The 1102446-nt window shown below is 35.0% G+C and overlaps 1 protein-coding gene, 3 non-coding genes and 1 pseudogene across 5 annotated transcripts; 3 read left to right on the top strand and 2 right to left on the bottom strand.

Moving 5' to 3' along the window:
* The first annotated feature begins 134354 nt into the window (after nucleotides 1-134354).
* On the top strand, nucleotides 134355-1096433 carry NAALADL2 (N-acetylated alpha-linked acidic dipeptidase like 2). Of its 2 annotated transcripts, none has more exons than XM_073023452.1 (14): nucleotides 134355-135487; nucleotides 384172-384673; nucleotides 516536-516809; nucleotides 541047-541166; nucleotides 603968-604118; nucleotides 723260-723403; nucleotides 738670-738762; nucleotides 742081-742286; nucleotides 746754-746873; nucleotides 861618-861764; nucleotides 917160-917255; nucleotides 1029646-1029739; nucleotides 1047105-1047303; nucleotides 1088890-1096433. In XM_073023452.1, the coding sequence occupies exons 1-14, from the start codon at nucleotides 135445-135447 to the stop codon at nucleotides 1089086-1089088; spliced, it is 2388 nt and encodes a 795-aa protein (XP_072879553.1). In that variant the 5' UTR covers nucleotides 134355-135444; the 3' UTR covers nucleotides 1089089-1096433. The 2 variants fall into 2 exon arrangements, with proteins under 2 accessions (XP_072879553.1, XP_072879554.1); XM_073023453.1 differs by lacking the exon at nucleotides 1088890-1096433 and adding an exon at nucleotides 1083330-1084084.
* LOC103221228 (elongation factor 1-beta pseudogene) lies at nucleotides 344629-345699 on the bottom strand (annotated as a pseudogene).
* Nucleotides 678922-679028, bottom strand: LOC119620750 (U6 spliceosomal RNA). The gene has a single exon (XR_005237302.2). It is a non-coding gene; the product is annotated as a U6 spliceosomal RNA (small nuclear RNA).
* Nucleotides 1031628-1031733, top strand: LOC119620786 (small nucleolar RNA U13). The gene has a single exon (XR_005237335.2). It is a non-coding gene; the product is annotated as a small nucleolar RNA U13 (small nucleolar RNA).
* Nucleotides 1059278-1059381, top strand: LOC119620755 (U6 spliceosomal RNA). Its single transcript, XR_005237307.1, has one exon. It is a non-coding gene; the product is annotated as a U6 spliceosomal RNA (small nuclear RNA).
* Nucleotides 1096434-1102446: the final 6013 nt, after the last annotated feature.

Genomic DNA, 1102446 nt, shown 5'->3' with positions numbered 1-1102446 from the left:
TTGACCTTTTGGAACGCTTCTCAGTACGTGACCATACATAGACTGTGAACTTCTGTTCATACATTATGGCTTAATATGTATAAAACTTTAGATGATGTGGATAATGGAAAGGCACAAAATAATAGCACAGAACCAAGAGCTGGAACATTTGAGGAGAGCCAGTATAACCACCAACACACTTCAGGAATATAGAAGAATCTTTTAACTTTTCTTAGTCATCCCTTGCTTTCAAATGTAAGAAGTTAGATTAAGTAAGGGAAAGTTGACCAATTCCTGTGCCTTGGAGTGTCGGGCAAGTAATGCAGATTTATGAAGTGGCTGGGTGTGAGACAGTAAAAACTGGTAGGCCTATGGGGAAAGAGACTGTACCTCTTAAAAAAGCCATTAAGATTCAAGTGTTTTAAAATGGTCAAAGAATTAAATTGGGGAGGAGCCCTGGAAAAGGGTGGAGGGAGGGGAAGGGTTGAATTTGGCCTTAAGATTGAATTAATTTTTAAGGTTATTTTCCACTCAAAATATGACTATAGAATTATGTTACTATGTAAACAGTTATAATATTGCCTAGCATTTGTTCAGCTCCATTTCTGTTACTTTCTAAGTAATTAAAACTAAATAAGTAAAAATTAAACAGTTTTTGGCTTGCATTTCTCTGAATTTTACAGTACATTGGGGAAAAATGATTTTTTGTCCATAAAATCCAATACTTACATGATGCATCGGTTTAATCTTTTTCTGAGGCTTAAAAAATTATTTATCTAGAATAAGAACTTCAAATCTAGGACTGCCATCCAAGAATAAAACTAGCCTGTAAATTATTGGTTAGCAGCTTATTTCTTAATTTGTATTTTCTTTTTATCAACATTCTAATGAAAATATTTCTTCATATGGGAAAAAATTAAATTGGTAGCTTAAAGAGATATATTTTCTAACATAATATTCTAACTTCATCAACTCTTATACTTTTATTTTCCTTTATTTTCTTTTTTACAACAGTGGAATATATTCATTTTTTTTCACATTTTACTGCCTCTCAAACCTATATTTTACTATAAAATAAGTACATTTTATCAGATGGTAATGGCAATTAGGCAACAGGCTTAGTAGAAGATGGGAAGTTGGCCAAGACAGTATACTCTTAGACTCTTGTCTAATGTTTTGGCTCAGTTTTAATCAGAATTTATGTCTACAAGAAAATTGAACGAAGATTTTAGGGAGTCACATCGGTTATTATAATGATAAAAAGATAATTATAAAGAGCTAGGATCTCTGTGGTTTCATTTGGGCCCTTCCATGTCTTCTTTTTTCTTACCTTTATTACTCATAGAGCTTTTCAGTTCATGATCATATGTAGACAGATTTGAGTTACTTCAAGTATGATCATTTTGAGAATTGAGTATATTATAAAAAGCATGCAATGTCTTTTAGGTGGGTTTTTCTATGTGTTAGTAGAAGCTGTTACTGACTTATATATTCCCAAAATAATATTTTAAGAGGCTTTTGCTTTGGATGTTATAGTCTAGCCATGTTGTAATGATTTTGAATAGTTGCTATCCAGTTCTTTGATAGCCAAGCCAACCAGAAGAACTTCAATATTAATGCCAAATTGATCAGAAGTGGTTACATCTATTTCTTGATTGACTTACATCATGTATTAGCTAAAAGTATTAGCTCTTTTTAAATAAACATTCATTCTGTCTTCCAAAGACTCCACACACTGTGAAACATAAGAATAAACATATAAATGAAATGTTAGAAGTTAAAGTAAAGCTATTTAAGGAGGCTTTCTAGTGATGCCAACTTGTATCTTATTACCTTGTTTTATAAAAGCATTTTTTAAAAACAAAACAAAACGACTCAAAAAATACCAGTGTGATTTAAGAATTTTCTTTAAGAAATACATTCATATGTTGATTTTCAATATTTTGTTAAAACATAATGCCTGTGGGCAAGGTGGACATGTACGCAGCAAACCTAATTTTTTTTTTTTTTAAATTGCCTTCTGAGGCTTAGAGAATTAAGGAATGCCTAACTCATTGAACCCATTGTTGAGCTCACTGATTCCCAACATGAAAATAAAGTAACATAAGCATCTAGATAGAGTTAGTTAATTTTACCTTTCTTGTCTGTACTCCTTATTGGTGATTGTAAAACTAAAAACCCTCAGACCTGAATTCCTTTCATGCTATGAAAAATCTTCTGATATCCACTTAACATAAGTTCACCTTTAGCATTTGACATTTATTAGTCATGACTTTCAAATGAAGTGTTTAATTAAAATCAGAGTGCCATTGTTTTTAATAATCTATAAAGAATGAGTATGAATTAAATTTAGAAAAAATATGACAGTGGCTTTAAGAGTACTGTAGCTCCTGTGTGAATATTGCAGTTGTCTGAAAAATTTCATAAAATACTCTTATTATCAAAATCTAATTTAAAGTTTAATGAGGCAGTAAAGTTGAGATATTCACAAAGAAACCAGAATAATAATGGTAAAAATTTAGCCATAACTAAGTATAATGTAAGCAAACATTTCTGGTCAATTAGCTTTCATTGTGCTAAACAGTGACAAACTACAAAAGTAATTAGAAATCACATATTAGTTAGTGTCTAGATGCTGGGGCTACTTGGAGCCATTTTATGCTGCCAGAGATTTTCTACCACTTCTTGAATCTCTTTAAACTAGGGTAGATGAAATTATAGGAATTTTTATTTTTCATGAAAAAGTTATCACTAAACTATCCAATAAATTTGATTTATGTCAGAATTTACTGTTTGCTGTTTTATTTTCCTTAAGAAGTAGACTTTCCTTTGGGTTCAAAACCAGTAAATAAATTAGAACAGTGAAATGGTCTAACAGTGATAATTCAATAGGAAAATAAAATCTGGTTTCATATGCAATCTTATAGCACCCATGATCTGTACATTTCTGAGCCAATGGATTTTAAAAAAACAGTCTTGCTGATATTCTAAGTCCTATCCAAAGGAGAAATACAGAAGAAAACTGATGGAAAATGTCTTGAGGTACTTTTCATATTGTCCTTAAGTTCATCCCTCCCTCAATGTAATTTTACCTAAATAATGTTTTCTGAAGTGAATTCACTCATCATGAGATTGACTTTATTCAGAAGACTTAGTCTATTTGTTTAAAATGCATTTTGATAAAATCGTTGAAATATTTTTGGCTTCAGTTACATAATGCACTTAAAATAAAAAACATACAACTTAATTAGCTAAAATAAATATTTAAATGTAATATACTATTTCAGGTAGAAATGGTAATTGTTGTATTATTATAACCTATCCTGAAACTGAAATTATATTGTTCCTTTTTATATTTTTTAAGAATCTTGTGTCCCTCTCAGAGGGCAAGCTTGTAGCAGTTTTCTTTCTAAAGATATAAAAGAAAGAAACAACATTCATATAGTGAATAAAAAGCCATGAAGAGCTAAATAACATTTTAAAGGGGAAAAACTCCAACTCATTAACTTTTTAGCTTTATATAAATTGTTAGCTGTCTTTTGCCTAATTTTGTAAGTTTTTGAAGATCTTTGCGTGTAGCTCTTGCAATAAATTTCAAAGATACCAACTTTTAATCATATTAATCAGTTTGACAGCAATTTATTTAGTACTTGATGCTGAAAACTATCTTTACACAAGTGGTTTCCATTTCCTTATATAACTAGAATAAATCTGTAATATTTCATTTGCAAATATGACATATGGTCTCTTGTTAACTTACATGGAATGAATTTTATCCTTTTTGTGTATGAACTTTCTTCTTGTCCTTGGAACATGTTTTTATATTATTCTTTCCAAAAGAACTGTTTGTAAAATTGATTTTTTTCTAACTGAATGTTCACCTTTTAATTCAAAGTGGTACTGCTGTAAAACTCACTCTTATTTCTCTCTTTCATAATAAAATATTTCTACTATGGGTAACATACTAACATTTTAAACAAAACTCTTTAAAATTTCTCAAGGACCATTTAATAAAAATATTTAGTGTGAGTCTGTTATATGTTAAGATAGTATTTTAGGTAGTGGGAGAATGAAGATAAATATACTACCATACTTTTCCTCAGCATGTTCACTGTCTAGTGGGAGATACAAAAACATTACAATACAGAGTCATATTGTAATGGTAAATAACTGGGAATAAGAAAATTCTTAGGTAAGATGATTGTTTTCTACATCAGTTTATTTCCAGCCCAGATGAGTCATGGGCTTCAAGTCAAATACTAGGGTGATCAGTTTTTTAGAGCCAACCTAGTACCTATCCATATCATGCCAGACCAAAAAAGTCAAAATATTAAAAAAAAATAATAAATAATCATATGCATATGTGATACTTTAACATTTAAAACACAAAAAAGAGTATTTAGTGAAAGAATGTGTTATTTCATATTATTTACTTTTCTGTTACATAATTGCTACTATTTAAACAAAATTACAGTAGGATATTTAAAAGTGGCACCTATTAGTAATTAACAGGAGTACTAAACAAATGATATGTGTGAGAAAAATATAACAATATTTTAATGATGTATCTGTTCTTTAATATATTTAAATATTTAAAACTTTTATTAGATACTTAAATTTTGTAGGGCATATTATGAATTTGTAAGATAGACAAATATGAGAATATAAAGCAAGAATGTAGATACAAAAGGACTAATATTTAATACAAAGTAACAATGATGTGTTTTTTTTTTTTCTATCTCATCATACATAGGATATTTTTACTCTTTGTGTTGCTCTGAACTGCCTGTAGCTTCTGGGTCATGCTTTTTTTCTTCTATGTAATAGTAAAGGTGAATATAGTCAAATATGTAATTCACTTTTATTTGTAGCTCTGTTCTTATCAAGCCCACATTCACTAATTCCTGGTATCAATCTGATATGATAACATCAAAGTAAATATCCTATCAGTGAAATAAGTTGACTACTTGGGATTTTGCTTCCTAGAAGTGGCAAATGTTTAGACTTGTTGGAATTAGAATCCAGATCTGTCTATCTACTTTGTATCTACAGTCTTCTTTCAGTAGACCAGCTGTTTCTCAACCAGGTCTTTTGTTTCTGTAAATTTATCATATGGACAATCCCTGTCTAAAATATTCATCATTTAAACCTCTCCAGAGCACGTTTTATACCATTGTAAGTTAAACCTCTCTGTTTCTGAGAAAATAGTCTTAAAGCACACAAGTAATTTGAACTTGTAAAATCGAATTGGATTCTAAATAAAATTATAGTTTTAGTAAATAAATAATGAGAAAGTGTTCTAACTTGGCTATACTTTTCTGGTAACAATTTTGCAGTTTTGAATCAGAATATGTGCTTTTGCCACAATTTAACCTCAAACAACTCAGATGTCATTAGTTCTTTTTTTTCTAGATTCCATTATTAAATATTTATTAAACTGTTTTAGAGAAACAGCATATAATGTCTATTTTATTTTAATATTTTTCTTCATTATTATCCTCAATGTATTTCCAAATTAGAATAGAATATTATTTTTACTTTCATACTCTGAAGGTGAATTATGACTGGCCAACGTTTTAACACCTTTTCTACCGCCAGTAATAATAATAACAATCTTACAGGTACATGTCTAAGGAACATATATTTTTTCATTTATATAAATTTAGAATCGAATCATGTGCTTCTGCACATTTTGAGGAAATTGAAAAATGTATAAAAGCTTTCATTATGTAATTCTCAATATCACAGGTAGACAAATCACTCCAGTTTTAGCCGTGTTGTATACAAGAAGTGCAGGGTATTTAGCAGGAGATATTTTTTGCATTTTCTTTGGTCAGAAGTTTATATATTGATTAGGTTTGTCAAAATTTATACTCACACTGTCTGCCAAACATGCAAATACATGAGTGTAGTAGGCAGAATAGTGGCCTCATAATGACGTTCAAGTCCTAATCCTTGGAACCTGTGAATATATTATGTTACATGACAAATGGAGATTAAGGTAGCAGATGGAATTAAAGTTGCTAATCAGATGACTATAAAATAGGAGATAATAGCCTGGATGATCCAGGTGGGCCCAATGTAATTATAGTGTCCCTTAAAGAGGGAAAGAGAAGACTTATGTCAGGGTGATGTGATATCTGAGACTCAAGCAGCCATTGATTGCTCTGAAGATTAAGAAGGCCACTAGCATTACATAATGGTAAAGGGATCAATTCAACAAGAAGGGCTAACAATCCTAAATATATATACACCCAACACAGGAGCACCCGGATTCATAAAACAAGTTCTTAGAAACCTACAAAGAGACTTAGACTCCCACACAAAATAGTGGGAGATTTTAACAGCTCACTGTCAATATTAGGCAGATCATTGAGACAGAAAATTAACAAGGATATTCAGAACTTGAACTCAGCTCTGGATCAAGTGGACCTGATAGATATCTACAGAACTCTCCACCGCAAAAAACAACAGAATATACATTTTTCTCAGTGCCACATGGCACTTTCTCTAAAATTGGTCACATAATTGGAAGTAAAACACTCCTCAGCAAATGCAAAAGAACTGAAATCTGACAAATAATCTATCCGACCACAGTGCAATCAATTTAGAAGTCAAGATTAAGAAACTCACTCAAAACCACACAACTACATGGAAACTGAACAGCTTGTCCCTGAATGACTCCTAGGTAAATAATGAAATTAAGGCAGACATAAATAAATTCTTTGAAACCAGTGAGAACAAAGATACAATGTACCAGAATATCTGGGACACAGCTAAAGCAGTGTTAACAGGGAAATTTATAGCACTTAATACCCACATCAGAAAGCTAGAAAGATCTCAAATCACCACCCTAACATCACAACTAAAAGAACTAGAGAATAAAGAGCAAACAAATCCAAATGCTAGCAGAAGACAAGAAATTACTAAGATCAGAGTGGAACTGAAGGAGATAGAGACATGAAAAACCCTTCAAAAAATCAATGAATTCAGGAGCTGGTTTTTTGAAAAAATTAATAAAATAGATCACAAGCTAGACTAATAAAGAAGAGAGAAGAATCAAATAGACACAATAAAAAGTGATAAAGGGCATATCACCACTGACCACACAGAAATACAAACAACCATCACAGAATACTATAAACACCTCTACACAAATAAACTAAAAGATCTAGATAAAACTGATAAATTCCTGGACACATACACCCTACCAAGAGTAAACCAGGAGGGAGTCGAATCCCTGAATAGATCAATAAGTACTGAAACTGAGGCAGTAATAAAGAGCTTACCAACCAAAAAATCCCAGGACCAGATGGATTTACAGCAGAATTCTACCAGAGGTACAAAGAGAAGCTGGTACCATTCCTTCTGAAACTATTACAAACAACTGAATATGAGAAACTTCTTTTTAGCTTATCTTATGATGGCAGCAGCATCCTGACACCCAAACCTGGTAGAGATACAACAACAACAAAAAGAAAATCTCAGGCCAATATCCCTGATGAACATTGATGTGAAAATACTCAGTAAAATACAGGCAAACCAAATTCAGCAGTGCATCAAAAAGCTTATCCAATAGGATCAAGTCAACTTCACCCCTGGGATGCAAGGCTGGTTCAACATACGCAAATTAATAAACATAAGTCATAACAGAAACAGAACTAAAGACAAAAACCACATAATTATCTCAAAGGCCTTTGATAAAATTCAACCTCCTTTCATGTTAAAAACTCTCAATAAACTAGATATTGATGGAACATATCTCAAAATAATAAGAGTAATTTATGACTAACCCACAATGAATATCATACTGAATGGGCAAAAGCTGGAAGCATTCCCCTTAAAAACCAGCACCAGACAAGGATGCCCTCTCTTACCACTCCTATTCAACATAGTATTGGAAGTACTGGTCAGCACAATCAGGTAAGAGAAGGAAATAAAGGGTATTCAAATAGAAAGAAAGGAAGTTGAATTGTCTCTGTTTGCAGATGACCTTATCTTATATCTAGAAAATCCCATTGTTTCAGCACAGAAAACTGATCTTAAGCTGATAAGTAACTTCAACAAAGTCTCAGGATACAAAATCAATGTACCCAAATCACAAGCATTCTTATACACCAACAATAAACAAGCAAAGAACCAAATCATGAATGAGTTCCCATTCACAATTGCTACAAAGAGAATAAAATTCCTAGGAATATGGCTAACAATGGATGTCAAGGATGTCTTCAAGGAGTACTACAAACCACTGCTCAAGTAATTAAAGGAGAACACAAACAAATGGAAAAACATTCCATGCTCATGGATAAGAAGAATCAATATTGTGAAAATGGACATACTGTGCAAAGTAATTTATAGATTCAATGCTATTCCCATTAAACTACTATTGACTTTCTTCATAGAATTAGAAAAAAAAAAGTTTTAAAATTTATATAAAACCAAGAAAGAGTTGGTATAGCTAAGACAATCGTAAGCGAAAAGAACAGAACTGGAGATAGCACAGTACCTGACTTCAAACTATACTACAAGGCTACAATAACCAAAGCAGCATGGAACTGGTATAAAAGCCACATAGACCAATGGAACAAAATACAGATCTCAGAAATAAGACCACCCATCTGCAACCCTTTGATCTTTGACAAATCTGACAAAAACAAGCAACGGGGAAGGATTCCCCATTTAATAAATGGTGCTGGGAAAACTGTCTGGCCCTATGCAGAAAACAGAAATTGGACCCTTACAGCTTACACAAAAATTAACTCAAGATGGGTTAAAGACTTAAATGTAAAACCTAAAACTATAAAAACCCTACAAGAAATCTAGGCAGTACCATTTAGGACACAGCATGGGCAAAGATTTCATGAGAAAAACAACAGAAGCAATTGCAACAAAAGCGAAAATTGACAAATAGGATCTAATTAAACTAAAACACTTCTGCATTGCAAACAAAACTATCATCAGAGTGAAAAGGAAACCTACAGAATGAGAGAAAAGTTTTGCGATCTATCCATCTAACAAAAGCCTAATATCCAGAATCTACAAGGAACTTAAACAAATTTACAAGAAAAGACCAAACAACCCCAATTGAGTGTGGGCAAAGGACGTGAACACACACTTCTCAAGGAATACATTTATGTGGCCAAAAAACATATGAAGAAAAGCTCTACATCACTGTTCATTAGAGAAATGCAAATCAATACCACAGTGAGATAACGTCTCATGCCAGTCAGAATGGTGATTATAAAAAGTCAAAACCAGCCTTATCAACATGGTGAAACCCTGTCTCTACTAAAAGTATAAAAATTATCTAGATGTGGTGGTGTGTGCCTGTAATCCCAGCTACTCAGGAGGCTGAGGCAGGAGAATCGCTTGAACCTGAATGTGGGAGGTGGAGGTTGCAATGAGCCGAGACTGGGCCAATGCACTCCAGCCTGGGCGACAGACTGGGACTCCATCTTAAAAAAAAAAAAAAAAAAAAAAAAAAAGAAAAGAAAAAAGTCAAGAAACAACAGATGCTGGTGAGGCTGTGGAGAAATAGGAACACATTTACACTGTTGGTGGGAATGTAAATTAGTTCAACCATTGTGGAAGACAGTGTGGTGATTCCTCAAAGATTTAGAACTAGAAATACCATTTAACCTAGCAATTCCATTATAGGGTATGTAATATTCCAAAAATATATTAAATCATTCTATTATAAAGATACATGCATGTGCATGTTCATTTTCATTGCAGAACTATTCACAACAGCAAAGACATAGACTCAACCCAAATGCCCATCAATGATGCATTGGATGAAGAAAATGTGGCACATGTACACTATTGAATACTATGTAGCCTTGAAAGGGAACAAGATCATGTCCTTTGCAAGGACATGGATGGAGCTGGAAGCCATTATTCTCAGCAGACTAACGCAGGAACAGAAAACCAAACACCACATGTTCTCACTTATAGGTGGGAACCCTACAATGAAAACAAGTGGACACAGTGAGGGGAACAACACACACTTGGGCCTGTCATGGGGGTTGGGGGAGGGAGAGCATCAGGATAAATGACTAATGCATGCAGGGCATAATACCTAGGTGATGGGTTGGTAGGTGCAGCAAACCGTTATAGCACATGGTTACCTATGTAAAGAACCTGTACATCCTGCACATGTATCCTAGAACTTAAAAATAAATTACATTTTTTTTTTTTTAAAGGAGGCCACTAGAAGGTGGCCTCTACAAGCTAGAAAGTAAAAAAAAAAAAAAAAAAAAAAAAAAAACAATTCTCACCCTGGATGCTCTAGAAAGGAACTTAACTCTTCTGGTACCTTTCTTTTTAGCCTTGACACCTTGGTTTTAACCAAGTGAGATTCATTTCAAACCTCTGAACCCCAGGAATGTAAGAGAATAAATTCATGTTGTTTTAAGCCACTACATTTGTGGTGATTTGTTACAATAGCACCAGGAAACTAATACAATGAGCAAGTCTAGTTATTATTTGGAAAAGATGCCAGCATTGTTTTGTCTTTTCTGTAGTTTCATAAAATGTTGCAAAAAATGTAGAAGATGATACAAAACTCAATCTTGATATCAGAGCCCCTAAGAACAAGGGGGAGCATTTTTTCATTATTGTGATATCTCTTGATATAGTGTAAAAAGCATGATTGTTAACAAGGTTTGACTAAATCAGGTCTACATTGCAATAAGCCAACACATCTATTACCCAAATTTTCTTATTTACTTTCCTACATGGTTGTAACCTCTGAATTAGTAAATGCAACTTTATTCATTTTTATTAAAAATAAGTGGAGTGTAGCATGCGTATTTGTTCTTAAGGTATGCCCATAAACTACTTCATTGGCTGTTTTCAAAAATATTGGTGTCTTCGATGGAAATAATAATAATAAACAACCTTTGGCTAATTTGGAAAACTTGCCTGTTTCATCCAGGACTTGTAACATTTAGTCTCCCTGTATGCTTTCACATCCCCTGTAACATTTAGTCTCCCTGTATGCTTTCACATCCCCTCTTCCACCATGCCTAATCCCAATTTCCTCTCTGCCTATTGTGTAGGATGCTTTGTTGTGGTTATTTGCCTCTCTAAACCAGTTACATGTATCTTTCCATATGTCATTAAAATAATATGGTTGCTTAGGTGATGCTAGCATCTGTTTTGTAATCATTTTCATTTTCATTATTTGAACTCTTAAAAAACATAGCCACAATATTCACAATGTTAAATTAGCATTACCTCAAGACAAAGCACATAGTAAATCCACAGGCAATGTCTAAAACGATTGTTAATGCTTATGATTAGAATGCACTTAGTTGAATACATAAATCACATCATTCACAATGATGCAACAATGGATTTTCCATTTCCAAGAACTGCAGATTATGGTTGCCAATGATAGTAGTTAGGGGAAAAAACAGCAAAAAAGTGGATAATCTATGACATATTCATTTGAAGCTAAGTAAAATAGAATGTTGCTTTTAGCCTCCACACTTGGGCTGTCATATCGGTTTTGCAGTTTTCCCTTAAGGTTCTGCATCCATTGCTGAAAATTGTAATATTTTGCATTTTGAGGCTGGGTTTCCCAGGATGTAGGAATGTTAGTGCTAAGATCTGGACAATGCCATATAATCCTCATCCTTAGACAGGTAGATAGCTTTAGATATAATTGGCACTCAACATACCTAAGACATAATTTTCTTTCCCATATCTCTGCTTAAAATATATTTTCTGTCTTACCATAGTGCACTAAGTTGATCAAACCAGAAACATAGCAATCATTATATTAATGTCTCTTTCTCTAAACCTCTTTTCCAGAAATTCATGAAGTCCTATGAAATTTTTTAAATTATTTTTTAGTTTTCATTTTATTTTCTGAACATGGACTGCCTTCCCTTCTTTCCACCATGTCTCCAGTCTTTCCAGTTTTTGCCCAAGCTAAAGCAGTAATTACTATTGTTAGTTTTATATGCATCTTTATGGACATACATGCAAATACAGACTTTTAAAATTTTGTCCCACTTGACAATAATCACTGCTATTTATAAAAGACAAGAATGGGCACTATATAGTAGTAAGAGATCTTTAGCAACTCTAAATTTTATCTGAGCAAATATTGCCAGCCTGTTGTCCTAAAGTTAGGAAAATTACCTTGGATTAGGTCCTGGTTCTGCTCTTTGGATGTAGCTTCCCAGTTGTTGTGCACCTTCGATCTTGGCTTTATTCTCGTGAAGGATATTTCATTTCTCTTCTCCTTCTCCCTTTTTTTTTTTTTTTTTTTTGGGAGACGGTCTCCTGCTCTGTTGCCCGGGCTGGTGTGCAGTGGTGCAATCTCCGCTTACTGCAACTTCCATCTCCTGGGGGGTTCAAGTGATTCTCCTGCTTCAGTCTCCTGAGTAGCTGGGATTCAAGGCGTGCACCACCATACCTGGCTAATTTTTGTATTTTTAGTAGAGACAGGGTTTCACCATGTTGGCCAGGCTGGTCTCGAACTCCTGACCTCTGGTGATCCACCTCAGCCTCTCAAAATGCTGGGATTACAAGTGTGAGCCACCTCGCCTGGCCTATTATTCTTCTTAATTACTTAAAGAAAGCATTGAAAAGTATCCACTTGTTGCTGTCTTAGCAGCTTTGTCAATCTACTTCCTGCCAATAGCAAGTTAGGAGCTTAGAGATTGTTCCTATATCTCATACAGCTTCAGTCACTTTGCAAATACAGCTCTCTCAAAACCTTTGTTTTTTCCTCAGTATGTTTGATTCCAGTCAGCCCCATATGCCAATTGTATGCATATATTCACATATATATTCTATGAGTACAATTATATTTTTGTCTTCAATTAGTAATAATTGTGCTTCTTCCTTTCTATAATTTTTAAATCTTATTTATTTGTTTTTGGCTGGTATCTCCAGTAGAGTATCAACTAATAGTGACAATAGTGTGCTTTTGCCTTAATTCTGGTTTTGTTGGCAATGCTTCTAGTGTTGCCCCATTAAGCACAATAGCAAATTTTGGGCTAATCCAGATATGTTATCATGCTGCTATAAAGACACATGCACACGTATGTTCATTGCGGCACTATTCACAATAGTAAAGACTTGGAATCAACCCAAGTGTCTATCAGTGACAGACTGGATTAAGAAAATGTGGCATATATACACCACGGAATACTATGCAGCCATAGAAAAGGATGAGTTTGTGTCCTTTGTAGGGACACAGATGCAGCTGGAAACCATCATTCTCAGCAAACTATCGCAAGAACAGAAAACCAAACACCTTATGTTCTCACTCATAGGTGGGAACTGAACAATGAGATCACTTGGACTCGGGAAGGGGAACATCACACACCGGGGCCTATTATGGGGAGGGGGGATTGCATTGGGAGTTATACCTGATGTAAATGACGAGTTGATGGGTGCTGACGAGTTGATGGGTGCAGCACACCAACATGGCACAAGTGTGCATATGTAACAAACCTGCACGTTATGCACATGTACCCTAGAACTTAAAGTATAATTAAAAAAAAAAAAAAAGAAAGAAAGAAACAGTAGATGCTGGCGAGGCTGTGGAGAAATAAGAGTGCTTTTACACCGTTGATGGGAATGTAAATTAGTTCAACCATTGTGTAAGATGGTATGGCAATTCCACACGGATGTAGAACCTGAAATACCATTTGACCCAGCAATCCCATTACTGGGTATACACCCAAAGGAATAGAAATCATTCTAATATAAAGACACATGCACATTTAGTTTATTGCAGTACTATTTACAATAGCAAAGACATGGAATCAACCCAAATGCCCGTTGATGATAGACTGGGTAAAGCATATGTGGTACATATACACCATGGAATACTACACAACCATTAAAAAGGAATGAGCTCATATCTTTCGCAAGGACGTGGATGAAGCCGAAAGCCATTACCCTCAGCAAACAGAACATCATCCTCAGCAAACAGGAACAGAAAACCAAACACCACATGTTCTCACTCGTAAGTGGGGGTTGATCAATGAGAACACATGGACATAGGGAGGGGAACAACCCCCACCAGGGCCTGTGTGGGGTGGGGGGCGAAGGGATGGACCTAAGAGGACGGATCAATAGATGCAGCAAACCACCATGGCACACGTATACCTATGTAACAAACCTGTACATTCTGCACATGTATCCTGGAACTTAAAGTAAAATTTAAAAAAAATATAAATAAATAAAAAAAAAAAGAGAGATTCTGTATCTTAAACCGCCTTAGATATGGAAAGTGAGTTAGAAATCATGACCAAGTATTATGGTGACTCAAGTCAGGATTTGGCCATCAGACTTCGATTTTTCTTTTCTGGTACATTTAAATAATGTCCTTGCAGTTTTCCCATCTGTTTCAATCTTAGGGACATTGTAATCAATTAGTCACTCTCAGAGATCCCTGAAGGTCAGAACTCTGCTGCCCTGTGTGACAAATGTGTTTATTTTGTCTTTGACAATTAAGTGATGTCACTTGGTCTGTGCTTCTCTAGGAATCCTATTATTCTCTTTGAAATCAGGAGCCTATCTCAATTCCTATATTTCCTATTGTTATATCTGGCTGACTAAGATGTAGAACCATGGAGATTTTCAAGGATGAAAGTGCTGCCCTTAGAAATGTATTTGGCAATGAATAGTGGAGAAATTATCTCCTGGGTCTTCTTGGTGGATGGCTAGGTATATCATAGGTTAATCCACACCAACATTCCCATCTTCATAAACTTTGAATTCATTCCTGCTCATCATTGCAGTGAAGCACTAACAGCTCCTCCTCATTAAACATATCCCACCATGAAGTCCTCATTTCAGTCCACCAATCAAGTAGGACATCAGAACCACTTCCAGTGCAGAAGCCAATTCATTAAATTCAGATTACTGAGTAACTGCACTCATATAAATGCATTTTGCTTTATCTAGTGTTATATTCCACCTTCCTTGGTTTAATAGCTATAGAATTAACTACAAAACACTTATCCCAGGGTGTTGCTGACAGGTACAACACAACGTTGCAATTCTTTGGAGTATAATCTCTTTCCTCTTGGGCCAAGCTGTATAACTGAAACGTGGAGAATACCCTTACAAGAAATCGGCCCCGGGTGAAGTTATCACAGAGTTTTCAAGCAAAGGAAGACTGGCCTTTTCAGACACAGGAGTGAAAGCTACTTCCGTTGGTCAGGGAGGTTCAACCTGCCTCAGGGATTTGAGATGCTCTGTTTCATTTGAGTCCAACAAGATGTCCTCATTCAGAATTGTAGTGGCATTTTGTTTTTAAATCAATGTCCTAATGCTCACATGTGAAACTTGAGGAGGATATAAATTTAACTGATATTTGATTCTGTAACCTGCATAACTAAATTTAGCATTTGATTTTGTGGCAATGTAATCAATAAGATATCTCTATTAAAAAAATATAAAGGAAATTCCCATCTAATCCTATTTTATTGTGTATTTTAGTCCAAAATGGTTATTAAATTTTGACAGATTTTCAGCATATATGAGAAGAAATATTTTTGCTGAAGTCTATTAATATTAAAAAAGTATTAATGTGGCCAGGCGCAGTGGCTCACGCTTGTAATTCCAGCACTTTGGAAGGCCGAGGCGGGTGGATCACGAGGTCAGGAGATCGAGACCATCCTGACTAATACAGTGAAATCCTGCCTCTACTAAAAATACAAAAAATTAGCCAGGAGTGGTGGCGGGCGCCTGTAGTCCCAGCTACTGGGGAGGCTAAGGCAGGAGAATGGCCTGAACCCAGGCGGCAGAGCTTGCAGTGAGCCCATATGGCGCCACTGCACTCCAGCCTGGATGATAGGGCGAGACTCCATCTCAAAAAAAAAGAAAAAAAAGTCTTAATGTAAATTAATATCATAAAAGTTTATGGCCAGGCGTGGTGGCTCATGCCTGTAATCCCAGCACTTTGGGAGGCCGTGGTGGGTGGATTACCTGACGTCAGGAGTAATGGCCAACATGGTGAAACCCTGTCTCTGCTAAAAATACAAAAATTAGCCAGGCGTGGTGGCACACGCCTGTAATCCCAGCATCTCAGGAGGCTGATTCAGAAGAATTGCTTGAGCCGAAGAGATGGAGGTTGCAGTGAACTGAGATCGTGCCACTGCACTCCAGCCTGGCTGACAGAGCGAGACTCTGTCTCAAATAAATAAATAAATAAATAAATAAATAAATAAATAAATAAAAATTAAAAAAATATATAAAAAAGTTTATCAGTGGATTTCCTAGTATTGGAAATTCATTAATTCTTGGAGTAAAGCTCACTTGATCATGACGCATATAAAATTCCTTTCATGCACGCTTACATTGTGTTTGCTAATAATATTTGACTTAGGATATTTCCTTTGCTATTCATAAGTGATATTGACTTTAGAGATTACATATGTATGTGTGTGTATGTGCAATTTTATTGTACGAGGAGGTTTTCTTCTTTAATTCATATTCTGGGAAAGATTTTAGAAGCGCACTGAAACTGCTAGATCTTTAAAGGGTTTTTTTTTCTTTTTTTTTTGAGACGGAGTCTCACTCTGTCGCCCAGGCTGGGGTGCAGCAGCGCGATCTCCACTCACTGCAAGCTCCGCCTCCCGGGTTCACGCCATTCTCCTGCCTCAGCCTCCTGAGTAGCTGGGACTACAGGCGCCCGCCACCATGCCTGGCTAATTCTTTTTGTATTTTTAGTAGAGACGGGGTTTCACCATGTTAGCCAGGATGGTCTCAAATCTCCTGACCTCATGATCCACCTATTTCGGTCTCCCAAAGTGCTGGGATCACAGGCGTGAGCCACTGCACCCGGCTCAGATCTTTAAAGGTTTAAAAAAATTTTCCAATGAGACCATCTTGGACAGCTGCTACTGCATTTATTGATTGATGAATCTCTCCATTTCTTCTATGTAAATACGTTTTTAGGTTTTTATCTCTTTTGAGTTCAGTTTTGGTAAAGCACATTTTCTTAGAAAATTATCTTCAGTTTGGGTTTTCAAATTTACTTATATATTGTTTAGCAAAAGAGTTGATTATTACCCTTAAATTAACTGTGTGAGTTTCTTTAATCGTTTATAATTTATTTTTGTGTATTTCTATTTTATTAAAAAAAATAGGCCAGTGATTTTTTTTTTTTCTTTCAAATGACCGGCTTTCAGTTTCATTCTTATCTCCTTTTCTTCTTTATCACTGTATTCTGGTTTTGTTTAGTGTCATATCCTATTCCTTTTCTCTCTTGAAGTTAGCTGTATAATTTATTTTTGTTAACTTTTTATGGATGAAATACTTAAGAATAGTAATTTCCTGAGCAATGCGTTTAACTTTTAAGAATTGCATTTTGCAGAAGTCGGAGTCACATATTTCATGCAAAAATAGCATGGCATCTTTTGCTAGAGCTGAACATTTGAATGGGATACTAATGGTAGTTTAAACTGAGCCAGATAATGGAAGGCCTCTACACATTTAATAATATCTATTCTGATATTAACTTTTTCCATGCATATAAGACTTGTGATAGATGTATGATTAACATTTTTGTATTTGTGCATGTGTGTTTTGTGTATGTATCTCTAATAATTTGCTAACAAATTTACTTTCTTGTTGATCCCCTTTTTTCTTTCTTTCTTTCTTTTTTTTTTTTTTTGTTTGTTTTTTGAGACAGAATTTCAGTCCGATGCCCAGACTGAAGTGCAGTGGCGTCATCTTGGCTCACTGTAACCTCTGCTTCTTGGGTTCAAGTGATTCTCCTGCATCAGCCTCCTAAGTAGCTGGGATTACAGGCACACGCCACCATGTCTGGCTATTTTTGTGTGTGTGTGTGTTTATTGGAGTCGGGGTTTCACCCCATTGACCAGGCTGGTCTCGATCTCCTGACCTCAGTGAATGCACCCACCTTGGCCTCCCAAAGTGCTGGAATTACAGGCATGAGCCCACTGCTCCTGGTGATCCCCTTTTTCTTAAGGATTTTATTCTAAAATTAGACAGGAAGACTAAATACCATGGTAGTTTTGAAAGTCCTTAGTCTTTATAATCTTTAACTTTGTTTCCAAGTTTTACATTGGTGGCTTTAATTATTTCAGTTTAGTGGGATATGGGCCAGTATTGCATGTCGAGATCATACTTTTTATAAGTAGGAGTGATCTGAGAGGCCAGACAACTATGCAACTTCTGTTCACAGTGGGGAGGAGGTGGGGGGTAAGAAGGAATTAATGGCAGTATTGAATGGTATATGTGAGAGAAAGCTTAGAGCTCACTACACCCCCTCTCTACTCAGCCAGTGGTCACTCTTTGTTCCAGCAGAGTGGCCAGTATGCACTGAATTGTGTCCCCTCCAAATTCATATGTTGAAGCCCTAAGCCTCAATGTGATTGCACTTGGAACTGACACTTTTGGGAAGTAATTAGGTTCAGATGAAGTCATGAGGGTGGGGCCCTCATAATGGGATTAGTGTCCTTTTCCGAAGAGACATCAGAGCTCTCTTTCTCTTTTTGAGATGAGGGGCTGAGACAAGAAAGTGGCAGTCTATAAACTAGGAAGAAAGCCCTCCCAGGAACCCAATCATGCTGACACTTGATCTCAATTTTTATCCTCCCAAACTGTGGAAAACAAATTCCTACTTTTAAACCCACCCAGTCTATGGTATTTTGTTATGACAGCTTGAGCTAAGACTTTCAATTTCATGTATGGAAGCCTCTGCTAACTGTTATATCTTTTTTAAGATAGTAAAAAGATTGTAGTTACTACTATAGTGGGGATTCTAATGAGAAATTGGAAGTACTCAGAAAATATTTTTTCTGTATTTTCTTTAAATATGTGTATTTATTTTAAAAATGCATATCAGGAAGGTTATACAGAAGTATAATAAAATATGAATTGGTAAAATCTAATGATCTAATGAAAATATTTTATGGTTTCAATGCAGATATTATTTCACATTTAAGTAAATTCTTAGAAATTCATTATTTTTTGTGAATGAAGAATAACAAAGTATAAAATAAGGAAAGCAAATTTTTCTACATATGCAAAATTACAGAGCTATCTTTTTTTTTTTTTTTTGATAGAAACAAGGTCTTACTCTCTTGTCCAGGCTGGCCATTGTAGTTCATTGTAACTTCAGACTCCTGGGTTCAAGTGATCCTCCTGCACTGGCCTTTCAAAGCAGACTATATGATACCTGGGATCAAAGGAATGAGCCACTGGACCCAGACTACGAGCTATTTTTTTAAGATTGAGAATTTTGATTTGCTTGCTTAACATTAAGATGTGTTGTAGAATGGATTGAGTTGGAATATGAATATTATTAGAAGAGCTTACTTTGGGTTAACACCTATAATTGTCATTTTTAATCTTTCAGTCTCATCCCACTCAAGAGAGATGATACTCTCATTAATAATGGCAGCTAAAGATGCTTTTTATGCTTTATGTCACTTAGTCCTTGTTACCATTCTTTGTGATAGGTTTTATTGTTTTTATTTTGCAATGAGAAAACACAGTTAGAAAAGGTAAATACCTCTTTCAAGTTTATATAACTAGATTGTGGCAAAACTAAATGTATTCATACTTCATATGGTTAGGCTTTGTGTCCCCACCCAAATCTCGTCTTGAATTATAATCCCCATAATCCCTACGTGTCAAGGGAGAGACCAGGTGGAGGTAATTGGATCACAGAGGCGGTTTACCTCATGCTGTTCTCGTGATAATGAGTGAATTCTCATGAGATCTGATGGATTTATAAGTGTTTGGTACTTCCTCCTGCATTCATTCTCCTTCCTCTGCCTTGTGAAGAAAGTTCCTTGCTTTCCCTTCATCTTCTGCCATGATAGTAAGTTTCTCGAGGCCTCGTCAGCCATGGTGAACTGAGTCAATTAAACCTCTTTTTTAAATAAATTATCCAGTCTCAATGATATTTCTTTATAGCAATGTGAGAATGGACTAATATAATACTCTTAAGCATTGAATTAAGATTTTATAAGTATGTGGCTAATAAATGTCCCCATTTGGTCAGAAATCTGGTCAAATTAATATACAACAAAGTTTTGTTTTTCCTTGATATTAACCTTGATACATTTCTGTGAAATAACAAATATACTCTTTAATAAACAATTTCGAGCCACCTCTGCTTTGTCCCTAACACATATGTAGCTTACCTTTTGAATAATCCAGTTCTGCATATTGCCAAAGAACTTCATAGAGCAAGCCACACTGTAGTTTCTTGAGAGAAGAGGAACACATTTCCTTTTTCCCAAAACTATTAGAAATTATTTCCTTATAACACTCATTGCATAAAACCATAAATCATAAGAGCTCATCCTTGACTTCAATAAATGTCTAAGAGATTTAATCAAATTTAAGATGCTTACCTGATACATAATAGTTAGAACTTCTATTCAAAATATCTACTTCTCCATAGTTATCTTTTAATGTCTATAATTTCACTTGCTAATAGGTTCCCAATATGAATCTGCAAGGCTAGCTCTTTGCTTTTGCAATTTCTTTGTGCATAGGTCCATTGTGTAGGCAGAGGTTTTAAGCCCATAGCCTGCTGTGTTTATTGATCTATTTCTTAATAATTCCATATCAGGCAATCACACAATTCATGAACGGTCTGGGAGGGAAGAAACACACACATTACTATCAGCGGGAGACTGAAGTAGCCATGCATTTAGAGGCTCCACTAAGAATTTTAGCCTTGTCTATATTACCTAGAATGGTTGTGAAGCACTGCGGCGAGACTTTTAAACAAATCAAAATTATAGCTTTCTTGTTCTAAAATATAAATATTTCTTTAAGGAATCATTTTGGTATTTGCCTCAGCTTGTTTTCTTCTTCACTTTGAATAAGATGTGAAATTTTCTAAGTTTAAATTAGCCAACCAATATTCAGTAATGTTCCATCTTTGTTCTCGAATATGCTTTTTCTATTTTGTGGCTTTGCTGAGTGTCTGGACTTCTGCTATATATTCTAGGCCAGACATTATTCAGCTATTCCAGTGTCACCTCTGCTCCATCTACTGGAATAATTATATTTACTATGTACACTCTTTAGCAAAATCATTATTTTTATAATGGCTTTTAAAAAATTTCTACAAAGCATGCTGCCAAATAGTATTAAGTTATTTAGTTAAAATGAGAAGTCTCAGAGCAGAATTAAGATGAAACTATTAAATTAATCTTATCCAGTTTTGCCTAAATATATGCAGCCTGCACAGACTTCTGTCGTGGACAGATAGAGATCTGCTTTGCACTGAGGGAGAAGTGGCACATGAGGTCAGAGAAGCAGGTGAATTTTGAAATAAAGCTGGTGTACAGTAAAGATCTGCAGCATTTGATTTGCTCTGATTCCTTATCTCACAGCCACAGTGAGCTATTTGTTCTCACACATGCTCTGGCATCTCATGTCTTCTTGCCTTTGCACATGGTCTTCTTTCTTCTTATATCCGCCTTCTCAACCATCCATACTTGAAAAACTTACTTCTCCATTTTATAAGATTTTAAATGGTTTCTTTTACATACTTCCTGACACCTATAGACAAAAAAAAAAAAAAAAAAAAAAAAAAAGCTCACATTTTGGTGTCTCTATAATGCCTCCAGTTTATTTCCATTTTAGCATTAATCACAAAATAATTGTCAGTATGCAGTATACATATCTGCCTTTTCTTCTAGACTCTAAACTCCTTGAATGCTACAAAATTTTGTGGTTGATGTTATTATTGTTGTTAGTTACCATCAACTGCCTTTGCTAAGCAGAAGTCCCAATATTTGAAGATCATTTTGCTTATAAAGTTCTTGTACTCATGTCCAGAGTAGGTAAGACAAAGCACTTTTGTTCTGCATAAAAATATGTGAAAGATTTTGGGTAGGTGGTAGCAGTGAGACCAAGTACAGGGATATCATGGCTGATATAGCCAATGAGCAAGGTTGGGGCATAACTGAGGTGAGGAGGTGTTAAAGTGAAGGAGTACTCTGGTTTGATGCTCATCCAGAGACTTGAACAACCAAATATGACTTAGAAGCATTGGAAAACAAAAAGAGATGCTTTGGTTTTCCTCAAGGTTGGCCTGAGATGAAAACAGAGATAACATTCTTTTTTTTTTTTTTTTTTTTTTTTTTTGAGATGGAATCTCGCTCTGTTGCCAAGGCTGGAGTGCAGTGGCATGATCTTGGCTTACTGCAAAGTCCACCTCCTGGGTTCCAGCGATTCTCCTGCCTCAGCCTCCCAAGCAGCGGGGGCTACAGGTGTGCGCCACCATATCCAACTAATTTTTTTTTTTTTTTTTTTTTTTTTTTTAGTAAACATGGGGTTTCAGTGTATTGGCCAGGCTGGCCTCAAACTCCTGACTTCGTGATCCACCCACCTCAGCCTCCCAAAGTGCTAGGATTACAGGTGTAAGCCACTGCACCCAGCCTAGAGATAGCATTTCTAGTGATAGCCAGACATCTAATTTACAGCAAAAACTTTAGGACTTGTAAAATACCTGGGACATAATGATACTTAGTGAATGAATGAATAAAGATATGAATGATGGCTTCTTAGGAAAGTACAGGAATAGTCAGTAAAACAGTTGATTTTACCTTTTGTTTTCCAGAAATTGAAATGCCTTTACAATTAGTAAGGGAGTGAAAAGGCTCTTACGAGCCTGGAGAGTTACCAACATTATTCTTTGCAGCTGCAGGAAGCAGAGAACTGCAGGTCATGAGCGCCAATCATTTGCCTTAAGACCCTGAACAAAACCAGAACCAGCAAAGACCCCTGTCCTGACTCATTTCAGTACTCCAAAAGAGAAAATGATAGCATCACCCTTCCACATTTTAGAATATTTTCTTTCTTTCTAGGTAAAACACAAATTATGGCAAGCTGTCATATATTTTGCTTTTTCAAGAAGGCAGCAGGATTTAGTGAAAGGTCAGATGTTTGGAACCCTATGCCAGCATTTTCTCACCTTCATTGATTACCTTCAGAGTAATTAATGAAATAACATATAAAACTAGCAGAGAGTCAAATAAATAGTAAATGCTCATTGATCATTCTCTTTCCTCCCCGAAATGTCATTGTGCCCTTGGAATATGAAGTCATAAGCAATATTCCCAAGGGTAAATGCTGATAAAATAGGTGACGTACATGGAGAAGTGTTTGAGGGGAGCATCCTGAACAGAGGATGAGTGCTTGTGAAAGGGAAGCCTCAGACTTAGAAGACATTTTCCTCCTTCCTAGTTTTGCCTTAGGCTTGCCTTTGGAGTAGCCTTTTGCCTTGCAATCAACTTTGGGGTCGCAGAAGGAAACCTGTCCAGGAATAGAGCTCTGTGCTTTTCCAGTCCCCCATTAAACTATGGAGATGTTTCCAGTTTGTTGAGCTTAACAGTCTTGTAATGTGGATGCATGTTTTCTGTCGAGGATGGGATAACAACTTCTTTTCATTGGATCATGAGAAAGTGCATACTTTTTTATACTGCTGCATCCCCAGTTTAAAAAAACAAATTTTGAACATTTTACAATGGGATTAATTACTTCTTTCCTAGTGGGCCTTATCCAGACTGTTTTATAAATCTCTAAAATGGTTATGCCCATAATATTTAATGGATTTAAGAAAAATATGTGTATGCAAATAATTATGCCAGCAAACATTCTATCTAGTTAAGATTGAAGTAGTTTCATCTACATGTTTTTTTTTTTTCTTTTGTCGATAGAAAGCATAAGATTTGCTTCTCCAGAAATTTAGAATTAACTAGAAGAAATCTGTTTTGCATTTATACTACCAAAATTATTTGTATATTTTGGCAGCTGGAATTAGTCTACTACTTGCCTTATTTTTTAATGGCTACACTGAATGCTGTGTTGTTAATTTTCATTCAGATACTTTATCTGGAGTGATTCAGATGTTTTAAATGGATTTGTTTTTAGATAGGAATAAAAAATAATGTATCCTTTTCACAATTTACCTGAAAGACCCAGATACAAATTTGTTTGCCTGTGCAAACTCTTCCCTTGCTTTTTGAAAGACAAAATTCTCATTTCCCACCTAGATTGATTTGAACATGCTGCGTTGCCTTATTAATTGGTAAAAATGCAGATCTAACGATGCTTGTGTTTCCTGCCTAAAGCATTTTTGTTAGCTCTTGCAAAAGAGGAGTATACAAAATGTAGATGCAGGAATTATTTGTTTATATACTTTGATGGATTAGAGGTTCATTGAAGATTAGTTTTCAATTAAAGTAAGTATTTATCTTCAATGAATAGATTTGTTAGTAGAAGCTTATTAAATAGTACCAAACCAAATCTAGTAACATGTTTCTTCTCTGATACTATGAAATACAATACATATCACTTTTTTTTTTTTTTTTTTTGAGATGGAGACTTGCTTTTATTGCCCAGGCTGGAGTGCAACGGCATGATCTTGGCTCCCTGCAACCTCCACCTTCTGGGTACAAGTGGTTCTCCTGCCTCAGCCTCCCGAGTTGCTGGGATTACAGGCACCTGCCACCCTGCCTAGCTAATTTTTGTATTTTCAGTAGAGACGGGGTTTCACCATTTGGCCAGGCTGGTCTCAACCTCCCGACCTTGTGATCCGCCAGTCTTGGCCTCCCAAAGTGCTGGGATTACAGGCGTGAGCCACCGCGCTCAGCCCACAAATCACTTTTATTTGGCTAATGTTTCACAGTACACAGAACATTTACATGGATTTTATTTAAACTTTCCAGTCTCCTGTAAAGTAGATAGAGCAGGTAATAATTTTCTTCCCATTTTATATATGCAAGGAAACTGATTGTCTGAAGTGTGAAGCAGCAAAAAAGCAGTGGAAGAGCCGCGATGGATATCCATGGGTCTCAGATGTCTCCTCCATATCTCCATGCTGGTGAAGGCCGTTCATCGCACCACACTGCCATTATTCCTCTACTTGTTTGCAAAGAAACCTTCCCACCAAGGAGGAGTGATAGTAATTTTGCAGTGAAATATGAAAAGCCATTTGAACTTCTTAATCTAGTGGCAAATTTTCCAGGTCAGCCAAAACATAACAGAATACATTGACTGGATTCACTCATAAAAATGAGCCATTCATTCATTCATTCATTCATTCATTCATTCATTCAGTGGAATACTGCAATAGGGACTACGGACAGTCCAGACAAGTTAGCCCTAGATTTAGTGGGATTCTTTGATTTGTTTTTAGATTTATTCATGGCAGATAATTTAATTACTGATGCGTGATAGCATCACTGAGAGCAGGCAGCAGGATTTGTCAGAAAGGCAGGTCTACTGAATGGCTTCTGAATGGCCTCTGCTAGGCTCTTGCTGTCCTTCTTGCTGCTTTCTTTGTGCATAGGTTAAGTTTATGATTTGGCCATTTCGAATGTGTTTGGCTGTGACTCACAGTTGGTAATGTAATGAACATTAGCATTCATTTCTGTCTGAGAAGAAATTTGTCTTTGTCACCGCTAGTTAAACCAAATACTTGTTTTGAATTCAGTTCAATTAGTTATTTTTTTCAATTTACTTCCAACTTTTATTCTTTGTGATTGTCCAAGTCTAGTAAATGGGGGACAAAGAGAAAATAAATTGTCTTTTTTGGGCAAACCTACTATGTGATCTTTTAATTCCTAATGATTCCCACACAGCTGATGCAGTACACAAGGATTATTCATGGGACCATTAAACCTGACTTTCTCTTTGCAGCCTTGGATCTGAAATAATTTCCACAGTAGTTTACCCTGTAGTCTATTCCCTGGTCTCACATGTCATATTGACCTTAAATCCTTCTACTTCTAAAGAAAATAATTGTTCCAAGTGAATGGTGCTACATCAAAATCTTTTTCCGAGTGCTTAGCAGTTTCTCTCTTATAATGACAATTAAATTTAATTATTCTGATTTGGCAATTTTCATGGAACCCCTAATTATGGATTATCTTTTTAAAGGTTTTTAATATTTTCTTCACATAGAAGATAATTTTAAAAACTAACAAAAGTTTGAATAGTAACTAGAAAACAGAAAGCTCCTATTTTAAAAGAAAGTCTTAAATGTAAAATAAAATATAATTTAATGTCTTACAGTAGAAAAATAGAATATTAACACGATATTACATGATACATAAAAATGGATCACTTACAATATTCTAGAAGCAAATTTCAGGAGCATAGATGACTTAAATTATCTGTGTAAATGGTCATATGTACTATGCTTAGCTAACCAAGAGAGTATAAAGGATCCTGTTAAGTTGATGCAACAGTTTTTGCAATTAATTTTAATGGCAAAACCTGCAATCGCTTTTGCACCAACCTAATGTTATATTTGAATTCTCTCATTTGTGCTGCTCTTTACAAGCAAATAATGTTTAATATCTTAGAGTTTTACATCTCTGGGCTTATATGTTCAATATCATGCCTTCCAAATCCGTAGTTACGTATATCATGTATTTTTTAAAGCTATATTGATTTTTTTCTATTTTTTAATGAAATGAAACAATGTATCTGTGGAAGTGATTTTTTCTGTACATTTTCTTTTAATTTATTTGGGGGGCCACTTCATATACACAAGTGGAAACATTTTAAATGACTCCAAGGTCACTTACTGCACAAAAAGCGTTTATCATTAAAAATTTAAAAAACCTGACATTTAACCTATAGTAATTAGGAAATAAATCATCTGTAATGATATTTTGAAAGAAAAACTACTGGGACTGGGACATATTTTTGAAAGAAAATAATTTGTTGTTATTATTATTATTATTTTATTTTATTTTTTTGAAAAAATAATATCGCCCAGACTGGAGTGCAGTGGCGCGATCTCGGCTCACTGCAAACTCCGCCTCCTGGGTTCACGCCATTCTGCTGCCTCAGCTTCCCAAGTACCTGGGACTACAGGCGCCCGCCACCACGTCTGGCTAATTTTTTTCGTATTTTTAGTAGAGACGGGGTTGCACCATATTAGCCAGGATGGTCTCGATCGCCTGACCTCCTCCTGCCTCGGCCTCCCAAAGTGTTGGGATTACAGGCGTGAGCCACCGCGCCTGGCCAATAATTTTTAATTCTTAATGTTGTCAAAAAAAATCCTCATGCTTTCTTTTTTCTTTTTGTTCTATTTTATGGGAAGTGGTAAATGAAGGAGAGAATGGCAAATTGGGAAGAAAATGGGGGAAGAGTCACATAGTTGAAAAATTCTTAAATTCAATCTGTTTGAAATAGAAAGCTCTGCTAAAAATGGTTAGGAGTTAAGTCTAATAGCTCTTTTCATATTTGCTTAGTATTTAAATGCCGAGGGATATTATTGTTATGCAATTGTAGTAATATAATCAGGTTACAGGGTCATTTTTCTTTCATTCAAATCTTGAAATGATTATTTGGGCTTCTGTAATTTCATGGATAGATAGTTACCACTTTTCTTTGTTGGCTAGATGATCTGACAAAGTTCAGCTTAAACTTTTGATATTTGCAAAAATATGACATTTGGCTTTTGTATTTATTTTTTGTAAAACCTGGAATGTGCTAGGCAGAAAGTAGACAGTTTGAAGATATTTTGAAATCTTTACATTACTGCAGATAGTATATCACAACAATAATTTATTTATGCTTTATTCATTTATTATTGTTAAACAAGGCATGATATGACCTTAGTTTGTTTTCCTGAACTTTTGAGCCAAATTTCTAAAGCTTGGCATGACAAGTATACTTGAAATAAACATCACTTACATGTGCAAATCAAGTTAATTGCCTACACAGCTACCTACCAATTAGTCATTTATTGATGCAATTAGCTAGATGTACAGCTAATTTGGGGTAAAGAAAAAAATGTCTCAGTTCAGAATGACAGTCTAAAATCCAGCTTAGTGGTTAGATTGAGTTAGGTTAAAAAATTCTCATGCTCAGGCAAATGTAGTTGGCCCTTCTCATCAGTGGGTTCCATGGACATCCATGGTTTCAACCAACTTCAGGTTGAAAATATTTTTAAAAAATTGTCCTCTCCACTGATTATGTGCAGACTTATTTTTCTTGTTATACTCTCGACAGTACGGTATAAGAACTATTTACATAACATTTACATTGTATTCTGTATTATAAGTAACCCAGAGACAATTTAAAATATATGGGAGGATGTGTGTAGGTTATATGCAAATACTACAACATTTTATACAGAAACTTGAGCATCCTCAGATTTGGCTATCCTCAGGAGGTCCTGGAACCAATCCCACGTAGATGCCAAAGGACGCCTGTACACAAGTTTAGGCATGATTTTAGGAACTGAGGGTAGTATATAAGCATATGGTCATTTGTTCTTGTGCGATCATCATTGATCTTCTTGATTCCCACCTTGGAAAGGTATTATTGCCTTGAGGAAATCTGGATAATTTTTATGCTGCCTTTACGTCTTAAAAATCATGTAAATATTTCAATATTAAATTTCCTTTTTTGTAGAACAAAGGCTTACGAAGTAATTGTAAGAATTAAATGACAAATCAAATAAAGCATAAACAATCATATTAATTGCTAGCATCTACTGACCTGTTTACTGAGTACTAGGTACTCCACTAAATAATTCAGATACATTACATCATTTTCATCTTCTCCACAACCCTTTTAAAAGATAATCTTTTGTTCCCATTTTTCAGATTAGGAGACTGAAGTTTATGGTTTACCTGATTTGCCTATGATCACGTAATGGTAGAAGTTGCATTCTAACTTAAGTTTCACCAATTCCAGAGTTTGGCATTCTTTTTTTTTTTTTTTTTTAAACAAAGTCTCGCTCTGTCGCCCAGACTGGAGCACGGTGGTGCAATCTCAGCTCACTGCAAGCTCGCCTCCCGGGTTCACGCCATTCTCCTGCCTCAGCCTCCCAAGTAGCTGGGACTACAGGTGCCCACCACCACACCGGACTAATTTTTTGTATTTTTAGTTGAGACGAGGTTTCACCATGTTGACCAGGATGGTCTCGATCTCCTGACCTCATGATCTGCCTGCCTCGGCCTCCCAAAGTGCTGGGATTACAGGTGTGAGCCACTGCGCCTGGCAGCATTCTTAAAATATGCCTGTTAACTATGTTCCATATAAAGCAAAATTTGACATTAAACATTTTATTCCATTAAATTAGCTCCTTTCCTTTCTTCCTGGGCTAGGATTAGGTCATTCCCAGCTATTTATGGAAAGAAAGGAGTGGAAAAAATTTTGAAATACTTGGAATTTCGGAGTGTTCTAAGTCAGACTTGGGGCCCCATGGTGAGTGACGTACTTCAAACTGTACAACATTGCCCCAGAGTCATCCTGACACAATTCTGCAGCATCAGCTCCTAGCATATTAAAACTTGCTATTAGGAAATCAGCATGATGGGTACTACTCATGAAATACCAAATAATAACTTTAATATTTGCAACTACAGTGCCAATAATAAGAAAAAATCTTAATTACATAGAGCTTGAAAAACTAAAATAATCAAGAGCTTTTTAAAAAGGGTATCTTCTTAATAATTGAATGTATCATTATAATATATAATTCACCACATACTATGTGTTATTAACAATGTAACATTTGAAGCTTCTTGATGTAAGTGGGAAGTTACAATGACTGTAAATAAAGGAGACAGTGATAATTTCAGCACAAATTAATCAATGTACAGTTACTTTGTTCCTAGTTGTATTTCTGGTGTTTGAGTTACCACATTGAGTCCTATTATGAACTTACTAAAATATTAGGTTAACCTTATTTTACTAAAAAAAAAAAGTTCAATATTAACCTGTAAATTTGACTATATCCTGAAAATAATTATGAATTGAAATTGCCAATCCTGTTCAGAGTGATGTATGAATATAATAATTAGTGTGATGAAATCTCACAATTTTTTGTACTGAAGAAGATTATTAAGATATTAAAATGTTGTCCGGGCACGGTGGCTCACACCTATAATCCCAGCACTTTGGGAGGCTGAGGCAGGTGGGTAACATGGACAGGAGTTCGAGACCAGTCTGACCAACATGGTGAAACCCTGTCTCAAAAATACAAAAATTAACTGGATATGGTGGCACACACCTGTAATCCCAGCTACTTGGGAGGCTAAGGCAGGAGAATTGCTTGAACCCAGGAGGTAGAGGTTGCAGTGAGCTGAGATTGTGCCACTGCACTCCATCCTGGGCTACAGAGCAAGACTCCATCCATCTCAAAAAAAAAAAAAAAAAAAAAAAAAGACAAAAATGTTGAAGTATCATTTATCACCAACTCATTTTTTGATTGCAGCAGAGAAAGTTCAGTAAATTTGCAATGTATCTAGTGTTAATGGGGTAGAAAATGAAAAACAACCATAAAAATGGTCAAGCTGATGAGAGTTGTAGAGTGAAATGATTTGAAACTGGATTTATAAAGGTCTATACATCAGTTTTCTTGTTTTCTCTTCTGGTTAGAAAACTAAAAACAAACAAACAAAATTTAAAAAACATTAAAGTCCCAAGCAGTTTTAAAGCCATAAAATTTTAGAAATGGTGTATAACCAAAGTTAACCAATCCGCCTCCTTCCTCTTCCTATTTTAAATGAGGAAACTGAGGCTGAGAATGAGGAAATCAATCATAGAGTTTTTAAAGAAAAGACTGTGAAATCATATAGTTCACTCTGCTCTTTGTGATTCAGAGAGATTGAAAGTTTTCAAACGAACACAAAGGTATTTACTGCCAGAGCCACGTCTATCCACTGGCTACTTTCTTTCTACTATCAACTATTTTTTAAATCAAAATTTGGATTAAATATGATTATTCACTCACATGCTGGGTCCTGAGTAGAATGACCAAATGATAATTATTGTACCGCAGTGTGCACCGCAGTTCATGATCTTTTGCTTCAATTCATAGTTTTAAGCTAGGAAACTTTTGTGTACCAAATGTACAATTCCGTTTTGTGGGATTTAGAAATAAAAAGCAAAAGGGACTGGGCGTTGTGGCACACGTCTGTAATCCCAGAACTTTGGGAGGCCGAGGCAGGTGGATTACGAAGTCAAGAGATCGAGACCATCCTGGCCAACATGGTGAAACCCTATCTCTACTAAAAATACTAAAATTAGCCAGGCATGGTAGTGCGCACCTGTAGTCCCAGCTACTTGGTAGACTGAGGCAGGAGAATTGCTTGAACCCGGGAGGTATAGGTTGCAGTCAGCCAAGATCATGCCATTGCACTTCAGCCTGGCTACAGAGCGAGACTGTGTCTCAAAACGAAAACAAACAAAAAGAAATAAAAAGCAAATGAAACAAATATCACACTGCTATTTGAAAATCAAGATTGAAAGTTAGCTCTTAAAGATGAATTTACAAAAACCTTCATTATTAATAAAATTGACTACCAGGTAATTTTTGGGTTAGATGAGAATAAGGGCCTATACTCTGGCAGTAGTTGTGGGAGAGAAGGTGAGAGAAATAAGACAAATCATTAAACAGAAGTAGAAGAGAGATGGACTTTTTATCATATAAGTCTAACTAGAAACAACCAGGGAAAATTTATTTGTATACTGAAAAATAATCTGAAGCAATTAGAGACATACATTGTGACAGAGAAATGGAAGTTATACATGTACATGTTACTTTCTGCCTGTCTTTGTTTTTTTCTATTTCTGTGACAGCATGGAAATAATACAAAGAGACACTAAATAACCAAGAAAATAAAAGTCAACCAAGTGATTTCATTTAGAATGGATAAAATACGCACAGAAATACACACACACGAGAGAAAGAGAGAGAGTGAGAGAGAGAGAGAGAGAGAGACAGACAGACAGACAGTTGGTTATTATAAAAACTCAGTACTAGAACCCACTTAAAGATATTAGCTACTGCACCAAATTGGGAAGGTTATTTCAATAGTTGCAATGAGGAATACACATTTTTTTGTGAAATATTAGAGCTTTTGGTGTCATCTAAAGCCTAGTAAGAACAAGTTTCATTACCAGCATAGAGAGAAAATGTTTAGTTTTATATTTATTACTAAATAAGTAATAGCATTCTTGTCTTTGTATCATATTTATCTCCTCTACTACCCTTGTCTTCTTGCACTTGGTTTTATGTTAGGTGGGAAGTTTCCTGTAGTTTTCAAGTTTTTTCAAAAACTTGCCATCTTTACTATGGGCCCTGAAGGGGTAGGGTATGGATGAATACCAGTCATATCTGTTTCTTTTCTAGGTTAATTGACAGCAATGTTGCTTATCTTCAAGATCCTTAAGAGTGAATCCTTGTTATTTATTTTTTGAATACCAGATTTATTTTCTGAATCCAGGACTTAGGGCAGCTTTGCAGATAATACAGGTTTTTATATGATTCAGTAGAATGCCATTTGTTGACAAAATGATAACATGAGAAATCGTTTGCATTATTTTTCATCACTTGAATTTTCACACCATACAACACCTGCCTGTTAAAATGAATGTGATATCCTCACCTAACACTGTGCCAGTAAAAGAAATAATAGAGGAGCAAGAAAGTCCCCCTAGAACTGTGCACCAAACTCTATGATTAAATGACTGACACAAATCCCTTGGAAACAGCACCCTTACTTTCACTGCTGGGTCTAACTCAGGACCATTTCAGATAAACAACCCTCAATAGTTTTAAAGATTTGGGCATTTTGTTCACAAATTTCTAGATGATTAATGTATTTCATTGGGAGCTCTAAAGGAAAGAGACTTCTGCTTTCTCTGGGGGAATGCCTCTTTATACCACCTTTCTCTTTCTTATCCTACTTGTATGTCATTATTCAATGTTTGCATTCACTTCTGATATCATATTCCCTTATTGGACTGATTTTGTCTTCCAGAAATCAGTCACTGTACTTCCTTTGATGTGGCTCTTGACCTCTGAGGCATGGAATTTTGAAGTGACCATTTTCAAGTAGTCATTTTAATGTGTCCTGACAGCTGCTAGCATTTTTGATCTTCACCTTATCTCTCACTAGATCCTTGAGGGTCAGTGCTTTCTTCAGTTTATCGCTCAGGCTCTTGCGAGGTGTGAGTCAGAAATGAAATACAGGTATGGGATGGGTGAAGGTGTCTGCTGTGCACATTATGTGTCAAGAAGCAAAGCTATAAACTTAATGGTTTCTTTTTCAGGCAACATCAAAGGACACGTTCTTCAAAAGAGCCTTAACAAGTGCCTGTACCATGTAGGCTACTACTATGACATCTGTTTTTGTTATTATTTCTTTCTACTATTATCTTCATTTAAACACTAACTGCTTCTCTGTTACAGAATTAAAATCTTTTTATCTTTTCTAGATTTAGAGTCCTACCTTTGCCTTATTTATTTAACAAATATTGATTGAGTAACTGCCTTGGAGCAGGCATCATTCTAGGTAGTTGGCACATATCAGGGAATGTAACCAACAAAATTTCTTGCCCTTTGAGAACTTACATTCTAGTAGGGGTTAGATATACAATAATGTATTGAGGACTAAGGAGGCTGAAATTTCTTTACTGTCTGTGGATCTTGGGGAGAGCCTGCATGGACAGCTGAGCATTTTGTGCACTACACAATTCCTGGGTGTGCCAATCACCTATTGTCCATGTGAATGGTACTGCCTAGAATTGTGTCATGGACAACCTGTGCAGCCCTGGGTGGTAGTCCTGGTGTTGCACCAGGTTTACGCAGAGGTAACAGGTTTTGGTTCAGTCTAATATAACCTGCTGAGAGTGAACAGGCCTGAGTTTTCTTAGGGATTTGGTTTAAAGATTGGTGAAAATTAGCACAAATGAGTACTTCAGTGGTTACAACTAATGTAATTAACAGTTGACTACAATGAAGCACAGAGTCAATTTGATAATAAATGATATCAGAGAAGATTAGACCTTTCAAATCTCCCTATATCCTGTTAGGAAATATAATCAAGTTGGTTGCGTGGTTAAGTTTTCTGTCTAGTGTGAGATTCTTTTATTAATAGTTACCCTTACCAAACTTTTACCACGAAACACATCGCTCTAAACTAAATTATAAAACTGCCTTTATCAGGCAATATCAACTGGATCTAACATTCATGTTCCGAGGAGAATTTCTTATTGCCCATTAAATGTCATCATGCTGTAGCACTCAAACATTACATGGTGTCTGCTAGATAGGCTCCTGCCAGTCACTGTCCCCTGATGTTATGATGCTCATGAGAACCTATTCTCTGGCTTACCCACGCCAGAAGGATTGACCTAAGTAGTGTGGTCATGGCTTACCACATTTACCTACAAGAGACGGGGGCTGATACTGGGACGTGTTCATGTAAATGAATGTTCTCTTGGGGCTTTTATTTTCTGATTCTGTTTTCTCAATTCTCCCAAGATAGATTATCAGGAATATCTACACTCAGAACAACTCATTATCCTTTCTTACATGTTTATATGTTTGTTTTCCTGTGAAGTTCCTCATAGAGAGTTGAGTGAATGAGCAAAAAATGCAGATAGTTGTTCCATTGAATGTGAAGTACAGAGGTTTTGTCACTGTTCAAAACTGAGAGGTTTGTAGTTACAATCTAAGCCAGCAAATAAAGTAGCTGGCAATTTAACAGAAATATGTAAGTGAGGAGGCCTATCAGAAACTGTTACCTCAATTCTAGTGTGGGACATTTTGATGTAGGTTAAGTAACTGTGCTAGGAGAAGCAAGTCACCCAAACAAGTTGGTGGAGGTGAGGAAAAGAGGTTTAAGAGTACACAGAAACCCTTTCTGGCAAGTTCTCATGTGTTTACTTTAGTGTTAGTCATTTCATTTTGCTTTCTTTGAGTTGGAGGATGATAAATTGTTTTGGAGAGGAAGTGTTTTTCCTAGCAGTAAATTCAGTGAGTAAATCATATCATGAATTATTTTATACTTAAGTATAATTGAATAATATATAATAATATCTTTAGCTGGGAGGCAGTACAACTTAGTGGTTAAGAACATAACCTTTTGAGTGACATAGAACTGGGTTTGTGCTTTAACTCTGCTAGTTATTTTTGATTACCTTGGGCACAAAACATTACTTCTGAGCCTAGTCTTTTCATTTGTAATGTAGAAATTTTAGTAACTAATGTAGATATTTTGTGTGGATTAAGTCAAGTAATGTAAGGCACCAACTCCAGTGCTTGACTCAAATGGCATGCTAAGTTGTTGCAATTACAATTATTTACTTACTTGGAGATATATTTAGTAGTTTTAAAAATAATCCCTTTTTATCAAAGAACAAATTAGGCAGATTATCCCTTTTTGTCTATGACATGAGCAGATTATAAAATATGGTTAAAAGTTTGAACAAGTTTGCTGATCAAACAAAAAGGACTGGTTTTTGTTGGTGAAAAAAGTTATTTCATAGTTCTCTTAATTACTGAATTATGGCAATATCAGAAAATCATACATTTGATTGAGGTTTAGTACTTTATTGTCATATAATTGAACTTTTAGAAGTGTCTTTATTATATCTTCCTTTTGAGTTTTAATTTTGCCACTGAATTTTTAATTACTTTGTATTCACAATTTAATGCTATTATACATTTAATAAGTTAATATAGTATGCCTATAATTTCATTAACTTCTCCCTATGGGTTGCACTTTTTTTTTTTCTTTTTAAAATTTCAGGTTGAATGGTTAAAATTGATTTATTCTTACATTTATTTTAAAAATAGAAGCAATTAAATATATAAAATAACATCTAACTGGTTCCTTGTATAAGCAATGGAAGATAATTTTTTAACTGTTCCCTTTTTCACTAGTCTGTATTTTACCTTTGCTGCCTTATTTTGTGGTTTCTATGGTTTTATTGTTATTGTCTCTGATCATTGTTATTCAATATTCAAATGCATTTTAAACTTATATTATGCTGCTTACAGAAAATGCAGTGTAAAACCTCTTGTTGTTCAGGTAGTTTTTTTTTTTTTCTGTTTTTCTTTTTTAACCTACGTAGTATGATAAAGGCTAAATCTTAGACATGTTTTACCATATTTGTGAAAGAATTTCCTGCTTCTATTGTTTGAGTGAGGTGAGGGATTCAATTACACATGTAAACTACTTTTTATAAAATATGTATTTAAGTAATTATTAGCATACATGGTAATCTTTTTTCCTTACTATTCCAAATATTTTAAAGGGAGAAAGCATCTGGGTTTATTAAGGACAATAGCTGGAGTATTAGAACATTCTAAATTATTCTTATTTTTATTTTATTATACCTTTCATTTTTATATTTTATATTATTTGCCCTCCATCATAAAAATACCATGAAAAAGTCACAGAAAATACAATTTGGAAATTTCTATATTTTCAATTTTCTCCAGTAATGTATTTTTTTCTTCTAAAGGGCTTTTGTGTCACACTTTTGAAAACAATTTTTTTCTGTTTTCTTATATATTCTTTAATTTAATTTATTTATTTGAAAACATTATTTTAAAAATAGCTATAATGTTTATACCAGATCTAAACCCTGTTGTCTATTCTCCTGCTATAGATGTTAAAAATATTTTGGGTTTTCAATAACCAAATTTTTGGTCATAGAGGCCTCCGTATTTTTGGCAGAAGATAGTTACAGATGCTTTTTCACAAATATTACAATATATAATATTAGATGGTCATCTTTAGAAATTACATATCAATAATGAAATGTTCTATGAATTAATATTTAAAATAAGAAGTAATCTGTTATGTCATATCCATCCACTCTTTTAGCAAAATTATAACTTTTGCAGACACACATGTACACAAACACACATGCATGTATGTGAAGAGAACTATACAAATAATACACAAGCTTGTCTCGGAAATATTATGACTGTGAGTTAAAACAAAGGGAATAAAAACTTGATATTAAACTTTATCTGCACTCATGATATCTGTCAATTTAGAATAGGATCTAATAGGTGACCAAAGTGATATGTAATCAATTTTTATCAGAGTAAACAGGTATTAAGATGTTAAATTGGTGAGAACAGTACTGCCTTGGAGTTCTTTCTGAAGCCCTGAAATCTAATTTTCTTGTGAATTGGGGTGATTTTGTTACTTCTATTTTGTGAATAGGTATGATTGGTAATATTTTATAGATTAATTGATTGTATTAGTGAGAAAGCAATTCAAAATGCAAGCTAACATAATTCAGTAGGTTTTGTCTTAAGGAATACCTAAGTTCTATTAATAAATACATATTTTTCGGTGGTTCATGCCTGTAATCCCAGCACTTTGGGAGGCCGAGGTGGGTGGATCACGAGGTCAGGACATCGAGACCATCCTGGCTAACATGGTGAAGCCCGGCTCTAGTAAAAGTACAAAAACTTAGCCGGGAGGCGGGGTGGCGGGTGCCTGTAGGCCCAGCTACTCAGGTGGCTGAGGCAGGAGAATGGCGTGAACCTGGAAGGTGGAGCTTGCAGTGAGCCGAGATCATGCCACTGCACTCCAGCCTGGGTGACAGCAAGACTGTCTCAAAAAAAAAAAAAAAAAAAAAAAAAAAAAAAAAGAAAGAAAGAAAGAAATATTTTTTTATTTCAATTGTTTATGCATACTTAAAATTGTTAACTCATAGTTTTACTATTCCTTTTGTCACAATTTTCCAAGTTATATGTAGGAATCAAGCTTTTTTTGTTAAAAGATAATAAATGATAAATTTCAGTCTGAGCTTTATCCAAACTAGAATTAATATACAAATTATGAAGTCTGAATTATTGAATTCCTTTGATGTTCAAATATGTGTCTATTTCTATTAATTTGATCATTCATTAATTGTGTTTTCTAAATTAAATATATTCTGCAAGCTCAACACACTTTTGGGTATTAAGGATATAGATTAGAGGCAAAGCATCTGATCTCTAGTGGAAGAGATATAAACATTTACATTTAATTGAAATACACAAAAATCAGAGTAAAATCAAAGTATAATAAGAGCACCTCCACTGGATCTGAGGAGTTAGGTAAGGCTTTAAGCTAGAGGTAATCACAGAAGTATATATTGATAGGAAATAACTAGCTTCTACTGAGGGCAATATGAGGTTTTACACAACACAAGTGCAGTTCTAGGGACATGGTTGTTACTGAATGAGGAAAACATAGGGAGGGTACCATGTTGAGGTACAAAGGCGTACAAGAGCATGGCTTGGTTAGGGTGTAGAGAGACACTGGATATTGCTAATGTGTTGGGTGCATGAGCTTTGGTAAAGGAATGGCGAGACATGCACATCACGTAAAGAAGTAAATTGGAGCCTGATCATAGGGATTTCTATGTTTTGCTAAAATGTTTAGATTGCGTTCTACACCCAAACTAGACCCAGAAGATGCCTGGAAGTAGGAGAGTGAAAGCTCTGACTTACTGTTTAGAAAGGTATCCATGACTATGGTACAGGGGAAGAAACTACTGGAGTGATTAATGTAAGAATACAAGGTAATTAAGCTCTGATGGAAATTTGTGGGGAGACTTAAGTGAAAATTTCAGAGACATTTTTAGGGTAAAACTGACAATGACTAACTGGCTTTGAAAAGTGATGGAGAAATAAGGAAAAGGTTATTCACTTCATGCACATACCCAACTGTTCATTCTTACTCTTATCAGACGTATGTGATCAGGCATTGCTCTAGGTGTGGGAGAAACAGAGACAAATCAGACACATTTTTGTGTGTGTGTGTGTCCCTAAAAAGCTTATTGTTTGGTGCTTTTCCCAGGGACATTTTAGTGTTGATGATCATAATAGTAATTGTTGAATAGTTTTCTGATACAAAGGATATGACTAAGCTTTCCCAAAATATGGAAATAAATCAGTGGGTTAATTCTAATTATTTTCTGGAAATCTTCAGTCCTTTGTAATTAATATATTCAATGTCATTGGGCTAGGATGCGACTCTCTGTTTCTACCTAAATGACTTAGAAAATAAAAATATGTGTGTAGGGGTTTTCCAGTATAATTTCTTACTACATTGGAGAAAAATAGAAATGTATTAACCTCCCAGATTTTCATTGTGGTTTTATTTTAAAAATTTGTAGATTTAAATTGAGCAGAGAGGATGTTAATTGGTGTGCAGATTTCAAAACATTGTCTATAATAGGATGCTAATTGGTGTTTTCCTTAAAGAATGAATTTAAGGAATTGTGATTTGAAAAGTGTAGTGTTCTTAATCTCACTGATCCAAATAGCAGAGACTATTGATTGAATAAAATAAGCAGTTTTGATTGTTTAACTGCAGGCCTCATTCTGAGAAACCAGAATTAAATGGTGGTAATAATTTCATGACTCAAAATATCATAGTAACTCTGACCTAACTGTGAGTATACTCTTATAAAGATTAACTCATTAATTTATGTGAATAGTCTGCATTCTGGTATTGATAGGTATAGACAGACACAAAATGATACAGTAGGTGAAAGATAAGGTGGAAACACAAGAAAGGAACACATGAAACAATTATGAAATGACCTTGTTCATGTCAGTACCATCTTCTGATATAAAGTTCTAAAGTGTAATCTGAGAGAGAATGGGGCAAAAATCAAACATTAGGATGTCATGTACTCTAGACAGTAATTCTAAAATGTGTTAAAGGAATTAAAAAATACAAGGATGCCATCAGTCCCGTTCTGAATGGCAGCTAATATGTGAACTTATAGAGGAATATGTAAGATGGAATAGCCATATAGTCTGGGAATAGTGAGCACAAAAATAATGCTGAGACATGGGAGAGTATGAAAGCTGCGTGTGCGGACCTAAAGTGACAGCAGTCATGCAGATAATTACAAAAGAGAAGGACAGGTGACAGAGAGTATGTGGAAAGAAGGGTGGGTCTTCAGAAGTCTATTGAGTAACAGAGGCCCTTGGAGAGACCAAAGTGGCTCTTAGGTCAGTTAAAGTATAGAAGTAGAGAGGAAGAAGGTATCCTTGGAATAAAGACAATATCCTGCAAACTAAAAAACTTTTTCTCTTTATTGTTGTTAGATAATTGAGAGGTGTGAACCCAATTCAACATCACAGTAGAAGTCTAGTCTATAATCAAAGACAGAAAATGGAGTGATCTACCCGTGAATTCTGCAAAGACTGGGCTTGAGTTTGCCATCTGAGGTCCCGGGGAAGAGCCCTTAGATGATAGACTCTCCATTCCTTTAACTGAGGATAAGGTACACTCCATGCTAGTGATGAGACTTTCATAGAACTGGTAGCTTGGGCAGAACTATGAACATATCTAGTTAAAGTTTGTGGTGTGTGCATTTAAGATATACTTAAATTTTTATGTTTAGAATTCTAGAGCATAAATGTCTCTTATCAAATACTTCCAGGAGTTGTAAGGGGAGAAACTAGGAGTAAGTGGGCAAGAGAAAGCTTTCCATCAACACTTATTTTGCGTTTTAGAATACCCAACATTTAAAGTGATGCACAGTATTTTTAAAGTTCTTTCCTTTGAGAGCCTCACATTAGGTAGGTGCACTTACTTTAAATAGTCCAACAATGATTGCCCCTTTATTTCTTCTCTCCTCTCAGTTGTAGCTGCTGGAGTGATGGAGAGAGAGAGAGTGGATGAGAGTAGTAATGAGTAAATGTCTCTTAACTGTGTAAATTTGAAATTCTTTCTTTCTCGGTTTGTATTTCTCTATCACTGAATTTTCATGATTGCCTTATGAAGCAAGTGTCTTAAGACCTCTTTCATTGAATAAAATTATGAGTTATTCACAAGCCTTTCCAACATCTCTCTACTGTACTCTTTTCACTATCCCACTTTCCTTGCTTCCAGTTCTATTCTTCTAACCCACAGCTCCTTGTTGTTGGAATCCCTTTGCCCTGCATATGGCCGCCTTATATGGGGTTATAACCAATAGATACTACCTTAGCTACCCTCTGTGGCATTCATGTGGTCCATCAGAAGCTCATAAATTCTCACCGTGTCAAATGGTGGAAATGTGCCCTATCATAGTTCTACCATCTTTCTGCAGTCCTCTTTCTCTACTTCTTAGGTAGACTCATGTGCAGATCTGCTGGCTAACTGCCCAAATAGACATCTAACTAGGGAATGAAATACCTGAATCCCTTTCCCAAAGGGACCCCATAGAGTCGCTCAGCAATACCTTCACATCTTGACTTCAAGGAGAAACAACAGTCGTTAGTAATGAACCAGTACATTCCAGAAGACAGAAGACTTGAGGACAACCCTGTTCCTTCACAGATTCTACAGAGGAAGCGTCATGATGGTTGGTAGTTGCAGTGACAGTTTTGCCTCCTCTTATTAAGTACATGTCTTTTTCCTGCTTTAGCAGACTCATAGGCAGTTTTCTTTAAATGGAAAATACTTAGCATCTTTGGCAATTCTGCACCAAGACGAAAAGTCACATGACATGCTGTTGCAGGTACATACTTACATACACACCTACAAATACAATAGATTCTGAACATCCTTAGCTATTTTAATCACAAAAGTAACAGAAATCTAAACTTCTAAGTAATGAGAGATCATGCTCTCAGAGAGACTTGGCCTTTCACTTTGCCCAACCTCAGGTTAAAACCTTATAATTACAATTTATGTGGATTTAATTTAATGATTTTACACACTTGGCTGATGGTTTTTACTTCAATTCTCATGAATGGAAAAGTTAGGCTGTTCTGCTTATGCACTCGGAAATGACAGCTGTCAGTAAAAGATGGACACATGTCTTCCCACAGCTCATGAGTGCCACTGTTATGAGTATAATCTGTTTAGAAAAATAAGAAAGTATATAGAAAAATGCTTTAATAATATATATAAATGCTTTAATGACCTTATTGAGATAATTTATATAATACGATATTCATGTATTTAAAGTATACAGTTGTGGTTTTTGTTATATTCACAGAGTAGTGCAACCATTATAACGATTTAATTTTAGAACATCTTCCTCACCTCCCCTAAGAAAAACCCACATCCATTAGCAGTCGCTCCCCATCTCCTCATAACTCTAGCCTCTGCAAACCACTGATCTACTTTCTGTCTCTATAGTTTTGCCTGTTCTGGATATTCATAAAAGTGGAATAGTAATACAATACGCGGTCTTTGTAGGCTGGCTTGTTTCAGTTGGCATGTGTTTTCAAGTTTCATCCATGATATAGCGTGTATCAGTATTTTATTAATTTCACTGCTGAAAAATATTGCAAATAACTTGTAAATCTATTGTAAGTTGAGTTCTCCCGGAAAAATTGTAGAAATGCAGTTAAGCATGCAAAGGTTTTATTAGTAAACCAATGGTAAACACTTGTTAAAGGAAAAGAGTGGAAGCAGGATTGAATAGGAGTCCCTTAGGCCACAGTGCAGATCTCCCTACAGGGTCCTCCGGAACAAAAGTTGTCCACTGGAGTAAATCCTCCACTGGGAGGAAATGACCAGGCTTTTGTAGTCCTCCCTTGCTCAGTTATTGTTCAGGCCTTGTCCTGAGAATAAGGTCACCTCAGGTAGAATTTAGGCAGAACCAGATTAAGTTATCATCTGTTACCTAACCACATTCCTTGCAGCTGGGCGTGAAGTCTTTCCTTAAAGGGCAATCTGAGTGTCGTACGTCTGTAGCAAATATGGCTAAAACAAGCACCTTTGAAAAACAGCGTTAGTTATCTGGATATACACACTGAGGATGCGGACTTTAAAATGTCCTGCTGTTGCATATTTATTTGTTGTCTTCTTTTCTACGGCAGTTTTTTGAAGGCAGAAGCTGTTACCTTCTTCCTTTTATGTCAACTTTTTTCAAATAAGAATCTTTATACACAATGGGGACTAAATAAATGTTGGTTGACAAGCCTAGCCAAGCAAGACAAATATTTCTTATTTGAACCTGAAGTTTTTCTCTTTTGGCATGCAGTAAAACAGCCCCATACCTCCCTAACATCTACACTACTCTAAGAAGTTCCGTAGGATTACAAAGTGCATATGAAAATTGGCCTGAGGCTGTTGAGTGACTTCCCAAAGGGTATACGATTTGGGTAATGATATCAGAAATAGAAACCATGACCACTCACAGCACACTCATCCAGCAGTGAATGGCCCTGTTTAGGTAATAGACTTTACAGACTCACAATTCTGTTAATGCAACACTTCCACAGTTCCAGAGACACTTCTTATTGAAATCTTATGAATACATTGAGCCATATACTCCATCCAGTCCCTGGGTGGTGCCTGAAACCTTCCCAAATTCTTCATACCTCGTCGTGAATGAGGAAACTAATCTGTACGCTCTCAGCCATGAAATTTGCTGCTCAGAAAACTACGTATTCATAATTTGGGAACCTGTAATGATACAGTATAACTGATGGATGATCAGTTATATTGCTCAAACACATATTGCTTTTGGTTTTACTTATTGAAGATAGAAGATATTTCACTTATTTTCATGAAGAATTCTTATATACTTTTTATGAATCATGGTGACAGTATAAGAAATTCCATTGATTCTGTTATGAATGACTTCATTGCTCACCATGCATGATAAAGCCGTATTGTTTGCACATAATATACGTATTTAAAGACATAATTCATTTCAGAGTGCACAGAACATTGTGTGATCATAGAGAAAGCGTTTTAAAAATTCTTCCCTTAAATTGTTTTGGGGTAAAATCAATGGAAACAACATTGGGAAATAGTGGAAAGCTATATATAATGAGTAATTAATTAAGTTTATTGCTTTATAGACTTTAATTTTAATCACGTTAATAATAAATAAAGTGTCTATGTGCATTTGTCAACTAGCATAATCTTTTCAAGGGACAGAATACAACAATTTCCTTCTTAATATTTTGGACACAAGCCCAGAAACCACTGTCCTAATCACCTTGTATGGAATTCCTTTTTCTAAAATATATATTAAATCAGCAGAATATTTTGAGTGATATGTGCATGTATTTTATAGTTTAACTAAAATGTAGATAATGTGTAAAAATCATACCACCTTTTGCCACCAAGTGTCCTTCTTCCTCTGCTCTAACACAAATAAAGTCATGAAAATTATAAGTAAAACTGAATTTCAAGACCCTAAAATGAGTTAAAAGTTTGAAAATATTTAAAAAATGTACTTCTAGTTGGAACCTAATGATAATTGGTTTTAGGAGACTTCTGAACTGGTTATATATCATCGAAATTTCTGGTCTTTAGAGGAGGCCTTGCTACAATTTTTGCTTAAAAAGATCATCAGCTGTTAGAGGGACGTAAACAAAAGTACATGTCTTGAAGATGATGAAAGTCACTTTCTTAATCATTTAGTGTAGACATGAATAATGCTACAGATCTGCAGTGGGAACACACTAACATGGCTGTTAAATTGCAATATTCTTTCTGTCTTGGTGAGAAGATTTCCTTAATGAATTAAAAGAAGTGAAAAATATAGCCAACAGCTGTCTCAATTCTGAACTGGCTCTGTTCAATAAGGAGCTTAGTTCATCTACTGTTTCTACTGAGCCGCTCCTTTCCACATGTACATGCATAAGCAAACCATCCTCTATCTTCATAGTTTAATTCTTCATTATCAATTTTCTTGTGAACAGTTGGCTGACAACTATAAGGAACATCAAGCTAGTCTTTAGAATATCAGAAGGTCATCTAAAAAATGAACATAGAGTGCACTCTGTATTATTAGGAATAAATATATGTATCTTTTAGGGATGATATAGTACTAGCATTCCAAAGCTGTGATAATTACACAGGTTTTTAACTTCTATTTCATGAATACTTACTATACATACTGGTATTATGCTAGATATTATGCTATGTCCCAAGTAGAGAGACATTCCAGACTTTCTAGGATCTCAGAATAATGTTGAACTCTGTTCTCAGTGCCAAAGTTTAGGATGTACTCTAAGTTTTAAGTGTCCATGATAAGGGAGGGCTTGGAACTTATCTTGATTAATGGGTATATTCAGCTTGGTCAAGATAAAACTCCTTATCATATAATATGTAACAAGACGTGATATCTATTGTACAGAAGCAGGCAGAACCTTAGAGTAATTATCAAGAGTTTGCATGATGAAGAGCCTCATTTCAGGAACTAGTACCAAATTGTTCAACTTTGGAACAGGGATTTTTATTCATTCCACAGACATTTACTAGGGCTACTCTACACCAGGTTTGGGTTAGGATGTTTGTGATTTATTTATTTATTTTTGTTTATTTTAATTTAAGTTCTGGGATACATTGTGCAGAACGTGCAGATTTGTTACCTAGGTATACATGTGCCATGGTGGTTTGCTGCACTCATCAACCTGTCATCTACATTAGGTATTTTTCCTAATGCTATCCCTCCCCTAGCCCCGCACCCCCCGATAGGACCCCATGTGTGATGTTCCCCTCCCTGTGTCCATGTGTTTTCATTATTCAACTCCTACTTCTGAGTGAGAATATGTGTGTTTGGTTTTCTGTTCCTCTGTCCATTTGCTGAAAATGATGGTTTCCAGCTTCACCTATGTCTCTGCAAAGGATGTGAACTCATCCTTTTCTATGGCTGCATAGTATTCCATGTTGTATATGTGCCACATCTTCTTTATTCAGTCTATCATTGATGGGCATTTGGGTTGGTTCCAAGTCTTTGCTATTGTGAACAGTGCTGCAGTAAACATATGTGTGCATGTGTCTTTATAGTAGAATGATTTATAATCCTTTTGTTTATATACCCAGTTATGAGATTGCTGGGTCATATGGTATTTCTAGTTCTAGATTCTTGAGGAATTGCCACACTTTCTTACACAATGGTTGAACTAATTTACACTCCCATCAACAGTGTAAAAGTGTTCCTATTTCTCCACATCCTTGCCAACATCTGTTGTTTCTTGACTTTTTAATGACAGCCATTCTAACTGGTGAGAGATGGTATCTCATTGTGGTTTTGATTTGCATTTCTCTAATGATCAGTGATGATGAGCTTTTTCTCATATGTTTGTTGGCCACATAAATGTCTTCTTTTAGGAAATGTCTATTCATATCCTTTGTCCACTTTTGATTTTTTTTTCCTTGTAAATTTGTTTAAGTTCTTTGTAGATTCTGGATATTAGCCCTTTGTCAGATGGATAGATTGCAAAAATTTTCTCCCATTCTATGGGTTGCCTGTTCACTCTGATGATAATTTCTTTTACTGTGCAGAAGCTCTTTAGTTTAATTAGATCCCATTTGTCAATTTTAGCATTTGTTGCCATTGCTTTTGGTGTTTTAGTCATGAAGTCTTTGCCTATGTCTATGTCCTGAATGGTATTGCCTAGGTTTTCTTCTAGGATCTTATGGTTTTAGGTCTTATGTTTAAGTCTTTAATACATCTTGAGTTAATTTTTGTATAGGTGTTAAAAGGGGTCCAGTTTCAGTTTTCTGCATATGGCTAACCATTTTTTCCAACACCATTTATTAAATAGGAGATTCTTTCCCCATTGCTTGTTTTTGTCAGGTGTGTCAAAGATCAGATGGTTGTAGATGTGTGGCATTATTTCTGAGGTTTCTATTCTGTTCCATTGGTCTACATATGTGTTTTGGTACCAGTAACATGTTTTGATTATTGTAGCCTTGTAGTATAGTTTGAAGTCAGGTAGTGTAATGCCTTCAGCTTTGTCCTTTTTGCTTAGGGTTTTCTTGGCTGTACAGGTTCTTTTCTGGCTCCATATAAATTTAAAATAGATGTTTCCAATTCTGTGAAGAAAGTCAATGGTAGCTTGATGGGGATGGCATTGAATCTATAAATTACTTTGGGCAGTATGGCCATTTTCATGATATTGCTTTGTCCATGAGCATGGAATATTTTTCCATTTGTTTGTGTCCTTTCTTATTTCATTGATCAGTGGTGTGTAGTTCTCCTTGAAGAAGTCCTTCAAATCCCTACTAAGTTGTATTCCTAGATATTTTATTCTCTTTGTAGCAATTGTGAATGGGAATTCACTCATGATTTGGCTCTCTGTTTGTCTGTTATTGGTTTATAGTAATGCTTGTGATTTTTGCACATTGATTTTGAATCCTGAAACTTTGTTGAAGTCGCTTATCAGCTTAAGGAGATTTTGGACTGAGATGATGGCATTTTCTAAATATACAATCATGTCATCTGCAAACAGGGACAATTTGACTTCCTCTCTTCTTATATTAATACCCTTTATTTCTTTCTATTGCCTGATTGCCCTGGTCGGAACTTCCAATATTATGTTGAATAGGAGTGGTGAGAGAGGGCATCCTTGCCTTGTGCCTGTTTTCAAAGGGAATGCTTCCAGCTTTTACCCATTCAGTATGATATTGGCTGTGGGTTTGTCATGAATAGCTCTTATTATTTTGAAATATGTTCCATCAATACCTAGTTTATTGAGAATTTTTAGCATGAAGTGGTGTTGAATTTTATTAAAGGCCTTTTCTGCATCTATTGAGATAATCATGTGGCTTTTGTTATTGGTTCTATTTATGTGACGAATTTCATTTATTCATTTGCATATGTCGAGCCAGCCTTACATCCCAGGTATGAAGCTGACTTGATCGTTGTGGATAAGCTTTTAGATGTGCTGCTGGATTCAGTTTGCCAGTATTTTCTTGAGGATTTTCACACTGATGTTCATCAGGAATATTGGTCTGAAATTTTCTTTTTTATTGTGTCTCTGCCAGTTTTGGTATCAGGATGATGCTGGCTTAATAAAATGAGTTATGGATGAGTCCCTCTTTTTCTATCATTTGGAATAGTTTCAGAAGGAATGATACCAGCTCCTCTTTGTACTTCTTGTAGAATTTGGCTGTGAATCCATCTGGTCCTGGGCTTTTTTTGTTTGTTTGTTTGTAGGCTATTATTCAACTTCTTCCTGGTTTAGTCTTGGGACGGTGTATGTGTCCAAGAATTTATCCATTTCTTCTACATTTTCTAGTTTATTTGCTTAGAAGTGTTTATAGTCTTCTCTGATGGTAGTTTGTATTTCAGTGTGATCTGTGGTGATATGCCCTTTATCATTTTTTGTTGTGTCTATTTGATTCTTGTCTCTTTTCTTCTTTATTAGTCTGCCTAGCGATCTATCAGTTTTGTTGATCTTTTCAAAACACCAGCTCCTGGATTCATTGATTTTTTTAATGGTTTTTCGTCTCTCTCTCTTTCCTTCAGTTCTGCTCTGATCTTAGTTATTTATTCTCTTCTGCTAGCTTTTGAATTTGTTTGCTCTTGCTTCTCTAGTTCTTTTCATTGTGATGCTAGGGTCTCGATGTTAGATCTTTCCCACTTTCTTTTATGGGCATTTAATGCTATAAATTTTCCTCTAAACACTGCTTTAGCTGAGTCGCAGAGATTCTGGTATGTTGCATGTTTGTTCTTATTGGTTTCAAAGAACTTATTTATTTCTGCCTTAATTTAATTATTTACCAAGTAGTCATTCAGGAGCATGTTGTTGAGTTTCCATGTAGTTGTGCAGTCTTGTGTGAGTTTCTTAATCCTGATTTCTAATTTGATTGCACTGTCATCTGAGAGACTTTTTCTTATGATTTCTGTTCTTTTGCATTTGCAGAGGAGTGTTTTTCTTCCAATTATATGGTCAATTTAAGAATAAATATGATGTGGTGGTGAGAAGAATGTATATTCTGTTGATTTGGGGTGGAGAGCTCTGTAGATGTCTATGAGGTCCACTTGGCCCAGAGCTGAATTCAAGTCCTGAATATCCTTGTTAATTTTCTGTCTCGATGATCTGTCTATAATATTGACTGTGTGGTGTTAAATTTCTCCCACTATTATTGTTTGTGAGTCTAAGCCTCTTTGTAGGTCTCTAAGAACTTGCTTTATAAATTTGGGTGCTTCTGTATTGGGTGCATATATATTTAGGATAGTTAGTTCTTCATGTTTAATTGATCCCTTTACCAATATGTAATGCCCTTCTCTGTATTTTTTTTTTTATCTTTGCTGGCTTAAAGTCTGTTTTATCAGAGACTGGAATTGCAACCCCTCCTTTTTTTTGCTTCCCATTTGCTTGGTAAATATTCTTCCATCCCTTATTTTGAGCCTATATGTGTCTTTGCATGTGAGATGGGTCTCCTGAATACAGCACACTGATGGGTCTTGACTCTTTATCCAATTTACCAGTCTGTGTCTTTTAATTGGGGCATTTAGCCCATTTACATTTAAGGTTAATATTATTTTTTTTATTTTATTAATTTCTTTCATTTATTGTAAAATATTTTTGAATATATAAATATATCTGAATAACAATATACCAAATACATTTGGGTCATGGCCTAGTTTAGAAAATTAAACATTACAAGCATAGTTGTGTATTCCTTCCAAGTGCATCTCCCTCCAACCCTCCGACCAAAGGAAACCCGGATTCTGAATGTGGAGGATATTAATCTGAAGCATATTTTTATAACTTTACATATATGTAACTATCCCTAGACAACATACAGAATCATTTTGCATATTTTTAAATTTTGCATGAATGGCATCATATTGTACATATGTAATTTAGTTTTTGCTTTACTCTATACTTTTTAAAATTTTTTTGTTGGTTTTTAAAATTTAGTTATTTTTTATTTATTTATTTTTCTTTTCTGCCTCTGAGATAATCATGTGGTTTTTATATTTGGTTCTGTTTATATGATGGATTATGTTTATTGATTTGCATATGTTGAACCCACGTTATATCCCAGGGATGAAGCCCACTTGATCATGGTGGATAAGCTTTTTGATGTGCTGCTGGAGTCTATTTGCCAGTATTTTATTGAAGATTTTTGCGTCAATGTTCATCAGGGATATTGGTCTAAAATTCTCTTTTTGGGTTGTGTCTCTGTCAGGCTTTGGTATCAGGATGATGCTGACCTCATAAAATGAGTTAGGCAGGATTCCTTCTTTTTTTATTGATTGGAATAATTTCAGAAGGAATGGTACCAGCTCCTCTTTGTACCTCTGGTAGAATTTGGCTGTAAATCCATCTGGTCCTGGAGTTTTTTTTGGTTGGTAGACTCTTAATTATTGCCTCAATTTCAGAGCCTGTTTTTGGTCTATTCAAGGATTCAGCTTCTTCCTGCTTTATTCTTGGGAGGGTATATGTGTCCAGGAATTTATCCATTTCTTCTAGATTTTCCAGTTTATTTGCATAGAGGTGTTTATAGTATTCTCTAATGGTAGTTTTTATCTCTGTGGGATCGATATCCCCTTTGCCATTTTTTATTGTATCTATTTGATTCTTCCCTCTTTTCTTCTTTATTAGTCTTGCTAGCCGTCTATTAATAAAGATGTTCTTTGAAACCAATGAGAACAAAGATACAACATACCAGAATCTCTGGGACACATTTAAAGGAGTTTGCAGAGGGGAATTTATAACACTAAATGCTCAGAAGATAAAGCAGGAAAGAGCTAAAATGGACACTCTAACATCACAATTAAAAGAATTAGAGAAGCAAGAGGAAATACATTCAAAAGCTAGCAGAAGGCAAGAAATAACTAAGATCAAAGCAGAACTGAAAGAGATAGAGACACAAAAAACTCTTCAAAAAATCAATGAATCCAGGAGCTGGCTTTTTTGAAAAGATCAGGGTTAATATTGTTATGTGTGAATTTGATCCTGCCATTATGATGCTAGCTGGTTATTTTTCCCATTAGTTGATGCAGTTTCTTCATACTGTTGATGGTCTTTACAATTTGGTATGTTTTTTCAGTGGCTGGTACCAGGTTTTCCTTTCCATGTTCAGTGCTTCCCTTAGGAGCTCATGTAAGGCAGGCCTCAGGGTGACAAAATCTCTCAGCATTTGCTTGTCTGTAAAATGTTTTATTTCTCCTTCACTTATGAAGCTTAGTTTGGCTGGATATGAAATTCTGGGTTGAAAATTCTTTTCTTTAAGAATGTTGAATATTGGCTCCCACTCTCTTCTGGCTTACAGGGTTTCTACAGAGAGATCCACTGTTAATCTTACAGGTTTTCCTTTGTGGGTAACCCGACCTTTCTCTCTGATTGCCATTAACATTTTTTCCTTCATTTCAACCTTGGTGAATCTGATGATTATGTGTTTGGGGTTGCTCTTCTTGAGGAGTATCTTTGTGGTGGTCTCTGTATTTTCTGAATTTGAATGTTGGCCTTTCTTACTAGATGGGGGAAGTTCTCCTGGATAATATCCTGAAAAGTGTTTTCCAACTTGGTTCCATTCTCCCCGTCACTTTCAGGTAGACCAATCAAACATAGGTTTGGTCTTTTACACAGTCCCATATTTCTTGGAAGTTTTGTTTGTTTCTTTTCATTATTTTTTCTCTAATCTTCTCTTCATGCTTTATTTTATTAACTTGATCTTCAGTCTCTGATATCCTTACTTCTGCTTGATCAACTCAGCTATTAATACTTGTGTATGCTTCACGAAGTTCTTGTGCTGTGTTTTTGCACTTTATCAGGTCACTTATGTTCTTCTCTAAACTGGTTATTCTAGTTAGCAATTCCTCCCTTTTTTCAAGGTTCTTAGCTTCCTTACATTGGGTTAGAACATGCTCCTTTAGTTCAGAGGAGTTTGTTATTACCAACCTTCTGAAGCCTACTTCAGTCAATTCGTCAAATGAATTCTCCATCTAGTTTTTTTCTCTTGCTGGTGAGGAGTTGTGATCCTTTGGAGGAGAAGAGGCATTCTGGTTTGTGGAATTTTCAGTCCTTTTGTGCTGGTTTTTCCTCATCTTCATGGATTTATCTACCTTTGGTCTTTGATGTTGGTGACCTTAGGATGAGGTTTCTGTGTGGCATCCTTTTTGTTGATGTTGATGCTATTATTTTCTGTTTGTTTGTTTTCCTTCTAACAGGCCCCTCTGCTGCAAGTCTGCTGGAGTTTGCTGGAGGTCCACTCCAGACCCTGTTTGTCTGGGTATCACCAGCAGAGGCTACAGACCAGCAAAATTACTGCCTGTTCCTTCCTCTGGAAGCTTTGTCCCAGAGGGGCACCTACTGGGTGCTAGCTGGAACTCTCCTATATGAGGTGTCTGTCGACCCCTGCTGGGAGGTGTCTCCCAGTCAGTAGGCATGGGGTTCAGGGATCCACTTGAGGAGGCAGTCTGTCCCTTAGCAGAGCTCAAGTGTTGTGCTGGGAGATCCGTTGCTGTCTTCAGAACTGGCAGGCAGGAACATTTAAGTCTGCAGAAGCTGCGCCCACAGCCGCCCCTTCTCCCAGGTGCTCTGTCCCAGGGAGATGGGAGTTTTATCTATAAGCCTCTGACTGGGGCTGCTGCCTTTCTTTCAGAGATGCCCTGCCCAGCGAGGAGGAATCTAGAGAGGCAGTCTGGCTTCAGCAGCTTTCCCAAGCTGTCGTGGGCTCTGCCCAGTTTGAACTTACTGGAGGCTTTGTTTACACTGTGAAGAGAAAACCACCTACTCAAGCCTCGGTAATGGTGGATGCCCCTCCGCCCACCAAGCTCATGTGTCCCAGGTCAACTTCAGACTGCTGTGCTGGCAGTGAAAATTTCAAGCCAATGGATCTTAGCTTGCTTGGCTCTGTGGGTGTGGGATGTACTGACCTAGACCACTTGGCTCCCTGGCTTCAGCCTCTTTTCCGGGGGAGTGAATGGTTCAGTCTCCTTGGCGTTTCAAGTGCCACTGTGGTATGAAAAAACACCCCTGCAGCTAGCTCAGTGTCTGCCCAAACGGTTGTCCAGTTTTGTGCTTGAAACCCAGGGCCCTGATGGCGTAGGCACCAGAGGGAATCTCCGGGTCTGCAGGTTGCGAAGACCATGGGAAAAGCATAATATCTGGGCTGGAACGCACCATTCCTCATGGCAGTCACTCACGGCTTCCCTTGACTGAAGAGAGAGTTCCCCGACCCCTTGCACTTCCTGGGTCAGGTGACACCCCACCCTGCTTCGGTTCACCCTCCTTGGGCTTCCACCCACTGTCTAACCAGTCCCAATGAGTTGAGCTGGGTACCTCAGTTGGAATGCAGAAATCACCTGCCTTCTGCATTGATCTCGCTGGGAGCTGCAGACTGGAGCTGTTCCTATTCCATCATCTTGCCAGCCACATCTCTTTTTCCTTTTTTTTTTTTTTTTTTTTTTTTTTGAGATGGAGTCTTGCTGTGTTGCCAGACTGAAGTGCAGTGGTGTGATCTTGGCTCACTGCAACCTCTGCCTCCTGGGTTCAAGCAATTCTCTTGCCTCAGCCTCCCGAGTAGCTGGGACTACAGGTGTGTGCCACCACACCCAGCTAATTTTGTATTTTGATAGAGACAGGTTTCACCATGTTGGCCCAGATGGTCTCAATCTCTTAACCTTGTGATCTGCCCACCTCGGCCTCCCAGAGTGTGTTAATTTAATAATGAAAGTTTGTAGTTCCCATTCTTGGAAGCAGGAGGGAAGTGGAGAGCTAAGCAAATCAAGATGACTGTCGGCCAGTGGTGTGAAAAACGGCTTTCTGCATTAAATAGGCATCTGAAGCAGGTGTCCCAAGCAGTCCCTAAAAATTTTGAATTTTAATGACCCCATATTATGTAGACACTGATTAGCAAGACAGTATGTTAAATCTACAGGTGATTATAAAAATAAGTTCTGTAGGAATTATAGGAGAGGAAAATACTTTACTTTTAGGGTGATTTTAGAAGGATGGATAGTGGTAAGGGGGGAAATTGAAGTTAGAATTAAAAAGTGGAAAGGACTTAACGTAAAGGGAAATAAATCAGGTAGGAAAGGAGAAGTAAAAGAGTTGATGATACAAATGTTTGATGTGTTCAGGAAAGGTAATACTGAGCACCTGGTGACAGTCATGATTTTGTAGAGGAATAATGGGAACTTACACTGGAGAAATAGGCAGGCCTTGTGCAATGGAGGGTGGTTTATGCCAGGCTGTAGCAGGCAGAAAATTTTCAGGCCTTTGCAAGATGAAGCGGGAATGCTTCTTTCCTTTATTGATGGAAATATAAAGGAATACCCCACGTGTTCATGTATTACTTAATACAAGGTTTTTATACCCCAGGAGATGGAACAAGATCATATTTCTTTTTCTAGCATCATTAAAACTTTAAATGTGCTTGAGCCTTTTCTCCTTGTAGGGAAGTGTGAAAGTACATACGCATTGTTTTTGACTGTGGCTGCTGTTTTTGGTTCACCGCTGAGAACAGTTTGCCCTTATTCAAGCTGTTAAAGTACTACATCAAAAACAGGGTTTAAATGGTGACTAGATGATCCTGAGAATAACATTGCCCCTCACTGAGTACAAGGTTACATTTCAATCAAAGGTGTTCTCCCAGTGAAACATAATTCAAATAGAAGATAGAGAAGGAACTAGTGTAAAAGTAGTATATGTGTGTTTTAATAGAGTAATTCTGTTGATTTTCAGTGGTACTTTAACTACCATGCTTGCTTTTATACAGTTGTCTAATGTGAATTATTAACATTATTAATAATAATCTAATTATTCTAATGTTTGCCTTAATACAAATGACACAACAAGATGAAATATTTGATTGAAATCTGAGTGTATCTATTTATTTTTATACTTACATAAATATATTAAATGCACATGTTACAATTTTGGTGAACTCACCAAATTGAGCAATAATGAAATTGTATTAGTCCTTTCTCATGCTGCCGTGAAGAAATACCCAAGACTGGGTAATTTATAAAGAAAAAAGGTTTAATTGACTCACAGCTCTGCATAGCTAGGAAGGCCTCAGGAAACTTACAATCATGGCAGGAGGGGAAGAAAACAGGTCCTTCTTCACATGGTAGCAGGAGAGAAATGTGCCACGCAAACAGAGAAAAGCCCCTTATGAAAGCATCAGGTCTTGTGAGAAGTCACTGACTATCACAAGAACAGCATGGAAGTAATCGCCCCCATGATTCAATTACCTCTTACTGGGTCCCTCCAATGACAGGTGGGGATTATGGAAACTACAATTGAAGATGAGATTTAGATGGGGACATAGCCAAACCGTATCATAAGCTAAATTAAGCAATTTGGTGAATGCATTCTCTCATATTTAAGGTGAAGGTACTTGGCATCTCTTGACTATCTTTCTTCTATTTTCTAGATTGCATCCATATTACATTTACATGTAAAGATGCACTGAGCATACAGGTGGTAAAAAACTTTTGTCATGCTGTCTAATGGAGATGCCATTTCATTTTCCATCCATATTTAAAAAATACTTTGCATCATCTTAAACATTTACAGCCTTTGAAACTCCCATATAAGTATAGAACGGAAAAATATTGTTTGTGTCACCTCTAACTTGAGGGCCTTAGTGGGGTAGAGGTATTTAATAGAGTTGATGAAATGACTATAGTCTTTGCTTTCTTTCCTGGCTTGTTCCCTTTAGTCTTTTCTGAATTTCTGTTACAAGCATATACCGATGAAGATGGGGATTACTTGGCATGAACAGTCTCATGAATGCTGTTTCAGAATTGAGGGGGTATTGCACTTTGCACGGAATATTTATAGTGAAATTCTAGCCACTTTGAACCCTTTGCAGAGCTTCATTACTATAATTAGAGTCCTTTGTACTTGCAACAATTAAATAGTGTGCATTTTGCAGCTGTGGCAAATTACCAATCTGTAGGCCAAATTTAGCCCATCGACCTGTTCTTTAATTCTCCGTAAGGCTTTAATATATATATATATATATATATTATTTTGAGTACCTGAGTGAGTGCCTCAACTTTCCTGTTTATTTCTTAAGCGGCCGTATTTGGAGGTATCAACATTATCTGTCTGACTCTGAAGTCATTGTTGCTTGAGTCTTGTGCTGTGGCTAGAGGGGTCAGGTGGAGAGGGCTGCAGAAGTGACAACTGATTCTCAATCCTAGCTATGGAATTTTAATATCAGAAGGTTTGGAGGACTTCCAGGGCATCAGTTTTTTCAAAAAATGCTCCCAGGTGATACTGATGTACAGGTAGAGTTGAGAACCATTGTGATAGAGCTTGTTCCTCCTGTGAGAAGAACAGTTTGTCTCACTGGATATATTAACTAAAGAATATATACTAGTTTAAAGCTTATCGTGTTCCAATAGTTCTCAAAGAAAGAAAAACTCAAACAAGCAAAACCACAAAACCTCTATTGAATGCTTGCTATATGCTAAGAACCTCATATATGTTATATTATTTAGTCTTCACATGAATGGAACATTTTCTTGTTCTCATCTTCTTGTGTTGTTTACTTCGATCCCTGTGTTATATCCTCCTCTCACCTGTTGCACATGCCAGGGTCATCATCCTATGCTTCCTTACTGTACTGTATTTGCTTCATAGAAATGTATTTTTGAACTGAAATTATTTTGTTTACTTTTTAGTTACCCTTATCCTCCTCTAGAAGGTAGCCTCGATGAAGATAGACCTTGCATTGTTAATTTCTATATTCCATAGACCTATAATGACTGCTCCAAGAACAAAACTCAGTTGTTGAATGAATTAATGAATGTCTGCTCATGTGTCATTATTCTTAACAGATAATGAAGTTGCCTCTTCTCTGTTTCCGTTTGTTTTGATTTTAAAAGTCTAGGACTTAACTGAGGCCAATTTTTTAGTGCCTTTAAAGAAAAAGGCCTGTACCACATTGTCATATTTTTGAAATAGTATCTCAGGATTACTCTAGTATTGTCATCCAACCTGAATGATTCTGGTATCTAGGGTGATTTTAGAAGAATAAAATGCATGATAAAATTCCTTCCTTATTTTTCATGCTTATAATGGTAGTTTTATATACTTATCAGAACTATCATTAATGATTAATATGTTTAGTAATTTTGAAATAGTAAAGCACCCTGAACCTCGAAGGGAAAAAGATTGCCGTAAGTGTGCATGATTAGTATTATAGTGTTTCTTTTTGTAGAACAGAGAGGAAATACCTGTTCACATTCACAAGGATATTTTTGGAATTAATTAATTAATGTTTACCGAACAGCCAGAATGAGAGGGAAACACGTTTTCTTTGCTATTTAAAGTACATGTTAAAGGTGAAAAGGAAAATTGTGTTTCTTGTTTATAGTTATTTACTTATTTATCCTAAATGGGCAGATAAATCACTATTTTTGTACTTTTTCTTCTCAACCACATACTGGATCCTACTACCCTTTTGCCTTGTATACATAGGCAGACACTATAACCCTTTGCTTTTTGTTTCTACAAAATATAAGTAACTGGTCATTGCATAAATATTATTTTTTTCTTTCCAAATGTTGTTCATTCTAAAAAATATACAAGTCATTTTTAGTTCTGTATTTGTTTTATATTTCCTTTGTCAAATTGATAGTGTTTATTTTTTTCTTTTAAAATGATTTTATGTAAAGCTTCTGAGTTTGACATTTTCTATCAGACAGACATTGATTTGATGCTAGTGTTTTGGTCCTGTGACTATTAAACATGCCTTTGTGTTGCTACACTTCAATTGAGTGGACATTAAGATGTAGGCTCTAGGAAAAGACACAGAATACAGCATAGTGCTTCCCTGCTATATTTATTTATTTTGTCTTACACTGTTTGAAGTACTGAAATTGAAACTAAGTGTTTATGATTTTTTAATAGGTTTCACAGTGAATTTTGGCTCCAAAACTTGTCAGAGAACTCTATTTTCTTATTCAAGTGTGTCTCTTCATTACCTCTTTACCACTGTGTTTTCAGTAGATTAGAGCAGGCTATTCTCAGTTGATATTGATTCCTTTTTCCTAAGTTAATGCACATTACACAGCCAGTGATTGTATAAAGGCACAGGAATTACATGATTAGCTGTGGCATCTTTATACCAACTTCTAGTTAGTTAACTGGTACCAAAAGTCTAGGGCACAGCCAGGAACTCTATTTAAATTAGCATCACGCTGCCATCTGATTATTTTTGCATGATCCCTTGCTCAGCAAAAAGCTTTCCTGAAAAAGTAAAATAGGCCAGGCACAGTGACTCACGCCTGTAATCCCAGCACTTTGGGAGGCCAAAGCAGGCAGATCACGAGGTCAGGAGATCGAGACCATCCTGGCTAACACAGTGAAACCCCATCTCTACTAAAAATACAAAAAAATTAGCTGGATGTGGTGGCAAGCACCTGTAGTCCCAGCTACTTGGGAGGCTGAGGCAGGAGAATCACTTGAACCCAGGAGGTGGAGGTTGCAGTGAGCCGAGATCGCATCACTGCACTCCAGCCTGGGTGACAGAGCAAGACTCTGTCTCAAAAAAAAAAAAAAAAAAAAAAAAAAAAAGTAAAATTATGCTTGTTATTCTTGGGTAGAGAGGATGATAGATCTGTTCTGTATTTCTTTTCCAGACCCTCCACTTTTTACAGGTAACTCTGAGATTTTTTTTATCTTTTTTGTCTAAGAAACCATTCTGCTAAGTGGATAAGGAATTTAGAGAAGGACAAGATACATTGACTAGGTAAGATCAGATAAAACCGAAATGTAAAGTTATATAAATGTGATAGGTCTTTGGTGAGTTGTAGAAGAAACACAAGGTTTGTTAGATAAGGGTTATGCCCTGCTATAGTAATAAAGACCAAGAGAACATTGCTCAGCTTCCCTTCTTCTACCTCTAAGATGTAAAAATTAAATTGTCTTCTTCTCCTGTATCTTATAAAATAAATGTAGATATTCTGATATGAAGTTAGAACATCTGGCTAGCCATGTCGTGGTGATTGTTACGTGATGTACAAAAATAATTATACAAATCAGATAAAAATAAATCAGTTAATATTACTGGTTAATATAGTTGATTTTATTATACTGCAATATAATAAATTATTGTATTATTATATTTATTGCAATATAATAAAACCAAAGCAATATAACAAGACATATGAAGTAAAATGACCCATTTTATGAATACACGAAATGACAACATCTTTGGGGGTTAGAGTTAGATTTAAATTCTTCAGACATGATAAAATTTTTAGTTTTGTTATTCCTCTCTTCAAACTGACAAAATATTTCACAAGTTAAGGAAAACACTGAAAGTGTAATGAAAACACAATGCCCAAGACTGCATAAATGCATCTCATTTTGTTTACATTTCTGGACTTTGCAAAGCTAAATTATTGGATTTCTTCATTGTTTTGACAGATTCAGGCTGAAAAGTAATACTTCTTTTAAACTGCTTTTAAATAGAGTTGGAACTATTAAGACTACAGGGATAGAATAGTATCTCAGTTAACAGGATTTGCCAGGAATATGCCTTGTTTTCTTGACCTCAAGATTTGTTAAAGATAATTTAATTTGTTACTTTTGAATTATTTTAATAGAAGAAGGAAATATATCATCCCATACATATATATAGATATTTACATCTTTACAAATAGATAAATCACTGTGCATCTAATCATTTTCTTCTTCTGCAACACGTTTTCTACTTAGCTAGTTTATTATTAATTAATGTATATTAATGTAAAATAATATCACATACTTCTATAATAAAAAGTTATCTGTCTTGAATCCAGATATTGGCTTTTTTGAAAGTTAGGAGAGGGAAAATTATACATATGCATATGCAGCTTTGATGGTGCTATCAGAGGTGTATTTGTCTAAAAATCTCCAACTACATTATGTGGTGAGTCTGCAGTACAGCTCAGCTATTTGTTGAAGAGCCTAAATCTGCTTTAACTGTCTTACTTTATGAGTCAAAATACATATTTACTTAAACAGAATCATTCATGATCTGATTACTATATACCATGTGCCTCAGTAGCTAGCACAGTACTGGATGAAATAAAACAATAAAAACCTTTTCTTGAATAAGTGTATTAAAGATGTGATAGTAAACATAGAAGTATATAAGTAATATTGAAAGTTAGTTATGAGGGGAAGAAAGCATAAAAATTGAAGTCATTGAGTAATTTTAGTAACTACTGGAGGGTTCAATGTATTGAAGGTTTAATAGTAGAGAATCACAGATGTGAATGAATACTCCTTATCATTTGGACCAAATGTGATCAGTTCCTTATGCCCGAGCAGAAGTTTCCCTATTCAACTAGGGAATAATCCTTTAACTCAGAATTTTTGAATGTTTAGTCTCTTGTTTGTCGTGAACCTTACTGTCTAGGCAGTTGTTCAATTGTTTAAGTGATTAATCATGCACCTCCTTGAAGTGTTTCCTTTTCTTTCTTTCTAGGGTATATCATTTAATATTTTCAGACTGTAGTAAACCACAGGTAACTGAAACTAAAAAAATGAATAGGAGGGGGACTATGATAATAAAAATCTTTTGTCCTCTTTAATTTTTATTTTTTTTAATTTTTAATTTTGTTATTATTTTAACTTTTATTTTAGATTCATGGGGTACATGCGCATGTTTGTTACATGGGTATGTTGTGTGATGGTGAGGTTTGCGGTATGAATGACACTGTCACCTATGTAGTCAGCATGGTTTATAGCAGTTAGCTTTTCAGCCCTTCCCCTCCTTCTACTGTTTCCCTCTATTAGTCTTCAGTGTTTATTGTTGCCATCCCTTTGTCCATGAGTACCTAATTTTTATTTAAGTTGGTACAAAAGTAATTGTGGTTTTTGCCATTAAAAGTAATGCCAAAATAGCTAATAGCTCCCACTTATACATGAGAGCATGGTATTTTATTTTCATTATGCATGTACCTAGTCAGTTATCTCAGCATCATTTATTAAATAAGGAGCTCTTTCACCATTGCTTATTTTTGTGAAATTTGTTGAAGATCAAATGACTGTAGATTTGCGACTTCATTTCTGGGTTCTCTATTCTGTTCCATTGGTCTATGTGTCTGTTTTTGTACCATTACCATGCTGTTTTGCTTACTGTAGCCTTATAATAGTTCGAAATTAGGTAATGCAATGCCTCTGCAAATAGGTATTGCTTTGTCTATTTGGGCTCTTTTTTGTTTCCATATGAATTTTATTTTTTTTTCTCATTCTGAGAAAAATGGCATCAGTAGTTTGATAGGAATAGCATTGAAAACTTCGGGAGGCCAAGGCGGATGGGTTGTATGAGGTAGGAGTTCAAGACCAACCTGGGCAACATGATGAAACCCTGTCTCTACTAAAATACAAAAAATTAGCTGGGCATGGTGGCATGCACCTGTAATCCTAGCTACTTGGGAGGTTGAGACAGGAGAATTGCTTTGACCCGGAAGGCAAATGTTACAGTGAGCCGAGATCACACCACTGCACTCCCGCTTGGGTGGCAGAGCAACACTCTGTCTCAAAAAAAAAAAAAAAAAAAAAAAAGATTTCTTTTCTTTAAGAACGCTGAAAATTAGTCCCCAGTCTCTTGTTGCTGGCAAGGTTTCTGCTAAGAAGTCTGCTGTTCACCTGATATGGTTCACTTTGAACATGATCTGGCCTTTATCTGCCTTTAAAATTTTTTCTTTAGGGTTGATCCTAGACACTTTGGTGACTACATGCCTTGGTGATGTTTGTTTTATATAGTATCTCACAGGTTTTCTCTGGATATCTTGTATATGAATGTGTACCTCTCTAGCAAGATTGGGAAATTTTTTTGAATTATTCCCTCAAATATATTTTGCAGATTGTTTGCTTTCTCTCTTTCTCTCTCAGAAATGCCAATAATTCATAAGTTTGGTTGCTTTATATAGCACCATATTTCTTAAGGACTTTGTTCACTTTATAAAATCTTTTTTGTTTATTTTTGTCTTACCGGGTTAGTTCAAAAGACTACACTTCAAGCTCTGAAATTCTTTCTTTTGCTTGGCCTAGTCTCTTGATAAAGGACTCCATTGTAGTTTAAAATTTCTTAAATGAGTTTTTCAATTCCAGAAGCTGTTTCATTTCTTTTTAAGATGTTTATATCTTCTTCCATTTCCTGGATTGCTTTAGAAGTTTCTATGTGTGATTTTTAACCTTGCTTTCTTGCAATTCATGATATGAATTCTTTATCTGTCATTTCTGAGTTTCCATTTTTGTTAGAGAGCATTACAGTGTGATCCTTTAGTGGTATCACTACATTCATATTTTCTCATGGTGGCAGAATTCTTGCTATGCTTTTTTCTCATTTGGAGATACTGATACTTCTAATTTTTGTAATTATTTTTGTGTGAGTAGAAATGTGTCTTTTTCTTTCTTCCCCTATAACATTATGATTTCTTTTTTCTTTTTCCCCTTCCCTAGGGAGTGTGACTGTAGAGAATTCTGGGTAGGCCTTTTGGCTTTGCTTCTGTATCCCTATGCACTTCTTTCAGCAAGTTTTATATTACACTGTGCAGTTTATCCTGCAAGTCCATAGATGACACTTACAGGTAAGACTGGCTGCAGCCAACATGACTAGGTGTATACATGATCCTTGTTTACTGGCAGAAGCTCTTGTTGCATCAGGCAATGGGCTGATTCATAGACTGCATATTGGGCGGAGCTCCCTTCTCGGCTAGCCCCTCAGGATAGGGTGGGCAGGAACCAAGTGAGCAAGTCCACCTACATGTCCCCTGATGGCAAGCACAAGCATCAGTGCCAAGTGAGAATCCAGTGGATAGCCACCAGGTGCCCAGAGGTGTGCCTAGGCATGGAGCTCTAAAATTTGCTCAGACCCAAGTTATCTGCATGGGGAAGGGGACGGAGAACCCTATCTCCTAATCCAGAAGAGTGGGTTCTCCTGGTGCCTACAGATCTGCCTGGGCATGGAGTGCAAAGGGCCCCTCTGCATCACAATCTCTGCATAGGAAAGGTGGGGTGACTCAGGCTGCTGATCCAGGTGACTGTGTTCTCTAACTGTGTGAAAAGCTGCCTGAGCATTGAGTGGATAAGGCCCCATTGCATCATGATCTCTGTACAGTAAATGTTGGCTAGCACAGGCTGCTGAGTCAGGAAAGTGATTGCTTTGAATTCCTGGAGTTCTTCCTGGTCGTGAAGCAGAGAGGGTATCCCTGGATCAGGATCTTTTTACAGGAAGGGTAAGGTCCCCCAGGTTGCTAGTCTATGTGAGCAAGTACTCCAAATGCCCAAAGATCTTCCTGGGTGTGGAGCAGAGAGGGTCCTACTACACCACAATCTGTTCACTGGAAGGGTACAGTGACTCAGGCTACTGATCCAATTGAGGGGGTATTCTGAAAACCTGAAAATCTGGCTGAGAGTGAAGCAGAGACGGTATAGCTGCACTGTGATCTATGCTAGCTTCATTTTCCAGATTTTCTCACAAATTGCCCTAGCCTCATCATTGCTTTAGCTGAGCATTCCCAACCACCCACATAAAGAGTCCACAGGTACAGGGAGGAGTATAGTAGTGTATAATTCCAGGACATTTCAGCTCAGGTCCCTGCTAATAGCCAGCTGGGATGCAGCCGGAAGTGTTTCTTGAGGTGTTGCTTTGTGTCGCTATTTAACCTTTCTCTTGTTTGTGACCCCATGTAGATCACATCTAGAAGCAAATTATTATGGGAGGGAATAAGGCATTCATATATATATATATATATGCAAACATACATATATGTGAATGAATATATTCATGTATATATGTATTCACATATGAAAGCATTCATTTTATGTATATATTTATATATATACACACATGTGTGTGTAATGTATATAGTGTATAAAGCATATATATGTATATATGTGTGTGTATTTGTGATAGTGTACTCTGAACTCAGTAAACATTCAAAAATATATTGCAGTTTTGATAGTATTTTGAGCAATGCTAGAACACTCATTATTGTAAAATATGGTAGGAAAGTGTAATATCCACTAAAGGAGTTACTGTTTTATAATTATTAGAAGGGACATTGCAGATAGATTGAAAATAGGAAGAGAACCTATGGACTTGGAAAGAATAATAAATTAATTAATACTGGGTGTGCCATTGAATGGCAAAATAATCATTGTATCCCAGATTTTTCTAGACTGTAATACAAAAAATACCCTAAGAGGCAGCTGGTCTATTCTCTGGTCCATGAAGCTAACCCAGTAATTTGCAGGATCCTATCACAGCACATTATATTCTACAGTTTTTAAAGCCTTGACATTTATTAGTATATTAAAGAATCTACTTATTTATGATTATCTGTTGTGAATTTGATTTTCTTCAACTGCTAAATTGACTTGGAGAAATGTGTATTATTTTGCAGAAAAATGAAGAATAGACAAACTAATAGTACTACCAAGGAATATTAAATTTCCAGATTTAAGAATCATTAAACATTAAGGTTTAATAACACTACAGGGAAAGATGACTACAGATTTCCATGAACAAAAGTGTCTTGCATAGGTTGCCTGAAAAAGACAGAAAATAAGTCAAGGTACACATTAATGGGGAGGAACAAATTATTAGGGCAACAAGTGTGTGCTGTTAGAAGCAAACGAGTACTGTGAATAAAAAGGTAATCACTATGAATGAACAGATAAGCTATTTTACAAAATCAGCAAAAACTAAATAATTTAAAATAAGTTTGTGCTTTCTCAGCTCAGATGATTCAGAAGTAACTCACTGAGCAAAATTTTAGACTAAGAATTATTGGACAGCAATAGTAGTGAATCTCCCATCCATATTTCAAATAGGGCTCAACTATATTTCAAAACTGGATTTTTTGAAATAAAGAAGAGAGAAGTTGTATTAAATATGGAATAAATCTTTCTGGGCTTTTATAAAGTTGCATCTCAACCTGAATGTCAATATGTTGTATATAAGCTGAAACTTCAAGTGTTTTCTAGTAACTTTTATACCTTTTACCTAAGTATTTGTCACCACCAGATTTGAAAAAGAAGTAGATTAAGTTGGTTAATAACAAAGTTAGCACTCCTACTCTGAGTGACAGAGCAAGACCCTGTCAACAAAACAAAACAAAACAAAACCAAGTTAACAGTTCAGCATCACCTTTAGAGTGTTTGTGATATGGACATTAGACAATAGATAGATGAATAGTTAGATAGTTGAAAGGCACATATGGTTAAATATCCTTGATGTTCTCTAGAGAAGACTCAAAAAGAGATATCAGGGTCTTTTGCTAAGTTACTTGAATATGAATTCAAGACCTAACATGAGAGGCTATAGGCTCTTCCTTTAACATCCTGTTGGGGGACAATTAGAGATTCCAAAAGTTTGCTCATTCCAGAAGAATTGTAATAGAAATTGGAATCCCTTAGGTCCAGCAAAATATAGCAATGAGGCATTTTCAGTAGTGACATTATTGGTAGTACTGATATGAGGAGGAGTCTATTTGAAAAAAGACAAAAGCACACATATTAGTTTGCTACGGCTACCAGAATAAAAGCACTACAGACAGGGTAGCTTAAGTAACAGAAATTTATTTTCTCACCATTGTGGAGGCTAGAAGTACAAAATCCAGGTGTCAACCAGTATGGTTTCCTCTTAAATATCTTTCCTTGGCTTGCAGATGGCTGCCTTCTTGCTGTGTCCTCCTGTGGTCTTCCCTCTGTTTGTGTCCTAATCTCTTCTTGTAAGAACACCAGGAACTAATCACACACCCTAACCACCCCATTTAACATTATTTATCTTTTAAAGGCTGTATCTCCAAATACAGTAACATTCTGAGGTACTAGGGGGCAGGGCTTCAAAATATAAATTTTGGGGCAATACAAATCAGCCTATAACAGGATGGGAATAAGGAAAAAGAGGTTATAGAGTGCTTACATTTTCAGGTTCACCAAATTGAGGTGAAGCAAATATGGAGATCTACTGAGCAGAACAAAGGACCTAACTGAGACCAACCTATAGAGGCATTAATCTTGGCTGCCTAAATTGCAGGGCCCTCTCCTCATTATATTCTAATGTGAAAGGCCAAAAGCAAATACAATAATCACTAAGGAAAAAGTAACCATGCTCTTGTTCAGCCCACCTTGGGGAAGAGTTTGAGAGAATTTTATGTGATAGGAAACAGAGGTCACTAATGGAGGAACTAGATCTTCGATAGAGGGATTTTAATAAGCCTATGTGATTAGGATCTGTCTGGGACCTATTACGTCTTCTTTTGCTGAGGTCGTTATCACTGAAAGAAAGCAAAATGTTTTTTCATTAATCCATGTTGCTTCATTTGTAACTGTCTGCTGACCATGGAAACAAACTCCAGGACTGGGAGAGAGCAGAGCTTGTAATATTGCTGGGGTTGATTCTGGGAATGGCTGGAGTTGCCACCTATTGTGGTAATTTGTATTGTTTCATTTACTTTCTCTGCATTTTGCCACCACCAAAAGAAGTGGAGACACCAGAAGGGAGTGAGGTAGGGTAGGTAGAGGAGGGGGAGTCAACAGATCCTTCAAAATATTAATGAGTCTTGCTGCCTTATTGTGACTTGAAAAAGACTTTAAAAAAATTATTTTAGAAACCAATTATTTGAGAAAGCTGTGAAAGCTTTTAACTACATCTGTGGCTCTCATCAAGAGCCCTGTTGTGAAATGACTTCTAGAAATGGTGCTGAGGAATAATGGTGCTTTCTAGAAATGATGCTGAGGATCAATTGATTTTAAAACAAAAACAAGAAAACAAAACTAGAACATGTTTTTAAAACAGCACACAAGCAGGAAAGCAGAACCTAAAATGCAAATGGTAAATAAGAGGAATGGAGATGGCTTTAACTGTATACCATCAGCAGCTAATACCATAGCAACAGCTAACATAGTTCCAACTATAAGGAACTCCCACCTTAGCAACCAAAAGTGGTTAAGTGAAGTAAACCATGGAAGCTGTCACTAAAGAGAGTGTGTATGTTGAAGAAAGATAGAAGAACAACCTTTGAGTTCAACTGTCACAAAGACCCTGCTGAGGAGTACTGGCTACCAAGTCTGACTCTGGAAGCATTAGATGGACTACCTGGGCCATCAGGGCGTTATCATGCTGAGTTAGATCTTTGACATATCTCTATAGCATAAGTAAGCCTGGAAGAAAAAGGGACTACTTGACATCTCTGAAAACTAGATACTACTCTTGGCTCTCTTTCACCACACTCAAGGGACAGGGTATAAGACAATTTTATGCATTCCTGCAGTGAATCAACCACGAAGTGGTGTTTCTTGGCAGCCATAGACACTTGGTCTCTCATTTCCTGGTGGAAGGTGTAGCCTTGGAAAGAATCGAGATCAGGGAATCCCCCTGTTTTTTTGGTTCCTAGTATTGATATTATAGCTTACTGTAAAATTGATTATTCAGGAGATGCCTATGTAGTATGCTGCATCTGATTTGCTTTCTTTCCCTCCTTTCCATTACATGGCATTTTAAAAACAATAATCTGTGAAATATTGCATAAGTTTGGGCATGGTGGCTCATGCCTATAATCCTAGCATTTTGGGAGACTGAGGCAGGTGGACCATTTGAGGTCAGGAGTTCAAGACCAGTCTGGCCAACATGGTGAAACCCTGTCTCTACTAAAAATGCAAAATTAGCTGGGCATGGTGGTGCATCCCTGTAATCCCAGCTACTCAGGAGGCTGAGGCAGGAGAATTGCCTGAACCCAGGAGGCAGAGGTTGCAATGTACCAAGACTGTGCCACCGCACTCCAGACTAGGTGACAAAAGCAAAACTCCATCTCAAAAAAACATAAATGTGTGTAAGTAAGAAAAAATCATTTTATGTCCTGTAGAAATTACTTTTCTATAATTATGTCAGTGTGTAGAAAAATAATAAGTTGTAAATCATTAACACACCAATACAATAATATATACCCAACTGATAATCTAAAGAATGTCAGTGATTTATTTTAAAACCAAGATTATGTTGTCTATCTTATTATTATTTACTATAGTTTTATAGTTATTTATATATGTTCTTGTGGATATTGGTGAGATACAATTTACATAGAAACAAAAATACAATCGGAAGATATAAAGTATACTTTAGTCTACGTTTTGAGTTTTGGAGTTTGCTTTTATTAGCTTTGAAGTAGTTACTACAGGACAGAGCAGTTTCAAAAGGAAAGCGTGGTGAAACAAGAGTTATTACTCCACTGCATCTCAGAAAACTTCCCTGCACAAAGTAAAATACTTAACAAGTTTCTGAAGTATTATGTGGTATTTTGAATTATTTTTATTAAAACTTCTCATGAAATTAAGTCAGTACCCCTCTTATATGTGGGCAAACAGGACCATGCTGTAGGCCACATTCTTTCCAGACCCCTCTCTGGGCCTTCTCCTGTGTAACTGCTATGGTCTGAAGGTTCATCTTCTCCTAAAATTCATATGTTGAAATCCTAACACCCAGGACAATTGTATTTGAGAGCCTTCATGAATGGGATTAGTGCTCTTGTAAAAGAGGCCCCAGAGAGACCATCCATCCTTCCACCACGTGAGGACACAGCCAGAAGGCATGTATGAACACATACACAGGCCCTCACCAGATGCAGAATCTACATGGGCTTTGATTCTTGCTTTTCTAGCCTCTAGAACTGTGAGAAATACATTTCTGTTGTTTAAGAACTACCCAGTTTATAGTATTTTGTTACAGCTGTAGTCCAAATGGACAAAGACAGTACCAGGTAAGAACATTCTCCCCAGAATTAGTTTGCATTAATACCACATTCTCTGGACCAAATACTATATTAGAGTTTAGGGCTAAGAATTGTTTCTTCAGATTTTTCTGTTGCTTAGATTTTTTAAAATTGTGAATATTGTATATCCTCTTATGTATATAATACACATTCTTCAGGACTTTAAAAAATTATTAAACAGTAGGCTTGATTCATGTAAAGCTCCACAGAGGGCAAGAATCATCATTCTGTTCTTTGAGGTACTTTATGCATAGCTTAGTACGTGGCACAGAGGAAGTGTCCAATAAATATTTGTTGAATTAAATACATGTAGTGACTGGCCAGGTATGGTGGCTCACACCTGTAATCCCAGCACTTTGGGAGGCCAAGGTGGGTGGATCACTTGAGGCCAGGAGTTCGAGACCGGCCTGGCCAACATGATGAAACTCCATCTCTACTAAAAAAAAAAAAAAAAAAAAAAAAAAAATTCCAGGCATGGTGGCACATGCCTATAGTCCCATATAGTCCCAGCTACTCAGGAAGCTGAGGTGGGAGAATGGCTTGAACCCTGGAGGCAGAGGTTGCAGTGAACTGAGATCGTGCCACTCTATTCCAGCCTGGACAGGAGAGTGAGATCCTGTCTCAACAGAAAGAGAGAGAGAAAGAGAGAAAAGAGAGAAAGAGAAAGAAAGACAGAAAGAAGATGAAGACAAGGGAGGGAGGGAGGGAGGGAGGGAGGAAGGAAGGAAGGAAGGAAGGAAGGAAGGAAGGAAGGAAGGAAGGAAGGAAGGAAGGAAGGAAGGAAGGACATTTTTGTGGTAGGCCGTACTAATTTTGTTATTTTCAATTTAGATACTGCTTTAAAAATAGATAAATCCTCATGATTTGCTGCCTGCTACCCAGTTTTCTTTTCAGTCTCTGTGCCACTGTCTAATTTCAACACCAATTGCAATGTAGGAGCTCTCTACCCACGTTTGTCTCCTGCATATAATAAATGACTATGGCATCAATTCCTCTTCCATCACATGATTCTTACAGGTTCTGCCTAGATTGATGATAAATGACCCTTCTGGTATGGCAATTCTCTTGCCATGTTTAAAACTCTTCTTATCCAGTGTGGTGAAGACAGTATAACCCCTGCTCAACAGCTTTATTTGATACCTAAAATCAGTTATATTTGTTTGAGATACATTCTTCTTGGAAAATATAACAGCGGAAATTTCAAAGTTGTGAACAAAATCTGACAGTATTAAGAATACGATTCTATTGGAGTCTGGATTCATAACTTCTGAGCAGTAGTAGCAAGCATAGATGGAATATTCATTTTGAGATACCTTTCTTAAAATAAGTCCACTCTGTCTATCATGTAAATATGTTTCATTGCCAGTTTTAAAGGGTTTAGCAGTGTACTTTTTTCTTTTTTTTTTAACTTAGAGTTTTGGATTGGCTTATGTAAGATAAAAATAGTCACTTTATCTTCCTACAAAATGTATCATAAGCATTGAAATATGACGATTCACTTTGAGTCCGTGGAACCACTGCACTTAAAAGGTGTTGGCAAAGATAACAATGTCCTTAAGTACATAAATACTTAATACATTGTGATAAGATGTTTTTAAAGAAACAATATTTCAACTTGGTTTGTCGTGTTTTGTTCCATTCTTTATTAGACAAACTTATTTGTATGATATGAGATGATTTATCATAATAATTATGTGTATTATATTGTTAAATACCCTCTACTTGGGTTCATATGTGTTAAAACTGAATTGAAATGGATTTTATTGTTTAACAATACAAGTCAGCTAGCAATTAGTCGTGGTGGATATTCTCTAACCTTAAAATTCTCTGATTTTAAGTAACTAAAATTCAGTTACTTCTGGTTACCAATTTGTATTAAGGTATATTATACTGATTACTTTATTCACTTTCATTCAGAGAATAGTTATTTACTTGGCAATACTATATGGTATACACCAGAATAGGAGTTTGGGAAACTTTGTAAATAAGACAAAAATCACCACCAAAGCTGTGGTCAAATCAGGTGTCCATTGGTAGTTCTGAGTATAGTAAGTTGTATGATATTTCTGAATGAATCTATCCCCAAATCCTTGGCTGCATCATCAAAAGTATAGATAGTCCTTCCCTCAATAACAAAACAAAATAAGACAAAAGTCTAAGTTTCATTAAAAATCCATGGTCTTTTAATTTATTTTTTCCTATGGCTATCTCTCTCATAGAGTGTCCTTTAAATAATTCTATCAACCAAGTACTGTTTATGCTTTTTGAAAAAGGATTTATGTTAGTCCTCATTTCGTTTTTTTGTTTTTTCAGATCTCCTCACATAAAACACAAAAACACACAAGCTAACTGCATGCTTTTATATCTGCTTAAAAGTGATTTGAATTAGGCAGGTTAGAAGATACAGTTGCAACCATTCAGATTCTTTTATCCTCAAAGAAATCATTTGGTTTAACAATAGCTTTCCTTTTGTAAGAAAGAAAAATAAAGCTTGGAAATATCTAATATCTACTAAAAATTGTTGCATTACAAGTACAGTTGCTGAGCAACTAGAGAGAATATGAGAAGTCCAAGTTCTAAAGTAGCAAGAAACCCAGTTTTTAGTAAATATATGGAAAATTTTGATTTTATGAGACTTTTAAATATATTTAGTGTTTAATAACAGGTTTGATTCAGAATGATAGTCTTCTGCCCAATGTGATTGCTCTAGTATTTACTCAATAAATCAAGAAAATAGCTGCAAGTATTTTACTTTATTGTTTCCTGGTTTTAGAGGTACCAGATGAAAGTATGCCTTTACTAAATAAAATTATTGGTTATATAAATCCAAACTAATATATAATTATAATCTTCTCTCGTATGTATCCTTTATATTCTAGGCCTATTAATGAAGGATGGGGAATGAAAGAGGACAGAAAAGAAATTAAGAATAAGAAAAAAAAACATGTAATTTTTTACATCCATTGTTATTAAATTGCTGGAGGTTGATTACAGTTCTTTTCCAGAGTCATTGGATATTTGCTAATGTAGGATATCTTTTTCTTATTTAAATTTTGCCATCAAAGGAAAACATTCTCTGCACAGAGGTTATTAAATGTTATACACTATGGTTCTTCCTATGTGGAGCATACTATCTAATTTAAACGTTTTATTTTAAAAACATTTTTCATGGTTTTTATTAACACAGGAATTTAATGTATATTGAGTTGTTGAGAAATAAGATACTCTGAATATCTGACTCTTAGCACTATAAGTAAGATATTGCTGATCTTTTAGTATTTTATTGTCCCCATTTGGTGATTTATTACTTACTAAAAAAATTATCTATATAAAATAATGGAAATTTGCATCATGGAAAAGTTAAACAATGTACTTACAAAAGACAAATCAAGTTTTTATGACACTAAAGGATGTATTTAATTTAAAAGTTGAAATTTCTAGTCCAGCGTTTTGTTTGTTTGTTTGTGTTTTTTGAGATGGAGTTTCGCTTTTGTTGACCAGGCTGGAGGGTAATGGTGTGACCTTGGCTCACCGCAACCTCCGCATCCGAGTTCAAACAATTCTCCTGCCTCAGCCTCCTGAGTAGCTGGGATTACAGGCATGCACCACCATGCCTGGCTAGTATGTTTTTGTATTTTTAGTACAGACAGGGTTTCTCCATGTTGATTAGGCTGGTCTCAAACTCCTGACCTCAGGTGATTCACCAGCCTCAGCCTCCGAAAGTGCTGGGATTACAGGCATCAGCCACCGCGCCCAGACTTCTAGTCCAGCATTTTTAATATGATTATTTAAATGTACTATAATGAGGTAGCTAATTTAGTATATGTATGTAATTTCCTAAAATATTTTTATGTGCTACAAATAGTCAAATGCCTCAAATATTGTATTTATCCATTCCATGGCAGACAGATACTAGAAATGTTTCTACTGTTTGACTATTATAAATAATGTTCATATGAACATCTACATACACATTTTTGTATGGACATATGTTTTCATTTTTCTTAAGTATATATTTCGGAGTAGTATTTTTGGGTCAATAGTAATTCTATGTTTAATATTTAAGAAGCTGCCAAACAGTTGTCAAAAGTGGTTGTACTATTTTACATCTTTGCTAACAGTGTATGAAAGCTCCAATCTCTCCACATCGTCACCAACACTTGCTATTGTATGACTTGTATAGCTACCCTAGTGAATATGAAGTGATATAATGATTTTGACCTGCATTTCCCTTATGACTTGATATTTGAACATTTTATGTGCTTATTGATCATTTGCACATATTCTGTAGAGAAATTCCTTTTCAGATCCTTTGCCTATTGTAAAAATTGGGTTGTGTTTTTATTGTTGATTTGTAAGATTTCTAATTATATCTGCATATATATATTTTTTGTTATGAAATGCATTGTTTACCCAAATTTCTATGTTGAAGTCCTAATCCTAAGCACATCTCTGAATGTGAATTATTTAGAAATGGAGACAGGGCCTTTAAAAAGATACTTAAGATCAATCAGATCAACTAGATAGACCCTAGTCCTATATGACTGTTGTTCATAGTAGAAGAGAGACAGTTCTGAGAGATGCTTTGCACAGAAGAAAGGCCATGTGAGGACACAAGAGAGAAGCAGATATCTGCAAGCCAAGGAGAGAGGGCTCAGGAAAAAGACAACAACCTTATAGGAATCTTTAAAAAAATAACTTTAAGGGGTACAAGTACAATTTTGATATATGAGTATATTGTATACTGGTGGTCTGAGCTTTTAATGCATTCATCATCTGAATTATGTACATTATACCCATTAAATAATTTCTCATCAAAACACCCCTCCCAAATGTTTTCCACCCTTCTGAGTCTCCAGTGTCTATTGTACTACAAGCTATGCCCATATGTATACATTATTTAGCTCCCACGTATAAGTGAGAATATGAGGTATTGGACTTTGTTTCTGAGTTGTTTCACCTAAGATGATGGCCTCCACTTTCATCCATGTTGTGCTAAAGGCGTGATATAATTGTTTTTTAATGACCGAATAGTATTCTATTGTATATGTATATCACATTTTAAATCTAATCATGTGTGGTTGGACACTTAGGTTGATTCTATGTCTTTGCTATTGTGAACAGTGCTGCAATATATGAGTACATGTCTCTTTTTGATGTAATGAATTATTTTCCTTTGAGTAGATACCCAGTAGTGGGATTGCTGGATCAAATGATAGTTGTATTTCTAGTTGAGAAATCTCCATACTATTTTCCATAGAGGTTGCCCTAATTTACATTCCCACCAATAGTGTAAAAGTAAAAGTAAAAGCAAAAGTGTTCCCTTTTATCCGCATCCTCACCAACTTTTGTTGGTTTTGTATTAACAGTAGCCATTCTGAGTGGTGTAAGAAGATATCTTATTGTGGTTTTAATTAGCATTTCTCTGATAATTATTGTTGTTTGAGCATTTTTGTATATGTTTACTGGCCATTTGTATGTCTTCTTTTAAAAAATATCTATTTATGTCCTATGTCTATTTTTTAATATTATTTGCCTTTTTTTGTTGTTGTTATTGTTTGTGTTCCTTGTAAATTCTGTATTTTCTTCTATTCTGCAGGTTCTCTTTTCACTCTGTTGATTATTTTTTGCTGTGCAGATCTTGTTAGTTTAATTAAGTCACATTTGTCTGTTTTGGGTGTTGTTGCTTATGGTTTTAAGGTCTTAGTCATAAATTATTTGCCTAGACCAATCTCAAGAAGAGTTCTTTGTAGATTTTCTTCCAGTATTTTTATAGTTTCAGGTCTTACATTTAAGCCTTCAAACCGTCTGTGTTAATTTTTGTATATGGTGAGAGAGAAGGGTTCTGTTTCATTCTTCTGCATTTGACAATCGAATTTTCCATCACCATCTATTGAAGAGTGTCATTTCCCCAGTCGACTTTGTCAAAGACCAGTAAGTATGTGACTTTCTTTCTGCGACCGACTTTCCTTCCTTCCTTCCTTCCTTCCTTCCTTCCTTCCTTCCTTCCTTCCTTCCTTCCTTCCTTCCTTCCTTCCTTCCTTCCTTCTTCCCTCCCTCCCTCCCTCCCTTCCTCCCTTCCTTTTTCTTTCTTTCTTTCTTTCTTTCTTTTTTTTTTTCTGTTTTTCCTAGACGGAGTCTCTCTTTGTCACCCAGGCTGGAGTGCGGTGGCGCGATCTCAGCTCACTGCAACTTCCGCCTCCCAGGTTCAAGCGATTCTTCTGTCTCAGCCTCCAGAGTAGCTGGGATTACAGGCGCCTGCCACCACGCCCGGCTAATTTTTGTATTTTTCTTTTTAGTAGAGAGGGGATTTCACCACGCCGGGATCTTTTTTCTATTTCACTGATCTATGTCTATTTTTATACCTGTTCCATGCTATCTCTGCTGTTATAACCTGGTAGTATAATTTGAAGTCAGGTAATGTGATGCCTGTCGCTTTTTTCGTTTTGCTTAAGATTACTTAGGCTATTTGGTTGTTTTTGGTTCCATATGGATTTTAGAATTGTCTTGATCTTGGGCTTCCAGCCTCCAGAAATGAAAGAATTAAACTGCTGTTAGTAAAGCCCAATTATATCTGATAATGTATATATTAGTCTGCCATATATTGAGTTGCAATTTTTTTTCTTATTTTATGGCTTATCTTTTCATTTTTTTCATGCATTATTTGAAGCACAAATTTTGTAAGTTTTGAAATAGTCCATTTTTTTGGTGACTTGTACTTGTATTGGCATATCTTCAGGCACTACTTTCCTGAAGGTTTTGAAGATTTACTTCTATGTATGTATCTAAGAGTTTTATAGTTTTAACTCTTACAGTTATGTCCATAATCTATAATCAATTAATTTTTATATATTACGTGAAATGGAAGACCAACTTTGTTCTCTTACATGTGGATATTTACTTGTTCCAGCGCACATAGTTGATAAGATTATTTTCCCTCATTTAATTATGTTGACTCTTATCAAAATTAATTGACCATAAATATATGGGGTTATTTCTGTACTCTCAATTCCATTCTATTGATCTATATATCTATCTTTATGCCAGTATTACATAGTCGTGCATATTGTAGCTTTGTGGTTTTGTTGCTGTTGTTATTGTTTTCATTCTTAATTATTTAAAAAAAATATATGGCTTTAGAGTGGGCATATATATTTATAGGGTTTGAAATTTGTAACTGAATCTTACAACCTTGTTCTTTCTTGTTAAGATTATTTGAGCTCTTCTATATCTATTGATGTTCCGTATGAATTTCAGTATCAGCTTGCCAACTTCTGCAAAAAACAGGCAGCTTGGATAGTGATAGGAATTACTTTGAATCTGTTTATTAATTTGAAAGGTATGGCCATTCTGTCAATATGGAGACTTGTGATCAATAAACGTAAGATGTTTTTCCTTTCATTTTTACATTTTAAAATTTCTTTCAATGATGTTTTTTAGTTTTCAGTATACTAATCTTCCATTAAAAATGTATTTCCATGTATTTTATTTTTTGATGCTATGTTAAATGATTTTTTTTAAAATTTCATATTAAGAAAGTTGATTTTTCAATGATATTAGAAATATAATCAATTCTTTATATATTTGATCTTGTATTCTGCCACCTTGCTTAATTCATTTATTTATTAGTTCTAATAGTTCTTAAATGGATTTCTAAGGGTTTTTTTTTTTTATATGTAAGATGGTGTCATATTCAAATAAGTATTATTAGGCCAGGCATGGTAGCTCACGCCTGTAATCCTAGCACTTTGGGAGGATAAGGTGAGGTGAATTACCTGAGGTCAGGGGTTCAAGACCAGCCTGGTCAACATGGTGAAACCCCATCTCTACTAAAAATACAAAAATGAGTTGGGCATGGTGGCACATGCCTGTAATCTCAGTTACTTGGGAGGCTGAGGCAGGAGAATTGCTTGAACTTGGGAGGCGGAGGTTGCAGTGAGCCAAGATTGTGCCACTGCACTCCAGCCTGGGTGACAGAGCAAGACTCTGTCTCCAAAAAAAAAAAAAAAAAAAAAAAAAAAAAAAAAAAAAAAAAAAATATATATATATATATATATATATATATATATATATATAAATTTATTGTTTTCCTTTGTGGATGCATTCTTTTTTCTTGCCTAGTTGTTCTGGCTAGAACCTCTAGTACAATGTTGAATAGAAGTGAAAAGAGTGGACATCTGATATGGTTTGGCTGTGTCCCTACCCAAATCTCTTCTTGAATTCCCACATGTTACGGGAGGGACCCGGTGGGAGGTAATTGAATCACAGGAGCAGGTCTTTCTCGTGCTGTTCTCATGATAATGAATACGTCTCATGGGATCTGATGGTTTGATAAAGAGGAATTCCCCTGCACAAGCTCTCTCTTTGCCTGCTGCCATCCATGTAAGATGTGACTTGCTCTTCCTTGCCTTCCATGATGACTGTGAAGCTTAAATAGCCACGTGGAACTGTAAGTCCATTAAACCTCTTTCTTTTGTAAATTGCCCAGTCTTCAATATGTCTATATCAGCAGTGCGAAAATGGACTAATACAGTAAATTCTACCAGAATTGGGGTACTTGGAAAAGATACCCAAAAATGTGGAAGTGACTTTGGAACTAGGTAACAGGCAGAGGTTGGAACAGTTTGGAGGGTTCAGAAGAAGTAACGAAAATGTGGGAAAATTTGGAACTTCCTAGAGACTTGTTTAATGGCTTTGAGCAAAAGCCCAATAGTGATGTCAAATATAAGATCCAGGGTGAGGTGGTCTCAGGTAGAGATGAGAAATATGTTGGGAGCTGGAGCAAAGGTGACTCTTATGTTTTAGCAAAGAGACTGGTGTCATTTTGCCCGTGCCCTAGAGATTTGTGTAACTTTGAACTTGAGAGAGATGATGTAGGGTATCTGGCAGAAGAGGTTTCTAAGTAGCAAAGCATTTAAGATGTGAGTTGGGTGCTATTAAAGGTATTCCGTTTTAAAAGGGAAACAGAGCATAAAAGTTTGGAAAGTTTACAGCTTGACAATGTGATAGAAAAGAAAATCTAATTTTCTGATGAGAAATTCAAACTGGCTGCAGAAATTTGCATAAGAGGAACTGAATGTTAATCACCAAGACAATGGAGAAAATATTGCCAGATCTTCACAGGTCCTGAGATCTAGAAGAAAAAAATGGCTTCATGGACTGGACCCAGGTTCCTGTGCTGTATGCAGTTTAGGGACTTGGTGCCCTGCATCCCAGCCACTCCACCCATCACTAAAAGGGGCCAAGGTACAGCTCAAGGTACAGTTGCTTTACAGGGTGGAAGCACCAAGCCTTGGCAGCTTCCATGTGGTGTTGAGCCTGCGGGTGCACAGAATTCAAGAATTAAGGTTTGGGAACCTCCACCTAGATTTCAGAGCACGTATGGAAATGTGTGGATGCTCAGGCAGAAGTTTGGTACAGAGGTGGGGCCCTCATGGAGAATCTCTGCTAGGGCAGTGCAGAAGGGAGATGTGGGTTTGGCAGCCCCCACACAGAGTCTGTACTGGGGCACTGCCTAGTAGAGCTGTGAGAAGAGGGCCACTGTCTTCCAGACACCAGAATGCTAGATCCACCAACATCTTGCACTGTGCACCTGGAAGAGCTGCAGATGCTCAACACAAGCCCATGAAAGTAGCCAGGAGGGGAACTATACCCTGCAAAGCCACAGGAGCAGAGCTACCCAAGACCATGGGAACCCACCTCTTGCATCAGCATGACCTGGATGTGAAACATAGAGTCAAAGGAGATCATTTTGGAGCTTGAAGAGTTGACTAACCTGCTGGATTTTAGACTTGCATGGGGTCTGTAGCCCCTTGGTTTTGGCCAGTTTCTCCCATTTGGAACAACTGTATTTACCCAATTCCTGTACCCCCATTGGATCTAGAAGGTAACTAACTTTTTTTTTTATTTTACAGGCTCATAGGTGGAAGGGCCTTGCCTTGTCTCAGATGAGACTTGGGACTGTAGATTTTTGAGTTAATGCTGAAATGATTTGAGACTTGGAGGGACTATAGGAAAGGCATGATTGGTTTTGAATTATGAGAACATGATATTTGGGAGGTGCCAGGGGCAGAATTATATAGTTTGACTGTGTCCCCACCCAAATCTCTTCTGGAATTCCCACGTGTTGTAGGAGGGACCCAGTGGGAGATAATTGAATCATAGGGGCAGGTCTTTCTCATGCTGTTCATGTGATAATGAATAAGTCTCATGAGAGCTTATGGTTTGATAAGGAGGAGTTCCCCTGCACAAGCTCTCTCTTTTCCTGCTGCCTTCCATGTAAGATGTGACTTGCTTCTTTTTGCCTTTGTCCAAGATTGTGAGGCTCCTCCAGCCACATGGGACTGTAAATCCATTAAATTTCTTTCTTTTGTAAATTGCCCAGTCTCGGGTGTATCTTTATCAGCAGTGTGAAAACAGACTAATAGAACATCCTTGTCTTGCTCCTGATCTTGGGGAAAAGCATGCAGTTTTGTTATCATTATGTATGATATTAGCTTTGTTTTATTCATAGGTGGTATTAGCTGTTTTATTCATAGATGCCCTTTATCAATTTGAGGAAGTTTCCTTCTATTCCTGGTATTTTGAGCATTTTTATCATGACAAGATACTGGATTTTGTCAAATGCATTTTCCATATCTATTAATATGATCATATAATTTTGCTTTATGAAATATTTTAATATGATATATTACATTTATTCATTTTTGGAATTGATTTAATGTTTAAAGCATGTATTTAATGAGTTCCTTATCAAGATGGCTTAAGAGGTCATCAAAAAGATGTACTTCTACTGTGACATCTCTGATTTGGCTAATGAATTGTGATTGTAGTTTCCAAAATTAATTCTAAAATTAGTTCTGTAAACTCATAACTTTGATACAAATGAATAATTTAATCTGTGAATATTTTTACCTACTTTAAAAAATATCTCAATTGGCATTTTCAAAGATAGATGAGATATTTTTTAAAAAATCAAGTTTTCAATATCAGTCTATGTCCACACTTCTTAGATTAATATATTTTCTAAAATACCTCATAATATATATTGAGCTTTATCATGTGCAAAATGAATTTTCAGTTATTCAGGAATCGATTTTACTGGAAGGTGTAATGTTAATGCCCTCTTCCTCTCTGGCATTTACCTTTACATTAAACAATAATTATTGTTTCTCTATTTCATACAAACCCATCCCAAGTGTTAAGGATACAATGTAAATAAAACCAGCATGATTTCTGCTTTCATGAAGTTTATTTACAGAATAGCATGTTAACAAACATTAAACAAATGGCACAAAATAAATCTCTACTGATTGTGATAAGTGCTGTAAATTAAAAATAAGACAGGAAACAGAATTAAATCTTATGAAATATAAGAGAGGAAGTGAAAATTGCATATCATTTAAAATGACCCTACAAAATCTCTTAAGTGGCTTGTAAAGCATGATATACGTGATTTCTGTATATAATGCTTTGCATAAATCTTTTATTATTATTATTATACTTTAAATTCTAGGGTACATGTGTACAACGTGCAGGTTACATAGATATACATGTGCCTTGTTTGTTTGCCACAACCATCAACTCATCATTGACATTAGGTATTTCTCCTAATGCTATCCCTTCTCCAGCTCCCCACCTCCCAATAGGCCCCGGTGTGTGATATTCCCTGCCCTGTGTTCATGTGTTCCTGTTGTTCAGCTCCCACTTATGTGTAAGAACATGCAATGTTTAGTTTTCTGTCCCTGTGACAGTTTGCACAGAATGATGGTTTCCAGCTTCATCTATGTCCCAGCAAAGGACATGAATTCACCCTTTTTTATGAGTGCATAGTATTCCATGGTGTATATATGCCACATTTTCTTAATCCCGTCCATCTTTGATGGACATTTGGGTTGGTTGAAAGTCTTTGCTATTGTGAATAGTGCTGCAATAAACTTAGATATTTATTTTTGTGCCATTTGTTTAACATTTGTTGACACGCTATAGTGTAAATTTAATGAAATCAGAAATCATGCTGGTTTTGTTTACACTGTATCCTCGACACTTGGCATGGATTTATACAAAGTAGAGAAACAATAATGATTGTTTAATGTAAGTGTGTATGTGTCTTTATAGTAGAATGTTTTATAATCCTTTGGGTATATACCCAGTAATGAGATCGCTGGGTCAAATGGTATTTCTAGTTCTAGATCCTTGAAGAATCACCACACTGTATTCCACAATGGTTGGACTACTTTACATTCCCATCAACAGTGTAAAAGCATTCATGTTTCTCCACATCCTCTCCAGCATCTGTTGTTTCCTGAGTTTTTAATCATTGCCATTCTAAATGGCATGAGATTGTATCTCATTGTGGTTTTGATTTGCATTTCTCTGGTGATCAGTGATGATGAGCATTTTATTCATGTGTCTGTTGGCTGCATAAATGTCTTCTTTTGAGAAGTGTCTGTTCATATTCTTTCCCCACTTTTTGATGGGATTCTTTGTTTTTTTCTTGTAAATTTGTTTACATTCTTTGTAGCTTCTAGATATTAGCCCTTTGTCAGATGGGTAGATTGCAAAAATTTTCTCCCATTCTGTAGGCTGCCTGTTCACTCTGATGATAGTTTCTTTTGCTGTGCAGAAACTCTTTAGTTTAGTTAGATCCCATTTGTCAATTTTGGCTTTTATTGTCATTGCTTTTGGTGTTTTAGTCATGAAGTGTTTGCTCATGTCTGTGTCCTGAATGGTATTGCCTAGGTTTTCTTTTTTTTTTTTTTTTTTTTTTTTTGAGACGGAGTCTTGCTTTGTCGCCCAGGCTGGAGTGCAGTGGCCAGATCTCAGCTCACTGCAAGCTCCGCCTCCCAGGTTTACGCCATTCTCCTGCCTCAGCCTCCCGAGTAGCTGGGACTACAGGCGCCTGCCACCTCGCCCGGCTAGTTTTTTGTATTTTTTGGTAGAGACGGGGTTTCACCGAGTTAGCCAGGATGGTCTCGATCTCCTGACCTCGTGATCCGCCCGTCTCGGCCTCCCAAAGTGCTGCGATTACAGGCTTGAGCCACCACGCCCGGCACGCCTAGGTTTTCTTCTAGGATTTTTATGGTATTAGGTCTTACATTTAAGTCTTTTTTTTTTTTTAATTTATTTATTATTATTATTATACTTTAAGTTGTAGGGTACATGTGCATAACGTGCACGTTTGTTACATATGTATACTTGTGCCATCTTGCTGTGCTGCACCCATCAACTCGTCATTTACATCAGGTATAACTCCCAATGCAATCCCTCCCCCCTCCCCCCTCCCCATGATAGGCCCCGGTGTGTGATGTTCCCCTTCCCGAGTCCAAGTGATCTCATTGTTCAGTTCCCACCTATGAGTGAGAACATGCGGTGTTTGGTTTTCTGTTCTTGTGATAGTTTGCTAAGAATGATGGTTTCCAGCTGCATCCATGTCCCTACAAAGGACACAAACTCATCCTTTTTTATGGCTGCATAGTATTCCATGGTGTATATGTGCCACATTTTCTTAATCCAATCGGTCACTGATGGACATTTGGGTTGATTCCAAGTCCTTGTTATTGTGAATAGTGCTGCCATAAACATACGTGTGCATGTGTCTTTATAGCAGCATAATTTATAATCCTTTGGGTATATACCCAGTAATGGGATGGCTGGGTCGTATGGTACATCTAGTTGTAGATCCTTGAGGAATCGCCATACTGTTTTCCATAATGGTTGAACTAGTTTACAATCCCACCAACAGTGTAAAAGTGTTCCTATTTCTCCACATCCTCTCCAGCACCTGTTGTTTCCTGACTTTTGAATGATCGCCATTCTAACTGGTGTGAGATGGTATCTCATTGTGGTTTTGATTTGCATTTCTCTGATGGCCAGTGATGATGAGCATTTTTTCATGTGTCTGTTGGCTGTATGAATGTCTTCTTTTGAGAACTGTCTGTTCATATCCTTTGCCCACTTTTTGATGGGGTTGTTTGTTTTTTTCTTGTAAATTTGTTTGAGTTCTTTGTAGGTTCTGAATAGAGCAATAGCAGGCTCTGAAATTGAGGCAATAATTAATAGCCTACCAACCAAAAAAAGTCCAGGACCAGATGGATTCACAGCTGAATTCTACCAGAGGTACAAGGAAGAGTTGATACCATTCCTTCTGAAACTATTCCAATCAATAGAAAAAAAGGGAATCCTCCCTAACTCATTTTATGAGGCCAACATCATCCTGATACCAAAGCCTGGCAGAGACACAACAAAAAAAGAGAATTTTAGACCAATATCCCTGATGAACATCGATGCAAAAATCCTCAATAAAATACTGGCAAACCAGATTCAGCAACACATCAAAAAGCTTATCCACCATGATCAAGTGGGCTTCATCCCTGGGATGCAAGGCTGGTTCAACATTCGCAAATCAATAAACATAATCCAGCATATAAACAGAACCAAAGACAAGAACCACATCATTATCTCAATAGATGCAGAAAAGGCTTTTGACAAAATTCAACAGCCCTTCATGCTAAAAACGCTCAATAAATTCGGTATTGATGGAACGTACCTCAAAATAATAAGAGCTATTTATGACAAACCCACTGCCAATATCATACTGAATGGGCAAAAACTGGAAAAATTCCCTTTGAAAACTGGCACAAGACAGGGATGCCCTCTCTCACATTTAAGTCTTTAATCCATCTCGTGTTAATTTTTGTATATGGTATAAGGAAGGGATCCAGTTTCATCTTTCTACATATGGCTAGCCAGTTTTCCCAGCACCATTTATTAAATTGGGATTCCTTTCCCCATTTCTTAATTGTGTCAAGTTTGACAAAGATCAGATGGTTGCAGACGTGTGGTGTTATTTCTGAGGTCTCTGATCTGTTCTGTTGGTCTTTATCTCTGTTTTGGTACCAGTGCCATGCTGTTTTGGTTAATGTAGCTTTGCAGTATAGTTTGAAGTCAGGTAGCATGATGTCTCCAGCTTTGTTCTTTTTGCTTAGGATTGTCTTGGCAATGTGGGATCTTTTTTTGGTTCCATATGAACTTTAAAGTAGTTTTTTTCTAATTCTGTGAAGAAAGTCATTGGTAGCTTGATGGGGATAACATTGCATCTATAAATTACTTTGAGCAGTATGGCCATTTTCACGATATTGATTCTTCCTATCCATGAGCATGGAATGTTCTTCCATTTGTTTGTGTCCTCTTTTATTTCGTTGATCAGTATTATTTTCTTGTTTCAGTAGTAAGATATCATGTTAATATTTCAGGAATTAATATGGATTAGCTTCAGTCTATTTTGTGAAGTCTGTATTGTGCTAGAAAATCTTTGCTCACTAATTTTCCTTAGGCATTTTGTTACAAAAGCATAATCAACTTGCAATAAAATAGAGACTACTGCTTAGAGGAGACTATTGGAGAACCCAATGAAGTGGTTTGTAGTTCTCCTTGAAGAGGTCCTTAACTTCCCTTGTAAGTTGGATTCCTAGGTATTTTATTATCTTTTTAGTCATTGTGAATGGGAGTTCTCTCATGATTTGGCTCTCTGTTTGTCTATTATTGTTGTATAGTAATGCTTGTGATTTTTGTACATTGATTTTTTATCCTGAGACTTTGCTGAAGTTGCTTATCAGCTCAAGGAGATTTTAGGCTGAGACATTGGGGTTTTCTAAATATACAATTATGTCATTGACAAACAGTGATAATTTGACTTCCTCTTTTCCTAATTGAATACCTATTACTTTCTCTTGATTTATTGCACTAGCCAGAACTTCCAACACTATGTTGAATAGCAGTGGTGAGAGAAGGCATCTTTGTCTTGTGCCAGTTTTCAAAGGGAATGATTTTGGTTTTTGCCCATTCAGTTTGATATTGGCTGTGGGTTTGTCATAAGTAGTTCTTATTATTTTGAGTTACATTCCATCCATACCTTCAGAAATCTTGTGACATGGACATTAACTTAGACTAAAGAAAGGAATTGATGGAAATTTATATGTGACTGTCAGAACATTTTGAATAAATAATTATATAATCCATACAGTAAGAAGAGTAGGGTTGAAGAATTCTAAAATATTCCTGCTTCCCTGAAGGACTTACTTTTTGAAAATTTAATACTAAAACTAATTTGTATTAATATATTTAATAGATTTATATATTATTAAAATTAAACAAGATATTATACTCATCTAATTTTCCTTAGATTTTAAATTGTCTAATTATAAATAAGAGAATTTCAAATTCTTGCTGTGCCATTTTGGGCATTAGTTCAGCAAGTAGTTAATCCTTCTGTTTTTCCTTTTTTTTGCTTGTAAAATGGAAATAATCAGAATTTTTGTGTCACAGTTTGTTTGCTATGGTTAAAATGAGATGAACCAAGTAACTATTTAGCATAGCACTGGCTCATATTAGGACTCAAACCATGTTTGCTGCTTCTACTACTAATTACTCTGGGGATCCTTTATGCTGTCAAAATTGGAAAATTTAGAAAAGGTAAAATCCAGAGGTTGCTTCCTACTAATTAACAAATCTAAGATTGGCCAAAATGAGATTAAAAGAATGATATGTATTTAGTAGATCTGCATCCTTTTTGTCTCTCCTCTACTCTTAGATGTGGTGATAAAATGAAGGACGTGTCTCCTAGGATTACTTAGTTGTTCTAAGGAAGCAACTGCTTTTCTCTGGCTTTTGTTTGTTTGTTTGTTTAATGTAGCACATCCAAATACGCATTTCGGATTGATGCCCAGTATTTCCTGGAACAGCTTGGCATAAAACAGAAACCTTTAGCACTATTTCTGCTATCTTATTAACTGCTAATACTTACCAAGTCTTTTCTTGTTTCAGTAGTAAGATGTCATGTTAACATTTCAGGAATTAATATGGATTAGCTTGAGTCTATTTTGTGAAGTCTCTATTGTGCTATTTAAGAAAATCTTTGCTCACTAATTTTCCTTAGGCATTTTGTTACAAAAGCATAATCAACTTGCAATAAAATAGAGACTACTGCCTAGAGGAGACTATTGGAGAACCCAATGAATTATTTCATCACAATTTGCCATCTTAGATTACACTCAATTTGAAAACTGATGAAAATGTGAGTTAAATCATAAATATAGAAGAAAAATACTGCTTCATATCATTTTATCTATAAGTACATTTTAGCCTAAATTATCTACAACACTTCCCTATTTCTCTATAAATCTGTATTTGGCTTGAATCATTCTGTAATTTTTAAAGAGTTTAAGCTAACTTTGTTCTTGACTATGTGCTAGTGTCTTTTCTGCCTCTATTCAGCAGCTACTATTAACTGTCATGGAAATTTGTAGTATTAAATAATTGTTTGATGATGACTATACAAGTGTTCACTTTCTTCTTGAATGATGAATTAGTAATTAGGCCCTTTCTATATTATCACCAATCTTTTGTCCCTGGTTGGGCTTCTCTGAAAGCCCATTTTAACATGGAGTTTAGCATATAGGATGTTTACTAAGAACTGCCTTTAGGACCCAATACCTAAGAAAGGGAGGAAAAGAAGAAGTGAGCCAAGGGAAAAATCAGACTCCTCCACAGTCCCAATTATTGTGTCAGCCAATACCATAGGGACATCTGGAGCTAGAATGGCGCTTGAGAGTTGTCCTGAGTTGGGCCGAGAAGGGCAGGTCTTTTTATTTCTGTGTAAGTCAGTCAATGGATGTGAGACACCCAATGCATCACCTCAGGCTAGGAGGTTCTCTGCTCTTGAACCTAATCACTGAAGAGACTGACAGCTGAAGGATGTCTGATGACAGGACACCCAGAAGTTGGGGAGCAAGTCTTTCCTGAAGAGAAATCTAGAAGTGTAGAGATTTAAACAATCCTGCAGATTCTATGTGGAAAATACAATTATCTTTGTTTTACAGAGAGCAAAACAGAGATTTGTCCAGATGCACAGATAATAATTACCTGAAATGGAATTCAAAACTAGGATTGTCTGAATCCAAAGCTCTGTTCTTTCCTCTGTACTTCTACACTTTCTCAGGTTGTTGTGTATTGACAGAATTTTCAGAAAGACATTAGTCTTTTTCAAGCTATGTATGTCCAAATATCTTCTCTCTGATTTGACTATGACTAATTTATGTAGTCCTTTTGTTCTATATTATACTTTATAGTGCATTTTCTCAGATACAATATAATCAGATAAGATTATTAGATCCTTATAGCCCTCTGGTAAACAAGGCAGGATAAGCATCATTGTCCTTAGTTATAGATTGGGGAACCAGCAAAAAGTGATTAGGTGTCTTGATACAGTCACAAGATAATAAGTGAAAAACCTTGAAATTGAGATTGAGTGTTTTAAATCTAGAGTATAAATAAATAAAAGTACTTACTAAAAATGTGCTTGTGTATTGCAGTGTTTCGGGTTTTAAAGGATTTGAAATTTTATTAGCTTACATCTTAGCACTTTAGATGTGCTACTTTAATTGAATAACAATCTATCTCTTATATCAGCATTTTTACCACCCGATTTTTTTTCTTCATGAATACCATAATAGCCAGCCTTTGATATTTTCAGCTTCTGCTTCTAGTTAACAAAAATGTATACAGAACTTGCACAGTGAAGTGAAAAAAAAAAAAAAAAAAAAAACACTGATAACTCTACTGGATAGGACTTATATTTGTTAGTAAAATGTTCTGGTTCTTGCTCATACAATGCACTCAGCCTTGTCCAAGTTGAAACATAAGAACGATAGCTGCCCCATATTATCAGATATCGCATAAAGTGGATGCAAATCTTAATTTCTATTAAATTATTCTTTTTCTGTTTTGCTTTTTCCTTGTACACATTTTTCTTTTGTAATTTGCTTGTTTGACATGTTGCCATGCCAATAGCTTCAGCACATCTTCTATGAATTTGTAGTTTGCAAGTTTATATAAATTGTGGAAATACTAGAACTAGAAATGAGCAGAACAGTCTTGAATGATAAATACATTTATTTCTTTCCCTTGTTTTCTTTGGAATGTAATTTTAAAATATTGGCCTTACATTTTATTTTCTTTTAAGTTGGAATAGAGGTGATTACTGAAATTTGAAACATCCACATAAAGATACCTTGTATTTAAAATAATTCTAAAAAGGAAGGTGAGTTACATTCCTTTATCATCTTAAAGTTAAACATAGTAGTTTGCTTATCACTATTATTTTCATTGTGTGTGTGTGTGTGTGTGTATGAGAGATATGCAGTGGCAGTAGTAGAATGCGTCTCTAATACAAAGCCCAAATTAAGTTACTATGTGGTATCCTTTCATGTATAAAATGTTATATTTTGTTTGCTAAAGATATTTGGGTTTTGAGTTTTTATATTGGTGCATTATCCTTAAAAATATTGTTTACTTGAAATTCTGCACTGTTTTCAGAATTGTGGAAATTTATCAATGGCAAATGAATAATTTGGTATTTCAAGTCTCTTAACTATTAAACCACACACAAATTAAAATTTCCACATACAGGTATCATTTGTCATGAACAAATTCACGATGAAGAGTTGACACTTAGGAAATAATAAATGAAATATGAATTAATTTTTCACAATGTAAAAATTGAAGTGTAAAAACATATTTAAACAAGGCCTCCTTATATCCAATTAAACACTTCTGTACTTCATGTCATGTGGGCATTCAGTTCCACTAGTGGGTTATGCCCAGATGCAAATGGTCAAATGAAGCAAAGAGGAAAAGAAGGCAAAACTGTAGACTCCATTTTCTCATGAACTTTGAAGAACAATTTAAAGAATTTTAGAATATTTCTCTTTATGAAAATATGTGAACTAGATATTACATTGAATATATATTGCATCATGGACATGATAAAATGCTGCCAAAAAGTCAATAGAGCAACTAATATTTTTAAATAAGCATAATAAACTGTTTGAACATGCTGAAATTCCTATCTTTCCAGTAACCTTGCCATTAATTTTAATACCTTTACCTTTATACATTTTGACTTGGTGGGTTGTTTTCCCCTAGAAAGTGTCTTGGATTGTTTAATGGAAAATGATGAAAAAACTAAGATTTGCTTTATATAAACCTTTCACAAGCAACTTTCCAAAATTTTATTTATCAATATTTTGAATGTTTTTTTTTTTTTTTTTAAATGGGGTGTGTGTGTGTGTGTGTGTGTGTGTGTGCTGGTGTGTGTATATGGGTGTATCTATATTTATCTGTGTTTATGAAATCTATCCAGACTTTGAAATCTTCAGCTTGAGTGATAGGAAATCATTTTTTTAAATCACACTTAAAAGTATAATTTATAGAACCACAGCATTCTGTAAATCTTTTCTCATGTGTATATTCAATTTTGGAACCTATTTGTTTTGTTTTAATTACACATTTACCCAATTAGTACCAGTAATTCTCAAAAGCCAAATTAGTAATATAAATTTTGTATAGAAATCAATTGAAAAAGAAAACTGCAGAAACCTTTATTATAAACCTGAAGCAGGAAGAAAACCAAAATAGGCAACATAATATGCAGCCAGATATAGAAACAGTACTGGGGATGTATATGCAAGCTCCACATGCTTTGGAGGTATACTGAATCTATTTTTTTTTTGGTTGTTAGAACATGGCAGCTTTTACTAAAAGGAACCATGCTATGTAAAACTAACAGAAAAAATAGACAGTAAAACTTTTGTATAGAACACTAAGATGTAACCTAAGATAATATAAGCAAGAATCTAGGGCACTATATTCCATATCAGTGTGTTTGGATTTTACCAATTTCACTTTGTAATAGCATTGTAAAAGGCTTTGTTGAGTATTGACTTTTCTTTTTCTTTTTTTTTTTTTTAATTTATTTATTATTATTGTACTTTAAGTTGTAGGGTACATGTGCATAACGTGCAGGTTTGTTACATATGTATACTTGTGCCATGTTGGTGTGCTGCACCCATCAACTCGTCATTTACATCTGGTATAACTCCCAATGCAATCCCTCCCCCCTCCCCCCTCCCCATGATAGGCCCCAGTGTGTGATGTTCCCCTTCCCGAGTCCAAGTGACCTCATTGTTCAGTTCCCACCTATGAGTGAGAACATGCGGTGCTTGGTTTTCTGTTCTTGTGATAGTTTGCTAAGAATGATGTTTCCAGCTGCATCCATGTCCCTACAAAGGACACAAACTCATCCTTTTTTATGGCTGCATAGTATTCCATGGTGTATATGTGCCACATTTTCTTAATCCAGTCTGTCACTGATGGACATTTGGGTTGATTCCAAGTCTTTGCTATTGTGAATAGTGCCGCAATAAACATACGTGTGCATGTGTCTTTATAGCAGCATAATTTATAATCCTTTGGGTATATACCCAGTAATGGGATGGCTGGGTCGTATGGTACATCTAGTTGTAGATCCTTGAGGAATCGCCATACTGTTTTCCATAATGGTTGAACTAGTTTACAATCCCACCAACAGTGTAAAAGTGTTCCTATTTCTCCACATCCTCTCCAGCACCTGTTGTTTCCTGACTTTTGAATGATCGCCATTCTAACTGGTGTGAGATGGTATCTCATTGTGGTTTTGATTTGCATTTCTCTGATGGCCAGTGATGATGAGCATTTTTTCATGTGTCTGTTGGCTGTATGAATGTCTTCTTTTGAGAACTGTCTGTTCATATCCTTTGCCCACTTTTTGATGGGATTGTTTGTTTTTTTCTTGTAAATTTGTTTGAGTTCTTTGTAGGTTCTAGATATTAGCCCTTTGTCAGATGAGTAGATTGCAAAAATTTTCTCCCATTCTGTAGGAGTATTGACTTTTCTATAGTGACCAAATGCTTATAAAGTTGGTAAGAATTTGGGGGCAAGCCTTTCTAATGAGTTGGTTTATACAAATTTTTTTCATGGCATCATATTTAAGAAAGTGGCCTGATATATAACTTCAAAAAACACACTGAGAAATGGATTGACTTTTTTTTTTTTAACCTCATAGTAATTATTTGATGATAAATAGATGATATTTAAGTAACATTAATATAGTTGACATTTCTTGAATTTCTCTACTAACTGTAAATTTGTGATATTATTTGTATCTGTATTTCTACCCAAATTTCATGTTCAATTGCAATCCCAATGTTGGAGGTGGGGCCTCATGGGAGGTGATCAGATTATGGGGATGGATCCTGCACGAATGATTTAGCATCATCCCTTTGGTGCTGTTCTCATGATTATGATAGAGTTCTCCTGAGATCTGGTTGTTTAAAAGTGTGTGGCACCTCCCCGCTCTCTCGTCCTGCCCCTGCTGTTGAAGATACCTACTCCTGCTTTGCCTTCCACCATTAGTAAAAGTTCCTTGAGGCCTCCCCAGAAGCAGATGCTGCCATCCTTCCTGTACAGTCTACAGAACTGTGAGTCAGTTAAACCTCTTTTCCTTATAAATGATCCATTCTCAGATATTTCGTTATAGCAGTGCAGAATACAGTAACACAGAAAAATTGGTACTGAAGAGTGGGGAATTGCTGTAAAAATACCTGAAAATGTGGAAGCGACTTTTGAGCTGAGTAATGGACAAAGGTTGAAACAGTTTGGAGGTCTCAGAAGACAGGAAGATGAGGGAAAACTTTGAAACTCCCTAGAGACTTGTTGAATGATTATGACCCAAATGCTGATAATGATATGGACAGAGATGTCCAGGCTGAGGAGTTCTCAGATGGAAATATGGAACTTACTAGAAACTGGAGCACAGGTCACCTTGGTTACACATTAACAAAGAGCTTGGTTGGATAGTGCCTCTGCCCTAGAGATCTGTGCAACTTTGAACTTCAGAACAATGATTTAGGGTATTTGGTGGAAGAAATTTCTGCCAGCAAAGCACTTAAGATGTAGCTTGGCTGCTTCTAACAGCGTATATATATATATGAACAACAACAACAAAAATCATCCAAAACTAGAACTTATATTTAAAAGGGAAGCAGAACATAAACGTTTAGAAAACCTACAACCTGGCCATGTGATAAAAAAGTAAAACTCATTTGAAGGGTAGAGGTTGGGAGGCAACTCAAATAGGCTGCAGAAATTTGTATAACTAAAAGGAAGGCCAGGGCTGATATTCAAGAAAATGGGGAGAAGACCTCGATGGTATTTCACAGAACTTCATGGCTACTCCCCTCATCAGGGGCCTGGAGGCCTAGGAGGAAAGAATGATATCATGGACCAGACCTAGGGCCCTGCCACCCTGTGCAGCCTTAGGCCACTGCTCTCTGCATCCTGGCTGCTTCAGCTCCAGCCCAGATACAGCTTGGACTGTTTCGGAGGGTGTAAACTGTAAGCCTTCTGGCTCCCACATGGTGTTAAGCCTGCGGTGCACAGAGTGCAAGGCTTGAAAATTAGGAGCCTCCACCTAGATTGCAGAGGACTTATGGAAAAGCCTGGATGTCCAGGCAGAAACTGGCTTCAGGGGCAGAGCCCTTATGGAGACCCTCTGCTAGGACAGTACAGAAGGGAAATATGGCACTGGAACCCCAACACAGAGTTCCCACTGAGGCACAGCCTAATGGGACTGTAAGAAGAGGGACACTGTCCTCCAGACCCCAGAATGGTAGATCCACCAGTGGCTTGCACCTTGCTTCTGGAAAAGCCACAGGTATTCAACATCAGCCTGTAGAAGCAACGGTGGTGGCTGCACCCTGCAAAGCCACAGTAGTAGAACCAAGGCCTTGGGAGTCCACCCCTTGCATCAGTATGCCCTGGATGTGAAACATAGAGTCCAAGTAGATTATTTTGGAACTTTAAGACTTAATGATTGCCCTGCTCGGTTTTGAACTTGCTTGGGGCATGTAACCCTTATCTTGTGGCTGATTTTTCCCTTCTGGGAAAAGATTATTTACCCAATGCCTACACCCGCATTGTATCTTAGGAGTAACTAAATCGTTTTTATTTTATGAGCTCATAGGTAGAAGGGACTAGGCTTGTCTCAGTTGAGACTTTGGACTTTTGAATTAATGCTGGAATGAGTTAAGACTTTGGGGACTGTTAAAAAGGGATGATTGTATTTTGCAACGTGAGAAGACATGAGATTTAGGAGGGGCAAAGGGCAGAATGGTATGGTTTGGAATTGTGTCCCCACCCAAACTTCATGTTGAATTGTAATCTCCAATGTTAGAGGTGGGGCCTGGTAGGAGGTTACTGGATCATAGTGGGTGGATCCTTCATGAATGGTTTAGCACCGTCCATTTGTTGCCGTTCTTGCAATAGAGTTCTTATAAAATCTGCTTTTTTTTAAGTGTGTGGCACCTCCCCATCTTTCTCTCTTGGTCTTGCTCCTGCCATATGAGATACCTGCTCCTGTTTTGCCTTCCACCATGAGTAAAAGCTCGCTAAGGCCTCCCCAGAAGCAGATGCTGCCCTACTTCTTGTACAGCCTGCAGAACCATGAGCCAATTAAACATCTTTTCTTTATTAATTACACAGTCTCAGGTGTCTTTTTATAGCAGAGCGAGAATGGACAAATATGAATTGCTTCTTGTTCTGAACCATATTTCATGATTCTGTTTATATAGATCTTGCTCCTAGATATACAATCTGACATTTTGGTCAATGAGGGACCACATATATGAGAATAGTCCCATAAGATTATAATGGAGCTGAAAATGTCCTGTAAGTGAGTAACACCTAGCTGTCATAACATCACAGTGCAACAAGTTCTAGTAGTGACGCTGGTGTAAAAAAACTTACTGCATTATTAGTCATACAAAAGTATATTACATACAGTTATTTATAGTACATAATACTTGATAATGATAATAAACGACTATGTTCCTGGTTTATGTATTTAATATACTATACTTTTAATTTTTATTTTAGAGTGTACTTCTTCTACTTATAATAAACAAAATTAATTGTAAAACATCCTCAGGCAGGTTCTTCAAGAGGTATTCCAAAAGAAGGCATTGTTATCTTAGGAGATAACAGGTCCATGCATGTTATTGCCCCTGAAGACATTCCAGTGAGACAAGGTACGTGGGTGGAAGACAGTAATACTGTTGATGCTGATCTCGTACAGGCCTAGGCTAATGTATATATTTGTGTCTTCAGTTTTGACAAAAAGTTTGAACAGTAAATAAAGAAAATTAAAAATTTTAAAAATAGAAATAGGCTTACAGAATAAAGATACAAAGAACAAAATTTTCACATGGCTCTACAATATATTTATGTTTTAAGCTAAGTATTTTTACAAAAGAATCAAAAAAGTAAAGAAATTAAAATTTATAAACTAAAAATGTTATAACCCCAATTTATTATTGAATAAAGAAAAACATTTTAAATATATTTAGTGTAGCCTAAATGTAGAGTGTTTGTATTATAAAGTCTACAGGAGTATGCAGTAATGTCCTAGGCCTTTTTCTCCACTCACCACTCACTGACTCAACAGAACAACTTCCAGTCCAGCAAGATTCATTCATGGTATGTGTCCTATACAGGTGTACCATTCTCTTCTTTTCCAGTGGTGTCCAACCTTTTGGCTTCCCTGGCCCACATTGGAAGATGAAGAATTGTCTTGGGTCACACACAAAATACAGTAACATTAATGATAGCTGATGAGCTGAAAAAAAGTCACAAAAAAATCTCATAACGTTTTAATAAAGTTTATGAATTTGTGTTGGGCCACATTTAAAGCCGACCTGGGTTGCGTGTGGTCCATAGGCCATGGGTTGGACAAGCTTGTTTAATACTCTATTTTTACCCTGCCTTTTCTATGTTTAGATACACAAGTACTTGCCATTGTGTTACAATTGCCTGTGGTATTCAGTATAGTATTAATAAAAGGCTGTACAGGTTTGTAGCCTAGGAACAGTAGGTTATACCATGTAGTTTAAGTAGATAGTAGGTTATACAAACTAGAAAAGTACATTCTGTGATGTTCACATAAAGAAATTGCCTAATGAAGCATTTCTCAGAATGTATCCTTGTTGATATTTCCATAGTTACTACTCTTTGTTCTTTTGTTTTATTTTTTTCATAGACAAAGTTTTGCTATGTTGCCTAGGCTGAAGTACAGTAACTATTTACAGGTATAATCATAGTGCACTACAACCTTGAACTCCTGGGCTCAAGCAATCCTCCTGAATCGGCCTGTTAAGTAGAGACAGACATTAGTGTGCCTGGCTCCCCTTACGGTTTTGAAATGTAAACTTAAATAAGAAATAATAAGTATTTAAGATCTCAAACGTTTATGCATGTATAGTATAGCTCTTTATCAGATAAGTAGTGTTTAATATATGTAAAGCATTACATATGCACTCTGCCCCACAGACACACGTATCCTCATTCCATTATACTTCATTGTAACGATAGGTATTTCATATAGAAGTTTAATAGAAATATAAATGGTGTTGGCACAGAGAAGGTTTGACAGTCTGTTTAGGTAAATATTTTAAGACTGGGAAGAATTTAATTATGTATCTTGTGTGTGATTTTTATATATGAAATAATATAATTTTGTGCACTTTAGGCATTGAATAATTAATAATATCCAATTTAAGTACTACTATGTGTGTACCTTCTGTGTGATTTTTTTAACGTATGGAATAATGTAATTTTGTGCTCTTTAGGGCATGGAATAATTAATAATATCAAATTTAAGTAATACTACTAATGGAATAATTAATAATATCAAATTTAAGTACTACTATCATAATTAATTATTTAAGATCAACTGCCATGAAACAAAAATTATTATTTTTGGCAGATATCTTCCAAAAGGTAATTCATTTACATATAAACCACATGGCCTTCCATATAGCAGCCCAACTCTTTACTTAGAGGTATATTTCACGAGTCATTTATCCTGACCCTTTGGTTGCAAGCTATATTACTCACACAGAAATAGCCTATGGGTCCATTATTTCAAAATTTGTATGCCTTGGGTAAATGAATGTTCCCATTTCAATACTTACCCAGGCCAAAACAATGTCAGACCTGTTCTGTGACATTTTATAACATGCATTTCTTGATCACATGTTGAATGTTTTATATAACTAATGCAAAACTGAGTTTTCTTTAGCTCATGTGCTGGTGGGGAAACAAACTATTTTAAAGGTTCTGGTTCTAGTTTTACAGCATCCTTGGGCTCACTTCTTTTTTTTTTTTTTTTTTTTGAGACGGAGTCTTGCTCTGTCACCCGGGCTGGAGTGCGGTGGCCGGATCTCAGCTCACTGCAAGCTCCGCCTCCCGGGTTTACGCCATTCTCCTGCCTCAGCCTCCCGAGTAGCTGGGACTACAGGCGCCCGCCACCTCTCCCGGCTAATTTTTTGTATTGTTTTAGTAGAGACGGGGTTTCACCTTGTTAGCCAGGATGGTCTCGATCTCCTGACCTCGGGGCTCACTTCTTTATAGAAGTAGGTGGTCATTTGTTTAGCAAGGATGAAGTTTTGATGATGTATTAGTTTGCCAGAGCGGTTGTAACAAAGTATACCACAGACTGAGTGGCTTAAACAACAGAAATATATTTTCTCGGAGTTCTGGAGTTAGATTTCTAAGATTGGGTTTTGGCAAGGCTGGTTCCTTCTGAGGATTGTGAGAGAGGAATGTACTCTAGGCCTCCCTCCTTGACTTGTAGATGGTTATCTTCTCCCTGTGTCTTCACATCATCTTCCTTCTCTACATGTATGTGTCCAAATTTATTATTATTTTCATTTCTTAAGAGATAGGGTCTTGTTCTGTCACCCAGGTTGGAGTGCAGTGGCACAATCTTAGCTCACTCACTGAAGCCTCAAACTCCTGTGTCTAAGTGATCCTGCTGCCTCAGCCTCTTGAGTAGCTAGGACTACAGAAGCCTGCCATCATGCCCGACTCATCCCTAAATTTATTCTTCTTATAAGGATAACAATTATATTGGCTTATGTAAATATCTATCTAAGCCACGGGACTTGTAGTATTAACTGATCTGATAAATCATGTATTGAAATATTCCAAGAGAAAAGCATTATAAAAATACAAAATGTGATGGTATTATTTTATTTTGCACCCTTTTGTCACTGGGAATTTTAATAGAGGCAGAAACTGAAAGCAGCTAAATTTGACTTAGTTTTGTTTTCTAAATTTCTTTTGGTGGAAGTGTCAGAGGGTTTGGATATGACAAACACCTTCGTGACCTCGTTTTAATTTGTTTGCTGTCTCCAAACACAGTCATATTTGGAGGTACTTGGAGTTAGGAATTCAAGATGAATTTTGAAGGATGCACAATTCAGCACTAAGCCCATAATAGACATTTGGATCCCTAAATTACATAAAACAACATTGGTCCTATTAACTATTTCATTCATTGACAAAATATATATCCATAGATTATGATTATATATTCCTTTAAATTGTATAGCATGTATATACCTCAATGATATAAATACGTTCTCTTTCAATTCTACTCCTATCCTCTTCTTCCTCATATCCTTTTTTACCCTTCTACTCCTCCTCTCCCTTCTCCCTCTTTTATTTGTTCTCTCTATATATACAGAGAGAGAGAAAAGATAGGCTATTTAGTCTCTTTTTCTATATATAATGCTCTCTCAAAGAATTTTATGTGGATTTGTGCTGTCTTGGGAGCCCTGGAATTGAGATGTGTGTGTCGTGTGTGTGTGTATGTATCTCAATATGAGAGACAGAGAGAGAGAGGTAGAGACTATATAATCTCTGAATAAATATACACACACACATATATAAAATTTATTATTTATATATTGTATATATTTAAATATTATATATAAATTATTACTTCAATAATCTGAAATATGAATTACCAATGAGGTCACTAAGATGGACTAAGTGATTCACCCAAGGTCACTGCCATGGTAAACCAAGCAGCAGATTGTGAATTCTAATCCAGGTATGTTGGATTACCAAACTCATGTTCTTAACTACTGTTTATTAGGTCCTTCTTGCTTTTGTCTTATTCAAGTTTCTTGAGTCCCTAGCCCTGACAGTTCATTGCTTACATTTTATAGTATTGATCATTGCAAGGCAACACTGAGATTTCTAAAACTAGCTCAATGATTAGGAGTGCATTAGTGTGCCTGAGCCACAGGCCTTGTAGTATTAACTGATCTAGTAGCAAATCATATATTGGACTATTCCAAGGGAGAAAACCATCATTAATAATACAAAATTTGGTGGTATTACTTTATTCTATGTTTTTAGTCACTGGGCGTTTTATAACAGGCAGGAACTTAAAGCAGCTAAATTTGACTTTAGTTCTTTTTTATTTCCTTTGGTGGAAGTGTGTGAGTGTTTGGATAAGGCAAACAGATATTCAAAAGAAAAATCAACAAATTGAGTGACTAAATAATCCACAGGGATCAAATAAAATGACAAAATAACCCGCAATCCTAATATTGTCTTTGAAATACTGAGTTGGTTATTTTGTTAAAGGGTACTTGGCAAAATATCCCTGGAGACAACTTATATGAAAGTATGATAATTTGATTCTTATCAAAAACTCTTTAGGCTGGGCACAGTGGCTCATGTCTGTAATCAAAGCACTTTGGAAGACTCATGTGGGAGGATTGCTTGAAGTCAGGAGTTTAAGACCACCCTGGGCAACAGAGTAACACCATGTCTCTACAAAAAATTTACCAATTAGGCAGGCACAGTGCCACATATTATAGTTCTAGCTACTTAAAAGGCTGAGGTGGGAGGATCACTTGAGCACAGGAGTTCCAGGTGGCAGTGAGCTATGATTGTGCCACTGCACCTCAGCCTAGTTGTCAGAGGGAGACACTGTCCCTTAAAAATAAATAATTAAAAAAATTAAAAGCTCTTTAAAATAAAAATTAGGGGGAGTGCATGGTAATAACATTAAAAACAAATGCTTTCCAAAAGAGGATTAAAGATATTTTTATCACTCTCCTTAGAGTAATGCATTTAAGCTTTTAATCATAAGCATACTTTGTAGCTTCTTATAAACCCTCAGTTTACCAGTTTATGTCCATTGTCAATCAGCATTTCAGTATCATTTTCTAGCTCACACATTTATCTTTAAAAGATAGTTTTATCAGAAGGCTTGTTCGTTTTCAGATTGTGATTAGCTACATGCCCACTGTCAGTAATAAACACAGCCCATATATTTCTATAGTAACTTTATGAACTTTCCACAGAAAATTCATATTGCATTTTGTTCTTCAAAATGCAACCCCCTGGGCTTTCTTCATCTGATAACTCATTTTGGATTAGTCATTGATTTGTGTCTGTTGTTAGTACCGGGTTGCATGCTGTTAAAGGACACAGACCGGGCACTCTGTCATGCATCTTTACCCCATTGTGTCCTTTGAAATGCCAAGAACTCTGAAGTTGTTTAATAAAAATCGCTTTGATTGATTTTCATCTTTGCAGCCAAGTCGGGGGGACAGGTGCCATTTCCTCTGACTTTAAGATGGTCAGACATTCCTGGAGCAGAGATTAGGTGCCATATCTCTAACTTCCAAGGCAAATTCTAAACCTATTAACTTAATGCAGAGCTTCTTCTTGAAATGCCCCTAACTGCAGAGATGACTGAAACATACCTCTGTTTGGGGCCTGGGTTCCTAAGATAAACTGTCTTAGGGCCAGCTGGAATCTTTTTGAAATCATATATTTTATCTTAAAAAAAAAAAAAAAAATCTATGGAATAGACCAAGTCCATGTGGTTAGCAATAAGTTTAATGGCATTCCAAATTCCTGACGTCTGTGAGACTTACTACAGGGGGAAAGGGAAGGAGTGGGGGCTTAGGCAGGTTCTTAGCCCTTGCTTCACACTGAGCAGCTTCACTGCTTCTGATTTTCTTTTAACATATTACTTTTAAAAGATTCTTTTCTATTTTTGTTTGTTTCTTTCTTTAAAAAGTGCCACTTAGTTAAAAAGAAGAAATAATTCACTTTGATATAAAATTTTGAATTTGTTTATTCTATTATACATTTTTTATTTTATTTTATTTTATTTATTTTATTATTTTATTTTATTGGAGACAGGGTTTCCTTCTGTCAGTGGCACAATCTTGGCTCACTGCAACCTCCACCTCTGAGGCTCAGGGTTCAAGTGATCTTCTTGCCTTAGTCTCCCAAGTAGCTAGGACCAAAGGCACATGCCACCATACCTGGCTAATTTTTGTATTTTTTGTAGACACAGGGTTTAACCATGTTGCCCAGGGTAATTTTGAACTCCTGAGGTCAAGCAATCTGCCTTCCTGGGCCTCCCAAAGTGCTGGGATTACAAGCATGAGCCACCATGCCTGGCTAATATATTTATTCTTCATATTTACTTTCTTTTATTCATTTAAAATTTTTATAAACAATCAGCAAAAAAGCAATAAATGTATTAAAAGTAAATACATTGTAACATAGAGGTATAAAAGAGTCATATATGAACTCGAGGTCTGACTTCTCGTTCACAATCACATCCTTACCAGATGTCATAGGGCTTTTCTGTCCAACTACTTTTAGTAATGGCAGTTCACAACTTTTTGATGCAGCCCATTATATTGTTGGACACCTGTTCTTGATTGCAAGTTCTTTAGAAAACTGAACCAGAAAACTCTCTCCTATAATTTTTGCATCAAGATATATAGCCCCATGTTATACAGAACAGCACAGAAAATAGTTATCCCTCATCTACAAAATAATCATCCACCAGAGGTGAACTTACTGAGAAATTAATAAAGCTCACACTTCAAGACTGTCATGTTCACGAACCATTTTCAAAGCTCCATATAATATTAATAGTTCTGAAATTATTTCAAGTTTGCAAAAATAAGATATTTTGATCATGATCAATTAGGACAACTCTCCCTTCCCAATCCAATTTCTCCATTACATTTCCCTTCATATTAGTTGACTTTGGAGAGGGTGGGGGTAACTCTAGTTATAGACTGCTTCAGTTTGGAACGCACTTAGTTTGGGTTTAGTTGGGTTTGTTAGGTGGCTCTCAGTCATTTTCATGTATTTTACAGTTATTGCTACTCAGTTTGATACATAGGAATCGCTTCTAGAAAATTACTACTGCTCACTCTGCCAATACATAGATGTGTAGCTATAGGTCATACCAAAATATGAATACATCCTAAGATGTCTCACAGCAAAAATTTGTGGTTAACAGATGTTTTAGTATATGGAAATAGAAGTTAGTTGATCAAAATTTATCTAGTCATTAGATGTATAAAATTATTAAGTTGAAGTGTCTCTAACCAATGTTTTCTATTCTCAGGAATATACGGAGTAATGGAGCATATACAATTATAAACACACCACATATACTTTTTCATTTTTGATGACAATTGCACAAAATATAAGTCATCAGAATTTCTATGTTTATAATGTATAAAATTGTAATGGTCCTATAAACACTGAGTATATCTATAAAAGCTCATAAACAAAAGAAACTTGATAGGGTGTTTTACTAATTTGTTAACAATCCTAAAAATGTATATGACATTTGCAACAATGAGTTGTGAAACTGAAAGAAACTTTTGTGATATATAATTAACGAAAAGCAAATTTTAGACAACCACGATAAAATTCTCTCTATAGAAAATATTGCAAAATAATTGTCACAAGATAATTAAAGAAGAAATCTAAAAATATGCAGCCAAAATGTAGGGAAAAAGGTGCTATAAGGGTGTGCCAGGCAGTTAATTAATGAAAAGTAGTATTATATTATTTTCTGTTATTTGAAATATATGGTATATTTTTTAAAAAAAAATATTTATTCTTATTCATTTTCATAACTAATTTTGCATTTGAAATTTTGTGTTACTTTTCATGGAAAGTCTTGTTCACAGAAATCGCATAAAGTTTGGGTATCCAAACAACTGGATTTACCCTCCAATATTCAGAAACAGAGATTAGGTCTTTTGTCTTATATTCCCCAGATCAACATTCTCAACTGCTTTCCAGTATGACTGTGCTTTCCAAATTTATCAACCACGGATTTGTGACCCTTTTGCTGACTAGTTAGGGCTCCACTACCCATGGGGATTGGGAATGAGCCGACTTAAATACTTTGGAGAAGAAACAGCATGGCTTAGTAAAATCAGTATATGCTTGACTTCAGACCTATATAGGTTTGTTTTCTGGAATTTTAGGTATTAACCCTATTACATTAGCAAATATATTTCACCTTTAGTTGAATATTTAACTCCCTCATTTATATTAATATGGATGACAATACCAGGCTTGAGTTCGAGTGATATAATGAAAAAAAAAGTATAAGTCACCTAGCTCTATACTTGGCATATAGTAGATGATCTGGTAACATTTGCTATTGTATTTATTAGTGTTTAAACAGAAACATTGCTCCCTTCTTTACCATTGAAAGAGACTGAAGAAGTTTGATTATATATATTGTTTTAAAATGTGATTCATTTTACAAGTGATGAAAAGCCTGTTTTCCCTTGGTGAGCTATCAGACAGATTGAGCAAATGAACCACTAGTCACTGAAATCAAGTCTAGCTTGGCCTGGAGGAGATTCGTGCAATTACACAGAGTTCTGATTTCCCAGAGGACTCAGTGGTTGTCAGCTGACTTCAGAAGCTTATGGTGGAACTTCTGTTGCTTCTCAGAGCCTTCTGTGTTCAATCCTGGGCAGGGAGCCAATTATCGGGAAGGAAGATAAGAATATCAGACATTGTTTAAACTAATTTATTTATTTATGGGTTAACTATCCAGATTGAGAATTATCACTAGCTTTATTTCTGGAAGTCTCTTTTTGGTCATTACATGTTTAACACATTAAATAGAAGAAGGACAGCTAGGGAGGGGTTGGGTAAGGATAAATAGGTATTTTTAGAAGCACTGAAAATGAGTTTGAATTGAGGAAATGAAGTTGTGGTTACAATTCACTGTAATAAGAAAGATAATGGTAGTAATAAATGATGTATGTATTTAAATTATCTGCAATATTCATGTTCCTGAATCATAGGGATATCAAAGTCAAATAATGTACAGACTAGGTTGACAAAAATAAGTGAGGTGAGTTAAACTAGGTACACAGAAATAGTTCCCAGTGACACACACACACACACGGGGCGGAGGAGTGGGGGGGAGAGAGAGCGCGCATGAGCGAATATAACACTATGTGAGAGCAGATAGACCCAGAATGGGAAGATAAGAAGGAAGGTGATAAACCCAACAGCCCCTGCTTATTGCATGTAAAAATGACAGATTTTTTTTTTTTTTCTCTAGAAAAGCTAGAAGTCTAGAATTTTATGGGAAATCATATAAAAATATTGGACCAGTTTAAAAAGAAAACAATACTTTTGGGCCAAATATAAAAATCAACAGGGTTGATCTGACCTTTGCACAGACATTTGTAATTTCTGCCCACAAATGAGCTGCATAAGTGTTAGAGGAACACGTAGCCAGAGATGGGCAACTGGACTTAGGAACAAGGGAGAAGGCTAGAGAAAATCAGCTCAGAAAAGTGATCCAAGAGCTGAGCTGGGTCTAGATTTATATGTAATATAGTATGTATATATAGATATATCACCTATGCTATATGTAGGTGCATTTTGGGTATAGGGAAATTTGTCCAAAGGCAGAATGGTGTGAAAGATATGATTTGTACTGAGATAGATATTCAACCCAGAATGCAAGTATGGGAACACTGAGGATCTGGGGAGAGAACTGGTGGCCTGAATGGTTGGAAAATATATAATATAGACTCTTATTTTGTGTAGCTTTTTGCTTGCAATTCAATTTTGGTTTCTCCTTGTCAAAAGTACTTCGTATTTTTTATCTATTTGCGATAGAAAGAGACATTCTCACAAACAAACAAATGGGATAATAAAGAGTGAAGAACACCACACAGAATTCCTCTATCTATATCTTTTCATTTAAATATAATATTTAGGTATACCTTATAAATGTAATCTCTGTCAAAGCTGTTAAATGCATATAAAAGATTAAAGCACTTTCTGTATTTGTAGATACATGCTTTTGGAAGAATTTACTGTCATCAAAGTAGGTATGATTTAAAACCAGATTTGTTCTTTCTCCCAAGTGTTTGGAGTTTTCCTTTTTTTTTTTTTTTTTTTTTTAATTTTTCGATTTGTTTGCTTGCTTGTTTCCTCCTCCTCCTCCTCCTCCTCCTCCTCCTCCTTCCTTCTTCTTCCGTCTTCTTTCTTCTTCTTTTGTAAAGATAGAAAAAATACAGCTCCTTCTTTTTCTTAAAAAATGCCATGTAGTTTTCTCATTGCAAGATCCTAATTAAAATGTTCCATTTGGAAGGTTTTTGCAAATCCACATTCTCGTTAAGCAAATACTTTATATTTCTTGCTGGAGTGTAAGACTGCAGTATTCCTAGGGGGGCAAATTTACAAAAGACCACTGGACACAAATATACAGCAACATTAATTACAATATAGATTGTTACAGAAACTTTAAATAACTGGGAATGCATTAGTCAACAGATTTTATATGTATCATTTTGGAAGAATGAAATTATACTTCAACATCCTCTTTAACCAAGAGTACACTCTTTAGTAGATACAAGAACAATTTCATTCTTTTCTGCCCTTGCTCTTCTTTATTATAAGGAAAGAAAAATTGATATTCTCTGTAAAATAAGTTATTATTTTTGTAATATTACTTTAGAATCTACATTTTGGGTTTTATTCTAATCTCAGAGGAAGCCAGACTGGAGTGCAGTGGCACAATCTCGGCTCACCACAACCTCCGCCTCCCGGGTTCAAGCGATTCTCCTGCCTCAGCCTCCTGAGTAGCTGGGACTATAGGCACACACCACCATACCCAGCTAATTTTTGTATTTTTAGTAGATACAGGTTTCACTATGTTGGCCAGGCAGGTATAAAATAAAATTGAAATCTAGATATTTTATTTTAAAATCTTTCAATTCTTAGTATCTTCTATGAGCCAAATATATTAGTTCTTTCATTTTTAACACCTCTTGTTATTCTTGGGAATCAAGGTTAAAAAGCAGTAATCACCATACTAACTTAAAGGTGTACTATCTAAGGGAAATTGAGTTTCATAAACGAATTTATTGCTTACACTTTATTAGGATCATAATTGAGTGCAATTTTTAATTATATGTCATTTTTAATGTCTGTTACATTAAAATTATAACTGGAAAAGGGTGCATATATAAAATTTCACATTTTAATTTATTAAATATTAGTAGATACAAGGAATTATTTTATTTGTCATAATTTATTGAAAGAAGATATTCGAAGTGTATGTTTACATGATTGCCCTTGCTAACAATAGAATGCAACTGATAATTATTTTCTTTCCCAAAATTTCTGATGAATATTCTGATTTTGATTATGAATTTAAGCACTACATTGGCATATAATCAAATAAAGCACGTTCTAAACTGTGCAAAATATATCACATTCCAAATATACGAGAGGATATGACTGTTTACTTTGTGAATTTTTGAGTTATACACATCCGCCTATAGGTGTTTACAAGATTTTATATCATGCATCAACATAAGTGATTTGAGTTGTAACCAACAATGAATATAATAAAGTTAGTTTAGTTTATTAACCTGCAGCTAAAACTGACTAGATAAGTCAGTAAATTAGGAGATAATTCATTAAGTGAACCACCTAGTGATTACTTGTGCTGTGTGGCCTTTGGTTCTGCAACTGGAAGAACTGACATTCATTATGCCTGTGCTTTGGTCACTTATGGGACAAAATGGCCATACTGTTCCTACAAACACATAAATAGAGGATACTAGAAATGATTTATTTTATGACATATGTAACTCATCATGAAAATAAGACTTTTAATTAATAATATGTATACATTTTTGAATAAATTTTATTTCAAGCAATAATTAAAGAAATAGAGACCAAATTTTAAATCTGTTCACTGCAATTCTGAATGTTTAATTCTACTTTACAGCTTTGATTTAAACACACTCGCCTTTTTTCAATTTCAAGAAAGGACCAAGTTCTTTTTTATCTCTAGGCTTTCTCTCATGTTGCCCAGTGTATTATTTTCCAGAAAAACAGAACCAGTAGTATATGTACAGATATTTATAAAAGGAGAATAATTCTAGGAATTGGCACACATGATGGAGGCTGAGAAGTCTCTTGATATACTACCTGCAAGCTGGAGACTCAAGAAGGCTGGCAGTGTAATTCAGTTTGCATCTTAAGCCCTGAGGGTCGGAGGAGGCATAGAGTAATTCCCAGTGCAAGGTCTAAGGCCTGATAACTTGGGCTAAGTCAGGGTGCTGGTGTAAGTCCTAGAGTGCAAAGACCCAAGAAGTAGGAGCTCCCATGTCCAAGTTAAGAAGATGGACCTCTCAGCCTAAGGAGAGAGAGAGAATTTGCCCTTTCTCTGCCTCTTTGTCCTATCTAGGCCCTGGATGGAATGTATGATTCCTACCCACATTGGTGAGGGTGGATCTTCTTTACTCAGTGTACTGATACAAATGCCAGTCTGTTCCAGAAATATCCACACACATATACCTAGAAATAATGTTTTGCCAGCTATCTGGGCATCCGTTAATCCAGTCAAGTTGTCACACAGAATTACATTAATCATCACACCCAGTATGCTTTCTTCGCTATTCCTCAAACATTCCTGTGTCTGACCCCTCAAATTTTATCTCTCTGTTTAATTGTTACTTCCTTAAACATCTTTTGAAGGTCTGGGTGCGGTGGCTCACACCTTTAATCCCAGCACTTTGGGAGGCCAAAGTGGGCGGATCACAAGGACAGGAGATCGAGACGATCCTGGCTAACACAGTGAAACCCTGTCTCTACTAAAAATACAAAAATTAGCCGGGTGGGGTGTGCCTGTAGTTCCAGCTACTTAGGAGGCTGAGACAGGAGAATGGCATGAACCTGGGAGGCAGAGCTTGCAGTGAGCCAAGATGGCACCACTGCACTCCAGCCTGGGCGATAGAGCGAGACTCCATCTCAAAAACAACAACAAGCAAAAAACAAAATCAAACAAAAAACAAAATGAAACATCTTTTGACATCTCTTTAGTCTTTCATGTCACATCCTGCTCTTTCCTTACAAAACCCTATTGCAATGAGTACTTACTTATTTGATTGTTTACTTTGTTCTAATCTGTCTTTCCAACTAGAAAGTAACCTTGTAAGAATGTGGGCTATGTCTGTATATTCAGCATCTAGGACAGGTGGCAGTAGAGATAAATGGTTAAACATCACTAAGAGCTAGAATGTTTGTTTTGAATTTTGGCTCTGTTATTTGCAAGACCTCAGACAAGTTTCTTTTTACCTTTTTGTGTGTGTGTATCATCTGTAAAATGGGCATAATAATAGAACAGGGATTATATGGATTAATATACTCAAATTACTTGACACATAGTGAGGCCTCGTTAAATGTTGGCAAGCTAGTTACTCCGCTGTCTGGTACATAATAAGTAATCAGTAAACATTTCCTGAATGAATGAATAGCACATAGATCTTTAGTGCCAGAAATACTTGGATTTGAATGCCAATTCCATCTCTTAGGACCTTGGCAAAATTACTTAACTTTATTGAATATCAGTTTTCTCGGTGTATAAAATAGTTCTGACTTCCTTAGGGTTTTTGTAAGAATAAAATCAGATAGTCCTTATAGCATGTTTTATGGTTTATTTTGTTTAAAAAAGAAAAATAAATCATTTTGTTTTGCACTTAGATTCAGAAGTCCTAGATAGCATTTCCATTCTAGGAGTATGGTGTTCAGATATCACTGCCTGAGGCCACTTTTACCTATTGTTAGAATAATTATCCTTAATAAATCTAGTTACTAAAATTCTTTGGTTATAAATAACAAAACCAGTTCCAACTAACTTTAGCCCAAATTAATTAAGAAATTAATAAAATCAGTCTTACTATAACTAGTAGATTGAATAAGAATCATTCATGATATGTTCATAGCCTAAAATGTATTTATTTATTTTTTATTGCCTGTTTTAAACTTCATAAGTTCAATCTTCCTCTTCCTTGGATAAAAATCCTGGAGGATGTCATGACTTTGCTTCTCACTCACTTTTTTTTCTCACCTAATAGAATAGTCTTGCAGTAACTTTAAGTCATAAACATAATTTCAGTTCCGTAATTAGAATGTACTGGTATATTAGTTTTGTATTTGTACTGTAAAAAATTACCACAAACTTGGTGGCTTAAAGCAAAACAAACATTGTCTTACAGTTCTATAGGTCAGAATTCCCACATGCGTCTCAGTGGGTTAAGGTCTAGGTGTTGTTGGCAGGACTGTGTTCCTTCCTGAAAGCGTGGAGGGGAGAGTATTTTCTTGACTTTTTGCCACATTTATTGACTTGTGGCCTCTCTTTCCATCTTCAAAACAAACAACATCAAAGCAAGTCTGTTTCACATCACTTCTCTCTGACCCTTTTTGGTGTCTGTTCATCTTGTACTGTTAGATTCAGGTCATTAGATTGGGCCCAGTAGGATAATCCCAGGTAATTTCCCCATTTCAGTGTCACCTGATTAATAATTTTAATTTCATATGCAACTTTATTTCTCTCCTGCCATATAACATAATAAGTATACAGGTTCAATGGATTAGGATGAGGACATTTTAGGAGTCATTATACAGCCTACAATAAATACTTTAAAATCCAGCCTTATAGATTTACTGGAGATTAAGCTTTACTGGACATGAACCAAGAGCCTACCTTTTTACCTTCCAATTGTAGCAAACATATTTTATATTCCAAAGCTTTTCATATGGTCCCCTTGAAGTCCATCTTCCCAGGCATGGGACTCAGAGTTATTACCTGGCTGGGTGCTATGCTCATGCCTGTAATCTCAGTGCTTTGGGAGACTGAATGAAGCAAGAGGATCACTTGAGGCCAGGAGTTTGAGATAAGCCTGGCTATCATAGTGAGAGCCTGTCTCTACAAAAAATTAAAAATTAGCTAGGCATGGTGGCTCACACCTGTAGTCCCAGCTACTTGGGAGGTTGAGGCCAAAGGATCGCTTGAGCCCAGGAGTGGAATGCTTTCCAGCCTGGGTGACTAACCACACACAACACAACACAATATAACAAAATAAAACAAAGATTCTCTCAATCTTCTCCCCAAAAGATAGATTGGTCTTATAGCAGAACAGTGGCTCTCTACAAAGAAAGCTGTTCTTCAGTTCCTTCCCCAAATGTTTTCTTATACTCGCCCTGATTAATATCAATATCATTGGGCATATGAAGGTGTCTGAGAGTTAGAAAACAGGCTTTGAAATTATTTTCTTATAAATTTAATTACTTAGCATCATAGAGGTGTTGTTCTCACATTAATTGAGGCAGGAAGAGTCTATATATTCTGATACATAAGATTAAGTTGCTGTATCATGGAATAAAGGCTAGGCCTTCAGAAAGACTGAAACAAACAAACACAAAAAAAGAAAAAACCATGAGTAAGCCAAACTAAGTTCATTTTTCTTTTCTTATCTCTGTATATTCCTACAAATCAGCTTCATTAGTCTCTCTTCTTTGAATAGCTGTTTTCTGGTTCCTGAACTCTTGGATAAACATGGTTATGCACATAGCTCCTGAATTTACATGCTATAAACCTATGCTTGTCTCAGTCCCAAATCAAAATTCCAGGGTGCAAAACTCTGACTTCCCTAGCTGCAGCTACATGTGTATATGGGTCCAATCAATTAAACTGTGGGATGAGCTGTATGATGTAGAACAAAATGCTCTACATCGATAGATAAGGGAGGATCACTGTGATTTGGGAAAACACTCCAAAAACTGTGTATTATAATATTTTGTGAACCTTGTAGTAATAATAAAAGAAAAATACTAATTATTATACTCAAATTTTATTGATTTCCTATTATCATCAGGCCCTGAGTTACATATTGAACTATTATCTCAACCATACAAAGAGGTTCAGGTATTACCTTTGTTTTTGTTTTTGTTTTTGTTTTTGTTTTGAGACAGTCTCGCTCTGTCACCCAGGCTGGAGTGCAGTGGCTCGATTTCGGCTCACTGCAAACCCCGCCTCCCAGGTTCATGCCATTCTCCTGCCTCAGTTTCCTGAGTAGCTGGGACTACAGGTACCCGCCACCATATCCGGCTAATTTTGTTTTTGTATTTTTTAGTAGAGAAAGGGTTTCACCGTGTTAGCCAGGATGGTCTCGATCTCCTGACCTTGGAATCCGCCCTCCTTGGGCTCCCAAAGTGCTGGGATTACAGATGTGAGCCACTGCGCTTAGCCAATATTACCTGTTTTAAAGGAAGAATTGAAACTTAGAGAAGTGAGCCAATTTGTTCAAGGTCACAATGAAAGCAAGTAGTGACTGGGACCTAAATCCACATTTCCCTGCTTCTAAAGCCCAACAAAAAAGTTGTCACTGTGTAATTTAACATGTTTCAAAATCTAATGTATATTAGCATTTATATTTCTATTCATGCCTACACCTATGACTATGTTTCTACATCTACATCTCTCTACGTCTGTATTATATCTATATCTACCCATTCTACCCCTCTTCCTTCACTTTCTTCCATTCTCAGAAACAGTATTAACTTTTAAAGATTGTCTATTTAATTTTAAAAGTTAATACTGTTTCTGAGAATAAAATCATTTGTGATATAAGTTCTACTCCTTTCTGTATGTATTTTAAAATGATCATGTCTGTATAAGAAGAAGATAACTTTGGTTATTTAATAAAGAATGAGAAATGTCAGGTTCATTTTCTTAGTCTGCTAGGTCTCTGAAGAGTAACAGCTTTTTTATGTCAATTCATTGAAAATCTCAGATGAAATGGACAAATTTCTGAAGGACGCATACTATCAATACTGATTCATAAAGAGAAAGAAAAACTTAATAACCCTATTATAGTTAAGCAAAGCAAATTTGTAGTTAAAAACCATTCCATGTACGAAATGCCAGTCTTAGATGACTTCACTAGCAAATTGTATCATACATTTAAGAATGAAATATCAGTTCTGCACAAATCTTCTTGGAAAATAAAGGAAGAGGAAAAACTTGCCCACATATATTATGAAGCCAGTATTGCTTTGATTAAAAATAAAACTAGACAAATAAAAAGAACTACTAGAAAAAAATAAAACAAAACTATACCTTTGTATGTATCATAAATCTGGACATAAATATCATTAAGAAAATACTGTCAAATTCAATCCAGCTATATATAGAAAAGGTGTGACATGATAAAGGCAGGATTTATTCCCAAATGCAAGTTTCATTTAACACCTGAAAATCAATTTAATTTACAATGTATATTGAGAGAGTAAATGAGGACAACTATATAATCATCTAAACAGAAGAGCAAAAGAGATTTGCCAAAATGTAATGCCCATTTATCATACTGCATATCACACCAAAATTGAAAAAGATTATTTCCTCACTTTGAATATGGGCATCTACATAAACCTAGAGTAAACATCTTATGTAAGGGTAAAAACTAAATGCTTTCTCCCCAAGATTTGGAATAGGACAAAATGTCTACTCTCTCTATTTCTGTTCAACATTGTAATGGACATTCTAGCATTGTAGTAAAGTGAGAAAACACGAATTAAAGGAATAGAGTTTGAAAAGAAGCATGTAAACTTGTAATTTTCAAGTGTCATGTTCCAATATGTAGAAAATCCAAATAAATATACTAAAAGCTACTAGAACTAATAAGCAAATTTAGCAGTCACAAGATCTAAGTTTAATATACAAAAAGTCAATTGTATCTTATATACTAGTAAAATACTATTAAAAACAAGTTCTAAAAATAACATCATTTACAAAATCAGTCATATAGTGCTTTGAGATAAATTTAAGAAAAAATATATGACTCATATATAGAAATTTATAAAATATTTCAGAGAGAAATTGAAGAGGATATAAATAAATGAAGAGATATGCCATGTTTATTGATTAGAAGACAATATTTTGAAGTTATTAATTTTTCTTAAATCGATCTTTAGATTTCATTTAATCACTGTAAAATCTATGAAAGAATTCTTTTAATAAAAAATGGCAAACTGATTCTAAAATTTGTATGTAAATGTGAAATTTCTAGAATGGTCCAAAAAATGAAATTTTAAAAAATTTAAAAATGCAAAGAAATTTGGAAACTTACACTGTCTAATTTTAGTACATACTATAGGACTAGAATAATCAAAATAGCATGGTATTTGTAAACATATAGACCCATGGAACAAATTAGAAAGTGCATAAATAAATGTACACATATATAGTGAATTGTTTTTCTCAAAACTTTAAAAATAACAGGGAAAAACAATAGTGCTGGAACTATTGGATATCCACATGGAAAGAAATAAAATTCAGTTCTTACTATTTAATGGGGAAAAGACAGTCTTTTCAACAAATGCTGCTAGGAAAACTAGATATCCACATGCAAAAGACGTTGTACCCTTACCTTATACCATATTAAAAAAAAAAAAAAAAAAAAAAAAAAAAACTTGAAATGGATCAAAGGCTTAAATATAACCACCTAAAACTATAAATCTCTTAGAAGAAAACATAGGGAAATCTTTCTGACATTTGATTTAGCTATGAATTTTTGCATATGACACCAAGAATACAAGCAATACAAGTAAAAATAAATTGTACTATATCAAAAATATAATGTTCTGTGTATCAAGGGATACAAGTAGCAGGGTGAAAAGGCTACCTACAGAATAGGAGGAGATATTTGTAAATCATATATCTGATCAGAGGTTAATATCTAGAATATATAAACAACTTCTCCAACTCAAAAACAGAAAACCACCAAACAATCTGATTTTTAAAATGTGCAAATGAGTTGAATAGATACTTCCTAAAGAAGATATACAAATGACCAACAAGATGTGAAAAGATACTCAGCATCCCTAATAATCAGGGAAATCCAGATCAAAACAACCATGAGGTATTATTCATACCCATTCAGATGGCTGATATCAGAAAAATAGCAAATAACAAGTTTTGGTTAAAATGTAGAATAATTGGAACTCTTGTGTACTAACGGTGGAAATGTAAAACGATGCTGTCATTACAGAAAATGATATGGTGGTTACTAAATAAAATTTAAACAGACTTACCGTATGATTCAAAGATTTTACTTCTGGTTATATACTTAAAATAAGTGAAAGTGAGGCCTTGAGATCTTTGTACACTCATGTTCATAGCAGCGTTATTCACAATAGCAAAATGTGGAAGCAACTCAAAAGTCTACTGATAGATGAATAGATAAGCATTGTATACAGTGGAAAACCATTCAGGCTTAAAAAGGAAGAAAAATTCTGAAACATACTGCAACAGGGATGAACCTTGTGGTCATTATGCGAAGTGAAATAAGCTAGTGACAAAAAATAGACACTGTATGATTCCACTTACATAGGTACCTAGATTAGTCAAATTTATAGAGATAGAAAGCAGAGGGTGTTACTGTAGGGTGAGGGAAGGGAAAAATGGTGAGTTGTTTAATGGGTATAGAGTTTCAGTTTCACAAGATGAAAATGTTCTGGAGATTGTTTGCACAACAATGTGAATGTGCTTAATACTATTGAACTATGCAGTTAATGCTTGAGAGGGTAAATTTTATGTTATGTATATTTTATCCCAATTAAAAATTATTTAAAGGGCAAAATAAATAAACAAATAGATTTTTAGTAATTCAATCCTTACCATTTCTGACACGCAAAATTTCGCTTTGGTAAAGTTTAAAGTATAAAACATCTAGAAGAAAATAGGGAAATATTTTTTGTGACCTTGAGTTTAGCAAATCTATATTACATAAACCACAGAGAAAAAAAATAAAACAATTGATAGGTGACACAGCCTATCTCTGGCATACAGCAAAGGTGGTGCTAAGAGGAGCATTCATGGCCCTAAATGCCTACATTAAGAAATCTGGAAGAACACAGACAATCCGAGGTCAAACTTCAAAGAACTAGAGAAACAAGAACAAACCAAACTCAAACCCGGCAGAAGAAAGGAAAGAGCCACTATCAGAGCAGAACTAAATGAAACTGAAACAAAGAAACAAATACAAAAGAGAAATGAAACAAAAAGCTGATTCTTTGAAAAGATAAATACAATTGAAAGACATTAGCAAGATTAACTAAGAAAAGCCAAGAGAAAATTCAAATAAGCTGAGTTAGAAATGAAACGGTAGAGATTACAACTGACATCACAGAAACACAAAAGATCATTCAAGGCTCCTATGAGCACCTCTATGCATATAAACTAGAATACCTAGAGGAGGTGGATAAATTTCTGGAAAGATACAACCTTTCTAGCTTAAATCAAGAAGAATCAGATACCCTGAACAGACCAATAACAAGCAGTGAGATTGAAATGGTAATAAAAAAAACTACCAGTCGGACATGGTAGCTCATGCCTTTAATCCCAGCACTTTGGGAGTCCAAGGTGGGCAGATCACCTGAGGACAGGAGTTCGAGACCAGTCTGGCCAACATGGTGAAACACCATCTCTACTAAACACACAGAAATTAGCCGGGTGTGGTGGTGGGCACGTGTAATCCCAGCTACTCGGGAGGCTGAGACAGGAGAATTGCTTGAACATGGGAGGCAGAGGTTGCAGTGGGCCAATATCACACCACTGCACTCCAGCCTAGGTGATAGAGCGAGACTCTGTCTCAAAACAAAAGCAAAAACAAAACACCACCAAAATATTACCAACATGAAGAAGTCCAGGACCAGATAGATTCACAGCAGAATTCTACCAGACAGTCAAAGAAGAATTGGTGCCAATCCTATTGACACTATTCCACAAGACAAAGAAAGAGGGAAACTTCCCTAAATCATTCTATGAAGCCCGTATCACCCTAATATCAAAACCAGGAAAGGACATAAACAATAATAATAATAATAATAATAATAATAATACAGACCAATATCTCTGATGAATACAGCCGCTGAAATCCTTAACAAAATACTAGCTAACAGAATCCAACAACGTGTCAAAAAGATAATCCACCATGATCCAGTGGGTTTCATAGCAGGGATGCAGGGATGGTTTAACATATGCAAATCAATAAATGTGATACACCACATAAACAGCATTAAAAACAAAAATCACATCATCATCTCAATAGATTCAGACAAATCCTTTGACAAAATCCAGCATCCCTTTATGATTAAAACTTTCAGCAAAATCGGCATACAACGGATATACCTCAAAGTAATAGAAGCCATCTATGACAGACCCATGGCCAACATAATACTGAATGGGGAAAAGTTGTAATCATTCCCTGTGAGAAATGGAACAAGACAAGGATGCCCTTTCTCCCCACTCCTCTCCAGCATAGTACTGGAAGTAGGACTTCCAGCCAGAGCAATCAGACAAGAGAAAGAAATAGAGGGCATGCAAATCAGTAAAGAGGAAGTCAAACTGTTGCTATCTGCTGATGGTATGATTGTTTACCTAGAAAACTCTAAAGACTACTCCAGAAAGCTCCAGGAACTGATAAAAATAATTCATCAAAGTTTTCAGATACAAAATTAATGTACATAACTCAGTGACTCTTCTATACACCAAAGTGACCAATTGGAGAATCAAATCAAGAACTCAACCCCTTTTACAATAGCTGCAAAAAATAAAATACTTAGGACTATACCTAACCAAGGAGGTGAAAAACCTCTACAAAGGATACTACAAAACACTGCTGAAAGAAATCATAGACACAAACAAATGGAAACACATCCCAAGCTCACGGATGGGTAGAATCATTATAGTGAAAATGACCATACTGCAAAATACAGTCTACAAATTCAATGCTATACCCATCAACACCACCACCATTCTTCACAGAATTAGAAAAAGCAGTCCCAAAATTCATATGGAACCAAAAGAGAGCCCACATAGCCAAAGCAAGAACAAAGCAAAAAGAACAAATCTAAAGGCATCACATTACCTGATTTCCAACTACTGTAAGGTCATTGTCACCAAAACGGAATGATACTGTTACAAAAATAGGCATGTACAACAATAGAACAGAATAGATAACCTAGAAATAAACCCAAATACTTATAGCCAACCGATCTTTGACAAAGCAAACAAAAACAAAGTGAGCGAAAGACACCCTATTCAACAAATTGTGCTGGGATAATTGGCTAGCCATATGTAGGAAAATGAAACTGGATTCTGTTCTCTCACCTTATACAAAAATCAGCTCAAGATTGATCAAGGACTTAAATCTAAGACTTGAAACTATAAAAACTCTAGAAGAAATCATTGGGGAAACACTTCTAGAGATTGGCTTAGGGAAAGATTTCATGAACAAGAACCCAAAAGCAAATGCAATAAAAACAAAGATAAACAGCTGGGACTTAATTAAAGAGCTTTTGCATGGCAAAAAGAACAGTCAGCAGAGTAAACAGACAACCTACAGAGTGAGAGAAAATCTTCACAATCTATACGTCTGACAAAGGACTAATATCAGGAATCTACAACTAACTCAAAAAAAATCAGCAAGAAAAAAACAAATAATCCCATCAAAAAGTGGGCTAAGGACATGAATAGACAATTCTCCAAAGAAGATATAGAAATGGTCATCAAACATGAAAGAAATGCTTAACATACACTAATTATCAAGGAAATGCAAATCTAAACCACAATGTGATACCACCTTACTCCTGCAAGAATGGCCATTAAAAAAAAAAAAAAAAATAGATTTTCGTGTGGATGCGGTGAACAGGGAACACTTCTACACTGCTGGTGGGAATGTAAACTAGTGCAACCATTATGGAAAACAGTGTGAAGTTTCCTTACAGAAGTAAAAGTAGAACTACCATTTGATCCAGCAATCCCACTACTTGGTATCTACCCAGAGGAAAAGAAGTCATTATATGAAAAAGATACTTGCACATGCATTTTTATAGCAGCACAATTCGTAATTGCAAAAATATGGAACCAACCCAAATGCCCGTCTATCAATGAGTGGATAAAGAAACTGTGATACATATATATGTATATATGTGTGTTATATATGTGTTTGTGTGTATATATATGTGTATATATATACATATATGCATGTATACACATATATGTGTGTGTATATATACATATATGCATGTATACATATATATGTGTGTGTGTGTGTATATATGATTGAATACTCCTCAGCCATAAAACAGAAAGAACTAATGCATTAATGGAAACTTGGATGAGATTGGAGACTATTATTCTAAGTAAAGTAACTCAGGAATGGAAAACCCAACATCGTATGTTCTCACTTATAAGTAGGAGCTAAGCTCTAAAGATGCAAAGGCATAAGAATGACATAATGGACTTTGGGGACTCAGGGGAGGAGGATGGGAAGGGGGTGAGGGATAAAATACTACAAAGCGTGTACTGCTCAGGTGATGGGTGCACCGCAATCTCACAAATCACCACTAAAGAACTTACTCATGTAACCAAACACCAATTGTCTGCCAATAATCTATGGGAAAAAAAGATCAAGAACTTCTGCTCTGTAAAATATGCCATTAAAAACTGAGTAGGCAATCTGTAGACTAGGAGAAAATATACACAGTATTTGTATTTGACAAAGGATTTGTATTTTACTATATGAAGAACTCTTATGAGATACACTAACGCACCTATTAGAATGAATGAAATTGAAAAGATTGACAATACCAACTGTTAGTAAGGATGTCAAACAATAGGAATTCTCATCAATTACTGGTGGAATTCTAAAATGGTACAACCACCTTGGTCGTGAGTTTGACAGTTTATTATAATTAGAAACATACTTTCATCATATGATCCCACAATTCCACTCTTATGTATCTACCCAAAGTAAATATAAATATATATTTGGAAAATAAAACAAAAAACAAACACCAAAACCCTTTTGCATGAGTGTTCATAGGAGCTTTATTCATAGTAGCCCAACACTTATGTGGTTGTTTAAAAATATTTTCACGATTTATAAAAATACTCCTTAATTCAATAAATGAAGCTTAATCCATCCTTACTCTTCTTGAGTGTAAGCTGGACTTGGCTCATTCTAATGAATATATTAATGCAGTAACATGAATATGTGATTTGAAGATCAGGTCATAAAAGGCATTGTGGACTCCTCCTGCATCTTCTCTTTGATAGTGCACTCTGGAGGAAGGTATTTGCCTGTCTTAAAGGGCACTGAAGCAGCTCATTGGAGAGGTCCATGTGACTAAGAATAGAAGTCTCCAATCAACAGCCGACCAAGGACTGAAGCTCTCAGCTAATGTTGGAAGCGTATCCTTCAGCCCTTGTCAAGCCTTCATATAACTGCAATCCTGGCAATATCTTAACTGTAACCTCATGACAGACTCCTAGCCAGAGTTACCCAGCTAAGTCATTCTCAGATTGCTGACAAACTGTGGGATAAAAGAGCACATATGGTATGATTCCACTCATATAAAATTCCAGAAAAGAGAAAACTAATACAGAATGTGGCAGAAGGGATATCAGTGTTGACTTGGGGCTAGAGTTGGGGTGGGGGAAAGAATTAAGTGCAGAAGGGCACAAGATAGTTTTCTAGGGTGATGAAAATGTTCTATATCTTGAATGTTGTAGTAGTTACAAGGGTGGATACATGTATCAAAACTCATCTAACAAAGCACTGAAAATTATTATTATTTTTTCTATTGAAATAAGGGTTACCTCAATAAAGAATAAGATTGCATGCCTTTTTATTCCCATTACCTGTGAAAGAGAGTATGGTAAACATTTTTAAAAATTGTTTTCTTACATTGCTACATATAAGTTTCTTTATATAACATAGGATTTTCAAACTTAATTTGGAAATTAACTGCTCAATAAAGTTCATTAACAATTTGAAATTCAAGTGATCAGTTCTAATATGCTAAATTTGATGGTAAGGATTTACTATTTATAAAATGTGTATATTTTCATTAGAAGACTTGTGTGTAGAAATTAGTAGAAAAGCCCTACTGACTTGATTTTTAAAAAGACAAAAGTAGTATGTTGAAATGTTTCAGAGGCTAGATGAGCCACCTGAAGTTAGCAGGATGTAACAATGGATTAGACCCAGTAATGAACTAGGAAATGAATATCTCATCACTTTATATTTTATAAAAATTGTCCAGAAAAACAAAAGTGGCTGAGAGCAAATAAGTCCAGAATTTGTGATGTTATAAAATGACCATTGAACGAGAAAGTAGAAAATGCTCTTAAAATTTTTCAATTTAATTTGCCTTCCAAGGGTCTTGATTTCATCTTTGATGAAATTTTAACTTTTTAATTTCATTAGAGGCCAGTAGTAGTAATTCAATCTCAGTTGATTTCTTTTAACTACTGTGAACTTTAAATATTATAATTTTAGATTGACTACCAATTCAGGGGTAAATCATGAGTTTTCTTAGTTTTTAGGAAAACAAAAGAAATTAGCAGCTCTCTCAAACTGGAAAACTGGTAATATATAAGACTGTGGAAGAAGGAAGAAAGAATACTAGAAATACTTCAGATTAATAATCTCACTTATGCCCTTTCTTAATTTTATTGCAAATGCTTTGGGAGAAATAGGAAATATAATTGTGATATTTTTCATTATTCTGTTATCAAATATTTATTGAACACTTGTGAATCTGGCATATCTAACACCAACAACTAGGAAGTACTTTAAATGTGCGCCCTAAGAGTCAGGAGATAGGATCATGTTTGCCCGCTATAGTTTTTAAAATGTTAAGGAAATAAAAATTAATTGATTCCTTAAAATGTAGGGAGACTAAAATATTTTAGAAAAAGATTTGAAGGATATATGGGATAAATATTTAAAGTCAGCTTTAGCACAGGCATTTTTGTCTGTATTTTCAGATGTGCTTTTTCTTAAAGTTGTTCACATGTTGTGAGCTCCTCATTGCCCAAGGGAATCAGACACCATATTTTTCAGTGTCATCCTGGGATTTTTTAAAATGTCATAGGTATCTCCCCATTCAGCCTATTATCTTGAAAAATCCATCCAGAGAAGCTATGTTTATCACTCTTTCTTCATTTGTTCTCTGTCTTTATTTTCTCATTTTGTAAATCTGGCCAAGATAGGAAAGACAGCAGCCACTGACTTTACAGAAAAGTCTATTTTAAGAACTAGCTGCTTGGGGGAAGGCTGGATACTTTAATCCTTCATCTTTTCTTTAACAATACTAGCTGGCAGGTAGTCAGCAGGAAAATAGAAGGGGAGCTTTCAGAAAGAAAACATTCACAGTAGAAAGTAGTGGCCCATTATGAGGTTGAACAAAAGTAATTCTCCTGGACTCATTTTTTAGGAAAGCATGTTATGCCACTTTGACTTTATTTAAAAAAAAAAAAAAAAGAAGAAGAAGAAGAAGTAGAAAAGAAGAAAGAAAGAGAAAAAAGAAAAAGAAAAAGAAAAAGTAATAAAATATCGAAGAAAACCTAATGAGACAAAATGATAGACTATCCTTTTCTCAGATTCCCTACAGTTAATTTGTTATTGTTGGAACCTACTTTTCTTCATACTTCATGAATTGAAACCAAACCACGTAGTGTTAATTATAAGTGACTCTGAGAGTTACTGTGTTTCCTCTGGACATGTTCATGTCTTGTTAATATTTTAAGATATTAAGTGAAAAGAATAGAATGTTTCTGAAGATAACAAGAAACCTCACCTTTTACCTCAGCTTCACCTTAGTACATTTGGCTCCCAATAGGAGTTAGAGAAAGCTGTTATCCCATGAACAGCTGTTAAATGTTTTCATTTAGTTAGTATTTGCCATCTTCTTGCATCACAGTTGGCATTAATTTTTTTTCTTTTTCGAAGCTATCATGAAGAAGCTGAAACTGGGAAAAGATTTTACCTCTCAGCATGAGTGACTCGGTTCTACTTGCAAACATTATTAGAGCTATATTAGATCACTCTGTGGCTGGAAAGGACACTTCTCTTTCAGGGTTGATCATTTTATTTCAAGATGTTTTGAGGAAATAACTTTTTCTGTATGCCAGTTATACCATTTGAACATTTTCATTGCATTTTAAAAAATGATGAAGAGAAATCATCCTATTGTCTTAGTGTTCTTCTTAAACTTTCGTGTTCTAGGGTTTTATCTGTAGATTTTTAAGGTTTCGTTAAATTCCGAAAATGGTAAATTCATCAATCTATGCTTGCATCAGGCCATTAGCATGCATATTTCTCTCCTTTCATGTCTTCCTTAGCATTCTTCTTGAGGGGTTTTTGCCAGAATTTGTTAAACAATTAATCGTTTTATGTTATTAGTCATATATCTGTGTATGTGTGTGAATGTGTGGGAAGCTTTTAATTGCTCTTCATTTTATATTTCTGTGATCGTGTTAAATGTACATTCAAACTTTTTTTTTTTGAGATGGAGTTTCACTTTTGTTGCCCAGGCTGGAGTGTAATGGTGCGATCTCAGCTCACCACAAACTCTGCCTGTTGGGTTCAAAGCAATTCTCCTGCCTCAGCTTCCCGAGTAGCTGGGATTACAGGCATGCACCACCACGCCCGGCTAATTTTGTAGTTTTAGTAGAGACAGGGTTTCTTCGTGTTGGTCAGGCTGGTCTCGAGCTCCTGACCTCAGGTGATCCACTCACCTCAGCCTCCCAAGGTGCTGAGATTTTAGGTGTGAGCCACTGCACCTGGCCACATTTAAACTTTTTGAGGTTTTGCTTCAGATGATGCTTACATGGCTATCACGTCCCACTCTTTTTGGGAGACTGTATGAGAATATGACTTTTCGAGTCTGAAAAGTACTTTTGTGCTACTGGAACTTACAGTGGACTTACATGAAAGGAACTGAGATATTACGTTAAAATATTATGGCATTTAAGATTTCATGGGATCCTCATAAAAACATACGTCAATGTACACTCCAATTACAAGCTTGTCATAATGATCTTGTTACATACTTCTTTCAGAATTTGGAATAGTGTTATTCACAGCAGATAATTACAATGCTTTGTAGTTTCACTAGTTTCACTTCTACTTGACTTCCAACTTGGCACCTCTATATGTCTGTTATTATTATATGAATCATTTATACCTTAATTATGTAAACTTAACTACACACCTGTTTCTGTGTTGTGTGTGTGTGTGTGTGTGTGTGTGTGTCTTAACAAATAATTCATATAGCTCCTTGGCTTATTTACTTAATAAAACTGCAGTGGAAAGATCATTGAAATTACAATATTTTCCTTGCCATCAATTATGGCTTATCTTGTTTCCTTGTTAATGGATACTCTTTACTACTGAGTTACTTTCTTTTTAATTTTTTTAATTTTAATTGATAAATCGTAATTTATCATATTTATGAGGTTCAATTTGATTTATTGATACATATGATAATCTAATCAGGGTATTTAGCATATCTATCACTTCATGAATTTATCATTTCTGTATAATAAGAGCATTCAAAAGCCTCTCTTTGAGCTATTTTGTAATACATTATACCTTATTGTTAATCATCATCACCCTACTTACAATAGAGCATCAGAACTTATTTCTCCTAATAGTAATCTTGTACCATTTGACCAATCTCTTCCCATCTTCCCCTCCCTTCCCTAGTCTCTGTTAACCAGTGTTCTACTCCCTGCTTCCATTATAGCAACTTTTTTTTAAGATTCCACGTAATAGTGAAATCATGGAGTATTTGTCTTTTTGTGTCTCATCTTTTTTATGGCTAACTAGTATTCTGCTGATTATATATACCATATTTTCTTTAAATATTCATCCTTTGTTTGACATGTGAGTTGATTCCATGTCTTGGCTATTGTGAATAGAGCTGCAATAAACATGGGAGTTAAGATATATTTTCAACATACTAATTTCACTCTCTTTGTATATATACCCAGTAATGAGGTTGCAAGAACATATGGTAGTTCTATTGTTAATTTAATGAGGAACCTCTATAATGTTTTTCATAGTGCTCTATTAAACTATAATCCCCCAAAAAATATGTAAGCATTCCCTTTTCTCCATATCCTGTCCAACACTTTTGTTTGTCTTTTGGTAATAGCCATTCTAGCTAGAGTCAGGTGGTATCTTGTTGAGATTCTGATTAACATTTCTCTGATGAATAGTGATGTTGAGCTTCTTATTCATTTACCTTTGGACATTTGTATGTCTTCTTTTGAAAAGCGATAAGGTCTTTTGCTGATTTTAAAAACTGGGTTATTTTCTTGTTGTTGAGTTTTTTAAAGTCTTTATATGTTATGGATATTAACAATATGTCAGATGTAAAGTTTGCTAATATTTTCTCAAATTCTGCAGGTTGTCTCTTCACTCTTGTTTCTTTTGCTATGCAAAAGCTTTTCAGCTTGATGTAATTCAGTTTGTCTATTTTTGCATTTGTTGCAGAGCTTTTGAGGTCTTATTTTAAAAACGTTTGCCGTTCTCAATGTTGTAAAGCATTCACCTATGTTTTCTTCTAGTAGTTTCATAGTTTCAGATCTTACATGTATGTATTTAAACTATTTTTAGGGCCGGGCGCGGTGGCTCAAGCCTGTAATCCCAGCACTTTGGGAGGCCGAGATGGGTGGATCACGAGGTCAGGAGATCGAGACCATCCTGGCTAACACGGTGAAACCCCGTCTCTATTAAAAATACAAAAAAATTAGCCGGGCGTGGTGGCAGGCGCCTGTAGTCCCAGCTACTCTGGAGGCTGAGGCAGGAGAATGGCGTGAACCCGGGAGGCGGAGCTTGCAGTGAGCCGAGATAGTGCCACTGCACTCCAGCCTGGGCGACAGAGCAAGACTCCGCCTCAAAAAAAAAAAAAAAAAACTATTTTTAGTTGATTTTTGTATATGGTGGGAAGAAGGGTTTTAGTCATATTCTCAGCACAATTTATTGAAGAGACTGGGTTTTCCTCAATTTGCACTATTGGTACCTGTGTTGAAAATCAGTTGGCTATAGGTAGGTGAATTTATTTCAGGGACTTCCATTCATTTCATTGGTTTATGTATTTCATTTTTATGCTAGTGTCATTATGTTTAGGTTACTATAGCCTTGTAGTATATTTTGAAGTGAGGTCATGAGTGTGATACCTCCAGCTTTGTTCTTTATTTGTTCAGCATTTCTTTGGCTATTTGAGGTCTTTGTGGTTCCATATTTTTTTTTAATGTATTTTTCTATCTCTGTGAAATGTCATTGGTATTTTGATGGGAATTGCATTAATTCTGTGATCTCTTTGGCTACAATTGGCATTATAACAATATTAATTCTTCCAATCCATAAACATTGAATATGTCTTCACTCATTTGTGTTTTCTTCAATTTATTTAATAAATGTTTTATAATTTTCAGTGGAGAGATCTTTTACTTCCTTAAGTTTATTTTCTTGATTTCTTTTTTAGATAGTTTGTTATTGGCATACAGAAATGCTACTGATTTTTCTGTGTTGATTTTGTATCCTGCAATTTTAATGAACTTGTTTATTAGTTCCAACAGGTTTTTTGTTGTTGTTGTTGTTGTTGTTGTTTTTTTTTTGGTGCAGTCTTCAGGGTTTTTTGTATGTCAGGCTCTCCAGGGTATGAAGCCTCCCCTATACTGGCTGTCAGGCAGAAAGCTCTTTCTGTAGGTGGGGAAGTGGGGCTGCCTCCAGGCCAGGGGGAGTGGGGCTGCCTCCAGGCTAGTGACTCTTTGGAAAATGTGATGGTGTAAACAAAGATGAGTTCTAAGTTACTGTTTACAGCAACTGGGTTAATGGTATCACTGAGATCCAGAAGACAGAAGATACAATATGTTGGGTCAATATACCTAAGCACTGGGTTAATATACCTAAGCACTGGGCCAAGGACTGACTGAATGGCTGTGCAGGACTCTCTTCAGTGAGATGGACCACATCCAAGCTGGCTTTTTTGTCATTGGCAGGCACATGAGAGTCTGGCAGTTGTGCAGGATTTTCTGTGTTCAGGTGGGCCATCTCTGGGCTGGCTCTCCTGCCAGGATGGGCTGAATGGCTGCCCTAGCTATCTCCAGTAGAGTGGGGCCACCTTCAGTCCTGCTATCAGGACAAGGATGGGCACATGAGACTTAGGCAGCTGAGGGGCGCTTTTTCCTAGGGAAGGCAAGGCACCTCCTGGCTGGCTATCTGGGGTTCTCTCTGGTGGGGCAAGGCCACTTCCCCTGGTGACTGTCATGCTGAGGACAGGTGCATGTGAAGCTTGACAACTTTACATTCTCTCCAGTGAAGCAAGACCACCTCCATGCAGGTTTGCAGGCCAGGGCTGGGTGTGTTCAGGTCAAGCAGTTAAGTGGGAGCTCATTTTGATGGGGCAAGGCCACCTCTAAGCAGGTTGTTGGGCCAGGGGTGGGCACATGTGGGCTAGTTTTCTGGGTGAGACTTCCCTGTTGTGTAGATCCACCTGCCTTTCTGGGGGATAGGGTGCCGCATGGTTCCAGCCATCAGGGTCTTGGTCATTCCTTCCTAGGTTGCAGGAGGTAGGGGAATTGCTACTGCAGGCATGCATGTTAACCTAGTGGAACTAAGTAGTAGGATCTTAGGAATGCACGAGGTTGGTGGACATTGGCCCCCAGGGCAGGGTACATTGCACTTGTGAATCTAGTTTCAAGATGGCACCATGATGTATCAGCTTAGGTTGCCAGGGTAGAGCATACCATGGGGGTTTCTGTTCTGGAGCAATGTAGCCATATGGACTCCCAACAAATGTCCACAGTGGACTTGGGGCCTGTGAGGACTGGAGGACCCTCCTGTAACAATAAAACATGCCACTCACATCTGCAGCACTGGTGGGGACCACCAAGGATCTCTAGCTTACCTTTTTGCTACAAGAATAAGCCCCCTTGACTCTAATCTGATCCCGCAGGAGAGATAGTGTGGTCAAGGCAGAATGCTTTGCTCTCCTCTCTATGTTGCTATACTAGGTTTCTGTGGTCCAGAGGGATTTTGTCATTTCCATGGTGCTTTGTAACATACTTCCTCAGTCACTGCAGTCAAACAATAGTTGTAGTTATTTATTGTATTGTTTCCTTTTTGTCAGAGGATGAGAGCCAAATAAGTCTAGTTAGCCTCTTGCTGACATCACTCTAGGTCTCTAAAAGAGTTATTTTCCTTGTTCTCCAACAATGTCAACTTTCTTAAAGTTTTGTATGCAGCATCATAAAAAAACGAATAGAGAATTAAAAGTTTAGTTAGTAGTATCTAAAGGATACTTTTATCCACAAGTCAATCCCAATGTAAAGCTCTGAGTAGGCCTTAATGTTTTTTGACTTTTGAAAACAATCACATGTATAGAAAAGTAAATATAATTATGTATATATGATGTATTCTTAGATTTCTAATATTAAGTATGCTTGGGGACATCAGAGAAGCCTTTACAGAGGAGTTAAATGAGCTAAATGTTAATGAAGGGTTAGGAGTTAGCAGGATAAAAAATTTTGCTGATAACATGTTGACATTATTGGGTAGGCTGTGGGGCCAATGAACATATGTGAGCGTGGAACTGGCATGATTGCTGTTTTAGGAAGATCACTATAGCAGATATAGAGAGCATCGATTAGAGAGAAGAAAGATTGTATTTAGGGAATTGTTTTCCAGGCAAGAGATGACAATGACCTTACCTAGAGGAAATGGAAAGTTTAGGCAGTAGAGTTCAATGATAGTTAGGACACAGAATTTATCAAACCTAGTGACTCTGTGGAAAATGTGATGGTAGAAACAAAGATAAATTCTAAGTTTCTGTCTACAGCAGCTGGGTTAATGGTGTCACTGAGATCCAGAAGAGAGAAGATACAATATGTTGGGTCAATATACCTAAGCACAAAATAATCTTGTTTAATTTGTCTCTATCCATTTTTCTTATATTGTATATGCCTTCCCCTACTTTCCTAGTTTACCTGTATATCTTATTTCTTGGAGAATTCACAAATATTAAACATGCATGATCAAAAATCCCCAACCTGGTACTTCTTGGCTACAAACAACCAACAAAAGTTCCAAATTTAAAGAAGAATATTTGCTCTATAAAATGATATTATAAAATGCCTGGTTCTAGTGCCGTATAACTCATAATATCATGTTGCAAACTTTATCACTCTTATCCTATTGACGACTTTACTTTAATCAAGAAATAAACTTTTAAAAAATAGGCTAAACTCAGAAAATTTTGTGTGCCATTAGTTCCCAACAGTTGAACATGTTTGTCTGATTTTAGATGGCTGGCCAGGATTGGGAAATTTTGTTGGAGTGATAGTGAGATAGTGAGAGACTAAACCATCTTATTACTTGCCTGACACTATGTTGAACTTTAAATATTATCTCATTTGATTCTTTCAAAAACTGTTAGTTAGCACCATTTTTTAGATGATGAAACAGACTGAAACAGTTTAAACAACTGGAGTAGAACTAGATGGGAACTAGGTTAGCTTTACTCTAAAATGCATGCAATAAATGCCAATCAGCGTATGTATTTGAAAAAAAAAAAAAAAAAGCACATCTATCTATTTCTTGGAACTGTAATTTCAAAGACCCACTCACGTAGCTGAGCATAGAATTTCTCTTCAACTCTTTGGATTTTTGACATACTAGATCCATACTAGATCTCTGTGGAGCACATATTTTTGATCTTTGCTCTAATAATGTCTTGAATGATTATGTATCTAAGTATTCTAACTCTCTTACTTTTTTTTTTTTTTTTAACTTCTTTGCTCTCCTTTTATTTTCTCTACATGATATCCATGGTTAAAATCTATCGTCTCAATCAAGTTATTTTGCTCTCCCTGTGATATGCTATTTGTTAAAAACAATTAAGTACCAAGGTTGTGTAATTCAATGCATTTGTAATATTTTATATACCAAAGTTTCCATGTTTTACGACATGTAATGCCAACATTCATGCTTTGAAAACCACTTTATAATTTTCTTCAAATTTTCACAAATGTCTTCCTTTGCAAATCAGAACTAAATAATAATAATAATTACTTCAGTAACTGACCTTATAAGTTGAACCTGCAAAATTAGTTTCTTTCCTTTGAGTAGTTTATAAGTGATATTCTCCAACTGAATGATAAATGATAGTATTTGAAATATTCTCTTTTGCCCACTTTCTTTTTGAAATCACTTAGGAGTGGGATTTTTGGAAACATGAATAGGTGATGTAGTTGAATATAATGTTTACTATTGTGTCATATAAGTTTCTTAAAAATGCACTCAGTAATTTTTACAGAAATGGTTCAAAATGCATATAGAGGACTCATTCACTGTGAGCCTTTCAAGTTTCTGAAAATCTCCGTGATAATTTTTATAATTATGTCAGTTTCATTTTCACAGCTTTTCAGTGAAGTTCACCAATGCTTTATGTTTTTGTTGTGTGTGTGTGTGTGTGTGTGTTTTAAACTACAGTCATGCGTCACTTAACAATGGGGATACATTCTGAGAAACATATCTTACGTGATTTTGTTGTGTGAACAACATAGAGTGTACTTCATAGAGCAAACATTATAGAGTATAAAAATCTAGAGGTTATAGCTTACTACAATCCTAAGTTGTACAGTATAGCTTATTGAACATGTAGTCTATATGGTATAGCCTGTTGCTCCTAGGCTATAAACCCATAGAGCATGTTACTATACTGAATACTGCAAGCAATTGGAACACAATGGTAAGTATTTGTATATTTCAACACATCTAAACATGGAAAAGGTACGGAAAAATATGACATAAAAGATTAGAAATGGTACATTTGTATAGGACCTTACCATGAATGGATCTTGCAGAGTTGGAAGTTGCTCCGAGTGAGTCAGTAAGTGTGTGGTGAGTGAATACAAAGAACTAGGATGTTACTGTACACTACTGTGGACTTTATAAACACTGTAAACTTAAGCCTACATTTATAAAACATATTTTTCTTTCATCGATAATAAGTTAATCTTAATTGACTCTTTTACACTTTACAAACTTTTTATTATTTTCTTATTATTTTGTAATAACATTCAGCTTAAAACACATTGTACAACTGTACAAAAACATTTTCTCTGTGTATATTCCTATTCTATATGCTTTTTTCTATTTTTAATACTTTCTTAAAATTTTCAATTTTTTTGTTAAAAATGAAAATGTGTCGGGGGTGGTGGCTCACACCTGTAGGCCCAGCACTTTGGAAGGCCGAGGTGGGCAGATCACAAGATCAGGAGTTTGAGACCAGTCCTGCCAACATGGTGAAACCCTGTCTCTACTAAAAGTACAAAAATTAGCTAGACATGGTGGCGGGTGTCTGTAATCCCAGCCACTCGGGAGGCTAAGCAGAGAATTGCTTGAATCTGGGAGGCGGAGGTTGCAATGAGCCGAGATCGCGCCACTGCGCTCCAGCCTGGGTGACAGAGTGAGACTCTGACTCAAATAAATAAATAAGTAAGTAAATAAATAAATAAATAAATGAAAAAAAAAAAAAAAAAGATGCAAACACACACATTAGCCTAGGCCTACACAAGGTTAGGATCATCATTATCATTGCCTCCTACCTCCACATCTTGTCCTGCTGTATTGTCTATTTCTTAAAAATTGTTGTACCTATTATTTTTGATTGGTTTGTCTTTTAATCTTCCTACTAAAGACAGAAATATTTTACACACAACATTTAAAGTGTTACAGTATTTTGTATTTCTCTGTCACTTACCTTTACCGGTGAGTTTTTATACCTTCAGATAATTTATTGTTGATTGCTAACATACATTTATTTCAGAGTGAAGAATTTCCTTAGCATTTTCTGTAACACAGGCCTGGTGTTTACAAAATATCTCAGCTTTTGTTTGCTGGGAAAGTATTTCTCCCTCATGTTTGAAGGGTAATTGTGCTGGATATAATATTCTAGGTTGGAAGTATTTTTTTTCCTTCAGCACTTGGAATATTTCATCCTACTCTAGCCTATCCTGTAAGATTTCCACTGGGATGTCTGCTGCCAGACATATCAGAGCTTCTTTATATGTTACTTGCCTTTTTTTCTGCTTTTAGATTAAATATCCTTTCAGATTAAAAACAAAAACGAGATCCAGTTAAATGCTACCAACAAGAAACTCACCTCACATATAAAGACACAGATAAATTAAACTATACTTATCTCTCATCATGTTCAAAAATCAAATCAAAATTGATTAAAGACTTACATCTGGCAGGGCCCAGTGGCTCATGCCTGTAATCCCAGCACTTTGGGAGGCCAAGGTGGGTAGATCACGAAGTCAGGAAATCAAGACCACCCTGGCCAACATGGTGAAACCAGTCTCTACCAAAAAAAAAAAAAAAAAAATAGCTGGGCATGGTGGCGGGTGCCTGTAGTCCCAGCTACTCGGGAGGCTGAGGCAGGAAAATCCTTTGAACTTGGGAGGCAGATGCTGCAGTGAGCCGAGATCACGCCACTGTGCTCCAGCCTGGCCACAGAGTGAGACTCTGTTCCCCGCCCCCGCCCAAAAGAAAGAGAGGGAGACTTACACCTAAGATCTTAAACCATGAAATTGCAAAAAGAAAATTTTGGAAAATACTCTAGGAAATGGGTCTGGGCAAGGTTTCTTGAGTAAAACCTCAAAAGCAGAGGCAACCAAAGCAAAAATAGACAAATGGGATCACATCAAATTAAAAACCTTCTGCAGAGCAAAGGAAACAATCTACAAAATGAAGACACAACCTACAGAATGAGAGAAAATATTTGGAAGCTATTCATGTGAAGATTAATAATCAAAATATATAAAGAGCCATAAAAACTGAATAGCAATACAAAATAATCTGTTTTAAAAATGGGCCAAAAATCTGAATAGACATTTTGCAAAAGAAGATATAAAAATAGCCAACAGGTGTATGAAAACATGCTCATCATCACTAATCATCAGAGAAATGCAAATCAAACCTACAATGATGTAACCTCTCAACCCAGTTAAAATGGCTATTATCAAAGAGATTGGCAATAATGGATGCTAGTGTGGATGTGGAGAATGGGTAACCCCCATAAACTATTATTGAGAATGTAAATTATTATAGACACTGTGGAAAACAGCATGGAAGTTCCTCAAAAAAAGCAAAAATAGAACTACCATATGGTCCAGCTATCTCACTGCGGGGTGTATATCCAAAAGAAAGGAAATCAATATCAAAGATTTATTTGAACTTTTGTGTTCATTGCTGCACTATTCACAATAGCCAAGATATGGAATCAATCTAAGTGTCCATCAACAGATGAATGAATAAATGAAATATAGTACTTATACATAATAGAGTATTATTCAACCATAAAAGCGAATGAAATCGTATCTTTTGCAGCTACATGGATGGAACTGGAGGCCATGATGTTAAATGAAATGAACCAGGCACAGAAAGATAAATATTGCATGTTCTCACTCATGTGAGACATACAAAAAATAATTTGAACTTGTGGAGATAGAGAATAGAATGAAGATTACTAGAGGATGTGAAAGGTAGTAGAGAGAAAGGGATAAACGGGATGGTTAATGAGTACAAAACTACAGTTAGATAGAAGGAATAAGATCTAGTGTTTGGTAGCACAATAGGGTGACTGTAGTTAATACTTTATTGTAGATTTCAAAATCATTAAGAGTGAAATTGTAATGATTTTAACACAAAAATTATAAATACTAGATGTGAATGATACCCCAATTATGCTAATATCATTACACATTATTTTCTTGTACCAAAATATCACTTTTACCATGTATATAGGTACAACCATTGTGTATCCATAATAATTAAGAATAACATGTTTTAAAAATAAAAAAGACAAAAAACTTTAAAAGAATAAAATAACAATAAAAGTATAGTATACTAAATACATAACACAGTATCATTGTTTTTATTATCAAATATTGTGTACTGTACATAATTGTATTTGCTATGCTTTTTTTTTTTTTTTTTTTTTTGAGATGGAGTTTCTCCTTGTTGCCCAGGCTGAAGTGTAGTGGCATGATCTCAGCTCACTTGCTGCAACCTCTGCCTCCCAGGTTCAAGTGATTCTCCTGCCTCAGCCTCCCAAGTAGCTGGGACTACAGGCTCCCGCCACCACACCTAGCTAATTTTTGTAGTTTTTAGTAGTTTTAGTAGAGATGGCATTTCACCAGGTTGCCCAGGCTGATCTTGAACCTCAGGTGATCCACCTGCCATGACCTCCCAAAGTGCTAGGATTACAGGCATGAGTCACTGTGCCGGGCTTGTACTATACTTTTACATGAGTGGCAGCTTAGTAGCTATTTTTATATCAGTATCAACACAAAACATGTGAGGAATGTCTTATGCAAGACATTTTGACAGCTATGATGTTATGACAGCTATGACATTATGACAGCCACGACATTATGACAGCCACAGCATCCCTAGGTGATAGGAAATTTTTGACTTCATTATAATCTTTTGGGACCACCTTTGTTTATGCAGTCCACCATTGATTGAAACATCATTATTCAGTGCATGACGATTGTGTATTAACTTTGTATTCGCTTTCATTTCTTGTCCTGGTTTTGACTTTTATTTTGGAAATTCTCATAATTACCATCATTTCTTATATCCTTCTAACTCTTAATGTTTTGCTCTTGCAGGTAAAACTCCCTACTTTCCCTCATCACTTTTCACTTTTAAGCTTTAATTTGTTACTTTTCCCTCCTGAAAATTTTCTATCATCTTCTTTGCTACTCTGTGTCTTTCTTTTCTTTGAGACTCTTTTATTTACCCTTTCTGATGATGGTAATTTTATTCATTTTCATAAAATTCATTGAAGGCTCAGTGTGTGCTAGGAACTGGGCTAGGTGCCATGAACATGATGAATACTTAAAGTGTCTTTGGCATAACAGATTGCAAGGAGAGAAATACACACACACACACACGCGTATAATATATCTCTCACATATATGAAAGATATGTGTATATATGTATATAGTCATGTATGTGTATATATACATATATATACACATATGAGAGAGAGAAGTAAGAGAGAGAGTGACAGGTTCTCAGTCTGTCACTCAGGCTAGTATGCAGTGGTATGATCATAGCTCATTGCAGCCTGAAACTTCTGGACTTCAGCAATCCTTTCACCTCAGTCTCTTGAGTAGCTGTACTACAGGCACAGCTAATTTTTGAGTAGCTGTACATCATGCCCAGCTAATTTTTGTATTGTTTGTTCAGACAGGATTTTGCTATGTTGACCAGGGTGGTCTTGAACTCTTGGGCTTAAGCGTCCACTCACCTCAGCCTCCCAAAGTGCTGGGATTACAGGCGTGAGCTCCTGTGCCCAGTCTGAGAAATAATTAAGAAATACAGTAGTTTTCCGTAATCTATACTTTGGCTTTCCACAATTTGTTCTCAATGATTATCGTGGTCCAAGAATATTGAATGGAAAATTTTAGAAACAATAAATAAGTGTAAAATTGTGCATCATTATGAGTGGCATGATGAGATCTCATTCTGTCCTGCCCAGGATGTGAATCATCCGTCTATCCAGTTTATTCACACTGTAGATGCCTATTAGTCACTTAGGATCCATCTCAGTTAACAGAGGGACTTTCATGGTATTTTGGTGCGTGTTTTCATCTCTAATGTTACTTAATAATGGTCCCAAAATGCAAGAGTCATGATGCCAGCAATTCAGATATGCCAGAGAGAAGCTGTAAAGTGCTTTCTTTAAGTGAAAAGATGAAAGTTTTGAGTTAATAAGGAAAGAAAAGAAAATTATGTTGAGGTTTCCAAGATGTACTGTAAGAACATATCTTCTATTTGTAAAATTGTGAAGAAGGAAAGAGAAATCTCTGCTAGTGTAGCTGTCACACCTCAGACTGCAAAAGTTACATCCATGGTGTGTGATAATTGCTTAGTTAAGATGTAAAAGGCATTCAATTTGTGGGTGGAAGACATGAACACAAATGTGTTCTGATTGATATCATTTGGGTTTGGTACTGTATGTGGTTCAAGCATCCACTAAGGATCTTGGAATGTATTCCCCTGAGGTTAAGGGGGCCTACTCTACGTATAGTATAATGTGATAAGAGCCATGGTGAAAGGAAAAGTTTAGAACTGTTAACGGGCATCTGGGAGCACAACAAAAGGACCTCAACTCAGACTGAATTCAAGAAGAATTTCTGCATATGAATTCAGCAAAAGGGAGGTGAAGAAGTTTTCTAGGCATGTACAAAACTCACCAGGTATGTTAAAAAAAAATGTCCTGGAGTACATTTTCCCGGCATGCACAAAGACCCAGAAAGGAGAAAGAAAATATGTGTGTGCATGGCACTTCATTAGTATTGCAACTAGTTCAGTTCTACTGAATCAGTATATATGTTACTTTCTATGAAGTTACAACCTTTTGACCTTTCTGGTGTTCATATTTTTATGGATTTTATTATTGTTTAAGAATAGGACTTCTCTATTCTACTTTATTGTAATTTACCACATGCTATAATTCAGCTCATAGATAATGGGTGCTTTATAAATGTTATTGACTAATTTCAGTGCCTGGGGCAGGTCTGTAAATACATTTCCAGGTTTGTCATAATGAGTGAGGATTGATATACATGTTGGTCCTTTTAAGGGGAAGTAAGAATATGATGATTACAGTGTTTTATTGGCAAACATTGAAGTTACTCTTGGTAAAGTATGTAGCATTTTATATATCTATCTCTCTATATATATGAAAAGGGATATTCTATTCTGGAACAAACTACGACCTGGATTTTAAATCAGAGGCTCCTGACATTATAAAGATAGAATGGGTTTTCAATGGTGCAGCCCCTCATATTACAGATGAAGAAACCAAGACTTAGAGAGGTAATAAATGAAAGAGACAACTCTCAGTTGTGATCAGAACTTTTTAATGTCATGTTTGCCTTTATTTCTAATACTTTTGAGAAAAACTTCTGTTGTTTGCCATTTCTGTTCTTTACACAACTTATATAATCAACTTTTACATTAGTAAATTTTTACATTAGTAAACTAGCATGCATAGTATTAATATATAGATTTTTTTTCAAATTAAAAAGCAAAGGACTATAAAGAAAGGAGTTTGAGCTTCATATACATATATATACATATATGTATAACTATAGCCAATACATATATTAGCTGTAGTTAGATTAATAAAAAATATGTTTTGTGTATTATAAATTTGAATATAATATATAATTGTTACTATATATATTAAACATATATAATGTGTAAAGTATTAATATATATGAATATAAATATTTATATTTATTCATTTATTTACTAGTCTAACTACAGCCAAAGTTAAGGATTTCTAGAGGGAAGAAAGTGGAGATTGTTTTTTATTCTAGGTGTCTTATGGGGGACAAAGCTTAAATAAATTGCCTTAATTCTGTGATATCTTTCCTTTCTCATGTGCAAATGAATATTTAAAGATACATCTCCAATTTGTTGCTCTTGTTTGCTGGAAATTATTTTTGTTGAGTCACAACAGTTAATCTAAGTTAATATTCACCATGTTTCTATTAAAAAGGCAAAGCAAATAACACTAGTCTCCTTTTACAAATGAGGACATTGAGGCATTTCAAGATTAGGTTGAACTGTTTCTTTAAGGTCTCTCAGTTAATAAGTAGCATAACTGATGTCAGTACATGGTCTGGGATATCAGTGCTACAGTTCAACATTCATTCCGCTTATCAGAACAATAAGAGGGAGAGAAGGAAGAAGAAGAAGGGAGAGGAAGAGGAAAATTAGAAATTGCTTTTGTTTATTCTCCATTAATCACAGTGTTTAGCACAGCCATACATTATTGTTTTCAATCTTCATACTAATCATACATACTTAATACATACTAGATATTATTCTATTTTACAGTTTAGGAAACTAAATTTCAAAGATGTTATATTCTTTGCTTACAGTCACACAGCAAGTATTAGAAATACTCCAAAACTTGTCTTTACACTGCTGCACAAAACTGACTCTGAGCTGTTCCTTATTTCCCTATGGTTTAAAAAAAATAAATGTTGTATAATATACTTTAAATTTGATTTCTGTAGGAACAGTAGATTAGAAACACTCAAAAACAAAGAAACCAAAGTCTGACTGTGAAGCATGGTGTACTGGTAATATCAATGCTCTTTTAGGGGAAAATATAAATATGTTTCTGGACTAAAGTGAAAGTGGAGAATTAAAAGTTGATATCAAAACAGAAACAAAGCAATGTTTTGTGAAGTACACTTTAATAGCCATACAGTGGATCAAAAGATATGATCTCACTTCATAGTAAAACAGGTCCTGCAAGCCCAGGTAACTCAGGAAGCAGAATGGTAATTATTCACAGAGAAAGCAGGTAGTATACTGTTACAATACTACAGTAGAAAATCAGAAGGTCACAGAGCTTGCAGGGTAGGTGACAGGACTTGAAACTGCTTGGCCCTCTTTAAAAAGAAATAATAAAATGGGAGAGACTGAAGCAACTTTACCTAACATGTCTTTGCAAGGTAAGTACCAACAGCCTATGAAATGTTCACAATCAGAAACTTAAGCCGTGTTGATTACAAAGTCTGTGTGTTTGTGTGTGTGCACACACGCATCCCTGCATGCGTGTTCAGGTGCACTGACCCTGTTTTTAAGGTGTTTTTTGCGAGTGAGAAAAGAGGTGATTGTTGATTCAGAGGAAGCACGTTTTCTTAATTGTTTACAAAGACTCAGGCAACACAGATTCACAAATTTGTTGGAGGATATGGAATGCTTTAGCCTTAATCCCCGGTATAATGTTGAAGAAATGGTATAACCAACTTTCAGTGCATTTTCATGTTGGACCTTTTCCGACATTAACAGAAACTTGATTTTTGTCTCTACCTGTGGAATGTTTATTGGTAATTAAGTTTTGCCGTCTCTGGGGTTTACCAGCTAAATTTCCTTGTAATTAATATAACCATTTTTTTTTTAAGGTAGAAAACGGGGTCAGGGGAGAGCCTATCAGTTTGGAGACTGTGATTTATTTCACAGGTGTTACTTAATCGGATACCTTTGTCCTTTGAAAGGATTGGCTTTGTTGACATTGGCTTGACTAGGCGTCTCTGGTTAGAGGCTTGTTAACAGAAACAAATTTAAGGTTACTCACATTTCACATTTTTGAGTAAGAAAAATTATTTCTTAAAGAATAAAAAGAAATTAGATATTGGGCCTAATCCATATTTTTTATAGACTTCTAGAATACCATGAGGTCACATAGATCTGCATGATCCTAAAAATATTCACCTATTTTATAGTTAAATTATTGTATTTTTCTTTCATTTCTTTAATCTTTATGTAGCCTGCTTAAGAATCCCAGAATCTTTTTTTATCTCTGCGTATTTCCTAAAAATCTTTCTTGAAATACTGTGTAAAATGCTACTCTAAAGCATTTTTAATTTAAAAGATTAATTTTAAAAGTCATGTAATAAATTCTATTCAAGAAAAACAATAAGGTAAAAGGATCATTTCACATAATGAAAATAATTTATTTCTATGTGTCTTATGGTCAAATGGTATTATGTACAAGATTATAACATATTCCTTATTTATCTCTAATATTTTTCTTTGTATATAGGAAGCATCTAGGCTGTTACAGTTGTTCATATGATAATGATTTTACATAAAATGTTTATTACGGTTTGGCAACCACCTAAATAGCCTATCCTAGGCTGTGTGGGTGCATCACCTGTCTATTCAGGGATGAAAATAAACTAAGGAGTAACCAGACCTCTCTCCACTTCCCTCATGATCCCACTTTGTGTTAGGATCATGGGTAATATTTTTTAATTGAATCCCAGATTGTGTATACATTTTGTTTTTGTTTCTTTTTCTCTGGTGCTTTGTATGTTTATTATGTTTCTGGTAATACATATGTTTCACTGTGTAGGGATAGTCTTCCCTTTCCCCTATCCATATATATGCATAAAAATACAATTATTTTCAGAATTATTAATCAGAAAACCATGCATAAAATTTAACATAAGTGCTATAGTAAATAATTGGAATGGTGTGCTTTAAGTTCAAGAACAACGTGCCTAATCTGTAAACCTTTTGCAGTTGGGGAAAACTTGTGAAATCAGTTGTATACTAGGATGTTTTTGTTTGTATACTCTGAAAACTTTTCAACAAAATTTATATTATCTTCTGATCTTACTGGTGTTTAAATGTATCCTTGGTAGGTCTGTAAATATTTCAGATCTATCTTCTTGGAGTATTGAAATCCTTCCCTACCAGTTATATTTGCATTAAGATTCTTAAGAGCACCTATTAATCAGGTGAGAGTTAAAAAGAACCGAAGGTAGTTCAGTTGTTGGTTTCATTTCTGGATTTCTCTCCATTATAAAGGCAATGGAATGCCTTAACATTTTCCTGTTGTCTGGGTGACACCCTGTCCAAAATCTGAAATTGAGTTTCAAAATGACCGAAGTGAATGAAAAGTTATTTTCTAATGTTCCAATTTCACCTTTGACTTAATGGCATTTATAAAAAGTTCTGAGATTCTTTCAAATAATACTGATTCTCAGCTCCACTTACAAACAGATGTTCTTCAGTGGAAATAACTATGTTAAAATAATATGTTTTGTATATTAAACATGTTGATGACTTACGTGTTTTGACTATGAGGATAATATATTATGTAGATTATCATTGGAACTCCATCAGGTGCTTTGAATAATGATTTTCTAAGGCTATGCATCTAGATTTTCTAGATTCACGGAATGATCTCTAATTATAATTTGAAAGGCTAACCACAGATATTGTCAATGATTATTCATTATAGTGCTTTTTCTGTACATCTCTGACCCAATTATACTCCCAGGGAGCTAATTGCATGTGCCCTGGTTAGTGGAGCCCATATGCCATTAACATTTAATGTTTCTGGTAGTATTGAGAACCCATTTTTTTCTTGAATAAAAGTGAAGTTATTCCAAAGTTATCTTGAGCTATGTGAACAGATTTTAATTAGCTTTTCAAACATAAAAAAGAATCTCCTCCTTTCAGTCCCAATGACAAGGTAACCCCAGCAGAGAACTGTGTAAAACTGTCATACATGAAGGTTCATAATGTTCTCAGGATTCATAAAATAAATTATCTAGGTTAGGAGAGAATGCTAGAATTTTTTTCTAAACTTTACAAATATGAGTAAAGTACAAATAATATGGCATAAGGAATAGGGGTGAGTGCTTTCTAAGCATTGTTATTTGCAAAGGAAAGGATCATTTTTCTTGCATAATGTCTGGAAACTCACATACACCACTGAGTGGCACTCTATCACTCCATGGGCCTGTAACAGGAGTAGAAGGACATGGCTGAGAGGTGAGACGGAGACAGCTCCCTTCCTGGAAGGGAACTACCTGGAATATGCCTTAGGCTAAAGTTTCTTCAGAGGCCATCCTTGAACTTATAAGGGCTACTTACCTCTTCTCTGCCTGGAAGGATGTCCATTTCCTATTTCTCCCAGTATTCTTATTAATAGGCAGGGTAAGTCCTAGTCAGAATTGTAAAATGGGGAAAGAATCTATCAGCATGCAGCTCTGTGCTTCACCTGCTGAGCTCCTCCTACCTCAGGAATCCAGTTCCCATGAGCTTTTAACATGTTCTTTCTCTCCTTTTCATATTTAGTCGAAATATATTCAAGGCCACTTTCCTCTTTGGAAAGAATATGATATACTAATTGGCCCTTGAGATTAATTAAAAAAAAAAAAAAAGTATTTCTGAGTTTAATGCTGGGACAATCTTGTGAGAGGAGGCATCTTTGAGTTAGGCCTCCCCTGGGCTGTTGAATACACTTGGCACTCGTGCTGCCTACCAGCTGCTTGGATGTTTTGAGCGTTTCTAATAATACCTCTCCTTCCTACTTCAGTTCTTCTTAATTCTTTAGCTCTAGGATACCCCTACTCTAAAGGCTACAAAACAGTAGAACTCTGGGGGAAGATGTTCCAAGTACGGAAGAGTTGGCTGGACCCTGAGGAATGCAGAGCTAACTCTAGCTAGCCATCAGCAGGAGGAGAGAACTCTTCAACCCACTGAAGGAGAATTTGGTCATCAGAGTTAGGAAAAAATAATGTTCAGAAAATTAACATTTTTGAGCTAGAACATAGAGAGTCTCAGTCCAGTGTTTTTACATTGTAGAATAACAGAGATCCTATGAAGCTAGGAAAATTGTTTTCGGTTTCACAGAAGCCATTGCCAGAGGCCACGTCTGTAGCCTGGTGCTCAAAACTGCTTTTGCTGCAGTTTTACAGAAGAATTTAGTGCATTATTTTTTAGAGCAATTTGCTTTCCTATTTCTAATGGAGAAAGCAGTCTTATTAATATTTTCCATACTGATGTCTTTTAGTTTATATGTTTATGGTCTTGAAAGCATTGTTGAGTATTCAGTGAGCTTATTATGGAACCTGTCCATCCAGGCTTGGGTTTTCTCTTTACTAAACAAAAGTTACATTAGCTTGTAAGACATTTAGTTAATTTCCATTACACTAGGAGAAGTTGCCTTGTAAGTTCATAGGCACATGTATGGAATGTTTCTTCATAATAGAGTCATTGTTTAGAAATGATACTAATTCTATTTAAAATAAGTAAAAGAAAAAAAAAATTCTAGGCAGGAGGAGACTTAGTGTCTGTACTTCCAAGTTGGAGCCTGAGGGTAATAGTACTTTGTCCTCCAACCTGTTATACTGGTTTGGTGTGCATGCTTACTTTCTGTGGTGGGAAAAATATCTCTGTATTCATCATTGTAAACCATGACTGTCAGTGCCTTGAAATCTTTCTGATGCCACAAAGAGGACTAACCAGTGTGTGACTCTTCCTTCCAAGCCTACAGAACTTTAATAGCATTATCAATGAACAGAAGTGCAAGGAGCTCTTGTTGGACCTGTGTTCCATGAGGAAGGCTTTCACTAGCCCTTCATGATAGGTTCAAACACTTGAAGACCTGAGGAATTTCAGAGTTGACTCTTAGATATTGAGGTAACAGGGGGTCTTGGAGTTGAAATTTCCAGAATCTTTGCTGGGAAAGTCTCATAGTCTCAAAACAAAATCAAGCAAATTTGGAGCAAAGAAAGTTGCTGAAAATGTCAAGGCATGAAATCCAAGGTGAGTCTGACCCAAAAGAGTGAGTTAGGCAAAGGTGCATGTGAAAAGGGCTGAGTACTTTTTCCAGGTACAAGAGAGTGTCTTTGCAGCAGGCAAGAGAGATTAGGAAAACAAAATCCGAAGTAAAGCATAAGAAATAGTTAATGAAAGCAACCTAACTGAGCTTAGGAGCTAATATTTTCTTTGTCTTTCTAAGTGGAAGTTGAATCTTTACCTTATTAGAAATAAGATGGCAAGCAGCGTACTTGAATAGAACATGAGATAAAGGTGGTTAATGACATGGTACTTAGTTAAAACCTGCTGTTGGAGGAAAAGCCAATTCTTAAACACTTTGAAATATAGAGCTTGTTCCTGGAGTTTGTTTAATCCCCTTTGATTTAAATAATATTTTATGGTACTGAAATTGTTTCAAAGGGAAACATTTTACATTTCAATTAAAGTCACTGTGGAATCTTCTTGAAGAAAAGGTGATACATACCTACAGGATGACTTGATTGTCTATACATCATTATTAATCATGCAATAAAAACTTTTCCATCTATTTAAAAGTTTGAATCTGTCTTTGAAGTTTTCTTTGAACAAAAGATGCAGTAATAATCTGAAGATTATAAGTATATAAATGTAATTATTACTTTGTATGCTATTCTCTGGATTTTGGAAGGAGTTTAAATAAATTTAGCTAATTGAGTAGGACAGTAAGCCAACTTTCTTTGTATCACAGTTTTTTGGGGGAGGACTATGAACAAAACATGTATTTGATTTATTATTGGAAAGTATTAGACTTGATATATCAGTGAAGGAATAACAGGTGACTGCAAAGATTGCAAAGAAAATGTTGTTAGGATGACAATACACAAAAGGACATTGAGCTTCAGTTGATCCCTTGAGCTTCTAATTACTCTTCAGGAAAAGTATGTGTAAATAGTTTTATTTGACAATGCTATTTTGTTGCTCTGGTGATAGATATGTTTAACCAGCTTCATGGCTGAACACTTTGGGAGGCTCTTTCATAAATGCTTTCTGTAATTTATATTGAAATGTAATTTACCTGTCTCTTTAAACCCTTGATGTGTGTAATGCAGGTTGTATATTATGTCCCAAAAAATAAAAAATAAAGTTATAAAATCCTACCGACTAAAAAAGTCAAAAGAGAAATACTTTGAAAAGCCACCTGCTAAATTTAACGTAGTTTATAATGAACATGCAAAAGGTATGCACGTACGCTTGTTAAACCATACAATCAACTTTGCCGTATGACTTGAAACTTCAGTGAAAGATTCATTTTGAGATCTGATTCAACTGCTGAAATCCATTCTATCTCTTGATTCCTTTCTTCTCTCAAAAGTAAGCCCCTTTGAAAACAGTTCATGAGAAGAGAGGAATGAAAGATTACTGTACTTTATCTTTCTCTTTATAACCTTTAATGCAATCATAGACCAGCATATCTTCCATTAAACTACTGATAAATCTTGAAAATTTATCCATCACATCCACATTTCTTGGAGGGAACTTTCAGAGATGGAGAAATACACTGCCTCAAAAGGTAGACATTGCTTCCACTCTTGCTGATTCTTGGTATTGTTATAACACAGGGATGTAAATAAGAAATTATAGAAGAATCTAGGAATTTACAGAGGGTTTCACAGAGGAGAGATGATTTGAACTTTCCCTGGTAGTTTTGATAAACTAGAATAAGTGGCCAGAAGGAAAAAAGCCTTCACTGGTCAAAAGAACAGGCAAGACAAAACATGGAAATTGTATCTATTTATGTATTTACTTGCGTTATTTTCTCCTCTCCTTGGAAACAGGATTTTTCAAAATTCTCTACTTTGCAATAGGCTATAAATAAATAAACATAATAGAAATAAGGTTAAGACAATACAACAGTTAAAATTTGTACACAAAATATATGCCAGAACGTGCTGAAAAACTGTCAAACAGGTCACAAATTTGCTTTCAAGCTTCCTAGCAGCCAAAAGAAAATAATAAATTGTTTTTCACATTTATGTTGTTCAAATTATATAGAAACGTACCAGTTATTCAACAGATACACAGATTTCTTGATAGAGATGATGATAGTGACTGAAATCATTTCTATAGATGGTAAGAGACGGGCCTAACTAGAAGAGAACATTTTTATTAGAAAACAGTAAGCGTTAAATTTAAAATTGTTATAGAGAGAAGGAAAATAGTATTATATAACTCATGTAAGAATATTGACATAGATGATTTTCTTTTGAGTTCCTAAAACTGTTGCACTATGCTGCCATATATTTGTCACAAAAACATTTCTGTAGAAAAAATTTCAAACCTCTAGTAAATCTGAAAATAGGAAAATAATGGAAGAATAATTTAAAAATATAGATTGTATAAGATCAATGTATTTATGTGATTTAAATATTTACACTGCTTAAACTTCAGAATAAAAATAGATTCTTTTAAAATTTAGGCTTCTATATATATGCTCAAGTGTCTGTTCCAGAGTTCCTAATAAATTTTATGTAGGTGTTTTGCATTCATTTTGGTTAATGAAGGGTTCAGTGCAGTCACTATGGCAGATTTGGGGAAGAGAAGAATAGAGATAAGAATAAGGAAGAGCATATGGGCATTGATAATAATGACTTTATAACCTTCAGATGCAATGAAGTAATTACGTTGCCTAGAAATTATTTTATATGTAAGTAAATAGGAATTTGGAGAAAAAAAAATAAGAAAATATTAATGTGTTTATTCTTGACTCTGATTTCTGAGCAGTTTTAGGATCATATTTTATATTTTTTTCCAGTTTACAATTTGACCTATACAAATTTATTTGGGGCATCATTTTTCTTTTCTAGAGTAGAAAACCCATAATATTGTCTATATTTCTATAAAATACTTAGTAATTACCAAATCGTATTTATCAACATATCTTATGTTGCTTAGTAACATAATCTACAATAACGTTGGTATGTAGGTAATAGAATATTCTGGAAAAGGGGTCTATGCAAAATGCATTTAACTAAATTGAGTAGTTAATAGTTCATCTTCATAATCACAAAAATAAAAAAGGGGAAAGAACTAGTAAATTGGGTACTCATTTAAGGCAGAAACTTACTAAGCTTATTTAAATCTCACAACGTTGGCCTTCTCCTTTCTTCCAACAAACACACCAAGCTGATCCCCTATTAATACTTACATGTTTTGGTTGTTTCTGCTGAACTTCCTATATTATGTTCCTTCTTGTCATTCAGTTATCAGATTAAATATCTCCAGCCTCCCAGACTAAACTAGCCAGCCTCTGTCTTAATGTGTGATTCTTAATTCTTTTAATACATCACCATAAACCATATTCCTTTTTGATATATTTGTTTATTGCCTATTTCACTGCAATAAAATGTTCTCTTCCTGAGATGAAAGGCCATGGCTGACTTATTTATTGCTGTATTTCTAGTGTGTAGATACATAACTAACATATACTGTGTTTTCTCAAGTTTAATATGCTCAGAAAAAACAAGCATAAAATGCACAATCTTATTCCTATTTGTCTATGCAATTTCCATTTATTCTAACATGAAAATTAGTTGAGCATAAAGTAGCAGCATTTAACATGATCAGTACAAAACAAAATAAAACAAGAAGCTTTAACTAAAAGAACCATTGGCAAATAAAAATTTTCTCAAATTGAAACAGACCTTTTTTTGAAGAAGAATACTGGTTGGCATAGAGTCTATTCTGAGATTGGAAGCAGTGTGCTGTTATTCAAAATTAGATAATTTGTTTCTCTTCATTTTCTCTAGTTCTGTGTTACAGTGACTCTGGTTGGATTACCTAGATGAGCACTCAGATAATCTAAGAATGCAATGGCAAGTAACAAATTAAACTTAGAGCAGCAGAATTTAAGGAGACAAGCTCATGAAGGAGTAAAAGGGTTGGTTCTTGTTGGTAACTAGAGTCTAATTTGAAAGGATTCAGACATAATGCTAAGGTACTAGGTTTGATGGATGGCTGTGCATCTAATATAATTACATCTAGATAAGTTGTGAGGGGTAAAAGAGGATATTTTGGAAGAAGGAGAAATGTAATGCTTTTACCTTTGAATAAATTGCATTTGTGATAACAGTGAGGTATCTAAATACTAATGTATTCATTTAGTATGGTTTATTTTTCATGATTGTTTTAGATATGGAGGATATGGCTCCTGCCTTTGATGAATTCTCAGTTCTTTGGGAAATATAGTGATGTGCTTATTTATATTTGTATATAGTAGGCATATGCCCCTTATTGGATAATTGTGAAAATTAAAAACATAAATTTGCCAAACACTTGGAGCAGTCCATGGCACATAGTTTACATTTCATAAATGTTTTTCTGTTGCCACAATCCTCACCACCATCATTTTAATTTTAAACCTCATCCATATTGTTATCCATCATCATAGTGATGATGAGCTGAATTTTTGTGATTATGGTGGGATTTGAAGAAATAATTTGGGAGACATTTAAGGTTAAATTGATGTTTGCTTGTACGAAATGAGGAAGAATGAAGAGACTGTGAAAACTTGATTTCTTGCTTAGATGACAGCAAGAATGGTATCCTTAACTGATTTAGAGAATGTACGATAGGGAACCGTTTAGGGAATAGAAATAGAGTGAGACTGCTTTAAAACAATTATTCTAAACTATAATTGCATATTTTGGTGAAAATATCTAGGACTTAAATTGTAAAATTGAGACTAGACTTTGGGAGAGAGAGAGAACTAGGATGGAAATAAAGCTTTAGAAATTATTAAGGCAGAAATGCTGTATGACATTGTGAATAGGTGAGATTATACAAAAATGGATGGTAGAAGAAGAAGACAAGAAGAATGATAATGGAATATAAAGTCTGAGCAGAAATAAAAGAAAATGAAATGAGTCCATGGGAGAGAGAGAAGACAAAGATGACAGAGTTTTCAGAGGAATTCATGCTGGGAATTTCTATGTAAAATGAGAAGTCTTAAAGGACAGAATACTCAAACAGCAAGGATTTGGTAAATCAAGCCTGGAACTAAGGTAAGAAATTCGAAAGAATACAACTGGAGAATCACTGGGAATGAGGTGAAAGGAGAAGACGAAATTACAGAGTATAATTTTAAGAAGCTTAAAACAGTAGAAATCGTATCATAAAGTCCAGGAAATCATCATGCTTTGGAAGTGGGAGAAAGAAGAGTCGAAAAAAGAGGTAGTTACACCACAACAGTTCTATGAGATAAATATAATTTTCCCTTTTCACAAATGGAAACTGAATTTCAGTGAAGGAAAGAATGAAAGTGGTCAAATGGAAGGAGTGTGCCTGAAGAAGCTGAGGACTGGATTCCTAGGGTAACTTTAAAGAGCATAAATGCAGATTTATCTTTCTGGAAGGAAAAATATGGGTGAGTGTAATGAGAAATTGGCTGGATTACAGAGAGTGGGTAATGGAGCTCTTGCCAGATGGATCTTTGAAGCAAAGGATGAGTTTATTTGGCTAAGAGAGTTAAGGTGAAGCTGTGTGTGGAGTGATGAATCCATGAAAGATAAATAAAAAGATTGGCTAGCCACAGCTGCAGTGACGTTATGCAAGATATAGTATCAGTGAATGTGGAGCACTAGGAAAAAAGTAAAATGCACTTTGGGAGGCCAAGGCGGGTGGATCACCTGAGGTCAGGAATTTGAGACCAGCCTAGGTCAACATGATGAAACCGATTCTACTAAAAATACAAAATTAGCTGGGTGTGGTGGCTCATGCCTGTAATTCCAACTACTTGGTAGGCTGAGGCAGGATAATCACTTGAACCTGGGAGGCGGAGGTTCCAGTGAGCCGAAATTACGCCATTGCACGGCAGCCTGGGCAACAAGAGCGACAAAACTCCGTCTGAAGAAAAAAAAAAAAAAAAGCAGCCTGATTATACAGTCAGTTTTCACAGAGATGTGAGTGACTTTGTGGAAGTGTGTGTGTATAAGTGTGTGCATGTGTATGTGTTATCGGCATGTTTGCATTTTAGGTAAACATTGTTATTCTGGAATATTCAGTCTTCATTGTGTGATACCACCCCCAAAATCCTACTTCAGCCAGTTATCTTCAGATTGTATGCCACTGGACTATAACAGAACTAGAAGAGAAAGTACATGTCATCACCCACCCATCCAGCCTTTGAAAAACAGTGGAACACTCATGCTACACTGCCCATACATTTTGATAGTGGTATATTCTATGTAACATTAGGAAAGCATCCATATATACCACTGGCCATATAGTATGAATGTGATATACCTATGAGACTGAAATGATGAAGACTTACTTTCATTTGACTCTATTTGAAGAAGGCAAAATAAAGTTGGTATCAGTGTTTACCCACTGAAATATGTCAAGACATTCTGATAATCTATGATTGACATTAGAGTTTGTGTCATTATGTTATTATTAAGATCATCAATAATAATGAAAAAATAAAAATAAATGCAATTAGGCATTTACTAAACGCCACTGAGGGGGAGAGCTAGGATTTAAATCAAGGAGAATCTGAATCAATTGTTTCTTGACCACTATATTTTACAGGTGTCCACTTTAAAAGAGCTACTTTAAAAAAGTAGAATTTTCCAGGAGAGTACTTTAAATATTTACCATTTGTATCCATATGCAAAAATTACTGACTTAAATTTTATTACTGAAAAAAATAATATTTTATTCACAGTCCTTTTTATAGCTGATGTATCTGCTTTTCTATAGATACTGCATTTTATAAAAATTCATATAACTTCATGTACAACATAGTGCTTTCTATTTTGGTGCATCATGATTCTTCTTATCCTACCTGCCCTCACACTCTTGTGATATTTCCATCATACCTACATTCCTGGCACTTTTATTGAAGGTGATAAAGCTCTGAACAAGTAGTTGAAAGTAAATGGGTTCTACTAAATTCAAGAATGTTTTGACTATTAACCTTCAGTTTGAAGTTTTAGATGACCAAAAACTAGTGTAAAGAAATATAGATTTACCTCTATAAAATACCTGTTAAAGATGTTTTTAAACAATTGATGCTTTGCTGATGCAAAGGATATTTCCTCTTCAGTGTTTCTAACTTAACAAAGTACATGTGAAAGCCATAAACTCCTTTATATCATCCATAAACATAATAAAAAATGTTACACCACATAACTTTGACTTAGTCAATAATTCTAGGCTTAGCCTTAGGGTTTGAAGAGAAAATTATTCTTGTTACACATTTTAATTATGCTGTAAACTTTGGGAAATAGCTATTGATCTTCAACATCTGGCGTCAGAAAGTTGTTTCTTTCTCGTTCTGTAGCCAGTGAAAGTTTGCCACATAGGCTAAACATGAAGGATTATTATTTTTTAAAATATGAGTAACTTAAGTGTTAAGAGACAAAAGATTATCTTCTCTATACATCTTTCTGCTGCAAGCTAGAAACATACATCTGAGCTAAGAAATATACTAACTTGGCGGGACACAGTGGCTCACGGCTGTAATCCCAGCACTTTGGGAGGCTGAGGTGGGTGGATCACCAGGGGTCAGAAGTTCAAGGCCAGCCTGGCCAACATGGCGAAACCCTGTCTCTACTAAAAATACAAAAGTTAGCTGGGCATGGTGGTGCATGCCTGTAGTCCCAGCTACTCGGAAGGCTGAGGCAGGAGAATCACCTGAACCTGGGAGGTGGAGGTTGCATTGAGTCGAGATTGTACCTCTGCACTCCAGCCTGGGCGACAGAGCCAGACTCTGTCTCAAAATAAATAAATAAATAAATAAATAAATAATAAATATATAACTTGTTTTAAGAAAAATGAGAATATTATCCAGTGCTACTCTTGATGATCTTTAATATTTTAATATAGAAATAAGGGGGCCTAAGCAGGAAATCTTTTTTGAAATTACAGGCTTTAAGGTTCTTCAAAGCTTATATGAAATGATGAACATTGTGATTATCATTTTGGAGCCATTATTTCACAAATTTTCATATTTGAAGTAGTAATGTGGGCAAAAACTTCATGCTGTTAAGATTAAGCAGATATTCTAACATCTGTGATGCTGATTATGATAAGAATAGCTACTAACTGGTGAACTATTTTTAGAGGATGGGTATTACTATAGACATTTTACAGATATGGCCATATTTAAGAGTCACATCCACACATGAAAATGGCCCTTCATTTCTCCATTTTACAGAAGGCTCCATGAGGTTAAGTAACTTACTCAGGATTATGCAGAAACTAGGTGGCAGAGCCGGGATTCAAACTGTCTGACTCATATAATGACGGTTTACTTGAATAGAGATAGGCTCCTTCAGTTGCCATTTTTGGCAAGTTGAAAACTGAAAAGCGTTTCACTGAAGTAGATTCATATTTAAATTTAAACATGCTAAATTTTGTATTATGCCTTTGTTCATCCAACAAATATTTATTGAAATATGATTATGTAGCAGGCATAGTGTTAGTAAGTGCTAAAGCTAAGCTACATTCAAGGAGACAGGGATCCTAGCCACTCATAGTTTACCAAGGGAAACATTACACTGTAATGTGAAAAAGGAAAAACAAATGTATTCATCTATACTCACACACACACACATACATTTCATGTAGCTTCAGGGTTCTCTGATAAACATTCTGAAATTGCTCCTTGAATTTTCAGTACCTAATTAAAGGTATGGTAGTTTCCGTTTGATACTGCAATGCCTTGTTTGTGAGTATGGATAACAGTGGCCTTTGTAACTCCAGTCATTCATTAAAGATGCTATTTTGAAAGCATGGTCTGGGAGTTTATATTGACGTTTCTTGCTACTGGACATCCCCAACCTCCTCACAGTGAGAACTAATGAATATAATTTTCACCCATTTCTTCTCCACCCATTTCTTCTTAACCTACAATGCAATTAAACCCAGTGGTTAAAGAATCTATTGAGCATTTCATATATGCAATATGCTAATAGTAGCTCTGGATGTAATGGCTTGCATTAATCTATTTAACTTAGTTTTATGTAATGAATTAAAGTACAACGCTCTCTCTCTCTCTCTCTCTCTCTCTCTCTGTGTGTGTGTGTGTGTGTGTACATGTCTATCTATGTATGTATTTATTTATTTATTTATTTATTTATTTATTTATTTTATTTATTTATTTTTTGAGACGGAGTCTCGCTCTGTCGCCTAGGCTGGCCGGATCTCAGCTCACTGCAAGCTCCGCCTCCTGGGTTTACGCCATTATCCTGCCTAAGCCTCCCGAATAGCTGGGACTACAGGTGCCCGCCACCACGCCCGGCTAGTTTTTTTGTATTTTTTAGTAGAGACGGGGTTTCACCGTGTTAGCCAGGATGGTCTTGATCTCCTGACCTCATGATCTGCCCGTCTCGGCCTCCCAAAGTGCTGGGATTACAGGCTTGAGCCACCACGCCCAGCCCAAAATAAACTTTATTTATTTATTTATTTATTTATTTATTTATTTATTTATTTATTTATTTTAGATAGAGTCTCACTCTGTTGCCCAGGCTGGAGGGCAGTGGTGCAATCTTAGCTCACTGCAACCTCCGCCTCCCGGGTTCAAGCAATTCTCCTGCCTCAGCCTCCTGAGTAGCTGGGATTATAGGTGCACATCAGCATGCCCAGCTAGGTTTTGTATTCTTAATAGAGATGAGGTTTCACTGTTCTGGCCGGGCTGGTCTTGAGCTCCTGACCTTGTGATCCTCCCACCTTGGCCTCCCAAAGTCCTGGGATTACAAACACGAGCCTCCATGCCTGGCTATTTTTGGTAAAAAAGTACAAGCCTATATATTTAGAGTTATGTAGAATAATGTGCCTTTGCCAGTTTAGTGCTTTTGAACATACATCAGTCATGGAATTTAGGTATAATTTAAAGTTTACATTTTGAATAAATGAAATCTGGGAAGCCTATTATATGCCAGGTCCTTATCCTGGGAATTCTATTTAAGTCACCTCATTTCACTCTCACAACAGCATCTAAAGAAACTACTAGCTTTTCATTATAATATTCGTGCATGCCATTCTGTTTGGAAGGAAACATGGAAAAAGGGAAGTTTAAGCAGAGTAGGTGATACTTGCTTCCTCCACAATGAATAAAGAATTCTGCGGTCAAATAAATTAAAAGGTATTTCAAGAATAAGAAAACAGTTGTACAAAGGCATGCTGGCATGACTAGTGTGTTTGGAGAATTTTGAACATTAGTTAATGATACATGCCTAATAAACGTTAAGTTACTGGAGTGCTGTTTTTCCTGAGCTGGCATAATACAAGCCTCCAGCCCATTGATTACAATGGGGTTATAAGGCTAACAAAATTTTAAACAGAGTGGATGGTAGTATGCTGTTTTTACTTCATCTTGGTACATGAGTACTATATAGTTAAGGCTTTGTGCCTGTTCACCAGATGGCACGTGAGTACATGTGCACATGTTGTAGATGTTATCCACATTTTCAGGGAACTGCTTTTGTGGAATGCTCCAAATTCTCATCATGAATTTACTCCTATATGAGAACAGAATATCAATGCTTCTTGACTACAGTCTCCCCTACTGATACTTAATGTGCCAAGTTAAAATATTTGCATAGTGGACAATAAGGCAGCATGGGGATTTCCTATCCCTGTTTCCTGCCAAATTGACAGGTGGCATTGCAGCAGGTGCACAACAATGTGATTAACAATGTAAGGGCTGACAAAACATGTGTGATGTGACTGCAGGCATTTTATGTGAGTGACATGTCATGGCAAGTATTGGCCTCAAGAGAGTATACTTGGGACTCGAGGGTGTGAGGGCAATCTATACATGTGTAAAAGCAACATTGAGAAGGTGAGTACTAAGAAAAAATAACCTTGACTGGGAGTCTTTACATAAATGAAGTACATTGCAATTCAAGGTATATTTTTTGCTACTTAAATATTTTACAAATGTCCTATTTTTATGAGCAGATGAAATTCACATATGTCTTGAACGGTGTGATTATTTGACTGCTGAACAACTCATGAAGCTGCCAGGACAGTGAGACTCTGCTTTGTTAAAATTCCTGGTAGATGCTCACACCGCTAATCCTAGCACTTTGGGAGGGGTGAGGAGGAAGGATCCTTTGAGCCCAGGAGTTTGAGACCAGCCTGGCAACATAGTGAGACCCTATCTTTACAAAAACAAAAAAAATTAGCTGGACGTGGTGGCATGCACCCATAGTCCCAGCTGTTTGGGGGCTGAGGTGGGAGGATTGCTTGAGCCCAGAAGGTCAAGGCTGCAGTGAGCTGTGATTGCACCACTGCACTCCAGCCTGAGTGACAAAGTAAGACCCTGTATCCAAAAAAAAAAAATCATGATTGACGAAAAAAATGCAATATCATTCTGTCATCCAATTTATTTAATGAGCACATTTAGTCCATGTTATCAACCTCTCCAATTCTAGGATTTCTGACTTATTTTACATGTAAGAAAATAAACAATATTAATGTCATTGCATTTATTAATTTTCAGAAATGATAAAAAAGCAGGAGTGAAAAGAGTAGACTTTGGAGGGTAGATAAAATAGTTGTTCACAATGTACACGCACACACACACGTTTGCACAGAAATACAGGAGAAATACGGACTTCTAGTAACCATTCCGTGAACCACTAGTTGACAGACCCCAGATTAAGAATTTTTGTGTTTATGTACCTTTTTTAAGAGACAGAGTTCATAGATTTTATCAGATTTTCATACTAATCAATAATCTCAACGGCATTAAAATGTTTTCTAAAGTTCTTTCTATATCTAAAATTGTGCAATTAACTTTATATCCTAATACAGTCCTGTGGAAACAGATTTGCTTTTCTCCAGAGAAACAGAAATGTATCTTATTTTCTAAGAAAGAAAAAAAAAGTGTGCCTCTTAATTTATCACTAAAATAACTAAAATTTGTGATTATAACATTGTAACAAAAAATAATTTTTGGCATTTTTTGATCAGCATTTAAAAGCAATCTTAAAGTAATATCTTTCTGGTAATGGTTAAGGTGGAATGTTATTTGCCTATTTTTCATTTTACATGGACCATTAAAGCCAAATGTGAGAGTGATAAATGATTAGGAGAAATGAAAAATAACTCGATCATGCTTATAGTAATAATTTAACTTTTAAAAATTTGCTATTATGAGTAATCAACTTAAAAGATAGATAAAAGTGAAACCTTTTTTTTTTTTAGGGAAAATTAAATTGTGTATTTCAAGAATTATACAAAAACAATATTTCAACCAGGTTTATTTCCATCATATCTATTATAATATACAATATATATTCATTTTATGTGATCAGATGTTAATAACAAATAATCTTGGACTGTAGAAGCATAATATATTTTGCACAAAATACAATAAAAATCTTGTCTCTTTGTTATTATATGTACAAAGCTACGAAAGGATAGTGAATAGGATCTGAACTCTTATTCTAAGACTCCATAAGAGCAAAACAGAGAGACAGGACCCATTGAAAAAATGGTGAAGTTGTTGATATTTTCTTTGTTTGTTTTTTCCTCTTCAACTTGTTAGCTACATTTCCTTTCTTCCCTGGCTAACCATCCTCTAGCTCTTTTCCCTTCTGTCCCTCCCACCACATAACCTTCTTATAATACTTTGGCCTAAAATGAAGCAACAAAATTGTTCACAGTAAATGTTTATAAAATATTTGTAATGGTAGAATTATAAGCATAGGTAGGAGATACAGTTTTGTGTGATATCATCTGCTCTGTGTCCTTCAAAAATATTACTAGATGACAACTGTCAATATTTAGAGTTCATACTATTCCACCCTCCTCTTTAATTTTTCCTCATTTACTAGGTAACACCAGAAATTCCACAGACTGATAATCTTTGTAGCTAAATGGATTCTTTTGACTTTGTTAATGATTTATTATCCTTGTCTGTTATATTGAATTTCAACAGCCATCTTTTGCGAGATAGCACATAGAGGAGGAATTTGTGACAGGGACATTTCTTGTGTTCTGTCTTAGTTGACTTGGGATGCTATAACAAAATACCATAGATTAGATGGTTTAAACAATAGATATTTACTTTCCACCATTCTGGAAGCTGGGAAATTCAAGATTAAGGCATTAGCAAATGCAGATTTGGTGAGGGCTTTCTTCCTGGCTTGCAGATGGCTACCTTCTTGCATTTTTCTCACATGGCCAGGAGAGAAAGCACTGGGCTTTCTTCTTCTTTTTATAAAACATGAATCTCATTATGAGAGCCACAACTGCAAGGCCTTATCTCAACCTAATTATCACCAAAAGGTCTCAGGCTTAAATACTATCACATTTAGCTTAGCCAGCTGAAACTGCTTAAAATTGCAAAATATGCATTTTGAGGGGAGACAGATATTCATTCCATAAGATGTGCTATTCTAAGAAGCTACTTAGACGCTTACCTTTTAGGTCTATTTTCATATATTTTACATCTATGTAGATATCTATGCACAAAACTTTAGATGTCAGTAATTCAGTACTGATGGTTAACAAACTTATGAAGTTGGTTTGTGTATCCTTAAGGATTAATTAAAGTGATCCTTCAGTTATCTTTAATTGAGGCCTTCTTTTATAAATCAGCATGTGAAATAGATAGACATTACTTCAGTCTCCGTTGAATTCTCAATTATCCCTATTTCAGGCATTCAGAAAAGGCTCTCACATCTCTCCCATACCCCCAAATCCAACAACAAAGAAAACCATCATTTCAAATATAACCACTTAGTTCCAGGAATTTTATTAACTTTTAACTTTGATTTTTAGGATTCATTTGAGTTTTATCTACTCAGTATTAAAAATACAGCTTCCTTAGGTTAAAGAGTCATAACTATTAGTGTCTATAGCTCTTTTAAAGTATTTGAAGACAGGTGATGTAGAATATGGATTAGAATTTTTAAGTAGCATTGCAAGGGAGAAGCAGTAAGAACAATGGATAGCAGCTAGAAATCAAAAGACTTTAGCTGAATGTAAGGAAGGATTTTTGCATAGGTTAAAGTTGGTATGATTTTTCCTCATAAGAAAAATAGAAACTGACTATCATAAGACAGCGAATTCCTTACAAACAATTATAGTCCAGCATAAGTGGAGTAACTGGTTAGGGGTGATATAGTGGAGACTCATGTAGTTAGAGATGGTGGCTTTTTAGGATACTTCCAAAACCAGGGTGTACTTAAATATTAGCTTTCTATGTATATATTTGGCAGAAAATGAACTTAACAAAGAAAACAAAGTGATATTCATGGACCTCTAAAATTTGGTTACATCGTGTCTGATTTTGAAATAGCTTTTCAATTAACTCTAAATATATAATATGGTAAATATATAGGCACAATCAATCAAGACCTTTGAAAACAAGCGAATTTCATAAAGTATTTTGAGAAAAAAACACATATATATGATTAGACACAACGTTTAAACTGAACGTGTAGTAAATGATTGATTGCCAAATTGAGAACTCAGATGAAAGATTCCTATATATTAGTTAATGCATTTTTTTCCGGAATAATTTTTTTCTCCACCTCAATGAGTCTACTCAATGGGATTTGGCCAACCTGTTGAATCATTATCCTATGACAAAACGTATGGCCTAGCCAACTAGAACTACTTAAAATGATGTGAGAGAATGTTGTTATGAAGAATCCAAACCATTGCAAACTCCTACATGTTTTGGATTTGGCTTTCAAAACTACCTTAATTTATAGGTTTTGCTTCCTGGGATTACATTTTCTTATGTTGCTCTGCACCTAATGTCTATGATTGTTTCCATTTATGAAGATGAAATGATTCTCAATCCCTTTTGAAATTTTTCTTGTTGGCAGTGAGCTCAATGTCTGTTCTGCCACTCTTTTCTATTTGCCCCTGTACACTACATCAAGGATAGGTTAATTCTGGTTTCCTATAGCCCCCACCCCTTCTGCTGTTCATTAAAGACATCATATTTGATATCTGACTTTTTTTCATACCTCAGAAGACATTTGAGATAAAAAAAATTCAGTTAAATTGAAAAGGGGCCGTGTGATTTGTTGTCTTTTAAAACAATAATAATAAAAAGAATATGTACAGTGAAGAAGAGGATGCAATATGCCCACACCATGCATTCTTATAGGACTTTATTGGCCTTGAATACTTGTATAAAATTCTATATTACTGTCTTTCTTCAATCTCAGAAAGCATATTTAGCTAAAGTTATTTTAGGTAGCCCTACATAAGAAAAAATTTATAGCTTTCCCAGTATAGGACAAGCCAAAACAGCATTGTATTTTTCAATGTTATACAAGCTTAACTAGCCTTCCAGTGCAGAAGTTGAGCTTTCAAGGTATTTTTTTCTTACCCAGATATCTACCTTTATATATTTAGTTTATTAATCTTAGTTAATGTGGCATGGAGAATAAGATAAATCTGCTTTACTAAGAAACAGCTTGACTACAGACTACAGACAGTTTTAATTGCAAAGATGAAGAAGAAACCTAATTTTGCTCCTTCTTAATTTTGCCAAAGCCAAATTTCCTAGTTTATCCGCTTCATTGTAGATTGGCACAATGCTATCTCCAATTTAAAAGCAGAAAGAATTAGGTTCCTTATGTTCAATGACTTTGTCTTTAATACACATATTCTTAAGTGTCTCTGGTTATGGCCTCAAAACATACATTTTAAAAAAAAACTTTTATTGTTATTTTTTCTATAGAGGTAAATGCTTCATTCATAATTTTGAAAGGTAAATTATTTTTCCTTTCATATGATGTTTGGATTTCAATGTATTAGATTTTAATACATAGAACAATCTATTTTGTGTAAGTACTTGGTTCAAAAGAATTAAAAATCAACATTTATAACTTCAGGTGTATGAGATATTCATAATTTTTTTCGGCCTCACTGCTCATCTCCTAAACTACAGTCCCATTTTTCTTACTCCTCTTTGTAGCAAAACTCCTTTAAATAATTGTCCTTATTTCTTCCCTCATATTTTATCTGAAGCCCATTTTCTTCAGGCATTTGCTCCAACTATACCCAGTGCTTCTCTTATTAGCATTACTAATTGCCTTCGTTTTCTCAAATTTATTAGTAAATTCTCAAACCTCATCCTGCTTGATCTATGAGCAACATTTGACAGTATTGGTCACTTCATTCTCCCTGTATCCCTGGCCTTAGGGTACCGTGCTGTCTTGCTTTGCCCCTAATTTACTAGTCACTCCTTGTCAATGTCCTTTGCTGTTTTACCCACTTATACCTGCTCTCTTAATATTGGAGTGCCCCTGGGCTCAACCCATGATCCTCTCTGGCTTCCACTCCTCCCTTGTGACATATCAGCTCTATGTCAATGATTCTCAACTCTCCATTTCAGTCCTGGCCATTCTTGGAACCTTAGAGTCCTATGGCCAATTATATACTCATCATATCTACCTGGATATGATTAAACATCTCAAACTATGCTATACTTCTGATAGTCTCTCCCAAACCTATTCTGGCATTGCACATCAAAGTTGGAAGTAACTCGTTTCCAGTTGCTCAGCCTAAAAACAAAACAAAAAACTCAAGTACAAACAAGCAAAAACAAAAACCATAAAATTCTACCCTTCTTTACAGCCTATATTTAGTCCATTTGGAAATGCAATATCTCTGTCTTCAGATACATCCAGATTTTGATTTATTTTCTTCACTTTCACTAATACCATCTGGTCTTGATTGCCATCATCTCTGGTTTGAAATATCTGACTAGTCTTCTCATGGGTTACCTTACTTCTACCTTTGCATCTCTCAACACAGATATGATGACCATCTTAGAAAATGACTGAAGTGCTTCTACTTTAGAGCTTTAAACTAGCTCTTCTCTCCAACTAACTCTAATCTCTGCCACTGTCTTCACATGACCTTCCTGTCTTTTTATCTGTGTCTTAACTCTCCCTCTGTTCTTCTCTTATAAGAACACCTATCACTAGATCAGAACCCACACTATATCCAAGATGATCTCATCTCAAAATCCTTCATTACTTCTGAAAAGACTGTTTCCAAATAAGGTCAAAAATCAGAGGTTCCAGCTGGACATATCCTTTGAGGAGCTGACATTCAAACCATATCATTAAGCTTAGCACAGAACATGTGATATTCCACTTATATTAACAGATTGTCTCTGTAGGATTGCAATCTCCCATCTCCACTCTCCTTTTTACATTAAGTCTACAATACATTATTCAACATTTTGTGGTTTATAATTTTTTAGGTTTTAGGAAGGTTATATGGTACACAAAACATATTACACAATAGCCTCAATAGGGCTTGGGGCATCATACCCTAGTCAAACTTACTCATGTTTCAGTGGTGAAACATACAGATATTTGCATTTGGGATAAATAAAATATGCAAGTAGGTTTATATTAGTTCAGGCCATTGTTTGTTCCCCAATTGGTTGGTACAAAACTTAGAGGAAAATTTTGAAGACTTTATGTGTGTTGGTTTATTATTTACTTGTTTATTATGCTTGTTTTTATTGTTTGTCTTTGTCTATCTAACTTGTACTCCATGTGGGCAGCATCTTTGAGTATTTACCTGTTTTATTACTGGATGTATCCCAAGCTCCTAGAATAGTCACTGGTATATAGTAAGTACTCAATAAATATTTGAGCATCTTTTTATGCTGCTCACCTCAGGAATGTCCTCTAGAAATCTGAATCAGATAAGTATGTGCAGAGAACAAGAGAGAAATGCAATTTCAAAGAGAGATAGATGAAGAAATGAAGTTTTACATATCTTGTACATCTGCTGTTATATTTTATTTCAGATGTTGCAGATTTTGGGGAAGGCCTTTGGTGAATGAGCATTTGTGAATTGAATAATTGAATTATTTAGTGATATTTATCTAAAATGCTTTTACAGTGATAGATTTTAGGCATAAGAACAAGATTTGGTCCCTGTTTTGTATAACTTTAATAGTTTTTGAGAATAAGTCAGAAAAGAAACTGTTTCTTCCTGTATTTAAGGTGATACAGAACATGCGATATTCTACTTATATTAAGTAAGATATTTGAATTTTCCAAACTTCTAATTTACCACTGGTTTTCCTAATCGACCCACTTCTTTTCTTTCAGTGTTTGTGGCAGTGCCTTTATAAAAATGCAAAACTATGTGAAGAACTTTAAAAATAGGTTTTAGTCACTAATTATAGGGAGGTAAGAGGTTTTTTTAATGTTGTTTTGTTTTGTTTTTGTTTTTGTTTTAATATGGCCTTGAAACAATTAGAAAAGGACACAAAATAGTTAACTCACTATATTAGTCAGGGTTCTCTAGAGGAACAGAACAAATATAATGTATAAGGGGTGTGTGTGTGTGTGTACGTGTGTATATATGGTAGACTATTAAGTATTAACTCACACGATCACAATGTTTCACAATAGGCCGTCTGTGGACTGAGGAGCAAGGAAAGCCAGTCTGAGATCCAAAACTGAACAACTTGGAGTCCAGTGTTTGAGAGTAGGAAGCATCCAACATGGGAGAAGGATGTAGGCTGGGGGGCTAGGCTAGTGTCTCTTTTCACATTTTTCTGCCTGCTTATATTCTAGCCGTGCTAGCAGCTGATTAGATTGTACCCATCCAGATTAAGAGGGGGTCTGCCTTTCCAAGGCCATTGACTCAAATGTTAATCTCCTTTGGCAACACTCTCACAGACACACACCAGGAGCAATACTTTGTATCCTTCAATCCAATCAAGTTGACACTCAGTATTAACCATCACAAGTCCACCCCTTGTCAACCTGAACCCCTACACATCTCCTGAGATCATTCATAATCTTCAAATAAAGACAATAAGAAGGTCATAATTCACCTAACATGACAACTGTCCTTCATACAACCGGAAATGCACTGATCTCCAACCCAAATACTATTACATAAAGTTAGCAATACTTAAATGTTGATGTGAAGTCAATAAATCTTATGTCACATGATAATGGAGAAAGGAAACAAAATGAATATATTTTCTTAGTACAAGTGTATACATGCACAAACATGTTTTTTAAAAAAGAGGGAGTGAATACTCATGACAATTACAGTCCTCCTTTCTGCAGCTGGTCATGTGGTCATAGCTGGTATTGATGACTACCTTCTTCTACTACCCTCTTCTACTACCCATTCTGTATTCCTTTTGCCTTCAGCAAGCACCTCAGCCGGTCGTGCTTTTTCTCCTGGAAGGGTGATCCAAACCTTCATTCCTGAAGGGTCTGGGTCTTTTGTATTTCTGTCTGGATTGGGCAGTTGTAGTTTCCCATTGACCTTAAACATAGGGCATGGTAATACTAAGAGACCCCCTAATGAACCTCCTGTATTCCATGCATACTCTTCCTTACCTCCATTGCGGAGTAGTAGGCTGATTGCATCTTGATAGTCTGGGCTAGTCACCCCAGCCGATACTGTAACTCCTTTCTTAGCCTGTTGACTTAAGAGTAGGAGGAGCCCAAAGTGTCCAGGTGGTAATCTTAACTTCCAATTCAGCGGAATCATCTTTGTGTCTCCTGGTGATGGCATTCCTCCTTCTGGAACTAAGACCTCTAGGACAGCAGAATGCAATGTGATGGGAATAGGAAGCAGAAATTTTGCTAGTGGATCACTAGGGTGATGATGAGTGGTGCCACTTCCACTTCCACCCCTTGATTCCTGAACCCGTGAACGCTGGCTATGAAAGAAACAGTACCATATATTGGATGCTGATTCAGCGCATATGTGACCTTCTGGAGAACTTTGTGTCCCAGCCCTGAAAAGTATTGTCACCTAGTTGGGATTGTAATTGTGACTTCAAAAGGCCATTCCACCGTTCTATCAATCCAGCTGCTTCAGGATGATGGGCAGCGTGGTAGGACCAGTGAATTCCATGAGCATGAGCCCACTGCCACACTTCTTTAGCTGTAAAGTGGGTGCCTTGGTCAGAGGCAATGCTGTGTGGAATACCATGATGGTGGATAAGGCATTCTGTATGTCCACCGATGGTAGTCTTGGCAGAAGCATTGTGTGCAGGATAGGCACATCCATATCCAAAGTGTCTAGGAGCTGCAACATTAAATGCAGAATCCCTACTTAGTGGGCCTGAATCCATAAATTCAGCCTAATCCAACTGTATGTTTCTTCGACCATTATCCCACATCCTTAATATGCACTCCCATGCCTGTTCTCCAGATTTCTGTTTATATAAATTGGAAAACTCAATCTATTCTTTTTGAGTATAGCACACCTCCTCATAGGTCACACTCTCAACCTCATCTTTACAGGCCTGCCAGGACTTTAGTGTACATCTAGAGGCAAACAGGGCTGTTGGTGATGTCTCCTGAGGAGAATCAACATTATCTTGCCTGACAACTGTCTCAGGGGAGGCCATCACTGTTGCCTCAGGCAGCACAGGGTTTATCTCCTCAGACAAAGGTGGAAAGGCTGATGGCAGCATGGGTTGGGGAGGGGATTTTGCCACTACTGGGGATGGGGAAGCTGTTTCTTCTGGCAAAAATGATTCATCACAGTTTACAACCTCAATGTCCCCAGCTTCATCAGGGTCCTCTCAAGTGTCTCCATTCCAAGTTGCAGGGTCCCATTCTTTTCCAGTCAATACCCTCAGTATACAGTTCCTGAGGCTGGGCATGCACCTTTCATTGCAGGTCAGCCACTCGCATGATAAGATCTTGTGTCTGTTTTTCCACAATTTCAGCTCTTTCTCTGTAGGAGATAAGACTCTTATTCAGGGCAATCTTATCAGATTTAAGCCTCAGTATCTGCTTCTGAAGCCAGGAGACAGAATCCCTGAGTTCATCATTTTCTTTCATCACTTTGTCCACTGAACTGAGGGGCAACCAACCAGCTTCATTATGTTTCTTGGTTCTTCACATATGGTCAAAGGTATTATATATAGAATCACTAAACTCCTTGCCTCTCACGAATGGATGAATCAGGAGTGTCAAATGCAATTATTTTCTGTAACTCTCTAAACAGTTTATGCCAAGGAGTATCAGTGTATTCCATACCATTAGAAGTAGAATTCTTTGCATTTTGGGGTCCAAGCATATTAAGCAACCAATTCCAGAAACCCCAAAACTTACAAAAGAACTCCATCCTTAATATGCTGTTCCTCTAGAAGCACTCCTGGTACCAAAATCTGTATTAGGGTTCTCTAGAGGTACAGAACTAATGGAATATATATATATATAAAAATAAATAAAATATATATATAATATATATTATATATTATATGTATTATATATTGTATATTACATATTATATATTATATAGTATTATATAATATATTATATATATATATAGTCTAGCAGTAACTAGCATAAAAATTAAAAATTAAGTATTAACTCACACAATCACAGGTTCCCACAATAGGCCATCTGCAGGCTGAGGAGAAAAGAGAGCCAGTCCGAGTTTTCTTTTTTTTTAACGGAGTCTTGCATTATTTTATTTTAACGGAGTCCAGTGGCTTGATCTCAGCTCATGCAAGCTCCACCTCCTGGGTTCACACCATTCTCCTGCCTCAGCCTCCCGAGTAGCTGGGACTACAGGCACCTGCCACCACGCCTGGCTAATTTTTTGTATTTTTAGTAGAGACGGGGTTTCACTGTGTTATCCATGATGGTCTTGATCTCCTGACCTCGTGATCCACCCACCTCGGCCTCCCAAAGTCCTGGGATTACAGGTGTGAGCCACTGTGCCCAGCCTGTTCGAGTCCTAAAACTGAAGAACTTGGAGTCCAATATTTGAGGACAGGAAGCATCCAGCACAGGAGAAAGATGAAGGCTGGGAGGCTAGGGCAGTCTCTTTTTTGCATTTTTTCTGCCTGCTTATATTCTAGCCGTGCCAGCAGCTGATTAGGTTGTGCCCACCCAGATTAAGGCTGGGTCTGCCTTTCCCAGCCCACTGACTCATATGTTAATCTCCTCTGGAAACACCCTTACAGACACACCCAGGAACAATTCTTTGTATCCTTCAATCCAATCAAGTTGATACTCAGTATTAACCATCACACTTGCCATGAGGTGTCCTTATCTATTTTGAACACTTGATAATGATCAAGGAGAGAAGAGTTAAGAATGATCAATTGTATCACCATTTTTACTGGAATAGCTATATTCTCCTGGTGCCAGACTCTGTTTTAATAATTTTAAATACAAATACACTTTTCAAAACGATATTCATTTTCTCACATTACATCCGGAAGACTCTTTAAAAAGGATGAATGCTATTAGGTGAAGTTGATAATAGCAAAACTGAGTGATAAATGAGCACCATTTTCAAATGAGCACCATTTTTGTTTACATGTGGATACAGTGGTGAAAAATACATATAAAATTTCTCTTGTCATGGAGCTTGAATTTAACAAAAGTAAGACAGACAATAAATAAAAATACAGAAATGAGGTTATATCAGCTAATGATCAAATTATAAATAATAATGAGGTCATGGGATAGAGAGGGAGCATATAAGGAAAACTGATCTCTTTGGATAGGATTGCCAGGGTGGATGTCTTAGAGGATATAATATTTGACCTGATTTCTAAATGATGAAATAAACCAGCAATGTGAGGATCATGGGAAAAAGTATCCCTAGCAGAGAAAATTGCAGCAAGAAACAAGACCTTGAAACTTTTTGACAAAGAAAAATTCAGAGTCTAGAATGTTACCAACAAAAACAAGAGAGCTATGTGATGATGTCATGGAAGAATAGGCAGTGGCCACATAACAGAGGGTTTTGCAGCCTTAGAAATTTGAATTACATTCTAAATATAAAGAGAAGTAATTAGGTCTACAAAGTGAAATAGTGACATGAGTTGATTCCCATTTTGATAAATGTAAGAAAGGAAATGCTCACTTACTACTGTAAAAATAGGTTACTGTTGTTGGTGAATGTAGTAGTCTTCAGCTGATATAATAGGCTCACTTCACTCAAAGTTGATCAAATACTTTCCATCTACTGCTTCTAAAGTTGCTCTTCAATAGTTTTTATTCCATCCCATATTTCTAATTTCCACATACAAAATGATGGCTTTGCTTATGTTAGAATGTGCTCCTAAGAGAGAACTTGGTATCCGAGGAATGTGAAGTAGTGACTCCTATCATTCAGGGCATTTATTTTATCAAGCTTATCAACCTTGCTCTCTGAGCATTTGTATTCTGTGCTTCCGTTCTATTGTCTAGCAGTAACTAGCATAAATATGTAATTATATGTTTTGTTTTGTTGGTAGCAGATTTCAAAATACTCTATTATTATGGTGCTGTTTGAATTGTGTTTACTATATCAGCATAAACATATAAATTGAGTCAAATTATTTGCTTGGTTAACTGCAAACCACAAGTTATTACAATGTCAGTTTAAAAATGTTGCATGACAATAAAACCATTTGATTCTCTTTGTTCAGATTTGAATCTCAAAACTTTGTAATTGTTTCCTAAAATATATTAGGCACAATTTTTGCAGAAGGCAGTTGATATATTCTGTAGCACCTTGCAAGGACCCTACATAACTATTTAAACATGTTTTATAATTTCTATAGTGATTTGTGCCTTATTTTAGTGGATAACTTCTATTTAATTTCAAAATATATTTTCCTTTTGCCTAAGCCCCTCAGTCTTCTAACATATACAAACCAAAAATGCCATTAGAAAATTCAAGGTATTTATATAAAAATGTTAACATTCTTTATGATGTTTCCTTTACTTTGAGTTTTCATTAGGTGATCCAACCATATTTTAAACTGCTGTTAGTCTATTATTAGACAATAAAATTGTTTATAATCCTTGCTATTTTATAATCTCCTTTAACTGCTTCTCTTTTCTTCTTCTTCGGGGTTTTAAATAAAGACAAACAAAAGGATGTGGGATTTACAACTGGCTTCCTCTAGCCATGTAACTCTACCACCTGCCTTTAGTTCCCTCCTTTCTCTCCTGCTGGATGCCATTGCTATTATTTTCCTGCTGCATTATCTGCACTGTGTGTGCCCTTATATCTCTCATTCTCCATCCTTACTTTTCTGCTTCCAGTGAATGAAAAGGGAAAATCTAAAATCAGATTCAACATTGAGAGCCAGAGGACAGAGTATTTTATCTTATAATCCAAGCACTAAAAAAAATACCATTAATAATTGACAAGATATGACTAAATTGCCTTGCCTTTCCGTGAAAGAAGAAACGAGACCTCCTAGAAATTCAATTGATTATTTTAATTGTTTTTCTGATCTTATGATTCTCTTCCTCCTCAATATCTGTATTTAGCTAAGATCAACATTCGTGTGATTATATGAGAATTCTGTCAAATGGGTAAACAGACAGTCTTCTTAATGCTAAAGCAACTGTGAAATAAGTTTATTTTCAGTTCATGGTAAATAAAAAAGCAAGTTTCCCTGAGGACTGGCAGCTCAGATGTGAGTGCGTGAATTTTTCCCCTCTAATGTTTCTTAAAAGATATGAGTAGAGAAGTTGACAGTAATACTCTACGTATGAGTTCAGGCCATGATTCCATATTGTGCAGGAGCTAGAGATCATGAATGTCCTTGAGATATTATCAGTACCATCACTCTAGAACATTGTTTATAACCATCATGATGATGTTTCTAGTAATCTCTCATAATATCTTAATGAAATAGATTACGTATATTAATAAAGAAAAAGAATTTTCTGTATTTCACATTATTTAGTTGAAGTTAAAAATATTTAGAAGTATAAGGAACAGGGTAAATTTCAAATGGGGACTCTCATACCATTCATTCATTGAGTGGTAGGAGTTAATGAGTTCTTATTATATACAGAAAACAGTTGTCTGAGAGACAGCAAAATAAATAAAACACTGTTCTTATCATGGATGAGTTCAAAATCCAGTATCAAGTACATGTAAATAATAGCAAAAAAAGGACTGTATAAAAGAAATATTTTGATTGAGGAAACTAAAGAATTAACTATTGAGGTTGATTTTTAGAGGCAAAAAGAAGTATTTTTCCACATAAATATAGAAAGAACATTTGATAATGAAGATGTAGAATGAATAAGCACAGAGAAATAATGAAAGGTGAAGTGGTTAAGGGAATGACAAATTGCCTAGGTGGCTAAAACTAATTTGCCCGAGAAGGAATAGCTAAGAAAAGGCCAAAAACAAGTTGTGAGAACCTTTATATTCCATCAAATCATTAACATATGCGTAATACCAGATGACATTTGTTTATATATCATTTGACAGGGTATATGTGGTCATACTTCTGCTTTTCTTGATTCTGTGAACAATAATCATTAAATAAATATAAGATAGGAAAATCATAAAAATATTTATTTCTTTATTTGTGAAAATCAACCGCTTATGGAATTCAGATATTCAATAAGTTTTTTCTGGCCATTACTTAATTGATACTGTCTCTTGGAAATAATAATATATAAATAAGAAAATTATTTTTTGAATATGATAGGAAACTCTCTCTTCTAAATATAGATTCTTAACTGCTTAAGAAAAATACTAGTAAATAGAAACTAGAAATATTGTAAATGAATTCCATATCACAAACTATACTTATATCCAGGAATGCAAGGAGAGCTTCAATAATAATAATTTCTATTGAGTAATAGATAAGTAATGCAACGTTCCACTAGTTGGGAAACACTTGCTAATGTTACTAACCATTCTCTCTCTCTCTCTCTCTCTCTTTTTTTTTTTTTTTTCCATATTAGCCAAACGTGGCTTCACATTTTCATTTATTTATTTATTTATTTTTATGCTTTAAGTTCTAGGATACATGTGCACAATGTGCAGGTGTGTTACATATGTATACTTGTGCCACATTGGTGTGCTGCACCGATTAACTCGTCATTTACATTAGATATGTCTCCTAATGCTATCCCTCTGCCCTACCCCCTCCCCACAATAGGACACGGTGTGTGATGCTCCCCTTCCCAAGTCCAAGTGATCTCATTGTTCAATTCCCACCTATGAGTGAGAACATGTGGTATTTGGTTTTCTGTTCTTGCGATAGTTTGCTGAGAATCATGGTTTCCAGCTGCATCCATGTCCCTACAAAGGACATGAACTCATCCTTTTTTACGGCTGCATAGTATTCCATGGTGTATATGTGCCACATTTTCTTATTCCAGTCTGTCACTGATGGACATTTGGGTTGATTCCAAGTCTATGCTATTGTGAATAGTGCTGCAATAAACATACGTGTGCATGTGTCTTTATAGCAGCATGACTTATAATCCTTTGGGTATATCCCGAGTAATGGGATGGCTGGGTCAAATGGTATTTCCAGTTCTACATCCTTGAGGAATCGCCACGCTGTTTTCCACAATGGTTGAACTAGTTTACAGTTCCACCAACAGTGTAAAAGTGTTCCTATTTCTCCACATCCTCTCCAACAATTGCTGTTACTGGATTTTTTAATGATTGCCATTCTAACTGGTGTGAGATGGTATCTTGTTGTGGTTTTGATTTGCATTTCTCTGATGGCCAGTGATGATGAGCATTTTTTCATGTGTCTATTGGCTGTATGAATGTATTCTTTTGAGAAGTGTCTGTTCATACCCTTTGCCCACTTTTTAATGGGGTTGTGTTTTTTCTTGTAAATTTGATTGAGTTCTTTATAGGTTCTGGATATTAGCCCTTTGTCAGATGAGTAGATTGCAAAAATTTTCTCCCATTCTGTAGGTTGCCTGTTTACTCTGATGGTACTTTCTTTTGCTGTGCAGAAGCTGTTTAGTTTAATGAGATCCCATTTGTCAATTTTGGCTTTTGTTACCGTTGCTTTTGGTGTTTTAGACATGAAGTCCTTGCCCACGCCTATATCCTGAATGGTATTGCCTAGGTTTTCTTCTAGGGATTTTATGGTTTTAGGTCTAACATTTAAGTCTCTAATCCATCTTGAATTAATTTTCATATAAGGAGTAAGGAAAGGATCCAGTTTCAGCTTTCTACTTATGGCTAGCCAATTTTCCCAGCACCATTTATTAAATAGGGAATCCTTTCCCCATATCTTGTTTTTTGTCAGGTTTGTCAAATATCAGATGGCTGTAGATGTGTGGTATTATTTCTGAGGGCTCTGATCTGTTCCATTGGCCTATATCTCTGTTTTGGTACCAGTACCATGCTGTTTTGGTTACTGTCGTCTTGTAGTATAGTTTGAAGTCAGGTAATGTGATGCCTCCAGCTTTGTTCTTTTGGCTTAGAATTGTCTTGGCAATGTGGGGTCTTTTTTGGTTCCATATGCACTTTAAAGCAGTTTTTTTTTTTTTTTTTTCTATTCTGTGAAGAAAGTCATTGGTAGCTTAATGGGGATGGCATTGAATCTATAAATTACCTTAGGCAGTATGGCCATTTTCACAATATTCATTCTTCCTATCCATGAGCATGGTATATTCTTCCATTTGTTTGTGTCCTCTTTTATTTCACTGAGCAGTGGTTTATAGTTCTCCTTGAAGAGGTCCTTTACATCCCTTGTAAGTTGGATTCCTAGGAATTTTATTCTCTTTGAAGCTATTGTGAATGGGAGTTCATTCATGATTTGGCTCTCTGTTTGTCTGTTACTGGTGTATAAGAATGCTTGTGATTTTTACACATTGATTTTCTATCCTGAGACTTTGCTGAAGCTGCTTATCAGCTTAAGGAGATTTTGGGCTGAGACAATGGGGTTTTCAGTATGGTATTGGCTGTGGGTTTGTCATAAAAAGCTCTTATTATTTTGAGATATGTTCCATCAATACCGAATTTATTGAGAGTTTTTAGCTTGAAGGGCTGTTGAATTTTGTCGAAGGACTTTTCTGCATCTATTGAGATACTCGTGTTGTTTTTGTCTTTGTTTCTATTTATATGCTGGATTACGTTTATTGATTTGCATATGTTGAACCAGCCTTGCATCCCAGGGATGAAGCCCACTTGATCATGGTGGATAAGCTTTTTGATGTGCTGCTGGATCCGGTTTGCCAGTATTTTCTTGAGGGTTTTTGCATCGATGTTCATCAGGGATATTGGTCTAAAATTCTCTTTTTTGTTTTGTCTCTGTCAAGCTTTGGTATCAGGATGATGTTGGCCTCATAAAATGAGTTAGGGAGGATTCCCTCTTTTTCTATTGATTGGAATAGTTTCAGAAGGAATGGTGCCAACTCCTCCTTGTACCTCTGGTAGAATTCAGCTGTGACTCTGTCTTGTCCTGTACTTTTTTTGATTGATAGGCTATTAATTATTACCTCAATTTCAGAGCCTGCTATTGGTCTATTCAGGGATTCAACTTGAGTGCCAGACAATCCGTGCTGGTCAGCTGGTGAAGCCCAACCAGCGAGAGCTGAAGCAAGATGAGGCATTGCCTCACCTGGGAAGTGCAAGGGGGAAGGGAATCCCTTTTCCTAGCCAAGGGAACCTGAGACACACAAGACCTGGAAAATCGGGTAACTCCCACCCTAATACTGCACTTTACCAAGGGTCTTAGCAAAAGGCACACCAGGAGATTATATCCCACACCTGGCCCAGAGGGTCCCATGCCCACAGAGCCTCCCTCATTGCTAGCACAGCAGTCTGAGATCTAACTGTAAGGTGGCAGCAAGACTGGGGGAGGGGCACCCGCCATTGCTGAGGCTTAAGTAGGTAAACAAAGCTGCCGGGAAGTTCGAATTGGGTGGAGCCCACCGCAGCTCAACGAGGCCGGCCTGCTTCTGTAGGTTCCTCCTCTGGGAACAGGACATAGCTAAACAAAAAGCAGCAGAAACCTCGGCAGAGGTAAATGACCCTGTCTGATGGCTTTGAAGACAGCAGTGGATTTCCCAGCATGGAGGTTGAGATCTGAGAACGGACAGACTGCCTGCTCAAGTGGGTCCCTGACCCCTGAGTAGCCTAACTGGGAGACATGCCCCACTAGGTGCAGAGAGACACCTCACACCTCACATGGTGGGGTACACCCCTGAGATGACACTTCCAGAGCAAGAATCAGAAAGCAACACTCGCTATTCAGCAATATTCTATCATCTGCAGCCTCCACTACTGATACCCAGCGTCTGGAGTGGACCTCAGGCAAACTCCAAGAAACCTACAGCTGAGGGTCCTGACTGTGAGAAGGAAAACTAACAAACAGAAAGGACACCCACACCAAAACCCCATCAGTACATCACCATCGTCAAAGACCAAAGGTAGATAAAACCACAAAGATGGGGAAAAAGCAGTGCAGACAAGCTGGAAATTCAAAAAATCAGAGTGCATCTCTTGCTCCAAAGGAATGCCGCTCATTACCAGCAACTGAACAAAGCTGGATGGAGAATGACCCTGACGAGTTGAGAGAAGAAGGCTTCAGTCAATCAAACTTCTCAGAGCTAAAGGAGGAACTACGTAACCAGCACAAAGAAACTAAAAACCTTGAAAAAAGAATGGATGAATGGATAACTAGAATAATCAATGCAGAGAAGACCTTAAAAGAACTGATAGAGATGAAAACCATAACACAAGAACTACGTGACAAATGCACAAGCTTCAGTAACTGACTCGATCAACTGGAAGACAGAGTGTCAGCGATTGAAGATCAAATGAATGAAATGAAGCAAGAAGAGAAGCATGGAGAAAAAAGAGTAAAAAGAAATAAACAAAGCCTCCAAGAAGTATGAGATTATGTGAAAAGACCAAATCTATGTCTGATTGGTGTTCCTGAAAGTGATGAGAAAATGGAACCAAGTTGGAAAACACTCTGCAGGATATCATCCAGGAGAATATCCCCAACCTAGTAAGGCAGGCCAACATTCAAATTCAGGAAATATAGAGAATGCCACAAAGATACTGCTTGAGAAGAGCAACTCCAAGACACATATTTGTCATATTCACCAAAGTTGAAATGAAGGAAAAAATGTTAAGGGCAGCCAGAGAGAAAGGTCAGGTTACACACAAAGCCCATTAGACTAACAGCAGATCTCTCGGCAGAAACTCTCCAAGCCAGAATACAGTGGGGGTCAATATTCAACATTCTTAAAGAAAGGAATTTTCAACGCAGAATTTCATATCCAGGCAAACTAAGTTTCATAAGTGAAGGAGAAATAAAATCCTTTACAGCAGTCACCACCAGGCCTGCCCTACAAGAGATCCTGAAGGAAGCACTAAACATGGAAAGGAACAACCGGTACCAGCCATTGCAAAAACATGTCAAAATGTAAAGTCCATTGATGCTAGGAAGAAACTGCATCAACTAGCGAGCAAAATAACCAGCTAATATCATAATGACAGGATCAAGTTCACACATAACAATATTAACCTTAAATGTAAATGGACTAAATGGTCCAATTAAAAGACACAGACTGGCAAATTGGATAAAGAGTCAAGACCCATCAGTTTGCTGTAGTCAGGAGATCCATCTCACATGCAGAGACACACATAGGCCCAAAATAAAGGGATGGAGGAAGATCTACCAAGCAAATAACAAACCAAAAAAAGCAGGGTTTGCAATCCTAGTCTCTGATAAAACAGACTTTAAGCCATCAAAGATCAAAAGAGACAAAGAAGGCCATTACATAATGGTAAAGGGATCAATTCATCAGGAAGTGCTAACTATCCTAAATATATATGTGCCCAATACAGGAGCACCCAGATTCATAAAGCAAGTCCTTAGAGACTTACAAAGAGACTTAGACTCCCATACAATAATAATGGGAGACTTCAACACCCCACTGTCAACATTAGACAGATCAACAAGACAGAAAGTTAACAAGGATATCCAGGAATTGAACTTAACTCTGCACCAAGAGAACCTAAATCAACAGAATATACATTCTTCTCAGCACCACATTGCACTTATTCCAAAATTGACCACATAGTTGGAAGTAAAGCACTCTTCAGCAAATGTAAAAGAACAGAAATTATAACAAACTGTCTCTGAGACCACAGTGCAATTAAAGTAGAACTCAGGACTAAGATACTCAATCAAAACCGCTCAACTACATGGAAACTGAAACCTGCTTTTGAATGACTACTGGGTACATAACAAAATGAAGGCAGAAATAAAGATGTTCTTTGAAACCAATGAGAACAAAGATACAACATACCAGAATCTCTAGGACACATTTAAAGCAGTGTGTAGAGGGAAATTTATAGCACTAAATGCCCACAAAAGAAAGCAGCAAAGATCTAAAATTGACACCCTAACATCACAATTAAAAGAATAAGAGAAGCAAGAGCAAACACATTCGAAAGCTAGCAGAAGGCAAGAAATAACTAAGATCAGAGCAGAACTGAAGGAGATAGAGACACAGAAAACCCTCCAAAAAAATCAATGAATCCAGGAGCTGGTTTTTTGAAAAGATCAACAAAATTGATAGACCGCTAGCAAGACTAATAAAGAAGAAAAGAGAGAAGAATGAAATAGATGCAATAAAGAATGATAAAGGGGATATCACCACTGACCCCACAGAAATACAAAGTGTCGTCAGAGACTACTATAAACACCTCTACACAAATAAACTAGAAAACCAATCTTAATAAAATTGAGAATAGTAAAACATTTTTGGCATATTAGAATATACTCTAAGGTGGCAAAACAGAAAGTTCCACCTATCATCATCCCTCACCCACAAGGATATCAAGTTAACAACTACCTACACAGAAAAACACCTTCATACGAACCCTGAATCAGGTGAGCACTCACCGTACCTGGTTTTAACTTTGTATCCCTGCAAGAGGAACTCAAGATAGTTAAAAATCAGTCCAGAGTCTCTGATGCCATCCCTCCCTCATCCCTCAGCAGCAGCATGGTGCAGAGAGCCTCTCTGGGTGCTGGAGGAGAGAGAACACAACATTTGTCAGGCATCGAACTCAGTGTTGTTCTGTTGGAACAGAAAGCAAACTCGGACCAAACTCCACTTATAGCTGACACCACTTACAGAGGGAACATTAAAATCGGCCTTAGCCAGAGGGGAATCACTGATCACAGCGGTCTGAATTTGAGTGCTGGCAATCCTCGCCACCTAGGGCCAAAGTGCTCTTGGTCTCTAAGTGAACTTGAAAGGCAGTCTCTGCCATAAGAACTATAATTCTTAGGCAAATCCCAGGGCTGAACTTGACCCAGAAGCAGTGGACCGGGGTAATAGGTGATATCCTGAGACACTAGCTATGGCAGCCAAGAGAGTGCTGGCATCAACCCTTCCCTAACCCCAGACAGCACAGTTCACAGCTCCAAAAGAGACTTCTTCCTTCTGCTTGAGGAGAAGAGAGGGAAGAGTAGGGAGGACTTTGTCCTGCATCTTGGTTACTGGCTCAGCCACAGCAACGTATCTCTACAACTCTGCATGAATCATAGCATTCCTGGGCTTGGGGTGCCCCCTAAAGCAGAAACTGCTTAGTTCACAACTCACGTTCTTTCAAATATCTAGAAAGCTTTCCCAAGAAGGACAGGACAGCTACAAATAATATGAGGTGGTAAAGACTACAATAAATAACTAACTCTGCAATATCCAGACACTGAAGGACATCTACTAGAATTAACATCATCCACAAAACATGACTTCACAAAATCTACTAAATAAGGCACCAAGGACCAATCCTGGAGAAACAGAGATATGTGAACTTTCAGACAGAGAATTCAAAATAGCTGTGTTGAGGAAACTCAAAGACTTGAATTCAAGACAACTCAGAGAAGGAATTCAGAATTCTATCAGATAAATTAAACAAAGATATTGAAATAATTAAAAAGAATGAAGCAGCAATTCTGGACCAGTGTATTTGAAAATACACTGTCAGAGGAGACCAAAAAAAAAAAAAAAAAAAAAAAAAGCACATCTATAGGATCTAGAAAATAGCTTCAAAAGGTAAAAATCTATGAGTTATTGAAGACCTTTAATAGTAGATATAGAAAGATAGAGGAATAGAAAATTTATTCAGATGAATAATATCAGAGAACTTCTGAAACTTAGAGAAAAATATCAATATTCAATTACAAGAAAGTTATATTCCCAGTGCAGTGGCTCGTGCCTGTAATCCCAGCACTTTGGGAGATCGAAGTGGGTGGATCACCTGAGCTTAGGAGTTCAAGACCACTCTGGGCATCATGGTGAAACCTCATCTGTACTAAAATACAAAAAATTAGCCAGGCATGGTGACATATGCCTGTAGTCCTAGCTACTCAGGAGGCTGAGGTGTGACACTCACTTGAACTGGGAGGTAGAGGTTTCAGTGAGCCAAGATCACACCACTGCATTCCAGCTTGGGCTACAGAGTGAGACTCCAACTCAAAAAAAAAAAAAAGAAATTTGTAGAAAACCAAGCCGATTTAACCCAGATATGAGTAACTCAACACATTTAATAATCAAACTCTCAAAGGTCAAGGACAAAGAAAGGATTCTAAAAGCAGCAAGAGAAGAGAAATAATAGCTTAAAGTGGACCTCCAATATGTCTGGCAGCAGGCTCTTCAGTGGAAACCTTACAGGCCAGAAGAGTAGCATGACATATCTAAAGAGGTGAAGGACAAAAACTTTTAGCCTAGAGCAGTATATCTGGCAATAATATCCTTTAAACATGAAGGAGAAATGAAGACTTTTCCAAACCAAAACAGAAGGATTTCATCAATATCAGACCCATCCTACAAGAAATATTAAAGGGAGTACTTCAACTCGCAAAAAAAAGGCTATTACTGAGCAATAAATAATCACCTGAAGGTACAAAACTTACTGGTAATAGTAAGTACACAGAAAAACATGGAATATGATAATGCTGTTACTGTGGTGTGTAAACTATTATAATTCTAAGTAGAAAGACTAAAGGATGAACCAATCAAAAATAATAGCTACAACAATTTTTCAAGACATAATCAGTATAATAAGATGCAAATAGAAGAAACAAAAAGTCAAAAAGAGTGTTGAATGAAATTAACATGAGTTTTCTTAGTTTGTGCTTATTTCATTGATTATTGATGCAAATAGTGTTAGATTGTTATCAGGTTAAAATAATGGGTTATAAAATGTATTTGCAAGCCTCATGGTAACCTGAACCAATAAATAAAAAAGATACGATGAATACACAAGAAAATACAAAGCAGGAAACTAAATTATATAACCAGGGAAAATCATCTTTACTAGAAGAAAACAGAAATGAAAGAAAGAGGAAAGAGAAGACCACAAAACAGCCAGAAAACAAATCACAAAATGGCAGGACTAAGTCCTAACTTATCAATAATAATATTGAATGAAAATGAACTAAATCTCCAATCAAAAAATGTAGGCTGCCCGAATGGATTTAGAACAAAAAGACCCATTGATTGGTTGCTTACAAGAAACACACTTTACCTATGAAGACATATATAGACTGAAAATAAAGTTATTTCTTTTCCATAGAAACCCAAAAAGACCAGGAGTCACTGTACTTATATCAGACAAATTAGATTTTAAGACAAAAACTGTAAGAAGAGGGAAAACAACTGACTATATCATGATAAAGGGGTTAATTCAGCAAGATGATATAATAATTTTAAATATATATATATGCACCCAATATGAGAGCACCCAGATATATAAAGTAAATATTAATAGAGCTGTACAGAGAAATAGGCCTTGATACAATAAGAGCAACTGATACAATAAGAGCAATTCAACACCCCACTTCTGGCACTGGACAGATCTTCCAGATAGAAAATCTGTGTAGGCACAGTGGCTCACGCCTGTAATCCCAACATTTTGGGAGGCCAAGATGGGTGATCACCTGATGTCAGGAGTTTGAGACCAGCCTGGCCAACATGGAGAAACCCTGTCTCCACTAAAAATACAAAAAATTAACTGGGGGTGGTGGTACACACCTGTGATCCCAGCTACTTGAGAGGGTGAAGCATGATGATCACTTGGGCCCAGGAGGCGGAGGTTGCAATGAACCGAGATCCTGCCTGGTCAAAAAGAGTGAAACTCCATCTTATTAAAAAAAAAAAAAAAAAAAAAAAATCAATGAAGAAACATCAGATCTAATCTGCAGTATAGACAACATGGATCTAATAGATATTTACAGAAAATTTCATCCAAGAACTGCAGAATACACATTCTTTTTCTCAGCACATGGATTATTCTCAAAAATAGAGCATATTTTTGATCACAAACAAATCTTAAAACATTCAAGAAATTGAAATAATATCAAGCATCTTCTCTGAAAAAAATAGAGTGAAACTAGATATTAATAACAACAGAAGTTTCAGAATCTATACAAATACAGGAAAATTAAACCATATGCTCCTGAAGCAGTGGGTCAATAAAGAAATCAAGAAGGAAATTGATAAATGTCTTGAAACAAATGATAATGAAAATACAATATACCAAAACCTATGATATACAGCAAAGGCAGTACACAGAGATAAGTTTATAGTTTTAAGTGCCTACATCCAAAAAGAGGAAAAACTTTAAATAAACAATGTATTGATGCATCTTATTGAACTAGAAAAGGAAGAGCAAACCAAACCAAAATTAGCATAAAAAAGAAATAATGAAGATCAGAGCAGATACAAGTGCCATTAAAATGAAATAAACAATACAAAAGACTCAATGAAACGAAGAGGTTTTTTCCAAAGTTAAAAAAATTGACAAAACTTTAGCCAGATTAAGAAAAACAGAGAGAAGATCTTAAAAAAGTAAAATCAGAAATGAAAAAGGAGACATTACAACTGATACTGTGGAAATTTAAAGGATCATTAGTGGCTACTGTGAGCAACTATATGCCAATAAATTGGAAAATCTAGGAGAAATTGACAAATTACTAGATACATGCAATCTAACAAGATTGAACTGGGAAGAAATCCAAAACCTGAACAGACTCATAACAAGTAATGAGATAGAAGCCATAATAAAAGTTCTTCCAGTAAAGAAGAGCCTGGGACCTGATGACTTTACTGCTGAATTTTACCAAATATTTGAAGAATAACTAATACCAATCCTACTCAAACCACTCTCAAAAAGAGAGGAGGAGGAACTACTTCCAAACTTGTTGTATGAAGCCACTATTGCCCTGATATCAAAACCAGACAAACACATCAAAACAACAACAACAAAAATGAATGCAAACAAACAAACAAAAAACTGCAGGCCAATAACTCTGATAAATATTGAATAAAAAATCCTCAACAAAATACTAACTAACTGAATTCAGCAACACGTTAAAAAGATCATCACGATCAAGTGGGATTTATCCTCGAGATGCAAGGATGGTTCAACAAATGCAAATTAATCATTGTGATACATCATATCAACAGAATGAAGAACAAAAACCATACGATTTTTCCAACTGATGCTGAAAAAGCATGTGATAAATTTAACATCCTTTCATGACAAAAAATCTAAAAAACCTGGGCATAGATGAAACATACCTCAACATGATAAAAGCCGTATATGACAGACCCACAGCTAGTATTATATTGAATGGAGGGGGAAAAAACTGAAAACTTTTCCACTAAGAACTAGAACAAGCCAAGAATACCAGCTGTCACCACTGTGGTTCAACACAGTACTGGAAGTCCTAGCTAGCACAATCAGACAAGAGAAAAATATAAAGGGCATCCAAATTGAAAAAGAAGAGGTCAAATTATCCTTCTTTTCTGATGATATGATCTTATATTTGAAAAAACCTAATGACTCCACAAGAAAATTATTAGAACTGATAAAAAATCATTCAAGTTGCAGGATAAGAAATCAATATACATTTTGATTTTGTTCACAATGATGAAAAATGTAAAAAAGCAATAAAAAAGTAATACCATTTACAATAGCCACACAAAAATGTAAATACCTAGGAATTAACCAAAGAAGTAAAGGATCTCTATAATTAAAATTATAAGACACTGATGAAGGAAATAGAAGAGCACACCACAAAATGGAAAAGTATTCCTTGTTCATGGATTGGAAGAATCGATATTGTTAAAGTGTCCATACTACCAAAGCACTTTACAGATTCAATGTGATACCTATCAAAATACCAATGACATTCTTCACAGAAATAGGCAAAACAATCCTAAAATTTATATGGTTTATATGAAACTACAAAAGACTCAGAATAGCCAAAGCTGTCTTAAGCAAAACTAACAGAACTGGAGGAATCACATTACCTGACGTCATATTACAACACAGAACTGTAGTAACCAAAGCAGCATGGAACTGGCATAAAAACAGACATATAGACCAATGTAACAGAATAGAGAACCCAGAAACAAATCCATACAACCACAATGAATTCATGTTTGATAAATTTCCAAAAGTATACGCTGGGGTAAAGACAGTCTCTTCAATAAATGGTGCTGAGAAACTGGGATATCTATATGCAAACAAATGAAACTGTCTCTCACTATATACAAAAATAAAATTGAAATGGATTAAAGACTTAAATCTAAGACGTTAAACTATGAAAACTACAAGAAAACATTGGGATATTGGTCTGGGGAAAGACTTCTTGAGCAATACCCCACAAGCACAGGCAACCAAGCAAACATGGACAAATGGAATCATGTCAAGTTAAAAAGCTTCTACACAGCAAATGATACAGCCAACTAAGTGAAGAGACAACCCATAGAATGGGAGAATGTATTTACAAATTATCCCTCTGACAAGGGATTAATAGCCAGATTATATAAGGAACTCAACTCTAAGGAAAAAAAAAATCTTATCAAAAAGTGGGCAAAATATTTGAATAAATATATTTCAAAAGACAACATACAAATGGCAAACAGGTATAAGAAAAATTGCTAACATCATTGATCATTAGAGAAGTGAAAATCAAAACTAGACATATAATTTCACCTCAGTTAAAATGGATTATATTCAAAAGACAGGCAATAACAAATGCTGGCAAGGATGTGGATAAACAGGAACCCTTGTACATTGTTGGTGGGAATATAAATTAGTACAAGCACCATGGAGAACAGTTTGGAGATTCCTCAGAAAACTAGAAATATAGTTACCGTATGATCCGGCAATCTCACTGCTGGGAATATACCCAAAATAAAGGAAATCAGTATATGAAAGATATATCTGCACTCCCATAATTTTTGCAGCATTATGTACAATAGCTAAGACTGGGAGCGACCTAAGTGTCCATCAACAGATGAATGGATAAAGAAAATGTAGAGTCCTATTCAGCCATAATAAAGGATGACATCTTGTCATTTGCAACAACATGGGCAGAACTGGAGATTATTATGGTAAGTGAAATAATCCAGGTACAGAAAGACAAATATCACATGTTCTCACTTCTTTGTGTGACCTAAGAATCATAATAATTGTACTCATGGTATAGAGAGTAGAAGGATGGTTACCAGAGATTGGGAAGGGTAGAAGGCAGTTAGGAGGAGGGTAGATAGATAATGCGATAATAGATAAATAATAATAAATACATAAATTTAATAGATAATAATTAAAATAGAATGAATAAGACTGACTGATAGCACAATAGGGTGACTATAGTCAATAATGACTTAATGACATATTTTAAAATAATGTAAAGGCTGTAATTCGATTGTTTGTAACTCAAAAGATAAGAGACGGACATGCTATTCTCCATGATGTACTTATTTCCAAATGCATGCTTGTATTAAGTACATCTCAGGTACTGCATAAATTTATACATCTACTATGTACTCACAATAATTAAAGAAATAAATAAAAAATAAAAAATTACATAACGTTGTATGAAAAAAGACAGTCACTAAAGTATTCATGGAGCCATAGATTATATAATTTCATTTATGTGACATTCGATAATTAGATAATACTAAACTGTATCTTTTGGAAATAAACCGTGAATGGTAAAATTCTAAAAGAAAAGCAAGGAAAGTATCTTTGTGGAGGAGAAAGTAGTAATTAAGAGAACACAGAGGATGGGTTTCCAGGGTACTGACAATGTTGTACTTCTTGACTTGAGTAGTAGTTACATGGATGTTCACGTGTCACAAATCATTCAGTTAAACATGTTTATTTTGTGCACTTTTCTGTATGGATGTTATATTTTACAATTAAGGAGTTTTTAAAATGAGACTATTTACTGGCAAGGAAACATATTCCTGAAGTATCCTGAAGTGAAAAAAGTTTACAAAAAAGATACACACTAGAACCTCAGCCAACATTAAAACTACAAAGACGTTACATACAAAGTGCAAGAACTAAACTAGGATGCTTATTATCACTATTAAAAACCTTTTTAAATTTTTATTAGAGAAGTAAGACATGAAAGAGAAATGGGTAATATATATTGGAAGAGAAAGGATAAGAGATAATTATTTGAATATATGATACAGTTTGAGTGTATGGTTCCACCCAAATCTCATGTTGAAATATAAGCTCCAGTGTTGTAGGTGGGGCCTGGTGAGGGGTGATTGGATCATAGGGGCCAATGTCTCATGAATGGTTTAAAGTCCTCCCCTTGGTGGTGTCCTCCCGGTAGTAAGTTCTCTTGAAATCTGTTTGCTTAAAAGTGTGTGGCACCTCCACTGTCTCTCTCTTGCTTCTGCTCTGGCAAGGTGATGTGTCTGCTTCTCCTTTGCCTTCTGCCATAATGTAAGTTTCCTGAGGCCCCCCTCCAGAAGCTGAGCAGATGCTAGCATCATGATTCCTGTACAGCCTGCAAAACCGTGAGCCAAGTAAACCTCTTTGCTTTATAAATTACCCAGCCATGGATATTTCTTTATAGCAATGCAAGAATGGCCTAACACAATATAATACAGTTTTTCCTGGGGAAAAAATTTTCAGTGATCTTTTTCTACGAATTCCAAGGGCATATGCTTACACGGCCAGAAAAGAACAACAATATCAGCAAAATGCAAAATTTAAAACCATTTCTACATTCCTGAAAGTCCTGACATTAAAAAACGTTCTATTGCAAAAAGCAACAAAAAAGCTTAACAATTTCAAAATAACTGTTAGCAAGATAAGTGTAGGTTCTTTAAACAAAAAATTGAAAACTCATATTTTATATATTAATTTCAACCAAATTTCAGTCAATAGTTGTTTAGAAGTTTGGCAAGACAAAAACAAAACAAAACACAAATTTAAAGAAGATACTAAGGGAAAAGATATTGAGGAGAGAACCAGTTCTACCAGATATTACACCATTTACAAAACACTAACAATTAAATATTAGGTAATTGGCACAAGAATAGTGAAAACACTAGAATTTTATAAACTATCACAATTAGCTTTTATTATAGGTCAAATGGACAAATTAGAATCATAAAATTGGGTAGATATACTAGAAATGCTATCTCAATTCATGTTTTTACCAAAATAAAATCAGATTTATTAAGGAGTTAAGTATACTTTTAATCAATAACAAATAAAATCTTAAATAAAAATAAAACAGCATGTTTGCCTGCCAAATTAGCAAGTAAAAACAATAGAGTATACTGGTGGTAGTTAGGATAAATGAAATAGGTACATGTTTCTATGTGAGTGTAAAGTCATACAATTATTTTGAAAGAAAGTTTTGCAGTATAGATAAAAGTCTTTAAAATTCGGTGTCAATATTGATCAGGAACTTCTGATAACCTAACAAAAGATTCAAATCATAAACTTTTATATGAAAGATAGCATTATTTACATACCATAAAATTATCTGTAATATAATCTAAGTATTTTATACCATATGTTCTCATATGAGTTAAATCTCAGGAAAAAAACCTGAAATAAAAATAACTAAATTTTAACAGAGAGTACATCTGTGATAGAATAACTGGCTATTTAAAAAAATTATCTAACATTTTTGTATGCATGTAATTTTTTAGTGACAAAAGTATCCTATTTTTAAAATCAGAAAAATGTTTACTAAAACCATTATAAAAGTAAAATACATATCAATGAGCTTCTTTAGAGTTCCTTCCCCTATACTTAGTCATGAGTCTTTAACCTAAATTTATGACTTAATTACTCATTTAAAATATAATTTTGTAAAAATTGATCTATAATTATTTTGGGGACAGAGGGTTGAACACAAAATATAATTTTCACAAAGACACTTGAATATTTGAATGTTTTCAGTTGGAATTAGTGTGTCCAATTGTATTATAAAATTAAACCAATTTGATCATTTTATTTATTTAAATCTATGATTCCATGCTTGTCACATGGCTAGGGGTTAAAAGTGTCGGTTGTAAAAATGTGATTCATTAACCTATGTTTGAGAGAGTATTGATGGTGTTTGGACTTACCAATCATGTGGCAAGGAATTATTTTAACATGTATCAAGGAATATAATTTTAGCTTATATAATTCTATGGTAAATTTTTCAATCATTTCCAAAATATTTGTGTGATTGATTATCTGAGATATAGATGGAGCTTCTGAGAATTACATGAGCCCTGTCTCTATGGGCAATGGAAGAATGTGGGTAGGAGGCCTAATACTCACCCTCCTAACCAAAAGACACAAAGGTAATTAACATCAAGTAGGCTTTAGAATGTTGTAAGCTTCATTAGGGGCTGATCATCGAGTAATATTTCCTCAAATATGGGGCTTCAGGTAAATGTCTTTGAAAACATAGCTTTAATGTGAAGCCAAATGGGATCATCTGTGCTCAGTCCAATTTTAGGCCTCAAGATCCTCTGATGAGGAGAAGTTGAGTTTTCTAAATTTTTTTTGGTAAACCCTGAATGGTCAGCCTTTTATCTAGCTAACTGCAAAGTCCAAGGCCTTGCTGCCATATGCCAGTTCCAGTCAGGTCAGAAAGAAAGAATGCTGGAGGTTATGGATGGTGAGTGAGTGATTTGGTGTACTTAGATCTGTAACTATACTTAATGGAATGGGCCAATGATCATGAACACTGGTTTGAATGAAGGCAAGCCTAAGAGAAAAAATACAGTTTTGCACATATATGAATGGGCTTTATCTTGTGGTTTATGTATGGCACCAGGATTAGCTTCCCTACAGAAGAACAAGAGACTGTAAATGTTCTTTCAAATGATCCTCTATTATGGAAAAGGTGTGGCTATCTGAGAAGAGAATGATGCAATTTGTCTCTAAAACAGTGCCCCTTAAACTGTAATATATACGTGACACACATGGAAATCTAGTTTAAATGCAGATCCTGATTGAGGTGGTCTGATGCAGGGCACGATCTACTGCCCAGGTGTTGCTGATGCTGCTAGTTTGTTGACCACTCTTTGTGTAGCATAGATCTAAGAGAAATAGCTAAATCCTTTTGTCCCATCTTTATCATATCTTTTGATATTATATAGCAAAACAGATACAGCCAATAACCTTATGTCTGTCTTTTTGACCATATACTTAAACTCATTGACCCTCTATTTATAAATTTCTAAACCAGGTGATAACTCTTCCCTTGTGTTGTAGAACAGGTTAGAAATAATGTATGTAAAGTATCTACTATAGAACAGATTCTGGCTCATTGTAAATCTCTTCTCCATCTGGTAGTGACTATTAATGTAATTATTACATAAAAGAAATGGGGAATTTAACTAAAATAAGTTGCAACTAATCGTTTGAATTCAGACTCTAAAATAACTCAAAAAGAGAATCTCGTGATCAAAGATGTACATGAAAGAATATTAGAACAAAAAAGGAAATATAATCTAGGTTATATTAATAGAAGTTAAATATTTATATTAAGGGAGATACTGCAGAGATGTCTGGAATTTTCAAGGAGATATTATGAGCTCAAAAGTTACTTATCTATTGAAACTTGTTATTGAATTATAACAAGTTGGACTTGGAAATACTGTGGTCAACTCCAAGGTTATTATTTTTATTCTGGTATGCTGATGGATAAAGTGTACCTGAGGAGGGCGGCGCTCGTGGTAATTTATCCAAAGGCATTATCTGAGATATAGATGGAGCTTCTGATAAATACATGATTGGGAAATGTTTGAAAGAGATTAGCACATATTCTCCCAGAAACAAGAAGATTGGAGAGGAATTGAGTAGGTTATGATGAGGAACCATGTCCAAGGAATAAAGAAATAGTCTTACCTCTATCATACTCCTGGGGTAAAACTGATACTTGCAAAAATTATATGTTGACAGTTGTGTTCTTAATGTAAAGAAGCTATTTCCAATTTCTCAAGTTCCCCCTTCAAATAGCCACTATATTCATAAGGTAACTGTTGTATTAATAGAATGTAAAAACAATGCCTTATATGCCATCCCTGCAGGAATTTAGACCAGACTTAATGTTAAAATTGAAGAGTTGAGCTAAGACCTTCATCTCTAAATTCCAGGGTTTGAATACATTAGATATTAGCCAAGAAATACTACTTAATTGATTTTATAGGCACCAACAGAAATGATTTTATAGTAGTAAGAAGACCCAATAATCTGTAGTGTTTTAAAGTTTTCAAAATGCTTGTATGCACATTACCTCACTTAACATTTTAGAAACATTAATGTGCTAGTGTTTTAGCTTACTCCACCCTTATAATGAAGGCTTGGAATGGAGAAGGGCCTGGAAATGGGTGATAGGTTAGTGAACCAACGGTGTCTGTCAGTCCCACCTTTTACTCACTAGTCTTTACTGAGTCATTCTAAAGGTTTTGACTTAATAGATACAACTCCTTTTTCTTTTTACCTTTTAGTAGTATTTGTAAAAATTAAGTTACATAATTACAATAGTAATTTAACTGGCATATGAATGTTTTGAGAATAAACACAATTGATTTTGACAAGCACACAATTCACTGGTAAAAACAAAAATCATGGGTATTATTCCAGAATCACTACTAGCTGGAAGGATGCAGTGTTCCCTGGATATTGTTGAATATATTTGCAAGGGAAATTTTCAGGTAATGTGATTTAAGTAGTGACTGATTAGGAAAATTAAAACTTTTTCACAGTCATTTTTGTCATCATCATCATCACCTATAAATATACTTTTCTTTTTTTTTTTTTTTTGAGGTGGAGTCTTCACTCTGTCACCCAGGCTGGAGTGCAGTGGCTCGATCTCGGCTCACTGCAAGCTCCGCCTCCCGGGTTAGCGCCATTCCCCTGCCTCAGCCTCCCGAGTAGCTGAGACTACAGGCACCCGCCACTGCGCCCGGCTAATTTTTTTGTATTTTAGTAGAGACGGGGTTTCACCGTGTTAGCCAGGATGGTCTCGATCTCCTGACCTCGTGATCCGCCCGCCTTGGCCTCCCAAAGTGCAGGGATTACAGGCGTGAGCCACCGCGCCCGGCCACTATTTTATAAATGTTTTGATGTGTGTCCTGAAATCCTTTCTGGCCCTGCGAAGGGCCAGAAAGGAATATATCTGTAATCTATATCTATTTGAGTTTATAGATATATATCTATAAACTATATCTCAAAGAGTTTATAGATATATATAGATATATAGTTGTATAGATGTAGATATATGTAGTTAAATATCCCTAATTTAAACCGGTCTCCTAGAGTAATGCAACATAGACAATCCACCTTATTCGGGATGAATAAGGGGCCAATCTATGCCTTCCTCATCTTAGTGTTGCCAAGAGCCAAAATCTGGTCTCAGGAAAGGTTTGCATTGAATAATTATGATAATGTTTCAATGTTAGAGTGCTATATTGTGTGATATGGTACCAACTTATTAAGAATCTGAGTTTATTCTGATCAATTATATGTTTATAAATTCTCTATGTCTGCCAATGAAGTAGTTAAATCACCTTCATTTATCAGATGGAAAGTGTGCCTTGAAAGTTTGGCGTTCTGTGATTTGGCATTGTCTATGAAGCAAGTAAACAGCAAAATCGACACATTTCCTGTATAATCAAAAGTTCCTACACATTACTAGCAATTCTAAATTGTTTTGCTAGTTGCACAGAAAGTCTACTAATGCCCAAAACATCAAGAACATACTAATAATCTAATATATAATAGTAAAAGTAATACATTGTAAATTCTTAAGTGGGAGAAAATTTTGCATGCTTTCCCAGCTAGAGACCAGAAAACATAAGTTTAATATCCTTTTACAAATGAAAGAGCATCCTACATCTCTTTATGTTAACAGCTGGAGCTACCATTACTTTTATTTTGTTGTTCTCATACTCTTTATAGCTTGAGGCAATAATTCACTCAACTTGTGAAATAGTTACATCACCAATTTTGATGCTCTGTGTATTTTCATTTGTATTTGGTGAATTGCTTTTAAATTATTAAGCATTTTGTTCTGCGTTTTGTGGGATATGGGTAGTTTCAGTGTTAAATAATCTAAATTCAGTGTAAGTCATAAACATAGCATTAAAACTTTTTTGATCTTTCTTATGGGATTGCTGTATTGTAATTTTTAAAGCTGTCACATACTTAGTAATTCTATAGCAGTTTTCTTATTTTAGAATGACAGAGTTTAAAATTAGTCCAGTTGTAAAATTTTTATATATTTTAAAAATATAAATCATAATTATCAATATTTCAAATTTACTATATTGTCTTTAATTCTAGCTTTTCCATAAAGCTATCTAATTTTTTCACATTCCAATGATTTATTAATATATAGCTGACAAGATCAAAACCTATTCAATGATTATGCATGTGCTGTATCATTTAACTTAGTATTTAAATGCTGATTGTTCTAGACTGCAGCACAACCAATCAATCATGTATTGCTTAACTTGGAATAGAATTTGTTAAAGGATGTCACTTTTCTGGATACCCCTGCCTCTAAAATAGTTAAAATTAAATAAGAATTTTGATAAAGTTGATCATAAGTTTCAAAATTCATGTATTTTCAGTAGCATATTCCTAAAGTTAATTGGCATCAGTCCAGTGAAATGGCAGCATGCATTAAACTGTATTTGTAGATAAGTCTTTTTCATAAGACACAGAAAACTATAAGCATTAGGGCAAGTAAAACTTTAAAAATAAAAACATGAAACTGAAATATGTAATTCTGTAATTCCTGCTTCATTCTTTTATTTATGCCATTTAATAAAGCAAAACATTGTGTCTCAGGCTATTACATTATAATCTTTTGTTTTACTGACACTGTTTTGTGGGAGAGTATAAGAAGTTGATTAATATGCCTGAGACAGACATGATAAGTCTCTGTTGTAGTATCTGATGTACAAGGGGCAACTGACTTCTGAGAGAGACCATCTAAGGAAATGTGTTTTCTGGATCCGAGACATCAAAATTATCTGGGGTTTTATTATAAGGTAAAAAATCTATGCCCATCACCCAAAATTTGATTTAGTACAACTGAGGTATACCTGGATATTAATCTTTGTTTACACACAAGTAATCTTAAGCATGCTAAAGTTTTCAAAAACACTAATATATTAATTCTTCATTTTTTCTTGATTCTTTATCATATTAAATACCTAGAAATTAGCATTACCCTCATTCACAGTTCAATACTACAATATAACCATGAAGTGCATTTCTGCATATTGTACAAAACAAACTGTTCAGGACATTGTACATTGTATTTCTCAATGATCTTTACATACAAATGCATATAGAGAATTCTTTTAGAACTATAATAGAAGCAAGAAGGATTTCTTGAAAGAGTGATTTTTTTTTTTTTTTTTTTTTTTTAGTGTAATAAGAAATATGCAATCAGTGTCTTCATCTCTTTTTGCTTTGACAGTATGGAACTGGGGTAGCAACCTCTAAGATCCCTGCTTCTTGGTATACATACCCTTTTGGAATACCCCTCCCTTGAGTGTGGGTTGGATTACTACTTGCCTCTAATGGAATACAAAATGATTGATGGAATGTGACTCCTGAGACTAGATTTTGAAAAGACCATGACTTTCATCATGGGTGATCTCTCTCACTTGTTCCAAGGGAAGTCAAATGTGTGTTGTAAAGTACCTTCTTGATAGACCTACATGGCAAGGATTTGAGGAAAGCCTCTGATTAGCAGCTAGTGAAGAATTGAGATGCTATTTCCAACAGCCTGCAAAGAACTGAATCTTGCCAACAAGCATGTGAGTGGGCTTAGAAGCAGAATCAAACGCAGCCATGTTTCATATAAGACCACAGCTTCCAACAATTCCCTAACTGCAACTTCATGAGAAACCTTGATCCAGAAGCTTCCAGCTATACCAGCCCCCAATTTCTAACCAACAGAAAATGTGAAATAGCGTATTTAATTTTTAAGTGGTAAAGTTTTAGAATAATTTGTTATGTAGCAATAGATAACAATACAGAAACCAAGAACTTCATTAATTACCTCACCCCAGATTCTAGTATCAAAATTTTTCTTATGTGGGAGGGCAGAGCAAGATGGCTGAATAGGAACAGCTCCAGTCTCCAGCTCCCAGCGCTAGCGACACAGAAGACAGGTGATTTCTGCATTTTCAACTGAGGTACTGGGTTCATTTCACTAGCGAGTGCCAGATAATCGGTGCTGGTCAGCTGGTGCAGCCCGACCAGGGAGAGCTGAAGCAGGGTGAGGCATCGCCTCACCTAGAAAGCGCAAGGGGGAAGGGAATCCCTTTTCCTAGCCAGGGGAACTGAGACACACAACACCTGGAAAATCGGGTAACTCCCACCCCAATACTGCACTTTACCAAGGGTCTTAGCAAACGGGCACACCAGGAGATTATATCCCACACCTGGCCAAGAGGGTCCCATGCCCATGGAGCCTCCCTCATTGCTAGCACAGCAGTCTGCAATCTAACCGCAAGGCAGCAACGAGGCTGGGGAAGGGGCACCCACCATTGCTGAGGCTTAAGGAGGTAAACAAAGCCACTGGAAGCTCGGACTCGGTGGAGCTCACAGCAGCGAAAGGAGGCCTGCCTATCTCTGTAGACTTCACCTCTGGGGACAGGGCACAGGTAAACAACAACAACAACAACAAAGCAGCAGAAACCTCTGCAGATGCAAATGACTCTGTCTGACAGCTTTGAAGAGAGTTGTGGATCTCCCAACATGGAGTTAGAGATCTGAGAACAGACGGATTGCCTGCTCAAGTGGGTCTCTGACCGCTGAGTAGCCTAACTGGGAGACATCCCCCACTAGGGGCAGACCGACACCCCACACCTCACACAGTGGAGTACACCCCTGAGAGGAAGCTTCCAAAGCAAAAATTAGGCAGGTACACTCGCTGTTCAGCAATATTCTATCTTCTGCAGCCTCTGCTGCTGATACCCAGGCAAACAGGGTCTGGAGTGCAACAACAAAGCAGCAGAAACCTCTGCAGATGCAAACGACTCTGTCTGACAGCTTTGAAGAGAGTTGTGGATCTCCCAACATGGAGTTAGAGATCTGAGAATGGACGGACTGCCTGCTCAAGTGGGTCCCTGACTGCTGAGTAGCCTAACTGGGAGACATCCCCCACTAGGGGCAGACCGACACCCCACACCTCACACGGTGGAGTACACCCCTGAGAGGAAGCTTCCAAAGCAAAAATTAGACAGGTACACTCGCTGTTCAGCAATATTCTATCTTCTGCAGCCTCTGCTGCTGATACCCAGGCAAACAGGGTCTGGAGTGGACCTCAAGCAATCTCCAACAGACCTACAGCTGAGGGTCTTGACTGTTAGAAGGAAAACTAACAAACAGGAAAGAAACCCACACCAAAACCCCATCAGTACGTCACCATCATCAAAGACCAGAGGCAGATAAAACCACAAAGATGAAGAAAAAGCAGGGCAGAAAAGCTGGAAATTCAAAAAATAAAAGCGCATCTCCCCCTCCAAAAGAACACAGCTCATCGCCAGCAACGGATCAAAGCTGGACAGAGAATGTCTTTGAAGAGATGAGAGAAGAAGGCTTCAGTCCATCAAACTTCTCAGAGCTAAAGGAGGAATTACGTACCCAGTGCAAAGAAACAAAAATCTTGAAAAAAGAGTGGAAGAATTGATAACTAGAATAATTAATGCAGAGAAGGCCATAAACGAACTGACAGAGATGAAAACCATGACACGAGAAATACGTGACAAATGCACAAGTTTCAGTAACCAACTCGATCAACTGGAAGAAAGAGTATCAGCGATTGAGGATCAAATGAATGAAATGAAGCGAGAAGAGAAATCTAAAGAAAAAAGAAGAAAAAGAAATGAACAAAGCCTGCAAGAAGTATGGGATTATGTAAAAAGACCAAATCTACGTCTGATTGGGGTGCCTGAAAGTGAGGGGGACAATGGAACCAAATTGGAAAACACTCTGCAGGATATCATCCAGGAGAACTTCCCCAACCTAGTAGGGCAGGCCAACATTCAAATTCAGTATATACAGAGAACACCACAAAGATACTACTCGAGAAGAGCAACTCCAAGACACATAATTGCCAGATTCACCAAAGTTGAAATGAAGGAAAAAATGTTAAGGGCAGCCAGAGAGAAAGGTCGGGTTACCCCAAAAGGGAAGCCCATCAGACTAACAGCAGATCTCTCAGCAGAAACTCTACAAGCCAGAAGAGAGTGGAGGCCAATATTCAACATTCTTAAAGAAAACAATTTTGAACCCAGAATTTCATATTCAGCCAAACTAAGTTTCATAAGTGAAGGAGAAATAAAATCCTTTACAGATAAGCAAATGCTTAGAGATTTTGTCACCACCAGGCCTGCCTTACAAGAGACCCTGAAGGAAGCACTAAACATGGAAAGGAACAACCGGTACCAGCCATTGCAAAAACATGCCAAAATGTAAAGACCGTCAATTCTAGGAAGACACTGCATCAACTAACGAGCAAAATAACCAGTTAATGTCATAATGGCAGGATCAAGTTCACACATAACAATATTAACCTTAAATGTAAATGGACTATATGGTCCTATTAAAAGACACAGACTGGAAAACTGGATAAAGAGTCAAGACCCATCAGTTTGCTGCATTCAGGAGACCCATCTCACATGCAGAGACATACATAGGCTCAAAATAAAGGGATAGAGGAAGATCTACCAAGCAAATGGAGAACAAAAAAAATCAGCGGTTGCAATCCTAGTCTCTGATAAAACAGACTTTAAATCATCAAAGATCAAAAGAGACAAAGAAGGCCATTACATAATGGTAAAGGGATCAATTCATCAGGAAGTGCTAACTATCCTAAATATATATGCGCCCAATACAGAAGCACCCAGATTCATAAAGCAAGTCATTAGAGACTTACAAAGAGACTTAGACTCCCATACAATAATAATGGGAGACTTCAACACCCCACTGTCAACATTAGACAGATCAACGAGACAGAAAGTTAACAATGATATCCAGGAATTGAACTCATCTCTGCAGCAAGCAGACCTAATAGACATCTACAGAACTCTCCACCCCAAATCAACAGAATATACATTCTTCTCAGCAGCACATCACACTTATTCCAAAATTAACCACATAATTGGAAGTAAAGCACTTCTCAGCAAATGTGCAAGAACAGAAATTATAACAAACTGTGTCTCAGACCACAGTGCAATCAAACTAGAACTCAGGACTAAGAAACTCGATCAAAACGGCTCAACTACATGGAAACTGAATATCCTGCTCCTGAAATATAGAAATAAAGATGTTCTTTCAAACCAATGAGAACAAAGATACAACATATCAGAATCTCTGGGACACATTTAAAGCAGTGTTTAGAGGGAAATTTATAGCACTAAATGCCCACAAGAGAAAGCTGGAAAGATCTAAAATTGACACTCTAACATCACAATTAATAGAACTAGAGAAGAAAGAGCAAAAACATTCAAAAGCTAGCAGAAGGCAAGAAATAACTAGGATCAGAGCAGAACTGAAGGAGATAGAGACACAAAAACCCTCCAAAAAATCAATGAATCCGGGAGTTGGTTTTTTGAAAAGATCAACAAAATTGATAGACCGCTAGCAAGACTAATAAAGAAGAAAAGAGAGAAGAATGAAATAGATGCAATAAAAAATGATAAAGGGGATATCACCACCAACCCCACAGAAATACAAACTACCATCAGAGAATACTATAAACACCTCTATGCAAATAAACTAGAAAACCTAGAAGAAATGGATAATTTCCTGGACACTTACACTCTCCCAAGACTAAACCAGGAAGAAGCTCAATCCCTGAGTAGACCAATAGCAGGCTCTGAAATTGAGGCAATAATTAATAGCCTCCCAACCAAAAAAAGTCCAGGACCAGATGGATTCACAGCTGAATTCTACCAGAGGTACAAGGAGGAGCTGGTACCATTCCTTCTGAAACTATTCCAATCAATAGAAAAAGAGGGAATCCTCCCTAACTCATTTTATAAGATCAACATCATCCTGATACCAAAGCCTGGCAGAGACACAACAAAAAAAGAGAATTGTAGATCAATATCCCTGATGAACATTGATGCAAAAATCCTCAATAAAATACTGGCAAACCAGATCCAGCAGCACATCAAAAAGCTTATCCACCATGATCAAGTGGGCTTCATCCCTGGGATGCAAGGCTGGTTCAACATACGCAAACCAATAAACGTAATCCAGCATATAAACAGAACCAAAGACAAAAACCACATTATTATCTCAATAGATGCAGAAAAGGCCTTTGACAAAATTCAACAGCCCTTCATGCTAAAAACGCTCAATAAATTCGGTATTGATGGAGCATATCTCAAAATAATAAGAGCTATTTATGACAGACCCACAGCCAATATCATACTGAATGGGCAAAAACTGGAAAAAATCCCTTTGAAAACTGGCACAAGATAGGGATGCCCTCTCTCACCACTCCTATTCAACATAGTGTTGGAAGTTCTGGCTAGGGCAATCAGGCAAGAGAAAGAAATCAAGGGTATTCAGTTAGGAAAAGAAGAAGTCAAATTGTCCCTGTTTGCAGATGACATGATTGTATATTTAGAAAACCCCATTGTCTCAGCCCAAAATCTCCTTAAGCTGATAAGCAACTTCAGCAAAGTCTCAGGATACAAAATTAATGTGCAAAAATCACAAGCATTCTTATACACCAGTAACAGACAAACAAAGAGCCAAATCAGGAATGAACTTCCATTCACAATTGCTTCAAAGAGAATAAGATACCTAGGAATCCAACTTACAAGGGATGTAAAGGACCTCTTCAAGGAGAACTACAAACCGCTGCTCAGTGAAATAAAAGAGGACACAAACAAATGGAAGACTATACCATGCTCATGGATAGGAAGAATCAATATGGTGAAAACGGCCATACTGCCCAAGGTAATTTATAGATTCAATGCCATCCCCATCAAGCTACCAATGACTTTCTTCACAGAATTGGAAAAAACTGCTTTAAAGTTCATGTGGAACCAAAAAAGAGCCCACATTGCCAAAACAATCCTAAGTCAAAAGAACAAAGCTGGAGGCATCACGCTACCTGACTTCAAACTATACTACAAGGCTACAGTAACCAAAACAGCATGGTACTGGTACCAAAACAGAGATATAGACCAATGGAACAGAACAGAGTCCTCAGAAATATTACCAAACTTCTACAGCCATCTGGTCTTTGACAAACCTGACAAAAACAAGAAATGGGAAAAGGATTCTCTATTTAATAAATGGTGCTGGGATCATTGGCTAGCCATAAATAGAAAGCTGAAACTGGATCCTTTCCTTACTCCTTATACAAAAATTAATTCAAGATGGATTAGAGATTTAAATGTTAGACTTAATACCATAAAAACCCTAGAAGAAAACCTAGGTAATACCATTCAGGACATAGGCATGGACAAGGACTTCATGTCTAAAACACCAAAAGCAACAGCAACAAAAACCAAAATTGACAAATGGGATCTCATTAAACTAAAGAGCTTCTGCACAGCAAAAGAAACTACCATCAGAGTGAACAGACAACCTACAGAATGGGAGAAAATTTTTGCAATCTACTCATCTGACAAAGGGCCAATATCCAGAACCTGCAAATAACTCAAACAAATTTACAAGAAAAAAACAAACAACCCCATCAAAAAGTGGGCAAAGGATATGAACAGACATTTCCCAAAAGAAGACATTCATACGGCCAACAGATGCATGAAAAAATGCTCATCATCACTGGCCATCAGAGAAATGCAAATCAAAACCACAATGAGATACCATCTCACACCAGTTAGAATGGCAATCATTAAAAAGTCAGGAAACAACAGGTGCTGGAGAGGATGTGGAGAAATAGGAAAACTTTTACACTGTTGGTGGGATTGTAAACTAGTTCAACCATTATGGAAAACAGTATGGCGATTCCTCAAGGATCTAGAACTAGAAGTACCATGTGACCCAGCCATCCCATTACTGGGTATATACCCAAAGGATTATAAATCATGTTGTTATAAAGACACATGCACACATATGTTTATTGCGGCAGTATTCACAATAGCAAAGACTTGGAATCAACCCAAATGTCCATCAGTGACAGATTAGATTAAGAAAATGTGGCACATATACACCATGGAATACTATGCAGCCAAAAAAAGGATGAGTTCATGTCCTTTGTAGGGACATGGATGAAGCTGGAAACCATCATTCTCAGCAAACTATCACAAGAACAGAAAACCAAACACCGCATGTTCTCACTCATAGGTGGGAACTGAACAATGAGATCACTTGGACTCGGGAAGGGGAACATCACACACCGGGGCCTATCGTGGGGAGTGAGGAGGGGGGAGGGATTGCATTGGGAGTTATACCTGATGTAAATGACGAGTTGATGGGTGCTGACGAATTGATGGGTGCAGCACAGCAACATGGCACAAGTATACATATGTAAGAAACCTGCACGCTATGTACATGTACCCTAGAACTTAAAGTATAATCATAATAAAAAAAATTTCATATGTGATCACTAATCTTTCTTCTTACATAATTTTATTTATCATAGGTGAGTTTTATATTTACTTCAAATCCTTTTTAAAATCAGATTGTTTTTAATAGTAAAAAATGTCACAGATAACTCATAACTCTTTGTGCCTAGTAAGTCAGCCCTCACCTAGACCATCTCTGTCATTTAATCTGAATTGAAATTGCAAACTCATTTATATTTGATCTAATAATTAATCAGACTCTTTCTCAGTAGAATTACCTTTCTAGTACTTAGATCAAAATCATTGCATCACAGAATGCTAGCACTTGAATGTATCTTAAATATTCTGGAGATCAGCCCTTTCGTTTTATGGCTGAGTAATCTTAGGTCTAAAAAGAGAAAAAAAAAGAAAGAGACACAACAAATTACCCAAGATGAAGCTGCTGCTTGAACTGAGATATGATGACTCTTTCCAGTGCTCATTTGATTCCTTGATCATAAATTTACTGAGTGGTAGAAGATGTTAAGACGTGTTTTGAGAGATGGGTGATATGTAGCCCAGGTCTTGAACATTTTCATGTATAAATTCCAAAATGCGATAGCTCATTTGTACTAATATTTCAAAACTGCTATCAAATTTCTTGTGTCTCTATATACTATAGAAGAATGTTACAAAAAACATTGAGATTAGAGAAAAACCACTTCCCTAAAAGGTAAACTTATCTGTGTCTATTTCTTACTACTAAATAACATTTTATCGGGTCCCTAGTGTCTTCCTTTTCTATGATGACATCACAAAGTTGTTGTACTGCCAATCTTCAAAAGCAAAACATTGATGGTGTTCATTAGTAACATAATTAGGATTGCATTGTGGATCTGTTGTATAGACAGTAGTTTGGCTTATTTCTAAGTGAATAAACAGAATGAAGATTAAGACAGAGGCACTAAAGTTCCCTGCGTAAAGAGTCAGGTCTTTAATAGTTGACTAGGTGCAACACTCCGAAAACTATTTCATGTCAGTGTTATTATGAATGAAGAGATAACAGCATAATGTGTAAGGAAATGTTTTAGACAGTGTAAGTTGCTTTCCAGCATTAAGTAACATATTTTCTGTTTATATCAATTATCTCTTTCCAAAAGAGAGAGTTGGGTGTTTTTTTGTTTGTTTGTTTGTTTTTTCTTTTTGGCCTGAGATGAAATAATTTCCTTTATCTCCCACTTCATTTTGCAAGTGCTGACTAGCTCTTGCAAGTTTTATGTAAGTGCATGGAACGTTCTGGAATACCTCTCTGCTTGCACTTGGTGGTGAAATTATTACACAAATAAATGCCAGGAAGTCAGGGATTTGCTTTCCTATTACCATGCACTATCGGAGGCATTGCTATCATCTCTTGTTTAAATAAATTTCGTGTCTTCACACCCTCAGGCCTAAATTAAATCTAAGTAGTTTTAGAGCCCAAGGACAGAATAAGTCACTATGGGAAAGTGGGACAAAGGAAATCAAGCACTCCAGATGGAAAGTTCAGACTGGCCAGTATCTTTAAAATGTCAGTGCTGTATAAAAAGGCTTTATAAGCCATCAATCAACGATGGCTCTAGAAACAGGCCAATGGCTACAGAAATTAGACTTTTTTCACTAAGCCTTGGAAATTTATTTTCAAAGTGGATTGAATTTTAGGTGATTTGTGCAGGTATGTCTCACGAAGAAAACAAAGTGATGGAGAATGAATTTCTAATAAGGTCTTAGTCACTAGAAATATAACCTATTGCTTTCATAATTAATAGGATCTGAAGTTAATTTAATAAATATTTGACTTATTTACTAAAAGAGGCAAGATTTGAACCTGGCTTTATTATGTTTTCATTTTTAGTTTACATGTTTGTTTCAAAAGATTAAAAATTCAGAATTAAAAATTGATGTTTGTCTGGATTTTTACAACCATTTATTAGATCTATGGCAGTATCCAGTCAGTTAAAAATAACAATGTAAAAGCAAAACCTCTAATTTTAAAGAAAAAATGGAATCTCAGTGAGGGATGGCTATAGCAATCTTGATGATATAGGAAAATTTGTGCAGAAAAGCCTACAGTAAACAGATTTTCTTGGACTTAAGGTATGTCCTTAGTTTATCCTACTCAAAAATAAAAAATAAAATAAAATAAAATAAAATAAAATAAAGGTCTGCTTAGCTGTGTAGCTATTTCATCTTAACTGAATTCACAGTAGCAAAAATATGCATGTAACAGTATTAGCATTAGTTAAAATTTATAGGCCAGGCATGGTGGCTCACACCTCTAATCCCAGCAATTTGGGAGACTGAGGCAGGTGGATCACCTGAGGTCAAGATTTCAAGACCAGCCTGGCCAACATGGTGATACCCTGTCTCTACTGAAAATAAAAACAAATATCCTGGCATGGTGGTGGGTGCCTGTAATCCCAGCTACTTGGGAGGCTGAGACAGGAGAATCACTTGAACCCAGGAGGCAGAGGTCACCATGAGCCAAGACCACGCCATTGCACTCCAGCCTGGGTAACAAGAGCAAAATTCCATCTCAAAAAAAAAAAAAAAAAAAAAATATATATATATATATATATATATAGCACACTCTATACACACCAGACACTTGTGCAAACTCATGATCATATATTTAACTGTTAGAACAGTCCTTTGAGGTAGGTACTGGTAATAAGGAAATCATGGTAAATAATCTGTATTAATAAATCTCTCCTTTATATCACTATCCCTACTCCAAGATTTCTAATATTGTTGAAACATTCAAACTATTGATTGTGTGGTGGGTTAGTGCACAGACTGTGGGGTTACCTGCTTGGTTTCAAATACTGGCTCTATCACTTTCTAGCTATGGCACTAGCTATTTGATCGCTTCCTACTTTTGAGTTTCTTCATGTATAAAGTGAACTCTAAAAGGATTATTCTTAGGATTAAAATGATATAGAACATATAAAGCTATCTATACTAGAACCTAGCACATAGTATGAATATAATAATTGTCAGCTGTTTTTATTATTTCAGTCTCCTTCAGGATTAACAGGCAAGAAATGTACAACTATAGAAGTCATTTGGTTAATGTATATAACTAAGCAAGTTAATTAGTTAAGTATTTTTAAAATATACATTTTCTGCCTTTAATTTTCATATAATTCAAATAGAGATTATAAAGAATCACATATGCAATGTATAATATTTGCAAAGCTTTATGAAATACTGTAGCACAAATAAAATAGCATTTTATCTAAATTGTGTTAGAGATTTTAATCAGAATATAGATGATTTTTTAGAGATTGCTTTTAAGAATAACTTTGTTTTAATAGTTTATATGCATATATATTTAACATACAGATGGTCAGAAGTTTAGAAAACAAAAAAGTGTGAAGACTAAAGTAAACATTACCCATAAATTAGCAACCCACATTTTTCAGAAATTGATTAATATTTTGGTATTCTACCTGAAAGTCTTTGAGTGTGTGTATAACTATGTAGTTTAAAATAACTGCATCACTTTTTACATAGACATTTGTTATCCTTTTTTCCACTCAACATTATTTAATGCAATTTTCCAGTTTATTAAATATGGGTCTTATGAGTTAGCTAAGGAAAAGAGAATAGTACTCCTTGACTTTGGGGGTGGTGGGAACTGAGGAATAAGCAATAAACATAAGAAAACAGTGAGTTTTATTTAGTGAATGGTGAAGTAATTTATTTGGTTTTAAAATAGCAGGAAAGGTAGGAGTTAATTTCACATATGAAGGTAGGAGTTAATATCCAGTCCTGCAGTCCAGGGAGGGTGACGCTCTGTGGAATAGTGCGAAGAGCAGTGGGGAGTGAGGAGCCTCAATACACACCATATTAGTCATATTCAACACTTCAACAACATCAAGTTTGTTACTTAATGGCCACTTCACCTGTGACACGTGACTTGACCCCCTCCTCTTCCCTTGTTTCTTCATCTTTAAAATGTGACATCTGAAATATGGGCCCCAAATTAATAATGTACCATTTCAGGACAAAGCTATCCCATGACTATTGCCTAGAACAGAAGAGGTGAACAGAAGAGATAGGGGCTGTGAATGCTTTCACAAAACTGACAAGCAGTGTGAAAGGGAAACTCTGAAATACCAGCTGTCCAGGCTGCACTTGCATCTTGTTTATCTCATGGTTCTCAGGGGCCCGCACCTTACCTGGCACACTGAATATGCCTGAGGAATGCTTGATGCAATAAACCACAAATAAGTGCAATGGAATTGGCATCCCCCATAAGTCATTTTTTAAGATAAGAACATCTTTTCTGAAGTAGATTCTGATAGCTGTTAGTTTTGGTGGTCTGGAGTATGCTTTTACTCTTTCTCCCTCATACTGGCAATAGAACACATAGGTCCACAGGTTTGGATATGAGACTTGGTTCCTGCTAGTTGTGTAGCCCCCTTCATTTTGACGCAGTGACTGGTTCATGAGGGAAGGACAGCCAATCACACATATTTGTGAAATTAAATGTGGAAGAAAAATATTGTGCATTTGGTTAAAATATCAAGGACTGGATTTACCCTCTTTCCAGAAACAAGTAAAAACTGTATACAACATTTGAAGCAACGACACTTGACACTGGCATGAGGCAGTGGATGGAAGTGGTTGCTAAAAGATGGAAAATGAAAGACGTGACTGGTAAGAGTGCCCCAGTGCACTGCCTGCAGAAAAATCGCAAGCTGGGTTTAGGGAGGGGGAATATAGGCAGAGCACGGCCTTCTCCCAGCATTGAGAAGTGGGAGCTGGGAGTCTGGGAAAGCCCAAAGGTCACAAGAGTTTACATTCATTTTTATTACTAAGCTACTTCAATTTAGATTTCAGTCATTTTTAAAGAAATGAGTCCTAGTACACCTTATATTCCCGGTCCATTTCCCTTGTTCCTGAGTTCCTTTTTTAAGCTGGTAACACCTCGGACATTGCTGAAGTCACGTGCCAGCATCTGACAAAGGCCCTTTACTACGTAGCCTCAAGTATGTAAGTGGCAACAACCACAGCCTTTAGAGCGATTTTGGATTTAAGTTGTTAAAATGTGTTTTTAACTTAGTACTTTCTGAAAAATCTATTCTCCTGCAGACAGGCTTACAGCTGTCTTCCATTAGGGCTGGAAATTGACTTTTTAACCGCTGACACTTGACAGGATGTTTATTTTCCCGTTATAACAACTGCCAATTGTCCACCAATTTCTCTTCTCACAAAAATAAATAAGGTCAGCTGTGATTAACTATACTCTCTATAGCCTCTCTCTGACAATTTCTTTATACCCATATTTGATATTGGTAGTTCTCTCATTTTCCATAAAAGAAAAAAGAAATGAAGACAATCAGTGCAGAATGCTGTTACTGGGGGTGGGGCAGCAGCAAGATGTAAGTGTTTGCATGCTATTCTCAACCTGACTACTAAAGCCATCACCTAAGGAAGATGGAATGTCAACATGGATCCACATTAAAATTTTTTTTTGAAAAAGTTCTGCAACTTCAAGATAAAGTGTAACCTTGCAATTGCTAAGGTAACTGTTTTTTTTTTGCCCCTCCTTAGGAATAGCAGAACAAATTAGGTGAAGAAAACTTTTGTAAATTGTCAATACATGGATGCCCTAAGGCTGCAATAGCTAAATGTTTCATTGGAATCCTAGGTAACCAAAATGTGGTCACCTAAAAGGTGTTTCTGTTACCAATCTGATCTGTTTCTTGAGCAATTTAATATACATGGATAAAGTCAAATTTACCCCTCCTTTTCTAGCTTTCGCAGCCTTTTTCCCCTTATTAATTTATGCAACTTAATGGCTTTAAATGTTCCTAGGAATGAAGCACAGGATGGAAAACTTCTAGATAGAGTAAAATAAGACAAGGTTAATTGTTGGCAATGGTCTGTTTCATGATCAGCACAAATTTAGAATTGTATATTCATATTTTCCTGTTGCGATAATTCCCTAGGGCTTCCCTGTATTGTGGCATCATTAATCTCTCATCATTTTGTTGGCAGGTTTATTTATGAAAAAATTGGAATTAGATACTAATGATTTGAACACGATAAAGCAGTCATTTTGTTTGCTTTCAAAGTACCCTAATGTATTTTTACATTAAAAGACATTGATAATACCTATTTTTCATGGTTTCTAAAATACACACATTTCCACATTTTAATATCCCTGAAATAAAGATGTATCTTCCAAGTGACGGTACCTCACAATTGCCATTGGGCATATTTTCACATTTTAAAGTATCCTGAAATACATATTATAATTAATGACATAATAGACTGGGTGAAATATAGTATTATGACTTATTGGTATGAAAAAAGTTTTGGTAGAACTTTCCCTATAAATTATTTTCAACTTGTCTTACCAACCAGTAAGACAAGTTGAAAGGTTTACGTAAATTGCTAAACCGTTATTTAATGAAACCATGTCTCAGCTGTCATGGCAGTGCTGTCACCTGCAAGTATTCCAGTGACTTATTTAGGTGTCACAGGATCATCCCTCACTATTTTCCTTTGCAAACAGGGCTTCAAGACAAATGGTTCACTCTGATTACACTGTGAAGGGAAAACCATGTTTACTATTAATTTGTCTTTTGTTGCTGCTCCCTCAGTCTTGTGCTTGAGTATCTGATTAATGAGTAGCATGCATTCACAAGATACCTGGAATACTATAGAGGCTCTAGGTTGTGGCGGTGGTTTTTGCGGGCAGTTGCCTCCACCTCAGGCTATTCATTAGCTGTGTCACCAGGCAAATCAGTTTACTTTTCTCAAACTTGAAATCTCCTCTGGACAAAAAGGGATAAATAATTATTTTACTGATGTGGTTATTGCTGGAAAATTAAACCAAATGAAATACTATATTGCACAGTAATGGGCACTCAATATTTTATCATTTCTGTTCTTTCTCTATATCTACCAAATTAATTTTTTGTACCAAATTAATGAAAAATAGTTTTATGTATTGAAAGTTTTAAATTATCATTACTATTCTTAATATGTCCATAATACCATAATGGGTCCTTAATAACATAAAAATAGAATTAGAAAAATAGAATTAGAAAATGTTAATCTTATCTAATGGGGTGGTTTGAAGAACTGAAGGAGTTGATTCATGAATCCCAGACTAAGTAAAGCAAAATACTAGAATTAGTTTTAAATATAGTTTTATAGTCTCTATAAGCATGAGATTACATATTTCATTTCCAGGGTACACCTTTTTGGATATATATATACACACACACACACATATACACACACACACACATACCCCACACACACACACACACACACACACACACACTTTTCTTTTTCTTTTTTAATTAGAGATGAAGTCTCATTCTGTCACCCAGGCTAGAGTGTGGTGGTATGATCTCGGCTCACTGAAACCTCCACTTCCAGAGTTCAAGTGATTCTCCTGTCTCAGCCTCCTGAGTAGTTGGGATTACAGGTGCCCACCACCACACCTGTCTAATTTTTGTATTTTTAGTAGAGACAGGGTTTCACCATGTTGGCCAGGCTAGTCTCAAACTTTTGACCTCAGGTGATCCACCGGCCTCTGCGACCCAAAGTGCTGGAATTACAGGTGTGAGCCACCAAGCCTGGCCTGGCTTTATATTTTAATACAATTAAAAACCACATTAGATAATGAATATTTAGTATCATATGGGGTGCAGAGGGTATGGACTTGGGAAGGTGATAGATCTGAATCTGTAAATTTGAATTTCTCTAATTTTAGACTTTCAGTAAGTTACTTATTTGAGCCCCATTTTCCTACAAGTAAAGTTAGACTAATGCTACTGTCATGGTAAGAATAAAAGGCAATAATGCATATAAAATGTCAAAAAGTATAATCTATGGGTTAGAACAGGTATAAATAAATGTACATTTTCTCGATAATCATAGACATTTCTTTAGAAAGGAAAATTTTCAAATATAGGTATAATTCAATTATAATGAACCTCAAAATACATTTTAATGCAATTTTATTAAAGATTAATTTATTAGAAGATCAATATCTGCAGTCAGAAGGAGTTTGGAGACAAAACAATTTTGATGACCAGAGTCTTTGCAGCTGAGTGTCATGGGTTTCAAACTCAACAAGGGAGGAAAAGTAAAATATCAGATACATCTAATGCAATCTTATAATTATCTTTTCATTTTTTGATTTTTTTTTTTTTTTTTTTTTTTGAGATGGAGTCTCGCTCTGTTGCCCAGGCTGGAGGGCAGCCGCTGGATCTCAGCTCACTGCAAGCTCTGCCTCCCAGATTTACGCCATTCTCCTGCCTCAGCCTCCAGAGTAGCTGGGACTACAGGCGCCCGCCACCTCGCCCGGCTAGTTTTTTGTATTTTTTAGTAGAGACGGGGTTTCACCGGGTTAGCCAGTATGGTCTCTATCTCCTGACCTCGTGATCCGCCCATCTCAGCCTCCCAAAGTGCTGGGATTACAGGCTTGAGCCACTGCGCCCGGCCCATGTTTGGATGTTTTTAGTGTATGAGTTTTGATGAAAACTCTAGGATTTCACAGATTTTTATTTTACTTGATGGACTTAAGTTTTAAAAATTATACTATAGTTTAATTCTACAAATTCTGTATTCTGTACAAGTTCTAAGAGTTCTAGAGAATAATACAATGTTGGAAAACTAGTATCTAATTGCCTACTAATTATTACAACAGGAAGATTTGTAAACACAAATGGTTTAATTGTAAAGCTTAGAAAACATTTTTCATGGTCAATTGGATAGATTATTTCATATAAGCGTCAGTGGGGAGGTATATTTTGAGGGATGGTGGCAGAAGAGGTGTCATATTGTCTTCTGTGTTATCACAGTGATAAAGCTCATTTTGATAATGTTTGAGATTACGCATGTCAAATCATCATGGCTTTGTAATTAGGCTTTGTAATTAGACATACTGAAGTTGCTGTCTCCTCCCTGTCAATGAACAGAGTTTGACAATGGAACTTTGGATATCTTTCTAGATCCAGCTTTCCCAACTTTAGGGTAAGGACAACTTCATAGAACTATTATGAGTGTTAGAGACAGGTTTTGAGCCCATGCTGCCTGGTTCTATGATTCATTCTATTGATGGATGTGTTAGATGTTCAAGGTGTATTTTGTTTAAAAAATGTTATATTTGGATTTATTCATTCTATTTATTAGAGAAATTGAGAGGAAAACAAGATAAGTCAATTATTTACATTGTTTACAAATTGAATTATATCATATAATACTTTAATAATTTTAGGAAAAAAGTGTAAGCTAATTTTGACCCAATAAATCTTACAACCTTGTGGTTAAATTTTATATTAAATACTATTCATTATATTTCATCTGAAAAAGAGCAGCAAAACTCTTCTGGACATTGGGTTAGGTAAATAATTCATGACTAAGACTCCAAAATCAAATGCAACAAAAATAGATAAATGGGACCTAATCAAACCAAAAAGCTTCTGCAAAGCAAAAGAAATAATCAGCAGAGTAAACAGGCAACCCACGTATTGGGAGGAAATTTTCCTGAACTATGCATCTGATAAAGGACTAGTATCCAGAATCTAAAAGGGACTCAAACAAATCAGCAAGAAAGTAATCCCATGAAAAATATGAGCAAAGGGCATGAATAGACCTTTCTTAAAAGAAGATATACAAACAACCAACAAACATTAAAAATGCACAACAGGCCGGGCGCGGTGGCTCAAACCTGTAATCCCAGCACTTTGGGAGGCCGAGACGGGCGGATCACGAGGTCAGGAGATCGAGACCATCCTGGCTAACCCGGTGAAACCCCGTCTCTACTAAAAAAAAAACATACAAAAAACTAGCCGGGCGAGGTGGCGGGCGCCTGTAGTCCCAGCTACTTAGGAGGCTGAGGCAGGAGAATGGCGTGAACCCGGGAGGCGGAGCTTGCAGTGAGCCGAGATCCGGCCACTGCACTCCAGCCTGGGCGACAGAGCGAGACTCCGTCTCAAAAAAAAAAAAAAAAAAAAAAAAAAAAAATGCACAACATTGCTAATCATGGAAATACAAATTAAAACCACAGTGAGATACCACCTTACTCCTTCAAGGATGGCCATAATTAAAAAGTCAAAAAAAAAAAAAAAAAAAAAAAAAACCCAGAGATATAGACCAATGGAACAGAACAGAGTCCTCAGAAATATTACCACACATCTACAGCCATCTGATCTTTGACAAACCTGACAAAAACAAGAAATGGGGAAAGGATTCCCTATTCAATAAATGGTGCTGGGAAAATTGGCTAGCCATAAGTAGAAAGCTGAAACTGGACCCTTTCCTTAATCTTTATATGAAAATTAATTCAAGATGGATTAGAGACTTAAATGTTAGACCTACAGCCATAAAAACCCTAGAAGAAAACCTAGGTAATACCATTCAGGATATAGGCATGGGCAAGGACTTCATGTCTAAAACACCAAAAGCAACGGCAACAGAAGCCAAAATTGACAAATGGGATCTAATTAAACTAAACAGCTTCTGCACAGCAAAAGAAACTACCATCAGAGTGAGCAGGCAATCTAGAGAATGGGAGAAAATGTTTGCAATATATTCATCTGACAAAGGGCTAATATCCAGAACCTACAAAGAACTCAAACAAATTTACAAGAAAAAAACAACCTCATCAAAAAGTGGGCAAATGATATGAACAGACACTTCTCAAAAGAAGACATTCATACAACCAACAGACACATGAAAAAATGCTCATCATCACTGGCCATCAGAGAAATGCAAATCAAAACCACAACGAGATACTGTCTCACATCGGTTAGAATGGCAATCATTAAAAAGTCAGGAAACAACAGGTGCTGGAGAGGATGTGGAGAAATAGGAACACTTTTTACACTGTTGGTGGGATTGTAAACTAGTTCAACCATTGTGGAAAACAGTATGGCGATTCCTCAAGGATCTAGAACTAGAAATACCATTTGACCCAGCCATCCCATTACTGGGTATATACCCAAAGGATTATAAATCATGCTGCTATAAAGACACATGCACATGTATGTTTATTGCGGCACTATTCACAATAGCAAAGACTTGGAATCAATCCATCAGTGACAGACTGGATTAAGAAAATGTGGCATTGGCCGGGCGCGGTGGCTCAAGCCTGTAATCCCAGCACTTTGGGAGGCCGAGACGGGCGGATCACGAGGTCAGGAGATGGAGACCATCCTGGCTAACACGGTGAAACCCCGTCTCTACTAAAAATACAAAAAACTAGCCGGGCGAGGTGGCGGCGCCTGTAGTCCCAGCTACTCGGGAGGCTGAGCCAGGAGAATGGCGTGAACCCGGGAGGCGGAGCTTGCAGTGAGCTGAGATCCGGCCACTGCCCTCCAGCCTGGGCGACAGAGCAAGACTCCGTCTCAAAAAAAAAAAAAAAAAAAAGAAAATGTGGCACATATACACCATGGAATACTACGCAGCCGTAAAAAAGGGTGAGTTTGTGTCCTTTGTAGGGATATGGATGAAGCTGGAAACCATCATTCTCAGCAAACTATTGCAAGAACAGAAAACCAAACACCGCATGTTCTCACTCTTAGGTGGGAACTGAACAATGAGATCACTTGGACTCAGGAAGGGGAACATCACACACTGGGGCCTATTATGGGGAGGGGAGAGTGGGGAGGGATTGCATTGGGAGTTATACCTGATGTAAATGACGAGTTGATGGGTGCTGACGAGTTGATGGGTGCAGCACAGCAACATGGCACAAGTATACATATGTAACAAACCTGCACGTTATGCACATGTACCCTAGAACTTAAAGTATAAAAAAAAAAAAAAGTAGATGTTGGTGTGGATGTGGTGAAAAGGGAACACATTAATACTGTGGTGGGAATGTAAATTAGTACAACCACTGTGGAAAACAGTATGGAAATTCCTTAACAAGAACTAAAAGTAGAACTACCATTCAGTTCAACATTGTCACTACTGGGTATCTACCCAAAGGAAAAGAAGTCACTATATGAAAAAGACGCATGCACACACATTTATAGCAGTACAGTTCACAATTGCAAAGATATGGAACCAACTTAAAATGCTCATTTTCCAACGAGTGGATATAGAAAAATGTACCATATATACACCATGGAATACTACTCAACCATTAAATGAAATGAATAATGTCCTTTTCAGCAACTTGGATAGAGCTGGAGGCCATTATTCTAAGTGAAGTTACCCAGGAATGGAAAACCAAATATTGTATGTCTTCACATATAAGTGGGAACTAAGCTATGAGGACACAGAGGCATAAGAGAGACATAATGGACTTTGGGGACTTGTGGGGGAGAATGGGAAAAGGGTGAGGGATAAAAGACTACACAGTATGTATAGTATACACTGCTCAAGTGATGGCTGCACTAAAATCTCCGAAATCACCATTAAAAAACTTATCCATGTAACTGGAAACTAACTGTACCCCAAAAACTATTGAAATAAAAAATTAAATTACTTAAAAAAGAGTTTGAAAATGCAAAATTTTTTTTAGAGTGATTAATACATAGCACTGGTGTCATTATCTCTATTATATTTCATGCATGATGTTTTTAGCACTATTTCTGCCTGTTCATCATCCCTGGTACACCTGGTGGTAAAGTGTTTCAAATTCTCATTTGAAACTTTATTAGTTACATGCTGAGAGCTCTTTTAAAAGTAAGAATTTGATTTAACTTTGTTTCAGCAATTCCAATTTTTAAAGTGTAAATTAATAACAGTCTATAATAGGATCAAAGAAGGTTGAATTTTTCCATAATCAATTGAAAACACATTACTACAATGATCCTTCTTTTCCAGTTCTTAACTGATCATGACTTTGTTCAGTAACCTGTTGATGAAACAATTCAAAGACAGCACGCTTGCATTGTGATTACTGTGCTTAAAATACGTTATACATTTTATGGCAGAAATGTACATTCAAAATGCTTGGTCATGACTTTAATTGAATGACATTGAACAAAGACCTGAAACTGAGTATAAATGTAGTGTAACTTTAGCTTTGATATTATGATGTTCCATAATTGTAGTAACATGTGATCCAGAAAATCCCTCTGGATTTCATTTCAGAATCTGCTGAATACTATTATTTATTTGAATACCTGTAGCACAAAAGAACCTTGGTTAGAGACACATTATTATCTTGCCCATTTCAAGTTGTTTATTAATTACTTCAAGTTGTTTATTATTTGGAAAGTCTTTTCTAGGTCAAATGGGATGAATTATTTGAAACCTTTATGGTTTAGTTAAAATTGAACTTTAGTCTCACTTTCATTTGTTTTAGATCTGTTTGTTACTTTTTGGTTTTTTTTGTTTTTGTTTTTGTTTTTTTGAGCCATCAATATTAGGGAATTAAAAAGAGAGAAAATCATTAACTTCAACCTGGCCCCACAGATATTTGTGCATAACAGACTGTTGAAATAAAGATCATTTTCATCACAGTTTTCTAATTTTCATCATAATTTTCTAAGCTTGACTGATAATTTACTTTGCGTATTTTAAAACTGAAAATAATATTAAAGATTTTCAAAAATGTTTGTAGAAATGTATTATAGTATACAATTCATATTAAATATTTATAATGAAAGTAAAATGTTTTCTTTAAAAATATAAGACATGTTTAGAAACTTCCACTGCAATACTTAATAATTTTTACTATGTAGCATATTTGATTCCATATTAGAAAAGTAGTATATGATTAGGATGCTTTTGGGCTGATTATGAAAACATATCTGTACTTATTCAGAATATTCACTTGTAATTGCATGTAATAATTTTATAAGTTGAGTTTAGGGAGGGTATTTAGTATGCCTGCAGAAAGAAAATAACAAATTAGATTTTGGAAAACAGTACTGCATACTATAAAAAGATATATATTTTGGAGTCAGTGTATCAGTGGGATATTAACCCCTCTGCTTACTCTTGGTGCGAACTTGAGGACTCTAACTTTTCTGTAAAAAATGGAAAAAGAAATTAATCCCTATATTAGCTATTGTATGAGAAACTACCTCAAAACTGACTGACTTAAAATGGTAAGGATTTGTTACTGCTCACTAGCTTACAGCTCAGTTGGCTCACTTGTGAATCTGTACACAATTTTGTGGATCATCTAGGTGATTGTGGTGATCAAGGATCTGGTGTTTGATTGGCTGAGGTTTACTTTAAGATGGCCTCAGCTGGGACAACTGAGCTCTCTTCCATTGAACAGGTTACCTCAGGGTTGCTCCCATGGCCAAGAAGGGGGGTCCATAAGAGTGAAAGGAAGCACAAAAGACATTTTAGAACTAGCACACTAATGATTCTATTTGTGTCCTTCTGGTCACAGAAGTCACAAAACCAGTCCAGATGCAAGGAGTATGAAATACACTCTACCACTTGATGAGAATAACCATGAATTGCATTGCAAAGTGTTTGGATCAAAGAAAGAATAAAGAATTGTGGCCACTTTTATAATACACCACAGACTCTATCTAGCAATTTAATATTACAGGCATAATGAGAGATAATGTGGGTTCAGATCGAGACCACTAGAATAAAACAAATGTTACAATAAAGCAAGTCATGAAATTTTTGGCTTCTCAGTGCATATAGGAGTTATGTTTACAATCTACTACAGTTTATTAGGTGTCCAATACCATTATGTCAAAAATGTACATATTTGAATTTAAAAATATTTTATTGCTAAAATGTCCTAGCAGTATTACTCCATGTCAGCAGTAAGGTGGTTTTGCTTTACTATCATTCATATATACAATGGAGTGGCACTTTTAATTTCCTCTATGAACTTTGTCTTTGCATTCCCATCTTAGCTAACAGGTGCAAGAGGCCTGGCTTTTGGCTTACCTTTACTTTCAACATGCTTTCTTCACTAAGTTTAATCATCTCTAGTCTTTGATTTAAAGTAAGACATATACTACACTTCTTTTTACTTGAACATGTAGAAGCCACTATAGGGTAATTAATTGTCCTAATTTCAGTATAGTTGTGTGTCTGTGAAGAGAGAGGCCTGAGGAGAGGGAGGGAAACAGAAGAGCGGCTGGTTGGTGGAGCTCTTAGAACACAGTCAGCATTTGTATATTAAGTTTGCCATCTTATATGGTCGTGGTCCATGGTGCCCCAAATAATTACAATAGGAACATCAAAGAACACTGATTACAGATCACCATACTAGCAGTATTACAACTTCAGCAGGTTGCAATATTTTTGCAGATGGAGGTTCTGGCCTTGGTGTTGATGACTTCTGACTCATCATGGTGGTAATTGCTGAAGGTTGGGGTGCTTGTGGCAATTTCTTAAAATAATAAATTTTGCCACATTGATCGATTTCCTTTTACAAAAGATTTCTCTGTAAAATGCAATGATATTGAATAGCATTTTACCCACAGTAGAACTTCTTTCATAATTGGAATTAATCTTCTGAAATCTTGTCACTACTTTATAAGTTAAGTTTATGTAATATTCTAACCCTTTTGTTGTCATTTCAGCAATGTTCACTCACCAGGAGCACATGCTGTCTCAAAAAACCACTTTCTTTGCTCATCCGTAAATAATAACGTGTCATTCATTCAAGTATATTCATAAGATTTGAGCAATTCAGTCATCTCTTCAGTCCCCATTTCTAATTCTAGTTTTCTTGCTGCTTCCACCACATCTGAAATTATCTCGTCCACTGAAGTCTTCAACCTCTCAAAGTCATCCATGAGGGCTGGAATCAACTTCTTTCAAACTTCAATTGATATTGATATTTTAACCTCCTCTCATAAGTCATGAATATTATTAATGGCATCTAGAATGATAAATTATTTCCAGAAGCTTTTCAATTTACTTTGCCCAGATCTATCAGAGGAATCACTTTCTGGCAGCTATAGCTTTATGAAATGTGTTCCTTAAATAATAAAACTTGGAAGTCAAAATTACTCCTTGATCCATGTGCTGCAGGACTTATGTGCTAGCAGCCATAGAAACAATATTAATCTCCTTGTACACCTCCATCCCACCTCTTGGGGTGACCAGATGCATTGTCAATGAGCAGTGATACTTTGAAATAAATATTTTTTTTTCTGAGCAATAGGTCTCAACAGTGGGCTTTAAATACTCAGGAGGCCATGCTATAAACATGTATGCCATCATTCAGGCCTTGATGTTCCATTTATAGAGCGCAGGTAGAGTCAATTTAGCATAATTCATAAAGGCCCTAGAATTTTTTGAATAGCAAATGAGCTTAAGCTTCAACTTAAAGTAACAAGCTGTGTTAGCTTCTAACAGAAGAGTCAGACTGTTTCTTGAAGCCTTGAAGCCAGGCATTGACTTCTTCTCTCTAGCTGTGAAAGTCCTAGATGTCATCTTCTTCCAACATAAGACTGTTTTGTCTCCACTGACAGTCTGTTGCTTAGAGTGGCCACCTTCCTCAATTATTGTAGGTAGATATTCTGGATAACTTGCTGCAGCTTCTACATCAGCATTTGCTGCTTCATCTTGTACTTTTATGTTATAGAGATGGCTTCTTTTGTTAAATCTCATGAGCTAACCTCTACTAGCTTCCAACTTTTCTTCTTTATCTTCCTTACCTATCTCAGCCTTCATGGAACTGAAGAGAGTTGAGACCTTGCTCTTAATTAGGATTTGGACTAAGGAAAAGTTGTGGCTGCTTTATTCTTCCATTCATACCACTAAAACTTTTGCCATGTCAGCAATAAGGTGGTTTTGCTTCGCTATCATTCATATATTCGATGGAGTGGCACTTTTAATTTCCTTTATGAACTTTGTCTTTGCATTCCCATCTTAGCTAACAGGTGCAAGAGGCCTAGCTTTTGGTTTACCTTGACTTTCAACATGCTTTCCTCACTAAGTTTAATCATCTCTAGTTTTTTATTTAAAGTAAGACATATACTACTCTTCCTTTTACTTGAACATGTAGAAGCCACTATAGGGTAATTAATTGTCCTAATTTCCATATGGTTGTGTATCTTTGAAGAGGGAGGCCTGAGGAGAGGGAGGGAAACAGAAGAGCAGCTGTTTGGTAGAGCTCTTAGAACACAGTCAGCATCTGTATATTGTTTGCCATCTTATATGGTCACGGTCCATGGTGCCCCAAATAATTACAGTAGGCACATCAAAGAACACTGATTACAGATCACCATAACAGATATAATAATAATCAAGAAACTACAAATATTGTGATAATTACCAAAATATGAGACAGAGTCATAAAATGCGCACGTGCTGTTGGAAAAAATGGCACTGATGGAATTGCTTGATGCGAGGTTTCTACAAAACTTCAATTTCTAAAAAACACGATATATTATGCCAAATGAAAAAAGTGAAGTTCAATAAAATGAAGTATGCTTGTATATCTAGATGATATTTTGCTGAAAATATTTGCTCAATAAAGTTAATTTAATAGAGATTTACAACTAAACCGCTTATATTTTTTATTTTACATGGCATTTATATGATTATTTAATCTTTTGCAAATTCTACTTCTAAAACTGCTTAAAGTAACCAGACTTAAATATAAAAATATTCAAATATGGCAAAAATTATAAGATTAATGTAGAATATTACTTTTAGAAAATATCTTCTCAGAATTTTAAAGGTGAAAAATCCATTTGGCAGGAAAATACTTTTACCCAGAATGTTTGCACATGGATTGAAGCTCTTGGTTGTGCCATTTATTTATTAGTATCTGTTCTTTTGTTTTGTTTGTCATGGAAAAACATATGTATGAGACAAAATATAAGATTTTACTTTATTAATAATATAAACTATTTTGGCTTATGCCTGTAATCCCAGCAGTTTGAAGGCCGAGGCAGGAGGATTGCTTGAGGCCAAGTGTTTGAGACCAGCTTGGCCAAAAGAATGAAACCCTGTCTCTACAAAAAAGAAAATAAAAAATTAGTCAGGCATGATGATGGACACCTGTAGTCCTACCTTCTTGGGAGTCTGAGGTGAGAAGATTACTTGAATACAGAAGTTCAAGGCTTAAATACAGAAGTATTGAGCTATGATCATGCCACTACTTTCTAGCTTGGGTGACAGCGCAAGACTTTATCTTAAAAAAAAGAAAGATAAATTATGGTTATTTTAAACTTTTTATTTCAAAGTAATTTTAGACTTGCTGAAAAGTTGCAAAAATAAGACACAAGTTTCATATATTGCTCAGTCTGCTTCCTGTAATATTAACAACATAAATAGCCACAGGGCAATCTTTAAGACCTGGAAATTAACTGTAGTACAGCACTATTAACTAAACCACAGCTCTTGTTTGAATTTCATCAGTTTTTCTCCTAATGCTGTTTTTCTGTTCCAGGATCCTATCCAGAAGCCCACATTGCCTATAGATTCTATTTCTCTTTCGTCTCTCCAGTTTGTAAAACTTGCTCAGTCTTTCCTTGTCTGTAATGAATTTGACACTTTTGAAGAGTACAGATGAGTAATTTTGTAGAAAACCCCTCAATTTGGGTTTGTTGAATTTTTCTCACTATTGAAATGAAATGGTGTATTTTTCCACAACAACACTACTAAAATGATACTTTGTGGTCAGTCCATTATATCGATATGATATCAAGATGTATTAGTATTTCTTATTGCTAGTGTTATTATCAAGACTTATCAGTATGTCTTTTTGCTGGTGATATTAGCCTGATCACTGGTGAAGCAGATGTCTTTAAGGATTCTCCATTATAAAGTTGTTATCTTTCCCTTGTTCGTTAGTAAATATCTCTGGGAAGATACTTTGAGATTATGCAAACTTGAAGTTGTATTTTGTAAACATCATTCTACAGTAAAAGGAACAAGGCAAGGACTCCTTGGAAAAGTGGTTGATTCCAGAAGGGACAGGGTAAATACAAGATGAGCCTGAAATGTCTTGTGGTAATAGAATTTAAGGAAGTATCAGAAAAAGATGGGGGATTATGGAAAAAGACACAGAAGCCAATAGCCAATTTTTCATGTTAAGCTCATGAAATTATAAAGCGTAGTTAGCAGCTCCTGAGGGCTGAAGTTGAAATAACTAGAACAACAAAATAAATTATCATTTCAGATTTTAACCCATAGAATTAAGTACATATCCATGAGTACGTAGTGAAATAAATAAGAAATCAATAATGTTATTTAATCAATAACTAAATATTATTCAAGATGGAGAAGGGACAGATATTCTTACAAAGTAGAATTCCAGTTAATAAAACTAGAAGAAAAGAGAGAAATAGAAAAATTACTGTTAGGCAAACAACATAGTAATGAATTTTATCCACTGATGGATTTTTAAATTAGTGAGCAAAAGTTTGAGGGGAAGCAGGATTTGCCTAGTATCTTTGATTTTTTAGAACAAGTAAAATAATTTTCTAAAACATTTCACTGTTTTATTCATCATGTAGTTTTCTTACCACACATCTAGATGCCACCATTTTTCAATATCCTATTCTCAAGTAAAGATAGAACATTATTTAAAGTGGTGGGTTTTTTTTTTCCTTTATTATAGTCTGGATAGGTATAGAGGAATAGAAAAAAAATCAGATTCCCTGGTACTTTTGACAGTATCTTATGTGGTTTTGTTAGCATGGCACTGTAGAGGTAGAATACAAAACCTCAATTTGTGATTATTTTTGGGTAGTTCATCAGTTCAAAAAAACCATGTCTTGTCCCCTGGCAGAGTCATTATTAAAAGAACACATCCTGTAATGGCATTCATAAATCTCAGCAGCTGTTCATGAAATTGAGGCATAGGACTAGGTTTATAAAAGAAGGAGAAAAACACATAATGGTACCTTACTTGTTCAGGAATATTATATGCTCTGTTACATGCTTTTCATAGTGAGCACAGAGGTAGAAATAGTCTAAAAATTAAAGACAGATTACTATAGCCACCATGTTATTTTTATGTATTTTTCTTTATGTGTATTTATAACAAAAAGTGAATATAAATGCAAATAAAGAGAAAACAATCAGGAAATATAAATTTAAAAGCTGAATGACAAAATGTAAGGAACTGATTGATGCTAGAAGTCATTCAGTTCACTATGTACATTTAACAATGTGAAAACTATAGCACAGACGTTAGAGATATTGCAAAATTTTGATGTCATCCTTATGTGACATTTGTTATTTATTTATTTATGGAGACAGAGTTTTGCTCTTCTCACCCAGGCTGGAGTGCAATGCGATCTCGGCTCACTGCAACCTCTGCCTCTGGAGTTCAAGCGATTCTTCTGCCTCAGCCTCCCAAGTAGCTGGGATTACAGGCACCCACTACTACGCCCAGCTAATTTTTTGTATTTTTAGTAGAGATGGGATTTCACCATGTTGGCCAGGCTGGTCTCTAACTCCCGACCTCCTGATTCACCCCCCTCAGCCTCCCAAAGTGCTTGGATTACAGGTGTGAGCCACAGCGCCTGGCCCTTATGTGATATTTGTAACAATGTAATAATAATTAAAGAAATTTGACTTCTTTAGAAGTGATATATACAACTTTATTTTCAGAATCAGTTATTCACAACAGAAATTGCCCAGCAAACTGATGATAATTATCTCACAGCCAATTTTAATATTTAGCTCATCACATTATAAAGCCTAGTTACAGTATTCATAACTTACTACAAAATTGTAATTATAATAAAAAGGAGTTAGGAATAGGTAGTTGTAGGAAGACTGTATGTTTCATTGGCGAATGCAATACTTTGGAATAATGCTTAAATCCAAATATCATTGTCTTTGGGTGGTCTTTTATTCATGTTTGACTCATTGATTACTTCACATGTACAGCGGAAGATGAAACTCATAGAGGCACTTGCCCATATAGAACTTATAATTAAACTCTCTGTGGCCAGGTGGAAAGGAAGAAAACTAATAAGAAATAGATAATTAAGTATTAAATTTTAATTTTATAAGCTGTTATATGGGAGATATGCATCTCTTAGGAGATGACATTTAAGCTGAAATTGACTGAAAAAATAAAGGAGCCAGTGATGAGAAGTCAGTCACAGCATTCCAAGGAGGGGCACAGTTTACGCCAAAGCACTAAGGCTGGAAAGAGGGCAGTGTATAGGAATACATGGAACAGAGGAGAGTGGGGCTCTGTGTTTGCGGTAGGCCACATTAAGGAGTTTAGATTTTATTCTAAGTATAATGGGAAGTCACTGAAGGATTTCAGTGAGGAAAGTGAAATGTCTGATTTTTTAAAAGAATGATTCTCACTGCTGTATCTGAGGAAATAATGATGAATGACACAGCCAGTGAAAGTGCTCTGATGTTTTCTTCGTCTTTTTCCTCATTCTACCTTCCTTATTCCCCTCCTCTAAAAATAGTAGAATTATGCTTATAGAATTATGATGAAAGAATTGTATGGCCTTAGAATCATCTTTTAGAGCATTATATATATATTAATGTATGCAAGTATATATGTGTACATATGCAATACTATAATTATATGGTGATACATATTATTCTGAAAATGTCTTCCATTTTTGCTGTCTTTTTGAGAAAATAATTTTGTGCACATAGACTAATGGTCCCTTTCAAAAATTGCATCAGTTTATACCATTGGACTATGTATAGGAGTGGAATTACTGACCTTGATCTTATTTATTTTCTTGCTTTACAAAATATTTTTATATATGAAAATGAGCAGGCCAATCAAAGTTGGACTCTTCTCCCAGTTTGCTTCCTCATTCTGTAACTTTAGCCAACTTAATTAATATTTTGATAAGACTTCTTAGCCTTTCCTGTAAAATAGTACCTACCTCATAAGATTTTTGTAAAGAATAAATGACATAATATATGTAAGGAAGTAAGGATTAACTCTAGCATATAGTATGTACTCAATAATAATGAAATATTTTAACTTTTATCTCCTCTGCTCTATCTTTACTCCAATAAAAGCTACCTTAATTTCTCTCTTAGTGTACTTTGTGTAGACCATATACTTCTGAGAAAAGTATGTGTATAGTATCCAGCAAGGACATAATTGAGGGAAGGCTCATTTAAATTTAGAAAGTAAAACGAAACTAACATTATCTGTAGTGCTCAATTTAAAAATTATTAGAATTTGGAAGTTCATTGGAAAGGTCAGTCTGGGAAGTTTTTAAAACCATAGGAAGAATATATTTAGTGGGTTTATTTTTTGTGTATTATTCCCTGTGACTTTTTAAAAAATATATTTTTATTTCTATAATATACACTTAGTTTAGCTTTACTTATGCTACATGTATGGACTTTAAGTAACTTACAGTTATTTTGAGGAATTCTTTCCAGTGAAGGCAGGGGTTGTTATTGTCATTTTTAGTGTTTATATTACTTGGATATTCATCAAAACTCATTGTTGTGTATCTTAAAGATAGCCTTAAACAAAGCCCTTTAACCCAGGTGGAAAAATCAAAATATAGTATGAATGAATAGCTTTGGAAAAGTATAAAGTTATATTATATACCAAAAATAACAATTATTAATAACATCTCTAAATAAGATGAACATTTAAAATGCTATTTGCATATATCCCATATTATGATTGAATTAAGTAGAACCACTTTTTACCTAACTGAATACCAGACATACTATCGGGTTCTTGATGAGAGGTAGTTCTTTCCTCACACTTTGAAGAGGACATAGGTTTTACACTAATGAAATATATTTCTTCCACTAAACAAGTATTTGGGGGCTGAATCAATCAAAATACATTTGTTGACTCTGAAGCCATGCCTGTGTACTACCTAAAACCATGTAATGACCAAACCAGTAATATCAGTTCAGGGAATAATATCAATTTGGTGAAATTATATATTCATGTAAAATAATATAAAGTACAATAAATAATAGGGGTTAAGATCATGGGTTGTGGAGCCGGGCACCTGGTTTCGATTTCAATTTCTGCTTTCTCGGGAGCTATGTGACCCAGAGGAAGTCGCGTAACTGCTCTGCCTCACTTTTTCAAACATAAGTGGGAACGATACTAAAAGTACCTGTATCATAGAATTATTATAAAGATTAAAGGAGTTTAATTATGTAAAACGCTTCAAATAGTTATTAGTACTGTGGTAATGGTCCTTTAGTGTTTCCTGTCATTAAACATATTCATTTGGTTTAGTCAAGCAGAAAATATAAAGAATGAACGGCTTATTCTCAGAATTCAGAAGGAAGAAACAAATTACGAGACATCCCTATGGCAGTACTAGAACGTTAACTACCTCTTCAAGGGTAGATAAGATCCAAGTTTGCTGGGTTATAAGAACAAAGATGTGGACGTGGAAATTTAGAAAGTGTCTGGGATGACGTGAGATTGTTGATTAAAAGATCGTTGCAAGCATTTGATGAAAAAAGAGGTATGAAAACCAGGTTGATTAGATCCTATGTTGTGAGGAATTGAGACCTAAACAAATTGGGAGCTTCTGAGATCACATAACTTCTATTGCATGATGGCTTGTTATCTGTTTTCACCTTGAAATTTATAATTCATGAGTTTTAGACATCTTTTCTCATGTGGAAATGGTTGAGTAGATTCAAATAACTTCAACAATTTTTATGTGTTTTTAATATACGAAATCAATCCAGTGATGGCAGAATTTTGTGTTGAGATGAGTTTTTCTTGTGGCAGTATTTTTAAAATGTTCACCAATGTCAAGTTTCAAGATTTATTGGACACTCTAAAGACATGAAATTATTGTCGTAATGTTGACCCCGATGGAGGCATGTGGTGCAGCTTGCAGCGTTTCTTTCACCATAACTGCAGAGTATAACATTTCATTGCCTTCTCCCCAGGAGTTGCTGCATTACCAGTTAGGATATATGTAACAGCATATCATTAAACAGGCACCATCAGATCATCAAAACAAAGAAACTGCTCAAGCTGAATTATATGTTCTCACTCTGATAATAAGCATAGTGACATTATATAAAATCAAGACAGCAACAACAGCAAAGAAAGCCTGGACTAATTTTCCATACTTCCAAATACTAGCTTGTTAACTTTGTTTCTTCATCTGTTTTAATTTCTCTATATCTTTACAGGTATAGGAACCATTGGCTCCATAAAGATATGTTCACAGGTAAATGCAACAGAAATTAGATCTCCTGCAATTTAATGATATTAAAATGAAGAATCATTGGGCATATCAGTTCAATTTTGATGGGTGAATTGCTGGGCTTTCCTTAGCTTCCCTCTTACTAATAAGCCCTGCTGGACACTGGAGTGTCTTAGATGCTCCATTGCAATGGTCTATAAGCAAAAAAATACCATATAGAGTTCTTCATTAATGGTGAACTTTGTATAAACCTTAACACTGCTTAAAATTTCCAAGATTTAGTTTTATGACTATGATTTATAGTAATATATCAAGATTACCTTTAGTGTAATACGTTATTTAGAAAGCATCACTTAAAAATTTGTAATAGAGTCCGGGTGCAGTGGCTCATGCCTGTAATCCCAGCACTTTGGTAGGCCAAGGCGGACGGGTCACCTGAGGTTGGAAGTTCAAGACCAGCCTGACCAACATGGAGAAACCCCATCTCTACTAAAAATACAAAATTAGCTGGGTGTGGTGGCACATGCCTGTAATCCCAGCTACTTGGGAGGCTGAGGCAGGAGAGTCACTTGAACCTGGGAGGTGGAGGTTGCAGTGAGCCGAGATTACACCATTGCACTCCAGCCTGGGCAACAAGAGTGAAACTCCATCTCAAAAGAAAACAAAAAAAAATTGTAATAGAAAAGACTATCTGCCTGTTGACTCTGCTGAACCTTGCTGCCGTTTTACCCTTCTAATTGAGGATGTTTCTACTGAATAATAAAGTAACTGCTCCTTGAAGAGGGAATTTCTTGGAACTTTTTTGTCTTAATGTCAGCCTTTTCCTACCATAGTGTAGACACATTTTCCCATTCAGATTCTTGACTATTGAGATGTTTTTCTTCTACTTCAAGCTACTCTGTGTTTTATGAGCTAGGTCTTCCAGTTTATTCTGGGAATCTTTATATGAACTTGGGAATCTTTGTATGACCTTGGGAACATTCAATTATTAAACCATATCAGTTTTTTAAAGGATGAATTATGTTGCCTCATTATAGGTTCTGACACTTAATTTTCGTAGGTTTTAAACCAACTATGTTGTTCTTTTTCAAAGTTTCATCACAAATAGTTTCTTTCTTCAGGTAAAATCATCCATATAATTAAGATTTAGCAGTAAATAAATAACGAATAAAATAGTTTGGTTAAAATTCTAAGCCTATTGTGTTACCAACTAAGTAACCATTTTGCTGTATGAGCTATAATAACTGATGTTATTCAAAGATATTTTTTTCACTCTAGGGTATCTTTTATTTTTAAAGAAAAGTGAACTCCTGGATTCTATAAATATGTTTGCTCTCAGTTATAAAGAAAACTAAATTGAGAGATATGGTCCTATTGTGAACTATAGTGAACAACATTGGGCTTTGGAACTAGACATTACTGGGTACTAGCTTTTAAAAGGTTTTATAACCTTGGCCGTATGCTTAACCTCATTACACTTCTATGGTTTGTGACTTTAGGCAAGTTTCTTAACTATTCTGAATCTCAGTTTCCTAATTCTAAAAATTATGATAAATGTACATATTAAGGATGAAATAGGAATTCAAATATTATCTTTAAATAATAACTATAAATGACTTGCTGTGTCCAACACACAAGCTTGGAACAATCAAGGATTCATCCACCCCAATTATTCAACAGTTATTTATTTGGTTCTTCTACTACTACTGCTGACAACAACAACAATAATCTCTCTCCTATTTCTAGCACCTAAAGTAGGATTTCTCATACTTTACTGTCCAACAGAATTTCTTGGGAATTTGTTTTTTAAAAATATGTATAGATTTCTTAACCAAGAGACTCAGACTGATTACATATGAAATGAGCAAAGAAGTATCCATTTTTAACTATTATCCCAGATGACTTTGTACTGGTAACCCTCAGATCTCACTTTTGGGAAATTCAATCTAAAGTAAATGACCATTTGAAAGCTGTTTTCAGTTTCTGATTGAATTACAATAACAACACAGCTTTAGATATTATTTTTTGTTTCATGACACATTAAGTTTAGTCATTCAAAAATATTTATAAAATATCAACCATGTGCCCAAGCGCAGTGGGTCATGTCTGTAATCTCAGCACTTTGGGAGGCAGAGGCAGGAGGATAGCTTTAGCCAGGGAGTCCGAGATCAGCCTGGGCAACATACTGAGACCTCCTCTCTATAAAAACAAAACAACAAAAAATAAACAAAACAAAACTATGTGATAGGCATTGTGTTAGGCACAAGAAAATAGTGCTCAAACAAACAAACCAAAAAACACGATTCTTGTCTCAAAGAATGTACAATGCTGGGGAAAGACAACTAAAAAGTAATAAAAAATGAAGTTTGAAGGATATTATGATTGAGGAATTATAGGATATTTTTAATGATTTGAAGTTTTTAATTGCCATCCTTTTGGGTGGAGCACTGAGAGGGTTTGTGAAAAAGCTTCCCCACATGAAGTCATAGAATCTATGCATTTTGTAAAACTACTACTATATTTTTTAAAATGAGTATGGCAAATGAACTGTCTTCCCTAGCATAAGATTAAGGTCCCACTTTTCCATTTCTAGGATATTAGCTTATGCAACTTCAGACATTTCAAAAGTTGAAAAGACCCACAAATTCAAAGAACATTCTGTAAGGTTAATTGGATATGATTGTTCATATAGATGTTGGAAAATCAACTGAAAAAAAAAATTCACTTTCATGTGTAATGTTCTTACTCAGCAAGTGCTCTTCCAATGTGTGACTCTAAAACAATATTAGTGAGGAACTATCTTGCATTTTCCTGGGTGTTCTTCACAGATGTTAAGAGCCATTAGCAGACACATGAAATTTTCTACAGTTCGTAATTTTAAAATCCTGGTTCATGTATCTTTAACAAAAGCTGTGACCAATTAAAAAGAAAAAAAACAGACCTTAGAGATATACTGGCTACTTACATTATTTATAGAACAATTTGATATGTCTTTTGCCTTATCAGTCTCATATTTCAAAATTTTCAATTGAATTGGCAGTGGTGGAAGTGATGGAGGGGCAACAGCACTGGAAAGAATGTAACTTTTGTGGTTTATACACGTACAGACTCACACACACTAAGCTTGTGACTTAAAAAGTTTTGAGTAAAGAGTAAATATAAGATTTACAATTGTAAACCTTTAGTATGTTATGTTCTTTTAAGTTTCTCTAATGAATGCCTTGTATAATAAATGTCTTCTGAGCTAGAGATTAGCTAATAGTAAATAATATTGCAATAAAAGTTAGGAGATGACATTCTGTTTGCCTCTCGTGTTTTATAATTATTTCTTCTAACATATATTTTTTGCTAGACTATAAGATTAATAGGGATACAGAAAGTGTGATAAGTCTAGCAAACTTTAAAAAATAAAGATAGAATATTTTGGATAATTGCCATATTATTGCTGCTATGCATTTGCTAGATTTCTTTTCCCATAATGATGTCAGGACAATGATTATTCATTTTGCAAAAATGATATATGGAGAAGCTGATGTTGCATAACATAATGTTATTGTAATTAACGAATTATGTTGTGGAGAAAACAGTGCTCTGGTGGTTGAAAAGGGAATTAATAACTTAATAACTGAAATTTCTATTAAACCTAAGGGTACACTGTTCACAATTTTAGAATATTTGGTAGGGAACTGGGAGAGACAAGACATTGTTATATATATATGCTTTCCATTTCCAAGGAGACCGTAATTAGAAACTGACTTTAGTTTTAAAATAGGTGTTTTCTATATTTCAGGGAAATTTAAAGTATTACTTACTTTGTACTCTATATGTACCTTGAAGAAGTATTATTTCTTATATAATAATATTAATCTGTTTAGATGTATTCCAAGATGCCTACTCCTAGACATGGAATATTTTCTTATAAAATGTCCATGACTTGTTTTCTGTACATAATATAGTTAAGTTTGAAGTAGATAAAAAGAATCTGAGAATCAAGTAGCCATAATAAAAGCTACTTACATGTTATATTACTAAAGGTTGCTTGATAAAATTAAACCCAGAAGTTCTATAGTGAAGGCCTATCTCAAAATGGAAGATAAGCCATTGTTAGGATTGTTCTGATAATACTTTAGTCTGGTCCCACAAGATCATAGCACAAAAAATCTAGTAGTTTTTTGCTTCCCTTTTTGTTTGTAATTCACCCAAATGTGCTTTCCAAAGTCTGACTCTCTAGAGCAAGTGTAAGCAAACCGACAGCACTGACAGGCCATGTCAGTACTGATGCCTGTTTTTGTAAATAAATTTTATTGGAATACAGTCACACTTATTTATTGTCTTTGGAACTGGAGAGAAAGAGAGTTTGCAGAGGGACATAAGGAAACTTGCGAGGGTAATGGAAAGATTTGTTGTCTTGATTATGGGGACGATTTCATGGGAGCACACATAAGCCAAAATGGAACAAATTGTTCATTTTAAATAGGTGCAGTATAGTGTCCTTCACCTATAACTCCAAAAGTTGAAATATTTAAAAAACCAGAGAAATAAGATTCAGATTTATTTATTTATTTATTTGTTTATTTATTTATTTATTTTTGAGATGGAGTCTCCCTCTGTCGCCCAGGCTGGAGTGCAGTGGCCCGATCTTGGCTCACTGCAAGCTCCGCCTCTGGGGTTCACGCCATTCTCCTGCCTCAGCCTCCCAAGTAACTGGGACTACAGGCGCCGCCACCACGCCCGGCTCATTTTTTTCTATTTTTAGTAGAGATGGGGTTTCAATGTGTTAACCAGATGGTCTCGATCTCCTGACCTCGTGATCCGCCCACCTCGGCCTCCCAAAGAAGATTCCGATTTTTAAAATAAAGCATATAAACTACCTACCCAAACATTTTATCAATTAAGTCTAACAGTGATAAAATGATCCTGTCAAATTGCCCTAATAATTTTAACACTTTTAATGTCTGTACCAATATCACCAGGGATTAGTAACGAACCTTTCACTGGTAATTAGCATCCCACAAAACACTAGTTGAGTAGCACGGCTCTAGGAAATACAGAAGAAAGCTAAGCTATGGTCCCTATTCCTCTTAGATACTTACAATTAGGATAACAATGAAACAATAACATAACAGGGTAAGACAGATAAAGTGTGGTTCCGAAGTTAGTGATTTAGGGCTTTTCAGTAGACAGTAGAATGAAAACCAGAAAGGTCTTTGGAAGCTATCAGGCTAGGATTCAATCTCAATTTCTTTCATTTCCGTACTCTTAGACTGTAGAAAAGTTATGAAACTGCTTAGAACCAATTTTGTTATAGAAGGAAATGATAAAAATAATATTCTCTTCATGGAGCTATTTGTATCTTTCAGAAACATGCATGTACTAGGCATTCAATAAATATTTGTTAGCTGAAATAAACAGCCTAAAAAATTGCATTTCCAGGGTTGCTAAGCAACTTGTCAGAAGATAGTAGTTAGTGACTGTTGCTGATCTCATCTGGTTTATGATTTCTGTCTGAAGGCTGGATTTAAAACATTTGCTTATGTGAGTCATTTACTTTAACAAAGCTAACCTAATATTATAGGCAATATTTGTAAAATTCAAAACTAGTTTCTTTTTATATGAGTATTGTAATTTTCAGGTTATATGTGTGCCATAGACAAATATTTATTTTATATAGATATACCCTACTCTTTGCAAAATAGAAAAATATTTCTAGAAAGTCTGTGTGTGTGTGTTTTTGTGTGTGTGTGTGTGTGTATATATATTTCTTTAGCACTTAATTGCCACATTAAGTTCACTGAGTATTTGTTAAAGGTAATCTTTATGGTAATATATTGTGAAAAGTGTAAACATATCCCCTAGTTTTTTGTTTGTTTTTTTTTTTTTGCTTTGCATTTTTATTTTAGGTTGCAGGGTACATGTGAAGGTTTGTTACATAGGTAAACCCCCATCACAGGGCTTTGTTGTACTGATTATTTCATCACCCAGGTATTAAACCCAGTTTGCAATAGTTACCTTTTCTGCTCCTCTCCCTCCTCCCACCCTCCACTCTCAACTAGGCCCCAGTGTCTGTTGATTTCTTTTTCATATTCATGAGTTCTCATCATTTAGCTCCCATGTATAAGTGAGAGTATGTGTTACTTGGTTTTCTTTTTCTGCATTATTTTGCTAAACGTAACAGCCTCCAGCTCTATCCATGTTTCTGCAAAAGACATGATCTCCTTACTTTTATGGCTGCATAGTATTCCATGGTATAAATGTACCACATTTTCTTTATTCAATTTGTCATTTATAGGCATTTAAGCAGATTCCACATCTTTACTATTGTGAATAGTGCTGCAATGAACATACGTGTGCATGTGTCTTTATGATAGAATGATTTATATTCCTCTGGGTATACACCCAATAATGAGATTGCTGGGTCGATTGGTAGTTCTGCTTTTAGCTCTTTGAGGAATCACCATACTGTTTTCCACAATGGTTGAACTAATTTACACTCCTTCCAACAGTGTATGTGTTCTGTTTTCTCCAAAAACTTGCCAGCTTATTTGTTGTCTTTGTAATAATAGCCATTCTGACTGTTTTGAGATGGTATCTCTTTGTGGTTTTGATTTTCATTTCTCTAATGACCGGTGAGATTGGACATTTTTTTTCACATGCTTGTTGACTACATATATGTCTTCTTTTACAAAGTATCTGTTCATATCCTTTGTCCACTTTTTAATGAGTTTTTTTTTTCTCTTGTAAATTTGTTTAAGTTCCTTATAGAAGCTGGATATTAGACCTTTGTCAGGTGCAGAGTGAGCAGATATTTTCTCGCATTCTGTAGGTTGTCTGTGTACTCTTTTGCTGTGCAGAAGCTCTTAAGTTTAATTAGACCCTACTTGTTAAGTTTTGCTTTTGTTGTCATTGCTTTTGGTGTCTTTGTCATGAAATCTATGTCCATTCCTATGTCCAAGATGGTATTGCCTAGGTTGTCTTCCTAGGTTTATAGTTTTGGATTTTACATTTAAGTCTTAAATCCATCTTGAGTTGATTTTTATATATGGTGTAAGGAAGATGTCCAGATTCATCTTCTGCATATGGCTAGCCAGTTATTCCAGCACTATTTATTGAATAAGGAGTCTTTTTTCCATGGCTCGGTTTTATCAGCTTTGCCAGAGATCAGATGGTCACAGGTGTGTGGCCTTATTGCTTGACTCCCTATTTTGCTCCATTGGTTTATGTGCCTGGTTTTATACCAGTACCATGCTACTTTGGTGACTGTAGTCCTGTAGTATAGTTTGAAGTAGGGTAATATGCCTTCAGCTTTTTCTTTTTACATAAGATTACCTTGGCATTTTGACTATGTTTTGGTTCCATATGAATTTTAAAATAGCTTTTTTTTTCTAGTTCTGTGAAAAATGTCATTGGTAGTTTGATAGAAATAGCATTGAATCTGTAAATTGCTTTGGGCCTTATAGCCATTTTAATAATAGTCATTCTTCCTATACATGAGCATGGGATCTCTTTTATTTGTTTTTCTTCTCTAATTTCTTTGAGCAATGTTTTATAATTCTCATTGTACAGATCTTTTACTTCCTTGGTTAGCTGTATTTCTAGACATTTTACTCTCTTTGTGGCAATTGTGAATGAGATTAACTTTCTGATTTGACTCTTGGTTTGGCTGTTGCGGTGTATAGCAATGCTAGTGATTTTTGTACATTGATTTTGTATCCTAAAACTTTGCTGAAGTTGTTTATCAGATGAAGAAACTTTTGACCCAAGACTATGGGGGTTTCTGGATGTAGAATCATGTAATCTGTAAACAGAGAGAGCTTAACTTCTTCTCTTCCTATTTGGGTGTTCTTTATTTTTTACTCTTGCCTGATTGCTCAGGTTAGGACTCCCAATGCTGTGTTGAATAGGAGTGGTGAGAGAGGACATACTGTCTTGTACCATTTTCAAGAAGAATGGGGAATGCTTCCAGCTTTTGCCCATTTAATATAATATTGGCCATGCATTTGTGTAGATGGCTCCTATTACTTTGAGGCATGTTCCTTCAATATAGTTTATTGAGAGTTTATAATATGAAAGAGTGTTGAGTTTTGTCAAAAGCCTTTTATGCATCCATTGAGATAATCATGTGTTTTTTGTCTTTAGTTCTGTTTATGTGATGAATTACATTTATTGATGTACATATGTTGAACCAACCTTGCATCCCAGGGATGAAGCCCATTTAATTGTGGTGGATTAGCTTTTTTATGTGCTGTTAGATTTGGTTTGCAAGTATCTTGTCAAGAATTTTTGCATCTACGTTCATCAAGAATATTGGCCTGAATTTTTTTTTCCTTGTGTCTCTGCCAGTATTTGGTATCAGGATGATACTGGTCTCATAAAATGAGTCAGAGAGGAGTCCCTCCTCCTCAGTTTTTTTGGAAATAGTTTCAATAGGAATGGTACCAGCTCTTCTTTGTACCGGTAGTAGAATTCAGCTATGAATTCATCAGATTCTGAGCATTTTTTTGGTTGGTAGGCTATTTATTACTGACTCAATTTTGGAGCACATTATTGGTCTGTTCAGGAAATTAATTTCTTCCTGGTTCAGTCTTGAGAGGGTAGTTATGTCCAGGAATTTATCCGTATCTTCTAGGTTGACTAGTTTGTGTGAATAGAGGTGGTTGTAGTAGTTTCTAATGGTTGTATTTCTGTGGAGTCAGTGGTAGCATTCCCTTTCTCATTTCTAATTGTGTTTGTTTGGATCTTCTCTCTTTTCTTCTTTATTGGTCTAGCTACCAGCCTGTCTTATTAATATTTTCAAAAACCAACTCCTGGATTCATTCATCTATTGGAGTTTTTTTGTGTCTCAATTTCCTTCAGTTCAGCTCTGATTTTGGTCATTTCTTGTCTTCTGCTACCTTTGGGTTTGGTTTGTTTTGCTTCTCTGATTCTTCCAGTTGTGATGTTAGGTTGTTAATTTGAGATCGTTCTAACTTTTTGATGTGGGCATTTAATGCTATGAATTTCCCTCTTTACACTGCCTTAGCTGGATCCCAGAGATTCTGGTGCATTGTATCTTTGTTCTCATTAGCATCAAAGAACTTCTTGATTTCTGCCTTAACATTATTTATGCAAAACTCATTCAGGAACATGCTGTTTGATTTTCATGTAATTGCATTATTTTAAGCAATGTGTTTTGCAGTTTTCTATTTTTCTTGCACTATGGTCTAAGACTGTATTTCATACGATTTCAGTTCTTTTACATTTGCTGAGGATTGTTTTATATCCAGTTATGTGGTTGATTTTAGAGTATGTGCCATATGGTGATGAGAAGAGTACATATTCTGTTGTTTTGGGGTGGAGAGTCCTGTAGAGGTCTATCAGATCTATTTGGTCCAATGGTGAGTTCAGGTCCTGAATATCTTTGTTAATTTTCTGCCTTGACAATCTCTCTAATACTGTCATTGGACTGTTAAAGTCTGTCATCATTATTGTGTGCAAGTCTATTTCTCTTTTTATGTCTCTAAGAACTTGTTTTATGAATCTGGGTTCTCCTCTCTTGGGTGCATATATATTTAGGATAGGTAGGTCTTCCTGTTGAATTGGAGCCTTTACCGTTATATAATGTATTTCTTTATCTTTTTTGATTTTTGTTGGTTTGAAGTCTATTTTGTCTGAAATTAGGATTTCAACCCTCTGCTTTTTTCTGTTTTCCATTTGCATGGTGGATTTTCCTCCATTCCTTTATTTTGAGCCTATGGGTGTCATTATGTGTGAGATGACTCTCTTGAAGATAACATACCATTGGAGCTTGCTTTCTTATGCAGTTACCACTCTTTGTCTTTTAAGTGGGAGCATTTAGCTTATTTACATTCAGGGTTAGTATTGTTATATGTGGATTTGATTCTATCATGGTGTTATTAGCTGGTTATTATGTTGGCTTGTCTGTGTGGTTGCTTTATACTGACAGTGATCTGTGTGTTTATGCATGTTTTTGTATAAGCATGCTGATAGTAGTCTTATTTTCTATATTTACTGATGATATTAGTCTTCCTTTCTATGTTTACTGCTTTTTTACAGATCTCTTATAAGGCAAGTCTAGTATTACTGTACTCCCTCAATATTTGCTTACCTGAAAAGGATCTTATTTTCCTTTTGTTTAGGAAGCTTAGTTTGGCTGGATATGAAAATGTTGGTTGAAGATTTTTTTTCTTTAAGAATGTTGAATAGAGGCCCCCAATATCTTTTTGCTTGTAGAGTCTCAGCTGAGAGGTCCACTGTTAGCCTTATAGGCTTCCCTTTGCAGCTAAACTGCCCTTTCTCTCTAGTTGCCTTTAACGTTCTTTCTTTCATTTCAACCTTGGAAAATCTGACAGTTATGTGTTTTGGGGATGATCTTCTTGTGTAGACTCTTGCAGGAGTTTTCTGTATTTCCTGAATCTGACTGTTGGGCTCTATAGCAAGGCTGGAGATGTTTTCATGGATGATATCCTGAAATACGTTTTCCAAGTTGTTTGCTTTCTCCCCCTCCTTTTCAGGGATGCCAATGATTCATGTATTTAGCCTCTTTACATAATCTCATATTTCTTGGAGGTTTTGTTTTTTCCTTTTTATTATTTTTTTCCTTAAATTTTTGTCTAACTGTCTTATTTCAGAGAGCCAGCCCTCAAATTCTGAGATTCTTTCCTCAGCTTGGTTTATTCTGCTAATACTTGTGATTGCATTGTGAAATTCTTGTATTTTATTATTAAACTTTGTCAGATCCATTAGCTTCTTTTTTATATCAGCTATTTCATCCTTCAGTTCCTGTATAACTTTATTGTGATTCTGAGTTTCTTTGGATTGGGTTTTGCTGTACTCCCAAGTCTCAATGACCTTTGTTTCTATACATATTCCAAATTATATTTCTGTCATTTCAGGCAGCTAGTCTGCTTATGAACTCTTGTTACAAAATTGGTGTGGTCAATCGGAAGACATATGACACTCGGGTTATTTGAGTTACAGGAGTTCTTGCATTGGTTCTTTCTCATCTCTGCATGTGAGTCTTCCCTTAATTGCATTGTAGATTGAGTACAGTCAGTAGACTTATTTGTTTGATGTTTTCTCTGGGCTGAGACTTTGTGCAGGGTCTTTATTTGAAGCTACTTTCTTGTCTCTGGTTTCCGAGTGTGGTATGTTAATGAAGTATTTTTGATGTTGAAGCTTTGGGGTATGACCCAGTAAGTGGCACTTAGGTGTATTGGTCAGTGGGTAGACTCTTGCTCAGTTGTGTGGCTCCCCTATGTTTCCTCACAGTTGCAGCCCTGTTCCCTCTCAATACTTTGAAAGTGTGAGTCCCTCTCCCTCTTGAATGCTGGCTGTGAATCATGGCTTGGCACTTCTGGGATGTCCACTGCAGCTGTGGGGCAATCTCAGTGTTTATGTTCCTTCCCCAACTTTGTGGCAGCAGAGGAAGGGACTCTATTAGTAGTTGTGGCCAAGAGGTTTTGCTTGTCTCCTGGGGGCTCCACCCCAAAGAGATGCAGGTCAGCAGTCATCCAGTGCAATCAACCCAAGATGGAAGGTCCGTGCTATTGGCCCAGCCAGGGGTTCTCTACTTGGTGATGAGCAGTAGCGGGGACCCATGGGAGATTGACTGGCCTCTTCTACTTGGGTTGACTGAAGCTTGTTGGAGGTGTGGATAAGGTTCTTAGGGTCTTTGCCGCTTCAGTGGTCCAAGAATAGCAAGTTCGGTTCCACTGCAGAGGCAGTGGCAGAGAGACTTTCAGTTGTCCCTGGAGGCTCTGCCCGGGGAGTTGCTGAGTTGCTAATGGCCCGATAGCTCGGGCAGGGGTAACTGGAGGCCCAGGTCTGGGGGATCTGTCCAGTGAGGAGATGTGGGAACAGGCACCCACCTAACAGTCTGGCCACTTTTCCATAGGGTTGTTGCGGTATGCTGGGCACTCACTCCAGTCCCTAGTCAACTTGGATTTTCTAGTACCTGGAGGTATCACCAGTGAAGGCTGTGAAACAGCAAAGATGGGGGCCTGTTCCTCCCTCTAGGAGCTTCATCCCAGGAAGACATGGACATGTTGTCAGCCTGAACTCACCTGTAAGAGGTGGCTAGAGATCCCAATTAGGAGGTCCCACCCAGTGACAGGGAACAGGATCAGGTACCTACTTAAAAAAGCAGCCTGGATGTGTTTTCATAGAGCAGCTGTAATGTGCTGGGGAATTCCTTCTGCCGCTGGTCAACCTGAACTTTCCAAAACCCAAGGGCTGTAATAGCTAAGTGTCCTAAACAGCAAAGATGGCAGCCCACCCCTCCCCTAGGAGCTCTGTCTCAGAGAGGTGCAATGCTGCTACCAGTGGCTAGCTGGAATTCCAAGCCAGTCTTATCCTGTGAGGTGCCATGGAAGTATGGCCTGAAGACTGTTACTGCTTAGCATCCTGGATTCAGCTTCTTTCCTAGGAGTATGCATGAGGATCTAAACCCCTGTTTTGTCATGGTTGCAGATTCTTTTGTCAGGAAGCCTGGAAAGCCCAGGTATCTAAGGCTCCCAGGTCTTAGCTTGTGCCTGAGTGGCTGCTCTGCTAAGACTCCACATAGCTCTGTGTGTCAGACTGAAGACCCTGGTGGAGTGGACTCATGAGGGGATCTCCTCACCTGGGTGTGGCAACTATCCCTGGAAGAAGCATGGGTTCCCAGGGGTCACACATTCTGTCACCACTTCCCTGGGCAGGAAGGTTCCACTGGCTCCATGTCGCTCCCCAGTGGGCCATCATCCTGCCTTGAGTTTCTTTGTTCTCCATGGGGTGAGTTGTTTCCTTGATTAGTCCCCATATGAGTACCTGGATGTTTCAGTTGAAGGTGCGGTATTTACTTGCCCCTTCAGTTCCTCTATGTGAGAGGCAGCACACTAGCTGCTTCTAGTCAGCCATCTTGGCTAACCCCTCCCCATCTCGGCTTTAGATTTCTACAAAACAATAATCTGAAAGATCATGCAGTGCTTACAAACAATAGGTATAAATGGGTATCTGTATTTCTCCATTTGTGGAAAAAGAGGTATACCAGAATTAATGAGAAACCATGTACCAGGCCCTGAGCCAAGCACTTTTTCAAACATAATCTAATTTAATCCTTATAACTACTGTAAAAAGTTAGTACTGGTATCACTACTTGACAGATAAAGAAACTGAGGTTAATGAAGCCCCTTTTGCACGAGGGATGGTAACTGGAGAAACAAATATTTTCACTCAGGCCTGGTTGATGAATATTTTCTGCTCTTCTGTGATATTGCATGACCTATTATTTGAGGTTTGGCCTACATTTAAAATTCTAATCTTGAATCCCTGGGACAAAAATTTGACAGCAAAATGAGTTATAGCACCTTTGGAAAGCAAAAGCTTGAACTACCCACATTTCCTGGATTCACTGAGGTTTTCCAAAGATATTCTTTCATAGAATTCTCAAATGTTGTGAGCACTTATATCCCTAGACTTCAAGATTGAATAAATGAGATTTAAACCTGGCTTGGTTCTATAAGTAATTGGGAAACCTATCTTAAAATTTCTAGAATTTGTGGCCTAGAAATTAGTTAGAAGAATGGAATTGGAGAGGTCCCTTGAAGACTTCCTTTTACTCTCAAAATATTTTTCAGAAGGGCTGGGCGCGGTTGCTCACGCCTGTAATCCCAGCACTTTGGGAGGCCGAGGTGGGCGGATCACGAAGTCAGGAGATCTAGACCATCCTAGTTAACACGGTGAAACCCATCTCTACTAAAAATAGAAAAGATTAGCTGGGTGTGGTGGTGTGCGCCTGTGGTCCTAGCTACTTGGGAGGCTGAGGCAGGAGAATTGCTTGAACCCAGGAAGTGGAGGTTGCAGTTCGCTGAGATCGTGCCATGGCACTCCAGCCTGGGCAACAGTGAGACTCCGCCTCAAAAAAAACAAAAGCCAAAAAACTTCAGAATGAGATAGAAAAAATGTGACCCAATTCTATGAATACTCCTTTTGTTTATTTCTCCATGTATTTCTCCAATTCTTGTCCAAGTTTCCTAAGTCTATCAAGGATTTGAGCTCCTAGGTACTTCTTCTTTTACTTAATATTTCTCAATGGAATGCCTTTTTATAAAAAGTAGTTAAATATAATATACATTAGGTCTTTATTTACATTAGGCCAATGTATGTTTGGTCTAGTGTAATGAAGAATATGACAAAAATTCAGTAATAGAATCTATGGTAAAGATGGCAGATTTCGGGGTCACGCTGCCTAGACTTGAATCCTGTTTTCCTAGTTACATAACTTTGGACAGAGTGTGATGTTTGTGTGACTGTGTTTTCTTTTAGTTAAACAGGGAATAGGATGGCACCTATCTCACATAGGATTTTTTTTGGGAATTATATGAGGCTTTATACTTTTAAAATCACTTAGGACAGTGCATGGTATAGTATAAAGTAAGTTCTGAATGTATTTGCTTTTATTAATCATTTTTATTTATACACAGTTAAAACATGTTTGTGATTCTGTTTTCACAAAATAATAAAGAGCGAAGGAAGATGGAAGTGTATTATGAAGAAAGGAGAGAGAAAAAGAGAAAGAGAGGGAAGAAGAGAGAAAGAAAGAATGTGGAAAGGTAGATGTGAATAGGAAGATCAATTAGGAGTATACTTAGGTGTCTGACAGTTCTAACATGTTTAAATACACAATGAAAAGTCTGCATACTTTCTTGCAAGCTTATATTCATTTATACTGAACATATAAATATTTCTATCTTATATTCATTTATATTGAACATATGAATATTTCTTAGGCAGTTGCTTTGCTACTATAGCTCACAGACTTAATAAAGGAATCTGCTACTTGCTAACAAAAATAAACATTCAAAAATTGTGAAGCTAGAACTTTCACTTAGTAACCCTTCACCTCAGCTCAAAGCCATATAAAATCCTTGATATGTAACTGTGCTTAAACAGGGTAATTGCCTTGTGCTCAGTTAGAGCATCATAACTTATCTATAGTGCATTTGTCTCCAGAAGGGTCAAATGTGTAATTTCTCTGCAACATGATACTGATTTTTCTATATTATAGTTATTTTGGCCACGTTGTAGGTTAAAAGCACCTCTCAGCATTGTTTTTTTTTCCAAGTGCAACGTGAGTGTTTTTTTTTTTTTCTTTTCTTTTTTGCACAAGATTACATGTTCAGTTATCCCAACCCTTGCAAAGAAAAATTTATAAGCCTTCCTGGAAAAGCAGAGCTGAAGATTGCGGTTTTATGGTTTCACTTTGATCAAATTTATAGGCATAATCTGAATATGACCTTTTTCTAAGATTAACAGTTCCTTCCTTAAGTGCTGACCACGGTTAGGAATGGTAGTATTGTAATTTGAATTTTTAAAAATTCCCTGGAAAGTATTATTCTTTTCAAGACATAACAAGAATGTGGGACTCCCAGTGAAAATGGAATTTAGGAATGATGCTAATAGTTCTTCTGTATAAATTTATTATTCTTGGAAGAAATCATTGAGAACTTTTAAGAAACCTTTTATTTTTTTTCTTTGGTCTTCTAGTGTACAGGTTTATTAAAAAATTAATCCACATGAATAGCGATGTATATACAGACACACATACACACACATATACTCACACATATACACACACATACACATATATGTACACATTCCTCTGTATGCACATATTCTGTTGTCAGTGGTGTCTAAATTATTATAATTATTATTTCAAAGACTTGCACTGAACTTTATTTTCTAATAACAAATATATTATATTTTGGTAAACTCACTACCATTTTAGTAACTAATATTTAATTTTGCTATATACCTACATAGATGTAAATATAGTTATGAACTGCTATTTTTAACATTTTATATAATTATATTTAATTAGACATGTAACACCTTTGACATGAAACTTGACACATTGTTAATTTTTGCCAGTTAAACCCATAACTAAATTTAATTCTTTAAAATACAAAATGTTTCCTGAAATGTCATTAGGGCATGCTTACACATAAATATATTCATGGATGCCCATATAGAACTTATTTATTTATTTATTTATTTTTGAGATGGAGTCTCACTCTGTTGCCCATACGAATGCATTGGCATGATCTCCACTCACTGCAACCTCCACCTCCAGGGTTCAAGCAATTCTCCTGCCCCAGCCTCCTGAGTAGCTGGGACTACAGGCCTGTGCCACCACGCCCGGCTAATTTTTGTATTTTTAGTAGAGACGGGGTTTCACCATGTTGGCCAGGCTGGTCTTGAACTCCTGACCTCAGGTGATCTGCCCACCTTGGCCTCTCAAAGTGCTGGGATTACAGGTGTGAGCCACTACACCTGGCCAGAATTTATTTTTTTATGAATGTTAAATTTATCAAATGTCACTAAGGATAACTTTTGTCTGGTACTTTATTGTTACTATTACTACTTAACCAATCTTCCTAAAACTAAGTGACATAACGCAGTAATTTTATTATCTTTCATGGCTTCTATGGGACAGGAATTTGGACACGGAACAATGAAGATGGCTTTTCTTTCTTCCATGATGTCAGGGGTCTCTTCTGGGAAGATTTGATGGTCATGGTGACTCAAAAACTGGGGGCTGGAATCATCTAGGGCCATCTGCACTGATGTATTTGTCCATTGATACTGGTTTTAGACTGAGTCCTCATCTGGACTGTCAGTTGAAACACTTAGTGTCTTAGTTCTTTCAGGCTGCTGTAAGAAGACACAATAGACTGGGTGACTTATAAGCGACAGAAATTTTATTTCTCACAATTCTGGAGGCAGGGAAGTCCAAGATCGAGGTGCCAGTGAATTTGGTGTTTGGTGAAGGCGCACTTCCTCATAAACAGCTGTCTTCTCACTCTAACCTCACATGGCAGAGGAGAAAGGGGTCTCTCTGGCGCTTCTTTTATAAAGGCACTAATTCCTTTTATGAGTTCTCTGCCCTCTTGACCTAATCATCTCCCAAAGATCCCACCCTCTTGACCTAATCATTCCCCAAAGTTCTCACCTCCTACTACCATCACCCTGGGGGTGATTATTTCAACATAGGAATTTGGGGGAAACATAAACATTCAGACCATAGCACTTAACCATAGCCTTTTCATATGGCCTTTCTCAAACTCCACAGTAGGGTTTCAGATGCAAGTGTCCCCAGAAAACCAGTGGGAATCTATTTTACCTGTTATGACCCAGCCTCAAAAGTCACATAATTATCACTTCTGCCATGGTTACAAGTTTCAAGGGGTGGGGAGGGTTGTCACTGATACCATCTCTTAGTAGGTAGAGTGTCAAAGTCACACAGTGTGATGGGGGATATTGTTGCAGCCATCATTGAAAAATATAATTTTTTATATTGGTGTTAAAAAAATACAGTAATCAGCCATTATTGGCTTTTAATATATTTTACACTACATTGACTTTAGTTCCATCTACAACCTCAGAATTTGGACCAGGACCAACACCACAAATGAGCCATAATATAAACACAGAACACCATTGCACTGTGCCCTTTACAAAGGAATGTTAGTATCATCTTACAATTCAATGTAGACAAATGATCAGTGTTCTGTCCTTTTAGGACATGGCCAAAGAAAACAAACAAAGTTACTCTTAGCTACAGTAGCTAAACATTCAACAATAGAATATGTCTTCATTGCTCTTCAGAAGAAGTGTGGAGCAAGAGTAATACTAATACGTGCCAAATAATAGCACATGGAGATAACTATCCCATTCCCAGATTTTCTGTGCTCCTTTTCATGCACTGGTCTTGAGCAGCAGTTCTCAGATTATTATCCATTGTCTTTTTGCATTGGAACTACAGCCAGTAGGTCAAATCTGGCCTGATCTATAGTAGCAAACTACAGCCAGTAGGTCAAATCTAGCCTGGTGTCAGTTTTTTATGGCCCAGTTTGCTAAGTATTGGTTTCATATTTTTAAAGGAGTACAAAAAACAATCAATGACAACAAAAGTAAGAGACAGAGAATACCAAAGTTTAAAATATCTACTATCTATCCCTTTACAGAGAAAGTTTTGTGGCCCCCAGATCTTATATACTTGATGAAAATGTAGATTCCTTGGTTTTACCCACAAACCTACTGAATATGAATTGAGAGTGGGGAGTAGATTTTGGGAATCTGTGTCTCTGAAGAGTTCCCAAAAGTTTTATAATGCCTGGTATATCTTGAGAATCACAAATTTTGGTTGTCCACAAATCCTTGGAAATATGCTTGGTTTGACTAATTTGACCAATGAACTGATTTTTATTATTATACTCTGCTGTGTAAAACATACATATACATGATTCTATTCATCACAGTAGATTTTGTGTTATAGTTGAAAAACACTGAGTTGATAATTAAGTGAGCAGTAGTTTTCCAAAAAAGCTAGGATCCTTTTTAAATTTGGGCTTTGATACTTTTAACATGTTTTTGAGCTACATACGGTGTTCTTGAAGACTTCAAAGCCTTTTTTGAAGAAGTCATCCTCGAAAATTATTCCCCCAAATAGTAAGGTTGTGCACAACTTTGTTTTAATTGTCAATAATTTGAAACAATTTTAGCATGCAACTATAAAAGACTAGTCAAACAAATTATATTCATGATATGACATACTTAACATCATAAAGGTAGCATTTTACAAAACTAACAAAATAGAAATATGGTCAAACTGAAAATTAAGGAACTTACAAAATAATTTGTAATTGAATTTCATTTGAATCAAATAGCTATTTGCATATGTATGTTTATATCTATCTCTTTATTCATCTATACATCTAGCTATTTCTCTCCTTTCCTCTCTACTTTTCTCTTTAGTTAAAGGATGGAAGGATAGAGAAAAAGATAAAGGAGAGAAGGATGTTCCAGTGTTGTTAGCAAACATGCCAATCTGTATTTTTCACATTTCTATTTCTGTAATAAAGAAAAATAATTTTACATATAAAGAGAATAATGCTTAAAATTTCAAATTACATCATTTCTTGCACTGAAGACCTATACAACCCTATTTTAGTTAGAAAGTATTCCAAACTTCATATTTGGAATAATACCTTCTTGAGTCATGTTAAGTTGAGATGTAAATGTAGTAAAAATACCTTCATGAGTCATGTTAACTTGAGATGTGAATGTAATTCTCAGGAGGCAAGACTAAATCATTAGCTTTTTCAATTAGAACAGCAAACTAGGGACAGCCTTCTAAATGATATGGTAAGAAAGAACTTGCAAGCTCACATTATGAACCAATATGCTGACAGATATGACTCAACTACAATGATCAAAAAAAGAGAAAATAGAATGAATTTATTATTTCCAAAGTATAGAGAGAGGTTATGCTTGAAAGGGTATTTTATGCTGATACTAATCTGTGTTCTTCCCTTCTTTCTCTAAACCTTTTTTAATTTTAATTGATAGTAGATGATGAGGCAATATATGTTTAGATAAAGTTAATATAAAGCGGTCAGGTAATGAAACAAAAGTTGTGCTTAAGTAGCTTTTATATTCTTTTTGCTTGTTGATAGAGAGATGCCTTCAACTTTAAATGTCGTAATCAATATAACTTTGTGTTACATCATCCTTACTGCAATATGTCTAGCAAAATACTTCAAAATATTTTACAAATACCTGCTGGTTAACTGTTATTTTTCTATTATTACCCCCACTCTGTTCTTACTGCCATAATTTCTCTTTCCTTAAAACCACTAGTGATGTCCTGTATTATTCAACATTGATTTATAGCCTTGGTCTGTTATTATTCCCCTATATCAAACCCTTTACTCCAAGCATACCAAACTCTTTTCAGTTTTCTAAACCTAAGATAATTTTGTGTTACTCTATGCCTTTGAACATGCTTTTTCTCTTACCTCTGTTGCCTTCCCCTGTCTAATTCATTAGACAAACTCTTATTCATTTCCAAGGCCAAAGATCAAACACTTCTTCTGTAAACTTTTATTTGCTGCATACTACATCTTTGGTACAACTAAATCTCCATACCCATCAGATCCTAATTTGTGATACAACCATGGAAATCTGTTCATCTTTGTAACATAGTTCTTACCACATTACATTGCACTGATTTTCTCTACGACACTTAAAGTAGGCTCTTGTCTTACTTATATTTTAATCTTCAGCACTCAGCACTTAGTAAGTATCCAATACATATTTGTCTTACAAATGAATCTCTATTCCCCTTCATGACTCTTTTAACATTAAGCATTCTGGCCTAATTATACAATTCTCAGACTGCAGCTCAAATCAATTGCTGATTTTCCCCACTTTAGACAGGAATTGCATGTGATAGCAATTTTCCTATTACCTCAGAGATAATTGAATAAAGAAGAAAGTCAGGGGTGTGTGGCCCTAAATATTGAGTTCAGTATGCCCATCTATTGTGATTGCTTTTACCCTGAGCCACACACTACTGGAAAATGGACCATGACCTCAGTTTATTGAAGAAGGCAGGCAGAAACAGATAATAGAAGGGAATATTGGACTGAAACATGGTAATGGGAAGACATTTAAGGAGGTTGCTGAGGTGGTTGTGTTTGTAACCTATGGAAATTAATGCACTAAATTGAAATCTATGGTGTTGCTTTTAAAAGTGATAACAGTCTGTACTAAAGATGGATTTCTATCTGAGTATAAGGAAGCCTTCCTGATATTAGGTTTGGATGATGAGTAGTGGAACCAGATGTCACTGATTGCTTGGTACTGTCTCTGCATTTACACTTGTAGGTCAATTGAATATTTTTGATATTTTAGTGCCCTCCTCTTTCACTCTCAGTTATGTCCCAGTGATGGTGGTAGAGTATACATCATATTAGAAATGAACCATCTCCTTAGGGGAAATTAGTGATAGGATAATCGTAGGGGGAAATATTCTTTGGGGGCTGCTAAATATATTTTCACATTTAATCCTTACAACAACTCTGTGGGAAGTTACTAGTATTATGATAATCACAGGTTTACAGAAACAGAAATTGAGGCACAGAAAGGTCTAGAAATGTGCCCAAGTGATATGGTTAATAAACATAAAAGGCAAGTTTAAAATGAGGTCTTGTTTCAGAACTTATAACCTCAACTGGTTTGCTACATGGGCTTCTGGATAAAACCATTTTATTCAGGAAGCAAAAACCAGGTCATTTAGGACCCAATCTTTCTTGCTTCTCCTCTCCTCCCCTCCTCTCCTCTCTCCTCCTTTTTCCTCCCCTCCCCTCCCATCCTTTTTCCTCCCCTGCCCTCCCCTCTTTCCCTGTCCTTCTAATAAATGGTTATTAAATACCTACTACATGTCAGGCGTAGTCCTTGGACCTAGACTACACCAGTAAGCAAAACAAAATCCATGCTCTTATGGAGTTCAAATAAACCTCAGGAGGTGGATATTTAAGATGTGTTTTCATGTATCCCCTTACAGATATTTTGATGGAAGTCAGTGTTGCCTCCTTTGTATAATATGAAATAATAAAAATAAATTTGGCTGCGTAGGTAGAGTGGGAGGATGCAGCCATGAATATACACACAGATAGTTGATGAACAGTGTCTATTCCCTTGGGCCATGGCTGACTAGACATTCATATAATTCAGGAAACATTTATCGAGTGTCTACTGTGTGCCATGCTCTGTTGCAAGCTTTTCCCCAGAACAGGTTACCACATTACTCTCAGAACAGCAAGAAAAGAGGTGCATGACTACTCCATGTTTCTATTATTTCTAATGGAATTAATCACTTTATTTTTTTTTTTCTCATCTAAAACCAAACACACACAGAAACACACATGACACACACTCTGTTCTCTGTCCCAGTGGCTAGATTTCATGGAAATTAAGGCATTTAAAGTTAAATAAGTAAGCCTTTTACTCTCTAATATAATGTGTTTACAGAAAAATTTTCAGGTACATTCTAATGCCACTGTTCCTTGGAGTCTACTTAGATATGACTTTGGCATATTCTACCTGGAGATTTGACCCCATTAGTCATGACCCTATTTGCAATATTCCTTCTGGCACATCCACTGAAGGGGATCAAGCCCACTGCCCTAATCAGGCAACTTGAATACTGACAAAACAAATCAATAAGCTCACTGGAGAATTTTACTAAGCCTGGCATCAAATACTTGGGGTATTTAAATTTCTAAAATATTTCCACCCCTTTTACATTTAAACCATCTGAGAAATGTTATGCAGATGTAACTTGAATGCAACTGTTTGTAGCTCCATTAAAGGTTAAATTTGCATAAAAAATAAGTTATGAAATGAAAACTGTACTGCATTGAGGGTGCATTATATTGTGATTGACAAAACTCCATTTTGCAGATTGACAGTGAGACTTAGATACATTTAGATAATACAGGGAAATAAACATCAGGATATCCTATGAAAAACAATAAAATAGTTGAGGAGGTAGAGCCATTTGGATGCTAACACTGGCTAAATTTAGATAAAAGTGTATATTGTATGTGTTTATAGTGAGATGTATTTGCTGATATTTTTGTTCTTTTGGTCCAATGGGATATGATTTGGTATACTCAGTAAATAATCTTCTGAATGGAGTTTAAGGACCATTAAAATGCAGATCCAAGAACACAATAGAGAACGTTAAATAATGTGAACATGGAGAGTAGCCTAGTAAAATGGTAATGGGAAAATTCCATGATCTGAGAGGTTTGCTGTTATTCTTCTGTCAGGGGAACCTATGCTAGCTAAAAGACCCTGTAAGAGAAGTTCATAAAACATTTATGCATGTAATTAAAGGTTCTGTAACTTAAGACCTAGGGCATGCATCTTCTGGATAATTCATTGAATTTGCAGTTTTAATTGTGGTTAGTGTAGATTTCTGACATTTCTACATCTGTTAACCACAATGTATTATTTTTTAAAGTCTCCTTATAAAAATGCTTCATGAATCTAAATGTAACTCAAAGAGTAAAATTCATTACCTTTAGGAAATGTAATTGAAAACATTTTTTCTTTTACTCCAAGAAAGATTGAAATGGCTATCCAAGTAATGAAAGTGGTACAATGAAAAATTACGGCCTCCACAGGCCATCAGTTATGGCACCATCTTCTATTTATACGTAACCTTTTCTTGAAATACAACTACAAATATAATTCACGACACATTTTCAAAGTTGGCAAGTGTACCATATCAGGAGATCCTACCAATTTCCATAGTTATTTTAAAAACAATTTCTTTCACGTTCAGTGCCAAATAAAATAAGTTCAGAGAAGTTTCACAGACTGATTTTCTGGAGTTCCTTAGGGCATCTCACTGTTTTAAAACAACAGATGCCTGTTTGGATATTCTCTTCAAGTTTGTCCTTAAATTTTGGAAAGCAGTGAAAGGTTTTAGGATCTAAGAAGACTTTACTTAATAATCAGCTAATAAGATTCGGGAATTTACTTAAAGATTGTCACAAATGATACCTCTCAAATAGAGATACTGGCAGAACAATGCTTGTCTGGTGACTCATACATACCTTTGCTGAAGAGGGTGGTGTATAGACAAAGGATTAAATAGTATTAAAGTTAAATAAAGACAAATAGAGGTAGCAGAGCCTGAGGCTCCTGGCTTCTGAGGCAGGTTGCCACCATAGGTAATAGTTCGTTTGTCTTGTACAGTGTTTTTGTAACTTTAGTGAAGATGAGAATCACCTAGGGGACTTTTTAAAAAAGAGATGATCAGGCTCTACCAACAGAGTGTCCGATTTATTAGGCCTCCATGGGGTGGGACCCCTGAATTAGGATTGCTCAGAAATTTTCCCAGATGATGCTAGTGATACTGTTTCAAAAACTACACTGAAAACTTGTGATTTGTTCCAGTTATTCCGAGTTTTCGTGCAAATCTTACTGGATTGGTTTAAATACTCTCTTTTTAAATTTCACTAAAGTCAATCAATTTCTGGAGATTATTGCCCAGTGATGATATTCACAAAATCTGATATGGAAAAGAAAAACACTAGGTTGTTAATAAGCTATATGATATCTAGGATATAGCTGTCTGAGGGTATTAGCTTTCTTTTGGGGTCAGTGGGCACTCACCTCTGAAGAATTATTATTTCTAAACCCTGCTGGGCCCACTTTCTTCAAAACTCTTGGCAGTTTAAAGGGAGTCACATGAAGTCAGTTGCAGAAGATCAGCCTGGATAGACAAGCACTCAATAGCCAAGAAATAACTAGGATACATTTGCAGATCTCATTTTCTTTCCATGATTAGAAGTAATCTTGTCATGGTAATCTTGTAGTCCTTTATGGACTCACTAAAGTAAGCATAATAGGTGATGATGACAATTTGGTTTTTATTTGGCAGAATTATGTCTAAAAAATATAAAGGAATTTTGTCATTGGATGAAACAAATATTTATCTATGAGAGGCAGAGTTCTATAGACTTTCTGGGTTCGGCTTCTTTCCTAGTTGGACATGGGCAATTTATTTAGCCCCTATAGGCCTCATTTTTATCTCTTATAAAATAAAAATAAAAGTACATATATTATATAGGGTTTAGTGAGATAAAGTTAAAACCTCTATAAATCACAGGACAAATGACTGCCACATATAAGTATTCAATTAATATTAGCCATTAGGCTTTATGTATAATCCATAGATAAATGTACCAGCTGACTCTATCTCTTGGAGGATCTAAAAACATTTCTTTGGGCCTGCCAGTTCTCGAGAAGGTGGAATGGGGAGACACAGTGAGGTTAGATCAAGGTGATGGAACGGAGGTCCTTTTCCACTGCAGATTGTAACAAGAATGTGGGATGAGAGGAGCATCAGCAGGCATAGGTGCATAACAGAAGAAATTTCTAATGAGGATTACAAAGGAGAAGCAGAATAGTATTTTGCAACAATTCTCATGACTGAAGGAAATGATGAAAGAGAGTTTAAACCTTTTTTGCCTTGACACAAGCCATTCTCCTCCTGTTCAGGGATGTAGCATTCTCTATCAGTACTCACCACTTTTACTTTCCTTCTGTCTGTAGCTTTAGTCACTCTCTGCTGTAGTTCTCCCTGCTCTGTTACTGTACATACAAGCTACAAGGGATGCTTATATTTTTGTTCCCTGATAGTCAATTTAGGCCACAGGACTGGTAAAAAAAAAAAAAAAAAAAAAGACGACAAGCATCCTTTCCTCATTCTAAGCATCTAAGCATCTGGGCCTGCTAAACGGGCTTTGAAGCAATGCTGAGACTTCCTTGACAGCCAGGGGAGAAGTGCATCTGCCTTTTCTCATTCTTTTTCTCACCTCCCTGCTGCAAGAATGGGAGACAGCACAATGAGTCAGAAGGAAGAAAGGAGGACAGGAGTAACAGATCAAGCCCCTCTTCCTCACTGCAGGCTAGTGAGCCTAGGCCAGGCCTGAACTACAGAAAGGTGACAAGCTTGTTATCATTTGTGAGATACGAGATACCTGTTTTGACTTTTATTATTATATTGGATTTTGATTAGTATTTTTGTTATTAATACTTAAAAAGAGCTAGTTATACAATTCCAAAGCAACCTAAACTATGGGGTATGCCCCAGATAGCTTCTAGAGGCTGAGAAGGAAGACCCAATAGAAAAAGTTTTAAACTGTGGTGGGAGATTTTTTTTTTTTTTTTTTTTTTTTTTTTTTTGTAGCTGTTGAGTTCATTCCAAGAAACATTCCATTGACCAGTGTAATATTTGCCTCTTTGATTTATTTTTAGGCTTGGAATAGAATCTTTAAATGAGTAGCATATTAACTTTCAGAGGTGACAGATTCATAGTTTATTCTACTGCTGTTTTCAAGAGAATAAGATAGTTCAATGAATTGAATAAAAGAAGCTTTGAGGCTCAGTGTGTCTAAATTAGATCAGAGGGGAAGGATGAGCAAAACAGGAAGACCAGGATTCCATTTTTGTCTAATTAATTCTTGTCTCAACTTGTAAACTCTGCATCATCCTTGGCAAACTCATTTTTCCCCATTGCCAGGATAGTTTGGTAATGTAGTTTCCTTTCTCTGGGACATCTTTTCTTTCTCTGACAGATGAAAAACACCTACTCATCTTGTGCATCACCTCTTCCATGTAACCTTACACCATAACCTAGTCCATCCTCTCCTCCAAAAGGAACTGACAGCTTGCTTTCTGTTTAAGCATTGAATAATATCCAGACCTTTTTTTTTCTGTTTCTTTATTCCTTTATTATAATTATTTATTTACAAGTCTATCTTTGTCTAATCAATTTGGACCTTATCATATTTCTATTTGCGTTCCTAAAATGTAATAGCGTGCTTAGACTGTATTAGGATGCCCAATGCCTATTTACTGAATAAGTAAATGAAGATATTGAAAGAGTAGCTTTATCTCCAAATGGAAAAGAGATCAGGTAGGTGGTCCAAACTGTCAGGAATGGGAAGCACAGATAATAAGATCAAATGTGTTTCCCATAGAGTCCAGTGTTTGTTACATGACTACCTTTATCAATCCCCAAGGGTTTATACTCTATTACTTCAATAGTCATTGAAATTGAAATTTAAGTGGAGTGATTCAGTAGCTGATTACATGTGCAGTTCAGATCTGTTTTAGATTGTTTTTCTTTGTGAATCTTCTATGTGAAACAAGTGCCAGCACAAGGAGAGTTATGTAGTTGAAATAACAAAACTGCTACATTTGCATATCATTGTTTTCATTTTTTATTCTTACATTACAAATAGGTTAATACATTTGTTGAATTTGGGATAAATTTTAATTCTTGATGAATTCTTTCTATATTTAGACTGCTTATATTCAATCAGTGTGAAGTTGGAAAGGACTATCTTGTACAGTCATAATAAATTTAATTATATCCGTTGTTGCTTGTAGATAATATGATTGCTTATATTAGGTTTGTTTTATGAGGCATTTATACTCACTTAGCTGTGCAATCAATTGTTTATGTAATAATTATCTTTCAAAAAGTAATTATTTCCAAAGTGTTGGCATGTTCTCTTGAAGTTTAAAACACAACAGTTTTCTATTGGTGTTTTGATGCTGGAGAAGTAGTCTAATTCAGGAAATTGTGAAATGAATTTGGTGGACATCTGCTTTGAGAGTAACTGTGACAACAGTTCCTTAAAAATTGTTTTATGGTAGTGTACTTAGAGACATTAGAATGCTCCAAGTTTTAGTTTGTAAAAACCAGGCCAATTTTCAACTGCTTTTGCAGGAGCATATGTGTTTGTTTGGCACTCTTAGGAACTCAGCTGGTACAATGTTACTGGTAAACTGTTGGATAACTATTCACAGGACTATGTCAGAGTATAGGCCGCTTGAAAATAGGAATTGTTCATACCTTAGAATCAAGTAAAAATAGACCCTAATCTTGGAGATTATTATTTTGTTGGCAAAACAGGTACTTTGTGCCATTGTGCTGCCTGCTGCCCACAGGCTCTAGAAACATACAGTTGGTGATTGTTCTGAGGAATTATATCACAGAGGGGCACTACTGCGGTGAGTTCACAAAATTTAACAAGATTGCTGAACACAATACATAGAGGAATCATTGAGGTCCCTGGGAAAGATTCTAAAGTATGTACTGTGAATATGTTCATTAAATGATGATCTGGGAGAAATCATTGCAAAGATTAACATGTTTTTCTGGAAGCGTATCTATTGCATGGGAAGCAGTAATTTCTTATCTCTAGGCAAGGCAAAGTTGCATAAGCATTGAGAATGAAGAGTCTAAATTGCAGTGATCACATGCCCAAAGTAATGCCTTTAGTCCAAGTGACTTAACTGAATACAGGGCTTAAGTACTCATCTTCTAGCTAGATTGTGTCATTTTAATAGGCAAGACAATCACTTAGATTGGTTAGCAGTATCTTGTGTTATTTTATTTATGAGTTGACATCCATTGATTTTGACAACATTTGTCCTTATCTTATATGAAAGTATCAAATTCTTAAAGTTAATTGTCCCTTAAAGGTCCTGCTCATTCTAAGTGAGTTTCCTGGCCAGTTGGCAATAGACTTTAGGTCTGCTGATATGATGATGGGAGTCTTGCGGGGGCAAAGTTGGCTGCAGACTCTGCAGTTAATGCTTTGGAGTAGCAAAAGCTGTTTTCACAAGATCTGTTAGAAATGGCATGAACTGACCTTCCTATCAGGCAATAAGTGGTAAAGTCTAGATTCTACTTTAACCTTATTGTTGATTTTACTAAATTATTCCAGTACTAAACTATTCCAGTCATCATTATCCTCATCTATAAAATTAGGTGGTTAGAAGATTGTTAAAGTTCTTTTTAGCTCTATTATGGGTTACATCAGAATTAGTATACAAAATATCATAGTTGATAAACAACTCTGTCCTTTTTCTGGAAACACTTTCTAGAATATAGTTTCCAGTTTTCCTGTATTAAGTGTGATCGTATAACTGAGTTCTGGCAATGGAATGTCAATCACCATTTGGAGAAAAAGTTGCTCTTTACTCAAGGACACTCATCTTGGAGTTACTAGGAATAAGAAGCAATTGAGATTTGAGTGTTTATCTAGAAGTAATACCCTACTAATAATCTGGGGCTATCTGATTATAAGAAAATCTGCCAATAGAATGTGTTCTCTGTTTTACCCCTTCATCTAGATATCTATAGCATTTGTGGTATAATATTATAGCTAGTGTATAGGCAGAGGTTTAGAAACAAAATCTTTGATGATATTTAAAAATAAAACATTATTTTTATTCCAAAAGCTACTTTTTCTAAAATATGTAATGAATTTTCTGAAAACCAGTGCAGGGTATTATAAGTACTTCCAACTAACCTAGATAGAAGGACTTGCCTTTTAAAAGAATAAAATCAAATGCTCTAGGTTACTATGTGTTTCAGTTTCATAAGTATGCATTTTAGTATACAAACAACAAAAAAATTAGCTGTGTGTCACTGTGCATGCATATATAGTCCAAGCTACTCAAGAGGCTGAGGCAGGAGGGCTGCTTGAGCCCAGGAGATTGAAACTGCAGTGAGCCATGATTGTGCCACTCCACTCCAGACTGGGCTACAGAGCAAGACCTTGTTTCTAAAATATAGAAACAATATATAATATTTAACATAATGACATAATATTAATATAATATGTAATATAATGACATAATATTAGTAAAATATATATATTACAATAATCTTTTTATTGTTTGTAGAGATAAGGTCTCACTATGTTGCCCAGACTGGTCTCAAACTTCTGTCCTCAAGTGATCCTCCCACCTTGACCTCCCAAAGCACTGGTCTTACAGATGTGAGCCACCACACCTGGTTGAGAAAATCATTTTAACTTAGATTTATATGTAAGATATATATATATATATATATATATATGCATATACATATGCATTTATCCATACAAAATTTAGAATACAATATTGATTCTTTATAATATTGCTTAAAAAGCAATCTTAAAAGCAAGAATTTCAAGGGAGTTCTGAAAATTGTAAGTTAATAATTTGATTCAAAGTTTTGAGTAAGATGGGGAACATATATTTTTCTGTTTAATTTGTGAAACACTGAACAGGGGAAGGAAAAAATGATTGAATAATTGGATACTTGAATTAGAGGGGACAGTGTAGATTTTGTTTTAATTCAAGTACCTTATCTTCAAGATGAAGAAACTGAGGGGAAATAGATTAAATAGTATGCTCAGGTCTCATAAGTAATGTCACTACTAGGATTATAGTTCTGTGTATTATTAGCCATTTGAGTGGAGTAGAAGATGTCTGGCAGGCTCATCATCCCCCATCTCACAGTTATATAATTACATCCTGACTCTGTAGCTGATGATAATGAGAAAGATACATAGGTTAAACTTATATAACATTTGTTATGAGACACACATGGTTCTACATGTTTTACAGATAGTATCTCATTCTCACAGCAACTCTGATGTAACCATATTCCAATTTTGTCTCAGTAATCTTGCCTTCAGGTATTTAAACATTTGTCTACTCCCCTGCAACACTGTAGCAGGGTTGGTCTGTGTAATGTGTGATGGCATTTCACTTGTGATATTAGGTTACAAAAGACCATGAAGATTTTGTCTTGGGTTTCTACTCTCACTCTCTACCTCTCCCCATGTCTCTCTTGGATAATTCACTCTGTGGGAAGCCAATAGCCATGTCATGAGTAGCCCTATGGAGAGAGCCATGTAGTGAGATCTCTTGCCTGCTGTGCAGATCCTAGGGCCACAGTCAAGCCTTCAGATGACTGCAGCCTCAGCCAATAGGCTGCCTGAAACATCACGGGCTATCCTGAAGCAGAACCACTCAGCTAAGTTGTTTGCAGATTCCTACATTGTATTTAAGTCACTCTTTTCAGCTGTCTTAACACCAAAGTATTGTTGTTTAATGGCATTCATTGTCATAGTGACTATGACACGTTTTGTTTTTTGTTTTTTGTTTTTTTTTTAAGCCTGCAGTTTACACTTAACTGTGAAAAGTTTGTTCTTGTGTATGATTTCAAATTAGTGAAGTGGATCAGACATAATAAAAGGCAGAATAAAGTTGTGATATAAGTCACTGGTTCACAAAAGTTAAAGAAAGGTGAAGGAGTGGGACACATTAACTGAGAAGAAGGGTACTGAGGACGAACTCTTACCTCAGAGAGATAATTGCCTTCTGTCTGTTAAACTGGGAGCTGAAACTTGTCACCTTGGTTACGAGAGACTTGATGCTCAATAGTCAAAAGTGAAATGACTTGAAGAGTGTTAGTTTCATTGCTAAGTGGACTAAGAGAAAAGTTTTCCTTGGACAAATATAGTTGTCCCTCAGTATCTGTGGGAGATTGGTTTCGGGATCTCTTGCTGATACCAAAATCTACTAATGCTCTATTCCCTTATATACAATGGCATTATATTTGCATATAACCTACACATATCTTCCTGTATACTTTAAATTACCTCTAGAATACATATAATACCTAATACAGTGTAAATGCTATGTAAATAGTTGGCACACTGTATGTTTGATTTGTATTATTTTTCATTGTTATTTGTATTGTTACTTTTTATTTTATGTGTCTAATTATTTTTTACCTGCTGTCATTTGAACCCATAAATACAGGGTCTGCAGATATGGGAGGTCAACTATACATTCTGTTTAGATGGCTCTGGTGATACCAAGCTTAACATATGTGGCTTGAATCACTGATACCGAGCAAAACAACTGAAGATACTAGAAAACTTTGTGTGTTTCATGTAGCTTAGATATTTTTAAAAAGGCAAAATGGATGACTGTGAAGAATAATTTTATAGGATTCGTGTAAATACTTTAGTAACATTATACCTGTGATTATTTTTAAAAAATAAGAAATTGTATCAAGGATATTGGCATGAAAAAATATGAATGTTATAGACTGTCTGAATGTTTTATCAAGATAAGAAAAGGGGGAAAAGTAGAAAAACATTGAAAAATTATGACTGATTGGATGCATGTTTCACTCTTTTGCGGAAAATCTTATTGTAACTAGACTGTTTCTAGAAATGCTGTGACTCTGCAGAATATCCCCAGACTTCCTTTGCAAAGTTAGTTGACCTATCATCTTCATCCCCGTGGACATGACTTCAAGTTTCACACGGCATTGGAGTGATTGGTTTCATGTCTGTGTCCGCCATGGTCTTGTGCACTGGTGAGAATTAAGTATTATTTATTTTGATATCACAGTGTATATGTAGTACTTGGCACACATTACAAGCTCAACAAAATGTTAGACAAGTGAAAAATGCATCTTAAAATAGTGTTTAGAAAATGCAGTGGTTTGTACATTTTTCTTTCAAATATAGATACTGTTAGAGACTGCTAAGTTTAGTAGAAATCTTAACAATGGCAGGGAAATATTTGATCATAATTTTCCAATTATTTACATAAAGAAAGAAGATAATCATTTGTTGCATTTTCTGACAATACAAATAATTTTGAAGGTCAAAATTATCATAAGGAATCTAAGCATGGAATGTACCATAATAATTTATTTCTCCATGCTTTTTGGCATGTTATTAAATCTTTTGAGAAAAAAATACCTTTATGAGCCTTTAAAATGATATTTTAAAAATATTTATATTTTTCAAGATGTTTTAAACGATTCAACCTTTCTTTCTTCACATATAGTGAAATATTTATTCATTTATAAAAATTTCTAATGTACTTATTTGCCTGCTACTATTTAAAGCACCTAATCCCTTTTACCTAGTGCTGGTATGAAAAACTGTCTTTATTAATCGAGCTTACATTTTAGTGGCAGGAGTAGTAAAATTAAAGTATACAGGCAATCAAGAGTTCTTTGGACATGCTAAATTTAAGAAGCCTAACAGATATCTACATGGGAATGTTGAGAAGGAAATGCATATGCCTAGAGCCTATAGGAGAGATAAGGACAGAAGATAAAGATTTAGAATATAAAATAATAATGATATACAGAGCCCTGATATTGGATAAAATCACCTATGGAGTTTGTATAAATAAAAAAGAGAGGAGACCAGAGGACAGATTCATGGACACTTCAATATTTAGAGGTCTTGCAGAGCAGAATAATCCATGAAAAAGACTATAGTGGAGGATGATATCAAGAAGCCTAAAGGAAAAATGTCTTTCAATAAGAAATGAATAGCTACTTATATCTGGTACCATCAGAGGTAAAGAAAACAAGAACTGAGAATTAACTACTGGGTTTTACAAGATGGCCGTCCTCAATGGCTCATATATTCCTACTGCTGCTTATAATAATAGTGGTAATAGTAATTTTAATAACATAGCACCTCTCAGGGCCAGATACTGTTCTATGTGCTTAACAGGTATTAAACAATTTATATATATACATATATATAATTTATATATATATATATTTAATTTTATTGACGTGATAATTGAAAATATCTAATTGGATTGAGGTGAAATGAAAATGGGAGGAGGTGGTTGTATTGGTTACGTATTGCTACATCAAAAAAAAAAAAGTAATGGCTTAAAATGAGCAAACTTTTATTTTTCTCATTATTCCTACACATTAGAAATTCTAATTTAGTTGGTTGGTTCTAGCTCAGGGTCTCTCATGAGGTAGCAGTTAGGACAGTGGGTGGGTCTGCAGTCACCTGAAGGTTGCATGGGCCTGAATGATTCTCTTGTGAGATGGCTTAGTCACAAGGCTATTGGCTGGAGATCTCAGTTCCTCACTGGCCATTGGCAGGAGGCCACAATTCCTTGCACCCAAGCCTTTCCATAGTGCTGGTACCAACAGGGCTGCAGCCTTTCCTACAAAGCAAGAAATCAAGGGCAAATGAGGAGAGACTGTGATGATGTTTTTGATGACTTATTCTCAGAAGTTACATACTGTCACTTCTGTCCTATTCTATTCATTAAAATTATGTCACAAAGGATATTTCTATGGAAAATTAGTTCCCACCTTTTGAAGTGAGTGTCAAATAATCTATTAACATAATTCAAGCCACTACTTCAGTGGTGAAGTGTAAAGATTCCAAATATATGCAAGTATTGTGAAATTTTTTTTGATAAGGGTAGCAGAGAGTTGAGAGGTTAATTGAAATTAGAGATACAATGAAATATTTTTAAAGACAATATTTAGGCATATGTTGTGCTTATATGAAGGAAAGAAGAGAAAGAGGACATGGAGGTCCTCAAGGAGGTTTGGTATGGGAAAGGATCTATATAAAAAGAAAGAAGCAGTGGATGCATCTTTCAGAGAAATCAGAGGAAGTTAGAGAATGGTGGGTACACAGTCAGGTAGAGTGGGAAATTATTTTACAGAGGGAAGTTGGGGTAATTTTTAAAGTATGGTCTATTTTCCCTGGAAAATATTAGGTGAGAATAGCAGCAGAGAAGGAGAGGCAAGGAGAGGGGTGCTGGGGATTTGAGGACAGAGGAAATAAGAACTGTGGGTTAGCTTGGAGAGTTGGACAATGAATTTGCTATGGAAGTTAAGTAGGATTGTCTGACTTTTCTGAGTGCCTATTTGAGATTCATGATCATAAATATAAGTGAATCCAGCCAGCACATTTATAAGATTATGACTATCTTAGACCAGATCATTATTACCATGTGCCTGAATTATTATAATAGTTACCCAATGGTCTTCCTTTCCTCAGGTTTCCCTACTACTGCCACATCAATCTTCTTAAAACCCTTTTCTGCATAAATTAAGCTCTAGGTCAAAAACTTTGTTTCTCCTTGATCTTGAAGGCCAAGCACTTAGATTTTTTCCCTCAGCCTGTCATAATATGGCCATAGACTACATCCCCTATGATGGAAAACCACAAAATATTTTCCATGGTGCATTCACATGATCTGTTTTGTATTTTGGATGGGTTTTTCTGGTGGTTGTATGAAAATATATTGAATTAAGGCATTACCAGATTCACAGAGACCAGCAAGGAGGCTGTATCTGTAGCAAAATATGATAGTTGTACCAAAGCATTAGTAGTCAGAAGAGAAGTGAGCTGATGGGGATGAGAGCTATTAGGAAGGTAAATCTCTTGACTTCGATGTAAGGATAAAGTGATAGGGAGATATCTAGAGTGACAAACAGATTTTTCACTTATATGATTGTTAGATGGCGGTAACAGAGAATGGAAAAGGAAGAAACAAGATGAAGAGAAAGAGAAGTCCAGCTTAATACATATGAAATTTGACATACCCAAGTAACACACATTTGTAGATGTTCAGTAGGAAACTGGAATGTTTAAGTTTGAGGTCTGAGTTCTAGACTGGGGATCAAAATTTGGTAATCATTAGCAATGAAATAATAGATTGGTTTGTTATCAAATATTGATTATATATATAGGATTAGAGAAATTGAGACTATCTGAATCCCTGGAAAAAACTTTAAGGATAGAGGAAGAGATTCCCTCAGGAAAGAAAATAAATGACGTAAGGGTACCAAAATATAAAATAGTAAGTGTTATTACAGAAAGTATAGGAAAGAGTTTCTTAAGTCCACTAATGTTTATATTTAAAAAGAACTAGGATAAGATATACAATAGTGCTATTTGAACAGTAGTTCTCAACTGTATCTGTTAGCATCATCTGGAGGCCTTCTTTAAAAATCAAATTATAACTGGATTATATGTCTAATAAATTAAATTGGAATACCTGAGTAGCAGGTAGTAGTGGTCCCCTTTTTAAAGCTCTCTGATGATTCAGATGCAGATTAAAGGTAAAGATCTACTGAGATAGAGTAATTTGACTGTTTGTTTCATATATTATATGCATTAGGATAAGTGTAAATGAAGTTAGATTAAGTTGCCTGTGGCAATAAAATTTAGATAGTGCTATTACTATGAAAGTGTAGGGAATATGAGCCAGCTATATGTGGTGGATTGCCAAAAAAAAAAAAAAGGAATTTATTTTAGAAATCCCACTTAACTCTGTATGTACTCTCATTTGCAATTTGACTTTGTTGCTCCTCTCTGAAGAGGTACAGTCTGTTTCTCTACCTCCATAATTTGGGCTGGCCCTGTGACTTGCTTTGACCAATGGAATGTGGCAGTAATGCTATTTCAGAAGTTCTGGGCCTAGGCCTAAAGAGAGCTTGCAGATTTTGTTATCATTTTCTTGCCTCCCTGAGACCACAAACTAAAGAAGCTCACGTCACTTTCCTTAAGGGTGAGAGGCCATGTAAAGAGAGAAAGGGAGCTTGCTGACTGCCAGTGCCATCCTCCAGACATGTGACTGAGGCAACCTTGGACAGTCTAGCGCTAGCTGAACAATCAGATGACTGCGAACACATCAGTGACTCCAAGAAAAATAACCAGAGAAGCCTCCTTTCTTAGCACAGCCCATCGAAACCCACAGAACTGTGAACAAATAAAATGGTTGTTGTTTAAACCACCAAGTCTTGGGGTGGTTTTTATGCAGCAATACACAGCTGACATACTAACATTAGAAACAATTACCCATCTTTAGATGTAACTGATGAAGCAGTCAGTTATAAATTCTTTTGTCTATAGATAATTTTGATATTTCCCAAGAAATCTATTTAAAGTCTCCCCTGACCACATAAACCTTTTATAAGCAGTGTATCTGAAACATAGGAGTATTGCAGACTACTGTTTAGAAATATTTAATTATTCAGTTTGGTGCATTATCTAATAATTTGCCCTCCCAACTTCATTTCCTGCCTCTTACTTTGGGTATGTTATTCAAAGAAAATAGCCATGGTCTGTTACTCTTGCTGCTGCTATTGTTACCATTCCTACTGCTACCACTATAGTAATAGAAACAACTAACTTTTGTTAAACATTACTATTTGCCAGAAGCCCTCCCATGAACTTGGCTTTCTGTGTCTCATTTTCTGCTAACACTATGTTACCTAGAGACTGTTATAACCTCGGTTTACAGAGGAAATCAAGGCTCAAATACAACAAAATAAGGAAACACAACTAGTAAGTAACTGGAAAGTGACTTGATACAGGTTTGAATGAATCCACAGCCTGTTTTTCTAACTAGTTTTTTTTTTTGTTTTTTTTTTTCTTCTTTTTGCCCAGGCTAGAGCACAGTGACGCAATCTCAGCTCACTGCAACCTCTGCTTCCCAGGGTTAAGCAATTCTCCTGCCTCAGCCTCCCGAGTAGCTGGGATTACATTTTCACGCCACCATGCCCAGCTAATTTTTGTATTTTTAGTAGAGACAGGGTTACACCATGTTGGCCAGGCTGGTTTTGAATTCCTGACCTCGTGATTTGCCTGCCTCGGCCTCCGTGGTTTTAGGTCCCTTTAAAACCACGCCCAACCTTAACTAGTTTTAAAAGTCCTTAGGTCTATATCAAAAGCATTTTCATAATATGCTCCCAAATTTTTCATTTGTGAATTTTCTGAAAGAAAGAGACTTTGGGGCCACTGTTTTTAAATAAGGAAAGAAAATTACTATTCTTTGGGGACCTGCTAATGTGCTAAGCAATGCATCCATATTATCTAAAATAATCCTCACAGCCATCCGACATGACACATATCATCTCCACTTTTATGCTACATAAAATAGGGAGATTAAATAATTTCCCGAAGGTTATATGACCTGGAACTGGTATAGCTCAGACTCTAACACAGGTCTACAGGGCCCTAAGCCTCAAATTGTTTTTATTATGTTACTTTGGCTTTATCTTTGAATTTATATCCAGTGATGAACTTCATTTTATTTCCCAGAGACCTAGTTCTCCCATCCAGGATAAACAGCTAGCAGATACTCCATCCTTCATGTTATCTTAAATGTAATTGTCTCAGGTAAGTCTTTTCTGATCTCCTAGATTAGCATACTTTCCTGTTATATAGATCTAGGGAACCTTTTTTTCCCTTCTTACTTTTAACTGTTTCTATTTGTCTTTCCTCAACTAAGTGTGAATCCCCATAAAGATGAGGATATTTTGTCGTCTGCATCATTAAAATTTCAACCCTAGTACAGAGGCTGACACAGAGCAATCTCTCAATAAATCATTTTGTGAATTAATTCATCAACTTTTTGGCTATGGATAGGCCTGGAGAAATGACATTTGTGTATTTAAATGTATTGTAACTAAAATCCCATAATATAGTAAGAAAATCTTGATAATAAGAGCAGAATAAATACAGCTTTGAGATAGGACAACACTTTCAGGATACAGAGGCCATGATAATGTAAAATTCTCCCTGCTTCAGTAAAAGTCTGTCATGCAGCCCATTGAAATCTTACCCTCGATGGCTTTTTCCTCATTGTGTTCTCAAAGTGGAGTCTTAGGCCATTGCACTCAAGGAGTCTAGCATTGATTACAGGTTTGTTTCCATGGATACCAATCAGTAGCAGAAGACAGAAAATAAACAAGACCTAAACATAAAGCTTTGATATCATATTGTACTCTTCATAAAATAGAATCAAGGAAAAGTACATAATTGAAATCAAGGTAAGAAAAATATGTGTCTTGGATCAAAATAGCAAGTCAGATGTTGAGCTGAGTAAAATAAATGTGAGTTCTTTTGCCATTTCTTTCTTTTCAAGCTTTTTGGAAAGTTCTAATATTTAAATAAATAGGTGAGATTTCTGTCTCATAATGGTTAATTCTGGTGATCACCTAGATGAATAATTTTTTTTGGAAGAGATAACACTTAAAAGATGACTTAGAACCAGGTAGATAAAAAATGAGATTGATTATATTATTCAGTTTCATACTGGAGCATTAACACAGCAGAAACCCAATCCAAAGACTATATTTTAAGGCACTTGAAAATAATTATTTCAAATAAATACATAAATGTGAAAATATAATCTATGTAAATCTATGTAAATGGATGGTTATAGTGAATTAGTATATAACATTACTGAGTAGATTGCTCAGGGTTTCATTAAATAAAAAGGACTAAAGACCTGGGTTAGCAAGAAAAAGCTCTTTTGCTCTATTTCAGTTGCTTTAGATTGTTAATCTGGTCCAAGATGATCAACTTCTCATTAATTATAATAATTAGAACTAGATTTACTGAGCATTAGTGTAATTTTCAATCATGCTAATAGTTGTGCTATCCTCTATTCATTAATATAAATGAGGTAAATTAGAACCATGACATTATAAAGAAGAGGCAGAAGCTGTGGGAACTTTGGTGGATCCTCCCTAAACCCCATTAATTTAATTGTAATGTGTTGTTCTTCAATATTTCTTTTCACCCTTTTTATTTTCCATTGCTCATGGTTCTTCAGATTAGTTAATGAGCATAGTAGGCTCTTAATTTAAGTGACTGCTATGGTGTGGTCTAAATCATACATACTTATATTGTCTCATTAACCCTTTCTCACATGTTCAATCAATGAGCATTTATGGAGTAGCCACTGATGCAATTTGGAATTATACATATCAGCATAACACAAAAGAAAGGAGTGGCATTGTATTAGTCTGTATTCACGCTGCTGATAAGGCATACCTAAGACTGGAAAGAAAAAGATGTTTAATTGGACTTACAGTTCCACATGGCTGGGAAGGGCTTAGAAACTGGTGGGAGGTGAAAAGCATTTCTTACATGATGGTGGGAAGAGAAAAATGAAGAAACAAAAGCAGAAAGCCCTGATAAACCCATCAGATCTTGTGAGACTTAATCACTATCACGAGAAAAGCACAGGAAAGACTGGCCCCCTTAATTCAATTACCTCCTCCTGGGTTCCTCCCAAAACTTGTGGGAATTCTGGGAGATACAATTCAAGTTGAGATTTGGATGGAGACACAGCCAAACCATATCAGGCATCCCCTGTTTTCCAGGAGATCCTAGTCCAGAAGACATTGTGGATTGGATTGATATTGTTAAAAATATGAAAGCAATTTCAAAGTAAAAATTGTTTTCTTCGTGGTGTCCTTAAATATTTGCTTTCTGTCTTAAAGACGCCAAAATAAATTCCCTTCTTCACCTTTTATATTCGTTTAGACATTCCCAGAAAGGCCTTTCTTGAAAACATTACCTAAATTAGGTACCCATTTTATGGTCTTTACAGATTTCCTTCACTCTCAACTTCCTGTCCTTCTGGTATTGGCCAGAAATCTTTCTCAAATGGAATATTATCTCTTGCTTTTAAGAAACTGCACATGTGTCTGTTGGCTGTATGAATGTCTTCTTTTGAGAAATGTCTGTTCATATCCTTTGCCCACTTTTTGATGGGGTTGTTTGTTTTTTTCTGGTAAATTTGTTTGAGTTCTTTGTAGGTTCTGGATATTAGCCCTTTGTCAGATGAGTAGATTGCAAAAATTTTCTCCCATTCTGTAGGTTGCCTGTTCACTCTGATGGTAGTTTCTTTTGCTGTGCAGAAGCTCTTTAGTTTAATGAGATCCCATTTGTCAATTTTTGCTTTTGCTGCTGTTGCTTTTGGTGTTTTAGACATGAAGTCTTTGCCCATGCCTATGTCCTGAATGGTACTACCTAGGTTTTCCTCTAGGATTTTTATGGTATTAGGTCTAACATTTAAGCCTCTAATCCATCTTGAATTAATTTTCGTATAAGGAGTAAGGAAAGGATCCAGTTTCAGCTTTCTACTTATGGCTAGCCAATTATCCCAGCACCATTTATTAAATAGGGAATCCTTTCCCCATTTCTTGTTTCTCTCAGGTTTGTCAAAGATCAGATGGCTGTAGATGTGTGGTATTATTTCTGAGGACTCTGTTCTGTTCCATTGGTCTATATCTCTGTTTTGGTACCAGTACCGTGCTGTTTTGGTTACTGTAGCCTTGTAGTATAGTTTGAAGTCAGGTACCATGATGCCTCCAGCTTTGTTCTTTTGACTTAGGATTGTCTTGGAGATGCGGGCTCTTTTTTGGTTCCATATGAACTTTAAAGCAGTTTTTTCCAATTCTGTGAAGAAGCTCATTGGTAGCTTGATGGGAATGGCATTGAATCTATAAATTACCTTGGGCAGTATGGCCATTTTCACGATATTGATTCTTCCTATCCATGAGCATGGTATGTTCTTCCATTTGTTTGTGTCCTCTTTGATTTCACTGAGCAGTGGTTTGTAGTTCTCCTTGAAGAGGTCCTTTACATCCCTTGTAAGTTGGATTCCTAGGTATTTTATTCTCTTTGAAGCAATTGTGAATGGAAGCATACAGCCAACAGACACATGAAAAAATGCTCATCATCACTGGCCATCAGAGAAATGCAAATCAAAACCACAATGAGATACCATCTCACACCAGTTAGAATGGCAATCATTAAAAAGTCAGGAAACAACAGGTGCTGGAGAGGATGTGGAGAAATAGGAACACTTTTACACTGCTGGTGGGATTGTAAACTAGTTCAACCATTTTGGAAAACAGTATGGCGATTCCTCAAGGACCTAGAACTAGATGTACCATATGACCCAGCCATCCCATTACTGGGTATATACCCAAAGGATTATAAATTGTGCTGCTATAAAGACACATGCACACGTATGTTTATCGCAGCACTATTCACAATAGCAAAGACTTGGAATCAACCCAAATGTCCATCAGTGACAGATTGGATTAAGAAAATGTGGCACATATACACCATGGAATACGATGCAGCCATAAAAAAGGATGAGTTTGTGTCCTTTGTAGGGACATGGATGCAGCTGGAAACCATCATTCTTAGCAAACTATCACAAGAACAGAAAACCAAACACCGCATGTTCTCACTCATAGGTGGGAACTGAACAATGAGATCACTTGGACTCGGGAAGGGGAACATCACACACCGGGGCCTATCATGGGGAGGGGGGAGGGGGGAGGGATTGCATTGGGAGTTATGCCTAATGTAAATGACGAGTTGATGGGTGCAGCACACCAACATGGCACAAGTATACATATGTAGCAAACCTGCACGTTATGCACATGTACCCTACAACTTAAAGTATAATAATAATAAATAAATTTAAAGAAAAAAAAAAAAGAATTGGGAATAAGTGGTTTCCCTCTACTCCATTCTGGCTGGTGATGCTACTTTGGTTTCTTACTGCATGTGGATTTCCTAATAAATAGCAATAGTCTTACTCCAGAAAAAAAAAAAAAAAAAAAAAAAAGAAACTGCACAAAGAACAGGGTCTTATTGCACCTGCTCTTTTTTCAGTGCCTTCAACTCAAAATAGTTAATATACTCGAGAGTCATATTTAGGGGTAGCATATTCTTAGCTCCTTCACATTCATTGAGCAATCTTGTACTGCCTTTGTACTAGACACTGAGAATGACTCTGGGGATGTCGGACATGGCAAGTTTCCTTTCTAAAAAGAACATAGTCTAGTTGGAGAAACAGTAATGAGAGATGCTCATGCCACATTCAGTGCCAGAACTTGGATTTGAATGTTTTCCAGAGGACAAAAGTCTGTGTTTATTCCCACTAAAACACACTGCCATTTCAAAGAGATTTGGGCTTTATTAAAAACAATAACAACATTATGATTCTAGCAGAGATTAAATATGGGAGTCATATAATCAGCATTTTCTATTTGTTTATTGTGACCAGAAAACTGGGAATAAATTGGGGGAAGGAAGGCATGAAGGGAGGAGGGAATGAGATAGAGATGCAGAGAGAAAGTATCAGGAGGGCCATTGCTTATCCTGACAAAAGGTAATAAGCCAGTAGCAGTAAGAGGAAGAGGAAGGGATAGATTCCAAAGATGTTGAAAGAGTGAAACACAATAGGTCTTAGCGGCAGATTAATGTGGAAGTGAGGACAGACATGGATGAGGCAGAGAGTGGAGTTAAAGAAGCTCTCCTATTTGTGGCTTGATCATCTTGGTGCATGAGCACCTTGGCATATCACCAACTTCTGTGCTGTTGCAATTCACAGAAGTAAGGAATATGGGCTAAGAAGCATGTTGGTAAAATAGAAAAAAATTCAAGTTTTCATTTATTTTTGATAGAGTAGGGACAGGTTGAAAGGGGCCCTGAGTATTTCCTGAGATGTGGCAGGCATGTTTCTGCTGTTACAGTAGTTGTTATTGTTTGCTACCACTATCACTACTACTGCTGTCGTAGCTACTACTTATCCTCCCACTTTTGAACATTTATTTATAGCTGTGAATTGAGATAGGCTGCTCTATGTATATTTTCTTTGCAGTTTTCACAACAAACCTATGAGATAAATGTTCATCTTTATTTTATGCTGAGTAAACTGAGGCCTAGTGAGATTTAAGTGTTGCTAAATAACATTGCTGATTGTTAAGAAGTTAGTGAGTGTCAGAATGGAGATTCAACCCGATTTCAATGCTTATGCTCTTTACAGTGCCTCCTGTCTATTCAATTTCAAATCATTTGAATATTAAGTACCTGTGAGACATCCAGATTTGCTTATTTGTAAATTGTGCATAATTATAACTGCCTAAATGCATAGGAAAGTGTGAAACTGAGATATGCTACCAAGTATGGAATATTGACAAGCTTTTGTTGAAAACCCTTTTTTTATCATTTGGTATTAATTAATTTCTAGAGAAGAATTTGACCAAACTGTGAATTACTAAGTGGTTTTTAATACTAATAAGATCAAGGCTAAAATTTTCTTGGGAATGCTTGGTTTGTCTTCTATTTAATACCTCCAATAATGAACAAAAATTATAGACTGGAAAAGTTGAAGCTAAAAAGAACTTTAGAGATTATTTAGTAAAAGGGTTTATATAAAGAAACTAAGTTCTAGGCAAAATTTGCTACTGCCAGTCCTTAAATCATATCCAGACATGTGTGTGTTTGTGTGTGTGTATGTGTGTGTGTTTGTGTGTGTGTGTGTTTTGTTTGTTTTTTCAGACAGAGTCTCGCTCTTTTACCCAGGCTAGAGTGTAGTGGTGGGATCTTGGCTTACTGCAACCTCTGCCTCCCCGTTTCAAGCAATTCTCCTGTCTCAGCTTCCCGAGTAGCTGCAATTACAGGTGCATGCCACGATGCCCAGCTAGTTTTTGTATTTTTGGTAGAGATGGGTTTTCACCATATTGGTCAGGCTGGTCTCAAACTCCTGACCTCAGGTGATCCACCCTCCTTGGCCTCCCAAAGTGCTGGGATTACAGGCATGAGCCACCACGTCCAGCCGTGTTTTCTTTCACCTACATAACATAATAAAGTTGAGTGGTATCATCCTCTTTATCTTGCCCTTGAACACACCACCTCATTGGACGCAGTCTCCGCCCCTCCATATTTTCTTACAGAAACTTTTCTTTCATTGATCAGTCTAGCCCCATAGGCTTTCTGTTGGTGATGCCTAATCTAGAGACCAGTTCAGTATTATAAGTTATTCAGTTTTACAGAGGGAAATAGAATCTAAGGTTCAGGATGTATTGTCTTTCAGTCTGTTAAATCTACCCTTATTTTTTCTTGTGACAAAGAATGTATTAGTTTGCTAATGCTGCCATAACAAAAGCTACTGACTGGGTGGCTTAAGCAACATAAATTTATTTTCTCACAGTTCTGGAGGCTAATAGTCCAAAATCAAAGTAGCAGTAAGTTTTGTTTCTCCTGAGGCCCTTCCTCGACTTGCAGATAATCACCTCTCTGTGCTCCCTAGTCTTTTCTCTACACCTGCATCCTTGATGTTTCTTTCTTTTAATTATAGAGACATTAGTCAACTGTGTTAGGACTCATCCTTATGACCTTATTTATCTTTAATTACCTCTTTAAAAGCTGTATCTCCAAATACAATGCTTTTTTAAAGTACTGAGGGTTAGGATTTCAATATATAAATTTCGACAGGGACACAATTCAATCTATAACAAAGGGTTTTGGTTGATTACATAATCCCACTTAATTTAAACTGGTTGTGACTGCTCCTTTCCTAGAGGGCCTATAGCACTGTTTTTAACCTCCATTATTGCACTGTTTTGTAGTTTGGTAATTTACACACTGGCTTTATCCTCATTAAAAGGTATAAGTATCTTTAGGGCAAAAATTTATAGCTCAGTGTCCTTTATGGCATACATTTTTTAAGAAGTTATTATTTGATAACACAAAACCAAAACATTTTCAATTTTAAAACACTCACTGGTTCATTTTGCTTGTATTTCAACATGAAAGAAGAATGAGTGAAACAATTATTTTTGTTTTAGAAGAAAGAATTTTGGTTAAATTAAGATGTTGTGATAAAAACTATATGGTTTAGTCAGTCTTATTAAAATTGAGGTTGATCTCAAATTCCAATGAGTTGCATGTGTTTATATCAATTTTATTTTTATGCGGTTATTTTATGTAAGATAATATTATAGCTCTAATTGATATTTGTTATTAAGATAACTAGATTTTGAAAGTTTATTTCATTGTATTCATAGGAACAAATGTTATTAAGTTAACACAAAGTCATGCCTTGTTTAACAACAGAGGTATTTTCTGAGAAATGCATTGTTAGGCAATTCTGTCATTGTGTAACCATCATAGAGCATACTTTCCCAAACCTAGAGGGTGTAGCCTACTACATAGCTAAGGTATGCAGTATAGCCTGTTCCTCCTGTGGTACAAACCTGTACAGCATGTTATGACATTGAATACTGTAGACAATTTTAATGTAATGGTAACTATTTATGTATCTAGACATAGAAAAGGTTCATTAAAAATAGGATATTACAATTTTATGGGACCACCATCAAATATGTGGTCCATTGAAACATCATCATGTGGCACATGATTGTATATCTCTTTTGCCAAGTTGGAAAACTTGTTTCAGGTTTAATTTTGCACTCCAGGAACCAAAATAGACATGATATAACCTGCATCTATGTAAATTGGACCACCCAGTGGATTTTTCTACAGTGACACATTAAAAATTGTATTGAAACTTTGTAAGTATTAACATACATTTATTTTTCGTCACTGACCTAACTTTGCTGAAGCATTACTTTAAGAGCATAACAATAACTATTGAATTTCATGTCAATCAAATGCATCCATTTTCCTTACTGGTATTTTGCAGGGTTATTTATAAAATAACTTTACCATAGCTGAAGGGATCAGTGTTTTGAAACTGTCCAGCTAAACTTGCAGCACTTGAAGGATAAACGCCCTTTGGCGGTTTGCTATAAGGAAAACTCTATGACCTTTAGAGTGAGACTTATATGATTTTCTTTTAATTGTTTTAATTTAGTCATTTGTCCAATAAAATTTTTGAAATTTATCTAAGCATCTCAGGTACAAGCAATGCTTCTTATTTGCTGTGGAACTTGGGTAAGTCACTGAATATTTAATGGGCCTTGGTTTTACCTATTAAGTATTACCTATACTTTTCATGGCAACAAAGGATATTAAATGAGAAACTGTTGTGAAAGCTCTTCAAACAGGGATAGGCACATAGTAGGAATTCCACCAATTATTATTTTCCTTCCAGTCTGGCTCCCAGAATGTAGGCTACTACATGGTGATTGTCTGGAATTTAAATTATAGTAACAGAAAAGTTGGAAGATGCTTGAAAATAGAGCTGATACAATCAGGAGATACAATTGTTCAATTGGATAACATTTATTTAATTTTACTCATAGGCTTTCCTCGGTCATTGCAGCCATTGATAGGGTGGTTGGTAGGAGACAGAGAGAAGGGGAAAGAAGGAGAGAGGGGCAAAATATTTGAAGCGTATTGGCATTATTTTTCTTGTGATTTTCATGATGTGGTTAGATGTCTAATCAGGTTTCAGGGTTAGTTTTTCTCTTTTTCTTAAAGACAATTCAATTTTCAAAAAATACTTTAGTTTTGTAATTTTCCTTATTTGGGGAAATATAGAAACTGTTCTTTACAGTCAATTTGTTTTTAATGAGTTAATTGCCCTTTAAAGTAAAATTATTTGCCAGTTTCTTTCAGAGCTGATGCACTACCATCAGGTTGCCATCTGTCTTTATTTAATATAAGAATCATGCCCTGGCCAGGCGCGGTGACTCAAGCCTGTAATCCCAGCACTTTGGGAGGCCAAGACGGGCGGATCACGAGGTCAGGAGATCGAGACCATCCTGGCCAACACGGTGAAACCCCGTCTCTACTAAAAATACAAAAAACTAGCCGGGCGAGGTGGCAGGCGCCTGTAGTCCGAGCCACTTAGGAGGCTGAGGCAGGAGAATGGCATAAACCCGGGAGGTGGAGCTAGCAGTGAGCTGAGATCTGGCCACTGCACTCCAGCCTGGGCGACAGAGCGAGACTCTGTCTCAAAAAAAAAAAAAAAAAAAAAAAAAAAGAATCATGCCATAGTACAGAGCTAGGGAAACAGACTGCGCAACAGCATATTGGATCCTGTTCCCACTGTCTTCTCTGAGTGACTTAACAACTCTAAAGCTGACTTGACATCTTTCTGCTTCTGTCATTCCCTTGGCTATATTAGATTAATAATGATTCTTGACTATGACAGTAATTATGTTATTAGGAGAACTAATAACTTCTATTAAGTGTTCATGGGAAGAAGTCCTAAAGGACATCCATAATAGCTACACTACTTCCAGTCATATTACAAATAAGACAGAATTGTCATGGCAGGCAGAATTCTAAAGTGGTTCCCAAGACTCCCATCCCCTGGTGTGCATACCTTATATAGGTTGATGCAAAAATAATTGTGTTTTTTCCCATTACGTTTAATGACAAAAACCACAATTACTTTTGCACCAACCTAATATAATACCGCCACCCCCCACACCGTGAGTGTGGGCAGAACTTGTGAATTTAGTTGGACAGTCATTCCTTTCATTAAATTGTTGTATATAACAAATGGTGATGGGCTGGTCGCTGTGATTGTGTTATATTACCTGGACAGAGTGTTTTCTTCAGTCCTGGAAGAAAGCATTCAACCATGTTATGAGTTGACTCTTGGAGCCATGTGGTAAGAAACCGTGGGCAACTTCTACTTGCTGAGCAATCACTGGCTGACAGCTAGCAAAACATTGAAGACCTCAGTTCTAAAACCATCCATAAGCCTATTACCTGTTTTAATCAGTATTAACCTTTATGTATTTTTAGGTATTTCATCTTAATCTTCCTTGGTATTACTGTCCAACTTTCTACGTTATTTATATTCATTTATTTTTATATTCATGTGTACCACTTATCAAACTATTCATATATTGTATTAATGTGTGTCTGTGCAAACTTTTGACTATGCTTTATCTGAAGGCAGGAGTGGGTAGCCAAGAGAAGTAAGAAAAATAATTGGCCAGTAAGAGCTCAAATAGGGATTGGATCCAGATGAACCCTTACTAGATGTGTAATCTATTTTTGTTTTTTTGTTTTTTGTTTTTTTTTGTTGTTGTTTTTTTTTGAGACGGAGTTTTGCTCTTGTTGCCCAGGCTGGAGTGCAATGGCATGATCATGGCTCACTGCAACCTACACCTCCCAGATTCAAGGGATTCTCCTGCCTCAGCCTCTCAAGTAGCAGGGATTATAGGAACCCCACACCACTGCGAGCTAATTTTTGTATTTTTAGTAGAGACAGGGTTGCACCATATTGGCCAGCCTGGTCTCAAACTCTTGACCTCAGTTTATCCACCCACCTTGGCCTCCCAAAGTGCTGCGATTACAGGCATGAGTCACTGCAGCCGGCCTAGATGTGTAACCTTTTTAAAGTGACTTCACCTTTTTCTGCTTCAATTTCTTCATCAATAAATTAGTGTGGTTGAAAAGATTTGTACAAATTTTGTACAAAATGCTTTTCCAAAGTAACCTCCGGTGCAGAGAATTTCTGCCTGATTTAAGGCTATTAGGTCCTCTTTTAAGATGATGTCTTTTAGTTAACTCCAATATATTCACATAAAAGGCCTGTTACCTGCCCCAGCTTTCTTCCCTCCCTACCAGGATGGAACCCCAGGGGAATCTAAGGAAGGTAGTCGAAAAATACTGGCCCTGGATAATCCAGTTTTACAAAGTAATACTTATCACCTATAAACAGGGATGATATTTAAAAATGTTTAACCACAAACTGAGCATAAACACTGACTACACAGAATATGTCCAGCTCTAAAGATCCCAGAAGACTCTATTGGGGACAGTGGCCAAAATTCAATGCTGCCTATAATCAAGGATTTTACTTTTGGAATATTATAATCGTTTTATTATATATGGTCAAAATGTTAGATTTCTAAAAATATTGAGGTTCCAAGACAGTTTATTTGACAGTTATACAGTCTAAGTGTGTGCTAAACCCTGTTTTAAATGCTTTATGTGCACCTCACAACCACGAGGAAGCAAACATAGAAAAACCTGAAGCACAGAGAGGTGAATAAACTCAGATAAGGGCACACTGGCAGGTGGGGAGTCAAGATTCTAACCAGGAAGTTTGCTCTTAAGTCTGGACTCGTATCTCTATGCCATCCTATGCCTTAGCATCAAGCGTGACAATGTGTTTAGAAAATATGGTGGAGCTGAAACATTTTAAGTTGAGAATTTCTCTCCTCTGTCTTCAGTGTACATATGATTTTAAGTTATTTAGTCATTTTTAATGTCAGTTTTTAATTTATGTATTCATAGTTGAAAGACTTAAAGAAAGGCCTAGATGCTAGTTGGTGAATCTCACCAGAAGCATAATAATTTTCTCAGTCCTCACTCTTTTTTATAATATAATTTATTGAAAGAGATGTTTGCTGTTAGAGATTCACAGCTAACAGAATGCCTATCACAAAGTATGGAATGCAATTTACTAATTGCCACTCTATAGATATACTTGGTACTTGGCAATGGACAGGAGAAATCTGACAATTTTGATTAACCATGCACTTTTAATACTTACTTTATGTTTTCCCAATAATAGCAAAATATTTATTATCATGAAAAACTTTGGAAGGTGAATTTATTTTCCAAATGTGGCTGAGGTAAAACTCTGAGCAATTATTAGTAATACTCAAATGTGATTAAACACTAAATTATAAATTGTCCTAGAATATTGTTTAAACATATTACATCAACTAATTCAAATTACATTTTAGAGCCCAAGAGAATTAAGAAGAGCCCAAGAAATGATATAGTAGTTTCCCTGGAGGTACTTGTGTTTACTATATTTTATGTAGGCAAATATCTAATTTATTTTAAAAAGCAATATTAACCAGAAAATATCTGGTGATAAATAATTTCACAGGAAATAATTCATAGGGATGACTGAAATATTTTTCTTTTTTTATTTATTTATTTTTGGGTGAAAAGAGACAGAAAAGTGTGATTATTGTCTCTCAGAAAAGATGTTGCCTATTTAATCCATAAAAAGAAAAGGAATGCTTTAAGACAGTTTCTAAAATATTCTTCAGAATTTCTTAGTAAATTGGTGTTGACTCTCTTAACCTTTTCTTGTAGTTCTTATTTTCTTCAGAGTTTTCATGCTGTCTTCTGGAGTCCTCCAAATTTTTCTTATTTGTTCAAATCTATATATTCTTCAACTGATCACAGTATTGTAATAAAAGACTTACCAATATCCAGTATAATTTTGTTTCTTTCTTATATAAGCATGTTTTTTCTAATTATCGAAAATACAGAATTATATAGTAATCAATTTTAGTCAACTTAAATATATTTTTGTTACCTAAAAAACAGAGAAAAATACTGCAAATTAACTGAATAGGAATAATATTATAGAATATTATCTATATAATGTTGTCAGAAATGCTTCTCTTACTATTCAATAGAAATATTTCTGGCATTTGGGATTCTATAAATCTTAAGCAATGTTCTGCCTTTGATATTCAACCGTATCCATCACTTTACATCCTTCATGAAAATCTTTCAATGACTTCCCGTTACCACCAGGATAATGTCTAAACTCTTCACATCCCCAAAAGCCCTTTATGATTTGACTGCTTATGACCACTTTGACCTTCTGTATTGTCACTGTCTCATGTTGCTTGGGCCAGGCCTACTCTCTCTTACCTGAGCCCACAGCCTACAATGCCTCTCTCACCTTTTCAACTCTTTCTCCGTTTACATGCTGCCTCCTTCTAGAGGCCACCTCTGATCTCCCTGGCTATCCTAGAATGTCATTTGCATAGCACATATTACTTCATGTTATAATTCCTATTTCATTATCTGCCTCTTCAGCAGATCTGTATAATTTTTGAAGGCAGATATTATTTTATTCATCATTATATTCCCATAACCTGCTATAATACATGCCTCCCATATTGGAGGCATTTGATAAGTATTTGTTGATTGGATGCATGAATATTAAAGTGGTAATTATAGAGGAAGGTAGAGTGGTATTCCGCTATAGTCCCAGCTGCTGCAGAGGCTGAGGCAGGAAGATCACTTGAACCCAGGAGTTTGAGGCTGTGGTCTGCTATGATCAAGCCTGTGAATACCCATTGCACTGCATCCTGGGAAACATAGTGATAGATGGCCTCTATAAAAATAATTTTAATAGTAACCCAAAGCATTCAGGAATCATGAAATATTTTCCAAATCAAAAAGAAAGATCGAAGTATTATAAGTATAATTTTAATATGTGTATCATTATTTAGTCTATTCATAAATATACTAATTAATATTTAGGAAAAATGTAATGACTTTTTAAATTAGAATGTTTGTTTAATGCAATAAGAGATTTTTAATTATGATATATAGGGCTAACAAATGTATTATATTGAGAGGAACATATTTTTCTGTATATTTTACTTGTTTGATATGCTATAAATAACTGTTCCTCACTTGATCATTGATTTAATATGATATATGTCCCATATTGTCAAATTATTTATTTGAACAGTTCTAATTACATCTATTGTATCTTCAAAATTGCATTTTTAAAAAGCTGCAGTTCTGACAGCTTAGTGGAAAATGTACGGATATGAAAATATATTCAAAACTGAAGATTTGTTTGAACATTGTATTTATTAGCTCATAAAAGATAAAAATAAAACCCTAGGGTGAATTCTAGATTCTGTAAACAAACCTTAAATTATGACAATAAAGCCTTACTTTTCACTTAACATATTCAACATATTCAAAACATTAAAATAGTAACAGAAAGTTAAGTTTGTTTTCCCCCTACTCATTGAGATGACACAATTCACTTGTTTTTCCTCTAAATTAATACATTATTATTTTAAAATACTGCTACATTTAAGTATACTCATGAATCATATTATTTTTCAAGTGATTCAGGAGTCAGAAGAGAACTCTAAGCTTAGTCACTGAGCATTATAAATACAGACATACTCCATAATTAAGGATGTGAGTGTAATCTTTATAAACCCCAACATTTTTTAAAGTATTTTAAGTGGCTTCAGCACAGTTAAAAAGTTAGCATGTGGCCATGTGATTCATAGTAACAAATCAAACATGCATGGGCCAAAGATTTTGTGTTATGTTTTCTGGTAGTGTACATGGGAAAATTTCTATAATTTCCTCGAAGACAAACCGCCAAAATTTGGTACTTGGTTCTGAAAGAGTATTTTGCAGAAGTGTTCATATAGAGTTTAATAAATAATGTTCTCTACATATATAAAATGTAAATATACTACCAGTTTTTAGGCTTTTAATAATGAAAGCTGAGAGTCTGCATCACTTAGGATCATGATCAGAAAACCCCACAATGAACATGACTTAAAATATTTTTTTTCTTATCTGTAAAAGGTGCTGAAGTTAAGCAGTAGTGTTGGTTGGTGACTCCATAAATATTTCCAGTACTCACATGCCTTTTATTTCTTTCCATACCATGACTAAGATATGGCCCTCATCCTCATAGCCCAATATGACTACTAGAGCACCAGCCATCAGATCTAATTTCCAGGCAAAATGACGAAAGAAAGGCCAAAAAGAGGGGCTCCTCCCTGCTTCCTTTACGGACACTTTCTGGAGTCACAAAAGCATTTTTATTTAACATTATTTGCTGAAACTTAAGAACAAGGTCACAACTCACTTCAAGGAAAGCTAGCAAATCTAGATTTTTAGTTGAACATTTATCAATAGAAAAGAAAGGGGGAATGTGCTCCGGTAGTGACTGGCAGTGTCTACAACATAAAACCAGAATCCACTTCAACAACATCAGTTCCATGGGAGACAAATGTGTTTGAAGGAGGCAGTTTTTAGGTAGTCTGGTTGAATCCAGAGATAAAAGCTATGTCTAGATCAGCAGTTTTCAGGTCAACAACAATTTATTGAGTACCTACCTTGTGCTAGATAGTTGGTAACACAACAGGGAACTGAGGTCATAATTTCTGACCTTCTAGAATTTATAATCAATTTTTAGCAGTATAACTTAAAAAAAAAAAAAAGGCTAATCAAGAAACTCAGTACTCAATATGTAGACTGTAGACTTTAGAGAGAGGCTTCTGATAATTTGAGGATTCATTATTGAAGATTTTGCCACTAGTTATATATGGAAACAACTATTATTCCATAAAAATACTCATCAATGAACTGATTATATATTTAATCCCTACACAAACATTTCTCCAAGTTTAACATTAATATCTGTATCTCCGTTTAACAAAGTAATGCCTTTATCAATTTCCCTTGCCTAGTATTATTTACATGTTACTATATAATATAAGTAAATTGAAAAGTATAACATCTAAGCCTTGCAATAAATGCAAGATTTCATGAATTTGGCATAACTGCTGTTGGAGAAATGATCAAATTATATGCAAAACCATTGGAAAGGGAAAGTGATGACATGTTAGAGAATGCTTCTGCTGTTTCATAGTAACAGGGTTTAATTAACAGAAGTGAGTGAGTGATGACATGGCAAGGTCAATGCTGTTGAAAGAACTTTTATTACTCCTAGTTTCCAAGAGGAGGCCCACCATCCTTCACAGGGTCACATATGAAATTACCAGGTTTGGTCAGGAAGTAAAAGGAACAAGGGGACAGTATGGCTCAGAGATTCTGTATTGCAGTTTCTGAGAAAAATACAAGATACCATAGGGTAAAAAGCTTAGGATGAGTTATTTTGAATAATTTTGGCGAGCTCTTGGCTATAGAGGTTGTCTCTGATACCTGGCCCTGGTGATTTAAGGCAGGGGAAATATTGGCTTGGCATGTGAAAGTTACATAAAGAAGGTAGTTGAGGATATGAGCGTTGGCTTAGTTGTATCTGAGTCCCACTGGGCTGCTACAACAAAATACCATCAAGTGAGTACCTTATAAATAATGGAAATGCTTTTCTCATAGTTCTGGAGGCTGAGAAGTTCAAGATCAAGGAGCCAGCTGATTAGGAGTCTAGTAAATATTTGCTCTCTGCTTCATAGATGGGGCCCTCTGGCTGTATCCTCACACAGTTGAAGGGGCAGGCCAGCTCTCTGAGGACCTCTTTTTAAGGGCACTAATCACACTCAAGATGATTCTGCCCTCATGATATAATCATCTCCCAAAGGCCCCAACTCCTAATACCATTACTTTGGTAATCAGGCTTCCATATATGAATTTTAAGAGAACATAAATATTTAGACCATAGCAGCTGATTTGCATATGTAAGTGGTACTGGCTGACAAGTTGTTCACTATCTCCATGAATTAGCTAGCCATGAGAAGGGTAGTTTCTCCAAGATGAGCAAGGCCTGAAGATGTCAAAATATCAAAACGTATACAAAATAAAAACTTGATGAATACATACTACCACATCACACAGTCTTCATAGTTTTCTTTTCCACTTCACCCCAACAGTTAGTCTCAATTCTCATCCATATCTGCATCTTCAGACCCTTATTTGTAAATAAGATGCCCCATAATGATTATGATTAGTAAAACAAATTATAAAAAGAACTTGAGATTCAAAAAAAAATACACACACAATAACAATGTATTTCAAATGCACCTCTGTAAACAAACAAATTACAAAATATGAAAATGTAATATGTTGGTCTAAAACCATATGTATTAAATCACTGTCATATAAAACTATATTTTAGATTTAATTATAGCAATTTACATTGAAAAATTGTAGCACAGTTTTTGCTCAGAGATCAGATGGTAGCAAAAGTCTGCCTGAATGTATATATTTGTAGGTAGTCTTCTAGTTGCACCAAAACTGGGTTGCTAGTCTACCAAATTTGGACTGATTCATGAACGTAGCTCGTTTAAATTTTTTTTTTTTTTTTTTTTTTTTCCTGACACTACACAATAGAGTAGTGTTTCTGAAAGCATGGTTCTAAGAACAGCAGCATTGGCATCACTTGGGATCTTATTGTCAGTGCAAATTTTCAGGCCTCACCCCAAAACCCAATGGATCAGAAACTCAAGGATAGGGTCTATGAATCTGTTTTTAAAAATCTTTAGCTGATTCTAATACATGCCAAAATTTGAACACATCTGAAACGGGGAAAGAGAAATATAGATCGATATCAATTTTTTATATAATAAGCAATCACAAATGAACTTTAAGCTCCTGAAAATATGTTATATAAGGGATTTGAGAAATTTGAAGTAAACTTGAAGAAGTTGAATGAACTCATCATAGGTAAAGCACTTGCAATTGAAGGGAGAAGATAGTTTGTTCAAGAACCAAGTGAAGGCTAGTGTTACCAGATTCCATACATTATTCCTCTGTAGAGTTACAAGCTACACTGTAATGGAAGAAGAAATCTTTTTGCCTGTACCTCTGTAACCGTCAACAGCTTGTGAATATTCAGAAAATATTTAGATATGTGATTTAACTTAGCATTTTGGTAAGATGTTAGAAACTTGCATAAGGTATAACTGAGGTGCTTCCTAAGGTCATGATGAAAGTGTTTTCAGAAATCTAGCTCACCTAACACCAATGGTTCAGATCATATTTCCATACAGATGTGTCCTGGCATCTGAGCACATTGAACTTGGAATGTAAGGTAAAAGCAAAACAAACCAAAAACAGTGTTTGATATTCATACTCAAACTAAAATGCTCAATAATGTTATGAGAATTAGATGATGTGTTCATTGTTGATCAGATCTGAATCTAGTAGAATCTTAGATTCTGAAGAAGTGTAGAGACATTTAGCAGAAATGATGTGAAAATGTGATGATTTTAGAAGTGATTCACAGATGTTGGTGAATAGGAATCATACTTTAACTATCTCTGGCCATCTTTGAGTGACAATATAAGAATATGTCAGAATTATTCTTTACTCTATCAATGTATCTCTGTTTCAAGAAAAATCTTTTGTGGTAGATGTGAACTGTGACTATCAAATGGGCACAATCTCCCTGGACTCTTGGACACAAAATATGACCTTAGCATTTCTACCTGTTTATCTAAGTTCTGGGTAATGTGTCTGTATGAAAGTAGGCTGTTTTTTTAGTGCTGCCGTAATAAAAGCAGAAGACCATCATTAGTGGTATTTTATAGGATGAGATTTGAAACAAGGTATATTTTCTGAGTTCTTAAAAAGGGTAGGCCGGGCACAATGGCTCACGCCTGTAACCCCAACACTTTGGGAGGCGGAGGTGGGTGGATCACCTGCGGTCAGGAGTTCGAGACCAGCCTGATCAACATGGAGAAACCTCGTCTCCACTAAAAATACAAAGTTAGCTGGGTATGGTGGTGAATGCCTGTAATCCCAGCTACTCGGGAGGCTGAGGCAGGAGAATTGCTTGAACCCGGGAGGCGGAGGTTGCAGTAAGCTGAGATACCGCCATTGCACTCCAGCCTGGGCAACAAGAGCGAAACTCCATCTCAAAAAAAAGAAAAGAAAAAGAAAAAGTAGCGTGCTAAACAAGAGTATTTGTACTGAATTGCTGATAATTGGTGATGATGACATCTATAAGTTTGTCACTGTCTATATTAGATTAATTTAAGTCCTTTTTAGGCAATAAAAATTATATGTTTGAAATCTTAGCAGGTCAACATTTGCTATCAACATTAGCAATCAAGATTGCACCTCTCTGCATTATATATACAAATTTCTGATTATATGTGATTACTATTAGAAAATACCTAACATCCACTGCTCAACATGTAGATGTGTGTATATGTATTCAGTAAGGATTATTGTTATACTTTGTTTTGTTTAGTTGCTAATAAAGTTTGCAAAGCTACATTGTTTCATTTATTTCTCATAGTATTATTTCTCATTAGCATATTAGCTCTTCCGTTAAATGGTGGAAACTAGACCACAGTTAAAAAGTAACTAATTCTGTACTCAAATTTAAGTTGGAGTTATTTGTTAATGTTAGGTAGCATATCTTAATTAATATGGACAGTCAAAGTTTGGGTATTATAAGGTGACTCTCTAAAGTTTTCTGAGCTAGATGTATTCTAATTGCTGATTAATTCCTGAAACTGTGCTTCTCTTACAGTGTTTCAAGATGGTTTAGAATGATAACTTCATAAATATTGAGTAGTAAATTACTTCCTAATGAAATGGAGTGATAATTACTTTTGAATAGTGGTAGACAAGGGTCAGTAGGAGGGTATATATTTCTTCATGGACAAATTTTGCCACTCTAGGCAGACATCAAACTAAAGTTTCTGCAGAGAGTGATGACTCATACATTTTGTGTTTTCTGATGACAGGAGTTGGCAGTTTTTTAACACTTAAAGAGGAATTACAGAGTTTACGCTTTCAGACCAAACACTTGATAATCTGGTTAAAAATTTACAATGCACTGCCCATTGACCATTTTGGCTGAGTGGGATAAATTTGTTAAGAGTATTTTGACCAATACAAATGCATTCATTAATGGTTCTTTATTTCAGCAATGTAAATGCTGAAATGTAGAGTTTAAAGGATATCTGTTGATTATGATAAAATAGGTAACCAAAAATATGTACATGCTTAATAAAATACGAGTGGTAAGTCTGCACTTTTAGAATTCTTGTAAAATATCTATATTTTTCCTATCATCAAAACCAATACTAATCAGACAGCATTATTAGAATTTATTTTTTTTTTAAGTTAGAGACAGAGTCTCACTCTGTCACCAAGTCTGGAGTGTAGTGACAATCATAGCTCACTGTAATCTGGAACTCCTGGGCTCAAGTGATTCTCCTCCCACAGCCTTCTGAGTAGCTAGGAGCCCAGGCATGCACTACCATACCTGGTTAATTTTATATGTATATATATTTTGTAGAGAAAAATCTCTTTAGATGGCCCAGACTTGTCTTGAACTCTTGGCCTTAAAGGGTTCTCCCACCTTCGCCTCCCAAAGTGCTGGAGTTACATGAACCACTGTGTCTGGCCCTATTAGAATTTTTTTAGACCATAACAATGTATTTGATAAACTGTAAAATAGGTTAAGAGTTAACGTGTGATGAACAGAATATGGTAGTATCAGTCATGGTTCAAGTTATGTGATCTCTGAGGATCTGAAAAATAAACTATCAGTGGAGATCAGCAGTTAAGACAAGATCAAGGATTTGAGTTCTGCTCATGAATCATGGAACTCTGAGCTAGAAGGAGCCACAAGAAACTCTCTGCTATAGGTCACTGTCAGGAGAAGCATTTATTTTTACTATTTTACAGCTGAAGTAACTAACATCCTGTTAAGCTTTAATTTGCCCAGGTACCTGTAGTTCATCTACAGTAGAAGCAGTGAAAAATGAAGAGGAAGGAAAATACCTTATAGTCAGGACCTATATTACTTAACAAATAGTGTTTCAGAATCCTGATGGTAACCATGTGATACAGATGTCATAATCCCTATTTTTTGAAATGAACAAAAAATGAACTAAAAGTTTAAAATAATCATTCAGCCAGTGTATTCATTTTCTGGTCTGCCACAACCACATGCCACAAACTGAGTGCCTTAAACAACATAAATTTATTTTCTCACTGTTCTTGAGGGTAGAAGCCCATGATCAAGGTGTTGGCAGAGCCATATTCCCTCTGAAGGCACTAGGAAAGATTTATTTTAAGCCTCCCTCCTAGCTTCTGGTAGTTTCTTGGCTTATGACAGCATAACTCTGATCTCCACATAGTGATCTCCTGTGTGCATGTTTGTGTCCAAATGTCCCCTCCTTATAAGAAAATCAGTCATATTGCATTAGGAGCTCACCTTTTTGCAGTATGACCTCATCTTAACTAATTATATCTGTAATGACCCTATTTCCAATAAAATAGGGTCTGGCTTAGTCTATTTTGCTGTAAAAACTATGTGAGGCTGGGTAATTTATAAAGAAAAGAGATTTATTTGGCTCATGATTCTGCAGACTGTGCAAAAAGCATGGCACTTGCATCTGCATGTAGTGAGAACCTCAAGCTCTTTTCACTCACAGTGGAAGGTGAAGAGGAACTGATGTGTACAGACATCACATGACCAAAGAAGTAGGGGAGAGAGGGAAGGGAGATGCCATGTTCTTTTTAAAGAACCAGCTCTCATAGGAACTAATACAGTGAGAACTCACTCATGACCTTGAGGGTAGCACCAAGCCATTCATGAAAGACCTGTTCCCATGACTCAAACACCTCCCATCAGGTCCCACTTCCAACACTGGATACCAAATTTCACAATGAGATTTGGGAGACAAACATCCGAACAATAGCAGTCACATTCTGAGGTACTGGCAGTTAGGATTTCAACATAGGAGTTTTTGGGGAACATAGTGCAATTAGCATTTAATTGTAAATTTTTATGGCTCCACATTTTACATTTAGTGGTAGAAAGAAACATTTTGTTTTGTAAAAGGCCATTGAATGTGGTGTTTCAATTTTTCATAAATTAGAAAAGGGAGGGAAGAAAATATTGTAATGAACAATTTGTTGGAAAAAAATTATGTAAGTTTTATAATGTCAAATGAGGGATTTTGCTTTTTATGTTGTTGGTAGGTAGGGATAAGCTTTAGTAGGACAAGGTGATAGAGTGAGCTCTATCACACTATCATTAACTGCTAGTAATATGCAATATGGACTAAAGGAAAGAAAAAATGATTGCCGGGTGCGGTGGCTCAAGCCTGTAATCCCAGCACTTTGGGAGGCCGAGACGGGCGGATCACGAGGTCAGGAGATCAAGACCATCCTGGCTAACACGGTGAAACCCCGTCTCTACTAAAAAAAAAATACAAAAAAACTAGCCGGGCGAGGTGGCGGGCGCCTGTAGTCCCAGCTACTTGGGAGGCTGAGGCAGGAGAATGGCGTAAACCTGGGAGGCGGAGCTTGCAGTGAGCTGAGATCCGGCCACTGTACTCCAGCCTGGGCGACAGAGCGAGACTCCGTCTCAAAAAAAAAAAAAAAAAAGAAAAAATGATTGTAAAGAAGATGTGTTTAGAGGCTATAAATAAAATATAAGCCTGAGTCTATAGGCCCCAAAAGAGGCAATATAGTAAGGATGTGAACCTAAGTCAGGCAAGACCACTTTGGAAAAATGTATTTTATAAGATTTGGTCTTTAATTGCATATGGATATAGAAGAACCAGGAATGATAGAGTTTCATGCATGGACAACTAAGCAAAATGGTAATCTGCATATACAGTAAGGAGATAGTACTTTTTGTTTTAATTTTTGACTTTATTTCTGGATCTCCCCTCATTGTTTTAATATAATAAATTTATTTGCTACTTCACTTGGTCTTCATAAATAGCATTGGTTATAAATTCCTTATGAAAACCGTAAAAAGAGATTTCCTGTTGAAAAAAATATGGTGTTTTGTGTAAGTAAATCAATATGCATGAGGATAGACAAAGCTTTATCCATATGATGTATCTTGGAATAGTGTTAGAGAATTAGATTTCCACAAATGCCACACTACATTCCTGTGATAAACACCTCCATTAGGTCCTCATACTCACTTTGGTTCTAAGTTGAAACTATTGATTTAATGTTTCTTAAGTTACTGGAAACCTAGGATATTTTTACTGTCTTATCTGATCATGTTGGCATTACTGTGAGCTAGTCAGCTGTCACATCATCACATCTGAAACATATTTTATCAGTCTGTTATACAGTATACAATTTACATGGTATCCATTACCAATCCTGAGCCTAGAAAATGAAGCCAAGCCTTGCATCTCATAGGAAATAATATTTTCTAAATCAATTCAGAAGATTTCAGTTCCAAAAATATTAGATATAGTTGGAGGGTTTTTATAGAAGTGAGGGATTGAAGTGAGGGATTGAGTTTTTGAAGGTGGTTCTAAATAAGCATAGCTTTTTAAAAAGTGTATATATGGAAAGCTGGGAGGAATTTTTCAAAAGTCGGTAAAACCAAAAAAAGCTGGGTCGTACATAGGAAAAATGTCTAAAGCTCGAGACAGATAATAGGTATCATATTCTGCGTATACAAATATATTTTCATTGCTGTTCTAGATTAGTGGCTCTCAACACTGTCTACACATTTGAATCAGTTGGGGAGCTTTTAAAAACAATACTGATGGCTGGCTCTGTTTCCAGTAAATTTGATTGGATTGGTCTGGGGTACATGGGACCGAGATATCGGTATTGTTGACCTCTCTGGAAGTGAATCGATTTGCAGTCAGAGGTGAAAGGCACTCCCCTAGAGCTTTGTCAACTTTGAAATTGCTTTGTTAGAGCCATTACAGAATCCTGTTCACTGTCAGAAATTCATATATTACAGTGAATAAAAATATGATCATTTACATATGCATTATACATAAATACCACTTTCTATAATATTTTACACAACATTTCTTTTCCTTGTAATGAACAGAAACTAATTGAAAAAAAAAAAAAAACCTTGATATTTAGCTTTGTGGCACAAAGAAGCACAAAAATGATGAATATTTTCAATTTACATTCCTGTATATTTAGTCTTCATTCATTCGGTAAATTATTATTGAGTACAGCTGTATGCCAGGCACTAGTGTTATTGCTGTTGTAGAGCAGTAAATAAAAGAGACAATTTTCCTTGCTTTCATGGAGCTTACATTCTAGTAGTAGAGATTTAAAATTCATTTGTCTTTTAATATTCTTTAGAGGCATTTTCTTTGTTTTCTTGGGGGTTACCTACTGATTTTTCATTTTCTGTAATGATAGAAAATTCCTTTTAAAATAAATGTTTAAATATTACTATAGATTTTTTAAAAATATGTAAAATAATTAATAATCCAGGTAATATCTTGATATGTCAAAATTATGGAAATGTTACATAAATGATTTATAAAAACATATTCCTTAGAGGGATTTAAATTTTTTTCATTTGACTTATGTTTTGTTTACATTTTATATAACAACATTAGCTACCATTCAAGTACAATCAGATGTGTCCTACATCTTATTCTGAAATTCATCACCCTATGTACAGAACAACAAAAAACTGGAAGCTGTCTTCCAGATAAAGGAGAAAGAAGCCAGAAGAGAATAAGCAATTAAAATATGCTTCTGCATGGAGATGGAAGTGATAAAAGCTGTCCTCGAGGATATGGAACAGAATATGGAACAAAAACCTTACTGTTTGCTTGAGAGAACGTGCATATAATGATCTTTACTATTAGTTAGTATTATATTTGGAAACATTAATATTCATCTTAAGTTGCATGTGTTAACATTATTATATGTGTTAGCACACGACTGAATAAAACTTTTAGGAAAGGTAATGTTTGTATGAATACAATCTTCTGATCTTGATTGTTTGAAAATTCATAGGAGTTTTCAGAGGAGATCTGGATCATTCAAAAGCAATTAATATTAAAATTGACATTAATAAATACAAATTATAAAATAAATCATAGTTTACTGTTTTATTCTGCTAAGCAACAGCTCCACGATTTAAATGACATAGCTTCCTAGTAGTGAGCCATTAGAGCAATTACTTTTGATATCTAGTGACCCATTAAAACATAGCTGAAGGTTTAATAAAATACACAGGTGACTCTGAGATATTGCAATGAATATGGTCCAAATTAAGAACAATCAGGATTTAGGATTTTATTGTTTCTATATTTAGTACTCTGAGAACCACCTTTAAATTCATTGAGTTTTACCTACACACAGTTGAAGACTGAATTTTCTGTTGTTGTAGAGTAAGTTCTGGGAGAAAAGTGAGGATCAGTTGTGATAAGATCATTGTTGATTTGAAGCAATGTAATTTCTTGAGTTTACTAACAATGAATCTCTCAGGAACATTTTCTTCTCTGTTTCCAAGTCCAGTAAATATTTTAAACTCACAAGGTAATATTCTTTTGTGAGGGTATAGATAATATCTATTATTAGGTAAGATGCTGTTTTTCTGCATTTTTATTTACCACATTTCCATTCATGCTAACGCAACATATTTTTACAGTTATTTTAGCAGAAATAGAATTTATTTCAGAGACCTGATTTTATCATTTTTATTTCATTTCTTTTGGATTATTCCTTGACTGTATAAATACCTTCATCAATTTTATAATGACTCTAAAATAATAATCAATTTTTTCAAAATTCTCTTTTCTTAGAAAAAATGATATTAAAATATGGAATTTTGTGATAATTTGCTGTTTAAAAACTGAATAAAATGTACAGATTGCATAAACTATTAGTCAATTTTGGAATGACAGTTAAACATATCAAATCTAGTCATCCATGCATCTAAGTATCACATTACAGAGAAGTATATTTTTAAGCACAGAACTGTGTGAATAACAGTGTTTTTTTTTAGATGGAAATGTAGAGAAGAAATAAGTGAACCATTCCATCTTATTCTGTTGACTATAAAGTGTTGGAGCTCTGGGGCTTGATACCTTGTCTTCTGCTTTCTTTTAGTCCTCTCTACCAGAGAGGGAGATAAGAATAGAGCATATCAAGAATCTGGAGGAGCTTCACAAAATAAAAACGTCTGTGTTCCCTACCTACAGAAAAATCAATATCTGGGGTCATTGAGGGTGTAGTTTAAACAAACTTATTTTGGAAAAGATAAATGCTCCCTCACCTTTCTCAGTAAGAATTCCTGTGAAATGGAATAGTAAGAGCTGCAGAAAAGAAACAATAAGTAAATTAAGAGAAGTTCAGAGAAAGAGTTATAAGGATTCAAAGGGGGAAAATGAGGATTTATAACTGGAAACATAGAAACATAATATTCATTCATTCCTTCACCATGTTCCCCCTCATTATGAGTCAGAAAGAGTGTTTGATGCTGGGAACACAGGGGTGAGCAAAACCAGATTGAATACCTGGTACTCATGGAGTCTCTCTTCAAGTGAGTGAGACATTCTTTACCCAAATAAATAACAAGTATAAAATTGTAATTAAAATAAACATTATCAAAGGAAGGTTTACATGGTATGACAAACTAAGACAGTGGAATTGCCCAAGTCATGGAGATGCCAGGAAGCTTCTTAGGGGAAGTGGCTCAAGTGGCCTATGTGGAAAAAACATTTCTGCTAAAAATGTTTGTCTCTATAAGTAATTATTAGGATATAGAAAACATGTAAGCCATTGCTATTAAAAGTTAGAAAGATGAGAAATTAAAAAAATAATAAGTAAAACAGCTTTCCAGGATTATGAAAACACAGTACCACAAACTAAGTGGCTTAAGACACAGGAATTGATTCTATCACACTCCTTCAGGATAGAAGTCTGAAATCAAGGTGTTCACGAGTCCAGGCTCTTTGAAGACTCTAGGGAAGACTTCCATGCCTTTCTCTTAACTTCCAGCATTACAAGTACAATCTGTGGCATTCCTTGGAACACTTCAGTCTCTGGGATGCATCATCACATTTCTATTCTCTCTGTGTGCCTATGTCTCAGTTTCTCTCTTCTTATAGGGCATCAGTCATTTTAGATCAAGGGCCCAACCACAATACGATCTCATCTTCACTTGCTTACATCTGCAAAGACCCTATTTCCAAATCAAGTCATATTCACAGCTTCTGGATAGACATGAATTTCCAGGTGTGCTGGGGGAAGGTGACACTGTTCAACTCAATACAATGTGAAACAGAAAGTGGCTAAAACAGCAGGTCAGTATCCAGTCTGTTATCTGGGTGTCATTATAACTGAAAACAGTATTGGCTTGATGTTTGTGAAGACTTGATTCCAATCATGTATGGATTAATAAAGGGTGGTAGAGGAGTGTGAGGATTTTCCGAGAAAGTGGGAAAAAATGTCCTGGGCATGAAACCAGAAGCCACAGTTCACTTACTATTCACGTCTCCATGGCATTTCAAATCTTTAAAGATTCTTAACACTTTAAATATAGCAACCAGAAATCCAAATGTATAACTGATTTTTAGTCAGCAGTAATGATTATTTTTTTGAATAATTACCTCATACACATTTATCGTATTTTCCTACCACTTAAATTTCTGAATTTTATTAGCATTGTATGTCTTGTCCCTTCTACAAATTAAACTCTTTTATTCTTTTAGGGGTCAATAAAACAGTATAATAAAATTCAAATGACCACTGAGCAATATGTAAGAGTATAGTAAAAATGAGTGGTAATAGAGACCAGTTAACTAGAATTTCTTCTATAAAGAAGAAAATCTGTGATTTCACTAATCTTAGTCTATTTCAGTTTGGAAATTCTCAAATTTTTAACTTAGAGGTATATATTATTTTTAATATATTTTTCAAAGAATTAGATTTGCAATTTATCTTGTTAACGGCATATTTGTTTTATTATCTGCTTAAGTTGGTCAATTGCTCTTTTCATAGTTTCTTTGTAACAGTCATCCCTTGTCAATGGTAAGCACTATGTAAAAGTTGTTTTTGTAGTAATCCCATGGAAACAGAAAGATCATTGTGAATGGTGATTCTTTGCCTATTAGTGCTTCAGGGTTTAGAAGGCCATGTTTCCCCTGTGTTATCTCATTTATTTATTCTGGCCATTTAGAGACAGTAAAAAGGCAGAAGATATAAAATAAAAACAACTAGAAAAATAATGGCAAAAAAAGATGAGAAAACATGATACCTGAGACTATAAAATTTGGTTTTTAATTGCTACTTCCCAGAAACTTTCAAGTAATTTACACAATGTAGACTAATCTACACAGCTATACCAATTGGTCAAAAACTAAACGCATCAGGTAGATTATTATTTCTTTCTCCAATGCTGTAATGGAAATAATTTCCTTAATATCATAAACCCATTTATTTGTTTTATTAGTTTAAAAAATTAAAACTTATAGCACAAAAATCAAGCTGATCACTTTAAATAATTCAGCCTTTTTCTCTATAAACAGGAAAACTTCTGCCAACCATTTCTCCTATTGAACAAGCACATCATTCACTTAGGGAAAGTTGTTTGGATTTGCTTTTCTGTTCTTTTGTGTTGATGAATTACAGGTTTTTCAGACCCCATATTTTCATCACATAATTTTCTGACCTCAATTATACTTCTCAGAATACTACAGGTAATGAGTAATGGAATTGTTCATAGTGCTTTTAAAGTTACTTGTAAATAATGAGATAAAAATATATTATAGAATTTTCTACCAGAACATCTTGCATTTATCAAGGTTAGATATCAATTGGAATTTCTTAAATCTATGCCTTAAACCTTAACCTTTGAATTACTTTTATGCTATTACCAAAAAAAAAGACAATGAAATTATAGAAATTCAGTGATTTGTTTCAAGAACAAATAACACACTCCCTCTGGATTGGGTAAGCAATCCAGACAAGAGACAGTAATATATGATTATTAGTAATGTATAAAAAATACTGAACTGGAGACAGTTTCACTTACTCTATGTCTAAGGATAAGGAGAGTCAGAAAAATTGGTAAGGAAGAGGAACACAGATAATGGAGTTGTTTCTCACACCAGGGTACATAGCAAGTAATTTTCTTCAAGTTAAGATCTACTGAATTTTAAGAAAGCTAGATGTTATATTATAGATTAAAGTAAGATTTGTCAACAGACTTAAGTTGTATACAAATACAACATGGCAAATCTTTCTTTAATCTACTAATTCAATTTACCTATAGTTCCACTGTTTTTCTAAAAATGTACTGAATTGACCCGGCGCGGTGGCTCACGCCTGTAATCCCAGCACTTTGGGAGGCTGAGGCGAGCAGATCAGGAGGTCAGGAGATTGAGACCATCCTGGCTAACACGGTGGAAACCCGTCTCTACTAAAAATAGAAAAATTCGCTGGGTGCGGTGGCGGGCGCATGTAGTTCCAGTTACTCGGGAGGCTGAGGTGGGAGAATGGCATGAACCCTGGAGGCCGAGCTTGCAGTGAGCCGAGATCGCGCCACTGCACTCCAGCCTGGGCGACAGAGCGAGACTCCGTCTCAAAAAAAAAAAAAAAAAAAAAAAAAAAAGACTGAATTAAGGTCAGGTCACATTGAATGCTTTCAGAGTTGCCTACTTGAGCACTGCTGCTCCTACTTCTTGAGTTGTATTCCTACCAAATACCCACCTTATTGAAAACCAGCAGAGCCTTGATAATTTTCTTTTATTTCAACCGTTTTGGGGGTTCAAGTGGTTTTTGGTTACATGGTTAAGTTCTTTTGTGGTGACTTCTGAGATTTTAGTGCACCAGTCACCCAGTAAGTGCACACTGTAACCAATATGTAGTCTTTATCCCTCAACACCCTCCCAACTTTTCCCCCAAGTCCCCAAATTTTATTATGTTATTCTTATGCCTTTGTGTCCTCATAGCTTAGCTTCCACTTATAAGTGAGAACATACAATATTTGGCTTTCCATTCCTAAGTTGCTTAGAATAATGGCCTCCAGCTCCATCCAAGTTGCTGAAAAAGGCAGTTTGCTCCTTTTTATGGCTGAGTAGTATTCCAAAGTGTGTCTCATATATATTATATGACATTTAATATTTGGATAATATTATATATTATCCAAAGATAATATATATACACACATATGTATATTATCTACTCGGTCCATGGACACTTAGATTGGTTTCATAGCTTTGCAATTGAGAATTGTGCAGCTATAAACATGTGTGTGCATGTGTCTTTTTCATATAATGACTTCTTTTCGTTTGCATAGATATCTAGTAGTGGGATTGCTGGATTGGTAGTTCTACTTTTAGTTCTTTAAGAAATCTCCATACTGTTTCCCATCGGTGGTGCTAATTTACATTCCCACCAGCAGTGTAAAAGTGTTCCCTTTCATTACATCCATGCCAACATCTATTGTTTTTTTGACTTTTTAATTATGAGCCTTCATTATTAAAAGAGTTCATTCCAAAGTGTTTTTTATTTATTGTTTTGATTTGTGCCCTCAAGCATTAATGGCAGACAGATAAAGATTGCAAATCCTTAAAGAAAAAGACAAATGGATATTAAAATAGCAAAAAGAGAAAATGCTAAATTGTGAAGAAGGTTAAAAGACAAGAGAGGGGGCAGGCACGGTGGCTCATGCCTGTAATCCTAGCATTTTGGGAGGCCAAGGCGGGTGGATCACCTGAGATCAGGAGTTCTAGACCAGCCTGGCCAACATGGTGAAACTCTGTCTCTACTAGAAATACAAAAATTAGCCAGGTGTGGTGGTGGTCACCTATAATCCCAGTTACTCAGGAGGCTGAGGCAGGAGAATCGCTTGAACCTGGGGAAGCAGAGGTTGTAGTGAGCTGAGATTGCTCCACTTTACTCCAGCCTGGGTGAAAGAGCGAAACTCTGTCTCAAAAAAACAAAAACCAGCAAACAGCAGCAGCAACAACAACAACATGAGGGTGATATAAATATAAACCAAAGAAGAAATAAAAGAGTAAACAAAAAAGATGGTGAAGTTTGGTGACAACAGGGACAGTTTATTTAATCATGTTTCCTTAGATTAAGATTTCCTTCATGTTTTTTACTGTTGCATCATTAAAGTTCTAGTCAATGAGAATGACATTATCCTGACACTTCTTTTATTGTTATTTCTAATCGTCTACAAAAGTGAATGGGTATCTGGATATTGCAAATTACTTAATTTATTTTCTATAATAATAATAGCTAACATTTATTTAGCACTACCTCTATGTTAGGCATCACGCTTTGTGCATTATATGAGTTCATTTGATCCTCACAACATTCTACAAGGATGTCCTATTATAATCTCATTTTACCATTGGGGAATCTGAGGCAGCCAAACATTGTGACCTATTCACTGGAAACTCATATTCCCATCACACCAAACACATACAGATACTGGTTTTATTGTAAACCTCAAATTTCAGAGAACACATTATTTTCGATTTTATTTGTCTTCTGGGCCAAACACTTCTTAAACTCAAGTTCAAGAAGAGAAAAGACTCCCTCAAGGGTCTGCAGTAGATAGACTGACGGAAAATAAATCCTGAAGTTTAATTTAAGTTTTCTGATCTGCAGTTCATTGCCCTCCATCACTAAATTTTGGGGCAGGTCAATGGAATCTTAATCAACCCTTGATACATTTTAAATTAATGTTCAAATCCATACAACCATTGCATATTTTCAGCTTTCAAATTTTCACGTGAATCCTGGAAGTAATCTGCATGTTGAGTCAGATTCTTTTACAGTACCTTAAAGTGAGTCATTGTTTCAGCACATAGGAAACTCATCTTAGGCCAAAATTTTTCCCATTTCTGACAGCACAAATCTATGTTTTTAAGAGTGATTTGCTCCATTCCAAGCAAAACCTATATTTTAATCTATTTGCATATGTAGGTCATGGCTAAGGCCCAGTTTATAGTAGTATCATTAAATTGTATCTGCTTCTGTTAACAGTAGTGAAGAATAATCATCTATTAGGAGAATTAAAACTATTTATCAACCTTAAAAATATTGAAATTTTATCAGAAAATCTCATATCTGTAGCATTATCCTGGCTGAGAAATATAAAGATGTTATGATGACTGCGAAAGACTAAAACATGCAATTAAAATTTTAAAAATAAAAATGTAAACACAATTGTTATTGATACATTTATTACTGGTTTTCCAGTATTTAGGGGGCACTGTTAATATTTCTTTATTTAGAAGTGGAACAAAATAACATTGTTAATAATGCATCTTCTCTATTTTGTATCTAGGAATTTAACATAAATGTAAAATATTTTTCCCCAGTCCATTAGTCTCGCATTATAAAAGTTTTCCAAAATTAAGTTTACTTTTTTAACATTTAAAAGCAGGCTAATGACAGCAGCTAGTAGGGGGAAAATTTTATGTTTAAAAGGTGAATATTTTTTAGTTTCGTCTATAAATATTTATTTTTAGAATTGTCTTTCTATAATGTGCATGCTTTTCTTAAGAAATCTTGGCATTGGCCTTGACATTTATTAGATTTATTTGAATCGTATTAGATTTTGTGTACTCCAATTTACTGAAGAAAGCGTATCTCTTACAGTGCTTTTCATAAATGCATCAGTTATTCATAGGTTAAATCCTTAATTAGTGCCAGTGTCCACATTATTCTCCGATATTAAAACAGTATGATACCTTTATCAAAATAGCAAAGAATTTAATTGAGGGTAAGATTTGTTTGTGGAATGCTAAATACAGTTGGAAGTCCTGAATTGTACCTGATAAGTAGTTGCAGTAGCATTGACTAATTAACTACTGAAAGTGCGTATGTAATGTTAACTGAGACTGTTCAACCTTTGGACACAGACATTTTTCAATATTAAAATTATTAGACTTTATATATATTTGTAAACATACAGATGAACATATATATATAAAAGTTTTGCTTTGTCGGTTTTATTAGACTTTGCAGGCAGATACAAAAATACTTTCTCACTCCAAATGGAGAACTTCTAGTTTTAGACTTAATTACCTTTTCTTGGTGTGGCAAATAGGTATATTTGAAAAAAAGTAATAATAGTAAATTAGCTTTTAACTAAGAAATCAGAAGGATCTAGTGTCTATTAAAAGAAATGTAAATTACTTCTCCAGTTCACTGATCTGCCTTAAATCTAAAATGTAAACAAACTTCAGCTTGTAGCTCAGTTCAATTTAGCATTCATTTATTGACCACCTCTTATGAACCAGGTTCTTTGTTAGGCTCTGGAGACAAAAAGATAAATAAGATGTGATTCTTGTCCTTGAGGAGCATTCAGTTCATCAAAGAAAGACCGATCAATAATTGCATAATGTCAATACAGTGTGGAACTGCAATAGAAGTATATGCAAGTCTGTGCTCAGCCTGAATATACCATATGATTCTTTTTGAAGCTTTGCTAATATTCCATAGAGCAGGGGTTGGCAACCTTTTCTGTAAAGGGCCAGATAGTAAATGTTTTCAACTTTTTTGGCCATACAATTTCTGTCACGAGTACTCACCTCTTTCGTTGTGGTTCAAGAGTAGCCATGCATGATAAATAAAAGAATTAACATGGTGAATCCATACTAACCTACAGTGTATGGCAACCAAATAATTGGTGCCTGCTACTAGGACTGGACCTTTATCCTATTTACCCTTTCTATCACACATACTTTATTCTTTCTTCCCTACTCTCTGTTTTCATCTCATTCTTTTTTTCTTTCCTATGCTGATTTGAAGCTGGAATCCATAATCTTAATTAGTCATGTTTAAAGTGCTAAAATCAGATTTCAGTCACTTACTTTATAAGAACTGTGCATCAATAATAATAGCTACCATTTAAAAATGTTTTTGTATGCAGAGCATGCTCAAGTATATTATAACTCACTTAATCCTTAAAACTACCATGAGAGGTAAATATTATTTTCATTTTACATGTATAGAAAGTTGACCTTAGAGAGGGCAAGTGGTTTGTTGAAGACTGCACAGGTGGCAGAAGACAAGAAGCAATATATTAATTGTACTATATCACAGTAATGACCTTTAAAACACTGCAACATGCGCAGAAAACTCCAGTCTCATTCATGGGATCAATAGCTAGGGTGGCCAATTAACCTGTCCTGGTTTGTTTGGAAGTGAGGGGTTTCCCAGACAGGAGACTTTCAGTGCTAAAATGAGGAAGGTTCCAGGCCAACCAGGACAATTTGGTCACTATGTCAGTAGCCCCCCAGCTCCTTGATTCCAGTGTTTTTCACATTTGAATGTTCATAAGAATTACTTGTAGATCTTGTGAGCAAAATCCTGATTCAGACTCTGATTCTATATGGAGCCTGAGAATCAGTCTTTCTGACAAACTCTTAGGTAATGCTAATGCTGCTCATCTGTTTACATTTTAAGTAGCAAAGTATCCTTGCCCAATCTTGGGGCTCACTCCAGATCGCATGAATCAGAATCTGCATTTTAATATAATTTCCCAGGTGATTCACACATTCATGTTTAAAGAGCTCTATTCTGTTCCACTACTGATTGGTGTACAGTAAGCTTCATTTGGGCGTGTTTTTCTTGGTTTAAATGGGCTTTCCTAATATGGAGATAAAGCTGAATAACTCCTTTTGCCAATCTGAGTTGTTTTATTCTTCTGGGAGTCCAGATAACTCTTTTCTTGAACATTTACTTATCTGTTCATTCCTTATTTTTCCTAATCCCCTAGAATTTTCTTGAACTCCATTATGTAAGCTCAGTCTCAGGTGTTCATTTCTGTGCCTATTTCTCTGCAAAAGAAAATTATTCCACGTGAAAAAAAATCAGATGCTCAGTAATTTATTTTCAACTGTAAATTTGTTCATCAGAGTATAGTACAGGTTGAGCATCCTAAGCTGAAAACCCAAAATCCAAAACTTTTTGAGTGCCAAGGTGATTCTACAAGTGGAAAATTACACACCTGCCCTCATGTATTATGTTACAGTCAAAACACATGCCTACAACACAGTTTCTTCAGTGGGTCGCTAAGAAAAAAATAGACTCTTCCAGTCTCCTTCAGCTACAAAGTATCTTTTCTGTGCACACTTAAATTTCCTTATGCAATCATTCCCAAAATAGGTAATAAAATGGCATGTGTGCAGGCCAGATGCACTAAGGGCAGGTTTCCTATGATGCCCCATGTGGAACCAAGACCTATGTGCATTGCCCATTACCCACTGTTTAGGTAATTTTTTGTTGTTGTTGTCGTTTTTGCTTATTCCCTGCTCTGTGTGTAAAGATATTGTTCAAAATGTCACAAAGACCTGCAGATACCCCTATGGGCAACAGTGACAAGGAAAAGAAGAAGCATTTATTTCATATATAGCACAGAAAGTCAGAAACTGGACAGTGGTGGCGCAAGCAAGAACATCTTATGGAAGATTATATTGTTTGAATGACCACTATATATATCCTAAAAAGCAGAAGGATGAGCTGTTGAAGTTCCATAATACAAGGGATGAAGATAAGTTAATGAAAAATAGAAAAACACTCCTTAAAGCTAAAAATAAAGATCTCTATTGTGTATTGAAAGAGCAAATCCATCACCGTTGCAGTGAACACATGCCACTTAATGGTATGCTGGTCATGAAACAAGCAAATATCTCTCACAATGAGCTGAAAATTGAAGGGAACTGTGAATATTCAACAGGCTGGTTGCAGAAATTTAAGAAAAGACACAGCATTAAATATTTAAAGATTTGTTTTAATAAAGAATATGCTGATCATAAAGCAGCAGAGAAATTCATTGACAAGTTTGCCAGGGTCATGACTGATGAAAATGTGATGCAAGAACTTGTCTATAATGCTAAATAAACATCGCTGTTTTAGTATTATTGCCGTGGAAAGACACACACTACAGCTGATGAAACAGTTCCCTACAGAAATTAAGGATGCCAAGGACAGAATAACTGTGCTGGGATGTGCTAATGCAGCAGGCATGCATAAGTATAAACTTGCATGATAGGCAAAACCTTGCATCCTCACTCTTTTCATGGAGTGAATGTTTTATGAGTCTACTGCTATGCTCACAAAAAGGCAAAGATCACAAGGGACATCTTTTCTGATTAGTTTCACAAATATCTGTATTAGTGACCAGTGCTCACTGTAGAGAAGCTGTACTGGATGATATCTGCAAGACTTTTTTTTATCTCTTGACACTTTTCTGCTCAGTCTCCAGCTGAAATTCTCATTAAAAATTGTTTATGCCATGTACTTTCCTCCAAATGTGACTTCATTAATTCAACCATGTGTCCAGGGTATATTTAGAGCAGTAAGAGTAGACATAGGCTGCGCACTGTGGTTCACACATGTAATCCCTGTGCTTCAGGAGGCTGAGACAAGAGAATCACTGGAGGCCTGGAGTTTGAGACCTGCCTGAGCTGTGTGGTGAGACCATGTCTCTACAAAAAAAAAACAACAAAAAAGTAAATATTTAATATAAAAGCACTTTCTTAAGCAGCATGCTAGCAGCAATAAACAGAGGCATAGGCGTGAGAGGTTTTCAAAAGGCATTTAGCATGAAGAATGTTATGTATGAAATTGCCAACAGTGACTAAAGATGCAGTTGTATAATACATGCCACGTACAACCTCTGGCCTACGACTATGCTCAGCGGTAATGATGAACAAGGTGGTGACTCTGAGGCATTCCATAAGTTAAATAAGAAGAAAAGTGGTATCTGATCTCATTACATATGAAAAAATATACCTTCAGAGTCCTTTAGTAAGCTGGAAGAAATAGATATGGAAGAAGCAATTAGGCTGCAGTTGTTCATTCACCAATCAGTAGTGAAATGGTTCTGAATCAAAGTTACCATGATAATAGTGACTATGAAAATGACATTGTTAACACTGCAGAAGAAGTGCCTATAGACAACATGGTGAAAATGTGTAATGGGCTTGCTGAAGGACTACAGCAGTGTGCATTCACAACAGAACAAACCATCTGTCACCTTATAAAGTCCGAAACAGACTTTGAAGACAAAAAACATCAATGAGGCAGATGACTCTGGAGGAAACATTTGAAAAAGCCATCCAGCAGGATATTTACTCCTCCCTAGAAGACCCACTTCCAGGACCCTCACCTGCTTCTCATGTTTCTTCTCACCTAAAAAACATATAGAGTGTACAGTAACCTTTTAATCAAAACATAGCATTGACCAGGAATGGCAACTAATGGCTGTAATCCCAGCACTGGGAGGCTAAGGCAGGAGGATCACTTGAGCCCAGGAGTTTGAGACCAGCCTGGGAAGCAAAGTGAGATGCTATCCCTATTAAAAATAAGTAAGTATATAAATAAATAAATAAATAAATAAATAAATAAATAAATAAATAGCTGAGTGTGGTGATATATGCGTGCAGTCCCAGCCACATAGGAGCTTGAGCTCAGGAGGTCGAGGTCTCAGTGAGCCATGTTCATGCCTCTACACTCCAGCCTGGGTGACAGAGTGAGGCTATTATCATAGGTGGAGACTGAAAAGCTACTATATTTTTTCTTTTATGGTGTTTGTTTAACAGTTAATTCAGGTATTGTGGGGATGCTACTGAGCTAGTTACCTCAAACACATTATTTTTCTTAGTATTAATGGTATGTCATATTTTTTTGTGTGAGGGAGTATAAGAAAATAATTGTTTATCTGTAGCATATGAATTCAGAATCATGAATGATGGTAATGCCAAACAACCACAAGTTGTCCACATGAGTGGTTCAGATAGTGATACTTTTGATTTCTGATGGTTCAATGTATAATAATTTTGTTTCATGCATAAAATTATTTAAAATATTGCATATCATTACCTTCAGGTTATGTTTATAAGATATATGTGAAACATAGATGCAGTTCTTGTTTAGACTTGAATCTCATCTGTCTCTATTGTATATATGCAAATATTCCAAAATCAAAAAAAAAATCCAAAATCCAAAACCTTTTTGGCCCCAAGCACTTCAGATAAGAGATACTCAATCTGTATATACAATTGTGACAATTGTAAATTACTGTTTCAAAATTCCTCCTCTGTGACACCAGAAAAAAAAGAAAATGAGTAAAATGAAATGTATTTGGAATAGGTGCTTCCTCTCACTAAAGTATTGCTTGAGTGTAATGAAAAGGTTATAGAAATTATACTGTCAGTTGTTATTTGTATGTTTTCACTATATGCCCAGCATTGTTCTAAGTAATTTACATTTTAAATCATTTAATATTCAGAAAAATCCTATGGGGTAGATACTATTATTATCCCCAATTTTCAAGTGAAGCAGCTGAGCAGATAAAGGTTAATAACTTATTCAAGGTCAAATAAGCTGGAAAGTGGTCAAGCCAGGAATATAAATGACAACAATTCAGGTCTAGTGCAAACAGCACCTCACTAAGTGTTGACTGTATTTCACCCCTATGCTGGTTTCTTTCATACCGTTGACCACACCTTATAATAACCTATCTTTATTTTTACTTTCAATCTGTCTTCCTCTCAATATTGAACTTCCTTGTGCAAAGGGATCACATTTGTCTGGTTCCCTGTTGTGTTTTAAGTCCCCGAAATGTACTATGTGCTTAGTAAATATTTGTTAAAGGAATAAATAAACAACAAAATATTGTAAGGTCTGTAGTCTGTACAAATGCAAAGTATAAGGGGCATAGAAGAGAGGAAGAGAAACCCTTTCTCTTCCAAAACACTCCTATATTATGAAATGTGACTCTGAAGGTTGAGTTGATACTTTCATAGCATCTATTGATTAAACATCCATCTGAGACAATTGTAGCAATTTGGAAAAGATTTTTAAAGAAGTTATAAATAAATTATTTGCGGTGTACATACTTTGTTTGATTTTAGATTTAAGAGATCAAAAAGTCACTTTTTTGCTTTGGCTTTAATGCAGACTTTGGGCTTATTTGGAAATAATATTGCCTCTATCAGCCATCTTCAGAATGTTTAAAAATCATGCCTCCCAAATTAATTTGTAAGATGTTGCCACAGCATTTGGCTAAAAGCAGTAAGCTACGTTTCCAATATACTTTGAAATATTTACTGTGGTTAAGATGTGCAGGGTAACAGCCTTAAATACCTCCTATTGCACTGAAATGAAATCTGTACTTCAAACTTGCCAGGCTCCTAATCATTATCACCTCTTCCTTATGGTTCCCACCTGGAATGCCTTTTCCTTTGACTAGGCTTGCTGGAGGCCTTGAAGCTTTCAAAGGCCCATCTAAAATCCCCCCATCACCATGAAGCTTTCCGAGAGGACTCCAGTCATTCTGATAATTTTCTCCTCTGTCGCCTGGCACTTTCACCATTCTCACAACCTCAGATGCCTTATTGTGGAGATGGAGTGTTCTTTTGTCATTCCCTTTGTTCTTTGTAAGTAATTCTTGTTTCTATATACTTTAGTTTCCTTAATGCAGCGATTGTATTTTATATGTCTTACCAAACCCAGAACTGTACAAATAACAGATGTGCAGTAAATACTCTTTGAATGATTCATTTGATTGGAACATTATCTAAAGGTACCTATGTGTCTTTTGTCAAAGTTATGCAGAGCATTGTTTACCCCAGAACATTTTCAAGCTCTTTAAACCTACTTCTAAATGCAGTTATAGCTGGTGCAAGGATTTTTTTTCTTTCTTTTTTTTTTTTTCTTTTTCTTTTTCTTCTTATACAACATAGTTTCTTGTGATTGGGGGAGTTCAAGGTAGAAGGAAAGCCAAAAAAAAACAAATTTGTCTTTCTGCTAAGTGTATAGGACCCTTGAGGTTTTTAACAGTCACCTCTAAATCAATTGAACAGATATTTTCACTGAAAGATGGAATGTAGTTTCTGAAATATTGAAAAGTTCCTTTGTCAAAGTATTATTATATTTTACATTCAGTAAAACCCAAAACATATTTGGACATACTTTCATTAAGCCTTTTCTTTTTGGATGTTGTGAGCGTAAGACTTATGCATTCTTATATGTATATAGCTCTGTAAGGAGGAGTATACAAGTTCCTTTATAAGTCTTTGATTTTTGACACTGTTAATTTTGTCATTGTAAAATTCCTGTTTCAATTTAATCTCAATAATTGCAAAATTTACCTTATACGTAGCTTATTATCTTAATAGAAAACTAGATTCTAAAGGTAAGTAAATAATCTATGAATGCAAATTAAACATTCTGTGATGCCTCTTCCTTTTCCTAAGCATTACACATGCCTAATTAATTTCTTTTATAGGATTAAAAAAATGCTACTGTAAAGGCCCGAAAAAGAAGTGATGTGTATGTAACCTATTATAGTGCTAGTAAATTTGGGGTTAACTTACAAGTTAACAAGTATCAGATGGAGACTTTAGAAGTAAATAGGCTTTTACAAGCCAGAATAGCTGGGAGAAATGGTAGAAGTTGTGTTGAAAACAGATTTACCAATAGTCTGTAGGAGAATATGTGAGGCTGACTTAAGTAGAAAAATCTGAAGGAAGAACAACCACACGGGTTATCTTCAGTCACGGGAGTGGAGTTGGGAAGATAAAGAGTTCTCTGGTGAATATCCTAGTTCATTTTTTGTGGTGTCTAAAAATGATTTCCGGCTAACCATCAGAAAGAAGGCCCCTGGGGCTATAGATTTAGTATGTCTGGGATGAAATTTGAGAAACTTCATTTTAGAAAACATTTCCCAAAGAGTTTCAGATTATTGGCTAAACTTGAGAAGTAGCGTATGTCCTCCTTATCCTTGTGGGATATATTCCAAGACCCCAGTGGATGCCTGAAACCTTGGCTAGGATGGAACCCAAATATATACTGTTTTTTCTTACAGGTGCATACCTACGAAAAGATTTAATTTGTACTATGAAAAGGCTTTTAATTTATAAATTAGACACAGTAAGAGATTAACAACAGTACTATAATAAAATAGAATAATTATAACAATATGCCATCATCAGTACTCTTATGCTTTGGGTCCATTGTTAAATTAAAAAGATTACGTGAACACAAGCACTGCACCATAGCCACCATCAATCCAATAACTGAGAGCGCTTCTAAGTGACTAGCGAGGGGGTAGCATATACAATGTAGATACACTGGGCAAAGGGATGATTCATCTCCCGTGTAGGATGGGGCAGGATGACTTGAGATTTCATTACACTATTCAGAACAACACACAATTTAAAATTTACAAACGGTTGCCCTGGGTGCAGTCTCTCATGATTATAATCCCAGCATTTTGGGAAGCTGATGTGAGAGGATCAATTAAGGCCAGGAGTTTGAGACCAGCCTAGCCAACATAGTGAGAACACTTCTCTACAAAAAATTTGAAAAATAAATAAGCCTGCCATAGTCGTGCACATCTTTCATCCTGGCTACTCAGGAGGCTAAGGCAGGATTTCTTGAGCACAGGAGTTTGAGACTGCAGTGAGCTATGATCAGGCCACTGCACCTCAGCCTGTCGCAGAGTGAGACCCTGTTTCTAAAAATCAAAATAAATTTTACAAATTAATTTCTAGAGTTTTCCATTTAATATTTCTGGACTGTGTTCTACCACCCTTAACTAAAACTGTGGGAAACAAAACGGAGGATAAGGAGGGATTACTGTAATGAGTCCTCAGATTTCAAGAGGCCGGGCCCCAGGCCAACTTTGGGACCAGTAATTCAGGCAGAAGTTTCTTACACTAAGTAAAGAGAATCACATAAGCTCCCAATTTACCACTGGCCCAGGCAAAACCAGATCTTATCATGGTGGTAGCTTTGTGTTCCATTTTGAGGAACTTGAGCTTTATGTTCTAGGGTATACGGTAATATACCCTATAAGGTTATAGGGTAAGGCAGGTCCCAATCTAGGCTAGGGTTTGGAGCTAATCAATCTTCCAGGATTCCTTGCAGTTCCATGTTTGGTCCAGCCATCATTTTTTATAAAGAGATGCCAGAAAATTTTATTCCATACAGTGAGCAAAATGAGTACTCTAAGTTCAGTAAGATGCAAAGGAAAGGTGGTTGTTGTTGTTGTTGTTGTTTTAAATAAATGCTATATGTTTATTTTATTCCTTAAAAATAAGTCTTTTGTGAAAAAAGACAAATCTAAATGTAACATTTCAATCATATTAATCTAATATGTAACATCAATCTGATGATGACCAGTTGCTAATGATAAATTTTATCTTTCTAGAGCAGTAGTTTTAAACTGTGGCTGTTTCAGAACCACGTGGAGAGCTTATTAAAATATGGCTTGTTGGGCCTCATTCCCAAATTTCTGTTTCAGATTGGGATAGGGTGTAAGAATTTACATTTCTAACATATTCTCTGGTGATGCTAATGCTGCTGGTCCATGTTAATCTGAGAACCACTGTCCTACAGGGTAGAGTAAGGACAGAGAAGGAAACAATTTTCATTAGTGTTTATCAGTATATAGTAAATTTAATACTTAATTTTTGTGAGACTATTTCCCAAAGGATGAAATGCCACATACAATCATTATATACATATTAAAATGTTAATATGGTTAACACACCACTGTAAATGAAAGCCATGTTTTCTAATCCAAAGAAGTAAAAACAGGGCCAGGTGATATAATCATTGAGCAGTAAGAGTATATGCTGATTTGACAAATTATGTATTATTACCCACGTAACTATTTTGATCTTCCTATAGAAGGTCTGCTGTCTTTGGAAGAAGTTAAAATGATACCTTCAGACTATATATGAAAATATCAATTAACTCTTATTTACCTCTAGACTGTTGCTTAGTAACATGGGTCTATGTTATTTTGATTAAGTTTCCTTGCTTCTGAAAGATGAAGACATTTGGACTCTCACTGGATAGTCACAAAACACTTTCTTAGTTATTTAATCATGGATGCCAAAAATTCAATAGCAATATATATTAGCTAATCTTTTAAATGCAAAATCTAGGTCTGTTTACAACATAAGCAGCATTTCTTGATTTTTACATTTATGCCAAGTTTACTTATTGGTTTTTATCAAAATAATATATTTATGTAATATTATGTAATAGGAAGAAATGAAACAAATAAATGTTGACAAAATGATGCCTAAGTAATTGACTTGCTTGCTATGATGTTTCTTGACATTGTTTGAGTTTAATCACACAAGGATGAACATGTTTAATTGACTGGAATTTAATATCACTCCCAATGGCAAAGAGCAGTGATTCGAACTGGTGTGTTTATAATTGTGGGGTGGATCTTGATTAATTCCATACAAAATACTATTATAATCTAATATTATATAACAAACAGTTTTAACCTGGCCAATAACGTTGCTTTTAATCTTCATTCCCTTAGATAAACTAAGGGAGTGAAGGAATGATCTTTTTGACTATCTATAGTCCAAATCAAGTAAAAATTAATTAACAGCCATATGGACTAAAAGTATTTAGCTTTATTTTTATTTACTCAAAGCCAATTATACCACATCTTCCAAAGGGCTAAGTGTACACTGGGGAATATTTTGCTGAAAGAACATCACTTTCTAAGAGCCTTAAAGCACTTGACCTTCATTTGGCATCTCTAGTCTGTTCTCATAACAGGTTCTGGCATCACCATCTTGCTTCTATGTTACTGTTTCCAAATGTTTGTTTTGGCAGCAAAATTATCTTAATATAGCTTTGTTAAGTGGTTCTATTTTCTCTCTGAACTTAAGGTAAGTTTATCTCACAGGATAAAAATGGAGAAACACAATGGTTTTTTGTTTGTTTGTTTGAAGTCATGGATTCACCATCAGTTTTCAACCAGTTTTGGGCCAACTGAAAGAGAAACGTGAAATAATTTTGCTAATGAGATCCTCTTGCCTTTGTCTTTTAGTGAAATGATTTTGCACTTCCATTGGCATCCTTTATCTGAACTGTCTATTCTAGCCTTAGCAGGACCTTGTCTACTTGTATAGTATAGTGTCACAAAGCAAGAGTATAGTCTGTACAGGATAGTTCATAGTTCTCAGACAATTCATAGCTATAAGATTCTACTAGATTCTGCATTTTTTACTTGTTTCTCACATGTAATCGACATGATCAACACTTAAAAAATTATGGACAATTAGATTACACAATGTTTGGTATAAAGTAATAAAGAGATTACCATCTTTAAAAAATAAATATAGGCACTCCTATCAGAATTACCAGATTTTGACTTCTACCAAAATGTCTTGGACCTTGGGATTTGCGCTGTTTTATGATTTACTGCATAACTCACCTCTCATTCTTCCAGAAACTGACTTTTTTCCTCCTTGATCCATAATTTGGGGCAGCCATATTTGTACATAGCCCTATTCTCTTGGCCATGGTTGAGGGGCCCACAGAAGGGCTTCTAATGTGATCTTACAGATTCAGCCACAGAGAAGGAGGGAGAGAGGGAGGGAGGGAGGGAGAGAAGGAGGGAGGGAGGGAGGGAGGGAGGGAGAGAGAGAGAGAGAGAGAGAGAGAGAGAGAGAGAGAGAGAGAGACTAAATCTGATTATTCCAAGTTTTGAAGCTTGAAATTCTAATCTAATGTGTAATCATTGACCCAGCTTGTTGGTCACTGGACCACTTTCCATGTAAAACTTCAGTCTCAGCAAATTTCTTTTCTATTGTCTACAGACAAATGTGATATAAGCAAAAGAGAATAGTAAAGCCAATATTAGGTAAGCAGAGAAGAGAGTTGGAGAAACGATGGTGTTTAAGTTTGTAGCTCCACTTGAATCTGAAGTCTTATTCCATTCTGGCCTATAGCTCAGCTTGATTGTTCATTGAAACACCTCAGTATCCTTCTAAAAGTTTTCCCTTTTGCTTTATGACGTCTGAGTTGGCTTGATGGTAGTTGTAGACAAGAAAGTCCCAACTAATACATGAGGACAGCAGAGGCCCCAACGTGTGATATGTGCCAAGAAACCTTAATCTCAAGCCATTTCAAGTGTATTACTAAGTTATGTTCCCTCCAGTTTTCTCCCAGCACACTATCTGGATATCCTAAGACTCTTTTATGAATCAGGGTGGGATTATTAAGGATTGTTATTTTAGTAAAATTAGTCTTGTAATTGGAAAACATGTTAAAGCATGGAAAAACTGTAAAAAGCTATCACCATTATAGTCAATAAGAAGGTTTTCAGTTTCATGGTAAAAACCTAATCTTTAGAAAAAGCACAGAAAAAAAGAATGGATGGCAATGTCAGCAAAATTAATGAATGTGTTAAGTTTGGGTATGCTGAGTTTGTCCAAGCAAAATTCCCTATGCAGGAGACAATTGAGAGAATGTGGACAGTATTGTAAGCTAAGATTCTTTGAGTCAGTGTGAGTTATTTTATTTATTTACTTATTTATTTATTTGAGATGGAGATTCGCTCTTGTTGCCCAAGTTGGAGTGCAATGGCCCAATCTCGGCTCACTACAACCTCCACCTCCTGGGTTCAAGGGATTCTCCTGCCTCAGCCTCCCAAGAAGCTGGGATTACAGGCACATGCCACCACGCATGGCTAATTTTTTTATTTTTTATTTTTAATGGAGACAGGGTTTCACCATGTTAGCCAGTCTGGTCTCGAACTCCTAAACTCAGGTGATCCGCCTACCTCGGCCTCCCAAAGTGCTGGGATTACAGGCGTGAGCCGCCGTGCCTGGCCCATGAGTTAATTGAGAAATGAAAATGTTTACTCCTGAATTGTCATTTTATATAGTTACTATCTTTGGTAAAATAACTTTTTTATTTTTCATATTAATGTGTTATGGACATTATCTTTTTATCCTTCTAGAATAATGTTGAAAAATTACAGCCCTCAGGCCAAATCTGGTCCACCACCTGTTTTTGTAAGTAAAGTTTGTTGGAACACAGCCATGCCTATGCGTTTAGTATTGTCCATGGCTGCTTTCACACTACAACGGAAACTGAGTGGTTGTGACGGGAAACAGTTGCCTTGCAAAGCCTCAAAGCATAAGTACCCAGCCCTTTACAGAAAAGTTTGCCAACCTCTATTCTAAAAATGTTCTTTCTGTTAAATATAAGAAAATAGATTTTCATTTAAACATATTTGTATAATCTCCAACATTTCAGAAACAAAACCACTTTGTAAATGTAGAAACAGATGTATACATTTTATATTACTTTTGTCCAATATAGCCTAGTTGTGTGTGTATATATATATACACACATATATATATTTTATACATTTTATATATATATATATATTTTGAGACAAGATCTTGCTCTGTTGTCCAGGCTGGAGTGCAATGGTGTGATCTCGGCTCATTGCAACCTCCACCTCCTAGGTTCAAGTGATTCTTGTGCCTCAGACTCTCAAGTAGCTGGGATTGTAGGGATGCGCCACCATGCCCAGCTAATTTTTGTATTTTTAGTAGAGACAAGGTTTTGCCATGTTGTCCAGGCTGATCTCGGAGTCCTGGCCTCATGTGATTGTCCTCCTCAGCCTCCCAAAGGGCTGGGATTATAGGCATGAACCACTGCACCAGCCCACAAATTTGTTTGATAAATGAATTAATAAATTGCCTAATTCTGATGATAGCTCTCTTGATTAAATGTTCCATTTGAGAAAAGTCTTCAAGAATTTGAACCACACCCCTGAATGTTTTCTGACTTTCTAGTCCATCCAGAAGTGGCCCATCTTTATATACAACTCTCCTGGTCTCGTAAGACCCTAGCTCTTTGGGACCAGGGGAGGTTTTCTTCAATTCCTTCCTCTCACATGTGCTGATTTTCACTCCTTAAGTTTTGATTGGTTCTCAGAACCAATCTTACAGTAATAATTTGTCACAACCTGAGGCATAGCAGCATTTAAACCTTGATCTTATGATATTTAAGGTGCGTGTATTACATCAGCCACAGGGTCACACTCTAAAAAAACTGGATCAGAAACTGACATCCAGGTCGAAATCCGACCTCTGTCATTTGCCAAGGGTGCTATTAAGCAAGTCATTTAACTTTTACAGTAGCCACCAGGGCTGTACATGATTACAAACATACACACAGACGTGTAATGGCAGGTGTCCATATTATCTTCCCAACCTTATCTTCTGTGATTCTTCTTCCTACTGCTCCTCACACAGGACAGGTATGCCGTCACCTCTAGGTCTTTGCCCATGATGTCACTTCTGCCAGTTATGCATTCTGTTAGGTATCTGTATGGTTTACTCTCTCATATCCTTGCTTCCTTCCTTGGCAACTATATTGAAAGCTACAACATCCACCTCCACCCCCATCCCTAAACACAATCCTTACTGCCTAATCTTACTCATTTTTAACATAATTTGATGTTAAATAAAATACATTTTACTGCTTCATATTGTCTGACTGCTAGAAATTAGCCTCTTTTAGCTCAAAAATTTTTTGACTATTTTGTTCCATAATGTATCCCCAGTACCCAGAACAAAAGTTCATCATAAAATATAGGTTAAACAAATGAATAATTGATACAAACCATTTGGACATGAGTGAATGACACATACTGTTTTAAAAGGATTTGGATGCTATAATTAAATGTGTGTAAGTTATAATATACCAGAATGTAATATTCACCTAAAACTCTTTCTATTCCATTTATTGCTAATGTTACAAAATTACTTGTATTTTACAGGACTACAAAATTATTTCTGCATCCCAAACACTATCTAATTAGATTTTAAATCCATAACACTTACAATACTAGAAGTGTAAAATTCATATTGCACCTTCTGTTTCTCTCTTTCTTTTCCTTCTCCCTTCCTCCCTTCATCCATCTTCCATTCCTTTTTTTATTCCCTCTTTCTCTCTTTTCTTTCATAAGGGTACTGGATCTCTTGCTTTTCACATATAGCTTAGGAATGCTACTTTCACATTTTAAAGACTAATTTTTAGGTCTTTATTCATTTAACATTAGTTACGTGTGTATTAGATTTTTTCAATTAAAAACATGTCAACTCAGCTAACATTTGTCAGATTACAAACAAATCAGTTGTGCGTCCTTTCATGGAAGCGTAGACATATAAAGGTCATAACATGGCAAAAAGAAAACTGAATTTAAAAATTGTAATATTATAATTTGAGACTAGGCTTAAAAACACACCATTTGGTGAACTTAACACTTCAGTATCACGTTTAGCTCTACTGTTTACTATGTGAAAGGAAACCATGACAACAACATGTGGAGGCATTTTTCCATATTTTTCAATTAATCAATGTATATGTGTGCATGCATTTTTGAAAAGCTCTTGAAAGAACAGGAGAAGCCCGTTCAAGATAAAAGTACTTGAACATTAGGGAAAAGGCTGTTCTGCCATTAGAGAAGTGCATTAAGCAGTCGCTGTTTGATCACTCTCATGTCACACTTTAGGACTGACTTTTTTCATCTTCTTGCCTGAGACCTGATAAAGCATAAAGATACTTAATTTTAGGAAACACTTGTGCTGGTGTCCGTTCATCACAGTTCAAGCACTAAGGAATGCCTTGGCCTTTTCCTGTCTGATTGAAATCATATTAAATATAATGTGTTTCAGAAAACAGAAGAAGAAAATTGAAAATATGTCATTTAGTTTCACAGCAGCAGTTAAAAGTCAACTTAGATCTAAATTTTCTAACTTTTGGTAACATACTAAAATAGTTTTACTATTAAATAGTATAGTAATTTAATAGTAAATAGTATAGTATTTAATATACTAGTAAATAGTATAGTAAATTAAATAGAATAACTTATTTTGAAGAAAAGCTTGTTCATGTTATTGCAATAAAATTATTTTGTAAAATATTTTGGTGTCAAAATTTATAAAAATAAGTAATTTATGAGGGTCAAAGTGTTTTAAAACATCATATAAAAATATCATTGTAATATTAAACATATGAAAAATCATGTATTTAACTTAGTTGTTAATTTGTTGACATAAATACTTGATAATCAGTCCTCTAATTATTTTTCTATTGTTTTTGGGGGAGGGACTTTTTATTTGCCTTATAAATCCCTCATTTCCAGGAACTCATCTACATTTTACAGAGGGGAAACATTGATATTCTGAATAGTATAATATTCACCTGAAACTCCATTAGTATGTCTCAATTAAGTTGAAGCAAACTATTATATCATGAATTATATATTTTAATAAATAAAAAGACCAAATTTTACTATTTTCCACTCGTTATTTCATTTACTAAATATATAGAGTTCTTACTATATGTAAGTTTGATTTAGTACTATCTCACAAATTATATATCTAACAATAGCAATTTTTGTAATGAAATGTAGTATATCCATATAATAGAATACTATATGACTCATTACAATAGTGCAGCAGTAGCATATCTATTGACAAGAAAAGATGCTTAGGATACGCTGCTCACTGAAAAAATATTGATTATAAAACAATACACACCAGAAGATTCCAGTTTTTTGTATGAGTATGTATGGTAAGATTAACCCCTGCTAAAGGGGTTATCACTGAGGTGTCGATAAAAGTGCTTATCTCTGAGGTTTCTTCTGAAATGTGCTTTATTAAAATATATATATATTTAATTTGTATATATACATATGTGCAAATTAAAGAAATCTTATTAGAGAAGTAGAATTTTTAGTATTATTAAATCATGCATTTTTAATAATTAGATGCCACATTTGATCTCCCAGAAAAGGAAAACAACTACTTTTGTATGAATGGTCACAGGAATCATAATGGAATTATGTTTCTTCCTTAGAATATTTTCTTTTCTTTTTATCTTTTATTGATACATAATAAATACACCTACTTTCAGGATACATGGTGATGTTTTGATAAATTCATATAATGTGTAATAATCAATTCAGGGTGATCAGGATATGTATGACTATAAACATTTTCTTTATGTTGGGAACATTCAAATTATTCTCTACTAGCTATTTTGAAATATACAATAGATTATTGTTTACTATAGTCACACTAATGCTTTATCAAACACGACATCTCATTTCTTCTATCTACTTGCATTTTCATACCAGTTAATCAGCTACTTGCTTAGAGTATTTCAGTTGACAATGCAACACAACTACTTACCCATAGAATGGGTTTGGTAGAAGTAATAACTCAATTGGAAGACTTAAAATAATTTTCTCCAGTTGCTTTTCTTTTTTTTTTTCTCACATTGCTTTTCATAGATACATAACTTATACCATATATCTTATATACAGATTTGTGCCCTAGTGAGATTAAACTAAATAAAATATCCAGACACTGTTTTCTAAGTTCCTGTTATGTTGTAAGCGTCAAACTAAATACTTTATATATTGTATTGCTAATCTTCATAACCATCCTTCAAGGTGGGTGGAGGTTATTTGCACAAGGTTGCTCACTAAGTGGCAGACCAGGGATTTGAATCTGTCCAGCCAATTCTGGCACTGCTTAGATGTCAGTATAAACAGGGAGAAGGTCGTGCAATTCTGTACATACAAGGAATCCTTCCTCCTCGACCCTTATTATATTGTCAATGTGTCCTAGTTGATCCTCCAAAGTTCTCAGGAGTCAGCAGGCCTATTTTTATGTGATTGGTAATCTGATTTCCCAAAAACATGAAATGATTTCAAAGCCCTGCATGAAGACTCAGACTAAAAATAGAAATATGCCAGTCTCTTCCCAGAATAATTTTCTCTTTTCATGATTTTTGTTTCCCCACCTTGGGTAATTGTCCAATTATCATTAAATAATATTTCTGAATATTATTTTGGGGGGGCACTGAAGCAGTTTTCTACAGTATTCCCTTCTTCAGAGTAAAGGAAAAATCAGATTAGGTCATTGGCCAGTCCCTTCTGTCTTCTGTGGGCAACTTTTGAGACGCATGTGCATTTTTTAAGTATCATGGCTTTTGCTACTAAGCGGAGCCCCTGAAGTTCATTACTTCAGGAAATCAGAGTGGTGAGCACACGAAAGGTGGCCCTGCAACACTATCCTTCACTGGTTTAGGGTCACATAAAACCTGTCAAAAATGATATCAGCATCCTGCACAGTCATGCCACATTTTGGATAAGAGGTCTCCATGTTTATATTCAAAATATCAATCATTCTAAAGAGTGACTAAAGCTTGTCTTTTAGTAGCAGTATTTTCATTTGCAGTAAAGATGTACGGGGATGGCTCTTCCATGTTCACGGCTCTTATACCAATGTCAAAATTAATATGTAAAACATCCATCAAATACGTACACAAGGTGAATTGGTCATGTCTTTCATAAAGTCCTGTATATTTGAGATTTTAGTCGGCTCTTGCAGACATCTCTGGAAGCAGGCAAATTAACAGGTGCCAGGCCATTTTTTCATTCAGCAAAATAGAGAAAGCAACAAGAGATGGCCTAAAAATTATGTTATTATATATGTCCATAAATTTGAGTTATTAATTTTTTATTTATACTGGAAATGTTTACAAATGTCAGAATAATGTTCATTTGGTTTTCAGACATAGTAAATATAACAGGCTGGTTGTAAACAGATGTGAAATACTTATTGGTTGATGACCAACTGAAAACGAGGAGTTAAGCAAGCTTCATTCTAGTTTCCCCCAGCTCATCATGTACACATCTACCGCAATGATTACAAAAATAATTTATCAGCTGGGGTATATTTACACTACCACAGTTAAAATGGCATTCAACTTATTAAAAGTGACAAGTATCACATTGCCGTGTGGTCTTCCATGTAAATAAAAAACGGATTCTTCACACTGAAGAGCCACAACACTGGCAAAAGAGCATGCTAAGTTTACATAGTGCCTCCATTCCAAATAACATAACCAGTGTTTTATATCTATTGGTAAAGGTAGCTTTACTGTGACATAAAAAAAAAAAAAAAAAAAAAAAAAAAACCAGCATAAAGGCTGACCACTAAAACTTTAGAATCTTCATGGAAGCTTACTTTCTTTTGGTAAGTGTTTATGCTGAAGCATTTAACTTTTTTTGCCATTTTGTCTTCTTGAAAGAGACCACCTCCTACTTTCCTCATTTTGTGAAATATCATACTTTAATTATCTTTAATTATTATACCACCATGCCCTTAATCATTACTGATGATTACTGTAGGCATAATATTATACTACTCCTGCTGAGCTGACTGGCATTTATTTTGTGATTCATACTTCTAAAACAAGTTTTACATAAGTTAGGTGGACTATGCTGCTGTTTCTGGGTCACATTTCTTCTGGAAGGTGTTCATGTAAAAGCCCCAAAGTTCATACTTGTTTCATCTACCGTGCTCAGCACAGTGTCTGCCTATACTTGGTAAGCCCTTCAATGCCTTGAATAAATTACTATGAAAATTATAATCAACTAAGAAATTAATCTTTAAGAAAATAACTCTACATACTAATTTTGTTTTAATTATTTATTTTTATTGTCAACAGCTGTATATTCATCTGTCTATTCATAGCAGAACTCTAACATATATAAAGTAATTTTGTTTTCATTGCTCATAAGCTTCAGCTAGACATGGCTTTGGCAGATTCTAATCAGTAATATGATACAGAACATTGAACATGTACTTATCCTTGCTCCCAGGAAACTAATTGAATCATTAAGTTATGGCCATTAGAAAACTGACCAAATGGTACAAGCCTAAGTTATGAGTTTACCAGTGATCTAACTTCACTTCATTGACCATTTTCAGCTTCTTTCCTCCTTCCTTTTCCCCTGTGAAATGCCGTTAAGCAGTTGTGAGCATAACTACAACCTACTTAAGAATGACATTAGTCTGCTCTCCCTAATACTAAGCTTACAGTATATTATGCAGTATCAAATATCACTCAATATATTTGTAAATGTATTTTTCTTATACAAATTATTTAGTTGCATCCAAAATTTACATACCTAATAAAATTCTTCAGCGTCAGCCTGAGATATCCGTAGGTAGAAGCTTCAAGCATATGCTATTAGGAAGAAGGAGTTTGTTCTTCATTCCAGAAATAATGTATGATCTTTATGACAACAGAGACTAGATCTCTCCCATTTTTGACCATAACCCATCACAATATGTTACACATAATAAGCACACAACTAACAAAGATGAGAGAATGAATGAATGAATGTTGGAAATCTACAGATTCTGTTGGGGGCATGCACAGCATTTAGTATTCAGAGACCTCTTTCTGCCATTGAGCCAGACATTAATCCTACCAGATTCCCAAAGTTCTGAAAATAATACTGGAAAGATTGGTAGGGCTTGGTTCTTGATGATTTCAAGGGAAACCAGAAGTTGCTTCTCAATTGTTCACCAGTTAGCAAAGGGCACTGAAGTTACTATCAATGATGTGATTTGTCAGGATTTTCTTAAGATGAAAAGAACACTTACAGTTCACATCTGTGTTTCAAACTGATGTTTCTTCAAACTTTAATCATGAATCTCCACCTCACTGCAGTGAATTGCATTTGAAAATATATCATTGTCTAGATTCTCTTATTCTCTCTTAATTCTAAATGTGTTCCTTTTCGTTATGAACCTGATCCTGTTCGTGGCACCACCATTTTCCCCTTCATCAGGCTGGAAGCTTCAGTTATATTTCTGGCATCACTGGCACCATCACTGTTTGGGAACTTAATAATTTATGACTGATCTATTGTAGTATCATCCTAACTGGCCTTACTTGTTTTCAGCTTTTTTTCAATAACAATATAGACTATGTCTAACTACTGGACTATGATCTCAAAATATGACTTTGATTCTGCCACATACCAGTTCAGAAGTCAGCAAAGGTTCTTCAATACCTTTGGTGTGAATAGCCAAACTACTTGCGACTAGAATTTATTATACTGGGCCCTGGTTTCTCTTCCTTGTCTGTCTCTCACATTCTCTTTCCAGAATTCCTCTGCCTTTGGACTCCCTGCCAGGGCTGCCTGTCTCCAGCAAAGATATTAGCACCTCTGGGAAGCTTGGTTTGCCATAGCGTATTCAATATTATAATTCATGTTGTCTTCTGAGGAGGAAAGACTGTCATTTTCAGAATGCTGACTACAGAACACAAAACATGACAAAATCTTCTTGGCTATAGGAATAAACAGGATAGCAGAAGACAAACTTTTCTGCATTTTTGTGATTATTGGTGGGAGGATGGTATATCAGAATTCCCTGAAATTGAAAGAAAGTTACTATCAAAAGGGGATAAAGTTGTGAAGGTCTCCTGTCCTTAGTCGAAGGTCTAATTGCTCTTCACTGAATATGCTCAATTTGTCCATTTATTTCTTTGTCCATTTGTTCCTTCATAAACAGGACTTTAAATTCAGTAAGAGCTGGGACCATGCCTTTTCTGTTAGGCACTGTGTTTCTAGTACCTGTATAATACTATACAAAGTATACATGGTCAATAAATATTTGAGTAAAAAAATATTTTATAAACCAGTGCAGTGCCTAGTTGTATGCTCCCTCTGGGATACGAAGGCAAAAAAGATACAACTCAGGTCTTCAGATAGCTTACAAGGTATTAAGGGCAACACACCCATGGTATGAAAACTCACAAATCAATTTGAGTGCACTAATAGAGGTGTGTACAAAATGCAATGGCCTCACCCTCTTGCTCCTCAAGTGTTTCATATTGAGCTTGTGCACAAGTCAAACTGCCAAGTCTTTTCCACACAATCTTACCCTTATTTGCAATCTTCATAGCCCAGCTCTTCTTATCTGCAAACCTGTCTTTTATACATTTTTGCTTGTTGTATTGCTCTTTAATAGGGGTGAGATGAGGGGAGTGTTTTTATATTTTTGCATGTACAGATACTTAAGCATTGTTTTCTAATTGATAGATTAAATGCAGTAAAGTCCATAAGTGCAAAGTTGTTAAGTACTGTATTTGGAGAACTTGGATATTATAGGGTGATGTAGTTTAGATATTTGTCCCCTTCAAATCTCATGTTGCAATGTGATCTTCTGTGTTGGAAGTAGGACCTGGTGGGAGGTGTTTAGGTCATGGGATTGGGAGTTACTCATGAATGGCTTATTGTCTTCCTCATGGTAATGAGTGACGTTTTACTCTATTAGTACGGATGAGATCTGATTGTTAAATAGAGCTTGGTACCTCCTCCTTCTCTCTTGTTCCTTCTCCTGCCACGTGACACACCTACTCTCCTTCACCTTGCACTGTAACTGAAAGCTTCCTGAAGCCCTCACCAGAGGCAGATACTGGTGTCATGCTTCTTGTATAGCCTAAAGAATGGTGACCCAAATAAACCCCTTTTCTTTATAAATTATGCAGCCCCAGGTATTTACAGTAGTGCATGATGGACTAATACAAAATGGACTAATACACAGGGTACAAATAAATAGTTTGTAACTATTATGGGATATTACTGGATTGGGGGCTATATGTTCTAATAGAGAAATTTCAAGGACTCCAATTGTCTGCTTGATTTCTGTGAATAAAACATTGGACAATTACCTGACAAATGGATTTTGATTTTGGCTCATATTAAAAACCTACAATGTAGCATATGTCATGCCATTTATGTCTTCTCAAGTTGGCCTTTCTTCCAAGTCCATAATATTTAGACAGTTAGAGAGAATGGTGCAATTAAAGATTATGAACCTTGCTGCTCCCTATGGCCATGGCTGGTTAAACCCAGTTAAAGCTTAGTTAATAAGGCCAGGGTCAATCATTTAATCCCGTTTGTGGTCCAGTTACCTTTCTTTCTAATCCTGGCCAAATCCTTGCCTGCCAACTCTGAAAGGCATGGTTTGGCTGAGAGAAATTGACTGGGAATATATGGATGGATCAACAGAAATAATTCTTACTCGAGAAAGACTGCTCAAAGCACATATTCCACCTGCACCATCTTAAATGATTAATTCATCCATCCACTTGAAATTTGTGAAGCGTCTACCTAAAGTCTAACACGGTACCAGACACTGGGGATACCAAAGATAAGTGTGATACTCTCCCTGCTCTGGAAGAGCCCTGCAGTTTGTTTGTTTTAATAACCTCCAGTTTCCCAGAGTTGGTTGCTTTGACTGTTAGGAATATTATGGAATTTTCTTTCTCTGATTGGTTGATTAGAAGATAGTTGTACTGAAGTAATTATTTGCATCTGAAAGTCTTCCAATAGGATCTTTTGCATGTCAAAATATTTTCAAGGTCTAAATAAATAAATAACAAAATACCACTCTGGGCACTAGGGAGATGTAGAATACAAATACACTCTCTCAACTCTAAGAAGTATCCAAATCAGCACTCAAGTCATAAAGATGTAATGATTGGGGATAAATAGTATGTAAGAGATTTTTAAAATGTTAAACATATTGGACTTCTCTTGATTTTAAGTGTAATTTATTCATATTTAAATTTATGTCTCATTGTTTTTTATCACATAAATAGCATTTATTCAATGAGACAGATAATAGTCTAGTAGGAAAAGGGAGAACGAAAATGTGTGTGTCATAAAGTTGATATTATTTTTTCAATTGAGAAACTAATCTGAGTTGGACATTCCTGTTTTCCAGAAGAAAATAAGAAACACCATTGGCTATAGATTTTTTATTGTCAAAAAGGGGAAAGCTTATCAACTTCTCATGTTTTTGAGGGGCTATGAAAAAAATTCTAGAAATACTTTAAACCTTACCATACAGAGATACTGAATGACATACTACTCATTGTCTGCTAAAATAATTTTATAACAAATATATTTCTTGATAGCAGTAATAAAAATGAAACACTTCATACTAGAATGCAAAATAATGAATGTGATTCAACAAGAGACCAATCTCCTATAGACAGAGTACAGAGTATGGCACTTCCAGGCATTACAACTTTACTGAGGAACATAACTCAGATTTCTGAGATGTCTGTTTGGGCTCCATATCCCTTTCTGTTTCTTTTAAATATAACTTAGCTAATTCACTGACAGGACTTGGTAATAAAATGTTAGATATATAATGGTTACTTTGTGAAGGTAACAGAGTTTTGAGACTGTACAATTCTGTGGGACTATAGGATAGCAGTGGAAAAGTTCTTTAATATCAGAAATCACTTGCTTCCACCATTTTTGATCATATTTATTTTAATTAGTACATCCTTCTATCCTTCAGTTTTTTCTCCTTAAAAAAAGGATAATAACATCAGTTTTCCTTTTTATATAATTTTATGAAGTTAAAGATAAATAATGGAAATATGCGATTTTTATAAATCACATGACCCTTTATTTTATATATTATATTTATGTAATTATGTAAACTAATATCATTAAAGTGGAGCAATCTATATTAAAATTTGAACTGCCCAAGTACCCTATGATTAATATTCATATAATTATAAATGTCTGTTTGTGCTTTGTATGAAGCCAATGGAAGCTCAGGTACTGAAAAGTAGCAACAACAACAGCAAGAAAAAATGGAGACAATAACTAAGCAGCAGCTGTGAGTGGACTACTGAAATGCAAAAAGGGCAAAGCGGATGCTTTGTGTATCTTAACCTGAAATAGGAGATACCTGCTAGGTGGATGACATCTTAAAGAAAAAATACAAAACCATTATCCTTATTTAAAGTGAGTAAACATTATTAGAAATCATAGGTAAGAGGAAATGAGAAAAACTAAATGGCGCATGCGTAAAAATGTTCACTATTCTCAGAATATTATTGTATGCATTATAGTGAAACAGAAATTTTTAAAATAAATCTAAGACATTATCTTCAATAGTATAGGAGAACAGGATATTAGAGTGAAAAGGGCAGTAATTATCTTATTTTCTTTCAGTTTTACTTTTTAATAAGCGGAAGAGAAATTGACAAAATTGAGTGCACTGTAGCAGAGGGTAGCAGCTTTCATTTGTCAGAGTAACATGTACATTTTAGAGAATCTATTGATCTGATCGAGTTGCTGAATTTCTAAGTGATACACAACAATAAGGGAGATGAGTCTGAGACTGATATCGCCACCCACGCCAGGCATACAAATAGCGTTTCATGTATAAAATGTTTATTAGATATAAAGGCGAGAGAAAATGAGGATGTCTAAAAGCATCTGTTACCTTTTGAGATGATTTAAGTAAGATAACTAAAATTCTGCATATCAGAAATGGAATCTGAATCTCGAATTCTACTTTTTCACTTTGGTAGTAATGATTGCTTTTGATCTTAGTCAAGGTATAATCTGTTGATTATTTTTAAAAATTGGGTTAGAGGAACATTAGTGGAGAATAATAGAATGTGTGAACTAAAATCTAGGTGTGATGAGGGTTTTAATGTTTACAGTTGAGCAGCAGGCATCTGAAAAAAAGTTTTCATGTGTATGTATTTTATATTTTATCAGAGATGGGTGAAACTGCTCAGCACTGCCTTCTAAAAAGCTATTAAATAATGACACAGAATAGTGGGTGGTTGACAGAATCACCTTTAAAATCAATCATGTACAATTCCTTGATCTGCCAGTTTTTAACCATGTAATTTTCATCAAGTTAGATGAACCATCTGATTCTATTTCCTTATCAAGGAAAGTTATATAATAGCATGTACTATATAGTGTGACTGTGTGTAGTAAATAAAATAAGTATTTCAAGTGCAAAATTGTGGCAACTGCTGTTGTTATCAAAGAAAGTACCTTCAAACTGCTAATGATTTATTTCCAGACTTTGTCATGAAACACCTTCAAATTTATAAGTGAAAGTGTCAAGAACATAGAGGACATAAGTTTCCAAAAATATTTTAATAAAACACTAGAAGTATTTTAATGGGGAAAATACAGAATCCGAAAAGACTGGATAACAATACAAATCTGTATTCACCATCCCTCCATCTTGGTTTCATCTCTGTTTAGCCATATTTGTTTTTCAGGTTTTGTTTATTTGTTTGTTTGTTTGTTTGAGACAGGGTCTCACTTTGTCGCTCAGGCTGGAGTGCAGTGGCGTGATCTTAGCTCACTGCAACCTCCACCTCTCAGGCTCAAGTGATTCTCCCACCTCAGCCTCCCTAGTAGCTGGGACTGTAGGTGCACACCACCATGCCCAGACAATTTTTGTAATTTTTGTAAATACGGGGTCTCCCTATGTTGCCTAGGCTAGTATCAAACTCCTGGGCTCAAACCATCCACCTGCCCTGGCCTCCCAAAATGCTGGAATTACAGGCATAAGCCACTGCACCTGGCTGTTAAGTCATTCTAACAAATGAATTATTAAGTTAACAATAGAAGAAAATTCTTCTGTACTAAAGAAGTGCTCGATTCTATAGATTTAATGGGTTTATAAAGTTCCAGGCAATATTAATGAGAAAATACACACCTCTAGGCATATTTTAGTTAACTCTCATGCACTTTGAAGACTAGTGAAATGTTTGAGGATGGAAAAAACAAATATTTTGCCACAAGTGAGCAGGAGGCCAGAGAATATATCTAAAAAGTTCAGACTAGGCACGGTGGCTTACACCTGTAATCCCAGCACTTTGGGAGGCCGAGGCAGGCGGATCACCTGAGGTCAGGAGTTCGAGACCAGACTGACCAACATGGTGAAACCCGTCTCTACTAAAAATACAAAAATTTACCGGGCATGGTGGCAGGTGCCTGTAATCCCAGCTATTTGGGATGCTGAGGCAGGAGAATCACTTGAACCTGGAGGCAAAGGTTGCAGTGAGCCAAGATCACGCCACTGCGCTCCAGCCTGGGCAACAAGAGTAAAACTCCATCTCAAAAAGAAAAATAAAAATAAATAAAATAAAATAAATTAGCCATGCGTGGTGGCGCATGCCTGTAATCCCAGCTACTCAGGTGGCTGAGGCAGGAGAACTGCTTGAACCCGGGAGGCCGAGGTCGCAGTGAGCCAAGATCAGGCCATTGCACTTCAGTCCGGGCCACAAGAGCAAAACTCCGTCTGAAAAAAAAAAAAAAAAAAAAAAAAAAAAATCAAATTGGTGAGCTAATGGGAAGCAATATCTTTCTGATACAGATGAAAAAATACCTCTGGTTTAAAGTAAAGGGAGAAGACTGTGCGGCAGAGATCCTAAACTGCAATGCCTTCAGATGCAGGGAAGCCCAGGTAAGGAATATGGCATTAAAGATTGAAGGCAACTGTGCTGTACTGGGGAGCACATCTAAAGAGATTCAAATGGGTTATTTTGAAAACTCAGGAGCATATCTAAGAAACGTTTCTGCAGGCTGAATTTGGCCTGCAGTCTTCCCTCTGTCCCTAACTTATTGGGATACTCTGTATGTGGCAACAATACAACAATAGCAATAACAGTTTCTATGCTTTGGCATTATCTCTGTCACCTGTTTCAGTTAAGGTTGAATGGAATGATTCAGAGGGGTTGTATTTGTATAGTCTTTATTTGCTCAGGTGTTATCCTTGGAAAGCATATTAACATTTTACCCTACACACGTATACACCCACACACACACCACTCCTCTAAGAAACATAACCTTCATTTGTTCATTGAATGTATATTGTCTCAGATCATAGAAGGTGCAGATATATTTAGTAAAAAGAATTAATGCCAATGAATGAAAAATGAAGTTGCACACCAGTAACTTCTTAAATTCTCCCAGATCTGAAGCAGCATAAGTGAAGAAATACTGCATAAAATACAACACTGAATCCCGGTTTCACCTGCAAACACATCTTCTCACAAATGTTATGTAAATTAGAACATTATAGAAAAAACAATGATTTTATTATCATTTATGTACCATAGTACATAACGGTATGGTTTTATTATGTAATACAATAAATTCAATTAAAAAGACCTATGTGACCAGATTATTTAAGTGACAAAATTAGCTCTAACAGCCATGGTGATATCATTTAGGTCCAAATTAGAATGACTTAAGCATTCAATAAGCTCTTCCTCAAATTCTTTTATTTCACAGTTTCTCTATCTCATCAGAAGAAGATATATGCTCTTTAAAGTTGTCATAGCCTTAATGTGGTATATTTTCTAGGTCAAAAAATAGAAGAATGTGACACAGATGAAAACACTGGTAGAGGGCAACTTGCTTACCCTTACCTAGAATTTTTATATTTCTGGCAGTGACCTAGGCCCATATTCAATACCTTGAAATGGCAAATGGTTGCTTTGTAAGTTTTCAGGTCAGATCAGGCATTTATTCTGAACATCTAGGTAAAGAAAAGTGGCTTCTATTTGTTTGTTTTTAAACCCTTTATCTTGTATCTCGATGGAACTGACCTAAAGCTATCTCTGGAATTATTCACGTGTGAAAAGGCAATGCAAGTCAATACAGGTAAGGGCATTTTATCTTGAAGCTGAAATTAACCTTCAGAAATTTTGCAATCCAGATGTGAGCTGCTCCACGTCAGCAAGTAGAGCAGCTATCACTTAACAGGAGTAAAAGGTTTCCTGTGCCAGTCAAAAGTAAACAAGGCTAGTTGATCCTAATATGTTTTTTTTGATGTGTTTGAGTCACTGATTCTTTCTGCTTCAACAAACTAAAATTCTTTTAAAAGCATCTTTGAGGAGTAAGTTTCTCTGAAACGTGCACCCCATAGCAGAAACAGTTAAAACAAAAATAACAGATACACAGTTACAATTTAACAATTTCTCATTTTGTTGTATTTTCACTCACTTTAAAATATGTAAACCTCTAAATATATGGGTAAGGACAATTGTTATACATTTGTCATGGGATCAAAATAAAGATTAAGATTCCTAATATGTCCTTAGCAGAACTGAATTTAGAAGTTATTTTTACATAATTTTTCACATGGCCAGAAGTAATTTTATGATGTGTATCAATTCAAATCAAAGTTCCAGACATTTAAAATGAATTAATAAGATAATAATATTTAAGACTTTCATGATTATTTTTACCTCAGAAGTTCAGTGTTTTCCCTATGATCTAAAACTTTTTATACATTTAAATGTTAGAGTGTCTCTTAAATTTACCAAATCAATGTTGATAATATTTTCTAAATAGTGTGAAATGCATAAGCTAAATTATCAAAAAAAAATACATATATTTCAGGATCTAAAAGAATATAATACTATTCCACCTCTCAATACTTTTTGTCAGAAGCTAAAATTTGGAAAATAAAAATCAATTTTGTTATTTGCAAATTAAACAAAAATCTTAGTTGAGTATTAAATGAGTCTCACTTCGTAGTGTTTCTTTGTACTTTGCTTCAAATGAACTTTGTTTTGGAATAAAAAGTCCCATAAGTTGTATATTTTAGTGGTGTAAACTGTAGTGTTATAGATTTCTTTAATAATTAGATGAATATTGTGCAGTCTCTCCCTAAAAAATTATACATCTATTTTTAATATATATGTATAATTAATATATATGTATATATGTATGTATTATGCATATATGTATAATATATAAAAATTATGTATGTGTATTTATATATATTATACATATATAATATATAGAAATTATGCATATATATATAATCAAAACGTGCATCCAATTTCAAGTTGTCCCAAATTTGTGAAACCAACCAATAGTCCACAAATCCATGATAAGGATTTTACATGAAGAACAAAAGATGTATGGTGGAAAAACTACTAATTCAAACTGAAAAACTTGTTTTTATACTTCAGCCTTTCTGAGCTAGACCATGGCTCTATCTCATTCTTTCACATCTCTTTTGTGCCCAACTGCTTCCCTTACGTTCATTCAGGTAGAGCTGAAATTTCCATTTGAATGTAATCCTCTAGATGTGTGATTTTAATTTGCAAATGGGGGACCCTACTGAACCTGCGTGACTGCTTTCTTGCCAAAAGTTGCACCATGCAAGGTTTACTAAAAACACACATTGCTATCTGCATAACTCTCTGTGATCCATCAGAGGGCTTACAAGTAAAAGAAAAAGGAAGATAAGTGTTGGCAAAGCCAGCGTACCAGTTTGCATATATATATACAAAAACTGAAAGATGGAAAATGGCATCCCAGTTAAAAGGGGAAAAAACAAAATTTGACCACATAACACTACACCTATGCAAGTGTATTAAATTTGTACTTTAGTATGATTGTGTTGAAAAATGAAGTAAGTCTAAATGAAAATGCCTTGTGGTATAATGTCACTATAGGCAAGGAGAATAATACTCAGACACACTAAACCCCTCTGAGGTTTCCTTATGCCATAAATGCCACAAAAATGATCCTCAAAGAAAGTGTATGTTTTGTTCCCCAAGAGGTAATGGCTCAAAGGACATTATCCGTGTGTGTTCCAAAGACTTATTTAGCATCATCCAATAGGTGCTTTAAATACTTGTTTTTTATAAAGTACTTTTTGTCAGGCAATATATATGTTAGAAATTAGCAGATCCTCCAGTTGTAAAACCTTGACATTGACTATGATTGAGGAGGTGAGCGTCGGTGTGTTCATAAGTATTACCTGTCATTTGAAATATGACAGTGCTGTAACTGCAAGGCCTTGGGGATGCTTGCGTGTTGCCACTGCCATCTGACTGCCTTAGCAACTGCCAGACAGTATTCTTAATGCCTCTGACCCTGAGATAATTAACATGGCCCTAAAGGCCTCTGCCGTTTCCATTTGCACACTTGTTGTTAAACAAGATGTTTGCTGCTATTTATGCTTTCCTCTGATATAACAATGTGCCTTTAAAGAGAAAGGTACTTCAGTCCCATTAAGTTTTCTGTTATAGACATTACTTCTGTGTACAAGTTGCTTATATACGAGTTTTGTTACTTTTCTGAAAATTAAAATATATTTCTAATATTGTGCTTTTAAGCTTGAATTTTGATTGCTGTAAATGCATTTTACAATGAGACAAACAGCTTATCTGAAATACAGGCACTTACTGTGATAGTTGCATTATGTATCATGTAGACTAGAAATGGCAAAATGGGGGCCAAAAATAAAAGCAAATTTAAATGTCTTTAGGGAAGATTTGGTAGGATTTTAGTTTCTACATTCCCAAGAGCACAGCCAAGAGTTAAAACAACCTGCTTTTACTTCCTTTAAGATAAGAGGATTGATTTACAATTAAGACTGCATAGAATTTGCAAAATTAGTTTGTAAATTGGCAATAATTTTTTGTAAGTCAGATTTAAGAAAATTAAAGAGAAAATAAGTGTAGCAGTACAAATCTTTAATGTAAGGAATAAAATTGCAGAGTTTACTATTAGCAAGCTCTTGTATTTGTTGAATGTACTTAGTTTTATCAAAGAATTACATAATTGTTTATGAATGATTAGTGGAATTGGGAATGTATCTATTTATTTGTACACAGGCATGCCTGATTTTATTGCACTTTGCAGGTATTCCATTTTTTAAAAAATAGAAGGTTTGTGACAACCCTACATCCTGCAAGCCATATCAGTATTCTTCCAAAGTGTGATATTAGTGACTTCTCAATATTTCATGAAATTGATATTATAATTTTAAATAGTTAAAAATAATCCATGATATTATAAAGCTGTTAAATACGTTAAGAACGAAATGTTAACCAACTATAACTTTGTTTTTTAATTTTTTTCATATTTCTACTTTAATTTTAGATTGAGGGGGTACATGTGCAGGTTTGTTACACGGTTACATTGTGTGATGCTTCGGTTTGGGGTGTGATTGGTTTCATCACCCAGGTAGCCTGGTACCCAATAGGTAGTTTTTCAACCCTTGCCTCCCTCCTTCCATACTCTAGGAGTCTCCAGTATCTATCGTTCCCATCTTTATATTCATGTGTCCTCAATGTTTAACCCCTACTTATAAGTGAGAGCATGTGGTACCTGTTTCTGCATTAATTCACTTAGGATAATGGCTTTCACTTGCATCCATGCTGCTGCAGAGGATATGATTTCACTCTTTTTTATTGCTGTGTAGTATTCCATGGTGTATATGTACCACATTTTCTTTATACAGTCGACCACAGATGGGCAATTGGGTTGATTCCATGTCTTTGCTACTGTGAATAGTGCTGAGACAAACATACAAGTGCATGTTTCTTTTTGGCAGAACAATCTATTTTCTTTTGAGTATATACCCAGTAGTGAGATTGCTGGATCAAATGGTAGTTCTGTATTTAGTCCTTTGAAAAGTCTCCAACTGCTTTCTACAGTTACTGAACAAATGTATGTTCCCACCAACAGTGTATAAGCATTCCTTTTTCTCTCCAGCCTCACCAATATCTGTTATTTTTTTACTTTTTAATAATAACCATTCTGACTGGTGTGAGATGGTATCTCATTGTGGTTTTGATTTGCATTTATCTGATGTTAGTGATGTTGGGCATTTTTTTTCATGTTTGTTGGCTGCTTATATGTCTTCTTTTGAGAAGTGTCTATTCATATCCTCTGCCCACTTTTTAATGGGGTTATTTGTTTTTTCTTATTGATGTATTTAAGCTTCTTATGTATTCTGAATATTAGACGTTTGACAGATGCATACTTTGCAAACATTTCTCCCATTCTGTATGTTGTCTGTTTATTTTGTTGATAATTTCTTTTGGTGTGCAGAAGCTCTTTAGTTAAATTAAATCATACTTGTCAACTTTTATTTTTATTGCAATTGCTTTTGAATACTTAGTTATAAATCATTTTCCAGGGCTGATGTCCAGATAGATATTTCTAGTTTTCTGGCCGGATTTTTATAGTTTTTCTAGCATAATTTTAAACAAAATTGTTAATATCCAGTATTATTCATATATCTGTGTAATTGCTTATTATTCTCCGAAAATTAGCATTTTTTTTTTACAAATGCTAGTGCTAGTGATACCAATGTGGTAAGCTCTATTAGGCTTTGAGTAAATTCAGTGATTTTTAAATTTTTATATCAAGAATTATATTGATCATTGTTTATTAATATCTACAACATGCCAGGTGTTCACCAAAGAATCCTCATTTCCACATTAAAGTGTCAATACACAGGCATTACCTATATAGAATTTGTACCACAAGAACAAATAATATATAATTTAATTTTTTAGCCATCCAACAGCCAGCCTTTTTTTATGCTGTGCCTTTGCCTTTTACCTGGCAGGCTCTTTTCCAGATGTTTGCATGTTCAAATGTCTTTCCTCAAAGTTCTTCTCCCCGGAGGTTTTCCTGACTACAAAATTTAAATATATATATATATATATATATATATATATATATATATATATATATATATATATATAAAATTTCCTTCAACTCAACTATTCTCTAATTCCATATTTTTCACCATAGCACTTTCACTACCAGGAATCTTATTACAAATTTAATTGTGTCATCAAATTACTTAGGAGTCTCAACACATTTGGGCATAAAGTGGATAGAATTTTTTTTTTTTTCCAATCACTGCTTTCAACTGTAGCTTTTTCTCTAATCCTCCCTTAAAAGGGATGCCATAGCTTCCCAATCAGCACAGGTGAAGACTGTGGCCCACAGTTTATTTAAAAGGAAAATTGTTGAATGTGATCATGCTATATGACACATTTTTTGTTCATCAAAGCTTAATTGGGGGATGGAAGAGTAAATGAGATAGCAAGTTTGGGGGTGGGGAGGGGTCCGTGGGTCTGGTTCCATTAGATGGTAATGGTTCTTATGATATTTGATGGTTTCCATAAATGTGTTGTTAGTGGTTTCACTCCAGCTCCCTCATTTTCTGAGGAACCAAAAAAGTTTAGAAAGCACTTTTTTGCCCACCCACATAAACTTCTCTGACCATGCTACCTTGTCCCATCTCCTGTTAATCTGCTGAGAACCACTCTATTTACTGTTCCTTCCTCATCAACAGACTTGTCTTCATATTTACTATTCTCTTTTTTTGTTCATCAACCATCACTCACCTGGAAAGTCACACCTTCTCGGCATATGTCTAAATTTTATCATGTCACAGCAACTTAGAAGAATTCATTCCTAGTATGTGTCAGTGAAATTCCTTTTGTCAAGGTTATCAGTCATCTCCAGGTGCCAGATCCCATAGTTGTATCTCAGTCTTCATGTAATTCAATCTATTAGCAAGAGTTGACACAAGTGGTCTCTCCTTTTTGCTTGAAACACTTTATTTGCCTAATATCCTGGATACCATATTTTCACTGGCTGCTCATTTCTTATTTCTAACCCTTAAACACTAGAATATTACAAGCTCAATGCTTGAAACTCTTCTCCCTTTACACTCACTCCTTATATGGTTTAATCCAGTTCATGGCGTGAAGCACCATCTTGAATTTCACAACATCTGAATTTATAGTCTGAGAATTTTCATTCCAAACCTCTTTGCTGAACTTGAGACTCATATATAGTGCTGCCTAGATGACATTATCACTTGAATGTATAATAATATCTCAGATAAAACATTTCTAAAACAAAACATATGAAGGCTCACCACTGCGTACAGCCAAACCTGTTTTTCTTGTGGTCTTCTCCATTTCAGAGTATCCATGCTTCTTGATTCTCAAGTTAAAACTGTGGCATCTCCTTAATCTTCTTTTACCCATACCACATATAATCCATGAGAAAATCTTGTTGGTTTTCCTTTTCAAGTATATTTAGGATCTGATTCCATCTTGCTACCTCCACCTTTGACACTGCATTTAATAAGCCCTCCTTGCTATTGAAAGGATGACCTCATTTATCTCCTGCTTTTTTTTTTAAAAAGGTTGGTGTACTCTAACCACACCGGCCTTTTATTGTACAGCACATGTGCATAGTCACCTTTAAAGCCAGATACAAGTTCTGATTGTCCTTCAGTTAAGCTGGATGTAGCTTGTTTGAGATCAAGTTGAAATAAATCATATTATGGTAAATGGTCATGATGCCAAACACAATCTGTCACTAGAAATTTTGCACTTGTTATCTTCTCAAATTATAATTGTTTCATTCTATATCTCCATGGCCAGGACCTTTATTTTATTTCAAGTCTCTACTCAAATAGCATCTTTCAAAGATACGATGGTCACACTTTCTCTATTACTATCTATCCCACTTGACTATGTTTTATTTTTCTTCATGGCATATTTTTTTAATTATTATTGATAGTAAGGCATGCTGATGACTTAAGAGGGTGAATGCTAGATCCAAATTGCTGAGAATTAAGTTTTTGTCTCCCACTGCTTGCTTAATGACTCTGGGCAAGTTTTTGAAACTTTCTGTGCCTGAGTTCCTCGTCTATAAAACAGGAATTATTATAGTACTTCCCTCATAAATTGTTGTGAGTTAGCACAAAGCACTCAGAACAGCACCTGGCATCAGTAAGCATTCAATAAGTATTAGTTATAATAATATGAATTATTATTACTATCTTTTATATATTTCTTTAATGTGTGTCTTCTATCATTAAAATATAACCTCATTCAGTGTTTTGTTCACTGCTGTATTCTCGGTGTCCAGAAATATTCCTGGCATATTGTAGGTATTCAAGAGATATTTGTTGAATAGTTGAAAGAAGAAATAATAAAGATGGCCATAATAAATGAATGAAGGTTATGAGGGATATATAATTTACCCCATGAACAACTCCTCTTTATAACCTGCCATACTCAACTGGATCCGTGGGTATCTAGTTGAGCAGGTAAATTCTGCATGACCTATGCCTATGTTGAAAATTGGGATTCAACACAATACAGTTCAGATATAAAAGAGGTTTGAATTGGTTCACAGGTATGTTTTAAGAATAAAATAGACTTAAAATAGCTTCCAATGAGGATAAACATTGATGTGTGTCTGAGCGACAGAAGGATGAAGATAATTAAAAATGAAAAACAATGTGGTCCTATGCAAGGCCAATCTACATCAGTCAGCAGGTCAGGGTGCCATCAGTAGGGGAGCAATATAAGTTAAGACCAAATGTGGAGGGTCTGTGACAAGGGACAGGGTGTCCGACTTTATGCTATGGGCCTTTTTCCCTGACTCTGTGCTCCTGAGGGGCACAATACTCTCATGGTTGTCAAAGTGGCTTAGTAGACATGAAGACTAGAGTAAGAGGAGGGGCATATGTGGTTGACGCTGTGTTTGAATATTGATATAGTAATGAATATATAATATGTGAAAAAACTGGAAAAGACTGGTTAAAATCATAAGGCCTTTAAAAATTCAGACATCAGATATTTGGTTAAACAAAACACATAGAATTGGTATATTTATGTTTAATTAGGACATTCCTGTTAATTCAAAATCATTTTAGATATGTCCTCCAGACCTGCGATATCAGACTAATTTGGGAAGTTTATTGAAAATGCAGATTCCTAAGTCCAACCCTGGACTAACCAAATCTGAATATCTAAGTTACACCTGATATGCCTAAATTTTAAGAAACTGTCTGTCTTCTTCTGGCATATGATTTCCTTACTAAAATTCAGAATGAATGCTTTTAGCTTGTTTAGATGAGGCAAGTAAAGCCAGTGGACCTACATAAAAGTTAAGATATTTAAAGATGAAAGGATACTCAACAATTTTACTAGGTTAGTAATTTGGAAAGCATAATTTATTTTTTTTAACTTCATTTATGATAAGATAGACTAATTGAAGTAAATGTTAAAATTCTTAATTAGAATCAACATGTCACTAAAATTATCTTTCAACATTTTGCTGGTATAACTATTAACTTGGTTTATCTTTTTCTTTCTCTGGTGTGTCTTCTGAACCATTTTTCTGTATATTTATCTCTTTTCTAATTATAAAGGTAATTATTGTCATTTTAGACCATCAATAATATTTTTAAAAAGAACAAAATAATACTGACTTTTAATTTCTGCTCGTTTTTGCATGTTTTATTTTACAAAATCAGGATAGAACACACTTTTTTTACTCTTTCTTTCTTTTTTTTTTATTATTATACTCTAAGTTCTAGGGTACGTGTGCATAAACGTGCAGGTTTGTTACCTATGTATACATGTGCCGTGTTGGTGTGCTGCACCCATTAACTTGTCATTTACATTAGGTATATCTCCTAATGGTATCCCTCTCCCCTCCCCCCTCCCCACAATAGGAGCCAGTGTGTGATGTTCCTCTTCTGGTGTCCAAGTGATCTCATTGTTCAATCCTCACCAAGAGTGAGAACATGCAGTATTTGGTTTTCTGTTCTTGCAATAGTTGTGCTGAGAATGATGGTTTCCAGCTGCATCCATGTCCCTGCAAAGGACACGAACTCATCTTTTTTTATGGCTGCATAGTATTCCATGGTGTATATGTGCCACATTTTCATAATCCAGTCTGTCACTGATGGACATTTGGGTTGATTCCAAGTCTTTGCTATTGTGAATAGTGCCGCAATAAACATACATGTGCATGTGTCTTTTTTTTTTTTTTTTTTTTTTTTTTTTTTTTTTTTTTTTTTGAGACGGAGTCTCGCTCTGTGGCCCAGGCTGGAGTGCAGTGGCCGGATCTCAGCTCACTGCTAGCTCCGCCTCCCGGGTTCACGCTGTTCTCCTGCCTCAGCCTCCTGAGTAGCTAGGACTACAGGCGCCCGCCACCTCGCCCGCCTAGTTTTTTGTATTTTTTAGTAGAGACGGGGTTTCAGCATGTTAGCCTGGATGGTCTCGATCTCCTGACCTCATGATCCACCCGTTTCGGCCTCCCAAAGTGCTGGGATTACAGGCTTGAGCCACCGCGCCTGGCCCCGTGCATGTGTCTTTATAGCAACATGACTTATAATCATTTGGGTATATCCCCAGTAATGGGATGGCTGGGTCAAATAGTATTTCTAGTTCTAGATCCTTGAGGAATCGCCACACCGTTTTCCACAATGGTTGAACTAGTTTACAGTCCCACCAACAGTGTAAAAGTGTTCCTATTTCTCCACATCCTCTCCAGCACCTGTTGTTTCCTGATTTTTTAATGATTGCCATTCTAACTGGTGTGAGATGGTATCTCATTGTGGTTTTGCTTTGCATTTCTCTGATGGCTAGTGATGATGAGCATTTTTTCATGTATCTGTTAGCTGTATGAATGTCTTCTTTTGAGAAGTGTCTGTTCATATCCTTTGCCCACTTTTTGATGGGGTTGTTTGTTTTTTTCTTGTAAATTTGATTGAGTTCTTTATAGGTTCCGGATATTAGCCCTTTGTCAGATGAGTAGTTTGCAAAAATTTTCTCCCATTCTGTAGGTTGCCTGTTTACTCTGATAGTAGTTTCTTTTGCTGGGCAGAAGCTCTTTAGTTTAATTAGATCCCATTTGTCAATTTTGGCTTCTGTTGCCATTGCTTTTGGTGTTTTAGACATGAAGTCCTTGCCCATGCCTATGTCCTGAATGGTATTACCTAGGTTTTCTTCTAGGGTGTTTATGGTATTAGGTCTAACATTTAAGTCTCTAATCCATCTTGAATTAATTTTCGTATAAGAAGTAAGGAAAGGATCCAGTTTCAGCTTTCTACTTATGGCTAGCCAATTTTCCCAGCACTGTTTATTAAATAGAAAATCCTTTCCCCATTTCTTGTTTTTGTCAGGTTTGTCAAATATCAGATGGCTGTAGATGTGTGATATTATTTCTGAGGGCTCTGTTCTGTTGCACTCGTCTATATCTCTGTTTTGGTACCAGTACCATGCTGTTTTGGTTACTGTAGCCTTGTAGTATAGTTTGAAGTCAGGTAGCCTGATGCCTCCAGCTTTGTTCTTTTGGCTTAGGATTGTCTTGGCAATGTGGAGTCTTTTTTGGTTCCATATGAACTTTAAAGCAGTTTTTTTTCCAATTCTGTGAAGAAAGTCATTGGTAGCTTAATGGGGATGGCATTGAATCTGTAAATTACCTTGGGCAGTATGGCCATTTTCACAATATTGATTCTTCCTATCCATGAGCATGGTATGTTCTTCCATTTGTTTGTGTCCTCTTTTATTTCACTGAGCAGTGGTTTATAGTTCTCCTTGAAGAGGTCCTTTCATCCCTTGTAAGTTGGATTCCTAGGTATTTTATTCTCTTGGAAGCAATTGTGAATGGGAGTTCATTCATGATTTGGCTCTCTGTTTGTCTGTTACTGGTGTATAAGAATGCTTGTGATTTTTGCGCATTGATTTTGTATCCTGAGTCTTTACTGAAGTTGCTTATCAGCTTAAGGAGATTTTGGGCTGAGACAATGGGATTTTCTAAATATACAATCATGTCATCTGCAAAGAAGGACAATTTGACTTCTTCTTTTCCTAACTGAATACCCTTGATTTCTTTCTCTTGCCTGATTGCCCTAGCCAGAACTTCCAACACCATGTTGATTTCTTTCTTTCTTTCTTTCTTTCTTTCTTTTTTTTTTTTTTTTTTTTTTTTTGAGACTGAGTCTCTTTCTGTCGCCCAGGCTGGAGTGCAGTGGCACGATCTCAGCTCACTGCAAGTTCCATCTCCCAGGTTCACACCATTCTTCTGCCTCAGCCTCCTGAGTAGCTGGGACTACAGGCACCTGCCACCACACCTGGCTAATTTTTTGTATTTTGAGTAGAGACAGGGTTTCACCATGTTTAGCCAGGATGGTCTCGATCTCCTGACCTCGTGATCCGCCCTCCTTGGCCTCCCAAAGTGCTGGGATTACAGGTGTGAGCCACTGCGCCCAGCCCATAGGACACGATTTTTTGACTTGATGTTTTACTGTTTTTTAGCTTGATGTTTTACTACTTTTAAAAATATTTTCTTGTATCATAGTAAATGTTTTCCTAATGCTCCTGCTGGTGGCCAGTATCATATTTTTCCATCTGTTCTTTTTCTTTATTATTTATTTATGTTTTTTTAGCCTTCCAATATTTGCTACCCAACAATAACAACATAATAACTTCTGTTTTCTCCTCACCAAAAGCAGAGGTATTCCTTTACTTCTTGGTCTGAATATGGTACAGTCAATCCCCTTATATGCAACTCTTCCACATTCACTCAGAGCTACTGTCTCATACACAGGTAGGTCGTGTCTTCTGAGACCTGGACAGTAGGGGTTCTGACCGAGTACCCTGCTTGGGCCTCCTTTAACTACGTTTCTCACCCATGGAGTCAAACAAGGCTAAAAGATTCTGCCAGTAACGAAACAAGCTACTTTTAGATTCAGATAATTTATTACAAACATAGAGAGTGAAAACAAGATGATCAAAGGTACCAGCTTCCCACTTGTCTTCCAGGACAATATTGACATGAAAGGGACTGGTGATATGACTCAGTCACATGAGTATTAGAACACCCTTTGCTGACGTGCTGCTTCCAGGCTGCAACCAAGCATTTTGCTAGCCTACAGCTGTACCCTAAAAGAAGGGTAGGGGAAAGAGGGCTTCATACCTCAGGAGAACCAAAGAGATGAGAAATTGCCTCATGACAACACCCCTGAAAGATAAAGAGATGGGAGATAAATTGCTTTGTAGCATCTCCTCACAATCCTCCTCATGGTTTGGGGGAATCACAGGGTGTTCTAACAGAACTTAGACTAGCTAGGGTTAATCCTTGCCTACATGGCCTCTGTGAAGATGTACAAGGTTACCAGAGTTCCATGGCAGAGTGATTTCCCTATAATGGAGTGGAGCCTATCTGGATTCCACATTCCCCCTATGTCAAGATCAAGCTCTCTGGGTACCTGGACCGGGTGTTCTCTGTCTAAATGGCCTCATGCCTGCTTCTACCTCCTGCGTGAGCCTTTTTCCTAGGTAGATCATTCCCACTTAGACTGCATGCTGGCATACACATCCTAATTCTAAGGGGGTGGCTGGAGTGTTATGTTTGTGTAGTTCTACAAAGAGCTTGGATAAGCAGGCCAGGGTATCCCCATTCGTACTTGCAATGCCCCTTAGGTGCTAGACAGAGCTACTACATCAGAATCAAATTGTACTAATGAATGAAGCCTCTGCTTCCAGAAGGGAAAACTAAAGGAAGGGAGTGTGGATTAAAAAAACAAAATAAGACTTTCTTGGCCTCCCTCCTAATTGTTACCTAGTGATTTACTGAAACTGTAGATTCTTACAACAGAGGAAGAGAAATATGACAACTTTTTTTACTGTCATAACAGTCCAAAAACCTTGAGCCTAGATGTTTTTTCTTGGAGTAAAAGGCAATAAATATTATGAAAAAATCTTTAAATAAAAACATGAAATGGAAAGCTTATATTTTTTAAGGATTCATGAGAAGAATGCTAAATGAAATGTGTGTATTTGCTAAGAAATCTTATTATAAAACACAAAATTTTAGAGATTTTGATCAATAATGTTGCCTACATATAATTGTTTTAATAAAGCTATACATTGAGTAAATAAATAAAATAAGAAAAAAAAGAATTTACTGACATTTTAAATTAGACTCACCTAAGGCATACACTTTTTGTTTTGAAGCACAAGATTATGACTAATATACTACTTATTTGCTCACCCCTGGAGCAGTATACATAATTTCAGGTTGTAGACCTTTGATAAGGTAACATTGCTTATGCTTAAAATTAAATTCATAAAGACACCACAAAAATTTTACTTTTAGACCAGCCACCTACTTGTCCTTTTGACTGTTGTTTCAGAATGTAGCCATTTGCCATGAAGCATTTTCTTTTAGTTCCAATAATTCTTAACGAAGCTTTACATCAATAATGCGTAACTCAAAGTATACGTCAGAGGCTCTTTTAAAATAAAGTCGTTGGTCCCAAACTGAATGGCCTACTGATTCAGAATATCTGGGTTTAGCATGTAATATCCAAATTTTACATGCTGATGTGGAAGTGGAACTTTCTTTTCTTTTTATGCTTTGCCTATATAGTGACCAAATAATTTATCATGCAAACGTATACGCTTTTGAAAGTGAAAGAGGATGCTGTTAATATTGTGTTGGGACCAGAGGTATAAATTGGTACTGTCCAAAAAAGAACAAATGCCCGTCCTATCTAAAGGTGACTGAAATATGCTATCTAGTCAAACCAAATAAACAAACTCTCCGATAGTGGAATTAATCACATGGTGAGATCACATGCAGTTGTGGGCAAGGAATAGCCTCCTTTTATTTTTGGACCAAATATAACAATGAACATTCATTTTAAAGAAAGGAAAATATGTTTTCTTTCCTTGTCTCCTTGTTTTTTGTTTGTTTTTGTTTTTGTTTTTTAAAATAAATTTTCAGCTCTAAGGTTTTGTTTTTTGTTTTTTGTTTGTGAGATGGAGTTTTGCTCTTGTATCCCATGCTGGAGTGCATTGGCACAAACTCAGCTCACTGCAACCTCTGCCTCCCGGGTTCAAGCAATTCTCCTGCTTCAGCCTCCCAAATAGCTGGAACTACAGGCATGTGCCACCATGCCTGGCTAATATTTTGTATTCTTAGTAGAGACAGGTTTTTACCGTATCAGCCAGGCTGGTCTCCAACTCCTGACCTCAGAGCTGTTAGGTCTTTAACTGACTAGGATACATACACAATCCCTCCCCCTTTATGCAGCTCTTCCACATTTACTCAAAGCTATTCTCTCGTACACAGGCAGATAGTGTCTTCTGAGACCTGGACAATAGGGGTATGTAGTGTAATTTTATGTAGGCTCTTTCATAGTTGATCATCATGAATCATAAAAAGTAGATAATATGCTGTCCTACTTCGTATTCTTTGTGCTGCAGTGCTTTGACTCTTTACCATTATTCTGCTAGTTTTAAACTTACTAGAGAGATAAAACAGTAGAAATAGTTTGTGTTACTCTAAATATAGGAAGTTCTATCTGTGAAGGGTTTACTGAGTACCACGAGTTTAGTATAGAGCAGGAAAGCCATATTCCATTTTTCCAAAGCAATTTCATTTTTAAAAATACTTGGCTTTGATACTTATGTAGCTTCTTGTTCTTTTTAATTCATGTATTCACACATCTTTCATTCCTTTAGTTTTGAAATTGAATATACAAATTTGTACAAGATTATACCTAACACTCTGTACTGACACTACTCAGTTTTTAGCTTTTCTTCACAAAAATGTACAGATCTTACACTTAATAAAAAAGGTATACACATGCGCACATGCATATGGGCACACACACGCACTCAACCCCAGCCAAGATCTCTCTTATAAGCTCCAGTCTTGTGTCAATCTGTCTACTTAGCATCTTGATTTGGATGTTTCAAACTCCTGAATAAACATGTCCACGCCCGAAATTGTAATCATTCTTTTCAAACTCTTTTTCTTCCAGTGTACCACTTTTTAATAAACTGGTATCACTGGGCATCAAAACACCCAACCTCAGAAATCCATTAATTAAAGGAATAATTTCAGTACTGTTTCTCTCCTAACTAGTCTATAATCTCCATTAAAACAGAATCTGTTTTTTTTCCCCTTCATCATTGTATGTGCACCATTCACAGAGCCTGACACAAAATAAGCAGTCAATATTTGTGTAAAAGAGGACTAGACATGCAACTTAACGTATTCTGAAGTATTTCTAGCCTTGTGGTAGAAAACTTACAGGGGTCATTTCCATAAAGTGTCAATGCGATGTAAGGGACAAATGCACCAGATTAGTAGCCAAGAGACTTGCTTTGATCTTTACCGCATCTTGACCTCCACTTCCCATCTGAATGTGAATTTTTCTGAGTATCATTTTATACCTCTATAACACTAATAATCTTTTTTCCATCTACCATAGTATACTACTTCAAGGCTCAATTGAGATAATAAATATGAAAGTGTTTTGTAAACTATGAAGTGCTATATAAAAAGTAAAGTCGTTTATTTATAAAATCCTCTATCCTACTTTTATAGGCAAGGCCATCACAAATTCAGTCTCTGTGAAGGGTGTTCATGCTTCTGTTTCTTCCAAGATATATAATATTTATTCTGCACTAAGATATACAGAACCCGTATTTTAAAAAATGCATCAACTCAGGATCCAGAAAATGTTCATGCCTGAGCACACAACAAGTAACTGTAGACACGGTGCTTGCATGCCACTGCATATTTACAATACATTTTCATTCATCCTGTCTTACTGCCTTAATTTTTCTGTCAGCTTAAAAAGTTGCTTTTTATTCATGCCATAGCCTTATTTTCTGCAACTGCCTCTTGAAATTCATTATTATCGATATTTTGCATAACATGGATATAGCACTTTTCAGTCTAAAAGTCACTTTTCATGCTGATGCTATGTTTTATAGGTCTAGTGTCTGGAATACATTATTAACCAAATTTGGAGTACAGTGTTCTTCATTTGGCACTTCTTATTTTCAAGGTTCTTAAAAATATATTTTGTATAATTAGGACTTTTTCACTCTGAAGATGTTAATATATAAGAAAATCTATATTTTACAAGCTGAGATGGAGGAAACCATGTTTAAAGTTTGCTGTTTCTGAGAATACCTATTTGCAGAATGACTTGAAGTTTTGCTCATAGCACCCTCTCTTTTCTTCTTTAAACAGTTTCTAGGTAGTTATAAACTACAAAACTATGAGGTCTTTGGGATTTTCTTAAGATATTGAAAGGCAGTGTCAGGATTAGAGTTATATTTCATTTGTTTAATAGATCTTAGTAATTTTTTGCTCATGGGTGACACTCAGACAAACATCCTGCAAAAATAAAGAGAGCATCTTTAAAAGTGTGGTTTCCATGCATTTCCTTAAAGATGCTCCCTTCATTCCTTCTACGTTTTATATGCAGTTGAAGGCTTTAGAGGAACAATGAATTTATAATTATGGATGCACTGTGTATGTCTATACCTGCATATCTGTATCTTTACTTTTATATCTCAGTTTTATTGAGGTCTAATTGACAAGCAAAAATTATACATATTCAAAAGGTGCAATATATATTTTAATATATGTATATATTGTGAAATGATTGCCAAGATCAAGCAAATTAATACATCTATCACCTTATAGGCTTACCTTTTCTGTGTTTATGATGGGAACACTAAATACCTGCTCTTATATTTCAAGTGTACAAAACATTATTGTTAACTATAGTCACCATGCTGTACATTAGGTCCTCAGAATTTATTTATAACTGTAAGTTTGTTCACTTTAACCAACATTTCTTCATTTCTCCCAACTCCTAACCCAGGGAAACCAGCATTTTATTCTTTGCTTCTGATTTAGATATTTTTTAGATTCCACATATGTGCGATCATATGGTAGTTGCCTTTCTTTGTATTTCACTTAATATGATGTCCTCCAGGTTCATTTATGTATCATAAATGGCAGAATTTCCTTCTTTTTTGAAGCCAAATAATATGTTACTATATATATACACACACACATACATACTGTGTGTATGCATGTGTGTGTGTATGTGTGTGTATATATATCTCCTGTTTATGGAATACTGTATATACACCCCATTTTCTTTATCCAGTTGCTCATCAATGAACATTTAGGTTGTTTCCATGTTTCGGCTACTGTGAATAATGGTACAATAAATGTGAAAGTGAAGAGCAGATGTCTCTTTGAGAGACTGATTTTATTTCACTTTAATATATAACACAGAATTGGGTTTGTTGGATCACATGATACTTCTATTTTTAACTTTTAATGTACTCTTTTCCATAGTGCCTGTACCAATTTATATTCCCCTCAACAATGAATAAGGGTTTCCTTTCCTCCACATCCTCATCATCACTTCTTATCTTCCGACTTTTTGATAATTGCCATTCTAACAGATGTGAGGTGATATCTTGCTTAGATTTTGATATGCATTTCTCTGATTATTAGTGGTATTGACCATATTTTCCTATATCTATTGATCACTTGTATGTCTTCTTTTGAAAAACGTCTATTCAGTTCTGCTATAGTTTGGATATTTGCCCCTCCAAACCTCATGTTGAAATGTGATACCCAATGTTGGAGATGGGACCTAAAGGGAGTTATTTTAGTCATGGGGGTGAATACCTCATAAATTAATGCCCTGCCTAGGGAGTTAGTGAATGTTCACTTTATTAATTCTGACCCATGAGAGCTGATTATTAAAAAGAGCCTGGCACCTCCCCACCTCTTGCTTGCTCTCTCTCCATGTGATCTCTGCACACACTGGCTATCCCTTTGCTTTGTGCCATGAGTGGAAGCAGCCTGAGGCTCTCATCAGTTGCAGATCCTCAATCATGAACTTTCCAACCATCAGAATCAGGAGCTCAATAAAACTTCTTTATTCTTTGTAAATTACCCAGCCTCAGATATTCCTCCATAGCAATCCAAACCAGACTAACACAAAGTCCTTTGCCAATTTTTAAAATATGATGATTTGATTTTTTTGCTATTGAGCTATATGATTTCTTTGCATGTTTTGGATACCAAGTCTTGCTCTGTCACCCAGGTTGGAGTTCAGTGGCAAAGTTTGGGCTCACTGCAACCTCTGCGACCTGGGTTTAAGTGATTCTCCTGCCTCAGCCTTGTGAGTAGCTGGGTTTACAGGCATATGACACGATGCCTGGCCAAATTCTGTATTTTTAGCAGAGATGGGGTTTTACCATGTTTGTCAGGCTTATCTTGAACTCCTGATCTTGTGATCTGCCCTCCTCAGTCTCCCAAAGTTCTGGGGTTACAGGCGTGAGCCACAGCACCTGGCCCGGTTTAGGTCTTTAATCTATTTTAAGTAGATTAAGGATCCAATTTTATTTTTTTGCACGTGGATATCTGTTTTCCCAACACCATTTATTGAGGAGGCTATCATTTCCACATTGTGTTTTTTTGATGCTCTTGTCACATTAGTTGGCCATAAATGCATGGGTTTATTTCTGGGCTTTCATTTCTCTTCTGTTAGTCTATGTGTCTGAATTAATGTCAGTAACATGCTGTTTCAATTAATAGAGCTGTGTAATTAAATTTGAAATCAGGAAGTGTTACTGCCTCTAGATTTGCTCTACTTGCTCAAGATTGCTTTAACTATTGAGTTTTTAGTAATTCTATATGAATATTAGCATTGTTTCTTCTGTTTTATCATAAATGCCATTGTAGTTTTGATAGTGATTACTTTGAATCTATAAATTGCTTTACTTAATACAAATATTTGAAAATGTTAATTCTTCCAATCCATGAGCATAGGATATCTTTTCATTTATTTATGTCTTCTTCAATTTCTTTCATCAATGTTTTATAGTTTTCATCACACCTGTTTGGTTAAAATTATTCCTAAATATCTTATTCTTTTTGATGCTATTGTAAATGGCATTATTCTCTTAATTTCTGTTTTGTATAGTTTGTTGTTAGTGTGTGGAAACAGTGGATTTTTTATGTTAATTTTGAAAAAAAAAATATACTATATTTTTGTAGCTGCTCCAGAAAGGGATTTTTCTATTTTTGGACTAGTATCAGATCTTGAACTGGATTCAAATGTTAGAAATGAGAAGAATGATTGGGATCATTTCTCTCTCTCATCTCCAGTCTGAGATCATCTTGCTATTTTGATATTTGTGTTGCTTCTGTTGTTGCATTATATTTGTTGAAATATTTAGACCATAAATACATTTATTATCTGTCCATCTCATTATCTGTCTCGTGTATTGCAAGGAGACTCTGTAACTGTTATCTTCCTGGTAAACTATTAATCATAAAAGTTTTGAGCTGCCACATAAAACAATTAAAACATTTATGGTCATCCATATAATCTCCTGTCAGTTCAGATATATTTTATAGGTGAGAGTGATAAGCCTAGTGTTCAACCATTGAAAAATAATGATCAAACTGTAATACTACATTTATATAATTATTTGTTGTGGGGCCACATAGGTTGTTTGGATCCATAGAAAATGTGCTAGCAAGAGACTCTTAAAAGTATCCAGGTCTTATAGATTGGTTTTAATTTCTTTCTAGTATCTTTCACTTCTGAGTCTTACTCAGCTGTTACTGCTTCTTAACCATATTAATCTCTTAATTATATTTTTATTTTGGTGGAGTCTCTCCTTGATTAATTCTAGTCACAGAGAGTGAAGGGGTACAATGTCTGATTCTTTTCATGCCTGAAAATTATTTGATTATCCCTTTACACATAATAGGATGATATTTTAGATGTTTATATATATTTATCAGTTTATATTTTATTTCCACCATCCCATTCCAGCCCTGAAGATATTGTTTTCTAACATAAAATTTTGCCTGTGTTGATAAGAAATCTAATGGTTGTTGGACTATTGGTATTTTGTGGAAAATCTGTTTTTTCATAAAGGCCTTTGGGATTTTCTCTTTCTCCTTGAACTTCTGAAACTTCACAGTGGTATAACTAAGTTTAAGTCTAACTTTCTTACTGCATCACACTCTCCGTGAACACACCATCTGAAGACATGAATGTCCCTTTCAAGAAAATTTCTATTAGTTCATTTTCTCTTCTCCTCCATTATCTTTGTTATTTCCTTGTACAGTGTTTCTGTTCTATCTCTGGGATCGCCAGGTCATTTAAATTGTGTTTATAATTTTTCTTTTATTTTTTCTCAAAATACAGGCAGATTTCCTTGATTATTTATCCTCTAAGTTACAAGTTTGGTATTTACTACTGTCTATTTTATTATTTTCAAAATCTGTGAAAGGTTTGAGATTTTAGTTTACTTTCAGGGTAACAAGTTAGCCTCCCATAGTTTCATGAATACTGGAAGAAGACACGAGACTCTTGCATCAGAGAAAAATGATTTATTACTCACAGTATAGCAGGCGATATGATAATCAAATTATTAGGTCAATTCTGTTGCCACTGAGTCACACAGGGTGGCAAGGATGAGCCCAGATACTTGCTCAAGAATTACAACCAAGAAATCCCAAGCTTAGAGAACTAAAATATTTTAAGATGGATAGGAAGCATGCCTTCCTTCTACTCCAGAGATAAACACTATGTCTATCTTCTAAGGCTTTAAGCAAACCTTCCCTTCATTGTGGAGGGACATTATCACTATTTTCCAAGGCTTTTTACTATTCAAATATTCTTAAAGAGAGTCTGAAACAAAAGGTAATAAGTGACTTGCTTCATAAGATATTCAGAGATATGAGACACTCAAGAAGAACCTCCAACTATTAATATGTCTAGACTTTATGTTTTTTTTTCAATTATGGAAATAATATTTTTTAGTTTTCAGGATTCAATACTTTCTTTCTGCTTGATTCATTTTTACAAGTCTACATTTTGGGGAAGTAGAAAATTACAATATAATTTCTAAGGTAATTATTCCTAAGTTGATTTTTAAAAGTTATCTTCTATTTTCTAGGTCAGTGCTTCATCAAATGTTCTGTGCATGTGTCTTCTTGGATATTTGTTTAAATGCAGATTCTGAATTAGTGGACTTTGGATGGAGCTTGAGATTCTAAACTTTTAATAAGATCCTAGTGATGCAATGCTATTGGTCTTTGGGCAGCCATTTGACTATCAGGGATTTATTACCTTTGTTGCCTCAGGAACCAGTTCTATTTGTTTACTTTAGTTTAGCTTTTCATACTTTTTTTTCATTTTTATGAAAATATTGTTGCCCATATTTCCGAGTGGAGGTCTCAGACAAATAATATGAATGTCTGGTTTATCAAAGCACAAGTGGCAGTCATTTCATCAAAGCCCTCTCCATGAGAGAACTGGTTTTGGATTCCTTCTCAGAAAAGAGAAGTTTCTCAGAGGATAATGAAATAAGGACTTCCAACAATCTGTTTCTCTGCAACAGCAGTAAGCGTACTGGCAAAAACTGTCAAATTCATCTTTTTAGGAATTCAGCATATACAAAGGCTAGCAACAATCCAAGGAGCCTATATTCAAGAAAAACAGCTGCATTTCAAGAAAAACAGCCGGCTTTATAGCATTTTAATGTGCTGTTTCCATCATCTTCTTCCCAGCTCTGTGATATCTCTGAAAACCATCATCCCCACAAACATAGTGAAAGCCACCAGCCTAGAAGTCCGCCATAGTCTATTCAGGCTACTATGACACAATACCACAGAGTGGGTATCACATAAACAACAGAAATTTATGTTTTGCAGTTCTGAAGGCTGAGAAATCCACTATCAAAGTGCCGGAAAATTCGGTGTCTGGCGAGGGCCTGATTCCTGTTTCAGAGATGGCCATCTTCTTACTGTGTCCTCGTGTGGTAGAAGGGGTGAGGGAATGCTACGGAGTCTCTTTTATAAGAGCACTAATCCCATTCGCAAGGGCTCCACTCTCATGATCCAATCATGTCCCATAGGCCCCCGCGTTCTAATACCATCATCACATTGGGGGTTTGAATTTCCACATTTGAATTTTAGAGAGATACAAACATTCTGTCCTTGTCATATAACTGGAGGGATAACAATTTTTTTGGAGTCCCCCTAAAGTTAACATTCGCATTGAATTGTTATTATTTGATCTTTCTGGCTAAATGAACTTTGTGAAAAATGACAAAATACATGTATTTCCCATAGCAGAGTGACAATGTGTTTTTTTAATCATGGACTTTGATATGTACAAATTTTTAAATTTCTTCTCTGGTTGACAGGTCTGTAATAATTTTATTCTTCAAGCATTTATCTATAGTACACGTAAATGACAGATATTATACTAGGGGATTTTCTGATATTGAGAAATCACTTTCCAATAATACTATGTATTTTAAAAGTTAGTTGTAACATACATAGAAACATTACAACTTACCCAATAAAATGCTAAAATAAGACAAGTGTAGCACAAGCTTTGTAAATGTACCCAAACTCACTCTCAAGTTTTAGTGAGTCAGATGGTTTTAGATGAAATTTTACTAGACTCATCAGATTAATTTTTCCTTTAGTATTTTGATAAACTGATACAGATCAAAGAATAAAATTAGCTGACACAATTTTATATTATTAAAACATATGTGAAAAACTCTGGCATTTTATTTAAAAAAAACTATCTGAATTCCTGCATCTGATATTCACCTTTCATATATTCACAACTGGCAAATGCCTAGTTTTAAATAACACATTTGTGTGTAACCTTTTAAGAAAATTACCAATGTCTTTGTTTAGAGTGCAGAGGGCATGGATTTCACAGAGCATTTCCCACTAAATGGAGTATATTACTCCAATGTCATAGCCATGTTGTCAGGAAGTGGCACTTCATTAAGATAATGTGACCTTTAGAATATTCTTTCAACCTTTTACTATGTCTTTGGTAGTGGGATTTGTACTTTAATTTCTGTAGCTTTTTGATAAGTTGGAAATAAAAAAATAATTGAAAGCTACATTTTTTATTTCATTTCATCTATACACTGTGTGTGGGTTTTTTCCCCTAAAATGACAAACAATGTCAGGTAAACGATTTTTGTTCAAACTAGGGATTATCTGCCAGGAAAATGTCTTTTAGGGTTAAAATCAAATTGGCAAGTTTATACCAATTGTGGAAAGGAAGAAAGGGAGAAAATGGCTATGTACAAAAAAGCAAAAATTGTTCTTTTTTTCTACTGCATTCTCAAAAAAGTTGAGAAAGGCCCCCAAAGCCTTTTTTTCTTGTTTTGTGATGACAGTGAGATAATATGTTTTCAGTGTGCTTGCTGTGGCAACTTGAAATTGTTTGTTCATTTGTAGCCATCATTGAAAGTAGAGATTTAATTCCTAAAACCATTTTTTTTTTTTTTTATGGTGAAGTCAAAGTAAGCAATTTAATGGAAAGAGGAAAGGAGATGATTATTTTGGTTAGACTTGAAGTAGCATTTCTCAGGAACCATTTATGTATCATTTGGTTTATTTATAGGATTGAATTTTATGATCAGAATTGAGTTTTTCAATGAATATCTTAAAATATATTTACAGCTAAGTATTGTTTTACTTTAATATGTGGACACTTTTAGGTTTCAGAGCATGGATTTCTTAATCAGTTCTTTGGCAACTGCAACATTAAGGTTCTCTTTTTAATATATTTGAAATGGAGCATTCATGATACACCCTGGGAGTGGCTGCATTAGGTGAAATCACACAACCATATGGTGGCCTGAAAGCTGCATAGGGAGTTTTTTATTCTTTTACTAGATATGTTGCTTTAGACAAATCACTTAGTTTCTTAAGCTTTATTTTCTCTATTAGAAAAATAACAGTATAAGTTAGGGTTGTATTCAGCTGCAAATATAGTAGTCTCCCTTTATCCATGGGGATACATCCCTAGGGCCCTCCCCCAGTGGATGCCTTAAACCTTGAATAGTTCTCAACCCTACAGATACTGTTTTTATCCTAGGATCAGCCAGGATCACCTGATTATCTGCTTCAGGTAATCCTGGCTCATCAAGCCATGAAGATCTTGATGTTTTAGTATAGGAACAGATGATATTGATGACTAAGAGGTGGGTAGCATATACAGCATGGATACACTAGACTAAGGGATTATTCACACCCTGGGTAAGATGGAGTGGGACACATAAAAATTTCGTCGTGCTTTTCAGAATGGTGTGCTATTTGAAATGTATATGTTTAGATAACATTTGACCTGACTGTAGATAACTGAAACTATAGAAAGTAAAATTGGAAATAAGGGAGGGTTTTTGTAACAGAAAACCTGGGTATAGAGGCCTAAAAAGTAGAGGCAACTTTTCTAAGCCAGGATGTCCATAGTGTAAAGTAGTCTGACTAGCCAATGCTATTGTCAGGACTCCATCCTTTGTATGCTCTCTGTTTGAGACTGTAGCACCATGGCCACAAGAGAGCTGTTAAACCTCCAAGGGTTTTGTCCACATTCCAGAGGGAAAGAAATACCAGAATTTTCTTCCTGATGAGATTTTATCCTTTAATGAAAAAGAGGGATTGATCCCTAGCTGACTTCTCTCTATACCTCATTAACCAGAATTCTGTCACATAACCTCCCATAGCTGCAAGAGAGCCAGAAAAATCAAGCATTAAGCTTTCTGGATTCTATAATAGAGGAAGACAAGAGAGAAAGTGGTTGAGAAAGGGTGTTGATTAATCTGTAATATGGCCCGCAATTAAATACAAGTCCTCAAATGTTGTTTTGTTCAATATTATTTTGTTATAATGCTGATGACAAAAATAAATAAATAATTCCTAGCTGGGGCCACTCTCTGTGTGGAGTTTGCATATTTTTTTTTTTTCCATGTCTGCATGGGTTTTCTCCAGGGACTCTGATTACCTCCCAAATTCCAAAGATGTGCATGTTAGGATAGTTGGTGTGTATAAATGGTCCCAGTCTAAGTGAGCATGGGTGTGTGTGTGAATGCGCCCTGGAATGAAGTGGCATCCTGTCCAGTGGTGGTTTCCACCTTGTGACCCAACTGCCAGGATAGGCTCTGGCAACCCGTGATACTGAGCTGGACTAATTGGGTAAATAATTGTCTTACTTGATTTAATAATCTTTATTTATTTTATTTTATTTATTTATTAATATTTTTGAGATGGAGTTTCACTCTTGTTGCCTAGGCTGGAGTGCAATGGCGCGATCTCGGCTCACTGCAACGTCCATCTCCTGGGTTCAAACAATTCTCCTGCTCAGCCTCCTGAGTAGCTGGGATACTGACATAATCAATGGGTATTGTTTTTTTCCTAGGATCAGCCAGGATCACCTGATTATCTGCTTCAGGTAATCCTGGCTCATCAAGCCATGAAGCTCTTGATGTTTTAGTATCAGAACAGATGATATTGATGACTAAGAGGTGGGTAGCATATACAGCACAGATACACACTGTGCGCACCGCCATGCCTAGCTAATTTTTGTATTTTTAGTAGAAACGATGTTTCGCCATGTTTAAAAATACATTTAATGTTCACATTTATTTTAATGTTTAATATTAGAAGTGTTTCGGGTCTTCATTTCGAAGTTCGATGATGTTTTCTGACCAGAAATATACTGTGGGGCTATTGTTTTTATCAATTCATTCATGGGAAAACTAGTTTCATTAAACATTTTGCTTAAAGTCACAGTTTCTGAAACCCTATTGATGATGTTAAGTGAGGAATTACCATACTATAAAGGTAAAGTTTTTTTTTTTTTTTTTTTTTTTTTTTTTTAGATGTAACAGACTAAGGTTATAGAAATAATATCAACTTAGGTGAAATGAATTAATATTGCCTTTATATTTTATTATGACCACATCTAATTGAGAGTGTTATCTTCAGTTCTGAGTGAACTAAGAGTTAATGTAGCTTCAAAATCATGTCAGCAGAATGTGAGTTGTGTTGAGAATATGTCATGTATTGAAGAGCTAAAAAAACCAGGGTTGTTTTACTTGGAGAAGAAGAAAGTTTAGTAGAGGCACAAGAGCTGCACACATATTTGAAGAAGAAAATATACTTAGTATGGGTTAATAAAGCTAGCATTAGTGAGGAAGACAGATATTGCGTCAGTATAAAAGTATTTCTTAAGAACTAGTGATGTAAACTCCTCTTTCTGCTCAATAAGAAATGGCATAACAATTTACTGGGTCCTGTAGATTGAGGATGGGAAATTTGCATAGATGATGCATATGGTCCCATCCAACCTTAAGATTTGAAGATTCTTTTCATTTACACTTACAGCCAAATATGGGTAATTCTTCCATGACGTATTAGTTTTCTATTGCTGCATAACAAATGAACATAAACTTAGTGGGTTAAACAATACCCATTTATTATGTCAGTTTCCGTGGGTCAGGAGTCAAGGCATAGCTTTGAGAGATCTCCTGTCCTGAAACCCAGGGTTTCACAAGACAGCATTCAAGTTTGGCCAGGTCGCATTTCTCTCTAGAGCTCACAGACCTGTTGGAGGTGGTTGTTGGCAGAATTCAGTTTCTTTTGGTCATAGAACTGAGCCTCTCAGCTCCTAGAGGTCACAGGTAGTCCCCTGTTCCATAACCTCTCCCCTGGCAGTCAGTATCATAGCAACTTTCTTCTTCAAGGTCAGCAGAAGAGTCTCTCAATCCAGTCAGCTAAGACAGACGTTCGCATAACATCATCTCACCACGGGAGCAACATCCTTTGTCATATTCTGCTATTTGGAAGCTAATTACACTCATGGAGAAGGGATATACAAAGGTGTGGACTTTAGGAGGTGAACATTCTTGGGAGTCACTCTAGGGTCTGGTTGCCACAAATGGTACTTGGGATTGAGTTCTGAAGTACAGTGAAGGTAAAACGTGACTGTGGCTTTCTCATATCCATTTGGCTCCAAAGCTTAATTAAGAACCAACTGAACATTTAAGGAGGAAGCCTAATGAAAGCAAAAGAGGCATTTTCATTTCTAATTGTAGATAATGTAAGTTGTTTCACACTGACTACTTTGTATAGGGAGCACACGACTTGAAGGTCACAGGAGACTGTTTCTTGTCAAGATGTTACTCATTCGATAATAACTGAATTAGCAGAGAGCTCTCATACTCTAGATTCTATTTATAAGGGAAAAATAGACAGAAAAATAATAAATACCAACTACAAACATGGTAGGGCTTTAATCATGTTACCATTCTTTTCAGTCACTATCAACCTGACAAACGTGCCTGAAATAACCATTCAGTTTACCCAGACACCACAGGGTGGTGTCCATTTGAAAAGCCAAAGCAATTCTTGATGTATTCTTAGAGTTCAAGATAAATAGATGTGCTGCTACTTTTCTACCCTCACCCCGGTTGCCATATCTCCAAATATCTTCATCATGGACCTAGCATCTTAGAAAGTTACAGTGATGTAGGAGTCTTTCTGTATTTTCCTCAACTTCCTTCACTACTCTTACCCTATTGACAATTTATAACCCCTGCACCATCTGGGGAACAGACTGCTGGCTGCCAAGTAGACTCATTAACATTCCCCTCCAGGAACTCTTGCTGTTTAATTAGGCTGTCAGCTGGATTCAGGCAGTGAGAGCCTTAGGTGGCTGTGTAACAAATCCATGACTCCATGCATTCAGATGTCAAGGTCACTAAGATTCCCGCTTATACTCAATATGAGAAAAGGAATCCAGATCGTTGGCTGTTAAAATCCAAGTGATCAATGACTTCACCTTAAAGGAGACTTTCCGTAGTTAATTGAGATACTGAGTTATCCCACACTGAATTCGCAGCTGTGGCTACTACATTGTTTGAGAATCCTCTAACCCCTGGGCCATCGTGTCTGGCATTCAGGCTTTCTTGTCAGAGATAGTCAATAGTGTTTGTAGACTACATTCCAAACCCATACTGAAATTACTCTATGTGCCATGATTAAATGCATCCAATTAATGAAGTTCTCTGAGAACAGATTACTAATAAGTGTTAGCACTCTAGACATATTCGATTTAAATAAAACAATGGTTTCTTTTTCAATGGCAATTTGGTAAAATTCTACTATGAGAAAAATGCTTCTCAGTTGAATGGTTTGGTTACTGTTGAGTAAACATTATCTAACCATCGTTAGTTTGAAGGAAAAGGAAAAACTGCATTAGGCAAAATGTGGAAACCTGGAGTTTTCTAAATCCAGAGACGAACCATCACCCATAGGTGTCAATCAATTCTAGTACCTTTTGGTTGATTAAGTATTCATCTATCTACTGATTAAGTTATTTAATTTATTCATGTGTCAAATATTTATTGATTATTCACCCTCAGCTAGGCCCTGGGCTCAGTTCTATGAATATATTAGTAACTCAGTACAGGCAATGAGTAAGTCTCCATTCTACTGAGGGAGGCAGTTATTCATCTAAGAATCATGAAAACAAAGTATAATGAAACAATAAGTAAACATACCTACATCCATGAGATGTCATAATTGAGGGGCCAAATCTGCTGAATATGGAGGAATGATAAGTTGGGGGATGCCTAATCAACACTTGGTAGAGGGAGGCAGACAGAACCGTCTGAAAAGAGAAAAAGCACATGCAGACGCTCTGTGTCTGTGGGAGCAAGACATCTGTATGAAAGCTGGTAAGCTCATTTTTAGAAAAGAGGTGGAATTACGGTAAGTGAGGTCTAAGGAAAGGCTTTCTGAGTCTACCCAGATTGTTAAACTATTTTCTCTATGGCAGCTAGAGTGTCACCTTTCAGCAGTATCCTTAACATTAGGACCTGTGCTGTTTCTTCGGGCTGTCTAAACCTAATCCTGGCGTTGGTGAAAAGAAAGGAGTGAATAGTAGATCACTCAGTTTTGCTTTTTCCTCCTACATGCTAGTCTTAACTGAAAAAGAATATGATGAATCTTCGTATAATCCTCATAGTGAATTTAGAAGGAGTTGTCAGGGACATTGCTTTATAATGGGTTTCTTCCGGTGGTGTATTGGAAATGCTTGGCCCAAGAAATATTGTTATTAACCTTTAAATAAAATAATGACACTTTGTGTGAAGTCAGTTCTTTTTAAAGCATTTTACCTGTTTCTGTATGTACATATTTCTTTATTTTTTCTTTAAACATATTTTATTCATCTCTTTTTCCTACAAATTTTTCAAAGGAAGTGAAATATTGTGTTATCTCTAAATAATTGTTTTCTTGCTATTTACAGATGTCAATAGGAGACTTTGAGCTGTGTTTATTTATTATTTTCTTTCAAGTTTTTATTTCAAGTGCAATGATCTGGGGTGAATTTTAGGTCTTATGGAAAGCAGCCATATCCATGGACTACACAGAATCCTCAAAAGCAGTGACCTGCTCCTCCAGTGTATCTGTTCCAACTTTATCATCTTCACTGGATTTGAAGTATTTAAATTCCATTTGCCATCAGAACTAGTTTAGAGGAGCCCTAGACTAAGCCGTTTGCTTGAATGCTTCTAACACATTCCTCTAGCTTTGCCATATCTGCCACATCATCCCACTGTTTCACATCTAGCACAATTGAAAATGGCAACAAGTGGACATTTTTGGGCTTTCTTTGATTCGTTCTGGGCAAGCCATTCTTCCATTAGCCTCTTTGCTGCTTCACTTTCATCCTCCTTATCAGAGCCAAGGAGATCAATATCATCATCGTCTTTACTACTTGTAGCTCTGCTTCCTGTAGTGTCTTCAACATTAGCAGGAGCATATTTGCCCAAAGGTTTCTTCACTCCTGGCAGGCTGGCCTTTTCTTTTCATGAGACTTGATGTGACTATACCAACACAGGGCAAGACACAAGTTCACAGGCAACGGGCCGGTGACTGCTTCCAATACTGCCACATCTGCTTATGGTGGCACATAACCCTCGATGTAGCTCTTGTCTGCCAGGTAATTATTGAGCACGTGGAGGCCAGCAGGGCTTTTCAGGTCTCTGAAACCCATGATGTCAGCTATATCTGAGAGTTGGGTAGCAGCAAAATGAAAGAGCACAAATTATGGGCGCCCCTGCTAAGAGAGGGAAAAAAAGCTAGTTTCGGTTTGTTAAAACCCAAAGACACGCAGAAAGAAAACAAACCCCAACTGTATTTAGCAAGCTCTCACAGACTCTCTTTTCAAGAGAAAGATGAAAGTGCTCATAGGCTGCCAGGGAAATCATACTTGGATTTCAATATATAAAACTCCCCTTCCTATTTCACTTATAAACATATCTGTGGAGAAAGAAAGGAAGAAAAGTTCGTAAATACAAATAGAATTTCATCCACATGTTCCCAAAGTGCTGTGATGTGATTTCTGTTTTATAGACTTCACTTATAAAAAAGGTTACAGAGTATGAGCAATCTGTCAAATATTCCACAAATGGTAAGTGCTACATTTGATGGATAGGCATTGTTTTAAATATTTTCAATTAATGCCTTTGGTCTGGATAGTTCTTTAAAATTAATCTTAATTGTATGAATAGTATGTTGTGTTTAATTATTAATATTGAACATTGTTAACATTTATACAAGTAACTTTACAAATATAACTCAAAATGATCTTTAATATCTGGGCATTGAAGCTAATAGCCATACTATATTAGCTATTTCACTGTGTTAGCTACAGGTTATACATAGTAGGACAAGATCTGGGACTCAGGGTGGACCACAAGCTGATTGTGAGTTTATAAAGAAATTCTTCAGACTGGGCACAGTGGCTCACACCTGTAATCCCAGCACTTTGGGAGGCCAAGGAGGGCAGATCACCTGAGGTCAGGAGTTCGAGACCAGCCTGACCAACATGGAGAAACCCTGTCTCTACTAAAAATACAAGATTAGCCAGGCATGATGGCACATGCCTGTAATCCCAGCTACTCAGGGGGCTGAGGCAGGAGAATGGCTTGAACCCGGGAGGTGTAGGTTGCAGTGAGTCGAGATCGCGCCATTACGCTCCAGCCTGGGTAACAAGAGCGAAACTCCATATCAAAAAAAAAAAAAAAAAAAAAAAAATTCTTCAAAAAGGCACAATATTTTTGAAATTATTTAAAGACATAGTAATGTAGTCATGCATTTTTCTTTCTTTTCTTAAAATATTGGAATAGGAGGTATTTAAGAGTAGAGCAGGGCAACAACCTCATTAAAATGCCAGAAAATATTACCAGTGAGAAAAGCCTAAATAAATTGGAATTAGTTCATGTGCAGATGAAAAAGCTAATGGTCTTTCACAAGTCAATAATAATTTTAAGCAGCAAGGAAAGCATGTTATAAGCAGAATTCTGATCAGCCGGTTTTATTATTCAGTGAAAATAAAGTAAGAGAAAATAAATCTACACTGGAATTTTAAACGGAAATATTATGTATATTACATCTGTTGCTGTTACATGTGCTGTATGTTTTCCTGTTTACAGTCTTCATTCACAGACACTTCCAATATACAACTTCATAGCCTTCTGCTAGGGCTGGCTAAAGCGATGGCAAAAGAAAACAAGTACTCTAGACTGTTCCATGGATGGGGAGGGAGAATGTAAGTGGAAAAAAGGATATAGCAGTGCCCAAATTTGAATAAAAAATATCTAAACTTTAGATATTCCTTTCCTCAGTCTTAGGAAACTTAGATTATTTCTCTTGTCTTCCATTCATTTTCCAAATATAAGGAATAAAATCAGTTATTTAGTTTCGCCTGCTCACTTGCACAAATATATATAGTTTTATACACCACAAAATTGTATATTGTAGTAAACCCATGAGCTTGTGCCCATGTAATTTTGCCTGTATTAGCCATTCCTAAGTTGTACCAATGAAAGCCTTGCATTAAAGGAGATATAAAGATGCACTTGGGTAAATATAGAAGTCTCCAACTGGATTAAAACAGATGGTATTTAACCACAACTGGAACTCATACATTATGGTAGCAGGAAAACTGGATCACAGGTGCAAGGGAAACCCAGAAGTTTCTTGGTAAGTTTAAGAAAGAAAAGGGGGAAAGGAGTCTTTATTTTCTTCTATTTAACATGAACAAAACCCATTTAATTACTGTTAGAACAGTGGAAGGAGATGATGTGTTAACGTTGAATGAAGAGAGAATAAAAGTCTAGTGCTTTGAATCTTTTCTAATTTAGCATTATTATTTGGGTGAGGTAATAGAGACAGCAACTTAATCTTGAAGGAAATCTGCAGGAGCTTGTTTTGGTTAAACAATGTACTTTTGCCATCCTGACAGGATTATTGATAGAGAAAGAAACTCAAGGTCACAGGCCTTGATATTTTCCTCATTCTACGGTAAACTTATTTTTGGAGATTGTTGGCTCAGCTAGTTCTTTGCTAGATGCTGGGAAGATAAATTTGAACTTGGGCTTGTGACACCACTTAACTTGTAATAATGATTGTTATCAGTGCCTCTCCGTCCTGTTTGTAGGGCAGGAAGTTTGGCTATATGTGTGGTTGTTTTTCCAACTGTGAATGACATTGGAAATCCCCAGCTATTTCTTCCAAAGTGGTGGTTAGGAATTACTACTATCATTGAACTATAAATGCACTTATATTATTTAGGGCAAGAAAATGCTATTGATCCATTTGTCTCTAACTATAACGGGGCTAATTTTTTCATTTGATTTTATAAACTTAATCTTAACCAATCATTTAGCAAGAACTATTTAACTATCATATATATGTTTTAATCTGTTTTGGTTTGTGAAAATCCAAAGACACACAGAAAGAAAACAAACCCTCACTGTATTTAGCAAGCTCTCACAGACTCTCTTTTCAAGAGAGAGATGAAAGTGCTCATAGGCTGCCAGGGAAACCATGCTTGAATTTCAATATATTAAACTCCCCTTCCTATTTCACTTGTAAGTATATCTGTGGAGAAAGAACTGAAGAAACTTTGGTTTATTTAATAAAGAAATTTTTTACTTGGAAACTTTGTGATAAAAATGTATTTCATACTTAACATATTTTTTCTACGCATATTTTTGTAAAATGGAGCTGCCTATGTTTTTTGTTTGTGAAAACAATATAAGTATACAGTTTTGAGAAAGTCAACTAGTAGGTAAAAGTTCAGGAAAAGGAGATAAAATAATTATAATGCAAAGGTAAACAGTCTGTTCACCTTTAAGTGACAGCTGAATTATTGCAATGTCACAGAGTAACTCAGCAGGATTTAGGATTATGAAAACATTTGTATCACTTATTAATTAAAAAGCATTTTAAAATTAAACAACTGATTTGATAAATATGAATGTAGCTGCCTAATATAGATAATTTTTAAGCGTTATTGTTAACTACTAAAAAGCTTGAGGAACAAATACTTCAAAAAATAGACTGGGCCGGGTGCAATGGTTCATGCCTATAATCTCAACACTTTAGGAGGCAGAGTAAAATAAAAATAAACAGCCTGTTTTTGAGACACAGTCTTGTTCTGTCACTCAGACTGGAATGCAGTATTGTGATCACAGCTCACTGTAGCCTCCACCTTCTGGGCCCAAGCAATCCTCTTGCCTTAGCCTCTCCAGTGGTTGAGGCCACAGGAATGTACCACTATGCCCCCATTATTTTTTTTTTCACTTTTATTTTTTATAGAGATGGATCTCCCTACATTCCCCAGGCTAGTCTCAAACTCTTGGGCTAAACCAGTGCTCTTACCTTTGCCTCCTAAAGTTCTGAGATGACAGGCATGAACCATTGAACCCGGCCCAGTCTGTTTTTTGAAGGATTTGTTTATCAAGCATTTTAGCAGTTTAAAATAGCACTTTAAGATTATCTATATTAGGCAACTACATTCATATTTATCAAATCAGAAGTTTAATTTTTAAATACTGTTTAACTAATAAGTGATACAAATATTTTCATAATCCTAAATCCTGCTGAGTTATTCTGTGACATTGCAATAATTCAGCTGTCACTTAATAGTCAAAATTCCATGATGGGTAAAGCAATGTGAAGTTCAGAAGTCCTGTATACCGGGAACCAGGTCCATCCCAGGAATTTATTCCAGGTCTCTTCAACCTGTCGTCTAGATCTTACATAGGCTCTCTTTAGAGGCAGGAATCAAAAGCAAATCAGTTTATGAAGTTGCATTGTGAAGATAGTGTTATTGTTTGGGTTAGGATAGAGATTCGCCATGAAGAAAATAGTTTAATCTTGGGGAAAAGAAGAAAAAAACAACAACAAAACCACCAAGACAACAGGTTCCAACAATGTAGTTTCTTAAGAAATCAAGTGATGATGCTCATTTCTCTAAGGTCCAAGTCCAGGATATGTTACTTATTTGGGATTGTATCAGTCAGGAAACAGATCATGTACTCAAGTGGAGTAAAGATGTAGGCAAGTTTAGGCAAAGCGCCTCAGGGCTAGCAACCAGGGAGCCTTGACTGCCTTCTCCCTAAAGGGGAAGTGGCAGATGCAACAGTCTGAAAGGAGAGAGGTAGAAGACATTGCTGGAGTAGCTGGCCTTGAGTAAGGGACAGGGTCAACTTGCTATGACTTATCAAGGAGGAAGCTTGGGGAACACACACTCTGACCTCACTCTCCTCCTGACCAGTTATCTCCAACTCTTGCCCCCCTTCATTGGCCAAATCCAACTAGCAGCCAGAGAGAAAGTGATCTTATTAGCTCAAGTGATCTAATTAGCTCATACTTATTAGCTTCTCTGGGAACAAAGCAGCCTGAAGAAGGGTGGAGCTGATCTGGAGAGGCCAATGAAAACTCTCTGCATAGAAATCCTTCCTGGTGGAGCTGTTTGTAAAACTCCAACAAAATTGGCTTGGTTTTAATCAAAACTCCAACTAAATCGGCTTGGCTTTAAGTAGAAGGAAGCTTTTTTTTGTTACCTTAAGATATGATTTAATAATACTTAGTTTGAAAAGTACTTCATCTAATCACTTATTGATTTAAAAATTCATTTTCAACAATTAAATATATTAATAATATATCAGAGTAAAATATGAGAAGAAAATTGTAAATCTTCTAACCAACATTTTAAAAGAAGGAAGAGTCACTATGAAGGCAGCTAGGAGACCTGGAAATTCAATTGCCTTTGATGTCAGAGCTGAGTTTGAATCCTGGATGGGACATTACTATTGAGACTTTATGTAATTTACTTACCTGGGCACTGTGCTGCGTGATGGACCCACAGGTAGGAGATGCTTAACAACCTAGTGTTTCTATTGTTATCAAGACTCCCTTGCTGAAGTCTTACTATAAATCACTGGGAAAACAAATGATACTTATTTTAGTATGCTGCAGAGCTTTGTAACCTTGCTCTAAAACTGTTAATGCCTGTTATTAGATTCTTTCAGAGTAAAAAACAAAGTGAGCTGATTCTACATAGAGTTTGCAAGGGGATAGTCTTTATTAGATAGTTATAACCAGAATTAATGATCTTGTTAAACCATGTCAAAAGACATACAAGGTACAGTAATCCCAGTTTAAATGGATGATTTCCTACCAGTCCCATCCCTGTCACCAGTGAAGAGAACCAAGCCTGTGTAATTCAAGTCATTTTAGACACATGTTTATGTTTGAAACAAGGAATGTTAGAGCAGATGTCAGAATACCATTTTCAACATATGGTAAGCTCTTCCATTGCAGCTGGCTGCAATCCTTGTCAAAGGTCATCGAGAAAAAAAAAAAAGACAGAGAGTCAGAAGTCACTATGAGCTTTAAAAGCACATTCAGAAAACTGCACTGTTATAAACCGCGTTCACTGAACTAGAGAAAAACCTAGCCCTTTTATCAATAATGTAGAGTGAATTGAAAGCTGATTTTGAATTTAGGTATGTAAGTTTCCACGTAGCTGTGAGCAAGAGAGAAATAGAGAATTGAATTAAGAAGGTCAGAGACCCTCTCACATAATGGTATTTGCTCTATTCTTATTGCTATCAAGCTCCAGGTACAAGTGAAAGGATATATAACAGGGACCAGTGTAACAGAATGCACGTTGAGATTCAACCAGTTAGCCCCTTCAGTGTCTGTATTCACAGCACTTCAGAGAACAAGTGGAAATCCTGAAATGGAGCCACCCTGCAATCACTGAAACAGGATGACTATTCCACCACTGTCCAGGACTAGGTGTGTGAAAGGAGAGGTTGATGAGAGGATATCCACATTTCAGGGAAAGACACAAATTATAGTAACCACAAACAGAAAATGACATTGCACTCACTATGAGGACAGAAATAGTTGGATTACCTGTCACCTTCTCTGAGGAGCCTTTCCTAACCCTCCAAGCCTGGGTTGGGCAGCTTTCTCAAGTGCTGCTGGACCTCCATAACACTATCATGTAATGCTGTATGTAGTTGCTTAAATAAATTGTATACCAGACTGGAAGTTCCATGAGGGCAGGGACTGTCTCTTCAGTGCTCTATCCAGCACCTTGCACTGAGACTGCAACAAAGTAGATGCTCAGTACCTGCTTTTTCAGCAGCAGAAACAACCAAAAGTGCTTATAACTGTAAAAGAGGGAAAACCCTTGTGTCTGTTATATGACTGCCCTTTTACCCTGAATGACTTATGGTGAGATGGGATTGTTTCTTGGTTAGTTTGGGTGCTTTTCCTGAAGATATTGTTAATAAATTCTTGTTCAAAAAACGAACTCTTGCATTTAGAGTTTAATCTGACAGGAAGGAAGAATATTCACTCTGGATTATCCTTAATGCTTGCCCCTATCCAAGACCTTGTCAGGCTTTTCAGTATCTGGCTGCAATCATCCAAAAACAAGTGAGATGTCTCTTGTGAACACACATGTAGGCAATCTAGTATTTGCCCACAACAGAGACACCAGCTTTCCTGGTACCCATGTTGTCATTTAACCAAGAATCAATAAATTAAAAGGAAATTTGGAGGGATCCTGTAAATCTTTGTAAATGTCAAGGCCTATCTAATTATTTCTCTTTTAATTTTTAAAGTTAATTGCCTAAGCACTCAATACTAAATCCTCAGTTTGCTAAAAGAAGGTTGTGGATTCCTATTTTTGATCAAGATAGAGATATGCTGAGTTTTCTTACCTTGTAAAATGGATCGCTTAAAGAGTTAAATATAAGACTTCAAACTATAAAAATCCTAGAAGAAAACATAGGAAACACCATTCTGGACATGGGCCTTGGAAAAGAATTTATGACTAGGTTCTCGAAAGCAATTTCAACAAAAACAAAAATTGACTAGTGGGACCTAATTAAACTGAAGAGCTTTGGCACAGCAAAAGAAGCTATTAGCAGAGTAATCAGACAGCCTACAGAATGGGAGAATATATTTGCAAACTATGCGTCCAACACAGGACTAATATCTAGATTTCATAAGAAACTTAACAAGCAAACTTAACAAAAAATAGACATTAAAAGGTTGGCAAAGGACACAGACACTCCTCAAAACAAAACATACCAGAGGCCTACAAACATATGAAAAAAATGCTCAACATCACTGATTATCAGAGAAATGTAAAATAAAACCACAATAAGATACCATCTCACATTAGTCAGAATGGTTATTATTAAAAAGACAAAAAATAACAGATGCTGCAGGAGTGCAGAGAAAAAGGAATGCTTATGCACTGTTGGTGGGAATGTAAATTAGTTTAGTTACAGTGGAAAGCATTCTGGAGATGTCTCATAGAACTAAAAACAGAACTACCATTTGACCCAGCAATCCCTACTAGATATATATCCAAAGGAAAGTACATTATTATACCAGAAAGACACAGCAACTCATATGTTCATCACAGCACCATTCAAAATAGCAAGGACATGGAATCCACCCATGTGTCTATCAATGGTAGATAGGATAAAGAAAATGTGGTATATATACACCATGAAATACAATGCAGCTAAAAAAATAATGAAAAGAAGTATTTGAAACAACATGAATGAAGCTGGAGGTCATAATCCTAAGTGAATTAACATAGGAATAGAAAACCATATACCACATGTCCTCATTTATAAGTGGGAGCTAAACATTGGGTACTCCTGAACATAAAGATGGAAATGATGGACACTAGGAACTACTACAGCGGGGGGAAAGGGAGGTGGGGCAAAGGCTGAAAAACTACCTTTTGGGTACCGTGTTCACTCCCTGGGTGATGGGGTCTTTCCAACCTGAAAACCTTAGCATCATGCAATGTACCTGTGTAACAAACCATGTACCCCTGAATGTAAAATGAAAGCTGAGCTTGTAAAACAATAGAATAAAAATGTGTTTTTACACTTCTTACTCCTCACAGAATGAATGATTTTTAAAAGTTATATTTGGACATCATTTGAAATAATTTAAAAATTATAGACATAAAGGGTAATATGAGAGAAGAAATTTCAGAACTTTCTAAAGTATATGAATAATATTCAAAGACTCAAGAGAAATGAAAACAAAACCAAACATTGAATGTAGTGATGGACCACATCAAAAGAAAGGCATTTGTGAACGTTTTGAGAGACAAGGAGATTCTTCCATTCAGTGTTCTCTCCCCCAAACTTGAGACGATGTCTCTTGGGGCTCTCTGTGACTGAAGATGAGCTCAAAGTTTAACTTAGTTCTTGCTGTCAAGTTCACTTGGTAACAAAGTGAAAAATTTAGCATCAAAGACAGCAAACTCTGGTAGTGAAAATGAAAATGAAAACTTATGAAGAAAATAGTCCTGGAGATAATATTTATAATTTCTTCATTTGTAAACATTGGTCTAGTTATATTTTAACTCAATGAATAACCATCTGGGACGCAGAAAATTTACAATCAGAATACCTTTGAAAAAGTATGCGCTTGGTATCTTCCATGGAAAATTCAATTGGGAGCTTGGGCTCCTCTAAAATGGATCAAACATTAAGAAAATTGCCAGCAATTATATGTTGGTTAAATTCCCTATATACCACTTATGTTTTAATTGTTTGGGGGAGGAGAGATTTCCAAAAACTGTATTTTAAAAAATCTTAAATCTATCACTTTTCAAAATACTATCTTAGACATTTTATGTAATTCTCTGCAAAAGTATAAATTTGTATTATTAGGATTCAAACACAGAATTATTAGACCTTGTGGTGATTCAGTGAAATAAGGAATTTTAAGACACTATTAGGTTAGCTTTTATTGCATATAATGAGAATCTCCTAGATGATGTAGAAATCATTAAAAATTAATTGTATAACTTCTGGACTTGTCTCAAAGTGTCTTGAACTGATAAGCCTTCCTAATCTTCTAGTATTGCTTCAGCTCATTGATGAAGTAAAGTGGCTGGCTTTTAAAAATTGATAACCTTATTATAATTGCTAAAGTGCAGCACATTCTGTTTGCCTAAGGTGTTTGAATGAGTCACTGCCCATCAAAGGAAAATTATGCTATGGTGCAGTGAATCCCAACATGTCAAATATGCAGATACTTTTTAGTAGACATATTATTTTAGTTGACCTTTTACTGTTTGTTGATTGAGAAAGCATGGTGAATTACTTTGAACAAATTGCTTTGGTATGAATTCAGTACCAGTTTAAAGTAAATACATATGTATTAATATATCACTAATATTTATCTGAAAAATAAAAGCACATAGTATATGTATTAATCGTATAACATATATTATGTATGTGAGTGAATAATTTCTGCAGTAACTGTGCTTTCCTATGTTTGTGAATTTGTCGACCTATTGCTCTAGACCCTTTTGAAGATATACAATCTCAGTATTATAAAATAGATGTCATCCAAGAAGATGTTCTATTAGTAGGTTGAAGATGTGTCTAAAAACGGTGAGCTTCCTGTACTGTGGACTTAGCTAGCTTCTCTTGATGTTACAACAGTACCAGAAAGAAGCCCCTTAGGTCACTTGTGTGCCAGTTAGTGCACTGCAGGGGCAAGCACAAACACACACAAACACCGACTCACTTTCTAGGTAAGTGCGAGTGTCTCCTAAAGTTCTCAGTCAATAAATAACACATACCAATTAATGCCACAAAGCGAGTCTGACTTGTTTTAGTGTAAACAATATTTTTCAGCTCTGTTTTTATTTCTGACTATGCTAAGGTATTTTAAATATGTGCTATTATAGGTCATGTATTCCTTTACACAAATTTTTGGAAACATAACCTTATCATTGGATTTTCAAAGGCTACTTTACTAAGTTGTCTCCATTTGCTTCTATTAAATTATAAGTTAATATGGAAGTCATTCTTTTTTTGTTATGTCAGTTGTGTGCAGTTGTGTTCATATATTTATATATTTACAGGTATTACCCTTACATACCTCTGGGAGAGAGTAGCACATTTGTAACACTCCTGTATAAAATGTTATATTAAAACATGTTATCTCATGCTGAACATGCTTGAAAGGTTTGGTGTGTGAGATTGTGTACCTTCTCTAATTAATTGGTTGTATCAGTTGACTGTGGAATGTTATCAGGTCAAATGCACCCAGCCACCAATGCCTTGTAGCAAAACAGGTTAGGGTATTTGTTTGAAGGAAATGATATTGTAAAACATTTGAAAGAAAAATTAGAGAAGCAGAAACAAAAGGATGATAAAGAAAAATCATGGGCAAATTTGAGCAATGAAACACATGAAAAGAGATGAAATAACTAGTTATTTAATTCCCTAGTGACTTCTTAAGTCTGGTCCTCACCAGAGTTTCAGTATTAACTTTCTGGTATTTTTTTCATATCAACTGCTATGTTTTCAACTATATGGTGTGGCAGTCATATAGTCTGTCTTTTCTAGGATTGTTTCCAATTCACATATTCTTTTTTTCCCTATAAGCATATTTGACCTTATCAGAATATGTGTACATTTTGTAGTTCAGAAAATATGGTCACAGAGTAAAACCCAGAATATCAAAATAAGCTCTAGAGTTTGCCATGGAGTCTTTACATTAGTTGCTTTCAGGACTGTGGAAAGAGTTCTGCAATCTTTACACAGAAAAGGACAGGCTGGTGTTGTGATTAGGAACTGGGGAGCCATGTATCCTGAATTCGCATATTTATCCTGCCGTAGGCAAGTGACATAACCTTTCAAAATCTTAGTTTCTTTATCTGAAAATGGGTTTCATTAAATAACCACTTTCAAAAGTTGTATTTAGATTTAAAGTCATGATGTAAATTCTCAATAAATGTTGGTTGTATAACAACATTTTATAGTTATCATCTTTTTTTAAAATTAGACACCAAATATTTGAATATGAACATTTGAGGACATGTGAAATTATCTAAGCAAGTCTAAAATGAAAAGAGTCATACTTTAAATATGTTTGGCAAGAATTTTATACCTTCTCTTTATTCTATATCATTATATGAGTTACCTTTGCAATTTAAAATGGATTGTGGCTTATCCATCTCAAGCAAACATTGCTACTAGACTTCTCATTGTTACATGTATTGTTAAGAGGCCTCCAATTACTTTTGTTTCTGCTGATTATAACTATATCCTAGGTTAATTACTGAAAATTGGAAAAGTTAATAAATATTTAAAGAGGCAAAAAAAGTCACTCTGCTTTTTTATGAATAATTGCAATGAAAATTTGTATGCATGCAATTTTGTTCTATTTTCTTTTAATTTCTTAGGCTAGATTATAGAAATGAACTATAAATATAGACATTTTAAGAACTTTGGTGTGTGTTCCTAAAGTGTTGTGCCCATTCATACTCAGTGTTTAGAGAGTGCCAGCCTTGTCACAAATTTGTTGGCAGTCAGTGATGTTTTAAAATATCATAAAGGAATTTTTAGGTCAAATGTATAAATTGAATACCACAATTGCCTTCTGTCCTCAGTTATTAATGAGATATTATTTGATAGTGATTCTTTTTCCAATGCTAATATCAGATTTGTTTGTTTTATATCTGAAAGGGTTAAACAGGATCAAAGTTTATATTGTTTGTTATTAGAGTTGCCTCGAAAAATTTTTATTTGGTCCTGTAACAAAGAAGTGATTGCAAAAGTGGTGATCTTACAACTTTGAGATCAGTTGTGGGAATACAGAGCAGCTCTACATTTCTCTTCTAAATCATCATCCTAAGTTATGTAGAAAGTAGTCATGTAGACAGTGTAATTCAATAGCTCCAAAGAGAGGTTACCACGGTTACCCGGAACATCAGACAGGAGGTTTGTTCCTAGGCTCATTGTACTAATACAATTACTTGTCTGAATTGAAGTGAAAATGTTCGAGTGTTATTTTTTTAACCTTGTTACTGGCATGAATTATATTTTCATTTTTTCTGAAGTATTGTGAAGAATGTATTTCAAGTCAGTTCTACAGTTTTATGTCAGCTAAATCCTTTGTAACATGCATGACCTACAGCTAAATTTTGGTGTTTGTGTTCAGTGTTACTCAAGAGAGGAATGGAATAGAAACTAATGGTTATTGTGGTGCTAAATACTCATTATTTTATTATTAGTTTGATATATTCCTTATAAAAGACAGTAATTCGAATGGAATGACAGTCATAAAAAGAAAACCTCAGTTAGGACTTCTTTCACTACTTATTTAAAACTGCAAGCCCCCTCCCCTACCATTTGCACCCCACTTCCTATCCAGACTTTTTCTTTCCATGCACCATCTCACACACTGTACATATTAAATGTTCCTGTTTGTTTGTTTTTTGTTTCTCTCATTCTACTAGAAGTGAGTTCCATAAGGGTGGGGATTTTAGCTTTTTTTCACTGCTCTACTCCCCATGTCTAGAAGTGACTGGCAGCACATAGTAGGTTCTCAGAAGCTGTTAAATTAATGAATGAATGTACCAAAAATTATGTTTCTAGAAAATGCATCGAAGGACAAGATGAAGCAGATATGATTAGATTTTTTAGAATAATTATTAACCTGTGTTTAACTTTTGACTCACATATCTCAGATATAGCAATCTAACATAATGGTAATCAAAAGCTATTCACATGTGAGGATATATGTAAGGTATTTTAGTTCAGATTTACTTTATTTATCAAAAATATTCTCAAAGCCAAATTTTTAATAGCTGGTAAATATAAGACATTGAAGTTAAGAAAATATAGCATTCTGGGTACTACTGTTTTGTATTTCCTCCTTTTATTCAATAATTTAAATTGTTGCTACTGAATTTTTTGAAATAAATACATTAACTTTCCAGTCTTTGCAACTGGAGTACATCAAGTATTATTTATTCAAAAAAATTGTGGTTTGAACCTTCCCTAGATATTTGACTATATTAGGGAGTTACTGTTAATTATTTTAGGTGGATAATAACATTATAGGTATATTAAAAATAGTCTTTATCTTTTAAAATTACATACTGAAATAACTATACATAAAATGATATGTCTGAGGGATTTTTTTTTTTTTTCAGTCTGAGGGGAGAGTGGATGGGAATGTGCATGGGAGTAGACTGATGATCAGTGGTGCTAGGGATGAGTACTGGGGTGACTTGTTTGTTTATATATTATTCTTTCTACTATTACGTTAATTAAGTATTCTTCATAATAAGAGAAAAAGGAGGAGTAAGAAGAGGAAGAGCAGAGAAGGAGAAGGAGGAGGAGGAGGAGAGTAGAAAAGTAGAAGAAGACAAAAATATTTATGAAAAAATAAAGTAGGTATTAGAGAGATATGTAAGCAATTCCATATAAAACAATGGATGAGACAGGGACAGTTAACATCATTGAATACTAATATATGCCAAGCACTGTTCTACCTCCTGTAATCTTAGCAATAAACCTATGAGCTGGATTTTATTATTACCACCATTTTTCAGATGAGAAAATTGAATTTCAGAGTGGCTAAGCAACTTGTCCAAAATATAAGTGGTGAAGCTGTCAAACTGTCACTGAACCTAAGACACCACTGTAAGGTATGCTATTATTTTGTTTCCAAGAGAGAGAAACTTAGAATTTTTATTTTATGCTTATTATAAGATCTCTTTTAGTCTGCTTTATTGTTATATATCACTCTTGTTTATATACAAAAAGGAAAATACAAAGTAAATTAAGCTCTTTCTAAAACATTTTTCATCCAGAGGCTGACTCATTCAAATCTTTTTGACTCAGAGTTATTAATGCCTGCATTTCTCCATGTAATGTCACCCTCTGTGCTATTAATGAAATAGTGATACAATGTTCATTAAAACAATGCTTCATTTTAGTCTCTGGGACTTTCTTCCAAGCCAGTGATGCCGATTCTGCAAGTTTTGATGCTAACCATTTTCTGAACTTACCAAAAGATATCAATGGAACGTTTTCAACAACAAACAGGACTGCTCATTCTTCCTAAAATGATCCTAAAATGGTTCAATAACTCGAAACCTGAGGGACGAGAGTTGTCTAGTCAGTCCCAGAATAAAAACCAAGTTAACACATGCACAAACAAGTAAAATTGTGTCACAATTGACACCTGAATTGTGATAACTGTTAAAAACTCACTATGAACACACAGATATTAAAATAGAAAAAAAGTCTAAAAATAGATAAGGTAGATTGATTAGCTGGGTAGTAGGTACACAGGTGCTAACTAATGTGTATAAAATATGTCATAACGGGCCAGACATAGTGAGTGGTTCACACCTCTAATCCCAGTACTTTGGGAGGCTGAGGTAGGGGGAATCACTTGAGGCCAGGACTTCAAGACCAGCCTGGGCAACATGGTGAAATTCTGTCTCTACTAAAGATACAAAAATTAACCAGGTGTGATGCTGCATGCCTGTAGTCTCAGCTACTTGGGAAGCTGAGGCACAAGAATAGATTGAGCCTTAGAGTTGGAAGTTGCAATGAGCTGAGATTGCACCACTGTACTCCATCCCAGGTGACAGGTGACAGGGACTCTGTCTCAAAACAATGAAAATGAAAAATGTCATAACAAAAGATTATATGAGATGTGAAAGATATGTCGGGTCTTGCTTCTGCCAAACCCTGTATTTCATGCTATTTTTTTTTTCTTTATTCTAGAGAAGAATGGGTATCTAAAGACAGTTCTTAAAAGGGGCAGAGACAAAACCAAATATGCTCAATTTTAAAATATAACTCTGATAGCACTGTGTAATATGGACTATTTCTGGCTGCACACAACATTAAGAACTAAGAAAACCACAGAAGGAACAAAAGAAAAGGGGAAGTTGGTTGGCTATCAACAGTGGGACTGGGAAAATGACAACCTCCGCTAATATTTCATGAATAAATATGGACATATCTTGACTTGTTACTTACTTCAACTTTCTAGAAGTCAAATGTATAAAACATTGTTAGATCTCAATGTGTTTTGATATCTAAATATAATGATAATTCTGTTTATTTTAGAGTTTCTGGTTATATGTTGGAATGTAGTCCAATATCTAGATATAATTAGGAAACGACACAACTATACTAATTAAAATACTTAGTTTTGAAATCTATAAAGCATATACACTCAAATGCAAATACTTTAAAGGTACTGTTTATGTGCAAAGATATTGTTCAAATGTAGTTCTATAGTACAAGTGATATGTTTGTGCAGTTTTGTAGTTTTTCAGTATCTATTAAAGTCCCATGATAATTGGCATATGGTATTCTATAATAATACATAATAACATATAATGCCTATAATTAAGTGCAGTGACTTAGACTTTGTCTTTTAACGACCCTCAGTGGATACTGAATGAAAGGTAAATTAAAGATTCATTAAGCTGTGTTCAGAAGAAAAAAAATGTTTTCAAATGGCAGATGTACTGTGAAGTTAAATGAGTTTTATTCAGATCTACTCTTCAGTATTTTTTCAAATGACAAGCCTAGTCTGAAGTACTTGAAGTGTTTTAGGAAATTTAAAAAATGAGCATTTATTTCAGCTTATTTAATAGTTCAAACTTTAAATGTGTAAAACGATTGGAGAGAGCCTAGAGATTTGGCTGTTTTTACATCAAAGTGACCTTTAGCGTGACTTTGTTTGACGTTCTAGTCTGTCGAAGGGAAAAGAAAACAATAACATACATAGTGAAGTTAAACAAAACATCTGGAGCACCCAGCATTTTTTCCGTGTATGCTAGCCCACCATTTAAACTTAAAGTCTTGTGTTTGAAAATATGTACGGGAAATCAGAAAAAAATCACAGACAGAAAGATTTCTAACTTTGATTCTTATTCATAAAGCTGTCAAAAAAGCATTTAAAATATTTAAAATGTAATGACTTTGAGCTTTTTTATATATTTACCATTCCATTAGCATTATTAAACAGAAGCATAAGGACAATGCTATTTATATAGTAATATTATAAATATACTATAAGTGGCATGTGACTATTTACTAATAGAGGCAACTACACTTTTTAAAAAAAGTTGCCACCAGACTCAGTGGCTCAGGCCTGTAATCCCAGCACTTTGGGAGGCCAAGGCGGGCAGATCACGAGGTCAGGAGATGGAGACCATCCTGGCTAACACGGTGAAACCCCGTCTCTACTAAAAATACAAAAAATTAGCCGGGTGTAGTGGCGGGCGCCTGTAGTCCCAACTACTCAGAGGCTGAGGCAGGAGAATGGCGTGAACCCAGGAGGCGGAGCTTGCAGTGCGCCAAGATCATGCCACTGCACTCCAGCCTGGGCAACAAAGCGAGACTCCATCTCAAATAAATAAATAAATAAATAAATAAATAAATAAATAAATAAAATTTTTTAAAAAGTTGCTTGTGATTCTGATATCCTATATATAATACTTTACTTTTTAAAAAATATATTCATTATGGGTGTGTATGGTTCTTCTATTAGGAAATGCATGTATACAGAAAAGGAAGGGAGGAATCCTTACCAATGCACTACAGAAAGTGAAAGCAAAACGTTTCCTTACCTCAAAGTTTCCTTGTGTAAGACTGGAATACACAGTTTTACCTCTGTACACCGTTTTTGCTTTAGCCTATATAGACTACCTACACTCTTAATGAGAATAATGATTAAATGAAGGAGTTTATTTATTTATTTATTTATTTATTTTTATTTATTTATTTTTGAGACAGCCTCAGTCCGTCACCCAGGCTGATGTGTACTGGCACAATCTCTGATCACTGCAACCTCTGCCTCCCAGGTTCAAGCAATTCTCCTGCCTCAGCCTCCTGAGTAGGTGGAATTACAGGCGTGCGCCACCATGCTTGGTTAATTTTTTTATTTTTATTACAGACGAGGTTTTGCCATGTTGCCTAGGCTGTTTTCAAACTCCTAACCTCAAGTGATCCACCCTCATTGTCCTTCCAAGTATTGCTGGAATTACAGGCTTGAGCCACTGCACCCAGCCAAATGAAGAAGCTACAAAGAAAGGTGTAGCAAAATGCAGCGCAACAATAGTAAGATTATGTAATAATTAAAAAAAAATTATTTAGATATAAATTACAAACCATAAAATTCACTCATATGAAACGTGCAATTTGATGATTTTTAAGTTATTCAGTTATAAAACCATCACCGTGATCCAATCAGTTGTAGAACATTTCATCACACCAAAAATAAAGTCCCCATTCATTAGCAGTTATACCGTCACTCCCCATTTTCTCCAGTTTTCCTGCCCCAGCCCCATGCAACCAGTAATCTTTCTGTCTCTATATATCTGCCTATTCTGGACTTAAATGTAAATAGAAGTATCCAATACATGGTCTTTTTGACTGACTTCTTTCACTTAGGAAGATGTTTTTGAGATTCATCCATTTTTTACTATGTATCAGTACTTAATTCATTTTTATTGCTGAATATCTCCTTATATGGATATATCACATTTTACTTATCCTTCCATCAGTTTATGGATATTTCAGTTGTTTCAACTATTTGGCTACTATGAATAATGTTGCTCTAAAACATTTGTGTACAAGTGTTTGTGTTATATTTTCATTTCTCTTGGGTATATACCTAGAAGTAGAATATTGGATCACATAGTAACATAATGTTTAACTTTTTGAGGAAACCTGAGACTATTTTCCAAAGCAGCTGCACCATTATACATTTCCAACAGCAATGTATGGGGTTCTAATTTCTCTAATATCCTTTCCAACACTTATCATCTGTCTTTTTGGTTATTACTACCTTAGTGAGTGTGAATTGATCTTTTATTGTGGTTTTTACTTGTGTTTTCCTAATGATTAGTGCTATTTAGTGTCTTTTCATGTGCTCATTAGTCACTTGTATATCTTCTTTTGAGAAATTTATTTTCAGATCATTTGTCATTTTTTAAATTGTCTTTGTATTATCAAGTTGCAAGGGTTCTTTAGATAATTTGGACTCAAATATTTTATTAGACATATGTTTTGAAACTGTGTTCTCACATTGGTGGGTTGCCTTTTCACTTTCTTGATTATGTTCTCTGAAGCACAAATGTGTTTTTGTTGAAATCCAGTTTATTCATCTTTTCTTGTTGTTGTTGCTTGTGCTTTCTGCAATGAAGTTTTAAGAGACAGAAATGTTGAATAAGTATGCTAGATCTTAAGTACATATTTTGAAAAAGTTTTCTAACATGTTTTTTGGATAGAGGCATCCAAATTACTAACTATCTGGGTCTAAAGCAAGAGATTTGAGATATTGACATAAACAACTCCATATCAAAGAATGCTTTTTAATTTTTGGACTAAGATATAGACTAGGGAAAATGACTCTTTATGTGCATATCTTCTGGTTCAAGGTAAAATGAATATGCAAGCTTTTTTTTTAAACTCAATAGGAAGGATCCCTGAAGGAGCAAAGAGAGAGCTAAGAGAGAGCAAAGAGAGAGCTAACTGCACGTGCACACATGTATGTAAACACACACTCAAACTATTATTCATCTAAATCATTCAGGATGCCCTTGATATGCCCTCAGTTTAGCTTTCTGTCTTTCATTTTTGATTCCTAGCAAATATAGGAATTGCCATATTCTAAGGGTGGTATTTCATGTATTCCAGAAATATACACTATTTTTAGAATAACTATTAAGAGATTATTTCTGTGGATATCACAGTCAACATAACTTATTTCTACTTTCAGTTCTGAAATTCTTAAACTGCCCAATTATACAATCAAAGTAGTTTTCAGGTTTCCAACTTTACCTTAATTCTAAACCGAATTTTCCAAGTTGGTGAGAGTCTACTGTGTCAATCAGACAACTAAAATATGTGTCTTTATAAAGTATCTACTCTCCCAGAGTTAGCAAGATTTGCTCATATATCATAATATAAGCCTATCCAAGCAGAATTGCAGCTGCTTGGTAGTATGAGTTTTATATACAAAGCATTGGAATCTTACACATGACTGGTTCCAGGAAATGAGAGTATTAGTTTTCCTAAACATTTTGCACACTGAAACATTTGTATCATTACTTATCTGGGTGGAAAGAACAAATCAAAATGGGATTCGATACCTTGGACATCCTATATTTAGTGTTTTTTAACCAGGACCTAATTTGGCCCAATGCCTAGTAAATATCTTCTATGCAATAAATCTGCTAACTCCTATCATTAGAATTTAAAACAATTTAGATTCATAAAACCACTTAACTATGTTGTGTAATTTTAAAGAGAAAAATATAAGATTGAATTTTGCCTTTAGAAAGATGTCTTTGGAGTTACTGTCAGTAGTGTTGAATCATTCAGGACCCGATATTAGGTATGTAAGGGCAACAGAAGAGCCTGGAGCATATTTCATATCCCTTTATCCCTCAGCTCTTCCCCAAGGGCCCACTGCTATAGGTTGTAAATGAGACACTGGCCATCAGCAAATGGTTTCCACAGCTGTCAGAGCAAGACCAATAACTAGTCACCTTTCTTTCAAACCAATTTTCCAGTAAACCTTCGGAAACATATGATTGAGGATATGAATGTAGAAAATGTATTGCTGTCATCATTATCTGAAGCAAAACAAGATAAAATTTATATAAGTATAATTATGTTATCAAATATAACATGATAAATATAACACAGTATAATTATAAATGATCATAAAATGATTAAGTCAAGTGTATCCACTTTGAGTACTAATTCCTCAGCGTTTAGTGTAAATGATTTTGGTGTTCACTGGTATCTATCTGTATATCTTTCTGGGGTAATCCAGTTATCCTGCCTCACTGTAATAATGTCTTTAATACCAGCTTCTCCTTGATCTATATTATTTTGTGAAACTCAGCTCTCATGGTGTCTTTATCCTGGAAGAATCTGGAATGACATATGAAGACTCCCTTCTTATCCCACAAATCTAAATTTCTTTCCTACTGGCTTCTAATATGTACCTTTTTCTACATTAAGGGAGATCCCCTCACTGACTCCTACATACCGATGCATATTCCCACCAGCTCATCTTTATTATCTCTTTGTTTAAAGCTTATCCATTTTAAAAAAGAACAGCTTTGGTTCTTGTTGAAGCCCTCTTTAACCTAACCGTTTCTGATTTCTTAACAATAGACCCCACAATTTACTTCCTAATTGGATTTTAAAGTGTTTATATAAGTTAGTTTTTTCTTTATTGATAGATTGTAATTTACTTGGAACCATTTATTGTACCTTTTTGGTTTATATTTCCATGGCTCTAATATTGTACACATATTGTTATTGCTTAATAATCTTAAAGGCAATAATGATTTGGAGTCATTTGTAGAACACATACTCTGTCTTAAGAGCTGTGCTAAGTAATTGAAATTTTTCCACTGAAGTCTCACAATGCCCTGTAACCACTGTCATTCTCTCTCTCTCTCTCCCCCTCCATGTGTGTGTGTGTGTGTGTGTCTGTGTGTGTATGTGTGTTTATGAAAACACAATAAGTGACGGAATCTTCAAGGCATCAATTTCTGGCCTAAGGCCACACAATCAGTGGTAATTTGGGGATTCATACCCATTTCTGTCTTACACCCAGTACACAATCTTTACTAAGTTACAATGCAAAACTGTTATAGTTTTCTACTAATAATGACATCTTTAATCCATGTATAACAGGGGCTTTAAAAGGGCCTTGTGGATTTAACTGGAATGGAAGACTGGTTTTGGTTATTAGAGTCTGAAGTTTATTATAAATATGTAGTTTATTATTTCTATCCTGTTTTATTCATAAAGTGCATTATGCAGCTAATTTGGATATCATAAAATGCATTCTTTTCTAAGAATATATGAATTCAACCTTATCAAAATATGTTTAACTTGAAATTAATTCTTAGAGGTGATAAAGTATGCTGGATGAACAATATCAGTTTTATTTATGGCAATTTTGATTTCAATATAGGAGGAGGGCAGACAGGGAGAAGCACTTTATTTTTTAAGAAGAGGAGATTCAGTGAAACCTTACTTTACTGCATTAACAAAAGTCAAACGGGATTTACTTTTTTCTTTCCCTCTCTATTTTTATTTTTTTATTATTTTTTTATTTTTTTTAGAAACTTATAATTAATATATTATGTTTATTCTCAAATTCCTGCTTTCTCCTTAAAATATTTACATCATTAAAATTCAATATTCAAACATGTATGTAGATTTTAGCTAAAGTAAATTAAATTTAGATGAGTTTGCATTTATGTTTCTTTTTTATTATTATTATACTTTAAGTTCTAGGGTACATGTGCATAACGTGCAGGTTTGTTACATATGTATACTTGTGCCATGTTGGTGTGCTGCACCCATCAACTCGTCAGCACCCATCATCTCGTCATTTACATCAGGTATAACTACCAATGCAATCCCTCCCCACTCCCCCCTACCCATGATAGGCCCCGGTGTGTGATGTTCCTCTTCCTGAGTCCAAGTGATCTCATTGTTCAGTTCCCACCTATGAGTGAGAACATGCGGTGTTTGGTTTTGTGTTCTTGTGATAGTTTGCTAAGAATGATGGCTTCCAGCTGCATCCATGTCCCTACAAAGGACACAAACTCATCCTTTTTTATGGCTGCATAGTATTCCATGGTGTATATGTGCCACATTTTCTTAATCCAGTCTGTCACTGATGGACATTTGGGTTGATTCCAAGTCTTTGCTATTGTGAATAGTGCCGCAATCAACATACGTGTGCATGTGTCTTTATAGCAGCATGATTTATAATCCTTTGGGTATATACCCAGTAATGGAATGGCTGGGTCATATGGTACATCTAGTTCTAGATCTTTGAGGAATCGCCATACTGTTTTCCTTAATGGTTGAACTAGTTTACAATCCCACCAACAGTGTAAAAGTGTTCCTATTTCTCCACATCCGCTCCAGCACCTGTTGTTTCCTGACTTTTTAATGATCGCCATTCTAACTGGTGTGAGATGGTATCTCATTGTGGTTTTGATCTGCATTTCTATGATGGCCAGTGATGATGAGCATTTTTTCATGTGTCTGTTGGCTGTATGAATGTCTTCTTTTGAGAAATGTCTGTTCATATCCTTTGCCCACTTTTTGATGGGGTTGTTTGTTTTTTTCTGGTAAATTTGTTTGAGTTCTTTGTAGGTTCTGGATATTAGCCCTTTGTCAGATGAGTAGATTGCAAAAATTTTCTCCCATTCTGTAGGTTGCCTGTTCACTCTGATGGTAGTTTCTTTTGCTGTGCAGAAGCTCTTTAGTTTAATTAGATCCCATTTGTCAATTTTGGCTTTTGCTGCCGTTGCTTTTGGTGTTTTAGACATGAAGTCTTTGCCCATGCCTATGTCCTGAATGGTACTACCTAGGTTTTCTTCTAGGGTGTTTATGGTATTAGGTCTAACATTTAAGTCTCTAATCCATCTTGAATTAATTTTCGTATAAGGAGTAAGGAAAGGATCCAGTTTCAGCTTTCTACTTATGGCTAGCCAATTTTCCCAGCACCATTTTTAATAGGGAATCCTTTCCTTCCCCCTTTCTTGTTTTTGTCAGGTTTGTCAAAGATCAGATGGCTGTAGATGTGTGTTATTATTTCTGAGGACTCTGTTCTGTTCCATTGGTCTATATCTCTGTTTTGGTACCAGTACCATGCTGTTTTGGTTACTGTAGCCTTGTAGTATAGTTTGAAGTCAGGTAGCATGATGCCTCCAGCTTTGTTCTTTTGACTTAGGATTGTCTTGGAGATGCGGGCTCTTTTTTGGTTCCATGTGAACTTTAAAGCAGTTTTTTCCAATTCTGTGAAGAAAGTCATTGGTAGCTTGATGGGGATGGCATTGAATCTATAAATTACCTTGGGCAGTATGGCCATTTTCACGATATTGATTCTTCCTATCCATGAGCACAGTATGTTCTTCCATTTGTTTGTGTCCTCTTTTATTTCACTGAGCAGTGGTTTGTAGTTCTCCTTGAAGAGGTCCTTTACATCCCTTGTAAGTTGGATTCCTAGATATTTTATTCTCTTTGAAGCGATTGTGAATAGAAGTTCATTCATGATTTGGCTCTTTGTCTGTTACTGGTGTATAAGAATGCTTGTTATTTTTGCACATTAATTTTGTATCCTGACACTTTGCTGAAGTTGCTTATCAGCTTAAGGAGATTTTGGGCTGAGACAATGGGGTTTTCTAAATATACAATCATGTCATCTGCAAACAGGGACAATTTGACTGCTTCTTTTCCCAACTGAATACCCTTGATTTCTTTCTCTTGCCTGATTGCCCTAGCCAGAACTTCCAACACTATGTTGAATAGGAGTGGTGAGAGAGGGCATTCCTGTCTTGTGCCAGTTTTCAAAGGGAATTTTTCCAGTTTTTGCCCATTCAGTATGATATTGGCTGTGGGTTTGTCATAAATAGCTCTTATTATTTTGAGGTACGTTCCATCAATACCGAATTTATTGAGCGTTTTTAGCATGAAGGGCTGTTGAATTTTGTCAAAAGCCTTTTCTGCATCTATTGAGATAATGATGTGGTTCTTGTCTTTGGTTCTGTTTATATGCTGGATTATGTTTATTGATTTGCGAATGTTGAACCAGCCTTGCATCCCAGGGATGAAGCCCACTTGATCATGGTGGATAAGCTTTTTGATGTGCTGCTGAATCTGGTTTGCCAGTATTTTATTGAGGATTTTTGCATCGATGTTCATCAGGGATATTGGTCTAAAATTCTCTTTTTTTGTTGTGTCTCTGCCAGGCTTTGGTATCAGGATGATGTTGGCCTCATAAAATGAGTTAGGGAGCATTCCCTCTTTTTCTTTTGATTGGAATAGTTTCAGAAGGAATGGTACCAGCTCCTCCTTGTACCTCTGGTAGAATTCAGCTGTGAATCCATCTGGTCCTGGACTTTTTTTGGTTGGTAGGCTATTAATTATTGCCTCAATTTCAGAGCCTGCTATTGGTCTGTAAAGCAAGTCCTTAGAGACTTACAAAGAGACTTATGCTCCCATACAATAATAATGGGAGACTTCAACACTCCACTGTCAACATTAGACAGATCAACGAGACAGAAAGTTAACAAGGATATCCAGGAATTGAACTCATCTCTGCAGCAAGCAGACCTAATAGACATCTATAGAACTCTCCACCCCAAATCAACAGAATATACATTCTTCTCAGCACCACATTCCACTTATTCCAAAATTGACCACATAATTGGAAGTAAAGCACTCCTCAGCAAATGTACAAGAACAGAAATTATCACAAACTGTCTCTCAAACCACAGTGCAATCAAACTAGAACTCAGGACTAAGAAACTCAATCAAAACCACTCAACTACATGGAAACTGAACAACCTGCTCCTGAATGACTACTGGGTACATAACGAAATGAAGGCAGAAATAAAGATGTTCTTTGAAACCAATGAGAACAAAGATACAACATACCAGAATCTCTGGGACACATTTAAAGCAGTGTGTAGAGGGAAATTTATAGCACTAAATGCCCACAAGAGAAAGCAGGAAAGATCTAAAATTGACACTCTAACATCACAATTAAAAGAACTAGAGAAGCAAGAGCAAACACATTTGAAAGCTAGCAGAAGGCAAGAAATAGTTAACTAAGATCAGAGCAGAACTGAAGGAGATAGAGACACAAAAAGCCCTCCAAAAAATCAATGAATCCAGGAGTTGGTTTTTTGAAAAGATCAACAAAATTGACAGACAGCTAGCAAGACTAATAAAGAAGAAAAGAGAGAAGAATCAAATAGATGCAATAAAGAATGATAAAGGGGATATCACCACTGACCCCACAGAAATGCAAACTACCATCAGAGAATACTATAAACACCTCTACGCAAATAAACTAGAAAATCTAGAAGAAATGGATAATTTCCTGGACACTTACACTCTTCCAAGACTAAACCAGGAAGAAGTTGAATCCCTCTCTATTTTTAAAGAATAAATTTTAAAAAAATTTCTTTTTTTGAACAATTTGTTCATGCTTTAGGAGCTATTTAATTAAATTATTACCTGCTGGAACACCATCTGTTTTTGTCCTAGAAATAGGCATAGCTTTCTTTTACATAGGCTTGGTAAATATGTAGAAGGTGCCAAAAAGCAATAAATATTATCAGCAGATGGACTGAGGCTCTTCAATCTCTACACAGTCAGTCTTGATTGTTTTGGGCATAGCTAAATGGATTTTTCTGGATAAATTCCTTTCAAAATGTATTATGTACAGGAGGGGAGTTGGATTAATCTTTTCCCATAGATCTCTTCACATTATCCCCCTTGAGATGTAAGATACAGGACCTGGTTTAGTTTTTAACTCTGCATTGTCCACATAACAAACACCAGTTCTGAAAGACATATGCAAATAAAAACTTTATAATGTGTTTAAGGAACTGGACGTTGGTAAACTCTAGGATGGATTTTCCAGGAACCACCCTCCAGAAGCCGCTTCCTTCTTTCTTCCTTCTCATCTTCTGACCCCTGTTCCCCCAGCAACAACCTTCACATCTGACACACAGCCTGGAAGTTCATCCTTTCCTTCCAGGCTTTGTTTTCTTTTTCAGGGATTGGAGAAATTCAAGCACTCATGGTGCATGTTTATCTCCCTACATCTGCAGTGTTCAGAATTTGGGGTGTCTGGGTGTGTGCATACATGTGAAATAATGATTCATTTAATTAATGTTAACCAATGTTTATTAGTTGTGACCTTTCAGTAATAAAATATTAATAAATAGTACTTAAAACATACATTTATAAAATGATTTCATTTAGTTTTCACCAAAAAAATCTAGTTTTACCTATGAAGAACAGTGACTTTTTCTGGAGTTCATACCTAGTAATTGTGGATGCAGATTTCAAACCTAGCTGTCTTGATTCCTGATAGTTTATAATTATTTTGTAATTAAAACAATAATAGTTACACAGAGTTTTGCAGTTTATCAAGTGCCTTTATAACATTTAACTTTATTCATCAATTAATTTTCAAAAGTATATAGAGGAGGTATTACTATCCTATTCTGAAGACTGAATGAAGTAATATACCTACCACCAAACGTGTTGCTGGTAAAATGACAATTATCTAATCCTAAATTCTATACTTTCTTTAAGATGCTATACCTATTTGGAAACTATTATTTTTGAGCAACTACCAGGTTCAAGAAACAGCACTAAGCTTCAAAGATAAAAGATAACTCAATAAATTAACTATAATTAAGAACTGAAGCTGAGGGCAAATCAGGCTGAGGAATAACATGCACTGTGTATGCCTAGAAGAGACTTGAAAGCAGGGAGTAGTGGGAAGGTTCAAAACGGAAGTGTAGACCAGGAAATGAAGGTCTTATATGCTTTGGAAAGGAATCTGCAATTTTATGTTGGTGGAGAATAGGATTTTAAGCAGCCAAGTGATGTGATCAGGTTTGTGTTTTGATAAAAATAGCTTGAGTGGTGTTCTGGTCATTTATTGCTGAGTAAAAAAAACTATCCCCCAAATTTTGTGGCTTTGACCAGCAGTCATTTAATTATGTCTCATTTGATAAGGAATACAGGCAGGTCTCAGCTGGCCTGTTTTTCTGCTCCACATGGCATTGACTGCTTGTCACTTGGTAGCACTCACCTGCTGGCAAGTCAGGTCTAAAGGGCCGAGATAGCTTCATTCGTATGCCTGGAACGTTGGTTTGGGTGTCTAGCTCTGCTTCTCCTCGTGGTCTCAGGGCCTCTCCATATGGTCTCTCCAACAAGGTAGTTTAATTTCTTGGTACTCAGGGCTATAAGAATTCCTTCTTTGTAAGTTATCCATGCCTTAATTACAGTGTTCATAAGACACCTCAGCAAATATATGTCTCACTGTCCATCTGCTTAAGAACTGTCACATTTAAATTAAACGATTTCTCTTAAGGTATATATCTGTTCTTAAAAGAGCATAGATAAAAATGGGAGGAAATTATTGAATTATTTGGGGTTTTTTCAAAGTTATGGATTTAGTCAAACATTTCTATTGTCAAAGAATTATGAAACTACAGACAATACAAATATGAATAAGATATAATTCTTGGAGGTGGAACCGAAATGAAAAAGTCAATTGTGAAAAAAATGAAAGGTAATTAAAATAAAAATCACAAACATAGGCAGCTGGTAGCCATGTGGTCGGATGCAAAATGTGTTTGGGGGAGCCACTAGCAGTACGCGAGGACAGAGTATAGACACTCTATGTTTGTGTGAATGTGTGAGTTCCTATCTTCTCCCTACTTTTTCCCCAAAAGACTCTAAGGGGGCTACATACTGATGGAGCCTATGGGAAAATGTCATACTACACAATTTTGTTAGGGCTTGATTTTGGGGAAGTTGAGTTATGTTCTTCTGTGTATTTTATTTTTGGTGCAATTCCCAATATGCCTTCATGGGATTCCTTTCTGTAATCATGGAAGAGTGGTTAAGAACACGGATTCTGGAACCAGGCTGCCTTGTGTTCAAAACTTGCATGATTGAGGGCAAGTTACTTCAACTCTCTCTCTTAATAGTAACTTCATGGTGTTGTTCTGATGTTAAATTACTTACTATAAGTGGAGGGCATATAGTGCTAAATAATTGTGTGCTGTTTTTCCTGTTAATACTACACTCTTTACCATAGTGAAACTAGTTAAGGTCATTACTGCTTATAACTCGTGTTGCAATGCATGCTCCTATTTTTATTGTTATCATAATTTTTGTTTTCTTCATCCTTAAATATTATGCTCCTATTTTCTGCAGAAACCGAGATATTTCCATTGTGGGGGCTCTCAAGTGTTATAAATTACTCAGGAAACAAAGAGACCTGAGTAATTTTAATTTTAAACCCTTTACAGGATTATGAAAATAAAAATAAGGAAAGAGAGAAAAGACAATGGATATATTTTGGTTCCTAAGACATGTGGTTAAGATATAGATATTTTTGCCAGGCGCGGTGGCTCACGCCTGTAATCCCAGCAGTTTGGGAGGCTGAGCAGATCACAAGGTCAAGAGATCTAGACCATCCTGGACAACATGGTGAAACTCAGTCTCTACTAAACATACAAAAATTAACTGGGCGTGGTGGCACGTGCCTGTAGTCCCAGTTACTCGGGAGGCTGAGGCAGGAGAATCACCTGAACCCAGGAGGCGGAGGTTGCAATGAGCGGAGATCGTGCCACTACACTCCAGCCTGGTGACAGAGTGAGACTCTGTCTCAAAAGATATAGATATTTTATTTGGGGATAACAGGTTATAATTATAAAGGATGATTGAAATCAGAAGTCTCACCAGTTGCAATAGCTGAAGGGAGTATTTGTGAAAGCATTAGGGAAGAGAGTCTTTTGTTTCGTTTTTCATACGGCGGGTCAGAGACTATGACTCCAAACAGCAGGTTATGGATAAGTCAAACTTTACTATCATTTTGAAAAATAAAGATCTGATGTATTTGGAATGATAGAGGAAAACATAGTCTTTGTTTTGACAGTCATTTCTAAGAAAACATCCACTGGTTCTTTATAGTTTAAAATATATCATTCTCAATACATAGGAAAAAATGAAATGAACTTTTTATGGTCAGTTATTTTATTATTTTAAAATAGATGCCTTAGATATCAACAGTGAAATTATTAAGAATAGAAAGGTAAAAATGAAATAATGAGAAAGACTGAAGGGATGAAAACATATATAAATTTAAAAATAGAGAGTGCATTACAGAAATAAAAAAATGAAGTGGAAAAAGAAGCTAAAATTCATGTTGATAAAGTAATAATATTTGACATTTTAAATTAAAGATTAGGTGAATTCTAAAAATTTTGCATACAATATTATAACAAATGACTTTTCAATGGTGTCAGTTATATAAAAGTTCTGTTAAATGTTTTATATTTAATGTCTTTGTGGCTCTTACATTTTCATGCCTTTTGCCTGACATTTAGTTTCGTACCAGCATTACTTTTATGTGCCATTGGAGGTCTTTCATTTTTTATATTCCTGTTCATAAATAAAATATAAGTGACATAATAATTGCTCAATATGGTCTTTAGTAAATTGTTTAGTAGCTTGAATTTACCCAAAACTATTAGTAGACATGTCTATAAATTTGTAATAAAAATTAACCTCTCAATGTCCAGCTGTCATGAAGATAAAACATATTTCTAGAGTATTACTCATCCTTTCTTTTTAACTAAACATCCATTTTTATTAAAAATGCTAACGATAATTAGTACTATCATATATAAAGTTTACTTATAGAAAAAACTTGAATTTTTTATTATTAAAAGAATAATTTTGTTACTTTTTTAAGATAAAATTCTATGTTTTATATCAATGGGAGGCCTAGAAAAAAATATTGATGTGAAATATTAAAGGAAAAACATATCCTTGTTTAGCTTGAGACATAGGTATATTTATGGATGTGACTTGTTAGAAGTAAGAAAGAATAGCAAAATCTTGGACAATTTGTTTCTCCCTTTTCATATGCTGCTTAGATAATTATTGAAAAGTAGTTTAATCTTCACTTTGTCATCAGTTAATTGCAAGTTAAGTTTTATATTTTCTTAGTAATGAGTGAACTTCACAATTCTTGGTTTTCTTTCCATTAATATATTGCTACTACATAGGAAAATATAATAATTCACTTAAACTATTTTTTAGATATAAGATTAATATACATGATTTTTAGTTTATAAGGAACACACTATGCAGTTAACCTAGAACTAAATCGTATAATGGTAGTATTTTGAGTTAAATTACCAATTCTAATTTTCTTTAGATTGTAGCCTAACAGTGTGTAAGCTGAATACTAAAATTTTAGATTTGGATCTTACTCTTGGATCCTTAAAGAATAGATTTTCAGAATTTACCCAATATAGATGTGGGAAGTCAACATAATTTTGTTACTAACAAAATTTTAAATGAACATAGACATACTATACTAATGTGTTTCTCCGAGCTGCCTCCTTCTTTCCCACCACTTAACCACAGTATCATGATATATTACCATTGCTTTCTAAAAGAACAAGTATGAGAAAAGCTATTTCAGAAAATAAAAAGTACAGATGCTAGGTGTACTGAATTACCACTGTGGGCCTTAAATAGTCTTTGTGTGTTATGATTGTAGGAAACAGAGGAATATACATAATTTTAGAATAAAGCACTTCTAGTTTGTAGAAACCTGTTACTTTTTGAAAGTAAAGATATTTAAGAATTATATCAATAAAGTACCTTTGAAACATCTGGAAAATAGAGTGCTTTAGTAGCCTTGTGTAGATACAAGCTTCAACTCTCTGTTCTTGGAAATCCAAAAGTCATAGTCAAAAAGCAGCAATTTAAGATCATTCACACTGGCTGAAAAGATAAAAAATTGCAGTGTATCTATCAAGCTATGAGGCTCCTCCTGGCAGATAGCTCTCAAAGAGCCAAGTGGTGATTGTCTTGAGGTGTTAACTCTTGACACACTTGAAGCCTTCTTTTTCCAGTGTAAACTACACATAGTAGGGAGTGGACAGGATGAGCCAAAGGGTTTTAATGTCGGAAAGCAGGTCAGCAGCAGGTTGAATGTGAACTGTAACTGTCAAATTCTTAGCAGAGTTACTTTTCTCTTTGTCCCTTGGCAGCAGGAGAAAAAAAAAAAAAAATTATAAGTGTTGTTAAGAAGAGACAATAAAGTAGAGGTTGTGGTCTTTTCTCAGAGTGCTGTGCTTGGAAGCAATTCTTTCTTATTCGAAACCCCAGTGCTGTGGAGGGAAAACAAAAAGATCTGTTAGGTCCTGAATGTAGTCAGAGCAGATCCAAGGATCTGGGGATCCAGATAGGACTATTAAGATTGAAGGGTCATGGAGACTCCTGGTGCTTATTGTCACTTTGGTGCCATAATCAGTGATTAATAAGCCAATAAGATCTCTGCATTTGTTAACATTATGCTAACTCCAGGAACTCTTAGAAAGCCTGGATGTTGTAACGTTTAAAAGAGTAGGTTTTGAAATTTAACATGCCAACTTACTAGCTGTGAGAACTTGGGAAAATAATTGCTAAGTCTCAGATAACCTCATCTATAAAATGGGCATAATAATAGCACTTAACATATAGGATTGTTTCATTAAATGACATAATAGAGGTAAAGATCTAACTTTATAGTAACTCTTGACTTAAGAGTTCAGTGAATTGTGTATTAGCATATTATTTTGGATGATATATCATGGGGATATTGTTATTCTGTACATCAAAATCTAAGTGCAAAAGATAAAAGGACATTCATAGATTTATCTGACTAGATACAGAAAAGTATATTCTCAATACAGAAATCTGCAACTGCAGAAAAAGATAACAGAAAAAAGTAAGATTAAAAACAAACCCTTCAGCTAAGACTGACAGCCTCGTGCATTAACAACTGAGATCAGGAAAATGCTGATGGAACTCGAGAAGACCCTGTAGACAACCCTCTTTGCTATGCCTGTAGGGAAGCTCAGAACTACATTAAAACTCAATTACAGTGGCTTTCTTTTAGCCAGAATATGAACATTTTTTCTCCTCCACTCTTTTTTATTTTGTAAGTTTGTGGATGTATTTATCTCACGTTTGTGTGTTTCTAATGTAAGCCACTTCATACACTCTGAAGGTAGAAAGCATGTAAATTTGATAGAAGTAAGAAGTAAATATTTCTGGAAACAAGCAGGAAAAGATACTCTGGAATCTAGGGGGAGGTGGAATTGGACATCAAAAAGGACCAAGAAAGAAGGAGCCCATGGCAGAACAGGATTTACACTCCCTTGAGAAAAAGAGTTTTGTGATATTAGTGATACTTAAAGTTATGTGGTAGATATCCTAAATAATACTAAGTGTTCACACTACCAGTTCAGGACACCCATAAAATTTATTGTTTTGGTTGATACTAATCAGCTCTTCTATTTGCCAAATCCTGAATTGAATTATATAATTCCGATATTTAAAAAGTTTACCATAAATATAGGAACTCAGGTGGGCCTAACTAAGCACCCATTTAGGGTATGTTACACAAATTGCAGTTGCACACAGGGCTCCAAAGGCTGGCCTACTCAGGGAACTAGCAGGTGCTCATGCATATGCAAGTGTCTAAAACAAATTTGCATGAACCGACTGGGTTTCACCAACTAATTTTTTTTTTTTCAAATGGTTTTGACTGCATTTTACAATTTATAGCTCATTAATTTGACATTCTATAAGCATACCTTTTACATGTCATTTAGTGATCAACGTAACTCAGGCTTCAGGGTGAAATTTTAGTTTATGTTATCCAACTTGATTATCCACTGTGTCTAAATTCAGTGTACTACTCATTTTAGAGTAGGCTTTGACTAATGTATATTTATTTATTTATTTATTTATTTATTTATTTATTCATTTATTTTTGAGACGGAGTCTCACTCTGTCGCCCAGGCTGGAGTGCAGTGGCGCAGTCTCAGCTCACTGCAAGCTCCGCTTCCCGGGTTCAGGCCATTCTCCTGCCTCAGCCTCCAGAGTAGCTGGGACTACAGGTGCCCCCAACCACGCCCGGTTATTTATTTATTTATTTATTTTAAATAGAAATGGGGTTTCACTGTGTTAGCCAGGATGGTCTCAATCTTCTGACCTCATGATCCACCCACCTCAGCCTCCCAAAGTGCTGGGATTACAGGCGTAAACCACCAAGCCCGGCCTTGACTGATTTATTTTTTCTAAAATAAAGCACAAATAATAATTTCCTTTACTTTATATGTCCTATTTAATCTATTAGTGAAGCATGAGCAACAAATAATTATTGTCATTTCTTTTATGTGGTTGATATACAAAACTGCAATTAAATAAAGAGTTCTTGATGCATTTACATACACTATAGCAGTTGCCAAGGCCATTTCAATAAAACCACAAATGGAAAAAAAAAAAAAAAATCTCATTATACTGAAGAATTAAGTCAGGGAACAGAGTCTTCTGAATTACTATTTTTATAATTTTATCTTTTGCCTTGCTTTCAAGTTGACACCATTAAAGCTTTCAACAACAAAAATTTATTCCACAAACATGGACTTTATTTGTATAAAGTAGGTTTATACTGAAAAATTTATGTCAAATGTTTTTTGCCTATAAAGAATATTCTTAAACTTAGATTTAAAAATTCCTGTGAGTACTATGTAGTTCACTGTTAAAGTACCTAAAGTAATGCTCCACAAAGATGCATAATGAATGTCTTTTGATGATGTGCTGATATTTCTAAGAAATGCCTTTGCCTCAAACCAATCCACTCAAACCAGTAAATGATTTGACATTGAAAGCTTCAGGAAACACTATATGAATATTTTTTCTCATTGTACAATAAAGATTCAATCGTGGATTATCATAGGAAACTGAGATCCTGCCTTATGTTTTAAAGCTAATGTGCTAGAGTCATTCATCTATTTTACTTGTAAAATAACTTTTACAAGTAGGAAAGCCTTTATATGTGTTCTTAATTCTAATAAGATCTGTACAGTCTTTTATACTGTTGGATTTAAAATTATTATCAGTAACATCATAGTCAATGAATCAACTCAAACTTCTATGATAAACATGGTGTTCTACAACAACATTTGTAACTCAGAATTACAATTACACATCACCAATTCCTGGAACTATCAAACAGAATTCTTTAACATGGAAAAGCTCTGTTGTTCTTTGAGTAAATAGACCAAAAATAAATGCTGTAATAAGATATAGTAAAATGTAATAATGACTTTTATATAAATATTAGCCAAACTTCTCTTTTATATATCTGAACAGTAGCTAATGATTAACAGGATGCTTCCAGTTTTCAAAGGCATTTGGATACACAGCTTTATTTCTCCACATCTCCAGGTCCTTGTTATTAAAGTCTAAGGTCTCAGGTCATAGTTTGATTTAATTTACCCTGCATTTTAAAGTTGTAAACTCCAAATATTTCTATTTTCTTAGCTCTATAGAATTTATGGAAAAAAAGAGTGAATCACTATAATTATTAGTGTATCACTTACAGTGTGTTAGACTATGTTTTGAGCACATTAAATAATTTATCTCATTTACTCCTTATAATAACTTCAAAAATGTGGTAGTTATTATTTCTGTTTGACAAATGTGAAATTTAAGCACAAATATATTATCTGGCTTAAATTACATAGCAAAGCTGGGATTTGAACCAGATAGTCTCACTGTGAAGTCCACTCATTTAGAGATTTACAAGGTCAGAGCATTCATGTGATAAATTCTCTCATTATGACTGCTGAACAAGAAAGAAATACTGCTGTGATCATATTCCTAAGTGGCATAAGTAACATGTAACATTTAAAAAAACCTTTTGTCTAATCTGTATTTATTATCTAAAATATTTGCCAGACACTGTGTTAGACTAGTTCGGCAGCAACCAGAGATTATATTTTACATATTAAATTTTCATTTTATTTCCATGCTTACCTTTATTTTCATATAATTTACATTGTTTAAGCCAGTATTTGTGAAAGAAATAGCATTCAGAATAATCAGTTTATTTTAAACTATCACATTTTGAATATAGATGGATAGTCATTATTATGAATCTAAGTCTGTCACAGTCCAGAAAAATACCGTTCAGTTCAACTTGTATCTGCTTCATTTTTATAATAGAGGGATAAGTGTATGTAAAAGATAAATGTCTCAGTATGTTGAATTTTAAAAACTAGTCTTTGGTTGTAGGCCTGGGTGGAAAGAGATGTCACCTAAGTGAATAAGATCTGTTGAAAATACGGAAAATATATTATACTTTTCATAAAATTGCATTTTATAAAACAGACCATGTAGTGCAATATAACATGTAAGGGTGTTACAGATATTTCCATTCATAGAAATGTCACAAGTTTCTATAACCTCCTCTATACTAAAGTATATCTCTTTTAGGTAATTATTCATGCAGATTATAAAATCTACTACATGTACTTTTTAAAAATCACTCACATGGGGTAATCTTAAAGTATCATGACAATACAAACTAACCAAATCATGTGCATCAGTAATAAAAAATTGAATGCCATTATTATGTGATTATGTCTAAGACATGCTGATTTTGTTGAGTATTTGTCTTTAAATATAAAATTTTCATATTACTAGAGAATGTGAAGCTTTGATAAAAAGAAATGTGATATGTTTTTGTCTCAGAGGGTAGAGGTGTTTTTAAGATAGATACATTCTCGGTAGGAACCATAGAATAATTTATGCTATCTCCAAGCTGAATATGTTACTAAAGTTTTATTTATTTGATAGTTTCTTTTTTGTTGAGAGAGAGAGATATATATATATCTCAACATATATATATAACAAATATATATATAAAACATATATATGTTTTAAGGGAAGCAAACAAAACTATCAGGGCAGAGATTTATGTTTATTTTTGCAACATGTCTATACTATTTTTAAGGCAAAATAATTTTATAGAAATAGTTACTAATTTTATAAATGTATATAATACATTTATATATACTACATATACATATATTTGATATATAAAATATATAAGACATATATAATTGATTTTACCAAGTTAGTGATTAAAATGCTTTATCATGAATGTCATTGCATGCTCATTTCCATAGTAATTTTCCTGAAATACTTTGGAGTTTGTTACATCAAGTGACTTCATCTACCTTTATCCCAGATGTGACTCTGCTGGAAGGTAGAATTTAGTGAAAATTTAATAATGTGTAATGAATCTAAAAGTGGTAGTAAGGGTGTCAGACAGATATCCATCATGGTGAGGAGTTAATATCTCTATCTGCATTACATTCTAATTGATGGTTCTGTCTGATGTTTGAAGAGCGTTAAATTGCTGATGTACATGTGATGGAATGCCTATTGTCAGGCTAGAGATGAAAACTCTGCCTCACCATTGCAGTTGGCTTTTAAATGATTTATAGAGAGGTGACTTTGAATGTTTGTATTAGAGGTCAGAATTAGAGATCTCACATTTCTGTAGTAACTCTCATGTGCCAAGTCTTTTATGAGCATAAACCAAGCTCTATGATTCAACTTGAGAGAGAGAGAGAGAGAGAGAGAGAGAGAGAGAGAGAGAGAGAGAGAGAGAGAGAGACTGATTGATTAAAAAGGGAGAAAAAAATCTAGAGAACTGCATGGAGAAATATCTGTGTAAGTTAATCTATAATGCATAAGCTGAACAGTTAAAGAAGTAAATATGATATCATATCAAGATACCAGCAATTTACTGATGTTTAGGCCAAAGGGGAAATAATTGACTAGTGGTAGGAAATTGCAGTTTATAAAGCACATTAAAATAAATTGGTTTCTAAAGTGTTTAGAGAGTCTTTATTCTACTTTCTTCAGATTTTTTTCTATCCTCTGGTATTTTATTTTGACATTTTCTTTAAACCCAGTAAGATTCAGTTTCTTCCTCTATAAGTTAATCAGCCATCACCTAACCTATCTGAATAGTCATTATTAACTTCAAACATTACTTCCTTCCTCTGCTTGTCTTGATTTTACCAAAGACAGAATTCAAATGCTACACTTCCTTGAATCATTTTGGAAATAAGGCCAAACGAGAAGGGATGGAGGGAGGGAGGGAAAAAGAAAATCAGTGTAGATCCATGAGAACATTTAGTATATTATGTGGTGATATTTGTATTTTAATCTCTACATACAGACTAAATGTTAAAAAAAAAAAAACCAAACACTATTGTGTGTGTGTGTGTGTGTGTGAATATTATACATCCTCCTCTCCATCTCCACAATGTCTTGCAGAATTATATAATTATTAACTCCCTACCAATCCTTGACAGTTCTATCTCCTCTAAGACTAGAAATGTTCCTTCTAACTCATATAACCTATCCACTACTCAATAGATGCTTTGGGTTCACTATGTGAATGAATCCTGATGACAACACTACAAAGTTTATATTAATATTATACCCATTTCATATACGACGACCCTGTGTTGTAGGAAAGTTAAGTTTTTTGTCCAGTGCCACCTTCTCCTAGTTTTTTCCTCAGTATCTTTGGCCCTTGTGCACTATGCTCAGTCATAGCATACCACTCTAGGGTTTTCAAGTGGGGCATTCTTATTCTCCCTTTGTGTTTGTAAATTTTCCCCTTTCTGGGTATTCTCCTCTCACACCCTCCTCTCTTGCAAAAGCAACTTAGAGGTCACTTTTTAAAAATAATTATTTCTTGTATTTTCTGATAGAATCAATCACCCCTGAGTTTCACTGACACTTTGCATATTTTATCTCACTTTTTTGTTTGTTTGTGCATTGTCTCTCTGATTTGATGGTTCCCTATTTGTGGAATACGGTCCTATTTATTTCTCTCTTCATTACTTATCTCTGCCTGGCATGCATTAGATAATCATCTTTACTGAGTCAATGCTGGGTAAGAATGATTCCTAGATTTTAGGGTAGCATATGAAAATTCTAGTCAGAATTACAGTTTTTATTTTATAAAATGTAATATTTGGTTATATTTGAACTTTCTTAAAAATTTAGGAAATTTTAATTATATGGGCCTCAGCTAGCCAAGATTGGAGGTATGTATGGCCATAACTCTGTGCATAAGTGCCACTCCCTTCGTGAAATCCTTGTTTTATCTTTTTCATAGGAATTTACTTGTCCACCACGATTCCTAAGGCAATTAGCTAATCAATTATCAGTTGAGCTGTGTTCTTTGCCCACCACAGTAGGACACACAGAAAAATCATAAAACATTGTGAGGGACCTAAGATCCAGCTGGGGTGACAAATCTAATACGCAGAATATTTAAGTATAAATACTCTTAATCTGAAGCCATAATACACCAGTGGGTTACTGAATACAGGCTTAAGATCACTTGCAGTTAATTCGCCCAGTTTTCCTAATACATCTCAGCAGGATACAACAAGCTGTCATCCAAAGCTGTGCAGGGGAGAAGAACCTCCATCTGCCACTCCTGTAGCAAGGTTATGAAACCACACTCTCCTAGGCTGGCAAAAGGCTTTCCTCTTTGGATTGATGCCATCCCAGATTTTTATTTAAAGTTCACTGAGCCAGGCCAATTCATGTCACTAATTTCTTGGGACATCTCAGTCCTCTCTCATAGTCTTAAAGTTTTGTAATCTTTTTGGTAAGTTATGAATCTGTAACATAACAGATTTTGCTTCTTGTAGAATTCATACTTCATTTAGTTGTTCTGCCTATTCTTATAATGAATTTGTGTTTTTAAGACTAGCTCTGGCAATGTAATCATTCCAGGGCTTTTATTATTTTTTCCCTTTAACTTACCAAATAACAGCTTTATTACTTCTGTCTTCGATTTTTAAAAGTTATTTTGTAACCATGAAGGTTTAATTTTGCCTTCTACATTGCGTCATTCTTCAATATAATTGCGTATTCATGACTGTTGTTATTCTCCTGAGCTTCAAAGATTAATGGGGGGTGTGTGTGTTTGTGTGTGTGTGTGTGTGTAATTTTGTTTCCTCATAGCTTTTCCACTAAATACCTTCTACTTTCGTTTTTCTTTTGTCTTCCTTTCCTATAATGACATCAACAGAAAATTATAAGATTAATTAAATAAAATACGAGTTTCTATAGGGAGAATTTAATTCCCTGTATTATAATCATTAAAATTTTATGGATGCCCAATATGGCTTACTGTTTTGTTTTCACCTTGTTAGTTTTTTTAATTGTGTGTTTATTTTGTTAAAATATATTTTTCTTATTTTCACAGGTAAAAAGATGGCCTATCAAAAGGTCAATGCAGATCAAAGACCTTCAGGACACTCAGAGTACTTAGACAATGATGATCTTCAAGCCACTGCCCTTGACTTAGAGTGGGACATGGAGAAGGAACTAGAGGAGTCTGGTTTTGACCAATTCCAGCTAGACAGTGCTGAGAATCAGAACCTAGGGCATTCAGAGACTATAGATCTCAATCTTGATTCCATGCAACCAGCAACTTCACCCAAAGGAAGGTTCCAGAGACTTCAAGAAGAATCTGACTACATTACCCATTATACACGATCTGCACCAAAGAGCAATCGCTGCAACTTTTGTCACCTCTTAAAAATACTTTGCATAGCCACCATTTTATTTATTTTTGGGATTTTGATAGGTTATTATGTACATACAAATTGCCCTTCAGATACTCCATCTTCAGGAACAGTCGATCCTCAGTTATACCAAGAGATTCTCAAGACAATCCAGGCAGAAGATATTAAGAAGTCTTTCAGGTAGGTAAGAAGAAACAGATGTTTGAATGCATTTCTTGGGAAAAATGTCTCACGGGGGGTATTGAACTAATGATTTTTCCGTGGTTCAAGTCAGTTTTGCAAGCTGAGAAACATAACTTACCACCACAACAAGAATAGAAACTGCAAAGCGGGGGCACAGATTTTCAGATTTATGGTACTGCAATATAAATTTGTGATGCAGTTTTATTAATTACTAGTAAGAATCATAACTACTATGGAGACTAAAAGTCTCCAGCCACTGTATTTTCTCCCTCTTGGGGAGCCTCATTAGACCAAATTGGGATGCAAAGATTGCCAGATATACAGGTAATAAAAACTAGGATGTTAGCCATATGATTAAAGACTTTAATGACATCAGAGTAAAATAAACCTGCTTTATGGGCTGAAGTAACTGTCTTCAAAAACTTCAGTGATGTCATATAACTAGTGGATAACTTGGAAAAGCTGTTTGTTATTTTATTAGCAAACATGTTGAGTTGTAAAAGGTTTTCTAGTTTACATATTTAGTGAAGTGAAGAACTGGATATGCAAGATGAGGTATTACCTTCCACATATATCTTCTATATTTGCAGAAAAAGAATAGTCCTAGGTGAATCATGTATGTTGTTTGTAGGTAGATAGAGTAGTGAGGTACTACTTCTCCGGGATATTCTTTCTGGGTTATGCTGATTTGTTACAGCTAAGATGTTGGCAGGTGTGCATTTCCAGGAATTTTCTCAGAGAAGCATGGCCACTGAAGATGTGTCACTTAATTCATGTGCTGAAATACCAGGTGTATTGGTGTTGGTGGATTCTAATCCTCTTCCTGAAGATTGAGCCTCAGTGACTGACAGGGATGTGTTCCCTATATCCTTCTGTGTCTACTATTCCCTTTTGTATAAGCATCCCTGGATATTTAATATGTGGATAATAACACTTTTCATGAGACTTCCCAATGTAAAATTGTTTACATTGAGCTGAAAGATACGCTGTTATCTTATAATGAATGATTGTATTTATCAGGACCCAATGAAGACATCGGAAAATTTCCTGAATATTTAAAGTAAAAGGCATTTAAAGTAGAGAAATGCTTCCATCAGTGATCAGGAACTTATGAGCCAATCAGGGGATACTCAGGTAGCCCAGAGATTCACAAAATGGAGCCATTACTAAACCTAGACTAGAGGGAGAAAGCAATGGGACTGGAATGTCTGTGCATTCTGTGCATACAAGTGCAGATGAGGGACATAACCTCAGCTGGAGACACCACTGAAGATAGAGAGAGGGAAATACCCCAGCTTCTCTTTTCCTCCTGCCACTAAGTGTCCTAGCAATTGTCCTATTGGCTGAAACCAGCAAGAGACTGCTGACTTACAACTTGAGAAAACTCATTCTGAAGGGATCCACTGCCTGCAACATAGGATGGAGCAGAAAAAGGGAAAGTTGCAGATAAATCTAACTGGCTCAGGGTGTTATTAGAAAACAAACCAAGAAAATAGAAAGACTCTATAAAACTGTTTTTACTTTAACTTCGTTATGGACATCTGTTCTATTACAAAATATCTTCTGGAAAAAGATCCATAGCATTAATTTCTTTTTAATGTTAAGGACAATTATGTGTATGTTTTCTGTTGGTTTGTTTTTCCTGAGCAGCTGGTTAGTTTTTAATTTATTGATGAAATGAATACCATAACCTAGTCTGCTTCCTTTACTTTGACTCTTAGTAAATTTGGAGTCAAATTTGTATTTGTAGGTTTATAAGGAACTTTATGACATGCAATTTTGTTTACAAACTAAGCTACATATTTATTTTCCCTCCTTATATAACTTTGGCTTTCCTTGTCTTGTTTTAATTCATTTTTCAGCACTGTAGTCATCTTTAAAAGCTGACTTATGTCCTCTTTGCAAATAGGCAACTGATTATAAAATTTAAAATATATAATAATTACATTAAAATATTCATTATTTCTCTCAGAACGGAAGCTGCAAGATGGTAAGGATTATATTCCAATCTTAGACTACAAAATCAACAAAATAACATATGTGTCAAAGCTAGCTATGAAAGCATAACCACTAGCAATTACACTCCCAGGTAGTACTCTGTGATTAGACACAGATTCACAATTATGGGCCCATCAAGTAGCCATATTTTTTTTTCTTTATTGCAATAACGTACTTTCTTCTTCAAAACAATTGTATTTTTGTACAAATATCTTTACAAACATAACAGCTCCTCATCCAAAAATAACTTCTCCCTCAGTAGTCGTCCTAACCACATGTCATTATGAATCTCTGTTTACTAAGCAATCTTAGCCTTAATTCTGTGCCTCCTAGTAGTAGTAGATTCCTGCTATTACTTTTCATGAATTCATTACCAATTTTGTGCTCTTACTGGTCCACTATTTTGTTCAATTGCTATATCTCTTTTCTATTGGTTCTCTTTTCCTGGACATGCTCTAAACCTGTGTCAGTTCTGATCAAATAGCCTAAAAGTTGTACAATACAAAATATGTTCTTTTTATAATAGACTGCAGACTCAATGAGAGAATGGACTACACTTGTTTGTGCACCATTAAAATGCCATCATCTAATAGACATTGAGAAATTATTTTTTAAAGAATGAAATGAATGCAGGAATAAATGAGAAACATCTGTTTATCAATTATATTATATATTTTTAAATTATTTTATCATTTAGATTTTTCATTATATTATAAATATATATACAAAATATTATGAACATAGTATTTATATTATATGATATAATTATTTTAAGTTATATAATTATATTATGATTACTCAGAGGATAGCCTATGTTCTAATTTTAAAGAAGTGGCAATTTATATCAAAATCACATACTGTAAAAATATTGAAGTATCACTACTGATGCTTCAGTTCCAGCTGAGGCATAAAGACAGTTGATGCTACATTTCTAAGACTAGCATGTAGCATGTAGAGCTTTGAAAAAATGATAGTATGGGCCCAGAGATGATTATCCATTTTTGACTTATGAGAGTTTGGAGAAACAAAGGTTAGGTAGAATGGAGAAAGTGAAGCAGTTTTTAAAAAGCTGCTGATGTGCTTTAAGTCTCTGTCTCTTCTCAAGAAACGAGTCTCAAATCCAGTGGAAAAAGTTTAACAGAACTATTTGGAAGATGTAGAGGTGGCAAAACTACTTAGAATAACTTGATGTCTTTCTTATTCAGAGAATTCAGCCTCTTACCTCCCATATCTAAGTGGTAAGAGATTCACTGGCTAGTTGCTGATAAAAGTGCAAAAGAAGGCCAGGCATGGTGGGTCACGCCTATAATCCCAGCACTTTGGGAGGCCAAGGAGGATGGATTGCCTGAGGTCAGGAGTTCGAGACCAGCCTGGCCAAGATAGGGAAACTCCGTCTCTACTAAAAATACAAAAAAAAAAAAAAAAGAAAAAGAAAAATTAGCTAGGCATAGTGGCAGGCGCCTATAATCCCAGCTACTTGGGAGGCTGAGGCAAGGAGAATCACTTGAACCTGGGAGAAGGAGGTTTCAGTGAGCTAAGATTGCACCATTGCACTCCAGCCTAGGCAACAGAGTGAGACTCTGTCCCAAAATAAAATAAAGTAAAATAAAATAAAATAAAATAAAATAAAATAAAATAAAATAAAATAAAAATTGCAGAAGAGGTAGTTGTTTTAGGTGGAGTATGGCAAATGTTATTTCTGTCTGGGCTGAGAGGGAGATAGCAGGAAGCTTGGAGAGGGAAGAAGCTTGAGGTGTGTTCAGATCCCTGGGGGCTGTAAGCCAGGAGCTGCAGGAGGGTACATTATTACTCATGTCAAAGGAAAATGAGAAGTCTCCAGTGTAAAATAAAGAGTCTCCAAAAAACACACAAAGCGTACACCAGAAAAGTTTCAGCTGAGAACTCTTCCTGAGTAAACACGTTCTCTGAGTCTCACTGAAGTGTTGATCACCAAAGTGATTTAATTCTTTTGCAATTTATACTAGTTTTTGTTTTTATTTTTGCATCTTTTCCCAATGCTAATTGCTATATTCTCCAATACATTATTCTTTTATTCCTATTCTCCAGAATGAAATGTCATTGTTATCCTTTTGTGGACCAGAGATATTTGTGACTCTGTGTCAAGTGCTTGTCCCTAATCTAATCAGCTTAAGTCAGTTGAGATGCTGGTTATCTTGTATAAACCATGTTTACCTATGACTGTTGAGAAAGCTCTTTAACTTAGAAGAAGCTTGAATGTCACAGGTGCAATAGTTCATTTCCATTATATAATAAAGCCACCAAGCCTTTAATAATGTATTTTTTATTTAAAGAAATGACATATACAGACATACATATATAATTGTTGTTTTGCCATTGAAAGTAATGGCAAAAGCAGCAATTACTTTTGCACCAACCTAATAAATTCTGAAGATCATAAGCATATTTCTGAGCAGAGTAAGTATGTTGAAAACTTCAAAACATAGTTTGAAAATATAATATTGTAATAATAAGATATTTGAATAAATTAATGAGGTTTAGTTTATTTTTGAATGCAGGAAGGTGTTTACCTTTGACAGCTGTAGATGCTGTGAAATGTTGAGACAAAAAGGAGAAAAATGTGTTGTATTCTAATTATGGCTAATATAGTTTCTTTTTCTTAATGGAAAGGGCATTATGGTTCTAAGTGCAACATGTACGGAAAATTATAAAGAAAAAAGTAAACACCATCCATAATCCTACGTCTTTAAAAAAATCATTGTTATTTCCTTCTATCATTCCCTATGAATCAGAAAAAATTGTATTAAGCCATGTATTCCTTTGACACCTGCTGTAGAATTTTTTTAATTAAAATATTAGAATCACTTTTCAAGCCAATAAATATGGATTTAAATCACTACATAAAATACTACCTGGTATTCCATTATATGGATGCCATGTAATTTAACCTATTTCTTATAAAGGGACCTTTCGGTTTCCTCTGCAAACATTCTTGTACACAAATCCAAGTGTGCCAATTTAATTATTCCCTTCCGATAAATTCCTGGAAACAAATCACAGCTTCATGGAGTCCACATTTGTGTAGTTGTTTGCTTTGTGTCACCAAATTGTCTTCCAGAGCCACTAGCCGTCCAGGTTCTTATTTTTTATTTGCTTTTGATAGGCCAAAAATAATGTTGATAAAGGTTTTCTATGTGAATTGACCTTGTGCATTTCATTTTTCATATATGAGTTACTTTTTAAAGGAGTTTCCCCTTGGCTTTTATTGGTTCTTTCCCATGGTGTTTATAGGTTCAGAAACTAAAATGTCATAATAGTAAAATAGTCAGTCACAGTATGTATGGTACCCCATCTCTTTGGATTTATTTTGCTAAACACATTTGACTTTCTAACTTCACAAATAAGATGAATAAATAATAAAATACAATCTCTAGAGATGTATCTATTTTTAAATGTTTGCATTATTTGGACAGGGCAATGTTTTTCATCATTGATACAAGTAAGCAAGCATGAATTAATTTATACTGTGAAATGATCTTTATAAGCAAAATAAAACACCATATTTTCTTAGCTGAGGGTTAACTCTTAAAAACGTTTGAAAATGTTATAAATTGGCTGGGCGCGGTGGCTCATGCCTGTAATCCCAGCACTTTGGGAGGCCGAGGCAGGCAGATTATGAGGTCAAGAGATTGAGACTATCCTGGCCAACATGGTAAAACCCTGTCTCTGCTAAAAAATACAAACATTAGCCAGGCGTGGTGGCATGGGCCTGTAGTCCCATCTACTTGGGAGGCTGAGGCAGGAGAATTGCTTGAACCTAGGAGGCAGAGGTTGCAATGAGCTGAGATTGCGCCACTGCACTCCAGCCTAGTGAAAGAGCGAAACTCTGTATCAAAAAAAAAAAAAAGAGAGAGAGAGAGAGAGAAAGAAAGAGAGAGAGAGAGAGAGAGAGAGAGAGAGAGAGAGAGAGAGAGAGAGAGAAAGAAAAGAAAGAAAGAAAGAAAGGAAGGAAGGAAGGAAGGAAGGAAGGAAGGAAGGAAGGAAGGAAGGAAGGAAAGAAAATGTTATAAATTATCTTCAACAATACCATAATGAATAGCATCTTGTCTGGAAACCTAGTTTAAATGCTGCTTCAGATATAGGCATATTTTAGTAATTACTTAATATAATAAATTGAAGTGGATTCCTAAGTCTCACTTGTTTTCTGTTCTTCTGAATGTACTTTTACAGATAATCTTCTACTCCCTTTTCTCTTTCTTCTTTCTCCTCTTCCTCTTCCATTATTCCCTTTCAGCAACTAATTAGTATATTTAGTTATATGTAATATGGGTGGTGCATTTTGTAGTACTAATTGAACTTTACCATTGACACTATTTGGTTAGGTTACCTGGCTTTAATGTCATTGAACCAAAGGAATGACAGATTCACTGCATATACACTGCCACTTCCTGTATCATGCTCTGTGTCCATGAATCACAGCACTCTTTATCACTGCACTCAGACCTTGCCTCAGAATTCTTCTCCATCCAACATTCTTGAAAGCCCTTATTATTTGATCAGAAGTACACAAGAGGGAATTTTCCATTCTTATCCTATGATCTAGCTATGCTGGATCAAAAGATATAAATAAGTTCATTTAACTTACAAGGATGAATTTTTCTCTTCTGAAAAGATAAATTCCATAATTTTACCGGGTCAACTATCTACAGTCAAGAAACACAACTTATGACCACTCCACAGTGCCTAAGAGTTCAAAATCTTAGAACCCTGCATTTTAACATTCAATATATTTTTATGGTCTTTCCAGACAAAGTTGATCTCCTGAAAGGAGAAAATCTCTGTCCAAGCTATCTAGAAACAAAATACATATAATTTACTTTTTCACCCATATCTTTCTCACCAGCACTAATTTATCATCCTGTGACATAAGAAAATAAGCACCTGGGCCGTTTTCCTGTCCCCTTGTTTTAACCCAGGCATTAAGTTTGTTTACTTGTTACAATATTGGTGTCTTTCCTGTGCAAACAGTTTTCTCATTTTTTTATCTCTCCCTTTCCACACCTGCCACCCATGTTAACTTCCTTCCATTCGAGAACCACTGTACTTCATTTACCAAAGAATGTATAATTGAGCAAGTTTCCTGTTCAAGAAAGCTGACCAGTTATACATTACCTCCGGTCTTAAATGAGGGAGGCAAAGTAGTCCTTACCTAAAGATAAACTGGCTGTGGAATCCATGAAGACCCATAGAGTGTTTTTATGGTTTTCAGGCCACTAGAAAGGCTAATATAAAATAGTGATCTGTCTCTTCTCTGTCCCCACAGGAATATATTTTTCACTGACATGCTTTTGTACAAACACAAGATTTTACTGTTGTTTGATGATGGTGATGTCATCAGCAACTGTTCTCTTCTACTCTCCAGCCTTACTTTCCAATCATTTTTTGGCCCCTCTTCACATTATTATTGTTATTATTATTATCGTTATTTTGTACTTTGTCTTCTCTGTTCTTCGTTTTTTTAATCTCTCTCTAATTTCAGTATTAAAATGAATGAGAGTAGGAAGATTGGGAGAAATGAAGAAAGCAATAAAGCAACTGCTATTTTAATTGGAGAAAAACATGTAAATGTATGCACATAATTCAGTGTATGCAAACAATAACAGAGTGAATTTAACAGTAATAGAGTGATGGCTCCTAAAGGAAGTAATTAACTATCCTATTATTGATCTCTCCAGATAACAAATGTACATTGTCTTAAGTTTAATCAGAAAAGGAATACATAGGATAAGACTGATTTAATTATCCATAGAGTTTCATTGCTCTGAACCTTAAATAAGGCAACTTCTTAATTCAGAGTTTCTCAGTGTTATGCAGAATGGCATTAATTGTCTTCACTGGATTCAACTCACAGATACAAGCTTATGACCCTCACAATCCTTAGGTATTTGGCTAGAGCAGCACCCACCAATGGGAAGAATAAAGATTGTTGACAGTAGAGCCTTTGACTGCATAAGCTTCTCCATCTTAGCCTATTAAAATATGGTAAAATACTGTTTGAGATCTGGCTTAAGTGCCCACTCCTTCATGGAAATTTCACTGATATCCCATCAGCTGAATTTTCTATTTCCCTTTGCAGCCCACAGTACTTCATTTCCTTTCATTTTGTTGGCATGAATCACTTTGTTTCATGGTGGAGAAAGAACTATGGGTCTGGCAGAGTTTAAATAGCATGTAGGCACTCAGTAAATCTTTACTGCATGAGAAAATGAACCAGAATGCAGATCTTCTTGATAAACCTTCATTTCCATGTGGATTATCACTTTTTTTGAAGATGAAAATAATGTATACTTCTGGTTATTTGTACCTCTTATTGAAATTTTAATCATACATATATATGATTCATATATATAAAAATGGCTGTGTGTGTGTGTTTTTATATATGTATGGGATATGTGTGTGTATATATATATTTATTGATTTATATATACACACACACACACATCCTAATCCATGCTTTAGAAGTTAAGCAAGATATTTGAGAATACACACACACATACCCCTTTGATTTTTAAACAAATTTTATGTATGTACTCATAGCATGTACTAAAAAAGTTGATTTTGAAGAGAGAAGATTTTTATTTTTCTTACATAAACATGAGCTGGGTGTCTACTATATTCCAAGCACTTGGCTATTCACTCTATAGTTTTTAATGACATTCTGTTCAATATTGAGAGCATTCTTTTTCTATAAAGAAGAAATTAAAATAAAGATTTCACAAAAGACATTTCCCTGATCACAGGTTTTCAGGAGGTACAAAGTGGATCCCCTCACAGGTCTTTTTATATTCTGCTAATTTCAACTTCAGGAAGAGGTTGTCTCAGTCTGGGCCATTTCTGCCTAAAGGTTTGCTTTTTTACTCTCAATGGTCAGGTTCAAGGATTCTGTCTCTCTCTCTTCCTCAGCCCCCATGCACTCACACATGCACAAAATTATTTTATCCATTTGGTTACAGACTGAAATTAGGCTAGTTACTTTCCTGGTAAGCAATTGTCCTTTTCTTAATCTTTTTTATTGAGTCTGTCTGATGTAAAGCATCAGGACCAAGTTAGAGTGTTAAGGATCAAAATGTTGGAACCATTAATGTTTCTAATTTATGTTGTATTATTAATTAGCAGGATCTATTTTACATAATTGCAGGGATTATCTTGTACTGTCAATGAACTATTTCCATCAGATGTATCAGGATCATCTGTGATACTGGCTGCCTGTTCTGAAAATTGATCAGCCTTAGGACTAGTCACATTTTTCTTGTATCTTTTTCCTGCATTGACTATAATATGCTTTTCCATCCATCCACTTCTTGATCTTATTGGTTTCAAAAAGGAACAAGATCAGTCAATTGTAGTACAGGGGAATAACAAACCTTTTACTTTGAGGATCAGATATGTCAATTTCCTCTGGATTCATTTGATTTCCCCACCCTCATGCTATAGAAAAGTTGGTAATGATCACATTTAGTAGAGTGTGGTGTAAGTGAAACATGGAAAGGTTGCGAACTGTTTGCATGCTTCTCTCTTTCACGTTCCTGTTTAATGTCAATGAAATCAAGATTCAAGTGGCAGACATGGTCCTTTGAGATTTGCAATTTGAAAATCCTAATCCATGCTTTAGAAATTAAGCAAGATATTTGAGAATTTCAGCTGAAACCATTAATTCCATAATCTCATAGGAGTAATTTACAGGGGAACATTTAAATTAAAATATATTTTAAAATAGATTATTTATGCCAAATGTATTGAATCAATTCAATACTTTATTGCAGTCACTTAATTTTTTTTTCCAGTGGATATTTCTAGCTAATGAGAGAGAAAGTAAAGTTGCTGAGTAATTCAGATACCAAAAACAGATGATGAACAACCCCACTCTACTGTCCCCTTCCTGGGAAACCATCACTGAATGGATAGGTAATTTTATTTTTGCAAATTGTAGATGCTTATATAACCAGTGTAATGTTTAATTTTATGTAGCAACTAGGCTAATACATGGTACCCAGATGTTTGGTCAAATATTATTTTAGATGTTTCTGTGGAGGCATTTTTAAGATGAGATTAAGATATAAATTAGTAGGCTTTGAATAAAGCTGATTATCATCCATAATGTGGGTAAGGCTCATCTAACCCATTGCAAGCTTTAACAGGTAAAGACTGACCTTCCCAGAAAAGAGGTAATTCAACCAGCAGACTGCCTTTTGACTGAAACTGTGTTCTTGCCTGGGTCTTTAGCCTGCTACCCATCCTGCAAATTTTTGACTTGCCAAGCATTCACAATTGTGTGAGTCAACTCTTTAAAATAAACCAATCTGGCTCTCTTCATACACAAGCGCGCACACACACACACACACCCCTACATCCTATATGTTCTGTTTCTCAGGAGAACCCTGTTTTATACATACAGATTTAGATAACTGAAATAAACCAATGTCATATGGTTGCAGTTTTAAAATTCTAGAATGATTTAATCAGTCCTTAAGATTTAACTAATAATATGAAAAATTGATATTGAAATTTTTAGAAATTACCAATGTTCATTATCTCTTTTTCATTAAAACATTTCATATTATTTTTAATGTGGTAATATTAAGTCTACGAAAGCACAGAATTTGAAATTATATTCTATGTATCTAACAAATACTTCAAATATATTACTAAAAATGCTTAACCATTTTCTTCAGCTTATTCGGTTTGTGGCATCAAGATGTAGTCAACTCCCTAAGCAAAAATTCACTTTCCAAATTTCACAAAATGTCATTCTTATCTATAAAAAAAATGGTATTGAAGTTCTCTTTCCTTTCATTATAACTGAAGAAAATATATTAAATTTTATATGCCTGATTTGGGAAATCAGTTTCTGTCTTCAATAACTGATTGTGTGTTATATCTGGGTCTTTTACAAATGAAGTGCACTTCTATTGCTTAAAAATTGCTTTCCTGTGCAACATGATGTAGTAATGAATTAAATCCAAATGAGCCTTATATTCACAATGTCATAATATGTAACTCATCCCCTGTGGAACTTTTTTATTATCTAATACAAGGCAAGCTAATGTCTTCCTCTCATGGCTCACTTCTCAGAAGGGTATGCAGCTTTCAGTATTAGAAATAAAGAAAGAAAACTATGATTTGAAATCAAATTATCTTTTTATAAACTCTCTAAATCACAGAGAGTACCTTAACATGTCCTGAAATATGCAAATCTAATTCTGATAGAACAAGAAACAAAAGAAGCAGTTCCAATTCTATGGAGTACATTTGTATCTGTGAGAATAAAATGAAGCTGAACATTTTTCTTTGAACAGAAATGTGTGCAGGTGATTTTACCTTCAATAAAAATAAGACAAGTGTGGGCGTTTTCTCTCTATTTCTTCGCTTGGTTTCATCATATTAACTCTATTCTGTAGGGAACAACTTGTAAGATCAGCTTGTACCAATATTGTAGTTCAAGCTGCTACATAGATTTAAAATCTCTAATTTATTAGCCTGATAATTTTTGTAATTTGATGAAACACATCAGATGTTCCCTTGTTGTAACTTCCTTAGGCTTATCTGGAAGGTATATTTTAATTTAACTGGATATTTCAAAATGTGTGTTGCTATTTCATATGGGTAAAGAGCAAAGATAGACAAATATTTATTTTAGTCCATTGGGGCAGCCAAGAAATATTGTGTCAGGTTTTTATAAGCGGTTATTTCTTGTGATTCCTGAAGGTTTTTCTCTTGGGGTGGCCTGGGCAGATTTTTTTTTTCTTCATCCTGTTCGTGTTCACGGTAGCTAGATCTGAGTCACTTGCTGCTGGGTATAACATGTGGTCCAGATCTAAGCCTTCCCTCCACTTTCTTATTTTACGTAGAGAACAAATTCCTATAAGATCTGTTTTTGATGGTTTAATTTTTAAATTATATTTCAATCAAATAATTAAAATCACATACAACCATAAGCAAATTATCTGTCTATGTAGAACAGTGCAAGGGAGTTAGAGGCAAGGTCAAAGCTATAAACTGTTATGGGGGAAAGTAGACACCTCAGCTTTCTAATTTAATGATTTATGCTGTTCTTAATCAAATTTACATTCCAGTTTAAAAATAACACCTAATATCCTATCATCACAAGACACATGAAAGGCCCCATTTAATGCCAATATATTTATTCATGTTAACAAATATTTACTGAGGGCCTACTGAGTGATGGGTACTGAGCTAGGTACTACAGACAAAGCACTGAATAAAATACACGAGATACCTGCATTTATGGTATTTATGTTCCCATTGGTCAAACCTAGACAATAGGAACATACTTGTTTATATAAACAAAACACAATGACACAAAATTACTCATTGTTATAGGAATAAAGGAAGGAAAGAAAGGAGGGAGGGAAAGAAAGAGGGAAGAAATATAGTTTGCAAAGGTATCTAGGTGATTATTTGGGATGAAGTGGTCAGTTCAACTTCAAATGAACACCGTGCTCTATGATGGTGGATCAGCCCCTCTTCGCCTCTTCAGAGATTCTAGGATTACCTGGCAACTCACTGGCTGGCAGAGCCTGCCCCACCTCTTAACTTCGCTGAATGCTATAGAGCTGTTTCTTTACTAATTTATTTGGTTTTGGCCATCACATTTACAAACAATAACAAAACAAACAAAACAAACCCACTTGTAAAGAGCAAGTTCAACAGAAAGGGCAGAGGAGGCTATGTTCTCCCCTCTTGCTGAATTTCTATTCATTTGTAACATTCCACGCGGAATTTTACTCTTCCAAACAAGCGTCGCTGCTCCATTCCTACCTCTCTCTTTAAAAATATTAAAAGTACAGTAATTGGTTTAAAGTTCTACTTTTCTTCTTAAAATAGCCTCACTTCTACGGATTGCCTCATCACTTTCAGTTATTGTGTTTTGGGGGGTTTTCCCCATAAATTTCACATTACATACAGAACTCATATGGTATGAGTAATAAGAGAAATATATTTCTGATTCTTCAGTCCTTTTCTAAAAGAACCAAGTTAAGGATGATATGTTAATCCTGGATTCTTGATTTCTTCATTTCATTTTAATCAGTTGCAATCATTTAAATTAGTTGAACTTTGCTAATTATATACAATTATGATATGATGACCAGTGGTGTATGTTAACTTTTTAAAAATGCAGGCCATATTAGTGAGGAAAATTCATTTAGAGACATGGAAATTAAACAAAGATGTTAATATCAATTTTCCTAATATGAATTTATACTGCAATTTCAGCTCTTCATATGTATAGGGACAGGGTTTGGGGAAGGCATTCTGCTGTAGCCTTTTCAGTTGCCCTTTTGACAACTTATGGCCAAAGTAGGAAGAAGTTGGGGCCACAGGATTTAACAACATTCGGTGTGTTCTCAGAATTGAAAGAATGGTACTTCTGTGGTAATCATGAAAGCAGAAAAGATAGTGATTGCTGATAGCAATTTGCATTTCAGAAATAAAATTATTTTTCTATTTGGGAATCAGAGCAAACTAAATAACCAATAGTACTGATATTACTACAATAACTTATAACCAGAAAGAGAAATTTGGGGATTGTGGAAAATGTTGCTTAGAAAATAATTTGCTGATTGGTTTGAGAAAAAAGATGTGAAAATAACACAGGATGACCAAAAACGTTTAGTAAATCCAGGTAACAATTTGGGGTCAAAGAAACAAGATAATGACAAGAGAAACAAAATGAATTAAAGTTTTTATTTTTTCTACCTGATAGTTCCAGAGGGTTCCTGGAATAAGTGCACCTGGGTAAGAAAGTAATCTAGGACCACAACATTACTCTAGTGTCTAGTTTAGAAAATTCTTAGAAGAAGGGAAGAAAAAAAGCTACACTGTAAGCTAATGGAAGAAAGAGTTAACAGCAGTGCAGTTGAGAAATTACCATTCAGCTATTCAAATCTGAGAGGCCACCTCCCATATCCTGTGTGGGGCTATGTCCAGGTGCGGGGAAGAAGGTGATTCTTTGCTCTAGGGAATATTTATCCAACCTAAGTCTGGGTCCGGAAAATGAATAATAATGTGGATTGGAATCCAAAAAAAGCTACAAAACTTAGCAGAAAATCAAACACATTTCTAGATCTCTCTTGACCTTGGAAAGTTGACCAGGATTTTCCAGAATCTGTACGGAAGCTGTACACTTACTGTTTAATAGAATTAAACACAGAATTTTTTGTGTGTATTAACATAACTGTGTCATAGGAGTATTTATGTTTTGTGTTTCTGAAATTCTCCAGAGTTCTGGGAAATAGGAACATGCATCTAGAACTATTGTTGAAATACCAACTCAGGAGCTACAGTGGTAACCTAGATATCAACTTATGATCTTTTTCATATAGCTACTAACAGAATTTTTAGGAAAATAAAATAAATAAAATTTAAAAACTGGTTTTCATTTGCTCCTGAGTTAGTTTTACCCTGAAGCAATGGCTCAGACTTCAGCGATGGTCTACGCATTAGCACAGATCACTTCCTAGGATGTTTAGATGTAGTTTTTTCTTGATCCGATGCTGCTGCCTTCTCTAGTCAGTCAGTCAGGAAAGGGAAAATTAGGGTCATTCTACATATATTCATATTCCCTGTAGTGCCAGTACTATATTTCGGTATGGGCATTTCATGTTCTTGTGAAGATTTTAAATCAGGGGAATTTATATCACAGCAACACAACCAATTTAGAAATAGACTTGAAATTGGTCTGCCTGGGATCAAACTGCAACTCCATTACATCCAGCTAATGTAGTGGATGATCTTGAACACTATTTTAAATTTACAGTGACACAGTTTCCTCGTTTTTAATATGCAGCTAATAATGGTCCCACCTTCAGATAAATGCATACACATATAAGCAAGATTTAGATGAGAACCTGACCCATAGTAAACAGTGTTACCTGCTATTTATTATTACATTATTTTTGTTAATAAAAGATCTTCAGCCATTCTCCACTGGTAATTCGTCAGTGAACACCATCCTTAGTAGGTGGGCTTCTTGGAATGTTGCCCAGCCCATGTAATATATTTTTTCCTGTCCTTCGAAGTCATACTATTAGGGTCTCATGTTCCATATTCCAAGTATTTTCCTGAATAAAGTTCTCTCTCTAAAAGTTTTGATGACAACTAAAATAATACTTTTTAACCAAGTACATAATTGTATTTGTAAAGTAAATTTTTATTCCGCTTTATAAGTAAGTCCAAATACTTTAAGTCCTAACACATATTTAGGGGCAATTCAGCCAGCCTACTGAGTTATTCTCCTCTGTCATGACATTAGCTAGATAATTCCTATCTGGCATTAGGCAGGTAAGAAGCAGAGGCCCATTCTTCTCGATTCATACTTTAAAGACACATAAACATCCAGATGTTACATAGAGATGGCAATTTCCAGTTATAGAATTATTAATAATTTAGTTTAATTAAAACATATTGAATGTCTACTCTGTACTTGTACTTGGCATTCTATTAAATGTAAAATTTAGTTAATACAAAGATGGATAAATCCTTTAGGAACATACACTCTTAGGAGAGTTACATAGATTTCTAAATAACTGTAGTATAGGCATAATGACATCAGTGCAAAGATTGTAGGAGAGAAGGATAGACATTCTGGTGGGGTAGAGTCTGTAGGTGCTTTCCAGAAGAGATGGGCTTTGAAGGTTATAAAGGGTTTGGACAAATTAATATATAGATATGAGACATGACTTCCAGAAAGTTTGAACAAAGACATGGAAGTAAGAAAGCACAGAAAAGTAAATGAGGGTTGTTGTGACTGTGCGTTTTTTGACGAGATTCGTTTGTAAAATATCAGCTTTCAGAAGTAGATTAGGATAATTTCATGGAAAGTTTTGGAGAAAAGTTGACGGTTAGAATTTGATTGTGAATACAATGAGAAATCAGCAAAAGATTCTGAGTAGGAAAATTATCAGATCAGACAGGGTAACTCTCAAATGATGTATTAGAGACTGAAAACAAGAAGGACATTGCAGAGCTGGTTACAGGTGTCCCTTTCATAGTAGCCACTTCATAAATATTCATCAAATGTATGTGAGGTATGTGCTGGTAGAGTATCCGTGCAGAGGTATAGACAGAAAGACGCCAAAATGAGAGGCACAGTACACAAAATTACTTTTAGATTTTAATGAAAATCTCCCGCCCAATTTTGATTAAAGCTAAAATCCTTGGGTTTTAGAATAACAGCATCTAGGTTGGTTTTTCTTGCTAAGATTCTATCAACGTCTTTGAAAGGTCCCTTATTTTGCCGAGCTACCCAGCTAACAAGTTAGTTGGCTGTAGTTTCTTGGTTAGGTACAGAAGACATGAGATCCGTGGGTCAAAGACGAGAGAGAGTTTATCACAGAAGAGCAAGCAGCGTAAGAATCATGTTTGCAATACTGTTTTGATCCCCATTTCCCACAAGTGATGAAAAGAGGCTAGTTGGGCCCTGAACATGCAGTGGTTGTTTAAGAGGAGAGGAAATTTGTGCTTAAGGATCCTGCTGGACAATCAGCATACCTGCCTTTTGCTCTTGAGGGAGATACTATATTCATCTTTTCAAAATTGTGTACAAACCCAGCCTTTTCTCTGGAGAAAGCACTGTCTCTGTTTTTTGAGACTGTTTGTTACATACACATTCTTAGAAAGATAGTCTTGAAGAAAGGTAGTTTGTGCCTCGGCTCACAGGACGTGTAAAAAAGTGAAAGAGAGTCTCACATAGAATCAAGTGTTATTTTGTCTCAAATTTGTCAGGTCTTAGGAATTTAATGTATTTAATACCTGCTTCATGCAAGTACTGTTTGTTAGGAAGTAAGAGTGGAGGTCTCAGACGAATATAGTACAGTCTCTGGTTTCCAAGAGCTGAAAGCCTTAGTGAAGGATAGAGAGGAAAATATACCCCCATAGTGGAAGCTGACAGTCATAATTGTACTAATGCAGATATAGATAAAATGCCCTCTGGAGAAAGAGTATTCTCATTGGAGGACTATTAAATCACATGGATGTGGCAGTATTGATTGTTAACACTTGGATTTAGCATTACAGCAAAAATAACTTTAATAAATCAAACCCAACCTGAGAAAAAACCTGGGACCATCTGGGAGGGATAGAGAATACTAATATTTGGAAATAGGATTTCTGCTATAAGGTAGCCACTTTAGGCTATGCAGAATGTGCATTATTAGGCTAAAGTAAATCTATTATATCTTTTATTGTCCTAAATATATAATTATTTTCTAAATGTACACTAAACATGTAAGTGTTTTACTTAGAGTTACTTAGAACATTGCAAAACTAACTAGCTATTCCTTATGATACTCTGATGAGGCATTACTAACCACCAGGTGGCAATTAAAAATAGTGAGGCAGACTATGAAAACTAAATGGATATTCGAGGATATGCTCTAGAACCTAAACCTTTTAGCCATGGTTCAAATGTCACAGTAATACAATGGGACTTAGAAAATCTTAGAGTGAAAATTATGCCTACAATATGAAAATTAAGACATTATTTATTACATAGTGCTTGTTTGTGGGACGGGAGGCTTAGACTCATTACAGTATATAAGCAAGGAAAAAAGTTTCTAAGGTGGCATTTAGTGGCTACAGTAATTCATTTTGGCCAATGCAAATCACAAAAGAAAATTTTATAGTTTTGTTTTCTCTTTACAAATTACATTAGTGGTTTAACTAATCTGGGTCCTTTCCTAGATATGTATGGTAAACTAAAATAAATATCTGAAACTGAAGCACTTCTAAACTTAGTTTTAAATGAAAAACAAAGATGATAAACTGTCATAGACTAAATGATAAAATACGTCTATCAACCTACTTAACCTGTCATCATATTTTTTACACATTAGACTTATGTTTTCAGAAATAAATACATATTTCTTCATAGTTCTTAAAATTACCTCTGACTCCTAGACATAGAATTTTTGCTTCTGAGAGTGGAGCTTGCCTTGTCTGTCATAGGCCTAGCAAGCAGACAAACATTATTTATTTATTTATTGTGGGCATTGATTTGTTATGCTTGTGATGTTTTTTCAGTCAAACTCCATTATTGATGTCACAAAGGTTAGGTACAGTTTCTTGACATGTTGGTACCAGAATCTCTCTGAGGAACATGACGATTAGCATATATATATAAACTTGATTTTATTTTTTTAATAAAAGACACTAATGAAACACTTTTACAAGTCACATGTAAAACTCTGAACATTTGCAAATAGCAGATAACATGTATATCCTAATAATACTTTCTTACCCAATTTACAAGTATAATATTTGTGTAAAAGAGAATGCTATTAAGCAGCAAATGTAAATTTCTTCTATATTTTGATGGGTTAAGAATCCACTTAGAAAGTATTTGCTAGGCGTATGGGTTGTGAAACTCTCAAGGTCATTAGATGAGGAGGAGGTAATGAATGGTATTTCTGCTTGGATGGGATATTTCCTTATTTTGCTTCTTTCAAGTCAGATTTAAGAATTTCATCATTCTGAATAGCTCAAAATGTCCCTCTAAGTCTCGATAGTAGCAATAGACAGATCACAGAACTAGAATAAGTTGCGTGATTGTTGTGTATCAATAATGAGTATGCTAGTGGGGCTTTGGATCATTAAAAAAATAATTAAAGCATAAAAATAAATAAAATAAAACTAGCCTTGGGAAAAACAATAAATTATCACTTTGTAATCACCAAATGATGTGCTTTAATGAGAACAGCAGGCAGGAGGTGGTAAACAAACCATTAAATTGTGAAAAGACCAGTCAGCACATGGTACAGTGGTGCCACACACAAGAGAACAATAACTTACTCAGTTGTCTCTTTTATTCAATACTCTATAATGTCTAAATCAAAGTTTCTAATGCATTTTAAAAAATGCAAGTTATAAAAATCGGCAATAGAGTTCTGGATCAGTAAGCACTGTCAGGATAGATTATAGTTCTGCACAATCTCTGCTGTAACAATATCATGATGAATGGAGAATGACACCAGCTGCCCATTTATCTCCTAAGATTGCTGCTTTGATGATATTGATTATTTCTGGGGCTTCTTAGACTCAAAATTATGGCTCTGGTACTCAGATATCTGTATTGCAAAGTATGTTCTTAATATGGTCCATTTTTTCCCCTTTGGCTAAGATGTGCTAGTCATCAGGTAGCAAAAAATTAAATCATTGCTTATTAGAACATGTGAGGATTTTCACAATTAAAATATATTAACTTTGTTTCATTTACAGAATAAACCCAAATAAATAAATTGTATTTATACATTTTTTTCCAGTGGACATTATTGACCATATGCTTACAGTGCAATAAATATTGAGGCACAGGACATTTTAAAATACCTAAATTAGATTTACTCATTTCAAAAAGCTCAGAAACTATTAGGAAGTATGGGATGAGAAATAATAAATAATAATATTCAATGAAATGATAAAGTTTGAATAAAGTGTCATAAAACCAAACAGTATAAAAACATCTAACTAGAAACTAATAAAAAAGCTTTGATGAACAGGAGTGAATTTACAGAAGGATAACAAAAATTTGAATTAGTTTTGAAGAAGTTTTCCAGCCAGAGACAGGTACAAATAATATTCCAGGTATATGGTCTAAAGGTACAGAATGATTTGTAATATTTGGCCTTTAGTTCTACATGGCAGGACTATAGGATGTAAAGGCAAGGTTATTTGAGAAAGACAAGGGAGGTGGGAAGAGAGGCAGAGACAGAGAGAGAGAGGGGAAGGGAGTGAGAAGAGGAGGTAAGGAAAGGAGAAGAGGAAGAGAGAGAAATAGAATTATAAGTCAAAGTCAGATTATGAAAAGTCTTATATGACATCTAAAGATGTTTTTGGTTTGTTTAACTTGAAGGTTGAGGAGTAACTTAGTAAAGCTAATATATATATATGCCTTACTAAGATATTATATATATTATGCCTTACTAATATATATACCTTACTAATATATAATATATATATATGCCTTACTAATATATTATATATATATAAAATATATATATTATAAGAAAAATAGGAAACAGCATTGAGGATGAATTATATGAGGAAAAAGTTAAACAAGGGTGAGGGGAGTAAGACCAGTGTTGTAACGATTCTAATTATTGCTTGCACTGCTATTGAAGGTTGAATCAATGTAAAACCCATGGGAATTAAAGGAAGGGAATGGATTTTGATGGTATTTTAGATGTACCATCAACAGTATTTGCTGCTTTAGCACTGGGTGAAGAAGTAAGGAGCCCACTTTTTCCTGATTGTACTTTCCTAAGACTGAGAAAAAGATGATTTTTAGATCACATAATACTTGTGTTCCATCTTTTCCATGTAGCCATTTAACAACCATGCTCTGGGTTCCTACTTTCAGAAACGCCCAGTGCTATGGAGTATAATGTAATTAAAACCCCTATTTAATGTGCTATGTTTTTCTGGCACTAAAAACATAGAAATCTATTAAAACAAATCCTCTAAAAGGTATGGATTTCTAAATAGTGTTTGTAGAGGCATCTGGTCTTCTGTACCTAGCAGTTTACTCCTTTGGGACATGTTCTTAAAGCCAAGAACTTAATCTCATAAAAAAGGACTGTGTGTCGCTCCACTAAACTAGTGTTCATGCAGTTCTAACTGAAATGACAAGAGTGAAGGCCATTAAAAAGTAATGCTTGAAATCGATCAGAGATAATGAAATTGCATTGGCCCAAGTATTAATCAATTTTAATAATTGTGTGTTACAATGGTCTTGCAATAAAAAGGCTGTTATCTTCAATTCAGCTCATTTATGCTATGTCTAGATGATTGTAACACAACTGGTTGAAAGGTGTAGCTATTTTCAACACCTGTGCTGTATTCAGTTTTATTACTCACCCTTTTTGTTCTTTGAAAACCCCAGACAAAACTTGAGTTGTTTAATTGGTTGATAAGGCTGTTCAAACCAATTTTTATTTTGTTGTTATATAGATATAATCTTAAAAAGTTAGTTTTCAAATAGAACAAGACTAATTTGGGCTAATAAATCAATCATTCAACAAATGATGTCTTGATTCAAAAGCCTTTCATAAAGCTATATATGAATTCGTTGAAAGAATTATTGATAAAGTCATGGACATCTCTTCTTCTTTATCTGATGAGTCCCCCTTTTTGCATCTACCTTTTAAGTGGTATCCTACATTCTTGTGAAATGTTATTAAAAATTAACATCTTCTAGTTTAGGTTAATATTTTCTTCTAGTTTAGGTTAATATTTTCTCTGATCCTGACTGAAGACAAATAATAAGGTTGAATCTGTTTACATAACAAGGAACAGAAATTTACTTTATGCTTGCTTGTGGGTCTGGCCAAATGGTTGGGTCATCACTCATTACATACTAGTTACCTGACCTGTCTTAGGTTCTTTTTCTTTGGCTTCAACAAACAATAGCCATATATGCAACTGATTAAACATTCAAGCTTACTTTGCTGTTGTCCTTGGCTACCTCTTGGCCTGCAAAGTGGAGGATAAGATGTTTCACAACCAGAGCGTGGGGCAAACGAATACGTAGGGAGAAAAGCAGAAACTCATTTTGGCGCCCTCCTCTGGACAGGGAAGAGACAACACTTTCATTACTGGCCGTGGTTGCAGCTGTTCCTGCAGAATGTCCGTCCTGATTCAAGCTGCCTCAGGTAAGAGAGCTGAGGAGCACCCCCTTTTATGAAGCTAACTGGAAATAATTGTTGCTTTTATGGGAAAAGTCCAGGAAGTTCCAGCATCCAGTTAAAATGGAAACCTACATGTTCATCCACATCACACTTTTGTTTATAAATTTGGGCCAACAGGCTTCCACTATTTTAGTTAGTACCCTGGGCATCCTCCCCAGGCAGGTCCTCATTCCACAGAGTACAGAGCCAAGACAGCCCCAGATTCAAGATGGGTTTCTCCATATGTTTCCTCTGGCCACAGTTTGGTTGACGTTTTAATGTAACTAAAATGCATTTTTTTTTTTTTTTCCTTTTCTTTCTCAGAATAGAAGCCAGTATTTGGGGGAGATTTTGTATAAAAGACAGGACAAGCTTCTACCACTTTTTACTGGTTTCATTCTTGTATCTGTGATCTCTGCATTTCTTTTTCTTTCGCATTCTGTCCTTACTGCCACAATGGTGACACATTGTAATAGTTGAAAGGAAATAATGAAAATAATTATGCTGTCCTGAATTGGTAGTTGATTAAACTCAGCTTTGTATTGTTAAGGGAGCTCTAGACAGTGAATAGGTGGAAGACACCTGGTGAATCCCACTCTTACAAAGGATTTTATTTTTCTGGTCATAAATAAGCCCCTGCCTATACTGATGTAAACTTTTGTTCATGATTGCCTCAGAATGGAAATAGAGGGCCTTTCTGCCTACTGGTTGATTGCCACTGGGCCACTGCAATCAACAGTGATAAGGATATGTGTTGGGTTTATTTATGCACTGGAGAAGTTTTATTGTATGAATATCCAGTGCAACTCCCCAATTTCACGTGACTGTGAACGAAGCATTCGTTTTGGCCTTGGACTTGTTTTTCTTTTAAATGCTCCTTAAAGGTGAATTGAGACAAAATATTAAGTATATTCGTGTTTATGAGTAGGTATAATGAGACATTAAATATTAACAGCCGAAGAAAGTTGACCAGAGGACTTCCAAGAAGATAGCTGATTGGCATATCATTAGTCAAGAAAGGGAGCTATGAGCAGCATTACCTGATAATTGTTAGAATTTATCAGCTAGTATTAATTTAGTTTATAAATTGGGGGTTTCCTGTTTAATGTGGCTTGCTTCCATCCAGGGTTTTGCTTGAAGCAACTTTATCTTTATTATCTGCTTCCACGCCCTCTCTCCCCACTGGCCTCACCACACTCACTTTTTGTGTTTTCCAATTAGAAGAAAAATTGATATGAACATTATCTCAATTGGTTTTGTGCAGCCATAACAGAATGTCGCAGACTGAGTAATTTATAAACAATACAAATTTATTTATCATGGTTCTGAAGGCTAAGAAGTCCAAGATCAAGGAGCTGGCATCTGGTAAGGACTTTCTTGCTTAATTATTTTACATCAGAAGGTGGACAGGCAGGATAATATCAGCAAGAGAAAGGCAAAAGGAAGCCAAACTCATCTTTTTATAATGAACCCACTCCTATGATAATGAACCCATTTTCATGATAATGACATTAATCCATTATGAGGTCAAAACCCTATGGCCTAATTACCTCTTAAAAGTTCTACAGTTAATACAGTTAAAATGACGAAGTTCAACATGAGTTTTGGAGAGGACATTCAAGCCATAGCAGACATCTTTAAAAAATTACCTTTAAAAATTTTAAGATAGGAAGGACAAAATCACTTGGAAGAGTTCTTAAACCAAGAGAAGACATTAGAATATAGAGATTATTGTTGATTATAAAGTGCTCAGATTTTTGAACTAAGCAATGACTGATGCAGTTCAGAACATGTATGGATGGTGGTACTAATGGATAGTAGGGCAGTGGTCCCAAGTCATGATTTCTGTCATGAAACCTTTTTAACTTCCCAGTACTTGACGTAGTGCCTACTCACACTAGTGCTTGGGTACTATGCCCCAATACACATTTGACAATATTCTCAATATACTCATTGTCCCACATTAATTACAGAAAAATGTTCAAATTCCTAATTATGGCTTCAGGTCATGACCTGGCTCCTCTATTTCAGATTTTCTCTTTCTACTGTGCCTCCAGTTGGGCTACCTGCAGTTGTCCAGATGTACCCTACTGTTTACTTTCCATGTGCTCTTGGCTTAACCTGCTGCCTCTGCCTTACATGCCCTCGTCTGTATCTTTAGTGAATACATATTAATCTTTCAAGAGGCAACTTAGGTATTTCCTCCACTGTGAAACACTTTCAAAGTCCTTACTAATCTTCTATAAAACACAATTGACCATGTTAAATTTTGTGCTCTGTCAGTATACTAGCATTAAGCACTTAAGCATTCTTGATTACCAGTTTTATTTTCTTCAACCATATCATGTTTCTTAAGAAGAAAGCTATATGTTACTCAATTTTTGTGTTTTTTCTTTTTGTCTAAAAATGTAATAATTTTACTCATGAAGGGATAGTTTTTTTCTCTTAAGGAAAGAGAAAATAACATCAGGGTAGCCATCTAAGATACTTTCTAAATCAGATTGCAAACCTCTGTTGTTTTTGCCCATCTCTTGTGTTTGTGTCTGTGTGGTTAAGTGGATTATCTAACTTGCTTCCACTTCATTTAAGTATTTGACTTCTTCCGTTTTATGGGTCTCTGCCACCTTTCATGAGAATACTGAAGCTATTTGGGCATTATCAAATTCTACAATCTAACATGTAACTAAGCAAGGTAATAATAGCAGTTTTAAGTTTCAAGTAACAGAAAATTCAGTTCACATTGGCTTAGACAAATAAAACAAGATGTTTGGAGTTAGGTGGTCACTGCTGTTGGTTCAGTTAATCATTGATGATATCACAAACCCATGCACATTGTGACATTGCCAGTCTCAACATCTTGGTTTTCATCCTTACACTTTTTACCTCAGGGTCATTAGAAAGCCCACTACAGATCTAGGCATCTAAGCAGGAATAAGAGAGGAAAGGCAACTCTAGCCATGTTAATCACTTTTATCAGTAAGATAAATGCTTTTCCCAAATCTTTCAACAGGATTTCATTTTACATTTGGCATATTTTTGTCATATGGCCTTCCCTAGCTGCAAGGGAGGCTTTTCAAACTTCTTTATGGAATTCAGCAAGAAAGAAAAGAGGTAAGAAAGAATGATGTGTTAAATAAGATTGCATGCCACACATTAGCAGGGGATTAAGAAAAGTGCTTAAATTATTATCATACATGATAGAATAAGAATATATCATATGACACATTCTAACACAGCAATATGGGTGTTTCAAGAAAGAGATATCACTATTTGGAGAGAGTTGTGTCCAAAGAAACTTTATGAGATAATGTCCTCTCATATGGAACTTAAAGGTTAATAGAATTTCAACAAGCAGACATAGAAATAGAATTTAAACAGAAATAGACAATATATTGGAGTGGAGAGATGAGCACTAAAGTTTTCTATTTAGGGAAGATCAATCTAGTGAGCCGTTTTCAAATATGGGTGAAGTGAGTTAGAGAAATAATAGGGAGAAGTTGATCGTATAGAGTAACACTTTCTAATGGAACACTCTATGGTAATGAAAGTGTTCTATATCTGCATTGTTCAATATGGCAGCCACTAGCCACATGTGGCTACTGAACACTTGAAATATGGCTATTGTGAGGTAAAAAATGAATTTTAAATTTTACTTATTTTCAATTTAATTGAAATTAAATTGATGGTTAAATTTCAATTAAACTACCTGGTGACTGGTAGTTAACATACTGGATAGTACAGGATGAAACACTGTGGGTCATTGTAAGTTGAGTTTGGTTTTTACTCTGAGAAGGTTCCAGAAGCTACTGGAGAGTGTTAAGCAAAGGAGTGACATGATCCAAATTAGGTTTTTACAAGATCGCTCTACTACTTTGTTGAAAATAGCACTAAGTGGGAGACAGCAGGGAGCCCTATTGCACTAATCCAGATGGTAGATAGTGGTGGCTTGTACTAGGATGGTATAAATAGCAGTGGTGAAAAGAGATTGGATATTTTATGTGTTTTGAAGGTCAAATGAACAGGATCCTTTGATTGATTAGATATGGAATGTGAGAGAAAATAAGTGATATAAGAATACTTCTACATGTTTTGGCCTAAGTGGCTGAAAGAATATATAGTTTACTAAATTAGATGAGAAAGATTTAAGGAGGCACCTATTTTGTACAAGAACAGAAGCTGATATTTGGAACCTAACAGGTTTGAGATGCCTACTAGACATCTAGTAACATATGTTAAGTGCATAGTTCAGCAGAGTCTGTTTTGGAGATAAAAGCTTTAGAATTGTCAGCATATTAGTGGCGTTTAAAGTCATGAGACTAGTGGAGATTATCAAAAGAGTAAGTGTAGAGAGAAGAGAGATGAGACATAAGGACTGATTGAGACTTGAGGCATTCCAACAATTTAATGAGGCAGAACCAGCAAAGGAGACTTGAAATTGGAAGAAAATACTACTGAATTTAGAGGAAATCCAAAATAGCCAAAATTTGGAAATCTAAGAGTATGCAGTGTTCAACTTTGTCAAAATGCCTTTGCTATACATATAACAATGAGATCTGGCAATTGACTATTGGATTTAGCAAAGTGAGTGTATGTGTATGGGAGAAGGAGTAATTGGTGATTGCAACAAGAATAGTTTCTGGGGAGTAGGGAGGGCAAAAGCCTCATTGGAGTGAATTCAAGTGAGACCAGAAAAGAGGAATTGGAGATAGGAAGAACAGATAAAAGAGGTGATTGACTTAGGAAAAAAAAGCATTAGATCTAATAAATTCTGATTGTGTAGAATATGGGCTTTAATTTGATAGAGGTATAAGGGAAAAGGTACATTTTAAAGCAGACATAATTTCTTTTATTGGTTCTGGGATCAGCTGAGCTGTCTCACTCACTGCACACAGTATTGGCAATTTCACTGATTTAGAGCTATCTTGTTAACTTTATCAGCCTATCAAACTGGCATTTCAAAAGTAACCGAACAATTCCATTTTTAAAATTCAATCTTAGTTCCAAGATATGTTAAAGGAAAATATGTATATTTCAAATGAACACATGTAGCTTATTTTCTGAGAAAAGGTGTAAGAATTGTATATCATAATGGAGAGTTTTATTGTCACATACACACAAAAAAATCCAAAACATTTTTTCCAATGTTAGGCTGAGCAATTCATCAAAGAAAATGTATTTAATACATAAATTAATGATTAATGAAGTTTCCTGAAGTTGAGAGAGAAATAGATGAATATTTGCAACAGAAATCTTAAAGATAGTCCAGATTTATCAAAACCAAAAGGGATTAAGTTTTTTTCCCCAGGGCATTCATCTTGTTCAAAGTACCTTTTTTTTTTTAAGAATGTTTACTAACATTCTAAAAATTAAATGTGAGTTATTGGTCTTGTTAAAGTATCATGGTAAATGTTATGAGTATCTACTGTAGAATATGTTAATATTCAGTTAATAGGGGTCTGAGGGGTAAAGAAAGAATATACTTAGGTGAATCTGCTGAAATCACCCTGAGAAACCAGGGCCATTGCTTTGAGCTTGGCCTCTCTTGAAGTAAATCTCAAGAAATGTCAGTCTGTTTGCCACTGCTCTGGGACACCATTCACAGGTGTGCTCATGTAATGAACAGATCCCCAGACATCATGACATGTCATTCAGAAAAAGGTAAATACAATAAATATCCTTTCACTTCATTATCTCCTACCACCCTGCAAAGTGAAGCATTTTAGTTTAGGTCATATATTACATCCCAGCCTGTGGTACCTTGGATGAGTTAGAACTACTTTGGGAATCTGTACTTCTCCTATAAGGTATCCCTGTGGTAATTTCCAAAGACTCATGAAGTTTACATAGCAAGTCTATGAATAGCAGAAATATTTACTTTCAGGACTGACATAGGACACCTTTGGGCATTATAAACTATGTTTACCTGGTTCATAGGAGGGCTTCTGCAGATATGCCAAGGGCAGACTTTTTTCAGTTATGATGTTGACCATAGTATTAACAGAATCTGAAGAGGAAGAAATGTCCCTTGCTTTTCTTTCAGTTAAACTATCATCTTAATTGTGTATTTTCTGACCCTTATCTGGAAATATTACTGTTAAGTACCCTTTACATTATTATATTTATACTGACTATACTTAAATTTAATAATTTCAGTTAGCATTATTTACTGTTTGTACCATTTTCAATATATAAAATAAATATTATTAATAGCTGGGCATGGGAGTGAATGTCTATATTCCCAACTACTCAGGATACTGAGGCAGGAGGATTGCTTGAGTTCAGGAGTTTAAGGCCAGCCTGGGCAACATAGCAAGGCCCTGTCTCAACATAAATACATGAATAAATATTATATAAGACATTTGATATAAAAATGATGTAAATAAAAACACAAAATATTAATAATAGATGTGGTATAGTGTAGTTATAGTTCATTGGTTTCAATTCTGTATACTTTTATGAGTTTTTCTTTACTGCTCAGTGTAGTTGCATTTATAATTACAAAACACATGAATAGAAATATATTTTGTGTGAAGTGTACACATCTGTGAATGTTATCATCCCTTGGCTAAGTAATATAGAAGGTTGTCAGGATTTCTCTCCTGGAAGAATTACAGTGTTATTGGAAGGCAAAATATAAATACAGGAGCATCTTAGATAATAGTTTAGAAAATTAATGCTATTAACTATATTTTATTTAAAAGTGATTTTAATTGTGAAGAAAGTGCTCATGATTAAAGTTAATTTCAATCGTTCTTTAGAAAGAAAAATGTAAGGTAAAGATAATGGTTTTTAATTTCTTACATATTTGAAGAACATGGTTGTCTAATTTTTCAACATTTGGAATAAATGATTTAATTTTCAATAATTAAAGATTAGCTACTTCAAAGAACCATAGGACCATTTGATTAGTATCATTTCTTCAATTTACCCTGTTTTTTCTCTTTTGTGTTTTTAGTAGGCAATCCTATCACCTGCTGAGATTTCATTTATTTGATTTTGTTCTGTATTCTCATCATTGCACAGAAGATTGGAAATGTCCTGCTGTATTGTTTCAGTTCATTTGAAAATTGAGCAGTAGGTGCAAGGGAATACAAGGAGAAATGTATTTTCAATATCAGGATTTAGATATGAGTGAATTTCACAAAAGGAAGTGTTACAAAGATCCAGTGCATTCTTTCATTTCAGATTCTTTATGATATATATAGATTCACAGGATCAGAGGATGTTAGAAGTAGAAGAGCCTGTAAATGCCATCAAATCCAATATGTTTACTTTGATTTTTAAATTTATTAAATTTTATTTTTATTTAAAATATTTAGCTCACAAAAAATGTATATATTCAAGATGTACTGCATGATGAATCAAGCTATGTATAGATTATGTACTAATTACCAATTTTTTTTTTTTTTTTTTTTTTTTTTTTTTTTTTTTTTTTTTTTTTTTTTTGAGACAGTTTCATTCTGTCACCCAGGCTGGAGTATAGTGGAAGGATGTTGTCTCATTGCAACTCCTGCCTCCCAGATTCAAGTGATTCTCATGTCTCAGCACCTGGATTAGCTGGGACTACAGGTGTGGGCCCCCATGTCCGGCTAATTGTTTTTTTGTATTTTTAGTAGAGACAGGGTTTTGCCATGTTGGCCAGACTGGTTGAATTCCTGACTTCAAGTGATCTGCCTGTCTCAGCTTCCCAAATTGCTGAGATTACAGGCATGAGCCACCACGTCCTGCCACCAAAGTCAAATTAATTAACACATCCATTACTACCCACAGTTACCATTGTTTGTGTGTATGTGATGAGAACACTTAAAATCTGCTTTCTTATAAAATTTCAAGTAAACAGTACATTATTAACTATAGTCACTATGGTGTACATTAGTCACCATGGTGTACAATAGATCCCTGGAGCTCATTAATCTTATAATTAAAAACTTTGTAGTCTTTGACCAACATCTTCCCATTCCCAACCCCCATCCAGTCCTTGGCAATGACCATTCTATGCTCTGCTTTTATGAATTTGACTTGGTAGAGTCTACATAAAAGTATAAACTGTCTGTGTTTCGGTTATTTCACTTAGCATAGTTTTCCAGATTAATATATGTTATTACAAATGGCAGGATTTCCTTATTTTTAATGCTGAATAATATTTGATTGTTTATCTATACACATGTATATGTATATATCTTACATTTCCTTTATCCATTTATCTGTTGACAGACATTTAGGTTGTTCCCATATCTTGGCTACTGTGAGTAATGCTGCACTGAATATGAAAGTACGGATATCCCTTTGAGATACTAGTTTTATTTTCTTTGAATGTATCCCCAGCATGAGAATTGTTAAATCATATGGTAGTTATTTTTTAACTTTTTTAGGAACTTCTGTACTGTTTTCCATAATGATTGTACCAATTTACATTCCCAAAAATAGTGTACTTTTCTCCACATCCTTGCCAACACTTGTCTCTTGTCTTTATGATAATAGCGATTCTATCAGCTGTGAGGTAATTTCATATTGTAGGTAGGATTTGCATTTTTTTAGTGAATAGCGATCTTGTGTACCTTTTCATATACTTATTGGCCATTTTTATGTCTTTTTTTGGAGAAATGCCTATTAAGGTCTTTTCCCCATTTTTAAAATCACTTTGTTTGTTGTCATATTGGCTTGTATAAGTCCTTTATAACTTTTGTATATTATAACTTCTAATAAATTGTGGATATTAACTTCTTATCAGATATCAGATATAAGATTTAGAAATACATTTTTTTTCCATTCTGTGGGTTGCCTTTCCATTTTGTTGATTGATTCCTTGCTATGAAGAAACATTTTTAGTTTCATATAGTCCCGCTTGTTTATTTTTGCTTTGTTGTCTATGCTTTTGGTGTCATATCCAAAAAGTCTTTGTCAAGACCAATGCCACAGAACCTTTTCCCTATGTTTTCTTCAGGTCTTACCTTGAAGTTTTTAATCCATTTTGAATTGACCTTGGTAAGTAGTGTAAGACAAGGGTCCAATGTCAATTCTTCTGTCTGGAGATAGTCAACATTCCCAATACCATATATTGAAGGAACTATCCTTTCTCTATTGTGTATTCTTGGCACCTTTATCAAATTAGTTGAACACCAGGAGGCCAATGAGAGGGTCAGATAGAATTATGTATTTGATTCTCTTTAAACCATCGAATTTGACAAATGTATGTGTCTATTTGTGGGTTCTATTCTGTTTCACCTGTATATATATATGTCTGTTTTTATTCTAGCACCACACTATTTTGATTACTGTAGCTTTGTAATATAGTTTGAAATCAGGACATGTAAAACCTCCAGGACTGTTCTGTTTTCTCAGGATAACTTTGGCTGTTCACTGTCTTTTATGGTTCCATACAAATTTAGGATTGTTTTTTCTATTTCTATGACAGATGCCATTGGAATTTTGATAGGGATTGCAATGAATCTGTCAATCACTTTGGGTAGTATGAATATTTCAACAATATTAATTCTTCTAATTCATGTACATGGTATATCTTTCCATTTATTTGTGTCTTTTCAATTTCTTTTATCAGTGTTTTACAGTTTTCCTTAAACAGCTATTCATCTCTTTGGTTAAGTTTATTTCTAAGTATTTTATTCTAATTAATGCTACAGTCAGTGGATTATTTTCTTAATTTTTTAATAGCTTATGGTTAGTGTATAGAAATGCCATCTGATTTTGTATGTTGATTCTGAATGTTTTTACTTTGAGATGATGTAACTGAACATAGGAAAGATTAAAACATTTCCTCCAAATCAAACAACTAGTGTGCATCATCTTTAAGCACACAATGCAAATTGCTAATTCCTCTGATAATCATCTATCTGGTCTCTGACTAGTGGTTTTCTGGGTGTTTCTATAGTTATATACACAATTAAGTTTGGATCTACCTGTTCACGCACACACATTTGCAGTGACTATATCTTCCATGTGTGCATGGCTTGTCTACAGTCACAGTTTATTTGCTTCTTTTATTCTGATTTGGTTTCTTCCCATCGTATCTTGTAATATGTGCTCAAGTGCCATGTGAGGTATCAGTAAAGAAAATGAGCTCCCTTGGAGAATGATTTTAGACAAATAGCTTCCAGGTAACTTGCAGCCAAAGCTGAACCTGTATCTGCAACTTTTGTTTTCCAACTGCATATTTATTTGTGCACATTTTTATTGTATATCCTGAAAGTGTGATGATACTAGTCGACATAATCCATACATTTACTTCATGATGAGTGCCATCAGCTACTCAGCTTTTTTGGGGGGTCCTTTTTCATGACTGTTTTGTAGCTTAGAAATGGAAAACAACTGCAATGTATTGATCCTACGTACTTTGAATTTTATGTGCATAATCTCTAATTCTCAGATAACCCTTACACCTAAATATTATTTTTTTCCTCAATATATAGCATTAAAAGACAGGTTGAGTAAAAAATACAGCAGAGTAAAGATGCTGTCTCCATTTTCAATAGTTAATAAAGCTCTTTTGAAGACTAGGGGTGAAGGTGAAGCATTAAATAAGGGAGATAAAGTATGATGATACTGAGCAGGGAATAACTTCAAATTCAAGACTATCATCACTTTTCTTAAACATTCTCCCACCACCGCCACTCTAAATGAGACCATGAATACCTGTCTACCTTCTTTGTCTTGGCTCCAAGATAATTGATTTTTTAAAATGCCTTTAAATTTTATCAGAATAATAAATCATAAATCGAATTAACTAAAGTAATAATCATGCAAACATGTTATAGTTCAAATTATAAGATATAAAATATGTCCACATAGAGTGAAAACATAACATCTTACATTAATTGATGAGTAAGTTTTGACCTTTTTTACTTATATTATCAGAGTAATAGTTTCCTTATGTTGTCTATAGCTCTTTATTAACAAATAGATGGCTCCTGTCCTACTACTAATGCAAATAATGTTTTGTTCAAAAATAATATCCCTCAACAGTGTAAACATTTATGCTTTAAATCCCTGTAAGTGTTCTAGAGTACAGATTTCTTCACTGGGAGGAATGAGTTAATTCTTGGTTAATGTGAAAAATTCTAATAGAGCATCATCATTACCTGGGAGGGGTTTATTTCAAAATCATTTAATATACTTGACAAGAAAATTGATAATTCATTGTATCGGGAAGATGAATGAGGGCATATATTTCATCATACAGTGATTAAAAAAAATCCTTGTATTTCCTTTGCTAATATCCCTAGGCTCCTCTCAAAAAATGATATGCACACAAAAACATATAAACACAGATTTGTAGAGTAAGCATGTGTAAATAACCAACACTATAAAGCTTACAGTAGGATTTCTTGCTGGCATATGAAAATTTTTAATAAACACCACCAAGTTAATAAAATAAAGTGATTAAAAATTACTGAGGAAAAAAAATCAGTCAAAAAGAAAGATGTTGATTTCAAAACCTAAATTCAAATTGTAACAAGAGACCCATAGAAATAAAGTGCAGATCCTGGAGATAATACTACCTTTCAGAGCAGAGCAGGTGATCCTGGAAGATCCTATGAATAGTAACTGGAGGATAGATAAAACTGATGTCAGAGATAGCTAGGTGTCTTGATAAGAAATCTGAGGTCAAGAAAATAAGTACGTATTTAAGCAAAAAATACCAGAAAATGTGGACGTTGGTCTGAGAGCAGAATTTTAGGAGCTAGACAGAATATCAGTTCTAGAGAAAAATGTTAAGAATAAGTCTGGAGAAGCTCATTATAGCAGCATATTAAATATGAGAATCAGAACCCTGACACAGAAGACTAATATAAATTTTATGCACACCCAAAGTTCAAGTATTATGGGGTGAAGGAATGAGAATATGGGCAAAAGTTTAGGTGACTAAAAAAGCACATCTTTCAGTTTGGTAACCATTGTGAACCTACTCCTTAGGGTGTAGAGAGGGAAGATAAGGTGAGATAGCAAGGCAAAATATCTGAGGGGCCAGTGCTTCTGGTTTCTGAAGGAGCCAAAGTTACATCGTTGTAGTTTAAGAGGACAAAGAAGACTGGGAAATCATGTACACTAAAGCTGAGACAGGACATAAGGGGCCAAGGGAGGCAGGAAGCTCTAAAGAAGTTTATCACTGTCTCATGGATATTTGGTGTCACTGTGTCTAGCTTAAATTGTCATTGGACATCTCTCAATAAAATGGATAAAGCTCAACTATTCTAGTGCTTTCGACTTTCTCCAAGAAGGACGGGTTAAAGTGGCACTGAGACTGTAGGTAGCAGGTAAGTTGTCCCAGGTATAGTTTGAAGAAATGATTAGGGGACCAGGAGGCCAATGAGAGAAAATTTTGTATTTGTTCCTCTTTAAGCCATTTAATATTGCAGACATTGTCATGCAAATTTTTATAAGTATGCTTGAAGAGAAAAATCAAACTCCAGCTGTTTTTTTTTTTTTTTCTTTCTGAAGATGCTAAATGGGATTTTCACAGTAATGAGGGTGTTCTTCAAAAATGACCTCATACTTTAAAATCTGCTACCAATTGAAGGCTTGATTGATGTAGGGCAACACTATTTAGCAGATTTCTACTTTCTGAAGAGTCTAGTGTGATTACCATCTTTGGCAGTTAAGAGGTCACAGTGACCTTGTGTTTGCATAAGTCAACAAAAATTATGATATTTATTTGAAATGATTCATCAAATAAGGCTTTGGTTTTAAAAATAACTCTTGGCAAGCTAATATTCTTTTGGGAAAAAAGAGGTACATACATCATTGGTGGGCAAAAATAAATGTCTGTGTTAAAGAATTCCCTTCATAAACCCCTAAACTTTTGTTCTGGGAACTTAATGATGGAATTTATTGAAGTTGACCTCTAATAAGATGACAAGTAGTACTAAATATCTGTATTATAAAATTTAGTAGTCTTACGCTTGTCTCTTTCTTTTATACTAAAGAAAAATATTTCTCATTACACAATAATAATCTCTCATTATGGAAAAATTGAAAAATACATAAATACAGAATATAAAAGATATCTTCATTGGTTCTACCATAATTAGCACATTGATTGACATTTCCTTTGCACAAGTATGTATTTTTTTAAATGTTTCACCCACGTATATTATTTTAACCAGTTTATTTAACCTAACTTTACATCATTAGAATTTCATAACGTATTATTTCTAATTATATGTTTACTTATTCTTAGTAATTATTTATAATGACTGCATGCTACACTATAAAGTGACATGCCGTAATTTATTTAACCCATCCTTATTTTTGTGCATGCAAATTATCACCACTTTTTTAACCTTATAAAAAATATTTCTATAAATAATCTTGTACATTAAATGTATTTCATATTCAGACATTTTTTAGATTATATTTCCATAAGTGGAATTAATATGACAAGAGATCGACCCAATTTTATTTATTTATTTATTTATTCATTTATTGAGACAGAGTCTCGCCCTGTTGCCCAGGCTGGAGTGCAATGGTGCAATCCCGGCTCACTGAAACCTCTGCCTCCTGGGTTCCAGTGATTCTTCTGCCTCAGCCTCCCGAGTAGCTGGGATTACAGGAACCTGCTACCACGCCCAGCTAAGGTGGTTTTGTTGTTGTTGTTGTTGTTGTTTTGTATTTTTAATAGAGACGGGGTTTCACCATGTTGGCCAGGCTGGTCTTAAACTCCTGACCTCAGATGATCCACCCACCTCGGCCTCACAAAGTGTTGGGATTACAGGCCTGAGCCCCCATGCCCGATCGAGATGGACCCAATTTTTAAATCACCTGATAATAATAATGTCAAACACTGTCTTCCAGAAGAACGTTTTACCACTTTATTAATTTCCCTCCATTAGAAAATAATTTTTCTCTCTCTTCAAAGTCTGGCCATGGGGTGGGGGTGAGGGACCAGACGTATAGGAGTTCAAATTGGATGGAGATAGGGAAAGGAGTTTCAAAGCAGAGGATGGTGTGAGAAAAAAATGCAAGAAAGGAAAGTAAATCCAAGAGAAGACAGAGGTTCAAAAAGTCAAAAAGAGAATTCAGCAGATTATCATTGTGACTGTTCTAGAAGACTGAATACGGAGATACGTAGACTGAGAAAACTTACTAAGCAGTGAATCAATGCTGAGGAGAATTAATATAAGTCATAGGCAATCTCCTAGAGGTAAAGATCCACAACTTCTTATCCAAAACTCCTGGGGGCAGGTAAGCTGACGTTCATGTTTTGGATTTTTTTTTAATTAACATTTTCTAGTAATATAATTTGTAACACCCCAACAGGGTTTGGGGTAGTACAAGCAATAAACTATTAACATTTGTTTACCTAATTATTTGACCCTTGATGGAACACCTTAAGATTAACGTCAGTAACGATGAGATTTTTGACACCATATGAGTTTACTGCAAACTTACGAAAAATGGCTTTGTTTTACAGAGTATTTGTTATTATTCTTATTATTTTTAAGAGATGGTATCTCTCTATATTGTTCAGCCTGAACTCAAGCTTCTAGGCTCAACTGATCCTCCCGAATAGCTGAGACTACAGGCACACATCACCATGCCCAACTACAAAATATTTTTGAATATAGGAAATACAGATAAGATATTGTGAATATACACTGCCATTGGCAGTTTGCTTTTAGATCTGTGGTACATGGGCAGGTAAATTGCACCAAAGAGCTAGAAAAAATATTCAGACTTTTAAAAAAAATAAAGAATAATGAAGGTTTTATGTCTATTTTCCTTTGTTTATTTTATAAATATATTTTCAAGAATTGCAAAAATTATGTATTTTTAATGTATTTTGTTGAAAGAAGTGAAACATTTTTCTTTCTTTGAATTTTTCTATCCAACGATATATTAAACACAAATACAAATTTTACCCTCTGACACTCAGGAATATTCTGTTTGAAAAATCTCTGGGTGGAAATTAGATTTTTTTAAGCAAATATTTTGATTAAATATTTGGAAGATATAAACTATGATGTTACCCTCAGATTTATTCATTTTCTTGAGAATTACTGCTTCTCTTTCCCTTTTAAATTCATCTTTGTTCTGGAAATCATAAAAAAAAATGCGGCATTGGATATTTATACCTGAAAAAGTGATTCATTGAAAAAAAGAAGTTTGGTTTCCTTTCTACTTGGTAATTTGTATTGTGGAAATTTATTTTCTCTTTGTACATACAATTTTATCTTTCTTACAAATGCAAAAGTCATTATCATCATATAAGAATGATGGGAACATACCTTTCTAAGCTTAGAAGAGGTAATTTATTTCCTGTGTCTCTGCTGTTCAAATAGATAGTTCTCTATCAACATTATTCTCAAATGCTACATAGATGATGATTTATATATCTTCCCTTAGTATCATTTTCTTATATTTTATTATTCATATTCAGAGAATTTTGTTCACTTCTAACCTAGCTCATTCTTTCTGTAATTTAAATTCATTATTCTAACCCTATCTTCAGTTGAAACAAAGAGTAGGTGCTTATCATCAAATTATTTTTCTTCTATATTTGAAGATTGCATTAGTCTTCAACTTTTATTTCTCTACAGTAAAAGGCATTTCTTAAAAAATTATGCATTGCAAATTAGTTTCATGTCCTTTGTATTTGGGTCAAAAGCAAAACGCAAAACTCTAACAAAGGGATAACAACTGATAAAAATTTTGACAATTTATCATTCAGTCAACTAATATTTATATAGGGCTAATTGAGTGGTAAGTCAGAAGGGTAATGGATAAAAAATGATTGAATTAAATGACATGAGTAGATTGGACAGGATTCTGTCTCTGAGGGGCTTATAGTCTACAGAGGAGATAATATGGATAAACAAAGGGATTTAAATTCAGACAGCAAACATAGCTGTCTGTAATCTGTATTAGGATTTTAGGCACTTGACTAAAGCCCTCCGTGCCTAGTTTCTGAGGGGTAATTGTGGCCATCTGGTAGGATGTTTGTGAAGATTAAATTACATGCTGCATTCCATGTACCTAACTCAGTTCTGGACCTCAGTAATAGGTATAAGTTATAGTGGAAACCATCCATTTAAATAAATACTGAGTACCCATTCGATGTCAGGTATTCAGGAGGGACTAGAATATGTACTATATGCATGAGGTCATATCCCTGTCCTCAGAAAGCTTATACTCTTCTGGGAATGACAATCATGCAATACACCATAGTATGCTAAGTACATGATAAAGGCAAGACAGTGTGCAATAGATGCAGATAAAAGGGACATATAACACCACCTTGAGGGGTCAAGGTTAGTTGTCTCAATAGACTGAGATCCAAAAAATAATAATTTGGGATTGACTAAGCAAAGAAGGCAGGTAAAGAGTGTTCAACACAGAGTGAAAAATACGTACCATGGCGGGAAGGTGCAAGAGCAAGTGATTGCTGTGAAGTAAAACATTACATTTGGCTGGAGCATGAGTTTAATAAAGGGAGTGACATAAGGGAGAACGGTGAGACAGACAGGGCCCTGGCTACAAAAGGGAATGCCAGCCATGTAAAGTGGTTTGGACTTCATGGAAAAGTCAATGGACAGTTATTGGTGTATTTTTGTGGAAGAAAACAGAGGGAAGATGTGGAGTAAATACATATATATGTGTGGTGACACAAGTTGAGCATGTTCCTGTCTGATATCTTACCCTTCTTCTTGGCAGTAAATCACTTAAGATGGGGCAGAAAGAGGGCAAGGAGTTACGGGGCAGTTAGGTTTCCACAGAGTCGAGAATTTTTAAAAATAACTTCAGTGGGGTTTTAATTGCCTATGGGATTGTAGAAGGATTTCAAAATATCATGGAGGATAAAGGAGTCCGTAAACATATAGTATGGTAGATATGGATGTACACCAGATTCCTTTTCAAGGAGGGAATCACTGCTAAGCTAGGGGGAGTGTGTTCAGCACATAGCTTCCTGTTGTTAGCTCAAAGTCTGCTTTAGGTACAGAAAGTCACCTCCCTAATAACTATCTTTCTTCTCCTTGCTTCTGGAAGAGCCATGCTGCAAAATGTGTTATCAACCTGAGAATGTTGATAGCTCCTTTTTTTTCCAGCAGTTCTCAATAAGTCAAGTTTAGATGCCAGTTATGGGGACCACTGTTGCAGTCTAGGGTGGAGGTCTGTCAGCCAGGTGAAGTAGGAATACGACTGAAGCAAGAGATAAATTCAAGTCACGGATATGCAGTCTAAATAGTCATAGAGGAGAAGGTGAAGACACGAGTTTTCAAATAGAGAGACTAAAGGGCCAGATGATTCCTGAACTGGAAGTGAAAGCATCAGTAGCAAAGCTTGACTGGGATATCCAAAATGAATTTTGCTAAAGAATTTTAAATGTGTATTACAATGTAGAAATCTATACATTTCATAAGAAAGTACAGCAAAGCTGCCATAGTGTTTAGAGGGTATCAGTTTAGATTGGGTAGAAGGCATACTTATACAGATTGATCTGAGACTACAATGTTGAGGATATGTATGCTAGTTTCCTCTCTGGATTCTCAGAGTCTTACCAAACAATTAAATAAACTAATATTGAGCTAAATGTTTAATGGCTTAATGTGTTCTGCTTTCAGATAATGTTTATTATGTAACAGGGGACTTCACCTTTTTATTCAAATGATCAAGGTATTTTAAGCACTGGCAGAGTGGTTGAAGATGTAATTTAGAAGGCCAGGAGAATCTTCAACATCCCTCACAGAACATTTATATGTCACAGTTTTCTCTGAAGATGTAAAAATATAGCATCAATGAAAATACCATAGGTGTTTGCATTTTGTCCTCAGGATTAGTTTAGGAGCTCCAGAAGTCTTATGCATTCTTAAACTACTCTCAACCTCATGCCCAGCACAATGGATGACACATTTTAAACTCTCAGTACATGTTTGAAAAATAATATTTTGTAGCTGTGGCAATGTATTTAGTCTAGTATGATTCTTTTCCTCATTGAATAAATTTAACCATTTTTCATTTGTGCATCTAAGTACGAGAACTTTTCTAAAGTGAATTAAACAAGAGGACAAATGCCATTGTTAAATTTAAGATGCTTTGGATTAATGTCATTTATAATTATGTGGAACCTTTGAAACGATTGTTTTATTTTCAAATATGTTTTTGCTCATATATAGATTTACTACCCTGACTTTTAACATTTACTGCGATCTTACTATGTATGTTGCTATATATTTTATCTTAATCCTCTCAACAACCTTATGAAGTGGTAACATCATCTTCATTTTACAAATGAGAAAACCTAGGTACAAGTCTGTGAAGTAATTTGCCTGAAGCTCCTAAAGATCTGGACTCAGATTTAAACCCATGAATCAGCATCTGCAGCCCATCCTATTCCCAACCATCCTCTGTTGCCGCACTTCTTTTCTTAAAACATAGTTTAGATGGCTTCTCCTAGATTTACTGAACTGCACCCTACGTCAGGTAATATTTGCAGTTCTATCTCATTCAGTATTTTATAGAGACAAGTTGGTTCTATGACTGAGTCTTCATTTCATTCTATAAGGATGATAAATCTTCCATTAATATTTGATTCCTACATGATTTTGGCTATTTGACATGTATTTTAACTTGTCAAACTCTATTTGAAGAGGGATATGAATACCTGTCATTAGTATATCTTTTCATTTGTGCTGTAGGATATTTTTGTACTTTCTGTCACATTGTAGCTTTTTAAATAATGCATGATCATGTATATATTGAACAGTGGTTGTTTTAAAATATATATTTAAATTTGATAATTTTATTCTTCCTTCTAGGGGAAATAATATTGGCCTTGGAGCATGTGGTTTGACTACAAAATTCTGATGCTTGACATCACCACAGTATATAATTTGACTTTGGGCAAGGCATTTGCTTCAACCTCTTCATTCGCAAGTGATAATACTTGCCATGAAGGATTATGACAAGAACTGAATAATTATGCACATGTTCATACATACATATACACACACACCACACACACACACACACACATATGCATAGTACCTAATAGTAATAGTGTCCATCTTGCAGTTCATTCACAATATATGTCTCCACATTTTAGTGTACCTAAATATTCAGCAGTGTTAATTCATGCAATTGCAATGATATATGCTAGCCACAGTAATGACTATTCCCTTTGATTCTGAAAACCAATTCTGTCCTCTGAAAAAATTTAAATTGGGATGCTTTGTGTTACTTCTGAAAAGAGGCTAGTGCAAAACTGCTAACCTTCCTCTATACCAGCTATCAGCAGTTGACAAAAACAGAACAACTTGTTTGGCATCTCAATATAATTTAAATATTGAAAGTGCCAGTAATCTAATTGTCAATGTCAGAAAAAAAAAAAAAGACAAACTAGCATCACATTTAAAAGTCACCTTTTAGAGAAGCTAGCATAGACTAAGACAGGCACTTTTAAAATGGGTAAATACACTTTATGAAAAATAATTCATTAAATCCTAAAATCACTGTTAACAAAACATTGTCTGGCACATGGAAGGCACTCCACAAGGATTTGGGGAATAAATGTATTCTCAGGTTTCTCTTTCTTTAGTGATGTGGAAGCTGCAGAAATGGTTACCTCCTTCCCCAATGACATATAATCAGTAAATAATGGGCCTAGGATTTGACTACAGTATATTTAACCTCAAAGCTAGTGTTCTCTCCACTTCACCATGCTAGCTTGCTGTATGCAATACATTATTGTAGAAACAATATTGATGTTTTTCTATCTTCATGAACAATTGAATGAAAGGAAGTTATTTTAAATTTCCATTAGGAGAAATTGAGCAAAATAATAAATGAGGACTTTTTAAAAGAACTTAAAATAATTTAAACAAATAATAATAATATTCTACCTTACGGCTTTTTTTTTTTTTTTTTTTTTTTTTTTTTTTTTTTTTTTAGATTATTCCGTTTCATTTCCTCTTGAGTTACTAGGCTATAAAACACTATCCTTGAATGGTGTAAACCAAGAATCAGCCTGCCATAATACTATAAGCTAGAATCAATTCTAAATTTCAGCTTCATGGAATTTTAAAGTGTGCGGAGTTGAAATGGAGAAATAGAAAAAGCCGTTGGGAGTGCTTAGGTTAATTATTTCATTCTCATAATTTAAATATATCAGCTTTACAAAGTCTCCAATTTAAGATTGATTGGAGAATAGGAATTATTATAGAAAAAGCTCATTCATCAGTGGTTATTCCTAAATGTATATGAATCAGGTTGAATTTTGTGTTTATTTTTTCTTCTAATTACAAAAGTAATGCAGTCTAAAGTGTAAAACACTTTATAATGAGAAAATATAAAGAAAAAGAGTGAAACTTTCTCATGATTGCACAATCCAGAGATAGCCACTTTTAGCACTTTTCAATATTTCCTGTGTTTATTATCACTAAATATATTCCCCACATGCAGGATCATGCTATATATAGATTTTGTGTGTTACTTATCTCAGTCATTTTTTCCTTCATATTTTTGGACAGCTCTTCAAATTTATTCTGTAAATCCCTGATTTCATTTTCCTCCTGTGCCAGTTCTTGTGCTTAATGCCTCCAATGCTGATTTTGATTTTGCCATTGTGTTTTCAGATTTCTTGTGATTTTTACTCACTTAGACAAGCATTCTTTGAATCTCAGCCTGTTGCTTCCTTCATCTCATACAAGATTACAGCATTTCAAAGAGACTTTGGAATCCCATATGTTTTCAATACAAGTTTCAAAACTTTCCTTTACCTCCTAGTAACAAGTCTTTTTTCTTTCCTTAATCAAAAACATTGCATTTCTGTATTCACCACCATGTTCCTCTTTCCTTGATTTGACGTATTACTTTTTCACACGTATCAAATTTTAAATATTTAATTTCATCCTTGGATAGAGAAGGATTTGTGGGGAGGCGGGCGGGGGGGCCGTGTCCTAGCACTTACCAATAGGCAGGATGATTTTCCTTAGTCCCCTTATTCTTCATTTAGGTGGTGGCAAAATTTCCCTAGTGAATACCATGTTTTGATGGCTCACATGGATCAATGTTCAGTCACCTCCTCTAGACCTTTTATCTGCAGTGCCCATTGGCTTGGTATCACTTCCTTTAGCTCTCTGAAGTTTTACCTTTGTAAGTTGCTCTTACTCTTCCAATTAGATTTAAACAAATTTCTATTTTCCAGTGGCCTACATAGCAGTAGCACTCAATAAACATAAACCCACAAACGCATATCTGTGTTAAGGACATTGAACAGGTTGCTTTCAGAATTAACAGAATTGGTTTTCTATAATTCTATTGACTTGATGAGCAATGGATGAAACTTATTTGAAAGAAAATGTAGTTTTTTCTTCTTTCATTTGAACTTTCTTAAGCCTAGATTTATGAATTTGTACTTAAAGATAAAGCTGTTTAGAAATAGTGCTGAACCAAGGGACTTACTTTGTTTTTGGCTGATTTGGTGATTACTCAAGCATTAAATTTTGTATTACTGTCTTGATAATTCTGTTTTTTTTTTTTACTTGAATTATTACTATTGCAAAAATAAATGCTTTCTACTAATTTTACACAAAATTATTATTTTGGAAATAAGTATATACTGTTCCTGATAATAATTGAACTATTTAAAGTTTTTAATAAAAGATATTCTAAAACAATTCTTCCTACCACTTCAAATAATTCTGAAGTGTTTGAAATGTACTCTCTCTTTTGACAAATATTAATAAACCCCTTCTTTATCATTTAAGACATATAGCTAGAATCAGCCTAGGTACTGACTGACTCCTGTGGATGTGGAAATTGTTTTCCATGTTTTTGTAGCACACAAATTAGATTAATGTAATTCTCAGTTTCCACCTTTGTCAGAATTCTCATTGTAGAAAATGTGACACATACTGTATTTGGTAATAATATGATTCGTGATTCTTACAGAATAGTAAAAAATCTCATTAGCTGAAGTCTGCCTATGGCCTGTTACTGTAAATTTTCTTGAATTTTAAATTTGACTCATGTGTGTCTGTTGACTCTTAAATAATCTTCTTCATACAAAATAAATTCAATTCCACCAAAATTTATTTTAGGTAACTATTAGATCGCAAAGTGAATCTCTGGTCTACTAAGAGAAAAGAGAAGGACTGTGGAAAACAATGGAAAACGATTTGAAATAAGCATCAAATATGCACAATGCCCCCATTTTCACAGCTTTTATAGAAAAATGAATACATATCAGTGTATGCTTATTTGAGTTTTATAGTCTGAGTTTTCCCCTGTCTGCCTTCTGGTGGGACTACTAATATCTAACTGGCAAACTAAAATAATTCTAGTAGAGAATGCTTTAAAAAATTGTAGATAAATTAGAGATAATGAAATTCACAGAATATTACTTTTATCTTGCTTCACAAAGTAGGGCATATAACATATTACTAACAGTATGCTAGACTAACTAGATTGTGAAAAATGAATGGCTTCAATCACATGAACTAAGAAGAAAAATAATGAAAGAGGCTAAAAGTTACTATTTTACTTCATGATGTGTATGTGTATGTTTTCCCCTGTCATTACTTGACAAAATAATGATAGGAAAACCAATTACTTGACTATTTTGCCTTCCATGTGTGAAGTTGTTGGTTTGACTTTTCCCTTTTGTAAAAAAGGAAGGTAGCCTTTTTTTTTTTTTTTTTTTTTTTTTTACTAAATTTAATTAAATTATGATTTACTAACATCATGCAGATATATACTCTTCTCCCAAAATCTGAAATGGACCAGTTATTTTAATGAAAAAAATGCATATGATGTAAATGGCTTAATTTTAATATAGTCCCCAAATTATTTGCATTTGTGCAAATCTTTCTGGGTAAAAGCACCGATTTTGTCTGTCTCTTCTTTTAGGAAAACTCAACTATGATCTTTGGAAGTAATTCTATAGTTAAGACAAGCAAATATGATTTTTAAAAAATAATTTCAAATTTATTTTAGATTCAAATGATACACATGCAGGTTTGTTACAGAGGTATATTGCATGAGGCTGAAATTTGGAGTACCCATCACCCAGGTCGTGTGCACAGTGCCCAATAGGTAGTTTTTCAAATCTTGCCATCCTCCTTTGCTCCCCTTTCTAGTAATCCCCAGTGTTCTATTGTTGCCATCTTTACATACATCCATACCCAATATTTATAAGTGAGAACATGCAGTAGTTGTGTTTCTATTCCTGGATTAATTCACTTATGATAATGGCCTCTGACTGCATCCAAGTTTCTACACAGAGCATGGTTTTGTTCTTTTTTATGGCTGTGTAGTATTCCATGACATATTATGTACCACATTTTCTTCATCCACTTTACCACGGATGGGCACCTAGGTTGATTACAAGCCTTTGCTATTGTGAATAATGCTGTAGTGAACATGTGAGTGCATATGTCTTTTTGGTATAAAAGTTTATTTTCTGGGGCGTATATACCCAGTAATGGGATTACTGGATTGAATGATAGTTCTGTTTTATGTTCTTTGAGAAATCTTCAAACTCCTTTCCACAGTGGCTGAACTAATTTATATTCCCACCAAGTATATAAACATTTCCTTTTCTCTGCAGCCTCGTCAGCATCTGTTGTTTCTTGACTTTTTAATAACAGTCATTCTGGACCAGGCGAGATGGCTCGTGCCTGTAATCCCAGCAGTTTGGGAGGTCAAGGTGGGCGAATTACCTGAGGTCAGGAGTTTGAGACAAGCCTGACCAACATGGTGAAACCTCGTCTCTACTAAAAATACAAAAATTAGCTTGGCATAGTGGCGGGCGCCTGTAATCCCAGCTTCTTGGGAGGCCGAGACAGGAGAATCGCTTGAACCCAGGAGGCGGAGGTTGCAGTGAGCCGAGACCGGGCCATTGCACTCCAGCCTGGGCAACAAGAGCAAAACTCCATCTCAAAATAATGATGATGATAATAATAATAATAATAAAATAATAGCCATTCTGACTGGTATGAAATGATATCTCATTGTGGTTTTGATTTGCATTTCTCTGGTGATTAGTAGTTTGATTTTTTTAACACTTTTTTTGGCTGCTTGTATGTCTTATTTTGAGAAGTATCTCCTCATTTATTGCCTACTTTGTAATGGGGTTATTTGTTTTCTACTGTTGAAATGTTTAGGATCCTTATAGACTCTGGATATTAGATCTTTGTGGGATGCATAATTTGTGATTATTTTCTCCAATTAGGCAGGTTGTCTGTTTAGTCTGTTGATAGTTTCTTTTGCTGTGCAAAAGCTCTTTAGTTTAATTAGGTCAATTTTCTCAATTTTTGTTTTTGACGCAGTTACTTTGGAAGACTTGGTCATAAATTTTTTCCAAGGCCCATGTTCAGAGTGGTGTTTCCTGGGTTTTCTGCTAGGATTCCTTTTTTTTTTTTTTTTGAGACAGAGTCTCACTCTGTTGCCCAGGCTGGAGTGTGGTGGTGAGGTCTCGGCTCACTGCAACCTCCGCCTCCTAGGTTCAAGCAATTCTCCTGCCTCAACCTCCTGAATAGCTGGGATTACAGGCATCCGCCACCACGCCCAGCTAATTTTTGTATTTTTAGTAGGGACGGGGTTTCACCATTTTGGTCAGGCTCGTCTCGAACCCCTGACCTCCTGATCCACCTGCCTCGGCCTCCCAAAGTCCTAAGATTACAGACGTGAGCCACCACGCCCAGCCTCTGCTAGGAGTCTTATAGTTTGGGGTCTTACACTTAAGTTAGTTTTTGGATATGGTGAAAGGTAGGAGTCCACTTTCATTCTTCTGCATAAGGCTAGACAGCTATACCAGCACCATTTATTAAATAGGGAGTCCTTTCCCCATTACTTGTTTTATTGCCTCTGTTAAAGATCAGATGGCCCTAAGTGTACAGTTTTATTTCTGGGTTTTCTATTTCGTTCCATTGGTCCATGTGTCTCTTTTTGTACCAGTACCATTCTGTTTTGTTTGCTGTAGCCTTAGAGAATAGTTTGAAGTCAGGTAATGCAATACATCTGGCTTTTATTTTGTTTGTTTTTACTTAGGATTGCTTTGACTATTCAGGCTCTTTTTTGGTTCCATATGAATTTTAGCATATGTTTTCTAATTCCATGAAAAATGATGTTTCTAGTTTGATAGGAATCACATTGAATCTACAGATTGCTTTGGGCGGTATGAGCATTTTAATGATATTGATTTTTTCTATCCATGAGCACACAATGTTTTTCCTTTTTTTATGTGTCGTCTTTGATTTCTTTCAGCAGTGTTTTGTAGTTCTCATTGCAGACATCTTTCACCTCCTTGGATAGATGTATTTTATTTTATCATTGTGACTGTTATAAATGGAATAAACAAACTTGTTTTAAAATGTTTAGTGAAGCATAGATATTTTACACTTAAATTGTCAAAATATGTTTGCGATTGTCAACTTTTAATTTGCTAAAATAAGAAAAATGAAACTGTGATCAATTCATTATGACATAAACTGAGGCCTATTTTAACATCAAAAAGGAAAGAGTCTCAAATTTTAGGAATTGCACCTAATTGTATTAAACACTTTATTAAAACTCACATCTCCTAATCAAGATTTTTATGTAAAGACATCAAATGCCACATTGTGTAACTAACCTACCACAGTCAAGCTAAAACATTAGCTACATCTTCTTTTAAGTAATAGTATTTTTTTCTCATTTATACAAAATTCTGGTTAGTTGTCATGACAACAAGATGTCATATATTTGAGGAAAATTCATGACACACTTTTGGTTTATAATTATTGTCCTTCTTTTAGTACTGATATTAAATGTTAGAGTTTTTGTTCCTTCCACTTAAAACATAGTTATAAAAATGTCTATCAATAGCACGAAAGTAGTGGCTTGAACCTGAACAGATTCAATTCATCATTAGAGAAAACCATTTCCTCTTTATGGAACTGGATTCGTAAAGTATGGTATTTAAAATCTTGGACTCTAGAAAGCCACCTGCTTCAGCTGAGGTATTCAGACAAAGACTCTTGGAAGCGGGCCAGGTTTGTGCAATGCTCAAACCCATTGCTTACGTGTTTGACAGTAACATCTGGTAGCAACAGATGCTGAATTCTAGAGAGCCATAATTATTTTGAGAGAAGGAGAAGTTGTCTTACACAGTTATTATCATGCTACTACCTCAGGTATTAGAAAGAGGCAATCATTTTGTACTTCCCTGGCAGCATATGTTTTTTCAATTTTGCAGATGAAATTTCTAGATCATATACAACATGAGATTAAGAATCATTCTATGTTTTTAAGCAATAGGTTTCAAAAGATCATAAAGGATCAGATGCAAATGTTTTGTTGCCTCTGTATGCCTGTCTAAAAGCCATTGAGGTAGGTGACAAAAAATTCATGGCTAGCCTATTACAAATAAAAGTTGATAGCAATACCTCTCTTGGTTTCACACTCTATCCTGGAGCCAGTCATAAATAAGACTGTCAACTTTTGTACCAATGTAAAGAGTTTTTTCTTAGCTTTGTTTATCTCAGCTGTTAAGAATTCCCTTTTTCCATTTTTTCTCTCTCAGACAGATTATTATTAAAAACGATATGACAGGTGCCAGTGCATCTATATGTTGTCTTTTGGAGCAATATCTTATATGGTAAGTGCACCCACAAAAAATAGTTTTTTGATCACATTTACTTCCAGAAATAAGAAACTGACATTTATACTTTGGTAGCATAGCCAGTTCAGATAGCCCACCTTAATTTGCATTCATTTGTCATAGCTAATGGGAACAAATAATGGTCATTTTTAAGGGATATAAAGATTATAAGGGTAGGCATTTTCAAATACAAATTTTACTTGTCTTCTGCTGCTCCCTCTGAAATTCTGAATACAAGGCTACTATTCATTGATTTATACGTTCTTTGTTTCATCAAACATTAATGATAGCCTACAATACATAAGGCATTCTGGGAGGTGTCAAATACACAGTAGTGAATGCAATAGGCATAATCCCTGCCCTCCTGCAGTTTATAGATTAGTCATAGGACTTACAAATTCCAATTCCTTCAGGGCCAAGCAGGTAAAGACGATGAGTAAGGCTGTGAATATAAGCCTATAATTAGTGCTGGGGGTTGTAGCTGAAGGAGAGTGATTGTGCTACTGGATGGAATTGAAATTCAAAATTTGTTTAAACAATGAATCATACTTACAAAAATAAAAAGACACACCTGCAGTCTGAGCACTGTATTTAACTGGCTCTCCACCCCTGAGACTGAGCTTCTGGTCGTGAATCAGAGAAGGGATGTCCCAGAGAGTGTGAGATCTGTGTCTGCATTTACAAGCCTGTTTTCTCACTTAGCGCATCTCATGTGATCAACAATTGGGCAGGTAGGCACCTTGGAGAAGTCAGCTATGGAAGCCAGGATGAGTTGTCCAGTTCTTATTCACAGAGCAACCACACGTAACTGGCTGAATAGATGGCCTACCTTAGGCACTCATGGTCTACCATTGACTGGTGTTCATGTTGGTTACACTGTAGTGCTGTCTGCTCAGATCACGTTCAGCAGTTCTGGCTGATACACTGGTTTGCTTTATTGGTAGTGACTTTTATCCAATTAACATCTGATTTATTATCCTACAAACTGGGAATTGTCTTTTAATTCATAGCAAATAGTTTAATTGTTTTCTAAAGGGTGAACTCTCATGACCTTATTTTAATGTGAACGTAGGTCAGACTATCTGTGGGCCAGGGGTCTCCAAACTGTTGAGCTGAGCATCATAGCAAAATAAAACAAACAAAAAACAACAACCAGAAAAACTCAATAATGATTTTACTATCCATCATACATACATACATGCACATATATACATACTACTCGACTTTATGGAAATTTAAAAACCTATGTAAAAAGTTGAAATTTTTAAATGAATGAAATATCATCAAAGGCTATGGATTAAAATAATAGTAGCAATAAAAATAATAAATCATGGCAACAACAAAAAATTGTAAATGCTAACGTTTATTCGAGTGCCTATTACCGTCTAGATACATCATCAGTTAAGGGAACATAAGTAATAACCAAATGTATTTTCTAACTTAGTCTATCATAAAACTGTTAATGTCTACTATAGTAATGCCATTCTTTTTTGCGGTTTAACAGATTAAAAGTAATGTCTTCCTTGTAGTTTGTATTTATTTTTAACAGCTGTTATCAATTGGGTAATGCCTAATTAAGTTGGATCATATCTGATTAATGGTTTATAAAGCAGGGTTATATTGTAGGATGTTATCAACAGTAATTCCAAAACTTTGAAAAGAAAATTTGGCACAATAATGTAATAAAGAGATCTAGTTTTCTTTAAGAAAAATAGCAACATTTGGTTGTGTTTCTAAGATCATAGATCTAGTTATTTGCCCTTGCCCCTAATAGGCCATCCCATGGTAAATTAACCTAATACAAACTTGTTTTATAGTATGAACATCAAAATAATTGTGAATAAAAAGACAACTTTTGACTGTTTCCTTCTGCAATGATCCATGAAAAATTAGGACTATGATAATTATACTAATGATACTTATACTATTATTTATACTTTTTAATGTATGTGGGTACATAATTCTTAGGGAATATTAAAGAGAACTGACACATCAAAAATATTATATAGAAGTGAAACAAGGATCTGGTAGTGGTGGGGAAATATAATATGGATATTTAACAATTGCTACATTATGTAAAATTCTAATGTATTGGCCATGAGCAGTGGCTCATGCCTGTAATCCCAGCACTTTGGGAGGCCAAGGCAAGTGGCTCACCTGAGGGCAGGAGTTCGAGACCAGCCTGGCCAACATGGCGAAATCCTGTCTCTATTAAAAATATAAAAAATTAGCTGGGCGTGGTGACAGGCGCCTGTAACCCCAGCTACTCAGGAGGCTGAGGCAGGAGAATTGCTTGAACCCGGGAGGCGGAGGATGCAGTGAGCTGAGATCATGCCACTGCACTCCAGCCTGGGCAATAGAGTGAGACTCTGTCTCAGAAAAAAATTTAAAAAAAATTCTGATGTGTCTAAATAGGTTCCCAATAGAAGGTACCCAGAGAAGCCATAAGACTTTATTATAAAATAGAAAAATTACATATTCATAAGTAGCAAATAGTTTCTAAGGTTGAGATGCATACTTATCTCTTGTATTTTCGTATTTCTTATTTTCTCTTATATTTTTATTCTTTGAGAACCTGTATGTCTTACTAACAGGAAGTATACAACTTACATCTTAAAGATCTACCTCTGAAATTTCTCCCGCTGAATTGCTCAAAACCTTAAAGGCTTACATGTTTCAAATGGTGTCTAGCTTTTCCAGCCAAATGGAGGGAGAGATAAGAGCCTGCTCTTCCCAGTCTCCAGCTGCTGTTGCTTTTCTGTACTGTCATGTCAGTGTTGAAGACGGGACTCCCCATATAACAAATGATGTTCTGTGATGCAATGAGGCCTACCTTACCTACAACCAGTTAAGGTCAGCTTGATTCCATGAAAGAGCACTTGCACTGTCTCATGTTGCCCTGTGCGTGGGTCTTAAAGGATGCAGCTCTTCATATACAGTTTGTTAGTTCACATATGGAACCTTGTCCATGGGTCCCGTTCTACTGTAGGGACACTGGGTCAACACTGATCTAAGTTTTCCCACATTTTAAACTCCAAATTACTATTATGAATACATTTTAGGGTTCAAGTAAATTTAAGTTTTAAACAGTTTAAACAGAAATAATTTTATGCTGTATTGAAAGAAGAGGTCACCACTCATTATGTGATATCAAAAAAGTAAAGTAAGGATGAGCTATGTTAGTCTGACTGACCAAGGCGAACTCCCAGTGTCATTTAGTTTGTTGGCATGCAGATTTCTGAAATGGGGGTGGGTTGACTTACGCCTTGGAAGCTTTTTCACTAGAGTGAGTATACTGCTGATCGCCATCTTTCAAAGAGTGAGGCTGTCATTGATTGATTGGCTTTCAGAGGCTGTTCACTGAAGGCAGCTGTCATTAACTGATTAAAATTTTAAAACCAGTTCTGAAATTGTAAAACAATTAGACTTTTTCTCTACATATGGGGATTTAAACAAGTCTCAACTTTTTCCCTAACTAATGAAACTACCCACTTGATTTATAGGAACTCTTTGGAGGGGATTTACCCAGAGTTTACGCAAAGTGACTCCTTCTTTGAAGTGGTGGTCAGTGTAACTTAATTTTCTAAATGATAGTTTCTAGGTGATTTCAACATGCATACCTATTTTTAATACCTGAGGCTGCCTTTAATGATTTCAAGGACATTTTCTGGTACCTTTATCACTAGAAAAAATTCTATGAAAACCATATATCATTTCTGTTGCATTATCCTACTAGACTATGAAGATTGAACCCATTAATTATAAGCATAATAATATGGTAAATCATCTGTCTACTCAATAAAGGCAAATCTTAATTCTTATAGAGGCAACATACCATTGAAGTTAAGAGCATAGATTTTAAAGGACAGATTATCTGTCACCTACTTAATAGGTAACCTTGAGAAATTTATTTAATCTCTCTTTCCTTATCTATAAAATGGAAGTAAAATATTACCTTTGTTATTGGGTCGTTAGTAGGATTAAATAAATTATTATCTGCAAAACGTTTAGGACAATCCTAGCACATAGTGCTATGTAAGAACAGCATGTGTATACTTGCTTGCTTTTATTAATAATATCATAGATTTTTTAAGCCATTTTACTTCTGGATAGTTGAGAAGATAGGAAAAAAGCTTTTCAACTTGTCATCATGTTTGCTTTATTTTTCTTACTTCTGAGGAATAATGATGGGTGTCTTTAGCACTTAAACTGTGAAAAATTAAGGATATAGATAAGTTAAACAAAATATAGCAGAGAGATCAAAATCTCAAATGTCTGTTTACTTCTGATAAAAGCCACTGTTTGAGAGGATTTGTAGCAAATCATAGTAACGTCATTACTCCATATCCCTGTTATTTTAAAAAATAAAAGAATTTCAAAATGAACAAGAGCAAGCTTTAGTTAAATACAAAGGGAGAAAATGTCAGAAAGAAGAGTTGACGGTGTGTAAAAAAGTGAAAAGGATTCACTCAGATTTTGTTCTCATGAGGATATTACAAATTGACTACATTCGTATGACCTTGAGGATTTTAAAAAACCATCTCAGTCAGTGGTCCTCCACTCTAGCTGGGTGTAACAAACCCCTGGAGAGGTGGCAAAACATAGGATGCCTGAGTCCCATCTCAGGTCTCTGGGACTGTGGGGCCTGGGTATCAGCAGTTACTGGGAGAGTTTCAGAGTTCTCCAGAAGAATATGAAGTGCAGCTGGGGCTGAGAATCGCTGGAATATTCCAGGTATCCCTTGGCTAGTGAGTAGCTGTTTTGTGTAACCACTGTAGCAGTTGCCTCTTTGACACGTTCTTCTTTACCAGTTGTAACTTGTTTGCCTAAACGTTGGCACTGGTGCTGTCAGAATCAAAGTGACAAAAACCAACCTGCCTAGCAAACCAAAGCTACAGAGCCTTCGCCACAGCAAAACTAGTTCAGGAGGCTTCTGGTAATATAGGAATGGGAGAATAGGATTCATGACAGTCTTTATATTGGGAATTAATTCATGGTACTTTAAGTGCATAGTGGGGTTTTCTTGTCCTTTATCTTATTAATGATCTTTTCTATTTGCTTTATGCTATGTCTTGAATACAGCTATGTATGTGTGATTATTAGTCATCCTGTTTTAATAAATAGTTTATATTTCTCTAGATATTTATGACTATTACATTTAGAATATTAGCCAGTGTTCCCCAATAACTGGGCATTGGAATCGTCTCAGAGGCTTTTAAAAGAAATAGATCTTTGGGCCTCATCCAAACCGACTAAATCAGAACTTTGGAGGTGTAAGACAAGCATTGTGATGTTTTTAAAAAAAAAAAAAAAAAAAAAAAAAAAAAACTCCCCACGGGCTGGGCGTGGTGGCTCAAGCCTGTAATCCCAGCACTTTGGGAGGCTGAGGCGGGTGGATCACGAGGTCAGGAGATGGAGACCATCCTGGTTAACACGGTGAAACCCCATCTCTACTAAAAATACAAAAAATTAGCCGGCGATGGTGGCGGCGCCTGTGGTCCCAGCTACTGCAGAAGCTGAGGCAGGAGAATGGTGTGAACCCGGGAGGCGGAGCTTGCAGTGAGCCGAGATCTCACCACTGCACTCCAGCCTGGGCAACAGAGCGAGACTCCATCTAAAAAAAAAAAAAAAAAAAAAAAAAAAAAAAGCTCCCCACGTAATGGTAATGTCCATCTAAGTTTGAGAACCACTTGTATAAGAGATGCAGATAAAGCACTGAGGGAAAAAAAAATGAGATGCTAAGAGAGAAAGAAACAAATGCATTTTAAAATTTAGCAAACATTTTGAGGAAAGAGTAGAATATATTCTTACAGAAGAAGTGGAATGTCTCTTTGAAGGTGTTTATTTACAAAGTGGTAGGTAAAATTCAGATCTGTCAAAATTTAAGGAGGTGGAGTAAATGACCCTTTGAGTTAGTGTTAGGCTAGGGGTTCTTGTTTTCAAATTTAAATGGTCGTGAGGGAGGAGCGAATACTTATTCTTCCACATTTGAAACTATCCCAGAACCTGAGTAAAATACTGAAGAGAATCATGGATTTAAAATGAGACCAGAATGCTTTTGATGCACGTTAGATTTCGTGTTCTTTATTCTCAGACAAATCTTTAGATAAATACCTCGACTCAGTGAATTAGTATTATTAATGTTTTGCATGAGTGAAGTTCATTATTCAAAGATGAAATATATAATTAGTGTATATTGAAATACTTATAATGTGATCAATGATTGATTATGCTTATTATTTCCTACATTACTTTTTTATTTGAACACTGTGTTGAAATGTACTCCTCACAGCTCTGAGAGGTATAAACGAGATATTCTGTAATTTGGTGTAGTAAACTAATGTATCCTGTATTTCTGTGTTATTTTAAAATGACATTTAATGATGAAATATTGATTAGTTAAATATTATTCTTTATTAAATTACTAAATTTGTGGTAGAAAAAGTAGTAGATCGTCTATCCTTCAAAAATGCTGACCAGAGGACTTCTAGAACTAGCTCATCTAGCAGTAACAACTTAGAACTTCTCATGGGTTGTAGTTGATACAGCTAACCTACAGAAAAGTGGGGAGGAGGTACCTCTAGACCTATTGTGTTCAAGTTAAAAAATAGATGTTTAAAATGAGTTAACTTGTTGTATCCCACCTACCTGGGTTGAGTATAAAAGAGCTAATCAAGTCAGGTCCAACACATTGTCTTAACTCCATGATGAAGTTTCTTTACATAACAAAGCCACTGCCACCAAGTGTCACATTCAGCCTCTGTCTCTATTTCTTTCTGTTTTAAAAATAGAAAATAGAAGGTTTGGAAAATTTTTAGTATGTACTTAATAAAAAGTCTAAAATAATATTTTAAGCTAAAGTTATGAAATTGAACAGACTTATATTAACCTTGGAACTATCTACCTCCAGTTGCACCTGTGAATTCTATCACCAGGACAGTAAAAGATTTTCTAAATCTAAATAAAATGCATCATGATCTGCAGACAGCAGCGTTGTGTATTTATAAAAGCTGGAATTTTAAATTAGAGTTCAAATCTTGCTTAAGTGTTTTTCTATTTTGCATCTTTCAATTCTCAAAACATCAGTTTTATCATTTGTAAAATGTAAAGAATAATAGCAGTCAGAGTTGCTATGATTAACAGATATAGTATTTGTAAATACCCTGACACACAGTAAGCATTAGGTAATAAATGGGCATTATTCATGTTTTAATTGTGTATATCTGTAAAATTTACAACTAAACAACTCTGAATTAGCCTACTTATTAGGAAAAGCTCTAAGCTTGAACTGGACATCTCTTCTTCCATCCACATTTGAATAGTAATGTCATAGGATCAGCTTGCAGTCACTTACCACATATATAGCCGGAAAAGCTAGTTGAAAATGAAGAAGAACAAGAAATCATGCCACTAACTGGGATTTCCCAGTTGATTGTCATCTCCCCATGTTGAACTAGGAAGTTATCTCATAGAACAGTTTCTATCCTTTGGGATAGATGTAATTCAGTGCAATTCCAGATGGTGATTAACAGTTTCCTAAATAACTCATGGGACTGAAGTTGATCAACAGACAGAATGCCTTTCTTACCTGGTTGTGAATGGGCTATGCATTTAATTTATCAAAATCTAATTTTCCTGAAAAATTAAAATTAAAAGTTCGTTCTAATAGTCCATTCACCAAAACCAAAAGAATTCTAGAAAAGGCTTATGTAACTTTTTAAGATTTTTATTGGAGAACTTTGTAGAAGAAACATATTCTTCCTTTACCTAAATCTGTTAGTTTTTGAGGTGTTTTCTTTAGACATAGAACCAGAATCTAGGTGCAATCATGTATTTCCTCAGTCACCAAACATTTGTTTTGTGCTTATTATGTGTAAGGTACACTCAGAGTCTAGCTAAATCATATTCAATATTCCTTATAACAGTGCTTCAGGCACAGGTCAGTAGGGTTACTGATTTTTTGACCTCATTTGGTGAGCAGAGAGACCATTTCTATTTCAAAGTAAGGGCAATTTTCACCCCAAGTAGAAAAAGCAAGAACACTGTGGTTTATAATATTCCATTTAGTACAAATGTTACACTGTTTTGAATTGGTAGCTCAACAAGTAAAGCCATCCTCAGGAGCCCAAAACTCAATGGTTCAGTGCATTTTTCTGTGAAAGAGATGCATTGGACCTGTTTGAAAATTGGAGAATAGAACTTTTGGATTCCCGCTTTACTTCAAAATATTTACTCTGAAAATAGTTTTATAATCAGCACATATCAGAAGAAAAATAAGTGAAGTAAAAATGGGGATGATATATTTGGCTTTATAAAGTATTTTGATAATTTTAAGAAAGCAAATCACACTATTTTAAATAATTTTTGTCTTCTGAGCTCCAATGTTTAAAATATAAATATAAATAGCAATTTTTTTTTGCGGTGAAGATTTTTCTGCCAAGAAAAAGGAGCAAAGTGAATTTCTAATTGAAAATTAGAAAAAATAGGAAAAATAGAGTTCTTGAAATTGTCAGAAAATATGAATAAAGTTAAATATTTGAAAGTACCCTAATTTGATAATGAATAGATATATTGGAATGATCCAACTCTGAAAAATTATATGCTCATTGAAAACAGATTTAAAAAGAAAATTTACTGAACTTTCACTGTTAGCCATTTTCTATTTTTGAATGTATGTTAATCAGAATGAACATGTGATAAAGTTAAGTCATTAGTGAATTTTTACTTGATTTTTTAAGTTTTAGAAATCAAATTAAGAGGTAAAGGAAAAAGCATATTAATTTAATAATTCAGTTTGGATTCCAACAAAAGCATATAAATTCAGATTGATTTTTTTAGCTTAATAAAGATGGATGACTAAATTATTTTAGATTAATGTGTTCTCGATTTTATTTTCAGATATGCAATTAGCTACAAATGCAATGGAAAAAATCAGCTAATCATATCTGCAAGATTCTCACAAAAGTGTAAACAAGAAATTTTAAAGGAAAGTCTGGGGTTTGATTGATATCAAAACTTCAAGGACTAACTTAACCAAAATTAAAGAAGTATATTTGCAGCAAAAAGCAGCTGATTTGAGTAGTGTGTGTGTCTGAGCCTATAAAGATGCTCCAAACAGGAATTGAAACTTTATTAGAATTGTAGTCAAGTTTGAGAAAGAAGGGTTGGTTTTTGTTTTGCATACACACGCATCATAATATATATCTTTGAATTTAGCCTTCATGAGATTTTTGACAGGAAGTGAAATGATTTTGTAATCTCTCTAATGTTTTCATTATTTTCAGTGCCTAATTTATGCAGTGCGTCTGGGATAACACCAACAATTTTTCAAAATCTTTTGTAGGTAGTTCAAAACTGTTTTACAGGCATGAGCCACTGTGCCCAGTGTGTCTTTTCTTGTAAAAGTATAAGCAATACTTAATTGCTTCTCTGTAAGAAATAATGATTAATTCAAAATATTTGTAACAAAGACAAATAATTATAATCTTGAATAGTCTACAAGAGTTTCAAAGTTAAAACACTTTCGCCATTTTGGGAGATATCAAATTTTTTGAAAAAGAATTTATGCCAATTTGGAAGTTATCTTTTTTCCTATGTTTTGCCAGGAGTAATTCGTGAAGTTAATTTTTATTTCCAAGGATTAGCTATGTATCAGTAAAATTGTATTTATATTTTTAAGAAAATGATTATAATGAAACAAAATGTATCTTGGAATTGCTATTTCAGTGGGATAGTCATTAAGTGAATTTAGTCAAATATGTGCAAAAATTTTACAAAAAAGTACATATAGAAGCATAGAACTTCAATTACACCACAACCACAAAAGGATAACCATAAATGATTATCTGTAATCATTTCATTTTAATGAGTTTGCTTGTGTCTGTTCTCCATGGCTTTTACAGTAATGATTTAGGCATCACAGATCTGATGAGAGTCCAGGTTTTTGTCTGCAAGCAACAGAAGCCAACTTTTGCTAACTTAAGCAAAACAACAACAACAAACATTTACTGAACAGATAATAAGTAGCTCACAAAATCAATGTGAAGACAGCAAAACAGGAAAAAAAAAAAGATTGAAAGATGGGTGTGGAGGCAATAAAAACTAGAATAAGGGTTAAGAAATGGCCACACAGACTATTTTATTAGGATATCACTACTGACTGTGCCAGGAATGCTGTAAAACCCTAAAGGCAATGCCATAGATAATTATCTAAATAGCTCCATGTTGTTGCACCATTGTCTCAAGACTAAAATTCCCAAGATGGATCAGGGTAGGAGTCAGGGCAGAGGGTCCAGGTACTTATCATACCTCTTCAGCTTCAGTAGTAGATATAGAATCTGTTTTCCACCAAGAGTAAATCAGAAACCAACCCCTGCCCCCGTCCCACCCTAAGAATGATGCTAAGATGTTAGACAATAGCACATGTACATCATATATCAATTAATTTTTTTTGGTTTGCCCAAACTTCTATAGCAAGTAAAGTGCACTGGTTTTATATTCTTCTTATAGTCTAATCATACTTTACATTGCCCTATCATAAGGAAAGAGACAATGACGTGGCAGTCTGTATCTGTCAATCAATTATTATAATCATTCTGATGGTATCTGGTATACGGGCTGGTAATAACTGTCTAACAACTGAAGCAGTTTATAACATCCTTCTCATAACCTGAACTTCTAATAACATTTTAACAATTTTTTACACAGTCATATCTGGGTGTGACTTTCTTTTGGAAACCTTTCTGTTGTCTATTTTATCACAGCTAAAGCAATTGGAATTTTACCTTGTAATCTTCTAAGCTTTTACTATCCATGACGGTTAGATAGTTTTTGCTGCTGTTGAAGGCCTTATATTAATTACAAGGTCATAATCTTCAAACAGGTTTGGTGTAAAATATAAACTGAGTTTTGGGTAAAAGGCTATTAAATTTCTCCTTTTCTCTCTTTCTTAACCAAGAATTAGTATCATATTACCTATCCCTGTCAATTAAATGCCTTGACTTTCCCTTTTCCCATGAGAGTCCACATTTTATTTATCCGCAATGTTGTGTATACCTTCCCCCGTCCTCCAGAATATTTAAAATTTACACTGCACTAGATTGTGTTGTCTACATAGATATCCACAATAATGCAAACTATAGGTTGAAATCGTATCAATATGTTTAATGTTTAATAAATAAAATAATGTTTAAGAGGCAGTGTTGTGGTGTAGAGGTGGAGGTATCGTTTGCCATGTTTATGAAAAAATACCAGAGGTTCTTATTTTCTTCAGCTTTGATTGATTGCGTCTCCTTCTAGCACATAGCTAATATAAATTATTTGTGCCTCTTGAGTATGTAATATGAGTCTACAGTTGCACTACATCCTCATACTGTTTGCAAACTCTGTAAGTGCATCTTGCCAGGAACCAGCACTCAAGGAGAAAGTTAATATTCCAGGATATTGATTTGATTTCATTTTCAAAGGAAATTTTCTCAAAGTAAAGCTGTAAGACAGGCGTATCTGGAAATTTGTTTGTTCATATTAATTTGTATGCTTGATCCTTTGTTGTCTTTTCTCTCTTTAGGCAAATTGAGATACCTGTATATTATTTAAATATTTTGAATCAAATATTTGTGTTTTAAGTTTTAGAACATTTTCTGACCATACAAATATATAATCTCCAACTCTTTAAGCATGCAAATGATGTTGACATATGAAGAAAGCCTAGATGAAGTTACATAGCCTGGAACTAATCATTTCTTTCTTTTTTCAGGGCTTGAAAAAGTAGATCTTTGACAAATAATTTCTCTGATTTGACCATCATGATATATATTGTTTCTGAAAAGTGTCTTAGTGAGTTAGTCTGTGCTTATTTCAAAGAGGCAAGCAAAATTTTTGTGTTACACTTAAGGTTTATATGAAATGAAGTTGATGTTGTAAGACTAGAAGTTATAGCAGAATAGGTTTGAATGACTGAAAAAAAATTACCAGTTTTCCACTTTAAAAAGTTTACCCCTGACACAAAGGAAAAGTTCAGAATAATTATGTGTGCTCTTTCTACATCCAGATTGTATAAACTTACTGGAAAACATCCATACTCTTTTTAAATGATGAATGGACCATGATTATGAGATATTTAGAAGAGTTATGAAGTAGTTGTTTGCAAATGTAGGTGCTGATTTTGCCCCCAGAGGCTCAATTTTGTATGGTATTCTCTCTTTTAAATGAAAAAGAGGTACATGTATTAAGGTTTTTAGGTAGTTTACATAGATAGAAAAAAAACATGGAAATTTAATGTGAACTGAAGTTAGTATAGCCAGACAGAAGTAAATTAATATGAAGATGTAGGGGAAACAGGACTAAGGATAAGAGTGAAAACCATAATATTCTACCTATGGAAAGTGTTGAGAGTAGAGGAGATGCCAATTTGTGTTTCATTGTTTGTCTATTACTATAACAACTATTCATACATGACTAGTATAAAAAGACCTATAGGTCTATAGTCCTAATATTTTTTCACTTCCTATTCTATTGTAAATGGATTTATTTTTCAATTCATCTGTTTGGCCTCATGTGGTAGAGCTACATAGTTCTCTTTCTGTGCTTCATTGCACCTTTTGGTTTGTACAAGCCTTGGGTGAGTACCAGAGGGGCAGCTGATCACACACTGGGGAAGAGAATTCAATGATTCATGAGCATACACAGGAAAGAGCAAAGACTGTTAGTTCTTGAGGATAGTCTGCAAGATTCCATTCTCAATGATGCAGAAATTTGAATGTGAAACAGGTTCTGATCGTGGCATTTTGCCAGGAATATCTAGTTGTATTGAAGTTCATAAAGCAAACACTACACAGGTTTACATGCTTATGTAGGAAGTTTAAAATGTGATTGCATGTCCTAACATGCATAGTAGTATTTTCTTTTTCAATTAATTTTAAGAACTAATAAGTACAATTCCAAGGCATTTTAAAAATGGCTGTTTTTTGTTTTTTTATTGACAAAATAAATGCATTCACATTAAAGAAAACTTAATATAGCCATAAAAGAATAACAAGGAAAAAATATGAGTAACCCATTTTTTTCTGCATTAAAAGTATATGTAAATATGTATATATGTGTGTGTGTGTGTATATATATACATATGGCACATAATAAATGCATAATATATTACATATATAAACTTTTATTTTGCAGTCTAGTGTGAGCATCTTCTTATAACATATTATTCTACTTTCGTCAGTACTATCTTCCCATTCTTTCCCTCAACTAATAGAAAAAAAATGTTAAAGGAAAGATGCTGGGAAACTGAATTGATAATTATTTAACTTCTTTTAAAGGATAAAAATATCAATTTTACTATTTATAACATTTTTAAGTTATTTAAGAAGTTCAAAAAAATGGTGCCTATTAGTTAACCAAGTACATATTGCAAATTGGCTTGTATAAAATAAACAGTAAAGTTGAATAATATTGGTTACTCTGGATAGAAAAATTTTAATAATAAAAATACACATGATGTGGAAGTTAGGTTATATTGTAAGTTCCTAAACTGTGCTAATGAAATGAAAAAAATCATGTCAACCTATTTTCAATGGTAATAACTATAAGAGCTAACAGATTTGGGGACGCCCCTCAGGAAAGACATTGAGAACTGCAACAATCATTCTCTAATATGTATTCTGAGTCTCTGCACCAACTTCTGGAGGACTTACTCCCTGAACTACAATCAAATGTAACAGAAAACAAAACATTAGAAGCAGACAAGTTGTAGAGAAAGGCAAATGGATGCCCCATATCTTTGAATAGAACTATTTTCTGCCACACCTCTTACCATGTATGCCTTCAACACGTATTTACTGCACACCACTCTGGGCCATGCAGTCCTGGAGACACGGGGATGAAGTGGTGAAGGTGCTAATCTGTCCACATGACACTTACATTTGACTTCTAATCTATTATTACTCAATTCATATATTCTTCTTTCTATGAAGACTTTCTCAACACCCAAGCCGAAACAGATAATCTCTCCCCATGCTTCCATAGTACTTCAAAGAATTACCAATTGTCATCCTCATAACGTGCAATGTTTTAAAGTTAGTCTTGCTTACTAGACCATGAACATCTTGAGAGCGGATTTTTTTGGATTAGTCTTTCAATCTCCAGTGCCTCACAGGATTCCTGACCCCAGATGAATTCTTGATAATTGCTTATATAGTGAATGGGTAAGTCAATCAATCAATAAGCAATAAGTGAATTGATAGAGTATCTTCAACAGAACAAACTAAAAAATTAAAAATTCATATTCTAAAATTTAAGGCTCAAAAAAGTTATAATTAAAAGTTAATAAAATCATGGAGTTGCACTTACATTTGTGTATCAAATCTTGGAATCTGGAAGAAAATATAATGGTGGTTAAGACCATAACAGACATTCATGTGCAATTCCTAAGAAATGGTTTAGCTTTGCCTCTTCAAAAGGGTTCCTGTAAATTAATGAGCTTAGTGCGTGGTGTTAAGTATATTGTGTAATCTTTTTCAGATGTTGAAATGTTTATCATGGAAGTCCCTGCACATCCCCAGCCATGGGATGTACATCTCTTGCTGACTGACTTTCCTGGATCCCTCTCTCTGCCTGATACTCTTCCAAACACAGAGACACCGCAGATTCCAGAGGTGTGCTTAGCATCTTTACTGCCTCCCAGTGCCCTTCACTCTGATTGACCCACCCTCTTCCTCTTATCATTGTTTGCTTATGTCTTTCTGTTTACTCTCCTTTCAGGAATAAATCTGTGTACTTCAGCACCAGCCTCACATTAGTTCTTCTGCTACCATTTGCTGGCTTCTTCAATATCACCGTCTCTTGCATATAATGGACTCCACATTTTTTTTTTTTTTTTTACTCTTCTAAAGTTTAATTTTAAAAAATCTTACAAGAAAATTTACCTAATATATATATACACACTTGAATTGTTATATGCTGATATGCTTTACCATCATTACCTTCAGAATCATGACTTAGAAAATCTTACCCCTTGAACATAACTTTCTCAGAGTTATTCCCCATCTTTTCCCAATTCAATTGCATATAATCTTATTATACAAGCACACAAACAAAACATGACAAAACTACTTTTATTCTGACTTGTGCTTCTGATTCTCACCCCATTTCCCTGGCATCCTCAAATTTCTCACTCTCTCTCCATTTCTTCCCATTCATTCTTTGCTCTCCTCAAACTGTCTTCTATCTCTATTCCAGAGATAAAACAATTACAAAACCACTAGCTGCCTTTCTATTAGAATATCTAATGGAAATCTTTCTGTCTTGATCCTACTGTCACTCAGCAGCAGTTAGAACTCTTGGCAACTATTTCCTTGTGAAGAAACCATGTTCTTTTTGACTTGCAAAACACCACACATTTTCAGTTTTTTTATTGTGGTTGGCCATTTCTTCTTACACTTTGCTGACGTCATATCCTCTCCTTTAATACTGGAACTTAAAAGACCCTCTATCCCTAGATGATTGCATGTATTTCCATGGATTTAGCTACATCTTTCTGCTGGTTACACCAATATTTATATACCTGCCCTTGTTCTCCTCAAATTTCAGGTTCTGTTGTTATAAACACAAACTACCTCTTGACCTCTCTAACCTCATAGCTTCTCAAACTTTGCATATCTGAAATAGAACTCTTGAATTTCCCCTCACAATATCATAATCCTCACCCAATCTTACTTGCTTTAATATATGAGATCACCTTACACCCAGCTGTTCAACCCCTAACTCACATCTAATCAATCATTTAATTCTTTGGTTAATTCTCCTAAATGTGGCCTGAATATGCTGCCTTACATCCATATTTTCTTTCACTTCCTAATCCAGGACACTTAAGTTCTTTCTAGTGCTAATCTTCCCATCAGACCTTCCTGCCTCCATTCTTGTATCTTTCTAATCCAGGGGTCTGCAGATTTTTTCTAGAAACAGATGGTAAACATTTTAGACTATGCGAACCATACAGTCTATTGCAACCACTCAATTCAGTCATTCACTGTAGTGGGAAAGCAGTCATAGACAATACATAAAATAATAGGCATGATGGTGTTCCAATAAAATTTTATTTACAAAAAAAGAGGGTAAGCTCCTGCCATGCTGTAGCTAGAGTGGGCTTTCTCAATGCAAATATGATGTCACTCCTCTGCTTAACACCCACCCTGAATGACTTCTGACTACGTATAAAAGAAAATCCAAATGGATGGCTTTCAAAGCAATTCTTGACTTGGCTCTTTCTTTCCTTTCTCATTTTATCTGAGGTCCCATCATCTTCAATCTCCATTCTCCTTTAAGTTTCTTAAGCGTGGGCAGGACTCAGGACCTGCTACATAATTTGCAAAGCCCCGTAAAAAATAAAAATGTGAGGCTCCTTGTGTCAAAATTATTAAGAATCGCAAAATGGCAATAGATCATAAACTAAGCACGGGACTCCTCTGTGTATCAGAAGTGACACACCTATGAATCCTGAATATCCACCCTATAATCTTTGAATATACGTTCTTAAACCCTGAACAATATCCTCCATCCCCACTTATCATGCTGCTCTTCCTCATCTTTTAAGCTTCAGTTAAAAAACAGCATTTTCTCAGGCAAGACTTTCCAACTACCTTGCCCAAAGTAGAGCCTCCCTCTATACCCATGTGTTATTCCTTTATATTTTATTACAGCATGCTTTTCATTTTTTTTTTTTTTTTTTTTGCAGCAGTTGTCATTACTGGAAATTAGATATATGTTTTATTTGAACTATAAATTTTGATAGCATTATAATAATCACTGACTCATGTATTAATGACCCAAAACAAATAAGCATGGGTTTATAATGAAAACTGGTTATTGTGGTAGAGAAAATAATTCTGAGCAACTACTACAATTTTTTTTCCTGAACCACATTTCTATTTTATTATTATTTTTGGTATATGTGGGGGAAACAAGTTTTTGGAGACTAAATAAGTCAGTTGTGATGAGAAACCATAGATATGTAAGTTAAATTAAAAAAATATTTTTATGTTATTCCTGGAAGAATCTGTGGCAGCATAAAAATGAAAACAAATATATGTAAGGATAACCAAAAACAAAGTCCACCTTAAGGAGTCAAGTCTGCACTTTTAGGAACTAAAACTAGGCTACTTATAATAAATGCAAAATTTTACATATAGATAACCTAGTTTATAGAAATGTTTCTTTGACAAGAGGAAGCATATGCATTCTTCCATAGAAGACTTTTCTGGCATGTTAGCATGAGAAATGTTCAAAAGAGTCCTTTTATAAGATATAATGTGACTCCCTGGAAAATAAGGATAATATAGCAAGCAGTATCTTCAAGTTTAAACTGTAAATACTTTAAAAATAATTGTTCCTATGTACTCTTTTGATTTTAATAATCAAAACTATGAAAATACTATATAAAATTATACACTTTTTCATATTCAATTTTAAATTATTCATGTGATGTCATGAATGTAAAGATATCAATATCAGGCTGAGATATTGATATCATTTTTGTTTTTATTTTTCTCTTTGTTCTAATGGTTCAACTTATTAGAAGACAGAAAAAGGGACATCTACAAAATCAATTCAGGCCAATTTGTTTTCTTAACTCCAACATGAACATACATTATGGACAGGTTGCATTATTTATTGAATTATTAAAAATATGTGGTAGGATATCAAACCCACACAAAATCTTTGTTATTTTGCTATCAATATTTAAGGGCTGGAATTTTATTGTTGTCCTCAAATAAGATCAAACATTTTAGTATATTCACGAGAAACAAAAGTTATTAGAGGAAGAGCAAAACAGGATAGCTGTATAGATTTTTTTAATGTGGATCATCCAGATTAATTTCACTGTTCAAATATATTACCACCAAAACTCAAGTCAATTGAATGTACAGGAGTCAAGCCGACATTTTAGCTGATCTTCATGATTGAAGTGAATCAGCTACTGAAGATTTTTAGAATAATAAAGTTCTAAATAGATTTATTTGTAATAATATTGGAGATACATGCTTTCCACAAATGCTTACTTCAAACATAAATCTTTTTGTTATCAGTTTACTAAATACTTTTGGAGTAGTTATACCAATATTTTTCTCTCTTTTGGATATTTACATATGAGAGAAATATATATTTCTGAAATTTGGACAGCTAGGTTTAAGTACTGGTTCTGCTACTTACTAGCTGTCACTACAGGCAGATAATTTAGCTTCGGTGAATCTCAGTTTTATATGTGGAACAGTCCATGACATATTAACTAAGAGGTAGTTGTAAGAACTTGGAAGATTATACACACACACACACACACACACACACACACGTATAAAGTCTGTTGATATATACAAATGATAATGCTATTTTTGATGATAGTATTGACGTCATTATTTTGTAAGACTGCAGGAACTGGCTGAAAGATTTTATTGCTTTCGGTTCAATGTGATATTCTCATTTCATAGTTCTTTTTTCCAATTCTGAGTTTTTATCCCTTTTTATTTTTTCTTTATTGCCTTTTGCATCCTGTCCGTGATGCATCCCTTGTCATTTCCTGTACTGCCAGTTTGGAAATATCCCAGAATATATCATTATATAGGTTCAACCAGACTTTGATGATAGCTGTTTTGTTGGATGAGGGCTATTCTATTGATTTGTTACATGTTGCATAGGAATAGATACCCGGAGACACATATTTGTTAACTTTCTGATATAGTTTGCCGTTGCAGGTGGTGGTTTACAAAATTTAACATCATTTTAAACTTTCTGGTCGAGAATATTTCAAAGCATTTCTTTGATATGAGTGAGTTCTACACATTTTATTCCCTTATGTTTAACTTTTTACAACCTGTTTGGGTTTCACTTTAATAGAAGTGTTTGAATAAGCCTACTATGTTGACAACTTTTAACTCCGTTTAGATTTCATATGATATTGCTCTGTTTTTTATTAAGTAACTGACATGCAATTTCTGTTATATAAAGTGCTTGAAATGAATTCCTAATTCCCAAACTGTATTTCTCTTTTCCTCTTGAACCAGAAAAAATAAAAGTTTATAATAACAATTGCAAAATCATACCATTTATTCTGTTAACTTTCTTTATTTCTGCTTCATTACATGAAACTAAATTGATGATTTGCAGAAGGATTTTCTGTTGAAATTTTTTAAATAAAATAAATTATGTCTATATATATATATATGAATTTACTTCAGGCACTTTCTATAACAAAACTTGTCACTGGATACTTAACAAAAATGGAGCAATAGGGTATGCCATCTAAATGGAGTTAAAATTTATATATATATATACACACACATACATACATATATAAACACATATATAGTACTTGACTAGAAGGGAGATAAAAGATGTGTTTAATATCTGTTTGCCACTTCAATAGTATATCCTCTATATTCCTTGACTCTAAATATTATTCTATAACTGTATTCCAAAACACAAAGGATTTACATAGACATTCATATAGAAGAATAATCATTGGGACATTGTTTATAATAGAGAAAAACTGAAAACTAAAACAAACATCCCATATTAGGAAATAATTAAATTATGGAAATTCACAACTCTTAATGTGATGTTGCCATTAAAGCATGTTTGTATTCATTGGTACATGTGTATAATGTCCTGTAAAGAATATAAGGATATAAAGGCTAAAAGGATGCAAAATTGTATATTGAGTAGGACACAAGTTTGAAAATATATATATAAGAGAGTAAAAGGAAATATACTAAAATGCTAGTATTGGCTTCCATCAGAGAGTTATAATACAGATGAATTTAGACATTTTTCTCATTCACATTTTTTTTTCCAAATTCCCCAGTTTCCACAAGGAATATGAGAGTTTAAATAGTTTCCTTTTTTATTTCTTATATGGTGTCATACCTTTAAAATTTTCAAACCCTTAAGAATTCATACATCTCAGGCTTACAAATTAGGTCAGGTGCTATTATTCTGCATTTCTATTATACTGCCTTATCGTGTCACAAACTTATATTACAGAGAAGCAGTGTATACTGGAGACAGAAAGACCAGGCAATTTTGAGACTGCAGTGGAGACAGGAAAGTAAGCAATTTGCCAAGTAACTCCATATAAAGTCACGTTTTGCCATCCAAACGATGGAGATGGACCATGACACATAACAATCAAATAGCAGATTTAAGTCTCCTGTCATTTTATACTACTGCCTTTTAAATGGAGTTATGTATATAATATATTAATTGTACTTCATTCATCTTGTGAGACAATGTGTGTAAATAGAAACATTGTAATACCAATAGGTATATGAGTCATTGGTAGTATGGAAAGTTAGATATTTGTTCATTATTTATTCATTCTTCTAAGAAACAGGTATTGAAATTCCTGTCTAGCTACTGTGTTACAGGCTAAAAAGCAGAGTTGTTATTTCTTCTGACTACATTATTATGTCTACATAATCTATTATAACAGAAGAACACATGCAATGCAGTACATGCACACAATGGAAAACTAGTTGACCATTAAAAAAATAGTGAAATCATGTCATATGTAGCAACATAGATGAACTTTAGGTCATTTTATGTGAAATAAGCCAGACCCAGAAAGACAAATTTCCTATGTTCTTACTCATATGTGGAGAGTTTAAAATATTAATCTCTTTTAGGTTGAGAGTAGAATAATAGTTACCAAAAGCTGGGAAGGTTGTTTGTGTGGAAGTTGGGGGGATAAAGAGAGGTTGGTCAAAGGGTACAAACATACAGTTAGACAGAAAATCTAAGCTGTAATGTTGGATATAGGGTAGGTTAAGTGTAGTTAGAAACAAAGTCTTTTACATTTTAAAGTAGCTAGAAGAGAGAACTTGAAATGTTCTGAACACACAGAAACGTTGAATACTCAAGGTGATACCCCAAATACCCTGATTTGATCATTACACATTCTATGCATGCAACAGAATATCACATGTACCCCACAAATATGTGTAATGTTATGTATCCATAAAAAGATACATTGATAATGTAATCATATCCCACAGTATAATTATTTTTAGAAGATATATATATATAAATATATGTGTGTGTGTGTATATATATCTAAATATATGTGTATATGTGTGTGTGTGTATATATATATAGTCATTTGCAACCATGACTTGAATACTAAACCAGTGTAAATTTTGACCAGATCCAACAACTGCTTTGACTATTATCTTCTTAGTCAATAATAGTAAAAGGTAATTTCTTGCATAAACAAAACATACACGCATTCCTGGTTAAGTAACAAGTTTGCTAACTCTCAGTCATTATCCAAGTGATAACCCTGTAGTTCTTCAGTGCTTAATGTCTTATACCAGTGTTCAAAAGCACTATAAATTCCTGAATATCATATGTCACACATTTGCTAAATACCCAGCATTTTGTGAAGAAATTTTGAAATCTGAGGAATTGAAATTATCCTCACTCTTGTAAGAAAAGTAAGAGAAACATACATGAGTAAGACACAAAGTTGCTTATGACTGATATGAATACTAATTATTATAGTGTTATATACTATACTAAAGTGTAATTAAAGTATACTATAGTATAATTAGTATCTTACTAGATGGTAAGATACTAATTAAAGCAGTGAACACAGGAAATGGAAGATTTGGAATAGTAAAGGAATTTCATTGAAGAAATGAGGCAGTGAGTTCTAAATGGCATTTAGTACTTGGATTATTGAAAAGGAGGGAAAAATATCTCCTGAATACTCAGTGAATTTAAAACTGTTTGTTTTCACTTAAGGACCTTGTTGTTTAAGACTCAGACTTATTTTTTGATGTTTAATGTGCTATCCATTAGGACTGTTCAAGCAAAGGAACAAAAGTACAGCTTTTCGGTACTCTGTCAAATATAGGTATTCCATACTGGTGTCTTCAAAAATACTGCAATGAAGTCGAGTGCGGTGGCTCACCCCTGTAATCCCGGCACTTTGGGAGGCCAGGGTGAGTGGATCTCCTGAGCTCAGGAGTTCAGGACAAGCCAGGGCGACATGACGAAACCCAGTCTCTACAAAAAACCCCCAAAATTTGCTGGGAATGGTGGTGGGCGCCTGTAGTCCCAGCTACTCGGGAGGCTGAGGCAGGAGAATGGCGTGAACCCGGGAGGCGGAGCTTGCAGTGAGCAGAGATCGTGCCACTGCACTCCAGCCTGGGCAACAGAGCGAGACTCCATCTCAAAAAAGAAAAAAAAAAAAAAATTAGCCAGGCATGTTGGTGTGTTCCTATAGTCCCAGATACTCGGGAGGCTATCATGGGAGAATTGCTTGAGTCTGGGAGGTGGGGGTTGCAGTGAGCCAAAGTCAGGACACTGCACTCCAACCCGAGTGACAGGGTGAGAACCCATCTCAAAATAATTCAAATGACATTTTTCCAATAGTTGATTTGAGTGAAGCTAGAGTGATTTAATCTTAAATAGGACCTTTATTTATTCACCATATTACATTTGGTATATGTTTTCCAACTTACTGGGCCGTCTACTGGTGTCCTACATTAGTTGAAAAAGAAAATTAGTAATTCTGCCTCATTTTCATGTTCCTCATTGGTCTGTTTAGCTTTCCCTTTATTAATTGCATTCAAACTTCAACGTTTCAAGCACGTTTATTAGTGAAAGTTACATCCATCTTTCTGTCTTCCATGCTCTCAGCATAGTTTGTTGCATTCAGTTAAGTGTGTTGAAGTGGACTTCTGCAATTTTCGTCTGTGGAATTTAAAAGTTTTCTTTGATTTTGACCAATATCAGAATAATTGTCAATATTTTAATAACAGACTTGAGAATTATATTGTACTTTTAAGGATGATTCCTCATTTTGATTTTTTTTTTAAATGTTGGTCCTCCAGTTGTATGTAATTGTAATTTTCTATGGGATATTATTTTATTATTGTGTCCTCAGTGATCCTTAAACTTTAGAGCATACATTTTAGAAAGATTTATGAATGGCAATAACACACTCCTAAATCTCACAAACATATATAACACATCAAAATGTACTATAAAATATGGACTCATTTGCACGCACTAATTATTGAATAGTCTGTATAAAAAATATTTTAAAACTCTTTTTTAGTATTACAAGTTACCCCGTGTTTAATAGCCTTCCCTCTTCATTCAACCAGCTCTTGTTCTCATGACCATATACATTGCCAACTAAGTAGCTTTTTATATGCCAAACTTGTTGTTTCAAACACTTATTTTTAGCTATTTTCATCTATTTGAAAAGCAGTATTTGTGCAATTATCTGAATATCTAATTGCATCTTTCATATTGCCCTCGGTATTTTCTACAAGAACATGAAAATGAAAAAATTATATTCTGACACAAGAAATAAAGAGCAATTTTCTTGTATGTACTAAAACAGAACAAAGAGAAAAATAAGTATGGCAAATATTATATATTTTTAAGTTTAATTGGATACTTATTGGACATATGAGTGTTATTAACTATGAAGGAAAATTAGAAAAAATAAAAGTTCCTAAGTATGATTCTGATAATAGATTAATAGAGATTATGTTTAAATACTATGATATAACCCAAGAGTTTATATAAACATATATACTATTCATATGTGTGTGTACATATATATGTGTGTGTGTATATATATATACACATACACATATCTCTGTTAATAGAACTCCAAAGAGAGAACTACATTTAATGTTTAAATTTTGCCCATTAGTCTTCTTGTACACTATTAGGAAGATAATAGAGTTAAAAGCATGAAAATTTAATGAAGATAATTTTTTAAATGATATTGAATTTTTTGAATGTACAATTTTTTTTTCCTCTTCGGTTTTTCATTGTATCATTAAAAATTTCATGACCAGAGATTATAGAAATTAGTTTTATGAAATTTATACAAATTCTATCCTGTAAAGACTTGGTTTGGGGTAGGATGCAATGTAATACAAATGTGCAGAGCTAAAATAATCAATTACCCTTTTTCCCAGAAAGGGAGAACTGATCATGATTTGTAAATACTTTGACAGGATTTATTGTGTGGAAACTAAACATCATTTTGCCTTTTATTTTATTAGCCATAGTTTTAAAACAGAGTTTTTAAAAAATTTCAACGTAGCATTAAAGTCATTGTCAATTAAATACATATTTTCAGTATTAAACAACTTTTTTATTATCCCATGTAGTCTATGTTGGTTTGTAATTTTAAAATAATGTCCTTTGTTATGTTACATTTTAACTGCTTTGCTCTTTAAATTGTTTTCACAATATCTTGGTGGTTGTATTTTAAAATTTCCTGTTGTCTTTGTGAATTTCATATAATTTTATATTCTTCACATCACACTCTACTGTAAATACCTGTATGTAGTTTTTAGAAAATTATTTAGTTTTCATCTGACGTACACACTGACCTTCTTGCTGTATCAACGTTAATTAAGTGGTGTAGAATAATTGAGATGGCATTTGTCTTTCAACTTCAGTTTCAATAGTTCAATTATCTTTTCTGATTTTTGGCCAATAATATATTTCTTTCATATCTTCACTGAGTCTGTACTAGTGAATCTAACATTATGTTCTGAACATACAGGAATTATCTTCTTAATATTCAGATGTCACATTGGGAAGAGATGCATATAGGCACAAAATTAGATGTAGCAGTGAATCATACAATATCTGCTTTATTTGTAATACATATCTTCAAATTTTATCTTCAGTTGCCATCTTTTTGTATTCAGGCAGTTATTTATTTGCTAGAAAATATACATTATGATATGCTATTCATCTGGAAATTGTTTTGAAAAGACTAACATTCTATTTTGATAGTATAAGAGACAATTTTTGTAAAGCCTATTTTCATCAGGAACTGGTTTATTTGAATGTGTGCATTTCATACTGAATGATTTTTATGTTTGCATGGGTAACATAATTGTAAGTGTATCTTTTGTGGCCAGAGAGCTGTAACTCTATCTCCTGCTGCCTTGGAAAATGACGTGTTTTTTTTTTTTCTTTTTTTCAGAATTTAGATTTCCTTTCATTTTAATGAATTGTCGCTCATCAGACAGATACATGGTCATCAATTATTATGTGATAATAGGAACACTTGGTTTACTAAATAGAATCAAAATATTTTACATAACCTTGACTGATAGTTCTATGAATCTTGGAGCAGTCTTTCAAGATGATCTATTTTAGGCCCTAGCCCTTTAGTAGGTTTGCTTTTAAATCAGTCATTGTCAGAGAAGATATCAGAATACAATTCTGGTAGACAGAATAATAGTTCCCCAATGATGGCCACATTCTAATCCCTGTAACCTGTGAATATATTACCTTACATGGCAAATGAGATGTTGTACATGTGATTAAGTTAAGGATTTTGAAAAGGGGAGATTATTTTGGATTAGTGGAGTGGTCCCCTCTCTGACTCTTTGCCTATTTCTTTCCCTTGAGAAAATAAAGTCAGAGAGCAGAGGTCAGAGAGGGAGGGAGAATTTAAAGATGCTACACTGCTGACTTTGAGGATAGAGTAAGGGGTCAAGAGCCAAGGAATGCAGATGGACCCTAGAAGTGGGAAAGTCAAGGAAATGAATTTTCCCGCAGAGCTTCCTGAAGAGACAGTACTGCTGAAACCTTGATTTTAGTGCCACAGAATCAGTGTTGGATTTCTGACCTCCAGACTGTATGATAATACATTTGTCTTGTTTTAAACCACTAGATCTGTGGTAAATTGATACGGGAACATTAAGAAACTACTACAACAATGGTTCGTATGTAGAAGAATAAGCCGTAGACTGTGTGAAAGAAGGCAAGGCAAAGTTTAATTATAAAGTAGATGGAGTTTGTCTCTGGAGTTCCTACTTCTTTTGGATATTTTCTAGTCAGAAAGAACCATTTCCTCCCTCATGCCTTAGCACAAGCATCTTGTCCAAATCTTTCTCCCCATATGCTCCAGCTTCTTGTGTCTAATTTTCCCTAATACCTTACTACTTCCCTGCTATCTCCATTATACCTGTCCCCTACCCCATCATCATACACTCCATTTATCTGTGAACTCTGTGCTTGTAATTTATAAAGCTATTATTTTAAAATAAATTATTTTAAAAATACACTAAAAAAAAATTTATAAAGCTGCTATCTGACCTCTATTTCTCCATGAGAACATCTCTATTGCTAGCAGGCTTTTCACACCTATTCTCTATCCTACTATTAAAGTCATTCAAAATTACTTGTAGAGAAGATTTTAATTCACATCTACATATAGAAAAGAAGCTTAGAATAAACAGGGCTTTTCTGACCCTATTCTGATCACTCATCTTACCACTAGTATAAAATTATCGGAATGAATTATCGAAATGAAAAAATTATCGGAATAGCTAACGGTAGTTAGCTATTTGAAGCAGCTGATTAAAATTTGTAAGGAAACAATGGAAATAAATATGCAAATTATTGTTACAAACCATAAAAATGCAAAATATAAAAGGAGCATCTATTGTATAACATACTCTGACTTTTTATTTCAGATAACAACAAAAACAATAATAGGTCCTAGGATATCCCAACCACTCCTCTAAATATTTTCATACATGCACATATTTAATCCTTGCAACTACTCTGTCCTCATTTAATACCAGAGGAACCTGAAGCACAAATAAGTGAGGTGATTTGCCCAGTGAGGTAGGATAGAGTGTGTGTGTATGTGTGTGTGTGTGCATGCTGTAAGCACCTACAAAATGATCTAAAAGCAACAGCATTATTTTCTAGTGTCATGGGTATTGTCTATTAATAGGCTGTGAATAAGTTAAAAACTATATTGAAATATATCCTGTGCTAGCTATAGTATAAGAGCTGTTTTGGAGCATGGATTCAGGAGCCAGATTGCCTATATTCAACTAGTGTTCTCACTCCTCAAGTTCATAGCATTTCTTCCATAGACAAGTCATTTAACCATTCTGCTCCTCAGTTGTTTAAGATAATACAGTTTTGTGTCACAATGGGTTATTAGGAAGATTAGGGGAGTTAATATAGGTAAATTACTTTGGAACATTATTTAATACAAGGTAAGGGCTTTGTTGTTAGTTATTATGATTATTATTTTAATAGAAGAAAAGTCATCTAATATTATGTGCATTTAATAAGAAAAAAAGTATACACATAATTTTGAATCATCATTTCTTTCATTTATCCCAAGTGTACATTTTTATCCTCATTTTCTTTGATAAATGTCAGATGAAATAATCTTGAGTAAACTAGTCTGGTCAATTGTGTATTTGTGTGTAGCAAAATTGAGATTGCTTCCAAGTTGAATTAGTAGTCAAGGGTAGAATTCCTTGGAATGATCACGTGAGTTTATTATAGATAGCGTCCAGTTTTCTTTTCCTCTGAAGACAGCCAGGAGACTCATAAGAAATGTTAATGCTGGAAAAATAGTGTCTTAAATCAGTGATCTTTAATATACATATGAATAATCTAGAGGGCTGGTAAAAACACACGTCACTAGTCTGCATCCCCACAGTACCTGATTCAGTAGGACTAGGCAGAAGCCTGAGAATCTACATTTCTCTGTTTCAACTAATGATGCTGCTGGTCCAGGGGTTATACTTTGAGGACCAGTGCTTTAAATCTTTAAGCTGTAGAATAAGTAATTTGGAAGAGATAGAAATATTTTAGAATTTTTTTTTTGTCTTCAAATAACATTGAATTAGGCTAGTTCTATAAAAATATCAGGACTGTAGATTCAATAGCAAGTTGGCTATTGTGATAGAAGGGCTGATTTTAAATGTCACTTGATTAAGGGATTGAAAAGAATTGTGGATTTTTACAGACACTCTTCACCAATGTTTACCAAACTATTCTTTTGCCTAGAAATGTCTACCCTCCATGGTTTTCTAACCAAGCTCCCTCTCTAAGAATTATTTTTAATATTACAATTTTATTAAGAGCTTTCTATGATCCACGAGAAGTTATTTTACTTTCACGGCTGCTCCTAACACAAAATATACTTCCATTGATAAATCTTCCAAGTTGTAGTTTAAGTTGTTAATTTGCACATGGAGTTCATGCTATAGAGTGTGATCTCTTATTTGTCTTTGTAATTCCAACAGCTAGCTCAGTGCCAGGAACATAAAAGTCACTAAATAAATAGTAGGTGAATGAATATCTAAGTAAATAAATGATTCCTAGTGAGTTATGATAAAAGTGACCTTTGTTAGAGACAGGAGAGAGAGGGAGAAAAAATAATGGCTATCAGAGTGCTCTTTATTAAGACCACTTTGGACTATAATTTACTCAAGAAATGTCATTTCACATCAATGAGATTCTGAAAAAGGAACAAGTAGGCTGTGGAATTTCACTGGTGTTTCTTAGAAATTCAAGATACTGCCAGGTGTGGTGGCTCACGCCTGTAATCCCAGCACTTTGGGAGGCCGAGGCGGGCAGATCATGAGGTCAGGAGATGGAGACCATCCTGGCTAACACGGTGAAACCCCATCTCTACTAAAAATACAAAAAATTAGCCGGGCGTGCTGGTGGGCACCTGTAGTCCCAGCTACTCGGGAGGCTGAGGCAGGAGAGTGTCATGAACCCAGGAGGCAGAGCTTGCAGTGAGCGGAGATCATGCCACTGCACTCCAGCCTGGGGGACAGAGTGAGACTCCGTCTCAAAAAAATAAAATAAAATAAAATAAATAAAAAGGAATTCAAGATATTTGCTTATTTTCTTTCTTCATAATATGAGTATTTTTTCTAGTGTTCCCAGTTGCCTGGAAACTTTTAGTTTAAAAGTTGGACTTATAAAACTTTATAGTTATTTGTAGGTTCCATAGACATGGATTACTTCTAGAGAGACTTGATCTTAGCTACTGTCACTATTATAAGGATTTTGAGAGGATTGCTGGCATTTTAAACTATATCAATTAAATTTTTATTTTTATATTTATCATGGTTTATTTTGTTGCATTTCAATTACTTTATCAGCTACTTTAGCTTGATTTATACTGTTTCGGAATCTCAAGCAACGCATTTCAGATGAAGCTGAGATTTGAAAAAATATTTCTGACAATCATTATGTCACATAGTATCAGTATGCATAGATTTTTGTTTGCCTTTAAGCACATTCACTGACAGCACTAACTCAGATTTTAAGCATGTTTCAATTTCTGTAATTGTGTTGATGCTTCAGAACAGCTTTTTGAGGCTTATTTAGCAGGCCATAAGGTGTTCGTTTATAGGTGCTGATGGGGAACTAGAAAAAGGTAGTTGTAACCAAAAAATGAGAATATTTAGCCTGTGCTTTAACATGCACTGAATGTATTAGAGTATATTGATTTAGATAACTAAATTTGGTTGAATTATGATTATGTTCTGAGTACGTATTTGTCCATTGGAGATTTAAATTTATTTAAGTAAAAAAGTCGGAACAAAATAATATCAATTGTCCCTTCTCTTAACATGTAAAAAAGTCTAATACAATTACATATTTTTTAATACAATGTAACATAGTTGAAGGGAGATAATACTATTCATGTTATAACTGTAAACCCAATACCACCTTTATATTGTTCTGTGTATTATCTGTTACTATCACAGAATTCCAGTAAAAATGGGCACACAATTTGTAAGAGAATTTTCAGGGCTTAATCATTGCTAGTAAAGTCAAGACTGAAATCAAGATAATGAAATCAAGAATGAAGTAATCCTTCTGGGAAAGTTCACAGTTCAGCTCCCACACACTGTATCACTCTATTAGTAAATGATGGATTGTAAGTGGGAAGGAGATGGAAATTTTAAATGTACACAATTCATGAAATGAGAAAGAGGACTTACAACATTTATTCCAACCACCATTAATTATTACTATAATCATCATAAATATCATTATTTTAATTATAATGTATAATATAATAATAATCAATATTATTATTATTATTCCTAAAGTGTATTACTTGTTATGTTACTGGCACTTCTCTGAATGCTTTAGTCCTTACAATGGATCTATCAGAAACATGCAATTATTATCTTCATTTTATTTACAGATAGACTGAATTGTAATGAGGTTTAAATAATTTGCCCAAAGTCACACAGGTAATAGATTGAGTTGAATTTCATTTCAGGCCATTGAGCTCTAAAGTTTTATTAATACCTATGCTATATAGCTGTGTGTGTGGTTGAGGCAGCTCCATCTTCATGCGTGTCCAAGCTAACGCATCTACTGTGTTTCACACCTATGACATTTGAAAGTACCCATGTATTTTTAAGATCTTTGTTAGCATTTTGGTGAGGGACAGGGGAAGGCATTAGAACAAAATTTTAAATATATCTCCCTGTAATCTAGATCTATTTATCCTAGTTTTCCCACACGGTATAGTACCAAAATCCCCCAAAATCATATATTTGAAAATAGCAAACTTCAAATCCCTTGATTCTTTTATAATTTTTAGTTTTTTATATTGAAAAATTATAGTCATATATATTTATGTGGTACAAAGTGATGTTATGATATATGTAGATAGTGTGTAATGACTGAATCAAGCTAATTAATATATCCATCAGCTCAAATGCTTATCATTTATTCCTCCTGTGTAACTAAAACTTTGTACCCTTTGATCAACAGCTTCCAATTCTTCCCTGCCCCTAAATTCTGGTAACCACCATTGTGTGCTTTGCTTCTATGAGTGTAATAGCCTTACATTTCACATGTAAAGTGAGAACATGTGGTATTTGTCTTTCTGTACCTGGCTTATTTCAGTTAGCATAATATCCTCCAGGTTCATCCATGTTATTGCAAATGACAACGTATCTTTCTTATTTATGGCTGAATAGTATTCCATTGGCATATATACATGTATGTGTGTGTGTGTGTGTGGGTATATATATATATTCACTATTATGAATAATGCTACAATGACATGAACATGAAAATGCTGATATCTCTTTGAGACACTGCTTTTGTTTCATTTGGATATATACCTAGAATTGGGTTTGTTGGACCATATGATCATTGCATTTTTAACTTTTTGAGGGATCTCCACACTCTTTTCCATAATAGCTGTACCAATTTACATTCCCACCAAAATATACAAGGATTCCTTTTCTCCACATTCTCATGAACATTTATCTTTTGTCTTTCTGATAATAACCATTCTGACAGTCATGAGGGGATTATCTCATTGTAGTTTTAATTTGTGTTTCCCTGATGATTAGTGGTATTGAGCATTTTTTCACGTATCTGTTGGCCATCAGTATGTCTTCTTTGGAAAAATATCTATCCAAGTCCCTTGCTCATTTTTAAGTTGTGCTATTTGTTTTCCTGCTATAGAATTGCTTAAATGTCTTATATATTTTGGATACTAGCTCTTTACCAAATGTGTGGCTTGAAAATATTTTCTCCTAATTCATATATCTCTTTTCTCTATTAATTGTTTCTTTTTTTGTGCAAAACTGTTTTTTTGTTTATTGTTTTTTGACACAGGGTCTCTGTCACCCAGGCTGGAGTACAGTGGCATGATCAAGCTCACTGCAACCTTGTTCTCTTGGGCTCAAGCAGCCCTTCCAACTCAGCTTCCTGAGTAGCTGAGACTATAAGTGCAGGACACCACAGCCAGTTAATTTTTTTTTTTTTTTTTTTTTTTTTGGTAGAGATGAGGTCTTGCTATGTTGCCCTGGCAGCTCTCAAACTTTTGACCTCAGCAGACCCTCCTTCTTCAGCCTCCCAAAGTGCTAGGATTACAGGGATGAGCCAATGCACCTGGCCAAAAGTGTTTTTTGTTTTTGTTTTTTGATTTGGTTTCAGTTTGATGTAATACCTTTTGTCTATTTTTGCTTTTGTTACCTGAACTTTTGGGGTCAAATACAAGAAAATCATTGCCTAGACCAATGTCATATAGCTTTTCCTCTCTATATTCTTCTAGTATTTTTACAGTTGCAGAGTTCATATCAATATATTTTATCAATTTTTAGTTGATTTTTTAATATGATATGAGATAGGAGTACAACTTCATTTTTCTGCATGTGGATATCCAGTTTTCCTAACACTACTTATTGAAGAAACTTTTGTATATTCTTGGCATCTTTGTCAAAAATCAGTTTGCCTTAATGCCTGGGTTCTATGTCATTGGTCAATGTGCCTATTTTTATTCTCTTTTATTCTGTTTTAATTACTATAGATTTGTAATATAGTTTGAAGTGAGATACTGTAATGCCTCCAACTTTGTACCCTCTGTACAAGATTGGACTATTTGGAAGTCTTTTTGTGTTTCTATCTGAATTTTAAGATTTTTTTTTCTATTTCTGTGAAATATGTCATTGGAATTTTGTTAGAGATTATATTAAATCTGTGGATTACTTTGGGTATTATGAACATTTTAACAATATCAATTCTTTCAATTTATAACCATGGAATATTATTTCATTTTTCATGTTTTCTTCAATTTCCTTTATCAATGTTCTATAGTTTTCAGTATACAGATCTTTTACCTCCTGGTTACATTTATTCCTAAGTGTTTTTTTTTTTAAATTATTGTAAATGGATATGTTTTCTTGATTTCTTTTTCAGATAGTTCATTGTTAGTTATCAGGAGAACCAGCCCCCAATATTTCATTGTAAGTCCTTTCTATTTTCCCTAAGTGTTGGCTGGTCTGAGAAATAAAGAGAAAGAGTACAAAGAGAGGAACTTTACAGCTGGCCTCCAGGGGTGACATAATATATCGGTAGGTCCGTGATGTCCCCTGAGCCTCAAAATCAGCAGGTTTTTATTAAGGACTTTAAAAGGGCAGGGGGTGTACGAACAGGGAGTAGGTCACAAAGATCACATGCTTTAAAGGGCAATAAAGATCACAAGACAAAGGGCAAAGCAAACATCACAAGGCAAAGGGCAAAATTAGAATTACTGATGAGGGTCTATGTTCAACTGTGCACATATTGTCTTGATAAACATCTTAAACAACAGAAAACAGGGTCAAAAAGCAGAGAACCCATCTGACCTCAAATTTACCTCAGTGGGATCTTTTCCCCACCCTAATATGCCCGAGAGTACTGCAGGAGACCAGGGCATATTTCAGTCCTTATCTCAACCACATAAGACAGGCACTCCCAGAGCAGCCATTTATAGACCTCCCCCCAGGAATGTATTCCTTCCCCAGGGTATTAATTATTAATATTCCTTGCTGAGAAAAGAATTCAGCAATATCTCTCCTACTTGCATGTCTGTTTGCAGGCTATCTGCAAGAAGAAAAATATGGCTCTACTCTGCCCAACCCCACAGGCAGACAGACCTTTGATTGTCTTCCCTTGTTCCCTAAAATCACTGTTATTCTGTTCGTTTTCAAGGTGCACTGATTTCATACTGTTCAAACACACGTTTTACAATCAATTTGTACAATAGTGGTCCTGAGGTGACATACATTTTCACCTTAGGAAGATAACAGGATTAAGAGATCAAAGACAAGCCTAAGAAATTATTAACACTTAAATTATTAAGAGATTAAAGATAAGCATAAGAAAGTATTAATTTTGGGAACTGATAAATGTCCATGAAATCTTCACAATTTATGTTTAGAGATTGCAGTAAAGACAAGTGTAAGAAATTATAAAAGTATTAATTTTGGGAACTGACAAATGTCTATGAAATCTTCACAATTTATATTCCTCTGCCACGACCCTAGCTGGTCCCTCTGTTCAGGGTCCCTGGCTTCCCACAATAGTTAGTGACTTTTATTTCTTTCTCTTGCCTAATTGTTCTGACAAGGACTTCCAGTATTCTAGTGAATAGATGTGGTGAGAGTGGGCATCCTTGTCTTTCTGGATCTGGGAAAAAAGCTTTTTAACTTTTCTCTGGTGAGTATGTTAGTTGTGGGCTTGTCATATATGGCCTTTATTGTGTTAGGGTAGATTCCTTCTATATCTGATTTGTTGAGAGTGTTTATTGTAAAAGGATATTGAATTTTGTTAAATTATTTTTCTGCATTTAATGAGATCATGTTTTTTTGTCCTGCATTCTGTTAACATGGTGTATCACATTAATAGGTTTATGTATGTTAAACCACCCTAGGATCCCGGTGGTAAATTCCACTTGACTATAGCGAATGATCCTTTTAGTGTGCTGTAGAATTCAGTTTGTTAGGATTTTGTTGAGGAGATTTGCATCTATGTTGATCAATCATATCCCTTGATTTTTGTATTTTCCAAGCTAAGAAGCTTTCTATTTTGATAGAGTTTGAGTCCTATTATTTCTTACTTTGTTGACAGATCATGAGGCCCAATATATGTAAAACAATTATACTCTATTCATTATATTTAAAAATAAACTTTATTTGAAAGTGCTTTGATCACTGTGTGGCCACCCTCAAAGTGAGAATGTTCCCCATTATTTTTCAAGCCCTCCAGCTGTCTGCCTTCACACTATGTTGCCATTATACCTATTATTGTTCAATTTTCTACCATGTTACTCTTCAAAAATCAATGTTTCCTGTACTATGATTTATGATGTCTCGACATGCTCTTAGGAAGTTCCTTTGACCTTCTTTGTCTATAGTTGCCTGTGTGCCCCATTTCCTAAAATTTTCATTGTAGGATAGATGCCATCTGGAAGAATGGAGTTTGCATGAGAATGAGTTTAATTCTGTTTGATTAATTCTTCTTTAGAGCTTCAGAATTTTTTCCCTTTCATATCAAGCAAGGCTTGAGTTGCTGAATGAGCATTGAGTTATCTAAGTAAATATAAGGCAGGGATATTTGTTAAATATACAGATAATGAACTAAATTAATTTTACCTGTTTACCCTCTACTGCACCTTTTAGCAGTGTTGTGACTATTTAGTACATTAATTAATTAAGTTTTAATTTTAACTAAATTACTTTTTATGATGATCTCTTTCCTTTTCTGGAAGTACTGAGGGGTGCTGAAATTTTGCCACCAAGATAAAGCCATAATACGAAGTTGGAAAGTCCCATATATGTACAACTGTCCCTAAATAAGTGAAGATAATTAAAGTTACTTGTTCTTTGTAGTGCTTTATAGATTTTTGTAGTTAATGCTTTGGAATTTTAACCTGCAGTTTACTGCTAGTGTATAATAGAGAAAGTTTTAGCTTTGGAGCATTACTAATTTAGTTTGTCATTTACTAGCTTTGTTGCCTTAGGCAAGTTGCTGAACCTCTGATTCAACTTTTCAATTTGTTCTTGAACAACACAAGGATAACACCTTCATTGCCAAACTTATTCCAGAAACTAAATGAGATAAGGCACATTAAGCACCGTGTTTATCAAATAATTGCCCCACCATAAAGAAAAATTTATTGTCATTTAAATTACTATTTGATAGGTTGTGTATTTTGGTTGTTGTTTAGGACTCTTGTTTCTTTTGCCTGTGAGCATTGTACAGATGAGAGATAGGAAAAGTATTTGCTGCTTCTTGACTCTGGGGAGTGATGTTTACTTTCTGAAACATAGCCATTGCCTGTGACATGCTATGCTGGGAAGATGCTCTGATAAAAGGCAGAATGAAAACCTATAAAACAATTCAAAGCCCTATTAAATGTTGTACTTGGGGTACCACATACAATTTTTTTTTTCATTCTGATAAATTGGGGTGACTCCTTGATCTTATCTAAACAGCTGAAGATGCATATATTCTATAACCTAGTGATTCTACTCCTAATGGTATGCCCCAAAGAGACTTCTCTACATATGCTCAAGATATATGCAAGTGTTCTTAACAGTGTAGTTTATAAAAGAAAAATGTAAATCATCCTAAATAGGTAACTGGTAGTATATCCATACAGTGATGATGAAAATGTATGAAGTAGATTGGATAAATATAAATTGAATTTTAAAAAAACCTATGCAGAGGAAAGCATGCATCATGATGTATTTATATAAAGTTTTAAATTATGCAAAGCAGTATTTTATAGATATTTGGTATAGATATGTACATATGCATAAAACATAAATCCATGCATGGAGATAATATTAAATCCAGAATAGCGGTTATCTTTGATGTGGAAGGAAGATTATGGTCATGGTACTGGGAATGGCTTACTTCTTAAGCTAGAATTTTTTATATAATTATTTTTATGTAATTCTATAAGCTGTTTAATATAATTATTTTTATATAATTATATAAGCCTTTTTATCTCTAAAATATTTAATAAAATAATGTAGTTCAATATATCAACTATAAATAGCCAAAAAACAAGCCCTCAAAACTGGAAATTTTTTCTGTTCTTATCTCTATTTTACTTTCATCATTCTCTTAAAACTTGTACTTTCACATACATGTTGCTTTTAATTTGAAAATGTTAACATTCTGTATTATATATATTGGGTAAAATTTCAGTATCAAATTTTGGAAAAGTCATCCAGTATTCACTCCTAGTAACCTAACTTTGTATTTCTTCCAACCTAATTGCTTAACAGCTGGAGATGTCAGTCTGCCATATTGAATGGCATAACTTTGTAAGGCATCAGTTTAAATATTTGACCACTTGAGTGATGTATGACATATTGTACATGTTGAAGAGATGAACTCAGGGAACTAAAATGAAGAAAATTACCTTATTTGTAGTGTCAGTCTTCATTATACAGTAATCTTACATATTACCATTTTAGATTCTGAGAGAATTCTCTTCCTCATGTGGCATATCAGCTGCAACTTTGACCTTTACTTTGTCACACAGGAATCCCAGGAACCAGTCAAGAACTGACTGCAAAACCTTCATCAGATGTTCTTACTCCGTCCTTACAATCATTTCTTATATTTCCCGTGACTTAAAAACAATGGTAGTTTGGCTAATTTAAAAATATAAAACATCTAATTTTAAACCAGATGCCCTCTTTTGTTTAAATCATTTTGAAAACAGCCAAGATTATAAAGTAGCGACTATCCATTGTTTTAAAATTTTACTTTATAGAAAGAGATAAAGAGATTTACACCTAAAGAGTTAAACTGTTCCTTTGTTAAATATAACTTGCTTTTACTTTATTACCTTTGAATTTTAACATCAAGTGCAGAAAATTGTCTGGCAAAATGTTTTAATACTTGCTTGATTTGTCACATTGTGGTGGTCATGTGACCTGTTTGTCACATTGTGAAATTCTTTGAACTGTTTATCTCTGAAGATCTGGTTTTCTTTACCATCTCTCTTCCATCTCAGTAGGTGATGTACATTACCAATTCTGTTCAAACTAATTAATATCTCGAATTTGCCTTTCTCTAGTGCTCAGGTCCCTGGTAGTTTTATTTCATGCAATAGGGGAAAAAATAGAATAATTTTCCTCAACTTGAGAAAGCAAATAATATAATGAAAAAAGATTATCTTAACAATCCTTTAGTTCACTATTTCATTTTCTTTTCTTTTATAATAAATAAAATCAAATTCACAAAGCTAAGTGATTTCAGAGAGCCCGTATTTCTGGTAGATGCTGCAGTTGTCAAGGCCCTGATGACTGGATTGCCCCTCATCTAGGGGAGGGCTTCCTACATTTTACTGACAGCTGTTCATTCACTTATTCATTAGTTCATATATTTATTTGGTCATTCATTAAGTTCATAAACACTTTATAAACATCTACCATACTTGTTATAATTGTTGCCTTGCAGGAAGTAGCAGAAAGGGAATAATCATAGATATGAGTAAGTTCATGACTATAGGAAGTGCTGTAACAGAAGCATTGATAAAATAGTTTAGTGACTCAAGGGTGTTCATTGCCTATCTTTGTGGATTCCAGCACTTACATTAATTTTATATTGCTTTTAGTTTTATGATGTTTTCCAACTTTTCATTTGTTCAACCCCCAATATTGTAGGCTTTAGGTTTGAATCTCTGTTTTCCTCAAGTTTTTATTTTTTGTTCCCACAAGTCTTTGATTATAGCCAACACACTGTAGATTGTAGAACAAAGTGCTTCCAAATGATTATTTTATTATGTATGTATATATCACCCGAAATATATAAAGACTAAACATGTTTATTCTTTATTTGAAGACAAATCTATTTTTTAAATTCTCTGTAAATATGTAGGCAACTATAAGTAATTAATCCTGGTGTGACTATCCCATGAAGATATGTGAGAATAATCTCACCAGCAGAATATGGAACCACTCAGAAAGCATTGGCTGCCTCCCATATTATGTGCCAAGCACCATTCTGGGCTCTAAGTGCAATGAAGTGACTATAAAAATGAGTGAACATGAGCCTTGCCTACAAGGAGCAAATAAACACATTATTAATGTGAACTATAAGTGTTTTAATTGCACATACCCTCTTGTAATGCCAGCTCATTTCTTCTCCATTTTTCCTGTACATGTTTTCTCTGGTTAATATGTATTTTTTCAGTGATTTGAGTTCATGAATATGCTCTTAGCTGTTGTGGATTATTGCAACAAACTGATTCTAGGCGAGCAAGACTTAATGCTCCACACATCCAAAGCTCTTTTTGTTCTGCAATACATGTTGTTGATTATATTATTAACTGTTTTTCTGTTATTAATTTTGACAGAATGAGTATTCTGGTAGGCAGTTTTGACCCATAATACCTGGCAGCAGTGATAAAGTGATGATGCTTGATCTATTACAAATAAAAGAAAAATACTATATAGATCTTAAAATGCAAATTGTATTGTACCTGACATGATGTAGCACCTGCTCCTCCACGGACCCAGACTCTAGGCTAAGTGGAGCAATCATCCCCTAATATTGCTCCCTACACCTGAGCTAGTATGATACCCCACCCCTATGGGGGCCCAGATTCTTGGCCAAGCAGGGAAGTCATGACATCCAGTGCCTGAGTTGATGTGATGCACTTCCCCTTGAGGAACTGGAACCTTGGACAACTCATGTAGCTGCACCTTCTGGGGCCAAGCTAATGTAGTTCCCTATATTCCAAAGAATCAGAGACATGACTGAACTGTTCCATCTCATCCTCCAAGCCAAATAGCTGCAAAAACTCAGCTTCCTGGAACTGGACTAGACCCCTGAAGTCCAAGCTGCTGAGGTTCCCTGACTCCCCAGAAAGTGAGGTTAACACTGTACTGCTCCCTACCAACTGGTGCCCAAGCCACAAATGTGTACCATTCCTTGGTACTTACTCCTGTTGCACTTGGATTCACAGCCTAAACTCTTGCTGTGTCCTACCATCTCAAGGTCCAAAGTCACCATTGTGTGGTACCCCAATCCCCTGGGGCTTGAGTTGCTGCTGTGCCATGTTAGCTCTGGGACCAGAACTGTAGCTATGCCCTGATCTCCAGAACCCAAGCTTTGAGACCACACTTTTCTCCCAAAGCCATGTCAATGCTGCACCCTTCCTCCCAAAGTCAAACTCATAGCTATATCTCTGCTCCCAAGGCCTGAGATGTGGGGATGAGCCTCAGAGTCACACATCCTGGTTTTGTTGGTGATAGATATCCACCCATGCCTTGGAGAGTGAATCTTCATCTCATGGTTTCAACATAATAAGGGCTATTTGTGAAAATCCTACAGCTAACATCATAATTAATGGGGATAAACTGAAAGCCCTTCTATTAAGATTAAGTACCAAGCAAGGATGACCACTCTCACCACTTCTGTTCACAACAGTACTAGAAGTACTAGCAAGAACAATCAGACAAGAAGAGAAAATCTTCAAATAGGAAAGAAATGTGTAAAATTATCTGTATTTGCACATGACACAATCCCCTATGTAGAAAGCCCCAAAGATTGCACAAAGAAACTTTTAGAACCAATAAATAAATTCGGTAAAGTTTCAGGATACAAAATCAATGTACACAAATCAGTAACATTCTCTACACAAATATTGACATAGTTGAAAAAGAAATCAAGGAAAAAAATCTATGTACAATCATCAAAAAATAAAATAATTAAGAATAAGCCTAAGGAGGTAAAAGTTTCTTACACTGTAAACTACATAACATTAATGAAAGAAATTTATGACAAGTAAATTGAGAGATATTCCATGCTTTTGGATCAGAAAAATCAAAATTGTTAAAGTGTGCTTACTATCTAAGACAATATACCGATTCAGTGCAATTCCTATCAAGATACCAAAAACATTCTTCACAGAAGTAGAAAACACATCCTCGAATTCACATGGAATAATAAAAGACCTTGAATAACTAAAGTAATTCTGATCAGGATATTACAATTTTTGATTTAAAATTATATTACAAAACTATAGTAATCAAAATGGTATGAAACTAGAATAGAAACAGACACAGGGAACAGAAAAAGACACAGTGAAACAAAACAGACAGTCCATAAATGAACCCAATCATATGTAGTGAAATTGTCTGCCAAGTTTGACAAGGATGCCAAGAATGCACAGTGGAGAAAGGACAGTCTTTTCAATAAATGGTGCTGGAGAAATTGGATCCTTATCTTACATCATACACAAAAATCAACTTAAAATGAATATAAGACTTAAACATAAGATCTGAAACCATCAAACTCCGGGAAGAGTATGTAGGGGGAAAGCTCATTGACGTTGGCCTTGGCAATAATTTTTTTTTATATTACATGAAAACTTCAGACTACAGAAACAAAAATAATTAAATAGTACTACATCGAAGTAAACATCATCTGTATATAGCAAAGGAAACATCAGCAGAATGAAGCAACAACCTACAGATTTGGTTAAGATATTTGGAAACCATATCTCTGTTAAGGGGTTAATATCAACATTTATAAAGAACTTACACAACTGAATATCAGGAAAAAATAACAAGCATTAAAAATGGGCAAAGAAAATGAAGGACAAGGAAAACATAAAATGGTCAGCAGGTAAATGAAAAGGTGCTTAGCATCATTAATTATCAGGGATATGCAAGTCAAAACCACTATGATATATCAACTCACACCTGTTAGGATGCCTGTTATCCAAAAGTCAAGAGATAATAAATGTTGGCAAGGGTGTGAAGAAAAGAGGACTGTTGATGGCAGTGTAGATTGGTGCAGTCATTATGGAAAACAATATGGTACCAGAAGTGTGGCAGTTACCAGGAGAAAATCAAAAGATGTAGGTCAGAGAATGAAAATTAACCAATATGTAGAATGAACAAGTCTAGAAATCAGATGTATAACACAAGAGCTATGGTTAAGAATATTGTGCTGTATTTGGAATTTTTGCTATATGAGAAGATTTTAGCTGCTCTTGCCACAAAAAAGGAGGGAGGGCTAACTATGTGAGATGATGAATATGTTAATTTGTTTCACTGCAGTAACCATTTTACTCTTTATATGTGTCCCCTAATATCATGTTGCATACCTTAAATATAGAAATTTTTTTAATAAAGTCCCAAATATTATAGCCAATTCAGGCACATTCAAATAGTTGAGGTAATAAAAACTGAATATAGTCAAGTAATCAGGAATTGGTAGAAGTGTTGAGGCTTTATGGAGGGCATCACAAATTCATTGTAGAGCAGAGTTGGATCAATCTTTTTATAAGGGGTAACATAGGATGTACTGGTCATGGAAATGTTCTAATTTTGGAAGGAGGAGATTGGAGAGAGCAGAGGGGCAGTTGTCAAAAATGATGTCAGGGATTTGTCTCCATGTGGTATCCACAATACTAACCCCAGAAAGCACACCCTGAATGATATTTTTGTGTATGGGAGAAATATTTGATGGAAGCCGAGAGGAGAGAAGCTTAACTCTGTCAAGGATATTAGGAAAGGCTTTGCTGAGCAATAAAGTTTATTTGATCCCCAAAAGATATAAGGTATGCATTTTGGTTCTGTTTTATAGCAACCATTGTTTTGGAGAGAGTGTGTAAGGCTAAACCTTTTGTGTAACAAAGATTCTCATTGATTTTTTTAAGAAGTTTGTGGAAAACACAAGACTAATTAGATCACACTTGAAATCTTGAAGTAAGACAGTTCTTATCTATTTCTAAGAAAATAATGGGTTTAAGAGTATCCCATGGAAAGCTTCTCCAACAGTAATTTACTTTACATTACTGTGTAATCAGTAATCTTCCAAATAAACACATTTGTTCTCCCCAAAATGAAATAATTTTAAAGTCCTTTCTAAAAATAAAGACTGAAAATGTCAGTTAGCTATATAAATGATTAATTTATTTGGGAATGAAACTTATTTGGGTTGTGCATGTTTTAATTTTCTCTTCTAAATATTCCTAAAATAAGTAAAACAAATATTGCAAACACTTTGGGCTTTACTGGAGTGTTCCTAGAAATTGTTGCAAAGGATATACTTCATCTTGTGGCAAGACAAATTTCAGAGGAAAAAATCTCAGAACTCACATATATTTATCTATAAATAAAGTAAAGCTAGTTTTCAAAGTAGTGTTTTACTATTGAACGAAACTACACCTTCACCGTCAGAAAATTAAACTTGCTGTCTTAGATTTTTAAGATTCAGTGCAGTGATTTCTAAAATAAATTAAAATTCTTATGCTATGATAGTATTATATGCTCTACCATTTCACTCATAAATCCATTTTGTCATATTAGTTTCATAGAAGGTCAGTTTTTACCTTCTCACATTTTAATAAATTACTACAAGTCTGTGTAATGTATTTGTGTCATCATTTTCTAGAAGATTAGCAGCTAAAATTTGGTTCACAATGTGTAGAGCATTCATTAATTTGCCTCCTGAGTTTCAAATGGATTGGCTACCAAAGGTAGAAAATTGTTAATTAATTTTCTCAGTGGGAAAAATTCATTGCATGGATTTTAATTATAACAACAGTCACTACTTTTGAATTGTTTCTGAATGATGGCTAACAACGATGTTAGCTAACTATATCTAGAAACCATTTCTGATGACTCCTATCCAATGTATACTCACCAAATCAGTAGTTGTTTTGTTTATTGAAATAATGCTTTATGAATGTATTGATAATTTTTAAAATTATCCAAGACAATTTTGAAATCTAAGGATTTTGATCAGTTTAAAATTTTTGGTATAGCCAAAATATAATTTAAAAAACTGCACATTTTAGAGTTGAAATAGACCTTGGAGATTAACTGATTTACATATTTTTTTTTCAGGTACAAAATGAGACTAAAATAGACCATGAGACTTTTTCAAATTCACACACTTATCACTGGATTTGAAATAATAAAAGACTAATACTCTACTTAGATTGTTGGTGTTTTGAAAGTCACCTGACTTTTGTAGTCTTTATATTTTTAATCTACAAAATGTCAGGGATACTTATTTAAGCAAATGTGGTGGAACAGCAACAAAATCAAATGTCAGAAACCCTACGTAGATTCCAGATCTACCACTTGTTAGTTGTGTGTGGGTTTTTTTTCAAATTATTTACACTCTCTGAGCCTTGGTTGTCTTATTGTAAAATGGGGACTCATGAGCTCACAGAACTACTTTAGGTAGAAGATATAATGATAGATATGAAAGTACTAATTTTAGAGGGTTTATCTCAAGAAGAACTTAACTAATCCTCTACACGGGCCCTTATGCATGTGTATTGGTCAGAAAGATGAAAAAACAACCATTCCAAAATTAGCCTACTTTCAGGCCAAAAAAATGGTCTCTGTGAATATCCTACATAGACATTGACTCATTACGTACTGCTATGGCCCCCTTTTTGATGAAATGGAGGGGAGATAAGAAATAATTTCACCTTTTTCTCTCTTCTCTCTCACAATATAGCCTTCCCTATCCTTACCCCATTCCATACCCCTCTACCCGTTTCAAGTATTAGAGACAGTCTCCAAAATTACTTAATTAAAAAAACAAACAAACAAACAAAAAAAACAAACTCCACTAGGGACTGCTTTGTTTTAGAGGAGTTTTAGTTCTTTTGCTATTTTATTAATACACTACTTTGAATTTCAAAATAGAACAGGTGTTTTTTGGCTCTATTTTTAGCAGATAGAAAAGCACTGGATATTAAGCAAAAGTTTATTTAGAATACGAAAGATAGAAAAGATATACAAAAACATTAGTTGCTATTTAATGAAACAATGTGACTAAACATAATACCATTAGGACTTTTAACAGATAAAAATAGATAATTTGTGTGCAAAGTGCTAGCAGCCCTTTCTTGGAGCATAGAAATTACATGTATATCTTCAAGTGACTGAAAACTATGTCCTATATGTACATGTGTTGGTGTGTGAAAACTGAAGTGCAGAATGTCATTGTGAAGAATTTTGTTAAAATATTTTGCCTAAAATTTAATACCTCATGTTATAGAAGCAGATTATATATATATATATATATAGAGAGAGAGAGAGAGAGAGAGAGCGCTATCATTTTCAAACTAAGACTTTTAATTAAATGATTTTTTACATTGGAACCAAAGCTAACAGGTTGAATGAAATTTTGCTTATGGCATCTGTTGCCATTTTTAGTAGGTGATTAGTCATTTTCTTTTTCTTGCAAGTATTTGACAGAAACTAAAACAGAGATGAATCATAGTTTCAAGCTGTTGCTCACCTCATCCCTACCAAAAAGGAGAGACTGGAAATCATCCCAACAAATCTAAGAACTAAATTCTGAAAATGCCTTAAGGGGTTTGACAGAAGTATTTAACAATATGAAAATTACAGCAATCTGTCACATCAACTTTTAATGAAAGGTAGGCTATATGGGAACATAGATATAATGTAGTAAGAAAAACCCCAGTGAAAATCTTTCTGAACATATGAAAACATATTTGTCTCTATAAATACTGAGTTGTTATTGGGTCAAGTTTTATAGAGGAGGAGTCCTTAATGATCAGGAGTTTATTATGCAGCTAAGATGATATATTTTTTAAATTCATAGCATTAATGATTATGGCTCAATTAATGTGTATTTGCAATATAATTATTGTATTAATATACACATTTAAGAATCTTGTTTTGTTCAGGTTGTTAAGATTTTTTTTCTATTTAAGGAATCACATCCTTGTAATTCTGAATTAGTTATATTAAGAGTATCAAATCATTTAATAATGAAGTTTTTCCCCAACAAATTTAAAATTTCTTGGGAAATTTAAAATCATACAAGAATCATGCCATTTTGTAAGAGTTAAATTTGGCTGGAGTCACCATTTAATCAATGTAGTATTATTCCCTTAATTCTTGAGCTAAGTGGGACTTTAACTTAATTTTTAATTCTCTCTCTCTGTCTTTCCTCTAAGACTATATAATTCTTATAAATATGCACATGACCAGGTTAATTCCACATGGAACTGTCATTTATGCCAGTAATGATAATTTATTTGGATATTTGAAAGTGCAAGAGACTCTAATAATGTCTACTTTCCAATCACTTTTTAAATTCATTTAAATATATTTTGGAGAACCTACTGTGTACCAAGTGTTGCTCAGGGTGCTAGGGGGAGGGGCAGTGAATAAAACAATCCCCTGATTTTACAACACTTACACTCTAGTGGAAAAAGGGAGACAGTAAGCAAATAAATGAGTTAATATATCATATGTTAGATGATGAAACATTATGAAAAAATAAGTTATGGAAAAACAACCATTTTGAGATGGATCAGGTGGTGAAGAGGGGTTGCTGGATAATTGTTTATATAGGATGATATGTAAAGGTAGATATATAGACACAAAAGAATAAATGGAAGGGAGGGCACAAGCCATGGGAATAACTATTTGAAAAGTGTTTCAGTCAATACCCTGACATGGGAACATATGTGACTTATTAAAGATTAGCAAGGGATTCTGAAGGTGATGAATGCAAAGAGGTAAAAAAGAAGCAGATCGTATATGCGTTTTGAATTAGGTCTATAGATCTATGCTCAAAGATCATCTATCAGAAGGACATTTATATATCATCCTATAGTGGCATAAATTATTGTTCCATGTTGAATTTATTGTTATGAGCCTGAAGGCTTTCATGGGTTTTTAAAGTAACAGTGATGGTATCTTCAATGGTATAATCCTTCCAGACATTCATGATGTCTCTATCCTTCCAGACATTCATGATGTTCTCTTCTATAGCATTGGCAGTTCTTTCCATAAAGTACCATATGTAATGAGTTTTAAAGATCCTTATGACCCCCTGATCTAGAGACTGAATTAAGAGCTTATGTTTGGAGGCAATTAGATTATTTTAATGCCTTTGATGTTAAGCCCATGGGGTTTGGGTGGCCAAGGGTATTGTTCAATATTAAATAAACTTTAAAAGATTGTCCCTTACTGGCAAGGTACTTCCTGACTTCACAGTCAATAAGTTGATGGAAACAATCCAGAAAAAGGGGTTCTCATCATCCAGGCCGTCTTTTGTATAATCAAAACTGTTGTTTATCTTTTCCTTCAAGGTTTGGGAGTTAGAAACTTAATAGAGAAGGGAAGTCCTGATCATAAACCTGATTGTATTTCCACAAAACCATACAGTTAGCTTGTTTCTTTCTGCCTTAAATCCTGGTGCACACTTCTGTTCCTTAGTAGTAAATGTCCTTTGTAGCATTGTTTTCCATATGGGGCACTTTCATCAGCATTAAAAACCTCTTTAGGAAGATATCCTTTCTCCAGGCATCTTGCTAGTGATATCTGGAAGCTCTTCCATTGTCTCTTGACAATGAGACAGGAGAAAGTGCTTCTCCTGTTGTCTTGGTATTTTTAAAGTCAATTCTCTTTCTAAAATTATTAAACCATCCTTAGCTGGCATTAACTTCTTCAGCTTTAGACAATTCACCTTCCTTTTGCTTGAAGTTTTTATACACTGACTTTGTATTTTCTCAAACTGTATTATTCTATAGATATGCCTTTCTTACTGTAATCTTGCACCCACATAAAAGTTGCATTTTTAATATGAGGTAAAAATTTAAAGCATTAAATTCTTCAGCTTTAGACTATTCACCTTCCTTTTGCTTTAAATTTTTATACAGTGACTTTGCCTTTTCTCAAACTGTATTATTCTATAGATATGCCTTTCTTACTGTAATCTTGCACCCACATAAAAGTTGCATTTTTAATATGAGGTAAAAAGGTATTTCACAAAAAGTACAAGATTTTTGCACCTGCTGATGTAGCTGCAGTAACGGTTTCATGAATTTCCTTTTCCTTTTTAACAATAGTTCTTACACTGGATTCATTTGTCTTGAAATGGAGAGTAATCACAGCTGCAGCCCTCGATCTAGGGTACATATCAAGTAATTCAGCTTTTTTTGTGTAATGTCATGTATTTTCCCTGCTTCTTGGGAGCAATTTTGGCATCATTAGTGGCACTTTTTATGGGTCATGGTATCATTCCAGGTTTATGGTATTGTACTAAAAAATAAGAAAAAAATAGGTGAGAACCATAAGGGGTCATTTTTTACTGCAATATGCAATTTACTGGAGAGAGAAAGTGCTCACACAGAGATGAGTAGCATTACATTACATTTTAAATGGATACTTGCAACACTTAAGGCCCTGTGCAATAGCAACAGGAGGTGTCCACAAAATTATTTCAGTAATAGAATATGTACTACAATTAATTTTACGCAGTTATGTTTTAAGTCTGTATATGTCTGTATTTGTTTACATCTCTGTTAACTGTGAATGAGCCCATGTAGAGTCCGTAAGTTTTTGTGTGCATATGTTTTAATAAATTAAAACTTTTTATAATAATTTTGTGTATGTTTTATGGTAGTAAATGATAAAATAGACTGTATCTACATATATTTTATGCATTCATGACATAGCTTTTTTTCTATATTTCTAGACTATGCAATTAGTCTGTGAAGTTTTTCAGAATGTCACAAATCTCCAAAAATTTTTCCAATATATTTATTGAAAAAAAAATCTGTATTTAAGGGGACACACCCATTTCAAATCTGTGTTGTTCAGGGGCCAACTGTGTACATGGTTGAGAACTTTGAGGCACAAGAAAAAGAACTGATTTTTTGTAAGATTGTCCAACCTTTAATTAGTAATAAACATTAATTAATTATTAAGATTTGTCAACTCCTATACACCAAGCATTCTTATCAACATCAGAAACATAGATACAGACCAAACTATCTGACATCAGGAACAGACTGTGTGACAAATATGAATTCAGGTGATGTACATGGGAGGTATCAGGAAGCTCTTGTAGAGAAATATGGAATTGAGAATAAAGGTAGGAAGCCAACAAGAATGCAATATTGAGAAAATTACCACTGAGGGCAGGTGAGGGTCACTCTAGCTGGTGAACCCTGAAACGCAGTGTGGAACAGTGCTTCTTGAATTTTCCATGAGACATTTGTGGGAAAGTACAGTACTTTCTTTTATTAAAATATAAATATCTAATCTGTTATAGAAGATTTTTTGATGCTTTAAAAATTAGATTTAACATAAACGAAATTACCCTGTAAAATTAATATAAAAGTTTTGAATCCCTTGCTTTTAATATCTGTATTTACTTAATCATAGCTCAATAACAAACCATTATCAGAACATATTTGGAATAACACATATAACACATATTTGGAATAACAACATTGAATATGCCTTAAAGTTGTTCCTCGGTGCTCACTCCTAGCAAGGACGACGTAAAAACTTATATTCGAGATAAATATGAAATTCTAAGAATCTAGTACCTTTCCTAGTTATAGAATTTTAATTTTATATTCATGTAAACGGTGAAGGAGATTGTTTTTAATGTTTAAAAGTACATTTTTTCTATTCCTAAATATTACTTCATACCTCTAACCTTTACCTGGATTAATGTCTATTGTACACATGTACAGTATTCTATGTAATCATTGGTTCCCAAAATTTACAACTGAAGCGTACAATTAGATACCTTGTTACATATGTATAAATAAATATACAAATATATGAAATCTACCTGCAGGCTTCTAGGATTTATACACTCACATAAATCCAATATAAGTCAGCACCTTCTCCACAGTGCTGAAGCTTCTTACTCACTTTGCCTTGAAATGATAATGTTGAAGGAGGGTTGCAGTGACAAACTACAAACATGCTGTGGGGGAATAAAGTTAAAGAAAAGGACTTTCCACAACTTTCTAGGCTGAAACTTTTGGTTATACTGACAAGAAACCTGGCAAGTACTTTCAAGCTAAAATACTTAGCAGATTATTTTTTCATTTTAAGGGCAGATTTTTTCCCCCAAAAAACTCTGAGGATTTTCATAAGATCGCCATTATTTTTTATGTAAAATAAATACAGTGAGCTTTGCTAATTAAGTAGTATCCAGGTGATTCATGCACCTCAAAAATAGGACCTATTTGCTGTTTTCATCAGAAGCTCAGAACTCAGATTAGTTGTTACTCAGTGTATATTTGCATCTGGACATCGTAGACTTTAAGGAATGTTTCAATAAATAGTTTTAAGTAAAGCATCATGTTAGATGCTATACAATTATTTTGCCTTTGAAAAGGGATTGTATTCACCAGCAGGGTATGTGGTTTTATGTCTGGAGATAAAAGTGAAGGTGGCTGCTGCCAAAAGAGCACAGCGCTTTCTCCAAGGCCTCTTTTGAATGACACTGAAGGTGGAATGGTTCTCAGCTCAAGTGTGGCTGTTCTCTCTGGATTTATGCTTCATCTAGCAGGAGACAAGTTGAACTGTAGTTAGACATGTCTGAAGGTAGAAAAAACAGGTTATATTGTCAGTATCTTTTTTCCTCTGCTGTCTTTAGAAGTCACATATAACTCTTGAGAGAGTATGTTGCTGCTACTTCTTGATACCATGCTTTACTTCTATCTAAAATTTTCAGACTGTGCTAGGTTATAATGCTTTCTTTACATATGATATGTTGATAATGTTTGAAAATATCCAAGGGATGAGACTGTGTGTATGCCTAGGTACTATTGTAGAACTATCTGCTTACACATTTGCAAGCAAATTGTAAGTATCAAATTAGTATTTGTTATGTGAATGACTAGATGAATGAATAAATGTTCACTAAGGACAACGGTGCATACACTGCGTGGAGGGAGAGATCAGAATTCACAGTTGTCCCTGGCCTCCCTGTTCGGCTTTAGCTTTACTCTTAGTTTTCTCTGTATCTCACATGCGTTGCTCCTTGTACGTCCAGGAAAACTGATTGATTTGCTGCATTTAGACAGTATCTTCTTAATCTTTTTCTTTGTGTGGGGGGAAAGAAATCTTTTTTTTTTTTTTTTTTTTTTTTTCCTTAGTCCATCTGAAGCAAAGTTGGTATTCCCAGGAGACTGTGGGAAAAAATAATACAGGTTAACCCAAAAGCAAATGCATAGGCTTGGAAATAAATACTCTTTCAGACTGCTACTTCCAAAAGTCCAACTTAACATTAGTTCAGCTGGCATGGTTCTGTCCTTTTCAAAGGCTCTTGATACCCTGCTCAACCCTTCCCAAATCCTGTCACCATCAATCTGTTTGAAACTAGCTACATGAAGCTGTTTTTACTTTTGTTTAAGCTTTGCTTCTTCATTTATTATTTTACATGACTCAGTGGGCTATGACTGTTTGAAAATGTTATGCCTCTAGTGGGCCACAACTGTGTTCTCGATTTTAGCCTGAGGAATGTTGCTAGTTCCTAACTCAATTTAGAACCATGATGATTGACATTTCATAAAACAAATAGGATAAAATCCTTTCTCACCAGGTTAACTAATTTCTCTTTTTTTTTTTCTTTAAGTAATCCTGTTTTTTTTTCAAGAAAAAAAAAAATGAAGAGCATAGTATAATTGTTACAGCAATAATAAAATAAAAAGCAACAGGAGGGTTATTTTCCTACAATTCATAAAAGGATAAAAAGCAACAGGAGGGTTATTTTCCTACAATTTATAAAAGGATAAAATTATTTCCGTAATTGTAGGAGGAGAATAAAAGGAAACTCACTGCCTAATATTGTGTCCATTCCAAACATGTTTATCAATACATCGTCTTAGATGTTTCCTGATTATCTCCAGAATCAGTTTCTAAAATGCTCAACGTAATCCCGTTCTCCTTTTCTACTTCCTGTAGCAGTTACTAGAACAACCGTCCTCCCAGTAATGGGGGCCAGAATGCTAGGTGTTAAACCTGACTCATATCCAGTGAGACATGAAAGCTAATAGCTTCGATTGCCTTAATGTTTTCCCCTATATTTTCTCTGACCATTTTTCTTTCTCATTGTCATGAATTCGGCTTTAATATTTCTTACCCAAGTTACTAAAGAGAGACTCTTCCCTGCAAACTTTTCTTGATATAGTTTCTTTCTAAAACGCAAAACAGGTCATGACTCTCAAATGTTCCCATTGCCTATAAAAGGCCAAATTTAAATTCCAGACTATACTGTACTTAACATTACCTCTTCAACTTGATTTCTTACCATATCCCTTCAATCCCATCCAACTCACATTATCCTAGTATTTTTCCCTTGACTCTTCTACGTGTTCTTTCCCAGGCTAACTTTTACAAATGCCTTAAAACAGCACAGATAGCACCTCTTCCGTGAAAATCCTTCTCAAAACTCTCATATACTTTCGGAATTAGGTCAAATTGTTCTGTGCTCCCATAATACTTCATTTCTTTCTCTCTCTAATAATACAATGTTTTTGCTTTTTAAATGTCTGTGTACCTGTGGAATATAAAATCCCTGAAGGTTGGGACCACATCTTAACTTTATGTATCTCTAGTGCCTAACCCTTTCCCCAGGCAGATCAGATATGCTCCCTAATGTTTGTGGAAAACCACCACCACAAGAAGAGTAGATATATGGTTGATGAAAACATGTTGTAGTTGATAAACATTAAATACTAATTTTATGTATGCTTACACTTTTAGTTATATAAGTCTTCCCGCCCCTATCAGTAGCTAAAATATGTTCCAACTATTTAGTGATCTTCTACAAGTTTATTAAATAATTTTTCCCCTATGGTAAACCATGTTATGATTATTTTCTATTCCATTATTTCATGATTCACATATTCACATATCATGATTCTCATGGAATAATTACACTTTTAAACTTCAGATTATACATATGAAAAACAATAAGACATTTTAACTAGGTTTGACAGTAAAAACAAATCATTTCAGACATTTCTTCTTTGTCGTGTTACACTGTTGCTCCAAGAACAGAACTTTATTTAGATTTTTTTCAATTCTTCTTTAAATAACCATATTCTTTTAACTTTGTACACTAATTTCCTTTTGTATGCTTTCTACCATCTGCTGTGTGTCTCTTTCTCACTTAAGTATCATTGCTTTGCCTAAGTAGCTAGTTATTCAGTTGAGGGTACTTATTTGGAAAACAACAACAACAACAAACCAAATTTACAAAATTATTTCTATGTTGCTAAAGGGAATGGCAGAGAGGAAGACTTGGAGGAGGTAGTGAGATTAATAGAAATACCTATTAATCTGTTCTTTCTAAGAAAGAATACACTTGATTTTATCAATGTATTTCTTAACTTTATATATCATGTACAAGGTACTATCATGTTTTAAGCACTTTACGAACATTTACTTATTCAGTTCACGTCACAGCTCTAACAGGGTCATTACTACTTATTTTTTTGCATACAAAAACTGAGGCAGAGACACTTACAGTAGCTTGCCCAATGTGTCAAAGTTGAGGATTTGAAGACTGCCAGTCTGGCCCAAAATCCATATTCCTAATCACTCTGCTTTGATGCCTTCCTTAGGAAGCTGAATTCTGACCAGCTTCCTTTGTCCACTGAGTATTGGACTTCATTTCCAAGTGGTAATGGTGGTCTCCAGACAAAGCAGTTCTGTTGGCCTTGTTGCAGCCTCCTTCTTCCATTTCCCATCTCTCTGATCTATACATCTCTTTCCTTAGTTTAAGAACAGGTCTGATGGTTTGGTGGGTATGCTCTGGCTGTTTAATGCTGGATAAAGGAGTGGGTTCAAGAATGCTTAACATGCTGCATTGTAATGAGAAAGAAATGTCCCACAAAATATGCCAATAGCTTTCCCACTGATCCAAAGAAAAGTGATTTTAGCATGCTTGGCTAACTAGACTCAAAGAGCATAGAGATTTAATGATTTATTTTTGTGCTGGTTGGCTTCCTGCCTGGAGGTGGTGCTTTCCAGAGAGCATCAGATGTGGTAGCATGGAGAGTAACTGGTGGTGGGCGGGGCCCTAGAAGTCCTAAAAGTATACGTCCTTTGTCTGCAGCTACCAGGTTGGGTAGGGAAGGACCATCAGGTGGGGCTGGCCTAGGCATGTCTGAGCTCAGACTCTCCTTGGGTGGGTCTTGCTGTGGCAGCTGCAGCGGATGGGGGTGAGGTTCCCAGGTCAATGAAATTGTGTACCTAGGAGGATTATAGCTGCCTCTGCTGAGTCATGCAGGCTGTCAGGGAAGTGGGGGAAGGCTGCCAGTTACGGCCTCATTCACCTCCCATATAAACAAAAGGACCAGTGTCACACCCAACTTCCCCCGTCCCAATCCCCCCAAAACAGCACCAAGTCTGTTTCCAGTTGATGGGTAAGATGGACTTTAGAACTTGCCCCAGGCTACTCACCTCCCAGCTGCAAAAGGAAAGGGCTTAGTTCTTCCCACAACTGTAGAGTCTGCTCACTGGATTTGCACCCTCCCCTGAAGTCTGGTCAGGAGGCTTCTTGACCCTTTCAAATAATTGTTACAGAGTTCAGCTCGAGATTTACTTCTCCCTGTGGTGTTTCCTGCCCACTTCACCCTGCTCTTCTGGCCACCGTCCTGATGGATCCCTGTGATGCCAGGCAGGAATTGCCATCTGTGGGACCCAGCGAGTTCCCAGGGTCTTTTTCCTACTTCCTCTACCCCCGTATTTCACTCAGTTTTCTTAATTGACTCAGCTCCAGGTAAGGTCGTAACCTTCTCCCACAAACAGACCTTCAGTTACTCCAGTAGGGATATGTATTTGGGAGAGGAAGCTCTCCCTTTCCCACTTCCACAATAGGAGCACTCATAGTATTGGGGGTGTCTCCAGGGTCCTACAGGAGCAGTCTGCTTCCTTCAGAGGTTCTGGGAGTCTTCCTGGGATTGCTGGTTGGTTCTTAAGGTTGATCTGGAGCTAAAATTCACAATGCAAGTCTCCTCCCTCTGCTCTGTCCTGAACTGCAACCTAGTCCTGCCTCCTGTCCGCCATGATACTTTCTCATAAATAATATTGATAGACCATTAGCAAGATTAATCAAGAAAAGAAGAGAGAAAATCCAAATAACCTCATTAATAAACAGGAGATATTACAACAGATACCACTGAAATACAAAAGTTCATTCAAGGCTACTATGAATAACTTTATGCACATAAACTAGAAAACCTAGAAAAAGGTGGATACATTCCTGGAAAAATACAACCCTCCTAACTTAAATCAGGAATAATTCAATACCCTGAACATACCGATAACAAGCAGTGAGATCGAAATGGTAATTTAAAAATTACCAACAGAAAAAAGACCAGGGCACGACGGATTGACAGCAGAATTCTACCAGACATTCAAAGAATTGGTACCAATACTTTTGACACTATTCCACAAGATAGAGAAAGAAGGAACCCTCCCTAATTCATTCTATGAAGCCAGCATCACCCTAATACCAAAACCAGGAAGGGACATAACCAAAAAAGAAAACTACAGACCAATATCCTTGATGGACATAGATACTAAAATCCTTAACAAAATGCTAGCTAACAGAATCCAACAACATATGAAAAAGATAATCTGCCATGATCAAGTGGGTTTCACACCAGGGATGTGGGGGTGGTTTAGCATACACAAGTCAATAAATGTGATACACCACATAAACAAAATTAAAAACAAAAATTACATGATCATCTCAATAGATTCAGAAAAAAACATTTGACAATATCCAGCATCCCTTTATGATTAAAACTGTCTGCAAAATCGGCATACAAGGGTCATACCTTAATGTAATAAATTCCATCTATGACAAACCCACAGCCAACAAAATACTGAATGGGGAAAAGCTGAAAGCTGAAAGCATTCTCTCTGAGGACTGAAACAAGACAAAGATGCCCACCTTTACCGCTCCTCTTCAACATAGTACAGGAAGACCTAGCAAGAGCAATTAGACAAGAGGAAAAAAGATAAAAATAAAGGGCATCAAAATCAGTAAAGAGGAAGTCAAACTGTCACTGTTTGCTGATGATATGATTATTTACCCTGAAATTCCCCAGAAAGCTCCTAGAACCAATACAAGAATTCAGCAAAGTTTTTGGATACAAGATTAATGTACACAAATCAGTCCCTCTTCTATACACCAATAGCAGCCAAGCAGAGAATCAAATCAAGAATTCAACCCATTTTACAATAACTGCAAAAAAAAAAAAAAAAAAAAAAAAACCACTTAGGAATATACCTAACCAAGGAGTCAAAAGACCTCTACAAGGAAAACTACAAAACATTGCTGAAAGAAATCATGGATGACGCAAACAAATGGAAACACATCCCATGCTCATGGATGGGTAGAATCAATATTGTAAAAATGATCCTACTGCCAAAAGCAATTTACAAATTCAATGCAATTCCCATCAAAATACCACCATCATTCTTCAAAGAATTAGAAAAAAACAATTCTAAAATTCATATGGAACCAAAAAAGTCCCTACATAGCCAAATCAAGACTAAGCAAAAGGAACAAATCTAGAGGCATCACACTACCTGATTTCAAACTATACTATAAAGCCATAGTCACCAAAACAGCATGGTACTGATATAAAAATAGGCACATAAACCAATGGAACAGAATAGGGAACTCAAACTCAAATACTTACAGCCAACTGATCTTTGATGAAGCAAACAAAAACATGAAGTGGGGAAAGGACACCCTTTTCAACAAATGGTGCTGGGATAACTGGCAAGCCACAGGTAGGAGAATGAAACTGGATCCTCATTTCTCACATTATACAAAAATCAACTCAAGATGGATTAAGGACTTAAACCTAAGACGTGAAACTATAAAAATTCTAGAAGATAACATTGGAAAAACCTTTCTAGACATTGACTTAGGCAAGGATATCATGAACAAGAACCTAAAAGCATAAAAACAAAGATTAATAGTTAGGACTTAATTAAACTAAAGAGCTTTTGCATGACAAAAGGAACCATCAGAAGGTTAAACAGACAACCCACAGAGTGGGAGAAAATCTTCACAATCTGTATATCTGACAAAAGACTAATATCCAGAATCTACAACAAACTGAAACAAATCAGTAAGAAAACAACAAACAATCCTATCAAAAAGTTGGCTAAGGACATGAATAGACAATTTGCAAAAGAAGATATACAAATGGCCAACAAATATGTAAAAAAAGTCTAACATCACTAATGAATGATCAGAGAAATGCAAGTCAAAACCACTATGCAATACCACCTTACCCCTGCAACAATGGTCATAAGAAAAGAATAAAAACAAACAACAGTAAATGTTGGTGAGGATGCGGTGATCAGGGAACACTTCCACATTGCTGGTGGGAATGTAATCTAGTACACCCACTATGGAAAACAGTGTAGAGATCCCTTATAGAACGAACAGTGGAACTACCATTTGATACAGCAATCCCACTACTAAGTATCTACCCAGAGGAAAATAAGTCATTATATGAAAAAGATACTTGCACATGCATGCTTATAGCAGCACAATTAGCAATTGAAAAATTGTGGAACCAACCCAAATGCCCATCAATCAATGAGTGGATAAAGACACTGTGATACACACACACACACACACACACACACATATGCATATGTATGTGTATATATACATATGTATGTATATACATACATACATATGCATATATATAGTGTGTATATATAGTGTATATATTATATATACACAATACATATATATCGTGTACATATAATATATACATATTATATATATATAGTGTATCTATTATATATACATGATGGAATACTATTTAACCCTAAAAATAGATGAATTAACAGCATTTGCAACTACCTGGATGAGATTGCACACTATCGTTCTAAGTGAAGTAACTCAGGAAAAGAAAATCAAACATCATATGTTCTCGCTGATATGTGGGAGCTAAGCCATGAGGATGCATAAGAGTGAGACAATGGACTGTGGGGACTTGGCGGGGAAGAGTGGGAGGGGGTCGAAGGATAAAGAGTACAAATATGGTTCAGTGTATACTGCTCAGGTAAAGGGTACACCAAAATCTCACAAATCACCAGTAAAGAACTTATGTAACCAAATACCATCTGTCTTCCAATAACTTCTGGAAAAATAAAATAAAAGAGTATAGAGAAAACCAACACTTGGGAATGATGCTAGAAGTCATTGGCAGCATAGTAGAGGGATAGAGCCACTGACATTCTTGGCTTAGGTCTGCTAATCCTTCCAATCTGTTTAGAAATGGAGTGACCTAGCTCAGTCGCCTTCTTTTTAACACTCAGTAAACCTACTCAGGTCTTTAAAGATTCAACTCATGAAATGAGAGGACAAAGTGGTAAAATGAGGAGAAAGCAGTGCATGCGAATATGTCACACTGGATGCTTACACATACACTGGAGATACACACAGAAACACAAGTACACACACATATATGATTATATATATGCATATTTATATATGCAAACATATATATTGTAACATATAAAGACAGGTTGAATGATAGTTGTTATAAATGCGTTAGAGTATATACAGTGTGTAGAACTAAAGGACTCAATGTTTGTTTAATTAATGGATGAATAACTAAATTAGCTGACCAAGTCAATTGTTGCAAGTATTTAAAGCAGGCTAGGTCTTAATATCAGCCATGTTTTCAGAAATGATTGGAGACTTTGGAAGGTTTGGAATTGAGGGGAGGTAAACCACAGGTGTGTAAAGCAATAAAACAGTCTGAATTTTTATCTTGAGAATTTTTTTAAAAAAAATATTAAAACCATGATGGAAGTTAATACCAAATATCATATTAAAAGTTGGCTTTAGTTTCCAAATGTTTAAGTCATACTGGATTTTTGGGTGACTTACTTTCTCCCATACAACAATGACTTCCTACATCTATTTTTCAGGATTAGCCATTCATAAAGCAAAATGACCCAATTGTATATTTTGGTCAACAGTTCAGGTCATTACACATTAGAACACACTGCTACTAAAAGTCATCTTTTGTTTTATTTTAATTCCTCAACATCTGCATCCTTTAGTTGCTTATCCACGCATTTCCTCTCTGTTTTCCCTTCTTTGATTATTCCTTCATTTAGCGTTCCAGTGATGAGTGTTGAAGACACATTAAGCCGAGTAAAGCTTATTAAATCTTCCTTTTATCTGATGTTTAAAGTGTTTAAAAGAGAGCTGCTCTAAAAGAATCCAGAATTAAATGCACTGACAGAGCAGTGATGTCTTGTCTTTCATTTGATAAATAAAAGGAATGGACTTTGCTCTAGAGGAAAAGGAAACTGATTAGGCCACTGATTTTGAAACCATACAATCAATGACTTGAGGAGAAGATTTACTTACAGGAATATAAACTGAACGAGGACATAAAAGCTCCTATTGGAAAGAAATATAAAGTGCTCCAAAAGCTAAACAAATATAAAGGGAGCAAAAATAGACAACATATCTTTTGAGAACAAAATGCTCACTGTTTCTTTTGTTTGTTCACGTTCCTCCATCTGACTGTTCTTTAGGGAACTGCACTTACTCAACCCATCCTCAGCTCTAGTAAATTTAATATTTTGATCCCACTGATACTTATTTATTTCTATACCAACCTTCCTATATTTTTGCTTTTCACCTGTTGGCATTTTCACACCCACGTTCCACCAATTTGTGTATGTTAATTCTTTAAAAGCTATTCTGAATACTCGTCTCTTCTGTCTAAACCTATCTCTCTTTGCCACTAGATCTGCCACGAGATCTGCCAGACGTCTTAAAGTGTATAGCATAACAGCATGCACGCGCTTCTCTCTTGACTTTATCTGTGCTTTGTTTTGTACTCCATTCAGAACACGAACAGCCTCTAACAAAGGCTTTTAGTTGTCTCTGCCTTTAGTGGCCATCATTGCTCCTGTTCACTTGGCACTAGCTGGTCAGTCAGCATGTGCTCGATGAGTCAACTCTGTTGTGAAGTGGACTGCTGACAGCCAGTCCCAGGAACTTGGCTGAAACGTTGAATATAATGTTTCTGTTTCACTCCCTAGAGAGACAACATTATATTACATTCTTCCAATAATGCATTTTTCCACTAAGCATACACAAATCTCCATATGGTTGAACTATAAAACTCAATTTAGATAGAAAGGAAATAAATAATATGGAACACGGAGAAATGCAGTAAGGCCAAAACAAGTTTAATAGATAATATTATTTGAAGAATAACCATGAATCATTTTTTGCATTTGGAATAAATTTTTATTCTTTGAGGATTATACGGGTCAGTACAGGTGCAGATTGAACTGTCCAGGTTGCATTTTAGAATGTTTTGCCTTCTCAGTTATAGATAACTTGCAATGTTGTTTTATTTTGTTTCTAAATCTATTGCCTTTGCAGTGATTACAAAATTATGCTGTTTACAAAGGAACTTCTATTCTGATATTAAAAAGCAAAAGCTTTGTTTAATTGAAAGGGAGGCTTTATTTCTGTGAATGTTTGATCTCCTTTCTCTACTTTTAGTGGGTCTTAAATAGAAGGTGTACTAGGGAAAAGAACATAAAATAAAACATGTTGTCTGTTGCTAAATCAACTTAAAATGGCAAAAAATTGGTTTTCTGACTTCTCAAGATTACGTGCATAGATGTACTGCATTTATTCAGTAGCTATAAAAGATATTGCTGAAGATAAAAGCAGGAAAAAAAGCATTTTGTTCAGTGCAGAGTCTGGAAGTGATGCTATATTCAGTCTATCCAATTACTGCCAAACTAGTCAGGGAGAAGTACATTTCTTTAAAGAGCAGAAGCATAACTAGTACATGGTTATATTACGGTTTAAACAAACATTCTTGAGAAAGACAAAATTTTGTTCTTTAAAATGGCCACTTTTCTTTTAAAATGTCTGTGGTAATTGTGTCATTTAGGTAATGAGGAATAACAGTGCCTTAGTTGAACTTCTCTAACTTTAGAACATTAATCATAGGAAAATTAGATGATGTCTTGTACATGTCATTACATCACATGATCAACAAAAGATTAAGTACACATGAATAGATATTAAGAAATAATACATGCTGCCAACTTACAGTGATATGTTACTGACACATGTAATAGTTATTCTGGATGTACATATATATATACACACACACACACACACACACTTGGATATTTATGAAGAGCAGAAGGTCCTCATAAATGATGGTAATGAATATTTATGTCATTTAAAGACCTTGAGAACCTATAAATATCATCAGTGTGAGGAGCTTTCTCACTGCTTATGTTCCAAAAAGATTACACTTACATGCAGCATTTGTAAAAAATTTAAATAAATAAAGTCTACAAGTCTTCATTTTCAATAGAGTGGTAAATATTCTTAGCCTATGATGGAAAACCCTGAAAATAGCCAATGAATAGTAACATACTTAATTCCATGAATGTATTAATATTATACATACAATAGAATGAAAGATATTAAAAATTGCCATACAAATAACAGAAATATGATGGATATATGTAATGTAAAGACAGCCCTTTCAAACTGCCAAGAAAAAGCCAAACAAGCAAACTGATTAGCCAAGGGTTGAATAGGGCATTCACAGAAGATTAAATCCGAATGGCTAAACAAAATATGAAAAGAGACTACTCAAACTAGTCATCACGAAAATGAAAGGATATATATAGAATGTTATGGTATATTATAAAGCATAAAATATTATTTTTGCAATTAATTAAAATAATATGATGATAAGAATAAAAAAAGAAACATTCCATGTAATGTGGAGGGATATTCAAGAGGTAAGATTAAGTATAATAAGCAGGATATAGAAAAGGACATACATTTTGATCTTTTTTGTTATAAAATAATTTCTACATAGGTTTGTGTATGTACATGTTTATGTGTTGTATGTGTGTTCTAGGTGAAAATATTGAAGAATACATAATATAAATGAATATGTAATTATATATTAAATCTTACTCAGATTGTATGTGAAAGTTACATATATTGTTAATGTGGAATATGACAAAGGGTGATGTGGTGGGCAGGAGGAAGGTAAAGCAAGCAAAAGAGAAAAGAAGAAGAAAATAAAAGGGAAAAAGGTTTAAAAACTTCCCTCAAAATAATATGAGATGACCAATTTTACATGACTATATAACTATACAAAATTGAGTAATAAAGGTAAAAAATTCATGGTTCCTAATCCAGCACTCTATTTACCATACTGCCTATGTCATTTTAAACATGTCTTAAATTTCAACATTTGAAATGTTAAAACATTTATTTTAAAACTTATATGCCCTTACAATTACTATGATTATAGAGGCTGAGCAGGATTTATTTATTTATTTATTGGCATTTTTCATAATTACTCCGTTTGACTGGTGTTTCAGTAAGACCTAATGTTTTCCATGTTGTAAAATTTTATTCACAGGAAATTAAATCTAACATTTGAAACAAAAAGGCCCATTAGCTCAGAGCATTTTTAATATTCTAACCAGGATAGAAATCCCTTCATTAGGCCAAAGGATTAGAATTTTGAAACAGAAAAATTTATTTCAGTAAAACTTTGGGGATGGGAGAAGGTGGGGGCATAGCTTCAATCTAAAGTGATACGCATTTTAATTTAATCTATTGAAACTGCCTTGGAAAAACACTAAATAAATATAGATACTTCAGAATCTTTATTACGTTTTGTGCACATGCTCAAAAATTCTCTTGGGGAACAGGAACTTGAATAATGGGCAGAATTTAAATAGTGTGGGTTTACGGGGAAGGCATTCCAGATGGAAATGAATAATAAAAAGAATCTAAGAAGTAGCTCAATGATTATGTTTGATCAAAGGCTGACACTTCCTATTGAAACTCGTATATTCTATTTAGAGAAAATATATTTGTCTTTATTTTAGAAACATGCCTCTATTTTATACTAAAGTACCTCTGTATTTAAAACACTTGCATATTTTACTTATAACAAAATGATATGTTGGCCATTCCTACAGATTCCTAACTTATATTGTCATTTGTATTTATATAGTATCATTTTTCTCTGAAATGTTGCCATCATTAAAGTAGATCTTGGATGTATTCCCTCATGCTTTCTGGTGCCAGTTAAACCCAGTGTGTTTAAATATATGGGACTTGCTTGATTGACAAACAAGAATTAATCTAAAGATAACACATTGTGATGTGCAACTATATTTCTTAATGGAAATAATATGTACAAGGAACTGCTCTTAAATTTCCATGTTTTATTCATTAAATAATGTATTCATTACAAAAAATATTTGCCCAATTCAAAAACAATTAGTCTACCCATTTTGTAATACCAGATATACTGATTGATGCTAAGGAAAAAATTCAGTCACTCACTAAAAATTTCTGCTTAACACAGTAAAACAACCACATATTAAAAATATCGTATTTTTTTGTCAGCATAGTTGACATCACTCAGACGCAACTGTGGGATAACTGTTGTAATATTTAGTTTTTGTTTTTTTCTTTCAAGAGATAATTTAAAGAACACTTTATTACTCTCCCCTGAAAAATAATAGCAGTAAAAGTAGAACAGATGAAACACGTTAATCTAGAATTGTTCTTATTAACTTTAGTAATAAGATTCCTATATGGTGCCCATGCCCATTAAGAAAGCCCATTAAGGCTAGTTTATTTCAAATATACTTTGTAGAACATCTATACACTAGAGAACTATCAACTCACAATTACATTACTGTATGAGTTAATTAATCAAGTCATAGTAAGATTAAAAAACTGAGTTACATCCCATTAACTAGTCACCCAGAAAACAAAGCTAAAAGAGTCTGTTACATTTGTGTTAAAGTTTGATTATAGGATAAAATCAAATTTACTGAAGATATACGAAAAGAAATCATATGGTAAAACAGTACATCTTTCCAGATATAAATAATGACACGCATCAGGAATCAGGAAAGACCATGAATCATAAACTAATTTTCTTCATTTTTTTCTTTTTTTTCTTCTTCCCTCACCTCGTCCCCTCTTTCCTCCTTCTCCTTTTTTTCTTCCTTTCTTCCTCCTTTCCTCACTCCATCTATTCCTCTCTTTCCTCCCTTGGTCTCTGTTTTCCTTTTCCCTTAACTCAGCATTGATTTGTTGGCTGCCCAATAAAAGCATAACTTTAAGTCAGCTTTCCCAGAAATGAGCTGCTCTAAAATAAATTTAAAAGCCTATTTTTACCTAGAAATAACAAAAGAGTTGCTGATTCAAAAACTTCATGTGAAATACTTACATAACTTAGAAAATTGGTTAAAGCTTTATGAGCCCGATGCCAAGCTATTTGGAGGGCACAGTTTAGAGTTGGCTGATCTGTGCCAAAATGGCTTTCCGGAGGTGATGAGGGAAACAAGTAGTAGTAGTGGCAGTGCATATGGCAGCCTCAGGTTGATACACTGGACTGGCTGAAATCAGTGTAAGCCTAAAATAGAAACTACTAATTGAGTGCTTATGCTTATTGCTTATTAAGCAATTTACAAATATTAATGTTTTTTATTGTAACAGCAACTCAGTGAAGTATGAATCATTATAAGACATTTGTGCTTCCAAGAGGCTAAATATCTTGTCCAAGGTCTCACATCTAGGTAGTGGAAGAATCAATGCCAGACTGACTCCCAGTCCCTATTCTTAAATACAGCGGTAGACTGTCTTTGAATCATCCAATAGGTGGGAGTAGATCAGATTAGCAATGAAAATGGAGACAAGCTGTGACAAAACTAAATACTGAAAAATAAGGTTTGCTCTTTGTCCTATTAGATATTAAGGGAGGTTGTAGGTAGTTGTAGGGAAGTTATGTAATCAAAACAAAATTTCTATTTCCTGTATCTGGAGCTTTTTCTCAGACCACAGGGTCACCCGTGTCATGTCATGTAAGAACTAGTGTTATCTTCTAGTGCTATGGAGATATCCATGGGAAATTAGGCATTTGATATATCAAAATCAAATGAAGACCCACAGCTGTTGAAAGCGTGGAGACATACACATGACATATGTCTGCTTTTGACCCGAGAAAGAACAATCTAGATAGATAACTATGCGTTTACATAGTGTAGTAGATACGGAAGACAGATTATGGTGAATTGAGCAGTGGATGAGAACTGAGTAGTCACTGTGCTAAGTCCTTTATAAGAATCATTATATATATATATATATATATATACCAAAAAGATTAACACACACATGCGCACGTGCGTGCGCACGCACACACACACACACACACACACATATATATATATATATTTTTTTTTTTTTTGAGACAGAGTCTCGCTCTGTCACCCAGGCTGGAGTGCAGTGGCGCGATCTCAGCTCACTGCAAGCTCCGCCTCCCGGGTTCCCGCCATTCTCCTGCCTCAGCCTCCGGAGTAGCTGGGACTACAGGCGCCCGCCACCATGCCCGGCTAATTTTTTGTATTTTTTTTTTTTTCATTATATTTAACCACAGCAACCAGATAATGTATGTACTGTTGTGATCTCCATTTTCCAATAAGCAACTGAGTCTTAAGGATCTTTAATAACTTGCCCGCGGTCATTTAGTTAGTAAGAAGCAGAGTAGATATTTGAACACAATTTGTCTCCAGAACCACACTTTTGATCCCAACATTAACAGTCCCCCTTCTCATATGATATGGGATATCCCATTTATTTACGACTCTACACCTATGGACTGTAAGAGGGAACTCTTATGGTTAAATCAAAATGCAATACTCCGTAATTGTTTTGTTAAAGTAATGGGAAGAAATTTTTTGTAAAAATGTGTTCATTGGAATACCAGTATTGTATTTTATGAGAAATACATTCTCAGTATGAGACAACATGCCCATTTTATGTAAATGACTTTTTGAAACAAACGAAGATATCTGTAGAAGAAATACTGACCTTGCTTTTATGTTGATAGGTTGTGTTTATTATTGTAATTTATCTGGCAGCATTTTTACCTAATAAATCAATGTGTTCAATTTATAGTTTACATGAAAATAATAAAAAATTTGACACACTTCTTGGAAATCAGTCACTGATACTGTGTTAGCATTTACAACAAAGCTGAAAATTCTGCTGTATTTTCTGCTGAATTTTCAGCAATGCTGTAAAAGCCTCTGAGTCTTTCAGATGAAACACTCCTTCAGTAAAGGATGGCTTCCTGACAGTTATTTATCTTTGAAAGGCTATAAACCTTTGGATTAATTGCATGTTTTGTACAAATGTCAGTTACTGATTTCGTTTTGATAGATCTATTCATGGCTTGTCTGAGCTTTAGGTGAATTAAGGTATTGCTTATCATCAGTCTTCTTTGTCTGACCCCTGAAAAATAAAAAATCAGATGTCATCAGAAAACCATTTTTTTCTTATAGAGTCTGGTACAGACAAGAAACATATTATTGTGCTGTTAGAACAATGAAGGTAGTAAAGATATTATGAATGAAATTTGAGCTAATTTTATTCATTTCTACTAAACTGGATAACTTTAATTGTGTCAATATTATAACAAAATGTAATTAATAAGGATGTGATTTCATGTTCACATATTCCTTGTTGATTAAAGCCCTAACCATTAGGATCTGCAATTCAGCAGTACAGACATTCTTGTACACTAGTTCGGATCCTTATACGTAAATGCTTGATGTTGTTGTAGAGTTTACTTTATAATCAAAAAAATGCAAGGTATTTTTGTCTATTAATGGGGTTTACTAATTCACTACATGTTTATGGTACTTTAAACTATACGGACTAACTTTTATGAGCTCATTTAGTGGTTCTCAGCCACCACAGAACTCTTTTTTTACCAAATGAAGTTACTTGATATCTACACGTAGTAAAATCACCATTACAGCTTCTGAAATCAATCACTATTAAGGGGTGATATGAGAGTTTCTAGTTAACTCAATCTTCCTGAACCTCAGTTTTCTCATCTTTACTGTTTTGATACTACTGCTTTTCAGAGTTGATGTGAACATTTAGAAGTCATGATCATTGTTACTGCTAATTCATTAAAAATCAGAGAAATATCACCAGCAAAACCTTACTTTTCTTCCAGGTCACTATTGTGTCTTTTTTCTTTAACAAGATCCCTACACTTGAATCATACCCTTGTCTCCTCCCACAGTGGCACTTTTCCATACATACATTCTTGTACATACATTCCATACATACATTCTTGCTCTTCTATGTCCAGGAACTGAAGACCTGACCAAGGATTAAAAACCTGTGTTGGAGCTGTGCTGCTTGTTCTCTGATTACCTAATAATTGACTGCTTACCTGGATTTTTCTCATTGTGCAGTGTTACGTGTCTCATCAGCAGACTTTGCACACTTTTCAGGCCACTCCTATGGTTTCCTTAATGTCTCTTTGAGGATCCTGGCCTCCGAAATTCTGCAAATAATGCTTCCTAACCACTGGTTAGAAAGTCATTTTAAGATTACCCACTCACTCCTGGAGTAAATTTAAGAACTGAATTCATTAATTAGGTATATAGAGACAACCACACCCCCTCCAGGAGTGAGTGGCACTCATTCCAATGAAAAATTTAAAACGGTCTATCAATTCAGGGCCTGCTTTTTAAAATACAAGTGAAATAATTCTTCTGGATAGTGCAGAATGTAAGACTAAACAGATGGGTCTAGTCAGACAGACAGGCTAGGTTCTAATAAACATATTTCTGAAGAAAAATGTAGGACTAGGTGGAATTACCTCTGAATAGAATGATTTATTTTCTATTAATTTCTATGACATGATGACATGTCAGTAGATCCTTAATGGATGAATAATTTTAGTGCCAATTTGTAATCATCCTTTCCAAAGATAACTTAAATGCATTTTCTAGCATGCCAATAATCTGTCACAAATGCACTGCCTGGATTCTTATTTGATTTGTAAATTTATTTTTTGATTTTAGAATGACAAGAAATAATATAAATGCAGACATAAGAAAAAAGATGACCAATTTTGAATATTACATACCATGATTCCCCCTTCCCCTTATCTCATCTTTTCAAATATATCAGTGTTATTAATATTAAAACAAAATTAAATTTTGCTGTGGACATCTCTTTATGGACTAATTTTTGGTTCTGTTCATTTTTAGGAAATCAGTTCAATTACCTCAGACTTAATGAGGCTTTAAGAGAGTATTCAAATACTCTTCATTTAAAGATAGATGCAGATAGATGCAACAAATTTATGGAAAAGTAAATCGTTCTTTCCAAGACTACTTTTCTAAGGTCAGAGATGACATAACTTAAAAGTCTACTCAGGCAGAACAAGTAGATAATATAAATAAATGAATGGTAAGTAGATTATTGGGGATGGAGATCTTTAGTGAAGTACAGAGCTCTTGCCCTGTCTAAAATAGACATTCTCCCATTCCAGCAGACTGTTGACAAGCAATTTTTTTTTTTTTTTTTTTTTTTTTGAGAAGGCGTCTCACCCTATTGCCCAGGCTGGAGTGCAATGGTACGATCTTGGCTCTCTGCAACTTCCACCTCCCGGGTCCACACAATTCTCCTGCCTCAGCCTCCTGAGTACCTGGGATTATAGGCACCTGCCACCATGCCCAGCTAATTTTTGTATTTTTAGTAGAGATGGGGTTTCACCATGTTGACCAGGCTGGTCTCAAACTCCTGACCTCGTGATCTCCCCACTTCAGCCTCCCAAAGTGCTGGGATTATAGGCGTGAGCCACTGCACTGAGATAAGAATATTTACGTGTTGGTAAAACACAGGATATGGGAATACCCAATGTAATTTGAAGGAAACAAATTTTCAACCTCTGGAATGTATCTAAAACATTGATTCTCAAGTGCTTTAGGTGTTTTGCATACTCTTGTTTTCAGATCATGACTGGCAACGTAATTGAATTAATGAAAACAAATCAGAAAAATTTTACTTCCTTCATTTGTTTTTGGTTATGTATGCGATGAGTATACCCCAGCTAGGCACATATGCCCAAAACTTACACAGGGAGATATAAATACGTATAAAAATCGGGACATTTCAGTTGTTGAGAGAAACATGGAGGAAAGCTTGCCCAGCAACACCATGTGCTCATTTCCAGTTTGCAGTCCTCGCAGAAGCTTTGTTTTTCCAAAAATATCAGGCAAAAGAAGCAACTCCGCTTTGTACCACTTCCTTGCTTAGTAATCAAATGTTTTTATTCTGTTCATTTCACATGTACCAAAAATTAGTTCAAGCATTCCCAAACAGCATGATTTAGTTTGGAAATAGATGCATATATTTTGAAAGACTCTAAAAATAGTCTGCCGGCCATCCATGAGAAGTAATGCTAAAGGTGGCAACTACCAGAAGTTGCTTGGTTGGTACTTATTTCTCAAGTTAGCTTAACAGTGTTCAATATAATTAAGTAACAATATTGTCACTGTGAAAAGAGCAATGACTGACTCTAAGAACTATCAAAACTCTAGTTTTAACCACATACCAACCCATGCATTATGTGGTCTTTAGCTAACCATTGAACCAAACATTGAAAATAAGCTTGCAACCATATTTCCAAGAAGCAAAACAAGGATTTGGAGTAACAGGCTCTAAAGAGTTAAATCATTTTCCTTGGAAATTGGCTTGAGTTTTTGTCTTCATTGGGGTTTGTATTTGTTAGGAACATCCAGATGCATTGACTGATGAGAGAAATTAAATCAGTTTGTACATATAGAAGCCATAGAAATGGCAGTGACTATCAAATAAAGGGCAGTGGGACATGAATAGATAGTGTCTGTGCTAATTTAGCTGTCATTAATGTATAGCCTGACCACATTTCTAGAAAGTATTATGGCAAATTTCAGTGTTTTTTTGTTTTTTGGTTTTTGTTTTTTGTTTTTGGCTAAATTTTGAGGCTAAAATGAAGCACACTGGATGAATGGTGTGGCTTGATGAAATTAAGGTAATTGGCTTATTATTTATAAACCAATACATCTAAGAAACCCAATAACCTTATTAAGGTTTTAGTTAGTTTATATATTATGTAAATTCCAAAGAGGAGATAATTAGTCAAGGGATACTTATTAAAAACCCATGGGCTATATACAAAAGAAATATGCACAATGCATATCAGAGAGTCTAAAATGCTTTACAACATTTTAAATTTATTCTAACTGGCATGTCTGTCACATTATGAGAAATCTTAACATCCACTAATCAAAGGTAGTCATTGAGAGTCATGATAAGGCAATCTGAGTTGTCTTACAGGTGATATTGTTCCAAGGGAGGTTTATTTGTTTTTGCTTTGGTTTAAAACTCTTTTTTTATCCAAATATAATATATATGCAGCAAAGCATACAAACCTTAAGTGAATTTCTTTTTGCCTATCTTTCAACAGGTGTATTTGATATATTAATGCTATCATCCATAGTATTTTTTTTTAATTTTAATTTTCTAATTGTCTGTTACTTTTACTGCTCTTTTCCAAACGTAGGGAAATAATATTTCTTTTTTAAAGTGGTAAGCCAGAATGTTTGATTTTTGAATGTTAAATCAACCTTGCATTACTAAAACAAATACTACTAGGTCATAATGCACTTGTCTTTTTATATAAATACAATTTATAAATTTTTTTTCTGTTAAAGTATATGTATAAAGGATATTTGATGATAATTTTTCTTATAATATTTTTGATATGTTTTGATGTCAAAATTTTGTTGGCCTCATAGAAAGTTTTGGACAATTCCGTTTTATTGATTCTTACATGTGTCTATTATAACTGATTTCTTTTTTAAATATGTAAAAAAATTGATCTAGAGGACAACTGAATTTGGAAGGATTTTTTTTTTCTGGGAAGGATATATTTGTATTATTAACTATATTTTTAAGTAGATGTTGAATATTTAGATTTTCTTCTCTTTTGTGACAGTTTTGGTGGCTTGGATTTTTAAGAACATTTTGCTGCTTTACAAAATTTTTCAATGTATTGCCATAATTCCTGTCAAAACATATTCTTATCTGTTTAATATCTGTAAGATCTATTATGATGCCTCACCTTTTTCATCTTAAGATGGATAATTTGTGCCTTCTCCCTCCTTCTTTTTCTTTTCATGAATAGCATTATTGGAGCTGATCAAATATATAGCCAGTATTTCCCTTTGTTGAGTTTTTCTTCTGTACACTTGTCTTCATTTTTATTCATTTTTGCTATTATTTTTATTTGCTTCTTAAAATTTTCATTTGAGTTTTTATATCATTGCCCTTTTCTAATTTATTTAAATTGAATCCAGATCATTGATCTTTTTCTTTCATTAAAAAAAAAATACATTTACTTAAGGCAATACATTTCTCTAAGCACTGCTTTGGCTGATTTCCACAAGTACTGTTATGTATGTTTCCATTTTGTTAATTGCAAGATATTTTAGCCTGGGCATGGTGGCTCAAGTCTGTAATGCCAGCACTTTGGGAGGCTGAGGTGGGCAGATCACCTGAGGTCAGGAGTTCAAGACCAGCCTGGCCAACATGGTAAAACTCCATCTCTACAAAAATACAGAAAAAATTAGCCAGCCATGATGGCAGGTGCCTGTAATCTCAGCTACTTGGGAGGCTAAGGTGAGAGAATCACTTGAACTCAGGAGGTGGAGGTTGCAGTGAGCTGAGATTGTGCCAATGCACTCTAGCCTGGGTGACAGAGCAAGACTCCATTTCAAAAAAAAAAAAAAAAAAAAGATTTTTTTATTATTCTATTTTAATTTCACCATTAACTTCTTGGTTATTTAGAAGGCATTGTTCAATTTCCAAGAAGCTAAGAGGTTCTACTCTTTTGTTATTTATTTCTAATTTAATTCCATTGAGTTTACAGCGTATATACTGTGCGATTTTGGTTTCTTTAAGTGTATCGAGACTTGCTTTATGGCATAGCATATAGGCAATTTTTGTAAACATTTCATGTGCACTTATAAAGTTATTGGATATACTTTTCTGTATATGTCAAATTGGTCAACTCATCTATTTTCTTGTTTTTCTTTTTCTGCTTATTCTATTCTTTGCAGAGGGGTTTGGTAAAATTTCTAACTTTGCTGATTTGCATTTTTTGTACCTTCTATTTTGCTTTATAAGTTGTGAAACCTGTCTTACTTAACCAGATATCATGACAATATATGTGTTTCTATTTAATAACTCAACCACTGCAGCTACACAATGGCTTCCAATAGTAGATAGTCAGTGGTTATTTATTTATTTATTTATTTATTTATTTATTTATTTTTGGAGAGTAGATATTCAGTGGTTATTTATTTATTTATATTTTTGGAGATGGAGTCTCACTCTGTCGCCCAGGCTGGAGTGCAGTGGCTCGATATAGGCTCACTGCAATTTTCTTCCTGGCTTCAAGCAATTCTCTTTTGTCAGTCTCCCAAGTACGTGGGACTACCGGCGCCCACCACCATGCCTGGCTAATTTTTTTGTGTGTGTATTTTAGTAGAGATAGGGTTTCACCATGTTGCCCAGGCTGGTCTTGAACTCCTGAGCTCAGGCAGTCCACCTGCCTCGGCCTCCCAAAGTGTCAGTGGTTATTTTTTGTGAAAAAATATAGCTGAATATGAACGTGAGAATAAGTATCCCATGGCAAAGTCCAGAAAAATGTAGTTGGCACAGTATAGGTAAGAGTTGACCATTGCCAAAGAAGTTAAGATGGTTTTGCCAGATTCTCCCATATGGAAAATTTTATATTTCCTTAGACATAGTAGATATCCAATAGGCACTTGTTGCAATGGTGAGAGTTCTAATATATTTGTTTCTTTATAAATCTGGGAATATATTAGCTATCTAGTTGTGCTTTCATGAACTAGATTAGCATCACTTATCCATATTAAGTAGTATGAATCTAGGCACTCACATTCACGCAATGACATCTTATGATCTAGACTAAAAAAAGATCCAACGTCTCTACTATTACTGGAAAACTTGAAATTCTCTAAGATGTTTCCTACTTATCTGCTTTTCAGACTTGATGCTGACAACTTACTCTGCCAACCTTCATTAATTGGCACGTCCATAAGCAGAACAGGAAAACGCATTTCATTCAGTGTGTTCTTGGAAAACTCCCATTATTTTCTACAAGAAACATGAACTGGAGCCGTAGTTCTCAATGTTTTGGCCTCAGGAGTCCTTTACATTTTTATACACTATTGAGATCTTCAAACTGCTTATGTTTTTGGAAGTTATATATGTCCATGTTTAATTTATATGGGATTAAAACTGATACATTTTAAAAAGATATTAATTTATTAAAAAATAAAAATCCCATTACATGTTAAGAATACAGCATTTTATGAAAAAACTGTTTTTCAAAGAAAAATCATTTAGAGAGAAAAGTGGCATTGTTTTATGTTTTTCAAATCTCTTTAATGTCTGGCTTAATAAAACACTGCTAGATTCTCATATCTGTTTCTGCATTCAACCTGTTGTGGTATTTTTCCTCTAGCTTTATTGAAATATGATTGACAAAATTGAATATATTTAGGGTATGCAACATAATGATTTCATATGTGTAGACCTTATATAATTACCACAATCAATTTAATTAACACATCCATCACTACTCATAGTGTGTGTGTGTGTGTGTGTGTATGTGTGTATGTGGTAAGGACACTGTTCTCTTACCAAATTGCAAGTAAATAATACAATATTATTAACCATAGTCACAACTCTGTACATTATATTCCTGGTATTTATTCATCTTCTTACTGAAAGTTTGTACCTTTTCATCATACCTCTCCATTTCTTCCACCACCATATACCTCTACCTCCTGGCAACCACCTTGCTACATTCTGATTCTATTAGTTTGATTTTTTTTTTTTTTTTTTTTTAGATTTCACATAATTGAGATGATGCGGTACTTGTCTTTCTGTTTGTGGCTAATTAGATATTAGTATAGTATCCTCCAGGTTCATCCATATTGCTATGAATGGCAAGATTCCTGTATTTTGATGGCTGAATGAGAGTTTATTTCATAGATACCACATATTCTTTACCCATTCATTCACTGATGGGCACTTGGGTTGCTTTCATATCTTGACTATCATGAAAAACTATGCAATGAAGATAGGCATGTGAATATTTCTTTGAGATAAAGATATAATTTTCTTTGGATATATACCCACAAGAAAATATGTAAAAATTTAAATCCAGTGTCTAGAATTGTACATTAAAATATCATGAACTGTTTTGGATTAAAAAGATGTCAAATAGGAGCTTTATAATTCCAACCATAAAATGAAGCTAAGTTCATATATATTTTCTGATGCAGGTTTTACAGTATTCTCAGTACTTGGGACAAATCATTTAGGAAAGAAAGAGAAGAAGAGAAGTTACATTTGTAAGTGTCTGGAGGTACTAGAGACTATGCTAAGGACTTCACATATGTTCTAAAAAACTCTAAATGCTGGAAGAAACTCTATAAAATGTTACTGTTCAACATATTACCATGTTGAAACTGAGGGTGGACAATTACAATGTTGAACCGGAGGGTTGTTAAGTTTTGAAGGGAAGGTGAAGGTTAAAGAAAGAGAGTTGGTAGCTCTACAGCAACACAGGTTTATGGCAAGCACAAGCTACGGAGGTGGGGACCAGGTAAATGTCAGAGCCCACTGTGTCCTACAGGCTGGGATAATTATAGGTCTGGGTGGGAGTAGTCTGGGTGGTTTGGCTTGCTGCCTGGAGGATATTGATAAGATTTTCTTATGATCACGCAGTTTGGCCCTTTTCCCAGCGGACTGTGATAGGATGTTCCTTGGATGTCTGCCCAGCAGGATATGATAAGGAAGTCAGGTGGCTGAGCAGGATGTGCCTCACACCCCTAACCCCGGTGGAAGGTTTCACTCTGACCAGGGCCTGCAAAATGGCTGAGGACTTACAAAATGGCGCAACTTGGACTAACAAGGGTCAGAATGTATTAATATATATAAGATCATCTAGCTTGTATGCTTAAACCAGAGGTTAAGCTCTCCTTTGCTGAATCCAAAAATCTAGAATCATTTTACTCTCGATCCTCCTCTTCCCAAAACTCCCATCTCCACCCACTCACTACCCACTGCCAAACTTTTGCTGAAAGTCCGCTCTCCTGGTATCATGGATAATTCATTAGGTTCTGTAGACTAGGTCCTGGCCCGTTAAGAATAATATATGTTAGAAATATACCATTGTCAATGCTGTTCATTTCTGGTCTGACAAGAAACCTCTTTTTTCTTTCTTCATGTATACAATAGAGATGAAGCATGTAAATGATAGCTTATTCAAATACCAAAATGTGTAGCATGCTTCAAAACACTTTTTATCTCTATTGTTTTAGAATTTATGTTTTTCATTTTTGTTTTCATATTATCATTACTTCCAAAGGCCAGCCATCTCTACAGATTTATTTCAATGTATTTCATAAGTTTGGATGGGTTAACAGTTGTCTCATGATTTTTGTAACTTGCCATGTAAAGACAAGTTGATTTAATTAAGATGATTTCACTGCTTTGGTGCTGAAATGAGTCTGCCCAGGAAGGAAGGTAGCGTGGGTTAACAACTGAAAAATAACATATAAGTTCTTACAAGTTTTAAATTTTGTTCTGACGTAATCATTATAATTCATTGTTCTGGCGTAATCTTCACCTGTTTGCATTGTCACAGAGAGATGACATCTAAAAATTATGTTTAAAATATATCTTCCCCATTATATAAAATTACCATTACTATTTCAGTCAATCTTGCCAGGCTACTCAAGATTTTGTTTGCTGTATTAGAAAATGAACTAAAATAAGTGTATAACATCTTAAAATTATATTTTCAATATAGTCTTAAAGGTATATTTACTTAGTAAAAAATATTTCCTGAACATTGGTTGTGGTTACTATTTACTAAGTGTTAGACTTCTGTAGTTGAATTTTTAGGATGTGTTAAAAAGGGTAAGACTACTACTTGTCTTTTAAAAAGCTGAATTTTTAAGATTTCTGAAAGAGATTAATAATTTTGTATTAATGACAAGAAAAAGGAATCATTATTAGTGTTTAAGTAGTTTAATTCTCAGTAAATATGCCAATTTTGATGTGTGATAAAGGCTAGTCATTTCTATTACAATCTTATCAAAATGGAAAAAGTTTCTCCCAATTATTTATTCAGTAATCTATTCACTTACTTGAAAAAAAATAGAAATAATGACTCTTTTTTATCAAAAGTACCTGTGTATTGACCACCCAAGTTTATGTCATTGCACTAGAGAACCAAGCAGATGAAATTGAAGACTTGTATTGTCTTACTGATTGGATTAATTTGTCCATTCTGTGACTCTGCTTTCAGATACCCTATTGTGTTCTTCTCTCTTGAAATCCAAATATACACTCACTGTTAACCAGAGATGAAATTTTCTCCTGCACAAATGTGTACAAGAGTGAAAGATGTAGAGTTATAGTAATGAATTTTTTTTTGTGGCACAGATAATAATAGATGTGTTGACTGTTATATTTCTGTGTGCTCTGGCTTTTAAATCAAGCTTATCTTACTTATCTTACTGTCATGTGGAACATAAATTGATATAAATATCCAATCAATTAAAGTATTTGTTGAGTATCAGCTTTTTGCCTGGGACTTAAGCAGAAAGCACTGAGCTCACCAGCATGCCTTCTATTACTTGTAGAGCAGACAGATATGTACCATGTTTTCCTTGATCAGAAGAGGAGAGACTATTACGTTCTCTGGCAGATAAGCCATTTCTGAACCGATTTTTAAATAGAATATATAAAAAATCAGTTTTCTTCTTCTTTGTTCAGATGGTTCCCAAACTGTGAAATTCAGTCTATTGTAATTTTGACATTGCTACATTAATTTCCCTGAGCATCATTTTGTCATGAGCATAAAGATTTATTTCCACCTACCTCTTACTATGTAACTATTATTTTACCCAGATACGGTGCTTTCTAACACTCATCATTTTTATTGCTTTTGGGAAGCATCTCAGATTGAGAAACTAGCTGTTTTTTTCTAAATAGTAGCACAGTATAGTGGAATTCTGAGATTCAGTGTAGAATAGTGGAAAACTGACTTATTTAATCTGGGATGTTTAACATCTTGATTGCATTATCTAGCCTTCAATTTCCTTATCTGTAAAGTGGCAACCGTAGTAGTTATATCTAGAGTTTTTTTGTGATGATTAAGCATAATAGTAGACATTTAATATACAATTTGTAGTTAGTATGTTATTTTAGAAGGTAAGAAGTAGTCGAGCAAGAACCGTGGCTTCATTGGCATGCCATTAGTGGCTGTGTTGCAAGGGAAGGTTATGGGATGCTGCCTTTTCCTCTCAACCATTTAATTCCTTGCTGCTATGTTTGTTACAGTTTGTCATGTGTTTTAATATTTCCAAAGCAAAACTATGAGATTAAAAGGTAATTTCATCCTGTATAGTCTTTAAATTCATCACACACATATAGTACATGATTCACAGAATTTTACTACATTGGATACCAGTTCAAATAACAACCTAATGAAATGTTTGCCTTTTTAATACTATATTAGAAATATCACCCGATATAGTATGAGTATCTGCATATGTTATTGTAAATACACATAAGAAAATGTTAGTGGCGATTAATAAATGTGCTGATTTTTTCCATGTGTACTGCTAGTTAATCTTTCTTTAGATGTTTTCTTTCCCCATTCATTTACAGTATACTCTTGGCATTCAACCTGGTGTCAGCAATAGTACATGCATGGCTTCCTCCAATTCTGACATCACTGTTGCTCTGTGACTCATACAGTAGCAGGTGTTGAACATTGATATAAACAGAATTTTGTCTACGAAAGCCAAAATTCTCCCATTTCTAATCTCCATTGGCCAATGGAACATTAATGCCAAAGTTACTTCCAAATTCAAGTCTCAGGCCTGACAGTTCATTATGCTGCCTGCCAAAACTACTGGCCCATGGAAACCCTTATTTTAAAAATTAAAGCACAGTAAAACTCTCTGTCAAATAAAGACCTTGTGATTTTAGATTATACACTTCTATTTTTGCAACTTTCTCTGAAATTAGTAAACTTAGATTATATTGCAGTTAATTCTTTAATAGAATTTCTCATTTAATACAGAAAACTACTTAATTATAGCAGAGTGATTCACCATAAATCCTGAAACATTTATTGTGGGGAAAAAAGGTATAATAAACTGTTGACATTCTCAATAAAATCTATTTATTTTAACATTCTAAATGATTTCATATTGTTAATAAATATAATCCTTTGTCTCGACCATTTGCATCCATAAGACTGTGTTGATGAAGGCTGATTTAAAACAATTTAAAGATTACATAATTGTAGAACTATGAACTCATATGATCTCTTGAAATCATTTTCTTAAACAAGAGAAGCATATACAATAAACTTGATAAATTTAAAATAAAATTTTAAAAGACATCAGAACTTAAAAGTAATTTAGGAAAACTACAATTTAAAAGTTATTTTTTAACTTATGATTAAGTATTTGAAATGTTGCCACTGTTGAGAAAGAAATCATATTTTCTAGACACCAGTATTTCTACAATCATGTGTGTCCAAAAACTTTGCTATCATCTTTTAGTATGCATTTTTGTATTGATATACTTGTATTTTTTAGGTTTCTATAAAGATAAGCTCATATTCCTTTGAATCCAGTCAACAACTAGAGTGTAGGAGAGTTGAATAATCTAATCTCTATTTGGTGAGATAATGTGCCAAATGGTATCACCTCAATCAGTTTTGAACAAGTATCTATTCTATTATGAAAGTCTGTGGAAGAAACAGCTTAGGTCGTAATTCTTAACTACTTTTCCACCTTGGATATTGTGGGAGTAGCAATCAATACCTACAAAGAAATCATGTCTTAGGTGTTAGGTGCTCAAGTTAGTGCATTTCCGTTTTGAGTACTTTTTAATAGATATTCTGAAAAATGCATATACGCTGAATACATTATTATGTAACTACTTTGAAGGACTACTATCCTGAGGTGACAGAATTATAAGAGAAATTTCCAAGGGAAAAAAAAAAAAACTCAAGAAAGAGTAGTGTGGCAGATGATGAAACCAGAAACCTAGAAATTAGAAAATTAATGTAAGGTAGCATGGAGTCCAATGAAAGAGCTGTGATTCAAAGAATACATTTTTTAAAATTCTTATATTAAAATCATTAAATCAGCAGTTCATAGTTCTTCCATAATAGGAATATCAAGTACAGACAATTTTTAGTTTAAGAAAAGTTTCTCTTTTAAAAATTCTAATAATATCCAACCTCTCCTAGAGAGCAGATCAAGAAGGAACGCTTGCTGTCTCATTTTGTGTGATTTGTATATTACAAGTCAAAATCAGAAGTGATAGCTGAAAGGAACATTACATACCAAATTTACTTTTAAAAATGGATGTGAAAATAATAAATAAAATATTTGTAAAATACTTTACATGATAGCTAAAATTACAATTCATTGTATTAGTCCAGCTTATTTTAGGAATGCAAGTTTAATATTTTAAAAATCTAATGTAATCCACCAAATTAAAGAAATAAAACATACAATTGTCTTAATAAATGTATCGGAATTTCTGACAAAATTGAATATCCATTTATAAAACATCTATTAACAACATGAGAATGGAAGGAATATCTTTAACCCGATATACACATTACAACATGGATGCCTACTATCACACATTATTAATACTTCTTTAAATATTTTCTGGAGGTCATAGCCTGTGCAGTAAAACAAAAAAAAGTTAAATCTCTAAATAATTAGAAAGGATATAATAAAATCTTAATTATTTTGCATGTGATATAATTTTTTTAAATAGAAAAAAGGAAGAAAATTATTATAATTAAAAAGAGAGTTTAGCAGGATTACTTTATAGGACAACTGAATAGCATTCCTCTACACCAGCAATGGGAAATATTTTAATTTTAAAACATACCTTTATGTTAACATTGACCAGACACTTAACCATTATCTTAATTTGTTCAGGCTGCTATAACAAAATGCCTTAGATTAGATAACTAGTAAACAACAGACATTTACTTCCTATAATTCTGGAGGCTGGGAAGTTCAAGATCAAAGTGCCTGTGGTATCTGGTAAGGGCCTGCTCCCTCACAGATGGTGCTTTTTAGCTGTGTCTTCACATGATGGAAAGATAATATAATATAATCACCCCCCAAAGACCCTAATCTCTTAATACTATCACCTTAGGGGTTAGGATTTCAATATATGAATAAACATTCAGACTATAGCAATAATATTAAGGATTTATTTTTATATTATTTTAAGGATGGCATTTCTTCCCAAAGTGATCTTTAATCTCAATGTGATTTCAGTCACAATGTTGGCGTGGAAGTTAGTGAGCTCATTCTAATATTCATATGGAAGAGAAAAGAAAAATAATTTAAGATTTTCTGATGAACTAGTAGTGTGACTTGCCCATTCTGGATATTAAGACGTATAATAAAGTTGTAATAATGAAAACAGCACATTATTATGGAGATGGAAGAAAAAGACAAATTTAATTGATTTGGGAATGCAGACACACCCAAACACATAGGGTAACTCATATCCGACAGAGTTGTCATTGCACATTAACGGGGCATATTTGACAAGGGGTACTAGGACTCATGTTGGAAAAAGTGAAACTGGATTCCTGCCTCCTACCACATACCTGCACAGATATACACACATGTTCTCCAAGTAAACACTGAAATGTGAAAAACAACTTCTTAAAACTTTTAGGAAAAAGAAAGAGAATAACTTTATGACCACAGCATTGAGGATTTCTTAAGCACATCAGAAAATGTGAAAGCAATCATATTAAAAGCTCTATGCATTAAAATTATAAACTTTTGTTTGTCATAAGACAATACATTGCAAATAAAAAGAGAAGACAAAAACTAGGATAAAATGTGTGCCATACATATGACCTAAAAAAGATTATTCAGGCCGGGGGCGGTGGCTCAAGCCTGTAATCCTAGCACTTTGGGAGGCCGAGACGGGCGGATCACGAGGTCAGGAGATCGAGACCATCCTGGCTAACACGGTGAAACCCCGTCTCTACTAAAAAATACAAAAAACTAGCCGGGCGCGGTGGCGGGCGCCTGTAGTCCCAGCTACTCGGGAGGCTGAGGCAGGAGAATGGCGTAAACCCGGGAGGCGGAGCTTGCAGTGAGCTGAGATCGGCCACTGCACTCCAGCCTGGGCGACAGAGCGAGACTCCGTCTCAAAAAAAAAAAAAAAAAAAAAAAAAAAAAAGATTATTCAGAACATACAAAAACTTCTATAAATATAGGCAAAAATAAGAGCACTTATTATATATAAAAGGAAATGTGAATAGCTAAATAATACATGAAAAGATCCTCACTGGTAATCATGAAGAAGCACATTAAAACCCCAATAGGATATAATCTTACCTTCATTGGGGGGCGGAAATTGGATACAGGAGCAGAGGGTGGTAAAGGAAGCCTTGGAAAACTATCTAGTATATCCTGCATTCCAGCAGTTGTACTTCTGAGTTAAACACATAATGAAATATTACTTTATACTCACTACACTGACAAAAGTATAATATAAAATAAAATTTTAAAGTAAAATAAAATAATGGACAATACCAAGTACTGCTGAGGAATGGAGGAAGTAGAGCTGTCATGAAAAGATGACAAGAGTATAATTAAAATTCTTTTAAAAGCATTTTGACATTTTGGAATAAAGTTACACAGGTGCATACCTTATGGACCAATAATCCCTTGCCTAAAGAAACTTTTGCATATGTCTATCAGGAAACATGAAAAAGAATATCCAGTGCAGCATTGTTTACAGTAGTGAAAAACTGAAAACAACTTTAAAATATTTACCTTAGGAAAATTGATTAAAAACCTGGAGGAATCTCAGACGCCCAATATTGAGTAAAAAACGCAAGTATGAAAGCCATATACAATATACCAATTTTGTAAAAGTGAGAACACCTATAATTAAAGAAATTGTTAAAGAGATATACATATATGTATATAAACCTATTTTAAAAAGACAATGGGAAACAACAAAATCAGATTGATGCTTACCCTGGGGATCGAGGCAAGTGATTGAATAGAGAAAAACTATTCTTGGGGCTTTGATAATATTAGCGATCTTCTACTTCGTAACCTGGGTGGTTCCTTTCACTATTCTTTATAATTGTATACGCTCTATATTCCTTATATGTTTAAATTATTTCATATTATTAAAAATGATATTATAAAGTACATATCCCATAAATTAAAAGTGAAGTAAAGACTGTATACATTTTTTCACTCATTAATTTTAGCTTAGTACTGAAAAATATTTAGAAATCCTCCACAATTAGGACAAATTACTAATTCTTCAGTTGAGCCCCAAAAGAAGTATTTCATTTGTCTTTGGTGGCCTTATAGTATAACACACAATATTTTCAGTTGCTTGCACCATAAAGCAACTGAGACCAACAAAAGGAATGGCAGATTAAACGTCTTGCGCATTCCCTGGTGGATTTATGTTCATCAATTAACTGTGTAGAGGAGCAAACAAAATATAAAGCAGTCTTCACATTTTTTTTCTCTTTGTCTGTCAATGTTAATGATATATTGCTATGTTTGTATAAATAAAATATGTATTTTGAAACCTCATTTTATATGATTTTAACAGAACATATTGATGCACCTTTGTAAATGACTTTCCCATCAAATCGTGTTGTTTTAACTCAGTTTGCCTGCCCCATCCCAAAAATACAGAGAGAATGCAATAGCAATGGAGAAAGGGTAGGAAATGGTAGAGAACAGATAAAGTAACAACAATAAAACAAGGTGGAAGGCAGATCCCTCTTACTGGTAATGAAAAACAATATAATTCTTCTCGCCAGCTCTTCCATAAAATTTAGGTGGCACTGTTGACTGATCCAAGTAGATATTAAAAAAAAAAAAGAAAAGAAAAGAGGGAAGAAAGCATGAATAAGAGTAGCTTCACAAAGATAGATAACTGAGAAACTGTTTTTATTGCATCTTCCTGTGTAGGCCAGCTTCTAAGCTGTGGTCTCAGACTTACCTTTTATCTCTTGTAATGCTTTCTTACCACTATTGTGCCTGCTTCTTATTTCTTTCCTAGGCATGTACTGTTGCAGGGGTGTCCAATCTGTTGGGTTTCATGGGCCACATTGGAAGAGCACTAATTGTGCTGGGCCACACAATAAAATACATTAACACTAACAATAGCTGATAAGCTAAAAATAAATAAATAAATAAAAATTCTTTTAAAAAAGTCTCATAATGTTTTAAGAAAGCTTACGAGTTTGTGTTGGGCCACTTTCAGCCCTGTCCTGGGGCCACATGCAGCCCATGGGCCATAGGTTGAACAACACAGTTTAGGAGTTGTTAAATAAACAGGGTCCTGGAGGAAATAAGTGAGAAAAATAATGTGATGGGCAAAAATAACAATAATATCAAAATAAATACTTAGATAATAGCTTGGATAGCAATAAGATTCTTTTAAGAAGGTATATTTTTGCCCCAAAAGGAAATTATTCCTTTTTGGTCCTTTTTTATTAATATTTCAGCCACGAAACTGAAAAAAAAAATTATCTGGATTAAATTATTTTTATTAAGTTCTCATGTCTGATTCTGTTCTAGGTACTATATACAAATTTTTAACACATTTTTTTCTGGTTTCTAGTATGTCATAAGCAAAAATAGTGTCACTGGATTATGAGATAGGTATAGGAATAAATATACAAAGTACAGAAAGTACGACACAAACAATTTCATATTGGTTTGGCAATCTGTGTTTTTGTTTTGATTTTATTGAAAACCGTGCTCATAGCATCATGTAGTTCGGCATAAAATTTGTATCTAAAGAGCTCTCTCTGTATTATTTTAAATAGCAATAACTATATGTCAATCATATCATTTTACATGAAATCACCTTAACTATAACAAAGAAATGTCTCAACTGGAATGACACCTAGATTTTGGAAATGACTTTTAAGTGGATTACGTTGATGTTGATAGAAGGATCAGAACTAATAGAAGATCTAGTAGGCATTAATATAACTCTTCTCTGCAATGCCATAGAGCTGTGTTAGTGGGTTTTTTGTTTGTTTGTTTGTTTGTTTTTCTTTGGAAAGAGTCTCACTCTGTTGACAAAGCAGGAGTGCAATCGTTCCATCCTAGCTCACTGCAGCCTCCAACTTCCAGGCTCCAGTGATTATTCCACCTCAGCCTCCCAAGTAGGTGGGACCACAGATGCATACCAGGACATCCAGCTAATTTATTTTTTAATGTTTTGTAGACAGAGAGTGTTGCTATGTTGCCCTGGCTAGTCCTGTGCTTAAGCGATCCTCCCTCCTTAGCATCCTAAAGTGCTGGGATCACAGGCATGGGCTACCATAATGGCCATTAGTTCTTAATTTAAGAAATTAATTCATTCTGCTTTGATTTGTGTTTATGTTTCATGTGGTAGGGTCCTGTCTCATTTATCTTTCAGTATCCCACAACATGTATTAATATTGTTCATATATTGAGCAGTCATATCTCAAAAGAATAAAGAATTACTCTTTTAAAAAAAGTTTTCTTTAAAAATTTATTTCAGAAATTTGGTACAACTGTATAAAAGTGAAGATGACATGGAAATTTCAAAGAAGATTAAGACTCAGTGGACCTCTTTGGGCCTAGAAGATGTACAGTTTGTAAATTACTCTGTGCTGCTTAATCTGCCAGACCCTTCTCCCAGCACTGTGACTCTGAGCAGCAGTGGTCAATGCTTTCATCCTAATGGCCAGCCTTGCAGTGAAGAAGTCAGAAAAGATAGCAGCCAAGACCTGCTCTATTCATATGCAGCCTATTCTGCCAAAGGAATTCTCAAGGTAATATGACCATTTGTCTCTGTCATTTACAGTGGGATGGAATTAGAAAACAACAGCTTTCATCTAAATTGAACTAACTGGCAAGATGCAACATACGAAAGTAACCATTAAATCTTCTCAATGTGGAGGTGCCAGGAAAGAGAAGGACAATGTGGCCTTCCCGACCCTTTTCTTGTCATATTTTTAAAGTGAAGACATGTTAGAAAAATTTAATTCAAAGGTGTCGAATGTGTGACTGAGTCATTCACATTTTGCTCTGTCGATACAGTGCAAGTCTATTTCATTCTATGGCTTTGAAGAGGCAAAATTTAATACATTGATATAGAGAAAGGGAAAGAAATGGAGAGGGTTGTGTTTTGAGATTCTGTACACACAAAAGAAATTAAGTGGAAAATTGATATGATTATTAACACATTTAAGATTTGAAACACAACGCCCCTGCTTTCATGATGAAAAACACATGCGATAAGAAGCCAGGTGTGCATTATTTCTTCACCTTTTCTGGGTCAGCAGATTTATGATGCAGTTTTTTTTTTTTTTTTTTTTGCATAGTGGTTAAGTGCAAGGCTTGTAGAGCCACATGGACTAGTTTTAAATCTCAGCTCTCCAATTAACCACCGTTACTTAACTGTGGGGAGGAAACTGGGGCTGATTTCCTCATCTCTGTATTGGAGTCAATAATAATTCCAACTCATAAGGTTGTGAGAAAATATTAATATATGTAAATCTAGGAGGACAGAGCATAGCCTATAGTAAGAACAATATACAAGTTAGATACAACGTGTAATTTGGTCAACAGTTTCTTTTATATGGGCAAGTTTTCTAACTCTATGTAAAAGTGTAATTTGAAAAAATACACTTAGGTTTTTTTTTTTAAATCAAAATGTATATTGCTTCATTTAATAACAATGAAATAATGTTATTTTTCTGACTGTTGTTAATAGCACAAATGTTTCAGAATCTAATTAATTTTTTTTTTTTTTTTTTTTTTTTTTTTTTTTTTTGAGACGGAGTCTGGCTCAGTCGCCCAGGCTGGAGTGCAGTGGCCGGATCTCAGCTCACTGCAAGCTCCGCCTCCCGGGTTTATGCCATTCTCCTGCCTCAGCCCCCCGAGTAGCTGGGACTACAGGGGCCCGCCACCTCTTCCGGCTAGATTTTTGTATTTTTTACTAGAGACGGGGTTTCACCGTGTTAGCCAGGATGGTCTTGATTTCCTGACCTCGTGATCCGCCCATCTCGGCCTCCCAAAGTGCTGGGATTACAGGCTTGAGCCACCGCGTCCGGCTACAATCTAACTTCTTATTAAATTTGATTAATATATGGGATGTTTAAATCATTTTAAATTACTTTGCATAAATACTTGAAATAATAACAGTAAATACTCCTTCCTAATAGATTTTGGGGGAGTGGGAGGGAGAGGCAGATTTTCTGGCAGTCCAGCATCGTTTCTGTTCTGTATATATCATACTTTGACTTTTAGCCAAAGAGCTACATATAACTATTACCACCTTGAAAAGTCTTACCATTAATTAAATTTTAATATAATAGTAAATGTCTGCAATATTTCTACTGTAGGACTCATGTAATTTGATTTGATTAATATTTTGCTCTTTCTGGTAGGTAATAATGGCAACACACCTATATATTAATAAAAATAGAGGAAGGCAACTGTCACTCTTTCCTTGATTCAGAAGCTTCGGCCTTAAGCCAAGACTCTAAAAGTTACCCTGGTATTTTCTCTAAAACTCCTAACTCTGCCCAAGCCATAGGCATTTTCAACCTCTTCTTTATCCCAGTTTGTTCAGGTCGTGCCTTCCCCTAAACAAAAGCATGTCTAAAACACAGAACATTCACAAAAACACCAGGAACTGGAGTGGGTCCTTGGAATCGTCCCCATCTCCTTGCTTTTCAATTTCCGCTGGTGAACATTGATTATTCCTTGAAGAAGGAGATATGCAAAACTCATGAAACATACAACTTGCATCCTTATTTCCTTAGCATGGCTCTCTGTAATAACCCGCTGGGCCCAGTGGATTGAAGGTAGAATAACATTAAATAAATTCCTTAGATATGGGTTCACCACAAAAACCCTCCCTCAACGCTCCTGCGCTTTCGTATTATTATGCAGTTTCCACCCAGACCAAGGAAAGAGATATCCTATCACTGTGTAGCTTCCCAGAGCCCCTTATGGGAGCATGTATATGTTGATCTTACTGTATAATGGGGAGATTCACTGGAGCTGGAAAATTAAATTTCTATGACTCCTTTATACTCGGGCCTTACTGCATAATAAGGGAGAGATGGGAGAGGAACCCTTCAATAACAATTTGTTTACCTTGGTTTAAAAGGGATATTGGCTGGGCGCGGTGGTTCACGCCTGTAATCCCAGCACTTTGGGGAGGCCGTAATCCCAGCAGTTTCGGAGGCCGAGGCGGGTGGATCACCTAAGATTAGGAGTTTGAGAAGATCCTGACCAACATGGTGAAACCCCGTCTGTACTAAAAAAAATACAAAAAATTAGCCGGCCCGGTGGCGGGCCCCTGTAATCCCAGCTACTCCTGAGGCTGAGGCAGGAGAATCGCTTGAGCACTGGAGGCGGAGGTTGCAGTGAGCCAAGATCGCGCCATTGCACTGCAACCTGGGCAACAAGAGCGAAAATCCTTCTCAAAAAAAAAAAAGGGGGGGGGGGGGCAGGGAGGGTGGATATTAACAGATATTGTATACTTCTAATTTCTGGTTCATACTCACCACCAGCAAACCCTCATAATAATGGAGGTGGTGGTGGAGGGAAGAAAGTCAGGGAGAAGATCACTTGGAAGAATCTGTTTGGCCCTAGAGTTCCAATATTGAGCAAATCCACTTTCCTATGCTATTTGTGCAGATATTGGACACAGAGTATTAGACGTAATTATATTTTTGCTTTTTATATTTTATAAAAGACTAGGCTGAATCGCAAAAATGTTAATCACCCCCTTCATTCTAACCGATGATGCTGTAGGATGGATATGTAAATATTCTTCTCCCGTTATTTTCTTTATTCTTTCACACTTCTGCAATTAAATAGCCTCACCTTCAAGTGTCCTGCGTTCAAGTAGTGTGTAAGAGTAACAAATTTTTGGCTATTTAGTGTCCATTGTTAGACTCCTTCACACAACTGAATGTCATCTCATTTTTAATATAAAATAAATTTTTAGTTTAAAATATATGTAATATTACTAATATGTAAAGAGGTTTAATATTTTAAGAAATAAGTTAAAAATGTGAATTTGCAAAATTCCATAGCTTCAACCTTCTTACTTTAGAAAACTGAGCCTATTCCCTTTCTTCTAGATATTTTTAGACCACACCAAATTCCAAGCAGTCACTGGTTGATTAGTTTATAAGGGCCCTATAATTACGATTTTATTAAAATTAAAATGTATTCATACCTGAAGTATTTTAATATCTTTTTCAAATTTAGCAGTCATTGTTTGTGAAGGTTAAGTTAGCCTCCATAAATTTTACTTGAGCACCATTTTTATTTCCTTGACAATTTCAAATCATCAGACCTTAGAAACTAGAAATGTGAATTCTAAGGATACTGATGGTGTTCTCCACCCCCAGCCCCTCCCTCTCCCATTTAGAATTATAAGTTATAAGGGAAGATTAGTTGTATCCTCAGCATTTTGGTTATACGTTCGATATCTTCGGTAGCTGTCTTTTTAGATCCCTTTAAATGAAACAGTTGTTTTTCTTATCCAAATGTATGTGGTTCTTTCCTCTTCTTTATTTTTTCTTTTTCACTTATGTTTTCTTGTCAAGATAGGACACAAAAGAAGAAGCCAGTTTACTTAAAAACAATATATTTTAACTTTCAAAATAATGCATGTGTGTATGTGTCTATAACAATGGCCTTTTGTGTTGTTTTCTGGGCATGTTGTATGACAATTTCAATTACAGCATTCGGGACAATTGGGAGAAGATAGGATTCAGTAACACTTTCTTGCATGTCTCTGTCTTTCACAGTTAAGGCAATGCACACCTATTTCTAAGGATTCGACGTTGTATTGAAAAAGACAATTTAAAAATGAAAAACTTAAGATAACCAACCAGTGGTTTTATCTGTTCCCTGTCAAAGAGTACTCATTTATTTTTTACAAAGTTAATTATCTTTTCATTTTGCTAGTGGAACTGGATTTTTTTTTTTTTTTTTGTTATGTCCCTGTGTAACCATATCTCTGAGAGTTTTCTACATGTTTATCTTAACAGTTATGAGTTTTTACATTTCCTTTTATTTCACATAAAAGAAAATCAACTTCTACTGCAGATTGATGAAGTCATCCAAATATCCATAGTTCTAAGTCCTTATGTAGTATCCTCCCACCATTTGTAAGTGTATTAAAACTGCCTTTTTTAAAGAAGAGTTAAAAAAAAAAAAGCTTTTAAAATGCAGCCATTAAAAGGGAGAAAATAAAGTTAACGGTAGATGTAGAAATACACGCCATGTTTGAAATGTTTGGCCTAAACAAAAGGGATTGTTAGAGGAAACAAAATGCAATATGGATAAAACTAACACCTTGTATTTGAAGAACATAATTTGAGAAATTAATTATGCAAATTAGATAAAGCCACTGTTTTTAAGATTGTATTAATAATGCAAATCTATTATACTAAATACATATTGATTTAAATATCTATATCAAGAAAGCATGTGCTATTGATGCTCTTTTTTAAAACTCAAATTATATCAGTATTGTTATAATTTTCAAAAGCAACTTCTAGGTGGATATTATATATGCATATAGAATACCTGCACGTATTTTATATTCCTGTTTTAGGTATATTACTGAAACTCACATATTCTAATAGCTAAGTCGCTGGTGATTTCTCTATATCACTTTAAATCATTCCCTAATTCAAATCAAGCTTGAGTGGTGGCTGCTGAGGATTCAAGCATGCCTCCTTTTTGATTTTGAGTACATTGTGTTTGCATGAATTTCTATCTGGGAGAGCCATTAACAAGTTCTTAAATTATTCTAGTCTGACTGCCAGCAAAGCTTGCCACAACTTTTTGCTTTTGACAAGGTTATTTGTAGAAGAGGACTGCCCCTTTTCTTTGAAGAGCTGTCATGTCCATTCATCATAGGACCGTTTTGTATAAGCTTCCAATTTGTGCTTTCTGGTAACCGTCTAAACAGCATTTCTGATATCTGAGATCTACTTCAAAAACCTACTTAGTGCCAGCATGATGGATGGTGTACTTTACAACTTCTTTGTAATTCATCGTGCACTAGAAAGGTGACATTGTTTACGCCATCATAATGACAGGTGGGTCAGTAAAAGGGTCCTAAGGAGAGTTGTCCTGTCAGATGCAAAATACATAATAAAATGGAGACATAAATAATTTAGCAGGTGTAAGGTTAGCTTCAGGGAATAAACAGTGATTTATATTTTTATTAAAGGGTAAATATCAACTATAATATTATCATGGAGTTAAAGATATTGGTAGTGAGTGCTGAAAATGTCTAGTCAATTTTGTAAATAGAACATACGACTTTTATGCAATTTCTATGCAATTATTTCTTTTGTCCTTTGTGAAACCCCGGCAGATGCAGAAAACTAAATCACATGTTAATATTTGCTATATGTTGGTCAGATTGGTTCTGCAGTGTTGTTGCTGAGCAGGGGATTTTTCTCATTTACATATATTTTATGGATTTTGTATCTTTTCCTTCTGTAAAGCTTTATTTTTTTGTCTGAAAGATAAGCCAAATAATGCAGTTTTATAGAGAAATTTATTTTTAAAAACTAATTAACTGTACAGAAGCTCTATTATTATGAAGATATGTGTACCTACCCTATTCCGCAGGGAGCAGAGTTCAACAGCCCAGACTAGCATCCCTTCTTAATAGGTGTGCAAATGTGGGGTGGTCAGGTCAATTCTCTAGGACTTAGTGTTCTCATTCATATAAGGGGAATAGTAATAGTAACTTTAATGGTTTTTGTGGGGAATAAATGATATAAGCCATGTAAAGAGCCTGACAGTTAGTACTCTATCAATGTTAGCTATTATTATCCTGTAGAAAGTCAACACATTTAAATGGGAGAAATTAAGAAACTACCAGAACACCAGAACAATATATCAAGATTTGAAAGAACAAACTTTTATTGTATTTATCACATTATCTAAATATAATCTTCCTGTCTTCTGTTTAACATGACAAATACGAATTATTAGGGAAGAAAATGCCTATGCCAGTATGAATAAAAATAAACTATACATAATGCCTTGATCATATGTTTAATTAAAACTGAAATCTCAAAAAAATCACAAATGAAATGTTTTATTCCTGAATGCAGAATGATAAATCATGTTGAGTTGGACCTGAAAAGCATTGCGTGTCTTTATGTGTAAAATATCAATTTGTAGTGCCTTAACATATGAAATCTGAACACTGTATCAAATATTTTCTCAGAAAGTCTTAAAGAGAAAAAAATATAAACACTGCATGGAATCCTTGCAGTCAGATGCCTATTTTCTCATAGCTAGAAAAACTTGGTCTTTCTCTTGTATTTTGAATATTTTCAAAGAAAAGCAAAATTATCAGCATTATGGCAAAAGGCAGAGCTATATGTATTTGGCTCTGAATGATTGCTGTTATAGAGAACAATATCAGTGAGCTAGGGAAGTGAAATGGAACAGTAGTACTTAAACTTTTGTTTTCTGGATGGTAAGATGAAGCAACTATCTCACCAACAAAGAAATGTGAGCTTCCAAGTTTTTTGTTTTGTTTTGTTTTGTTTTTTTTTAAGATAGAGTTTCTCTCTATTGCCCAGGTTGGAGTGTAATGGCGCGATCTCAGCTCACTGCAAACTGCCTCCCGGGTTCAAGCGATTCTCCTGGCTCAGCCTCCCGAGTAGCTGGGATTACAGGCATTTGCCACCACGCCCTACTAATTTTGTATTTTTAATAGAGATGGGATTTCTCCATGTTGGTCAGGCTGTTCTTGAACTCGAACTCCCAACCTCAGGTGATCCACCTGCCTTGACCTCACAAACTGCTGGGATTACAGGTATGAGCCACTATGCCCAGCCCAGCTTTGAAGTTTTCAAATGGTGACAGTGGCTTTGTATATTATCAGTCTCCCTTATTTTTCTTTTGTAAAATCCATCTATTGGCAACAGTGCACAAGTGTGAGATAAATGACTGTGAAAGCAACTGTTATTGTTATTTTTTTTAATCTGCAGAAAGTCCCTTGGCCCAGTGTGACCTTCTATTTCTCATTTTATGAGCTCTGTTCACTAACCAACTAAGTTAGCATAACAATTCCATAATTGCTTCTTTCATTTTTTAAAAAAATTCATTTTATTTTATTTTATTTTTTCTTTTTTTGAGACAGAGTTTTGCCCAGGCTGGAGTGCAGTGGTACAACCTTGGCTCACTGTAACCTCTGCCTCCCTGCTTCAAGCAATTCTCCTGCCAGAGCCTCCCCAGTAGCTGGGACTACAGGCATGTGCCACCGTGTCCAGCTAATTTTTGTATTTTTAGTAGGGATGGGGTTTCAACATGTTCACCAGGCTGGTCTGGAACTCCTGACCTTAGGGGATCCACCCATCTCAGCCTCCCAAAGTGCTGGATTACAGGCATGAGCCACCGTACTCAGCCCATAATTGCTTCTCTCATATTTGAGAATAATAACCATGGGGTTAGTTTCTACATATTTAAGAAGATATATATTTTCACTGTATTTAAAATTTAGACAGGAACATTTTTTAAAAACTTGATCTAACACAACATATTGTACATAGTTAAATATTTGTTACGGAGAGTACATTTTCTACCCGTGAAAGAGAACAAAAGCCTATTTTACGAAATAATAGCTTTAAAGCAAAGGTAGCTAAATTCAACTAAGTGGTTAAAGCGCAGTGGACTATTTTCCCCACTTCATTACAACACATGTGACATTTTTAGTGAGAAACTATTTGGATGAAGATTTTTAATTTGACTAAAAGTTATTTCTAAGGATTTTTAATCACCATAATTACTATTTGACAGAAAAGTCCAGTGTTTTCATTTTTATTTCCGATTTGATTTAGGCACACTATTTGCAAAGTTAAGTGATAATGTAATTTTCTTATCAGATGTATGTTTTAATTTATATAAAATGCCTGTATTTAAGTATTTTGTTTCAAATAAGACTTACCTCATTTCAGCAGATGCTGCAAATTCAGTCTTTTCAGGACTAGAGAGATCTGTGGAAAAGTTGGTTCTTAGGTTGATGCAGTGTTTCAACACATTAATCCAGAAAAATGCTGTCATATTAGTTTCATAGTCTCCAGGAAGAATTTTCTTGAAAGAATTTGCAACTCCTTCAATACACTTACCTTAATAAGTTGAGTATCATCTATTAAATAAAGTGCCCCGTGATTATTAATTTGTTATTCCTTATATTTTAATCTGATACTAAAAGATTAACTGCCTAATGTAGAATATAGCCAGCTGAGTCTCACTAATATAACAAGAAACATTCAACTTTCAGCAAATACATCCTGAGTACCTTTTATACATTAATCTCAGGGGACCCAGTGGTAAATAAGAAAACTTTGGACACTGCTGCCTGCAGCTGGCAATATAATAAGAGAAACTGGCATTTCAAATTGCTTGGCTTGATGCTGCTCTAAAAACTAGCAAATTATTTAAATATCTAATCTCCAGTTTCCTCATCTATAAAAATATCTACCGAATATTAATGTTCTGTAGATAGACTGGAACAATTGATTCAATCTGCTTAGTAAAATGTCTAGCACGGGGACATGAATGGTTAAGTATTTCTTTTCTTTTCTTTTTATATCATGCCATAACAGTTCTTGATATGGTTTAATCCTTTCCACAACACACACACACACACACACACACACACACACACACACATATTCTATACTCAATTTTCTAATAGCTGGAGTTTCCTATGAACCACTTTTTGCCCTTATCTCGTTCTTGCTATTATCTGCTTTTATGGAGACTTCTCGTTGGACCAAGGCCTAACTAAGCACAAGCTTTAACCCCTATCTCTAATGCATAACTGTTTTTTGTTTTCAACCACCTGCCAAAATGTCTACTAGTGTTTTGTTCTACTGCTTTAGAAGGACACACACACACACACACACACACACACACACACCCCGTGCGCACCAGCACAAACCAGATTATTTCAGCTGGTTAGTTGACTTTTTGCATCTTTCCCAATTCTCATGATCTCCCCGCACAGTTCCTCAGGAAACAATGCCCTGTTGGTCATTTGAAATAAATTATGGTGAAAATCTTTAAACCGTAGAAATTTGCAAATGCTACACATCAGGACTTTTTTTTTTTAACCCCAAGAACCAGCTGCCCAGCATTCAACCAGAAGCAATGGACTGGATTGCCAATTACAGCATGGTCATAATATTAGGGTGGAATGGACAGAGCCAAGAACACTGCCATGGGGTAGAAAGTGAGAATGTGCTCAGTGCTCACTTCAGGTCCCCTACCTCTTTCATCTAGGGCCACAGAAGCTACTCAAAATGTGATCATAATATTTAAAGGGGCAGGGAATTTCTTTCAGATTTCTCAAGGTCTGAAATGGGAAGATAAAGTTACTTTCTCGACAGAACTAATGGAAAATCAAGAGGGAAGTTATCTTTAAAAGTTATCTCAAGTTATTTTGAAATACAAACCTTCCTGGGATACTTCTGGCTCCTGGAACATTTTGCAAAATAGCTATTGACCTTCCATCCTGCTCCTCAAGCCATTGGGACTGACTGGCTCACAAGCCCTCTGCCTGAACTTTCAACACAGCAACGATGTCTCTCCCTTGCCCTCCACCCATACCATAGGAGAGATGATTGACTTTCACAGTTTCATTCTAGGACCCTTATCTCTGGAGCAATCAGCTAGCATGATTGTTGATTATTTATTTTGTGTCTTATAGTAGTTTTATTCCTAGTTTGCTTCAGGAAAACACAATAAATATGTTAACCATGGGAAAACTGATAAAGTTGCAGAAGCTCCCATGATCATTTATTAGGGACTTTCATGGTAATATACATGGAGTAAAGCTAACCTCTTTTACACTCATTTATTTTATTCATTCTCATGTTGAGAAAGACTAGTCTAGATTTACTTTCTCTATACCTCTTTTTTCATTTCTAGGATTTGTCAACCAAATGGGATCAGTTTTAGTCTATGAACACTAAGTCTTCTTTTTGGTAAATGTTGAGCAACCAACCAAGATACTGTCACCTTGTTGAGTTGCACGTTAGCTCAGATTTACCACCCAACTGTTGTTCTTTCGTTCTTTGACAGATTTTCTGAAATTTTATCCTTATCCAATCCCATCCCTGTAAAAATGCATAACTTTTTATTTCAACATTTGCTAGTCATGTAAATGTGTGATGCCTCTGTTTCATTTGGTACAGTTCCTCATTCCTTCAAGGACTATGTACTTACCGCTGTCTAAAAAGTTATTCCCCAGGTCTGTGTATGGCTTCTCATCATTTGGATGTGAACTCCTTAGCAATGTCTTCCCTGACTTCCCCTAATTACTCATCACCCTCTATTACAATACCTCTATTTTACTGTCTTTGGGGCATGTCACCATTGAAAGTTTTCTGAACTGTTGATGTGTTTGTTTACTTTTTGTTGTTGTTGACCTCTCAGCATGAGAAAGTAATCAATAGGAAAGGGACCTTTTGTAACTCATTGCCTCCCTCTCTTCAGAAAGCGGAATACAGTGTATCACATATTACCAGAAAATGAAATAATTATCTCTTTAAAACCCTCTTTCTTGGACTTCCCTAATTGTTTTCTCCTGTTTTTTCTTCTGCTTCTCTACATATTTTTTCATAATCTCTTTTTTAAAAGATATATTTTTGCTTTTAAAATAACTCTGTGTAATATAAATAGCTAAAGGAAAGATGCTATGGCCAATTATGTTGTATTTTTAAATGTTGACCAAATAATACAAGAGAAGAGCTATATAATCTCTAAGGTACTATTTATTAAATTCTGGAAAATGTTTAAAGTTTTGCCTTTCTTTCTGACAATCTACAATTTTTTACTCTAGCCCAAAATATTAGATTAAATTTGCATTATTTTTTCTATTGACTTTGGAGATTATACATGTAAAATATGAAAATGAAATCCTGACAAAACTGTTTCACTTTAGCCAAATTTCTATTACAATAATTTTAACTTTTTTTGTCCTTTGGATGTGCATTATATGTTAGATTGTAAAACTGAAGACATTTTGCAAATGTATTAAACAACTACTGTATGCCAAGGCAAGTAGCAACTCTGGCTTATCTTTGTTATTTGTGCTATTGAAACATAGCCACTGTGCCCCAAGCACTGCATTTAGTGTATCACTGTAGCAAGTATATTTTTCAGCAAGTGTACATATTGCAGTAAAGAGAAGTGATAAAATTGTGAAGTCACCCTTTTATCTGGTTCTTTACAACAAACACAGCAAAATTGATTGTGTGTGTTATGCTTAATTCTGAATTCAGCAGGAATGCACCAGTCTAGTCCACTAGCTAGTGTCCCTTCTAATTGATTGGAGGTCCATTTTAACTGACTAGAACTTGTGCTGTACTAGTTACTAAATATTTTAAATATCTCTCCTCTTGTGCCATCCCTTGTCTAATTGGTCTTGATTAACTGGAACACTATTTTGAGAAGGAGCTTAAAAAGATGCTGATTGCTTAGTTATGTCTGCCACAGGAGTGGGGGAAGGCAGTGTTGGTTTTCATGCTTCAATACATTGTGGTCTTCATGATAATGACCATGATGGAAAGCCACTGAGTGAACTCGAAACAGAAGTACTAACATAATTCTAATAATCTTTGAATTTTGAAATCTTTATCAATACTAAGTTTCTAATGATTTTTAGAAAGAAAGAAGTAAACATGGATGATCATGGTGATGTTACAAGTTTTTAATAAACATAAGCACTTTAATTGAAGTAAATTCAAAGCTAGATTACATATGATAGTAGGCAATTTCTAAAGCAGAAACTTGTTTTTAGGTGAGCAATACTTGTGATAGTATTGTACTTTGTCATTATCAGAAATGCTTGGGTTTATCATTTCTGAACTTGAGTAGAAAATTACTGTTTTAGTCAAAGCAGGCTTTTCAAACATTTTGTACATTCTGAGTCTATCTTAGAGAACTAGAAAGGCTCAGAATGATTGATTTGGTTGAAAATGTCAAGTCTGAAAGACTTCAATGCATTAATCATTTCATACGCATGAATAATTTTTGCTGCCTCAAGGTGGAGAAGAAACATGGCACTGGAATGTTCTCCAGTGTGGAACCCCAGCCACCCACAGATGTACTGCACCGGGGACATTTTCCTGACTTAGTTAATTTTAATTACTGTTTTATTTATTGTGTTTAGCTGATTGTAGGAAATGATAATTCTACTTTTCTTTTAGTTACTCTTCTGTTGCTTCTGCTCAGAGTGGTTTTTCCATTCCTATATAGATAGGAATGGAATTTTCCAAAATCTTGTACTCCTGAAGCAAACATCTAGCCTACTTTGTGATGTGTTTAAAAATCTTTACTATTGATAATATTAGGAGAAAGCAAGAGAAAAGATATGACTATCCTGAGAGTCTCACATTTTTAATTCTATTGGAATGAATGTAAAAGTGATTGTTTTGCCTTTGCCAGAAGTCTTGTGGTCTCAAGAGTCACAGGGGATACGGAGTATGAACTTTGGGGCGTGGAATTCCCTACCTGGTAATTACATAAATAATTTTGCTTTGCTTTGACCATGTAATGTGTTAGACATTAGGTTTCTTTTGGACACAATGTTTTGTCCTTATGTAAACTGTTAAAGCTATTAATCATTTAACTGGTGTTTATTTACTATTGACTTCACGCTGTTTTAAGTGCTTGGGATAAATCAGTGAGGAGAAGAAAGATCATAGCCCTAGTGAAATGTAAACTTTGTATAAGGAAGAGACAATCAACATAATAAAGAAGCAAATTATGTGTGTGTACACACACACACACACATATATAAAACACATAAATAAATGTATTTAGCTAATTATTTAGTTATAGTTAGACATTGAAGCATGCTAGCTAAAAATAAAAGTAGAGTAAAGCAAATTGATAGTGCTGTTTTGGAGTGGGGTGATTGTAGTATTGAACAGGGGTGGTTATAGTTGCCATAATAGCTGAAATTTGAAAGAAGACCTGAAAATAGCAAAATAATGAGTCAAATGAATCCAGAAAAGGGTGTATTTCTAACAAAAAGAAACAGCTAAAGCCAAGACCCTATGGGACATATAGAACTCCAGTTAGTTGTTGTAGTTGTGCCAGGGAGAAAGTGGAGAGTAATAGGCAGGACCAGCTACATAATTTGTAGACTCAATGTAGGATAAAAATGCAGAATGCCTTGTTCAGAAATTATTAAGAATTTCAAGATAATGACAGCAGAGCATTAAACCAAGCAGGGAGCCTTTTAAAGCACAACCCTTGTGCAACTGCACAGGTCACAAACCTCTAAGGCCAGCCCTGGTAGAAGAGATGAAGTCATAGAGCAGTATGAAGAGAGGATTATTTAGGGCATAATAGGCCATGCAAGAATTTTGACTTTCATTATCATCCATATTGGGTCCCAATGACCTAATTCACTGTTGTATCTCAAAACCTTCATTTCACTAATGAGGACACTGAGATCCAGAAAAGTTCATTTACTAACCCAAGGTTAGAATGCTAAGTTTTTATTGAATCAGCTCTGCACCATCTGCTTAATCCTCAAAAGGGCCCCTGCCTTTCCATTTACCTTCTACTGCCTTCTCTAGTATACCTGCTTTCTCTTTGGCAAAGAATCGATAACGATGTGATGACAAATTATATGGGGACGAGTCTGGATTATAGAGTCAGGCTGTCTATCTTTGAATTACTGTTGTACTATTTAGTAGCTCTGTGACTGTGAAAATGTTACTTACCATCTCCTTGCCTTGATTTCTTCATTTGTAAAAAGGGGGGATGATTCCAGTAACTTATCTCTTCTCTTTGAATTGTTGTCATGATTAAAGATGATAATGAATACGTAATACCTATAACAGTGCTGGGTATATAGAATGTACTCATTAAAAATATTTGTTTTTGGTGGTGGTAGTTCTGGATCGCTCAATAACTGAAAAAATGTTTATGTATTGATTTATTATTTTTTGTCTTGCACCATCTTCTAGGGAGTCCCTAGCTAATTTCAACACATCTTGTCTCACTCTAAGCTCCAAATACAAATCTCTCTCTCTCTCCTTCTCTCTCTCTCTCTCTCCATTAAGTGATTTATGGTTCTTTTTTTTCGGCATTAACTTCTCTGTTTGGATATATGCACATATTCATTCATTCATTCATTCATTCATTCACTTATTTTATTTAGTTCCTACTATGTGCCAATAACTGTTCTTGGCGCTCAGAACAGAAAGATTGCTGTGGCCACTGTGTGAATATATGAAGGTGTCCCTATGTGTCTTTATCTGCATATCCCACATCTGTACATAAATATGTATTCAAATATATATCCATACAGTATTATTATATGATATTTTTCTAATCAACTACAATCATTGTCCACCAGAAGCCTAGTTGTTTTGTTATTACCAAACAGTATAGATATCTCATTTTCAATGAATAATATAGCTATCTGACATAAGGTGTGTAGAGCCATTGTATCAAACAGATTTATATAGTTCTATCCGAATTACCTCTGTGATATCACTAATTTTGGTCTAGATTCAATGTTTATTTCTATCTAGTGTGATTATTGACATTTAGGGAGTACAACTGAATAGGAATTAGTTAATTATTTATTGAGTTGGGAAATAGCTATTCCTGTTTATTTTTTGTGTGCCTAAATGAGCAAGTTAAGCTTGATCAGTTTGTAAAGTTTTCATTTGTTTATTGTTTTTCTTTATTGATAAGGGAGACATTTTTTGTTTCTTGGCATTATACTCTATTTTCTCCCAAATTTTATTCATTACCTGAAAAAAGTATTTTTTTAAATTAAAATTCTAATTGAAGATTAAATCTTTCATTTGTGAAAGGTTTGATACTTAAAATAATACAAGATTATCCACATTAGAAGAAATTAATGTGAAATAGAAATGCATGATTTTATTCCCTTTGCCATATTAAACAATTTGACACAAAATATCTTTGAATCATTTTGCTCTACCTGTTTTTTAAAAACGGTATAAACTTAATATTTGCATTTATTCTCTATCATTGATGATAGATACTTTTATTTTTCATTTAAATTACTTTATTGATCATAATATTTCTCTCCCACATAGGTCACATATATCTCAATGTATATAGAATACTCTCTGGAAACAAAAATCATTGTATTGGAAGTTATTTTTTATTAGCTTCTAAGTAGCTTTGTTCCTCCCAGTATAAAGTCTGATTTTGAGCTGAGTGAGAACTTTAGGGTACCTAAGTAATATATATTCTAGGGCCCCTCTATGGACTGACTTGTGTCTTCTTTCCCAAAATTCATCCATTGATCCCAGACCCTCCAGTGTGACTATATTTGAGGACAGCCCCTACAAGAAGGTATTTAACGTTAAATGAGGTCACAAGGGTTGAGTCCTGATCTGATAAGATTAGTATTATTGCGGGGCGCGGTGGCTCACGCCTGTAATCCCAGCACTTTGGGAGGCCGAGGTGGGCAGATCATCTGAGGTCAGAAGTTTGAGACCAGCCTGACCAACATGGAGAAATCCGTCTCTACTAAAAATACAAAATTAACCGGGTGTGGTGGCGCATGCCTGTAATTCCAGCTACTCAGGAAGACTGAGGCAGGAGAATCGCTGGAGCCCAGGAGGCGGAGGTTGCGGTGAGTCGAGATCGCGCCTCTGCACTCCGGCCTGGGCAACAAGAGCAAAACTCGGTCTAAAAAAAAAAGGTTAGTATTCTTATGAGAATAGATACCAGAGAGTTTGCTCTCTCTCTCTTTCCTCACTTTTTCTGTGTGTGTGTGTGTGTGTGTAGTGTGTTTGCCATGTGGGGACATTGTGAGAAGCTGATTGTTCACAAACCAGTAAGACAGCCATTGCCAGAAACCTAATTGGCTAGCACCTTGATCTTGAATTCGTAGCCTCCATAACTCAGAAAATAAATTTGTGTTGTTTAAGCCATACAGTCTATGGTATTTTGTTATGACAGCCAATTCTCAGAGATTTGGGTTTGATAGTTCTTAAATGGGACATGGAATCTGAAATTTTAACAATAGTCATTGCTCAACTAGTTGATTTGCTGTGTTTAACTCAGTGGTGCCCTCAACAGTGTCTTTCTCTAGTGGCCACCAAATGCCCATTGTCCTTTCCAATGAAAAGACCTTCTGGAAGGTGACTCGAAACAATCTTGTGCCATCCTTGAATTCTAGTCATATAAGTTGGACAGCTTCTTTCACCTCTCTGAGCATCATTTTCCTTATCTATAAAATGGTGACAACACAAGATTGCTATCTGAAGAAAATAGGATATTATATGCAATGTTCCTAGCACATAATAGGAGCTCACTAAATGTTTTCTTTTTCTTAGTTACAACATCTTTTTTACAAGTCTGAAGCTTGATCTGTGTAATAGTGTAATAGTACATTTCTTCATTAAGACATAGGATCCCTGTTAGCATGCCGTTGATAAACAACATCGCTGTCTAAATGATGTATTTAACACTTTATGGCACCCATAAAAAGAAGAGGGCAACCTACCTGATTTGGTTTCCAGAGGAGCCAGATGAGGGAAATGAGATTTCTATGGTTTTTATTTTAAAATGTTTGTGATCTATGGCACTCAAAACCCGTAGAAGCACTGATATATAGAATGCAACTTTTAAAAATTAACTTTTTAAAGTGTGGAAATCTTTGTCACAGCTCTGTGTATGTGGCCCACCACTCTTTGTTGTCATCCCAAAACTTTGATTCCTTTTTTAACATAGAATAAGATATTTTATTTCCTTTTCAATTTTTGCTGTTGTGTTTAGTTCCTTGTTCTTGGTTAAAAAATGAGTGTAGAATCAGAATTAAAAATTAACATGTAGACTTCTAAATATTACTTTCTGGTAAAAAATAAAATTGTAAAACAAGAACTAAGTTGCACCTCTCAATTATTCTCTCTTATGTGCCAAGGAAGTCCTCATTAGAAAAACTATGGTACACGCAGAATGGATAACTTAAGTAACTAGATTTCTGCTCATTTGACATTTCCCACAGAGACCAGTAAGATGTGTCTTAATCATTGGTGTTTGGTCATAAGTTAACATAGTACCCCCAATTACTTGAGTGAGCAGTTTTCTAGTGTGACGGAATAAATGAAGAAAGAAGAGATTCATTGTAGCATCAAGAATATGGGGAAAAAATGACTTGGCATTTTATCATATCTTTGTATATTGATTTGTGGCTCAGAAAATTCAATGTGTTTTCTTACAGCTGTGATGTTCAATTTGCTTGAAAGTAAATAGAAAAGACTTTCAAAAAGGATCTAGTTTTAAGACTTGCTTTGAAGGCAATGTATAATTTTTTTATTATTGCCTGCAAATCCATCAAAACATTGAGACTTCTGTAATTATTGATTTTTAATGCATAAGCCAATATAAATTGATATAATGTTATCTGTATTGAGAAATATTTTTTTGTGAGAAAACCTAAAATCCTCTTACGTGCTAAAACACTTTGATTTATTAACATGTACTATTTAGAGAAGATGAGTTGAAGAGCTATTTAATTAAAATTGTTGACTCAGCCTATTGATGTGTTCCAATAATGTTAATGTCTTTTGAAGAATTGGTATTTTCGTAACTGTCATACCTTTCTGTTATACAGGCATATCTGGATTTATTGTGCTTCACTTTAGGGTGCTTCACAGATACTGTGTTTTCAACAAATTGAAGGTCATGGCAACCCTGCATTTAGCAAGTCTACTGGTGCCATTTTTTCAGCACCTGTGCTCAGCTCACATCTCTATTTCACTTTTTGCTAATCCCTGCAATATTCCAATCTTTTTCATTATGGTTATATGTGCTAGGGTTATCTGTGATCAGTGATCTGTGATGTTACCATTGTCCATTGTTATTATTTTGAGACACCAAGAAATGTACCCATATAAGCAAACTGATTCAATCAATATTATTTATGTGTGTTCTGACTGCTGTATCCACCAGCCATTTGCCATCTCCCTCCCTCTCCTGGGCCTCACTATTCCCTGAAATAAAACGATATTGAAATGCAACCAGTTAAGAATCCTACAATGACCTCTAAGTGGAAGGAAGAGTTACATGTCTCTCACTTGCAATAAAAAGAAATGATTAAGCTTAATAAGCAAGGCAGGTCAAAAGCCAAGATAGGTCACAAGCTGGGTCCCTTGTGTCAAACAGCTAGGTTGTGAATGCTAAGGAAAAGTTCTTGGAGGCAATTAAAAATGCTACTCCAGTTAACACATAAATAATTAGAGAGCAAAACAGTCCTATTGCTGATATGGAGAAAGTCTGAGTGATCGGAATAGAAGATCAAAGAAACCACAACACTTTCTTTATCCAAAGCCTAAGCCAGAGCAAGCCCTAACTCTTTTCAGTTGTGTGAAAGCTGCAAGGGATGAGGAAGCTGCAGAAGAAAAGTTTGAAGCTAACAGAGGTTGATTCATGAGGTTTAAGAAAAGAAGTCTGGTGCTGGGATAATTGGCTAGCCATAAGTAGAAAGCTGAAACTGGATCCTTTCCTTACTCCTTATATGAAAATTAATTCAAGATGGATTAGAGACTTAAATGTTAGACCTAATACCATAAAAATCCTAGAGGAAAACCTAGGTAGTACCATTCAGGACATAGGCATGGGCAAAGACTTCATGTCTAAAACACCAAAAGCAACAGCAGCAAAAGCCAAAATTGACAAATGGGATCTCATTAAACTAAAGAGCTTCTGCACAGCAAAAGAAACTACCATCAGAGTGAACAGGCAACCTACAGAATGGGAGAAAATTTTTGCAATCTACTCATCTGACAAAGGGCTAATATCCAGAACCTACAAAGAACTCAAACAAATTTACAAGAAAAAAACAAACAACCCATCAAAAAGTGGGCAAAGGATATGAACAGACAATTCTCAAAAGAAGACATTCATACAGCCAACAGACACATGAAAAAATGCTCATCATCACTGGCCATCAGAGAAATGCAAATCAAAACCACAATGAGATACCATCTCACACCAGTTAGAATGGCGATCATTCAAAAGTCAGGAAACAACAGGTGCTGGAGAGGATGTGGAGAAATAGGAACACTTTTACACTGTTGGTGGGATTGTAAACTAGTTCAACCATTATGGAAAACAGTATGGCGATTCCTCAAGGACCTAGAACTAGATGTACCATATGACCCAGCCATCCCATTACTGGGTATATACCCAAAGGATTATAAATTATGCTGCTATAAAGACACATGCACATGTATGTTTATCGCAGCACTATTCACAATAGCAAAGACTTGGAATCAACCCAAATGTCCATCAGTGACAGATTGGATTAAGAAAATGTGGCACATATACACCATGGAATACTATGCAGCCATAAAAAAGGATGAGATTGTGTCCTTTGTAGGGACATGGATGCAGCTGGAAACCATCATTCTTAGCAAACTATCACAAGAACAGAAAACCAAACACCGCATGTTCTCACTCATAGGTGGGAACTGAACAATGAGATCACTTGGACTCGGGAAGGGGAACATCACACACCGGGGCCTATCATGGGGAGGGGGGAGGGAGGAGGGATTGCATTGGGAGTTATACCTGATGTAAATGACGAGTTGATGGGTGCAGCACACCAACATGGCACAAGTATACATATGTAACAAACCTGCACGTTGTGCACATGTACCCTACAACTTAAAGTATAATAATAATAAATAAATTAAAAAAAAAAAAGGAAATGTGGCAGAAATGTGGCTAAAAGGGGGCAAATAATTCACATCCTTTCTGGTACACGATAGCCTCATGGCAGCATCATTAAGTCACTGATCTGCTCCTTTCTTAGGGAGCCGGCACAACGTGGGCATTTTTAAGATCTTCATCCTAAATTCCAATGCAGAACACATAAAAGGGGTAAGAAGGCCGGGCAGAGTGGCTCACGCCTGTAATCCCAGCACTTTGGGAGGCCGAGGCAGGCGGATCACGAGGTCAGGAGTTTAAGACCAACCTGATCAACATGGTGAAATTCTGTCTCTACTAAAAACACAAAACTTAGCTGGGCGTGGTGGCGCATGTCTGTAATCCCAGCTACTCAGGAGGCTGAGGCAGGAGAATCGCTTGAACCCGGGAGGGGGAGGTTACAGTGAGCCAAGATCGCACCATTGCACTCCAGCCTGGGCGACAAAGTGAGACTCCATCTGAAAAAAAAAAAAAAAAAAGGAGCGGGTTAAGAAGCCAGACTATAACTTTCTACATATAAACCTGCATTATCCCTTTTCCCTTTCCCATAAGCCCTCCATATTCTCCTCAGTATTATTTAAAAGTCTGTGGACAAAAGGAAGCCAGAACATCATATAGGTCATTTTTGCCTCCTGTTTAGCCAAACCTTCCCTATGGAAATCAAATGCAGAACTGAGACCTACTTAAATTGTGAGTAGGGGTAGAAGAAAGATAAAGGAACAAAAACAGAACATACATAAATTATAATCTCAAAACATTATCTAGGCTTACCGATATTTAAGAAAGCTCATGATTTTTGAATGATTAAATTTTATTCTGCCAAAAAAAAAAAAAGAAAAGAAGTCATCTGCATGACATAAAAGTGCAGGGTGAATCAGCAAGTTCTAATATAGAAGCCGCAGCAAGTTATCTGTAAGACCTAGTTAAGGTACTAATGAAAGTAGCTACACTAAACAACAGATCTCCATGTAGACAAAACAGCCTTAGGTTGGAAGAAGATGTCATCTAATACATTCGTAGCTAGAGAGAAGATGTCTAGGCCAGGCTTCCAAGCTCCAAAGGTGAGGCTGACCCTTGTTAGGATCTAATGCTGCTGGTGACTTGAAGTTGAAACCAGTGCTCATTTACCATTCTAAAAATGCTCGGGCCCTTAAAAATTACGCTAAGTCTACCGTGCTGTGCTTTAGAAATGGAATAACGAAGACCGGATAACAGCAAATATGTTTATACATGGAATACTGAATAATAATATTCAAACTCACTGTGGAGACCTACTGCTCAGAAAAAAAGATTCTTTTCAAAATATTATTGCTCTTTGACAATGTACCTGGTCACCAAGAGCTCTGATGGTGATGTACAGGAGGTTAATGTTGTTTTCAAAGCCACTAACACAACATCCATTCTGCAGCCCTTAGATTATGGAGTAATTTCAACGTTCAAGTCTTATTATTTAAGAAGTATATTTGGAAGATTGTAGCTTCCCCAGATAGTGATTCCACTGATAAATCTGAGAAAGTATATGGAAAACGTTTTGGAAAGGATACACCATTCTAAATGCCATTAGCCACATTTGTGATTCATGAGAGCAGGTCAAAGTATCAGCATTAACGGGAGTTTGAAAGAAATTGGTTTCATCCCTTATGGATGAGTCTGAGGGGTTCGAAATTTTAAGGAGGTAACTACAGAGGTGGTGGAAGTAGCAAGAAAACTAGAATTTGAAGTTGAACCTGAAGATGTGACTAAATTGTTGCAATGTCATGATGAAACTTGAACGGATGAAGAGTTATTTCTTATGGATGAACAAAGGAAGTGGTTTCTTGAGGTGGAATCTACTTCTAGACCCTATCTTTCCAATTCCCAGGAACATTGTTGAAATGACCACAAAGGCTTTAGAATACTACATAAACTGAGTTCATTAACACAGCAGTAGGGCTTTTGAGATAATTGACTCCAATTTTAAAGAAGTTCTACTTTGGGTAAAATGCTATCAAACACCATGTCATGAGAGATACGGAGAAATATTTTATGAAAGGAAGAGTCAGTCGATGTGGCAAACTTCACTGTTGTCTTCTTTTAAGAAATTACCAAAGCCACCCTAACCTTCAGCAACTGTGACCCTGATCAGTTAGCAGCCACCAACATTGAGGCAAGACATTTCACTAGCAAAAATATAAAAATGTACTGAAAGCTCAGATCAATAAAGTATTTTTAAATTAAGGTATGATATTTTGTTTTAGACATAATGCTATTGCACACTTAATAGATTACAATATAGTGTGAACATAACTATTATATGTATTGGAAAACCGCAAAATTTGTGTGATTCACTTTATTGCAATATTTGCTTTATTGTGGTAGTATGGAACTGAACTTGCAATATCTCTGATGTATACCTATATACACAATCTGATCTATATCTTCCAAAACAAGTAAGGTTTTCCATAAACTCTACTACATATAAAAAAAAGTTCATTTACATAATCAATTGTGTAATAGCCTTATTATAAGACGCTGTCAGTGAATCACAAATAATTAGTAGGTAGCTTAGAAATGAAATGAAAAATAGAAATTTTTCTCACTTTTGCAATGTAATCATTAATATTTTGTGATCATTTACTTAATCAGACTATTAAAATCATATATCAACAGTTATTTATATGGTAATGGTATCAGCAAACTAAAAAATGTATTAAAGGCACTGATTTAATCATTTTTAATAGGAATACAATTATAATGAAAAATCATTCTGACAGAAGTGTTTTTAACAATTACATTTCCCTGACAAATACATTTGAAAGTGCTGCTTAACTTTTTAGAGATATTTTATGAGCTGTAATCATTTTGATTCAACACCTACTGAGTCCATAGCATATGCTGGACACCTGGATGAGCATGGGTATGTAATGGGCTCTTCACCAAGGAATTTCCCTGTATTGGGAACTGAAACTGGCAGACATGTCTAGTGAGGGCCTTAAGAGAGGCAAAAACAGATAACTCTGGGAGCCAAAGTAGAGAGAGGTCATATTTGGGCAACAGATAAATACAATTCATCAGGTAGGTGACATTTGAAACGGACGTTAATGTATTCATAGAGTTTTTACAGATACAGATGAGTGTGATGACTAAATAAATATTTCATGCCAGAAATATTTTCTCTAGCAGATTTACCAATCTCTTGGAGGTATTCAAATGTTCCTAGAGAAACAATGCTCTTTCTTCAGATGAATCTTTTATGGAAGTATTACATATAAAACTTGTTGAAGTGCATTACTTTCAATCAAGAAGGATGGAAAGCGGGAGATCTGGATTCTCCATCTTTATTTTTTTCATGATTTGCCACGACTAACTGTTTTTTTTAATCAGCCTCTCTGTGAATATATGCTATAATTTGAAATAGTAGATTTATGTTATAATACAATCCTTGGAAAGCATGACGACTATTGTTTTAATAATGAATAGATATTACAGAAAGTAAAGCTAAAATCAATCATATTGGCTCATAGGAATATATGAATTTGCAGTTCAGTGCTTTTTAAGGAGAAGGGAAAGGTTCACTACATGAGGAAGTTTTTATTGGAATCTCCAGAAAGGTATGAGATTCTTTCTTTTTGGCATTAATACAAGAGGACTTATAAAAATGAGTAACATTGAGGTCAAATGTAACTCCAGGTGAGTAGTGCAAAATGTGACAGAAATGATAATCTGGGGCCTGGGTTGCTAGACTGGCACATGTGGTTGAACAGGTTGTATTCTGCATGACTCAAGAATTTGTCATTCACAGCTGGCTATGGCACAGTCTTGAACAGAGCATCATGAGTAGCTGTTCAGGATGACCATGCAAGTGAGGATGCTGCATTTAATTTGGATAACAATAGAAAACATTTGAATTTTCTTTCAGGCCTGAGAATTATATAGTTGTTGTTGGACCTTAAGGAAATTAATCTTTCAGTGTTTTGTAAAATGGCTCATATTCCAGAAACATGAATGTAGAATAGTCCAAATGTCTGTTAGAAGAATGAACTGTGTTTGTCATTTTATAGAAGAGAGAGAACAAAGCAAAAATGACTCACATTTTCTCAGGTGCCCAGAAGAATTGTTGTACCTTGACGGAAATAGAAAGGTCATGTTTATAGTAATTGGGACAGGGTAAGAGACAGAATTAATTCTATATTGAACATTTCAAATTATTATGAATAATTTTGTTATACTAAATGGAAAATTGGCTATACATCTTCCTCTGAGGCTTTATTTTTCTTTGTTTTTTTCTCCTCTTTTAGGCTGAAGTCATCGATGTGAGTTATGGAATGGCAGATGATTTAAAAAGGATTAGGAAAATAAAAAATGTAACAAATCAGATCGCACTCCTGAAATTAGGAAAATTGCCACTGCTTTATAAGGTTGGTCCAATGGCTGTTATTCAGTGGTTGGGTGAATATTTTACCTTGTTTTGTTGGAATTATATGCCTTTGTGAATGTGGAGTGTGTGTGTGCATATAGGTATGTGAGAGAGAGAGAGAGGAGGGGAGAGAAAGAGAGAGAGGTAGAGAGTATCACAGAAAGATGGCTTTTCAACATTAGAACATTTTAAATTAAGATACTTAAGAAAAATATATTTATGCCCTTATTTCTTTAGCGAGAAAATACCTTAAGTCAGGTAACATTGAGTTTGTGGGACCTTAATAAAATTGGCATACTCTTCATAATGGTACCTATCTGGAAGAGTGAAAAATGAGAAACACGTTATCTTCATCTTATGACATATGTGAAACTTCTATTATCAGACGGACTAATGATCATGTCCTCTATGTTAGACAAGTATCTAGATGATTTACACCCTTTAGTGATTATTTTGTCAACTATATAACTACGGTTACTAACTGTGATCAGGATTTTAATGAAAATAGAATATGCTAAGAGAAGCAGAATTTTGATTTATTTTATTTGGATGGAAGTTTATTAACACTTATCCGCAGATACATTTACATAATTAAAGCAGCTCAATCTAAGTTTCTGATGATGAACCACCACAGTAGATAGCCACTACTGCTAATTCTCACTTCATTTCCTTTTTCTATTAAAAAAAAAAAAGAAGGTTAGTGTAGTTATGTCAGCAGAACTCTCTGGTTCTGAAGATATATTGGATTTCTCCTCATTCAACCTTAAATGAGCTTTGCTAATTCCCAGGTCCAAAAGCATTTGCAGGAATCTCTTGGCACACTCTATTAGGAAACTAGAGAACATCCTACGTCTGTTTTTTTTAAAATTATCTTCCAATAATACTCTTATCCTTAAGTCAGTGTTTAATAGTAGATTAGACAGGCCAGAATTTTAAGATACTCTTGAAAACAGAATATACAGTGATATTAAATTTTTAATTTTTGCTGGATAAATTTTAATATGTATTAAATGCCTTAAAATAATCATATTTTGACCCAGAAATTCCTGTTCAATCAATGAATTCTAAGGTTGGGGTTGGGGTGGAGGGCAGGAACACAGAGGTGATAAACATAGTGATAACCAATGATGTGACAAAATATTAGAAATGATATATACATCCAGTTTAGTATTTGAAAATCATGCTGCCGTTATACAGCTGAATATGGTAAAAGAATTTGATGTAAAGGAGAATATTTAATGACGTGTAAAAATCCTCATAAATCAAACAAGAGATCAAGAGAACATTTATAATAATTATAATACTAATGATTTTATTATTGCCTATGAAGGTAACATTATTAATGACATGTGCTAGAAATTTTCTAAGTATTTAAAAAATGTATTATCATATTAATCTTCAAAATAATCATATTGTTGAGATAAGGACTATTATTATCTTCAGATTATAAATGAAGTAAGACACAAAAAGAAAAAGTGACTGGCTCAAAGACAAAGAGCTAGTTAAGTGAAACAGTCAGGCTTTCAACCCAGGCAGTCTCATTTCAGATGCCAAGTCTTGAATGTGTATGTATACTTGTGTGTGTGGGAGGGGAGCTGGAGTGGGGGGAGCTAGAATATATCAATAGATAGAGAATTAAGAGGTTAAATTAGGATTTTTAGTTAGGATTCTATGATAAAGAAAATGAACATTTCAAAGTTAGCTACCAAACATCAATATTTTAAAGGAAATAATTAAAAATAGGTTAGACTATTAAACCTATCACTCATATCTGAGGTAGAAAAGGTTTGGAGACTGTGGGGAGAGGATTTTACAAAGAGGAATTTTGGAGAGATTTATGGTAAGTTCCACTGCATGCCTGGTGACTGGGGCTTCAGTGGAACCACATGGAGGGCTTAATGTATGTCCCCTGCAATGTGGGGGACATGGTAGAATGGTGTCTGATTTTATTTGAGAAGCCTAAAGGAAAGGGATGGGTTTGCTAAGCATTTAATAAATAAATACAAAAAAAATTATGTGTGTTGAGATTGGCCTGTATCCCGTGAATTGGGAGCAGAAAAGTATACGTGCGTTTCCCATGGGTCAGTCATAAGCACATGTGACACAGAGCCAGTGTGGTCTGCCTTCACGCCTGTACTAAAATTGCCACTTGTAATGGTGACTCATTAGACAGTGACCAGCCAGATTAAAGTGCCATTTGTCTACATCAAGTAAATTGCAGTAGGTACTGCTTCAGTTAATTCACAAATGCCCAGGAGATCCAAAGGTAGCTTTAAACATCTGTGAGCCCCAGAACATGTGAAGCTCTTGTAGGACAAGCACAGTAACGTAAGAAAAATCCTACCCACTGAGCCTCTAATTTCTAACCCTTGTCCAACAACAGATAGGTAAGAGTATAGTTAATATATGGGGAAGGAAATAACAGACCACATCCCTTTCCCCAAAAGGAGACCTGAGCTGCTGGAGGGGTAAGAATATACAATTTTAAATCAAGAGTAAGAGTAGAATTTTGATCATGATGAGGCTAGGAAACCGAATTACTTATTTAAGGCTACTAACTCAAATCGATTATAGGACTTTTATTGTTAACAATAGTCAGAGTAATAGTAGGACAGTCCAACTTTTATGTAGATGTTTCAGGAAAAATGAACCTCTATGGATATTTTTAAAAGGGTAATGGGAAACAACGTTCTATTGCTTTTGGTACATTACATGAATCTTGCTTGTTCAACCTTCCAGTGACAAAAATGTGCGTGGTAGGGGCCAATTATATTACTGGTTAGACAGAATTATGGATAGTTTCTGCTTTTCCTTGGTTTTGCATTTCTAAATGTTCTATAATTGTTGTGTATTTATTTTGCATACAGAAATAAGCTTTTGAAGATTCAGGTTAAAATATAACCATTATAATTTTTTCTAACCTGGCCGGTCATGGTGGCTCACACCTGTAATGCCAGCACTTTTGGATCACGTAAGCCCAGGAGTTCAAGACCAGCCTGGCCAACATGGCAAAACCTTGTCTCTACCAAAAATACACAAATTAGCTTGGTGTGGTGGCATGCGCCTATAATGTCAGCTACTCAGGTGACTGAGGCATGAGCATCGCTTGAACCCAGGAGACGGAGGTTGTAGTGAGCCAAGATTTCGCCACTGAACTCCAGCCTGGGTGACAGACTGAAACTCCATAAAAAAAAAAAAAATTCTAACTGTGCTACAGGTCAAATACTCCAAACCTTCACCTGTGTATAATGGATTAAAATAAAGCAAGTTTCTTTCTATTTGCTACAGATATTTACATTACAAAACCCTTTGACTGTATCTACAAAATAGTGGGTTAGTGGTTTATCTGGAATAGAGCACAGTTATAAAGATCCTGATATCATTTTCCCTGATAATTTCCCTTCTAGGCCTATTAAATAAATTTAACAAAAATTTCTGTGTAGAATGCCCCTTGAGACAGAGCCTTGCCACAAACTTGGCATTGTCTTCTAGAAAGAGGAGACAGGATATCCTTTCTTCAACCTTTTAATTTCCATTCTAGCCATCTCTTCTGTTTTCTGTAGATTGTCGCAGAGATTTGGGGGAACTCATTGCTGCTGTATCTGTTAATATACATTCCATTGGTAAGAAAAAGGAAGCATGTATTAAACATAGTTATACAGCATGACTGCAGCCAAATTTGCTTCAACTATCCATCAAATATATTCTGGAGCTAAAATTCAGAAATGAGGTAAAATGTAATTCAGTTGGGTTGAAAAAGGCAGAAGACCAACAGATTTCTTTATGAATCATAACAACTAGTCATGATTCTAAATGAGCATTTGGTCTGGGAACATGCAGCTGAATGAGTAAAGAGAAGTTCATTTTATTTTGGCTGTGCAGTAGTTACTAAATCAGAGTTTAAAAATGAATTTGGGAGGGAATCTCTACATCTGAGCTAGGAAGGCAAAGGGGGAAGCATAATTATGATATTAAATTATTAGATTATCTCTTGAAATGAGGAGAAAAATAATCTGCAGTCCTGAAGGAGGAGATCTCATTAGTTTGATCGTAAATACTAAGAATGTATGTAATTTAATCTCTAGGAAGAGATTGATAAGAAAATCCCAACATTACAGGGTAGGAACTATGAACTGCAAATAGCTTTCAGATATGTGCTATGAAATCCATATCTTGCTGCAGAAAAAGAGTCAACCAAGTTCCCCAGGTATAGTTGTGTGCTAGTTTCCTTAGGCTGAAGCCTTGGAGGAAAGGCTTTAGGTTCATTTTAGCTATGTATTTATAACAGTTTATTTTATGGGAGAGCGCTTTAAACATGTAAACTTTCAGACAAAACATTAATTTGTCACAATGTACTCAGGTTTCTCTCTAACAACCTGACACATAGTAAAACAGATACGGAGACCCTCACAAATTCCCAAACTGCAGAATAGCACTCTAGTATGGAAATTAATTTTGTGAAACGAAATAAAAGCATCTGACTTTCTACTTAGGATCATTTCTACCAGAAGCCATAATAACAAAAACTTACTGTGTACTAGAAGCCAACTAGAAATCAAGTAAATCCCTCTGAAACATGGAGGTTGGGCTATTGTGTAAATCCACAGTACGTATCAGCTCCCTTTCCTGTGGAAGTCAATTTTGTGTGCAGTAAAATTACAGATGAATATATATCTTGATTAATTATGCCATTTGTGCATAAATTACACAAAAAATCCAAAAACTCTATTTTTTTTGTAAATGCAGTAATATACATCACTACCTAGCACTTTGGGTATTATACTAAGATATTAGTCAATATTAGCTAGCTTTTTCATTATTCTTATATATTTTTTATCCTTATAATGACAATTTTAAAGTTCCAGAAATCCAAATGATTTCGTAGTTTCCTACAAATGAAACATTTTCTATGTATTCATCAGATAAGATTTATATTTTAATATAAATAGAAAGTAGTATAAGCAAATGGCTTTTAGATATGTGACTTGACATCTACATATTGTTGTCCCTTACTGGGCCAGTATATAACTTCAGCACTGCTGAAGTCCATAAAGTATGCTTAGACAGACAAGCCTTTGGAAAGAGCCTGGAGGAAAACGAGAGATAGGAAATGAGAGATGTTATTTTTTGTACTTCCAAGTAAATTGCTTCTTGCAAATTAGGGAGGAGTAGCATTATTTAAACAAAAGCAGACGATATGCTGAATTTCAAACACAACTTAATCCAGAAAATAATTAAATTTAAAATATTGAGTTAGAGGGTTAGTGAGAAAATATTTATATATATAGGTGATTTACAGTCAATAGTCAATGAATGGACAATGGGAAGATCAATAAGAAATCCTCTAGTTTAGGCAGCTAAAGTTATTGCTGAGATATACTACATTTTGATAGCTTATCTTACATGAAGCATTTGCATACTTGTGATATTTGCTGAACTAAAAGTTTCATTTATTCTGGTCTCCTTTTTGTTTCCCTTAAAAACATTTGTTCAATCCAAATGATAATTGCAGTCAAAAGAATATTGTTTTATTTATTCTGATTATTAGAAACCAACATTTACTCTACTTTTCTTGTGGTAGAAGTTGGTGAAACTCTATTTTTTTCTTTCCCAAAAATAAAATCTATAGAGGCATTTAATTAATCAGTATTAAAGATATATGGTGCCTAATACAATAGGTACAAAAAAGAAAATCAATATTCTTACAGATAAAACACTCACATTGTGTGAGTGTCTGTGTGTGTGTGTGTGTATGAGCAGTATGTATGAGCACTGATATGGCCTAACATAATGTGGCAGTGGGGCCAAAAATATAGGAAAGTAGAGAAAGACAACTTTCCAATTAAAGCTTTTGATACATCATAATATTCCCTGATATGAATGAACTGAAGAAATCTCTTTAAGTGACATTCTATGAATATTTTAGATGAAAGCAAATCTCTAATTCAGTGTCATGAATGATGTTTTTACATATGATCTGTATAGGAAGGCACACTTGCCTCTTTTTTATTAAGACAATTTTTGAAGATATTTTCTGAAAAATTTAAAAGAAAACACTATCTCGGTACTTTAAAAGAATATGCTTGTTCACTGAATAATTTAATGGGGCACTTCTTACCTAATTCTCAGAAGTAATTATAAAAAAAAACCCAATGCCTCCATCTTTTATGATTCTAAGACTCCAGATCTGCTCCATTTGTCATGGAAAACATGGTCAGTGCTAGAATACAAAATTGGAAAATAGTATTTTAATGTATTTGAAAGCTAAATCTGCTGTTGTTTTCTAATCAGACTAGTTTCTATTTTCCAATGGCTGAAGTAAATTATTTTTTAAATGATTTAAACCAAATATTACTATACCTACAAAAGGTATTTTTTGTTGAGATACAGGTTCAAACATGAGTTATAATATAAAGACTTTAGACTATGTCATTATTCTGCAATTCAGCAATCAAACTTTTAAAAAGCAAATTTAGCACAAGAATCATTGAATGTTTCAACTTCTTTTCCTGTTTTTAAAGTGTTTTTCATGGCTTAAAACCAAATAAAAGGATGTCTACAAATCTTCAAAGTCTGTCAAGAATTGACTGCATAATTTAGAAGTCGTGCATGTGTTTTGCCTACATGAAAATATAATTTAATTATACTTTTGGACCATTTGAAAACTGTGACATCATAGCAAATGACATCATGTATCAGAAGGGTTGATTTTTGCATATTTCTTATTGTAATATAGTTGGCATTCATAATCCCCATGTTTTTATACAAAGTTAACAATATTAAATAAAGGTGCTGAGCATCCTGTTTTTCCTAATTAAATGTTATAACATAAATTAAGCAAAGTTAGATAGCAAGGAAGAGCGAGAGAAAACAGTGATGGAGAGATGAAGAAAGGAAGGGAGGAAGGGAAAGAAACAGCAGCTAATTCCTACTATATAGTTTGCCCCCTAAAACTATCCATGTTTCAGAAATATTTTATATGTATTATATAGCACTCTAAAATTTGAAACAGTAAGCTTTAGATATATTTTGATCTAAACTTTTTGGCAATTACTTGAACTTATCAATATAAATGCCTGCTATGGTTTTTTGTGCTAATACTGACCTCTCCTTTCACATTTTAGCTTTCCCCCCTTCCTCTGTGTCTGGTTAAAAATGTCCATTTTTCCTCCTGTTGATGGCTTCACAGCCCTTCCAATCTTCTGTATTGCTATCTGCTCAACTTGTAACTCATTTTAAATAGTGAAACACAGCATTGCAGGATGCAAGAATGGGAGAAACGAACTCAAGTTCAAGCTCTTCTACTTCATAGTTATGTGAACATAGAATATTACTGAACCCCACTGAAGTCACACAAGTTTTTTCTTATTTTTTATTTTTTGGTTTTCAAAATCTCTGCATTGATGATAAAAATACTGTCAATCCATAAGGTTTTGTGAAGATTAAATATGAAAATCCATTCATGATAAATTATTAGTAAATATTAAATATTATAATTTGTATGAAGCCCTTAATATCTGTATGAGGTTCTAAAGAGAAAGGGCATGAATTTAATGATGAAGAAATGTGACAGCTCACTCAAACATGCAAAACTAAACTGAGGATAATAATATACTTATTTAATAAATCCATTACAGAAAAGTATTAGTCTCTCAAGATGGCACCTTTGTGTTATTCAGCACTAAGAATTATGTTGGTGCCATGTAGCATAATTTGATCTTTGAGTTAAACAAAAAAATTGAAGTCTTCAAATTGTTTTTGTGGAATAAGACAGATATAAATAAATGAAGAAATTAATGTTAAAAACAAATATAACTTGACTTTAAATTAAGGAGAAATATAAATAATGTCATAACAAGATAGTACGTGCTTTAGATTTTTACATCCTTCAGTGTTTACTTTTATGCATATACTTTTTATTAAGGTGATGGAATTATGTAATATTAGGAAAACAATATTTTTTAAAAATTAGAACTATATGACATTTATAGAATAGTTGTATTCTAATATAAATTTTAATTTCTTTTCCAAAGTTGAGATGTCTTGTATGGTTCCCAAAAACCATATCACAAAATTGTGTATATCATGTAATTGCCCTATATCATAAAGTTGTAAAAAATAATTGAAATAATATAATACATGTAAGTACTCAACACAATGCCTGGCACATACTAAACACTCCCCAAAAGTCAGCTGACTTTTAATTTAATCATATGGAAAGGTTTTTATCAAGAACTATATTTCCTCCTTGGAATATATTTTCTGAGTGGTTACTATTCTATGGACTCAAAATTTAAGTTTTGTCATTTGCTAAATGGTAGAACCCCTGGTCTGTTTTAAGTTAAAACTCAGAACTTCAGGGTTTACATTTATTTCAGGAATGATTATGATGTTGAAATTTTAGTTCATTATTTTCTTATGTATTTCAGTTTAGAATATCCTAAAACTGACTTTGTGATTTAGCATAGTTACTTTCATTTCTGTATTGATATTTCATAGGTAAGATGGGTGCTTAAGAAACAAACAAATAAATAAACCCTTAGTTCTATGCCAATAGAGTTTTAAAAGAATTAACTTGAAGTTCAATTACTAGTTACTCTATATATGGCCCTAAGTTCTCGCTCATTTTCTCTCTTTTTGTCTGACTGTCTCTTGATAAATATAACTTAATTATTACTATCTTGCTTAAGAACACATTGGTAAGGAGTATTAGGTAGCAGTTTGAAGTTTACTGATCTGTCACTATAAAATATGTGGAAGCAGAATTAAATTACTTTTGGAAGGAAACATTACTGAGAATTTAATATCTGTTTGGGAAAAAAGTATTTCTCCCTAAAACTTAAGTAATTAAGATTGTATCTGCACAATGTATGTGGTTTTGAAATCAATCAATGTCTTATTTTTATAACAATTTAAGCTTTAATAAGCTATAAAAACTTAAATCTATACAAACAGAAATATTTTCAATTGAACTTTGAAGACAATATACACTCAATAAAATATTTTAATAAGCAACTGCTAATATATGTTAATTTATCCTCATAAATATTCATTAAATTGCTTTTTAACTGAAAATATATATTTGCTGTATTTATGCAAACACTATTGGGACAGGTTTATAGCTCATATATTATAGTTAAGAATAAAGCTTTTGTAGTTTTAATATTGAGCAGTTGAAAAAAAAAGCCTTTATATTGCAGGTTAAAAAGTTAATTCTTATTTACTAGAGTTGCATTTCAAAATTTCATTAAGTCTATGTAATTTTATTTTGTATATTTTCTCTCATATTGCATTTTAGAATACACCCAGTAATCTCATTTATTTTAAATTTTTTATGAATTTTCTTAATAAATACATAATTACTTGAATATCATAACCATCTAACATCTTAATTATTTAAATATTTTAATCATCTAATATTGAAATCTAAACATGCAACACAAAATTTTAATCAATATTGGAATAATTTTTCATTTTAGATCAATTTTTATTGAAAAATTAGGAAAAGTTAGATTATATAACCTAGAAATATACATAGTATAATAGAAGACTTAAATTTTGCCTGATATTCATAATTAAGGAAGAACTACCAGAAAATCCTTCAGATAAATTTATATTTGTTCTTCAAGATTTAGTTCTAATTTCCCTCTTGTTTCATTCTAAATCTCATTACTTTGTTAGCTTGTTAAAATGACTGTTCCCTACCATTCAGTGAAGAACTAGTGTGCTTGTGCTTCATAAGTAGATAACATACTCCTATTAAACTTCTTTTATAATTCTTATACAAAGATAATTTTCAGGAAGTTGTAGGATAAATTTCATCATATATAAACATGAGTCATTGAATGAAATTCAGAAATAACTCTTATAGTTCCAACAAGGCATGCCTGCGTGACCTTTTTCCAATACCCACATTAATGATGGTTTTAATATAATTTCTTTGTTTATAATAATAGCATATCTATAATTAGATAATAGTACAACCTGGTGATGGTATTATGGATATTAAAACACCTGTGATATAATCCAATATTGTATTCCTATTCTGTTAAAATGGACAATTTTGAAACTTTGCTTTCTCTTACATTTTGACTATTATCCAACCTTATAATTGGTTTTATAAATTTTAAAAGTCCAAAGCTTTCTTAGCTTTAGAGTAAAACTAGTAAAATAAAAAGGTGTACTATTTGATCAATTAAAATGCAATTGGCCCTTCTTCCAATTGTACTATTAATATAACAGTCAGGCAAGCATTATTGTAGCTATTTCAAATCTTTCCTTAATGAAAAATTTTTTTCTGATTTCTACAGAAGGTTATTGGCAAAACACATATGAAGGTATCTTCCTTGTGGTTTAAAAAAATTATTACTGTGACTTACTAAATGTGTAGGATTTTTTCCTTTGTTTTGGGTGGCTTTATAAATTGTGTGCTGTAATTGATTATAAAACATGTAGATCCAATTCACATTAAAAATAAGGATCATACTCTAATAAGGCAAATGCTTAGTTGTAGCCAATTAAGTCATTTTTGTTTTTTTTACCTCTGCATTCAGCTTTATAAAAACCCTCTGTTCACATTGCTAACTCAGAGCTCCCCAAATCTTCAGTTTTGAGTAATACATGACTCAAAAATCAATTTATGCTCAAATAAACTCTGTTAAATGTATTTCATCTGAAGTTTTTCCTTTTAAAAAGACAGTTTATATCAGGATAATACCGATTTAGTATCCTTCACATTGGAAAGTGGGTGAGAATATAATATCTGGGGATGGGAGTAGGGGCAAAAAGAGGTAACTAGAGACATTCTTTACAGTTCTTACATAAGTGGTCTTCATGTGTACATTTGCATCATGTGTACACGAGAGGTCTCCATGTGTACATTAGTTTATACTTAAAATGATTTCCAACCTCACATCCCATGGGTAGAGAATCTGAATAGTTATATGGGATTTGAGTCCCAGCTCTACTATTTAATTGCTGTAAGTCGGTAGTCAAACTTTTTAAACGTTCTAAGACTTCATTTCGTCCTTGTAAAACCAGTATAATGATAGTGTTGTCTTCATATCACCTAGCCTTTAGTAACTGTTCAATAAACATTTATTATATTGTTATTGTTTTGTAACTATGATAAGAAACAGTTCCTACTTTCACTGAAGATGTTTTAAAACATAGTTACTTGAATAATACAGACATGAATCAGTTAACAAAGGGGATACATTCTGAGAAATGCCTCATTAGATGATTTCCTTGTTGTGCCAGTATCATGGAGTGTACTTACACAAACTTAGATGGTATAGCCTACTACGTATCTAGTCTATATGGTATAGCCTATTGCTCCCAGAATACAGATATTGCTGTACTGAACACTGCAGGGAATTATAATATAGTAGTAAGTATTTGTGTATCTAAACATCTCTAAACAGAAAAAGTACATAAAAATATGATATAAAAGAGAAAAACTGGTATACCTATAGAGGGCACATATCAAAAAGAAAAAGTAGAGCTTTTCCTTTTTTAATAATAAATTAAGCTTAGATTACTATAGCTTTTTTATTTTATAAACTTTTTGCCTTTTTAAACTTTTCAAGTCTTGTAATTAACACTTAGCTTAAAACACATTGCACACCTGACAAAAATATTTTTATTTGTATCCTTGTTCTATAGAAGCACTTTTCTATTTTTAATAATTTATTTATTTTTTTATTTTTTAAACTTTTTGGTTAAAAACTAAGAAACACAGACACATTAGCCAAGGCCTACAAAGGGTCAGGATCATCAGTATCACTGTCTTCCACCTCCATGTCTTGTCCCACTGGAAGTTTTTCAGAGACAATAACATGCATGGAGCTGTCATGTCCGATGATAACAATACCTTCTTCTGAAATGCCTCCTGAAAGATCAGGCCTGAGGTTGTTTTACAGTTAACTATTTTAATTTTTTTTTTTTTTTTTTTTTTTTTTGAGATAGAGTCTCCCTCTGTCACCCAGGCTGAAATGCAGTGGCATGATCTTAGCTCACTACAACCTCTGCCTCGCAGGTTCAAGCAACTCTCTTGCCTCAGCCTCCCAAGTAGCTAGGAATACAGATGTGTGCCACCATGCCTGACTATTTTTTGTATTTTCAGCAGAGACAGAATTTCACCATGTTAACTGGGCTGGTCTTGAAATCCTAGCCTCAAGTGATTCACTCTCCTCAGACTCCCAAAATGCTGAGATTACAGGTGTGAGCCGCAGCACCTGTCCAAATTTTTTAATATATATACATAGGAGAAGTACACACTAAAATAGCAAAAATATATGTAGTATAGTAAATACACAAAGCACTAATATAGTTGTTTATTATTATTATCAAGTATGTACAAAATTGTATGTGCTATACTTTTATACAATTGGCAGGGCAGTAAGTTTGTTGACAGTAGCATCCCCACAAACATGTAAGTAATGTGTTGCACTACGTTAGGACACTCTGATGTCACTCGCTGATAGGAAAATATCAGCTCTGTTATAATCTTACGGGACCGCTGTTGTGTACAGGATCATTCCTTGACCAAAATGACCTAAGCAGAGCCACGACTTTGTCTGTATAATGCTAGATTCCTTTCAGATACATAATCTCAGGTAAGCACTCCTTATCCTCATAAAATTCCTGTGTAAGTAGGATGGTCACTGCTGTATGGTAAGTAACTACTTCTCAGAGAGTTTGAATATCTTAACCAATGTTATACATTTATTTTGCAGAGAGCTAGGGCTGTTATTCCAAACCTAGGGCTCTTTATGACCCTCACAGTTTGTTAATTTATTTGTGTTTATGAACAAATCTTTAAGATAGCTTCTCTGAGTATTAGCACCATTGTGCCTTCAATCATGGTTCTTTACTACCAAATAAATATGTTTTCATATTACTTTCACATGGTTCAGAATAAGAAAGATACACAGAGAAAGATGAAGGAAATGTGAGAAAATTAATAACCTGTGAAGTCAGGTAATAAATATGTGAGAATTTATCATACTATATTTTCCATTTCTATTAAAATCCTTAAAATAAAAATTTTCAAAATAAATAAGTGGGGAGAGAAAGCAACCAGGATTCCCAACAACTGCCTGAAAATGCCTCTAACCATTTTAGCATTAATTGAGCTTATTCACTTCCCCCATGGGAGCTGATTGAGTGGTTACAATACATGCTTTCCATTTGGACAAGATTTCTCATTTATGTGGAGAGTGTTTCAGTCCACTTCTGCCCTTAGTCAATCAAGCATACTAATCAGAGGATTCAGACTCAACCAATTTAGCTGTCCAAAGCCTAACTTGACTTAAGGGGTGAAAAATATCACTTGATATTCTCCCTGCAGAGTATGGTAAAATCAGCTAGTGGGTTGGATATGGTCATTACAATTAAATCACTCTTCATCCAAATTGGCTGAATTTTTATATTTTTATCAGATTGCTGACAGCCAGGAAGACATAGCCTCAGGCACCTAAACAAAACAATGCTGAATATGAATTGGTGTTGAATTTGTTCCCAAGCAGAGTGCTGGTGAAACCATAGGGCAATTGTACATCGCAGCTCGTTTATTATGAGCAAAGAGTTCTCATTAACTTCTCCAGGAAAATGTTGCCATTAAATCTTATCTTGAATGAGAAGAATTTGTAACTTGAAAATGTTTATGAATATTTCATTAGAATCGTCTTAGGGTGCATGCTTGTGTGTGATAGCCTGGCAAAGGTTGACAGATATGTGGAATACTGTAATGACTTGATGGATGCATATGGAATGTTTAATGGAAAAAGTGAAAAGTGCCTGCTGGGCCTCTGTGAACCTCTTCCAGTATAGTACTGATTTTACTGTGCTGTCAACAAAATCCTCACAAAAAGGAATAGTTTGTGAGTAAATGAATTGAAAATGACAGGATTATTTTATTACACTAAATAGCCCTACAAGAAATACATTTGGGACTAAGGGTTAGTTTTTTATTCTGTATTTATTTTTATTAAAATACATTTTAAATACATTTTTTAATGTATTTAAAATACATTTATTAAAATACATTAAGGAGTTCTTAATGAATAGGCATGCACATTTATTTACTGCTTTGGTGTCTCAAAATCCCAGAGGAATTTCACCAAGTTTCACAGTAACAGGGGGTTGTGAGTAGTTTGGCAATAGAGCAGTAGACAAAGTCTATGAGAATCATAACAATATCAAAAAGCAAAACAAAACTTACTGAGTTAATCTTAGAAAAGAAAAAATATATATACAAAAGTGGAAAAATAATTTTCCCCAAGCATTGTTTATTGGTAGATTATCAAGTTTGGTTTGGTTTTCTCTATTTTAAAATGATAGAAGAAGTTTAGAAATAGATTTAAAAATAATTGATGGATTAAGAAAATGTGAATTATTTAATTGGGAGTTTTTAAATCTGTTACCCAAAAAAAGCCTGAGAAGAAAGTCAAACACAGTCTTCATGCACGTCAAAGAGTATTTATGGGTTATAAAATTAGGACCCTTTCCAATCTTTGCAAAAGTTAAAGCTGTAAAATAGGCACTTAGGCCGGGTATGGTGGCTCACATCTGTAATCTCAGCACTTTCGGAGGCTGAGGTGGGCGGATCACCTGAGGTCAGGAGCTGGAGACCAGTCTGGCTAACGTGGTGAAACCCCATTTCTACTAAAAATACAAAAATTAGCCGGGCATGGCAGCACATGCCTGTAATCCCAGCTACTCAGGAGGCTGAGGCAGGAGAATCACTTGAACTCAGGAGGCAGAGGTTGCAGTGAGCCAAGGTCGTGCCACTGCACTCCTGCCTGGGTGATAGAGTGAGACTTCGTCTCAAAAAAAAAAAAAAAAAAAGGCAACCACTTAAATTGTGCAAAGTATATTAAGATTACCCAGAAATAATTTTATAAAATGAGATTGATTAAATACTGGAAAAGCTTACAAAGATGGCTGTGCCTGTCTGCTTTTAGAAATTCTAGAATATCTAATGAATTATATAATATTTCCTGATTCCTTTAAAAAATTAATTAGATATGCTTAGTATATGTTGCATAATAGCCATCCACCATTCTCTTTAGATTACATTAGCCCCTGGTAAGAAAACTTCCAAACAAAAAATAAGAAGCCTGGAATGTTACCAAATATTAGTGATGGTTTTGTGACCTAAGAGACTAGGGAATTTGTCATTGGACTAATTCAATTCATTCCAGTAAGAGAGAAGATGTTGGACATTTTCATTCAACTTATGGCAAATTCTATGCTTTTGAAAAAGTCTGCTCCAGAAATGCATCAGTCTAACATGCCTCTTTATTTAAAAGAAACAAAGAAAATTTTGTTAGTATTTTGTTAAGTAAATGAGTTTATCATATTAAACTTCCAAGAAAATTATGTGAAGTAAGTATTATTCTTTACTATAAAAATGAGGACTGTGTAGGCAGATGAGTTTTTCATCTGTGAAGTTGATCATTGTCTCTGGTACTCTGGTAATAAAATCCTTGTTTGTACTTTGTTGTCCTAATACCAACATAGGACAACATGGGAAGAATGTTGTACACTCCCGCTGTAATCTTAACATGACCTACTGAGAACATTTCAATCCTGGGTCAGAATCATTTGATCTGTTTTGAATTGATCAGAATCAGAATCAAGTCAGATCAGATCATTTCTGGCTAATAAAATTCTTGTTTGGACTAAGTCGGTATTATAAGAAGGGTGCTGTTGTACCCTCATGCTGTACTCTTAGCATGATCCATGATCATTTCAGTGAGACCCAGACTTGACTTTTATTTTCTGCTCAGTTGTGATTTAACCAGAATAAAATTTATCTTATTTTATTTTATAGTAACAATCAGTTTTTTGGGGATAATTTTATAATTCTTTCTAAAAGGGAATTGGCCTAACAATCTATTTCTGCTATGTATATTCCCAGAATAGACTCTTAAAAATGAGAACATTTAATTGGCCCTGTCCATTTGGTGTTTACTACATAGGACATGAAAAGCCAAATTGTTTGAAATGTGCCACTTATGCTTTATTTTATCATTCCTGTCTCAAGGAATCTTTGTGACAGAGTTAAAGTTAATTGGTTTGGTGGATCTGATTACCATAGACCCTGATTTCTGTTCAGAGCCGTGTTTATCATCTTAATGTGAAATTTGCTTTAAGCAATTTTTATTCAATCACACGAATGTATGATACATTGAACCTGCTACATTTGACATCAGATAAATATTGAGGTTTGAGAGGCTCACTTATGCTATAATATGTCATCCCAGGTACAACCCTCTCTATCCCACAAAACAGTTTAAATTATTATTTTTTAATGTAGACAATATATTTGGAAAGATTTGAAAATCATACAATATGCTTCCCATTTCTCATATCAAATGAGATAATTCTAGGTCTACAAAAACTTGAAGCTGTAGGTTATTAAATCCGTTATCTTAGATTATTTCTCTCACTTAAGGTAAGGAACTGATATTTTACTTTTAAGTATAACCTTTTCTAATAGAAGAGAACATCAATGATTAAAATAGTTGTAGGAAAAATAAATATAATAATGGCAATATAGCAATAACATGTTAATGGTAATAACAACATGCAGATAAACCAGAAATCAACATAAAAAGGATCAAAATCTGATTTATATTTAATCTTGAGTATTTTTCATTGATGTACTAAATATTTAGTCCATTTAAAGTCAAGGTTATGTAATTTTAGAGTCCTATCTAATGATTTTAATATATGTTTCATTTATAATTGCAAAACATTAGGTTTCATGGAAACAACATTATTTATAATTTGCCTGTAGGTTTATGAATATATATGAACATGAATGCTTATTGTAGGTTGCAATATAAGTGTTTGATAGAATGCTGCAGTTATTTGTGTATTTATGTTCTCTTACAATTTATCTCCACACGTATGCCTATAGACATGACAAATTGACCTTCCTTATTCACCAAATATTAATTTGGTAGCATAATTGCAAGTAACCAAGGTAATTTATCTTTCTATAAGTATTTCATTTTAAAGTATTCTGTTATAATAAAAATGTCTTATTCCAAACCAATGCCAAGGATTTTTCAATTGCTACTCTGGGTTACCTTCCATGTTAGAATATTCCATTCTTCATTCATTTAGTAAAGATTATCAACAAACTTTATATATTATACATTCTAAAATTTAATACCAGAAATTAAATACTTAAATACTTTAATTCTTTGATTTTAAGATAATAAAATATAAAACTTGCAAAAATGAAATTGTTGTTTAAGGAAATAATAGAAAAAAAAATGACAATTTATTCTCTCTTTTAACCCTAATGTAAGAGTATTTCATGAAGAATATGTGTGTGTGTGTGTGTGTGTGTGTGTGTGTTAAGAAATTATATTTTAACCACATTTTGTTTTGGATACACATCTATTGTGGATAAATAGGTGGTTTTTATTATTTTCTCCTTTTTGCATTTTCGTTTATTCAAAGTAATTTACAAAAAACATGCATTTCTGTTAGAGCTTTTAAGTTTTTTAACAAATTAAAATAGTTAAGTTTCTTAAATAATAGACATTTCTTTGGTTTTTTTCAGTGTTTTAAGTAAACTGTTTGATTAATGCAGTTAAGTATAAATAGAAATGTTTCCCACAATATGAAAAATAGCATATCATTTCGTATTAATCTGTTCTCATACTGCTAATAAAGAATAGACTGGGCAATTAATTTATTAAAGGGGTTTAATTGAGTCACAGTTCCACGTGGCTGGGGAGGCCTCACAATCATGGCAGACGGCGAAGGGGGAAGCAAGACACATCTTTGTGGCAGAAGGCAAGAAAGTGTGTGCAGGGGAACTGCCCTTTCATAGGATCATCAGATCTCATGAGACTTATTCATTATCACGAGAACAGCACGAGAAAACCCCATCTCCACGACACAATGACCTCCCAAGGGCTCATTTAATAAATATATTAAAATATATTGGCTTCTGTAGTTCTATACTCTTGGCCTCTGAATGAGTTTATTGTAACTTTTATGTTGTTCAATTATCAGTGTTTTTTGCTAAGAGTTGCCATAAGGATGTTGACATCGCTTGACTAGAATTAAGTCCAGCTGTTAACAGTTAGCATATTTTTGTGCCTCTGGAATTGAGAATGGGATTAGGTGGTAAGGTGAGGTGAGTTAGTGCATAATGGGATTAGTCAAATTAGTTTGATTGCACTATTAGTATTGAAAAATGAAATAAATGTATCTAATCTTAAAGAAAACTAAAGAAAAAAGAATGTATATATTTACAGAAGTTCTATTTCTATCTACTACAATTATACAGGTAGTAGTGTAATTACAATTATTTGAAAGGTTTTCACATCTGCTTAGTGATTTTCACATGACTTGTGAAAATTACTTACTTGCCATAAGCTGCTGAAAGCTATGGGGTTAAAAATACATTTGCAGACCGGATGTGGTGGCTCATGCCTGTAATCCCAGCACTTTGGGAGGTCGAGGCGGGCAGATCACAAGGTCAGGAGATCGAGACCATCCTGGCTCATACGGTAAAACCCAGTCTCTAGTAAAAATACAAAAAACTAGCCAGGCGTGGTGGCACATGCCTGTAGTCCCAGCTGCTCGGGAGGCTGAGGCAGGCAAGAGAATCATTTGAACCTGGGAGGCGGAGGTTGCAGTGAGCCAAGATCACGGCCCTGCACGCCAGTCTGGCAACAGAGCGAGGCTTCGTTTCAAAAAACAAACAAAAAAAATTTGCGAAGAGATCCTCAAAAGTCTTTTTAGGGCAAGAATTATTTTTTAATTGTATCACAAAGAGAAATGGGGACCTTCGGAGTTGAATAAACTTGGAAATGGATTGATTAATTCTGTTTAAATAATAGATGAAAAGTACTTTATCATAACTTTTTTTACTTCACGTTCTTATGTATACTTAGCTTATAGAAGTTTGTTTAATAAATGTTAATATTTTCATTAGGGTATAATTTTTATTAAAAATAAAGCAGTTTTTTTCATGTGGATATAGTTTTGCAGAAATTCATTGTTTATGACTGAAGAAAAAACATTAAAATGATTTATACCATGAAAGTGCCATAGTGGTGTAACTTCTGGTGGTTAATAAGGTTACGGTCAGGAATTTTATAAAAGGAAATAGTTTTATGAGTTTTCTTACTATCATTATTATAAAGCTTAAACTTATAATTATTATATTAATAATAATAAAAAGAGTACTAATTTTTTTGTTGAATGCCTGGGTATAGATAGTACTTAGAATTTTCATGCATTATCCTACTTGATCTTTGCATTTTAGGGTTAGAAAATGTCAAAATTTTATATTGGTTAAATTTTGAGCTCTTACTAATATGCATAAAGTCACCATATGGGCAAGAGGTACATATAAGACAAGTGTCCTCAAGACACTTGACTTCCATCTGGCTAAAATTTGTCATAATGTACTTATTTTGTTACAAGGAGACAGTTTACTGCCATCTGCCCATAAATAGTTGTTAAAAACACACAAATTTCTGATGTCTATCTTGTGAACGTTGCCCCATAAGATATAAACTGCATGTCCTGCCCAACTACATAAAATGGTCCAGATGTGTATAAATGGACAGGTCATATGAGATTTTAGTTTTCTGAATATATATAAGAAAAAAAGTCTTGATTAATTTTTGAGACTCTTGAGATCATCCTAAAAACATTAAGAAAGTCATTTATTCTACATGAATATATATTCTTTATGAAGCTATTAGGATGAACATTCTTAGAAATTGTCTGGGTTTACTTTTTGTATGTCTTTAATAGGCAAATATATGTTTAAATAAAATTGGAATTGGCCTTTGATTTTCACATTTTATTTCTATCCCCATTGTACTCTGGCTATCTTACGATACTAGGAAAACTTCTACGGTGCCAATGTATCTCTACTACCCATATATGGGTACCACATGTTAAAATTTTTGTTTGTTAAGATTGCAGCTCTGTTGTGTCAACAAGTACTTATGTTTTGACTAATGTATCTGATAATGAGCAATAAACTGTATCATGAGATTATCATCAATACTTAGTTCCTAATTGATTCATGTTTTCTTCCTGAAAGCTACAAGGTAATGTTAATGCTGTGGATCTAAAAACCAATACAGGACAGTGAAGGAGTCCGACCAATATGTTAATGTAGTTCAGTGGCCAAACATCCAGAGATACAAGTGTCTTCACCTAGTAGTCTTTTATTTTCCGGTATAACTTTCATCCAACAACCAAATTGATCTTTTCTTAACATAACCCTTATTGTATCAACCCATACTTAAAACTCGTCAATGGATTTTTTTTTTTTATCATAAAGACCAAAATGCTTAGAATTATTTATGAATCCTTAAAGAATCTGAGATTGTGTAATTCATCTTGTATAACTTCACTTCTTAGCTTCTAAAATATACCATTTACCCTCCTATCTCAGGGCATTTATCATTCTAGTTTCCCCTACTTGGATCTTCCTTCTATTCTTTTCCTACCCAAATTCTGTTCTAACCAAAGACCACTTACTGTTACTTTCTTAGACAAGGGTTCCCTGATCCCACAGAATATTTCAAGCCTCATGTGTAAATGCTGTGTAGTCCCCTTTTCCTTAATGAATATCATGGTTTATCATTTAATGCATTTGTGTGATATTATTTGGTATATGAATTCCCTACTACATGATAAATTCATAAAGGAAGAGGTGGTGTTCATTCTTCTCCACTATTATATCTTCAGCTCTTAGCACCATGCAGTCCTTGATACATATTAGGTGTGTCTCAAAAATTATATGTTAAATGAGTTGATAACTTAATGGATGTGTCTAGTTAATATAACAGAGAGAAATGTCAAACCTAACTTCTATTTTTCACTCGAAAACTGCTTCCTATTAGTTAACTAAGTAACTGGGTCTTACCTTCTTATGTAAAGTTCAAAAGAACAAGAGAAATCTTAGGCAGTATATGATTAGGCAAACACTCACCAGAGTGATTTTAAAAGTAGAAACTTTTCCATGGTGTGTCAACTTTTTGGATGATTTGTAGCTCTTTATTTTTCCCTTTTTGCTTTAAAGTGTTCCTTATAAAAAGTCCTTTTCTGGTGAGAAGGTGACTTTGGACTCTACCAGTTGGCATACTTGTGTGATATCATTTGAATGCATTCCTTTCCATAAACCTACTTTTAAGGTAGGTAGCATTATATTGACTGTGCAGGTCAGTAAACTGAGGGAGAGCCTCAGTGGTTAATTATATTGCAATTGCACTGTTTAATAAGTGACAGAATGTAGTTTGGAGAGTTGGAATCCAGGACTTGAAAATTCATGCTTTTTCTTATTCCAAGTTGTAGTGATTCCATCTATGTATCCAGGGAAACTTGTGAAATATTCATCTGTTGGACTATCGTCTTACAATGCAACTTCCCTAAAAGTAAGATTATATTTTTGTTGTGCTATTTGGTGTAATAGGTCTACATTCTAGATGAAGTGAGTATACAGTTGTTTTTTTTTTTTCCTCTTGCAAAAGTTCACTTTGTGTATCCTTCATTTCAGAAGAGTTTGTTTTCAAGCATGTGCAAATCTACCAGAGCAATTAGAGCTGTATTTTGTTCAAAGAAGTAGATGGATCACCAGACTTATTCCCTACAAGTAATGCACCCGACACTGACGAGTCAGATGCAAAAGGAACTCTCAAACTTGGATTCATTTTATATGGGACCCTAGGGCAAGTGGGTATTTAATCTAGACTAACGGAAGACATTTATCCTTATCGTTGCCAAGGTACTTATTGAAATTACTAAAATATTCTAGCAACAGCTCTAGGAAAAGAAAACCTATCCTACCATCTGAAAGGATTTACTGCTCGTGATTTTGCCGGAAAGATAAACCACCTTAAGGTGGATTTTAATGACAGTTTTCATTTTGGATTCACATGTACAGTGCTGATGCTTTTAGCTGAAAATATACCTTTAATTAAAAACATAAGAGGTTTTTTTTTTAAAAAAAGAAAATCTCCATTTGGTCTAAAACACATAGTAAATCTGTAGCTTGAATGTATTCTATTCATAAAATCATATATTATGTCTCTTTAAAACCACATACTTTAATTCCTAGTTCAAACCATCTGGCCTTTTTTTATGGCAGTAGATATTACATACTATTTTATTTCTTCCTGAAATTTGAAGCAGGAAGAATGATGTGGAGTGATAATGTCAGGAAGGCCAGCATGATTTTTAAAAAATGGTTCTGAATTTTACAACAATCGCTGTATAAGATCCTCTACATATTTGTGTGTGTGTGTGTGTGTGTGTATTGTTAATAAAGATGTAAACTACAGGCTTCACTGAAGAAAAATATATGGCTATGGGAATTATTCACTGAATAGATAAGCACTTCCCTAGAATTTTAGAAGCAAAAATGCCATGCAAATTTATGTTAAGAAATTGTGTGAATAGGATTTTCTCTTTTCTTTATTGATGGAATAAACTGGAAAGTTGTCTTTCTCTTTCAGTTCATTTTAAAAAACAGTTTTAAATATACCCTTGGATTTAGAGAGGATCGTGGGAAACAGCACCCACATTCATCTATTTATTTCTTTGTAGGCATCTGATCTTCCTGGAACTGAAAAGGAATTTCTGTTTCTTCTTGCCGTTCCACTATTTTTCCAAGTTTCTATTCTTTCTTTCTTTTTTTTTTTTTTTTTTTTTTTTTTTTTTTTTTTTTTTTTTTTTTTGAGACGGAGTCTTGCTCTGTAGCCCGGGCTGGACTGCAGTGGCCGGATCTCAGCTCACTGCAAGCTCCGCCTCCCGGGTTTACGCCATTCTCCTGCCTCAGCCTCCGGAGTAGCTGGGACTACAGGCGCCCGCCACCTCGCCCGGCTAGTTTTTTTTTTTTTGTATTTTTAGTAGAGACGGGGTTTCACCGTGTTAGCCAGGATGGTCTCCATCTCCTGACCTCGTGATCCGCCCGTCTCGGCCTCCCAAAGTGCTGGGATTACAGGCTTGAGCCACCGCGCCCGGCCCCAAGTTTCTATTCTTTCTAGTTCTTCAATTTTATATCGATTTCCTTTTTCTCAATGTAATCATTTCCTCCATTTACACCTTTGATTTAAATGTTTCCTAGTTTAGTAAAATACAAAGTCTATTTTGAAAAGAGCAAGGAGAAAGCGGTTTGCTGCTCCTCCTTCCTTTACCAAAATCCATAAAACCATTAAAGATTTTACCAAGAAATTAATATACTCATAAAAAAGGTGTAATGTTGTTAGTTTGTGATTAACCTCCTCAATTGCATTATACATTCATAGTAAACTGTGTTTGGAAGAAATCCTATTGCACCCTGCTAGGAGATAATGAGAGAATAAGATTAGGCAGGTTGTTGCATCTCAGCGAAAGCTATTGGAGATGCTGCTTGAAGTACATATTGTTACCACTGAATAATTATGATCACTTGCTTAAGAATCTTCCTATGAGATGGAAAAATAACCTGTGTTTAGGAGACTCAAATTTGTCTTTCCTGTTCCTGATATGCTTAAACACATTCCGTCACATAAACACACAGTGTATAATCAAAGCTTAGCAAAGTACATAGCAGGCCCTTCATAAATATTTGCTGAAACAATGAATAGATGTCTGTTCCCCACCAAACAGGGAGTTTTGAATCATTTTTGTTGACTTTTTTGACCATTTTTAATCTTTTCATACTGATTCTACATCAGTGTATAGGTATAAATGAAAATAAGCAATTTTAATATGTTTTCTTTACATTGATGAAGAAAAAATTCTCTCCATTTTAATTAAAAACATAACTAAAATACAGTCAAATAAATTTGTAATTTTTTTCAAACTTGACTAGGTTCTATATAATTTTGCCATTCTACAAGCTTAATATAAAATATTAGTTAAACCTTGAAGAAAATTATATACTTTTGACATACTCAGTAAATGCCAACCTCCTCTTTGACAAAATAATTAAATAAATTCTTGCTTCTCAAAATGTTGTCCATATACCAGCAGCATTTGCATCCTGTGTGATCTAGTGAGAAATGCTGGAGCTCTGGGCCCACACCAACCCTGTTCCATCAGAATCTGCATTTTAGTAAGTTCCCCAGGTCATTCATTGATATGCACATTAACATTTGAGATGCTGTGAATCTCAGTTTTGTTTTCCTTTAGAATTTAAATAATACTAAAATAATTCAGACTTTATATATATATATGTGTGTGTGTGTGTTTGTGTGTGTGTGTGTATTGGTAATTGTCACTTATTTTATTTAAATTTTATTTAAATTAACTCAACACATTTAGTTATTTACAACTTCTTTTCTAAGGCTATCTTCCATCCATAATCCTGGCTTTATAAACCAATTTTAAATAATTTTACATGGTGTATATTATTGTGTTACTTTCCTTAGAAAATTCTTAAAAGTTTTTATTGCAAGTTAAGATTTAATTGCCTCGTATAGTAATATTTTCCATGTGTAAAATTCTTAAAGTAAACCATTAAGTCTCTCACTCTTTCATATCATTCATTTAGATAGTAGACTAAAACACCTTTGCAATGTGTATATTTTTATAAGTTTGTCACTTTATCCAAATTTGATAAACATCACATTTTAAAAAAATATTAAAACTGATTTTCAGTAAGACAGTATGTATACACGCTCAAACTCTTTTGTGTACCTGTACCAGTGAGTTATTTTCAAGTCGAACACCGATATGCTGTAGAAGCCTCGAACATTGTCAGACTTCACATAAATACATTACATAATGTGTGTGATTAAATTTTTTTCTAGAACTTGAGTTTTCAAATTCCTTCAAGAAGGCTTCTTTTGCTCTTGTGAATATTTCAATATTGTTTATACAAAGTATCTTGTGAATATTTCAATTTTGTTTATACAAAGAATATTTTTCTACTCTTGTTTCCCAAATATTTTCTATTTCATTTCCCATATGGAATGCTCAACCTCTTCTCTGTCATTTAATGAAATACTTTATGAGTTATTTTAAGATTCACTTCTCTTATAAAAACTTCCCTAACTATTTAATCTGACTTGGATCTTTTATTTAAAATTCAACTGCTCTCATGTTTTGTTATTGTTTCACACACATTATTTGCATCTCTACAAGATGAATTAATATAGAGATCATGTTTTATACTTCACCAAAATTAAGGAATGATTAGTTACCTAAAATTCCCCTTAATATATTTTATGATTGAATTATTTTATAGTATAATAAATGCTACCAGAAAGTAAAAATTGAATGTTTTACAAATGAATAAATGGGTGAAAAGACTGAGAGAGTTTTTTTTCTATACTTCACTAATTAGAAAGTCCTAAAACCTGACTTATGTTTCTACAATTAACCCAAATCAATGATTATAGCATGAGTGGGGTTACTAGACAATTGTCCTTTACTGTTCTGTTACTTCATAAAACTGGTCAGAGAAAATTTTCCATTCTTATTCTGCTTTAAAGAACACTTAACAGACTACAGCTATACAAGTGTTTTGTATCACTGGAAAATCCTGTGACATCAGCTGCTTTTACAATTTTAAAACCGCAGTAACAGCCTTTAAATTTTCTTAAATGCCTTAAGGAGAAAGAGGAAGAGGGAGGGAGTAAAAAGAATATCATCTGAATAAAAATAAACTAACTTTGAAAAAAATGAAAGAACTTCTTCAAATTTTCATTTCTCTACCTGTCGCCTGCCCGCCACCCCCCACCAAACTCCACTGGAAGGCCTAGCTACCTTGAGGGTCACTAGATGCATGAACAGTTTTCATAAGGAAAGGGGGCAGGGCTCATTCTGCAGTTCTGCAGTCTCATTTCCTTTAAGCTTCTGTCTCCCTGTCCTTGGGAGATCTATACACAGGCATTCAACAAAAAAATTAGTACTCATTTTATTATTATTAATATAAAATAATAACAGCACCTATTTTTGTAATGTATGATGGGGAACTAACTCAGTTGTCCTTATAGTCAAGAACAAAGGTATTCTCCTACATTTGGTGTCTGGTCTTAGATGAGGGAATAATCTAAAAAGGGTCAGGCTGAAGATGCAGTATCTGCATTACTGGCTGCCAGTCCAACTCCAAGATTGTAACACAAAGCGCCCAGTGTTGTTGCAGGCAGTGCATCGAAAGACAAAGCATATCCTTAAAACCATGGTGTAAAGGTAACTCCATTAACTCCAGCTCCTATAGGATACTTTGCCTCCCATATTATTTCACCTTTATGGATAATTACAGACGCTGAAACAGTCTCTTCATTATTAGAAATATTTCTGGTTTCTAGATTTTTGATTCTTAATTTTTCTAGAAAATAAGAAAAAGCAAAGTGCATGAGCACAGGTTCTGAGAGAGGTCAAAGATCATATTTTAAAATCCTGTAAAACTTTTTATTTGCTCACTAGTCAATAGGAGAATTTTCCCCAGAAAGATTGGTTACTTGTTTTTTAAAAAGGTCTGGTACCTGCTGTACCACATGTTACAACAGGTACATTGTACAGAATGCTTCATAAGAGAAAAATCTCACCTTCTTAGTCTATTTTAAAATGTCATTATCAGTACTTCCAAATTTTGTTAAAATAAAACAATACTGTGATAGTGTTGATTATTTTCTCATTTTTAAATAAGAAACCTTTAAGTGGCTATCTATAAGGAACACTTTGAGATCTTCCAGGATGAAGTAGTAGTATACATTAATTCGTATTTGACCTGATAGTGTGACTCATTCATGTGGTAGTTTGTTGATAGGAAATTAACTAAGAAAAGAAATAATAATGTAATTTTCATTTAGCTACTTGTGCTTTGTCCTCAACTTTTTTTTATTTTTAAGATTGGCATTTGTGTCTTCAACTGTAAAGCATTACATTTAAAGCAGTTACATTCCAGTGTCATATTTTATAAACCATGCTATCTGTATCTATATCTTAAATATCATTCATCATTAATGTATTTAAAATGCAAAGCATTAACATGTTATTATATGTATCATATTATGAAAAATACCTATTTAATATATTAAATCACTAATATATATTAAACACTAGTTATTTCTACCCTCAGAGATAGTAAATTTGATTGAGAAAATAAGTGACATCTATTCATAAAATATATTTTCCAGAATATAGTATGTCAAAGTGAAGTAAAGGTTAAAAGTGCATATTTTATTTGTAATGTTACATTTTTCACAATATGTTGTAGAAACTTGTTCAAAAGAGTGTTGAATTTTTATTCAGAAAGAGAATACAAGCTGAGGTTATAGGAAAACAAGTATGTTTATGAAAGATAATTGCAAGATGCATTTTATCTGTTGAGATTAGAAGAAAATAATAAGTTTATCATAAGCATTTTAGTTACACAGGTTGCCATATTAAGTGGTGTAGACATTACTCTTGAATGGTGGAAAATGCTATGGCAGTAAGACAGATTTATTCAGACCAGAGGGAAAATAAGGCCTCGTGTCACTTTTCTCTGATTAGCAATGGCAAAAGGAGGAGGAGGAGGCTGGCAAGGAGACTTACTATGCATCCTCTTACTGAGCCTTGATGGGCCACGATGGGCAGAAAGCTGTAACTTCAAGGTTGTAGTGTGAACCAGGGTATTAGCACAGGCACCTGTTTAAGGCCTTGACATTTACCCAGAAAGTGAGAAAGGATTTTACAACAGAGACTCAGCAGACCTGGAGCTTTAAAAACTTTCAAATTTCCGAGATCCAAAATAATGCTTTCCAATAATGTTTACTAAATTGGTTATTTCCACAGTGTGTGTAGAACTACCTCTATAATACCTACCAATCTACTTCTGGAGGGTGGGTCTGTTCTATTCTGTTGTTTGCTTGTTTCTGTAATGAGGCCATACCTTTTATTTTTATGGCTTTTTAATATCTGTTTTATATTTGATAATGCCAATCTTATTTCTCCAAATTGTTTGTCTGTAGTTTTAGAAACATTTGAACATTAATTTTAAAATTTGTTGCATGCAAAATTACCATATTAACAATGTTATCTGGGCTGGGTGTGGTAGCTCATGCCTGTAATTGCAGCCCTTTGGGAGGCCACAGTGGGAGGATGGCTTGAGGAGCTCGAGACCAGCCTGTGCAACATGGTGAGACTCTATATCTACAAAAGCAAATCATCAAGGCATGGTGGTCTGTGCCTGTAGTTGGAGGGTGGGGTGGGGGTGGAGGGGTGCGGGGATGGGGCTGAGGTGGAGTGGGAGGATCCCTTGAGGCCAGCAGGTTGAGACTGCAGTGAGATTACACTACAGCCTAGGCAACAGACTGAGACCTAGTCTCAAACAAAACAAAACAAAACAAAACAAAACAACATTATTATCTTGTTCCATATAGTATCCTTATGTTTCTTCATTTCTTTTAGTAGTGCTATTTCCCCACGAAAGTGCTATAAATTATTTTTAAATTAATTCAAATAAATTTTATGGTTTGTTATAAATTCAAGAGTACTTAATGTTCTCTTGAATTTTTATTTTAAAAAATTATGAATAAACATTTCACGTATCCAGCAATGTGCAAAAATCATGTAATTAACATCCATTTACCCAGCAACAGGAAACATTTAGCTACCCACAAACAATGAAAATTGTAAACATTTTAAAAGTGCATACACCATGCAATTTATAAATACTTTTTAATATGTTAACTCAGTAACCCTCATAACGTACCTCCATTGAAGGAGGTACAGTGAGCTTTACTTCAAAGGGAACTGAAACAAAGAGGTTACATAACTTACCAGGTTACACAGATGATGACTATGGGAGTTTGAATTCAAGCCCATGCTGTCTGACTCCAGAGTGTGTGCTCTTACCCATGATGCTAAGATTTTTCCAAGTTTATTGTTACAGATAGAGCTAAAAACTTATCCAGAAAGCCTTACGATATCTGGTATTGCAAGTCTCTGTCTTGTAAGTTGGAGAGGGAGGAAATGACAGATTCATGAAAAATGGAGTGGATACATTTGCCTTTGAATCTTCAGTGTTTAGCACACTGTGTAGAACAGAGTACATTCTTAGAAAATATGTGTTGAACCAAACTTTCTAAGTCATTGCAAGTGAATTTTTTTAAAAAGAGTAACTTGCTCCATTTTCCTATAATTGTCTCAAAAATTTCTACCGATATCTATTGATATTATTATACAGTCAACTCTCTAATTATTTGTTTCTTTCAATATTAACATTTCATGTTTATATTATCATATAACATCTTATGATACATTAGACAGAATTAACCAATTTTAATGTTTAATTCATTAGGATTTAGACATGTCTATATGTTTTTTTTTTGTTTTTCTCGAGACAGAGTTTCACTCTGTCTCCCAGGCTGGAGTGCAATGATGCGATCTCAGCTCACTGCAACCTCTGCCTCCTGGGTTCAAGTGATTCTCCTGCCTCACCTTCCCAAGTAGCTGGGATTACAGGTGCTTACCACCATGTCAGGACATGTCCACATGTTTTCTACTTACACAAAGTTTAGAAAGAGAGTGAGATTTTTAGATTTAATCAACATTTTCATAACAGCTGTAGGAATTACATTTTCCACTTAGATTTTGTTTTTTTCTCTCTCTCACTTAGAAAAATATCTTCACCTGTATTATTAGTCAGGGCTCTCCAGAGAAATAGTAATAGTAGAGTTAGAATTTACACACACACACCGACTAGGTGAAAGGAGAGAGAGAGAGGCAGAGAGAAAGAGAGAGAGAGAGACTTATTATAAGGAATCGATCCATGCAATTATAGAGGCTGATAAGTCCCAAGATCTGCAGAAAGAACAAGTTGCAAAATAGAGACCCAGGAGAGCCAAATGATGTAGTTCCAGTCCAAGTCCAAAGGCCTGAGAAGCAGGATAACTAGTGGGGAATGCCCAGTCCAAAGCTCAGCAGACTTGAGGCCCAGGAAAAACCAATCTTTAGCTCAAATACAAAGACAGGAAAAATTTGATGTCCCAGTTTAAAAGCAGTCAAGCAGGAAGAATCCTCTCTTACTCAGGGATGGTAACATTTTTGTTCTATTCAAGCCTTCAGTTGATTGGAAAAGGCCCACCCACATTAATGAGAACAATCTGCTTTACTCACTTTCCCAATATAAATGTTAATCTCATGGGAAAAGCAGCCTCACAGACATACCCAGAATAATGTTTAATGAAATATCTAGGTACCCCATAGCCCAGTCAAGCCGACACAAAGTATCCATCATAACACCTCAAATCAAGTATTTAAGGAAAATTTGCATGATTCTTCAAGTAATCTATCATCTGTCTTGTCTGTTTATTATTAGTTCAATTATCTAACCATCCTTTCATCCATTGCTTTTCTTGCTGCTCCTTAGTCAAGGGTGTTTCTGTAGACTTACATCCAAGTGGTTACTCAGCCAACATACCTCAGTCTTCCTGAGCCAGTTGCTTAGAATCCATTCTGACTTGTCATTATTATTACATGTATTACAATACATTAATATTACCCCTGAATATAACCTAGATAATAGTCTGGTTGCATACTTGCATTATTGTGGGATGTTGAGTGGAATGCTGAGCTCTGTGCTTGCCAAACTATATCAGTTACTTATGCTGTTCTCATCAAACATTTGAACTCTGGATGTCTTCCAGGAAGCTTTTTTCTACTATTTCGTTTTGGTAAAACAGGCTACTTAGGAGGTCAAAAGAGACAAAACTGCTGATTTATCAGTCTTCTGAAAGTGATAAAATAAGGAGAGTTGAAAAACCTAGTAAAACTTGATCTCTTTAGGGATTAATATATTTGTGACTTTTTCTAAATTGTGATTTAAATAACTCTTTTGTATGGTTTATGTAAGAATTTGAGCTGCTATCTTAAATATTAAATATTAAATTTGTAATTTTTACAATGCAATAATTAGCAAAAAATTTAACATTTTTGGCATGTCTTTCTTCATAAGTATCAATTACTATTTTAAAAATATAAATACCTCTGTGAAATTTTAGATTTTAAGGATCAAGCAGACATTCTATTAAGGTTCACATGAATATATATTACATTAAAAATACACTTAAATTTGGAGCATTTGCACCACCTGATTTTAAGGCTTCTATAGAGCTACAGTGTAGTACTAGTATAAGTTCATAAGTAGATGTCAATGGATAGAGTCCAGAAATTGGTATGCATTCATATGCTTTATTTTTGAAAGGTGCCAAAAAGAGAGAACCTTGACCCTGAAATAATATTATGTCCAAAAATTAACAAAACAGACCTTAGACTTAAAAGGAAATACTAAAATTAAAAATATTCTAGCAGAAAACACGTGAAAAAACCTTTATAACCTTTATAAGATTTTCTTAGTACACATATAGCCTCCTCCCTCCCCCCAAAAAAGAAAAATAAGATATAATTTTATAAGAAATTAAAATTTCTGCTCTTCAAATGACAACATTAAGAGAGTAAAAAGAAGTCGGGATGTGATGGCTATGCCTGTAGTCCCAGCTACTCAGAAGGCTAAGGTGGGAGGATCACTTGAGCCCAGGAGTTTGAATCCTACCTGGGCAACATAGAGAGATTTTGTCTCAAAAAACAAACAAACAAAAGAACAAAATAAAATGAGAAGACATAGCCTGGGAGAAAATATTCTCAATATATAACTCTAACAAAGGACTGACATCCAGAATACAACTGTAAGAAGACAAAAAGCCCGTGAAAAGACTATTTAAACCAACAGATTTTACAGATGACTAGTAAGTCTATGAAGAAATATATAATATTATTAATTTTCAGGGAGATAGAAATAAAAAGCATAATCAGACATCACTATAAATCTGTTGAATTACTAGCATTAAAAGGCTGTGTGATAAAAATTCGAGCAATTGGAACTCTAAAACATTGCGGCTGAAATATAAAATAATACAAATTATTTGTAAAACAGTTTGGCAATTTAAAAAATAAACCTACTGTATAACCTATAATTTCTAGTCCTAGGTTTTTATCCAAGAAAAATGAAAACATAGCAGCTTATTCATAAAAGCCCCATACTGGAAACAATCTAAATATCCATCAATAAGTGAATGAATAAACAATTTGTGGATATTCATACAATGGAATGTGAATGAAAATGAGACAAATTCAAAAGAGTACATACTTTATGATTCCATTTATATGAAAATTTAGAAAAAGTAAATCTAACCTAGGGAGAGAGAAAGTAGATCAGTGGTTTCCTACAATTGCCAGTTGGGGGATTGACAGAAATGGATAAAAAAAAATTGTGGGAGTTGGGGGATGATGGAAATGTTCTATACTTTGACCTTGGTGGTGGCTACATGGGCATATATACATTTGCAAAGCTCATTGAAATTTGAAATTTATACCTTAAAACTAGTGGATTTCATAACATGAAAACTATGTCTTAATCCATTTATGCCTGAGGTTGCAATTTATTGAATTTTTGCAATCAGTCCTTGGCGATGACCTTGAGCAGTGGGACGTAACTCCCACATGTTTAGCATTCCAATAATGGAATGCTAGGCATAAAGTTTACTTAAAATATAAAATGAAGTATTGCAAACTTCACTATAACCACAGGAGACAATGTGAAATCATGATAGACTCTTCCCTGATATCCATATCTGTTTGTCTTCTTGGTGAACGGAAATGTGTATCTTCAGTTTGAATAGAGAAAGAGAACTTGTGTGTGTGTGTATGTTTTTCTACTTCGACTACTTCCTCAAGACAATAACTTTACTAGAAAAGTAACAATATAATTTCCTTGGGCAATGCTGCTGAGGTGATTTATTTTATGTATACACATAATTCATTATATATAAGTGTGTATGTAAAAGCATTGTAATTAACTATTTTACCATTTCTTCTCTGCTGCTTCCCTGTAAACTGAAATTAGATGTGTAAATGTGTCTGTTTGCTTCACCAGCATGTGTGTCAATTGATCAATATTGGAGTAAAAAATAAATTCACATATGTTTCTTCTAAAGCCAAAAAATCTACTAATTTGCTGTGAATCCCAAGATATGTGGTCTCCTGAAGGTTTAAGTGTTCACTGAATGTTTCTTGTAATTTCATTCTAATAATAATCATATTCTAGAAATAGTTCTTTTGATCTAAATCAGACTTTTCCAATTCTCTATGCTTATTATATATTTGTGTATTTTTTAATAAGAAGGATAAATAGGTTTATCTTGTGGTTTGATTTACTTAAAGATAAGCTTTACCAAGTAATTAAACATTGCATGTCTAGTTTTTTTAAGTGAATATAAAATATTAATTAACTGATTAACTTATTCCAACTCATATATACCTAGCCATACATGGGATTACATATGTTATTCAAGCTGGAAATAATTAAAACAGAACAAAGTTTAAGTGTTTTACAAAATAATGTGTTAACTATGAAATACCAGAGAAATATGATGATAATATTAAGCTGCTTTGGAAATGTAACATATAAGAGCTTTACCCCAAGGAATAAAGACTCCTGAGTATTCATTGGGTTTTATGAGATAGAATATCCATTAATGCAGTTACATCAATGCAATGATGTAGTGAAGAGAGGAGAGTTTCCACAAACCAAGACTGCTGAAAACAATCACATTGAAAACATACAATGGAGTTTCAAAGCTACAGTTACCCAGTATAGTAAATGTGCCTTCAGTGATTAAGAGGCTGAGGATAATTATTATTTATACATGTTTTAAGAACATATACTAATAATGGCTCATTTAGTCATATACACAAAGCAAATACAATTTCTAAATTCTTTTCAATCTCATACTAGTCTCTAAAATAGTTTATATGTTAGCTTTACAGGTATTTTTAAAAAAATTATTCAGAGAATGCCATTTAAAAAACAGAATTTGCATTGACTTTATTCACACATTTTGAAACGTGCTATCTGTCTTCCCCATCTGATGCCCTTCTTTTGGTGCCTTTATCATTTCAGTAAATACACCAGGCATCAGTCTGTTGACTGTATATGCAGAGTTTGCCACCAGCACAAATTCTTACGTGAATTTAAATGAACATGAACAAAAATGAAAAGCAAAACCCAGCAAATAACTTTTAAGCCTGAGGAAGGGTTCTACCCACTTGCCTAAAGTCTTCAAGGACTACTTTGATTTATAGTTTTAGATCATGGGAATATAAGCCAGTATTTATCTTTGTGGCAGTTTTAAAATATAACTGCACTTTGAATGATAGTAACTTGGTATGTTTGTGTAGAAAGTGATTTTGTGGGCTGCCATTTTTTATCTTGGTATATTCTCGCTGCAAAATGCTTAGCTCTTTAGTTTGGCCCATAGATAATATTTTCACCTATTGTCACTATCTGTCAGTGACACATTTAAAATGGAGATTCAATAAATGCAGTCTGATTGTGAGTTGGGATACACACACACACACACACACACACACCTGAGGGGATTCTAGGTTTACCATATTCATCCTGGAGTTCTGATAATTCAGTCACTCAATCAACAAATTTTCAATGATACCCATGAAGTAAGCTGTGTGCAAAGGTCTAGGGATATAAAAATGAAGAAAACTCAGTTACTGTTCTGAAAAGATTTAGTGTAATTTTGGCTGTGTTAAGTCTAGTAGGGAAAGATATAGTCCTGTCAAGATCCTAACTCCAATTAATTATCTTGGCATGGAACTTATTTACATAAGTAGACGGGCATTGCAGAAGCAGAGCTACAGAGTAGTTACCAGATAGACAAGGAATTAAACTCTGACTTTGACATTGAATAACTACATGGCTTTAGAGTAGCCACAGCTCTGAGCTTCAGTCACATTTTCTGAATGATGTGTGTAATATATATTGTTGGAAATTTATTTTCATGTTTCAATAACATATAGAAAGCAGCTAATAATTAGTAGTTATTGTTATCACTATTGATATGGAAAAAAACATGGGCAAACTGTTTTTTTCTTCTGAGCATATATAAATATTTTCCAAGACAGAACATTTTTTTGAGCAACAACTGCTATGGTTTGGATATTTGTGTCTGCCTCCCCTCCAAATTCCAGTAGTGAAATGCTAACTCTCAAGATGATAGTCTTAAAGGTAAGGCCTTTGGGAGGTGAGTCAGTTAGAGGGTTAAGTCCTCATAAATGGGATCAATGCCCTTATTAAAGATACCCCAGAGATTTCTTTCACTCCTTCTGCTATGTAAGGACACAGCTAGAAGATGACATCTATGAGCCAGAAAGTGAACCCTCATCAGACACAAATTGCCATTGCTTTGATCTCAGCTTTCCCAGGATCTAGAAATATGAGAAATTGATTGCTATTGTTTTTAAGTTGCCCAGTTTATGGCATTTTTTTATATACAATAACAAACTAAATAACTAATATGTGGACTCAGGTTTGATAGATCAAAGTGAATACAGAGTTAGACTTACTTGGCCTTTAGTATTCATACCATGAAGCCAAAAGAAGTTATAAAGAAAACATCCTAGTGCAAAGCCAGGCAGTGCCAAGCACAGCACCTCTAACAGCTTAGTCCAGGTACACTGAGCAGGCGGGTTACAATAGGTAGTAGGCAAGAGGAGTAAGATCCAGGGACATAAAATTCTAACCAGGGAATTTGACGGGGATTCTGCAGAGGTTCTCTGAAAGCCTAGAATATAGCCAGTAAAGCAGAAGCCGCTAAAAGCACCAAGCCAGCCTAGACAAAAAGAAAAACATAGTGAATTATTTGTTTACTATATATACTTTTCAAGTTTATTGTTCTTCTTTTCCTTGAAGGTTTAATACCTTCTTATTTGCTCTCAAGCTTGCCTGGCCAGCTATGGTGTATGATACTTACTTACATTTTTAATATTCACCACTGTGTATAGAAAAAAAAAAAAAAAGGCTAAAGTTTCCTGGTGTTCTGGAAAACAACCTTATAATGAAGCTTTTCTGGTAAACACTTTTGTATATTGGGAATTTACAGTGTCCTAAATAACACTTTCCCTTGTCATTCTCACAATCATCCTAAATGGGAGAGGTTAGCAGTCACCTAAAGATATGACCTATTGCTTTGAGAAGTTTTGCAACTTGCCCAAGATCACATAGCTTGTAGGTTGCAGAGTCAAGATTCAAGTCTAAGACTGTGTAGCCCTAAAGTTTAAAATTACCTACAGTTTCAAAAAAAATAAGTTTCACTTTTTGGAATTAGAAGTAAGACAATTTATGAAGATAAATCTATAGACAACCTTCTAATGGCTGTATCCAAAGGAACACAAGCAAGGACTGCTGTGTCAAGAGTATCAGAAACGTTCAGTGCTGTTTTATTTTCATCTGACAGAAATATTATTTGGGAGAGTTAATTGTTAGGATCAGTAGAAGTTCTGCAGTGCATGGGAGTCACTATAGTGCAATCCAGCCTCTGCAGTCTACCTGGGTCACAGCATGATTGCTTCTCAATAGCTGTGTGACTGAGTAGAATTGAGAAGGTACTTAGTTCCTCTATGCTGCTGTTTTCTCATATTTAAGATGGGAATGATACTAAAATAACCTTTCTCATAGGGTTACTATGAGAATTGCATGTATCAATACATGCAGTCAGGTAAAAGAGTGTATGGCACAGAATGTGTCTCGTAAATATTAACATGAGTATATATTTCCAGAAATTCAGAAATGAGATAATATCCAACGAAGAAAATATTATCTGATGATGTACAGGCCCTGTATGTTCAGAGTTTCCAGTGCTTCATCATACAGAGGACTAGTGTTGACCTTTTAGCAAAGTTGACCAAGTGGGATTGTCCATTATAGTTCAACCCACTGAGTGCTGGACAGATTCATTTAGACATTTCAGAGACACGTTAGCTCAACATAGCCAAACGTGAATTCGTTTATTTTCCTGTACCCTTTCTACTTCTGCATTTTTTTTTTCACTGAGTGGTACAGCAATATACCTCCTTACACAAGTTATAAATCAATAAGTCACTCTTGATTTCTCAGACTTCCTGCATGCCCCAGTACAAAAAAATTACTAAGGCTTGCAACTTTTAACAGCATGTCTTTAATCCTTCCTTTCCTCTCCAACTGTGCTTCTGCTTCACAAGTCCAGCTTTCCCTGGCTCTAGTCTTCTTTCATTCACACATGTCTTCTGTGTTGCTGCCAGAGTGTTATCTGAAAACAAAATCTGACAATCATACTTCCCTACTTAAAATCTTTCAATACACACACACACACACACACACACACACACTCCCTCTCTCTCTCTTTTAGCACTCTCAAACACCTTTCAGACAATTTCCTAAAGCACTAAAACAATCATACAAAGACTTTTATCATCTGACTCTGACCTGTCCAACCTTATCATTTATCATTCCTTGCCTCATATTTCATCATCAATTGAAATCTAACTGACTTGAATCCTCATGCCAACCTAGGTTACTCTCACTTTTGTGTTTGCTGATGCTGTATCTTCTGTTTGAAATGCATTTTCTTGGTGGCCAAGAAAGTCAGCCAAGTGGGTTTTGATAATTTCTGACTTAGTTTACATTCTGCTATTACAGGAAGCTTTCCTTAACTATCTTCATGATTAGTGAGTCCTTCCCTACTATCTCATAAAAATCTGAGTCGTATCTTTATCAATGCTTTGACTGATATTAAATCTGTTACAAGCTCTCTGAGGATATAGTCCATAACTAACTTCTCTGTATTCCTTAAATCAATGGCCCACCACCATACCCATTGGAAAAATGTAGGAGGATTTTCAATTCTCATAATGACTAGGAGATGCTACATGTATTAAAGTAAATGGCCAGGGGAAGGGATCCTACATCCTGCACTGGTTGGGATAATCCCACAAATGGAAGAGCTGTCCTGCTCAAAATGCTTCCCATATGAAATTCTGCATTATTCACATCATGAAGACAATCTATCTCAACAGCTCAGAAATAACTGGGTTCCACCATCGACTTGCCACACTGGATCTCAAATAAGATGATCGTAGGCATTCATATGTTTAAACAGTTTCCCCATAACTTTGATATACCGTTCTGCTTAAAAGCCACCATTATAGCCCTTTGTTTTTCCTTTTAGCCTGGCTGACAGGAAGCTCAGACTTAATTTCCAAGAGGACCAGTATCTCCACCCTCCTTTTGGTAGATGTATTTATTCCTCACCTCCCATAAAGATTTATGAAGAGAAATCTATAGACAATTTTCTTTTCTTTCTTTCTTTTTTTTTTTTTTTTTTTTTTTTGAGATGGAGTGTTGCTCTGTCGCCCAGGCTGGAGTGCAGTGGCCAGATCTCAGCTCACTGCCAGCTCTGCCTCCCGGGTTCATGCCATTCTCCTGCCTCAGCCTCCGGAGTACCTGGGAGTACAGGCGTCTGCCAATATGCCAGGCTAACTTTTTTGTACTTTTAGTAGAGATGGGGTTTCACCGTGTTAGCCGGGATGGTCTCAATCTCCTGACCTCCTGATCCGCCCCTCTTGGACTCCCAAAGTGCAGGGATTACAGGCATGAGCCACCGCACCCGGCCAATCCATAGACAACCTTATAACGACCATATCCAAACCTTACCGTTTCTTCCATGTCAACACTATATTTTGAATGTGCTCACAGTAAAAATGCTAAGTAATATCAGTAAGTACAATTAATTTTATTAAGAAATTGAGTGAGGATATTCATTGGGCCCACTATTGCTCCTCAGAGGTTTACCAACAGAAATGAAGTGATTTGATTTTGAGCACTTCAGGAAATGAACTGCTTCATTTTCTGACTGAGAGGTAGGCAGAAGCCATGAAAGAGCAGCAGGAGCAGAAGACTCAGAATGGCCATTAGAGCTTTTGGATATTTGCCCTGCCAGGCTTGCAGAAGAGGCCACAGAGGGGCCCTATGGCGGGAGCTGACTAACTGGCGGATGAGCCAAATCTGACTCACACACAGCCTGTTTTTGTAAATAAAGTTTTATTGGAATATGCTTACTGGCCCGTAGGTACTATCTATGGCTCCTTTTGTGCTACCGCAGAAGTCAAGTCATCGCAACAGAGACCTTATAGCCTGCAAGGCCTATATTGTATGGTTTATGTAAAAATTTGAGCTGTGTTAAGTCTATCTGGCCCTTGAAAGAAAAGTTTTGCTAACTCCTGCTCCTAAACGATGGTTTTCAGCCAAAAGCCAATAGGTAATTAAGTGTTCAACATAGCACTCCTACATTGTATTTAGCCATGTTAGTACATTAACATGAATTATCAGCTACCATCACCATCATAAAATTCCAAAACATGGGATAGTTTTTCCCATGAGTGTTGTAACCTCCAAGTACAATTTTCACCATGAACTGCTAAAAATGTCCTTATCTTCTGGGAATAGTTCATGATTTATTTTGTAGAACAGCATTTATGAACCAGCTATTAATTCCTAAGCAAGTATTATTTATGTGACAAAATTGCCTTTCCCTGTTTGTCTAAGTTGGATAGTATGTCTTTATCGCATTCTCTCCAATTTTCAGTCATGTTTTGCTACATTTTCAGAAAACCTTACTATTGTAGTATTACCCACTAACCATTAGTAATTCACATTTTTCAGTTACTCTGTGTTGCTTATGGACTGCCATTACAGCCCTTACAGCAGGCCAGTTATTGAGTCCTCATATAGGACTACACCTAAATGTAGACTTCATTTTGTTGTATTTTTGTCTGTGGCACATACCCATAACAATGTAGGTTGGAATAACTTAACTTTCAGAGAAGCAATGGGCACACTTTCCATTTTACATAATGAATATTTAAATTCCTCCTATGTAAAAATCTGGTATTGGCACATACGATGAATTCTGAAGATTTAATAACTATGAATACATTGTCTCCCATTGAAAAGTGGCTGAAAGGAGTTGCATATTCATGTTTGGTAATTGTTGTATTCCAGACGCTAGAACAATGCTTGACATATAGGGACCCCATATAAATACATGTTGAATGATAGTTGAATTAACAAACAATGCATTTTCATTTTATAACTTTTTCAAATAAGACAAGGAAACAAAGTGGCAAAATACTCATAGTTAACCAATGAATTTTTCACATTCTCTTCTTGGGCTTTATTTAGGTCTTTAGTGAAACCATTGCCTGTTCAAAATCAACCTGTGGTAAAGCAACTCTGTGTGATGACCTTGAGGATCAATGGACTGGACGGATGTGGAAACTTGTTTAATTATTTTGTTAGTACAAATTATCAGACATGATATTCCTGACCAAACACTTTAATTTCATTGCTTTTGATTTCAGATTTTACGTCTTAGTTGTGACTTTGTGGAGAATTAAGATCACTTTTCAGGAATCTGATAAAACTCAATAAACAGACTTCTAAAAAGTAATAATAACTTTATTTGACCTTTGAAGTGAGAATCTCATAAAAGAGAGAATAAAAATTTGTTGTTGGTTCTTTTGAACTTCATATTTCTTGGGTTAATGTTATGCAACTGTACATCTAAAAATCCATCAAATTTTCAAATCCCTCTGCTTGCTCAAACCCTCACTCCCAGTTCTGCTGCAACATTCTGTCTCAGCCCAAAATTGTTATTTTCTTTCCAGTGGCCTTGCCTTCAGGAAAATAATCCCTTTCTTTCAGTTGTGTTCTGTGCATTTCTATATTGGGTTCATTTAAATCAGAATTAAGCTATATTGTTTGAACTTAACCAGGAAAACAGTTTTGAGGCTTAAAAGAACTTTCATGTATATGGAAAATGTACTTCTGTGAAATACCTTATACCTTAATGAGGTGCAAATTTTTATTTATTTTTATCCTTTGGTTAAATCTTTCTATTTCCCTTAAACTACATTTGGGGCTATATATTAGAACATTTTCAAATGCAAGTAAAATGAAATACATCATTATATATTTATTTTGAAACTAAGTTTTATGTAGATTCTGTCAAAGTAATGACACTAGTGTAAGCATTAACAGAAAATGCGGAACAACTTAAATACTACAGGTTTGTGAAAGATCAAATGGTTGTAGATGTGGTGTTATTTCTGAGACCTCTGTTCTGTACATTGGTCTATATATCTGTTTTGGTACCAGTACCACACTGTTTTGGTTACTGTAGCCTTGTAATATAATTTGAAGTCACATAGCATGATGCCTCCAGCATTGTTCTTTTTGCTTAAAATTGTCTTGGCTATATGGGTTCTTATTTTGGTTCCATATGAAATATAAAGCAGTTTGTTTTTTTTTTTTAAATTCTGTGAAGAAAGTCCATGGTAACTTGATAGGGATAGCATTGAATCTGTAAATTACTTTGGGCAGTATGGACATTTTCACGATATTGATTCTTCCTATCCATGAGCGTGGAATGTTTTTTTCATTTGTTTCCTCTCTTATTTCCTTGAGCAGTGGTTTGTAGTTCTCCTTGAAGAGGTCCTTTACATCCCTTGTAAGTTGTATTCCTAGGTATTTCATTCTCTTTGTAGCAATTGTGAATGAGAGTTTGCTCATGATTTGGCTCTCTGTTTGTCTGTTACTGGTGTATAGGAATGCTTGTGATTTTTGCACATTGATTTTGTATCCTGGGACTTTACTGAAGTTGCTTATCGGCTTAAGGAGTTTTGGGGCTGAGACCATGGGGTTTTCTAAATATGTTATCTCCAAACGGAGATAATTTGACTTCCTCTCTTCCTATTTGAATATCCTTTATTTCTCTCTCTTGCCTGATAGCCCTGTCCAGAACTTTCAATACAGTGTTGAATAGGAGTGGTCAGAGAGGGCTTCCTGGTCTTGTGCTGATTTTCAAAGGGAATGCTTTCAGCTTTTGCCCATTCATTATGATATTGGCTGTGGGTTTGTCATAAATAGCTCTTATTATTTTGAGATATGGTCCATCAATACCTAGTTTAATGAGAGTTTTTAGCATGAAGGGGTGTTGAATTTTATCGAAGGTCTTTTCTGCATCTATTGAGATAATCATGTGGTTTTTGTCATTGGTTCTGTTTATGTGATGGATTACGTATATTGATTTGCGTATGTTGAACCAGCCTTGCATCCCAGGTATGAAGCTGACTTTATCATGGTGGATAAGCTTTTTAATGTGCTACTGGATTCAGTTTGCCAGTATTTTATTGAGGATTTTCACACCAATGTTCATCAAGGATACTGGCCTGAAATTCTCTTTTTTGTTGTTGTTGTGTCTCTTCCAGGTTTTGGTATCAGGATGATGCTGGCCTCATAGAATGAGTTAGGGAGGAGTCCATCTTTTTCTATTGTTTGAAATAGTTTCAGAAGGAATGGTACCAGCTCCTATTTGTAGCTCTGATAGAATTTGGCTGTGAATCCATCTGGTCCTGGGCATTTTTTGATTTGTAGGCTATTAATTACTGCCTCAATTTCAGAACTTGTTATTGGTGTATTCAGGGATTCAGCTTCTTCCTGGTTTAGTCTTGGGTGGGTGTATGTGTCCAGGAATTTATCCATTTCTTCTAGATTTTCTAGTTTATTTGCATAGAAATGTTTATAGTATTCTCTGATGGTAGTTTGTATTTCTGTGGGATCAGTGGTGATCTCCCCTTTATCATATTTTTTGTGTGTGTATTTGATTCTTCTCTCTTTTCTTCTTTATTAGATTGGCTAGTGGTCTATTTTGTTAATCTTTTCAAAAAACCAGCTCCTGGATTTATTTATTTATTTATTTATTTATTTATTTTTTGAGACAGAGTTTCACTCTTGTTGCCCAGGCGAGAGCGCAATGGCGCGATCTCAGCTCACCACAACCTCCGCCTCCCTGGTCCAAGCAATTCCTCTGCCTCAGCCTCCTGAGTAGCTGGGATTACAGGCATGTGCCACCACACCCAGCTAATTTTATATTTTTAGTAGAGATGGAGTTTCTCCATGTTGGTCATGCTGGTCTCAAACTCCTGACCTCAGGTGATCCACCGGCCTCGGCCTCCCAAAGTGGTGGAATTACAGGCATGAGCCACCACACCAGGTCTCATTCATTGCTTTTTTGAAGGGTTTTTCATGTCTCTATCTCCTTCAGTTCTGCTCTGATCTTAGTTATGACTTGTTCTCTGCTAGTTTTTGAATTTGTTTGCTCTTGCTTCTCTAGTTCTTTTAATTGTGATGTTAGGGTGTTCATTTTAGATCTTTCCTGCTTTCTCCTGTGGGTATTTAGTGCTATAAATCTCCCTCTGAACACTGCTTTAGCTGTGTCCCAGAGATTTTGCTATCCCTCCCCTTGTCCCCAAACCCCCCGACAGGGATAGCATCAGGAGAAATACTTAATGTAGATGACGGATTGATAGGTGCAGCAAACCACTATGGCACATGTATATACCTGTGTAATAAACCTGCACTTTCTGCACATTTATCCCAGAACTTGAAGTACAATAAATAAATAAATAAATAAATAAATAAATAAATACTACAAAAACGCATGCAGCTGTCTTTTCTGTTTTGCATTCTTAAAATATTGTTAATTCCAATTTCTGTATTACACATTTCTGAATCACTGAATATGAAAACTCATACTAAAGCATAGTCAATTAGCTGTGATTTAGTCCATTGATGTCATGAGAATGGGTGCAGAAGAGAAATAGAAAGAAAATAATTATGGAAATACAGAATTTTGGCAGGATTGGTAACTACTGATGTATACCAGAAAAAATGTGAATGATGAAATTCTACTGGACCAAAATAATCCTCCCTTTTTGTTAAGTGAAGAATTGGACCTATCTCTAAACTGTAACACCAGTAACTGGATATTCATTGTGGATTACTCAATAATTTTGATGCTTCCACAGTCTGAGGATATGAAGCTGTTTGCTTGGAACCCAGAGGGAGACAAAACACAAGAGAGATATGCATATATGATAAACTCAGTTGCCCTTCCAGTTGGGGACACTGTTAACTAATTAAATCTGCTCTTGTAACTGGCCAGCTGTTAGCCAGAGGCATGAGGGATGGTTTAATTTAGTTTAAGAAGATAAAGTGTAGAATGAGTTTGATCATGGTGATGCAGAAAGCAGTAATTGATCTTAAGGTAAGAGGAGAAAGAAATAATTTCTCATGTTTAAATGTGAGTAATTATGTAAGTACTCTGAGTTATCCGAGGTATAATTCTCTGTTAAGAATCTTTCTGCTGAGCCTAAGTTATTACAATAGTCAAAGCATTATAGTTTGGACTATATAATTCCATAGGAATTAAGTAATACTTACAGAAAGAGGATGAAAATTAATGAATTTTTAGGGTGAATGATGAGTAAGAATAAATCAAAGGCAAACATCTGTCTCACTGACATATGTATTTCAATGGATTCACTTTTAGATCATTATTATTTGTACACCCTAATTAATGATAGTCCAGTTGGGGCTTAAGGTATTTTACAATAATAATTATGATTCATCTGACACCCTAGTAAACTTTTTCAATAAACTTTTCATACCATTTGAAATATGGAGTAGTTAATATATGCTTTCTTTGAGGAAATGCAAATAGTACATTCATTCATCTCCATATGCAGGCTAAATTCATCAATCAGACATTGTGGAAAGGTAAAGATAGATTTTAAAATATATTAAATGTGCTGTATTACTTAAAATACCTTCTACTTTAACATGAGATTTTCTAAAATAATAATGTGTGTTAGAAAATGCTATTTTCTAGTATAGTTCTGTATGATAAAAATAGTATGTAGTAGAGAGGTGTTTTATAAGTACTGGGGCAATAAGTCTGATACTTACTCAATTTAAATGCAGTCATAAATGTAAATGTATCTGCATGTGTGTGTACCCACCTGTCTAAACGTGTGTGTATATATGTGTGTGTGTATGTGTGTGTATATTTTTTTTTCATAAAGATTTGTGAGTAGAGTTAAGGATTGAAAGGATATAAGAAAATTAAAGGAGATCAAGAGAAAGAGAAGATTAATGTTTCAATGATCACTTGAAAGGAAATATTTAAAGCAATAAAAATTGATAATAAAAGACAGTGACAGGTACAAAGAATGATCTGTAGATATGGCTTTAGGTGAAAATCATTTTGGGGAAATACATTTAACATACACATAACATACACATGGCATGACTGAAAAGACATGAGATTTGAAAACAGAGGTAGTTTTGTTTGTTTGTTTTCAGCCCCACTACTTTATGCTGATTGATTAGACAAGTTACTCAAATTTTTGGCCCCAGAAACCACTGGCAAAAGGGAATCGATAACACCTGTATTTTACTGTTGTTGTGTAGATTCAACTGTAAAGTATGTGTCAGGATATAGACAGATATTCAACAAATGGTGGTCATTTCCAAGGATAAGACCTTAGGAATTACCAATAATTAAATTGTATAAAAATCATATAATTTTTAAGACTACTGAAACTAGTAGCTTCATACTTTAAGAAGTTTTTGAGATTTGCATAGTTTTAACAAGGAGTGTGCCACCAAAAAAAAATTCCCATATTTCTGATCTTAATCTGATTTTGTACTTTCTTATTCCTAAAATGAATAGCTATATCTGGCATGAGTCTTTATATTAGATAACCTCATGGTTATATATTATTAGTTTCAATATTTTGCATAAGAATTCAGTTATCACATTTCTCTTAAACTACCCCACATAGCGTTACTTGCAGAATTGTTGGTTTGGCCTCCATTCTCATTTCCATTCTCCTTAGGGACCATACTACCAGAGAAACTAGATAATAACAATGATTCTCATATTTTTCACAGATTAGAAATACATTTTACAGCAGTTTCTGTGAAAACTATTTACAAGTCTGAAATGATGTGACTTTTCATCCATTTGATTTCACAATTTATCAGTTGCCTTACTTTACTAGAGTCCTTTCTAGATGTTAGTTACGAAGCCAATAGGACAGCAGTGGACAGCAGCCTGTGGTTTAACATGGGACTTTTCATTCTGTGCCTGAAATCCTTGTAAAATTATGTTAGTAATGCAAAGGGAGTGAATAGTTTCATAAATTAGGACTTTTTTTTCCACATGAAAATGAGAGAAAGGTAAAAGACCTATACAACCCAATCCAAATGGTGATTTTCTTAGTCTTATTTAATTTTGATAATTTCAAGACAAAGTAATCATTGTAAATTCAAGAATGAAAAAGTTATCATTATTTGTTCCGGACAAGAGAAAAGAGAAAGGGAAGAGAAATACCACTCCATGCGAGTTATCTGTCTGGTTTATTTCACATCAGTGTCCATCATAATCAGGAGTCATGAGCTTTTGGATATGAGTAAATGAATTTATTAGTGGATACTCTCCTTCTTTTCAACTATCCACATAAGGAACATACTGACCTTTCTTTCTTTTCCATTATCTTCTATCTGGAGAAGTTACAGCTATGTATGTATGTCCGCAAGCTTATCACCGAAATATTCAATCATCGAAACCCTCTATGAAAGTCTGGCATGACTCTCTTCTTTGCAGATTTGGTTTTTATAATTGAGACAAAAAGACACATGCCTGTACTGATTTCTGTATTAATTTGGCATTGTTTCTGCCTGCTGCTGGCGTTATTAAAGGCTTTTCCTGTGCCAGTCTCCTCTTTTGTTTCACCATGAAGCCAATGCTCATTTCAACTTGTAGGGTGTGCTCGGCAGCTGCCAGACCAGATGCAGCTGGATATGTTGTCTGATTTGAGTCTAGCGACACGGTCAAACTACTTTGGAAATATTTAGTTTATCCAGATGCTGCAACCTTCAGCTAGCTGTCAGTTGTGATGAATTTGTTCCATTCTTCATGCTGCAAATATAATGTGCAAATACTTTTCAGACTCATAAATTTTGAAATTATATGCTTTTCTCCTTTATTTTCTACTTTATTTTCTGCTTTTATATTAAATAATTCCTTTATCATCCTTAAATTTGAACTGGTTTTTCTAATTTCTTAAAATGAGAATTAAGTTCCTGTGTAAACTATACATGAACTAAACTATAAACATAGGTTCCACTGTATTCCAAAAGTTTCACTGTTACATATTTCACTTTTCATTGCATTCTAGATGCTTTTGATTTACTCTGTGATACAAAGTTATTTGAGAATCAATTAATTTTCTTCATTATTTTATTAATTTCTGATTGGATATGTTAAATCGGTAAATAATATGGTCAATAAGAATCTAGTTATTATACTTTTTAAAAGATTCTCCTTGTGGCCACATGTATAGAATATTTTGTAAAATGCTTATATGGTGTGTGTGTGTTTGTGTATGTGTGTGTATGTGTTCTCCAAGGAATGTAATTCTCTCTCTAACTGAACTTTATTATTAAACTGTTAAATTCCTGTATGTTCTTACAATTGTTGACTTTCAGAATTTGTTCAATTCTGAAATACATAAATCTCTTATGTAATGCTATTTGTGAATTCTATCTTGAATTTTTGTTTACTTTGCCTTTAGGTTTGTTTAGTGCTTTCAGGTTTATGGCACATTCTTTATCTATTATTTAATGTTTATTCATTATATAATATACACCTTCAATCTTTATTGCTTTTAAGATTTTTATATGAATTTCTTTCTCTCTCTTTAATTTGCTGGTGTCTATTTGCTTATTTTCACAAATCTTTATTTTGTTTTAAGATTTTTTTTATAAAAAATGTATTGCTAGGGTTTCATTCTCTTTCTCCAATTCTCCAATTCGAACATCTTTGATTTCAATACAATAATTTATCTATTTTCTTTTAGTGTAAAAATTATTTTTCTTTTTATTTTTTTTTTCAAGCTTACTCAATTTTTATTTTTCTTCAAGCTTACTCAATGTTCATTAAAATATTTACCTCATGGTTTTGGGGTTTTCTTTTATTTTCTGATTTTATGTGCCCATCCAACATTATTAGACACACCTTTTTTATTTTCTGAAACATTTTTGAGATCCTTTGGTAAAAAGTACATTGCTATATTAATGATGAAAATAATGCTATTTTACGTATTCCTTTTTCAAAGTATTATTGTATATTTCTCATTTATCTTATTTATTTTACCTATATAAGGCAGATGCCATTAGAAAAATGTACATAGATAAAACTACCAGCGAATGGCAAGGTGATTTCTACGAATTCCTTGACAGGTGGACATTCCTCCTACACAAACTCTTATTTTCTGAAAAAGAATCCATACTCATTTTGTCTCTAGGCACCTCCAATGATCTCAGTCTGTGTTCTTATATAAAAGTACAGAGCGGCCAGACCCTGTGGCTCATGCCTGTAATACCAGCACTTTGGGAGGCCAAGGCGGGCGGATTACGAGGCAGGCGGATCATGAGGTCAGGAGATCCCGACCATCTTGAAACCCCGTCTTTACTTAAAAAAAAAAAAAAAAAGTATCCGTGTGTGGTGGCGCATGCCTGTAGTCCTAGCTACTCGGGAGACTGAGGCAGGAGAATTGCTTAAACCCGTGAGGAGGAGGTTGCAGTGAACCAAGATCGTGCCACTGTACTCCAACCTGTAACTCTAGAGCTTCTTAGAGATACTATATAGGACTATTCTAGAATCATCACTCCTTAATCCAACTTTGTATCCAAGGAACATTTCTTTCTGAAAATGAAGCCATTCCATATGGAACCTACAGATTTCTAAGACTTGTGGTAGGCCCACTGTGATCTCAGTCTGAATCCTCATATACGAGAATTGGAAATGCAAAGACAGGAAGATTTGCTCGCTTTTTGCCCAATAGTATACTCTTAATTCCTGTTAAGGTTATTTTTCCATTTTAAAATTTGTTTAAAACCAGGATTCTATTGTCACTATTAAAAGATCCATAACCGTAGAAAAATCACAACCCCTCCCAGGATGACAATTTATTAAATTTAAAAATATATATACAAATAAGAAAAATAAGGAGTCATCTTAAAAATCCCCTGTAGTAGTTGTTACAATTAAATAAGTCAAGTCTTTGGGAATAAGTCAAGTCTATCTCTTTAAATAATATCTAAGATTTTTAAAAGTACTAGTTCAATTAGAAAAATAAATTATAATGAAATTTAATAGTAGTTCTCTACCTGTTTAAATTTTTAAATGTTAATGTATGTTATATATGGTGCAGTCCTAGTAGGTATATGTATAGAAATTGAGAATAATAAAAATAAAGGTGTCCGGAATATTCTTATACCCTTGAATATTTTGAGACCTAAATATGAAACATGCAATCCGCTGTGAATGTTTGAAAATATAATAAAATTACAAAAGATTCAGAGGCATATACTTCTTTAACAATGTAAGCATTTATTTCGTCTTTTTCTATGAGCAATTCAATTATTTTGTTTCTGAAATAAATTAAGTAAAGCTTATTGAGTCTGATCAGCCCTTGTTCCCAGGGAATTGCAGTTCAATTTCATTTTTAATTAGAATTGAACATGGTGGATTTCATAGCACTGGTAAGCAAGATCTAGCAATAAAATATGTACTTAATTTGTATTAAGTTTCTCAAATTTAGTGTAAAGATTGAGTAATATGTCTGGTTAATATTTAAACACCTCACAATGTTCTGTTGTAGAAGTTTCCATTTATAAAAGCTGCTGTTCTATAACAAATTGCTTTCACTTTCAAATAAACCTGTTATCACAACACAAGCAAAATGTATTCAATTAAAAGAGAAAACAAAGTATAGTAATTATTTACTCCCACTTGATGTGCACAGTAACTTGTAAAGATTCTACAAATGCATATGAAAGGTAGATATGCTGGTTTAACATCATTTTTGCCTAAATATTATTGTTTTAATCAGATTTAGATATGTTCATGTGGGATAGACATTTTTATAGAGAAAACTATTTTTTATGAAAGAAGAGAGACATACTTGCCATTGTGATAAACCCACATGGAAATAAGTTGTGCACCGTAAGATCAGTTGTGCTGATTTTTTTTCTCTTTCAGCTTTTCACACCTATTTCTGTTCTGTGTCTTGTTTGCTCAATATCTCTCTAATGTTGTTCATCACATTGGGGATACTTGAGAGCTGTACATCTAAGTATCTGTTTTCATCATTTCTGTGCACTCAGACGTTAAACTGGGTACGTTCTCTTCCTAGCATCCTGTCTTAATACAGTATCAAAGCAATGGAAAGGAGGTGGGGGATTGAGGGTGCGGAGGGCCTTGTGGTAGATGCCTAAGTCACCTGGGATACAGTCCATTGAAATAATACTCAGAACTCTAAACCGTTAGATGTCTGTGATGAGAAATGTAGCATGCTGGTTTAACAGTGAATGTCTTGTTCAAAAGGTAAGTTAGAGTCAGAATGGACTTTTGTTGTCTTATCTCTTTAAATAATATCTAGGATTTGAATGACAATATACATGTGGGTAACTTATTTATTCACCCCAGATGGAATAGGGATGCCTTTCTGGACTAGGGAAGTGGAATCTCTAACTTTGACCTCTGATGGGTTTGTACTGTTAAAAGATTTTATCAATTTCTGCCTGACAGGATTGCTAAGGCAACTGGTAATCTATAAACTATACAGACAAGTGATATGCACTCTGACTCTTCTTTGCCAACGTAAAACTTTCTAATTAGTGAAATTCTTTCTGTTCTTAATTGAATTCTGTACATGAACTAGGCATCCGATTTGCTCCCTGATAAAAGAAGCTAGCCATAATTCATGGGCATATATATGAATCCTTGAGCATGCCTAGGAGTGAAAATATCCCTTAGCTGTTTGTGTCTGTACCCATCCTATATAATTATACAATTAAATACATTAATTTCAAGAGGGGTTGAGAAATTTCATCCCTGTGAAGTAGATCACTTCTTTTTTAATGAAGAAAAAATGAATAATAAAGTAACAAAGTTATTTCCCTGATTTTTAAGGAAAATTTAATAAACCATTTATCTTTTTTTTTTTTCTTTTTTTGAGACGGCCCAGTCTGGAGTGGAATGGCACAATCTCAACTCACAGTAACCTCCGCCTCCCGGGTTCAAGTGATTCTCCTACCTCAGCCTCCTGAGTAGCTGGGATTACAGGCTCACACCACCATGTCCAGCTAATTTTTGTTTTTTTAGTAGAGACAAGGTTTTACTATGTTGGCCAGGCAAGTCTCAAACTCCTGACCTCAGGTAATCCACCTGCCTTGGCCTACCAAAGTCCTGGGATCACAGGCATGAGCCACTGCACCCAGCCCATTATCCTATCTTTAAAAGACAAGCAATAAATTATAAAAGTGTAAAAAAAAAAAAATGTGGTTTAAAAAAAATTACAGAAGAACTGGAAGACCTTAGGACTCATGGTTCTTCCAATCTAACAAACAATGAAAAACTAAGCCTGGTAATATATGAATGACAACAGAAGAGCAGCTTAAAGTTATATGAATATTGACTTTAGAAAATAAACTCATGCAATTTTGTTATTTTTATATCAAGAAACTTTTTTTTTCAGGATAACTGTTTTTTTTCAGCTTCCCTGACACACTTCTCCCCACCCCAGACAAATGCAAAGAAATCACATACCCTCAATTCTCAATCTTGTTTCCCCCTCCCTCTTCTTTATCATAACCACCAAAATAAATAAATTGATTAATAATAAAATAAGGAGGAAAAAATAACTTGCATGTTACGTAGCTTCTGAAAATCTGAAGGTAACATATTACCTCCTTTGGATCTGCTAGTCAGTTTGTGTGTTTGGCAAGGCAAATGTCATCCATTTTTATGAATGAACTTCAGAGCTTTCCAGTGTCATGCCCTGAGTGTCTCTCCTAATGGCTGGTTCAGGACAAGACCCTTACTTTTAGTCCAGTGTTTTTTCATCTGCTAATGTTGCTGGCAGGCCAAACAAAAGAAAAACAATTAGACAAATTCACAACGTACTACTAGTAGCTTATAGTATCGTATGGAACTTGCAAACAGTGTAAGATTTGAAGTTTTTATGCTAAAATTTCAAAAGTGATTTGACATATGCCTGTAATGATAATATTCATTTGATTTTTTTCCTCATACATTCCTTTTATACCCACCAGCCTTGGAGGAGAATTATATATAAACATTTTTTTAAAGCAAATACTGCCAAAAGCTGACTTTATTGTTTTCTTTATCTTCATAGGAGATTCATAATGCTATAAATTATAAAGACATTGAATATCAAATATACATTTAGTCACTATTTTTTTATTTTGTATATAAGAAAATTGGAAGCTCAGTTTAGTATTTCAGTTATAAAGACAATTTTGAAGGCAGTAAAAATATAAGTATTACATGTTGATTCTTATACACATTGACAAATCAGAAAATTATGTATGTCACTAAACCTAACCAATAGCTAATTTCTGGTATTTTATTACCTTTAGAGATATTTTATTCTTATTAGTTATTATCTATGAGTTTCTCTCCCATTTATTATGTCTTTATTATATATATTCTTAGTTAAGAATATTGATAGCTTAATAAAAAATTTAAATATAGTAAATTTTCACAGACTAAATGATGAAGAACTCTATACTTTTTATTTGATCTTGCTTATTCAATGAAAAAAAAATCTATAATCCCAGAGGTTCATGCATGTCACTATATGGGGTCATTTTTTATCTCCTCACCCCCATCTCTTCCTCTCTGTCTCATACAATTACATACATAAGCACTAAAAATAAATAGTAAATTGGTAAATCAGAAACTTACTGTCTTTATGACTTAATTTCTAACATATAGTACTAATATTATTTTCTGTTCCTTTTGAATATAATTTGTTTGGTTCAAAAGCAGCAGCATGTCTACAGATGAAAAAAAAAATTGTATGCAGTTGATAATATTAACAATATATTTACTAATAAGGTTTGTATGTTTTCCCCCCAATATTGGCTGTGAGGAGTGGAATCATGTTAGAAAACTTATTAAAGATGAATGTTCTTTATTCTTTTCAGTTCATAAACCACCTTAACAGGGGAAAGACCCTGTGCCACTGTGTTTTCAGTTCCTTGGATACTTCTTTCCTAAAATAAAAGAAATTAGGAAAATACTTTCTGGTCCCCACTCTGGAATTATATACTCAATCTAGAACATGGATTTTTTTTTTTTTTTTTTTTTTTTAAGATTGGGCTTCTTCCATGCCACAACCATTGCAAAAATTATCAAATAACATTATATGAATTTAAAAAAGAAATCTATAAAGTTGCATTATTATTTTTCATTATTTGGAAGCAATGTGACTTATTGGGGGAAAAGTACCGGAAAATACCATATGAAGACACATTTCTGTCCATTCATTTCTAGTCTGAAATCTATTATCTATGTGGTCTTGATCTTGTGATCCTTACATCATGGTTGCTTCATTTGTAAAATAAGAATAATTTCACAGTGTTATTATGAGGCCACAATGGAAAATTAGTTTAAGGTGGAATCAGTATATCTTATGAAACAGGAAATGCTCCCTTCCTTCCTCCCTTACCTCCACTCTTTCCTCCCTTCTTCCCTCCCTCCCTTTGTCCCTTCCTCCCTCCCTCCCTCCCTTCCTTCCTTCCTTCCTTCCTCCCTCCCTCCCTCCTTCCCTCACTCCTTCCTGAATTATGATGAAAGCTGAAGATTATATTCAGAACTCTGCAGCAGCCCTAACTTTCTAAATAACTTCAAGTTTCTTTTTTTCCTTTACAAAAGCAGGAGGTCATTGCTTCTTATTAATCTTGCTAGAATTATTTAAATAACTTTAGATACATCAAGTAAAGCAATTTGAAATCCCAATTAAAGGTGTTCAGTGAATTCGAAGAAGAATGATGTGATTATGCCTTGGATATACTCAGTCTGATTACAGTGAATTTTCCTTAATCATAATAGTCTTTTTTTTTTTTTAACTAACAAAGCAAAATGAGTATATTTCTGAAATATAACAGAGAAACTGGAATCTTATAAGCGTTTTTAGTGACATTCTTACAACACAATACATAAGTAAAGGGCCAGATGGCAAATCTTTTAATAGAAAAACAATCTGTAAAAGAAAGGATAACATAATATTTGAGCTTCAGAAGTAAAAATATCTGCTTAAGAAGTGATTATATATTATGTGTCCAATATTTTTATTTTTCACATATGCCAGACCTATTTAATTTGAATAAATAAGAATGTACTATGAGATATCAGGTTCATGTTTTTTAAGTTTATTTTTATGTTATTATACTTACGAAATTTTAATCTAAAATGTCCCAATCTATTGTTTCTATACACATTAATCCCTATGACAGGGCTTTGCAAAAATCCAGGTCTTTTTGTTTTTTTTTTTAACAATCTAAATAAACAGGCAAATAACTCTCACAGTATTGATTTCAGTGTCTTCTTAGAAAGCAGATCACAGTAAGAAGCATCTGATGTATTTTATAAATTCACCCTTTAGCCAGTCTATTTGTAAAGGATGGACGTATAATTAAAAGGAAAGACATACTTTAGTGAAAAGATTACCAGACTTGAATTCAGAAAACTCAAGTTTGATTCCTGCCATTACCACTTATTAGCTCTGACCCTGGGCCATTCCCTTAACCTTCATGAAGCACAATTTTAGTGACTGGATAAAGAGAACTATAATAACTTATATCAAATGATCTGAGTAAAAATCAACGAATAAGAGATAGTGCCTGGCACATAGGCGATACACAGTTAAGTACTTGACAATTCGACCTAAAGTTGACTCAAAGACCTAGATCGTAACCACAATAACATTTCTAAATCTTTGTATAGTTTGGCAGATATTTGCTTTATGTGGGTTTATTAGTTTCTAGGGCTGCTATAGCAAAATACCATAGACTGGGTGACTTAAACTGCAAAAAATTATTTTCTCACAGTTTGGAGTCAAGTCCAAGATCAAAGGCTGATAGGTTTGGTTTCTCCTAAGGTCTTTCTCCTAGGTTCAGTGTGTCCTCGTATGGCCTTTTGATTCTGTGCCAACGCATCTCTGTTGTCTCTTCTTTTGCTTCTGAGTACCTGAGTCATATTGCGTTAGGGCCCACCCATTTGACCGCATTTAACCTTAATTACTTCTGTAAAGGTCCTATTTCCAAATACAATCACGTTCCGAAATATACTAGAGGTTAGGACTTCAACATATGCATTTTGAGGGAACACAATTCAGTCCGTAACAGTGAGACTTAAATGTTTCCATAAAACTAAGGTCTTGTTTTTGTTACGTATTCACTCTTCTTATCTACGCAAAGATTCAGAAAGCTTTTCTAGCTATAGAGGCCAGGTGAACGTTCCTTGTGCTGGACCAATGTTTTGAAGAAGCTAAATTATGGGAAAAAAAATACAAGCTTTTTCCTTTGGTTCTTGATATCCAAGTGGTAGTTCAGGATGCCATATATTCTGACCAGCAAAAGTAAAAAGATCAAGATAACATTTTAGTGGCTCAAAAGGATGAGTAGACAATTTAGGAGCATCTGTGAATGGATGAAATCCTACGAGTGGAATTCAACTACTATTCCCTTGCTAGACACTGTAAATAGGTAGACTGCCCAAATGACAATAACAGCATCTTCCGGATGAGAAAATATGTTTTGGTTAAAAGCAACAATAGAGGCTGATAAGAAGAGAAGTTGGGTAGTAGGAATCAGAAAAGTGGGTCGGGCACGGTGGCTCATACCTGTATCCCAGCACTTTGGGAGGCCGAGGCAAGCGGATCATGAGGTCAGGAGATCAAGACCATCCTGGCCAACGTGGTAAAACCACGTGTCTACTAAAAATAAAAAATTAGCCGGGAGGGGTGGTGCACCTGTAGTTCCAGCTACTCGGAAGGCTGAGGCAGGAGAAGTGTTTGAACCTGGGAGGCGGAGGCTGCAGTGAGCCAAGATTGTGCCACTGCACTCTAGCCTGTGCAACAGAGCGAGACTCCGTCTCAAAAAATATATATATAAAAAAAAAGAAAAGTGAAAAATGTCCTTTCTCTCTTACCTTCCTGGCATTAATTTTCCTTGAATAGCAAAATGTTACTGCCATGTCCTGCCCATATATTGCTAGTACTGTTTATTTCAGAGCTGATTATTTGGCAATTCATAGGACCTATAGGTTTATATACTATACATCAAAAGAATGTGTTACTATGGTGCCCTGCAAGAAATATGGAATCAGCCACCTTGCAGTTGGCCAAAAATATTTTATTTATAAAAATATGTCTGCAAGATAAAATTACGCATTCAAACTTCATTGGGCTAGTCTCCGCCACTTTCTTCATCTCTACTCTTAGATAACAAAACAAAACAAAAATCAAAATAAAATAAACCTATGTTTAATTGTATATTTTTACGGAAAGATAAAGAGAGAGCATAGCACATTTAATTAAACGTATTGTGTATCAAATTTCAAGAACAAGCTGGCTTAATACTTACCTTCACATTCTAACTATATATAGATATGAGAGAGAGAGAGAGAGAGAGGCTATACATACTGTGAAATTGTTTTGAAAAGTAAAATTAGCATTTTCTAGTATAATATGTATATATAATTCTAACTATATATGTAATTATATATATCTAACTATATAACTATATATATCTAACTATATATTATATATAGTTAGATCAGATGCCGCAACAAAATATGTTGTATAAGTTTTCTTGCCAGTAGGTGTTAGTAGTCAAGCAAAATAGCATTCATGTAATACACTTGTACCATATACATTATTTTTTTCATTCATTCATTACTGGATACATATCATAATTTATTCATCAACTTGACAACAATAGAAATATTATTTTGTGCTAGGCACTCTATGAGGCATTGGGTAGAAAACCTGAAGCTATAAGGTTTCTGCTTCAAGCCAGTCACAATCTAATGCCACTGAAGTTACCTACCAAATCCTTTTTAATTGCTGGAGAGAAAAACTAAATACACTTTCACTTGGTGCACTGTGGGCATACAAATACTTCCAGTGATGCATTCTTTGTTATTGTTGGTGATGGAGCTATAATGTAGCTTGATGGGAGTTGACTGACCTTGTGTATAGAAACTGAAAAGTGTCACAGGATGACTATGGACTATTTCTCAGCTGCTAGTCTAGCACCCTATATCAGGTGCCTATGTTGCTCATGTTGGCATGTTAGCACCTATGAAAACCTGGACAAGGATTACATTAAGTTAAGCACTTAGTGGTTCTTTGAGCTAAATAAGAGAGGGTGGAGGCATATGTAAATGAGGTTTGTTTAATGATGCCTATATTCATTGAAAATGTAATTTGAAATATATATGTATATTTTTAAGGAAGAATCATTAACTATGGAAGGATTAGTAATTATCAGTAATGGACATTTTGAATAAAAATGTTAATAAATTTATGTAATATTTAACTTCTCTTCTGGGAATAAAATACTTTTTGAAGAACTTTTAGGGTAGAAATATTCCCACTCTAAACAGAATGTTGAAAGCTGTGTTAACAGTGTTCATTTAACCCTACATGATTATGCAATTGTCATATACATGCAGCAGCATATTTTAGGCTATAAATACTGTGAAATAGTTTTGAAAAATAAAATTAGCATTTTCTAGTATAATATTAAATTAGAGCTGAAAAGAAAGAAAGGAATAGTTTATTTACTCGGAAGAATTTTAATGTGTACATTCTAAATATTTCAGTTTTCTTTATATTGTGGCTGAAAGAAGTTAAATGCAAATTTAAAATATTCATACTATATATTCTTATAAACCACATCATAACACTACTTTAAGGCTTTTTTAACAATAGAAATTTTGATGATTTGGGGGGAGAATATATTCCTCACCAATAGTTTAAAAGTAGATTTCACATATGGCCCTATATTTTAAAATGCAATTAATATGTCTTTATAAACATTTAACAGAATCATTGGGTTAGACGACATGGTTTTTCATTTAGAGCAGAAAGGATCTTGGGGAACAATATAATTCAATCTTTGCATTCTGTGGATGATGAAACCAAGGCATAGAAAATTTATATAAGTTGTCACATAGCTATTTAGTGTCAAGGTTGGAACCAAATTTCTGAATTGTTTTCCATACTAATGATTTTTTACCTCTGTTGGTTATGATTGATATATTTTCAAGTAACAGAAGCCTTGTCAAAGAAAGGGAGGAAAATCTTACCCAGTTCAAGTAAAAGGAGTACAGTGGAACCTGGAGTCTGTGGACAGTATTCCCTCTTTTGCCCACCCTCATCTACATTTTCTCTGACTGTCTGCTCCTTTTTTGTACACAGTTTGCGTCAAAAGGCTCATAGTTTCTAAACCCAGAGCAAGGTGGTTACGTGGTTGATTATGGCAAAGGACCCCCCAGCCTATCACATATAGATATTTGAGAGAGAGAAGTCAGGGATAGTTGAAGTTCAATGTCAGGAAATCTTGGCCTAAGACTTGACCCCATTTTTCAGGAATGAGGCCCCCATGTAGTCATCATTCTATATCTTAAGCTATCTCAAACCATAAGAGGTAGTGAGCAGGACTAAATACTTTTGCGTGTGCCAAGGGACAATCTTCCACTAGCTGAAGCAGATATCCCAGAGACAGTAGGCTTCACCCCTTTTATGCAGGCTTGTCTTTGAATGTATTTTTAAAAATATAATCTTTCCAGAGTAGCATATTTTTTCTAAACATTTTAGACAACCCCAACCTCAGCATGTTCAAAATGTAGTTAACAATGCAGAGGAACACTTCTCATTTGGTTTGGTTTAGGCATTGTCTTTTTTTTTTTTTTTTTTTTTTTGCCAACTTCACCGGAAATCCAAAAATAGATAATTTCTGAAATTAAGTGTCTTTATTTCTAAATGAAGAGCTCTAAGATGGCCAGTGACAGATGGTGCCAGGGACCAAATTTGACAACATTGAACAGGTGTTTCTACCTCAGGTCAAACCATTGCAGGCAGACAATGGAAGAGGGAGCTAAATCACATATTGGGCTCTATCCCTTCAGGGCTGTGGGTGAGTAATCAACTCTAGCCAAAAATAGAGTATGATTATACCCTGTTGCTTCATTATAGGCCATCAGCTATAGACAAATTCATGTTCTATATTGATTATAAAAGGGGTCAAAACATATTACCAAATATACTCAGAAGAGACACAACTGGCCATTCTAGCATATTCTTTTTGACTTAGATCTGAAACACTAGATTTCATGAACATTAAACACTCAAATAGTTATTGTACTTACCTTTACAGAAGGAATTTTTAAGGAAATTTTGACTATCCCACTAAAGGAGGGTTAGCACATTAACAACAACAACAACAACAACAAAGACAAAGAAAATGTGGATTCCCACATCCCTTTCTTCTGCTTGTGGAAGCATCACTCACGGAAACACTTTTGCAATGACCCTGAACCTGGCCTCACAATCCCTCCCTAGACAGCTGTTCTTTCCCAGATAATTGGAGGTAGCACTCAAGATGGAAATTTTTGGCCATCCCGCTGGTAAACTGAACTTCCTTAGATATTCACAGACCTTGTCCTACTTCTCTCCATATCCCAATTCCAATGTTTTACTTTCAAAAAAGTGACAACCAATATGTTGTAGATGGATAAGTGGCCCAGAAATCTTAAAAATAGTTTTTCACAAGCAAGTAATTCTCAAAAAAATATGCAAATAGCCAGAATCATACAGAAATAGGTTTAACTTGACTTGTAATTAAATTATGTGTTTTTGACAAATTATTTTTGGGTACCTCGGTAAATGTTGCTTAAAAAGAAATAATAATAATTGTTGTTGAGAGTGAAGGGAAGCAAAACCACATATAGCTAGTAAGACTATAACTTATTAGCTCCTCTAAAGGGAAAATAGCTTGTCAAAAATCATAAAAATGAATGATTTGACCTGGGAATTCCACCTGTGGAAATTTATTTCACAAAAATAGATATTTTTGCAGAGATTTTGCTACAAGCATGTTCATTGCATATAATATTGAAAAATTATAAATTAGTTTAAAATTACTGTAATTAGCAAATTAACAATTAACAATTGTTATATGACCAACAGTCGGGGATTGGTTAAATAACATTTAAGCCCGTCTATATAATAGTATTTATATTATATATATGTATATTTAATAGTATATGGTGATTTAAATTATATAAAATTGTATTTATCAACATAGACAAATGTTTATTATGTACTGATAAGCAAATGAAAAGAGATTGCAAAGAAGCATTTATGATGTGGTTTTACTTTGTTAGTGTATGTATGTATGTTCATAAACCCAAGTAAAAGGGTCTAGACACCCCAACAAGTTAACATTAACTATTTCTTGACAGATAAAATGATGGGACTTTTTTTTTCCTTTGCCTACACGTTTTTCTCTGTAATGATCATGAATTGCTTTAGTAATAAAAGGTAATTTTTTAATATTTAGAAACTTGCTGTCCAGGGAAGTTTTTTTTTATTTGTTTCCCTAAAAAAACTTTTATTAATTTTTATTTATTTAAAACGTTATACAGAATACTGAAAGAAGATATAAAAATGAACAAGTACTACTCCCATCTATAGAATGCCACTCTTAACATTTTGCAGTATGTACATTCATTTATTTACAGATTTGTTGTTTATTGAGGCATATTTTACATACAGTAAAATTTACCATTTTAAGGTGATGTGTGTATGATATATGATGAATGTTACAACCACTACAATCAAGATACAGAATATTTCCATCACCCTCAAAATTGCCTCCTCACCTTTGTAATTAAACCACTCTCCCCAACCGCTCTCTAACAATCACTGATCTGATTTCTGTTCTTAGGGTTTCAACTTTTCAAGAATGTCATGAACATGGAATTATACAGGACGCAGCTTTCTTAATCTGGCTTCTTTCATTTAGCATGATGCTTTTGAGATTCATCCATGTTTCTCTTTTAATTGCTGAGTTATAGTCTATTATATTTTATATATTATTCTATAGTAAGCAAACATTGGAAATCATTCCATTGATGATTCTGTTCAAGAATAGCTATTTCTGCATGTAAACATTAAACTCCCCCTCCCCCACATGGGTGGGGGTGAGGATTTGAAGAGTAAGTCTTAAATGTCATTCACACATTCTTTGCTCCTTTTCCTTTTCTCATTCCCCATTTTTCCTTAATTTCTTCCCTCCTTTCTACTAAAACACTGAGGGGAAAATAATGACAAAAGTCTGATATGAGTGGTTGTTATAGAAGACAACTGAGTCATTTCTGTTTTACTTAGGTTCTCAATGTTAGTTTATTTAATCATAAAAGCAATGTATGCTGTTCATTACACCAAAAATTGGAAGAAGATTTTTAAAGGACTAGGAAAAAATGACATTATTGTGGCATACTTAAATTCTATATCTGTTTCTATTTTTGGCACATTGTTTTAAAATCATGCTATATATGCAATTATGTTTTATTTTTCCTAATAGGAGGGCTTCCCAAATATTTTCTCGGGGCTCTCCTTTCTTTAAGAATTGCTGGGCAGGGCGCGGTGGCTCATACCTGTAATCCCAGCCCTTTGGGAGGCTGAGGCGGGAGTATCATTTGGGGTCAGGAATTTGAGACCAGCCTGGCCAACATAGTGAAAGACCATATCTACTAACAGTACAAAAATTAGTCATGCATGGTAGTGCACTCCGGTAATCCCAGCTACTTGGGAGTCTGAGGCAGGAGAATGACTTCAACTTGGGAGGTGGAGGTTGTGGTGAGTCAAGATTGCACCACTGCAATCCAGCGTGGGTGGCAGAGTGAGACTGTGTTTCAAAAAATAAAAATAAAAATAGTTGTCGTGCCTAGCCTGCATCTGTCTCATTCATTCTCTCATTTAGCAATACTCTTGAAAACCTGCTAAGTGCAAGGTGTACAATGATAGAGAAGATAAGCACAATCCCTGTCCTCAGCGAGTGGGTGCTGCCTTGCTTATTCCACTGCAAAAGTCAATAAGCAACATAAGCAGTAACTGGGGAGTGAAGTATGGGTATTAACTAAAGTCACACAATGAGCAGTGACTGCCTGTATTGAATATGACCTTTAGTCATATTCTCTTTATTATCTCTATGTTCTCTAATTACTTTTCCTCTCTCATGAAAAACTAATAGAATTAGCAAATCATGATTATTGCTTTCGTATCAGGTAGATCATACTAACATGACTAAAATGAATAAGATCTTTACCAAAAAAATCAATTTAAAGAGTTAAAATAAAAAGAAACTTGGTATATTGTCAAGTTCGTCTGTTCCATCATACTTACCTATTGTGTACTTACCAAAGAACAGAGAGGAATCTTTACATTAAATGTGTCTCAAATGACAGGGTCTATTTTCAAAACATTTAATGACAGGGGCAGAACAAAGGCTGATCTTTCATAAGGAGACCCCCATAAGGTTACATGTAAATTTTTCAGTTGCTATATCTGGGAGATCTGGCTGGTACCTCCAGGCAGAGACCAAGATGACTAGTATACCGGGAGCTGTCAGGAGGTTCACGACAGTGGCTATTTTCTAAACAGTGTGACAGTATTTCAACATTTTAATGACTGGTGTGACAGGAAAAAAATGTGTTACAATACTTCAGGTGATTTCTGCTTTAGGGAAAGGCATAATGGTCACAACAACTCTCCTTTTAAAAGAAGAACCTTGTGTGTGGTAGATCCTCTATGAATCCAAAAAAGTAGAAAGTTAAAATCCACTTAGTAAAGAATCAGACAGTGAGGAATTCCATGAATAGACAATTGAAATAAAATATAGACATTATAGCAATGCTGGTAGAGATAGAGAAAAACAGGAGAAATAGAAAAGAGGGGGGAAAAAGGCCAGTAGAAAAAACTTCTGGGCTTGATAGAAATCTGAAATATCTACTTATTTTAAAAGAAAAAAAAAACAAAAACAAAAACAGGAAAAAGAGTCATCTTATCATAGCCACAATGGCAAAATGGCACAATATGTACTTTTACTGTGCATGATAATATTTTTAATAGCTTGCTTCCCTCTTTTAGCTTTCCTTATTGGAAAAGGCTGGATTTGGAGGTGTTCTTCTGTATATTGATCCTTGTGACTTGCCAAAGACTGTGAATCCTAGCCATGATACCTTCATGGTGTCACTGAATCCAGGAGGAGACCCTTCTACGCCTGGTTACCCAAGTGTTGGTAAGTTTGTTGTTCATCATTATTATACTTGTAAGTAAGCATTACAAGTTTGCAATTTATAAGTAAATGCTACCTATCGGGAATAGTGATGTCAAATAATTCTTATCATCCCATCTTATTTTTTAAAAAAGCAATTTATTTTTCATATTTTCAAAATTATAGACTATCAATTTGTTGGTATAAATTGGATTTATACTATAATGTATTTTTATCTCAACAAATTACAGTATGAACAGATAGAAATGTATTTTATGTTTTATTATGGATTGACTGATAAGACAAATTAACAGCAGGAGTGGTAGGCACTCCAGGTAAGCCAATGGCGTGTACAAATACCCAGGAGCATGAAATGTCTGCTGCTTTGGTGCAGCTGTAATAACTTTAAGTCCTGGGTCTAGAGATACACATGATCAAGTTAGGTGAGTAAAGTAGTAAGAAAAGATGCTAGAGAAGAATGGATTTAATATGTTTTTCTGGCTGTCTTAAGAGAAGGGACCTCATTGTTTTGGCCATCACTGGAAGTATAGAGATGGCTACTTTGCAGCAAATATCTTTCTTTTTCCTAGATAGCTGTGTTCATGCTAGTAGGGATCATGTGGAAGAGAGAAAACAACTGTGATTTTGGCAGATGCTCACCGCATCATTGAATTTCTGTCCAATGTGTCATTGACGGATATTCTGTTCATTCAACTTGGCTGAGGAAAAAGCTCTTTGAATCTTCTTCCAGGGTGATACTGACCCATTAACCATGACCCTTCAGTCAGTAATTAAACTGATCCAAAAATTATGTAATTATTAATGTGTTCTGCCAATATTTTTCCCCCAAAAAGGTCACAAAAGAATTTACTAGTTATCTTACTCAAATCCAGCTGCCTATTCTCTCATTGTTAACTTTACCAATTAATTAGCACCTTTCTCCAAGAAGGAAGCTAATTGAATCACATATGAGAATTATAACATATGAATTTTGTTGCATCTACTGATTATTGATTTTTCTTCTATATGCTACAAAAGTATTCCTTTAATAATCCATGTAAAATTACTCCGAGATCTCACTGATCTGTACTTTGTAGAGTCCCATGTCTTAGCATTACAATTTTAAAATAGAATTAGTAGGCATCTATCTACCATTTCTAGACATCACCCAAAACACCAGTCAGCTCTCTCATTTGCAAATACACTCACTGTTCTGCATTGTAATTGCTCAGCTTCAGGAAGCTGTGTTTGGCAGTTAACTCACTGTGGCAAGTCAATGGGCTGCAGTGCTACCAGAGAGAGGCTCTGTATGAGTGCTCTATCTTAAGCTGATAAGTTGTTCAGTTGGCACCATTACTCAGCATTTTCTTGCCCCTGGTCATTTCATAAATGCAGAATTCAGTCATGGGTAGCAAGTATTGGTCAGAGTTGTAAGAAGTTTCAACATGCTTTTTTTCTACTTTTTATTCTAAAATAATCTAAACTTCCTAAAATAGTTGCAAGTTTAGTATCTATAGAATCTCTGAAATGGTTTTATTCTGCCATCACCTTAACAAATAGCGTCTGGCTGCTTTTTATCCATGCTAATGTTTTTATCAAACAGCAGCACCCTTTCTTTCTTCTAGAAACATACTTTTTCATTTTTTACATGACAAGGTTGCAATTTTCCAAATTTTTCTGTTCTACTTCTCTTTTAATTAAAAATTCCATTTAAAAACATTTTTCACTTCTTTCATTTTACTGTAAACAGTCAAAAGAAGCCATGTAGCACCTTGAACACTTTGCTTCTTAGATATATTCTTCTGCCAGATAACTTAGTTTAATGTTTTTAAATTCTACCTTCCATAAAGCCCTAGGTCATGGACACAATTCAGTCAAATCCATTGTCACTTTGTAACAACAATGTCCTTTACTTCAGTTTCCAGTACATTGTTCCTCATTTCTGCCTGAGACTTTATCAGAATGGCCGTTACTGTCCATCTTTCTATTTACATTCTGGTCATGACCATTTAAGTAATATCTAGGAAGACACAGCCTTCCCTACAGCTCTTGTCTTTTTTTTAAAGACCTCACCAGAATTGCTGTTAATAATCCTAGATTTGTTTACAACGATTTAGGCTTTTTCTGGCCTGTTGTTTTTAAGTTCTTCCAGCCTCTACCCATTATCCATTTCCAAAGCTGCTTCCATGTTTCTAGGAATTTGTTATAGCAAAAACTACACTTCTGGTTTCAATTTTCTTAGTCCATTCTGTGTTGCTATAATGGAGTACCCGAAACTGAGTAATTTTTCAAAAGCAGATATTTGTTTCTTACAGTTCAGTAGGCTGGTCCATCCAAGGTCGAGGGGCTCACATCTGGCAAGGGCTTTAATCAGTTCATCCAGTGATGGAAGGCAGAATGGTGAGAGAGCAAGCATCCATGAGAGCAAGAAAGGGCCAAACTCACTTTTATAGCATGCCCCTCAAAATAACGAGCCTACTCTCATGATAACAACATTAATACATGCGTGAGGATACTTTATGATCCAATCGCCTCTAAAAGCTCGCACCTTTCAACGTGGTTGAACATGTGTTTCATGTGTTTCCAACACATGACCTGTGGGGTCCACATCCAAATCATAGGAAATGGTTATTAAAGGGATTAATCTAAAACTAACTTTTTTCAATTTAAGAACTTTGTTTTATTCACCAATTTAAGGGTGATAAGCTGTAAAGAAGTAATTTAGAACAACCCAAAATACAAGGAGGTAGTTTTTACCTTTGTTTGTTTGATTTTTAATATAAACAAAGTAAACACAGTCATTTAATGAACATTCCATAAGCTTCATCCAGCTTTATTGACTGTCGACCTTTCTACCATTTTTGTTTTTTATCTGTATGTTCCCTCACATCCCCACAACACCAGTATTTTTCAAAGTAAAATTTACATAAATTAAAATCCAGCACGCATGCATGTAGGAGAAATTCAATGATGGGTACCTCAGGGTGGTTAGAACTTAGCTCTTATATAATATCTTAAGAAAATATAAAGATATTTAGAATAAATATACAGAGAAGTACCAAGACAAAGGAAAAGAGATTTAGCCTTTTAGGGGTAGCAAACTATAGGAAGATAAATATATGGGTGGAAATTAATGAAGATAAAAGTTTTGTTTGAGTAAGGTTTGTTACATAGTTCCTTTTCCTCTGCCCCTCTGGGTTAATAAGAGTCTCCATTAAAAGTCTAACCCTGACTTTTTGTAAATTGTGGGGGAGGCAGAGAGGGTTTTGTAAGGCACCGGGAGCATCTTCTGTTTCTCAGTTATCTTCAACTGAGAGTAATCTCAACATAAAGTAATCTTTATGCTAAAGTGACATATTTGTGGGTGGCATATTCTGACCCCCTATGACTGGTTTCACCAACTTTCTATAAGTATTTCAACTACACTAAACTATGATCCAAACAAATCTGATTTCCTAGGACCATATATTTCCGGAATTCTAAGAGACTTTAGTGTTTATATAGCAAATATCAATTCTCAATTTAGAAGCACAAGAATCCTGCATTTTAGCCAAAGACTCAGGTAAATGGAGCATACAAAATGATATTTACATATCTAGTCATAATTATAATCCCAGTGATAGGTTGCAGTTGGAGTTGTATTTGGCCTAAAATCATAAATCAGCTACATGAGGTAAGACCTAAAACAAACATAAAATCAGAAAGATAAGACGTAAGCATAAAAAATAAGAAAGTAAGAACTATGTATCTTTAAGGAGTATACCATTTGGTCTATGTTGAAACACGGAAAAGAAAACCCTTTCCAAATTTCTAAGTGATAAGATTGTCTGAAATCTGAACAACTGAAAATAGTGTTAGGAATAACAAATCCTTTCTTCCATATACTTTCTTTAATAATTTATCTTCTGAATTCTGTGTTGGCTACAGTGTTGGTTTTAATTTTACTAACACCTCCAGGTAACTGGTAATCTGTTTACTACCAGTTAATTGTTTGTCTTGACTTAGACTTGAATTTCATTATATACCATTTTCAGAAATCCATCCTGATTTAAAGCTTTGTATCTGCATCCCTCTCTCTGGTTTTCTGCTACAATCATTTTTTTCCTTTTTATTTGTTTTAAATTCCGGAGAGAAAAGTCTTTTCAGTGGTTCTATTCTACTGAAATGTATCAAATGAAACAGTTTAATATTCCCAGTGTTACAATTCAGTGGATCTCTGTGTTGTTTATCTACTGTCTGTTCAATATCACCCCTGCCAAACAAAACTATTCAAAGAATAAAGAGTATCACTGTAATTTGTGACAAGTCATCACCAGGTGTTCCTGGTCCAGTTACCTGGACAAATGTCGAAAGACTGACTTGAGTTGGCACTAAATCAACTGAGACAATGTTGAACCATTTCCTGACTAGAATGGCAGAAAATATAAGTATGTGCCTAGTTGTCAAAGCAAAGTGTTAGATATTCACAGCATGAAATGCCTTGTCACTTGGTTGGGGAAAATAGTGTCTGAATTCTTACTATTTCACTGTAAGTGCCTGGTGGTTCTCGTACGTGCTGTGCAGGCTTCAGATTTACATGTAATATTATTCAACTTGATTCTTAGAACCACTTGTGGAGTGGCTCATTGTTAAGCAGCAAAATTTTTCTGAAAGTTTATTCATAATGTGTTGAAAAGATTGATTGTTTAAATTCAAACTGCTCCTTTAGAAAGTCAAAATTTTGTTTTGAAAAATAATTTGGGTGACGTAAGTTCTCTTGGTCCCCCAGAGGGAAATTTACAATTGATTGTTTGAATGTCTAGGATTATAGTCTACAGAGAACGTTTTTGAGTGGTTATTGTTCATTAAAAAATCAGTGTGCCATATACTAAATTCATCATTTAGAATGTTTTTTACTTATTATTGTGTTGGGAGCACTTTACTTTAAATTAAACGTGTACTCGATCAATAGAGACAATCAGGTTTTTTTTTTTTGTTTAAGAACTAAAGTTTCCACAAAAATCTATGATGAATTCTGAGAATGATAAAATCACTGCTTAAAAAAAAAAAAAAAAAAAAAAAGATTTACCAATATTACCAATATTTATCTCATAATGAATATAGAAGCTATTGAAACAACAATATGATTAGTTTAAAAATTGTATAGTGCTTTTTATTTTTTACCTTGTGTTGCTGCTTCAACAAGACAGCAGTAGCTGGCTTCATTTTGCAGATGCCTTTGGTCCCAGCTACTTGGGAAGCTGAGGTGGGAGGATCACTTGAGCCTTGAAGGTTGAACTGTAGTGAGTCATGGTCACATTACTTCACGCCAGCCTTGGTTACAGACCTAGACTCTGTCTTAAGAAAAAAATGAATTCATATCAAGTATTTCATCAGACCACAATGGAATAAAACTAGAAATCAATAACAAGAGGGATTTTAGAAGCTATAAAAATACATGGAAATTAACAACATGCTCTTCAATGACTATCAGGTTAAGGAGGGAAAAAATATTAAAACAAATGAAAATTGAAACACAGCATACCAAAATCTGTGAGATACAGCAAAAGCAGTGCTAAGAGGAAATTTCATAGCAAAAACACCTATATCAAAAAAATACAAAGATTTCAAGTAAGCAATCTAATGATCCATCTCAATGAACTAGAAAAGCAAGAACAAGACAAATCCATACTTAGTAGAATGAAATAAATAATAAATATCAGAGTAGATCTAAAGGAACTAGAGTTGAAAAAATACAAAACAACAATAAACAGAAAGTTGGCTTTTTGAAAAGATAAACAAAATAGATAAACCACTAATTAGAACAACAAAGAAAAATGAGAGAAGACCCAAATAAACAACATCAGAAATGAAAAAAGACATTACAACTGAAACCACATAAATACAAAAGATCAGGGGGGCTATTAGGAACAACTATACACTAACAATCTGGAGTCCCGAGATAAAATGAATAAATTTTGGTCACATACAATCTACAAAGATTGAATCAGGAAGAAATAGAAAACCTTGACATACCAATAACAAGTAATAAAATTGAATCAATAATAAAAAGTCTTCCAACAACAACAAAAAACCCTGGGGTGGGATGGCTTCACTGCTGAATTCTACTAACCTTTCACAGAAGAATTAACACCAATTCTCCTCAAACTATTCCAAAAAATTGAAGAGGAAAAAATTTTCCGTATCTCATTCTATCATGCCAGCCTTACCTTTATACCAAAACCAGGCAAGAATGCAACAAGAACAAAACTACAGATCGATATCCCTGGTGAAGATAGACGCAAAAAATCCTCAACCAAATACTAGCAAACCAAATTCAACAGTACATCAGAAAGATGATACAACATATGCAAATCAATAAACATTGATAGAATGAAAGACAAAAACATGACTGCCTCAATGGATACAGAAAGAATTTGGTAAATTCAACACTCCTCATGATAAAAATTCTGAACAAACTCGGTTAAAAAGGAACATACCTCAATGTAATAAAGACTATATGTTAAAAACCCATACTTAATACCATATGAAATGGGGAAAAGCTAACAGCCTTTCTTGTAAGAACTGGAAAAAGACATGGACGTCCACTTTCACCACTCCTATTCAACATAGTACTGGAAGTCCTAGCCAGAGCAGTCAGGCAAAAGAAAGAAATAAAAAGACATCCAAATTGGAAACAAGAAGTCAAATTGTCCCTCTTCACAGGTGACATGTTCTTAAAAAATCTTAGATCTGATAAATTAAGTAGAGTTGCAGGATACAAAATTGACATACAAAATCAGTAGCCTTTCTATAAACCAGTAACAAACGAGCTGAGGTCGAAATCAAAAAGGCAATACCATTTATTATAGCTTCGAAAAATACCTAAGAATAAATTTAACCAAGGAAATTAAAGACCTCAACAAAGAAAACTACAAAATACTGATGAAAGAAACTGAAAAGAACACAAACAAATAGAAAGACATCTCGTGCTCTGGACCACAGAATAATTAGTATTCTTAAAATGACCAAACTGCCCTAATCAATCTACAGATTCAATGCAATTCCTATCAATGTCATTTTTTAAAATAGAATTAGAAAAAGCAGTTATAACATTTGAAGGGAACCAAAAAAGAGCCCAATAGCCAACGCAATCCTGAACAAAAAGAAGAAACCTGGAGACATTACAGTACCTGATTTCAAAGTCTATTACAAGCATATAGTAAACAAAACAATATGGTATTGTTATAAAAACAGATACACTGCAGTTCAACCTTGAAGGCATGAGTAATCTTCCCACCTCAGCCTCCCAAGTACCTGAGACCAAAGGGATTTGCCACCTTGGCTGGCTAATATTTTTATTATTTGTAGAGACAAGGTCTCACTATGTTGCCCAGACTAGTCTCAAACTCCTGGACTCTAGCAATCCTCCCACTTGGCCTCCCCAAATGCTGAGATTGTAGGTGTGAGTCACTGTACCTGGCTATAATTTTGATTTTTCTCAATTTGTTGAGACTTGTTTTGTGCCTTAACATTTAGTCTCTCTTGGAAAATTTTCAAAATGCTGATGAGAAAAATGTGTTTTCTGTAGCTGTTGGATGAAATGTTCTGTCAATGTCTGTTAGGTCCACTTGTTTTAAAGAGCAGTTTAAATCCAATGTTTGTTCATTTTCTGTCTAGATTATCTGTTTGCTGAGAGTGAGGTGTTGAAGTCCCCAACTATTATTGTACTGGGGTCTATTTCTCCCTTTAGATCTAATGATACATGTTTTATGTAGCTGGGCACTCTGGTATTGGGTGCATATATGTTTACAATTGTTACATTTTCTTGATGAATTGACCCTTTTATCAATATGTAATAATATATCTCTTTACTTTCATTCTATATATGTTTTTACCCCAGGAAGTGGGCATGGTGTGGACAATGGCAGTAGCAGTGGCAGGATAAACCTCTCTTTGTGCTGGTACTGGTGGTAGCTGCAATGGGCCAGTCCTCTGGTCTGCAGATGTTGTGTACAGGCAGATGTCAGCTGTGGTGGTGGCGGCAGGTTGGGTGAATCTGATCTCAGATCACCAAGAGGAGTTCTGACCAATCTCTCTTCATCCCTCCAGCGCCTACCACACCTCTACCCACAGCCTCTGGTATCTATCATTCTACTCTCTATCTCCATGATATAAACTATTTTTTAGCTTCCACATATGAGTAAGAACATGCATCTTTGTATTTCTATGCCTAGTTTATTTCACATAACATACTGACCTCCAGTTCCACCCATCAAAGGTGAATGGGGCAGCAGCAACTGTGTTGCAGCCCTATTTCTGGTGAAGGTGGGGCTTCTTTTGGTAATAGTAGCTACAGGTAGGTGGCTAGGGAGCATGTGCTTCGGCCCCAGGTGGTGGCTGTAAGCAAGATAGCTTATCTTCAAGGTGCTTGGATAAATAAAATGTGGTATATATGCACAATGAAATACTATTCAGCCATCAAAGAAAAGAAATCATGTCATTTTGCAGCAACATGGGTTATTTATCCTTTCATTTTACATAAAATGCAGCATACTATAAATTTGCATTTATACTTTGTTGGAGGTTTCTTTTCCCCCCACTTGAAAGTTATTCTATAAATCACTCCATATCAGTTCTTAGAGAATGACAAAGATCACATTCTCCAGAAGCAGGTACTGAGAGAGAGTTTGGTTTGCAAGGGTTTTATTAGTGATCAATACCTGTGGAAAACAGGGAGCACAAGCAGGATTGAACAAAGGGAGAAATGGAACTCCCTTTGTGTTCCACTTTGTGTTACTGGAACAGTCAAACCACACCTGAAGATACGACCTATCAGACTTGTTCATTGGTGGTCCAAATGGCCCAGTCTCTATGCCCCTTCTGCAATAAGTCATTGGAAGTGTGCCTTCCCTAGAATGGTGTGCCATTGTGTGAAGACTGGATGACTAAGGTAAACCCTGAAAATCTTAACAGCTGGAGGCTGTCTGCTGACAGAACTCACAGCAGGTGAGACAACAGGCTCTCTCCTGACAGGGTGGGATATCACAGTGGAACATCTGGACAAAAATCTCACCAAATCTACCACAGAAATTTGACTTTAATTCCATTCTTAGTCATGAGTTAGAAAGGCTAGAACTGTGCTGTCCAATACGGTAGCCGCTAGCCATCTATGGCTGTTTAACTTTAAATTAATTAAAATGAAATAAAATTTAAAATGTAGCCATACTAGTTATATTTCAAGTGTTTAATAGCCAATATGGCTTTACAGAGAATTTCTATCATCAAGCAAAATTCTATTGGAATGACGAGTGCTGCAGAATAAATAAATGTCTAAAACAGTGTGATATTTCACAAAATTTGGTGGTTATAGATCATCCATGAGATAGTATCTGAACGTAATCTTGATAATTGAGAATTGTTTGTATTTTTTATCACTTGAAAACTGTATTTACAAAGCAGACTCTAAGAACCACATGTTAGGTATGCTTCACGGATTCTATTATGGTTTAGTGTTGAACCAAAACATAGATGAGTGCTCCTAAAGTAAACATTTTCTATTTTTAGAATTCTCTGAAGAGTTTTTGAATTTTAAGTATGTAAAAATAAATCTTGTAATGCCACTTTAAAGTGTTACTGCATTTACTTCAAACTACTAGCATTGTAAATTTCAGTACCATACCATTTCATTTGAGAGATGTATCTTGTATGAGAAATTGTGTTGCACTTTTATTTAGCTATCAACAGCCACTCTGTTCTAAATATTTCAGTGAGAATTAAAAGAATTGAATCTCTGGAATATTATGTTTTTTGAGAGCAAATCATCTAAGTGTTAGAGTTGAGGAGTATAAATGTGGACTATTTTTTAAATAAATTTAAAGCAAGGCTTTGGTAGCTCTTTTAAATGTGAAAAGAGCTCTGTCTACTGGAAACATGTCAGGTAATTAACTTTGTTTCCCTGACACTTGAGTGATGAGCAGTGACACCACCTATATATTTACAAAGATTGTGACTTATATACATGCATACCCCTTCATATGATTATTGAACACCTCACTGCTTCCTTTTGGGTACAGGGACTTCTGAAAGCCTTTCTTAATCTTCTTTCTTCTTTTTTTTCCCCTTCCTTTCTCTTTAATTCCTCAGGCCATTATTTGCTAACATTTACAGAAGTGTTTGTGGTAAATTTGTTAAGGAAATGGAGAATCCAACTAAGCTACACTACAGATTTCTTTACTATAAAACTATTAGAGCTTTTACTATTGTAATGTGTTTTCAAGTCTCTAAAAGCACTATGGTCTGTAAAATCTCCCAAATGTATCTAACCACGGAGTCATTTTTGAGGAATATCTGGAATTACTACTATACAGTCAAACCTACTGTGGGATTGCTGGCCTGAAGCATCTGCCATTCCCCTTCCTGCTACAAATCCTTCTCCACTTTTATGCCCCTACATAGAAATGTATGGTTTGTGTCTCAGCTTTTGCAGATTTTGTAGCTTAAGATATGTAAAAAATAATACAGAAAGTAGGAAAGGGCAGGGCCGATTAGGTCACATGGTGAGGGCAACGTTTACACCTGCAGGTGCAACTGCTTATGAGTCAGCAGGAAATAAAACAGCCAGCAACAAAAAATAATCTGGTTGATTGTTTAACAATTAAAGTTGTAATTAGATTTATAATTGAATTTTTGGTGTAGTCTAGAGTCTGGAAAATCGGTGTATCCCAACTAATCTTTTCCCCAGCATGATCTGTTCCAGTTCATTGCTAACCATGTTCAAAAATCTGTGTTTTTTAAACACAAATTTGAACAAAACTCTTAAACAGCCTTCTCTAACCAGTCCCTTGGGTGATTTTTCCATTTCAGTGACAGAATAGAAAATGCAATTTTATCTTGGAAAAAAATGATAAAGTGACAGTTTTTATGATAATACAGATATGCACATTTTCAAGCAATAGGCTGAAAAGATAATATGCTTTAGGCAATTATTTCTAGAATACATCTCATTGAAATTTTTCACCTGCTCCACAAACACACTTAAGTTGTTACCGTGGTATCTCTTTGAAAGTCTCTGTCATTTCAATATTCCAAGAAAACTTTAGAATCATTAGTAAATGTTAAACCAAATAAGCACAGCTTAGTTTAATATTCAGTAACCTTATTCAGAGTAATGTCTCGTGTTCCTGGGATAGCTTTGGGTACAGTAGGGACAACTAGACAAAATCAAGAAACTTGCATTATAGTAACTGTATAATACACAGACCAACAAAGACTCTTTTGACAGTAAAGGGGTTGCTCTGAGTAATTATATAAGACAATAGGTATTTACTAGGTGGTATGGTGGCCCTATTTAGAGTCAGACTAAGATTTCTCAATATCTTTGACCATGGAATCCATGTGAAATTCAGTCAAGAGGCATTCATTCTTGGTTGAGTTGTCTTTCCAAAATTAATATGTTAACTAAACCTTAGTCCCTCAGAATATGATTGTATGTGGGGAAAGTCTTTAAAGAGGCAATTAAATTGAAATGAGGGCATTAGGGCATTTCCCAATTGACCATGACTGTGTCCTAATAAAAAGAGATTAGGATACAGACAGATATGGGGGGGACCATATGAAGACACGAAGAAAATATGGTCATCTACAAGGCTAGGAGAGAGGCCTGGAAAGAAATCACCCCTGCCAGTACCTTCATCTTGAACTTATAGCCTCCAGGACTTTGAAGACATAAATTTCTATTGTTTAAGCTTCCCACTCAGTATTGTCCTGTTATGGCAACCCTAGCAAACTAATATACAAAAAAAAAAAAAAATGTTTCTTTGACTTTATTATCGTATAAAGGACAGAAGAAAGATATACAATTTTCAGCATGCCCCTATTTTCACCATCTTCTAGAAGAAAAACAAAGAAATGCTGAGTGTAACAACTATTAGATGTTTCACTAGTCTCTGTTCCTGATTAGGTGTAAGTAACCTGTTTTGGTTAATGATTCGATGTTCATTTGGGCAAGTTAGTATAACGAGTAAGAGCCTAGGAAACTACAATGAGAGTGATGTATGGAAACGCTGCCTAATAATTCAATTCTGTTCTTCTCCTTCACAGAATAAGCTAAACTTTGACAGTTTTTACACTAGTAAAGCATATGAATGAGTTTTTAGATACACAAAGCTATGTCAGGAGTGTGGTTCTGGTGTGAAAGACTAAACTGTCATGCCTTAGGAAATCATGGGTATCTGAGAGTGAAGCTACAGGAGGAAGAGATTTACTTTGAAAAGAGAGATGGAGGAGTGAAATTGCTGGTGTTTAGTTGACCCTAAGGGAGGATATGGCCTGGATGAAAATCCCTGTGATGGGGAAAATCCGATCCATTTTAAGCATTGTGATGGTTCATATTCAATTTTAAATTGTTACCTCTTTAGTGAGTGATCCCAAACCTTTTTTAAAAGGCTACTGAAGAAAATCGGTCTATATTAAGATGCTGCAAGGTGGTATAAAAAAGGCCAAAATTTGCATGAGAATAAGGAGATAGGAGTTGGGGACAACCTTACCACTGGTTCTGCAGTAGATCCCAGTACCTGTGAGGAAATTATAAAACATTTAACAGAACCCCAGTTTTATAGCGACAGAGGCACCAGGAAGGTTATCAATTTAGGAACAGCAGAGAATTAAAAAAATACAAAAACCAAAAACCAAAACAAAAACAAGAAACAAGAACTGAGTTCCAGAACTGATGTGAAGAGTTTAGGAACTCTGGCAAATCCACCCACTAAAGTGTGAGCAGGAGTGCAAGACTTCCTTGAGTTTCCCTGAAGTAAAATTAGGATTGGTGCTATCCTTTGGCTGGGACTGAGCCTCTTGGGGACTTCTCAAGTCAGGTGAGGTGAAGAAGGAGGTGAGTTCAAGAAAGTGAGTGAGTCATCACCCCAGCTGCAGGACAAGCAATGCTGCACAGAAAGGAGGGAAGGCAGCAAAGTAACAGCGTTGGTGTTGTACAGAGTTGAAGAGCAGTAATTAGAAACAGGGCAGGAGGAGTTTGAAAGTGTCACTGAAACACAGCCTCCAGTGCAGCCTCTGGCAATACAGCAGAACCCTGAAGGAGTGGGGAACAACTGTGGCAGGCACACTGGGCTGGCATGCAGTTCAAAGCCATTCTTCAGCAGACTTGAGGAGGATAAAGTTAAATCTTGGATTTAATGTTGCAAATAGTGACAGTCACATCATACATTGACTAGAATCACTAATCAAAAGATAGAGAGCTTGTGTGAAATGAGTAGGTTGGACAGGAGGATCCTGCTTTAGGTATCTTCTAGCTTGGAATTGTTAGGTTCCATTGGCTGAGTGCCATGTGAAAAGTTCCAAAGGTCCTATGTTGTTTGTTTTTTCTCTCTTTTTAACTCCACTGTTGTGTGCCAATAATGATTCACAATTTTGGATTTATATCACTGGAAGGGATCTTAGAAGTTATAAATACATTCTGTTCCATATAAAAAGAAAGAAATAAAAGTCTCATCTCTTTAATTCCACAATTAAATACCTGAGTTCATGAATGATGTCTTATATTTGTCTTTGGTTCTTTGTGCATCTAGCTTGATAATGAGGATATACTAGTCCTGAACAAAAGAATGAATATGAGAATGGGAACAAAATAGAAGTGGTGTTCATTATATAGGGTGCTGACAGCTTTGAGAAATGTGCCCTCTTCCCAGAAAACTGCATATAATAACATACTAAAATTGCCTCTAATTTCAGAGGACTCATGGATACCCTAGACAAAATATCTTTTGATATACCCCTTACAGACTTTATCCATTACCTATCTGGATAGATACTATGTTCAGAGGTAAAAGAAGTAAAATATAATTCTGGGGATGAATTTCTCTTGTGGCAAAAGGCTCAAAACTAATAATGAAATATGTTACAATCTGCACACTGAGATGATATTTCAGGAAATAGTTGCACCATTTTCTAAAAGAAATGTACCCTCAACACATCATTATTTAAAAGTCTATAATTTAGTTACATCGACAATTATTTTTACGATTTTGAAAATTTCATGTGTGTGGCATATGATATTCACAATTACTACTAAGTCTCTTATCAGTTTATTTTCTCTTCTCTGAGACAAGAACCAAACAGGATAGGACCCATTTTGGTAAATTTAGCTAAAAAATTTGTATTTTCGTTTAGCAGGTTGTATAAGGCATAGAAGAAATGTTACAAATTTTCTCTTGTTAAATATAAGAAATACTACAAATTTATAAATATTAGGTAACTATGATATAATTAGGACTGCTATAAAATCCCATCTGAATATAATGGGATAGCTATTGATGAAATATGGCTGTCTTTTCCTAGATCATACTTTTCAGTGCCCAGGATGGCCAGATGATTCGTATCAAGATGGAAAACAAGGAGAGAGATAAGTGAGACATACAATATCTTTAAATTTGTACTCCCTTTACCGCTCACAGATGGTGTAGGAGCCCTCAATTACTGGGATAATGCCCACTGGTACCTCCTGACACTTCTCTACTAGAGCAATGTCTATGGGACCTAGAGCAATTGGACAGCTCCTTGTCCCCTTCTCAGCTCTACAAAGAGAAGGCGGTTCTCAGCAGGGAGTGATGGGAGTAGCTTTGTGGCAGCAGGGCTTCTTCAACTGGCCCTAGAATTATGAAAGTAAGCCCCTGCCACACTATTAAGATGCTCATCATCAATTTTTTGGTAAGGATAGAGATGCAATTAACATGATCATAGCTTCTTTCTTTCCTTATGATGGATATGTGCTCCCTAAGAGTGATTTCCTTTATTTGATCAAGAAGCATTTCTCAAATGACAGTAAGAGAAGCACAAGGACGCAAAACAACGAGTCCTTCTATTGGAGAAGACAAAGATCCAGAAGGACAGAGATATATAGTGTAACAGTGAGTTCAGAATAGAGGAGTAAGATGTTACAGGACTGAGATTTGGCTGAGGTGGACATCTTCCTCAGCCTAGAAAATCAATTTCAGAGAAAGGGTGGCTTCAACTAAGGTTTTTCTTTTGAATGAGATATGATTCACATACCATAAAATTCACCATTTTAAATGCCATGTTAAATACTGTTTTTTGTGGTGTATTCACAGAGTTCTGCAAAAATCATCACTAATTCAACCTATTTTCATCACTCCCAAAAGAAACTCTTTACCCATTAGGAGTTGTTCCCCATTCCCTCCTCCCTCCAGCCCCTGGCAACCACTAATCACCTCTCTATATAAATTCCCACACTCTGGATATTTTCTATAAATGGAATCATACAATATGTGGTTTTTCATGACTAACATCTTTTATGTAGCATAATACTTTTAAGATTCACTCATATTGTAGCGTGTATCAGTACTTTATTTCTTTTCATGGCTGAACACTGTCCCATTGTATGGATATACCACATATTGTTTATCCACTTATCAGCTAATGGACATTTGGTCTTTTTTCACTTTTTGGCTGTTACAAATAATTCTGTTACCAACATTCACATGTAAGTTTTTTGTGTGAACATACTATGCTTTTGATTCTCTTGGGCTGTACCTAGGAGTTGAATTGCTGGGTCATATGGTAACTTTGCATTTAGTTGTTTGAAGAACTGACAAACTGTTTTCTATAGAGGACGCACTGTTTAAAATTCCCACCAGCAATATATATAAGGTGCCCAAGTTTTCTATATCCTTTCTGTCACTTGTTATTTTTCTGTTGTGTTTTGTTGTTTTTTAAAATTATAATCATCCCAGTGAGTATGACTCATTGTGATTTTGATTTTGTTGCCTATGCCAACATCACAGACATTTACGCCTATGTTTCCTTCTAAGAGTTTTGTAGTTTTAGCTCTTATATTTAGGTCATTTTGAATTAATTTTTGTTTATGGCGTGATGTAGGGGTCCAACTTTATTCTTTTGCATGTGGATAGCAAGTCGTCTCAGTACTGTTTGTTAAAAAGATTGTTATTTTCCCATTGACTCTCTTGGCATTTTGTTGAAAACCTATTAAGCATAGATGAATGGGTTAATTTATATATTATTTCTATTCATATTGATCTATATGTCTTTCCTTATTCCAGTAATACACTGTCTAGATTACTATAATTTTGTTGTAAGTTTTAAAATTGCTAAGTATGAGTTCTACAACTTTGTTCTTGTTTTGATAATTCTTGGTCTCTTACATTTGCATATGAAGCCTCTACTCTTTTAAAAGTCTTTAATTTTAAAAAGTCTTTGTTTTAAAAAGAAGTGTCAGAGGAAAAATATATATATAAAGTCTATACATGTGATAGGTTTCAGGTAAGAAGCTACACAATCACAAGCACGAGATAAAAGGAGCAGGTACTTTGTGATTACTTGTGGGTGAAAAGTAGGATAGGGAATTATGTGAGATAAGGATAAAATAATAAGCTGAGACAGACCACAAAGCATTTGATCCTTAGGTAACCTTTTAACCAATAAGTAGTGAGCATTATTAAAGTTGATGATAATCCTTTGTTGCTTCAGTGTTAAGCTGATTACTCCCTCCTGGTATTTGCCAAATATTGCGTGTGTGTGTGTGTGTATCACTATCTCAAATAATACAGAACTACATTTGTACAAAGTGAGTCAAGTCTTAGGAGGTGCTCTGGATATTTTATAGTTAGTTTTCTAATGTAGATGTTCAAACAAACTGTAATAGTGACCCTGACTTTCTTAAATTATGGCAATGACTAAAAAATAACAATAAATCAAAAGAAAAATACTTTCCATTATTTTTATTACTACCTTCAAACTTCCTTTTATGGTTCTTTGTTTCTGTTTTGTTGCCTAATCAAAACTTCACAAATGGTATTGTCCTTAGATACAGCTTTTCATCGTGCCCAATCTTTGATCACCCAGGGTGAGGGAAGCTGTGACTTATACTTTAATCCTTTTGGAAAAGTCCAATACAATATGGTACCAATCAGTTACATGTGTCACTTTAGTGTAGTAGAATTTAGCACAATATTTCTTTCAGATACCCCAGATTGAACAATAGTTTTATAAGTTTAAAAACACATTTTCTGTCGTATGCATAAAAAATTCCTAGTAGTAGAATTGTGTTAATAATTTGTGTTAATAAGAAATAGCAGTCACTATTCTTTCTCTCAGTAGTCTCGTGCCAAATAACTTTCAAAGCAGTATATGCTTTGGGAAGTATAGAATTTTTCTATTGTGCACATTAAAAAAATGAAATTAGATGAATTATAATACCTTTCCCCTCTACCTACAATACATTGCCTTGTGATTTTTCTTAACAAACTATATATAGTTATTAAAGCCCTTTGCTAAAGCAGTAAATGATTTGGCATATATAGAGTTTCTCCATTACACACATGAAAAAAATGAAGTTGGATGATTTAGAACACTTTTCCTCTCCACCTATAATGCATTTCCTTGTTATTTTTCTTAACAAATTATATGTAGTATTTAAAGTGCTTTGCTATATAAATTACAATACCTTTAAAAACTTTCTGAATTGTGTTGATGTTCACCTTGACAGTCAAGAAATCAAGAAAAGATTAAATTATGGAAATTAAGCAAGGACGCTTAGATAGATTCTTCTACAATCTGCATATCTTTGGTGCTTTCTAGTTCACTGTGCCACCTGATCTTTCCTGCATCTTGTGTAAATCTTCTGCAGGTCTTCCTGGAGTTCCTGTGTGTCTTGATCATGTTTTTTTTTTTTTTTTTCTTTCCCATTGATCAAACTAGAAAAGGAGGGGTGGGAGAAGATTGATAAAGAAGGATTGACAATGAAAATATTCCATGTATGCAGGGCAATGTTACAAAATAAAATTTCTGCTAAAACATATTGAAAGTGAAAGAGGGCAGTAGAAAGGCAAGAAACAGAATTACAAGTTGAATGAGCAAATCAATGAATGGAAACTCTGTTAGAGTGACCTATGTTTTCATCTGTAAAGAGGAAAGAGAAAGCGATTGAACCAGTCTTAGTTTAAAAAAAAAAAAAATCTTCCTTCTATGCTGCAAGATTCTGAAGCTTATTTCATTCTGATATAAGCCCATTTATGTCTCCTAAACCCAGTTCTGAAAAAATACTGGTTTAATACTGACAAGCAATCTGTTATTTTCTCTGCCAGAATCACCCATGATCATGGACTGCTTTTATAAAATCCAGAAGAATTCTACTAGTGGTGAAGTAAGAGGTCAAAGTGTTTATGTGTTCGCATCCAGGTAGAGCCCATTGTATTTAGCAGTTTCTTTACCAGGTGCATAAAAATCAGCATTTCTTTCAACAGTACTTCTTTGGTTTCAACTTGGGCAGTTTACTTACATCCATCTTTGCAGCATGCCTGGAATTCAGTAGTGCAAAGGACAAGAAGTCGTGCTCTGGTTTTCTACTTTTACACAATATGGTAGAAGTAGACCACCCCTACTACTACTTCTCCTTCTGGTTTCTACATTTACACAGTAGGATGTCTGCTAATCAAGTATGCCTATTGTGCCCAGAGTAACTCCATAGGTGGGGATGTAAGGAACCTGTCTTTTGCCAACCTCTTTCCTTCTCCTTTTATGGGTTAATTGGAATTTTGGAAATAATTTGACATAACTTTAAAATTTTCATAATGTTTAAGTGTTTTTATCTTGGTATATGTTATTTACCTGCTAACTATGGACTATTGACACATAAGATTATTGTGAAAATAAATAAAAGCACTGTTCCCTGCCTTATCCAGAAATATTGGAGAAGTAGTTATGGATGGTACATTATTAATGCTGGTAGCAAACTAGATTTGTAAAACATTTCAAGATTACAATGTTCATATTTTTTTTATCATTTGATAGTCATTTCTGAAAAACAATGATTTATTAAACACATTATAAATCAAATGCTTTTATAAATGTACAAATATTTGCTCTTACAACTTTATAATAGTAAATGAGATAGATGTTTTTATTATTATTGCTGTTATTAATCCCCACTTTACAGATGAGGAAACTAGAACAGAAACATATTAAGTAGGTATGTTAACATATTACTACCTCAAATCATACAGATAATAAGTAGAAAATTTTAGATTGAATTCAAGTACTTTGAGTCCAAAGCATATGCTGTTATTCATTTTACTGTGCAGTCAAAGTAGGCTAGTCACTCAAATATTATTGCCACCATTTTGAAAAAAAATTAAATAAATATAAGTAAACTAGTCAGTTATATATTATTGTCACCATTTTGAAAATAAACAAAAATTAAATAAATATCAGGTAAGCTGAGTAACCTTCCTAAAGTACTAATACATCCTACATTTTATTCCATAATCCCACGGAATCATAATTAATACTATAACCAACCATTAGGAAGTATTCAATGAATGTTTGTTAAATTAAATAATATTAAAGAGAAGTAATGAAGGGATAATATTTAAGTACCACCTAATGTATCTTTTATTTGACGTCAGTTTTTTTCCTAATATCACCCTTACAATATTGGACCCAGTGAATGAGGGTGTCAAATACCACTTCTCAGAGAAGGAGTGCGTGATGCAATGGAAATTTCTTTCAGAGGAAAGGAGCTTTCTGTTGTAGGGCAAAGAGAGAGTAAAAGTGAGAGCAGTTTCTAAATGGCACTGTTGGTGTTCCAGATTCTAGAAAGAGATCACCTGGCAGGCACCACTCCAACTTGATCCCACACGGTGATCACAGTGGAGGAGAAATGGCACCATGGTGTATTTGGGCAAGGAGAAGTACCAGAGTGATACTGGCATTTATGTAGCATGGAATGGAGCCCACAATTCCGTAGTAATTGTCAATAAGATGTTTAATAACCAGATGACACAAGGGAAATTGCTGTTGTGGCTTGCAAAATGATAGAAGACAGCAACATGATCTTTATGTGGATACCAGACCCACTTTTCTGCAGGGGCAATAAAAAGCTTCTCATTGAACCGAATACCATCTTTGAAAATTTACCTACCCAAGAAAGTGTTTAAGAGAAACAGATTGAGTTTTATTTAGTTAGCAAATTTGTTCTTCCAGTTGTTCAGGGACAAAGGAAATTCCTGAGAAAGTGTGTATCATCTGCAATAAGATTAAAAATTCAAGCAGTCTTTTTGTGCATATTTGACTGTAACATTTATATCTTTTTCTTATCTCAATGCAATTGTATTACATTTTTCTGAATATATAAATGAAATATATTCATTATAAAAATTCAAACAGTATACAAAAATATGAAGGAAAAAAGTTCTCTGAAATTCTACCACACGGAGATAAACTTCACTGATATTTTATTGGCAACTATTTTATGTATTTTTATACACACATATGCATACACACACATATAAATTATAAACACACATGCATGTGCAAATATGTATGTGTGCAATGTATTATTTTACCTGAATGGAATATATACATTCCATACGCTGTGCTTCTGCCCATCTTCCTCAATAAGTGCACCAAAAAATTTCATCCTTATCCCACCATAGACAGTGAAATTTTCTTCCTTTCATTTCTATCTAAATGTGTTTTTACCTAACAAAAGGCGCCTAGTGAAAATTAGGGTTTGATTTTTGTTAATTAACCTTTCTAGTGGGGTCAACGTTATGTTTATTATATACACAGGCACTTAAAAAAAAAAAAAAGCTGTCAAATTGATTCAATGACCCCAAGATAGAGTGACAAAAAGAAAACTGACATTTTTCAGTTTCTGTGTGCTGTGGTTAAAATCACACAATGCGAAACGACTTCAACCCTCTCATTTCACAGATGAAGAAACCGAGGTCGAGAGGGTTAAACGACTTGCTGGAGCTGAAATGGCTTAGAGGCAGAAACTGTGTTCCTTGTACGGATTTTGCTTCTTTGGTTCTATTCAAGAAGCTAGATGCATGTAGTGAGTTGAGCAAGTACTTTACAAAACAAAATAAAACTAATCACTACAATAACAGTAATCATTTATGGGGCATCTATTAAATGTCAGAAACGGTGTTGGGCCTTTATACAAATTTAGTCTTGCAAGACAAGTGTTACTGTTAACATTTTATGGATGAGGAAAATCAGGTGCACAGAAGGAAAGTCATTTGCTCACGTTAAGCAGCTCATGACTCTCAAGCCCGTGCTGCTGCTATTACATCGGGCTGCCTTCCAACACTAGCGGCACCCGGAACCGGCATGCTGGTGACTCAGAGCTTGTTAAGCTACCCTCAGCATTAATTTTCAGCTTTCAACGGATACTGCTGACATCTCTCCCTTTTGTCAAGTGGTGAATTCAGTCAAATAGGCCTTGAATTGTCTAATCTCTTTCCAATTGGCTAGCCCAGGATCCAGTAGCTGGTAAAGCAATTTTATGCTTTGTATTTTATAAACAGAATTGATGTGATGTAAATTGACTATTGACTATGCACTTACATAGGGTATTTAAAACTAAATATACTGGGTTTACCCCATAAGCCTTCATATTATACTCAGAGCACAGAGGGATAAAATAGTGATTGAATCAGCTACTTTTAGATTTTAAAGGAATATACTACACAATCACACAGTTAAGCTAAGGTAGGAAAGGAAAGAAAGAAAGCAGGCACTAGGCCGGGCGCGGTGGCTCAAGCCTGTAATCCCAGCACTTTGGGAGGCCGAGACGGGCGGATCACGAGGTCAGGAGATCGAGACCATCCTGGCTAACACGGTGAAACCTCGTCTCTACTAAAAAGTACAAAAAAACCTAGCCGGGCGAGGTGGTGGGCGTCTGTAGTCCCAGCTACTCCGGAGGCTGAGGCAGGAGAATGGCTTAAACCCGGGAGGCGGAGCTTGCAGTGAGCTGAGATCTGGCCCCTGCACTCCAGCCTGGGCGACAGAGCGAGACTCTGTCTCAAAAAAAAAAAAAAAAAAAAAAAAAGAAAGCAGGCACTGTCATCTAGATAAATAACCCCATCACCACTCCCCAAAATAACAATAAATGATGACAATGATGATGATATGATCCATGTGATCTCTTGGTCATGGCTTTATGTCAAGATTTTCTTTAAAAAGTGAAATAAGTTTAGGTAACACACAGAACAAACACAGCAAGAATTGATGACTTACATAGACAATGCAGATTTCTTTTTTTATTATTATTGTGCTTTAAGTTCTGGGGTACACGTGCAGACCATGCAGGTTTGTTACACAGGTATACACGTGCCATGGCGGTTTGCTGCACCCATCAACCCGTTATCTACATTAGGTATTTCTCCTAATGCTATCGCTCCCCTAGCCCTGCAACCTCCAACAGACCCCAGTGTGTGATATTCCCCTCCCTGTGTCCCTGTGTTCTCATTGTTCAACTCCCACTTACGAGTGAGAATATGTGGTGTTTGGTTTACTTTTCCTGTGTTAGTTTGCTGAGAATGATGGTTTCAAAAAAGAAGGTTAGGTTTTTGTTTTGTTTCGTTTTGTTTTGTTTGAGATGGAATTTCGCTCTTGTTGCCCAGGCTGGAGTGCAATGGTGCGATCTTGCCTCACTGCAACCTCCACCTCCCGGGTTCAAGCGATTCTCCTGCCTCAGCCTCCCGAATAGCTGAGATTACAGGTATGTGCCACCATGCCCGGCTAATTTTGTATTTTTCGTAGAGGCAGGGTTTCTCCCTGTTGGTCAGACTGGTCTCGAACTCCCAATCTCAGATGATCTGCCCTCCTCGGCCTCCCAAAGTGCAAAGGGTTAGTTCTATATATAAATTCCATTTTTATACTTAGTAATTTAAAGAATACTTACAGAGGATTATTATAGACTTGTGTATTAGTTTTCTAGGGTTGCTATAATAAAGTATCACAAACCAAGAAGTATGCAATACTGGAAAAGCAATACTCTCACAGTTCTGGAGGCTACATGTCAAAAATCAAGGTGTTGACAGGGCCATGCTCCCCCTGAAGGCTCTAGGGTAGGATCCTCCCTTGCATCTTCCTAGACTCCTGCAGTTGTCAACAGTCCGTGGTGTTCCTTGATTTGCTGCATCTCTCTCATTTCTGCCTCCATCTCCCCATGGCTGTCTTCCTTCTGTGTGTGACTGTCTCTATGGTTCTTCTTCAAGGACACCAGTGTTTGGATTTACAGCAACCCTGATCTGTATAACTTACATCTTAATTACATCTGCAAAGACTCTTTTTCTCAAGAGGGCTCCATTCACAGGTACTGGCAGTAGGACTTCAACATAGCGTTTTGGGGAATGCAATTCAATCTGTTATAACGTTTCTCTATTTTTAATTGACTTTTTCTGCATTACTACAGAATAACTGTTTATAAAATTTTGAAAACACAGAAGCAAAAAGAAGAAAATAAAGTATCTCTCTTAATCTTACCAAATGGATACTTATTCTAGTGTTTACATTTTCCCTCTGCATATACGTAGAGAAACGCATATACATAGTTGTGTTTCTTTTTCTTTTAATTAGTCTTTTGTGGGAGACATGTTGTTGTACTATGGATATATGGGGATGACTGAAAACAAACATGGTCCCCACTGTCAGAGAGTAAGAATGGAAAAGAGAGAAAGAATCCTAATCACACAAATAAACACATAATTTCACTGGACAACTGCTATTTAGAAAAAAAAAAAAAAGATGTCCAGTGTAATCCTAGCTTGTTCTAGAGACTGAGGAAAGCAGTTGAACCCAGACCTGAAGTATGCTAAGCAACAACTATGTGAATAAGAAAGAGTGAGACCTGCTAAACAGGGGAGGTGCATGTACCAAGACCTGGGAGCAGGAAGTAGTAGGCCAAAGAAGAAATTCACAGAAGACCACAGACTAGAGTGTGCAGAGGGGGAAATGAGGCATAAAGCTTTAATTCAAGAGGAAACTGGAAACGGCCCACAGACCATGTTACGAAGAAATGCTGTCTTCATCCCAAAAGCTTGGGGAAGTCACGGAACTCTCCTATGTAGAGTGTTCCTCTTTAAATATGACTCATTTTTTAAGAAAACAGACACTTGCTTCAACCTTTTCTTCTCTTGCTCCTTCTCTTTAACTGTGTTTGTAAAATGTGAGAAAATGTGAAGTAACAGTAAAGCACCCACCTTTGTTTGAGGAGACTAATACTCAGTATTTCTCTGTTTGGGAGAGAAAGGATAGAAAGCCTAAACCCCACTCTATTTGCGCCACGGTAGCCATATACCCCTGTTGTTAAAAACTATGTCAAGAATCTGATGAGTCCTGAAATCAAGGTTGTTGACTGGAAACTGTCTACCTGCTTATTTCTTTCCCTCACATTAAAGAGAGCCTGGCTAGCATGTGCAGTGGGCTTATTGGATGTTCGTGACTCCTCCGAAGGCACTTCAGGCACACTTACGGTTTTTCATGCTTTCCAGTTACAAACACAAGGCTTGATTGAAAAAAATAAAAATAAAAATAAAAATAAATAAATAAACTTAATAGTCCTTAAGTCTTTCTTTCAATCAGAAAAGAATATTCTTGGCAAAGTCTTTTTCCCTTGTTTTAGTAGGCTGGCTTTCATCCTTTTCCTTTTTCTTTTGATACTCCTTGCTCTCTGTTTCATTTACTCATTTATTAAAATATTAGACAAAAGAAAGCAATAAAGGCAGTAAAAAATATATACTCCTGTTTCAAACAATTTATTCTGATAAACTAATTGAAAGTAAATTCCAACTTAAGTCGCATGTTGAGGTAGAGAAACAGTGAGAAGCAGATCTCTGTCTCTGAGGGAAAATGAGAAGAGAAGGTAGAGAAAGGCTTTTCTCCTGTTCATACACCCTGATAATTGGGATGGTATGTTCAGAATGCACATGGACCTTTGAAACTCTGATGGGCAAACATGTTTCAAAGGACCCAATAGCAGTCAGAGAGGCAATTCCAGAAGGGTGGGGGTGGGAGAGTCTAGAATCAGAACATTGATGCAACCATATCTACTTTTGTGCATTGTACCCACGTTAGGCATCTCTTTTCCTCCTGCTAAAGATTCAGGTGAGAGTTATGGCTGATAAATGGGAAAGGAGAGGAGTGGCAAGACAAAGAAATCGTGAATTTTTAGTAGGGAGAAGTCTCTCACTTTAAGACATCTACGTGGAAGAGCCAAGAAGTATTAGAGTAGACTACCTCTCCTCCCTTTTATTCCTCTAGTTAACTCAGCGGCCTCTGGGGAAATGTGTTTGTGTGTCTGGGGGCAATTTAAATTAAATTAACTTATTGAATCGTAAATAAAATTATCTCTGCTAAGAATTCAATCTTTTTTTTTTTCTCAAATGGATATTTTCACATACCTACAAATTATCCTGGTACTTTTTTTCATTAAAAATAGAAATAGACGATCTTATAATTACCAACAGCAGATAGTTTTCCTAAAGGAAAAAAAAAATGTAACTTTGAAACAATAAAATTATGAATTGCATATACTTTGGAGTGTGACTTTAATATGTTCAGTAAATGTGCTGCACACTTGTAAATTGTATAGTGTGCATCATAGAATAACTTCAATGAGTCTTGCTTTTCAAAGTCACTTAGATGAAATGTAATAAGTATTGGCTTCAACATAGCAAAACTCCACTCACTTTAAAAATGTTATCTATGGCCGGGCGCGGTGGCTCAAGCCTGTAATCCCAGCACTTTGGGAGGCCGAGACGGGCGGATCACGAGGTCAGGAGATCGAGACTATCCTGGCTAACACGGTGAAACCCCGTCTCTATTAAGAAATACAAAAAAAAAACTAGCTGGGCGAGGTGGCGGGCGCCTGTAGTCCCAGCTACTCGGGAGGCTGAGGCCGGAGAATGGCGTGAACCCGGGAGGCGGAGCTTGCAATGAGCTGAGATCCGGCCACTGCACTCCAGCCTGGGCGACAGAGCGAGACTCCGTCTCAAAAAAAAAAAAAAAAAAAGTTATCTATGATGTATTTTTTGATTTTTTTAAAAAGATAGCTCTACATTTCTCAATAAAATGATAAATACTCATGATCAAGTAAATTGACACAATATATATGTGTTCATGTGCGTATAATGAAAAATCTGATGTGCATATATATGTATAATTTTAGTTTCATACAGGAAATACCTTATATATTCTATGTACACATATAATAACGTTATATGTACACATATAATAACGTTACATGTACACATATAATAACATTACATGTACACATATAATGTTAAATGTACACATATAATAATGTTATATGTACACATATAACGTTATATGTACACATATAATAACGTTATATGTATGTATATGCACATAGATACAATCAACGTCCAAACAAGTATTTTCCAAATAATTTTTTTTCGCTCACATACAACTACTACGATAGATTCAAAATGTTGAATAAATCAGTAGTTTTATCATTTATTTTGGACAATAGAAGATAGACAGTTGAATGGAAGGTATGAGGAAGGAATGTATAGACAACACTGGCTGCAGTAGGTTTTCCCCATATTGGACTGGCAGGAAAGCTGGTGAATTTGCATATGTGTGGAGATCAGGAGGTCACAACTGGGGAACTGAGATATCTTTAGGGTATTAATGAATCTGGTACAACTTATCTAAACAATCAAATTTCGGGAAAGATGGCTAGTTGGAGAGGAAGGGAGGGGAAAATGGAGAGGATATGACAATGGGGGTTTTCTAGGAAATTCCCAGTTATCCATTTGGGGGTGGTGAATGTGTTTATCTGATCTTAAAGCTACTACATCATAGAAATAAAGGAGACATTCTACTAAACCTCCAGTAAGTTTATCCAAACCAGCAAGTTGTATGATGCACACTGCAGTAATAGGATTAACTCTGCAATAACAGGGTGGACCCACACACAGAATTTGATTTGGATATTGATGCTCACAGTGACATGCATGCATCGAGAGGGTATGAAGAGGTTTATCATGCATAGAATGGGGCTTTCTGCAGATTTCAGATGGCTCTCAAGCATGCTCTATATTGATGAGAGACAGAAGGAAAGGAGACTGGCTTGGATTTTTTTTTTTTTTTTTTTAATGGGGGCTAGGGCATGGGACCAAGCTGTGGCTTCCTTTTCGTGGTTTAAACTTTCATTGGCAAAGGAGATAGCACCTGGGCTTTTTTCACAGCTTGCCCATAGGTGAGACTGAGGAGAAGAAGGAAGGGTGAGGCTTAAAAGCTATCAGCAGTCAAACATCAAAAAATGGAGTTGGACTCTTTATTTACACAAAGGGATCCGAATGTACTGTATACAGAGACCTCATCTGCCAAATTCACTACCCCAAAGTTACAACTGCAGATAATTTTGTCCAGAGTTAAGGTAGGTTTAAAGCATTCCTTCAAGTTTCTAACCTTGTTAGGTGAGGCCTATCAAATCCTCAAATATTTTCCTTTCTGCCAATCATAGAATATAAAGTGCTGCGATTCAAGAACTATTCCTAGTGCCTCAAAGTCTCAAGAGAAGGAAATACTCAGATATTTCAATAAACGATGCCTTAATAGTGAGCAATTTAACAAAGGTGTGAAGCTCAGTATTTGTTTCTGGACTAAGATGGAGCAGAAAGAATTGAACAGCAGCTTGAAACAACGGGTACAATGACATAATAGACTTTTTAAAAAAATTGTGTCAAAATTGTGCTGAATTACATTTATGTGTATGGGTATGGGTGTAGGTGTGTGGGTGTTAGAAAAAGAAAAGACAAAAAGAATCTTTAATCCAATGTGAGCTGTCGCAGATAACTGAGTGTTAACACTGCCACTTATTCCTAGCCTGCCTGGACTCCAGCAGGTATTCATATTTCTTCAGCTACTGTTTTCTTGAAATCAATGAACTCAGAAAGACAGGGCATTCTCACTAATTCAAAAGGATGATGTGGAATTTCTGTTATTTTTTTTAAAACTCTGTGTGTGTGTGTGCATGTGTGTGTGTGTGTGTGTGTTTGGCTCTGTGTTGTTATTAATTTGCATAGTCTGATACTGCTGTGTCTTTGTGATTTAAGAACATTTGAATTAGAATGTCAGTATTGTTGAGAATGATGGCATGTACCAGTAGTCCCATCTATTTGAGAGGTTGAGGTTAGAGAATCTCTTGAGCCCAGGAATTTGAATTCAGCCTGGGCAACATAGCAAGACCCTTGCCTCTAAAAATACAAATAAAAAATAGAATATTAGTATTCATTCAGCATATATTCACTTCATATTTTAGGTATTCTCTCATCCCCAAATTGTTCAAAATCCTTAAAAACCTAAAGATAAAAGGGCATAGTTTCTATATAAACAACTCTCATAAATCACAACTGCATTAAACAATTTCAAAGGTGAGAAGACTAAGACATGTCAAATTTAGGTGATTTACTCAAGGTCACAAGGAGACTAAATAATATAGCTGGTTTCTTGCTTTTCAGTCCATTGTTGTTCTACTATCATTCTGAGATTCAAAGACACTTCAAAGATAATGTAGGTTTTGTTGATATTCAAGCTAGCTGGAAAAAATATTTGAAATCTAACAAGCACTGATTTTAAAATATTTTATCGAATTCCCTCAAATCTAGTTTCCAAATATAGCAAATTTTTCACTCATCATATTTTGTCACCCTTGTTTAGTGTCTAAAAATACCTTCAGTGTCTATGAGAGAGAGTCAAATGAAAACTAAAACTACCCAAGATTTGCCTTCATGACAACCAAGAATTAAGTGGAAATTCTGTCACTTGAAATTACCTGACAGCTGGAAGATTGACATAATATATGTAACACATTTGTTGTTTGTATATTTATCAATTGTTTTCAGAATGAGAATTATGGAAGTATTTTTCTGTTACAAACTTGTGTACCACTACAGCTTTTTCTAGACCTGTGTCCCATCTTCACTCTCAGCCTTTTCAGCCTTTACTCCCAGCCCTTATTTCCATCGGTTTGTTAAAAGCTTAATAAATCATTCTTTAATTTTAAAGAAAGTTATCCAACAAGAAGAGCAATGGTAACATACCTTATCCATGACACCTTAATAATGATTGACACTTCAAGGTAAGAAAGAATTAGTATAGTCCAACCTAACTTTAAATATAAATTATGTGGAAACCATTACTGTTTAACAGACTAATGAATATTCTGAAATGCATTATAGATTCAAAAATCAAGTGAAACATTAAATATTTGAAATAGGATCAATTTATAAACTTATAACTGATCCTGTTTATATTCTTTTTATATATATATTCCTTTTTATATATATATATTCTTTTTTTTTTCTGAGGCAGAGTCTTGCCCTGTCGCCCAGGCTGGAGTGCAGTTGCACGATCTCGGCTCGCTGCAGCTGCTGCCTCCTGGATTCACGCGATTCTCCTGCCTCAACCTCCCAAGCAGCTGGGACTACAGGAGTGCATCACCACACTTGCCTATTTTTGTATTTTTAGTAGAGACAGGGTTTCACCATGTTGGCCAGGCTTGTCTCGAACTCCTGACATAAAGTGATCCAGCCACCTCAGCCTCCTCCCAAAGTGCTGGGATTACAGGTGTTAGACACCACACCCAACCACAATAAAATAAAATAGCACAATAAAATTTTGACTATGAAATGAGATGTCTGTTCAAACAATCAACCAGCAAGTGCATGAGACCTGATATTTTAGGCACTATGGAAGGCAAAGAGAAAATATAGTTACATTACACTACCTTTACTGATTGCACTCAGGCTGGCTGAAGTGTCGAGTGAGGCTATGTATCAAAATTCTTGAGTCCCATCTTGGACATCAGAAACACAGGTTTATAATCTAGTTTTGCTAGTTACTTTGAAATTAGGAACTTTATTTAAACACAGAAATCCTGCTCTTTCTCACCTGTAATGTAGTGATAATAATAATAATAACAACACCTACTTCAGAAGATGCCTGGGAACACTTAATGTAAACAAAATTTTAACATACTGCCTTGCTTCCAATGTGGGTGTAGTAAACGGTAGCTGTTATTGTTGTCATCACCAGAAATGAAGTAGAGATTAATTAACAGTTTAATTTTGGTGAATGTAGTAGTTACTAGAAGTGTTACCTAATGTGGCAAGTGAAGCTTGAACAAGACCTTGACAAATGGGTAGTCAGATAACTAAAATATTGTTCCTAAGATAAGAATTATAAGCACAAGTAGGGAGAACATGAGATTTTTGAGGGTATTGAGAACAACCAGACTGGAGTGAAAACTCCATATCTTGGATAACAACAAACAGTTTCAATAGGGATTTAAGATCACTTTGATAGAGGACCTTGGAAACCAATGGAGAAGAACTTAAACAGTGTTTACTAAATGGCTTCTCATCACTGCACCAAGCTGGGGGTAAGAAGAGTAGGTAGTAAAATGCAGAGGAAAAAAGAAGTCTCTAAGGCCCTTGAGGTATAGTCCAACTGAAATCTTTAGAATCATGGATAGTAGAATTTTAAGGAATGTCAACTGCCTTCTGCCCCAAAGAGAAAAATAGTATCCATTGGGCAGGGTGCTTCATACCTGTAATTCAAACACTTTGGGAGGCCAAGGAGGGAGGATTGCTTGAGCCCAAGGGTTCAAGACCAACATAGTGAGACCTCTTCTCTACAAAAAATAAAAATAAATTAGCTAACATGGTGATGCATGCCTGTGGTCCCAGCTACCTGGGAGGCTGAGATGGGAGGATTGTTTGAGCCCAGGAGGTTGAGGCTACAGTGAGCCATAATCACACCACTCTACTCCAGCCTGGATGACAGAGCAAGACCTTCTGTCAAAATAATAATAATAATAGTAATAATAATAATAATAATAATAAAAGAAATAAAAGAAAATACCATTTTATTCATACTGAGGAGAGAAACATAAGGAGCCATGGAGAGGTTCTTGAGAGCTATAATTGACGTTATAGAAGAAAAGCTAGGCACCAGAGTGCAAGACGAAAGGAAGACGAGAGAGTAGACATGAGAAAGAATTTGAAGCCACAATGGAAAAAGTGACTTTGAGGATGCATGATGAAGACCTGTAACAGGTGTAAGTTCTTGGCCAAGCATGTTTTTATATGTTGACATGTGAAAGAGGTCTGAACATGTTCATATAATTACTATTGTTATTCTTCCCTTCTCAGAGCAGAATGTGAAAGTGTGAGGTCCCGGGAGACTGGATGGTCTCAATAGCTCAAATCCTTCTTATTTATTTTGGAGTCTCTTTGCTTACAGTACTTTCAAACCGTGCTGTTTTCCTAGTCAATCGTTTCTCTTAACTCTCAGTGAGTGATGGAACCTTCTCTTTTTAAAGTGAAAAATCATCCTTTAAACATTTTTATATCCTCTCCTCACTATTTTTTATTCCACTTGGCTTGCTTTAATAGACATCTTCCATTCACATGGGATCTATTTTCTTCTTGCTCTTTGAAAAATGATAAAAGTAACCTACACTAAGGAATAGGTCACAACGATCAATGAAGGAAAAGTGACAGGCTATGCTGCTGTATTATTTAGGCTTGACTCATCTTAAGTTGGTTACATTTATCACGAAAAGTAAGAAATTTGTTGGAGAAAGGAGTTTTATTCATAGGAAAATCAGACTTATAATTCTGCCAACATCCTTAGTACCTTATTTTCCTTTTCTCTATTAAAGAGAAGGCTCATTCAGAGATCATTTGAAAATTATAATTAGAAAATTTCTTCTTATCTGTAAGAAACAACTCTCCAGTAGATTTTTCCTTTTCTTTATTGGTATCATGTTTTGATGTGAATTCTAATTCTAGTAATCAGCAACCACCCTACAAATATGCCATCACTCATGTTGACAAGTTTGTAATACAATATGTGCAACAAACACACAGATATCAAATGGCTCATAGTCCTGAACCTACCAAGATTTGGCAGAGGCAAAACAATATAGAGAATTATGCATTTTCTGTTGTCTTTGCATTAAAAAAAATGATAACTTTGTGGCTATATCAGTCAAAGTAATGGTAGGTGTGCCCAGGGAGGTTCTATTTTATAGCTTAAGTATTGTAAATGAAGGGATTAGAATAAAGGGAATTGGGTTTATAGAGGCCGGTGTAGGAGATGGTGAGGAAACATAAGTTAGCAACATCAGGAAGTCATTAATGCCAGAAAACAGCTGACAGCATGTGGCAGACTCTGGCAAAGGTGGAGAGATTACCTAAGTTCAAACTGGCCCTGGGGGGCAGCAGATAGCTTAGTTTATGGAATTATCAAATGTAGAAAAACTGTAAGAACTGAAATGCATGCCATCAGTGATGAAAACTATAAAATCCCAAGTGACATACATTTTTAAGTAATTGGTTTTCATGAAGTGCATAGAACGAAGCAATAGGAGAAATGGATTATTGATTTTGTCTAAGTTTCCTGCTTGTGGGCTTAAAGTCCCTTTCCAGATACATACACATACATACAGTTTTTTTTTTTTTTTCCTAATTTTGACATGCAATCATTTTCTTCTTATTTATCCTTCTAACTTTGTTACATTGGCTTATAATATGAAATTCAACTTTTTATTTTATTATGATAGTATTTTGGATTTTTCATTCTTTTTTACAGAAATGATTACTGCCTTAAGAGTCTGACTCAATTACTGGATTAAGAAGCCATTCTATTTTTTTAATTTTATTTTGAAATCAACAAACTAAAATGTTCTAAGAAAGCTGAAGGATAATCTGTCATGGGAGTAGTTTTTTTTAAAAAAAAAAAACTAAGGAAGACAGACTCAAACAAGATTAATGAGGCTCAGAGCTTGAGCTATTGTCTTTTAACCTATGAAAGTGACAGCATATAAGAATTAAGATATAAAAATGTTTTAATGTTTTTCCAAAGGTAGGAAATAAACTCAATTTTTCTCTATACTGTACTGTGTTATTTACTCTCATGTGCTCCCAGCACAGTGAAGTAATAGTTCATAAGAAGACAACATGGTGGTCCGGCAGCCACACATTTTATTGCTGATTGCCACCATTCTAAATAGCATATCTTTAAAAGATAAATGAAGATTTGAGCACAATGCAAAACATGCTTATCCTTCCAAATTTGACATAGTAAGTCAATAGATTAAAAGGTTTAGGGCCATGCCTTTGGGAAACTGGTCCTGGGAGAGAATGAGCCCCACAGCTGTCAAGTGATAGGAAGAATGGAAAGGACTGTGAAAATGACAAGCCATGGAACTATAAAACAAAAATACTCAGGATCTGCTCTAGGGTTCTAAATGCTGGCTCAACACTTATTGTTAAAGGAACCAATTATTTTTAACATATTAAAAATGTAGATTTAATTCATATCCACCACTGTTCATTGCAAGCAGAAAATAGAGACCAGCAGTTATTGCATAATCTCAAAAGTAGCAATCTCTTACTGTCAGTTAAACTCATTACCCGGAAATATTCTATTCTTGCCAATATACAATCATCATTTAAATAATTAGTTGACAATTATCTAGAATACTAAAATGACCTCCCAGAAAACTAATCACCTTGAGGGAGCATTACACTTTTTTTGCAAAGGACAAATGGTCACTTGAATTAATGATTTTTCCAAGACCATGTTAGAAAAATATAGTGTGATTATCCATTTTAATTAAAACAACAACGGCAATAACAACAACAAGCCACTCCTTTGTGTTAAGTGCAACTGGGAGAAAATACTGAGTGATAATAACTAAAATTCATTTCTGCCTTCCGTATAGGAAGGAGATATCTAATTATTTAATGGAGATAGAAATGATGAAATTTTTAATTCAGTTTGATCAAGTCATGAACTGTTTGCTCGTACATACTATGTGCCTTTAATTTAATAGCTTGATACTGAAAAAAATTACCAACTTTTAATTTATAAAGAACAACAATTATTTTTGCATTTTAATGATCATAATACAATGATAAAGCACTACACTCCTCAAAGAATTAAACATTAAATTATATGGAATAGAGATATATATCATGACATTAAAAGTTCTATGGGTTTGTCTTTTATTTTTCTTCTGTGAATTAATAGATGTATGTAGTTAAGAAATGAATTATTACTGTAAAACCTAGGACCAGAAATGAAGAAAAGAGGGAGGAAGAGCAAGCAATTTGTTGTCCCACCTCTTCTGAACTCTCCAGCCAGTTCCCTAAAAGGGGCCACTTTAATTATTTTTAACTGTCTCTTTTCTCATTTAGCTGTGTTTTCAATTACCATTTTATAATGTTGTTTTGTGAATGTTAAATTGATGTCTTCTTAAGAAGGGAGATGATTGAGTATCCTTACACCTAATACTCAATGCACTTCATCTCTACTCCCTATCTCCCTATTTTATTTATCTCCTATGTTTTAAACAAATCAGTATTTAGTGTTTTTGCTTGTATGACTATGTAAAGCATTGTTCACAGATTAGCCATGTGGTATTATTTATTTCCACTAATTTCCTGTATGAGTTTTCAATTTTCTAAAAGTTCATATTTGTTTCTCTACTTGTTTGGCTTTCAAGGTATCTTTCATGAGTTATTTCCCAAGTTATACAAACTTACTGAAAAATCTCTAAATGCATACAAATATATCAGATGATCTTTCCATTCCATTCTTTCAAACTAAAGATACTGGAGCATGTTTCCCTCTTTCTTTCTCTTCTTTTTGTAAACAGCCTAATAATTCCCTTACCCCTCCCTCTTGCTTCTTTTCCTAAATCCTATATTCCCCTTCATGTTGCTGTCTTCATTTTGGAGGAAAACATTCTCCAGTAACTTTTCAGAAAGAGTGGACAGGAGATAAAAGTGTTGAGATATAGCAAATTTGAAGATATCTTTATTTAGCCTATACTTGGCTCGTTATTTGGCTAGGTATGAAATACTAGGGTAAAACCAATTTTCCCTCATAATTTTCTAATTTTTTTTTTTAGTTTACAGTGTTACAGATTCAATGCTACTATAATTCCTAATTGTTGTTTGTATAGGATGACCTGGTTTTCCACTTATTCCAGGAATCTTTTATGATCTTTTTTCTATATATGATGCACATTTGTGTAACTCTTTTTTCATTTATTTTCCTATAGCTCTCACGGCGTGTTGTCAGTATGGCTACACATTTCCTTCAGTTTCAAGGAGTGTTCTTAAATATTATTTGATAAAATGCCCTCATTTTCTTTGCTCATTTTTTAATTTTTTTTTTTTCATGTGCATTGGGGAACAGGTGGTGTTTGGTTGCACGAGTAATTTCTTTAGTGGTGATTTGGGAGAGTTTGGGGTACCCATCACTTGAGTATATACACTGCATCCAATATGTAGGCTTTTTTCCTGCACCCCTTCCCACCCTCTCCCCCTGAGTCCCCAAAGTCCATTGTGTCATTCTTATGCCGTTGCATCCTCATAGCTTAGCTCCCACTTATGAGTGAGAATATACGATTTTTGGTTTTCCATTCTTGAGTTACTTCACTTAGAATAATGCTCTCCAGTCTCATCCAAATTGCTGTGAATGCCATTAATTCATTCCTTTTTATGGCTGAGTAGTTTTCCACTGTGTGTGTGTGTGTGTGTGTGTGTGTGTGTGTGTGTATCACAATTTCTATATCCACTCCTTGATTGATGGGCATTTGGGCTGGTTCCACAATTTTGCAATTGTAAATTTTACTGCTACAAACATGCATGTTGAAGTATCTATTTCATATAATGGCTTCTTTTCCTATGGGTAGATACCCAGTAGTGGGATTGCTGGATCAAATGGTAGTTCTACTTTTAGTTCTTTAAGAAGTCGCCAGACTGTTTTCCACAGTGGTTATACTAGTTTACATTCCCGCCAGCAGTGTAGAACTGTTTCCTGTTCACTGCATCCACGCCAGTATCTATTGTTTTTTGACTTTTTGATTATGGCCATTCTTGAAGGAGTAAGGTGGTAGTGGTTTTGATTTGCATTTCCCTGATCATTAGTGATGTTGTTTTCTACTGTTTTCTGATGCAACCTTTGAGTATTTGACTACCTATACTGACATCTCAGTTTCTTTACTTTTCTCTTCTATTATCTTTTCTGTGTATCTTATCTTGTATTATCTTATTGCATTATCTTGTTGTATTTTCTTTCTTTCTTTTTCTTTTCTTTTCTTTTTTTTTTTTTTTCTTTTGAGATGGAGTCTTGCTCTGTCACCCAGGCTGGAGGGCAGTGGCGCGATCTTGGCTCACTGCAGGCTCCTACCTTATTCATGCCATACTCCTGCCTCAACCTCCCTAGTAGCTGGGACTACAGGGGTCCGCCACCACGTCTGGCTAATTTTTTGTATTTTTTAGTAGAGACAGAATTTCACCATGTTAGCCAGGATGGTCTCGATCTCCTGACCTTGTGATCTGTTTGCCTCGGCCTTCCAAAGTGCTGGGATTACAGGTGTGAGCCACAGCGCCCAGCCGTATTTTCTTATCTTGTTTGTTTGTTTCTGTCCCTGGAATGTGCCTTGATTTTGTCTTTCAACTTTCTATTTAGTTTTGATATCTGCTGTCATATCTTTGATTTCCAGGGTCTCTTTCTTAAATTCGGATGTATAATTTTAAAGTGACACTGTCTTGTTTAATGGATATATTTTTCATAATATTACTTACAAGGATGTGTTCTTTCAAGTTGTTTTCTTTCTATGCAATGTCTTTTTTTTTTTTCTTTTTTTTTTTTTGGCGCATTCTTTTCTTTCCCCCATTTGTTTGCTTTGTTTATTTTGTATTATGGCTTTTCTTCCAATATGATTGATTCTATGCTAGACTTTCTATTTAAAAATAAAATACCAAAAATATAACTGGAATCTATGCATGGCCATAGGGAAAGAGGTGCTTGTCTGGGGATTGTTTTTTCCTTTTATAAGATAGAATCTTCCTTGTGTCTCTCTGTCTTTGACTCTATCTCTCTGTGTCTTTGCTTCTCTCAATTTCCAGTGTCAAATATTGGTAATTTCCCTTGGTTCAACTAAACACACACACACACATAAACATGCATGTACCTTAGTATGAAATCACTCTCTTTTACATTATTTTTATATCATTCTCATTTTACTCTATTTTCTCATGTAGTTAAAATAAATATTTGCCACTATTCTTTAAGATATCTATAACAGTGTTAATGAATTAGAAAATCCGTAACAAGTATCGCAGTCTGTAACTAGAATATTGCTATGATTTTAACTCAAGACATTCTCCCAGGTTTTGTAATCTTTCAGATAAAACTGATATTGGGAAACAATGCATATTGAAATATCCTGTGTATTAGAAATGGTTTCCTAGTTAAGAGCTGCTTTGAAAACAGATTTGACATTCGATTTGAGTCTTTTGGGAATTAACATTAATGCATCTTCATCATCATTTCATTATGATTTGAAGCAGTTATAGTTGTGTTTTCTGACAGCTGTATTTCAGGAGTAAATTGGCTGTGTTAGTAAAGATATACCCCTGACTAACCTATGTAATTAGATTTACTGATTCAAATATTTATTCAAATAAAGAAAAGACTAATACATCTCTGTGCATGCACACTCACACACTTGTGTGCTTGCATGCCTACCATCTCTCCTCTCTTATTCCCTTTTCTTAGAACTATGTAACGGGTCCTAACTCATCTCTTTTATCTTAAGATCAGAAAACATGTCTTTCTCCTCTGCATAAAACAAACCAAAAAGAACAGTTCCACTTTAAGACCATCAATGGTGAATACTGAAAATCAAAGGAAGAGAATATGATGATAGGTGAAAAGAAGGCAAGAGAAAATATGGCAGGAGAAATGTAGCAAATTTCAGGTTCGGAGGAATTGATTTGAAATCTTATAGTGCTGTAATTCCCTTGGGTTGTATATTTGGGAGTGATATTACCAGTTTTCCACTGTTTTTTAAATTCTTGTTTAAATTACTCAAACGTTTTAATATTCCCCCTGAAACAAATAATACATAACCTACAGTGAAGGAAATTATTTTTGGAATGCAGCAGCTGAGACCCAAGCTTTATGTTCCCAAAGCACACCTACTTCCACCAGTTCCTTCTTGCCTAAATTAATGGAGGTCTAATCTCCATTTTTGAAGACAAAGAGACCCTTTTTTTAAGCCAAGTATAAAATGGCAGATAAATGTATTGCCTTACATGAGGAGCAGATTATAAATTTATGTTTGTGCCAGTATAATTAAGGTATTTATGAGAATAAAAAAGACAGATCACAGTGGAGGAAAGGAGACATATCTTAGAAGAAGAGTCAAACTGACATTTTTTAACAAATATGTTTTACTTATATTCTCTATGACTACCTAGTAACATGGGGAAAGTACCTTTCTGTTGGAAAATCTGATACTGTTAGTGTATTAGAATAATCTTTATATTAAATTGTCAAAGGAGAATTATGCATCGTATAGCACAGCTTTCCATATAACTTGCTTCAGTCACTATTTGGAAATTTATTCTAGACCAATTGTGTGGATGATATATTTGATTCCATATTATTAGCACTACTTTTAAGGAGAAAAACAAAGTGAGTATATCAGATAATTATACTGTAAACATTTTCATTAAGTTCTGTAAATTTTAGTCTAGAGCATATGGAGAAAGATGAGTGTGTGGGATACAGAGATGAGTTGCAGCAATAATTTGTTTTTACATATTAATATAAAGTAAATATTGACATGATATTCTTACATATTACATAATTTCATTATTTTGGTGAATTTTTGCAAAAATCCAGCTAGATAATATTATTATCCTCATTTTACAGAAGAGAAAACTGATCCTAATTCACAGAGTGTTAGTAAATTTTCTTAAACTGCTACTAGTAAATCAAATAGAAGTCTCTTGGCTCCAAATCATATTTTACTTTCACAAAGGCTAAATCATTATGACCCAGTGTATACTTTGATAAATTTATGTAAAATTAGATTTTATGGATTTTTCTGATTCCATCAAGTCAAAATAACATGTTGTGTGGTCATCCTTCTCAGTACAGAAATCAAAATACCAGGTCTGAAATTGTGTATACTTTTGAGTGTGATGAGATGGAACATTTGAAATTGTATGACCTAAAAAAAATCTGAGAGACATAGGATACAAGACATGCTTTACATTAATTATGAAGCTTTGATGTATTTTCAATGGCATTTATAATTTTGCAAAATATTGTCTGATGAATTTGAAAGCAACTGTAATGAAAATAGTTACATTTTACAAACTTGAATCTCTAACACATTTTGGTGTCTTTTTTTATACTTTGAAAGGACTATAGCAGGTGTGTGTGTGTGTGTATGTGTGTGTGTTTATAGCCTCTCTCTCTATATATATATATATTTTTATATATATATGTAGCAAATACATTCATGTGCCACTTAGTAATGGAGATACTGTCTGAGAAATGCATCATTAGGTGATTTCACTGTTGTGAGAACATTACAGAGTGCACTTAACACAAACACATTGTATAGCCTCCTAAACAACTCGGCTATGTGGTATAGCTTATTACTTCTAGGCTACAAACCTGTGTAGCATGTTATTGTACTGAACACTGTAGGCATTTACAATGCAATGGTAAGTATTTGTATTTCTAAACATACCTAAACACAGAAAAGGTACAGCGAAATATGATACGAAAGATTTAAAAAAAATGCTACCCCTGTAGAGGGCACTTACCATGGAGCTTGCAGGAGTAGAAGTTGCTCTGGGTGAATCAGTGAATGAGTAGTGAGCAAATGTGAAGGCCTAAGACATTCCTATGCATTACTGTAGGCTTTATAAACACTGTACACTTAGGTTACACTAAATTTGTTGTAAAAATTCAGTAATTGCACTACAATGTCACAATGACAACAATGCCACTAGAGTTTTTCAGCTCTATTATAATCTATGGAACCACCTTCATACATGTGATCTATTCTTGAGCAAAATGTCATCATGCAGCACTTGACTGTATATATATGTAACAAGTATGTGTGTGCCTCTGTGTGTGTATATATAGATGCTACACTTACATACGCCTGATATGTGCATATGTAAATATATATGTAAATATAAATATAAGTATATGTGTGCCTGTGTGTATATGCATATATATATACACACTATGTATATACACCTGATAGGTGCATGTGTAAATATATATACACACATGTAGCAGGTATATATATGTATAGGTAGCATATATATGTGTGTGTGCATGTATATGTATGTGTGGCAGGGGTTTTGTGTTAGAACCAAGAGCCTGGAACTGGTACAGTGAAAATATTTCACCTGAAAGGTATGCTAAGTAAAAGTCCCAAGTTTCACACATTTTTGAGGATCAAAGTGAAAAACTCAAAGTGAATTATTAGGGAATCATATATCTACTTCTTCCTAAACCTTCCATCTGATTGTGTTCTAAAATTTAATAAATACTAACTGATCTTTCCATCTCCATAAAATTCTGTGAGATAACAAAATCCTACGTTCTGGTTTCTGAAGGATGGTGTTCTGCAAATGTAAAAGTTTCCCTTAACCTCCAAAAAATAATTGGGTTAATCCAGCTACCACAGGTGTGAAATTGAGAAGCTGCTTGCTAAGATTCAATTTAATATTGTCACATCTGAGAGCTGCTTGTCTGATCATGTTGCCACTGGACAAAGTAAGCCTTACTACAAAGGATAAAAGAATGATTATTTCAATATTCAGTCATAGTTCATCATCAAACTCTGAGTAAAATGGAGAAAAAAGACGTTTTATCTTATATGACTCTATGCATTTCTCTGGGAAGTCATTTATCTGGTTACTATCTAGGAGAGCAAAGATAATGGGAAAAATCTTCCATTATTCTCAACTATAATTTTACATATGAAATTTTAATAAAATAGGTTTTTGGTTATTTCTTTTAAGAGCCCTCAATATAAGAAAATGAAATATTAGAAACTTGTTTTATAAAATACATTTGTGAACCATAAAATCCCATATAAAACGGAAATTATTATCACCATTAACTAATGATGCTTCTAATCTTATTCTCTAATGGTTAAAAAATGACTAGAATTTAGAATTACTGCCAATATATGGGGGGGATTTTATAAAAATAGCTGTATTCATTTGCATGTTAAGCAAGAGTGTGATTTCTGATGTCCATGAGAGTCACTTGCTGCTTTAAGATCTGCTCTGCTGCTGACTCTACATGTGTAGCTTTGAGAGGTCCTTTAGCCCCTCCAGCTTTCCTCATAGGCAGGATGTGGCTATTGTACTTGGTGATATCCCAAACATGCTTCCGATCCCAACATTCCATGGTTCTGTGATATTTTTACCTTATTACAAAAGACATTCACTTTAAAAGCATAAACACTGTAGTAACTTTTCTCTTTCATCGTTTTCAATAAAAGTGAAATGGAAGTAAACTGACAAGTTTAGGAGGCTTTCAGAGCATAAAGGAGAAAGGCTGACAGCTCTTGAGAACCTCTTTGCTTTCAGCTGAGAGCAAGTAGAGAATGCTTGGTCTCTGGCCCTGAATGTCATGATATTATGTTCAGAATCATTGAAATGTCTGACAACACTGTTGATTAAAAATGAGAATCATTAGGCCATGTCTGCCATTGTAGGATGAAGGGTAGTTTGAACAGTATGGAAAAAACTATCCCAAAAGGATGATTTGTCTTAGACAATATTAACAAAATTTCAAACTATGATATGTATAGTAATTTGCAGTAATTCACTTTTCTTATATTTTTTATATTTAGCTTCATCTTAAAAGTTCCCCTTCATTGGTAATGCTTTGAAAAAAATGCTGGATTTAGAATTATGAAGGGACTATCAACTAATATCATGGATGATATTATTTAGAAACCATTCTGTGCGCTATACAAGTCCTTTGAGAATGATATGATCTGGGCATGGTGGCTCATGCCTGTAATCCCAGCCCTTTGGGAGGCCAAGGCAAGTGATCTTCTGAGGTCAAGAGTTCAAAACTAGCCTAGCCAAGATGGCAAAACCACGTCTTCAGAAATTAAAACGAAATTTTAAAAAAATTAAAACAAAAAATTAGCTGGGTGTGGTGGCAGGCACCTGTAATCCCAGCTACTCAGGAGGCTGAAGCAGGAGAATCGCTTGAACCCAGGAGGTGGAGGTTGCAGTGAGCCGAGATCATGCCACTGCCCTCCAGGCTGGACAACTCCATCTATTAAACAAACAAACAAACAAAAAGATAAGCACTAAAATGGCTATTATTCATCTTTCCAAACCTGGAAGTTCTGCATGACCTTTAGGAAAACTACATCCACAAAACGTTCCTTCTAGTTTCCTAGTAAGTTTTAGAAGAAATATCACCATTCTGAGCTAAAACAGTTCTACTTTCTTAGGGCAAATTCCTACCATAACATGAAACAGGCAAATACAATTACTCTAAAAAAATGTTCAGCCATGGCATCTTAGAGTTTAAAGGAATAACCCTTAGGAGTTCACATAATTTTTTTTTCCACTGCTTCCTAGGCAGACCTCATTTAATGTAGCTGGCATGTTGCCCTGCAGACTTTACTGAACTACTAGTACAGAAGTCGCTATGTTTTTAGCAAGCCCATTCATTTTTGTAAAGCTCCATCATTGCATTTTTCATTATACTGACCTAATACCTAGCTATCTTTAGCTTGCTCACACTCTGCCTTCTGGAGCCAAAATATATATGTCTGTGTGTTCTCTATATCTACCTAGTATCAATTAGAGTTTCTTGTTTTCCTGCATGTAACAGAAAACTCATCAACAGTGGACTTCTCCAAATACTTCTCTAAATATTTTTCTCACAAAACGAGAAGTCGAATGAAGCATTGGTGTCAATTCAGTGTCTTGAAGATATTAGACCCAAGGTCTCTGTCTTTTCCTCATGGTTGCTGATGAAGGCTGAAGCTATAGCCATCATTGTAATATTCCACTTGGAGAGAGAAGAAAGGCACATGCCCACTAAAGCTACCTGATCTTTTAAGGGGTCTCTTCTTAAAGTCCTGACCACAATATGCCTCATGGGCCTTAGCTAAAATGGGATTTGATGAAATGAATTTTATACCTGGGCACGTTGCCATACTCAATAAAATTGTAATGCTATTAATGAAGAAGTAGGGAAGAATTGGGGTAGTATCCAGCACTTTCTGCCACACTAACCTTGCAGTATTTTAGGATGGCTGTAAGATCCCAACTAAGTTTTCCCTTTCTCTGGCTAAAAGCAGTTCCAGTTACCTTGGGCATTATTTTTACCATCTCTTATTATGAGCATCATCATCTTCCCAAAGTGGAGTACTTTCTTAAAATATATTAGAAAGAACAGGACATAATATTACATTTGTGGTCAGACAGTGGCCATACTGTCTCCTGATCTGTACTTAGTGTGTTTTTTTTCAGGCAGCCTCAGAATGAGGAATAGTTTTGGTAACTACTTGGCTGCAATTGAACATGCAACCGATTAAAATCATATGAAATTGTTTTACATGGAATGATTCGAAGCTCAGATTTCCCTGTTCCGTATTAATTTTTTGTCAAACATATTGAGAATTAACTTAAATATAATAAAATGCACCTATTTAAATGTAAAATTTGTTGAGTTTGGCCAGTATATCATGACCACAAATGAGATACAAGGAATGTTTTTAACACCAAAAATTTATCTCATGTTCCTTTCCTGTCAATCCACTGCCACCTAATCTAGTCTAACCACTGGTCTAATTTGCATTAATAAAGATTTATTTTGTCTATTCTAGAACTTGTTATCTATAGACATATGTAGTAATATCTTTTATACCTGGCATTTTTTGCTCAGCATGTTTTTAAAATTCATCCACGTTGCGTTTATCATTAATTTGTTTGTGATTATTGCTGAGTATATTCTATTTTATGCTCATATCAGTTTGCTAATCCATTCTTTTGCTAATTGTCATTTGGACTGTTTCCAGTTCGAAGCTATTATGAATCAAGGTAATATGAATGTTCATGTGCAAGCCTTTTTGTAAACATAGATTTTTTTTTTTCTGTTAGCAAATATGCAGGAGTGAAATTGCTAGGTCACATAATGAGTGTATTTTAACTTTATAAGAACATGCAAATCTATTTTCTAAAGTGGTGGTACTGTATTATACTCCCACCAGTAGTATATGAGTCTCCTTGCGCTACATCCTTGAAACACACATTGTCAGTCTTTATTTTAACCATCTGTGTGTATTTCAGTCTGATTATAGTTTTAATTTTCATTTCCCTGATAACAAATGATTTTTGAGCATGTTTTTATATGCTGATGGCCATAGTATATCCTTTTATGGAAGAATCTGTCTATGCATATTGCTCAGTATATATGTACATACTTTTTTTTATATTGAATTTTTTATATATTTCAGATACAAGTCATTTGTCAGATATACATATTGCATATATTTTCTACCACTTAGTGGCTTAAATTTCATTTTCTTTATAATTACTTTTTAAAAACTAGTTTAGAGTTTTGATAAAGATAAATTTATTTATTTTTATTTTATTGCTCATATTTTTAATATTATGGCTTTAAAAGCCTTCCCCTTTCCCTATCATAAATGCATTTTCTTATTTTTTCTTTTACTAGTTATATATGCTTGGCTGGAGACAGTGGCTTACTATTGTAATCCAAGCACTTTGGAAGGCCGAGGTGGGAGGGTTGTTTCAGATCAGGAGTTCAAGACCAGCTTGGCCCACATGGTGAGACCTCATCTCTACTAAAAATACAAAAATTAGCTGGGCGCAGTGGCGGGTGCCTGTAATCCTAGCTACTCAGGAGGCTGAGGTAGAAGAATTGCTTGAACCTGGGAGGTGAAGGTTGTAGTGAACTGAGATCATTCCAGTCTGGGTGACAGAGTGTCAAGTGCCACTCCATCTCCAAAAAAAAAAAAGAAAAAGAAAAAGAAACAAAACAATAGTTACATAGGCCAGGTGTGCTGGCTATAATCCCAGCACTTTGGGAGGCCGAGGCAGGTGGATCATTTGAGCCCAGGAGTTTGAGACCAGCCTGGGCAACATGGAGGAAACTCATGTCTGCAGAAAATGGAAAAATTAGCCGGGAATGGCGGTGTGTGCCTGTAATGCCAGCTACTCAGGAGCCTGGGGTGGGAGGATTACCTGAGCCTGGGGAGGCAGAGGCTGCAGTGAGCTGTGATCGCACCACTGCACTCCAGCCTGGGTGACAGAATGAGACCTTGTCATAAATAAATAAATAAATAAATAAATAAATAAATAAATAAATAAAACAAGTTGTATAGTTTTACCTTTTACCTTTAGAGTGTACATTTGTGTAAGGTGTGGGGGAAAACACATTTTTTTCCCATATAGTTAGAAAGTCAGCCAACAGTATTTAGTGAAAAAATCTTACTTTTCTTATTGATTTACCTTGGCACTATTGTTGAAATCAATTGCTCATGTAAGGTTCAGTCTACCACTGGACTCTCTATTCTGTTCCAGTGATCTATTTGTCTATTCTTATAGCAATATAACCAAATTGATTACACTAGCTTTGTAGTTAGTCTTGACAGTTTTTTTTAAAAGAGCTAGTATTCCAAATTTTTTTCTCTTGCAAAATAATGTTAGTTCTTAAATGCCCCTTGAATTTTAATATAAATTTTAAAATAAACGTGTCAATATCTATAACATAGCCCATTAGAATTTTGAGTAGGATTGTGTTGAATGTACAGAGCTATTTGGAGAGAAATGAAATACAGTATTAACAGTGTTGTGTCTGCCAACTCATCAACCTGAAAAATCTCCTCATTTATTTAGGTATTCTTGAATTTGTTTTTCAGCAATGTGATTTGAAGCTGTATTATTATATGTATACCTATTTAAGTTTGTTATATATTCTCGACAATTGACCTCTTTATTATTATAAAGTGTCCAGTTTAAATCTCTATTAGTATTTCTTATCTTGAAACTTTGTCTGATATTAATATAGTCACTCCAGCCTTTTCTATCCTTTTAGTTTTAACCAATCTGTCTTTATATTGAAGGGAGTTTTGTGTAGATAATATATAATGAATTCTGCTTCTTTATCTACTTTGACAATTAATTTGTATGTTCTTCTCATTTACATTTAACCTAAATGTTAATATGTTTGGCTTACATTTACCATATTCCGATTTTCTATTTTTCCCATTTGTTCTTTGTTTTCTTTTCATTCCTTTATATTATTTGTTAATTGAGTATTATATTTTAGTGTTCATTTTACCTCCTCTATTGACATTTTAGCTATGCATCCTTTTCCTGCCCTACCCTCAGTGGTTGCTCTATGGCTTACAATATGCATTTTAAAATTATTTCAGTCTACAAATATGTTGTTATTCTATTTCATATATAATGTAAAAACTTCATGACAGTACATTTTTATTTTTCTCTCCCATATTTTGTTTCATTTTAGAATGCTGAATTCAGCAATTGCTATAGACCAGATTGTATATTGTTATTATTCTCATTTTATACAATCAACTATCTTTTAAAGAAACTGAAAGAAAAAAAGTATTTGTATACCCTCATAGTTATTAATTTCTTCATTTCTTTTTGTAGCTCTGAGTTTCCATCTGGTAACTTTTTCCTTCACCCTAAAGAACTTAGTTTAATATTTTTTGTGGTATAAGTGACTAATTGTTTTTTTCTACTAAAAATTGCTTTATTTTACCTCAATTTTAAAGGATATTTATACTATAGAAGGCCTTTTTTCTTAATTTTTCTTTCATTGCTTTAATAATGTTGTTCTATAGACTTGTGGATTACACTGTTTCTGGTAATTTGTTCTTATGTTTGTTTTCCTGTATGTGGAAAGCAACTGTTTTATTCAAGGAGCTTTTAAGAGTTTTTATTTATTATTGACCTTAAACCATTTGGTTATGATATGTGTTGGTGTTGTTATCTGCATGTTTATCTAACTTCGTGTTCTTTACACTTTTGGGATTTGTGGACTGTTATGTTTCATCAGATTTGGGTATTTTCCAGCCAGTTTTATATTTCCCCATTTGAAAGTCTGGGACTACGTTTACATGTTAGATAGCTTGATATTATCCCACAGATTACTGAGGTTTTGCTCTTTTATATAAGCCTTTCTTTTTATTTTACCATGCTTCAGCTTGGGTTGTTTCTGTTACTACGACTTCACATTTACTGAGCTCTTCTGCAGTTTCTAATCTACTCTTAATCCCTCCCAGTAAATTTTTCATTTCAGGTATTGTGCTTTTTTGATTTTAAGAGGTTCATTTGATATTTTTAATGATTTTTATTTATTTGCTTGCCTGGCCTTCTTTAAAAATATATATATATATATATATTGAATTTAGGTCAGATGCGGTGGCTCACACCTGTAATTCCAGCACTTTGGGAGACCTTAGCAGGCAGGCTGCTTGAGGCCAGAAGTTCAAACCCCGCCTGGCCAACATGGTGAAACCCCATCTCTACTAAAAATACAAAAATTAGTTGGCCGGTGGTGCACACCTGTAATTCCAGCTCCTTGGGAGACTAAGGCTCGATAATTGAATGAACCCAGGAGGTAGAGATTGCAGTGGGCTAAGATCTTGCCACTAGACTCCAGACTGGGTGACAGAGTGACACTCTGTTTCAAAAACAAAACAGAAACAAAATCATCAAATTTGTTTATAATAGTTTGGGGTTAATTCATCATCTTTGATATTATCAGTTTTTGTTTTTTTTTTTTTAATTGTTGCTCTTACTTTTTTCTCGGACTGTTACTTGTTTTTACTTCTTCACATCTCTATCATTTTTGTGCAGATACTGAACTTTGTGAATGTTACATGGCTGCACATACAGATTTTGTCTCACTCCTTTAATGTTATTGATAGGGACAGGGGGCAGAGGAATTCTAGGCAGACAGGGGCCGCTCCTTGGCAAAGCCCCACTCTCAAGCATAAAAGCCTGTGACTGTGGCCCAAAGTGAGAACTTATATCCCTGTTTTCCTGCTGAAATGTATCCTTTTCCTAAACCACCCATGGCCTGTACTGCACCCCATCCTGTGTCTATAAAAGCCCCAGAATCAGCTGGCGGAAAGACGAGGAGCAGCTGGACATCAGAGACTATGTCTGGACATTAGAGAGAAGCAGCTTGACTTCAGAGGGACAGCTTGAGGGTGTAACTTCAGAGAAGAATCCAGCTGGAGACTGCTGAACTTCAGGGGAAGATTACCTTCCCAACCCATCCCCTTTTCAGTTCCCCTCCCTACTGAGAGCCACTTTCATCGGCAATAAACCCCATCCCCTGCATTTACCATCATTCAAATCATTCCTGAGACCTCATTTCTCCTGGATGCTGGGCAAGAGCTTGGGATCCATGAGTGCAGATAAAAGAGGGCCCACTGAGCTGTTAACACGTAAGCCACCCACAGATGGCAGAGCTAAAGGAGCACTGTAACACTCCCTCTGGGGCTTCAGGGGTCATGGACACCCCTAACCCCAGATACTGCCATGGGGCCTACATGAACTTTGCTCCTGCTGACACCTAAAAGCACGTGCCCTGACTCTTGCTCCTGCTTACCTGTGCACTCACTCCCACAAGGGGTGGAACAAAGCAGATCGGAGTTAATGGAGTTCACCTCTGCTCCTGCTAGTGCACTCCAGTTCCCGCCCCATTCACTCACACACCCCCTCCTTCAAGGAGTTGAGAGCTGTGGGCTGAGCTGTGGGTCCTGCAAAGGGGTCAAGGAAATATCCTGCTTCGTTATGTTGTGCTTTGTATTGTCAGGTAGTTCATTTAGTCGTTGAACCTCAGTGGTCCTTCACTTTGTGTTCCTTGATAGTGATTGTTTACTTGGCCTTGTTGAGTCTCACTCAGTGCATGCACAGCTTAGATTGCATCTGAAATCTCAAGGGTACCCTTATGCAAATTTCTGGAGTACTTTCTATGTAAAGCTCCTACTTCCTTGTATCCTGTCCTGCAAATACCAGCAGTCATAGCCTTTTCAAACTCTGATATTGTGTTTTCAGCTCAACACAACTGGAAAGTGTTTCTGGGTGGAAAACTTGGACAATCATAAGGCTCACCTTGTTGCCTCATTTCAGCATTCAAAACATGTCACTGTCTGAAAACAATAGTGTCTATGTTTCTAGTTGTATACACTGGGAGAGCTACTCCTGCACCTGCTGCTTCATCATGGCTAAGAGTAGATAAGCTTTAGGCACTTATAAATGTAGGACATCACAGTTAGTCTTAGTAATTTGCAACTTATAGGTTGAAATCCACCTTTTCAACATGTCCACATTATTTTGCTCTTAGCTAACACTCCCAGGATTTTTATTGTCTGTGTATTTTCAAATGCCCAGCTTGTTTCTACCACCGGAGAATAGGCCCATGGGTGCTGAGTACAAAAGTAAATGCCATGACTCTTTCTGATTGAGTGTGAATTTTGTCTACAGATTGTCTGTCCCCAAATTTTGGACCCACTGGTTAATTGATTGCATCCTTGGGCAAGTTACTTAACCTGTTTGTTCCTGTCTCTTTTTTTTCTGTAAAATAGTCTTCTGTCATTATTTTCAGCCAGTTCATAGGCATGTGGTAAAAAATAAAGGAATTACAATATATGCAAAGCACATAGGACAGCATCTGCTACATACAGTTAAAACTATTATTATTAATTCTGACCCAAACTACAAACTATCCATATTCTCACTTCCCATCTACCTGTCTTTTCAGCTCAACACAACCGGAAAGTGTTTCTGGGTGGAAAGCTTTAGGCATTTACAAATTCAGGACTTCACATTTTGACTTAGTCTGTAGTCTGTTTTTACGTCTCCTGTGGTTTCCAGTAACAGTTGTCCACAATCCATATCCCCCCTTTTTTTTTTTTTTTTTTTTTTCTTTTTTTGAGATGGAGTCTCACTCTGTCACCCAGCCTGGAGTGCAGTGGCACAGTCTTGGCTCACTGAAACCTCTGCCTCCTGGGTTCAAGCAATTCTCCTGCCTCCGCCTCGGCCTTCCAAAGTGCTGAGATTACAGGTGTGAGTCATCACGCCTGGCACACAATCCACATCTTAATTCCCTCATTTTTGTAAATATTCCTCAAGGGTTTGTCTGATTGAGTATGGCTTATTATCAAGGCTGTGATCCAGAGAGCTTTACATTTCCCATCCAAATTTCTGATTAACATATGTCATTAAAGAGTACTAGGAATTAAATTTTGTAGAATGCCACAGAGAGGTTGGTGGAAGGTTGTATATGTTTACTCAGACAGGCATATTAAAATACCGACATCCATGTCCCTTTTTCTTCCTCCACTATCATTCTTACTATCTACCCAAAAGGTTGCCCTAGAATGTGCGTTTTGAAAGGATGTCTGTGTGTTTGTTATATGTATTTTTCTCTCTGTCCACAATGTGAGAAATATAGCAACAAATACATTTCTCCAGCTTGACACTTTTCAGCATCAGCATTCAATAATACATAAATTTTACCATTTAGGTCTCATTTTTCCATTTTTTTCTGCAAAGAATTACATGACAAAAATAAAGTCAAAATTATTGCTGAAATTTCTGTATAAAATACCTGCAACATCCTTTCAAGCTATCAATTAAGTATCCTTATGAAAATAAAGAAAATAATACACATTTTTTTCATAGGTAAGCCCATACCATGCTGTATTTTGGAAAAAATCCCTTTTTTCTAGATATGCAGAGATGCGGAAATCATGTATTTAGTAATATACTGTAGAATTTTAAATAAAGCTTTTTATGTTTTAAGAAACTGCAAACAGAATATTGTCTGAAAGCATATATTACAGATGCCATTTAACTATATTTCTTTGCTTATGACACATTTCATTTTGCAGAGTATAGGAACTCTGTGTCTGAAAACTGAATATAATGAAATCTGAGTATTACTCAATTATAAAGCTTTAAACATTGTTTTTTAAAATTTTCAACACGTTTTTCTATGGAAATATTTCCAGCTTATGAGACAAAAGGTGCTAAAGAATTAATAAAAGTTACCCTTTACTGTATAAGACATTAGTTATGAGAATATGTCTCTTTTTTAACATTATATAAAACACTAAAAGAAAAGTTTTATAATGAACCTGAAAATATATTTTATTGCATAGTAGAAATACTTTGTCAGCATCTTATACTTCAGATCAGATTAATAAAATCTAATTCAGTATCCATTTGTATAAACTTTCTACAGTTATTATGGCTGAATAAATGTTTCTTATGCATTCTTAAAGTATTTTGGTTATTAAGCTCTAAAACATTAATGTTTTACTTTTCTATGCAAAATAATTATTTCAGTTCTATTTGACAGTTTAAACTTCAGTTGTAGTGGGAAAAGCAAATAAATGCAATATATATTTCTCCCTTGTGAAAAAGCTTAGTTACAGATAAGTTTTGCATTTTTTATTATCTAAAAATATTTTCTCTATTTAATAATTCCTCAAGTATGTGTATTTTAATACTTATTTTGAGCCTCAAAAAATCATATTTATTAGTAATGATTCATAATAATCTTGTTAAATTAAGGAATTGACATATTTTTAATATCTCATTTAATATGTTTTAAGTGCTCTTTTTACAAATGTATATTTTATTTTCTTAGTACATTTATTTACTGAATTTTTCTCAGTATAATATTATAGAGCTATAATGAGTACAGACAGCATTTCAGTTCTTTTAAATAAGAACTCACAAAAAAATTAATGATTTGGCTTATAAGGTTATTTTATTTTATTTTATTTTTCGGTCTTAGAAGGTAATTGATAGGTACAATTTCTTGTGAGTAAGATTCAGAGAATAGCTGAGTGTTTTTGTGGGACGTGTGTCTCACTGTGGAGCAACAAGTGACTGGTGGGCTTGGGACAGTGAGAACAGCCATAGGTAGTGGCAGCAGCGGGCCTAAATGCTGGAATTTTGATGCCACCTGTCAGTGTGATGAGATTGCTCTTTTGAAGGATGGTTTTTGGTGTCCTAGTTTTCCTATTAACCCACTTACTACCATACTGCTCACTTTCCTTCTCTGGGACTGACTGCTGTGTCTTGTCCTATCTTTGATATAGAATCTTAAACACTTTCAGTGGAAGCTCTTAATTTAGGATATTGGTACCACAGGAGGGGAGCGCCTTAGAGAACTGAAGCACTCCTGTATTTTTTCACCTTTCAGGATAAAAGCATGCTGTTTGGATAAGCACTGAAAATGGTTCAAGGAAAGAGTCCTAGCTAAAAATAGAAAAATAAATGAAGTCAAACATGAAGAAATTTTTCAAATGGTTCATGAAACAGTATGACATTATTTTATACTTCCTTAAAAATTGAAGATTTTGAAGGGTAAACACATGCCTGGTGGTCTGAGGCAAAAATCCTCATGCTTGTGAAATAAATATTTGTAGACAGGAATCTTTCTATTTGTTTTTTAATATGATGTTTTGCGGAAATAATGGAAACTCTTAAACACTGCATATAAAATTTAGAATATATTAACATTTAAAATAGTAATTTGCCATCTGTTCTTTATTGAATTCAGAAAAGATGAATAGCCACAATACAAATGACCCATGGTTATAAGAAAGTATCACTCTTGGAGCCAAAAGAATTGCAATAACAAGACTGATAGATTTTAAAAGTTGTATTTTAAGGCTAGCTGTCTGAAGTGAATAGAACAATAATTAATTTACTCTTAGCATTTAATGTATAACTTAATGTGGACTCTGAGAGCAGATTTAAATTTCTTTTTTTAGTTTAGAATGTTTCCACTGTCTGAAACAAATATTGGCAAAATATGGCCCATCGCTTGTTTTATAAAACAAATTGTATTAGAACATAACCATGCCTACTCACTTACTTGTCTATGCCTGCTTTCATGATACAACTGAGTCGACAGTTGTGATAGAGACTGCATGTCCCACAAAATTTTTACTATCTGGCCCTTTAAAGAAAAAGTTTGCTGACTTCTGTCTAAACCTTAAAACTACATCCATTGAGGTCAAATGTATTATATTCTAAGGAGAATGAGTACTGCAAAAAATTTATGTTTGATATATTTTACTTAGAAATTTTGCAATTACATAAGCAGTGTTACCCAATACAGTTTTGTGGAAAATTTGTGGTGTGTTAAAAAAAAATTAAAAACAAAAAACAAAAACAAGATTCTATAGCTGAATGGAAACTAGATATTCTTTGTTTATCTCACAGTCAGTACAATGTCAGAATAATAAAGATCTGAGAATTCATTCAATAAATTAACCATAGTAGTTTTGTTTAATCTAAAGCATTTTAAACTTATTTGAATTTGATCTCCCCTTCTCCAACCATAAAATAATTTTTAACATTTTTGCATTGTACTACTGTTTTCCAGAAGAGAATATTAAAAGCTGGGCACAGTGGCTCATGCCTGTAATCCCAGCACTTTGGGAAGCTGAGGCAGGTGAATCACTTGAGGTCAGGGCTTGGAGACCCGTGTAGCCAACATGGCAAAACCCTGTCTTTACTAAAAATACAAAAATTAGCCAGACATGATGGTGCACCAGCTACTTGGGAGGCTGAGGCAGGAGAATTGCCTGAACCTGGGAGGTGGAGGCTGCAGTGAGCCTAGATCGTGCCACTACACTCCAGCCTGGGCAACAGAGCAAGACTCCATCTCAGAAAAACAAAAACAAAACAAAAGTGGCTGTCCTAAAAAATATGTAAATTGGAAATGTGATGACATGTAGGTGAAAGCAGCTTACTGAATGGAATTCATAGCCCCACAGGTTGTTATTTAGTATAATTTCCAGACTTAACAGAAGATTCCTGAAAAATAAATTTAATAATTCAAATATGCCATTTTTTTACTGTATAAGAGATGGCTAATTATGAGCACCTTAAAGTTTAACAAAATGCATTTAATGGATTATGTATGAATATTGGTTTCACTTTCTGGAGATGAAAGACATTATCATTATGCTGTGATAAATGCTGAAACAACTGTGGTTTTTTATTGGTTAGTGCTATAATTAATTTTAATAGGATATTTATGAGTTTCAACTACCTCTAGATTACTTTAAAACTAAGCACTGAAAACACCATCCACATGTTTTGTTATTCTACAGGTGATATAAGTTTAATTGGGCAGATAATCCAAGTAGATTTTTATTCTGCTTCCAGGATATTACTTTCACTTTAATGGTTTGAATGCTTCTTATCACTATTTTTGAATATAATTAATTGAATTAAAATGATATTTTTAATACTGTATGATGAAATAATTTAGTAAAAGTGTTGGCATGTAATGTATTGGCCAAAAATATTGTTGAATTTGATAAACTCCAATGAGTATAAATTCAAAAAGATGAAATTTTAACTTCCTTTTATTATTTTATTTTAAATAGAGTCACTTTTATGTTTTCTTTTGTTTGTTTGTTTGGTAGAGATGAGATATCACTTTCTTGCCCAGGCTGGTCTTGAACTCCTGGGCTCTAGTGATCCTCCTGCTTTCACCTCCAAAAGTGTTGGGGATTACCAGCATGAGCCACCATGCCCAGCCTAGCCTCTTGTATGGATTGGCAATTGACTCTACAATTTTATTTTCACATTCGTTCATCTATTAAACAATTCCTTACACCATATACACAAGTCACCTCAAGATGGACTAAAGACTTAAATGTAAAACCTAAAACTATAAAAACCCTGGAAGATAACCTAGGAAATACCCTTATGGAAATAAGACTAGACAAAGATTTCATGATGAACATGCCAAAAGCAATTGCAATGAAAACAAAAATTGACAAATGGGGCCTAATTAAACTAACACAGCAAAAGAAACTATCAACAGAGTAAAAGACAACCTAGAGAATAGAAGAAAATGTTGGCAAACTATACATCTGAAAAAGGTCTCATATCCAGAATTTATAAGGAAATTAAACAAATTTACAAGCAGAAAACCATTAAAAAGTTGGCAAAGGCCATGAAGAGATACTTTTGAAAAGAAGACATTCAAGTGACCAACAAGCATGTGAAAAAACGTTCAACATCACTAATCAAAATGCAAATAAAAACCACAATGAGATGCCATCTCACACCAGTCAGAATGGCTATCACTAAAAAGTCAAAAAATAACAGATACTGACAAGACAGCAAAGAAAAAGGAGCACTTATACACTGCTGGTGGGAATGTAAATTAGTTCAGCCATTGTGGAAAGCAGTCTGGCAAGTTTTGAAAGCCTTTAAACAGAGATCTTTCTGTGTATTGCACTGGAATGTATTCAATCCCGTAACACAGAGGTCTTGTTTTGTATACTGCTGTGTCCCAGTTGCCATGCATATAGTAGCCACTCAAACTATCTGTTGAATAAAGGAATGATTCTAAAGACTGGAGAATCAGCAACAAAACACCATGTAGTCCCCATTCTGAATTGCTTAGAGATTAATAGGCACTTGTAGCACTATGTAGAACATATACAATGAAAGTGAGCATAAGAATTGTAAGACTGATTCAGGACAGGCAAGCCCCAAATGGGAGGGTTCTTGGTTTTGCTCAGGAAAGATTTCAAAGGTCAGCTGGTGGTGTTAAACAGTAACTTTTATTGAAGTGGCAGTGTACAGCAGCAGCAGAGGTATTGTCCTTACTGAGCAGTGCTACCCCATAGGCGTGTGCCCAGAATAGCAGCTAAGAGGCAATTCTACACTCATATTTATACTCACTTTTAATTGCATGCAAATTAAGAGGCAGCTTATGCAGCGGTTTCTAGATAAGGGTGGTAACTTTTGGGTCATCAAGTCATTGCCATAGAAAGGGGCAGTAACTTTGGGCTGTTTCCATGGCAACGGTAAACTGACATGGCACACTTTTGGGTGTGTGTTATGGAAAGTTGCTTCTGCCCTGGACCTATTTTAGCTAGTCCTCACTTTGGTCCATTGTCTGGGCCTTGTCTCCAGAGTCAAGTCCCACCTACTACATTTGGATCACTTAGGAAGAACCTAACCTTTTAGAAAGGGACCAAGGATGGCTTCCTTGCAAGAGGCAAACTTTGGCTTATGCCTAAAGGATGAGTAGGTTTTTTGTTGACAGGAGGGATTTAACCTTTTTCAAAGAAGAGGGATAACATGTACAAAAATCCAAAAGGTGATAGTAGTAAATATTTGGGTTTTTTCCAGTTTGGAGTATTTACAAATAAAGCTGTTGTAATATGCATGTACAAGACTTAGTGTGGACACGTATCTACGTTTTTCTTGGGGAATTCCTATGATGGAATTTTTGGTTTGGTATACGTGTGTTTAATTCTATAATAAACTGCCAGTTTTTCAATATAGCTGTCCAGTTTTACATTCTGACCAGCCTATTAAACATCACATATTACTTCTCGAACTAGATATTATCATCATTTTTACTTTTAGCTTTTCTAAAGAATTTATAGTAGTATCTCATGTGTTAATAGATTGCATTTCCTTAATAATAAGCATATGTTCATGAAATGATTAACCTTTCACGTATTTTTAGAAGATATCTTTTCTAATCTCTGGCCTAATTTTTAAAATTGGATAGTTTGTATTTTTATTATTGAGTTATAAAGTTCATTCTATATTCTAAACACAAGACTTTTGTTGAACATCATCTCCCATTTTGTGGCATACCTTTTTGTTTTCATAAAGATAATTTTTAAAATTTAAATAATTGATTTTTCTAATGTATCCAATGTTTTTCTTTTGTAGTTTATACGCTTCAGGTCTTAACCTAAGAAATTATTTTGTCTATCTAAAGTTGCAAATATTTTCTTATGTGTTTTCTTTGAGAAGTTTTATAGTTTTAGCTTTTACATTTAAGTCTATGATCCATTTCAAGTCAGTTTTTTGTGATGGTTTTAAATTTTAATAAATAATCATAATATTGATCTAAACATTCCTTCTCTTCTCTTTATTTTTCATTTGTGATGAATGTAGGAGAAAAGTTAAGTAGCATAACCAAGGTCCCATCTAGTATTTTATAGAGTCAGAAGTGGAAACAGATGTAGCTTACTTCAAAATATTTTGTACTATCTAACATAAACCTGAATTTACAAAAGGGAAACTGAACTAATGACAGAAGTTATAGATGATAATTTAAATAGGTAAACCAAATAATTGTTAACCAAAATCCAACTTAAATATAAAAATGGCCTCCAAATTGGAAACTTTTGATTCTCTATAGGGTAATCTAAATTTTTAGGTAGGAATTTTTTTTCAGGGTTTCAACTATCAAGATAATGTAATTTACCCAATGTAAATTGTCAATTGCTCCTAGTTAATCATTATTTGGAAATTTGGGTCTAACAGACAGAAATAAAATTTCTAATTTGCTAATTTTAAAATATCATAATGGAAATACATTGCATATTTAAATTCTCATTTTTAATTCACTTATTTATTCAATAATTAATCAAATACCTGCTATTCTCTGTAAAAGGTTAATAAACATACAGAGATAAATATCACTTTATCGAAATTAAATTATTAATAAAATATTACATTTTATATAATATTTGACAATTCAAAGATAAAGTAATATTTTTATTTTTAATTGGCATCCAAGGAAAATTTTATGAGTATGATACAGAAAATATGTTGAAGTCCATTCATATTTGAGAAGTATAGTGAATTACTTTTTATTACTTAATTCAATAAGATTAATTGAGTGTTTTGTATTTGTGAAATAGAAGTGTTTTATTCTTACAAAGTTAAGCAGCCTTAACATCTGAACTTCTTAATATCTTAATTTCTATGGTCTGGAGTATACCTTTTCCCTTGATTTTAACATCTTTTCTCTTTCTTTACTAATTGTAGCTTTCAAAATTCTATTTTATGTAAATCATTTTTCAGTGATTACTCGCTCCTTTGTATTTTTGAGACACTTACTGACTAATAATTATTTTGTGTTTACATCTTACCACATATAAAGAAAAATCAGAGCATATTTGCAGGTGCTTATGCTGATGTCCTGGTGCCTTGATAGATCCTTTCCAGTGACATCTGTCCATCACTGAAGGCTTACTCTGTCATTAAAAGAAAGAAAAAAGTTAACTCTTATATTAGTCTGTTCTTGCCTTGCTATAAAGTAATACCTGAGACTGGGCAATTTATAAAGAAAAGAGGTTCAACTGGCTAACGGTTCTGCAGGCTGTACAGGAAGCATGATGCTGGCATTGGCTCTGCTTCTGGGGAGGCCTCAGGAAACTTTCAATCATGGCGGAAGGTGAAGGGGAAGCAGGGACATCTTACATGGCCAGAACAGGTGCCAGAGGTGGGGAGAGGGGCTACACACTTTTAAACAACCAGATCTCGTGAGAATGTCATCATGAGAACAGCTCTGGGGGACGGTGCTAAAACATTCATGAGAAACCACCCTCATGAGTCAATTACTTCGCACCAGACCCCACCTCCAACACTAGGGATTAAAATTCAACATGACATTTCAGGGGGAAAACAGATCCAAACTATATCAGCTATTATAAGGTTAATTTGTAAAACACCTTTATTCACATATCATAAAATTCACCATTTAAAAATGTATAATTGTGTTTTAGTATATTCACATAGTTGTTCAACTGTCATCACTATCTAATTTTAGAATATCTTCTTTTTTCTTCTTCTTTTTTTAGAGACAGAGTCCCACTCTGTTGTCCAGGCATGGTCTCAGCTCACTGCAACCTCTGCCTCCCAGGTTCAAGTGATTCTCATGCCTCAGTCTCCTGGGAAGCTAGGATTACAGGGATGCACCACCACGCCCAGCTAATTTTTTTGTATTTTTAGTAGAGACAGGGTTTTGCCACATTGGCCAGGCTACTCTGGAACTCCTTGCCTCAAGTGATCTGCCTGCCTCAGCCTCACAAAGTGCTGGGACTACAGGTGTGAGCCACCATGTCCAGTCTAATTTAAAACATTTTCTTCACCCCAATAGGAAACTCCACACTTTTAAGAGTCCCTCTTTATTCTTCCTTCCTCCTAGTCCCTGGCAACCACTGATCTACTTTTTTTGTATGGATTTATTTATTATGGGCATTTCATACAAGTTGCATAATATAATAGGTCATCTTTTGTGACTGTCTTCTTTTACTTAGCGTAATATTTTCAATGTTCATTAATGTAGTAGCATGCATTGGGACTTCATTCTTTTTATGGCCAGTAATTTTTATGGCCAAATAATTTTCCATTATGTAAATATCCCATATTTGATTTATCCCTTCCTTAATTAACAACATTTTGGGTTTTTCCAGTTTTGGCTTTTATGACTAATGCTGATATGAACATTTGTTTACATGTTTTTCTGTGGATATATGTTTTAGATTTTCTTGTTTGCATGGAAACAAAACATAAACAATTTCTGTCTGCTAGACCCAAATTCTAAGCATGGAATTGTTGGATCATATGGTAACAATTTTACATTTAAACTTTTGAAGAACTTTCAAAATGTTTTTCAAAGTGGCTGCACAATTATATATTGCCACCAGCAATATATGAAGGTTCTGACTTCTCCACTTTCTTGACATTTACCTGTTATTATCTGTCCTTTGTATTATAACCCTCTAGGGAGAGATAATGTAAGAAGTTATGGTTAATTATATACATGTTCTCTTCACCTGGGGGGAACTCTAAGAAGATATACTTAAAAAAAAGATAAGAGGAATATACATTTGACAATAGCCTTCCAATATTTGTAGCTATCCAAAGATTTACACACTGGAGTTAAGGAATCACTAATACAAGTAAATCATCTTAGAATTAAAAATTATACTTTTATTAACTTATTCAAAAGATCCCATTTAAGTTAATATTTCAAATTTTTGGATCCTTTTTTCTTTTTAATTTTTAATTATTATGGATACAAAATCACTGTATATATTTACAAGGTGTATGTGATATTTTGATACAAGCATACAATGTGTAATGATCACGTAAGGGCAACTGGGATATCCATTACCTCAAGCATTTATCAGTCCTTTGTGTTAGGAGCCTTTCATTACAGTCTCTTAGTTGTTTTGAAATACATGTTGTTATTGTTATTAACTATAGTCATCCCTATTGTGCTACCAAACATTTAATCTTATTCCTTTTATTTTATTTTATTAAGTAACAAATAATAATTTTATGTAACTATAGGGCACAATATGATGTTTAGATATATCTATATATTATGGCATGATTAAATCAAGCTAATTAATATATCTCTCACTTCACATCCATATCATTTTTTTTTGTGATGGGAACATTCAAAACCTACTCCTTAAGCAATTTTGAAATATGCAATGCATTATTATTAACTACAGTTACCATGTGGTGCAATAGATCAGTGATACTTATTCCTCGAGTCTAAATAAAACTTTGAATTCTTTGACCAACATATCCCCTAGAGATATATAAATCTGTTTTGTTTTGCTTTTTGTTTTTTTCCATCTTTTTAATCTGTTTCTTGCCAATATGATTCAAGGGCCCAGCTGGTGAACCTAAGAGAGTAGAAGGGGAAAAAAAAATGTTCTTCCTCTCCTACACTACAATTAAACCAGAGAAGTTCTTTTACTTAAGGTATTATGAAGGTGGTTGTAGCATTTGTTAAGAACTATCAAACCCTTACTCTTTAATGAACAGAGACAAATATAGTTTACTATGTGTTTATATGCAGCAACCTAGAAAAGATATGCAGTGGGCTCTACTATTCTCTAGTTCTTTCTCAGTAGTCAACTGGTAATATTTTTTACCACTGCGACTAAGACAATAATTCTGGTTCTGACAGATTTTTATCATGTGATTCATGTAATTCTTGTTCCACACAACCCTGTTTTCATTAGAATGCTTGCTTCTTTCCTCAAGGCTCTTACAAGAAATTAGATATTCTTATCATTTGCCTATTTATTTTGGCAATAACTGAGTAATGTTGAATCTCTCTTTTCTTCCCTGCCTTATTGCTCTATTTCTGTATTTATCCTCTCTCTGAGAACTTGTCTCTAGTGAAGAAATTTTCTCTGTGGGTTTACCAGCTGCATTATTTGTTTTACTATAATGGTAAATATTCCTATTGTCTGCATTCTCTTATTGACTATAATGATAAGTTCTTTTTGGAATCTGAGTTGGGAAAAGGCTGGTATCCTAAACTCTCCTAAATTTCACTGATGACATAGATTTTGTATTCATTTGAGTACTTTTCTTGGAATGTTATATTGGAAAATTTGAAGAGTGTGCACAATTTGGAAGGAGGCATTGTTATCATTATATCCTCGGAATTGTCTGGAAAATTATTCTTTTGGTTCTTTGATTGATTTAACTTTATCATTATAAATTAGGTTTTAGTTTCTTTGGTTCCTTGGATAGCAAGATAAAATAGTCATAAACTTTACGCTTCTATTTTGTATAAAAATAAACTCTTAAATGCATGCACTTCCTTTCAGATAAGAATTATCCATACTCCCATTGCTAAATTATAATTTCTCTTAAATTTATTTGTACAATAACATTTCATTATTATTACCAATTTTATTTCCAGAAATTATTACCATTTATTTATTAGCAATTTTATTTATTAACAATTTTTGTTTTAATTATTTATTTCTATTTTATTTTACTTTATTTTTTATTTGTTTTATTTATTTATATATTACCAATTTTATTTCCAGAAATTATTTCATTGTTATTACCAATTTTATTTCCAGAAATTAAGAATAAGTATGAAAGTAGAGAATGCAGTGTTTTTTTCACTATGTAGAATAAAATAAAATAATGAGCTACTACTCTTGGGCCTTATTTAGGTCATGTTGAACAGACTTTGGCCAAGGACAGAGTCCTATGTCAACTGAGACCTCCCACCAACTCAACATCTATTCATAATTAAGACACTTTGAGTGTGGTTATATTTTAATGACCGTTTAGTATTCTGATTAACCTGAACATTCAAGCTTCAGGCACTTATTTCATCATCTAACTCATACATAAATAGAGCACATTTGTATAAATGAAGGCCCAATGCAGCAATTTCCATTCAAAGCATAAGGACAAGAAAATTATATACAGAAAAATGATACAACCTATTTTCATGAATGTCTCCCAATTCACCCCAATTTTCCTGGTAAATTTGATTCTTGTTTAATCTACCCTGAAATTTAAAGGAAGGCTTCAATAATAGATTCCATTTTGAAATTGTTATTTTAGTCTTACCTTACTTTTAGTTTGTCTCGTTTGCAATAATATGTAATCATATACATATTTATGTGCTGTAGGCAAGTGAAAGATGGCTTCCCTCCACCCTTCTAGGTTCTTCGAGTAGGCTACCAATTAAATTGACAGAAAAAAGGTTGAATAATGGGTAGAAATATACACGTACAAAAAATAAGACTTGGTGTTCAATAGATTAGCAGAGTGAATATAGTTAACATTAATCAATTGTACTTTTCAAAATATCTAGAAAAGAATAATTCAAGTATCTGTAGCATATAGAAAAGATAAATATTTCAGGTGATGGGTATCGCAGTTACCTTGATTTGACTATATGAATGTATAAAATTATCACATCTGCCTTAAAAATATGTACATCTAATATGTATCAATGAAAAACAAACAAAAGTTTTTAAAAATAGAAACAAAAACAAATGAACAGAAGAAAAGTTATACAATTTTATTACATGCATGGGGGCATCACATACAACAAAAGTGAATACCCCAAAATCCAGCGACATCTAGAAACTTATACATGCCCAGGGGAGAGGGGAGGGGAGATTTTGGCAACTTAGGGGAGAATAAAAGATTTTTGGAAAAGACAAATGGCCCCTCAGATAAATAGGTGATAGGCTATGATAAAGTCTGTGTGAGCATAGGATGACCTCCCATCTCCTCTCCTGTTACAAGTTACTCTTTCTTGGTTGATGGGATTATCTGGGAAGGGATTCATGACAATTGAGGTTAAAACTCTAGAAAATTTCTTGATATCATCAAATATTTCTTTGCTTGACTGTTGGTTTGATAGACTCATACAAACAAGGTAGATTTACACATTGAATTTGATTGATAGATCATCATTTGTTTTTATTCTGTAGGTTCCCCTCCCATGTTGTCCTCCTCTGAGATTTATTTTCAAAGAAGCTGTTCATTTGTTTTGTAGAGTTTTTCACAGTGCAGTTGTTTCTGCTTCCATCCTAATGGTATTATTTAAAATCTTTGCCTGACCTCTGTGTCCTCTATAAAATAATTCTTAAATCCAGAGTCCTAATCTGTTTAGATTCAAATTTTTGACAAGAATACTTTATAGGTGTATTGTGTATTTCTGTCAAGAGGCATGTATCATTTTTTATTTTTCCATCTGCCTCTCTATTTATCTTATTAGAGTTGATTTTGGGAATTGCCTGGATTCATTACAGTAGTACACCCTTATCCCCAGTATTGCTTTCTGCAGTTTCAGTATAGGTCAACGGCAGTCCAAAAAATATTAAATAAAAAATTCTGGAAATAAACTTCATAAATTTTAAATTGTCCATAATTCTGGGTAGAGTAATGAAATGTTGTGTTGTCCGTGCCTTCCAGCTCTGTTCTGCCTGGGATGTGGATCATATCTTTGTCCAGCACATCTTATGCTGTTTGTATGTTAGCCACTCAGTAGCCATCTTATTATCAGATCAACTGTTGTGGTATCCTAGTGCTCGTGTTTAGGTCATCATTATTTTACTTAGTAATAGTCTCAAAGTGAAAGTTAAATGATGCTGACAATTTGGATATGCCAAAGAGAAGCCATACAATGCTTCCTTAAAGTGAAAAGGTGAAAATTCTCCAATTAATAAAGAAAGAAAAAAACTTATGCTGAAGTTGTTAAGATCTATGGAAGGAATGAGTGTTATATCTGTCAAACTGTGAAGTGGGAAATTTTTTTTTTTTAACTACTTTTGCTTTGCACTTCAAACTGCAAAAGTTACAGCCACAATATGAGATAAGCACTAAAAGTGGGAAAGACATTAGATTTATGGTTGGAAGACATGACAAGAAGTGTGTTAAAACTGACTGCAGTCATGTTCAGTACTGTTTGTGGTTTCAGACATCCACTGGGGGTCTTGGAATGCATTCCCTATGGCTAAAGAGAGATGACTGTATTTCATAAGAGTATTACAAAATTAAAGTGTTTTATTTCTATCATTCCTTATTCATGTATTAGCTAGAATACTATAAAGAGAAAAATTATCCTGTGGTACAAATTTTATACGATAGTTAGGTTAAATGCTTGATTACTTCTCCTCTTGTATCCATTTTCAGATTGATACATTACTTCTCTAGCAACCTCCAAAGGTACCCAATGGATTTATCTGTATTGTCATTACAAATTTAGGAACCATTTTATGTTCAAATATGTAAAAAAATCATTCAAATTTACTGATCTTAAGGTGAATCAAAATATTAAACCAAAACCATGTGTACAGTTGAAAAGTAATATAAAAGAATAAAACAAAAATACTAGAGAAAGATTTGTTGAATATACTAAAAGAGTGATTTGTGTTTAAAAACAGTCTTTCCTCGGTTTTTGGAATGCTAATAGTACTGAAAAATTGATAGCAAATAAAATAGAACAACAAAATTCCACTAATACATTTCCTTCTTAAAATCTACAATGTGTTTTATATTTATTATATGTAGGATCTTTTCCAAACACTACAACTAATCATAAAGAATATTCTCAACTCCATGAAGAAAGGATTATTATTGCCATTTTACATTTGAAGATACCTAATCTTCTTAGAAAGCTGATTGACAGTTAATATTATAGCTATTCCCTGTTTAACCTTCCTAAATTCCTTAGGGGGTTTATGAATGGCTCCAGGAGACCTACCATTCTCCTTAACTACCTGTGTGCATGTACATTTTTCTATAGGGACTTTCCATAGCTGTAACCAAATTTTGAAAAGAAGCTATGATCTCCTATCCTCCTAGAAAGTCAAGAACCAGTGCAATACCTGAGTTGATTAATAAGTGTGTGATGAAGACATTGAGAATTCAGAAGAGTCTGATCATTTTTTATGTGCACAAACATTATGAAGATCTATCTGAGAGTAGAAGCACTAGCTAGCCATCTTACTTTAGATGTATACATTTTTCAATATACACGATTTTCTATCTAAAAACTTATATAGAGTTTCAAATATATCTCCTGTCTTAGTTTAAATGTTTTCTGATGCCATGTAAGCCTTAGTATAAACATTGCTAGACATTATGTACTCTAGCTTTAAAATTTCAGTAGGTATACATTTGTCAATGCCATAGAATACAAGAATCAATGTCGAATGCAATTATATAGGAAATGCTTACAAATATTTCAGAGGATAAAGGTTGATAATGAAAACACAACCATCTAAATAAAATATAGATTGTAAATAACCACCACCTGTTTTAATGTACACGCTTGGCAAGAGTACTGAGAAGGAAACTCAGGCTGATTTTCTCCCCCATCCCCAACAGTGAATTCCTTATTAAACACAGACTGCCAGTCCTTTTGTAACATAACTTTTCTATATTATTCATATAAATTTTGTTTCAGCAATATTATTGATGTCATCTGAACTATTTTTTTAGTGGATTGGTCATTTTTTTGATAGCTCTGTGTCCTTCATCCTAGACTCCACATCTAACTGTCAGAACCAAATCATAATATCAGTTACTCACTATCAATAGAATTTCAAAAATACATTCATCAATTTATGTATAGTTTTAATACTGTATTCTAAATACTATATTTTAAGCACAAATTGTTCTTTTATAGAAAAAAAAATGCTTTTGCCCTGATGGGTATTCTATTTTATTTCTGCTTAGTGGTACTTTTTATCATCCTGTTCATTAGATAATCATCCTGGAACCATAAACACACTCAATAGAATGCTTCAGGGGACAGATTACCAATATTTCTAATTAAAGATACTGTTGACCATAAGCTAATTAGAGTAAGCAACATTTTAAGCATGGTACAGAAATTATAAAATTGTAAATTACTAAAATTAAAGGTAGTGTGTAGTTGGAATTTTATAAGGCTACATAAAGCAGTTTTACATTGAAGTAAAAATAATATAGGACTGGATTTTTTCCAATGGAATTTTATTGTTTTTAAATTCTCTAATTACTGGCAACGATGCCACCTGGCAGAATTTATATTTATATCCAAGAAGGAATAAACACTATATTCTACCTTCATCCACATTCTGTTTATTTATTTATTGTTAGTTCTGGCTTCATAAGTTAAGTGGTAAATTGAAATATTATCTTATTAATATAAGCACAGTTCAAACCTTCACTTAAATAATTGAAATGGAGATTTTTTTCTTCTGGCTTGAATTAATCTACTTTGTTTTATGATGGAGAGGTCATCGTTAATGCCCAGAGTGAGGAGAGACATTAGTAAATGAATGATTTATCCTGTCTTTGCATTTGTGTAAACAAGATAACTGTGAATAAATCTTTCCTATTTTACCCTGAAAATGCAGTTCTAGAATGCATTAAGCCTTAAGCTGGAAACTGAAAGGACTGAAACAAGTAAAGTCAACCCTTTGGAAAAGCAGAGGCTAGAAGAGGGGCAATCCTGGCTCCGGAAGTCAGGTCAAAGAGGAGGCTTTGCTTGTCAAGATCATACTCTGTGACTTCAAACCGTGGCTCCAGGGGAGAGAACGATGTTTCTTAGGAACACTAGAAGAATGTTTGTCTGAAGCTCAAGAAGTCAAAGAGTAATTGAATTCTAAAGCAGAATGAAACCATTAGGATTCCATGATAAACTCAGAATTATATGCAAAAAGCAGAACAGAAGTGGTTACAATAATTCTTAAGTAATTCTCAAGTTAGCGGGGAATAAGGAATAAGATTTATTGGCACCAAAATTATTTGTGCCAATATATACGCATGGGAAAAAATAGAACTTTTAATTCAAGATTTAAAAGTGTTCAGGTAATGCTGAAAAACATTATACTCTGCCTTCCACTCCCTGCCCCTCAAGGGAACCACTAAAAAACAAAAAATTGGGCTTAAATTCCGCGATCGTTTTACTGTTTTATATTTGGCACATTAGATATAAAGATTTCTTCAAAATTACTTCTGGCCATTCTATAGGAAATCAGTCCATTGCGAAAGAAGTGGTAGTAGATATGCAATACAACTAGCAAGCCAAACGTTTAAACTTTTAAAACAAGGAAATTGGTAAATTCAGGAAATGATTCTGGTGAAACTACTATGTATATAATTCACAAATAAATGAAAACACTAGGATGTGGCCAGATGCTTGAAGCTTATATACCATCTTTAGGCTAAACAAGGGGAAAATGGTTTTGAGCTTCAGGATGAGGGAAGCAAGTTGGAAGAAGTGAAGGAGAGGAAGGTGTGGTAAATCAGGGTTTTTTGTTGTTGTTGTTTTTTGTTGTTATGCAGCTATCAGTTGGGTGGTAAGAGTAGTCTCGAAGAGTAGCTTTCTTTCTGGTAAAAAGACATTTTTATAAATAGAAACTCCCTTTATAAATGTAAATTTCTTTTGCAAAAGAGGAAATGTATACTCTAGTTTAGGCAGTTAGCGGGCGCTAAAGAGCTTTTTCTATATTACTGGTCCTCAATTGCTTTTAGTCAAAATAATCTGTATGCCAAACAGACATATTTTGAAGTGGTATATTGTGGTACACTTCAATCTGCACCTGTACTAAGTAGCACCTTTATCAGCAAAATTCTACTATTCTGAGTAGGCAACACCAGATAAATGTTACTCTTCCCACAATTATGTCCCAATGAGGCCTATTTCTGTCAGGGTGTGTTTTGAGTTATATGAACTTTTTTGGAGCATCTGGTGCATGAGACTTACGGTGTGTAGTAGAGTGATAAGGATTATTAGAGTATGTTCAGTAATTTTCCTCACCAGTGTAGATAAACCTAGAAGAATACAGTGGTGTGTTCTCAGGTTCTCTGTTTAGCATGTCGAGATTCTCTTATGGAGAAACCTTTTCTCTTCTCTATTACCACCTACCTCATGTTGGGAGTATTTAGCTACATCTTTTCTTCTATACTGGAAGACCACTAATGTACTTGCCACCCTTGAGTATGGGCTAGACTGGTGACTCCTTTCTAATTAGAATACATAAAAATTGTGGGATGTCACTTTCAATATTAGATTACAAAGAGACTGTAGCTTCCTTCTGTGGGCCCTCCCTTGACCTCTCGCTGTCTCACTCTGAGAAAAACCAGCTGTCATATTGTGAACTTCCCTTTGGAGAAGCTCATGTAGCAAGCTGAGAGAGGCCTCAAGCCAAACACCCAGTGGGGGAAGTAAGGCCCTCAGTCCAACAGTTTGTGAGAAACTGAACATTGACAGCAAACCATGAGTGAGCTTGGAAGTGAATACTCTGAATTAAGGCTTCAGAGGAGACCTCAGCTGAGGTAGAGGCTAAGTTATTGAATTCTTGCCCTAAGGACACTGTAAAATAATAAGTATTTATTATTAAGCTGCTCAGTTTGCGAATGGGGGTGGAGACTCGTTATATGGCACTAGATAGCTAAAGCACATACTAAGGCAGAATCTTTTTCTGAATCATTTCTTTATTCCCCAAATAACTGCATAGTCCCATGCTTTACTATGGATTACCTGGATCATACTAGATGCTCAATGAATATTTCTCAGATTACACTTTGAATAATAGCAAACAAAATCGATTAAATGCTAACAATGTGCTAAGCATTGTTCTAAGTGTTTCACATATACTTTTACTTCTAATCATTGCAACCTCCCTTTGAGGTAGGTTCAGTCATTCTCTCCATTTTACTAATGAAGAAATTGAAGTTTGGAGATATTAAGAAATGTTCTCAAGATCACGAAGCAGGGTCCTATATTTGAACCCAAATAGTCTGGCTCCAAATTACATGCTTTCAGCCTTCATGCTTTTCTGCTTCTCTATGAATTGATGAATACTTGCTCAATGAAAGAATGAATCACCTAATCATTTATAACACTGAAACTTATATATTTAGCACTTACGTTGTGTCTTTTATTTTTCCTGGATATGTAATGAACACTACTTAGAAACGTTAAAGCTGTGGTCTACAGATTATTTTTTTAAACATTCTGTTTGTTTAAAAATATCTGACTACACATGAAGAATCAGAAATAGGTAATTTTAAAATAAAGAAAAATGTGTCTAAATTCAGAAGACAAATCTTACATTCTAGTGAAATAAAAATTCTGGAAATATGAAATCATAGCTCTTCCTCCCTTTCTTCCTTTCTCTCCCTAAAGAACATCTACACCTTTCCAAATAAAATACCTACTTTTAGATGTAATTCTTGAAAGCATGAAAATAAAATTTATTTCCCTCATGATTTTCTCAATTCTACTGGTCTAACATTGATTTTTTTCTATTTGTAACGCAGCACAACCCAATAGGATTTCCCATGGTTTCTTTCCTAAAACCGTGCACCTGCACCATCAATTATGCCAGGAAGAGCTAGCACAACTTTGGAATGAAAACCAATGACATGCTATGAAAATAGAGACAAGACAGCTTAGAAGATTGATTCTGAATTATAGAGCTGCTTCCTGATCTGCAACCACCCAAATTCTTACAGCTTGACAGCTGGTTAGTGAGCACAGAACAGACCACAGGCTTGCCTCATGACTTGAACGAGGGCAGTTTGCACAGTTTGTGGTGTAGTTACCACAGAAAAGACTACAAATTAAAATCTTTTAAACTAAAGCACTGGAATAGTTCTGTTTCCAAGTTTTTTCATCTTTAAAATGGGAATAAAGGTATTTAAAATTTTAGAGTTGTTTCAGGAATAAAGTCAAATCACATATTTGGAAAATTTATTAATATAATCGTCAGTTAATATACAAATGCAAAGTATTATCCTAATTATTATGATTATCTTTGAAATAATATTATTTTTAATTTTACTACTATGCAAAGTTATCTTTTCATAATTTTTAAGTTATAATTTTCAATTTATGAAGAATTACAAGAATAGTGCAAAAATGCATATCCTTTACTTAGATTCGTCAATTGTTAACATGTAGTGAATCTATTTTATTAAATCATTTTGTGCTCACCCATGCACTCTCTCAGGCATACTTTCTTTCTGAATTATTTGAGAGTAAATTATCTCAATAACCTGAGGATAAATTAGAGACATTAGTTTTTTATCCTACCTACTTCAGAGTGTATTTCCTAAAAGAAAAGCCACTATTCACATAACCACAGTTAAATAATCAAAATCAGAAAACTTAATATTGATATAATGCTCTTGTCCAACACACTATCCATACTCAAATTTTGAAAATTGTCCTAAAAATGTCTTTGGTAGCTATGTATTCAACCCAACCATTCCCCCTTTTTGGAGATGAATTTAAGCCTTTTAAAAATGCTTTTAGTCTTTCATGATCTTGACACCTTTTTAAGTACACAAGCTAATTTTTTTCTGTAGAATTTCCCTCATTTGTCTCATATGCACTATGCCTTAATTTATATATTTGCATAGAAATGCATTAGGATAGAATTCCTAAGGCAATTTTGAAGAAGTCAAAGAAGCAGATAGCCAATATGCTCTTTGCTATTCCCGAGGAAAAAGGAAAGAAAAGTGGAGCATATTCCTTTGGATTTCCAACAGATAAATTTTACTTTGGTTATCATTGAAAACTGTTAATATTTTTTACAAAAGCAAAAACAGACCAAATGAAATCAATGATGTTGAGGAGATGAAAAAAATGTTGGTTAGTGGGCACAAATATACAGTTAGATAGAAGGAATAAGTTGTAATGCTTGATAGCAGAGTTGGGGGATGATAGTTAACAACAATGTATTGTATATTTTAAAATAATTTGAAGGGAGGACTTCTACTTTAGGTGATCATATTCTGGAGGTGATGGATAACTTAAATATCCTGACATGATAATCTTACATTTTATTCCTGTAACAAAATATCACATAGCCTCATAAATAGGTACAAATATGTCAATTTAAAAAAACACTGCTGATTTTTTTTAAAAAACAGAGATATATCACCTTGAAATTCATTGTGTTTTATACAACATATTCATCAATTGTCATATTCAACAATTCATCAATTCATCAGATACTAGATTTAGACACAAAGCTGTAAACTGATAATTGTGTTTTCTATGTTTTTGATAACCTCTAGACATAGATTGTACTACAGTAGTCTCCAATTATCTGCAGGGGATATGTTCCAAGACTCCAAGTGGATGACTGAAACCACAGATAGTACTGAACCCCATTACAGTCAATCAGAACATGTTTCTATTCATGCTAATGCCTTTTCCATATTTACTAAGCACTAATCATGTACTGTGACAGTAACTTTCCAACAGCAAAACTAACACAAATTTTTTCCCTTCTCACAATTTGACAGACAATTCATTCTTACCTCCAATTTTAGCAATCTCAGCATGTGGTTTTTTTCTTTCTTTATTAATTTGAGAACTTTCACCTTTTTATTTAAGAAAAACACTGCTTCTCTTTGGCATTTCTCACAATTGCCAACATCACTACTTTCGTGCTTTGGAGCTATTACTAAGTAAAATAAAGATGACTTGAACACAAGCACAAGCATTAGGATACCAAGAGAGTTGACCTGATGACCGAGATGACTACTAAGTGACTAACGGGCAGGTCCATAATGTATACAGCATGTATATGCTGGACAGGGAGATCATTTACATCCCAGGCAGGACGGTGGGGGACAGTGCAAGATTTCATTACACTACTCATTACCCCACTCAGAAGAGTGTACAATTTGAAACTTATGAATTATTTTTTGAAATTTTCATTTAATATTTTCAGATTGCAGTTGATCATGGGTAACTGAATCTGGGGAAAACTAAATTATGGATAAGGGGATCCCACTGTTATTCATTTTTCTATCATGCCTTGAAGATTTATTCATTCCCCAAAAATGTCATACTGTCGAAAAGGGCAGCCAGTTTCTCAGTAGCTATTCTTTAACAAATTGAAATAGACTAATGGAAAGGCAAGGTGATGTGCTAAGTATGTATTCCTTTAGGAATTCCAAGATCCCAACAACAGTTCTGAATCGATAGGAAACTGACCCATCATTGTGAGTTAAACTTCAAGATGACCACATGCCTGGAATGTTAATTCAGCAAAGATCAAGGCAGAGCTTCATTTGCCATTTTCATTTCATCTTGTTAAGTATTAATTGCTGGTTTCTGTATAATCTTTTCATACTCATGACAATAATGACAGCTAAATCCATCTCCGAAAAAGGCCACTGTTTTCAAATATAACTTGCTACAATAATAACAGCTGCCAGTCTCATGAGGAACTTTGCTGTATTATTTTATATTTTATGAGCAATGAAATGGTAGTATGAATCAATCCTTGACCTCTGACTTCAGGAAATATATGAACTGCTTCTCTTCTAGTTCCTTTGTTACTTTGCATATTACCAAGCCTTGAAACAAAGCAAGCATGGTTTTAATTTTCACCTGCCCAAACTGCTAAAATCAATCTTGCTGTATTCAATAAACAACTCACTGTGCATAGTTGGGTAAATTGTATTAGTTGATGAATACCAATGGAATCCTGCCATTAAATCATAAAATAAAACCCATATATGCGACAAATATCTCTCAGTCCTTGACCGTCTTCCTAGGTAATCATACATGGTATGAAAGATGAATTTTCTTATGACCTTATGCGTACAGGACAAAATGCAATGATGCTGTAAGTCATGAGCTTCATACAAAGTAGTTTGTTCTTAGTAAAGTGTTGGAAAATACTCCCAAGACTAGGAAGCCATCTTTCAGTACCGATTTGATCTAATAGTTAATCAAGGGTACTGTCTCTTGTGGGTCATTTATTCAGTTAACAAACTTTTATCAGATCCTATACTGTACAAGATATGATTCAAGGTTCTCGAAAGATAAAGATGGACTGAGACATATTACCACCTTTAGGGGACTAACGGTTTAATTAGGGAAGAAGCCACATGAGCAAATTATTAGCACAGAGTTACAAATGCAAATTATTATCAACATGCTCTCTGAGAAGTAGAACGTAACCCTTATTTGGGAAGAGATAATATGAAGTTTCATTTTCTTTATAAGTTTCTCCTCCTCCCCACTTTAGGTTAGAAACCCTTTCTCTGTACTTTCATGTGAATATGTGTATGTTTCTACCATGGTGTTTACTATACCGTATTAAGGTTTGATGTCTTGCTAGCTGGATGACTGTGACAAGACAGACCTGTAAGTCAGTTTCTTCTTTTTTAAGTGAGGACAATTCATTCATTCATTATTGATCGAAACAATATTCTCTGCTACACATTTTTAAGTGTAATATATTTTTAATATTACTCTAGTTATAGGGCTAAAATGGGGATTAAATGAGTTAAATCAGATAAAGCATTTAGCCCAGTATCTGGCACATGGTAAATTCTCAATAAATGCTGGCAACACATTTATTATTATGTTGCATAATTTTGTTTAATACTATATCTCTAGTGGTTTTTATCTTTTAACAGCATGGTCTAAATATGTGTTTAAACTATTTGTATTTTTTTCTCCATATCATGAAAATCTTAAAAGTTAGAGGAGACTCAGATAAAGCTCAGGTAGATTAAGAGGTATATTTATTTTCAGAGTTCAATAATACATATATTTAACAATTTAACTTGTGACCAACTTTCTTTTCCACCAGAGCCTAGCCCACTACCTGATACACAGTAAAAGATAAAACATATTTGTCGTATTGATTTAACTTGACTTTATGAATTTCAGGCAGTTGTGACCTTAGTTGGAGGGTCAGCGTCTTCAAGTTAGGAACGATTAAGCCATTCATTGAACAATTTCTGTTTCTCCTCATAAAAGCTTCTCCCTCTGTCACCTGCAAGAATAGCTTCTTCTGAGAAGGAAGAAAAACCATGATATTTGGTGTTTTCAGAAAACTGGATGAATGGAGTTCACCTTTTTACCCTCCAATAGGGAGTTAGGGCAGACTTTCATTTTGGAAGTTTTATAGTAAATTCTTTTATTTTAAAGATATTGGCTTAATTCAATCACTTTCCATATACTGAATTTTACCTCATAATGCCATTTGTAGAACTTTAATTTAGCAAGCATTTCAGAGTCTGATTTCTTATTCTTAGTGGATTCATATAACATAGGTATTACATCTTGCTACAAAATGCCAAGATTTTTAATATGATCCCAATATGTGATAAGTAATTAATGTTCAGTACATTTATTACTGAGAGGTACATCACTAATCTTTTATTAACTTCTTTTCTTCTGGATAATACATCCACAGTATGAATTTCCACTGGGACCTACAGTTATTAGATCAGGTAGATTGAAGCACACCATAACCAAATGGATTTTTTTTTCCTTGCATTAAGTCCCAAAGCAGCTGTCGTCATGAACTAGAGAAGCAAGAAATCTAGGTCTTAGGTTATACTTACTGACATGGTTCGGCTGTGTCCCCAACCAAATCTCATATTGAATTGTAGTTCCCATAATCCCACGTGTTGTTGGAGGGACATGGTGGGAAGTAATTCAATCATGAGGATGGTTATGTCCATGCTGTTCTTGTGACAGTGAGTTCTCACAAGATCTGATGGTTTTATAAAGAGCTTGCCCCACCACCTTCACTCTGCACTTCTCCTCGCTGCTGCCATGTGAAGAAGGACATGTTTGCTTCCACTTCTGCCATTATTGTAAATTTCCTGAGGCTTCCCCAACCCTGCGGAACTGTGAGTCAATTAAATCTCTTTTCTTTATAAAGTACCCAGTCTCGGATATGTCTTTATTAGCAGTGTGAGAATGGACTAATACACTTGCTTACTGAACTTGAGACCTATTTTACATTTAAAAAAATATAATGCCTTGATACTTAATGGTATTTTCATATTATGGAGTTATTAACAGTGTGGGTGCCACTACATAGAAAAAACAACAACAGCAGCAACCATCTGTCTATACTGTCCACTTGAGAATTTAGTTTCAACCTCCTGTTAATGAGATGCTTTTATTGTCACAATTTTTTTTAGTTTTTATTATTTTATACATTTTTTTAAAAAATATGAAATGCTTCACAAATTTGCATGTCATGCTTGCACAGAGTCCATGCTAATCTTCTCTGTAGCATTTCAATTTTAGTATACGTGCTACCAAAGTGAGCAATTCCCACCATTTCTAAACAGTTCTAAATTATTTCTTTTTTCTTTCTTTTTTTTTTTTTTTTTTTTGAAGTACCCAGGGGAGTGAAGTGGGGCACAGGTATAACAGAGGGATTTGCCTACAATCCATAGCCAAACATGGAGGGCACAATAAGGTCACAACTTCATGGGGTGAATGTTTATTTCTGAGCCCATCGAATTCCCTGAGGGACAGGAAGGCTGAGCAGCGGTGACAGCCAGTTATAATTATTTTGCCTTGTTGAAAGCAGGTTCAGTGAGCTGGGCAAGTCCCTTCTTATTCTCTAACAACAACATTAAAACATGAAGCAAGTGTGATTTCTGGATAGAAAGATTCTCCTGAGAATTCTGTGGATACATCATGTTTCATTTGTTATAATATATGCACTTCAAGTTTCTGGGTCAAATGCACACATATCTTCATGTGGCTTATGTGAGTATCATGGAAAACAGTTTATAACTTACTGTTTACAGTTTCACAGCCCTTGAGAGAAGTGATGCATTAATTTTCTGGTAAGATTAGGGGCCTTTTTGCTTTATAGAGGAATTGGGCTAAGAGTTTCCCTAAACACCCAGGTTGTAATCCCTGCCATGTTATTAACAACACAGTAAAACCAGTTTATCCTTTTAGTCTTATCTCTTCATTTACAAAATTGAAGTGTTGAATTGGATATTCTTTAAGGTATTGTGCCCCCAAAACAAACAAAAAAAAAAATGAACAAACAAAACTATTACTCTTCTTGTTAAATATTTCAGTGAGAAAGTTTTTGTTCAATTAGAGTGAAAGGAAGTGTGTAACCCATAGTGCTTGTTTAGCAGTGACATCGACAGAGCCAAGGATGATTTGTGCATGCAAGTTAGATTTCCTGGTGACGGAACAAGGGAAAGACACTAATTAATTAGAGACACAGAAGGAAGTAAAAAGACAGCCCCAGACTTGACCCTCAGCAGGATTTGAAGCTGACATCCAGGAAACTTTCATTCTTAATCCTTGATGCTTCTGCTACTTTTGTTTTTCCCATCCTTTGCAAGCACGCATTGCCCCTGTCCTTTAAAGTCTTCTAATTCCCCTCCTCTGCTAATTCGTGTCCACATGACGAAAGCACTGTATGCTTCTCATTGTATTGTTTTCAAACTCTATTATCTGCTTTAGGGCTACGTTACTCTTAGAGAGACCACTAAAAACAATTATAAGGAAGTTTTTGCAGACATTTTTCTTAGGATATCTTTTCAGAAAAGGAACTGCTGAGATGAACTACTGTATATGACACTTAAAGGTATTGATAAATATTGTCAAACTAGCCTCCATGAAGATTATACACCTGGAGGAGACTGCCTGTTTCCTGGAATTACATTGTTGTTTTATTTTAAACATTTCCAAAGGGATTTCATTTTAATTTACATTTATTTGATGACTAGCAAATAGAACATTTAAGTTTATTAGTCATTTTATTTCTTGTTATATGAATACACTGTTTATGTTACAGGATAGGGGTCCCAATCCAGACCCCCAAGAGAGGGTTCTTCGATCTTGCGCAAGAAAAAGTTAAGGGTGAGTCAACAGTGCAAAGCAAAAGCAAGTTTGTTAAGAAAGTAAAGTTCTGAAAGAACAATTACTCCATAAACAGAGTAGGGCATTAGGGCATTCTTGAAAGTAAGAGGAGTAATGTGTCCACCCTAGGTACAAAACCTTTTTTTTTTTTTTTTTTAAACCTAGGTTAAAAAAAAAGAAAAAATAGAGTACTTTTTTTTAACCTAGGTAATTCCTTTTACCTAGGTTAGAAAGAGAAAGATCATAAGGAGATGTGCTCTGCTACAAGGGTTTGTGATAAAGGATTAATTTTCTTAATTACTATATTTTGCAAGAATCCCTGACTTTAAAGCAAAATTAGGAATGCCTTTGTCCTCAGGTTATTGGGATATCAGGACACTCCCAAGTCTGGGTCTGTTTAGTAAACATCATCCCTCTCTTCCCTTAACCGTAAGCATGTAAAGGCTGGGAATAGTTAACTTTCTGGGAATGCAGCCCAGCAAGTCCCATCCTCATTGTCCTAGCCTGCACTCAAGATGGAGTCGCTCTGGTTCCAAAACCTGACATATCTCCCCGACTCCTTTACAAGAGGACCCTTAATCCTAAAGGTATAGTCACTTCCATGGTCGCCAGAGAGATGTTACAGGAAAGGGTCCGGATCAAGACCCCAAAGAGGGCTTTTGGATCTCATGCAAGAAATGATTCAGGGCGAGTCCATAGACTAAAGTGAAAGCCAGTTTATTAGGAAAGTAAAGGAATAAAAGAACAGCTACTCCACAGACAGAGCAGCCCTGTGGGCAGCTGGTTGACCATTTTTATGGTTATTTCTTGATGACATGCTAAACAAGGGGTGGATTATTCATGCCTCTCTTTTTAGACCATATAGGGTAACTTCCTGATGTTGCCATGGCATTTGTAAACTGTCCTGGTGAGGTCACTGTCAATACCATTTTGGTTTTGGTGGGTTTTGGCTGGCTTCTTTACTGCAACCTGTTTTGTCAGCAAGGTCTTTATGACCTGTATCTTGTGCCGACCTCCTCTCTTACCCTGTGGCTTAGAATGTTTTAGGAAGTCTAAGTCTGGGAATGCAGCCCAGTAGATCTCAGCCTTATTTTACCCAGCTCCTGTTCAAGATGCAGTTGCTCCAGTTCAAACGCCTCTGATATTTATGTCTTGCTCACTTTCCTTTTGGTGTATCTGTTCATTTTCCTATTTAATCCAGCTCTTTATAGTAATGCTATAGCATAGATTCCAACATTTTATGTAATGAATCTCTAAAGTGAAGGTATTAATTGATATGTTCCGGATATCAAACATGTTGGGAGCAAAGTTGATTTTTATTTTGAAAGATAAGAGGGATGATTATTTTTGTAGTTTTGAACAAAAGAAATACACCCTCATTCTCTATATGAAAAGGGACTGAACTGAGCAGTCAATAAATATTTGAAAGAGGGATACATATGTGAGTTTAGAAAAGAGAAAAAAATCAATCTGCATTATTCCCACAATATTCTTGGGCTGTATTTCATCCTGGGATAATTCGTCCTGTTTCTCCTAAGTCACAGAGACAGTGATTTTTAAGGTATTACTGTCAATCATTCCTAGGTAACAAGCACAGAATCAAGGGCTTCATCACTACTGGCCTTGTGATCTCTTTTATGTTGCAGAAACTCCTGTGTAAAGCTCACAGGAAAAGTAAACACTTTTAGCTTCCTCTAGAACCAGGACCATGTTTGTCTGTGTCCTTCTTTGAGGCCATTTCTTAATCTCTACTTAAAAGTGAAAGATAAATCGGAATAAAATAAGCTACATATTACAAGATCCATAAGAAGAGACAAAACAATAAAAATAAGCACCTACATTGAAAGCATTGAGTCAAGCAAAATGAACTACAACAAGGGATTAAGGTAAGTTTGCCAGCCAGATTATTTATAACCCAAAACAATAAAACAAACCTAGAATATAAACCTTGAAGTTCAATTCTTAAAATATGTTTAAAGAAAGGGTTGCAGAGTATATATTTTATATTGTACAATCAACTTTATGGTCTGGGTCAGTTACTAATGCCACTCTTTCCTACTCTAACTATGATAAATGTCATTCATCAATCCAGCATTATTTTCAACTAGGACTAGACAAAGCCTTAGAATGTTTCTCAACAGAACTCTCTAAGCAGCTATTATCCATCAAGAAGGTGGTATTTGAATTAACACCTATTACCATTTCAATACTTGACTTATCTGCTAAAGGTAGGTACAGTTTTATTAATTTAAAGATAGGAAAGCCAATCAGCTTTTATGCAGCAAGTTAATTCTTTCTCTAAAGTTAGCAGCTTTCTAACAAAGGTTTCTTTCTCAGCTCTTGAATATTCTTTAAGCCAGAACTTTCCAACTGGAATACAAACCAATAGGTCAAAACAAGTACAGGTACATAGAAGTTATTGATTCCTCAGCCTTGAGAAGGCCAGGTGGGGTTGAAGATACCAGAAATCCTGGGCTATTACTTACAGCCATAAACAGCCACATCTGTGTACTCCAGTGTGCAAATATTATTGTTTTCTATACATATTCTGAAAAAGAAGGAAAGTTTTGCTTTGAATTATGGAACAAACAATCCTGCCCTAGTCAGAGACATGTATTAGTATATGAGTGGTTTCTTTGAACTCTTACTCAAAATGTTAGAATTTTTCAAAATCATCACAATTAAAAAAGTCAAAGGATTTATATTTTGAATGGAATGTGTGTATATTTATGTATGTAAAATCATGTGTCACTTAGTCAGGGATATGTTCTGAGGTGATCCTTAGGTAATAGAGTCATTGTGTAACTATCAGAGAGTGTGCTTACAAAAACCCGGATTATATAGCCTAACACATCCCAAGGCTATAGGTATAGCCTATTGCTCCTAGGCTACTAACCTGTGCCTGTAAGACATGTTACTATACTGAACATTATAGGAAATTATAACACAATGGGAAGTATTTGTGTGTCTAAACAGCTAAACACAGAAAATGTGCAACAAAAATACAGCATCATAATCTTACGAGACTACCGTCATACATGTGGTTTGCCATTGACAAAAACATTTTTATGCAGTGCATGACTGTATGTATTATATGTATACATATTTCTCAGTCTGAGACACAACTAATTTTACCTGGAGTGAAATACATCGTTGTATGCTGCACTTTCCTAGGGCATAGCTATTTTTCGGTGAAGCTCCTTCCATTTAAGCATAAAAGTCCAGTAGATGATCATAAGTATTTAAGGAGCATTATTTGATAATGTAGGTTATTTTGGTGGCAGGAGATGTTAAACCCTAGTTGAGATTAACTTCACAGAGTGACTTCCTAAGGCACTTATATCTTCTCTTTCTCATTCAAATCTGTCTAACTTGCATCTCTCTAGACACTTATAATCATGGTACTAGAATGATATGAATTAATAGGTTGATGGAAAATATTTCTTAATAAATTTAAATTTTTTAGGTACAATTTATTTTTAATGGCCAGGTATGTGTATAATGGGGCACTGAATAGGAACCAGTTTGGAAACATAAAACCAATTGTAATTTACACATTCAGTACAAACAAAACTACAAAGTCAATAAAAAGTAAATTGACAGTTAATTTAATGTGACAGGTGATTACGTTTAGTAGAAAGCAATCACACTTAACATCACAAATATGAGCTGATTACTCCAGAGCAATTCTTTGGGCCAAGCAGACTGATGCTTCTTCTTGCCTCGTAACTGGGTCTCCTTCAACCCTTTCTAAAATTGCTTTTAGAGTGATCATTGCAAATGATTCGGTTCTTTGAACGACACCCTACTGCTTACTATAATACACAAATGTAAGTTGGTGAACAGAATCCTTTTTATCTGAGTCTTGGTTACCTCCAGCCTCATCTATTTTTTAACATAATCTATAATTATATAAACAGGTCTATATAATTTGTACGAGCTATACTATACTAAGTATTTGCAGTCTCCATAGATGTCATCCTGTTTCTCTTTTCAGAGCCTTTCCAACATGCCATTCCCACTATCTTTGAAGTTTATACCAGCTAATGGTCATTCCTTCAGAACTGGGTTTTAGTATCTTCTGGGAAACCTTTTGTAATACACTCCCTTCCCTACTCTGGCTCTGAATAAATTGGCTCCTTCTCTGTGCCCACCACAACAGCCTGTGCATTCCTTCTTTGACCAGACTTAACACTACGCTGTAAATGATCGATTGATTCTACTTGCCTGTGAGTTCCCTGAGAGAAGGCTGAGGTCATATTCACACCTTTTGCATTTTTACATTCTATTTTGACACTTTTACATTCTTCATAAATATTTTTGAAATGAACAAAATGAATGAACTCACACTTCTGGAGTTACCGTGCATGCTAGTTTCTGGTTTGAGCTTTATTTTTTGTTTATTGTATTTTGTTTGGGAATGTGTGTGTATCCTCAGAATGCTGAATGCAAGAAGGATAAGCAGAGGTTTGGTGTGAGTTACTTCCCTCAGAGGGCTTCCTGTGAGATATTTTTCACCTTCCTTTTCTTTTTTGCTTTGTTTCCATTCTTATTTTTGTCTATTCCCCAGCTCTCCCTCCTGTCCGAATACTTTATTAGACCTTTTACAAGTTCAGAGTCTTTTCTTTTTTTTTTTTTTTGAAGCTGTGCAGTAGAGGTATACAGAAGTGAATTGTCCCTTGGAACTAGATTAACTGTTTGTTTTGTAGAAGTCTAAGAGACGCTTTTATTTGGTTGCTACAATATGTCAGATCAGTATGGTGTGGGTTTTCATTTAGGCCTTTGAATAGGTACCAGGTGGATATGCCAACATAAAACCAAATAACAGCATTAAAGCCTTGGTACCAAAATAGATAGCTTAGTAAAGGAATATTACGTAATTTTTCTCTGTTTTCCACCCACTTTATTTTACTCATCAATAGGCATTGTCTAAAATTCCAGAGAGTCATTCATATAGTTAAAAGGAAAATAATGACAAATTTGAGTTATTTTGACAATAATAAAATAAGAAATTCTTCTCAAATCATGAATGATGATAGATATATTTGGTTTTGCCTTAGCTTTCATTAAGTTTGGTAGAGAAGAATAATTTTTAAGGAACTCATTAGACATCACTGACATGCTTAAGAAAAATTGGCTGCCGCAAAGATTTGTTTGTGCACAATTTCTAAACTCACACGGCATTAGAACTGAACCAGCACTGGATGACATCCTGTGAGTTCATTAATATTTACACTTTATGTATTTGTTTATGCAACAAATATTTATAAAGTGTTAAACGTGCACAGCTTTCATCCATGTCCTGGGAATAGTAGTATGAGAGAAGAGCCTATAGTTTTACAAAATACAGGCTCCCTCCACCTTGTTTGTAACACTTCTGTATAGCCATGCATTTTATTATACATACTCAAAACATTTGAGGGATGTAGATGACATAAATTAAAACATCTTGGTTTCTGAGCCCCAAGCTAAATTATATAAAGCCATAATTTCTCACAGTTACCTGTGATCCACTTTCTGGCAATATCTGAAGTAGCACAATGTAGTGGAAACAGCAAGTACTTGCTTTGGAGCCAAAATGCCTGGATTCTGCTCATCATCAGTTCTGCCAGAAACTCATTGTGCAATCCTAGATAAATAGCATGACCTCCCAGGTCTTTAGGAAATAACATTAGATTTTCTCTAAATGTGCTTCCATCTATGATTTTCTGCATACAGAATATAATAATTTGCTAACGAAAGCTCCCCATAATCACCGAATAACTGGTACCCATCTCTATTCCTGAACTTCTAATAGCCACAACTTATGAAGGAAGATCAGTTGCAAAAGCCATGTGAGTCTAAGCGTCCTCTAAACAAGAGCACACATATCCAAAGCAATGCAATGTAGAGAGTCAGAGAAGGCATATGTTGACTGATGTTACACAAGATCCACTAGTAACTAACTGTACATGTAACACAATAACTAGATTTAAATTCTTACTAAGTCGCATGAAACCTTTAATATGGAAATACTAGCAGTAGCTATGACATGTTAGAAAAATGTAAAGTCATTTTCCCCTGCTTTTGTAAACTGCTGAGAATAGCTATGGTTACAGTTCTAAATGGAATTTCATTAAAGTTACATCTGAACCATGTTCAGATGTATGAGGTGAACAAATTCACCTCATATATCAAGGACCATCAGCACTTTACTACTATCCATGTGGTGGGATAAATTACTCTGGCAACACACATTTCTGGGAACATCATATTTACTGAGGCTAGCAATTAATCACTTAAAATTGTATTTGAAGGAAATGTGTTTCCAGGAAAATATTTTAATTTTATTATCTTTTTTATAATTTCACTAGGCAAATTAGATGACTTGAAATAGAAATAGATTTCAACAAAAAGTAATTACTTGATAGTACAATCTATACAATCACCTAAATCCAACTTTATCCTGTGGGGCTTAGTTTATTGTAATTCATGAATATATAGATTTTGATTCATTTTAAGCTGCACATATCTACCTTAACAATAGAAGTAGTGTTCTTCAAGATTTAAAATGCAATTTTAAACATCTTTTAAACATAAAGTTAATTTGAAGATTTTGCTTTGATAATTATCTGCATTGGATTTATAATTTTATTCCTATAAGTTATTTTTATAAGACCATCTTATCATTCAACATAATAGATAATTATTGTGGTGTTGTTCAAGTAGATACATGATTCTAAATAGCCAAAGAAAGTGCTGTGCATACTTTAGTAAGCTCATTTTGAGGAGAATAGGTAACGATAAGTTAACTCTTTTGAACATTAGTAAATATGCACAAACTTTTAATGTAACTAAGATGAACTTAAGGTTTATATACAATATTTTTTTTTCAAATATGAAACTTTTCCATAAATTATTAATGTTATTTGAAAAGTTTGCAGACTTTCTTTTGATAATTTCTTATGCATAATTAAATGTGTTAATATTTTGTTTCTGTTATATTTTCTTTCTAATATGTTTTGTACACATTAAAATTTATTAATCCTGGTGCCTTAGTAATTTCTTACATATATTTTGCTGGAGAAATAACAATAAACAATGATAAGAACCTCTCTTGAACACCTTCTATGTTCCTGGCTGTCAGGCCTTGTGTTACATTTTTTGTGAGCATTGTCTCATTAAATCTGCCAATAATCTTATAAGGTTAAGCACTATGCTGTAATTAACTTCGTTTTAATATTTTGTTAGTGATTTTACATATGAATACTGTGGTAAAAAATATTTCATATTTTATTCTTGATTCTAGAGATTACTTGCACATTTCTTTTTTTATTCATATTTATTTATGTATTGGGCAGCAGCTAAGGTCCAGGCAGTGCTAGAAGTGCTGGGAACATAGTAAGTGCTGATGATTTGGTAATGAATAGGACAGACAAGATGCTTACCGTCATCGAGTTTATATCCGGTGTTGCAGTACAGACACTAACACTTAAACAAATAATATCATAATTTTCGGTCATGATTACTACTAAGAAGAAAGTAAACCAAGGTAATAGCTGCAAAATGACAATGGAGTGAATGAGAAAGACGGTGATGTGAAATTAAGTCAGAGAGTTGGGCAGGAAGCAAATTATTCAGCAATTTGTCATTTCTAGCTTTAAATTTTGGATTTAAATTGTTAAAGACAATTATCCAAACTTGGATTTAAATACAGCTACGTAACCATTAGGTAGAGTATCCTTATTTGAGTACTTTCACTCCTGACTAAGGCACAACATTTTTACAACTCTGTGAAGTTAGAGATTAATTTAGGGAAAACTGATAATGTGAAATGATTTTTCCTTCTATCCAGTAAAAAGGTGGGACTGCCTAAGTGGCTGCTTAAATAACTTTAGTCTTGCAGTAGATTTGAATAGGGTAAAATTTCTTATTACTATTTGTTTCAGCAAAGTATATCAGTGTTAATATTAATATCATTATTATAAATGTCTTCATTACCCTTTTTGAAAATGATCTGATTCTACCTCTTGAACACTTATTACACAAATCATGGGACTGTACTCCGTTTTCTATCCTGTATATATACCATCAAACCTTTCCTTGTGTTGGCATCTTTGTCTTTTGTTTTTGAAGTTTATTTCCTACTGCCTTTTGAGACTATTTTCTACTCGTTATCCCACCCACTTCCTTCACATTTTGTGCACTATTTTTTTTTTTCATTCTTTTGTTATGGCTTCCTGGTTCGGTTTTCTTCAAATAAAAATCATGCATTTTTGCATTTTATTAAAAATGTCGGCCGGGCACGGTGGCTCACGCCTGTAATTCCAGCACTTTGGGAGGCTGAGGTAGGCGGATCATTAGAGGTGAGGAGTTCGAGACCAGCCTAACCAACATGGTGAAACCCCTCTACTAAAAATAGAGAAAAACTTAGCCGGGTGTAGTGGCGCGCACCTGTAATCCCAGCTACTTGTGGGGCTGAGGCAGGAGGATCACTTGAACCCCGGGGGCAGGGGTTGCAGTGAGCCGAGATCATACCACTGCACTGTAGCCTGGGGGACAGAGCAAGACTTCATCTAAAAAAAAAAAAAAGTGTCAACTAGTTATCTGAAATTTTCTTCTGATTTCTATGATAAATCATTTTTCTCTTATTTGCTAATTCTGAAACAAAGCTATATTATATGGTTGATAGGTGATTAGTGCCCAGTTGACATCCACATTCTTAGCATATATCAGACATTCATAGAGTGCGGCTGGGTTCATTTTAAAGAAGGATCTGCTTATATTCAATGTGCTTAGTTTTAACATAATCTGATCTCAAGGAAAGTAAAGCACTCTATATGTTTTATATATACTTCTACATTACAAACCTCAATATGTATTACCTTCATGATGTTTCCCTACTACTACCCAGGGAAAAATATATTTCTATAATGCACGTGATTTACCCTTCCTTTCATTCACTCATTTTCTAGAAAATATTTTCTGCAAATAAATATAGGAAAAGAGATACTTGGCAATAGAAGTAGAAAGTGAGAAAGGCACTCCACTGGCTTCAGACTGCAGTAGTCAAAGACATCCAATTGAGGAATGGTTTCTGGATGCCAAAGATTATATTTCTAAATCAAAATGCATGAAACTGGGTAAATCAGTTTGTTTTATTTTCTACCAATAAGCTGCAGTGAACCTCTAACTGATTTCACGATTAAGTTCTGTCAGTCTTGTCATTACAGCTTAGTAACAGGTTGTCTAACCTAATTTTTAGTACTATAATGGGAATCTTAAAAAGGTATATTAGAAACTTCTTATTATAAGATTATACTTTTGTAATGGTCTGCCAATAGGTTTAATTTACTTGGTGGTGATTTGGTCATTGAACATTATTTTAATAAAATCTAATTTGTAACTTTTTCTCACAAAGACAAATACTTTATGATTTCATTTTGGAATCTTAAAAAGTTTATCTCATAGAAACACAGTAAAAAGTGGTTAGCAGAAACAGTGGAAAGGGGAAGGAATGAGAAGAGGGAACATGTTGATCAAAGAGAACAAAATTTTATTTATGGGAGAGAACTCAGTTTTGGTGATCTATTGCTCTGCATGATGACTACAGTTAATAGCAATGCATTGTATGTTTCAAAATTTTAAAAATAGATTTTTAATGTTCTCACTACACAAAAAAAGTTAGTGAGGTGATGAATATGTTAATTAGCTTGATTTAAGTCTTCTACAATGCACAACAAAAATCAAAACATTATTTTGTATCCCATAAATATACACAATTATTATTAGTGTATTAAAAAGAAATTTAAAATTTTAAACAGATATGTAAAAACTAATAAATATTTAACATCTCATAACCAGGATAGCATTCTTACTACTTTGGAATGACCATTTTCTTTGACACTTGCCTTTGAAATAATAAAGAATCCAGTTTACACTTGGAACACCTGATACAATTTCTAAAGAATAAAGAAACGGAGATTGTATATAATGTTTCAGAACGAATACTGCAATGATGTGTTTTGAATCATCATAAAGACTGCGTTATGGTAAAATAGATTGGTCTGGTTTATTTTGAGGGGCATAAAAATGTTATCATCTCTTTAATGACCTTGTGTTGTCATTATCAAAATCCTAAAATGTGCTTCTATTCTATTTTTTTCTCTTATTTGAAAGAATTGCTGTTAAAGGACATTTTGTATTGGCAGTAAATACTCACATGATGGAATAGGTAGTCAAATAGATGAAAAAGTTAAGAAAATTGAGGTGAATGGATTGCTGAGTTTTTAATAGAATCTTAGTAGACTTGTTGATAAACTACAACTAAGCCTTATTCATTTTCTTGGGTTTTATTTACAGTTATTTACACTATACCCACGTATCTTTGTCCAACTAAACTTAATTTTCCATCTAGCTTATATTACATTTCCTACTTTAAAATTTATATAGCCACTATTCTATTTTCTTAAATGACTTCGTTACACATGGAGATTTTTTTTTCAATGTGAACTCTAGGTTGTTTCCTTTTCTATGTATTCTGAATATCAACCTTATATGTTCTATTTTAAAAGCATAATCTTATTAAACCATAAACTCTATAGTTGTGGAGACATGGAGAAATTTCTAAAAGTCATTAGAGATTCTCTTTTTTACTTGTTACTTTAAAAAAAATGAAAGAAAATAAATATGTTAATTGAGCTAAGTGCCTACCTACTTCTTGCGAAAGTTGTCTAGGATGTCATTGATTTGTGATTGTGTTCCGTTTTTACTTCAAAAACTATTTAGTCATCATTTTGAGTAATATGCGTCAATAGCTTACGATGCGTGAATCTTACCCAGAGATTGTTGATTCATCTTGCCTATGAAAATTCTATATGTATGTTAAATTTAATTTCAGGTAGACCTTATTATAAATTACTTGAAATAATACATATAAATATAAGATTACAAGAAATCTAGGTGTAATTTATTTTATTTAAACAAACAGGAGAACATTTTTTTTTTTCAATCTCCCTCCTAAGAGTCTACCAAGTTGTTATAGATGACTTGTAAATTCATTAATTTAGGTAGTTCAACATTTTTCAGTTATTAAAGTAAATATGTATAGCATGTTAACTATTTTACCTTCAGAGCAATTTTTTCTTGTTTTAGACATAGTTAATGATGTATAAACTTACAGAAAGAACACTGACACAATCAGATTATACATTTGTTAATATAACTTTTATCAGGAAAGTGCAAAATATTAGAGTAAAATCACAAAGTGCAAAGTTTTAAAAGTAAAATTAATCATTCAAAGGGAAGAATCAGGGGATATTGCTGAAGTGTGGATGGTTAATGAAGTTAAAGAAGCCGATATTATTTAAAAGTAGAAAGACAAGTAACTGAAGAACCAAACATAATTGTATAAGGATTAAGCTTTGGAAAGAGATAGGAAAGAATAGCCTAAAGTAAAATCTCATTTTGTATATCAGGAAATAAGTTTATATTATCTAAATAATTCATAAATCTAGAAATAGTGCTATAAAAGTAATTACTAAAAGCACTAAATATGGACATAGTTAAAGATAGTGCCTTTGGGAAATGGGCTTGGGGTCCAAGAGGAAGAACTTGTAGATTACTTTTCACCATAAGCTCAACTGTACTCTTCTTTTGAAACCATGTACATACACTATTATAATAGGAACATTTCTTAAAAGTTGATTATCTTTTGAAATTGTCTCTTAAGTTTCATTTAAAAGATTCCAGATGGCTGAGGTGTAACCCATAGAGGAGGCCCTGTATGAACACTAATTGATGTAGAACCAAGAACTCCAAAGAAAAATTCAGAAAACAACAGATCTGCTACACTCACCTACTGATTTATTCCACAGATGTCTATGGAGGACTTACTCATGCCAGGCATTCTGTTAAAGCACTGGGAAATGTGAGCAAAAATACCCAACATCCTTGCTCTTATAGAGCTTCCAGTGTAGAGGAAAAAAATAGCCAGTTAAATAATTTCACAAAAATGTTGATTTTTAACATATTTACATGATATAGTAAACACAAATAGCTGGTAGCTCCAACGTAGGCTTTTATGAGGGAGTCAAAGTCAGGGAGGACTCTCCTGAGAGAGAAATACACAATATCAGAGGCATAAGTAGGCCTTAGCTTAAAGAAACCGGCAGATGGTTCAGATTTACAGTGAGCAGCATAGGTTACGATGCTGTGAACAGAAACAATGTGAAAAAGTTGACAGACACCCTCCTTGTTGCAAAGAGTAAGGAGAGCTGGATGTAAGATAGAACTGAGGGTGAAGGTAGTGGGACAGACATCACAGGCCATGCTTAGGATTCTGGTCTTTAATAGTGCAATAAGAAGCCATTGAAATGTTATAGAGATCATATTTATGTTTCATCAAGTTCTTTTGGATGTGGTGTTATAGGTCCATTAGACAGGCAAAAGAACAGATCTAGTGAGGGCAATGAAAGAGTGTGTCAATAAGCCCTGGATGGGAGTGATTATTGTCTTAGAATAGAGAGGTAGTAGTAAAGATTTAAACCATGTGAATGGAATCAACAGATAAATATCAGGAAGGGGCAGCAGCGTTCTCTATTAAATTGTACGGAGGAGGTGGCCTTTAATTTCTTAGTTTCTGTATACAAAAATAAGTGAATTGAAAGAACATTGCATTAAGAGGAACTGCAGGAAGTAGAGCGGCTTTGAATTATGCTCTTAATTTACTTCGTTTGGACAGATAGTGCAATACTTGCAAAAATTCAGGAAGAGGGATTAAGTAGAATGTATGTTAGAAATACTGGTCTGATTTTTCAGAGAAGAGTGCGGACTGGCGGTAAAAATTTGAGTCAACTCTATGGATGTTCAAATTGAAGGCCTGGGTGTGGAGGAGTTGTCATGGGGGAAAAATGAAGTAAAATATAATGAGGGCTTAAGACATGGAATTAGGAGACCTCCAACTTATAATAAAATTGTATAAGGGAGGAGTTAAATAAGCAAACAGGAAGGAGAAATGCTTATAATCCTAGAGAATGATTCATGTGAAGAAATTTCATTTTGTAACAAAGAAAAGGGGTGGGTGAAGGGGGCAGAATATGACTAGATCCATTTGAAATCCAGTCAGTCACAAGCTAAGATGTCCAAAATCAGAAACAAAAGTATTTTAATTTTCTTTGGTAATGAACTGTTTTAAAAGCAATTATGTTGTATCACTGACTAATTGGTCAATGTTTGTGTTCAACAATGCGGGATCAACTCATCAGAGCCACTGGGAGCTTAACTGTGCATTGGCTCTGTTGCTTGCAAAATGCCAGAGCTTAGTCTACATGTTCCTAGTAGAGGACAGGCTGGAGTCAAATTATGAGATCACATAGCCAGAAATTCTAAAAGACTAGGTAAATTCTGTAAACCCTGATTGAAGATAGCAGGCTGCTTCTAAATGCCCAAGGCTCTGCCCAAATGGAGAACTTCTGTCTGAGTCAGAATCTTGACTCTGGTAGCAGTCACGTGACAGTCTGAATTCAACATTGTTCTTATATTTGAATTATAATCAACATATTTTTACTCTAAGTTGATGTCTCAACAAGTGTTGGAACACCCGTTATCAATTCTTACAGTCTCTTCCCCCACTTTTTATGCTAAGGATGACACAAAAGATACTTAGATTATGTACGTGCACGTGCACATGTATAGTTTGTGTGTGTTCATATAATTTTGTTGTGTTAGAATTTACATCACTCTAAATAAGCAAGCAATTAATGGATAAATGGATGTTTGGGCTTTTACAAAAATTGCATTTTACTGTAAAAATATTTTCAGTGTATGTTATATGATGCAGGAGGGAAAAAATTAGAATTTGGATAGCTATTCACTAACGAACAATTCAGTTAAGCTGAGTTGTACTCTTGCCTGTTATCATTAGGATGGGGGTTATCTCCTAGATATTATTCTTTCCAAGAAATGAGCTGTTTGTACATATCTCGTTGCTTGGCATTATCATTATGAAACATCAAAACACAAAAGAAAAAAATACCCAGATGGTGCTGTGAACATTCTCATGAATGAATCAGTTCCTTCACTACATAAGGCTCAAATGGGTCTTATCTCAAAATAAATGAGTAAATAAATAAAATAAAATAGAAAGAGGAAAAAATTCTAAATTAATTCTTGAAAAACATATGCGTTTTTCTGTATCTTGTGTTATATTTAACAAACATCAGCCATTCCATTATCCACCTGATAATTTCAAGTATTGGGACATTTTGGGTCAGACTAACTTCTGGTATACTAAGGAATCAGATACTTTATTTATTTATTTATTTATCATTATTATTATTATTATTTTTGAGACAGAGTCTCCCTATGTCTGTTGCCCAGGCTGGAGTGCAGCGGCATGATGGTGCATACCTGTAGTTCCAGTTACTGATAGGCTGAGATGAGAGGATCCCCTTGAGCCTGGGAGTTCAAAGCTGCAGTAAGTCGTGATCATGCTGCTGCACTCCAGTCTGGGCAAGAGAGCAAGACCCCATCTTAAAATAAATAAATAATAAATAAATATAATTTCAATCAGAAACGTATTTCACAGAAACACATCAGTATATGAAAAAAATTGCTAAAATTAGTTCTTCCAATAGTTTTCTAAAATGGCAAAAACATTGGAACAAGAAACATTTAATGCTCTACTGTAATATTTACAGTCTTGTGATTAAAAGTAAATTATAAAATAGTACAGATTTATTTTTATAAATGTAAGCACTAGTTTTTTAATTAGATATAGCAAAATTAATTAATGTTTAGACATAATTTGCATTCTGAAGACTGCTATTTGTTTTAATTGAATCACCAATTCCTTACTGGAATTAAAATTTATGCTAAACACAACAGTTTTGTTTTAATAACTTTGAATTGTGTTTATCATAACAGTAAATGATAACAGTTATAGAATTTAAGAAGTATTGTGATAATGACAAGATCACTGACGTTAAGTAGAAGGAAGGCCTTTTGTACTTTGGAGAAGAAGTTAGATGTAATACAATGCTGTAAAAGTAGATTTCATAATTGTACACAGATAGCTATAAAATTCAAGAACAAAGTTTTTATTGCTAGCGTGTAAACTTTTAGCCCTTAAGTCTCTTTTCTACATTCAAATTATTTGTATTACATAATTCTCTAATAATATAAGGTTTGCAGAAGAAAGCATTAAATGAGATGACTGAAAAAAGTGTGAAAACTTTTTGCAATTCTATGATACATGAATGTATGTGGATGATAATGTGTGAAAACAAATATATGATGCTGAGTCACTTAAATTGTTATGTTAAGTGACTGTATATTATCTTTGAAATTTAAAATAATTAAAGAATATAATATTGAGGGATAAAGAGTGTTACGATGGACTTTATAGAGCACTAAGCAATTGTTTAGTATATGTTTAATAATTAAAATATTTATAAATTTGGTTACAATTGGGTTAAAAATTTTAGTCAGAAAACAAGCAGCCAAAGTACAGAGGAAAAGAAAAGAAAAAAAGAGTCCAGTCAGGGGCCAAAACTGTACAAAATTCAATGGTTTCTAAAATATTCAATAGATAATACTAACTCTTTTCTATGAGACAGGACAATGTAAAGTAAAATGCATCTACTCTAATTAATTACTCAGAAGCAGAAGAAAGTAAATAATTATTGAACTAATTCTGAAAGTGGACATAATTAGCACATTAATCATCCACCATAAATTATTTAATTCAATAATAATCCTGGAAGAAAAATTAGTATTATAGTCAGTAGTAAAGTGTTTTGCATTTAATACTCATCATCATAATGCTGTCAGCTGGAATAAACGATGCCTTCAAATAATTTTAAAAAAATATTTTGGTTAAATTAAATTGTTAGGATATATTAATTTATACTGAGTAGGATAATGAGTTTAAAAAAAAATTCAGTGATTATCTCAGTGTTAGAATTTCTCTTAGGCATAAACCAATTAGCTCTCCACACCCCAACATAAGCTTTATCTCATTGGTACTGGAGTTTAAAAATTCTAACTAAAATACTGAAATAAGCAGAGGAAACATATGTAAAATAAGATTATAATGAGTTCTTTACAAAGGCACTTCAGAGCTGTCTGACATTAAAAAATTAAATGTTTAGTGTGTAACACATATTTAGTTTTATCTTTTACTCAACATTCTGATATTTATCAGTAAAAGCCTATAAACACTGTGACATGACAAAAATACTAAAAATACATCTGAGTATTGAAAGCAAGCTGTGGAAAAATAGTTCTTCCCTTATAGGCTCCTGAGTCTTTTTATGCAGATCTGTTTAATGGATTGAGCTCCTCTGAATCTTGCTTGACTGACATTGGGAATGATGTGGAGTTATGGTGAAAGAAAGGAAAATAAGCAGATGAGGAGAGATAGCTGGGAATTCTCCATCGGTTTGGTTTGGGAAGAGTTTGGGAAATCAAAAAAGGAGAGCTGAAGTATATGAGAATGAGATCAGAAAAGAGTAAAAGAGAAAGGGAATATTAGGTATTTTTGAGGTTATGATTAAAATCTACTTTTTGTATCTTGGAAAGGATTTAGTAAAGATTGCATTTGTTTTTGTCTGCTAAATAGCAGACTTCAAGTACATGGCCTCAAGGCAGGAGCAAGAAGCTTTTTAATGGGTAACACAAACTTGTTGTCTAGTTTGGGGCCTCTGCCAAATACTCAGCCAAATTTTAAAAATAAAAAAGTGTTCCACTTTTGTAAGGTTATTGTCCAATGCATTATCGTTGGATTCAATATAAGCTTTCTACGAGTAATCTGTGGCTGTATTGAATTTATAAAGTATATTAAATGTTCACATCTTTGACTAATGTTTCTAGAAGTAGGAACTTTATGAGATTGAATAGCAATTATAATTTTTCCTCCTCTGAGCAATGCATCACATAAAATAAATATGTATAAAACCTGTAATGTAGCCTAGGTGGTTCACTTTCTCATTATCCATGGAAGATGGCATGCCGGCCTTCACTGTGAATTTAGAAGTGATTGGTACATAATAGCCTAATTGGTATCGGTCGATGAAAAACAGTGGAGTCAATGACAATAATGGTCAAAGGGGAGAGGGCAGATAATTAGAAAGGAAGAGGAGTGCATATCAGAGTAGGCTATTTTTCCACTTGGTTTTATATTGCTTTGAAAAAGAAGAGACTCTACAATAGTTCAGCTTCAGGCACTCAAATTAAATCATTACAGTTTTGAAGCTTGTGTAGAGACTCAAAGACACTTGAATTTTGAGCAGTCCGAGAGCAACGGCAGACAACCACCAGCTTGTCTGTTGCAGTTCACATGCATCAGATGTGATAAACCTTCTTGTTGAGTGATCATCACTTTTCTGTTTTCTTTTTTCTTTTTTTGTTTTTTATTTTTTGGAATCATCAACACATGGAATGGTTAAATAGTGTACTCTAGCTCACAGACCTGTCAAGTGTCAGAGCAGGGATCCAAATATGAGCAGTTTTGCTTCAGAGTGAATTCTCATCATCATTTTACGTGCTGCCTCTGGGGAAGAATGTATTGGGAGAGGATCATTCAAGTATCCTTCTCAGTTCCTTGTGATGAGGGTTTCTGAAATTCTTGTCCTGAAGGGGGTAGATAAATTGAATTAGGTTTATCCTGGATACAAGTCAGTAAGATATAAATATTTCAACAATATGCTTGTATATCCTCTGTTTTATATTTCTCAAAATAATTTAAAAAACACAAAAGCCTATAAACAGATGAAACTATGAAGTGGTCTACTAGAAATCCTGCATGGGAAGATTTCTGGAGAAAATTATCGAACCATTTCTATTTTCCAGTATACTGCATATTATTTAGCAAATATACTATTAATAGGTAACATTCATTTAAATTCAAGTGTGTTCTCAAAGAGACCTGACAAAGATTAGGAAACAAAATAGTGCCATCGTACTTCCCTTTTGTTCCTCTGTGCCTTCTCTGGGTGCTTTAGTTACTGCCTACTTTCCCATGATGACCTGGATATAAATATTTAAGAAATTTCTACTGAGTCTGCAATATAGAAAAAAAGTGAGAAGAGTGTTATATTGGGGAATGCAGTAGTTGGCATGAAGTATTTGACTATGAGGAGTTATTGCAGTATGCTTCATAGAAGAAGTGATATTTTCAGTGTCCATTTTTTTTAAGAAAAGAAAAATCAATAAAACAAGTAGTTATAGTAGAAGGCCCCAGACCCAATTAGACACAAGGACTGCGAAGGCAAGGTTTATCTGAAGAATAAAAAATACTCTGAATTTTTTTAATGAAAGCTCAGAGATGGAGTAGACATCGTTGACCTCAGTTTCCTCATATGCAAACTACAGACGTTGACCTAACTCAGTAAGTATTTTTCAACCCCGGCTGATCATCGGGATCACCCACCTGTATACAGATGCTAGCAGTTAGATGATTTCTAAAATCTTGTATACCTTTACTTATGAGAAAAAAAAGAGAAATATTTCTTTTCTGAAGCACTTGAATGTCTCTTCTGCATGTTTTAGCCTGATTACTCTATAGTCCTGTTTAGATTAGCACTTTCATCCTCTATCTGTGCTGAGGAGAATTGGTGGGATGGTGTCATTTGCATATTTGAACTTAAATTCTTCTACACATGAAGGGTCACAAAATAAGATGACACATTTTGAATGATTACAACTTCATTTTTCTATAAAATTGTTCAGTATTTCCAAGTTGAGCATACTTATTAAGACAAGGTAAGGTGATAGACCTACAGTTTAGGTCAACATTGATTTCAATTTGGAGGTTCCTTTGGAACATACAGCCAGTGAATTCCAAATGTGAAAACTTTTTTCTGTTAATAGCCCGGCATATAGCAAAGCTAATAAACAAAAAATTTAAAAAGCATTTCTTGAAAAGATAATTGTTTAAAAAATTAACTCCATACCCATCCAAGTTGTAATACCCATATTAGTAAAGCATTATAAAGTTGAACATCTCCTTTTACTCAAATAGCTCATTAAGTGTTGGATTACACCATCTCTTAAAATTCCTTTAGATTTTATTTTTACACAGTTATTTATTTGATGAAGGAATTTAAAAACAGGTCAGGGATTGTATCTAACTGGCAATAAAAGCAGTGAAAGACCTTTGTTAAATTATCAAATATTACCATTCTTTTCTACTATATTTGTTTGCCTATCTGCAACCACATAAAAAAAGATTCAATCTTTTCTCATAAAATTTGAGTAGAAATATTCTGATCATACTTAGAAGTTAGAAGTATTTAATTGTAAGTTATAATATATTTCTGGAACAGATATAGAATATACTGTGCTTTTTTCTTGATTGTTGCATTTAGTTATTCTTTAAGTTTTCTTTGCATAATAAAGAAATTATAAAATATCAAGATGATTTCTTAAATCATTTTGTATATATATTATTACTGCTTGAGACCACATACAGTTCAGACACAGGCATCACTCCCACATAAGAGCCATCTCTTAGGGTGGATAAAGTGGTTATAAATATGAAATACCAAGTTATAGATGCTCTTCCTTTCAAATGATTCTCGTAGTATAGTTCATAGAGCAGCAGTACCGGCAGCATTACCTGGAACTTAATCAAAATGTGAATTATCAATCTCCACTCCAGACCTTCTGAATCATAATTCTGGCAGTGGTGTCTGGAAATTTGTATTTGCATATGTCCTCAAGGTTACTGTGATGCACACTAAAGTTCAAAAACCACTGGTCATTTTCACCTATCTAACTTTTTATTCTTAACTATAGTGTAAGAATATAACTTCTGATTGTCCCCTGAATTAATTCTTAGATTCTTGTTTTATTTTATTTGAAAGAATTTTATTGTGTTAGGAAGGAGTACACAAAAGTGCAAACAAATTAAAATACAGATTGCAAGCAAACATTCAAAGTAACTTTGGGATAGCCATACCTTATTGTTACGGCGTCGCTCATTGATTGATTGATTGATTTGCAAATAAATACAAGTTAGGATCATGATAAATACTGTGAAAAAAACTAAAGCAGAATAAGAGAATAAAGGATGTGCATGGGAGGGTATTATATATGCTATTTTTGTTGCATTCTTGAGGAGGACTTTGATAGAGAAGATAACATTAAGAAAGACAACTGAGGGAAATGAATGTGTGATCCACAGACATTGGAAGGAAAGTATTTATAGGCCTGTGACAGCAAATACAAATACCCTGGAGTAGGAGTTTATCTGCTGTGATTGAAGAATAGCAAAATATCAAATAGACTAGGAGAAAGTGAAACAGTGGTAGGAAATCAGGTCAGAGCAGGAAGGACACACCCCATCATAGGCTATACTGAGGAGTCTGGATTTTACTTTTTATGTCTTTGAATCCCTTTAGGACTCTGAAGTGTTTGTGCAGATGATTTTTAAAATTCTTCCTAACCCTAAAATATTTAAAGACTTGAAGCTATTTTGAGTATGCCAGCAAAATATGAATGAATAAAATGGCAGCAAATCATGTGTCGACCTTACGGAGTAATGAGGACAAAAGAAAAAAATCAAAATATTTTGTAAACAAGTCCTTTCTAAGATATAATAGGGATGGGAAGAAGGAGAGTTGGAAAAGTTTATTAATTGAGGACCAAACCTTAAGCTTGTTCATGTCTCAGGAATGCATGAAATAGATAATCTTAAAGCATATCTAAGATGGATTAAACTACTACAGTGTCTTTCCACTCTATATAATATTCCAGTCCTTTAGTTAATTACCTTTTTCAAGTAGCAAAATAACCTTACATAAAGGCTGTCTCTTGTTGGAGAAATATAATTAAAAACAAAATCCTCTACCAACCTAGAAATCTTCTCCACAAAGGTAGAAGAGAGAGAGAGAGAGAAAAAAAAAAAAAAAACAAACTGTTTTATTTATTGAATAAGCATTAAACCGGAACGTGATGTGCATCACAGGAAATCTGCTAAAGGGACTGTAGAGACAAAAAAAAAAAAAAACTTTTAGCTTTTTATAAAGCTGAGCAGATACAACCCATTGCATACATTTTCTCAAGATAAACAAAAACTAGTCATCAGGTAAGAGGACGTGACAGCACCATTGAACACATAGTTCATTCTAAATTCACCTGGTAATTCAGATGGGCACCTATTTTTGCTAATTTTCTTTATCCAAAGGAAAAATACGTTTCTCACATCCTTATGACAGGAGACAGGTTTGCAACTTGGGGCCAGGCACCAACTAAACTATAGGCTCCCAGCTTATCACAGAAATTAGGAGATAGGGGGCGCTATCTTCCTTGATGATTGCATTTCAAAGAGATGGCTCCTAGGTCCTTAACAAAAATATATTTTTTTTCCTGAGTCGTAGACTTGGCAAGAAGTTTATTTAGCTTCTAAAAAGATTCGCATGCATTTCAAAGGGAAAGAGAAGAATTCTAAAGCAAATGTTCTGAGAAAGGGAGGGGGTCTCTTCTCTTTTTTTGCACAAAGAAGAATTTATTTTTCTTATTTTTAATTTTTATTTGCCCTATAGTCTTAATTGCAGAACAGTGTAGAAAGGCCAGGCATCACCACCTAAAAATATCGGTGGTATATAATAACTCCATCTTCCTTCACTTATGATTTAAGAGAATACTTGTAATTTTAAATAGACACCTGAGGTAATTAATTCTTTTGCAACCTAGAATTTGGAGATTTTTATGTACTATTCAGCCAATACATGGTGGTTAATTCAACTACTGTAGGGAGGTAAGGATAAAGAGAAGTGTTCAGATTCAAGAGATATTTAGAAGGTGAAATCTATTGAACTTGGAGATTGATGGGATATAAAGTATGAGGAAAAGTCACAGATCAAATGATGATATAGAAGTTTCTGCCTTAGACTTCTGCTAAGAGCATTGTGGAACCATTCACAAATATTGTAACAATAAAGGAGGGGAGGAGAAACATGGGGAGAAGTGAAGCAGGAAAGTAAGCTCAAATATGTAACGTGAGGTTCTGTAGGATATATAAATAGATGTACATGTGTAAAGATGATTTCCTGTGAATCCTATATGCTCAAGATGCTCTATTTTAATAGGAAATCTTGTTAACCTTTTGCCCTTCTTACTTCTCCTGGCTCCTCACTCCTCCTGCTACCACCAAGCAGCGTTGCTTTCTGAAGTTATAAAATACAATGAAAAATGAAACACTTTATTCATCATGAAAATGCAATATATTTCTATTAATGGAAAACAATAGTTTTACCCAGGACAAACACCTGCTATAAATTTATTTTTTTTAATACTATAGCTGAGGTAAACATGAACACTAATCTCATTGGTCATTAAGGGGATTGGAGTCTGTGGCCTCAGGTTACCATTTCTGTTAGTACCTATAAGACAAGAAATTAAAAGAATTTAGATAGTATTTGGTAAAAGTACATCATATAACAGAGTATGACTTCTATTTCATAAAGAGTAATCATATTTTCCAGTGTTTTCTAGATAATTTTATCCTACATTGAAAACAAAAGAAAGACCTAGGATTATCTGTGTTGTGGCTAAATATGTGGAGATACTCAAAGTACTATATTTGTTAGAATAGAAATATATTTAAGTAATCCTCTAACATATCCCCTTGTTTTTCAGCTGAGGAAATAAGAGTTCTAGGTGGTGATAAATACTGAGACAGATATAACTGATAAAAAGGTACTTGGGGGTTGACAATCTCAGATTTTTGTTTTATAGAGTATGAGTAATCATAGTCTGTCAGAGAGAACTAAAATGCTACTTCTGATATTCAATGGCCAGGTGAAAAATATTGTGAATCAACAATGACTTATGGCTGGGTACTAGTGGCTCACACCTGTAATCCCAGAACTTTGGGAGTCCAAGGCGGGCAGATCACTTGAAGTCAGGAGTTCAAGACCAGTCTGGCCAACATATTGAAACCCGTTTCTACTGAAAAGACAAAAATTCACTGGACGGGGTCGCAGGTGCCTGTAATGCCAACTACTTGGGTGGCTGAGTCAGGAGAATCACTTGAACCTGGGAGGTGGAGGTTGAAGTGACCCGAGATTCCACCACTGCACTTCAGCCTGGGTGACAGAGTGAGACTCTCTCTCAAAACAAAACAAAACAAAAAACAATGACTTATGTTGTATCATTGTTATGTATTTATAAGTAAGGTCCACTTAAAGGCAAGGCTGTTTATGAATTCCCTTTTCTCATGTCCTTTCTATTTCTCTATGGAATCACTGCCACACTCTCACATACCAGACTATAAATGAATATGACTGAATGTGTCTGCAAGGGTATGCACAGGTATGTAGTGTTAACAATATTTATGGCAATTGATGTTACAATAATCAATGTTTGAATCTCAGTTGCCATTGCAAAGTAATCCAACCCTTGCTATGATAAAACCATATTCCAACCTTAACCTTTCTCATATGCAAAGTTTAGTATCCAAAATTCTAATATAATAAACATATTTATTATTGTTACTGCCAAACAGCATTTTTGTACTCAACTTCATAGCTTTATCTCATTTGCTATTTTAAAAATATAGGATTCGCTGATCAGCTGCTGGCTATTTCTAATGGCAGCTATGCAGCTGATAGCCGATAATTACGGTGTCAGAGAGAATGCTATATTTGTAGGATGCACAATTCCGTTCTTCACTTTGTGATGACCAGAAACAGAATGTGCTAAGCAACCTGAGCAACCTCATGATGACTGTTCACATACATAACGAGTTTTGGTAGGTAATCATTTTTGAAAGATTGCTAGACTAATTTTAACTCTTCTAGATATTTAAGAGCAAAAAACTGACCTGACGCGGTGGCTCAAGCCTGTAATCCCAGCACTTTGGGAGGCCGAGACGGGCGCATCACGAGGTCAGGAGATCAAGACCACCCTGGCTAACACGGTGAAACCCTGTCTCTACTAAAAAAATACAAAAAAACTAGCCGGGCGAGGTGGTGGGCGCCTGTAGTCCCAGCTACTCGGGAGGCTGAGGCAGGAGAATGGCGTAAACCCGGGAGGCGGAGCTTGCAGTGAGCTGAGATCCGATCACTGCACTCCAGCCTGGGTGACAGAGTGAGACTCCATCTCAAAAAAAAAAAAAAAAAAAGGAGCAAAAAACTTCACTTCTGGTAGCCTAAGGTTTATGACTCAAGAAAAAGTGTGACCGGTTAGGTTATTTCTTGAATATATGTTGTTCTTTAGTTACTTTTTAGGACTTAAGACTCAGAAACAATCAAACTACTGAATCAACCTTGAAAACACTCTGAAAGCCTGTTCTTAAAAATTTACAACAGAAGAAAGAACTAGATGAAAGAATCAGAATATTTCTGGTAGATTTGGGGAGTAGTTTCTCATATTGCATATTGCAAAGGCATTTGTACTTCCAGCAATTAAGCACCTTAAATCCCTACATTTATGGAAATAGAAAATGAAAAAAGTTCAAAACATTTAAATGAATTTTTTTCTACATTCTTTCTGAAACAATTATATAATTATTAAATGATTCACTTTATATGTAGTAATAATTGCTGTTCAAAGGCAGACACGTATCTCACATATATGTTAAAAATTTAGCTAAGAATATTATAAAACATTTTGCCAAATTTTCTGGATAACACAAGCAAGACTTCACAACAGTGGCAGGTAATAATTTACTTGGAACTCATAACTTGAAATGTTTTTGTTTCTCTCTGAATAGCCATCATTGAATGTAAATTTCATGCTCTTAAAAATACTACGTTTCTTGTTTTCTATACTAAATGACTGACACTTCATCAGCCTTTTCCAATAGGCATATTTTTAAATTTGCATATTTTTATACTACTCCTCTAAGATAGGAATATAATAAAGTAATTCAATTGACTTTCATACATACCCAAATGTTCCTTCAAGTTCTTCATGCTGATAGAATCATACTCTTGTGACATATGGTATAAATTCTTGTGGATTGGGTGTTATAGAAACATGGACTTATAATGCCCCTTTCTTTCACATATTAACTATTCATCTGTGTTAATACAGAATATCTTTTTTTCATGTAATCTTCACTTTTTTTGAAACCATGTACTCAGTTAAGAACATAAATGGCACTAATCTAAATCATAAAGATCACTGTTTCATCTTTACAGCTGTGTCATCATTCCCCAGATTTAGATATTTAACATTTCTAGCAACCCTCAAATTTTCAAACTTGTTTTTTATCTTATATTTATAGAAGCTACCTGAATACTTGATGGCATACAGCTTGACTTCCATACCTTGACTTCTATACAGTAGTGTTCACTACTGTACCTTTAGCGTATAGCTAGAGAATGGGAAGTACTCAAGTTGTTTTGAAAGAAAAGAAACTCCTTTGCTACATAATGCTGAAATGAAGGAATTGTTTACTAACTGTAATATATTTCTCAGAGATTTCAGACTTCATTCCACTTTATAACAAAATACTCAGTCACTGAATCACCTACTCCTGTTTGTTGTCCAGCAGACAGGACATTCTTTTAGTTTAGGTGAGAAATCTGAGTGGCTAGTTGGGGGATGAGGTTGAGGAGTTCAGCCCACGGTTACCTAAGCATGTGGAGTGTGAGGAGAATTTGCCTGGCACTCTCAATCTAGAAGTTTACTAGACTCCTGCCTCTCTTTCAACTCCTACATCTTTTCAATTAGTCTTCATTCTAGCTCCTAAGTCTCAATTTTTCCTTTTTTTTTTTTTTTTTGTCTCCACCATGAATAAAGCCAACTTTGATTCCCACTGGGACAACTATAGCTGCCTCCAAACTCATCTCACTGCATCATCTTTTAAAATTTCCATTCCCTTCTCTGATATATAATAAACGAGCTTTCAAAACTCCAAATCTGATCATGCCATACCCCGCTGTGTAAAACTTGTAGTGTTTCCTGTTGTTGATTTTTAAGATTATATAAATGATAGCACACTGTGTATCTATTTTTATCTGGCTTGTTCCTTACTTAGCGTGTTTTAGAACCTAACAGTTTTGATTGCTTATGGTTATATATTTAAATACAGAGTATGAAGTAAAAGGGCTTAAGAAACCAAATGAATGATACTGGTTCTTTCTGGAGAGGGATGGAGGGAGGGCAGTAGTTCTGCAGGTAGTAAAAAAGACTCTAACTTTATTTGTATTGTGTTTTTTAGATTTAAAAAGTATATATATATTAAAATGTTAATATAAATTCTGTTAACTCTGGACTATAGAAATATGTATATATGTATACACACACACACACACACACACATATATATATTCCTTATTTATGCATTTCGGTATTTTTTTAATTTCTCAATTTTTCAGAAATGCCCTGGGGAGAGCAGGAAAACCTAAATGATTACCTTGCTCTTAAAGACAAGATATGTTTCATGCTATAAACGCCCTATATGAGTTCTTTGACTTTCTTTTGCACCACTCCAGTCATATGACCTCTTCTGTTTCCTCTGGTACACTGTACTGTTTCTTAATCCAAGGACTTTACATATGCAGTTTCTTTTGCTTAGAAGGTTTTTGGATGATAGGAATATGTGTCCTATAGTGCTAATGAGAGAGAAAAATAGGTGCAGCCACTTTTGAGTACAATTCATTGGGATATGTAAAAATTTAAAATTTGCATATTTTCTGACCCCAAACCCATTTCTCCATAGCAGCCTTACAGAAACCTTCACACATATGCAAACGGATGTATGTACAAGAAAATTCATGGAGGTTTTTATTACAATGGGAAAATTTGGATTTGTCTAAGTATATTAGAATACTATTAGAATTATGGAACACTATGCAACATCCACAAAGAAAAATGAAAGAACAACATCTGCAAACTGAAAGAGGTCTTTAAGGCTTCTTTACAGAGTGAAAAAGAAATGTCACAGAGTAATATATACATATATATGAAAATATTTAAGTAAAAGAAAGTAAAATAATAGCATTATACAATTGTTTTAAAAATGTCTATGCATTAAAATACTGTAAAGTTTAGGAGACGTTTTATTGGTGAGAGTTGCCTGTTGGTAGAATAGGGAAACAAAATGTAGGGCATGACTAAAATGGTCTTTAGCTTAACTTCAATGTTCTTGTTTTTATAATAAGAACAACTTTATGTATTTTACTTAGATAATCAAAAATTAATAAAATTCCCTGCCATCCTCCAAAGAGAAACAGTGATTATTATTCTATGAATCCTTTCATCTTTAATATTCTGATTTTATATTCTTTAGCCATTAAATGATGCATTGAGAGCTACCATTCTAAGTTCTACCATTTTCCAGTAATTAACCTGCATATTTTATAAAAATTATAAGGTTCCTTGTTCTTTGAGTTATATATGTATATGTGTATACATACATATACATATATACATGTGTGTTAATATAGATATGTGTATTAATTTGGAAACTTGAAAGCAATGAAGACAAAGATTCTCTAATGGCATTATTTTTAAATATACTCTAATTGAAAGTATTCAGTACACAACTTTGGGATTCCAAAGTCACTATTAAAGGGAATATTTCATCTTTTTGTTGGAATTGTCTTTCATATTATTAACTAAATTATATAACTCTAGTTTGTCTTCCAGCTAAAATCAGTATGATGAGGCTGATGTTATCCTCATACTTACATCTTACTTACATCTCTGTTATCCAGAGGCAGATTCACTGTTGAATAGTGTAACTTTGTGTCTCTACACGTTATTGTTTCTTCTCTCAATTTTTCCTATCTCGATAAATTGCTAAATATGTAAGAGTAGCATAGAAGTCTATCTATAAATGTTTGTTCTCATACTATATCTAAAAAGTCTGGACATTGTTTATTGATAACTGTAATGCAGATTTAGACTATTGAGTCTTTAATGCTATGTCATTAGTTTGACATTAATGTTTTACAATTTCCTATTGCTTATGGAGAACCATTTAATGTTAATATCAGCCTTAGATCAGTATATAGGTGATACAGATATAATGCTGAATCTTTTTTTTTTTTTTTTTTTTTTTTTGGAGACAGAATCTCACTCTGTCGCCTAGGCTGGAGTGCAGTGACGTGATCTCAGCTCACTGCAAGCTCTGCCTCCCGGGTTCATGCCATTCTCCTGCCTCAGCCTCCCAAGTAGCTGGGACTACAGGCGTCTGCTACCACACCTGGCTAATGTTTTGTATTTTTAGTAAAGACGGGGTTTCACTATGTTAGCCAGGATGATCTCGATCTCCTGACTTCGTGATCTGCCCTCCTCAGCCTCCCAAAGTGCTGGGATTACAAGCGTGAGCCACCGCTCCTGGCCATGCTGAATCTTTTAAATCTAACATCTCGTTGATATTTTTATTGAAACTTGAAATAATTTTGAAACCTTTGAAAAGTTCAGATAAGTCCTAAATGCTTTCAGAAAATAGTTGATGTCTTTTGTACTGAAAAATGGATTCAACTTTAACATCACACCTTCTAAAAATAGCCATCTTGCTTTCATATGATTTATATATTCTTTGAAGCAACCTTGCAAGTGTGTCACTCCCTTTGTTTCATTTCATACCAAATGTTCTATGAGAAAGTGAGCAAAGCCTGTCCTATGATCTGTTTTATTTGTGTATCTCAGTACACTTCACGAGTCAGGCATACTGCAGAAATGTTCATTTTTTTCGTCACAGGAACCTCAAAAGAATTAAAAAAGCAGTAGTAGGACAATATGCAGTATCAGAAGGAGCAACAGAGATTGGAATTTTTTTTTTTTTTTTTTTTTTTAGTTCTGTTGGACAGTTTATGGATAGTATTTGTCACAGGAATAATGTGACTCATTTATATTGCTCCTATTCTTCTGTGGAGCTAAAAGCACTTTAGAAGCATTCTCATTAATCCTCAAGCTTTGCTATGAGCTAAGTATTAGGCAGCTTTTATTCTCACTTTATGGCCTGGGAAACTCCATTTTAAGGAATGTCAGTATGCAGGCATTTGCAGAGTGTTCCGAAAACTGTCAATGGGGTTAACAGTAACATGTGGACTATGACCAAGCATCGAAACTCAAAAGTTCTTTGTATGCAGAAGTATTCTGTGTGAACAGGTCAGGACATTTTACTTTATTTATAGGCTTTACAGTAATACTCGTCCAATGAAGCCAAATACTAAATATAATTATTTAAAATATTCTGACTCTTCTTTCCTTTCAGGCAAGTCTTCCTGCTGAATCCGTGTGATTAATAGGACGTTTATTCTTATACTCATCCAGGATTGAAACCTTAATTGCCTTCTCTCTTAATTACCTCATTGCCACTACTCTCTTCAATGGGTTGCCAAGTCATGACCGTTCTCTATTCCCAGACTTTTCACATGGATCTTTACCTTTCTGTGTCCAGAGACATCCTAATTCATGCAGTTATTACTGCTTGTTGAGAAAAAAATAGCTTTTAACAGTAATGACATCAGAATTTTAATTCTGAAAGCTAAAAGAAGTAGACACTGAACCCACCTCTATAGCTTACCAGCCATATGACTCTTAGCATTACATGGTTTTTGAGCTTTAGAGTTACTTCGGTCACATGAAGATAACAATAACTAGTTTGAAAAGCTGGATCGTCATATATAAAGTGTAAAAATGGAAGGAGACAATATATGCCAAGTATCAAGCTCTGCGCCTGGCACAAATGGGATCTGTTTTTACTGTTTTCATTATGAATACAATACATTGTGAAACAGAATTTTTCCAGTTCTGTTCCTTCTGCATTTCACTCTCAGATCAAAATTTCTAAAATCCCCTTTGATGGTACTTATTATCTTCTTAAAACTCCATAAAAAGTCTCCCAGTACTTACTCAATTTTCTTAATTTGATATATAAAACCCACCACAATAAAGACTCTATAATTTTAGTCTTAATCAACACCATATGTGGTCATCTCCGGTTAACCTTGGCTCCTTGCCATTCCCTTTTCACTGCTTTATTTTCCTCCCACAGCTCATTTAATCATGTTGATTCTTTTGCCTGGAACCAGCTTCCCTACAGTCATTTTCTGTAAAGTTTGAAACATATATGGAAAAACCCTGTCAAAGCCAGGCTCGTTCTACACCAGATGTAGCTAATGAGAAGAGTTCTATTAATTGTTTTTTAGGACTCTAGCCACTACTTTAAAAGCACTTCTTATTTTCCCATGAGGAGACAAAAATCTTGCTCAATGGAGCCAGACTTTGACGTGCTGACCACTGAGCATTCATGGGACCGTGTTCTGACAGTTATTCATCGGCAACTTACTTAAATTGTTTCCTCTGATTATATCACTGCACTTTCCAGGTATCTGTTCTGCTTCATCTGGTGTTCCCAGTCTCTTCATGTCTACTGAAGCATCTTTGCTGGTCCATTTCACATTTCCTGGTCAAAGACCTGGGATTTTCTGGCTACTCTATCTCTTCCATTCATTAAATAGTTGCAGTCATAAAGCTGGAATGTTTGCATTTTCCAGTTGCCTCCCAGCTCTTCTGGTTTCCTCTCTGTTTCTATCCCAAGCCACAAATATACAATCAAATAGAGTTGCCAGACAGGGACCTGTTCTTACTCTTGAATAACTTCTTGGACTCTTTTTATTTTCCAGTTAAGATCCCACTCATTTCCTACCTCATCTAAGAAACATTCACAGTGTTGAGGAAGAGTGACACAAAACATTCTTTAAATGGAGCACTGGTGTAATATAACATCATTGGGTTGTTAAGAAGATTAAATGAAGGAGCTGAAAAAGAAAATTTTGGGCAATGTGAATAATCTAGACTTTTGTTCAAGCTCCATTATCATGGAAACGCTTTTAAAAGATGACTGTGTATAGGGCTGTTTGAAGTTCTACAGACAGAAACTAACAAAGACACCATTCCTATCCCTTAAGAACACCTTAGCTTATTAACAGGACCATTAGCGCTGTACTAAGTACAGCCTTGTCTCTCACTGTGCCGCTATAGCCTTTGCTGTGACTTCAAAGAAAACTCATTATTAAGTAAAATAACCTTTCAATGCACTGAAAAATATTACCTTATAAGAAAGTAGGCAATGCATTACCTTAGACTTTTATCCTTAGCCTTTTTTTTTCTCTTTTGAATGTGAATTTGGGTTCCATTTCATAAAGTACTTCGAAGAAATGTACATCCAAAACCACTTACCAAATTACATTCACCAAATCATAGAACTTTTATGTAAGAGAATTCTTGTATGTATAAATTCAGAATAAGAATTAATAGAATATTTCTAACTGGAGTTCTCTGTAGGGACACTTTTCAATGATGAAATGATGAATCTGTGTCTCATTAACCAAGGGAATTTTTCCCATGGCAAGTGTTTTAAAATATCAATATTTTTCTTCCGAGTATATCTTCTCTCACTATATACCATCACTACAGCAAGAAACTGGAATGGTAATCGGGTCACAGTTCTACATGTGACTAAGAGTAAAAATTAATTTTAATAATATTGTAAGAAAAATGATAAACAGGGAAGGGAATATATTGAAATCTTTTACACTGCCCATTCCAAACCTGAGGGGCATTTCTGTAATAATAGTAGGACATTCACCTTAAATTTAGATGTATGCATGTAACTACAAACAGCCTCTTTCAACATAAAAATGGAAAGATTTCTATTAAATTAACGTCAAGAAAATGCTGTATATATGATGAGTTTAAGGACTCCGAAGATGTGGAAAACTATCCCAGAGTCACTTCCTAATTAGAGGTGGAGCAAAGGCCAGATACTGGTCCCTGAACCCCAGGCCAGTCTTCTTTTCTTGTGTCAATGTTACCACGTCAAAAACAGGAAATATTCAGGAAACTACAAATAACTGAGAAGTACTTCATATATGCTAGCTCATTTATTCTAGCAACATCTGTATAAGGGAAGCAGGGGTTATTTTCCACTTTTATTATCTAAAAAATAAGTCAATCCAGAAATAAGGTACTGAACTTCTGTCTGTTCATTTAATCAGTCTCATAAAATAAAGTAATGTGTTCTTATGATCAGGTATGAAGAATTAATGGTTGTACACTTTTATAACAACAGCAAAAACAAAACACATTCATAGTTTATTTGCTATCTTTTAAAAATGTAAACTACACTTTTTCCAAGGCTAGAAATTTTGCAAATCATTCCAATGTTTATACCCTTCAAGTAAGAGATGGAAAGCTTCTCAGGGGCATGCCTCTGAAGCAGTTTACTTAGCTTATATTACGTGTAATGTGCAGATGGCCAATTATTCCAGTTATGAATCTAGACTACTCTCCTCAAAGTAAAGAACAAACTAGATATTTTATCTGTCTCTTTGTTTGTTTTTCTTATGATATAGTCTATGGTTGTTTCTAAATGTTCATGTTTTTAGAATGCTTTAGGGGATAAAATAGTCTTGGAGTAGACAAATGAGGAATGCCAAAGAATAGAAATGTTTAGAATTACATGCAATAGGGCATTAATTATCATGTACACAATTTTTTCTCTGAAATAGATTTTAAAAATATTTATCGTTATCTAAATATTACCACTGCTGCTATAAATCTAAATTTTCACTGAAAATGACAAATATATTCATATAGACTTAGCAAGATAAAACCCTTCACCAGAGAAAGTCCTGTTTCTTGGGTAGAAAGTTCAGGTTACAAAACATCTTTAGAGAACACGTTAATGACCATCATCTACTTGAAAACACAGGATTGTTCTTTGTTTTGATGTGGCTATATCAATATGTACTAAAACAATAGAAACCATTTAAGGTAAGTTTCAAAATATATTCTCATAATTCTGTAAATAATAATCAATTCAATTACAGGACACACTAGATTTCAACTAATATATAATTAAGTACCATGCTTATGTCCTGTATAATGGCCAAAATCTAGTTTAACACCTTGCTTAACTATACATTAATCAAAACATTTTAATATAAAATAAAAATTATCCTTTAATTGACTGTGAAGTTTAGCACAAATTCCAAAACTGCATAGCCAAAATTTTATACATATTTAAGCATATTTGTTGGAGGGAAGAGAATGATGGTAATTTATATATTATAGTCCTTTGTCCCCAAATAATTGTACCTAACCAATATAAATGTTGAGTTTATGTGTCTAAACATAAAAATATTTTTAATCATGGGGAAAGTTTTCTAACCTTTTTTGAGCCTGTTTCCTACTGATGGTCAATATCTATGGATAAGCTAATTGGAAAGGAAGACCCAAATTAATATTAACAAAGTCTTTACCTGTGTAGTACTTTTTAAAAAGTAAAATTATACTCTGCATAATCTATATATTCTTTTAGTATCAGAATGCATATTTTGCTTACAAATGAGTATATTGCTTTCTACTCCCTTTAATGTAAATGTATATATAACTGTTGTTATGACACATTAGTTAAGTATTAAAGTATTATGATATTTACTAGGGAGCATAGCAAGATGTTTTTGCTTAGGGCCGGACCAATGAAATGAGAAGATGTGAATATCTGTGTCTTTATTTTTACAATTTCGTAGTTTCAAATTTTATATCATGAATCATGAATTTTAGGCTTACAATTAGACAAAACAAAACTACTCATTTAAACTTCAGTAATTAATTCATCAGAAAATTGTCACTGATCCCCTTCCTTTTACTCTGAGAATAATGCATAGCACAAAGCATTTTTAAAGTCAGTTTCCATTTTAAATAATAATCTAAACAATACTCTGCTGACTTTGACTAGGACCGGTAGAAAACGGTAATATTTATAACCAGTGGGTGGTAAGATACTGAAATAATAAATGATCAGCTGTATTCACAAGGACAACAAAATGACTAACCAATTTAGTGTACTGGTCATTTCAGAAAAACAACTGTAAATTTAGTGAGCTAAAATAAAAATGAAAAAACATTTGTGCCAGTTATTTAAAGGTCTGACTTCTGTCCAAGTGGCAGCCCTCTGGAGAAAGTCAAATACAATATTCCAGGATAACATCGCTGATACCAGTTTGTTCAAACGATTCATAAAAGTGCAGCAGAAAATGTGTTTTAAAATCTCAATTTTTTTCAGCTCTGATTGTTTCGTTCTCTGGTAAGTCCACAATATTAATACTTTTAGTTTGTCAGTCTTTTATTATAATAAATTATAATAGTTAAAAACCAAGAAATGAAAAATGTAGGTCAAATCACTTAGCTGTTGTCATATTTGATTATGACTGAAATGAAGTGTTATAAATGCAATTTTTATCTTTGCACCACCAAGTTTATTTCTGAGGAAAGGACAAAAACAAAACCAAATGCTCTCGGATCATCTTATTATTCATTTATTTATGTATTTATTTTTATTTTGATATGTTTTGGGGGAACTGGTGGTGTTTAGTTACATGAATAAGTTCTTTAGTGATGATTTCTGAGATTTTGGTGTACCCATCACCCAAGCAGTGCATATTGTACCCAATGTGTAGTCTTTTATCCCTCACCCCCTCCCATCCTTTCCCTCAAGTCCCCAAAGTCCACTGTATGTTCCTTATGCCTTTGTGTCCTCATAGCTTAGCTACTACTTATGAGTAAGAACAGATGATACTTGGTTTCCATTCCTGAGTGACTTAACTTAGAATAATGGTCTCCAATTCCATCCTGGTTGCTGCAAATGCCATTATTGTGTTCCTTTTTATGGTTGAGTAATATTCCATGGTATACATATACCACATTTTCTTGATTGATGGGCATTTGGTTCCATGTTTTTGCAATTGCGAATTGTGTGGCTATAAGCATGCATGTGCAAGTATTTTTTTTTTTTTTTTTTTTTTTTTTTTGTATAATTACTTATTTTCCTCTGGGTGGATACTCAGAAGTGGGGTTGCTAGATAACATGGTAGATCTATTTTTGGTTCTTTAAGGAATGTCCATACTGTTTTCCATAGTGGTTGTACTAGTTTACATTCCCACCAACAGTGTACAAGTGTTCCCTTTTCACCACATCCATGCCAACATCTATTATTTTTTTTAATTTTTTGATTATGGCCATTCTTGAAGAAGCGAGATGGCATCGCACTGTGGTTTTGGTTTGCAGTTCCATTATCATTAGTGATGTTGAGCATTTTTTCATATGTTTATTAGCCATTTGTATATCTTCTTTTGAGAAATGTTTTTTCATGTTGTTAGCCCACTTTTTGATGGGATTGTTTGTGTTTTTCTTGTGTTCGTTGTGTTTTTGTTTTGTTTTGTTTTGTTTTTTGATTATTTCAGTTCCTTGTAGATTCTGGATATTTGTACTTTGTCAGATCTATAGATTGCAAAGATTTTCTCCCACTCAGTGGGTTCTCTGTTCACTCTGCTGATTGTTTCTTTTGCTGTACAGAAGTATTTTAGTTTAATTAAGTTCTATTTATTTATCTTTGTTTTTCTTACATTTGCTTTTGGGTTCCTGGTCATGAAGGCTTTGCCTAAGTCAGTGTCTAGAAGGGTTTTTTCCAATATTATCTTCTAGAATTTTTATAGTCTCACATCTTAGATTTAAGTCTTTGGTTCATCTCAAGTTGATTTTTGTGTAAGATGAGGGATGAGAACTCAGTTTTGTTATTCTACATGTGGTTTGCCACTTACCATTTGTTGAATAGGGTGTCCTTCGCCACTTTCTTTGTTTGCTTTGTTGAAGATTGATTGACTGTAAGTATTCGGCTTTATTTCTGGGTTTTCTGTTCTGTTCCATTGATCTATATGCCTGTTTTAATACCAGTATCATGCTGTTTTGGTGACTATAACCTTACAGCATAGTTTGAAGTCAGGTAAGGTAATGCCTCCAGATTTGCTCTTTTTGCTTAGTCTTGCTTTGGCTCTGCAGGCTCTTTTTGGTTCCATATGAATTTTAGAATTTTTTTCTAGTTCTGTTAATAATGTTGTTGGTATTTTGATCAAAATTACATTGAATTTGTAAATTGTTTTTGGCAGTATGATCATTTTCACAATATTGATTCTACCCATCCATGATCATGGGATGTGTTTCCATTTGTTTGTGTCACTGTCTTTCAGCAGTGTTTTGTAGATTTTCTTGTAGAGGCCTTTCTCCTCCTTGGTTAAGTAATTCCTAAGTATTTAATTTGTTTTGCAACTATTGTAAAAGGGGTTGAGTTCTTGACTTGATTCTCAGCTTGGTTGCTGTTGGTGTATAGCAGGGCTACTGATTTGTGTACATTTATTTTTTATCCTGAAACTTTGCTGAATTCATTTACCAGTTCTATGAGCTTTTTGGATGAGTCTTTAGGGTCTCCTACTGATATGATCATGTCACCCACAAAGGGCGACAGTTGGCTTCCTTTTTAACAGTTTGGATGTCCTTTATTTCTTTCTCTTGTCTGATTGCTTTGGCTAGGACTTCCTCTCTGTCCATTTCAAATTTGTTATTTAGAAATAGCTTATAAAAAGACATGTTAATCATTTCGAAGGAGACTGAGAATGTTGATTTGTGGTTTACTGATATAGTTAATTTCGGGGAAGGTAGACAAATACAGTTTTTATTCTTTTCCTTCTTCTTTTTATATATTAGTCATTTTTAAAATTATATAAATTGTACTATAAAAAAATATCATTGGCTTTCCATATCCAGGTGTTTCACATCCATGGATCCAACTAACTGCAGATTGAAAGTATTTGGGAAAAAAAAAAATAATCCCACAACGTTCCAAAAAGCAAAACTTGAATTTTCTCCATGATGAGTACTATGTTGAATTCATGTGAATTAAGTGATGTGTAGGCATTGTATTAGGTAATATAAGCAATTTAGAAATGCTTTAAAGTATATAAGAAAATGTGGGTAGGTTATATGAAAATACTAGGCCAATTTATATAAAGATTTGAGCATATGCAGAATTTGATATCCACAAGGGCTCCCAGAACCCACTGCTCGCAGGTACCAAGGGATGACTACGTAATGATTTAGGCCAGTGCTGATCTAATGTGCATACAAAGCACCTGGGGATCTTGATAGACTACAGATTCTGATTCAGAAGACCTGGGGTGGAACCTGGGATTCTGCATTCCTAGTAAGTCCCAGTTCATGCAGATGTTGCTTGTCCGAGGACTATGCATTGAATAGAAAGGATCTATGCAACATTGAGTGAGCAGCAAGGATGTCATGTTCACACACACACACACACACACGAGGTGCACAGGGTTGAGTTATATGTACTCCTAAATTCTGAAGTTGTGCTATTCTTCTCATTCACCATCATCATTAAAACACACCAGGCCCTCTTTTATTTAACCAGCGCATTTTTATGTTATCTAACCTCTCAGTGCCTTCCTCTCAGTATGTGATATTTCTAATCTCTGAAGATTTATCTTCCCTGATGCTGTTTGGGTAATTGGCACTTGTATACACTGGCTTTTCTTTTATTTATTTATTTATTTATTTATTTATTTATTTATTTTGAGATGGAGTCTCACTCTGTTACCCAGATTGGAGTGCAGTGGTGCAATCTCAGCTCACTGCACCCTCCGCCTCCCAGGTTCAAGCAATTGTCCTGCCTCAGCCTCCTCCCGAGTAGCTGGGACTACAAGCGTGTGCTACCACACCCAGCTAATTGTTGTAATTTCAGTAGAGATGGGGTTTCACCATGTTGGCCAGGCTGTTCTTGATCTCCTGACCTCAGGTGATCCACCCTCCTTGACCTCTCAAAGTTCTGGGATTACAGGTGTGAGCCACCATGCCTAGCCAACACTGACTTTTCAATTAGGTTTAAAAGTATCCCACCTTGTCACACATATCAAACAAATAATATATATATACTGGCTACTAAGAGAGCATGTTTTCTTTACACAGCCAACCAGATGAGATTGAAGTGGGCATCAAAAGTTTGAAAAAGCATGACACAGAATTAAGGAAGTACAATTAGAACACATCTTACTTATTTTAATGCTAATTTCTTCTAAATTTCACCCACAGTAACTTTGGCTCTAGGTCTCTGAACTAATATATTATTTTTATTTCAGCAATGAAGACACTTTGGTGTCACCTTGGTAGTTCAGGAATTGTAGATGAAATGACAATAGTACCATAGTGAAATTATTTATTTGTGACATTTCAAACAGTCAGTCAATGATGAAGTCAGACTTAGGACTTCGTTTATCCAATTTCCTCATTATACTATGTGCATGTAGCATTGAATCAGGGATTGAATTATTGATATAGTGGGTCTGTTTTAGTCTTTATCTGGATTACAAAGGGTGCATAATGTGAACAGAGAATTAGCTAGCTACTAAAATAAAAGTTGGTCTCCCTCAGTCTTTATGAAGCATAAACAAGATTCAGAGTAAGATATAAATGCTGCAATCTAAAAGTTAAAATGCTAAAATGTAATGTCACAGTCTTTTTTGTTGTATGGTACTCTTTCTTTCCAGGCACATAATCCACTTAATTTTCATCTCACATCTAATGAATTCTTATAGTTTATAAATATGCTTTAACATATCACTGAATAAAAATAGTACATGTGTTTAGCTTTGTTCATAATCTAATAATAAAAAAAAATAAAACTCTTCTCTCAGCTGTTCTACAATAGACATAGGTTTTTTTGAAAAAATAACTTCTGTCTATAATTTAATCTTAGTGTCCTTTAAGTCCTGCTTTTAGTATCTGTTCTCAGAAGTGAACTGTTTGTCAAAGTTCCATTAAGCTGAAGGTAAAAAATTAATGAGGGACTTACTTTAGATATTTCAAAACTAATGCAAGTCTGTTAGTCATGCAGCACAAAAAATCAAAGATTTGGGTATGTTCAATTATGGTTTAGGGTTCACTCATATTTAACATTTAAATGTATTGCTTCATAAGCTTAATAGAGTATTCTAGAGAAAAATGGAACTCAGTTATTGATTTTTATTAACATAAATATATCTTAGAGATGATTTTATTTATTTAAAGACTTTTTATCTACAAAAGTTAATTTTAGGGCAAGGATAATCAGTGAATTGATAGGGATAGATGGGTTTTGAAAGTTTATTTACTATGTCTGCTGGGGGAAAGTATTACTTAGCCAGGGAGAAAGCATAACTATATAGCAAGCATAGAATTATAATTTATTATTCAATTGTACCCCAGCTCAATTTTGTCAGGACTCAGAAAACCATTAAGACATAGGCATTAAGATTATTTTTCAAAGAATTGTTGATTCTTTTTTCTACCATTAATTATTGAACTCCTGTTATGTACCTGACAGAGTGCTAGGCTTTGTATATCATACGATGATGTAAGTGACTTGGTCCTTGCTTTTAAGAATTTATAGTTCAGACGGAATAAACAAAGTGATTTTATGTAGTGATAATGTTAACTGAAAAAAAGGTGCAGATATAGCACACAGAGCTGAAGGTGCCAGAGAAAGCTTCACATAGAAGATGACTTGTAAGTTGGGCTTTGAAGGAACTGAGTACTTTAGACGTACATGATGCGTGAGAAAAACAAGTGAAGTAAGAGGAACGGCTTAAGCAAAAACATGGGGGATGTAGCTCATGGAGTATGCAAGGGTATAGCTTAAGTTTTTGCTTAAGATGCATGAATAAAACTGATAGGAAATAATATTGAAGAATAAGGTTCAAGATTATGAAGGGCCTTGAATAGCAAGCTAGAGTTTGGTGTTTGAATTGGGGAGAGGTGCAATCATACAGCATCTTAAGAAGTTCCCACATTCATGAAAACTTCAAAATGATAGACAACACATGGCGCATCAATATTATTTCATTACCCCATGCACGTTAAAAGCTCCAAAGGTAACAGCTGAGAGAGAAAATACGTACTGGAAAATCCAGATGGCTATCCCAGCGTTTCCCAGCTAGTCTGTTCAGACATTGTCTCTGCTTTGAAACATGAATCAGTTTGTCCTCAAGTGCAGCCTGGAGCAGTAGGAGACTTGAGGCTCATCACTTTTGGCTGAGAGCAGCCTCCTATGGTCTGAAAATCCCTTTGGTTTACCTCAGTAGGTTGTACAACTACTAGCATCTTCTACATAAATTATGCAGGGCCTGGTACCTTGACATGCCACCTGTGCAGTCTCACAGAGTCCCCTCTCCGAAGGGCCCCACACTTGATTTAATGCTCTCCTACTGCCATATTGAAATTCTTCATACTTTTTGAACAAGGGGTCCCACATTGTCATTTCACTGTGGGTCCTGCAAATTATATAGCCACTTGTGGTTCCATGAATATGAAAACTGTTGGGAAATAATGACCTACACTGTGGTCCAGATGCACTGTTACATAGATCTATATAAGGGAGCAATGAAATTATGAGGCCAGCACTGCTCTTATATAACAAAATGGATTCTAAGCTTAAATCTTTATTATTTTTTCTTCAAAGCCATGACTTCCATGACAGCCATAGGCCTAAGCTAAATATAGCATTTTAGCCTTGTCTTCCAGATGATAAATTAAGGAAACACTCCTGTAACATATTTTCTCATTTATAATCTACCTCCTGCTGTAGCCTGGATACCAGTATCATTGAGCTCTGCACCCTCTGAAGTCCCATCAAATTAAATTTTGAGAAAAACCGTTAGCAATTAGTTTCCCTAATAAAAGTTCTGAAAAATATAGCACTGCATCTGAAAACATCACCGGCTGCCTGATAGAGTCATTCTGTTGTGTACTTCCTTTTGTGAGTCAGTAAAAATATAGAAACTGAATAAGTATTAGTTATTTTCTTAAGCATAGTTTGTTTTCTTCATTATCTCTATTCTATTCATACACTTTTTTGTACTTGTGTTATTATAACTGTTTTCTCTTATTTTTATTTATTTTTTGTTTTTTGAAGTTATAGATGCATTTAGTTTATTTAAATAGTCAAATATTTCTACAGGCTTAATTTATAAAAATGTCACCTTCTCCTTCTCTTCCCTGTGTCTCTTCTCTCCTCTCTTTAACTCCTCAGGGCAAATATGTAATTGTTTTTAACCTCTTTAGTAGTTACTTACCTTTTATGTTTACCTTCCTTTTGCTCAGTTATGTGTTTGAGTTTGTTTTTCAGTTTTATCCATTATATTGACTTACCACTTTGAGAGATAAAGACAACTTTCACAAGTATTCATGGATATCACAACCTGACTTTTTCCCTTTTCTCCTTTTTCCTAAAAAGGATAATTTTTGTATTAAATCAACAGTAATTATTTATATTATTATGACTATGTAAATATTATACATATTGTTCAATGATTAAATTTCTTCTTATACAACTTTTGGTCCCTTTAAGCTAGCAGTTGTCTCCCTTTATAGGTTGCTTGTTTTTCTTTATAGCTAGACACTCTTCAAACCCTAACACTCTGCTCTTACTGTAAATATTCTCTCAATATGTTAGCACACATCTGGTATTCTCATTAATTTGGTCTTCCTAGAGACCTCCCTCCCCAGCTCTGCTGACCATCTGCCGTCATCTTCACTAGGTCTGTGCCCAGGGGCCAACCTAGGATTGTCCTTGGCTGAGATCTCTTACTTAAGAATAACAAAATTAAGTTGATTTGAAGTTCAGTATATGACTGGGATTTATTGACTGATAAATTTCAATGTAGGATGTTGTGGGTAAGTTGTTTCTTTGTGGGTAATAGACCTGATTTTGGTATTTTTAGATATTTTCTATTGATCTCATCATATTGGCTAAGAGTGAATCTTCTATTACCCTTCCTGGAGAGAAGGTTTCTATATGCCAAAAGAGAAAACATCTGAGGAGTCCTGGCAATCACAACAAGATCTTTTTTTTTTTTTTTCTTTTTGTGACCGAGTCTCACTCTCTCACCCAGGTTGGAGTGCAAGTGGCATGGCTTGACTCACTGCAACCTCTGCCTTCTGAGTTCAAGCTATTCTCCTGCCCCAGCCTCCCAAGTAGCTGAGATTACAGGAGTGCACCACCAGACCCAGCTAATTTTTATACATTTATTAAACATGGGGTTTCACCTTGTTGACCAGGCTGGCCTTGAAATCCTGACCTCAAGTGATCCACCCGCCTTGGCCTCCCAAAGTGCTAGGATTACAGGCATGAACCACCACGCCTGGCCAACACCATCCTCTTTGAAGTGTGATGTTGCTTATTGTATTTGGCGTCTCCCTGTTCAGACTGTAACTCTCAGTTTTCTGCTGAAGTGGAGAAGGAACAGGCACCCACCCTGACTGGGTGCGTGAGAATTCCAGAGGACAAGCCATTTCACAATCCGAATTTCATAAGATCCTCCTGTTTCTGGTCTCTTTTGCAGCCCTACTTTAATAAATACCTGGTGTTGACAATTTCTAACCCTTTCTTTGTTCAGTGCTACAAACAGCATTCTCAGCTTCCCTACTAAGAACTTAGGTTTTAGGTTCCCCTGTCATGTCCTACATCACTGACACTTACATATCTGCTTTCCAACTAGAATCGTATTACTACCTATTCTCCTGCCCCCTGTACATTTATGCTTTTTCATTATTTTGTCATCATTTTAGTGGAGTTTTATGGGACAATGTAGGTAAGTGTATGTGTGCAATCTGCCATCTTTAACTAGGATATGTCATTGTATTTGGACTAAATTTTTACTGAGTATCTCAAATCGTGTTAATAAGTAAACAGGGTATAACTAAGGAGTAAATAAATGATTGAATATAAACTTACCAGTCATAATTTAAATACTTATTACAGATAACTTTTCCTTAAGTGTTTTAAATTTCTGTTTACTAAGGATTCTCTTCCTTTGTCTTTTGAATACAGATGGAAGTTTTAGGCAAAGCCGATCAAACCTCACCTCTCTGTTAGTGCAGCCCATCTCTGCATCACTCGTTGCAAAACTGATCTCTTCGCCAAAAGCTAGAACCAAAAATGGTGCCTGTAGCCCTCTAGCGCTTCCAAATAATGGTAAAGTATTTAATGTCATTCTCTGTATTTTACAGTTTTTGTAAAGACCATGATCATTTTTAATCTCCTAAATTGATGTATGTAGGATTATTCTTTTCAAAAATGTTGACTTTTGACGAAGTGAGCATTATTTTCTTCTGTGGCTCTTTAGCAGCACGTTTGGGAAGTAATTTTGATAAAGACTGAGACTTGACCAAAATGAGAGATTAGAAAAAGAAAACCATTTTGAACTACTACACAGAAAAGTAGCTTTATAAATAAAGCATTTTTGTACATCCATGAAAATCTGCTTAACATAGCTTCCCAGTTTCAGCTTCAGCAGTCTCACTGCCTGCCAAGATTCAGTGGATAGCAGGCAGCTATCTAGGGTATGAAGTCTTTTAGTATAAAGCATTAAAGCCTAATTCTGGCAATTGACTAAAAAATCCCTCTGTCTATACGCATCATCGCCCGGGAGATGCTTCTTGTACTGCGGTGCAGTTTGTCAGGCTTTGTTGGACCACGTGGGATGAAACAGAAGTAGTTAAGCTACCTGTGGTGGGATGAAAGCCTTGGGCTGCATCTTATTCCTGCCTCCAGTCTCAGCATTACGTTTCTAAAGAAAACACTCTCTTTATAATTTGTTAAATTTGTATCTATTTGCTAGGAACTACAACTTGTGGGCTCTGTTTTTTTGTGTCCAGACCTCTGGGCTCAATAGTCATATTTTATCTCAACTGTTTTTCTCTTGACAGCAAGAACATACAAAAGAGAAAATATGTTGAAGAAATATGTACAGAAAAAAATCTGAATACATTAAGGATTTCTCTGTTAGGGACATATGCTTTTCAAAATCCTATAGATTGAGAGCCTCCTAAACTGATTACCAATTAAACAAGGTGGGAAAATCAGAAAACAATAATAAGCCAATGTCCTCAAAGCAGGAATGAAGAAGCACTTGAGGAGATTGTTTTGTTTTGGTTTTTTCCCTGCCATTTATTCTGAGCCCAACAAATTGATTATGGGCTCTATTTGTTAAGATATGTAAAGAACACCACAATAATAGTGTAGTTGTAAGAGACACTGGACTTGTAAAAGACCATATTTAAGCCCAGATTTAAATAATTAATTAATTCAATATATATTCAGAGCCCCCAATACATTCCAGCCACTGTCCTGCCCTCAAGGAACTGATAGTCCCCATGCTAGCTCCATGCCCTCTCGTATGTCATCTCCCACTGCAAACTTCTATGTCTGTATCTACAACAGAGAGCTACACCTTTATCACCTTAAATAGTTGTGAGAATCAAAGTATGATATGTGTATCAATTCTTTATTTTTACTTTTTGTGTTATATGTTACGTCATGTATTTCTTGAGACAAGGTTTTGCTCTGTGATCAGGGCTAGAGTGCAAGTGGCTTAATCATAGCTCCCTGCAGCCTCAAACTCCTAAGCTGAAGCAATTCTTCTACCTCAGTCTCCCAAGTAGCTAGAACTGCACATGGGTGCCACCACACTAGACTAACTTAAAAAGTATATATTTTTGCAGCCACAGGGTCTCACTAAGTTGCCCAGGCTGTTTTTGAGCTTGCTAGATCCAGTGGTCCTCCTGTCTCAGCCTCCCAAGGTGTTAGGATTATAAGTATGAGCCACCATAACTGGATTAATTTTTTTGTATATTGTAAAATGTTACGTAAATATTAAGAAGTATCTTTGTTATCAAATAACTACTTAAAAAAAAATGCGTAGACATGTCTTACTCTATTGCCCAGGCTGGAATGCAGTGGCATGATCATGGTTCACTGCAGCCTCAAACTCCTGGGCTCAAGTGATCCTTTTGCTTCAGCCTTCCAAGTAGCTAGGGCTACAGGCACATGACACTACACCCAGCTAACTTTGAAATCTTGTTGAAGAGACAGGATCTCATTATGTTGCCAGGGCTAGTCTCAAATTCCTGGGCTCAAGTGATCCTCCTGCTTGTCTCCCAAAGTACTGGGATTATAGGCATGAGCCATTGTGCCTGGCCTAATTACATTAATTTTCTTCTTAATATGCAGAATAATGTACTTGCAAAGCAAGATGACACTCTCCAGCTGCATTTCTATAATAAATTAACAACAGGCATGAAGCCTACAAGAAGAGTTGAGATGTACACCAGTGTTAAAGCAAGAAACACAGGCCTGCTTTCTAAGAGACTATGACATATGAAATTGTTCTCATGGATATTGTTATGTTTTTAGAAAAATTGTTATGATTTTTAGAAAATTCAAAAAGATATATTTAAATCATTGAGAAGACATTCATGTTATAATGAGTTATTTATTTTTTAAAATGCAGAATATACACTTAGATTTTCCAAATACTGATTGAGCAGTCTCACTGAGTCTGGTAAATCAGTATTTGGAAAATCTAAATACATAATTCTATATTAACGTATAATCCTACATTAAACTGAATTTAATGAATTTATTTAATGAATAATAAACTGAATTTAATGTAGGATTATAACCCTTTACCCCAATGTTTTGGACAATAATGCTCATAATTTTTCTGAGATAATTAAGTTTCTTCATAGATATTACAAAATGCATTAGTTATTCACAGTAATGTATATCAGGGTGGGAAATGAAAAGGATACTGAATGAAGTACTGTCATTTTAAGCAATAACAGCAATGCTTATTGTTTAAGGATTAAAGAAATAATTTAAAACATATTATAATTATAACATATTGTTGAATTTTCTAAGTATAGCCCTGATCTTTAGTGTCTGAAAATCTTCACTCAGCAAGTTTGGAATGGGCACATTAAGAATATGTGTGTGAATCCACTAATTATTTATCCTACCCATTTAACCCTTTATGCACACTAAATCAAAATTCTCTAAAATTCAGACAATAATGTAATAGAATTTTTCTACTACTAATCAAGGACTACACTTAACACCTCTAGTGTTAAAGTGAGTCATTGTTCAAATTTCAGAAATTGAGTCTTGGTCCTGTTTGTCCAAACTTGGATTATCCTTGAACAATCATCATAATATAGTTGATGTAGTCTGTCAATAGGCTTGAGTCCATCAGAATCTATTTCTAGGGATACTGCCAAATCTACTCATAAAATGCTGATGGGAAATGCTGGCAACAGTTCAAAAAGGGAAAGTGGCAAATGGATGTTGAGAAAGCAAGTGTAGTTCAATGATGATACAAGTCTGGCCAAGACGCAGTTTACAAACTTTAAGTAATGACTTGCTTCATCATTAAAGGTCAACAAGAAACCATGTAGCTCTGGGATCTTCCTCTAACCATCTTGAGACCATGGGAATGGAATGCATCCTACCTGAAAATAAAGTCAGCATAGGAAGGGATCAGATGAGTAAAGGGGAGAGAAATATAGAAATAGAGATAGAGAGAAGGTATGGGGAAAGATAGAGAAGCAGAGAAAAAGAAACCCTTATTTACATGATTAGAGCCCTAAATAAAGCCTTGTCTGAAGCCAAATCTATTGAACTTTTCATATATATGAGTCAATACATTCCTCCTTTGTTTCAGCCTCTTTATATTTGGTTTTTGGTTACTTGCAACTAAAAGCTATCTAACTGATAAAAACCATAACACTTAAACTAAAGAATTGAATGCCTTCATGCATGAGATAGGCGCAGCAAATTGAAGTGGATAACTGGCCATTTGTATGGACATCGCTGCAAGAACTAAAAAAAAGAAATGTATGAGGAATGGAAAAAGAATCAGGAGAAAAATTCTTACTTAAATAGATTGTTTGCATTCATTAGATAATTGGATACTGACTCCATTTCATTTCAAACGGTCTTTTTCTTTGTAGACCTGACTCATTCATTCAAGGTATTGTCAATATTTGTCTTTGAAGTTCAGTCAAAACATGGAAAACTTAATTTTCACATATCATTCTGAGCTTGTGATTAAAATTCATGACTACAGTGATTAAAAGGGAAGAAGAAACTTTAAAATCCATTAATGAAATTTAAGGTGAAAAGTATAAATGAATCAAGTTAAAAATAATCATTTTAATGTATTTGATGATTCATTTATTTTGAAAAAATAATTGTTTACATGTTGCTTAAAACTTATCATCAGTGATGATGAAATTTTACATAAACAAATTTGGATGATGTCTCTTCAAGTGGATATACTATATATTTTTTGTTATTATTTCCTTATTTATAATTCTATGTTTTATCAAAATTACTTTTATTATTAAAATGACATAGTGTCTAACTGATCATCTTGTTTATAATTTTTACATATTTCTAATGCATTTTGTAAATCTATCTTCCTAATCTGTTAGTAATTACTTTAAACAATGCATTACTAGCATTTCTTGAGTACAAATTTAAAAACATGTATTGAACATATTATCTACAAGTTGTAGTTACACAAATATTTGTTGACAAATGGTGCCTTTTAACTTTTCAAGAAATATCTATTAGCAGGAAACGTTACTACAATTGAATTCAACACTGTGTATTCTTACATGTGAAACTAATCAATCTATTCAGAGCAGCCTTGGAATTGCTACATGTGAAAAGTTCCAGTATATTATGCTACTCTCCTTAAAGAATGTCTTGAGATTTTCTCTCTCTCTCTCTCTTTCTCTCCCTCTATCCACCTACCTATCAATTTATCTTGGTAGACAATGGAGTAGTATGAGCCAATATGACATGGCTTCCTTTAAGTTCCAACGTAACAAATGACAAACCTTTTTGGCCACAACAAAACAAAGTATTTTTTAGTAGACCTTAAAAGAAAAAAAAAGAAAGGGAAAACTAAAAACTTAGTTTTGAGCAGAGTTGGCTTCAATAATGTTGATTAGGCTTTTCCAATCAACATGGAGGAAAATATTCAGAAGAAATGGGGAAATTTTTAATTTGTGCAGACAACTTCTATATTGCATGCATACAGATATGATGGCTGCTCTTTATCTGAACAATTCAGAGAGCTAGAACTGTTTCAGAAGGACTGATATGTGTGGAGAAAAATGCCAGATCAACTGTCTTCAAGCAGTCAGTTACATAGTGAGCATATGAGTCTGAGGTAGGAGTTGATAATGGAGTATTCCGTAGAACTAAAGATCAACATTCATGAGCTGCCAGTCTGAAGTCCTTGGACAAAAGGAAAAAGAGCTTCAGAATTCACTTTGAAGGACTGTTCATCAGGATCTTAAACGGAGTGAGCGTAGCGGGGAAACCTATTGTCCAAAGTCCACAGAAAGTAGAGTCAATTCTCTGTTTCCTGGGGAGTGAAGGCTGGTCTTACTAAAGGTGACACAGATCTGACATTCACCCAGAACTTCTCAAGTTTCCAGGATTCTGTCTCAACAGTTTTCATTTTAGAAATGATTCAGCTGGAGTACAGTCTAGAGTTTTTGTTTGTTTGCTAAAAGACTTAAAGACAACCTGAGATGTACACTTGAAAGCAAAATTATTTTAAAAAGTGTTTTCTACTTTTTAAATATTTCTCAAGGTTTTTACAGCTTCTTATATTCTTAGCATATAATTTTTCAAATACCTGTCACTTTTTACAAATTACAGAAATTCCAACTAAACTTTAGAGTTTATATGTGTGAAAAATCCATTAGCATACACCATATCTTTGTGTTTTTATGTTATGGACTAACACTGTCATTTACTAAACAAAAACTTCCAGAGATTCATCACTGCCTTTGTGTTTCCATTATTCTGCTATTCCTTTCAAGTATCCAGTATTTCTCTTTATTATTCTATTCAGTATTATCCAAACATATCTTACATGCATGTGTCTCTAAGTTGTAAAGGCCCATTACCCTCTAAATTCTTACGGTTCAGTGCAAGTGTTATATTCTCCACCAAAAACCCTTTAGGGTTTCATTCAAGTTGGACATAGCCTCTCCTTATGACTCTCTCATGCATTTGGCATTTGTATGCTATTTGGCATTATGATATGATATTCTTCTGAAGCAGAGCATAAGCAACTGAATTTTCATTAGAATATGTTGTTTCCTCTTTATAATTCAATTATTTGAGATTTTCTTTATGGTTCAGGATATCATCAGTGTTCTATGAGTATTTGAAAAGAATGTATGCTGTGTTATTGTCTATTCTATACATGTCTACTTAGATTAAGTTCCTTAATCAGGTTGTTCAAATATTCTATATATTATTCATGTTAAAATCTCCTACTGTGAATATAAATTTGTTCATTTTCCCTTGTAGTTAGTCAATTTTCACTTTATATGTTTTGAGATTATTTCGTAGGTGTTTATAAATTCAAATATATCATATCTTCTGGAATAGTTGAACCACTTATCACATGAAGTGATATTCCTTATGTGTAGTAATTCTTGTTTTAAGTTTGAGTAGGCCTGATATGAATTTTGTAGCACTATTTGTATTAGTATCTTTATGCTATGTATTTTTTGCTTTCAACCTTCCTGTATCTTCCCTTTATATATGTCTCATTAATAGCAAATAATTTCCAATTTAAACACAATCTGATAGTCTTTTAATAGGAGCATTTGGTCCCTTTCATTTAATGTGATTAATATGTACTTAGACTTACAGTTTTCATCTTAATTAGGGTTTTTTCTTTGAATCACATATTGTTTTCCTTTAGTTGTATTTTTTCTTTAGATTTAGATTTTTGCCATTAAAAATTTTTCTCTCCATTATTTAGAAGTTATAAATACATTTTGTATTCTTTTATAATTAATCTAAGAAATTACAACTTCTCAGAGATCCCGTGTCCCTGCTCTGCTTAGTGTCAGGTAACTTTCTTTGCACTTTTGGGAGGAAGTGGGGAAGTTCAGAACTTTAGGATTCCTACTTTATAGAGGAAGAATATTTTTTAGAACCACCTTCTTCATCCCAATTTTGGTAAGCCCAGGACTTTGTCTTCTGACCTTTGCATCCCACGAGGCCATCAATATTAAAGGGTTCTCTTTGTTTACCAAATTCCCTTAGGTTGAAGATAACCTCATAGTTTTATTTACCTGGGTTCCCATCACAGCTTAAATTTTGACCCAGTAAGTTCTTAATTTCTTGCTAATTCTCAGATGCTGTTAACAAGATTTATTTTGTATTTTATTTGTCATTATAAGTTACTATCAGTGGGTGGATTAATCTGATATCCTAGCCCACCATATTTTTAGTAAAGAAAATCTTCTCTTCCTTTCCATCCATTTATTACCTCATAGCAAATATGGACTCAGAAAATTGTGTAGATTGATTGACATATAAATCAGGTCATCAGGAAAAAAGGATCCACTAAAAATGTGCAATTTAAGAGAATTTAATCAAGTGCTTTATGCACATGGTGTGGACAGGTAAAGCAAAACAGAAAAGAGATACTATTGCTGCTGCCTCTAAACCAGGTCTAGTAATTGCTACTACCTGTAAATATGAAAGGGCAAGAAGAGAGAGCAGTTGTAGGAACTGGCCAGTACTTTTAGCTATAAGAGAAGAGCTGTGGTTTTCAGCCAAGCAGAGTTGTCACTGCATAATGTGGACAGTAAGGGGGGTACTGGAAAATAAATACTCCAGTCTTTCACTTAACCCAACCTACACCCTCTTGTTGATGCCTTCAATTGGGTAAACTAAACCTGAAGCCAAAGAATAAAAGAACCAGGTAGATGTAATGCATAGAGGTTACTTCTCCTGGGGTAAGGTTAATGGAGGGTGGCAAATAGATGTGAATGAACAAATAGAAAATATGCAACAAAGATAGAGCTTCAGGTGATTAGTAGATTAGTAGATTAGTGCTTCAGGTGATTAGTGCTTCAGGTGATTTGGTAGACAGCTGAGAAAAAAATTGTCAATTTTTACATTTCTGAGGGACACAAAGAGAATAAAAGTTATTTTTTCTCATATTCATATTATTTAGAATATCTTCCTAGTTACATAACTTTACTAAATAAAAAGAATACAAATTAATTCAATGTTAATTGTTTTTCCAAAGTATGGAAGCTCACATGAGTACTTGCACATATGGATGTGAAGATGTGTATGCATGTATCAGATAATCAGGGAATAGCTATATGTACTTGAAAGTTTACAAGTTATGATGACATAGAATCTAGAAGCAGTTTATATTCAGATTTTCAGGCAAACAGTTGGCATTTAGGAAAGATATCTGCAGACTGCAGCATCTCAGTCATCAAAACTCCCTCTAGAACAGATTCTAGTCCCCGTGAGGATCAGGAAAATTAAGAAAATAAAAGAACAATCTGGAAGTCCAATCCTAGAAAAAAAGTTCTTTTCTAGAGCCACATCAGCAAGAAAGGGACTCAAGTATATATAATGGGACAAATATTCAATTAAACTTAGAGACTCTAGAAGATCTATGCCTAGGAAACTAACAAATGCTTAATTATTAGAATTGAGACTCAGAGTTAGCAGCAAGTGTTATTCTTCAAATCTCTGTGAATAATGTTGGAATTTTTTCTAGATATTTGGTATAATTATTCAAAATACAGGTAGAAATGAAGGTTTGTTAGTTATCCCGGAAGAAGAAGATTGGGAACCAATTAATCTGGCTCTTAATAATTGCAACGAAAATGCAAGACAGAATTGTCTCTGGACCATAAAATTGGCAGTAGTTATTTTTCTCTGCACATGATGAAATTAAGGGATAGAGAGAGGCAGCTATTTCATGTCTCTTAGCTCTGACACCCCTCACCCTATTTGAATACAAATGTTCTCTGAGTGGAACACATTTTTATATCTTGAAATCTTTTAAACTTCACATGTCATAATTAAAGCTGTCATCAAATTTTACATGAAAGGCAGAAATTGGTAAATGTGAGCTGGAAATGTAACTTTTAACTACTAGTACACACACACACACACACACACACACGCAGCAACTTTTTGAATAATTAACTGCCCCTAAATGTTCTCCGGGAGTTTCTAATTACAACTTTCAACCGTGATTTTTTTTTTAAACTTGAAATAAATGTACAGAAAGTTGCAAGAATAAAAGTATTTTTTCTTAACTACTCAAGAGCAAATTACAAACATAGTGAACATCTCTGACTTTGTCAGTGAATTCTCTGACAAACAACGACATACTCCTACACAGATGACACAACCATCACAATCAGGAGTTAACCATTGACACATTACTACCATGCATTCCACAGACTCAATTCAACATTTTCCAATTTTCCCAGTAATATCCTGAATTACAATAAGATCCAAACTAGGTACATGTGTAGCACAAAATTGTCAAACCCACCATTTCCTTCAACCTGGAACAGTTTCTGTCTTTTCTTCACTTCCTTTGCTTTGCTACCTTTCGATGTTACATACCAATTATCTACAGTATTGTTCCTCAAATCTGTGTCTATCTGATGTTTTCTCATGAGGATATTCACGCACTGAATCTTTAACAGTAATACTACAGAGTGAGACTATGTTTTTCCCATTGCATATTATGAGCTGGTGCATGATATTACCATGTGCCAGGGAATAATTTGTTTCCTTGTATGTAATCAGTTGATGCTATTACTCCCTCCACAATGGATCCAACCTTAGTCTCTGTCTAATATGGGCTATTCACCCTATATCAAATGTTCTACCTGCCCCTACCACGATGTAGTTAACTTCCTTACTTTACTCAGGCTCTAACAATGTGTGTTCTCCAGCTCTTAAAAACAGATGTTCTTCTCACTCTGCTTTAGTTTGTCCTGTCTCTAGTGATGCTGCTACCTTTGATCTCTTGATTAAGGTGGTGGCTGCCAGGTCTCCTTATTGAAGTTACTTTATAATTGTTTTCTTTTATACTCAATAAGCATTTGAAATAATGTAGCATACTGCCTCTAACCCCTGCTATCTCTAGCCATTAGTATTTGTGTTCACTGACGCTTGTTGCCCAGTCACTTCTGTGATGATGCCAATGGTGACTTTCCAACTTCCTGGGTTTTTGTTGTTGTTGTTGTTGTTGTTTTTAAGACACTTTCAGTCTGTCACTATAGTGCAGTGGCACCATTTTAGCTAACTGCAGTCTTCAACTCTTTGGCTCAAATGATCCTCCTGCTTCAGTCTCTGAGTAACTAGGACTAGAGGCTTGCACCACCATGTCTGGCTAATTTTTTTTTTTTTTTTTTTTTTTTTTTTAGAGGCAAGGTCTTGCTATGTTGCTCAGGCTGGTCTCAAACTCTTGGCCTCAAGGGATCCTCCCAAAGCTTTAGGATTACAGGCATGAGCCACCACTTCCAGCTGTAATTTTATCATCTTTACACTTATTAGTTGAAATTCCACTGTAAAGAAGAGATTTTTCTTTTTTCTATTCATTTCTTTATATGATTTTTTAAATTTACACATGCCAGTATTGAGTCATTACTTAATTAGGATTTATATTCATAATAGATTCAATAGGTTATATACCAGTACTATTTATATCTTGATGCTCAGATTGTCAAATGTTAGCCAGTAATAGCAACTTCAGCTGGATTCTGTGTCTTTTGACATGTACTCATTATTCTTCATGTATTTACTTAGTTTTTGGCACCATAAGACGTACCAAATCATCTTGTACTTTTCCTGTGCCAGCTCTGTTATCAGCCATTTCTCCAAAGACTCTAGGTCCTTTAAGTGGAGAATAGTCTAGAAAAACGGATCTGGATTCATCTATTGCTATTGAAGTGTTACTTCTCTCCATACTACTCAGTGAACAAAACTAGGAAAATATAATTATATTTTAATATTATATTTTATGTAAATATATAAAAATATATCTGTACACTCAGACTTATATCTGTATTTACTTTTAAATCTATGTGCATGGGTGTTATACACACACATACACACAGTTTTATATATATGTATGTTCTCTTGGATATATATAGATATATATACAATCAACAACATATATAGATATGTTCTCATGGTTTTATATATATATATAAATTAATATAAACTCATATGTCCTCATGGGTTTGTATATAATATATAATTAAAATATATTAAATTTTATAATTTAAATATAAATATAATTAAAATAAATTTTATATATATATATAAAACCATGAAAACATATCAACACTGAGTTTTATTTATCTTTCCACATTTGTAAGTCTTTTCTCTAGCAGATAGAAATCGCCTTCTCATTAAATGGAATATATTTACTTAGGTAATTAGATCCCCTGCATGTAATCAATTGATGCCATTACTCCCTTCACAATGGATCCAACCCTAGGCACTGTTACATACAGGCTATTCACTCTATATCAAATGTTCTGTCTGCCCCTACCACAGTCTGGTTAACTTCCTCACTCCACCCAGGATCTAACACTCTATGCTATTCAGTTCTTAAATTCAGATGGCCTTCTCACTTTGCTTCAATCACTTATCTCATTGCACTATTTCCCCTGGCAGTTGCTTTCCTCCTCATATTCAGGCCTTCTCACAAACAGGTACACATGCAGACACACACACACACACACACTTAGACACTATCCCCACCATCCTTGGGCCCTGATATATCATGCTGGACCACAGGCCAAAATAGCTAGATCCTGAGGTCCACAACCACCAGCAAAGAAAATTAGCACAACAAATACATATACCACCCAAAGTTACCATATTGGAACACATGGTATAAGAATTTAAAATAAGGATTAAAGTTAAACTCAAAAAGAGAATAAAATATATTAGCAATATAAAACAAAAATCAGAAAACATTTTTAAAAATGAGAGGAAATAATAGGTGTGGAAAATAAGATAATTGAAAGAAATACAGTAATTGTTAGGGTAGGTAGATAGATAGAGTCATAGATAGATGTCACTGAAGAATAAATTCAAGAGCTAGAAGATCAGATTGACCTTCTAGATCCAGACAGGCTGGATCTAGGATAAATAAATACAAAAGTACGACTAAAAGATACAGTGGATTAAAATGGAGTTGTAGAAACAATATTAGAAGAAGGAAAAAATGGGAGAGAGAAAATGGTCAAAAAAGTAATAATAAATTTTCCAGAAAAAAAGGAAAAAACACACCTATATATTTTATAATTAAATTCAAAAAGCTCAAAAATAAAGAGGAAAATTCTAAAAGCTTCTATGGTGAAAAAGGGTTCAATGTTATCAGGTGCTACACTAGGAGGAGACAATCTCTCTAGGTTTTAATTCCACCATCCCTGGGGATTTAGAGAACTACCCCAGAGTGCAGGTTTGTTCAAGCCTTTTTACAACAGTGCCTTGCTCCAGTAGATTTGGGAAGGCCTGCTAAAGCCAATTTCTGTTTCACTATTTAATCCCTAGTTTTTCATAGTTTGTTCATAATCATACATGTTTTTACCTAAGTTCAATCATTCTGTATATCCCTCTGTATTCTTTTCTTTTCACTTATAGCATATTCATGTTTCTATATATTCTTTTATATTTAACAGCCACACATTTTATCACAATTTTCTAAGTCATTTCCCTGTTTCAGATGTTTATGTTGTTTTCTATCATTGCTATTATAGATTATACTGCAGAGAGTTGAATTATTCTTGTAGGATACATTTCAAAGTACAGGAGTGCTTTTGTTATTGCTATGAAGAGTAATATTGCCTTACCAATGGATTGTTCAAATTAGCAATGCCAACAGCAGCAGATGTGTCTTTACAGCAAGTTTAATCAAGATCTTTCTGATATTTATTATTAAAATTTAAAATGTGATTACAGTGCTGACTCTAGTGAAGAAAAACAGACTCTATGCATATTTATTTTCAGATGTGAGTATGGAATAATATAAGGATTGTAAATGCACCAATCATCACTCTGTAAAAATGCACCAATCAGCACTCTGTGTCTAGCTAAAGGATTGTAAATGCACCAATCAGCACTCTGTAAAAATGCACCAATCAGCACTCTGTATCTAGTTAAAGAATTGTAAACGCACCAATCAACACTCTGCAAAATGGACCAATCAGCACTCTGTAAAATGGACCAATCAGTACTCTACAAAATGGACCGATCAGCAGGATGTGGGTGGGGACAGATAAGGGAATAAAAGCTGGCCACCCCAGCCAGCAGCAGCAACCCACTCGGGTCCCCTTCCACACTGTGGAAGCTTTGTTCTTGGTGCTCATTGGTGCATTTACAATCCTTTAGCTAGACACAGAGAGCTGATTGGTGTGTTTTTACAGAGTGCTGATTAGTGCATTTACAATCCTTTAGCTAGACACAGAGTGCTGATTGGTGCATTTTTACAGAGTGCTGATTGGTGTACTTACAATCCTTTAGCTAGACACAGAGTGCTGTTTGGTGCGTTTTCACAGAGTGCTGATTGGTGTGTTTACAATCCTCTAGCTAGAGAGAAAAGTTCTCCAAGTCCCCACTCGACCCAGGAAGTCCAGGTGGCTTCACTTCTTAATCCCCCTTCTAAACAGGACACCCCAACAACTGTTGGGAATTGGTCAATGACCACTCTAGCTACTTCAGGTAAGAATGTGGTCCAGTAAGAATTAGTACATGTGTGTGAAAATGGTTATTGTAAATGTTAAGCACTATATTAATGCAAGGTAATATTGCAAGGAGTACAGTATACATATTGTGAGGCTTGCTCACAGCTAACTTAGACAAAAATATATTGAATTTTAGAAAACCAGAAAAGATTCTTCGTCTATATCTATATCTAAAATAAGCAGGAAAGATCATTGAGAGGTATAAGGTAAAGAGTCTGTAAAGTTCACTTATGTGGATCATCTGGAACAAACCTTGAGCAGGGAATTAGATAAACAGTCAAAACAAACAAACATACGAGCCCAGTGCTATGACAATCTTGAAAAGGCAGAACTATGAGACAGTAAAAAGATCAGTGGTTGCTGCCAGGGGTTTTTGGGGAGAGAGGGAGGGAAGGAGGGATGAAGAGGTGGCACACAGGGGATTTTAGAGTAGTGAAACCATCCTGTATGATACTATCATGATGGATATACCTCATTATGCATTGTCAAAGCCCATCAAATATACAACACAAAGAGTGAACCCCAATGTAAACTATGGATTTTACGTGTCATTATTGGTCTATCAGGTGTAACCAATGTTCCACAGTAATAGGAGGCTTAGGAGACAGAGGGTATTTGGGAACTGTGTACTTTCTGCTCAATATTTTTGCAAACCCAAAATGCTCTAAAAAACAAAGTCTGTTAATTGAAAAACAAACAAAAATGCATAGTACCTAAATTAAAAGCACAATGCTCAGGCTCTACATAGATTTACTCACAGATAGATAAGGCACTCAGGCATTCTCTAAAGGCCTCCTTACTTTTGTTTTGGTTATTATTTTAACGAATTCAGTGTACTGATTTTCCATTTAATTTGTTCGAAAGGGTACATTGAGGGAAAGAAGCAATGTATTTATTATAACAATTTCTATCTATCAGTAAGAAGTGAACGTCTGTGGGCCTGCCAGTATAACGTGGCTACTTTGTATTACCTGCTTTCAAATTTGCCGTGCTCTGCCCTGACACTAACACCTGCCTACTCCTAAACCTCTGCTTTAAGGAAAACTTTAAAGATCCTGTGAACCACTTCCCAACCCAGACTTCTCAGGATCCTTCAAATACAGGATTAACACATTTCATCTCCAGAGACTATGTCAGTTCTGTGACTAGAGTCCCTCCTGATTTGTGTCTTTGCCTTATTTGCAAAATTTTTGAATATCAAACATAAACAGAAAAATTCAAAGAGGTAGAGCGATTAGTACGGATTTAGAATAGAGGTAAGGAACCTACAAACCCAGATAGAAACAAAACCTCTAATATATGAAAACATGTACAGCTTTAAGAATCTTTATCTTTTTATGTTGTGTAATGCTTTATTTACCATTTTTAAAGTGTTAATAAAATAGTGAGTCATACTGGAAAGGTTATTGTCCACATGTTCTTTATCTGAAAATAGAAAAGTATTCAATATTCTTTGGAAATGTTTTAATCTATTTTTTTCCTTTTTAAAAACATGAGTTGCCCACATCTCCTGAAGGTCTTCTGAATGCTCTCATAATGAACCCTCATTGTAGAACTGAATGTAAGGTTTAGAAGTGCCTATTTATGGCTCTGAGGTTCAAAGATGCTAGCAATTGTATCTTAGTCATCATTGCATAACAAGCACCTAAAATAGAATCTGTACAAAGTATTGAATAAATATTTGTCAGAAAAAGTATAACTTTGGTTATCTGAGAACATTCAATTCTGTGGAATTCTTTTGCTGATGATATTGGATAAATAAATTTTAAGGTTTAAAAAGTACAATAACATATAAAGAAACAAAAGTCTTTAAATTTTTATTTTTTCCAGAAGTAAGAGTCGTCAGCATGCAAGTTCAGACGGTGATAAAATTGAAAACAGTTACTAATGTTGTTGGATACGTAATGGGCTTGACATCTCCAGGTAAGTAGGGTTAAATATTTATAGTCTACAGTTTTTATGAAACTTTACAAGGAAATGCTCTGTAATAATTTAATATCATACTTAAATATCCTACTTTAGATGTAACTAGAAATTTGTCTCACTCTTAGAGTAGATAAATTTGAAACTAAGAAGTGGATCTTCATTCTCTTTCCTACCATATCTCTTGCAAAATAAATCTTAGTGGGGAGAGAGAGAGAGAGGTGGGGGTGTCTCAGGAGGGGATGAAACAAGAAACAGAGTTTAGATTTGGTAAACTGGCATGTTCTACAAAAGCCAAAGTTTTCTTCTTTTCTTATACTCACCATAACACCATTGAAAATTTTATTTTTATCAAGAAGACATTTTAAAGAATGATTTTTTTCCCCTCTCTGCAGCCTCCACCTCCCGAATTCAAGTGATTCTTGTGCCTCATCCTCTTGAGCAGCTGAGACTACAGGCACCCACCACCACGCCCAGCTAATTTTTCATTTTTTATTTTTAGTAGAGACAGGGTTTCACCATGTTGGCCAGACTGGTCTTGCACTCCTATCCTCATGTGATCCACCCGCCTTGGCCTCCCAAAGTGCTGGGATTACAGAAGTGAGCCAAGCGTGCCTGGCCAAGAAAGATTTTAGTTTTTAATGATGTGTTTTTTTGTAAATACAAGTTTTGGTCTCCAAATTTAGTTGTCCAGTTTTAATCTACGTCCCACTCTGCATCCTTGGTCCATTGACAAATTTGTCAAATGTCTGCATGGCTTTAGGTTTTCAATGTGCTTATGAAAATGGTCACCTGCAGCTACTCAGGAGGCTGAGGCAGGAGAATCGCTTGAACCTGGGAGGCGGAGGTTGCAGTTAGCTGAGATTGTGCCACTGCTCTCCAGCCTGGGCAACAGAGAGAGACTCCATCTCAAAAAAAAAAAAAAGGAATCTTCAGATATTATGTAGGCTAATTAAGAGATTAATAGCAATACTTCCAAACACATTATAAGACTGAATCACATATTACTGCCTAATGTGCCTGTTATACAGTGTAGCATTTAATAATCTTTTTATTACACTTTTGCTACTTCTGTTGATTTGGGGACATTTACACAAGTTCTCCTTGGAGAATTTTGCTTCTTTATGACTTTGGTAAAATCGGCCTAGTTGCTAGCTCAGAATTTTAAGATCAAGTTTTATAGCCTCCCAGTTTCTTGCTGGCCAACTCTTACAAAGTTCATGAAAGCCAGTTATTTTCTCTGATTTCTTTACAGGTACAATGTTGAACAACCTCTGATTATAGTTCTTTAAATACAAGATATAAATAAATTTGAAAATTGTTACTATTGAATTTCAACAAATTTCCATCGTAAGGTTCTCTATTGAAGCACTAGAATATTTATCATCACTGATTCATTCACAAGTTGTTATTGGAAAACCCAGTTGTACAAATTATACTAGCTTTAGAGTGAAGAAAATTCAATCTACAAAATATACTCCTGAAATTTAAAAAATCAATTTTACTGTTAGTATTCTTCAGTGAATTATGCAAAGCTTCTGAAATGTTGCTCATTTGAATTTTACAAAAAATTGACTGTTTATTTACATGACATTTTATTTAATAACTTTGAAGATTAGAAAAAAATCATCAATTAGCTTTGTTTGTTAGATACAGTTTATTTAGAATGCAGACAAGTCCAAGCAAAACTTTGAGACATTTATGGGAGATAAGCGAATAAAGTATTGGGGTTTTAACATTTGTAGACACATTATCACACTATGTATACCATTAGTTAAATCTTTTTTTTTTTTTTTTTTTTTTTTTTTGAGATGGAGTCTCGCTCTGTCACCTGGCTGTAGTGCAGTGGCACGATCTTGGCTCACTGCATCCTCCGCCTCCCAAGTTCAAGCAATTCCCTGCCTCAGCCTCCCAAATAGCTGGAATTATAGGTGCCCACCACCACACCCGGCTATTTTTTGTATTTTTAGTAGAAACGAGATTTCACCATCTTGGCCAGGCTAGTCTTGAACACCTGACCTTGTGATCCACCTGCCTCGGCCTCCCAAAGTGCTGGGATTACAGGTGTGAGCCACCGTGCCCGGTCCCATTAATTAAATCTGAATAAAATGTTGGCAGATCAAATCCATTGCCAATTCCTGTGTGGAAAACTAAAATATCTTTATACCGTGACATTTATTGTAAGGTAGCTTTTTGGTGTTATAAGTCAAAGGGTGATTCATTTATTCCACACATGTGTAAGACCTCCTTTGGGTTGAGCATTGTTCAAAGTGGCTTACAAAATAGTGACTCCTAAAATTCAAAACAATTAAATGTAGGATGTACTGTTTGTTTTCCTACCTTAGAGATGAAAATACTAAGGCATCGAAAGTTGAAATAAGCTTTCCAAGGTCACACAACTAGTGACTTGCAAAGCCTGAATTCTAAACCAAGCAGGCTGGATTCAGGGTCTGCACAATTTACCATCCAGTTGTGGGACATCTGGTAATAAAATGATAGTCAATGAAGAAAAATTTTTGCATAGATATATGAAGATACTTGGTCAGATAAATTCAGATATGTTATTATTACCAATAACATTCACTGACAACAAAATCAGAGGAAACTCTCGAGGGGCATTTTCAGCCTTATTATCGAAAATATTCAGTAATGTACATTGAATAGGCTACTTCCATGTGTTAGGAAAGCTCTCCTAATAGTGTATCTAATAAATTTTAAATGATTGTATGAAATAAAATATGTAAAAGGCAACTTTTATAACAGTTGAATGACTTTTGATATTGGTGAATTTTATTTTATTTTTTCTTCACAGGAAGGAGAAGGCCTACAATTATAAGTTGGAAGCTGTAATTAATTCCCTATGGGATTAATTTATTGCAGAATCCATACATGACTACCACATTTTTAATATTTAAAGCTACTGTATAAGTGCTTTCTTATATGTATTAGTTTATTAATATTTACTGAGCATACACATATTGTTTACAGGGCACTTCCCACTCTGAGTCTGGAAAAATGTTAGATAAGGGTTTCATTGTGGCCTGTTTGTATGCTTCATTAATTAATAGTCATGTTATAAAGGAGAGTAATATGGATCTAAGCTTTGGATTCATAATTGGGTTCAGCAGCTGCCTCAGCTTTGATATATGCAGATGTTTGAATTAAGACAGTGGGCAAAAAAAATTAAAGTAGTCTTAATTATTAGAACAATTTTGCTTAATTATTGCTCAGTTGTGCAGTAGGATTATGTAAATGTCATTAAACTTATTGTTAAGGTTTACATTTTTTTAAATGGCTCTTGTCCCTTTCTATTTTCAGACCGGTATGTCATAGTTGGCAGCCATCATCACACTGCACACAGTTATAATGGACAAGAATGGGCCAGTAGTACTGCAATAATCACAGCGTTTATCCGTGCCTTGATGTCAAAAGTTAAGAGAGGGTGGAGACCAGACCGAACTATTGTTTTCTGTTCTTGGGGAGGAACAGCTTTTGGCAATATTGGCTCATATGAATGGGGAGAGGTAAAGCAGAATATACATTAATTACAGTGCTTTTCTTTTCTTAGTTTGCTAAAATTTGACAAAGTAAAATTTTCAAAGCCAAGGGCAATAATGTGCTTCTCAACTAAAGTGTCCTATTGCCTAATTTGCTGAGATGGCTTATAAGAATAAGACAAAATTAGAGCTAGACCACAGCAAGCTACATATGACCTTCAAATATCTTATCCCTATTGTTACCACTTACAAACCCCGATACAGTCTAACACACAATAGTATTTACCTTGTTGTTGTATTTCTCTTTAGAAGACAGGATGACAGGCATTGGACAAAAAAGGATCAGACGATACATATTATCTTTCTTTTTCTACACTTTCTAGGAATAATCTGGAATTAGGGAACAATCTCCTCTATTAAATGTTTATTACCTTAGCATTACATTTTATCTATACAATATGGATCCTGAATGTAAAATACATTTTAAAATCCACTTTTTTTCTCCTTCTTCCACTCCACCCTTTCACCCTTAACTCCCTACCTTTCGTTTCTTACCTGCCTATCTATTGCCTACCTACCTATCTAACCACCTTAGGAAACCTGTATCCAAATGAAATCTAGCATGCAATGAGGTACAGTTAGAATACAACTGAAATATTGGAGAATTTAAGTCTCAAATGCTTCTGACAGATCTGTGTCTCATAAATGCACCGTATTTTTAATGGAATATGATAACTGATAATTGGATTGATAGAAATTCTATTTACTTTTGTGATTTGTTTTAAAAAAGAGGTTCAATAGACATATGTAGACAAAAAACACTACATAATTTTACTAGGAAAGTAAGATAATTTAATACTATAGTTTTTTCACTACTTCAACTTTGAGGAGAAAAATGTAATAGGAAATTATTTTGCTACATTTTTATTTTTAATCACCCAAAAATGATAACATATCTATTAAATCAAAGAAAATATTTAAAAAGGTATAGAAAAGAACGTAGCAAGTATCTTTTTTAATTTGAAGGAAAGAAAAGACTTATAGATGAGAAAATTTTTTTCAGTGTAAAATTCATCCAGATTCACACATTGCAAATTGGAATGCTTTTCTGTATGCAAATGAGTGGTGTGTATGCTTGAGCCATATTCAAAAGAACTACTTCAAATGAAAAAATTCCTTTGCTTAAAGAATCTTTTTAAGTTGACACATTTGTAAGTAAGCTGGAAATGAAATAGATGAACCAACCTCTCAAACTCATATTCCAAATTACTTTAAAGATTGGTAAACAAGTTAAAGAACAGTTTAGGGAATACGTTTGTAATCTATACCATTTTTAATAAATCAGAAACAACTAATGTTTTAGTTTTCCTGTAACATTAAAGCACATATCTTTAAAATGTCTTAAAGATTCTTTTCGAATTCCAAAGATGTATTTTGCTATATCAAACTATATTTTAGGTCTTCTAGATACCTATCTAGTAACTTTCACAATTAATTTATGTTAATTCTAAATTAATACATATATTTCTGAACTATGTTTTAGAATAGGCTAGGCTTGTCTAAATTAATAGTTTCTAATGTAAACATCTGAAACCCCGATGGATGGGAAAATTTATTGTAAAATTTAGTTGAGCATCAGGCGTCAGAACCTGTAAGTTGAATCAATGTGGGCTTGCATGTGTGTCAGCAATAGTTTTCGTCAAAGTAAGTTGATATTTTTGTGGTTAATACACATTCATTTTTAAGTTTTTGTGAAGTCATTGCACCTTTTAATAATTGTATATTTTCTTAGTCAATTATGCTAAAAATACAGCAACTACAATGTGGGAGTTCACAGGAAAAAAATTTTGTTAAAAAGGTTGTTCGTATTCAAGACAAGTACCAGTGTCTTTGAATGTTTATATATGTATTTACATTTGGCAACTCATTATACATTCATTTACTGGCATTTTAGGTGACTAGATGGGCAAAGACATATGAGTAATGAACATGGTAAATACTATACATTTGATTATGGGCTTATGGAATATATTTTTATAATTTACTGTGTCTCACCAGATTGTTCAATGCAGTTCATGAAGCCATTTTGTAAACATCCTGTTGAAGAGAAATGTAGAAAATTGCTAGTTGTCCTGTTTTGCCTACTCATGTCAAATGTACTCCTGAGAATGAAAGAGTTTATGTTAGATTGAAACTAATTATGCTTTAAATATATTCCCCTATGAAGGGGAGTGAGGAAAGCCCTTATTGACATATCACATTGCCCCATTTAATTATGCTTGCATAGAAACTTCTGGAAACCCACAGTTGTAGTTAAGAGGATTAGGTGATGTTGGTCAGTAAACTTAAAATGGAATCATAGACAGAATTATTAGAGAAATGATTACTGATCTTGATCTTTGAGAAAAATTATAACATTTTGCTAAATAGGTTCTATACTTTAAAAAGTACCATTTCTTCTGTGAAGAATCTTCATTTGTCAGAGGCTATTGTGGAAATATTACAGATATTAGAGTAAAAGAATTCATAGTTCAATTCTCTTTACCATAGAACATGTCATCTTAGGCAAGATTAACTTCCCTAAGACTTGATTCCTCCAATGAGTCTACTAATGCCTATCTTATGAGGTTCTCATGAGAATTATATAGACTAACATATAGACAGTGTCTGTGTGGTAGTGTGCTAATAGAAGCTGATATTTCATAGCACTTAAGTAACAGATATTTTTGAACAATAATTATGGAGAAATTACTCAAGCTTAAAATTCATCACTTATGTGCACTTAAGATGTTTATTAATTTTAAATGATTGTATTTTCCACCCTCTTACAGAATTGAAATTCAACATAATTTCAATATGTTGAAATTATGAATTTTCAACATAAAATATGGATAACAGTGAAAATATGAAGAATTTATGTTTCCATCCCTGGTTTCTTTTAGTTAGCATTGTGTTCTCCAGTTCCATCCACGTTATCACAAAGGAGAGAAGTTTCTTGTTTTTCAAGGCTGAATTGTATTCCATTGTGTATATGTAACACATTTTCTTTATCTACTCATCTGTAACAGAGTGTAGAATGGTGGTTTCAGCCTAGGGTATGGAGGGAATGGGGAGAAAATGGTCAACTTCTATTATGTATTGTGTGGTGTGGTGAGTATACTTAGTAATAGAGTATTATACATTTCAAAATTGTTAAGTAAATTTTATGTGTTCTCATCACAAAAAAATGTTAAGTTTTTGGGGTGATGAATATGTTAACCAGCTTAATTTAATTATTCCATATTATATTCATAAATCATAACATCACTTTGTACTCCATAAAATTATACAATTTTAAGCTATTTATAATAAAAAAATTAAACAGGATAACATTATCAATTTGGCAGGCGTACAAGTCCTTGTAGTCTTTCATTTCATAGTATTAGAAGAAGAAAGATACTTTCCTAAGTTATGACATAATGTAATCTTTTAGGACATTTCTGTAGAACTGCCACCCACCATGACAATTATTTGTTAAATGCTTGCACAAAAAAGCAGGGAAATAACAGAAAGACTTAGTGGTCATTCTTAATAGGATCAGTGGTCTTCAATTTTGTGTGGTAAGGAGCAGAAGAGAAGTGGAAAACTATTCTATGGAATCATTCAGTGCTGCTTGTGTGCATGAAATGCATCAGGTCTTTTTTTTTTTTTAAGGTAATATTTGCAAGATTACATTGTATTATGCCCCATTTTGCTCATAATACAGGGTTATTTCGTGCAGAGTGGCTCATTGCTTCAAAAGAGAAGGGCTGGTTTTATTCCTCACTGGAGTGGTTTATCTATACCTCTCCTCTCATTCAGTGACTCCAAAATTAAGTTGCATTCATACTCTGTAGTTGAATCCATACTACCTTAACCTTTGAAGAACATTTTCTGTTAAAATTTGACTTTGTCAGGAACATGCTTTAAAATATTTTATTATATGTTATATCTAACTCATCATTCTTGTTTAAAATCCTTTTATAATCTTTGTGTACACTATTAATAGTATAGGATCACTTTGAAGGTACTTATGGCCAAGCGCAGTGGCTCATGTCTTTAATCCCAGCACTTTGGGAGGCTGAGACGGGCGGATCATGAGGTCAGGAGATGGAGACAATCCTGGCTAACACAGTGAAACCCCATCTCTATTAAAAATACAAAAAATTAGCCGGGTGTGGTGGCGGTGCCTGTAGTCCCAGCTACTCGGGAGGCTGAGCAAGGAGAATGGCGTGAACCCGGGAGGCGGAGCTTGCAGTGAGCCGAGAGGGCACCACTGCACTCCAGCCTGGGCGACAGCGCCAGACTCCAGCTCAAAAATAAATAAATAAATAAATAAATAAATAAAAATAAATAATAAAAAAGAAGGTAATTATGCAGTATAATAATTTTAAGTATGAATTGTTCATTATTCAGTATCTAACTAATAAAGTAGAATCTATTTGTGTTACTGATAGATCCTTTTTTTGATTTCAGGATTTCAAGAAGGTTCTTCAGAAAAATGTTGTGGCTTATATTAGCATCCACAGTCCCTTAAGGGGGAACTCTAGTCTACATCCTGTAGCATCACCATCTCTTCAGCAGCTGGTAGTAGAGGTAAGATGAACCACTATTGTATCAAATGATTATACAAAACTGCCCTTTTCTCTATATTTTGGCATTTCTTGATTTTTTCATTTGTTTTTAAAAATGCATCAAATGTTTTGTATTTTAAGAAATGACCTATTGCTGACATTTTATCAATATACTGTAACTAATTTCTTATGTTCTAGAATTCTTCACTTGCTACTCTTTTATGGTCATAATTCTAGAATACATGAATCACACAGTTATAGAGAAGGTGTACAAAAATATATTTTTTAAAAATATATGAATTTAGCTTTCAAATTCCCAATTCTGTAATCTTGACATTTTATGATAAACTTGGTTACTTTTGAATTTCTTCCCTTTCATTCATGTTTTACATAAATTTGAGAGCTGTCCTATCTTTACAACTGCTGTGTAGGCCCCCTGAGAGCAAGAATATAGTGATAACTAAATTTAAAAGATTTAGAAAATATTGTTTGAAAAGATACTTGTTGGAAAAGAAAGCACGTTTTCTTACTAACTACCCTAAAAAATCATATATTCTTTATGTTTCATTGGAGTTACTTATTTTCAAAAATATTTTGTCACTTCTCACCTAATTTAAAAAATTAGCAGAATAGTTTTTCCTGTTTATTAGTAGAGTTCACACTTTTATTTCTGCATTCTTATGAATTTCACTACAGATAAAATATGTGCTACTTCTCAGTATGAAAACAATCATACCACAACTTAGGAGTGGTTTCCTCTTAGCCTCAATGTCTCTCTCTATATATATACATACACACATATGTATATACACACACACACACATATACACATATATATACACATATATGTGTGTGTGTGTGTGTATATATAGGAACCAATCTTTCAGATGCCCACAGGACGTTTTAGGGAGTGACGCAGGAACTGAACTAGAAAAAGAGAGAGGTAATGAACCGAGTTTTGAATTAGCCATACTTTTTTATTGAAATGCAATGCAAAGTAACATTTTACAACTTTCATAAAGTATTTTTTAGCTTAATAGTTTTTATTGGCATTTCCATATGTAGTACAATAAAGAAGACATTATGAAACATGAAGTAGATAATTCTGTACATTTAAAATCAGTCAGGCCCCTGTGTGCATGCCCCAAATTATATCCATATCTGTAAGTTAATTTCTCCTGCTCTGTGTACTACTTTGAATTCCTTGACTCTTAGCTGCCTGGAAAGCGTGCAAAAGCAAACAAGCATCAGATGTCTCCCTTGGAAATTTAAGATATTTCTGAATGAGTGGATTATAAGGTAGAAGAAATAGTGACCTCAAGTATCCAGAAATAGAGGAGGGTTGGTTTAAAAATATGTCATTTTCTTATCGTGTGTTACAAGTTTTCTATTTTGAGAATCTTGAAAGATATTTAATCATTGAAATTAATGGGTAAATAGAAATAGATAATTATTAAGAAGTATTAAATCTACATAATCTTATTTCTCAGAATATAATGCTATTTAAAATATCTTTGCACATCTTATAACAGGACTAAAATATTTCAGTATCTAAACCTAATTATGTGAGAATACAGAATGGCTTCTCAATCATGAATGATGATTGATGATTCACAAATGATGACATACATGTCAACATGTACCTCACTTTTTGGAAGAGGAATCTTTTCTGTCCTATAATTGAAAATGTTTACACACTAACAAATCTAAAAATGAACTGGAATGTGTATAGAAATATTTTTTTTCCGTTGAGATCGTGTGTGTGTGTGTGTGTGTATTCATGTTTCATATGACAATTTAGAAGGTTAGGAATATCACAACTTCAAGCAAAGGATAGCATTATGTAATTTCAAACAACGGGGATTACTTGCATATACCTAATTTTATGGAATGAATGTATATGATAACAAGATATATTCTCATACAAAAATTTAATATCACATTTTTAAAAATTATAAATTTTCAAAACTCTCAAATATACAAACGTTTATACATTTTATAAACACTCAAATATATAAATGTTAAGAGAGATGAAGAAAACAAAACTTTACAGTAATTTACATGATTTAATTAAAACAATTTACCGGCCGGCCGTGGTGGCTTATGCCTGTAATCCCAGCACTTTGGGAGGCCGAGGCGGGCGGATCACGAGGTCAGGAAATTGCGACCATCCTGGCTAACGCGGTGAAACTCCGTCTCTACTAAAAAAAAATACAAAAATATTAGCCAGGCGTGGTGGCGGGCGCCTGTAGTCCCAGCTACTCCGGAGGCGGAGGCAGGAGAATGGTGTGAACCCGGGAGGCAGAGTTTTCAGTGAGCCGGGGTTTTCAGTGAGCCGGGGTTTTCAGTGAGCCGAGATCATGCCACTGCACTCTAGCCTGGACGACAGAGCGATACTCCGTCTCAAATTAAAAAAAAAAAAAAAAAAAAAAAACGAGAAACAAACAACAACAACAAAAAAATTTACCACTAGTAAAATTTAAAAGAAATATTTAAAATGTTTGTTTCAAATATAAAATAACTAAAACGATAACATCCAGAACATATATAACTTCACTTCCAATACTGAAGATTTTTTCAACGATTAAGGACAAAGGTATTTCATTACTTTATTTAGATTTATTTTTCTTTGAGTATCCACACAGTAGTGGGATTGCTGTATTGAATTATATTTACCGTTAGTTCTTTTAGGAATCTCCGTACTGTTTTCCATACAGGGGGTACTAATTTACATTCCCACCAACAGGATATAAGCATTCTCTTTTCATTATATCTATGCCAATATCTACTTTTTTAGTTTTTTAATATTGGCCATTGCGGCTGGGGTAAGGTGGTATCTCATTGTGGTTTTTTTATTTGCATTTTTCTGATGATTTGTGAAAAAAGCATATTGACTAAATTGTAAATGACACAAGACTGCATAGAATATCTAATCCTTTGTATAGCAATATGTAGATTACGAAATATTTGATCAAGTTCATGTGATAGATTTAAACATATAAGGTGAAATCTTTAAAGTATTAGTATCAAATACTGCATTTAACTTTTTAGAAACTAAATACATATAGGATCTTTTAATACAAATGCTTTCATGCAAAGTAGATTATGAAATTAAAGATAAGATTTATCTCCAAATAATAGTTTTATTATTTTATTATTTTATTTTATTTTATTATTTTATTTTGAGATGGAGTTTCGCTCTTGTTGTCCCAGGCTAGAATGCAATGGCGCGACCTCTGCTCACTGTAGCCTCTGCCTCCTAGGTGGAAGCAATTCTCCTGCCTCAGCCTGCAGAATAGCTGGGATTACAGGCATGTGCCACTATGCTCAGCTAATTTTATATTTTTAGTAGAGACAGGGTTTCTCCATGTTGGTCAGGCTGGTCTCGAAATCCCGACCTCAGGTGATCCACCCGCCTTGGTCTCCCAAAGTGCTGAGATTACAGGCCTGAGCCGCTGCTCTCGGCCCAAATAATAGTTTTAAAATTAAGATGCAGAACAAACACATATGCACCTCTCCCTCTATGTTGCTGTTCTGCTCTCAGTTTTCAAAATCATCTTTTCTAGATCACAGAATGTATTGATTTTGCCTTTAGAAAAAGAGAATTTGATCATCCATATATTAGGCAGTGTTCTGTAAGTCTTAAAATAGCAATGAAATTTCTAACAGGTTATTTTGGGAAAACCTGCAGCATTTGCACATATGAAAATAGTCCATCTAGCCGTATTGTATTTAAATGTTGCTTTTGCAGCACCTGACAGAAACTGGCAAACCTGATTAAAACTAAATAATTATATCAGTATTGTAAAACTTTGCAGGGGATAGACAGTGTTTTGGTTTTTTTAAATTTTAATTTAATTTAATTTTAGAGACTGAGTCTTACTTTGTCACCCAGGCTGGAATGCAAGTGGCATGATCAGAGCTCCCTGTAACCTTAAACACCTGAGCTAAAGCAATCCAATGCCCTCAGCCTCCCAGGTAGCTAATCCTATAAGCATGCACCACCATGCCCAGCTAACTTTTTATTTTTTATTTTTTATTTTTTTTATTTTTTATTTTTTTTTTGAGACGGAGTCTCGCTCTGTCGCCCAGGCTGGAGTGCAGTGGCGCAATCTCGGCTCACTGCAAGCTCCGCCTCCTGGGTTCACGCCATTCTCCTACCTCAGCCTCCCCAGTAGCTGGGACTACAGGCGCCCGCCACTGCGCCCGGCTAATTTTTTTCTATTTTTTAGTAGAGACGGGGTTTCACCATGGTCTCGATCTCCTGACCTTGTGATCCACCCGCCTCGGCCTCCCAAAGTGCTGGGATTACAGGCGTGAGCCACCGCGCCCGGCCCCAGCTAACTTTTTAAAAAACAGTTTGTAGAGATGGGGGTCTTGCTGTGTTGCCCAGACTTGTCTCAAACTCCTGGCCTCAAGTGATGCTCCTGCCTTGGCTTCTCAAAGTGCTGGGTTTACTACCGTGAGCCACCGCATTCAGCCAAATGTTGTTGTTGTAGCTGTAGTTGTTATTGTTGTTAAGTCTCTGAAAAAGTAGCGAAGATATTTTTGTAGTTTCTTCTTTAATTTCATGTTTTACTTTTTCTATAAACAAAGCACCACAAAATGCATACATATGTCTCAAGTCAACTACATTCGTCGGAGTTTTTGAGCTCCAAACTGGACTATAGTATTATTTCTTCATTGTGAATATCCCATTTGTTGCGAAGTCTACTGATGTGCTAAATATTTAAAGAGAACCCAAACTGTGCACAACATTGCTTTAAGTGTCGTAGGGCACACAATAAGCAGATGAAATGCCCCTGTTTCCCAGGAGCTTATAATTTTACCAAGAACTTTAGATGTGCATAAATAGCTAAGATATAAGAGTGAGTATGATGTATGCTATCCTAGAATTCACAGGAATGGGAAAATATGATTGGTTTAATTTGGAAACATGCATTATATAACAGTGGCAAAAAACTGAATGGACTCAGAATCTTAAACAAATTTAGCCATCTGTGCTTTCAAACCTCAATCTTTCAATCAAGTAAAAAACAAACAAACAAAAACCAGTATTTCTCTTCAAATCACAAGAAATAATGCCCATTCCCATTTTCTTACTCAATTGAGTGCAAAGTTGTTATGCTTCTGCTCTTTTCTTCTTGTGTGAGAGCTACTAAAATGCCACAACTTTGTCAACTGAGGTACTTATACAGTTACTTCTCTAACAGCCACTGTGCTGTTTTACCTTCTGCCTGACCATGCCACAATTCTTTAGGGCATAAAAACAATACATGTCTGACATTTTTGCTTGAGTGACTGAGATATTTATTAATTTTTTCTTGATTTTATATTTACATATTCTGTATTAATAATAACAATTAAATCTTGTAATAAATCTAAATTAAACCTTGTTATACCCTAGAGCTTGCACAAGCTCTTGGGTAAATCAATAGATATTCCCATGAAACAATACCACTAGGCTACGATTTTAATATTTGAAAGGATTTCCTCAGATCAGGCATCAGAGAAAAGGTCCCAATCATCTTTCTGGGGACAGACACCGAAACATTTGGAGCCATGTTGAAACTTGACCACTTGCTGAGAAACAAACAGCAGATAAGTTACCAAATCCAGAATGCTATAAAATAGCCTAGAACTTTACAGACGTTTCTTGAATTTCTTTCAGTGTGTATATAAATCAATATATAAATATATCAGCAAGCATCTTTTAGAACAGATGTTACTACTTTTCTAAATCTCTTCTAATGCTTTCGAACCTGACTTTTTATTGACTACATTAACACCTCATAGTTGAATTTTAGACTAAAATCAATTCAGAATGATGATATTTAGTATATTAATTTCCAAAGAATTATAGAACTTCTTTATTTTGTAATAGAAAGCCTATAACTTTGTTTGGAAAGTACCTGCATATTTTACTTTTTAGAGCTTTTGAAAGGGGAAAAGGCCAAATGAATTAAAGCCCTAACCAGAAATAGCTTAATTTACTGTACCTTTGTTCCCTTTGTTTCTATTTTTGCTCTCATCTTGTTACATCATTTTCATATTTATGTGTTTGTTATTCCAACTTTAACCAAAGACTTCTATCTGCTACTGGATTTCTGTAATATGCTTTTGCATATACAGGTAGTTACAAATAGTCACTGGGCAAAAAATGTGGAAAACAATGTGAGATGAACAGTCCACGTGTTGCTCTGGGTTCGGATGGCATTACTGCCTCAATAGAGCCATTCAAGGGTTTTTATTTTTTGTTGTTTCATTTTATAGTGTTTCACTGGTGACACAATTTAGACTTATTTTTTCCAAACACTCTTTTTTTGGTTACTTGCAACTTTTTTTTTCCACAAGAATTGTTGACTGAATATATAGTAGCAGATTACAGAAGGTATGGTGGTAAAATAAAAATAGCTGTCTTCTCACTCTGCTCTTGACAATTTAATTCAGTACTGAAACAAAGCTTAATTTCTCTTCTGCTTGCTGTAGGATATAACAGTACAACTGACGTTGAAACATTCTGTAAATTTGTCTTTCATGACACATGACATAGATTCTTTGGGGTTTTGTTTATATATTTTTGTTTTGTTTAGTTTTTAATGAGAGAAATTCTATTTTCTTATTCACCATGAACTGCAATTCTTTTCTTGGGGTGCTCCTTAATTTATCTTCCTTTCTGCTGATGTTTTTACTTCTAGTCAACAGAAGTGACCATAAAGACTAATTAACTGATTTAAAACCCTTCTTTATACTGCTTTACCACTTCGATAAAGTTTCACACTTAAAATTGTGATTCTATTGGCAGGTTTATCTATCTCCTAAGTTTACAAGGTTTTGCTTTGTGTTAAAACCAATGCATCTCTCCAGTTTATTACTGTTTTACAAGGCTTTCTGTTCAGTATATACTGACAGTATGTAAATCCCTTTTTATTTAGATCTAGATAACAAGAGAAGTCTTAGTGAGATTCTGCTTAAAACTCCAAATTTCAGAAGGCAGCTGATTTATATATTTGAACTATGTAACCAAAAAGAAATCCAAACAATTTGAAACTTGAAATACTAACTCATTTAGCTTGAACACAGCCATACCATCATAATTAATACCACATTGTTAAAATGGCTTTAGCTGAGTTATTTTGTCTGTAATTTTTTGATTGATATACCGGACACAGGCCTCTTCAGGACTTGAAAGAATGACTGTTTATTCAGGACAGATATTAGTGAATCACTACTGTTGGGAAGTTAGATAAAATTCTGTAACAGCATCATTAATGCCATATAGTACACTTTTCCATTTAAAAGATGAAACTTACTCTGATAAATTCTTGCTTTCTTCCCCCCTATAAACACTAAACAAGTCTTACATGTTTTGGTTAAAAACCTATCACTAATGCTATCAGTTATTAATTTACATAACACTACAGTAGTGATATTCGTTCTTATGACATATGACATTTTATATGGTAATTTAATGAATAATGAAATAGATTTAAACAGTTTTATGCTGAACAAAGAAATAAACCTCTCAAGAATAAGTACTGGGGTTATTTTAGTATCTGTTGTTACGTACTTATCTTTGATAAATCGTGTAAATTGTGGATTCTTGGTTTTTGACATTTCTCTTTTTAAGTTGTAACCTGATTAAACAATTTTGTATTTGAATGGTTTGCTTGAATCTTTAACAAAATAATTTTGTTCAATGAAAGAAAAGCTAATCAATGTAATAATAATGTTAAATAAATGGTTAAACAAATATACCAATGAACTTGCTTTAAACAAGCAATTCCCAGTGTGCCTTATGAAAGGTATACAAAGAAGAACCTTCAGTATGTTACCTTGCATGATAAACATCCAAAGCTAAATAGAACATGCAGCCTTTTCCAAACTTGTTTTATTCTGGAACACATTCCTTCAGACATCTTGTGAAAAATGGTTACAGGAATGCTGCTTTAAACAAACCCTATAGTATTTAAAATATGAAATTGTACAAAAACTAAGTATGTTTCCAATATCTTCACTTTGATAATGAATTTTTCAAATGTCAAGATCCACAATTTGCATTTTTCAGTGCAAATACACTTTTTCAGAAGCACAACTCAATATACAGTGCTGATAAGACTTGAAGGCACTGATTACTCCTTCCCTTTGATCTGTAATTTCACCTGCAAATGTATAGCCTTAAGTGGCCTATAACCTGACATGAATCTCTCCATAGTTACTACTACTAACTGCATTTTTAGTTGCAAAATTATAACTTTAAGGTGAGAATTATAAAAGAAATCGAACAGCAGAACATTGAGCTATTTTAACCCTGAAAAAACAGTTCTCCTAAGGGCCATGAATAGTAATTTTATGTGTGTCTTCATGGTTTATAGAAACAATTTCAATTCAGCCTAAGGAAGAATTCTCAAATAGGAAGAATTACCTTCAGGTGCTCAAACACTGTATTGATGTAGGGAAGAGGAAGTGAATATTTTTATGGATGAACATTTTAGTCAATATTTATGTATAGAGTAATTCATTTGTAAATTCATCTTTTATTCGTGTTTGTTTGTTTGTTTAGCCTTTATAATATATAAAAGAGCCTATCATTTATTTCTAGGTGCCTCTGGTTTCTAGGCTAAGAGCTTTCATATTTATAGTTTATTTAACTATATTGTGCCTTAACAAATTCTGGCTCTAAATCTACAAGCCATATATGATAAACACTGGTGAAATACAAGAAACCATGAAAATTTTAGGTCCAGTGTTAATGTTTACAACTCTTTTCTGAGACTGTGTAATCACGTAAACATAGCACATTGTTGTAGACATATATCAATGGCAACCATCTCATTCACAAGCAACTCTAACTCATTTATCTTCAATAATCAATGGTAACTCCAGAAGGAGTTTAAGATGGCAGTAGCCTGGATTGAAATAGACATGATCTAGTGAGGTTTAAGGAGAAAAATCTATTTTAGAATCATAGCATCAAAAGTAGTATTCTATTCCACAGCACCCTTTTTCAAGTAAAGTAATCCAGAATTATTTACTTTGAAATTTCAGAATCTAAATGAAAGGTATTAATTTATCCATTATGTTTTACATAAAGTTGTCAACCTTGAAATAAAATAGTTTTTTACAGCTTTGTACAGCCTTCTAAAATATTAAGCAGATTTCAGTAATATTCAGTAGGTAATCATAGGATCCGAAAATAATAAGGCATTGTACAATCCCTAAATAAGGTGGGCTGCTGCTCTAGTTTGATAAAGATTCACAAGGGTGATTGACATTTTCACTTTAACCTAGAATTTAAATAAAAGAACTATGTATATTAGAAAATAGCTCCTTGAGAACTAATATAGCTCCTTTTATTATCTTATCCTGCTCTTTGTAAAAAGTATATAAACTATACATGGGCAAAAAGAAAAACATAATTCATCAACTATAATTTTGCTATCCAGAGAGAAACACTGAGAACATTTTTCTTTGTGTAATGCATGCAGATTATCTTCTTACCTAAAGGGAAATGTGATCTGCAGTTTTTTCCTTTTAAAAATCTACAAGTAGCTGCTATTTTTTTAAAAAATCATGTATTATCATTGGTACATAAGTGAATGTAGATGAACGATATATGGGAATTCACTGTAATATACTTATAACTCTTTTGTAGATTTGAATTGTTTTTGAAAATAAAAATGGCCTATTAGTATATGTGTATTATTTTATTATATAGCTATATTGCCTTTACTAACCAATTGATTTTCTTTAACATTTATATACATTTCAAAGATTTCTTTGTCATTTACTAACAATGCCACTAAGTATGTATATATAGTTGTGTCTACATACTCTTTTCCCTTTTCAATTAGAAAGCTTGGGGATCAAAAAGCTACTGCTTCAAATGTTGACTCTAGGACCACAGCACCATAAATTGATAAGTATTTGGAGCAACTTCACTCATGATGGTGTAAAATGGTGCCATCACTTAAAAAAATGGTTTGAATATTTTTTATAAAGATAAACATATATCAGTCATATGACTCAACAGTCACAAGTCTAGGTATTTATCCAAGAGAAATGAAAATATATTATACAACAACACACACAAGCATGTTCATGACAACTTTATTCATAATAGCCCAAACAACCTAAATGTCTATCAGCAGGAAAACAGATAAATTTTCCGTGGTTTACTCACGTAATGAAATACTACCTAGCAATAAAAAAAAAGCATAGTCTATTGACAGATACAGCATCATGTGTTAATCGCAAAACATTGTGACTTGCAAAAGAATCTAGACACAAAACTACATATTATACAATTACATTTATGAAAAGTCCTGGAACTAACCTATGGTAAAAGAAATTGGTGTGTACTTCTGGACTGGAGTGCCATTAGATATAAACTTTAATACATGTATATTCAGTGTATCTCCAGAAAAAAAATTCATCTTTCAAAAGTTCCAACTCATGCTTAAAGACACAAAAACTTACCATTGCACTGAGGCAAAGCTTACAGTACTATTAGGAAAAAAATATTAAAAGTTATTCACTTTTCAATAAAAAAAAAAAAATTAGGGAAACTAAAATATACTTATCTAAGGGACACATATTAGCCAACATCTAGAAAAATCTCAGCATGAATGTTAAAGTAATCATTAGATTCGAAGTCTACTAAAATTACTATAATTTTATATTCAGTGAATTCTTCAGTTTGCACAGGAGGCTCCTTAAATCTGAAGTTTTCAAGAGGCTGCTGTTGACTATTAAATTTCCAGTGACCAAGTGTATCTCACATGATAAAATCATATAAATTGTTAGCTTCGAATATGGAACTGCAGACTGCAGATGTAGAGTTTATTTTGCCAAAAACTTTTTAAGTGACTAAAGCCATGGTTTATGGTATGGTCTTTTAATCTGTCAATGTCTTTAAAAGTACTCATTATAACAATATAGCTTCCAGCTCCCTTTGAGAAAATCTTTCATCATGACATGTAAGTTATCATTTGGATATGTTCAGAAATATCTTCTCAAAAGATCTTTTCATCATGTTTACAATTCACACAGATTTGTAAAAGATAGTTTTTCATACAGACCCATTGCTTCATTAAAAGTACTTAATTCATGTCTGTGTTTTCACTAACCTACAAATTTTGTTTAAATTATCTCTCCCCTTCAGCTTACAAAATAATAGTAAATTTAGGACACATTAATACTCTATCTGGATAATACTCTGATATCGGTCTGGAAATTTTATGAGGAAAGGATAGTAGAGATTTAACATAATCTTTTGGGATAAACACCTGATACTTTTACTTATTTTCTGGATCTTTAGTAATTTCCTTAAACATTTTACTAGATGTGGGGAATTCGTTTTTATTTATAAGTGTCCTATCTGCTCATTCCAACAACGTCTTTTGGACAGGAACACCCAGTTAGTTGAGTCCACTGCATTCAAAATAAACATACCTGTTCCTTAAAATAAACGTACCTGAATAAAAAGTCTGAATTTCGCAAATGCACAAAATCACTACTTGAGAAATAAACCTACGTAGCGAATGGTACTAGTTTAGCAAAACTTTTATATATCAAGTTGCTGTGTTATATATAATAACATACATTTTCAACTTCTGTAGCCTAATAATTGCATCTTATTCTATCGAAGATATGTACAGGAAGTGTATGGAGATATGTTGGGGGAAAAAAGAGTAATTAAGTCTTTAGAAAGCATGCACATAGTAAGCTCTATGCCAGGCATAATTGAAGATTATGCATCAATGCAGATGTAATTGCAATTGACTTTACTTTTTGGCTTTTTTATTTTTTAACTTTCCTTTTCTCTTTTTCCTGATCCTTTAAACATCTTTTTTTTTTTTTTTTCCTGGCTTCTTTACTAATCTTTTTTTCTTATTTTTCTATTTATTTTTCTTCCTTTCAAAGTACTTAACAATCAAGTGCTTGCACCTAATATGTCTCCTAATCTATCATTTCATTTTAATTTTTTTGCACTCCTATTAATATTTTTTTTATAACTGAATTTGACCTCAAGTCAGTCATGCTCAGGGCTAGAGCTTCAATAATGTTTGGTTTGCATAGTCATCTCAGAGGAATGCATTTGGTGTTTCAGGACTAGGTTGCAGAGGACCATTGATTCAAACGCAGATGTCCCATGTTGAGAGCAATAGGCTGCTGGTTACTGGTTTGGGGAAGAAATAATTGAATGTGTGCTTGGGTGATTGAAAGTCTCAGCATTGGGTACTGAAAGCAGTGCAGACATTTTACTGAGAAGAATAGAAGGGAAAATAAGTATTAGTTTGATGCAAAAGTAATTGCTGGTTTTGCCATTACTAATATTTATTGAGCATGTGCACCCCAGGTCCTATACTAAATACATGTTTATATATTATTGAATGTTGTTTTCTGGAAGCAAGCTTACCTCACATTTTTAAAGCAGCTGGTCCTGGAAGCAGAGTAAAGTTATGACCAACTGAATCTCTTAGTCAAACAGATAACTAAAGAGCAACACAGTTTAGTAGAAGGACCACTTTGGGCAATGGCTGAAATTATAAGAAAAAAAAAAGATACAGATAAATACCATTTGCCATGCATAGTGTACCCAGGTGCACCAGGAGTAAAATGTTTCCTCTTACTACAAAAGTTTATCTGTTAGGAAAACACATTTAGAAAAAAATTGATTAGTTACTTTTATAAAATACACATATTTGTGAAAACAGTTCACAGTTTTATTTGATCAACACTGTAATCAGTACTTTCGAGTCACTGAAAATATGTATTTTTGAAAGTATCTCTTATAAGAAATAATTATTTGCAAATGCTATGCAAGTAACATAAATCATGTTTACAAGATACCTTTTAATCATGTTATAAAATTGCTGTCATCACAGTTAAAATGCCACTGTATTGATATTGTGTGTTTCAAACTAAGGATGCTATGTAGTCATTTACTGTTGCCGTTTATTCTAAGAAAAGAATATAAGTCAACTCACTTTCTTTAATAAAGAAAATAAATTATATTTTAATAATGTCTAAATCATTCTTAAAATACTATAGTAGGGAAGCATTTTATAAAGTAAAAAATGTACAGGGATATATGTCATTCAACAGACATTTTGTGTATATAAATTGATTTAGTGTTGATTAGACTTGAGGCTAATGAGGCCAAGACTTGCTAAAAGCTGTAGTTAATGATTGTATTATCGATAGCAAATTACATTGGTTAAATTGCCAGCCTTACCCGGTAGCATGAACAGTTGATCTTTTTTTCTTTGCTTTTTTGGTCTTATGGAAACAATAAGTGAAAGTTTGACTATGTGGTTCTCTGTTAAGACAACAGAACTGTTAATTGCTGTTCTTATCAGTGTACTTGTTTCCTGTGTACACTAGTTCTAAGTGGAAATATAGCTACCAGTTGCTTTAATACTTCCTGGACTTTCCCAACCATATTGGTTAAGAATGGATAACAGTAAGAATGCAGGGATCAAAACATTTGTATATGAATGTATATCTAGAAAAAGTGATCCTGGTTTAACAATGTATTGGCTTCATAATATCTTGCCTATTGCTTAACTTCTCTTAGTCTCAGTTTTGTTTCATCTTTCTATAAAATAGGAATAATAATACTCATGTTATTGCTATGGACTGAATGTTTGTGTCTCCACAAAATTCAGATGTTAAAACCTGATTCCTCAATGTGATGGTGTTTGGAAGTAGGACTTTTGGGAGGTAATTAGGTCATGATGGTGGTGCTCACATAATGGGGTTAGAGTCTGAATTAGGCCGGATTCTCCACAGCAATAGAACAGATAGAATATACATATATAGAAAAGGGAGTTTATTAACGAGAATTCACTCATGCGATCACAAGGTATTATTCCCACAATAGGCTGTCTGCAAGCTGAGGAGCAAGGAAGCCAGTAGTGGCTCAGTGGGAGTCCCAAAACCTCAAAAGTAGGGGAGCTAACCATGAGCCTTCAGTGGCTGAAGTTCTGAGAGCCTCTGGAAAACCACTGGTATAAGTCCAAGAGGCCAAAAGCCAAAGAACCTGAAACCTGATGTTCAACGGCAGGAATCATCCAGCAGGGGAGAAAGATGAAGGCTGGAAGACTCAGCAAGTTAGCTTTTCCACCTTCATCTGCCTGCTTTTTCTAGCCACGCTGACAGCCATTGGATGGTGCCCATCTAGAATAAGGCTGGGTCTGGCTCTCCCAGTCCACTGACTCAAATGTTAATCTCCTTTGGCAACACCCTCACAGACACACCCAGAAACAATACTTTGCATCCTTCAATCCAAACATGTTGACACTTAATATCCATCACAGAACCCTTATAAGAAGAGACAGGAAAGAACTTGCTTTTCCTCTTTGTTCTCTGCCATGTGAGGATGCAATGAAGCGACAGCTGTCTGTGGACCAGGAGACAGGCTGACAACAAAACTCTAACCATGTTGGCACCCTGATTTCAGAGTTCCAGCCTTTCAGAACTGTGAGAAATGCACATTGGTTGCTCAATCTGCCCAGTTTGTGGTATTCTATTATAGCAGCCTGAATTGACTAAGACATTTGTCTTATCTACTTCAAAAAGTTGTTCTGAAAATCAAGAGATTTTGTCAAAAGCAAGTTTAGATATTGCAAAATATATAAATCTTATTTTTCCACTGCAAGACTGTGGAAAAGTCTTGCAAGATGCAAGACTACATCATATCTGAAGTACAATTAAAAGGGAATAACATATCACCTTTATCCTGCTCCTCAAAACAGAGTGCCCAAGTATCCTAGCCTTCCCAAATCTCTTTTTCTGGGAGGGGACAGGCTAAAAAGAAGGCTCACCTCTGGGACTCATGGAGTCTAATCCTCACTATGTACCCTCTAGTTCCACTTCCCTTCACTGAGACTCATCTCTTAGTGACTCAAAGGACATTTCTTGCCCAGTTAACATTTCTCTCTCTATTCCTTGACCAGTTTTGGCTTCACAAATGATACATTTTGTGTTTTGAAACTCCACATTCATACTTCTGACTTCTGTTTTTTGTCATCTTCAGGCTGTGTGTGAACTTACACCCCTAAAACTCTGGGGCTATCATTCTTAAATAGCTTTGCACAGAGAGAGGCCTCACCCACTCTCTAGAATGAAATTTTTTAAATGTGGCAAAATTTATCGTGGAGGCTGGGTTAGAAACTATGTGAGTGCCATAACACAGATTACTACATAAAATGGTTTTTTTTTTTTTTTTTTTTTTTTTTTTCTTGTCAGTCTTTTGTGCAATGTCAGACACCTTAACTCTCACTCAGTTGTTTAGGACAAAGACCTTGGAGACCTCTTTCACTCCTCTCTTTATCTCATACCACTTGGCAACTAGTACATTCCAGTGGGAAGTCCTGTTGGCTCTACTGTCAGCATATAACCAGGATCCAACTGTATCTTGCCACCTTCTCTCCCTCCACGCTTGTCCCATCTAAGATGATTTCAGTAGCCTTTTAACCACTTTCCTCCCCAATGCCCCATACGACCCATTCTCAGCCTAGTAGCCAGTTATCCTTGAAGACTTAAGTCAGATCATGCTGTGCCCTTTTTCTCATTTCACTTAGAGTAAATGCCAAAGTCCTTATAATGGCCTGAGAGGCCCTGCAAAACCTGCCCTTCCTGCCTGACTGACCCTATCTACTACTCTCCCCTTTGCTCACTCGGCTGCCATTGTGATTTTTCACAGTGAGACCCACCTCATCTACCTTCTGTAATTTGCAACCCCCACTGCACCCAAGCACTACCAAATCCCTTACCCTGTACTATCATAGCACTTATAATATTCTATATAATCTACTTATTGACTGTTTCTACCGTCAGTCCCTCCTTCTAGGATGTAAAAGCACAGCAGGACATTGAGGCATAGTTGTCTGTTTTGTACCCTGATGCATTCCTGAAACCTAAATGAGTGTCTGGTACTTAGTGGATTGTAAAATAATTGTTCTACAAATGAATGAAGCATAATTTATTTGTCCATCCAAAGCACTATCCATGGACTAAGAGCAGATTTCTGTGTTTCTTCCTCCAGATGCCTTAGTTCCAGGTTTGATGATTAGTCCTCAGTATATCCACAGAGCTCTTATATGAAGAGAATTCTTCTTCTTCTAACACACATAATGACCTATGAAGATCTTAAATATTTTGCCCCTTTCTGGAGTCTAATCCACATATCAATATAAATTTTCACAATTATTAGTACAATGTCTTCTTAAATGCACACAATGTCTGAACAACTTAACGTAAAGATATATTTTAGTAGAAAAATGTACTTGGAAGACTGTGTGTATGTAGCAGAAAATGTGTCTAATCCAGATATGGTAAATAACTTCTTGACAAGGCATAGAATGTCTGCCATTCCCAGGTTTGTTAGAAATGCATGTTTTTAAATTATTTCCTTTACTGTCTATCTATCAAAGAACTATGTAGTCTGGGAAAGACTGGCACCAATTTAAGTAAGGGGATTAATAGGCCAAAACAAAGCAAACACTACTGAAATGGAAATGCCAAGAAGAAAAGTGACATGATAAAGCTGACATTATTGAAATGGAAAACAGTGTAGTGTTTAATAGCATGAATAGCTGAGATATTCTCTTGTCAGAAAAAACATCGTCCTTCATTGAAATACTTCAACTTTTGTTTAATTCTACATCAAAGATGTTTCTTTGAATGTTTGACATAATTAGTAATTTCTTTTGTTACTCTTTCAAAAGAAATTGAACAAAGGTTATGGGCACACATAATATGAATTAGAGGACAAACATTAATTAGTTTGAAGACTTAGACCTTTATTTACTCTAGTGTTGAGTCTAACTATAATCTAGAACATGTAGACAATATGATGACCAACAAGCATTCCATTACTCGACTAAAATGTGTGGAATATGGTAAGCATTACTTAGAAATCATTTATATGCCTACTTTTCCATTTGTCTGGTGTGTATGTGCTGGTATGTGCATGTGCACACATACATGCACATTCGTCTATGTGTAAATTAAAACATTCATGAAATATGATTTTTCTTACATTTCAATTTTTAAAGTTTCTCTCAAAACCAATAAGTTAATGAGAAATGAAGTGTTTTTCCCCCGTCATATGTTCTAATTTTACTTTTAAATAGATCTTAGGTTAGAGAAACTGAACCCATTGTGAGATTAAATGTTTGCCTTTGAGATTGTGCTAAGGCCATGCTTCACATGCCTGCTCCACAGAAGGATATTTTTCTACTGATAAGTTATTGGAAAAGGATGCAATAAAACATAAATATTATGAAAACGTGTTTGTGCTTAGACCAGAATCCCTTCCAGGACATCTCCTGCTTGATTAGAAGAGGCTGGAAGATTTAGTCATGTAGAATAACACTACCACTGGTTATATGCCAGATATATAATAAAGAGCCAGTCTGAATAGCTGGTGGCAATGGCTATTGGCATGAGCATGAAATGGCTGATGGATTTCCCTGTGGATGGCAGCCATGGCAGCAGTTACTGGGGCTTAACAGACTAGGATTTCATCTTAACATCTAGAAATAAAATAAAAACTACTATGGAGGAAGAATGAAAAATTACATTTATCAAAGTGATTGCTCTTGTGGATAAGGATTTACGCTGACTCTAAAACTTCAAATAAAACTAAGGGTGGTGTAAAAAGATGTTACACAAATATTTAGAAAAATATATTAAAGGAATATTTTGACAAGGCAATTAAGTAATACTATTATATTAAAAAATTTCACACCTATGATCTCAAAGAAGAATGAGTTATAGTTAGGGCATCGTAATGAAAATTAAGCTACATATTTTATATTTGGTTGCATGGATTGACTAATTAAAAATAGTTAAATTGGCATATGGTGGTCATAGACATGTATAAAATGAAGCCTGTTTTCGTTACCCATATTCCAGAATATTAGAAAGGGGAGGAAATGCCACGGTGAACAAATAAGGCAGATGTTTCCTCAAGTCATTATGATTTAAAAGAGAAAGACCTAAGTTGTTAGCATATGAAATTTTAAAAACTTGACAATTCTAGATGAAACTATTCAGTTCTGGATCACTGATCTGAAACTAACAAATGTCATGTCATAAGAAACTAAAACGCATTACCATAGTGTCTTATGTGAAATAGGGTAATTCTTAGTTTTTTTTTTCCCCAAGATAGAAATGGCCATGTATGCTATTAATTTTTAGAAGTAAGCTAAGTTTGCAATTTGTTGAGTGAAAACAATTAAGTTAGATGGAATACACAGTCTTCTACTCCTTGTAGAAGAGACTCCTTTTGAGTCTTCTACTCCAAAACCAAATATATTCTCATTTTAAAAATGGAGCATTATTCCTTATGAAACTACTATAAGTAGAAGTAATAGTCTCTAAATTAGTATATGAAATTGACATTTTTGCTTTTAATCTACTCCTTTTCTTTTAGGAAAATAACACCTAGATTTTTCTGGGTACTGAGACTCTCCTCCGTTTTTAGGCAGATGATATGGGTAGATTGTCCTGACCGTCACTTCTAAAGGTGGGTTCCACTTGGCTTAATCATCGCGGCCCATCTCTCTGTCAACCATGATCAGTTCATGGATGGACACATTACACAAACAGAGCCAATGAGGTAGTGAGATGTTGACTGCCTTTCAGGAAATAGGAGCTTTTTCTCTTTCTTTTGAGAGTGCTGGGAAAGATAACCCTTTCTTTGCTCTAATAGTGTGAAGATAGGTCAGAGAGACAGGCAGTGTTAAGTCCTTGATGATAACCTTTAAGTTGCTAGATCAATTCTTGCCCACTTTAGACTTTCAGTTAAGAAAGTAATGCATTCCCTTTATTGTTTTAATGAATCTTTTTCCTTGCTTAAAACATAAGTAACTATTTGTATGGAAAGTACCATCAGAAGCAAGATGGTAGCAATAATAGACCCTAAATGTGGGAGTGAATGAATTGAAAAGGTACAAAGGAAGAAAATGGAGATCCCCTCTCCCCCACCAAACAGGGAGGTAGGCAATCCGTGGAATATCATAGCCGAATAGCTGGGTTAATTATTACCTTATAGTTAGGAATTCAAACCAAGACTATGCACTTGAGGTAGGAGATTTTAGAAAATTTTAGAATGTTGATGTATAATGACTGTATCTTATAGCCTTCAAATAAGGTTACTTTGAACAATTGAACCCAAGGATGGAGAGACTTTTTTAAAACGTTTAAATTCCTTTCCAGCAGCCACATTTAAATCAGTCTGTCCGAGCTCTAAGAACATTCAACAGCTGCCACTTCCAATACCCAAGAGCTGCAACATTTCCTTCTTTTTTTTTTTCCCATCAGGAAATATTTTATTGTCCTATGTGCCTCTCTTTGTTTATTGACTCGAATTTTTTTGTTTTTATTGCATTTTATTTATATTGAATCTATAGTAAATTTTGTCTCCCCACTTTTTGGTCTGTGTATTTGTCTTCTGTGCTTATCTAAAACTTCTTAAAATTTTGTCTTTTGAGTATGCTTTTTTCCTCCATTTGAAGTATATGTTTTAAATTTTTATATAGTTGAGCTTTTAAACTTTTGCTATTGTTAAGAAACTAACTTTAGGATTAAATTTGTCACAGCCGAAAGTTTAAAAATCATTCCCAATATATGTTTCTAGTTATTTACTGTTTCATTTGTATGAAATTTGATTTTTGAAGAATAGAATTATTTTCCACATTGTTATTATACTTATTAGCTGTGGACAAGGCACACTAAATTTACTACAATATAAAGATCCTTACAGAACCAGACTTTCTGACTGGTAGGCCATGCCACCTTGCCACGCTACATATGAGGATTACCTGAGAAGCCACAGAGAGCTTGCAACTCTCAGTACCTGCGATGTATCTCCATCTGTGGGCATATACCAACATTTATGGCAATGATACGAATGTTATCAGTTTTTGTATGCCATAAAATGGAAAAAAGACTGAGAATCACCTTTTACTAAAATTATGATCAGAATAATTTGCAAATGAATTTACCATTAAAAAAACTCAGAAAAAATACTTTTGATATTTTCTGATCTCAGCAAGGTTATCCATTTCTTAGAATGGGTCCACCATGCAAGGTCATAATTGAACCTCTGGTTAGGCTATGTAGCAGTTACAAAAGTACAAATATCAGACTTATATAACTTGTTTAATACAGGCATATAATAAGAATTTTTTCAAAAGAATTTCCACAGTAAAATGTTCTTTTGAGTTTTGACGTGAGAAAATGCTGCCTCTTAATGTGGAATAATACTGTTTATCTCTTATAGTTGAACTCTACGTCAAAAATTTTTCCTTCCACAACTCCTTTTAGTTCAGCATGATTGGACTCAATTGCTGCTCATTCTTTAGTGTATGGAGTAGTCAATCAGGCAGCTCTGAAAAGGGCTGAAATGAAGCCCTTGAAGCTGAATTTGTGGCTTTGAGAGACAGGATACTTTTTATCTGCATTCCCACATTTTATCATTGTCCTTAAAGTATCTTAGAAAGAAAAGAAAGACTTTAAGATATATGGAGTGTAAAATGCTAATCAGATAAGAAGATAAGTGCCATTCAAAGGGAGACATGAAACCCACAGAATGGATCTTGATTGTGAATATCTGACAGTTGTGCCAACATAGTAGTGCCTTTGGCAAGGAAGCAGTACCTAGAGAGAAGCCTGTACCCATTTTTCCATAACAATTCCAAACATCAATAGATCGTTCACATGTATTTAACCCATTATGTAATTCACATACATGTGAATGACTAAAACACGCACGGATATGCACACATATTCATATGCAAATGTAAATTATATATGTTCATCTATACATAAACATCTGTATCGGTATATACATATATTATATAGCTGTGTAAATATTATCCCACTAATTTTAAATAACACCTTTAAAAATAATTACTGGATGATAAGAAAACCATCTAGTCCCTTTTATTTTCATAACCACATGACTGATATCTAGAACATATGGCTCTTTCTTCCATTAAAAACATCTTCTAGCCCTTTTTACCATTAAGCATGTTACAAATATGCTTTTATTTACATGGAAAATAGGTTCATGATACATTTTTAAAGTGAAAAATTATGTTTATAACAGATATTTATGTGTATACATATGTTAATGTGCATAACTTATGTACACATATATTTCTGTATATTTATAATCATATAAATATACATGTATTTATACATATGTATATACACATATAAATGTTAATAACTAAATACTGTATGCACTTAAATGATAACAGTGGGGTCATGGAGTTTTTGATAGTTTACTTATTTCATACTTGCCTCCATTTTCTGAACTTGATAGTAAGCGCATTAATTTTATCAGAAAATACAATAAATCTATTTTTATTTTAGAAAGGAATATGAAGAGCCACTTTTTCCAGCAACCTCACATTTGTGTAATTTGGATTTCCCTTCTCTTGAAAACAAGACTGAAGTTGTCAAAACTCTAATAAAATAGAGATCATCCAATGCTATAAAAATGTGCTCCACCCTTAGGGAAACCTAATAGGTAAAACATTCATCTCTTACGCATGTTAACTATTTACTGCACAAGTTTATCCAAGCTCAATTCTCATATTACACCAGCTCACCAGAAAGCAACACAACTTAATCATTTAACTTTGCCCTGCACAATATTTCTTGTACAAAACTTCAATTGATATTATGCCTGTGAAAGCTGCATATTTTAACCAAAAGACAGCTCACGGCAACTCAACTTTGGTCTATGTAGCATTTCCCTTACCAAACATTATCATCTATGTCTTTCCCAAGGGCCAATGTCTAATTTTCACCAGTATAACAAATGCAACTGTTTTTTCAATCTGCTAGTACAAGTATTGTCATTATGTTGTTTTGCATCTTTATTTGGATGCCTCATTAAAAACTATTGTCAAACTCTTAAATAATAGACATACACATACACTCAGTGAAAGCTGTACTATCTGTTGAGTCTTCTTATTTCCCTAGGAGCTGGGAAGTTCAGATACAAATTTTAGAACTAAGTAGGATTAGCTTGGATTTATTGCTGTAATTTCATCCTCTCTATCTTGTTTGTAACATACAAGGCTTAAAAAATACTGTCTCATGTTAAAAATATTGCATACTTCTTGTATACAAATTTTAAAATGAAGAGAAACACACAAAAATTGTAATTGTTTTTAATCTCACCATTTTGGAAATTATATTGTGAGTCTTTTATCTAAATGTATATTTATTTATATGTATAAATACCTGATGGCAAGGGACAGCAGGTGATAGGTCCATAGTACTCATAAATCTACATACTATATATAAACAACTTGATTTTCACTTAATGTATTAACTATTTTCCCATGTTGTTGTTAAGTAATGTTCTACAATTTGTGATGTCTACATATTTTGAAGCATTTAAACCATTTTAATTTTTCTGTTAAAATATGGTGATAAACATGCATACATACGTATGCATTTCTAGCAATTAGAATGCCAGAGTAACAATGTCTATTTATTTTTAGGAATTTAACACTTTGTGAATCTTTAAAATAAACCTGTAGCTTCAGGAAATCAAGAAAATTATATATTCCCTGTATGACTGGAGTTCCTAGGGAGAAGTACAAACTTTCAACCGCTCTGAGATCACTCATAAGCTGGAAATGAATGGAAGGTCAGTTTCTTCAGTTCTAGTTACCAGCATCATCTCAGAGTACAGCATAATTTCAGTATATTCCAACTCTCCAGAATCCATGCTTTTTCATTATGAAAAAGCACAGGAAAAATGTTCTACACTGATATGACTAATACCCACAGGTGATTTCCAATCGGGACCTAGGACCCCTCTTTAGGTACTATCTTTACGTATCTGCTCTACCTTGCCATCGGGTATCACAAGCCTTCATACATATATCTGTGCTTTCTTCTCACTGTAGTATTTTGAGGATTTTTAATACAATATGTGGTCTGTGTTTTCCAGAGCAAGAGGCTTTTGATATGCGATGCATATTTTGACTGGAAATCTATAACTGACTTCTCCAAATTCCTTATTTTGTCAAGATTTGCAGTATTTTCTCTCCTGAAATATTCTATTGTCCTGCTTCAGTCTGGAACAATTGCTTACTAAGCCTGCTACACAGTTATCATCCTGGAATTTCTCATTGCTGCTCTTCTGTTTTGAATCGTCTGTATAGGCAATCCCATATATATATATATATATATTTAATTTTAGATTATTTCTAGATCATGCTGGAGCACATCAAAGAGTAGCTTCCAAAGTATGCAAATATGATACATTTATTGAATTCTTAAGTGTCCAAACATCTTTAATTTTACTCCTACCTGTGATTATTAATTTGATTTCATATATAATCTTGGTTGAAAATTACGTTCTGTCAGAAATTTTTGTCATAGGTCTGGTAATATTTTTATTTGCTCAACTTAAGATGAGGCTCACTCCATCCTGCACTACGCCTAGTGTTGATGAATGCCAAGTCATTGCACTGTGTCCAATTCATTCAGAGAAGAAATATTCAGCCTTCTGCCTGAAAGACTGGAACCTCTACATGAAAGGGGGACTAAGGGTAGCAGAGGTGTTAACTCTTCAAGCATAGACTTTCAACTTCTAGGTTGGTGCAAACGTAGTTGCAAAAACCACAGTTACTTTTGCACCAACCTAATCTTTTCTGAGTCATGTTTTGCTTTCTTCCTATGCTGTCAGGGGGCCTTTAAGTTCTGAAGCTATCTTGAGCTTCTGCTTAGTGGATTGAATCTCTCTGCTTGTACCCTCTGCACACACTCTATCGTCATTTTCTTACCCCAGATAAATCATTTACCACTTACTTCCCCATGTTCTAGCTCTTCTATTGATGCCTCTTCTCTTCTCCTCTGTGTTTTTGAGAGTCTTTGTTTTTATTCTACTCTTTTTTTTTATTTTAATTGTGTCTAAGGAGGAAGAAGAGATACACAAATGTGATTAACCTGCCATATTTTTTAGAAAATGGTTGTATGTTATTTTCAGTCACCCAAATATATCATCCAGTGTACTAATTAATAGCTGCTCCTAGATTTTACTTCTTCCAATTATATATTTTATTTATGACTTGACAACTTCTTTACATGATTTAACCAAATTCGTCCCTCCATTTATTCAAGTGCCATCTACTCTAATGTGACAAAATATGTCTGACACCCACTTCTACCTGTGGCAGACATGTTTCTACTTGGAAGCCTGTGTCACAGTCATTAATATGAGATAATGCAAAAGTAAGCAAATTTAAATATTAAAACAAGATACAGTATAATTAGATGGCAAAATAAGTAGACGCCAGTAAAATTCACACCAGAATTCAAAGTTTGTCGGAGGTTACAGATTAAATGACTTTGTAAATTATAGTTTGTTGAGATTTCAGCAACTTTAAGACTTGTATTGCATGTTACTATTGTTTGTTTGTGATTTATGATGTCTTTTAACTTGTATTGTATCTTAAAAAGTTAGACAATTTGTTATGTTTCTCTTTTTGATTTTAATATTTTCTTCACCCATATGTTTTATTTATTATTTATATAAACTTATTATTTCAATCAACAAATTAACTTAATCTCCTGGCAAATCAGATGCACACCAATTTCGTCTTTGGATTCTTTCACTTAATAATGTCTTTGTATTGAAGCTAACACTATTTGTTGTTGTCGTTCTCGTTGTTGTTGTTGTTGGTGTTTGATGCAGGGTCTCACTTTGTCACCCAAGCTAGAATGCAGTAGTGCTGTCACAACTCACTGCAGCTTTGACCTCCTAGGCTCAGGTGATTCTCCCACCTCAACCTCCAAGTAGCTGGGACCACAAATGCATGCCACTACGCTCAGCAGTTTTTTGTTTTCTTTTTGCAGAGACAGGGTTTGCCATGTTGCCCAGGCTGGTCTCGAACTCCTGGGCTCAAGTGATGCACCTGCCTCCGCCTCCCAAAGTTCTGGGATTGCAAGCATGAGTCACCAGGTCCGACTGCTAACACTATTTATTGAACACTTTGTATATATCAGATACGGTGCCAAGCACTTTGCATAGAGTATTTTGTTTAATACCCCTTATCGCATAAATATTATTATAACATGGTATTATAGATGAGAAATTAAAAGCTAAGTATTTATATAACTTGTTCAAGATCACACAGCCTATATTAATGGGGTACAAACCAAATGGCTTGTAGTGTTTTTAATTTTAACTTTAATGTTTTAGAGACAGATTCTCGCTGTGTTGCCTAGGCTGGAGTGCAGTGACATGACTATAACTCACTGTAACCTCAAACTTCTAGGCTCAAGAGATCCTCCTGCCTCAGCCTCCTGAGTAGCTGAGACTTACAGGCACCTGCCACCACAACTGGCTCTCAGACAGCCGGTTTTTTATAGCCCAGCCCCTAACTAAAACATTATACCTCCTTGTACAAATCAGACACAAAATAAATGTCTGGTAAATAGATGAATGTAAACTTTACTAATCTTTTTCATCCTTAAGAAGTTCACACATTTGCAGAATTCACTTTTTACAAAATGTGTAAGATTTTACTACCTACTAAGTGTGAGAACCTCTACCACAATTTTTTTCTTCATTTGTATTAATTTGCAGTCATTCATATAAAATTTCAATTTATACCCTTTTCAGAGCCTTTCGAAAATTGTAAATGTCTAAGGAGTAGTTTCAAGTAGACAATGACCATTATATCATATGGTTGGAACAAATGACTGACAATCAATAGATTAGCCAAACGCTTAATCTAAATTCTTAAAGTCAATACTGCTTTTCTTTTTCCTTTGAGTGAATTTTGTGAAAATAGCTACCATATTACAAGGATGATATTCAACTGCTATTTTAATTAGAAAGTAAAATCTTATTTTTAAAAATGCATATGCAGTATATAAGTGTTACAGTATAGGCTCTGGAGTCAAACAGCTTGAGTACAAATCATAACTAAGTTTCAGTTTGTTCCTCTGTAAGTTGGAGATAAAGAGTTTTGTTTTGTTATCAAATGCAATATTGAAAATGCTTGAAAAGCACTTGATACAGTGCCTCTCACACAAAAACCATTCAATTAATGTTGGTGTGCATGTAATATTTAGAAAGATGAAAGAAATTGCAATAATTAATAAGTATAAAGCAGAAATTCAGTAGCTGAAAAATGCAATTTGGTTACTGAAGAATGTATCAGAGTCCCTTACCAGCCAAACTGATCAAACAGAAGAATTAGTGAACTTGAAAACAGACTATTAGAGATACCACAGTCAGGAAGGAGAAAAGAACAAAGAATAAAAAAGAATGAAAGCATGCCTACAAAATATAGACTATAGCCTCCAAAGGGCAAACCTAAAAGCTATTGACTTTAAAAAGAAGGTAACAAGAAAGATCAGAGTAGAAAGTTAATTAAAAGGAATAGTATCAGAGAAAATACTAATTTGTACTCTTCAGAGCAGTGTATGAGTGTAAACCAAGAAAGTTTCGATAGGAACGCAAACAATAAAATATGAAAGCCTTAATCCCAGTCCAAGAAGGCTTTATTAATGGGAACTGAAAGATTATTGAAAGTACATTTTGATATTTTACAACCTTGCCTGTGAATGACCTATGTTACCACTGTACTAAGAATACTATTTTGCCTGGAAATAAACTATCTTGGAGTTCATTTGTAGTACCATGTGGGTTATAAAGTTCAGGGTCTATCTTGAGTTAGGCTCATCTGGATTTTTATATGTGATTTTTGCTTTCTAATCTCTACATGAGTATTATGAACAGATACACGTAAGAGTTGGACCTTATCTTTAAAAATAATATATGAATTGTCCTTCCTGCTGATTTACATTTTAGGGGCATTATTTAAAAAGCCATTTGCACCAGAATTGTTTTTCCCCAAAGATTCACGTGTTAAAGTCCTAACCCAGAGTACTCCAGAATGTGACTGTATTTAGATAGGGTCTTTAAAGAAGTAATTTAGTGAAAATAAGGTCATTTGTGTGGCAGCCCTAGCAAAGTAATGCAATCATGGTAAAGCACACCTCAGAGATCCTATCTGCATTCTTACATTATTAATTTTACTTAAAAACTTTATTTTCAGTGATTATACTACTTAAATTTACCATGCTAAGAATTTCAGATTATTTTCTCATTTCTGAGAAAGTTTTCAGTATACAGAGGCTACTCTACATAGTTATTATGCATTTTTTTTGTATTTCACTGTAGGGTTAATGCAGATTAAAACTAGGTATTTGAGGTATGACTCATTATTGGAAAACCCGTACTTCAGTGTGTGATTGATTTGTTAATATCAGAGGACTTAGTGCAATGACAGGAATACATATGACTATTTTTACACTGTCTAATTTCCTATTTGTTTTAGTATTTTTAAAATGGTTAACGTGTCACTAATAAAACTAATAAAATATGCATGTAGCCAATGAGATTTCACCAAACATTTAAACTTTACTTAGAAACTTAAACACTGAATTCCTTCAACAAATCTAGCATAAGAGTCTCTTAATGCTTTAAATTTTTGTTTAAAAATTAAACAAACATATAATTATTTTAAATTACTCTCTTAAATTGGGTAGAAAATGTTAAACCTGTGTATTTTTTTTTTCTGAGCTCTAGTCTTATTCCTATGTTTAACTTCTGAAGTTTTAGTTCTTAGATCTACTTGGTATTTTTTTGCACCTGACTTAAGTTCTAGGGTTTCAGTATGAATTGTGGGATTTATGTGACAGGTCCATGATTCAGATTGGAGTTTTATGTGGGCATTTCAAGATTATTCTTTTTAAGTCTGTTTCCAGTTGGACAGATCCCACTTATTTTATTTTACTAATTTCATCAATTATTGAACAAATTATTGCCTCTCATATATTAGCTATATTTTTGTTACAATATTAGTCATTTCCTCAAAATAATACTTGATTTGAGTCTTCTACTTGTAGTAAGCCTGCTATATATTTTCTTTATTATAAATAGATAGAACCAAGTTTTCAACTATGGGTCTGAATAGAGTCTAAAATGGTGCAGGTAAACATAAAGCTTTTGGCCTCTCTGGTTCACTAATATTGGAATATTACTTTCTCATAGTCCAAGTAGAGTGTCAATATTGGCATCTATATTTATTCCTACTAGCAATAAATCTTGTCATATATGCATGATAGTCATATACACTAACACAAAAATAAATACTGAATGACTACCCCATGCATGACCCTCTGCTAGGAGCTATGGGATACTGCAAAGAGAATTCTTCTACGTCCTAGAATCATTATCCTTTAGAAATAAGATAATGCGCATACACAAATAACTCAAATGCAAGGCAGGGAAAAAATAGCTGCCATTAGTGAAGTCTAGATAATCCAGAATGAGGTATTTTGCAGGGGAGGAATTGCATTTACTTTTGGCTGGAGGAATCTGAGACAATTACCTCAAGTAAGGTATTGAAGTATAGATGGTAGTTTTTATATGTAGTGAGGGAAAAAAATTCTAGGCCAAATCAGTAGTATGCAAAAAGGCACAGAAGTAGAAACATGGATATGGGCCTTCTTTGAGAGCAGAGAGGTTTGTTTACTTAGATAACAAGGAGGATCAGAAGGTGATTTCATTCATTCATTCATCGAGTAGACTTCTAATGGGGGCTTCCCATGTGTCAGAATATGTTACACACAAGGGCTACAAAAAACAAGGTAAAATAAAAGCCCTGCGCTCTAACATTTTACTTTCCATAGCTAACAATTATCCTGTGCCAGGCATGCTTAATGTGCTTCTCTATTATCAAGTACTTTAATCTTCTTAACGACATTGTGATATGGGTGCTATTATTATCTCCGTCTTACAGATGAAGAAAGTGGCTCACAGAGAAATGAAGGTACTTTAAAAAATGTACATAGCTAAAAAGTGGCAGATCCCAAATGTGAACTTAAGAATCTGGTTCCAGAGTCTATTCTCATCAACACCACATTTCACTGTATGAAATCATGGATTGAAAAATAATTCTCTACATATAAATAGAGATAGACAGTGAATGACTTTGAATGACAAGCCAAGAAGTTTGACCAAATCAAACTGTAATTTAGAATGATAGTTCTGGGAAGAGTGAATAAGATTGATTGGAACAGGGAAGTTTTACAAGTGGGTGGCTACTGCTTTACTCTAGATGACAGATGAAGTTTTGAGTTAGGGTGGTTTGTGTGGTAATACACAGAAGAGGATTTTATAGGGGCAGATTAATCGGGAATTGAATAAGAGAACAAGAGTCAAGTATAATGGCCTGGGCATCAGTCAGGAGTCCATAGATTACAAATGACAGGAAGCCAACTCAAACTTGCTTAAACAAAAATGAAAATGTATTGGTTCATATATTTGAATCAAGACATTCTGTCTATTACTATTTCTCAGAACTGCTTTCCTTTTATTGGCTTCACATTCAGACAGGTTTCATATATGTGGTGGTGAAGGTGGGTCCTGCCACCTCCAGAATTACATTACCCTAGAAGTTAAAAGATTGTTATCAAAAGGGAACATCTTTTCCATAAGTTTTAGACAGAAAAAAAAAAAAGCAGCATATGATTCTCATTGGCTCAGCGTAGGTCAGATGTTCACACTTGGAGCTGGAGGTTGGGTGAGTCCCATTTTAGTAACTTGGACTGAGAGAGAGGGAAGATTTCCAAAAAGAGTGGGTACAAGACAGATAACAAACAGGTAATCACCTCACACAGTTTTGAGCCTTAGTGATTGAGGGTCTGATAAATGTCCTTTATCTGAAATAAGGCACGTAGGGAAAAGAGCAATAGCAAGTTTCAGAATAAAAATTCATCACTTGGAGACACATTAAGTTTGAACATTTGGATAGAAATGACTAGTGAAAAGTTTGAAATTATGAAACTTGAATTTAGGAGAAAGGTAAATGCTAAATGTAAAAAATTAGGACTCAAGTGCCTAGCGAGATGATTTCTGTGTTTGTACCCACAGATGATTGCTATAAACTGTGAACTTTAGTAGTTTTAAGAAAAGTGGTAGTCACAAATATCAAAAAACATTCCAAAGTCAATACTATCATGGAAACCAAGAAGTAAGCATTTCAAGAAGGCATATTAGTCACCAGGATCAAAAGCCATAGTAAGATCAAGAAAGGGCTATTAAAAACACATTTGGTCTACAAGAACAGCAAATCAATGGAGACTTTGAAGAGAACAATTTCAAGTAAAATAAAAGCACATTGTGGGGAACTAAAGAATAAACAAGGGAAAATAAGGTGGTCATAAATTCCTATTCAGTCTACTAAATAGCTAGCTATGTGACTATGATGGTTAGTTTTATTAAAACTTGACTGCACCAGATATTTGGCAAACCATTATCCTGGGAGTGTATTTGTGTGTGTGTGTGTGTTTGTGTGTATGAGTGTGTGTGTGTGTTTGGATGAGATTAACATGTGAATGAGTAGGCTGAGTAAAGCGGATTTTCCTAATGGGTGTACCCCTAATGCAATCAGTTGAAAGCCTGAAAAGAACAAAAAGGCTGACACTGCAACAAATGAGGCGATTCCATAAGTAAGAGTCAGGCTAACACTGCTTGACTGCTTCGATCTGGGACATCAGTCTTTTCCAGCTTTGAGAATTGAACTGAAACATTGGCTTTTCTTGCTTGAGCCTCATAGCTTTAAGATTGGATAATATACACCATCAACTCTCTTTAGTTTCAGGCCTTTGGACTTGGACTGGAACCACATCACTTCTCCTGGGTCTCCAGGTAGCCCACTGCAGATCTTGGGACTTCACAGTCTCATTAATCATGAGTCAATTTGTTATAATAAATGTCTCTCTCTCTCTCTCTCTGTCTATATGTGTGTATATATATAGTTCACAGTTCACATATATATGTGTGTGTGGTGTGTGTGTGTGTGTGTGTGTGTGTGTGTGTGTAGCTTCTCTGAAGAACCTGAACATCAGGATATATCTATTTATTCTTGTCCCACCACTGTAGTTTGAACACAGGTTCACAGCTGGAGAGGAATTTGCCTCATGAATTGTACCTCAAATCTCACCCATATAGGAGTTAGATATATTTATTTTTTTCATTTTAGTTTTTGCAGGAAGACAGGCTTTTTAATGACATTTTTTCTTTTGTTTTTTAACCATTATTTTAGTTTCAGGGGTACATGTATAGGTTGTTTTATAGGTAAATTTCATATTGCAAGGGTTTGGTGTAGATTATGTTGTCACCCAGGTAATCTGCATAGTACCGGATAGGTGGTTTTTCAATCCTCACCTTCCACCCACCATGTACCCTCAAGTAGGCCTTGGTGTCTATTGTTTCCTTCTGTTTGCTCACATGTAATTGATATTTAGCTCCCACTGACAAGTTAGAACATGGAACATTTCGTTTTCTCCTGCATTAATTTGCATAGCTTAATGGCCTCCAGCTCCATCCATGTTGCTGCAAAGGACATGATCTCATTCTTTTTATAGCTGTGTAGTGTTTCATGGTGTCTATGTACCACCTTTTCTTTATCCAGTCTACCATAGGGTATTTAGGTTGATTCTATGTCTTTGCTATTGTGAATAGTGCTGAGATGAACATAAATATGGGTTGTGTCTGCCTGAAGACAGAGATATTGGAACACACCGGTGTGACAATGACTTATCATCTTTCCACAGCCCCACTACCATCTGACAAAAACTACATGATAGACCCTGAGTAGAATTTTCCCACTGGAACCTAGTCAACCCACAGTCCTTAAAGATAAGAAAAAAATATTGTTTTAATCCAGTATGGTTTGTTTCATAACAAAAAATAGAAAGAATAGACACTACTAGTAGGAATGAAAAAGTCTAGGGACAATGTTGTTGGCTTATTTTTTTGTTGACTTTTGGTTTGATTGATTTAGAAAGTAGACTTGAAATATACATAAGCTGAGGACTTGAATTCAGAAGAGAGAGAAACTTAACTTCCAGGAAAGTCTTCACATAATGATAGCAAGAGCCTGGAAAAAACGATAAAAACGTATTCAAGATCCTAGGGAAAGGAGTTTGTCTTAGCAAGCAAGATAAATACCTCTTCCTCTGAGAAAGAATAAATGAGAAGAGAGAGAGAGCAAAGTTTGAGGTGTATAGTAAGAACTACAAGAGGTGTAAGATAGTAACAAACTTTCTTCATTCATTTTAGATTCAACTGCCAAAGACTTACATCAGTGGATTTCCTCCTTCTGGGTTCTGGTGATTGGTATCACTTCAAGACCAATCAGAAACGTGAAAACCCAAGGTCTTGAGCAGACCTCAGCAGGCTTTGGGTCATTTACTACCAGATTCCCTTTTGACCTAAGAATTCTGACTACTGCTATCATTACCTTTTTCTGATACCTCAGGGCACTAAAATTATGAGCTGTAGTACTTAAAGATTCCTTTAACACAGATATTTCATTGCTTTTTGCTCAAGTGAAATGGAAAAATAAAAAAAAAAAACCTTAGATATAGAGTGGCGCTTCGGCAGATCTGCCAGTTTATCTTTTGCAGTATGTGCCATGTAAACATTTCTAACTTTAATGCACTGCACATGCATCATCCGTGAATGTTTACTTTCATTGCTGCAGAAGTGATTTCCAAAGGTCATCTTACAACAGATGAAAACTTGAAGGTTCATGCAATTTATGTTCATTTTAGATAATATTGTACAACATTTAGAAACTATCATCTTCCATTCTCTAAATGTTTAATCTAATAATTTTAAAGATAAAATATGTTATCTATCTTTTGGAAGCATATACGTTTGCTATGAAAAATCATATTCAAATATGGGTTGAAAAATGTAAACTGTTCTACTTACTTTTATTTAACAGATTTTAATTCATCTCAGTCACATGTCACTGGACTAAGACAGTGAGAGACAAAACAGAATATTTCTAGGAGTGTAAAAGTTACAGGAAAGACTTAACTTTAAAAGATGTACTTTAAATGCAAAAAAGTTTGTGAGTCTGAGCAATATCACAGATGACAGTAAGATAGTAAAAGTCAAATAGATGCATAGCTAGAAGGCCAATCACTCCTGCAGTGGTGGTTCCTAGATGACCTGACCCACGCTAATCATAATCTAGTCTCATGAAACTCTTGGAAGAGACGAAGAGCCAATGTCAAGGGCTGAATATCATATGGTTGGAACAAATTATATCATATGGTTGCTTTTGCATTGGAAAAGGGCAAAGATTCGATGGGGACATTTTGGTTCCCATGTCCAGGTGTCTCTTTTCAGCTCTTAACTATCCAGCCTGATCTAAATCTTTCTTATTGTTTTGATTATTAGGCATTGTTACTTTTTTGTTTTTTGAGACGGAGCTTCGCTCTTGTCTCCCAGGCTGGAGTGCAATGGTACGATCTCTGTTCACTGCAGCCCCCGCCTCCCAGGTTCAAGCAATTCTCCTGCGTCAGCCTCCCAAACAGCTAGGATTACAGGTGCCCATAACCACTCCCAACTACTTTTTTAGTAGAGATGGGGTTTCACCATGTTGGCCAGGCTGGTCTTGAACTCCTGACCTCAGGTGATCTGCCCGCCTTGGCCTCCCAAAGTGCTGGCATTACAGGCATGAGCCACTGTGCCTGGCTATTAGGCATTATTAATGTTTTATTTTCCTACTTCTACAATCCAGTTTTTGGTCATCTCTGTATTCATCTCCTAAATATTTCCCCTCCACATTCATGTACATGCATAAGCCCATGGTTTTATTCTTAGGTTTTTTTCTTCTTTTTCTTCATACTCAGGTTGTTCTTTCATTGATATAAAGAAATAGCTGGGACTGGGTGGTTCCTAAAGAAAAGAGGTTTAATTGGCCCATGGTTCCATAGGCTTTACAGGAAGCATGGTGCTAACATTTGCTCAGCTTCTAAGTAGGCCTCAAGAAGCTTCCAATCATGGCAGAAGGTGAAGGGAGAGCAGGCACGTCACATGACAAAAGCGTGAGCAAGTGATAGAGAGTGGGGCAGAGGTGCCATACATTTAAATCACTGGATCTCATATGAACTTAGAGCAAGAGCTCACTTATCACCAAGGGGATGACCCAACTCGTTCATGAGGGATCTGTCTCCATGATCCAAATGCCTCCCATCAGGCCCAGCCTCCAACAGTGGGGATGATAATTCAACATGAGTTTTGGTGGGGACACACATTCCAATTATATCACTCTACTTGGGTGATCTCATTAAATCCTATGGGTGTCAACTACCATCAACACCCCAGGTCACCTGAATCTCTCTTTTTAGTGCCTATTTACCTCCTTAAATATTTTCAACACCTCAGCTCCAATGTAATCAATGTTTATCTCTTTTCCATCACTCCTCAGACTTCATGCTCCTCTTCTATATACTCTCTCAGTTAATGAGTTATCCATTTACTTAATTTAATATCTAGAAATCTACCTATTATCTTATTAACTTGAACTTTATCACCAACATTCTACCATTTTTGGCATGCAAAAACAGCAGTCTTCATATTTCTCAACGTAATTGTTTTTATTTTCTTTTCCTCTTGCTTATTTAGCCAGTCACCAAGTCCCATACATTTTACTTCAGAATGTCTCTAAATACTTTCATTCTTCTCAGTTTTAACTTCCACTGCCACAATTCAGACCTCTTATAATAGCTTATTTACATTATTGAAATATTTTCATTGGTGCTTTTGGGTCTACTATTTCTCATTTTGAAAGTTTTTTTAATGTTCACATTAAATTGTCTTTAAGAATAGAGGGCTCTGCATGATGAGTCATGCCTGTAATCCCAGCACTTTGGGAGGCCGAGGGACGTAGATCACCCGAGGTCAGGAGTTCAAGACGAGCCTGGTCAACATGGTGAAACCCCATCTCTACTGAAAATACAGAAATTAGCCTGGCATGTTGGCGTGCAGCTATAATCCCAGCTACTTGGGAGGCTGAGGCAGGATAACCACTTGAACCCAAGAGGCAGAGGTTGCAGTGAACCGAGATTGTAACATTGCATTCCAGCCTGGGTGACAAGAGCAAAACTCTGTGTTAAAAAAAAAAAAAAAAAAAAAAAAGAATAGAGAACTGCAAAGCCCCTGTGTCTTTATGTCTTGCATGTCCCTATACTGTAATATTTATTTTCAGTATCATGGCACTCATGTCCTAGTTGTTGATAACTGCCACAACTTCACTAATAGCCATCCTCAGGTGCCCCACAAGACCTGGTCCCATTCAGGCTTCCTACCATCAGACTTGCATGAGTGGCTTGCTGGCTCAGGAACATATTTTGCCCTGTAGTGCTGCAGGTAGCAATTCCAACATGAATATCTCTCTTATTCTTCCTCTCTTGGGGATATGTAGCTCATTGTACATATATCACCTGCTCCATGAGATCATAATTGATGTCTTCTCATTCCACTAACACCATAAGAAAAAAAATCACTCCTTTTTTGTGGATATTATAAAGGTTCTATTGTAGCAATGGTCACATTGTATTAATTATAGGTGTTTATTTATTTGAAGTTTCTGCTATAGTATTGGCTCTTTTTGTGCCATAGACTAAGTACTTAAGTGTTAAATGAATTAATTAATAAGCAGATGAGTTAATGAATACGTGTCAGTCCATTCTCCTCTGCTATAAGGACATGCCAGAGACTGGGTAATTTATAAAGGAAAGAGGTTTAATTGACCCACAGTGGCGCAGGGTTGGGGAGGCCTCAGGAAACTTAGTCGTGGCAGAACAGGAAGCAAACACGTCCTTTTTCACACAAGACCAGCAAGGAAAAATGCAAGAGCCAGGTGAAAGGGGAAGCCCTTTATAAAACCATCAGAACTAATGAGAACTCACTATCCCCCAGGACAGTATGGGGGAAACTGCCCCCATGATTCAATTACTTCCCACCAGTTCTCTGCTATGACATGCGGGGATTATGGGAACTAAAATTCAAGATGAGATTTGGGTGGAGACACAGCCAAATCATATCAGAATAAAAATTGGAGTTCCCTTCTGTGTCTCAGTTTTGTTCATTCCCACATGCATGAGACGTATCAGTTGGCTTTGTCATGACTAGTCTGTCAGCAATGACACCATGAGTAGATCTGCAAGTCTCCTAAAAAGAATATTACCACCTGCTGGTTCAGTTGTACCAACTGTTTGGAAATGCTTTTAAAAAAAACTTGGTATTTATAATGTGTTTTACAATTTCCAGAGTCTTCCTTTATAAACTGCCTCACTGACTTTTGCAACAACTCCGTAAAATAGGCACTGTTACTGGGAGACACTCAGAAAAGTTGAAGAACTTATTCAAGGACACATAGGAAGGCAGGGACAAAACTATGAAATCACCAAAGATGTCATACTTTATCTTGCTATTTGTACTTTGGGTTCAGAATGCCTGGATTTAAATCCCAGGTCTCCCACTTAGTAACCCTAAAACCCCTTTCATCACTCCTAAAATCAGGATGATAGAACTACCTACCTCAAAGGTCCTTGTGAAAAATAATGGACTTAATATGTCCACAGCTCTTAACAGGGTGACTGTCATATATTTAGTACTCTACAAATGTTATTTGTTACTATGGTGATGATGTTATTGGTCCTCTCTATAAAAGAGGTACTGGACTCGTAGCCTAGATAGAATATCTCTCTCATCAATTAATTTAAGAGGTTAAATGCCAAAAAGTTTGTGAGTCTGAGCAATATCACAGATGATAGTAAGATAGTAAAAGTCAAACAGATGCATAGCTAGAAGGCCAATCACTCCTGCAGTGGTGGTTCCTAGATGACCTGACCCACGCTAATCATAATCTAGTCTCATGAAACTCTTGGAAGAGACTAAGCGCCAATGTCAAGGGCTGAATAGTGTTCTCTCAAAATTTATGTTGAAGCCCTAATCTCTAGTACCTCAGAATATAACTGTATTTGGAGATAGGAACTTTAAAGAGCTGATTAAGTTAAAATGAGGTAGTCAGGGTAGGTTCTAATTCCATCTGACTGATGGATGTCCTTATAAGCAGAGGAATTTGGACATACAAAGAGACAACAGGGATGCACATGCACAAAGGAAAGGCCACATGGTGAGACAGTAAGAAGACAGCCATCTGCAAGCCAGGAAGAAATGCCCCAGAAGAAACCAAACTTGTGAACATGTTGATCTTGGACTACCAATCTCCAAAACTATAAGAAAACACATTTATGTTGTTTAAGCCACCCACTATGTGACATTTCTTATGACAGTCATGGCAAATAAATACAGAGCCTCTCATTCATTGTTATCCAACAGTTGAGTCAGGTGGTAACTAATGTGTGAAGAGATTTAGTGACTTGCACCAGATCACACAGATTCTGACAGAGCCATAAACATGCCAGTTCTACCTCAGGGATAGAGTTTGCACTTCTGCATTAAATGCATTCAAATGCAGTAGGAGATTCCAAGTGTGAAGAACTACTATGCAAAGAACTAGTTATTGTTACAATCATACTTTAACCTAGAGTATGTTCAGTTTTGTCTAGATTAAGCTTCAATCAATGGCCCTGTCTACTTATTGGCTTAAGAAACAGACTCCTAGGCTGGGCATGGTGCCTAATGCCTGTAATTTCAGCAATTTGGGAGGTTGAGGTGGAGGATCATTTTGAGCCAGTGACTTAGAGACCAGCCTGAGCAACATAGTGTGACTCCATCTCTACAAAAAAAAATATTAAAAATTAGCTTGGCATAGTGGTGAGTAGCTGTAGTCCCAATTACTTGGGAGGCTGAGACTGGAGGATTAATTGAGCCCTGGAGGTCAAGGCTTCCTGTGATCCCACTACTATACTCCAGCTTGGGGGCAACAGAGTGAGACAGTTTCAAAAAAAAGAAAGAAAGAAAAAAGAAACATGTTTCTTGAACTTCTGGAGCATTTTCATAAGTAATTGAGTCCTATGTTAAATGTTAATGATTCTGGATCAAGTCTGCAGAGGCTGTATCATGGTCAATGATATCACCAATTTAATAAAGGAATAACTGAACTTTTAAATAATTATAATATTAATACATTGAATTTATAAGGCATTGTTAACTGCTCCAAAGCTTTTTATTTCCCCTATTTAAGATTTTATGAGGAAAAGCCAATCTTAAAAACTGTATCCAACTTTATTGGTACTTTATAGAGAGAAAGAAATGAAAACTTCAGATGATAACAAATCTGCTTTTCCACAATTATTTTTATCATATGAAAGACAGAAGACAGAAGATAAAGCAAGAATTTATGGTGGTGTCAATGTGGTGAAAAATGTTCTTGAGTAGGAGCCGAACTACTATACAATTTTCTTGAGAGGACCAGCAGTCTTCCAAATGAGATATTATCTGCTGTCACTTCTATGAAAAATATAGCACCTGCTCCTGCATGTTTCTTCTTCTCTGAACAGATCTCCTGGGTGAGACCTGAAAGGTTGGCCAGCAGAAGCAAACAATTTGCCTTTGTTTTCTTGGATCAGCAGCCCCTGACCTCACATTATTTCAAATTCAAAGTTGAGCTGCTATTGTCTAGTTTTCAGAGAGTTTATCTATTGTCCAGACTTCCCTGTTTGCAGTGCAGAGTGAAAGAACATATTCAGAAGCAACTTTACCAGAAGCTACTCTAAAATATACATGCAGTTATTACTTATTGAACATCCTGTTCTGAGCTCAATGCTGCCCCAGTTTCTGTGTGCTTCTTGTTGCAGTTTTTCAGGAAGTTAGAAGTGAAGAGCATAGTACACAGTCACAATTTACTCACTTACTTATTTAATTAATGTTATTAATGAACCATGTTCATTAAATGTGCAGGGTACAATCCCAGAGACGAAAAGAAAATTAAAAACCTAAGAAAAAAACAGTCTAGACCTGAACTGCTCGATAGTGTAGCCATGAACCATATGTGGATTTTAAAGTTTAAATTTAAATTAATAAAATTTCAATAAAGTGAGAAATTGAGTTTCTCAGTCATACTAGCCACTTTTTGCATGCTCAAAAACTATGTGTGAGTGACTACCCTGCAGAGTGGCATAAAAGAACGTTTTCATTATTACTGAAAATTATTTTCTAGTCTAGAGATTAGCATATCCAATAATGTGCATATTCTAATAAAGCATAGTTTAATTCTGTTCATGATAGACAATACTGTGGAGCGATCCAACCTATTTTAGCCAAGGTAGGGAAAACGTAATTGATGACTATATGTAAAAAACAAGCTTTTACATGTATGAAATATGTAAAAGACTATATGTAAAAGATATTTTATTAGTTCTGTCCTTTTCTAAAATGGGAAATATGATTCACAGTGGGTATCTGAGGGATGTCAATGTCACAGTACAATAGACAGCAGCATGTGGCGTCTTGGATCCCAAGGGCTTAGGAAAGATGCACACTGGTAGTCAACACAGTTATAAAATTATACAAAGGGTTATCAAGCTTTCTCCGAGGTCAAGGAGTCCTGTCATAGTAGGCAAATAAATCTATAATAGGTGGTCAGACAGACACCTGCCTTTCCACAGGGTGAGAGGATCAAAAATGTAAATTTGGGAGACAAAGCTAGACATAAGAACCAGATGTGAGCAGTGAATCAACCACAGGGCAATCTACGTGGATTTCATTGAACAGACCGCTTGCTTTCTCTTCCAAATGTATTGATTACGAGGCTTTACAAGTAACCTCAATGTCACTCTTTTCCAGAAACAAGATGGGTAACTTTGGGTTGTTTAGGGTCATGGTTAAGATTAATGTGGTAAATGCGGCATGATAATTGAATGATTCTATAACCCTTGTAATTCAATTAATTTCTTAATAAACACTTGTAGTTATTTTTCTATCGTACTTTTCTTAGTGCACACCTATAAATTCATTACTTGTGGATTTAAGTGGTGATTTATGTTACCTAGACAATGAATAACATTATCACTCATGTTGGAAAATGTATAGGTTTATTAGCATTCATAATGTATTAACTATAACATCATGAAAGAGAAAATGATAATATTCACTCTGAAAATATGAGGGTTTTCATCACATTTTTTATTGTTTTTATCTTCTTTATGAGTACAAAAGACATTTTAGGGGACATTGTATATGGTTATTTCACTATTAATCACGGCAGTGGTATTATGCCAAATCGCATGAGCTTATCAAATTTGGATTTGTGATCTCCTCCTTTACCTGTTTGGTTCTGTATAATCCTCTCTTCCGGTCGGAATGCACCAAAAGTGCAGGTAGGGGAGTATATGGAGAAAAGTGCAGGAAACAGCTACAAGCAGCAGACTGTTGTCTTTGAGAAAGAAGTCCTGATAAAATCTGAAATATGGGCCACACAAGCACACAGAGTCTGTGGCAATTATTAAGAGGCACACCAGAGGCAAATAAAAGAAGGAAAACCAGATATAAATGAGAAGTAGAGCTAATACTGAAAGGAGTAAAAAAAGTTGCAAATATTAGTTCTGTGTGTCTAGATACATGTCAGCAGTTAGGATTTTGATATTTTCTAAGCAGACTCTGCCTGAGTGTCTAGTCTCTATAGCACAGTGGCTCTTCACTGGGGATGAATATCTGAATTACCTATGGAGCTGTAATATATATGTAAATTCTTAAGCTCCACCTCCAAGAAATTCTGAGGTGTATCCCATTTAGGCCTATGGAGACATATCTGTTTAAAAGCAAGTACTTCTTTGCCTACCTCTTGTAGAACTATCAAAGGATTCAATCTGTGTCATAGTATTTGACCAATTTTCTTTTCTTCAAATCATGTGAGTTCACTTTTTCTTTTTGTGGATTTGTAGAAACCTAAAGTAATGTTGCAACAACTTGTCCCATTAAAAATAGGCTGTAAATTAAAGCAAGAAAATTCTGTCACACAGAAATAGCTAGTATCAAAGAGAGCCTGAGATTTCTGCTGGTAGAGGCCTCAACAAATAGTCTTGCTCATGACTCCTCTGCTTCTTGCCATTTCTCTACAGTCATTGAGAGACTGCCATCCTGCCTTCAGAATGCAGCCAAGAAAGGCAATTTAGAGGCTGGTGTTTTGATGATGAATCTTATGATTCTTCATCCTAGCAATTTGGTATCTAAATTAGCTCAATGTTATTTGAGGAACTGGAAGGAGTAGTGTTCTGTACATGGTCTTAGTTGCAAGCAACAAAAGAGAATTCTAGCTAATTTTTTTTGGGGGGGAAAAAAAGCATACTAGATAAACACACAACTGCCGAAAGAGTCTTATTAGAAAGCTGGAGGACCCAGCTCTGAACTAGGCACAAACCAATGAAAGTTGGGCATCAAATAAGCCAGCAAATCAAATCCACTAAGACAGCCTGGCTGGATGGACATTACTGGCACTGGCACAGACTGGAACTCTCCAACAGCTTCTCATTGCTGCTGTGAATGATTTCCCAGTTGTTTCTGTATTTTTTTCCTCTCTCATGAGACATAGTTCCAGGAGGGAACCTCTGATCACTAAGGCTATATCATGCCTGTACCCAAGTGTGAGAGCAAGATGGAATGTGTCTGGTTGCTTCAATTTTTACGGGGGAAAATGCAGCTCTAATGAACATCTTTCACTTCAAAATCCTTTTAAAATAAAGCTGTTTTATTTTAAAATAAATAAAGGAGAGGTATAGTCTTTAGGGAAAACGTTTATGACAGACACTATTCATAATGCCCATTGGCAATTACCATTGACTAAACTGAGCATGTGATACATTTGCCCCTGTGACAGTTAGGAAACAAAGTCTCAAAGCTGCATGGAATGTGTCGTATTTGCTGAGGCCATTTGTAACATTGATTGTTGTCACTAACATGCATAAGTGTTGAGGGTAAAGAAACACCAGCAAACAGAAAGTTCTCTAGGACTAGGAGATAGCCCTATTATGTATCTTTTGTTTAAATATTGGCCCATATCTCTTCAGACTAAGAAGCTGACTTTTACCCTGCTTACGTAGGCAGGGAGAAGTTGTCTTGGGAGTAGAGAAGAGTTGACATCAAGCTTTAGTGCTTAAATGTATCGATATGTGTGAGATAAGTGTTTGTGATAAGTTATGCAAACTACTTCATGGTACCAGTGTAATTCAGATGTGCACTGTTAGTTGAGACTTTCCTATTTTAAAGGTCTGGGATTCAATAATCAAATCCTCTTTCTAAGATTTTAGCCATCTTCAAATAATGAAGGAAATCTTCAAATAATGAAGGAAAACAACTTATTTGCCAATTATTGTTTTGAATGCCAGTTAGAAGAAAGAAAAAATATCTTGAGGAGTATCTTTTTATTTTGGAAATGGACACACTTTGAACTATGGATGGCTCTAAATTGTGATCCCTTTACTCAATTCATTCTCTGTATATTGTGAAATTTTATTCAGTCTTAATGATTTCAAATACAGCTGTAAGAGGACTCAATATTTTCTTTTAATGAACTTCCCTCCAAAATCTGGACATCTGCTTGTTAGTATCACTTCTGTTAACTCTAAGATGTTTTTAAGTAATTTTCTTACCATCTCTGTAAGTTTAACATGAAGTACCAGCCTTGCCCACCTTATATGTGCCACTTTTGGAGATGATACAATTGTCTAGCTAATTTTTATGTGCCTGTATCTACATCTATTTATCTTTCTAAAGATTCTTCAAGAACAATAAAATAGTCTTTAATTTGTGTTTATGTAGTAGTATTTTTGTTTGTTTGTTTTGTTTTCTTTTAGACAGAGTCTTACTCTATCTCCCAGGCTGGAGTACAGTGGCATGATCTTGGCTTACTGCAACCTCCACCTCTCTGGTTCAAGTGATTCTCCTGTCTCAGCCTCCTGAGTAGCTGGGACTACAGGCTTCTGCCACCATGCCTGGCTAATTTTTTGTATTTTTTAGTAGAGGCAGGGTTTCACCATGTTAGCCAGGACGGTCTGGATCTCCTGGCCTCGTGATCCGCCCGCCTCAGTCACCCAAAGTGCTGGGATTACAGGTGTGAACCACCGTACCCGGCCCATGTAGTACTATTTTTAATAACAATTCGATCTCTAGCTATTTTAACACATGGGTTGATGACATTGTATCCCAATCTATGCCCTTTACATTTCTTCCAAAGTTTCTACTCCTAAATACATAATCTTCATAAGACTTATAATGGCTCATATCTGCTCCAATTTATCAGTGGGTGGACAAACATTTCATAGTGGCTTTTACAGTTTTGTAAAAGGATGATGTCCAACTATGACTTTAAATGAATGGTTATTTTTCATGACATCATGCATTAGTTATCTTTGAATGGTCCTTATTGTGCAACAAGGGCTAAATAAAGAGCCAAAATACTTTTTTTCTTTATTCATATCAATTTAGAAAAGATTTTTTCTTATGTATTTCTGACATCACACAAGAATATTACAGAATTAAAACTAAATTTTTGACACATACCAATGCTTCATATAAATACATTTTGTGGCAAATTTGCTATTTTCTCAAATTTTAAATTTAAAGATTACTACAAGTATTTCATTAATATCGGAAACCAGTTACTAGCCTACAATTAGAATTGACAACAAAACAGGTAGTGAAGCGGCATTGTTGTCTGTGGTAAATACTTCAGGTTCATCGTCTCATGCCAAGTAGATTAAGGGCATGGACACACACAAGGAGTGAGTTTAGGAGTAGAGTCTCCAAAGGAAAAAGAAAGATAAAGGAAAACAGCTCTCTTTCTTGAGAGAGAGGGAAGGGCACTCAAATGGGAATTCAAGCCCGTGGCAGAGTGCACTGGATTTTATAGACAGGCTTGAGGAGGCAGTGTCTGATTTACATAGGGCTCGCAGATTGGTTGAACCGGGTGTGATATTTACATAATGCATGGGGAAGACTGGCCACCCCACCCTAATCTTATTATGGAAATGGGCTTTCCACTTGGTCAGTGCCATGTTGTCTGCTTCTTACTGTACGCATGACTAGAAAGGAGAAAAGGATATGGAGCTTCCATTTCAACATGCCTAGTCCCAGATAGCCTTTTCTTAGTGGCACAACTGCCAGCATTCACCCATGCAAGTTTCTAGCTTGCTCGTCTATGTTTGCAGCTCGATTTTATAGGCTGCTCTTTGTTAGAAAAGAAAATAATTTGGGGCTGCCTTTCATTAAAAGGAAAATCTTCAGAGGACTTCCTTACACTCAGTATCTGCCTAAATAATTTCTTCTTAACTCCTGTATCAGTAAGAACTGCATTCATGAGTTTCATCCTCTTTCTTAAATTTTCAAACAATTAAACCAGATGGTCTTGTTATGCCCTGACCGTTTATTCCCCGAAGAAGACCACCAGAGTCCAGAGTCAAAGCTAAGCAGCAAGGATCTTTATTACAGGTTCGAACCTGGAACTCTCACTCGCTCGTGAAACGAGACGGGTAGGAGAGCTCTCCCACTGAGCTCCGAACAGTGTTATATAGTCTAAGGAAAGTGGGCATAGAATCATTGTACAGAATAGATGTATGATTGGCTGGAGTTCAAACAAAGCGATTTGGCAAACTATGATTGGTTCCCGCCATTTCTGATATTTCAGTTCAACTCTTGAGGCGGAAGAGCAGTTTTACACAAAGGCAGTTAATCACGTCAGGCTGCACAACCAGTTTATGGTTATCTTACTTAAACACATCTTGTGACCTGGCCTCAGAAAGAAAAACAGGTACTAGTTATCTTACTTAAACACGTCTTGTGACCTGGCCTCAGAAAGAAAAACAGGTACTAGTTATCTTACTTACGAAATCTCTGGTACGTGCAGAGATTAGGGAGCGGAACAAAGGGTTTAGCAATAGGGTGTGTAGCGGGGGGGCGGGGGGGGGGGGCGGTGGGCGGGTACGCATTTTTATGTCTTTGTGTCCTTTCAGTCTCTCGTTCCTAAGACCCATAAAGCAGATCATAAGCAGGAAAAGCACCCGTAATTCTTTACGTCTTCTTTACTCTTACAGCATGTCATTCAGAGGGGCCACACAAATATGTATACATACTGTCTTAGTCCATCTTTTGTTACTTATAACAGAATATATGAAACTGGTTAATTTATTTAAAAGGAAATTAATTGCTTACAGTGCTGGAGGCTGAGAAGTCCGAGGTCATAAGACTCCATCTGGTAAGATCCTTCTTGCTGATGGGGACTCTCCAAGTCCCGAGGTGGTACAGGGCATCACATGGTGGGGGGACAGACATACTAGTTCATGTCTCACTCCTCTTTTTGTAAAGCTGCCAGTTCCACTGCCATGATAACCTATTCATCTATTAACCCATGAATGGATTGATCCATTCATGAGGGCGGAACCTTCATGAACTAATCACCTCTTAAAGGTCCTACCTCTCAATACTACCACATTGGGGGATTCAGTTTTGTAGATCAAAAAATCAACTTACAAAAGGCAGATTAATAGGAAAAAAGGCATACAAATTGTTTTAATATGTATACATAGGAGCCTTCAGAATAAAGACCCAAAGTTACAGGGGTAATTATTCACATTTATGCTTAGGTTCAACAAAGCATTGATAGCTTTGTGGAAATATGATTGAACAAAATGACTGTGATCTAATGTTAATAGCCTGATTGGGGAACCCCGTATGGCCTCTCTGTATAGATTCTTCTTGGCCTCTCTGAGCATGTATTCCTTCCTTCTGGGTATAGGGCAGGGACCCCTCTGGAATGGGGCTGTTATAACCTACAGACAAACCAAGAAGGTCAGATATTCTTTATGGTCAATTTGTACTTAGAAAGGCAGAGGGAAAATTAGAATGATATATTTAGGTTTTATATCTGACTTTTAGAAAAGGGGATCTGGTTTCTATTACACATTTTGGGGAAGAGAGATTCTAGTTGCTCCCTTCAGGGGAGGAGGGGACTGAGACAGGAGCGCAGGAGGGTGGAGAAAAACTTTTGCTTCTGAGGCTGCCACTGAGAGGTTCTTCATTTTAGGATGCTCTTTTATGAGCCCCAATAGTTTCAACATGGGTTTTGGAAGGGTCATTCAAACCATAGCATATACACATAAATGTGTGCACACAAATACACATAGAAATATGTCAGTTTGCAAAATAGAGACAGACTTGAAGCACATAAAACACTCAATATATATTTATTGAGGTAGTAAATAGAAACATTATGGAGATATCCATTAAAAGGTAAATGATCTGACTTGTATGTTAATCATGATGATGAAATCCAAATGGTTACCATGACAAATAGAATTGAATCCACTTAATTCCTATTCACCAAAATGAAAGATGAGGTATATTACTAGACTGCTATAAAAGAAAACTCCTGTATATACTTTAAAATACTAGAATTATAAAATATTGAAACGCAGTGTTTTTGGTTATTATCAGTACAGTTATCCACATTGCATTCATATCTTTTCTATTTTCTCTGAAACTTTACAAGTTTTGACCATTTCACTAGGATGTGCAATTAATGACATCAAATTTCAAATCAACGTATTTTTATACTTTTTAGTGATTCTGTAGAGGCTTAGCATTAGAAAGAGTCTTAGATAAATGAATAAGATGTAATTGGAGAATTTTCTGTGGGTTTTAATTATTCTTGCTAATGCTATAGTTTCTATTATAATAGATAATTAGGGGAGACATGTCTTAGTAACAACACGTGTGGAAAACTCTATAGATTTTATTTGTCAACAAGCTAAATATGAAACGACAGTGTTACATAACTGTTAATAGGCTAACTTTAAATTGCATTAATAAACTTTATATAAAGGAATAGGGATAGTAGTCACTCTATCTTTCACTATTCTTATTATACCACCTGTGAAGCATTTGCATCAGTTCTAAAGAATGCTATGTAAGAAGGCCATATACCAGAAGAAAGTGAGTAAAATAGTGAATGAATCTGAAATTGCAGGATTTGAAATATAATTGAAGTAATTGGTCTGTCAAGCCTAGAGTAAGAACTTAGGATGAATAAGAAAGCCTCCCTCACATATGTCAAAGGGATTAGATGTATTCTTATAATTTAAGTAGATGTAACAAGGACCAATGGAGAACATTAGAAGAGAGTGCTTGTTGACTGGCCAAGAAGAGTGAAAAATCCTCTCCCATTTATAGATGTCCAAAAAAGAAGAAGAAAATAAAGGCCTACTTTTATGGGTAAAATGAGAATCAAGGGTTAGAATCTAAAATTTCATGATCTGTTGGCAATTTGAGAGAGAGAGATGATTGTCTGTCATAAAAAAATTTAATACTGTCTCCCTTCAGCCCTAGAGAACACAGATTTAGATTAGAATGCTTCCAACAAATCTGAACGTATCAGTTTCATAATATTGACAATGCACAAATCTGGAAATGTTATAAATTAAAAGCTAATATATCTAGTATGATAAAATATCTACGGAGATTTTGTCTCAAGGGAGTATACATTTTTCCCTTTTTTATAATTTTCTGAATATTTAAAGTGAATATCATTTCTTATAATCTGAATAAAATAATAATACTATTTTAACTTGAGACAAAATAGATGTTACTGTCTTTGGAATGAATCTTGTAGTTAATATTAATTTGTATATTTCTACAATTCTCAAAATAAATGGATTTTTGTTGTTCAAAATATATACAATTTAATTCGTTCTACCTTTTTTTTTTTTTTTTTTTTTCCCAGTGAGTAAGCACAATATTCTGCTTTTGATGCTAAGTGGTTAAGCATCTATAGAAGGTGCTTTGGGTCGAATTGTGTTCCCCAGAGAGATATGTTCAAGTCCTAAGTCCCAGTACTGAGGGATGTTACTTTATTTGGAAATAAGTTCTTTGCAGATGAAATCAAGTGAAAATGAGGTCATACTGAATTCGGGTGGGTCCTAATCCAATAACTAATGTCCTGGTAGTTAGAAAAATTTTAAACACAGAGACACACGGAGAAGGCCATGTGAAGACAGGGGCAGAGATTAGAGTGATGCTTCTACAAGCTAAGAAGTGCCAAGGATTGCAGGCATCCACAAGCTAAAAAGAGGCAAGGAAAGATTCTTGCCTAGAGCTTTCAAAGAGAAATGTTGGGATCCAGACCCTGAGACAATGAATGTCTGTTGTTTTAAGCTGTGCAGTTTGTGGTGCTTTATCACATCAGCCCTAGGAAATGAATATGGAAGAAAATTCTTGATGATAGATTTTTATTAAATAGGAAAATTCTCAGGATATAATTAGTAAGAAAAACAATAATCAACATTTTTCGGCTTTCTAAGAAACCAAGTCATTATTTAAAAATGTCTTTCCCATATTATTTTCCTTTAGTGCGTGCTCTAAAGATTGTATTTAATTTTCATATTAGCTATAAAAATAAAACAGTTGATTGAATAATCAAATATTTTAAACTAAAATCTCAATAATTTGGAGAGAAACATTCTTAGGTCTTTGCTTTATTCTCTTCTAAGCATATTATTTAAAATTATATTTATTTTACATATATATTGATTTACTATTATTCACTATAATGTAAGCTCATTAGTTGCTTTAATATTGACTGGTGCATAGAAAATATTTTAAACAATCGTTGAATGCTCCTAATATATGATCAGCAGCTTCAGGCTTAGCATATACAGTAGGACAAAAAGTCTCAATTGCCTGGGTTGACTTATTAAGGCCCCACTGAGGTCATGTCCCATATCTGGAGCAGTGGAATGGCGTGCGCTGAAATGGCATGCTCTGGGTTAGTGCGCTTTTCAGTGAAAACAAAAGGTGGGTCAGACTAGTTACATCTCAGTGATCAGAATAGGAGGTGAGATATGAATTCTCAAATAAAATGTGGTCTGCTGTAAGTAAGATATAGTTGAAAGTTGCTAGTCATGTAAAAGCAACAAATTTAACTACAACAGCCTTTGTCATGCACGTCCGTGTGAAGAGACCACCAAACAGGCTTTGTGTGAGCAATAAAGCTTTTTAATCACCTGGGTGCAGGCGGGCTGAGTCCGAAAAGAGAGTCAGCGAAGAGAGATAAGGGTGGGGCCTTTTTATAGGATTTGGGTAGGTAAAGGAAAATTACAGTCAAAGGGGGGTTGTTCTCTGGCGGTCAGGAGTGGGGGTCACAAGGTGTTCAGTGGGGGAGCTTTTTGAGGCAGGATGAGCCAGGAAAAGGAATTTCACAAGATAATATCATCTCTTAAGGCAAGGACCGGCCATTTTCACTTCTTTTGTGGTGGAATGTCATTGGTTAAGGCGAGGCAGGGAATTTGCACTTCTTTTGTGATTCTTCAGTTACTTCAGGCCATCTCGGCATATATATGCAAGTCACAGGGGATGTGATGGCTTGGCTTGGGCCCAGAGGCCTGACATTCCTGACTTCTTATATTAATAAGAAAAATAAAACAAAATAGTGTTGAAATGTTGAGGCGGCAAAATTTTTGGGGGGACAGTATGGAGATAGAATGGGCGATGTTTCTCAGGGCTGCTTGAAGCAGGGTTAGGGGCGGCGTGGGAACCTAGAGTGGGAGAGATGAAGCTGAAGGAAGATTTTGTGGTAAGGGGTGATATTGTTGGGTCGTTAGAAGACACATTTGTCCTATTGAATGATTGGTGATGGCCTGGATGCAGTTTTGTATGAATTGAAAAACTAAACGGAAGACACAAGGTAAGAGAAGGAGAAAAAACAGGTATTAAAGGACTAAGAATTAGGAGGACCTAGGACATCTAATTAGAGAGAGCCTAAGGTGGTTCAGCATAATTACTCGCTTCGTTGGTGAGTTTCTTGGGCTCTATCCTTGAGTTTTTTTATGTTGTCATATACCAGGCCAGATTGATTTAGGTAAAACAACACTCTTCATTTAAGAATATACAGAGTCCTCCTTTTCCAGCAGTGAGTAAGTCAAGGCCTCGGCGGTTTTGGAGGACAACTGCAGCTAAAGAGTCAACTTGGGCCTGGAGGACTGATAAAGTTTGTGATATGTCTGTGATGCTAGCAGAGAAGTCATTAGACAGGCTACGGAAGGTCGTGACAGAGGTTGAAATGCCTGCTATTCTAATACCGAAAGCAATAGTGGAGGCAGAAGGTCCTAAACCAACCAGCGAGGAATTAGTGGAATAACTCTTTTTTGTTGTGTTGGTGTCATGAGGGGAACAGGGAGCTCTTCGGTCCCATTTGCAAATTGAATTTTGGGAGTAAGGAAAACTAGTGTGCATGTGCCTGTCCAATTAGCAGGTAGACACAAGTAGGTAGAGGATCTGCAGAGGAGGAAGAGACCCTGTGCGAGGCAAAACTGGCCAAATTGAGGAATTGTCTCTGACAGAAGGGAAGAAATGACCGTGGTGGCCTTCTCAGACCCTGTGGGAAAGGCCTCTACTTATCCAGTGAAAGTCTTTACCTAGACTAAGAGGTATTTTAGTTTTCTGACATGTGAGTAAAGTCAATTTGTCAGTCCTGGGCAGGGGCAAATCCCCGAACTTGATGTGTAGGAAAGGGAGGGGGCCTAAACAATCCCTGAGGGGTAGTAGAATAGCAGATGGAACCCTGAGAAGTGATCTCCTTTAGGATAGATTTCCATGATGGAAAGGAAATGAGAGGTTCTAAGAGACAGGCTAGCAGCTTGTAACCTAGATGGAAGAGGTTATGAAATGACGACAGAATAGAATGGGCCTGTGAGGCTGGAAGGAGATATTTTCCTTGGTCAAAGAACCATTTGCCTTGTGTGGGAAGAGACTGATAGGTGGAGGTTTCAGCAAGGGAATAGGTGGGAGTGGCCAATGTGAAGGAGGAAAACTGCTGTGAGGGATAGAAGTTGGAACCCCAGCTGCTTTTTTAGCTAACTTATCAGCATAAGCATTGTCCTGAGCAATGGTTGGGGGAAGAAAATAGATTTTGGAAGTTATGAGAACTGTAGAGAGTTGAGCATAGTTCGTGATTTTTAGGGCCTCTAACAGTATTAAAGCAGTGGCAGCCACTGCGCGCAGACATGAGGGCTAGGATATCCGTGTCACGGCACCAAAATGTCATGCGCGTCCGTGTGAAGAGACCACCAAACAGGCTTTGTGTGAGCAATAAAGCTTTTTAATCACCTGGGTGCAGGCGGGTTGAGTCTGAAAAAAGAGTCAGCGAAGGGAGATAAGGGTGGGGCCATTTTATAGGATTTGGGTAGGTAAAGGAAAATTACAGTCAAAGGGGGGTTGTTCTCTGGCGGTCAGGAGTGGGGGTCACAAGGTGCTCAGTGGGGGAGATTTTTGAGGCAGGATGAGCCAGGAAAAGGAATTTCACAAGATAATATCATCTCTTAAGGCAAGGACCGGCCATTTTCACTTCTTTTGTGGTGGAATGTCATTGGTTAAGGCGAGGCAGGGCATTTGCACTTCTTTTGTGATTCTTCAGTTACTTCAGGCCATCTGGGCGTATATGTGCAAGTCACAGGGGATGCGATGGCTTGGCTTGGGCTCAGAGGCCTGACAGCCTTTGTTAAATACTTTTTCTCATACTTGATCTCACTTCTAATGTTGTCTTCTCAGTACACATTTAGTACACAACCTCTAATTTTAATTTAAAACATGCCTGCTTTCTCCATAGAAAAGTAATCTGAGTTATTTTGATTTTGATTATGGAAATTACCTTTGGTAAACCGTAGTTGAGGAGTCTTTTCTCTCATTTCGGTTATTTCCGTCAACAATATTCAATTTCTCTACATATCCCTTAAAATTACCCAATTGTATATAAGGTTCAATTGCAAGAAATAAACATTTATGAAAGTTTTCCTGGAAGACACATAAGCTACCATTCCTTTAAATGAGGTTCTTAACCTGGATACACAGTGAATCCATGAGCCCTGAAAATTACGTACATTTTTTGTCTACATATGGGGGATTTTCTGGTTAAAGGATCCATAGTTTTTCTTAATGGAATTAGTGGTTCTACCAAGTAGTGAAAACTAATTTTCTAGGGACATAGTTATCAAATAGGGTTGATATTGCCCCCTGGAAACATTTGTCAATTTTATTTAGTCGGAATAACTGGAGAGTCCAGAGTTGTTAGAACTGAGGAGGGGAAGTTGTTACTGGCGTCTGATGGATAGAGCGCAGAAATGCTGCTAAACATTCTAAAATGTATCAGGCAGTCTTCCACAACAAAAATTAATCTCCTTTATAATGTCATTACTAACGTCACTGTTTAGAAACCTTGCTCTAGATAATCTGATATTCTGCCTCTTTATACCCAAAATTAATACACTATTTAGAAAACTTGCTCTAATATTCTGCACATTTCCACCCAAAATTAAGACACATAAACAGATTATAAATAAAGTTTTGGTGCCGCAAAAGAAATAGCACTTGAATATAAAATTTTCTTTTTAATTCTCAGCAAGGCAAGTTACTTCTCTAGAACGGAAGCAATGGAGCAATGGTGAGCATACATTTGGATAAGGGAGGGAAAGGGGTTCTTATCGCTGACACACGTGGCCCCTGATGCTGTGTCCTTCCCTTTTTGGCTAGTGTTAGACCGCACAGGCAAAACCAATTCTCGTTGGCTAATTTAAAGAGAGTGACGGGGTGAGTGGTTTGGCAGGAAAAATGGTTATGACAGAGCAGGTAATTGGAATAAGTCAGGGTGGAGCAGGTAATCGGAATAAGTCAGGGTGGAGCAGGTAATCGGAATGAGTCAGGGTAGAGCACGTAATTGGAATGAGTCAGGGTGGAGCAGGTAATTGAAAAAGGTTGCTTTACGAGGAAATTAAGTTTAAAAGTAGAAAGCAAAGAATTGAACATACTGACGTACTGATTCTTTGAAAAGAAATTTTGAACTCATATCTAAGTGCAAAATAGTTGAACTGTATTATTTTAGTTTGTCTCTGATTTATTATACTTTTTGTTTGCTAGCATGATGCTGTCACCCGATTTCAAGGCATGTTTTAAAAGTCTTTCTCTGGAAAGTGATTTTATGTATTGTGGTACTGGGAATGGTGCATCTCACACAGGCTTTGTCTTATACACCTACAGGTTTTCTTAGGAAAATCTGTGATTTTAGGCAGATCAACTCTGGTATGTCTTCAGGATAATTTGAAGTAGAATTGATCTCACTTCTTTTTTGGTTTTGCTCTTTAGCAAGATGTGAATTCAACTTGAGAACCATCATCTAATCCTCTGACTAGTGTATTAATTTTGGGCAGAATATTAGATTATCTAGAGCAAGGTTTCTAAACAGTGACGTTAGTAATAACATTATAAGATCTTTGAATAATGGTCTTGTTCTGGCTTTAATTTTTTTCAAGTCTTTTCTTTCTAACTTGTAATTTTTTGTTTACTTTTATCATAAGTAACTTTTAATATAATCTACATTTGGGGAGATGAGGTAAAAATAAAATCCTGTGGCATGTCATAAGACTTAACACAAATGCTAACATCTAAGTAGTACATGATTTCTCTTCCTTATATAGTTTATACCACTTAATTCTGTAATATCAACACTATTTCATATTGCTCTTTCTCTTTAAATTACAGGCTATACATCTTCCAATCATTTTTGTTTCTTCTATGGTTACAGTCATTAGTATATTCCCTTTATTCTACCAAAAATTTTTAACACTTATTGTACTAGCAGACACTGAAGATATAAATGTGAATAAAATAAAGTATTTTTCTCAATATGTTAACAAGAGAGATAGCTTGTTAACAATCAAGATATATTGTTAACAAACATGTTAACAAGTAAGATAGCTACATGTAGCTATCATATTAAAAGGAAGATAACTACATATGTGTTACCAAGTGGCATAGCTACATAAACTAATAATGATAGAGAAATATACTAACCCTTATAACAGGAACATGCTTTAAACTTGTGTATGTCAGCAGAAAGAAGATATGATCAAATTGGGCAGATGGTGACTGACAGAGAAGGGTGCATGTAACTGAACAATCTCTACTTTTTAATTTAAAAATTATTTAAGATATAAAGTGATATATGTGTATTGCTAGATAGCTATAGACATATAAATGTATATAGATAATAGCTTGATAGATTCTGGAAACTTCTTATTGCTTTTCAAATTTCTTCTGGTTTTTAATATGTTATCTAATTTTTCATTTTTTAACACTTCTGTTTATCACCTTAGTTATATTTATATGTAATCTACCCACTTAATAAGGAAACTAATCCAGATCATTTTAATAAAGGTAAGCAGGACAATGCTCAAAATTAACCTGGGTAAAACCTAAATATTTTATTATTCTATGCTGTCTTCTACCCTATCCCATTTCTCCACTCACTGCCAATTTACTTATTCGTTCTCTGAGTCTAGCCTGCTGTGGACACATCTAACGTGAATGAGAATTAATGTAAAGTTTTATAACTTATTAATGAGTACACATTTAACGATCAAAGCATTTAAAACTAAAAAGTTTTTAGGCTTTCTCAAATCTAGTTTTCTAAAGCTTTATTCCTCAATAATTATTTTGAAAAAGGATTTTTTTTTTTTTGTCAAATGCATTTGAGGAAAACAGAATTAGTCAAAGTTGAGTGAGTTTTTCAAAAATTGATGGACTTTCTTTGTGCCTTTATTTGTGCTAATGAGTAATCCTCAAGGGGTGGGATTAAATAAATATTTTCCTATAACGTTTGACTATGGAATGCCTAATTAAAAAGATGTCATATATTACAAAATTTCTTTTTACAATGTGGTATTTAAATGATTATATATTCATAATGATTATATATTCACATATAATAAATATATAATATATGTGAATATGTCATATATATAATAATGTGCTTTTATGGCAATGACCTGGTCATTATTAGTCATGATTATTTTTCCAAAAAGTAACGTTTTAGCATTAGTCTTTCTCTAAGGGATATAAAAGCCAACCCTGAGCCAAGTTCTGTTGGGAAAGTGCTTCCAAGAGCCCTGGTAGATTTTAATATTTATCAGAACTGTGTGATACAGAACAGGAATGCCTGCAGCCTTTGAAAAGAATGATCTAAAATTCACAACCAGTATCTTTAAAATGTAAAGTATCAGCCTTTTTAAAACTGAGGACAGTCTTGTCAAATGCTAATCTTGGAACTACTTAACTGCTGTTTTTGCAGTAGCAACTAGTGTTAGCACAGAGCAAAAAATAACATTAGAACAAGTCATGCATTTTATAGTAAGCTTCAGTTTATGAAAAAGATACATATTATCCTTATTCACTTGCATTGGTATAGCTGTGCTTTAGAATATCTTTGGGTGTATGTATAGATGTTAGCTAGAACTGACCCTTATTTTACAGTTAAATAGTTGGAAGGAGGAATTTGCAGTCATTATTCCCTATCCTTGCTCTTTAAGCATTTTATGCATTCCAAAAATAGTTGGAAAATTTGCACAGATTAAGTCATTTAGATTTTGCTTAAAATGAGAGCCAAAATTTAAATAAAATGAAACATTTTACTCTTTGTTAATTATTTTTTTATTTCTATAGTATCTGTAGGTCAAAGTGTGTTTAAGTATTTGATGTTATTTCAGGTTATCTAAGCAGACAAATATAAAGTGTATTAAAATGGCAGGTTTGTTAAGAAACTGGCCAGAGGTGAGGTGGGGGGTGGGAGTCATTTCTCTAGGCAGAGGTTTAATGAAATAGAGCTTCCAAAAAGACCTAAAAACCAAACAACAAACAAAAACCCACTGTTGTTCTGTTTTAATTTGTTCCGGGGTCCACCAGCAGAGATGAGGAACTTTCTTCCGGGGAAAACCAAGAGCATTACTTTCACTTTTAGGTAGTGTTTGGGCGAATCCACTTTCAGAAATTAAAGCATTTAGCTAAAACCCTCCTGGGTTTTTTTATTAGCATTAAAAAAAAAAAAAAAAAAAAAAAAAAAAAAAAAAACAGAGTTACACTCCAGGCTTGAGATCACAAGCCCATTTCTAAAGATTTGTCTTTCTTTCCACCAATTTTTGTCACTCTCCTTGTGCTGTTTCCTTTTCTTTGAAATGATTGGCAGTAAGAGCCTTAAAATGAATGGAGCCTGAGGGCTTGTTATCTGAGCACCCAGGAAGAGAAGATCCTGAGGAATCTGCTAATCTGAGAAAGAAAAGGGACCTGCCACAACTAATTGAGGTGGGAGGAAATTTGGGTTTGGATTGGTGTTTGCCCTCAAGTGAAATCATGGTTAGAGCTTTGCTTTTACATTGACTTGAAGACTGCATTAGCCAGTTTTCAGTGTGGCATATTTACCTGCCATCATAGCTGATGAGGCCCTTCAACCAACATTGTAGCTATAGATGGATAGTCAAGTTACCTATAATTATAATCTAGGTTAATGATGGATTGGCAATATCTTCTTGATGATCAATAACCCACCAACATTTTCTTATGATAAAATACTTTTGGTTACTCAGCTAAACCAAAATATACTTGAGAAATTATTGTTGGATTAGGCAGTCTTCTAAGCCCCATCTACCCCTCTACAATTTTGATTACACCAATAAAATAGATGATCCTAGATAGTACAGAAATAATACTCAAATGAGTGAGTTAGTCAAGTGGGTCAAAATCACTGAGTTACAAAAGGCATTTTAACATCCCCCTCACAATATGTGATATGTACTGAGTTGAGTACCATTTTAAAGTAATAACTACTTCTCAGCTTCTTGGTTAAGATCAAGGGCAGTAGCATTTTAGAGATAAATTTAAATGCTGTACATCCCCAAAACATTTTATATTATGCTTCTAATAGATTAAGATTGTATATCTCATTATACGCATTATACATGCATATTTGTTATGTCACATACACATTGCCATACATTTGAAAAATAGTTATACACAGGTTATATATTGACTTATTCTACAGACAATTCTTTGTGCTCATATTCTAGAACCACTTACCATGATCTCATGGTCTCTCCTAGAGGTTGAAGGTCCACAGGTTCTGAATCTTGTTGATTCTCAAGAGATAGGATATGGCACTCTGTACAGGAGTTAGTGTGTAGTTTGAAAAAGTGTACTCATATTTGCACAACAAAGCACTTTTGGTTGGTGAAGTTCTCAGAGAAGGAAAGTGAAAGAAAATCCTGAATTAAGTTCTTTGGTGTGTTAGGGTTCTCTAAAGGGACAGAACTAATGGGATAGATATATATAAATAAAGGGGAGTTTATTAAGTATTAACTCACAAGATTACAAAGTCCCACAATAGGCTCTCTGCAAGCTGAAGAGCAAGGAAAGCCAGTCCGAGTCCCAAAACAGAAGAACTTGGAATCTAATGTTCAAGGGCAGGAAGCATCCAGCACAGGAAATAAATGTAGGCTGGGAGGCTAAGCCAGTTTTTCTGCCTGCTTTACATTCTAGCTGTGCTGGCAGCTGATGAGATGGTGCCCACCAAGATTAAGGGTGGATTTGCTTTTCTCAACCCAGACTCAAATGTTCATCTTCTTTGGCCGCACCCTCTCAGACCCACCCAGGATCAGTACTTTGCATCCTTCAATCCAATCAAGTTGACACTCAGTGTTAACCATCACAAGTCCACCCCTTGTCAACTTGAACCCATACATATATCCTGAGATCATACATAAACTTCAAATAAAGATAATAATAAAGTCATAATTATGCCTAACATAATACAGCTATCCTTTGCACAACTGGAAATGTACCAGTCCCCAATTCAAATACTATTATATAAAGTTAACAATACATGCTGATATGAAGTCAATAAATCTTAAGTCACATGATAAAGGAAAAAGGGAATAAAATGAAGATATTTTCTTAATACAAATACGTACATGCATGAACATGTTTTTAATAAAAGAAGGAGGAAATACTCATGACAATTACCATCCTTATTTATGCAGCTGGTCACGTGGTTGTAGTTGGTATTAATGACTACCTTCTTCTACTACCCATTCTGTATTCCCTTTGCCTTCAGCAAGCACCTCAGCAGGTCATGGATTTTTTTCTGGTAGAGTAACCCAAGCCTTCATTCCTGAAGGGTCTGGGCCATTTGTAGTCTTGCCTGGATTGGGCTGTAGTAGTTTCCCATTGACCTTAATCACTGGGCATGGTAATAGTGAGAGACACGCTAATGGATCTCCTGTGTTCCATGCATATTCTTCCTTACCCCTGTTGTGGATTAGTAGACTGATTTCATCTTGATTTTCTGGGTCAGCCACCCCAGCCAATACTGTAACTCCCTTCTTAGCCTGTTGATTTAAAAGTAGGAGGAGCCCAAAGTGTCCAGGTGGCAATCTTAACTTCCAGTTTAATGGAATCGTTGTTGTGTCTTCTGGTGGCAGTATTCCTCCCTCTGGAGCTAAGACCTCTACCCCAGCAGAACATAATGTAGAGGGAACGGGAAGCAAAAATTTTACTAGAGGTTGACTAGGGGTGATGGTGAGTGGTGCCACAAGGGGTGCCACTGCCACCCCTTGATTCCTGGACCTGTGATTCCTGGCTATGGGAGAAACAGGACCATATATTGGACACTGAATCAGAGCATACATGGCCTTCTGGAGAACTTTCCCCTAGCCCTACAAAGTATTGTCACCTAGTTGGCATTGTAACTGAATTCGAAAGGCCATTCCACAATTCTATCAATCCAACTGTTTCAGGATGATGGGGAGCATAGTAAGACCAGTGAATTCCATGAGCATGAACCCACTGCCACACTTATTTAGCCATAAAGTGAGCACCTTCGTCAGAAGCAATGCTATGTGGAATACCATGATGGTGGATAAGGCATTCCGTGAGTACATGGATGATAGTCTTGGCAGAAGCATTGTGTGCATGATAAGCAAATCCATATCCAGAGTAAGTGTCTATTCCAGTGAGGACAAACCTCTGCCCTTTCCTTGATGGAAGCGGTCCAATATAATCAACCTGGCACCAGGTAGCTAACTGATCACCCCAAGGAATTGTGCCATATCGAGGGCTCAGTGTTGGTCTCTGCTGCTGGCAAAGTGGGAACTCAGCAGTGACTGTAGCCAGGTCAGCCTTGGTGAGTGAAAGTCCATCTTGCTGAGCCCATGTGTAACTTCCATCCCTTTTACCATGGCTACTTTGTTCATGGGCCCATTGGACGATGACAGGGGTGGCTGGGGAAAGAGGCTGAGTGGTGTCCACAGAACGGGTCATCCTATCCACTAAATTATTAAAATCCTCCTCTGCTGAGGTCACCCATTGGTAAGCACTCACATGGGATACAAATATCTTCACAGTTTTTGACCATTCAGAGAGGTCCATCCACGTACCTCTTCCCTAAAATTATTTGTCACCAATTTTCCAATCATATTTCTTCCAAGTCACTGACCATCCAGCCAAACCATTGGCTACAGCTCATCAATCAGTATAAAATCACACATCTGGCCATTTCTCCGTCCATGCAAAGTGCACAGTCAGGTGTACTGCTTGAATTTCTGCCCACTGGGAAGATTTCCCTTCATTGCTGTCCTTCAGGAATGTCCTAGAAAGGGGCTGCAATGCTGCAGCTGTCCACTTTTGTGTGGTGCCTGCATATCGTGCAGAAACATCTGTGAACCAGGCCCTAGCCGTCTCTCCCTCTATCAACCAATCATAGGCCACTCCCCATGAAGCTTGCAGTGCAGGCTGGAAGAGAGAAGGTAGGGTAGCAGGAGTGAAGACTATGGGCATTTGAGCCACTTTCTCATGTAACTTACTTGTGATTTCAGGATCTGCTTGAGACCCATCACGTATATACCACTTCCATTTGATGATGGAATTCTACTTTGCACAACACACTTTATAGCTAGATGGGTCAGAAAGCACCCAGTCACGATGGGCAGTTCAGGTCGTGTGGTGACTTGATGACCCATAGTCAAACATTTAGTTTCCACCAAAGCCCAGTAACAGGCCAAGAACTGTCTCTCAAAAGGAGAGTACTTATCTGCAGAAGATGGCAGGGCCTTACTCCAAAATCCTAGAGGCATCCACTGTGATTTACCTATGGGGACCTGTGAAAGGCTCCAAACAGCATCCCCAACTGCACTGATACCTCAAACGCCATTGGATCTGCTGGGTCATGTGGCCCGAGTGACTGAGCAGTTTTCACAGCAGCCTGGACCTGTTACTGAGCCTTCTCCTGTTCTGGACCCCATTCAAAACTGGCAGCCTTTAGGGTCACTTGATAAATGGACCAGAATAACACACCCAGATGAGGAATGTATTGCCTCCAAAATCCAAATAGGCCCACTAGGCATTGTGCCTCTTGGCCATAGGAGGGGCCAAATGCAGCAGCTTATCCCTCACCTTAGAAGTAATATCTTGACAAGTCCCATGCCACTGGACACCTAGACATTTTTCTGCGGTACAAGGTCCCTGAATTTTAGTCAGATTTATTTCCCATCCTCTGGCACACAGATGTCTCACCAATAAGTCTGGTGTTTGCTACTTCTTACTCACTGGCTCCAATCAGCATAATGTCATCAATGTAATGGACCAGTGTGATATCTTGCAGAAGCAAAAAGTGATCAAGGTCTCTCAGAATAAGATTATGACACAAAGTCATAGAGTTGATATATCCCTGAGGTAGGACAGTAAAGGTATATTGCTGGCTTTGCCAGCTGAAAGCAAATTGCTTCTGGTGGGCCTTATGGACAGGAATGGAGAAAAAGGCATTTGCCAAGTCAATGGCTGCATACCAGGTACCAGGGGTTGTATTAGTTTTCTCACGCAATGAAACCACATCTGTTACAACAGCTGCAATTGGAGTCACTACTTGGTTAAGCTTACAATAATCCACTGCCATACTGCAAGATCCATCTGTCTTCTGCACAGGCCAAATGGGATAATTGAATGGGGCTGTGGTGGGAATCACCACCCCTGCACCTTTCACGTCCTTGATGGTGGTGCTAATCTCCACAATCCCTCAAGGAATCCAATATTATTTTTCATTTACTATTTTTCTAGGTAGAGGCAGCTCTAATGGCTTCCATTTGGCCTTTATCCCTCCACCCTAATATCCCTCACCCTACCAGTCAGGGAGCAAATGTGGGGATTTGCCAGCTGCTAAGTATGTCTATGCCAATTATGCATTCTGGCACTGAGGAAATGACCACAGGACCCACTGGACCCACTGTAAGTCAGACCTGAGCTAAAACTCCATTAATTAACTGACCTCCATATGCCCCTATTTTAACTGGAGGTCCAAAATGACATTTTGGGTCCCCTGGAATCAACATCAGCTCAGAGCCAATGTCCAGTAGTCCCCAAAATGTCTGATCACTTCCCTTTTCCATAGTACAGTTATGCTGGTAAAAGGCTGTAATTGTCCTTGGGGAAAAATGTGAGAAAGATTAACGGCATAAATTGTCAGTAGTGTAGTGCAGTCCTTCCTCAAGGGGACTTGGTCTCCCTTTCATTCATTGGGTTCTGGGTCTGTAAACTGGCTTAAGTCTGGAAATTAATTGAGGGGCCGTGATTCTCTGTTTTTATAATTCAAATTAGTCTTTTGTCCATTCGACCTAGAAGTTTTCTGCTTATGTATATTAAGTAGGAATGCAGTAGACTTCCTGTCAATTTTACTTTTAGGAATACCGTGATTAATTAGCCAATGCCAGAGCTCTACACAAGTCAGGCTATACTGATTGCTGATTGTCTCTGCTGTCCATTACGGGTGCTAACCCACCTTGCCTTTTACAGATGAGTGTCACCACCTGGCCCCTGCCACCTTGGGATCCAATTATTCCCATTGTATTTAAATTTTGTAGCTGAGTGACTGTGGATCCCACTGTTAGATCTGGCATACAGAGAAGAGCAATTACAGGGCTCTTCAAAGATGCAGGTGCTACTCTCACAAATCTGTTTCGCAAGGCATTGGTCAAGGGTATATCTTCTGGACCGTCCCAGCTGGGGTGAGGAGGTCTAAAGTGACTAATCCCCTCCATCATCCCAATCTCCCTAAGCCTTTGGATCCCTTCCTCTGCATTAAACCAAAGGGAGATCAGACATTTCCAGCTTAGTCACAGTGAGTCATTTTTAAACTGTATTTCAGTTAACCAAGCAAATAAACTATTAGAACCTTTTTTAACTCCCTGAGCTGCAACATGAAATGCAGAGTCTCTACTTAGTGGGCCCAAATCAATAAATTTAGCCTATTCCAGCTCTATGTTCCTTCCACCATTATTCCATGCCCTTAATATATATTCCTATGCCTGTTCTCTCAATTTCTGCTTATAGAGATTAGAAAACCCAAGCAGTTATTTTCGAGTGTAGCACACCTCCTCATGGGTCACACTCTCACCCTCACCTCTACGACCCTGCTGGGACGTTAGTCTTGTTATAGGTCTAGAAGCAAACAGGGGTGTTGGTGGTGGCTCCTGAGGAGAATCAACATTATCTTGCCTAGAAACTGCCTCAGGGGAGGTCATCACTGTTGCCTCAGGCAGCGCGGGGTTTATGTCCTCAGACAAAGTTGGAAAGATTGATGGCAGAATGGGTCAGGGAGGGGATGTTGCCACTACTGGGGATGGGGAAGCTGTTTCTTCTGGCAAAAAAAAAATGTTCATCACAGTTTACACACTCAGTGTCCCCAGCTTCATCAGGGTCCTCCCACACATCCCCATTCCAAGTTGTGGGGTCCCATTCTTTTCCAATCAATGCCTTCACTTTAACAGTAGACACCTGGTGAGGCTCTGCATGCACCTTTTGTTGCAGGTCAGCCACTTGCTTGATAAGAGCTTGTGTCTGTTTTCTACAATTTCAGCTTTTTCTCTACAGGAGGTAAAACTCTCACTCAAGCCAATCTGAGCAGATTTGAGGCTGAATATCTGCTTCTGAAGCCAGGAGTTAGAATTCCTGAGTTTATCATTTTCTTTCATCACTTTGTCTGCTGAACTTCAGAGCAACCAACCCGCTTCATTGTGTTCCTTGGTTCTCCACATATGGTCAAAGGTATTATGTACATAGTCTAACTAAACTCCTTGCCTCGCACAAGTAGTGAATCAGGAGTGTCAAATGCATTTATTTATTATAAATAATCCTTGGATGATTTATAATAATTTATATTTTAAAATTGTATTTTATATTTAAAATAATATTTTATAAATTATTTATAAATTTATAATTATTTAATAGTTTTAAAATAATCCAAGGATTTTTATAAATTATTTATAATAATTATTTATAATAATTTATAAAAATCCTTGGATTATTTATAATAAATATTTATTATGCCAAGGATTAGCAGTGTTCTCCATACTATTAGAAGTAGAGTCCTCGGGAGGCTGAGGCAGGAGAATGGTGTAAACCCGGGAGGCGGAGCTTGCAGTGAGCTGAGATCCGGCCACTGCACTCCAGCCCGGGTGACAGAGCGAGACTCCGTCTCAAAAAAAAAAAAAAAAAAAAAAAGAAGTAGAGTCCTTAGCATTTTGGAGTCTAATCATACCAAACAGCCAACCAAAACTAATAAAATAACTCCATCCTTAATATTCTGTTCCTCTAGAACCAGTCCTGGTACCAAAATCTGTATTAGAGTTCTCTAGAGGGACAGAACTAATAGGATAGAACAAATAGATAGATGGATAGGCAGATAGATGGATTTTATTAAGTATTAACTCACACTATCACAAGGTCCCACAATAGGCTGTCTGCAAGCTGAGGAACAAGGAAAGCCCATCCTAACTTGGAGTCTGATGTTCAAAGGCAGGAAGCATCTAGCACTGGAGAAAGATGTAGGCTGGGACTAGGCCGGTCTACTCTTTTCACATTTTTCTGCCTGCTATATATTCTAGCTGCATTGGAAAATGACTAGATGGTGTCCACCCAGATTAAGGGTGGGTTTGCCTTTCCCAGCCGGACGACTCAAATGTTAATCTGCTTTGGCAACACCCTCACAGACACACCCAGGATCAATACTTTGCATCCTTCAATCTAATCAAGTTGACACTTAGTATTAACCATCACATTTGGAAAGGAGAATGTTGAGACCCAGTAGAACATACAAAAGAAAGAGTGGTCCAGACATGAGACTTCAGAAATAGATAAGACTGGAAGCTGCAAACTATGTGTGATTGTACCAGAAAGGAAAGGAGAGGGAGAAGCATAAACAGTAAAATGTACTGGCTAGAAGCGGCCTCTAGAACCCCAGATGGGGAGAGGTTCTAGTAAGGCTTTCTCCTTTGGAATCATATTTCTCCCATATTCTCTATCTGGTAATCATTAATTGAAAAAGATAGTTTATTTTAAAATATGATTGTGTTGAGCTGAAGTTTCTATAATTTGTAATATGAAAACATGTTTTTTTCTTTTCCAAATATAAAATTATATTTTACTACTATGTATGAATTGTTCAAATAATTCTACTCACCCATTTATCTTGAGAACTTCTGATTTTCAAAAGAAATGCCTCCTTGAATAAGAACTATTGATCTAGTCTCACTTCCTCTTTTAGTAATAAGAAAACTGAGGTTCTGAAATTTAATTGTTTTTTCAAGAGCCTGGATCACATAAGTAGAATCTCAAGTGGAAAATACAGAAGTAAAAACAAAACAATCCAGAAAGTCAAGGTATTTATTTGGGAGATTTTACCCAATTTTTTAGAATTTCTGCATAAGGGACTTGCTATCAAATGGGGCAAAGTTCCACTTAATTTGATGGTGAGATGCCTGATATGAGGACATTCAATTAGATGACTTAAAAAAATGTCTATTTCATATAATAAGGTTAAGATCCTCATAAACTGAAAGATTATTTTTAGAGTTGATTGTATTGATTTTCTGTTTTTCAGAATGCCCTTAGTTTTGTCCCCATCATAAAGGCATAGCCAGAAATTCTTATTATGAGAAAGTAATTCTATTTTTTATAAACTATTTTCCTTTCACTGTGTGTGTTTTTAAACCCCCTTTCCATTTTGTTTTCCAGTGTTTTGTTTTTAAAATTTCTTCTCCAAGGTTTGTATTGCCGCCTTTCCTTGCTCGTAGTAAAGACAACATCTGTGTATTTTGAATCAAATCTGTTTTTCTGAGACACATTTTAACATTTTAAGAAGTAAGCAGGACGGGTGTGGTGACTCACGCCTGTAATCTCAGCACTTTGGGAGGCCAAGGTAGGTGGATCACAAGCCTAACCAACATGGTGAAATCGTGTCTCTACTAAAAATACAAAAATCAGCCAGGTGTGGTGGCACGTGCCTATAATTCCAGCTATTCAGGAGGCTGAGGCAGGAGAATTGCTTGAACTCGGGAGGCAGAGGTTGCAGTGAGTGGAGATCGCACCACTGCACTCCAGCCTGGGCGACAGAGCGAGACTCCGTACTCCCAAAAAATAAAAATAAAAAAAAGAATTAGAAATAAGCAAAATTAGCACTGTAGAAATGTGAAATCTGTAGTCCTTTTTATTGCATATATGTATGTATACACACATATAAAATAATTGTCAATGGAATTAATAAATTCACATGTGTTATTTACTTAGCAAAGAATTTAGAATTGAGTGAGATGGAAAAAAGAAATGCCAGATAAAAGTTACATCTGTAAATTACACTTCTATAATATAGTAATAGAAAATTAAACATTGATTTCTTCTGATCAAACCCTTAAATTTATATCCCGTATGAGAAAATTCCTAAAATTGAAATTTCAACACATCCTTAAAAGCAATTCAAACAAACTACTTATTTCTTGCTATAAAGATTTTTGTGAACTCTAAAATGTTTAATTTTTAAGTGATTCTGAAACATTTCAAGTACAAGTGAAACTTATAGGAAAAATGACATTTAAGTGGGTTTTGTCTGAGCCAAATGATGCTGGTGACGCAAAATAAAAAGGAGCACACAATTAATCCTAAATGTGTCTTGTACCCATGATCCTAAATGTGTCTTGTATAAATGACTTTATACCCATGGCTTCAGTTCCCACCTATGCCAATGATCCTCACCCTCTTCCACTTGCATTTGTATTGCCAGCTTTTTTTCTCTCCAATTATCAGAAAACACAATTCAACTGGGTATTTAAATGATAAAGGAGGCCTATTGACTCAGAAGTAGTTAGGACTATGCCCCTGGTAAAAGAATTATCTTTCTCCATTTCTTTAGGATTTACTGGCTCTATGACTGGTTTTCTTACAGTCAGATTTGTTCCCAAACTGGTTGATCTCAAAGTTACACAACAGTTGCAGTAATTCTTGCCTTTCTTTCTTTGTTCCCACTGTTAAAATAAAATAAAATAAAATAGAGAACGTATCTTTTAAGGGCTTCGTCCATACAACAAGAGACCTACTTGCTCAGAAGTCCTCAGGGTCAAAATCTCTACTGACCAAGGGAAGGTTTTGTACTATCTGGCTTCAACCTGCTTCCCTAAACCAATCACTGTGGCGAGTTATTAGAGCAATCAGATCCACACCTAGAATGACTGAGTGAGTAATTCTACTCAGTCATATGGCTGCTATGTAATACAGAAATAACAAATTGGATTTTGGAGAGATAACAACGTCCACTATTCTATATTTTCTTCTAATACATTTTCTGTTTTAGGTTACGAAAGCAGAGACCTTGAATGAGCATAAGTGAAAACGTTTGTTGGATAAAAAAGGACATACAGCAATATTGAGGAATGTATTTTTGGAAAGATAGGCTAATATCCCAGAACTTGAAAATGATCAACCATGCCTCAGTCCTTCTTTGTATTGCTTCATGTTCTCTCCTCTCAGCTTAACTCTGTGTTTCTGTTTTACTCTCCTACTACTCTCCAGGACAGTTGTCTTGCTCGGTTTATTTAACAGACAGTATATTGTCAAGAAAAAAAAAGATGCAAGGTCCTAGTTTACATGGCTTAACACCAACCTACCCAGAGCAATGCCTAGTCACACTTTGTGTCCTAAACTCAAATTTCTAGTGACTCGCCAGTCCAGTTCTACCGAGTGTCCATCCATTTGTGGTTGTGGGGGACAATGCAATGTCACTTGATTTATAGCATTTCCTCTTCAAGGGTGAGAAAAGGATAATAGCAGGAGGGAAATGACATATTTGTGTACTAAAGGAACATGTATTTTAAATGTTGGGAAATTGAATCACCTGTTTCTCAAGTTGGAAACCTGAGAATAATTTTTTTGTGTGTTTCTCAGTCCTTAAAGTCTCACCTCTTCCTGAGGTAGCATGGTATAATAACTGCCTGTAAATGGGTGAGATCTCAAGCAATGTAAGTGCTTTGTATATAGTATCTCATTTCATTCTCTCAACAAACTTATGTGAAATGCACTACTATGTCCATTTTTTAGGAGTCAAATTGAGGCACAGTGCAATTTAATACCATTGACAGATGGCAAATCTGATACTGTATCCCAGATCAATCTGATAATAAAACCCCAACTTTTTGCACTGTTCACAACCATCTGCACATGGGCTTTCAAAGTAGGCAGATTTTTGTTTGAATTCTGGCTCTGCCACTTTATTTGCTATAAAAATCAGAGGACAGCAGAGCACCCTTGAATTGTGCTTAAAATAAATTCAAAAGTAAATAGCTATGTATTTGGCAAATAGAAGGTTATCAATAAATACCACTTTCTGCCCCATCTAATCAATGGAATAATATTTTGGGGAAAATAATGTTGGAATTGAAAGGGCAGTTAAACATCAGTTTAAATTTGGTAGTTGCCATTTAGTAGCTTTCTGATCGTAAGCACACATGACCCTCAATTTTTTCATCTATGAAAGCAAAGCGGTACTAATTTTGCCTACAATGGTTGTGATTGAATTGGATAATATGAGGAAAGTCTTTTTTGCTAGCCTAATTTTATAATGTATTTACTGTACATGATAGTAACAATTTATCATGTATTTACTAAATGGAAATACATGATATTTAATTGATTAGACTTGAAATTAAATATTAAATTAATAGACTCGAAAGATGGACATTTTTAAAAGGTATATACACCGAAGGGCCTTTGTATTGCTAATTTAAAAAATGAACCTATTTTATTTTGCTAAAATAAGAATGTATTATGTTTATTGAGCTACTCTGACAATGCAGACACTGGGTTGGTATTTGTATCTGTATGAAAATCTCACAAAATAGGCACTATTATTATCCTTTTAGAGAAGAAGAAACTGAGGCTCAGAGAAAATATATAACTTGTTCAAGGATATAAAGGTTGTTGGCAAAGTAAGACCAGATTTGCCTGATTCTAAATTCATGTGCCTTTTTTGAATACTGCTGCTTCTCAAAATATATTCTATGTACAAAAATGAATTGGTAACACTTTTAGCCATACAGAAAAGATAACCTATGACTTTGTCAATTTATTATATCACTGTAGCCTGTGCTGTGAAGTCAGAGATTTTGTTTTCTTTTGTGTGTGAGGGAAGAGCAGAGATTGATTTTAGAAAGTGCATATTTTCATCTATGCTCACAAAAAGTGTAAGACAATTAGATAATGAACTAAAGGTTTATATTGACTGTTACAATTATGGTTTAGTGTTCCCTTGAGAGCAACTTTCAAAGTACCATATAACTACATCAAAAAGTTGACTTAGAACTAATTTAAGATACAGAATCAGTAAAAATAACATACCTTAGAGAACCCTCTGCTGCTAGGTTCCCAAACTGAAAATTTACATGTTGTGAGTAGAATCTCACTGCCTGACATTGTCATATGTGTTACAAGAAGACACAGCATAAATGATGAGGTTAGCAAAGACCATCAACGTTTAACAAGTTCACCTCCTATTTACAGATGTCTAAATAAATTTGAAGAAATATGCCTGGCATGTACAGAATTGGGAAGAAAATGCAGTGGTAAAGTTAAATATTTGAAATCTGAAATTTTTCACTTCTATTTGGTAGGTTTCATATCACAAGTTGATGCCTTTTGTGTATTTAATTGTATAAAAGAAGAATTTTAACAAATTTAAACTGGCAAGGATGATGTGCATGAAACCTTATGACATAAATTCTGATTTTCAGATACCTACGTTTTGGTGAAGCATATTAAAGCTCCATTAGATGTTATTGTTGCCATTAGGTTTAATTAAATTATCTTGGGAAGTGAAACATAGATTAAGTATTATCAGTGACAATAGTCCAGAGGAATTTCTGAAAAGGTAATATTGTGTTAGCTTGTATAAAGAGAATGTCAAAATTTGATATTCATTTATTATATTCACTTCATATGATAGATATGTTGATAAAATTCTCTGTCATTAGAATATTTAACTTTAATACATACTTTTTAATTTTAATATAATATTACACCAATTATTTTAAGAAAAGCTAAAACAGGGTGTAAAATATTAACATTTTTTCCTCTTTAAGTAGACATTTTAGAAAATTTTTTTAAAAAAGTATCTTCCAGTTATAAGGCAAAGAAGACTTTAGATAACCAATCCCAAGGGAAATTAAGAAATATGATGGTGTCTATATCACACACAGAAATATGAGCCCCATAGGATAGGTCCTGGCTTTGTTCAAACTTGCTTCCCAAACAAACATTAGCTGAAGTTTTGTATCCTAATATTGAAATATATAGATAAAGGAATAGATATATAAATGAGTTACTTTTTCTTTCCATTTTTCTTCGTTCATATTTTTAATATAATTTCTCAGTAAGAAATTTTAATTTGAGATATCCAAGAAGGTACAGCCTATGTAAATTTTTAACTTTTTAACTCTAAAATATTTTATATCTGAAAAGCTCTTCATTTAGTTAACAAGTATTTATTGAGCACTTCTTACATAACAGATGCTAGCTACTAGGGCTAATGTGGTAAATAAAGTCATCCAGCTTACTTCTTTCCATTCAGGGAGGCAAACAATAAAAGTGTTGCAGCTCAAGGACAGATTTACTAGAATTATATAGAACCACAATAGAAAATGACAAGAGCAGGCAGAAAAATTCATAGTTCGTGTTTTTCTTCAAAGGGTAACTGTTTTCTAATCGGATTAGTTAAACAAAATAATTGTCTTCAGTCTTAGGAGACAAAATAAACACAGCATCTGAAGGCCAATGAAAAATATTAGACCTACCTGACTGTTGTAGTTGGAGAGATCTCTAAGAGGGAACTTCAAAGGAGCTCAGGAACATGTTCTGTTCTGAGTCTTGAATCACAGCAGTTAGAAGGTCTTGACAGAATCTTGATGGAACCACCAGCATTATCAATTGGTAATTCCCAAAATACCACCAGAAAAAATACTTTTGTTCAAGCAAAGCTAAATTGGTTAGATTTCTACAGTAAAGTTGAACATCACCTTGACAAAGTCATTTATTATTAAATAGAATCTGTTTATACCTCTAAAAATCTATTTTTATTGACAGTTATGCATTGAGCTCCCAATAATTGAACCCATTAAATATAGTGGCTAAGAAAACTGGCATTGTACAACATTGTGTAAACAAATATAAGTAAATAATTATAATGATTTTTTATTTTATTTTATTTAAAATTTGTTTTTAGGTTCAGAGGTACAGGTGCAGGTTTATTATTTAGGTAAGCTCATGATTTGGAGGTTTGGTGTACAGATTATTTTGTCACCCAGGTACTAAGCATAGAACCACAGTTGTTGTGGTTGTTGTTTTTCTGAACCTCTCTTCCCACTGTCTTCCCCCTTGACAGAATCTTATTAGGGCTTTAAAATCATAAATTGTGGCAGGTTGTTCATAGTGTTAGGACACGGACTGAGCAATTTTGCAATGGATCTTGTAAAGTGAGGAACTGGTTGGCATTGAGAAGCATTTTATGACATAATTCCTCTGAACTGTAGGACATAGTGAGGTGAGGGTCTTGAAGTAAACCTTGATAAGTATTTGTTTATGATTCACTCATATCTTCCATACGCAGGTATTGCCTTGAGTAAAGAATGAAGTTAATTTGCTTGCTATCGAGCAAAAGGAAAAAAAAGTACACTTCATAAAATTACTAGAATTACTGTAGAAATTTCATTTAGCACAGTGACAAGAAAGTAAGTTTGAGCCCTGAGTTATTTAACACATGGGTAGGAAAATATACCTGTTCCTGTAATTTTTGACACAGAAATAGCGGATTAGTTTGACTTCAGATTTCAGACAAAACAAAGAGATGATGTATGTCAGTTGACAATAAGAGCTGTGAAGAAAATCAAAGTAGGCCAGGAGGACAGAGAGTAAAAAGTATTAAACAGTGCCATCAAGAAAGATCTTTTTAGGAAAGTGAATTTTGAGCAGAGATTTGAATGAGGTGATCCTTATGGATATGTCTGAGGGAAGAGAAAATGAAGTGCCAAGTCCTGAAGTGGCAGTATGTTAGAGGACGATCAAAGAGGCCAGTAAGCCGGGGGCACAGCACCTAATACCTACACTGGGAGATGATGAGGTCAGAGAGCACAGGAGACAGATCTTGTAGGACCTTGGAGGCCATGGCAGAGCCTTTGGATTTTATTCCAGTTACCATGAGAAGTCATTGTAGAGTTTTTAACTGGTGATTAATGTAGTTTAATTTTTTTTTAAGATCATTGGTGGCTGGGTGAGACTATGAAGCTATGGGAGGAGGTATCTGGCAAGAGGAAGGCCAGATAGAAGGCCATTGCAATAGTAATAATGGTTGGTTGGACTCAGGTGGCACTTCTGGGCTGGTGAGATGTAGTTTGAGAGTGGAATTGACAGGCTTTGTTGATAAATATGATCCAAAATACCAGAGAAAGAGAAGCATCGAGTTTCTGGACTGAGAAACGGGATGAGTGAATAGTACTATTTACTAAATAGGGGTTCCTACCCAAGAACTAAAGACTCACCTTCAGTAACTTCACTTCGATAAAATTAAAGAGCCAAAGACTTCTTTAGAAAGAAAATTTACCTCAAATCTTATTACAAATGCAGTAGGTAAGGAATTAGGTCAGGTAGATCAGGTAAACAAACCAAGAGACAGATAAGTTGATTTAGTGATAAATGCCATGAAGAAAATAAGAGTGAAAATTGAAATAGAAAATCACTAGCTACAGTGCTTTTAGATGAAGACCTCAAGCAGAAATAAAGCTTATGCTAATGAGGGGAAAATGCTCCAGACCAACCTGACAAGTCAGGCGAAGCCTTGAGATATCTTTTGAATCCTTCTATCCCTTCACTCTCAATCACCAGTCAACTTGTGAAAACAAACGCTAATAGCCAAATCTGTTTTTAACTGATTTTATTTCTTCCTACTCTCCAAACAGCAGAATGTACAAATGATACTCAATTTATGATGGAGTTATGTCCTAACAAACCCATCATAAGTTGAAAATATAAGTCAAAAATGCATTTAATACACCTAACCTATTAAACATCATAGCCTACCTAGCCTACCTTAAAGGTGCTCAAAGCACATTAGCCTCCAGTTGGGCAAAAGCATCTAACATGAAGTCTATTTTATATTAAAATGTTAAATATATCATGTAATTTATTGAATTTATCTAATACTATCCTGAAAGTGAAAAACAAAATGTCTATATGGTTACTCAAAATACAGTTTCTACTGAATTCATATCACTTTCACACCATCATAAAGCTGAAAAATTGTAAGTTGAACTGTCTTAAGTCCAGAACAATCTGCGCAATGGAGGCCAAGATACACTTTTTTCCTTTTTTTTTTCCCCCCCTCAAATACCCTAAGACCAATATTTGTGTGCAGTTGTTTGTTTGTTTTTTGAGACAGAGTCTTGTTCTGTCACCCAGGCTAGAATGCAGTGGCATGATCTCAGCTCACTGCAACTTCTGCCTCCTAGGTTCAAGTGATTCTCCTGCCACAGCCTCTCAAGTATCTGAGATTACAGGTGTGTGCCACCATGCCCAGATAATTTTTGTATTTTTAGAAGAGATGGGGTTTCACCATGTTGGCCAGGCTGGTCTCAGACTTAGCTTCAAGTGATCCACCTGCCTCAGCCTCCCAAAGTGCTAATTATTGAGCCACTGCACATGGCCTATATGCAGCTTTTAATCTTCTCTTGAAAGGAAGTCATTGTCAACAATCTCTAATGCCCAGAAAAGTTTTTAGAACAATAGAGGGGAGCAGAAGATTTTTTATATGAAGCGACTGTTAGTGTAATGGCTTTGAATTAAAATCCATCAAACACCATGAAAAATTTATAAGTGATCTCTTGCATAAAATCACTTTTATTATTAATATTTTAATGTTTTAATAAACTAAGGGGAAGTTTCTAGACACAGGAAGATAACTTGGTATATTTTGCAGAAAATGAGCACATAATGAAAATGAGAATCTCAACTATATTTCCAGATGTATGTTACAACACTTCTAAAGAAAACCCCCCAATTTTCATATGTATCTGTTTCTTGACATTTGTGGGAAATTGGTTCCAGGTATGTCCAAATCTGTGCATATTTTTGTGCTGCAGCTGGTCCTGTGGAACTCACATGTAGGAAAAGACAACCCTCCATATTCTTGGGTTTCACATCTTGTGAATGAATGATGTATTTCCTTTCTTTAGTAGAGATGGGGGTTCACCATGTTGGCCAGGCTGGTCTGCAACTCGTGACCTCAAGTGATTCACCCACCTCGGCTTCCCAAAGTGCTGGGATTACAGGCGTGAGCCACTGTGCCCAGCCTTGTATTTTCAATTTGACTTCGATTCCAGAGGCAGAATCCATGGACATGTGGAGCCAACTGTAACTATTGAAAAAAAAAAATCGTATGTAAGTAGACCCACACAGTTTAAATTAATGTTATTCAGGAGTCAACTGTATGTTAATTCTGAAATATTTTGATAAGTCTATTCAATTCACTTGTGACCTTGAAGTGCCTTCAAATGCCTTATTCTTTAGGTGAACTGGAAAATGAATAAACTGGAGGAAAATGGATAATAGACTGGATAGAGGTAAATTCCTATTAAAATTTTTGATAGCCCTGCCTAGGCCCGGTGACTCACACCTGTAATCCCAGCACTTTGGGAGGCCAAGGTGGGTGGATCACGAGGTCAGGAGATCAAGACCATCCTGGCTAACACGGTGAAATCCCATCTCTACTAAATATACAAAAAATTAGCCAGGAGTGGTGGCGGGTGCCTGTAGTCCCAGCTACTCGGGAGGCTGTGAACCTAGGAGGCGGAGCTTGCAGTGAGCCCAGACCGCACCACTGCACTCCAGCCTGGGTGACAGAGCGAGACTCCATCTCAAAAAAATTTTTTTTTTTTTTTGAGAGCCTGTTACTCTCATTAGGATACATTATCCTGGCATCATTTAAAGCCTTATGTGATGTTGCTTCAACCTATCACTTTACCTCCACTACCAGAGATTTTCTTACATGAATCCAGTTTTATCCAGTTTCTCTGATGTATTTCTGTTTTTTTTTTTTTTTAAGATGAAATATTGCTCTATTGCCCAGGCTGTAGTGCAGTGGCGTGATCTCAGCTCACTGCAAGCTCCACTTCCCAGGTTCACACCATTCTCCTGCCTCAGTCTCCCGAGTAGCTGGGACTACAGGTGCACATCGCCAAACCTGGCTAACATTTTGTATTTTTAGTAGAGACAGGGTGTCACCGTGTTAGCCAGGATGATCTCTATCTCCTCACCTTGTGATCTGCCCGCCTCGGCCTCCCAAAGCATTGAGATTACAGGTGTGAGACACTGCGCCTTGTGACGTATTTAATTTCCAAAGAGAAGCAACTCACTGTTTCACATAAATTCTTATCCACCTAATACCCTGTTTTTCCCAGTGCCCTTCCATTTCTCTCCCTACTGCCTATTGATGTAGGTTCAAACTCCTCCCATATCATGCAAAGTTTATCTCAACATTATTGATAGAAGACTGACGAAGATACCATAAGAATGTCTTGTAGGTCGAGTAAAACTAAGTGTTTAGACCTGCTGCAGTAAGAAATGAACACCATGTTGATATTATCAGTAATTAGGAATTGAGAAGTGGAGGTCAGGGAAGGATATTTATAGAGTTTGGGGTGTTAAAGACAAATGTACCAGGTATATTAGTCCATGTTCATACTGCTATGAAGAAATACCCAAGACTAGGTAATTTATAAAGAAAAAAGAGGTTTAATGGACTCACATATCCACATGACTTGGGAGGCCTCACAATTATGGCAGAAAGGGAAGCAAACATGTCCTTCTTCACATGGTGGCAGCAAGGAGAAGTGCCAAGCAAAAGGGGAAAAGTCCCTTATGAAACTATCAGATCTCACAAGAACTCACTCCTTATCATGAGAACAGCATGGAGGTAACCACCCCCATAATTCAATTACCTCCCACTAGGTCCCTCCCATGTTATGTGGGGATTATGAGAACTACAATTCAAGATGAGATTTGCATGGGGAAACAGCCAAACCATATCACCAGATAATTAATGGTAAGATTTTATTTAGGCTATTGAAATAGAGAGAACTTACATTAATAAGGAATATCTCTAAGAGGAGGGAAAAATGTGGAATTTTGATAGAGGTGAATACAGAAAGACATCAAAAGGAAGTCTTATCTGATGTACAAAGGCAGGGAGTTCTCTAAATATCTGAAGACAGAAAAGTCCTTTGTGGTTAGTTATTTCTCAGAACATAAAAGCATATCTGTGTGGAGGGGTAAGGATGGAAGTAGGAGATAGTTTTCAAAAAACAAAAAGTAGGAGGACAGGGCTCAGATAAAGTTCAACAATGTCAGGGTTCTGGGCTCAGTTGAGTTATGATGGTCTTCTAATGTGGAAAAGTGGGTGGCTTTGAGCAAACTCTAATAACTTTATGATTGCTAGACAAAGCAAGGTGAAAGTCATGAATATAACCTTGATGAGTAAATTACTTTTGATAAACAAGCTTTTTGCAATAATGAGCAAGTTATTTGTCTAGACAAATTGGTTTGCAGAAAATTTCTGATTCAAACAGTAATGTTAATTTATTGGCTTACAGCTTTACCTTCCTGCAAGAATTTTCTGGAACAAATAGGTAAATCATGTTGACATGACAGAGATGGTCTCAGTTTTGAGTCCTGATGGTTAAGATATATGGATATAGGCAGTTTTTATTCTAAAACGTAACTTTTCCATAAATTTTTAATGAAATTTTTGCTATCTTCTTTTTCCACCACAACCAAACTAAACCGTTGAATCTTTATAATAATCGTTTGGTGCATTATTATTTTCTTCCCATAAAAGCCACCTGTGTACTTGTCACTATTCTGCACATTGGAACTCAAAGGATGAGAGTGGGTTTGGATATTCGCCTATTTTATAATGTTTTTTCAATGCTCCTTCTCCCTTCATTTGGCCTCCCTCTTTTACTCCTTTTCTCCTTTTTATACCATCTGAACCCTTTTATATTCCCTTCATTATGTCCAAGTCGATGCCACTCTGCCTGAAAATCCGGTGTTCACCTAGACAAATTTTTTCTGCCTATGTTATAGTCTATCTAGAATTAGCTTTTCACTTGTCCCCCATCCAAGATATTTCCATGATTTACCATTCAGCAAAATTGTCTCTGGCAAGCCTTCTTTCCAATGAAATGAATACCCAAGGATAAATGTACAAACACTCAAGATTCTTTTGATGGATGGTCTTTCTATAGTCCAGAATAACAATAATGCTAGTAGTATTAATAATAATATTTTCAAACATTTGCATGACAAACAATAATATTCAAGAATTGTCCATATCCATTTAGATTTTTCCAACAACATTGTTAGACAGGCCAGCAATTTGACAGAAAAAGAAACAAGATCAGAAGTCTTACATGATTTATGTGATCTCACTCAACTAGTAAATAGTAAATATCCAGAATTAAAAGGAAATCCCCTCATCTAAGTCCAATGGCCCAAACAGCCTTAGAGTAGCCAATCATTTGTGCTCTGACAGCCCTGACTAGTGAAGTTAGTTTTAACTTGTAGTATTAAATCTATAACTAAGTCTTTAAATGTAACAATAATGGTTGTTATATTTACTAATTTATTAAACTGACACCAATGAATACCACCACTTACCATCTTGTAAAGGAATGAATCATTTCCACAGTTTCTATGTTTGCCTTTTGTATGGTATTTTTTTAGACATTATTCCACAGTGTTTGTTGTGTTTGCAGACACTTTCCACCTTGAATAATAATGTTGGTTCTGTGATTGTTTAATAAGAGATAACCTGCTAAAAGCACTGTACCTGGCATGTAAAGCACCTTGCATTACTATAATGTTAAATATTTATTATCATGCTGTTTAGATGCTAACAAACTTCAGTCCATGTTTTAAAACTTATTTTGCCTTCCAGGGCTTGTTAGTTTAATAAAAGTTGAACCAAACTGTTAAATGCCAACCTACATGAACATGAATATTAATGTTCTCAATACATCAAAATTCTGAAAGATCTGCACATAGAAAAGTTTACTTCTTTAATATTTAAGCATTGTAATCTAGGTTTTGCATTTCCATTCCATATCACCATAGCTCTATTGATAAATTTAACAAATATTTACCATGTACCTACTTTCTGCAAGACAAAACAATTTATATGGTGTGAGATACAAATAAGGCAGATAAAACATAGATGTAATAGGGTACAATACAGCTTAAAGAAATATCAGTGAAGAGGGCAGCAGGGAAGTGGAGACCAGTAGACTGAATGCTGAGGTACTAAGACACCATGAGCATTGTGTTCACAGGATGGATAAAAAAAGACTTCATTGTGTTTTTTGGTCTTTGTTGGTTTAAAGTCTGTTTTCTCAGAAACTAGGATTTTAACCCCTGCTTTTTTCTATTTTCCATGTTTTTGGTAGATTTTTCTCCATCCCTCTATTTTGAGCATATATGTGTCCTTGCATATGAGATGGGCCTCTTGAAGACAGCATACCAATGGGTCTTGGTTCTTTATCCAGCCTGCTACTCTGTGTGTTTTACCTGGGGCATGTAGCACATTTACATTTAAGATTAGTGTTGATATGTGTGGATTTGATTCAGTCATAATGATGTTAGCTGGTTATTTTTCAGACTAGTTTATGTGGTTGCTTTATGGTGTCATTGGTCTGTGTACTTCAGTGTGTTTTTGTAGTTTATGGTAATGGTATTTCCTTTCCATTTTTAGTGCATCCTTCAGGAACTCTTATAAGGCAGGTCTGGTGGTAACAAATTTTGTCAACATTTGCTTGTTTGAAAATGATCTTATTTCTCCTTTGCTTATGAAGCTTAGTTTGGCCAGATAAGAAATTCTGGGTTGGAAATTCCTTAAGAATGTTGAATACTGACCCCAAGTTTCTTCTGGCTTATAGGGTTTCAGCTGTTAGTCTGATTGGCTTCCCTTTGTAGATGACCTGACCTTTCTCTCTAGATGCCTCTAATATTTTTTGTTTCATTTCAACCTCAGATAATCTAATAATTAAATACCTAGGAATATAACTAGCTAGGGAGGGGAAATATATCTACAAGGAGAAGTACAAACCACTGCTCAAATGAATCAAAGATGACAGAAACAAATGAAAAAAAAATACATGCTGATGGATGGGAAGAGTCAATATCATTAAAATGGCCACAATGCCCAAAGCAATTTATAGATTCAATGCCATTCCTATTAAACTACCATCAACATTCTATACAGAACTAGACAAAACTATTTTAAAATTCATATAAAACCAGAAATGAGCCAAAAGAGCCAAGACAATCCTCAGTAAAAAGAACAAAGCTGGAGGCATCACTACCTGATTTCAAATATATTACAGGGCTGTAGTAACTAAACAGCATGGTACTGCTGGTACAAAAACAGACAGACCAATGGAATAGAAGAGCACCCAGAAATAAGACTACACCCACAACTATCTGATGTTTTACAAACTTGATAAAAACAGGCAATGGGGAAAGGACTCCCTATTCAACCAAAGGTCCTGGGATAATCAGCTAGCCATATGAAGAAGATTAAAACTGGGCCATTGCCATATACAAAAATTAACCAAGATGGATTAAAGGCTTAAATGTGAAACCCAAAACTATGAAAACCCTAGAAGACAGCCTAGGCAATACCATGCAGAACATAGGCACAGGCAAAGATTTCATGACAAAGATATCAAAAGCAATTGTAACAGAAGCAAAAATTAACAAATGGGATCTAATTAAACTAAGGAGCTTCTGCACAGCAAAATAAACTGTCATCAGCATGAACAGACAACCTACAGAATGGGAGAAAACTTTTGCAAATTTTCCTTATGACAAAGGTCGAATATCCAGCATCTATAAGGAACTTAAACAAATTTGCAAGGAAGAAACAACCCATAAAGAAGTGGGCAGAGGACACAGACACTTTTCAAAAGAAGACATACATGTGACCAACAATCATATGAAAAAAAAGCTCAACATCACTGATCATTAGAGAAATGCAAACCAAAACCACAATGAAATAGCATCTCATACCAGTCATAATGGCTATTACTAAAAGTCAGAAAATACCAGATGCTGGTGAGGTTGTAGAAAAAAAGGAATGCTTATACACTGTTGGTGAGCATGTAAATTAGTTCTACTATTGTGGAAGACAGTGGGGCGATTCCTCAAAGATCTAAAGATAGAAATACTGTTCAGTGTAGCAATCCTATTTCTGGGTATATGCCCAAAGGAATACAAATAATTCTATTATAAATACACATGCACACATATGTTCATTGCAACAAAATTCAACATAGCAAAGACATGTAATCAACCTAAATGCTCATCAGTGAGAGACTGGATAAAGATAATGTGGTACATATATACCATGGAATACTATGCAGCCATAAAAAAATAATGATATTTATCCTTTGCAGGGACATGGATGGAACTAAAGGCCATTTTCGTTACTCAACTAACACAGGAAAAGAAAACTAAATACCACATGTTCTCACTTATAACTAGGAGCTAAATGATGAGAACACATAGACACATAGAGGGGAACAACACACACTGGGACCTATTACAGGGTGGAGTGTTTGGAGGAAGGAGAGGATCAGGAAAAATAACTAATGGGTACCAGGCTTAATACCTGGGTGAGAAATAATCTGTACAGCAAACCTCCATGACACAAGTTTACCTGTGTGACAAACCTGCACTTGTACCCCGAACTTAAAATAAAAGTTAGAAAAGACTTCACAGATATCATTGGAATAGTTGAGTGACATGGTAAATTGTTGTTTTATGTACTCCTAAGCCTTGCTAAGTTTCAGTACTTCTAAGACTGCCTTTACGCCTATGAAAGACAGTGCACAGTGCTAGGAAATGGAGATTCAGATATAAATTGTCCTGGTTACAGCTAATGCTCAAATTGCATAATGATTTGGTAAATGGTACAAAGTGAAAAAGGTCTAACTGAAATATGAATATACAGAGGAAAGGATCATCAGTGCTTGCTGAAGGGATCCTTTACCTGTGTTTTAAAGTATTAGTGGGTGATTCATAGATAGTAGTTAACAGAATCAAAGCTTCATAGGTTGATTCTAATGCTTCCACCATTTATTATTTCTATCACACTCCAGACAAGGAAATGCCTGGATTGTGTTCCTCAAGGTTTCTAGCTATCTGGATTATCTTGCAATCTAAGAAATTCAAGCTCTCCTTCTGAATTAATATGTCATTAAGTTTTTAAAATTTTTCTCATTTATAGTATAGAGAAAGTGACTTTTTGATACTGTATACCTACAATTTTGAGAGTATCACTTATTTTCCCTTGCACATTGTTTTATTCTTTCCTTGTGTAGTTCTATGATGTGATTAAGACTATTTTCATTACTCTATAAATAATATCCCACCCTTTTTGTTTAGATTTGGAAAGCCAAAATAGAAACCAAAAAAAATTGGATGTGGGTATCTGTTTAGACATCTAACCGTCATGTTATTTTCCTTTAATGAACATTACAATTTATCCATATTTCAGTTGTGTACTCTCTGAATGTTAAATCTATTCTTTAAATTACTTTTTTGCATTATAAATACTCTATTATTTTGGTCTATATGAATCTAATCACACATTTGTACTTAATTTTGTTCATTATGAAAATTTATCTAATTTGTCATCATAGTAGTGAACTCTTATCATGTCTCCATGATAAGAGATGACAGTACAGCTTTTTAGAGACAGAGACTGTGAGCTTGAAATTCCTGATCTACCACTAATCATAAGACATAGAACATTCTATTTCTCATTTTTCTTATTGTGAACTAATGTCAATAATTAGTTAAGTATTGTATGTTCACACATTTAGTGAACGCTCATTATATGTTAAGTGTAGGCAATACAAAGACAGTCTACAAAAAACTTAAGTCTTTAAGACTTATAGTTATAAGGTATTATTACACTAGCAGTGGAGGAAACACATCTCCCTTCCTAGATCAATCACTGACTGGGGCCTGTTAATTGACCTGACGAAATACAGATTAACAAAATAAAATCGTATCAATTTTATTTGATGTTAATATTTTAGTTTTTGTGTCTATGCAGAGGCTTTTGTATAAAAGAAACACAGACGCTAAAGAAATAGGTAGGCCCAGAAGCTTATAGATCATTTTAACAAAGAGTGAACCTTGTGGATATGTGACAAGACAAAGAAAAAAGGGTTTTAAGCTAGGGTCGCTATTATTAGTTAAGTGTAGGATCACCTATATAGTTTTAAATCCTAAGTTTTCTTTCTATTCAATCATGCTGTGAGTTTTTATTGAAGGGGAAGTTAGCAGACAGCCATTGACATTTTGAGCAGAATGGTCAGAATATATACTGTCAACATGATATTTTAAAAGTGTTTGGGAGACTCTGGAAAACATAATAGAACTTTCAGTGTACCTTAATCTAAATAAACTGGTTCCACTACACTGGGGACCTGGATATCAAAAAGCAAATAAAAAGTGACTTTCAGAGAAGACAGAAATGTAAAAGGAAGAGGAGCATACATTTTCCACTTTGAGGTACCTGGCACAAGGAAGATTCCAGACGAAATAGTAACTTGACTAGGTAGAACCAACATGAAGGCAAATATTAAAATTTATTGCTTATAGATCCTATAAAAAGGCAAAAGCTATAGCTAAGTTTTTTTAACTGATAAAATAAAGATACTGTTAAGGATACTGATTGTTATTTTAATCCCTTCTTACAGGAAAGCTGTGATTGTAGATTCTATATTGTGACACTTGAGGAAGGTCTTAATATTGTCCTTAATCTGCTTGGGCAGGAAGGATGCATTATTCTGATCTCAGTAACGTATTTGGAATAAACAATGATGGCAAAGAAGTAAGAATCTCCAGTTGTACGGTGGTTATTGAACCAATATTTCTGGAATGGGAACTTCCAATAAGGCAGCAAACATGGAAATTTCCATGTATCAGGAATCTCTAGATATATACTATTTGAGGGGAAACTCACATATGCCTAAAACATTTGGATGGTGCCATTTAGTTTGGAAGAAACAAAGCCCTGGATTGATTTAATAGCAACAGTATATCAAAAGAGAAAAGAAATAGTATTGTGGAATTCAAGGTTGATTTCAAATGGATTTATCTGTTGTGGTAGAGTTGGGCATAATTACGGAATTTGTCTGAAAAGCATTTTTTATCAAAATCCATTTGGAGTTTGTATAGCGTGAGAGAGAGAATGTGTGTGTGTCTGTGTGTGTGTGTGTGTGTGTGTGTGTATGTGTTTCCTAGCTGAATTTTCTTAATGGAACATTTGTTGAGGTGATTGTGAATTTGGCTAAGCTACAGGCAATTCTTAAAAGTTTAATGATCTAAACTGACCAATCAAGAAAAACAAGTAATTATGGGATCCTTCATCTGAGGATGAGAAAAACTCTTTCATTATGATTGTATCTAGAGACTGCAGCGAGATAGGCTTTCAGAGTGTGTCAGTGTTGTAGGGTGGGGAGGTTTTAGGCTAAGCAAAGACAGTAACAAAAACAATAGAAATACAATATCATCTGTCATCTCTTGGTCAGATCTCTTACTTTTGACAGTGGGATATATAAAAGAGCTGTTGACTGACAAGATTGGTTGGCTTCACGTTTTTAAAACAGTTCATACATAGTTGTTAAATTTCCCCCTATGCAATTAAAGTAAGGGTCCCACTCACAGTATTTGAGAAGTGTCATCCCTCTCAAAGGGAGGATTATTCTCCACTGTGCCACTTTGTATATGACAAATTTCACACAAGACGGAATTATTTTTCTGGGTTATCCCCTGGTATATTCTGTTTGTGATAAATGTAGAAATTTAATGTCAACATATCATTATTTTATTGATTTATATGATCTACTTTCTTGGTTTAAACCTATGCGTATATATAAAATATGTAAGTATGTAAAACCAAGTAAAATATATAAAACTATGTACATATTGTGTATTATATATACTATAAGGGGAATAACTGTTTATAACCAAATGTCTAAGTAAGCATCAAAATGATTATAAAGAAAACATTTGTTAAGTAGTGATATGCAGTCCATTGGGAATGCAATGAGATAAAATGTTGCTGTTCCTTTATTTGAGGTGTCTAAAAGAACAGTGTATTCACTAATAAATGATGTCTTCATATTTGCTTCTTTCTTCTCCTTTCCAGAAGGCCTCTAGTGAAAAAAGAAAATAGAGTATTAAATTTTGCATGCAAATATTTAGTAGTTTGCAAATGACTGAGGGCAATTCTGCCTATTAAATTATTTTATTCCCACTACTGATATTTTAGGATGTTGAACATCCAGTTTATGTTGAAATATACAGCTATACTTTTATATTACCAAGATTTACCACATTATGTGGTTGTCAAAATCTGAATGTTTCTTTTTTATAAGATATTTAAAGAAATGTTCTATTAATATGTGTGCTCTTGTCACATAGTCTTATAGTGCTATGTTGGAAGCTGAATATTTAATAAAAGCATAACAAGATGTGAAGCATGTATTAAACAATATATTAAAATTTCCTCTTTGCTTTTGTTATATTTTTATACCCTTTTTTGATTTAGAAATATACTGATGAATGTAATGCATTATAACATTTTTCACAGGTGGAGATTCAAGTGTACACCTATGATATGCCATAAATTTCTAGAATTAATTGCTTAATTCAATAGAGGATAGGGAAGAAGTTTAATATAATCTCATTTAATTTTAAGCAATTGTATTTTAAGAGATACTTCTGGTGACAAATTGGTCATTTTTATATATTTCATCATTTTTATTTTATGAACTAAATCAAATGTCATAAAATTGAATTTACTCTTAAAGATTTCGATTTACCCTTTACTTTTTTGCCTTTCAATACATTCAATGTACAAAAAGAGATTATAGGTAGCTTGTTAAATATCCATGTTTATGCTTATAGCTAGTGTATATTTGCTGACCATGATGTCAAGATCCCAGAAAGTAAACAGAAATAACTCATCTCATATCTAAGTCAATATATCAGTTATTTCATGTAGCAGTTGTTGAATAAATATGCCTAAAACCTAAGAACAGTCTATATATTTTAGATATCTCCTGATCATTGGGCTCTATGCCAAATGATTGAAATTAGGATAATTTAGGTTTGGAATGTCCTAAAAGAGCAAATCATAAGGGATGAGAATATTTTAAAGTTCCCTGAAGAAAGTTTCTCCCAGAATATTTTTAGGATGCTTTTTCTTCTCCATGAGTCCAAATCCTTCCATATATTTTAGGATTAAGTTGTATCTTCTCCATGAAATCTCCTCCAACAGCTATATCCTACATGAATCTTGTTTTTCTTTATATAGCTCTTGTACTTACACATTGAACTAGTTTTTTTTCTTAATTACATATTGCTTTGGACTTTTGTAAAAGTTTGACATCATGATGTTTTATTTGCTTCCAAAACCACAGTTCCTGAAAATGATTCATTTTGGGAGAAATATTTTAAAAAATTCCAGAAGCTATTCCCAGGTGGTAATGGTACTGAGTATGATAGCCACCAAATTAGGTATTTTATATGGTAATTAAAAATTTTCCATGTAGTCATTTTTAAGTATATTTAATTTTTCTTTGTAAGGATGTTTATATTGAAAACTTTATCAGTAATGATTAATTTGTTAATTTGAGAAATATTTATAAAGCATCTTCTATCTACCAGCCATATTATACAAGATATGGGCTTTTATGGAGTATGCATCCAAGTGAAAGGAGTCAGATGATATACAGAGTTAATAAAGAAGTAAACAGAACATTATCAAGTGATGAGTACTATGTAGAAAATTCAAGCAAGGTGACATGATAGAAGTGGCTGACTGCTTCATATTGGATGGTCAAGGAAGTCTTCTGGGAGGGGTCTTGTGGGACATTCAAATTAATAATGGAAGGAGCTGGCCAAATATAGACCAAGGGAACAAGTATTCTAAATACTGGAACCAAGTAGTCCTAAGTGGAGGATGTTAATTAGTGAAGCAGAATACAAGAGGAGACTTGAGAGGCAGCAATCGGGAGTCATGTCAGGATGGGCTTTGTAAGCCGGGGTTGGTTTTTCAGTTTTATTCTGAATGCATTGGGAAGCCCTTGGAAAGTTTAACTCACGAGGGAGCATTGTGGCAGGATTCACATTTTTTAAAATAAATATTTTTTCAAAAGCATTTTTCATACTACTTGCCTTTATAATCATTATCTTTAATAGCTACAAAATATATCATGACATGTAATTTAAGCGTTTATGTTTTGGGGTACTTAGGCTATTTCTAATATTCCCTACTTATATATTATTTTCAGAAAGTATAATAGAGGTAATGATATGGTCAATATCTTTATGTAAATGGATTTCTTTTAGGTTATATGGGGGTAGTTTCTCAGAAATAGGGTCACTGGGTAAAAGGATAAAAATATCTTTTTTCAAGTACTTGAAACATCCTGCTAAATGACTTTCTAAATGATGGTACCAATACAATTTATTGTAGGGTTAACAACTTTAGAAATCATTTAAAAATCTTGTTAATTTAATAAGCAAAAATCCCATGATTACATTAGTACATATTTAACTTAAGATAAAAAATATTGCTTAAAGTGAAAAATAAAAAACACAGCTGTATAAACTCTAAATTATCTCAGTTTATATGTATACATTTTACCTGTTATCAATTGCTATTTACCTTATTCTAACCTGCTATCCTGGTCTAATTATAATACACTGTGCTGTTTTAAGATCTTGGAAAGCAGCCTGAATCTTGGCAATGTAAATCTAAGAAAGACTTTTATAGATTTTTCTCAGATCCTCAGGGATAGGATAATTTGGCATAAAGCTAGTCACTTTAGGGATAGCAGCTTGCAAGTATGAGCCAAGACCCTATCTATTGGTGAGTCCCTAATGTTTTTGTTGTTTTTGTTTCTGTTTTGCCTTTCTTTACATAGTTTCATGTCAGAATGAGGGAATAATACAGTACTGTTTGGCTCCATGGATGTGAAACAGAAGCCCACACTTCACTGACAAAGTGATCACATTAGTAATTTACCTGTCCACTACAGTGCTCAATTATCAGAAAAGAATCTTCTAATTAGCAATTTATTTATTTATTTATTTATTTATTTTTAAATTATACTTTAAGTTCTAGGGTACATGTACATAGCGTGCAGGTTTGTTACATATGTATACTTGTGCCATGTTGGTGTGCTGCACCCATCAACTCATCAGCACCCATCAATTCGTCATTTACATCAGGTATAACTCCCAATGCAATCCCTCCCCCCTCCCCCCTCCCCATGATAGGCCCCTGTGTGTGATGTTCCCCTTCCCGAGTCCAAGTGATCTCACTGTTCAGTTCCCACCTACGAGTGAGAACATGCGGTGCCTGGTTTTCTGTTCTTGTGATAGTTTGCTAAGAATGATGGTTTCCAGCTGCATCCATGTCCCTACAAAGGACACAAACTCATCCTTTTTTATGGCTGCATAGTATTCCATGGTGTATATGTGCCACATTTTCTTAATCCAGTCTGTCACTGATGGACATTTGGGTTGATTCCAAGTCTTTGCTATTGTGAATAGTGCCACAATAAACATACGTGTGCATGTGTCTTTATAGCAGCATGATTTATAATCCTTTGGGTATATACCCAGTAATGGGATGGCTGGGTCATATGGTACATCTAGTTCTAGATCCTTGAGGAATCGCCATAGTGTTTTCCATAATGGTTGAACTAGTTTACAATCCCACCAACAGTGTAAAAGAGTTCCTATTTCTCCACATCCTTTCCAGCACCTGTTGTTTCCTGACTTTTTAATGATCGCCATTCTAACTGGTGTGAGGTGGTATCTCATTGTGGTTTTGATTTGCATTTCTCTGATGGCCAGTGATGATGAGCATTTTTTCATGTGTCTGTTGGCTGTATGAATGTCTTCTTTTGAGAAATGTCTGTTCATATCCTTTGCCCACTTTTTGATGGGGTTGTTTGTTTTTTTCTTGTAAATTTGTTTGAGTTCTTTGTAGGTTCTGGATATTAGCCCTTTGTCAGATGAGTAGATTGCAAAAATTTTCTCCCATTCTGTAGGTTGCCTGTTCACTCTGATGGTAGTTTCTTTTGCTGTGCAGAAGCTCTTTAGTTTAATGAGATCCCATTTGTCAATTTTGGCTTTTGCTGCCGTTGCTTTTGGTGTTTTAGACATGAAGTCTTTGCCCATGACTATGTCCTGAATGGTACTACCTAGGTTTTCCTCTAGGATTTTTATGGTATTAGGTCTAACATTTAAGTCTCTAATCCATCTTGAATTAATTTTCGTATAAGGAGTAAGGAAAGGATCCAGTTTCAGCTTTCTACTTATGGCTAGCCAATTTTCCCAGCACCATTTATTAAATAGGGAATCTTTTCCCCGTTTCTTGTTTCTCTCAGGTTTGTCAAAGATCAGATGGCTGTAGATGTGTGGTATTATTTCTGAGGACTCTGTTCTGTTCCATTGGTCTATATCTCTGTTTTGGTACCAGTACCATGCTGTTTTGGTTACTGTAGCCTTGTAGTATAGTTTGAAGTCAGGTAGCATGATGCCTCCAGCTTTGTTCTTTTGACTTAGGATTGTCTTGGAGATGCGGGCTCTTTTTTGGTTCCATATGAACTTTGAAGCAGTTTTTTCCAATTCTGTGAAGAAACTCATTGGTAGCTTGATGGGGATGGCATTGAATCTATAAATAACCTTGGGCAGTATGGCCATTTTCACGATATTGATTCTCCCTATCCATGAGCATGGTATGTTCTTCCATTTGTTTGTGTCCTCTTTTATTTCACTGAGCAGTGGTTTGTAGTTCTCCTTGAAGAGGTCCTTTACATCCCTTGTAAGTTGGATTCCTAGGTATTTTATTCTCTTTGAAGCAATTGTGAATGGCAGTTCATTCATGATTTGGCTCTCTGTTTGTCTGTTACTGGTGTATAAGAATGCTTGTGATTTTTGCACATTAATTTTGTATCCTGAGACTTTGCTGAAGTTGCTTATCAGCTTAAGGAGATTTTGGGCTGAGACAATGGGGTTTTCTAAATATACAATCATGTCATCTGCAAACAGGGACAGTTTGACTTCTTCTTTTCCTAACTGAATCCCCTTGATTTCTTTCTCTTGCCTGATTGCCCTAGCCAGAACTTCCAACACTATGTTGAATAGGAGTGGTGAGAGAGGGCATCCCTGTCTTGTGCCAGTTTTCAAAGGGAATTTTTCCAGTTTTTGCCCATTCAGTATGATATTGGCTGTGGGCTTGTCATAAATAGCTCTTATTATTTTGAGGTACGTTCCATCAATACCGACTTTATTGAGCATTTTTAGCATGAAGGGCTGTTGAATTTTGTCAAAAGCCTTTTCTGCATCTATTGAGATAATCATGTGGTTCTTGTCTTTGGTTCTGTTTATATGTTGGATTATGTTTATTGATTTGCGAATGTTGAACCAGCCTTGCATCCCAGGGATGAAGCCCACTTGATCATGGTGGATAAGCTTTTTGATGTGCTGCTGAATCCGGTTTGCCAGTATTTTATTGAGGATTTTTGCATCGATGTTCATCAGGGATATTGGTCTAAAATTCTCTTTTTTTGTTGTGTCTCTGCCAGGCTTTGGTATCAGGATGATGTTGGCCTCATAAAATGAGTTAGGGAGGATTCCCTCTTTTTCTATTGATTGGAATAGTTTCAGAAGGAATGGTACCAGCTCCTCCTTGTACCTCTGGTAGAATTCAGCTGTGAATCCATCTGGTCCTGGACTTTTTTTTGGTTGGTAGGCTATTAATTATTGCCTCAAATTCAGAGCCTGCTATTGGTCTATTCAGGGATTCAACTTCTTCCTGGTTTAGTCTTGGAAGAGTGTAAGTGTCCAGGAAATTATCCATTTCTTCTAGGTTTTCTAGTTTATTTGCGTAGAGGTGTTTATAGTATTCTCTGATGGTAGTTTGTATTTCTGTGGGGTCAGTGGTGATATCCCCTTTATCATTTTTTATTTTATCTATTTGATTCTTCTCTCTTTTCTTCTTTATTAGTCTCGCTAGCAGTCTGTCAATTTTGTTGATCTTTTCAAAAAACCAACTCCTGAATTCATTGATTTTTTTGGAGGGTTTTTTGTGTCTCTATCTCCTTCAGTTCTGCTCTGATCTTAGTTATTTCTTGCCTTCTGCTAGCTTTCGAATGTGTTTGCTCTTGCTTCTCTAGTTCTTTTAATTGTGATGTTAGAGTGTCAATTTTAGATCTTTCCTGCTTTCTCTTGTGGGCATTTAGTGCTATAAATTTCCCTCTACACACTGCTTTAAATGTGTCCCAGAGATTCTGGTATGTTGTATCTTTGTTCTCATTGGTTTCAAAGAACATCTTTATTTCTGCCTTCATTTCGTTATGTACCCAGTAGTCATTCAGGAGCAGGTTGTTCAGTTTCCATGTAGTTGAGTGGTTTTGATTGAGTTTCTTAGTCCTGAGTTCTAGTTTGATTGCACTGTGGTCTGAGAGACAGTTTGTTATAATTTCTGTTCTTGTACATTTGCTGAGGAGTGCTTTACTTCCAATTATGTGGTCAATTTTGGAGTAAGTGCAATGTGGTGCTGAGAAGAATGTATATTCTGTTGATTTGGGGTGGAGAGTTCTATAGATGTCTATTAGGTCTGCTTGCTGCAGAGATGAGTTCAATTCCTGGATATCCTTGTTAACTTTCTGTCTCATTGATCTGTCTAATGTTGACAGTGGAGTGTTGAAGTCTCCCATTATTATTGTATGGGAGTCTAAGTCTCTTTGTAAGTCTCTAAGGACTTGCTTTATGAATCTGGGTGCTCCTGTATTGGGTGCATATATATTTAGGATAGTTATCTCTTCCTGTTGAATTGATCCTTTTACCATTATGTAATGGCCTTCTTTGTCTCTTTTGATCTTTGATGGTTTAAAGTCTGTTTTATCAGAGACTAGTATTGCAACCCCTGCTTTTTTTTGTTCTCCATTTGCTTGGTAGATCTTCCTCCATCCCTTTATTTTGAGCCTATGTGTGTCTCTGCATGTGAGGTTTCTGCTGCTTTTGTTTATCTGTGCCCTGTCCCCAGAGGTGGAGTCTACAGAGACAGGCAGGTTTCCTTGAGCTGCTGTGAGCTCCACCCAGTTCGAGCTTCCCAGCGGCTTTGTTTACCTACTTAAGCCTCAGCAATGGCGGGCGCCCCTCCCCCAGCCTCTCTGCTGCCTTGCGGTTAGATCGCAGACTGCTGTGCTAGCAATGAGGGACGCTCCGTGGGCGTGGGACCCTCCCGGCCAGGTGTGGGATATGATCTCCTGGTGTGCCCACGTGTGCAGTATTGGGGTGGGAGTTACCCGATTTTCCAGGTGTTGTGTGTCTCAGTTCCCCTGGCTAGGAAAAGGGATTCCCTTCCCCCTTGCGCTTCCCAGGTGAGGGGATGCCTCACCCTGCTTCAGCTCTCGCTGATAGGGCTGCAGCAGCTGACCAGCACCGATTGTCCGGCACTCCCTAGTGAGATGAACCCAGTACCTCAGTTGAAAATGCAGAAATCACTGGTCTTCTGTGTCGCTGGCACTGGGAGTTGGAGACTGGAGCTGTTCCTCCTAATTAGCAATTCTTATTGCTAAAAACTTCTGTCAGTCTTTCAAATAGTAGTGAGTACATTTATTGCATTATCTACTAACTTCTTTGCTATTGCCACAGATTTCTTATCTGTAGTCAACTGTACTGAATTTGTGTTAACATCCTGAAGTAATTTTCAAATCCGTACACTGTAACCTTTAAGGCACCCTTTAAACAATATATTCCTTATCATTCAAACATTTCATATGGGTAAGCATTTCCTACCCAACTGTATCACAAGCTCCTTGAGTATATAAAATATATATTTGTTCATAATTTATGTTTTCTAAACCATATCATACTTAGTAGGTGTTCAGTAAATAGCTGTTGATTGTACAATGGTTATAAAATATGAAAAAAATTATACACACACTATATACATACATATGTATATAGCATAAATATCTCTGATTATTTACTGGGATGCATATTGTAGATGACCCCGAGAGATTAAAAATGATAATTCTTAATTACTTGTTGAGAAAGGAGCACAACCTTGCCTAATTATTAGTGTCATATTTGGCTTATGGTTTCTGAGGGACAGGATTCTTAGTGGAAAATTCTACCTTCTCTTGAATGTTTGAGATCACAACTGAATTGACTTTCAAAAACGAAAAAGTCTCTTCATTCCTCTTAATTCTGTGTTTAAACTTTCTTTAACTTTTAAGAAGCCATTCTGAAGAACTGTTGCACTGATGCAGCCAAGCCAGAGAAGAGCAGACTCCAGAGCTAAGCATATTGTCTCTGAGTAGCCAGTGACTCACTTCAGCATTTATTAATGGGATCAGCACCATACAGTATAAGGGGAGGTAGTGATAACACCCTGTCTCTTGCTTCCTCCTTGGCACACATTCACCAAGAAAATAAGGTTCAAACAATGGAGAAGCTTTTGAAGCAACAAATATTTAAAAAATATTTTGAAAAGTTGTGAAGACTATTAAAATAAAAAACTGAAATATGAGTCAGGTTCTACTGGAGTCTCTACTACCTGTTGTTTATGATTATTGGGAATTTTTTCCTACCCATACCTCAGTTTCCTCATCCGTCAGATGACTATAATACCCTAATTACCTCAGAATACTATAAAAATGTAAGATTCTTTAGGTTGGAATTCTGTCTAAAGTGTAAAGAATAAGATAATATACCTTAAAAAATAGCTCTCAAGCTAATAGTTTATAAAATAGTAAAAGATACACTTTTGATTTCAGATGATGGGAGTTGTACTCCAGGTGGAAAGCTATTATAGATTTCTGTATGAAATTGCTACTGCCATTTAAAATTGACATCATTTTGCTGAGTGCCAAATCTATAACAAAAAAAAAAAAAAAAAAATCTCAGGAAAGCAGACCCTGGACTATGGGGAATAAAGTTATTTTTGAAAAAAGTCTAATTTCTCTGAAGTTACAGAACGATCTTACAAACTTTTCTTCTATATATCTTAACTGTTTTTAGAATAGTAGCAATTCACTTGACTTCTCTAATCTCTTATACTTTATTTATTGGTGTTAGCATTAATGGGGATAATTTTCAGATGGTTTTAGCAGTCTCATTCTTAGAAATAGTTCAGGAAAGGTCATACTGCTCTCTGCACGGGAGGCAGCACAAACAGAATGACAAAATGTTTATACTGACAAAACCTAGAAATGGGACCAAAGCTGTACCTTAATTCGGGGTTTATACCAGCTCATTGTCAGTTTTGAAAGTATTTATAGAAATGTACATAAAAGTGTTTAAGGAGCATCCTCATCCACTGGGGCTGCTATAACAGCATACCATAGACTAAGCAGCTTATAAACACCAGAAATTTATTTCACAGATTTGGAGGCTTGGAATTCCAAGATCAAGGTGCCTGCTGATTTGGTGTCTGGTGAGGGCTCATTTCTTGATTCATGGGTGAGGACTTTCTAGCTGGTTCCTCACCTGGTAGAGGGGATGAAAAGAGATTCCTTGAGCCTATTTTTGAAGAGCACTAATCTCAGTCATGAGGACTGTACCCTCTTGACCCAATCACTTCCCTAGGAGTCCCCCTTTCCAAGCCATTACCTTGAAGGTTACTATTTTAATTTATGAATTTTGGGGGAACACAAGCATTCAGAACACAGATAAGAGTTTCCCCCCAGAAGGAAATGAACCTAAATATGTAATAAGTGTGTAGGAATACATCTGTACAGACATTCTCTAAGACTAGAGAGCAAAGACTGAGCTTCGATATATTTCTCAACTCAAAATTTGCTGTAAATAACTCCTATAAAATATCCTATGGAAAATACATGCTCATTATATATCTTTTTCATCTACCAAATTTACCTCAAAATTTCTGTTAATTTATTTTCATTTTTGATTTTTGTGGGTACATAGTAGATGTATGCATTTATGGGTTACATAACATATTTTGATGCAAGCATGCAGTGTATAATAATCACATCAGGGTAAATCACCTCAAGCATTTCTCCTTTGTGGTTAAACACAACCCAATTAAACTCTTTTAGTTATTATAAAATGTACAATTAAATTATTTTTGACTATAGTCACCCCATTGTGCTTGCAAATTCTAGGTCTTATTCATTCTTTCTAACTGTTTTTTTTGTACCCATTTACCCTCCCCACTTTCCCCCAATCCCCAACTACTGTTCCCAGCTTCTGGTAACAATCCTTCTACTCTTTATCTCCGAGAATTCAATTATTTTAATTTTTAGTTCCCACAAATAAGTGAGAACACATGAAGTTTGTCTTTCTGTGCCTGGCTTATTTCACATAGGGCAGCAACCCCCATTCCCATCAATGTTGTTTGGTTCCCTTTTCTCCACATCCTTGCCAGCATTTGTTTTTGCCTGACTTTTGGATAACCACCATTTTACCTAAGGTGGTATGATACCACGTTGTAGTTTTGATTTGCATTTCTCTGATGATTAATGATATTGAGCACCTTTTAATATACTTCTTGGCCATTTGCATGTCTTCTTTTGAAAAATGTCTAATCAGGGCCCCGCGCCGTGGCTCTGGCCTATAATCCCAGCACTTTGGGAGGCCGAGGTAGGCGGATCACGAGGTCAGGAGATCAAGACCATCCTTGCCAACATGGTGAAACCCCGTCTCTACTAAAAATATGAAAAATTTAGACAGGCGTGGTGCCGGGCGCTACTAGGGAGGCTGAGGCAGGAGAATGGCGTGAACCCAGGAGTCGGAGCTTGCAGTGAACCGAGATTGAGCCACTGCACTACAGCGTGGGTGACTGAGGGAGACTCTGTCTGAAAAATAAAAAGAAAGAAAGAAAAATGTCTAATCAGGTCTTTTGCCATTTTTAAAATCAGGTCATTAGATTTTTCTTCCTATAGATTTGTTTCAGCTCCTTATATATTCTGGTTGTTAATCCCTTGTCAGATGGATAGTTTGCAAATATTTTCTCTCATTCTGTGGGTTGTCTCTTCACTTTGTTGTTTCCTTTGCTGTGTAGAAGTTTAACTTGATGCAATCTCCTTTGTCCATTTTTGTTTTGTCTGTGCTTGTGGGGTATTACTCAAGATATCTTTGCCCTGTCTAATGTCCTGGAGAGTTTCTGCAAAGTTTTCTTTTAGCAGTTTCATAGTTGGAAGTCTCAGATTTAAGTATTTAATCCATTTGGATTTGATTTGTGTATATGATGAGAGAAAGGGATCTAGTTTCATTCTTCTGCCTGTGGATATCCAGTTTTCCCAGAATCATTTATTGAAAAACACTGCCCTTTCCCCAATGTATATTCTTGACAACGTTGTTGAAAATGAGTTTACTGTATATGTATGAGTTTATTACTGGGTTCTCTTTTCTGTTCCACTGATCTTTGTTTCTATTTTTATGCCAATACCATAATGTTTTGGTTACTATAACTCTGCAGTATAATTTAGAGTTAGGTAATGTGGTCCTTCCAGTTTTGTTCTTTTTGCTTAGAATACCTTTGGCTATTCTGGGTCTTTTGTGACTCCATATAAATTTTAAGATATTTTGTTCTATTTATGTGAAGAGTATTATTGGTATTTTGGTAGGGATTACATTAAATCTGTAGATTGCTTTGGGTAGTATGGACATTTTAACAATTTTGATTTTTTTCAATACGTGAACATGGAATATCTTTTTATTTTTTGTTGTCCTCTTCAATTTCTTGCATCAGTGTTTTATAGTTTTCATGGTAGAGATCTTTCACTTCTTTGGTTATAATAATTCCTAGATATTAATTTTGCTTGTAGCTATTGTAAGCGGAATTACTTTCTTGATTGCTTTTCAAATTGTTCACTGTTGGCATATAGAAATGCTACTAATTTTTGTATGTTAGTTACTTATTGTGTAATTTTTAAAAAATTTATTAGTTCTAATTTTTTTTGGCTGGACTTTTTAGGTTTTTCCAAATATATGATCATATCAACTGCAAACAAGGATAATTTGACTTCCTTCTTTCCAATTTGGATTCACTATATTTTTTTTTCTTGTCTGATTACTCTAGCTAGGACCAGTACTAAGTTCAAAAATAGTGCTGAACATGGGCATCCTTGCCTTTTCCCACATCTCAAAGGAAAGGCTTTAGGTTTTTCCCCATTCAGTATGATACTATCTATGAGTCTGTCATATATGACTTTTATTATGTCAAGATATGTTTTTCTATGCCCAGTTTCTTGAGGGTTTTTTTTTTTATCATGAAGGGATGTTGAATTTTATTAAATGCTTTTTCAGCATCAATTGAAACGATCATATGATTTTTGTCCTTCATCCTGTTGAAGTGGTGTATCACATTGACTGATTTGCATACGTTGCACCAATCTTGTATCACTTGGATGAACCCCACTTGGTCATGATGAATGATCTTTTTACTGTGTTGAATATGATTTGCTAGTATTTTGTTGTGGATTATTGTATCATTATTCATCAGGTATATTGGCTTATAGTTTCCTTTCTTTTTTTTATATGTCTTTGTCTGGTTTTGGTATCAGGGTAATATTGGCCTTGTATAATGAATTTGGAAGTATTCCTTCCTCTTTCATTTTTCAGAAAAGTTTAAGTAGCATTGGTATCAGATGTTCTTTAAATGTTTGGTAGAATTCAGCAGTAAAGCCATGGAGTCCAGGGCTTTTCTTTGCAGGGACTTTTTTTTTTATTACAGCTTTGATGTCTTTACTTGTTTGTCTGTTCAGGTTTTGAATTTCTTCATGATTCAATCTTTGTAGGCTGTATGTGTCTAGGAATTTATTCACTTCTTCTAGATTTCCCAATTTAGTGGCATAGTTGCTCATAGTAGCCACTAATGATCCTATGAATTTCTGCAGTATTACTTATAATGTCTCCTTTTTAATCTCTGATTTCATTTATGTGGATCTTCTCTCATTTTCTCTTACTTAATCTGGCTAAAGGTTTGACAATTTTTATCTTTTCAAAAAAACAACTTTTTGTTTCAATGATCTTTTTGTCTTGTTTTCATTTTAATTTCAATTTTGTTTTCAATTTTGGGTTTGCTTTGATCTTTCTTTTCTAGTTCTTTCAGATGCATCATTAGGTTGTTTGTTTTTTTCTTCTTTTTTGATGTCAGCACTTATAGCTATAAATTTCCCTCTTAGTACTTCTTTCACTGTATCCCCTGGTTTGTTTCAAGATAGTTTTGTTTGCAGTGCCACTATCTCAGCTCACTGCAACCTCCGCCTCCCAGGTTCAAGCGATTCTCCTACCTCAGCCTCCCTAGTAGCTGGTACAGGCACATGCCATCACGCCCAGCTAATTTTTGTGTTTTTAGTAGAGTAGCAATTTTGTATTTTTGTATTTTATCTACCACTTCTGTAGATCTTATAAATATGTAAGCCCTACCAGATTAAGGCCCTACACTTATGACTTAATTTCACTTTTATCCTCCCCTCATAGACCTTATCTAAATACAGTCATTTTGGGAGTTAAGGCTTTAACATGGTGAAACATGGGGTTTCACCATGTTGGCTAGGATGGTCTCTATCTCTTGACCTTGTGATCCACCTGCCTTGGCCTCCCCAAGCGCTGGGATTACAGGCATGAGCCACTGCGCCCGGCCCATAACTGAACATTTCTAACATTATTTGAAGTGGGTTCAAAAAGGAAAATAAGGAGAGAAGACAAACTATTTGTTTACCTTATATGATTTGAATAATGTATTCTCCCAACTACTGTCTTATCTTGAAAGGTAGAAAACTGTCTAAGGCCTGCTACTGGGAAAAAATTTGGTTTATAAATTTATAGCAAGTTTTAAAATTGATAGTATTGTAAGTGTTATATACAGCTATTGGAGCAGTGGTTCTAGGACATCCCATGGGTGCCAAAATACAAAGATACCAAAATCCCCAATATAAAATTGGATAGTATTTGTATATACCCTATGCACATCCTTCCCTATACTTTAATCTCAAGGTTACTTATAATATCTAATATAACATAAATGCTATGTAAATAGTAGTTACACTGCGTTGTTTAGGGAATAATGACAAGGAAAAAAAGTCTGTACATGTTCAGTACAGGCAGAATATTTTTTCAAAAATTTTTATTAAAACTATTTTTTTTTTAGTGGATTTAGGTTCCAAAACCCAATAACATAGTATTTGCTTTTTCCCTTATTTTGTAAATGTTAGATGAAATATGACAGCACATTTTGTAGGTAGTACTACCAATAGATAGTACTATCAATAGATAGTATTTCACAGATATACTATCTACAAAATATGCTAAACAAAATATGTATACTGTATGCAATATTTTTAGAAGTATGTATATAGAATTGGCATGGGTTCCACTTCTGTAGATCTTATGAACATGCAAGCCCTACCAGATTAAGGCCCTACAGTTATGACTTAATTTCACCTTTATCCTCCCCTCATAGACCTTATCTGAATACAGTCATTTTGGGAGTTAAGGCTTTAACATATGACTTTTAGGAGGGAACACAATTCAGTCCATAGCACTTTAAGTGAAATCATACAGGGTATCTTTTTTTGTGTGACTAGGTTATTTCACAGCATAATGTAGACTTTAACATTTGATGTGTTAAGTTTGAAGTAACTATTTGACATCCAAGTGAGATGTCAAGGTGGCAGTGGTGGGAGGACATACTAAATAATCATTCGTGTGCTTTTTGTGTCTATCTGCAAAATGCCAAATTCAACACAAAGTCTCAGATCAAATTAGTCTGTATTTGATCTGAGTCTGTATTTCAGAGTGATTTCAGTTCCCGATGTGGGGAAGAGAGAATTTCCCAGATAAATTTTGAAATCTGACTTTTTTGGAATCCCAGTATGGGGTTAAAAAGTCAAGAATACCAGACTTAGAAACTATGGTGGAAATGTTGGTCTTATCACCACCTGAGTGACCATAGATGTTTTACTTAATCTCTTTTAGCAATGATAGATTTAAAACAGGTTGAAGATAAAGATATTGTATATGAAAACACCTGGTGAACTACAATAAGTATTTAGAATTACAGTAAGAACTACAATAAGTATTTGTTAAATCTAAATGTATTTTATGTATTATGTACATATTATATATATGTTATTTGACATATTTTTAAATGGTAGTTCACTACTGTTTGGATATATTTTTACCTCTTTTGTTTTCAGTTATACCACTATTTTTGATACTATTTTTTCTTGTTTTACCATCACAGATTTATCTTGATTCTATTTATATTTTATTTAAACATCTAATGAGTTTATATAGATTGCATCTACAATATCAATTTCTATAATTATGTAGTGTTAGAAATTGCTGTGTAAATAAAGGAAGTTTATTAAGAAAAAATATAATTTAATTTAGGAAATTAAAAAATGTTTGATAGAAAATTTCTTGATACTAAATGAACAAGTAGATAATGGTTATTCTATGATTTCTCAGGCATAGATAATCATCTTTTACTCAGCCTAACCCCAATTAAAAAAAGTCTTCTCTAATATTGTGTAAGGAATATAAAAGGAATATAATCTTGAAAAGATTTGACTTTCTAAATATGATCATTCTACATCTTAAAAGGCAGGAGAAAATACAGTTTTAAGGAGATTTGGTAGAAAGGATTGTCAAAAATATAGGAGGGGTGTGTGTGTGTGTGTGTGTGTGTGTGGTGGTTATGTAGTGGTAATGATAATTTATAATAATTACAGTACGTAATAAGTGCTTTACATTGATGAGTGCTTTTATATTTTATATAACTTAGCATTATTTCATTTATTCTCTTCAGTCTTCTAATATTATGAATATATTCCTTTTTTACATTTGGGAAATTCAAGGCTTCAAGAAGTGAAGCAACTGCCCTATAGTCACACTGCTAAAGAGAAGCATCATTGCTTTTTAAGGGAGAATGCAAAATTGTCTATCTCATCTGTAGTCATGGCTTTGATTGTTCTTTTATATTTATCTCAAGCAACTGCTTTTCACAAGATATTTTGTGATGTCTGTACATATTTATTGACTTCCTACAGGTGCCTAATGGGAATCATAGTTTACTTGAAAGCAGGATTTGCCCAGCAAGAAATTAAGAAAGAATGTTTTTTAGAATTGTTATGATTCATAAAACTACCTGAAGTCAACTTCAAACTTCCTGCACTTTGGCACTCCGAGTCTAATTATGTTCAGGTCTAAGCCTACTCTAAACTAGATGGTGTTTGTGTAGTTCTTCTCTTCTTGACCATTTTGTCCCAGTGGGAGAATTAGATAATAAGTGGATTGATCTCAGTTTTACAAACTCTTATAAGTACCTATTTTATTGTGCTGACCAATATAGGGGCAATAGAAAGATAGATAAAAAAAATTCTCTGTCTTCAAAAACATGTAGGAGGAGAGGCAGAAAAAATACAAAGGTGAACTAAGTTAAAACAGTGATATGAGTGAAAGACTCCTTGGTACATTCTGACCAAGGTAATGGGCCTTACAACTGGTGCAAAGAAATCTAAACATGCAAGGATTAGCACTGGGGTGTGAGCCATGGGAGTATTTGGGTGTCCTATACCCAGTGCTCCTTGAATACAATGGTGGCCCACAAAGGTCGAAATGGGCTCACTCCAGCAAAGCTATTCTGAGGATAGCAGTTATTTTGGCCCACGCTTTTAAGATGATGCGATGATGCTGTCATCTGTCAGACTTGGACATATTACTGCTGATGGTGTTATTTCCTCTTTCCGATTTCTCACTCTCAGCACTTAACCTGCTTGAAATGGTAATGTGTGGTGATATGCCATCCACATCTTTTTGCCCTTCTATTTGCCAAGTCTGCATTTTTCAATTCTTTTTCTCCCTGTGCCCTCCTAAAATTAAACGAATTACCTCTAAAAAACCTGAGAGCACCTACCTGATTTACAACTGCCCTCTAACCCTGGTCACAGAGAGGACAGCAAACTTTTCCCTGGTGTCTAGTGAATGATGCTAATATGCAAAATAATTTGAATTGTTTTTTTTGCTTCTGGTTTAGTTTTATAAAAATGTCTGATTTTTTTTTTTAAAAGGAATGTACTAAACTGCTTCATCTATAGAAGATTTAATTTAAATATTTCATTAAGCATATTTGCAGCCTGAGAGAGTTAATATGGATTTGAAAATCAGTTAGATTTTTTCAGTTAATTTTTTTAATGCCTGGCAGCTGGAATACATCACTGACATGCTGACACCATATTATTTAAAATAGCATTGCCTGTGAGCCTAAGAGAAGCTATTTAAGACAAACCTCAAGAAGGCTGGTGAAATAATAGCTGAAGTTATGTTATGTCAGCCAGTTCCTCAGCATGGAACAGCATTGTGAGGCCAGAGTTGTTATCCTTCACTGAGACATAAAATCTATATCTTGATTCCTTTGGTCATTTAAGGTCCTATGGGAATCGTACCCAGAGGGAGTGTCCTTTTATCCAGTGTGTTGACCAAAGGTCAAGCTGAATGGGACAGTCGTATCTTTTCAATGTGTTCAAGGTTTCATTTACATATGATTAGAGTACAGTTTTTGGAAAGGCTCTGGATTTGTCATTCTATAAATAGTTTGCAATTTGTGAAGAAGTAAGTTTAGCTGCTGGAGTGACCAATATCAAATCTACTAAAAAAGTGCCAATGTGGCAAAAGAATCCATGGAGTCTTTTAATGTAACAAATTATTTTTAACTTCCATTTCTTTTACATTGAAAAGGTAATTTTAGTTTGGGTGATTAATCAGCAGCTTAACAGCTCTTTCTCTATAAGTTGAGGAACTTATTCCTTGTTCCCTTAGCTAAATGGGAGGAAAAGTCTTTAGACCAGCGGTGGAGGTTGAAGAGAGCAACAATCTAAGTTAGAAACTTCTGCCTGCCGTTCCATTTACTATTCTTATGTCTATAGGGGATAACAAAGCTTTTAGTCTGTAAAATGCAATAAAAATAACTCATACAATTGCATTATGATCTAATATAATGTCCATTTGTAAATGATAAGTCCTTATATAATTGCCTCCTTGGACTAAGTGAGGTGGTCCATATTTAGCATATTTTGATAATACATTGATAGTTGCCTAGAAAATGCACAAACACACAAACCGTGTAAGCAAGAATGTTCCTGAATTATAATCATAAAATGGATGGTGTTTTGCTTTCAGTCTTGGCCCACCATCTTTTGGCTCTTTCTTCTCTCCTGGTGTCCTGCTGGTGAGTTGGGTTGTCAATTTAAGTGTCCCTCACCCCAGCAGAGGCCTCATGCTGTTGTACCATTCCCAAAATCTCTGTAAGAGACCCTGATTTTCCTAAAAAAGTGGCAGTTTCTCTTATCTGTTCTCTCCCCAGTGGTATATGCATTTTTGATGGTCCCAAATCTATTTCACAACTCTAAATACCCAATTTCTCCACTATTAGGCATTTCTTCAATTGTGAATATTTCAGAAACTGGGCCATATTTGTTACATGGTTTGTTTATTCCCTATGTCCAAACAAAAGCCTTTTTTTTTTTTTTTTTTTTTTTTTTTGAGATGGAATCTCTCTCTGTCCCCAGGCTAGAGTGCAGTGGTGCAATCTTGGCTCACTGCAACCTTTGCCTCCCAGGTTTAAGTGATTGTCCTACCTCAGCCTCTCGAGTAGCTGAGATTACAGGTGCATGCCACCACACCCAGCACATTTTTGTACTTTTAATAAAGACGGGGTTTTGCCATGTGGGCCAGGCTGGTCTTGAACTCCTGACCTCAGGTGATCCACCTCCCTTGGTCTCCCAAAGGGCTGGAATTACAGGCGTGAGCCATCGTGCCAGGCCACAAAAGCCCTTTTAAAGTCTTTTTTCATACTATATCTTACAATCAAGGGAGTCTTAGAATTGGGAACACATAATGTATAGTTCAGAGGGAATTTTAAAAATGTAACATTTCACACCTGTAATCCCAGCACTTTGGGAGGCTGACGCTGGTGGATCATGAGGTCAGGAGATCAAGACTATCCTGGATAACACGGTGAAACCCTGTCTCTACTAAACATACGAAAAAATTAACCAGATGTGGTGGCAGGTGCCTGTAGTCCCAGCTACTCGGGAGGCTGAGGCAGGAGAATGGCATGAGCCCGGGAGGCGGAGGTTGCAGTGAGCCGAGGTCGCGGCACTGTACTCCAGCCTGGGTGACAGAGCGAGACTCTGCCTCAAAAAAAAAAAAAAAAAAGTAACATTTATTTTTTGGAGAGGTGCCTCATTCACAGAAATACAAAAGTAATAAGCAAATAGACAATGGAAAGTTTTTCTTCTAAACCCATTCCTCACACCAGTGTTTCTCCCCAGAGGCAAATGGCATTTGTACGTATTAGAGCATACAGATTTTTATTTTTAATGTTTGAAACGCAAATGTTGTCTTACAGAATATCTCTGCACATTATTTTTTATGTAAAAATGTATCTGGGAGATTGTTCATTATCAGTGTGTAAACAGATTCATTTTTCTTTCTAAAGACTATAATTTCATTATATGTGTGCAATCTAACTTATTTAAATTTTGTAGAATTCGTATTAATTTTTTTCCCCAGTATGAGGCACCAGATTTCTCACATCCTTCAAGACACAGTCCATATTCAAACAAACTTGACAAAGGTTTTTGGGAATAAATATAAATGTCACTTTATGTGTCTTTTATGTAAAAAGGCATTTATAATAATTTTCCTGAGTAATATCAGTTCATCATTCATTTTTTATATCAGCTTATCCTTCTTTTTCATACATTATAGAAGCTAGCTATTTGTGAAATAATTTGTAAATATTTTTACAGGTTTTCATTTATGTTTGTGTATGGTAATTTTTGTCATACAGAAAAAAGTTATAATTTTATGTAGTAGGACTAATTAATTTTTTTTATCTTCTGGGTTTGTGTCATATTCAAACATGTCTTTTTCATTCTGAGGTTGTTAAAATTATCTTCCATTGTTCCCACCACAATTTTATGATTTAGATTTTTACATTTTAAAGATGGATTCATCTGGAATTATTGTGGTGTAAGATACTGTAGAGTAGGTACTATTTTATTACTTTAGTGGAGGTTTTTACTTAGATGCAACAGTTTGGTTGAATTGTGAATATTTTCTAATGTTTTAAAAGAACAAACCTGTTTTTATTGTTACACAAAGTCTTAAGTGGAGAGAGAAAAAATGAAGGAATCTGTCTTCTTCCATCTTGTGACTACTGGTGAGGGATCTTAAATTGGTCAGAGAAGAGGAAGAGGAAATGAAGGTCGGTTGTTGAGGGAGCAGAGAAGAAGACACCAGCTAGAAGCTGGAGAAAAAATAAGAGCAAATATTTTTATGTTTCTCTATTTTTCTCTTAGAGATTGATCTTTAAAGCACTCATTAGTGCATAATGAAGTTTTAAATCTAATAAAAAGTATTTCAAATATAAAAGAACATTTTTCTACATCTGATAACAAGATGAAGGTTGTATAAATTAACAGAAGAGAGATAAGAATTAGAGGGTGTTTTTCAATTTGGCAGTGCTACTTGTGTAGAATAGAAGATGAGCAATTTTTCACTAAAGCTGAAAATACTTTTTGTTAACATCCAGTAAGTAGGTTTTAAATCTTTAAAGAAACCCTGAGAAATTGGAGATTTTGAAAACCCCATATTATGGGTTGAATTTTTCTCCTCACTCTGTCACCCAGGCTGGAGTGCAGCGGCATGATCTTGGCTCACTGCAAGCTCCGCCTCCTGCATTCAAGCAATCCTCCTACCTCTACCTCCCGAGTAGATGGGACTACAGGTGTGTGTCTTTACACCCCGCTAATTTTTGTATTTTTGGTAGAGACACAGTTTCGCCATGTTGGCAAGGCTGATCTCGAACTCCTGACCTCAAGTCATCTACCTGCCTTGGCCTCCCAAAGTGCTGGGATTACAGGTGTGAGCCACCATGCCTGGCCCTGAAAATTTCTATTTTATGATAAGATGAAATCTGGTTTTCTTCCCTTACCCAATTTAATCTTTAATAAAGGCATTGCAAGTTATATATATTAATTTTTATTTTTATTTTTTACTACTTTGGAGATATTTTATTTATGAGAAGCTCATTAGATGTTGGCATTTAGAATAACTTAAATAAACTTCTAGTATACAATAGGAGAAAAAGTCAGTAATCATGACCTCTTATTTCCTATCAAAGATTATTAGAAGACATCTGTAATGCATCATTCAATATGGGGTATTGGGTTCACACGTTGTCATAAAAATACAAGTTAAATAAATGAAGAATACATGGCACACACAGTAAATAAATATTGACGAAAAATTATAGATGTATAGTTTGTTACAACTAGATCTGATGATGCAATATGATAAAAATTTAAAAAGACCCATGGAATCCTAAAAAGGACAAATTTAGAAGTAGTTTAATTCCCATGCATTAATGTGGTTTGTGAGCTGGGTATATCAATATAATACATAAAAAAGAGCATTGCATTTGAAGTGAAAAGTTCTGGAATTAAATCTCAATTCTATTAATTTGGAGGCCTTAATTTTCTAATTTGCAAAACACTCTATTTTGCTAGGAGAGTTTCCCTGCTGTGGGCTATTTTGGCAAGCTGCTAAGTCCTACATAGACCCAGTCTCAAAAATTGTGTTTTAAATGCTTCAGTTAAAATGCACAGGGTTACAAGGAAAGCAATGATATTAAACTGCAATTACCTAAGTAACATACAAATTTGCATTTTTGCAATATATAGGCTTTTTAAAATTAACACATTAAATGACAAAAGTCAGCAAAGTGTCTTATAACTGCAATATGTCCAAATTAGTGATAATTTCAATTGATATTTCAATGTTTTGGCAATAATTGAAATATGATACCAAAACATCTGATTTTATTTGGTTACAAAGGTACAAGTACTACTAACATTGTAACAAATGTTATTCAGTTCCTGGCCTATTTGATAATTGAATGGAATGTTGCATTTCAGTTAGAAACAAGTGAAAATAAAGATGCTTTTTTTTTTTTTTTTTTTCCTTCTGGTTCACCAAGTTCCCAGATCTTAAATTCTTTCTGTGGATCTCAGGATAAGAACTCTTGGGCATTAGGATCTTTAGGTTGTTTTCTCAGTTTCAAATGTAATGATTTATCCATGATCCTTCAATTGTTCACATGTTCACATTGCCCAGGACCACATCTATAAGTTCTAAACTAAAAATGTTATAACAAAATTTTGTCAGATTACCTCCAGCTAACCAAATAACACAATTCTCCTCACTACCATTAGTTAGAAATTAAAGTTTAATTTTTCACTAGTTTTAATGAACATTTCTTAACAAACAAAAAGGTGACCTACCTATCATCTAAGACTGCCTATGTTAGTCAGAGTTCCCCAAAGAAACAAAATCAATAGGATCTATCTTGCTATAGACTAAATGTTTGTGTCCCCTCAAAATTAATACGTTGAAGACAAAATAACATGTAGATGTTAGTTGCAGGTTGAGCCTTTGGAAAATACATAGGTCATGAGGATGGGGCCCCAGGGAATGAAATTAATGCCCTTATAAAAAGAGAGGTAGATACAAGATCTCTCTCTTTTTCTGCTGGTCATCATGTAAGGATACCATGGGAAAACTGGCATCTGCAAACCAGGAAGAAGGCCTTCTCTAGAACTTACCGTGATGGCACCTTGATGAACTTCCCAGCCTCCAGAGTCATTAAAGTTATATTTCTGTTGTTTAGGCCACCTGTTATGGCATTCAGTTATAGCTGCCCAGACTAACCAATACACACATACACACACACACACACACTTTATATATAAATACATTAATAACATATAATTACATGGTAATATATAACTATATGAATTTGTGTGTGTGTGTGTGGTGTGTATGTATTTGTACATATAAGGATATTTATTATAAGAACTTGGCTCACCAAGTTATGATGGCTGACAAGCCCAGAGATCTGCGGTTGGAAAGATACAGAACTAAGAGAGACAGTAGTGTAGTACTAGTCTGAGTTTGAAGGTCTGAGCACCAGGAAAGCTATTAAGTTTCAGTCCAAAAGCCAACAGGTTTGACACCCTTATAAAGCTTATTTTTGGGGGGTTCTGAACCAAAGAAAGGAAAAGACCAATGTTCTAGTTCAAGGCAGTCAGACAGAAGGAGTTCTCCCACTCCCCTTTCTTGTGGGAAGGTCATTCAGGTCTTCAGCTGATGAGATGAGGGGCGTCCACATTGAAGAGGGCAATCTGCTTTACTCAGTCTGTCAATTCAATGTTAATTTCATCTAATAACACTCTCATAGACACACTCAGAATGATGTTTGACCAAATATCTGGGCATCCCATGGCCCAGCCAAATTGGCTTGAGGGTAACATGCTACTTCCCCTCATCACTGGTTAAAGTTGACACTTGGCTGGGCCATGGGATGCCCTATAGCAAAATAGGATGTCCTATAGCCATCACAGTGCCCTATAGCAAAAAATCATTTTTAAAATATCATTGGTATCATTGTAATAATTGGTACATTAGTATACTGTAAAAACCAGGAAAAACAGTGAAATAAATTATTTCTACAAAATTGAACTTACAAAACTATAACTGAAATGAAAGTGACTTAATTTTATTATGGTATATAGACTATGGCATTTTTATTTTGAACGTTATACTTTTCTTGCCGTTCAAGTAAATAATCATCTTAGATTTCCTATGCATGTAAATGCTTATGTACGCAGGAGAAAGCAGAATGTGGGGAAATAAAACATTTGATTTATTAAACAGATTTTTTAAATACGTTTAGAAACTGGTCAATGTGTCCTGGCATCATTATTTAACTAATGCAAATATTGACTTATTTTTTTGTTATCTCACTTACATGATCATTTGCTATGAAGTTTTGCCTTTCAGTTTAAAATTGTACTTGCAAAAAGCATGCAGATTTAGGAGTGAGGTAGTGATTTCATTTCAGGTCTTCTATTGACTTGTGGGTGGAAAATTAAGCTAGTGACATAACCATGGTCCTTGCCTAAACTTGCTCATTTTATTAACTGGAATAAAAATTCTTGTTATCAAACATTAAATATGAGGCATTTTGAACTCCTTGGATGAAATTCTTAATATGAATTTACTCAGCCTTGTAAATAAATTTAAAAAATTAATTGACCTGCACAAATTTGTTGCTAACCTCCCCTCTTCCATGGTGCTTAACTTCTAGTAAAATGAAGAAAATTAACATTTCTTCCTACTTGTCTCTCAGATATTAATGCTTATGAGGGTTTAGTAGATCAACGTCTGTTACCTCACATGGATCTATCATAATCCACTGAAGTGCTGTGAGGAAAAACAATTCACATTAGGATTGAATATAGATTTACGATCACTTCAGGTCTGTGAATTTGGCCTTAAATTCATTACCTTAAATAATGAATAATGAAGATTTAGAGAATAGTGTTTCTATGCCAGGAATGTTTTTCTCTTAAGGGAAATCCCTAGATAAAATGACCTGGGGGGAAAAAAACTTCTCAAATCTGCAAATTGGGTTCCTGGCTTTTGGGTTATCTGGGCAACTTGGGCTATCTGACTTTTTAACTTTCAAGCTAGTTAGAAACAAAAGCATGAAAGGACAAAATGAACACAGGCTTGAGGGTAACATGCTACTTCCCCTCATCACTGGTTAAATTAGTGAGAGAAGGAAGTAAAGAATGAAGTAGACAAAGAGAGAGGAGGAGAGAAGGTTGTGTGTGCAGTTTCCTCAGGAAACTGTTGTCTCTGAAGTCCCCATCTTGGTTTGGCTTTCTTGAAGCATTTTCCCTCCCTTTGGGCTTAGGACATGAGGCGACTCAAAAGTTAAGTGCTCCCAGCATGGGTCATGCAACCCTTTTTTTCTGTATGCTGTCCCCTCTCCATAAATAGTCCACATGTAGCATCAGATATGTAGTTTAATAGATCTTAACCTTCAAAATAAAATTGTAAGATATTTCTAGATAATGCTCACTCTGTTGCCATCTTAGTTGGTTTACTCCCCCGCCCCCAAAAAAGTTTTTATATGGCAGAGGCAGCAATATAAACCTTTAGGGGAAAAAATTAGACTTTTAAATAAATAGGCAAGGCAGAGGAAACTATAGTAGGAAGAATGCAGAAATATTTAGGGTAGTGTAATCTTGAAAGCTGAATGCTGCCCTTTTGATTTACCTGAACAATACAAAACATGTAAATATGTACTTAAAGGAAACCATGGAAATGGAATGCAATGAAAATACTGAAGCTATATAATAGTGTGTCGGGAATTGGTGGGTTCTTGGTCTCACTGACTTCAAGAATGAAGCCGTGGACCCTCGTGGTGTTACAGTTCTTAAACATGGTGTGTCTGGAGTTTGTTCCTTCAGATATTCAGATGTGTCTAGAGCTTCATCCTTCTGGTGGGTTCATGGTCTCGCTGTCAGGAGTGAAGCTGCAAACCTTAGTGGTGAGTATTACAGCTCTTAAAGGCAGCGCATTTGAAGTTGTTGTTCTTGGTGGGTTCGTGGTCTCGCTGCCTTCAAGAGTCAAGCTACAGACCTTCAGGGTGAGTGTTACAACTCATAAGAGCAGCGTGGACCCAAAGAGTGAGCAGCAACAAGATTTAGAACAAAGACAAAAGAACAAAGCTTCCACAATGTGGAAGAGGACCCCAGAGAATTGGCACTGGCTGGTTAGGGCTGCCTGCTTTCATTCCCTTAGCTGGCCCCACCCACTCCTACTGATTGGTCCATTTTACAGAGAGCTAATTGGTCCACTTTACAGAGAGCCGATTGGTCCGTTTTGACAGAGTGCTGATTGGTACCGTTGCAATCCTTGAGCTAGACACAGAGTCACAGAGTGCTAGTTAGCTAGATACAGAGTTAGCTAGATACAGAGTACCAACTGGTGCGTTTACAAACTTTGAGCTAGACACAGAGTACTGATTGGTGCATTTACAATCCTTGAGCTAGAAACAGAGTCACAGAGTGCTAGTCCTCCAAGTCTCCACTAGGTTAGCTGGATACAGAGTACCATTTGGTGTATTCACAAACCCTGAGCTAGACAGAGTGCTAATTGGTGTATTTACAAACCCTGAGCTAGACACAGAGTGCTGATTGGTGCACATACGATCCTCTGGCTAGATATAAAAGTTCTCCACGACCCCATCCAGTTCAGGAGGCCAGCTGGATCCTGCACCAGGGCTGCAGGTGGAGCTGTCCACCAGTCCCGAGCCACGCCTGCACTCTTCAGCCCTTGGGCTGTCCGTGGGATCAGGTGCCAGGGAGCAGGGGGCGGTGCCCATCTGGGAGGCCCCGGCCGGCAAGGAAGCCCACTACAGGGGAAGGAGCTCAGACATGTCGGGCTGCAGGTCCCGAGCCCTGCCCCGCCGGGAGGCAGCCAAACCCCCCGCGAGAATTTGAGTACAGTGCCGGCAGGCTGGCACTGCTGGGGGACCCGGCACAATCGCCGCAGCGGGTGCTAAGCTCCTCACTGCCCGGGGCCGTCGGTGCAGGCCGGCTGCTCCCTGTGCAGGGCCCGCCGAGCCCGCGCCAGCAGGAACTCACACTGGCCCGCGAGCACAGCCCTGGTTCCCACTGGCGCCTCTCCCTCCACACCTCCCCACAAGCACAAGGAGGCGGCTCCGGTCCCAGTCATCCCAGAGAGGGACTTCCATGGTGCTGTGGCAGATGGAAGGACCCCTCAAGCGTGGCCAGAGTGGACACTGAGGCCGAGGAGGCCCCGAGAGTGAGGGCTGCTAGCACTTTGTCACTTATCAATAGTGAGAGATGACAGTGTGCTGGCAGCCCTCACTCTCGGTGCCTCCTCCACCTGGGCATCCGCTCTGGCAGTGCTTGAGGAGCCCTTCAGCCTGCCACTGTACTGTGGGAGCCACTTACTGGGCTGGCCGAGTCTGGAGTTGGCTCCCTCTACTTGCTAGGATGTGTTGAGGGAGAGGCGCAGGGGGGAACCGGGGCCATGCACGGCACTCACAGGCCAGTGTGAGTTCCAATGGGCACGGGCGCGGGGTCCTCAGGCCCCCACTTGGAGCAGCAGGCCGGCACTGCTGGCCCAGGGCAGTGAGGGGCTTAGCACCCAGGCCAGCAGCTGCCGAGGTTGCGCTGGGTCCTCCAGCACTGCCGGCCCTCATGCACTGCTCTCGAGTTCTCGCCGGGCCTCAGCTGCCTCCCTGTGGGACAGAGCTCGGGACCTGCAGCCCGCCATGTCTGAGCCCCTCCACTCTGCCGTGGGTACCTCCGTGGCCCCAGCCTCCCCGACGAGTGCCTCCCCCTGCGTTGTGGTGCCCAATCCCATCAGCCATCCAAGGGTTGAGGAGTGCAGGCACGGGGTGCGGGACTGGTGGGCAACTTGGCCTGCAGCCCTGATGCGGGATCCACTAGGTGCAGCCAGCTGGGCCCGAGTCTAGTAGGAACTTGGAGAACGTTTATGTCCAGCTAAGGGATTGTAAACACACCAATCAGTACTCTGTGACTAGCTCAAGGTTTGTAAATACACCAATCGGTACTCTGTATCTAGCTAACCTAGTGGGGACTTGGAGAACTTTTCCATCTAGCACTCTGTGTCTAGCTCAGGTATTGTAAATGCACTAGTCAGCACTCTGTGTCTAGCTCAGGGTTTGTCAATACACCAGTCAGCACTGTGTGTCTAGCTCAGGGTTTGTAAATACACCAATCAGCACCCTGTGTCTAGCTCAAGGTTTGTAAATACACCAATAAGTACTCTGTATCTAGCCTACCTAGTGAGGACTTAGAGGACTTTTCTGTCTAGCACTCTGTGTCTAGCTCAGGGATAGTAAATGCACCAATCAGCACTCTGTCAAAACGGACCAATCAACACTCTGTAAAATGGACCAATCAGCTCTCTGTAAAATGGACCAACCAGCAGGATGTGGGTGGGGCCAGATAAGGGAATAAAGGCAGTCTGCCTGAGCCAGCCCCTGACAACCTGCTGGGGACCCCTTGTTTATTGTTTAACTCTTTAGAATAAATCTTGCCACTGCTCACTCTTTGGGTCCACAGTGGCCTTTATGAGTTGTAACACTCACCATGAGGGTCTGCACCTTCACTCTTGAAGTCAGCGAGACCACGAACCCACCAGAAGGAACACATTCCGGACTACCATGTTTAAGAACTGTAACACTCACCAGGAGGGCCCACAGTTTCATTCTTGAAGTCAGTGAGACCAAGAACCCACCAATTCCAGACACAATAGTAGCTATAGCAAGAACAGAGAGACTAGAAGAGAACTCACAGTGGCTTCAAAAATAGCAGGCTGAGGCTAAACCAGAGCTGTGCTCTATGTAACTGTTAGAGTAAACAAATGTTACCAGTAGCTGGGCCCAGTAGTCCCAGCTGTGCAGGAGGCTGAGGTAGGATTGCTTACACGCAGAAGGTCAAGCTCAGCCTGGGCAACATTTGGCAACATAGTGAGACTTCATCTTGAAAATAAAAATAAGAATTGCAGGGATTGATTGGAGTGGGGTCATTTGTGCAATCTTGGAAACACGCGTATGTGAGAAACTAACACCTTTTATCAGAGGGCAGCTATTATGTAACTAAATGTTTATGTAACTGTGACAATGAAAATATCAAATGTTAAACTTAAATACAACGTTTATTTTTAAAAAAATAATTTTAATAGGCATATATTGTAGAATTTGAAATTGTTAATTTTTGACTGTGCCATTTTTCTGGTGAGAAAAAAATTTCCATCTAAGGGATGTGGCTGAGCATTTGTGGATGTTAAGAAATAACGTATCTAAAATGAAGTTGAAGCCAAACTGTATTTTCATTTATGTTGATAAGGATGCTTTTGCTGTCTTGAAAAGACATACATGTTACTTCATTAAAGAGAAAGGTCATTTAAAAAGATTTTTACTTTGATTAGTCAGGCATCTGGAGAAAGTAAAAACCAGATCTTATCATATCCTCATTTAATGACATAAAATGGTGCAACAATCTCGGTTTTGCAAATTCAAAGGCCTCTGGCCCTATTCAGTAAACCTGAATGAGTAGAGCAGGCTGAATGTGAGGCACTAGTGATGGATGTTAATCAATGTCTTGCCTCCCCTAGGCATTCAAATTCAACTTAAAAACAAACAACAACAACAACAACGACAAAAGTCTAGCTAAACAAATACCTCCAGAGGTGCTTGGGATTTATAACATGATATAAAGTAGTTTGTTTTTCATGATCTAGTGCTTAAGACTAGCTCTTATTTGGGACAATTCAAGACCCTCCCTATACTGTCCCAGCTTACAATGAAACCCCAGGAGTCTTAAGCCAGAGGAATGTGTCAGGAAGTGAAAAAGGATTACCCCCTTTTCGAAAAATTCAGCTTTGGAAAGAAGCCAATCGGTGGTGAGGGGTGGGGGTCACCATAAAAAGGATTAAGTTGCTACTGATTAGACTGTATGGTAAAAACATTATTTTTCTATTGCCAAAGTGGTTAATCAGTCAAGATAGTTGTTAACACATTAAACAGAAACACTGCCTTGTCTGTAAACTGAAACCCTGACTTGCTTGTAAAGGTTCATACTGGCTTTCCATTTTAATTGATGTTTAATTTTGTTGCAAAGATCTTTCCGTTAGATCTTCAAAGAAACTAGTTATTGAAACGCTATTGTATGTTTATAACATCTAGCACTGTAGTTGAAAAAAGTTGGAATAACTAATTTTCTTAATATTACACCACATATTTTCCAGTCTTTTGATAAATGTTAGCAAAAGACGAGATGATCTGCAAAGGAAAAGTGGGGAGCTTTATTTACTATTCAAACAACAATCTGTAGACTAGGGAGGCACAGATTTTAGTATAAGTGAAGGTGTATTTTCTGAAGAACAAAGGCAGGGTCTAGCTTAAATAGGGAAAACTACCCGCTCAGTTCTCAATCAGGCCTGTTTATGCAAATAAGGGATTCAAACTTGTTTAGTTCTGATTTGTCAAAATAGTTGAGTACTGATTGGGTGTTTTCTATGCCCCCAGAACTCTCTGTCAAACTTTTGATTGGGTGTTTTCTATGCCCCAAACGAGAACTCTGTGTTAAACTTTTCTTTCAAAGGGCTGGTGAGGGGCGGTTTCCAGCTCGTTTCTCTTGTGTCTGGTTACAGGAACTGTTCTGACTCAGGGTGTAAAGCAAATGTTTGTGGAGCTGCTTTTTCCTAGAATGCACGTGGCTGCTCTTTCTCACTCTAGCAAGGCCACTTGCTTCTGTTTTTAAATTTAATCGTCCCTGTTAACCACAGGGACATCTATCTCCCCTGTAGAGCTTGAGTCTTATTTTACAGTTTTATTTTATATAGATTATATTTGAAAGTATTTTTGAAATTACGTCATGCCAAAGAAGCATGAGAGGTTGAAGAATGGATGTCTTGACTCAAAGACAAACATGGATTGAGTACATACTTTATGTGCCTGTTACCACATGTGCTGTTCTTATGTTTATTGCCTCATTTTCTCACAACTGCCCTGGAGATTGGTAGTCTTCCACGTTTCATAGTTGAGGCCACTGCATCTCAGATTTTTGGGAAATGTGTTAAAAAATACATTTTAATATTAATTAAAAGACCTTTAGTTTGTTTTAGATGTTTGTTTTATTTTTGTAAACCTACTGTCATTTGTTTTGCATGCCAGCCAACTCTTAGTTTAAGAAATAATAGCCTATATCATCTTATATTACCCAGATTTTGCGCTTAGCTGTGTGGTTCACTATGATCCACTGTAGTTGTTAGCCTATAATCTTAAAACATCTAGGAATATGCTTTCAGGAAGAAATGGAGAAAATTTCTTCTCTAGTTTTTTATCTTTATTTTTATTTATTTATTTGTTATTTATTGAGATAGAGCCTTGCTCTTGTTGCCCAGCCTGGAGTGCAATGGTGCACTCTCGGCTCACTGCAACCTCTGCCTCCTGGGTTCAAACAAGTCTCCTGCCTCATCCTCCCGAATAGCTGGAATTACAAGCACCTGCCACCACACCCGGCTACTTTTTGTATTTTTAGCAGAGACGAGGTTTCACCATGTTGGCCAGGCTGGTCTCAAACTCTTGACCTCAGGTGACCCGCCTGCTTCAGCCTCCCAGAGTGCTGGGATTACAGAAGTGAGCCACCACGCCTGGCCTCTTCTCTAGTTTTAAATAAACATTTTAAGAAGAACAGAATTATACCCTACAACGCATTATTTAAGTTTGTGGGAAAACTTAATGAAAAAACAAAATACTACACCTTTTTAGAGACTCAACATTCTTTTAAATATTGTCAGAGTCATCAGAGTTCAAATTAAACCTATGATAAAACATGCTTTTGAAGCAACAACAGCAAGCAAAGCTTGAATTCTGGCCAGTGCTAGTTATGCTTCAGTGAGCGTCAGAATCAAAGAGGAGAGTTACAATGCAGATTCCTGGGCTCTACCACCCATTAGGTAGGACAGTGTGGAGCCTAAGCATTTGCATTTTTACCAATCTCCAGGGCGACATTGATGCTGCTGATCTGTGGACCGTGTTTTGAGTAGTACTTATTTAGGGATGACCTGGGAAGCATAGTATGTGTTAACAATTTAAATTATGTTTTTCAGAAAAATAATTTCAACTGTACCAGAAGAGCTCAGTGCCCAGAAACCAATATCAGTTCTATACAGATACAAGGTGATGCTGATTATTTCATCAACCATCTTGGAGTTCCCATCGTGCAGTTTGCTTATGAGGACATCAAAGCATTAGAGGTGATTGTTTCTAAAAAATGCAAAACACACACACACAATATAGCAGACCTGCAGAATTTGGTTTTATCCTGGCTATCCAATTTTCATATCAAATAGTTCACTATAGAAAAGAGGCTTCATTTAGAAAGTTATTCTTGCTTTTCAGAGGCTTTGCAATAGTATTTGAAAACATCAGCTCTTTTGAAAAGTGTTGAATTCAATTTAAAAAGATTTATACTGTCACTCACATTTTCACATGGTGCTCTGCAACAAGAAATTTGCAGTAGTTGGATTAACATCAAAACATAATTGTAATCTTCAGTATTCACAGAAACAGATGACATGTGCAATAGATTCTCCTCTCCTTGCCGAAAGGAAAATGCATTTCATGTTCTGTATGTTAATATGAGTCTTGTGGATTAGCTACCCAAAGTTTGTCAATAGTTTGCCTGCTTAGAAAAGATAGCACTTTTTTTGTGAGGATGGAAGGATGTTTTTCCAAAGAATATCACAAAAGCATGATTCACCTTAATTAAGTCTCTGTTCATCCATCTTTTGGACTTCAGTCCTTCTAATCTTTCTCAGAATTATGTCTCAGGAAACTGTTTCTCTGTGGATCTAACCCTGTTGGGACATTTCACCTTCATTTACAAATCATTTATGCATTATTCGGAGCTATTTGAAAACCTCTAGAGTGGCTTGCTTGAGGTAATTATTGCATTAACAAAATAATGGCTGGAAAGTACAGTAAAACCTGCCTTGCTCTTCAAATATAAATGTTCCTCAGAAGGGGTGCGTAAATTAGGTTTGTATTAGCTCAACTTCAGATATGCAGCATCTTAATTATTAACAGCGTTGAGTAATATTTGGCTTTATGTTTCTCTGCAACCACACAAAAAATATTTTAATTCTTCTTTATTATGTGTCTAATTCATCTTGGTTTAGTTTTAAGACAAGAATTTAGGGAGAATAGTATAGCCTTGGGAATGAGACGGAAGCCCTGACTCTGACACTTACTAGACAAATTATTTAACATCTTTCAAAATGGTTTTACAAATGAAATACTTTGGTATATTTATGGAATCTATAGAGCTGTGGTGAGGATTAAATGAGACTATGCATGTAGAGGGTTTAGCTAAGCTTGAGCAGATAAGAAGACCCCATTATTGCAATTATTATTGTCTGATTGTAAGTACAACATATGAATGTGATAATTTCTAAACTTTTTAGATATGAACACATCAATAGAAGGCAGGAGTTTGTTAATTGTTGAGGAAAACAAGTTTATCAGGCTGAAGAGGTGGAATTTGATGAGGATCAACAGGAGGATCTGAGGTGTTAATAGGGAGAAGATTTTGAAACAGGGACCAGTGAAGTTCTAAGAAGAACTGTATTATCCTAAGGCTAAAGTCTATCTACCAGTACTGGCTTAGTCTGAAGGAGTCAATCAGTTTTTCAAATTATACCCAGAATATCTAACTCACACTATCAAAATAATTTGTATAATTTATCTCCAAAAAAGTAATTACAATAGAATCCCCTATGCTTTATAACAAATGACCTTGTTGATACTGCTTTAGTGGAAGAATTTTTAAAATGGATTTGTCCCTTACAAAATGTGAATGCTTGAGATGAAATAATTTTGTATGAACTCTCTGAGGAACAGAGTAACCTTTGCTTTCTGTGTTAACCTATAATCAATATTGGTATACAGCTATTAAGAGAAATTTTAAATATTAAAAAAAGGTTTTCCCCATGATGTAAAAAATATTTGTCCTATGCCAATTAGTAAAGCAGGTAAGGAAATTAGAGCTTTTATATGAAGTTGCAGTTACAAATATATATGGAAAATAGATTGGTGGATTTGGAATTAAGAGGCCTAATTAAATTAAAATTAATTAAAATTAGGAGGAAATTTTAAATCCCTTCATGTTAATGGTCCAGTTACATTGGTTTCTGGGCCTCTGCTTTTTTTAAAAAAATCTCTATCTTATTAAAAACAAAATAAGGATAGGTGCAATGGTTCATGCCTGTAGTCCCAGCACTTTAGAAAGCCGAGACGGGCAGATTGCTTGAGCCCAGAAGTTCAATACCTGGGCAACACGGTAAAACCTTGTTTCTACAAAATAATACAAAAATTAGCTGGCTGTGTTTGCAGGCGCCTATAGTCCCAGCTACTGGGGGGTTAGGAGGGCTGTGATGGGAGGATCGCTGGAGTCCTGGAGGCAGAGGTTGCAGTGAGCCAAGATCACACCACTGCACTCCAGCCTGGGTGACAGAGTGAGACACTATCTCAAAACAAAAACAACAAAAACAACAACAACAACAAAAACAACAACAAAACAAACCCATAATATCTACCACTTATTGCTTATTTACCACTTATTGAGTACTTGCCATGCTAAGTATTTTATACCCCCTGTATCATTTATTATTTAAAACATCACTATAAATTAGCTTTTATTATTAACTGTGTTCAGGCTGAGAATGAAATGGAATTTAAAGGCTAGTAGCTTATCCAAGGTCATAAAGATAATAAATGGCCAAAACAGATGTTCATCTAAGATATGTTTAACAGTAACCCTATGTTCTCAACTATTGTACTAAAGATTGCAAATTGGAAGCCCAAGGGCAAGAGATAGTCTATCAATATATTTTGTTTGACCTGTACATTTTTTTTTTTTTTTTTTTTTTGAGACGGAGTCTCGCTCTGTCACCCAGGCTGGAGTGCAGTGGCCGGATCTCAGCTCACTGCAAGCTCCGCCTCCCGGGTTCACGCCATTCTCCTGCCTCAGCCTCCCTAGTAGCTGGGACTACAGGCGCCGCCACCTCGCCCGGCTAGTTTTTTGTATTGTTAGTAGAGACGGGGTTTCACCGTGTTCGCCAGGATGGTCTCGATCTCCTGACCTCGTGATCCGCCCATCTCGGCCTCCCAAAGTGCTGGGATTACAGGCTTGAGCCACCGCGCCCGGCAGACCTGTACATTATTGAAAAATTTAATTTCTTGAAATATTGTAAACTTTTTCTCCACGGAAACAGTCAACTAAATGGGCACTGCTCACTAGCCGGCCATGTTGTTTGTCCAACAGTGCAGTTAAGAAGAATATTTTCTTCAACACCTGTTTCTATCAAAGATTAGGAGATGAATACTCAAGTAAGGGTCACATGTCTCACCAGACTTGTGTCACTTATAGTATCTATGTGGTCCCTGTAGGGACTGAGCTCTTTATCTCCACACTCATTTTAGTAAAAGAGTTAAAGTGAATAATTTTATAGCTGCTTCCACTTTCAAAGTGATATTTTCTAAAAGAACTATTTTTATTATTATATCCACGGTTTTGAAGAAATTATCCATTTGACACTTATTTGAGTGATTATAATGCAAACCTTCAAATTACTATTTATCTATATATATTTTGTCCAGCAAGATTGATCATGGATCTATTATGTTCATTTTCAACAACTGAATCATGATAATAGGTGGAAAATTGAACCGTAGGAAAATAAACTAGTGCAATAGAGGCCAATTTTTATGGACACGTCTATAAAACATGATATTTTTTAAAACATCTATCCCCAATATTTCAAGCTATTCCACATTTGACACCAATGGCTTTTACCTGTAGTTTCTCTGAATGCAAATGTATTGCATAAAATTGCTTAAAGTCCCTTTGATCTTTACCTTTTCTTGGTATCTATACTCTAATTTTCCAATCATTAACTTTTACAAATGCATCGCAGTCCATGGATTTGCCAAATATTAGAATGATTCCTTCTCATAAAATAGTGCCCTGTTAATTGAAACTTCTCCAGTTGTAAGCTTCATTTAAATAAGGTTTTAGATTTATAAACACCATTGCACCTGTTGGGAGAAGCATTCTGTACAGATTCAATACAATGCAGAGATTGTAAAAGAGGAAAAGACAGATGCTTTCTGATTAAGAATGCAATATTTATGACAGTCTGGTGATCCAATGCACATTTCCTCTGTCACTTAGCAGCTGTTTGACATTTTTGTTTCAGATCAGTATATTTATTCTCTACAGGGCATGCCAGAGGGTCCTTCTGAGTATATCAAAAGAGTAATCCATGCCCTAGCAAGCTTCATATCACAAATTGAAGCTCCGATTCCTCACTCTGTTTAACCTTATATTTTTTTCTCTTCTGCTTGAAACATTCTATTTTAAACCCAATTTACCTCTATAATAGAGCATTTAACATTTAAATAATAATGAGATAAAAGAGTATTATAGCTTTTATATAGCAGGAGTCATGGCATAATTGTTTCAATATCATTTAATAACCCAGGGACAGAAATTCAAGTAGCATAGGTATTTTGAAACTCCTACTAATTTTTTTTTTTTAACTAGATAACTCTGATACCAATTCTAATTTTTAAAGCAATCTACAGCAGCATATAATTATGCCTGTGTGTGTGTGTGTGTGAACTTTAACACTGAGGTAATTCTATGAGATAAAAGTAATAAAAGTAGTTCATTTGTGCAAACATAATACAGATATAGTTTGACAATACACATATACACATGTTGGAACACTGTAACTTATAGTTTGTGTGCTGATTTGTCATGTTTTATTCTAAGTAGAATAATTTGTTACTTAAATAAGAGGTCAGTCTTTCATTACATTTTCTATTTGGAACTGAGTCATGATCAATGTTAAGTTAACAGAAATAGTTCCAAAGTCCATTAAAAGTTCTTGATTTAAGGAAACAAAATGGTTACATTTAGCTGTTTATAGGTTCAAGTGATGTTTTGCAGTATCTGATGAAATCCCTTTAATGTGGGTAACTACGAAATTTATACAAAGTCACTTAAGAATGAGATTTTACCTTTTCTACTTCAACGTGTGCCAATTGAAAACAAGATGAAAAGGGGTTCATTGGTGTTGTCTCTAGATCATTATCTTTCTTTGTAACTTATTTTTAAAAAATGTCTTAAAATATGGTATTTAGACATATGCTGTTATTATTTTCAGATCTGATTTGCTTCATTTAGTGCTGGGGTTCTCAACATTTTGGTCTAAAAATCCATTTACCCTCAAAAGTACCAAAGATTCCTCAAAACAGTTTTGATTATGTGTTAATACCTACATAGTAGAAACTAAAAGTGAGAAAAATGCATAATATTTATTTTAAAATTATTTCATAGTATCAATAACTAAATTAGTGTTACCTTATTGTAATTATTATCAATATAAATAAATCTAATGCAAATTAATGAAAATAACTTATTTTATTTAAAAATATTGACCAAGAGAAAAATATAAATGAGAAGAGTGATGTTATTTTACACTTTCAAAAATCTCTTTAAGAAAGGCTGAATAGGCCGGTCGCAGTGACTCATGCCTGTAATCCCTGCAGTTTGGGAGGCTGAGGCAGGTAGATCACCTGAGGTCAGGAGATTGAGACCAGCCTGATGAACATGGTGAAACCCCATCTCTACTAAAAAACACAAAAATTAGCCAGGCGTGGTGGCAGGTGCCTGTAATTCCAGCTACTCAGGAGGCTGAGGCAGGAGAATCACTTGAACCCTGTGGGCGGAGGTTGTAGTGAGCCAAGATGGTGCCATTGCACTCCATCCTGGGCAAGAGGGAGACTCTGTCTCAAAATGAATAAATAAATAAATAAAGCCTGAATACAAGACAATTGGATTTTCATACCTGTTCCTGCATTATATTTTATAATATGTTGCTTTATTGTAAACATATGAAGAAAAATTTGGTCCAATATTTTATTCATATAATGACAAGTATTTTTCTTTGGAACTACACTGAAACTTAACGAGTATTAGTTTCCTAAAGGTTAATATCAATGTGGAATCTGAATCCATCTTAATGAACTTTTTGTATTCCACACACTTGTGAATGCAGAGTGAAAATGAGAGTAAAAAAAGCATATAATGTTACTAGCATTATAAAAATAGTTTTGATCTCTTGATCCTTTAAGGTCTCTGGCCCACACTTTAGAGGAATTCTTATGTGAGGAAATAGACTTGGTTAGACCAGTCTACTTTATTTGTTGTGATGTCTGACAAGGCATTCAATTACATATTATTCAAAGATTTGAGCTGTGATTCTATATAAAACTGTGTATCTTTTCTGGGCATCTTTGAGTATTGCTATCCCATTCACCTTACAAACAGCATGAAGTAGAGAATAAAACACTCCCATAAACTGTGGCTCTGCAAAGAATTCTGCTTCTTAAAGACATTTCTTTAGAAGAGAAGGTTAAACCCCAATCACAAATCAACAGTTATAGAGCAGAATTGAAAACCTTGATTGTACAGTATATGAAATGCCTGTCACAAAGGAAGTGCTGTTAAAATTACTGTATGCTTCTAAGAGCCTGAGGAATAAACACAAGAAGTTGAAATATGAGACAAATACTAAAAAAAAAAAAAATGGAGATACACTTAAAACTCAAATGGATAATTTAAAAGATCATACTTCAAATTGCCTAATATTTTGAAATGGCTACAAGGAGGACAGCTTTCCGTTAGCAGTTGTCCTTGCTTAGAATTCCAAATAAGATTTGTTCTAAATGACTATCATCATTGGATCAAAATATATAAAATATATAGTATATTTTAATTCTAATGCTGTTTTCAGTGATTATCTTGTGATCATCCTTGTTATGATGGAGGCAATTTTCTAATAAAGTCTTTTTAAAAATAATTTCAATAATACTACTTGCAGGTGGGTTTAATGATAAACCATGTTATAAAATTGACAGCAGTAAAGTTAAGAATATAGGACAACTTCAACATACTTTATTAACTGCTAACAGATATTTGTTATTTAGCCAGCAGTTATTAAGCACTTGCTGTGATCCAGGCACTGTGTTAGAAATACAGAGATGAATAAAACATGCCCCTCTTTCCCTCAAAGTGGTCACAGTCTAGAATCAAACTCATTCATATAAACAATTACATAAAGTAGGTACAGTGGAGGTTCTTATCAATGACTTCCATTTAACCAACATGCAGAACTAATCGACAGTTTCCACTCCTTTAAAACGTAATGGCCAACGATCAAAGATTTCTGAAGCTCATCATAGTAAGACCCTTTCTGGAGTTTTGCACACTTGTGTTCTCTCAGGTTCAGTGAAATGGTTGCCTGGAGTCAACTACATTCTGAAATGTATACAGATGCTACTCGACTTAACAATGGGGTTATAGCCCAATAAACTCACCGTATGTTGACAACTTCATGTCTAAAATACATTTAACACACCTAACCTATCAAACATGTTACCTTAGCCTAGCCTATACTCAGAACTCTTTTGGTACAGTGGTCAATAAATTACATGATGTGTTCAACAGTTTATTATAAAATAGTCTTTGTGATACATTATTGAGCCCAGCATCAAGAGAGTATTGTGATGCATATCACTAGCCCATAAAAAAGATCAAAATTCAAGATTTGAAGTATGCTTCCTACTGAGTGTTTATCACTTTTACACTATCATAAAGTAGAAAAATTGTGAAGTCAAACCGTCATAAGTTGGAGACTATCTGTATATGCCCTCTGCAAATGCAATTGTTTTTCATGATTAGATAATGTAATTGTTACATAAGCTTGTGAATCATGAGTATGAAAGAAAAAAACTTCTAAGAAACCTATATTTATGACAGTCTGAAAGGATGAGCTGCAAATAAAAAATCTGATGTTGGGGAACCAGGCAACTATCAAAGACTGGAGGAAATTGATAGTAATCTGGATGCATTCTGAAATCAGTTTACTTCATGAGTATTTTTTAAAATTTTATTTTAAACAAAAGGCAGTAATGCAGATAATGTATAGTGCAAGAAGGAAATAATAGAATTGTATTCAACAAGCCAATGTTCAGAGAAAAAGCCTTGGCTTCACTTCAAAATATTGGCCAATAAATATGCACTCACAGGTTTTTAATTCAAATACAATGTTTTACTTAATTTGATTTCTTTTTAAAAAACTGATTATATGAACTAGCTTCTAATTAATTAACCTGTCAACTAGTGGGACAAATCATGTTTGCCAAGAAGACTTCCAATTTACAGTGAAATGATAAAGGCAAGGTAGAGCAAGAAAAATTATATTTAACATACACTCATAATGTTGGTGCCAGGCATTGTTCTAAGTCTTTTCTACATGTTAACTCACTTAATTATTGTAGTTATAAAGTAGTAACTAGCACCAATGAGGAAGGTACTATTGTTACTACTTTTTTTTTGTTTATTTTTTGTTTTTTGTTTTTTTTGTGACAGAGTCTGGCTCTGTCATCCAGGCTAGAGTGCATTGTTGCAATCTCGGCTCACTGCAACCTCCACCTCCCAGGTTCAAGCGATTCTCCTGCCTCAGCCTCCCGAGTAGCTGGGATTACAGGCATGCGTCACCACGCCCAGCTAATTTTTGTATTTTTAGTAGAGATGGGGTATCACCATGTTGCCCAGGCTAGTCTCGAACTCCTGACGTCAGGTCATCCACCCATCTTGTCCTCCCAAAGTACTGGGATTACAGGTGTGAGCTACCACACCTGCCCTACTGTTATCACTTTTATTAAAGATGAGGAAACTGAGCACAAAGCAGTTATGAAAACTGGCCAAGGTCACTCATCTGTTAAATGATAGAATCAAGATTCCAACCTAACATTCTATCACCAGATTTCTGGACTCTTTTCTCTACTTTTATGCTGTTTCTCAGGGTTTTCTAGATAAAATGATATACAGTCATGTGTCTCTAATGATGGAAATATGTTCTGAGAAATGTCATTAGGTGATTTTGTTGTGTAAGCATCATGGAATGTACTTACACAAAACTAGATGATATAGCCTCCTACACACCTAGGCTATATGGCGTAGCCTATTCATCCTAGGCTGCAAACCTGCATAGCATGATACTGTAGACTGTACTGAATACTATAGACAATTATAATACAATGGTATTTGTGAATCTAAACATATAAAATGTACAGTAAAGTATAATATAAAAGTACACATGTATAGGGCACTTATTATGAATGGAGCTTACAGGACTGGAAGTTTCTCTGGGTGAATGAGTGAGTGGTGAATGAATGTGAAGGCCTAGGACATTTCTGTGCACTATTAAAGACTTAATAAACACTATACACATAGGCTGCACTAAATTTATTTTAAAAATCTTTCTTTAGTAATTAATAACCTTAGTTTACTGTAACTTTTTTACTTTGTAAACTTTTTTTTTAACTTTTTGACCCTTTTGTAATAACATTTAGCTTAAAACGCAACACATTATACAGCTGTACAAAAATATTTTCTTTCTTTCTCTCCTTATTCTATACGCTTTTTTCTATTTTTATAAATTATTTATTTATTTACCTTTAAAACTTTTTTGTTAAAAACTGAGACACAAACGTACACAGTAACTAGCCCTCCACAGCATAAGGATCTTCAAGACCTCACTAGGCCGCAGGAACCTTTCAGTACCATTGTACTCTTCTGGGACTACCATAGCATATGCCATCCATCATTGACCAACATGTTATGCAGGATATGACTGGATTTCTAAAATACCTTTTATCTTCCACTAGATTCATAGTGCAGTATATTTTTCTAGTTTTCTATACAAAGGTCCTAAATGTTTTAGCTTTGGCCATTCTCAACTTTAAGCAACAGCTATTAATGGGTAATATTTCTTAGCTGAATTGAAAATAAACTGATAATTTTTAAATACTGACAAAAACTAATGTTAATGTTTCCTTATAGTAGTTTGCTTATTGTTTTACAAAACAGAGCCTATAACTAGATTCTATGCATCTAAAAGTTTATATTTCCAAATAATATAAGTGGAATGAATTAAGGTCATTATAGGAAAAATATGATAAAATCAACCTACTGTAATCATGAGTATTTAGTTTCCTAAATTTAAAAAAAATAAAGATATGATGTTGGTTTTTCTTGTCTCTTCATTCCTTGGTAATTGTCCATGTAATGTAAAGGCTAGCTGCGTTTATGTTGCATTTGTTCTATCCCTTGTTTCCTAATTTTATTTCCAAGTTGATTTTGGAATATGAGGAGATGAACAAGTTCATGTCTTCTAATTTTGATGACAATGCCACATTTCTTTGAGTAGAATATTTTTAGATTAAAAATATTTGGAAACTAATTTAGCTGATTTTTTAAAAATTTAAGATTAAAATGTTAAGAATAGTTTTGATACCCATATGCTCTAACAATAAACTCCAGTAAGAAATGACTCATCTGGAGCTCAATAGCTGTGGATGATGACTATGGCCATGAATGAATTTCCATGCCCTATTCTTGAATCTCTACAACTTCATCTTATTTTAATTGCATTTGGAATGGCAGGTTTCTATGCCTATTTCACAACTTGCATACACAGAAACTTATCTTGTTTTTATTTTTTAAATAAGCAAATGTTTCTGTGCAGACTACAAAGAAAGACACAGTAGCTTTGAAGTCTCATAAATGTTAAAAAATAAAAAAAAAATAGATTGAGGCCAAGGCTACTTGGCTTATAAAGATCACTATTGCTTCTTTATGAAAGTTTTGGCTTTTACATTAGTCTCAGGAGGGCTACAGTTGTCTTCAGTCTCCTTTCATGATGTTTCTGTTCCTGAGACTTTAAATGAATAGAAATAATGCTGAAGAGAAGAAAGTATTTACCAGTATTTTTATTTCTACAGTCTCTTGTCAATAGCTTTAGCCTTGAAATTATTCTTGTCTAATATTCTGTTACAAGTAAAGAACATTTTAATTCTAAATAGTGCAATGTTTATGTACTACTGAGAAGTGGACAAAAGTAGGAAAAAATAAACTCTACCTTTATGTACAAGGTCATTTTCAGTTTCCTAAACCAGTACTTTGTTGCTTTATTTTTATTCATGATGATTCTTATTAGAGCATAAGAAATTTTACATATACTGCATGCTTACAAATAATTTCTAATTAATGACATATATATATATATGTGTGTGTATTAATTCAACCGTAATACATATAAGAAATTTTGGGTAAATGCTTCTGGGACCTATGCTTAGAAATAATAACATTGGATTAGGACATTGCCCATGGCAAAACATTGGAGTTAAATTTAGGGTGTTTGTCTCCCAGTACTAGCCATACTGCCAAGGTTAGGAACACAAACCCCATTGACTATCATTGGTTTGAAGACTCCTAGCAGTTCAGGGATGATTTTGAACAATCCAAGTGATTAAAGTAAGATCAGAGGCATCTTTGGTAAAAGGATGGTCCCAAAAGTAGTGAATCCACAGATGTGCATGGCCCTGACTCCCTCTGATGGACTAACAACAACAACACTCATTGATTCATTGATTTTTAGAGTAGCATTGATCATGGATCCCAAATATTTTTATTCATTACTCTATAATAAAAGGAAATAAAAGCTTAGACAGATTCATTCAATTGACTGAAAGTTTTAAAAAGAGTTAATTGCAGACTTAGTTCTCCCTACTCCCAGTCCTTCTAAACTCCTAAATGTTTTATGCTTGCTCTTGCTTCTTTTCTCACCCATGCAGTTCAAACTCATATTGTTAAAGGGTCAACAGTATTTTCAATTTTTTAGTTGATTCTGAAATTTAGTCTATTTCAGCTGATTAAACTTGATATTTTATATTAGCTCACAGGTGAAGCCATAGCCTGGGCTTCTCCTAAATTTTCAGGTGAACATGAGGCAATGGTAGCAATGAAGGCATATATACCATATGGAAAAATACTAAATATTTAAATGTTATGAATCAAATTAAAATACTGTTAAATAAAACTTTATCTTCCTTCCTAATTTGAGAAAAACCTTCCTAACTTGAGACTCCTGAGAATCCCATGCCCAAATGTGGTAAAAGAGGAAGTACTGGTCCCCAGGCCCCTGATTAGTGATTCTTGACCTATTTTTCCTTTGCTGCCTACCTTGACTCCATCTCACACCATGAGAGACCTTTCATATATGTGTGTGGACACCCCAGTTTGCATTTTTAAGCACAGTTCATAACCCACACAAATAGTTGCTCCTTATCTACTTTCTTGACTTTGTATTACACTGTGAAGGGACAGATGACAGACCTAGATGTGATAGACCTGGAGGTAATAGACCTGGAGATGACAGACCTGGAGAACAGGGCTACTCAATCACTGGAAGATATGGGGCCATTTGGGCAGGGAATTCTGAGATTTTAGAACTCAGAGTAACTAGAACTTGATCTAAAAGGGGAGTTGTGGACTCTGTGCACATCTATGTTGATTGAACTTTGAAAAACTTCGGGGTAAAAAAAAAAAATGCCTAGACTGTACAACCCACAGTTTGAGTATGCCAAAAGACAATAAGTCCTGGTGTGGGGAAAGTATGTATATTCTTGAATAAACCTGATCCAGTGCCTTAATCTTGTTACCTTAGATTTGTCCCTAAGAAATGTGGAGACCTGAACCAATTATTATAGAGTCATTGGCAACCTCAATTGGGTTTTGGTCTAAACTGGGTTTTAAAAGGTGTATCTATTCAGTGGTTGTGACCTGAACCTATGAGGTACTCAATACAGCAAACTATTCCCAGGATATGGTTGAAAATAGGTTTCAAAATATAATATTATAAGGGTATAAAAAGAAGTAAGAAGTTGTCCCAAAATGTAGAACGTTCAGTTAAAGAAACACAGTATATGGGAGATGTGTTTCTAAGTAAGAGCTCAATTTAGGAGACTTTCTTTCTTTCTTTTTTTCTTTTATCTTTTCTTTTTTTTTCTTTTTTTTTCTTTTTTTTTTTTTGAGATGGAGTCTCACTCTGTCGCCCAGGCTGGAGTGCAGTGGCGTGATCTCGGCTCACTGCAACCTCTGTCTCCCAGGCTCACACCATTCTCCTGCCTCAGCCTCCTGAGTAGCTGGGACTACAGGTGCCTGCCACCACACCCAGCTAATTTTTGTATTTTTAGTAGAGACAGGGTTTCACCGTGTTAGCCAGGATGGTCTTGAACTCCTGACTTTGTGATCCACCCACCTCGGTCTCCCAAAGTGCTGGGATTACAGGCGTGAGTTACTGTGCCCAGTCAGGAGACTTTCTAAGCAAAGAAATACATAATTAAACTTGATCAAACTATGGGCAAGCTCAAAATGTTAACTAATTGCCATCAAATCCAATTTAAAGATTATGGCCACATACTACTTTGAAAAGTTTGTAGAATGGTGTGTTTTATAACCCTTAAATGGTGTGTGTATACATACCAAAATATTTTGGACAAAGAAACATCTTTGGATATTTGTTGACAGAGGATCATTAGAATTTATGGTTTGAATCTTAATGAGAAACATGTAAATTCTAAATTAAAACAGTAGAAAGAAAGAAGGGAGTGTTGGTTAAGAATTTAATCTGAATTTATTCAAGTTACTTTTGTTCTACTGGTAGCCATTATACTTTAGTTTATATCTTGTAAACAGAGCACTGCTATGTAATATAATATAAATAAAATATTACACCAGAAAACTAAATAGTCCTACTATTTGCTTGAAATATTGGTACTGGTAATTTTACATTTGTTTAATAAATGGATGAATCAATGTGTAGATACAATTTTTTATTATCATTTTGACCATGGCTACTATGTGCTCACAAATATTAATTCCCTCCTTTCCATCCTTATTTTCTTCCTTCTTTCCTTCCCTCCTTTCCTTTCTTCCTTCCTTTCTTCTTTCCTCTCTTTCTTCTTTTTTAAATTTCTACCTTTAATTAAAATTTGATCATTGTATGTATATAATTCCTATTTATCTATCTAAAATAATATAGCTTTTCATGTTATTTAAAAACATGTAAACAGAGCATTACGTGGTTGTATCATAATTGATATAACTATTAAATGCTCTTGGTTATTAAGTTTGCCTGCATTGTTTTGTTATCATAAGAACCCTTTTGTTGAGCATTTTTAGAATTGATATTTGTTCCTCTCTCTAGTTCTTCTAGGATAAATTTCTAAGCATAAAGTTTGGACCAAAGTTTAAATATTTAAGCCCCTTGACAAAATTGAAAAACAAAAACGAAAACAAAAACCTCCCTGAATGGTTGTACATTTAAAAACCTTAAGGGCAGAGCATGAGAGTGCTCTTTAAAGTCAGCTTGCCAAAAATGTGCCTTTAAAAATATATATTTACCAAATCTTTGTTTCAATTGATTTTTTCATATATTAACATAATCAATGTCAATTGATTGACCTGTTTTTTTTTTTTTTTTGGAAAGGAGAGTTGACATAGTGTCTGTATCTAGAAATAAATATAGTAACATATCAACATATTTAAATCTTCTTCCAGATGTAAGAATAGAAATAATATGGTATAGAGGTTAATTTGAGGTCTTATCACAAGACATTATAAATTTATAATTAACTTAATAATCAGTACCAAGATGGCATTTATAAAGGAATCTATGTTCGAATTTAGCAAGGTATGAATCTATCTGCAGATCAACATACTCAGATTTTGGAGGCTGAACTTCATTAAAACGTTTGAAGTGTTGAAGCTAGGAAATAGAAAATGCATGATGACCAGGTTGACAGGTGTCAGGGATTGGCTTATGAAAGTCCCACTATATTGTTTCAATCTACTACAAGGACATCGTATATAGAACCCTTTCAACAAGGTCATAGAAGTTCCTAAAAGGGTGGGAGAGGGGATACAATGAAAATAATTGCAGTTAAAAGTGTGCATAAATCAGGGTTTAATGATTTCAAGGACATAATTTTAAAATTATAGGTATTTGCTTTCAGTACCGAGCAAAGGTATATGTGTGTGCTTAGGGATGAAGGGGGGTACGAATTATTAAGAGGCCCAGGGCATGATTAATGTTCCTGTCTAGTGGGTATGCCACCCCTTCAAAATAGCTTGTGCTGTTACTACACTATGATTAACCTGTAAGGCAACAGAAAAATAGACTCATACCGCATTGCACTCTATCATTCCCTGATATTTTTTAGGAGGTGTCATAGGAAAAAATGACACTTCAACTTGTGTAGGTGGGCGGATGGGGTTAGTGTGGAAGTAGAAGGTATAGAGTCCTGAATATAAATGCTATTTATGATATCTCTATTTTGTCTGTTTTATTATTGATTTTTCTGTGGTTTCATACATAAAGCATCTTTTTCTCAATATGAAGAATGAAATTTAACTTAATTTAAACAGAAGATTTCACTGATGCTAAAAGAAATATCAAGCACATAGGCTTCGAAGTTTCCTAAAAACATTTGTTAAACTAGTTTATATTTCTGAAAAATATTCCAGAGGGGAAAAAATGGAAAGGAACAAATATGGTTTGTTGGCAGAAAGTAATTTATTTTTTTATTTCTTAAAAATGTTAATCATCATCCCAATTAGGTTTAATTGAGCACAAACTCTGTGCAGAACACTATGCTATGAATTAAGAACAGATAAAGCTAAGATATCATCCATGATGCTTAAGGGGTTTATAATCTCTTTAGAGCATTCAGGCATGAGTATAAACAAACAAATGACAATAAAAGTAAAGTGAAGTTCAGTGCCAAGTAATTTCTGTAGACACTAAGGGTATCTGAGCCATATCAAACCGAGTGACTCAATTAAAATTTTAATTATTTTTATTTTTCTAGAAATATGTATGTATATATGCATGTGTGCATGTGTGTGTTTATATATATGTATGAAAATGTTTTATGTATATAACATTGTCACAGATTCTTGGACAACATTATGCAATATGCATATACCCATCATAGATGAAGTAAACCTCAAGAGTAATATAGTGGAAAAATAAAATCTGAGGCTGTAGCTATCAAATGATAAATCAGAGAGATAGTCATTTCAGCAGAGAGCGGGTCTTATAAGTCTGCAAACCACTGTACTCTGGAGCTCGAAGTGACTGCACTATAAATGCTATTCTTTCATAGTAATGTTCAGGGTCAGTATCTAAAATCATCCATTGATTGGCTACCAATACAATTCATATATAAAAGTTTCTGGGTATAATAGTATCTTTTTATATCAGAATCTAGACTTCTGGAAATACTCCCTACACAGGACATAGCCGTAATTCCATTGATGTAAGCACTATTTTTGAAATCATCGTTGACTATTTTGTTCCTCACATCCTAGTCTATTCTTTTCTTTCTTTCCTTTTTTTTTTTTTTTTGTCCGCCACTCTATTGCCGAGTTCAATTATTTTTTCTTACAGTCTATCTTATAGCTATCATTTAATCTTTAATAATTGTTACCTAATTCAGGCAATTCATTATTTCTTCACATCTAGATTTTTGGTTTCTTTACACATAGACTTTAGTCACCTTTTCACAACCACATCATACTATAAACTACTTGGAGACTAACTTAAAAAGCTGTTTTGATTATGTCCCCTCTCCTCTTAATTTCCTTCATTTATCACCTTTCCATGCTTTCATTGAACAATTCTTCTTTAAAAAAATTAATTTTATTATATTTTAAATTCCAAGGTACAGTGCAGGATGTGCAGGTCTGTTACACAGGTAAACGTGTGCCATGATGGTTTGCTGCACCAATCAACCCTTCACCTAGGTGTTAGGCTCCGTATGCATTAGCTCTTTATTCTGATTCTCTCTCTCTCCCACTGCCGCCCACAAAAGCCCCCAGTATGTGTTGCTCCACTGCCTGTGCCCATGTGTTCTCATTGAACAATTCTTAATGATACCATAAATAACATAATATTTCCTGTTAACACAATTATTTTCTTAATCATTGTCATAACATCTAAGAGGGTAATGCCTTGAAGTGGCTTGTGGTTTCTTTTTTCTTAATAGTGAGTATGCTCATCAAGCTAGAGATTTTGTCAGCATATTTGTATGGCACATTTTTGCCTAGAGTGTAGAACCATGAAACAGGACATTGAAATGGGTTAATCCCTAATTAAACAGTGTATTAGTTTCTTGGAGTTTCCAAAGTACCACAAACTGAGTGACTTAAACAAGAGAAATTTATCGTTTCATCATTCTGGAGACTACAATTCCAAGATCAAGGTGTCAGTAGGGAGGACTGGTTCTTCTGAAGGTGGCAAGGAGAAACCGTTCCATGCTTCTCTTTTAGCTTTTTGTGATTTGCTGCCAACGTTTAGCATTTCTTGGCTTGTAGAGCATAATTCCAGTCTTCACATGATGGTTTCCCTTGTCTGCTTTTGTGTCCAGATTTCTTCTAAGGATGCAGTCATATTAGGGCCCACTCTCAAAAACAAACAAACAAACAAAAAACAGAAAAAAAACTTCGTTAACTAAATCATCTACAAAGACCCTCTTTCCCAATAAGGTCACATTCACATGTATTGAGAATTAGGGCTTCAGCATCTTTCGGGGGGACACAATTCAACCTGTAACAAAGAGTAAGATACCACCTTTATGTGGACTGCAGAGGATTGTTATTTTTAGGAAATAGGTTTCTTACTTCATCATGTTGCTATTTTTTTTTTTTTAATTTCAACTTTTATACACAGGTAGTATATGTGCAAGTTTGTTACATGGGCATATTGCACAATGCTGAGGTTTAGGGTACAGATCCTGTCACCCGGGTGGTCAGCGTAGTACCCAATAGGTAGGTTTTCAACCCACGCACCCCTCCTTGGTCTCTCTCTCATCAAATAGTCCACAGTGTCTGTTGTTCCCATGTTTATATTAATGTGTGCTCAATGTTTAGCTCTCACTTATAAGTAAGAACATGCAGTCTTTGATTTTCTGTTCCTGCGTTAATTCATTTAGAATGATGGTCTCCAGTTCTATCCTTGTTCTTTCAAAGGACATGATTCAGTCATGATTTATGGCTTCATAGTATTCCATTGTGTGTGTGTGTGTATATATATATATATATATTTTTTTTTCTATTCACTCCACTATTGATAGGTACCTAAGTTAATTCCATGCCTTTACTTTCCATCTCTTTGCTATCACAAACACCATAGTGATGAACATGTGAGTACCCTTGTCTTTTTGGTAGAATAATTTATTTCTCCTTGGGTATGTACCCAGTAATGGGATTTCTGGGTCAAATGGTAGCTCTGTTTCTTTGAGAAATTGCCAAACTGCTTTCCATAGGGGCTGAACTAATTTACCTTCCCATCAACAGTATATAAGCATTCGCTTTTGGCTGCATTTTTGCCAACATTTGTTGGTTTTTGCCTTTTTAATAATAGCCATACTGACTGGTATGAGATGGCATCTCATTGTGGTTTTGATTTGCATTTCTCTGATGATAAGTGATGATGAGCATTTTTTCATGTTTGTTGGCCACTTCTGTGTATTCTTTTGCAAAGTGTCTGTTCATGCCCTTTGCCTATTTTTTAATGGGGTTATTTTTTGCTTGCTGATTTGTTTAAATTTCTTATGGATTCTAGATATTAGACTTTTGTTCAATGCATAATATATGAATATTTTCTTTTATTCTTTAGGTTGTCTGTTTATTTGTTGACAGTTACTTTTGTTGTGCAGAAGCTCTTTAATTAGGTCCCATATATCAGTTTTTGTTTTGTTGTAATTACTTTGGGGACATAGCCAAAAATTCTTTGTCACGGCCATTGCAAGAAGGGTATTTCCTATGTTTTTGCCTAGGATTTTTATAGCTTGAGATCCTACATTTATGCCATGAATCTATCTTAAGTAAATTTTTGTGTATGGTTAAAAGTTGGGGTCTAGTTTCATTATTCTGCATATGAGTAGCCAGTTATTCCATCATCATTTACTGAATAAGGAGTCCTTTCTCCATTGCTTGTTTTTGATGACCTTGTCAAATATTAGATGGTTGTAGGTGTGTGGCTGTATTTCTGAGTTTTCTATTCTGTTCCATTGGTCTATGTGTCTGTTTTTGTACTAGTACCACGCTGTTTTGATTAGTGTAGCCTTGTAGTGTAGTTTGAAGTTGGATAGGAAAATAACTCAAAATATTTCTTTTCGCTGATGATGATTTGATACTTGAAAATCCCTAAATACCCCACCAAAAGGCTGCTAGAACTGATAAACAAGGTTATCAGTTTAGCAAAGTTTTGAGAAACAAAATCAGAGTACAAAAATCAGTAGCATTTCTAAACACCAATAGTGCTCAGGCTTGGAGTCAAATCAATAACACAATTCCATTTATAACAGCCACAAAGAAAATCAAAACCTGGGACTACAGCTGCCCAAGGAAGTTAAAGATCTTTAGAAGGAGAACTACAAAACACTGTTGAAAGAAATCAGAGGCTACAGAAATGAATGGAAAAACATTCCATGCTCATGATTTGGAAGAATCCATATGGTTAAGTGGCCTTACTGCTCCCGAACAATTTATGCCTATAAAACTACCAATGTCATTCTTCAGAAAATTAGAAAAAACTATGCTAGAATTCATATGCAAACAAAAGGGAGCCTGAATAATCTGAGAAATCCTAAATTATTCTTCTATTCATGAAGGTTTTCATTAGATCCTGTAAATTACATATAAAAATATCTAATTTTTCCATTTTTAATTCCTTTTAATATTTTTAAATATAGATTCAGAATACTTCATATTAAATTTCAATTCGTTTTTTTTTTTTTTTTTTAAATAACTTCAGCAGTTTGGGTTAGGAGGCCCTGATAAAATACTGAAGTATTGCCAAGTGACATGCTGTGCATTTGTTTATGTTCCAGTTAGCTGAGTTCATTGGTCTGCATGATTATCTAATCACATTACTATACAATATTGCAAAGTAGAAGTCTGCATAAGCTTTTCATGATTGGTCATCATAGAAAATAGAATCTTGATTTGCTATGGTTCCAGATGGTGGTTTGCTTATAATAGTTTAGATTTAATCATGATCATTATAAACTAAACAAAGCTAAATTATACTATTTTAGAGAGACTTTTATGTTATTTGCAACCATAGACTCTCACAGAAGGCACATCCTTATCCATTGTAGAGATAGGAATAGACTATTTTCACTATGACGTTCGTTGAACATTGACATTCTGTTCACCACAGAAGAATTTAATCCTTAAAATTAGTGTTTCCTAACTTTGAAGTTATTTATTTGCTATTCATCTTTTGAGCAAATCCAGATAGAGTTTTTTTCCCATGTGGAGAAGTCTGCTTTCCAGTAACATGGCAGATATGTTGAGATTATTACTAATATTATCCATTTGTTTTGAGAAAATATTTTAGTGTACATTACCATAAAATATCCCTAGTATTCTAAATTATTTATTGGCAGATAGAAATTCAGTATGTAATATTTTATGCTAGCTGTCCAGAACCTAGCTCTATATGGCTTACAGAACATTTATTTTTACCACCTAAGTCAAAAAAGTTGTTTTCCATATCTTCAGTCAAACTTAACTACAGGCAAAAAGAAGCAGAAAAATTACCTGTCACATTATTCACAGGCCGGACCGAGATACTATAATACTATGGCCCACTAAGCTAATTTAGAAGAAAAAATGGAAAGAGGTTTTTAAAAGATGGCATTTATAGGTAATATATGTAGAAGGGTTTAGAGTTCTGACAGTTTGAGATTGTATCCTCTTTAGAGAGAATACATAATGACTTTTATTTCTTCTGAAATATGCATAACTTCTTGAAGGTAACTTTCAACTCTTATTAGCACTTTTCAAAGCAAGTTTTCCCTCTCTATGAAAGCAGAGGGTACAACATATCTGAAATTCGAATAGAGTGAGTGTTTACTTATCAACAATTCAGTCATTTTTCCTCTTGTTTAGGATTTCCATTCCTTTAACTTGTGCAGGGAAAAACCCGAATATGGATATAAAAGTTGAAGTTTGTTGTTATATCTGTGGTCTCAATAATCAATACTGCAAGGTCATGTCTAATTCTACCCAGAATGAGAGATGTGTTAAGATCTTTTAGTGAGAATGAATTTGTAAAAATGTGGTTTTAGGAGTCAGACTCCCTGGATTTAAATTCTAGCCTTGTTTCTTACTGGATTGTAACTTTTTATAAATAATATAATGTCTTTAATCTTTGATCTCTTCATCTATAGAGTGAGAGTCATGATACCTGCCTCATGATTATGTTGAGTATTACATCAGGCTTTCTCGACCTTAGCACTATTGGCATTTTGTCCCAGGTATTTCTTTGTTGTAGGGGGCTGTCCTGCGCTTTGAAGGATGTTTAGTAACATCACTTGCCTCTGCCCACTAAATGCCACTATAGTTACCATTATCCCCAAGTTGTAACAACCAATATTGTCTCCAGATATTGCTAAATCTCCCTCTCATCAAAGGATAAAATTGTCCCCAGTTGAGAATTCTGAATTACATGAATATCTACATCTATATTTGTCTTGAATTAGAGTTTGCACAGTTTCTAGCGTAATGCTCCATAAACTTTAGCCATGATTATCTCATATAAAAAATTATGATATTTTCTCTGGACAGCCATACGCTTAAAGAACATGAACATTATCTCTATTCTCTCCCTACATGTGTGCATGTGTATAGACATATATTTCTGGGTATTTATGTATATATAGATATATGTATACATTGTATTATCTTTCAATTATTATTCTATGTAATGAGGGGCATAAAAAAACCAGATAAAACCATCAAACCTTGTTAGTTTCATGCTCTTTGCACTAATTATTTTATAAATCATCAAGACTTTGTAAAAGTCTTGTTTTGAATGACTTTGGACTTCAATTTATCGAATTCTGCTCTGTGACCCCATAGGTGGAACACCTAGATAGGAAATTATATACAGTAGACTGAATAGATTGTTATCTTTTATACAAAATCCTCCAGATTGTAACTAGTAAGGATTTTTCCGCGAACATCACAGTTGGGTCCAAAAAAATAGTTCTAAGCTGTTTTTTTTTTTTAAATGCTATTGATTCTTAAAATGGGAAGGAGCATGTGAAAATGGAAAAACTGGTTCAGGTAATTCCATTTTCTTAATGTTAAGAATAACAACATCTTGATTTGTTTAGTTTTCTACATATTTCAAGGCCTTTTTCCCTTGTTTCGTATAATAACCAGAGCTCTGCTATTTAGGTTGGGATTATTGTCGCCATTTTATGGATGATAAGACTAAGACAGTCACATTAAGTGATGGATCTGGGATAATTATTGTGACTCAAAGTATTGAAGTTTTCTCTGCTATCTCATAGGTCTTGAAATGTTAAAGCACAACTCCAACTGCAATAGCCAATTGCTATTCTGAGACGTATATATTATGTTCTCACACTTGGAGCCTTTTCTACGTATTTACCTTTCTTTCTCACTGTTTCAGGTTACTTAACCCTTAACAGTGCACTCAGGTACACTCCCCCTAACAGGCTTTGGTAATGCTTTTAGTGCATTACTCTTAATGAATTGTGCTCTTAAAAATTCCCCTGGACACTCGTTTAGTTGAGTTTTGTAGGAAGAGCACACTGACATTGTTAAGGTTAATGACTCAATGTTTCACAAGTTGAAACACATTTGAAGTTACATTGATTGTTTGGATCCTTCTTTTATTTAACAATGTGAAGGCCTTGACTGCAGGTGTTATTTAGTGCCTTGGAAGAACATCTTTCTTATACTCTTAGTGGTGTAGCCTCAGTGGTAATAACGTATTAACAAACCTAGCACCACTCCAGCAATGATTCTGAAATGTGAACTATAAAAATTACTGCTAATGAATTTACACTGGCATATAGGTACTGTAGGATAACAATCATGAAGAATTTTATTGATTATGTAGTATATTCATTTGAAAGCCTATCACATAGGAATCATTATTAATTCCATAGTCCCAATAAAATTACTGATAATCTCAGTTTCAGTTTCTTGACTAAGGTTATAATTATAATTACAATAATAATGACTAACATTTATAGATGTGTTAGTTACTATAAAATGAGTATCCTGTTAAACATCTTATTACATATAAATTCATTTATTTATTTGAAAGTTTAAGTAGCCTTTACGGTCATGTAAATATGAAGGATGAATCTGAAGCCAGGTGTCTGATTTTAGAGTGAGTTCTCAGCTTCTGCCCTACCCTTCCTCAAGTACATTCATAGAGATGGACCTTGAGTCAAGTCCCCCAAGTTCTTTCTCCAACTCTAAGTTGTATTCTATTTGTATTAACATTCAGGCTTCTTCATCCTCATTGTAGTTTCATTTTTTCCCCTTTGTTTTACTCTGTGTGTGTGTGTGAATACACTCATTTTCCAGTTAATGGAGGTAGAAGATATATATCTTTACTCAGTAACAGATTTCTACAGTAGTTGAGGCTTTCTTTGACCAAACTGGTATCTTTATTATGATAATATTACCCATTACTATATGTACTAATCAGCATTATTATAGAAACAGTTTAAGATAGTTGCCTTCATTTAACATTATGTGAATACTTGAAAGCAATATTTAGATTAAACATTGTTACCTCATTGTTTTATGAATTCAGATCTTAGGCTCATATCAGCTGTGTGACAGCAGGGCAGTGTTACATCCCACAGTTTCTAATATTTAAATTCCATAAAATAAATATCAGGTATATTGTATACAATTTAAGATTTTGAAAGTGTAAATCAAACTGCACCTAATTTTAAAGACATATATCATTTTATATATGTGCATGTATATTTTGTATTAAAATAAATATTCAATAGATATATTTGAATTTCATATGCAAATAAACTTGATATATAATCAAATCATTATATATCTAACATATATGTATATATTCCTCTTTCTATATAAATCTGTCTGTATTCTTTTATCCCCTTAGTCTCAAGACACTCGTTTTTAAATGTATGTACATACACATAATCTCAAATTTCTTAAGTTTCTGAAGAGTCACATCTTACTGCATAGCAGGTGTTTCGTCTTTTAAGACATAAACTATCAGTGAAAAGTATTAGACGAGCTCTTGGAGAGACATGGAAAACCTACATATGTTAGCTTTTGTAAGCTTAAAAAGAATTAATGTTTTTCAGAGCATTTTTCCTTACTGATGTCTGTACTTCATTTGCCTGTTGTCCCACAAATGTGTTTTAGTCTTAACCAAAGTTGAGCCAACTAACCAGACCATGTGGCATTGAATTATATTCTATGACAAACGGACCCTGTTTCATTTCAAAAGATTTGAACTTGAAATCACTCCCAACGATTTTAAAGCAAATGTCTTTCCTTCTGTCAACCATTGCCTAATTTAGTCTTTCCATCTGCATTTCTAATTACGATAAAGAAAAATCTGTGTTAAACAAAGAGGTTTTTTTCCTCTTAGAAAAGACAATTTTAGGCATATAGACAAATGAAAGATAGCATTTTTATTTATGCCTAAAATGACTTCTAATTATTTAAATTTATTTTTGATGTACCTGATGTTTACTTTGAAACACATTTTAATATTCTTATGTTTATATAACCCTTTACTTTTAATGTCTTAAACTAATTTAAATGGAAATAATTAATAACACCATATTATTTAATATCAAAATATTGTATGTGTATGTTCAAAAATTATATTTAAATTGTTATTTTGATACTTGACACAGTGAATGCATTTCACCAATGCTTTCTTATACCAAATAGTAAAATGATTTTTATTAGTTTTAGCTCTATGATGTTGGACACAATATGAAAAATCCCACTTTATTTTGATAAAGTGATTGAATATAATGCATGTGTCAGGAGCACAGGATATCTGGTGATATGGAGCAAGTTATAAGTTCACAGTAATATACTGGCATAAAGAGTGTCAGAATCCAGCATTTTAGACTTTTCTTCTCTTAAAATACTTTGAGTAGGTTGAACGAACTGAATGAATCATACTATCTCCCATAGAGATATTTATTGTTCTAGGTAAAAATTGAAGTCAGTTGATAAAATGGCTTGACATACACCCACACAGTAGCTGACCCATGAATAAACAGCGGGTTTCATTCCTAACACATAAATTCAGTATCTTTCATAAATGCCAAATGCCAAAACCAAAAACCGGATTGTCAACTTTAATTATGTTTTTTATAATGTCTTTAGCCATAAACCATACTTTCAGTAAAGATATATGGCCATAGTTATATTGTGGAAGTATTTACCAGAAGTTATAGAATTTTTGCTTTAGCAAAATCAAGCCATGTGCTTCTTAGAGTTTGTCAGCATTTATTTAAATTTTTATCAATTGCAAAAATTGATCAACAATAAATAGTTGATATTTTTATAAACCGGGCTTTAGATAGGCATTAATATATATATACTTTTGTGATTGTATATTCAGGTAGATTTGAACTTTGTTATGTGTATAGGGATTTTTCCCAGCATTAATGACCTATAAGCATCTCTTCAAAAAGTATGAATTTAAAAGTCTTATCTACATATTGCAACTATTGATAGAAGAGTAGACAGGAAAATAAAAGATAAGGCAGAGAGGTATGATATAGTTTAATATACAGGTGAATATGTGTTTATATCCATTTCTATATAAATTCCTCATGGAGTAATAGTTACACTGCATTAATTAGCTAATGATTAATCAATAATTAATTTAAAACTTTGTTGAATGCATAATGTAGGTATTTTGCCTATATTATTCTGAACTTTAATATGCAGTGATAAGTACTCTATATATCTATATATGTAACATGTATATAAACATAATATGTTATGTATTTATTTGTGTATGTGTGTATATATGTAGAGAGAGAGAGCTAAATATAATGTGTGTGTATATGTAATGTGTGTGTGTATATGTCAACACACACACACATTATTTTTAGCTCTTTCTATATATATGGCCCAATAAAGCCCAATAAGGTCAAAGAGAAGCATTTAATTCTGACTGGGAAGACTGGAAATGATAATTGATCTACTTTAGAGCACCAGTAGATATTTATTATGCAGAGGAAATAGCAAAGTTAAAGGGTTGGAACAAAAATCTATGCTGTGATTCAGCATTATCAGTTTCAGCACAGTGTTGTGGGAACTGGAAAGAGGCTGCAGAGATAGACTAAAGCCAAATTATGAAGAGCTTTAAATTCCATATGCAAGATGTGTAACATTTTCAAGCTTACAGAAAAGTTGTAAGACTAATAATAAAATAATACAAGTAATAATTCATAGCCCTGTATTTACCCAGATTCATCTATTGTTAACACCTTTCCCCATGTATCAATCATTTGTTCTCCCTTTCTCTCCTTCTGTCTATATAACTTTTTTCTTGAAATATGTCAGAGTATGTTATATACATCGTGTTCTTTTACCTTAAATGTGTCTTTGTATGTTACCCAGGAATAGGAACATTCTTTTACACACCTCAATGCAGTAGCAACTTCAGTAAATTTAAAATTAACACGATGTCTTTCATCTAATATACTGCTCATATTCTAGTTTTTTCACTTGGCCTAATAATGTCCTTTATAGCCTTGATTTATCTACAATACAAGATTCAATCTAGAATCAGATATTTCATTTAGTTACATTTTAAAATCTCATTTATTTAGAATATTTCCACAGCCCTACTCCATCTCTTTCATTTTTTAAACACTTTTTCGGTTTTATACTGTGGTAAAATACATATAACATAAAATTTACCATCTTAAACATTTTAAATGTACAGTTGAGTTATAATACATAGATTCATATTGTTTGAAACCATCACCACTATCCATTCCCAGAATTCATTTCATCTTGCAAAACTGAAATTCTGTACCCAGTAAACAATGATTCCACACTCCCTTCTCCCACCAGACCCTGGCAACCACCTGTTAGTTTCTATCTCTATAGTTTGGACTATTCCAGGTACCTCATGTATGTGGAATCATCCAGTACTTGACTTTTTGTGACTTTCATATTTCACTTAGGACAAAGTCCTCAAGGTTCTTTCATGTTGTAGCATATGCCAGAATCACTTTCCTTTGTAAGGTTGAATAGTATTCCATTATATGTACAGGTTACATTTTGCTTATCTAGTCATTTGTAGATGGATACTGGGTTGTTTTTGTTAGCTACTGTCCATAATGCTGCAGTGAACATGGATATAAAAATACCTCTTAAAGCCTGGGCAACATGGCAAGACCCCATCTATAAAAAAAAAAAAATACAAAAATTAGCCAGGCTTTGTGACACACACCTTTGGTCCCAGCTACTCAGGAGGCTGAGGTAGGAGGATCACCTGGGCCCAGGAGGTCGAGGCTGCAGAGAGCTGTGATGGCACCACTGCACTCTAGCCTGGGCAATAGAGTAAAACTCTGAAAGAAAAACAACAACAACAACAACAAATATCTCTTCAAGACCCTACTGTCAGTTCTTTGGGATATATATCCAGAAGTAGAATTTCTGAATCATATTGTAATAATACGTTTAATTTTTTGAGGAACCGCCATATTTTTAATAACAGCTGTCCCATTTTACATTCTCACCAATAATGCAAAGGGTTCCAATTTCTGCATATCATTGCCAAAACTTGGTATTTTCATAGTTATATTGTTTCATAGTAACATCATAATAAGCGTAAGGTGGTATCTCATGGTTTGCCTCATATGACATTGAAATTTTTGAAAAGTCTTCCCATTTCTTCTACTGTTTTAATAAAATGTTCCTCATTTTGGGTTTGTCTAATTTTTCCTCATGATTAGGTATAGGTCATATATTCCTACCTGAACCACTATCTGTATAATGCTCAGGGTTTGATTCTTTATATGAATCAGTGAAAATTAAAAGATTGTAAGCATGAAAGCATCCTCATCAGGTATCCATTTTAGAAAGGTGGCTTCAATGTTGAAACACAAGATGGATAATAATCATTAAGATCAATTGGAGGGTTACTGCAATAGTCTGGGCAAGAGAGATTGGCAGTGAGGATATGGTGGCAATGCTGATTAGCATGAGTCCTATAACTCTGGATAATCCATGGCTTAGACAATATCACGGGTTCTGCTTATTCATACTGAGTTGGAACTAAGTACAGGATTCCAAAATCATAAAAAGTGTTCATTCCCTAGCTATTCCTTTATGAAGAAAGCCTTTTACCTTTCATGCTTGCTAGTACCCACACTCTTACCAGAATTAGCAGAGATCTGATGTCAGTCATCTACTCTTGACCTCAATGCCACCAGACCCTTTGCAGCTCATTATAATTTTACAACATAGACTCCTGGTTTTAAATTTTTGGAATAGTAAATTGCTCCCTATATTAATATCTGTGTTATTCATAAATTATGAGACTAAAAATTACATCACTAGATCATATCCTCAGGGTGAATAAAATAACTACTTTCTTCAGAGTATTGCCCTGTAGCAATACTCTTTTCCTTTGGCAGAAAAAAGCAATCCAAAGGAAAATATTTTTCACAAGACTGGTGAGGAAGAGAATCTGTGACCACATTCTTCTAGCCTGCTTAGCTACCTGGACCTCTCAGCAAGTTTTAACAAATTTTCTTTACATCACTACAATATTGTATGTCCTCAGAAGGGACAAAGGGAAAAGAACAGAGAGTAACAGAACAAAAGAAGCCTTGTAGCTCCAAAGGTTGTTGGTCTATTTCTTTTTAAAGTGCCAAAGTATTTAAGTCTGAGGAAAACCTCAATACAAATGAAGATTTCATACCCAGCACCTAGGTTAAAAACAGGTGCTGTTACTACCAGTTTGATGAGGGATACTTGGTAGAAAAGCAAAGCCACTGGAAGAGCAAATCCCAATCCTGATATTTAGAGGAAAAGGAAGTATTGGTTTCCCTTTTTGTGCCAGTCTAAGTCAGAGAAACTAGACTCTTTCTTTTGTATATGAAAATGCCTTTGCTGCTGAGGATGTCAGAAAATAACTGAGGGAGAAAGGGAATAACAAAAAAAAATTGTTTTATCACCTTAAGGGCAAAAGATATTTTCTTTAAGCTTAAATTCACCCAAAATATGCATAATATTTGAGGTGTAATATTGCAGAACTCCTTACAGCTGAAACCACTAGCTATTCACTAACAGATCTTTCTAGTAGAGCAACAGATGTGGCATCTACAGCTTTTGAATCCCAGCTGTGCATTCAGATACTTGAATGGACTGTGTTTAATTTATTCTAAATCCATATTACGATTTGCTTCTACTTGAGGCAAACAGAAGAGTGTAAGGAAAACCTAGCATACTGCTGTTCCTTTGTCCTAGTTTTCTAGCTGAAGTGTCAGAGAAGAGCAAAGCAATTTTGAGTTACTACTTGCTTTTGCTGTAGACAAGTAGGTGGGCAGGGAAGCTTACATTTCAGCAGCATGTGTGGCTGTCTGTGGTAATTTTGCTGGGTCAGTGCATATCCTTAACATAAAATTTAACAAGCAATTGAGTTGCTTATGTTTATTTTTTTGAAATATCTTTTATACCACACCAAGTGGAGAGAAAAAGAAGACCACAAAAGTTATTGAACTGCAGCTCATTCAATGAATGTATAAAAGAAAATTACACAGAGAGCGTAAGAAGGTGTATTGTGAAGTTTGGCTTCTTTTTGAACCTGAAGAAAATTCTGGCATTCAACCAAATGTTTTTCAGATGAGTGTTCCATTTAACTTAGATTATATATTTTTTAAATTCAAGTATTATTTGTAAATATCATATGCACACAATGTTAAAGAAATGGAAAGCAAATAATAGTATAAAAAAAAGTATAAGCAAAAAATAGTATTTTTCTCAGACGTTTTCTAAGTATTTTACATGAATGATAGTAGTATGTGTATAATTCATAATTATGTGTTTTTCCTTCCACTCTGCTAACTTTATATGTATTTTGTCATATCGAAAACTTTTACCAACTCATAATTTTAGACAGAATCACATTTGTGTAATCCTTAATAGATTTACATATACACCATAAATAACCTAATCTCTATTTTATGGGCAAAGACAATAGAGTATACAGAAATAGATGGTTTGGAGGGGTCAATATATGACCTACTAGTTTCTTTTTTCAAGGGTAGTAAAACATCATTTAAAATGTTAGAAAATCAGTTAACAACTACCAGGTAGTTCAAATTGGTTATAAATTGGCATTTCTTAAAAACGTGTAATTATGCCTCTCAATCACACCTGTAAAAGAGGGAAGACGTTGACCCTTAATAAAGGATTTTGTGAAAATGTATCTTTTAAGATCAATCTTATTACTCAATTTTAATTGTTCTGGATGAAGTTCAAACATCCGTGAGTTTTAATCCAAGTGATTTTAATGTGTATCTAGAAATGAGAAACAATGGGTTAGAGACAGAAGAGCAGGTGACATGCTCTTCTGTCACACATACACACACACGTACACACACACATATCATATTGAATCTGAAATTTGACAAATTTCGAATTTTACCATATTAACTAGAAATTCAAGTGCAATATTGCTAAGGATTTTTGCCCAAGGTCACTAGGTCAGTGACAAAACCTGGATTAGAATCCTGTCATTTGATTCCCATTGCTACCAGAATGTGTGACCACTCAAATATCATGTCCCACAGATGTCATTATTAATGAAATTATTTCTCACTTAGTGGAAATAAGTAACTAATAATGACATCTGTGAGACACGACATTTAATTTTGACTTAATTTAGCCTATAGTCCACAATCTGAAGTTGTGGCATACTTTCCAATTCCAGATTGTAGACTATGGGCTAATTTATTCAAAACATCATTTTTATTAAAATATTGTTCCTCTTTTAATCTTTTCGTTAAGATTAGCTCCACTTTTTCCTAAATCTGCATTTTCTCTTTTAAAAAATTTCCACAATATAAAATTTATTATAAGTAGTTTATCTGCAAAGTATGTCCCATGTCCCAGTGCTTTATTTATTGGACAGGAAATACGTTCTATAAAGACACAGAGAGCCTGCAGTACAGACACAAGAGATACTTTTGTTCTGCTCTTCTTTTTATCCTCCCTCCCAGTGTGTCTTTCGCCTTCATGCTTCCACAGACTTTGGCGTACATCTTGAATGCAAAATGAGACAATCCTTTAAACATTGTTATAACGATTGTGTAGGAGGTATAAAATTTGGGAAACAATGAGTCTTTTAGATATAAGCTGATCTAATAATATTTTCAGTTTTATAATAGGTTAAATTCATGGAAACTATACTGATTCTTCATTTTTCCATCACAAGCTTGGTGAATGTCTATAATATACAACGTATAAATTGCTTCCAGAGTGGTATCATAATTGAAATTGCAAATGTTACCATTTCTCCACTATGCTTAGCTTACATTTTATTTATATCATTGACTTTTATTATTTGTAAAATATTCACCAAACAAAATAAATGCTGATGTGTACCACTATTCTGAGTCATCACCATAAAACATATACCAGAAAGGTAAGCCTCTTGATCGAAGGCCTGGTGTGATTATTATTATTATTTTAGTAGTAATAATTGTTTGTATTAAGTGCTCTTTCTGTGTTGAGCCAGTTTCACTTTGGAGCAGCAGTGTATAATTGCAGGATCATGAAATAGAATGAAAATAGATACCCAGATTAACAAAAAGTTTTCAGTGACAGGTCTATTGGCCCACATAGGGAGTGAACACTGATTTTGGCCTTATCATCACAATTCAACTGAGCCAGCCAGTAGGAAAAAAAAAAAGTAGTCTGAAACATTGGAAGCGATGAGACGTGTACAAAGAACATAGAATTTTAAGGATATTAATATAACGAAAGACTTCCATTTAGAAATTAGAATGGTTTTATTAAAGGAAGCAGGGAAAAGATTTTCATTAAAGAATGTTAAAATACATATGTATAGTATTTATAACATTGTCATATATGTAGTATATATGACACATTTTTTTAATACAGATGTGGGGTATGTTTCTTTCCTTTTTTAAATCTTTGTAGTTTACTTACATATGAATATTTCTGACTGTGTATATAATTCTTCCATTTTGGGGATTATTGTTATAATAAATACATTACCAGAACTCATATTTTGTTTATTCTCAACGTTTTTTCTTTCATTAAAGTGTGTGACCTAAGCAGTGGATAAAACTAGATGGTGGAAAGCATAGCGTAGGGGAAATTAACTTGCACACTTCTTCCCTCTCCCGTCTTCCTTCCAACTGCTAATCAGTAGTCATCTTTGTATTCTGAATGACTGGCAGTTTTTGTTTGTTTGTTTGTTTGTTTGTTTTGAGACGGAGTCTCGCTCTGTTGCCAAGGCTGGAGTGCAGTGGCCGGATCTCAGCTCACTGCAAGCTCTGCCTCCCGGGTTTCCGCCATTCTCCTGCCTCAGCCTCCCGAGTAGCTGGGACTATAGGTGCCCGCCACCTCGCCCGGCTAGTTTTTTGTATTTTTTAGTAGAGAGGGGGTTTCACCATGTTAGCCAGGATGGTCTCGATCTCCTGACCTCGTGATCCGCCTGTCTCAGCCTCCCAAAGTGCTGGGATTACAGGCTTGAGCCACCGCGCCTGGCCTGACTGGCTGTTTTGATGAGGAGTTTAGGAAGGGTACTTGGCAATATTAAGTGCCACTATGGTGACTAAAACAAGCACTAGTCTCTCAAAGTCTATTCTGAGCTGTCCCACAAATTAGTTCTCTTTATAGTGGGTAAATCAGTTACTTACTTTATGCTAGTTTTCTTCAATGTAAAAACAAAGGAATTTACCTAATTTATCTTTTCCAGTCCTTAAATATCAATTCTAAATTTAAAATAGAAAGCTAAAAATTAATTTCTAAAGATTAATAAACTTGTGTTTGTTGAGATTTTACTCTTATCCATTTACATGTTAATGACTTAAACATATATGATCTCATTTAAATACAAGTAGGAAAACATAGAGGATCACCCTTTGTAAGTAGGTTTTTCTAACTTTCTTAGCAAATTAGGAAATGAAAGTTGTTCTGCAAACAACAATCTCACAGCTAATGGCATTTATCCACATTTCTGTGTGTTTATATATTCTTGTCTCGCTCCTTTTTGTTTATTTAACAATGTCAGTGACTGTTTTTTTTTTTTTTTTTTTTACATGTTCAATGTACAAATAATGACCTGTAGCATAATAAACATTTGTTGAACTGTTACAGATGAGGGAGAAAGGATGAGAATACTTAAGAATTTTTCTCATGACCACACAGATGGCTATGATACTTTATTCTCAGGATCTTAAGCCACTGTATTCTAGTTTTCTGGTTTTACAATGAATTACCATTATTTACTATGTTGAATTTTTAATCCACAAATAATACTATAAAAATTCTATCAAATATTCGGAACATTTTTGAGTCATAAAGCCATCTTACCATCTTCTTCCCTTTTGTGTGGAATTTTTGATCATGTGTGATTCTGATAAAGATTCAGAGATATTCTATTTACATAAACATGTTTATCAATGTATCTGAAGAAATACTAAGAACTGGAGATGCAGTTTAATAAGATCCAGTAATTCAATAATAATAATGCGTTGGCATTTATTGAACAGTTCTCTGTGCCAGCAACCATTCTGAGTGTTTTGCTTATTGTTCTCATTTAATAATATGAAATATTAATATATAACTATTAGTATAGATATGATGAAAATACAGTATGCTATATATGCAAATATGATAACAATATACAATAGTACTCTGAAGGTGATATCAAGATCCCAATATTACATATGAGAAACTGATTTCAGAGAGCTAAAGTGCATAATTAAAGTCAACAGTGGTGAGCAGCAGAACTAGAATTCAAACCCAGGCCCCAAATTTCTACTTAACTAAGTGTACCATGCTATCTGTATGGAGAGTTTTGTGAGAATTATTGCTCGTCAGATTTGCTTATTCTATTAAATCACAACAAGATAACTTAATAATTGTATAGTTAGATGTGGTACTTTGATTAAGGCACTTTTACAAAGGCAAATAATTTCAAGTGAAATTAAATTTGCACACTCAACTTTTTAAAAATACCTTATAAATGTGAAATTTGCTAAATTATAAATAGTTAACTTGAGAGAGAATTGTCATTTGTAAAATATTGGTCATACATTTTGTTAAAAGAAACAGTTTTTCTATTTTTTTCCAACTTGAAATCTCCCTTCAATTGATTGGTAAATCAATTAATTACCATTGAGAGACCTGAGGGCAGCAGGAAATTGGGTCCAAGTTAAAAAGAAAAAAGAGGCAATTTGTTTCAAGTCTAGAAGTTTAATGTTCAATTGAAGTTTAATCAGAAGTGACCCATTGTTTGAAAAGTAGAACATGAATGTCTTTTTAATTTCACTGTCATTAAATCAGGACTGGAGAAAATCGAGATAACTGATTATTCTCAAATGAACATTAAGGAAAGATTCTATCAGAAATCAACTAAAAGCATATTTTCTTTCTTTATATTTTAATTTACAAAGGAAATAGTCTGTTATATGTTGGAGGTTGGATAATTTGTGGAAGTGAAGCATAGTATATAGTCTTCAGAAACATTCATTGAGAGACAAACTTAAGCCATACATGTTTTATCCACTGGGGCTAAAATAGTGGCTTTCTTGAACAACTATTCATTCAGTTCAATGGAACTTTTGCTTTAGTGAATTGCAGAATTAATTTAGTGCCTTTATTGATTTCCAAATGAATAAATGAAAAGAATGATTAAAATAAATGGTTTTAGCTAAAGGAAAACATTGCCCTAAATTACAGATTTTCTAGAAATCATTCTTAGTCTTTGAAATTAAATCTATATGTACTCCCTAGAAATACATAGAAAAATGAAGACTTGCATTTAGCCGTTGGTAAGTAGTATTAGGAATAGAAATATATACATAATTTATCCAGGGACATCTGACTGTATTAATATGAAGTCATTCATATCTTGCCAAATGAAATACCATGATGTGGGCTACAGGAGAAGAGGGAAGGACACTTGGGGACAGATTTAACCATTCATTTCTAGAATGGTGTCTTTCTTATTTCTGCACAATTTTACATATTGGGCTAATATTTGACAAAAAGATTCTCAAAAAGCAATGAGTAATACAGTAAGTGATAAAATCTAGATAAACTACTGTTCCTGATTTCATTTCCCTGGGTGTTTTCACCCAGATTGTGAAACATGAGGTCATGACTATAAAGGTACTCTCTTCCTATTCTTAGCCAAAGGACTTTGAAGGGGTATAATATCTCTCTCAGGATTTGACGAATGTATTTGTTTCTTCTTAACCTGGTGTTTAGATTCTTTTGCCCTTAACTTTCAGACCTTTAAATCCCCCATTTGTTTCACAGTTGATTAAATACAGTCCTGAGAAAAGCACTGACTGTTTAACAGAAAGCTTTTCAAGAAGCTAACAGGCTCTGACCTCAAAGAAATGCTGTTGTTAAATTGACTTGAGGCTTTACCAGAGAGACCAGGTTTTATTAATACTAAGACTGCATTAAAGTTTGAAGTCCTTATGATTGAGACAATTTCTCCTTACCACCCCAAATCTGAGAATATCATTCCTTCTTTTCCTACCTTGCAATTTATTTGTATAAGTTCTGCATTCTCAATGATATACAACATGTAATTTTGTATCTTAATAATGTTATTCATTGTGTTACCATGATGTTAGGTGTAGCACCTCTATCCCAGGGATAGCCAGGATCCACCAGTTAGAGCTGAATCACTTATAACAAAATATGTTAGCAGAGTTGGTAAACAGCTGGGGCTCTGAGCCTTCGGAGTATGTTTCCCTCATCCCTAATGACTCCTCCTGGACCCTCCTCCAGGACATCAGATGATTGGGTGTTAAATAATTATAGAATCATCTATTGGTGTGTCTGATATGCAGGACATCTATCTCCCCAAAGAAAGGAGGCAAGCTGAAGAGAGAAGAGCCCTCAGTTAACCATTTAATGACTTGATGTTATGGTACTAACTCTTTTACTAAACAGTACAAATTCTATGTGAAAAGAAAGATATCTACTCTTTACTAGTTAATGAAATGATCCAAAATATTTTGGAAAGTTATAGTTTCCTATGTTCTGTCTTAAACATTGAAATATGATAAAGCAGTACATGGACTTAAAATTACTGAAGAATGGGTAAGCAAAGATTTTAAATTACAACATTATGCATAGTAGTGTATTTTATTCATGTATGAAATTTATATGAAATGAACATAAATTTTATTTTTCTCACCTGAGATGATTCTCAAAAATGTATTAATAAATGATATACTACATTGTAATTTAGCAGGAATAGAAATACATAATTGATCCAGGGACATCTGACTGTATTAAACATAAAGTCAATCATATGTTTCATTTGGCTGTTGTCTGTATTATAGACAATGTATTTTAAAATGGTTAAGAGCACAGATAATGCCCATGATTACTTCCTGGTTTTACGGCTTGGGCAAGATATTCAAACTCACTGTGCCTCAGTTTCTTCATCTATTAAATTGAGATAATAATAACATTTACTTCATGGGTTTTTTCTGAGTGTTAATTGAGCTACTATTACAATGTATTTTAGTATCATTTGCCATTATTCATAATACGTAAAATATTTTTTCAATTCATATTATAGAATACAAGGATTGACATAATCCCATATACATTAGGTTATATCCATCTATAGATATTCTCTTTACTTTGGGGAATGTCTGTAGATAAACGTATATCTTTTACACATCAGTGATTCTCAAGAGATATATAATATCCCACAATATACTACTCTCACAAAGTAGGTATGCCAGAATCTCTCTCTCTTTTTTTTTCCCAAGATGGAGTCTTGCTCTGTCACCCAGACTGGAGTGCAGTGGCACAATCTCAGCTCACTGCAACCTCCACCTCCTGGGTTCAAGCAATTCTCCTGCCTCAGCCTCCTGAGTAGCTTAGATTATAGGTGCACACCACCATACTTGGTTAATTTTTGAATTTTTAGTAGAGAGCAGGTTTCACCATGTTGGCCAGGCTGGTCTCAAACTCCTGAACTCATGATCCGCCTGCCTCGGCCTCCCAAAGTGCTGAGATTATAGATATGAGCCACCCCGCTTAGCTTGGCATGCCAAAATCTCTTAAACAATCTAGATATTTAGTATTTATTTTTGAAGGATACTTGTCTTGAAAATGTTTAGAAGCCGTAGCTTAAATTATAATACATATCTTATGATCAGATTATTTCTAATTGGTGATAGCATTGTGACATTCTACCAGGTAGTATTTAGCATATGTATTGAAAGCTCTATTAAGCCTCCTGCCTATGAGAAAATCTGTATTATCTTGACATTTTGCTGTGTAGCTATTGTATCTATAGAAAAGTGATTCAGGTTAGTGTTTTGTTTATGGTTTTGAAGTCATGAAACAGCCTACTAACCTTTTAAGGCTACTTATTATTGAAGGAGAATATTTGGAAATAGTGTTTTGAATATGAGTGTATATCTAAGACTCAGCTGATCAAGGTTGAAATTTCAGTTCTGACACAAGATATGCAACTATAAAAAAGTTAAATAAATTTGATGAAAATCATTTTCTTTTTAATTTCTAAAACTGGCATGACAAAAAGCCCTAAAAGATTCAATAAGTATTTCTTAGATATTAATTAACTCTTTAGGACAAATGAAATGAATCATAAAATAGAAATTCTGAGATTGACCTAGAATGCCAACTTCAAATTTACCAAGTAAGGAGGTTAGGACAAAACAAGTAAACAATAAAACAGCAATCTACTCTCAATTTATTTCATAAGAGAAAAAATATTTTAATATCAAAAGACAGCTGAAAACACAACTTCAGGAAAAAGGACGGCTCTTTAATTAGAATATATTTAGTTTTATGAAAAAATAACTTTCTGCATTATTATTATCATTCTCATTTTGTTATGCACTGAGCTACAGCACCACCCTATGCATTGGCATTTAATGACCACTGAATTAACTGAGAATAAATGAGTCCTATGCTTGCATTAAAATTCTACCAGTGAGTAGATGTAGTTCATTAGGCATATTTCTTCACGCTTCTAAGCCTGTTTCCTTCATCTGCATATTGGGAAAAATAATAAATACCTTTCTGAAAAAAAAAGTTTGATGAATAAACAGTTCTAGACATTATTTTTAAGAATTTTACATATATTATGTCCTGAAATCCTTATGATGATTTTGTGAGGGATAAAATTATTATATCCATTTTATAGATGAGAAAACTGAGGCACAGATAACTTAACCAACTTGCCATAAACCAAATATTCAATAAATATTGCTAAATCTTTAATAATATTTATTAGTATTGGCCGGGCATGGTGGCTCACATCTGTAATCCCAGCACCTTGGGAGGCCGAGGCAGGAGGCTCACTTGAAGTCAGGAGTCCAAGGCAAGCCTGACCATCATGGTGAAGCCTCATCTCTACTAAAAACACAAAAATAAGCCAGGCATGGTGGCACACACCAGCTACTCAGGAGACTGAGGCAGGAGAATCGCTTAAACCTGGGATGTGATGCCGTGGGTGCAGTGAGCCCAGATTACACCACAGCACTCCAGCCTGGGTGACAGAGGGAGATTCTGTCTCAAAAAATATATATATATATAAAATATATATGATTACATATAAGATTATGTTATATAATATATATTATATATCATAATGCAATATTACATATAATATATATTACACATATAATAATATAACATAATATATATTTATATATTACATATAATGTAATATATATTATTACCTTTTTTGGTATTGTTTATAGTCGTTTTAATAAAAGGGATATCATATATATCATAGATAAGTTTAATATATAAATGATATATGTTTTACATAACATAAATGTGTCTATATTTCATTACAAGCAATCATATTCAAAATATATAAACATTTAATATTTACATTTTAGAATTATTGTATATATTCAATACTTATGCATTTATTATATTTAATTATAAATATAATAAATATGAATATAAATAAATGTTTAAATAAATATAAGTAAATGTTAATAAGAAAAGTATTATTATCACTATTAAATCAGTAGTACTCACATTTAAAAAATCTACATATATTCACATTATTCTGAATATAAACATGAAGTTTCTAGAGCAGAGATCAGAGTCATTACTTACAGCAATAATTACATTGATTCCTTACATCTCATTTTTTTGCTCTTTCTAGAGTGAGGGAATAAGAGCCAGCTAGACAAGATTGCATGACATAGTACAATGCAGGAACTCTGAAAATATGAATCTGGGAGTGTATATATGACACAGGATTCCTTCAGGGTCACTTCATGAGCCGGAAATCTCTGCAGCTACCGTGACCTCTGTCTGGGGCCTGGGAACCCCTGGGCTTGCTCCACCTGCTCAACCCAGGAGGCTGCCCTCACTTGTGCCCACTTGGATCCCAGAACCTCTGCAATTCCATGTTCAGTTTGTGGGTTTCTGTACCCCCAATATTAGGATAACACAAGGACTGTTGCAGGGTTTGAGGGGGCCCTGCATCCGCAAGTTATTGCTGATGGCTTTAGCCCTTTCGTAGCTTCTGTTTTAAGGGATATTGTCTCCGGTTAGGGAGGGAAGTGGGATCCCTAAGGTGGGTCTGGACCAGTATGGTTGTTACAGTTCAGCCAGTTTTCCCTTGAATTGCCCAAACTTCTGGATTATGTCTGAGTCCACCACAGGGAGAAGAAGAGTCTGTCCTAGAGTCATGAGGATGGTGGTTCCCCTAGGAACTAAAATTTATCTGCCTAGCAGAGGAGTTGGACTTTCAGGCATGATTAAAAAGACATGAGTAAACAAGAGGCCTTCCCAACTACAATAAGGGGTTGGGAAAAATACTGGGTTAAAGGCTTTCCTGAGACGTCCCTCACGGTCATGCTAAGGAAGGATGGGAGACCTGGATTGGAGAAGAGAACAGAAATAGTTGCTCTGGAGGAAGTCCACGTTCCTTCTTTTGACCTCCAGAATCACCTGGGACTCCTGGAGGGTAATGGTGGTCTGAACAATTGGACCTGGGAAAGGAGCACTGGGACCCATTCAGTTCTGCTAGACCATTTGGGAGACTGGCTCTGGACCCAGTGACCCGTGTCTCGGGGACAGTCCACCCTCCAGTTGTCCCCATCACGGATTGGACAGGGTCAAGGAGGCTTCCTCATGCTGCCTGGGCAGTCCTTCCTAAAGTGCCTTGGCTTGCCACATTTGTAGCAGTTACCAGGTGCATCTCAGGGATTCTGGGGTTTGTAAGCCTGCCGGGCAGCCATTAGAGCCTCTGTCTTTTTCTTGCATCTATTTTCCCTCTCTTGGGTCTCCTCCTAACCCTATTCTAAAAGACTAATGTGGCCACTTTCAGAGCACTATCTGGTCCTGTGGCCTGTTTCTGTAGCTTCCTCCTGATATCAGGGGCCACCTGGGTAATAAACTTGTTCTTTAGGATTAAGTGTCCTTCACCTGAATCAGGAGCTAGAGAAACTGCTTTACCAAGGCCTCTCTCAGCCCTTCCAGGAAGGCAGTGGGATTCTCATCTGATCTCTGGTCATGGATAGTTTGGAGTAATTGAGGGCCTCAGTTCTAGTCTTATGTAAGCCCTCCACTATGCACACCTGAAAGTGCTTCCTCTTTCATTCTCCCATTTCATCATCGGGGTCCCATGTAGGGTCCTCCAACGGTACTGCTGTTCTTCCAATTGGATAAGGCTCATCCCCTCCTTGGCAATACATGAGATGAAAAACTCATCCCCAAACTTCTCTGCTGCTTGCAGGCTAGCCTCCTTCTCACCACTAGTCAGGGTTTGATTCAAAAGTTACATTGTCCTTCCAGGAAAGTTCAAATACTTGGGTTAAATTCTGGAAAGCCTGTATATACCTGTTAGGGTTGTCTGAAAACTTGCCAAGAACCCCCTTAATTTGGCTTAAGTCCTGTAGAGAAAAGGAGACCTGGACTTTTAATGGAGTCACATTCACAAAGCATCTCTTGTAGAGGCAGGAGTGAGGTCAGAACCTGCCTGAAATGAAGATTTCTAGGATCAAACTTGAGAGAGAACCTGGATAGAGAGAAAGGGGTGGACCAGGAAGAGGAGGACCAACGGGAACTGATTCCCCTGCTGGAAACATGCATCTCTGAGGTTTGCTTCATATTTCCTTGGGATTGCACTTTGCAGCTTATAACCTGACCAAACCCTTGTGCAAAGGAATATAAAGCATTTTTTTTCCTCCAGAGTCTGAGAGTCAAAGGAGTTCCAGTGATTCAGGATGCACTCAAAGAATGCAGGCTGAAGATGGTTGGTTACTCATCTGGAAAAAGAGGGGAGAAAAGGAGTCCCTTAGCCTCCTTCCTACTTTTGGAGTGACACAGGATGGAGGGAGATAGAGAAAAGGTGTCCCTTGTCTCCTCTTTTTTCCCTGTATTATCAGAGTCCCAGTGTCCTTAGAGGTGCCATCCAGGAATGGGAGGGCCACTTCCACCCATGAAGCAGGAAAGCCTCGTAAGTAGAGTTAGTCACACTTACCTACACTATGCCCTGGCTTCCCGCTCTCCATAACCTTTGGGTCCCCTATACCTCATCTATACCATGGATGTGCGTGAGTTCTCCACAGGAAGTCGACAGGGATAGTCATGCTCACCTGTGTTGTGCCCTAGCTTTCTGCTGATGACTGCCTCTTGGTCCCTCAGATCTAATTTTCTTCTATGGCTTCAAACTGAACCTTTGAATAGAATTTGGGACAAAAACGTGCCCCAGGAGGGTGTATGAACCCATTAAATTAGTCCCAGGTGGCCCTTGCTAAATTGCAGCCAATAACTGGTGGAGTATCTCCTCCATTGCTTCCCTATCACAAGCAGCATGCTAAGGTCAATCTGCAGACAAAAAAAAAGAAAGAAAGAAAAAAGAAAAGAGAAACAGAATCCCAGGCATTGGGGATCTGGACTAACAAGATTGCCTCCCAAAATGAAAAAATCCATTGTATAGAAAAACAACTTCTAGTATTTGCAGGACTATGTTGATTCCTAACGTGGTGGGGAAAGAAAAACAAAAAAACAAAAAGCAAAAAAAAAACACTTAAATGCAGAGGAGAGAAGGTGCCTGGGGTAAATAGCCTCTTGCCCTATGCGAATAGGTTTTTTTCAACAGGGGAAAGATAACTCTCAATCGTCATATTCTCCTTGCCTCTAAGAATAGACAGAAACCACATTGTTCTGAATTACGCTTCTGATGTCTGAGCCAAGTGCACATTCTACCCCATTATATTGTCTCTGTGATTTGCAACAACACCCTTAACATTGCATATAAAAACACATAGGAGCTGTAACAGCCATAAAAGAAAGAAAGAACATGTGATAGGAAAGACTGGAGGTCCTAGTGCTGACACCCTAATGGACTGTTTGGGGACTGGAGCCAGTCCAGGAATCTTCAAGTAATGCCAACGTGTAGCTTTGGCCAGATACCTTCAATTGCCTCAGGACCTTATTCTGACCCCACGGTGATGGCTAGACCTCCCTGAAGCCAAACTGGATTGGAACAAAGCCAAATGCCCAATCCCCCAAGGGGTGATGGCGGATGGAAAAAGTCCTCCCCAGCAAGTCTGTCCTCTGAATCTTGAAAACTGGCAGGCACGCTACTCACTCTTAACTGGCCCACAGGGGCCAGAATTTTCATCTCTTTTTAGGGGGGAAAAAAAAAAAAAGGCAAGAAGCCTTGGAATTAAAGTCATAGCACTTACCCTTCCGCCAATCCCAGATAAGCCCCCAGAAATGACAAAGGATTTTTTTGATGCCACTTAGCCAGCTGGACATCTCTGTGGCTACTGCAGCCTCTACCCAGGACCTAACTTGGGCCCACCAGGCTCACTTCACCCACTCGACCTAGCAGGCTGCACTCAGCTCATGCTCGCTTGAATCCCGCCCCTGCCATGGCTCCACCCTTAGCAAGCAGCTGAGCCAGGTGTGCTGCAACCAGCATCCACGTTGGACACCAGCGCCAAGATGAGGGAATGCAACGGTACCTGAAAACTAAGAGATGCCACCAATCGCAGAGTCCCAAGGGGTGTTACAGCTATAGCTCAGGGAGTCCCGAGGCCTTGGCCCCCAGAAGTTTAGCTGCTCTTTCTCCCATAGTCCACTGAGTGGAAGCATATTACAAGTCCATTTATTCCTGCCACTCGCAGATCGGCAGGCAGAAGGGAGTGACACTCAGTGGCTCTTTCACTCCCGCAGTTCGGCGAGCAGGAGGGGGTGTGTTACCACTCTCTTGTTCCTGCTGCCTGCAGCTCAGCCAACAGGGGCACGTCACAACTCTCTTGTTCTTACCACCTGGAACGAGAAGTCTTATAGTTTTCGTGCCTTACAGTCTTCATGCTTGCAGTTTGGTGGGTTTCAGGTTGTCCTGTGACCAAGAGAAATGAGATGTGCGGACACAGGATAGCAAATAAGGAAGAATAGAAGTTTATTGAGTGAAAGAAGGAAAGCGCTCAGTTGCAAAAGGGCACCTGAAGTGGGTAGCCCTCAGCTGCAAGAGGGGACCCAAAGCGCGTAAGTCTGTGAGACTGAGTCTAGGGTTTTTGTAGGTTTGGAATGACGTGGCTCTGACCCGAGGTATTTTTGGAAAAAGCAACATTCAATTAGTTAGAAAACATTATTCGGAAAGGACCAGTCAGGAAAGAGTGGGCAAACAGGAATGGAAGCTCTCACTCTGTCACGGATTCTACCTAAAACCGGCAGCTCGGTTTTCAGGCTTTAAACTGTCTTTGGCTTGAAGGTCAAGTTTCACTGGGGACCTGTTTATCTAGGAATTTGTCTGTCTCCTGCGCTATCATACATATGTCACCATCACCCACTCCCCCTCCTAAGAAAGGGAGAGAAAGTTAATTTTCGTAAAGGTAACAAATTCTCCTTAGGAATAAAGGGAAAGATCTGGGAGTCCTCCCCTTTGCAATGTAGTGTTACCTATGTTAGGCATTGTTATGAATGTAGTATTTCCATGGTTCTGGGTTTTATACCCCTTTGAAGTGTAAACACATACGTGATTCTCTAGGTGTCTCCATCTATTCAGCCATTATTTAATTTCCAAGGCTTGGCCTCTAAATACAGTTTCCGGTAAAATTGCCTCAGAAAATTCTCCATGCAGAAATACGGTTGGCCATACGTTTCTGCAAGTTCTGCATCCACAGATTCAATCAAGATTGGATCTAAAATACTTTTAAAAAGACAATAGAACAATACTACAATAAGAAAAATACTATAAATATGTACCTACTATTTACATACTATTTACAATGTATTAGATATTATAAGTAATCTAGAGATGACGCAAATATACTAGAGTATGTGTGACTATAGGCAAATACACCATTTAATGTAAGGGAGTTCAACATCTGTGAGTTTTGGTACCCACAAGAATTCCAGAACAAATTTCCCAAGCATATCAAAGGACAACGGTACCTAAGTAGACACTGCCTTGCAGTACAGTACATATAGGCACTCAGTAAATTACAGCTACAGAAATTGCTACTATTGAACTCATAGTACGCCCAGATTTGGTGGGTTCTTGATCTCACTGACTTCAACAATGAAGCCGCGGACCCTCGCGGTGAGTGTTACAGTTCTTAAAGATGATGTGTCCAGAGTTTGTTCCTTCTGATGTTCAGACGTGTTCGGAGTTTCTTCCTTCTAGTGGGTTCGTGGTCTTGCTGGTTTCAAGAGTGAAGTTGCAGACCTCTGCAGTGAGTGTTACAGCTTTTAAGGTGGCACATCTGGAGTTGTTCCTTCCTCCCGTCCAGAGTTGTTCATTCCTCTCAATGGGTTCGTAGCCTTGCAGGCCTCAAGAGTGAACCTGCAGACCTTCGTGGTGTTACAGCTCACAAAAGCAGTGCAGACCCATGAGTGAGCAGCAGCAAGCTCTATTGCAAAGAGCAAAAGAACAAAGCTTCCACACTGGGGAAAAGGACCCGACGGCGTTGTCACTTTTGGCTCTGCAGCGTGCTTTTATTCCCTTATCCAACCCCACCCACATCTTACTGATTGGTCCATTTTAAAGAGAGCTGATTGGTCCGTCTTACAGAGAGCTGATTGGTCTGTTTCAACAGGGTGCTGATTGGTGCATTTACAAACCTTTAGCTAGACACAGAGTGCTGATTGATGCATTTACAATCCTTTAGCTACAGGCAGAGTACTAGACAGAAAAGGATCTCCAAGTCCCCACCAGATTAGCTAGATACAGAGTGCTGATTGGTGCATCCACCAACCTCGAGCTAGACACAGAGTGCTGATTGGTGCATTTATAATCCTTCGGCTAGACATAAAAGTTCTCCAAGTCCCCACCCCACTCAAGAGCCCAGCTGGCTTCACCTAGTGGATCTCACACCAGGGCCACGGCCACCAGTCCCCTACCGCAGGCTCACACTCCTAAGCCCTTGGGTGGTGATGGGACTGGGCGCCGAGGAGCAGGGGGTGGTGCCTATCCGGGAGGCTCAGGCTGCATGGGAGCCCACTGCGGGGAGGGGGTGCTCGGGCATGGCAGGCTGCAGTTCCCAAGCCCTGCCCCATGGGGAGGTGGCTGAGGCCCAGCGAGAATTCGAGCCTGGCAAGGCGTGCGGCAGTGCTGGGGGACCTGGCACACCCTCTGCAGCTGCTGGCCTGGGTGCTAAGCCCCTCACTGCCTGGGGGCAGCGGGGCCATCCAACCACTCCAAGTGCAGGGCCCACCAAGCCCGTACCTACCTGGAACTCGTGCTGGCCCGTGAGCGCCTGGCGCAGCCCTGGTTCCTGCGGGCACCTCTTCCTCAAGCAGAGAGCCAGCTCCATCCTCAGTCAGCCCAGAGAGAGGCTCCCACAGTGCAGTGGTGGGCTGGAGGGCTCCTCAAGCACTGCCAGAGTGGACACTGAGGCTGAGGAGGTGCCAAGAACAAGGGCTACTAGCACATTGTCACTTCTCAATCCTCCCTCTAAACAACACACCCCAGCTGCTGTTGGTAATTTGGTGGATGACTGCTCTAGCTACTTCCTGCTGGATAGGGGTGATGAAGGGGTCCTGCAGTTGTAATCGTTTTCTAGATAATAGCTTCTTGACTTTTTTCAGTTTCCTATTATTGCTCCCACATACCAAAATTTTAAGGACTTATTTTCATTTGCAATGCCAGAAGAATTAAAGGATAACAATATTGTGTATGAATACATTTATTTTATAAATTATTGAAATGTTCTGATATGTATTAATTAACACATCAAATTAATGATATATTTTTCTTTAGAACGGCACATATCCTTTACCTCCCTTTAGCTACTAAGAAAGACTTCATTGATTTCATTAACAAAAAGGGGTTTATATTTAGTACTCATCTAGTTAAGCCTTGGAAAGTGTAGAGAAACCAGAAAGGGAAGTCAAAGAATTCTATGGCTCTATTCATTCAACAAGCTCTATAAAACAGCTCAACAATCACTTAATTGATATATGTGATAAATTTTATTATGAATTTTAAAATCTTAAAACAAACTCTAGTGTATTCAGTTTCGTTTCACAGGCTCGGATGCTTCTTATTTTTGTTTTTCAATTTCTGTAGTGTTCTCTGTATTATCTGGAACTGTCAAGCAGCAGTAGATTGATGAGGAAGATGTGAATTCCAGTCCAGATTCTGCCACTTACTAGCAGAATCTGGTCAGATAAAGCCTCTGAATTTCAGTCTTCTCATCCCTAAAGTGAGGGTGATTAACAACAGTTTACTAATCTTAAATAGTTGTGACTATACCTGTATCCCATATCTCATGTTCCCCATAAATATGGGCATACACTATATATGAATAAAAATTAAAAATTAAGAAACAGTGTATGTTAAACCATCACATAAAACCTTAAAACACTGAGTAAATTTTAAGAAATTATGGAATTAAGAAGACAGCAGAAAGATTTTAGTAATCTTAAACAGATGAGTAGGAGAGAAGATAAAAATTACCAATACCTGGAATAAAAGAGAAGACATAACCTAGATACCATTAAAAAGGTAATAAGAAGATGATGTGAACAATTTAAAAACAATATATTGGACAATTTAGATGAAATAGACAAATTATTTGAAAAGCAGAACTTAATTAAAACTGACCTAAAAAGAAGGCAAGACGGATCTCTTTAAGATAATAGAAATGTCCCATAGAAAGGTTGTTTTGCTTTGAGGTATAATTTATACATTAAAAAATGCCCAAATCTTAAGTTTTAAGTTAGATATCTTTTGACAATTGTATATGAATGTAAACACCATCCAAATCTAGAAAAACAAATTTATTTGTAACTAACCCGTAACTATTTAGTTAATACAGCTTTTATTTGCACCTTACCTCAAGGTTCTTTTATACATGTAAAATACTTCCATTTTATAGTTAGTCCTGAATAGAGGAGAAGGAAGGCAAATGTCTGAACTGGAATTAAAATCTTAAGGTCTGCTCTTAGATACACTCTTCCAAGCTTTAGTTTAGAAATCTTATTGAAGGCATGGGGATTATAGTGTATTAATTGGTGGATCCTAAAGTGATCCTAGAACTTGTGAATATGAACTTATATTGAAAAAGGATATGTGCAAATAAAATGAAATTAGGGATCTTGAGATAAGTGGGTGGGCTCAGAATCCTATGACAAGTGTCTGTCTAACAGAGAGAAGAGATGACACATGGAGGAGGAGGTCATGTGAAGCACAAAGCAGAAATAAGAGCTACGCAGCTACAACTAAAGAATATTTACAGCCACCAGAATCTGGAAGAGTCAAAGAAGGAATCTCCCATAAAACCTCAGGGAATGAATAGAGGGGTGCAGATATCAATATAGACAGCAAAACAAAAATGCTCCTGAGTTCTCAGACATCTTTCTAGCTCATAGCTGATGGTTTGTTTTCGTGTTTTGGGTTTTTTGTTTGTTTGTTTGTCTGTTTATGAGGCATAAACTGAAGGGTATTTAGGCTTCAGAAAACTCTCTTCGGGTGTAAATGAAAAAAAAAAAACACAAAGAATATTACTATTTTTTTCTTTCCTGATATGAAATCATGCTGCATTGGTTACTTACACAGTGTTACCTGCAAACAAGTTGTTTGCCTCTTTCTCTTCTTTTGCTAGAAGTAAACAAACAAGAACAAAACCGAATTCTCAAGAAAGTTAAAGGGAGAGGATGTAAAAAGAGATCTCTCTGTGACTCATATGTAGAGTTAATAATAAACACTTTACAGTTAGTGCTATGAGATCTTAGAATTTGCGGGGCTGATAAATAGGATCTTGTATGTGATCACAGTCTTTTTTTTAAGTCAACTTATTAATACAACCAACCTTTCCAGAGTTCCTCCTCATTTTCCTGATCTTTATGCCAGACATTCCTAAATGGATTCTTCTTTTTAGAATGACAGCACAGATTTGGAAGCATTAACAAACACTAATCACTTATTTTACTGCATGGGATGTTTAGTATTTATTAAGAAAGTTTAATAGCTTGGCCATATGTATTCACTCAATTATTTACCTTCAAAATATTAATTAAAGGCATTCATTATAAGATGACTTCATTTGTGAAATACACTGCTAAGTGAACCTTTTATTATTTCTTTGTAGTTGTCCTTTAGCTTTCCCAGCCTCCTGATCTGACTAGAAAGTGCGATGTAACAAAAAATTACATAAACGTAAATTACTTAGCTAATAATACATGGTATGTATAATAGATAGGATAAGCACACATTCAGTGATTAAGGGTAAATAGATCAGAGATTAGCTTGAAGAAAGCCTAAAATATGAATACTGCCCCCAGTGGATGTACTTTATTGGCATATAAGAACTTTAAGACTGAAAACATATCTGGATAATTGAAATGATTCACATTTTTAAGATTTGCATTACAATTAATTACCCCCACCTCAAAAGTACTTTTCAAGAAATAACAAAATGTTTAAGAATTCCAGACACATATATGTATACACTGACACACAGAGTTGATTTCCAACATCGAGTTTCTAACAACTGTTTTGTGACATTGTAGAATTAATCACTTGATTTTTTTCATGTTTTACTTCGTATATTTGGGTAGAATTAACATTTCTAATATCTCTTCCAAGTCTAAGATAAGGATACTAAATCAATAGCGATAGAAGTACAGAAGTGCCTCGAATATTTTGAATAAAGCTAATGCTATAAACTTTCCTAGGACCTGAAAAGTGTAATATGAAACCGATTGTATCCAGAAAACAATGTGCTAATATTGTTCCACATTTGACCCTTCGATGGTTACACTTCTGTTTAACTCCACATTACCTCAGATCTATATTACTTTGAATAGTGATGAGAATGTCATGTTTCAAAACTTATGGGTGTTATTATCTTTTTCCTCAGTTCAGCATATTATGAATGTCAGTGCCATTCAAAGTTTGCTTGCAATGTTTTAATTTCATATATTAAGTTAAATTTAAGTGTTGATGTGTATGCCTTCTGATTGCAGAAAAGAGAATATCGCAATGCGAGAGATGCACATGGGACTTTTAAGATTTAATTTTATTTAGTCTAAGCAAGGAGTTTTTGATGATATCATTTAAACTGTGCATAATGTTTTTGCTGCATATGGAGAGTAGATGAACGCTTGCAGGAAATTGGAACAAAAGGTGGGGAAATGATCTTTGTTAACATAAACACACAGAATCTTGGGATGTTAATAACTTTGTTCATAGAGAGGTTTCATGATGCAGAAATGAAAATGTGGGCTGTAGACTCGAATAAACCTGAGTTTGAACCCTAGGTCTACCATTTATTCATGGTATGACCTTGGGTTAGCACTGGAACTCATTGGTTCTCATTTGTAAAAAGGGAGTAATAATAGTTTCTGCTTGATAGGTATGTCTGTTGATTAAACTAGGTGACATATGGAGAGTACTTATCCCGGTGCTGATACATGGAAAGCACTATAGTAATTCTAATCATCCCAGACCATGCATCTTTGAGTGCCAACTAAAGAGAAGGCATTGATTTTATTCAGTTTAATAGCTACTAACCCTATGTGACAAAATGTTTTAAACTATTGTTTCTGAAAAACATGCAAAAGGGTTCATTTTGGTGTGGTTGTGAGTTGAAGTTTAGTTAACTCACTGTAGTCTAGAACTGAATTAAACATGACCCTGGAATCTTTTCTTCTTCTCCATGTATGTGCTAACACTGAATTTCACCTTATTTACATCCCACCCTCATTTCAATGTCTTTGTTTCTATTGGTTCATCTACTTACAATGGTTTTTCTGGGTAACTTTATTGAACTTTGAATTCCTTTTCCTGAAGACTATGACCCATTAATTTATCCCACTTTTTTTTTTTTTTTTTTTTTGTATTTTTAAAATCTTTTCTCTTCTGGGTACTTTCTCTAGCATTAAAAATATGTCCACGTTGGCTGGGCGCAGTAGCTCAGCCTGTAATCCCAGAACTTTGGGAGGCTGAGGCAGGAGGATCACGAGGTCAGGAGATCGAGACCATCCTGGCTAATACAGTGAAACACTGTCTCTAATAAAAATACAAAAAAAATAGCCAGGTGTTGTAGCGGGTGCCTGTAGTCCCAGCTACTCGGGAGGCTGAGGCAGGAGAATGGCGTGAACCCGGGAGGCGGACCTTGCAGTGAGCCGAGATCGCGCCACTGCACTCCAGCCTGGGCAGCAGAGCCAGAATGTGTCTCAAAAAAAAAAAAAAAAAAAAAAAAAAAAAATTCCATGTCATCTTAAACACAGTGAATACACTTTTTGTTGATTCTTTAACTTTCTTTAGCTAGTAATCTATTTTTTAACTTTTCAAGATAATCTTAATTTATAGAAAGAATAATGTAGCTCATAGTTAATGTCTCACTTCTCATATTTACTCCTCACCTGATTTTATTCTGTATTCTGTTCTTGCAACTCCAGAGAATCTTCTCTGACAAAAGAAACCAGGGATCTCTGAAATGCCCCCTCTAAGGGATAATTTTCATCTTAATTTTATTGTATTTCCTTGCTTTCTTTTCTATATTGATTATTTCTTCCCATTCTCTACTTTTTGATGCCCATGGAATAACAGTTACATGCTTCTCCATACACTTTTCTGATAATTCCATCTATAACATCTTAATGAGTTTTGCTTTTATGTTCCCACCTCTTAAGTATTGGTGACACTCAGATATCTTACCACTCAGAGATCTGTTCTACACTCAGTATACTTCTAAGTCTACATGTGTTTCACATTACATTTTAACTACCATGTATGTTTCTCAAATTATTGTTATATCTCCAGTTCAGAATTTGGTCTTGAACTTCAGACCAATATAGTCACACACCATCTAGATGATTTTTTTGAATGTCCCACAAACATCTCACCTCAAGTATTTAAGATTTTCTGCCCTAAGCTCTCACATTTCTATAATTTCTAAATTAATTAAATATCAATCTATTTATTCTATCAAACAAGAATGGAACATAACAAGTTGATGTGTCTGAAGAGTCTCCTAGATGAACAGAAATGACCAACTGTAAACAGAGATCAGGATAAGAGATAGTGGTGGGGTGCTATGGATCTGAAGTTGGTAGGTGAAGCTAGAAAAGCAGGTAAATCTACCTACAGAGCCCGTGAAAATGAGACAGTTGAGAGTAGAACGCCTAGAAACAACATGAAGTTCCAAAAAATAAAATAAAATCAAGTTACAGGTAGAGAGTAATATATAAATTAAACACGAGGAAAGTCAAACCATGGAGTTCAGACAAAAGAGTTGAAAGATAAAGTGTGCTAGATATTGTTAAAAGTTACACAAATGACAGAAAAGTTAGGGACTGTGGATGGCAAAATTGATTTTTACACCGTATCCTTGATAAACTTCTATTATCAATATCCGTTTTTCTGTAACATTCTTACTATGATCTTCAAGTGGCAGACATTCAGTATTCAGGTTTCCATATCTTGATTTACTTAAAAATTGATTCATTTTGATATATCAATAAATTTTTCCAAACAAAAGCACTTTCTAAATTGTTATATATTGCTTTACTTTCCTTTGTCCATCTACAGATGTAAAATATTTTTGAACAGCCATGATTTATTGTCAATATAATAGCAACAGAAGACTTTCATAAAGCACATATTCTTATTTGTAATCTTTTCTTTATTTTTTACATTAAACTGTATAAATACATGTTTATTAAACACAATTGTTATATTCATGTGTATATGAAAAAGAGTGGTATGTTGTCTTAATATTTTGAAGTGAAGCGATACTTGGTTTTTACACGTCCAAATCCCATTAGATTAAACTCTGTGAGATTAAGGACCATGTACTACGTGTAGTGGAGCACCTGGCATACAGTATGTTAGCTGAGTATTTTTTAATAATAAAATAAATGAGGCACTAACAACAAAGAATGGTATGTCAAGAGATAAGTGAAGGAGCAAAAGAAAGAAAGGGATTACATTGGACAATAAGGAACATATTCAAAATTTAAATTAATATGTCCTCCCACTGAATAATTGAAAGTTCAATAAAAATGTTGTCAATTATAACTCCCAATGTATATCTTTATGGGATCCTTCAATTTGAGGCTTGCTGATACTTTATCTCTGCACTATTTATGAAGTTTTCTTTCTCCTGGTAAACTAGTAAGATAAAACTACTTATGAAGTTTATTTAAAACTACTTATGAGGCAAATTTTTAAGGATGTCAATTATTAATCATTAAATGAAAATGAATGCAATAAATTGTTCATGGCAAACTTTCAATAAAGTATATTCAAAGTTATCTCTATTTGAAAAAAAAAACATATCTAAATGCAAACTGCATACTGTTTCTCATAGGATGATGGATTTCCTTTAGTTCAATATTCTACCATAATCAGACACTTTCTGTATAATATCCTTGACAAGTCTTTGTTGCTTACACTACTGTATTAGTCTGTTCTCATGCTGCTATGAAGACATGCCCGAGATTGGGTAATTTATAAATGAGAAAGGTTTAATTGACTCACAGTTCTGCATGCCTGAGGAGGCCCCAGCAAACTTATAATCACTTCAGAAGGCGAAGCAAACATGTCCTTCTTCACATGGCAGCAGGAAGAAGCATGAGTGCCCAGTGAAGGAGGAAGACCTTTATAAAACCATTAGATCTCCTGAGAACTAACTCACTCTCATAAGAACAGGATGGGGGAAATTGCCCCCATTATTCAGTTATCACCACCTTGTCCCTCCCACAATATGTAGGGATTATGGGTGCTACAATTCAAGGTGAGATTTGGGTGGGGACTCAACCAAACCATATTAGTTACCATCAACAATACGACTGCCACAGCATCACTATGATATTTATTTTTCAGCAACACTAACAATTCCATTAACATAATGTCTCCTGTGTGACAGGCATTGGACAATTTACATCATCACTGGGAAGCATATATTATTACCCAGAGTTCTTAGATAAGGTAACTATTCCTTTGGCGAGTACGATACTTCAGATTGTTTAGTAGTAAAACTAAAATTTTAATCTATGTCTATGTTGACTCCCTAAAATCACTATCCCAAAATCCTTATTGATAACCAAAATTAAGTTCAGTAGGCTTATTGCATTAAGGGAGAATGTCACCTTAACAGAGGGCATTAGTTTGTTAGGGCTACTGTAACAAAACACCACAAACTGGGTAAATTAAACAACAGTAAAGTTGTTTTATTTGTTCATTGTCTCATTTTTCCAGGTTTTCTCAGAGTGGGTTCCTTCTAAGGGCTGTAAGAGAGAATCTATTCCATGTCTCTTGCCTAGATTCTGGTGATTTACTCCCAGTCTTTGGTGTTCCTTGGCTTGCAGACCCAAGACCCAGATCTCTGACTTCATGTTCCCATGGTGTTCTCCCTGTGTGTATGTCTGTCTCCCCTTTTTGCAAGGACACCAGTCAGATTGATTTAGAGACCCATGCTACTACAGTATGATCTTGTTGTATCTTAACTAGTTACGTCTGCAATGACCCATTTCTGAATAAGGTCACATTCTGAAGTATTGAGGGTTAGGATTTAAACATATTTGTGAAGTCTTAATCCCCAGTACTTAATTATGATATGTACATTTGACAATAACCTAACTCATTTTTTGAAGGAGACAATTCAACTCATAACCCTAAGTTTTACCAGGTCCTCAAAATGGGGAAATTAAGAAAGGACATTTATGATATTTTAAGCCTAAGCTGTATGAATTTTTTTGGCGAGTCTTACAAAGTGGAATACTGGTTGGAACTGGGCAAAGTTTCTAACAAATTAGTTTGAGGTTGGTGGACACAATGAGAAGAGGAACACAAAGCATGTTTTGACGAACAAGTGTTGATACATATGCTGCTTGGTTGATTCATAATCTTATCCAAAATTTGAGTATGTGTTGGAGAGAGAAGTTAGGTTGCTTTTCTTGATCTCAGTATTGTTAAAAAAGTAAGCAGTGAATTACCTTGTCATAGAATTGTTTCATATATAGGGAAATGGAATTATGTTGGTTTCAATCTTTATCTGTATAACTTCAAAGCCTGTGAACTACATCATTTTACCTTTCTCTTCCATCATTGATATATGCCACAGTACTCTGTAATGCTGTTGGATTGCTATACTAGTTCTAAAAAATTTAGCTTAACCTTCTTGCCCTGTTGCAAACATTGTTGGCATACATTGGGTTAAATCTGTCTTCCTTATGAAACTCTTCAGAAAATTGTCTATCTATCTATTTGTCTATCTATCTATCTATTATCTTTCTATTTATCTATTTTATCTATCTATGTTATCTATCTATCTATCTGTGATCTATCTGTCTATTCGTACACATATATTGTATCCAAAGTCTTCTGTTTTCTACACAAATAATCTGGTTTCTTCAGGTTTTCAAAAAAAGAGAGTTATATTTATATTGTGAACAATAATCATTTTGTATCACCCTGATAATGTTGGTAACTCCAGCAATATTATTTTAGATAGTAACATTATCAGCATCCCATGTCTTCTTCCATTCTGAAACTTGGCTTCATTTGCAAGTACAAAATGAATTAGAGTGTCTCTGATGTGTTTCAACCATCTTAACACTAGAGTTGATACGGTGTATTACCACTTCATTGGCAACATATAAAGCCGTGTGGCAGTTCTACCAAAAATATATATTACTATTGTTTTGAAGTTCGTTTGGCAGTATCTAAAATATCATGCACTCTCTGCCTTGGCATTTCTATGTAATCATGTTTAGGAAAAACATTCCATTCCTCCAGTTGTAAAACATACATATATAAAATAGAGATGGGATTTCAGAAATGGGTTTTATAGTCAAGATATTACCAATAAGTCTGCATTTGAAAAAAAAGGTAGAGAGAATGTCAAGAATTTTTTTTTTTTTTTTTGGCAAGAAAATATTTTTTGGTAAATACATGTAATGTCAAAAGTTATAGAATTCTACTCATTTTAATTTATAAATATTCTGTGATGGGTAATTAGATCAGCAGAATGAAATCCAGCAATCAACAGAAACCTTAAGACATTTTAGAGTTCTTTTTAATCTTTAAAGAAAATCCAATAAACACTTGAAAAACAAAATCGATGAAGAGTTTAAATGTTTCTTTTTTGATTTGCTGCAGGGTCCAAGTTTTCTCTCCGAGGCCCTTTTTTCTACACGAGCAACAAAAATTGAAGAAATGGATCCGTCTTTCAACCTTCATGAAACCATTACTAAGGTAGGGAAGAAATGCATTCATAAATAGGTAGGAAATATTTGTTCTTCTTTATTGGTAGATGGAGTAAAGGACCATAACCAATCAAGAGAAATCACTTTAGATTATGGGGAAATACAAAAAGGACCTCTGCATTTTTCTGTCTTCAATAGTTTGTTTAAATAGTTAAGGTACATTTTTATGATACTTTTTAGTTGCAGAAAAAAAGGCTACTTTTTAAAATGAAAAAGACTGCATTTATAATAAGAAAGTCTTCTACTGTATGGCAGTCATACTTATATTTTTAACATACAGATGTCCCTCAACTTGTAATGGCTCAACTTTCTATTTTTTGACTTTATGGTGGTTCAAAAGCACTACGTATTTCGTAGAAATACTACATCAACTACCCGTACAACCATTTTGTTCTTCACTTTCAGTGCCGTATTCGATAAATTACATGAGATGTTCAAGATTTTTTTCTATAAAATATGCTTTGTGTTAAATTTTGTTGAATTGTAGGCTAATATAAATATCTGAGTGTATTTAAGGTAGGCTAAGCAAAGATACAATGTTCAGTAGGTTAGTTGTATTAAATTCATTTTCAACATATATTTTCATGGACATAACTCCATCATAAGTTGTGAAACATCTGTATTTTTATAGCAGTGAGTGAATTATATAAAGAAAATTAAAATTCACAGTATGGAGCAAATAAGTTTAATGTTCCTGACATCACATGGCATCATATGGATTTTTACATTTACCAATTATTTATTTAACCTGTCACCACCTGCCTTTTGGGGATAGCCTTTGTAGAGAATACTGACATTTTAGTACCATTAAAATAATCTCTATATATATATGGATTATTTATATTTTTATATTTATGGGAAAGATTGAATCATTCTTAAATTTTAGTGAAACTTTATGTAGCTGTTTTTTTCTTTTAAAAGGAGGAAATATGGTAAAGCAAATGGAGTGAGCGTCAATAGAATGAGCTCGGAATACAAAGACTAAAGCCTGTGTCTGTCTTTGACTCTGAAGAGCCGTGTGAATTTATTTTTTTCCAAACCTTTAAAATGAGAGGAGTTTGAATTACATTTTACTTAAAATTATTCTAAGCTCAAAATATCTAAATCTTAGCTATACATTTATTATGTTTGGCAAAATCACCTAACAGGAAGCCTATCCCAGTTCTTTATTTAGTTTTTAGTATCTCCCTCCTTTGATCATATATTTTTTTGTATGTAGCAGGATAGAAGTGCCCCCAAAACACCTCCTTAGTATTCAAAATCTTAACTGTATTTCTAATACTTGGAGATTTTATATATATACACACACATATATATATACACACACACACATACACATAAATATGTATTAATGAATATATAGTTTAGTGAATTCATATATATTCATAAACATATATGATATATTTCTAATACTTGGAGATTTTATATACATATGTATATATACAGACACACATAAACATTCACGAATGGATATATATTTTTATGAATTCATATACATTCCTATACATATATATGAATATATATTTACATGAATTCAAATACAATGAATATATATATATATTTGTTCACATACTCTAGACACTCAGAGTCTACATTTGTTTATTTTTAAGCAAAGCATTAAAAGCATTAAATTTTAGGGCAATGAAATAGTAATATTTTCTCCATTTTTTTTCTGCTTTTGTGTGAATCAGTACAATCAAGGATTTTTGTGGAAGGGATAATATCAGGCAATGTTGCCAGGAGACATACAATGAAATGATGGTGTCTAGCATCAGAAATCCTCAGCCAGAGAAAATGCTAGGCTTTTCATTTCAGAGGTATAAACATTTACTGATCCTCAGTGCCTGAAGTCTTGGCCACACTAAAGAATTTCAACTCCTGAGAACATATTGGGAAGCAAGAATTGGTCAAAAATGGAGTACAGGGGCACAGAACACATCCCGAACATATGCAATTGTTCTTTTTTAATTAGTGTGAAACAGACAGAAAGTTAGAGGTCATTAGAGAGAAGTTGACAAATTTGTTCACAGATATTGGAATATATTTTACATGTGTTTTCAAATATGTTTTATGTGTGAACAGATAGTTATTAACCCATTAAGTGGATGTTGGAAAGAATTATATGTCCAAGAGAAGATAAAACCTGCTTCAGTTCAGAAGCAAGAGTTCCATGAGTTTTTTTAATAATGACAAATAACTTACCCAGTGTTGATTCTCTTTCCTCATTCATCATGTCTACTTGCACTCATGTTGGAGACATTGGTCAAAGAATAAAACTGTGCTTCACAAGTTCAGTCTTATTTCACCAATAGCAGAACTGAGAAACCATAACATGAAGTAATTAATAGATACTTCATTTTAGTGTCAAGTTTTATCAACAGCAAAATGAAATATGTAGAGGGGTTGAATAGAGTACCTGAGCAGAAAATATGGGGCATGGTTTTAGTTTTATCTTAGCCACAAAATTGTTATTCTATTTAGGAGAACTTTCTTTTAATTTCTATGACAAAAAGGAGTACACTCATAATGCCCTTCCTCACTAGGATTCTGTGAGGTTGAAATAGATGATGTATACATTTTCTCTAGAAACAAAATGTGTATTTAATTCAGTATTACTATTAACTCATTAAAAAAAACTAGTATTAAAATCTTTCAAGTAGGCCCTTATCTGCATTTTCTGAATTTTGTTTTTAGTATTATATATATGTGGATAATATAGATATAAAAACATAACCATACTAATTTTAAATGCTAAGAGTACACTAAGTTAGTGTGTACAAATAGAATATGAATTTTAATTTATGAAGAGTTGAGGCCTTTAGAGTACTTTTTTTCACTAAGGATAAATGATATTTTTATCAACATATCACAACATATCACAGGTATAGTATGCTTCTATTCTGAATAATAGTGTGATATATAAATAACACTCAGTTTTGAAATTTAAAAACCGATCTAGGTATACATTCTCAGTTATCAATTATGACAAAATCAATTTTCACAAAAATATGAAAAACATTTGATAAAATTATGAAGCACAATTATTACTAGTATTATGCCAATATTAAAGCATTTTCAAGAAACTAGAAGTAATTGAAATTCTGAAGATACTACTTTTTATTTCTCCCAATAAAAGTTTGTATTTGATATAGTATCATAGCACAATCACATATTTTATATTACCTAATTAATTAAAAATAAACATAAGCAAATCTAATATAAATATAAACGTGTAATACAGCTATTATCCTCTTCCAGTGAGTAACTCTTTTTCTTCTAGACTTTGCTATAGATTACGAGTATGATTTCATGTCAAATTAAATTTTAATTTCTACATATCAGGAAGTTAATAATTTATAAGGAGGTTTTGCTGGATTTAAACAATATTTTATTGTATTTTATCATTTGTATACATTTATGGGGTAGAAGTGCAATTTTGTGACATGAACAGATCTCATAGTGGTTTGGTTAGGGCATTTAGAGTATTTATCTCCCAAGTGACATACATTAAGCAATAAAATAAATAAACCATATTCATACATGGGATGTGAACAGTGAGTCCTTGAAAGAGCTGTTCACTGTTTTCCTGCAGTTCTTCTTCTTTTTTTTTTTTTTTTAACAAAGTTTGAATTTCTCTTGGCATTTGTCTTTTTGATATAGAGCATGAAACCCAAGAAAGTAATGAATGAGGCTCAATGTTGATGCCAATAGGTGTAATTCATCATGGCTTCAATGACAGTCTGGTGGTACAGTATAAAGTTGCTGAAGGGTAACACATGTTGCATCAGTGTTGAAGATGTTTTTCTTATCTCCTATAATTACATTAAAATTATCATAGAAACGGAACTAATTCCCTCATTGACTAAACCTAAACATGAATTAAATGCCAATGTAAATCCTAGGTGCTTAATCCTTTAATAAAGTGAATAAAAATGGCCATGTTTCATGTTTTAAAGTAGGCTTATTTCTCCTTCCACATCTAGGAATTTTCTAGTTATGTTTCTAAAGTTTCAACATTTAGATCCTAAATTGTTCTTAGCTATCTATACATTCTAATTATCTACTATAGTCCCAACATTCAGCAAGACACTTGGAATACCCAAATGGTTACTACACAGGAGAGATCTAAGAGAATAAACAAGGTAAATAAATCATTTTAATTAATTATATCGTACTAAAAGAGATGATAGTAATGTGGACAAAATATAGGAGGAAAGAAGATGGAGCTTTCGCCTCCAATATGGTTTGGGTCTGTGTCCCCACCCAAATCTCATGTCAAATTGTAATTCCCAGGTGTTGCAGGAGCGGCCTAGTGGGAGGTAATTGAATCATGGGGAAAGACTTCCCCCTTATTGTTCTCATGATAGTGGATGAGTTCTCACAATATCTGGTGGTTTAAAAGTGTGTAGCAGTTCCCCCTTCTCTCTCTGTCCTACTCCCCCATGGTAAGATACACTTGCTTCCCTTTCCCCTTCTGACATGATTGTAAGTTTCCTGAGGCCTTCTAGCCATGCTTCCTGTACAGCCTTGGAACTGTGAATCAATTAAAACTCTTTTCTTCATAATTACCCAGTCTCAGGTAGTTCTTTATAGCAGTCTCACAATGGACTAATACAGCCTCTGACTAGGAGATCTGAGGAATTCACCAGAGAAGTGACATTTTAAGAATTTAAAGAGTTTCAACTTGATCTTAATGTCAATGAGTTTCTTTTGACAGTGCTTTAAAGATCAGGTTGTTGATGAGAGTGTGTGAAAAATAATGACATGTATTTTGGAAAACAGAAGACAGATTTTTGAGACAGGTTTAAGATTGAAGGACAAGATGTATGATATAGGAGACATGAAATAGAGTGAAGACTCAAAGATAATTTTAATAGTTCTATCTTAAAAGTTGACATTATTGCATAATTATTAATTCAATTAGGGGCTGGTTTGGAGAAAGTGATGATGACTTTGACATTGGATATGTGGAGTTTTGTAGCGCTATAGAGTACCTAGTCAGATACATCAAGAAGGCTGTTGAATATGAGATCGTAGATGAGAAAGAAATAGGGTCTATAAATGCACTGTTATGTATAGTAACCACTAGTCACATGTGGATTTAAATGAAAAATAATTAGATTAAATAAGAGTCAAAGTTCAATTTCTCAGTAGCATTAGCCATAATTCACATGCTTAGTGATCATGTATAATAGTGGCTACTGTATTTCGCAGCACAAGTTACAGAAAATTTCCATCATGACTGATAATGTAGATGATGTTACCTTAGCAACATTGGTCCAGATAAGGAAGAGTAAAATGAGACAGGCTAAAAGACCCAAGATAGAGTGGTTCATGTAATCCTCGAGAAAGAAATATTATAAGGAGAAAATGTTCAAAAGAGTGTTCACCCAATCAACTGCTCACTCATTATAACTTTTGAACCATTTTTTTAGAATTCTTGTTTTCCACTTCATTTATGCCCAATCCTCAGATCTTTGCTCTTCTCAGTAAAAAGCTCCACATGGTTTGTTCCTCATTACTTTAGTCTACTTTTAACAGATGCAATATCCTGTATTTATTTTGTTTTTGGATTTAATATATTTTATGAGCACTTTCTTGCTAAAATACTGTCCCTAATAAACACTCAATTAATGATAATTGATAACTTGTATTAAAACAAATAAAACAAAATACTGTAGCTACATTTAGAAGAAAAATACTTTAAAAATCAAATGTGAATATAGGGCACTTGGAGTGCCAGAAGAAGCTCTATCTATTATATTATGGGATAGGTAGCACCTTTTAGCTGGCACCTCAAATGCTGTATAGTATATATAAAAATCTCTGAATATGAATGGTACATCTAGTGAAACAAAAATGCCCTGATCTGTGTGGTACCATGGAAACCAGCAAATGACCTAATTCTGCTTGTAAGTTTCCTCAAGAAATATCAGTTTACTTGTCCTTTCATTGTTTTTCTCATGTTTGGAAAAAAAAAATTATTATTTTTCAATGGTATAGATTATGTAAGATTAATGATATAGGGTTTTCAAAAGATCCTGCTTACATATTACAAAAACAGGAAGAAACGTATATCTATTTCTTCCTGTTTTTGTAATATGTAAAGAGGATCTTTGAGTAAAATTATTTGGGTATTACAATATGACAAAGAAAAAGTAGTAGGAATACTATGGTATTGGTTTTCATTATATATGTTAAGAAGTGTCAGAGTGATATTAAATTTCAGAATAAGAAAACATTTGTGTAAAGACTGGATATCAAGGTGTTTTTTATAGAGTTTGAATTCTAGCAATAGAGTTATAGTTTCCCTTACTTTATAGCTATAAATTTTAACTCAGTTTTGCAGTGGTGTGAATAAAGGTTAATAGTGGGGTCATCAATGATTTAAAAATTTAAATAATTTTAATTGTTAACCATTTCTGTAAATATTAATTCCATTTGGTTGTCAATTGTCCTTTAGAATCAATTAACCTTGGTCACTTTCATTAATAGATTTATATTTGCTAACATACTATTTTAAATACATGACTTGCAAAATATAAATCTGAATTATTTTAAAATGTCATGTTTAAAACATGTTTGTACCAGTCGTTATAATATTCTTAAGATTCTTGGAGCATGGTAACTGAAAACTTAAAATAATCTACTCATTTTATAACTATAGAATAAAGAGGCAGACTAAACTGTAAAATAAATTCTCTTGAGATGCCATTCTAAGATACAGCCTTTAAAACTATATCTCAGTAGCATTTTACAAAGTAAAAGAAAAAGAAAGATCCCAAATACCTTTTATTTAGTTTTTTGAGTTTCAAAAATGTTAATCAAACTAATAGAATTCCTGGTACAGTTTTTTAAATGCTTAGAAAACTTGGCTATAATTTTTTTATCTGAATGAGCAGATCTGTCTTCCAGGTATGTCTAATGTTGATAAATTGTTTGAATAAAATATGAAAATATTGTATTCTATTTAAGAAAACAAGTTTAAGGATATTCTAATCTGTGTATTTGTACATTTGAGGTAATTCTGAAGCTATGGATTTAGAGCTTTTTTAAAAAAAATTCAATTTTTTTCTGCGATATCAAATTATTGTTGCTAGATGCAAAATGTGTCCGTAGAGATTTGTACTTTTAGTTTTCATGACATGAGCTAAAACAAAAAAATCCCAAATATGTATTTTCAATGCAAAGATTGTACTTTGTAATAAAGGCTGTTGGTTGGAAGTACTCAAGGGAGATAATAGCATATTAAAACCAACCCCTTACACTTTGAAGAGGAAATAATATAGGTGTGTGTATTTTCCTCATAAGTGCATAATTAAACTTAATATGTTCATTTACTGAAATTGGAGATTGTGCCAACTGTATTTTCTCTTGCCTAGAGAGGTTTGGTTTATTATTTTTCATTATGCTGAACAAATATAATTTGTAAAGACATATCTTATACTATCAGTTTCTCTTTTGTCTTTTTGTTTTTATTACTCAAAAGTCAATTATTACACAATAGGTGATTGTCAAAATTTGGCTCAATTTTTAAACAGAAGTTAATCATCAAAGTAAATACTTCACAAATTCATCAAAAGCTACCATATATTAATTGTTATTAGCACTGATTAAGATAGGAAAAGAAGGCTGCTATTATTTGAGCATTCTTTTAAAAATCTTATAAATGCATAAAGACTGATTTTGACATGTATTTGTTACAGAATCTAAACATATTACTTGTATAAATCAGAATGGAAAGTTCTTTCATCACCTATAATTAGTGTGACAATTTTTTAAAGGCACAATGAAACTATTTTAATAAGTTTTCATGTTTAATTCAGGAAGTGGTAGTCTCATTCCATAAAGTAACATTTCTGGTGATAGTTGAATTTTGTGTGCTCTAAATATAAGTCTTTCTTTCTTATTTTAGGGATCTGTCAATAAGTTGAAACTGAATTTCGCATTTCCATGTTAATTTCTGCATTTTTTCCTCACTTTCAAGAGGAGACTCTACCTTTCCATATAATTCTTGAGTAATACCATTCTCATGGTGCTGTAGAAGTACAGAGACAAAGGGCAGAATACTGAACGCATAACAGAATAACTCTAGGTCGACAGATCAAATGTCCTTCCAAAAATGTGTTTAAACAAACTTTCTGTATAATAAAAAGATTTAAAAGCTCCAGACAATATATCCTTCAAAAAATCAAATGTAACACAGCATAACAGAAGAATTTGGGAAGGTTTTGGAACCTGTTATGACAGAGTTTAATGTTGATATTAAAGTGTCCTGGAGAAAGTACTTACTGTCCCCATGAACAATTATAATGAAAGATTCCCCTACATGCACACACACACGCACATACACACACATATGATATGGACTAATTAATGGCTCCGATTTTCAGTGCTAATCACGCTAATCAATCTTAGTATTGATCCTTGGAAAATGCTGAATTGTGTGTGTGTGTCTTTGTGTGTGTTTGCCCTCTTGGCAGACCTCTGTACATAATGACCCTGAGTCACTCATCCTCAATATATCACCTTAGACTGCCACTAAAAGTTGATTGGTTTTGACAGATGAGAAAAACCCATTTGCCAATCTGGATCTAAAATGCTCATCAGTTATACTTTTTACCTTGAAAGAGGTGGGTTACCCTTAAAAATGTCAAGGAATTGGCTGGGCATGGTGGCTTACGCTTGTAATCCCAGAAATTTAGAAGCCTGAGGCAGGCGGATCGCCTGAGGTCAGGAGTTCGAGACCAGCCTGGCCAATATAATGAAACCCTGTCTCTACTAAAAATATAAAAATTAGCCAGATGTGGTGATGGGTGCCTGTAATCCCAGTACATGGGAGGTTGAGGCAGGAAAATCACTTGAACCTGGGAAGTGGAGGTTGCAGTGAGCCAAGATCATACCACTACACTCCAGTTTTGGTGACAGAGCAAGACTCCATCTCAAAAAAAAAAAAAAAAAAAAAAAAAAAAAAAAGAAGAAGGAAGAAAGAAAGAAAAAAACTTCTAGGAATCACTGATTTAAGAAACCCCACTAATGTGACGAGCTCTGTAAGCACGTGTACTAGCTAATACACAACTGATTTTTTGGATAGTAATTTACATTCAAAATATAAGGCACTATAAAAAATATAAAATATTTTAAGACACAGTTTCTTTCTGTCTTTTAAGGGTTAATATTCTTGTCAATGCCAGAAACATTTGAGTGCATACCATGTATAGTGGGGTATTTAAATCTTTGATTTAATTCATTACTTAAGATCTTCTTGTTGAAAAGATTTTGTTGAGAACAAGTGGTCATTAATTCACTTACAGTTATCACTATTTCTCCATTTCAACATTTGATCCAGCTTTTAACCAATAACCCATAATTGCCAATGTAATGAAATAAGCATACAGATATTGTGACACTATGCACTTTAAATATTCTTCAACTTTGCTGTCAGCATTTACTCATGCCCCAATTTGATTTCTCATATTCTAGTCTGAGATATATTTCTCAGTGTTTGATATATGGCATGGCTATCAGTGATTGGTCTATCAAATAAAAGTCTCAAATTTTTATTTCAGCAATAGTTTAGAAGAGCTTCTCTTCTAAAATTTTTCTTTGTCATACGCAGACAAAAGCAAAGATGTTGATATTTGATCTAACAGTTGCTATTGTTTGGTTTGTTTGACCCCTACAAACCTCATGTTGAAATTGATGCCCAATGTTGGAGGTGGGGCTTCAAGGGAGGTGTTTGGATCATGGAGGGGATCCCTCATAAGTGACTTGGTATCATTCTCAAAGAGTTCCCACTGGAGTTGGTTATTAACAATAGCCTGGCACCTCCCCAGCCCCGTCTTGCTCTCTGGCTTGCTCTCACCATGTGATCTCTGCACATGCCGTCTGCCCTTTGCCTTCTTTCATGAGTGGAAGCAGCCTGAGGCTCTCATCTGAAGCAGATGCTGGTGCCATGCTTCTTGTACAATCTGCAAAACCGTGAGCCAAATAAATAATATAAATTTATTTTCTTTATAAATTACCCAGACTCCAGTACTTCTTTGTAGCAAAACAGACTAAGAGCAATTAAATACGCACTTTTGCTTAGGTGCTTGAATTGGTAGTAATAATGAATTTTATGGACTTTGGAATTGAAATATCAGAGATACATATTTAGGGACCTATAGATATATTACATTAGTTGCTATATGGCTCAGTTATTAACATCAAATGTAATATGTAAAGAATGGAGGAAGGGATAAAGGAAATGTGTGACATTTGGAATAATTTTAAAAAGAACAATATGTACCAGATAATTTAAGAATATGTGACAAACATGAAAAAAGGTTTGTAAAATACATGAATGAACAAAGCATTTGAACAATCAGTGTGTTATTGTTAGCTCAAATCATAAGAAATTGTATCTAAATTCAATAAATAAACATTAACCACAACTCCTGAATGCCAATCAGTCTATATGCCATAGAGATATTTATTCGATCCACGTAACTGATTTCCACAGCAAAGGAAATGAAAGAGGGATTCTGTGATTCCTTTTCACCTTTTCTTATCCACTTATTTCTTCAGAGAAGATTCAGATAGAAGACTCAGATGCTCTTACTAAAATGGTACAGCATTCAGTTTATTCACATCCTTCAGAGGGCCATAGGGACAACCATGCTGCCACTTCTGGGGATTTTCCTGATGTCAGTGAGTTCATTGTGAAATCAACCTATTTGACTACAAGGTTCATTCAGAAAATACAGTCACAGTGCCTAGACCTTGTGTCTTAAGTTTTAAGAGTTGGCCCAAGATGACTGTATTCTCTCAATTGGCAACATGGATTGCACAGGTATAGCTTCTTTCAGTACTAGTTATTAGGATCCAAATGCATGAGCTTTTTATATAGCTACTACTATGATTAAATTCAAAATATTTTACTTTAAAAATAAATTACTTAGGCAGCTTTGTAATGAATTGTAGTTGTTCTTGTGTGTACTTTACTTCCTTTACTAGATTACAGTTTCTGTAGTGAAATGTATCCCTTCTTGTCCATCTTTATATGTCCCAACATGCCTAACAGTGACTTTCACTAATCAGCCATATTAATGACTTGTGATATGTTTTACTATGTAAGTGGAATCTCTTCCTTTGAAGATCTCTTGACTGGCAGGTGCTTTGTCCCCTTTTCAGCGACACCATAAAGCATCATGTTTGCCCTAATGTTGCTGGGGTTGAGAGTCACAGTTAAGTAACAGGAATTAAGAACTTCACGGATCTTCTCTAGCAAACAGTTCCACCTGTTAACTAATCACTTCACTTGTCCATACTGGTTTATCTACTGAACTAGTTTCTGCCAACAGCAGTTTTTTTTTCAAAAGTGTTATTCTTAAACATAATCTATTTTTAAGTATACAGAGAATAGTGAACACTTTTGTGGTTGATACACTAAGTTTTCTCCACACCTTTAGCTTGCTTTTTTATTTAAAAAAATCACTTATTGGATATATTTAAAGTCCTCCCAGTTTAAAATCTTGAATAGGAACATTTTCTATGGTTTACAGTGGGTGTTTTAAACAACCCCCGCTCCAGCCCAGTTTGGAAGAACAAAGCTAAGAAAGACCAAGAAATTATCGTTCATCGTATCTGCTTGTAGAGTTTAGTAATCTTGGCTAATTTCTCACTCAGTGGAAGGGGGGTGTGAAGACAGTTGGATGTGCCAGAATGGATACACTAAAAGACTGGGAACATGGGACCAAGTAGTTAGTGCATGAACTAGAGATTGAAGAGAATCTTGGAAAGCAGAGATGCTTCAGAATAGAAAGTTTAAAAATGTGATTTGTATGTCAGATTACTTTAATAAATAATAAAAGTATTTTACAACAAAGAAAGGTTTTGCTTTTTTGTAACAATATGAATTTCATTAAACCTCTCTAGATTACATTTTTTCTTTCAGTTAAATAGTAGGATTCATTCTTCCTGTGGATTACCCATAGATGCACAACAAAGAATAATTAGTATACTATTAATAAGAGAAAGGTGACAGGCCACAAATGATGCAGAAAAGTGATTCAAGCAAGAGAGACAATGTCACATATTAATTTATCAGCACCCTTAATTGTGAAGAAGTGTCAATATTCATTGGTGTCTTTTTCCGCTCATGTTACAAATTCAAATGAGGAGAAAAGAACTAATGTTTATTGATAATATATGTGTTCTCACTTTATCCTCATAATACTCCTATGAAGAAAATATTTTTATTCTCCTTGTACAGAGAGGTGACATATGCATAGATTACAAATGATTGGTTCTGATTCCCAGGAAGCATCATTATTTTACTCCACAATGCCTTTTTCATAAATATTTATTTATAGTATATAGAAAAACTCTCTTTATTCACAATAGCATTAACTGTCTTACCTCTCATTCATTTGAAGAATATATTTATTCTGTCACACAATCAATGTTTAATACACATGAGTGTATATGCATATCATGTTCTAATTAATGATAATGCAATGTTTAACAAGAGATGTATGTTATTTTTGATATTAAAAAAATTTAAAATCATATGGAAAATGCAGTCAACCAGGAAAATTACAATATGATTTAATTTATGTCTCAATAAGCATTGCAAAGGCTCTTAAATAGGAACAGAGAGAGCCAATACATAGATTCATCACTGAATTGTCTATTTCAATAGGCAACTGCTTTCTCAATTCCTAGCAAATGACTGAGAAGTCCTATGAAAGTCAGGGTTAAAAAAAGGTATGCATTTATCCTTTGGCTCCTGTACCTCATTGCTCAAATGTTCAAATGTGACCCTTCTCTGACTTCATCTTCCATTTCTTGTTTCCTCTTACCTCATGACTAGCTTTCTGTAGAACACTCTCCCTTTGAATATGCATGTGGCTCACTCCTAGGCTTCTGGCAGGTCTCCATTAAAATGCCACTTTGTCTCTCAAGCCTTTCCTGGAGATGCTCTTTAAAGTAGCACCCTCCCTCACCCCTACTTTCTCATTCAACTTTTTCTTCAAAGGTCTTACTTTTTGTAAATTGTAAAATTATTTATTTTTTCCTTTATTCCTCTTCCCTCTTTGTTTTCTTTCCCTTTTCCCTTCCTTCAGGTTTTCTTTTTTTGTTTTGTTTTTTGTTTTTTTGTCTTGCATCCACTAGAATATAAGTTCCTTGAGGGCAGGGACTACCTCTGTGTGTTTCTAAGTTTTATCTTCAGAGGCTGACTCATAGTTGGTGCTCAGTAATTATTTGTTGAACAAATCACTAAAGAGCAATTTAAAGCATAGCATGGGAATAAACAAAAACAATGTGATTGCTTCCTCTCAATGCAAGTCTTCTTATCTACTCCAACCGTGATATATTGACGTTTTTGCATAAAAGTAAACATGAGGAACATGTCATTTCCTCACCAGTTTCACATTTGTCTTCTCAGAGTACATGCACTTACATTCTGATTCCATACCCAACACAGGCACTCTCTTTCTCAGGCTAAATTTTCCTACTTATAGCTATTTTGTAGGTTATTCAAATTATGAATTAAGTAAGAAAGGATGAAAATAAATATTATTCCCATAAAAAATCAAATTTAGCATAAAAAGTACACTTGTTTTCATGATTCAAATGCCAGGTATACTAGTTACCAATACATACCATTAAAAATGAAACTATATGCTATAATATTTTATTGGAAATTGCCTCATGTGCACAAAAGAAAGTATACAACACATTTATGTCTTAGAGAATGACCATAAACTGAATTGCCATATTACCACAATCCAGGTAAAGAAACAGAACAATGCCAGTCCCTTAAAAGACCCCTCCCTGGGTGTCTCTTTTCAATCACCATTCCGAATCTTTATAAAAGGGATAACTATGTGTGTAGTTTTCTGAGAGTTCTTTGTTTGCATTTTTAAATGTTTTCATCTCTATATGCATCCTTAAACTATATTTTTAGGTCTCCCCATTTTCTAATTTCTAAAACAGAATTAGAGGGTATGCATGCTTTTGTGCTTTTTTTTTTTTTATTCTGTAAGATTTACTCTTGGCCAGGCACAGTGACTCGGACCTGTAATCCCAGCACCTTGGGAGACTGATGTGGGTGGATCAGGAGGTCAGGAATTTGAGACCAACCTGACCAACATGGTGAAACCCTGTCTCTACTAAAAACGCAAAAATTAGCCAGGCATGGTGGTGTGCATCTGTAATCCCAGCTACTTGGGAGGCTGAAGCAGGAGAATCGCTTGAACCTGTGAATCAGAGATTGCAGTGAGCTGAGATTGTGGCAATGCACTCCAGTCTAGGAGACAGCATGAGACTCTGTCTCAAAAAACAAATAAATAAATCAAATAAAAAATAAAAAATAAAAAAAAATTTACTCTTGTGTCCATAAAACTTTCAGATTCAAGAATGTAAAATAATGCTTTTATTGATTACTCAAGATCTTCATGAAAGAAGAAATAAAGGAGATGGACCACCAGGAAAAACCTGAAGACTGTAAAAGTCTCACAATGTAATACTTCTGTTTCACATATCTTCTTCTATATAGAAATATGCCCAAGATATTCATCACCCAAATCTTTATAGGAACTGTTTAGTGATACTCAGAGGAAAGCAGCCCTATTTCAAAGTACCCAAATGTAAAATGACCTCTAGTCTATATTTGAAAAGTGATGGGGCACGCCCAAGATGGCCGAATAGGAACAGCTCCAGCCTCCAGCTCCCAGTGTGAGTGACACAGAAGACAGGTGATTTCTGCATTTTCAACTGAGGTGCAGACCAACATCTCACACCTAACACGGCGGGGTCCACCCCTGAGACCAAGTGTTCAGAGCAAGAAGCAGATAGCAACACTCGCTGTGCAGCAATATTCTATCTTCTACAGCCTCCGCTGCTGATACCCCAGCAAACAGGGTCTGGAGTGGACCTCAAGCAAACTCCAACAGACCTACAGCTTAGGGTCCTGACTGTTAGAAGGAAAACTGACAAACAGAAAGGACACCCACACCAAAACCCCATCAGTACATCACCATCATCAAAGACCAAACACAGATAAAACCACAAAGATGGGGGAAAAGCAGTGCAGAAAAGATGGAAATTCAAAAAATCAGAGCACATCTCCCCCTCCAAAGGAATGCAGCTCATCGCCAGCAATGGAACAAAACTGGATGGAGAATGACTTTGACGAGTTGAGAGAAGAAGGTTTCAGTTGATCAAACTTCTCAGAGCTAAAGGAGGAACTACATAACCAGCACAAATAAACTAAAAACCTTGAAAAAAGAATGGATGAATGGATAGCTAGAATAATCAATGCAGAGAAGACCTTAAAAGAACTGATAGAGATGAAAACCATAACATGAAAAATACGTGACAAATGCACAAGCTTCAGTAACTGACTCCATCAACTGGAAGAAAGAGTATCAGCGATTGAAGATCAAATGAATAAAATGAAGTGAGAAGAGAAGTGTGGAGAAAAAAGAGTAAAAGAAATGAACAAAGCTTCCAAGAAGTATGGGATTATGTGAAAATACCAAATCTATATCTGATTGGTGTGCCTGAAAGTGACGGGGAAAATGGAACCAAGTTTGAAAACACTCTGCAGGATATCATCCAGGAGAACTTCCCCAACCTAGTAAGTCAGGTCAACATTCAAATTCAGGAAATACAGACAACACCACAAAGATACTCCTCGAGAAGAGCAACTCCAAGACATGTAATAGTCAGATTCACCAAAGTTGAAATGAAGGAAAAAATGTTAAGGGCAGCCAGAGAGAAAGGTCAGGTTACACACAAAGGGAAGCCCATCAGACTAACAGCAGATCTCTCGGCAGAAATTCTCCAAGCCAGAAGAGAGTGGGGGCCAATATTCAACATTCTTAAAAGAATTTTCAACCCAGAATTTCATATTCAGTCAAACTAAGTTTCTTAAGTGAAGGAGAAATAAAATCCTTCAGAGACAAGCAAATGCTTAGAGATTTTGTCACCACCAGGCCTGCCCTACAAGAGGTCCTGAAGGAAGCACTAAACATGGAAAGGAGCAACAGGTACCAGCCATTTCAAAAACATGTCAAAATGTAAAGTCTATCAATGCTGGGAAGAAACTGCATCAACTAATGAGCAAAATAACCAGCTAATATCATAACGTCAGGATCAATTTCAGACATAACAATATTAACCTTAAATATAAATGGACTAAATGCTCCAATTAAAAGACACAGATTGGAAAATTGTATAAAGAGTCAAGACCCATCAGTTTGCTGTATTCAGGAGACCCATCTCACATGCAGAGACACACGTAGGCTCAAAATAAAGAGATGGAGGAAGATCTACCAAGCAAATGGAGAACAAAAAAAAGCAGGGGTTGCAATACTAGTCTCTGATGAAACAGACTTTAAACCATCAAAGATCAAAAGAGACAAAGAAGGCCATTACATAATGGTAAAGGGATCAATTCATCAGGAAGAGCTAACTATCCTAAATATATATGAACCCAATACAGAAACACCCAGATTCATAAAGCAAGTCCTTAGAGACTTACAAAGAGACTTAGACTCCTATACAATAATAAAGGGAGACTTTAACACCCCACTCTCAACTGTAGACAGATCAAGGAGACAGAAAGTTAACAAGGATATCCAGGAACTGAGTTCAACTCTGCACTAAGTGGACCTAATAGATATCTACAGAACTCTCCACCCCAAATCAACAGAATATACATTCTTCTCAGCACCACATCACACTTATTCCAAAATTGACCACATGGTTGGAAGTAAAGCACTCCTCAGCAAATGTACAAGAACAGAAATTATAACAAACTGTCTCTCAGACCACAGTGCAATTAAACTAGAACTCAGGACTAATAAACTCAATCAAAACCACTCAACTACATGGGAACTGAACAACCTGCTCCTGAATGACTACTGGGTACATAACAAAATGAAGGCAGAAATGAAGATGTTCTTTGAAACCAATGAGAACAAAGATACAACATACCAGAATCTCTGGGACACATTTTAAGCAGTGTGTAGAGGGAAATTTATGGCACTAAATGCCCACAAGAGAAAGCAGGAAAGATGTAAAACTGACACTCTAACTTCACAATTAAAAGAATTAGAGAAGCAAGAGCAAACACATTCAAAAGCTAGCAGAAGGCAAGAAATAACTAAGATCAGAGCAGAAATGAAGGAGATAGAGTCACAGAAAACCCTCCAAAATATCAGTGAATCCAGGAGCTGATTTTTTGAAAAGATCAGCAAAATTGATAGACTACTAGCAAGACTAACAAAGAAGAAAAGAGAGAAGAATCAAACAGATACAATAAAAAATGATAAAGGGGATATCACAACCGACCCCACAGAAATACAAACTACCATCAGAGAATACTATAAACACTTCTATGCAAATAAACTAGAAAACCTAGAAGAAATGGATAATTTCCTGGACACTTATACTCTCCCAAGACTAAACCAGGAAGAAGTTGAATTCCTGAAAAGACCAATAGCAGGCTCTGAAGTTGAGGCAATAATTAATAGCCTACCAACCAAAAAAAGTCCAGGACCAGATGGATTCACAGCCGAATTCTACCAGAGGTACAAGGAGAAGTTGCTACCATTCCTTCTGAAACTATTCCAATCAATAGAAAAAGAGGGAGTCTTCCCTAACTCAATTTACGAGGCCAGCATCATCCTGATACCAAAGCCTGACAGAGATACAACAAAAAAAGAGAATTTTAGACCAACATCCCTGAAGAACATCGATGCAAAAATCCTCAATAAAATACTGGCAAACCAAATCCAGCAGCACAACAAAAAGCTTATCCACCATGATCAAGTGGGCTTCATCCCTGGGATGCAAGGCTGGTTCAACATATGCAAATCAATAAACGTAATCCAACGTATAAACATAACCAAAGACAAAAACCACATGATTATCTCAATAGATGCAGAAAAGGCCTTGGACAAAATTCAACAGCCCTTCATGCTAAAAACGCTCAATAAATTCGGTATTGATGAAACGAATCTCAAAATAATAAGAGCTATTTATGAGAAACCCACAGCCAATATCATACTGAATGGGCAAAAATTGGAAGCATTCCCTTTGAAAACTGGCACAAGACAGGGATGCCCTCTGTCACCACTCCTATTCAACATAGTGTTGGAAGTTCTGGCTAGGGCAATCAGGCAAGAGAAAGAAATAAAAGGTGTTCAGTTAGGAAAAGAAGAAGTCAAATTGTCCCTGTTTGCAGATAACATGATTGTTTTTTAAGAAAACCCCATTGTCTCAGCCCAAAATCTCCTTAAGCTGATAGGCAACTTCAGCAAAGTCTCAGGATACAAAATCAATGTGCAAAAATCACAAGCATTCTTATACACCAGTAAGAGACAAACAGAGAGCCAAATCATGAATGAACTCCCATTCACAATTGCTTCAAAGAGAATAAAATACCTAGGAATCCAACTTACAAGGGATGTAAAGGACCTCTTCAAGGAGAACTACAAACCACTGCCCAGTGAAATAAAAGAGGACACAAACAAATGGAAGAACATACCATGCTCATGGATAGGAAGAATCAATATTGTGAAAATGGCCATACTGCCCAAGGTAATTTATAGATTCAATGTCATCACCATTAAGCTACCAATGACTTTCTTCACAGAATTGGAAAAAACTGCTTTAAAGTTCATATGGAACCAAAAAAGACCCCGCATTGCCAAGACAATCTTAAGCCAAAAGAGCAAAGCTGGAGGCATCACGCTACCTGACTTCAAACTATACTACAAGGCTACAGTAACCAAAACAGCATGGTACTGGTACCAAAACAGAGATATAGACCAATGGAACAGAACAGAGCCCTCAGAAATATTACCACACATCTACAGCCATCTGATCTTTGACAAACCTGACAAAAACAAGAAATGGGGAAAGGATTTCCTATTTAATAAATGATGCTGGGAAAATTGGCTAGCCATAAGTAGAAAGCTGAAACTGGATCCTTTCCTTATGCCTTATATGAAAATTAATTCAGGATGGATTAGAGACTTAAATGTTAGACCTAAAACCATAAACACCCTAGAAGAAAACCTAAGGAATACCATTCAGGGCATAGACATGGGCAAGGACTTCATGTCTAAAACACCAAAAGCAACGGCAATAAAAGCCAAAATTGACAAATGGGATCTAATTAAACTAAAGAACTTCTGCACCGCAAAAGAAACTACCATCAGAGTGAACAGGCAACCTACAGAATGGGAGAAAGTTTTTGCAATCTACTCATCTGATAAAGGGCTAATATCCAGAACCTATAAAGAACTCAAAAAATTTGCAAGAAAAAAAACAAACAACCCCATCAAAAAGTGGGCAAAGGATATGAACAGACACTTCTCAAAAGAAGACATTCATACAGCCAACAGACACATGAAAAAATGCTCATCATCACTGGCCATCAGAGAAATGCAAATCAAAACCACAATGAGATACTATCTCACACCAGTTAGAATGGCAATCATTAAAAAGTCAGGAAACAACAGGTGCTGGAGAGGATGTGGAGAAATAGGAACACTTTTACACTGTTGGTGGGCCTGTAAGCTAGTTCAACCATTGTGGAAAACAGTGTGGCGATTTCTCAAGGATCTAGAACTAGAAATACCATTTGACCCAGCCATCCCATTACTGGGGATATACCCAAAGGATTATAAGTCATGCTGCTATAAAGACACATGCACAAGTGTGTTTATTGCAGCACTATTTACAATAGTAAAGACTTGGAATCAACCCAAATGTCCATCAGTGACAGACTGGATTAAGAGAATGTGGCACATATACATCATGGAATACTATGCAGCCATAAAAAAGATGAGTTCCTGTGCTTTGTAGGGACATGGATGCAGCTGGAAACCATCATTCTCAGCAAACTATCAGAAGAACAGAAAACCAAACACCGCATGTTCTCACTCATAGGTCGGAATTGAACAATGAGATCACTTGGACACAGGAAGTAGAGCATCACACACCAGGTCCTATTGTGGGGAGGGGGTATGGGAGAGGGATAGCATGAGGAGATATACCTAATGTAAATGACGAGTTAATGGGTGCAACACACCAACATGGCACATGTATACATATGTAACAAACCTGCACATTGTGCACATGTACCCTAGAACTTAAAGTATGATTAAAAAAAAAAAAAAAGAAAAGAAAAGTGATTCAAGTATATGTTTTGAAAGCAAGAGTGACAATGTGGGATATCAAATATACATTCTGAAACTAAGATTAGCACAGTGAACAAGATAATGCACATCTCTGAAAAGAAATCCAGAGATATATTTGAAAAGAAAAAGAGTCACAATATTTGTTTAGAAGAACAACAGTGTATTTGACTTGAAAGAATATACATTAAAGATATGTAAACCTGGTTTTGTGTTTTAGAGTAGTTGGAGAAACTTTGATTGATAATGAAGAGGGGACTAGTTTCCCTACTCATTCTCCATATTGATAGATGTAGCAGCAGTTTATTTTTATTGCTGTAAAGCATTTTGTTGCATAAATGTACCAAAATTTGTTTACCTATTGTTCTACTGTTGATGGGCATTTATTGTTTCCAAAAATGATTAAGAGTATTCTTGTACATGTCCCTGGTACAAAAGTTTCTCTAGGATATATATGCTGGAATGTAATTACTGCTTCATAGGGAATTAATATCTTTAACTCTACTGGGTAACGCCAAATTGGTAGAATAGTTGACTGTCAATGCCTGAAAAGATTAGAATAGCTTGTTGATAAGGCAGAACTTACTGCACCTACTTCGCAAAGGAAGAGCACGATCTTGACTGAGTTTAGTATTGTAGTATCTCAGTAGGTGCTATCCTGGATTTATGTAGGATTTGAGTAACTGAGCTCAAATTTTAAGATGGATGTTTTAAGTCAGAAAAATGTCAGAAGATTGTCAGTGAGAAAAATGTGTTACAATCATTTAGAATGGGTGGACATTGTGAAGGGAGGATTGTTGATAAAGAAGCTCCTTGTCTAGGTGAGAAGAACAAACTATTTTTCTGGATATATTGATTAACAGAAATTTTTTGAAGCAAACAGTGACATTATTTATTAGCTTAAAGCCTTCTCTTCACAACCAAGAATCTCCTGGAATACTTATGGACACAGGCTGCCTTAGCTTTTAGTGCTGATAGATAAGCTAAGTGGAGGCATATATTCTTAATTCTTGAAATCAAATGTGTGGCAATTTTCCTTGATATGATCCTCTACCAAACTTAATTTCATTTGGTTTTGTTCTTTCATTTTTTCCAGTCGGATATGTGTAAGAGCTGCCTCATTGTGGCTTAAATTATATATCTTTCTCTGATTGCTAATGAAATTGAGTGCCTTTACATATGTGTATCGGTTTTCTGGATGTTTTTTATGTTTTCTAAGTGCTTGTTTAAAATCATCGCCAATTTTTGTGGGTTTTTTCTATTGATTTGAAGCAGATGTTTATATACTCTGGCTATAAATTTTTGGTCAATTATATGTGTTGAAAATATCTGCTCTCAGATTTTGACTTTTATTTTCACTTTTTGAATTATATTTTTTATGAAAAGTTCTTCATTTTCATGTCATCTAGTTTACTAGTATCTTTATGTTTTAGTTCTTTGAGATTCTTAAATTCCTACCTACTCTGAGTAAATATTCTTATATTATACATCTTTATAGTTTTTTTCACACTTATTTAATCTACCATGATATTGATGATACTGAGGATAACTGTGATGATTTAGTTAGGGGCACAATTTTCATTTTTCAGTCTAGTTTATTGAGATTTCCATTCTTTCTCAATGATTATACAATAAAAGTACACTACATATCAAGGTGATGTAGATGTATGGGCTTGTTTCTGGGCTCTCGATTCCATTCCTCAGTCTATTTGTTCATCTGTGTACGAACGCAATACTGTTTTAGAGAATTTTAAAATCAGACATTTTATCTGATAGTTTGTGGGTCCTTATGTAATTCTTCTTTAAAAATATCTTGAGTATTCTTGTCCTTCGCATTTCCATATAAATGTAAAAATTACCTTGTCAAATTCCACAAAAGCCTTGCTGAGATATTTATTTGAATTAAAATAAATACATAGTTGTCCAATAAATATGTGCTTGATAAATAAAATATTGCTTGATCCAGTGCTGTTGATTTTTCACATTACTAGCATCAAACAAAGTGATTACAATAGCAAGGTAAACAATTGAAAATCCTAGTTTTAAAGCTGTCTAGTGCTGAAAATATCCTTCTAAGTCATCCTTTAAACAATTCATTTTATAGATAATTAACTGCAACCTACAGTAGTGAAGATTAAGACTACAGAAGCTATGTAACTAAAATAAGACTCAGGTGAAGCTGTTTTTTTTTTGTTTTTTTTTTATTTTTTTTCCCAATACCTTTCATTTGCACAACAAAATTTTTACTCAGCACCTCTATATGTCCATGAATAATGAACAAAGTAAGAAACAATATTTTCTCAGTGTTTCACTATATCATACTTCCTCACATCCCCAAACTCATAAACTCCACAGAGCAAATCTTTACTAAACACATTCTAAGTGCTGGACGCAGCATTAGTTGAAGATAATATGGTGGTAAACAGAAGAAGAATGACTATCTTCCTTAAGGGGCTGACACTCCACAGGATATAGATATCACAAAAATATATATGTATAAATACAAACTATGCTAAGGCTTTGAAGGAAAGTTTAGAATAACACTAGAATATGACCAAGGCTGTGGGGAGTCCTACTTAGTATGGGACATCTGAAAAATTTTTCCTGGGGGGTATTTTTAATTTTTCTCTAAAGTACCTATAAGAATTATCTAGTAAAAGAGAGAGAAGATAAAAAGTCAAGCAGAGAAATCTGTATGACTGAGGTCTCTGAGGCAAGAGAGAGCACAACTTATTCTAGGAAATGAAAGAAGGCCATGTCTCTGGACACCAGAGAACAAGATAATGGTGGCATAAGTCAGACAAGAGGTAGGCGGGAGTTAGTTGATAACATAGGACCTCATTATGCATCAGATAGTTTGAGATAGAAAGCAAGTTTCCAAGACGGTGTGAAAGGGTTCTAAAAACCAATAAATTGGGGGTTTCCAAAATCAATATTCACATTCTTTAAAGTAGATAATGATGCCTGATTCTATTGATTTTCACTTGGCAGTAAACAGTATCAGAGAGTAGAGCTGATTCATCTAAATGGTTCAGTGGTCTGACAATGATTAGATTAAAACAGTAGGAGAAACCTGTGAAAATAATCGTGTATAAAATAGATAGTTTTTGTCAATTTGTAAAACCTTAAACTGGAAATCTAGCTTAAAATTAATTCATATGTAATTACAAACAGAAATATAAACTATGTAAGTCTCCATCTTTTTTGTCTTTTTCAACTTAATTCATTTCAAATTTTTATGTATAGCTTTTAGACTAATATCTCTGTCACCAATGATGGAACTCAGATATTTTAAAGAGTTATTTTCGGTATACCAATATATTTAAAATTGACATTTTACTTTTAAATATTAGAATTAATATTTAAACAATAAGAACATGTTCCTACATATTCAAAATAATATTATTAGACCTAACAGAATTACTACCAATTACTCAATATTGTCTAATATCTATTTTATATTAAAATTTACCCGTTATCTTCCATATCACTTACGTGGATGGTTTATCCAAATCCAGATACAATTTGGGACAACACAATGTATTTGGTTAAGCCTTTGCATGTAGTCATTGTTCTCTTTTTTATGACACCAATCTGTTGAAGAAACCAGGCTAATTGTCTTGTCATTAGTTTTACCTTAGGGATTTATGGTGTCAGCCTATTCCTCTATCCCTATGATGTTCTATTAACTGGAAGTTAGAGTTAAAGATATAGTTACAGTAATATTAAGCATTTTTGGCTAGAATACAATATAGTTGATGTATATGCCATATTGCCTTCCATCAGAGACACATCTTACCTGATTTCAAGATCATCAGTGGATTTCAAGATTGATCATTTAATTAGGTGTGATATCTGATTGACCTTTCTTGTATAGCTTCCCCTTGTTTTCAGAAAATCATAGCTCTGGTATATCTTTATCCAACCAAGTGTTAAATTCCCCATTATAATAGCCAGGAAAGAGTAGAAAATGCTGAAGTAACAAGGAGTTCAAAACTCTCAATAGCTTACAATAACAAAAAAAATTCTTACTCATTCAGAATCTGTAAGTTTCCACTTCTTGATGACTCAGAACTATGTATCTATTTGAACACACTCTTTACCAGATCTAAGGCAGAGAAAGAGCAAAATGGACAAGGATGCAGTAGTTCTTAAATGTTTCTGCCTATAAATGACACATCTTGCTCCTATTCATATGAGATTCACCAAAGCGAGTCATATGGCCATGTCTAACTTCAAAGGATAGAGAAATACATCTTACTGTGCATTCCTAAGAGAGAAGAGGAAGAAGTCACGTCTGCTCTCCATTTATCTAGCTAGTAGTTTTAGTGGTAATTGATGATTTTTGCCAGAATTAACTAGTTTGGGTTTGTTATTTATTTAAGATTCAATGGGTACATGTGCAGATTTATTACCTGGGTATATTGTCTTTTTATTAAAAAAAGACAGAAATGTATATTGATTCAAGTTGCTAGTTGAGAGTTTTCCTCATTAAAATACAGATGCATATAACTTTCTTTCAGACTATATTGCATTCAGATTATTCTCTCATATTTTTCTTGATGACAATTAAGTCCAATTAGAATATCTGATTACAGAATTTACTATACTTTAATTTTCAAGAGTCTGTTAGATAGAGGACTGGAATCTACAACCACGAATCGTTTGTAAAGATTGAGATCTAATGGGCAGTTTTTAGTTGATATATTTGCTACTTAAGCTTCAGCAGGAAGCACAATTTCCTGAGAAGCACAATGATTTCAGGTAATGTTTGTGAAGTGCTTTACACCTGGAGCCCTGTATAAACCTAAGAACTATCTGAGTAAGACGAGCCTTTGCAGCACTTAGATTAGTGTCCACAGAGGACTTCTTTGACAGTTACTATGGCATTATGGCAAAAACAAAGTCTCTAGCCAGCCGCTCTCATTTCTTGCGCTTGTTAGTTCTCTGTATTTATTGTCTGTGGGTTTCCCTTAGAGCAATCAGAGGCAAAGCAATTACTTTACAAGGTTGATTTGGTCTAGATCTGGTGTACCCCCAGTAGAGCTTTGTAATAACATTCAACACAAAGTGGTGAGCATTAAAGCCATGTTTTGTCTTTCCATTTTGTCTCGTGCCAGCTTGTCATATCCCAGTTCACATGACTGGAGATTTAGCATATTTGCTTTAGGTATGTTTCTGAAAATAGTACAATTGGACCCTTGGGTGGGGGAGCAAATAAACTACAAGCACTTATAGCAAGTTTCATTTTATATTCACTTCACTTTCCTTGTGTTATCCAGAACACATGGCAGTTTTGCTTATTTCACTGTTTTCCCTTGGTTTTCTCACCTGAAGAAATGGGCATAAAGTGCAGACATAACAGGATCTTTGAGGATAATTTATTAAATAATTAAGTTAAATAATATATTGTATATAAAATTTATGGCATAAAAACTATTTTTGGAAATGATATAATTCATATTTAGAATACACAAACTAAATGAGAATTTGAAACCATAGTACCCCTGTTGGCAATAATTCAAGTGAAGCATTTTGAAATTCAGATAATTTTCTTTCTCTTTTTTTTTTTTTTTTTTGCTTTCTTCATATTTTAATGACGGTTGAATTATAAAGGATACTTTAATTTTCAATATGTGCCAATGTCACATACACTTTAGACTTTTATACTTTGCCAGCAAATGTTTCCAGAGCGTTCGCTTCAACTGGCTCTTTTAATTTTATTTTTGGATATTTATTCCAATCCATGCATACTCCAGAGAACTTTCGTTAGATCAGGCATGTTCTATTTTTAAAATATTATTGCTAAACTTTATTGTATCTCATGAAAACAGTGTACCTTAAAAAGGTATTATTTTCTTCTTTATAAATCCCAACTCCAAAGATAATAAGGTTGAGCTTTGCTTTTTCTATGAGAAGAATCAAATACTTTGCCTGGGGTCATTCGTCTTCTCTCTTCATACCTTCAGTTGTCCCTTTTGTAGACTAGTTACAAGTATTTCGTTCAGAAATAAAAAAGTAAGTGTTTTAATGCTGGTGAATACATCTGTCCTGCCAAACGAAGTTGCTATTGGCTACAGAGATAATTCTTTTGGCAGAAGCTTAATTCTTATTGTTTGCATATAATTACTGACTTGGATGCCTGTGAGAACAAGATAATTTATTTTAAAAATCTACAGATGGACCACAACTGCAGATATGGCATCAGCAATTTATTTCATAATATTTTAACTCAGTGTACTCTGTTCTGCAACCTCATTATTATATCTCTTCAATTCAAGACTGCTCATTATTCTTTATAATACGGTTTTGTGAGAGAAAAAAGATAAAACATAAAATAGTCTCACATTTCAGGGGAAGTTCCATATTCCAAGACTCCACTGGCATTATCAGAGACCTTCAATGAAGAAAGACTCTTTCCTGGCCTTCTGATACTTGCCAAGCTCTTAACTGTCCCATAAGCATCTCTGAAAAAAAATTGTTGGCATACGTTTTATTCTGCTTGGGCTACCATAACAAAATACCACAGACCAGGTGACTTAGGCAATATAAATTAATTTTCTCACAGTTCTGGAGGCGGGGAAGTTCCAGGTGCCAGGAGGGTTGGTATCTGGAGAGAGTCTCCCCTTGGGTTGCAGATGACTGCCTCCTCATCGAGTGCTCACGGGGCCATTCCTCAGTGCACATGGATAGAGACAGAGAGAGAGTGCAAGCTCTCTGGTATCTCTTCTTATAAGGACAGTAATCTCATCAGATCTTGGCTCCAGCCTTGTTACCTTACTTAACTTTAATTACTTCCTCAGAGGTCCTGGACCATCTCCAAATATAGGCACACTGCTGGTTAGGATTTCAACTTATGAATTTTAGATTCCATCCATAACAGTGTGCTTGGCACCTAAATTTTAGATTTTCATGTTTACTATCCATATCAACACACCAATTTTGTATTTTTACCTCCAAAATAAAGAAAACAAGGTTCTCTTTGTATACTATGGTACAGTTTGGCAGTTTTTACAAAATTTAAACATAGGCTTATCCTATGACCCAACACTTCCACTCCTAGGAATCAACAAAACTCAAATGTTCATAGCGGCATTATTCAGAATAACCCCACACCAAAAAAAAAAAAAAAAAAAAAAAATTCAGATTTCTATCAGTTTTGCAAGTAGATAAATAAAATGTGGTATGTCCATGCAAATAATAAAAAGAATAAAATACTGACACATGCTTCAACCTGGATGAACTTCAAAAACATTATGCTAAGTGAAATAAACCAGATGCAAAAGGCTACATATTGAATGATTGGGTTTGTATGAAGTGTCCAGAAATGACAAATCTATAGAAACAGAAAGCAGAGGTAGTCCAAGACTAGGTTTGGGGGACAGTGAGTCTTTCACAGGATTGATTGCAAATGGAACCCAAAGGAATTCTTTTAGGGGGTGGGAGAGGTTTGATGGAAGTACTCTATAGCCAGGCTGTGGAGTAGGATGCAAAACTCTTTACATTTACTTAAAATCATGAAATAGGCTATATACAATGGATGAATTTTATGGTGTATAACTATACCTCAATAAAGCTTTTAAAATACTAACACTTGTTTGTATAAAATATGTGTTCCTGCATCATTTCAGTACTATCAAAGTGAAATTCTTGCCAGTTGCCATTAAGATTAAGTCCTACTCTTCCCCTGAAATGATGAATGGTTTCTGGAACAAATTTCATTGTTATTATAACTCCTGCTTTAAGGGAAGACGTCTACTCTCTATTACTTTAGAGGACGTTTTCTCATTCATCCAAACGTACATTTCTTAGTATTTCTTTACATGAAACATTTAACTTTTCTCTTATTAAAGATGCTTGACATCCAGATCATCTGTCAAATGTACTAGGAAAGGAAACATTTAGGGCGTTGCAACATGGTATAACACAAACTGCCATACCATTCTTTGGACTCAGCAAACCTTGGATTCAAATCCCAGCTCTCCTTCATGCTGAATGATATGATCGAAGTTACATAACTTCTCTGAGCTTATCTCCTCATCTTTGAAATGTGGATGGTATCATGAGGATTTTTGGGGATACAAACAAATAAATTAGTATGCTTGTTACTACAATATCTACAACATTGTTTATATAGCTTATGAGTATTAAAAGTGTTTTCTTTTTTAATCCCTGAAAAAAAAAATTTTAGTATTGTGTATAATTCGTGTGTTTTACTAATTCAGATTTACATTGCCTTTTGCTTAATGGGATTTCTCTGAATAATTGAAGAAAATTATTAAATCAGTAACAAATTATAGTGACATAGTGAACAACAAAACTGTTATTTTGAATATAATGAGCACATCAAAATAACTTTTCAAGGGTATTATAAGAAGACAGATCATGTCAAATTTTTGTGGTATGATCTAAGTCTTTTTTACTGTATGTTATGAGCTTGAATGAACCTATAGTATTTAATGATTAAATGACACAATCTACTAACATGAGCTTTGGTGAGAAGTGACTGGCTGGTTTCACTCTAATTCATTTTAGAGAGGTTCTTATCACAGCTAATGCAGAGAAAAAGAGAGTTCAGTGTATTCCTATTATTTAAAGATAGGACAGCAGCAGTCACTTGGAATTTATAGGAACAACATAACAGAAATAGGGATCCAGATATTGTTAAGAGTTTATATAAGTCTCACCACAACCCACCAGATTTTTTAAGGTATGAAATTATTTTTATCCTTCAATAATGGAGACTAACCTTGACATAACATATATATTTGAAATGTTTCCAATCCATTTCTTAGCATTTTGCTATGGCATTGTAATTTGTGCAGGGTTTTGTTTATCACACACTTAACTTTGTATCAAATATTAAATATGAAAGGTCATATAACTGCACAACCAATGTGTGCCAGTCATTTTCTGGCCATTTAAAAATGCCTTGTACAAAACAAAGCAGAGAAGCAAAGGAAACAAAATAGAAGCTTGCTCATGAGAAGCAAAATTTCTTTCTGAATTGGCAATGTTTGCTCATAACATAAAAGCCCTATTCTTTTTTATTAAAGTGCATGGTACACGAGCAGACACAGCGAGAGGAGATACTGTACATCAAATTTATATGTGATGCTAGCTTGTTTGTCTTTTGTAAACAATCTATTCAGTAACAAAATGAAGATAATTCTGTAACTTCTGTTATACCTAAGAGCATTTTGAAAGAGTTAACTATGTTCAGTGCGTTCCCACTCTCTTGAGCAATAAAGCCTAGATCTGTAGTATTCCCTTTTCAGACATCAACATAGACTTTAATTATTTTTATGGGGAGGCAGTGAAGGTAAAAGCAGATGTCAGGATGAATGAAATGTTTAAGACGTATTTGTTTTGCATATGAGTTTAAATTAAGGGGGAGAATTTTAAAGATTTGTTGGCAACAACTCTCCCTTCACCCCACCAAATACAAATCCCATATGGGAGGCTTGAACTGTTAAAATGTGCCATAGTAAATAATATATCATGCTTAGGACTTTTTATTTTCAAAATGAAAATAAGAATCATCTGTAAACTATGACTTTATATTGATTGTAAAGATACAATAGGCAGTTGATCCTTGAACAATACAGGGGTTAGGGGAACTGACTACCTACCCATGGAGTTGAAAATCCACACATAACTTTTGACTCTCCAAAAAATTAACTACTAATAGCCTGCTGTTAGCTGGAAGCATTACTGATAACATAAACAGGGAATTAACACATATTTTGTATGTTATATGTGTTATGCACTGTATTCTTACAATAAAGCAAGCTAGAGAAAAGAAAATGCTATTTAGAAAATCATATAAAGAAGATAAAATATATTTACTATTCATTAAATGGAAGTCACATCTGTGTTGTCTCCACATTGAGCAGGCTAAGGAGGAGGAGGAAGAGAAGGGGCTGGTCTTGTATCTCAGGGGTGGCAGAGTTGGCCTATGTGGAGGAGATGGAAGGGGAGGAAGGAAAGCAGAAAAAATCAGTGTAACTTTACAGAAATACAAGTAATTTCTGACTTTTTTGCTAATCCTTCTTCCACCATTTTCTTTAGTTTCAGGGCTCATGTCATAGAAGGGTCTATGTCATAAAAGCAATCAAAAGCAGTCTCAAATAACTGAAACCCTTCTGCTAGATTTTCTAATGTTAATTTGTTTTCTGGAACTGCTTCTTCTATATCTTCTTCGTCTTCATCTGGCACTGATTTGGAAGCACTCGTTTTCATCAAGTCTTCTGTTCATTCCAGTGGCGTAACGTCTATGAGTTTTTACATTTCTCCAAGACCTGTATTTGTAAGCCCTTCACTCCCCCAGCCCCCATCACCTTTTTGTTTGCCATATCTACAATCTATTTCATTATTTCCTTGATTGGCTGTGTCATAAATTCCACGAAGTTATGCACAACATCTAGACACAGTGTTCCACAGGAATTTATTGTTTCAGGCTTGATGGCTTTCATGGTTTTTTCTATAACAACAGTGGCATCCTCAAAGGTGTAATCTCACAAGACTTTAACGAGGTTCTCTCTTTGGGCTTTTCCTTTCCATAGAGTACTGTGTATAATGAGCCTTAAAATTTCTTAAGACTCCCTGATGTAGAGGCTGAATTAGAGATATTGTGTTTGGGGTCAACAACTTTGGTGTTGAACTCATGGGGTTCTGGGTGACCAAATACATTGTACAATATCAAAAGAACTTTAAAAGGCAGTCCCTGGTTGACAAGCTACTTCCTCACTTCAGGGACAAAGCAATGATGAAACCAATTCATATAAAGGGTTTTTGCTGTTCATAGGCTGATTGTTGTACGATCAAAAGACTGACCCCGGCCAGGTGTGGTGGCTCACGCCTGTAATCCCAGCACTTTGGGAGGCCGAGGAGGGCAGATCACGAGGTCAGGAGATGGAGACCATCCTGGCTGACATGGTGAAACCCCGTCTCTACTAAAAGATACAAAAAATTAGCCAGGTTTGATGGCGGGAGCCTGTAGTCCCAGCTACTCGGGAGGCTGAGGCAGGAGAATGGTGTGAACCCGGGAGGCGGAGCTTGCAGTGAGCTGAGATTGCGCCACTGCACCCCAGCCTGGGCGACAGAGCGAGACTCCGTCTCAAAAAAAAAAAAAAAAAAAAAAAAAAAAAAAAAAAAGACTGACCCCTGGATTTTATCGTTTCCTTTCAAGTCTAGGGGTTAGCAGCTTTATTGATAAGTGTAGTTCTGATCATAAACCTGACTGCATTTGCATAAAACAGTACGGTTAGCCTATCGTTTCTTTCCTTCAATTGTGGTGTTGTTTCTCTTTCTTACGAATATGTGTTTTTGTGGCATTTCTTTTTCTAGAATGGGAGACTTTTGTCTGCTTTGAAAAACTGTTCAAGCAGGTTGCTTTTCTTCTCAATGATTTTCTTGATGATATCTAGGAACTCATCTGCTGTCTTTTGGTTGGTAGAAGCAGCTTCTCTTGTTATCTTGACATATTTTAAGCCAAACTTTTTTCTAAAACTATTAAACCATCCTTTGCTGGCATCAAATTCTCCAGCTTTAGATCTTCAAACTTCTTTTTGCTTTAAGTTATCATACATTGATTTAGCTTTATCTCAAATCATATTAGTCTGTAGGTATGCCTTTTTTTTTTTTTTTTTTTTTGAGACGGAGTCTCGCTTTGTCGCCCAGGCTGGAGTGCAGTGGCCGGATGTCAGCTCACGGCAAGCTCTGCCTCCCGGGTTAACGCCATTCTCCTGCCTCAGCCTCCCGAGTAGCTGGGACTATAGGCGCCCGCCACCTCGCCCGGCTAGTTTTTTGTATTTTTTAGTAGAGACGGGGTTTCACCCTGTTAGCCAGGATGGTCTCGATCTCCTGACCTCGTGATCCGCCCGTCTCGGCCTCCCAAAGTGCTGGGATTACAGGCTCGAGCCACCGTGCCCGGCCGGTATGCCTTTCTTATAGCAATCCTGCACCTACATAAAATTGCATTTTCAATTCAAGATAAAAAGGTAGTTCACAAAAATCACTATTGGCATAGCTGTAAAAGTGCAGCTGTGGGCGTAGCTGTAGCGATGGCTTCACAGATTTATTTTTCTTTTTTATTTTTTTACAGTAGTCCTTATGCTGGTTTCATTTATTTGCAAATGGTAGGCAAAGGAAGACACAGACCTCATTGGGTGATACATATCAAGAAATTCAACAACAAAATGTCATGACTTTTCTGTGTTTCTTGGGAGCACTTTCATCCTAGCATTACCAGGCACCCTGTGTATAGGTCCTTTGGTGTTATTTAAGGTTTATGATATTTCATTACATAGAATGAAAATACACAAAAGTGCAAGATATCTTTTTTATCACTATGATATGCAATTTACAGGAGAGATGAATTGTTCAGGTGACTACGATGAGCATCACACTGAGCTCACTCCAGTAACAAGTGGTAACTACAAAATTATTACAGTAGGATAATATGAATTATAGTTACTTTTATGCAGTTATGATTTAATAATGCATCTTTACATTTGTTAACATTTATCTCAACTGTAAATGATGCCATGTACTCTGCATTTGTGTGAGTAAATTTTTATAAAATTTTACTTGTTATTCTTATAAAATTTGTGTATATTTGGTGGTGTATATTTGTGCATATTTGGTGGTAGTATATGATAAAATAGACTAGTATCTACATATATTTCATGCATTCTTGACACACATAACTTTTTCTTAATTTTCTTGCTATTTCTAAGCTATGTAGTTCACAGGCAAGTTTTTTCAAGTTATTGGAAATCTCTAAGAAAGTTTTCCAGTACATTTACTGAAATACATATACATCCATGTATATATTTCTATTTTAGCTGGAGTTTGCCAAACAATTCATAATTATTATAATGTGTTTGTGTTTTTCTTCCTAAATAGTGAAGAATACACATGCTTTCAGAGTCTTGGAATGTGTGGTATGCACTCTGTGATTGCTGAAAGAAAGTGCTTTTGAAAATCACTAGAAAGTCACGGGTGAAAATAGCAGAAACATTCATCAGCAAGAGAGACTTCCTGTTACCCCAACAATATGTAGCAGTACTTTGGAGTTAAGTATTATGTAACAAAGGGCACTGCACTTGTACTTAAACAAAAAAACTTAAAGTATTTCAAAGTATCAGATCAGGTTGTCGTATTGCTTTAGGCTACCATTACTTTTCCGTTTTCTATTCTCACAGTATGGCAGATGCATGCTATAGATGTTGGAATTTACACTTGGTTCCCTGTGGAAAAAAAATTAATATACAAAGAAAAAGTAATATGCCCTTTGTGAAAGAACTTTTCTCTGGTAAATATAACTTTCAATTTAACTAAGATCTAATTATTTATGCTTTGAAACTTCTGAGGATGAGTAGTCCTGAAAACAGTCATATGCTTCTTGAAAATTCACTTTCAGGAATTTTTCTCATCTCTCAATTCAAAAGAAATATTTAGACAAATCTTCACTAACCCAAAATATATAGTCTGATATCCAATTTTTACCAACCATATAACACTACATTCAGAAAGTACTTTTTAAAAACATAACATCTCTCTAGAGAACTACTAAATGGAATATGCCTAATTGGAAATTTGAACTCTTTCCTCAAAGCTTTCCAGAGGAAGAAAGCTAAAAGCTTCGTAGTCTGGTGTGTGTGTGTGAGTGTGTGTGTGTGTGTGGGCAGGGGGCAGGGGACAGGGGGCAGGGGGTAGTAAACAAATTCATTAACCATCACTCTTAAATTAATCAAAATTATTCTCCTGAAAGCAAATATTTTGCTGAATCAGATCTCTAACCTGGCTTTGTGTCAGATAACTAGAATTAATGCCTTGAATGAATACATATTCTTGCCACCATAACTTGGCCATTATAATTGAGCACCTACGATGTGCCATATATTGGATGTAGAAAATTTTATTTAACCTTCCAAATAGCCTTGAAAAATGAGTGTAAGAAAACATACTTACATATAAGAAAACAAAAGGATCAAGATGATTAAGTAACTTTGTTGAGGTTGCCAAACTAGTATTCAAAGGTGACTTCAGTAAATTAGTGTTAAAATGCCAGATATTTTTCCCTCCAAGAGTCAGACTGTCTCTTGTTTCATCATTCTAAGTCCACTAGAATTTCAGGATTCTAAGTACTTGTTAAGAACACTGCTTGTATGAATACACTATTAATATAATCATTTAAGTGAATAAATAAAAATGAAGTCTTAAAAAAGTAATTCAAAGGTTTAATCACTATAATTTATGTTCAAAAATCCACTATAGGTCTCCAAATACAAAATAAGTATCAGGGACATTAAATGTAAAATAACTTTTTATTTTTGTAAAAATCATAATTTTGTATTGCTTATTATCATATTTACCTATTTTTTAGAATAAAGATATTAAAATAAAATCTCAGGATTTTGTCTAAATGGAAGATAATTTCTACTTGTTTGCTAATTGAGGCTTGGATAAAATGAGAAACTTACAAGCATGTTGGAAAAAAATACTCATTTTACTGGTTTTAATTAGCACTATGGGATTTTCTTTTTTTACCAGTGTTGCCAGGTTACAATCTCTGCCAATGAACTGAATCTAATATGTATGTGAGAAGAAAAAAAGAATATGTATATATATAATAGACACATATATACATGCACACACATAATTTTAAACTTATTTTTTAAAGATAAAATTTGTGATTCTGTGGAAGAAAATGACTGATCATAAACATTTCATTACTCTAGATTCTGAAATTACTCTCTCTACTTGGATTGCTAGATTGAACAAAATTAGCATTTTATCTTGTTACTATAACCTCAGAGATATTTTTCACGTATGCATTTCACACTTGCTGCAGTTGCTATGGATTATGTAATCTACAGGCAGTGGTTGCTATGGGTTACGGTACCCAAATGACAGAGCCCCACAATATAGTCTTTTCAGATTTTCAGAGGACTTCCTCAAATGTAACTAATCACTCTACAGAAAATAACGTCTAGCTTAGTGGAATATTATCCGATAAATTTATTTACTGGTCTTTAAGATTGATACATTATTTTTAGACTGAAACTCTGATACTATCTTGAAGGGCTTTTTTTTTTTTTTTCTGTTCAGCAGAGATTGAGGTTAGCCAGTATTGAGGACTATAAAAATCTTTGATAGTTTAATGGGTAAAATATGCAACAGGATAGAAATTGAATATGATAGCATTTCTGCTTCTTTGCAAAACAAGGAACAACAAACAATCAGAAGTTCTCTGAACTCAGAAATGCTTCATATGGTTTTGTAATTGATTCAGATATATATTGTTCCTCACATGCAGAAATATATGTATATGTATATAGAGCACTAGAAAATGTATGAGTATATCCAAACAGTCTTAATTTTGAAGGTTCATTGTAATTTGAATTGAACAGGATATTATTATCTAAAGTTGTACATCTGCCTTCATTTAGTTTCAAAATTATCAAAACAATGTTTCCCAGAGTATCCCACACATAATTGTTCTTAGTAGGTCTTATAATTTGTATTGTCTTACTTGTCCAAAGATACTAGGTACACACACACACACACACACACACAGAGTTGTATTTGCTATATTTTGCATTTACATGCTACGGCTAAAGAGTTTGAATTTTAATGCTCTTGTCCACAGTCTTGAATTCTAGGCCATCTGTTTATTAACCATGTCACTACGGGAAATTTAGTTAAACTCCCAAAATATTTGCTGCTTTATCTGTAAATTAGTGATAATAATACCTATCAAATTGGATTGTTGTGAAGATCATATGCCTCACATATAGCAAAAACTCAATACGTTAGTATTATGTATTTATTGATATTTATTACCAAAGCCTTTAATATTGTTATGCCTTCATTTGAATTTCATGTGAATACAAAGAACAAAATGGGAACATTGATACTCCCCAATTACTATAGTATAATTTTTCTGAATGGACAATCAGATGTATCACAATATTTTAAAGAAAATTCAAAATTTTGTTAGATTTTAAGATTCTAGTCATTTCATCTCAGGATATTATTGCAGTATACTCAATAAAATGTTCATTATTTCTTGGTAACCAGCAGCAGCACTGCAGTCTATTTTATATTTTCTAAAATTTCTATGATTTATTATTGCTTGAATTTTTAGTTACTGGAATATTGTATCACCGTAGAGCAAATAGGATGAACAAAGTAGGTCTTGACGATAAATTCAATATTTTGCTATTTTAAAAAAGAAAACATTTGACTTTATATAGCTGAATTGACTAAATTCAGTATTGACTTTAAAGCATTCAGTTAGTAATAAAGGCCTTAGAATCTTTAGTCTTAATCTTAAAAATAAATCAGATGAATTTATCATTTTGTAAAATCTAATTTGATCTTGAGATTTCCGTATCACACCCCACTACCTAGTCCAAAAGGAGATAGATTTCTATAAATATCATTTGGGTTCTTTGTTTTTTAATGCTTTGTTAGTCAGCATGTTTCCAAGGAAACTGAATTCAGTTTTCAATTGGGTACTTGCCTGTCTTAGTCTGTTCAGGCTGCTATAAGAAAATACCTTAGACCTGGTAATTTATAAACAGGAATTAATTGCTCACAGTTCTGAAGCTAGGAAGTCCAAGACTAAGGTATCAGCAGATTTGATTGCAAAGGCGGGATAAATATTGATCACCGTGGGCTTCAAAAATGGTGCTTTCCTGGTACGCCCTCATGTGGTGAAAGGAGTCAACGAGCCTCCAGGCCTCTTTTATAAGGGGACTAATCCTATTCATGGACTCCACCCTCATGACTCAATCACTTCCTAAAGTCCCCACCTCTTAATACTATTAAATCAGAGATTAGGTTTCAACATGTACATTTTGGAGGGACAGAAACATTCACACTATAGCACCACTTAAGATAAACTTGAACTATTCAGTCTTCCTGGATCAAGAAAACACAAAATATTAATGTTGTCATGACTGAAAAAATTCACTATGATGCTATGTCATACTCTTTTTTCATTGATATATCACAATAGTACATGTTTTGGGAATACATGTGGTGTTTTGACACAGGTACACAATGTGTAACGATCAAATCAGGGTAATTGGGATGTCTGTAAATTAGTGATAATAATACCTATCAAATCAGATTGTCACCTCAAATATTTATCCTTTCTTTATGTTTGAAACATCAAATGTCTTCCCTTCTAGCTATTTTGAAATATATAATAAATTATTGTTAACTATAATTTCTCTACTGTACTATCAAATACTAGAACATACTCCTTTTATCTAACTGTATTTTTGTACCTGTTAACCAATTACTCTTCATTCACACCCCTTTCCCTTCCCAGCCGCTGGTAACCACCATCCTTCACTCTACCTCTATGAGACTCACCTTTATAGCTCCCACATATGAGTGAGAACGTGTGATATTTGTCTTTCTGTTCCTGGCTTATTTCATTTAATCAGGGAATCCATCCATGTTGCTGCAAATGACAGGATTTCATTCTTTTTATGGCTGAATAATATTTCACTGTGTATACATACCACATTTTCTTTATTCATCTATTGATGGACACTTGATTCCATACCTTGCCTATCGTGAATAGGTATGCAATAAATATGGTGGTGCAGATATCCTTTGATATACTGATTTTCTTCCTCACCAGCACTGGTTATTTTTTGTCTTTTTGATAATAGTTATTCTAACTGGGGTGAAATGAAATCTCATTGTGATTTTGATTTGCATTTTCCTGTTGATTAATATTTTTGAACTTTTATTTTCATATTCTTGTTGATGATTTGTATGTTTTTTTGTTTGTTTGTTTGTTTTTGTTATTTTTTTTTGTTTTTTTTGTTTTTTTTGTTTTTTTTTTTTTGTTTTTTTTTTTAGAAATGTCTTTTCAGGTCTTTTTCTCATTTTTAAATCAGACTTTTTTTTCCTATTGAATCATTTGAGTTCCTTATATATTCTGGTTATTAATTCTTGGAAGGATGGATAGTTTGCAAATATTTTCTCCCATCTGTAAGTTGTCACTTCACTTCATTAATTGGTTTCTTTGCTGTGGTGAAGCTTTTTAGCTTAATGTAATCCCATTTGTTTATTTTTGCTTTTATTGCTTGTGCTTTTGAGTTCTTTCTAAAAATTCTTTTTCCAGACCAAGTTCCTGTAGCATTTTCTCACTTTCTTTTAATAGTTTCATAATTTCAGATCTTATGTTTAAGTCTTTAGGTCATTTTGAGTTGATATTTGTGTACGTGGTGAAAGAGGAGTCTAGTTTCATTCTTCTTCATGTGCTTAGCTAGTTTTCCCAACACTATTTACTGAAAATACTTTCTTTTCCCCATTGTATGTTCTTGGTGCCTTTGTCAAAGACGAGTTGGGTGTAAAGTATGAGTTTGTATCTCGGTTCTCTATTCTGTTCCTTTGGCCTGTGAGTCTGTTTTTATGCCAGTACCAAGTTGTTTTAGTTACTTTCTTGCTTAGTAGTAATCTTTGAAGTCAGGAAATGTGATAGCTTAAACCTTTCTGCCCAGGGTTGCCTTGGCTATTTGTGCCTTTTGTGGTTCCATACACATTTTATAATTGCTTTTTCTATTTCTGTGAAAATCATTATTGGTATTTTTGCATTGAAGCTGTAGATTGCCTTGGGTAGGATAGACATTGTAATGATTTTAATTCTTCAATTTCCCACGAACATGAGTTATCTTTCCATTTTTTTCTGTATTCCTTCTTCAATTTCTTTCATCAGTCTTTTACAATTTTCCTTGCAGTGATCTTTTATTTCCTTGATTAGGTGTATTCCTAGGTATTTTATTTATTTATAGCTATTGTAAGTGGAATTACTTTCTTGATTTCTTTTTCAGATTGATCACCCTCAGAACATAGAAAAGCTACTGATTTTTGAGGTTGATATTTTAACCTGTAACTTTACTAAATTTAACAGTTCTAAGAATTCTTCATGGAGTCTTTAAGTTTTAAATATAAGATCATGGCATCTTCAAACAAGGATAATTTGACTTTTTTGTTTCCAATTTGGATGGTTTTTATTTCTTTTTCTTACCTAATTGCCCTGGCTAGGACTTCCAGTACTAGGTTGAGTAAAAGCGGTGAAAGTGAATATCCTTGTCATGTTCCTGATCTTAATGAAAAGGCTTTCATTTTTTTCCACATTCAATATTATATTAGCTGTGGACTTGTCACATACAGCCTTTACCATTTGAGTTATGTTCCTTCTATGCCCAATTTATTGAGGCTTTTTATTATGAAATGATGTTGATTTTTATCAAATCCTTTTTCAGCATCTATTGAAATGACCATTTGTTTTTGGTCTTTGATTTTGTTGATGTATCACATTTATTGATTTGTAGATGTTGAATCATCTGGCGTTCCAGGAATGGTTCCCACTTGATCATGTGCATAATTTTTTAATCTGTTGTTGAATTCAATTTGCTAGTATTTTTTGAGGAATTCAGAATTTACATTCATTAGGGATATTGGCCTATAGTCCTTTTTTTTTTTTTTTTTTTTTTTTTGATTGTATCTGTCTCTGATTTCCGATTTTCGTATCAGGATAATGCTGAACTTGCAGACTGGATTTGGAAATACTTACTCCTCTTCAATTTTCGAGATACTTTGGGTAGAATTGGTATTGGTTCTTCTTTAAATATTTGCTAGAATTCAGCAGTGTATATATTAGCTCATGGGCTTTTTTTTTTTTTTTTTTTTTTTTTGCTGGAGGGGAGACATTTTACTACTGCTTCAATCTTGTTACTCATTATGGATCTGTTCAAGTTTTCTATTTCTTTATGGTTGAATCTTAGTAGATTTTGTGGATCCAGGAATTTACTCATTTTTCTAGACTTTCCAATTTGTTGCCATATAATAGTCCAATTCGTTCATAATAGTCTCTGATTCGCCTTTGTATTTCTTTGACATCAGTTGCAATGTTTCCTTTTTCCTCTCTGATTTTATTTGAAAATTCTCTCTTTATTTTTTAGTTGTCCTAGCTAAGAATTTGTTGATTTTATTTTATTTTTTCCAAAAAGCAACTTTGTTTTGGTGATCTTTTCTTTTTTTTAGTCTGAATTTCATTTTTTTCAACTCTGATCTTTATTATTTATTTATTTCTACTCATTTTGGGTTTGTTTTGTATCATGAAAAAGAATAATATAGGATTAAAGTAAAGTATGTCTTTACAAAAATTAATTTGAGAGTTTTATGAAGAATCCAATGCATTAGAAGCTTGGCATAATTAAGATGATGTCTAACTCTTCTTTTTAAATTAAAATTGGCACAAGATTTAGAACTTTTAATTTGTATTTACTAAGATAAATTTAAAAATTCGAATTGGTGGTGTTTGTAATATTAAAGAATACATAATTCCTAGATAACATATTAAAATATTTTAATTTTAGACCTAGATATTGGGTTTAAAGAATGTAAAATAGATAAATCATATTTGCATGATGTATTTTTGTGGCACAGTGATTAATCCTTTTGAGACGAGATTCTTCACCAGTGTTTAGGAATAAAGTCTATTTGGGAAAAACAAATTGAAGGATATAGAGGTATATAATTACACTGGGCAATAACAATGGGAATAGAAAGATCAATTATTGGAAAATTTAGAATATTTTTCCACTCTTAAGACTGGTGTAATATTTTATGACAGCTCCTAATTCCTTCTCCTAAACGCTCATGCTCATAATTATCTTTGTACATCTACATCAGTGTGCTGGATTTAAATAGTCTAGCCTAGTAGAGGTGTAGAACTACCCTTTTAGGCTGTTGAGAGAACAAGAATATAGTTAGGAGTTAGTATGGAAAAAACAAACTTATTGGGAACCATCTAGCTTTCTCTTGAAATGAGTTATTTCCTTGAATATAGATTTCTTTGTGTGTTGCATGTCTACTACCCTATCTATTCAAGTCAAAATTAGCTCATGGTTTTATTAAGGAGCAGAAACATGCAAGGACTATTTTATAAAAACAAGTTGTAGTAGAGGAGCCATTCTTGATTAGTTTTTAACTTTATTCATCTTCAGTATCTATAGCGCCTAGAGCAGTGTCTGAGTCCTGACCACACAGATTGAACATCTGCTGAAAAGATTCTGAATAAAATATTTATATATTCTAAAGATCTTATCCATAGAACAATATTTATATTTTTGATTTTTTGTGTTAAAGCAAAATAATAAAAAAGTTAATTTGAATGAATGGTGAAAATATATTGAATTGAAATTATTATAAGCCTTTTTACCTGTTCCTTCCCAGGTAAAAACTATAAATTATTGTCATGTTTACTTTGACTTGTATTAAGTAAAATGAATTTTAGATGAAGAGGAAAAAATATAATTACTTATATTTGACTAAGTGGTTTGATTTTTTTTTTCCTATCAAACCCTATCAAAGATTTTACCTTATCATATTTCCAGTTTACAGTGAAGGTCCTTTTACTAATTTCTTATGACACAGTGAATTTCTCCCTCTTCATTTTGATGGTCCCTTAACTTGTATTTCCATCACCTGGGTAATGCAACTGACAAGTGTGTATATGAACACTGACACATCTCATCGATATATATTGTAGTCAAGGAGAGTAATTTGCCCAAAGATCATAGCCTGCCCAGCAATTTATCTCACACCTGCCCAGACAGACACAACAGTCTAGCTCATCCATCAAAGTTCATGATGTAAGCTCAGTGGAATTTGAAACTTACAATAAGAAAATGAGATTGGTGTAATCAACATTATATGCAAGGTGACATAGAACAAACAGTTACAAGGCTTTATTTTAAAACAATTATTTTTCAACATATAAACAGTCAAGTGAGCCTGAAAATGGTATCTTTTTAAATATGTTTTTTCAGGTAATGGCTTCAGACCAACTTTTAGGAATTTCAAATATAAAAATTTCCAAACCAAAAAACGTGAATTAAATTAAAGAGCAACACTTTAAATGTTTTTACTTGAGAGAACCACAAAGTGTTTAAAAGTCCTAAATACCTAGAAAGATAAGTTGCAAATATAAATCTCTGTATTGTTTCTGCATTACCATCCATTTTCATAGCCTCAAACCTTTTAAATGCTAGAATAAAGTCTTTCATTATTCAATCTTAGCACAATAAACATTAATACATCTCCATTTCATTATGATAGCACCTTGACATTAAAAAAATGTTTTAGGCTGGGTGCGATGGCTCACACTTATAATCCAAGCACTTTAAGGGGCCGAGGTGGGAAGATCATGAGGTCAAGAGATTGAGACCATCCTGGCCAACATGGTGAAAACCCTTCTCTACTAAAAACACAAAAATCAGCTGGGCATGGTGGTGCGTGCCTATAGTCCCAGCTACTAGGGAGGCTGAGGCAGGAGAATCGCTTAAACCCAGTAGGTGGAGGTTGCAGTGAGCCAAGGTCGCACCACTGCACTCTACCCTGGCAACAGAGTGAAACTCTGTCTCAAAAAAAAAAAAAAAAAAAAAAAAATTAGTATATTATCCTATTTTGAAAATTTTGTTTTCCAGAATGAGCACTGGAAGTAGACAGATAATGATATCCCTGTTTTAGAACACTGAAATTTTGAGAGATTAAGAAACTTGTTCAAAGTCACAAAATTGGCTCATGAAAATTCCAAGAATAGAATCTAGATTTCCTGAATCCAAGACTTTTCTTCCAAAATGCAAGACTGCCTTCTGTGGTACTTCTGTGTTTCAGAATGTGTTGGTGTATGGCATTAAGTAGGGCATCAGAATTTCAGAGCTGAAGTAAATCTTGGAGACTATCTAGTATCACTTCCCTGATTTTATAGAGAAGAAAATGAAGTTCAGACAAAGGGGGCAGAACTGAGATGAGAACTCAGGTTCCTAGAGTCATCAATCAAATACCCTTTATAGAATACTAAGCTTTTCCTCAAATACTCATTCTAATATTTGCACATGTTAGAGCATGTGAATTTGTTGTCTCTCTTTTATCACTTGTAGTATAGAGACAATGTTTTCCAAAACAACTGTTCCACTATGCATGATATTATAGATGTTTTATTTAAAAGTACCTATTCTCAAATCTTGTGCATACCCAGGCACCAATCTAACATGAAAAGCTTCTGGTTGGAAATTTAAACAAAAAACACCATTATTTAGCACCATGAGCCCACCAAAAGAGTTCAAATTAGTTTTATTTGTTATCTTAGCTTTGTAGGTAGCAGAATCAGTCCCTGGAGCATAACTATACCATCTTTCGAGTATTATGTTAGGATAATATGAATTTTTTAAATATTGGTTTCAGTTTATATTTGGAAGTCTTAGAACCTTGGTAGTATAGATTACATTTTAATACAAATGAGTGGGTAGATAAAAAAACAAAAATCCTGTTTTTAGGTAGGCTTAGAAAATTAAAGTTTGAGTACAACTAATAATAAGAACAAATTATATTAGCACTTAATTCAAATACTAGAACTCGAATTAATTAATCTACTTCTTCCTGGGATAGACTTCTGTGGTTTTCAGACATATGTACTTGGTACAGGGTACACTTTTGACAAATAAATATGGCATGGTGTGGTAAATATACTAAGTTCTAGTTTTTCAAATACTCCCTTTTATATTAAAAAAAAATGTGAAACTTAAATCTGTGCTGGCAAGAAAGAAAGAAGGGGTGGGACTCTGAAGGGATTAAATTGACTAATTTCTATTGGTCAGATGTTTCAGACCTCAAAATTGACCTCAACTCAGATATTTCAGAAGATGAAATATGAGCAAAATCCAAATTGTCACATGTTTAAAATCTTAATAGATCTCCTTATCTATTGAAAACTTTTATTGTCTTTTTGGTTTTAATATTAGGAGGTAGAGAAGGTGGCTGAAACCCCATGATGGAGTTGTACTCTGTTGCTGTGGTATTTTTCTCTTGTTTCTTTGAGTACTATTTTTAATTGATGCTGGTCAAGAGAGAAGAGACCACAAAGATTCAATATCATAACTTTTGTGTAAATTGTATCAGATTTAACAACCAGAAGAACAATAAACTGGAAGTTAGAATATGTACACCTTACTTTTCACTTGTCCTTGAAATTCTCTGCTATCCTTAGATGCTCATAACCTCAGATATCTGTTTTGTTTTGTTTTGTTTTGTTTTGTTTCTCTCTGTAACAAGAGAAGTTAGACCCAAGGATGTCTTTTTCCTTCTACCTATGAGTCTATCATGAGAGGTCACTGAGAATGCCTGTTTGAATAGTTCTGTTTAGTGGTTTTAATACTCTTAAAAATCTACCCTATTCAAAGATGTTTCATCCTAAAACAGTTCCTTTATCATTTGACAAATTCACTGGGCACTCACCGCATAAGAGACTATCCAGGCTGCAATGTGGAAAGTGCGCCCGTCATCACACAGCACTGATAGGCTGCAGTAATTACGTTGGTTTAATATGACTTTCTCCTTCAACTGGCAAGAGTTACTGTAGCCCCTTCTTCAGAGGAACTGTTTCATTAGGCAATATGTGACCTCTTGTTGGAGTTTATTATTCTAATAATTACTCAGAGAAATGGAGAAAACTGATTACCTTAGTTGTTTTAGCACCTTTGTTCTTTACAATGAACTTTTGTAGCTGCTAGAGTTACTAAAACGCCATAATATTCCTTAAGTTTAGATGCTGTAGCTATTGGAAGGAGAACCATTGTGGCATTTGATACGCTTTATGTCATGGCCACAGATCTTTTTTATGAACTATTGTTTGCTCTATTATGATAACCTTAAGAATAGCATAGTAATTTAACTTTAGTATTGTGGATGACTTTTACTGCATTTTCAGATATTTTTGTTTTTCAAGCACAAAAATGAGACTGTCTAAAAACTGAAGCTATGCTACATATGAATGAGTTTGGTTTTGTGTAGGTGACCACAGAATAAATAACAACAATTATACAGCACAAGAAAACATTAATCAGAGGAAAGAAAACTATACTTAAAGCCATTCTTGGTGGTATGTATTACGTTTGTTTCTGTATCCAAATCTTAATGATTTATATTTGTTTCTCATGATTTCTATCCCCTTTGCAAAATTAATTTCTCCTCAACAGCTTTGCCTTCATAGCAATATCTTTAGTGTTTGTACATAAAGATATTTTTTCCCTTTGACAAAACTACCAGATTGTCTCAGTTTTCCATATGATATAATGAATAACTAAACACCAAAAAGGGCCTGAATACAGTAAAGAAACAGTCTTACATGTTTGTGTATTTGTTTTTCAGATGCAAATTTTGTGATTTAAAAGTGAACATTTATTAATAGCACTTATTATTTATTAAGCTCTTACTATGAGCAAGGCACTGTATCATGTGTTTTCTATTCATTGTTTTTGGTGGGTGTTATCTCCATTTAACCAATGGAGAAGAGAGGCTTAAAAGTTATACTTTAGGATAGTTTAGCAAAGTTTTAAAGAACAGATCATTCTACTACGGGTCATTGATAGTCGTTAGTAATAAAGCATATCTATTGTCATATATTCCCATATACTATTCTAACTTCCTAAAGCAATTAAATAAAAGGGAAAAGTACAGCCTAAACAAAATAAGAGTTATTTCAGTTTTTCTCTCATTATACTTAAGATTTTCATGTGAGATAAAGGTACCGATGACTTTTGAGTTTGAAGTCATGTGACAATCTATTTTAACCAAATTACTGTAATATGCAAAATCCAGATATATGTTCCTTAGAACCTCAGCGGTCATTATGACAATAAGTTGTAGGATGATGCAGAATCTTTCTAGGTCACAAGTTGGAATCACCTCCAGAGCTTTCGTCACATTTTGTAATGTCCTGATGGTATGCATCTTTATTCATTGAGGAAAAAAAATATGTTTTCAAATTGTCAAAGTTAATCAAATGAGATTATAACCACAAAATTCTTATACCTGGCATATAAAATATTCAGTAAATTTGAGTTTTATTATTATGGTTGTAATATTAATACATTAAAGCCAAGTCATACGTTGAATGACTAAACTGAAAAACACTATTTGCAGCCTGGAATGACTCTAAAGGCAGTTTCAAGGGAGAAAAATCCAAAATTTCTTAAATTAGTGGCAGTATGAAGTAAGTGAATAGTTTCCCAAATGAAAGATAATAGAAGACTCTATTCATTTAAATAGTGTCTTTCACTATTACTATCACTATTACTATACTATTTCACTATTGATAATTTTATTAGAAATAGTAATAGGGAAATAGTATTTCAGAGGAGATTTTATGCTATTTCACTATTATTATCCAATGATAGACACTTCATTTGAATGATTAGACATAGTCTGTTATTTAAAACACCTCTTTCAGTGCTTGATCATATTTTCAAAATCAGTAATATAAAAATGCAGTAATAATAGCAAACACAAATGTAGAGCTTACTGTATATCAGGAATGATTCACTTTACATCAATTTATTTACTATTCACAATAACTTTATGAAGTGAGGTCTATTATTATTATTATCTCATTTTATAGATGATGAAAGAATGTATAAACCTGAAAGGTAACTTGCCCAAGGTAATGGAGCCAGAAAGTAGCAAAACTAGGATTTGAACCCAGGCAATCTGGCTCCAGTGTCTATGTGCATAGCTAACCCTGGGACAATCAGCAATAATCACTTTAAAGTAGTAGCAAGAACTACATTGACTAACTATATAAAGATTTGTAAAATAGAGTTTAAGATTAATTAAACTTAATTAAATTGACTTTAACATTATTTTTATATTTTAATCAAAATTATAACACATTTAATTATGTTAAATTTATGTATTTTCCATCATCAACAGGGATTTTCAGTCCTCCAAGATATATAAGTTTTGTTTAAATGAAATAATAGAGGAACATCTGGTTATGCTTGACTCATGGCATTTCAATATTACCACACAAAATTATCCAACGTTTTCGCAAATTCTGTTTTTTAATAAGTCTTATTATTTTAAAGTACGTCATACATGAAGACTGTTATAAGTAAAATGTTATTTGTCTCATTTTCAAAAAATTCAGCTCAAAAGAAAAATATTAGGTCTACTGGAGAAGTTTAATTCAATTAGAGAACAATTTAGAATATTCCTAGTACAGATGTAAACTACCTTATTTTGATCTTCTGAGCAACAAGCGAACTCAAGTTGTTAAAAAAAAAAAAAAAGCAAAAAAGCAAGAATAAAAATATTAGACCCTAAACAACAGGGAGATGTTTTAAATGTGTCTCAAAGGATATATTATTTTACTTTTGTTTTAAATAAACAAATCAATTTAAGTCTTAAGTCATGACTTATGACGTGAATTTGAACATTTTTTCAAAGGAAGTGAAAAAAATAACTTGAACTTTTTTACTTACTTTATTCTACAAGTTTCTGCAAAATGTTAACTCCATTTTTTTGAAATGAAAATAACCTCTAAACTATTTTGTCGGAGATATCCGAAATTTGGATGCATGAGTAACTTTTGACATTATGGGAAGAAAAAAGTTTATGGTTGCTGCAGCAATTGCATGTGTTTGTATAAACAACCAGTGCCTTTCTCTTTAAATCGCTAGCAACTGCTGTCTTCTCTGTTAATGATTGTTTCAGATATCTTGGGAATTGTCATTAAAGTATTGCTAACAGGTGACATCTATTGTTATAGGTTGAGAAAATGGAGGGAATTTTACTTACATATTTAGATTCCATTATGAGTGAATCTTTAGCTGTTTCAGCTTGGTTTCTTGTTTGCCCCGAAGAATTAATCACTAAAAATCATAGGTGAGCCTATTCTCTGATGATTTGTGTCTCAATTTTCCAAATTGTTTCATAGAAGACTCTAAAATATTGACAGCTTGCTAGAGTAAGTGGCTGAATTCCCTGGAATTACTCAGGAAAAGAGAACCTCTTGTTGAAAAAGTCATATTACATACACTAAATTACTATTTTAAAAATATTTAAAGAGAAAACTGTCACCAAAATTTTAGCTACTTTAAATTCTCATCCATAATGGAAATAATGTTACTATTTAAAAAAAAATATATTTTTCTTATGTTTTCCAGAATGAATCATTGAAACTATCAGTGATTGCATAATGAGTTTAAATTATTCTAATTCATTACTATGTTCCAAAAGTGTTACAATGCAAAAATTTGTTCTAATACAATTATGTTGTATTAATTTCTAAGGCAATATCGAACACTGCTAAGCTTCTAATCCATGATTTCTTTTTATTAAAGTTTTACCAAAAAAGATCATTTTTCCCACCTTTGGAACACTGCTATTTCAGGATTTAAACATAACTTTTATTACTTAAGCCTGGTGGAGTAGGAGTTGCTGAGGGAGGGAAATGTTGCTGAATTAGAACTTGAACTGGAGTCAACAGTTAATCATTTTTAGAAATTGTGCTGGCTTTTTAATGGTGCTTGGTTGAAACTGCCAGACGCACATTTCCATCTTAACCCCATCCGGGAACATTGGTTTATGACTAAATCATAAGTGCCAGATAATGAGCAGTGAGCATAAATACCGATTCTGCCTTTACTTTGCTATTTTTCTGCAGAGATATCTTTCTAATAAAGGGAAGTTGATCCTCTTATCCTGGATGCTATGGAGAAAACTCAGCTGTTAGTGCCATTACGTGAAAATACCGCTGATCAAAACTGCTTATACTTGGCAGCTGGGCAAAGGGAATAGGATGTTTGTTTTGTTTGGTTTGTTTTTGTTATTTTAGCTTTAGAAAAAGACAGGGAAAGTAAATTGCATAACTCATTACAAAATCTGAACTTCAAAAAACTGAGCTAGCAATAGAAGAAGCAGCCGGTTGGGGGTCATAAATCGGAAGTTTGAACTAAAACTAAAAGACTAGGATTTATAAATTCAATCAAAATGGCAAGGGACTTAACACTGATTTGTAAATCTGTCACTTTTTATCCTTAAGGTGTAAGAAAGATTTTAAATAAAAAATATTTTCAGTTTGGACTGTATTGGCATTATTAGTGACTCTCAGAATTTGTAAATCTGATAATCTTGTAAATATGGCCAAATGTTGGAAAATATATAATAATTATTTTGTGTATTTATAAGGCTGTTCTGAGGGATGTAAGCTTTTCTGTTTATAGATTGCGTTCTTAAAATTATCAGGCTCAAACTCAAGATTTATCATCTTAGATGTCCTCAGTTATATGTTATATTGGCCAAGCCATAGTTATTTCATGAGGAATATTAATGAGTTTTATAAGAATAGATGTAATCTTTCATACTGAGCCTAGATCTGATCTTACAAGGTTATTTCCCTCTTAATATTTATTTCCCTTTTTATTGTCTGCTCTATCTCCAGCTGACTCACTTCTGTCATCTTTATTTTACCTATACAGAATATCTTTTTAAAAGGCAGAGTAATTTATATTCTCTCTTGTGAGAATAAAACTTTTGTACAAGTCTAAACAGTTTAACAGCATCTTCACATTGCAAAAACTTCTTATGTTGAATTGGACATTGTTTTGCCTGCCAAATTAAGGGAGAGTCAGAGCGTCATCTTCAAACTAAATGGAGATCAATAGCTATATATTATTATTCATGTAAAAACAATCTTTCTGCCCTCTTATCAGTTATAAGAATTTATTTTCAAGTTAGTTTTGTCAAGGCTTTATGTTGATAGATTCACATATCAGTACAACCATAGAATCTTTGGAGTAGAACTGGACCTTATAAGAATTTCAACTGGCTTTAAATATTACAAACTTTTTTTTGTATTTTTTTGGTGTAAATTTGACAAAATCACTAAAATGATTTTAAACTTAATTTGCTTTTTTCAATTATAAGATATTCAGAAGATTCAGAATTCTAAAGTTACTGACAAGAAAACTGTGAACAATTTCCTTATGTTTATGTTCTCTGATAACACAGTTCCTCTTCTTATGGAAACCAGTGTTCCCAATACCTTCTGATAGTGTCTCACTATAAAAATTTCAGTCAACCCAAAGCAATATAAACACTAAAATTTTTACACGTTAAACAAATCCCAGCTTCCCGACAACTATTATTCATATTTGTGAATATGATTTTAATCATCTCTCTATGCATATATGCAGGTGGAAAATAGGGATAGATAAATATATAGACATTTTAATAAAATAATATTACATATTAAGAAAAGAGTTATATTTATTTTTGCTTCATTGTAAGATACATCGGTTTTCAAAGATCCGTATTATGTTATGAAAATTTAGAAATCCTGAAAAAATGGAGATCCTAGATTCATTATGCTCTACGTGTTCCAATTTGATAGCATTCATTAAATCCTTGCTTTGTAAGATGTTAAAAATAGCATACTTTTTTTTATTATTATACTTTAAGTTCTAGGGTACATGTGCATAACGTGCAGGTTTGTTACACATGTATACTTGTGCCATGTTGGTGTGCTGCACCCATCAACTCGTCAGCACCCACCAACTCGTCATTTACATCAGGTATAACTCCCAATGCAATCCCTCTCCACTCCTCCCTCCCCATGATAGGCCCCGGTGTGTGATGTTCCCCTTCCCGAGTCCAAGTGATCTCACTGTTCAGTTCCCACCTATGAGTGAGAACATGCGGTGTTTGGTTTTCTGTTCTTGCGATAATTTGCTGAGAATGATGGTTTCCAGCTGCATCCATGTCCCTACAAAGGACACGAACTCATCCTTTTTTATGGCTGCATAGTATTCCATGGTGTATATGTGCCACATTTTCTTAATCCAGTCTGTCACTGATGGACATTTGGGTTGATTCCAAGTCTTTGCTAAAAATAGCATACTTACTACATCCTCCTCTGAGTCCCAAACCGTAATTCCTAGCATTTGTTCTTTGTTATTTATATTATCAAAGATTAAAATTCTTGCATTTTGTTTTGTAAAAGTCATTCCCAACTGACAGTTTTTTTGTTTGTTTGTTTTTTTCTTTTTTCTTTTTTTTTTGAGATGGAGTCTCTGTCGCCCAGGCTGGAGTGCAGTGGCACGATCTGGACTCACTGCAAGCTCTGCCTCCTGGGATGGCGCCATTCTCTCAGCCCTCGGAGTTGCTGGGACTATGGGCACCCGCCGCCAAGCCCAGCAGTTTTTTTTGTTTTTTTGTGGTTTTTTTTTGCATTTTTAGTAGAGACGGGGTTTCACCATGTTAGCCAGGATGGTCTTGATCTCCTGACCTCGTGATCCACCTGCCTCAGCCTCCCAAAGTGCTGGGATTACAGGCGTCAGCCACCGTGACCGGCGATAGTTTGTTTTTTAAATTGAAATGGATTCTCTACTTACCAACAGTTTTATTACCACATTTTCATTTTTGAGTGTTTCATTTTAATTAGCTTCTTATTGGGTTGGATCATTTTTTTGAATCACTTTTGTTTTTATGTTTAAAAATGAGGATCATTTACATGATCATTTACATGATGTCATATTTGTAAAACAAAGTAAAAATCCCACTTAATTTGGGCTTTTGATGATTTTTCATTGGAAAGCTAGGCATAGCATTGAGTTGTACTTCAAAACACTGTGTATGTACTTTTGTGAAAACACTACCGTATTTTCTAGTACAAAAAAACCCTAAGATTAAAAATTACTTTTGTAATTTTAAGAAATATCAAACTTAATAGCAAAAAAGCAAAGTATAATACTGCTACTTGCCATTATTTTTTGCTTTTATCATGCTTTCTAAATAACTACTTTGTGTGATAAACAAACGTAAAAGGCAATTACAAAAAACAGATACCTACATGTACTATTATACTAACGCTTTATTGAGAATATTTTATTGGCAGAAGATACCAATCGCTCTTGGAGCCACAGTTTGCAGGATAGTATATGGCTGTTGGTTTATACCATGTACATATTTGAAATCTTAATTCCTTTTTATTGAATGCTATCATTACCATTCTGGTAAGTCCTAAAACTGGTCTCTGTATCAATAGATATGAAATGACTTTTAAAGTACCCATTATGTAATTTGCAACATCATATAACCATTCTGAGTTTTTGCCCCCAAATCTCTCTTAAGGAGACTTACAATAACCTCTTTGAGTATGAATAGTGGTACAAATGGTCATTATTCATGCCTCTTCTACCTCTGGAATGGCCTGAACCTCTGTCTCTGATCAACTGGAACAACTTGAGATTCATTGCTAGATTGGCTTCATAAAACAGAGATAAGATCATTCACTTCCTTCCTGTTATTAGAAGTAAAGAAAGTGTATGCTGTGGCTATATTTTAGAACTGTGAGTAATTCTTCCAATTAGATGAATATAACCCATTGAGGAGTGAGTTAGTAATAATTCATGACAGATTTTGCATTTTCATCTCTAGCCCTCTGAAAGCTATATCTGTAGCAATCAGAATAGGAACTTTCCCATGTTTGAATTAATTTTGAAATCAGGCATATTCCTGTTGACTCTTGTCACCATGAATACTCATGACAGGTCACCTGTCTCTTCTCATTTTGCTGATAAGCTCATCACATCTTCTTTTGCTTTCAATAAAAACTGGTTTTATTTTCCTCACTTAAGATCTTTTTCATTAGACAAATAAGTTTTTCAGTCTTTCTTGTCATTATATGCATATACAATCTCAAGAATGTTGTTTTTTCTTTAGTTGTAGTGCACTATTGTTTATATGGTATATTGAATATAGTTTTTCAGGAAATCTTCACCAAGCTTAGATATTTTAGCCAAGTTACACTTTAGGGTGTGCCCATCAATGTCTTACATGATACATAATCTTATGCAGGTAAAAACCCATATCAAGTATTCCATACGCTTCATCGGGGCAAAGTAATGTATTCTTCTTAGATTGATCTTCTCACACACTAAATCAGTCTCCCAGGTGTTGCAATACATATTATCATCTCTACCTCCAAATAACATTTGTGGTCTCTTGCAAGCACTACTATAGATGAAAGTAGATGACAAGCAATATGCTTTACAGTATTCAGCAGCTGCTTGCTTTACCTGTTGACCAGTTCCTGAATTGGCACCAGCACCAAGCAGATAGAGCCATCCTCCCTCTTAGGAAGGCTGATAACTAACGTGGATGATGGCAGACAGTAAGAAAGATGTTCTCCCAGATTCAGCTGAGCTACTCCAATCATATCCCACCACTTGGAGCAACTAGCTACTCTTGAGCTTGAATGGCAGTGGGTTCAGAGGAAGTTCTGTTTTGCAGTTACATCCATGATATGTACAGAGTCGTTTTTTTCATGCAGAATCAGAGCTGGCTTCAGACAGTTATGTCTTCTCACTGTAACGTTCTTGCTTCTGTTTGCTTCTACCTCTTGTGCTGTGTGTACCCAAATCAGTGTGCTCTTGATAAAAAACAAACAAACAAAAAATGCTTCTCAAATTTGACATTTCATGAAGATTCCACTTCTTTTTAGTTTCTCCCCAGAGTTTCCAAACTTATTTCCAGAGAGAAACCCTTCCTAACTTCCTTTTAATCAAGGTACATCAAAACCTATATCCTGGCCAAAATCTGTTATTCAAGTAAGCAAACATGATACCAATGGTGTGGGTGTTACGGAAAAGCTGAAGAGAATCAAATGTGATGAGTCCGTGGATGTGCTTCAGTAACAGTCAAGCCTTGAGAGGGTGGTGACGGCTGAAGAACAGCAAGGACAGGAACCACAACTACATGTTTAGAAACCAGGAGATATAAATAAGGTTTATTTTTATTCTTTAAAAAAGAGTTTATATTTACCTTTGTCTTTAAACCCTTGCATACTTGAAGGAGCCTGTCTGTTGCCTTAAAAGGTAAAGGACTGGCTGGGTGTAGTGACTCACTATAATCCTAGCACTTTGGGAGGCCGAGGTGAGCAGATCATGAGGTCAGGAGATCGAGACCATCCTGGCCAACATGGTGAAACTCCGTCTCTACTAAAAATACAAAAGTTAGCTGGGTGTGGTGGCACATCCCTGTAGTTCCAGCTACTCGAGAAGTTGAGGCAGGAGAATTGCTGGAACCTGGGAGGTGGAGGTTGCAGTGAGCCAAGATTGTGCCACTGCACTCCAGCCTGGCAACAAAGCGAGACTCTGCCTTAAAAAAAAAAAAAAAAAAAAAAGTAAAGAACTACTTGCCTATTTTTTATAGTTATTATTATTAAATTAAAATTTTAACCTGGATTTTTTGGTGGCCAATAAATAGTATAATGGAGTGTGTGTGTGTGTGTGTGTGTGTCTCATTTATAGTGGGGTCACATAGAAATACAGATCTTAGAGAACCAAAAATAGCTCATCGGTAGTTTATCCTTCATTACCCCATCTTCTCGACCTCTTCCAGGGACTCCTTCATCTAATTATCTAGGAACTAAAGCTCATTAAACCTGTGAACTTGTTTTACAAAAAAATCAATAGAGTATTTTGTAAACTCGCAAATATTTGAGTTGCTTTGTGTATATATTTTTAATAGCAACAAGGCTGTTCTTCATAGGCAAAGTGAAGTGAAGGAGCGAGTTAATGAATTTGATTATTATAGATGGCCAATCTGAACAGTTCAAGCAAACATTATCTCTTCCTCAGTAGAAAATTTTTCTGCTTGAATTACTCTGATAATTGCCTCAGGTCTCCACTTTACCTGAGTAGGCGATCTTCAGCTGTCTCCATATATTCATAGTTAAATTAGACTTGACTGAAAGAATTAAGCCCTCTCAGGAATTTTCTGGGAAATTTGGAGGATTCAAAGGGTTAGGCAGAGACTTGTAACTGGGCCACTAAAGAACAAAGTGACAGCATTTTTGTAGTTTCAATTAAGGTGTATGTTCTCATGTCGGAGGTTAAGTTTGTTTTTTTGTTCTGTCCTTAAAAATGTATATTTTGTAATTGAAAATATAAACAAGAATATCTTTTAGCAGGGAACACAATATTCTGCCTATTCAATATTCAGATATTTTGATATCTGACAAAATAAAAATGAGTTCAAGTCAAAAATAGTGGCTCGTTGCCCTCTCCTCCTGTCACCTGAACCCAGTAACATGGTACTGCGTATGTATGACCTTGGATATCATTTGACAATGAGAAACACAACAGGGACTTTAGCAGGAATCCTTCAGAGTCAGCAATAAGAATGTTGTGCTACATGCACACGTATGTTTACTGCGGCACTATTCACAATAACAAAGACTTGGAACCAACCCAAATGTCCATCAGTGATAGACTGGATTAAGAAAATGTGGCACATATACACCATGGAATACTATGCAGCCATAAAAAACGATGACTTCACGTCCTTTGTAGAGACATGGATGAAACTGGAAACCATCATTCTGAGCAAACTATCACAAGGACAGAAAACCATCACTGCATGTTCTCACTCATAGATGGGAATTGAACAATGAGATCACTTGGACACAGGAAGGGGAACATCACACATTGGGGCCTGTTGTGGGTGGGGGGGAGGGGGGAAGGATGGCATTAGGAGATATACCTAATATAAATAAGCAGTTAATGGGTGCAGCACACCAACATGGCACGTGTATACATATGTAACAAACCTGCACGTTGTGCACACGTACCCTAGAACTTAAAGTATAAAAATAATAAAAAAAGAATGTTGTGCTAAATGTCTGTTACCATGGGTTTTAGTTATTGTTTTTGGAGAAATGCATTTGGAATAACTCAATTGCCTTTAGAAAAAGTAGTGATATTTGAGGTATAGGCTAATGGCTGATAAATGAATGATTCTAAAGTAAGAAAGAAAATTACCCCAATAAAATGTGATTTTTATAATTTAAACTCTATTTTTGTTCTTCTGTGTAGTCTTCTTGAGAATGAACTTGAATCATTGTCTGTAGTGTGGAATTACTTGTGAATTGGAGCAGAATATAGTTGCATGTGTGCCATTGCATATCTGCTTATTTTAACTTAGGGTTTAATTCTATAGTTCTTTTTAGCAATCTTAATTAGAATACCATAATCCTGAGTCAAACCAATCAATATGAAATCTATTTTACCCGTGATAAACAAATGACTAGCTGGTATTAATGTCAGCAGCTGCTGTGCCTGAGAAGTGAAAGAAGGCTATATTTGCTAGTGATTTTCTTACCACGAAAATTGCTTATGTCATGCATTTCAGAGACTCAATTTAAGCAAAAAATTCCCAGTGAAGAGTATAACAAATAAGCAGAAATAGAATTTAGAATTTGAGCTCGGACAACTCAAGATGGTACAGTATAGAATCAACTTGGTAGGAAAAAGTTGAGAAAAAAAGGATGCCTTCACATATTTTCACCTGCCTGAAAAAAGAAAAAAAAAAATGTTGAGGGAAAAAGATTCTCCTTGCCTTACGATGAAATTTTCACTAATGGTACCAAATCTTTGAGAACTTTGAATAACTCAGAATGCCCTGAGATTGATAGCAATTCCTTAAAATATTACAGGTTCAGAAGTATTTTAACCTTGACATCACATTTCTGGAAAGCCTTGCTCTTTTGATTGTTTTTAAGATACCTTTCATTGTTACACATAAAAATATTCTATAGTGATTTTGACTGCATAGGAAATGTATAATGTTTCAGTGAATAGATTTTGTCTCCTATTTGGGAGCTCTCAAAAATAATGTGTCTGTGCTTTTCATTGATTTATTTACTTGTTCTAGCACTGTGCTAGGCACTGAAGAATCAAAAATGTTATTTCTTTGAAGAATCAAGGTCTAATATCAGTGATAGATGGGTATATACATATTGAAAGTCAAACAAGTAAATGATAATAGAGATTTAGACCATGTTAAAGGAGAACAAATTATTTATTAGTTGGCTTCATTTTTTAAAAATAATATTTTTCAGCCTTAACCTAGCTTCAGGCACTGTTACATGTTGTACATCCTTGATCCCATTTAGTCCCCATAAGACTCTTATGAGACAGATGTCACTGATATCCTGATACTACAGATAAGAAAAATGAAGTTAAAAATGGCTGCATTTCTAAGCCAAGGCCAAGCATGCATCCAGTGACTGCTCAAACCTGGATTTACCTCCAGATCTGTTGCATTCTTAATAATTAGCTTAAATTTCTTCCATGTACAGGAATAGTATTATATGACATACAAATATCAGTGAATGTTCAGTTAAAAACTTCCTTTATGGCCAGGCGCGGTGGCTCATGCCTGTACAAATCCCAGTACTTTGGGAGGCTGAGGCCAGCAGATCACGAGGTCAGGAGATCAACAAAATCCTGGCCAACATGGTGAAACTCCGTCTCTACTGAAATACAAAAAATTAGCTGGTTGTGGTGGTGCACACCTGTAGTCCTATGTACTCAGGAGGTTGAGGCAGGGGAATCACTTGAACCCGGGAGGCAGAGGTTGCAGTGAGCCGAGATCACGCCACTGCACTCCAACCTGGCGACAGAGCGAGAGTGTCAAAGCAAAACAAAACAAAACAAAAACAAAACAAAACAAAACAAAATCCTTTATAATTCTTATCTAAATTTATTTTTCATTCTCTATTTGTATCATCTACTTTTTTTACATTTTAGTAATATTCTACCACACAATAGAATTGAGAAGTGCTTATTGACAAGATTTTAAAAATAAATACCAAATACTTACAGAATAAGTACAGTATAATGCATCCTGGATATTTAAAGTCAAGTTCTTGCAATCTGAATGTTTGTACACTCAATGGAACAGAAATCGCTTTTATTACATTCTTCCTGGTACTCTAATTTAAACTAAATAGCTAGTTTAGTTCAAATCACGTTGTACTTTTTAAATTTAAGTGTGATTGTTTTAAAACCACAAAAGCTAACAAGTGATCTACAGTAACAGATTTTCTTGTCCAAAACTTGTGTGCATTTTTATTATAAAGCCTTAAAATCATACACATATATTAATATCCTTTCTTAGATGAATCTAAAAGAAGTGTTGCAAAAACATTTGATAATTTTATTCAGGCTGTTTTAATTCTTTGAAGAACACTCTTTATTCTAAACACAAAACAAGGGATAAACTATGAAAATAGACAACTGAAGAGTAATACCAATGCAGGCATTGGCAATGTGGAGTTTATTTCCTGTACAGTGTAAATGTCTGAAAAATGCAGGTGTCTGAATGGAGATCAAAATCTGACTCAATGCTTGAAGACAGGGGCTGATGTAGAGCTCTGCTGAATGTGAAATTAGGTTAAAAAGTCAAGCCCAATTTTTCTTTTAAAACGTCAAAATCAATTTCTTCCTGTAACTATAGTCTAAATAATAAGCTGTAAACTTAAAGAAGTTAGTAACTAAACCAAATTATCTGTTGGTTATAGGTTAAGTGTTTTCAAGATTACTGTTTCTAGTAACTTCATGGTACAAGAGTGCCAAAATCCCATTATAACTTCAGTTCAGGGCTGTGTGTCACCAATCATACTACTGGATGATTCTAGAGAGGAGACACTACAACGAGAGAGAAAAATCAAACAAAATCTTTGCACACAAATGAATTTCAACCTGCAAACCCAAGTTCCAAATAAGAAGTCATCTGACTATAAGAAAGATAGCCAAAATACATTTAGAATATAAATTCTATGTAGAAGAAATTGTTGTAAAATTTTATATGTGTTTATTCTAAATTTAAGAAATAAGAATAGATTAAAAGTAGATAGAAAAAATACTTTAAAACTTGGGAATAAAAATCTAGTTATTGAAATTTGAAAAATGCAATCATGTTGCATTTGACAAGATACAGTTGCAGAAAGAATTAATGAATTGGAGGTTAGCACCCAGGAATAATCCACAATACCGCACTGAGAGAAGAAGAAATAATAAATATAAAAGAGCAACTACTGAAGATTGTACAACACATTGAGGAAATCTAATATTTACACAAAACAAATATCAGAAAAAGAGAATTGAGACAATGGCAAAAATATAGTCTTTGAAAATATAACACAAAAAGAATTTAAAAGTGACATTTTTGAAATCAATGCATAGCCCCTTAAACAACTTATTTTAAAGTCCATATTTGTTATTTTTGGTTTGTTAATTTTTTTTTCAATTTTATAGGCATGTTTACATTTGTCCTTGAACTATAGGGGTATGAATTAAAAATGCATTTATTCATATTTCTCTAATTTTCAATTGCTTACTATAATTCTTATTGTTAAAACATCAGAAAACATTCTTATTCTTTTATTAAAAATGTCATAGTTTATTTAGCCTATCTGATATAACTGTATAAAATGAAAATGTAATACCCTTAGGGAAACATATAAAAAAATTAAAAGGAGAGATCTCAAAGTAAATCAGTATAAAAGTCAACAAGCTGAACATAACGCTCTTGTGTTTGCTGGAATGCAGCTGAATGCAATGTTGATGTAAGAAACAGAAAATTGTGAGAAGTGATGCAAGAAACAGAAAATTGTGAGAGGTCTTTAGAAAACAAAATGGAAAGCGTGAAGTATAACCAATGACAATGTCTACATAGCCAAATATTTTCAAAACAAAAATAATAATTTAATAATTTATCAGAAGTTCATATGGAATACTTGTTTATCAAAGTAAACATTTATTTTAAAAGTAATTCTTAGCATTTTGTGTTAGATTGTGGTTCAATTGTATTTTTTCCAGAAAATTGACTAATTTTGGTCAAATTTAGCACATAGGTAAAGATGTTCTTTAACTTAAAGATGGAGTTTAAAAATTAAGGTTGTGGGATGTAGGACATAGTCATGTTCTTGTTTCTTTCAAATGAAAACTTGCTTTATCAAAACTAATTTCTATTCAGATTCTTAAGGCTTTAATGTAAGGTTTTATTCTTAAGATTTTAATACATAATATATATGTATTTAAGGTAAATGATAATAGGTATTAAGATGTAATTAGCAAATATGTGAGTCTTTGGTTATTGATATATACAAGTTTATATTTAAAATCTTATTAATAAATATATAAAGAATATAAAGCATTCAGCTCCTTGTCTTGTCCACAGAAAACACACAATATATATTATTTGAATAAATGAGTTAAATTTTGTTATTTGTAAGTGGTGCTTTCTTTTAGTTTCTGATTCTTTGTTATTTCATTATGCTGAAACATTCTATTAAATTTAATATATAAGGTGGTAGTCTTTTCCTTCACAGATTTTCCAAAATTTAACAAATAATGTAAAGTATAGCCTACAAATGAGACAGAGTGTTGAAAAATAAGGAAGAAAAAATACGTGGAAGTTAAGAGAGTACTACGCAATCTGGGTAACATACCCAGATCATAGGACTAAGCTTTGCTTATTACTGTTTATTGTAACACTATGCACTTGGAAATTAGGACGGATCATCTTATAGTAGAATCAATTTTATGATGAGCTTTTAAACTGTTCTTTAAAGTACTTTTGTAAAGGAGATGCATTATATTGACAGTGTTAAGAGTCAGCTGACTTTTAGGATATGGCAATCCCTTTTTTAAAAAAAGGAATTCACAGGCCACGCTCGGTGGCTCACGCCTGTAATCCCAGCACTTTGGGAGGCCGAGGTGGGTGGATCACGAGGTCAGGAGATCGAGACCATCCTGGCTAACACTGTGAAATCCCGTCTCTACTAAAAATACAAAAAATTATCCTGGCATGGTGGCGGGCGCGGTGGCAGGCGCCTGTAGTCCCAGCTACTCCGGAGGCTGAGGCAGGAGAATGGTGTGAACCCGGGAGGCAGAGCTTGCAGTGAACCGAGACAACAACAACAAAATATGCCATGCTGTCTGAGAAGGAAAAGCATTATTTCATTTTTTATAGATTTTTAAAAAATATCCAAATGGAGCAATGTCAGTAAAAGTTACATCAGATTAATTACCAAAGTCTATACTTAAGCTATTTTTAACTTAAATAATACCCTTCACAATACAAGTCTATTACTCATAATCACATTTCTATCATTTATATTTTTAAAGCGATCTTATTAAACCTAATCTCCAAAAGTACATTATATAAAGTTATTTTCTAAATCCCAAACACCTATATAAGAATACTCTGAATTAACAGATTTAAAAATTATGTTTCAGCCCAACACAGTGGCTCACACCTGTAATTGCAGTGCTTTGGGAGGCTGAACTGGAGGATCACTTGAGGCCAGGAGTTTGAGACCAGCCTGCGCAACATAATGAGACCCCATCTCTACTAAACAAACAAATAAATAAATAGTTGGGTCTGGTGACACATACCTGTAGTCCCACCTACTTGGGAGGCTGAGGCAAGAGAATCACTTGAGCCCAGCAGTTTAAGGCCGCAGTGAGCTATGACCGCACCACTGCACTCCAGCCTGGGTGGCAGACCCAGGACATGTCTCAAAAAAAAATTATGTTTAGAGATATGTATTAAATTGATATGTAAAAATCTTTGAGTAAAATATGAATTAGAAAACATGATTTTATTTCCTCCTCTACTATACTATAGATTTTTGAAAGAGCTTATCATTAACATCTAATTTTTAAATCAAATGCACAGTGGAATAAGTAATTTGATCAGTCAGAGATTATTTGTGGGAAAGTTTTATAGAAGAGATTTGCATAATTTTAAAATTTAGTGTAGAATTCTCCTGGCATGGTTAACTCTTGATACCTCACACTCATATCTGAATTCAAGGAGATACATTTGTTCAGCAATTATGTATTAGCTCTTTGGATCCCTCCCATACCTCTGAAGGCTCAGGATCCTGATAGGCAAGTAGTACCCTCCTTAAGGTTTCATCAACCCTTTAGGCTTTGCCCACCTCCATCTATGCAGGTCTTAGCCATGCCCATCAGCTTTCCTCTGACTCCTAGCATCAAGTCCAATTGTAATCTGCCAGAATCTCCAATTTTGTGCCAGTCTGTGTATTTTAGACACATAGATAGTAAAATAAATGAGAAATGGCTCTTAACTTTGGTTTGCTTACATTTTACAAAGGAGACATATGGTGTCCTAGGGTTCTCAGAGAAATAGAACCAACAGGAGGTGTGAGAGTGTGTGTGTGTGTGTGTGTGCGTGCGCGCACGTGTAATCAAATACATAGAGACAGAGGAAGTGATGGAGAGAAAAAGAGAGAGAGTTATTATAAGGAATTGGCTCACATAACTGTGGAGCCAAGCAAGTCCCAAGATCTGCAGGGTGAGTCAGCAGGCTGAAGACCCAGGAGAGCCAATAGTTTAGTTTCAGTCTGACTCCAAAGGTCTGAGGACCAGGAGAGGTCATAGTGTAGTTTCCATCTGAAGGGCGGCAGACTGGAGACCCTGGAAAAGCTGATGTTTCTGTTCAAGTCCAAAGGCAGGAAATAAGTTACTGTCCCAGGACAATGACATTGGTTAAGAAAGATTCCTTACTTGAGGAAGAGTCAGTCTTCTTGTTCTATTCAGGCTTTCAACTGATAGTATGAGGCCCACCTACATTAGGAAAGGCAATCTGCTTTATTTACTACACATTTAAAAGATAATGTCACACCAAACACCCAGAATGATGTTTGACCAAATACCTGGGAACTCTGTGACCCAGTCAATTTGACACAGCAAACTAACCATCACAATGTATAAACAAATAATTGTCCTAACCACCATTTCTGTATTTGTTGGATTTAGCTGCTTTTCCTCCACAAGATTCTGCCTTATTGTTCTTAGATGTCTAATGGTTCCTCATCAATGAACCCTATTAAAAACTGATTTAAAAATATTTCAGCTGTTGTTGTTCTGTAATAAAATAAGTAGTTGTGGAGATTAGATGATGTCTAACTACTACAAAAGTAACAATGAACAAAATCAATAATTAAGGTTATGTACATTCTTTAATTGTGAAGTATATTAGCAAGTTAGTTTGAAGAATAACTTTATGCATTAATTCCACATTTATAGATACAGACCATCATTTAAAATATAAGAGAAGTTGTCATAAAATTTACTTGCAAACTTCAGAAATGTTTTTCATTTTCAATTGGACATTAATTTTTTAAACATTTAATAGCAAGCAATTAAATCTAACAATAAGCAAGTAAAGAGATTTTTAATTAATGTATGCTTTAATGAAATTTTCCTTCTGTGAATATTAGTGGATATTTACATACAGACATACATATTAATACCCTTTTAGGTAAAGAATTAAAAGTTCAACTTTGATTAAATAATGCAATTACATTATTAGCTTTAGATTATTTTCTTCATGAAGATTTATATAACAAATGGTTTCAAACAGCTTCCCTGGTAATGTTTGCTCCATGACAGTATTAAATATCATTTTTTCCATGACTCTGAAAAATATATTGCTTAAACATATTGTAATTTGAAGGAAGCCCAAGGTCAGAGAGAGGTCATGAAAAAACAAGAGTGGTAAAAACTGCTACAATTCAATTACATGGTGTTTGCTATGAGCAAGTTATCTTCTGTTTTCTATACCTACTATCTTATTTAATATCACTCTATGGCATTTACACTATCGTTCCCATTTTCAGATGAGGAAACAAATATCAGATGTCAAGAAGCTTGTTTAAGGTACAGAGTCATGAGGTGGCAGAGACAGAATTTCTATCTCATTCTAGATAAATGATTTGCACTAAGCCAGAGAAAAACTCCCTTTAATAAAACTATTATAAACTCCTAAATGGTGGCTTAAATGACAAACTCAATAACAAATAATCTGATATAAATTTTTATAAATAAACAAATCAGGTAAAAAGTTGGGTTTTGCAAATTAAGTATTTAGAAATGAGATGTGATTATAAATTAATGAAAATAACTCTCATATATAGATGATGAAGGCATTTTCTAAGTAGTTTGTTCCAAAAGTATTTTGAACAATACCAGTATTTTCAATGTAGGTATTACGTTATTGTGGCCCAGAGTAATCAATTGCTAATATCCACTAAACATGTTATTGTTTATGCATAGCTTTATGAGAAGAAGAAATTTAGATGAGAACATTTAGCAGTTTATATAACAGCCCATTTAATCTTCCTCACAATCTTTTGATATAGAAGAGTTAGTGGTGATGACTGGTCCTGAGTTATGTGACTAGCAAACAGAAGACTCAGAACCTTGGTCCCAGAGCCTGTACTCTTTCCATGCACTATGCTGCCTTGGTATTTGTTACACAACTGATAAAGTTGCAATGTTTGTTCCCTCCAAATCTCATGTTGAAATGTAATTCCCAGTGTTGGAGACAGGGCTGGTGGGACGTGTTTAGATTGTGGGAGTGGATCACTCATGGCTTGGTGCCGTCCTTGTGACAGTGAGTTCATTCTTGCTCTGAGTTCTCAGGAAATCTAGTGGTTTAAAAAGTGTAGCACCTCTCCCACTTTTGTTTTGTTTCCACTTGCCATGTGAGGCACCAGCTCCCCCTTCGCCTTCCACCATCATTATGAGCTTCCTGGGGCCTCACCAGAATCAGATGCTGGCACCACACTTCTTGTACACCCTGCAGAACTGTGAGCCAATTAAACCTCTTTTCTTTGTAAATTACCCAGTTTTCAGGTTTTATAGAAACATAAAAACAACCTGACACAATAACTCTGAAGAGTAACCAACAGTCTCAAAGTTTGAATTAATATTCTGTTTGTTAATGAATGCTAAAGTTAAGATACTAAAGTTAAGATCCTATATGTAAGCTCTGCGAATCAGAATGAAATGACATTATTAGAATGACTCAGTGGGTTAGTTAGGATGAGAAATTAATGAACGACCTCTTGCTGGTGCTCAAGTGACCTAAATAATATTTTAATTCAAATTTTTTTTCTTGATATTTATTACGTTTTCTATGAGGAATTAGACAAAATTTTACGCAGTTAACTGTCTTTTGTCTTGAAAAAGAACAAGATTATTGAATAATATTGTGGAATCTTATGACCACATATTGTCAGGAGTTCAGGTGAGCTGGGAGAGACAAAGTTGGGCTGGCAGATGTCAGAGTAGCCAATTAAAGCCACAAGCCAAAAGGAAAGATTTAGCCTTTAATCATTTACTTGGATGAAGGGCAGAAGAGTGCAAAAGGGAAGAAAATGTCAATTCCTTGCTCTTCCTTTTTTCCCTCATGGAATGGTGCACAGTCCAGGGACAGGTAGATAAGCAGAGACACAGGGATCATCTCTCTGTTGAGGGAGCCCCCAAACAAAAGGCTCAGGCAGTTTATGGATGGTGAGATGGAGAGGAGAGTGAAGGGTAAGGGCTAGGAGTGGAAAGTACAGGGCACTGAGTCAGACTGGGGAAAAGTGTCTTCAAGGTTTCTTCTTTATTCTTCACTCCTATAAGGCACCTGAAGAGAAGCTCTGCCCAATGCCTCAGAGAGGCCTAGAAAGGGAGGCACCTGGACTGACAAGGCTGATGTGTAAACAGCAAGACCAGCAAGGTGGGCCTGAGTCCTAGACTGCAATTTCCTTCAGAATCTGCAATGCTCTGTCTGTGCACCAAATCTGATGCAAGGTGGGCAGTTATCTCCCTGATGGCTGCCCAGTAAAGTTTTTGTAATTGCTCATGGTCAGGCCTAAAACATCACACATAGTTTTTTTGTGTTTTGTGTTTGTTTTTTTAGATGAAGTTAGTTTCATGGAAATATCTGACAAAGGCTTTAATATAAGTATGTGTCAGGTAATTAAATGAAAGTGAAAAATGGCTTTTATTAGAAGACAAAATAATAAATTAGCACAAGTGAATATAAAAAACTAATACAAATGTTAGATGTAAAGGAGATCATTGTAGAAAACTTAAAATCCCCAAGATAGAAAATATCTTCTCAGGAATCACTTTAAAATGATGAGATCATTTGAAAGATAGAACTGAGAAACATATAAAATGTGTCATAGGAAGAGAGAGATTTTTAAAATATGAAAGTAGAGTTAAGATATATGCTAGATAAGCTAGGAAGCTTCAACTATATATAATCGGAATTTTAGAATAATAGAAAAAACGGAGACAAAAATTTGCTAATAATTCCTATAATTGATGAAAGATAATATAGATTGAATTTTAACCAAGAGCTTGACTTCTCACTTATGACTTTAAATATAAAGTTAGTCAAACCATGCCTATCACATGGTTATCTGGTAAATGTAGTATTATTCCTCCTCAGTCACGACAAACATTCCCAGTAAATCCTGCTGCACCTTCCATAATGGAATTTACAGGATAAGTTGACTTAAATGTTTCCTTTCTTCTTGGTAAGGAGAATTGTACTGGTCTCTGATATTTAGAGAATTGTCATTCTAACATTCTTATTCTTTACTTTGAATTTCTTCAAAATGTCCACCAGCTTTAGACTAAAAGAACTTGCAAATTTGAAATGTTGTTTTACGCAGTGGGCATTATTAGCTACGTTCCAAGAGTATTCTTAGATAAAAGTAAGTATCACTCTTCTTATCACCTTTAAAGCCCTTTTCTCTTTTCAACACTAAATTCCAACTTTGGAATTATTATCAACTGAATTTAATTCCATTATTAAGCAAATATATTGAAGTGCCCTTCAGAAAACCATGGAGCTTTCATAATACTTCCTGCACTGAAAATTATGCTTAGGAAAAAAATCAGTATGTACACAAAACACATAGAGAATATAGATATGTTGACTATATAAATATATATAGAATGTTTGATTCTGCAATTTTTCGTGCCACCTGGGAGAATTTCTATTACAGATTTCCTTCTATGACTTGTGGGTCATTCATACTGGGCCGAAATATAAATGTAGGTGTGACTATAAAAGGTGAAACCCATACAGAGCAGGACTAGTGTGCCTTTACAGAGTTAAAGGCACTGGAGAAAAAATATCCAGGGCCTTTGTACTGTATTCTCACATCTGTCAAGAGAGGAGAGAAATGAAACACATCATAAGAGGGTCAGAAGGTATGTAGTACAGCCACATGATGATACTATCATGAGGCAAACATGAGAAAAATCTGTTGGCTCTGATAAACATATTAATTTAAGATCACACCAAATTGTTATTGTTTCTGGTTTTGTGTCTTGTTTCATCTCAGTCATTCAGATTACTTTGTTTCCTGGATTATGATAGGGTCTAAGAGACAGGATTCAGTATTCCCGAGTCATAAAATCAGAAGGATCATGAACAATTAGATAGAGAGTTTAATTCTGGCCATGAGGTAGGAGCATTGAAGGCAGTGTCTTAATACCCACATTCTCTGAATCTTCAGAAAATGAATGTTTCAGAAACTTTTAGGATTTAGAGGGAGGAGATGAATCCAATTTTCTAGCAATTGGAGGATGATAAATGATAAATGAGAATTACATTAATAATTTAAGGTGTATAAAAGTGTCATTCATAGCATTGTATTTAACAAGCTGTCTTTGTTTTAGTGTAAAAATAGTGATAATACTTTTTATGGATTTGTTCATTACACAGTCCTCAAACTCTATTTTCTCCATAAAATCTTAAATACCTCTACTGTCAGTTCTTCTATGCTGGTAATTTTTCAAGATCCTAACCCTCATATTTTGAAAAGGTCTATTATTGATCCACAAGTTGCCTATGAAATATATCTTTACACTTGTAGTTGAATCACTTTGTAATAATAAAGTTTTAAACCTGGAAAACCCAATATCGTTTGAAAAAATATTATAAACAGTAAGAATTTCAGTAATAACTTTAGGTACCAAATTAATAGTTTCATAAGTAGCAAAATTCCATAGAGACAGAAATTTTATATATGTATATATAAATGTATGTATAAATATATTTATTTCTCTCTGTATATATACACACACAGATTATATATATAATAAATATATATACAAACACAGATGAATAAAACAATTACTATAAAAGCACATTTCTTATTAATTTTATCTGTAGGTATGTTTTCTTTGCTTTTATAGATAGTCATAGCTTTTATTCTAATTTCTGATTCGCTGTTTTATTTGTGTGTGTGTATGCATACACACACAAAACTTCTGTCCCTGCAGAGTTTTGTGTCTTATGAAACTATTAATTTGGTACCTGAAGATATTACCGGAATTCTTACTGCTTGTAATATTTTATCAATTGACTTTGGGTTTTCCAGGTTTAAAACTCTATCACCAGTTTTTCTCTTCCTTGTCAATTTTTACATCACTAATTTAAATCTCTTTCCTAATTGTGTAAACTAATGGCTATAGGAAATACATATAAAAAATGCTGATACTCTTCATTTGACCTATTTCAGATTTCAGTATGAATGGCTTTGGTATGTCCACATCAAAAATGGAACTGCTTGCGAATATGTGAAGATTTTTGTAATAACATGTATGAATTACAGTGGTTTGCATTTTTATAACTTAATCTTTTAAGGTTTAAGATCAATATTAAACTTGCATCAAAATAATTTAAAAGCTTTTCTTATTTGTGCTCTGAAACAGTTTATCAATATTTGAATTTTCTGCGTTTTAAAGGGTAAAGCTTCTGCATTTTACGGTAAACCTTTCACCTTCAGGAATTACGTTTTGCTGCTACTTTCTTAAATATGATGCTGCTAAAGTCTTTCATCACTCTTCCTGGCTCTCTTCTCATTTTCTTTTGTGTAACTTTTGCCTGATCTCAAGTTTTATACCTCTTATATGAATCTGAAATTTTATTATTCCCAGAATTCTTCTGAAAATGATGTTTGTAGGTTGTTTGTTTTCCCTTCTGGTTACATTTCTATGATTTCTGGAACTTACCTATGTTCACAGGGATTTCCCTTGTTTTCAGTTTTTTTTTTTTTTTTTTTGGCTAATTTTCTTAAAACTATAAATCATGCTTAATTAATTCATAATTATTCATAATTAGTTCATAATTGCATCTTGAGAATGATATAGATTTTGGATCTGGAAGTGGTAATTTACTAGAATAAATGGTGACTACCTGTGTGTACAAAGGAGATTCTGATAAACAATGGGATTCTATAGTAGACATTGTGGTCACGTCTCTGGGATTCATTCTAGCCCTCAGCCATTGTGTGGCAATTCTGGAGTTTCCATATTTTTTGCCACAGATCTAGTTGGCTGAAACTAGTCAGGATATGGCATTATCCTAGCCATAGTGATTTTCTTTTTTTCCTGAAGAAAAGTATGTGAACTAGGTAGATACAGTCATAATTTTATTTCTGTTTGGAAATCAGTGGTGGAAAATAAGACTTTGTGGAATTGTACTATGAAGTTTTCATCCACTTCACAGCCACAAAGAGAAGTCAAGCTTAGGATGAAACTGAGAACTTAAAGATAAAGTGGAAAAATGTAAAGAAAGTAAGTTTTCCGTGCTCTCATTGAACTGTGGAAACACAACTATGATGGTCCCTTAACTTCTAATTTTTTTCCATCAGTCTTAGCTAATAACTCATGCTTAAGTCAGTTTATTTTTGGAGAAGGGTATAAATTCAGGGAGCTGTCTGCAAGACCCGTAATTACTCTGATACCAATCATTAGTCTAGGAGTCCCAAGACCAACCTCATATTCCATAATTTGTACAACTCACAGAGCTCATTAAAAGCTGTAAAGCTCAGAGTTTCAGTTTATCACAGTGAAAGGATACAGATAAAAATCAGCCGAGGGAATAGATGGATGAAACAGAGTCCAGGAAATTTGGAAGTGTGGGTCATCTAGATTTTCTCACCCACTGGAATCATGTACAGTGCTATTTTTCCCCAACAACGATGTATGAGAATAAACTTGGAGTGTTGACAGAGAAATTAATCCAAGCTTTAGTGTCCAGAGATTTTATGGGGGCCCCATCACATAGGCACAGTTTACTGCTGTTGTGGTTGAACTCCATCTCCAGTCCCTCCAGAGGTTCATCTGCTACAATGACCTACATTCCCCTGCACTTAATTGTGTTTTAAATTATTTGATATAGCTAAATTCCACTCCAAATCACATCAATACACAAGCTGGGGTAACCCAATGCACTCAGTCAAACAAAGACAGTCCTTTCAGATGTGACATTCCAAGGGCTTAGATATTACTGACTAGGACCCAAGGACAAAGGGCAGACATCTCTTTAGGCAAAGTTAAATTCTTTACTACATGTTGGGCAGTGCTGTGGTTCTAGTTCTTCAAACTAAGAAGCTAGGGAAGAGACTGATAAGATGTTTTTGTCAGATTTGACTCTTATTGTAGGTAGTTCCATTTAGAATAAAAACATTGAGTTCTGAAATTAAAAACAAAAAACATTCAAAGAAAAGAGACAGATTCTGTTTGCTTGTTTGTTTGTTTGTTTTTGACAAAGTCTTGCTCTGTCACCAGGCTGGAGTGCAGTGGTGCAGTCTCGGCTCACTGCAAGCTCCGCCTCCCAGTTCAAGTGATTCTCCTGCCTCAGCCTCCCAAGTAGGTGGGACTACAGGCGCGCACCACCACACCCAGTTACTTTTTGCATTTTTAGTACATGGGTTCACCATCTTGGCCAGGATGGTCTTGATCTCTTGACCTCGTGATATGCCTGCCTTGGCCTCCCAAAGTGCTAGGATTACAGGCATGAGCCACCACGCCTGACCAGTTTGATTTTTTTAATTACCAAAATAATTTCTAGATGTATGTTTCTCACAGGTTTTTAAAACGTCTACAAATCCCTATATATTTCTTCATAGTAGAGTAATGTCTTGGTAGTGCATTAGTTTGTTCTTATGGCATCAGCTATTGTCTCTACAACCTCAGAATAAGGTTAGAATATTGGTTGGTACAATGCAGACATTATATAGTTGATATTATTAAAGTTTCCTGAAATAAGTGAAATTACCAAAAACTTACACAACAGACACGACAAACATAACCCAATAAAAGGTATAATTTAATCCTCTTGCACAGTTTACCTAATACTTATTTTAAAAATAGTAGTTCCTTTTTAAATAAGGAAATTATTTCATTTCTAACAATGAAAGCATGTCAAAGAAATCAAAAAATAAATCACACAGAGTATATAAGCAATATATTCTAGAGAGTGGTAGTGAATCCTTGATGTGAAGATGCTGACATGAGAGTGGTAAAAGAATACAGTTACAGACTTTGGTTGTTTATTCTTGTTATTTTCTTGGAAAAATTAATTTTGGTGGCATTCATATGCAATGAATATCCAGGAATTCCAATGCTCTATACTCTGACGAAGTGTGTCTACTTTGAATTCTGTAATGGATTCCTAGAGATAAGGAAGGAACCAGCATTGCTAAAGGGAAATAACATATAAGGCACCTCTATAAGATGTCCATATGACAAACAAAAAGTAAAATTCTGACTTTAGGGATGCTTATTTGCTATTATCTCTGACTCCTTTGTCCTTTGTCAGTATTTTTAAAAAGTACTCTTCAGTCTCCCTGTTCAACTATCAGATGTTTAAGAATATGGAAACAGAAATTCAGGTAAATATGTTATTTAATCCAATGACAGACCTTTCCCAGCAGTGTACCAGTGAAGGTTTGGGGGTCTTTCAACAATGTAATTGTTAAACACAAAATTAGATTAAGTATTCGGTTGTTAATCAGCAGTCTCGACTTCACTGCTGTTAGACTTTCTGTGCCTTACGTGTTTGTATTGCCTAATTTGATGTGCTTGTGGATAGATCCATATAGGTGCTTGGAAAAAATCCAATCCCTGAGATAATTGGGTCTTTTTAAAATAAAATGCACCCTTGTAATTTTATGTAGAGTGATCTTTTTTAAGTATACATAAACCATGGCTTCCAACAAGATTCTTTCGGACATAGAACAGGGACTTTTCTGTTTTTCTACTCCTTCCATCAGAATATTCTCAAATTGCAGATGCCACATCACAATTCTGTTGCTAAAGTTTCTTTTTCCAACGTCTGTTGTAGCAATGCTCATAGTGAAGTTTGAAAGAATACTTATTGGAAAAATGCCCTGCCTTCTTTGCCTGGTGACATATTCTGAGCTTTTGCAGGCACACGTATCACTCGCTTTATCTGTACAGTTCTTTACAGTTCTTTACTCGCTTTATCTATTTGTTCTTTTAGTATCGAGGCTACTATAATGAGCAGAAACCATCCTTTTCAGATAACAGTACTAAAAAATAGTTAAAATAAATTTTAAAATGTTTCCTTAAAATGGCATAATGCTTCCAAACATAGATTTCAAAGTACAGGAGATATTTTGGGGAACATCCTTTGAGGAATAAACAACTATATGTTTCAAATTTGTAACCATTAAATTTAATAATATCTCATACTCAAAACTCTAGATGGTGATACTCTTTATCAGTAATAATTAGTGTGGGTGTGCTTATTAGATTAAAATGGCAATACAATGTCCTACTTAAAAATTTTAAAAAAAGATGAAGCTAATAGCTCACCATCTCACTGGGTATGCAAAATAGCAAACAAATGGCATTGTGCTGCTTTTGTTATTCCTTGATCTGGATCTTTGTAAATCTGTCTCTGAAAGAAAAATGTGATGAAATATTTTCTAGATTGACCATTAATTTTTATAGCAAGAGTGACAAATACTCAGATTAATTCTAACACCTTCAGAAAATTAATTTGATATGTGGTATTCACAAAAAAATTGTTATTCAAAAATGTTTATGTAACATATATTAGGGATCATTTAACACATACAGAGTATTCTGCTTGATGCTATGAAGATAAAAGTGAGCCAGACATAGGCCTTCCCTTGAGCCAGTTAGTAACCATGAAGAAAGATGAAGCATACATAGCAAACTATAATATAGTGAGAAATAAAATAGTGTTATGAAAGAAATGTAAATAAATTAAACTCCAGGAGAGAAAGATTTCTTTTCCTTCCAGCTTGGGGGATCATTTGGAAGACCTTTTAGCCAGGGCTTGAGAGAAAAGATGTAGGGAACAACTGATATAATTGATACTCCACATAGAGGAAATAAAGTGATCAAAAGTCCAGAGATGCAAACACTTTTTTTTTTCATGGTCCTTTATTGTAGGATATAAAGATGCAAACACATGGGATGTGTTTGTGAGATATGAAAGATTATTTCCCTGGACTGTAAGGGACATCAAGGAGAAAAATTGGAGATAATATTGAAAAGATTCTTGGTTCAAGACACTCATTTAAGATGATGACTTACTGTCTTAATTTTCTGCTGCTATGATAGAATACCACAGACCAGGTAATTTATTAAAAAAAAAAAAAAAAAAAAGATGTTTATTTGGCTCACAATTCTGGCAGCTGGGAAGTCCAAGAACATGGCACCAATATCTGGAAAGGGTCATCCATGGCAGAAGGCATCACATGGTGAGCAATCACAAGAGACAGAGAGAAGGTAGGGGCAACATTTATTCTCTTATTAGGAGTCCACTCCTTACTAACCCACTCCTGTAATAATGGCATTAATTCACTTATGAGGGTGGAGCCCTCGTGACCTAATGACTTCTCAAAAGCCCTACCTCTTAATACTATTACAATGGCAATTAAAGTTCAGCATGAGTTTGGAGGAGGCATTCAAATCTTGGCACTCACTATGGAACTTTAACCTATCTAGGAGCATTTTGGATATGTCAATCGATCAGAAGGCAACATCAAGCAAGAAAGCCTCACAATTTAGATTTTATGGTGAAATTTAAACTGGTCTCTAGAGGTAGCTTATAACTTTGGCCACCATCTTGAGCTCCTGCAACTGGAATATAGGAGCAGTAGAATGCTAATAGATGTGATTCCTCTCAGGCCTTAGGGGAGAATACAGAGAATACTGTTTTCACATAATGTGTCTTTTATGTGTAGGCCCTACTACCCCTTTTTTGTTGAACAACTACTGATAATGTGCTAGTACTGAAGCTGCACACACACACACACACACACACAAACCCTACTTATGAAGGTGTATTGTTACTTTTGATTTTAAATGTACAAGTTGTGTTAGAGTTATGGGATAACTCTGAAATTGAAAGTAAGATGTGATGCCAAAGCTAAACTGTCCACTATTTAATCTCATAATCTCATACATTATAATTGTCCCAAAGTTAAGTGCTCGACTGACTTTTTCAAAAAACAAATTCATATATTTACATACACACATGTATAAATGTATATATACATATAAACATATATGCGTGTATGTGTATATATATTTATATATGTATATAATCTTCAAGCAAATTCCTATGTACATAGAGTGCAGGAAGATTAATTTTGATTTTGATGACTGATGCCTCGAAAGAGTAAGATGGTTATATCATTAAAGAGTTAAATACAGCCCACCTTTCTGGTATTATACATTAAGAATAGACAAATTTAGTAAATAAATAGAATTTGGAATTATTTATGTCATGTATCACAAATTACAGTTATTTAAGTTACAGATATTATAACCATTTATCCACATTAATACAATTATCTCCAGCTTTATAATCTTTGTAAGCATAGAGAATTCAGTGAAATAGTATTTGGTCTTGAAGACCGTAAAGCACTCAGATCCCATTTATTTGAATATTATTTCAAATACATACTATCCTGCAGCATGATAGAAATACAAATGCTGAGAAGATTGCTAAGCACACATAAAAGTATCTGGCACTAATTCAGTAATATACAACAACACACTAAGCTCAGACTTTGAATAGTTAGACTCTAAACTGTCTGGTTCTGTAAACCAACACTGTCCTACAGATGCACTCCAAAGTTTGTCCCAAAGTACATTTCTCTTTTACATATTTAATTTTTTAAAATAAAATATATCTAACTATGTGATTAAAAGTAGGTTATATAAAGGAAGGATTTCTGCAGCAGTGTCCAAGCTCCAGCTGAGCAAATTTTTGCTGGTAATATCTTATTTGAATCCATTAGCTTATAAGTTCAGGAAAAATAGATCTGTAAAAATAATGTTGAGGATCATAAATCTTAATACTAAGCACTACATATATATAATCCTTATAATTAATTGAGTCTGTTGTTTGTTTTCCTGTTACCCATATAGATGACAGGCAACAAGAGATTAAGAATAAAGAGCTATGCTGCTTTCTTGAGTAGTCCTCTGTCTTAAGGACTACTAACATACATGAAACATGCACTAGACCTTAACTTAATGTTTCTCAAGGAGGAATAGAGGACATTAACTGTACATTCAAGAACATGTCTGGAGCCTCTCATTGATATTCCAGGAGGTGCTTCTACCACACTAGCCCTCTACCCCTCAGTTACTTGAGAGGTGAGAAATTCACTTCTTTGATTATTTTCTCAACTTAGGTCTATCACAAATAAGTTATATTGAACAAGTATTAATTAAACACCCACTGTTTACCTTTTATGAAACTAGAAAAATTAAGTGCAGAGTTAGAACACACACATAAATCAGTATATTTATTGGGTGCCACTGAGTGACAATTAGAAAGGTATTTTTATATGCTCTAGTGCTTATCAAAGGATTTTTTCTCAGCATAGTCATTATTGTAATAGGTCCTCTTAAATAATTGATAAATGTCAAATCCTTTAATACTTAGTTTCAAGACATTTTAAACAATATTATACTTGTAATGTCAGAGGACAGGAGATTGGAAGACATGGCAGAATGTCTAAAGGCATTTTCTACAGTCCAGTTAGAATACCAGAGATGGTAAACTTTTATGACTTCCAAGCTGTGTTTTTAGGGTTTTGCTTTTAAAGGTAAAACCTGTCATACTAATTTTCTGCATCCAGAAGTATTTACTTCCCTTATATTTGCAATCAACTGTGTACTACCGTGCTCTTTTGAGAGCAGACGTTAAAGTATCTGTAAAGGCCTTGTTTGATTGTAAATATTATACATTGGATTATGTTTATGCAAATTTATCTTAGCTGTGTGTAAAAATAAGACTGGCTTTTGAAAAATGCTAAGTGCTATGTTTTCCCCCAGCTTCAGTTGACGCAGTTGATTGGAATAAATTGAGAAGGATCAATATTGTCATGAGGCTGATAGGATATGCGTTTTTCAAAAGCTTAGGAAACTTTTTCGTCCTTGAATAAGATATAAGATAATAAAACCTTACATATTCAGAGAGAAAAGGCTACTGCAGCCAATTTAATTAAAAGACAAAGGTGTTCTGTTAGGAAGAGAGTTACCAAAGCTGTTTTGACAAAGGTAACTGGCTGTTCTGAAATGGAAGAATCTGATGATACATATTGAAGATCTTGTTGCTCTTTGCCATGAATATGTGATTTGCAATACATATGACATTTTTTTAAAGTGAGAGCTTTTACTACCTAAAATTGCTTACAGGAGGCTATATGAAAATGTGAAAAGAAAGTATGGGATCACTGGTTTTTAGAGCAACTTAAAAAGTCTCTCAAATCTCCTGACTTCCTAATTGAGGAAATTATTGCAAACGATGTCAAGTCTGTTTTTCATCATCCTTTCTAAACTTACCCTGGTTTGTATTTTTATATTAGTTAAATTATAACTGATCAATATTCTTTTATTTTTCACATGAAATGTATATTTATCATGGAAAAAAAAATCCTCGTCAGTCTAAAGTAGTAATATTTCACTTGGCAAGGGAAAGGCAAAAGGGAGCATTAGAGAGAAACCATCAAGAACATTTTAGGATGCTCTAGCCTGAAGAACATTGGTAATGAAAGGTTACTACTGTGGAGATAAATGAAGACCACCCAAATGACAACAACCCAGGTCTACTTATTTAGAGCTTGCTAGAGCAAGGGAGATGCTCACCATCGCTTGCATTTGACAGAAAATCAAAGGCAGGCAGAAATGTGCATTAGGTTTACAGTGCAGGAGGAGACGGCTTCAGGTCTGTGCTCGTTGGAGGCTGTAGGGCTGGGGAAGCTGGAGGTGGGCTAACAAGAAGTGAGGCACCCTATGTAGGTTAGGGGAACATATTTGACTTTCCCCGGTTGGTCTTGTGTAGAAAGTGGGGGTGAAAATTAAAGAAGCTATCAGTTATTAATCAAATTTGGCTGTTTTCAGTTGATTGCTTAAAGTTTTGGTTTGGCTTTTTGAACTAATCGTTGCAGATTGTAAATTAGATTTCTACCTTTATATGGGATCTGGCCATTGACAATTTGTATATTCAATGTCTCACTAAAGACCCATGTCTTTGGCATGCCTATGTGTGCATGTATTAATGTTTGGATTTCAAACATGTATTTACCAAGAAATGGCATGCTTTCCATTAACAATTACACGTGTGGGCACAGGAGGAAAAATTGCACACCAGTGGGCTAGTTGGCTATGATTTTACCATGTTAAATGTATCAAGCAGAATGAAACAGTAGCAGAAGCAAACACCAGTGCAACTCTATAATTAACCACAATATTAATATCATGACTGTGCTTGTTTGTAAAAAAGAAAAAAAAATGACTTCCAAAGACCAATTTTTATAGTAAGTAATATCTCCATTTGTCTTTCATATTTCAAAACATGTATTCAACATGATGGCATTATTGTAATTGAATTACCTTCTCCATTTAGGTAATATTAACACTGCATTCAATTTTTCTGTCTTTTTGTTGTGAATTGCATATTTATCAATTGTATTATGTGCCTCTGTTTTTAGAAACTAGATGAAAACCACACTAATTTGTCCAAATTTTAATTTCCTGAATAATGAACTTTAGCTCCCATAAGAGCTAATATTTGCAGCAAAATTTATCAGACTCTTCAGACTCTAATAGTTATTTACATTTTCCTCTGTGTTTTTTTCCTTGAGAAAATAAATTATGGATATGTCAAATATGCTATTTCTAACATTTAACAAGATAACACATGGCTTTATAAAATGGCACTCAAAAAGAAATACAAAGTTAATCTTGTAATTTTGTTCTAATAGTTTATAGAGGTCTGGAGCCAAAGATTTGTTGTTCTCTCTCTGCAAGTCACAAAGCACTAAGAATGCTTTTATTCAAAACTGAAAATCTGTCTGTATATTTATAAAAGGAATGTTCACTGGTGAATCTGAAATATAAAGTTAATGTTATTAGCAGGTTCTCCTTCAAAAGTAAGTTCTCCTAAAAATTTTTATTTTACTTTTCTTACCAAGTCATTTAATCAAAACATCTTAAAAGAGAACTTACTGTGGGAGACTTACTAGGCTTTACAGAAGACAGAAAAAAACCTAAAAAGACAGAATCACTGCCTACAAAGTTACCGAGTAACAAAGTATACTAAATAAAAAGAAAAATGGCACTATATTAAAAATGTCCAAGAAAGTCAACCTTTGCTTCTCAGTTATAGTCCACTGTAAGACACAAAACATAATTTGTTTTTCATCCCATACCAGATCCTGATATAAGTTATTCAAAATGTCCCTAACTTTAGAATTCAACTGCTGCTAAGGATAAAACTTTTCTTCCAATGGATCTAAATAAGGAAAAGGAACATCTTCATTTCTGTCTATTTCATATATTCTAAGAATTTCCTCTACTTGGGAAACATATATTTGTATATTAAATTGTCAGCAAAAAAATATTTGGAAGAAAATAATGGTATAGGTCAAAAGAGTAGATCCTTAAATCATGTATTTAAATTGGAAAAGAAACATACATGAAGAAAAGAAAAAAAAAAAAGAAGAGTAGAGAGAGATGTTTCTCATAACTAGATAAGGATGACAGTTCCACCAATGTGCTACAAAATATCCTATGTAATTTGCTTACTGTGTTTTACCTGCTGTATGGCTTGCTTTAATTGAATGTAGTCTCATCATTGACACATCCTCTGAAAGTTTAGAAAAACATTCCATTGGAGATCTAATCCAGGGTTAGAACAACAATTAAAACACACTAGCACTCACAGAATTTCTCTCATAAATAACTCTAAATATCAAGTATTCTTGATTTTCCCAGCTTGTAAACAGATTTTTCCTTTTTAAGTAGAGAGAAATATCTGTTGCAAGTGAATCATTAAACCTTGGGAACAAGCAGAGTAGTTATAAAATACTTCAGGAAGTCTATCAGACTGGCTAGGGATTCCCCAAGGTACTATAAGTCTGACAAATTTGGCATTTTTTACTAGTCTGAGGAGAGACTGGACAGTCCCCAATACATGTACTGACAGTCCCCAACACATTAGTGTTTTCGTTAAGTACCTTCCTTTTCTTAAACCTGAACCTAAATTGGCTGGGCATGGTGGCTCATGCCTGTAATCCCAGCACTTTGGGAGGCCAAAGCGGGTGGATCGCATGAGGTCAGGAGTTCGAGACCAGCCTGACCAGCATGATTAAACCCCATCTCTACTAAAAATACAAAAATTAGTCAGGTGTGGTGGCTGGCACTTGTAATCCCAGCTATTCGGGAGGCTGAGGCATGAGAATCGCTTGAACCTGGGAGACAGAGGTTGCAGTGAGCTGAGATTGTGCCACTGCATTCCAGTCTGAGTGACAGAGTAAGATTCCATCTCAAAAAATAAAAAATTAAATAAAATAAAAAATTTAAAAAAAACACAAGAAACAAAACTTAACCGAAGTTGTTAACTGTGAGCTAACTAAATTAACCTGCATTCGTTTTCTTTTTTCATCTCTTTGACGTGATGAATACATTTTATTTTTATATCAGTTTTCTTAAAATGCATTCATTCATATTGACTATTATGACAGAAGTGTAGTTAAACACTTAATTGACTCCTGAGTTTCCTTCGGAAGTTCAGGTCCATCCCTTAATGAGATTATGATCCTGTTGTAACTGAAAAATCAAAGTAAATGGGTATGGATTCTAGGCCTAAGAAAGATAATTTTGGTGACTAGTGACTCTGTGAGGAAAAACTTTCTTTCATCTTTTTCCAGATGTCTTCTCCCTAAGACTCTCTGAAATTCTTCTGGTCTGTTATAAAATACAATTTGAGTATGAAAATAGCTAACATATGAAAAAACCTTAGTACTGTGCTTGCAATACACTAACTAAATACTCCATAAATATTAGCTATTAGTAGTAGAAAGTGGGGCTGTTCACTGTGGAAAAGGGCTTCCTTTTTCCTTTGTCATTTAGTACAAACATGTGAAATGCCCTGGAAGATACAATCTGTAAAGTTTATTCCTATTTTATGAGTTATAACAGCTATTTCAAGGCCATACATATAATACTTCTGTATAAACCCCTTTCCTTAGCACCACTTTACTTATCTTTATGACAGAAAAATAGATATGAAATAAATTTTTTGACAGATAGTCTTTTGCCAACACAATAAAAATATGAAGCAGGGAGGTAAGGAAAGTTTTGTTTTGTTTCATTTTCTCTTTACCCTCTGAATTCCTTTATTTGGTCCTGCCTCTTTTATTCATCTAAATCCCGAGTGTGTCCTCGCTACCCACCGACTCTCAATACAGAATCTTTCCACATACAAACACATGCTCTTCATTGATCTATACCTTTGTTTCTCCAAATCTTTAAAATTGGAATTTTGGTGACTTTAAAGATTCTCAAGCATGTTCGTATTTCCCCGTGTCTTATTCGCACAGCTGTTTCTGCGCTAATGCTTCACTCGGTGTCAAGGTGTCAAAGCTGAGTAAGCCCTAGAATCTGTCCTTGAAGTCCAAGGCCTATGAGGAAATAAAAGTTCATGTAACTATGATGAAACATGTGAAAGCATTGTACACACATTACTATGCTAACAAAGAAAGGATGAGCAATTCTACCTCAGAAAGTTAGTGCTAAAACCATCATTCACATGGAGGATATTTGCCCCTACATATGAAAAATTAATCAGAGTCTTGCATGGAAAGACATCCCAGATGGAGAGCACAACACTTTCAGAGACATTTGCTCAGGAACCACGGTAGTGGAGAACTGTGACATTGCTGGAAAGAGGAGGAGTGGGAGAGATGCTGGAAAGAAGAAAGGCGATGGAATAATAAGAGGACCTCACATCAACCTTCCAGCCTGTAGGGTTCATTTTATCTTCATTTCACAAAAAAGGAAAATGAGGTCCATAGAGTAAAAAACGACATAGGAAATAAACAGCAGAGCTCAAATTCAAGACCAGATCTTCTACTAAAACCCATCTTGCATGCTTTCCACTGCAATATATGACTAGTTGGAATTTCTTAAATCAAAATATTAAATCCCTAATTTAGATACAAGAAATTAGACTTTAGTATGGTATATGCTAAAGGGATCTTTTAGACAGAGCTCCTTTTACAAGTGTTCCAATTACCTCATAAACAAGTCTTTTCCTGAATGTATATTGTTGCTTTTCTCATCCTAAGGAAGTTGGAGGTGAGGAGAAAGAGAAGAAAGAAAGAAAAAACTAATACTGATTGGGTGCCTTCTGTGAGCTACAGATTATTTTATGTGTTATATTTTATAGGTATTTTTTATACTATATTATTTGAATGCTCACAACCATTTTGTGAGTTAAATATTATTGCCACTTTTAAAGATGAGGACTCTGAAACTCAGATATAAAAAAACTGGCCCTACTGACTTGTCCAGTCATGCAGCTAGTTAATGGTCAACCTCAAGTTAGAATGGGAGTTAACTTGACCCAGACCCAGATCATCTCATTCCTTTATCTAACTGTGCTCCTTGTGAATGGGCTCAACATTAAGCTCAAAACAAGGCCAATCAGCAAACTAAAACATTGATGAAGGAAACGTTTTAGGACAATGTCTCTAAGAAAGGACATTCCTTGGTGAAGGAAGTAACGTGGCATTTTCAGTTTAATTAAATAGTAACCTTGTATTTTAAATAACATTTGGATTTCAAATTTGGACTCCAAACAGAAAGAATGATGAGATCAGGGAACTATATGAATGACAAAATAGACCATGAAGCAGCATGAAGAAGAAACAATGAGTGAATGGGAAGAGGTACACTACATAAAGTGGGAGATATAGAGTCTCTTGTTCTCAAGGGCTTTATTTGCCCACTCAAATCATATCTGTCTTATAAGTATGCCCAAAATCTGTGAATTCATACATTAGTCCCTCCTTATTGATGGGGAATACTTTCCACGACCCCTAGTGAATGCCAGCAACCAAAGATAGTACCAAACTCTAAATACAATGATTTTTATGTATACTTAGTTATGATAAAGGTCAATTTGTAAATTTGGCACAATAAGAGATTAGCAACAACAATTAATAATTAAATAGAGCAATTCTAACAATATACTGTAATAAAAAGTTGTGTGAGTGTGATCTCTCTGTTTCTCTCAAAATATCGTATTGTACTGTTCTCACCTATCTTTGTACCACAGTTAGCCATGGGTAACAGCTACTGTAGAAAATAAAACTGCAGGTTAGCAGGAACTACTGTATTTACCAAAGGATCATTGTCCCATATAGTCATGTTGTCTCCCAGAATCCTAATAGCTAAACATTTACAAATTATGATTGTTGACCAACCTAAATTCTAGAACACACTGATACTTTAGCAGAAGAAAGTAATTAACTCAAGCTCCTGGCCTAGAAAACATCAGTGTTTGAGAGACTGCTCACCATCAAGAGAGGGCTCCAATACTGAGTCTTGTCTAATCATCTTCATAGATCTTGCACACTCAAGTTAACTCTTCAGTATTTAGTTACTTTTATCCAGGGCACTCATCATAATGATCATATGCAATCGTCTATATTTGTATTCTAAGTGGTATGTCTTGCTGAAGACAGAAACATTTAACTACTTGACTATATGTATATAATGAATTACTTAGAATAAAAATAAAGAAGTTTGACATTATAGTTTTTTTATTGGCCAGAAATTTTGCTGGTAGTTGAGCTATATGTCACTTAAATTAAGAAGTCATTATGATAATTTTTAGTATTAAAAATAATCATGTAAATCATAAGCATAGTTTATTAAACATGTGCAGATGTTGTTCTGGACCAGGGCAAGATAGTAAATATTTTGGCTTTGTGGATCATGTGCTGTCTGTTGCAACTACTCAACTCCCTTGGCACAAAAGCAATCAGACAATATGGCAGTGAATGGACATAGCTGTATTCCAATAAGACTTTATTCATGAACAGTGAAATTTAGATTTCATATAATCTTCACATGTCATGAAACATTGTTCTTTTTAATTTTTTCAACTGTTTAGAAATGTAAAAACTATTCTTAACGCATGGGCCATACAAAAAGAAGGAGTGGGCTAGATTCACATGAGGGCTTTAGCTTTACAATGCTTGCACTAGACAGTTATGTTTCTCATCCAAATTTCGTCATCTATTTCAAGACTTCTCATCCATATTGCATAGATAATGAAGCTAAATATAGGAACATCAAACTTTGGCAATTTTCTTGACTTCCCTGAATCTCAATTTCTTTATATATATGTACACTAGGGAGAAATTCTTTTATAGAGATATTATGGGAATTTAGTGAAATATTTATTTATTCAATTATTATTAAGTTATTTCTAGTTGTAGAGTCTTTTCAGAAAATATACAGTGTAAAGGGTAAATCTTGACCCTTCCCAGATGAGGCGTAGAACTAAGTTTCTAAGACGTAAGCTAAGTATGAAGTTATAATTAATATGATAGAAGCTCTGATGGGAAAAAAAAAAAAAACTGTTGGCCAAAGGGAGACTATAGCACAAGTGCATATTCCAAGTTCAGGAAAAACCTCCTGGAAGACAGTGGTGTCAAACAGGGCTACCAAATGATTCACTGAACTGAAGACTTGGGGGAAAAAAACAAACAAACAAACAAAAAGCATTTCAGTCAAAGACAATGCTGTGGGTAAATTCCAGAGGTGAGAAAGAATTGACCCATTAAGAAAGTGAAAGAAGGGCAGGGTGTGGTGGCTCACGCCTGTAATCCCACACTTTGGAAGGCTGAGGCAGGCAGATCACAAGGTCAGGAGATTGAGATCATCCTGGCTAACACGGTGAAACCCCATCTCTACTAAAAATACAAAAAAAAAAAAAAAAATGCCGGGCGTGGTGGCGGGTGCCTGTAGTCCCAGGTATTTGGGAGACTGAGGCAGGAGAATGGCGTGAACCCGGGAGGCAGAGCTTGCAGTGAGCCGAAATCGCGCCACTGCACTCCAGCCTGGGCGACAGAGCAAGGATCCATCTCAAACAACAACAAAAATAAACTGAAGGAAGTTCACATGACTAGAACACAAACTTCAAGACATAAATATAAAACTGAATTCAAGAAATAATGCTAGAAAAGTAAGAAGCCATATAAAAAGATGTTCATAAGTCTAGAAGTGATCTTAAGAACAAAGGAAAGTTCCTGAAAAGTTGTGAGCAACGAGAGCATATTATTAGACTTGCATTTTGAAAAGGTCATTCTACTGCTATTTGAAGAATGGATTAGAGAGTGGCAAGAATGAGTCCAGGGAGGCCAGTTCAAAAGTAGATGCTATGATCCGGATGAATAATATTAGTGGCTCAGATTCGAGTAGTGGCAGAAGAAACCAAAAGAAGCAGTCAGATTCAAGAAATATTAAGTTATTTGATTTATTTTTATTGCATCCAATGTTCTGGGAATATAAAAATGAACAGACCAAACTGCCCAGTTGTCAGTATGACGGACAAAGTAGAGTCAGATATTATTTCTGACTGGTAACATGAACTAGGATGAAAAAAAAAATAAAGAAAAGCAATTTGGTGTGTTTTAATTAAAAACCCTGACTAAAATTTCTCATCATTATTTCTTACAGTTCTTTAGGGGGGTACATTTTCCCCGCTAAACCCATTTAGGACCAGAAACAAAAATAAAAAGAGACAGTGAGTTTATGACTCTCTAAAACAGCTTTACTATTCTTTCAACTTTCTCCTACCTTTTATACCCAGAAAATAAAAAAAAAAAAAAAAAAAGGAAGAGAGGAAATATATGACCGCAGTGACAGAACAAGTGCAGCTATCACTGATATGAACAGATATCAATAGAAAACTATTCATGTACAGTGCCTCCCCTAAACCTGATAATAGACATTTTCTTCAAGGTAGAAGATGCTGTACTTTCCAACAGCTTCCCTGGAGCTTTTATATACTAATTGAGTATGCTATTGAGAGTTTGGTTCTTGGGGTGACACTCTTCATTCAAGAGGATTTCTATCAAGATATCAAGATCTCCACCAGTTTTACAGGGACCATCTTACCTCAGTTTTCTATATCCTGGAACCCTTTAAAATGGTTAATGCCACAAATATTTTCCTCAGAATCTCATTGCACTCCAAAATAATTCAAATTTGGAATATTTTTGGCTAGCGATTATTCTGCCTTCAATTTAAATGGTTTCCATAGGTAAACATATCATGCTGTGTCTGTGTAATTGGACTCACCTCACACTTCCTATTTTATATGCTTTACATACAGAAAAAGCATATTCATAAATGATATTTCCAGAATACTCCAAAGCGGAAGGTGAGTCCATTACAAAGTACCCTAGTTAGGTGAACAGAGACACATAGCAAATGGAGATCTTTGTTTAAAAAGTATACTTTGCTTACAAAGTATAAAATAGTAAGTTTAATTCTTGACCCATTCCATTGGTAGCGTCTGTGAAGCCCTCAGTGGACATGTCCACCAGTTGCGTAGGCTTATATGAAACTAAAGAAAGTGTATTACGCTGGAAATAATAGACTTGACAGTCATCCACTTTGTATATGATATTTGAAACTATGGCAGTTGATGGAAGTACCTAGTGAAATTGTCTGGAGAAATATCAGCATTTGACAAACCTCAGCAAATGAAACTGAAGAAGAGCAGCTAAGAAGTAGAAGTAAAGATCTGGCATCCACAAAACCCTCAAACAGCCTGTTTCTTTTTTTCTTTTTATTTTTTATTATACTTTAAGTTCTAGGGTACATGTGCACAACATGCAGGTTTGTTGCATATGTATACATGTGCCATGTTGGTGTGCTGCACCCATTAACTCGTCATTTACATTAGGTATATCTCCTAATGCTATCCCACCCTGCTCCCCGCACCCCACAACGGGCTCTGGTGTATGATGTTTTCATTGTTCAGTTCCAACCTATGAGTGAGAACATGCGGCAAACAGCCTGTTTCAAGAAGGTATATTGTGCAAAGGCTCTGTAAAGGGCCACTGGGTTCAGGAAAGCAGTCAACGGTGATCTTGACAAAAATGATGTCCATAGTGAGGTTGGAAGTTTGATGCAGTGAGTACAGGTCTAAGTGTGATGCGAGGAAACCAAGACTGAATTCAAGAGCTCTTTCAAGAAAATGGGCTCACAGAAAATAGGAAAAAGACAAAATAATTTTTGGCTGGTTTTCTTGAATTTTTTTTAAGATGGAAGATACCCGAACATATTCCAGTAGTGATAGAAAAGAATTAGCAGGAAGAGATATTAAAGGCTTGGAGAGAGATAGATAACAGAGAAATCACTGGTAAATCAGGAAGAAAAGGAATCTAGGAAAGAAGCAGAAGGTCTGTTTTTGAAATGATACCATCTGCTGTTTGCTTACATGGAAACAGCAGGAAAGTAGGAAAGTATGAAGGTATGGTATACACCTGTAGGCTACATGTCAGGCAGTTGAGACATCTCCCTCTGAAGATTTTTTATTGTGAAGTAGCTAAAAGTTAGGGGAAACGATTAAGATGATTGATTTACATAATCATTTTGAAGAATGGATTATTGAAGGCAAAAAAGGCCAGATAAACATTAATGATTATGAGTTAATAGTGGTATTTAATCTACTTATTTCTAAAATAATGAAGTTTCTACAAGTGTCTAGGAACTGTTTTGTTCTCTGTAACTATTTCTACAGGATGAGTAAGTAGTTTCTATTATATATAAATATTTATATATGTGTAAATATGTATTCAGATATATATACACACACATATGTGGGAGCATATACACATATAGACACTATAAAGCACAGTGAGGGTATGGAAGAATATATATGTCTGCATTTTGAGATATGTTTATATATGTGTATATATATCTACATAGAAAGACATACGTACATGTAAATTTACACATATACATATATATGAAAAACTGTGAAATATATTCATATGCATTCTTTTGTACCCTCACCATTCTTTTGAAGTATGTTATTTATTGCACACTTTGTATAGTTGTACTCTCTCTAAAAACAGATTTAATCTACATGTAGTTGATCAGGGAAAATTATCTCATGATTTTGTTATTTTGTTGTTCAAGAATAAATATAGCCCAGAATTATTCTTGATGTTGCTATGAATTCTATGAACCTTCATATAATTCCATCCAGATGTTGAATTTTAGCACTTACCTCCAAAATACCAAGATATTGTTCAAATGATTACTGGTGTAGCTGTTAATGAATTATTTCAAATTTACCTTTCCTCAGTGCTAAAAAGAAAATATTTCCTATGCATGAGAAATGATGGAAAGACAAGAGCCACTTCAGAATAATCACTAGGGGAGAAAGGCATCTAAGATTATATATATTATTTTAATTAAGGGTGCTTGAAATTGTATATGGCTTTCTTTGAATAATAACCATCTACAGATGAGGTATGATTAGGAAATGCAATCTCTATTACAGGTTCAATTAAATCAACTTCATTTCAATAATGTTGAATGATTAGAGAAATTTTTATCAGAATCATACTTTGAGTCATCATTCAAAGAATCAATTTTTTTTTTTTAAATTCTGCAATGTGGTGTGCTAGATAAGACAACAGGACTTTAAAATTAATGGAAGAATTTTGAGAGTGATTAAATTATATGTCTTAATCAGTCTGATTTAATATGACTAGTGGATAGAATTTTCACTTATTCACAAAAGACAGTCAGTCAACCTTATAATTAGTGAGAAATAACCCTCAGAAATTAGTGTGTATACCATATGAAGAAGAGTTTACTCAAATAATACATAACTTATTTACCTTGAATTTTTCATTGCTTGTAAAATGTATTTTTATTTTAAGCCATTAAACTGTGTAACATTTGAATGAGATTATTCTTGTTGCTGTTTTCTGCTCCAGGCTAAACCGGGATAATTAGTTATGAGGAGATATAAAGTATTGCAAGATGACATGTTATGTACTTATTTGTTATCAAAATACAAAGCTTTCAGTTTTAAAAAAATTGAGATTAGCATTTATTTTTAAATCTATTTTAGATGTAAATTTAATATACATTTATCTCTAGGCAGCTAAAATATAGTATTCAACTTTATCCAAGTGTCTTTCATTATAGAGAAAGAGAAATATACATTTACAAAAGATTTCTTCAAAAGTTGCACTATCCATATATTTTTTAAGGAGAAGCATGTGATATGATCTATTTATCATAATGATAAGGTATATAAGATATTGTATTGAGATATGATTTAAGTTTATAGAGAAATGCTGATAAATGTTAAAATGTGTTATGCCTAGATAAGAAGGTATAGTTAAGAAATAAAAACAGTATTTGATGCTATCAAATCATTATATTATAAATATGTAAAAGCTAGTTAAAAGGTTTGATTTAAATTATGTCCTTTCTTCCTTATTGACATTTCAATGAGATTAGTAAGTCACATTTGTATCATCTATCTGCATGGCAATATTAAAATACACTTTCAATCTTTCATGTAATCCATGTAAAAGGGATACATAAAACATTAAATGGTAGTCCTTGTCTCTTCTTTGCTGAGGTGAAGTGAAGGTTTTAAAGCAGGAAATCTTGGAATGAAACAAGAAGGTAAAGTTTAAAAAGAACAGGTGAGGAGAGGACCCCTTTTGTACATGCAACTGATAATAGTCAGAAATGTTTGAACTGCCTGAAATCCTAATAACTGCAATAAAGGAAAAAGTACTATTCTCTCTGGCCCAACAGGAAAGAGTCAACCAAAGACGGTGATAATTTCTCTAACACAGAAATATATGTGTGCCAGTGCCTACTATGCTTTCATCATGTATATATGCATCAAGAATTTTCTGTCTGTGGGAAACAGGAGCACACCAGACAATGAATCCATCAACACCTTGATTTTGGACTTATCAGTCCCCAAAACTGTTAGAAATAGGTGTGTGTTGTTCATAAGTCACCCAGTTTATGGTATGCTTGTTATAAGCAACCTGAACAGGCTGAGACATGGACTCTAAAATATTCTGCAGCTCCAAATTACTATGTGCATTAGAAATCCAACAGACCAATATTGTATGAAGCTACTGAGATTTGGGGGGTTAGATTGCTTTTGCAGCATAGTGAAGTCCATAACTCTAGCTGATGACCTAACTGTAATAAAGTCTCAAAATCTGTGCTCTTAATCTAAATGTTGTAATAGTAGCTACGATTTAATAGGAAAACAATCTAGACACAATTTAATAATGATTTCATTTCTCTTTCAGCCTGAAATTGGAAGTCAAACTGTGATTTTATTTTCATATAAAAACTCTAAATTAGTAGATTTTCCTGCAAGGTGGTAATAACAGGGTTAATGTTCATAGATAAATAATCACAATGTTATGGTGAATTGATAAAATGCTTAGTAGTTAAAGACTACAACAATTTAAAATGAGCTGGCTTTGCCAGTTTTTACTTGCCCACTCAACAGTTGTTTTTCACCAACAGTTCTGAACTCAGTTCATTTTAAGTGTACATATTGTTTTTCTTTAGGAGAAAGAATAAAATATTCATGACAGTCTGTGGTGATTCATACATTTTTGTTACTCAGAAATAGCTAACTTCATTAATTCTTCAGAATGTCTTTTAATGCCCCAAAACACAAATAGTATGATAGCATGTCTGGGGAATTGACTGTTGAAATGTATTTAAAAGAATTCTATGCCTTCTAATATACAGCATTTTGAGAAAGAGTTTAAAATTTTAGAATATCAAGTACAAATCATGTTATTTAATAATTGATAAAGGCAGTTCCTACACAACTTTGACATTCTGTCATTCTATTCAGTTCAGACTTAAAAAAAATCAGTATTTTCTTTTTTTGTTTGTTTGTTTGTTGTTACCACCCCAAATGCAAAGCCTCATTTTTTTTTTTTTTAAGTTCTGGAACACATGTGCAGAACATGCAGGTTTGTTACATAGGTATGCATGTGCCATAGTGGTTTGCTGCACCCATCACCCTGTCATCTACATTAGGTATTTCTCCTAATGCTACCCCTTCTCTAGCGCCCAACTCCCTAATAGGCCCTGGTGTGTGATGTTCCCCTTCTTATGTCTATGTGTTCTCATTGTTCAACTCCCACTTATGAGTGACAATATGCGGTGTTTGGTTTTCTGTTCCTGTGTTAGTTTGCTGAGAATGATGGTTTCCAGTTTTATCCATGTTTCTGCAAAGGACATGAATTCATCCTTTTTTATGACTGCATAGTATTCCATGGTATATATATATGTCACAATTTCTTAATCTAGTTTATCATTGATGAGCATTTGGGTTGATTTCAAGTTTTGTTATTGTGAATAGTGCTGCAATAAACATACATCTGCATGTGTCTTTACGGTAGAATCTTTTATAATCCTTTGGGTATATACCTAGTAATGGGATTGCTGGGTCAAATGGTATTTCTGGTTCTAAATCCTTGAGCAATCGCCACACTGTCTTCCACAATGGTTGAACTAATTTATGCTCGCACCAACTGTGTAAAACATCCCTATTTCTCCACATCCTCTCCAGTATCTGTTGTTTCCTGACTTTTTAATGATCACCATTCTAACTGGCATGAGATGGTATCTCATTGTGGTTTTAATTTGCATTTCGCTAATGATCAGTGTTGATGAGCTTTTGTTCATATGTTTGTTGGCCACATAAATGTCTTCTTTTGAGAAGTGTCTGTTCATATCCTTTGCCCACTTCTTGATAGGTTTGTTTCTTTTTTCTTATAAATTAGCTTAAGTTATTTGTATATTCTGGATATTAGCCCTTTGTCAGATGGATAGATTGCAAAAATGTTCTCCCATTCTGTAAGTTGCCTGTTCACTCTGATGACAGTTTATTTATAAATAGCAGAAGCTCTTTAGTTTAATTAGATCCCATTTGTCAATTTTGGCTTTTGTTGCTATTGCTTTTGGTGTTTTAGTCCCTATTTAGTAAATGGTGTTGGGAAAACTGGCTAGACATATGCAGACAACTGAAACTGGACTCCTTCCTTACCCCTTATACAGAAATTAACTCAAGATGAATTAAAGACTTAAATGTAAGACCTAAAACCATAAAAACCCTAGAAGAAAACCTAGGCAATACCATTCAGGACATAGGCATGGGCAAAGACTTCATGACTGTTTTCTCTTTTCTAAATTATCTATTCTCATTTAAAATAAGTATTAATGTTTGAGAAAGATCAGATTTTCCCCTAATATTCTTTACATTACATTAACAGCAATAATGTATTAATTATATGGGAACCTTTCTTTAGTGTTACTCTTACATTGTCTTTTAGGGAGTAAAATAACGGAAGCCTAAAGAAGTGGTTTCATGTCCAAAGTCACAAGGATATGGACAGAACCAGGGTTAAAATACAGATAAACTGGCTGCTACACCATTGTTCACTCTGTTCTAGTAGAAGAGTTCTTCCTATTTTTGTTCCATTGTTTATGGACTCTCTTTAGTAGATGTTTAAAATGCTTAAAACAATAGTAGTGCCTTTAAAATCTCATATCTTTCTTTGATCTATCTCTAATTGGTACATATATCCATAGTAAATACCAAAATTACAAACATACTATACCTTGAATATTTTTTGCATAGACATTGTAAATGTTATTATTAGATGTCTTTATTATTTCTCCATAGTCCTTGTTACTTGATGATAATTGATCAAAGAATGTTAGGAGTTCAAAAATTCAACAAATGACTATAAAATGGACACTCAAGGCTGTGCATGGTGGCTCACACCTGTAAGCCTGGCACTTTCGGAGGCTGAGGAGAGTGGACTACCAAAGGTGAGGTGTTCGAGACCAGCCTGGTCAACATGGTGAAACCCAGTCTCTACTAAAAATGCAAAAATTAGCCAGGCATAGTGGCTCATTCCTGTAATCCCAGCTACTCAGAAGGCTGAGGCACAAGAATCACTTGAACCTGGGAGGTTGCAGTGAGCCAAGATTGTTCCATGGTACTCCAGCCTGGGTGACAGAGCAAGACTCTGTCAAAAAAAAAAAAAAAAAAAAAAAAGATGAGCCCTCAAAAATTTGATGATATAGAAATTACTATCTTTACAAATCCTTTATTCATTCATTCAGTAACTGTTTACTTAAACCTACTGTAAGGAATGAGCTGTGATTAGGTACTGTGCATATAGTCATTAACAAATAGGTAAGACAGCCACACTCAAATAACATATATAATATATGTAATTTATTGGAATACATATTATATACAATATATAATATATTGGAATACACATATGTATATAATATATTGTATAATATGTATTATATATTATTACTTGTATATTACATATGTAGTGTTCAGATATATATATAAAATATGTATGTATATGTGTGTGTGTATATATACCTATACACCCACACTAACAAAAAGTCTATGAAACTAAAAAGCCAACTGTTCTGAGAGATAAAAATGTTGGGGGAAGTTGAGAGAAATTCTATTTCCCTTTGTTTGACACGGGAGCTTGACGAAGAAGCTCAAAATTAAGCTGAGGGTTAAAGGATGAGAATGAGTCAGCTCTACAAAGAATTGGAAGCAGAGCCCTTCCGTTAGTGGGGAAAGCACATGCAAATTCATATAGGCAAAAAACGTCTTAGAATGTCTCAAACATAAAAGTGATTGAGAGGGAAAGTGGCTCAAAGTGAGAGTGAAGAGCAGATTGTTATAGGCCTTAAGATGCTGGCTGATATTGGAGGGCAATGAGAAGCCAAGTTTTAAGAGCAAAGTTATATGATCTAATCTAAGTTTCAAAAACAGATAAGTCATCCTGGCTGTATATAAAGAATGTTTTGGAGGAGTCTAATTTTAGTAACTTTGGAGACTGACTTAATATAGACTTACTTTCTGGTACATAGTTATAGAATGCTGGATACATTTAAAGCTAAACAAGCAAATAAGTAACTGACTGGAAAAAGAAAGGTATTCCCTGATGTCAGAAAGAATGAATAATACCAAACCAGAACTGTAATTTATTAATCTGATGCTACAGTTGTCCAGAAAATTAGATTTGGCTTTAGGCTCTAAGTTCAGGCCCTAGAGTTTGAATATCCACTTACGGATAAAATGACATAGCCTTTGAATTACATGATGAAATCTGCATAGAGAACAACCTTAGAAAGACTGGTAACTTGGCTTCAAGTGATCCTCCTGCCTGAGTCTCCAAAAGCACTTGGGATTACAGGTGTGAGGCATGGTGCCCAGCCACATTATCCTTTTGATGAAGGGCTACAAGCACTGATTCCTACATCTGCTATGACCTGAGCGCAAGATTTTGAATCCTTCACTAAATGATTCCCTCAATTTCCTCTAAGAATGATTTAGCCTTAGAATAAGTCACAAGATTTTTTGGTTTTTTAAATCAAAAAATTAATATACTAGGCCTGGTGTGAGGGCGCACACCTGTAATCCCAGCACTTTGGGAGACTGAGGCAGGAGGATTACTTGAGCCCAGGAGTCCTATCCAACATGGTGAAACCCTGTCTTTACAAAAAAACACAAGAATTAGCTAGGCATAGTGGTGCAGCCCTGTGGTCCCAGCTACTAGGCGTGCTTGCGGGGAGCATTGCCTGAGCTCAGGAGGTGGAGGCCACAGTGAGCCAAGATTGTGCCACTGCCCTCCAGCCTGGATAACAGAACGAGACCCTGTCTCCAAAAAAATACAAGGGGAAAAAAAAAAAGAAAAAATTAATATATGAACAGCAACCTTGAAGGAGATGATTGAAGTTTAGAGTTTAGTCTGATTTTAACAGTGATCTCAAGAGAGCAGATTTTTTTCTTTTTTGTTTTTTTTTGTTTTTGAGATGGAGTCTCACTCTTGTCACCCAGGCTGGAGTGCAGTGGCACAATCTCGGCTCACTGCAAGCTCTACCTCCTGGGCTCAAATGATTCTCTTGCCTCAGCCTTCAGAGAAGCTGGGATTACAGGCACCCAGCCAACTTTTTTTGTATTTTTATAGAGATGGAAGATCACTTGAGGCCAGGAGATCAAGACCAATCTGGGCAACATAGCAAGACTCTGTCTCTACAAAAGTATTTAAAAATTAGCCAAGTCTTGTGCCACACACACCACCGCATTCCAGCTTGGCAAAAGAGTGAGACCTTGTCTCAAAAAAAAAAAAAAAAAAAAAAAAAAAAAAAAAAAAAAAGGATAATGTGATTTTTTTGGTGTAAACCTCGTTTTGTACCAAAACACCAGCACTGAATTTTTTAAAGTGAGGTATGATTGCCATTGTCTCATCCGCTTTGTGCTAAAATGCTTTTTTAGTTGTGATTGGAGTAGGGGCCAGGATGAATCTACTCTGTAACTCTGACCTGAATCTTCAGGAAAGAGGACTAAGGAAGAAGGTCTTGGTTAAAATAAATCGGGTTGCCAAGCAGGGGTAATTTTGCCCCCACAGAACACTGGCAATGTCTGGAGACATCTTTTAGTTGTCACAAATGTGGGATGGGAGTTGCAAAAAAAGAAAAAAGAAAGACTGGTATCTTGTTAAATGAGTCACTAGAAATCTCTATCTACTACTGGTCCAATATGTTGCTAAAAGAAAACTTGCTCTACCTAAGATAAAAGAGTATGTTCATATTGAAAGTACCAAGAAAAATCGGCATCCTAAACTCTATACCACATGTGGAAATGGTTTACAGGTTTATATTATTCACATCATGTGAGAATCTCCAAGTTAGAAACATAAAGTAAAACTTGTTCTAAACTGATAAAATAACTACTGCGCATGACAGTTACAAATGTAAACTGCTTTACGGTAATATTTTTTAATATTTCCAAGATGATTTTTTTAAAACATAGATTAGGTCATGTCACTTCTCACTTAAACTCTGGTTTCCCATTGCACTTACAATATCAGTTAGCAGCCTAAACACCTATGACAATCTGATAGCCAATCTCACTTGGAACTATAGCCTCTTAGCTCATTCAGTCTGTGTACCAAAATGCTATACACTCAGTAGCTTATAAACAACAGAAATTTATGTCTCACAGGTCTGGAGGCTGGGCAGTTCAAGATCAATGCATTGGCAGATTCATGCCTTGTGAGGACTGTTTCCTGATTCACAGAAGGTGCCTTTGCACAGTGTCCTCATGTGGTAGAAGAACAAGCTAACTCTCTGTGGTCTCTTTTCTAAGGACACTAATCCCAATCACGAGAGTTCCGCCTTCATGTTCTAGTCACCTCTCAAAGACCTTGCTTTCTAATATCATAAACTTGGGGGTTAGAATTTCAACATATAAAGTTTGGGAGGGCACATTCAGGCCATAGCACCCCCTCAGCCATTTTTATTTCTTCAAAACATACATAGACATATGTGCACACAAGTGTTCACAATAAAAATTATAAATAATGGTAGAAATTGATCCACTGTGATAAGCATACAAAACAATCCATCTGAACACAACAATCAATGCTGAAATGAACTATAAGAGTTTTTTGAAATTATTAAATAATTTTAAAAATTAGAAACCATAATGAAAGGATTGATCATGAAATAGAAAGTAATTTTAAAAAGAATTACTCTAGAAATAACATAATCAGTGAAATTAAAAATACAGTGGATGATTGAAAAAGGAATGTATATAAATGTTGAGAGCTATTTGTTGAAGTGAAACATAAATGTAAATAAGTAACCCAGAAAACATCAAAGGAAGGAAAACACAATGAAAAATGAGAAAGTTATATCTTTTGACCCTCTCATTCTAAATTCCAGAATAAGAGATTGGGGGAGATGCAGTATTTGAAGGCATAATGGCTGATAATTTTCCAATATTCATTAATGAAGTCAATTTTTATTCTGAAGATCAAATCACAAGTAGGATATATTAAAAATAAACCCACATCTAAAAGAAATTGTGATGAAGTGGCTTGTAGGGATCAAAGAGAGGTTACCTGAGTAAGAATAACAACTAGACTGCAACCAAGGACTCCTTCATAGCAGCAAAATAAAATAGAAATAACTTCAAAATGTTAAAGAAAAATAATTCACAACCTAGAATTCTGTACTAATCTAAAGTATCATTCAAAAGTAAGAAAGAAATGAAGATATTTTTAGAAAAAGGCTGAGACAAGTTTGCCACTTACAGGCTTTCACTGAAATAACTACTGAAGAATACATTCAGTAAGAAGGAAATTGAATCCTGTTATAATGCAAAGATAAAAGAACTAATAGTGTACCAAAAAATGGTGAAGATGTGGATAAATATAACTAATTTTTGACTATAAAGAAAACCGTACTAATAAGAATTACTAGAAAATATCAGACAATGTAAGAGAGAAAAAGAAGGGCGTTAATGAGTTGTAAGCATCTCGTGTAGTTCATGGTTGGGAGATGGGTACAGATATTGATTACCTCTAGACTTTGTTAGTCAACTGAGCTTGCCTAAGATTTAATGTGCCTGACCAAATAAATGAAAAATAAAAATAGAATATACAATTCAATCTATTCAGAAATAAAAGAACAAGGAAAAAAAAAACTCAGTCAAGCTAATATACTTCAAGAAGGAGAAAAGGAAGTAAAGAAAGCTCATTGTCTAGAAAACACAAAATAATAAAATAAATGCAAATGTACCTATAATTATAATAATAGAGTAAATATTTTTAAAATTCTCAGACTGGATTTTTGACTTTTAAGAAATGCGGTTACATATTAATTTCAAGTTGTACACTATCAAAGAAGGCTGATGTAATAATATCAACATCAGCCGAAGTAGACTTTAAGGCAAAGTTCAAACTTAGAGGTTTTTCTAATTAGAGGATGAGCTCATAAGGTTTTTAAAATGAATAATTAGGAAGATACAGAAATTCTGGATATACAGGCACCAATTAACATGTATATGAAACAAAAACTGATCGAACTGTAGGAAGAAATCAATACATCTACTATCACAATGTAAAATCATTAATACATTTCTCTCTAGAGGTATAGAGAAATTGAGAATAAATTGGTATAATATAAGAGCTGGGATGGGAGGTGGGGTAACTACATAAGATAATGTACCTAGACATGATGAGTGTCTTAGAGAGGGACTGTGAGCTACTCCTGGAGAAGTTAGAGCACAATGAAATCAGGAGATTGTTTTTTAATGCATTATAATAAAGTGTCATAAAATGCAATGGACAGATTTTATAGCTCACTACTATTTGCATATTTTTTGTATATGGTATGTTTACCAAATTTTCCATTTGTATTTCATATTTTCATCATACACACATGCACACATACCCAAACACCATCAATTTGGATTCATTTCTCACATTTTGTTGTCTGTAAAAGTAATGTATTGAGAGCTTTAAGACCTTAATCCCAGTTCTGGATTTGCCTCTAAAAGCTATGTAATGTTTGGCAAATCAAATCATTTCAACTTTCAACCCCTATATTCTTATCTGCAAATTGAGGTGATAAAATCAGATGGAGAGGATGTATTTCATCAATTGCTACTCCATAAATTTATCTAAAATGTTTGACTTTTTGGGAATTATAAATGCATATTTAAATTATGTATTTCATAAGTATATATTGTATAGCAATTAGTTTTTCCATTAAAATGAGGACAAATAAAGTTATTTATTCCATGAATGACACAGTACATATCTGAGATAATAAAACCCAGGCACCTCTTAATCTGCCTGAGTAAATGAGGTGGTTCACTAGAGCACAACACTAGGATATATCCCCAGTTTTTTAAATAAGTTGAATAAACGGGCACTGAATTATTGCTACCCCTACAAAGACATTGTTAGCAATTTATCATAATGGAGGTAAAAATAAAATATGTACATTACTAAACATAGCCTCTTTTGGTGCTGTTTTCTACTAAATAAATTACATTTTAAGTGAAATAAGCTTTTTGTTATACCAGAGGCTTCATAGCCTGACCTCAATCTATATCATTACCAGTGTTACATAATATAATCTGGTAGATTTGTTGATAGGATTAAATCAAATCATCTATTCAGAGTTACAATGAAAGGTCAGGCACATAGTAGATTTTCAGTTAATACTTGTTCCTTTCCTTTGCCTGCCTTTAGAATATGCAAAAACCACAGATGTATTATATAACCTCCTTATCAGACCAGTGTGCTAATTTCTTTGCAAAGAATGAACAGTCATATGATACAATGATGTATAGTGTAGTGTTTCTAACTTTTCTGAGGATCTAAACATACAAAGCTCACACAAACTTTAGAGAACAAAGGAAGCAGGTTTCCTGAAGTGTATGGGTAGGTGTCCTACCTCTGCTACTTAATCCGCATCTGGGGCGGGCTCTGCTGAGCCCCAGCCTCTAGTCAAGCTCTCCTAAAAACAGAAGAGACTGCTCAGTTCACAGCATCTATATGAGCAAGTTGCCTAAGAAACATGAGGTTTGTCAGAGCTCTGGCAGCTGGTTAAAATCCACTTCGGGTTCCAGAAAATAGTCACAATAATAAGCTCTTCAGATAGCCCTCGACTTCTGTTATTAGATTGAATCCTTCAATACTCTCAGTACTCCTCAATAACCAACCATATGCTAAAAAATTAAGAGAATATTGTGACTGGGTTTTAGAGTAAACCCTTACAGACGAGGTAACAGAGGCCCATAGAAGTTCAAGTAGTAAATTGACACATTCTAAATTAAGGTTAATGTGTTTTCAACAATAAACATTTGGATATTTTACTTTTTGGTGATGGTGGTAACATGGTAATATAAGTACCAATTGCTAGATGAAATTAAGACATGAAACCCTTTCTATCTTCACTTTTCCAGATCAGGCTTTACTTTGGCCTATTATGTGGAATGGCTTAAGCCTTTTTCCAGGTTAATTTGTTAGTAATCACAGTGTTTCTCTAAAAAAAATCTAATTCTTCAAGACATTCCAATATAAATAGACCATCTTTCTCCTTTATAACGAGCTTATTGAGAAGGAAGAAAGGGATCCCTTGCAATATAATCATCTTCTCCAACTTTATTTTCATTTTCTCCTTTAAAAAAATCCTTCCATCAAGACTGATTGACTTAGTGTTAGGATCAGAATTTTCACTTACCTGTTCCTCTTACTAAGAGTGCTGCCTTTAATTCTCTCCACCTCTCTAAATTGTATCCTTCCTTTAAGATCCAGCAAAATGGAACTATCCTCCAAAAACTGTTCTTGGTCTATTGCTGTTCATAGTAACCAGTGTTCTCTTATTTATTTAACCTTTGAGATGTGACATGTCATATGTTCTTTTTGTTTTTCTTTGCTAATAGCATGCAAACCATCCAAAGCCCCTTTAGTACAGGATCTATGTCACAGTTTTACCATTTAACTGGGGACTATTGAATTATATGTAGGGGCTTTATAAGCATCTCATCAAGATAAATATCACTTAGGGTACTAATAAAAGTATAAGGTCATATGACATGGTTTAACTGGTCAACTATAAAGGTACTAAAATTCTTGAATTGTTGGGCTATGTTATATAGGACATCCTGGGATATTTGAGAAGCAAGGAACTATTAATATAAGAGTCCTGTTTATCACTAAGCAACATGTAAAGAAAAAAGAGAAATCTTGGAATTTCTAGAGCTTGACAGTGTGCTCTGTTTATGCAGCTTCTTATTTACATACATACATTTTTGGATTCAACTAAACAATAGCATCTAGTTCTAAGAAAGTTACTGTAAGAACCTTGTCATGAATATAATCACACATCAAAGGATCTAAAGCCCTTGTGGTGTTTTTTCTATTTTTAAAATGTCAAGTCTCACTTTGTAGGATGCAATCCGCAATAACATTTATTGCATTTATAGTTGAGAAAGAAACTGCATTAACAATGTAATTGCATACAGTCAGGGTCACATATATTTTGACCATCATTTAAAATCTCACTAGGTAGAAGCAGCAAGTTCAAAAGAACAGTCTGTTTATTTTTTTGCATTCCCATATCTCTACATCTTTCTAGTGACTTCATTGTCTCTGTAAGATAGAAACATGGTGTCATTATTTTTTAATGTTCATATTTTTTGAAAAAAATGAAGCAATATTCCAAGACATTATTTTTTACAAAACAGAATTATACCAGATGTCCAAATCTATAATAGAACAGAGGTTTATTTTTTGTTGTTTTTTCAACTGGCACATATAAAAGGAAATAATTATATTAATAATTTTTATGAAAATAATATAGATCTATTAACTAAATTATTGGCTCTCTATGTGATTGCATTCATTTATTACCAAGATGATCTTTGTTTAATGGTTGGATATTAGAAGGAAATAACATTTTTGTCCTTTACTAAAGCACTGTTTTATTAAATTCCTAAAGAGAAAACTAAAACCACAGTATTTCACATGTACAGATTCTCAGCACTATGCCCTGAAAATACAATTTCTAAGAGAATTTTCTGTTTATAGCTCTTTATGAAAGACTTCTTCTGTCTGCATGCATTATGTATGCTTGTTATATGTTTCTTTAGCATTATTACAAACTCTGCTAAATCAGTTCTCCAATATTTCTATGATTAATTGATTTGGATAATGTACAAAGTACATTATTTAATAAACACAAAATTAATCTTTTAAAAATACACAACCACTACCCTCTTTGACACACCACAGCTACAATAGTATTTGCAACTACTCTAGGGTATCTTAGAGAATTGTTTTACTTCATAAATCTCTACCTCCCTTTTTTAGGTTCAGGAAAGCAGGATCTACAGACATGAAAATTAGCAGTGGACTATATCAAAAGTTATAATCCTGGTAGGATCACTTGCTCAGGTTTTTATTTTAAATAGGCATAATCAGCCCTTAATTATTCCTTGGAATCATATGTTCACATTTGGTAAATATTGGCCACTGGTATTCCTGATTTGCTAAAATTAGAAAAGGGCTTGGAAAAAATTTCAAAGGTGCTCATTAGGGTAACAATTAAGAGTTCAGATCTGCAGCCGGAATGCTTGGGCTCAAATCTCAAAATTGCCACGTGGACCTTGGGAAATTTAATTAACTGAGCAATGCTTCTATTTTCTCATGCAAAATAGAATAAGGCTATTGTAGGGATTCAATGAATTAATTTATATAAAGAATTTAGAATAATGCCTGGCATATGGCAAGAGTGCAACAAATGTTAGCTGCTATTATTGTTATTAATGATATCATGTTAAAGATAGTTATTAGAGAAATAAAATGAAGATACTTAATTTGTCAATCAGCACGTGTAAATTACTACTAAACATGGTAAAAAAGTAAAGTTAATATCTCGAAGTTTCTTTTTCCAGAACACTAAGAAATATTAACATACTTTGGTCCCTCTCTAGAAACAATATGACCAGCAGAAAATAAAAATACGTTACAAAGTCACAACATGACTACATCACTGAAAAATAGTCGTTACAAATGCCAAAAAGCTAATTTGTTATTTCCGAATTGATGTGTGGATATATTTTCTCCACTGTAGTAACAATTTAATAACAGATAGGTGATGACAGTCACCAAAAGAGGAGAGCTATCTTACATTTGGGAAAAAAAAAAATTACATGAGTTTACTTTTCTGTGGCATGGGAATAGAAAGTAAGCATCTATTTTAGTAATAGTTTTGCAAATACTAAACTTTATCCTTGCCTGAGGCTTTCTTCAGCCCTGGAAAGTTGCCAGTGAACAGGACAGTTCAGAGATTAAAATGTAATACCTCCATGTAGCAATGCCCAATTGGAAGCTAGTGAATCAATACACTGCTCCCTTGCCCCTTGAATGGGAAAATCCTGAGGCACTGGCTCTCAGGTTTTCTCCAGAAAGGTTAAGCTTCAGTCATACACAGTGATAGCTGACTTGATAATGTGCCTTCTATTGGCTCTCTTGTCTTCCTTGTCTCTCCTTCCCATCCTACTACCCTCACCTCTCAATGGACTACTTGTGCTCAGATTTCATCTGAAGTTTGTTGTTTTGAGGGGGAATCCAAACTAGGATTCCTGGTAAACTGGAGATGGTGTGATAAGAGTTTAGGCTGAGAAACTAGAGAGGAAATGGGGCTTTCAGCGGAAACAGAAGCTGGAAAGGAGGATTTGAATCAGGGAGTTTATATTCCTAGCCATTGGTTTCTTGACATCATGAGTCGCCGCCTTCTGTAATGCCCTGGTGTTGGTAGATGTTTGTACATATTTGCAAAAAAATATATACTGTTAGCAGTTTAGGGCTAAGTGAAGAGCCCAACTCTTTCATAATCAAATTAAATTTCAGTGCAGATATGCCTTGTTTACATCTTCTTGATTTGTTTCACATCCCATCGATTTTTCATCATGTCCAAGTGGTCCCAAGAGCCTTTGCATGGTCTATCAGCTCCAGAAACTTGGCAGCTCTGCAGGGAAGGCATGTGCCAGCCTGAAAACCCAGTGTCTCAGTATCCTCATTCAGCTCTTGGCTACTGTTAGAGGCATGGTAGTGACTGAAACAGCAGTTTCTCAGCATGCTGAGAGAAAAGAGCTCTCTTCCCTCCAGAGATATTCACAGCTATGGCCATTCCACTGTCCAAAATGCTGTTTTCAAGTTTAACACTGTTTGCTCACACAGGTCTTTACGTTCACGCGTAGTATCTTTTTGGCAGGCCCATGGACCAAACAGGATAAGTCACAGGAGCTCCTAAAAATGTCCATGAGTCCTTGAAGCAAATTGCCTTATCAGGGACTATTGGAATTCTTCAACAACTTTGGAATCCTTTGCTAAAAGATAACGTACCACCTAAGGTAGTCTTCATTTGAGACTACCTCAGTCCATCAAAATGATTCTAATGTCTTTGAAAACTTAAGAAGGGATCTTGAACTATTTCATTCCTAAAAGGTTAGAGATTCCATGACAATTTTCCTATCTCTTCCTTCTCCAACTATTGGCCTTCACAAATGTAAGCAGTGGAAGCAAGGTCTTTGGCAAGGCCTCCTAAGCATTCCACCAAACTCTTTCTACAGAAAGAAACCCTCAAGTCATCCACTGGCAAGAACAGGAGTGTTATTCAGGTGTTGGGAGGTCTCCACTTATCCATGAAACTCTCTTGGGGCTCTCATGGTGGCTCTTGTTGGGGCTGAGGGAACAGGTGCGGCATTTAAAATTTTCCTCACTAGTTTCTGTGACGTGGGTTGGATCTCAAGCTTCCTTTTTGATAGTTGTGGAGGTTGTATAAGTTCTTGCTTTTTTAAGACACTTTTACTTTCAAGTACTTTTTTTCACATATAAACTTGTCAAATTATAGTTGAATATTAGATAGGGTAAATTTTGCTATAGATCAAGAGGAGCAATGGAAAGAAAGTGAGATAAACAGGGTCTGTTTTTTGAGAGTACACAAGAAACATATCCCAAACAAGTAACTGCACAACTCGGAAGATAATGTGGAGAATGTGTTGGAGGCAGACATCAAACAATTAGGGAGTTTGTGGAGTATTCCAGATGAAAGACAATGACAGTCTTAAGGCTATATTTTAGTCATGTTATGGATACATGGATTTTGGGCAGTAATTGTGCATTACATCATTTAATTTCTAATTTTGGGGGGAAATAGGTTGGGTATGTCAGGAATACATTTTTGATCCCTCTCCTCTCTGGATACTGCAGCTTTGGAAAGGTGTCATGAGGACTGGAGGCTGCTTCTCATTCTGCTTATCTTCAGGAAACTCCCTCCACTCCTCTTGTCCATGGTTGGCTGCCCTAAGGTTTGTTATCCACAGGATGTTTGTTGTTAAATTGGGAGGTTTCTAGTATAAAGTGACATAAATCAGAGTCATGTCACTTCAGCATGAACATAACAGCCTGAAAGGCACTATGCACCACAAAATCCTGTTGTAAAGACTCTTGCCAGGCTATGATCTATCAGGTTATGCCTCTGGTCTGAAAGTTAAAAGGAGTGGAGCAGAATCCCTGAAGATCACTGGATCATGGCCATATGCCTTCGATGAGTTTGAGGGTTTTCTGACCCTTTGCCCCACACTCCATACACAAACTTACTTCTCAGTAACTGAGAACTCCATTTCAGTCACACCGGTTTCTTGTTTCTCTAAAAAATCTTGTTTTACTCTAAAAGTAAAAAGAAAGTCTTGGCTGTTTTCTACCCCAGATTTCTGCTCATTTTATTCCCTTGGTTGAAAATACCTTTCCCATTTTACAGCCATCTAGATTCCTGCTCTCCAAATATATGTGTATGGTTATGTGGTATGTTTACAGTGAAATAGAAAATGGTGCTTTCTAGGAAATAAATTATTCATATTTACTAATTTTATACTGTTAACTTCTTTTTCCAATTGTGTAAAAGTGGAATGACTTATCTCTAACAGGAAAGTAAGTTTTAAAGAGAGCAACTATCTTTTATGACATTTTAGCTCTTTTCTCTCCCCCATACCATGGTAATGATCACACCATGAAGGATCAATAGCTACTAGTTAAGATGGTTCATGATTCATCTACTATTTGTCATGGTGTCTTACACTGTGTGTTAAAGCGAACTAACAATGGCCTGAGAAGGACTCTGTACTTCTATAGTTGAGTCTTCATGGATGAACTGTAACCTAACTATTAGGTAGACAAGATTCAAAACCTAACTTAGGAGTATGTGCCTGGAACAATAGCTGAGTCTTTGTCAATCCCAGCAACCATACTTCAACCACGCATACACTGCTGAGTGTTCAAACTGTGTTCAAATAAGGCAAACGCCAATCTGTAACCAATCCAGCTGTTTCTGTACCTCACTTCCAATTTCTATACATCTCTTCCCTTTTCTTTGTCTATAAATTTGTCCTGACCGTGAAGCATCCCTGCAATCTCTGAATCTGTTGTGATTCTGAGGGCTGCCGGATTTGCAAATCACTCATTGCACAATTGAACTCCTTTAAATTTAGTTCAGCTGAAGTTGTTTTTTTTTTTCACATGCCACAGTGACATCCCAGTTTTCTTTTTTTTCCCGATGGTAACCTATAAAACAGGTGTGATGCTTATCTCACAACATCAACTTTCATAGTAGGGCTGTATTTCATTTTAAATTTAACTGAGGACATAAAAAAATCCCATGATAATAGTTTAACTTACAGCTTAAGTGAAAGGTATAACTATGGTTACTTTAATCTGGGTATATAAAAATATAGAAAACCACACAATGCTCAGCCATGCTTGTGGCTAAAGAGAAATTACATTATAGACTCAAGGCAATGGTATTATTTTAGTGAACCTGTATATGTTTGACTGCATTGTCCACTCAATAAATGAAAACTTTGTTAAAAGCATTTATTGCAAATGCAGTCACCATACTGGGTAATAGCTACAATAATTAAGGGGAGAAAATGTGCCCTACTTTTTAGATATTGACAGTTTAGTAAATAATTTTTTTCTTTCTACATTGGTCTGGTGAGTAAGAGAAAGACTTGTGATGAAGTCAAAGAATTAGTTATCCCATATAAAAGTTTATCTTTCTTTGGCCTAAAGTAATTTTAGTTGTATTTAAAGGTGCAAAAGAGTATTTTAAGAAAACTTAATACACACACACACACACACACACACATGTCTCTGTGTGTGTATACTTTTTCCTTAACTTTGTAAGTCATCTGTTACCTTGTTGTCTCATAGGGTGATATTTATATTCTTAAAAATCTAGAATAAGTTTCTATGTATAGTTTTTATCTTTTGACAATCTGATCTTGCCTAATACCAGCAAGACCACTAACTCTAGAAACATCAATATTATTTAGTAAGAGAGGAAAGCGTGATTAACTCAGTTTTCAACACAATGATCCTTTTATATTTTTAAAATATTTTTAGTTCTGTACAGTTTTTTATTTCTAATTTATTCTTCTTTCATCTTCTGCTCAGGGCTAGTAGGGTCAGAGAACAGTGGAAAAGGAAAGACACCAGGGTCCTGAGGCACACGTGTGCTTGTAAAGTCATTGCATTGTAATTTTACAGATATTGAAGAGTTATTTACTTATGCTATGTGCCACAGGCATGCAAATATCATAGATGTTCAGGATTAGAAATAAGTTATTACAGGTATTGGCGAGTAGTATTACAAGAAATATAGGTTTTTGTATTTTTTTCTTCACCAAGAAACACAGTAGTATAGTGGAAAGAACAGTTGGCAAGAAGTAAAGAATTCAGAGTGTAGCTTTAGTTTTCCACGAATAACCAACTGAGAGATTTTTTCTAGATTCTGACTTAAACCTTGTGCCATAGCAAAAAAAAGTAGCACAGGCCTTCAAATCGATGACACTTGGGTAGGTGACTTGAGCAAGTTAGCTAATCTCTGAGAGCCTCAATTTCTTTTTTTATATGAACATGATACCTGCCTTACTGAGCTGTTGTGAGAATTAGAGAGAATGATGTTTGAGAACTTCCATACAGCCCTGATACCTAGTAGGTGCTCCAGAAAATTTGGTTATTGATATTTTAACTTTGCCATTACTGTTAACTGTTTCAGTGAAGCTGATTCTCCGTGTTTTTAACATAAGATATTAATTCCCCATCTATCTGTCTCTTAGGGTTGTCAGGATAATGAAATGAGATATACAGGTATAAAACACTTTAAAAAGAATGAGACCTCATATGAATGTAAAGGAAAGTTGTTCTGGCATGCCTGAGGAAGACCGAGTTTCAGAGTGGGTAAGAATATGCAGTGTGGCTCATCTCTTTGTGCTGCATGGCAAGGAGTATACAAATCTTCCTCTTGCTTACGAAGCTGCAAAGAAAGCCGATTTAGTCTAAGCATTCCATAGTGGGCCAGGTGTTTCTGAAGTCTCAATCTTTGTTGCCAGTTTCTCTTTGAAAGAAATAGCAAGGTAGTTGGCTTATATTCCAATGTTCAAGGTGCCAAGCCACTCTTAAAAAACAAACACAAGAGCTTTCTGCAGCAGCACTCAAAGAAGTCGCCTTTCTCCCTCCTCCTTTTTCTTTTCTTTGAATTTTTCTAATGTGTGGTATCCATATTCTAAGTGTAAACAAAACATGTCTTTTCTGGAGTCCCTATTATACAGTGCAAATTGGAAAAAATAATCCATCATAATCCTTCTTAATTTCTTTTAAAAATCCTTTTTATAAATAATTTATTTTTATATTTTGGTGTTCCTTGTATGATTTGGATGAAGTGAGGTGGAGTTGATGGATAATTTATATCAATCTATGGCAAACAATATATTTCCTGAAGTACAGCATGATCAAAGTAAGCAGTTTCCCAGGATTTTTGTGACCACTATGCTGGTGTAGGGGCAAAGGGAAAGCTTTCTCTCCACTCTCTGAAGGTTGCTGAAAGTGAACTGACAACAGGCAGACTAATAGGAGAAAAAGGCATAGATATTTATTTCATGTGCAGGATGGGGGGAATTGCATAAGATTACCCAATAACTCAGTGGACTATAAGAAATATATTTATGTGCCCTTTATTGTAAAGCAGAGAGAGAGATTGGGAATTTAGACCATTCTTCTCATGAATGGTAAATTATTATTAGGGATAATAAATGGACCTGGGAGGCAAAATTAATTTGTAAATGATTCTCTTTAGTATTTGAATCATCCTTAGAGGCAACACTATCTGTTTGAAAAAGTCCATCCAGGTGTGGTTGCATCCCTCATTGACAATGAGATTTCCAAGAGAGGATGAAAGGTAATTGTGTTCCTCTTTGGAGGTTCACAGTTTTTAGATGGATGAGAGAACTTCAGAGAACATACTCATCTTTTGCTTTGAGAAAGACAGAAGTGTTGGGAGGGTACGGGGCAAGCAAGGGCAGAGAGACTTTGAGGCTCTTTCTTTAGCTCAGTATGTCAAAGTCTCACGTGGTAGAATACTTTTTCAGCACCCCAATATTGAGGATAAGTCTCTGCAAAGGTATATTAGAAATTGGTTGCTACATTTGGGAGAAAACAAAGGAATAAAAGATTATCAAAAGTGGTTCTTCAGTGAGAACACATGGATGCAGGAGGGGAATAACACACACTGGGGTCTGGTAGGTGGGTAGGGTGGCAGGAGGGAGAGCATTAGGAAAAATAGCTAATGCACGTGGGGCTTAATACCTAGGTGATGGGTTGATAAGTGCAGCAAACCACCATCGTGCACATTTACCTGTGTAACAAACCTTCATATCCTGCACATGTACCCCAGAACTTAAAATAAAAATTAAAAAGGGGTTCTTTCTTCTCTTTATTTCTAATAAATACATTTTCCCAAGCATATAGAAGAAGATCAAATTGAATTGTATTTTTATGACTTGAATTGTGCAAACAATTGGGAAATATAACTTTTAATATTGTATTAGTTCATTTTCACACTGCTGATAAAAGCATAGCGGGCTGGGCGCGGTGGCTCACGCCTGTAATCCCAACACTTTGGGAGGCCAAGGCAGGTGGATCACAAGGTCAGGAGATCGAGACCATCCTGGCTAACACGGTGAAACCCCGTATCTACTAAAAAAAAGTACAAAATTATTAGCCAGGCATGGTGGTAGGCACCTGTAGTACTAGCTACTTGGGAGGCTGAGGCAGGAGAATGGTGTGAATCCAGGAGGTGGAGCTTGCAGTGAGCCCAGATTGCACCACTGCACCCCAGCCTGGTGACTGAGCAAGACTCCATCTCAAAACAAACAAACAAACAAACAAACAAAAACAAAAAAAAAACGCATACTGATGACTGGGCAATTTACAAAGGAAAGAGATTTAATGGAGAACTCACAGTTCCATGAGGCTAGGGAAGCCTCATAATCATGTCAGAAGGTGAGGTGGAGCAAGTTACATCTTACGTGGATGGCAGTAGGAAAAGAGAGAGTTTGTATATGAAAACTCTTGTTTTTAACATCATCAGATCTCATTAGACCCATTCCCTATCACAAGAACAGCATGGGAAAGACCCGCCCCCAAGATTCAGTCATCTCCTACTGGGTCCTTCCCACAACATGTGGGAAGTATGAGCTACAAGACGAGATTTGGGTGGGAACACAGAGCCAACCCATATCATTGCACCCCGGCCCCTCCCAAATCTCATATCTTCACATTTCAAAACCAAACATGCCTTCCCAACAGTTCCCCAAAGTCTCAACTCATTTCAACATTAACTCAAAAGTCCACAGTCCAAAGTCTCATCTGAGACAAGGCAAGTCCCTTCCATCTATGAGCCTGTAAAATCAAAAGCAAGTTAGTTACTTCTTAGATACGATGGGGGTACAGGCATTGGGTAAATAAAGCCATTACAAATGGGAGAAATTGACCAAAACACAGGGGCTACAGGCTCCATGCAAGTCCAAAATCCAGCAGGGCAGTCAAGTGTTAAAGTTCTAAAATGATCTCCTTTGACTCCATGTCTCACATCCAGGTTATGCTGATGCAAGATGTGGGTTCCCACGGCCTTGGGAAGCTCCGCCCATGTGGCTTTGCAGGGTATAGGCCCCCTTCTGGCTGCTTTTACCAGCTAGTGTTGAGCATCTGTGACTTTTTCAGGTACACAGTGCAAGCTGCCGGTGGATCTACCATTCTGGAATCTGAGGATGGTGGCCCTCTTCTCACAGCTCCACTAGGTGGTGCCCCAGTAGGGACTCTGTGGGGGCTGTGACCCCACATTTCTTTTTTGCACTGCCCTAGTAGAGGTTCTCCATGATGGCCTCACCCCTGCAAACATTTTTGCTTGGGCATCCAGGCATTTCCATACACCTTATGAAATTTAGGCAGAGGTTCCAAACCACAATTCTTGACTTCTGTGTACCCACAGGACCAATACCATGTGGAAGCTGCCAAGACTTGAGGCTTCCACCCTCTGAAGCAACAGCCTGAGTTGTTCCTTGGCCCCTTTTAGTCAAGAATGGAGTAGCTGGGACTCAGAGCACCAAGTCTCCAGACTGAACACAGCAGAGGGACCCTGGGCCTGACCCACAAAACTATTTTTTCCTCCAAAACCTCCAGGCTTGTGATGGGAGGGGCTGCACAAAGGTCTCTGACATGTCCTGTAGGTATTTTCCCCATTGTCTTGATGATTTAACATTTGGCTCCTTTTTACTTGGGCAAATTTCTCTAGCTGCCTTTAATTTCTCCATAGAAAATGGGATTTTCTTTTCTATCGCGTTGTCAGGCTGCAAATTTTCCATACTTTTATGGTCTGTTTCCCTTTTAAAACTGAATGCCTTTATCAACACCCAAGTCATCTCTTGAATCCTTTGTTGCTTAGAAATTTCTTCTACCAGATACCTTAAATCATCTGTCTCAAATTCAAAGTTCCACACATCTCTAGGACAGAGGCAAAATGCCACCAATCTCTTTGTTGGAACATAACAAGAGTCACCTTTGCTCCAGTTCCCAACAAGTTCCTTATCTTTATCTGAAACCACCTCACCCTGGATTTCATTTTCTCTGTAATTGTCAGCATTTTGGTCAAAGTCATTCAACAAATCTCTATGGAGTTGCAAACTTTCCCACATTTTCCTGTCTTTTTCTCAGCCCTCCAAACTGTTCCAACATCTTCCTGTTTCCCAGTTCCAAAGTTGCTTCCACATTTTCAGGTATCTTTTCAGCAGTGCCCCATTCCTGGTACCCATTTATTGTATTAGTCTGTTTTCATGCTGCTGATAAAGACATACCAAAGACCGGGCAATTTACAAAGGAAAGAGGTCTAATGGAAAACTCACAGTTTCACGTGGCTGGGGGAGGCTCACCATCATGGCGGAATACAAGGAGGAGCAAGTCACATCTTCCAAGGATGGTAGCAGGAAAAAAGAGAGCAGGGAAACTCCCATTTTTAACACCATCAGATCTTGTGAGACACATTCACTATCACAAGAACAGCATGGGAAAGATATACCCCCATGATTCAGTCATCTATTACCAGGTCCCTCCTATAACACATGGGAATTATGGGAGCTACAAGATGAAATTTGGGTGGGGACACAGAGCCAAACCGTATCACATTTTAAATGGAATTTGCACCTTGTTGAATATATATATTTGGATATGTAACAGAATAATTTCCTTGTAAATTATATCTTTTATGCATTGTGTCTCAAGTTAGTGTGCTAATTTCCCCTGTGTAGTTTCACAAGACAATGTTTTGCATTCACTAACTACATTTCATACTGCATTAATAATATCAACACGGTCACATTTCCCTGTGTGCTGCCTTCAGGGTTATGAGAGAGGTAGGGACATTCGTTAAGCCCAGGTAAATATTAAATATCACTTATGAGAGAGAGAGAGAGAGAGAGAGAGGTAACAATGGCACTTTCTGTCAGCCCTAAGGTCCTTTGAGATGTGTATGAATGCATATGACTTGTTCAGCCTGTTAAGCAGATGTTAGTTCAGCTGTAGTGCATGTGTCAATATTCAGACAGTTTTAGGGTGGGGTCATGGGGGAATTAGGCATGTATAAAAATCACGGATATGAGCTTTGGGGATGCCTTTTAAAATTTGTATTTATTTTAAGCATTGATCTCAAAGATATATTAATACTATTAGTTTCAATTATAGAAAGTTATAAAAATTTAAAAAGCAATTAGGAATAGAATAAAAACATGAAGGAAAATCGTATCTAAGATTTTGAAGAAGGGTTATTGGAAGCCAAATGTGAAGATCTACCTGTGAAGACACACCAACAAAGAGTCTGTTACAAGTTGGGAGGCTTTCCTAAGGAAGTTTAGAAGAAAGGAGGAAGACTCCTCATATCAGAGTTGTTCTTTTTACTGGAGGGTATAATACAGAGGTTACAATCACTGGCTACAGATATCAACATACAGGTTACAATGTCTACATACAAGACAACTGGAAAAACTTCCTGATTCTGAAACAAATCAGCAAAACTTCAGAATTCAAAAACAAATCAGCATCCTTTTCAATGTCATTAGGTTATGCGTTCATCAGTATGTAATTTGGGGAACTCAGAAAAAAATTCTTTACTCAGTGACAGGATGTTACCATAAATCACAAAACAAGTTAACTTGGAAGCCTGTTTACCTTCAAAGTAAACTGCCAAATGTGGCCTGTAGGTTATCAAATAAAATAGATCGATCATTAATTTTGTCTGAAGTTTTCCTTAGTCCAATAACCAGGCATTGATTTTCAGGGGCTCCTCTCTACTGTTTGTTTGATCATGTGATATTATGAACTGTAAGGAATTATTTAAAGTCTAAATATTACAACTCTTTCAATTAGGGAAGCTATTTCTTAATATTTCAGCTCACAAAAGGAATGATATATTTCTTTATGCTATTCTGAGACATGAAAAATAACTGAGGACTTTTTCTTTATAGAAAGATAAAATTAAATAAAGGTTTAAAAGAAAAAGAGATTTTACAAAACTATATTATTCCTGTGTGTTTTTGCTCCTCTAGATGTATAAAAATACCTGAAATAATGAAAAACAAACAAATGAAAACTCCTGATTACTGAATGCTAGTATTTTCTTTTTCCTTTTTTTCTTTCAGCTCTCGGGAGAAGTGATTTTGCAAATTGCCAACGAACCTGTTCTGCCCTTTAATGCAATTGATATAGCTTTAGAAGTTCAAAACAACCTTAAAGGTAATTTTCCTTTAAATTATAGTAATTTTACCAATGAAACATTGTTCAACTAATTTTCAACAAGGAATGGATGAAGTCATCAGTGATCTTACTAGCTATGGCAATGCTGTCCTTCCTGGAGAGGGTGATCCTGGGAAGGGCCTGGAAGAATTTTAGCTTTCAATCAACAAAAATGAGATGCACTTATGTGTAAGCATAAAGGAGAATATCAGGTTTTAAAGGATGGCCCATCTATTTTATCAAAGAGATTTATAATTCTAACTAAGTTTCTGTTATTATTTACAGGTCTCATATAGAATAATATAGTTCAATGATCCATTTTTTTTTTTAACATCATACCTAACAGTCAATCAGTTCAAACAAGACTGGTCCAGAAGTTTCTCTTTTGGAGTTGGTTTCTGTGTGGTATGGGCCCCATTCCATTTGACTGAGATATTGGCTCAGAACTTAGATCGAAGATGATAAAGAAGAAACCAGGCAATTATTTCTGAATCTCTATTTCAATTCCTTCATGTTTGATTATATCTCTCTCAGCAGAATTCTCACCCCACCCTAATAATTACCTTCATTTCCCCTTCATCTACATACAAATCTTTCAATTAGGCTCCTAATTTGTCTTCATTAACCAAATACAAAGGTCAGTATTGTGATTAAAGATTTCACCCGCCTCCTCTTTGAGTCACACATCTTCCTAAACAGATCTTTAATGAGTCATTTGTGGACAACTACTTCTCAACGAAAAAGTCAATATTTTAACTGTAGAGCTGAAGCAGTAATCCTTTGAAAATGGATCATTCTAAAAAGCCAAATATTTCCAATAGCTGAAAATTTAATCTTTCTCTCTCTCTCTCTTTTTTTTTTTTTTCCTTTTGATATGGAACCTCACTCTCTGTTGCCCAGGCTGGAGTGCAGTGGTGTGATCTCAGCTAACTGCAACCTCTGCCTCCCAGGTTCAAGTAATTCTCCTGCCTTAGCCTCCCAACTAGCTGGGACTACAGGCACAGGCCACCATGCCAGGCTATTATTTGTATTTCAGTAGAGGCGGGGTTTCACTATGTTGCCCGGGCTGGTCACGAATTCCTGAGCTCAGACAATCTGCCTGCCTTGGCTTCCAGAAGTACTGGGATTACAGGCGTGAGGCACCTCACCCCAGCGCCTCCTTTTTTTTCTTTACCTGGATTGTTTCTTACTGCCTGGATTAGAGATTACTCCATTTTTTTCCCCTCAATACTTCTTATGATTTTATTATAGTGACCGTAAAACCATGACCTTGTGAACAATTTGAGCCACTTACAGCTATTTGTTACCATACAAATAGCCTCATATTGCTCTCCTTTTTATATATCTAAGTTAGTCTCTATATAGTTTCCATTCTTTCCTACCTACACTAGGCTTTCGTCTTACTGTTGTCAGTGTGTCTACCTGTAGCAGTCACTCTGGGCAACCAAACATGGCATTTTGCAAAATAAGAACAAAGAAGGTATAAATAAAGTTCTAAATAGTTTTGTGAATAATAAATATCATTTCTGCAAATATTTTTTAAACATTAATTTTATTTTTTCTGTAAACTGTTTTGCTGTTTCTTTAGTTTTTATATTTTATACTTCAGAAAATTCTGTTGGTATTCCATATAAAACTTTAAACTTTCAGAGAACAAAAGAAGGTTAACAACTTCACAATACCTGTTCATCTAAAAGCAATAGCTATTATGCTATTATGCATGAAAAGAAGCCCCAAAGAGTATACTGCGAAATGCTAACATTATATAATAGAATTATAAATGATAGATTGCTTTTCTGAGACCAAAAATGTTAGCAGTACTGTCGTTATACATGCTAAAATCCATTTTTTAAACAATGGGGTTTATTATTCAAAATTCATATATATGATCTTTTTGTGGTTCATATTTGTGATGATTTGGTTTTCAGGCCAATGTATGAGATTTACCTCCTTCAAACCTTGCTAGCACATTGACACATTTCAATTGTCTGACATAACAAATCTACAAATGGGCACAATGTTTCAGCATTATAACCACTCTATAAACATTTTAAGTAAAATGGGCTAATACTGATGCTCAAAAAATGACCTATTGGGTTATTGCTAGAATTATATTATTAATCTGGTTTGTGTGGATGATTAAGGACCTTTTCAACATCTGAAGAAAATTATTATCCTTCTCTACAGAAAGTTAAATGTATACAAACATTTTTGCATGTAATCCCCATGAACTTCACATCTCCTGAATCCACTTTTCCATTCATTTACAAATATTTATGAAACAAACAAACAAAACAAAAGCAAACAGCAGCTAGATAAGTAAAACAAAATTAAAATCCCTGCTCCTAAGAAATATACCTACATATTCCCATAGTGGAACAAAATTAGCATAAATAAAAGCAAATCTGAAAATAGCATTATACTCCAACTAATACCAATCACAAAATGCCATAATATTAATTACTTTGATACAAATTTGCATTCCCAAAATAAATGTCATAGCAGAACATAGTAGTTACATCCAGAGTATGTTGGAGAGCTCTGACCTGAGAATATAAATTTTGGATTCTTCCTAGATGAAATTACTAGAGGATTGCATGTAGAGTACAGAAAAATTCTAAGACTTTTGAGGCACTCCTACCTTTAGAAACTGGGATAAAAGGTACAATTATAGAAGGAGACCAAGGAGGAGTGGCCAAAAAAATAATAGAAAAACAAGTGAATCTTATAACCAGAGGCCAAGTGGATAAAATATTTCAAAGAGGAAGTAATCAACTGTATCAACTGCTGGTAATGGGTAAAGAAAAGGAGAATAGAAAATTGACTACTGGATTTAGCAATGTGGAAGTCATTGATGACCTTAACAAAACCATTTTAGAAGATTAGTATAAGCAAAAGCTGGATTAGAAGGCATTTGAAATAAAATGAGATGTAACAAATTGGGGATATGTGGTGGTGTCAGAGGCATTTGAACCAGAGTGACTCCACCTTGAGTGAGGGCTAGTAAAATGAGCCTGGGACTTGCTAGGGCCACATGCCCAGAAAGTTAGGCATTCCTAGTCTCTTGATGTTTATGGTTAAAGGAAGAGATTGATAATGTTTACTCAACAGACCCAGACTTAGGAGTGTTCCAATATCAAGATATGTTGAGAACAAAGGTTTTCCTAATTTTGCTTTAAAGACAACAATATTGATTCTTGCAAAATATAGTAATTAAGAAAATTAATCCTTTATCACAAACCCTTGTAGCAGAACACATCCCCCCATGATCTTTTTTATCGTGTATATAAACAAGCATTGTACTAAGGCAGACATGTTCCTCCTCTTACTTTAGGAAATGTCCTGCTCTGTCTATGGAGTAGCTGTCCTTTCACCACTTTACTTTCTTAATAAACTTGCTTTTGATTTGCACTGTGGACTTGCCCTTAATTTTTTCTTGTATAAGATCCAAGAATCCTCTCTTGGGGGTCTGGATGGGGACCCTTTTCCTGTAACAGTGGTATAGGTGGTAAAAAAATATATATGGAGTCAAGGAAGTGTAGCATGTTTTTATTTTGTTGACAGTGATCTAGTGGAGAGGTAAAATTTGCTAACCGAAGAGAGTAAAGGGAGAATCACTAGACTAGTTTTCTTGAGTTGGGGAAGCACAAGGATTGAGGATTTTGCATTAGTTAGGAACTGTCATAGTCCATTCAGGCAGTTATAAGAAAATACCATAGATTGGAAGGCTTATCAACAACAGTAATTTATTTCTTACAATTCTGGAGGCTGAGATATCCAAGATCAAGGCATCAGCAGTTTCGCTGCTTGGTGAGGGTTCATTTCTGGCTTCAAAGTTGGCCATCTTTTTGCTATTAACTTAACATGGTAGAAGGGTTGAGGGAGCTGTCTTGTGTTTCTTTTAAAAGGGTACTAATTTAATTTTTTAGGATTCTGGCCTCACAAACTAATCAATTCTAAAAGATTCCACCTCCTAATACCATCACTTTAGGAGTTAGATTTAAACATATGAATTTTGGGGGTACATAACATTCGACCAAAGCAGGAACACAGTAGTCCATCCGTGAAAATGTGAAGGGAGGCAGAACACACAGCAGATGGGTAACCTTGGTGTTGGGGTTCCTTGGCAAGTTTCTTTAGATTAGAAAAACATAAAATAACTGGTTTTTTTAGGAGGGTAAGAAAGTGAAAAATCATGAAAATATAAGTTTTTTGGGGGCAACATTAAGAGCCTAGAAGAGATACATATTATAAACTAGATAATTCAGCATAATTTTAGATTTTTTCCAGCCTTCAGAGGGGCATGCAAATGTAGGGGAGAAAATATTTCTTTCCTCACTTATCACAAGGTTGATGGTTGAGATGCCTATAACAAAAGACACATTAACAAGTGTGAACTCAAAATATCTAAGATAGGTCTCAGTCCACTTAGAAAGTTTATTTTTCAACATTAATGATGCACCCATGACACAGACTCAGACATCAATTTGTATATGTAATATATGTACATTGGTTTGCTACAGAAAGGCGGGACCACTTGAAGGAGGGAGGGGACTTCCAGGTCATAGGTAGATAAGACACAAAAAGTTGCAATCTTTTTAGTTTCTCATTGGCCTTTCACTCAATAAACAATTTACAGGAATAATCACTTATGCCTTAGTCTGGTTTAGTGAAAAAGTACGGCAAGGGCAGCAATCAGATATGCATTTGTCTCATGTGAGCAGAGGGATGACTAAGTTCTGTCTCTCCTTTGTCCACAAGGAATTTCCTTGTGAGGGAGGTGTGTAGCTTTTTTTCAGTCTTCGTAGCTACATATATAGGAATAGAATGGGAGGCAGGTTTGCCTGACACTGTTCTCAGCTTGACTTTCCCCTTTGACTTAGTGATTTGAATGTCCTGAGGTTTATTTTCCTCTCACACAAGAGAAAGGCATGCAAATTTATGTAAGTTTTGCATGACACAGGAGCCTTCAGAAATAAAGACCCAAAGAAAGAGGGAAATGTGTGTACTTTTATGCTAAGTTTGATGAAGAGTTCAGAAGTATGATTAGAAGAAAAAAGATATGATCTAATTGTAATAAGTTGGGGGGAATTTAGTAAGATCTCTGTTCAGGTTATTCTCAGTGTCTCTATCTCTTTGAGGACAAGTATGTTTCTTTTCTCCAGGTGTAGGGAGGGTGTCTCTGGAATAAAAGTTTTGTCTTACTTCAGAGGAAGGTCAGACAATTCTTTTTTTTTTTTTTTTTTTTTTTTTTTTTTTCCCAGACAGAGTTTCGTTCTCGTTGCCCAGGCTGTAGTGAAGTGTTGTGGCATAATCTCAGCTCACTGCAACCTCTGCCTCCTGAGTTCAAGTGATTCTCCTGCCTCAGCCTCCCAAGTAACTGGGATTACAGGCATGCACCACCACACCTGGCTAATTTTTATATTTTTAGTAGAGATGGGGTTTCACCATGTTGGCCAGGTTCCCCTTGAACTCCTGACCTTAGGTAATCCACCTGCCTTGGCCTCCCAAAGTACCGGGATTACAGGCATGAGCCACCATGCCTGGCCCAGACAATTCTTTTATGGCCTACTTCAGGGGAGAGGGCCAGGAGAAGGTCAAAGACACTGTCTTGCTTCTATTGCTTCCTCAATTGCAAGGTGCCATATTTTGGGGTAGGGTGTCCTGAACCCTATCACAGGCATAGAACAGGCAGAGTTGTGTTTAACCAGGGCTAGACCTTTTCTGAGAGAAGGACAATGAACTGCATAGGATTAAGAAAACTGGATGTACATAAAGCATGTATGTAATGAATGCATTATGATGGACTAAAGTATCATAACTGGGGTTGCAATAAAGTGAGATTACTAAGGGAGTGAAGGCTAGTGAAAAGGAGGTAGGGCCAACAGACTTCGTGTCATGATGAGATTGAAGAATTGACAACACGTGAGCTGACAAGGCAGGAAGTGGTGGTCAGCAAGTTGGATTTGTGAAAATGAGATCATAGAGTGCAGACATTGGTAAGGACAGTGTCCAGGCCAGTGTATGACCATGAGAGTGTGGTACGTGGTTGCTAGAAGAAAAGAGGCTAAGGAAAAGAGAGTATCTCTATGTGGATATTGAAATTGCAAAGAATTAAGAGTTGTGTAAGAGTGAGTGATGATGAGTCAGGAGATAAAAATCTTCAAAGAATGAGTGGTGATCTAGAAACACCTTATATTATTCTTCTAGGGTGGGTGGTTCAAAAGCACAGGGTGAAAAAGCACTGCTGCCTACGAGAGCTAAAATGCAAGTGATATCATTATGGGAGAATCAGGTTTCGATTAAAGCAAGAAGAGAAAGAAAATATTCTCAGAATAGGCCAGGGAAATTAATAACTCTTTCTTTAATAGTTATATCTAAGTGTGTGTCATCACAGGAGGAACAAAACAAAACAGAACAACAATGATTCTATGGAGACTTTCACTCCAAGCCAGACATCACTATATCTAGATGAATCTGTCCCTAAAATCCAAGGTTCTCAAATGGATGATCCGGAGTACTTTGGCTTCTTACAGTTATATCAGACTTCTGCCAAAGATGAAGAATGTTTTCTTTGGTTGTTGGTTGTTGTATGTGCTTAGTTTTTTTTTGGATGTGAAATTCCTTGGGTCTTCCTGTCACTTTCACTCAGAAAGATGAGGCCAGACTTGAGATGTACCCATATTAGAAAAAACAAAGCAAAGCAAAACAAAATGTAACCAAACAAAATAGGCCAAAAAATTATTTTACCATGTCCTGTGAGTTCGATAAAATTAATATAAATTTACACCTGTAAACTATGCATGTTTGTATTTTACTTTTCGTGACTTAAAATAATTATGGTCAAAGATTATTCAAGTATTTGCTAAATTGTAGGCATCAGTTCTATTTTAGTTATACCTTACTTCTAAAAATGGAATACAGTAAAGGTCTAATGTGTGAACAATGGAAACCACTTATCAACACCTAAATAAATATTGCAGTTTTAATTTTAGCTACAATGCTAGATAAGTTCATTAGCTAAACAGAACTCTTGTACTGTGTTAAATGAAACATAGAATTTTACTGCTTAATACAGCTTAAATTGTTGATGTTTTTCTTATTTTCATGAGAGTTCACAGTGATTACTCTTAGATTCTCAATTACGGTGAAAAAAAAAAAGTGACCTTCAAGGCTCAACTATAAAATACTGTTTCTCCTTACTGCAAACAGTATAAATACGAAGGTCTCTGAAACCCAATTGCATTTTCAATGGTGTAATTTTTACCACTTGACAACTGGCCATCTTGCTTATTTATTACACTAGTTTACAGTAGCAGCAGACAATTCTCAACCATTCTCACAACCACAGAAAGAAGGATAATTTACCAGTGAATAATTTGTTTGGGTTGATTTATTGGATGGTTCTTGAAAGCTCATTTTGACTGAGTGACCTTGGCTCTTAATATTTGGTCAATGCCAAGCACATAATGGAGAATGAATATTTATTTGTGGTATATGGAGATATAGTGTAAATAGTGATGGGTAAGATAGTCGATGTACTTCAGATGTATTAATACTTGTGACAAAAAATAAATCCAATTTTCCTCTGGTATCCATGGAGAATTGGTTCTCAAATACCAAAATCCATGAATGTTCAAGTTCTTCATATAAAATGGTGTAGTATTTGCATATAACCTGTGCACATCCTCTAACACACTTGAGATCATCTCTAGATTACTTATAATATCTAACTCAATGTAAATGCTATGGAAATAGTTGTTATACTGAATTGTTTAGGAAATAACGACAAGAAAAAACAGTCTGCATATGACAGTACAGAAACCATTTTTTTCATAAGTATTTTCAATCTACAGTTGCTAACTGTATGTCCAAAAACTGCATTTAGAATGCAATGATACTAGTTTGCAGGGGCAGAGGAAGGTATCAAAAACAAATAAAATACAACCCTACCCTTGAACCTTAGAGTAGACTAAAGAGTAAGTGCATAATAATCTTACTACATTTGCTGTTTCTCACCTTATCCACTTCTTAATGTCTAAAACAGCACTTTAAAACAATTAATGTCTGTGTAATTCTGATGTTTCTTGCTTAATATATGCTATATTTCTTCATCAGATTTCTTAAATGACATTATCATAAAGACTCCATATGACCAAATAAAGTAAAAGTCATTTTCATTTGATCTAGCTATGTACGCATTTATTTAGTGCAAGCCAGACTCAGCAGGAAACATAATTTTGAACTGTGTGACTTCTTGCCACTTCCTGATTATCTCACTAAATGTAAAATAGTTGCTGGCAGCATTTCCTCCTGTTCTTTGAATAACTGACAATGAGAATTTGGTCTGACTTTTTTCTTTTTTTTTATTAGCTCTGATAATTCATTAGCATCAATCACTTCATTTTTGAAGAAACGATAGTATTTCAAGGTGATGATCACACTAAGGAAAGCATTCTGTGTCCTGTTAGATTCAATTTTAAGTGTCACTTGTTTTTTGTTTTTTTTTTTTTTAAACAGTTGCAAGTGATTGAGATCTATCTCATATGTTTTTTCTTTCTGAAAAATAAAAAGTGAGTTTCCCAACCAGCAAAATTAAGTTATACACTATATAGATTGCATGATTCTATTTCAATTTTGATTTAATTACTATCAATTCCAGCTCTGGACTGGCCAGTAGATAGTGAAGTACACTGGGTCCTCAATCCTGTCCCCTCCCTCAGAAGTCCAAGGCAGCCTGACTAAAATCCAGACAGTTCCAATGAAAGATTTCGTTCCCATAGGAATTCTGCATCATGTTAGATTTCTAGCAGTTTGGCCTGAGCTGGCATTTCTAAAGCTTAGCTTTTTCATTTGACAAGGACTTCAACTCTAAAGCATTCAGTGAGAAGTATCTTTTCTTGTTTGCTCAAATAAATAGAGAAATTTAATAAAAGGTTAGCCATCTATTGGGGGCAAGTGCCTAAAACTACATTTAGTCTCAATCCCCATTACATTTTTATATAGATGGTTCCAGGAATTCTCTCAAATGCCAAAATCCATGAATGTTCAAGTTCTTCATAAACAACGGTGTAGGATTTGCATATGACCTGTGCACATCCTCTAACACACTTTAGATCATGTCTAGATTACTTATAATATCTAATGCAATGTAAATGCTATGGAAATAGTTGGCATACTGATTTGGTAATCCACACTTAGTTCAGAAAAGTATTTGAGGCAGCTGGCTCTTTAAGTCTCATTGTCTCCCCATTGTCAGAGTATGTCTTCAAAACTAGTTTTTCTTTCTCACCATTTCTCTTTGAACTCATATTTATTATCACCTAATGTCCCTTAATTATTATTGTAAGCACGTTGCTCCTTTTTTCCTTTTATCTTCTGTCTCACAATTGGTTGCTATTCACATGGCTTCCCATTGTGATCATCATTTCCTTCTCCAGTCTGAGTACTTCATCCAAATTCCTTTGAAGTTTTTTCTGAGTTACCTATATTTTATATGCGACACTACATTGATTGAAATTGGTGAGTAACATTTTTCCAATTCTCCCATCATAGTAATGGCCTATTCTATTGTAACCTTTTTTTTCCTGAGGTATATTTTTAGGATAAAACCTGTGCCCATGACAGAATAGTGCCATAATCCATTACGCTATGATTGTTGCCTCACTGGTACACTTTTAAAAATGTTTGTTGGTTTCTTTGTTTGTGTAAAGATACTTTTAATCTTGGCTTGTAACAGAACATAAAGTACCCTTGCCTTGATGTTGGTTAATTTTATTTAAGCCTTTTTTTCCTTTTTCAGTTTCCTGTTGTAGCCAATATACAATTAGACTCACATGTGATATTAAATATACAATTTCAATTTTCTGCCTCAGGAGAATGATAGGAATAAACTCCACCTAAATTTAATTCATTCAGGAATGTTTTTGCTCATATTTTTCCCAAGCAGCCGGTAGCCAGATCATGTAGTCAGAAATATAACACACTGACAACATAGGTCACAAAAGAGCCCATGATTATATTTCTGGAAAAAGTGGACAGACAATTTAGGGAACCCACTGCATGCAATGAGTTGAAAGTCTTGCTAGATTTGCATCTGCATTGGCTGCCTGGATTATTGGATAATCTTTAGAATGCAGAAATATGTTGCTTATTTTGTTTTAAAGTAACCAGTCTAATCCTTCTAAACCTATCACTTTGGCATCTTTGCAATAAGATTTCTGTTTTATTCAGTTTAGCTACAATTACACATTGTTTTCTGGCATATTTCACCCTTAAATAATATCTTTTTATCTGTGCATTATAAAATCTATGTTAGATTATTTGAGTATCAATAGTGCAATCGCTCTCACATTTTTTCACTACCTGAGTTGTTTGTTTAACATCTTTAAATCACCAGCTGAGATGATTCACTGTGATTTATACTAAAAAAAGCAGCATGAAGAATAGAAAATGTATGATAAAAAGGACCGCTATTGACTCTGGCTGAAATCACATTGGCAATTTCTTTTCTTTTCTTTAGTGATACCACAAGGTATTTTTAAGATGACATTAGGTAACATACATTTTCCCCTCAAATAATCTTCTACTCTTATAACCACTGTATTATGCAGAAAATAAATCATACTTTCTCTTGTCACTATAAATCGGTGAAGTCTAAGCTATGATTGTGCAATTGTTAGCAACTTTAAAACTGTGGTAAGCTCATCCACAGGATAATAGGTTCTGGGAAATACTATTAAAGAAAAAGGCTACGTTTGTTTGATACAAAAATGTTGTTTAGAGGATGACCAGTACATTTCACTTTTAATTTAAAATAAAATTGAGTACACCTTTAAAAATACAGCCAAAAAAAAAAAAAAAAAAAAAAAAAAAAAACAGAAAAATGGAAGTAAACTAAAATTTAAAACTTGTTGGAGTATGAAAGTCCAAAGAGATCATAATAAGAAACAGTAAAATCACTCTTTAGAACAGGAAAATTATAGGCTGGGTGTGGTGGCTTATATCTGTAACTCCACTACTATAGGAGGCTGAGACAGGAGGATCACTTGAGGCTAGGAGTTCAAGATGAACCTGGACAAAAGAGTAAGACAGCATCTTTGAAATAAAACTTTAAAAATTAGCTGGACATGGTTGTGCAAGCCTTTGGCTGTAGATACTTGGAAGGTTGAGGTAGAAGGATCTCTTGAGCTCAGGAGATCGACCCTGCAGTGAACTGTGATTGTACTACTGTACTCCAGACTGGGAAACAGAGCCAGACCTGTCAAGAAAGAAAGGGAAGGGGAGGGAAGGGGTAGAGGGGGAGAGGAGGAGGGAGGGAGAGGGGAGGGGGTGGATGGGGGATGGGGAGGAGGAGGGAAAGGAAGGTTTTAAATTTTTCCAGGAGGTTGGGGAACAACTTAAATGCCCAGGAGTTTATGCTAAGTTGAAACTAATTGTCTTAGTTCATTTTGTGCTGCTAATAACAGAATACCCAAAACTGGGTAATTTATAAAGAACAAACATTTATTTCTCACCATTTCGGAGGTTTGGAAGTCTAAGGTCAAGGAGCTGGCAGGTTCAGTGCCTGGTAAGGGCCCAGTTTCTGCTTGTAAGAAGGCTATATCCTTTGGAGGAGGGGAACACTGTTTCCAACATGGCAGAAGAGGGGAAAACAAAGAGAGAGAACCCACTCCTGAAAGCCACTTTCTAAAGGCATTAAACCCACCCATGAGAGCAGAGCCCCCAAGGCCTAATCACCTCTCAAAGGCTCCACCTTCCAGTGCCATTACACTGACAATTAATTTTCAACATGAGTTTTGGAGAGGACAAATTTATCCATAGCGTGCATCAAGCTATTTACTACCTCAGGTAAAATGTAGTTTGTGCTGATCCCAGGTTCTGGCAGGTAGCAGCATGTGTAAATTCAGTAGATACGGTCATTACTGTAGTCAATGGCCTAACCCAGAAGTCTTAGAAGCTTTAAGTGGATAGTGGATAAGCCATTATGAAATGACTTTGAGCTTGTGACATGCTGTTGGAAGGTGTTTTAGGATACTGTCTCAAGGGTCTTCAGAAGGAATAAGATTTCTGGGAAGAAGTTTGTCACTTTAGAGGCTACTCCAAGAAGCTCCAGATACTGTGTGAAGTTCCTTGCATTTGTTATAATATTTTAACTTACTCTAGCTCAGTGAGCTGAGCTGAGGATTAAGTCCGATTTAGAGTTTAAGACACTGAGCCTCAGAGGAGTTTGTGTCTTAACCAGATGTATAATTAGTGGGAGAGTTGGGACTTGAATCTAGGTCTATCAGATTCCAAATCCCCTCAACCTCTCTGCTACACCACACTGCCTCATGAACTGTCTTGAGGGCAGGATGCTGCAGGATGATGGTTGGCTAGAAGGCAAAAGATTCCCTGAGTAGAAGGCATTTGTTTTCCCCAGAACATCTTAGAGTCTTTCCTGAATTGACTGGCCTAGATCTCAATATCTATTTTGATATCTATTGACTAACATTTATCTCTCTCTTCTTCTCTCCCTGCCTCCCTCTCTCCCTCCTTCCTTCTTTCTTCCTCTTTAATTAATATTAATACTTCTTACAATATCCAGCTCCATTCTTCCCATAACAAGCCAGAAAAATGGGAGGATTTGGGTTAGAGGTAGATTCATCATCTAGAATAGTGAGGACTAAGGGATGAGGATGGAAAGACATTAATATTTTTAAAAAATGGAACACTCTCCCTCAGCTGCTTTAATTGTAGATAATATTCCATAATTTTCAAGAGTTCATTTAAGATGTCCTGGATTTGCAGGCAGTTTCATGATCTATCTCTCAAGGTTTACTTCTTCCCTGGACACTTGTCAGATCATTCTTATACACAGCGAGCTCTTCAGTCATCCTCATGTGTATTTATTTCATGTGACACTTATTGTATAATTAGATGTATATGTACATTTCTATCTAGATCAGGAATTTATTAAGATTAAAAATTTAATCTTACATATCTTTGCTTCCTTCTCAATACTTTCAGAATAACATACAAAACAGGACTCAGTAAATACCTACTGAACACAGGTATTTTACTTTGAGATGAGGGGAAATAGAACAAATGCAAATTTTTTTGTTTGAAATTTGTAAGTTCATTTCAGTTGTCTCAAATAATATCAAGATAGTTTCAGTAGACAGTCAACTACATTGTATTATATTAAGCTTGATTTTTAATATTTGCAATAAATCTGCATGTTCTACCGTACTATAAAAATTTATTAATGGTTCGCTTTTCACCAGGAGCAATGATCTAAAAGAATCACTTTTTAAAGTTCACTGTTTAATTCCTTTATCTTTTATATTATTTCTTTCCTTGTTCTTCAGAAGTTTGAGATAGCAGCCCATGGGGAAAAATGGCACTCAATTTATAAACTCAGAAAAATAAAATTAGAAATCCTTATTAAAGTCTATATAAGGAGTAAAATGGAATATGATACATTGGGTTGGAAGGGCACAGGTTGAAGAAGTGATAAAGAGTAACATTTCTGAGGAAAAAAAAATCAATAAAGTTGTTACAGTACTTTTTCCATGCCTTAAAAAAATGGGTTTGTAGTAACTTGTGTTCAGTTTGTGTTCTCTAATAACACAAACTTGCGTAAATAGTGATTTATACACTTAGAAACTTACATGATTATTTTCTCCAAGGAACCTGAAGGACAGTAGTGTTAAATAATTTATTCATGACCACACTGATAGCAATTAAGTAAACCAAACTGTAATCTATCTTTTGAATATCAAGTCCTTGGTCTGTAAACTCCATGTATATAATTTTAAAAATAACTGTATTAATCCTCTTTGAGAGAAATATCTAGTTTTCCATTAATTTTCTTTGTTCAAATGTACTTATTATTTTTTAAACCTGAACTGTGAAGAGCCTCAGTTTGTCCTCTTTTCTCTGAAATTCACCATGCCTTAAGTAAAGTTTTATATAGTCGCAGTTTTTATGGAGTTTTTGTAGGGCATATTTTATTTCAACTTAGTTTAATTTAACTTATCATTACACTAGCCTCTTTTCTTTTAAATATTTTTCTTTTATTTTGCAATTATAATGGATTTTTAGTAAGAAAATAAAGGAAATAGCATTTGTTGATGCTTATTATGCACCAAACATCTCCCTGAATGATTTTGTAGACATTGTTTAATATAATACATTCAAATAAAGACATCTCATAATTCAACATTCACTCAACAAATATATTAGTAAATGACTACGATAAAACAGATATTGTGCTACAATCTGGGGATACAAAGAGAAATAAAATGTATTTTCTGATTATATAGGGTTCTTTCCAGTCAGAAAGAGTAGAGAGGGCAGATAAGGATCAAAATATTGCAGCTGCTATGATAAAAGTATGTAAGTTAATTATTCATTGATTAAATGGTACAACTGGCACTTTTAGGTGCTAGGGAAATGGCAGTGAATAAAAGACACAAACCTTTTCCTTAACAGAACCGATATTCTAGTAGGGATCCTAAGGAGCATAAAAGACCAATCATTTGGGGTCACAAAAGCTTAAATAGGAAAGGTAACATTTCTTTCTGGTCTGATTTAAAAGAACAAGCAAGCTCTAATTGGCAGAGAAATGGCTACTAGAAATCTTTGGAGCATCATTTATATATCAAAATGATTGAGTGCACATTGAAGATAGAGCTACTTTTCAATTTGTAACCTCATACCCTTGAAGTAATGCATACGGTGTGTTGTGAGTGGCTAGTTTCCACTATCAGGGTCCTTTCTGGAGCCAGTCAGTTCCTAAAGCTGTCAGTTCTCTACGTCTGTACTTCCATGAAAGGTAAATTCATTTAAAGCTAAGTAAGGTAGAATGGTACAATTTGTCTCACTTGATTCAGTAGTAATGTGTTCAATTCTGTAATGTACGTTAGATCAGAACAGATTTTTCTTTCTTAAATGGAAGACTCTCAAGGATGTCGAACTTGTTTTTTCTGTTGTTCAGTCTTTCTAGCATAATCTAAATGTGCTGTATCCATCTTATTCTTTCCTTGTGCAGAGATATTCCCTGGAAGTTTTCTATGCATTAACTTTGCTGAACCATCAAAATTTAGGACAAACTATTTTCATAAAATGGCATTGAGTAAGTTATTCAGGGGCTAGATTTTCTAGATGAGCTAAAATACCCATTCTTGCAACCTCATTTTGTTGTGAAATCAAACGAGATAATTAATGAATGTGAAATGCACTTTGGAAACATCAAATGCCAAAACCTTGTGAACTCCTACAATTGATTTTATTCTTACTGTTAATTTCAGTGAACAGGGAACTACATATTAGCCTCAAGCATTATTTCTCCTTCTACCACAATTTTTAACTAGATTGTGGAACATTGAAAATTAGCAAAAATGACTATGTTCTCTAAGAACATTTCATGTAATCCTACCTGTGAATCTCTTTGTAGCCCTTATGAAACTACTTATCTCTTTACATGCTTTTATTTGTCATCAGATTTTTTTTCTAAACATACTTTATTGAACCTACTTTGCTTATTTGGTAAACAATTATTGAATTTCAACACCATGCTGGGCACTAAAGATATTGAATTGTAAAACAGTCTCCATCAAAGGAAGGAAGGTGAGAATAAACAATTATCATTATTTTAGAAGTTGGTAGTTCTATGACAAACATATTTAATGTATCAGCTATACATATAACCTAGTGTTCCTTTTCTTTGCATGTCAACTCTCTGTAATTTTTCTTAAATATGTATAGAATAATCTGAGTAGCATATTGAAATCAAGATTCTTGGCTCCGCCCCTAGAAAGAATCAATAGTTCTGGGAATCTGCATTTTCATAGGGACCAAGTATAATGGGAACTGGTAACCCTTGGACTTTACTTAAGAGAGTCCTTTTGCGATGTTTCCCTTTTGCCCAGGACTTCTCCTAGTGAAGGCCTCAGGAGGCCTCCATTCATCACACCATCTGTCTGTCTCAATGTCATCCTTTCAAACTGCCAATTTAGGTTATCCAGCTCTACCTTCCTTCATTACCTTGACTTGAAGTTATCCTCTGTAGTGATGTGCCAGTCTTGTTGAAGTCAGTTGTACCTAGTCTCTGAGAATGATACCAGTAATTGTTGTCTCACTTAAAGGCTGATTCTAATGGTGAGATACCTAGAAGAAGATGCGAGGGAATGCCCCTCTCATGACATAGTGAGAGAATTTTTAAAGAAAGTCTTGAATCACATCAACTGAGAAGTGCTTACCCATAGGGAAATACTGAACAAGTATTAATCATTTAATCCTCTATAAATAAATCTATGAAGCAGGTACTATTATTACATTATTATTGCATTACTACATGAAGCAGGTACAATTATTATATTCGTTTCATAGATGAGGACACTGAGGCTCAATAACTTTACCAGTATCTCATAGATACTAAGTGGTAGAGCAGATGTAAACTCAAGTGGACTGGCTCTAGACTTCAGTGGACAACTATACTAGTGTTGCCTTTCTCTTAGTCAAAGGTATATCCTGTGGAGCCTTTGCTACCACCATTCTTTTCAGAATGACTTTTAGTAAGTTATGCTAACAACTGGAAAAGAAACAAAAACAAACACAAACCTCCAAAGTAAAACAAAACAATGCAAACACTACATAAAATAGTTTTTAGTGTATTCTTAGGTCAAAGATATATTTCAACCTCACATTTCAGGACATTTCTAATGAAAAAAAAAAAAAGAACCCAATATACACATGACAACATATAGTAACATATCTCAGGTTCTCAAGAGAAAAGATCACAATTCAATTTTTATTTTCTTCCCTGAAATACAGTTTACTCTCTAGTGAACATAAATTTTTGAGTCAGAAAGATCACACTTCTAATTCTGTCCTGTTATTTACTTGCTTGATAACCTATGACAATTTTCTGACCTTATTTAGTTCTCATCTTCTGTGAAATGTGACAAGCAAGTTTTGGTCAATATTAAAGACATAGTGCCTGGAATATAGCAATCCTTCAACAATCAGTACTGTACATATTTACCATTATTATTATTATGAGCAGTTATAAACTTAATTTAGTAGAATATAAAAACAAGTTTAGACAGAATGCTTTGGGCAAAATAAATATATTCTCAAAGTTTACTTGATACTGAATCTTTTTCCTTGGACAGGTAAGGTTCAAATACATATACCCTTGCTTTTTTCAAGTGACCAAAAAAAAAAAAAAAAAGGAGAGAGAGAGAGAACAGTCAACGACAATTTCCTCTTCCTTCTTCAGTGGTCTGTCTGGTTTATAACTTAGAGTCCTGATGGGAAAATGCTTAATTTGCTCCCGTGAGAATGTCTCTTCTGAGATGGGCTCCTTTATCTTCACCAGGTGATCAACCCAACACTCATCAACTGTTAGCCATGGCGTCACGCCTGCGGGAGAGTGCTGAACTTTTTCAGTCTGATGAGATGCGACCTGCTAATGATCCCAAGGAGAGAGCATCCAACCGCATCCGGATGCTGAATGACATTCTCCAAGACATGGAGAAAAGCTTTCTGGTGAAGCAGGCGCCGCCAGGTTTTTATAGGTAGGATGCATGTCTCAAAAATTATATTTTTTGCCCTAAATTAAATGTTTATGTTTAACTTTCAGAATATGTACCTTCTATGAACGTAACAGTATTTAAAAAGAAACTATAAAGCAGTTACTCATTTGAGGAACTTCCCCCCGCAAAGAAAAATTAAACTGCAGAAATATAAAATAACAGAAACTTGGCTTAGCAGTAGCACAGAGAAAATGAGTAAGAATTGTCTTACATTAGTTTCAATAGGAGTCAAATGTGATATGGCCAATAAAAAAGCAAATAGAATTATACGTTGCACTGAGAGAAATGTACTTTCTTGACTAGATCAGGGAATAGGTCCATGCTATTTTTTCCTATGAAGATCCCATCTAGATTAATGTATTTAATCCTGGAAACTACATTTTTATGTTGGCGTTCAATAAGTTTAATATTTAGGGGAAAGTGGGATTTAGACGGATATTGAAACAACTGAAGAATTAGGCTTGTTTGGTTGGAGAGTCACATGGAATGCTCTCTGAAAACATATTAACAATTACATGGAAGGGAGATTAGATACAGATTCAGAGAATACTATGAGTACAGTATGGCTTTGTTTTTGAAGTTCCTTATATAGTAGAAGATAAATGAAGAAAACATGAAGTTTAAAAGATTATGGTACCCATCAATCATCAAAAAACCACGTCATTAAAACCACAATGAGAAACCATCTTACACCAGTCAGAATGATTATTATTAAAAAGTCAAAAAATAACAGATGGCGAGAAAGTGGAGAAAAAGTAATGCTTATACACTGTTGGTAGGAATGTAAATTAGTATAGCCTTTATATATACTTGGAAAACAGTATGAGATTCCTCAAACAACTAAAAATAGAATTACCTTTCAACCCAGAAAGCTAATTTCTGGATATCTACCCAAAGGAAAACAATTTTTTATATCAAAAAGATACTTACATTCATATGTTTATCACAGGACTAGTCACAATGGTGAAGTCATAGAATCAATCTGAGTGTCTAACATATGATTGGATTTAAAAATTTGGTATATGTACTCTATGGAATATTAAGCAGTCATCAAAAGGAATGAAATCATGTCTTTTGCAGCAACATGGATAGAGCTGGAGTCCATTATCCTAAGTGAAATAACTCTGAAACAGAAAATCAAATACCACATGTGCTCACACATAAGTTGGAGATCAATAATAGATACAGATGGATATACAGAGAGAAACAGACACTGGAAAGTGCAAAAGAGGGAGAGTTGAAAAGTCACATACTAGATACACTGTTCACTATTTGGGTGATGGGTACACTAGAAGCCCAAACTTCACCGTTACATAATATGTCCATGTAACAAACCGGCACATATACCTCCGGAATCTCTACATATTTTAGAAAAAGATTATGGCATATTTAAACAGTTTTTATTTAACTTATAATTCTATGAGACACAACATATAAATACATACTCTTCTGTTTAATATATACATATGTAATGTGTGTATTATATGACATATGTAGTATATGTATATGTGTATATATAGTATACATGTGTATATATGTGTGTATATGTGGGTATGTGTATGTATGTATGTATAATTTTATGTAGTGTAGAAGTCTAAATTTGTGGCCCTTTAAGAATGAAAGTTCTGGCTTAAACAGTCCTCCTACTCCATTCTTCCCCCAATATCTCTTTGCCTCCTGCTTCTTCTCATGATATACCCTGGTCTACACATACTATGTATAAACAAAGGTTTTAACTAGGACTAAATAATTGATGTACAGGTATAGAAATCTTAATTACATATGAGAAAAAAGTAAAAGAATAAATGTTTTGCTATTATAAAGTAGCAAAAGCCTTATCACTGCAGACATTAAACAATAGGCTGGGTGGCCCTAAGCACCTGAATATTTGGACCACATGAGGTTTAAGGTGCCCATTAGTACTGAAGTTCTGTGACCTCACACGTCACTTAATCTTTCAACATCTTAATTTCTACATCTATGAAAGGAGATGGTGGAATGAGACTCTTTTATAATAAAAGCCATTTTTAAAGCCTGATATTTGATAATTTTCCTTTATGATTTTAAACTCATAAAGGTATGAGTTTAAAGATAGGGTTAAGACACTTTGTAAGCTCCTTGTATTTTTTTAAGCATCAGGGACATAGCTGTCACCTTAAGTTACCTTCCCTGATGAGTTATATTCTAGTGGTGGGAATGGGGAAACAGAATGAACAAAGTAATTAAATAAATATAACGATGCTAGATGTAATAATTGCTGAGGAGAAAAATCAAACCACATTTTAAAATCTAGCATTATTAAAATGTCATAAAGTAGATAACTTAGGTTTTTTATATATATTGTAAATTATTCTATTTACTTTTAAGAAAAATTCAGAAATTATTACAAATTATATGGAAAGAACATAGTTTTGTATAATATAGTAAGCTTTCCTCGTTTGTCTTTTTTGGCACTTGCACTGGAAACGGAAGACCCTTCTGTGTTCTAAATTATACATCTGGTAAACTTTTTATTATCCTTTCAAAAATGTTTATGAACTCAATTTACTTGATCATGCATTTTGAGTAGAAAAGTAGATATTTGTCTGCCCCTGAGTTAAAAATGATTAAACATTTTCTTCCTGTTAGTAATGTAATTACATATACCTTGTGTTCTCATTATGCAAGCCTCAAAGTATTGATTATAATAATGTGCTAACTCATATAACAAACTTTAGGAGTGAAAGTTTTTGGTTCACTATTTTGAAATTGTGCTAAACTATTACTATAGTTATTGAAGGGATACATGTCTGCCGTTCTTTTCCTTAGCTCTATTAATTCATGTTAATTTATTAATTTATATATATTAATTTATGTGTGTATACATATATATACTATAACAGTGTAAATATATTACTTTCATCTAGATGTATCTGACTTTATCTCAAAATTGTCACAAATTTGTACTTCATTTATAAAATATGTAACAAATCATCCTACTTCATGATTTTTCTTGATAGCTAATTCACATTTCTAAAAATTACTGATGCAAACATTTCAAAATTACAATAGGATTTACACTCTCAATGCTTATAAGCACATTCTCAATGGGGAAGGAAATATTCAAAGTAAAAATATGAGTTTAAGCAAATGAAAAGTAGATTATTTATAGCAATAATTATATAGAGATAAAATACAATTGTTAATAATATTGTACAAAAGAACATTTGGTGAACAGGGTTCAATTTCTTTTTAATGTTAAACAGTCTTTAGAGATGTTATTCACATAAGAATCTCACTCTTTAACCCATTGGACATACAGAATTCTCATCTAATACACAAGAAAGAAGTGAAAAATGATTTGCATTTTAAGAAAGTTCTTGACAGAACTTTACTGTATAAAGCCAAATACTTCATTTTGCATTTAGATCATGTCCCAAAAAATATCGTCTCAATAAAAGTGCCACTAAACATTGCAAAATATTATTTTTGGAATATACAGAATAATATTCCCAGTAATCTGGAAACAGAGGATTCAAAGATTTTGAATCCTATGATGTTGCATCTAAAGCTGGCTCCTCATTGAACGCTGCTCTGTGCAATACTGCTGGAAACTGGCAATATAAGATCCCTACCTTCAAGGAGCTTAATTTAATTCAAGAGCTAAAATACATAAATTATATATCAAATACAAGTACAGAATACTTAGTCAAAGTACCCAATGAATACTACAGCCAAGAAGTACTTTTGTGATTCAGTGAAGAGAGAAAGTATTGTCTTGTGGTAGTCAAGAAATACATTTTTTTTTTTTTTTTTTTTTTTTGAGATGGAGTCTTGCTCTGTCGCTCAGGCTGGAGTGCAGTGACGGGATCTTGGCTCACCGCTACCTCTGCCTCCTGGGTTCAAGCGATTCTCCTGCCTCAGCCTCCGGAGTAGCTGGGATTACAGGCACATGCCACCATGCCTGGCTAATTTTTGTATTTTTAGTAGACACAGGGTTTCACCATGTTGGTCAGGCTGGTCTCAAACTCCTGACCTCGTGATCTGCCTGCTTTGGCCTCCCAAAGTGCTGGGATTCCAGGCGTGAGCCACCATGCCCAGCCACAGAAGACTTTATAGGGAAAGAGAAAGATGTATATGGGCTTGAGGGAATGATAGTATGCCCATTAAATTAAGGTGCATTTCCAGGACGACAGTTTGAAGAAAGACACAAAGGAGAAGTTGTGTGTGGTGTGCTCAAGAGTGAAGTACAAAAGGTAGACTAGTTTGAATAGTCATTGGGTTCATGGTTATGCAAAGGTAGGTAAGATCAAGTTGTGGAGTCCCTTAAATGTTCTGTTGAGAGGTTTGGGCTTTATTTTTCAAGGACACAAAAAAGCCATGGAGAAATATGTGTTGTTAGGAGGATTTATCTGGTGTTCCTGAGAGGGTGAACTGGAGTCAGGAGAGAGCAGAAACCTTTAGGGAGAATATGGGAGTAGGAAAGGCATGGGGTGAAAAGAACATGATTTGACATGTTGGTGTCAGGAATGAAGAGCCAAGGGCCAATTTAGGAGGTGATGTTTAGGAAGAATTGGTTAATTTAGTGATTGCGTGGCTCTAAGAATCTCGTTGCAGGTTGATTTTAGAATTCCTCTAGGTCTAGGTGGGAAAACAGGATTGAGTACTGGAAAGGGCCTCTTCTCTTCCCCATTTATCTAGCCATTTAGGTAAAGCACTCTGTGTCTACATGTAATTATATGAAGCTCTGTGGATAAAGATAATTTCTAAAGTCATTTCCAGCTCTACAGACTATTAATTCTCACAACCTCTGTTTTCAAGGGGCATCTAATTCTGAGTAAGGGGAGAGGGAAAGGGCACCAGGATGGACGGCAACGCCATAAATGGAAAAGCTGTGAAGTACATTGGAAGTACTGAACTTGGTCAGTAGTGGGGAGCCAGCAAAATATTATCTATGTTCAGGGGCCACGTCAGTGAAAGTATGTTGAAAATTACAAAGCGTCATGAAAATATCACTACTATCAAATTCGGCAGTGTAAAATTTGACTTGTTGCTCTTGAGTAGACAGGGGATTCTATATTTTCTTAAGAAGTCTAAATCTTTTATCTCATTGCTTCCTTTACTGTCATTGCAGTAGGCAGTGCTCTACCACTCCTGGGTACTGTGTGTGTCTGGAGAGATCTCTGGGCATCTGCGTTTTGCCATTAGATCCTTTTTTGCTACCTGTAGTTATTACTCCACAAAAGCAGAGCAAGGAGTCTGACCTGGTAAACCTCTGCATTCCCACTATAAAAAGCTTTTCTTAAACAAATTGATAGTCTTTATTTTTTAAAGCAGGTTTAGGCTTAGAAAATAATTGAGCGGAAAGTACGGAATTCTCGTATGCCTCCTCAGCATCCCCTCTTCCTAGACACAGTTATCCCAATTGTTAAAATCTTGTGTTGGTATATTTGTTACTATGAGCCAATCTTGATACAACATTGGTGAATCAATATAGATACAAACTAAAATGAATAGTTTAATGTCAGGGTTCACTCTTTAGGTTGTATATTCTTTGGGCTTTGACAAATATATAATAATATGTACCCACTGTTGCAGGGTCATACACAACAGCTTTACTGCCCTAAAGTCTCTTGTGCTCCACCTATTCATTCCTTCCTACTGAACCTCTGGCAACCACTGATCTTTTCACTGTCTCCATAGCTTTGCCTTTTCCAGAATGTCACATATTTGGAATAGTACAGCATGCAACCTTGTTGAATTGGCTTCTTTCACTTAGCAATATGTAGTGCATTTTCTCCATGTTCATTTCTTTTTATCACTGAGTAATATTCCATTGTTTAGCTATACCAGTTTGTTTATTCATTTATCTATTGAAGGGTATTTTTGTTGCTTTCAAGTTTTGGCAGTTGTGAATAAAGTGGCTATACATATTTTGGTGCAGGTTTTTTTGTGGGCATACATTTCAATTTATTTCAGCAGATACTAAAGTGTGCAATTGCTGGATAATGTGGTAAGCCTATGTTTAGTTTTGTAGGAAACTGCCAAACTGTCTTTCAAAGTTGCTGTACCATTTTTCATGCCCACCAATAATCAATGAAACTTTCTGTCGCTCCACATCTTCATCTGCATTTGTGTCAGTGTCTTGGATTTTAGCTATTCTAATAGGTGTATGTTGATATTTCATTGTTGTTTGAATCCGCAGTTCCCCAATGGTATATGATGTTGTTCATCTTTTCATATGCTTATTTGCCATCTACATATTTTATTTGATGTGGTATCTGTTCAGCTCTTTTGCCCATTTTTAAAATTGAGGGGTTTTTTTCTTATTGTTGAGTTTTCAGGCATATTTTTATACTTTGGACACCAGTCCTCCATTAGATACATGTTTTGCGAAAGATTTTCTCTCAGACTATGGCTTATCTTTTCACTCTCTTAACAGTGCCTTTTGCAGAGCAGAAGTTTTTAATTTTAATGAAATTTGAAAATTAAATTATAAATTTTAATAAAATTCAGTTTACCAACTTTTCTTTCCTATGCTTTTTTGTCATACTTCAAAAGTTATTGTCAAACCCAAGGTCACTCAGATTTTATCTTATATTATCTTCTAGAAGTTTTGTAGTATTGTATTTTACATTTAGTCCTATGATCCATTCTGAGTTAATTTTCATGAAAAGGATAAGGTCTGTGTTTCAATTCTTTTTTTTTCTTTTTTTTTGCATATAGATGTCCAGTTGTTCCAGCATTGTTTGTTAAGACTCTCCTTTCTCTGTTGAATTGCTTTTTGTCATACAATATAGTTTTAATATTGCTTTTTGTGATAAGCATCTCACTTGTTCACATTAGAATAGCTTTCAAAATTAAGAATACCAAATAACAATGATATTATAAGAGAGCACTGGACTTGGGATCTTTAAAAGTAGGAAGAGATTTGAGATGAAAATTTGTCTTTTTCTTCTTAAATGGTCTGCAGCAAGATAATTAGCATTTCTGAGCATCAGTTTTTCATCTCTAAAACAGATCTCAAAAGATTATTAATACTTCAGACTCTGATAATGTTCTCATTTCTAAAGCTCCCCCATATCACTATTAACCAAGGGAGACATATTTAAAAATTAAGTGACACCAGTTCTCTTTTCCCAGAATCACAGCAGTGAAGTATTTCCTTCGTGTTTAATTTTCAATATATTGTCCTTCCCTTTATTAAACCTTTGCTTATTGCTTGCCAATTGAGGGGTTGCAACATCTCATAGAAAATAGAGTTTGAGGAGTGACATTAAATATGCAGTTAAGAAAAGAGTAAATAAAATATCTAAGTAGCACTAGCTTCTAAAATAAATCTTGGGTCTTTAAATGACAAACCTTTTCTAGTAGAAAAGACTTCTATCAAATCACTTTCTTTAGGCGTTTGGGGAGGACTGTTGTATAAGCATCATGGTCTTCTGGGGCATATTCTCCTACATGTTTTAAGTTTTGACATTTAAACTACTTTTTAGATTTTGGAACCAACCATTTTGTGGTTGAAATTTAATATCTTTTTAAAAAGTGTGTCTTCTTAGCTTGTTTTAGTAAATTTCAGCAAGATTTCCAGCCTTGTCACAAATTACTCCAATGTTTAAGGGTATGAGTCCTTGAGGTTACTGTTGTGTCTCTATCTCCTTTCTTCACTCACCCATACACTAGCTTACATAGTCTTAAAATGAGAGAGCAATAATTATTGCCCTCTCTTTTATTTAAAGTGATTGGACTAAACTGAACAGAAACAGAAAGATCTTTGATTTTAATCTTTTAGTATACAAATAGAAAGCCATGGAATTTCAAAACTGCTCCAAACAAAAATATAATGACAAAGGATTTCTATTAATATGCTGCTAATAATATGTATGTAAGGTATATGAACATGACCCCATATTTATGCATTAAGATGACACATCTCTGTAAAAATCTCATCTTTATTCTCTCTCCACATTTAAAGAGATAGCAGTTAAACAGTAATAAGGGTTTCCCCATTTCTTCCCCATTCTGACACACACATACACACATACACACTGCTACATTACTGTGGTAAGATAGGTTTATCGGGAAATTTTACAAAAGGATAGGAAATTTGGTGTGGCTTTGGAAAAGAGAATCAGAGATTCACTCTTTCATTTGTGTTGATTTGAAAGGCGTGAGAAATCAAGAAAGCAAACATGAGCTAGTGTCTAATTCTGACTGCTAGATAGAGATAGGACTCTTAGGAAAAGTGAACATCCTCCAACACCACCATTAGAGACGAATTAAAGTCTAATTATTACATTTAAAACAAAACTATTGGTTATGGTCTAGTATCCCATTGTTATTTTTTATGTATGGTATTTCAGTTACATCTTGGCTAAGCAGACTACAGGGACTATCTAAGTAACTATACTTACATTATTCTTTCTTTGGGAAAACACTTCTGAGTTCCAAACAATGGCCATAATCAGGAGTTTGGGGAGCACAGCCTATTTGTAATTTGAGGGACAGTACATGTATGTGTATATACATGTGCATGCCTTGTGTATCTCTGGCATTGTGTCCTTATGGAAGATGTCACAGCAGGTTCATAATAAAGGAAATTATTTCAGAGATTGCCAGAATGACCTTGTGGAAGTTCAGGGGACCATTTCAAGCTAATCCTAGCCAAGACCATTTTTTTGTTGTTAGCATCCTTGAAAGCAGAAAAATAGCAATGTAAATGTCAAGATGCTTCTGCCTTTAACCAAGAACAAACAAAGAAAGCAATCCACTAAAAGTATTTTTCAAACACACAAGCTCCCAAAACTTTGCTTTTGAAAGATGCTACAATCGGTTTATACTTAGGCAAGCAATGACATGAGACAGAACTATTAAAAAGCCACATTTCTCAGGTATTATATAATCAATTTCCATCTACATATTCAGTACATACATAAAATTAAGAGGTTGAAACCCAATGCCCCCCAAATCACTTCAGAATAACAATGATCTCATTATACAGTTTTCATGGTGTTTTAATTAGAGTTAGTTATATAAGTCCCAATAGAACCTCATGTTCCACGTTTGATTAGGATAATGACTACTTTGTTCGGGTTGTACTTTCTTTTAGTGAGGTGTGGGTGGTCTGAATGGAACTAAAACCCCAGCATTGTTTCTCTTGTCATTAATTCTATCAGCAATGCCTCTGATTTCTTTAGACTATGAAAAATAACTAGTGATTAAGAATTACCATAATGCTTTTAACATATTTTAATAGCGACCACTTGCACAAAAGAATCTATGTATGAATACAAAATTGTATAATCTACGCAATGACAATGTAAAATTTCCAAAAGAAGGTTGAAGACCTGGCTCATATACAAAATCTTTGTAACGTTGATCATTATATACATTTCCTTTTACCCTTTTATGAATAAATACATACATTAGTTTTATAATTATGTATCCTTTCATATTTTTATAGTTTCCACTTCTAAAAGGAGCAAAAAAGCTCCCAAATTTTAAGAAAAACCGATTAATGTACCGAAATTCAAGCCTCATTTTTTTCAGTCACTCATTTTGTCAATATTAAAACAAAGAATATATCTCATTTTAACAGACAGCATTCAAACACAATTTGACTAGACATTTAATAACTTGTTTTAAAAATTTCAATTGACAATGAAATACGAGTAATTAATCTGAGATCCAGTCTGCTAGCATCAAAATAGTAATCCTTTTGTGTATAACTGTTTGGGTTTTATAAAAATGTTTCTTTCAGTTTTAAGGTACCTCCTCATTTAAAGTGAGAAAAAAATTACTGTTGTCATATGTGCAAGTCAAGACCCATTGCCAGTCTGAGAGTGAGTTGTGACTTGATGGTACATTGAATAATTAAGACTAACAATAACAACAATACTTTCCATAGAGGATGATTTGTTTATACCAGGCACTGTGCTGCACGTTTTTCATGTATTATTTTGAACACTTCTAACAGTTCTGCCAGATTGGTCTTCTTATTCCCTTTATACATACAAGACCAAGACTTAGAAAAGTTGACATGTGGCAGAAATGGGATTCAAACCTAGTTTGTTTTCTTTAAAACCACTACTCTTTCTGCTAGACCATACCACATACATTTGATTCAAATTATTCCTAGTTTGCTCAGATATCACCAATAAACTTAATTAGATTTTAGTGTTAATATAGCCAAATATGTGTAAATTAAGTTTTCCACTTTTTTTTTTTTTTTTTTTTTTGAGAGGGGAGTCTCGCTCTGTCGCCCAAGCTGGAGTGCAGTGGCGTGATCCTGGCTCACTGAAAGCTCCGCCTCCCGGGTTCACACCATTCTCCTGCCTCAGCCTCCCGAGTAGCTGAGACTACAGGCGCCCGCCACCGCGCCCGGCTCATTTTTTGTATTTTTAGTAGAGACGGGGTTTCACCGTGGTCTGGATCTCCTGACCTCGTGATCCGCCCACCTCGGCCTCCCAAAGTGCTGGGATTACAGGCGTGAGCCACCGCGCCCGGCCAGTTTTCCACATTTCAAAATTACATCCCTTAACCTTGATAGTGACAAAATTGCATCTGTGAGACACCAAATTTATCCCTATGTCTGGAAAAGACATATGCCTTATTGTCCTAAATCAGTAACATTATCTTGTCTCAAAACAGTGTCTATCCCTTTGTGTCTCTGTAAATCTTAGATGTAATTTTAAAAGTAGGCATATTTCTCTGCCAAATCTCATATATTATAATTAAAAATGTTTTTACATAAATAACAATATAGTATAGAGGAGGGCTCAGTAGACTGGGAACTTAAGAGTTGTGGGCTGAAGACCCAAAAGACTCCAGAATAAGTCACTTAACTTCCATGACATTTACTCTCTAATCAATTAGGTAAGAAGAGATAAACTAGTGAATCTCTAAGATAATGAAAATATTAGTTGAGGAAGTGTTCATAACTAATACAAATTGAGTTCCATATTTTTAAATGCATTTCAGGGAAATAATTATTTCAATGGGTTCCCTATGAAGCCATGTTAGACATTTTAGCATTTGTTTCCCTCTCCTTTATTTTATCTGCTATTTTATTTTATTTTATTTTATGGGTGTAAATATCTTTCTGATTTAAAATGATCCAAAGAGAATTAAGAGAAAGGATCATGCTGAGTAATGTCTTTGTACTGAAGCACCTGAAACCTCATTTTGCTACATAATGAAACTAAAGCTTCCAATTGCTGTGTAAATCATATGTTTAGTAGATGAAATGCTCAGGAATCATTTTGCACTTGACATTTTCTAGATTACGAGTAGCAAAATTTTCTTCTTATAATAAGAAAGTAGATCTGTAAGCCACAAAAAATATGGAGCAAGTATGGCATATTGAGATGATACACAAGGAAAGGACAGGGAGCCAATAGGCATGATTCTATAAAGCACATATTTAGTCCTGTACACCATCCCCAGTGGAATCCTTTGTTCAAATGAAAGCTTACATGAGCTACACTAGTTGATAAGGAAAGGAACATGAATGTTGCCTCTGTTTCCACAGTCACCTCGAAGGAGTACCTGGTTTGCCAGCCACTCCACTTGATTGTGCTGCTTAACCAGTCTGCTTGCTAAAAACACAACACTACAACATTTTCAACTGATTAAAAAATATAGGTCTGTAAATTTATAATCATACTTAGATTAGATCAACTTGGAAATTTATAAGGGTAATAATGGATGAAATGGGAAGTTCTCACCCCATAGTCTATAATTAGAGTTAAATATAATACATGATTTAATTTATAATTGATATAATCCTTATAAAACTGCAACAAACCCTCAAATTACATACAGTAGGGTTCAAGTATTTCCTCCAAGCCTACCTTTATCTGACAAGTTTCACTGAGAAAGTTAGAAGGCAATCTAGGTATTCAAATTAGGAATAATTTGAATAGAATTATAAGTACATATGTGCATTACAAGTGTTGAAGATATAAAAGTGATGGAAATGCTCACTTTGGTATCACATATATTAAAATTGGAATGATACAGAGATTAGCATGGCCCTTGCGCAAGGATGACATGACAATTCATGAAGTGTTCCATATTATTATAAACAAAAAAAGATGTATTTTAAAGTCAAGGAAGCTTAAAGTTTCTTTAGCTTTCTTTAAGCTAAGTTTTATAGAATCAAGAACTACTAGAACTGAAATAGAACCGTCAATGACAGCACCTGCCGCCTGCAGTTCTCAGGCAGGCAACTTCCAGCAGCTCTCTGAGAAATTCTATGAATCTCCTTTTGACATTTGCTTGTTTGTCTGCCTGCAACCGTTGCTGAAGAAAGCAGATTAGGTTCTCCTTCTGCCTCCAAGTCCTGCGTGATGACTGTTGCAAATTTTGTATCTTTTCCTGCACTTTGAAAAATGTTTGTTGACTAATTTATCCAGAGAAACTTTCTTGGTCCTTTATGCCCTTTTCCCTAGATCTTAAAAGAACAGGGACCTGCCTTGTGCCATAATTGGTCATGATGGGGTTTTATTGGGGTATTGTCGGCCCACACCAGGTTTTATTGGGATTGTTCCATGTATAATACATGTCCGTATCAAACAATGGTTAGGCTATCAGGATACTGCCTATGAGAATTTTAAGAACTAAATAAAACTCATGTACCAGACACTTAATATACTGGATGTATATCTCTGGTCTTCACAATAGCTTATGTAATAATTGTTGGAGCTGGTAATTTTACCAGGCCTTTCTCGTTTCAAAGCCGTCTCTCTCTCCGCGTACTCCCAGGGGCTCCGTATACAGTTTTTTGATCTATCAGATTACTCATTCAGGTTGGTATTTTCCCCATGCTGTTGGTAAGGGCTCTGAAGTTCAGAAAAATGACTTTTTCTTTTCTTCAAAGTTACCAGAGATGGTAAATTACATAAATTAGTTAAGGAATAGAACCTGGTTGCAGCGATTCTGAATTTTATTTTAAAAAACAAATTCAGTCAGGCATTTGTTTTTTGACAAACAAAAGTGGCTCACGCCTGTAATCTTGACACTTCGGGAGGCAGAGGCTGGAAGATCACTTGAGGTCGGGAATTTGAGACCAGCACGGCTAACATGGCGAAACCCCGTCTCCACTAAAAATACAAAAACTTCGCTGAGCGTGGTAGTGCGCCCCTGTAGTCCCAGCTGCGCCGGAGGCTGAGACAGGAGAATCACTTGAACCTGGGAGGAGGAGGTTGCAGTGAGCTGAGATTGCTCCACAGCACTCCAGCCTGGGCGATAGAATGAGACTTTGTCTCCAAAAAAAAAAAAAAAAATTGTAGTAGCTTCACAGACTGGAGTGGTATAAAAAGAAGATTTCAAACAGAGTTTGAACAAAATGGTCATATTGTGAGCCAAAAGAGAAGCAGAATATATTTTATCTTACACATACAAAAATGGATATTTAATACTTTGCTGTTACTCCTATCTAGACTATAAGATTAATGCCTATGGCTTGGGTGATACTTTGTTTCTTGCATTTCCTGATTCTCTTACTACCTTTCTTACCTGTAAGTTAGAATTTGATGTCCCTTTTCCAAAATACTTATCTAAAATTACTACTGATTCCATTATACTTACTAATTCATATGCTTATGAATTAATATGCATATGCAAAACTATACCAGGCACTGAGAATACAATGCTCAAAAATATAAATATCAACCTTACCCTTTGGGACTTTACTTCCTGTTGGAAAGAAACAGAAAATAAGCAGACAAAAGAACAAATAAATATGTAATCACAAACTTTACAATTGTCTTGAAGGAAAGAAACATCACCTTTTCCTTTAAGGTAGCTAAATAGATTTGGGGGAGTAACTTGGGCTGAGACTGAAAAATTAAACAAGGGCCTAGAGGCCACAGAGAGGGGTTAAGTCTTATTTTCAGGACCTTTAATATCTGATTATAGGTAGATTATAACATACTTTTTGTCTATTTATGTGTAATCTATTATCATGTATTCTGTAGATCTCTGATTGCTACATAGAAAACAGATTTTAGAGGTAATGGAAGAAATGGAAAAATTAGCACTGATGTGCTCTTTTAATAATCTAGGCATGTCAGTCAGGATTTTCCAGAGAAACAGAACAATAGGACAGTAAGAGATTGCATGTATATGTGTGTGTGCATCACTATGTGTGTGTCTCTGTGTGTGTCTGTGTGTAATTTTAAGGAATTGTTTCATATGATTGAGGAGGTTGGCAAGTGTGAAATCTATGGATAAGGAAGGCTGACGACTCAGGGAAGAGCTGATGTTATAGTCTTGACTCCAATATCTGTAGGCAGGCTGTAGCAGGCTATAAATTTACTTAGAATTTCTATATTATGTTAATAGTCCAAGGCAGAGTTCTTTTTTCTTCAGGATACCTCATGTTTTGCTTTTGAGGCCTCCAACTGATTAGATGAAGCCTACCCACATTATCAAGGGCAATCTCCTTTACTTAAAGTCAACTGATTATAAATCTTAATTGCATCTGTAAGACACCTTCACAGCAACATATGGACTAGTGTTTGAACAAACAACTGGGCAGTATTACCTCACTACATTGACACGTAAAATTAATCATCACAGAGATCATGTTGATGGGAATGCAAATATAGAGAAGATTAATTTGTAACATTTCAGACATATAATCTACAAAACTTGGTGATGGGTTAGATATGAGAATAAAGATGAGGGAAGAAATCAAGAATAACAGATTTTTCCCATGAGGAGTGGGTTTTAACAGCTATGATGTAGAAAGAATGAATCTTTTCTAAATGGGATTCTGCTGACTTCAGCTCAAATAATATGATTGACAAGGCAAGATTACTTTTGTTATGCACTTTAAATGACTAAATAATCTTGAGAAGAAATTCTGTTTGTATCTGTCTAGTTATATTTGGCTAATCCTAATGTAGACTAAAAATTTGCCTTGCCTTCTCTTTCTCATCCAGAATAATTATATGCAAATAGTAATCTAGTCTTTATGCAATAATGTGAAATGGGAGGAAACATAGCCAAATATTTCTGGAAGGGATAGCCTTCAATTGTGCCAGGTACAGTGCCTCCAATTCTTTTATTGCTAATCATAGTAGGTCTCATCTTCTAATCAAAGCTTACATATGCTACACCAGGGAGTTTGGATGATATGCTAACTCAATCTAATTTTACACAATATAATTCAAAAGCCAATAAAATGTAGCCTTGTCAGACACAAAAGTTTTACAGGGAAGAATGTAATATAGGCACCAAATGTTAAGTATCCTCTCTGCAGGTGGTTTGTACATTTCCTGTGTTTCCAATTTCTCTTTTCTTTTCTTAACCATGAAATTAAATAGACAGCTTTGAACAACTAAAGAATAGGCATTTTTTCAAAGCTGATTCATAATGCCATCTTTTTTCCTAAAATAGAATATCAAATGGGTGAATAGAAAGTCATTTCAGACAGAGTTAAGAATTAAAAATGTAGTAAAATATTTTTCTAGATTAAGTACTAGAGATTGATGAGTACTTATGCTTCATTTTACTTCAGAAAATGTTTGCCCTTTTATTTTATACGTTTATTATTATAAGTCACAATTGAAAGGCTTGATAATCCATAAAATCATATTTTCCAAAGTCAAATTATTAATTTTGCATACAATTTTGATTAGGTTTAGACAGGTTCCATTTATCTTAACTCATTAGTGTTATGTTAGTAGATTTTCTATGTAGATTAAACTTTCTCTGAGTAAATCAAAAGTTTTGTAATTCTAATTTTACTTACTTCATAAAATTGTAATATCTATTATGTAAAAGGCATAACCTAAATGTATTAGTTTCCTGTAGCTTTCATAACAAATTGCCATAAATTAGGTGACTTAAAACAACAGAAATTTATTCCCTTCCAGTTCTGGAGGCCAGAAGTCTGAAATCAAGAGGTCAGCAGGGCCACGTTTTCTCTGGCTCTAAGGGAGAATCCATTTCCTATGACTGTGGCATTCCCTTGTTTGTGACCATATCACTCCAATCTCTGCCTCAGTCTTCACATGGCCTTCTCTTCTTTGTGTATCTATTTAATCTCTCCCCATCTCTCTTTTACAAGGAGACTTGTGATGGGATTTAGGGCTCATTCACATAATACAGGATAATCTCCTTATATCGAAATCTGTAATCACATCAGATTAGTCTGTTCTCATACTGCTAATAAAGACACACCCGAGACTGGGTAATTTATAAGGAAAGAGGTTTAATTACTCACAGGTCCGAATGGCTGCGGAGGCCTCAAGAGACTTACACATAGCAACAGCAAGAAGGGCTGAGCAAAAGAGGGAAAAGACCCTTATAGAACCATCGGATCTTCTGAGAACTCACTCACATCATGAGAACAGCAAGAGTGAACCGCCCCCATGATTCAGTTACCCTCTACTGGGTCCCTCCCAAGACACGTGGGGATTATGGGAACTATAATTCAAGATGAGATTTGGGTGGGGACACAGCCAAACCATATCGACATCTGCAAAGACACTTTTAGCAAATAAGGTAACATTTATAGGTCCTAGAGATTTAAATCTGGACATATCTTTGCAGTCACCATTCAGCTCACTGCACCAGATAATACAAGGAATATGAGTGTAGATTAGACAGTGGCTTTCTTCTGAATAGATGTGCCAGTTTATTAAGCTTTATTTTGTTGTTGTTGTTGCAGTCCCATCCTTGTATACTATCTTGTGTTAACCTCGGACTAGGACTCTACAAACTGCATTTTCACTTTGCCAGTTGACTCCCTGATAAACTCTAGTAAGAAGCAGTAAAAGAAAGCTGGAAGCCAGAGGGAGGAAGAAAAGATGCTTCTTTCTATTTACAATTTGTTCCTGTTTTAGCTTTCTTTTCCTGTCGTTGTCACCCTAACAATGCTTCTTCACCTAAGTAGAGACAGTTCATTCTAGTAGTAGAAGTTAATACTGATTTTCACTTTTTCCAACATTAGTTAAATCAGACTCACGATACTCATCAGAGACACCAGCGCAAGCGGACTAAAGTCCTTCCTTGTAAGTCTGGGGTCCAGTTACACAGGGTTCCATTTCTGATCTCAGAGACATCAGTGATAGCTAAGCAGTGGCCCCTATTCAGAGGCCTGAGTTTCAACTTCACAGGACGCTTCCTTTGAGCTTCTAAGCTTTAATATTTCCAAATATTTCCATTCTCCAACCCTAGGAATAGTAGATCCTTCCTGCTGTTGTAACCTAACCTCTGTGACATTTTAGTGTTTCTTCTGCAACACTTTAGTGTTTCCTGTGCCTTAGAATCTAAAATTCATATAAAATATCTTCAACAATAACTGCCAAAAAGGTGAAGAAACAGTTACAGAGAAATCGAGGAGTAAAGGGATTTGTGTTATTGTTTTCTTCAGCTGGGGTAGGATTTAGGCAGGCATCATGATAACAGGTAGATGGTACTTAAGCAGGATCTTATAATTAGTAGACTCCAGTCTTCAAGAGATGCTAATGAGAAAGTGGAAGGGTATTTCTCAAGAAAATCTTACTGAAAGGTATCACAGTTGTTATGTTTCTCAAAATCCACTTAAATAACATTTAACTTTCTCTTGTTGATTGAAGGTCAAGTTATATATTCTTTTATAATACAATAAAGTCCTCAAAGAGAGTCATTTGCCTCTATGACAAAATAACTGCAGATAGTCTGCTACTGAAAACTAGAAAAGTGAATTAATACTTTAGTGTTTTGTTATTTTTCTTTTCATTTCTGTATTGTTATTGGTTACTTCTAATTGATGTCATTGTGTCTAGCTGCTAGAACCTGCTGGTGATTGCTTCAGTTATTCAGTATTATTCCAACTCTCTTAAGGGACAGTCTGTTGGACTTTGTGAGTTATTTGCCCTTCCGAGGGCAAATAATTTTAATTTGATTGCAGTTATTTTAATTTGATTGCAGTGTTCGGGAAGCATGACCTCAGAATAAGTAGGAATGTTACTGTCCATAAATAAAGTCATCTTGATTGTAGCTCTCTTTCTGGTATAGGAGAGTATAATTTTAACTTTTCATGTAATTCAGGAGTATTCATCTTAAAGTGATAATCAGAAAAAAGTTTACTAAGAGATCTTTGAGACCTAAATGTTTTTGGCTTAACAGGACAATATCTAAAGTTCTCTAAAATGAACACATGTTATAAGATCATAGAAAAAAAGATGACAGTAAACACTAACTATTTGCTACTGATTGAAAAGCAATGAATTAACATAAGTGAATTCTGCCAGTAAGGTTGACTGAATTTGAGACCATAAAGCCAACTATATATCCACTCTTCCCCCATATAACATATGTGGTTTATTGTGTCCACATAGTCTCTTTTCAGAGATTGTAAATTATACTATGTATGAACTCTTGATGACTGAAACACAATTGGAGCTTGAAGGTCAAGGGAGCAAACTGCATCCTAAATTCCTATTTATTGATGATGTGTGGTACAGTTAGTAGTACACTTTGTGCTGCTACAATTAAAGATCTGTAAATGTTTCTAATACACACTATTATTTTAGGATTCGATAACATGACCACTAATCTTTACTCTGAATTACATGATGAAAGGCCTCAGTGGTGGGAGGACATCTTCAAGTTCTTTTAACAAGATTATAAGATATTTATTTGCTTTCCTTGATATGAAAATTCTAAACAATAAGATTTATGGTACGCTACACATAGACAGGACCTCTATACAGGCAGCATGCAGCAAAAAATGTTTGACTTATAAGAACGTTAAGAAATAAACTGCTGGCCGGGTGCGCTGGCTCAAGCCTGTAATCCCAGCACTTTGGAAGGGCGAGATGGGCGGATCACGAGGTCAGGAGATCAAGACCATCCTGGCTAACACAGTGAAACCCCGTCTCTACTAAAAAAATACAAAAAACTAGCCGAGTGTAGTGGCGGGAGCCTGTAGTCCCAGCTACTCGGGAGGCTGAGGCAGGAGAATGGCGTGAACCCGGGAGGCGGGGCTTGCAGTGAGCTGAGATCTGGCCACTGCACTTCAGCCTGGGCGACAGAGCGAGACTCCATCTCAAAAAAAAAAAAAAAAAAGAGAAATAAAAGAAACAAACTGCTGTTTCAGATTTCCATTTCATTACCTATATTCATTTTAAAAGAAAAGGTTAGGACAAATTTTTTTTAAATACTTATTTTTAAAAAATGCCTGGCTTATTCCTACAACTCCCTTATCAGATGTCTATAAAGAGTATACAGAGCTTAACAATATAGTAAAGTAGATATAAGTAGTTATAAGCCTGACTCATTGGTTTGTTTTCAGGAAAAAAAAATTCTGAATAATTTTTTTTGAGGAACTCAATTAGCTGTTTAGTTAAAAAAAAGCCTGTAGTTGTGTAATCTGGACCTATTGATCTATGCTGTTCAATGTGGTAGCCACTAGCAATGTGTGGCTACTGATAATGTGAAATATAGTTAGTGAAAATTAAGATAAGTATAAAATATGCACTTGATTTTAAGACATGCTACCACAAAATAAAAATGAAGTGAAAATGTAGCATTAATAATTTCTATATTGATTCATGTTGAAATTATAATATTCTGTAAATAAAATACAACTATGTCATTTATTTCTTTTTTATGTAGTTTAATTTACTACTAGAAAATGTAAAATTACACATGCAACTTACATTATAGTTCCACTATACAGTGTTGCTATAGATGTTCCCAAATATCCAACATTTTTTCTTATACCCGATTGACTTGAACTGACTCAAAGTAGGATGTTGGGCTTATGATATGTCTAAGATATGATCAGAAAGTAGTAAGGCCCTTTTTTTTTTTTTTTTTTTTTTTTTTTTTTTTTTTTTTTTTTTTAAGAAATTCTCCATTACCCCAACTGTGGTTGGTGATGTTGTTATAGGTGTCTGTGATAGTGGATAGCAAATGTAGAAGCAGGAAGATATAAAAAGGAAAAGTAAATATGGGAGTCCACAGGAGTGAGTGTCTGAGACATTAAGTAAAACAAAACAAAACAAAATTCAAATTTAAAATGTTTGTTGAATGTAAATTCGTTCATCTGTCATACTTAATATAGAAAATGAATATTTTCTTTATCTTTGAATAATATTATTTTCAGATGAAATTACTTGTAATAATAGTTGTTACTCAAAATTCACCTTTTAGCTACTAAAATTCTGCAACTATAATCTGATTTCTCTAAAACCCCATTAAAACAAACAAACAAACAAATAAACAAAAACTCTGCTATTTGCTTCATTCATAAATCCTTTAATTCAGCAAACATTTATGTGCCTATCCTATTCTAGGCATTATGCTTGAAACTAGATGATCCAAAGGTAAAGTACTTTCCCTTTAACTTCTCATTAGATGTTTCCTTAGCATTCTTTTGCTAATTTGCAATGTCTGTTCGCCTGAATTCATCTAAGTCTGTAATCATGGATGAAATTTCTTTGGGCACCCCATCAGAAAGAATCACTGAAATCTAACCCCAATGTGTTATCACACACTACACAGATATCACAAGAGTCAATAGAGAAGCAATAATGTGTTAACATCACAGGAGTCCCAGTGGGCTAGAAGAGTTGTAGCTGTGGTTAGCCAGGACACTACCACACTTGTAGTATTAGTGGACAATAGCAAGTAAATTATATTAATAGAATTGAGTCATAAAGTATTTTAACTGAACCAGCACAGGAACTTTCCGTCTTTTTCATCCCTTTATGTCTTACCGTGTATATATTTTTCTCCCTCATTTCTGTCTAAGAGTAAAAGCGATTTTTTCCAAAGCTAACTTGGCCACCCCTCTTTCCTCCTTCTCCTACCTTATGGCCTTGCTCTATCAATTTTCAGAGCTCTTCTTACCTTCATTTCTACACATTATCAATCGTGCTGGTTGCTGCAGCGATTTCTGCCCTCTGATTTGAAAACATACTTTCAAGGCCTGTCTTAAAACAAACATTCTCTCTTCAACTCTTTCATATTACTGTACTCTCCTCCATTTGACATACCTCCCCAGTAGCCTGTTCGCTGCTGTCTTTCATCCCGTGTTGCTCATTCATTCTTTAAGCCTGTAACATTGGCTCTCCTTCCCCCATCCAACATTCAAATTTTCTTATTGTCCTTATATTACCAACAACCGCCATTCAGAAAACACAGTCTTTTTCTTCCCCCGTAATCCTTATTTCTTTGGACCTCTCTGAGCAATTCTTTTATAGAAACCATCGATTACCATTTTTAGTAAAGTGAATACAACTTAAAATCTGTCTTCAACTGCTTAATTTTATTTTAGTAGATTTCCCCTTTTATTTACCTGTTGCATTCCCTTTACATTAAGAAGCAGTTATCCCAAAGTCTGCATCTCGAAGACTGGACTTTGATCCCAATTTTGCTTAATAAAAATTATTCAAGAAATTTTATAGAAAGTTTGTCAATGATTAAATCTCAATTCATGATTTTTTTCCCCTCTATCAAAAGGGGCAGGCATTTAATAGAGATACAGTAGATAAGAAGGGAATAGAGTCAGAGTTTATGAAGTACATATCTGAAGGTTATATTCTTTATTTTTATATTTTTGCTTTTGGAACAATGTCTTTATTATGCTCAGAAAATACCTGCTGGTTCAACCCTAAATTGTTACATTAAAAGAGACACAGATTTAAATGTTTAGGATGGGTGGGTGAGTGCTTAATATCTATAATAAACTGACTCCATTGTTACAAAACACTCTCAGGCAACTATCTCATATTATCTAACTTGACTTTGAAAGGGAACCAGTATCATGGAGTAAGGAGAAAAATTTATTTGCTGTCTTCTTATTGATGAAACTGTGAATTTTTGTCAGTTTGGGGTTTGCTACACTCTGGCAAGTTGGAAAAGGTCTATTTTATTGTTTCTTTAAGAAACTTTTCTTCTGTCATCCATGAGTTTCAAATTTAGCTTCTGTTGGAATATTGTTTTAAAATAAATACAAAAGCAGTTAAAATATTGAAATTAAAACCCTTTCAATAATGTACTTTTCTAAATCTTGACTCTACTTGTCAAGGGCTATGTGATGTTAAGCTAATCTCTCTGTATCCAGTTTCTTTCTCTATAAAATAGAAATAATAATAGTACCTATGACATTAAGTCGTTTTGAGGATTATATGCATTAAAATATGCAAAATGCTTGGAATATGGGTAAGAATATACTAAATGTTCAAGTATTAGTTATTACTTTTATCACTATTAATTTATGCTATCAAATTTATTTACTATCTACTGTTTAGATAGTAAATACACAATGTGGAGAAAAACACAATGAACAAGAAACTCGTGTTCTTCAAGAGCTTTGCCAAGAAGAGACAAATATCTGTCAGAGTTACAAGAGTGTGTGACTAGTGGTATGATAAAACCATCAGCCTCTGTGGTTGCACTCAGAATAAATCAACAAACTCTGCCTAAGGTTGTTGGCAAAACATGACTAGTTGGCCTCTGAACTGTGTTAAATTAGTGCTGTAGTTTATCCAGACCACAAAAGTCTTTCCTTTCATCAGTATCTCTGAGAGTCAGTAGCTGGATCTCCTCCGATACTCCAAGTTGGAAAATGTAGAACTTTTCCTCAATAATTTACCATGATCCTTTAGAAATTACAAAGAATTTGCTTCTCTCAACCTAATGATGAACTTCAAGATACATTTTCTCTAATAGTTTAAAATACATTTAGCATAATGTTTTCATATACAGTCTGTGTGTCTGTGTGTATACCACTACTATTGGCTGTCTGATTATTCTGACCTGCATACATCTTTTAAAATAATCTTTCTTCTTTGTGACTAACATATGTCTGGCTAGAAAACCAACATCTTCCTATCTTAAGCAATATAAAATTTAAAGTTATTTGGTGGGACTGAATTACTAGGGATGTGGAGGAAGGGATTCATTCCCTGTGAAGCACAGTCCAGAGTGTCAGATAGATTTTTCCTGGTTTGGCCATAAGGATATATAGAGAAAAAAAGTAGCACTAGGGAAGTAGAGTAGTTACAGGAAAAAAAGAATGGGTGGCATTTTCAATTAGTTAATGGCATGGTCAGATATAAAAGGGTAGCTAGTTTATTTGTATAGACTCTTACAAGGCATGATATGTACTTGGCCTAGAAGTGACCTATAGAAGTGGTCTCTCTCTTGTTACTGGAAAGTTCCTTTTGGAAGAACTCTTTCCTGGGCAGGAGGTGTCATCTGATGGTCTCACAGCTCTGTGTTACTAAGGCCAAAGTCAGTTGAGAATTACGGGGCTGTGGGCTTATGCGCCCAAGGAAGCCAAATGCAAACATCTCAAATAATAGCATAAGTAACACATATAAAGCTTTTTATTGTATATGCCAGGCACTGTGCTAAGCACTTTATATATTTCAGTTCATGTAATTATTATAAAAACTCTAGGTTGTAAGGACTAATATTTTCCGTTTTACAAGTGAGGAAGAAGAGTTTCAGAGTTAAATAACTTTAATGTGCTCCAGATCATGGAGAGAGAGAATGGTGGTGATGGGGCAGGAAGCTTGTCTTGTAGGGGTAAGGGAGGCAAAATTTATTCTCTAGCCTCCTAGGGCTTCTTGCTGAGTCTAAGAATTAAACTTACCTAAGGCAGATTAACAGGAGAAAAGCATACAAATTTTATTTAGTAATTTTTACACGTACATGAGAGCCATCCCATACACACACAAAAATGAAGACTCAAAGAAATGAAGTTGAATGCTTGTATACTAGCTGAACAAAGAATAGTAAATTGTGGAAAAGTGGCAAGACAGAGAAGTGTGGGCCAGGGCAGTTAATTGTGGAAAAATGACTAGGAAGGTAAGATTGGCTGGTTAGTTCAACAGGATTTATTTGTGTAGATTTTTGTCAGTCTCCACTTCCCTAGTGATAAGCATGTCTTTCACATAGGAATTTAATCTCCTGCTTTCAGGAAGCAAAAGGAAGTTCAGAGTGCCCTTCTTGCATCTGCTGTTTTTCAAATGTTTTTTACTCTAAATAACAAATAGGCCAAAACAGCATGTTTGGGGGCAGTGTGTTTTGATCTCTTACATGGGAAACAGCATGAACTGTACACTTAGATGACCATAATTTTGATACTGACCACTTAGTATTTTCTTCTTATTTTTCCCTCTCTCTGTTATTGATATTACTTTTTAGATGTAATTCACTTTTTTTTCAAAATGTTTACTTCTTTAAAGTGTTCTTCCTACCTCAATAGGGCAAAAATAATAATGTACTTTTTATAGCATTAAGCATATAAAGGCATGATATGTACTTGGCCTAGAAGTGACTTTATGAACTTTGTTCAGTTACTAGAAAGTAAATTCTTTCTAAGCCCTATTAGGTATTCAGGTGAACCTCATAATATGCATTCAAGTAGGATAATTAGTGGTATGAGTAGTATTTCTGTAAATAAATTTTTATTTTGATAAAGCGAATATGATGCAAATTAAGATTTGGGAATATAATAGGAATATAATGAAAATTAAGGTTTCTTGAAATGAAAAGAAGAATATGGTAATTTTAGAATATCAAGACAGGCTGCTGTGGAAATTTTCAACAACCTGTAAGTAATACAAGGTTTTCTATCTTCACTTTCATGCCTATATACTATATTATCAGCCCTTTGGTCTCTTAGAACAGAAATACGTTTGTTTAGTGTGGAATGTCTTTTATTCTTATTGATTTTTATTACTATAACATGTAATATTTCATAGTGTAATTAGCAGCTTACTGTTCAGTTATATGATTGGGGGAGGTAAAACACTTAGAATTTTTCCTCATAGTCTAGTGTAGGACTGATTAAACACAACATACTACACACACACATGCACACACACACACAAACAGTATGTGTATACATATCACATGTACAAATTTACATATACATGTATTTTTACATGAAATATATACATATATACACACATATCTCAAAAATGTACATAAAAATAGCAAATACTAAAGTAACAAGAATGGAAAAGAAATGGTTCCAAAATACTGTCAGACAAGATTTTTCTCTGAGCAGACACTTTATGTGTCAATAAAACCACAGGACGGCAAAGCTGGTATGGTTTATCCTCAAAGCCTTTATTTATTCAGAGCTGTTCAATAATAGCAATAATGATTGTTATCACTGTACCTCATCTCCATTTGGAAAGTGAAAAGCAATTTTCAAATTCCATTAAAAAAGATAGAGCAAAGTTTACCTTGCTACATGGAGTTGAATAGAGACATTCAATGAAGCCATTTTTTAAAAACTGTAACATGTCAAAATTTTAAGAATAGGCATCATTGGAAATGCTTTGTGATAAATATATCAATATCACAATTATTTGCTGTACTTTAAGGATTAAAATATCATTGTTTTTGTACCTTCCTTGCTATGTGTTCCTTGCCTTTGGGCTCAACTCTTTAATAACCTTCTTTTCAAAAAGTACATGAGAGATTAGTGGTGAAGCTAATTACCTATTACAAGTATCCAGCATACATTTTTCTGAAGAGTTTTTTTTTACTTTGAAATGTGTAATTTCAATTTGTAGTCAACACTTATTTTTAAGAGATTAAATATCTGAGAACTCAGTTAAAAATGAAACCGTAAATAAAGTTGAATATGCACTTGTTGGAAATTTATATCCTCCTACTTTCAAGTCATTTCTCAAATTGACAAATGTTTTTAAAAACTATTCTTATTGTTTTTAATGGGATTTTGATGAGTGTGTCTAACATAATACACAAAGGCAAACCTATGTTATAAAACCATGTGCTGAATAACGATGTTTCAGTCAAATATGAGCCACATATACTACAGCGGTCTCATAAGATTATAATGGAGCTGAAAATCTCCTATTGCCTGGTAACATAAAGAACAGTGCACGACTCATGTGTTTGTAGTGATGATGGTGTAAACAAACTTGCTGCTGCCAGTCATATAAACATATAGCACATACGATTAAGTACAGTACATGACACTTGGTGATAATAATAAACGACTTCATCCCTAGATTATGTATTTACTATATGACACTTTGAATTGTTATTTTAGAGTGTGCTCCTACTTATAAAAAAATGTTAACTGTAAAGAGGCCTCAGGAAGGTCCTTCAGGAGGTATTCCAGAAGGCATTGTTATCATAGGAGATGACAGCTCCAAGTGTGTCTCTGAAGACCTTCCAGTGGAACAAGATGCGGAGGTGAAAGACAGCGATATTGATGATATTGATCCTGTGTAGGCCTGGGCTAATGTGTTTGTATCTTCATTGTCAGCAAAAAAGTTTAAAAAGTAAAAAAAAAATTAACATAGAGCTTTTAGAACAAAGATATTTAAAAAGAAAATATTTTTCAGCAGTAAAGTGTGTGTTTTAAGCTGTGTTATTACAAGAGTCCAAAAGTTTTAAAAATTACAAAGTTCATAAAGTAAAATAGTTACAATAAGCTAATGCTAATTTATTATTGAAGAAAGAAAACTATTTTAAAAATAAATTTAGTATAGCCTAAGTGTACAGTGTTTATAAAGTCTACAGTAATAATGTCCTAGGGCTTCACATTCCTTTACCACTCACTGACTCAAACAGAGAAACTTCCAGTCCTTCAAGCTGCATTCATGGTAAGTGCCTTATACAGGTGTACAGTTTTTTTACTTTTTTTTTTTTTTGAGACAAGGTCTCACTTTGTCACCTAGGCAGGTGTGCAAGTGGTATGATCTGGGCTAACTGCATCCTTGACTTCCCAAGTTCAAGTGATCCTCCAAATTCAACCCCCAAGTAGCTGAGACTACAGGTGTGTGCTACTATGATCAGCTAATTTTTGTATATTTTGTAAAGATGAGGTTTGTCATGTTGTCTAGACTGATCTGGAACTCCTGAGCTCCAACGATCCACCCACCTCAGCCTCCAAAGTGCTAGGGTTATAGGCATGAGGCCCCAGGTCATTTTTTAGTCTTTTATAGTGTACTTCTAGTGTGCCTTTTCTATGTTTAGATGTGTTTATGTATGCAAATATTTATCATTGTGTTATAATCGCCTACAGTATTCTGTATAGTACAGGTTTGTACTGTACAGGTTTGTAGCCAATGAGCAATAAGCTATATCATGTAGCGTAGATGTGCAGTAGGCTATACCATCTATGTTTGTGTAAGTACATGCTATCACATGTTTGCACAATAATGCAATAATATAATGATGCATTTATCAGAGCATATCCCTGTAGTTAAGTAATATATGATTGTAGTTTAATTTTAAGCTATAGCCATTAGTACTCGTAGTCATGGCTAGATGGTCATATAAGTAAGTATATTTCTTAGAAAACAATATTGAAATCTTACTCAAATAATTATATGAAGGCAAAGAATTATCAAACATAATCATTTATGAAAAATAAAACTATATAAACTTACATAACAGGCTGTGACATCCACTAAAATTTTTATTAGTATATCATGGTATTTTTACAAGGTAGATTTTACATGGTATTTTTACAAATTATCTCCAACATCTCTAAATTATCTCTTTCTGAGGTAGGGAAGATAAAATATTCAAAATGATTCAAAATTTAATTTATATTTCAAGGTCTTCATGAACAAGAAAAATAGGTGGAATTCCTTAACTTCAGAGTTTCTTTTGTTTTATTGTAAGTATGTTAGCCAAATATGCAGAAGACCATAACTGTGAAACTGTTCAATCACTCCCATTTAAATTAACTCAAAACTCAACAATCCCTTTGGAACTAAGATTGTTTTTGTAATTCTTTCATATCCCACATAGCAGTTGGTGCCTAATAAATACTTGATGAATGAGCTCTCAAGGTAATTATTTTTCCTTAATTTCTGTCAACTTCTACTGTAAAATTCTTTCTAAATTTTCTTAGATATGATGAGAGTTTCTATGACTTTATTTGTATTAAAATGTAGACTCTTTTGGATATGTCTTCTCTGTGTTAAAAGTATTAAAATTCTGTCATCTAACCATCACATATGACTTAATCATCTTAATGTATTTTATACAATTGAGGAATCATCTCACAGACTACCTGACATTTACATTATTTCAACTGAGAACATATTCTACTACTTTAGGCCTTGGCTTTTGTATGGCTCAGAATTCACTGAGTAATGTTGTTTTCAGGATATTGGATTAGCATGCCTGCCAGAACATTCATTAAGCATGGAACAAAATGTCAAGGTGACTTGTATCAAGACGTCTAGTACAAAGAACCCATTATTTTTATTCTTCTCTATTTAGGGTCATGGTTCCAAAGGGTACAGTTAAGAACTGCATGCATTATTTTCTGCGTATATTAAATATTAGGTTTCAAGAAAAAAAGGTGGATATAGATTAATAGAACTGAGCCCGCAAAATAAAGTCAATTACTTTAAAAAACTGGTATGTATTTCAGATAGTGACACACGTCTGACAAAAAGAGCTAAACATCCATGAAACTCAGCATTATTAATAAAAAATACAAATGCATTTTGTTTTCCTTAAATACAATTTAATAAATTAATAATGGATTGAGCAGTTGTTTAAACACACGGTGACCACAGAGTCTAGAGCATCTAGTAAACAGGAAATGTAACAATTATTTAGTTGTCTCAGATTTCATAAACAGGAAAAGCAGGGGATTTAGAATACAAAATTTCAAAAGACTTACTAGGATTGGCTAACTTAATTACCAACACCAAATAATTATGACTTTTTTTCTTCATTTTGATAACTTGGTTTATACATGCATTGATTACTTCAACAATCCTATGCATTACTATCAAGAAAATAGGCTAGATAATCTTCAATGAAGCAGAGTCTGTGAACAGGAGTCTGAGTAATGACAGACATCTTTCTTTGGGGCCTCAAACAGCCCCAGATCCATTGTTCATCTAGTACTTCAAGTCACTACCACCAGTTCATGAGAGTTGGAACTCAAGATGGTACCTATGTGCCTTCTCAGTTTTTAGGAGTATAGTTTTGACTAAATACCACCTGAAGAATAAACATCCTTTTATGTGACACAAGCAGAACCAGTAGATGTTTAGATGCTTGAAAAAGCATTTTATTTTAACTGAAGCACACATTATGAATCGTTTGGTATAAGACAAAGAACTTTTCTTTGAGTATTGTTCTGGGAGTCGGAATTTTAGATTTACTTTCTTGTTTAAACCACACATATGATGCATCGTCTAACATTCCTAGTTTCAGTTTCTTCACCTCGGAGCAAGAAATAGGTACTTGCAATGCAGATTTTATTCTACCTTGTCAATATACTCCTTTCCTCTCCTTATTAATAATCTTTTCAGTTATGTCTCCACGTATAATTGAATAAAATTTTCAAATTTCATCAATTAATCTGTGTAAGTCTGTCCAAAACATTCAGGTTCATTTTCAAAAAGATAACTCTTTCCTTCACACTTTAACTATCACTATTTACATAATGTTAATTAAATCGTGTAATTTTGTGTATAATTACACATGTCACCAGAAGAAACTAGTTTGGGGGAAAAAAAAAAGACCTCTTTGTATATGTAAAACTCACTGGGGGAATTGTTGAGTTTATGTGGGTGTCATGCATTAGGTTTATGTTAGGGAGCTGGGAAAAAAACACAGACTCAAATAAAGCATCTCAGATCCATTGCATCTGAATCTCTTAAGCACCTTTAAAAGTTTTGCAGGTTACTCTTATGCACATTAAATTTGGTAATGATTCCTAGAACATTATAGAATACTTGCTAATATTTAATAAGAGGAGAAAAATGTGCTATGTAGCAGGGCAGCAAACTAGAGAATAATTCTAAAAGAATCCTATGGAAATACACTTTTCTATTAGCAGTGTAGAGGATATTGCTCTTCTAAAATTTATTTTTGAGTGCCTGGTATCAAACTCTGTTTTCTATATGGGGGGAGTCCCCTGTGAGCTTAGCTGGAAGCAGGGCATATGTCTCTCCACAGAAGGTGAATCAGAGTTCAGATATTTGTATTTGAGCTAGGGTAAAGCCATGTGCCCTAAGCTTAGCCAAGTGGATGATCCCTCCCAGGACTTTACATCTGAAAGAAGAGAAACCAAGACATTGGCACAGTTCAATATTATTCGCTCTTGTTGTGGACAGCCTCTGTCAGTGGCAGAGCAGAAGTAGAGGCAGCAAGATTGTCATGACAGAGGAGTGTTCCCAATGCAAAGGTGGCCGTGGGGGTGTCTCAAACACTGATGTCCTAAACTGACTATTTCTATAATGGGATCTTGGCAGTATTCTTATACTTAGTTTCCCTTGGTTATTGCCTGGTTCTCAATGTCTTCTATCATTTCTGTAAACTATTACATATAGTAAATAGTATATAAAATATATATCTAGTATATTTTTTCAACAAATTAATTTTATTCTTAAATTGTACATGTTAATCTCTGTCGGATATAACCACATGCACTCCTATTTTGTGCTGGGTACCTAAGGACAGCACAAAGGACCCTCTTCAACCCTCTAACACTCACAGTTGACAGTGTGGATGAATTTACTTTTAGAATTCCCAAAGCAAAAAAAAAAAAGCTGATATTTCTACTATTTACTCACAACTTGGAAATTCTTTTCACAATTCACTTTAACATAATCACTAAAAATGCCTGTCTAGTACCTGCATTAAAAGAAAAAATGAATGGTACTTTGAAATAAGATTATTTTACTTTTTAAAAAGTTGTATAATACGTTGTTTTTGTGTCCATTTGTTTACAAATTAAAACCACAACATTTTCATTTCCTTGTGCCAGCAAAAGTTGTTAAAAATAGTGACACACAAATAAACTGTGAGGAAATTTACTCAGCTAAGAGAAAGTACCAAAGTGCTCCTTTAAAACATTGATTTTTGACACATTTTCAAAGTGAATATTTGTTGTGTTATCTTCTGTAACAATTCTTAAAAATATGAAATGTGATGTTTCTAGTTTTTGTAATTTACATTAAATCATTCTTTCATTAAATACCTCAACATTCATAGCTTCAATAGGTCAATTGCTGCATTTTGTACTTACTTTTCATTCTAGCTAAAATTAAGCAAACATTACAATGTTCTGTTGATTTTGAAGTGTTTAAATCATCTTGAATACTTGCTATTCAAGAGAAACCATGTATTTTTGACCCCAAGGCAATCATTTTCAAATGTCAACTAAATGAATTATCTAAACTCTTTAGGTCAAAGAAAATTATATCTATAATTATAAAAGAAAATACTTTTTTTTTTTGTAACTATAGCAAGTAATCAATAAGTTTAGTATATCTGAATACATTTGATTGAAAAGAACACAAAGTCTTACTTGCATTGGCTTTAACTCACATAATTGAAAATCAAGAGGAAATGCAGATGTTAGGCTGGATTGATGCAGTATTGCAATCACATCATCAAGGAGTAAGTTTCTTTCAGTCTCTCAGCTCTACCTTCTGTAGTATAAGCTCATCTTAAGACCGATTTCCTCCTGGTGGGGTAAAAGAAGTTGTGGCATTTATAGATTTCATATCCATAACCCATATTTTTCAAAAGGAAAAAGTGGATTAGCTTTTGCTGGTTCTTTCAGAAATCCAAGGAACTACTGCTTTTAGAATTCTGCAGGAAACCTCCTCTCAAATATACTTGCCAACATTTGGTCACATACCTATTTCTGAAATAATCTGTTTGGTTAAAGAATTGTCTTATGCTTAATTAGGACGGTGTTACCTGAATCAACATTATGACAATTGAGATCAGATAACCTAAGTTCAATTCATACCATGAGGAACTACCTCTGGAGCTTTTCTCCTAAACCATAAAGCACACAGTGAGCACTGCATAGAATATTTATAGACTTTGTACTACATGACAATGGACAGTGTATGACATAGAGAGGCAAGATAAAATTTATAACAAGACAACATTTTCTTTTTTTTTTTTTTTTTTTTTTTTTGAGACGGAGTCTCTCTCTGTCACCCAGGCTGGAGAGCAGTGGCATGATCTTGGCTCACTGCAAGCTCCGCCATCCATGTTCATGCCATTCTCCTGCCTCAGCCTCCCGAGTAGCTGGGACTACAGGTGCCCACCACCACGCCTGGCTAATTTTTTTTTTTTTTTTTTGTATGTTTAGCAGAGATAGGGTTACACCGTGTTAGCCAGAATGGTCTCAATGTCCTGACCTCGTGATCTGCCCACTTCGGCCACCCAAAGTGCTGGGATTACAGGCGTGAGCCACCACAACTGGCCCAAAGCAGCATTTTCTAACAGTTGAATATAAATATAGAATAAAGTGAAGAATTTTATAAAACATAAAATTAAATAACCTCATACCATTTAGTATTTATTAAAAGCATTATAGAAACAATAAGTTCAAAATAATATTTTGATTTATTCATCACATGTTTGGCTTCCAACCTAGACTGTAAACTTCTAGTTTCTATCCCTAAGCAACTAACACAGTGACTTACTCATATTAGATATTTAATGAAGGCTGTTCAGTAGAATACGCAGAAAAAAATCAATGCTGGCTGAATTACTCACTTTGTTCAAATAGATGCAGCTTAAATGACAAACTTTTGGCTTTAGACTGAACTTTCAAAACAAATAGTCTATATCCTTCTCATTATTAGAATCAGAAAATAAATGAAAAAAAAATAAAGCTGAATTACCTATTTTGTTTGGTTTTGTGACCTGAGCATTACTGTTTGCCGGAGGTAATGGAGGTAACTAAAGAACAATGGAAAAAGGACAATGCAAATATTTAGGGTGTAGACGAAAGGAAATGCATCTTTATATTGTCAAAAGCCTGTAGGGTATTCAAATAAAATTGTCTTTGGAGGGTGACAGGTACTACCTACTGAGTGGAAGCTGAAATACTAGGAGATAATGAGTTCCAAATGAGAAAGAAAAGCTATCTAAATATTGAGTTTGAGTTCATACATATAGTTAGAGATAAGATGAAAGAAAATAGCTGCAATGAAATATACATAAAAACAAGAAACCAATTAAATGAGTGTGAAAAAAAAAGGAGTCAACCATATCACTGTCTTCTCCAAATTCTGAAAGGCACTAAGGATTGTGTTAACTTTATCTGATTTTAGTCTTCTTTTTGAATTAGTAGAAAGTTTTTTAATGCAAAAATTTAAGTTTTCTTTATTGTTAAACTATCAAGCATCGTACAGTGGAATGGGAGTCTTACTTGAATATCCTAGAAGATAACTTCTTACTCAGGAAATTTCTCTTGAAAAACAATGTAGTTAGATGGACTGAGAACTCTTGACAGTAACTGCAAAATAACACAGTTGTTTACTCCCTCTACAGTCCTCTGTTCTATTTTATATTTAATTATAAATGAAAACAGACACTTTTATCTATTTCTTGGGTTATACCTCTTCAAGATAATTCGTATTTTAACAAATTATGCTGTGATGGCTTTCATAGTCAACTCAGGCTGCCTAAGACAAAATGCTATGACTGGGTGGCTTAAACAACAGACATTTATTTCTCACAGTTCTCAGGACTGGGAAGTTCAAGATCAGGGTGCCAGCCTGGCCAGGTTCTGGAGGGGGTACTCTGGCTGGCTTGTAAGTGGTTGCCTTCTTGCTGTGTCTCTGGTACCTCTTCCTCTTCATATAAAGGCACTAATCCCATCTTGGGGGCTGTATCCTCATGACCGTATCTAAACTTAATTACACTGAAGGCTCCACTTCCTAATATCATCCCACTTGTGGGGGCTAAGGCTTCAATGTGTGCATTTGGAGCAGGAACACATTCAGTCTATAATAATGGTTGACCTTGGTTTTTGTTTTATGTGAAAATTCCATCTGTCACTCTGTGAACGGATTTTTAAACTTTTAATAAATCAGTACAGATATCCTAATTTTGTAATGCATACACCATGAGGACTGTTTGGCATGATTTACTAATGATATTTCCTCAGTTTAGCTAGTCATTTAAGAACTGTCAAATCCATATTGTACTCTGTCAATGGGCACGGTAGCTCACGCCTGTAATCCCAGCACTTTGGGAGACTGAGGTGGGTGGATTGAGACCATCCTGGCTAACATGGTGAAACCTCATCTATACTGAAAATACAAAAAAATTAGCCAGGCGTGGTGGCACGCACCTGTAGTCCCAGCTACTCGGGAGGCTGAGGCAGGAGAATGGCGTGAACCTGGGAGGCAGAGCTTGCAATGAGCCAAGATCGCACCACTGCACTCCAGCCTGGGCGACAGAGCAAGACTCAGTCTCAAAAGATAAAAAAATAAAATAAAATAAATTAAAAGTAAAATAAAATAAAATAAAGAACAAATTCTCATGGGAAGAAAAACACTACCAAATTTTATAAATTACCTATTGCCTCATTGAAAATCACCTAAAAATCTAATGGCTTAAAACAATAACTGTCTTTTTCTGCTATTCTCCAATATGCCATTTAAGCTTTACTTAGCTAGGTGGTTCTTCTGGTTGGGGCTGAGCTGGATCTTGTTATCTGTATTTGTGTCTGCAACCAGTGACTCTTCTGTGAAGTTGTCTTGGAGCTAGCTAGTAAAGGCAAACCTCTACTGACCAGATCCTTGTGTTCTTTCCTCCTCCAGCAGGCTAACTAATCCCGTATCGTTCACATGGTAACATGGTGGTTTGGTAGAGAGGGAGAGGGAGTGGGGGATAGGGAGGGAGAGGCAGGGGGGATAGGGAGGGAGAGGCAGGGTGGGTGGGGGAGGGGAAGAGAGCAAGAGAGAGAGTTGCAGCATTGTGGCTTGCCAAAACTGTGGGGAGGCGAGGGAGCGAGAAAGCACCATATAGGAGATTTTAAGACATGGGCTCTCTAAATATGCTATATTCTGTTGGTGAAGGCCCAAACTAAGTTCAAGAGGTAGAGAAGTAGTCTGTACCTCTTGATGGAATGAGCTGCAGAGTCTTATTTTAAAGGAGTTTCCATACATAGATGAAAATAATTGCAGCCATTTCCCTCAACAATATATCATACATGTCTTTGTGTCTTAGTGTCTGCAGAGTGAGTTTATGGCTTGACAATATCAACAAAGTCTTAATTCTCATTCTGCTTTTGCTAGTATAGAACTAATTCAAATTTAGCTCAAAGGATACATGTAGTATAAATAATGTAGCCACGCATTGTGTGCATTCTAATGGATGTAGTCTCCAAGTAAAATAATCTCCTCTGATGTTGATATAAATACAGTCATCCACTGTTAACTATGGAGTACAGTTAGTATAATCCCTAAAAGAATTAGCAACAATTGTAGGAAATTTAGCTGGCCTTTTCTCTCTGCATTCAGCATGTATACCCAGTCAGTTTTGAAAGACATGACTTATTATTTAGTGTGATTTCATTTAGGAGTTTCTCAATATGGGATATAATGAATGTTAATTCAGGCTTACAATGGATGGCATCCCGTGCCCATTTATGAATATAAGAAAGAACTTTTGAAAAAGAGTCATCATTTCTGTCATTAATTTACTAATTCAAACACATGGAAATGACTTATGAAGATTTTAGTTGCCTTTGTTTCAAAATTCATGTTTTTTGTTTGTTTGTTTTTTTTTTGTTTTATTTTTTTCAGTTTTCTTTTGCTTTAGCTGAGAAGAAAAGATTTGTCAGTTGAGTAAAGATATTTCATCTCCTTCACTGATACTGCTGGGAGTTATTAATTAGGTTTCTGAGTTTGGCGCTATTCTTTCCTGGTCACCGTGATGTGTCATTGAAACAGGCTCATTAAAATGAGTGATGTGTGTTGTAATTTCATTAGTGTCATCAATAATATATTATGCTTTCCTTTTAGTAGTCTCTTTGTGTTGCGTGTGGGTCAGGATAACTGTAGGAATTACATTTATAAGATCCAAATTGTTACAGATGAGGAAAGATAGGCATGAGGGTGGAATTAATGTTATTTTACACATGATGACTACCAAAATGATTTCAATTAAATAATATTTTAATTAGGTCTGATGTCTCTACATGCCATTCTAAGATACATGTTCTGTGTATGCAAATAAGATGGTGATTTATTGAATTAGATCTACGCTAACACAATCTATTCTTCTTGCAGGGAAACTTTTGTAAATCGGACTGAAGCAGGTGTGTTGAAGAGCAGGAATGATTCAATAAGGAATATGAGTCCTTGTGGTTGTAAAGGACAGACTCTTAACATGGAAACTCTTAAACTATAGTCTCACCTTCTTTCCACAATATTTTTTCTGCCAGACATGTACCTTTTGACTGGCTATTGGTCAATTCCTAGTCTTTCCTAATCTGAAAAATATGGGTTTATAATGGAGGAGAGACACATTTAGGCACTCTGATATAGTGTTTGTTGTTCATATCTTTTAACTTTATTTGACCAATTCAATTTTGGTGACATTACATGGGAATACAAAGAGGTTTTGAATTAGAAGCTTCCATACGAGTATTGATCTAATTGAAATATTCACAAACAAGAAGCATTTGCATATTAAAAATGGTATAATAGTGGTTTTTCTGTCAAGAGATGATTCTGGGAGTACTTAGGATTAATGGTTGAATATGTAGAAGTTCTCAGAGACAAGAAATACAGGAGAACACATGTGATAAAATGTAAAAACATGATTTTGTTTTAACTTTCCGTTTAAATATTAAAAGTAATGTAATGCTATCTTTTCATAAATGATTCAAAATGCAAAAATTTATTTTATGTAAGCAGGAAGCTAAGTGGTTTTCAGTACACAAAAGAGGAACTGCAAAAGATGAGCTACTTCTGAAAATCAATAGGAGAAATGATCTTTCTCATGAAACATTAAAGGAGATATTTTTGTTAGCCCCAATTTGTTTTTAAGGTAATACAATTTATCTGGGTGAAAAATGTATTTCTACTATTATAATAAAGATTATCTAACTTAAGTAACATCAGCAGTTACCCAAAATGAAGGTTTTTTTAAATGATGATGAAAAAAATCTCAGTCACTTGTATTCTACTAGAATCTCAGTATCCTAGCTTTACGCTGATTTGTATCCAATTTGAGTAGAAATGGATATGAGTGTTTATCTTCCATAATAGCTTGCCACAAGCCTACTGCTTGAATCATGTAGCATATGGAAAATGTGTTTAGCTACTTGCAGAATTTCTCAAACAAAAAAAGATTCATTTCTGCTCATATGGCTTGTTTACAGTCATTATAAAAGCATGTTACTATGTTGCTTACTAGTTAGGAGAAGCAAGTGTTGGCATACTCCACATTCCATTGCATTAGCCTTTAGGAAATGTACGTATTGATTTTCAGTTATGAAATAGTAAATCATTCTAATTTCTTGTGTTTTAGACCTGAACATTTTAGGATGTATTTTTATTCTTCCACATTATATCTCTTCTAGATATTTTATGGTAGTTATTGACACATTTTACAAAAATATATTAGAGACTGTTCATGCTTATGTGAATTGCCATCACAGGATTAATCTGTAACTTATATGAGCATATTTTATTAATAACAGCTTATCATTAAATTGAATATGGATATTTAACTTTTAATAAACACAGAATGTATATGTAGAAATGTACTTCATGCCATTGGGTTTTGAAAATGTGGAAAAGCCATTATAACAGCCTAAGAATCTTTAAACATGCCCCCCATAATATACTAGTTGCAATGTTGCAATTCATTTAAGGAAAAGTTCTTGATTACAATGATTATAATATTTTTGTTTGTCAGCATACTAAACAATATGTCCTCAACGTATGGAAATAAAATGTTCGATACAATTTTTAAAATATAGATTGTACTCTCTCTTAAATTCTGGAAATATATTTGCCATTTAATGATTCATAAACATGAAACTCATAAAGTGAAGGAAGAGAATTCAAAACTATAAATATGAAAAATGATTAATTTTTTTATAGTAGTTTATTCATATTAGTAAAGTAGTATAAGTTGTCTACAAAGCAGTATTTTTTACATGGCTGAATAATTAAAATGTTTTTAATTCACTTTTATCTTTAAAATATCTTGATTACTAAATGACTGTTTCATCATTTATATATAACTACATATACATATATCTATTTATATTTATGTTTGTTTAAATAGTAGATTATAAATGTAAATATGTTTGATATGTATCCTGGCACCAGAAGCCAATTCTTTTTCCTAAATGACAAAAAAGGTTATGTTAGCCTGAAAAAAATTGACTTTTGTTTAGGTTCTGTCATGTACAAAATATTCTAGGCAGCTTCATCTCCATTTTGAACAATTCTACAGTTCAGTCAAAGTTTCTCTAAAATTATTTGGTTCCTCATTTTTATGAAATAAAACGAATATTTAGGGAAACTTTCAATAAGTATTTCACTAATTCTCGCTATTGCTATTTTGTTTAAGTCATTTTGAGATATCATCAAAACATTTTCAAAAGTTCTCTGTATAAAAATACATGTACACATATGTATATGTACATACATTAATAATCTCTTACATGATTACATTTGCATAGTTGAATGGCTTCTTCTGAAAATCCCTTTAACGTTAAGAATACCTGGAGAATAGCAAAGGGAGAACGTCTGCTTTAAAGAATGTTCTGTGTCTGGAAGTAGAGACAAAATTTTCCGAGTATACATGGAATCTAACATTTCCTGGATGATGAATCAATTTTGTAATTACTGAACATACAGTTTATTCCCAGATTGCACATTTCTCACCTGGAACAGAGGCCTGGAGCAGTTGTGTGTATGGGCATAGAGTGTGCATTTATTTCCCAGGCCAGGGGACCAGAATGTGGGTCAATCCAGCAGTGTTGGTGATGAGGCAGGTGGAGCTGTCCCCAGTGCCAGAGGCAGTTCCATCGCTCTTTTATGTGCTCCTTGGGCTACAAAGCTTCTTCACTCCACAAGGCCTTGTACCAGAGCATTGCTCACAACCCTCTTGCTACTCCACCTGGGAAGTAATTTTCTCCCTCCCATAATCAGGGAATATATTTTTCTTAATACAAACTATAAACCTGAATTCAAGAATATTCAGAATTTTGGGAGTATCTTTTTTAAACTGCTCTATTTTCTTAATACAATGCCAAGTTTACTCATAAGCATGAAGATCAAGGATATTGGACTATTAGAGATAGTTCCCATTTAAATTTTTCTGTCTTGAACAAAATCATTGAAATAATCTCTCTATTCAAGAATCTTCTTTTCCCACCACCACTCATCATGTACTCATTTCAACAGAAATTGCTCTCAAAAGATACAAAATCGACCGTTCTTCAATGAATTAGGGCTTAAAATGCAAAATAAGCTGAATTGATATAACTTATACCGACATTATTGAGGGTCTACTGAGTTTCCAGCACTGAACTAAGCTGGATAAAAATTTAATTAAATAAATCACCATGGCTAAAGACCTCCTAGCTTCACAGCACTGAATTAGACTTGATACAGAAGTAACATGTTCTTCACTCTGAAGTGGAAAGCAATGAGATCATAACATATCCTTGAAAATATGGATCTGGATATCACAACAGATAAAACACAGAGACGAATAAATGAATATCAGAAGCCAATTGGATATGTAAGGAAAGTGAATGACTTACAGTGTTGTGGCTTGGAGGATTAGGTAGATTTCACTCCCCATTAACGCCTACAGAGTACATGGTGAAAAGTGCTGGCAAGGCTGAGACAGTGAAGCCTTGCTGACAGAGGAAATGGTGATCAAGAACTCAATCAAGTTAATGCTGGTGCTGCAGAAAATTACAAATTAATACATTTTGTGCTGTGGCCCTGATTCCGTCTTTTCAAACTCAGTCATCGCTGTGTAACTTCAGTCTTTGTCACTTTTTGTCTGGACTAAATGGTCTTCTGTTCTCCAGGTTCTATATTACAGCTAACGTAATTATTCCAAAACGAAATATAATCACCTTTCTTGCTTGCTTACATCCTTTCGCTGGTTTCTTATTGCTTATAGGAACAAGCTTAATCTTTTTACCTTGGTATACCAGGTCCTGTATGATATGGCTGTGACTTGTTCTCTCATGTCTGCTCCTATCATTGCCCAGTCTGGCCCTAAACTCTGATCTTACGAAAATGCTAACATGGATTTCACTAAGGATATCATGCTGTTCTATAGTTTCGTGTCTTTGCTTATGCCATTCCTTCTGCATAGGATGCTGTCCTGTCTTCATCTCTTTTAGCTTTTTTCCTTTCCTAAACTTCTGTAACTGGTAGCTCCCCTCGTCTTTCAAGATGCTGTTTAAATATTCTCTGTTTTAGACCTTTTTCTGACCTTTCCCAATAGCAATCTATCATCTGTTATAACTAGACCTTACATCTCTACTAAAACAATTAGAAAAATGGATTTAAGTTATTTACATGTTTGCCTCTTTTATTAGACCATGGGATTTCAGCTAGTTTGGGTTAGAAATAAGACAATGATGCAATGATTCATAGCTTTCTAACAAAATAGATCTGTTGGTATCTATCAATGAATAAAGATGACTATCTTTGACTTTCCCAAATCAAATTTATCTTTCTCAGCAATTTGACTAAGTTACAGGTCACTATTTTATTATGCATTCCACACTTGTGAGAAGATGGTATTCTAGATGTCAAACATATATAAAAGAAGAGAGAACAGTGTAATGAATTCTATTACCCAGTTTCCACAATTATTAACTAATGGCCAACTGTGTTGCCTCTACACTGTCTGTAGCTCCACTCTCTCATCTTCCCTCCAAATATTTGAAGCAAATTCCAGACATAATAACATTTCACTTGCAAATATTACAGTGTGTATTAATATTTCTAAATGATAAGGGCACTTTTAGAAAACATTGATGATACCATTATCACATCTAAAATATTTGCCATTTCCAAATATCACCCAAAAATTAGTGTTCAGTTTTGCACTACTTCTTAGATTTTAAACTGTTTAAATACAAGTGTAGTAAGGTCTATGCTTTGTGAATGGTTGATTTTTTTCTTTTCTTTTTTTTTTTTAGGGACAATTTTGCTCTGTTACAGATATTTTGTCAATATTCAGAAACATGTTTAGTTTTTACACGAAAGGAGGAGTGCTACTGATATCTTTTGTGTGGCGGCCAGGGATACTGCAAAACATCCTACAATACACAAGGCGGCCACCACAATAGAGAATTATCTAGCGAGACTAGTAAGAGGGTGACATTGAGAAACCCTGATCTATAGGTTCCCCCTGCGTTACATATTGTATTGCAATTTTTTTGTTGAATAAACTGGGTCATTTGTCTTATAAAGTTTTCCACGTCTATATTTTGTTAATGATACAGCGTGGTATAATTTAACATTTTTTTCTGTTTCTTGCATCATCAGATTCATATACAGTTTTCTTTTGCTATCAAAACTGCTTTTTTTACTGTGTCATAGGTAGTGTTGTGTACTTCCGTCAGGAGGCACATAATGTCTGATCATCTCTCTCTTTCTCATCAGTATGGGAAACTATTGGTGATCAATGTCTAAATTTGTTAATTCATTAGGAGTTCAAAAATAGTCATATTATATTTTTATAATTTATTCATTTATTGAAAACATCACTGACTCTTAGAAATATTCACTCCAACGTTTGATAGAAAAATAGCATTGTGCATGAAACATTTATGCATTTTGTATTTCTTTTCAGAAACATCCTGTACCACCTTGATGAAAAGACAAGCCGATTTTCAATACTTGTGGAGGCTTGGGAACACTGCAAACCCCTTGCATCAAATGAGACCCTTCAGGAAGCCCTGTCAGAGGTGTTGAACAGCATTAATTCAGCTCAGGTTTACTTCAAAGCAGGACTTGATGTGTTCAGGAGTGTCTTGGATGGGAAGAATTGAGAAAACCCTGAGCATTTTTTAAAGTTTGCTTACAATTCCACAAGCAAAAGCTCTAATTTAACCAGATTTTCTGACACTGAAGGCTTATTTTCCCCCATGACTTTTTGACAAGTATAAAGCTGTTATTACATTGTATTTTTTAAATGTAAATATAAAAAGAACATTTTGCACATTTAATATTTTTTGTATCTACATTTCTGACTATGTAAAGCAAGTTATTGAAATAGGACTTAAGAATTACCTATTAAAAAGAAATCTGATATTTTATATATGTGTGTGTATATATATATACACACACACACATACACACACACTATTTTGAGGAGAAAGTTTCAAGAAGTTCCGGAGTATCTTTGTTCCTATGGGCAGAGCATATAGGAACACAGTTTATTCTCTCTGATAGAGCTATTAATGATCTAGTTTCTGTAAAAGAAATGAAGAGTTGATATGGTTCCGATTAACTTCACTATTAAGTGTTCAGTATGAAGAATTCAAGTATTGTGACTGAGTGATTGGTTGACCTAAACCACTTTGAATGTTTCTATTTTATGAAATGAAGTTTCTCTTCTTAACACAACTAGATGTAGTAATACACTGGTTATGAAATTGTATTTTTTTAAGTATTAATGAAAAAAGAGCCATAAGCATTCCAGGGAAAAATCTCAAGGTAGCTACACAGAGCAATTTAAATGCAAATTTTTTTCGTAACAACTTACAAGGTGACTAGCTTTGAAACCCCTAATTTGCCTCAGTTGATTTTCTAAGAATTTCAGGAGTGATGTATGTCTTAAGAGGGAGAAAAAATATATCTTATTACTTTTTCTCTTGTTTCTTTTGGAAACACTGAAACAGGGACTACTCTAAAATGAAAGCAGCTCACATTGGTTTTCTTTCTTGTATCTTTTCTGAAACTCCTTGCTGTAAGGCAGCTTTCACAGAGTACCATATATTTTCCACAGTAAAGTAGCAAAGTTTCTCTTTGAAACCCAAAATATCTTCTAAAGCATCAAATTTCTATTTCTGCCTCTGACAAAAAGAACTTCCTATGAAAGAAATAGTTGTTTTTATCAATAAAAGCTCCTTAATACTATGAAGAAACTTTTAGTATTTTTTCTTCTTTATCCTTAATTGTGACTAAGATGGAAATCTAGAAAATATTCATGCTTCTAAGTTTCTACAGGGTTACTGTAAGAGAGTGTCTCATCTACACTTCAATTCTTCTCTCATGTGGAAAACTAAGTTTTTTATATTGACATTGTCGTTGAATAGCTCTAGCAATTATTATTATTCTCCCAAACACTAAAATTCTACCTATTAAGTGTCAGCTTAAAGTTCTAGTTTATCTTTAGAAGTTTATTTGAAAAATGGTTTTCGTATACTGGATAAAGCAATTCCCCTTAGGAAACATAGCCTCAGAGTATTTCATATAAATTTTCTCTACCTAATTCAAACATACTTCTCCATCATACACCGTCAGAGCAACATTGCAAATAGTCTGTGTATATTTAAATTTTCACTTTTAATGGATGAGCATAAACCTAGTCTTAGTTTAAAGGCAAACTAAAGTTGAGGGAAGATAATTAATCAATATTCATTAATTGATTTATAAGGTTCAACACTTTCTACCCTAAATTATTTTTATACGCTCAAGGCAAAGCACGGAATTGAGGCAATTAGCTAGATAATTCAAGCAGAAACCCATTTTCATGGAAATTGCCTGTGTACACATATTTTTAGATGAAAAATGAAACTACCTTGCAATATTATTTTTTACCAATGTATTTGTTTGAAAACATTTGCCATGTTGAAGAATGTGTATAGGAAAGGGCTAGAAATAAACAGGCTTGTTTATTTAATACCGAGACATTCATGATCTTTCTTCCTCTTCAGAGATCATCAGAAAAGAGGTGGGAATATACATGCAGGTGCATGTGAGCCCAAATGCCAAAAAGTCTTATACCAGAAGAACTTAAATATTTAACCACAGGTTGATGTGTTCATTCCTGTTATTCATTTACAGATGAAATTAAAACAAAGAAAGGCAAACTATTGTCAGTTTGGTAGTTCACTACTTTAGAGCAAATTTCTAAATGAATTTATTCCCATAACCTGCAATAGCACTGAGAGCAGAAAATATGTTTCTTCTTCATCTTTGTTTAAAGATTGCGTACCTAGGTAAGTCACATTGTATAGATAAAAACCTTCTTCTGTATTCCTCATCTCTAAATTAAATGTTATTTGCTATTTGAAAACTGTAGTTAACTATGGTTTTTATTAGTCTATTAAGAGATAAGTGGAGAAATTTAATTATAACTAAAGCAGATGTCCAAAATTCTATACATGCTGCTTTACATCTTTGCAACAAACCTCTTAACTAGCAGCATTATTTCTATAGTGTGATTACCTGAGGGTGCCTCCAAATGTATATCATTTCACTCCCCTCCCCACTCCACCCCCAACAGATCCAAATAAATAAAATCCTGAGCAAGTTAATAGCAAGTGTTATGTGAATTGGTAGTAGGTTTAAATTGTTGCTGAGTTGTCCATATGCCTGGTGCTTCTCAGAATCTTTCATACATAGAATCGTGCCTAGGAAATAATGAATCATGAATATTCTCTGAAGAAAATGCGGCAAAGGCGTAACAGTGAAATTTATGTTCAGGCAGGGTATGCATGAAATACTGCCCTTTATGGAAAAGCGTAAGTCTCAGAATCAAAAGAAAGCCTAAGAAGGATTCTGGTCTAAGCCCTGAGATCTTGCTTTCAGCCAGAGAAGGCACTATCAGTTACCCCCACCAGATGTAATAACTAAACCCAAAGCGAATAAGAAACTTGGACATAGTCGTGTATTTAGTTAGTAACAAAAGCACCACTGGAATTTAAGCTTCTCTGCTTTCTCATGCAGTATATCTTGCTTTTCCCTGAGGAGACAGGGTTATAAATGATCTTTTCCAGTGCATTCTATGTAACCAGCCATTCTATCAGATGTTGCATGGGCTGGTTTTAATTCAAGGCTAGTTCTTTCTCTGACTGTACCTGACAAACCAAACTGTCCCCAGGAATTCAGGCAAAGGAAACAAAGACTGCGTACTTGAGAGAACGTGAGGAGAGTCCTTACAGAACACCAGAAGTTAGGAAGAAGGACATTGAGCAAACTATTTCTGTGAGAGGGCAGTGTTAACTAAACAATCTAAATCACCATTTCTCAAAATGTGAAATTTAGAAAGACAGGGCTAGGAATCTACGTCTTCAGCAGGATTTCTGGATGTTTCTTACACACATTGATGTTTAAGAATTTCCAATCTACATTAATCCTAGGTTCCAACGTAGGTTCCAAGAAAATGCTAGTTGACATTTCTAGATAGATTGAAGAGTCACAGTAACAAGAAAGACATAAATCTTTGTTATTAATGGAATCATTATGAGAAAAGAAAAGTGGACCCATTTTATCCCTAAGAAAACAATTCAGTTGCAGCTTATATTTGCGCTTGCTACATCCCAGGCACTGGTGTTCTAGAATTTTCCCATGTATTTTTTTTTTAATTCCCACAACAACACATTTAAAAATGAGGAAACTAGGTTGAGTGACTTGTCCACAGTTCCAAAGCTAATAAAAATGATGAGGCATGTTTCTCTTCTGGGCTCACTGTATTCAGTTCTTTGTTCATACACTGAGTGCTGAAAAAAAAAAAATCAGACTATTTTCATTCTAGAAAGTGATATAATTGAAAATTTTAACATATTTCTCCAAAACTGATCAGACTCTGCAGTCTGTCATTTTTTTTGGTATAATAAAAGAGTTCGAAGAAACAAATGACATTATTCCTGATGATGGTAGCCCCTTCAACAATGGTGTATATACGTAGGTAAAGTTTGAAGATATCTAAAGAACATGAAAAAGCAAGTGCACCATTGTGGAATATCATGACAAGTAGGCTTACAAACGGTAAAAAGAGACCAGAAACCACAGGTCTTACACTTTCCTTCTCTAAATGCTTACATAATTTCAATTAAAAAAAGAAAAGCAGGTACTGTGATTTAGAACCACAGTTTTATGTTATTTTTTAAAATTCAGAATAACCAGTTGACTTTTTTAAATTAAGTAAATGTAGAGCATATAGTAAGTTTCCCCAGAAGAAAGATAGATGTTCACAAAAATAAAATAAATGCTTATTTGTGACCATCTTACTAATGATGAATCAGCATCTTTGCCTCAAATGAAAGTCTATAATTATTTGTACGACAAATTGGTAGACCTAGCCAAAAATGTTCTCATGAGACATTCTGTGATATGTGTAATTGATTACTCCAAAAATAAAGCTTTCTCTGAGGGTAACACATTGTCATTTCATTGGTTTAATGGGCTATTTAAATGTGCCTTAGCCGCACATTTGCTTAATAGAAAGGAATTATTTTAAACTACCAATCCATATGTTGAGTGGAAAGGAAGTTGGCCCACATATTCCAATAAATATATCAGCAACATAACAGTTTCATCACGGGACCATGGATACAGTGCAGGGAAAAAACAAACAAACAATACAATATTTGAGAAAATAAATATTCTGCCGAGCTACACTAGTGAGTTTTTATTTCTTTTATGAGTTTAAATTATCAACTTTAAAAAGCCTCATTAGAATTTGCTATTCAGAAAGACCTTAAAAACCCTCAGAGAGTTCTAAGCATCCCATTCATTGAAAATACTTTTCAGTTAAGTAGATTTGTTTCGTGCACTTCACAATTTTAGGTGACATGAATTTGAAGCGCAGCAAAAGAAATGTATAAAAGATAGCCTTTTCTGGTCATTACCGTGTCTACTCAAGTTTCTGTTTTCTAGGTACACTCTAACATTGTAATTTTTCCCCCTGAGAAGTAATTTTAAGATCTATCAGTCTCAATTTAAATGATCTGTTAATCAGTCAGAGTTTTAGTTTCATAATATCGTTCCCTTGTCTGACAAAGATATACACACTAAAGTGCCTTTAGCAGGCCTGGGACTGTCAAGAATCTTGGTACCGTGATTACTGCAAGATGACATATTTCTTAAGACATTTATAATCTTATATTTGGATTTAATCTGAATTTACAAATAAAAGGGTTAAATTGAGGCAGTTTCAAGCAGCGTTTAAGAAAATGAAGTGGCTTCAAATTTTAATGTTTCTGGTTAGATTATTTTGTTTAAATTATACAATTATATAATTTTCTGTAACCGAAATGGTAATTTTGATGAATTTTTTAATGCCAAAATCCAATCATCAAGGCCAAAGAAATGCACGATTACTCTGCTGTCTTATGCATGATTCAGTCAAGAATTAACTCAGAGGCATTTGATTCAGGGCTTACATCTAGACAAAGTTTTAATGAGTGCAGACACAGCCTAACAGTATTTCATTTAATTTCTTTGAGGGCTTAAGCCAATAAACACTGCGGTAGCTTTTCTCAGAAGGAAACAGATTTTATTTTCCAGGTGCTAATTAATATGTACCACCTAAGTCCCCAAAGGATCACACAGGTGCCTGTATCCTGCCATATGTCATGTGCTATATTCCTGCAAGCTCAAGGGAATAATATACCATCATTATTATGAATTATTATGTTGCATTGAGGTTAACGTCAGTCTTTTTTTCTAATTAAAGTACAAACTTGGCATGTGAATAGAAGCTTAGCTAGAGAAGTGGAGTTAGAGTCCCTATTTTAATGAACTACATATATTTTTCAATCAAAATGTTTAATTATTTAATTATCTAGCCTGCTTGGTAATCATAACTCTCCAACTTCTTCAAAGGACCTTTATTCAATATGTCGCCACTCATATGGTCATTACTTGGTGTGTGTTTCATATTTTGAATTTCTTAGATGCTTTCAGTGTATGTGCTGGTGTTTTATTAATATTAAAAATTTTTGTTTACTTCTATATCAAACTGCCGCAAAAGGAATATCTTATTTTGAAAGTTAGAATAAAATGCTATTGCTCTCTAAGCAGAACTTTAGCATATCTGTTTAAGAAGAAACACAAACAAAATATTTTTCTACGCTATTACAAATTGTCCGCAAGAAACAAAATGCCAGATGGTTAAGTGTAGCTCACATAATTATATTCCAAAGATGTTATAAATAATTCTATTTAGCATCTGAGATAGGTCTCTATTAGGCAATTTCACGTTTACATTTCTAACAGAAAGGTTTAATGGTAAATACATGCCTTATATTCTAACTTGCTACTTGGAGAATATGGATATTCTGAAAAGAAAAACTCTTTCTAGAACACTTTGCAGGGCTAATTTTTTTTTATAGACATCTAGAAAATAGCCTGGCAACAAAGTGAAACCCTGTCTCTCTCTCTAAAAAAAAAGTTACTAGGGAGGCTGAGGCGGAAGAATCATTTGGGCCTGAGAGTTTGAAGCTGCAGTGAGCTAAAATCATGCCACTGTAGTCCAGCCTGTGTAACAGACAGAACCTATCTCAAAAAAAAAAAAAAAAAAAGAAAGGAAAAGAAAAGAAAGTCACATGCTGTTGATAATAGTTTTATATGTGTTTGGAATGTTAATATGGGATACATACATTTAAATGCATTTAATACTTTAATCATATATGCAATGTAGCAACATTTAGATATGTAAGATTTTAGAAGTAAAATCTCAGTGGTATAACATTTAAAACACAGCCTTAAAATGAAGAATAGGGAAGAGCAGGAGAAAATTTATAAATTAACCTAAGGTAAAATTTGGAGGAAAATTTTTCCAAATAAATTTGCTTTGGTTAAAAACAAATATCTCTCAAGAGTTGCCCCAATTACTAAATTATGTTGAACTGTTTTGGTGTTTAGCCTTGTTCAAAATAGTTTGATTATCATCTGTGATTCAGAAATATTTTCATTGTACAGAGATTTCATTGTCATTGTAGTTGTTGTAACTGATTTTTAATGATATTGATTTAAAGGCATTTGTCTGTAGTTTTAAAATTACTATATAGGGTTGAATGTCTAATTTCTATAATGTGTGGATGCCCATCAGATATTTACTGCATTCTATATTTAGCCAAGTGTGATCACAATTTATTTTATAACTTTTTATGTGTTACATAACTCAATGTGCATCTTACTTAAGAAATGATGTTGTAATTTGGAGTGACACAAATAGGTTGAGATATCACACCCATTAAAAATATAACTGAATATTTTATATTTAAGTTGTTTAAATATTTGCACATTATTGAAAACATAGTACTATGAAATGAAGGCACCATTTAAAAAACGTGTTCTGAGTCACAAATTTCATGAATGTGTACAGTGAAATGTTAGTGTTTAAAGCACCCATTTTGAAATTATTAAATACAGGTAAAAACATTGCTATGCTGTGTTTTTATGACAAAATATACAGTATTTTGTGTACGCAAACGAATTAGTTATTACTCTATTTTATTAATGAATTATTTTTATATAATATGTATGACACCCAAACAGATGTTCCCTTGTTTAGGGAAAATTCTATGATATTTTATCATCTTTTTTGTCCTTGCCTTCCATTCTTTTCTTGAAAATTTAATTATCACGTTGGGCCATTTAAATTTGTAGTTTGTGACAAGTTCGACCATCAAATAACAGTACCTGTATCAACTGCAATGTTAAACAGTTTTATTTTCTCAAATTTGCTCTAAAAAATCTTCTCTGTTATTTTTCACATAGAAAAGAATTTTCTGTTTGCACGGTGAGTGTAATAGATTTCATTCATTTATTCATTCAGGAAATATTTGCTAAAAACCTCTTCTAGACCAGGCACCGTATCAGGCACTAGTGATACAGAGATGATTAGCACAGATGAGCACAATTTTACTTTTGGAGTTTCACAGTCAAATAGGATACAACACTTCAGTTTAACTAGTAGCAATATCCATGGATAGTATAGTTTACTGCAAACATATTGGCAGAGCAGAGATGGTTTAGAGGTGCCATATGATCAGGCCACATGTCAGTCCCACTGGACCTTCCTTAAGACTCTCTAAATAACAGTGTTCTTTCTCTAACATCTCTGCTATACAATAGCCTGCATTTATTAGGGGCATAGCACTGTGTCAGACTCTGGTTGCCAAGCATCACTTGGATGAAATCTTTTAACTTTTAAAATAACCTATGAGATAGGTGTTATATCGTTTTGTTCCATTTGATGGATGAAAAAAACTTATGGTTAGGGAGATTAACAACTGTGATAGTTATTATATTACTATATACATACAACTACATAGCTATAAAAAACTTTTTAAAAATCTGCAGGAATATATATATATACCTTGTGTGTATGTAGACACACACAAAGGAGGTAAAATTAAAACAACACATAAAGTTGTGTATTACTTATGGATGTGTATATATGTATTCAAAATATTAAAATCCAGACTGAAAAAATAAACACCTTGTTTAATTCACGATAGTAGGAGGGAAACAAGTGCTAAGGCTATGATACAGAGGACAGCTTTAACTGTAATGCTTTATTTCTTGTATATATAAAAAGGAGTTGAAGCAAATACAATAAAACAGTGGGTGGTAGATTAGGTTATTGTTCTTATTTCTTTTCATCCTCCCTTGTCAATTTAGGTGGTAGGCACATGTGTGTTTATGTAATTCTTCTTATATTTGTGAATTAAAAATAAAACTCTCAAAGTAACATAAAATCCTAATAAAGTGGTCTGATTCTGGAGCCCACACTTACAGCCACTAATCTAATCTGCCTTTTAAAATTTTATAAGCATGGTCTCTTTCTTGTCTTTTTCTTCAACTATGCTAATCTTATAAAAGCTGCTTCCATAAGGCATTTTTCTGACATTCTAAATGCTTATAGTTGTAATTTCAATGCGGTTACATTTATTATCCAATTTTTTTCTCTTCAGTTCTTCTCTATCTCGGTAAATACACCAGATTCTCAAATCACGAAATAAAAATCATCTGTGATTCTTCTCTTTACCTCTCTGCTTACATCCAATCCATCATGACGTTGGCTTGCCACAAAATACAGCTCAACTCTGCACATTTCTCCATCACCACTGCTGCCATCCTACTCAATGCCACCATCTTTTCTCCCCTGCATTACACTAGTCATTATATCTATTTCAAGCAAAAGAGATTTTAAAACAGGAAAATGATTAGGAATTTATTAAATGTCCAGAGTAATGAAAATGTAAAAATGCTGTTTTTCAGAGACAGTAACTGCAGGAAACCACTACTGAGCTTAGCGCTGGAGAAGCATAAAGGAAGAAATCTATGATAACCCAGGAGCTAACGTTCTACTGACACTCCTGGAAACTGTTGCTGCTGTTGGTGTAACCACTGCATGCCAGAGTTAAACAACTGCCACAGTGTAGATCAGAAGCTTGGGAGTCTCTGCTCCCTCAGACTCCCCTACTAGAAGCACGAAAAACAAAATGAAACAGCTTCCACATGTTTTTACCTTTTAATCCTTATAAGTGCCTCTCATTGGCAGATCCAACTGGGATCCAGCTGGCACAAGGGTCTGTGGAATGTGCATGCACGTTCCCAGCTTTAACATTATGAGAGAGGATATAGGAGGTGGGTATGGGGGTGTGTCCATACAGACCATGGCTGACACAGTCTTCAAAATGATTTTTATAGGAAAGCATAAATGAGTGCACATACCTAACTCTTATATCTTGCATGTATCAAAATCCCTTGGTTTTTTTTCTCTGAAACTATGTAGCAAATTTAATCATATAATATATAATAAAATAACATAAAATGGCTTTAGTGTAACTGTTCCATGATAATTTATAACCAACAGGGTGATTAACTTGAGTGCAGAGCTAAGAGAGCAAAAGACTTGTAGACACACAGCCTTACGTTTTTAAAAGGAGGTCTATGTAAGGTGATATCAGAGCAGAGAATAAAAATAATAAAATCTTGTAGAAGCCAAGAAAGGTTTCTCAAAGGAAACAATATTTGCGTTGTGTCTGAAGGTTAACAGAAGTACTTCAGCAGGAAAAGGAGAATGATGGCATCCCAGAAAAAGGGAACAGCGTATCCAAGTCACACAGGATAAAGGACAGGACATTCCCTTAGTTTTCTGCTTCAAAGTTTCTGTTTCTTTTTCTCACCCTCAGCAAAGACTGGAATTTTTATATTATGGTTTTTGTGAACAGAACAACTTCCGGACTGCTTATATTTTAATTTTGACACCATGTGATATTATAAAACATTTAATGTGACTAACTTAGAAAGAAAATAAACTGAAGAGATATTTATCATAACATGGAAGTCATAGTATTAGTAGTTTCCCATCATATTCGGCATAAAATTCGTATGTCTTAGGATGATTTCTAAGACCTTTCCCGGCTGACTCCCACTCTTCGCTTTCCTTCTCAGTGCTTACCTCTTTTCCAACCCACATTTTATACTACAACCTAATTTGAAGAGCCCAGGTTTTCCTGTATGTGCCATGTTTTCTCATATCTCAGTACCTTTGTGACTGCTTTCACTCTTACAGTGGAACAACCCTCTGTTATGCATATACCATGGACATCTATTTTTTCTAAAATAAGATCTTATTGATAAAGACATTTCAAATTTTCTGTGGAAAATTATTCAAACCTGCCTCATAGCACATTATATTGTCATGTGGGGTTCTTATAGTTCCTGGGATGTGATGAGTTAATTCTTTGTTGAGTCTCTAAGCCACCCTAAATTATGTCTGTAATTTTGTCTTTGATTAAGCTACATAGACTTGGTTTCTCTTATTCCCTGCCCCTGCCAAAAAAAAAAAAAAAAAAAGAGAAGAAAAAGTTTTTAAAAAATCCCACCAGATTTCTGGAAAAAATAGATATAAGTCCAGAGAAAAAAATATGCAAATTAACACTGCATTGCTAACTGGGGCGTCAGCCCTAAGTCCTTTTTTTATTTGAGCATCTTGGCTATACATGGAAAAAAATCTTCAGTTTACATTGTTTGGCCTGAATAACTTAGGAGACTGAAAGTATTGCTCTGCCTATTCAACATGAAAACCCAAAGTCATAAACAATTTGAGTTCTTCTTTGTTTGCTTCAAATATGTGGTAATCACTTTCATTCTTTCTTCTTTATTCTCAGCAGGTCGTTTCACTTCTTCCTTCCCCAAACGTAGAAACTTAACTGTATTTCCATGCAAAGTATCTTCCTTTCTTCCTAAAATATTAGATAAGTCTTGCATATTCAATTCCATTTAAGAAAAGAGAACATCATGGACAACAAGAACAATAAAATCAATAGCCTATCTCCATTCTACTTCCATATATAGGTACTTACCTTCCTTTGCCTCTCAGTCATAATTAAACTTTTTTCAGACACTAAATGTCATTATGCTTTTTCCTTCATCTCCTGCTAATGCTCCAATCCTGGACAATCTGGCTGGAATTCTCAATATTTTACTCATCAAAGATTTAAATAAGTGCAATATAACCTTTCTAAGGGAGGTTAACTATAATTTATTGTACAAATTAGGACACTTTCTTAAAGGCAAAAGTATGCATTATTAATAATTATTCTAGAAAATCAGAAGTTGGGTATATCATGGATCAGGACATATGATCACCCTTTTATCTCCAAGGCACTATGTGTAATGAAAGTGTTTAAATTCTCATCTTGTATGACTCTAGTGATATTAAAGTCTTTTGACATTTCTACTTCCTTAAAATATTTACCCCATGACTTTCAATAAGCAGCATTTATTAGCCTAGTTTCTCTCATTTAGATGAGAGAATGGAACTGTCATAGTGGTGCCTGACTGGAGGCTGCCAAGAGCAAAGGTAAAGGGTGTAACAGCTTACTATGACCTGTATGGCTCATTGACATTGGGAGAAGACACTACTCAAAGCTTCTCCACAGGGAGGAAAGGAGAGGAGCAGAGTTTGCCTCATAGGTCACAATCCATGGCATAATAATCAGACACCAGAAGGAACTGATTATAGGCTCCTGAAAAATAAATAAATAAATAAAAGAAATAAAAAAAAGAAACCTATCTAATTAAAAATCTATCTAATTAGAAATCTATAAGCACAAAATTTACAGAAGACACGTCCAGAGAAAAAGTCTGAGTGGATCCCAGAATCTCCAACTGGGAAGATTAGTGAAGGCTTTTTTTTTTTTTTTTTTTTTTTTTCATGTTTAATCCAGTCCATAAAGGTTGGGGAGACAGTCATTTCTTCAAATGTGTGGATACCAATGCAACAAACAAGTAACAAGAAGAGTCAGGGAAATATGACCCAGTCAGAGGAACAACATAAATTTTGCGTAATAAACCCTAAAGAAATGGAGTCCTATGAAATATCTAACAAGGAATTCAAAATAATTGTTTTAAAGAAGCTCAGTGGATTATAAGAAAACACAGCTAGAGAAACAAAACCAGGAAAATGATACATGAACAAAATGAGAATATCAAAAAAGGAATAAAACATATAACAAAAGAACAAAATGGAAATTCTAGAAGTGAAGAATACAATAACTGAAGACAAAAATTCATTAGAGGAGTTCAGTAGCAGACCTAATGAAAAAAAACTGCTCATTTGGGCAGTGTGATAAAAGTCTGGGATGTTGCAGGCATATTACACCCTTCTTCCTTCCTCCCAGGATAGAAGCCACAGGTTCTGCACCCTCTTGCCTATCTAACAGATGTGCTGACTCCATCAAATCTTTTGCTCCTTTCCTTTGTTCTTAGCTGCCACCTAAATATCCGAACTATGCCAGTGACTTCTGTGCACTACATGAGGTGAGACAGAAACCAGTCTTTTGGGCAGCATCCTGATAGGATGGGTGTGTTGAATATGCACTCCACACTCTCTTCCCCCTCACCACAAGGATAAAGTTAGGGGCCAAAGAAATCTCTCTCCACACTGAGCTATGCCACCTTGTGGGAGGGCCTGACAAATATAAAGTAAAATTGTCCTTATTATCTATTTGTATATGGATGTTCTCCATTTTGTGCTCTTCTGGGGTACTGCAACTTCTGAACTAGATTCTGGACTTATTATAAAGGTGTCTGGTCTGTATGTCATTGTTAAGTCATGTTGCTTTAGGGGAATGAAGACTGGGACTTTCTATTCCACCATGTAACTGACATCACTCCCAAATTTGTTTAATATTTAAAAAGAATTAATCATTCAATACAGTTTGTTATATTAAAACAAAAATTTAAAATAGTATGCCTATATATCTCATGCCTTACACAAAATTAACTTAATGGCTCATAAACTCAAATATAAGAGCAGTAACTATAAAACATATAGAAGAAAACACATTTAGAAATATTTATAACCATAGGTTAGGCAATGAATTTTTGATAAGAAACAGAAAGTGCATGCCTGTAATCCCTGCACTTTGGGAGG

This window comes from Chlorocebus sabaeus, chromosome 15 (assembly GCF_047675955.1).
Source record: "Chlorocebus sabaeus isolate Y175 chromosome 15, mChlSab1.0.hap1, whole genome shotgun sequence".
NCBI classification, from domain to species: domain Eukaryota; kingdom Metazoa; phylum Chordata; class Mammalia; order Primates; family Cercopithecidae; genus Chlorocebus; species Chlorocebus sabaeus.
The sequence above is the reverse complement of the archived record's forward strand: the minus strand, read 5'-3'. Positions and strand labels throughout refer to the sequence as shown.

Coding starts and splice junctions, on each gene's coding strand:
- NAALADL2 (XM_073023452.1), top strand. CDS start 135,445: ATGGGAGAGACTGAAGCAACTTTACCTAACATGTCTTTGCAAG. Junction 746,874..861,617: donor TTCAGCAGCTGGTAGTAGAG/GTAAGATGAACC, acceptor TATGTTTTTCAG/AAAAATAATTTCAACTGTAC. Junction 861,765..917,159: donor AGGACATCAAAGCATTAGAG/GTGATTGTTTCT, acceptor GATTTGCTGCAG/GGTCCAAGTTTTCTCTCCGA.